Source organism: Schistocerca americana, chromosome 1 (assembly GCF_021461395.2).
Source record: "Schistocerca americana isolate TAMUIC-IGC-003095 chromosome 1, iqSchAmer2.1, whole genome shotgun sequence".
Taxonomy (NCBI): Eukaryota; Metazoa; Arthropoda; class Insecta; order Orthoptera; family Acrididae; genus Schistocerca; species Schistocerca americana.
The window spans coordinates 1,127,219,087-1,128,372,519 of NC_060119.1; the positions used below are offsets into that span (position 1 = coordinate 1,127,219,087).

The 1,153,433-nt window shown below is 42.4% G+C and overlaps 5 protein-coding genes, 1 non-coding gene and 2 pseudogenes across 7 annotated transcripts; 7 read left to right on the forward strand and 1 right to left on the reverse strand.

Moving 5' to 3' along the window:
* The first annotated feature begins 76,107 nt into the window (after positions 1-76,107).
* Positions 76,108-76,581, forward strand: LOC124597054. Its single transcript, XM_047135915.1, has one exon. It carries the CDS (start codon positions 76,108-76,110, stop codon positions 76,579-76,581), a length of 474 nt encoding a protein of 157 aa, XP_046991871.1.
* Positions 76,582-192,228: 115,647 nt separating this feature from the next.
* LOC124619110 (mediator of RNA polymerase II transcription subunit 15-like) lies at positions 192,229-717,463 on the forward strand. Its single transcript, XM_047145402.1, has 3 exons — positions 192,229-195,094; positions 703,003-703,054; positions 714,779-717,463. The coding sequence occupies exons 1-3, from the start codon at positions 192,450-192,452 to the stop codon at positions 715,232-715,234; spliced, it is 3,153 nt and encodes a 1,050-aa protein (XP_047001358.1). The 5' UTR covers positions 192,229-192,449; the 3' UTR covers positions 715,235-717,463.
* Positions 333,955-334,027, forward strand: Trnak-uuu. Its single transcript has one exon. It is a non-coding gene; the product is annotated as a tRNA-Lys (tRNA).
* On the forward strand, positions 435,747-435,864 carry LOC124556831 (annotated as a pseudogene).
* A 46,614-nt stretch (positions 717,464-764,077) lies between the features above and the next one.
* Positions 764,078-765,769, forward strand: LOC124551139 (small RNA 2'-O-methyltransferase). Its single transcript, XM_047126103.1, has one exon. It carries the CDS (start codon positions 764,363-764,365, stop codon positions 765,614-765,616), a length of 1,254 nt encoding a protein of 417 aa, XP_046982059.1. The 5' UTR covers positions 764,078-764,362; the 3' UTR covers positions 765,617-765,769.
* A 122,096-nt stretch (positions 765,770-887,865) lies between these two features.
* Positions 887,866-996,042, reverse strand: LOC124619126 (conserved oligomeric Golgi complex subunit 3). Its single transcript, XM_047145403.1, has 15 exons — positions 995,855-996,042; positions 995,632-995,760; positions 990,877-990,996; positions 971,489-971,596; positions 970,745-970,912; positions 962,343-962,608; positions 945,327-945,545; positions 944,918-945,057; positions 932,784-932,944; positions 910,476-910,629; positions 906,660-906,835; positions 904,509-904,635; positions 903,829-904,040; positions 897,271-897,471; positions 887,866-889,626 (listed from the first exon to the last, which is right to left on the reverse strand). Exons 1-15 carry the CDS (start codon positions 996,011-996,013, stop codon positions 889,447-889,449), a joined length of 2,520 nt encoding a protein of 839 aa, XP_047001359.1. The 5' UTR covers positions 996,014-996,042; the 3' UTR covers positions 887,866-889,446.
* Positions 968,309-968,425, forward strand: LOC124561712 (annotated as a pseudogene).
* Positions 996,043-1,029,513: 33,471 nt separating the features above from the next.
* Positions 1,029,514-1,104,204, forward strand: LOC124619142 (sphingosine-1-phosphate lyase). 2 transcript variants are annotated; one of them, XM_047145404.1, is made up of 10 exons: positions 1,029,514-1,029,963; positions 1,030,043-1,030,258; positions 1,038,165-1,038,373; positions 1,058,836-1,059,072; positions 1,059,247-1,059,456; positions 1,073,816-1,073,951; positions 1,074,221-1,074,323; positions 1,074,396-1,074,542; positions 1,082,286-1,082,406; positions 1,103,476-1,104,204. In XM_047145404.1, exons 1-10 carry the CDS (start codon positions 1,029,807-1,029,809, stop codon positions 1,103,608-1,103,610), a joined length of 1,671 nt encoding a protein of 556 aa, XP_047001360.1. In that variant the 5' UTR covers positions 1,029,514-1,029,806; the 3' UTR covers positions 1,103,611-1,104,204. The 2 variants fall into 2 exon arrangements, with proteins under 2 accessions (XP_047001360.1, XP_047001361.1); XM_047145405.1 differs by having other exon boundaries at positions 1,029,822-1,029,963; positions 1,030,063-1,030,258.
* Positions 1,104,205-1,153,433: the final 49,229 nt, after the last annotated feature.

Genomic DNA, 1,153,433 nt, shown 5'->3' on the forward strand with positions numbered 1-1,153,433 from the left:
GACAGAAAATCCTAGGAAGTTCTGGTCTTACGTTAAATCAGTAAGTGGCTCGAAACAGCATATTCAGACACTCCGGGATGATGATGACATTGAAACAGAGGATGACACGCGTAAAGCTGAAATACTAAACACCTTTTTCCAAAGCTGTTTCACAGAGGAAGACCGCACTGCAGTTCCTTCTCTAAATCCTCGCACAAACGAAAAATTGGCTGACATCGAAATAAGTGTCCAAGGAATAGAAAAGCAACTGGAATCACTCAACAGAGGAAAGTCCACTGGACCTGACGGGATACCAATTCGATTCTACACAGAGTACGCGAAACAACTTGCCCCCCTTCTAACAGCCGTGTACCGCAAGTCTCTAGAGGAATGGAAGGTTCCAAATGATTGGAAAAGAGCACAGGTAGTCCCAGTCTTCAAGAAGGGTCGTCGAGCAGATTCGCAAAACTATAGACCTGTATCTCTGACGTCGATGTGTTGTAGAATTTTAGAACATGTTTTTTGCTCGAGTATCATGTCTTTTTGGAAACCCAGAATCTACTATGTAGGAATCAACATGGATTCCGGAAACAGCGATCGTGTGAGACCCAACTCGCTTTATTTGTTCATGAGACCCAGGTAGATGCTATTTTTCTTGACTTCCGGAAGGCGTTCGATACAGTTCCGCACTGTCGCCTGATAAACAAAGTAAGAGCCTACGGAATATCAGACCAGCTGTGTGGCTGGATTGAAGAGTTTTTAGCAAACAGAACACACCATGTTGTTATCAATGGAGAGACGTCTACAGACGTTAAAGTAACCTCTGGCGTGCCACAGGGGAGTGTTATGGGACCATTGCTTTTCACAATATATATAAATGACCTAGTAGATAGTGTCGGAAGTCCCATGCGGCTTTTCGCGGATGATGCTGTAGTATACAGAGAAGTTGCAGCATTAGAAAATTGCAGCGAAATGCAGGAAGATCTGCAGCGGATAGGCACTTGATGCAGGGAGTGGCAACTGACCCTTAACATAGACAAATGTAATGTATTGCGAATACATAGAAAGAAGGATCCTTTATTGTATGATTATATGATAGTGGAACAAACACTGGTAGCAGTTACTTCTGTAAAATATCTGGGAGCATGCGTGCGGAACGATTTGAAGTGGAATGATCATATAAAATTAATTGTTGGTAAGGCGGGTACCAGGTTGAGATTCATTGGGAGAGTCCTTAGAAAATGTAGTCCATCAACAAAGGAGGTGGCTTACAAAACACTCGTTCGACCTATACTTGAGTATTGCTCATCAGTGTGGGATCAGTACCAGATCGGTTTGACGGAGGAGATAGAGAAGATCCAAAGAAGAGCGGCGCGTTTCGTCACAGGGTTATTTGGTAACCGTGATAGCGTTACGGAGATGTTTAACAAACTCAAGTGGCAGACTCTGCAAGAGAGGTGCTCTGCATTGCGGTGTAGCTTGCTCGCCAGGTTTCGAGAGGGTGCGTTTCTGGATGAGGTATCGAATATATTGCTTCCCCCTACTTATACCTCCCGAGGAGATCACGAATGTAAAATTAGAGAGATTAGAGCGCGCACGGAGGCTTTCAGACAGTCGTTCTTCCCGCGAACCATACGCGACTGGAACAGGAAAGGGAGGTAATAACGGCGGCACGTAAAGTGCCCTCCGCCACTCAACGTTGGGTGGCTTGCGGAGTATAAATGTAGATGTAGATGTAGGAAACAAAACAGCTATCCGCGGACCGACGCCACACCACCTCTCCTCTGAAGAAAAACTTCAAAGCCGCACCGTCAGCCAGTAAAGTCATACTGACGGCCTTCTAAGACTCTGAAGATGTTATTTTGTTTGATATCCTCCCTCACGGTGCAACGATCAACTCTGAAGTTATTATACTACCCTTAGGAAATTGTAGAAACGACTTCATCCTGTTTGGCGCCACAAAAATGCAAACGCGCTCTTCCTTCTCCATGACAGCGCAAGGCCTCACACGAGTCTGCACACTCGAGAGGAGCGCACAGAACTTCATTGGTGTGCTCTTCCTCATCCACCCTACAGCTCGGATCTCGCACCTTTCGACTTCCAGCTGTTTAGCCCACTGTTTACAAGGTGGCGGATGGAAATGCTCACGCTGCCCAGCTGGTCCCGAACCGTCGAGTGCCAGATCCACGCACATTTACTGCCGTCCGAAGGTCTCTACGAGAGACAGGTTCAGTTGACATACGACTTCCACTAGCAAGTTCTCGTAATGGCAGGTTTGCATTTAAGCCCTCCCTACTTCAAACCCGATGTACTCATTCTGTGTTACAGTTGCGAAGCTCTGACAGAGGCTATTGTTAACGCACAGTGCGTACGATTTCAATTCAATTTATTGCCACTAATTTTAGACCTGTTATCTCTAAACTCTAAACAGGTTGTACATATTCGTTGATTATGATTACATACAGTGCTTTATATTATGTACACTACTGGCAATTAAAATTGCTACAACACGAAGATGACGTGCTACAGACGCGAAATTTAACCGACAGGAAGAAGATGATGTGATATGCAAATGAATAGCTTTTCAGAGCATTCACACAAGGTTCGCGCCGGTGGCGACGCCTACAACGTGTTGACATGAGGAACGTTTCCAACCGATTTCCCATACACAAACAGCAGTTCACCAGCGTTGCCTGGTGAAACGTTGTTGTGATGCCTCGTGTAAGGGGGAGAAATGCGTACCATCACGTTTCCGACTTTGATAAAGGTCGGATTGTAGCCTATGGCGATTGCGGATTATCGTTCCATACATTGCTGCTCGCGTTGGTCGAGATCCAATGACTGTTTGTAGAATATGGAATCGGTGGCTTCAGGAGGGTAATATGGAACGCCGTGCTGGATCCCAACGGCCTCGTATCACTAGCAGTTGAGATGACAGGCATCTTATCCGCATGGCTGTAACGGATCATGTAGCCATGTCTCGATCCCCGGGTCAACAGATGGGGACGTTTGCAAGACAACAACCATATGCACGAACAGTTCGACACGTTTGCAGCAGCATGGACTATCAGCTCGGAGACCATGGCTGTGGTTACCCATGACGTTGCATCACAGACAGGAGCGCCTGCGATGGTATACTCAACGATGAACCTGGGTGCACGAATGGCAAAACGTCGTTTTTTCGGATGAGTCTAGGTTTTGTTTACAGCATCATAACGGTCGCATCAGTGTTTGGCGACATCGCGGTGAACGCACATTGGAAGAGTGTATTCGTCATCGCCATACTGGCGTATCACCCGGCATGATGGTATGGGGTGCCATTCGTTACACGTCTCGGTCATCTCTTGTTCGCATTGACGGCACTTTGAACATTGTACGTTACATTTCAGATGTGTTTCGACCCGTGGCTCTACTCTTCATTCGATCCCTGCGAAACCCTGGATTTCAGCAGGATAATGCACGACCGCATGTTGCAGGTCCTGTACGGGCCTTTCTGGATACAGTAATGTTCGACTGCTGCCCTGGCCAGCCAATTCTCCAGATCTCTCACCAACTGAAAACGTCTGGTCAATGATGGCCGAGCAACTGGTTCGTCACAATACGCCAGTCACTACTCTAGATGAATTTGTAACCTCCTCCTCACTTATCGACCTTAATGACAGTGAAAAATTAAACCGCGTGTAACTAATGGAAATTTGGGAAAAGCAATCGTCACCGAAGTTAATGTCGGTAAAGAGGGAGGAAAGGGTTACATCTAAATGAAAGGAAAAATGCAAATGAAACTGGTGGAAATTAATTTTGAAAAGGGGTAAAGTTAATAAAGAAAGTAAATGTGCGGCCGTTACGTTAACAATTAATTGGCGTTAATTAGATATTTGAGATTTGGGGAAAATTACAGTCGCCAGTCCTATGAAAAACTACTACAATAACTGAAAAAGAAAGGTTATTGCACATATAATTAGCACTAGAAGCGTGGCAATTGAAGGTTGACACGTGTAGTGTGAAAACTGAAAGTTTGTCACAAGTAATAAATTTCGCTACACTCTGACTTAATTTAGCAAAAGAATTAATAAAACCGTAAAATTGAAAGTTAATTTAGTGACTGAAATCAATAGTGAGCTTTGTTTCTGAAGCACATCGAAATTCAGTAAAATACGGTTAGTCTTGGGCTATCTCAACAATCATTTCAAAAGCTACTTCAATCTATGCAATTTAGAAATAAGAGATTTAATTTTGAACTTGAATTAAATGCCAGAATGAGATTTCCACTCTGCAGCGGAGTGTGCGCTGATATGAAACTTCCTGGCAGATTAAAACTGTGTGCCCGACCGAGTCTGCCAGGAAGTTTCATATCAGCACACACTCCGCTGCAGAGTGGAAATCTCATTCTGGAAACATCCCCCAGGCTGTGGCTAAGCCATGTCTCCGCAATATCCTTTCTTTCAGGAGTGCTAGTTCTGCAAGGTTCGCAGGAGAGCTTCTGTAAAGTTTGGACGGTAGGAGACGAGGTACTGGCAGAAGTAAAGCTGTGAGTACCGGGCGTGAGTCGTGCTTCGGTAGCTCAGGTGGTAGAGCACTTGCCCGGGAAAGGCAAAGGTCCCGAGTTCGAGTCTCGGTCGGGCACACAGTTTTAATTCTTGAATTAAATGATTCTGAACAATTAACAATAGTAAAATTTAGTACATACCAAGCTGAGCTGCAGTCACAGGTAAGCTAAAATATGGTAACAAAACTCGCACTCTTTAATTTGTGCTTGAGTAATCTAAATATTGTAGCCAGCTATGAATACTTTTAACTGAACTTTGAAATTAAAGCAGTGAAATGGAATGATATTACTTTAATGCTGGCGTTTGAAATTCAACGACACTCGGGATCATTTCGGAAAAGGAAGGGACCCTGCTTGGTAATGCAATTGGGACAATGAGCAACAAAGGTTCATGCTACGTTGCTGTAATTTAGTGAGAAAAATTTAACAGTTTGAAAAGCTGAGGTCTGCCATACAGTTCTAAAACATAACGTGCTACCAGTCTTCCTTGTTGTTTGATTGAAGGTTTGAAGTCGTCAGTCGAGGAGGTGGCGACAGTCACTCATTGTCGGCCGTCGCTGTTGCAGAAGCTGGATGTAGGCGCGCCTTTTTCTCGACACGGTCTCCAGCCGAAACGGGCTCTTGATGTGTGCCAGCTAATGCTTCCCGTCCGCGACACCATGTCAGTGGCTAACATAGCAAGTCGAGCGCAATTACATGCTGCCAAACCCCGAAAGCGCGGCAACTCGCGGAAGCGTCACACAACACACCTGCTCCACTGCACTACTCCAGCCAGACTCCCTCTGCCCGCGCTCCACGCGGCCGAGTTCACACTACCAAAGCCCCTAAACACTTTGGTTCTGCACAAGACCTATCGATGTATTCGTTCGATAGCACAGTTTTCCCTACGCAGGATCCAGCGTAAAAATACAAATAATATTTACAAAACAAACCAGTTATACATCGACATAAATGCATAAATAAATATATATGTATACAAATAGTAAAACAATTACAATATATAAAGACACAGAAATGTCATATCTTCAGATAACAAAATAAGGAAAAAAATTTATAGTACAATAGATGGAAATGGGAGGATATGCATTTCCGGCGTTACACGTGCCCCACATTGTCTGAGGATGTTCGTGTAACCTAAACAGACTCAGAAAATGTCCCCAAAAGAAAAAAAAAACAGCGGAAATGCATATGCTCAAAACATCAAGAAATTTTAGCATTAGGCTGATTAACCATAAACCAATTTTTAGACCATAGTAACTGAGTGGAGACACTCCTAATCGTATTCCACTCTGTCATCTTACACAAAAGAAAACAGGTTAACAACATATTGAAATTCGTAGAAAACATAGAAAATGGTTTAGCTATTCTAAAATCATCAAAATTCCTCACAGTATCAAGAAGTGGAATTCTATTTACAAAATTAACCAGAGTACATGGTCATAAAAAACAGGTATATCAAAATACGCAAATTAATAATTAATTACATAGAATACACATTTTATATAACCTTTTCATAATTAATATTCTCGTCATGAGAGTCCACTTAACGCTAAACAAGAAAATAATTTACAGCAGATCGACAAAAACATAAATATTGACAACAGAATTCTTTCACATAGGCTGTCCGGGAAGAAAAACAAGTCCGCCTTCCGTACCCGCTAGTACAAAGCATGCCGACAGCGGCAAAAGAGCCGACAGCGGCACAAGAGCCGACAGCGGCTCCGCCTCGCCAGTATTGTTGCGCCCGCCTGTGCGGCACGCTTGAGCTCACTCGCCCTTGTAACGGCATTTCCAGAACGTCCGTTTCACTGAATTCTTTCGGAAAAACTCACTCCCGAGTAATCTCAAGGAGTCCATTAACACTATCATAGTGGATAACTCGACACTGTTCATCATCACACGCATGTACTAGCTTGAAACTTAAAACAGCGTCTAAGTACATCGGCAATGACTAGTAAATCACATGTTTATGAAATATTACAGCTAGTTACAAAATCAGAGACTGATGACCATAGATGTTAAGTCCCATAGTGCTCAGAGCCATTTGAACAAAATCATATTTACATTCCTTAATCTACTGTGACCCAGCTGAAAACTTAAACTACCAGCTTGGATTTTGCAATTGGTTATTAATCAGTTACTCTTAAATCATTTAATCAAATTTAATTACTTATTAATGACAACTTCTTTAACGACCTCTATGTCAGGCAAAAGCATCGCAACATGGCACATCCTTAAATCTTACACTCTATATTTACATACTGTACAAATTACCCTTTCTGTGGTATTAATCAATCCTTGGTTGGTACAATTTCAGGTCTACAATGTTCCGTATACCTAATAGTTTTCCAGAGCTTGGATACTCTAAACAATAAGCATTTGTATGAGGTATACAATGACTTAATATGGTCCATTATAAACAAACTTAAATTTAGAGATTTCATTGTCTATCTCACTCGATTTCTCATGAGCTTTTATAAGTACTAAGTCTCCGATTGCAAACTTAGCAAAACGCGCTTTAGCTTCATTACGACGTATACGAGCATCGGCTTTTAGCTTCATTATTTCTCGCAAACGATTCGTTTTCACACCAATACTAATGTCAGTGCTAATATTCCTCACGTTACAGTAGTTCAAATTCATGCCTACGCCAATGGCATACAGCCAGTTAACAATGTGTATAGGCTGGTATTGCCTATGCACACCGTCTTCTGCCTTGTCAAAACTAACTACAATTGTTGTATCTTGTGACGTACATGTCAAAGTTTTGCTTTCGCAATTAATCACTGCATGGTACTTTAATAGCCAATCTAACCCGATAATTACTTCCGTAGTTACGTGTGGCACAACGACAAACTCTTTTTTCAAATCGTGCCCCACATATCTCGAAGTTGACAATAATCTGTTTTGTGACTGGTTTACTGGCCTTCCCAGTAGCACCGATAATTTTCACTCCTGTTACTGGCATAACTACGATACCAGGTCTGTCTTTCAGTAATTGAAATATTTTTCCAGATAAAGCACTCAATTCTGCACCGGTGTCAATCAACACGTTTAGTTGTAGGTCGTGCATATTAACAGACACTACTATCTGTCTACACTTGTCCTCGACTGTTTCTTTATTTTCCCACAGTAAATCCTCGTCTATATCCAGGTCATCCCAGAAAAAACCATCCGGCTTTGATCCTAAATTCGGCTTATCTGGCGGCTTTTTCAGCCTCTGTTCACATACAGTTTTAATTTCAACACGTTTGTCCTGAGGCTTAGTCTGTAGCTTCGCCTCCAATACCGAAACCTTTTCCTGTAACTCGTCAACTAGTGAGTGCTGCTTTGCTATCAATTCACTAATTGTCACCTTCGTTGATTCCTCTTTGGTCAGATTTATCTCATCTGCCAATCTACCTGGAGGAATGTGCCCAGTAGTATCTGCAATTACTTCCTCTGGATCTGCGCAACCCACACTGCTACCGTCTGACCGTATAACGTCAGCTCTAACCTCATACACGCTGTAATCTACGTCTTTTCTACCAATCGTGTCCGGCTATCACTAAAATTCTCGTAATCTTTCTCCTCAATACTTTCGCAATGTTTAAACTGGAGTTTTGCGTCGGATGGGTCGGCCACTTCTAACTCTGTAACTTTCGGTAAAGTCTGCCGGTCAGGGCCAGAACTTTCCGTTACTACTTCAACATCCAACTCTTGCGGTATGAAACAAGACGAATCTTGCTCGTGCTCCCCATTAACTTTCCGTTACTACTTCAACATCCAACTCTTGCGGTATGAAACAAGACGAATCTTGCTCGTGCTCCCCATTAACATCAACTATTTCTGGTAAAGTCTGCCGGTTAGGGCCAGAACTTTCTATCATTTCACAAACACTATCTTCCTGCGGGACGAGACGCGGCAAATCCTGCCCGCGCTCCCCATAAACACTTCTCCCGTACAGGCTCCTATCATCTCTTAGTTCGTCGTATAAGCGACCGAACTGCCTTAACCAGACCTCATCCCTCTCTGCATCCCCTCGCTCGATGACGGACGTTTTATCCGACATCTGATCTTCTCTCAACACTTGCGAATCATTCTTAAACTCAATCTCCAGTTCCGCTGTGGGTGTTACAGCTGCCACTTTATAATCGATTTCCGGAACACTGCTTAAATTGTTCTCACTGACAGTGAATGTATTTTCTGCTGCCGTGTCTACAGCTGATCTACTACTTGTGGGCGCACTCCTTTCTCCTAACACTGGCACACTCTCCCGCCGTTGATTATTCCATACGGAATTTTCATAACGACGACACCTCGTTTTTCTACTGTTGTTGGGCCGCCAAAATTTCTCCACGCCCGGTCGGCCCCTTACCGGCGTGGCTAATGGTTTCCCTGTCTCGTCCCAGCAGATACGCTCCCCGGATGCTGCTGAGGCGGCTGATCACACCCTCTGGCTTTATTACTATTCTGTGAAGCCCGTATCACGTTAGTACGATACTGATTTCCGTAATTCCTGTTATTATTTGCATTGTACCGATTGTTATTACGGTCTGAACCATTATTGTTATTGCTGCCATGCTGGCGGTACCGGTATGCATTATTCCCATGGTTATCGTTGTTGTGGTTGTTTTGGTACTCGTTGTTGTTACCATGGCCTCTACCACTGTCGCGATTATTGCGCCAATTGTCCTCGTCCTCAACTCTTTCTAGGAAATCATTGATTGTCTTGTAATTGCTTCCTACGTATCGTTTTGTATCATCTGGAAGCTTCTTGTAGAGTTCCCAGACTATTTCGGATTCCGTGCGGCGATCACGCAAATATTCCAACTTACGGATCCAGCCCTCTCAAAACTCCTTCATCGAGCCGCGCGAATTCGCATCGAAAGGCGTCGATACGACAAATTCGCGCCATACACTTTTGCTCTGACCAGTATTCAGCCAGAAACAAATTTTTAAACTCGTTAAAAGTCAGGTTCGTAATGTTGAGGTTTAAGCCCGAATGCTTGGCATCACCAGCCAACACATCAATAACCGCATTAATTTTTCTCTCATTAGTCCATTATCTGGGTAAAACTCTTTCACAATTTTTAATGAAATCCGTCGCGTGTATACCGCCTTTTTTCAAGGGGTCGAACCGCTCCTCTTTCGTCAACAATTCCGAACTATGTGCACAGATTGGCACATAGCTCTGTTTTTTGTCAAGTTTCTTTTCTAATTCCGACACTCTCGTAATTACTTGGCAAGTGGTTGTCGCAAGCGTTTCTACTTCCCTTTTTTTTCTCTTCGCAGGCATTAGCCTGCTTCGTCACTTTAGTATCTACTTCGTATACTAAGGCCTTTAAAGTTTCCACCGTCTGTTGATCCTCTTTTTTCACTAATTGAATTTGTTCCGTCACCTTATTCTCGAAGATGGGAGCAACTGCTTCTCCTACGCTTTGCTCGATTGTGCTAATTTCGGAATCAAAACGAGTATTTATGCTCGCAATTTCCGCCTGAACTCCCATCATTTCCTGTTTAAGATTACCGATTTCGGTATTAATCACAACAATATCTTCTTTGATTTTATCAACTTTTGTGTTAACAACTCCAACACTGTTATTAACAACATTAATAGCTTTGTTCTGGTTGTCTAGCTTCCTGTCAATTTTTTCAGACTGAGCTTTAATTTCTGCCGATTGACTCTTGATTTCATTAATCAAAACATTCAACATAAATCAGTTAAATTCCCGGAAACTACCGGTTTTACATCCGTAGCTGGTTCCTCTATATATGTTCCCCCGTATTCGTCATCAAGGGGTACAGATTTGATTTTCGCTTCCGATTCTGAAACATTTTCTGAAGTTTGGAATTCCATTTCTGTTCTTTGTTGCGTTTCGGCGGTCGCGTCTTTCATGCTAGCCGCCTCCCCCTGAACAATGGGTTCCGCGGTGCGCGTTTCCCACTGTTCAACCGATTGTTCCGTGTCCAAGTCTACCAAATTTTAGTAATTGTTGCCTTCACTCATTTTAATAATTTTCAATATAAATGCCAAATCTTCAACCTAATTAGGATTCCCCCCACTACTTATTCTCGCTGACGTAAAGACCTGTTCAAATGGTTCAAATGGCTCTGAGCACTATGGGACTCAACTGCTGAGGTCATTAGTCCCCTAGAACTTAGAACTAGTTAAACCTAACTAACCTAAGGACATCACAAACATCCATGCCCGAGGCAGGATTCGAACCTGCGACCGTAGCGGTCTTGCGGTTCCAGACTGCAGCGCCTTTAACCGCACGGCCACTTCGGCCGGCAAAGACCTGTTCGTAACCAGTAATTTGTTACGAGATTTGCACAATGCAAAATTCGTGCCCAGAACAAGCTCAAATTTGAAGATTGTATTGTCACCAGGTCGCCACGTGTAACCTGATCCTCACTTATCGACCTTAATGACAGTGAAAAATTAAACTGCGTGTACCTAATGGAAATTTGGGAAAAGCAATCGTCACCGAAGTTAATGTCGGTAAAGAGGGAGGAAAGGGTTACACCTAAATGAAAGGAAAAATGCAAATGAAACTGGTGGAAATTAATTTTGAAAAGGGGTAAAGTTAATAAAGAAAGTAACTGCGTCGCCGTTACGTTAACAATTAATTGGCGTTAATTAGATATTTGAGATTTGGGGAAAATTACGGTCGCCAGTCCTATGGACAACTACTACAATAACTGAAAAAGAAAGGTTATTACACATATAATTAGCACTAGAAGCGTGGCAACTGAAGGTTGACACGTGTAGTGTGAAAACTGAAAGTTTGCAAGAAGTAATAAATTTCGCTACACTCTGACTTAATTTAGCAAAAGAATTAATAAAACCGGAAAATTGAAAGTTAATTTAGTGACTGAAATTAATAGTGAGCTTTGTTTCTGAAGCACATCGAAATTCAGTATAATATGGTTAGTCATGGGCTACCTCAACAATCATTTCAAAAGCTACTTGAATCTATGCAATTTAGAAATACGAGATTTAATTTTGAACTTGAATTAAATGATTCTGAACAATTAACAATAGTAAAATTTAGTACGTACCAAGCTGAGCTGCAGTCACAGGTAAGCTAAAATATGGTAACAAAACTCGCACTCTTTAATTTGTGCTTCAGTAATCTAAATATTGTAGCCAGCTATGAATACTTTTAACTGAACTTTGAAATTAAAGCAGTGAAATGGAATGATATTACTTTAATGCTGGCGTTTGAATTTCAACGACACTCGGGATCATTATGGAAAAGGAAGGGACCCTGCTTGGTAATGCAGTTGGGTCAATGAGCAACAAAGGTTCATGCTACGTTGCTGTAATTTAGTGAGAAAAATTTAAGTTTGAAAAGCTGAGGTCTGCCATACAGTTCTAAAACTTTACGTGCTACCAGTCTTCCTTATTGGTTGATTGAAGGTTTGAAGTCGTCGATCGAGGAGGTGGCGACAGTCACTCATTGTCGGCCGTCGCTGTTGCAGAAGCTGGATGTTGGCGCGCCTTCTTCTCGACACGGTCTCCAGTCGAAACGGGCTCTTGATGTGTGCCAGCTAACGCTCCCGTCCGTGACACCATGTCAGAGGCTAACATAGCAAGTCGAGCGCAATTACATGCTGCCAAACCCCGAAAGCGCGGCAACTCGCGGGAGCGTCACACAACACACCTGCTCCACTGCACTACTCCAGCCAGGCTCCCTCTGCCCGCGCTCCACGCGGCCGAGTTCACACTACCAAAGATCCTAAACACTTTGGTTCTCCACACGACCTATCGATGTATTCGTTCGATAGCACAGTTTTCCGTAGGCAGGACCCAGCGTAAAAATACGAATAATATTTACAAAACAAACCAATTATACATCGACATAATTGGATAAATAAACATATATGTATACAAATAGTAAAACAATTACAATATATAAAGACACAGAAATGTCATATCTTCAGGTACCAAAATTAGGAAAAAATTTTATAGTACAATAGATGGAAATAGGATGATATGCATTTCCGGCGTTACAAACTGTAGTATCGTATTGAAGCTGCATGGGCTGCTGTACCTCTAAATGCCATCCAAGCTCTGTTTGACTCAATGCCCAGGCGTATCAAGGCCGTTATTACGGCCAGAGGTGGTTGTTCTGGGTACCGATTTCTCAGGATCTATGCACCCAAGTTGCTTGAAAATGTAATCACATGTCAGTTCTAGTATATTTGTCCAGTGAATACCCGTTTATCATCTGCATTTCTTTTTGGTGTAGCAATTTTAATGGCCAGTAGTGTGTGTAGTAATAAATCACGTTAACAGCAACCAATGGTAATATTAATGCAGAGCCGGCCGAAGTGGCCGTGCGGTTAAAGGCGCTGCAGTCTGGAACCGCAAGAGCGCTACGGTCGCAGGTTCACATCCTGCCTCGGGCATGGATGTTTGTGATGTCCTTAGGTTAGTTAGGTTTAACTAGTTCTAAGTTCTAGGGGACTAATGACCTCAGCAGTTGAGTCCCATAGTGCTCAGAGCCATTTAATAATGCAGATATACAACAGAACATTTGAAAAATAAGAATCAGTTTAAAAAAAATGTAACTTAAAATAAATCGAATTAACTCAAGTCCCAGGTGTATAACTGCCATCTTACATCACGAGATGCAGGGGATAGGCAAACTAATCTGAGCAGCAGTAGTAATGGGATGGTTGTGTTCGACAGTCAACAGCGCCGGTAAGGAACGTGTCGCGCTGGACTGTGCGTGTTCAGTACGGACTAGGCACCAGTGCAGGTTATTTACGAGTAGTGCACACTTCGTATTTGCATTCAGAGGCCGAGGTCGACGTGCAATTAAAGACCTAACAGAGTTCCAAAGAGTGGAGATTGTGGAGGCCCCAGCAGCTGGAGCATCAGTAACCGAGACAGCCAACTTATTGAATGTTTCAAGAGCAGCTGTTTCAACAGTTATGACAGCCTACACAAAACATAGAAATACATCATCGTGTAAACGTAATAGTGCCTGCAAATGAAAACTAAAGCCGGCCGCGGTGGTCTAGTGGTTCTAGGCGCGCAGTCCGGAACCGCGGGACTGCTACGGTCGCAGGTTCGAATCCTGCCTTGGGCATGGATGTGTGTGATGTCCTTAGGTTAGTTAGGTTTAATAGTTCTAAGTTCTAGGGGACTGATGACCACACAGGTTAAATCCCATAGTGCTCAGAGCCATTTGAACCATTTTGAAAACTAAATGACAGGTCATTGTCGTACGCTTGCATGAATTGTGTCAAAACAACACAAAACTACGGCGACTGAAGTCACTGCAAAGCTCAATAGCCACCTTAGAGACCATTTCTGTCGACACTGTCCGCTGAGAACTCCATAAATCGAATATTCACGGATGAGCTGCTATACCGAAACCATTAGTGATGGCACCCAACGCAAAGAAGCGTAAAACATGTTGTCAGCAGCATTAATCGTGGACGGCTGATCAGTGGAAACACGTCACATGGTCCGACGAGTCAACGTTTTCATTATTTCCAACATCGGGCCGGGTTTACGTCTAGAGAACGCCAAAAGAAGCCTACCACCCTGACTGCCTGACTGCAACGGTTGAGCATGGAGGTGGAAGTGTGATGGTGTTGGCAGCCATATCATGGTATTCTGCTAGTCCCATCATTACTCTCAAAGGCTGTGTTAGAGCAACGATTATGTGAACATTTTAGGTGATCAGGTGCACCCCATGATTCAAATGTTGTTCGCCAACAATGATGCCATATTTCAACACGATAATGCATCCATTCACACAGCCAGGACAGTACAATCGTGGTATGAGGAGCATGCAACTGAACTGCAGCGTCTTCCATAGCCAGCACAGTCCCCGGAGTTAAACATTACCGAACCCTTGTGGGTGGTACTGGAGCGCAGACTCCAGAGCAGATTTCCACCTCCCACGTCACTACAGGAGTTAGAAGAGGTTCTGATCGAAGAGTGGTATTACATTTCATTGGAGACTACACAATCATCATATGTCAGTATTCCAAGAAGAATTGCAGCTGTATTACTGGCAAATGGGCGGGGGGGGGGGGGGGGGGGGGGGGGGGGGGGGGGGAAGGGGGGGTGCGGGGGGGGGGGTCTCCAGCCCCTTATTAATAAACCATTCCCAAGTATGTACAGGTGTTCATATTATTTTGCCTATCCCATGTATGTTATTGGTAACCTCGGAGGAACTCGAGGTTTGCCGACTAATTACAGCTACACCTATTTCTAAACTTATTATTGCTAGACTATTCTACATCACCCACACTGGCCTATACATGCCTCGACAATCTTCGACTCTACGGATACCCGTGTGGTTGACCATAGCACTCTTTATTTTCTTTATATATATATAATTAAGAGAAACATATTTTAAGTTTCTCTCAATTGCCACGCGGAGTAGCCGCGCGGTTCGAGGTGCCATGTCACAGATTGCGCGGCCGCTCCCGCCAGAGGTTCGAGTCCTCCTTCAGGCATGGGGGTGTGTTTTGTTCTTAGCATAAGTTAGTTTAAGTTAGTGTAGCTAGTGTGTAAGTCTAGGGACCGATGACTTCAGAAGTTTAGTCCTTTAGGAGTTCACACACATTTGAACATTTTTCTCTTAATTAAATGAATATTGCCGTCATTATCTAAAATTGAAGAAAGGCTTCTTGTGACATAATTTGATACTCAGAGTGCCCCCTTGATCTTACAGATTGAAAATTAAGCAGTTGCCTTTTAAATATCCAATGTGCTGTCATACATAATTTAGTCCACAAGTTTTAGTCGCTTAAAATTGTTTGCAGGTCGCAGTCTAACAGTCTGCAGTCTCTCTCTACCTGAGAAAGGGGGGATCTGAGAACGACATAAACAGCGGAACGTTCCTCTTCACATCCATAGATTGGTGTGTTACTACATCCCACACGATGTAGATGTTTTGGGTATGGACCATGATCTGTTAATAGGTGCACCATACCTCGCAGTTTGAGCCTGTTCCTGCCGCATGGGAATATGTTGTAAACACGCTCTGCGGTGCTCCTGGTGTCCCAGTCAGACTGCCATCCATCTAATGTCCAGGCTCGTATATGTCTTTTATCAGTAATATGAGTTCCTGTGATGCCGTACACACGATCATATTGCTCATGCCCCAACCCATACAGCGCTGCCCTGTAATGTACCACGACATCTCTCGGGCATATTCAGAGAGCCACCAGTAAACGCTCTACAGCGGTAGTGCGAAAGGGGTTGTTGAGCATCAGAGGTACTCTCCACTGAACTGGTCACAGTATCGTCTTGTAGCTGCCTAGTGTAAGGCGATGCACCATAACGCTAGCAGCGAAGTCCACAGTGGCGTTGACCATAGTTTCGTGATATGACCGCACCACATGCGACGGTAATTTATAGTCGACAGTACCAGCAATCTTATGGATAATTTTGGCCGCTTTCTGAGAAAGATTTTATGTGTTCTAGAAAGTTTATTTTCTCGTCTAGAAGAATACCTAAATATCTACTAACAGTGCTGCGTTTCACAGGTATTCTGTCAAGCCTCACGGAAGGATTTCTGGCATGAGAAAGTCTTCCCTTCAGAAGTATGTATGTGGTATTATGAATAGCTATAGTCAGTTTGTTGCTGTTGCACCAATGCTGCTTCTGAGCAAGCATATCGTTCGTCTTTTCCTCAAGTCTCGCCCTGGAGTCGGCAAACACAACAACTAGGATTTCATCTGCGTATGCAACACTACCTTCAATAGCATCTGCACCATTTAAGAGATGTAATAAGGGTTCAGTTCTAAAATACCATAACAGTGGACCACTTATGGAACCTTGAGGGCAGCTGCTGGTAATGTTTTTTTATCACTTTTCTCTGCCCTGCAAGCCACTGGATGCTACGTCCACTACAGTAATCTACAAAGCTCTTATACAGACATTTGGGGACCCTGCGATGTCGAAGGCGTGCGAACATTGCAGGCCAACAAAGACTGTCGAATGCATCTGCGATGTCCTTCATGAATGCGACTCTATACTTCTTTGTCGAATTCCCTACAATCTGAAGAGCTCCAGTAACCCCTATTCTGAATCCATACTGACACTGATTTAAACGTGAGAGCTCCTTGCAACCGATCACAGAGCAGACGCATCTTAGTTGCCCTGGAGCCTAGCAGTTCCCTATGATTGCCCCAAAGCACGTTGAAAGGCCCTTCTTCTTGATTTAGCCCTTTGCCTCAGCGTGCAAAGTTCTTGGTTCAATGGACTGTAGCCTGACTGTTATCCCTTTTCTTAGCAATATAAATGTCCTGTGATCTTTGCAGTGTCTCTGTTAGTAGCTGCGCAGCCAAGTCTACAGGTACCGGCAATGATCCACTGGAAATGCTGCAAGGTAGGCAACTGAGCCATCCCAATTCGTTTTCCCAATGTCTAACCGAATCCTGCTTTGCTCGTCTTGGCTCCCTGTGTTATTGTCCTTCCCCCTTCGATGACAACTGCATTATAATCACCGGATGTTAGGTACTGGAGCACTTGCCAACTGTTAATCTTAGCTGCTGCTATGCGGTTTGCTAAAGTGGCATCTATGTTAGTGGCTACGCCTGCTCTTCACTCGAATGTGCCCTGCTGGCCTTCTAGATTTAAGGGGATTAGGACGTCGATGGGGCTAACTTGGAGCAGGAGAGTCACCACAGAACGTTTTCATTTCCACTGTCTATACTTTTACAAATAAATCTATAAAACTTTGCCAGCATGACCAGGAAGTTTTCAGGATTCACACTCATAGCAGTGGAAGTTCATGAACACAACAAAATAATTTTTTTTAGTTGTGAAATTTCATCATTTTTTCACTTACTATTGACTGAATTTGTTGCTATAGGTACAGTTTTCTTCATAAGTAAGAGATATTCTTAGGTGAATTTTGCACAGCATACAAACCATACTTACAGGTGTATGAAACTCTACAATTTATTTAATTTAGTAAAAAATGAATGAACTGTTACATTTTAAACTTTATATTTAGAAAAAACTCAAATTTTATTGTTAATTATCTCAATTTTTACCACAGTTTTTAATATATTTGGAAAAATCAAGAGTTTTTCATTAAGAAGTTTGTGTTTAATAAGCAAACAAGTTTGAAAGTAATAGGATATTTATTTTGAATGTTACATGTACCTAAGTATAGAAATTTGTGTTTTGCGGAAAATGCCGTTCAAGTTTCTGCTTGTATTTGGCATTTTTTTTGGAACTGTCCTGCGCTATAAGCAGATTGTTTTTCATTTAATAAATTAGTTTTCTTATTTTTCACATTCCTGTGATACAATCTTCTTCATTTTTTCACCTAAAAAAATTATTTATCTGCTTTCACTACACGCTCTCTGTCTATCACATAACAAAGCTTTGATGCAGTTCACTCCAGGCTTAATTCCAATTTTGCCTAAAACATATTTCCTGTTTTGCACACCATCATTAAAACATTAAACTGCATCGTAAACACCAATGGCAAGCGCATTTCTTCCCACAAAAATGGTTTTTGGCGATATTTCCCACACACATTGGTAACACTTTCACTTGGGTTTTGGGTAAAGCCATGAAGACATTTCTTCAGTAAGTTTTAATTTGCAAGGTCCCTGAATATAGGTTTGATGGCTTCGATTACAGCAGTTGGTAGAGAATTCCTGTGACGATATTCTTCACCATCAGCAATTGACCTTTGGTAGCCATATCATGATTCACTTCCTTTTGGGCACAAGTTATTAATTGGGTCATTCTCTGTGGACATTTTGTGGAAGTATGAGGGCCAAACTGCTTGCTTCATATTTTCTAAGTCTCCTGTGTTCCTTCTTATTGCCAGGCCATAATATGTCTGTAGCTTGTCAATATCTGCATCTGTCAGTCGCCCTCTCCCTTTTATTCCCTTCCCATCATATCATTTTTTTTCCTGAAGAATCTTGTCTGACCTTCCTAAATCTAGTGCAAGTCTTTTCTATACATGTCCCACACATTCTGACTTCTGAACAATAGTTTCAGCTCCAAATGGAGCACATTTTTGAACCTCAAGGAAAGCTTTAGTATCACCATCACCAAGGTACTTCACATATCGCAGGCCACGGGAGGCAACAGATCTGGTAAGCAAGCTGTCCAATCCCTGCACTTCCATACCTCCATTTCAGCCTTCGTAGTTCATATTACATTCATGATCCGGAATCCCTTTCACACAACTATGACAAAATTTGCCCGACATTTCAACACCTAGTGCTTTGCCAGTGTCAACAGATGTTGTTGTAATGACATCATTCAATGAAGAGTGCCATCTTTTTTTGCCAGGTACCATCATCCCTGTCACCATCATTTTCGATACAGATTCTTCTGCAGCACTTTTCATTGATGATTCTGCAACTTCCTTTACAGCCCCAAGCAGTAAGCCATAATATCTCTCAAATTTTGCTTGAGGAGGTCGAACATTCATCACTGCACAAAGTGTTCTTGCTGTCTTCTGTTCCCTACCAATACAGTGCATGCCATATGCTAGCCTCAAATTCACATCATAACCTTTGTTTACGACTTTAGATGTCATGCTGGCCTCAAATTCACATCATAACCTTTGTTTGCGATTTTAGATGTCATGCAAGACGCACCAACGTTGTATTTGCTGCATATCGCAGGTAAGTTCGTAGCAAGACCTTTCCTGGCACTCTCGTCTTCCACCACAGAAACACACTGTACGCCAAAGCAATGCTCGCACATAACATTGTCCAATATTGTCTGTGACGGTATTTTAACATCAACAATAATATTACACGAACCTTCGGATTCACAGCCTCCGTTTTCATTAGCACCAGAAACTCCTTCTTGAAGCACTCTGAGGTGGTTTGTTTACCGGCTCTGAGAGGGTGCAGTCTTGAGCCACTGGTGTAACATTTGTTGTAGCCTCCTTTACTGTGTATCTGTTGCCCTGGTGACGTTGTTTACGGTTGAAGCAACGAATTCTAGGCACCTTGTGCGATAATATGCCACAAACGAACACAAAAAAACACAGCCAAATGAAAATATTTTTGAAAACTCGAATTTTTTAAAATATCTAACGTCCTACCCCCTTAAAATCAGGGCTTGAAGAGGAGGCGTTAGCACTGCTGGAAAATATGCCCTCAACAAGCTCGCGGCGTGTTGCACGGGAAATACCACATTTGACGTGTCTGGCATCGAGATGATTTGTACCCCTACCACCTTCAGGAGGTTCACGCCCCTCACCGAGACGATTTTCCACGTCGAACTGAATTCTACCAGTGGTTTTTGCAGAGATGTGCGATTCAACAGAACTTCCCGAACCGCGTACTTTTTGCTTAACTCCTTACACTCCTTTACACGAGATGGTATGTTGAAGTCTTTGGTGAGAGCTGGGTAGGGCGGGGTGGGCAGGTAACATGGCCTGCACGTTCCCCTGACTTGACGCCCAATTATTTTTTCTTCAACAGCCACCTGAAATCTGTTTTCTATGAAACACCTATTAAGACTGATGAAAAGCTGTTAGCGCTCATTATGGCAGCCTCCGACGCAATTTCCAGTTTGCCAGGAGTACAAGCTGTGTTCCATAAGTAATGTGACCAAATTCATAAAAAATCATTTATTGAATATATTCGTACAAATATCAAAAATTTTCAAAACAGCACCTTCTTGCGTCGATACACTTCTGGACGCGGTGTTTCCATGCCTGGAAGGCATCCTGGAATGCCTTTCCGGAATGTCCTTTAGAGCTGATGTAACATGCGCCTGGATGCCTTAAATCGTGTCCCAATGTTTTCCTTTCATAACTCCTTTTAATCGAGGAAACAAAAAAAAGTCAGCGGGAGCCAGGTCAGGACTGTAGTGAGGCTGGGGAACCAATGGGGTCTTGGTCTTGGCCAGGAAGTCGTTAACAATGAAGGCGCTGTGACTCGGTGCGTCGTCATGGTGAACTTTCCACATGTCCCTGATGTCACTTTGGCAGCGCGAGACCCTCCTTTTCAGTCTTTTGAGAACTTCCAAGTAGAAACCTGAGTTCACTGTAGTCCTGATAGGTACGAATTCGTGATGGACAATGCCTCTGACGTCAAAGAAGACAATGAGCATGGTTTTCATCCTGGACTTGCTCATGTGTGCCTTCTTGGGACGGGGCGACGATGGGGTGTGCCACTCTGAACTCTGCCTTTTTGTCTCAGGGTCGTACTCAAAAATCCACGACTCATCCCCGGTGATAACTGATTTTAAAAATGAGGATGTGTTCACACATTTCCATCATTTCTCGGCACCGAAGCACTCGCCTGTGCTTGTGTTCGTCGGTCAACACTTTTGGGACGAGTTTGACACACACCTTTCTCATGTTCAAATCTTCAGTCACAATGCGGAAAACGGTTGTTTTTGACATGTTTAGAGTTTGTGCTATCAATTGAAGGCACAGCCGTCTGTCAGAGTTCAAACAATCGCGCACACGCGTCACATTTTTGTCGACTCGTGCGGTTGATGGCCGTCCACTGCGAGGTTCGTCGGTGACTTCCTCTCGGCCCTCCATGAACGACTTGTGCTATCGGAAAACTTGTGGTTTGGACAAGCAATCAGTCCCAAAGGCATGCTGAAGTAATGGAAAGGTTTCGGTGGCGGACTTCCCAAGTTTAACGCAAAATTTGATAGCGTACCGTTGCTCTACAGAATGGTCCATTGTGCCGTGTTACAAAAACTCAAAACGTGGTTGACGGGGCGGCCGGGGTGGCCGAGCGGTTCTAGGCGCTACAGTCTGGAACCGCGCGACCGCTACGGGCGCAGGTTCGAATCCTGCCTCGGGCATGGATGTGCGTGATGTCCTTAGGTTAGTTAGGTTTAAGTAGTTCTAAGTTCTAGGGGACTGATGACCTCAGAAGTTAAGTCCCATAGTGCTCAGAGCCATTTGAACCATTTGGGGTTGACGGAAACGCACATCCTGACTTTCCGGCAGCTCGCAGCCGAATGAGACAAAGAGCGTTTTGAAGCTAACACCCCCTCCACTTAGCCCAGCCGGTTACAACACGCTGTGGTGTACCTTTGCGTCAGAAAAAAATTGGTCGCATTACTTACGAAACGCACTCTGTATTTGAAAGAGTGCGACAGCCGCTCCAGCGTCGTTGCACGGCGTGCATTCAAGCGGGAGGGCGTAATATCGAGCACCTTATGTAAATGTTTTAAAATAAAGGTTATAAAACTTTAATCCGACGTCTCGTTTGTCCTGGTTACGCGACTACCATACTGGCCATTAAAATTGCTACACCAAGAAGAAATGCAGGTGATAAACAGGTTTTCATTGGACAATTATATTATACTGGAACTGATATGTGATTACATTTTCACGCAATTTGGGAGCATAAATCCTGAGAAATCAGTACCCAGAACAACCACCTCTGGCCGTAATAATGGCCTTGATACGCCTGGGCATTGAGTCAAACAGAGCTCGGATGGCGTGTACAGGTACAGCTGCCCATGCAACTTCAACACGATACCACAGTTCATCAAGAGTACTGACTGGCGTATTGTGACGAGAATGTTGCTCGGCCACCATTGACCAGACGTTTTCAATTGCTGAGAGATCTGGAGAATGCGCTGGCCAGGGCAGCAGTCGAAAATCTTCTGTATCCAGAAAGGCCCGTGCAGGACCTGCAACATGCGGCCGTGCATTATCCTGCTGAAATCCAGGGTTTCGCAGGGATCGAATAAAGGGTAGAGCCACAGGTCGTAACACATCTGAAATGTAACGTCCACTGTTCAAAGTGCCGTCAATGTGAACAAGAGGCGACCGAGACGTGTAACCAATGGCACCCCATACCATCACGCCGGGTGATACGCCAGTATGGCGATGACGAATACACGCTTCCAATGTGCGTTCACCGCGATGTCGCCAAACACGGGTGCGACCATCATGATGCTGTAAATAGCACCTGGATTAATCCTAAAAAATGACGTTTTGCCATTCGTGCACCCAGGTTCGTCGTCGAGTACACCATTGTAGGCGCTCCTGTCTGTGATGCACATCAAGGTGAACTGCAGACACGGTCTCCGAGTTGATAGTCCATGCTGCTGCAAACGTCGTCGAACTGTTCGTGCAGATGGTTGTTGTCTTGCAAACGTCCCCATCTGGTGACTCAGGGATCGAGATGTGGCTGCACGATCCTTTACAGCCATGAGGATAAGATGCCTGTCATCTCGACTGCTTGTGATACGAGGCCGTTGTGATAGAGCACGGCGTTCCGTATTACCCTCCTGAACTCACCGATTCCCTATTCTGCTAACAGTAATTGGATCTCGACCAACGCGAGCACCAATGTCGCGATACGATAAACCGCAATCGCGACAGGCTACAATCCGACCTTTATCAAAATCGGAAACGAGATGGTACGCATTTCTCCTCCTTACACGAGGCATCACAACACCGGTCAACTGCTGTTTGTGTATGAGAAATGGGTTGGAAACTTTCCTCATGTCAGCCCATTGTAGGTGTCGGCACCGGCGCCAACCTTGTGTGAGTGCTCTGAAAAGCTAATCATTTGCATATCACAGCATCTTCTTCCTGTCGGTTAAATTTCGCGTCTGTAGCACGTCATCTTCTTGGTGTAGCAATTTTAATGGCCAGTTATGTACATTGAAAATGTTGCGCTGCAGACCTGCTACCATGACGGCCCGGATGCCATGCTGTATGCCTACCATCCCGGCGGCGCGCGACGCTGCTCGACGACGCCTGGCGTCGTGCGCAGCCCTTTCATTTTCTGCCTTCATTTTACATACACCCTGTATGTAATGTTAACCACTTTATATGTTAATCGTTGCTCCTTCTGAAGCAGACTTTTATAAAGACGTCGAAACTTAGCTCAAGGGGTTTTCAATAAACCTTTTACTACCGCAACTGATTTAGCTGTTTTTTCAACTTCCCCTCACGAACAAAATACATTCTATTGCCAGATTCAGCCAAGGAGAAGCCGTACTTTTGGCATCTGAAACGGCTTAATGCTGCCAAACTTACGAGCAATTTGAGAAAGCGTTCTTGTCGAAGTATTTGTCGAACTGCCTGGTATTAGGATTAACTAGCTTCGCACAAATATGTGTTACGGATACAGAGTGACCATAATTAAAGTTCCAGTTTCAAAACGCTGTAGGAAGAGATCAACGCCTTAATGTAAATGTTTGGAAGACTACGATCCAGTGAAATTTATTTTAAAAATGCTTTTTTATGTGTGAGCGCACGGTGAAACTGTGGGACAATGGCAAACAAGGTATGAAGGTAGCGTGCGTTGAAACGGACAACGGGACTAGTGCACCAGCAAAAACCTTGTAAAGATTTTGTGGTTACCTGTTTCGAGATCCTCTCCGAAGGTGGTGAGAATGTTTTATCTGCATGGGTGCTCACTAAATAACTGCGTTGGGCACTTAACGGCAACCATGTTTAAGCGTGTAGTAGTCGACAATCCCGTCTGCTTCCATCAAAATTTCACGTCGACGTGAAATACTACGCGTGCAGATGTTATTAGTTTAAACTGCACAGTAAATGTAGATGAAAATTTGCCCAACAAAGGCACTCTCTCGGTGCACGTTGTGGGCATTAATTGTACGACACCGCTATTGACCTCATCTGCTGATTCAAAGTGACAAATGGCAGATTACTCGTAGCGTACTGAACCCTGAAGCCGTCCTCTCACGGGGCCTGAACACGGACATTCCACCTTATTTGAGAACTGTAATTTAACTAATCCCAGAGTCTATTTGAATTCAGAATTCTTTCCGTATGACAGTTTACTGCTACAGTGGGATCAGAATGTACACAGTCTAGCATTTAACTTGTATGCAAGGTCCCATGCTTCTTACTATGAAGGTGTTGAAGAAGAAGCATGTCTACTCAGTCCACGCAAATTAAAGGAGCTGCGACCAGTCATCGTAACAGACTGTTCTAAGCAGTATGAGATAATTAAATGAGGACCAATAGATGTACGAATCGAATTTGAATCTTCACCAAATTTCCCAGCACACACTGCAGCTTATGCTCTAGCTGTACATGACCGTGTGATTAATTACTGCCCAGTTACTGGTGGTGTGCAGCATGCTATATAAATGACCAAGTGCTGTGGCATGCCCAGAGCATTTCACAATGACAACTTCCAGTGTGAACGATATTCAAGGTTTCTGTGATGATGAGTGTAGAAAATTCGTATTTAAAGATGCTGCACTCATAGCATACACAGAATATTCTGGTACAATAGAGACATTCTCAGCAAGAATTGCATCACCGATGCCTTTCAAGGAAGTGAACTGTGTAACCTCCCTACAAAAAAATAATAAAATAAATGAATATTATTGTGTTAATGTTTCTAATTTAAGTCTAACGTCCCCACAAAATTCATTCCTTTCACATTTGTAACCTCCGTACAGAAATGCATTCACATTTAATGTACCCACAAAAATTTGTTTCCCATTTAATGAAAGCTCGAAACAGAAAAATTCCTAAACCTCGTAATAAAAAAGAAATTCAGTAACCTGGTAAAATTTGGGCGACAGCAGTGCTGCGTCATGGCCCTGTAAGATCATTCTGAATAAAAAGCAAAAATTCTTACCTCGATAAAGTCGGCAACTATCTGTTCTTACAAAAGCTCTTTTCCCGCACAGCTCTGTGCAATGCTGGCCTATACATTTGTTATTTATGAAAGGAAGCAAACGATTTTTCTTTTGCAACAATCGGAATGATCATGCATTAAAAAAAAATATTAAATTCTTTAAATTGAAATGAATGCTTGTTAGAAATTAGACAAAGATTATTATTAGGACATTTTTAAAAGATTTACATGTGAGTTTACATAATATTACTAGATATGCGCGAGGCTGCTTTTTTTACCTTATACAATAATACTCAGACTCCGGCATCGCTGCACCGCGACCGGCCCAGCCAACATGATACACCAGACACTACTGACAAGCGCAGACAGGCGACTGCTCGCTAGCAACAACTTACTGCTACTGCTACACACTTCATACTGCTGTCAACACTGCTCTTTGGTCTCATATTCTCTTATAGCTTACATATCGCAGGCAGCACATACCTCTTACATAACCCTCCACTGGGGGGGGGGGGGGGCAAAAATTTGGCAGTGATGGCGAGTCAATTGCACTTGCCATGAGCAACAAATTTTTCTAAAATCTACTTAATTAACTAAGTTGACAGTCACAGAGTATATACATATATATATATAAGTGCATAACATGAAATGAAATATAGTGCACATGCACTGAGTACAGAACATATAAAGCAATGACAAAATGTATACGCAATGAGTACAAATCATATTAACAAATGACATAAAGGGCAATCACACTGTAGTACAGAGCATATCAAGCAATGAAAAAATGTATACGCAATGAGTACAAAACATATTAACAAATGACATAAAGTGCATATGCACTGTAGTATGTTTTTGTTACCATTTTACTAGAACTAGGATAGGAAAGGGAAGGATTGCATCATGGTTGTAGCACATTAGGTAGCACGTAGCTGCACTGAAAGTCCATATCTTTCTACAGAAGCACGACACCAAGTGAGACAATCTGAAGTTCTCCTCCCTGAAGTATTAATCAGTACAGCCAAGACACTGAAATGTCGTATTAATATTCCATGTTATCGTTTTGGCAGGACATTAGGTACACCAAACAGTGGAACCATAGTAACATCTCCATTGTTCAAGGTGGTGGACACCATGATGTGTCAACACCACACTCATTCACCAACGTAGAATTAGTGCAGAAACCAAATATAGTGCTCCATGATCATAAGGACAGACAGGACAAACGTATATTGCAGTAATTTCTGGTAATTAGGTCAGAAGGTGAAGGACATTAAGTCTCATGCTAGTCATCATTGAGAATTACACTAGTCTATCAACCGATTTGACTAATTGTTGGCACTCATCGCCTAGTTACTGAACACTTCTGTACTATGTATGAAGTATTACAGAATAATGTTCATAAATCATCTGATTACAGTAAACATTGGCACTCATTGGCCAGTTACAAACCATCAGAAGTCATCATTCAAAACAGGAGCTAATGAATGACATAGTATTAACATAATTCACGTAGTTATAGTAATCATTGGCACTCATTGACCAGTTACAAACCATCAGAAGTCATCATTCAAAACAGGAGCTAATGAATGTAGCATCAAGCTACTGGTATTCATATATAATAGCATGTAGGTGATATAATACAAAATTAAAAGAAGAAACAGGGCATTCATTGGCCAGTTACTAAACATATAGCAAGTACTGAATAGTACAAAACATTTTACATCATTCAAGTGACATACGACATATTTAAAATAATTATTGGCACTCATTGGCCAGTTACAAAGTATTCTTATATTTTTATAAAACCTTATTCAGTATTATTCAGAAGTTATCATTCAAAATGAGAGTTAATTATTGCCATAGCATTTATAGAGTATAACAAAAATATTATTTACAGAAATTATTGGCATAGTATTTATGCATTATTACAAAGCATCATTCAGTATTACTTAGAACTCATCATTCAAGTGACATAGGACATATTGAAAATGTAACACACTGTCTATTACTCAAGGTCTGTGACTAGAAAACATCATTCAGTATTACTCAGAATTCATCATTCAAGTGACATAGGACATATTGAAAATGTAACACACTGTAACTATTACTCAAGGTCTGTGATTAAAAAGCATCATTCAGTATTACTCAGAATTTTCTTAAACTGGTAGCATTATTTGGGACTGGTAATACTTTTTTTTTGTTGCTAGCAATGCATTGCGTTGGGATCGATAATTAATTGCTGGGGCATGAAAATATTTGCTTTTGACTTATTGCTGCAAATGAGGATAGGTAACGTCATTTGTCATGAGTCAGCTGTAGCAAGGTTATGAAACAAGTAGAGTACATGTGATCACATTCATGAATGATACACACAAATGGGTAAAAAAAAATTGCAAGTACTAGAACAAGTTTAACGATTAACTGCTTATAGCATATTAATTTCGTGAATAGCTTCTCCTAGAAAAAATACAAAATGGATTATTAAGCTGAAAGAAGAAATACATATTATGCTGAAAAGTAGTGAACTTCAAATTAACAGGTAATGAAATGTGTACTCAATATATATGTACTCTAGCTGTCCTTTCCAAAACCTTCAGTCATTATACCATGCGACATAAGACATACTATCAAAACGAACTGCAACAAATACTTAAACAACTACATAGCATTTCTTAACTAACAGTAAATATATAAACTTCATCATTATTCTCATCTGCAATGAAAAACTTAAAATTGGTGCGATTAGTGGCCATATAAAATTTATCACTATCATCACCTGTAAACAAAAACTACATTATTCATATCACCATAACTTCATTATTATAATCACCTGCAAAGAAAAACTTCATTATTCATATTACCATATTCTTCATCACTATTCATCATCATTCATAATCATCTGCAAAAAGACACTTCATTATTCATTATTCATATTACCATTTACTTCATACAACTATTCATAGTATAGAGTTCCTTATTTCTAGCATATTTCATCACTAAAACTAAGATGTGTAGTTCTGTCTGACAGCCTGCATCAATCGCCTCGCATTCTGAAAGAAAAAATTAGTTAAGACTGCTATCATACGATGTGTATAGTATATTCATGTTAATGTTTGTTAATTCTGATCCATTTACTCTTCGTGACGAGGTATTGCATCTTCTTTCGTTCATTCCGAAGGTGAAATTCCCATTTCATAGTAATCCACTGTGGTTTGTTTCATTTATTTCTTTTACACGTTATTGCTTTCTGAAAATGATGAGCAATGATTAATGTCTTGGGTTTAAATCATATACCCATTAAATAAAAACTGGTTTCTAGTGATATAATTAAGCATACAGCATAGCATGACGGAAAACATAATGTGTCAAAAACACAGACAGTATGCAGATGCAAAAATGTACACAGTATTATAATGTAGTAGCAAATAAATGTAAAATAGTCACGATGTTGAGATATCATAAGGCAAAAATGTCAAGGTCAACTGGTGTTTGTTATATCTTAAAGGTTTCATAGTGCATACAAAGAAACAGGAAAACAATCATACATACATAAAAAATGGAAAATGTGCACGGTCTGATATATAACGACAAGAAATTACTTTCTTTGTGTTCAGCTTGTATGTTGTGTAGTTGATAGAGGCGAGAGTTGAAGACTTTAATGGAGAGAGAATTTGATAAAATTAATATGTCACTAGATAGAATTGCATAATTGTTCATAAAATATGTAAGTTTATCCGGAAAAATGTGCACGGTCTTATGTGTAACGACAAGAAAAGCGACCTGTTAACCTTACCTTGCCGGGCACTTGCCAAGAAAAAATATAATAATCATCAGTAAGTAATCATATAAATATAATTGTATAAGTGGTCATATAAAAATCATGAAATGGCATTACAGTGTGATAAATCATAAAGTATGTTAATTCAATAAAGGGTTTAATATTGGAGACATGGTGATTGCCTATACTTTTTCTGGTTCTCAAGAGTTTCGACGTGTACTACATTGGGGTGAGGAATGCTGCGAATTCGATACAGACCTGCGTATAGAAGCTCAAATTTACTACATCTACTCTTTCCTCTGTTAGATAAATAGTGTGTACGCCCTAATATCTTCTGTCCAACGTCAAAGTCACGGCTTGTACAAACCTGTTTTTGCTGTCTTCTCCGGCGCTCTGTGGCACGTTTGATGTTGTTCAGCGCAATGTCAATTATTTCATGGTGTCGTAGTCGACGAGATGTAGGAAAGGATACTAATTCTTTAATTTTGTTAGGTGGTTCATCATTTTTCAGTATAACAGTCGGAGATAGCATAGCAGATTCATTTGGTATGGAATTAATTACATCCTGGAATGAGAGTATTTGTGTGTCCCAATCAATATGTCTTTTATGGCAGTATATTCTACACAGTTTACCAATTTCTTTCATTAATCGTTCACAAGGGTTCGAAGAAGCATGATACTTGGATATATAGATCGGAGAAATGTTTCTTGTTCGTAACATACGTGTCCATATAGCAGATCGAAATTGTGGTCCATTGTCGGAAATTACTTTCAATACATGACCTACACGAAATAAAAAATGTTTTACAAATGCTTTCGAAACAGATTTAGCAGTAGCTTTGCGTAACGGAGTGAAGGTGACAAATTTTGAAGTGAGTTCAACAGCGACAAACATGTAGCAAAAACCTCTATTAGTTCTGGGAATCGGACCAAAAATGTCTACAGCGGCCATGTGTCTCAATTTAACAGGTACAATGGGATGTAATGGAGGAATGTGTGAAGTCGTGTCTGACTTAGCTTTCTGGCAGATTTTACATAACGCTAAACCTCGTCGAATACGTTTCTCCATGTTGGTAAAATAACAGTTCTGTCTCAGTATTAGAAAACATTCTCTTGCTCCATAATGTGCGTGACTTAAATGAGTATACCAAATTAATTTGTTAACAAGCTCGTCAGGAATGCATAGTAACCAGTTGTTGCTGTCAGGGTGAGAGCGGCGAAACAGAATATTATTGCGTACAGTGTAATGGTTTCTAATGGTGACATTATTCCTATCTTGCCAAAGGTGTTTAATTTCTTTCTATACATTGTCTTTACTCTGCTCTTGTGCTATGTCTCGTAATGACGACGAAATGAAATTTTCAAATGCAACTTGTTGAATATACATGACGCTGAAATTTGCTTTGCAGAAGTTGGTTGCGATGTCTTGCTGATTGTTGCTGAGAGAACGGGATAGTGCGTCTGCTACAATATTTTGTGTACCGTGAATGTGAACAATTGTAAAATTAAATTCTTGTAAATAAAGTTTCCATCTGCTTAATCTGTCGTGTGTAAATTTAGCGGAAAGTAAAAACTGTATAGCTCTATGATCTGGGTAAACGGTAGTGTGTCTTCCATAAAGAAAATGCCTAAATCTCGTAAATGCCCATACAACACATAATGTTTCAAGTTCTGTAACAGAATAATTGCGTTCAGCAGGTGACAGAATGCGACTCGCAAAGGCGATGTTTTTAATTACTGTAGTACCATCTTCTTCAATTTCCTGAAAAATGTGTACGCCTAAAGCGGTGTTAGAACTGTTGGTAGCAATGGAAAAATTTCTAATAAGATCTGGATGTGATAAAAGTGGTACATTCAACAAAGCTTGTTTCAGATTGACAAATTCAGAATGTGCTTGGCTATCCCAGGACCAAATAGTGTTTTTACCCTCAATTGACATAATCTAGGGGTGTCTAAAGCAGAGTAATGAATAAATTTACGAAAAAAGTTTATTAATCCCAGAAAGCTGCGTAGTTGTTTCTTCATCGTAGGAACAGTAATGTCACGTAAAGCTTGAAGTTTTTCCGGGTCAGGCGCAATGCCTTCTGCTGAAATTACATGTCCAAGAAATTTTATAGAAGTTTTGCCAAAGTGCGATTTGCTAAGATTAACTGTGAGTCCTTGTGCACGTAAAGTTCGTAACAGTTGTTCAAGAATCAGATTGTGTTCAGACCAGTTAGCTTCTGCAATAAGAATGTCGTCTACATACGTTGTGATTCTGTCCTTTAATTCAAAAGTGTGTATCGGATATCGTCAAAACTAATAACATTTTCGTGAACAAGATTCTGTGTGTCAAAAGTATTGCTTGCGTTGCTGGAAGATGCAACATGTACTGTATCTAGTCAAATTCTTTCTGACGTGCTATTATTTGCGGGAGGATGCTGTGGCATTTCGACTATTTGTACTGTTCTGTTATTTCTTCCTGACGTATTACGTTCGGGATGATATCTACTGTCTGATTCATTCATGATAATATGTTGTTGCGGATGATTTTGCTGCTGATAAGACCGACTGTTATTAAACGTACGCTGAAAATTGTGACCATTATTTTTACGTCTGTCATGATAGTCATTGCTATATGGCGCATTGCGATATGAGTTGAAATGATGTGTCTTCTGTATGTAGTGATTTACTTATTGCTGTGCGTTGCTATTTGGTGTGGCCGACGCTGTACGTGTAGGCGGCGAAACATTAAAGCTTGGTTGACCTTGCACATTACATTGTTGGTTAGGTATGCTAACCGGTTGGTTTTGTTGCTGTTGTTGGGAAAAACCTCTATTGTTACCAAAATGTGTTTGCTGTTGCTGATAATTTTACACATACTGATGATTAAATTTTTGTCTGGTATTAAAGTTCTCGTGGTTGTCATTTCTGGAGCGTCTAATGAAAACTGTCACTTTCGGTAAAATCTGTCATATCGGGTTTTCTTTACACGTTTCTAATCCTAGATAGATCGATAGTTGAAGAGCTGTTTTGATAGATATAAAGGATAGTAGGAGAAGGCAGCAGTGCAGAAAACTGAAGATGAAATAGCACTACTACTGCTCGGGGCCCTGTGCACGCTACAGCACATATTCATCGAAGTGTAATGAATCCCCTGAGGTTAATTACGCGCTACAATTAAATTTTAGTTTCTGCGTTACAGGCAATGGCGGTGAAAATTCAAAAGCACATTGTTGTATCGAGTCCAATTCTAGTTTCTGCATTACAGCCCAAGCTGATAAAAATACAAAAGCAAATTGTCGTATCCAGTCCAAAGCGTGAATCTGTGTTCTGTCATTATTAAGTGCCTTAAATTTTTTCACGGATAAAAATTGCTTATAATCAACGTTATCGTCTCTGAATGTGTGAACAGGTTCAGGATTGCATGAGAATCTATTTGTCCGTGTCTGTTCGGATTCTAAGTCACATACTCTCTGTAAATTACCTAAATTATACTGGCTGTGTGAGTCTGACAAATGTTCGCAAAGTGGCGTATGCTGTGATGTGTTAAAGGCTGAAACATTTTTCATTTCTGTCACTTCTTGCTGTAAAGTTGACAATTTTCTACGTAATGTATTATTGGACGAACCTATCTCACTGATCGTCTGCTGTAAATTTTGAAATTCGGGTGTTTGATTAAACGAAACAGGTGACGTATCGTCTGATTTGGTATCATTATTACTTTCGATAACATCAACACGACTGGCCCGTTCATCATATTTTTCAGTCAGTGCTTTTACCTGATCATCGTTTTTATTATCACAAGCATTAATTTGTTTTTGTATTTTACGTGTGATTTCGTTCAATTTTTTAACGTCTACTTTGATGCCATCGGAATCCTGTATTAGTTCTAATTGTTCAAGTCTGTCGGTCATTGTCTGAAAGTCTACTGTGTGTGTGTCTGTTTTTGTTTTAAGATCAGAGATTTCATCATGTAATTCGGTGTTCAACTGTTTGATAGCATTAATCTCGTCTGATACTGTAGCAATATTGTTGTCTACGTATGTTTTTGCTTTCGTAAACAATTTACATTTATCTTCCTGTCTCTGTGCAGTAATTGTTTCCATGACTTGTCGCTTTACTTTATTCTGTTCCTGTATAAATTTACGGTAACGCGTTTCACTGTTTTGTAGGTGGTGATTAAAACGTTCGTCAATTTGGCTGTTCTGTTGGTCAAATTTCGCGTCTACTTTTGCATCCAGTGTGCGTGAAAGTTCTGCTGACATTAATTTAAACTCGTCGCGTAACTGTGTTGCGTTTTCAGAGCATTGTTTAGCGACTGCACTAATTTCATCTTTAAGTAATTTAGTTGTAGCTGCTTGCGTATTCCTTAATTCTTGAGCCACAGATCTAATTTATTCACTACTGTTCCTAGCACAAGCCTTAATCTCCTCATGTAATTGTTCTTTAGTATCATGACATTGCGCGGTAACGGCTGTAATCTGTTCACTAAGTTGTTTGATCTGTTCATTAAGTTGTTTGAAATTGTTGTCTTGTTTATCATTAAGTTGTTTGGAATTGCTGTCTAGTTTTTCATTCAACTGTTTGGAATTGTTGTCAAGTTTCTCATTAAGGTTGTCATGTTTTTCATTAAGTTGTAGCAATACTGCCATAATTTGATCCAAGCCAAAATTAGCTGCTGTATTCTCTGTGCTGTGTGGTGGTGTATCTGAATTTGTCACGTTTTGTGTAACCATTTGGTCATTTTCCGATTCCTGAAAAGGTTCGCCAATTGGATGTGCACTGTTGGTCACTACCTCGGAATCAAATAAATCTGACGTATTTTGACTACATTGTTCATCTTCGTGAGAAACATTTATCTGTTCACAATTCAAATTTTGCAATCCGGGTGAGTCAAACTGAGCAGCGTTCATTGAAACGGAACGTGCCGCGTCACCAATTGTTACATTTACAGTGGACATAGTTGAATTTGTTTGCTCATCATTACCATTAAAATCATTACTAGTGATCGGCGTGTACTGATTACCTGTAATTAGGGGATTATCACTATTACACTGAGTGTCGCAAATATTATCGGTCAAACTATTCGAGTCGGCTATTTCACTCATTGCACATCGGGATTTACTGTTAACAGTTTTTCCCGGCATTTTTCACAAATCAAGATTAAGCACAAAATGAAACAAAGACAAAGCAAAATGGAACAAACAAGTACAACAAAGAGCAATAAATTGCCGATGATCTGTGAAAGAAAAAGTGACAAGTTGGTAAATGCGTTGCGCCAGATGCAAACTACATTTAAGTAGATAAGAGCAGATATATGACTACTTCTCAGAGATTCACAAAGAAATACGATCCTGTCCGGGTGTCGCCAAGTGTAACCTCCCCACAAAAAAATAATAAAATAAATGAATATTATTGTGTTAATGTTTCTGATTTAAGTCTAACGTCCCCACAAAATTCATTCCTTTCACATTTGTAACCTCCGTACAGAAATGCATTCACATTTAATGTACCCACAAAAACTTGTTTCCCATTTAATGAAAGCTCGAAACAGAAAAATTCCTAAACATCGTAATAAAAAAGAATTCAGTAACCTGGTAAAATTTGGACGACAGCAGTGCCGCGTCATGGCCCTGTAAGATCATTCTGAATAAAAAGCAAAAATTCTCACCTCGATAAAGTCGGCAACTATCTGCTCTTACAAAAGCTCTTTTCCGGCACAGCTCTGTGCAATGCTGGCCTATACATTTGTTATTTCTGAAAGGAAGCAAACGATTTTTCTTTTGCAACAATCGGAATGATCATGCATTTAAAAAAAATATTAAATTCTTTAAATTGAAATGAATGCTTGTTAGAAATTAGACAAAGATTATTATTAGGACATTTTTAAAAGATTTACATGTGAGTTTACATAATATTACTAGATATGCGCGAGGCTGCTTTTTTTACCTTATACAATAATACTCAGGCTCCGGCATCGCTGCACCGCGACCGGCCCAGCCAACATGATACACCAGACACGACTGACAAGCGCAGACAGGCGACTGCTCGCTAGCAACAACTTCCTGCTACTGCTACACAGTTCGTACTGCAGTCAACACTGCTCTTTGGTCTCATATTATAGCTTACATATCGCAGGCAGCACATACCTGTTACAACTGTGCTAAAACACGGAAGAGTGTAAAGTGGCTAAAACGTTTCTTTTCTGGAGTCCACCGGAACGATCCCGGTACAACCTATACAGAAATGATGACGTCACTTCCAGTATTCGATCATCCTGAGACCATCATACACGTCAATGACGAGGAGAAGATCACATGGATGCAGCGAATCTTCAAGTTTGCATCTATTCAAGACCTGGAATTATACGAGTCGCCTGCTATCCATAAGCTCAAGAAGAAGATGTGTGAAAATAGTGTTGTATCTGCTTATGAAAATGTGAAATTCCTTTTAGTTGGATTAATGAAAATAAATGAATCTTTTACCTCACACTCTGTTTTTTTCTTTCTTTCTATCTAGCTCCTAATCAGACAGTATGCAGCTTTGCCCATATCCTATGTTTGTGGCTTTGTTCAACCATAAGAAACATAATTCCAGTTGTGTTTTCTGTATGTCTTTGGAAGCGGACACGTACATGCGCCGCCTGTTCTCAAAAACCTATATGTGCACCATGATAGGCGAAATCCCATGGAATCATTGCATGTATTTTGTTTTTCTCCGTCTTAAACATTACCTCCCACATGCTTTAAACTAATATCTTATGCATTTTGCACAGCCTTTATATACATTTGTAAGGGTAGGGACGTTTGGTAACGAACAACAATTTTTTTATTCGGACATAAATACAATAGTAATATAGCTTTACATCCACAAATCTTGTTGTTTTTACAAAACACGAAATAATACTGCTTTTACATTCACAGTTCTTGTTACTGTTCGATATTTCTTTTTATTCACAGTTTTTGGTTTTAGAAATAATAGTACTCATTGAAAAAAATTGCTTTACATTGCAGTACTGTATACAGCTACTGCAGAGATATAGTTTCTCTTTCACTAATACTATTATTAGTGAAATTCCACCCGAATGGAAGACTTAATTTATCCTTCGAACTGGGTGGCTCTGAACCTTTTTTACCTCAAGCAGCTGAAATAATTTAATAATACAGTGGAGCGGATGGCCTTAAAATGTAAATCACAAACAGCTGCACTAAAATGAACTGGCTGGAACTCACACTTTAAACTAATATGACTTGGACAGCTAGGGGTAGGTGAAACGTAAAAACTTATCTATTTATCCATGCACTCACACAATCAAACAAAAACGTGACGTGCAAAAGAGAGAAATAAGGTAAACTATTTTTTCCTTCATTTACAATTTTTGAACTTTTTTGGCGATTGACTCCATTTTTAACAATATATATGGCACATTTTTAACATTTTTATAATTTTTTCCAGCACATGCTACTTATATATTCATGCATAGATATTATGCTACTTATTGAGGTGCCATGTCACGAATTGCGCGGCCCCTCCCGCCGGAGGTTCGATTCCTCCCTCAGTCATGGGTACGTGTGTTGTTCTTACTATCATCATCATCATCTTGGACAGTTTCCAGCCACTGGCTGGGTCTGTCGGGAACACAAGCCTCTCCATCGTGTTCTGTCTTTCCACCATTCCCCCTCTTCCACCTTCACCCAGTTCTCTCCTCTTCTCGTCACACATTCCTTAACTCCCTTCACCCATCTATCTCTTGGTCTTCCCCTGGCCCTCTTCCCCTCCAGTTGCAGATCAAACATCCTCTTTGGAATTCTTCCCTCATCCATTCTCTTCATGTGTCCATACCACTGCAGTCTTGATTTTCCTATCCTGTCCTGTACTGGTTCCTCCTTTAGTCTTTCCCTCACATACACATTTCGCAATCTTGCCTCGTCTTGTTACACTCAACCTGCTCCTCTGGAACTTCATTTCACTAGCTTGTATTCTACTTTTGTCGCTTTTGTGCATTACCCATGTCTCACTTCCGTATGCCAATATGGGGACAAAGTAGGTTCGGTGTATAATTCCCTTGGATTTCTGTGGCAACTCCTTGCTCCAAATAAGCCCCCTAATGCATTTGAAGAACTGCCCTGCTTTTCTTCACCTTTCATTTATTTCCATTGCGTTTCCCCCCTTACTTTCAATCATGCTTCCTAGGTACTTGAAGCTCTCTACCACTTGTAATTTTTCCCCTCCACAAGTTATATCCACATTTGGCCTATTCTTCTTCCTTGTTGTGACAATTATTTCACTTTTCTTTGCAGAGAAATGCATTCCATATTGTGCTGCCGTTGCCTCCCATACATCTAACTGCTCTTGCACCTCCTTCTCGCAATTTCCCCATAACATCAGGTCATCGGCAAAAAGCACTGCTTTCATTTTATGATCTCCAATTGCATCTGATACTTGCTGCAGGATTTCATCCATAACAATAATAAACAATAAAGGCGAAAGCGCACTTCCCTGTCGCAGCCAATTTTCCAGCTTGAACCATGCAGTACGTTCCCTCCCCACTTTCACACAACTCTCACTTCCCTCATCCATTTTGCTGACTTTTCGTGTTATCTCTTCGTCTATCCCTTTTGCGTTCAGCACATCCCAGAGCTTGTCCCTATAGATACTGTCATACGCCTTCTCAATATCTAAAAAGGCCATGATTAAGTCCTTCCCGTTTTCATAGTGCCTTTCCTGCAGTTGCCTTACCGCAAATATGAGGTCCGTTGTTGATCTTCCCGGTCTGAAACCATACTGCTCCTCTTGCAGTCTACTTTCAATACTGCTTCTTATTCTCTTCTCCAGGATCTTTTCATAGATTTTTCCACAGTGGCATAGCAGGGTGATTCCTCTGTAGTTCTCACATCTCCTTTTATCCCCTTTCTTGAAGATCGGGACTATAATTCCTTTCTTCCAATCCTCAGGAATTCTGTTCTCCTTCCACACCACCCTCAGCACTCTGTATAGCCACTGGGTTCCTACTTCTCCTGCTGCTCGTATCATATCCACTGTTACTTCGTCCCAACCTGGTGCCTTGCCCCCTTTCATCCTCTTTATGGCTTCTTCCACTTCATTCCAAGTTAGATCATCAATTTCCCCACTATTATAATCGTCTGCTGCCTTAGGCTCTCCATCGCTGTTAGTTACCCGCTTGACGGCATTCAACAGATCTTCAAAGTACTCCTTCCAAATCTTTTTGAGCTCATGCATTTCCTCCACAACTCTTCCATTATTATCCATGATCCTCAGGCACTCGCTTCTGTCGTTCCTCTTATTTCTTACCATAGTGTAAAGTACTTTTTTGTTCCCTTCACTGTCCTCTTCTAACATTCTTGTCCATTTTTCCATCCACTTCTTCTTCTCTGCCCTTACTATGGTCTGTGCCGCTTTCTTGCTTCCCTTATATTTTACCCTATCTTCCTCTGTTCGGGTCTGGAACCATTCTCTGAAGGCTTTGTTCTTTCGAAGTACTGCCTCTTTACATATGTTGTTCCACCATGGGGTTTCCTTACTTCTCCTCTTTGTGCTAGTTCTTCCGCACACAGTCTCAGCTGCCTCAACTAGAGCCCTCTTAAAATCTCCCCATTCTTCTTCCACTGTTCTCTGATCTTCCTTTGGCAGCTTCTTCCTGATCAGTGTCTGGTACTGGGTCCTCCGTTCATCCTCTTTCAGCATCCATGTCTTCAACCTTTTCTCCTGTATGTCTGTTGCCCTCCTATCTTTTTTCTCTCTCAGGGTGGCTACCAACAGCCGATGGTCACTGTCTAAGGCCTCAGATGGAATGACCTTAACATCTGTGAGGCTGCTCATCATCTGCCTATCCACTAGTACATAGTCTACTACTGAAGTTTGGGACCAGTCTCCACTGTACCAAGTTATTTTGTGGCTACTTCTCTTCTTGTACCAGGAATTTGCGATCGCCAGCCCATTCCTCTTGCAGAATTCCAGCAACAATTTTCCTTCTCTATTTCGGTTCCCCCAGCCCTCTGGTCCCATTATCTCCTCGAATCCTTTCCTGTCTGTGCCAACATGTGCATTGAGGTCCCCTATTATAATCTGATTACCTCCATTTAGCTGCTTTTGCATGTCATCTTCAAATTCCTCCTTCTCCTTTTTTGTACACCCCACCTGCGGGGCATATGCTTGGATGATTTCAATGCTTTTTCCTTTCACTCGTACTCTGGCTTTTGTTATTCGATCATTGATACCTTCCACCTCCTCCTGCAGACCCTCTCTGACCACTATTGCCACTCCATTTCTTCCCCTCTCATTCCCTATCCAGTACAGTTTACACCCTTTACTTAGTGGTTTTTCACCAGCTCCTCTCCACCTAGTCTCAGCAAGTTCCAAGTGTTCTTACTATAAGTTAGCTTAATCAGTATATAAGTCTAGGGGCCGATGACCTCAGCAGTTTGGTACCTTAGGAATTCACACACACATACTTATTCAGAAAAAAATAAACATAATATATTTACACAGGAGCATACATATTTACATAATCATCCATACTCAAACGCAGTCACAAACATGCATATTTACACAATCATCCACACTCAAACGCAGTCACAAGCGTACACACATAAGCATTGACACATGCGGCCACATCATGCATCACACATTCAGTATTTACACTACGATAAAAGAGCCATATTATTAGGCACAAGCTCTTACTCATCCAGTCATTCACACTCACTCTCTGTCATTCACACCGTCACAGTACACCACGCCCTGTTGCGCTTCATATAAGTAGTGTGAGTACGGGACGGTTTGATCCCGTCAGTACAAATGGCTCTTTTATCGCCATGAGGTGACAATCCGACTTTAGACTGCAGTAATGTGTAGACCGCGTGACCACACTGTACAAAATGCGGAGGTTGCGATGGAGCACCACAAACCCTTTCCTTTCAAAACACTGTCCATTCCGTTCAACTGCTCTTCCAAGTCCTTTGCTGTCTCTGACAGAATTACAATGTCATCGGTGAACCTCAAAGTTTTTATTTCTTCTCCATGGATTTTAATACCTACTCCGAACTTTTCTTTTGTTTCCTTCACTGCTTGCTCAATATACAGATTTAATAACATCGGGGAGAGGCTACAACCCTGTCTCACTCCATTCCCAGCCACTGCTTCCCTTTCATGTCCCTCGACTCTTATAACTGCCATTTGGTTTCTGTACAAATTGTAAATAGCCTTTCGCTCCCTGTATTTTACCCCTGCCACCTTCAGAATTTGAAATAGAGTATTCCAGTCAACATTGTCAAAAGCTTTCTCTAAGTCTACAAATGCTAGAAACATAGGTTTGCCTTTCCTTAATCTATTTTCTAAGATAAGTCGTAGGGTCAGTATTGCCTCACGTGTTCCAATATTTCTACGGAATCCAAACTGATCTTCCCCGAGGTCGGCTTCTACTGGTTTTTCCATTTTGTTTGTAAAGAATTTGCGTTAGTATTTTGCAGCTGTTACTTATTAAACTGATAGTTCGCTAATTTTCACATCTGTCAATACCTGCTTTCTTTGAGATTGGAATTATTATATTCTTCTTGAAGTCTGAGGGTATTTCGCCTGTCTCATACATCTTGCTCACCAGATGGTAGAGTTTCGTCAGGATTGGCTCTCCCAAGGCTGTCAGTAGCTCTAATGGAATGTTGTCGACTCCCGGGGCCTTGTTTCGACCGAGCGAGGTGGCGCAGTGGTTAGCACACTGGACTCGCATTCGGGAGGACGACGGTTCAATCCCGTCTCCGGCCATCCTGATTTAGGTTTTCCGTGATTTCCCTAAATCGTTTCAGGCAAATGCCGGGATGGTTCCTTTGAGAGGGCACGGCCGATTTCCTTCCCCATCCTTCCCTCACCCGAGCTTGCGCTCCGTCTCTAATGACCTCGTTGTCTACGGGACGTTAAACACTAATCTCCTCCTCCTCCTTGTTTCGACTCAAGTCTTTCAGTGTTCTGTCAAACTCTTCACGCAGTATCGTATCTCCCATTTCATCTTCATCTACATCCTCTTCTATTTCCATAATATTTTCAAGTACATCGCCCTTGTATAGACCCTCTATATACTCCCTCCACCTTTCTGCTTTCCCTTCTTTGCTTAGAACTGGGTTTCCATCTGAGCTCTTGATATTCATACAAGTGGTTCTCCTTTCTCTGAAGGTCTCTTTAATTTTCCTGTAGGCAGTATCTATCTTACCCCTAGTGAGATAAGCCTCTACATCCTTACATTTGTCCTCTAGCCATCCCTGCTTAGCCATTTTGCACTTCCTGTCGATCTCATTTTTGAGACGTTTGTATTCCTTTTTGCCTGTTTCATTTACTGCATTTTTGTATTTTCTCCTTTCATCAATTAAATTCAATATTCCTTCTGTTACCCAAGGATTTCTACTAGCCCTCGTCTTTTTACCTAATTGATCCTCTGCTGCCTTCACTACTTCATCCCTCAAATGTACCCATTCTTCTTCTACCGTATTTCTTTCCCCCATTCTTAATCGTTCCCTAATGCTCTCCCTGAAACTCTCTACAACCTCTGGTTCTTTCAGTTTATCCAGGTCCCATCTCCTTAAATTCCCACCTTTTTGCAGTTTCTTCAGTTTTAATCTACAGTTCATAACCAACAGGTTGTGGTCAGAGTCCACATCTGCCCCTGGAAATGTTTTACAATTAAAAACCTGGTTCCTCAATCTCTGTCTTACCATTATATAAAACCTGTCAGTATCTCCAGGCTTCTTCCATGTACACTACCTTCTTTTATGATTCTTGAACCAAGTGTTAGCTATGAGTAAGTTGTGCTCTGTGCAAAATTCTACCAGGCAGCTTCCTCTTTCATTTCTTCTCCCCAACCCATATTCACCTACTACGTTTCCTTCTCTACCTTTTCCTACTGACGAATTCCAGTCACCCATGACTGTTAAATTTTCGTCTCCCTTCACTATCTGAATAATTTCTTTTATTTCATCATACATTTCTTCAATTTCTTCATCATCTGCAGAGCTAGTTGGCGTATAAACTTGTACTACTGTCCTAGGCGTGGGCTTCGTGTCTATCTTGGCCACAATAATGCGTTCACTATACTGTTTGTAGTAGCTTACCCACACTCCTATTTTTTATTCATTATTAAACCTACTCCTGCATTACCCCTATTTGATTTTGTATTTATAACCCGGTACTCACCTGACCAAGAGTGTTGTTCCTCCTGCCACCCAACTTCACTAATTCCCACTACATCTAAATTTAACCTATACATTTCCCTTTTTAAATTTTTTAATCTACCTGCTCTATTAAGGGGCTCCAGAAAGGCTGAAAATCATGAAAAGTTCAATTTTTACTTTTTTGCGTTTTCTGAATCTGCAGACTATTACCTTTTAATAGATAGATAATTTATTCAATTCTGAAGACTACAACTATTTTTAAATTTTTTTTGAAATGTGTTCTACATGGGCGTGACCCACTGTGGCGCTGTTAAACTGCTGTCAAATGGTGTTATTATTAACGTCCGTGTTCATCAGGTACATTTTAGTGATGTGAGATAAAGTATGTGTTGTGGCTAACCTGTGATGGTTCAATATATATCGCTGGTGTGATTGTCGATTGTTTCATGTTTATTTACTCTGTCGTTATCTCGAAAATATTCGTAATTAATTCTGTTTCTTGAGTCTCTGTTTTGTTGAAGTATAATAATGAGTAAAAGTAAAGTTATTAGAAATCCTCTGAAGACTTTTAAGAAAAGGAGAAATGTTGGAGAGCCAAAGGTATGTGTTATTACTGTAAACAATAAAGACGATAACCAAGTGAGTGAACCTAACCTCTCAAGTACACCTGCCCATAGCAGTCAAAGTGGGAAAGAAAATACTTCACAGAAGAAGCTTGGTTCAATGAGTGAAAACTATGAATGTTTTATGGGGGAATCGGATGTGAATGAAATATTTGATATGTCGGTTCTCAAAGGAATTTTTTCAAACTGTGTAAGATGTATTCATTGTAGTGAAGTTGGTCTGGAACTCTCCATAATAAAGCACGTAGGACTTGCTAGTGAAATACAACTGAAATGTGATAAGTGTTCATACATGACCACCTTTTGGAACAGTGTTGCAGTAACTGCAACTGAAGAAAATGGTAGCAAAATCTACGAACACAACATTAGATTTGTTTATTCCTTGCGTTCAATTGGTAAGGGTGCTACTGCAGGTGCAATTTTCTGTGGCATCATGAATCTTCCAAATCCCCCAACCAAGTTTACGACCTATAATAAATTAATAGGGTCTATAGTAGAAGATGTCTGTATAGAATCTATGAAGAACGCTGTGGAAGAGGCAGTAATGGAAAATAATGGTAACAGAGATTTGACTGCAGCGTTCGATGGTACCTGGCATAAGCGGGGACACACATCTCTTCATGGTGTAGTATCTGCCACCAGTATGTATACAGGGAAAGTTTTAGATGTAGCGGTAATATCAAAGTATTGTAGATGTCCACAAAAATATAAAGGTACACATGAAAATAATTGCAAAGCTAACTATAGTGGCAGTAGTGGAGGAATGGAAGTGGCTGGTGTTGTCAGTATATTCCAGCGTTCTGAGGTGTGTGATAAAGTGCGATATGTTAATTACCTTGGTGACCGTGATTCTAAAAGTTTCAAACATGTTCAAGGACTGAAGCCCTATGGTGATGATGTTGTAGTGCAGAAATTTGAGTGTATTGGACACATACAGATGCGAATGGGAACAAGACTTCAGCGACTGAAAGCTTCGTACAAAAAACAAAAACTCAGTTATGGTAAAGGGTTGGATGGGAAGGGAAGGTTAACTGACAGTGTAATTGACAAAATACAGAACTATTATGGAATGGCTATTAGGCAAAATACACAAAGTGTCGACGAAATGAAGAAGGCTGTTTGGTCTCTTTCTTTTTCATACTTCTTCAACCGATGAAAATCCCAAACATAGCTTGTGTCCCAAAGAAGAAGACAGTTGGTGTAAATATAACAAAGGATTGCTAACTGGTGAAGTATACACTCATAAGCATAGTCTGCCTCATGCAATAATGGAGGTGATAAAACCTATTTTCAGAGACTTAGCAGCACCTGACCTGTTGAAAAAGTGTATTCACGGAAAAACTCAAAACCCCAATGAAAGAGTAAATAGTGTTATATGGTCGAGAATCCCCAAGACTGTATTTGTTGAAATAGAAACACTTCACTTTGGTGTATATGATGCTGTTGCGACTTTCAATGATGGCAACATTGTAAGGTGTAAGGTATTTAGAAATATGGGAATGAAGATAGGTTCTAACATGGTACGAGTGATGCCTGCTTTAGACAAGGAAGCCTTCAGGCTGCAGACAGGGCTGTAAAGAGTCTAGAAATACAAGCAAGAGTAAACAGGAGGAGGAACAAGAGGAAGCTGGAGGAGGAGTTTGCAGAGGATGAAGATAATCCATCCTATGGACCTGGAATGCACTAAAAAGTTAATCCAATCTTTGTCGCTCGATTCCCAAAACTTTTATTTTCTCATACTAATTACATGTTTTCTAAGGATATTCCAAGCATATTTGTTTCAAACTTTCAGTAAATGTTACACAGTACCTTCTGCATAATTTAACACAGCCTTTTTCCAAAAAACTGTATATTTTTGAATATATAAATAAAAAATTGCAAAAAAATGTTGTGAATTTTCATTACAATTGAAAAAAATCATCTTTAATAACTGAACTAAAATTTTGTAAAATCCCTGTGTTAAGTTGTAGCCCATATTCCAATAAATAATTTGTAAAAAGTTCAACTTCCTACCTCAAATACTTTGTGAGGAAAGATGTAATTTATAAGCGTTATTTTAACATTGCAAGTATAGGGCGTTCCGGAGCCCCTTAAGGGATCTGACATTCCATACTCCGATCCGTAGAACGCCAGTTTTCTTTCTCCTGATAATGACATCCTCTTGAGTAGTCCCCGCCCAGAGATCCGAATGGGGGACTATTTTACCTCCGGAATGTTCTACCCAATAGGACGCCATCATCATTTAATCATACAATAAAGGTGCATGCCCTCGGGAAAATTTACAGCTGTAGTTTTCCCTTGCAATTAGCCATTCGCAGTACCAGCACAGCAAGGCTGTTTTGGTTAGTGTAACAAGGCCAGATCAGTCAATCATCTAGACTGTTGCCCCTGCAACTACTGAAAAAGCTGCTGCCCCTCTTCAGGAACCACACATTTGTCTGGCCTCTGAACAGGTACCCCTCCGTTGTGGTTGCACCTACGGTACGGCTATCTGTATCGCTGACGCACGCAAGCCTCCCCACTAATGGCAAGGTCCATGATTCAGGCTATCTGTATCCATATGAAGTAACTTTGGTTCCATTAAATGAGTTTTAACAAACTTATAGTGGAAGCGGTACATGTGGAGTTTGGAGATGTCCAGTATACACATACATAAATAGATTGGTTTCGTGAACTCTACTGAAACCTTCAACATCTCCACATCAACGAAGTTCTAATTGAAACAATGACCCACTTAAAATTTGGTTTGGTCATGCACTTTCTTGCGCCCCACGGCCCATCCCATTCGGTGCTAATCAAAATATCGCGTTTATTTCTTACATTCCTCATGGTTTTAGCGAAAATGGAATTATTCATCAATTTATAAGAATCTTTTTCGAAATCACTAGTTGCGCCCGGCCTCTTTTCGGTATTTAATTCGATATACTCCTTCAAGCAGGGGGCTAGTTGAAGGAGATAGCCCAGGTGATTCTACTTAGCTCCATCCCTAAGCTGAGGCACTGCTGGAGGTTATGCTAATGAATGATGTAACTCCGCTTGTGTCCAACAGTAGTCATCAATTTAGGGGTAGTGCTTCCTTGTGGAACTTTAAGATCTGGACATGACAGGAAGTCACTTGTCATATCATGCAAACTAACACGGTATATGAGGTCTGCCTCCACCACATACCCTACATCAGAATCAGGTGCGCCGGCCGAAGTGGCCGTGCGGTTAAAGGCGCTGCAGTCTGGAACCGCAAGACCGCTACGGTCGCAGGTTCGAATCCTGCCTCGGGCATGGATGTTTTTGATGTCCTTAGGTTAGTTAGGTTTAACTAGTTCTACGTTCTAGGGGACTAATGACCTCAGCAGTTGAGTCCCATAGTGCTCAGAGCCATTTGAACCATTTTTTAGAATCAGGTGCTATACCGAATCTTTTTCCACCTAATCCCTCCAATTCGTTTTTCGGCACCCACTGAAACCCACTAACTGACAGTTGCTGCGTCATGGCGTGCCCGTAAAAGTTATTCACATCCAATTTGAATCGAGTAATACGTTGAACACCTCACCCATACATGGAATATTTGCCATAGCGTGTCTATGGACACACTGACAAAGTCCTCCACAGATCCTACGCTCAAAGAAAAGAAGCATATCAGCATCAGTCAAAAGCTCGATGCTGCGCTTCGTTTTCTTGAGCGTTGCGTCCCGGACAACCCAGGTGCTGTGTAACAAAAGACAGGGTCCAAAGAGTACATGGCCATGCATACACTCTGGAACTTCTCAAAAACATTTGCAAGTAAGCGCACGTTGGTGTCCACGTATAGTCTCGCATATTCAGCCAAATTGGGAATGTTAAATTCCCGCCGGACATACACGGCATGCTAACAATCTGCACTAGTTAGGGCATCACTTTCTAGAGTACTGGTAAATGCAGGTATGTCGGGTAGCCTGGTTTTGTCGCGTTTCACCTTACTACACAGATACTACACACATACAACGGAAAACCCTTTCCTTAGTCACAAGGTGAAACTTTTCCTCATAGGGGTATGCAGATCGGGTGATATGGATATCCTGCCAAGGTAGAGTTTCAACAAGTTTCTGGAGTGGCGCCTGCATGAAACACAGCAACTCTCGGAAGAGGAGTGTGATTTTTGGTGTCATTCGTTTGGAGAATGGAATGTATTTTTCAACACTCTCAGGCAGAATACTGACCTGATTTTCTTCCATCCAAAATTAACTAATTGCTCAACTAGAAAGTGAGTCTCATACCCACTTAAATTGTGGAAGAAGATGGGTAAGTGTCACGGTAACTGATACTTCAAATTGCATGCATTGTGAGCTGCACTACGGAATTCTCCATAAGATGACAGTGGTCCCTAAGGGGAGTTTCAGCTTTTCTCTCTAATGTTAGCCCACAAATATGACAGTTAACTACATCATTGTATAATTTTTTACTCTCCTACGATCTGGTGATTGGGATGTTGGTGCTGATAGCCTATCAACATCCCATGAGAGTTTTTCAAGCTCAGTGAGCAACCAAACCGCAGGATTATCCCCAACATAAGATTCATAGCGATTAAGACTTGAATCATATGGACCTGCAAGTTGGCACATTGCCACATACAGTACATGTTTTTCCGTGTAGGTGGCATGTGAGGCTAAGGGGTTCCCTTCAGAGTGGATCACAGGGACAGGAGACATTCCAAGTCTGCGTATACAACAAACGGACATCGTTTCTGGTGGTGAGCATTCTTGAATTTAGTGAACTTATTTTCTTCGGTAGGCATAACAACACATAGTGGTTCCTCGGATTCACAGCTCTCCAGATTCCTTTTTAAATACTTTTCTTCTGAAAATGTATCACCTGAAGGAAATGTGTTTTTTTATCTTAATGTTTCGACAACAGCCTGTAAAGGAAGTGAGACACGTCTTTCATCTATACATAATGCTCATTATCACCTTCAGAGAAGAGCAGCATCATTACATGAAGATCACTTTCACATGCATTTTTCGAAAAATGGAGTGGTCCAACTATAGTAAGCTTGTCCTGCTCATCTGGCTTGCTTTTCTGCATCTCCTTCAGGCCATAAAAGTGAACTGATATTCCGGGATTGAGTGTCTCAAATTTTGGTATATCCTGAATCTTTACAGGGAACTCAATACCATCAAATTTATAACATCCACGAAGGTTAAGATCTATTCCATATCGAGAAAGTGCTATGAATGGTGTTTAATTTTTTTTCACAAGCCAGGATCGACAAAGCAAAAAAAAAAAACGTTATCCTGTTCATATTGAACGTTAATATACGCTTTCTTATCAGTTCAGTCCTTAGGGAGTCTTATATAAACCTCCATTTAGGATCATAGACATGAATATACACTACTGGCCATTAAAATTGCTACACCACGAAGATGACCTGCTACAGACGCGAAATTTAACCGACAGGGAGAATATGATGTGATCAGAGCATTCACACAAGGTTGGCGCCGGTGCCGACACATACAACGTGCTGACATGAGGAAAGTTTCCAACCCATTTCTCATACACAAACAGCAGTTGACCGGCGTTGCCTGGTGAAATGTTGTTGTGATGCCTCGTGTAAGGAGGAGAAATGCGTACCATTACGTTTCCGACTTTGATAAAGGTCGGATTGTAGCTTATCGCGATTACGGTTTATCGTATCGCGACATTGCTGCTCGCGTTGGTCGAGATCCAATGACTCTTAGCAGAATATGGAATCGGTGGTTCAGGAGGGTAATACGGAACGCCGTACTGGATCCCAACGGCCTCGTATCACTAGCAGTTGAGATGACAGGCATCTTATCCGCATGGCTGTAACGGATCGCGCAGCCACATCTCGATCCCTGAGTCAACAGATGGGGACGTTTGCAAGACAACAACCATCTGCACGAACAGTTCGACGACGTTTGCAGCAGCATGGACTATCAGCTCGGAGACCATGGCTGCGGTTACCTTTGACGCTGCATCACAGACAGGAGCGTCTGCGATGGTGTACTCAACGTCGAACCTGAGTACACGAATGGCAAAACGTCATTTTTTCGGAAGAATCCAGGTTCTGTTTACAGCATCATGATGGTCGCTCTGTGTTTGGCGACATCGCGGTAAACACACATGGGAAACGTGTATTTGTCAGCGCCATACTGGCGTATCACCCGACGTGATGGTATGGAGTGCCATTGGTTACACGTCTCGGTCACCTCTTTTTCGTATTGATGGCACTTTGAATACTGGACGTTACATTTCAGATGTGCTACGACCCGTGGCTCTACCCTTTACTCGATCCCTGTGAAACCCTACATTTCAGCAGGATAATGCACGACCGCATGTTGCAGGTCCTGTACGGGCCTTTCTGGATACAGAAAATATTCGACTGCTGCCTTGGCCATTACATTCTCCAGATCTCTCACCAATTGAAAACGTGTGGGCAATGGTGGCTCGTCACAATACGCCAGTCACTACTCTTGATGAACTGTGGTATCGTGTTGAAGCTGCATGGGCAGCTGTAACTGTACACGCCATCCAAGCTCTGTTTGACTCAATGCCCAGGCGTATCAATGCCGTTATTACGGCCAGAGGTGGTTGTTCTGGGTACTGATTTCTCAGGATCTATGCACCCAAATTGCGTGAAAATGTAATCACATGTCAGTTCCAGTATAATATATTTGTCCAATGAATACTCGTTTATCATTTGCATTTCTTCTTGGTGTAGCAATTTTAATGTCCAGCAGTGTAGATGTCGAGGTGTGGTATTTGGCTGAGTGCTTTCGCTGACCCTCTTACTTCCGTCTCAGAGAACCAGGCCAGTATAGCACCCAAGGTGGATTCTCTATATCACTCGGCAATTGATGTATCTTGTGATATAATGCCATTATCACCCAGGTATTCTAGAGGGGTCATGACGCCGCTTATCTGATGTCCTTCACTACCGCTGGCCACAGCCATTATCATTAATTCTACAACGAGGAGATGAGTGCATCCACCCATTAGATGAGGGCGCTGGGAAGGAGGCGCATTCCGGGGGGCAGGTGTGTGCGCTGAGGCACACATATCTTTTGTTGCTGGCGAGGACAAACAGACAGAGCCGGAGTAGGAGGAGGCGGCAGTGGTGAGATCCTGTGAGAGCACTCAGGCTGCGACGAGGGCGCACGTTGATGTTCCTGCGTATTGGAGCCTGCACCATCGCCAGCCTGGGGTAAGAGATCGTTGCTCTGACTGAACCACACACAGGCGCCAGAGGCTATGCAGTGGTTCGGGGAGCTCTCACACAGCAACGAGTGGCACTTTGCACATGTTCAGGTACCTGTTTGATACCTGTGCCCGCAACCACTGTTCCACATTGCACAGCAAATTGTTGTCGTGGCAGTATTGATGGCACCTCTGTAACATATGAATAATAGAAAAAAAATTAAGTACTATGCTCAAGATTTTTTAAACATAGGCTGTAAACAAATAACAACAATTAGTACATCAGCATTCCAGAATAACAATTATATACTGTAATGATGATGGTCACATTACCTTTACGTTTTATACTCTGGGCCTCAGGATTGAGCTATTCAGTCAATCTTTCTGCTAGTTCTCCCACTCAGTCAAATATCTCAAGCTACTGTTCCGGAAGGGTAAGCTCGCACTGCCTTTTAACAGCCATTATCTCACTCTCCCACTCCGGTATTTCACCCTTGCCAAAATTGTTGTTGGTGGTGAGCCACCGATCCATCTCACAGAAGTCGTCTACAACAAGATATTGATTTTAAGGAACAACAACAAAGGCAAAAAATATGTATTGAATTTGCCTACAGCGTGATATTGATTATAACTAACTACGAAAAAATAAATAAATAAAAGTTCATACCAGATGGAAATAATGACTCCTGGTCATCATTCTCGATGCATACCCCTACTAGAAAATGGCTCTGAGCACTATGCGACTTAACTTCTGAGGTCATCAGTCGCCTAGAACTTAGAACTACTTAAACCTAACTAACCTAAGGACATCACACACATCCATGCCCGAGGCAGGATTCGAACCTGCGACCGGAGCGGTCGCTTGGCTCCAGACTGTAGCGCCTAGAAACGCACGGCCACTCCGGCCGGCCCCCTACTAGAATCTCACTCGCCTCTTGATCTAAAGCAGCATCTACAACAATGAATACTATATACCTGACACAACTGTATATGATGAAAAAAAAGGTCTAGTGGTATTATATTTATGTTACAAAAGTACTTACGTTCTTGTTGCATTTCAGCCTCCAGCAGCAACTCAATGTCCATCAACTGCTGCTCTAATGTTGCAACAGCGAAATCAAAAGTTTTATAAACACTTGTTACGATCTGATTACATCTGTTACGATCTGAATACAGCAGGAGCTGTTTTGTGACATGTAAACTATCACGCAGAATTTGGAAATAAATGGTAGCACAAGCTCTTCCGCAAGCTGGCGACTTCCAGCTTCAAGCTAACGTTCTAGTTCTGCCAACATTTCGGGAGTGAATGCTGAAATAGCAATAAAAAAGAACTTTTATAACCACTTGCTACACAAATGTATCACAATTTCGAAAAATTTGAATATTTCACTGCGCAATTTGAACTCATAATATTTTACTGCTGGCTGACCTTTTTATATTGCAGAAATCACACTGACACTACTAGGCACTGTCGAAGACTGATGATGATTGTGGTGGGGGTTGGGGTTTGTATACCTTCAGACTCGACCCTTTATTTTGCAGAGAGCCAATAGGAACTCAGAATGCCATACCAGCAAGTTATAACTTGCCTTCTTTTTTCTTCCAGCAGGCTTGGTGCAGGCGTGCAGGCGTTTGAGGAAAATATGTAAGTAGGCTGTCTAGGTTTTTACATTGGTAACGCCACGTAGCGCTCTGTATGAAAATCACTGACTGTGCTGTGTGCAGTCTGTGGCTGGGTGGCATTGTTGTAATATTCGCTATTGTAGTGTTGGGCTGTTGGCTGTTAACAGCGCATAGCGTTGCGCAGTTGGAGGTGAGCCGCCAGCAGTGGTGGATGTGGGGAGAGAGATGGCGGAGTTTTGAAATTTGTAAGACTGGATGTCATGAACTGCTATGTATATTGTGAGTTTTCAACACTATTAAGGTAAATACGTTGTTTGTTCTCTATCAAAATCTTTCATTTGCTAACTATGCCTATCAGTAGTTAGTGCCTTCCGTAGTTTGAATCTTTTATTTAGCTGGCAGTAGTGGCGCTCGCTGTATTGCAGTAGTTCGAGTAATCAAGATTTTTGTGAGGTAAGTGATTTGTGAAACGCATAGGTCAATGTTAGTCAGGGCCATTTTTTTTGTAGGGATTTTTGAAAGTCAGATTGCGTTGCGCTAAAAATATTGTGTGTCAGTTTAAGCACAGTCTTGTAAAATTTTTCAAAGGGGACGTTTCATATGTCGACCCTTAGCCGAGGATACCTCACTGGAATCTTCTGATTTTTTTTTTCTTGTAGTTTGTGTAATTAGTGTAGCTATTGTTTATTGCTAGCGCGTAATTGTAAAGAGAATCTCCTTTGTAGTTGCTTTTTGTTGTGGCATGCATGTAGATTTGCACCAAGTATTTCGCAGCTGCGCTTGCAATTAACTAGATATTATTTTCAGTGCTATGTTAATGTGTTCTCTTATTTTTGCTCTTCAAATTGTGTTTTTCTGTGTTATCGTGTGAAATATTGTGACAATAATGGCGTGTGAAAAACGTAATACTAGGCTCCAAAGTAAACTGAGAAATGACAGTGAAGACAAAAGCAGTGTGTTAGCGCCACCATGTAATGAATTAACTAATATTCAAAGCAGTAATTTGGTAACTGTGCATAGGGAAATGGAGCGGGCGTCAAATAATGGTGTAGACAGTGAAACAGGTAGTGAACAGGGAAGCATTATCGATCGATCGGTCGGCAACAGCTCGCCTCAGGAATCGGGAATGACAGAACACAATATCGCAAATACTGTAGACTTAGGTTTTGGGTTCTCACCGTCTTCTCAAATGAGTGAAGACACATTTTCCGCTTGTCAAAATGTGAATGTTGCCGGTGCAAATTCACTGCCGAAAAGCACTGAGGAACATGTTTCAGACACCAGTGCATTGTTATTACAATTAATGCAACAAATGGGACAAAAGTTTCAAAAGTTAGATACAATGGAACAAAATCAGAGACAAACACAGCAAAAGCTTCAAAAGTTAGACACAATGGAACAAAATCTTCAAAAGTTAGACACAATGGAAAAAAATCTTCAAAAGTTAGACACAATGGAACAACACCAGAGACAAGCACAGCAACAGTTAGACGCAATGGAACAAAATCTTCACACCACGCTTGAATAAACACGTGAAGATTTAACTACTGAGTTACATAAAATCGAATCGAAATGTCAAAAAGTCTGTAACGACGTAGAAACGCAAATTTGTGAGCATTTTCAACCTATTTTTTCGCGGCATGAAAATGCATTTCAGAATCACGAAGCAGCCATAAAAGAAATGCAAATTATTGTTCATGAAAATCATGAGAGCTTGCAAGCTAAAATTGACTCAGTTGCATCTACCGATTCGGTTACGCAACTTGCAAAAACTCAGGAAAACTTAAAGGACACAGTAGAAAGACACATGGAGGAAATTAGTTCATTATCAGAGAAAGTAGTTGAACTTTTGGATCAGCTAAATAATTTATCTACGAAGGTAGATGATAATCTGAATGACATAAAACCGGTAGTCTTTAATGACACAGAAGGGTGCGAACAAATTAGGAAATTCAGACAAAATCAGAATCAAATTAATATGCAACACCAAAGAGAAATCCGGGAAGTACAAGATCAGCTGACACATGTAATACAAAAATTACATATTTCAGAGGACACTCGCGCTCCAACACGGGAAGAGGGACTTAGAAATACGGAACAACCACAAAATAATAACACAGGACACTTCGGAAATTATGAAAGAAATTGGCAAGGCACACCGAATTTTGAGATGGAACCGCCAAAACGACGTAACAATGACCGACATGTGACTCGCCAACATGATGATTTTGACTATAAGCTGTTCATTACTACACGTAAATTCAAAACATTTAAGAATTCTGGCACCGACATTCATCCACAAGCATGGCTCCATAAATTCTCTCGTTGTTTTCCTCCCAACTGGTCATTAGAGCACAGATTAGAATTTATGTGTGGCTACTTAGAGAATGAACCAGCTGTAAGAATGTGATCAGCCATTCACGATTGTCACAGTGAAGGAGAATTTTACCATGCCTTCCTCTCAGCATATTGGTCTCAAGCTACACAAGACCGAGTAAAACATAGCATCATAATGATGAAACATTTCGAACAATCTGAATTTTCCGGTCTTGTGAAATATTTGGAAGACATGTTGCACAAGAATCAGTACCTGTCAAACCCATACAGCCCCTCAGAACTTATCCGCATTTGCTTTATCAAATTACCTGAACATTTACGACATATTATTTTGGCAGGACATTGCAAAGATGACATTGAAGCATTTCAGGGCCTCTTCCAAGAATTAGAAATTGACACTGACAATCGCGGAATGCGAAAACAGGAACACAAGAATTACAGGTCACATCCGTCGCAATTCCGCGATGAAAGAAACAATAACGGGACACGACAAGTCTATTCTTACAACGCAAATCGTGACCAAAACAGACACCACCCACATGACAACCGTTAGCAGAGTAGTAATAATTACAGAGAAAGATCGCATTTTCGTAGTAATGAATGTGACAGAGACAACCATAGAAACAGACAATATGGGAACCAAAATAATTATTATCAAGGGAGACAGAATAACTTTAGACACAATGGACCAGTGCACAGTTACGATTCAAGGAGAAGTTCTCCACCACGTGACCGACAAGAAAGAAACTATGGAATCTACCGACATGACGACAGACAATATGATCGTAACGACAGACCTGAATTGAATCAGAACTGGCGGGATTCAAACAGAGCAGGGCCCTCTCGACAAGGTGAATTTGTAGAAGTTAGGTCTCCAAATCCCAATAACGACGCGCGCCAACAAAGAAACAGACAATGACTCGCACCGCAGGCAGCCACGTGCGCCGGCTGGCTCAGAGAAAAATAACATAGGCGCTAACATTGAGAAAAATTCCAGTATTCTTTACCGACGTGTACCACTTGATAATTGCGTCGAAGTTGAAACACTGCGTACTAGGAAGAGTAAAGGTTTACACCACATTTCACATGTAAAACCGTTTATTGAAAGATAATCTGCTTTTTAACTTTGTCTTTGCCATATAACTTTTCACTTTACATTACCAGTATGCTTTGTCAGACTTAGAATCTGTTAACATGCAACAGTGTTTGAAGTTAAATATCCAGTCAAGAACCAAGAGAACTTATTTAAACATAAATTACGAATGCATTGTTATAGTGAACAGATGACACAGTGTTGTTATTTGTACATTCTTGCTTGTTAGTTGCACGATCATGTAACGACTATAAGGCTCACATACTTAGAACATATACCGGCACTGCTAATGAGATTTTCATGCAACAATTTGGTTTACTTGAAAATAAATTCTGGATTTAAAGTACTTTCAGTGAGATACCAGATGACACAGTGGTTAGTTTATGTGACAGCTACACGATTGTATCACGACGCTACTAATGAGTGACAATTTACAATGTTGCTTTTCAGTGATTCTGTTTTATATCTGCACAGTTTTTCTGTATTATTCTGGATAGTAAAACATGTTTTAGTAGTAACTTTTGTGGTATAGCTACAATGAGACTGGCTTTTCCGTAGCACAACAATATGTTACAGCACAGTACTTTCTTCATCATGGCAATAAGCGTAATAACTAAGATATCTATACACAAAGCATTTCACTTTTGTTTATCATGAGGTAAGTACATTGACTTCTGCAGAACTTAGCTTTCGGAGGACGACAACTACGACACTTCCACAGAGATTATCTTACAACAAGATGCACATTTTAGCGCTACAGTACACGTATTTGAGTGATTAATTTTATACTTAAAACATTTATTTTTAAAGGTTTTTGGATTACAAAGAAAGTTTTATGTGATACATTTTATTCCATTGCAATAATCTGTAACACCTGAGGGTTTAATTACATTAATCCTCAGAGGGGTACACGCTTACTTTGTGTACCATGTGTTTGGCAAGCACAAGGAGCCCTAGCTAATATGGTATTTGCTTATACAACTTTACACATCGGTATCATATTTCTCTAACACACAAATTACACAGCTATCTGATCATGTAACTGAGAGATAAACATTTTTTTTACTACATCAGTGACACATGTTTACACAATTACACAGTTGGATAACTTCACACTTATGAAACTGTATTTTGTCTGTACTTTGTGAACTGTTCATATTTTTTCAGAACCATTGTGATACTATGAGAGCTTTGAATGATGTATTTGGTATGGGATCATGATTTTTAAAGTACGTTTGAGGTAGATGACACTTTTGACATGAGCAGAGAATTTTTTTAGGTTTTGGAATTACTGAAGGAAGCTACGACGATTTTGAGATTTGGCTGAGGTTTTTAAGATGTTATGATGACGATGTGTATTACGCTCTTGCAGTATGTTTATGATCAATAAGCTGATGCTATATGAGTTATCTGTGTATGCTACGTATCTCTTATGATGAAATATTGAAGAAGTGTCGACGAATAAGGTAAGGAATAATGAGTAGTGGTTAGGGACTCTGGTTTGTGAAAAAGGTTGTTGGAAACCAAGAATCGTACTTTAAGAGTTATGAAATGTATGTAAATGCGTGAATGTATTACAATGCCGACGAAAATTTTTTGGACTCTGTTATATCAATAGGATTTTCTTTCTACAGATTTGTAGCGCAAATTCTTGACCTGTGAAATATTTTTATATGAGACTGTCACTGTAGCGGAAACTTCTGTCGTAAATATTTCCGTAAGACAGTTAAGTGACCACTTGCATGTAATGTGTCGTGGGCAGCTGCGCGACAGTCGCCTGGAAAAAAAGCCATTAATGTGTGCCTTTCAGAGGCACAGGTAAAAAAAAAAAAAGAAGCCATTATCCTCGCTATTGACATTCCTTTGTCAAAAGCATCACAAATACGACACACTCAAACTTGAAAACATATGATTAAACTGTGGAGCTCTTAATTTATGATATTTACTAAAATGCCTAATGAAATGATGACCCATTATTACATCTATTGTCTTTCTAGTTGAGAGGTTGCTCAATTTGTTTAATATCTAGTTTCTAGCTGCCCTGCAGCATTGGTTAAAATAAAATTTTATAGATGTACTAATATAAATATTTTGTGCCTACAGACCCAGTAAAGAATAACTTTATGATGTACTTCAAAAAAACGAAGGAGCACAAAAAGATATTTCCCTTCACAGGAACTGCATAAACAATTTTTTTAATGACTTGGTAACTTTCTTGCAGAGTAAGTTTTTGTGATGCATCACACTAGTGTTAAGATGTGACATAGGTATTAAACATGACCATTTTTACTGTGATATTTTTTCTGCTTGAGCTTTGTCATGTTTAGATATAAGTTATTGCATTTGCTGTTGCTGTTTGCCAGGCATAATGTTACTGAATTTGACTTTGTATTACTCTGTTAAGCCAGTTTTACTACGGATTTATTTTTCTTGTTTGCTGCACAGTGCCTGATATTAGTTGTAATATTGCAGTTGCTTTGCCAATTTGAATTTTTTGTCATTGATGTTTGTGTTAATTTGTTATGTGCTGCTGCATTGCCTCGTCCCTTGGTATATATATCTGAGCTCCGTAGATTTAAGTTAGCTTAAGAGGGGGTAGACTATATAAGAGAACTAGTTGTGATGAATTGTAAGAAATGCATTGAGAGGTTATAAGAAAATAGTTTGGCCAAAAAAAGTATTTTGAAAGAGGATATGAACCAAAAAAGTAGGGTTTAGGGACAACAGGTTTAGGTATGATTTTCTTGGAAATAAATGATGAGGTAAGATAATTGAAAATAAATAATGAGGTAAGAAACATGTGAACATATAAATACAGAAAGCATGTTTGGATAGGATTTTTTTGGTGGAAACAAATGTTGAAATAAGACGAAAGATCTATGGAATGAAGTTTTGGGTTGGACTGCAGTACCAAATGTCACACTGAAAAAGAACCCTGTCCTTTCCTTTTGTATTATTCCGCTATGTGTTTATGTACCCTTGTGTATTTATCTTTTTCCTGTCTGTATGTGTTTAGCTAATAAGATTTATGTTGTAGGATTTTTCTGATAATATGTTATTTACTTTGTAAAGATGCTTAGACATTATTTATTCTGTTCTGTTTTAATGCTTATGTGTGAAATTAATGTTTCGAAAACTATTCTCATTATTTTATGTATGTACTTATGTCATAATTCTTGTAACACTGATGTACATGTTTATTTCTATTCTTTTGTAAAGCCTGTATTACTACAAATGTTATCTGTATTGTTATGTTCTTTAATGATGTATTTTGTACCTTTGTAATTGTATTCTTATGTTATAAAATTGTAATTGACACCAGTTCATCATATTATTAACTTGTAAGTTACATTTCACTGCACACGTTTCTGTTGGTCATAGTATATGGACAATATGTGAGAAGTAGGGACTGATAGTGTTTGCACGTGTGTTAATAATTCAGGAAGGGACTGGATAACAGCATTGCTGGTTCTAAGGACAATTCCAAAAACTTTGTGAGTGCACAAGTGGTGGTTATGGACTTGCTATATTATTCACAAGACTCTTCAATGGTGATTGTGCACCTGCACAGTCACAACAGATGGCTGCTGGCCATCTCTACAAGGACTACAATGGGTCTACACCTTTGATGACCCACCAATACCATTATTTCTACAAGGACTACAGTGGGTCTGCACCTTTGATGACCCACCAGTACCATTATTTCTACAAGGACTGCAGTGGGTCTGCACCTTTCATGACCCACCAATACCATTATTTCTACAAGGACTGCAGTGGGTCTGCCCCTCTGGTGGCCCACCAATACCATACTCTCTACCAGGACTACAGTGGGTCTGCTCTGTGATGACCTACCTACCAATACTCTTCAAAATTTCGACTGACTCTGCTGTGGGTTTGCTCTGTTGTGGACCAATACCTGTCTGCATGTCAAGAGTCAGCACTGTCTTTCCGTTGGAAGGACAACACTACTTCTTCAAGATTGCATGGAAATCCACTACTTCCATGTGCATTTTCTTCTACTGCTCAGACTTTGAAAAAAACACTGCAATTTTACTGTGATGAACGATCAGGACTGTCTTTATGGACTGTGAGAAAATTTTAGCTTTTGACCAACATTGTATCGATAAGTGTGTGCATTTGATTTCTTTGTTATTGTAATTATGAAAAAATTTTTCAAATGTGCATTGGCCGCTGCCCAAAACAATTTGTAAAATTTTTTGTGGGGAGCATGGGGGCTATGTAAGTAGGCTGTCTAGGTTTTTATATTGGTAACGCCACGTAGCGCTCTGTATGAAAATCACTGGCTGTGCTGTGTGCAGTCTGTGGCTGGGTGGCATTGTTGTAATATTCGCTATTGTAGTGTTGGGCTGTTAACAGCGCATAGCGTTGTGCAGTTGGAGGTGAGCCACCAGCAGTGGTGGATGTGGGGAGAGAGATGGCGGAGTTTTGAAATTTGTAAGACTGGATGTCATGAACTGCTATGTACACTCCTGGAAATGGAAAAAAGAACACATTGACACCGGTGTGTCAGACCCACCATACTTGCTCCGGACACTGCGAGAGGGCTGTACAAGCAATGATCACACGCACGGCACAGCGGACACACCAGGAACCGCCGTGTTGGCCGTCGAATGGCGCTAGCTGCGCAGCATTTGTGCACCGCCGCCGTCAGTGTCAGCCAGTTTGCCGTGGCATACGGAGCTCCATCGCAGTCTTTAACACTGGTAGCATGCCGCGACAGCGTGGACGTGAACCGTATGTGCAGTTGACGGACTTTGAGCGAGGGCATATAGTGGGCATCCGGGAGGCCGGGTGGACGTACCGCCGAATTGCTCAACACGTGGGGCGTGAGGTCTCCACAGTACATCGATGTTGTCGCCAGTGGTCGGCGGAAGGTGCACGTGCCCGTCGACCTGGGACCGGACCGCAGCGACGCACGGATGCACGCCAAGACCGTAGGATCCTACGCAGTGCCGTAGGGGACCGCACCGCCACTTCCCAGCAAATTAGGGACGCTGTTGCTCCTGGGGTATCGGCGAGGACCATTCGCAACCGTCTCCATGAAGCTGGGCTACGGTCCCGCACACCGTTAAGCCGTCTTCCGCTCACGCCCCAACATCGTGCAGCCCGCCTCCAGTGGTGTCGCGACAGGCGTGAATGGAGAGACGAATGGAGACGTGTCGTCTTCAGCGATGAGAGTCGCTTCTGCCTTGGTGCCAATGATGGTCGTATGCGTGTTTGGCGCCGTGCAGGTGAGCGCCACAATCAGGACTGGATACGACCGAGGCACACAGGGCCAACACCCGGCATCATGGTGTGGGGAGCGATCTCCTACACTGGCCGTACACCACTGGTGATCGTCGAGGGGACACTGAATAGTGCACGGTACATCCAAACCGTCATCGAACCCATCGTTCTACCATTCCTAGACCGGCAAGGGAACTTGCTGTTCCAACAGGACAATGCACGTCCGCATGTATCCCGTGCCACCCAACGTGCTCTAGAAGGTGTAAGTCAACTACCGTGGCCAGCAAGATCTCCGGATCTGTCCCCCATTGAGCATGTTTGGCACTGGATGAAGCGTCGTCTCACGCGGTCTGCACGTCCAGCACGAACGCTGGTCCAACTGAGGCGCTAGGTGGAAATGGCATGGCAAGCCGTTCCACAGGACTACATTCAGCATCTCTACGATCGTCTCCATGGGAGAGTAGCAGCCTGCATTGCTGCGAAAGGTGGATATACACTGTACTAGTGCCGACATTGTGCATGCTCTGTTGCCTGTGTGTATGTGCCTGTGGTTCTGTCAGTGTGATCATGTGATGTATCTGACCCCAGAAATGTGTCAATAAAGTTTCCCCTTCCTGGGACAATGAATTCACGGTGTTCTTATTTCAATTTCCAGGAGTGTATATTGTGAGTTTTCAACACTATCAAGGTATATACGTTGTTTGTTCTCTATCAAAATCTTTCATTTGCTAACTATGCCTATCAGCAGTTAGTGCCTTCCGTAGTTTGAATCTTTTATTTAGCTGGCAGTAGTGGCGCTCGCTGTATTGCAGTAGTTCGAGTAACCAAGATTTTTGTGAGGTAAGTGATTTGTGAAACGCATAGGTTAATGTTAGTCAGGGCCATTTTTTTGTAGGGATTTTTGAAAGTCAGATTGCGTTGCGCTAAAAATATTGTGTGTCAGTTTAAGCACAGTCTTGCAAAATTTTTCAAAGGGGACGTTTCAAATATAGCATCTGTGGAGGAGAAAAAAATCTGAGATAAACATACTTTGTTCGATTATAAGCGAGTGGAAAATTGGATGCAGCTGCTAGCTTCAGAAAAACACTCTTTGTTCATTCTGAGGCAGACATAGAGCTTTATACTTCTGATGTCACCTGCATCCTTCGAAATACATGTTGTTGCTAGTCAGGGTGTAGCTGTGGGGTGAAGACAGTAACCTCGCCTTCTTTTTCTTCTTCAAGCAGGCTTGGTGCTGGTGGGTGCTGTGGGGCATAAAAGATTCTATGTAGCATATAGAGCGCCCTTCTGAAAACATGGTTTGTTTGCATGCAAGTGGATGGAAAATTGGAGACATCTGCTATCTTTAGAAAAACACACTTTGCTCATTCTGATACAGATTGATAGTTTGGCACGCTCAATGCCAGCTGCATCATTCGAAATATATGTTGCCGTTTTCTTTAGGACAGAGCTGTAGGAGAAGACGCTAATTTCGAAAACAGATATATTGTTCTTGGTAGATGCCAAACAAAGCGCGCTTTGAGAATGCCTTTTACATTACAATCATCTGCCGATTTCCAACTACTGGCATTTTTGGTATACACTGTTCTCTCTTCATTCAGTTATTCGGAAAATGAAGATGAACATCCTCCCGAAATTAACAAGGAAACCTTGGAATAAGAGAACACTGTGGAATATTACATCAAACGTGTTCTCAAAGCGAGCAACAACTCTACTTTAGTCCGGTGGCGATAAATTTGAAATAAGAAACAGAGGAAAGAATATTCATCTTCAAGTGATTTTCGTCCGAAACCTTACTATCTGCACCCGTCTGTGCCATATTGTAAAAGAAAGGCAGAAAGCAACATGAACAATCAAATGTGCTGTTAAGAAACAGTTTTGTGAGTCTCAAAGTATTTTCTTAGGTTGTATGCATGTTTTCCAACATTACATGTATTTTATAGTGAAGTAAGGAGAAACCCACTTACGATGGTGTAAAATCAACAAAACATGTACGGGAAACAGTAATCCAGAGGAAACTGAATGTTGCACAAAGCGAAATTCTCAAAAGACATTTAGACGCGAAAGAAACTTTCAAACAAGAACAATCAATGATGTCTTAGCTCTCTTGGATCAGTAGGTACGGTAATGATCAGCTTTCTGTTAACTGAGGACACAAGACAATTTTACCGCGAGGGGAATGCAGCAGCGGGCAGAGGCCGCTCGTAGCGGCGCTGGCACCGCTATCCGAGTTTTGCGCTTTACACGAAGTCGGAGGCGGCACTCTCAGAAATATTACCAACTTAAACGATACTTCCCTCGGATTGGAAATGACATATTCATGCTCGAAGTTTTATCTACAACTTATTTATTATTTATTTAGCGAACGTAATGAAATGTACGACTCAAAAGCACTCCGTCTTCAGGCCACGAGTGGCCCACCGGTACCATCCGACTGCCGTGTCATCCTCAGTAGAGGATGCGGATAGGAGGGGCATGGGGTCAGCACACCGCTCTCCCGGTCGTTATGATGGTATTCTTGACCGGAGCGGCTACTATACTGCCGAGTAGCTCCTCAATCACGAGGCTGAGTGCACCCCGAAAAATGGCAACAGCGCATGGCGACCTTGATGGTCACCCATCCAACTGCCGACCACGCCCGACAGCGCTTAACTTCCGTAATCTCACGGGAACCGGTCTATCCACTGCGACAAGGCCGTTGCCATAAATGTACGACTTATGACACCATGAACCGAAAGTCAAAAACTAATTTTTGGATCTGTTCGCACATTGCACTTATTAAACAAAGCACAGCAGTAATGTTTACAAAGCATACTTAACTATGCCTGAAAGAATTGTGAAAATGATGTTCATTGAAGATCACTTTCGTTTGTGTTTGATTCAAGAACATCATCATCATCGTCATCATCGCTTGCGGGCATGATAATGATGATCCTACATCGACGGCCGGCTTTGTTATTCCATCTCGTGTTCAACACTCCTGCTGCTTCTGCTGCGTTTTTCTGCAGTAACCTTGCCAGGCCTGTGCAGTGACAGAAAGTAATGCAGCATTAGCAAAATTCTGCAATCTTTCTTCGATGTGTCACTAGTGGTGTTGTTCTTATTCAAATTGTGTTTTATTTTGGCCCATGCTAATTCTATCGGATTTAGATCGCTGTTATGGTGCGGTAAACGGACTACTCTGTGGCCTCTGCCCTTAGCGATTTTATCTGCAACGTAGTGTTTCACAGCTAACTTGTTTTCCCTTATTTTATATAATAGTTCAGCCTTTCTCATTGAGTAGTTGCAATTTATTTGCCTTCATCGCAACCACTCTAACATCGTAATTCTGAAATCATATTTATTAGGCATTCTGTCGCACTTCCTGCTATGGTATGGCGCATTATTCAAACAGTCACAGAATTTGGTGGAATATTAGGAACCACCGTATCTGCGTCACCCGTCGACGTCAGGTACTTTCGTACACTTCAAGAAGTTCGCGAGTCTCTAAAAGCAGTTTCTTGCATGAAACTTCCTGTGAAATTAAAACTGAGCCACGTGGGTTTCCAGGTCCGAGTACAGGCCAGGCACACAGTTGTAATTTATCAGAAAGTTTCAAATCAGCGCACACTCCACTGCAGGGAAAAATTCATTCTAATTTCTTGCATCTTCCTGCAAGTACTTGCCGAATTTGCCATTTCGTGGAAGTTTTTCTCTAACTGACGGAAGTTGTGTGTGTTCAGTACTGGTGTGAAAATACCAGTGTCGAAAATCAGAATGACACAAAGACAGATGGGCGAAAAAAAGTACCATTGGAATCCCTAAACAAAAATAATTGGCACCACCAGTTAAGGAAATGCACGACATTGCCAATCAATTTTTTTCACCAGTAGAGAAAGTAGAATGGGAGCACAAACGACTTTAAATTTTAGCTGATTTTTTGATGTTACTGTAACAATAAATGCTTTACATTTTTGATAAAAGTAGTAAACACAGCTTTCAAAAATCGAAGAATAATTAAAACGTAGTCTCTTTGTGACTTACCGTGCCGCATTTTTGTTTCCTGGTATGTAATTTGTTTACATATTAGACAAGAGATGTTCAAAATTTGCATATAAATTCTCAAAGTATTCAATCTAAGTGAAGTACTGTCATTTTAGTTAAATGAATAGTGTTTCTTTGTAACTTCAATATGTACTCTACAAATTTTTCTCTGTTTTTTAATTTTCGGATTTCGTCACGATTTTTATTCATTAATAATAATAAATAATAACCCCGCTTAAGCCGGTCGCAAGCATGGTTGGAATAGGAGGAGGGGGAGGAGTAACACCTCATTAAACAAAAACCATGGTTCATCTGAACCAGGTGAGAGTATCTTGCCATGGTTCCTTGCCAGCATGACAGTGAAGACCTCAACGGCAGTGATAGCGGAGATGCAGAACATCTGAACGGTGGAACTCGTGGAAGGGGCAAGCTTTATAAAGAAGATAAAGCATATTTAAAAGTCCAGATACCCGTGTGTGGTAACCACCGGTATGCTGGCCAGCGTCTGTTCATCATGTGAGGTGCGGCTGAATATTTACCTCCAGGAATTAACAATATCTGGTTCTACCCAACCAGCATTAGCTGGAACCTGATTACAATCAGAATGATTCATACATGTAATATCAACATTACCCCATGTGGCCAATCCACTCGCGCTGGCCGGACGGGGTGGCCGAGCGGTTCTAGGCGCTGCAGTCTGGAATCGCGCGACCGCTACGATCACAGGTTCGAATCCTGCCTCGGGCATGGCTGTGTGTGATGTCCTTAGGTTAGTTAGGTTTAAGTAGTTCTAAGTTCTAGGGGACTGATGGCCTTAGTAGTCCCATAGTGCTCAGAGCCATTTGAACCACCCGCGCTGAGGCGACAACCGAGCTATCGGATTCTGTGGAGCTTGGGCTCGTACGAGAAAGGAAGTCAGAGTTCTCTGGTAAACTTCCACGATAATTTCACACAAATCTTGGTACTTTTAACACACAAATACTTATTCAAACTGTCAAATTACAGAATCTTACTACAAAACTCAACAGACATAAAATTCAAGTCCTTGCACTTCAAGAGACTAGATGCACCGATGCGGAAAGAACACACTCCAACAACTACCGTATCTTTAAAAGCAAAACAGATATGAAATTATGCAAAGCAGCTGCATTATGTGGCACGGTCTTTATTGTGAATAAGGCAATCCTTGACTCTGTTACAGATGTAAATCAAATCAGCAATAGACTAATGACTGTGCAAATTAAGGACAGCAACAAAACATATACAATTATTAATGTTCACGCACCTACTAACAGTGACAACAGAAGAGAATTTTGGACATATCAATTTCAAGTTTTTCCAACATTTTTTCTGTCTTCTCAGAAGGAGGATGTAAAAATTCTTCTCGGTGATTTCAACGCACAAATTGGCAAAAACTAAATCATAGACTGGCTCATCGAGTTGTGCGAACAAAAACAATTTAAAAATCATGTCAACATAACTTTGAAAAAAACCATAAAAACAAAGAACGTGGCGGTCCCCAATCCTTCAGCTAGGTGAATTTCAAATAGACCCAGTTGCGATCCCATATGATTTCCAAAAAGAAATACACGACGTTCAACTCCGCAGAGGGGCAAATATAGATTCTGACCACTTTCCTACCGGAGTCAAAATTAAATTCACACCAAAAAGGAAATACCGAAATAAAATATCATTAATTCCCAAATTTGATTTGAAAACATCCAAGAATCGAAAGTTACTCAAATATGGGAAAAACAATCAACAAACAACTGGAGAGATTTCCAAACGTCAATTATACAGCAAGCAGGAGAACTGATCTCATTAAAGAAAGAAATCCAAATACCAATGGTGGAATTCAGATTCACATAACGCAATAGATCAGAGACAATGAGCATTCTTAAGCTACAACTGTGACATTCAGCAACCACACAACAGAAATTTTTCGAAGTCAAAAAACAAGCAACTAAAATACTTAGACAAACTAAAAGAAAATATCTTAATGAACAGCTAAACTCAATAGAAGAAGACTTTATGAACCTCAAAACACACGACTTTTGCAAAACGTTTGCAAACCAAATTAAAGGATACACTTCATGAAACCTCTGTTTCAGGAAACAAAAAAATGGAAAATGGACACTAACTAACAAAGGAAATCGTAAAGAATTAGCCATATATTTATCACAACTTCTGAATTGCTCACAACCAAGTACGAGATTCCCCAGATTACAACCAGAACACACGGATGAAACTTCACTACCGCCAACGCAAGAAGAAATTTATAGTCACATTGGAAAGTTCAATAATAATAAGTCATTGGGAGAAGATGGAATTGTAGCTGAACTACTGAAGAACCTTGGCCCAAATTCCTTAAAAGCGATCACGCAAATCATTCTAGAAATTTGGCAGACAGAAAATATTCCAGAGGACTGAAAATGTGCACTAATTCATCCATTGCACAAACAGGGAGAGAGATCAGATGTAAACAATTACAGAGATATCTCACTTTTGCCGGTCTCTTACAAAATTATACGGACGTGTCTCCTAAGAAGGGCACAAGAACACCTAGAACATACAATTTCAGGTTACCAGACAGGCTTTCGACATAAGAGATCGTGCCCAGAACAGATCTTTAATCTTAAAACTATTTTAAAAATTAAAGCAACCAGGTAGAAACCAATAGTTCAACACATCCGTTGATTTTAAAAAAGCATACGATTCTATGGATAGACAATCTCTATGCAATAATCTACAAGAATGCGGACTAGACACGAGAACTCGAAAACTTATCGAGGAAACAATGACAGAATCCAAATCAAGAAATTAAATTCATAGATGAAATTTCAGAACTATTCTTAGTTAAAACAGGAGTAAGACAAGGAGATAGGATCTCGCCACTATTATTCAACATAGTGTCGGACAAATTAATTAAAGAATGGGAAATGGAAATAAGAAAACAAAACTTTTGGAAGCCAACCAAGCTAGGACGAGGTCAGAGAAAACTGAACGTTCCATATTTAGCGTTTGCAGATGACTTAGCGATTCTAACCGACAGTGAAGAAACAGCAGTAAAAAAATCGAGACCGTCAAAGCATGTGCAGGGAAGGTTGGCCTGCAAATCTTCTCTGAGAAGACTCAATTCACGTGTTCCAAGTCAGATTCCCAAACTTAAAATAAATTATCGTGATAGCAACAGAGTCAAACACTTCAAGTATCTCAGTGAAATTATTGAACCAACAGAACTTGAAAAATAGCACAAAAAAACAGATTGCAGAAAATCAGAAAAGCGTCCAGATTTGTTTCAAATTTGTATCACAAAAAATGCCTGTCAAAAGGTACTGAAGTCAGACGCTGCAACACAGTAATTAGACCGACAGTCACATATGCAAGGGAAACTCACTCATTGAATCGAAAACTAGGTTTACAAGAAATTGAGCAATTAGAGAAAAGGATTATTAGAAAAATTCTTGGACCACAACACACACATGATGGATACAGACTGCAAACCATCGAGACAACAGATAAAGTACCAAACATCGAAACCGACATCAGAAAGAGACGAATGAAGTTCTGTTGACACCTATGTCTCTTGGACTATGTGACATCACTTTAAGCGTCAGTACCCTGTGTAACTGAAGTTGGTAGGATTTGACAAAAGCCAAAATTGACATAACAAACACATCAGTTCAGAAGCAAAATTGAGAAGTGGAAGTTTACTCCAGAGACAGAACCAAAATCATACCGACCAAAGTGGACTGAAGAAAGAAAGGCCTTTTGTGAGAAAATGAAGATATGTTGGAAAAATAAGAAGAACCCTAAGAAAGACTGAAAACCACCGGCTTATCTTTCTCCAGTGGGGACATTCGCTAATAATAATAATAATAATAATAATAATAATAATAATGCAACAATGCGGCATTAATAATAATGCAACAACAATGACAACTGCTCTGGTATTTAAGAATAACGGCACTTTCGCAACAAGTAGTTGTAGCAAATTCCTGAAGTAAACGTGCCCAGTTACTTTAAGAAGTTTACTTGATTAAGTTTTTGTTCTAATGTAAACTCCTCAGCAAGTGTTTACAGAAGTCACAAACCTTTCTTAATACTTCACGCCTAGGAGCAGCTTGACGTTGCCAGCGCTCGGAGACAAATTAATATCTTTCAAGTAGTGCAGATTTTCTCCGCTACTGGCAGCACTAGAATCGTCAAGTTGTCGTACCAAACAGTATGAAAATGTTGTACGTTGATTTCAGAAAAGCAGTAAGGAACGTAAGAGTCAGAATGTCATTGAGTTTGTTTTCCTAATCCGAGGAGAATCTTCCTACAGCCATCAGTGCTGAGATACACATAATTTACGTGCGACTAGGATGACGGATTTAGTAGAAATTGGTACGATCTTTGTTCATATGCAACACGACCTGCGCGAAATTATGTTTCTGAGTAAGTTCTCAACGAAAAATTCGTGCTAACCACGTCGATATACTTAGGTCAATAAAATATAACTGTGGGCATCGGTGGTTCAGTGGTCAGTTCCGTTTCAGCCGCGCTCGCGAGTGGCCGCTGTTAACTGTTGCGCTGCACTTCAGTGTTTACATCGCCGTACTTACGCTTCGCCGAGTGCCGTCCGTCCGTTAATCTCCGTGTTCGTTCCTGTTCCTTGTGATCTGATCGCTCTTTCTGGTCTTGCTGCTGCTACTTGGAATTTCGGTTGTTTAACTGAAATTGCTTCGCTGGATTAACCATGGCTACAAACCTCAGGAAGAATACTCTGGTATTTGCTTTTGACAAAGAATCCCGTCCTGTTCAGCCGACATCCCTGGAAATAGATGACTGGATTACACAGGTAATTGGTCTAAATTCTGAAACCGTTCATACCTGGCAACTGGATCAGAAAAAATACTGTGTTTTTGTCAAGTTAATCAGTGCTTCGACTGTTGATAAAGTGTTACGAAAGTGGGGCTATGAAGTAGATTTTGTGCATAGAAATGGTTATAAAAGTAAGGTTTCCATCTATAGAGCGGACATTCATTACAAAACCGTTCGTGTCTTGAATCTCCCCATTGAAATTGAAAATGATAAGATTAAGGAAGCTCTTTTAAACTACGGAGACGTTAAATCAATTGCAAATGAAAGATGGTCACCTCGCTTTAAACTGCAGTGTTTTAAGGGGGTCCGCTGTGTAGAGATGGACGTTAAGACGAATATTCCGTCTCACATAACTGTTTGTGGGTATAAGGCACAAATTGTTTATACAGGTCAGGAAGCTACGTGTCATATATGTAACGAAACCGGCCACTTCAGACAGGAATGTCCGCGGCGAACTGTTGTGCTTAAAAGTAATTTGATACAGCGTCAGAAGCTTACCTTAAATGATCTGTTACCAAAGAATAGCCCGGAACAACTGGTTGAGGATGTTAAAACAGCGGGACAAGCTGATGTCTCCCTTCACGATAACAGTCAATTTCCTCCGTTAACAACAAAAGGAAACCCCGTTGCCACTACTCGTGAAACTGAAATGCAACCGAAAAAACGACCTCTGGAGATAACTGATAGTTGTTCAGAGGACGAGCTGTCTTGTCCCACTCCCTCACTTCGCAAGCAAAAACAGTGCGATGAGAAGGCAGAGGAACCTGAAGGCAAAATGCGAATGGAAACTAATGAACAGAAAGATAATACACATACGGTACCAGAAAATGAAGAGGGTGTAAGCAGCATTAATTTGCAAGAAACAACAGGTGCAGTAGCCGATTGCAAAGATAAGAATCTATCTGTTAATAAACAAATTCAGGGAGAGGATGCAAAACTGCAGTCTCCATTTGTTTCCCTCGATCAGAAAGTGAGTGAAATTAATAAAGAACGAGGAAGTGGTGGCCAAACTGAAATCACGGTCAACATCTCAGGGCAGGCGCCGGCAACCGAAATTGCGAAAGCGTCTGCTGCTGCTCCAGATAAGCCGCGGAGTAAAATACCGACGCAACCAAATGAGAATGTAGCTCGTAACCAAGGGAAGGGAAAATCCAGTAGGGGCGACCCAAGCCCAAAGAATGTTCAGTCCGAAACGGTCGTACACGAATCACTGGAGGAAAAATCAGAAAGTTTACCAGGAAATCAGTCTGCTTGCGGTACAAGCGAAAACATCAGAAGTAGAAAAAAACGGGACAGTAACTAATAAACTGATTGAAGTGTTATTCCATGTTCAGCCTTCCGAGAAAACTGTTACAGCTTAACTGAACCCTGAACCACAGTAAACTAAATTAGTTCAACAAAACAACTACATAGTGGCAGCACAATGACGCAATCTTATTCTGTCACCACTATAAACATAAATAAAATCACGACCGGTTTCAAATTATCGGCCCTTAAGGAATTTTTGTACGAATCCGCGACTGATATTGCCCTGTTACAAAAAGTTATAATTTCGGATTTGGTAATTCCCGGTTTTGTCAGTTACATAAATGTGTCTCCCGAAACAAGTGTTGGAACAGCTATTTTGGTAAGGGAAGGGATTACAGTAAGCGAGGTGGAACGACTGGAATCCGGAAGGGGAATAGGACTAAATATCTATGATGTGACTATCATCAACTTGTACGCCCCTTCAGGAAGTTCTCATCGAGCTGACAGGGCACGTTTCTTCAAAGATGACTTGATATACTTGTTAAGGAAATCACCAAGACAGTTATTACTTGTGTTTTAAATCGAAAAGATCAGTTACCTAATTTTAATTTCTCAAGTGAACTAAAACAATTAGTTACTGGTTTAGAATTAAAGGATATATGGGAAATCAAATACCCCTCCACTGTTGAGTTCACTTATGTCACGGCAACATCACGTAGCAGGATTGATAGACTATATATTTCTAAAAATCTTGTAACTTCCGTGACAAAAGTAGAAACCATTCCTACGTACTTTTCAGACCATTCAAGTGTCTTAGCTTGCATAAATCTAACAAGACAGCCGGTTCGCCGATTCAAGAATCAGTGGAATTTGAACACTTCCTTGTTAGTTAATCATGATTTAGAAGATCTGATTAAAGAAACATGGGCAATATGCCTGCGAGCCCGTAGTAGATATGCCACTGCTATTGACTGGTGGGTTAAAATGGCAAAGCCAAAGTTGAGGAAAGTTCTTATTCAATACAGTGCCCAGAGCCCAAGGGAAATGAAATGCACTATAGAGTATTACTATTCCGTTTTGAGAGATCTATATGATCAAGTCTCAGCAGGTTCCTCACTTCGGATAGCAGACATTAAAAAAGTCAAAGCCAAGTTACTTAATATCAAGAGAAGTCAAATGGAAGGGTTGAAAATAAAATCGAAGGCAAATTCGGTGTCAGCAGATGAAACTACTTCCCTATATCATTTAGTGAAGCATACGAAAAACGGGAGAAGGACTTTTATTGAAGAAATTCGAACAAAACGCGGCACGATTCTCAGAACCCAGCAGGATATCATGGACGAGATTTATCGCTATTATTGCGAGCTATATTCTGTACATCAAAGTAGTGATGCTTCCTTGGAAGAATTCCTTGACATCCTAGCCCCACAGCTGACAGAAGACGACAACGAAAATTTTCTCGAGGTTGTCAGTGAAGAAGACGTGTATGAGACCCTGTGCGCCTCGCCACCAAAAAAATCCCCAGGACCGGATGGTCTGTCAGCAGAGTTTTACATCCGTTACCGGCCAATAGTAGGTGCGAAAATCACGGACATTGTAAATGAGGTTATTCAGGGTAAAATGATTCCGGCTGAGTTTAAGGAGAGTAAAATTGTTCTGGTGCCAAAAAATAATGGAAACAAAGATTTAAATAATTTTCGTCCAATTTCACTGCTGAATTCTGATTATAAATTAACAGCTAGAATAATAAACAAGAGAATTTCATGCCTTACAGATAAAATTATTAGTCAACATCAGAACTATGCGCAAGGCAGAACCATTTTTCAAAATCTAGCGGAATTCAGGGATATCATTGCAATAACTTCTGTAACAAACATAAAGTGTGCTTTATTGTTTTTAGATTTTTATAAGGCGTTAGATGTAGTAAACCATGAATATCTTCTACAGACATTGAAGAAAATAGGTTTCAACGATAGGGTTATACAGTTGATTAAGAACATAGCAACTGGAATAAATGCTAAAATAGCGGTGAATTGTCAACAATCCAGGCCGATGCAAATACAACGAGGTGTTCCTCAAGGAAGTCCTCTGTCCATGTCGCTCTTCGCAATTTCGCTGGAACCTTTCCTCCGGCATGTCCATGCTACATTAAAAGGCTTAACATTATCAGGAAACAAAACAGTTATAAGAGCCTATGCTGACGATATAGGGATCATTATAAGGAATAATGACGAGGTAACCACGCTAGCAACAGTGATTGATTCGTACTGTAGAGCATCTGGACCCAATGCAAACGGAAAAAAAAGTAAGATGTTAAATGTCAGAGGTTTTGATAATATCAACGTCGAGTGGGCAAAATTAGTCCGACAACATAAAACACTTGGGATCACCCTGACAGCATTCCCTATGAAAATGACGGCTTTAAATTGGAAAGTTGCAGCAGATAAAGTGCAAGGAGCCATTGTAGAGAATTTAACTCGATATATGAACCAAGTTCAAAGAACACAGTATATCAACTCATGCATCCTTGCTAAGGCTTATTATACTGCCCAGCTGTTTCCAATACCGAGAATGATAGCGAGGAGAATAATGTCCAAAATCACAAAATTTTTGTGGAGAGGTGAAGTGTTCAGAGTACCTGCTAAAGTAGCCACTTTAGATCCTAAAAATGGTGGACTAGGATTAACTGATATAACGGATAAAGCCTCTGCTCTTTTTATCAAAAGGCAAGTTAATTTAATAAGAGACTCGCGAGAAAGCATAACCAGCCAACTTTTCGAGATCATTAAACCTCCAAGCCTGCTTCCCCGATTGACGTGCACAATATCAACAGTCGCTTACAGCACGTGAGGATTTTCTATGTTGAGTTTAGTTATGTCAGTGTCGAACTCAGGCAGTCCCGACACTTAACATCGAGAGCCATAATGCGGGAACGAAAGAAAAGCGAAGGAAGAAACAAAATAGAACGACATTTTCCAAACATTGAGTGGACTGAGATTTGGAAAAACATTAGTTCTAATGTGCTCACGTCTAATATAAAAACGTCATGGTACAAGACAGTTAACAACATAGTTAGCACCAATGAAAGACTGCACGCAATCGGACTCTGTGAAACAAATTTATGTCAACAATGCCATCTAGTTGACACAGTAATTCATCGATATACTTGCATTGGTCACATGAATAGTTGGAAGTGGATCCGGGAGCAAATAGCTCTGATTACAAGAACATCCCCTGAGTATATATCGCTGTCATTGATACACAGGCCTGAAGCACGCTATTTCCCAGAAGCAAAAAATAACGCTGTGTACTGGTTGCTGGGAAATTTTGTTAACTACGTCCTTAACAAATTAGGATCCGATAGCATCATAGAGTTCAAGGTACACATGCTGTGTGAGTTCCACAAAATTAGAAGCTATTCGAATCACAAGAAAAAGTTCGGTAATATGCTAAAAATTGTATTTGAAAGAATGGGCATTGGTTAATATAAAAAAGAAGACTGTGTTGACAGTGATGTATTGTAGTTACCTTAAGGATACTATTTAAGATTTTACAGTATATTTATGATGTGTGCTTTCTCTTCTTCAGAGAGTAGTTTTTTGAAATTTATAAGCTAATGTACAGAACTTATGTGACATTGAGATTGTGTGTCTAATAGTGCCAAACACAAAACATGAAAGGTGCATTATTGGCTTATACTAGAAATTTGGAAATAGACAGTTTTTATAGAAATCTCCTTATCGATTGGTTAAAACCATAAGATTCTATCCGATAAATGTAATATTCAATGGCTGGCACATTGCCCTGTTCATTTTTCCAGTGAAAGACTGATTATATAGATCTGATCACTTCAAATGCTTAGATTCAAATAATGTCCAGAAAGTGTAGTTGGAAGGCTAGTCAACTTTATTATATATCTCCTTTCCATCATTCTCAAGTATTTATGTTTAATTTAATTCTTTCTGGTGATTTAGTCAGTAACACAATCTCCTGTTGTCTTTCCTTAATGTCAGCGCAATTGAAATGATCAAACCGCTTTGTTTAAATAACTTCATGTATGTATAACTTAGTATGTATTTGCAATGTGTAACATTGTTTTTTTTTAATAAAGGTTTTATTAAAAAAAAGTGGTAGAATGCTCGTCTGCCACGCGGGCGGCCCGGGTTCGATTCCCGGCCGATGCAACTTTTTTTTTTCTTTTCATTCTACACTAGAGGGAAGATGAACCTTTACAATAGGAACTTCAAGACATGCTCCCAGTTCTATATCAATGTTCATGTTATGTAGTAGCGGCGATAAACCAACATTTTTTACTGCTTTTTTTCAAATTTTCGTCCTGACCAACAACGATCTCGTAACAAATTCAATTCTTCTTCTGTCCTTGTTCTTTTCTATTTTTACAGTACTTCTTCATCTTCTCCCCATATTGTCTTTTACTTTACTCTGTCCATGATGTTCCCAGTTTCCTATTTCTTCTGCGTTGAAATGCTTCTAAAGTTAGGATTTTACTCTTAAAAAGATTTCTGTTTTTTTCCGATTCTTTGATGTTGTTTCTTTCTAGATCTTTCCTCATTTCTGCAATACACGCTATTGTCGATTTCTTCTTCCGGAAATACAGGAATATTGTATCGAGAGCCTGTTCTCATTCATTCGGTAGATGTATCCAAAAAGGTTAATCTTCTTGTGATAGTTTCTCTATTTCTTTTTTTATCAGATCTCCTCATTACTTCTCATTTACCAGCCACCTGCAGTTTGTATTGCACCCATTATTTTTCTAACTATTCGTCTTTCAACTACTTCTATTTATAGTTCATTGTTAGGCATTCATACCCATAACAATATTCTGGTCATACCACCGTGATGTAGTGTTTCAATTTTGTTTTTCTAGATATGAATTACTTCTTGGAAATATTGTCTGTCAAACCATATGCTGTCTCCATTTCATTAACGCTTACATCGAATGCAAATTTTTCTAATCCATTCTATTGTATAGTTTCTCCAAGATATTTGAATTTACTTACTCATTTTATTTTAACTATTTATATTTCCATGAATTTTGGTGTTTTTTTATGCTTGTGATAATTTTTTTTTTCAGCTGAAATTTTGACAACAGCTCTACTGTATTCCTTACCGAAGATTTGTTTGAATAAATTGCGTCCATCGGTTTTTCTAAAAGGGTTGCAAAATCATTTGCAAAAACCAGGCAGCCTACCTTAATTCCATTTGTTTTCCTTCCTAAACTCCGTCTGGGATCAGTTATCTTGCAACAGCCACTTCCGGTCCCAAGCCCAGATAAAGGAGGAGGGTTTTGTTACGAAATACAAACTTGCCTTGGAAGTGGATGGATACAATGGAATACGAAAACTGCAAAGGACAAACAGCATACGATTTAGAAATTTTAACTTTGGATCTTGGGAATGTTCAGAGCCTGTATAAACCAGGAACCATCCAGACTATGGTCTCAGAAATTAACCGATATAAACTGGACCTGGTGCTGGCACAAGAGACAAGATGGCTAGGAGAAGGAACTCACAAAGAGGATGGATACACACTATTCTAAGCCAGATGTGTAGATAAACACGAATTCGGCACTGGTTTTGTAATACACAACAAAGCAGCAATTTCGGTGAAGGAATTCAAAGCTGTTAACTAGAGAATATACTGAGTACTTTGAAACCGAGTGTCAGACGTCACATTCATCAATGTTCGTGCCCCAACTGAGGATGAAACAGACGAACCTAAGACTAAGTTCGACTTACTTCGTACACAAGAGAATATATAAAGGAACATGGTGTTCACCAGATGGAAGAACCACCAACCACCGCTATAGCCATAGAGTCATGGACGTCAGGTCGTATAGAAGAGCCGACTGTGCGTCAGACCACTTCCTCATCGTGTGCACGGTTAAACTCATGTTCACCTACATGCACAAGAAGAAGAAGACACTAGAACCTGCTTTGAGTGTTGAGAAACTACGAGAAAGTGCCATTAAAGAACAATATGCTACAGAAATCAAAAACCGTTTTAAGGTCCTAGAGACCCTGAAACCAAGAGAGAACGTGGAGGAAAGGTGGAAAGAAATAATGTCCACGGTACTAAGTGCAGCGGAGGATATATTAGGAAGAAAGAAGTTAATGAAGAAGAGGAAAATGGTTCAACGAGACATGCCAGAAGGCTACAGAAAAGAGAAGGAAGATGAGTGGCTAGCTTACAAGGAGAATGAGCAGAAAAGGGAACATTTTTTCAATATCAGAAGGGAGACAAAGCGAATCCTAAGGACAGAGAATAGAATATATCTAACCAGTTTGTGCTAGAACAAGTTGCGGCAGAGAGCCAAAACAAGATCTCAAGGCAATTCTTCCAATACATAAAAAATTGGAAATGCGGATTTCAGAGCCCAACGTTTCTCATTAGAGATAAGAACGGCAATTTGTAAATGATATCTACATCTACATCTACATCCATACTCCGCAAGCCACCTGACGGTGTCTGGCGGAGGGTACCCTGAGTACCTCTATCGGTTCTCCCTTCTATTCCAGTCTCGTATTGTTCGTGGAAAGAAGGATTGTTGGTATGCTTCTGTGTGGGCTCTAATCTCTCTGATTTTATCCTCATGGTCTCTTCGCGAGATATACGTAGGAGGGAGCAATATACTGCTTGACTCTTCGGTGAAGGTATGTTCTCGAAACTTTAACAAAAGCCTTTACCGAGCTACTGAGCGTCTCTCCTGCAGAGTCTTCCACTGGAGTTTGTCTATCATCTCCGTAACGCTTTCGCGATTACTAAATGATCCTGTAACGAAGCGCGCTGCTCTCCGTTGGATCATCTCTATCTCTTCTATCAACCCTATCTGGTACGGATCCCACACTGCTGAGCAGTATTCAAGCAGTGGGCGAACAAGCGTACTGTAACCTACTTCCTTTGTTTTCGGATTGCATTTCCTTAGGATTCTTCCAATGAATCTCAGTCTGGCATCTGCTTTACCGACGATCAACTTAAAATGATCATTCCATTTTAAATCACTCCTAATGCGTACTCCCAGATAATTTATGGAATTAACTGCTTCCAGTTGCTGACCTGCTATTTTGTAGCTAAATGATAAGATATCTATCTTTCTATGTATTCGCAGCACATTACACTTGTCTACATTGAGATTCAATTGCCATTCCCTGCACCATGCGTCAATTCGCTGCAGATCTTCCTACATTTCAGTACAATTTTCCATTGTTACAACCTCTCGATATACCACAGCATCATCTGCAAAAAGCCTCAGTGAACTTCTGATGTCATCCATAAGGTCATTTATGTATATTGTGAATAGCAACGGTCCTATGACATTCCCCTGCGGCACACCTGAAATCACTCCTACTTCGGAAGACTTCTCTCCATTGAGAATAACATGCAGCGTTCTGTTATCTAGGAACTCTTCAATCCAATCACACAATTGGTCTGGTAGTCCATATGCTCTCACTTGTTCATTAAACGACTGTGAGGAACTGTATCGAACGCCTTGCGGAAGTCAAGAAACACGGCATCTACCTGTGAACCCGTGTCTATAGCCCTCTGAGTCTCGTGGACGAATAGCGCGAGCTGGGTTTCACACGATCGTCTTTTTCGAAACCCATGCTGAATCCAACAGAGTAGATTTCTAGTCTCCAGAAAAGTCATTATACTCGAACATAATACGTGTTCCAAAATTCTACAACTGATCGACGTTAGAGATATAGGTCTATAGTTCTGCACATCTGTTCGACGTCCCTTCTTGCAAACGGGGATGACCTGTGCCCTTTTCCAATCATTTGGGACGCTACGCTCCTCTAGAGACCTACGGTACACCGCTACAAGAAGGGGGGCAAGTTCCTTCGCGTACTCTGTGTAAAATCGAACTGGTATCCCATCAGGTCCAGCGGCCTTTCCTCTTTTGAGCGATTTTAATTGTTTCTCTATCCCTCTGTCGTCTATTTCGATATCTACCATTTTGTCATCTGTACGACAATCTACAGAAGGGACTACAGTGCAGTCTTCCTCTGTGAAACAGCTTTGGAAAAAGACATTTAGTATTTCGGCCTTTAGTCTGTTATCCTCTGTTTCAGTACCATTTTGGTCACAGAGTTTCTGGACATTTTGTTTTGATCCACCTACCGCTTTGACATAAGACCAAAATTTCTTAGGATTTTCTGCCAAGTCAGTACACAGAACTTTACCTTCGAATTCATTGAACGCCTCCCGCATAGCCCTCCTCACACTACATTTCGCTTCGCGTAATTTTTGTTTGTCTTCAAGGCTTTGGCTATGTTTATGTGTGCTGTGAAGTTCCCTTTGCTTCCACAGCAGTTTTCTAACTCGGTTGTTGTACCACGGTGGCTCTTTTCCATCTCTTACAATCTTGCTTGGCACATACTCATCTAACGCATATTGTACGATGGTTTTGAACTTTGTCCACTGATCCTCAACACTATCTGTACTTGAGACAAAACTTTTGCGTTGAGCCGTCAGGTACTCTGTAATCTGCTTTTTGTCACTTTTGCTAAACAGAAAAATCTTCCTACCTTTTTTAATATTTCTATTTACGGCTGAAATCATCGATGCCGTAACCGCTTTATGATCGCTGATTCCCTGTTCTGCGTTAACTGTTTCAAATAGTTCGGATCTGTTTGTCACCAGAAGGTCTAATATGTTATCGCCACGAGTCGGTTCTCTGTTTAACTGCTCAAGGTAGTTTTCAGATAAAGCACTTAAAAATTTCACTGGATTCTTTGTCCCTGCCACCCATGATGAACGCTTGAGTCTCCCGGTCTATATCCGGCAAATTAAAATCTCCACCCAGAACTATAACATGGTGGGGAAATCTACTCGAAATATTTTCCAAATTATCCTTCAGGTGCTCAGCCACAACAGCTGCTGAGCCAGGGGGCCTATAGAGACATCCAATTACCATGTCTGAGCCTATTTTAACCGTGATCTTCACCCAAATCATTTCACATTTCGGATCTCCGTCAGTTTCCTTCGATACTATTGCACTTCTTATCGCTATAAACACGCCTCCCCCTTCACCGTCCAGCCTGTCTCTGCGGTATACATTCCAATCTGAGTTTATAATTTCATTACTGTTTACATCTGGTTTCAGCCAACTTTCTGTCCCTAGTACTATATGGGCGTTGTGATCGTTTATTAATGAGAGCAGTTCTGGGATCTTTCTATAGACGCTCCTGCAGTTTACTATTAGCACATTAATATTGTTATTCCCTGTTGCATTTTGCCTACTCGTACCGTGCCGTGTCTCAGGAGGCGTCTTGTCGGGCCTAGGGAGGGATTTCTCTAACCTAAAAAACCCCAATGTGCACTCCACACGTACTCCGCTACCCTTGTAGCCGCTTCCGGCGTGTAGTGCACGCCTGACCTATTCAGGGGGACCCTACATTTCTCCACCCGATAGCGGAAGTCGAGAAATTTGCACCCCAGATCTCCGCAGAATCGTCTGAGCCTCTGATAAGGAAAGAATTGTAGAAAGCTGGAAAGAATACTTCTCAGAACTGTTGAATCGCCCAGACCAAGATGAGATATTACCTGCAAACACTACGGAGGAACGGAAAGATGAAGAAGAATGGGAAGTTAGTGAAGAAGACGTGAAGACTGCAATCAAAGGACTCAGGAACAACAAAGCCCCAGGGAAAGACAGAATAACATCAGAATTAATCAAGGAGGGAAGTGAGAGCTTACAGTTAGAGATATATAAACTGATCCAGTTGACATGGGAGAAGGAGACACTGCCAGAAGAATGGAAATTGGCTATAATATGCCCAATATATAAGAAGGAAAGCAAAATGGAATGCGGTAACTACAGAGGAATCCGCTTGTTGAATGTAACACATAAGGTGCTGTCCATCATTATCTTCAGAAAATTTCAACCATTCACAGAAAACAACATACAGGAGTACCAAGCTGGCTTTCGATCAAACCGATCGTCAATGGATCACATTTTCACACTAAGCCTATTGTTTGAAAAACACTGGAAATATGATAAAGATATCTACAGCCTGCTCATCGATTTTCAACGTGCATATGACAGTATCCACAGGAATAGCCTATACAATGCAATGCGTGACTTCAGAATCCCTGAGAAGCTAGTGAGAATGTTGCAGCTTGTATGGAAGGCTCAAAGGCAGCAGTACGTTTCCGAGGAGCCACATCAGAAACATTCGAGATTGAGGCAAGCCTCAGACACGGGGATGCTCTCTCATGTGTTTTGTTCAATGTCATCTTAGAGAAAGTAATAAAAGAGTGTAGGCAACAGGTGTGGGCTGGAGTAGAGATGGACGGTAACTTTAACTGTCTCGCATATGCAGATTACATGGTATTACTAAGTGAATTAAAAGCACGAGTTGAAAGAATTGTACCAGAAAATGGACAATTATGCACAGAAGATAGGGCTCAAAGTGAATCGAGACAAAACAGAGTTCATGTAATTAGGAAGAAGACAAGGGCAGGAAGAATTTCTTGACATAGATGGCAAGAGGTTCAAGAGAGTACACCAGTTCAAATACTTGGGATCTTGGTTTACCACGGTCAACAACATAAAAATGGACATCGAGGAAAGAATAACAGTGCGAATGAAATGCATGCATTCCCTCAGAGAGACGCTCGGCCCTAAATCGATCTCAGTGAACACTAAGACGAAAATCTACAACCCAGTGACATGCCAGCAGTAATATACGGTTCAGAAAAATGGAGCATGACTAAGCGAGAAAGGGAAAACTGTTAATATTAGAAAGAAGAGTAATGAGGAAGATATGGGGACCAGTTTTAGACAACAGAGAATGGAGGAGGAAAAATGAGGAAATTTACCTTCTGATGCGACAACCAACAATCCGACAGAAGATAAAGAGCAAAAGAATACAATGCGTGGGCCATGTAGCTCATATAACAGACGGAAGACAGGCGAAGATGGCACTAGCGGGGAAACTAAACACCAAACGCTCCATTGGACGACCAAGGCAGCGCTGGATGGACCACCTGGCGAAGGACCTAGCAGCCCTGGGAATTGAAGACACCTTGAGGAACCGGGCACAAAACAGGAAGGAATGGAGGCAGTTTGTGGGAGCAGCGCGTGGTCTGCAGGGCCTGTGATCGCTGAATATCTATCTATTCCTTCCTAGAATTATTGTCTCAGTTTTATGACTCTTTAGCTCCAAATTTCATATCCTTACAATTTTTTAAAGAACATTGTTTAACACTAAAGGTGGTAAACCATTCCGTTGTCTAACACCAGTTTTTATTTCAAATGGCTGAGATAATTCTCCCATAAGTGTAACTTTAGATATCTTCTTTGTTAGAGTTTCATGAATTATGTTTGCTAATTTTGCTTTAACACCAAATTCTCTGATGATTTTATCTATTGTTTCTCTGTCTACTGATTCAAATGTTTTTTTAATCAACAAATGATACTACTATACGTTTGCTGGTTAACATTCTATGGCGAATTATTCATTTTCAGTTAAATGTATATTCTATGCAGGATCTTCCCTTTCGAAAACCTCCCTGATATGCTGACTGTTTGTCTAAAGTTCCTACAGTTCTGTCCAGGAGAACTTATGATAAAAATTTTTATGCCACAGACAAAAGTGACATTCCTCTATATTTGTTGTCATTTTGTGTGTCTCCCTTTTATGTAATGGGTGGATTAACGCTATTTTTCATTCTTCTGAAATCTTTTCAGTTTTCCAAGTATTCTCAAAAAGCAGTTGTAGATCATTTATATTGGTTCTGACCATTTCAGCAATTCCTGCTGTAATGGAGTCTTCACCACTTGCTTTGTTGTTTTTGAGTGATTTGATGGCTTCACGAATTTCGTGCTCTATTGGTAGAAAATATTTCTCTAGATTTTTTTATATTGCTGGAAATTACAATTTAATTGTTGCAACAGGACAGTTTAAGAGCCCGTCAAAAAAATGTTGCTAGTATATCGACATTTTCTTTGTTATTTAATGCTATTCTAAAACTTTCATCTTTGAAACAAATACCTGGTGCTTGTACATGTACAAAAGTTTCTTAAAACTTCATACTGTTATTTTTAGTAAAATTTTCTTATTTTTCCATGGGCTTAGTGTGGGGCGGTGGATTAATAATAAGAAATATTGTTCACGGTCTTCTTATTTTGTTCACTGAAAGATATATTTCTACTCTCTCTTTACTCAGTGGAACCAGAAACTACAATTATAAATAAAAGTTCTGAGTTCTAACTGATTCAATTATATTTATGAAAATTTCACACGCACAGTATAGTAAGATTGCTAATGATAATAAGAGTAATGCTATCTCTATCATAAACAGCTCTATGAGCAGGTCAGTGGCGACCTCTACGGTAAGTTCCCAATAAATGGTCTTTCGCCCTGACTTATAATAATCTAAATTAACTTGTCGCCACAAAAGTGGAAAATAATCGCACTACTTGCCACACGTTTTTGGTATCATTAAAGGCGGCAGTTACTTATGCGAAATCTAAGAGATCCAGGACGGTATACAGTCTTCGCGAGTTCACTTTCTACTCTTACTGAACATGCATTTATTTGCAGTCTGGCTGTGACATCGACCGAGGCAATGGAGGCAATGCGTAAGCCAGCGTTCGACAGACGCGGACAGTGCAAAGTGAAGTCGTTGCCTTTTTTTTTCTTTATTGTTATTTATGGGGCGGGCTGGTAGCGGCACATTTACAGAAACAACATAGTCACATGAGAAAAGAACACGTGACAGAGAATGGTATAAAGTGATGAAAAAAAAAAACAAGAACAGAAAATTAGAAGAGTATAAAGTGTAGATATAAAAACAAAATAGACGAGACCCACATACACATACGAAGAATGAACACTGTGAGTCGACACAAAAAACAAAGAAACGAATTATGCTGGTGACACTGTTGGTGCTGGTGGAACGTAGAACTGCACATGGCACTGGAGCAACGCTAACACCACAACAGAAACGTTAAAAATCACTGCACCGAAGGGGACCTACCATCGGAAAAGGAGCTAGAAGGCCGGGGGGGGGGGGGGGGGGGTGAAAAGGAGAGGAAAAAGAAGGCAGGGGAAAAGGGGGAAGAAAGGAAGGGGGACAGGGAGGGAGAGAAGGAGCCCTGAAGAGGGGGGGGAGGAGGGGTTATATCTGGTAGGAGGAGGAGATGGAAGGCACGAGGACTGACATCATCCAGGAGAGGAAGCTGAAGTCGTATTTATATAGGAACACAGTGGACAGCCGAAGGAACACCTGCAGTCATCCGCTCTATGCCCCGGTAGTAGCCTCTAAATGGCCCCTTTCTCGGACACATAACATTTTATAACACTGTTGAGTCTTAATTTAGATTCTTTGTAATTTTTGTATGAATGGAATTAAGTTGGCTATAATCACAGAAAAGAATTTAGCTCGCCTGCATTTAAATTTTGCCACCTAGAATTTTTGTAATGGAACTGACAGCAGAACAGGACTTCTGAACTACAAGTTCAAGAGATGTTGTAGTGATTGTTATTTACATCAAAGTCTCGAAACTCGTTATAGCTCTATTATGTAATGAGTTTCATCAGCTACTGCAATCGAAAGTCTCTTGTCATTAATGGTACTTAATCTACTACAAATAAGGACGTTTTTGTTCCAAATATAGTTTTCAGTAAATTACTCGAAAACTATTAGAGGTAGCTTAAGGGGGTCACATAGTTACTGTTTTTATATCGAACTTAGGCTTCATACAAATTTTCATATTACTAAGTATAATATTTAGTGTCTTCAATTTTTCTTGCAAAATCCGATTTTGACAAAAATATTGTTCTGATCAAGTTGAAGCTTTCCATAGTTGATTTTGACATACATTTGTATGTTCTGACCAATTTTTGGCTTTCTAGCTTTATTATTTAGTATCACTTGTTTTTCACTTAAAATAATGTATTTAGGGAAACATATTCATCTGATCACTCTGAGGTTTGCCAAATTAAACATTAATATACTAAAGCATATGTTGACGAAGTTTGCAAAAGCTTCTTTAATTTTTAATTTCGTTCATAAATTATGGCGCAATACTTAGTATGCTACGCACAGGCGCGTTATGATGACGTGGCGTTATTCTTAGAGAACTGGCACACTCTCTCGCCTCTGTATCTCTGACAATGATGTAGCGCTTGTTTCGCCACAGCCCGTCAATCAGAAGAGTAAATAAATACAGTATCACCACATTCCGGTCACTGTTTAGCTTCATTATTTGCACGAGGGATGCGATTAATTTTGCTAACTCGCGCACAGAAGTGGCTTCGGAAACTTCACCGATTTATGTGGGAGCGTGGAAGCAAGCCCCAGTTTCGTCATGCGAGTGCAGAAGCAAAGATCCGTAAAATTCGTTTCATCGGTGTAAGACCTTTTGTTCTGTCCGACCGCCGAAGAGAGTCATTCGACAGCCTCGAACGAGTCCAGTTCATATCTAATGCGTTTTACAAATTACATTTTAAGATATTTAGACGGGGCAGTCAAAGTAGTAATGAACGTGCATCTCAAGTGCGTAAGTCGAAATCATTCCGTTCGACGATCGAGCAAGGTGACTGGAAACGGATGCAGTAGGCCTTTGGTTCAAATTGCCCAGCCGTCCACGTTTTGCTTTTCTGTGGTTTCAAATGCTCTAACGGGAGTGCTGCACTCATTTCTTCCACATCGTTTCCATCTGCAGGCTCGTGCACCGTCTCTAAAGACCTAGTGATGGAACGGACATTAAATCCTAATCTCCCTTCTTTCTTACTTTACGGCTTTTCCACATTTCAGGAAGCTTTTTTTTGTTTTTGTTTTTTTTTTTTTATGGTCTCCACACGGCTTCCTTCCAGCCACACTTCAGAACCTGAATTGTGGATCCAGTACACTGTACGGACTCGTCCTGACACGCTGCAGCGACACAAAAACTGAAGCATCCCGAACGGAAAGAGGAAACGAAATCATACTTCACGGGTTTGAGGCGGTCTGAGCCCACTGATTCGATTGGGAAGCTATTCAGAAAGCCATCGCATGCTCTCGTGGAACAGTCTGGCCCACATCTGTCGTAAATGATCCCTTCCCAGGTTTCGTCGGCGACAGACTGGTGGTTCTGCTGCCCACCGCAGTATCTCGACACCAGGCAAACGGTTCATAGAGACGTGTGCCAGCTGTGTACAGCTGAAAAATCGCGCCACGGTACTGTTGCACGAGAGCTAAGGCACGAGGAACACAAGTGGGAAAATTCAAAAGTGCCGTTCAGTGTACCTTAGACAAATATGTTCCGAGCAGGGTCATGAGAGAGGTAACACACGAGGACACAGGACGTACTTGATGTACCATTGTGCCCTCAGTCACTAGGCCTACCAACGGTATCCAGAAGTCATAACCTATTGCTCCCCGCACCGTGATATGATACCAGGGGAGTAACACCGCTGTCCCTCTCCAAAATGTTGAAAGAATGGAACCTCTGCCACACTCCCTGACGATGGTCATCAGGGGTCGTGCAGAACCGCGTTTCACGGCTGAACACAATGTGACGCAGTTCGTCAGCAGTCCGTGCCTCCTAGTAGAGGTAACGCTCCAGACGCGACCGCCTGTGTCGTTGTCTTGACGGCAGCGTGCGCGTGGGACAGTGATTCCCTAGTCTGGCTGCTGGCAACCTCCGACGGATGACGCAGATTGCTGCAGGGCGTGCACTACATGATCTTAGATGCCGGGCATGGATGTGAAGAGGTTACCGTGTGTTCGGTCAACTATACGGTGATCCTCCCTCGTGGTGGCCAGATGTGGTGGACCAGGACCTTGGTGACGAGTATGCCTCCCCTCACATGCCATACAGTCCAACATTGGGTCACTGTCACACCCGAACGCCCCACAAATCTGGATATTGCACGATTCGACGAGCTTTCAAGGAAGCTGCTTTCAAACTTCGCCAGGCGCTGATTAACGTCGTGTTACAGGAGCATGTGGCACCTGTAGAGTTCTTCACTATGACCACCTGACATGTGACGCTATTCACGCCCCTCATACACTACTGGCCATTAAAATTGCTACACCAAGAAGAAATGCAGATGATAAACGGGTATTCATTCCACAAATATATTATACTAGAACTGACATGTGATTACATTGTCACGCAATTTGGGTGCATAGATTCTGATAAATCAGTACCCAAAACAACCACCTCTGCCAGTAATAACGGTCTTGATACGCCTGGGCATTGAGTCAAACAGAGCTTGGATGGCGTGTATAGGTACAGCTGCCCATTCAGCTTCAACACGATACCACAGTTCATCAAGAGTAGTGGCTGGCGTATTGTGACGAGCCAGTTGCTCGGCCATCATTGACCAGACGTTTTCAATTGGTGAAAGATCTGGAGAATGTTCTGACCAGGGCAGCAGTCGAACATTTCCTGTATCCAGAAAGGCCCGTACAGGACCTGCAACATGCGGTCGTGCATTATCCGGCTGAAATGTAGGGTTTCGCAGAGATCGAATGAAGGGTAGAGGCACGGGTCGTAATGTAACGTCCACCGTTCAAAGTGCCGCCAATGGGAACAAGAGGTGACCGAGACGTGTAACCAATGGCACCCCATACCATGACGCCGGATGATACGCCAGTATGGCGATGACGAATACACGCTTCCAATGTGCGTTCACCACGATGTCGCCAAACACGTATGCGACCATCATGATGCTGAAAACAGAACCCCCCAGGTTCGTCGTTGAATACACCAGCACAGGCGCTCCTTTCTGTGATGCAGCGTCAAGGGTAACCGCAACCATGGTCTCCGAGCTGATAGTCCATGCTGCTGCAAACGTCGTCGAACTGTTCGTGCAGATGGTTGTTGTCTTGCAAACGTCCCCATCTGTTGACTCAGGGATCGAGACATGGCTGCACGATCCGTTACATCCATGCGGATAAGATGCCCGTCATTTCGATTGCTAGTGATACGAGGCCGTTGGGATCCAGAACGGCGTTCCGTATTACCCTCCTGAACCCACCGATTCCATATTCTGCTAACAGTCATTGGATCTCGACCAACGCGGGCAGCAATGTCGCGATACGATAAACCGCACTCGCGATAGGCTACAATCCGACCTTTATCAAAGTGGGAAACGTGATGATGCGCATTTTTCCTCCTTACACGAGGCATCACAACAACGTTTCACCAGGCAACGCCGGTCAACTGCTGTTTGTGTATGAGAAATCGGTTGGAAACATTCCTCATGTTAGCACGTTGTAGGTATCGCCACCAGCGCCAACCTTGTGTGAATGCTCTGAAAAGCTAATCATTTGCATATCACAGCATCTTCTTCCTGTCGGTTAAATTTCGCGTCTGTAGCACGTCATCTGCTTGGTGTAGCAATTTTAATGGCCAGTAGTGTATATCGTACCAGATATGGTAAAAACAATACACACAAACACTAATACCTGGTAACCAGTTATCCCAGTCACAGAGAATTCCAGTCCTAACCATTTTACACTTACATCAGTTACATCCGACCTTGTCTTCTGAATGCAGGATGGGAGGATGGACACAGCCACGGCACAGTGGAAACAAACCGTGACCTCTCCTTCAAAAGGCAACGATGCTACAGGTCCTTTGGCTCTTGTGATTTCGTCGTCTCAGAAGGGACATATCTCTGCTCAAACAGGAATTGTATTTTAACATTTGCACACGGTCCCATCTCACACTGCTAACAACACCTGCACCAGCATGTGATTGTGTTGTTCACGGTTTGTTCACAACAGTGCTTGCAGTCTTTGAGGAGGAGAGATTAACATGCTAGTCGATCAGTTAGCATAGCAAAATGTTCAAATGTGTGTGAACTCCTAAGGGACCAAACTGCTGAGGTCATCCGTCCCTAGACTTACACACTACTTAAACTAACTTATGCTAAGAACAACACAAACACCCGTGCCCGAGGGAGGACTCGAACCTCCGGCGGGAGGGGCCGCGCAATCCGTGACACAACACCTCTAACCACACGGCCACTCCGCGCGGCCTCACATAGCAACTACTGTAGTTTACGTGTTTAGTACACGTGTGTCAGCATTCTCATAGACACACAGCAAAAACGAACGAAACCATTAATAATGATGGAAGATTAATAAGTGATTTAAAATTTGTGCAATGGCTGGGACTTGAACCAGCATCTCCTTGCTTTTTTTTCCCTAACAAAAGAAATAAAATTATAGCCTTCCCTACGGGGCACCGCCACTTGTGTCCCTGCCAAACAAAAATGAACTCGTACCTCTTCAAGCGTTGCCTCCCTATTTATATGTACCCACCCACCCACCTCCCTTCGAAAATGTGAAGAAACTATACTATACGGGACTAACGTGTGTACGCCAGTCCACAAAAACACGATGAAAGGAAGGGGGAAGAGTATTTCTAGGAGGGTGCGGAAGGTATATATATATATATATATTTTTTATTTTTTTTATTTATATAGATTGCAATGTGCGAACATAGTTAATCAAGCCTGGAAAACTAGAAGAGAATGAAGACACCATCGAAGATAGTAAACATAAATAACATGATAATAAAGCTTCCACTTCGCAATTAGGCTTTCCAGCGACTGTATGATCGTTTGCACTTCGTTCTGACCTCATCGACCACTGCCTGGAACATTCCAACTACAAGGCGGGTTGTGAAAGGCACTCCATAGGTAGTTTGCGAAGTATTGTAAATATCTGGTATGCCCGGCAATAGCTTGATGTCTTTCTTGCAAATAGAGCCAGAAGTCAAGTAAATTCTTGTGTCCGTCACGATAGAGGTAATGGACTGCATATCCATGTATCCAGGTGACGGAGTAGGTCTGAGTCGTGGGGTAAAATGTCTCATCCGGAAACAATAACGTGCGTGCCGATATATGCTCCGGCGTAACTCGCAAGAGATAAGCTAGCATCTGCCGCACTAGGTGCGAAACCGGTTCCGCCTCTCCACGGCTGAGGCGGTGCTCGTCAGAATCTACTGTATTACAACCCACACAATTGGGATATTCTGCCATGTGGATATTGTAGACACGTTCTTGCGTCACCAGCTTCCCATTAACGACTACGTACCATTGGGAAACAACATCGGAATCAAGCATGGCATCGTGTACAGTCTTCCGCACCACGAGCCACCGTACATAAGGATATTTTAGTTCGACCACATTTAAGGGGGCGGCGTTGCAACATGTCGTGATATAGACGTCGAGTTGTGGCCGTTCGTGATGTCGTGAGCGCTACACTGGAATAACTTTGTTCTAAATAGAAACGTCCTACATAAAAGAGGGGCGCTGGGATGTCCTATAGCGGCACCGGCGCTCTTAATGAAGCAGGTAGTAGCGGCGTCAGAAGTGAACTCATGAGGCTTGTAGGACAACGGCGCAGCAGACATAAATGTGAGGTCAAATGGAGGGCAATGGCCCTGTCATGGACGTTAACTAGGCCGAGACTACGTGTTTCCTTGGGGAGGGTAAGAGATACGTATCTGATCTTCGTAACTTACCACCGCTGACGAAGTACCCCTGCGCTGCCATAATGCTACGCGCCAAGGGTTTCGGAATGCGTAGCGTTTGGGCGACATGTGGTATGCGGAACGCAAGGTACACATTGGCATAATGCGCCCGCTGAACGATGTTGAGGGATCGCAAGAGCTGATTTGCAATTCCGGCCCGAATTTGGTTAAGAAGGCGTCGATAATTGAGCGTCGTCGCGCGTCGCATGTCGTTCATGAAATCTAAGCCCAAGCTGCGGATAGTATCACTGAAGGGTAAAGGGGCAATGTGTTCCTGCGGTAGCCCAATCCCGATTCCCAAGCCGACGGACTTCTCAACGTTGATTTGACTATCAGAAGCAGTACCGTAGGTTGCAATCCAGTCCAAAGCCGCCGCCATAACGTCAGCTCCACGTATGGCGATCATCAAATCATCCGCATATGTGGTGCAGTGATAGATGGAACCGCCAAACTGTATCCCAGTGAGCCTGTCTCGGAGACCACACAACAAAGGTTCTAGAGCCAATGCAAATAACAATGTAGATAATTGACATCCCTTTCGTACTGATCGGCGGGTCGGCATGGGTGGCGTCAGTCTTCCATTAACAAGAACTCGAGAAGTAGCACCGTTCAGAAGGCGTGTCAACACTGTGATAAAGGGGTGGGGTAACCCATGGGCCGTAGAACGGCCGTGAGGAAAATGTGGCACACACGGTCAAAAGCCTGGCTAAAGTCGATAGACGCCAGAGCTGCCGGCAAACGTCTCACCCGTGCAGGGGAGATGAAATCTCTGTAACGACATAACGCAGTTCTGATGTTGTTGGGTCCCCCACAAGGACGTCTGATCGCTGGACAGGACGTACAATAGTGTGCCGCGAATACGTTCTGATAGCAGCCTCGAAAAGATCTTGAAGTCGCAGTTCAATAACGTTAAGAGGCAATAATCGCGGACATGATTCCGTCCCTTCGGCTTATGGATGGGTACAATCAGTCCTTCCAAGAACGGTGCAGGCAACGGTATACCCGGGGACATCAATTCCTGACAAATTGCAACCCAACACGGTACCAACAGTTGTTTAAAGGCTCGATAGAACTCTAATGGTAATCCGTCGATTCCTGGTGATTTATGGTGAGCACCTTCACCAATGGCGTCGAGCACTTCCTCTTCTGTCACTTCTCCTAGTAAAGTAGGTACCATGTCTGGTGGAACTGTACCGTGGACATGTGCTGAAAAGGTGTCTACCGTCGCCATATCAGAGCGCACTGCTGAATAAAGGAGAGCGTAATTCCCACAGAAGGCTGCAGCTAAATCTGCTTGTTCTACCACGTGTCGACCGTCGTCCGTTCTCATGTCGGTTACCAGCGCACTACGGTGCCTACTGCGCTCTAGGAACACGTGCTGCATAGATGTCCTTTCTGATTTTATCATGTCTGGAGCACGCGACCGTATAACAGAGCCCTGTAAATGATGGCACGCTAACGAGACGAGCTGCGCTTTCGCGCGATTGACTATGATCTGCCTGTCAGGTGAGGGCTCCATAGCAAGACATTCCCGTAGGACGGTGTAATAAAAGTTTTCCGTGCTCCTACTCCATGCCGCCGCTTCCCGGCAGTAAGCCACGAAGGTGCGCCAAGAGCAGGCTTCGCACATTCAATCCACCAACTGAAGGTCGATCGGTAACGACCACGACACTGTAAGGACGCGTTCCACGACTCTTCGATAGCACCTTTACATGCCGACTCGTCCAGATGGGCGACGTTCAGTTTCCAGGGGGCCTACTGCGCCACACACGTGCAGGTTGGAGGGAAATGGTGCAAACATAGGCTGTGTGGTCGGTGAATGCAGTGGGCCAGAGCTCTGATCCTCTCGTCGCCGTCGAAAGGGAGCTTGTGACGTAAAACCTGTCAAACCGACTTGACGAATGACTTGTATAATGGGTGTAACCAGGAGCTGGGCCATGGATGTAGCGCCACGTGTCGAGCAGGTGGACGTCACGCACTAGCATTTCCAATTCCGCACACGGGACGTGATGTGGCTGCTGATCAGACGGAGATAAAGTACAGTTAAAATCTCCTCCGATCAACATATCGTCTATGCGGCCCATAATATCTCCCGAAAAAAAGCGAGCCCGATCTCTCCATCTTCCTGATCCTGAAGCGGCACATACATTGATGGGTCGTACACCGTTGACAGTTACGGCTATGGCTCTTGCACTCAGTAGGTACGGTATGTCCGTAGCCGACAAGCTTTCCCGTAGCAGGACAGCCACACCACAATCGATAGAAAAGGCGTGGGAGATGTGGGCGGTATATCCGTAGAAGTCAGGGAAACTAGCGACACACACTTCCTGTAAGAGGGCAACGTCGATGTCCGCCGCATCGAGCATGCGTTCTAGCATTGTCAGTTTGTGTGGTGCCCTTATCGCGTTGATATTGATTGTGGCAAGGCGAAAGTTGTGCTGCCTAGCCTCTTCACCTAGGGCAGACGCAATGACAATCAAAGATAACCGCAAGAGATGCCGGACCCACCGAACCCGTTACAGATTATGAGTCTTTCACGCTAGGAGTGGCATCCCCACGCCTTCCCCTCCTCTGTCACCCGTGCACTCTTCAGGACTCAACATCGTCCGACCACAGTGGGTGCAGCACGATGCTGTGTAGCTGACCAACATCTATATCTCTCTCACCCACGTCGCCTTTGGAAGAGGTGGACGAAGCGCCATCCATCGACGCGACCTGCTGCATCTGTGGTGCAAGAAGTAACTGGGCACTCGTAGTATGGGCAAGCGAAACGTCTACACCACTTAGATCCTCAGCAGACGCAGCATCCATGCCGTCTGACGAGATGTCACCTTTTTGACCGGCCGTGTGTAGAAGGGGTCCGCCGACGACGCTTGCGTCGTCGAGGTTCAAATGGTTCAAATGGCTCTGAGCACTATGGGACTTAACAGCTGTGGTCATCAGTCCCCTAGAACTTAGAACTACTTAAACCTAACTAACCTGAGGACATCACATACATCCATGCCCGAGGCAGGATTCGAACCTGCGACCGTAGCAGTCGCGCGGTTCCGGACTGCGCGCCTAGAACCGCGAGACCACCGCGGCCGGCCGTCGTCGAGGCGAACGTTGCTTTCAACCGTGGACATCCGTGTCCGAACGTGGGAGGCAATCCAGCGTCGTATCGCCTTCCGCTAGGAAAGCCGCAATCGGGACAATGTTCACGTCCACGTCCATCTCGTCCTGAATGTTATGTTACGTCTGGACTCCGTGAGACTGTCGCTGCTGTTGTTGCTGTGGATGGGGCGACATCTGGGTTGGCATCGGGGGTCCTTCCTCTTCCTCCCTTGGTACTTCTGACGTCGATGGATGTACCCGATCGCTCGTTTCGTCCTCATCTATGGTGCGCATCGTCGTTTGAGCGTACGTGAGGGGCAGGATTGTCATCCCCATCGGGGAAACGGAGTCTCCCACTGGTGTCTGCGTAATTCTGCGTTGTAAGCAGCTCGATCGAACATGGCGTTCCTTCCCACATCCGGAACAGGTACGCAGTTGACCGTCGTACATGATTGCACGACAGCCACCGATGTTCAAATAGGACGGCACATGTTTCTTGAGCTCAAGTTTAATTTGGCGCACACCATTGTAGGCCTTATACGTCGAAAAAGTTAGCCACTTTTCTGCAACGTGGATGTTGACATTGCCATATGGTCGGAAGGCGTCCATGATAACCTCCTCTGGGACCTGGAAGGGGAGCTTAAAAACCCTTACAGCCCTCAGGCCCATGATCCACCGTTACTGCACCGATATGCCCGTCACAATGTTTGAATCTGAGTGAGTTAGCGTAGTTAGACACCACTGTCGCGCAGACCCCTGCACTGGTCATTTTAACATAAACCACGATCGCCGTTACAGAAAAATGTATTCCGGCGACAGTCGCGTAGATTGTCGCGTATGAACTGTTCTATTTCATAGGCTCGAGGACGCGCGTGATCTGGTTGAAAGGTAATTTTGATCGTATCGTGGCGTCATGTGTGTGCCATAGTCGCACTGAACTTGGGACAAATACAACTCGCTCCGCGAGAAAGTAAACACAAGCAAGCGCTCACGGTCGCGCACGGCGGGGCGCAGCTGACGTCCTCGCCCCACCGCAGCCGAAAGCAGACTGTTAGTAGGCAGGTATGTTAGCAGTTACCCACCACAGCAGTATAGCTAACACCGTTTCACAGACTACCCTTGTCCAGTCCACACTGAAAGCGGAAAATAAGCTGAAGATGTGAATTTTTAGAGAAGGCATTGCACTAAGGTAGTTCAAATGGTTCAAATGGCTCTGAGCACTATGCGACTTAACTTCTGAGGTCATCAATCGCCTAGAACTTAGAACTAATTAAACCTAACTAGCCTAAGGACATCACACACATCCATGCCCGAGGCAGGATTCGAACCCGCGACCGTAGCGGTCGCTCGGTTCCAGACTGCAGCGCCTAGAACCGCACGGCCACTCGGCCGGCTGCACTAAGGTAGTCTGGGCAGCTATGTTAGCTGTACTGCTGTGGTGGGGTAATGGCTAATATAACTGCCCAAAAAAGACAGCAGATCTGGGTGCAAGTCCTGGACATGGCATAAATTTTAAATTATTTCTTCAGCTTCCATCTTTATGATAGATAAAGATGAGACTCAAATGCCTCGAGGAAAATTTAATTATGCCGGAAACCAAGTTAACAAGGCGTTATCCAACGGTGTAGGACAGGATGATGACACTTCGCAATGGTTTTGGTGAATCTGATTATTCAGAAAGATAATACTCATTTGACTGACCAACTGAATTTATATTGGACAGTGTAGTGGGTAAGAAAACGACTTTATAGGCGATAACGCGATTAATAGTGATTAAGACTGCTGTGCTAGGGGCAGCGGAGGAAACAGTACTGCTCAGAGAGAAGCTAACAGTTCTGGTGACTATCGATCTTCACCAGGAGAGAAATTCAATACCGTTAGTATTTTAATAATATTTTCTGAAGAACGTCTTGAATGTATTTAAGATGATTGTCATACACCTCCAAGTAAAATTGTGACCAACACATCGTAATTGAAGACACAGCCACCTATGGAAAGCACTTCGAATATCAAAGGAATATTTGATTATGCGGAGAGAAAAAGACGTAATGAACACCCATTTCGCGAAAACAAGGCAATCAAAGAAATCAAGATTAAATAACACATTCCATCCCAATTTCACATAGCAAGAAATGAAGAAAAATTTGTCCATTACTGCACCTGAAATTTTTGGCAATTCAGAAAGCGAAAGGAACTGGGCACAGAAAGTTTAAATATTCTGCAGTTTTCATACCACGTCTCAAGAAAGTACACAAAATGTGCTGTAGACACATCACTGCTTCTGTGGCAGTCAGAGATTTGCAGAAAGATCGAGATATTTGCCAGTCTGGAGCTCGTTTAGTTTGTAAGTAGGCTGTTTATGTTTTCTTTATGTAAGTAGGCTGTTTAGGTTCTTATGTAAGTAGGCTGTTTAGGATTTCTTATTGGTAACGCCACCTCTATATGAAAATCACTGGCTGTGCTGTGTGCAGTCTGTGGCTAGTTTGCATTGTTGTCTGCCATTATAGTGTTGGGCAGCGGCAGCTGGATGTGAACAGCGCGTAGCATTGCGCAGTTGGAGGTGAGCCGCCAGCAGTGGTGGATGTGGGGAGAGAGATGGCGGAGATTTGTAATGAACTGATATATATATTATGACTTGTGATGATATTAAGGTAAATACATTGTTTGTTCTCTATTAATATCTTTCATTTGCTAACTATCCCTATCAGTAGTTAGTGCCTTCCATAGTTTGAATCTTTTATTTAGTTGGCAGTAGTGGCGCTCGCTGTATTGCAGTAGCTTGAGCAGCGAAGATTTTTGTGAGGTAAGTGATTTGTGAAAGGTATAGTTAAATGTTAGTCAGGGCCATTGTTTTGTAGGGAATTTTGAAAGTCAGATTGCGTTGCGCTAAAAATATTGTATGTCAGTTTAAGCACAGTCGTGTAAAATTGATCAAAGGGGACGTTTCATATGGCGACCCTGCCAGGATACGAACCTGGAATCTTCTGATTTTTTCTTGTAGTTTGTGTATTTAGTGTAGCTTTTGTTTATTGCTAGCGCGTAATTATAGAGAGAATTTCCTTTGTAGTTGCAGTCTTTCATTGTTGTATAGTAAAACAGTTGTGGCATGCATGTAGATTTGCACCAAGTATTTCGCAGCTGCGCTTGCAATTAACTAGATATTATTTTCAGTGCTATGTTAATGTGTTCTCTTATTTTTGATCTTCAAATTGTGTTTTTCTGTGTTGTCGTGTGAAATACTGTGACAATAATGGCGTGTGAAAAACGTAATACTAGGCTCCAAAGTAAACTGAGAAATGACAGTGAAAATGAAAGCAGTGTGTTAGCGCCACCGAGTAATGAATTAACTGATGTTCAAAGTAGTAATTTGGTAATCGTGCATAGGGAAATGGAGCGGGCGGCAAACAATGGCACGGACAGTGAAACAATTAGTGAAGAGGGAAGCATTATCGACCGATCGGTCGGCAATAGCTCGCCTCAGGAAGCCGAAATGACACGACACGATCTCGCAAATACTGTAGATTCAGGTTTTGGATTCTTACCGTTTTCTCAAATGAGTCAAGACACATTTTCCGCTTGTCAAAATGTGAATGTTGCCGGTGCAACTTCACTCCCGAAAAGCACTGAGGAACATGTTTCAGACACCAGTGCATTGTTATTACAATTAATGCAACAAATGGGACAAAAGCTTGAAAAGTTAGACACAATGGAACAACACCAGAGACAAACACAGCAACAGTTAGACACAGTGGAACAAAATCTCAAAAAGTTAGACACAGTGGAACAAAATCTCAAAAAGTTAGACACAGTGGAACAAAATCTCAAAAAGTTAGACACAGTGGAACAAAATCTTAAAAAGTTAGACTCATTGGAACAAACTCTTGAACAAGCACGTGAAGACTTAACTACTGAGTTACATAACATTGAATCGAAATGTCAAAAAGTCTGTAATGACGTAAAAACACAAATTTGTGAGCATTTTCAACCTATTTTTTCGCGGCATGAAAATGCATTACAGAATCACGAAGCAGCCATAAAAGAACTGCAAACTATTTTTCATGAAAATCACAACACCTTGCAAGCTAAAATTGACTCGGTTGCATCTACCGATTCGGTTACGCAACTTGCAAAAACTCAGGAAAACTTAAAGGTCACAGTAGACACGATTGCAACACAAATGGACACTCTGAAACTTGGTTCAGAAAAACATACAGAGGAAATGATTTCACTATCGGATAAAGTAGCCGAACTTTCAGATCAGTTCACTAACTTATCTACAAAGGTAGATGATGATCTGAATGACACAACACCTGTAGCCTTCACTGACACAGAAGAGTATGAACAAATTAGAAAATTCAAACAAAATCAAAATCAAATCAATACACAGTACAAAAGAGAAATCCGGGAAGTGCAAGATCAGTTGGCACAAGTAGTACAAGAATTACGTATTTCAGAGGACACTCGCGCCCCAATACGGGAAGAGGGACATACAAATACGGAACAGACACAAAATAACAACACAGGGCACTTCGGAAATTGTGAAAGAAGTTGGCAAGGTACGCCGAATTTTGAGATGGAACCGCCGAAACGACGTAACTATGACCGAGATGCTACTCGCCGACACGATGATTTTGACTATAAGCTGTTCATTACTACACGTAAATTCAAAACATTTAAGAATTCTGCCAACGACATTCATCCACAAGCATGGCTCCATCAATTCTCTCATTGTTTTCCTCCCAACTGGTCGTTGGAACACAGATTAGAATTTATGTGTGGCTACTTAGAGAATGAACCAGCTGTAAGAATGCGATCGGTCATTCACGATTGCCACAGTGAAGGAGAATTTTACCATGCCTTCCTCTCAGCATATTGGTCTCAAGCCACACAAGACCGGGTAAAACATGGTATCATAATGATGAAACATTTCGAACAATCTGAATTCTCCAGTCTTGTGAAATATTTTGAAGACATGTTGCACAAGAATCAGTACCTGTCAAACCCATACAGCCCCTCAGAACTCATCCGCATTTGCTTAATCAAATTACCTGAACATTTACGACATATTATTTTGGCAGGACGTTGCAAAGACGACATTGAAGCTTTTCAGGGACTGTTACAAGAATTGGAAATTGACACTGACAATCGCGGAATGCGGAAACAGGAACACAACAATTACAGGTCACATCCGTCGCAATTCCGCGATGAAAGAAGTAATAACTGGACACGACAAGGCTATTCTCACAACACATATCGTGACCAAAACAGACACCACCCGTATGACAAGCGTTGGCAGAGTAATAATAGTTACAGAGAAAGATCGCATTTCCGTAGTAATGAATATGACAGAGATAACCACAGAAACAGACAATATGGGAACCAAAACAATTATTACCAGGGGAGACAGAATAACTTCAGACGCAACAGTTCAGCGCGGAGTTACGATTCAGGGAGAAATTCTCCACCATGTGACCGACAAGAAAGAAACTATGGAATCTACCGACATGACGACAGACGATATGATCGTAACGACAGACCTGAATTGCATCAGAACTGGCGGGATTCAAACAGAGCAGGGCCCTCTCGTCACGGTGAATTTGTAGAAGTTAGGTCTCCAAATCCCAATAACGACGCGCGCCAACAAAGAGACAATAGGCAATGACTCATACCGCAGGCAGCCACAAAACGCACGTATGAAACTAACGACGCAGCTGCCGTAGCTAGTAATTACGTAAAAATGGAAGACATTAGGGACATTTTACTCCAAGAACACGACGTAAAACATAACAACATTGCATATCCTGTGATTCACATTACAGTAAATGACGTAAAATTTACGGCAGTACTTGACTGGCAGTCCCATTTCAGTAATCAGTGAAACAGCCTTTAGCAAATGCAACAAATCGAACGATTGCCCCACACTTCCGTTACGTAAGATTAAATTACAAGGTGCAATCTTTGGAAAAAGTGTAGATGTACGCCAACAAACCAATTTAGAATTCTTTTGTCAAAGCCACAGCTTCTCTATGAACTTTCTCATTGTTCCATTATTGTCGACGGAAATTATATTGGGAGTAGACTTTTTGAATGAATACAAAGCAATCTTAAACTTTCACGATGCTGAAATAAGTTTAGAGAAAGAAGGTAAGTCAATAGCTTTGAAATTTGAAGATTGGCTCTCAAACCATGACGAGGAAATTAATCGGCTTTACCTTCTGTTAGACAACAGTTCGGACTTTTCTACGGAACTAGACACTAACAATCACTCTGCAAGTACTGACAGGGATGATATCGACGGCGCATTTGACACTAATAAGTTAATTCAGAATAAAATTCAAACAATTGAGAATTGTAATGACAATGATAGGCAAGACCTTTTTGAGATTTTACAAGCACATTCCACAGTTTTTACTCACAAAACAGGAACAATCAATGGATTTCAATACCAATTTCGTGTTCGTGAGCATACTAAATTTTGTGTTAGACCATACGTAATTCCGGTGCATTATAGGGACCGTGTTAGAACAGAAATACAATCTATGCTTAATGAGGGCATTATTGAGCCTGCAGTAAGCTCATACAACAATCCGTTACATGTTGTTGAGAAGAAAAATGGATCGATCAGGCTTGTCTTAGATTCGAGACAAATCAATACTATCATTATTCCTGAAACAGACAGGCCGCAGACGATGGAAGAACTTCTTCAAAATTTTAATGGTGTAAAAGTGTTGTCTTCCATTGATCTCAGATCCAGCTTTTATCAGATCGAACTTCATCCAGAATGTAGAAAATACACAGCTTTCCTTTGTTTCGGCGTTTGTTATCAGTTTCGGAAACTTCCCTTTGGTTTGAACATTTCTTCAGCAGCATTCATTCGCGGGCTAAATTCGATATTACCTGAGTTCTTAAAACGTCACATCACCTTATATGTGGACGATATTCTAATAGCAGAAGCTTCATGGGAACTACATAATCGCATCCTCAACAGTTTGTTACGTATTTTTGCAGAATCTGGAATTACAGTTAACTTGGAAAAGTCTGAATTCGGTAGGACAAAGGTGAAGTTTTTGGGACATATTATTTCTTCTGAAGGCATTCAGCCGGATCCTGAAAAGTTAGAAGCAATCAGAGCCATTCCAGTTCCATCCACAAAAAGACAAGTCCGCAGTTTTCTAGGTCTCGTAAATTTTTACCGTCGTTTTCTGAATATGCAAATTCTAGCTACACCAAAACTTTGTTCTCTCACTGGAAAAAATACTATTTGGAACTGGGACGATCAAGCACAGTTGGAATTCAATTCTTTGAAAGAAGCGTTACTTCACGCGCCAATCTTAGCTCATCCAGATCTGTCACAAGATTTCTGCCTTAGCACGGATTCTTCTAAAGTCGGTCTTGGTGCCCATTTATTTCAAGAAGCCATAGAAAATGACACTACCATTCAGAAAACCATTGCTTTTGCTAGCCGAGTGCTAACAAAATCTGAAAAAAATTATTCCGTTACTGAATTAGAAGCTTTAGCTATCGTTTGGGCATTTAACAAATTCCGTTTCTTTCTTTCTGGTAAGCACGTAAAAGTATACAGTGATCATCGTGCATTACAATTTCTTATGTCTTCAAAATTAAATCATGACAGGTTAAAACGTTGGGCATTGTTTCTGCAAGAATTCCGCTTCACAATAGTCTACATTCCCGGCAAGGAGAACATTGTTGCGGACGCACTGTCACGCGCACCGGCTGGGCTTGAGAAAAGTACCACAGAAGGCAACCTCGAGAAAAATTTCAGTATTCTTTACATTCAGAAAGTCGCCTTTGAAAACTTCATCACCACATCTTTAAAGGACATTGCTCATGAACAAGATAAAGATCCGATTTGGAAAGACATCAAGAGCAAATGGCATGAAAAGACACACACACAGATTCGGCATTATTACCTGGTTAGAAACAACATACTCTTCAAACGCTGCACTGTTGATGACAAGCTATGGGTACTTTGCATTCCAGACGATTTTGTTAATAAGCTCATTTGGTACATTCATTTCAGCTACGCACATTTTGGCCCACGAAAATGTTATCATATCAACATCTGGTTCCGCCTCTGGAACAAGTTCTGTAGACGAACATCACGTCGACGAAGAAGTATCACATAGCGAAGAAGACGAAGACGAAGACGAAGAAGGAGCAGAAGAAACACAACAACATTCTGAACCAAAACGATTAGTACCATATTCTGACAGTGACGAAGGTATGAGTTCGCCAATGCAGGTAGATTCAGGTAAACGACAGGCTGCAGCAGGTCAATCTGGTGGATCTAAGAAAAAAAAAAGCGTTACCAGGCACCGCAGCACCATCTGCTAATGTACTGGGTGATTCACCTAATACGCGTGTTGATCCATTACCTGCTCCTTCTATATTAGATACTGGTAACATTACAAGATATCGGAAAGTTCATAGATTTTTCACATACGGTTTGGCATACAAAGTGATTGAACATGAAAAAGCTGTATGTATGATTACTCCATTAGCAGAAATTCCCGTTGATCGGCCATTTTTGTATATGACGCCTTCTGAATTCGATTTATTACCTGATGGTAGTAGAATTGTTCATTGTTCTGTGAAAGTAGTCGCACGTAATCCTAGAATTGCCTTTCCGACTAATTCAAGTGATACAGAACTTGCAACATTAAATCAAAATAAGAATATGATTACAAGTGTAGGTATTAATTTGAAAATACCTGGTATTAATGTAAAGCCTACAGCATTTACTGCAAATGCACCTATGGAAACTACTGCCATAGATCATAAACGACAGTTTGATTCCATTTGGAAGTCATGGTATGGTTATAGAAATGATGAGGCAGACTTTCTTACTAAAGTGCCTGCACATCAATTTGGACAACCAGTTAATTTGAAATATTATTATGCGTGTGTTTCTAGCTCGAAAGATAAGGGTTTACATAATTGGGGTTGGAAATGTGTACAGTCTTGTGTGTCAGAAGTAGATGCAGATGCACGAACAGGAAGTGTTATTGTTGACTATACGTATACACCAACATTGGGTTTTCTCAAAATTCCAAAAGTAGCTAATGTTGATATTTTTCCTATTACAACTACTGCTCAAAATGTAATTCAAAGGTATAATATTAATGCTGATAAGCACTGTAATCCTTTTATGTCATGTGACAGTTTTTCTTTAACTCCCTTTGAGCCAGCAAGAATGGAAGAACAATTAGTGGGAGCTGTTAGTCCCGTCACAAATTCAGAAGTATCAGGATATAATAATTTAATAGAAAAAGCTGATATTGCTTCTGCGGGATATAATATTAGACTTCACGATACAAATGTTCAACCAAGCCTACATGTAGGCATTAATCCTACATATGCTTTAAGCACAAGCAGTTTAAATAGTGATGTTACAAAATATACTGATACTCAAATGTTGTTTGAAGTTATTGCAGAATGTTCAGTTTATGCAGATGGTCTAGAGACACATTACCCTAGAGCAACTGTATCAAATGTTCAAGTATCTGATATGATTTATATGTCTAATGTAAAAAGGAATGAGGAATCATCTGTTTATAAGGGTCAATACGAAATTAAACAAGTGTAATTTGAAATGTAACAATTATACTTTATTTTTATTCGTTGTAATAATTGACAATAAAATATATGTTGTACAGATTCTTGTCTTTCATTTAATAATCAATATTATACATTTGAAGTAACTGAAAGAAAGCCAGAGGATATGGCTTTTTACAAGCATTTTTTAATTCATCAAACTTTCTCCACCTAATTGTACGTACACGAATATCTTTAAAATCTGGATGAGAACATATAACTGGTTGTGAATTTGAAATTAACAATAATGGAGTACGTCTTAATATAGCGTCTCCTTTGTACTTGACTCTAATATTACATGCAATTCCTTCACACACTTTTTTGAAATCCTCAATTGCACCCTCCTCTAAAGAAATTTCATTACCAACAATGACACGTCTATTAACAGCATCTTGCAATGCAAACTGATTTGTTTTATTATTACAACGTCCAATGTGGCCAACATTTAAACCAAGTGAAATTATACAATCAAAAAACCAATTTTTGCCACTATTTGGTGGACCAACAATACATAATGTGTTTAATTTTTTATTTGGTACATATACACTTGTACCTTCAAATTCTTGCCATTGATACAATCCGTTTTTATTGAACCAAGATACAAGATTTGTTAAAAATTTAGTAACCTCGTCAGTATCATCTGCACATTGAAACAATAAAAGTTTATTTAGCCAAGCAAGAGAATCCTGAAGAGTATAATAGTACTCCCAAACATTTGTGGAATGAGAGTAAAAAACATTATCTTCTGAACCAGAACACAATAAATTTTCTATACCATGTAAATCCAATTCATTTATGGTTTTTTTATACAATTCTAAACCCATATCGAAAAATCGTTTGAATTTAGGGTCAATCAAATTAATAAAATATGGATGACCAGATGGTATTACATTCACTAAATTTTCAGGTGGTATGCAATTGTATGACATTAATATGGAAAGTACCTTTTTTGCCGTCATTTCAGGGTTACACCTTTGGTAGTCAGAGATTGGCTTGCGCTTTGTATGAGGCCATTTACGTGAGCCATCTCTTGTGAGTTCTTGTTGCAACTGATCATTAATTCGAGGGTTTTCCCTTTCCAATACTGAGAGGGATCCCTCGATGAAACTGACCCATTGTACAATTTCAAACTCACCAGGCACTCTCTTATGGGTTCCTCTAATCCAAACTTGTCCCCGACTTGGCCTTTTTTGCAAGAAGAAATATATGAGAATATTGAACCAGTCGAGGTCGGACATAGCTGTGATTGCTCTCCTTCGTCGTGGACATTTCTTAATTCTGGTGGCAATAAATGGGTCAACCCTAAATCGGCATCTACATCGTCTAGAGGAGTATGTGCAATCGTGGACGAGGTGGATGTGGTCGTCATCATGTTTCCATATGATAATTTCTCCAGGGTAGACTGATGCGATAGAAGCAATTCGTCTACTAAATTCATCAATGTCGTTCGGTCCTCTGATGACAATGACATCAGTGAAATACCATCGTTCTGAGATTTCAGATATTCGCAAAAGTTCTGGCAACCAAACGATAATTGTGAACAGGAATTTTCGAATTTCGTCAAACAATTCAAAATGGTGAATATGTATGTCCCTAAGGGTCCATCGGTTGCTCCCAACTGGCAGTGTAATCTCGTAGCAATCAAAATGAAGATTTTCAGGGTTGGATTCGTCAGGTGAGCTTGAACCAGCGTGAAGATGGACTGAAAGATCTCCGTCAGCGTCTTCATTAGAGGTCTGCAAGTAATAAACCAGGTAAATCATCATCGTCGTCTTTGGAATCAGATACTTGGCTTAATGAGCCACCACAACGTACACTTCTGAATAAAGGACTATTGGCACAGAACATGCACCAATGGCTGTATTGCTTAATTTGTGGAGGACAAATAACGCCATTTGAAAAATATGGTGGCTTTGTAACCATATTAATTTTCATATCAATTAGAAGTGGTTGTAGCAGCGGATTTTGCCAGGAATCTGATAATTTATATAAGCAATTTTCACAGATGGTAAATACGAATTGCTTATAAGTAATTTCATAAAAAAACATTTTAATTTTAAATCGACTTTGCCAGAATGTAGTAGTTTCAAAGAAAGACATTGTGGTTAAAGCGAGTGTTTCCCATGGAACTGGAATTCCAGCTCTTATTTTGGAAGCTGCTTCTATTGCATCATTGACAATTTCATTAATCATTGGGACATTTTCACTTCTATCAAAAATATAGCATTCTGGCAGTCTATATGAATTTAGCATAAAATTGAATTTTGAATATCTGAATTGCAGTAAAATATCCTTTCGTATGGTTTCTGGTACTTCTAATTGATATACATCTAAAGCATTTGCAAGTCTTCCACAAACAGCAATTCTTGCAAGTTTGTACAAAGAGTCCATTATACAGAAATGTACTTACTGTTTCTGGCAGCTCGTCACGGACAATAGATGTTTTCGACGTGTAGTCAGAAGACATACTGTAAAGGCAACAATTTTCGCCCGCTTATATACTAAATTGGTTGCTAAGCAATTTCAGTTATCAATGCTTACATTTCTATCACTCCAAAAAGAAAACTTTTACACGCGCAACCTTTTGCTGGCGTGGGTGCTTGCTCAGATAATTGTCCTAAAAGGACAAATTATCTCGGCGGTACAGGGACGCCGCCATCGCGCGACCTTCGGACCCGGGGGGCCCCTTTTTTTTTATCAGTTGCTGACCCTCGAATCATATTTTAACAATATGGAAAAGCGAATTCGAAGAGTCTTGTCTATTTGTAAACTTTGTCAAAAGGCGAAACCATCTACTGTCTCACATCGTGCTCCGTTGTTTCCCATCATTCCTTCTAAATTAAAAGAATTTGCTGCTGTTGATCTCTTGGGACCGCTTGTCAGAACATCTAATGGATTTTCGTACGTTCTAGTCGCTGTTGAACTTACTTCAAAATTTGTTTCTTTCACACCGTTACGTAAAGCCACTGGACGGTCTGTATCCAACGCATTTGTTAAAAATTTCTTACGTGAAGTCGGCCACGTTGCTAAAGTCATTTCAGATAACGGACCGCAATTTAGATCTGCTGTTTGGTCACGCATGCTTCGCAACCATAAAATCAAACCTGTTTTTATTTCATTGTACTCACCACATTGTAACCCCTCCGAACGGATTATGAAAGAAATCAATAAGCTCTGCAGGCTTTATTGTCACAGAAAGCATCAGCATTGGGACAGATATTTACACTTATTTCAAAACGTGCTGAATGAAATGCCTCACGACTCCACTGCTTTACCACCTACTCTTGTACTGAAGAATGAAGAACCACCGAACAGAATCAGAGAGCTTGTACCTTTCCCGAATACACGTAAACTTCGACACAAAGACATAATTGATTTGGCTCTTAAAAATATAAAATCTGCAGCAGACAAAAGGAGAAAACTACACAGTAAAGCAAATGCAAAGAAGTTGTATATTGGTCAGAAAGTTCTCATTAAAGCTCATTCATTGTCACATAAGAAGAAACACTTGAGTCACAAATTCTTTCTAGTTTACAATGGACCTTACAGAATCCGACGTATACCACATGATAATTGCGTTGAAGTTGAAACTCTGCGTACTAGGAAGAGTAAAGGTTTACACCACATTTCTCATGTAAAACCATTTATTGACAGATAATCTGCCTTTTAACTTTGTCTTTGCCATAAAACGTTTCACTTCACGTTACTAGTATGCTTTAGAAACTGTTACCATGCAACAATGTTTGAAGTTCAATATCCAGCCAAGAACCAAGAGAAATTATTTAAACAGAAATTACGAATGCATTGTTATTGCGAACAGACGACACAGTGTAATTGTGTGTGTACATTCTTGCTTGTTAGTTGTACGATTAGAACATTTACCAGTACTGCTAATGAGATTTTAATGCAACATTTTGGTTTACTTGAAAATACATTCCGGATTTAAAGTACTTTCTGAGAGATACCAGATGACACAGAGGTTAGTTTATGTGACAGCTACACGATTTTTATCACGACGCTACTAATGAGTGACAATTTACAATGTTGCTTTTGCAGTGTAACTGTTTTATATCTGCACAGTTTTCTGAATTCTTCTAGGAAGAAAAACATGTTTTAGTAGTAACTTTTGTGGTATAGCAACAATGAGACAGCCTTTTTCGTGGCATAACAATACGTTACTGTACAGTACTTTCCTCATCACGGCAATAAGCGTAATAACTAAGATATCTATACGCAAAGCATTTCACTTTTGTGTATCATGAGGTAAGTACATTGACTTTAGCAGAACTTTGCTTACAGAGGACGATAACTACGACAGTTCCACAGAATTATCTTACAGCAAGACGCGCATTTAGCGCTACAGGACAGGCATTTGAGTGATTAATCTTATACTTAAAACACTTATTTTCAAAGATTTTTTAATTACAAAGAAAGTTTTCCGTGATACATTTCATTCCATTGCTGTAATTTGTAACACCTGAGGGTATAATTACATTAATCCTCAGGGGGGTACACGCTTACTTTGTGTACCATGTGTTTGGCAAGCACAAGGAGCCCTAGCTAATATGGTATTTGCTTATACAACTTTACACATCGGTACCATATTTTTCTAACACTCAAATTACACAGCTATCTGATCATTTAACAGAGAAAGAAACTTTTTTTACTACATCTGTGACACATGTTTACGCAATTACACAGTTGGGTAACTTCACACTTATGAAACTGTATTTTGTCTGTACTTTGTAAACTGTTCATATTTTTTTTGGAACCATTGTGATACTATGAGAGCTTTGAATGATATATTTGATAAGGGAGCATGATTTTAAAGTGCGTTTGAGGCAGATGACACGTTTGACATGAGCAGAGAATTTTTTTAATTATTGGAGGAAGCTACGACGATTTTGAGATTTGACTGAGGTGTTATGATGTTATTTTTACGACGACGATGTGTATTATGCTGCTGAGGTATGTTTATGATTAATAGGCTGAGGCTATATGAGTTATTTGATTATGCTTCATATTTATAATGACGAAATATTGACGAGTGTCGATGGATACGTATATGTGTAATAAGGTAAGGAGTAATGAATAGTGGGTAGGGACTCTTGACTTGTGAAAAGGTTGTTGGAAACCAAGAATCGTACTTTAAGAGTTATGAAATGTGTGTGTGTATATGCATGACTGTATCACAATGCCACTGAAAATTTTTTGGACACTGTTATATTTATAGGGTTTTGTTTCTACAGATTTGTAACGCAAATTCTTGACCTGTGAAATATTTTTATATCAGACTGTCACTGCAGCGATAAATATTTCCGTAAGAAAGTTAAGTGACCACCTGCACGTAATGCGTCGCGGGCACCCAGCTGTGTCAGACGCCTGGAGAAAAAGCCATTATTGCGAGCCCTTTTCAGCGGCACAGGTAGAACAAAAAAAAAGGGGAGGCCATTATCCTCGGAAATATTTTTACATCTGCACACCTGATTACGACAAGCGTCTTTCTACGAGAGTTGAGAGAATTTCTACTAACTTATGAAATGTCACATGACTATTGAATGATATTTTTATGCTTTGGTTTGCGTAATTGCTTATTTCACTTGATATCTGGTTTCCAGCTGTGTTGCAGCATTGCTTTTATAAAATGAAATGCATTTGCTAATGTGAACACTTTCTGTCAACAGATCTATTAAATAATTATTTTATGATCCACATTCTTTAAAAAAGGAGCACTTGGAAAGGAAAGAACAATAAGAAGGAACTAGTAACTGCATTCATAATTTTCTTTTCAAGTAATTGGTAACTTTTTGGTAGAATAACTTCTTGTGGTGCACCACTTTAATTACATATACATTAAGATGTGAATATACATTTCCCTTATCTGCATTGTTGTTTTTACTGTAATATTTTTTTTGCTTGAGCTATGTCATGTTTCGATATAAGCTGCTGTTTGCCAGGCATAGTGCTACTGAACTTTAATTTGTGTTATTTTTTTGTTTGCTGCACAGTGCCCTATATTAGTTGTAATATTGCAATTGCTTTGGCATTTGTATTTTTGTCATTGATGTTTGTGTTAATTGTTTTGTGCTGCTGCGTTGCCTCGTCCCTTAGTTTAGCATCTGAGCTCAGTAGATTTAAGTTAGATTAAGAGGGGGTAGACTATAGAAGAGAATGAGTTGCGATGAATTGGAAGAAATGCATTGAGAAAACAGGTTTAGGTAGGATTTTCTTGGAAATAAATGTTGAGGTAAGAAATGTGTGAACATATAAATACAGAAAGCATGCTTGGATAGGATTTTTTTGGTGGAAACAAAGGATGAAATAAGAGGAAAGATATATGAAGTTTTGGGTTGGACTGCAGTACCAAATGTTACACTGAAAACGAACCCTGTCCTTTCCTATTGGTGTTATCCCACTATGTGTTTGTGTACCCTTGAGTATTTGTTTTCTTCCTGTCTCTGTGTAGTTTCATAGAATTTTTTCTTCTTTTAATATTAAGCTACATTCACTATGATGAGGAATACTGTTATCCTCAAATATAATTGGCATTAATAATATGTTATTTACTTTGTAAAGATGTTAGACATTATTCATTCTGTTGAAATGCTCATGTGTGAAGTTGATGTTTCAATAATTATTCTGATCTTCTATGTATGTACTCATGTCATAATTCCTGTAACACTGACGTATATGTCTATTTCTATTCTTTTGTAAAGCCCCTATTACTACAAATGTTATCTATATTGTTATGTTTTTAATGATGTATTGTGTACCTTTGTTATTGTATTCTCATGTTATAAAATTGTAATTGTTACCAGTTCTTCAAATTAAGTAACATTTCACTGCACACGTTTCTGTTGGTCATAGTACATGGACAATATGTGAGAAGTAGGGACTGATAGTGTTTGCACGTGTGTTAATAATTCAGCAAGGGACTGGATAACAGCATTGCTGGTTCTAAGGACAATTGCAAAAACGTTGTGAGTGCACAAGCGGTGGTTTATGGACTTGCTATATTCTCTGCAAGACTCTTCGATGGTGATTGTGCACCTGCACATTTGCAACAGATGGCTGCTGGCCGTCTCTACAAGGACTACAGTGGGTCTACATCTTTGATGGCCCACCAATACTGTAATCTCTACCAGGACTACAGTGGGTCTGCTCTGTGATGACCTACCTACCAATATTCATCAAAACTTTGACTGACTCTGCTGTGGGTTTGCTCTGTTGTGGACCAATACTTGTCTGCATGTCGAGAGTCAGCACTGTCTTTCCGTTGGAAGGACAACACTACTTCTTCAAGACTGCATGGAAATCCACTACTTCTGTGTGCAATTTCTTTTACTAATGAGACTTTGTGAAAAAAAACCTGTGATTACCGTAATGAATGATCAGGACTGTCTTTATAAACTGTGAGAAAATTTTAGCTTTTGACCAACATTGTATCAATAAGTGTGTGCATTTGATTTCTTTGTTATTGTAATTATGAAAAATTTTATCAAATCATTATTGGCCACTGCCCAAAAAATATTTTGTAAAATTTTTTGTGGGGAGCATGGGGGCTATGTAAGTAGGCTGTTTATGTTTTCTTTATGTAAGTAGGCTGTTTAGGTTCTTATGTAAGTAGGCTGTTTAGGATTTCTTATTGGTAACGCCACCTTTATATGAAAATCACTGGCTGTGCTGTGTGCAGTCTGTGGCTAGTTTGCATTGTTGTCTGCCATTGTAGTGTTGGGCAGCGGCAGCTGGATGTGAACAGCGCGTAGCGTTGCGCAGTTGGAGGTGAGCCGCCAGCAGTGGTGGATGTGGGGAGAGAGATGGCGGAGATTTGTAATGAACTGATATATATATTATGACTTGTGATGATATTAAGGTAAATACATTGTTTGTTCTCTATTAATATCTTTCATTTGCTAACTATCCCTATCAGTAGTTAGTGCCTTCCATAGTTTGAATCTTTTATTTAGTTGGCAGTAGTGGCGCTCGCTGTATTGCAGTAGCTTGAGCAGCGAAGATTTTTGTGAGGTAAGTGATTTGTGAAAGGTATAGTTAAATGTTAGTCAGGGCCATTGTTTTGTAGGGAATTTTGAAAGTCAGATTGCGTTGCGCTAAAAATATTGTATGTCAGTTTAAGCACAGTCGTGTAAAATTGATCAAAGGGGACGTTTCATAAGTTGAAGACGTGAAAAACGTTTGTCATTTTAATGATGCGCTTCTATATGTAATGTCCATCGTGAAGATCGACCAAAGCGTTCAGATTTTAGCATTCAGATCTTTGTTACAAAACTTGTTAATTCCACTTTAACAGTAAATCCTAAACTATTATAGATATGATCAATATTCAAGTTTTATTGGGATCACCATGAAAATTTATGAAGGATGGTAGATTCAAATAACTGTGGCTTAATTCCCTGAATTACTAAAGAAGTAAATAGTTTCCATAAATGTTTCCCTTTATGACCGGTCTTACGTCCGCCATATTTAACACTGCTACGTATCCTTGGCCACAAAAGCCTTCTACTGGGTTTCCCTATGACGCAGGTTCTCGTCTGCCTCACTCGTACACTACAGTGCTTAGGCCTCAAAGACAATAGATGCCTGTGCGTTTCCCCATCTCGTCGTGAATCTGCGCCCTTTGGGGCATCCGGTCCTGGACGACAGGGTTAGTTTCACAATTCCTGAATTCTGACTCTCTCGGCCATATACTTAAATGAGAGCGAAATGCTCGATAGCTCCCATACCTGCACTTCATAATACGTTGGCTCGCCATATATGTTATGAAGTAGCACCGAAATTTATAAGACACAAATTCATAACACAGTTACACAAATATCCTAAGTGCCAGATCAATAGTGTAATTATATGTAGTTGTGTTGATGCAGCATGCTCAAAATTTAAAGACATTTATATCTAACATAAATTATGAATTGTGGCGTATTAATTAAATGCCAAGTAAAACTATGCATTTATCAAAATAGACCGTCTATTGAAATGCCGCAGAAATATCAGCGCCACTGCCCTGACTTTCACAGAACGTTTTTGTCATAACGAAGTCTTCAGCGGCACTCCACATATTCGGAGCCGAGTGCCCCGCGGAAATTCTGTATGGCTCTGCATTCAATGGCCAACGTTTTTCGGGAACAAATCTATTGAAATTCGAATCGGGTGTAGATACCAGGAAACAAACACTTTCCGAAACCACCCAGGATCTGCACTGAACGGTGCGGTTCTAGGCGCTACCGTCGCAGGTTCGAATCCTGCCTCGAGCATGGATGTGTGTGATGCCCTTAGGTTAGTTAGGTTTAAGAAGTTCTAAGTTCTAGGGGAATGATGACCTCAGAAGTTAAGAGGGGTAGCTATCGACTGGTTTCGATCATACCTAACAGATAGAATACATAGAGTAGAGATAACACATACTTCAAATAGATCTAAACATTTAGTAAAACACTTATGAGAACCAAAATACATTAATATAGGGGTTCTACAAGGTAGCATATTAGGACCAATACTGTTCCTGATATACATCAATGACGTTCCCAAAAAAGTCCTCTTCGCTGATGACAGCATTATTAAAGTCTCCGAGAAAACAAGAGAACTTCTTGCTGAGAAAGCAAATGAAACTCTCAAGGAAGTTTACGATTGGTCAATAAGTAATAAAGTGACATTGAACATAAAGAAAACGAATGCCATGAATTTCAGTTTGAAGAGGGAAAATGACAGTGTTAAATTAGGCCTAAATGTAGATGGCACTTCTATAGACTGTGTAACAAATGCAAAATTTCTAGGAATGAATACTGATTTTCAGTTGAAGTGGTGTGAACACACAAAGGCACTTGCAAACAGAATGTCATCAGCTTGTTATGCCCTTAGAATCCTATCATCAGTGTGTAACATGAAGTATCTTTTAGTTACATATTATTCATATGTACACTCAATTGTTAGCTATGGCATTCTTTTTTGGGGAACAAATGCCCAAAATATGAACACAATTTTCAAACTCCAGAAAAGAGCCATAAGAATAATAACCAAAAATACTAGTAGAGCTCATTGTAAAGAATTGTTCAGAACACTGGGGATTTTAACTGCTCCATGTGAATACATTTACCAGTAAGTTGTAAAACACATTAAAAATAACATTGGTAATTACTGCACAAACAGCTCTGTCCACGACTATGCAACAACAGATAGACTCAACTTACATTTACCAAGAAAAAATAAAAGTAAAACTCAAAACAGCATTTTCTATCAAGGAATAAAACTGTACAATAAATTACCAAAAGAGATTAAAAAAATTGCAAAAATACGCTTATTTAAAAGGCCAGCTAAAAAGTACCTGTTACGCAATACATTTTATACATTGAAGGATTACTTAGCTAAAGCAGAGTGATAAAAGAATGTTACATAAATAATAGTAATCATTATAAAATATCGAACATTCCACATAACATCCTCACTTTATGTTTTTTTCCTTCTTTTTATCCTTTATAGAAATACTTACCCGCTAGCTAGGCATTCACAACACTAATACCCATTCCTCTTTCTGAGCTCAGCAAATGGGAAGTTGTAGTGCAGAAAATAGCCCAGAGATGACCAGTGTGTGTGTGTGTGTGTGTGTGTGTGTGTGTGTGTGTGTATGTGTGTGTGTGTGAAACAAAGTGTATGAAACAATGTGTGTTTAGTGCGTGCAGTGACTGATAATGAGATATGAATGAACAATGTGGCATTACATTATTTAATAAGTTATTTGTAAAAAAAGTATTGTATGCCGGGAGTTAATCAAATGATTGTCTCTCACTAGACGTCAGTAAAGATATGTATATACGAATTAGCTCATTTCAAATTGATCTAAATTTGTAAATACTTTGACATGTCCTATATCCCTGTAAAAAGAGATCTACCGATGAATAAAGCTAATACTACGTGCGTGTTAGCAATATCTACCTCAGCGTCGTACATTACACCGGAGTCGACAGTCGGAGTAGATGGTACATTAGATGAAATCATATTGTTATTTTGGGAAATGGAACTCACGTTTTCCGTGCTGCTTTGCAACTGTTTCACCGCAGAGTGGTTACTATCATTTTCGACATTGTTGTCAATAATCAGAAATTCATCCGTTTCGGTATCTTTAATCGTAACATTATGCACCGGAACCTTAACACTTTTGCGCGGCATCGTAAATCAAATACAGTGTACAAATCCAAAGACAAAAAGTACTGAACAATCAAATCGATGGAAAACAAGGCGGAACATAAGGATGCCGATGAGCTGTGAAAAAAAAAACTATTATTATTGCTACAGAGTGACTGAGGGAACAGAATGTGTGTATCTATTTTAATATCAAAGATTTACTAAGCGAACGACTGACAGAGCTGTTGCCAACTGTAAAGTTCTTCAAAAATATTTAACATTAGATTATGTTGTATGAATGTCTGAACTGTAGAATGGAAACGTAACTCGAATTATCGTGCTGCATGTTTTCGTGTGCTTATTCTGTGTTACTGTTAGCAAAACTTTACACGAATTGATTGCGCCATGAAACTCCCAATACCAAAAATGAAATACATTCACATTTCAGCCCCTTAGACACTGAATCCCCTGGCCATGTTCAAAACTGTTAACTTTGGTCCCTGTGCACAAACAAATAAATTAAATTGACTTATCTCTAAAGCAGCAACGGTGGAAAGTGATATATTCTGGTCTCTCATGGAAAAAATATGCTAGCTACAGGCAGCGGTGTGCAATGCTGGCTGTAATACTTTGAAATGTACACGAAATGCTTTTGGCTGATAAATGGAAACATTTGAGAAAAATCCAACTTCTTAGAAAAACATATGACCTGGCCAGGGAGGCGGTACTGATCGTGGTGAATTACTAACACTGATGTTTCTTCAGCTAAATTATATTGTAAGTTGTCTTTTCAAAACATTTGACAACTAAATTTGTTCAGAAAAGTACATCTTACTTACTAATTGATGCACGAAGAATGAGGTTTATACAGCAAGTACTATCTGACCTCACTAAACCAGCATAAATAAAAATTATCAAATTACATATAGCTCTTTTAACTCATCTTTGAAACATTACAAAAGTGAAGTATCTAACCAGCCTTTTTATCAAATCAATTTACGTACATTATGGGGTTACTCAACAATTACAGATTATCAGCCAACTCCTCTATACTAACGCGATGGCAAACCGAAAATCGTAATTATTTAACATCTTTACCTTGCTTTTAAGAAGACTTCTGCTTCGATGTTGTCGTAATTCCTACATTAATCTAACACCTGGTGGCTTCACAGAGCAAACCACAAAAACTGCCTACACCATCTTTCGCTCACAGACAGCTACCCACAACTGTGGACCAAGCCGAAACTACAATCTCACACAAGAAGCAATATCTTTGGCTCTGCGGTCGTACACAGTCAGCGATCCGCATTATAAAGCGGAGACACACATCGTTTATGATATACTAATTTCATTTTAATTTACATTAATATTGTTGTCATATTCGGGTGCCACATACAAGTGTGCCCCAGTTGACTCCTTTCAATAGAAGACAATCTGAGTAGCCCTTTTAAATTGTTCGCAGTTGATGATACCATTTACCGTCTTACAAAGTCATCAGATGACCAAAACGACTTGCAAAATGCTTTAGAGAAGATATCTGTATGGAGCGAAAAGTGGAAACTAATCCTGAATAAAGAAAGGTCTGAAGTTATTCGCGTGAATACTAAAAGGAAAGCGTTAAATTTCTGTTAGAATATAAGTCACACAGATCTAAGTACCTAGAGATGAAATGAAATGATCGTATGGCATATATTGGCCGGAATATCCACTTCGCAGTTCTGCCGCCGTACTGCAAGTCTTTTTAGTTGACGCCACTTCGGTGATCTGCGTGTCAATGATGATGAAAGACACACAACACCCAGTCCCCTGCCGGGAATCGATACCGGGCCCCCTTTCGTGGTAGAAATGCTACAAGCCGTCCCAATGTCTAACCCAATCCTGCTTTCCTCTGCTTCGCTCCCTGTGTTATTGTCCTGCCGCCCTTCGATGGCAACTGGATTATGCTACGCAGGCGGAAACCTAGAGATTACAGTTACGAACAACTTAAACTGGAATGATCACATAGATAATGTTTTGGGGAAGACTGCGTTTTATTGGCGGAACACTTACAAGATGCAACGAATCCACTAAAGAGACTGCCTGTACTACGCTTGTCCATTTTCTTCTGGAGTAAAGCTGCGCTGCGTGGGATCCTTACCTGATAGGATGGAAGGAGGATATCGGAAAATTTTAAAGAAGGGCAGTTGCCTTTGCATTATCATGGAATGTAGGGGAATTTTGACAATGTTGACTTGAATACTCTCTTTCAAATTCTAAAGGTGGCAGGGGTAAAATACAGGGAGCGAAAGGCTATTTACAGAAACCAGATGGCAGCTACAAGAGGTCGAGGGGCATGAAAGGGAAGCAGTAGTTGGGAAGGGAGTGAGACAGGGTTGTAGCCTCTCCCCGATGTTATTCAATCTTTATATTGAGCAAGCAGTAAAGGAAACAAAAGAAAAATTCGGAGTAGGTATTGAAATCCATGGAGGAGAAATAAAAACTTTGAGATTCGCCGATGACATTGTAATTCTATCAGAGATAGCAAAGGACTTGGAAGAGCAGTTGAACGGAATGGACAGTGTCTTGAAAGGAGGATATAAGATGAACATCAACAAAAGCAAAACGAGGATAATGGAAATTAGTCAAATTAAATCGGGTGATGCTGAGGGAATTAGATTAGGAAATGAGACACTTAAAGTAGCAAAGGAGTTTTGCTATTTGGGGAACAAAATAACTGATGATGGTCCAAGTAGAGAGGATATAAAATGTAGGCTGGCAATGGCAAGGTAAGTATTTCTGAAGAAGAGAAATTTGTTATCATCGAGTATAGATTTAAGTGACAATAAGTCGTTTCTGAAAGTATTTGTATGGAGTGTAATGTATGGAAGTGAAACATAGACGATAAATATTTTGGACAAGAAGAGAATAGAAGCTTTCGAAATGTGGTGCTACAGAAGAATGCTGAAGATTAGATGGGTAGGTCACATAACTAATGAGGAGGTATTGAACAGAGTTGGGGAGAAGAGGGGTTTGAGGCACAGCTTGACAAGAAAAAGGGACCGGTTGGTATGACATGTTCTGAGGCATCAAGGGATCACCAATTTAGCATTGGAGGGCAGCGTGGAGGGTAAAAATCATAGAGGGAGACCAAGAGATGAATACACTAAACAAATTCAGAAGGATGTTGGTTGCAGTAAGTACTGCGAGATGAAGAAGCTTGCACAGGATAGAGTAGCATGGAGAGCTGCATCAAACCAGTCTCAGGACTGAAGACCACAACAACAACAACTTAGGGGAAAGAGTGTGATGGATTAGATACGCGAGTTGGGATGGCAGTCAATGACACAAAGGCACTTCTCTTTGCGGTGAGATGTTTCCACGAAATTTCAATCACCAAACTTCTCCTCCACAATGAAATATTTTGTTGTTGCCCACCTACATAGGGAGAATTGATCATTGTAGTATTACAACTCGCACGAGAGATTAGTGTCATTTTTGCCGCGTGCTGTTCGAGAGTGGAACGGTAGAGAAATGGCATGGAAGCCCTTCGACGAACGCTCTTGCCAGTACCTTAAACATTAATTTCAGAGTAGATGTAGATGTACACGAATCATCCTCCGCAATACTCGACGGTCCCTGTCAGTGATTTCCCTAAATCGTTCCAGGCAAATGCCGTGATGCTTCCTTTGAAAGGGCATGGCCGATTTCCTCCCCGTGGTCGTCACAATCCGAACTTGAGCTCCGTCTCTAATGATCTCGATGTCGTCGACGGGACTTTAAACCCGCTCTTCCTTCCTTCCTTCCTTCCACGCCACCCGTCAGTACACCACGTCTGGCTGGTCTCGGTTTAGCTGTGGTGTTCCTTGGTGCCTCCACTTCTCAGTCACATGGCCAGCAGATCAGTTGGCCACCTTTAGAGTGGCTGAAGTGTCTCTGATGAGTCTGGTACTCGGGCGACGTCCAGTAGACTGGACTGAGCACTCTTTGGTAGGAAGTAGCAACAAACTATCTTGGGTGGTGATTCACCCACAGATATAGACGTGGCATCGGGTATACAACAGGGATGCATGTTGGGACCCGCTGTTCACGTTGTATATTAATGACCTTGCTGACAGTACTAATAGTAACCTCGGACATGGCGCAGGTGATGCAATTATTTGCAGTGAAGTACAATTCGAAAGAAGCTCCACAAACAGATTAGCTACTTCCTTCAAATGTACAGAAATGTAAAATTGTGTACGTCACGAAACAAAATAACGTAGTATCCTGTCACTATAGTATCAACGAATCACAGCTGGTATCTGCCAGCTTACACTTTCTCGCGGAACATGCTATGATTAGATTAGATTAGATTAATTATTCATTCCATAGACCCATAAAAGAGGGAGTCTAAGCAGTTAGTTGGAAAAAGAGATGTATTATTTACAACAAATTTCATTAAGGAATAAATAGCTGAGAAGCTGCGGTTAATATGCACAATTCTTCAAATAGGTTTCGACATGATGTTCTTGGATTTACACTACTCATTACTCTTATTATACGCTTCTGTAATCTAAAATTTTTTTCTCTGTTTGTGGAGTTACCCCAAAATATGGTACCATATGACATAATGGAGTGAAAATAAGCAAATTGTGCTAGTTTCTTTATATTTTCATCTCCTATGTCTGATATCATTCGCATTGCAAATACAGACTTGTTTAGGCGCCTTAGCAGTTCGTTAGTATGTTGCTTCCAACTGAATTTATTATCTAGTTGTAATCCCAAGAATTTTACACTCTCAACTTCTCCTATTTCCATGTCATCATATTTTATACACACACCAGAAGGAAATCTCTTGGAAGTCTGAACTGCATATAGTGGGTCTTTTCAAAGTTTAATGACAGTGAATTGGCTATGAACCACTTATTAATGCCAGTAAAAATTTGATTTGCTGCCCTTTCTAAATTTATATTTGATTTACTATTTATTGCAATGTTTGTATCATCTGCAAATAAGACAAACTAGGCATCTGGTAATATAACAGATGACAAGTCATTAATATACACAAGAAACAGTAGTGGACCTAGTATGGGACCTTGGGGAACACCACATGTAATTTCTCCCCAGTCAGATGATGTCTGATTGCCAATTGCTCACGTGTTACGTAATGACACCTTTTGTTTTCTATTAGTAAGATATGACTGAAACAACTTTGCAGCACTACCAGCGATGCCATAATATTTTAATTTACTTAAAAGAATGCTGTGATTCACACAGTCAAACCCCTTGGACAGGTCACAAAATATGCCAGTTGCCTCTAATTTGTTGTCCACTGAATTAAGGACATTTTTGCTGTAAGTGTAAATAGCTTTCTCAATATCAGAACCCTTAAGAAACCCATACTGTGACTTTGACTGTATGTTATGGATCTCCACTCTGTTGGTCCACCATGGAAGGCCTAGACTCCACTCGAGACACTTATTCTGAACAGTCTGAAGACTTTTACTGTTAGAATTACAAACTGTCCCCCGCGCCAAGCTGCCGTAGAGCAAGGTGCGTTGATCTGTCGCCCTGTGTAGCCTAAGTGTGGTCGGCAGGTTAAGTGTTTACTAAGGAACAGTGGCATTAGTGCCCCAATTTACTTAAAAGAATGCTGTGATTCACACAGTCAAACGCCTTTGACGGGTCACAGAATATGCCAGTTGCCTTTAATTTGTTGTCCACTGAATTAAGGACATTTTCGCTGTAAGTGTAAATAGCTTTCTCAATATCAGAACCCTTAAGAAACCCATATTGTGACTTTGACAGTATGTTATGGATCTCCCCTCTGTTGGTCCACCATGGAAGGCCTAGACTCCACTCGAGACACTTATTTTGAACAGTCTGAAGACTTTTACTGTTAGAATTACAAACTGTACCCCACGCCAAGCTGAAGTAGATCATGGTGCTTTGATCTGTCGCCCTGTATAGCCTAAGTGTGGTCGGCGGGTTACGATGTTTACTAAGGAACAGTGACATTAGTGCTCCAGTTATTTTTAGTGTTGACTTTTTCTTTTCTCTCACGTATGTCGTCAATAGGAGTCCTTCGCCTAATCACACACCCAAGTATTTCGTATGAGCTTGTAACGGGATCTGTTGGTTGTAGATCGTTAGTTGTGTATCCAAGATCGTCGTCTTTTTAGTCAACAGCGCTGACACTGTTCTTGTAGGATTAATAGTGTTCTTGTTTTGCATCGCCCAAGTTTCCAGTGGGTCAAGTTACGTCAGATCATCTGAGGTATGTTTCGACCTGTAGTTAAAAACTAGGCGAGACGTTGGTGTCTAACAGCAGGTCATTTATCTTTATATTAAAAAGCAGAGGTCGATGTCACAGGGCACTAATGAACCAACTCAGCGACCGAAACACTTAACGTGGTGCTGTTGGAGCAGCTATGTCCTCACCTGGCAGCGATCGAACAGAACAGTTGCGGGGCTCTGAATGGCTTGAATTGCAATTTTAGCTACGGCGACGCTTAGTGTTTGTCACGTATGCGAAAGGGTAAGTCTTGTTAATAACGAGAAAGAAGTTGCACCAACCAGGGTTCAAACGCTAAACCTTCCGATTTTATGTTAACATACTCGCCAACCAACTGCCCGTTAAATCTCAGACGATAAAAAGAAAATGATAGTAGCTCATTGTCCCACAGCTGTTTGGTAAGACTGCTCTTTGCTATTAAACTGCTAGTGGTTTCAACTGTACATACTTTTCTAGACCATTTCTCTGCATTCTGTTTAAGTATAATTTGTGAGTTCCTGAATACCAACTGTCGCCGGCTGCGGTGGCCGAGCGGTTCTAGGCGCTTCAGTCCGGAACCGCGCGACTGCTGCGGTCGCAGGTTCGAATCCTGCTTCGGGCATGGATGTTTCTGATGTCCTTAGGTTAGTTTGGTTTAAGTAGTTCTAAGTTCTAGGGGACTGATGACCTCAGATGTTAAGTCCCATAGTGCTCAGTGCCATTTGAACCATTTGAACCAACTGTGACTTCCACGTCATTGGGATGGTTTTAAAGTGTGATACTCTCTAACCGTCATTTTAATCGGAAATTTGCATCAATTCGGTTTATCGCTTTCATACTTTGCGATTACGGTTTACAACCTAAAGGTAATGATGAGTAAAACATTCGTGTAGCAGCTTTGCTCTTCTGTTGGATGTGTAAGATTTTAGAGTTGTTAGAATGTTGAATTTTTATGGTGACATGTAGTAACTTTCTTTATGGGTTCCAAGGAACAAATAAGGGCTTTTAATATTTGAATACAATAACGAAAACATATTACCCAAGGAAATCACAAAAGACCTGAACCTCACAGGAATTAGAAATTATACAAACGTCTGGTGTCACGGATACTCTTGTGCCAGTTTTGCACTTCTTATGACCACTTTTGAGCTTGCAGGTCCTAGTTTGCAATTGCTTAGTATCCGGAAGTCAGTTTTGTTCTTGGTACAGTTGTAGCATATATATTTGCAATTATAAGTAACTTAACAAAGCGTTGACTCATTACGAAGTGTTTCGGAAGCTTTTCGCCAACATATGGTTTCAATTTAAACTCTTAGGTCAATAGCATTGCTCTCGGAAAGACAAACGTGGAAAATTCTAAAAAAATTTGAAACTGTTGTGAGAAACAGAAACTTTTATTTCACTGACTTTGGATAGGCTTTCAGACTAAAAATAGCGTATTTTAAATTTTCAGTACCATTTCATTCGGGAAAAGCTTGTGGTTATCTGTAATAATGAAGTCTCAATAAAATGTTTGTAAAAATGTATTTACTTGGGACCAGAATCAAAAACTGTCTCTACGCACTTTCAATGGGAAACAATAAAGGAAACCGTAGGCTGCTAAAACGAATAGAAAACAAACTCGCTCTCCGTTTTAAAGAAGTCTTAAACTGGAGGCTTATGGAATTGATATATTTCATAATTCACGCACAGTTTCTTATCAGTTGAATAATGGGAATTGACGATATATTGATTGTAAGTACTCACTCACAAAAACACATTTCCAAACGTGTGAAGTTTATAAAATCTTGTATAAAAAGGGGGGAGGGGGACTGTTCAGTTTCACCAGAGGGAAAGAAAGTCCAAACATCATTAAAACATGATTTAAGACATTGACGTGACGTCCCATTGCAGAGGCTACGACTAGTTCAATGCTGCAATTCCTTCTTAATAACACCGCCGTAGACCTTAAATCTTATTTTGTTTATCGAATAAAGAACAAGTTTTCTGTTAAAAGCCACTATTTATTTGGAAGGAGAGACAGCATTGGTCGTATATTTTTGTTTATTATCGCAAAATCGATTTTCGGTCACTTAGTGACCATCTTCAGTGCTAGAAGTTAAAAAATTTTTTCACATTACGATCAGAGAGTATAAAACTGAAAATCACAATTACATCTGCATATGAACATAACACTTGTTAGGAACATACCTGTAATATATAACTTAAATTAGTAAGCACTGGTGTCAATAAGCTTACGGCGATCACATAGACTGAGGTCGCTGTTTACATGCACTTGTTCAGCAGACCTCGGTGTGACGGGGCTTGACACGCCCTCTATGTGACATGTGTCACGTGAAGACATAGTATTACTGGTTTTGCGAGATATTAACACTAAATAACTCTTGTGCATTTGTGAATCGTGCAGTAATTCAAATTTAAAATGTACGTACAAAACATAGCAGACGAAGGGGGAAGGAAATATCTAAAATACATTGACGTATTGTTTTTTCAAAAAACAAACTTATAAAACATAAAACAGATCGATGATAAGTTGTCAGAGTGCAGGACATATAAAAGAGCAAAAGATAATGAAAAAGAATAATAAATGAATAACATGAAATGAGGTGTAACACAGGTTTTTTAAAAAAACATAATACCCACCATCTGGCGTGGGAAGTTAGAAGTACAACGTTCGTGATTTACGTAAAATGTTACGTTAAGACTAAGGAGTCTAATATATAAAAAATAATAACAGTACGAAACTGCCATTACTTAATAATTAAAATGCCGTGAAACACAATGTTCACTACAAAAATGTTTGTAGGTGTGGATAAACAATTTTGTTATCATATTTAACCGACATGCTGATGTACCTCTCGTTTGTCCCTTTGGGCAAGCCAGCAGTGTTATAACACCGATTAAAGGCTTCCGCATAAGCACTGGGTCAGAACCCATACATACATGACATCAAATATACACAGGAGGGATCATTTGACAGTAAAAAGCTTGAATAATAAATTACAAGAAAGTAATGCAATTGTCACAAAGACAGACAAAGGGAATTCTGTTATTATTGTTACAAAAGAAATGTATGTAGAAAAAACTTTACAATTTTTTCAAGAAAACAGTATTACAATTGCGAGAGACCCAACGAATGAGATTCAAAGAAAGTTAAATGAGAAACTTAAATCACTTTCAAATGTAATAGCCCCTCGTGAGATACAGTATCTCAAGGTAATGAATCCAAAAATTCCTAAGCTACGATCACAATTCAAGGTTCATAAGCAATCTAATCCCATTAGGCCGGTAGGTGATGGGAGAGGGGGCCCGTTGGTGAATATTGCGAAAAAATGCCTAACTATTTTGAATAAGCATTATAAATTTGTGCAACAGTTCTCGATTAAAAATAGTACCCAATTAGTAGAGAAAATAAAAGATATACCTATTACAGACACTATGACGTTTCTTTCGCTGGACATTGTCAATTTATATACGAATATCCCGATTGAGGAAACAATACAGATTATTGACGCTAATCTCAGAAACCACAGTAATATGTCCAGCGTGGAAATCAATGAGTTCATAGAACTATTATCATTCTGCTTAAAATATAACTACTTCACATTTAACGACAAAATTTATGTCCAAAAGGACGGACTCAGCATGGGAAACTCTGTGTCAGGGATTATGGCAGACATCTTTATTAACTATCTTGAACTGAAATTACTAAAAGATTTTCCCACATTAGCTAAAAAGATCGTATACTACTATAGATATGTAGACGACACGCTATTGCTTATTAATGGCAGTCAATCTGATATTGACGAAGTCGTCAGTACATTTAATGGTTTACACAACAAAATTGCTTTCACAGTTGAAAAAGAACAGAATGGAGTCATTAATTTTTTAGACCTAACCATTAGAAGGGAAAATGGAAAACATACATTTGACATTTACAGAAAATCAACATTCACAGATATCATCTTAGATTATGGTTCACAACACCCTGACCAACACAAAAAAGCGTTTTTCCATTTTGCATTTCATCATATGTTCCGATTACCATTATCTAATGAAAACCATGAGAAAGAGTTAAACATAGTTAAACAAATTGCAAGAAATAATAATTACCCGTTGAAATACGTCATGAACATTTATGAGATGGTATCCAAAAAAAATATAGTAAAGATAATTTAAGTCAGAATGAGACAAGCGAAACTAAAAATCAAAAATTTATCACTTTGCCTTTCTATGGTCCCATTAGCAATAAAATTGCCAGAGTATTCAAGAAGAGGAATATTAATGTAGGTTTCTCGACGACGAACAGACTAGGGGTGCTTTTAAGGAATAACATTCATGAACGCAACGTCTTACATGAACCAGGTGTTTACAAACTTATGTATGCCACGTGTAATGCAGGTTACAGAGGGCAAACCGGACGAAAATTGGAAACAAGGTTCCGTGAGCACGTTGCACTTGAGAGGAAAGATATTGGCGAAAAATAGAAATTCGCAGCCCATCTGGTAGCAACTGGTCATACAACTCCAGATTTGACATCGCAATTGAAGTTGTTGCACTAGGGTAAAAAAGGTCGCTTCCTCGACCTTATGGAAGAGATGGAGATCTTTTGTCATAATAAAGCTCCAGATATCGCGCTACTTAACGAGCAAACGATATCGAGAAGCACACAATTTTGGGAATGCTTCTCCGATTTCCTATGAAAAAAGTCAACTTGTGGCCAATTATCACAATTAGCAATTCGTAGTCAGTTGCTTGTTATCCCTTATATACAACGCCTCAATCATAGCTGCTACGAGAACACTTACAATGGCCGCTATTCCAACTATCTCAACACATAGACACACATGTTTCGGTTTGTTTTAATAACATTACTAATTTCGGTTTTTAAAAAAGATGCTCCTTTTTTGTTCCGCAATTTTCAGAACTCATGGACGCCTACTGAACATAATTTTGCTACAGTTGACATCTCGTAGACGTTGAAACAAAGTAATACGAACCGATTATCACTTTACGTAATTATTTTTAATGTATGTTAACAATTCCTTTGCTGTTTGAATAAGTGCTGGATATCGTGCATGTATATTTTTGGTATAAGTGGCACTATTACCTGTCCTTCGTCATGATGGTTTCTCGATGTTTGATGTATAGTACCTGTTCGCACCTTATATTTTCAAATTTATTTCAAATACACAATTAGAATTATAGGTACTTCTTAAGTCTGCTTGTATTTCATATGGGTCCCACTACTACTATAAGTTATGTAAAATCAAATTAGTTTATTAATATTCAAAACCGGTTGCTTGGCAACTTCATTACTGTTTTATCAACCTGTGAATGTACATATGGGTTCTGACCCAGTGCTTATGCGGAAGCGTACAGCCAGTGATGGGACGAATGATATGTACATTATCACGCCATAAAATATGATAACAAAATTGATACTCTACACCCTCAAAACTTTTATTATTTAATGGCATATGAATTGTTACTTAGTGGCTTTTTCGTACTATTACTATTTTATATATTTAACTTCTCAGTTTTAACGTAATATTTACGTAAATCAAGAACAATGTACTTCTAACCTCCCACGCCAAATGATGGGGCTATGTTTTACAGTAAGCAACCGTGTATATTTGATGTTATGTACACTCCTGGAAATTGAAATAAGAACACCGTGAATTCATTGTCCCAGGAAGGGGAAACTGTATTGACACATTCCTGGGGTCAGATACATCACATGATCACACTGACAGAACCACAGGCACATAGACACAGGCAACAGAGCATGCACAATGTCGGCACTAGTACAGTGTATATCCACCTTTCGCAGCAATGCAGGCTGCTATTCTCCCATGGAGACGATCGTAGAGATGCTGGATGTAGTCCTGTGGAACGGCTTGCCATGCCATTTCCACCTGGCGCCTCAGTTGGACCAGCGTTCGTGCTGGACGTGCAGACCGCGTGAGACGACGCTTCATCCAGTCCCAAACATGCTCAATGGGGGACAGATCCGGAGATCTTGCTGGCCAGGGTAGTTGACTTACACCTTCTAGAGCACGTTGGGTGGCACGGGATACATGCGGACCTGCATTGTCCTGTTGAAACAGCAAGTTCCCTTGCCGGTCTAGGAATGGTAGAACGATGGGTTCGATGACGGTTTGGATGTACCGTGCACTATTCAGTGTACCCTCGACGATCACCAGTGGTGTACGGCCAGTGTAGGAGATCGCTCCCCACACCATGATGCCGGGTGTTGGCCCTGTGTGCCTCGGTCGTATGCAGTCCTGACTGTGGCGCTCACCTGCACGGCGCCAAACACGCATACGACCATCATTGGCACCAAGGCAGAAGCGACTCTCATCGCTGAAGACGACACGTCTCCATTCGTCCCTCCATTCACGCCTGTCGCTACACCACTGGAGGCGGGCTGCACGATGTTGGGGCGTGAGCGGAAGACGGCCTAACGGTGTGCGGGACCGTAGCCCAGCTTCATGGAGACGGTTGCGAATGGTCCTCGCCGATACCCCAGGATCAACAGTGTCCCTAATTTGCTGGGAAGTGGCGGTGCGGTCCCCTACGGCACTGCGTAGGATCCTACGGTCTTGGCGTGCATCCGTGGGTCGCTGCGGTCCGGTCCCAGGTCGACGGGCACGTGCACCTTCCGCCGACCACTGGCGACAACATCGATGTACTGTGGAGACCTCACGCCCCACGTGTTGAGCAATTCGGCGGTACGTCCACCCGGCCTCCCGCATGCCCACTATACGCCCTCGCTCAAAGTCCGTCAACTGCACATACGGTTCACGTCCACGCTGTCGCGGCATGCTACCAGTGTTAAAGACTGCGATGGAGCTCCGTATGCCACGGCAAACTGGCTGACACTGACGGCGGCGGTGCACAAATGCTGCGCAGCTAGCGCCATTCGACGGCCAACACCGCGGTTCCTGGTGTGTCCGCTGTGCCGTGCGTGTGATCATTGCTTGCACAGCCCTCTCGTAGTGTCCGGAGCAAGTATGGTGGGTCTGACTCACCGGTGTCAATGTGTTCTTTTTTCCATTTCCAGGCGTGTATGTATGGGTTCTGACCCAGTGTTTTTTTTTTACTTTATTGTTATTTTATCACCTGAACAATCAGGTAGGCTGGCAGCGGCATGCTAAGCCGCTCTTCAGCCATAGTGGTGACAATAACAGTACAAGAACGGAGAATTTAAAATGAATAGAGTGATGGGCAAAAAATAGTGGTCACAGATACACAAAAAACACGGAGCCGTTCACACGCGACGAAAATGACACTGAAAACACGTTGACACGGCGCACATAGCACTGATGAATCCGACGGCACAAGTGAACGTAGAAGCGGGACGGCGGACACTAAAAACACAAAACGACGTCACACACACGAGACACAGATGGCGATGATCTCCGACGCGTAAGTCCACGTAGCGTGTGCAAGTCCGGGGACCTGCCAAGAGGGGAAGAAGGGTGAGGGCGGGTGGAGAGGGTGGAGAGGGTAGAACAGAGATGCAAATGGCTGAGGAGATGGGAGGAGGAGTAGAAGGACAGGGGAGGGGAGGCCCGAGGGAGGAGTGGTGAGAAGGGGAGGAGGGATGGAGGGTGCCCAAAGGAACAGATACAGGAAGAGGGAGGGAGGATCAAAGTTGGTAGGAGGGGTAGATGGAGGGGAGGAGGACATCATCAGGGAGGGGGAGCTGGCGGAAGTCACCTTGGGAGAGGGTAAGGAGGGTGGAGAGGTGGAGACCGGGTGGGACGTGGGAACACAGGCGCGGCAGCGGGCGGGGGTGGGAGAGGATCGGGGAGACGAGTGGGTGAGGAGGATCGAGTTTACGGGAGGTGTACAGGATCCATATCCTTTCAAGGAAAAGGAGGAGGTGGGGGAAGGGGATGAGATCGTACAGGAGCCGCGTAGGGGAGGGGAGACGGATGCGAAAGGCGAGGCGGAGAGCATGGCTTTCAAGGATTTGGAGGGATTTGTAAAATGTAGGGGGGCGGAGATCCAAGCCGGATGGGCATAACAAAGGATAGGGCAGATGAGGGATTTATAGGGGTGGAGAATTGTGGAGGGGTCCAGACCCCACGTACGGCCGGAGAGGAGCTTGAGGAGACTGAGTCGGGAGCGTGCCTTGGCTTGGATTGTCTGGAGGTGGGGAGTCCAGGAGAGGCGACGATCGAGGGTGACGCCAAGGTACTTAAGGGTGGGAGTGAGGGCGATAGGACGGCCATAGATGGTGATACAGAAATCAAGGAGGAGGAAGGAAGGGGTGGTTTTGCCTACAATGATCGCCTGGGTTTTGGAGGGATTGACCTTGAGCAACCACTGGTTGCACCAAGCGGTGAACCGGTCAAGATGGAATTGGAGAAGGTGTTGGGGGCGCTGTAGGGTGGGGGCAAGGGCAAGGAAGGCGGTGTCATCGGCAAACTGGAGAAGGTGGACGGGGGCTGACGGCGGCGGCATGTCCGTCGTGTACAAAAGGTACAGAAGGGGGGAGAGGACGGAGCCTTGGGGCACACCGGTGGAGGGGAAAAAGGTGTAGGAATCTGAGTTATGGATGGTGACATAGGAAGGACGGCGGGAGAGAAAGGAGCCGATCAGACGGACGTAGTTAATGGGAAGGGCGAAGGTTTGGAGCTTGAAGAGGAGACCGGAATGCCATACGTGGTCATGAACACGTTCGAGGTCCAGGGAGAGGAGGATTGCGGAGCGACAGGAATTAAGCTGTTCGGAAAGGAGATGAGTGAGGTGAAGGAGAAGGTCGTCAGAAGAGAAGGACGGTCGAAAGCCACACTGGGTAACGGGAAGGCGGCGGTGCTGGCGGAGATGCTGGTGGATGCGTCGGGTGAGGATAGATTCCAGGACCTTGCTGAAGACCGAGGTAAGGCTGATGGGATGGTAGGAGGAGACAGCGGACGGCGGTTTGCCAGGTTTAAGGAACATGAGGATACGGGAGGTTTTCCACAGGTCGGGGTAGTAACCGGTGGACAGGACTACATTGTAGAGCCTGGCCAGGGTGGAGAGGAAAGAAACAGGAGCTTCACGAAGGTGACGGTAGGAGACACGATCGTGACCAGGAGCGGTGTTGCGTTTTGTGTGGAGTGTATCAATGAGATCCTGTGTAGTGATAGGCGCATTCAGTTCCGTGTGTGCAATGTTGTCCAAGTACTGGAAACCAGGAGCGAGGGGAGGGACAGAGGTGTCAGTTCGATCGCGGATATCTGGGAAGAGGGAGTAATCGAACTGGGGATCATCGGGGATGGAAAATACATCAGAGAGGTAGGAGGCAAAGTGACTGGCCTTACTAAAGGTGTCAGGGAAAGGGTGATCATCATGGAGATGAGGATAATAGGGGGAGGGTTTAGTTCCGGTAAGGCGACGGAAGGCTGACCAGAACTTGGACGAGTTGATTGGGAGGGTAGCATTTAAACGGGTGCATGTCTGTCGCCAGTCCCGGCGTTTCTTAGCCGCGAGCAAATTACGAATGGTCACTGGAGTTGCCGGTGGCGTCGTAGTGCGTCCGGGTCACGCGTGTGGAGGAAGGCACGGTAGAGACGACGGGGTTCACAGAGGAGGAGGACCGGTTGTGGGGGTAAGGTAGGACGGTGGGGGTGGACGGCGACAGTAGGGACGTGGGCCTCCACGGCCTCAGACAAGGTCTGCTGGAGAAAGGAGGCGGCATGGGTGACATCGTCAGGGTGGTAGTAGGTGAAGGGGTGACTATCGACCTGGGTGGAAAGGGTATCCCGGTAGGCAGTCCAGTTGGCACGGGAATAGTCATGGACGTACTTAGGGGGAGGGTCATTAAGGGGGTCGGGGCGGGGGCGACGACCGTCTGAAATGGTGAGGAGGACAGGGAGAAGGTCTCTGACCCAGTGCTTATGCGGAAGCCTATAATCGGTGTTATAACACTGCTAGCTTGCCCAAAGGGACAAACGAGAGGTACATCAGCATGTCGGTTAAATATGATAACAAAATTGTTTATCCACACCTACAAACATTTTTGTAGTGAACATTGTGTTTCACGGCATTTTAATTATTAAGTAATGGCAGTTTCGTACTGTTATTATTTTTTATATATTAGACTCCTTAGTCTTAACGTAACATTTTACGTAAATCACGAACGTTGTACTTCTAACTTCCCACGCCAGATGGTGGGTATTATGTTTTTTTAAAAAACCTGTGTTACACCTCATTTCATGTTATTCATTTATTATTCTTTTTCATTATCTTTTGCTCTTTTATATGTCCTGCACTCTGACAACTTATCATCGATCTGTTTTATGTTTTATAAGTTTGTTTTTTGAAAAAACAATACGTCAATGTATTTTAGATATTTCCTTCCCCCTTCGTCTGCTATGTTTTGTACGTACATTTTAAATTTGAATTACTGCACGATTCACAAATGCACAAGAGTTATTTAGTGTTAATATCTCGCAAAACCAGTAATACTATGTCTTCACGTGACACATGTCACATAGAGGGCGTGTCAAGCCCCGTCACACCGAGGTCTGCTGAACAAGTGCATGTAAACAGCGACCTCAGTCTATGTGATCGCCGTAAGCTTATTGACACCAGTGCTTACTAATTTAAGTTATATATTACAGGTATGTTCCTAACAAGTGTTATGTTCATATGCAGATGTAATTGTGATTTTCAGTTTTATACTCTCTGATCGTAATGTGAAAAAATTTTTTAACTTCTAGCACTGAAGATGGTCACTAAGTGACCGAAAATCGATTTTGCGATAATAAACAAAAATATACGACCAATGCTGTCTCTCCTTCCAAGTATACCCATTATCTGGTCGCAGTGCACAGGACACTATGGAGTCGCCAATCAACACTATTTATTTATTTCCACGAAATGTTTCGGAGTTTTTAACCTCCATCATCAGATAGATTTATGTCGGTTAATATGGCATGTATGTGCTGTGTTGTTTTACGACTTAGACCAGACCTGTGTCACTGTGTACTACAGAAAGCAAGCACTATTTCAGTACGTGGCTTATAGTTTGTAGATGCCTTTAATGGAATGGATGAACGAAAATATAAATGTGAAAAAACAAAGAAAATTAGAACAAAGAAAAAAGAAAGGAAAGAGATAAAAATACCTCCTTTTTCTGTCGTGTTAAATCATCTACAGCACCATATTTTGTAAACACTGACAGTAATGGAGATGTCATTTAGAATCCAGTAAGTATAAAGGAGATATAACAATGCAAAACGTTATTTTGTAGCAACTCGCACAATGTTGTGGACATCTTTGGTTGCACAGATGAACAGAAATGTAAGTATGAATTGTGTTCATTGATCGCAGAGTCTTTTGTGTCAAGTTTACACACGTTAACGCATGCTACAAATGTAAGTAATCAGGGAGCATGGTAGAAACATTAAGTTAGACTCCCAAGCTTTCAGTGATTGCCTCTAAGTCTGACTTAGCCGCTGACGACGACGATGAAGGTAATCAGCGGAAGCTTGGGAGTTTGTATGAATTTGGCGCGGCAGGTAATCCGAGAACCTCCTCTGTTAGAGCATATACACTGAAGAGCAAAAGAAACTGGTGGACCTGCCTAATATCTAGTAGGGCCCTCGCGAGCACGCAGAAGTGCTGCAACACGACATGGCATGGACTCGACTAATGTCTGAAATAGTGCTGGAGGGGACTGACACCATGAATCATGTAGGGACCGGCAGCGGTGGCTGAGCAGTTCTAAGCGCTTCAGTCCGGGACCGCGCGACTGCTACGGTCGCAGGTTCGAATCCTGCCTCGGGCATGGGTGTGTATGATGTCCTTAGGTTAGTTAGGTTTAAGTAGTTCTAAGTTCTAGGGGACTTGTGACCTCAGATGTTATGTCCCATAGTGCTCAGAGCCATTTGAACCATCTGAACCTATCATGCATAGCTGCCCATAAATCCGTAAGAGTTCGACGGGATGGTGATCTCTTCTGAAAAGCACGTTGCAAGGCATCCGTGATATGCTCAATAATGTTCATGTCTGGGGAGTTTGGTGGCTAGTGGAAGTGTTTAAACACAGAAGAGTGTTCCTGGCGCCGCTCTGTAGCAATTCTGGACGTGTGGGGTGTCGCATTGTCCTGCTGGAATTGCCCACGTCCGTCGGAATGCAGAATGGACACGAATGGATGCAGGTGATCAGACAGGATGCTTACATACGTGCCACCTGCCAGAGTCGTATCTAGACGTAACAGGGGACCCATATCACTCCAACTGCTCACGCCCCACACCATTACAGAGCCTCCATCAGCTTCAACAGTCCCCTGCTGATATGCAGGGTCCAAGGATTCATGAGGTTGTCTCCATACCCGCACATGTTCATTCGCTCAATATAATTTGAAACGAGACTCGTTCGACCAGGCAACATATTTCCAGTCATAAACAGTCCAATGTTAGTGTTGACGGGCCCAGGCGAGGCGCAAAGCTTTGTGTCGTGCAGTAATCAAGGGTACACGAGTGGGCCTTCGGGTCCAAATGCTGATGATGATGTTTCGTCGAATGGTTCGCGCGCTGACAGTTGGTGATGGCCCAGCATTAAAATCTGCAGCAATTTGCGGAAGGGTCGCACCTCTGTCACGCTGGACTGTTTTCTTCAGTCGTCGTCGGTCCCGTTCTTGGAGGATCTTTTCCCGGCCGCAGCAGTGTCAGAGATTTGATGTTTCACCAGATTCCTGATATTCACGGTACACTAGTCAAACGATTGTACGGGAAAATCCGCACTTCATCGCTACCTCGGAGATGTTTTGTCCCATCGCTCGTGCGCTGACTAACACCACGTTCAAACTCACTTAAATCTTGATAACCTGCCATTGTAGCAGCAGTAACCAATCTATCAACTGCGCCAGACGCTTGCTGTCTTATATAGGCGTTACCGACCGCAGCGCCAGATTCTGCCTGTTTACAGATCTCTTTATTTGAATACGCATGCCTTGGCGCTTCAGTGTACATACCGGGTGATCAAAAAGTCAGTATAAATTTGAAAACTGAATAAATCACGGAATAATGTAGACAGAGAGGTACAAATTGACACACATGCTTGGAATGACATTGGGTTTTATTAGAACCAAAAAAATACAAAAGTTCAAAAAATGTCCAACAGATGGCGCTTCATCTGATCAGAATAGCAATAATTAGCGTAACAAAGTAAGGCAAAGCAAAGATGATGTTCTTTACAAGAAATGCTCAATATGTCCACCATCATTCCTCAACCATAGCTGTAGTCGAGGAATAATGTTGTGAACAGCACTGTAAAGCATGCCCGGAGTTATGGTGAGGCATTGGCGTCGGATGTTGTCTTTCAGCATCCCTAGAGATGTCGGTCGATCACGATACAATTGCGACTTCAGGTAACCCCAAAGCCAATAATCGCACGGACTGAGGTCTGGGGACCTGGGAGGCCAAGCATGACGAAAGTGGCGGCTGAGCACACGATCATCACCAAACGACGCGCGCAAGAGATCTTTCACGCGTCTGATAATACAGCTTCACTAAAAGCGCCTTTTCAGGTAACGTCAACATGCTGCGACTGCTGGGGCATCTGATTCTCTCTCTCATTGCAGCGCCTTTTATACACGATTGTCATGCGCAGTCACTGACGTTTTGCTGTCCAGCGCCATCTGTCGGACATTTTGTGAACTTTTTTTTTTTTGTTCTAATAAAACCCCATGTCATTCCAAGCATGTGTGTCAATTTGTACCTCTCTATCTACATTATTCTGTGGTTTATTAAGTTTTCAAATTTATACTGACTTTTTGATCACCCGGTATATTCGCATTGTTCTACATAACTAATGTAATTTACGTGTTGTACACTTTATGATATTATTTTGGTGCTGTGCTAAAATTGGTATTACGCTTACAATGAGGAATACGCCTCGTATTAATATCCAGGCGCACGTCGCGTGCTGACGCGACGAGACCAGCCGATCCGCCGGCTGCTTCTCCAGTGCCCGCTTGGCGCTGGATGCACTCTTGCGCAAGGTCTCGCTGCAATTATCTGCAGCGGTGTCCTGCCACGGCGGCTGCGTCATCCAGTCATTACCCCCACTTAGTGCCCAACTAAGTGCAGTTGCAGTTCCTCCTCTGATGCCTATTAGTTAAAGACACTTCACACTTCGCGAAAGTCACATTGGCGGAGAATGTTGTGGAAAGCTTTTGCCTTTTTTTTTTTTTTAAGTCTCGTCTCGTCACTCACAACGCGATTGTTGGTGTAAAAAACCTCGTACGTGGTTCAACAGCTTTGGTCTATCTTGTAGCCATTGCCGCTGTGGTATTTTGCATTTCCCCATTCTCGCTGTGCTAGTTTGCATTTCCTGTCGGTCAAACTATTTATTATTATTATTATTTTACTTGTGTGAATGTGATGATGATGGATGACAGGAGCAACAGCTGTAAGGGTGCAGACAGAGCCAAATGAGAGGAGGCGCGGGTCCAAGAGGTGAGGGTGGGTGCTTCATCAGGGTCAGGACTCCTCACCAGAAACGGACACTTTACTAAATTTATTTACTTTCTGGATACATCGACTTTCAAAATTTTCAGTCACCTCTCGAAGAACCTGCCAACAGACGCAGGTCGGACCTCAGCCAAGCCCCCCGGCGTGTTCTCTTCTGTTTATAACTTTGGGGCGGTAGTGACGTCCACAAACCACTTTACTGATAATTTTCCTATCAAAATTCTACTGTCCTACATCGGCTCCTCCAGTGGAAACTCTACTGGAACACCATCTGAAATAATTCTCCCTCATTTGTTACTCTTATAAAATGTGTTTTTAACACTTCTCTGGCCGACCATTCCTTGGACTATACATCAACATCTACATCTACATAGATACTCCTCAAACCACAGTACAGTGCGTAGCGGAGAGTACCCTGTACCACTACTAGACATTTCCTTCCAGTTTCACTCGTAAACAGAGCGAGGGAAAAAACGACTGATTATAAGCTTCCGTAGGAGTCCTAAATTATCGTATCTCACACGTGAAACATATGACGGCGGCAGTAGTATCGTTCTGCAGTCAGCAGAGGGCATCACCTTCCCTTCATGGATTCCCATTTGGGTTTCTGATGCATCTCCGTAACACTTGCATGTTGTTTGAACCTACCAGTAACAAATTGCGTCTAGCTTTTCGTTCTTACCCTCTGTATTTTTATTTGTAATCCTGATAACTTTCCGGTGCTGCGCTCTAAAACCTGCCGCAATGAATCGGTGTCGGTGGGCGCTCTCTCGTCCCACCTTGCGACAGTAGATGCCACCGGCTTCCGCGCACAAACTCGAATTCCTATTTCACATCTTAATTAAGACTGAAATATTTCGTGATCTATAACTCCGATCACCATGCGGTTTTCACCAAACGCTGTTAAATAAATGACCGTACCCACACATGTTATGCTCTATCGTCTTCGTCTTATTACTCAGCTGTTACGATTACAGAGCCAAGTACAACGACAGTGAGAAGGACAGTGACTGTACCGATCACAGCCACTTCTCTAGTAGAGACCGGCCAGTACAAAAGAATGTGGGGGGAGTCCTGTGTTGCCAGCAGTAAGAGCAGCATGTCGCCGTCAGGTAACCTAACCGGCCTCAGACATGGACTAGTCGCTGAGTCTGCCTCCATAGCCCAGTGGTGAATGTGACAGACAGTCCCCCCACGGGGGTCCTGGGTTCGATTTCACGAGCTGCCAGTGGTTTTTCCTTGGTGGGAGGACTCGACAAGGGAGCAGTCAGCCTCGTGATGCCAGCTGAGGAGGAACCTGACTGAGACGTAAAGGGGCTCCAATGTCTCAAAGTCGACAGTGACTGGGCGTGCAGTGTGGTGACCCGACGTTTCTCCACAGCGCCACCGCCGATGAATGGCTGAGGATGACACGGCAGTCGGTAGACTGTCACGTGGTTTTCAGGAGCTGATGACGAGGTGTCCTTTCGTTTTGCTAGTCATTGGTTGTCACCAGAGTAACAAATCCATCAGGGACACTTCAGACCTTCTAAAGCTGCCCAGACCGACTGTTGATGGCGAGATTGTGAGGTAGAAACGCCACAGCTGAAGGACAGAGACCATCACGATTTGCGGAGGTTGATTGTAAAGAAGCCATATGAAATCAGCGGCAGCAATCACTCGTGAATTCCAAAGTGCTACTAGCAGAAAGACAGGGAAAGAGTGGAAGATAGTGGCCAGGCAGCTCCTCAGAAGGCACACATTTCTGCAGTCAGTGCTAAGTGACACATTAGCTGGTGTAAATGGTGATGCCAGACACAATACACCAACGAAAACGAGTGATTTGGAGCGATGTACTCGTATCATGTTCTACTCTGTTGCAATCTGGTGGGTGTGTTCGGGTTTGGCGAAATCATGGAGAACGTTACCTGCCGAGAATGAAGCAGAGAGGGGGCGGTGTCACGCATGGGCGTATATAAGGGGCGTGCGGAGGGTTCAGGGAGTCCGGACCTCCACCCGCCTTATCTTACGCAGAAAACGCGAATAATTCCCGAATACCCGCTTTGTGGAACTTGGTACCCAAAGTTTAATGATCACGCACCGCAATTGGTTGAGACAGCAACAAAGCGTGGAGTTGTGATGCAACAAACGATAGCTGTGTTCTGAATTGTGTTTTGTCTTGGCTCCACCTCTCCCGCAGCCCCTTCCCGCCCCCACTGCTATGCGCGCCGCGGACTGAAACCAGTCGGATGTGTAGTTTCGCTTTGGCTGGTCAGCGATTAACGGTGAAAGGTTCGGGCGTCGTGAATCAACCGAGATTAAGCTTCGCGTGCGTGTGTTTCATCAATCACGTTTGAAAAACCTATGAAACGGACAAGTCAGAAATCTCACTTGGCGTTCGATCATCACGGAGAATTTTCTTGAATTTATCTACATAGAAGATGTTTCAGCTCAAGCACTGGCAACAACGATAATAACGCATCTCATATCTTGTAACTTGGATATGGATAAATTTATTGGGCAAGGATTTTATGACGTTGCAGGGCTGGTTACGAGGCGTTTGAATAACAATTGCAGAACGATACCCAAGAGCGCAATTCGTACACTGTGTGGTGCGCGTTCTTAACTTAGTTGCAGCGCATTCATGCGAGGTACCTACGATATGGAACTATAATGGAGCTACAAAAAGTGTAGTAAACTTTTTTCGACAATCTCCACCTTGGGACAACCTTTGGAAGAAAACTGCGGAACAAATTAAATCCTCTCATTCGACGCTTGTCTCCCTTTGTGAGACGTGATGGACCGAAAAGCACGTGGCTGTCGAAAGATTTGCAGAAATGCTTCCTGTAAGTACGACCAGCATTTGAGGCATTTCAGGACGCTGATAGTAGGGATGTCGCCACTCAAGATACCAACTGCAGACCACCTTAGAAAACAGTGTCGCTAGTTATACTAAGAACAGTCTTTTCATGTAAAGTGAATGTAAAGAAACCAATGCAGAAGGTCAATGTGGACTTGATCAACACTTGCAGCTATGCGAAAACGATAAAAGCTACTTTGCAAAATATTCGGAATGAAAGTTAGTTCTCAGTCCTTTTCAAGCAGACAAAGCAGATGAGTCCAAATGTATTTAGAATTAGTTTTAATACCTTCAGCTGCCTACGGGCATTGGTTCAAATGGCTCTGAGCACTATGGGACTTAACTACTGTGGTCATCAGTCCCCTAGAACTTAGAACTACTTAAACCTAACTAACCTAAGGGCATCACACACATCCATGCCCGAGGCAGGATTCGAACCTGCGACCGTAGCAGTCGCGCGGTTCCGGACTGCGCGCCTAGAACCGCTAGACCACCGCGGCCGACCCTACGGGTATTGATATATGTTAATGGGGACAGGTGAAAATGTGTGCCCTGACCGGGACTCAAATCCGGGATCTCCTGCTTGCATGGCAGACGCTCTATACATCTTTACTTTTTTGTTTTAATCTCATTTTGTTCGGTTTTGTTCGTTGCGTTTGTTCGGGGCGGACGTCTCATGACACCCATTGAAGTTCAGCGTTGGTCAATGAACTTAGTTTTTTTTTTTAATACAGAGGGCGTCTAACCCTCTGACCGAACACGCTGAGCTACCGTGCCGGCGCCCCATCTGAGCCACCGAGGGCACAGAGGATAGCGCGACTGCAGGGACTATCTCGCGCACGCCTCCCGCGAGACCCACATTCTCACCTTGCATGTCCACACACGACATTCGTAGTATCCCACCCCAACACACTCATTACTCGTGGAAGACATTCTTGCCAAGCCCCGTAAGAATTCGGGGAATATGTGTGCATCCTCACAGATGAAGAAGGTCATGGCCGGTATCGCCAGAACGATATACTTATATGGATATGCTGTCTGTTCTTTCGAACATGTCCGAAAGAACAGACACCATATCTATATAAGTATAGGGTCCAAGTGACGTCGTTGTTCCAAGAACGACTGGAAGGCAAAGCCAACCCAGCAGTGTACCAGGAGAAACTGCCGAAATATATCGCCACCGAAAGGTATTTCACCCTTCTATTGAACACGTGATTACAGTACTCGATACTCGTTTTAAACCACGTGAAAGAACGATCGGAGGGATTCAGAGCTTGTGCCTGGGAAAACCAGTAATGACTCCAGGACAAAAGAAATTCTTAAAAATCATCATCATCAGTTATCTGCTATATTAGCAGGTCCTTTGCCTCTCCATTTTCTGCGATCCATTGCTTCCTTCTTAAGGCTGCTGTATGTTGTACCGTCCATCATGTCATCCAGTATCTGGAATCTCTTCCTTCCTCGCTTCCTTTTCCCTTCTACATAACCTTCTAAAACTGTTTTTATCAGTCCGTCATTCTTTCTTAATATATGCCCAATCCGATTTCTTTTTCTTCTCTTTATTACATCTAGTAACTGCCTTTTCTCTCCCAATCTTCTCAGTACTTCTTCATTTTTTACTCTGTCCATCCAACTTATTCTTTCCATCTTCCGCCATGTCCAGATCTCAAAAGCCTCCAGCCTTTCTCTGTCTTTTTTCCTCATAGTCCATGTTTCAGCGCCATATAGAAGAACACTCCATACAAGACATTTTATGAGTCTCTTTCTGAGTTCTCTGTCCAGACCGCTGCAGAAGATTTTCCTTTTCTTATAAAACGCCTCATTTGCCATTGCTATCCTTGTTGTAATTTCTGTGGTGCACTTCCAGTCGGTGTCTATCCTGCTTCCAAGATACTTAAAATTTTGCACCTGTTCTAGTGTTTCTCCATTCAGCACAATTTTTATTTCCTTATTTCCTCCTATTGCCAATACTTTTGTTTTATTTGTGTTAATTTTCATTACATATTTTTTCCGTTAGTTGCAATGGTGTCCACCAAATCCTGTAATTCTTTTTTCCGTGTGGCTAGAAGGACCATGTCATCAGCAAATCTCAAGCACCCTATTCTTCTTCCTCCAATTTCTACTCCTTTGTCATCTAATGAGCATTGGTCAATCATATTTTCCAAGTACAGGTTGAAAAGAGTAGGTGATAAACAGCATCCTTGTCTTACTCCTTTCCCTGGTCTGATCCAGTTTGTACTTTCTCCTCTCACTTTAACTGAAACTTTTTGATTAAGGTACAATGAGTTTATAAGTCTTCTGGTTTTCCAGTCCACTCTCTTTTCCCTCATAATAGTCGCCAGCTTGTCCCAAACCACATTGTCAAATGCCTTTTCTAAATCGATGAAGCACATATATAGGTCTCTTCCTTTTTCAATAAACCTTTCTCCCAATATTCGTAGCAGCCCTATTGCATCTCTGGTGCCCGTATTCCGTCTAAAGCCAAACTGCTCCTCGCCGAGATTCTCCTCTATTACTTTCTCAAGTCTTTTATTAATTATTCTTAACATCACTTTGGCTGCATGTGAAATGAGGCTGATTGTCCTGTGCTCGCTGCATTTATTGGTTCCTTGTTTTTTCGGTAATCGAATCATTACTGTTGTCAAAAAGTCCTCAGGCCATTCACCACTGTCATATATTTTATTACATAACCTCAATATTTCTCTTATTCCATTGTGGTTCAAGCATTTTAGTATTTCTCCCGGTATTGTATCTGTACCTACTGCTTTGCCATTTTTCATTGCAGCAATGGCAGACTTTACTTCTTCCATTATGATGGTCAGTCCTTTCTCTTCATCACTTACACTGTTGTGTGATTCAAGTTCCAGAGTTTCTGGTTTGCTATTTGTGTCATATAGCTCTTTTATATATTCTTCCCATCTCTGGAGGACATCGTCACGATCTTTGTACACTACCTCTTCGTCTTTACTCAAAATTTCCATAGTAGCACTTCCTTCTCTGTTTTGTTCCCATGTCATAGTCTTTACTCTGTTGTAAAGTAAGTTGTATCTTCCCTTCCTGTCCAGTTCTTCAATTTCATCACATTCTTCTTTTAGCCATTTTTTCCTAGTCTGCTCTGTTTCTCTTCGCAGTTCGTTATTTAATCTTCGGTATATCTTTCTTGCATCTTCAGTGTTCTTGTTTTTCAATTTTCTTCTCTCCTCCATCTTGGAAATCATTTCTTGTGTGACCCATGGTTTTTTTGACCTTTTCCCTTTTACATATCCTATATTTTGCTGTCCTGCTTTAATGATTCCTTCTTTCAGCATATTCCAGTACTCGTTGGCATTATCAGGTGCTTCTTTGTCTCGTAATGTGTTTAGAAAGTCCCGAGACAGCATTTCTGTAATTTGTTCTTTGTTGGACCTTATCTTCTCTAGATCCCACTTCTTCACCATTGTCGCCTTTTTCAGTTTTTTTCATTCTTATTTCTATTTCTGCCATAAGTAAGTTGTGGTCACTATTAATATCTGCACCTGGTAATGTGTTCACCTTCTTGATTCCATTCCTGTATCTTTCTTCTACCAGTATAAAATCGATTTGGTTTCTATATTTATCCCCTGGTGATTTCCAAGTGTAGAGCCTCCTCTTATGGTTCTTGAACCATGTGTTTGCCGCTATCAGCTGCCTTTCCCTGCAGAAGTCTATTAACCATTCACCTCTGTCATTTCTCTTTCCAAGACCATGACTGCCTACTATGTTTCCCTCTTTCCCTTCTCCCACAACGGCGTTCCAGTCTCCCATTACTATTTTGCACCATTTTTTATTTTCGTCCATTATTCTCTCTATTACATTGTACGTTTCCTCTACAATTTGGTCATCATGTTCTGAAGTTGGCATATACACCTGGACAATCTGTAAATCTTTTTGTGCTCTTTTCAGCCTTACACCAATAACCCGGTCATTTGCATAGTCTACATATTCCACACATTTAGCCAATTGCTTTGTCATAATCATTCCTACTCCATTAATTCCTTTTACTTCTCCTCCTGAGTAGTAGAATACATATTCATCTGACTGCAACTCTCCATGTCCATTCCATGTTACCTCAGCAACTCCTACGAGGTCCATATGATTCTTTTCCATCTCTCTTTTAAGGTTTTCTAGTTGTCCTGCTTGTAGCAGAGTTCTGACATTCCAGGTACGAATTCTCGTTTTGATTTTTTGCCTCCTTTCAAGTTGTCCCCCCCGGAGATCCGAATGGGGGACTATTTTACCTCCGGACACTGATTTAAAATGAGAGGAAGCCTTTGTTTTCATAAAGTAGAGACTGCATTATGCAGGGAAGATAGTCTGCGGTGGTATTCCGTTGCCTTCCGCAGTTCTGGAGGCCGCCCCTAACATGGGATACAGACGCCTTTTGCAGCCGCCCGCTCCGGGTCAGACGCTACATGAGAAGTATAGGTTGGAAAATGAAAGACCCCTAGCCCTCGAAACCTAATAGCGTCAGGGTCGGAAAAGAACAAGAGCTGGCCGAGGGTGGCCAGATAGGAAAGATAAAAGTCAGGAGCCTGGCATAAGTAAGTGGAAGCAATGCCAGGACTCAGCTCGGGGCCCCGTGGTCGCCAGCCACGTATCACTAGGTGTGACTCCCTGAACAGCACAAATATTTCGGGGTGAAAATGCAGGCACAATATTTCCGACCGAATATGGGATATGGCACAATCACTGGAAAACTGTAGAGAAAAATCGTGCCACTGCAATAGAAGCTATTGATCAGTGCAATGAGTAGATTTTCCCTTTGATAAAAAAAGCTTCTCACCATTTTAGCCACATTCCAGGTGTCTACTGCGACCCCAAACAGATGTTTCTCCCCTCTAAAGAGGCAAAAAACTTACATTAGAAACAAAATGGGAGGTTACAGACATACTGGTCTTGTTCTAACGAGTGTTCATCGTGATCTGCCAGTGCACTAGATTACGAAGAAATTGTAAATAAGTTGTCAATAAGAAGTAAAAGGTTAAATATAATACTTTAAATTAACTCATTTTTGTTATTTATTAAATTGCAGTAAGTAATGACCAAAACTTACAGCCAAATGCGGAAGTGCCACAAACGTAAACATAGAATCTGTAACAATATTGTGATATTTTATTTTATAGTATAATACAATTAATTATACAATTTAATAATATATAAAAAGCTATAATTTTAGATTTGTTTCTTTTGTCATCCATAAGTACCTTGTTACAAACATTACATAATTTTTTATTTGAAGGTGCCTAGATTAATTAGTGCATACCTGCAGTTTTACTAGCATGTGACGTGGATTCTAATGCGCTTGTGGCATTTTTAATTTCCAAGTGAATGATTTTATTGGGGGTAAACAACAATGTGTTTTTATGGCGTGAACGAAGTTACGGGCAAAATCTTGTATACCTTCGTAAAGTGCAGTGAGGGACACCCCTCTTTTAAAAGCTATAGGTACGTTAGTGGCGTCGTGGCGTAGGGGTGTTTGTCGTGGCTAGAATACGTGTAACGTAACACGTGTGCTTCAGGAGGCCCAGCCAGCTAAGGTAAGATGTTAAAATCTCAGGAGCACGGAAGTATCGTTCAGCTGAGGTGTCGACGGTCCGGTCACCAGTTCGAGTGGCGCCAGGGAAGTCCTGAGCCAGCGGTGGTCGGCCAGCTGGTGCACACGGCTGGTCAGGCGGGCGGGGTGCTGGGCGAGCACGACAACTCACACTCGTGCTACTTTTGAAAGTGAGGGAGTCTCCACGTATTACAGACCCAGTTGTAATTCAGCCACTCATCGTATAACTAATCTGAGAACACAAAAATCACCAAGCACTCATAGCGCTTCTATTGAAACACTGTTACCTGTGATGCCTCTGATAATAAAAAGTTAGTTTTTGAAGCAAGCAGATCAGTCGAGAATTAAATAGAGTTTAATCACGAGTAACTGCAGCATGCGGTCTTGACGGACATTGTGTGATTCTGGCTAGCTATTTTGATCGCTACAAGGGCAGAATCAACAAGTATTAAGTTACAAGATTTAGCTCATACCATGGTCGGGTCATGATGTCCTCCATATCAACACAATCAGTGAATCTAACTCGATATTTTTATCATCAGTCATCCATGCATCCAAGTTGTTAATTATTTCTTTAATACCGTGCTGTGTGCAAGTGTGTTATAGAATAAGATTTTCACTCTGCAGCGGAGTGTGCACTGATATGAAACTTCTTGGCAGATTAAAACTGCGCCGGGCCGAGACTCGAACTCGGGGCCTTTGCCTTTCTCGGGCAAGTGCTCTACCATCTGAGCTACCCAAGCACGACTCACGCCCCGTCCTCACAGCTTTACTTCCGCCAGTACCTCGTCTCCTACTTTCCTCACTTGTCAGAAGTTCTCCTGCGAACCTTCCAGGAGTGCTAGTTCGCAGGAGAGCTTCTGTGAAGTTTGGAAAGTAGGAGACGAGGTACTGGCGGAAGTAAAGCTGTGAGGACGGGGCGTGAGTCGTGCTTGGGTAGCTCAGATGGTAGAACACTTGCCTCCGAAAGGCAAAGGTCCCGAGTTCGAGTCTCGGTCCGGCACACAGTTTTAATCTGCCAGGAAGTTTCAAGTATGTTATAATTATTTATATGAAATTATTGAATGAAATGTACGTTGTCTGGTACTGTTCGAAACAGAAAGAACTGAACTTTTATACGACGTATACACTTTCAGTGTAATAATATAAGGCAAAGCGTGGTGGTCAATTCTATTAGGCATTCCAGTTTGTTAAGCATCAGATGTGAGAGAGACGGAGGAGACAGACCCCGTGCAGCCCACCTTGCGAGCACCTGTGCGCGGTCCCGCGCCTTATCGCCGCTGAGCAGCGCTGGAGGTGTGTCCAGACCCCAGCTGGTGGCCGACGGACCGTGTGAGGTGGGAGGCCACGTCACGCGACTGAAGAGCCAGCTACGTTCGGGGAGTCGGAAGAACAGATTCCAAGTGATGGTTTAACTTGGCCGGTAGGCGGTCGCACTAGGCACTTCAACAATTGTCGGGACTCTGAAAATGTTTGTATGTTGTGGTATGTAGTCAAAATTCAACCGAGCGAGGTGGCGCAATGGTTAGCACACTGGACTCGCATTCGGGAGGACGACGGTTCATTCCCGCGTCCGGCCATCCTGATTTAGGTTTTCCATGATTTCCCTCAATCGCTTCAGGCAAATGCCAGGATGGTTCCTTGACAGGGCTCGGTTGATTTCATCCCCCATCCTTCTCTAATCCGATGAGACCGACGACCTCGCTGTTTGCTCTCTTCCCCCATGTCAACCAAACCCAACTCAAAATTCAGCAGTTGAGTCGAGCTCAATGAACAGCTAGTACTTGGGAATCTGATACAATTCGACATTAGTGCGCTATAGCAGGCTTCACGCATTATTGTGGCCAAGATAGAGACAAAGCCCACGCCCACTACAGTAGTACACGTTTATATGCCAACTAGCTCTGCAGATGACGAAGAAATTGATGAACTGTATGATGAGATAAAAGAAATTATTCAGGTAGTGAAGGGAGACGAAAATTTAATAGTCATGGGTGACTGGAATTCGTCAGTAGGAAAAGGGAGAGAAGGAAACATAGTAGGTGAATATGGATTGGGGCTAAGAAGTGAAAGAGGAAGTCGTCTGGTAGAATTTTATGCAGAGCATAACCTAATCATCGCTAACACTTGGTTCAAGAATCATAAAAGAAGGTTGTATACATGGAAGAAGCCTGGAGATACTACAAGGTATCAGATAGATTATATAATGGTAAGACAGAGATTTAGGAACCAGGTTTTAAATTGTAAGACATTTCCAGGGGAAGATGTAGACTCTGACCACAATCTATTGGTTATGAACTGTAGATTAAAACTGAAGAAACTGCAAAAAGGTGGGAATTTAAGGAGATGGAACCTGGATAAACTGAAAGAACCAGAGGTTGTACAGATTTTCAGGGAGAACATAAGGGAACAATTGACAGGAATGAGGGAAAGAAATACGGTAGAAGAAGAATCGGTAGCGTTGAGGGATGAAATAGCGAAGGCGGCAGAGGATCAAATAGGTAAAAAGACGAGGGCTAGTAGAAACCCTTGGGTAACAGAAGAAATATTGAATTTAATTGATGAAAGGAGAAAATATAAAAATGCAGTAAATGAAGCAGGCAGAAAGGAATACAAACGTCTCAAAAATGAGATCGACAGCAAGTGCAAACTGGCTAAGCAGGGATAGCTAGAGGACAAATGTAAGGATGTAGAGGCTTATCTCACTAGGGGTAAAATAGATACTGCTTACAGAAAAATTAAAGAGACCTTTGGAGAAAAGAGAACCATTTGCATGAATATCAAGAGCTCAGATGAAAACCCGGTTCTAACCAAAGAAGGGAAACCAGAGAGGTGGAAGGAGTATATAGAGGGTCTATACAAGGGCGACGTACTTGAGGACAATATTATGGAAATGGAAGAGGATGTAGATGAAGATGAAATGGGAGATATGATACTGCGTAAAGAGTTTGACACAGCACTGAAAGACCTGAGTCGAAACAAGGCCCCTGGAGTAGACAACATTCCATTAGAACTACTGACAGCCTTGGGAGAGCCAGTCCTGACAAAACTCTACCATCTGGTGAGCAAGATGTATGAGACAGGCGAAATACCCTCAGACTTCAAGAAGAATATAATAATTCCAATCCCAAAGAAAGCAGGTGTTGACAGATGTGAAAATTACCGAACTATCAGTTTAATAAGTCACAGCTGCAAAATACTAACGCGAATTCTTTACAGACGAATGGAAAAACTGTTAGAAGCCGACCTCGGGGAAGATCAGTTTGGATTCCGTAGAAATGTCGGAACACGTAAGGTAATAATGACCTTACAACTTATCTTAGAAGAAAGATTAAGAAAAGGCAAACCTACGTTTCTAGCATTTGTAGACTTAGAGAAAGCTCTTGACAATGTTGATTCGAATACTCTCTTTCAAATTCTGTAGGTGGCAGGGTTAAAATACAGGGAGCGAAAGGCTATTTACAATTTGTACAGAAAGCAGATGCCAGTTATAAGAGTCGAGGGGCATGGAAGGGAAGCAGTGGTTGGGAAAGGAGTGAGACAGGGTTGTAGCCTATCCCCGATGTTATTCAATCTGTATATTGAGCAAGCAGTAAAGGAAACAAAAGAAAAGTTCGGAGTAGGTATTAAAATCCAGGAGAAGAAATAAAAACTTTGAGGTTCGCCGATGACATTGTAATTCTGTCAGAGACAGCAAAGGACTTAGAAGAGCAGTTGAACGAAATGGACAGCGTCTTGAAAGGAGGGTATAAGATGAACATCAACAAAAGCAAAACGAGGATAATGGAATGTAGTCGTATTAAGTCGGGTGATGCTGAGGGAATTAGATTAGGAAATGAGACACTTAAAGTTGTAAAGGAGTTTTGCTATTTGGGGAGCAAAATAACTGATGATAGTCGAAGTAGAGAGGATATAAAATGTAGACTGGCAATGGCAAGGAAAGCGTTCCTGAAGAAGAAAAATTTGTTAACATCGAGTTTAGATTTAAATGTCAGGAAGTCGATTCTGAAAATATTTGTATGGAGCGTAGCCATGTATGGAAGTGAAACGTGGACGATAAATACACTCCTGGAAATGGAAAAAAGAACACATTGACACCGGTGTGTCAGACCCACCATACTTGCTCCGGACACTGCGAGAGGGCTGTACAAGCAATGATCACACGCACGGCACAGCGGACACACCAGGAACCGCGGTGTTGGCCGTCGAATGGCGCTAGCTGCGCAGCATTTGTGCACCGCCGCCGTCAGTGTCAGCCAGTTTGCCGTGGCATACGGAGCTCCATCGCAGTCTTTAACACTGGTAGCATGCCGCGACAGCGTGGACGTGAACCGTATGCGCAGTTGACGGACTTTGAGCGAGGGCGTATAGTGGGCATGCGGGAGGCCGGGTGGACGTACCGCCGAATTGCTCAACACGTGGGGCGTGAGGTCTCCACAGTACATCGATGTTGTCGCCAGTGGTCGGCGGAAGGTGCACGTGCCCGTCGACCTGGGACCGGACCGCAGCGACGCACGGATGCACGCCAAGACCGTAGGATCCTACGCAGTGCCGTAGGGGACCGCACCGCCACTTCCCAGCAAATTAGGGACACTGTTGCTCCTGGGGTATCGGCGAGGACCATTCGCAACTGTCTCCATGAAGCTGGGCTACGGTCCTGCACACCGTTAGGCCGTCTTCCGCTCACGCCCCAACATCGTGCAGCCCGTCTCCAGTGGTGTCGCGACAGGCGTGAATGGAGGGACGAATGGAGACGTGCCGTCTTCAGCGATGAGCGTCGCTTCTGCCTTGGTGCCAATGATGGTCGTATGCGTGTTTGGCGCCGTGCAGGTGAGCGCCACAATCAGGACTGCATACGACCGAGGCACACAGGGCCAACACCCGGCATCATGGTGCGGGGAGCGATCTCCTACACTGGCCGTACACCACTGGTGATCGTCGCGGGGACACTGAATAGTGCACGGTACATCCAAACCGTCATCGAATCCATCGTTCTACCATTCCTAGACCGGCAAGGGAACTTGCTGTTCCAACAGGACAATGCAGGTCCACATGTATCCCGTGCCACCCAACGTGCTCTAGAAGGTGTAAGTCAACTACCCTGGCCAGCAAGATCTCCGGATCTGTCCCCCATTGAGCATGTTTGGGACTGGATGAAGCGTCGTCTCACGCGGTCTGCACGTCCAGCACGAACGCTGGTCCAACTGAGGCGCCAGGTGGAAATGGCATGGCAAGCCGTTCCACAGGACTACATCCAGCATCTCTATGATCGTCTCCATGGGAGAATAGCAGCCTGCATTGCTGCGAAAGGTGGATATACACTGTACTAGTGCCGACATTGTGCATGCTCTGTTGCCTGTGTGTATGTGCCTGTGGTTCTGTCAGTGTGATCATGTGATGTATCTGACCCCAGGAATGTGTCAAAAAAAGTTTCCCCTTCCTGGGACAATGAATTCACGGTGTTCTTATTTCAATTTCCAGGAGTGTAGGTTCAGTACTAGGTAAAGCAGGTGGTAGACTTTGTTTACTGCTAGAATACTGTGGAAAAAATGGTTCAAATGGCTCTGAGCACTATGGCACTTAACATCTGTGGTCATCAGTCCCCTAGAACTTAGAACTACTTAAACCTAACTAACCTAAGGACATCACACACATCCATGCCCGAGGCAGGATTCGAACCTGCGACCGTAGGAGTCGCGTGGCTCCGGACTGAGCGCCTAGAACCGCGAGACCACCGCGGCCGGGGAGAATACTGTGGAAATCCCAACAGTGTAGAAAGGAGACTGCTTACAAATCACTCGTGAGACCCTTTCTGGAATATTGCTCAAGTCTGTGGGACTCGTATCAGACGGGACTAACAGGGGATATTGACGCATACAGAGAAGGGCAGCACGAATGATCACAGGTTTGTTTGATTCATGGGACAGTGGTACGGAGATGCTGGAGAAATTGAACTGGCAGGCTCTTGAAGACAGACGCTAACTATCCCGAGAAAGCCAATTTACCAAGTTTCAAGAACTGGCTTTAACTGATGACTCCAGAATACACTACAACCGCCAACATATTACTCTCACAGAGATCGAGAGGACAAGATCAGATTAATTACTCCACGCTCAGAAACATTCAAACAATCATTCTTCCCACTCTGCCGGCCTGTGTGACCGAGCGGTTCTAGGCGCTTCAGTCTGGAACCACGCTGCTGCTACGGTCGCAGGTTCGAATCCTGCCTCGGGCATGGATGTGTATGATGTCCTTAGGTTAGTTAGGTTTAAGTAGTTCTAAGTTTAAGGGACTTATGAACTCAGATGTTAAGTCCCATAGTGCTTAGAGCCATTTGAATCAATGTTTCTTCCCGCTCTCCGTACGTGAATGGAACGGGAACAGACCCCATCAAATGGCACAGTGACACATACCCTCTGCCATGCTCTTCAAGGTGTAGCTGTAGATGTAGATTTGGCGAGGGTCTGGCGATGCATGAGCCATTTACTGTATGACAGCGTAGTTTCCAGGCAGCGGCTGTCGCAGCAAGAAGAGAGTGAGACGGTAATGCAAGGGTCGTGGGGGACGAATCGCTGTGTCAAAGTTTTTTAGATTTTCAAATTACTTACACTGAAAATAAACCGAACTATGAACGAAGTCATTGATTTATTGAGTTCAGCATGCTATAACCCTTTCTGGAAAATCATTGCCGGCAATCTACGGATGCCTACAAGAGACTGACCGAGGATTCAAAGACGATGGATTAGCAAGCCGCAAAATATAAAAAAGTTGTCGTTACTTCGTCAAAATATGCGAAAGTTACAACAGCCTCATAAAAAAATGTTTTCGTCAAGTGTGATGAAGTTTTACGTGCTGGAGAACAAACTTCATCTGTTAACTGACTCGGGGTAAGACAATCGAATCTACAATCATACGGCGGGGATTTTCAAGTCAAAAAAAGTTTGCTATCTTGCGGTGTTAAAGTGATTAAGCGAGTGCACTCCACTAATTCAACCCTGCGATGTCGTCAGATAAAGAATTTGATCAAAAAGCGCCAGAACTGCTCTTATCTCATCGAGAGAGGAAACGAAACCACAACCGGAGAAGACTGCATCAAAATCCATTTTATTGCATATCAGCAGCAATCCTCGCCGATATTTGGCGACACGGTGCGTGAGGCGCGCTTTGCTGCCAAAATCTGCAATGCGATGAGAGCGAACCTTCAATGAATAAACCAAGTTTTGTTTTCCATAACGACTGTATAACAATCGTGCACTTGAAAAAATGCGGCGTTTATAGTGTTTGCACGACGCCGAGGAAATTACTGCTTGCCCTGTTTTTACGATGAATACCACCCCAGCACGTGGAAATCATCAAATTTGAGGTCACAAAAATATCAAATTTTAGATACGAGCTGTCGTGATCGCCTTATAATCTCTTCCTGAAAATTTAAATGCCAAATTTTCCTTTGCGTTTTCTTTGTATGCCTTTTATGAAAATATTAATAAATATAACGTCCTGAACATTATATCGGTTTATTTGCAGTGTGCGTAACGTAAAAATTGAAAATAACAGTTTCCGCATATGGACTTCCACCCCCGCCCCTCGGATTACCATTCTGTAGCCTGCTCTTTCCGCTGCGCCAACGGCTGCCTAGAAATTACGCTCGCATAAATGGTCGATGCCTCACTTTTCTTTTTTACTTTCTGTGTTAATCAGCGTAAAACCAAGCGCAACCGAATACTGTGCGTATTTGTATACATAGCTTAATAATGTACATTACAGAAAGAGATCTAATAGGGATACTACAAGGCAGCGCACTCATCAGCACTGCCTCTGGCTACACTGGGTCCACAGCGTGGTGGTCTTGTCACACCTGTCTGATGATTAGCATGCAGTGGATCGAAAACGTGTTCATGGTTGAATAAATCGTAAAAAAAAGCGACTGGTTGAATATTTATTACCAGATAAATCGCCAAAGTAATTTCGGTCGTACCACATTGCGGTTTTACGGGGCCTTTCTTTTCGAGAGACAATACTATTATTATTTTCGAATATTCCCTTTCATGACAGCATTAGAACTTGAGCAGTCATGATTTCCCCTTCGTCCTTCGTTCTTTCCAAATTCTCTTTATACCCTCGCTCTTGCGTTTTTCCGACCTCTTATCTCCTGTTCTCTTTTCCATTTGTTTTTGTATATATGAACTGCTCTCGACTGCTCACGTTCTCTCGTGTGATTCACACTTCTGTTGTATCTTCTGCTTGTGATCCACTTTCTCTTGTTTCTGCTACTGTTTGCGATCCTATTGTGTTCTGCCCTGATAGATGTTTCGAGCGCGTAACTTGTGACACTGCCTAATGCCGGGTTACAGTGGGGATATTGTGTGCACCCGTCCGCCCCGCAAGCTGAGTGGTCAGCGCGACAGAATGTCAAACCCTAAGGGCCCGGGTTCGATTCCCGTCTGGGTCAGAGATTTTCTCCGATCAGGGATTGGGTGTTGTGTTGTCCTAATCATCATCATCATCATTTCATCCCCATCGACGCGCAAGTCGCCGAAGTGGCGTCAAATCGAAAGACTAGCATCCGGCGGCCGGTCTACCCGACGGGAGGCCCTAGTCACACGACATTGATTCATTGTGTGCAGCTTTCCTCTCATCTACTGAGTTTTCTAGTAGCGCTTTTTAGGCCTTTTTCTGTGAGGTTTCTTTAAGATTGTCCAGATCAAGTTTAGCTTCTTCTCTGTTGTTTATTAGAATAGCGAGATCGCCTGCGAACACTAGACACTTCGCGTTGATTCTCTGCTCTATTTTAATCCCGAGTTGGATTCCCTTTTTCTGTGTCTTCACAATTTTTTGCAGAACTCTGCTAAGTAGGTGCGAGGAGAATCCATCTCCTTGTCGAACACATGTATGGATTTTAAAAGCTTCTACAGGTTCTTCCACGAATTTAGCTTTGGATGTTCTATCTGTTAATGTCTCTTGGATAACTGCCCTTATTGTCTGACCGATTTTGAATTCCTCTAAAGTTCGGAATAATGTTTGCCTGTCTATCGAATCGTAAGCCTTCTTCAAGTAAACGAAAGTTATCATAGTCTTTCTACACTTTCTTATTTGCAAAATGTTCTTTAGTTCCATAACTACTGTATTCGTGATCGCCCTTAGCGAAATCCTGCCTGATATTGTCTTATTGATGGGTCTACCAGTTCTTCCAGTCTACTGAAAAGGACTTTTGAAAGAATTTTGAGCACAACAGGGAGCGGCGAAATTTCCCGGTAATTATTCGCATCTGTTTTATCTCCTTTCTTGTGACGACAATGACCTAATGCGCATTTGCACTCTGCATATATTTATCCAATTTCCCAAATGTGTTATATAATTCTGTGAACTGCTTGTGTGAGATTACTGTCATGTAATTTCTGCTATGATTCTGTCTTCCCCGGGACACTTGTTATTTTTTAAAGAATTCATTGTTTCCTTTACCTCTTCAAGAGATGGTGGTCACGAAACGAGATTGTACGGGAGTTTTCCAAAATCTACTTTTTCTAACGGGCGCTCGCAGTTGAGCAGTGAGTGAAGGTACTAGCTCTAAATTTGACAGTTATTTTTTATGTTGGTTTCCAGTGATCCGTGGGCCCGACAGAAACATAGGTTAGGTGCCTGATGGCCTATTAAGTTTTCTTTAAAAATTTTATAAAAGTTTCTTGTGAGGTTCTTGATAAGCCTTCCTTAATATTATGAACTGTTTTGTATCAAACATCCCTTTTTCTCTTCACATCGACTTGGACGATCTTTCCGCATCTTTAAAAACTCCTTCCATTTTTCTGAGGTTTTGTTGGCACTGAAAGTTTTCCATATTTGTATTCTCTCTTCTATTTTCTGGTCACAGACAATGTTCCATCACTTTTGTTTTCTTTTCCTTGGCGGTTTTCCAAATGTCATAGTGTTTTCTGTAGGTCTACAAGTTCCTTCCAGTTCTTGGTATTTGATTGCATAATTGCTTGAAGAATGTGTTTCTTGTTGAGTTTCGGGTATTCTGGATAAATTCTTAGCATTTTGTTCATTTGTGTTTTTCTGTTAATTAGAAATCTAAACTTTATTTGCAGGAGATGGAATCTGACTAAAAAAAACCTTTCTTGTTCACATTTTGAGTATTTCTTTGTTATTCTCTTTGGATACAGCAAAGTGGTCTATCTGAAAGTCTCTAAAGTTAAGTTTGGACATTTCCATGTTTTAAGGTTGTCTGAAGTTTAATGAATTGGGTGGACTTGATTTTTAAGCTCAAAAATATCGTACAAGTTTATTAGTATCTCGCCGGTTTTATTTGTTCTCTCTTGAGCCGTGTCAGCTCCTGTCGTTCCCTTATTTTTTCCTCTTTGTCGAGCTATTCACTGAATTCTTCTAACGGATTTTTTACGTGGTGTTTACTGTTTTTTTTTTTAAGTTTCCTCCAATAGCCTGTGGACCCGTTGTATTGTAGTCGTCTGTGGGAGCATGTGCATTTATCGGTGTGTATGTTTTGTTTGTAGATTTTACTGAAATTGTGGAGATTCTCTCGGATGTTGAGCTGAAGTTTACTCCTGAATGTATGATGCATTTGTGCACAGAAAAGCCGTGTTGAGCTGGATTGTAGGTTTTCCTTTATAGATTCTGAAGTTTTCTGCATCAAAATGATTTTCATCGGTAAATCGCGTTTCGTGAATCACAGGGATATTTACGTGAAATTTTTCCATGGTGTCTGCCAGTGGTTTGAATTTACCTGTTTTGGAGGGATTGTTCGTGTTGAGTGTTCCTATTTTGTTTTTCTGTTCCAGTCGTAGAGATTTTGAAAAGGCTCATGTCTTCTGCGCATGATTTTCCTGATCCCTGAGAATCCGATGACCAGGAACAGACTGAGGTGTGGGGCAGTGAATTTATTTCCTGTTGTTCCATGACGCTGATTCAAGTTGAAATCAATTTTTTGGGTGGTCTACCGTGCAACATCATATGTTTAGGACTTGGTTGTTGAGATCAAGAAATGTAACTAGGTGAACAGACGCTGGCCACTAAGTGCTGGATTCCGGAGGAGACGCTAGTAGACTGGACATGCGAAAACTGCGCCCAGTGAAATGCGCGCCCAATCAGGGATCTGTAGAACGTTCCTGGGAACTACCTGCTCACCACGTTACGGCCTGTTCCTGGGAACTACCTGCTCACCACGTCACGGCCTGCCTTAAGACTCCTGTAACCTACGCTGAACTGTCCGCTCTGTTTTCCCCAAAGTGTACGATATTCATACTTGTTTACATATTGTGTGTGTGTGTGTGTGTGTGTGTGTGTGTGTGTGTGATGGGAGCGGGGGAGGGGGGAGGACTAGAAACGACGGAGAGGCTTCGTTCCCGCCGTAGCCCTCAGTGGTTCACAACCCAACAACAGGCTACAGCAGTCCACTCACCCCATCGCCTCCCCACACCGAACCCAGGGTTATTTTGCGGTTCGAACCGCATGCATGAGGCAGGCTTTTATGATACAATTGGTGCGTTCATTTTGGCAACAAGTTTTCCAGAACCGCCTATTACTTGCTTATGTTATATATAGGTAGAAGACAGAGTACAAAACTATTTATTGATACTTCTCTACAACTTCTTCACTGAGCTGTACAAACCTACCATCAAGTACACAAAGTGATTACTGGTTAAATGAAAGATGAAACTATTAATGAAAATTCGTTTCACTGTGAAATGAAACATACTCCCCCGCCCCCCCCCCCCCCCTCTGTACGATGAAAATGACGTATTTGTTAAAGTACCTTCTTCATCATCATCGTCGTCTTGAAGGATTAGGTCTTTTGGCCTGTTACGCCTCAGATTTGTTCACGCCATTTCACTACGCGACGTTCAACGTTCCTTTTCCCGATTTTGTTACACGGCATTGCCGCTTTAGATATTCTATTATTAGACATACGTTGGACATGGTCTTCCCAGTTCAGCCGGTATTTTTCCGTTACATTTCTAACAGGTTCAAAGTTTACTTCCTGTCTAAGAGCGGTATTTTTTCATGGTCCAACAATGAATATCCCGCTACAAAGCGGAGGAACTTCATTTCTGATGATACGATTCGTTGTAATTAATCAGACATAAGGGTCCAACATTCGCTACCATACAGCAGCAGAGGTAAGACAGTTATTTGTAGAGTTTAATTAATGTTACTTTCCTTATGTTTTAATGTACGTTGCATAGTTCCATGGAAATGTCTAAATCGGGCCAATTTCAGCTCAGTCATCTGACATGGGAAATTTAAAATTGCATCCTAAATTTTTATGTTTTCTTACTTGTTCAATTATTTGTCCTTTTATAACAACTTTGGCTCTAATGGGTTCCAATCTTTGAAATGCCATCTGTTGGCATTCTCATTCCGTGTTTTGCGGCAGTTTGACTCAATTTGTGTACTGAAATTTGAATTTTTTTTTTCAGATTCTCCTAATATAATGTGATCATCAACAAACAGCATCGTCATGAAATTAAAATCGTCACTTCTTAAAGTGTCATTTAATAAAATCGACCATTTATGAATGATATCGTCAACGTAAACATTAAAAAGGCAGGGGGAAAGAGGGCAGCCTTGTCTGGATCCTTGTCGCATATCAGCCGATTCTGTCTCATTGCTCACACTACAGATCCTCATTTATCATTCTTATACACTGATTCAGTTGCCGTAATCAGATGTGCTGAAACTCCCAATTCCTTAAGTGACTCCCATAGCATTTTTTGCTTAACTCGTCAAATGCTTTACCTTGTCAAACACCTTCTCATAGTCGCTAAAAAACATAGCAAGTTAGAAATCTAAAGTCCCTTCTTTTTTTCTGTTACTTGTGCCACAATCAGAACACACTCTACTTTTTCTAAAACCATGTTGCACCTTTAACGTATGTGTTTTTGCTACTATTGATACTAATCTCTTCTTTATAATTTTAGCATACCGTTTATAGCAGAAATTTAGTAGACTTATTCCTCGGTAATTTGCGCTGATTTAGCCTTGCTTATAAACAGGACATACAAAAGCTTTATTCCATTCGTCTGGCACTATTTCGCTCAGCCAGTGAACATACTTAAAATTCAAGAGTCTATGCTTCAGTTGATGAGATCCATATATAATCAGCTCCATGTTTATATTATCCGTACCAGCCGACTTTTTGTTTTTTGTGTCGTTGATCACGTTTTTTTCATTGTTGTCAGATCTAGTCATTTCTGGTTCTTTTTCATTGTCAGTTCACAGACATTTGAAGTATTTTAACCATTCTTTTTCAGATATTACATTTAATTGTAAAGTAGCTTGTTCTTAGAATGAGATTTTCACTCTGCAGCGGAGTGTGCGCTGATATGAAACATCCTGGCAGATTAAAACTGTGTGCCGGACCGAGACTCGAATTCAGGACCTTTGCCTTTTACGGGCAAGTGCTCTACCAACTGAGCTACTCAAGCACGACTCACCCGCCGTCCTCACAGCTTTACTTCCGCCAGTACCTTGTCTCCTACCTTCCAAACTTTACAGCAGCTCTCCTGCGAACCTTGTTCTTGTTTATTCAAGTCTTTCATTATCTTGTATGCTTTGTTTTGTCCTCCATAAATATCATGTTCTATTTCACTCAGATATCGCTTCCTACATTCACATTTAATTTTCCATATTTCTTTCTTTATTAAAGCAGGTTTACTTTTATAATTCTCTCTGTAATTCACATTATTAGACGATGACAAAATTTTTAGATACGCTTCCGCTGTGTCTTTTATTAACTTGCTAATATGATCATTCCAAACAGTTAATTTCCTTTTAGGTATTTATTTTTCTTCATTCCTAATGTTTCAACTTCTGTGTGCATTGTAATTTCTTTGAAAGTACTCCACTCTCTATTTATGCTGTTGCTTACTGGTTTCATTTGACGTTTCTCATTTAGTCTCTTTTGGCGTACCGTAGCTACCTACTTATGATTAAAAAACAAGCAGTGCTTTTGCTAGAGCCTATATACGAACAAAAACTAATAAACAGTCAAAGGTTGTTACTGCACCCATATTTGAAGATATTAGTACCGAGTTCTTAACTCATTAATTTTAATATTTACGAACTACTGCACAAGTTCCGAGCCTAGAGGCGCCAAGAGCGCCAGCAACAGCAGTAACGGGTTGCCAGACTGGGTCTGCGCATTGCCAGCTGACAGTGCTGGCACTTGGGCATTTGGGCTTGTCAGTTTTTCTTCAGATCATGGCAAGCAGATTTAATTTCTGTTATTTCTCTGAGACTACAAAGAACAACTTGCTTGCAACTCTATTTCTTTAATTCGGCTTTGACAACCATGGAAAATATCGTTCCATTTACAAATGCAGTATTATCAATTTATGGAACGTCTGAATTACAAACATGATTGGTATTTGTAATGTAGGGCGTGGGAGCGTGATGAACCCATAACCCAGAAGCCCGTGGATCGAAACCACACTCTGCTACCAAAATCGTACACAATTACTGCGTGAGGCTATCTAGGAAGCGAAGTACTAGGTCAAAGTAAGAGCTGAACATCATTCGTGACGTGTGTTAAATTTATTGAACAATGTATGCTTAAAAAATAAGTCAAACCAGTTAAGAAAAATTTACTTGTAAACTTTCAACAATTAATTAAAAACCACGTTATGAACAACAACAACAATTCTCAAAATTTCATAAATGTGCACATCCCCAAACATGTGCAGTGTTAACTTTGCATTCAAGTAACACTTAACTACAGTATAGCACTGACCCACATTGTACATTAAAAACATAGGAAACCCAAAACGGTTATGAAAATATCTATGTTCAGAGACAACGAATGAGCTTTGCACTTAACTATCACAGTTATCGAGGCAAACACTTTCAACACCTCACATCGCAGAGTCAAAGAAATTTGTTGCAGTCCCTTGGAAATTAATGACTAAGTTTCAATTCCTATAATGAGATACCATGTAGTTAGTAGGACCCAGATTTTTTTGGATACAGGCTTATATGACAGAAGAACGATGGAAAAAATTAATACAGTATCTATATTTCAAAACGACAGCTACAACAAGAAGAATTTGTGTCAAACAATTTAGCGATTCACTTATCGTATTTTCTGACAGGCTGTTCACTGATTTACAATTGCTTGATATCACGGAATGTTCCACAATATTACTGACCAAAGGAATGAAAATTTACTAAAGCAGTGACCTTAAAATTTACATTCAGTTCTTCAAAAAGACACTCATCCATATTTGAAAAAATACATAATTTAAAAAAAAAGACAAAGCGTTACAATGTTATGTCAAGCAGTTTTCTCGGCCCACGCAAGTCCTGTTGGTAAAGAGGCAGCGCAACCCGCGACTTCAAAATCCAGCAAGCTGTACCCAGGTAGTTACCAAGCGCAAATCAGGCATAGAAACCTAACAGATAATTTGAGACAACTCTGCGCATGGGGCTAGTAACTGGTTGTACTCGTATTACCTGGAAAGAGAAAAGGATCTTCAAGTTCAACAAATAATCAAATCATAAATGATCTTTAATGTCTCATCTATGGAACCGAGCACATGCTACGAGCATAATTACACACCCACATGGCAATAAGGGAGCACAAACTATGGCCTCCAGTGTTAATAGCAAAAAAAAATAATCAGTTCATTATTACTGAACTCACATCAAAATCTCAACAAGGAGATAACAAGATTATCCCGTCAACCGCAATTCAGTTTCGAAACAACGATAGCAAAGGCCCGCCACGGGGGACGGAAAATCAACAAGATTTGAATGGATGCACACAGTTGGCAAACAAGCTTCGATTACATTAACAGACAGTACCAAAAATATAAAGCAATTGGCACGAATTCTTTTCTATCAGAGTTAACAAGTTAACTGGCAAGCATCAGAGCCACTCACAGCAATAAATGCGGTAACTTAAGTCAAAGTCAAGAAAGCCATCACATAGCAGGTGGTTATAATTAAACGTTCCCTATTTAACACGTTATAACACGGAAACTAATTACCGTACGAGGACCAAACTTGGTAGTATTAATATCAAGGACATGGGGAAGCTAAATAATGCAGAATCAATCCAACTGAAACTCTTTTAATGTTCTGCTACGGTACATCACACCATTACTGCTACAAAAGTGGCTCTATATGGCCCGCATCAGTGCCCAGAAGAGTCTGAAAACGCCGGATTTCATTCTGCACAGCAGAACGAAGTATGTCCGAAGGTGCACTAGCTACCTCTCTTGATATGCTCCGCTTCAGATCAGCTCATGTGTGAATGTTCCCCTGGTAAACCCTGTCCTTCAGGCAACTGCATAACCTGAAATCACAGGGAGTGAGAGCAGGCGATCGTGCCGGCCAAGGATTTGGAAACGCTCGGCTGATAATTCGATCGTTTCCATATGTGTTTCGGAGAAGCAGGTGAATTTCACGAGAGATGTGCGGTGAGGCCCCCTCTTGCATGAACACTGTCGAGTTCAATGCGTCTCTCTCCTGTAGGGCTGGTATGACATGCTGGCGATGCATATCGCAGTAACGCTGGTCAGTCACACTGCACGCCTTTGGTCTTTGAGCGCCAACCTGCTCACGAAAGAATGTGCCAATGATGAAGGTAGCTGTTAAGCCACGCCATACGGTGACGCGTTCACCATACAGAGGTACTTCATGCACACTGACTAGAGGTACAGATCCCCACACTCGGCAGTTCTGTATGTTCACCTCACCTGACAGAGAAAAATGAGCTTCGTCTGTCCATAGGATTGTCCAGGGCCAGCCCTCGTCAATCCTTGTGAGAAGGTGGAGAGCGAAGTCAACACGTCGTTGCGCGTCCTGTGACGCAAGCTGCTGTTAGACAGGGATCTTGTGCGGATACCATTTGAGAATGGTTCGAAGCACCTTCCGCACCGTGGACCAAGAGATTTTCAGTTGTCGTGACACAGCACTTGCATTGCCTGACGATCGGGAATTGTGCGCAGCGTTGTCTGCCATAGTAACAGCGACTTCATCAACCACCTGTGGTGCAACCGGTCGTCGACCTCTTCCCGGAGCGACGCCCTGTTCTCCTGTTGATACCAACTTCTTCGTCATGCTCCGCACAGCAGTTGGAGAAAGAACACCCTTCCATAATCCTTTCAGCCGGCGATATTCTCGAAGTGCAGTTGCAGCATTACTGTTGTTTTGATAATAGAGCTTCACCCTGATGCCCTGCTCCCTTTGTCCAAGCTCATGTTGACACGGCAACAAGTGCACTGCGACTGGTGAGGTGTGTGAGACTACGAATCACGATGGCTGATCACGCCACCTGGTGGCTGTAGTTGGAGCTGGACAGTGGCGCCGCGACGCATTGAAATCGTGCACCCCATACTCTGGAGTTTAATGCTGCCAGGTTTGGTATTCGTACGGTAATTCGTTTCCGTGATATAACGTGTTCAATAGGAAAGTTTAATTATAACCACCCAGTACAAGGAGGTAAAAACACAGCATGCCTTAATTACAAAAAATCGCAAATTTACGCTGCTATAATAAGCAGTTAGTACAAACACGTGCAGGCCTCATGAACTCGCACTCAACGTACCCACGACCAGGCCTTCAAGCAAGCAGGAAGATTGGGGTGGTATTTTTACAGTTCTACACTGAAGACCCAGAGAAACTGGTATGGGGGTGCGTATTCAAATATAGAGATAAGTAAACAGTCAGAATACAGGGCTGCGGACGACAACGTCTATACAAGACAACAAGTGTCTGGCGCTGTTGTTAGATCGGTTACTGCTGCTACAATGGCAGGTTATCAAGATTTAAGTGAGTTTGAACGCGGAGTTATAGTCGGCGCCCGAGCGAAGGGACACAGCATCTCCGACGTAGCGATGGAGTGGGGATTTTCCCGTACGATGATTTCACGTGTGTACCGTGAATATTAAGAATCTCATAAAACATCAAATTTTCGACATCGCTGTCGCCGGAGAAAGATCCTACAAGAACGGGACGAACGACGACTGAAGAGAATCGTTCAACGTGCCAGAAGCTCAACACTTTCGCAAATTGCTGCAGACTTCAGTGCTAGGCCAATAAACAATTGTCAGCGTGCGAACCATTCAACGAAACATCATCAATGTGGGCTTTCTGAGCCCAAGGGCCAGTCGTGTACCGTTGATGAGTGCTCGACACAAAGCTTTACGCCTCGCCTGGGCCCTTCAACACCGACATTGGAATGTTGATGACTGGAAACATGTTGCCCGGTCGGACGAGTCTCGTTTAGAGCCATATCGAGAGCTTATGGACGTGTACGGATATGCATACAACTTCATGCATCTTTTGACACTGCATGTCAGCAGGGGACTGTTCAAGCTGGTTGAGGCTCTGTAATGGTATGGGGCGTTTGCAGTTGGAGTGATATCGGACCCCTGATACGTCCAGAAACAACTCTCCCAGGTGACACTTACATAAGCATCCTGTGCGATAACCTGCATCCATTCATGTCCATTGTGCATTTCAGCAATTCCAGCAGGACAATGCGACACCGCACACGCCCAGAATTGTTACAGATTGACTCCAGGAACACTCTTCTGAGTCTAAACACTTCCGCTGGCCATCAAACTCCTCAGACATGAACGTTGTTGAGCATATCTGGGATGTCTTGCAATGTCCTGTTCAGAAGAGATCTCCACTCCCTCGTACTCCTATGGATTTATGGACAGCCCTGCATGATTCATGGTGTCAGTTCCCTCCAGAACTACTTCAGCCATTAGTCGAGTACATGCCACGTAGTGCTGCGGCACTTCTGCGTGCTCGCGGGGGCCTACACGATATTAGGAAGGTGTACCAGTTTCTTTGGCTCTTCAGTGTAACAGCCGTGAAGCCGGGCAAGGCGCACAAGCAGACGGCGATTCACTGGGGAAGACAATAGAAAGGAACATTTTGCGAACCTCCAAATTCGCTGAACAGAAGTAAGGTACCTCACCATAGCTGTAAGACGAGACGCTTGCCTCTAAACTGAGGCGCCGTAACCACGGACTTCCGCAGTAGGAATAGCTTCGGCTCCCTCGTGTCGCTCGGAGCCACCAGGTTGAAAACATTCTCAGACACGCGGCCCCAAGCGGAATACCGAAGTTCGGTCGTCCGACGAAGAAACGGCAAGGCCCAAACCACAGCACGCCGCGCCCCTACAGCCCTCCCTGCTGCGCCGCCGACTGACTCACTCCTCGCACTGACAGCCTCTTACGTCAAAACGGCTCACCCTCCGCTAGAGGCGAGGATGACACGCTAAGGGCGCACCGCGACCTACCGACTAGATACGGCTCAATTTCTAAAGCCGAGCAATGTCACATTTCAGTTTTCCTGTTATATGAAAAGGGCATTCTAAATATCTCTACACGCATTAATTACTGTTCGGCACCATTCATACAAGCAGTATCAAATGTTTTATAAGAAATGTTATGCGAAGTTGCGTGAATACGTTAACCACCCTCAAGGTAACCTAAACATTGCCGAGTGCTCAAAGTTGGGGAAAACATGACTGACGATTCTGCCCGTTATATAGGAGCTCTAGGCTACCACCAGTCAGAGTCCTCGCTTGCTGCCGGCCGGTGTGCTACAGTCTGGAACCGCGCGACCGCTACGGTCGCAGGTTCGAATCCTGCCTCGGGCATTGATGTGTGTGATGTCCTTAGGTTAGTTAGGTTTCAGTAGTTCTAAGTTCTAGGGGACTAATGACCTAAGATGTTAAGTCCCAGTGCTCAGAGCCATTTGAACCTCGCTTGCTCGACCCTCCCCCCCCCCTTCCACCACCCCCCGCCCACTGTGAGGTGCACCACTGCTCTGTCTGAGGCGCCAGACGCCATGCAGATGACCAGCGACAAAACACGCTGCTGTCTGGAGAAGGGCAAGAGCGCCGCCAGTTCTCGACTTAACATTCTATGGCACGCCCTCTTATGTACGCACAAACCACTGGCTGTAGTTGTTTTGTCGTTCAAATCCTGCTTTTCCTTCTTTTATCATACATATTCTCTGTCCTAAAATGAAAAAGTTGCCACTTTAAAGCTTTTTGTTGAAACGTCCCCTTAGAAAAATCAAGAAAGACTGTGCTGGTAAACTTCTACGTTATTTGATACTCAAACAACTGAGTAAAACTGAACGTACTCAGACTGTTTTCTCTTTACTTATTCTGATCATCACTAAGCTGACAATATTTTTAGCTCAAGGCAATCTGACTTTCAACAATCCCCACAAAAGAATGGCACTGACTAACAATAACCTATACCTTTCATGAATCACTTACCTCACAAAAATCTTCGTTACTCGAACTACTGCAATACAGCGAGCGCCAGTACTGCCAGCTAAATAAAAGATTCTAATTACTGAAGGCACTAACTACTTATAGGGCATAGTTAGCAAATGAAAGATTTTGATAGAGAACAATGTATTTACCTTAATAGTGTTCAAAAGTCATCATATCCAACATGACAAATTTCCTTTTTCTGACTGACACACGCCCAGATCTTCCGCTCATGTCAGCATCTCGGCATCTCTCTCCCCACATCCACCACTGCTGGCGGCTCCCCTCCCCCCCAACTGCCCAACGCTACGCGCTGTTCACATCCAATTGCCCAACACTACACAAGCGAATATTCCAAGAATGAGTCCAACCAGCCACAGACTCCACACAGCGCAGTCAGCAATCTTCATACAGAGAGCTACGTGGCGTCACCAACATGAAAACCTAAACAGCCTACTTACATTTTTTCCTTAATACATAAATCGTTTTTAAAGAATATTTTACTTAATACATAATTTTATAACGCTCTTATATCTTTCATTTCGCAACAACGACAATGGTATGAATAATCATCGGGAAGTATTGCTCCTACTTAATTCTCGCACTACTACGAAGATAAGTGATATACATATTAATGCTGAGAAACAGCTGAAATCACCAAAACTGAACAAAGCTTCACGATCCCATGGAATCGCTATAAGATTCTGTAGAAAATTTGGAGTTGAGCTAGCCACTCTTTTAACCATAATCTACCGTATATGCCTCAATAGAAAAAAAACCTGTGCAATAATAAGAACAACGCACCTGTCACACCCGTCTGCAAGAAGTGTATCAGAAGTGAATCACAAAATTACCGTCCAGTACCCCTGAGATCAGTCATTTGTAGAGTCGTGGAACGTATTCTGAGTTGAAACGTAATGAGGTATATCGAACAGAACCACGTCCTTCGTGGCAAAAAGTATGGGTTCAGACAACATCGACCGTGAGGAACCAAACTCGTGTTTTTTTGACCTGGCGTCCTTTTTAGGTACGGATCGAGTTAGTCGGGTAGGTGTAGTTTTTCTTGATTTGTGGAAAGCATTTGACTCAGTAGCACACCTACCTTATTATCGAAAGTACGACTGGTTTGGGGAATCAAGCGAAATTTGCGACTGGATTGAGGATTTCTTAGTATGGACGACACCATACGTTCTCCTGGAAGGAGAGTCACCGTCTGGTGTAGAAGTAACTTCGGGTATTCCCCAGAAAAGTGTGTTGGAACCCTTGCTGTTCACGATGTATATTACTGACCTTGAGATCAGTATAAATAGTAACCTGAGAATTTTTGCAGATGACGCAGTTACCTATAATGAAATACAGCTTGAACGAAGATGCACAAACATTCAGTAGTCAGACCTTGACAAGGGTTAAAAGTGGGGCAGATATTGGCAACTTGCTTTAAATGTTCAGCACTTCACAAAACGAAAATACGAAGTATGCTGTGGCTGTAATATCAACGAGTCACAATTGCAGTCTGTCAAGTCATACAAATACCTGGACGTAGAGATACGAAATGGAATGGTCACAAGTAGTATAGTTGGGATGGTTCTCGGAAAAGGTGTGTCGTTGACGACGTAATGAGTTTTCCCCAGACCCCTTCCTCACCCCCACAACCACCCCAATCCCCACCCCACAACCAACCCTTCTGACAAAGGCCAATTACCCTATTTATAAAATGGTGGGAAGCTAAAAATTTGGGGGGAAATTCAAAATATTGAGCAGAAATTCAATAAAACAGCCCAATTGAGCTAGTGTGGAAATATAATTGCTGTCCTAAGTATAAATTGGGGGGAAACTCAAAATGGTGCATTGTCATCCTGGCTGACTTGAAATACTGAGACAGGGAATCTGACACTTGGAACACTGCTGACGTCTTACTATGACGTCAGAACACAACATGGCGATGCAAGATGGTTGCCCTGGATAAAATAAGGGCGACCTGGAGTTCTGGTGCAATCTCAGTATGATGTAACAAGCCAAGACTTAGAATATTGGTGCAGTCTTGCTAAGATGTCAGAATACAAAATGGCACCCGGATAAAATATGGCCAATCTGGATACGAAACTGCAATCAAACTTCCGACAAACAGAACACGATCTTATGTCAGGGCTAGTAGTGCATTTTTAGTCCCTCATCAAATACATTATAGATGTTTTGCGCTGTACGTGGAACATCTAACATTTCCAGCAACCAGCACAGAATATTTCGTTAGATGTAGAATGTTCATTGGTGATGAAGTTGTCCTCAAGCAGCCGGTAGCGAATTGGAGGGAGACTTGAACTAAATAAATCCAACTACTACACGTCATTAGGACTAGAAATCGTACATACTATTGCAGGAAACATTAACTATAGTAAAATACATGGCAGGTAGCAGCTGGACCTAACATGGTGTTGTTGCTTATGGGGTGTACGGGCGCTCAAAGGCAAAATTATCAGCGCCCTTACAATTATTAAAAGCAACAAATGTGGGTAAAATCGCTAAAAACGTTGGTGCACTCACTCACTCACCCACTCACTCACTCCTACCTCACTTGCGTTACCCCACACAGTCACCCCTATCACACGCTATAAAACAAAGGAGAAATAGTGAAAACAGAAGTAACGTGACAGAGAAGCTAAAACAATGGCACAGGAACATGTGACTGGCTGATCATTTACAAAAATAAAACAAAAAGTAACATGGATGAGCCAGTCACCATGTGGCATGAGCCCCCTCTCATATTTCTATCTTACTCTGAGTAATTCGATTTTCCTCTCTAATTGCATGTGGTGAAAAGTTGCTATTCCTTCACAAGCGGACTTCCCACGCAGCATCTCTCATCACCCGGGCGGTCCGGTGACAGGCGAGTTCTGCTGAGCTTGAAAGGGTTAAGCTGGCGGGTGTGAGGGAGCTGAGTGGATGCTTTCCAGACGCCGACATTGCCATAAGAGCGGGAGCGACACGCCCAGAGGGGCCAGAAGGGGCGGCTGGGCTAGAGATTCGGTTTCTTCGCAGAAACTTAGTGAAAACACTTTCTGGCGGGCTACCAGCGAGGCGTGGGAATGACTTGTGTTCCCAGGCAGTCTTGGCGGGCAAATTCCGGCGTTTTCTGCAAAATCGTAACTGTGATTGGCTTGCTCAGGGCATAGCTCCGTGACGTAGCAAAATCGGCGCAGAAATTGCGCCAAGAATCTCCATTGGTGGAATGGTAGTGCTTCGGCAATAGAGTGGAATTTTCCGGCGGTTTTCGAGTTGCTGATTGGAACATTTAACCACGGCCACTGTCATGGGGGCAGGAATGTTCTGTGTTCAGTTTGTACGGGTGCTCTTGAGAGAGTCGGCTCTCGCCTTTCGGCCGGAGTAGGTTACAATACTGAGCTCTCGCTGCTCTGGACAGCCTGCCTTCCGTTGGCTGTCTAATATACTTTTAATTAATTGTAACTGTTTGACAAAGTTGCTGAATTTCAACTTCAACGTAACTTTACGAGTACAGTTGGCAATTGACCGTTTTGCATACAAGCGGCCTATGTTGTCTGTCTTGAGCAGTTTTGGCTAAAGTTGACTGTATCGGAGTTACTGTGTGACTTCACTTGTTAAAATCAATCACTGTACTGTCAGTGATTGTGTGGCGGGCCTTCTTCGTCTCCCTCAGAGGCGCATTTGTATTGATAGGAAGTCTTTAGTCTGGAACAACCAGACCAGGATAATTTGTTTCTGGCGATACTCGCGACATTATCATCACCACGGCGGGACGTCAAAGCAACCAGCCATCGCTTCCGGTACACCAGATCGTGTCCTTGCAGTTAAGAAGACAGCTTGGTAATGTATGTCCGCAGCAACAGCAGATTAGGGAATTTTCTCTGTGATAATCAGAGCACAGCAGAGCGCGCCTGGTCCCGTCTTTTCTTACATGGTTCTGTCTTGGATGTTCATTGTCTGAGTTCTCACTACTGTAGCAGCAATTAATGGTGGGTTGACTGGGTGTTTCTCTCAAGATTTGAGTTGCAAGGAATTGACTCCACATACCACTTCGTCATAAATGTCACAATCTAGTTTATGGACAACTTCACCTTCACAGCATTTATTTGAGTATCCAATTTGATGTATTGTAAATGTTTCATGTGTTTTGTTTATGATTTTGAGTTTAATCATAATAAATCAAATTGTTATTTTGGACAGAACTTTCATTCTGTTAATCAGTAGACCAACACTTTCATTTCTCACTACGATAATGAAACTTTCCTTTATTTAATTAATTTCCATCAAATTAAATTATTGCAGGTGCCAAACTCTTTTCTACTCCACTTGCAGGGTCGATTACAGTCAGTTCGCGTTTCTTCTTAATCCATGTGCAACAGCAAAAGTCGGAGTTAGAATAGGGGGGGGGGGGGGGGCTTAGAGCATAATTTACATATGAAGATTCTAGAAGAATTTAGTGTTAAATACACTGCTAACCCTGGCACCTCGCAAACACATTAAGAACATCCCCAACAAATATGTGGAAATAAGTTGTAAATTGACCACAAAACCTTAAAACTCAACAATATCCGTTTCAGTGCCACTTAAAAAGGTGCAACTGCACTGGTAAATCTCACAGAGTGGCAATCAGCCCTCTAAAGTATGGAACGCTCATATGGGGGGAGAGAATGCTGAGAGTAGCGTTAGTAATGATGGAAAATGTAGTTTAAGGTGCATTTTGCCACAACTGGCGTATATTGTGGTGGACAGTTTGGAGACATTTTGACACAATGTTTTTCTTTGCTGAAATGTGTAGGGGAGCTGAAGTGTTGTGTAGCCTCCACTGATCAATTTCCTGCTTTCTCGAACTCCAAACTTCATATGAAGTATTTGAGATTTATCAGAACACTTTAGAAGTATACTCTGCCATGTATTTATCTATGTTACCCACGTATGGCATTCCAACACAGAAAACCCCTCAGCAGGATCCCACCACTCATTTGATGTCATAGGCAGCCTCTCCATAGCGATGCATATTGCAGAATACGAGTCTCACAGGTAGACCACAATCACATGTTTAAAGTTACATGACAGGGGCATTGAGCCGTTCTCCCATTGCTCCACACTCAGGTGGAATAGCAAAAGGGGTCGACTAATAGCGATAGAAAATATTCTCCACAATGTGCTATATGAAGGCTTGCAGAGTATACATAGTCGTCTTTCTAAGGTTTGAGGTTTAGCGTAAGTGGCAGCACAGTCTGTATCACCTGACACAACATATACCTCTCATCATCTATGAATTTTGAGGGTGTTTTTACAGGAAAATGTGCTATAACAGATCATACAGACATGTGGGTCACTTTGGCTTAGTTAGCATAGTACCATACAAGCATTTGTAGTACTGGATTTCAGCTTGCATTAGGTTCCCAACAAACCATAGGATTCTCAGCCAGCTGTACCATAGCGACCCACGCATTCTTTTGAAGGGTGACAGTAAAACTTTTCTAACACCAGTCTTCACTATAGACATGCCTTGATATTGATGTAGACAAAACATTAAACTTCAGCATCCCTCCTATAAACATAACTTGATCCAATGCCAGGGTTCGCACTGCTTTTTTAAGTGATTCCTCACATAAATTGTAAATGTTTTACGTTGCACATAAGTCACCTAAGATTTCCAGCAGATTTTTATCCACTACTCACCGTTAGTGTGCATGCTTACTAGCCATCAGAATGAAGTCTCTGCTATGAATTTCTAACACGTTATTCTCATATGACATTCCAGCACTGTAAACGACTGAGCATGGTAACGATATTTCCATGACGTCACCTTGCAGGTACTAATCTGCATGTTTCTACAATTAGAATCCATGATGACGTCAGTATTCAAGATAGCAGACATGGGAATATGTAGGCAGTCTGAGATAGTTGCTCAAATTCTGGTGGCTCTGCGATCGTCTGCTCCCCACCACTAACCCTCAGCACAGACTTACTAACAATGAAACGGACCCAGCACTTGTGCTCATCATGAAGCCTCATCAAAGATACACGTTTCACTCTGTCTGATAAGAAGAATCAGATGGTGCAGTTTGCAGAAGAAGGAGCATGTGAGACAGTGCACACATTGATTGCTTGGGATTTTGCCTATTGTGCTGCACGTAATGGTCCGTGGGAACAGGCAGCCTGTGATCACAGTCGCTTCCATAGATGTATCGAAGACCTGTCCAAAATTTGGACCTATTTCTCCTTCTTCTGCAAACTGCACCTACTGCTTCTTCTTATCAGACAGAGTGAAACGTGTATCTGCGGTCTCAGGTTCGAATCCTGCCTCTGGCATGGATGTGTGTGATGTCCTTAGGTTAGTCAGGTTTAACTAGTTCTAAGTTCTAGGGGACTGATGACCTCAGACGTTAAGTCCCATAGTGCTCAGAGCCATTTGAACCATTGTTTTTGAAACGTGTATCATTGATGAGGCTTCATGATGAGCACAAGTGCTGGGTCCGTTTCATTGTTAGTAAGTCTGTGCTGAGGGTTAGTGGTGGGGAGCAGACGATCGCAGAGCCACCAGAATTTGAGCAACTATCTCAGACTGCCCTCATATTCTCATGTCTGCCATCTTGAATACTGACGTCATCATGGATTCTAATTGTAGAAACATGCAGGTTAGTACCTGCAAGGTGACGTCATGGAAATACCGTTACCATGCTCAGTCGTTTACAGTGCTGGAATGTCATATGAGAATAACGTGTTAGAAATTCATAGCAGGGACTTCATTCTGATGGCTAGTAAGTGTGCACACTACGGGTGAATAGTGGATAAAAATCTGCTGGAAATCGTAGTTGACTTATCTGCAACGTAAAACATTTACAATTTAAGTGAGAAATCACTTAAAAAAGCAGTGTGAACCCTGACATTAGATCAAGTTATGTTTATAGGAGGGATGCTGAAGTTTAATGTTTTGTCTACATCAATATCAAATTCCCATCATATCAAGGCATGTCTACAGTGAAGGTTGGTGATAGAAAAGTTTTACTGTCACCCTTTAAAAGAGTGTGTGGGTCGCTATGGTACAGTTGGTTGAGAATCATACAGTTTCCAGAATGAAACTTTCACTCTGCAGCGGAGTGTACAGTGCTATGAAACTTCCTGGCAGATTAAAACTGTGTGCCGGACCAGGACTCGAACTCAGGACGTTTCCATTGCGCAGACAAGTGCTCTAGCCAACTGAGCTGCCTAAGCACAGCTCAAGACCCGTCCTCACAGCTTTACCTTCCTCCAGTACCTCGTCTCCAACTCCTGCGAAACTTGAAGAATTAGCACTGCTGGAAGAAAGGATATTGTGGAGACATGGCTTAACAACAGCCTGGGTGATGTTTCCGGGATGAAACTTTCACTCTGCAGCGGAGTGTGAGCTGATATGAAACTTCTTGGCAGATTAAACTGTGTGAAAGGTAAAGGTCCCGAATTCGAGTCTCGGTCTGGCACACTCTTTTAATCTGTCAGGAAGTTTCATCCTGCAGTTTGTTGGGAACCTATTGCAATCTGAATTCTTCATGGAACCTACTTTTTTAATCTATTGAATCTACTCCCACAAATGCTAATATGGTACAATATCAACTGAGCCAAGGGGACACACACATCTGTATGATCTATTATAGCACATTCTCCTCAAAATTCATCGGATGTGAGAGGTATATGTTGGGTCAGGTGTTAGAGACTGTGCTGCCACTCATGCTAAACCTTAAATCTTAGAAAGATGTCTATGTATACTCTGCAAGCCTTCATATAACACACCATCAAGAATATTTTATATCACTGTCAGTTGATCAATTTGCTGTTCCATCTGGGTATGGAGCAACGGGAGAATGACTATATGCGTCTGTCGTGTAACTTTAAGCATTTGAGTGTGGTCTACCTAAGTTACTTGTACTCTGCAATATGGATCACTGTGGAGAAACTACCTATGGGGGACATATCATGACTGCTCTGAGATTATGTTGTCAAATGTGAAGTGGAATTCTGCTGAGGGGTTTGATGTGTTTGAATGTCATATGTGAATAACACATGGGTTGTGGGTGGTTCCAATAAACCTGACTCAGTTCTCTCACTGGGGGTCCACCTTTTAACCCTACCCCAGATGTACCGCTCTGCAAATCATTCTTTAGACACCATTATGGATATACTGGATCCAGCTTCGAACCTTGCCCCGGACGTAACACATTAGGGATCCAAATCTAGGCACTGTTCCAGTTACAACGCGTGGTGAATCCACATTCTAACACTGACTCAGGCCTACCCTGGTTCATTGGATCCACCCTCAACACACGCAAAATGCAATGCATCTGTAGAATATTTTGTTGTGAGTGACTGGGTGCATTCGAGAACAGTGCCATACTTCACTGTCCGACTAATTGACTGTTGTACGTAAGAATAATACTCACGAAGGACTGTCTCCATCCTACCAGCGGACATATAGCACACGAAATGGTGCAACTGGGGTGATCATGTGCCATCATCGTGGGTCTTTAAGAGTATAAAAGGAGGTGTGATAGGTGCAACAGGATGCCTTGGTTTGTTGTTATTACTGCAGAATCTAGAAAATATTGTTACGAAATATCGGCAATATAACTTCCATCGAATATATTATGCTCTTTAGCAGGATGTATTTAAATATGCTTACTTTCCCTACAGACTCGTTTTGCGAAGAGTTTTCGCTATTTGCGGGGCTGTAGCACTGTTGAAAATAACATGGTTGAAATCGAAATTTCACGATTGGTTCAAAATGGTTCAAATGGCTCTGAGCACTATGGGACTTAACTTATGAGGTCATCAGTCTCCTAGAACTTAGAACTACTTAAACCTAACTAACCTAAAGACATCACACACGTCCATGCCCGAGGCAGGATTCGAACCTGCGACCGTAGCGGTCGTGCGGTTCCAGACTGTAGCGCCTAGAACAGCTCGGCCACTCCGACCGGCTCGCGATTGGTAATGTGCGTGCATAGTCTCTATATGTATGTATGTAGAGGTGTCAGTGGCGGACTGTTCACCTATAAAACTTCCTGGCAGATTAAAACTGTGTGCCGGACCGAGACTCTATCTCGGGATCTTTGCCTTTCGCGGGCAAGTTCTCTACCAACTGAGTTACCCAAGCACGACTCAGGCTGTGGCTAAGCCATGTCTCCATATATCCTTTCTTCCAGGCGTGCCAGTTCTGCAAGGTTTGCAGAAGAGCTTCTGTGAAGTTTGGAAAGTAGAAGACGAGATACTGGCAGAACTGAAGTTGTGGGGACGGCTCGTGAGTCGTGCTTGGGTGGCTCAGTTGGTAGAGCACTTGCCCACGAAAGACAAAGTCCTAAGTTCGAGTCTCGGTCCGGCACACGGTTTTAATCTGCCAGGAAGTTTCATATCAGCGCACACTCCGCTGCAAAGTGAAAATCTCATTCTGTTCGCCTATAAATTACGCTGGCGGGGATGCGCACTTTGTAGGTAAGGAGAAGGGAAACTCTCACTTTCTACGATGTTAAGTGCAGTCGACACACTGTCAAGTAACGAATAACGTATTACCACGATAAAAAATACCCAAAATTTACAGGTTGTAGATGTCCTGACAGGGTTGTGGGGACGTATTAGAGCTGTAAGGTATAAACAAAACTAACGAAGCTCATCTGGTAAGCAATAAAGCATATGTGATTCTTCAGTGTCTCCTGGCGTATTTCTTGCTCGAACAGTCCACGGGTGTACTGCTGGTCCATAGTGTCCAAGGGGCACAATATTTCGGCGATCAGACATGTCGCCATCGTTAGGTGCGCTGACGAACTGAGCTCCTGAGGGCAAGCGGCCGTCTTAAATCCCCCCCCCCCCCTTCGAAACTGGCATATACCAGATCCCGTGTCAGTGTGGGAAGACTTATATTGGATAGACATTGCGCACCATCGAAGATCGTTGCCGAGAACATCAGAGGCACACTCGACTTAGGTTCCCAAACAAGTCGGCAGTCGCAGAGCACTGTTTGTCCGAAAATCACGAAATGGACTACCAACATACCAGGGTCGTGGCACAGACATCTAATTACTGGGACAGCGTCGTTACAGAGGCTATCGAAATTCGTACCAGGGACGGACTCATCAACCGAGATTGCGGCTATAACCTCAGCAGGGCATGGGGACCAGCACTGAGTCTAATTAAAAAGGCGCTCAGCAAAGAAAACGAACAGGCGACTAGGGCGGATGAGGCATTTACACCGACGCCACCACAGACGCCGACGCCAGCGTCTCACCGACCACTGACGAGCGGGCGCGGACCGCGGAGAAAACGCCTCGCAGGGGGAGGGGATTTAAGACGGCCGCCCGTCTCCTATTAATGTTTTTTTTTTGTTTTTTTTTTTTGCCAAAAACCTGCAGTAACGAAATTGTCAACCATATATAACACCGCACTTGCAGGAAAAATAAATTGTATCAAATAAAAGTAAATATGTAAAAACCCTACGGCTGAAAAGGGACGCCAGCATGCCCTCAAACAGCCCGCCTTCCGGCTTCAGAGAAGGGAATGAAAAGTGCAAAAAGAAAAAAAAAGAAAGAAAGAAAAACCTCAGGAGCTCAGCGCACCTGACGATGGCGACACGTCTGATCGCCGAAATATTGTGCCCGTTGGACAATGTGGACTGGCAGTGCATCTGTGGACTGTTCGAATAAAGCATATACTTATGGGAGAAAAAAATATCAGAACAGCAGCAGCAATCAACTCTGTACCCATGTCAGCTCCCTGCTACAGATCTCTACACGGTAGAGTGGAATTCAAAAGAACGTGAAGAATTGCACCAGAGTTTGAGTTTCCATCAAGTGCATCGCTACATGAGTCTGCAGACAAGCTCTCTGATGTGCCACAGCAGTACATGGATTTGTTTCCAGACTTCGAGTACCCAATTTGCATCACTCGCAGAGGCTCATCTGGGTACGAGACGAGTGTTACTATACTTTTCATGATCTTCATGTACAAAATGCATGTGTGTAGACTAAAGAGGGGAATTCTTACAATTTTGTAGTAGGCCGGTGTCTGGACACGCAAATATCCTCATATAAAATCAAACAAAGCATGGTAATGCCAGCAATATGAATATATACATATGGAAAACTATCGAAAAAATATGAAAAAATGACATAAAATCGGTAAAAATCGAAGACAACCTTGTACAATTACAACAAATTGACGTGACATACGTAAAATTGATGGAAATACGACGAAATATATAAAATCGCGAAAAACTTGCAAAACTACGTAATTTGACTGAGAATACATAATATTAGAGGAAAGTAGCATGAAATGCGGGGAACTGCGGTGGGTTCCGGGTACCGGGTCACTGAAGACCGAGAAAAGCTTAAAAATTATACTCGTGTGTGCATTCAGTTTTAACCCTCCCCCTCCTTCTATAAACTACCAGGGTTTTCGTTAACACATACTTCAAAAAAGGCCATACAAGTACTACACAGAGGCGCTGTATTAAAGCAGGAGAAGCATATGTATCCCAATCCATAACTGTGTTCTCACACATGAAATCGAATATATATATTACCAAATTACGTGTGGTTCTCACAAGCAATATTATTCGTTAAGTATTAAGGAGAAAAATCTATGCGTTTATCAGACTTAAGCCATTCCCTAGCGTGTTCTGCAGGAGATGCTACATATATCACCCTTAATAGTGTGAGAAGGATGTACTCGAGAGACATAGGGTTAAGACTAAATTGCTGTATTATCCTACACATGAGAAAAAACTACTTAACATCACGCCAGGACTTCTTTGTGCAAGATTAATGCCACCAGAGCTGTGTCGATGCTACTGCAAACAGCAATAAGACTTACATCTCCTTTGGCTACTGATCGTGATGCTCACTCCCTCATAAGAAGTTGGTGCTTCTTCGTGTGCATTGTCGGGCAGCAGGGCGTGGGCAGTGATTCAATGTATCAACTATCGAAATATTCATGTCGTTTTCTCCTCGATTTATTACCTAGTGAACCATCAAAACCGTTACTTCTACTAATAATAAGCACGACTGACACGGTAAGTGTTATTGGGGGTATGCACGTTTCCAACTTAAAGAGATGTATAAAACCCAATAACTTCCTAAGAGACAGAACAGCAGTCGCCTGACTTCATTCTAGTTCGTTAATAAGCAGCTCGAGCGGCGGATATACACCGACGATCCCTTCCTATGACACCAGAACAGTGTAGAAGAAAATATTTTTGTCATTTTAAAGTTTGTCACCGTAGTGATTGAGGTAGAAAACTTGCAGGGTGGTTGTATGTCTGGTGTCCTGCATTAGTAATTACTTACGATTTGCCGATCTGCATTTCCTCACATCTCGTCTGGAAACGTAGATCAGCAAATCGTAAGTAATTACTGTTTTTACAAAAAATCGCGAAGTGAACTGTTTGATAATCTAACAAAACTGTATCGTTATAGATACCACTGATGATGCCTTAGAACAGGAGAAAGCGAAACGCGTGTGGGATAAATGAAGTAACTAGCAGCAGGAAAAGGCAGTTTGATTTGCAAAACAAGTATTTAAATGTTTGCTGTGGAGCTTGGCCACACAAACAAACTTGCTAATATATCGTACTTGCAAAGTAGTGGAGGGGTGACTTAGTGATGATACAGAAAGTGGGAAGCATTCTGCTGTGTCATTGGCTTCATGGAACAATTGGTAAATGGAAATTCCGTGTGGCTAGGGCCTCCCGTCGGGTAGACCGTTCGCCTGGTGCAAGTCTTTCGAGTTGACGCCACTTCGGCGACTTGCGTGTCGATGGGGATGAAATGATGATGATAAGGACAACACAATACCCAGTCTCTAAGCGGAGAAAATCTCCGACCCAGCCGGGAATCGAACCCGGGCCGTTAGGTATAACATTCCGTCGACTGACCACTCCGCTACCAGGGGCGGACGGAACAATTGGTAAAATTGCTAAAATTGATCATGCTATTAATTGCGTTGCTTATTACAGTACATCGTCCCATATTGATGGTGTCTTTTACACCTCGTCCATCCATTGGTACTCTGCTGATTACCACATAATGACTGACTGACGCCACTTGGTTGGGATGGAGAGAGCCTTGGCGGAATACTGGACATCTGCTACTTGTCACTGTGGAGCACAGGATTAAATGTAGAGGTCATCACCTTCAGACAGTTGTTTGGAAGCGTTCCTCAATGCTGCAGACTCATCCTATTTCTGTATGTTATGATGACCTCCACATTTTTTTCACTAATGAGATAACAGTGCTTCTTTTTATTTCTACTACCCACACATGTTGTGAATAGCATCTTCCAGCGATGGTCATCCCTGGAACAGTAATCATGCACATGACTGTAAAATGAGGAAATAATGCTCCTCAAAACAAAACACTGAGACATCTGCTATCCTGTCACTGTGGAAGATTAGATTAACCGTATAGGTTATCACCTTTGGATAGCTGTTTTGAAATGCTCTTCAATGCTGTAAACTCTTCCAGTTTCAATTCATTGCAATGTCTTCCTCATTTTTGTCAATGAGAAACATTGCCTCAGTGTTTTATTTCTACCATTCTGTGTGCTGTGGAGGCAGCATAGTTTACACAAAGACGATATTCAGCGTTCTGTGAGAGCCAATGGATCGAAATGTGTTAATGTCAGATTAGCACCTGACACAGACTCCGAATCATGGTAGAAAAACAAAGTGCATGGTGGTGAACAAAGCTGTAGTCATACACTCCTGGAAATTGAAATAAGAACACCGTGAATTCATTGTCCCAGGAAGGGGAAACTTTATTGACACATTCCTGGGGTCAGATACATCACATGATCACACTGACAGAACAACAGGCACATAGACACAGGCAACAGAGCATGCACAATGTCGGCACTAGTACAGTGTATATCCACCTTTCGCAGCAATGCAGGCTGCTATTCTCCCATGGAGACGATCGTAGAGATGCTGGATGTAGTCCTGTGGAACGGCTTGCCATGCCATTTCCACCTGGCGCCTCAGTTGGACCAGCGTTCGTGCTGGACGTGCAGACCGCGTGAGACGACGCTTCATCCAGTCCCAAACATGCTCAATGGGGGACAGATCCGGAGATCTTGCTGGCCAGGGTAGTTGACTTACGCCTTCTAGAGCACGTTGGGTGGCACGGGATACATGCGGACGTGCATTGTCCTGTTGGAACAGCAAGTTCCCTTGCCGGTCTAGGAATGGTAGAACGATGGGTTCGATGACGGTTTGGATGTACCGTGCGCTATTCAGTGTCCCCTCGACGATCACCAGTGGTGTACGGCCAGTGTAGGAGATCGCTCCCCACACCATGATGCCGGGTGTTGGCCCTGTGTGCCTCGGTCGTATGCAATCCTGATTGTGGCGCTCACCTGCACGGCGCCAAACACGCATACGACCATCATTGGCACCAAGGCAGAAGCGACTCTCATCGCTGAAGACGACACGTCTCCATTCGTCCCTCCATTCACGCCTGTCGCGACACCACTGGAGGCGGGCTGGACGATGTTGGGGCGTGAGCGGAAGACGGCCTAACGGTGTGCGGGACCGTAGCCCAGCTTCATGGAGACGGTTGCGAATGGTCCTCGCCGATACCCCAGGAGCAACAGTGTCCCTAATTTGCTGGGAAGTGGCGGTGCGGTCCCCTGCGGCACTGCGTAGGATCCTACGGTCTTGGCGTGCATCCGTGCGTCGCTGCGGTCCGGTCCCAGGTCGACGGGCACGTGCACCTTCCGCCGACCATTGGCGACAACATCGATGTACTGTGGAGACCTCACGCCCCACATGTTGAGCAATTCGGCGGTACGTCCACCCGGCCTCCCGCATGCCCACTATACTCCCTCGCTCAAAGTCCGTCAACTGCACATACGGTTCACGTCCATGCTGTCGCGGCATGCTACCAGTGTTAAAGACTGCGATGGAGCTCCGTATGCCACGGCAAACTGGCTGACACTGACGGCGGCGGTGCACAAATGCTGCGCAGCTAGCGCCATTCGACGGCCAACACCGCGGTTCCTGGTGTGTCCGCTGTGCCGTGCGTGTGATCATTGCTTGTACAGCCCTCTCGCAGTGTCCGGAGCAAGTATGGTGGGTCTGACACACCGGTGTCAATGTGTTCTTTTTTTCATTTCCAGGAGTGTACATTTCTTGGATGTGTTACAGCTGAAAAAACAATGTATTAAATTGCTTGTGAAAGAACAACAAAGTAACCCACTCTTGAGATTGGTAGTCTGTTGAATATGGTCTTTCTCCAGTACAGGTGACAAAACTTTACACAGGTCTGTGCAAGCGACTTCGACCACTGACCACCTGCTCCAATGGAGTGATACATGCGTGTGTGTAATATGCACGATGTCAACACTCAGACGGTATTTGTTTTTCGATATATCGGAAGTGAGATAGCTATGAGCACTATGGTACTTAACATCTGAGGTCATCAATCCCCTAGAACTTAGCACTACTTAAATCTAACTAATCTAAGGACATCACACACATCCATGCCCGAGACAGGATTCGAACCTGCGACCGTAGCGGTCGAGCGGTTCCAGACTGAAGCGCCTATAACCGCTCGGCCACACTGGCCGGCTAGAAAAGAGAGATGCGGTAAAATCTTATAGGACCTTCTATTACAAGGAGTGGTATAACTGGTTAAAGTCTGATGCAGATAGTTTGCAATTTTTTATCTACTCTAGATGTTACAAAATAACGACGAGGAGTGCTCTCAAATGTACAAAATGGCTGTATAGATGCTGATCTGTATCGGTATTTCATACATCTGACATTAATGTAATGCCCTCATACATGACAATTTGTAATTTGAACACAGAATGCTTTCAAAACTACATCAATTTTGCTCATAAAACTAGTAGAAATCAGTTACGTCTATTCTCGTGGAATCATGCCTGTTTTATTATTATCGTCATGACAGCGCATTAAAAAAAAAGGTATTACTGCAAGTACTTCATAATCTCTAATTATAAAGTAGAGACCACTTGAATTATAGCTCGTTCTGCAACCTAGAAACGACAGTGTTGTTCCCTACATATGTGTAGACTGCGTGTAATAAGCTGTTCTGTGATGATCAAATTGCTTACGAAACTAGAATGCAACAATCTGCTGCTATTGTGAATGACTATCTGCTGGATGACAAAACCTTACACATTGGTCGCTAGAGGCGAGTTATGGAGCAACAAATGTCAGATGTCATCTTGTTTTTGATGTATTGGGGGAATCTTACGGGGTTCTCTAATAGGTGATGTTACAGGGTTATTACAAATGATTGAAGCGATTTCACAGCTCTACAATAACTTTATTATTTGAGATATTTTCACAATGCTTTGCACACACATACAAAAACTCAAAAAGTTTTTTTAGGCATTCACAAATGTTCGATATGTGCCCCTTTAGTGATTCGGCACACATCAAGCCGATAATCAGGTTCCTCCCACACTCGGCGCAGCATGTCCCCATCAATGAGTTCAAAAGCATCGTTGATGCGAGCTCGCAGTTCTGGCACGTTTCGTGGTAGAGGAGGTTTAAACACTGAATCTTTCACATAACCCCACAGAAAGAAATCGCATGGGGTTAAGTCGGGAGAGCGTGGAGGCCATGACATGAATTGCTGACCATGATCTCCAACACGACCGATCCATCGGTTTTCCAATCTCCTGTTTAAGAAATGCCGAACATCATGATGGAAGTGCGGTGGAGCACCATCCTGTTGAAAGATGAGGTCGGCGCTGTCGGTTTCCAGTTGTGGCATGAGCCAATTTTCCAGCATTTCCAGATACACGTGTCCTGTAACGTTTTTTTCGCAGAAGAAAAAGGGGCCGTAATCTTTAAACCATGAGATTGCACAAAACACGTTAACTTTTGGTGAATTGCGAATTTGCTGCACGAATGCGTGAGGATTCTCTACCACCCAGATTCGCACATTGTGTCTGTTCACTTCACCATTAAGAAAAAATGTTGCTTCATCACTGAAAACAAGTTTCGCACTGAACGCATCCTCTTCCATGAGCTGTTGCAACCGCGCCGAAAATTCAAAGCGTTTGACTTTGTCATCGGGTGTCAGGGCTTGTAGCAATTGTAAACGGTAAGGCTTCTGCTTTAGTCTTTTCTGTAAGATTTTCCAAACCGTCGGCTGTGGTACGTTTAGCTCCCTGCTTGCTTTATTCGTCTACTTCCGCGGGCTACGTGTGAAACTTGCCCGCACGCGTTCAACCGTTTCTTCGCTCACTGCAGGCCGACCCGTTGATTTCCCCTTACAGAGGCATCCAGAAGCTTTAAACTGCGCATACCATCACCGAATGGAGTTAGCAGTTGCTGGATCTTTGTTGAACTTCGTCCTGAAGTGTCGTTGCACTGTTATGACTGACTGATGTGAGTGCATTTCAAGCACGACATACGCTTTCTCGGCTCCTGTCGCCATTTTGTCTCACTGCGCTCTCGAGCGCTCTGGCGGCAGAAACCTGAAGTGCGGCTTCAGCCGAACAAAACTTTATGAGTTTTTCTGCGTATCTGTAGTGTGTCGTGACCATATGTCAATGAATGGAGCTACAGTGAATTTATGAAATCGCTTCAATCATTTGTTATAGCCCTGTAGGAAGTTCTATTACAAGACAGGCTCTCGCGATTTTTTTTTTCGTGCATGCCAGCATGATATAGCATTGCACTGGTAAAATGGGACTTGTCGTAGTGTACAAAAAACAACAATGTCCTCTTGAATTATAGCTTGTTGTTGTCAAATGTCAAATGATCGTGTTTTTTCTGACATGTGAGCAAATGGCGTGAAACAGGCTGTTCCGAGATGTTATTTCACATGTCTGAATTGTCTGTAATACACATGTGCATGACAATTTATTTACTGATACTGATTTGAAAGTGAGGGACGCTCTCAAGTCATGTAATTTGTCCATCAAGAAATTGCATAATATAGATGTTTTTTCTTCAGAGTTTAAATTCTAGCTTTTTCTTTACTCCAGTGACAGTTTCGAAATAATAAGGACATTCTGCATGATTGGCAGTTTTTGCAGCAAAATAATGGAAGCTTTTTTTTTTATTTTACATAGATGTATATGAGACGTGCAGTTTCGTCATCTGTAATCGAAGATGGTGCTATATTTTTTTCACTTTGTTGGATATCGCAAAACAACAGAGAGAGAGAGGCGTGAATTGCATCCTGTAGTCAAACGTAAAAACTGAACAGAATTTGCTCATAAAACTAAATGAAAATGGACTGTGTCTATTTTCATGGAAACAGGACATTTATTAACGTCACCAGTGTGTTTTCCTTATAGTACGTGCATTGACGTTAAATAAAAGTGTTCTCCATCACAGAACGGGGAGTGCTTGCAGAGGCGTGTTTAACTAACAAGTGAGTTGTACTTGGGTTTTCCGTCATTTATCCGTCATTTATCTCACTTTTTTCTGTAGGCTGCGCTGTAGCGAAATCTAACACCAAAAGGCGATAGATACAGTCCTCTGTTGTATGCTTGCTGGTAACACACTCATTTAACCGCTCTCTGTCCAAGACCAGCGTCTCATCAGTTGAACACAATTCCCGCCAAAAAAAATAAAGATAGTACCTCCCTTGCAGCCTTTTCCTGTCAGCTTGTATGTGAAGGATAGGGTTTGAGCCGGACGGAGTGGCCGTGCGGTTCTAGGCGCTGCAGTCTGGAACCGAGCGACCGCTACGGTCGCAGGTTCGAATCCTGCCTCGAACATGGATGTGTGTGATGTCCTTAGGTTAGTTAGGTTCAATTAGTTCTAAGTTCTAGGCGACTGATGACCTCAGAAGTTAAGTCGCATAGTGCTCAGGGCCATTTGAACCATTTTTTGATAGAGTTTGAGAACATCTGCCACCAGTTTCAAGTGATATTGAGAAATTTTTTCCAGCGGGATAATACCAGTTCTATGGCAACGTTAATTTTTGAGCTGTATTGTGATTTTAGGAGCTCCTTGTGTAGCGGTACGTATGTACACTGGTGTCCAAAATTAAAGCAACAAACTGTTATTACCACATCCTGTGTTTAATTCATGATATAATCATACAAACTGTCAACAGATATCCGTACGATCGTGGTCTGCATGGAAAATAGCATTCCGGTTAATGGACAACCACGCCAGCAATGTTGTCAGGGCACCTATGAAGCGGGATAGTGTTTGCAGTGTAGTCCCACATCCACAATCGCCGTGTACGCAGTTACAGACAGTGCAAATTCCACAAAGAAGAAGCCTACAGACTCCATAGGAAGAATGGAAGCAGGAGACATGCAAAGTGATGTGGCCCTATGGCTTAATGTGAATCGTTCTGTTGTTTCTTGGATAAGGCGACAGTTTATAGAGATGGAAACTGCATTCCGGAGACTAGGACAGGGCCGACCACGTGTGACATAAGAAAGAGTGGACCGTTATTTGGCTGCAAGGGCACAACGATACTGCCATACTACTGCACTGCAACTGGCACCTGACCTCGCAGCATCCCCTGGACGTGTTGTATCGGGGCAAATGGTGTATAGAAGGCTTCAGCAGAGGGTCCTTAATTGTTGGATACCTGCTGTGTATTTACCTCTGACGTGTCTTCACAGAAGTGAACGTCTAGAGTGGAGCCTTCAACATGCCACCTGGATTGTCGAACGGTGGGCAGATGTCCTTTTCACAGATAAGTCCTGATTTGGTCTGAAGAGTGATTCTCGACGGATTCGCATCTGGAGGGCACATGGAACACGATTTCGGGATCCAAGCATTGTGAAAAGAGACCAATATCAAAGGGGATTCTTAATGGTGCGGGCAGGGATGAATTTGACCACTCGAACGACTCTTCATGAAATTGGATGGATGAATCAGCACGATTTAACTGCTGTCAGGTACCATGAGGAGATCATGGGATCTCACGCGCAGTTGTTGCGACGTGCTGTTGGCCCAGACTTCGTATTGATGGACGATAATGCTTCACCTCATAGAGCACAGATGGTTGGTGTTCTCTTGGAAATGGAAGATATTGCACTCATAGTGTGGCCTGCTTGAGCTCCCGATTTGAATCCCACAGAGCATTTCTGGGATACATTATGGAGATGGATTGCATCACATCAGCATCCACCAAGCACTCTACAAGATTTGTGAGCAACTCTGCACAAAGAATGGGCATTATCGCCTAAACATGAGATTGATGACATCATTCCCAGCACGTCCCGACGTTGTCAGGCCTATATTGGTGCCAGAGGTGGCTACATTAACGAGTTGTCAGAATGTGTGTGCAAATCTATGAAGTTGGAAAAAAACAAAGAGCATTTTTGTTTACCATTATGCATGTTGCAGCTGATTACATTCTGTACTTTTTACAGTGTTTCTGCTTTGCTGTGTGGGTGTTATGATGACGAGTTGCGCAATGGATTGATCTGACAAGTACCCTTTGGCTCCTGCAAGAAACAATTTCCACTTCACGCTACTACAGAAGTCAGACAGGCGCTCCTAACGTACCAAAACGAAATGCCTGAAAAACTTTCAACAATAAATATCTTCTGGAGTCGTCGGCTTTAAGGAGAAGACACAAAAATATTCTATTTTCTTAGATAACTAGTGGGGTACTTGGGTAATGGAGTATTGCTAGTTAGTTTAAGAAAACGAACAGACAATATTATTTATTGCAAAATTTAAGAAAAATCAGATGAAACTTTTATTTATAAACTGATACACAAATTTCCAGTTCTTTTCAGAATAGGAGGTACCCCTTACGGATAGGAATCCTGTTAATGACATTTACATACAAAGTGTGGGAAAGCTGTTTTATCCCTTTTCTTTAAGAATATTATTAACTCGGCAGAATGGCTGAGAGCCACGCCTACTCAAATTGAATAATTATCCGATTGAATTTTTCTAAGTACAGTCGAGGCTGTCGCGTGAGAAATGTAATGGGGTGACGTGAATGAAGTATGTTATTTCTAATGGAGCAAAGATGGGGCTCGCCTACGCTGTAGCGCACAACACTGTGAGCTGCGACGACTGCTGCCTGCTTCGTTTGCCACTAAAAAATAACAAAACTGTCTCTTTCTATCTGGATTGACCTTCGCCAACGCCTTGATGAAGTCAAGGATTTCTGTCTGCCCCTAGTCTAACTATTGGCGTGGTACACCGGTCAGATAACCAGTCCACCGCGATGCCACTCAATGTTTGCTCGCAGGCTCTACCTAGTACTCTCTCTGTGTTCACACGTTAAGTGATGCGGCCAACACAGTGAACAAAAGCTTAATCGTGAGGACTCAATATAGAGTATCACTCCGATTCACTAGTGACAGAGGTGCTCTCTCAGTGCAGTACTGAGTAGAGACTTTGTTCCTCGCTCTCTGCATACACGCACAAGCGCACTCGCTCCCGCTACGTGTTCCCGCTGCAAGGGCGTCACCGGAACTACTCCTCTCCACACAAAAAGCAAAAGGGTATATCACCCGCTGTCTTTCCCTCACTCCTCCAGCGCATTGCATCAGAAACAGTTCGCCAATCAGCGTTATTCTTACAAACGTGAGAATGGCTAAGCTGACCAATCCGGAAATATATAGCATCTGCGTTAGGCATTTACTGTCCACAAGTGGACTAATGGACTGAAATTGTGCACTAGGTCCATCAAAAAATGTGTATACTGCGGCTCTCCCAAACAATACAACGGGTTTTGCTTTTAAGGTGAACACGCCGGCCATTATCCCTTTTCTCTGGCAAAAACTGTTTTGGTCTTTGGGCGGTCGGCCGGACGGCGCACCTGCATTCTAACCCACCCTCCTACAGACTTTCCGGCGGGCTGGTTGCCTCTGCCAAACAAAAACTCCTGTGGCCGTCGTGTCTTGAATGTTTGTGTACGCCAGCCTCGACTTTTTAATCTCAGTGCGCACATGCGATTTATTTATTAGATTTACATATCGATTACATGGAAATACGTAAAATTGACTCTACCCTATCGAGTTTGGGCTCGAATGAAACGTCTTGATACGCAGAATACGATGGTGAGGTCGGAATTTGTAAGAAATGAAGGTCAGGAGACCACGCCACCTTCCAGTATTTATATTGTTTTTCGTCAAAATAAACGCACCTTTGCAAAATTTCAGTTTGTTGCTTTAGTGTTGGACACAAGTGTAGTTGTGTCATTGGAACCAATCTTTATGATTAATTATATAATTTCGACCGATCTTTATTTCAGTTTCCCAACCAAAGTAAAGAAACTACATTAACCTAACCTTCTTCTCCTGCATCTGGACAGTTTCCATATGTTTGGGGAGGAGGGGGGGGGGGGGTTGCACCTGGCTTTCTCTCCAGAAGGACTGGGGTACGAATCCCAGAAAGGGCACCGCAATTTTTAATTTCCCATGTGGAGGGTAGGGGGGAGGGACCTCATCACATCCCTGGGACAAAGAAATTGCCACCAAAATTTGAAATTCCCGCCAAAGTTCGAAATTCCTGCCAGCAGGTTAGTTGGGGAAAGGGGGAGGACGTTGTGACCCACAAGCCGGCTGGGAAAAACACATGACATCATGAGAGATGGAATTGGGGTGGAGGTAATTAATTGATCAATTTAATTAAATTGCATATCAATTTGATATCAAAATTGGGTGGTGCCGCCCTTACCCTACTACTTGTTGCCCCATCATGCTGTCATGTTAGTGGCCGGTAGAAGTCCAGAGACAACCCAATGTGTGCAACACAGTGAAACTGTGCTCCTGTCAAGCTGACTGCAGCTGTCAACACGAATCTGACCCGATCTTAGCCGCAGCCTGTGCGTCTGAACTGCTTATTATCCGTATTTCACTTTCCAGACAAATATCTTCAGAAAAGACCTCATAAGTCTTATATTTATACGAGATGTTAACAAACTGCTACTCGTGACGCAGGTCTTATCAGTAGCTTGGACGACAATGTGGCCACTGTTGCGGACAGTGTGGGCTGAGGTCTGCGAAGCCACCTTTAACAGAATGAGAGGGAGGAAAGCCACCTAGGATGCTTAGCGCAGGTGATTATGGGATCGAGAGGAGAAGCTGCGATTCATGGGAAGTTAACAATAGAGCACACACTTTAGGCTTCAATTGGAGAACAATATATTTTCCCGATGGTTTAGCCTTATGTGGAGAGGTGTCTTCCAGTGGCTGTATATCTTTGCAAATCAATGAGCACACCCTACCACCCTATATGTCAGGCCTTATTAGCAAGTCCCGGTTTCTGAGCTCTAGTCTGCTCTGCTTGCGACTCGTTCTGACAATACACAGTCAAATACCTTAATCACAATTGGAGACAAGTGCGAGAGAGCACTTGTTCTTCTTTATATTATGACAGACAGAAAATGTTAACTGTTACTCACTGTGATTCACGCTGCAGGTGACTTGTTCATACTATGTGACCACCTCACCTCGTATGTAGTTCTGGCCTGGAAACCCGTTTCCTGTTGTCCATCTCGAGACCGCCATTACGTTGTCTTAACATCGCTACTTAATAAGGTTCCTTTTTCGTAGCATCCACGATAGTTCTTCCATTAATAAAACTTGACAGCCTCGACAAATTCCTCTCTTTCAGAACTGCTTTGCGTGCCGTACCCTGCTGCATTTTATATTTTTTTTCTACTTCGCTTATCATTAGTTATTTTCCTACCCAAATAGCAAAACAACGTTTAGTGTGTAATTTCCTAATCCTAATTCCCTCATCATCACCGGGTTTAATTTGACTACATTCCATTACCCTTGTTTTACTTTCTATGTAGTTCATCTGACAACATCTTTTGAATACACTAACCATTCCTTTCGTCAGCGCCTCCAAGTCCGTCGCTGTCTCTGACGTAATTACGTCACCTGCAAACCTTATCTGATTGTTGTTGTTGTGGTCTTCAGTCCTGAGACTGGTCTGATGCAGCTCTCCATGCTACTCTATCCTGTGCAATCTTCTTCATCTCCCACTACCTACTGTAACCTACATCCTTCTGACGATCGCTTCATCTAGTCAAGTTGTGCCACAAACACCTCTTCTCCCCAATTCTATTCAATACCTCCTCATTAGTTATGTAATATACCCATCTATTCGTCAGCATTCTTCTGTAGCACCACATTGAGAAAGCTTCTATTCTCTTCTTGTCCAAACTATTTATCGTCCACGTTTCACTTCCATACATGGCTATATTCCATATAAACACTTTCAGAAACGACTTCCTGACACTTAAATCTATCCTCGATGTTAACAGATTTCTCTTCTTCAGGAACGCTTTCCTTGCCATTGCCAGTCTACATTTTCTGTCTTCTCTACTTCGACCGTCATCAGTTATTTTGCTCAACAAATAGCAAAACTCCTTTACTACTTTAAGTTTCTCATTTCCTAATCTAATTCCCTCAGCATCGCCCGACTTAATTCGACTACATTCCATTATCCTCGTTTTGCTTTTGATGACGGTCATCTTATATCCTCCTTTCAAGACACTGTCCATTCCATTCAACTGTCTTCCAAGTCGTTTGCTGTCTCTGACAGAATTACAATGTCATCGGCGAACCTCAAAGTTTTTATTTCTTCTCCATGGATTTTAATACCTACTCCGAATTTTTCTTTTGTTTCCTTTACTGCTTGCTCAATATACAGATTGAATAACATCGGGGAGAGGCTACAGCCCTGTCTCACCCCCTTCCCAACCACTGCTTCCCTTTCATGTCCCTCGACTATTATAACTGCCATCTGGTTTCTGTACAAATTGTAAATAGCCTTTCGTCCCTGTATTTTACCCCTGCCACCTTCAGAATTTGAAAGAGAGTATTCCAGTCAATATTGTCAAAAGCTTTCTCTAAGTCTACAAATGCTAGAAACGTAGGTTTGCCTTTCCTTAATCTTTCTTCTAAGATAAGTCGCAAGGTCAGTATTGCCTCGCGTGCTCCAATATTTCTACGGAATCGAACTGGTCTTCCCCGAGTTCGGCTTCTACCAGTTTTTCCATTCGTCTGTAAAGAATTCGTGTTAGTATTTTGCAGCTATGACTTATTAAACTGATAGGTCGGTAATTTTCATATCTGACAACACCTGCCTTCTTTGGGATTGGAATTATTATATCCATCTTGAAGTCAGAGGGTATTTCGCCTGTCTCATACATCTTGCTCACTAGATGGTAGAGTTTTGTCAGGACTGGCTCTCCCAAGGCTGTCAGTAGTTCTAATGGAATGTTGTCTACTCCCGGGGCCTTGTTTCGACTCAGGTCTTTCAGTACTCTGTCAAACTCTTCACGCAGTATCATACCTCCCATTTCATCTTCATCTACATCCTCTTCCATTTCCATAATATTTTCCTCGAGTACATGGCCTTGTATAAACCCTCTATATACTCCTTCCACCTTCCTGCTTTCCCTTCTTTGCTTAGAACTGGGTTTCCATCTGAGCTCTTGATATTCATACAGGTGGTTCTCTTTTCTCCAAAGGTCTCTTTTATTTTCCTGTAGGCAGTATCTATCATGGAAACTTTAACAGGTTTAGTGAGTACACGAGCGACTGTTGCGGTCTCTGTTATCTGGTTTGACATTTCTGCGCTGATTGTTTGGGGGGCAGCGGCTCCACTTTGGTTTGTTGGCTGTGTGGCTGACTGTACTGCATACTCTACAGCAAGTGTCTTTGAAAAAAGTGAATCTGGGCAGAGACACAGAGCTATAATGATATTCCTTATAAGTCCAACTACTTTCCTGGATTTCAGTCCCGAATTATCCGAGCTGGTAGATCTGCTTTTCCTTATTCGTCTGAGATAATGCCCAGAAAATATTAGCAGGTTTCTGGGAATCAAATCAGCGAAATTTGAACTAAAATTGTCCCAAAATCACAATCCATTGATATAAATTGACTCTAATTCGTTTTTACAGCAGTATCGCATCTTAAAACAGAATTAGAGACGGAAATTACTTTTTTTCCTGTCGCTAGTCTCTCTCTCTCTGTCTGTCTGTCTCTCTCCCCCCCCCCCCCCCCTCTCTCTCTCTCTTTCTCTCTGGTTCGTGCAGAGCTGTCTCATTAGAACCGGAACAGCAATACCGACCGAAGCTTTTTAAATATTTTCTCTGGTAAACGAAGATTAGCTTTAGCTGAAGCATTTACTTTGTGGTTTGTTTCCGAAAAAGGCAATAGATCTCAGTTTGATGACCTGGAGGCTAACACCCAAACCTCCAGATGTCAGACACTCAGGTCGGCACCAAACGTTGTGTGTCGATAGAGTATCAGCCAAAACACCAATTTGGGTTGTGCTGTGTGCTGTCGTCCGGTAGAACATACGTAAACGGTGAATAAAAGTAACACCAGAACTGCGGATTACAGGGAACATGCATCTGTGAGGTGTAAACGACAAGATACCTGGTAAGTCACTCGTTAGAGTGTCAGATAATCGCAATGAAGTCCCGATTCGAAAACCACTGAAGGCGATTTTTTTAACTGTTTACGCATGAAATTGCTATATGGGAGAACATTTTCTGACTTGTAAAAGGACGTTTCGAAGTTTGTAGAAATGTTCTTTCGGCAGTCTGCTTTCGCTTCGTTAGCTGAAAGTAGTAAACCTATAGAGTACATTTGTATAGATAGGTGTGGTGTTATCTATTCAAATGTACGCTATAGATTTACTACTTTCAACTTATGAAGCGAAAGCAGACTGCCAAAAGAACATTGCTACAAACTCCAAAACATCCTTTTATATGTCGAAATAATGTTCTCCCATATAACAATTTCATGCGTAGGCTGCTCGAAAAGGAAAAGTCGCCTTCACTGGGTTTCGAAAAAAAAATGGAAATTTGTGGTAAGTCCTACGTGACCAAACTGCTGATGTCATCGGTCCCTAAGCTTACACCTACTTAACCTAACTTAAACTAACACAAAAGACAACACACACCCATGTCCGAGGGAGGACTCGAACCTCCGACGGGAGCAGCCGCGCGAACCGTGACAAGGCGCCTAAGACCGCATGGGCTTCGAACTCGCGACCTTCAGTCGTTAATCTGAAGCTCTACCAACTGACCTACCACGTTTCCTACAATCCGTAGTTCTGGTCTTACTTTTAATTACCGTTTACGCATGTTCTACTGGACGACAGCACACAGCACGAACTAAATCGGTGTTTTGGTTGGTACTCTATCGACACACAACGTTTGGTACCGATCTGAGTGTCTGAAATCTGGAGGTTTAGTGATAAGTACCAAACAACAAATTCTGAGTTTTAGGCTTTGATATTACGGCCGACTCTTGGATATTTTTTGAACGTAACATGGTCAACATAAATGGCAGTGATTGGTGTGTATGAATAGTTAGTGCAAATGCCGCAGTGGTTTAGGTTTGATGTCCAACTTGAATACGATGCACGCTACTGTAGCTGTAAGGAGATGAACACGCCTAGAGTGACGAACTGTCAAACTAGGCTACAACAACAACAGGTATACATTTATTCAGTTTAATTCATTCATTTTCTCCGGTTTCGTTTGCGCATCGAGCACTGGAAGAGTGATCGTTTCATTGGCTCTATGAGCTTTGTAATTTTGTCTTCCCAACCACTACGGTGATCACACATAGAAGGCTGTAGAATATTCGTAAATTACTAAGGTAATACTGGATCTTGAAACTTGGTAAGTTTTCGCCGGATAGATGGCGCCCGTCTTCAGGCGTCTGCCAGACGAGGTTTTCATCATTTTGCTCAAAAATTACTTGCCCTTGAGTCAAAATTAGCAAAATGCAAAAAAAGCACAAGTGACCATTGTTACGTGCATTTCGTACATATGTTGTCCACACGTTCTTCGACTGTCTTGTACGAAAGTGACGTTCCAGAATTGCTTCCGGTTCTGTCACCTTCCATAGATGTATCGGTAAGCAAGTAAATTTAAAACTTGTTAGAGGCCGTTACTTAGTTTAGGACGTATGTCAATTGAATACTTTTGCTGATGTCAACCCCTTGAAACGGTAAAAATTAGTTAAAAATGATGTGGAGCAGAAGCGTAAAAAAATGAGTAGATAAAAATAATGTAGGGCTTAAGCGTTAAAGCAATTTAGCAATTAAACACAGTCACCGATAGATCATCGGTCGCTTGTAGTGATGACAACTGCAACTTCCAGGAAGGAAGGAAGAGTGGGTTTAACGTCCCGTCGACGTCGAGGTCTGTAGAGACGGAGCACAAGCTCGGATTGTGTCGAGGATGGGGAGGGAAACGGGTCGTGCTCTTTCAAAGGAACCATCGCGGCATTTGTTTGCAGCTATTTAGGGAAATCACGAAAAACCTAAATCTGGGTGGCTGTACGCGGGTTTGAACCATCGTCCTCCCGAATGCGAGTCCAGAGTTCTAAAAAGACTGCGCCACCTCACTCGGTGCAAGTGCCAGGCCTTAGGAAATTTTGTACAGTAAATTGATTCCCTACCTTGTGAAGAACAGATCATGAGAATATCCACAGAGCAAAACACGCTCATTTGTAAATTATATGCTAATTTGACCAATGAGTAAAACACTGAGCCAGTCCTTCAACATTTGAACAATTTATGAAAGAGTTAAAGCATGAAATCACAGTGTCAGTTCACATGGTTTTTGATATTTTGTTTTATGTAGGAGGCAGGAAACTCGAAAACTGTGTTACAAAAGCAGCATGAACAGTAAACGAAATTTCTGTACTAAACTAAATGTAGCTGAATACAAAATGATTTTGACGTCTCCGTTGCGCCAAAGTCCATTTTCTTGTGCCTTAGCATACGTTTGTGCTCAAAGAAAGGCAGCCTAACGTATAGCGCAATCCTGTTTTCTCCTGTGTTAATAAGGAACACAAAGAACGAACGGGTGAGCATTGTCATAACGTGTAACATATACTGTGAAAAGAATGACACTTTTTTTGCATTCATGTCAAGGAAACAGATTCGCGTATTTCCGCTTTAATCGTAGATATGTACCTGTTCACATTGACTTCGGTTTCCAGTCTCTCTCCTTTTCTATTGCGCACACACACACACACACACACACACACACACACAGTCATACCTCACACAGATAAAGAAAGTTTGTTTACATGGCGTGAAATTTTTTAATATCGCGCAATTGCAATACACGGTGTTTCCAGTCTATCGAAGCTGTTGAGGACAAGTGACGACCGAAAAGCGACTGTCGCAGCTGCAGACACCGGAACGTGGGTATCGATTATCGCTGCCGTTCCTCTCGATAGCGTAGCTATTATCGACGCCTGTTATTTTGTACAACCCTACCCATGGTTCGCTGTGGATAGGGGCCATGTTGAATCGGGTCTGTTGCAGTGTGTTATGAAGTGTGTGACTTGTCGGTATTTTTTGTTCGTATAAACATTGATTTTGGAGCTTATGTTTCCCGTGGCCCGACTTTTAAGTGTCATGGATTATGGTTTTCCTTGTGTTTATTGGTGTAGATGACGGTTTGAGGAGTACAACTCCTCAAATCTCACTGTGTTCGGGAGGTGGCCCGTTTTCGACAGCCTAACATGGCTGATAATTTAAGTCAAAAATCGCCAAAGGCAGGTGAGAAAACAAAAGTTAACAGCGTGTTGACACGTATCAACAGTGACGTCGATAAAAATCTAACCACATCAGCAGCATCCCCTGTCACAACACCGAGTCAGAGAAAGAAAACACCAGCGTTTCAAATAACGAGTGTCACAGTTTTGCCTAGTATAAGTGCAGACGGAGGCGAAGATTCAGCTGACGATTTGGATGAATCTCACACGGATGACACGTCCGACGTCGTAGATAATTCCAGAATCACTGACATAGAAAACGAAACTCCAAGTTTTTCGGAAGACACCTTTTCCAAAGAAGACGTATTTTTCAACGCCACTGCAGCATCTTTGGGATCGGCTCCTGTTATTCCTACAAGTTCACAATACGGACTTGCTATTGTCGCTAACGAAGCCGGCAGTGCAACTTCTAATAACGGTAGTGTACCAGCATCTAACGCCGCTGCTAATACAACAGGTGACGTAAAGGCAGGTGCCACTGATTCCACAATTGCTGTCAGCAATTCCAATAGTGTAAATAAGCAAGAAACAGAAATGAGGGACGTCCACGCTCCAGCTAGTAGGAACGAACGTTTTAAGGTGGTTAAAATTGAAAGCACTGTACCCTTTAAGAGGGGCAGGTGGATGTGTATGGATTATTTGGACCATACGATGTCGCAGAATCAACAAAATTCGCAACAGGCTATCATAAACGTTGTTAAAAATGTGGATGGTGAAACAAATACCAGCTCTGTAAAGTATGGAACTGATAGTGGAGTTGTGATTACAGATGGTCTCATTGTTCGCAGCATAGACAGTCAAGGTATAACAAACCAGGATTCTTCGAAATCTGTATTTGTTAACGAGCAGCAGCAGCAGCCGCCGCCACCAGCTGGTTATATGACACAACAAGGAACTACTGGGAACTTTACACCAGGCCAGAGTGTAAACATCTCTCTTTCTCCTGGACAAACACTGCAACAGCCGTATGTGGCAACAAGTCAGCAAAATAACACACTTATTACACAGGTTCCACAGCAAAATTTGCAGCAACAACAGCCACAGCAACAGCCACCGATGTTGCAGCATCAGATGTCAGTGATAGCTCAACAACAGCTACAACAACAGCATCCAGCACAGGTACCAGCCCAGAATGTTCCCATGCATCACACCCAGAGCATGTCACAGGTCCCTATGCAGCATAATGTAATACCTGGTCAACATCAACAGTCTGCTCAGCACCAGAGTTTACCTCCACAACAGTTTCAACAGGTAATGTCTACTGCCAATTCCCAATATATTCATCAGCAGCAGAACTTGCCAGCAGGACAACAGGTGCACCAGCCTCCAAATATAACTGCAAATCAGCAAATGTACCATCAGTCCCTGCCACCAGCCTCTTCGCAGCAGCAGATTTCACAAGCAGCATACATACCACCACCTACACAACCAGTGCAGCAGCAACAGCAGGTTCCTACTGGCTTGATAACTGTTCAACAAGGTCTTCCACAACAGATAATAGTTCAGCAACAACCACCACAACAACAGCAGCAGCAGCAAATGCAAGCCACTTATTATACCCCACCTCCACAAGGTGTGTCTGCTCAGGCCACTCAGCAAGGAGTAATCACAATGGGCCAAGTTCAGCAAGGAGTTAATGTTGTTTCACAGCCTCCGTCAGTTGTGTCACAGCCAAGTATCATCCAGACTTCAGCTGCCAGTCAGACGAAAGTGCCAGTTCAAGGTCAGCAACAGCCACAAACCATTCCTTTATCTCAGCCGTCTGCTACACAGCAAGTATCAAACAGTGTTCCAATGTCTGCTCCAGTGATTTCACAGAAGGCACATCTTCCACCGATTCAGATAGTGAATTCACAAATCCCACCATCACAGGATCAAGTACAACAGCATATTCCTGTCTCGCCGCAGCCTCAGCTGCAGCCACAACAGCAAATACCATTACAGCCACAAGTACCAGTGCAACAGCAACAGATGCCACCTAATCAGCAACACATTCCTCAGATCCACCAGCAGCAAATTATTAATCAGCAAATAACTCCACAGCAACAGCCACCAGTACACAGCTCAAATTTGCAACCTGTGCAGCAACAAGTGCATAGCATACAGCAGCCGCAACAACAGCAGCCGCCTCAGCAACCAACGTCACAGCAGCAGCAGCCACTGCCTCAGCAACCACCTCCACCACAGCAGCAGCAGGGACAGCAGCCAGCCAGTGTTATGGGGCAGCAGCCTATGATTCCTGTGCAAACATCTGTTCCTATGTCCACTATTACTGGACCAGCACAGCAGATGTATTCAAATAGTGCTACACCAGTGCAATCGTATGCAAATCCACAACCTGTCACTGTCACAACTGCTAGGACTCCAGTTAATCCAGTGCTGCAACATCAAGTCTCTGCAAGTGGTGTTGGTGCAACAAATATAAGTGTGGCTTCAAATTTACCAAATGTGGTGGATCCAAACTCAGGTACAGTGATTGGTATTGTCAGTAATCCTGCTGAAAACCAAATTTCCCAGCCAGAAATGAATGCTGCCAAAACTGAGTCCCATGAGATTGGAAAAAATGCCGAGGAGAAGCAGACTGCCATTGCCCCAGTTGAGGACCAAGAAAGGTAAGCTCCTTTTATTTTTCTATTCTGCTGCATTTTCTTCTGCCGTTGCTTGTTAGTTTGTGCTAAGTTTTGTTTTTTATGAGAATGAAAATAGCATTTGAGATTAGGCATAAGTGCTTAAGACCTGTTTTGTGATCACATCCATATAATTTCTATATTTCTAAAGTTTGTATCTTACATTGAATGTTCTTATTTTCTGGATGAAGATGTTTGTCATGTTGGCCTAAACAGAAACATTTTACTGTGTCAGTCATGGGACTGACCTCATAAATTCCAACACATTCTGGAGAAGATTAATGCAGATGGTTTTTGTTTGTTAGAGATTTAAACAGTGCTGTGACTATTCATGCTACTGTAATATTATTGACTGTGACACAAATAGGGCCTACTGTAACAGATATAAGTTGCTTAGGAATATTGTCATTGTACTGTGAAAATTATCTGCTATGTTGTATGTGTATACAATTTTCTTTGTTACACAGCATCATTGAACCTAAATTTTTACTGTAGTGTAAACACTGATTCTTTTTGAATGAATCAGCATTTATCCCTTCATTTCTCTTCCCTCTTTATGATGTAAGAGGCTACAAATTGCCCAGTAGGCTTTCACATATTAGTGATGTTCGTCTATGTTATGTTTCATGGAATCCTGTGTATTGACAACCATTTTCATTCAAATTTATCTTGTGTGTATGGGATGCTATGCTGTGCACACCTGTGGTTAATGTAACAGTCTAAAATTTTAACTGTTAATTGTACAGTTTATTAGTGGCATCCTGAAGTCATGCAGCAGTTGCAGAAATTTTATATACAGTCTAGTCAGTATTTCTATCGTTGGCTTAAAGTACGCATTGACTCACAGGAGCCTGTCATTAAACCACCCCTGATTGTGGCAAAAGGTTTATAGTTCTGTTACTTTCATATTGGCCTAGGTAGTTTCCATGCTATGAATTTTGTCCACAAAGGCAAAGAGAACACACAGTTCAAATTTTGCATAAAGTAATAAAAACGTACATTGTTATCAAAACAAATTATGTAAGAGTGTGTCAACTGAATTTCTTCATCATTACAAAAATAGAAAAATTCTTCAAGAAAACAAGCTGTTGCTAAAATAATTATCCAGTAAGGAAAAGAAAAAAGTGTTGACAGGCTGTTTTTTTTATGGTGCAATGTCTCATGATCTTTGTCACTCCAATATATGATTGTAAATATTTTTGTCTCAGTAGCTGTAGCAATCATTGAGTGAGAGGGCACAATTTCAAACTCTTTGAAACTTCTGTTGAAGAAGTGTACAGTACTCAGTAGAACAAAAGTGGATGGTAATTTCATTACTATGCTATAAAAGGCTGAGTAGTGTTTAACTCTATAAATTGAGTGTGAATAATAGAACTTTGATTGACAAAATAAGATTCAGAACTGGCAATTGAAAGAAAACAGCCCTCGGTCACTATTTTTAACGAGGGCTGTTTTCTTTGAATTGTAACTATTCACGGTCTCTGAACATGCAGCCATGTAAATAATAATAATTCAAAACTGGGCTGACAGTAAAAAGTGATCACAGGTTGCAACCAATAAAAACTTCTTAACCAGAAGTGTGATAGTCCTATTCAGAAATGAAGTACGCAGGCACAGGAAATCATTTCAGGGTGAAGTATACATGTAGGTTTTGTTCATAATGTAGAAACAGAAATAACACCTCACATATAAGTAACTTACTGTAATTATGAATGATGATAGAAAGTTGTCTAAATACTATGCAGCATAGATTGATAGACTTAAAAGTGCTTACTGGTTACTAGGTTTCAAACCCCGAATTCTTTTTAATACTGGAGTCTTTTTTTCAGTTGCAGCAGTGTTCAAATCCTTGTCCAATCATCCAGAATTAACTTCCCGTAAAGTTTTAAATCTCATATAAATGTGATTGCAGTGGTGGTTTCTTGTAAAACTTATAACTGGTTTCCTTTATCATTATTCTATCTGTGTGTGAACTCTGTTTTTGACTACCTCATCAGTAGTGAGGTGTTAAGCTCCAATGTTACTTTGATCCAAAATTCATTTTGCTAGAAAAAGATATAATGGTTTGGAGGCCCTGGAACTTTAACAAGGTTCAAGGGAGACAGGACAGGGCAAGTGGAAAACCAACCCACCTGGCCAGTATTTCAAAATTCTGAAAGTTAATGATTGTGAACTTTTGTATTAGGTATGTGTATACATATATTTTTGTATCACTTCTGACCTAGTATATAGATAGTAGATATTTACTACCTTTATTCACTTGCATTTTCACTCAACTTACTTTCTTCACATGAATGTTACACATGTGTATTCCATTTGTCATCTACCATATGCACCCAGTGCCTTACCTTTTTCTGTAATTCAGAATATCAAAAATTTTGTTGCTTTTCTTCAGTTTCATTAATTCCTGCAAAACAAGTGATTCTGGATTGTTGTTAATGCTCCATGATCAACATGTTTTGCAAGTCACCATTGATGACAATGTTATCATAATTTTCAGGTTTTAAATCTCTTCAGAAGGGTTTAAATATTCTATTAAAGGCAGTGTTCTAGGACAGAGTTGTACATAAAAGATTTAGGTCCTCAAAGTTTGCTTGCATCAGCTAAGAGAGATCCCTAGATAGCTTTTTCGAAAAGTTTTAAGTGCATTTTCTTCCCTGTCCTTGTCCATTCCAAGCTTGTACTCTGTCATATTTTAAAGCATCTTCAGTGATCACTGTATCAATATGGTTTCTGTTATAAATTTGTTTGCCAAGATTAGTTTGTCATATTTTTTTGTTTCCCCACATCATTTCTAATGTTCTTCTACACAAAGGTGTTTTAGTACCCCATATTTCACTGACATGGAATGTATTTTTGTTTTCTTGACGTATAGATCCACTTAGTCTGTGTCTCGTTATTACTTTACTATGGTACTGTGGTGGCTGATTGTGGGTGGATATGTTGCCTGGTTTATGTGATACTGATTTTATAATAATACCTAGATGAGTTTCTATTTATCTACTATATGTTTTGTTGGTTTAAATAACATTTTAGTGAAGCCAGACCTTGTGATGGAGGATGTAGCACTGTTAATGTAGTTTATTAAATAAATGTTTTTAAATAAAAATTGTTTGCTGCCTTGACTGCAATTTTCCTGTTCTTGTTAAAGTTTGATAACTGGCTCCAGTTGCTACCTGCAACTATCTTCAGACCTGTAAACAAATTGAGGAAAGAAGAAGCCTAAGAAAATTTTGTACAAGTAAGTTGTAAAGGTGAGCAAAGAATGTAATGGGGAAACAATCCTAATACTAAAAGTGATCAATTGGCAGATCCCTTTAACAAAGCAGTACAAAGTATGGTAATGCTAATAAGATAACATACCATTCAAAATGTAAAAAAGAAGCTATGAATATGCATTGGAAAGCATCATTAACTGTAGTCATCCAACGTCTTGCATTCATAAATGCCAAGGTAATGACAGTATGTATTTAAAACAATATAGGTAATAAAGGTATGAAGTTAAAATTACAAGGCAGGGATGCTGTATTAAGATTTCTGTTATAAAATTCTTTCAGCGAGTCTACAACCTGGCTTGATCACGGTGATGTTTTTAAACTACATACTGTCATTGTTTTGGTATTTACAAATGTACGACATCGAGTGGCTACAGCTAATGACACTTTCCAGTGCATATTCACAACCTTTTTTTATGTTGTGAATTGTGTGTTATGTTAAGAGCTTGAACATATTTTCTTTTACACTGTTACATGGATTTGTTAAATGTTCACCCTTCTTATTAGAATTGGCTCCCCATTATAATTTTTGGTCACCTTTTATAAAGTTTTTTTATATCTTACTTGATTGTTCAAAATTTTGTTAGTCTGGTTTTCCTCCATTTGTTTAGAGATCTGAAGATGGTTGTAGATAGTTACCAAAACTAGCTACTATACTGTGTGTCAACGAAAATTGTGATGAAGGCATTAAAAGTTTTTTTTACATTAAAAAAATTTATTTAATAAATAATGTTTGGTCCCTAATATTTGTCTGGTCATTTATTGGTGTACCATCGACTGGGGGGAGGGAGGGGGGTCTAATATTCATTCGTCTTCGAGTCTTGTTTTTGTCTTCTTTTTGTAAAAAAAATTAAGTGTTAGGTGTTATACTGCTTTGTGCTACATTGTTTTATTCCTTTTGCTGCTAGCTATAGAATGCAACTACAGAAGTATCTTTTTATATTTGCTCTAATTGCACCGTTGATAAAAACATTTATGGATATTAACCACAGATGAAAATACTCACTCTTTTCCAAAAGAATTTGTTTTTATATTTTGAAAGGATCATGATGTGTATGTGGAGGGGGAGGGGTTACTGAAAATTCGTGACAGTTGCTATTGGAGCAAATGAAGTGTAGATTCTAAAAAAGAGTCATCTACAGTTATATTCTTTGTTGTGCCACTTTCTTTTCTCATACTCTAGGGTTTTTGCTCTGAGCAAATATCTGAGAAGTCACTGTGATATATAACAAAATGCAAATTTCAGAGCTGCCCACTTACAAAAATGTGTATCATTATTTAAAAACATGTTGACGGTACAGGAGACCCTAATCTCATTAATCTTCCTTTGTGCCTGTCTGCAAGAGAGGAATAATCCTGAATGACAACTTTACAGAGCTAGATGTGATGAATTTAAAAGTTTCATGTAGCTCTACTAAGTCATCCTACAGTTTTTCAACAGGTCTGTAGTTGCTGCACTGTTAGTCATAAAATGTGTACCACTTGAATTCGGATACTTTCATTTCAGTTTTCAAATAATTTATATGTGTCATTTTTTCCATTTTCTGCCATTCCTTGGTTGCTTCAGATGTCTTTGCAACTAAATGAAAGGCAGTTTGTTTTTCACAAAAACATTCATTCAGTTCAAAAATGGAACATACCTCCATAATTTATATCCTTTAGAAAATCTGAAGGTGGCAAGCAGCACTGATATTTGGAATGTTTTGACTTCTTTATGCTGCTGAATGATCATCAGATATGTAGGAACTGCTAGAGAAGTAGCTACCATAGGAGGAAGATCACCATAAGCTATGCCGAGACACTCTGTTACTTACTATTGCCTCATCCGGAACAGATATTTCGTATTAGTAGTGACATTTGCTTTGGCATGGGCACCATTCACAGCTATTTAATTGTGAATAGTAGTATAACATTAAGAGTTTCAGTTTTAATTGGCAGTAAAAAGCAGTGTTCTTGTGAGGCCAAATTAGTAGTTTTATTTCTTAACACCCTCTCTTTACCTACTGGTACATCACATAGGTGTTACATGTCACTCATATATATAGAATAGGTTACACAGATCTCTGAAGCTAGTAGTATCATTTTTTACCAGTTCTAGTACCTTTTACGTATTTCAAGTCTGTACAGCAATAAGTTTTTAATACATTCTTACATTTTAGTGTAGTCCTTGACAATGATTAATTCCACTACATTTCAAAATATATATTGCTATTAATTTGTTTAGAATCTTACATCGCATCCCCATACATCTACCCTTCATGAAATTTTTGACCAGTAATAAAAATTAGTTATTGGTGGAACACGGTTTTTAAAGACACGCTAAAGGCCAAAAATTAATTCCAAGCTGATTTTGCCTGCTTTTTTAGGGCTCAGAGTGCAGTACAACATTCTGTCGCAGGCTTCTGACAGGTGTAAAGTAAGAAACTAAGAATTTCTGCAGTCTAAAGCCAATTAAAACATTGCTACTAACCATACGTACAACTTCTACAAATTGTCTTATTACAATACTGTGAAAAGGATAGTTGCTACTCACCATATAGCGGAGATGCTGAGTCGCAAATGGGTACAACAAGAAGATTGTCGGAAAGTGAGCTTTTGGTCAACAAGTCCTACGTCAAAAATACACACACACACACACACACACACACACACACACACACACACTGGAAAACACAACTCGCACACGCGTGATCACATTGAGTGAGTTGTGTTTACATGAGGAATGTGAGTGGTCTAATGGTCTAATTTCTCAATTTTCAATTAAGCCCTTGTTGGCCAAAATCTCACTTTCTGATAGTTATTTTTTTTGTGCCTATCTGTGACTCAGCACCTTCGCTATATGGTAAGTAGCAACTATCCTTTTCAATATTGTTACAGTCTATCGTGGATTTAAAATTGTCTTATCGTGTAGACTGTGTTTTGGGAACTTCTTGCACATAAGGAGTCAGGTAAGAATGTTCATTTTAAACATGTCTATTCATATGACATGTAGATAGCAGATATTCATCAGTAGCCAATTTATTGATTGAGTCATGTAAATACTAACAAGCAAGTATAAGTACATGAACAGCAACTGTTGTCGTTGTTGTTGTTGTTGTTGTTATGCCTGCACCAAGCCTCTTCATCTCCAAAAAACTATTGCAACTTTCATCCATTTACTGTATTCTTGCCTCGGCTTCCCCTCTACAACCTGAAACCACACACATACACTTCCCTCCATCCCCATATTGCCCTTTCCTTGATGCCTTAATGTGTGTGCTATCAACTGATCGATTCCTTCTTTTGGTCAAGTTGTGCCATGAATTTGTTTTATCCCCTGTTCTATTCTGTACCGCCTCATTAGTTACCCAGTCTACCCATGTAATCTTCAGCTTTCTCCTGAATCACATTTCAGAACTTCTGGTCTCTTCTTGTGTATCGTGTGATGTGGCACAGTGGTAAGCACACCGTCAGGATGATGGTTAAAACCCGTGTTCGGCCATCCTGGTTTAGGTTTTCTGTGACTTCCCTAAATCATTTCAGGCAAATACTGAGATGGTTCCTTTGAAAGGGTAAGGCCAACTTCTTTCCCCATCCTTACCTAAACCGATGGGACCAATGGCCTTGCTGTTTTGTCTCCTCCCCTGAATCAGCTGACCAACCAAGTGATCTTCTTGTCTGCACTGTTTATGGTCCACATTTCACTTGCATACAAGGCTACACTCCAAAAAAATTGCATTTACATTCGATGTTACAAAATGTCTTTCTTTCAGAAAGGCATTTCCTGCTCTTGCCAGTGCTCCCCCCCCCCCCCCCTCCCTCAGTTATTTTGCTGCACAAATTACAAAAATAATCTACCATTTATAGGCTCTCATTTCTTAATCTAATACCCTTAGCATTGCCTGATTTAACTATACTATATTCCATTATCCTTCTTATACTTTTGTTGATATTCATGTTACTACCTCTTTTTCAAGTCGCTATCCATTTTGTTCAACTGATCTTGGAAGCCCTTTGCCATCTCTCACTGAAGTACAGTCTCATTTGCATACCTCAAAGGTTTTATTTCCGTTCCCTGAACTTGAATTTGCTCTCCAAATTTTTCTTTTGTTTCTTTCATAGCTTACTTAATGTGCAAATAGAATAATGTGGGGGACAGGCTATGATGCTCTCTCACTTCCTTTCATGTCCTTTGCTAAGTACAACAGACAAAGCAGCAGCTCTACTACACAATTTTAAAGTTTTCATAATAGCCCATGCAAACACAAGTTACATTTAAAGACAGTTATAATTATTAACACAGCATATTAAATTAGTTTATTACAGCTCATCAGATTTCTTTAAGGTGTCCCTTCACTAGTTCCATATTGTTGATAGTCCTTCATTATGGTTCTCCTTCATTATGGGATCCATAAAGTGGAAGGCTATATGGGTGCTGCTACAGGTGGAAGAAACTCACCTATGTTGTATCTCATTTTGACTAAGCCTGTAAGGCAGTATTGACTTCTGTACGGCTACTCCCCAATTCACATTTCATTGTTTGGCAGACTATTTCTCAGCTCTTCACTCTCGAATAGGATGTAGAAAAAACGAACATCCAAATATTTCAATACGGTCATGTCTGTGTGTGTGGGTGGGAGTCAACAAAACATTTTAGCATTTGGAGGAGAAAGTTGATGACTGCAATTTCATGAAAGAATTTGTTTTAATGGTTCACACTCCAGCTTCCTTATCATATCCTTGACACTCTCTCCTGTTTCACAATAATACAAAATGAATTTCCCTTCTGTGAACTGTTTTGGACTCCTCTGTTATTTCTATCTGGTAAGGATCCTGCAGCAAGTAGCAATACTCCTTAATAGAACGGACAAGTGTTGTGTAGGCAGTCTGTTTAGTAGGTTTGTTGTGTCTTCTGAGCATTCTGCCAATGAAAGATAATCTATATATTTGCTTTGGTTCCTCTTTGAAAAAAACATTTTCAGTGTGATCGTTCCAGTGTAAGTGCTTTGTAATTATAATCTCTAGGAATTTACTTGAAACTACAATCTTTCAACATGGTCTTTAAGTATGTCTGCTAACATTTGTGAGATTCTCATTATGGTATACCATGTTAATCACACACATTCATTGCTGGTAACATTTTTCCACTGCCAAATCACCAGCTGGATTCGTTAATGTTCGTTGGAATACAGAGGATGGGAAAAATAATGGGAATTCTAGAAACACAACTCATTACCATGCCTAATATGGTATAGGAAACCTGTTGGCACTCAAAACATATTCCAATTATCTCAGAATGGATAAATACAGGTCATGTATGGTTTTTAAGGGAGTCGTATACCATTCTTCTTGCAAAATAGTGGCAATTTCAGTTAACAATGATGGAGGTGTATGGTGACCACTTGCCCTTCTCTTCAAAGTAGGCCACAAAGGCTTGATTTGAGATCAGCTAGCTAGTGGAGATGTGAAAATCCAGTCCTGTGCTCACAAAACCAATCCTGGACTAGGAGAGCTGTGTGAACGGCGGCCCTGTCACCATGGAACACAACTTCACTGTTGGGGAACAAACATTTGCACCGTGGAATGGACCTGATCAGAAAAAAGGGTCACATAATCACTGGCAGCAATGCAACCTTACAGGGTAACCATTGAGCCCACAGAATACTACTATATGGCTGCCCAAATCATCACCGAACCCTGGCCACATTTCCGTTGTGGGACATAAACTTAGTCAGAATTTGGAAACAGTGTGAAACAAGATGCATCTGACCAGATGCTTTTCTTCCATTGCTCCATAGTCCAGGTTTTATGGCTTTGGCACTACGTTTTCCTGTTACGGGCTTTTGTGTCGCTGATGAGTAGCATGGGAATTTCACCTCACTCAGCAATTGCCTGCTTATGGAGCTCCTCCCGCATTTCGGTACTGGCCAGGTTCGCGATTGTGACATTCAGTTCGGAGTGGCTTTGGAGCTGTCGTCATGTTATTTTTTGTCACAAGCTTCTTCGATGACCATACGTCACAATCACTCAACACACACTTTCGTCCACGTTGTGATGCAGTGGACGATGTTTCAAAGCTTTTTCCTGTATGTGGTATAAGTCTTTGATATGGCACGTCTTGAGAGCCCAGAACACTTCGGCTCCTTTGGCCTCATGTCGGAATTCCCTTAGTTCCAAAATAATGCTTTCACATCTACACAAAACAATCTTCTGACAATGACTGACACTTACAATGTATTGAGGAAATTTCAGAAGTGCTGTTCGTGGTGAAGTACTGCAATCTGCAGCTTCGGCTAGCATCTGCATTTATGTTCAAACATGCATTTCTTGCAGTGTTTCTATATTTTTGTCAAACCCCTCTAAATGCACTGTATATTTTCAGATATTTTGCATTGGCAGGTTTTCAGCAAGTTGTTAAGGCGTTTCTGAGAATGATGGTTCATCCTACATTTTACATAAGTAACTACTCATGTGTATCTTGTGTTTGTGTTTAATGCATATAGGATTTCCTCTGTTTTACATTTGAAGTATGTCATGAGACAGTTGAGGATATTGTTGGTGTGGCGGAGAAAGACGTTTTAAATTTTGTTAGACTTATACATAAATTTACATTCCATAATATACCTCTTGTTATTTGACAGAGGATACAGTGTGTACCGTAATAGTAGAAAATGACTCACCTTGTATTACATTGATGGATAATTCCTGGGAAAAATGAAAGTGTGTAAGTTTATATTATTGTAATTTTATGTTGTTACCCTCTTCCTATGTGAGAAGTAATAATATTGACATTGATTTGTCTTGCAAAATAGGTCTTCTGTATTTTGCACTCAGTCCTTTTCAGGGTTCTGTACCTCATTTAGTAAAAATGGAACCCTTATAGGATCACCTTGCTGTTCATCTGTCTGTTCATCCTAACTTCAACCCCCATTTTCTTAGTGATGGGTATGGGTATCAAGTTGAAATTTATGCCATGTATTGGCATCTATGGTCCCTTGGTGGAGTAAAAAATTTAAGCTTCTAAGTCACTGCAATTGAAAGATTTTCTCAGGATTGGGTGTTGGTATAAAGTTGAAATTTGTGTCAAATACTAAGGTCTACAGTCCCTTGGAGGTGTAAATAATTTAAGCTTCTAAGTCAATGCAATTGAAAGTTATGGCCATATATGTCACATATTTTGATACTCGCATACTCACTCATCAAAACCTGTAGATGAAACATCTGTATAGGCATCAGGCCCATTGGTGTAGCAGTGAGGTGGGTTCCTGGAAATCAAGAGGTCATGGGATTGAATCTCTGTCATAATGTGGATTCTTTTTTAGTCTTCGTTTTAATCTGGCCTTCATTGCTGAACAGTGTGAGGAGTTGCTGGAAATACCATGTGGTCTAGATTCCACATTAAATTGTAGTCCTCTTTCCCCGGTCGGGTAGCTGGGGTAGGTTTGCCATGTGCAAGTCGCCAAAGTGACGTCCAATAGAAAGACTTACACCATGCCATTGAGCCACACGAAACTATTGTTATTATCTACATACATAATTAAGAATGCTCAGAGTGTGAGTCCAACTTACACTTGTCCAGTTTTTTTTTCCCTCCCTGAAGCATAACACTTAGCATTTTTTAAAAAAAGATTTTATCCAGTCTTTTGGTGCACTGTTCCTCTTTGAACTTTATCTCCCATCTGTTAATCCTCTTTGGTAATGGGGAAAGATAGAGGCACATCCAGGGTATTATTTTCTCTCAGCATATACAAGGTGTCCTAGGAGGAATGGTCAACATTCAGGTATATGACAGGAACAATCATTCATAGCAAAACAATCTAGTAAACATGGGCCTTAAGGTGCATACCTTAACCACTACGAGCACTTCTTCTTTTTCGATACTGTGAAACAAATCTCGACTATAGCAACCTCGTTGCTTTCCATGTTTTGATCGGTGGTAGTGTGTGTCATATCTAGAAAAAATGTCCGGTAAACATGGGCTATAATATGCATACCTTAACAGCTATGAGCAATTGTTCATCCTTCCCACTGTGAAAGACCACTTGTTTACTGGACACTTTACATCCCCTCCCCTCCCCCCCCCCCCACCCCCCCCACCCCCTCCCCACTATCACCTTTCAGAATATGGAACGCAAGGAGCTTGTTTCATGGAATCTAAGATTAAAAATGCTCATAACTCTGAAGTATCCACGGATGTGCCTGTCATGTCACCGAATATTGATCGACCCTCATGAATACCCTGTATATTAATTCGTTGCGTGTAAAAAAAAAACTATGGTATTGCAGCATTTTATAAGAAGTAAACGTTTATTAATAATTGGTATGAAAAGGACATGTACTGAAATTTGAGAGAAAAGGAACACGTACTTGCCAACCATTGGAAGTGGGAACAACTGGCACTCACCCAACAGAAACACAAAGCTAAAAATATAGATCACTGAATTTCTGAAATGAGAAAATAGGACAGGGTAAGTTAGAGAAAAAAAATCCTCTGGAAATTCTGAATTGTAGGTGAAGGATGCAAGGAATTGATTTATCAGGAGACAGACAAATATTGAAATACAAATAACAGTTATCAGTATTTCAGATTAAACACTTGTCTGTAACTTCTTTTCTATTTATTTATTTATTCATTATGAGCCAGGCTTGCATCGACACCTAAAGTTTATTATAAGGGGCATTCTGGGATTTGAACCTGGGCCTTTAGTGAGCGGTTGCTTGCCATCTCCCCCCACACCCCCCCCTACCCCCACCCCACCTGTTTCCCTCTCTCCCTCCCCTCTCGCACCCCATCCCCAATCCCCGCCCACACCCATACCCCACCCCACCCCCACACCTGATGCACTGTTAATCCACAGTTTGGAGTTACTTTTCATCCTATTATATTACTTGTTCTTCATTCCATTGAAGAAATTAAAAAAAAAGAAAAAAGAAAAAGAAAAGAAACTGTGGAAGCTTATCTAATTTGTACATTTAAGTGTGTGTGTTTGTGTCTCAATTTCCTTTTTCTAGTAAGTTAATGCTAGTTGTCTGTCATAGCTATTCATCAATTTTTGTTTCTAGTTTTATTTTGAATAAATGAAAGTGATGTTTCCTGATAAATTTATAGGTTTTTTTCCTTGGACATATACCATGGTTTGCCGAAGGGAATGCCACAGTATTTAAAGTTCTATTCTGGTTTGTGCCTGTATAGTATCCTATATCTGAACTGATGTTCTATACTCGTACCAATCCAGAATAACTGTGCACATCCAGACTATACACCTGTGGAGTTCAGGACAATGTCTTTATTGATGAAAAATTCTAACTTGGCACTGCTGTTTACTTTCTGTCATTAATTCAATTCAGATTGGGGTGGAACATGATAGTTTTTCTTAAGATCTCAGGCTTTACAGGACTGAAAAATGAATTTGCCAGTAGCTGAAATTTGTCTCATGTTAATTAGGATTTCTTGTTGTACTTTATTAGGGAAAAAATCTGCTTTACTGCTTTTATGAGTAGAAAATGTCATGTTGTTTCTAATAATTATTTTTAGTTACCACAGGCCACACCAACTAATTAACAGTAACAGAGATGCATTCCATTGAATAACATGACCTACTGCAAAGTTGGAGGAATCTCAACAGAACACTCTTGGGCACCTGCAAGTAAATGCACGTTTTCATTTATACTGATCCTAACTTTACAGTCGCTACAACAGTGCTGTGGAAAGAGCTTCTGGGTATTTCTGGAATAGTCGAGAAAAAAAGTTTCATCATAAATTGTTAAAAGATTTTGAAAATAACTCCTAGTTTCCTTCAAGTGATAGCGAATCATATTTTTTAAAATTTCTGGAACCCACTTGTCGCAGTGCAAAAGGTCAGTCACAGTTCCTCTGCTTTGAATATTTTCAATATTTGCCATTAATCCAACACTAGATGTGTCATTGTACTTCACCACTGTTACAGGGTAGCATGGATAAGTGTATCAGCTACAATTTTCCTCTGTGCAGGAGAGTTGAGTTATTTTTTATTAAACTGTTTAATTTTGTATCTTAAGTTGTTCACCAGTCTCGCAAACATGACTTGATAGACTGCAGCTGGGACTTACTGATTCCCAGATATAAAATTTGTCATTGTCTTTACGTGGCAGAGTTCTCATCGGTATGGGGATGGACATTTGTATTTTTGCGTTTCAGTTACATGTGATTCTAGAAGACAATTAAGTCAATGACAAATGAAAGTTGTAAGTACTAATCATTTTCAAGGAATTAATATTGAGCCGGGACTTTGTTAGTTCTATCATTCTTTTGTGAGAAACTCAGTCGTCAGCTCTATTGATGTCATGGCTGTTAAACCATAGTAATGTCGTTATTGAGAAATATTGTTTCAAATTAGACCTCTTGTGGGACCAGTTTATGTCATGGTATGCTTTTTAGATCTCGTGGAATGTATAAGCTACCTAGTTACCTTGACTGTCTCACTGTTTCAAAATTTTTTTATCTATTCATTCACACATATCAATTTCTATAAATCTGGTTTCATCTGTACATCCATGTTTTGCGTAATGTTACACAGTGTACTATCAGGTGCCTATATACTGGCAAAGTCAAAACTTATTTAATGCGTACTTTTAGAGGCAACTGAAATTCAAATAAATGAGTCCAAATATTCTGATAAATTGTAGGAGTGGCTAACAAGCTGCTATTTCACATTATTTTTTAAACTGAGCTTGAATGCAGTTTTGTAAAGCCACAAGTGTTGCAAAGTGTGCAGATTATTGGGGAATCAATTTTTGCAAGTTAAAATTCTTTGATCTTAATTTGTTTTTATGCGGGTGGTGTGATAAGTCTGATAAAGAGGTCTCGCTTGATTGACGTGCACTCGGTTCAGCGATCCTCTCGTTGACTACAACTAGCACTTTCTCATTTGATTAAAATTCCTTCCCTGCAAGTCAAAGTTTCCCCCAAGTTAGGAAACAGTAAGAAGTCAATTAGGCCAAAGTCTGGTGAATAGGATGGGTGATGAACCAATTCAGAACCCAATTTATGCACTTTTACCATTGTCACCGTTAATGTGTGGAATGGTTCATTATCCTGGTGAAAGAGCACTTCTTTGCATGCCAACCTTGGTGTTTTTTTTTCACCCAACACGTAATTCAAATGGTCCAGCAATGAAGCATAATAGGACCCGGTTATGGTTCTTCGTTTTTCCAAGCAATATATGGGGATTATTCCTTGGGAATCGGAAGAAAGAGGGAATCACCTTACCAGCTGATAAAAATGGTCTTCACCTTCTTCAGTTTACTTTCACCAGCTTTATCCATTGTTTTGACTCTGGTGAGTAATGATGGCTCCAGGTTTTATCAACCGGAACAAATTGTCCCAAAAAGACTTGCAGATTGTTATTAAAAATCGCCAAGCATTGTGTTGAAATGCTGTGCCAGGAACACATTTGGTTAACTGTGAGCAATTGCTTCACCCACCTCACACATAGATTCCTCATAGTTAATTCTCTGTGCAGGATGTTATGCATTCACTTAGTTGAGACGTCTACAGTGTAAGTAGTATCACGAATTTTTATTCGGCGGTCTTGCATTACCGTATCATGCATTTTGTGAATGGTTCCCTTTGTGTTGATCTCAGCTGGACGGCTGGAGTTCGCTTCATCTTTGGTGCTTGTCTTACCGTGTTGAAATTCATTTAATCCCAAGGTAAATGCTGTTGCAGCCATCCAACCATTCAAATGAAAATGTTTACAGCACAAAACTTAGTTTTCTCCATTTTCAATCGCAGTCAACACACGTCCAATTCAGACGCCTGTCAACAATGAACTGTTCGCTGTATGTGGTTGAAATTCTTTATACGATCATTGGAATAATTGAACTTGCAAACCGTGTAGTGCAACAAAAAATGTTCCATTCTTTCATGGAAATTTACCAAACTTACGAAACAACTGTCGTAAGTTGTTACATAGTGTCAGTCTTCTAATAATACTGGTAATATATTTCTGTTGTTTACAGTCTTTGTGTCAAAATCATTGCTGTCAGTACAAAAAATATTTGACTTTTTAGTGAAATAGTGAACTCTTTGAACAGTTTGAGTGAACATGTTCTGTCATCATCGTAAAAAAAAAAAAAAATTGAAAATCTTTAGTATTTACGGAGGAGAGTTCAGTTAATTTTATTCCAATGTAAATAAGGGTTTTGAAAAGTATTTATAGCAGTTCGAAGCAGCACAAGTCTTTGCAAACTGTTGATGTGGCAACAGTTTCTTTAATACAAAATTAGTATTGTACCTACTAGTGTGTGGATGCTACAAACTGTAACATGTTTAACGCTGCTGCTGCTGTTGTCGTAGTCACCATCTTCAGTCAGAACACTGGTTTGATGCAGCTGTCCACACTATATCATGTGCAAGCTTCTTCACCTCTGAATAACTGCTGCAACCCACGTGAATTTCAACTTCGTCATTGTTTTCATGCCGTGGTCTCTCTTTACAATTTAACTCCCCACTATTAACTACAGTACCAGAGTCACTATTTCTTGATGTCTAAGGATGTGTTCTGTCAACTAGGAGGAGGAGGATATTAGTGTTTAACGTCCCGTCGACAACGAGATCATTAGAGACGGAGCACAAGCTCGGGTGAGGGAAGGATGGGGAAGGAAATCAGCCGTGCCCTTTCAAAGGAACCATCCCGGCATGTGCCTGAAGTGATTTAGGGAAATCACGGAAAACCTAAATCAGGATGGCCGGAGACGGGTTTGAACCGTCGTCCTCCCGAATGCGAGTCCAGTGTGCTAACCACTGCGCCACCTCGCTCAGTTGTCAACTAGGCCTAATACTTTCTTTTAGTCAAGCTGTGCCAAGTTTTCCTGATTCAATCCAGTATTCTTCATTGCTTTTCACTCTATCCTTCTAGGTTCAGCATCTTTTGTAGCATTACATTTAAAAACTTCTGTTCTCCTCTTGTCTGAACTGGTTATCATTCACCTTCAACCTCTGTACATGGCTACCCTCCAGACAAATACCTTCAAAAAAGACTTCCTAAAACTTTGATTTGTATTAGGTGTTAACAAATACCTCCTTTTCAGAAATAACAATGGTGTTATGAAAAATATAGATTGCTGCTCACTATATAGAGGAGACATCGGGTCACAGGCAGGTGCAACAAAAAAATGCTATACATTTAAGACTTTGGCCGAAAGGCCTTCTCCTGACGTAGAAAAAACATACACAATCACAAAAGCACAGTTCACACACAGATGGCCACTCTCTTGGTCCCATTGAAATTAGATAGTAGCTGCAGGCTAATTAGGTTGCTTTGTTTTATAACCAGCTAAGGTGTAGAGGGAGGTGGGACAGACATTGTGGATTTGAAAAATATTTTAGTTACTTCTCTGAGAGTTATTGTCTGATTACTGACGGATAAATAACTACTATTTTGTTTTTCTAGTTACTCTTTCTTACTACTTATCACAGGCCAGATTGTTCCTACGGTGTTCCAACTTCTGTGTGCTCATCATATATTTCTAGATATCCACTTATCATTTGTGTAAAAACTTGTTAGTGACAACTTGGAACAAACGTGATTTATTCCAGTTTCCAGTCACCATACTAAAAATGTTCAAGTTTTCTACATTTGATCCTTAACTCACAAAGAAGTTCACTCCTGTCTCAGTGTTAATCTGTCTCGCTAGCTCTCATAGTTAATTTTTGTCAACAAATGTAACAAACTGTATCCTGTTGGTTTCAGCAGAGCTGCCAGATTTTTAACAGTGGCATACATTCCAAGCTCGTGACACACTGAGGCACCGAGAATTTTATTTGTGCAAATAATATTTATTGCCTATTGCTCACAAGTATTTGCTTCTGATTTCAAACAGTGAGAGTACTGACAATGTACTGAACACCGGACGGAGAGTCGTCAGCAGATGTAGAAGTAACTTCTGGTGTGCCCGAGGGATGTGTATAGAGACCGTCAGTGTTCGTGGTTTGTGTTAGTGACCTGGCAGGCAGTATGAAAAGCAAAATCATATATTTTCTGGATGATGCAGTTTCCTCTGATGAAGTACTTTTAGTAGAAAAGCTGCACAAATATTCAGTAGGATCTTCATAAGAGTTTAAAGTAATGCAAAGAATGGTAATTTGCTTTAAATGTATAAAATGTAAAATTGTGCAAGTCAGTGAACAAACAACAGTTATATCTTACGATTACAACATCAGTGAGTCACAGTGTGCCTCATTGTGACAATTTGTACGGATATGAAATAGAATGTTCACACAGGCTCCGACAAAAGTGTGATGGGTTATGGCTTGTTGGCAGAATACTGGGATGGTGCAGTCATTCCACAAAGGAGACTGCTTGCAAAATACCTGTGAACGCCATATTAGAATATTACTGAAGAATGAAAGACTTGTACCAAATTTAACAGGGGGTGCGGAAAGCATACAAAGAAGGCTGGCACGAATGGTGGAGATGCTCACAAACCTAGGATGGCTGTCACCTGAAGATGGACACGAATTATCTCTACTTGCAATGTTTCGAACACAAGTGTTAAACAAAGATTCTAGAAATATACAGTGTGCGACAAAATTAAAGGATACCGTTTTCGAGATCCTGTAATTGTCTTTTGTTGCGGTGCAGGTGTTTGTAATTTTGTTCGGAGATGCCTACAGCCTTCCTCTATAATGAAGCGAAGACGTGCCGTCCTGTGGCTTTATCCTTGGGCTCGGCGACGCTCCAAACAGCGGGGTCTCGACACGTTCGAAAAGAGGCCACAGCTCAGAAGTTCGTGTGAGGTGTCACATTGATACACAGCTCCGTGAACTTGTCACACGACGCGAAGGTCATCAAACCCCCTCTCTTACATTTCACACCTTGTTTTGACGCTTCTGCGACGGAGGTCAGGACGACGATACCTAGGGTTGATATCACGCGGTTTTCTTTTGTGTGGCCGAGGCAAGAATTACACATATACCGCCGCTCACAATCCTCAGAAAAAGGCCTCAGGGGATGGCATAAAGGGCGCAGTGAAACCGTCCTTCACTTGGCGCGTCGATTCCCACACATTTCGTATTCAGTAGTTGCTTGGAAAAACAACAAACTCTCTTTGACCACCAAAATTCTTGTATATCAAACTTGCGTCCTCAGCATCCTTTTGTATGCATCGGAAACATGGACTACCTATGCCAAACAAGGACGTCGCCTTAATGCTTTCCACATGCGATGCCTGAGATCCATCCTCGGAGCAACGTGGAAGGACCGAGTGACAAACGAAGCAGTGGTATCTAAAACTGCAACAGTATTTCAGCTATCTTGAAGCAGAGACAACTCCGCTGGCTGGGACACGTCCACCGTATGGATCCTGACAGATTACCACGTGAGGTGATGCTTGGAGAGATCTCTATAGCCAAAAGACCTGTAGGACGCCCTGTATCGAGGTTCAAGCACTCCTGTAAACGAGATATGGAGAGCTTTGGAATCGACACAAACAGATGGGAGGCACGGGCTAGCATGAGACCAGAGTGGCGTGATGATATATCATCTGGAATGTCGAAGCACGATGAAGGCTTGTTTGACAGATTAAGGCAAAACAAGCTTCGCAATGCTACCACTGCTCCTGCCTCAGCAGCCAGATACACTTGTGATAATTGCTGCCATTGGCTTGACAAGTCATATGAAAAAATGCATAAACACACAGACACTGCAACAATCATCTACCAAGATGTCGTGGCCAATATATATATATGCTTCTGCCTGTCGACGTATGACCTGACTAATTGCACGTGCGTGATTGGTACCCTTTATGTTTTGTTTTACGAAATATGCTGTGTGAATGATTACAGTGTGCTATCTATACGCTCTTTACAACCATTTGCAAAGGCTTTCTTAACGTCCTCAGAGTACGAACGTTTGTATCACCCCTTTGTGCTACTTGGCCGTTATTTCGTCCGTGCAGCAGAAGTTACCGTTTTAAACATCGGGAAGTGTCGCTCAAGCCTATTCTCCGAAACAGTCATAGACAAATTTCTTCTAATTGACTCGTTCTCTCCTTAGAGAGTGTTTTTTCCCCCAGTTAACGACTGACATACGGTACTTCCGGATTGTGCGTCACTGATATTTGAAAGTACTCAAAGGCCTACCCAGCGTAGCAAAGCAACTCTGACAAAGCAAAGTTAAATAGAGGCATTCGATGGCACTCGACTGCTAGTGGACTGGGACTGCTTCAGCCGTCAGTAAATACCGTATATCATTGGAAGCCTGACAGTGTCGGGTCTCGCTGTGGTTCCACTTCCTCTGCGCAGAGGAGGAAAGTTTCCAGGGCGCATGGAATATCGCCTGTTTCTGATTTCTATCAATGATAGAATCTTGCTTGACGTTGTCATAAACTTGTACCGTATGTCAAGTTCAGAATTCTTGCTTGATTTTGTAGGAGGTGCACACTTTAAATTTCCTAGTTGCTACCATGTAAATATTGACAAAATTCTAAAAATACATCGTTTTCCGAAGCTTAAATATGACAGACGCAAGTTGATACACAACTTTGAAATGATCTGTTACCGACTAGATGTACTTTGGTAGCAAAAGAGAAAAATAGTAGTATTTCAGTAAAGTCCATAGTTTTCGAGATGTGAAGACATCAGAGCTCTTTCCAGGACTGGAAAATTCCACCAGTTTCCAAAAAATTAACGCAGCTGTGGTCCAGACTAAAATTAAGATAAAAGTTTTTATGTTCTTAGAGACTCTGTAGCCTCTATACCGTGCGTAAATTTCGCATTTTCTGTGTGATTTTCGTACGAGGTAGACGCTTTAAAGTGTTACATCTTGTGGGTGTACCCGTACCAACTTTGCACCTTAAACATCAAATGCCACTTAATTTAAATCAAACTGTAGCTATCACGATTCTCCGAAGCATTCTAGACGTGTGGCGGATGTATATTTTTGGACGCATGTGCACCACACAGTATCCGCATTCATCTGCCACCCAGAAGAAACAGCTGAGGATGAAGGGGTCTGTGTGTCGGTGGGGTAACCAGTCAGACGCTCGGCGTGTGTGCGGAGAGTGCTTGCCTGTGACAGCGGCCGAGTCAACCTCGTGGCACGAGCGTTCGCACAGTGACTCACCGCTGCCTGTCTGGAGGCAGATAAACCTGTTTGGAATGGATAGGACCGGTTATTTATAGGTCCAGTCGTTTCAAAGTGCGCTGCTCTTCACATACACTCTGGAACCAAAAATGCAAACATTTAGGCAGAGAAAATAGTCGGTGTTATTCGAGAATGCATCTGTGAAAAATCAGATAGGCGGATCTTCTCGTCATATGCATTTTAGTCTGAGAACTGAAAGATTTTGTGATTGCGTCTCAAGCTTAGCAAAAAGACAGTCTCGTTTTCTCTCATCTAATAATAACGATATCTAACCTTCGGCCGTACTATTTTCACAATACACAACAGAACGATGTTAAACACAGTATTCAGTCACGTCGTATGTGTTGTGAGATGTGTGAGCGCTTACGAAATACAAATTCTGGGAGGCGATTTCGTATACAGCTCATTCAGCTACCTGTAATAATACATTCAGGTAATGTAAGACTGCCTTAGGACCTCTTGCCCGTCTAACTGAACCTCTGTCTATTCAGTGCTCGAATGTTCAGTTGTACTTCAGAGCTTGAGTTCCCTGTGGTAAAGAGCGTTGTGGACGGTTCTATGTTAGACTTAATGTACTGAGGTAGCGGTAAGCTTAAAGTGTCGTTTCGTGGTCAAATGCTTGCGTCAGAATTGATATATTGCCCAGAGATAAGTTATTACTGATGCGAAAAACTAACAAACCAACCACGAGGTGGGTAGAGAGAGCTTTGTTTGAACGGTACGGTCTTTATCATTGGAAGCACCATGCTTCGGAAGTAATGTTAGAATACTATTGGCAAATGGCTGATCGATGGATGGCGGCTAGCAAGTTGCACATACTGTATACTCAGCGGCTGTCTGTTTTCTGCGGCTTACTAGTATTTCTAATTTTGTCGAAAAAGGGGAGTGCAGTTTTCATGTTTAAGGTAACGGCTGTTTCCTCCATAGCCCGAAAACCAAACGTAAGTCGTAAAATATGTGGGGAAGAAGTCATACATAGGTCTGCCACTTTCGCACTACAAACCTGATTGGCGCAAGAAAAGGATATGTACGGTAAAAGCAGAGTACTGTTGTGTTGTCGGACGGGCTCCGCAGCCTTCAGGTAACCTTTGCCTGTCCCAGTAGTTCTATTTCTCTATCTGAAGGGGGGGCGGGGGGAGAGAGAGAGAGAGAGAGAGAGAGAGAGAGAGAGAGAGAGACGCGGACGTGTGTGTATGGACTAGCCCTGGACAAATGAAACTAATGAGAGAGAAAATATTTCTCAACGGCCGTGAAAAGTATGAAATATACCACGGTAGACGTAGTTATGCTGTTAAAAGGAGATGGGGGGGGGGGGCACACGCACAGAGATCCTGATAATGTTGATCTTGTCCAAAGACTACTTTTTACCCCCTACCTCTACACACACACACACACACACACACACACACACACACACACACACACCTCGTGGACAGTCGAACAAAAAAAAAATCGAAAGTAAAAACGTAGTAAGTTGGCAACACTCACGAAAACAAATGACACTCAAGACACAGAAAATGGCTGTTACATGCTTTGTTTCGAAAACAGCGACCACAAGAAAAACTGCAAGCTTTCAACCAGTTTTCCAGGTGAGAGGAAGCTGTTTGGCTGACAAATAATGAATCAGAACCTAATCTGTAAGTACCTTTCCATTTCTGTATAAAAACTTCCATGGACTGTGTTAAATATGTGCAAGCGAAAAAAATAATGTAATATTTCAGAACACCCACTTAATATATGCAAGCGAAAAAAAGTGTTATATTTCAGTACACACCCTGAAGATGCCTTGTAAATAAGGCGAAACGCGTCTAGCTGCGCCGATAAAATAAAAAAAAAAATGAATGTGTAGCGTGCAGGAGTAGTTTTCTTTTAAGCTGCTAGAACGTATATATAGATGCTGCGAAAATGGTCACCAAAAGAAACTTATTAATTGGAGTTATTAAATAGTTCTTGAAATATGAGAGTATTTCACCGTCTCTCATATCCTGCACATAAGGTGGGATACTTTTGTCATGACTGGCCCTTCGAAAGATTTCTGTATTCTGAGGTAATGTGTAGGTGGGTGACTGCACATGACTGTCAGTGCAACTGGTTAGCATTAAGTTAGGAAAGTGACCAGACACCTCAGATGCTTCATTTCTTTTTCTATTTGGAGGTAACCATCACCATCAGCCGCCCGGACAAAAATTATCACCACACAGACGATTTCCCAACATCTGCCTTAGCCACACACATTCCATCGTATAAACTATGATCGTTTGTTAATAAAATGGAGAGTTGGACGTAAAATCTATACTTCTGAAAACAAGACGGTTTAAAGTTACAGGCTACATACTTTTAACATTTGTAATATATAACCATATCATAATATTAATACGTGAACATCGTAAATTGGAATGCTGATTTTTATATATTAATTGTACAAGGACGCCCACTGAAACTTACATAATTCGAGGGTTATGAGTGTCGATAACCGTTAAGAGAGGTAAAGGGAAGTAAACATACACACAGGAGAAACGTTTTCCTGTTTCTCACACAGCTACCAACTTCTACCCCGGTACCAATCACTTGTGGCAGAACTGACTCACGAAAGTAATAGCGTTTCGTATTTAAATCGCGTTGTAGGTATTTTCATGTTTAATTGGTGCCAACGATTAATTTGCTGCAACGCACGCACCGGTAGCTACAGTGGCACAACTGCCGAGTCGTTCATGTCGTCGACAATGAAAAACCAAACATCGTAGTAACGAAGTCTCACACAGACTGTGCGTAATGTTGTTTATTTGCTTCGTTTTTATACTTTCCTTTGCTTAAGAGTAAACCGAACTTTGTGTTCATTTGTCGCCGTTATCACAAAATTTGAGGTAAGTTCCTAATTTTCAATTCCTGCATTTTGAGTAGGTTCGAGTTCGCAAGTTATACGGAAATAATATTTGTTTTAGGCTATGGTTCGAAGAACACAAACGTGCTCGAACGAAAGACAAAGAGCTAGAGGAACACTTTTTGCGTAGAACAAAGTAATAGGAATAATGTGGACGTTTATAATGATAATTCTATTGTTGTTTTGAAAGATACACTTACGTGTGTACTCAACGTAATTCCATATAATTTTGAGAGTTATAATAGCGGTTTGATGAATTTACAGTGCAGTTTTTGTAATGCATAACATTTCGCATCCGATACAATGGCATACGCATTGTGTCATAAGGGTAAATTTAGTTTGCCGCCGTTAACACAAAATTTATTTTTCAACGCACTGTATCAAGGATCCACTCCAAATGATCGAACAACAAAAGAGAAATCGAAAACTTGTTTCAGTAATATTCGTAGCTACAATGCAGGATTTGCAACTGTCAATTCTGAGGGTAAAATTATATACCAAGTTTTACTTAGAGTGCATCACGTTAAGATACACTACATATATATATATATATAAGGCGCACGGTTCCGAAATCCGCCGTATCCACTTTTGCAAATTTTTCAGGAAACGAAAAAAAGTTCCTTGCTTGCCTTCAGTAAAATAATATATTTATTTATGTTTAATTATCGACGTTCTTTTATTGTTTTGTATTTGAAATCACAAAATATTTCAATCATAGTATATAAAAATATGAAATGCCAATAATTAAACTCAATATCAATCATAATGTAACAAAATTTTCCAAAGATGACAAGTAAATGTTGAACGATGCACATTACTTAAAGTGTAATAATGTGTATCCAGAAAATAATCTAAGTGCTGATTTAACAGCAAATCATTCATATTCTGAAGTCAGTGTCTTCTTCATCACCACATTCATTTTCCCCACCGTCTAGCTGTTCAGCGAAATCTTCATTCTCTGCTTGTTCCTTTTTCATCAGGCTGGAATACAAGACGAGGTCCTCATTACTTTGCCACGCTTTGCCAAACCGGTTCGAGAGCAGTTTATCGATATCCTTTAGTTTTTCCGTTTTTGGTGGCACATCTTTCGGTAGAGTACTTAAGGTAATGTTGTCAATTTTCTGATGTTTTTTCAAGAGAGAACAGAAAACATCAATGTCACATATACAGGGTGTTACAAAAAGGTACGGCCAAACTTTCAGGAAACATTCCTCACACACAAATAAAGAAAAGATGTTATGTGGACATGGGTCCGAAAACGCTTAACATCCATGTTAGAGCTCATTTTAGTTTCGTCAGTATGTACTGCACTTCCTCGATTCACTGCCAGTGGGCCCAATTGAAGGAAGGTAATGTTGACTACGGTGCTTGTGTTGACATGCGACTCATTGCTCTACAGTACTAGCATCAAGCACATCAGTACGTAGCATGAACAGGTTAGTGTTCATCACGAACGTGCTTTTGCAGTCAGTGCAGTGTTTACAAATGCGGAGTTGGCAGATGCCCATTTGATGTATGGATTAGCAAGGGGCAATAGCCGTGGCGCGGTACGTTTGTATCGAGACAGATTTCCAGAACGAAGGTGTCCCGACAGGAAGACGTTCGAAGCAATTGATCGGCGTCTTAGGGAGCACGGAACATTCCAGCCTATGACTCGCGACTGGGGAAGACCTAGAACGACGAGGACACCTGCAATGGACGAGGCAATTCTTTGTGCAGTTGACGATAACCCTAATGTCAGCATCAGGGAAGTTGCTGCTGTACAAGGTAACGTTGACCACGTCACTGTATGGAGAGTACTACAGGAGAACCAGTTGTTTCCGTACCATGTACAGCGTGTGCAGGCACTATCAGCAGCTGATTGGCCTCCACGGGTACACTTCTGCGAATGGTTCATCCAACAATGTCAATCCTCATTTCAGTGCAAGTGTTGTCTTTACGGATGAGGCTTCATTCCAACGTGATCAAATTGTAAATTTTCACAATCAACATGTGCCGGCTGACTAGAATCCGCACGCAATTGTGCAATCACGCCATCAACACAGATTTTCTGTGAACGTTTGGGCAGGCATTGTTGGTGATGTCTTGATTGGGCCCCATGTTCTTCCACCTACGCTCAATGGAGCACGTTATCATGATTTCATACGGGATACTCTACCTGTGCTGCTAGAGTACGACACAGCATGTGGTTCATGCACGATGGAGCTCCTGCTCATTTCAGTCGAAGTGTTCGTACTCTTCTCAACAACAGATTCGGTGACCGATGGATTGGTAGAGGCGGACAAATTCCATGGCCTCCACGCTCTCCTGACCTCAACCCTCTTGACTTTCATTTATGGGGCCATTTGAAAGCTCTTGTCTACGCAACCCCGGTACCAAATGTAGAGACTCTTCGTGCTCGTATTGTGGACGGCTGTGATACAATACGCCATTCTCCAGGGCTGCATCAGCGCATCAGGGATTCCATGCGACGGAGGGTGGATGCATGTATCCTCGCTAACGGAAGACATTTTGAACATTTCCTGTAACAAAGTGTTTGAAGTCACGCTGGTACGTTCTGTTGCTGTGTGTTTCCGTTCCATGATTAATGTGATTTGAAGAGAAGTAATAAAATGAGCTCTAACATGGAAAGTAAGCGTTTCCGGACACATGTCCACGTAACACATTTTCTTTCTTTGTGTGTGGGGAATGTTTCCTGAAAGTTTGGCCGTACCTTTTTGTAACACCCTGTATAATTGGGCTCACCTCTAACCAAAACTGAAGACTTGCCTTTCTTGAAGATAATTCAGAAGTGAAGTCGGAAATGCCATCAACTTTGAGTTTTATTTATTTAAGATGGACCATGTTTCCAGTGTTGTACGAGAAGATCACTTCCGAGCCTTACAACAGCACCTTCCTCCTCAGACAGTTCAATATATTCTCGAGGATTCACAATGACATTTCTTCTCCGCACCTTCTTCTCTATTCTTCCAAATACACGGCAATATATTCTGCAGGATCCACAGTGATATTTCTTCTCCGCACCTTCTTCTCTGTTCTTCCAAATACACGGTCTGGAGGTAGGAAAGAACGCCCAACAACAGGAAACGTTAGATATACTTCGTGAATGTTACTGGAGATTCAAGCTGCAACCAATAACACAGCATTCCAGCCATTGCAGGATTCTTATTTTGGCCAGGGCATCCGTCTGCATATATTTCAACAGTTGTAACATGAAGACCATATTCTTCCGACAGTCGAAAGAAAATTTGATCGCCGCTGACTCTTCTTTCTGTAACAAGGCTTTAAAAGCAGCCGCTTTGAGCTTATGGACACGAGATTTTGTCATTGCAGATAACATGTCTTTCGATGATAGGTGGGCTGACGTCATTTGCAGGGCGAGGAACTGACATTCAGACATACATCAGTAGCTGGTGTCTTGAAACTAATATTATAATCAGTAACAAAAATTATTTTGGTATAATCATACTAGAATCTCGTAGATTTGCACCTACATTAGTGAGAATCGACTGGCTGTAATTTTTCAATGAAGATTTTAACCTCTTCTCGTATTTTGAGATACTTGGGAGACCTCGTGTCACCTCCTCTACTCTCCTTTGGTGTCAGACCTGGTTGAATGATTTCGTACACACTCCTTTCTCTCTGTCCTTGACTATGTCCAGTTTTGATAAGGTCTTCTGACAAGTCTGCGCTAATGTGGGTCCACTGCTTGCCTTGACTCTGATGACAGACACGCATTTCCTGGAACTGTTCGGCTTCACAGCTCTCTCTCTTTTAGGCGCTTCTTGAGTTGTGTAGAATAAATTAATCTTGTCTCTCCTTGTCACTAATTTCCTAATACGCTAGGTGAAATCGCCTTACATCTTGCATTTTAAGTTCATTGCACTCGAAGACAGTTTTCGCGTGTTTGCAAGTGGGCATTGTTGACATACGTTTTGAAACATACCTGAAACGGAGGAATAAGAGTAAGGCGGCGCTATGGTTTACGAAATAAGTCTAACCTATTTCTATAGTTTTTATAAGGAGAGACTGAGACATACGAAAGGTTATGTTGAAGCCCGTGCGGCTGGTCCCAGCGGAGGTTCGAGTCCTCCCTTGGGAATGGGTGTCTGTGTTTGTCGTTAGGATAATTTAGGTTAAGTAGTGTGTAAGCTTAGGGACTGATGACCTTAGCAGTTAAGTCCCATAAGATTTCACACACATTTTTTTATGTTGAAGCAAAATGTAGGTAAGCGTGTATTCTTTTTCCATCTTGAAGGATCTCTTGTCTTCTTCCTGCTATGTACATGGCTGATCTCCAATGCACTTCTGTTTTCCATTACTACAGAAAATAAGGTACACTGTTTTACCGAAACTCGTAACACCACTGATACGCCTTACAAACACGTGCGTGTGAGAAGGTGGCGCGAAATGATCGGGAACAGTACTGCCAACTGTTTCAAAGAATACACAGTGTACTCGACACTTCATGAAGATCGTACTAATGTTTATTTCATTCAGTATTATTTGAGATACATTCCAGATGCGGTAACACGTGTTTGGAGGATAAGGCGGGTTTTGGAAACGTCAACTGAATTTGTGCTATATTTACATTGGGAAAAAGCGAGTTTAGGAACAGTTTTCGTTCAAACTGTAACAGAAGCCCGAACGACAGGGGACCGACGTACAAGGACGTGCACTGATACTATGCAATAGTGCATTGATAATGGCTCGGCACTAGCGAAAATCTAAATTTGCCTAATAAAACCTGAAAGAAAAGGACGACTGAGTGTTGTGCCCTATCATTTAAAGTCGTATCACATTTGTTGAGTGCACCCACATTCCTAATGGAAGGTAACTTGATTTCCTTTTTATTTCTTTGTTTATAAATGAGTGGAATTGTAAAACAAGGGATGATGTAAATTACTTGTAAAAGTGGTCGATTTACCAATACGTTTTGGAATGGTCGTAGCATGAAGCGTTACGTTTCGGAACGTGGTTTGCAATTCGAAATATTAGGTGCTCAGCATTGGCGGCCGAAGACCTCCGGCATAAGAAGTCACTCTCATTCTGCCAACGGCATTGTCAAGGAAGAGGAAGGAGCCGACAGAGGTTCAGGGCACTCTCGGTCCTTGGAGTGGGAAACTGCCCCTAAAGGCGGAAGAATCAGCATGATCAACGGCATGAGGATGCAGAAAAGAATGGAAACCACTGCATTAAAGGCACGTAACGTGTATCCACAGGACATGTGGCCTGTAATTGAAAAAAGTGTCATGATGATCTCTCCATTGGTAAAAGATTCCGGAATAGTCCCCTCATTCGGATCTCCGGGAGGGGACTGCCAAGAGGTAGGTGACCACGAGAAAAAGACTGAATAACCAACGAAAGGATAAAATTTTACTGGTCGGGGCGTGGAATGTCAGAAGTTTGAACGTGCTAGGGAAGCTAGAAACTCTGAAAATGGAAATGCGAAGGCTCAGGCTATATACAGTTGGGGTCATTGAAGTGGAATGGAAAGAAGACAAGGATTTCTGGTGAGATGAGTGTAGCATATGCAGAAAATGGTATAGTGGGAGTAGGATTGGTTATGCATAATAAGATAGGGCAGAGAGTATAGTGATAGGGTTGTTCTTATCAGAATCGTCAGCAAACCAACACCGACAACGATAGTACAGGTATACATGCCGTCGTCGCAAGCTGAAGATAAAGTACGAGTGTATGAGGATATTGAAAGGGTAATACAATAAGTAAAGGGAGATGAAAAGCTAATAGTCGTGGGGGACGGGAACGCAGTTGTAGGGGAAGGAGTAGAAGGAAAGGTTACAGGAGAATATGGGCTTGGGACAAGGAACGAGACGGGAGAAATATTGAGTTCGGTAATAAATTTCTGCTAGTAATACCGAATGCTCTGTTCAAGAATCACAAGAGCATGAGATACACTTGGAAAAGGCCGGGTGATACGGTAACATTTGTTATATTGCAACATGATCAGGCTTACCCAGGAGAGATATAGACTCAGATCACAATTCAGTAGTGACGAAGCGTAGTTTGAAGCTTAAGAAGATGATTAGACAGGAAGAATCATTATACAAAGAAGCGGGATACGGTTGAAGTTCTCTAAGGCTATAGATACAGAAATAAGGAATAGCTCATTAGACAGCACAGTTGAAGAGGAATGGACATCTCTAAAAGGAGCAGTCACAGAAGTTGGAAGGAAAAACATAGGTATAGAGACGGAAACTGCGAAGAAACCATGGGTAACAGAAGAATACTTGAGTCGATAGATGAAAGGAGGACGTACAAAAATGTTCAGGGAAATTCAGGAATTCCGAAATACTAGTCGTTGTAGAATGAAATTAATAGGAAGTGTAGGGAAACTAAGACGAAATGGCTGCATGAAAAAGTGAAGAAATCGAAAAAGAAATGTTGTCGGAAGGACTGACTCAGCATATAGGAAAGTCAAAACGACTTGGGAGAGTGGTAATATTTAGAGTGCAACGGGAGTTCCACTATTAAATGCAGAGGAGAGAGCGGAGATGTGGAAAGAGTACATTGAAGGCCTCTATGAGAGGGAAGATTTGCTTGATGGGATAGAAGAGGAAACAGGAGTGGATTTAGAAGAGATAGGGGATCCAGTATTAGATTAAGAATGTAAGAGAGCTTTGGAGGACTCATGATCAAATAAGCAGAAGGGATAGAGAACATTCCATCAGAATTTCTAAAATCATTGGGGGAAGTCGCAACAAAACTACTGTTCACGTTGGTGTGTAGTGTGTATGAGTCTGGCGACGTACCGTCTGACTTTCGGAAAAATATCATCTACACAATTCCGAAGACTGCAAGAGATGATAAGTGCAAGAATTATCGCACAATCAGCTTAACAATTCATGCATCAAAGTTGCTAACAAGAATGATATACAGGAGAATGGAAAAGAAAATTGAGGCTGTGTTAGATGACGATAAGTTTGGATTTAGGAAATTTAAAGGCACCAGAGAGGCAGCTCTGACGTTGCGGTTGATAATGGGAGCAAGACTAAAGAAAAAGTAAGACATGTTCGTAGGATTTGTCGACCCGGAAAAAGCGTTCGAAAATGTAAATTGGTGCAAGATGTTCGAAATTCTGAGTAAAGTAGGGGTAAGCTATAGTGAGAGACGGGTAATATACAATATGTACAAGAGCCAAGAGGTAATAATATGGGTGGACTACCAAAAACGAAGTGGTGGGATTGAAAAGGGTGTAAGACAGGGATGTGGTCTTTCGCCCCTACTGTTCCCCCTACTGTTCAATCTGTGCATCGAAGAAGCAATGACGGAAATAAAGAAAAGGTTCAGGAATGGACTTAACATTCAAGGTGAAAGGAAATCAATGATAAGGTTCGCTGATGACATTGCTATCCTGAGTGAAAGTGAAGAAAAATTACGTGATCTGCCGAATGGAATGAAAAGTATAATGAGTACAGAATATGGACTGAGAGTAAATCGAAGAAAGACGAAAATAGTGAGAAGTAGCAGAAATGAGAAGAGCAAGAAGCTTAACATCAGGATTGATGGTCACGAAGCAGGCGAAGTTAATAAATTCTACTACCTAGACAGTAAAGTAACCAATGACGGACGGAGCAAGGAGGACATCAAAAGCAGACTAGCATTGGCGGAGAGGTCATTCCTGGCCAAGAGAAGTCTACTAGTATCAAAAATAAGGCTTAATTTGAGGAAGAAATTTCTGAGAATGTACATCTGAAGCACAGCATTGTATGCTAGTGAAACATGTACTGTGGGAAAACCGGAACAAAAGAGAATAGAAGCATTTGAGATGTGTTGCTACAGGCGAATGTTGAAAATTAGGTAGCCTGATAAGGTAAGGAATGAGAAGGTTCTGCGCAGAATCTGAGAGGAAAGGAATATGTGGAAAGTATTGACAAGAAGAAGGGACAGGATGATAGGACATGTGTTAAAACATCGGGTACTGACTTCCATGGTACTAGAGGGAACCGTAGAGGGCAAAAACTGTAGAGGAAGACAGAGATTATGATACGTCCAGCAGATAATTGAGGATGTAGGTTGCAAATGCTACTCTGAGATGAAGAGGTTGGCACAGGAGAGAAATTCGTGGCGAGTTGCGTCAAACCAGTCTGAAGACTGATGACTCAGAATAAAAAGTGCTCTGTGCCCCTCTACAAGTCCTAGAAGTTTGTAAGGGGCTTGTTGGAGCAGCCTAAATAAATAGCACATCCTATTGCAGCAGAGAAAAGAACAGAACCAGCGGAAGAAATGCTAATATGTACATCTTTAATAGTGGGGTACTAGCTGCCGCATCAAAAACTTTTACGTGCGATCGTATTCGCGCATTTTTGTGATGAAAGAGAGTAGGAGAGAGACTGTGACGGTGGAAGAGGGGGAGGAGACATTGAAAAGGAAGTGAAAGAGAGATGAAGTGGGAGTCAATGAAACGGGAGATATTGATGGTCAATGAGAAACAGTGACGATAGGAGAGGAAGAGAGTTGGTTAGAAGCAGTGAGAGCAAGAGAGAGAGGTGACAGTGGAAATGAAAAATAGATATGAGTGGAGACCGTACATAAGCTTGGGAGTGTGGACTCTTACAGACCGGCGAACCTTAACACGTATGTATAGGGGAGGGCGCATGTTGAACCGAAATTTTAAACACGTTCGTATCGGAGAAAAAATAAGTTGGACTTCTAAATATTTCTGGGCAGCCCAGGTATGGTGGAGACATTGGCTGACGGATAGAAAGAGAAAAGGAGATAGTTGAAGTGAGAGGGGAGACAGTGCAAGTGGGATATACTGTACTGGAAAAAGGATTTAGAATGGTGTGTTTTAAAAAGAGCGCGAATATGTTCGCATGCTAAAACTCTTGCTGAGAGGGGCGGAATGAGGACTGTGAGAGCTGATGCCCCACTTTTCTGTCAGTCTTTCAAAGAGGGGCGCATACGCTTTTTTCCCACCTCCGAGATGATCAATAGTAATCATGTATTAAATAAGAATTTATTTTCGTCACTGAACTACAATCGAACTCTTTTTTTACCCGGCAGAAAATTGCATTTTACACTCTGGGAACCGTGGGAAGCAGTCGTCAGTGAGTGGCTTCGTCTGGAGAAACTTGTGGAACCTCTTCGTCTGCTGGGGGCGGCCAGTGCCTACTGCCACATACGGATGGTGAAACTACTACTGCCAGTAATTATTCTTTACCGCTGACCTGACCTGACACGACCCCGAACACCTTGCACGACCCGTCTTGGACTTGTCGCTGTCCCACGGAGACTCAAGTGCCTCAATGACCTAACGGGCTCGTCCAATTGCGGCCAATTACCCGTGAGCCTGCAATTTGGCGAAGGTTTGTTCCTGCGCGCCGCGCGCCCCCTGCCCTGGCAGGGAATCCACGCACTCCTTCAAGTCGCTCCTGTACATTTCTGAAACGATGTCCTCCACCTTCGACTGCTCCAGCTGTAATTATTATATGGCCAGGTTTGGTAAGTAAGAGATTTCATGGGTATGACGGCCAAACGCGAGTTTACGTCTGTTGTGCAGTTTTTGTGTCGACACGAACGAGAGTATCGCATCGACGTTTACTTAATTGCCGGGTTAGCTCGTTGGCAACTGCCGTTGCTGTGACGGCTTATTTTATTACAACTGTGCAGCGCCGGGTAGTCTCCTCGCGTCAGCAGCTACTTTTAAAATGTTTTCGCACCAGTCGTGTAGTGACTGCTTGCCGTTAAGTTTTGTGTGCGCCCGCCATATGCTGGTGGCTGATAGCTTGCGACATTCGCGTTATTTAGTCTAACAACTGAAAATGGCCGATGATGAAAATAAATATGTCGCCGTTTCAGGGGCCTTTTTTCTGTGCCCGTAATCCTGTTTTCTGTGTTGTTTCTTATCGAACCTTGACCCAAGTAAACGCAGTCATCGTTCCAGTTGGAAAACTTGTCACTTGCGATCGAAAATCCTTGTGTCGGATTGTTCTGACTGGAACTCGCCAGCCGGCCAGGGTGGCCGAGCGGTTGTACGCGCAGTCTGGATCCGCGCGACCGCTACGGTCGCAGGTTCGAATCCTGCCTCGGGCATGGATGTGTGTGATGTCCTTAGGTTAGTTAGGTTTAATTAGTTCTAAGTTCTAGGGACTGATGACCTTAGAAGTTAAGTCCCATAGTGCTCAGAGCCATTTGAACCATTTGGAACTCGCCAATGACAACGAAAAGGTGGGGGAGAGAGAACACTGTGGCAGTATATCCTGTACGTGTTGCTGAAAAGGAATACGTAAACATCCTGATTTTACTTCAACATTGAATGATGACAAATGTCGATATGTAGAGTATTTTTAAAACTTGTCAAAAGGGCCTGTATAATATCATCTCTCACGCACCAATTTTTGTTTCTGAAGAAAATAAATGGCTGTTGAAGTTTCGCGCGTAACATGCTCCGTTGACCATAAGAGCGATAAACCGAGAGTTCAAATGTGCGAGGAATTGATATTTTGTTTACAGTTTCGTGTTAATGAAGGGATCTAAGACACATAACGGACACAAGTGTTTCTTTGGAATTAGAAAAGCGTGATGATACAGTACTGTCATAACGGAGAAGCTGTAATTGTGAAAATACCATAAAATGTTACGGAATTAGCGCCGCCAGGGCCGCCGGCAGAAACAGTTAAACCGTAGTGAAGTAAAAGATAGCGTAGACCGACTTCGGGAGTAAGTTCCTATAGCTCCACATGGTACACAGGATTCAGAGTTGAACAGTGATTCCACGTAACCATATTTTAGATGTTGACGTGCTTCCTTCGTGGTGTGCTTTCTGAGAAAATTGAAGGGATATTCCTACTTAAATAAGACACCATTTGTTTAGTTTTTCTTTACTAAAACATTTTTCAGCATCTTTGTGCCAATTACAGCGGACTTGTTATCAATTTTTCAGTCTTTACATGACACTAGAAGGTACTTTTGTGGTGGTAGCTTTATTACTACCACACATCTGAATATTTCGTCCATGAGGGCTGCAACTTTCGACAAATACAAATAAAACAGTTTCTGCATCAGTCACTACATGTTTAGATTGTTCACACCATCATCTTCAGGTGGAGAATTTTGTGAAGAGTGCAAACGTCTTTTCACGATGACAGAGGGCGGTGTTGGTTATTTTGCGTCTTTTGCTAATGATAGAAATTGTTTATTTAGAAAAGGCACTTTAGAGGTTAAAAAACGTCAATTTCTGACAGTGTATTATACTTACAGGACGATAGAGTTATAAAAAGTCGGTATACTGGTGCCAGATGTACCTCCTCTCCACTGAACATTACATTTACACTGTCACTTCAAAGATCATTACGTTACATGTATGTTTGTTTATATTGGATACAGAGATAAAAGATTAAATGGTTTCTACACAAATATGATTTATTTGTTTCACACATTTGCATCCTGACATTTTAATTATGTAGCCTTGTTTCCCGTTAATTTCGATGTGTTTAGACACTTGTTTTCTTTTCCAACGGCAGTTTTGATGGTTACACATGTATTTTTACTTATCTTGTCACAAAACACAAGGTTCCAATTGTAATTTCACATTGTCTATTGAAAGTGTCGTTCATTGTGGATCGCCGCTGTGTACCCTGTCAAGTACTCGAATGTAAGAACATAGCATCTCTGTGGCTTTCAGAAAGAATATAGGGGGAAGCAGGTTAAAAGCAGGTACCTTCACTTTTAATTCGCGCAGATTATTTTCAGTGATCGATACGTTGTCAAATCAACGTTATTCAGATCTTTTGTACGAGATGGTCAGAAACACCCTGAAAAGCTGTAAGGGTTTTGCAGGGTAGGTTGTGCTGAGAAATAATCGTTGAGAAAAAAAATCTGTACGTTGTGCCGTTTCCGAGTAAATAACGTTGAAGTTGGCCAATCAGGCAGTCGAGCGCGCAGTATCAAGCGGCTCGTCAGATACAGTGTCAGTTGTTTTGTACCGTACGTGAGTAGCGCACGTGATTGCTCAGCCTTTGGTTCCGCTTCGATCCTTACTGACACCCCATGCCCAGTTCTTGTATCGCTCTTGTGTTCGGTTTTAGGAAACCAAACGAAAGAACACGTTTGACGACACCGTCTATGGCGGGCCGCTTGAATTTACGCGTGCAAGGGCCTGATTGGCCAACTTCGATGTTAATTAACAGGGAAATGGTGCAACGTATAAAATTTTCTTAACAATAATTTCTCAACACAACCTTTTCTGCAACACCTTCACAAGGTTTTTAGTCTGTTTCTGGCCGCCCTGTATAAGAGGCAGTCAAATAAAAACGAGGATGGAAAAAAGTAAATTGTTTATTATGTCAAAAGTAATCGCTGTAACAGCCAAACATTTATCCCACTGTGAGACAAGACGGTCAGTGACTTCATGGAAAAATGTTTGCGATTGTCTACGTAACTATGATAGTATCCAGGCGTGCACCTCTTTGCCCGAAGAAAAAGGACGCCACGAATGTCTTTCTTCAGGGCTCCAAAAGTATGAAAATCGCACGGAAGAGATCGGGACTGCATAGAGGATGAATAACGGCTTCCGTGCGAAACTTTTGCACCGTAGTCCAAACATCCAGGAAAGTTCATGGACGGCGTCACTGTGCTGCAGAAGAATGCCCGCCCACGTGTTTCCAAGCTTGTTTCGACTACTCTGCGGAAGTTTCGCTGTGAAGCCATTATTGGCCCCAACCGCGAGATAAAATGGGTTTACTCATTTAAGTAAAAGGAAGGGAACGTGAAAACAAAAAAAATGTTTATTCTGCTATAAAAAATGTGAAAACGTGTAGGAATCTTTAAATATGCTACCAAACGGTGCGATAAACCTATCTTCAGTACGAAAACTGGTTTTTAACAAAAAAACTTAGAAAACTGAAAATATATCGCTAATATAGGCAATGTTTTCAATAAGTGGTCTTTACGAAAAATTCGAAAACACTTTGTGAGGAACAGAAGTTGCAGACAACGTACATGTCCTCTTCCTCGGGACTGAGCCCAGCCACGACACGAGATGGGCGCTGGATCTGTCCCTGCATTGGTAATGAGCCTGAATATAGCCCTTAACAGAATATGCACGCTACGTCGGGGTGTTCTTCGCCTTCGTTAGTTTGAACTTTTTGTTTCTTTCTCATAAACACTCTTCGTTTTGAGTTTTTCTTTTCCTGGCTTCTTTTTAAACTTCCAAATCATTTTTGTATGGAAAGGAAATCAATATTACTGCTTTGCCCTTTCTCCTATAGGTGATTTTCTTTGCACTTTCTACGAAATCAGCCTTTGGAGGAGGCATTAGAAGGTTTTGTGACAGATCGCGACGATGGCGTACTAACAGTTCCAGCAATCGCATCCCCTTCCGCCAGATGTCACTTCCAAAGTTCCAGAAACAGCGATCAGTTAGTGTTATGGTTCCGGAGATCATACAGTTGTAGAAGACTAAGGAATTTTGTCTCTGAGCAGATTGGTTTTGGGGGACGGCATCTTTAAATGTCAGCTTCTGATAGTTTCACTGTGGTGCTTTGCCTTGTGTTTCTTCATTTCGAGGCACTACGCCAACGGCTGCACCTGTTGCGACTCTTGAAGGCTGAGGAGCTGGCGGTTCGTGGTTTCTGCTGGGGCAAACCAGTGATGTGGGAAATATGCCTGTTTTCTCTTCTCTGAGACTCCAAGTCAGGTGATCGAGGGTCCAGTCAGATCTCTCTTTCATAGTATGCGTTCAGAGACGTCTAACGGTTGCAAATGATGTTTGATGTAGGACGGAAAGGACAAAATAATTACATTTTTTTGTCCTAGGTAATTCAGGAAGAGCAAGGCCCATTGCATGTGTTGAATGACGGTCTAATATTAACACTATGTCGTCCGGCAACACCACAGTGGTGTGCGCGAAATAGCTGTCAACGGCCGGCGACACCACAATGTTTGCCGTCCGCACGTCTAAATTTAGTGCAAATTCATTCACATGGCGGCGGCAGCGCTAATTCGGATTACTTGGCTTGTCGCTGCCGTTCTTGAGATTATCGGAAGATTATAAATTTAAAATTATAAAGAATGTAGCAACCAGTCGGGGAAAGATAATTTATTTATCTTGTTACAAATCGATTTCGACTGATATCAGTCATCATAGGTGCTAAAACAAATACAAGAGACAGGGTATAAGCAACAACTACTTTAAAAAACGAAAAATAACAATAAAACATAGTTACATCAACTGCAACGTATACAGATGTCTGAAACTAAAATTCAAAGTCACAACATACCATTTTTCTAACCGGTACATGCCATAAGTAGAAGTACTATCCTTGGCAGATTTCTATTACGAAGTGGCACATCATAGGTCAAACACTACAACAAGACAACATGAGGTAATGTAAAATACAAGCAACAAGGAATATATCACATTACAAAAAATATATATAGTGATGGTAATTGATAATACCAGTTTAAATAATTACAAGTGAAAATTTCTGAAAATTGTTGTAATCTGTTACAGAGATCGTTCGCGTCGTTTTAATTTTCGAAGTTCTCCATACCTGTGCGAGCAGTTCACTTTTCTATTGATGAAAAGCTTCAAACACAATGACTTCTGCGTGCTTTAATTTTTCTGTAAATCCTCTATTTTGCCGTATCGTTACACAAACTCGAAGTTTCTTTTCAAGTAACTTCTGCAAGTTTTACACTTATAATAATTATCAATGTAGAGGTGATGCCACTTTCCTTAAGTAGATGCCAATAGTTCCATCACTGTTTTTGCTAAAGGCTGTCCAGTACCGGAATATATCTTGAATGAGGAAATGTATCCCGTACTCGAATCATACAGCATCCGAATGAGTATGGCATATTTCGTAATTTTCGACGGATTTGAAACTTTAAATTTGAACCGCCCACGCCACAGTATCATTCCTTCATCAATTGGATGTTTTGACTTAGATTAAAAGTTTCTTTAAACTTTTTCGAACAATAATCACTTACGAATTGCAGTTTGAAAAGCCGGTCGGCATTATCCGGTTTATTGTTATTGTCGGAAAAATATAAAAATGATATTTGTCTGAATCGGTTGCGGGACATCGTTTTGCGAAATATCGGTGTGTGTATCAACGAATTCACTGACCAATAATCGTCGATCCTTTTTTTTTTCAGTTAGCATAAAGATAGCAAGCCAAAACCATTTTCTAAGATCGGGCCCTGTAACGTCGACAAATTTGGCATTTTTAAAATCCAGTTTTCTTCCATTGCAATTTTGACTGTAGTATTGGTTGGTTTCGTTGCTAATATATTCAAATAGATCGGTTCCAATATACACACATCAAAATAAGTTTTGCATCACCGCAGTTCCCAGAACTCCTGAAGATAGACGTTGACTGTGGATATTGTATCACACACACAGTCCCTTTGACTGTTGAGAGATGTCACTAAACTCGCCCAAAGATGTTAACAACCATGCTTGGGCAGCGCCTATTAGACGGAGGAGGTCCGGCAGCCGATCAGTTCGTCACTCCACCAGGAAGGAGGTACACGGATCGTGTTGTCTGTAGTTCAACCATGCCTAGACGGTCAATACCGCGGTTCGATCGCGTCCGCGTTGTTACTTTGTGGCAGGAAAGGCTCTCAACAAGGGAAGTGTCCATGTTGTTCGCACATGGAGGAGATACAGAGAGACAAGAACTGTTGATGGCATGCCTCGCTCAGGCCGCCCGAGGGCTACTCCTGTAGTGGATGACCGCTACCTACGGATTGTGGCTCGGAGGAACCCTGACAGCAACGCCACCATGTTGAATAATGCTTTTTGTGTTGCCACAGAACGTCGTGTTACGACTCAAACTGTGCGCAGTAGGCTGCATGATTCGTTACTTCACTCCCGACATCCATGGCGAGGTCAATCTTTGCAACTACGACACCATGCAGCGCGGTGCGGATGGGCCCAACAACATGCTGAATGGACAACACTGGACTGACATCACGTTCTCTTCACCAATGAGTGTCGCATATACCCTCAACCAGACAGTTGTCGGAGATGTGTTTGGAGGCAATCCGATCAGGCTGAATGCCTTAGACACTGTTCAGAGAGTGCAGCAAGGTCGGGGTTCCTTCTGTTTTGGCGTGGCATTGTGTGGGGGTCTACGTACGCCGCTAGTGGTCATGAAAGGCGCCATAACGGCTGTGCGATACGTGAATGCCATCCTTCGACCGATAGAGCAACCATATGGGCAGCATATTAACGAGGAATTCGTCTTCATAGACGACAATTCGCGCCTCCATCGTGCACATCTTGAGAATTACTTCCTTCAGGATAACGACATCGCTCGACTAGAGTGGCCAGCGTGTTCTCCAGACATGAACCGTATCGAACGTGCCTGGGATAGATTGAAAAGGGCTGTTTATGGACGATGTGATCCACCAACCACTCTGAGGGATATATGTCGGATCTCCGTTGAGGAGCGGGACAGTCTGGACCAACAGTGCCTTGATGAACTTGTGGATAGTATGCCACTACAAATACCGGCATGCGTCAATGCAAGAGGACGTGCTACTGGGTATTAGAGGTACCGGCGTGTACAGCAATCTGGACCACCACCTCTGAAGGTCTTGCTGTTTGTGGTTTCCATGAGGAATAAAAAGGACAGAAATGATGTTTATGTTGATCTCTATTCCAATTTTCTGTACGGGTTCGGGAACTCTCGGAACCGTGGTGATGCAAAACTTTTTTTGGTGTATGTATTGTTCTACGATACCCTCGACTCTCTGTGTACCTTTGGGAAATATGGTTGGACCCGGAGATCCTCCAGATTTATTATTGGGTCTCAGTAAATCAGTGTCTCACCACTGTACACTGTCTTCTTCGTCTGATTCATCCGAATCAGTTGGCAACGGTAGCGTCCCCGAATTCTTGTTGGACGTATATCTCTATCTTCCGACGATTCTGCTTCACTCTCATTTTTTTGATATCCAGTATCTTCTTCCCAATCGGCTAAGTCTCTTCTGTTTCATCTGCCATGATGAAAGGGCACAAGTACTTACAAAAACGAAAAACTTGTTGACGTGTGTAACTTATTGTTACCTAAACAAAACACTAAAAGAATGCAGAAGATACTAAAGTGCTGTCGCCGGCCACTGCGTGACACTATGCTGGCATCACTGGTGTCGCCGGCCACTGCGCGATACTATGCGCACCACACCACTGTGATGTCGCCGGACGGCACAGTGTTAATAAGCCTGGATTGTTCTCTGGTGTATTTGAGAACTCAACAAATATCTCGGACCATAATATGATAGATTATTTTGTTATTCAACCACTTTCACGATAAGCAGCAAACGATCCAGGTAGTGCGTCGTCCATTATTATTTTACTTTCTTTCTTCCGGTAGAAACAAACATTAGGAGGGGGGGGGGGGGGCGGGGGGCATGAAGCTCCCCGAAGCATTCGTGCAAATCTCTACAGTAACTAAAGCTTCACACTCAGCAGAGGATGTGGTTTCTTTTTGAACTGTGCATATTCCCGTTTCATCTACACTGTAAATTTCAGTGGGCTGGTTTGTATGGTTTTATAAATTGACTCCAACAATTCAGTAATTTGCCCGTTGATACTTTATTAAAACCCTAGCTCTTACGAGAAAAGTTTTTTCAGAGTAGGGAAATTTGCGACCGTCTCTTGAGAAATCCATACATCCAGTCTTTACCTGCCATTTGCGTGTGTTTGTTAAAAGAATGTCGGATACCATTCCTGTTGTCAGCAACAGATGTTTAACAAGTTGTAATTCTCGCTCATGTGTAAACATTTCCGCCTGCCCTCGAGCACCTGCGGCCTGCTGTGCCACAGGCTCCCCTTCATAACAGCAGACGTGACCTCTTCTGGCTGTCGGTCTTACCTACGTACTTCGTCGGCGTCGCTTCGTAGACAAAACCAGCCTTTATAATTTACTATCAACGGTTTTGTACCTATAATACGTCTTAGAAGAATAAATGGCAAAATTGTCGACTTTTTTATTTCTTAATTCTTAAAAAATTCCAATTAAAAATTGTTAGCTGACGAATACTCCAGTAGAAAAAGCTTAAAACAACTTTGAGAACAACTGAACACCGATGTATTATTAGTATCCTTTAAAGGACGGGGCGAAATCGGTTTTGCCCCACGCAGTGAATCCGATTTTGCCCCATAGTCCAGTGTTGAATAAAACACAGCATTGGAAAGTTAACATTGACATTATCTGCATCATACAGAAGAGCGGAGAAAGTTTCAGCAAAAATTTTAAAAATGTCTTGAAGAAAAAGCATCAGGTGCCCGCTAAAGACGGTTAGTTCGACTCTCAAAATGGCGGTTACTCGTAATTCCGAGTGTTATCAGACCTATGACAGCACTATTCGCGGAAATCGGAAACCACCCGGTTTGACTCGCTTACTGGATTTTACCTTGCTTTCCCCGAAACAGTCTAATAACAGTGTCGTACCTCGGAATCTGTACACTTTTTCTATAGTAAACCTGAAATTGTCACCACCTCTGCTTATCATCGCGTACTTCACATTTGGGGTGCAGCGTTAGCATGTGCTTTAGGTGTGTTCAATATATTTAGACAATTTCTACGTTGCCTACAAACCCATATTCATTTTTACTGTTCACCCAACTTCGCCCGGTTCCGTTTTCCCCCAGTTTTATATTAGGTAGGAAAAAGGAATAAAATCTCTCTTTAGTTATTTACATGTTTTGTAAGTGTATTCAGGATCTGTTGTCACTGATAATGGGGATTGCAAAGCTGAGATCCAATAGGCGAATTTCTATTACTATAAATTCTACAGAAAAGCTTACTGTCATGTGGAAGGACACCTCCATCGCTGCCAAGACAAACGGTCGCCCTCATCCAAACTGTAGTCGTGAACCAGAAGCAGAAACTTGAATGTTGCGGGCAGCGGATTGTCGCTGGATTGATGCTGTGGAAATGTGGTTCTTAGAGGATCACTTCGAATACCGTAGTCAGCACATCGAACGAAAGAGTCGATCCTGAGCCAACTCTACAACAGAAAAAAACCGTCGACTCTTATCAATCAAAATCGGTTGAAATATCTTGGTTACATTGCCGGAAGCCGAGAGAGAATAGGAAGAACAATGATACAGGGAAAAATCGGCGGCTGAGACCTAGAGGACGTACACTATTGAGGGATGGACTAGCTTAAGACCGTGACACAGATGGGCTTGCGGCAAGCGAGTTACCGTACCAAAGACAGAGGCTTTTGGAGGTAGGTCGCCAGGGGGCTTACCGCGTAATATCACTACACTCTTGTGTAGCGTTAGACCAAAGGTGTAGGAACACGATATACATTTTATAAACATGTTTTTTTTTATTTACTCAGTGGCAGCTCTGCGATTGGCAACATATTGTAACCCTTTCTTATCTTGTAGCTGGAAATAGGTTGATGGCATTGTTATTGTGATGCAGTCGTTGAAGAGGAATAAGCACAGCTTAGTGCAGATATCCAGAGATGAATAATCGTTAGAAGATACATACACAGGAATATTTTTTTGCTTCTCTTGTATCTTTAAGCAGATTCTGTTCTTTTGACTCGACCAAAATTGATAGAACTGGATTTAGAACTGTCACTAATTATATTAGCTACCCATAAAACTATGGTGTCCTCATTATATCGCACGTTTTTTGTTTTTTTTTTTTTGTTTTTTGTTTTTCTGCAAGTCCTCTCCCATCTCACACTCCAGCCCCAGCACATATGGTAGCCGATTTCGATTATTTTTCCAAATCATCTTCCCGCAATAACTCACAGCAGTGCCATAGTGACTTATCCGTACAATATTTTTTCCCCGGAAAGTAAGCCCTAAGTGTAACAGTTTACGTTGGAGTTCCTCGGAGCGTTCCAGTTGTGCTTTACTTCACCACCCCTTTTCATCCACTACTCCCGCCTGCGGGGGCTAAATGCTATTGGGTCTGTCGCAGTTGGCCCATCAACACCGAACATTATGCATATCCTTAATTTTCGCTTACTTTTACATGTCACACCCTCATTTGCTTAAACAAAAAGTCATTAGGTGATAAATCGAGTAAATACGGATGACGAGACATTCATTCAAAGTTTACTCTCGTCAAACAAGTAATATTTGAGGATAGGAGGGCAGGCTTCAGAGAACTTTGACGTTGAGTATCAGGTTACACATCTGGTACCGGCCAGAGTGGCCGAGCGGTTCTAGGCGCTACAGTCTGGAACCGCGCGACCGCAACGGTCGCAGGTTCGAATCCTCCCTCTGGCATGGATGTGTGTGATGTCCTTAGGTTAGTTAGGTTTAAGTAGTTCTAAGTTCCAGGGGACTGATGACCTCAGAAGTTAAGTCCCATAGTGCTCAGAGCCATTTGAACCATACACATCTGGTGTCAGGTTACACACTTGGGATTCTTAATGAAATTGTCCGAGCTGGGCTGGCGACTCTTATCAGAACTATTTTACAAGTCAAAGAGTGCAATGGGTGAGTGATTTGTTACCACTTGTTAAAATTTCCATCGACTGGAGAGCGAGAGCGACAGCAGCAGACCTCGGCTTACAACTTCACGCCGGAAGCGTCGTAACACTGCAAGCTATTCGAAAGCAGTTGCATCTAAACAGGCGCCTGTATCGAGATTTCTATGTGAATGTTCATCAGCTGACAGGTTACCACCCGTCTGATCGTGCTCGAGCCGCTGGCTGCTAGCGCAGAGGTCCCGAGTTCGATTCGCGGTGAACCCGTCAGGATTTGTTGTTGTGAGGACGTCTGGCTGGTGCTGCAGGATGAATACCTGCTTGCTTAAATAAGCAAAGAAATGGAGTCACAAATCTCAAAAGTTGCGCAAAATCGAAAGGACCACGTGCATTTAAATAATTTCGCTTACAACTAATACTACGCCGATGGAAGATGTGCTGGTGAAGTGTTTCCTTATCAGACCGGCAGTACAACTAAACGTGTACTCGTGTCTTAGCAGTCGTCTCACTTTGAAAGGACTTGATTGGCGTGTAATGCGTATTATGCTCTTCGGCATATGGATTGACCAACGGATGACTTTTCAAACTTATTGTTTCAGTTTTTACTGTCATTTCAGTTCATGTAATGGATCAGTCAGGCAGTGATTTAAGCATTCATTTCAGACAGTGAGGCTTACTTAAGTCTGACGGTTATTTGATGGCAGTGTTGCTTAGTGCTAGATGTCGTTATGGCGAGGGAGGTGAACGAAGGGCATGAAAACTTGTGACAGCGGAGAAATTACTGCCGTAATACGTTCAGAAATATTGCATTGGCGCTAAGTGCTGGGTGGTGAGTCGAAGTAGGATGAAGAGAGAATGAGGTTAGAATATAGCTGGTACGATTAATGTATTTCACAACCGTTTCATTGTTGGAAACTAGCTCATAGGGTGTCAGACTACAAACCCAGCTGTTTGGGGGCTCGCTTTTCAGTCGTTATAACACGATTGTCGTCTGTCGCAGTTTTTCGTTTATATAAAAATGCTTAGTGCCAAGTTAAACTGTGATCTTATAATTGGCCGGTTCAGCTATTTCCCACGTCAGAAACAACCCAATAAGGTAGTGTCTAGTAAACCACTGTGGTATATAAAACAATTTTCGAACTGACCACTAGTTAATGATATCTACATAATGGTAGGTGATGACAGTGTCATTTGGATATTATTAGTAGTCGATTAGGATATTTGTGTAAGACATTGAAGAGGTGGTCGTTCCAGATTAGCTTTCTGTGTGTGGACAAACCGACTAGTTAACTGAGTTGCTGGTCGATGGAAAGAGAGAAATCACAACGTCGACATCACTAGTCGTTCGACCGTAAACAGTACGGTAGGTTTTTCCGATTGATGTAGTCTTCTCACTTGTTCGGTCATAACAAAGACACGGAGCACGGTCGGTAGCAACGTAACCTTTGGTGTCATTGAAGTAAGACGAAGGCACGGAATGTAACAGAAACGTGCCTGCCGGGTGGAGAATACATGGGAGAGAAGTGCAAAGTCCCCTGCGGTCCACTATGTAAACTCGGGCGTGGACAGTTCAAAGGTCGCTGTGCCGCATCCACTCCAACGATGACACATTTGTTTAGTCGTGGAAACATCCGTAACCCGCGCGAACTTCTCGTTTGAAATTCCACATTTTCCAGACACTTCAATTTTCACCAACAGCACATACCGAGTTGGCCGCAACAAATAAGATTTATCGATATAAGGCACAAAACCGAAGTATTAAATATGGAATACTCTCTTTCAAATTCTGAAGGTGGCAGGTCTGAAATACAGGGAGCAAAAAGCTATTTAAGTTTGTACAGAAAACGGATGGTAGTTATAAGAGTCGAATGGCATGAAAAGGGAAGCCGTGATTGAGAAGGGAGTGAGACAGGGTTGTAGCCAATCCCCGTTGTTATTCAATATGTATTTTGAGTAAGCAGTAAAGGCAACAAAAATTTGTGGTGAAGAGATAAAAGCTTTGAGGTTTGCCGACGACAGTGTAATTATTTCAGAGGCAGCAAAGGACCTGGAAGAGCAATCGAACGGAATGGACAGTGTCTTGAAAGAGGGATATAAGATGAACATCAACAAAAGCAAAACGAAGAAAATGGAATGTAGTCGAATTAAATCAGGTGATGCTGAGGAAATTAGATTAGAAAATGAGACATTTTAAGTAGTAGATGAGTTTTGCTATATGGGGAGCAAAATATCTGATGATGCTCGAAATTGAGAGGATAGAAAATATAGACTGGCAATTGCAAGGAAAGCGTTTCTGAAGAAGAGAAATTTGTTAACATCGAGTACAGATTTAACTGTCCGGAAGTTTTTTCTAAAAGTATTTGTATGGAGTATAGCCATGTATAGAAGTGAAGCATGGACGATAAATAGTTTAGACAAGAAGAGGATTGAAGCCTTCGAGACGTGGTGTTGCTGAAAGTGCTGAAGATTAGATTGGTAGATCACGTAACTGGTGAGGAGGTACTGAATAGAATTGGGGGAAAAGGAATTTGTGGCACAACTTAACTAGAAGAAGGGATGGGTTGGTAGGACAGGTTTTGAGACATCACGGAATCACCAGTTTAGTATTGGAGGGCAGCGTGAAGGGTAAAAATCGTAGAGGGAGACCAAGAGATGAATACACTAAGCAGATTCAGAAGGATGTAGGTTGCAGTAGTTATTCCGAGATGAAGAGGCTTGCACAGGATAGAGTAGCATGGAGAGCTGCATCAAACCAGTCTCTGAACTGGAGACCACACGCGACAATCTTACCACCGTACTTTCGTTCGATCGCCGCGCAGAGTCGCAAGTTAGTGACACTGAACTGAGAAACACTCCCTTTATTGGAAAACGATTGAAACTTTTCATAACGAGCAAGGTGTCAAGACCTGACGGAATTCTATTGCATTGTTATTGACTGCGCTGAGGAATTAGCCACTTAGTTATCAAGAAACTCTCGCACAATAGAAACTACGAGACCGGAAAAAGGTTGCAGGCACTTTTATCTACAAAAAATGACAAAAGGACAGTATTGCTAGCATCTGTCTTTCGCAGGCTGCTATACGGTATACTAAGATGGAACGTTCTGACGCTTGTAGAGGAAGAGAAGCTCCCATCAGACAACTGAAATCCACTCGTGTGCGGCACAACCTCACATTGCAAGAGCTACATTCCAGACTCCCCGATTTCTGAATGGTGATCAGCACTCTCCCGTATTGTCAACTGATAACCAATGTACGAACACTAGGAGTAACTTTTCGAATTTCTGATAGATTCTAAGAATTTTTGTATAGTACTATAATCCATTTCTTTAAACGACACGGTGAATATTCACCATAAAAGAAAATAACATCTATTGTACCCTAAGAAAACGAACAGAACTGCGTACATCAGCAATATATCTATATAAACGATTTTTCAGACAGGAAGTGTAACCGCAGGAAGATTGCAAGGAAATGTCCATTGACTTGGACAAATTCTCCACTTGGAGTACTAAATTGGCCACTTTCTTTAAATGTGAATAAATACGAGGCCCGTAATCGAGAGAGCTAACCCCAGTAGTATTTATTTACAAGACTAGTCGTCAACTCCTGGAGCCTGTGACATCGTTTAAATGTTGTGAGAAACTGTAAGAAACATCTCTAACTCGCAACATCAGTAATAAAGAAACTGAATCGAAGATTTAGTGCTGTTGGGAGAATTAGAAGCAAGTTCGGTGCATCTCGAAAAGAAACTACTCCGCTGTTTCGAGTCTTATCGAGCAGTCGTGACAGTAGCTAGTAGCTGCTGAACGAATTGAGAGCCGCACACTTTTTATCGTAAGTAGGCGATATAAGAGTCTAACAGAAGTGCTCTGGGAACGTAGATGGTAATGGTAGGGGGGGGGGGGGGGGGGGGAGACGCTTGAAGGATTCGGCTGTGGCCTCTAAAGGTACAACCACCCTTTGCCTGCAGAGATTTAGGGACATTGTGGAAACAGAAAAATCTTTACCGGTTTCTGTAAGGCGGAATGTGGGGGCCAGTCCAGCATTTGCCCAAACGCCCATAGGCCACATTCAGTTTGTACGTGGTCGTTAATCGGTCGGGTGCGGCTCACTGTTCCACTCTGGGAGGCTAGCGCCCTGTACGAGCAGGTCCACAGCCACAAAGACAGAGAAATACCACAATTTAAAGAGTAAATCATCAATATTGTAAACACCATTGAAGCATTGTGTCTGCGCCCAAAATTTCCTTTACCTTCACGTTCTACATGTAGTAATAATTCGATTCGTAACCACGCACTAAGAAAAAACTAATTGAGTTTTTTTTATGATGTTGGGCCGTACTGATGGTTGAAAAATTGTATCAATCTCAGGTCTTTGGCACGTTTACATACTAGACAGTATTGTTGATTACTAAAAGTAGAACAACTTACGATCTGAAAGTAGTGTGGTGAAGAGTTTTGTTACCCTAACTAAAGAAAGAGGTTGTGAAGAATGCGTCCAATAACAATCACACAAGTGTCGCTCCGAATAACAAAAAGTTCAGTTTTCCTTACTACTGCTTTTATCGAATGGCATCCATTGCCCAAGCAGTACATAAATCTAATTTATTCGAGTACCCGTCGAGTTAATCTGGTGTGCTTGTACGTAGAACAGACGTCGCAATGTCTGAATACCACTAAAATTTCCTGTTAACCTACAGTATTTAGTATTTGATGAAGTGGTATGTCTTCTTGGAACACTCTCATGAATTTAGTATTGATATGACAGTCTTAAAAACGCAAAAACAGAGTAGAAAAAATACGTATAGAATGTATAGACATCAGTAAAAATAATTTTATTTGTCCAGAAAGTTCGTTGTAAACATCTGAGAAAAACGTGAGTGCTTTCCGTAACAGTCTATAGCTGGGTTAGGGAAGCATACGTGCTCTTTCCAGAGCCATTGATAAATAAAAATGTGTTATAAAACAAATTTTCGTTCTGATTATGGCACTTGTAGAGGAAGTTTAAAATACCACTTCCGTTCATGTTAAATCATGCTTTTGGCATTAAATCATCTACTATTTAGGCACTGTTACGGTTTTCAATAGTGTAAACGTTATAGACAACCACTTGGGTCATGAACTATTTGTAAGCGTTACGTTCACGCAGAACTTACAACTTTGATTTGTTAAATACCGCGAGGGAAATAACGTTACGTGGAACAGCTTCGCTACCTTCATATCACACTTACAGATGTGCTGCATAGAAAGACACAACTTAATTTAAATTTACAGAAGTTTATTTTAGCTGTCTGTTTATTAAAAGTTTAATTCAAAATATACAAGTGATTCGTCGTGTGACATATTTGTGTTGTACTGCGTTCAGTCTCACTGTCACGGTTTCTCTGTTGATTCTCTCTCTTTTTCTATCAGCTGCTATCACTGTCACTACATATGTGTTAAAAGCGTCTTGGGTAGCGGAATAAGTCTGCTAAGAAAATGAATCGTGCGATCGAGAGCTGCTTTTAAATAATAAAATTGGTATTTTTTTCTAATTTTGTTTTTTCTCTGACCGTGTCCGCGTATCTTTAAATCTTTAATGCTAATATAAAAGACGGCATTCGCACGTATTCTTTCTGTGTCTATATTTATTACGGTCTGTCCATAGGAACGTAATTACGGCTGCTACCGTACTTTGACCACGGAGTATTGACTCTTAATGAGAGTATAGGTTTGAAATTATCGTCATTTTTTTCCCCTTAACGACAGGATTAGCTTGTCGTTCACAAGATTTATATCAGTTTGTCGCGGCACTGTCGCGTATATCTGAGCTTCACTCGTTCATCTCATTAGAATCTTTCTCATTTTGTACATAGGCTAGTTTGAAACGTCGCTTCGTCTGTTTCCAGTATCGTACACCTGGCTTTTTGCGTTTTCCTCATTGCTCTAAGTGCCCCTGCCAAATGTAAAGCGCGATTTAGATGGAAAGCGCCGTCTTTGTGTTTTTATAGCGTACTTGGCTTCCATAGTCGCCCCAACTACAAGGACGAACATTAATACGCTAGACATAAAGTTTTGTAAATGTTCTCTTAAATATTCATTCCTACGAATAATGCTCGTAGTATACAGCAGTCTCCGGTAGTAACGCTGGCACATTCGCCTCCTTCCCGGGGACGGTTAAGAATGCAAAATGTGATTCTTCTTTAATCATTAAGACCGCTTTATTACCCAGACATCCATTCATAATGGTTTCTCGTATTTACGGGCAGCAGTCGTCTGTCGCCTTGGTTTCGTACAGTATTCCATTGGAAACTGATTTTTCCCGCGACCGAAGCACAATTCCTCCCAAGGAAAAATTCGCTGACGGTAGTGAACAAAAAACAAAACGTATAATATTTGCTTTGCCCTGTTCCACTTTCGTACCCTTTCGAGGCAGAGTACCGATCGTACATGATTTACGTTCGTTACAGTGGCGCTTACCAAAGAGTGAAGTAAACGGGGAAGTCTCTTAGCACATGCATATTATGTAGGCTATTACTGGTAACCCCGTACTATATCAGGTAGTAGCTGCTACGTGCCCTCGCCAGTCTGCGAAAAAGTCGATGGCTCATGTCGTACTTGGGGTATTTCTACTGTTTTATCATACCAGTTTTAGAATTTTATAAATGCATTCCAAAGTTTTTATTTTTTATGTTGCTCATTTTAACCACACTAGGTTTGACGGGGAAATATGCTCATAAAGCCCCCACGCTCTTTAAAATTAACTTTCTTCCTAGCTGCTTATAAATGGTGGTGTTGGTATGAACGGAGATAGGAGATTTTGTTCGGAAGGGAGAATGACGCGTATTATTTTAAATGTTACATCTGACAACAATTTGTTAGCTTAAAAGATGGAAGTCATTTATATTTTGTTTAAAATTAATAAAAGCGTTGTCTTTAGCACAGGACACAAAAACACATCTGAAAGTGAGATACTATTTGAAATTTGAAATATTATTTTCTTACAAGCGCACAATAATTACCAGTAGTATTGATTACTGTTGTAAAGGGACAGATGTGAAATAATTGACGGGATGTATAAGAAGTACTTTTACAAATTTTAGATCGTATTCCTCACAACAAGATAAGGAAAAGGTCTCTGTAAACAAATGTCTCAACTACATGTTCTCAAGTCAAGAGAAACTTCTGTCATATATTAAGAATGCCCTCCGCTTGCGTCTAGCACGCAGAAACTTGTTGGATCATAGATTCACAAACTCGTTGGATCATAGATCTCTACCTTTTCAAACACGCCTCTACGTGTGGTTTAGTATCTTTCAGTTTGGAATTTCTCACTATTCTGAAGAATTCTGTTGGAAACAATGGCACTCATCCATACACATACACTATACGTTTTACATACCTGCCAACGCTCCCGATTTAGGCGGAACACCCCCGCCTCCCAATTATTCCTCCCGATTTTTACTAATCAAACCTAAGATATTCGTTACGAAAACCTGTCATTTCAGCCTTTTTTTTCCAAATTGTTGGAATTTGTCTGATCATTAGTCGATTGTAATCGATGTACATATGTGTTTTCGTAGCCATTATATTGGTTTGTAACGTATTAGAGAAAGACTCACATCAGTCGTCTTGGGTTTATACAGAAAGGGGCCGCGCCTTTTTGATCACGCATGTCTCCTGATTTTTAATGATTTTTTTGTTTTGTTTTTGAAGGTTGGCCAGTATGCGTCTAGATACTCCGCACTGCACCTTACGGTGGCTTTTGCAAGCAGTCGCAAATACAGCGAGGGGAAAACGACTGTTCATACGGCTCCGTACGAGCCGTAATTCCTCATATCTTCATGTGTTCTTGGTGTTTATGGGAACTTTACCTCTGCAGCAATGGAATCGTTCTACAATAAGCCGAAAAAGCCGGTTCTCTAAATTTCTAAAATGTGTCTCGCGAAAAGAACTTATTCATCCCTTCATACCACGAATTATCATTTGAATTCACGAAGCGTCTCTGTAATACTGGCTGTATTGGTCGGACCTACCCGTAAGAAATCTAGCAGCACGCCCCTGAGTTGCGTCGATGTTTTCCTTTAACGCTACCTGGTGGAAATCCTGAACACTCGAGCCTTGTTCGAGAATGGGTCGTTCCCGTGGTCTATACGCTGTCTTCTTTGTAAAATAACAAGCCGCGCTTATCTAGAACCCTCCAATGAACCGAAGTCAACCATTCGTCGTCCCAACTATCTTCCTTACACGCTTGTTCCATTTCATATCGCTTTCCTACATTACGACTAGATATTTAATACCCGCGACAGCGTCAAACAGTACACCAATAAACTGTATTCGAGCATTACAATATTGTTTTTCCTACTCAACTGCACGAACTTACATTTTTCTACATTCACAGCAAGCTGCCATTCTTCTTACCAAATAAAAATTCGAAGACATATACGAGATATTTTCAAATAACAACGAGAATTTTTGTTTTTTGGAAAAAAATTCATTTGTTCGTTTACATCAGATCAAAATATTTCCTGTCACTTATATATTTATGCCAGCGCATTTTCCAATCCGCGAAACACTTCTGGAAATTCATCTGCGTCTACGTGACTACTTAGCAATTCACATTTACGTGCCTGGGGAAAGTTCTTTGAACCATTGTCAGAGTATTTCCCTACTACCATTCCAGTCTTCGGAATAGCATTTAGATCCCTCAGCGATGTTTTAAATCTCATCTATGCTTGTAAGACGATTTAGGGTGGTGGTTTTTTCTCCAAAGAAGTATGAGCGGATGCATTATCGCGCTGGAAAAGCCATGAATTGTTTCGCCACAGATCCGAGCGTTATCCTTGCGTACTGCCTCAAGCAAGCAGCGTTGAAATTGTAAGTAGTAGTGCTTATTTATCATTCGACCTTGTAGCACAAACTCTTTGTGCTCTACATATTCAACATCGAGGAACACAGCGAGCATAACCTTCACAGTTTAGCGCACTTCTTTCCGTCTTACGGATCAAGAATGCTTCTGGTGGGACAGTGGAGCTGTAGTTTCAACCCATATCCGTCACATCACCTATTGTGACATGTTCCACCAGTCTGTATAGTCGTTGTCATTTAGCGACTTGTGTCCATGCTGCATTCGGCACTGATTTTGTTCGTAATTCCGTCACGCGTATCATATTATCAGTACACTAACGTAGATTGAATCAGTGTCTTGTTTCTCTCGAGCCGTTAGCACAGATGATGGTGAAACGGAATCAGTAACATTCCCAAAATCTTTTGATCCTAGACAAATTGGCAATTCATACATAGTACATAGTTGTAGAATTTCATTCATAACTTATAAATTGCCCATTGTGATGTATCTGCTCTAAAGCCAGGATATTTCGTTATTTGAATGTGTTGATTATCTGTATGAATTAATTTTAGTTGGTGGTTACAAACCACAGTTAGTGGGTTTTCTCTTTCCAATCGTTTATGTTGTTTCGATTTTAGGAATTCACTTCGCTAATTTAAAAATTGTATACGATGCACCTTCTATTTTAAATACTCGCACTAGCCTTCGTTTTTAGTTGTATGTCGTCGTGTGTTCATGTTTGTGGCTTCCGCAATATTTGGTCGGCTACGTAACGTATCTGTAGAGGAGTAAGATGGGCGTGAGGAGTTTTATCGCTGAGGTGCACTTTTTATTTGTCGCGAGATAAGTTTGTTTGAAAGTTTCAGTCGAGTGCAACTCCTAGATAGTCTTTCTTAAAGCGCTGAGCTGTGTGCTGTAATCACGGCTTTTAACACGTTATCTTAGTAGTGCGTGATAACCGGAACCCGCACCACTAGAGCAGCACGCGTAGGAGTCGATAAGAGAGCCTTATCGTTACTTCAGGAAGAGATTAAGCGGAACGTCGCGTCGGTGAAAATGTTTTCCTCTCCTGCTGTCAAGTTCTCGTTTACGAAAGACCAGAGAAGGTTAAGTCCATGTGCCATTTAGGCATATGGTCTCGAGATTTTAACGCTTTTTAAGTCTGCTGTGGTTGTATATATATACACGTCTGTCTTTCCCCATATCATTCCAAATATTGTAATCTCCAAATCCTCGAAAAATAAGCGAAAAATATACCTATTCAAAAAAGCAGATAACAACTCAGTTGACGCCTTCCTGAGAGACAATCTCCACCCATTCCAAATTAATTATACACTACTGGCCATTAAAATTGCTACACCACGAAGATGACGTGCTACAGACGCGAAATTTAACCGACAGGAAGAAGATGCTGTGATATACAAATGATTAGCTTTTCAGAGCATTCACACACGGTTGGCGCCGGTGGCGACACCTACAACGTGCTGACATGAGGAAAGTTTCCAACCGACTCCTCGTACACAGACAGCAGTTGACCGGCGTTGCCTGGTGAAACGTTGTTGTGATGCCTCGTGTAATGAGTTGAAATGTGTACCATCACGTTTCCGACTTTGACAAAGGTCGGATTGTAGCCTATCGCGGTTGCGGTTAATCGTATCGCGACATTGCTGCTCTCGTTGGTCGAGATCCAATGACCGTTAGCAGAATATGGAATCGGTGGGTTCAGGAGAGTAATACGGAACGCCGTACTGGATCTGAACGGCCTCGTATCACTAGCAGTCGAGATGACAGCATCTTATCCGCATGTCTGTAACGGATCGTGCAGCCACGTCTCGATCCCGGAGTCAACAAATGGGGACGTTTGCAAGACAACAACCATCTGCACGAACAGTTGGACGGCGTTTGCAGCACCGTGGACTATCATCTCGCCTCGAGTCAGGATGCCGCGCCAGCCAGCGTGCAACGCCGCTGCTGCCTCCAGGGGGACGCCCATTAAAGCATTAAATGGTTACAATGGCTACCACGAAGTTTTCCTGAACACCCGCGAAAAAATACCCTGGATCTTGGTTTCTTCCTGCGCAATGCCACGTGTGTAGTGTACTTTACGCCAAGTTGATGATTTTGACATTTTATTTACTTCGAAACATACGTAGGAAATATAATAACCCAAGAAAGAGAGGGTTTACAAAACACTTGTTGGACTGATCCTTGAGTGTTGCCCACCAGGCTGGTACCTGAGCCGATGTGCATCACGAAGAGGTCTGCTGTTCAAGTTCCGATAAAATATGTTCCGGGAAGAGTCGGATAATTTTTTCTTGTTTTTCACATAATTCGTGCGAAGTGACACAGTTAGAAAATCCCAGAAATTAGAGCTAATACGGAGATTTACCCACAGATATTCTCTCCATGCACCGTTCGCGGGTGTAACAGGGAAGGGGGGGGATCAGATAGCGTACCAGAAGTACTCTCTGCTGTGTACACAGTAAGGCGTCTTTGGTATTATAGATTCAGAGTCGCTTAAGAAGGGGGCAGGGGACAAATCATGAGCGTAAGGGAGAAAAGTCCCAGTAGTGTTATGCTCAAGTTTTTGAAGAATTACTAAATTGATTGGCGACTCCATGTTGTCTTGTGCACTACGACCAGATAACAGGTATACTTGAAAAAAGAGACAGCATTGGTCGTATATTTTTTACTATTGCAAAATCGATTTTCTGTCACTGAGTGACCATCTTCAGTGCTATATTGTATAACTTAAATTGGGATGCACTGTTGTCACTAAGCTTACGGCAATCACATAGCCGTAAGCTTAGTGACAACAGTGCATCCCAATTAAAGTTATACAATATAGCACTGAAGATGGTCACTCAGTGATAGAAAATCGATTTTGCAATAGTAAAAAATATACGACCAATGCTGTCTCTTTTTTCAAATTACTGAATTGTTCAAGTTCCGGAAAATGCTTTAGAAACCGAAATCCTAATTCCACAATTCCAGCTTTCAACGGTGGTATTAACGTCCTTGTTGATTGTTGTTACATAGGGACTTGCCTGTGGTGTAGGGCATATTTCTGGGCATAACGGTTCACCTACTAATGCGGGAGACATCGTAAGCTGCAAAGACTCGTAGAGCAATTCCTGAACCAAATAAGGCCAGTGCGGGTTACTGAGTTTACGATGATGTCTCCTGCTAGGACGTGAACAGTTATGCACAGAATCATGCCCTATATCACTGTCTAGTCCCTAGTTAAGAAAAATGAATAACATAGTAAATTTTAATCACCCAAAGTATATATCTGCGAAGCGCATGTAGGAAGAAGGAAAGAAAGAACGTTTTCCTTCTTGTACATTTCATGTAACAGAAAAACATGATTGTTTGTTCTTATGGTGGATGTTTGAAAGTAATTGGTTATTTGTGAATTATACCACATAACGCTAATCGATAAGATTATACACTAAAATGCGAAGAACTTCGGCCTGCTTTTATTCAGCAAGCCTACACGTTGATGTCAAAGCTGTAGATTCTGAACGGCGATCTTATATAGCACTAGGCCTACTAATTTTGGCGTTGGGTCTTCCTTACCTTCATAATGTAACCTCGCGTCGACCTATGCAGGTGGTAGCTTGGTGAGAACGATGAAAAAAAATGAGGCGCACTTTGACAGGTTTTTTAAATGTATTTCGATTACTTAAAAATTCGCATTTGCTTCCCTTTTCGATTGATTGGTAACCACAATGCTTCATTTTCTGGAAACGGCATCACTCTCTGAGGATTAACCAATAAGCTTGAATCCTGTAATGGAAGAACAATTAACAGAAATTTGAAGTAACTGGATGCCGCCATCTTTCAGACTGAACTTTTAGTTAATTTTTCGTCAGTTCTTTGTAATTTGTGTACATATCATAATTTTCATGTAAGACGCACGTTGTAGGACACTCTGAACATCTCTCTTTTAGCCCCACACTCCTTCTTTATTTTGGCTTTGGGTTACGACGACCATGCAGCGAACAACGGTTGTAAAGTGCCAAAGAAACATAATGGCAAAGAAGCAGAATATCACAAAATTACGAAGTTAGCATACAAACACACTCTTAAAGTAAAAGAAAAACGTAACTAGACAAACACCAGACAGCCGACGGCAGTGATGACAATGACATTGAAGCAGAATTACAAAAATCACTATACAGCAACATTATGACAAACATACATACCAGTTCTAAGCAAGGAAGAGAAAGCAGAAAGACGGAAGGAATACATAGAGGTTATATGTCTATATAAGGGTGATGTACTCGAGGGCAATATTATGGAAATGGAAGAGGACGTAGATGAAGATGAAATGGGAGATACGATACTGCGTAAAGAATTTGATAGAGCACTGAAAGACGTTAAGTCGAAACTAGGGCCTGGGAGTAGACAACATTCCATTGGAACTATTGATAGCCTTGGAGAGCCAGCCACGACAAAACTCTACTATCTGGTGAGCAAGATGTATGAGACAGGCGAAATACCCTCCGACTTCAAGAAGAATGTAAAATTCCAATTCCAAAGAAATCCAGTGTTGACAGGTGTGAAAATTACCGAACTGTCAGTTTAAGAAGACACGGCTGCAAAATACTAACACGAATTCGCTGCAAAATACTAACAGGAATTCTTTAGAGACGAATGGAAAAATTGGTAGAAGCCAAACGTGGGGAAGATCAGTTTGGATTTCGTTGAGATGTCGGAACACCCGAGGCAACACAGACCGTACGACTTATCTTAAAAGATAGATTAAGGAAGGGCAAACCTACGTTTCTAACATTTGTAGACTTGGAGAAAGATGTTGACAATGTTGGCTTGAATAATCTCTTTCAAATTCTGAAGGAGGCAGGGATCAAATACAGGGAGCGAAGGGCTATTTACAATTTGTACAGATACCAGACGGCAGTTACAAGAGTCGAGGGGCATAAAAAGGGAAGCAGTGGTTGGGAAGGGAGTGAGACTGGGTTGTAGCCAATCCCCGTTGTTATTCAATATGTATATTGAGCAAGCAGTAAAGGAAACAAAAGAAAAATTAATGGAGTAGGATTTAAAATCCATGGAGAAAAAATAAAAAGTTGTTTGCCGACGAAAGTGTAATTCTGTCAGAGACAGCAAAGGACTTAGAGAACAGTTGAACAGAATGGGCGGGAGAGCAGTTGAACAGAATGGGCGGTGTCTTGAAAGAAGGATATAAGATCGGTAGTCGGCAGCCGGTGTGTGGCAACACTGTAGCAGCAAGTGACACGTCAACTGTCAATGGGACTATAGTAGTTGTCTTGGCTTGTGCTTGCTAAACCTGATCAAGGCGTAGGTTCCGTTTCCAATGCTTTGTGTCGTTGTTTTCTAGTTGCGCGCGTTTGTTTTGTTGCTTACGCAGGGGCGGAAAATATTTAGCATGAGTAATTAAAGCATAATGAGACACTTACTAACAACCAGTTTTTTCATCACTTTCGTATAATGAAAAGAAACAAGCGATCATAGTGGGCTACCATGCCCAGCTCTCAAGATGTCAAAACGTGTGCAAGGTGCGAGAGGAGACTTGGAAAGCCATTTCCGTAGAGCAGTGTATGATTTTGCCGAACGGCTTCAAATTTAACAAATTTATTTCGTCTGCTACTAGAATTGATATTTTATTGGAATGCCGACGAAGATCTGAAATCGAGCTGCACAATAAAAATGTCAGGGAGATATTAAAGATGCTTGTTAATGCCGAATATTGTTCAGGGAGACAGGATTTGCGATTCCGAGGTCACAATGAAAATGAATAGGCCTTTGACAGGGGGAATTACATGGAATTTCGTATTGCCAGTGCTGAGTTTGATTCTACACTGAAAGAGCATTAGCAACTTTCAGAGCCTTCTGCGGAACCCCAGCGAGTATTCAGAATGATTTAATAATTTTTGTGGCTGATGTTTTGAGAGATAAGAATTACAATTAAGTAAAGAAAACGGATTTTGTGGCCACCATGCTTGATGAGACATCAGATGTGAGCACCAAGTCTCAGCTCTCGACAGTGATGCTATATTTTCCTTTTTTAAAAAAAATCCACTTGCAGAAAGACTCGTTGGATTCGTCCAGAGTCCAACAAAGAGGTAAAAGTCTTCCCCAGTGGTCTTAAATCCGTACCATCTTCCTTTTTTCATTCTCCTAAAAGGCTGCACGAACTTTCGGTCTTCATGTCTAGGAAGCTTCGGTCAGTACCTCATACACGATGGAATTTTCCTTCGAGGCTTATCCATACAGCAGGTAACAACAGAGAAACATTGATAATGTTTTTAGAACACCTCTGTGAAAGTGGAGATTTCGACAATTTGACTGAAATGTTAGCTATAAGACTTTATAGCTTTTTGATAGAATTCAAAAATATATTTTTAATAGAAATGTCGTCAATCTTGCTGGCATTTTAAAATGTACTGTTCTGCGTATTCCAAATTAATGTTGACGTTTTGTGTTGTTGTAATGAAATAGTTGAGTTACAGCAACAGTTGCAAAAGGAGAGAGAGAACTTTGAATCGTTGGGGTCATCTGTTTTGGATAAAACTTTGAATGATGAACTTACACCAATGAAAAGAGCAATGCTGAATGATGAATCTTATGGGAACTATTTTCGACGACTGTATTTGGGAATCGTACGTAATATCAGCAATCAGATAGAAATTACATTCCCATCTTTTGAGACGTTGCAGTACTTCAGTTTGATAAATCAATCAGATATGAACTACCTTAAAGACAGAGAAAATTTTTTCCATGTACTGAAAAAGCAAGCTCCAGACCGAACTTTTCGTGTCATATACTTCTGACGAAGGATCGGACAAAACACCAGTTCAGATTGTTAATTATTTGCTGGGAATTAATATGCAGAGTGGCTTTACAAAAATTTACAAACTTTGTTCATTGCAACAATTTTCTCCACGACATCATCTGTGGAGAGGTTGTTTTCGTCCTTAACCGAATTCACACAAACCCAGCATCGCATGGATAATCAAAGCCTCGCCAGTATTGAGAAACAGTTAATTCCTAAGGTACTAGATAACAATTAATCCAAATTCTACAAATGTCAGACACTTAAATGTGATTTGCAGAGTATCCATGTAGGTGTAGAAGATGTGACCAAGAAATTCTTGCAGGAAGATTTGAGTTAAAATTCAAATAACCACGTGCACGATTTGTTGCTGTTAATTTATGTCTTTTTTTAATTTTGATCTTTTTTATATTTTGATCTTTTTTTATATTTTGCTAAACGTTTAACGTCACACTCGCGCAAGAAGGCATTCGGGGACGCAAGGATGGGAAGAAAATAGGACTGGGAAGGTAGCATCCATGGCTTCAGCATTCGCCTGTTGTGGGAACGGCAAACCACGGTAAACTACTTTCAAAGCTGCAGTAACGACAAATCAGAATTTGAACTGATAAACAGTTGCTGCAAGGCAGTGGATGACAGGCGCGGTTGAAGCGTGGTGAAGGTCGTCGCAAAGAAATACAACTGCGCCGCGGCGGCCGGAGGTCGTGTTCGCGTCGCAGCCGGTACAGCTGATAGCTGGGTATGGCGTAGGAGTGTCCGTCCACAGGGGCTGAACTAAGCACGAAGCAGGCTCGTTGTCCAAAACATTGATCCTTAAGCGAGTCAGTTTTTTCCGTTTGTTCCATCGTTGCGGGGGGCGATCGTTGATTCACTTGCGTGTGTCATTTTTTACCGTACCGGTACGTTAGCAACTGCTTTCCCCCCTCCCACGGTAGTCTGTGTGCTTCATCCACTCCGTCCTCGAACCACAGCGATTGGAGCTCAGTGTAACTGTTATTCGTTCACAAGACGCCGCTGGTCTCCAATGAAGTCGTTGTCGACGGATCTTTAAAATCGAGTCTTCTTTTCTTCCTCCAAAGAAATGTCAAGTGTTCACTCTTAGTGAAATAACAAACTGGATATAATAATCATTCAGTCTGTTTTCCTTTTTTTTTGCCACACACACACACAATTCTGTTGACTATAGTTAAGTTGCCCAGACCTGGGCTAACAATAAAGGGAGCTATAATAGGTAAATAAGAGGCGTCTCCACAGTATCACTTGTTGAAAGCAAGAGTGCATTCGTAGGTCAGTATCGAATGCTTGGTTGCTATATAGTTTATCAAACCACATACAGTCGCGTTTAGAGTTTAGGATTCAGTTTGTGATAGGCTGAGTTGCTTATTTATACGGGCTGTTTCACAATTCATGTTACACACTTTGAGGTTGTTGAGGGGACTTGGTAGATCGTGTTTTAAATAGGAACCTATGTCCAGAAACGCCACCGAATGACGCTGCAGAGAATCAAAGCTATAGGCACCGGCACCTGTGAATGTATATATAGAGTGATTCTGTGATGATGATACAAACTTTCAAGGATGATGGAGACGGATAAATGTATTAATTTCAGGTAAGCGGTCCGGGTCCGCAAACGACCGAGTCGAAACTTACAAGCGAAAACTGTTGTGATGCCTCTCGAGAGTCGAATACAAGTACCGATACTGTTGTTGCTAAGATTGTAGCTTAGGCAACTTTCAGAGGTGGTAATATGGACCAAACAGTGAACAAGGCCTCTAAAATGCATATCTTCAGATCTGTAAGAAAGTGCATATACAGGGTTATTACAAATGATTGAAGCGATTTCACAGCTCTACAATAACTTTATTATTTGAGATATTTTCACAATGCTTTGCACACACATACAAACACTCAAAAAGTGTTTTTAGGCATTCACAAATGTTCGATATGTGCCCCTTTAGTGATTCGGCAGACATCAAGCCGATAATCAAGTTCCTCCCACACTCGGCGCAGCATGTCCCCATCAATGAGTTCGAAAGCATCGTTGATGCGAGCTCGCAGTTCTGGCACGTTTCTTGGTAGAGGAGGTTTAAACACTGAATCTTTCACATAACCCCACAGAAAGAAATTGCATGGGGTTAAGTCGGGAGAGCGTGGAGGCCATGACATGAATTGCTGATCATTATTTCCACCACGACCGATCCATCGGTTTTCCAATCTCCTGTTTAAGAAATGCCGAACATCATGATGGAAGTGCGGTGGAGCACCATCCAGTGGTACGTTTAGCTCCCTGCTTGCTTTATTCGTCGACTTCCGCGGGCTACGTGTGAAACTTGCCCGCACGCGTTCAACCGTTTCTTCGCTCACTGCAGGCCGACCCGTTGATTTCCCCTTACAGAGGCATCCAGAAGCTTTAAACTGCGCATACCATCGCCGAATGGAGTTAGCAGTTGGTGGATCTTTGTTGAACTTCGTCCTGAAGTGTCGTTGCACTGTTATGACTGACTGATGTGAGTGCATTTCAAGCACGACATACGCTTTCTCGGCTCCTGTCGCCATTTTGTCTCACTGCGCTCTCGAGCGCTCTGTAATAGCCCTGTACATGGAATATTCACTCAAGCGCCAAATAAACTGATATAGGCATTGAAACACAGAGACATGTAAAAAGGCAGAGTACGGCGCCGCGGTCAGCAATGCCCATATAAGATAGCAAGTGTCTGACGCAGTCGTTTCATTGGTTACTGCTGCTACAATGGCAGGTTACCAAGATTTTATTTGAGTTTGAACGCGGTGTTATAGTCGGCGCAAGAGCGATGGGACACGGCATCTCCGAGGTAGCAGTGAAGTGGAGATTTTCCCGTACAACCATTTCACGAGTGTGCCGTGAATATCAGGAATTCGGTAAAACATCAAATCTCCGTTTTCCCTGCGGCCGAAACAAATCCTGGAACAATAGGACCAAAGACGGCTGAAGAGAATGGTTCAAAGTGATATATGTGCAACCCTTCCACAAATTGCTGCAGATTTCAGTTCTGGGCCATCAAGTGTCAGCGTGCGAACCATTCGACGGAACTTCATCTATATGGGCTTTCGTACCGTTGATGACTGCACGACACAAAGCTTTACGCCTCGCTTGGGCCCGTCAACATCGACATTGGACTGTTGATGACTGCAAACTTGTTGCCTGGTCGGACGAGTGTGGTTTCAAATTGTATCTAGCAGATGGATGTTTTCGGGTATGGAGACAACCTCATGAATCCATGGACCCTGAATGTCAGTAGGGAAATGTTCGTAGGGAAATGTTCAAACTGGTGGAGGCTCTGTAATGGTGTGGGACGTGTACAGTTGGAGTGATACGGGACCCCTGATACGTCTAGATACGACTCTGATAGGTGACACGTACGTAACATCCTGTCTGATCACCTGCGTACATTTATGTCCATTGTGCATTCCGACGGACTTGGGCAAGTCCAGCAGGACAATGTGATACCCCAAATGTCCAGAATTGCAACAGAGTGGCTCCAGGAACACACTTCTGACTTCAAACGCTTACACTGGCCACCAGAATCCCCAGACATGGACATTATTGAGCATATCTGGGATGCCTTGCAACGGGCGATTCAGAAGAGATCTCCGCCCCCCTCGTACTCTTACGGATTTATGGGGAGCCTTGCACGATTCTTGGTGTCAGTTCCCTCCAGCACTACTTCAGACATTAGTCGAGTCCATGCGACACTTCTGCGTGCTCGCGGGGGTCCTACACAATATTAGGCAGGTGTACCAGTTTCTTTTACTCTTCAGTGGATATAAGTTAAGATGTAACATTTGATACAAAAGTTTTAGATATGTACTGTACTACAAAAACCGGAAGTGGACCTGTTCATTTACATATCTTAAAATCTTTTGTTGTGGAACGTGTTCATTTTACGCTGACTTCACGCACAACATGTCCAGTAGATAAAAATCCGCGCACTAAAAAGCTTTGTCATCGCTAAAATATTTAAAAACATAAAGCACCTTGTTGTGCAACAACAGGCTGTGTCCATATACATATTGCTCGCAGTTGCTTGTTGTGTCGTACAAACACGGTACACAATAACAAAACTGCTTACATATGATGGACATAATCTAAATAGTGCAAATCCAGTTTAAATGGTGTATAAGGAACGACTGACAGGTATTATTGTAAACATAACCTTTGTGTAGTGTTTTGTATCACTAGATGGCTCTCACATCGGAACCATGTAACAGATTGTAAATAATTATCTTTTCATATTTAAAATTAACTACTTAGGGTGTAGCCTAATAGAATGGTAAAGACTACAAAACTAAACTTTACTAACAACTGAAACAAACATTTAATTCTCAAACTCACCATTACGCGTTGTTGTTACTGCATGCATAATATGAAAATTAAGGTATTTACTCTGCAGTAGTTAATTGCGTTGTTGCTGTTGCGCTCACCCGCCGCAAACGCGACAGACGGACAAACACACCGCCTCTCGCAGAACACACACCAGCGAACCAAAAAATCCCGTACACACCTCTCCCAAGCAGACCGCAGAACCCTTGAGGTGTTAGGCAGGCAGTAACGTGCCTGCTGCTTTTTCAAGGTTTGAGTATACAAGATCACAAATATTTCTAATAAGGGTCTCAGCACAGTGACAGCTTGCAGTGTATATTATTTCTACACCTGGCGGAGCGCAGCTAAAGGTGTAACCTAGAAGTACCATCATTTTTGTGCAAAATATTACAGAAACTAAAAACAGAAGAGTTTAATATTATAAGGTAATAGTCACAGTAGATTTTTGCTCTGTGGAAAGTGTCGGGTAATGATACCATCATCTTGCTTATAATAATATTAAGGATACAAAGTGGTGTTGCATTTTCTGGCATGCTAATATTTTAGAACCCATGTTTACTTGATATTTTTTTCCCCTCGCCATACTAACACCTCTAAAAGTTGCCGTAGCAACAACACTAACAGTATATGTATTCCACTGTCAGAGGTATCAGAACGGTTTTCGCCCATAATTTTCAAATCGTTCGTTTCCGATACAGGTTTCCCATTTGTCCTTCTCCATCATCCTTGAAAGTTTGTAACATTATCACGGAATCACACTGTATGTATGTTTACAGGCCACAGCGCTTATAACGTTGACGCTGTATAGCATCGTTGGATGACGTTTCCGCAGATGAGTTTCTGTGTGAAACATGATCTACTCAGTCCCCTCTAAAACCCTTAGCAAGTGAGTAACACGAATTTCGGTACCCGATCGTTCGCTGAGAAGTACTCGTAAAAAGAATTGAGCTTCACGGTAGCCATAATGGCTATCCTTGGCCGTACCGAGACCGTAAGGACTTCCATTCCGATGATAACACGCCATAAACGCCTGAGGTGTGCAAAAGAGATCAGTAAATTTCGCGTATTGCACGTTTCTGACTTGGCATAAGAACTCGAGTCCTAATGATGCAGTGACGTACAAATCCACATTAGCATACTTCTTAAGTATTAGTGTAGTGGCGTAGAGATCTACATTAGCATACTTTTTAAGTATTAGCCATTGAAAAGGCGGCAGACGGGTTTTATTAGCGAGTTTTAGACTACGGGAATGAGTTTATTTAGACCCGGACATGCCTTATGTAATTGATAGGGGGATTTTCCTTTGCCTGCAATTCCTCTTTAATTGGTGTCTATGGCGCTGGCGACCTTGCCGCGTTACACGCCAGCTGCGAGTTGCGTGACTGCCGGTTTCCGTGGGAGCGTCCGCGCCGCTGAAGGGAAGCGGGGCCTCTACACCGCACCGGGCGCGGCGAGCAGCGCAGAGCGTTGCACCGCGGCCCGCTTTCTCCGCCACAGCAGCGACGTCCAGCACAAGTAAAAAGGCGAGCAGCGGCGTGTCGTGGGGAGCTAAAAATAGCAGTCGGTGCGCATGCGCGTGGCTGTAGAGCGGCCAGCCTCGGCGTCTGGGTCGCGTTTAACTCAGTCTGCCGCGAGGCAGTCCAGCCGTCGGAGCGCTGCGAAGTCAATTCACCGAGCCATAGATCCTCCAGCAACAGCCCCCATATCCACGGGACGTTAATCTTCCCTTACGTGGTTAATAGTCCTACTCCAAACCTGCACTAACTAAGACGATTAAATTGTTATCGATAGCTACTTCGAATGCTGTTTAGGGAATACACTTTCAGTGACCTGAATGAAGATATTTTAAGGTTTACAGCAGTTGCTCGTCGTATTTTGTGTCCGTACACGGGTTAACATTTCAAAGCTCTCATTTGTCACCATAGAGTCGGGTTGTAATACGTCGGTCGTGTCACAACGAATTCGCCGACGGTGGTTTACTAGCCTAAGAGCAAGATTGATCCTACCCTTACATTTCCGTTATCATACATAACATTAGCTACACAGTGTGGGCTTCACACTGATGACTGGATATATTCGCGTAGGTTGGATCTTAGCAGTCATAAACTGCACCCACCAAAATGTTGACGTGAGAACCTGGTGTACATCGGTACACTTTCCGTACTTGTACTGGACTGATGGGACAATTTCCCTGTTTTTACTTGTCTCCCACAATCTTCAACTATCCCGCATATCGCTTACTTACAATTGTATCAAACAATGAATGCACTGTGTCGCGATGAAATAGAATTGTAGGCAGTAATTCAATTAAAAGACACATTTTTCACATCTCCTCAATCCCACGTCGTATCTTTACAAGAAGTTGATTGTTTATTTTTCGTCTTAATTACGATGTTAAGAGCTTAATGTCTCCATTCACACACAATTTAAGGCTTTTGCATTGTAAAATGTTCCCAACCAACACTTTACATTTAGGTCATACTTTGTCGCCTTCGAAATCTGGCTCAAACTTCAAAACTGTTTTTAAATTTGGAAGCTAAATCGTATCTTCCTTCGACCACGAGTCATTTCGTTTACCAACTTGAATCGCATCCCGAACTCGACAGTTATTGTATGTCTCGTTGAATTTGCTAGACGCGTTTCTCCAGCGTGATTCGTGTATACTTTATCAAGTCGCAAACAGAATTATTTTCATTTTTTAAGAGAAAATTTGTATCGCAATTAATGGCCCATTTATGCAGCAGTAAACATTTTCTTGATTGCTGTGCGAGAGTCTGTCAAGAGATATAACATTAGTCCGCTCAACGAAGGAAAAATCGGAGCGTTTGGGAGGGGGGGGGGGGGCGTTCAAACATCACTCCTATGTTTTTCTCAGATAACTCGAAGATATTCCCCGTACAAAATTACTTTAAATTTCCTACAAAAAGGGTCCTGTTCATTTTTTTCCCCTAGAACTAATAATTTACACGTACAGAGGATGGAAAAATCGGTTTATTAAAAATATTGCTTTAATTGTATAAAATTAATGTTTATCTTCAAATGAAGTGGGTTGAAAACAAATTGTGTACCACATCCAAGTGCAGTAATTCCTTATTAAGGATAAAGCGTTTCCCGGGGATGCGTGTATGTGTGTGTGTGTGTGTGGGGTAGAAAGCAAGTAACCCGTATGAACAGAATCTGCGTTGTTCTACGCTACTAGAGGGGAAACTGACTCTTAGGAGAGGTCCCCAGCAGCGGGCTCTACTTTTTGAAACGGTCTATACTGTGGTGTGGGGTAAGGTCCAAGGAATAGCACTCTGCAACCATTCATCCTGATGGACTCACGGTTAATTTCTTCACTTGCTGCTATTTCTTCTTCCTGTCATTCTTTTCCTCTTGGAGTCCTTGTGGGTGTGAATCTAACTACTTTTATTTATCTAACATAGTGTTTAAACATTTGAAAATGCCGATCTTCGGTTTAAAAGGTTAAATAATCTATTTGTAGTGACTGTGCAATGACATAAACAATCTGTTTTTCGTTACAAGGTGTACATCTTTTTGGGTGGCAGTCGTCATACAAACATTTAAAACATAAATTCTATTTACACTACGGACAAAATAACGAAAGCAGGAATTGTAAGCAAAACTAAATCCAAGGAAAATGAGAAATAGAAACAATGAATGCAATAACATGGACGGAAATGTCAGATGACAAAATGGAAGCAATTAAATCAATTTTAGTACGTAACAGTTATCAAAATCGCACGAACAAGGATTTCAAGTGGAAAACGACTGATTATATATTTCATACGACGACTAACATGACGCGATATATGAATAAAAAAAATTACATTTAATCCAATTAACTAAATAAAAAATATGATCAAAGGCATTTCGATAAAGATTTAAAACTGTAAAAATTTCAATGTAGAACCGACAACCATTGACATGTGAGGTTAGTACCTTAACTACAACTCTATGCAACCCGTCTGTAGATTGTTACCATTTTAAATGCTGTACAGCATCATGCGAAATTCCGAAATTCCTTTTAGTCAATTGTTCGCAAATGAGGGACCGCCTTGGTGAATGGCTGCCTACGTCACCGTATAAATTGTTTCCGAAAATTCGATCCCATTGCCTGAGACCTCTCCTTGTTAGTCAGCCTACGTGGCAGTTTTAGTGTTCTCCATGGAAAGGCAAATTCCCCCGCCACGAGTGGTGCTTCCTTTTCAGTTTGCACGCAGACTATACCTCCCCAGCATTTCCTGTCCAGTTCTCTTACGTGAATAGACAAAGTAACTTCACTGAGCAGAGAAGTGAGCTGTTGTGTAAATTCCAACTAGAAATTTCGTCTAAGTCATCTTGGATCCTCCTGAGGTCACTCAATCTCGACATTTCCCGTAATCACATCATCAGCAGAAAACAGCAGCAGATTGCTGCCCACCCTGACTGCCGTATCATTTGTATCTGCAGAAAGTAATGGCCATCCTATCACACTTGCCTGGGGCACTCCTGGCGATACACTTTTCTCTGATACACACTCGCCGTCGAGAACAACATACTGGATTCTGTAACTTAAGAAGCCTTCGATGATGATGTTAGGTTTGTGCGGCGCTCAACTACGCGGTTATCAGCGCCCGTAAAAATTCCCAACCTTTGCTCGGTCCAGTCTCGCCACTTTCATGAATGATGATGAAATGATGACAACACAAACACGTAGTCATTTCGAGGTGGGTGAAAAACATTGATCCCGCCGGAAATCGAACCCGGGACACCGTACTGGGAAGCGAGACCGCGGCCGCGAGACCACGAGTTGCAGACAGAAGTCTTCGAGCCGTTCACATATCTATGATCATGTTCCATATGCTCGTACCTTCGTTAACAACCTGCAATGGACACAGTGTCAGGCGATTTACGGAAATCTAGAAATATGCAGTCTGCCTGTTGTTCTTCAACCGTACTTCGCAGCCTATCATGTGAGAAGAAGGCAAATTGGGTTTCGCACAAGTGATGCTTTCGAAAACCGCGCTGATTCGTGGACATAAGCTTCTTGCTCTCAACGAAATTTATTATACTCGAATTGAGGTTATGCTCAAAGATTCTGTGGCAAACCGATGTTACGGGTATTGGTCTGTAATTTTGCGGGTCCATTCTTTTGTACTGCGCGTTTTTTCCACTCGCTTGGGACTTTGCGCTGGGCGAGATATTGGCAATAAATGCAAGCAAGTAAAGGGCCAATGCTGTAGAGTACTCTTTCAAATAGCGATTTGGGATTCCATCCGGACCTGGTGCTTTTTCAACTCCATCAGTCGTTTCCCTATGCCAGGGAGGTCACGCATATTGGACTCTGTCCGATTGTTAAATGACGGTGTGTGTACGATTCTCCTGCGTGAACAGTTTCTTGAACGTGGGATTTAAAATTTCGGGTTTCGTTTTGCTGTCTTCGGTTGCCACACCAGACGGGTCACTCAGTGGCTGCATGGAAACCTTAGACTCACTTAGCGATTTTACATAAGACCAGAATTATCTCTGGTTCTCTGTCAGATCTCTTGCTAAGACGCGACGGTGGTGGTAGTTGTATGCTTCACGCATAGCTCTTTTTACAGACACACGAATATCTAACAACCTTTGCTCTTTGTCATTTGTGCGTTCTCTCTTGGACCGAGACTGCAACGTCCTCTGCTTCCTCAGCATTTTCCGAATCTCGTTATTAAACCATGGTGGGTCTTTTTTGGTCCTTAATCCGTTTGCTAGGGGCATAATTCTCCAGACTCGATTTACAATTCAATTCACTGTCTTAAGTGAGAGGCTAAGAAAATGCTTGTATACTTTTTCTAGTAGAAATACTTTCCTAGCCTTCTAGATTGACTTATTTTTTTATCTTTCGTAACCGCAGTTACTATAATGACATCGTGATCGCTAATCCCGATTTGTGGAAGGAAGTTGTCGATGGGGTCCAGCCTGTTTGTAGCTACAGCGTCCAAGATATTTCCATAGCGTGTGGGGTGCCGAACTAGATGCTCAAGATAGTTTTAGAAAAATGTGTTCAAAAGTACTTTGCATGTCTGTTTGGCTGTACCCTCTGCAATGAATCAATTTAAATCCCAGTCTATATTCGGCAGGTTGAAGTTTCCCTAACAAGTAATGTAGATCTGGGTATTTACGAGCTATTAACCATAAACATTCTTTGATTGACTCTAGAAGTGTCACGGCAGAATCTAGTGGGTTTCACCTAGACGTGTTATACGCGACCAGACAACTTCAGTGTCACATTCAACTTCGCCCTCAACAGAGGCAATATTTTTGTCAGCTGCAGTGAACACTCCTCCTCCAATGGCCTCTAATTTCTCTTTCTGATGTACGTTCCGTGGCCCGCTAAATATCCCCGAGCTTTGCAGGCCTCGTGATGACTGGGTGTTGTGTGATGTCCTTAGGTTAGTTAGGTTTAAGTAGTTCTAAGTTCTAGGGGACTGATGACCATAGATGTTAAGTCCCATAGTGCTCAGAGCCGTTTGAGCCATTTTTGAGCTTTGCAGTTCGGGCCCAGCCAGCTCCCGATCCCGAGAATAATTTGAGCACGAGAACTTTTCTGGAGGGCCGTAAATACGGGAACTTTGCTAGGAATATTCCGCCAATTTACTGATAAAATTTTGACAGTGGAAGTGCCTTTACTCGGAACGCTGTCCGACTTCCCCTACTGCGTATCGACTGGCGAGTTTTCATCATAATACCTCAAACTACCGCCAAGCCTAAAAAACCCTCGTGTGCACTCGACAAGTACTCTACTGCGTCAACAGTGAATCGTAAGGCATGCTGTAGAGGGTCCGTATAACTTTTGCTTCTTATGACTTTGCAGGGCAGGTAGAGTGGGGAATCACCTGCTCAGTCTTTGATTTTCAGAAGTGAGTAGGAGGGAATTGCATGAACGCTTCCCTCGCACTTGGACACCGCGTATCTCCCCCCCCCCCCCCCACCCCTCCACCCTGTTACACTCTCGGAAAACAATTCATCCCTTCTTGCAGCTCTGATTGGCTTAGATTGGTACACACATTTAATATTTATTTTTAAAGATAAACATTGAATACCATTAAATGCTCCCACCCCACACCAACGTTCACACCCCACCGGTCACGATTTTTAATATGTTGATCAGGACACTGCCTCCTAACTCTGTTCAAAAATTTGCAAGTACTCGACTTTTTCGTAATCGACCTTTTTTTGGGCTTCGTTGACAGGGCTACGTTCCAGGAAAAATAAACGTGTGTTAACTGGGCAATATATTTCTGAAGATCACTGTTCGCATAAGAAGCCTGTTGGTCTCTCGTGGGACTCGATTTTTTCGCCTTCAGTGCAAACTAGTAGTTTATGGAAAAAATGTCTGTAACAAATATTACTACATATAATTAAAGTACGGTGACACTTGTTAGAAGCATTATGGTACAGTACAATAACATTTTTCAATGCAGCCGGATTCCTAAGACCGTATATTCAGAAAATAAAAGCAACTGAAACGGAAAGAATCCGTGATAAAAAAATGTCTTGTAGGTATTTCAGTTTCCCGTTGATGTGTATCCTTCTGTCATTTTATCCCTTTGCTAATGTGCTTCACGTTAGAATTATAAAGTAAGTTCAGCACTTCCACTCGATACGTTTTAGCCGCAGATGCGAGGCGCACTCGGGGGTAAGAGCTGCAGCCAGCGGTTACGGAGGGAGGAGACGAGCGACTCTACGTCGGCTCGGTAGCAACAGTTGCTCGCATACCTGTCGCGGGTACAAAAAAATATCGCAGAACGAACTGCCACACCGCGATAATTTCTTCCTGTCTTGGCGTTATTTCTATTTTCGTGCTTCGCTCGTGATCGCTCAGTCGTCATGGATTTACCGATTTCCTCCTGCCGGCCGTTGTGGCCGAGCGGTTCTAGGCGCTTCAGCCCGGAACCGCGCTGCTGCTACCGTCGCAGGTTCGAATCCTGCATCGCGCATGGATGTGTGTGATGTCCTTAGGTTAGTTAGGTTTAAGTAGTTCTAAGTTCTAGGGGACTGATGACCACAGATGTTAAGTCCCATAGTGCTCAGACCCATTTGAACCATTTTTTATTTCCTCTTGCAAATGTCACGCTCGTCACCGACCCTTGCGTTGTATTTTACACTCCCCAGATCCCACGTCGTAGGCACAGACCACCTTCATTGGCCACATGGCTTGGAGTACCGTTTCCAACAATTATCGGCCGACTGTGAACGAGACGGGCATAGGTAAACCTAGTTGTTTATGAATAATCGGAAAAAAGGCCATTGTGGGATCAGCGCTGACCCCCACGGTACCTTGTATGGAAGTGCTCTTTCTAGTAGGAACCTGGAGACTGCGTTGGGGAAAAGGGTATTTTCGTAGGCGTTTAACCTGTTACTCAAGTGTACGCACTGCAGCGGCGTTGGGTCTGCGAAGACCCCACGGTACCTTACGTGTCCCGTTTCCCTGCTGTACCGTCGGAGGGTTACGGTACGTCACACGTGCGTAGATGTGCGTCGCCGCTGCAGCCGTGGCACGGTCGCTGAACGACCAGCGTGCTGCACGCGCCACGGGCACCCGCCGTCGATTACACCATCCAGGGGCAACAAAGATTTGAGTTTAAGTATTTCACATACTTATTGGCCCAATTAAAAATTTAAAATGCCCTCATTTTCTTCTCAGAGCTATAATTTTACGATGAGACAGGCACGTGTGATTTGCGGAGTATCAATGTAGATGAAAATATTACAGTTGAAACCTGTGTAAGAGGTGATTCCGTGTTGACGTTACGCAGAAGGGCAAATGTATCGGTTTGGCGTAAGGGACCCTGGTCTGGAAACGACCGGGGCGCTTCTGACAGTAGAATACGTGTACTGGTAGTGTTCTCCGTAAGACTGTAGGGTAGGCAATTTCCAGACGGACCAAAACGAGAAAGAATGTCTACTTTAAGAGTATGGGAACTTGATGCAGGACAGGATGTGTATCAACGATTTTCGCTTGCATCTTTCGACTTTATCGTTTCCGGTCTACGGGCTTTTACCTCAAATGATAGATTTACTCTTTTCCATCGTCCCTGGAAGTTTGTAAGTTCGTAACATCACCACGGAATCACTCCGTGCCGGCCGGTGTGACCCAGCGGTTCTAGGCGCTTCAGTCTAGAACCGCGTGACCGCTCCGGTCGCAGGCTCGAATCCTGCCCGGGCATGGATGTGTGTGATGTCCTTAGGTTAGTTAGGTTTAAGTAGTTCTAAGTTCTAGGGGACTGATGACCTCAGATGTTAAGTCCCATAGTGCTCAGAGCCATTTGCATACTTTCGATGCCATTTTAGCGGATGACCCACGAGCAGCTGCTCGTGTTCTTTGTTTTATCAATTTGACACACCTCGCTAAGGACATTTGATGATGTTTTTTAATCCTCTGCCTGTCAGTCTGTCTTTTATTGTGTTTTCCCTTTTAGTTGTTGTTGTCAACTTGTGCCTCGCGGTGCATTCTTAGAGTAGTCAGGGCGCTAATGACCATTGAAGTTGTGCGCCCGAAAACCACAAAAAAAAAAAAAAAAAAAAAAAAAGAGCCATTTGAACCATTTGAATCACTCCGTATATGTGTTGAGACAGTATAATTCACGCGGACGCGCAAAGACCCATGCTGAATTGACCCAGTATTTGAGAAAGTACAAACTGTACACATAATTTGACAGCCTCGTGAAACTTTTTCTTGCTTGCAGCTTAACGTCAAACATTCAGAACACCCATAAAACTGATTCTGGCAGGGGAAATATGCGCTCTTACATTTTCGAAATTATTTCGTCTTCTGAATTAGAACTGTATTATTCTAAATCAAACAGCGGGGGTAGCTGGGTACACAACAAATCAGCACTGAGTGTTTTACGTTGGAGAACCTGGATGAGTTCTCGACTTGAAAATGGTTCAAAACGTAATCTCGATTGCAGTGTGCGGTTTTATCTGTCAGACTTATCATTGTGATATTCAAATTCGTTTTCAAACTAATCAAATGAAACCGTGGTTGTAGAAACCCTTGCAGTCTCAAACACCTATGATATATACGGACTGAAGTGATGACTGAAAACTTATACCAAGACGTCCCCCCCCCCCCCCCCCACACACACACACACAAACACATACAAAGAGTGAGAGAGGGGCGGGGGAGGGGGGAACTGTGGAGAAGCGGAGGGGGGGGGGGGGGAGAGGGCGGAGTGTTGTTTGATGTACCGAAAACTGCGCCCACAAAGGGGCGAAGAAGGGTCCGCTAATCCCCTTTCCCGGCAGGTAGAAGAGCTGAAGGGCGCTTACTTAAAGGCTTCCGTGCTCACATTTTCAAGTCAAAATATACAGAACGCTGCGTACTGAAAAGGTCAATGTTAAGAGTGCATGGACAGTTTTCTATAACAAATCGATACACATTGCAAAACCACGGAACGAATGCTGTTTCACATACTAGTCACTTGATTAAAACTTCAGAAACGAAAGTCTCACGATTATACGAAAATCTGTTGAGAGTTATCGTGAGTTTCCTGCAGACGGTATCTTGGCATAAATTTCACGACTAAGATATTTTCCCAGACTGTTCCCAACTTTATTTTGGCGCTTAGATTTTTCTAAACTTTGTGTGTTTCGATAACGTTGTGTAAGAGATTTATTTTTTCATCTTGGGTTCAGTATGAGTCAAGCATGACTGACTAGTTTAGTGTTTAAGCAATAAAAAACGAGCTAACTGAAGAAACCGATACTGATTAGGCAATTTCAAAATTTGCAGCCGAAAAAGAAGGAAAAAATTTTGAGCTATGTGCTATTCACCTATCGCTAAGGAGACCTTCGGTTACTTGTTCTGCTTTCTTCATAATCAGTTAAACTCTGTGTTTTTTTATTATTTGTAAGTCGCTATTAACATTTCGTACATTTTTCTATCCATACACATCTTTTCATAAATTTAGTCAAGTTTTTGTAGGTAGGAGTAGCTTTTAAACAAGCCCTTATCTCACCATCCTCTTAGTACTACTTTACTATTTTTTCCAACCTTTCACGCGGATTCATATAGACTGATTTTTTCGTTTACCTTCCGTACTGAGCTCTGACCTCATTAACGCGCACGCTGAATTTTCTGCTTCTCTTTTCATACATCTAATTAACATAATTAATGCATTGGTTTTCAAATTTTATTTAGCAAGAATGTTGTTAATTTTGTGGAGCCAGCCTTCGACAGCGTTGGTCGTTCGATGGCGCAGTCTGTAGCAGCTCCAATGGTTTTTCCAAACCATGCATCTACAAAGTTGTCGAAGAACTCGAATGCCTGGTAATATCCGGTGCCTGTATCTCGAGCCAGCCATTATGTACATCTTCAGGCCGTAGAAACGCTAGTGCAGCACACATGCGAATTTGTTGTCTCACTTCTTCGTATTCATGAGTAAGTTCTAGATCTTGCACTTTTCCTCAGACAGATTTTTTCATTTGGAAATAACATCCATGCACTTCGGCTGTCGGAAGTACAACTTCAGTCGCAGAAATCGCTGCTGATTCGAGGTCTGCGATCACGTTTGCAGGTTTTTCATTCTGGAATATTTTCCACCAACCTTCGGAAAAGACGGATATATGTGGCTTTTCTTTTGTTTGGCAATAATTCAATGGCAGCTGGATAGATGCTTCTCTCATTATGTGTACACTCTAAAGTCTGCGTGAATGGTGTGGATTTGCTAAAACTATTTGCTACAGCACTTGAACGTACCTTCGTTAAAAGTCTTGTTTACTTAGAGCTTCTCTCCCTGCCCTTCCTCTAAAAATTAGTATCTTTTCTGCTAATTTGTCGTCGCTTGACAGGAAACTGCTGGCATCATTCATAGTTAGTCATTCTGCTTTGGGGTCAATTTCTTGTCTTGTTTGCCAATCTTTCTCATTACCTCGCGATTTTCCCGCTTGGAATATAAAGTTCTCTTTGTTGCTTGCTGCTCTGGCCTTTCAGTGAAAAGATCATACCCTCGATTATGGAGGCAACCCAGCTCCTCTGTATATAATTTGGAAACAGAATCTCTTCCTCTCACGTCCTTTTCTTTGGTTGGTTCAGAGTGTTCCTTACTTTCTACGGAGCGTCGCCCGAAGCTCCACGTTGATGCTAAAGTCAAAAAGCACCGTCGAATCCTCGGTTTTAAGCATTCTTCGGCAGTGGTTTGTTTTCTGTCTCGAACAGCGCCACGTCACAGTCCCACCTTATTTTGTTCTCTTCACTATGTAAGAATTGTTGTGCTGGCAGAAGAGCCAACACCGAGTTACTAGAGGAGGCCGAAATGCACGCGTTTTAGATCACGCAGGCTGGCGTGAGGAGGGAAGGACTCTACTGACGTGAGGTCTGGAACGTGACAAGGAATTAGAATTCAGAAAGCGGACGTAATTAGTTTGATACTTAACTTTAATCTATTAATGATGAACGTCACTCTTGAAGGAGCATGATTCACAATATTATCAGTTCAGAATACATTCTTGAAGAATATAGCGCCTTGCCAGGTCGTAGCAAATGACGTAGCTGAAGGCTATGCTAAACAGTCGTCTCTGCAAGTGAGAGCGTATGTAGTCAGTGAACCATCGCTAGCAAAGTCGGCTGTACAACTGGGGCGAGTGCTAGGGAGTCTCTCTAGACTAGACCTGCCGTGTGGCGGCGCTCGGTCTGCAATCACTGATAGTGGCGACACGCGGGTCCGACGTATACTAACGGACCGCGGCCGATTTAAAGGCTACCACCTAGCAAGTGTGGTGTCTGGCGGTGACACCACAAGAATAACCTTCATAGTGGTAGTATGGCTTCCGCGAATGGTCTGTGAAACTTCCGTATGGAACTATTTTGACAGAAGTATACAAGTCACACGATGTCAATACTGCGACACCTACAGTGGTACCTAGACTGTTTGCTCACACAGTCGGTTACTGTGCAGAGGAGGTCTCTTGGGGCGCAGTTGGGCCGTGTCTGGGGAGCAGGTAGTCTAGGGCAGTTCCGACGGTCCGAGCGCAGGTAATCCGTGACACAAAGGGACCAGGTATGGGGAGCAGATTTCACAGATTTCTGGTTGGGCGCAAATTTCACTGGGCAAATTTTTCACGGATTCGCGTTGGTCACCTGAGGAATGAGATGCCTCTCGTAAATTGAGTGACACCTCACGCCAGAGTTTCTCCTGCCGGCCTGGCCTAGGGCTCGCTGCACGGCCGCGTCGGCTCTCCTCTACTCGTCCCTTCCGTTACGTAAATGGCCTTCAGTTTGTACTGCGCAGCTTCTGCGGCACATGACTCACTCTAACGGCCAGCCGACGTATTTATTTGGGCACTAAAATCGCGCCCTGTCGAAAAAAGCGCCAGTCATCCGAATCTGTATAGGCAGGTGCTGAAAGAAGGAATTTTCTTCCGGGAACTGATTTGTCTTCTTTTGAATGGCTGCTATCGTAGTGCCACGGTAAACTCTCGACGTAACGAATGTATCATAAACGAATACATTGGGAATCGTCAATTTTGGGGGCAGTTATAAAGTTGGTTGTGCTTATCACCTCGGAAAAATTAATTTACAGTTGTAATTACTTGTTTATTGGGTGCAGTCCATGTAGACACCGGAATCCCTGCGGCGTAGCACCGCAACACGCCACTGGAGGGGCTCCGAAACAAACTGGCGCAGACCGTTAGTGAAGTGGAGTGGAGTGGAGTGTGTTAATTGGCAGACGTTGCAGTCTCTGCCGTGTTCGTCAGTCACTATGTTCAGACTCCTTTGGTGGCGTGCTGCAAGTTGTGCACACAATAAGCAAACAATTACACGTGCTAATTTACGTTTTGTATGTGGTAAAGTTTTGGCTAGCCCTCGTTTTTGTTTGTTGTAATAGTCATGTCGTCCAGTTAAGTCTTACATACTAGAGTGTAGGTAGCTTAGCAACGTTTCTGTGGAGTTTGTAGTTTTGTACCGTCAGTTGACAAAGAGCTGAATCGCTAATTCATTTAAGCACCACTTTTGGCAGCGCCCTTCGAAATGAAAAATGCAAATTTATAAGTAGTAGCGATCTAGTCATCCACGTCTGTTCTAATAGAACTAGGTGACGACGAGACTTGTGTAAAACTTGGATCAATCTGTGAAAATTCCCATCGGGGCTCTGATCAGAGGGTCAAGAAGTACACACGAAGCAAGCGTGCGAGAATAGTTGACTACCCGGAATTGACAGCAGTGAAGCAGCCGTAGCCACGGCGTCCAGGTAGTGTGTGTGTGTGTGTGTGTGAGAGAGAGAGAGAGAGAGAGAGAGAGAGAGAGAGAGAGCGCACAATTTCCAGACCTATAGTGGCCGACAGTTGTTCTCTCCCCCCTCCGGGTGGACCCAGTACCGCGTCAGGTCATAGGGTAAAAGCAGAGCTGGTTTCGCCTTTTTCTTTTGCATTTATATTTTCCTGTTGATTTTCCTTTTACGAGACTGGTTCTTTACCCACATCCCGTTGTTTGGAAGGAGGTATCTCTCACGCTGCATGCTTGTCCACCTCCTCCCGATGTCATTTTTGGCTACTGAAACAACTTATTATGCTCTTTGCGGAATAAAAATTAGATTAAATATTTTCTGGAAGTTAAAATTGTCTGCCGTACCGGGGTGGCCACTTGTAGCGCACTACCTGGGAAAGGCAGGCGTCCAGGGTTCTGCTCTCGGTGCGGCGTACCATTCAATTTGTCGCGAACTGTTAATTTTCCCCGTGTTCGCTGCGAAATTTCACAAGTTAGGACCCACCATAGAACAGTGCGCGTTAATCTCTCTTCAGAATTGCGTCATCGATATAACAGCCTATTCCGGATTCTCTAGCTGGTAGCAGTTTACCTGTGATTTGTTCAGGAAAATAGGAAACAAACACGCCTAACTGTATTTTCAGTGCGCACAGAGCCGAGACGATAGTTTACCGATACCATTCGTGGGAATTCCATTATGTGCTCCGAAGTTTGTAGCACCTTTCATATAACAAACAAAATGATTTTTCCTGCCAATCTGGAAATTGCACTTTCCTCGTTGGGTTAATGGAGTTAATGTGAACACATTATATAACGTACTACAAAACATTTACTGTTCTCCGTTCTCAAATGAAATGGTGACGACGTGACCGCTTTTACATCCGTACTTCTCCTAGCATGCAGAATATGACCGTCACTTCAGAGATAAGGGATCTACACTGTTATCTTAATAACGAATCCGCATTTTATCAGATATTATGATATCGGTTGCTTAATCACTAATTCCCAATTCGTGGCCCTAATAGATAGTGAAGGCGATCCCTGAAGTGCATCGGACTACAACAGAGCTTCGTGATGTTCATTTGTGGTATTCGCATAGAGTTTTGTACGAGCAAATCGCAAGACGTTGCTACACAACGGTGCCGCCATAGTGTGGCTGCTAGTGTTGCTTGCTTTTGCAGGACGTCCGCATTTGTCGTACCTGAGTCGTTTACTTGTTCGAAATAGAGTATGTAACTCTGTGTATGAAAAAGCGGAAACTGTTAAAAATTAATTTTTCTATTTGTTTACATAGATTTCGGCCACAAACTGTGGACCAGAAGCTAATTCGCGCTGCCTCTAGGCTGACACTTGTGTTTCTGTAAGCTTTTGAGCAGATTTCACATCTGGTGCCTCGGTTACGCCTGTAGATTTCATTGGAATTCGCAGTCATCTTTGTTTAAAGAGATCTGTGTTTGGTTGGGTGACTTAATTTACTTTTCACATTTCTACTTTTGTCGCCTGCACAGGACACACACAATTCATTATGTTACTCTAATCTTTATTCCAAATTTGATGATGGCAATCGTTAAAACGTCGTAATAAATTTGTTTGTTTACAAAATAATGTTACAGCTACCATTTTTTTGTGTTCATCCGGGCCCACTGCGTCGTATATGTTATATAAGGACATTATATATTAAGCCTATGTTGTTATGTTTGCTTATATTGTTTATTACTATAGGTCTATTTCGGCGTGATTCCCATCTTCAGGTTATAAACAGGTGGTCTTGATATCCAATTGACATCGACGTCTCAGTTGCTGTTAAACGTTAATTGTAGCTGTTATTTGTGTTTTTGTCAAATTATGGTATTTTATTTCATAATGACTGCTCCAACAAAAGTTTATCATCTGCTGTAGCTCCATTAACGTCAGAGGAGCAAACTTACACAGTACTATGACAGCAACGGAGACATCAGTGTCATATGGACATCAAGACTCCCTGATATTAACCTGAAGATGGCAGTCGCGAAGAAATAGCCCCATAGTAATAGACAATATAATGAAACGCAGCAGCGTCTTTGGTCTCGTAACATAATATATAACGTCCTTTTCTGCTACCAGTCTTCATTTTTTTTTTTTTTTCACGGCACGTTTCGGAAAAAGTTTCCCATTTTCGAGTATGTTTTTTGGATGCCGTTGTGCTGTTGTAAAATAGTCGTTTCCCGAAACCCACCGTGTAAAGTGTAAGTAAAAAGAAAATCTAGACTGTTAGCAGAAAATTTATGTTATGCGCAAACCTATGTTCTTACAGTAGCGTATTTTCACTAACCTTCTCTAATGGATAAAATCAAAAACGTCGCAAGAAATGAAAATGTATTAATGTATTAATCTGTGTAGGCGCTTTTATTTGTTAAAAATCATCGCAGGAGGATATACTACCGCCTCAGCTCGTAAACCACGCGTCAGATGAGGGACGGACAGTTGTCACATTTGCCGTTCCGAGTGATGTCGGCACTGGTGGAGAGCGATGTTGCTAAATAAATTTGCATGATTTTGTAGGTGGAGGTGTGGAAGTATTTTTAAAGTCTCGGACGGTAGCTCAAAGCCTGGCGGCATTGTAATCGGTTAATCTCACCCAGCTGTCCCTGTGGCATAGTTTGAAGCGTTAAACTAACAGGGACATGAGGCAGCGCAGAGGTGCAGCCGCCTCACGGGGCGAGTGCGTTCCGTGCCATGTCCGCAGTGCCGATTTAGTTTGCCTTGGGTTTCTCCTAATCACTGCCTACAAATAAAGATACGCTGCTCTCGGCAAGACCACAAACCCTCTCTCACCCAGTGCTCTCAAAACTGAGCCAACTCTTGTGGATCAGCCATACTGCCAAAAGAGGCAAAACGAAAACGAAGTGAAAAGGATTAATAACTTTCAGAATTCAGATTGTTTTCATCCGGACCTCACTAGGTCCATTGGATCTGTATACCAAATATTACGCGCATCGGTTTTCTTTGGTTTACTCCAGAGGCCATAGATATCGTCAAAGTAAAGGGAGCGCCAAAACATCGTCCCTAATTTAAAGTTCAAATAAAAAAATAATTGCATCAAAATGAAGAACCAGTATTAACACGAATAATATCTATGGAGTGGGAAATTTCATTGATATGCATTGCCACATGGAAACGTTGACAATGATAGTTTCATGTTCCATGGATCATTGGTGCAGTTAATCGTAATGATATCAAACCAAGAACAAGGATTGAGTAGGATATTGGATACGTGGAACTGAGATTCAGTTACTGCAAACTGTGATCTGTTTGACGAATTCCAACCTTGCCGTGGACCGGTGAAAAGCGTATAGACTGCGGGATCATTTCTGGTATACGGTTATTTCGTTGTCCCTACCCAAGGTGCTTTCCGAAGACGCTTCCTCATTCCCCTGGAGGGGTTGTGCCACATCGGAAAACCACTAGGTTTGTGGATATCAGACTTCGGAGCAAGTGGTGACACGGTTAAAAACACGCCGCGTTCGAACTCTGGGAACATTAGTCCAGTAAGGCGTTCATTACAGCAGTCTCGGCCGGCCAGAGTGGCCGTACGGTTCTAGGCGCTACAGTCTGGAACCGGGCTACGGTCGCATGTTCGAATCCTGCCTTGGGCATGGATGTGTGTGATGTCCTTAGGTTAGTTAGGTTTAATTAGTTCTAAGTTCTAGGCGACTGATGACCTCAGAAGTTAGGTCGCATATTGCTCAGAGCCATTTGAACCATTTTAACAGCATTCTCCAGACAGATATGTAGCTCTTCAGGTGTCCGAGCGGAGTGTGCGTCAGATTTTGCAACAGGGCGTGCGATTTCATTTGTTGTTCAACTATGAACACGATTGTATGTGCCGGCTGGTCCCGGTGGAGGTTAGAGTCCTCCCTCGGGCATGGGTGTTTGTGTTTGTCCTTAGGATAATTTAGGTTAAGTAGTGTGTAAGCTTAGGGACTGACGGCCTTAGCAGTTAAGTCCCATAAGATTTCACACACATTTGATTTGATTGTATGTATCGTGTGAGATCAAATCTAAACATCGTTGAATACGTGCCTGAGGGTGCTGTGATCCTTTGCAGTGATGAATCACATTTTCACTTATCGCGCTGCGTCAATCACAAAAATCTGCTATATTGGAATAGACAGAACACTCGTGTATTTCACGAATAAATCAATAACGACTGTGTTAGAGTTTGGTGCACGATTGGAAGGGTCGATGTAATTGGCCTTTACTTTCTCGAAGAGGACGATGCTACTATCACCCGTCTCAGTGTGCATTCGCATGGGCACCGACACTCGATCCGCTGCAGGCTGACGAGGGTGAGTTTCTGCAAGAGGCAGCCACTGGTGACGGGGTCCAGAGCCGTGTTTCCGGACGCTTAATTTCTTTACGTGGCGACATCCCCGGGCCGCCACGATCACAGGGCCTTTATTACACGCAGTAGGGACATCTTATGGACCAGGTGTTCGAATATCGGTCGAAAACTTCTCCAGGCCCGAGAAAAACGAGACGGGAAGAAGTGAGTGGTGCCAGTGTCCGGCGGTCAGCGTCGCTGCCCCTACGTCCGGCGGTCGCGCGTTCGATTACCGGTCGGCTCCGAGATTTTCTTCGCCCGATGACTGGGCAGATAGTGTCATCCTGTCTTCGCCTTTACCAGAGTCGCGAGTGGCGTCAAGTAGTAGAAAGACCAATCCCAGACGGGGGGGGGGGGGGGGGGGGGGGGGGGACGACACGACGCCGGCCAACAGTACGGTCGTTTCATTTCTCAAGAAGCCATCTTTAGAGTCTTGCAGAATTTCCAGAGTCGAATTCAGTCACCGTGGAGACATCATTTAAGTGACATATTGTTCAAAAAATGAACCATTTAAGTGACACAGTGTTCAAAAAATGAAAAATTTCCACTCTGTAGCTATCATTCGTGTTTACGTAATTTCTTTAATCTGATACACACGTTTTTTGTTTTGACTTTGAAGTGGGAAGATGTTGTGCAGCTCCCTATACAACGAAAGCAGGAAAATGACTTAAAATTTGAGACTATTCTGGAGCTGCTACAAACTCATTGACGCGGGTTGAGAAAATAAACGCTGACAGAGAGCTCTTGGGCCTGTCACCAGTCGGCTTGCTGGCCCTTCTCTAAGGTGAGGCGAGGTGCACGTGAGCGGAAATTGCGACACTGGCTACCTAGTTTCCCCCCTCCCACATTTCCACGTTGTTGTGCAATTTGTTTCTCTACGTTGGGGCACAGCCCTAGTCTTCCAGCTTTACATTTCTTATTTAGTTTCATATTCTGTTTCGTTTTCTATTCACCTCTGTTTCTGGAGAAATTTCAGTCGTTCTATGTGTAGTGTACGTATGGCAGTTTCTTTTTATTTAGCTCCCTTACTTTGAGCGCTCATTCTTCTCACGATGTTCATCTGCATAGTCATGTCTTCACCGGAAACAGTTGTACGTTAAATAAACTTGGCAGCTTTTGAGCCGTGTTCTCTGAATATGTACGTCACTGTGATCTTTATTCTTCGTTGAAAAACCGATTTGTGATTCGACATTTCTGTAGTTTCTTCTCAAACTTCACCCATTACTCTCATGTGTTACTATTCTCGTTTCCATTTGGCTAGTATTACTGATTTACCCTGCTGCAGGGAAGACAAAGACATTGGCACCCCCCCCAGTTCTTTCCTGTGGCAGCAAAGTACGGATCCCGAATGCCGGCAACAGATGCCGAGTTCGACAAGCCACAGCAGCGAAGTCGCTGAAAGCGAACGAAGGCTGCATCAGCGTGCATCGCATACGCAGTGAAAACGCAAGGAGGGAACTGAGGACCTTTTCAGTAGTAGTAAATAACGGAAGAATATATGCCAAAAATTGATCGGCTGTGTCATTCGAATGAGCAATAAGCAAATACCAAAACAAGCTTTGAGTACAAATTAATATACCTTTCGGCGGACCATGGAAGAGGTGAATTGAAGGGCTGCAGCAAGCCTACAGGCCCAGTCTGCTGGCGACAGTTTCACTGAGGTGCCTGAATTCGGAGATGATGACTGACTGATATATTAATTCGTACTCAAAAGCTTGTTTTGGTATTTGCTTATTGCTCATTCGAATGACACGGTCGATCCATTTTTGGCATATATTCTTCCGTTATTTGCTACTACTGAGAAGGTCCTCAGTTCTTCCTTAAGAGCCAAAGACGGAGAAGGTAATGACGTTGCACTCTGGCGTATGGAGGAAGTCCACGTTGTAACTCGTCCCAATGGTGCCCCATTTTTGGTACCCTGTCATGGCCAGCCCGTTTCAGGAATGTTACTGTACACAGACCATTGTCTCACAGCTTGCTTTATGACAGGTTACATTGCTGTGCTGATACAGTCAGTCATCATCTTCGAAATGTTCATCCGCTGCACACAGAACACAACACTTTCGCATTTAGCGTACTCGTAAGTGCAATAGGGGGACCACGCCCTAACGACGAAAAACTCTCCCATACCGTAACACCACTTCCTCCGTACTTCACTGTGGCCGCGACACACGATGGCAGTTAAGACCGTTGCGCCCCTTTCTTCTTAACTCCCTAGACGCAGTCGTTGGGCTAAATGGACTGCAGGTAGGACTGTGGAACCGAAGAGTCATTCCTTCCGCAGATTTCACGTGGCTTCTTAGAACCAGCCTTCGCAGTGCTCGACGGTCCCTCTCCGTCAGTAGACGAGGTCTCCCTGGTCTCTGTTTAGCTGTGGCCAATCCTCCACGACTCTACTTCACAGTAACAACACCAGCAGTTGACGTCGGCAGCTGTAGAAGTGTTGAAACGTCCCTGGTGGGTTTGTTACTCGGGCGACATCCAGTGACCAGTCCACGTTCGAAGGCACTGGGCTATCCTGACCGAACCATTCTGTTGTTCTGCTTCCCTGCTGGGAATACAATACTCCCCGCCCCTTCCCAGGTCGGTGCCAATGACTGCCTTCTAAAAATGGGTGTGGCTCGTAACATTGTTTTACGCCAAGGTTGGAACAGATTATCACCTTAGCTGTTTCTGGCTTCCTTTTTGTCCACCTATCGACGACTTTACCCATTTCTGTCACTTTGGTCTAATTATAATGCTGTGATATTTTGTGTTACTTCTTTCATTTCTGGTTTATGTAATATATTCCATACCGGTGACAGGAACGTTGACTCACATGTTTTACGTCGATTGGAAAACATTTGATTTATAGCTGTGCGGTGAACTGGTTACATTTAAGAACTTGGTTATACGTGTGTTAGTAGGTAACTTAGACTCTCACACTGGTGTCAATTAGCGAAACTTGTCACATGTTCTTGCAAACTGAACTCAAATTTTTTTTTTTTTTTTTTTTTTTTTTTTTTTTTTTTTTTTTTTTTTTTTTGTCGTCTGGGTTCCCACTTCTCAGGGTCTCATGATGTAATCCTATGAGACCATTAGTCAGGCAACGTCAAGTTGCGAATCTTTAAATGACGCAGACTGTGCTTAAGTTCATATTGCATTTCCTTTCTCTTATTTCATGCTGTGAAACAATTATGGGCGGATGACTGTATTCTTACAATTTTTGTCAGCTTTTGGTCTGAATGCTCAGGAAATTTTTTTGTAGTTTTTGCGTGATGCTGGAATACGTAAGTAGTTTGGAATAATTTTTTTCTCTTTGGATTACACTCGTTTGTACGATTAACTACGTAGAGTAACGAAGTAGAGGACGTTGAATATTGTTTTATGTGCAAAGAAGGAAATTCGTTAGTTTTTATTCACATTTGACTTCTTTGCTCGATGACTTCTGCTGTTACGTTCTTGTTTCCATCCTCCTCCTCCTCCTCCCTCCCCCCCCCCTCCCTCCCTCCCTCCCACAACGCGAAAACTAAGGTGTATACACGTAGTTCTGGCAAATTAGATGATCTAAGTAGCCGTTGCTCGGCACCTAACGACGCCAGTGACCGGTGCAGCAGAGTAGAGCAAGTAACAGCCTACAGTCGAACGGTGTTAATTTCAGAAAGTAACCATTAGCACTTTGTAGCTATTCAAAGTGAAGAATTTTTTCAATGCCTCATGCGTCTGTGTGGAACGTCGGAGACCCGAAGCGACTACTTAAAAAGATAGATTGTAGCGTTGTAGTCTGTACCGTTGCCGCTTAATGTTACCGAGACTGCCATGCTTGGGAGATGTTCTCTCTCCCGTAGTTTGTGAATAGTTACAGATATGTTACTCGGACTTTCCAAATTGTGATGTTGTGAATTTTGTATAAATCCTTAGACGGACCACGCAGTTTCCTACGATTACGTCGTACATACAAGTGACATGAGCCTCAGGCAAGCAGCCTCTTCCTGTAATGCCGACGAATTATGGGCGCCCATGTGCTGTACAAGTTGCGTGTGTATTTAAAAGATGAGTGCGTTCCACACGGTGTGCTGACGTTGAAAGCAGTGACCGGGGTGGCCGCGATCGGGTGCTCTGGCAGTCCGAAGAAATGCGCTGCGTGGTGATGGAGGCGGCGCTGCTCGCGAGGTCGCAGGTTCAGCCTTCAGTAAGGATCATTTGGAAGTGTTGTGTTAACAGTTATGACTGGAAAAAATATTAGGCGCCAGTGATCCACCGTGTGCATCAGGAGAGCGACACAAAATGAGTACCCGCGACGTGCGGAGATCAACCTCCTGTGGGACGTATGTGTTACACTCCCCAAAATGGACATGGTCGACATTCAAGAAATGTTCAAAGCAAACCATTAATTTGCACCACGAACACGAAATGAAAAGTGTATGCGCCACAGTGATCACAAACGTTCGCACCACCAAGAACGAAGGCTAACTCCTTAGAAGTTACGAACCGTGCAGGACTTTCAGCTAGGTATCCAGCCTTAAAGAATGCATATAGAATCATATTGGTGTAACGGGGTGATGAGAACTGACCTAATGTGACGGCAGGCAACCGAATGCGAAACAATCTGGCGTGTAACAGGCTGTCCTTCAAGGCGTAGCTCCAGTTAGTGCGATAATATTATAGGCACGGAAAAACAAACGTCCGGGAGCTGAATTTGGCCAGTGGTTCCAAGCGGTATGAAATTCAGTGTTACACACTTTTCAGGGGGGTTAGTTTGCTCTAAAAGAGTGTGATTTTTATACGCAGACCAGGAATCAAACAAAAGCAAGTTATTTTGACCAGTTATTGCCCAAAAGCTGGACTTTTACCCCCATTTTCCCCACACTTGCTTGTTATGACGTAAATATTCCCTGCTACCCTTGCTAGATCGCCCATACGAGAAAGAATCGTAGAGGGCAGAGCACCTCAAACTTCTCGCAGCTCAATAAATAACTTTCCAGCCAATTTACCGTCCAGATTAATAGTCGGAACAGTTGTATACGAATGCGACAGGGCATTGATGTTAGTTTATCTTGATACATCTCTCCTGGTTCGTCTAATTTCCAGGTTTTCTTTCATAAGCATTTCCTCTTCAAATCCCGATTGATCGGAGTTGAAAACAAATTCCTTACTGAACGATGGGGTAAGTTCGTTTATCTCCTCCACAAATTTTCGGGCCGATTTCGCAGTTTGATGTAAATCGTCAAGTTGACGCTTTGTTTGAAATTTCATTCTCTTACATCTCCCAACTCTGCAACCATCCATTACTTCCCTTGAAATTACTGTAATCTATGTTGCCCGCAGTTTGATGCGCATACGTAGTAGGTCACTATCATGCACATTTAACGAGACTTGTCTTCTTGAAGTACATGTACATGATGTTCACGATTAAAGTTCAGCGAAAGACATAACACTGGTATCCTGTCCAAATGTCACGCAGATTTCAGTCCCATATCCTCTTCCTTTGCCTGATGTTCTTGCTCTTTCGTTCCCTTGAGTTTATTTGCCAATTGAAGAATAAACTTCTTCCTTTCCATTTTCTTGTTCGCTACTAAGTTAAAGATGACCCAAGCATATATTGCCGCCATATCCAGTACGTTGTAGAAGACATGCATTGGCCACCTCCTACATGCAACCTTCGTAGTACATTTACGGATCATTTGATCAACCACGTCCACACCATACTTTGTTGAATTGTAGAACGTTATGGTTTTTTCAGGTTTTTTTCTTTCCTTCCTTCCTTCCTTCCTTCCTTCCTTGCTTATTGCCACTTCAGCATGCAGCGTACTCAGAAGAATGGCATTTTTATTCTTCTTTCCTTGGTATACAGTCAAGGTGCAGTCTGTGTTGCCACTATTGCCCAGTATTGTGGTGGAATGTATTTCAGCATTCGGCTACTACACTTCATCGGGGATTTCACGGCGGATTTTGTTGATTTACAAGTGGCTCCATGAGACGCAGAGCGACGTACTCTTCCAAGTGGATTTTTCTTTCTGTGCTTCTCCTCTTTGCCGAGGTATGGGAAAGGATTACATATATACTTCGTCGTTACATCAACAGACAGCCGATCGTAATGTGAGACCATATTTGTCTGGTTTGTGTGCCATGAATTGAGTAAACCAGCATCTTGCGTTGTTTGGTAACAATTGCTCGTCAATGGCTATATTTTCTCCTCGGTGGTAAGCACGAATACTGTTTTCAATGAACTTTCACCAAATTTCAGATACAAGACCGAATTTGTTGGCTGCAGGCGTTCAGCCTGTGTTGACTTTTCATCAAAACTGAGAAATCTGAGAAGCTCCTGAAATCTGTCCCTTGGCATAATCTCCTTGATAAAAGCAGGCCCCCAAGAGTGCGACCAGAGATCATCCACAGACATACCTTTTGTGCACAATACGCCCCGAACACATATGACGGCTATCAGTTTCTCCAGTTCCTCAAGGGACACAGTCTAGTCGTTGTCTTTTAGTGCTTTTCGAGCATTTGATTTTGTGTGTTTCTTCACGAGACACACAGCATTGCTTCATCAAAAATAAGACGGAAGGCACTGATGGCAGAGCTGGTTACTCGTTGGCAAACATAAGCAGTGGGACCTCCTCTCTCGTTCAGAACGTTCACAGCTGACCGCCTTCCAGAAGATGAATAATTTCCAGTCTCCCACATGATTCCATCCCTTGCAATCATGTTTGTAGACGCTTCCAACTGTACCTGCTGTGGTGAAAGAAGTGATGATTGACGTACATCAGCATCTGAATCCTCCTCCACTAATCGCCCCCCGTTCACAATGCCATCTTCAATTCGGCGACGATACATGTTCGAAAACGTGTTTCACGGACGACTGCCTGAGTGACAGAACATAAGCTGTGGCGAACTGGAATGTACACGTGCCAAAAAGTTGCAACTATGAGGAGCAACTGCTCTGCGTCACTGCTCACTGTTGCTACTGTATTGTTGAGTAATTTACTTGTATTCAGAAGAGAAATTACAGTGGGCTCAAATTGACCCCTTCCGCCGTTCTAGGTATACTGAATGAAATGGCGAAGAAAATTAAAATATTTTGTTAATACTAAAACATCTTCAGAAAGAGGAGAAAAAATTATAAAAGTCACATAATTTCGTCGTCGTTGTTGTTGTTGTTATCTTCAGTCCAGACACTGGATTGATGTAGCTCTCCGTACTACCCTATCCTGTGCAAGCTTCATCATCTCGAAGTACCTGTTGCAACTTATATCCTTCTAAATCTGCTTAGTGCTTTATCTCTTGGTCTCTTTCTACGGATTTTACCCTTCACGCTGCCCTCCAATTCTAAATTGGTGATCCCTTGATGCCTCCGAACATGTCCCATCAAAGTGCCAAAAATTCCTCTTCTTCCCAATTCTATTCAGTACTTCCTCATTAGTTATGTGATCTACCCATCTAATCTTCACATTAGTTACGTGATCTATCCACCTACTTTTCAGCATTCTTCTGTAGCACCATATTTCGAAAGCCTCTGTTCTCTTCTTGTCTAAACTATTTATCGTCCATGCTTCACTTCCATACATGGCTACACTCCATACAAATACTTACAGAAAAGACTTCCTGACAGTTAAATCCATACTCGATGTTAACAAATTTCTCTTCTTCAGAAACGGCTTCCCTGCCATTGCCAGTCTACATTTTATATCCTCTCTACTCCGACCATCATCAGTTATTTTGCTCTCCAAATAGCAAAACTAATCTAATTCCCTCAGCATCAGCCGATTTAATTAGACTACATTCCATTATCCTCGTTTTGCTTTTGTTGATGTTCATCTTATAACCTCCTTTCAAGACACTATCTATTCCTTTCAACTGCTCTTCCAGGTCTTTTGCTGTCTCTGACAGAATTACAATGTCGTCGGCAAACCTCAAAGTTTTATCTCTGCTCCATGGATTTTAATTCCTAATCCAAATTTTTCTTTTCTTTCCTTTACCGCATCTTCAATATACAGATTGAATAACATCGGAGATAGGCTACAACCCTGCCTCATTCTCTTCCCAACCACCGCGTCCCTCTCATGCCCCTCTACTCCTATAACTGCCATGCTTTCTGTACAGATTGTACTTGTAAATAGCCTTTCGTTCCCTGTATTTGACCCTTCCCACCGTCAGAATTTGAAAGAGAATATTTCAGTCAACATTGTCAAAAGTTTTCTCTAAGTCTGCAAATGCTAGAAACGGAGGTTTACCTCTCCTTAATCTTTCTTTTAAGATAAGTCGTAGGGTCAGTATTGTCACACGTGTTCCAACATTTCTACGGGATCCAAACTGATTGGCTTCTACCAGTTTTACCATCTTTCTGCTGTACCTTCTTTGCTCAGAACTCGTTTTCCATCTGAGTTCTTGATATTCACACAAGTGGTTCTCTTTTCTCCAAAGGTCTCTCTAATTTTCCTATAGGCAGTATCTGTCTTACCCTAGTGATATATATGCCTCTACATCCTAATATTTGTCCTCTAGCCATCCCTGCTTAGTCATTTTCCACTTCCTGTCGATCTCATTTTTGAGACGTTTGTATTCCTTTTTGCCTGCTTTATTTACTGCATTTTTATATATTCTCCTTTCATCAATTAAATTCAATATATCTTCTGTTACCCGCGGATTTCTACTAGCTCTCGTCTTTTTACCTACTTGATCCTCTGCTGCCTTCAGTATTTCATCTCTTAAAGCTACCTATTCTTCTTCTTCTTCTTCTTCTTCTGTATTTCTTTCCGTCATTCCTGTCAATCGTTCCCTAATGCTCTCAGTGAAACTATCGACAAACTCTGGTTTAGTCAGTTTATCCAGGTCCCATCTCCTTAAATTCCCACCTTTTTGCAGTTTCTTCAGTTTTAGTCTAAAGTTCACAACCAATGAATAGAGGTCAGAGTCCACATCTGCCCCTGGAAATATCTTACAATTTAAAACCAGGTTCCTAAATCTCTGTCTTACTATTACATAATCCATCTGAAACCTTCCACTGTCTCTATGGCTCTTCCACGTATACAACGTTCTTTCGTGATTCTTAAGTCAAGTATCAGCTATGATTAAGTTATGCTCTGTGCAAAACTCCACCAGGCGGCTTCCTCTTTCATTCCTTACCCCCATTCCATATTTACCTACTACGTTTTCTTCTCTTCCTTTTCCTGCTATCGAATTCCAGTCGCCAGTAACTATTAAATTTTCGTCTCCTCTCACTATCTAAATGATTTCTTTTCTCTCATCATACATTTCTTCAATCTCTCCGTCGTCTGCGGTGCTCGTTGGCATGTAAACTTGTACCATTGTGGTAGGCGTGGGCTTCGTGTGTGTATCTTGGCTACAATAATGCATTCACTATGCTGTTCGTTGTAGCTAACTCTCGCTCCTATTTTTTTATTCATTATTAAACCTCACCTGAATTACCCTTATTTGATTTTGTGTTTATAATCCTGTATTCGCCAGACCAAAAGTCTTGTTCCTCCTGCCACCGAACTTTACTAATTCCCACTATATCTAACTTTAACCTATTCATTTCCCTTTTTAAATTTTCGAACCTGCCTGCCCTGCATGACATCCCACGCTCTGATCCGTAGAACGCCAGTTTTGTTTCTCCTGACGACGTCCTCGTGAGAAGTCCCCGCCTGGAGATGCGAATGGGGGATTATTTTACCCAAGAGGACGCCATCATCATTTAACCATAGAGTAAAGCTGCATGCCCTCGGGAAAAATTACGGCTGTAGTTTCCCCTTGCTTTCAGCCGTTCGCTGTACCAGCACAGCAAGGCCCTTTTGGTTAATATTACAAGGTCAGATCAGTCAATCATCCAGATTGTTGCCCCTGCAACTACTGAAAAGGCTGCTGCCCCTCTTCAGGAACCACACGTTTGTCTGGCCTCTCATTAACGAAGTAAATAAATTGTATATGACAATGAACGAAACACGTATGAGAGGAGTCATTTGACCCCTTCCGCCTTTCTAGTTTTATACTAGGATGTCGAGGCGGGCGAAGAGGAAGTGGATGTGGTTGTGGGAGTATGTGGCTTGGGTTTTCAGGTGGAATACTAAGCAGTTAGCTAGGGAGATTTGCTGAGGGATATGGGGCCGTTGGAAGGGGTGGATACTTGGGAGGACGATGGAAAGGAAACGGGCAAGGTCCTCAGTAGTGCCGGCTGGGTGGAGGGAGTTGTTGGGATTGTCAGTAGGGCAGACAGACACGGTTAATACAGGTTTGGCCTTGCACTTGGCGGAGTAAGTAGGGTGAGCATCATTGCAGGTGTTGGGGAGCTAGGTTGGGGCATAGTTTAAATCGCTTTCCTCTGCTCGTCTGTTACATCGACCTCTTGCTGTGGTGGCGCTGCTAGGCGTAGTGACGGTGTGGCTACGTCAGCGCTTTCCATTCTTCATTTCAGTGTGGAGCGAGCCATCGTTATCTTCTGTGGTATCGATGCGAGGTGAACTGCGGTCTTTTGACGATACCACTCCCATAGGACCTCGCTCTTCTTTTCCTAATTTTGGCCTGTAATTTTTCAACGTGCTGTTAGTTCTTGATATAACATCATCTTAATACCTTTGTTTTTCGTGATTTTTCCCTTCTATTCTGCTGATGGTAAAATTAGTTTCTCTGATGCATATCTACATGTTGCCCTAATTAGTGTCTCGTATTTATATATTTATGCATAATGATTTTTATCGTAAACCTCTTTTATTAAAAAATGAGATGCTAAATCCATTTTCCATAATCTTGTTTTGATGGTTTCTTCTTCCTCTGCATTAGGCTCCTCTATACTTAAAATTTGTCTGTTCTTCTAGAATTTCCAAACTTTTTACGTAATTTTGACGGTGCTGTATCCTTTCTCATTACCTCTGTTATGTCGGAAGCGATGTAGCCCTGCTGTTCCTATTGTTTAACTATTTCCGTGCTCTTTTGTCCTACTACTCCACAGTCATCTGAACTCTAAATCATCTGCAGTTACTATTAATTCGGAATTGAAATTGTCACTTTTCCAGTAAATTTTGTATTCCACTTTCTGATTACTGCATTGTTACTAATTATATTTGGTATGGTATAGCGAATGATTGCTTACGGACAAATGGGCTATTGACTTAGGTAGTTGATCTGTGAGTGAGTGAGAGAGAGAGAGAGAGAGAGAGAGAGAGAGAGAGAGAGAGAGATGGTGTAGCACGTCGTCAGATCTTCGTGACGGCCGAGCGCCTGCTTACGACGGTTGTAAGCGCGGTGTTGTCAGCGTGTTCTCGGCTCCCGGCTCGACGACCGCCTGCCGAGGTCGCGCAGGCCTACGACGTGGCGCCGAGTCCCTCCTCCACCGCGGCTTTCCTTGGCCCTCCCTACACCACACGGGAGAAAGGGAGAGCGTCAGCGGCTGAATGAGCGCACCCTGTGTTCGTTAAAGTCGTGTGTCATCCTGCTGACCACGATGCTAACATTTTGGTTACTCCATGCTTCTATCGTAGCAACTGTAGTCGCACGACAATTGGAATATTTTTTGTATACAGGGTGAGTCAGGAGGGAAGGTACATGCTTGAGGGATGATACTGTTGTTGATTCTGACCAAAAAAACTTCATCCGAGGATTTGCTCTTTCCTTAACCGCATTCGACGTACAGCTCTTTCAAAATTGGGGGCGTCAGTCTCGTGTCGTCCTTCACCAGCATCCACACGCGAATGCGACCAAAGCGACATTAGACTACGTTGTGTTGTCTTTATTGACCGAGGGTCATTTCAATGAAACTACATGCGCCCCCCCCCCTCCCCCACACACACACACTGAGATAGTGGGCACGCTGCTTTCAGCGGTAGCGTTCCGATATGTCTTCGTGGCAATTGACTTGATCCTGATTCGACTCCAACTAAGGACATTTCAACGGAAACAATAGCCAAGACATTCCATAGTACATGGAACGTCTCGCTGGTATTTTAAGCGCGTGCGCTCGAATTAAGGACCGCACGAATTACCTCAGATGGGCAACACAGTAGCAGTTTACAAGAGCTGCAAAATGCGTTGCAGTTGCCGGTGAACTTTTCGAATGTTTCTTGCGAGGAAATGCACACAATTAAACAAAACTGTAGTTCACAATGTTTCATTTACTATCACCTGCATTGCCCCCGTTCCCCAGTGTTTTCATTAGTATTCCCTAACTGATAAGAACAGGACATACGTTCATATGACGGTTTTTTGTTCAGAATCAGTAATACAATCACTCCTCAAAGCTTGTACAATTGCTCCTGTCTCACCCGGTGAACGTATAGTAACGGAAAACATTCAAAGTGCCAATTCTGACATTTGTCAGGAGAATGAAAGAGAAATGTGTGTCGGTGCGTAACTGTTTCGTATAAAAAAAAATTGGAAAGGCACTCTGATACCACGGAATTGTGCTGTCCACCGGATGACATTATTACTAAACGACATTTGTGAAATTTTCTGGCCGGCCGGAGTGGCCAAGAGGTTCTAGGCGCTACAGTCTAGAACCGCGCGACCGCTACGGTCGCAGGTTCGAATCCTGCCTCGGGCATGGATGTGTGTGATGTCCTTAGATTAGTTAGGTTTAAGTAGTTCTAAGTTCCAGGGGACTGTGGACCTCAGATATTAAGTCCCATAGTGCTCAGAGCTATTTGAACCATTTTTTTGAAATTTTCTGCGGAATGCTGGGACAGTGAATGTAGTGTGCCACAGTTTGTCGTCACATTACACAGTAGTAAATGTTAGTAATCAATTTCTTTTATCTAATGTACGTTAATTCGCCATAACGTTGGATTGCAACTTGTAGTACTTGTCAAGGTAGCTAGCGTTACACGATTTCTATCGAACGTGATATACAAACAGGAATCAGACCGTGACACGAAAGTTCCAATTGCCGGAGTACCCTAGAACACCTGTCATTCCGCTTTTCACGGGCTGTCGGTAACTGCGTAAGTGACCACTGTTAATGAAAACTGAGCAGGGTGTACTCAACGTGCGTTTTATTTTACGGGAAACTTGGATTGCGTGTTCAGCCCTTCGGTGCGTCAGCAACGTAACTGTACTCTCCATTAAGGCTATTATAGTTAACTCTGTCCCGAAAGTGTGACGACAGTTACTCTGAACGATGACAGCAACTATATTAATAATTGATATCGGCGGCAATTAATGCAGACGGGTGAAAATCGAAATATCGACATCGTTATATAATTTGTAACTGCAGAGTAATTATTATCGCCGATATTGTGGCTATCCGCGTCGACGTAAGGTTTTATACGCAAAGTATTTGCTGTTGCGGACGTTCGCCAGAACCTCTGTGTGACGGGCAGGAGCGAAGGAGAGAGCTCTACACGCACGCTGCCGGCAGGTTTGTTTACGGACCCGCTAGGCGGCGGACCGCTGAATGGGCGGGGGGGACCTTGCAGGCAGGCGCGTTTCAAGAATAGCCGCGTAGCGAAAGTACTCGCGGCGCACGCAGATAACGGGAACGTGGCGGCCACCAGCATCAGGAGGAGGGGGGAGGGGAAGAGGGCGGTAGCGCGGCTGCACCCGAGGGCCGCCGGCGCCGTGCAGGGCTACCAACACAAGGAGGAGGTCGTCTGTGGGAAAGGAAACAGCCCAGTAGAATCCTGCACAGATTACAGTATAGTCGTTGATGATGCACCTGCTTTATGAATCGTGTTATAAGGTTGCCCGTCCAAAACGTTCCGAGACATTTTACTTCTGGCGTACAAGCGACGTCAGGGCAGTAACTAAGGTGGCAGCTTTAACTGACAACTTTAAACAACGCGTGAATTCGACCAGTCAGTATGAGCAGGCGGTGTTCACTAGCGGACGTGCGGCACGGAACACAATGAAGCGACGTATCTAAATCAAGTATTGAAGACGTTTTCCAGAAGGTTTTGAAGAAGAGAAACGTGTGCGCAGTGTTTGTCCCGCGCACCTCGACTCCCGAACAAAAGCGACGAAGCATGAACGTCTGCAGCGACTTGATTGAAACGCAAAACGCGGAAAATTCTTTTCTGGAAATAATCTTCATGGCTGACGAGTCTTAGCAATACGAACCTCTCGCAAAAGACACGTCGCAGCTCTGATGATTCGCCGAGACCGAAGAAGAGCGAAAGTGATGCGCAAGTTGAGCAACATCATCCCCCCCCCCCCCCCCCCCCAAAAAAAAAAAAAACTTTTCTCTCACTTTCACGTGTTTATACCAAACGTCCTGTAGCATTGTACTTACGTGGGAGGGGAGGGGGGGCGGCTACGTAGAACACTTAAAGCGTTAAAACCACCATTTTAACGTCTCTCTACATTTAATTTTTTTTTAGTAATCCAGTCTCAAAACTTTTGGGACGAGTAGGGTAGACGGAAGAGATCACAAGCGTTAAAACCACCATTTTAACGTGTGTCTATATTTAATTTTTTTTAGTAATCCAGTCTCAAAACTTTTGGGGCGAGTAGGGTAGATTGAAAAGATCAGAAGGTATTGGAAGGTTGCGATTGATTATATAATGGGAAGACAGACATTTAGAAACCAGATTTTACAGTGTAAGACATTTGCAGGAGCAGATCTGAACTCAAAGCATATTTTGTTCTTTATGAACTACAGATTAGAAACTGAAGGACATTGCCGAAAGATAGGATACTAAGCAGGTGGGTTCTGGACAAACTGAAAGGCTCAGAGGTGGTTGATAGTTTCCAAGGTAGTATTCTGCAACTATTGACTGAAACAGCAGAAAGGAATATGATACCAGATGAATGGTAACTTGGAGAGACAAAGTTCTGAAGGCAGCAGAGGCTCAAATAGGCAAAAGACCCACTAGAAACTATAAATAAACTGTACATATCAGAGCTGTCAGTTTAACAGGTCACGGTTGTAGAGTACTGGCACGAATTAGTTACAGAAGAATACAAAAACTGTCAGAGGTCGACCATAGGGAAGATCACTTCATATTCCGGAGAAGGGTAGAAACATACGACCCTATGTCGTGCCCTAGAAATTAGATTGACGAAAGGCAAACGTACGTTTATAGAACTTACTAGATTTAGAGAAAGCCTTTCACAGACTACACTACACTCTTCAAAATTCTGAAGGTACCAGCGACAACATACAGGTAGCGAAAGATTATCTACTACTTGTACAGAAACGAGATGGCAGTTATATGAAGAGGATACGGAAGCGAAACAGCGGTTGAGAAGGGAGTGAGACAGGATTGCAGGCTCTCGTCGATATTTATTCAATCTGTACATCTAGCAAACAATAAAGGAAACGAGGGAGAAATTTAGGAAGGGAAATGAAGTACCAGGACAAGAAATGGACACTGAAGTTTGCGAACAGCAACAGAAGTAAAACAAGGGTAATGGTATGTAGTCGAATTAAATCAGGCGATGCTGACTGAAGTAGATTAGGAAATGACACACCAAAAGTATCAGATTAGTTTTGTTATTTGGGCAGCAAAACAACTGATGATGCCGCGGTAGTGAAGTTACAAAATGCAGACTGGCAATTGTAAGAGAACCGTTTCTTAAAGAGGGAATTGTTGACATCTGAGTTAAATTTAACTGTTAGGAGGTCTTTTTCTGAAGGCATCTGTCCAGAGTGTAGCATTTTACTGAAGTGAGAAGTTGACGATAAACGGTGCAGGCAAGAGGAGAATAGAAGCTCCTGAGATGTGGTGCTTTAGAGAGATGCAGAATATTGGACGGCTAGGGTGGATAACTGCGAGAAATGTCAGCGACAGCAAGATAGAAATAAGAGTAGAATGCGACACATGAACTTTGTTTCACGCTTTGCAACGGTTAAAGCTCTTACAGACAATTATGTATGGGAATGATGTGGCATAGAAGCTGGCCAGAGAGGCATGTAGACCACAAGTAAATGTTAGCAGCAGCAGATGTCCATAGTAGTAATTCCGAGTATCTTAAAGTACTAGTGCAATTCTTCCAATTGGACGCCACCTAGGCCAGTTGCGGGTTCCAACCGAGGAAAGGGAACTTAGAGATTAGCTTGAAATCCGGGCCAAGTGTTGTTCCTAGTGATTCTCCCCTTTGTCAAAAGTTGAAGGCTGGATTAAAGTTGTATGATCTGACCGAGATTCGATCCTGTGACCTCCGCCACTGCCAGTTCAGCACTGAGGGACGCTACAGAGAGAGCAGTGTAGATAGCAGTAGTGAGGCAGCGGCAGGCACGGCACAGCCTGCGCTCTACATCATACGTACGTACTCCGCGAGCCACCGTACGGTACGCTGCGGAGGCTACCCTGTACTACTTACAATCAGGTCTTTTCTTGTTCTATTCGCAAATGAGAGCGAGGGAAAAACATCTGCCTAATATGCCTTCACATTTGCCCTAATTTGTCGTATGTCTTCGTGGCCGTAGTACGAAATGTACTTTGCCGGCAGAAGAATCGTTGTAAGTCAACTTCAGATGCCGGTTCTCTAAATTTTTTCAGCCATGCTCTCGAAAAGATGATCTCTTTCCCTCCAAGGATTCCCATTTGAGTTCCCAAAGCATCTCCGTAAAACCTCCGTGTTTTAATAAATCTAGCAGACCGCCTCTGAATTGCTTCCGTGTCTTCCCTTAATCCGACCTGGTACGGATCCCAAACACGTGAGCAGTGCTCAAGAATAGGTCGCACTAGCGTCCTATATACGGGTTGTTTTACCAATGAACCACACTTTCCCCAAATTCACTCAATCAACCTGTCATACCGCAATCCTGACATGCTCGTTGCATTTCATATCGCTTTGCAGTGTTACGCACAGACATTTAAACGACGTTAGTGCGTCAAGCAGGACACTTATAATGTTGTAGGCCAACATTACGGGTTTGTTTTCCTACTCATCCGAATTAATTTACATTTTTCTAAATTTAGAGCTAGCTGCCATTCATCACACCAACTAGAAATTTTGTTTAAGTCGTCTTGTATGCATCTACAGTCACTTAACTTCGACATATTTTCGTACACCACAGCATCAACAACAAACAACAGCAGATTGCACCCACCCTAGCTGCCAGATCATTTATATGTATACAAAATAATAGCAATCCTATTCACATTTCCCTGGTCCACTCCTGACGATACCTCGTCTCTGATGGACGGACATTCGCTGTCGAGGATAATATAGTGGAGTCTATTACGTAAGAAGTCGTTGAGCCACTCACATATTTGGGGACCTATTCGATATGCTCGTACCTTCGTTGAGATTCTGCAGTGGGGCAACGTGTCAGATGATTTCCGGAGATCTAGAAGTATGGAATCTGCCTGTTGCCCTTGATTCACAATTCGCAGTGTATCCTGTTAGAAGAGGGCAAGCTGAGTTTCATAAGAGCGATGCTGTCTAAAAACGCGCTGATTTTTGGACAGAAATTTCTCGGTCTCTAGGACATGTGTTATAACCGAACTGAGAATATGTTCAAAGATTCTACAGCAAACCTATGTTAAGGATATTGATCCGTAATTTTATTGGTCCGTTCTTTTATACTTCTTATATCCAAGTGTCATCTGCGCTTTTTTCCAGTCACTTACGACTTTTCACTCGGCGAGAGTTTTAAGATAAATGAAAGCTAGCTAAGGGGCGAGTGCCACAGAGAACTCTTTGTAAAACCGAATTGGGATTCCATCCGGACCTAGCGACGTATTTACTTTCATATCTTTCAGTTGTTTTTCTGCGCAAGGGATGCTTATTACTGTGTCGTGCATATGGGAATCTGTGCGATGCTCAAATGACGGTATGTTTGTACGATTGTCGTTTGTGAACGATTTCTTGAATATGAAATTTAAAGCTTCGGCTTCTGTTTTGATATCATCAAATGTAACACCAGACGTTTTGGGAAGTGACCATATGGAAGCATATTGAAGTTTGTGCTAGGAAGGACATTGAATTTGTGTATTCTGTGCAGCAATGTTAGCTATAGTGCTGTGGTGGTGTAATGGCTAGCCTTCCTGCCTAGTAAGCGAGGATACTTGGGTTCAAATATGGATTCATTATCGTAGATAAAGATGAGACTCAAATGTCTCGAGGAAAATTTAATTATAAGCTCTTTAAATATTTCAGACAGTTGGTGGCCGGCCGCTGTGGTCGAGCGGTTCTAGGTGCTTCACTCCGGAACCACGCGGCTGCTACGGTCGTAGGTTCGAATCCTGCCTCGGGCATGGATGTGTGTGATGTTCTTAGGTTAGTTAGGTTTCAGTAGCTCTAAGTCTAGGACACTGATGACCTCAGTTGTTAAGTCCCAACGTGCTTAGAGACATTCAGACAGTTGGTCGATTAGAACATGCATTTAAATTTGACCTCATATTGCCACAGGATTTTTACATTTCCTCTAAATAATTTCCAGTGCTTCTTTACCAATTTTTTCCAATATTCCTTTTGCTTCCATATTGTTGTTCTCATATAGGAGACACAGTAGCTTCGCCTTGGCACCATGTTTTGCTAAGATGAACTAGGAGAATTTGTCTTGTAGACGATTTTTAAATGCAGCACAGACTTCGTTCTTTAACATTATAGACCACCCATTACCCAACACATGTACGGCTGTAGAATTATGATCATGAATTGAAAAACATCTTATCTTTGTACCAAAGTCTGCCGGCCGGGGTGGCCGAGCGGTTCTAGGCACTACAGTCTGGAACCGCGCGACCGCTACGGTCGTAGGTTCGACTCCTGCCTCGGGCATGGATGTTTCATGTCCTTAGGTTAGTTAGGTTTAGTTAGTTCTAAGTTCTAGGGGACTGATGACCTCAGAAGTTAAGTCCCATAGTGCTCAGAGCCATTTGAACCAAAGTCTAAGTTGTCTGTATCATTTTGTCAGAAAACTTGTCTTAGTTGTGCGAAAATCTTACGCGACTTAACTGCTAAGGTCATCAGTCCCTAAGCTTACACACTACTTAACCTAATTTATCCTGGGGACAAACACACACACCCATGCCCGAGGGAGGACTCGAACCTCCCCCGGGATCAGCCGCACAGTCCATGACTGCAGCGCCCCAGACCGCTCGGCTAATCCCGCGCGGCGGCATAACATTATGTATTTTACTTAGTTGTTCTGTACAGTTGGTTGGATGGGATGTACTATTTGCATTGGAGTGACATCTGGCATAAGAAAGACACGGAGGATGATGCTTTAATAAACACATTCCACAAAATTTCCTCGATATGTAGATGTTTTGGTGAGTAGATAAACACTGTGCACGTTCATGTTGCTGGTATTAATACGCAAGTATGGTTATAGATCTCTGATTGTAGTGAAAAATGAAAGGTTTGCTTGTATTATTTATCTAAATATGTAGGATTTCGAGTATAAAGCACACGTATAGCGCTAGTGTTGTAACATACTGGTTCTGTAGTTGCACGAAAAAATTAGACATGAATCACATATTAGCTGTACTGGGGTTGTGGGTGACAGTATGCATACATGATCAGCATGATGTATACACTCTCTTGCAAGTGTTCCGGTAATAAAATGTGGTACCACTGTTTACCAATTTCCAACATGCCAGATGTTGAAGGGTCAGCAACTTGTGATAAAATGGTTCAAATGGCTCTGAGCACTATGGGACTTAACTACTGTGGTCATCAGTCCCCTAGAACTTAGAACTACTTAAACCTAACTAACCTAAGGACATCACACACATCCATGCCCGAGGCAGGATTCGAACCTGCGACCGTAGCGTTCACGCGGTTCTAGACTGTAGCGCCTATAACCGCACGGCCACTCCGGACGGCTCAACTTGTGATACTATTTCAGTATGACAAAGATGACTAGTTTCGAGTTTTTATTCATAACCCTTTCTAAAATTACCCATCCAGTCAGAATAAATATTACTCCTCATAGCAAAAAATCTTGGCGATCGCCATCCAGAGGAGAACAATGCAAATGATCATGAAACTGGATACAAACAGGGAACTAGATGCTTTTATAAAGGGGCAGCCATGTCAGCGTCATCATACATGTGGCGTAGCGATCGTAATAATATGATAAAAGAGATGTGTACCTACAGAGGCATATAAGCAATCATTTTTTCCAATGGTCAGTATATGAGAGACATAATAAAGAAAATCGATGATACTGTTACAATTTATATCCTGCACCATCGTTGTACAATGGCTTTTGGAATATGTCTTGGGATGTAGATGTAAGCTGCTTGCAGATGGTGTAGCTTTCTTGGAGCAGGATAACGTGTGTCACACAGCACGTGTATGGGGACTGGCATACGTAGAAAAAACAACTACCACGAAGGAAGAAAAATTGCTTGTGGGAAGAGAGCAGACCCTTGAAGATGTGCAAGCAGTGTTTACAAATTACTTCCAATGTGAATGGAGAGGGGACGGAGGTTGAAGATTGTAGTGCACTGCACCAGATATCGTAAGGTGATCTGAAGGGGTTTCACATCTGATTTTTGGTACAGTATTCGTAAAGACAGTATTAGCGTCTGGGAAACAGTCGTACGTACAATGTCATCTGTTGTAAACAGTATAGGGAGGACAGGTGTCAAACGCTGGGTGTGAAGACGGAACAGCAGTGTGTGCCTCCCAAAGAATCACTGTAGTTTTTAGCGGTATATTCTTCTCGTTGTGATATCAGTCTACATAGCCGCCGACAGGTTGGGAGTCGAGAGATCTTACTGTATAATGTAGTGGTGGTGTTGCACCGAGATAAGGATCACATTCTTAGGCAGCAAGACGAGGAAACTCGTGGAACAAAGTCCTGTCTGATAGGGAATCCGTACAGTACTATAGAGGAGGACTGACAGGTGTTGCGTAGCCCGTCTCTTTTTAGTAGATTTGCCCTATATTCAAAATGTTCTGGCAATAAAACACTGTTCAGTTATGTTCTTTTTTAAAAGGAACCATCAGTCTCATGTGGTATGAATTCTTTACAATATCAGTGACAACGGTCGAGTTGTGAAATGGGGGAGAGCACGGGATCGTGACCCCTTAATGTGCTGTTTTCGGGTATAGTGGAGAAAAAACTAGACCTTCAGTTCAGGGATGGGCGGACCACAGCCCGGACCAGAGACGTCGGATGTCTTCTGGGGCGTTCGGCGCGCACTGCACCCGGCGTGGCCTCGCGCTGCAGGTGTGCGGTGGGGACCGGCAGTGATGGCTGTGGCTGTGCAGCGTCGTCAAGGTGGGCGGCTCGGCACGGAGGTGGCGCTGGCGGAGCGCCTACTAGGCCGAGCCGAGGGGAGCTGACACTAGCTCACTCAGAGCGATTTAACTTGAGAACCGGGTGGATCAGTTATAGTGACACGGTACACTGCCTTTAAATAATAAATTTGTCAAATTACCTTCCCGTGATATACATTTTTGTGCGGGAGGCTGACATTGGGGGGGGGGGGGGGGGGGGGAGCCGCAGATTGATTTTTGTCGCACGGCGGGGGAGTGTGGAAGGGGAGACGGTTGCCGCTGACTGGTTCATTTGCCGCCGGCGTTCGGCAGACGAGGTGAGCACGTGGTGCGGGCGCCTTTTGTTCGTAGGCTGCTGCATGGATCAGACGCTTCTGCATAATAAAGTCTTTTGTAATTGCACCCTTTCATTCCCACAGTGTACTTGCTAAAGTGAAACGCAGTGTAAATGTGCCGCAAGTGTGTATAATGTAATAAAGACACTGCAGTTGTATCCTTCCTTCTCGACCACATTCCCACAGCATAATTGCTAAAGCGAGAGTGTATAAATGTGTATTGTGTAATAAAGACTTTAAAACACTTGTTAAACTGTGAAAATTCCGGTATTGTAATACCACATACAGTCAGTGTAAGTGTTCTTATAAATCATCCGATCCAATAAAATTTGAGCTTGAATTTGGGCACAGTCTAACCATTGTAGGTCAGTTAGACAAGGTTCGGTTGGATCTGGCAACCGTGCAGTCTGTGCCAGCTTTCCTATCCGGTAGGATAAGGTCCGTGTGATTTTCAGGCGCGTAGGAGACGAAAGGTTGAAGTTATACTGATCTTGTCGGAGTTCTGGTAAAACTGCATGCAATGGTAGCTCTGCCATTGCCCCATTTTGAGTTTCGTAGCTCACTTTGCAAATCCAACTGCCATCTTGTGGCACGTTGTGAATTCGACAGGACACGTCGTCCAGTATAACCTGCTCCTTGCGGGGAATGTTGTAACTTCGGGTGTGCGGTACTGGATTTTCCAGATCCTTTATGCACGTGGGTGCTACTGATCAGTGAGCGTATGCCTCAGAGTGTACCATGGAGGCACCATAGTGAACGGAAGTGTGTGTCTGCAGTGGACCACGAGTGTTTATTTGTTAAGTTCTCTGAAGTAGCACTTTGCATGTGATGCAATAAAGCATTTTTGCGTAGCAAGTAGTGTTCCGTCTCATTATGGACCAGAAGTAAGGGGAGGGCAGTAAGTGCTCTCGTACCGTACACACGAAACTTAAATATTCCAGTGCGTGACCGGAGGCGTGCAAGGGAACTGCGCACACTTTATGGTCCACCGGGTCTGATAGTGAACACGTGGAATGGTCGTGTTCGCGCGCTTGTTTGTCTATTTCGGTGTTTATGAAAGTGTAAAAAGCGCGAGAAACTAACCACGTGTGAGTTGCACACATTCTCCGTTTCGTCGGTCAGTGCTACCGAGTGTTCTGAGGCCTTACCACTAGTGTTCGGAGTATTTTTCGCCGATAGTTAATATGTCTCGTCGAATGCAAACTATGGGTAGCTCAGGCACGACCGCAAACTACGGGTAGTTCAGGCACGGGCGGCGCCAACTGTCTTCTGCGACATCACTCGCTTCCGTCAACACCCGCTCCATCGGTCACCGCAGCCGCGACCGCGCCAGCTGCTAGCGTCTGAGGCGCCCTCGCTGTTCCGGTTCGCGCCGACTACAGCCTGGTGAGTGCGACTGCTTGTCCCCGAAATGGAATCCTCTGAGAGAACACAATTAGTCGAACGGGGGTTGCAAAAGCCGCTCTCGCACGATTAGGAAGTTTTTTTTCACACTGGTGACAGTGCTAGCATTGAAATGCTGCAATCAGAAAGTAAATACGGCGCGGGTTCAGATATGTTCAGATGTGTGTGAATTCCTAAGGGACCACTCTGCTGAGGTCATCGGTCCCTAGACCTACACACTACTTAAAGTAACTTTAACGTATGCTAAGAACACACACACACACACACACACACACACACACACACACACACACACACACACACGCGCGCGCGCGCGCGCGCGCCCGAGGGAGGACTCGAACCTCCGGCGGGAGGCGCCGCGCAGTCCGTGACATGATTCGTCTGAGAGTCGGCTGGAAACGGAAGATGAATCCGCGGATCACAGTATGGACAGGGAGGAATTCGAGAATTCCTGGGACTTCATTGAATCTACTATCGAGGGGTTAACGAAGAGGCACGTTAAGCCACTACAGCCTGGAACGGAATCCGAAAGGCAGTTGTCAGTACTTGAAACTACTTGCTGTTAACTTGCCTAATTTCAAAAGGGACTGCCTTGTGTGGTCGTCCTACAGAAATGCCTTTTTGAGCATCATTGTGAATAATAATTCAATGGATGGCGCTAAAAAACTCTTTATCTAAATTCCTCTTTGCGAGATGAAGCAGAGGACCTATTGAAACATATACACTCTGCAGAGCTATGATAATCCAAAAATAATTGCAGTCAGACATGTAGATGCTTTGTAGTCCTTGCCTAGTGTCGACCATGGCACGGAAACCGATTACAGGCAATTAATTTATCACGTGTGTAGCCATTTGACGACCTTACAGGGTCGTAAACTTGACGTCATTCTTTAGGAGACTGTTCTGACTTGTTTGCGACCCGCAGATCGTCGTGAGTTCGAGGGTTCGCTTTCCACTGCACAATACACACAATGAAAAAAAAAAAAGATGGAAGTGTAATGAAATTTGACTCTTAAACGAGTGGGTGTACTCTTGCATAAAGCACTTGTCGGTGAAGAGAAGCGAACATGATTGCTGCAGGGAACATTGCAGCTACTCCCTCACCTGCCTGTAACTGGTGACATAGTGTCATTGCTGCGATGTTTTTTAACACACACACATGCAGCTCACGCTGCCTGCATCGAGTCAGTTTCGGATTATTTTTCACATATCATCCAGTTTCCGCCAGGAAGTCAGTGTGCAGCTGTGTTACATTTTGTTTGGATCCACATTCACCACGTTGAATCACCTAATAGATTTCTTGGAAAAAAAAATGTCAGGCTCTTGAGTTGATCAGTTTAGGGACATCACCTCAGAGGGATCCGCATGGAAATGCCTGTGACGCAAATCGAAGGAGACATGTGAGGAGGCTCATCTGGCTGATGCTGATGCTGAAGGGCCATGTAAATTTTATATTGAATCTCATGCTATCAGCAAATGCAAGGGGTTTCAGGCAATAGGTATCGACGATCGATACCTATTGTCTCGAAAAATAAGCTGTGTTTTTGTGTAACTGCCCAGATCACTTTGCTAGTACGTGCAAGGCTCATATTGTGAGATGTGTAATGGCAGGCACGATACATTGCTCCACAACTCAAGTTGATTCAAGGTGTAGTCAGATTGATGATTGTAGAAGCTGCTCCTTGTGCTATCGGGTTACTAAGGGGACACTCCATGGCAACTGCAATGGATTGCTGGCAACAGATGTTGTCAATATTAAAGACAGCGTGGGCAGACAGCAGTCCTGTAGAGTGCTGTTACACAGTGCAACAAGCCAGCGGTCATTTATTCCCAAGCGCAGAAAAAAAAACTGTCATTCCCCGTGACTAGCTTAAACAGTAGCTTTGCCACGTCTGCTCTTAAACTTGTAATGTCAATGTGTGTTAGGAGCTTAATGATTCTCGCCTTATAACCACTTGTGCTGTCGCAGACAGTGTCAGCAACGAGTTGCCGTCTAGTTGCGTGGACGCAACAGGTTGGAACATTCCGTTTGGTCTGCCTCGAGCTGATTCGGACTTCTACAAGCCTGCCGTCATAAATACGGTTGTGAGGGCAAATGTTTTCCTCGATGTTGTAGGGAAGCCAAAGTACCTGAAACTCATCGAAACAAAATTTGGTTGGATTTCATCAGGTAGATTTTCTCCAACTCGGCGTGCTCTATGCAAGCAAAATATGTTGAGTGAGACATGCAGTCTGCAGCATACAGCTATTGAAGGAATTCGGAGATTTGTAGGCGGGTTTGGTAAATCGCCGAATTCCTCTCGGCGATTGGAAAATCTGATATTTAATGGGGGAACCCCCTTTGTGTGTATTTTCTGTGCCTCAAACCCTCTTTCCTTGAGATTCCCGCCAACATGTTGCACAGATGACAACTAGTACAACGGGGGAATCAGTCTTTGGAAGAGGTGACTTACATCAGTTGCAGCAACACAGTTTTGGACGTGCGAAGGAGCGTGGTAGCGCCAGATCGGCCTCTCGTCCTGGCCAGCAACGAATCAAGTGATTTGTCCCCCTCTTATTTGTGTGGTGATACGCAGTGCAAGCCCATCGCCAAATTGTCGTTGTCAGCAACAAAATCTTTTTTCATAGTACCAGCTTATGAAGCTGTGTGTGTGTGTTTTTTTTATGGACTGACTGTTGTCAGTACTGATTTCATAAGTTTCATATACAGTGTGACAGTAATATTTTAGTTACTTTTATGTGTTAAATGTTAGTACCTTTCATATCTCTTATGGAGTGTGACAGTAATATGTATTGTTTTTTATATCAAACGTGTGGCAGTATTTTGTTCATTTTGTGTATCCTAAATGTTACTTTAATTCATTTTTATTTGCCCGGATATTGTGTCTAGGGGTATTCATTTTCATTGTTTTCCTTGGTTGGAACTGTCATTTTCATTTGTTGCGTGGTAAATTTATGTTTATCTTGTAAAATGAGAAGTCTCATTTTAGAGTGAGTGTATGTTGAGTTTCATAACTCAGTTTGCCACATCCTAGTGGACTGGCCAAGGTGGCCTGGACAAGGTGTCCAGTATAACCTGCTCGCTGTTAGGAATATTTGAGTGTGCGGAAGTGGACTTCCCAGGTACTGGAGAGCGGATGCGTCAGGGCAGTCTTGACACACCGTAGCGGACGAAAGAATGTCTCGACCAGCCGAACACTGCGGCGGGCACATGCGGGTAATTTGTGAAATACCGCGGAGTAGCGCCTCGTGTGCTACGAAAAAAATATTTTTGCGTGGAAAATTGTGTTCCGTTTCATCACTGTGGACTGGAAATACGGGGAGGGCAGTGAGTCCTCTCGTACTGCAACTCAAAACTGAATGTACCAATCCAGGACCAGATGACTGCAAGTGAACTTCGTACGCCCCATTACTCGTAGTTTATATAATGAACTGAATGATCTTCACCTAGAATATTGCAACAGCTCCTGCACCGTCTTCATCATTCATCAGCTCATCATCACTCTATCACTCAGGACAGCATGGACAGGGGCACAGGTGATCCATTTTCTGTTTTCCTCAGTATTCACATTGTGTTCGTCGTTTGAAAGACCACATTTGACAGGGTCGTCCCTGGATTTACAAACACCCGATCTTAGCCGGCTGAGTGCTCTCCAAGTGGACTAAAGTACTTCTAGGCCGTGGACTGAGTTCGTTACATTCAGGTTTGATCACATCTAGCTTCCCACAGTCGTTCTGGCAAAATGCGGAGGTGTAGTTCAAACTTCGCAATTTTTAATCTAGATCTTGGTGGTTGATGACGCCGAAGAGGATATAAATGGTTTAGTTCAATCTTTCTAGTTTCAGTGGCTGGAGCTGCTTTGCGATGTACATAAGGTGGTGCAATACCTGCCAAGCAATAAACGTTGTCAATAGGTGTCAGTTTCAGGCATCCAATTGTCACTCGTCAAGTTTCTTTCATTCTTTTCCTCGCAGTTGTCAGTCGTGAAATTTCATTTATTCTTTTCCTCGCTATGTTGAAACCTCAGTGGCTTTTACAGGTCTCTTCCCGTGACTGCTGACGCAACTCCAGCCTTTACGGCACCCCCCCCCCCCCCCCCCTTGCTTCGTGCCTGAGCATAATATGGTTTTTATTCTTTACAGATCTCTAAGTTGTTTATGCGACAGTTGAGACTATTGTGTTTCAACTTACGACACTAGTAGACTTTTTTTGTTTTCAGTGAGTGTTACAAATTATGCACATTGAATTTATTCACAGTAGGGACCGTAGCTCGTTAGAACGTGTTCATTAACTCATTATCGGTAATCATCGTCATTCCATTTCACATTGAACCCTATCAACACGAGACGCTACAGCAGTCTCTGTCGACTCACACTCCACTCTGAAGACGTGTGGGATACTGAAACTTCACAAACTGCTGCGTTCATCTTGTGTTATTTATGTTTACTGTGTCTTTTGTTATGTATCGTGTTTTCATGCACTTGTTCCTGTGTCCGAATCGAATTTGTCATGCATCAGAATGTATCGTGGTCGTGTTCTTATGCTTTCTTCGAATAACGTATTTCCTTTTTCTACCTCTCTCGATATTGTTGTTCAATGGCGGTGATAAATTCCGAGTTAAATTATACTCAATTCAGTGTTCTGTGTCAGGCGTCTGCAGGTCTGCACTTCCCATTGCCTTGTTACGAGCTCTTTCACTTTTCCGGTATTTGATTTTCTGCTTATATTCCATCTTTTTTTTCAAGTTTTAGATTTTTGTGTGACACAGCTAGTACATTTTAACTGTAATCATACTTCAGGTTTGGCATATTGACCCTTATTTACGGTAGTCATTTTGCATCCGGTACAGCCAAAAGGTAAGTTTCGATGTGAGGTTATTCGTTTTAGATGCTTATTACGTTGTTTGCAAAAGTATCTCCAGTCAATTTGGGACCTACACTAGTAGCTGCTGTGATAATGTCTTGCATAGAAGAGGTAAGTTAAATAAAAAAGCCACCTTTAGAACAGAATGGAATTTGTAGCATTCTCTGTAATCTGCGTGGCGGATTACATGTAGATCAGTCCGGTAGTGCTATAACTACTAGAATGAATGTGCATGAAAGGAGCTGGAGACAGGAAAAGAAAGGTTCCACCTTTGCTGAACATGTTCTGAATGAATGTCATTCATATGATGTCAAATGTGATATTCTCTGTAAAGGAACCAAAGCCAGAAAACTTCTTGTTGTTGTGGTGGTCTTCGGTCCAAAGACTGGTTTGCTGCAGCTCTCCATGCTGCTCTATCCTGTTCAAGCCTCGTGTCTGAGTAACTACTGCAACCTACACCCTACCGAACCTGCTTACTGTTTTCATCTCTTGGTCTCCCTCTCTGATTTTTACCCTTCACGCTTTTCTCCAGTACAAAATTGGTGATCCCTTGAGGCTCAGAACGTGTCCTACCAACCGATCCCTTCTTCCAGTCAAGTTGTGCCACAAATTCCTCTTCTCCCCAGTTCTGTTCAATACCTCCTCATTAGTTACGTGATCTACCCATCTAATCTTCAGCATTCTTCTGTAGCACGACATTTCAAATGCTTCTATTCTCTTCTTAGCTAAACTGTTTATCGTCCCTGTTTCACTTCCATACCTGTCTTCAGTCCATATAAATACTTTCAGAAGAGACAAATTTCTCTTGTTCAGAACCGCTTTTCTTGCCATTGCCAGTCCACATTTTATATTCTTTTATATACCTCGACCATCATCAGTTATTTTGCTCCCCGAATAACAAAACTAATCTAATACTTTTAGTGTCTGATTTCCTAATGTAATTCCCTCAACACCGCCTGATTTAATTCCGTTAAATGAAAACTACATTACCTTAAATTGTACCCATTAACAAACACCAATCGAAGAATCCTGACCTGGTTCTTAATGACCAAACACAGTTCCATTACCTACCCATGTAAAAGTAGCAGCGGCCAGTTATTATTTCCCTCACCATTACATAATAAACTTGTTTTAACTATTCTTCATCCATACTCCATATATTTCTTTCTCCCCCTCCGCATTTTTTGGTCTGTAGAACGTTTTTGGTTTCTACATTCGTAGTTTTAAAGTTCGATTATACTGTAATATAAAATCTATTTGTTCAGAGTCTCTTTAGGTATTGCATCGTGTTCGTGTTTTGTATCAATATACTTGTAGTCATAAAATGTTACATATCTTTGTACAGCTATGAATTCTCGCTGAAGTTGTGTGGACTATCTGTTTGGTATTAAGCAATTGACGGTGGCCTAACACGACGAAAGCTAGGCGCTTTTCCACCTTAATGTTGGGAAAAGCCCATCGTTACGTTCACAAAACTACTACATTTGGAACAAAGTTAGCAGGTTTGAACGACAAATGGTGTACTTGATTTCCCTTCGTGTAACAGACGAACTTATCAAGAGTCAGAATTATCTGTATCGTCTATAGTAATAATTAATCTGTAACACTGTCGTATCTGTGTGTTTAACACGCGTCTCCAAAGCTACCAGACGAATTTTCGTGGCGTTTGCACAGTTAACTTGAGCATATCTTGTGGTAACCGTATAGGCTTTATTTCATCAAAAGCGGATCTCGGAGGGAAAAAAAGGCATATCGTACCTGAAATTTTATCCATACCGATGTTATAAACGCGAAAGGGCCGTCGCATGCCAAGTGGTCTGATTTCGTAAAAAGCCCCTGCATGACCGTCACCGAAATTTGCTGAAGTTTTGCCTTTACATTCGCGTACATGCTCGGAATGCACGTTGGTAAAGTTTCACTTTTGCCAATTCAGTACTTGCAGAGATACAGTCATTTGTTTCACCCCATAGAACAGCTGTCAGCAGTGCACCCGTGGGTTTGCGGCAATTTCAGACGTAATATCTGCAGCAATGTTTTCTTCACAGGAAAATCTTGTACACTTTTTTTCCACTTTATTAAGCGAAATAAAGATTTCCCGAGCGTTTCGCATATTTATAATTTGCAGCAAAACCTGCACAAAAAATAGACGCTTGGAAAAAAAATGCGGAGTTCAGCATTTATATATCCGACAGTAATCTCGGGTAAACCTGAAACTTGGCGCCTATAAACTTACCAATGCGATGTCTCAGAATATAAAATTTCATTCTTCTACTTCCTTCCAGTAGTTTACAAGTTGAGGGCAAAGTTGACAGTGTTTCTAAAAACGCCAGAAAGGCTATTTTTGGTCCACTTTTACAAAGAGTCCTCTGCCAGCTCTTTTAAAAACCTTTTTCATTAGAAATACCATGTTTTAAACCAACCAAAAAACTATATTTGGTTTTGCAAGGCCCTAAAAACGACGACAGGTTGGAGGTGGACTGAAAATGGGCTCATATTCCGGTGGCACTCAAATCTAACATATTTTATTGTGTTGTGCAGATGTTTAGTACTGATAATATAAAAAGTTCTTGTGACTAGTAAGTTACCTTGAGTCAGAAAAACACGAAGTAAGTAGTCTCTTTTGATTTTTTTTAGACATCTCTACAGCATTCAGCTCTAAAAATTTCTTTTTATAAAAATGAAATGGAATGGAATAAGGAATCCAATACAGAACTGTCTATCTTTTGTGGCTCTAATAATTCGAGGTAATCACATATGAAAAAATTAATCTTTTGGGTTCTGTCTTATCAAAATGTCTTCTCAAACAAAGACATCAGTGACATCTATGGCCGGCAGTATAGCTTTCGTCCTGACATTCTGCAACAGATTAATGAAACCTGCAAAAAATTCAAGTAGCTTGAAGCAAACATTGAGAGACCTGTCCTGTCTCTGGTCCTGATATATATGCAGTCCGGTGTCCTGTGTAAAGAAACCCTTTTCAAGCTCAGTAACCAGTGGCGATGCTGGTTTTGTCGCTTTAAAAGGAACCAGCAGTGGTTAAGCCACCGTAAACCATAGCACACTAATGTTCCACATAAACCACAAACTGTGCGAACTGTAAGTACACTGTATCTTAAATGGGAATTAAAGTTGCACATCAGTAGAATTACACAATAAAAAGACGTTGTTGTTGTTGTTGTTGTTGTTGTCTTCAGTCCTGAGACTGGTTTCATGCAGCTTTCCATGCTACTCTATCCTGTGCAAGCTTCTTCATCTCCCAGTACTTGCTGCAACCTACATCCTTCTGACTCTGCTTAGTGTATTCATCTCTTGATCTCTCTCTACGATTTTTACCCTCCACGCTGCCCTCCAATGCTAAATTTGTGATCCCTTGATGCCTCAGAACATGTCCTACCAACCGATCCCTTCTTCTAGTCAAGTTGTGCCACAAGCTCCTCTTCTCCCCAATTCTATTCAGTACCTCCTCATTAGTTATGTGATCTACCCATCTAATCTTCAGCATTCTTCTATAGCACCACATTTCGAAAGCTTGTATTCTCTTCTTGTCCAAACTATTTATCGTCCATGTTTCACTTCCATACATGGCTACACTCCATACAAATACTTCCAAAAACGACTTCCTGACACTTAAATCTATACTCGATGTTAACAAATTTCTCTTCTTCAGAAACGCTTTCCTTGCCATTGCCAGTCTACATTTTATATCGTCTCTACTTCGACCATCATCAGTTATTTTGCTCCCCAAATAGCAAAACTCCTTTACAACTTTAAGTGTCTCATTTCCTAATCTAATTCCCTCAGCATCACCCGACTTAATTCGACTACATTCCATTATCCTCGTTTTGCTTTTGTTGATGTTCATCTTACATCCTCCTTTCAAGGCACTGTCCATTCCGTTCATCTGCTCTTTCAAGTCCTTTGCTGTCTCTGACAGAATTACAATGTCATCGGCGAACCTCAACGTTTTTATTTCTTCACCATGGACTTTAATACCTACTCCGAATTTTTCTTTTGTTTCCTTTACTGCTTGCTCAATATACAGATTGAATAACATCTATGTAAAATGAGTTCATTCCAAAAAATACAAGGAAGACTAATAGAAACGTCTCCAAAATTTACGCAGTGTGGTAATGGTATAAAACCTAGGGTTCCTTCCGTATCGAGCGCGGGAAGAATAATTGATTGAATGCCTTTGAGTCTTAATAGGCTTTCTCGGAATAGTTAATAATAATCTTCAAGAGTTTCCCAGTTCAGTTTATTCAGTATCTCTGTGACACTCTCCCACGGATTAAACAAACCTGTGACCATTTGTGCTGCCCTTCTCTGTATATGTTTGATATATCCTTGTTAGTCCTATGTGGTACTGGCCCCACACACTTGAGCTATGTTCTTGGATGGGTCGCACGAGTGATTTGTAAGCAATCTCGTTTGTAGACTGATTGCACTTTTCCTGTGTTCTACCAGTAAACCCTAGTTTACCAGCTGCTTTACGATTGATTTCCACTCCCAAGGTAATGCACAGTTAAATTGTGAAGTTTATAACCAGTTTGATTCTGTAGTTATGGCAGGAAAAGTGACTGAAATGCGTCATGATGGGTCGTGACAAAAGACACCCCTTTTTATTTAAGTTTTGCGAGTTAGTCTTTATCTCACTTCTTAGTCATCAAGCTTTTTGATATTGCCTTCTCAAGAGAGTATTAATGAACTGTAGAATATAATAAAAGACATCAGCCTTAATTTGATTACCACAGGCATGTGGACCCATTGTCAGTGCACATTCAACTTGTTGTTTTTTAGGACTCGCATTGCAAAACTAAACATAGATTTTTGGGTGGTTTAGAACACGATGTTTCTAATGAAAACGGTTTAAAAGAGTTTGCAGGCGACTATTTTTGTAATAAAAGTGGACCAAAAATAGCCTTTCTGGCATTTTTAGAAAAACAGACAACTTTTCACCAGATTTTTAAACTATTGGAAAGAAGTAGGAGAATGAAATTTTATATTCTAAGACCTTGTATTGGTAAGTTTATACGTGCCAAGTTTCAGGTTTATCCCGCAGTTACTTTCGGAGATATAAAAAGGTAAATTTCATATTTTTTCGAGCGTCTATTTTTTCGCTTGCCTTTGCTTCACATTATCCATATGAAAATTGCTCTGGAAATCTTTTAGATTATTTCGTTTAAGAGAGCGGGAAAAGTTGTACAAGATGGCCTAGCGGAGTGGCCGTGCGGTTCTGGGCGCTACAGTCTGGAACCGAGCGACCGCTACGGTCGCAGGTTCGAATCCTGCTTCGGGCATGGATGTGTGTAATGTCCTTAGGTTAGTTAGGTTTCATTAGTTCTAAGTTCTAGGCGACTGATGACCTCAGAAGTTAAGTCGCATAGTGCTCAGAGCCATTTGAACCAAGATGGCCTAGTTTTGTTCGTTTGAAGAAAATGTTACTACAGATAGTACGTCTGGAAGTTGCCGAAAACTCACGGGTGCACTGTTAACGGCTGCTCTATTGGGTCAAATAAATAATTGTGTCTCTGAAAGTATTGAATTAAATGACGAAACTTTGCCAATGTTCACTGGGAACATGTGCGAATGTACATACAAAATGTCATCAAAATACATTGTGGTCATGCGGGAAGCACTAGACCACTTGGAATGGAATGATCTGAAATTAGTTGTTACGTTTTCATTACAAAACCGCTCAACGTATTTCGATGAAATTTGGTATGGAAATAGCTTGGACTCCGAGGATGAGCAGAGGCTGCTTTAGAAAGTGTGTAATACAAGACACTTACTGAATTGAAACAATGTTACACGAACTGGGGAAAAATATTTACTCTATGAAAAAGCTATTTCCTCTTGGACTTTTGTTCTTTATTAAATTTGTAAAAACGCTTTTATTGGTTGACATGTGCTACGTGATATGACTCAAAGTAATTGTTTAATCTGTACTTCCACACTGTTTGTTGCATAATGTGTGGCTGCTTTTGCTTTAGTAGCACGATGGTCTCATGCCTGAAACCCCCTCTGTATGCTGATATGATGAAACTGTGGCCGTGCGGTTCTAGGCGCTCCAGTCCGGAGCCGCGCTGTTGCTACGGTCGCAGGTTCGAATCCTGCCTTGGGCATGGGTGTATGTGATGTCCTTAGGTTAGTTAGGTTTAAGTAGTTCTAAGTTCTAGGGGACTGATGACAACAGCAGTTGAGTCCCATAGTGCTCAGAGCCTTTTTTTTTATGATGAAACTGTACAACATGAAAGAGACTCTTAAAAGTTTAATGTGTTTTGTGCAATTTCGCGGGAAAAGGTGTATGGTCCATGTCTCTTTGCCGAGAACACTGCTCGGCAGCGACACTGCGCTTGCCAGTCGGGGGGGGGGGTTTGCACATCACGACTGTGCTTACCCGAGCAGAGAGAGACGTGAGAGCAGCTGACGTCCTTTCAGGTACTCTAGTGTTCTTACTCAGCACCACAAAACTGCTGATATGTGAACACAGCCGTCTGCAACAGCAATTAACAGAAATAAATACAGGGTGTATCAAAAACAATCATCCGATCTAAAAAAAAAAAAAAATAATCATAACTATTATGTTACTTGAGATATGTGCGTGAACAATACACTGATGGAAAGAGCAGTCTGGTATTTTACATGGTTTCCACTAGGTGGTAGCAGTGTGCCCTCACTTCAGTTGTAAAATAGTGTCGGGACAACAGAAAGCGTTTTATGTTCTACGGTTTGCGCAGTGCGGGTCACTAATTACTGTTCGGCGCGACTTTCGTACTGGGTATGATATGGGCCCTCTTACAGCACAGAACGTTAAACGATGGAATGAACAATTCCGAGAAACAGGTTGTTTGTGTAAAGACAAATCACCAGGCCGTCCCAGAGTGTCTGACACAGACGTTGAACGCATCCGCCATAGTTTCACAAGAGGTCCGCAGAAATCCGTTCGCCGAGCAGCTCGGGAGCTCAGTATGCCCCCGATGTCCGTCAGGCGTGCGTTGCGTCGATGTTTACACTTGAAACCGTACAAAATTCAGCTCTTCGTGAAGGTGATGAACAACAATGTGTGGGGTTCTGTAATTTTGTTCTTGGCGAAATGGAGGATGACAGTTTTCTTCCACGCTTAGTGTTTAGTGGCGAGGCAACAGTCCATTTAAATGAAAAGGTGAACCGTCATAATGTGAGAGTATGGGGTGCAGAGCAACCACATGAAACTGTACAACATGAAAGAGACTCTCAAAAATTTAATGTTTTTTGTGCAGTTTCGCGGGAAAAGGTGTATGGTCCATGTCTCTTTGCCGAGAACACTGTTGCAGAAAGCACTTATCTGGATATGTTTGAGAGCTTCATTTACCGTCAGGATGGGGCCCCGCGCAATGGCATATGGAAGTGCGGGAATTTTTAAATCAAAGGATTACTGAACTATCGATCGGCCACACTGGACCAAATGATTCAGCCGTACATTACTGGCATCCGAGATACCGGAGCTGTCTGTATGTGATTATTTCTTGTGGGGCTTTTTAAAAGACTGTGTGTCTCTGTTACCAACAACAATGAATGAACTGAGACATCGCATAACAGCAGCTGTCGACAAGACATGCTCGCTGCAGTGTGGGATCAATTTGAATACCGCATTGACATATGCCATGCATCTAAAGGGAGGGGGAGGATGGTCAACCCCTATGAAAATGTATGAAAAAAAATCTTTTTGAGTTTCCCGTTCGTCAAAAGACGAAATTCATTGTATGTGTGTGTTAGTTTCAGAAATATAGATGTGCTAAATCGGATGGCACCCTTTATAAAATCATGGTTGGGTGATTACTGTTTAATAGTGAACCTTGCCACAGCAGGATATTGCTGGGATAGAAATGATGTCCAATCACTTCCGTTGTGCCTGGTGTACTGCATAAGGTTTCTCATTTTTGTTCAGCTATTAATCAAATAATTTTCAATTCTTTTGCAGCATTTTAAGTTTGTTGATCATGCTTAAACATTCTTGTGTTTGTCTTTTATAACAGGTAAGCTGCTCGTCCACTGGCGTCGGTAGCGTCAGAAATTTGCTGGGGTGAGGTCCGAAAACAACTGTGAGCAAGTCAGTCGTAAATTATTTTTAAACAGCTAACCAATGTGCTTTGTTTAGTACTAATGTTGGAACTAATTAACGCCAGCTTTTGTAGATAGGTACAGATATTTTCACTTCGTGCATTTGTTTTACGAGGGTCATTTGAAACAGGGTCAGCTGGGTCTCTCAGGGTGAGACTTTATTCCACATACAATAGTTCTGGTACACGGCTGCCTTAGTGAGTGTTGGAATAAATTGTTTTCGTAACATACTGGTAATGTTGAGAAGTAATTGAGTACTACTGCCGTACTACTAGCTGTGTGAATTGGCCATGAAGGTTCTTATTACAGTGCATTCGAATTATTCTCATAAATATGGCCCGCATTTGACCTTTTTCTATTTGTCGTTCCAATGTTGAGCGTTATGTCCGTAAGTAAACTATCAGATAGCGAAAGTATCCTAATGTCGTTTCGAGCTGTCCACTGTGCGTCATCTGTGCTTATGGATTCTATGATTTTCGCTACGTGATTTATATTTTACTCTGTCCTTAATCATTATACTGCTTTTATACTTCCGTTTCATCACTTATTCTTCTTGAACTATACGTTTGGAAAGTTGCTAATGCCGGCCGCGGTGGTCTAGCGGTTCTAGGCGCGCAGTCCGGAACCGCGCGACTGCTATGGTCGCAGGTTCGAATCCTGCCTCGGGCATGGATGTGTGTGATGTCCTTAGGTTAGTTAGGTTTAAGTAGTTCTAAGTTCTAGGGGACTGATGACCACAGATGTTAAGTCCCGTAGTGCTCAGAGCCATTTTTTGAAAGTTGCTTATGGTCTCAAATGTCGAAAGTGGAACAGGCACTGAGTGTTATGAGCCACGCTGCTGCACGTCTCTCCAAAGTGTGGATTTTAATACGCGACAGACGATAGCTTCTTAAACAGCATGATAGGACCTCGTTTGTAGCAAAATTTAGACAAGATTCGGATACTTTCCCGCAAATCCGCATCATTGATAATGTTATGACGAACTACCTACCCCGTGTGAACAGTGTAAAATAACGTTATGTGAGAGACGTCTGATAGTTAATGGTTTTGTTTTTAACTGTAGAAATTACCCCACGTAATACGGACACTGTAAGATATACATTAGAAGAAGGCGTTTTCAAATATAGCCCACGCTAGTAACTTTATTGTGTAGTGAAAAATTTTTTAGTTGAACGATACTCATTTTTATAATGCAGTTGCATTTGTAAATTTTGTAGGAATAATTTTAAAAATGTGTTAAGAGACAGTTCATCAGCGTACACATTTTAGAGGCCCCTGCAGAGAGAGAAAATTGTTTATCAAACAGTCTGTGTGCTGCTTCGTGGAGTATTAAGTTTTGGAAAGCCTCGCTTCGGTAGTGGCCTTCTTGTCCTCGCTTCCGAGTAGTTGGTACAATTTCCAGGAGATTGTACCTCCGCGGGCCGTAAAAACGGCCAAACGAAACTTGTATTGATTGGTACAAGGCAGGACACACCCAGCTGAACAATTTTTTGCCTTGGAAGGAAAACAGCACTAGACGTAAATCGTATCAGACAAAAGACGCTGGTGCGCAAAACTTAAGAACGAAAGCAACTTCCGCATGACGTGTCACTGCGAGGTAACAAAGTTCTGTGAAACCTGGACCAGACGTAGAAAGTAGTGATACACTATACTACGGGAGGTAACTGTAAGAAGTACGCAACGGGACGAAGAGAAACTACACTGAATTCGCCACTGTATATCACGGTCCCTCGGACATTACAAAAGGCGGCACGTGGCTCGTAATAGTGTGTGCGATCACCACGAACAGCACTGTACACGCTTCAACGACCTCCCACGCTGGCCACAAGGTTCCCCAACGCATCACAGGTGCTCGATGTATTAAGTTGGTGTCCACCTACGTTGTTCGATGTGGTCGCTCATTGCCGTGCATAAAAATGAAATTAGGGCCGAATGCACCTCTGAAAAGACGTACAGGAGGAAGGAGTAAATTGTTTCAGTAACGTTGAGTAGTGAGTGTACTGTGTTGGGAGATTTGGAGGTCAGTAGACCCACGCAATATTGTGCCTCCCTACACCATAACACCGGGACCAGTAAAACAATGGTGTTCGAGAAAGTTCCTAGGTGCATTACGTCATGCCACCTCTCGCCGTGTGAGCATCAGTACTAATACTGAATCTGCTCTCAGCCGAGAAGAGCGCGCGACTCCACTCCTAATTGGTCCAGCCCCTATATTCTTGACACCTTCGCAAACGGTGCCACCGGTGTGGTGGTGGTTGTACGTGGCTGCGCTGCACCCGCTCTTTGACACGGCTCCTCTGTTGCCCAGTTACCTGCTGATGCAGTTGACCGTGGTCGACGACCTCCTCACGTCGCGGCAGCAGTGCCTTCGGTTCGGAACGCGGCACACGCACGTGGAGCGATACTATGACCAATTCCAAACTCGTGGGCTACAATCGTCACACGTCGCCCTCCATCCAGTCTCCCGGTGACTGTTTCCTGTACGAAGTCATCCAGATGCTGTGCCCGGGCAGTGCTGTAATTAACAACATCAGAGTAGTGAGTAGACCTTAACTGCTCGCCGATTGTGTCCCGTTCGTTCAGCTGCCTCGTGTCCTGGGGCCAGCCATAGTCACGCTGACGTCCAACGTTCGTGCACGTCAAATGTTGAGACTGGGCGCCAAAACACGTAGCTTTGTTTTTTTTTATATAAAAAAAGTCGTTAACACATTGCTATCTACAAAAGAAACGGGATGATCTCACGAGATGTCAGTTTTCTGTAGCGAATGCAATGCTACATTTATACGAACGAGCTGGCCGATAATTCACATTTTGCAGCAGTTCGGAGCGACACCTAACGCGACCGTTTCGATTCTGGTTTTATGTTGTTTCCTAAGTGCAATTCGTTAGCGTTGTGGCGTACACCCGCCATCAAGATCATATCGGATTGTTTTCTTGTCCGTAACATTTCCATTGCCAACTAATAATAATAATAATAATAATAATAATAAAAGAGAAAGAAAAGTAATCAGAAAAATTCTAGGTCCAAAATATACTGAAGAAGGAACATACAGGCTAAGAGCAAATAGTGAAATTCAACAATACACCAGCATATATTCGGATATGAAAAAACGCAGATTAAAATTTTATGGGCATATTAAAAGAATGGATGCTACCAGACTAACTAAACAAGTAGTGGAATTCTACGAAAATCGAAGTAAAGCTAAATTTGAGACAATAAAATGGATTGCTGCTATAAAAGAGGACATGAAAGAGGCAGATATAAAACAAGATGAAATTCAAGACAGAAAATTATTTGGGCAAAAAATTCATGACTGGGTAGTTGGTCAAGCTGAAAAACCAAAGAAAACTGGAACCACATGGTCTGATGAAAGGAAAAGAGCTCATTCCGAGAGAATGAAAACAATTTGGGCAGAGAGAAAGTCTAAAAGAAAATAACTGAATGCCCCGTGATTGTACTTCGCGTGGTCCAGTAGGGCCCAAACGTGAATAATAATAATAAGAAGAAGAAGAAGAAAAGAATAGGCCTCCGGTATGTTCTGCCAGTCGTAAAAGGCGACGAAAAGAACAAACCACTAATAGGGCTAACCCCCCTTTTAGTGTGATTAGTTGGTTCAGGACAGAACTAAAGAAGCCTCGGACAAGCGCCGTCATGGTCGGGGACGACGCTTGAACCCTATGCCCACCCACAATGGTAACGACACTGCTAGCCAACTGGAAAATGATTCATATTCAGATAGAGGTGTTTTGCAGGATATGCTTCCTGCAACCACCCTAGAAGGAAAACAAAGACAGAGGATGAGATGGTCAGATGAAGTTAATCGACACCTCATGTTCTGTTATTACCAAGTAACAAACCTAGGAACCAACACAACTGGATACAGATCACAAGTATACACAACATTTATTACCAGATACCCAGAATTAAAATTTTTAACAGAACAACGACTAGCTGATCAGATCCGTGTAATAATCAAAAATAACAGGATACCCCAGTCAGAATTAGAAAACATCAAACAACAAGTACAACAAATACTGGAACAAAATAATGTGCAATCAGAAGAAAGAGAAAATACAGTAATGGACTCAAACATCCCAGAGCAAACAAACAAAGAACAACATGCATCAATTAAACAATCAGAGGAAAACGAAATCTTAAGACAGCCACCAGAACAAGCACAAATAGAACACGAAGTGACACACATGTTAGACATAGAAGAAAAATTTCAGCTGACATATATAGAATACAAAGACACAAATACAGACATTAGACCGTTCTTGCATAGACCGCCAAATAACCCACAAGTCGAAACAACAATAAAAACTATCAACACAATCATACATAACAAAATAAATGAAAACACAACTATGGAAGAGTTACAACTACTGGTTTATATAGGAGCACTCACTACACTAAATATACACACTAGGCAGAGATCAGAACCAACCAATACACAGAAGAAACCCACAAAACCAGCATGGCAACACAGGCTACAGACCAGAATAGAAAAACTGAGAAAAGACATCGGACAGCTAACACAATTTATAAGAAATGAAAAGTCAGAAAAAAAAAACGAAAAAGGTTAGGTAAAATCTCACAACAAGAAGTGATGAGGAAGCATCAACCGTGTCGCGCACTGTTTGTCCGTGAGACAACGCCGAGACAAGCTTGAGATTCGGTCCGAGGCAGTGGTGGGCGGGAATTGCAGTTGACTGCGGGATACTGCACCAGAGCAATTAGATGAAAAGAAGCAGAAATTACAAGCATTGGCCAAACGACTTAGAAGATACAAAAAAAAGTGAAAATAGAAGGAAACAAAACCAAACATTCAACACAAACCAAAAGAAATTTTACCAGACAATAGATAGCATACACATTAAAATAGACAATCCACCAAACATAACAGACATGGAACACTTCTGGAGCAACATACGGTCAAACCCGATACAACATAACGGGCATGCACGGTGGATACAAGCAGAAACAGATACGTACAAGATGATACCACAAATGCCTGAAGTGATAATTTTGCAACATGAAGTCACCCAAGCAATTAATTCTACTCACAATTGGAAAGCCCCTGGAAAAGATAAAATAGCAAATTTCTGGCTAAAGAAATTCACCTCAACACATTCACATCTAACTAAATTATTTAAAGTTACATTGCAAACCCATACACATTCCCTGATACACTTACACTTGGAATAACTTATCTGAAACCTAAAGGTCAAGCAGACACAGCAAACCCAGCTAAATATCGCCCCATAACATGCCTACCAACAATATACAAAATATTAGCTTCAGTCATTACACAGAAATTAATGACACATACAACACAGAACAAAATTATAAATGAAGAACAAAAAGGCTGTTGCAAAGGAGCACGAGGATGTAAAGAGCAAGTGATAATAGATGCAGAGGTGACATATCAAGCTAAAACTAAACAAAGGTCGCGGCACTACGCATACATTGATTACCAAAAAGCTTTTGAGTGTACCCCACTCATGGTTACTACAAATATTGGAAATATACAAAGTAGATCCTAAATTGATACAGTTCCTAAACATAGTAATGAAAAATTGGAAAACCACACTTAATATCCAAACAAATTCAAATAATATCACATCACAGCCAATACAGATTAAGCGTGGAATATATCAAGGAGACTCATTAAGTCCTTTCTGGTTTTGCCTTGCTCTGAACCCACTATCCAACATGCTAAATAATACAAATTATGGATACAATATTACTGGAACAAACCCATACAAAATCACACATCTGCTATACATGGATGATCTAAAACTACTGGCAGCAACGAATCAACAACTCAACCAATTACTAAAGATAACAGAAGTATTCAGCAATGATATAAATATGGCTTTTGGAACAGACAAATGTAAGAAAAATAGCATAGTCAAGGGAAAACGCACTAAACAAAAAGATTACATATTGGATAACCACAGCGACTGCATAGAAGCGATGGAAAAAACAGATGCCTATAAATATCTAGGATACAGACAAAAAATAGGAATAGACAATACAAATATTAAAGAAGAACTAAAAGAAAAATATAGACAAAGACTAACAAAAATACTGAAAACAGAATTGACAGCAAGAAACAAGACAAAAGCTATAAATACTTATGCTATACCAATATTGACCTACTCATTTGGAGTAGTGAAATGGAGTAACACAGACCTAGAAGCACTCAATACACTTACACGATCACAATGCCACAAGTATAGAATACATCACATACATTCAGCAACTGAAAGATTCGCATTAAGCAGAAAGGAAGGAGGAAGGGGATTTATCGACATAAAAAACCTACATTATGGACAGGTAGACAATTTAAGAAAATTCTTTATAGAACGAGCAGAAACTAGCAAAATACACAAAGCAATCACTCATATAAATACATCGGCTACACCACTGCAATTTCATAACCACTTCTACAACCCTTTAGATCACATAACATCAACAGATACGAAGAAAGTAAATTAGAAAAAGAAAACACTACATGGCAAGCACCCGTATCATCTAACACAGCCACACATCGATCAAGACGCATCCAACACATGGCTAAGAAAAGGCAATATATACAGTGAGACGGAAGGATTCATGATTGCAGTACAGGATCAAACAATAAACACCAGATATTACAGCAAGCATATTATTAAAGATCCCAATACCACAACAGATAAATGCAGACTTTGCAAACAACAAATAGAAACAGTAGATCACATCTCAAGTGGATGTACAATAGTAGCAAATACAGAATACCCCAGAAGACATGACAGTGTAGCAAAAATGATACATCAACAGCTTGCCTTACAACATAAACCTATAAAACAAGATGTTCCCACATACAAGTATGCACCACAAAATGTACTGGAGAATGATGAATACAAATTATACTGGAACAGAACCATTATAACAGATAAAACACCACCACATAACAAACCTGACATCATACTCACCAATAAAAAGAAGAAATTAACACAACTAATCGAAATATCCATACCCAATACAACAAATATACAAAAGAAAACAGGAGACAAAATTGAAAAATACATCCAACTGGCTGAGGAAGTCAAGGACATGTGGCATCAGGATAAAGTTGACATTATACCAATTATATTATCAACTACAGGAGTCGTACCACGCAATATCCACCAGTACATCAATGCAATACAGCTACATCCAAACTTATATATACAACTACAGAAATCTGTAATTATTGACACTTCTTCAATTACCCGAAAGTTCCTAAATGCAATGTAACATATACCGTACAGTTAAAAGGAAGTCACGCTTGATGAAGGTCCGCGTCACTTTCCATTTTTAACCAGACTTAACGTCTGAGAAAGTAAAAAAATAATAATAATAATAATGATTCTCGCGTTCGACGAATAGCGCTATATTTTAAAACTTTTGCTATCCCTTCGATATAGAAACGAACTATGGCTTACCTTAACTTCTCAGCTACGTAAACTGCTGCGGAATTTCACACAAATACACTACTGGTCATTAAAATTGCTACACCACGAAGATGACGTGCTACAGGTGCGAAATTTAACCGACGGGAAGAAGATGCTGTGATATGCAAATGATTAGCTTTTCAGAGCATTCACACAAGGTTGGCGCCGGTGGCGACACCTACAACGTGCTGACATGAGGAAAGTTTCCAACCGATTTCTCGTACACAAACAGCAGTTGACCGGCGTTGCCTGGTGAAACGTTGTTGTGATGCGTCGTGTAATGAGTTGAAATGCGTACCGACTTTGATAAAGGTCGGATTGTAGCCTATCGCGATTGCGGTTTATCGTATCGCGACATTGTTGCTCGCGTTGGTCGAGATCCAATGACTGTTAGCAGAATATGGAATCGGTGGGTTCAGGAGGGTAATACGGAACGTCGTGCTGGATCCCAACGGCCTCGTATCACTAGCAGTCGAGATGACAGGCATCTTATCCGCATGGCTGTAACGGATCGTGCAGCCACATCTCGATCTCTGAGTCAACTGATGGGGACGTTTGCAAGACAACAACCATCTGCACGAACAGTTCGACGACGTTTGCAGCAGCATGGACTGTCAGCTCGGAGACCATGGCTGCTGTTACCCTTGACGCTGCATCACAGACAGGAGCGCCTGCGATGGTGTACTCAACGACGAACCTGGGTCCACGAATGGCAAAACGTCATTTTTTCGGATGAATCCAGGTTCTGTTTACAGCATCATGATGGTCGCATCCGTATTTGGCGACATCTCGGTGAACGCACAGTGGAAGTGTGTATTCGTCATCGCCATACTGACGTATCACCCGGCGTGATGGTATGGGGTGCCATTGGTTACACGTCTCGGTCACCTCTTGTTCGCATTGACGGCACTTTGAACTGTGGACGTTACATTTCAGATGTGTTACGACCCGTGGTTCTACCCGTCATTCGATCCCCGCGAAACCCTACATTTCAGCAGGATAATACACGACCGCATGCTGCAGGTCCTGTACAGGCCTTTCTGGGTACAGAAAATGTTCGACTGCTGCCCTGGCCAACACATTCTCCACATCCCTCACCAATTGAAAATGTCTGGTCAATGGTGGCCGAGCAACTGGCTCGTCACAATACGCCAGTCACTACTCTTGATGAACTGTGGTATCGTGTTGAACCTGCATGGGCAGCTGTACCTGTACACGTCATCCAAGCTCTGTTTGACTCAAAGCCCAGGCTTATCAAGGCCGTTATTACGGCCAGAGGTGGTTGTTCTGGGTACTGATTTCTCAGGATCTATGCACCCAAATTGCGTGAAAATGTAATCACATGTCAGTTCCAGTATAATATATTTGTGGAATGAATACCCGTTTATCATCTGTATTTCTTCTTGGTGTAGCAATTTTAATGGCCAGTAGTGTAGATTTCCTTTTAATTTGCCAGACATGTTTGCAATTAGTGTCACTGGAACGTAAAATCCTGAAAGAAGAAACATGGGGGGGGAGGGGGGGGGGGGTACTGAAAACGGACAATGAAGAATAATCACCACACTCTCAGTATTAGAAATGAGAGTTTGGACACGAGGGGCACAAGTCACGCTATTAATTGTGTGCTGATGGGCAGTTGGGGTTTTGCTGCAGGCGACTTCAAATCCACAATCACAGCTACAACTATGGAAACATCCTGGAGCTTTTTAGCAATCCGGAACCGAGGAGAAGGAAACACTCAAAAATAAAAAAATTCTTGGCTCTCCATTCTACTTTGTCTATTTTTGAACCCTAGATGCCACAAGTTACAAAGTGCTTCATCTATTTCGTACTTTTTATTAAGCTTGTAGTTGTTGGGACACTAATGCTATCAATTAACTTTTTTTTATATTTTAATAATTTATTATTGCCGATATCGTGTGTGTTGAACATATCTTCTTCTGATATTCCTCCTTCATCGCTTTATAAATCGCTTCACACGTTTCTTGAATTATTTTGTTTATTGTGCTCTGTGACATTGAAGCGCGCACGGAGGCTTTCAGACAGTCGTTCTTCCCGCGAACCATACGCTAGTGGAACAGAAAAGAGAGGTAATGACAGTGGCACGTAAAGTGCCCTCCGCCACACACCGTTGGGTGGCTTGCGGAGTATAAATGTAGATGTAGATGGTAAGCTAGAATAGCTCTCCCTTGTAGCAAAAAATCGCAATGTTATGGTGATCCTGGCCTGTGCACATATAGCGTTTCTGAATTGGGTACTTTGTTTTTCAATATGAGGAGCCACTTGACTGAGCAAATACTGAAATGCGCTCTCATCCATTCGTAAGTAATTTATATAAAACTGAACATCCTCCACTTGCGACTCTCTTAAAAAAATTTGATCAATGCTTTTATTAACTTGACGTTAAAATCAATTGTGGTACAGGCAACTGCAGCGCATAGTAACAAGTTGTTGTTCGCCAGATTAAAAAAAAATTTGACGAACATTTGATAAAACTTTCTTGGCAGAGAAATACGATTGTGTAATACCGGTAAGAATACCTCAACACACTGACAGGCCTTCTCTCCGTAGCAGCACTTGTGCAGTAGGCACTGTTAAGTCACGTGCACAGCCACTGGCATTGCGTTTGTGCACAGCATGTACCTTAACAGTGCGTTGGTGTACAAATACATCATCAGTTCTATGTGACACACACACAGCTTGTATACGATACCAGAGATGTGTGACTGCGTATGCTCTACGAAATCCACTTCAGTTCCAGTATTTATTTTACCTCATTCTCGTAGAATGTGTTCCAATTACGGCAGATGGCGCTTCCTTCGTGTCAGTTCCAGTATCGTAGCGATCAGACACATGTACACTGTTTCACTCCTAGGAATCGTCAAGCATATTTCATTTTCGGCGTCAGTTAGAATAATTCGTCAATTGCGCACGGAAGGAATGCATGCCAGTCAGAATTTTTGCGCTATAGCGTAATTCCATAATCTTATTAGTTGGATTTTGTCAACGAGTCAACAATGTAAATTTGGTCTGCCTGTATATATTCCATAGCCGAACTGTTGAACGAAGATGCTAAATTACAAGTTAACTGCGTGTTGCCGATGTTTAACATTTTCTTCCAGAAGTCATGGAAAAAATCTTGGAACGTTTGTATACTTAGCTTGATGCTATCTATACACGCTGCTACATGCTATTTGTGCAGCGTCATTTATTAGTTAACAATCTTTTGACGAATACGAAATATAATATAAATACATTGCAACCTGCTTTCGTGGCTGATATATTCATTTGCTCTTTTCTTATTTTTAGGATGGAAAGGAAGTTTGTCTCTATCGATCAAAATTTTTGAACTACAGAGCAATGTTATAGCATTATTCACAGGACTTTATCTACAAGTCAACAATGTGAAGTTAGTCTACTTATTAAAATGTCTATCCATCCATTTATAAGCGCACAAAACTCACGGACGAACGTTGTCCCTCGCTGCATGATTTGCATCTAATTTAAATTTCTTACAGACGTCTTGTTGCGTTTTGCACAGTCAGTACGGTTTTTGGAAACGGAAATGGGAATGGCCCTCTTATCACCATCGGGTTGTCCAAAATTATCCGCACATTTTTCTATAAAATTAAACAGACGTATTAAAAAGCCTATTTTTTATTCGATATCTTTAAAGCCCAGTTTAATAGAAGGTGTGCCAACTTTGATGTCCGAGGGCTGCTCCTTCCTGCATGGCGTGGTTTTTTTCTCCAGTATCTTCGCCTTTGAAAATTCATCTATTAAAACTCCTACTATCGATATATAGATATACCCCATCATAACATATTTATCGAGAAAAGTCGGAAATGCCGCTGCTGCTGAATGTCTCTCGGTAAAAAAAAAAAAAAAATCATCTTATTAGGTCCTAATTTTCTCATTGCAGACACTTAGCGAGATGTGTGTGTGAGGGTGTAATATGTTTGTCCACAACATCAAAAGATTAACTTCTGTGCCTCTAACTTTTATCTGAGTATCGCTTATCCCCCCCCCCCCCTCCCCCACCCCCACTATTATCATAATTAACGAATCTTCCACTCTTCTATATGGTTTTTACGTGTACCTGATTTTGATGTGTAAGGCTGATTCTAATGTCGCCAGCCAAGTCGAGACCTCTGCTCTTTATGTTACGTTGAGGAGAATTCTGCTGATTTTGGCAGATATCGGACTGACATATGGCAAACACGCAAACTTCTTCGTTTCTTCTAGTACCTCTTCAGACACATCTGGTGGGGAAACAGGATGCAGTGCCCTTGAACATCTCCAGATGTGTATCCATTTTTGTAGAACACAGGTTGTACATGTTCTGTCTCCACCGTCAAATTACTAGGATCTGACGGAGTTTGTGCCCAGTGAACCAGAGTTCTGAGTACTCCATTTTTCTTTGCTGGATGGTGGCAACTGCTGGCTTGCTGGATGGTGGCAACTGCTGGCTTGCTGGATGGTGGCAACTGCTGGCTTGCTGGATGGTGGCAACTGCTGGCTTGCTGGATGGTGGCAACTGCTGGCTTGCTGGATGGTGGAAACTGCTGGCTTGAAAGGTACAAGTCAGTATGAGTGGGTCTGCAGTACACACTGTGACTGAAGGTACCATCTGCCTTCCCCTTGACTAGTACATCAAGGAATGGGAGCAGTCAATCCTTCTCCAATTCCATGGTGAACTTAATGTCAGGATGGCTCGAGTTTAGGTGGTCCACGAAAAATCGAGCTTTTGGGGCCGTGTAACAAAGGGTCCCAATACCTATAACAGCTTTCAGTTAATCTGAGTTTGATGTGTCTCCACTTCAAAGGTCTCCATAAAGAGATTGGCCACCACCAGTGAGAGAGGGCTGCCGATGCCGCCCCTTCCGTTTGCTCGTGGAATCGATGCTCCCATATGCTAAGTACGTACGTCCATATGTGGCTGAATAAGTCCAAGAGAGCACTGTCGAACTTTTCTACAGTCAGCTCAAGTGAATCATTCAGTGGTAAGCGGATGAACAGGTAGACCTCGTCGAAACTGACCATAATGTCAAGAGTCCCTGATTTATATCTGCCTGAGGCGTCGTAGGAAATCCTCTGAGTTACAAATGTGATGGTAATACTTCCGCAAATATGGCGAGAGCATCTTGCTAAGGTGTTGAGCAGAAAAATAGGTGGCTGCACCAGTGTTGCTGACTAATGGACGAAGAGGAACCCCTTCCTTGTGTACGTTAGGCAGTGATTATGCCCTTAGCTGGTTAACGATATTTTCTGGAAGGCTAGTTTCCTTTAGAAGAGCCTTGGTTTACATTACATTTATCATTTTCCATGGATCCCTTGTAGAGAATGGCGGTAGCCTTCTCCTTATCTGCTGGTAACACCACAGTGCTGTCGTCTCCCCGTGGTTGGTATTGGTCGGCGCGTACCACGGACAGAGCGCCCGACGTGGCGCGGACAGCAGACGGAGCGCCTAGCATGACTTAGGCATAAATACTGGACTCGTTCCACAAAATAGACCAGGCAAGGCACTACAAGTATCAGAATTACAAAAGAAACGAGATCAAGAGATCTCCAAAAGTCAAGTGAGTGACTGAAATCAGTATCAGCCAGCTACAAGCTTAATAAAAAGTACGAAATACATGAAGCACTTTGTAACTTGTGGAATCTAGGGTTCAAAAATAGACAAAGTAGAATGGAGAGCTAAGAATATTTTTTTATTTTAGAGTGTTTCCTTCTCCTAGGTTCCGGCTTGCTGAAAAGGTGCAGGATATTTTCATGGTTGTAGCTGTGATTGTGAATTTGATTTAAATTCTGAGTTAGTCTTCGTATTTCGCCCGTGCGAGAATTAACTTTTAGCTTCGGCGCCTTTTTTTTTGTTTTACAAAGCCACGTGGACAAAGTTTCTCAGCTGGGATTTAGGGTCGGTACGAGCAAATAATAGTTGGTATGTAATCCAGAAAAAGCATTCACTGACCAGAGGGTAATTCAGACATAAACTTGCGCACCTTGGGTCTACTAAGAGTTTTGTTTTAATACAAACTTAGCAAGAGTATGATACGAATGCAGATTTTTTGCAAGCGTCATACGGTTGCAAAAGTGCTGATACAAGCGTGAGTTAATTACCAGAGTATGATTTCAGCTATAAGTATGAAATTTTTCTACCAAACTGCGACGGAAAAATCCATCGACTGTAACGAACTACGGAATAACACACTGCAGCGGCAAGGCCGCTGGACCGGATGGCGCACCTGTTAGATTCTGTATTGATTACGCAACAGAACTCAAAGCTATTCCGGCAGCTGTTTATCGAATGTTGCTAGAGCAACGGGGACAGCCGAGTGGAGAACTAACGCTGGAGTGACGTGAATTTTCTGCAGATCGAACAGCTCCAAAGCAGGGCCATACCGGTTGAGTAGAGGGGGGGGGGGGGGATGACGAGATAGGCCATCTCTGAAGGCACAGCCACAGACAAAAAGAAACAGTTCCCGTCTTCTGCCTACGAGAAGCTGCCTGTCCCAGGTCCTGTTCACGTAGCTGCCGCCTAAACATCCCGCTCGTATTCAAGAATGGAGGACTTGTTCCTTTTCTGTGGGTCTCTAAGATCAGCGAGCATTGCTCTTACATCTGGCGTTGTTAGGCTGACAGATGCAGGCCTTATGTATGTGGTCTGTATTTTGATGTTACCGTAGCGCAAATGAAACATTAGAACATGCAAAACATCGGAGCAGCGAAGTTTGTATGCTAATTACTGTGCTCAGTGTTTAACCTATGCAGTTCTTGTATCAAATGTGTAAGGGTGATCGATTTTGTAGGGCTTCAATTGTATTTAACATACTTGCAAAATGAAAAAGAATTGGCTAAATCTTTGTAGAAAAAAGTTGCAGGAAAAAGGAGAGGGGTAGCTTCGGCCAGGGGCAGAGGCAACTGATAACACGCATGACCACTGTTTGGCTGCCGAGACCATAGGCAGCGAGAGACAGTAGCTGTGTGTGTGTGTGTGTGTGTGTGTGTGTGTGTGTGTGTGTGTGTGTCCGTCCTTTTGGCCAAAAGCTTACTTGTTTAGCAGTCTTTTTGTTATGCCTGTGTGCGACTCAAACATTTCCACTATATGGTGAGTAGCCATCTGTCCTTTCATAACGCCATCCTAGATTTTCCACTGTAGGACAAGAATGTTACATATTTGTTACAGCACTGCCGGAACTGTAAGGCCGGCCGAATCCTCCACCGAATATGTAGTGTGAAGTGAGGAAACTGAATGTTCCGTACATACGTCCCAACACACAATCCACTACATGAGTCCAACGTTACATAGGCGCTAGTAAAATACGCCCGAAGCTGTACTTACTGCTGTCGGTAGCTCAGCTTCGTCATTCTACATCTACATCTACATCCATACTCCGCAAGCCACCTGACGGTGTGTGGCGGAGGGTGCTTTGAGTACCTCTATCGGTTTTCCCGTCTATTCCAGTCTCGTATTGTTCGTGGGAAGAAAGATTGTCGGTATGCCTCTTTGTGGGCTCTAATCTCTCTGATTTTATCCTGCGGTGATAGACGAATACCGGAAGACACAGACACCGTCAGGTGCCGGAAAAAGGGGGGGGGGGGGGGCTTGACGGACCGGAATAACTGGTCAGCAGTTAACTCAAACCGTACGATCGTTTAAGCTTTGTTGTCTGTTTGTCGCATCTATTAGCTCCGACCTTAAAACACGTGTAAGATCACATGAACATACAGTTAAGACAACACTGTTCCACTGGATTTTCGAAAATTACATTCAGCAACATTTCGTCAGTTGGTGTTAATATATACGACCGAGTGATCGCCGTCTACTTTCAACTCGACGTGCAGTAACAACTCAAACAGGGTAGGTGGCAGCACTAGCAGTGGCGTGGACGGGGGAACGCGGAAAACAGTGCAGTCGTCCTCGTAATGCAGAATCGGGGCGATGTATCTGAGTCCTAAAGAGTATGATCGAGGGTGGAAGCACTTGCGAAACGTCTACATTCGCCACGGTTAACGTATACCGTGCACGGCGAAATGGCGCTAACGAAAAGCGGCGCCGAGGTAACGGTGGTGCACCGTAGGCCATGGATGACAGGGGTGAAAGACGGCTGCGGAGACCTGCACGGGGGAATAGACGTGAAACTGTTGACAAACTGACTGCTACTGACAGTATCTCCGCGACAACTGTTCAGGGAAGGGTTCTGCCTACAGGCCTCCGCAGCAAACACGCTGACAGATGTTCGTCGGCGAGGGCGGCTAGAATTTGCACGCCAGTGGTGCAACTGAACGTCCGCCGAGTGGCGACAGGTCACGTTCTGTACTCCGTCGGACAGGCTGCCATTGGCGTGTACGCCACGAAACATCTGAAAGCAAACAAACTGCGTGCGATATGGTGCGGGGAATCCCTGGGTGATCTCTTCATTCTGGAAGGCGTCAGCAAAAGTATGCATATATCCTTGGGCGCCGTGTTCCCCCCCCCCCCCCCCCCCCCCCCCCCCCCCCCGGGCAAGCAGTTCGTGTTTCCTCGGCACAGTGACTACCAGCACGGCAGTGCAGTGCAGTGCACGTGCGTAGTTCGAAGAGCACCAGGCCGTTTACCGTATTCCTCTCGCCTCGCAATCGAGAATCTGGGCTGTTCGCGACACGGATCCTCAATCGAGAAACCTAGCACGCACTGGCTGGAGTTGTGGCGCCACATCCCTGTCGGTACCTCCCAGAACATCACCGATCGTGTCGCAACGGCATGCGCTGCAAAAGGTCATTACTGAGATTTTTTGACAGTTGGCACATTAATGTGGCTGGACACTGCGTAAGGGCAGTCAAATGAAAACGAGACAGAGAGAAAAGAGTAAATGAACTGTTTATTATTTCAAAAGTTATCGCCATAACTGTTAACGCATTTATTCCTCTGTGAGACAAGACGGTCGGCGCCTTCGTGAAAAAACGTTCGCGGTTGCCTACGGAAAACTGACTGTAGCGAGGTGTGCACCTCTCCGTCCGAAGCAAATCGACGGCCCCAAGTGTCTTTCTTCGGGGTTCCAGAATATGGAAGTCGTGTGAGGAGACCTCGGGACTGTGTGGAGGTATCTAAGAAAACTTGTACAGCGTGGTTCAGACGCCCAGGGATGTTGTACGCATCCTCCTTACACTCCCGATCTCTTCTCGTGCGATTTCCATATTTTTGGAGCCCTGAAGAAAGGCACCTATTTGCACGTACGAACAGGTGCACGTCTGTGTACGTTTTTCCACGAAGACAGTGACCGTCATGTTCATAGTAGGATGAATGCGTTAACAGTTATGGCGAATACGTTTGAAGTAATAAACAGTTTACTAACTTTTTTTCCATCTGTCCCGTTTTCGTTTGACTATTCGTTACACTTTCGCGAAACGAGTAATGCTTGCGACTTATTATTGGTATGACCCCTACTGCCATTATGGCATAGGAAAATTAAAAGGCTGATGATTTGGTTTCGAGACAGTTGACAATTTCGTTCTCGCGCGGGAGTTGGAAGATCTCTGTGCGATTATCAGGAGGAAGGTCTTCGCGGGGCCGTGTCGCAGATTGCTACAAAGCTATGGACGACGCGGCGTGGAGGTTTTTTTGTTTTTAAAAAAAAAATACAGCTCAGAGGTAGCAGTTCCTACACACCCCTTTTTCCACGTTACAGTAAGGCAAATTCTTCGACGAATAGATTGAGTTGTCAAGCAGAAACTTTCTCAATTTATCAGATTTTATCTGTCGGAAATTTTATATCCCAGGGTAACCGATCAAAAAGTTTTTTGGTAGCTTTGCGTGCTCCTATCTGTGCCGAAGTAGTGTGGAGTAATGAATGTCTTTTTCCTTCTGGTATTGTAATTATGCACCTCATTGTTCCTTTTGAACTGCAGCGGATTATTTATAACAAATTTCATGAGGGAATAAATACACTGCAAAGCAGTAGTCAGAATACCAAACTACTTAAACAGAAGTCTACAAGATGATCGTGTGTGAGCCCCACATATTATTCTTACTGCAAGCTTTTTCACAATTTTCTTAAGGACGAGTTACCCCTTTTTAAAATGGGTGGTGAGACCATTCACAAAAAACCAGTCAATGATACTTCTTAGAACATTATTTGCCATTTCTTCTGTTTCTGTACGCATGCTTGGGTCAATTACAGCGCTAGTGTCATCTGCAAAAAGAACTGATTCTGCTTGTTATTTACTAGACTGAAGATTGTTTACATATATGAAGAACTGTTGTGGACCTAAGATATAATCTTGAGAAACCCCATACGTAATTTTTCCCCAGTTAGTATTATGTCCCTGGACTATATTGCTTTAATTGCTAAGTACAGCTTTCTGCATTCTTTTGGTTGGATATGACATATTCATTGGTTGGTTATACCATCAATCCCATAAAACTGCAATATATGTAGAAGAATGCTATGATTCACACTGTCAAATGCCTTAGAGAAGTAGCAGAAAAGTCCTACCGGCGTTATTTTATTATTAAATGTTTGCAAAATTTGGCGAATGAACATGTAAATAGCTTTCTCAGTACAGCAACCCTCTGAAACCCAAACTGTGATTTGCTAACGATGCTGTTGTTGCTAAGATGAGATACTATTCTGAAATACATCCTGTTTTCAAAAATTTTGGAGAATGACGACGGCAGTGAAACAGGTCGGTAGTTATTGACATCTCTCTTATCACTTTTCATAAATAAGGGTTTAACAATGGCATATTTCAGTCTCTCTGGAACAACATATTTCAAATAAGACTGTGCTTATTACATGAAACAATTTTAGTACTCAATTGTAAACACCATCAAAACCAGATGAGCTTCTATTTTTGAGAGAATGTGCAATCTTAATTTCAGAAGGACAAGTTTGCGATACACTCGTATGATTGAATTTTATGAAACTTACATTTTCAACATATTGCTGTGATTTTGTCCTTGAATTGTTTGTCCCTATGCTTTCTACTATACTTACGAAATGATTATTAAATACATTTGCTATCTGTGACCTGTCATTTATAGTCCTTCCATTCATTTCAGTGGTGGTAATGTTCTGTCTCTTGTTTAACAAATTCCATATAGCCTTAAGTCTGTTGTCAGAAATACTGATTTCTGAATTATGTGCTTTTCATTTGATTTTTAGTGATATTTCTTAGTTGTTTTAAGTAGTTTTTGTAGTGTGCAACTGCTGCAGGATCCCTACTTGTCCTTGTCAAAAGATACATTTCCTGTCACAGGATACTGTAATCCCTCTAGTGAACCATGGGTTTTTAAATGACTTTTAGAGTCCTTTTTGTTTAGCTTATGTGGAGACCTATTTTCAACTAATGAAATTAATTTATTATTTAATAGATTAAATTATAATGTTGGCACTTGGTTCATTAGAAATTACATCCCACGTCACCTCACATAAACTATTCTTAAAAACATTTGTCCTGGAGTCTGTAATTATTCTAACTGATTTCCACTGAGGAGTATCTGTACTACAAGGCACTTTGTTATTTATCCTGATGAACTGTGCATCATGATCAGAGAGAGCATTTGTTTCTGGGTAAACAGTTGTTTTTTATTGATGAAGCTCAATTTAAGAAAACATTATCTGTTAAGGTTGTATTTAATTTCAGAATAAAAACATTGTTGGTTGTGAAATTATTTATATTCTGGAGTACATTCAAAACTGGTTACTTATCACACTACTGCAATGGAATGGAATAATTGTTAGTGTCCTATTGTCTTTATCCACCCGTGTTGGACTATCAGAATCCTTTTAGAAGAACTACATTGAAGTCACCACAGACTATTAACTCCTTGTTGCTGTCTGACAGGGAGCAAAGTAACGAATCCAGATTACGCATAAATAGTTCAAAATTTCCCAGTGGCAATCTATATACAGGTACAATTAAAAGTGAACTATTTTTCATCTTTAATTCACACACACACACACACACACACACACACACACACACACACACACTTACTTCTGTGTACAGATCTCTACAAAATCTACTTGTCTCAATGTGTTTGAACTTTTGTTCTGTCGTAATGTATGTAACAACTCCTCCTTTTCCTGTCTTATTTCTGCATTAGTAAGCTGCTAGAGTGTAATCTTCTATATGTAAGATACCTAACCCTGTGGTTATGTGGTGCTCAGACAGGCACAGGATGTCTATGTTTTCAGAGCTCTCTAAATTTTCCGAACAGACAAGCAGCTATTCTTCCTTATTACTCAGTCCTCTCATATTTTGATGAAATAAGCTAACCTTACTTTTCTGTGGAATATTAAGCATTTTGTGGAGAAGTGAAATCTATAATTTGTTATTTTACATCAAAACTGGTGTCACTGTAGGTGTAGGAACCGTAGATAAATTTTGTGTTTGGAAACGGAGATACCAATATGAACGAGAAAATGAGTATTTACTACGGCGCTGTAGACTTTTAACGGGCGACAAAGTATGCGGTAATAATGCTTGCAAGGAAAATAGAATGCACAGCACTGAACACGATGCAAATTTCAAGTGATTTGCGTAGTCAACTTTTTACCATTATTTTGCTTATATTGCTGCTGCTCTGTTTTAAGTGATAAATTCTATACGTTCAGTTTTTTTATTTATTTTTTCCCCCCGCACAGATACAGGCTGGAAACTGTTGTAATAGTACAGGAAGAGGGCAATGGTTTTGGCTCGGGGCCACTTTGTGGAAACAAACGTTGGCGGAGGACCACACCTTTTTAAACAATTGCATGCATTAGATAACTTTGCATTTCAGGATAGGTATAAATTGTTACGTAAAAATTCTGACTATCGCGCTGATCCACACAAAAGCCCGGACCGCCATTTACTCGAACCTGGTATCGTACTAGCTATGAAAATGTGTGACTCCCGCAAAAGAGGGAGAAAAATGTTTTCAGAATCGTTCCAGCTATTCGGCACGGAGAAAAAGTAAAGAAGATAAGTCTATAGGGCAGAATAAATAAGATAGACATGGACTCTACAGTAGTCGAAGTACGTATAAAATTTGATACAAAATATGTGTTGTCCTACAGTCTTTCAGTCGTATTATTGTTTTTTACTTATAGCGAATATCCTCTTGAATGGAACTCCGGGCCAGTGAAGTACAATTTAAAGTATTCATACATCCTTAATACCCTATGAAAATGTGATTTTGGAAGAAAAAGTCGGAAGACGTACCCTGCTATTCTCAAGAAATGGTTCAAAAGGAGTAAATAGTCTCTGGGATGTTATACAATGTTTCGTACAGCCTGCAGCCTCGGAGCCCGGATAGCTCAGTCGGTAGAGCATTAGGCTTTTAACCTAAGGGTCCAGGGTTCGAGTCCCTGTTCGGGCGTTATTTTTTTTCTTCAAATATTTTTCATTCTTCGGTACGAATGAACTATAGAATCATCAGACTTTCGTCTTATTTCTTTTCCTATTTAATTTACGCTCTCTAATTGAAACAAACCATAAAACATTTACTAGTACTAGGTTTGTTAAGTTGAACCTTTATCAATATCAGTCGAGCTGAACTGATTGTTTCGGAACACCCTAAATTTTTATGTAATGTACAATGCAGTATATTTTGTTATTTACGGGTGAGCAGTATTGTTTTATACTTTCAGCTTAACATGCAGCCACAGTTTAAGGGACGTATCTTCCAGTTACTACCGGATTTCATGAATATGGTTAAAATGTTACCATTGTTTAGAGCCCTATAATCATGTGCTTACGCTACGGAAATCAGTGTTTGTGGATACGAGAAACTTGATCATGGCTATCATTGTACTTAACTGCTTGGGCGTAGAGCGCAGCACTTGCTCACTGCAATGCGACTTGGCGCAGGTTAGGTTCGACTGGTGGGAGTTCGCGGTGTCGCCGGCAGATAGCAGCACATGGCAGCGACTAGAGGTGCTTGCAGCAGTCGGGGGTAGAGCGCGCTGACAGTCATCGAAACGCTTTTGTAACTACAGACACACAAGCACTGTACCTTCCCGTAAAGTACATTTATATTCTAGTCAGATTATGTTTTTGCCAGCAAAGCTGGGTGGTTTTGATTCCTTCCGTTTCATTTTACATTTATTTTATATCTTACTTTATTCTTTTCTGGGTAGGTTGGGGCTTGCTTAATCCCAGTGTGAGGGTTTGCGAAAAATTTTAGTGGACCAACATTGAAAAAATGTAAAAAGGGTAAAAATCTCATTTTGGAGGTTTTTTCGCGTGTAACTCAGAAACTACACTCACATCTGCATGACTACTCAGCAACTAACACTTAAGTGCATGACACAGGGTTCTTCGGAGCGCTTTCAGACTACTGTTGAACTGTAAATTTGACAGACGGACCACAACCCGGATGCAGCGCCCAACAGGACGAGTGCAACAGAAAACTTATGCGCTACTGCTCTGGCGGCTCGTGTCCACAATTTTTTAAATTCAGATAAATATGATAGTATAAAATTATTAGCATCTGCTGTATAGCAGTTATATTCGTAAACGTATTTATACAGTTTCAGCCGCAGGCGATAACATCAATAATAATAATAATGTGCAGAACTTGTCTGAAAAAAGGAAGAATTTTTTTTGTGGAATTTTATTGTTTTGTACGTAATTTACTACAGTTTAAGGCAAGAACGAAAAAATGTTTAAGCTTTCGCTACTCTCCGTTTCGCATTATTTTTGTATGTGGGAGTTTTCGCGCTTTGCTGTTTCTTCGGACAAATGTACAACATCCCTAACTCATGTATTAGTCAACGAATTAACTTCTGGGCTGCAAATCAGGAATTCTTACGTTGCACCCACATAACGACTTACGCTTATTATACACTTCATTGTTAAATGTTCGCTTGAAGTCACGCGTATTTGATTTCGTTACTTTCTTAGGCAACGAATCTGGTCTGGAATGCCCTAGTTTCTTTGCGGCTAATTTTTACTAGTAATTCTATTTTATGTTAGCGGTTAATACAGGTTCAACAGAGTTCATGTTGAAACTCCACGTGAAAACCGATTCCCGTACATTAGACAGTCAAAACACAAACTGCCGTTTGCAGCAATGATTAAATTCTAGTAATACTGTCTACCAATAAGGTCAAATTAGGCGCTGAGAGCCATAAGGGCCAAAGCACAACCCCTCCCCCTCTTTCTATTTAAATGAATATCAGAGTAATCAATGAGACAGTTTTTCATTATGTTCAAATAACAGGGTGATTCACGAAGATCTGCAAAGATTTTTATTATGTTATCCTACAAGTAAAATAAAAGAATTAAGTTCATACAAACATGGGTCCGGAAATGTTCAATTACGGAGTCACGGCTAATAAAAGATTTTGCCTGAAATTTAGCAACTTCGCTAATATGAAGCCATCGCGAAACTGTACGAGGTTAAAGTAAAGCACGATTTCCATTTACTTTGTTGTTATTGGTCTCGTGAATCTAATAAAACACGGCCCAGACGTGTGTCTGCAGTAGTTTTCCAGAATATCCAAAGAAGCAAAGATTATTCATCATCATTTAAGACTGATTATGCAAAGATTAGTATACAAGTAATTTTGTTTACTTCCCATTAAGAATGTATTTGTTGGCAACCATTAGTGAGTTGTTTCAGTCGTTTCCTAATCTTAAACGAGTTAGTTTTCTGTATTATTGAGTGAAAGAATATAACAGCAACAGTGTCTTTAAGTGAAACCACATAGTAACTGTCGTAGTTTGTAGATTATTTATGAAATAGGGATGCCTTTCAAATTTACGACATAGGAATACGCCGATATGGTGTTTATTTATGGCAAATGTGATGGTAATGCCCGGCCCGCATCTCGTGGTCGTGCAGTAGCGTTCTCGCTTCCCACGCCCGGGTTCCCGGGTTCGATTCCCGGCGGGGTCAGGGATTTTCTCTGCCTCGTGATGGCTGGGTGTTGTGTGATGTCCTTAGGTTGGTTAGGTTTAAGTAGTTCTAAGTTCTAGGGGACTTATGACCACATCAGTTGAGTCCCATAGTGCTCAGAACCATTTGATGGTAATGCTACGGCTGCAGTTAACAAATATAGCGTACGTTATCCAACTCGGAGGATTCCGAATACACGAACTATCAGTGCAGTATTTCGAATGTTTCGGGATACATGTAACCTACATAGCGTTCATAATCAGTACGATCACTCGACACATGAAAACGATGATGAGGGTATTATGGATGCTGTTCAATGTAGCCCAGGTACCAGTACACGACGTATCTCTCAACGATTACGCATCGCACAATCTAAGCTATTGGGTCACTGAAGTATAATAATCTGTATCCTTATCATAAACAAAAAGCGCATCATTTACATCCGCTAGATCCTGCCCTTTGCTTGGAGTTGTGCAACTGGTTAAATACTAATCGACAGTTACACAAATACATTTTATTTACTGATGAGCCACAGTTTACTCGAGATGGTATAAACAGTTTACTTAACGAGCACGCGTGGTCTGAAGCAGACTCACATGCAGCACTGCAACGCAATTTCCAGCAACAAAATCTGTTCATACACGTGCAGCTAAATGCGTTGAACTCGGTGCAGACATTTTTGAACATTTATTGTCAATATATTGTGAAATTATATGTACACTGTACAACTTCCTTAACACTGAGATTTTTTTCGGTTTGACATGTATTAATAAAAGCAGATTATCTGACACATTCATACAGCTTCAATTAACGAAATTATCATCATTTTTCGAAAATTAAATTCTCCAAAACCTCTGTTGAAAACTTTGTGCAATTGTCTGGAATTTAAAAAACAAATTGGGCCGAGAAGTAATAAAAAATTTTACGAAATTTGTTCTTTGCTTCTCTGGATTTTCTGGAAAAATACTGCAGACACACGTCTGGGACATGTTTCATTAGATTCACCAGATCAATAACAACAAAATAAATGGAAATCGTGCTTTCTTTAACCTCATACAGTTTTGCGATGCCTTCATATTAGCGAAGTAGCTAAATTCCAGGCAAAATCTTTTATTAGCCGTAACCCCGTAACTAAACATTTGCGGACCTATGTTTATGTGAACTTTATTCTTTATCTTAACTTTCAGAATAACATATTAAAATATTTTGCATATATTCGTGAATCACCCTATATGTACACCGTGGGCCTGCAGTACAGATAAACCATAAGATCAACAGATGGATCGGTTATTTATGAAAGGGCTCATGTCACTTTTTTTTTTTCTTTTTTCTTTTTCTTCAAATACGAGTTTGTCATGAAAATATATTGTGCCAACATCCACGCATCGTTTACTTATGAAAGGCCTCTTCTCGAACCAATACTTTTCTAGATACAGCCATTGCAAAAATGTGTCTAGTTATGAAACGGGTCATGTGAATGACAAGAGACCTTTCTTAAATAAAGCATCGTTGGTAGCAGTGTTCTGGTAACCAGCTGTTTCTGTTTACTAGTCTGTGTAGTGTACAGTTCTATTCCTCTCTCTTCATTGTGATTGTTATTGTTGTTGATTAGTTTCACGGGATATCTTTAACCTAAAATAAATTTAAGAGTTGCTAAGAAGATTTCGTGTGCTCCTAAAAAATGTCAGAGTGGTAATGACGACGTGGAAGGTAATAAACGTAAAAGAGGAGTTCGCATGACCGAGGTCTACAAAGTAAATCGTGTAATAAAAGCAAGAATCCGTGGTGAGGAGTATATTAATTAGAAAGGGAATGTTTCTCAGGCACGAAGAACAGGGACACCATGCTCGTAAGTTGATTTATTTAGTTTAAAATACCTTAGATCTAGACAGTTGTGTAGGTTTGTGTTGTAGGTTATGCTTCAGTTTATTGCGTTTTGTTGTTCTACGTGAGCCATAACTTGGCCTATATCGTAAAGTCTTACATTTCTAAACTGATTTTAAAAGAAATGGGACTAAGTTATTCTGCATTTTGTAGGTGCAGAACGAAATGTTTCAACAAGTTTTCTGAGGAGGACCAAATTGACATTCTTAGCAGAGGCAGAAGCTTTGCAAGCAAATATGAACAAGACATATTTTATCAGTCATTAATAGAAGATCATCCAGTGAAAAGTAGAAGGTCTAGGTTGAAACCTAACCCCACAGATGACAAAGAAGAGTTTACTAAGCCTAAGCATTCTGTTGAACATGTGAGCTCATTTACGTTTCACGTTATGGCTAGTGAACAACGAGCTAAGGTGTGCAAAAAAGCGTTTCTGAGTTTGTATGACATAGGGGACTGAAAGAGCTAATTTTAAAAGCTGAGTCGCCTAGAGATTTTAGAGGACAACGGAAGAACCATAAGACTTTTCCACAAGATTATACTGACCAAATCAAAGACCACATTAACACATTCCCCCTAAAAACTAGTCACTACTCGTCGAAAGAAATACAATATTTAGACGCAAAACTTAAAATACGGGAAATGCACAACATGGTTTTAGAAAAAGTTATGGTTGTGATGTAAAATATAGCTTTTATTGTAACGTATTCAACGAACATTTTAACGGCCGGTTTGGAAGGCCCCAAATTGACACTTGCTGTGAGTGTGAGATATTTAATACACGAATCAAAAACCCTCAGCTTAATGATACAGCAAAACGAGTAGCGGTTGCGCAGTTACTCGTGCACAAAAGGCGGGTTAACAACTTTTATAATTCATTACGTGAAACAAAACAATACTGTGCAGGACATGATAATGCTGTACTTTTGTCCTTTGACTACATGGCAAACATTTCTTTGCCCACAATTCCGGTTCAGGATGTCTACTACCTTTGGCAGCTGTCAGTTTATCCATTTTGTATCCACAACAGCAGTACTGACATAGCATCCTTTTACTTGTACCACCAAGGTGTTGCAGGAAAGGGCAACAGGGAAGTTTGCTCTTTTATAATGAAGTATATCAATGATGATATACCAGAAAATGTTGATGAATCGTACCTGTACAGTGATAACTGTACAGGTCAATACAAAAGTCACGCAATGATTAGGTTCCTACTTTCTCTTACAGACAGTGGAAAATGCAAAAAGATTGTGTACAGACTGCCCATAAGGGGCCACTCTTATCTGCTCTGTGACAGAATCTTTGGCCTTGCCAAAAGAAAATTAAGGAAATGTGACCGATATTATACAATAAAAGAAGTATGTGAAATGATATTAATGTGTACAATACAGGGAAAGTTTAGTTTTGATTTGATAAAAACAAAAAATATTTTGGATTTTAAAAAAATGGTGGCCTCAGTTCTATAAGACATGTACTGTTTCAGAGGAAACCAAATCTGAAAAGAAGGGAAAAAGAGAATATTTTGCTATTTCCAACTACTATAAATTCTCGTTCCAGCAGTCAAGTAAAAATAACAGTATCAGCTTTTATTAGTGGAATCCTCTACAACACATTCAAACTAGCTATCCCAAGCTGTTCTGACCGTTTGCTTAGCTTTGATGTGGTATCATACATACATAAATAAATCCTTGTTCCATAGATCATGAATACGACATTTCGTAGTGATGTGGAACGTGTCACCTTAACATAAGTTTTCTTTACAACAAAATAAGTAATTTTTTGTACAGTTACTACCACATATCTAAGAATTAATCTATTGAGTAGAAGGAGTTGTCATTTAGAAATTCTTTTAATTTGCTTTTAAACGTTGGTCGGCTATCTGTCAGACTTTTAATACGATTTGGCAAATGATCAAAGATTTTTGTGGCAGCATAATTCACTCCTTTCTGTGCCAAAGTGAGATTGATTCCAGAATAGTGTATATCATCCTTTCTTTTAGTGTTGTAGCTATAGCTACTTCGCTGTTATTTTTGAATAGGGATGGGTTATTAATGACAAATTTCATAAGCGAATATATGTATTGCGAAGGCACTGTGAATATCCCGAGTTCCTTAAATAAATGTCTGCAGGGTGATCTTGGGTGGGCTAAAACTAATATTCTGATTACACGCTTTTGTGCGATGAATACTTTCTCTCTTAATGACGAATTGCCCCAAAATATGATGCCATATGAAAACAGTGAATGAAAATAGGCATAGTAGGCTAATTTACTGATATGTTTATGCAATAAACCTAATAGCATAAGTAGCTGAACCTAACCGTTTCAGCAGGTCATCGATGTGTTTCTTACAATTCAATTTCTCATCAGTGAACACACCCAGACATTTTGAGTATTCTACTGCAGCAACAGACTTCCGTTCATAGTCTATATTTATCAATGGTATTATGCCATTTACTGTACAGAATTGTATAAACTGTGTTTTCTCAAAATTTAGTAAGAGTCCATTTGCAGAGAACCACTTAATAATTTTCTGAAAGATATTATTTGCAATTTCCTTAGCTGGTTCTTGCTTCTTGGGAGTGATCACTATACTTGTATCACCGGCAAAAAGAACTAACTTTGCATCTTCATGAATATAGAGTGGCAAGTCGTTAATATATATTAAGAGCAATAAGGGACCCAGTACTGAACCCTGTGGGACACCATTCTTGATACCTCCCCAGTTAGAGGACTCTGCTGGTTTTTGTAGACTATCTGTACTGTTAATTTCAACCTTCTGCATTCTTCCAGTTAAGTATGAATTAAACCATTTGTGCACTGTCCCACTCATACCACAATACTTAAGCTTATGTAGAAGAATTTCTTGATTCACACAATCAAAAGCCTTTGATGGACCACAGAATATCCCAATGGGTGATGTTTGGTTATTCATTGGATTTAATATTTGATCAGTGAAAGCATATATAGCATTGTCTGTTGAAAAGCCTTTCTAAAAACCAAATTGACGTTTAGTTGGTACTTGATTTCTACAAACACATTTTTACAGAAGTCCCTGTCGCCGGCAAAATCTTTCACTTTTCTTCCTATGGTGGCATTGTGAGCCGTTTTGCAAAGGCAGGTGACTGGGGACCTAATGTTTCTTCATTTTTCTGTGCGCGGAAAACCAGGTGTTGTATTAAACATAGTAATTCAGAATGTCACTTTTACGGATCGTAAATATTATAGCACCGTGAACCCCCAGTGTTACATTGAAGAAACTAAACTGAGTTTCAGGTTCACTCTTCTTCGTCACTGTATCTGTTACACGTTCTGCTCGTGTTACATTTCCACTACCCAAACAATACTTGAGAACAGTGGAAACTGTAAAATACATTATTAGACCTCATTTTAATGTTTATAGTAGGATATGCGTTTCCAATCATAAATATTTATCTAAGGTTCGTACACTTACACTGATATCGGTTTTGATAGAAAGTATCTGCCCAGCACATCCTGCATTCTCTATGCTGGAGATATTAACCTTCCGTCGGGCGCGGCTGTTCAAATTGATGCACCTCGAAGTTTACTTTAAATCATTTGTCAACGAGTGGCAGCACTGACGCCTACTCGCTAGTAGCTAGCCTTTTCCGAACGCTTGTCATTGTTGTGTGCTTCATTGTCGATACGACTGCTCTTTTGTCGATAAATGTGCTGATTGATCAGTTTGATACACTGCGCCCGTTCGTGTTGCATTTCAACAATTCATTTCTTTGGTTATCAGCATAACTTAGTAAGAAGTACAATGTTAATATACAATGTGTAATGCACTTACTTTCTTTTTGGACCGTTTAATCGTCAGTTAAGAATGTTTGAGTATTAGGTATCAAATTGATACACTGCGCCTGACTGCGTTATTTTATAGGAATTTTATCATTTTAGGTGTGAGACACTTGATCACGGCAGGCTACAGTAAGACGTACAACCTCCTTGGCCCAAATCATGTTGCAGAAATACAAAAAATGTTGTTCGAAGAGGATAATGATGAAGTTCAAGAGGATTTTGAAGATAAAGTAGACACAGATTGTGATGACGCAGTTGAAGTTCGGCAGGAAGATTCAGAAACAGAGGAAAACGACAGTGAAAACGACGAGGAAGTACTTGAAGAAAGCCAGCATTATTATACTGGAAGGGACAAAGAGACAAAATGGAATAAAGCTCCATCATCGCAGAGAGTACGTTTCAGGGCCCACAATATTATTCGAAAGTTACCTGGTCCTATAGGTGCGGCGAAAGCATTGAGAACGCCTTTGGAATGTTGGAATTGCCTCATAGGTGACGACATTTTGCCGATTATAGTTCTGTATACCAATCAGTATATTGAGAGCATCAAAGCTTCTTTTCAGCGAGAGAGCCACGTAAAACCTATAGATATTATTGAATTAAAAGCTTTCATTGGTCTTATGTTTTTGACTGGTGTTAACAAAAGTAACAGACAAAGCTTAGAAGATCTGTGGGGAAGTGATGGGGATGGAATTGAAAAATTTCGTCTCGTTATGAACATAGAACGTTTCAAATCATCATGCGGTGCCGTAGATTTGACAATCGTGTGACTCGCGATGAAAGGAGAATATTAGACAAGATAACAGCGATTCGGGAAATATTTTCTCTGTTTGTACAGAACTGCCAGAAATCCTACACCATCGGAGAAAACGTTGCAGTAGATGAGAAACTTGAAGGATTCCGTGGAAGGTGCAGTTTTCGCCAATACATACCTAGCAAACCAAACAAATATGGAATTAAGATATATGCTCTTGTGGATTCCCAGGTATTTTATCTCTATAATCTGGAAATATACGCTGGGCTGCAGCCAGAAGGATTGTACCACATTAGCAATAAACCTTCAGATGTTGTTCTGCGACAAATATGGAATTAAGATATATGCTCTTGTGGATTCCCAAGTATTTTATCTCTATAATCTGGAAATATACGCTGGGCTGCAGCCAGAAGGATTGAAACACGTTAGCAATAAACCTTCAGATGTTATTTTGCGACTATGTGAACCAATTTATCAGTCAGGTCGAAATGTGACAGCAGACAATTGGTTTACTAGTATTGGTTTGATAGAAGAGCTAAGAAGAAAAAATCTTTCTTTTGTTGGGACGATGAAGAAAAACAAGCGTGAGATTCCTCTGGAGTTTGCTACCAGTAAAGGCAGGGCTGTCCATAGTTCTCTTTTAGGCTTCAAGAAAGGTTGTACTCTAATTTCCTACGTTCCTAAATTGGGGAAGTGTGTTATCTTGGCATCAAGTTTGCATGAAGATAATTCAGTAGGTACTGACACTGGAGATAAACAGAAGCCCTCCATTGTAACATTTTACAATAGCACCAAAGATTGAGTCGACACTACAGATAAGTTGACCGCTTCATACAATGTAGCAAGAAATGTGTGCCGTTGGCCCATGGTCATATTTTTTGCAATGATCAATATGAGTGGAATCAATTCACAAGTAATTTACTATGGCAACAACGAAAATTTTATCTGAAGAAAAGGATTCCTGAAGCAACTCTCACATGTGTTAGTTCTACCTCAATTGGTTCGTAGATGCTTGGACACCTCAGGAATTCACAGAGATCTTCAAGTGCGGCTATGCCAATATAGGCCAACGTGTGAAGAAGAAGCAGAAGACACAAGCAGAAACGAAGAGCAAGGGACTGGGATCAAGAGGAAAAGGTGTAATACCTGCACAGAAAAAAAAGACTGACAAAGTATCGTTGCAAAATGTGTCAGAAGCCTATCTGTTTGATACACATTGAGCCTTTTTGCTCTGAATGCGGAAAAATTCCGCATTTGTTACCACAATGAAAAAGTGTGATTAAACAAATGAATGAGTTGTAATGTCATTGTTGTTCTGCTCCAGTGTCATAATAGCCTTTTTGTAAAGATAATTGTCATTTGTAATGTGTTTTATTAGTGAAATATAATAAAGAAGCAAATGAAAAAGCGACGTTTTTATCATTTGTTACTAAAGCCCAACATTGACGATAAGAAACCTGAATGATGAATATTTCTACTGCAGTTGTGCTCGTATGTCATCTTTGTCTTTCTTTAAATATATTCGGCACTTATAATATGTTTTGTGAACAGAATTTAATAAATGATCACGTGAATAAACGGTGTGATCAATTTGATACACCGCGCCCGATCTCGCTGCGACAAGCACTGCGCCCGACAGAAAGTTAAGCTTGTTTTTCTTCCTGTAAATACTACTATCTTATTGCAAACCACGGACCAAGAAGAAATTAGTCTGAAATGCCACTGTAGTAAGCTCATATATACTACGGAAAATAATACAACCCATTGAGAAAAAGCAGGATAATTCTATTAACTGATGGACACGATACAGTATACGGCCACAGCATTATCAGCGGTTGGAGCCGGATCACAGCCTAAGCCATCAAGAACTGTTTCCGCCATGCGGGGATCACAACTGAAGAAATAAATGTCGCCGAAACAGAAGACAATTTCGATGACACTGATGATCTGCATTGCTGCCAGAAATCAGCTGTGACATTCTCAAACACTGCGGCTATGAAATGTATGCAACGGTAGATGAAGGGTGTGTTACAACCGAAGCGGACCTTGAGTTGAGCGAGGGAGATGAAGAAGAGAGGAAGAAGAAAGAAAGAAATTGCCTATCCCTGCTATGAGTGACGCTTTAGAAGCCATTACAATTGTGAGCATGTTCTATAAAGTTAGGATAGGAAGATGTGAAATTGCAAATGGAGTAATGAACAGAATGTAATGCCAGCTTAAGAGAGAATACCGTGTGTAAAATACAACAAGGCTAAATAAATTTGATCTTCCCCATTTGCCACCACAGTAGACTGAAAATACGAATCTCGGTTACAACGACACTCGTTTATAACAACATAATTTTCAAGATCCTTTGAATGTAGTTATAGCCAGGTACCATTGATTTTCTCTACCTAATCTCTTAACGTGCGTGGGAAAAATGAACACTTAAGTCTTTAAGTACGAGACTTGATTTCTGTATTGCTGACACGTTCCACATCATTACGAAGTGTCGTATTCATGATCTACGGAACAAGTATTAACCTAATCGTATCTTTTATTATGATTATCATTTCTCCCTCTGTAGTTTGGTGACTGAAATTTCGCGAAAAGATCTCACCGCAACGAAAAACGTCTTTGTTTCAATGATTGCCATCTCAACTCTCTTGTCATATCCGTGACATTCTCTCGCCTATTTCGCTACAATGCAAAACGAGCTGCCCTTCTTGGAACTTTTTCGATGTCCTCCGTCAGTCCTATCTGGCAAGGACCCCTTACAACACAGCAATAATCTATCAGTGAACAAACCTGCCAATAAAACGTCGTCTTCGGTTTGCCGTCCGTACAACATTATCTATGTGATCGTTCCATCTTAAGTTGTCGTATTTAGTCGAATTGGGAACCTTTAGATTTGTGTGATGCATCTTGTAATCGAAATTTAGCGGATACCTTTCAGTGCTCATGTTGATGACTTCACACTTTTCCTTATTTAGGGTCAATTGCCAATTTTCGCAACAGATATCGTGTCTTAAGTCATTTTGCAATTGGTTTTGATCTTCTAATGACTTTATTGAACGGTAAATGACAGCGTCATTTGCAAACGATCTAAACTCTAAAGTGTTCAGATATATGTACTAAATCGTTATAAGGAATAGGGACAGCACAGGGCCCATAACATTTCCTTGGGGGACGCCGAATATCACTTGCCTTACTCGATTGCTACGCACTGTGACTTTCTGCGAGTAAATCTCAGATCTAATCGCACAGCGTAAACTCCATAGGTACCCAGTTTGATTAGAAGTCTCTTGTGAGGAACAGTGTCAAAAGCCTTCTGAAATCTAGAAATATGGAATCAATTCGACGTCCTCTGTCGGTAGCACTCGTACTTTGTCGGAGTAAAGAGCTAGTTGAGTTTCAGAAGAACTTTATTTTCTGAATCCGTGTTGGCTGTTTGTCAATAAATCGTTTTCTTCTAGGTAACCCACAATGTTAGAACAATCGACGTTAGTGGTGTTGGTCTGTAATTCCGCAGGTACTCCTGCTTCCTTTCTTGGCTACTGGTGTGACCTGTGAAACGTTTCCGTCTTTAGGTAAGGATCTTACATCGAGCCAGCGGCTGTACATTATTGTTAAGTACGGAGCTATTATATCAACATACTATGAAATGTATCTAATTGGTATACGTTTTGGACCAGAAGACTTAATATAAGCAAGTGATGTGAGTTGTGTCATTACACCGAGGATATCTACTCCTGAGTTAGTCATGTGGGCAGCAGTTCTTGATTCGAATTCTGAAATATATACTTCGCATTCTGATTGCGTCTTGTCACATGTGTACTTTACACTTGACTAGAATCTCTGTGTCAAATTTCGAGACAGAGTTCAACGTCTCCCAATTGGAAATGAAATTACATAAAATTTGCTACACGTTTCACTGTTTAAGCTATTTTCTTCCGCAAACCGTTGGGGCTAAAGCTCTAGATTAAAATTGGCTCCTCAAAAGCCCACTTTTCCCACTCCAAAACTCTAATTTATTATTAAAGGCTGTCAGTGGATTCCTCCCAGTTCTCTGCCTAATTTATAACTAAAGGCTGTCAGTGAATTCCTCCTAGTTCTCTGCGTATATTTTATTTAGGCCTTCTTTGTAGAGATAGACGTCATTTTGTAAGAAATACATAAGCCCCAGTTGTTTGATTAAGTCCGATATTGTACAAATACAGTTACAAAAAAACTTAAATTCCAACGAAAAATCTTGAGAGACGATTACATATTACTATATTACACATGATTATACGTATATTACGTTGTTATGTAAGCAAAGCATCACGGTTCAGGTACTTCGAAGGCGGCAGGTCGCGGTACGGCTTCGGGTTGTTCCGCGCTTGTTCACACAGAAAATGGCAAGAGGTGGCGAGAGAACAGAAACTAGTGATCACATCTCAAGGAGAGAGGAATTCTTACGAAGTAGATTGTGAGGTTAGACATACATTCCGCATCGTGTAAGAGTCTTCAGTAGGCCTACGTTCTCGTCTCTCTCTTCGGTCTCTTCTTCATCTGCAACACTGCTGTCTTTCGGGGACTCGACATTTTCACAGAGCTCTTCTAACGATATCGATATGCAGATCGGGATGCAACATCCACGGTTGTGTTGGCAACCTTTTTCACATTTACACGGAATGTGGCGGAGTGTCGAGTCCGGTGCACGGTTCAAAGTGGTTGATACTGGCGCGAGGTCAGTCCTTTTTGTTTTCCACTTCACTCGTTCGGATCTCTCTGTTGATCATGGAGCGTGCTTTAACCAGAAAACCATTGCTGCACCTGAAAGTAAACTCTCAGTGAATGATGTGCAACAGCTTCAGGGGGCGGGGGGTAACGAGGCAATACTGGTTTTACTTTTGTACAGTAAAGATGTGTATTGCCTGTATCTCAAATCATTCAAGCAAGTCTCTATTTCCCATAAAGGGCCACGAGAAACAAGTTTCCTGCTTCGGGACCATCTCGTCCTGGTGTGCACCGGGTCGTTGAAAGCATCAGTGACTGGTTGCAAGTCATTGTTCTTCTGCAGGAGTTCGAGAGAATTCAGTTCTCTGATTCAACAAATCAGAAGTGGTGTCACAACCACGTATCGCGTGCAGGAACAATATATGGTCTAATAGGGTTTTGTCAACGGCAAAATGAAGATTGTAGAGTCTATTAGACGCCTTTTCCTATTCCTAGCTGAAAAAATATCTTGATGTTAGGACTACACAGGCCAATCAAAATCACCCAAAGGTTATTATCTTCTCCCACCACTGTCACATATCCGTTTGACGGGGCAACATAAAAGCTGTTGAGATAATCAAGTTAACATCGATTTTCGCATTAAATTTTTCCGTTAGCGTAGCTAACTCTTGTTTTTGGAGTTTGCAAGAAAACTCATGTGCAAAACAGTGGACACCGTCGATTCTGTAAATGGTACTGCATTGCGTTCTTTCCAGTCGTTCTGTGCGCTTGGTGCTGTCAAAGTACCCATCAGAAATGACACGGTATTTGTGTTGGAGTCTGACTTGACTTATGACACATGACTACTGCAAAGTTCTGAATATGTCTGGTCTGGTGACATTCGACTCGATGTAACACAAACAATCCGTCGACATATCTTGTATAGTTCAAGTACCGTACGCCTGTTCAATCGCTACAAATGCCCTGCACAAACTTGATTTTGTTCCTTTCCCCATCCCGTGCTCATCAAAAAGGGAGAGAGGGTAGGCGCAACGGAGGTGTGCCCAGCTGTTTGTACATGTCGTAATTGATCAGTGAAACTGCAGCTCCGGTATCGAGCTGGAATGGTATCACGTTGCCATTAATGTCCAAATCTACAAAAAGTTTATTGTCCTGCTGACGACAAGAGCGACTGTCTCGTGCAACGTGAACAGACACTGGTACAGAATCACTTGCGACTTGACGGGATTTCCGGTGACGTCGACGCACACGATTTGTGGGACGAACACAGTCACTGTTAGACTGTTAGAGAGAGTGGCACTGGGCAGAGTGGAATGAACTACATGAATTTCCATGGGCGACGGTTCACGAGCCGGAGTATCCTTGGTTCGATTCCGATTCCGGCGGGAAGCAAAGGGCCTGGAATGGATGTGAGTGTCCAATTGGAGCTTTTTCTGGCAAACACTTTGAACATGTCCTTTTTTATTACAGAAAAAGCAAATAGCTTTGCGTGATGGGCAATTCTCACGCGAATGTCTCAATCCGTCGACATATCTTGTATAGTTCAAGTACCGTACGCCTGTTCAATCGCTACAAATGCCCTGCACAAACTTGATTTTGTTCCTTTCCCCATCCCGTGCTCATCAAAAAGGGAGAGAGGGTAGGGGCGAAGTTCGTTCGCAGTTCCTCATCTGAATATGTCCCGATGGTCATTCATTGGAAAAGTGCGCTTGTTTGACTACATCCCTGTCTTGCACCTGAATAGAGCTGCTTAAGATCGTAGGAGGCTGCTCTCTTTCGCTCGATTTGGATTTTACAGCTTGAAAATCAGCTTCGACAGTGCGTTGTATACCTTTGGTGCCCATCTCCTTGGACAAGTGGCTGTCGATCCTGTGCTTAGTGATACTAGGTCAATGTTCTCTGGCAAATGACGATGCAGCTTAGCGAGGGCGGACGTATAAGGTTTTTGGTATTACCAGCTCTGACGCTCACACGCGCTTTCACTCGCCGATTCGTGCGCGTCTCGTTGGCTCGGCCACAGACTGGGTGGGCATAGACACACTGCTGCGAATGCGATGCGACTCGTTGATACGTTACAGTTTCCGCGACATATCACACCAAACGCCAGTAAATATGGACGCACAACAATATATACGTTACACACTCTTCACTATTGTAAATTATACACGCGAACCCTCGTTGTGAATCAGTCTTACCTATTCGTGAAAAGCGTACCGAAATCTATGCAGTACGTGCTGAAATTAGCATTAACAAGAAGACTAAAAATGCGGCGTGGGACTTTCAATTAGTGATATTTGTTGATACAGGTGTCGTGTAAAGCTTATTACGCAGACGCACGCAGGCACTCGCACCTACCTACCAACCAAACAACCATACGTTTCGTGGAGAAGGCAGTCGAAGCACGCACCATTTTGCCCAGAGTACTGGTGTTCGACTCCTCTACAGCGCAAAGTATGCCCCTTTTTGTATTGATTGATGCGTCAGGTAGTGATTTTGGCCTAAGTTACTTGGAAATATATTTAAAAAGTTGCTTTATTTAAGAACGAAGCCTCTCTGAGTGCCACATCGATGTCTTTTCGAAGTTAACTACCTTCCCCGCATTTAATGTACCGTTTCAATTTTGTGTACATTTAGGGGTGTTATTGAACTATATGAAATAAAACCGCAATAACTCCTGAAGGGTTTGCGTTAGGACGTTCAAACTGCACCGTTGGCCGCGGTGCATGATGGGAATTAATATGGTTTGGTTTATCGAACGAAGCCCACTTTCATTTTTCGTCAATAAGCAAAATTGGCGCATTTGGAGGATTGAGAATTCGCATTTCGCAATCGAGGACTCTTGTGCAATGGTTAGCTGTATGTTGTGCAGTGTCCAGTCACGGAATAATCGGTGCGATGTTCCTCGATGGCACTGTGACTACCGAACGGTACTTGAAGGTTCCGGAAGATGATTCATTTTCAAAATTGATCCGGATTTCGACAAGATGTGGTTCATGCAGGACGGAGCTCGACCCCATCGAAGCAGGAGTGTGTTTGATGTCTTGGAGGAGCACTTTGCGGACAGCTTTCTAGCTCTGGGGTACCCAGAGGCCACTGGCAAGAGCCTCGATTGGCCGCCATATTCTCCGGATCTGAACACACTCGATTCCTGTTCGTGGGGCCGTATTAAAGACAAGGTGCACAGCAATAACCCCAAAACCATTTCTGAGATGAAAACAGCTATTCAAGATGTCATAGCCAGCATCGATGTTCCGACACTTCAGCGGGTCATGCCGACTTTCGCTATTCGTCTGCGCCACATAATCGCCGATGATTGCAGACATATCGAACATGTCTTAACCTAAATACGAATATCTGTGGTGACGTTTACATGGTGAGTGAAGTGTGTGCACCCCATAGTTTGTACCTAATGCACTTTTTTATGTAGTTCAATAATTGTCATCCTGTAGATGTCTTTGTTTATGCACTTTCAGCTAATTTAACCAGTCTTACAATTTATGCCACAGAAGATAAAAATGGTTCTATATTATTCGTTAGTGTGCCTTTTTTTATGTTTGTATCATGATAAGATTAATCCAGTTAGTGGCCAAATGTTTGGTAATGTTGTTTAATCTTCTTACATTTCTTCGTGTGTTGCCACGAAGAGAGACGCCTTCTTAAGACTAAACTCGTTTGCCATTTTTCATTGTTGTTAAGATCTGTTTCTATTGCACGATCATAGTACACTGTGTGTCTGATACAACTAACAGTAACAGCTTGTACTGTGTGTAAAACGAAGACATCGAATGTTTCAAAATGACGACAGGATCTCGTATGGTAAATATAGTCTTTTCTTAGCGTTATTTCCTATTTGTGGCTAGCAAGCTGTTAGCACTACTGTTTTAGAAGTGGATAGGTACTGAAACGACGACCTAATGTGAGTTAGGTAGATAGATGCCTACTTCTAAAGCGCGGAAGCGATTCGGGTGAGCGTCTGGAAAAACAACAGTGCGTGAATGAGTCCGAAGGCGGTCGTTTTTCACGCGGGGGTGCGAAAGGTCAGCGACGTGGAGGTAAGGCGGACGCCAAGAAACACGTCTCCAAGTGTAGGTGGAGTCAGCCCAAACGAGACTGCTGATGGGATGTTCTCAAGGGCCCACATTGTCCAAGTAGATCACGATTATACACAAATGGTTGTGTAATTGGAATTTTATGTTCTAATTGGATAGGATAACACGAAATTAGTGTGACACGGAATTCGGGCCAGAAACTTTTGACGCCCTTAGAAAAGCACATCGGTTGGAGTGTGACGGTGTGTGTGCATTTACGTGATTACTCTGCAATTGACGTGCGTGGCAGTCAGATTACTTGTATTTTTTCGTGACGGTCATTTTCTAGCTGAGTCGGTGACAACTGGTACCGTGCGGTCACGTGACCCACCATCGTGCCAGTCAAGTTAGCTGACAGTGACAGAAAGCAGCTGTCGTGTTAGAAAATGGTGGTGACCACGTTGTCGGTGGATGAAGTTGCACCTGATTTGTCGTCTTGACGCGGGCTGCCCGACGCGTCCTCATTCAGTCGTGTACGAGTCGCTGCCGTGTAACAGCAGAGATGGTAAACGACGGAGAGCGGAGATGTCTCTGCCAGTTTCTTTTCGTCCTGTGGTGGTCCGATGTGACGCCAGTGCTGTATGTACAGTTTGGTCGTCGCGAGGTTGTACTGATGCCGACTTGAAATCGAGTGTTTCAATGTTTCCAGGACTGGCAGCAAACCGTGAAAAATACTAATTCACAGATGTACTAAGTTAGCGCCCAACATAAATTCTAGTAGCACTCTTTTTCCTGATTTGGAAAACTTCAGAGCAGGTAAATACTTTTGTTGTAATACCATTTAGAGGGAATGAAGTAATATTTTCATCTGAACTTCAAACTAGAGCTCAGTTTCTTGAACTCCACGAAGACAACGCACTCAGAGTAAGATGTTAACTAGCAACATTTTGTCGAAAGTTTTAGCATCTCATTCACCTTTCCGGGGCGGGGTTAATTATTTATCTTTTCTCATTAAACAATTTTTTCCAAGCTTAACTTTGTAGCGAGCGTTGGTTGACACACACACACACACACACACACACACACACGGGGTGGGGGTGGGGGATGTTACCTGTCTTAAAACTGTTGGGAGCCATTGGTTTAGCGTAATAAATGGTGTCACACACATGACATTCAACGTTCTGAACGAACGTAGCACGTCACATGTTGTGCACACCACTACACGTATCGTTCAACATTTGGCGTCCGTAATAACCTATCTTTATGCTGAAGGACACTGTTCTGCTTACGCATCTTAAACTTGTAAGAGTGATGGTAGTATTACGAAACGTATGACGGAAGAATGAAGTTCCGCGGACGTGCTACCCAGCGGGAACGCAGTCCAGCCTTCTGCCGCTAGATGTCGCTGGCGTCATCTTGAGGAGGCAAGACTTGCGGCACAGTTCTGCGTCAAGTTGTTAGATGGCGTTGACGGTTCATACGTGGGGACACTCGTTAAGAGTAATGGTTCTCGTGGGCCTCCGAATAATATCAAGCCTTTGTTTTCCACTGGGCGCAACCTGCTGGTGTTTCGCTCGCCTCCCCCCCCCCCCCCCTCCCCCCCACACCAAACACACACACACACACACACACACACACACACACAGAGAGAGAGAGAGTCGTCACTGTACTATTTGTGGATAGTCAGAGATTTAAAAACACTATTCCATTAAAACCGTCTTGCTTTGTTTTCGTATGCCCTGGGATTGAAGTAGTAATTTACCAACTTATGCAAATCGTTTTCAGACGTAGTTATACTGATATCCTGTATGTAATAAATTTTTGTACTGTACAGCACTTAGAAAAATATTATTTATAGAGTTATTGCATTACTACATATGTTGTTTTAGGTTGGCCTTTATCTCAGATATCTTACGTAATGTATTTACAAAAGGAGTGCAAGCAGAAAACATAATTAGCGAAGCCGGCCAGAGTGGCCGAGCGGTTAAAGGCGCTACAGTCTGGAACCGCACGACCGCTACGGTCGCAGGTTCGAATCCTGCCTCGGGCATGGATGTGTGTGATGTCCTTAGGTTAGTTAGGTTTACGTAGTTCTAAGTTCTAGGGGACTTACGACCACAGCAGTTGAGTCCCATAGTGCTCAGAGCCATTTGAACCATTTAATTAGTGAAACATTGTTTATTTCGAATTTCGTATGCACCGCCTCCTGCTGCCGCTGCTGCTGCTGCTGCTAAGTGGCGAATATATCTAACCATCGAACTATGAAGCAACCTCAATCAGTTTGAGATTTTAATGACTGTACAGATTGTACTGTCACCTAGCACTTCAAATCATTTTGCGACGGAAATTGTTATTAAGGAGTTTTTTGACAGTTTTTGCGCAGTAGGAGAATGGAATATTCCACTTAAGTGATATCTTTCAAGCATCACAGTCACATTCGCTAAAGGAGCAGAATGTTCCTGTCAGTGTTATCGTAGCAACCGCCTTATCGCAGTGACTTTCTCATTTGTCAGGCGCGGCAACACATATATTGAGCTTAATCGATAAGTAAGGTTTTAATATCGAAATTACACTGTAAGGTAATTACCACGCATTGGCGTTACAGATTGACTCATTGAAGTTAAATCGTAGCAAAGAGTTTCGCTCTTGGGGTTGTAACAAGGGCGAATCTAAATCCGAATCCAGTTTTCGTGATTTTCCTTTCACGTATTAGCCCTCGTTCTGGACTGGTTTGCTGCGCAAGGCCATACCGGCTTCTCCGTCAGATCCTCGCCGAATTCGCTCGTTAGTGCGCCTCAGTCTGACGTTTGGACGTCATACAGTATGGCTGTATACTGCATACCGACCACATGTGTAGCTGCGTAGTGCAGATTCATTATTTAAGAGCGTCGTGCGCGTCGTATTTGACAGCTGTTCCCGAGTAATATGAACATTATTTTTTAAGCTTAATTAAAGGCTTCATGTGTACTCACCCCCTCAAAGAGAGGGGGGGGGGATGGGAGATGGAGATGCTCGTACGTCGTTAATGGCATACGCATGAATTTTGATTTCTATGTCTGTGTAGATTAACAGCATGTTTCGTGATAACAAACTAAGGATTTCTTGCAACGAATGCATTTCTCTCCCCTTGCGTTTTCCCATATTAAAAAAATAACTTAATCATTACAAAGAGCAAATAAAATCAGTGTCTAATAACAGTTCTAAATTTCGCTCCAGGGACGAAAATAGGAAGTGCACAGGGGAAGAAATTACAAACATCCCCAGGTTCCTTGTGTTGGCCACTACAGCAACACGTGTCAAACCTTGACTATAACTATTACACACCAGGAACTACAACGCGTGACTGAAATATAGCCCAATATTTGAACAAAAATCATTCCTCACACTAGGCGAATTCCAGGCTGTTAATTCGACTGTTACACTGACCGACCACAGCATTAAAAAAAAGAATTTCTTCGTACACGCAGGCTACACGTGCTCCACACAACAAAGTGTCTGAACAATACAGTGGACGGAGGTCACGTATGTTCGCGCAGTTAAACATTTATTACTAATTATGGAAACTGAAAATCCGTAGGAAGATGAAATTAAGACCGAGGATGATATTAAAGCCCCTTACCTTGTAGTGCGGTTCTGTCCGCCAAATGTCAGATGACGAAGAAAAATGTGTATGGTATCAGTAGCCACGTTGTTCTAAAGTGCTACTGAAGTAAGAGACAGAATTATTACAGTGTGTTCGAGTGGAGGAAGTAGTACGTAGTATAATCAATGAGTGAATTAGAAAAGAAAGTTACTGTTAGAAACTTATCGTTTAGAGTTTTGGGGGAGGTGGGGGGGGGGGGATAATATGGACTAAATTTTTGTTTCTTTGCGCTGTTCAGCAAATTGTCCTTCAGCACCAAAGAAAGGAACATTTAAAATGACGACTGTGTTACACAGAAAACTGGGCAACCACAAAGCGCGTCAATCCGAACTGCTCATCCTCATCTCTGTTTTCCACAGTTGGAAGACTGAATGATTTCCCTGGTATAATTGTTATATCTACACCTCCGTAACCCTTTCGTTGACTGTCCATTATGACGTAATGAAAGGAGAAGTTGTCTTGAGGAGCTTTTGTGCTGCTAAGCCAAAGAAACTGTTGCTCTAACACTGTTGTTAGATGACGTACTGAAGCGAAAAATTTGTCAGCATTGTATAGTACCATATGTATTAAATGGGCGAATTGACGATATCTCGTGTACGCAGTCCACTTGCAGTCCTCTGGTCCTGCATTGGTACGTGTAAGTTTTGAGCTTTAGTGCGGTAGGACTGGTCGGCCGCTGTGGCCGAGCAGTTCTAGGCGCTTCAGTCTGGAACCGCGCAACCGCTACGGCCGCAGGTTCTAAGCCGGCCTCGGGTATGGATGTGCGTGATGTCCTTAGGTTAGTTAGGTTTAAGTAGTTCTAAGTTATAGGGGACTGATGACCTCAGAAGTTAAGTCCCATAGTGCTCAGAGCCATTTTGAACGACAGGACTCATTGCTCTCCCCTTATTTCCAGTCTACAGTGATGAGGTGCAACACAACTTGGCACGCAAAAATATTTTATTCCGTAGTACACGAGGCGCTACTCCTCAGTACTCCACAAATTAACACGCGTTTGCCCCCCGCAGTGCTCAGCTGGCCGAGACATTCTTCCGGTGTGTCCAGACTATCTGACGCGTCCGCTCGTCAGTACCTGGGAATTCCAGTTCCGCACACCCAGATATTGGCGACAGGGAGCGGATTATACTGGACAAGGTGACCTGTCCACTAGGGAGTGGCAAACCGAGTTGCGGAATTCATAACACCAATTCTGTACGTCTACAAAAATCTGTTTTGAACGGAAGTCAAACCATTATCTAAGAACGGAGAAACAGCACACACATCGTAAAGGTTACGGCCTTGTTAACATTAGTGGAAAGTTTCGTAGAGTTCTAAAGTATAAGCCAAACCTGTTCTTCCTATCGTTACCCGTACGATCCCTGGACAGAAAAATACCGAACCTCCGTGGCAACGACAACCTTCACCCTAACTGAGACCTTTGTCGTCCATGACCAGAAATGCGCCAGCTCAGCTGTTGTTATACGTCCGAAGGAGAGACGCAGACCTCCTATCGCCAACGTCTATATCTTCTCGCAGACTGGTATTTCGTAATTGGTCGATGCCTACCATCGTGTACGCAGATTTCGCTGAAGAATGCAGTTACCAAATCGCCACGACCTGCACGTAATTTAAGACTGTTGTCATTTAGAAAGTCTGCACCAGCTGTCTGTCGATCAGGCAGTAGACTGAGAGACACGGCTGTGACACTGGCTGGCGGAATGCCCCGCGATGCGGGGATATTTGACTACCTCTGGACGGCCGCCATCGCACTGCCCAGCGTGTTCTGTTTGCCGCACAGTGATTAGCGCGTCGTCCCACTGCCAGCAGATAAGGCGCACCTATCAGCACGTGAGAAAGGTTTTTGTTTTCTGTACTGGCACCTAGCGCATCCGTAAACAGATCCGGCGTCTCGAGAATGACACCACCTCTCGTTTGCGGCTGCGGTCGTGACACACGAGGAAGAAGACCGGCCGCTCCTCTAACTCAATACTACCCTTTAATAACACCCGTTTCGAAATGAGTACTTGGCTGAAGCAATTGCTTGTGGTTACGAGGTAGTACGTAATGACCGTATAATGTAGCCTGCTGTATGAGGAAGAAAAGGACTAGAGAAATAAATCTCCAGTCGTCTTTCTCTGGGAATTTTCGCAGCTAATCGTGAAATACACTCCTTGCAGAAGTACTCTACAAATATTTTTTCTCCCTTCTTATGTCATAATCTCGGGAGAAAACAGCGTAGTAATGTAATGCAATATACTTAACGCGTTAGGCGTGATTGTAGAAAACCGTAAGTACTCGCTTTTTTATTTTTTTTCCTTTTTATGTATTAAAACCGCAATTTATATAATCATCTTCAGATAGCTTTTTGTGGAGCTCACGTTAATTGTCCTCTTTTCTGCGTTTTTGCACTTAAAGAACAGCGTGTTCCCTACGCAGCACTTGCAAATGTACAGAGGGAAACTTCCCTTCTCAGCTTAGTTTCAATGAACTATTGTTTCGAAGAATTTTTACGACTGTGTAAAAGTATATAATGCAACAGGATCTCTGCAAGGGGGAAGGGGAGCTATTAGAATATAGCTATGAGAGACAGCTGTTGTCCAAATGAAACCCTAGAAGGTACAATTTTATCTCTAAAGTATATCATTTTTCTCTCTTCCGAAGAGAGTAAAATTAAAACTTATTGCAAGTATCCAACCTTTTAGCTTACCAGCTACACCACATTGGAAAAAGACGAGTATTTTCGAGCCACATATAGTATACCTAACACTAGGAGAAAAAAGAGCGGTGAACCAGTGAAAGAATAGCATTGTGTGGCCGGAGTTTTCATATGGAAAATATTCAGTTTATCACAACGTGACCAGAATTTTATTGAATACTTTTTTTCCCCCGATTGGGTCCCTTTGTGATTTTCTTGGGCGGGTTGGACTCCCCTACTTCAAGTAATTAACTGATTGGCTCATGAATGTTACCGTATGTGGAAGAAGTACTGGCGCTCTCACTACGGGTTTCTTTCGCAGATTGACCGCTTATTTTGTCCAGAGTCTTTCGCGGCTGCTCGCCTGAATAGTCACTGTATTCAGTTCCCGTCATTTCAGTTTAAAGTTTGGAGCTTACCACTGCTGCGTTCGCAATCTTCAGAAACAAGTAAAGCAGATCGTTACAGCAAGCGATCTATGTTCACTTTGAAGAAGTTAGAAAGGTTTTCATTACCCATGAAACTGTAGTCAACCGAGGGCTTGTTACCGTGTCGTTAAAAAGAGTCGCCTGATTGTTTTTGCTAGTAGCGAACTGCGGGTTCACTAATATTTCTGGTGTTGTATTCAGCTTAGGATCGTCTGTGTGCAAGAGGGCAAAGGCAATACTCGTTTCGCCGAAACAAATATTGCCTTTATGGTGATACATACAGACCATCGTAACCAAAAAAATTATTATATTAACAACAACTGATAATTGCCAGATCTACGTTAAAGAGATATTGCTTGTTGCTGACGAGGGTGTTTTGCTACGGCGAAATAGCGAGCAGTGTGTAGATCAGTTTCAAGGTTCAAGGGAGAAGTGCTATAAGCCCGTAACTGTTTGGCAGGTAACTCTAGAAATTGCCTATAGTATTATAGCTGCAAATTTGTCTCAGTTATTGTGTGATCGAATTAAGAATAAAACATATGCATTACAGGACTTGGCCAATTGTGCGTCTGGACGGGACACTTTTACGCCATATATTCTATATATGAAAGTTGAACATTGTGTGACAGTATTACAGTATGGTGATAATTTTTATTTTGGGATCGTCTGATTCCAACTGAATGGAACACAATTTTTGTGCCATACGGGTTTCGCCTTTATTCTTTGTAAGGCATCTTCAGTGGCAGATTTCGTGGGTGTTGATCTACATGTTCTGTTTTTGTTCCTTTGTTATAGATGTTCGGCTTCTTGTCAATGCCACTTGAAATTTTGTTTTCAGACTTATCAATACTATGAACTGAGCACTCGTCAGTCATATTGTGTGTGTGTGTGTGTGTGTGTGTGTGTGTGTGTGTGTGTGTGTGTGTGTGTGCGCGCGCGCGCGCAGAGATCCTGTTGTGTTGTATACTTTTACACCGTCGTAAAAATTCTTCGAACCAATAGTTCATTGAAAATAAGCTGTGAAGAGAAGTTTCCCTCTGTACATTTGCAAGTGCTGCGTAGGGAACACGCTGTTCATTAAGTGCAAAAACGCAGAAAAGAGGACAATTAACGTGAGCTCCACAAAAAGGAAGAAAAGGACAAGAGAAAGAAATCTCCAGTCGTCTTTCTCTGGGAATTTTCGCAGCTAATCGTGAAATACACTCCTTCCAGAAGTACTGTACAAATATTTTTTCTCCCCTCTTATGTCATAATCTCGGGAGAAAACAGCGTAGTAATGTAATGCAATGCAATATACTTAAGGCGTGTGCGTGCACCGGGGCGCTACACGGCTGACATTTTGCGGACATTGCGTGGCGTCACAAAATGTCGGGCGCTCACTTACTTGTTGCCGTGGGATCTATGGCGCCATTGTAGCCGCATTGATTTGTGGGGCGATCGTGCAAGGTGACCGTGTTGGCGGCGGCCTCGCAGAAGCTGCGAAGCCTTCGAGGCAGTCGCGGCAGTGGAAGGGGGACTCAGCTTCAGACGACTTTTGGCGCCCGACGTGTGAGTGGAAAATAACAGACCCAGCAATAGAGCTGAGGAGGAAGCGAGCGAAGTCTGTGAAGATACCGGCAGGATTTTACGATGCGGATAGACTGTTCAAAAGGAAGCACTCGAACCACAAAAGAAACAGACTCACTGATTACTTCATGGGCGTAAACGGCTGGGGCAACGAAAAGTTCTTTCTGAAGCATTTTATTTGCAATACCCTCAAAAAAGCCTTCACACGTTTTAGATCAGCATCTAGTGGACACGATGGTATCACAGCCCAGATGATGGAGCTTATTATTGGCCCACCATTGCCCACCGAAACAGATTTCTTCAACCACTACTTAAAGACAGTTGTTCTCCCTGAGGCTTGGGAACAGGGACTAATTAATAAGTCACTACCTGAAAAGGACGTTTCCACAGCACCCTCTGACTACCGATATGTCTGCACTCTTGTTGTTCTGTCCGAGGTCTTTGAATGTAAAGTCCACGACCAGGTAACAAGCTACGTAACCGCAAACAACTTACCAGACAAATACCAAACAGGTTGTCGTATACATGACAGCACTACTTCCTCCTTAATAAAGGTAATAGATGAACTGAAGCTTGCCGTGGATGCACAAGGAGCAACTGTCGTGTACTTCTTAGACTTCAGCAAAGCCTTCGACACGGTCTGCTTCGAGATTTCATTTGCCAAACTTAGCAGCCTAAATTTCTCGCCAAGTGGACTGCAGTGGTTTCGCTCATACCTGACATCTGGCCCGGAATGCGTCATGTCCGGCACTAGAAGTCACAGTGGAGACAGGTAGTATCAGGCGTACCCCAGATTTAGTTGTTAGGTCCTGTACTCTTTCCATTATGTGTGACTGATGAGTTATCAGTTTTATCCCACTGCAAATACAACATGTATTCTGTCGATCTCCAGTTGTATCTGTGTGCACATCCAGTAAACATGAAGACAGCTATCGAGAATATCAATACCGACCTGTGAGCACTGTGAAAATGGGCGCAGGATTTAGCGTTAAAGCTCAACTCATTCAAAACCTAAGCGTTACTGTTTGGCCATTCTAGGCTCATTAGCGCGAATCACTACCATATTTAATCATAAATGGAACAAATTACATTTTCCCTCCTTCGGGAAGAGAGTGGGAGTAATAATAGGACGAAAATCTAGGGTGGACTTAGCTCGTAACTGCAGTCTGTAAGAAGGCAACAGCGTCTCTCAATCCCCTACAATAATCTAAATAGTTCTTCCCTCGTCACCTGAAAAATAAACTTGTACAAACGATTGTACTTCTAATTATTGGTTACAACGATGTTATGCTGCTATGTCCTCGTCAGGAAAGCTCGCTGCTCCCGGAACTTGTTACGAATGCCTGTGTTCGTTATATATGTGATGTTCGACTCTTCGATAACTTTTCACCATCATATGCACGGGGATATCCTGGCTGCGTGCAGACAAGCGCAGGGATTTCGATACCCTGTATCTTCTGTACTGCCTTACCAACGTTCACTGTCCCTGACGCGTCTCCTCTACTTTAACGCTCTTGTCCGAACAACGTCGCAGAAACACTTTGCTCCCATAAAAGCAGAATCCTTTCTGCCCTGTCAAAATCCTTACTGTCCTACTCCATCGTTCAGCCACTTTCTGCAAGTCGTCCTCAGCAGCAGTAACCTAACTCCCGCACTGTATTACAGGAACTGAACATTGTCTCCAGCTGCAGTAGACAGTTACCGGCACATCTAGCACAGCAGTAATAGGGATTACCATTATCCCAGTACGCACTCAATACCTTTGTACATCCCTCTTTCCGACCTAATCTTCCTCATTTCTCAGTATTCTTAGCCGATGCTGTCTCCTTAAATTTTCTTTTGGCCAGAACTCACTATATCAGAAAACATCTATTTTGTACGCCTGTAAATTCTTCTACATTTGGCAGTATCATTGTTATTATCGTCATTATTTGTATTATTACTAATATCAGTATTAGTGGCAGCAGTTGTAGTAGTACAAACACGTCCAGTATTAACTTCATTAGTTCATAGTCATCGTAATTGCCTCACACTGCCACTTAAGACACTCAAATCATTATAATACTAGTTGTGATATTAAAATTGTTGTTTCTCAGGTAGCTATGGTGTAAGAAAAGGTAGTGTACGTATGAAACACTGGTCCGATGTAAGAGAGGGCGTGATGGCACTGATCAGATCAGGTTCAACAGATAAACAAACATATGAAAATAAATAGTGCGTGTTGTAGGCGCAGAATGCTGTTTTGCAGCTGGGACTCGCACACGGAAGCCAGTGTGTTGCAGGAGGTACTGCGCCAGTAGGCCGTTATCGCGATGATTTGGTTCGTTCAAGTTGGAATCTGCATAAGATTGTTGCCGCAGTAGGTGGGGCCACCTTTTCCGCGAAGCCCGTGCAGCCTGTGGCGGAGGGCCCGCTTGTTGTAGGAGTCGGCACACTGGTCGTAGAAACGTCTCGCTAACTCACGGTAGCGCTTGGGAGACGATGCAGCAGATGTGTCGGTAAGCGCAGGGTGGACCGCCGGCGGTCGCACGAGACTGCGACGTGGCTGGCTGGGCAGTCCGTGACACTGGGTAGGCGTTGCCGAGCAGCTGCAGGGCGCCTCACTGTGATTCGCCGGAGTGCAGCATTGCTTACGATTTGCTGCATTGAACGTTAAGCTCCACTTCGTGGCCCAGTCGGCCAGGTCGTAACGAGGCCAGTGTAGCGACTCGTGTCGTCGGGGTACGAAGCTGGTTACACTGTCTAGAGTTTTCGAGTCGACGATTACGTCGCTCGTCGATTCCAGAAACTATTTCATTTTATCGATCAACGTTAGTATTACTTGGAATTTTAGATATAATAAAGACGGGGAGTGCGTTTATGAGGCTGAGCAGGAGGAAGAGCGATTACTCAGTTTGTGCCGAGACCGTTACCGACTGAATTTCACTTGCGATTGGCGAAAGGTGGACGAGATAATCGGCTTTACCCTGGCGTCTCGTGTTTGGAATGAAGACGGTAAAACGGGGAGAGGATTCGAAGCTTTGCCTGTCCCGAATGCATAAATGTTTTGAGTAGCTGCACGTGAGACTGTCCAGCAGCGTCGTCTGCTCAGACGGATCTACGAGCCACGAGTGGGATTACAGTGAAAAAAAAAAAAAAAGATGTAACGTGAAAATTCATCGTCACATAACGTCCAAGATAAATTGTAAATAGCTGTAAATATGTGACCCTTGTGTCGTTTCAGATGTGTTGTTTTAGATTAGGTAGCTTTTTATGCTTTTAAAAAGTAGATGATGCAAAAAGTACTCTTCAGAAATGTTCCATAAAATAGACCTGCATAATTGAATTAACAGTGCTGTGTCACGGTTGATTAGGTAGGGAGGCTAACATCGAAATAAGTGTCCAAGGAATAGAAAAGCAACTGAAATCACTCAACAGAGGAAAGTGCACTGGACCTGACGGGATACCAATTCGGTTCTACACAGAGTACGCGAAAGAACTTGCCCCCTTCCAACAGCCGTGTACCGCAAGTATCTAGAGGAATAGAAGGTTCCAAATGATTGGAAAAGAGCTCAGGAAGCTCTAGTTTTCAACCAGGGTCGTCGAACAGATACGCAAAACTATAGGCCTATATCTCTGACATCGATCTGTTGTAGAGTTTTAGAACATGTTTTTTGCTCGCGTATCATGTCATTTCTGGAAACCCAGAATTTACTCTGTAGGAATCACCATAGATTCCGGAAACAGCGATCGTGTGAGACCCAACTCGCTTTATTTCTTCATGAGACCCAGAAAATATTAGATACAGGCTCCCAGGTAGATGCCATTTTCCTTGACTTCCGGAAGGCGTACGATACAATTCCGCACTGTCGCCTGATAAAGTAAGAGTCTACGGAATATCAGACCAGCTGTGTGGCTGGATTAAAGAGTTTTTAGCAAAGAGAACACAGTATGTTGTTCTCAAAGGAGAGACGTCTACAGACGTTAAAGTAACCTCTGGCGTGCCACAGGGATGTGTTATGGGACCACTGCTTTTCACAATATATATAAATGACCTAGTAGATAGTGTCGGAAGTTCCATGCGGCTTTTCGCGGATGATGCTGTAGTATACAGAGAAGTTGCAGCATTAGAAAATTGCAGCGAAATGCAGGAAGATCTGCAGCGGATAGGCACTTGATGCAGGGAGTGACAACTGACCCTTGACATAGACAAATGTAATGTATTGTGAATACATAGAAAGAAGGATCCTTTATTGTATGATTATATCAAAGCGGAACAAACACTGGTAGCATTTACTTGTGTAAAATATCTGGGAATATGAGTGCAGAACGATTTGAAGTGGAATGACCATATAAAATTAATTATTGGTAAAGCGGGTGCCAGGTTGAGATTCATTGGGAGAGTCCTTAGAAAATGTAGTCCATCAACAAAGGAGGTGGCTTACAAAACACTCGTTCGACCTATACTTGAGTATTGCTCATCAGTGTGGGATCCGTACCAGGTCGGGTTGACAGAGGAGATAGAGAAGATCCAAAAATGGTTCAAATGGCTCTGAGCACTATGGGACTTAACATCTGAGGTCATCAGTCCCCTAGAACTTCGAACTACTGAAACCTAACTAACCGAAGGACATCACACACATGCCCGAGGCAGGATTCGAACCTGCGACCTTAGCGGTCGCGCGGTTCCAGACTGTAGCGCCTAAAACCGCTCGGCCACACCGGCTGGCCGAAGATCCAAAGAAGAGCGGCGCGTTTCGTCACAGGGTTATTTGGTAAGCGTGATAGCGTTACGGAGATGTTTAGCAAACTCAAGTGGCAGACTCTGCAAGAGAGGCGCTCTGCATCGCGGTGTAGCTTGCTGCCCAGGTTTCGAGAGGGTGCGTTTCTGGATGAGGTATCGAATATATTGCTTCCCCCTGCTTATACCTCCCGAGGAGATCACGAATGTAAAATTAGAGAGATTCGAGCGCGCACGTAGGCTTTCCGGCAGTCGTTCTTTCCCTAAACCATACGCGACTGGAACAGGAAAGGGAGATAATGACAGTGCCACGTAAAGTGCCCTCCGCCACACACATTGGGTGGCTTGCGGAGAATAAACGTAGATGTAGATTATACCGGTACCGTGTGAAATGCCTCAAGAGCAGAAGCGGAAGCGGGCGGCCACGAGCTCCGCGCCGCCTGGGGGGCCTCTGCTCTGCGCAAACAGGAAGTCCGGCGTGGCCGCGGCGCCAGGCTGGCCGGCGCTTCTCACAGCTGGGAGCGAGCAGTCTAGTGACTCGCCGTAGGCCTTTTTGTGCTACACGCATTTGTCTCACGTTCCCGACATTAGATGCGACGCTTACCTTGTCCTGCTAAAACAGTAACGAACAGTTTCACATTGTATCGACAGCTCTTTCTCTCTATAATCGTCAGAATAACAGTTCTTCGACGAATTCCAGTATTTGTTGCCCTGAGAGACTCAACAAAGTTCACTGCTTGCACAGGAATATTTTAGACAGAGAAGACAAAGATTGAATATTGTAATCCCCAAATCCTCCAAAAATAAACAAAAAATGTACCTACTCAAAAAAGCAGATAAAAATTCACTTGACGCCTTCCTGAGAGACGATCTCCACTCATTCCAAGTTAATAATATAAGTGTAGACCAAATGTGGCTTGAATTCAAAGAAATAGTATCTGCAGCAGTTGATAGATTTATACCAAATAAATTAACAAACGACGGAGCTGATCCTCCTTGGCACACAAAACGGGTCAGAACACTGTTGCAGAAACAACGAAACAAACATGCCAAATTTAAACAGACGCAAAATCCCCAAGATTGGCGGTCTTTTACAGAAGCTCGAAATTTAGCGCGGACTCAATGCGAGATGCCTTTAACAGTTTCCACAACAAAACTTTGTCTCGAAACCTGGCAGAAAATCCAAAGAGATTCTGGTCGTATGTGAAGTATGTTAGTGGCAAGAAATAATCAATGCCTTCTCTGCGCGATAGCGATGTAGATACTATCGAAGACTGTGCTGCCAAAGCACAGTTAATAAACACAGCCTTCCGAAATGCCTTCGCAAAAGAAGACGAAATAAATATTCCAAAATTCGAATCGAGAACAGCTGCCAACATGAGTAACGTAGAAGTAAATAGCCTCGGATTAGTGAAGCAACTTAAATCACTTAATAAAAGCAAATCTTCTGGTCCAAACTGTATACCAATTAGGTTCCTTTCGGAGTATGCTGATGCATTAGCTCCATGCTCAACAATCATATACCTTTCGCTCGACGAAAGATCCGTACCCAAAGAATGCAAAAGTGCACAGGTCACACCAGTATTCAAGAAAGGTGATAGGAGTAATCCACTAAATTATAAGCCCATATCGTTAATGTAGATATGCAGCAGGATTTTGGAACAGATATTGTGTTCAAACATTATGAATTACCTCGAAGAAAACTGTCTATTGACACGCTGTCAACATGGGTTTAGAAAACATCGTTCCTGTGAAACACAACTAGCTCTTTATTCACATGTGACAAGGGATTTCAGATCGATTCCGTATTTCTGGATTTCCAGAAGGCTTTTGACACCGAACCTCAATAGCGGCTTGTAGTGAAATTGCGTGCTTCTGGAATATCGTCTCAGTTATGTGACTGGAATTGTGATTTCCTGACAGAGAGGTCACAGTCCGTAGTAATCGACGAGAAGGCGTCGAGTTAAACAGAAGTGATTTCTGGCGTTCCCCAAGGTAATGTTATAGGCCCTTTGCTGTTCCTTATCTATATAAACGATTTGGGAGACAATCTGAACAGTCGTCTTCGGTTGTTTGCAGATGACGCTGTCATTTATCGGCTAATAAAGTCATAGAAGATCAATATAAATTGCAAAACGATTTAGAAAAGATATTTGAATGGTGCGAGTATTGGCAGTTGACCCTAAATAACGAAAAGTGTGAGGTCACCCAAATGAGTGCTAAAAGGAATTCGTTAAACTTCGGTTACACGATAAATCAGTCTAATCTAAAAGCCGTAAATTCAACTAAATACCTAGTTATTACAATTACGAACATCTTAAATTGGAAGAAACACACAGACAATGTTGTGCGGAAGGCTAACCAAAGACTGCGTTTTATTGGCAGGGCACTTAGGAAACGTAAGAGACCAACTAAGGAGACTGTCTACACTGCGCTTGTCCGCCCTCTTTTAGAATACTGCTGCGCGGTATGGGATCCTTACCAGATAGGACTGACGGAGTACATCGAAAAAGTTCAAGGAAGGGCAGCACGTTTTGTATTATCGCGAAATATGGGAGAGAGTGTCACAGAAATGATACAGGATTTGGGATGGACATCATTAAAAGGAAGGCGTTTATCGTTGCGACGGAATCTTCTCACGAAATTACAATCACTAACTTTCTCCTCCGAATGCGAAAATATTTTGTTGACACCGACCTGCATAGGGAGAAACGATCACCACGATAAAATAAGGGAAATCAGAGCTGGTAAGGAAAGATATATGTGTTCGTTATTTCGCGCGTTATACGAGATTGGAATAATAGAGAATTGTGAAGGTGGTTCGATTAACCCTCTGCCAGGCACTTAAATGTGATTTGCTGAGTATCCATGTGGATGTAGATGTGCCTGCTACATGATCCGGTACAGATGCCGGAACAATGTCGAGATAACAAACGTAATACATTAGAAAACTCTTGTTGTGAGTTACATGTTAACGTTATGTTGTCTCAAAGTCTTAGTCATTCATCGAGTTTTACATTTGAGTACCAACGTACTTGTACTGGATAGACATATAATGACGCTCTTCGTTCCGTTCGTAATATTTAGCTTCAAATAAACATACTCAAATAGAAGACCGTCCGCATCTGCACGGTAAAGTTATCACTCGTTGACTTTCTTTCGGCCTGTAGCTGCATGACTTACTCTCCAAAAGTGATTGCATTCTTTACGTTTTTACAACTTGCAGTAAGCAGGTTCGAACGGATGTATCCTGCAGTAGTTAGGCAGAAGTGAGAGCCTTGCACAGGATAGAGAGCGCGGACTCCGCGAATACCGTATTGAATGAGAATCAACGGAGAAATGTCTTTTTGCAGCTTCCACTCTGTTTGAATCGACGCTAAGATAACACATCTAATTTAAATTTTGCCGCGTAGTTTGAACATTTCGACATTAAGACGACCTGTTACAAACTATGCTAGAAATACGTCTGCAACTTTACTTTTCAAATTTACGGTATGCTGCGACAGTGTAAATATTTTTATGCCAAATACCACTGTGTCCATTGTTGTCTGTTGTCAAGTCATTTGAAGGCCGCCCCAGAAGGAAGGAACCAGGAGAGGGGATTATGCGCGATATTAATATAATGTTTTTAATGATGAAAAATCGTGCGGGAGGAGAATATGCGAGGGAGGAGCTTATGCAATAAAATACGATACCTTAACAGTCTTGGCAACAACACTGTCCAGTCGCTCTATTCGTGAACTGAATAGCCAGAATCGACGCCATGTCTCCGTGGCTTCAAATCATCCCTCACTGATCGTATTGCTCACCTTAGCCCGTGCAAGTACCGCCTCCTGTACTAGGGCGGTGTAAGAAAAGCAACTTCGATCCGCTCTGCTTCTTTGTGCTTAAGAATGTAACCACTATCGTGAAATGTTTCCTCACTTCTGTTCGTTCCCTATCACAATGCAAGTTACACTTGAACGAAAGGAAATAATATCTAGTTTCCAAATAGACTTAACGGACGTTTCGATCAGTTCCTAGATTACAGGGCTCTTTCTGCAGCTTTAGCATACTTTTGGTTCCAGTATGCGGTTTCTATATCGATAAAATGAGAGATACGAGTACTTTTGATGGTTTCATATGCCCACTCGCACATACCTTTGTAGCTTCTGGATAATGCTATTATAACCTTTATTTTCGACGACACAGATTACATTATGTGATTGCAGGCGCTCTCGGCTGTGAAGTCTTGTGGGGTCATCAGCCGAGTGGTGTGGTCGTCGTCTTGTCGCCACGTTTCAGTGCGTTCCATATCCATCATCTTCAGGCGAAGTCGCACTGAATCCGTCGTAACGTTGCGAGAAGACGACGACACCATTCGGCTGATAACCAAACAAGATTTCATAGAGATTACATTGTCGGCTATCACCACCACCATTCTCACATTGTTAGTCTGTTCTGGCGTAGTAGTAACGACTGATGGACGCTGACATGCCGTGTGTCAAACACACTCACTCACACACACACACACACACACACACACACACACACACACACACAGTGTAATTTCCCGTTCTTACATGGGTTGGTTGCTTTTCGTTCTGTACTGCTGCATTTTGTTCGTTGGAGCCTTCCCTTATATTTGTATTTATCTGCCACTAATTAAATCGAAGTTATCACTGCCCTAAGAGAAGAGTAAATTCTTATTTTGTTTTTGGTTTCCTCGTGCAACGCACTAAACTCTATCTTAGGGAGGTATTATGCACGTTTCTGATACAGTGTATTCAGATGACGTTCTCTTTACCAATTATTCCAGTTTCAAGAAATACCAATTTGCCTATATAGTCGGTACTATACACGCCATGTATGGTTTGAAAAAGCGTGTACATGTTGTCGAGGCAGACTCCTTATTTTGTGATTCACTATGACAGATCCACCGAATTATCCTTATTGCTCTGTTTTGAAGTTAAACTAATTATTTTAACGAACGTGTAGTTTCAGAAAACATCACACAATTACTTAGCTGTTTAAGAATATGTGGTCAGTAAGCACGTAATAGTCCTTCGATATTAAGACACACTTGAGAATCTTAAAACACAACACCGCTGTTCAAATTATTCGTCAGTATTTGCAAAAGTGTATTTTTCGATCGTAAATCGTACTCCGAAAACTTTTTTACATTTTTATAGTTTAAAACACATCGTTGCATGTTTTTGCTGGTCGCAGAATAATACGGTGAGAGTGGTTGGCGCTCTGAGAAGAGAGGGGTGGGGATGGGAGAGGGGGGGGGGGGGCTGTACATTCCCGTGAAAACTTGCCCATTATTTTAGTTTAATGCAAGCGTGACTCAATAATGCTACGGTCTATTCTCTTCACGCCTTTGTCAAACTGAACTAGCAGTCTGTAAAGTGACGTCTGCGAGACGTTGAACTGGCAGTTCCTCCTTTTCATATCTCTGCTTGACGTAATCGCCTCCAGCTTTTTCCTGCTAGCATGAAGAGAGTGGATGATGTCTCTTGTTTTCTCACACATCAGAAAACGTACAGAATCGCACAAATTTGAAACTGTGTTGGAGGAAACTGGCCAAACCAGTACACATGAGGGTAGACACGAACGATTTACTTCAGAACATGTGCAACTGCGGAAGATTTGGATTTTCGTAAAATCGCTAGAGGCGAGGCTAGTGTCTGTCCTTAGCTGTTTTAGTGAGAAGCATCAAGTAGTGGTCGCCTTCCGAATCACTACTGCCATCATTGTTAGCAAAAGCTAGTTGGCTTTATCGCTTGTCTAAACTGCTGCAAAGATGTACGAAATTTGGCCTGTTCATTTAATAGTCCTTTACCTTAATGGTGATTCAAATGTTCTATTCACATTAAGTGAAGACAAAAATAAAAAGCATCGGCGATAAGACTTCATTGTCTCAGGATAAGACCTACCTTTTATTTATTTGGGTTAAAGAATCACCTATCATAACCACTTTCGTTATTTGAATATCTTACGAGGAATGCTCAGTGAAAGCGTCAATAGATGCGTAGCACTCCCCCAATGTTGTTATATGGGTCACCAGTTACTTGCGTCTCTGTCGGACGGCAAACGCCGTCTCCTTCCGTTTGGCACTTTTTCTACACACACAGTTTCCTAGCACGTATTCCATCTTTATGAAAACTTACCTATCCAAGCTTGTAAATTTTTGTTCTGTTCCGCAACTCGTTTTAACTCGAACAAATTTAACCCGATTTCCAGTGCTTGCAATGTAAGCACGAGAGTAATGTACCCAAAGCCCTGGCACTAAACTAGATCATTTCCCTTGTCTCCGCGTGATATAAAGCCACATGTTGGCAAGCTAAAACCAGATATTTATGGCCGTGTTTATCGCGTGAATACTGCCTGAATCTGCGCAGAATTTTTAGAACGACCTTGCTGCGTGCTGTGAGAGAAGTTACGGCGTCCTTGGTGTGAGCCTGGGCGCAGCCAGCGCGACCAGCCGGTAGCTTTCCGCCTCCCGTGTGTGTGTGTTTTTGTTTGTTTGGCTGGGGGTAGCCGCCGTCACTGTGAGCGAAAATGCGGCGGCGCTCTCGCTACGCCGCGCGGACGAACCTTCAGGGCAAGGTGGGCAGTGTAGGTGAACCAGTCTTGAGGTTACCGAAACTCAAAAGCAAGTTGACAGTCTTGAAGGAGTGTGACAGAGTTATGCAAACAAAGATGGACAGTGCGGTGATAACAGGGGAACTTGTAGTCCGTGTTCGCGGCGCAAAAAGTGGCAGCTTACTAAGTTACGAACGAGGTGGTGAGCGCATTGGAACGGCATTCCGTAGGACAGCGGTCGATAAAGCTGTCTGGCCGCCCAGTTGTACATATGTAGCTTCCCTCACTCGATTAAGGCAAATGCCGGAATGGTTCTTTCCTACTCTGTCTTTCCCTCAATCCGACTCTGTTCTCTTTCTCTAGTGACGTTAAACCCTAACAACACGGCTCATCTAGGGGTGTAAGTTGTATGAAAGTTATCCGTGCAAAAGCAGGGCAGCCAGCGCTGACTAGGAACAGAAGAACGTAGCTGCGGACCTAGCGCAGTACATACTTCTATTGTTGTTATTGCTGGTGTCTTCAGTCCTGAGACTGGTTTGATACAGCTCTCCATGCTACTCTATCCTGTGCAAGCTTCTTCATCTCCCAGTACCTACTGCAACCTACATCCTTCTGAATCTGCTCAGTGTATTCATCTCTTGGTCTCCCTCTACGATTTTTACCCTCCACGCTGCCCTCCAATTCTAAATTTGTGATACCTTGATGCCTCAGAACATGTCCTACCAACCGGTCCGTTCTTCTTGTCAAGCCGTGCCACAAACCCCTCTTCTCCCCAACTCTATTCGGTACCTCCTCATTAGTTATGTGATCTACCCATCTAATCTTCAGCATTCTTCTGTAGCACCACATTTCGAAAGCTTCTATTCTCTTCTTGTCCAAACTATTTATCGTCCATGTTTCACTTCCATACATGGCTACACTCCATACAAATACTTTCAGAAACGACTTCCTGACGCTTAAATCTATACTCGATGTTAACAAATTTCTCTTCTTCAGAAACGCTTTCCTTGACATTGTCAGTCTGCATTTTAAACCCTTTCTACTTCGACCATCATAAGTTATTTCGCTCCCCAAATAGCAAAACTCCTTTACTACTTTAAGTGTCTCATTTCCTAATCTAATTCCCTCAGCATCACCCGACTTAAATCGACTACACTCCATTATCCTTGTTTTGCTTTTGCTGATGTTCATCTTATATCCTCCTTTCAAGACACTGTCCATTCCGTTCACCTGCTCTTCCAAGTCCTTTGCTGTCTCTGACAGAATTACAGTGTCATCGGCGAACCTCAAAGTTTTTATTTCTTCTCCATGGATTTTAATACCTACTCCAAATTTTTCTTTTGTTTCCTTTACTGGTTGCTCAATATACAGATTGAACAACATCGGGGATAGGCTACAACCCTGTCTCACTCCCTTCCCAACCGCTGCTTCCCTTCTTCTATTAGCTTTCTCAAAATCCGTCAGTGGTATCGGGCGTTGTTTTGCACTCGAATTACGTCAGTGATATTGGCCACAAAACCACAAATACTTTATTTTCTTCTTAAAGTTCGGCGAACGCTACTGTCGTGTCGGCTCGGCTCACTTGTTACCTGTTACCGTTGTCAAAGTGCTTCCATCGCTGCTCCTATGTCGGCAGAAACCGAGCAGCTTGCGTGCTGCAAAAAGATGCACACGGCACTGGCGCGTACCCATACAAAGCGACGTACAAATTGGTGCTTGCGCGTCCGCCACTGCCGAGCAAGGAGGGTGTCAGAGGGTGAATTAAGGAAGTGTTTTCACGCTACATAAAAAAGTTACTTGTAAAATTATCGGTTCGCGGAAACATACATAAAGAATATCACAGTCACGATACTGTGTGCAGTTTAGTACTGGAAACTCATGCAGGCAGCGGCCCAGCGTAATCGTGAATGAAATACAGAACCTGTATTACTTTTTCATACCTTAGCTTTAGCCAAACAGACCGGCGGAATAAATGATAGGTTGTGCTGGTTAATCCTCAATGAAGAAAATGAGAGGACGTATTTTGCTCTCAGCTTAGTCAAATACCGTTTGTTGCGATTCGTGCACTACCTCGTATTTAAGTTTTATGTGCTTCTGTAGTATATGATTTTGTAGTAGGGAGTTCGCCAATCAGTGAGAATCAGGTCACATTGGCGACCGATCCAGATCTTTGTTATTCAGTGTGTGTTGGTATTACAGTGATACACCTGAACAATACAAAAATAAGAAAGATCGAATAAATTTGATTTTCAAATTACTAATATATATTCCCACGAAAATGTTAGGTTCTGTCGATTGCTAGGTAGGAATTCTTGCGTTGCTTTACTTTTATCACTGAAGCAAATTACGCGAGATGATTCGTGAGACCTGCCGCTTCCATACTAACAAGGGGGCAACGACGTTGGGATCACAGATTTACTTCGAACTTTGTGCACTTTTGGCAGGCTGCTAAAACAACATAAGGTGCAAGCAGTAAGGTGCACGACTCTGGGAATTCCGAGAATATCACGAGAGAAGTTTAACGCATCTACTGTGTAACTGATGTATCAGTGCGTAGGTACCGGACGTTAAGAGTTTATGGTGGTCAAGTGGTTAGTCTTCCAGCTTCGTAAGACGAAAGTGTAGGAGGCGACGATTCGACTCTCGCTCAAACTTAATTTTTAATCCATACTATTGGGAGAGAGAGAAATTTTTCAAAATATCAACGAGGTGTGTTTTCTCTTAGAAACGCTGAACATTCCCTGTAAATGCGGGAAAATTGCATTCCTTCGATGTAGTAGATGCCGTTTCAATTTATGCTTACCCTGTCTGTATGATAAATTCCATCCTGCAATGCATGAGCACATCCGACGAGTAATTGTACATTACTCTTGTGGTCTGTCACGTTGTGACGTACTACGTTACTGAATAACGTCGTTCGCATCATTATTTATCAAGGTTTGAGTTGGGCTTTCCAAGCCTGTCCCTCGTCCTGGAAAATTTAGTTAAAAGTAGTAATTACACAAATAACATCTGGAATTCACTACTTCATGAAGATGCACGTGGGTTTTTTTCTCATTATATTACCTGTTCAACGTCATATAGATTAAATAACTTGACCAGTGATGAAAAAAAATAAATGACAGAATTCCTAGCGTCGCCTTATCTACGAGTCTCTTTCTATCTTAATCGATAAACACGTGACGAGAATGGCTTCTTACAGCCCGTACCTTCGCACAGATACATCAGCTACATTATAGAAGCGTAAAACTTCTCTTGCGATTTTCTCGGAATTTCCAGAATAGTGCTCCTTACGACTTGCACATTATGTTGTTTTAATGGTCTACTACAGGTGTACAAAGTTTGAAGTACATCCGTGATTCCAATGTCGTGGCCTCCCCCTGTAAGTTGTCATTCTGTTAAGAGGACTTGGGAGGATAAAAGCCAAAGTTCATTCCATCTTCCCTTTCTCCGTCTCTCCTTTCATTGCTCATTAATGCCTTTAAATGTTTACGCCCAACCATTCGCATGAAAAGCAGCTAATTGTGTGATACAGACTGAGGACTCCACCAATTTAGCCGGACGAAGCGAAGCACGACCCCTGTGACGTCTAGGGCAAGCTGCGTCCTGCATCGTTTGCATCGTTGAAGTTAGGAGGCAAACAGATAGAGCGCTTTCCCTGTTGAAGGTACGTGAAAAATAAAGTGTGAAGCCCAGTATGTTATAATGCGTCTTATTGTGTTTTCGACAACGAAAAGTGTTTTCCGGGCAAAGTTCACATCAAGTAATTAACCAGTGCAGCGCGCTGGTGTGAGTCAAGCTGTAATATAGCTATGTGTCAACCACCTCATTGGGTAGGTTGGAAAGGGCAGCCGTAAATTTGTGGCACTACCGACGTCGCTCTGCGTACAGACAGGGTCCCTTTTAAGGCGCAGGCGGTCATTTGTGCAGTGCTGCATCGTAAGTAGTCGCTGGAAGTGTACAAGATAAAACGTTCCGCTGAAATTGGCTTCGCAAGGCGACCGTTCGTGAGATAATTACGGCCCGCATCTCGTGGTCGTGCGGTAGCGTTCTCGCTTCCCACGCCCGGGTTCCCGGGTTCGATTCCCGGCGGGGTCAGGGATTTTCTCTGCCTCATGATGGCTGGGTGTTGTGTGCTGTCCTTAGGTTAGTTAGGTTTAATTAGTTCTAAGTTCTAGGGGACTGATGACCATAGATGTTAAGTCCCATAGTGCTCAGAGCCATTTGAACCATTTTTGAGATAATTACGAATGAGACGCTACCGACTTATTGTCTTACCACAGACGCGTTTAAAATGTTATCTTTTCTGTCAAGTTCGCACGTAATTAGAGCCAAATTTTACCCAATGTGTGTCGTAACTTGCGCAACGTAGCAATTACGCAGGACTTTACAAATAGAATATTTCTCTTTTTAGTTTAATACAGATATTAGAGGGGTAAACGGTATTTTTTGTGCTTGTTCCTCTTTTACCGACGGAAAGAAAAATAATTTTTAAACTGTAGAATAAAAAGAGTCCATTATCAAACTAAAAGATAACGGGAATATTATATCCGTATTCTTTCTCGTCATTAAAATAGATAGCATATTTTTATTGAAGTTAGAACAGTCCAGTAGGTCTAGCTCTATCTGTTTTCACTAAAAGCTTGTAAATATCTCAGGAATGACGTTAAACGGAATAAGATATTAAAATTCGTTTGTGTTATAGAGAAAAGTCTTTGTAGAGCTTATTATAAAAGGGAAAATCGAGCTGTTTGCACGATCACTAGGCTTAGATTTATTCTAGAAAGAGCCAGCAAGAGTCCGAGACGAGACACTTAATGCCTGAAGCAGGAAGGGGAGCCAAAATGATTTGTCGCTTGTGAGAAAGAATGTTCTCGAACCGGCCGTTGCTACAGAAAGCGTTTCTGTGAACTTAGCGGGAGTTAAAAGCGTGAAGGCCACAAGTGATGAGCGAGGACGAAAATTTTTCTCTTATGCCATTGTAGCGGAAACAAGAACTGCGCTGATGACAACTGCAGCATTACAGATAAGACCTACAAGAGCTGTAATGAACAAAAACCGTATACTACTCGACCGCGATGATACTGCATTCGGCCTCCCGTGCTCGTTATCGGAAACAGGCGGTCACGTTACAGTAAACAACTACAGAATGACGCACCACGCTGCGAATGCTTCCGCGACACCGAGAAATGGTCCAGCGCGTCCTCGCGGAATATCGCGATAAGCCGACCGAAGCGTCCTCATTACCAGGTGCAGGAATACTGTGGTCGACTGATAATCTCGATGGGGTAATACTTGTGGTACGTTTGTAATCTGAGAGCTCGTTCTAACACGTGACGTCGGTCGGCGAAGAATAAACGCTGTCGTTTGTCGTAGAATATATTGGAAATGCAGTAAGCGTGGATATGCAGTTTTTAATGGGTGGCGTGTCGTTTCGCAGCAGGCGGAGACTGAGCCGAGGTGTGGAGCTGGCAACGCCCGCCCCCGCGGCCGCTCCCCTCTCGGTAAACAGCCGGCGGCTCGGTTGCGTGAGGAGCGGCCCAGCTGCTCCAGACTGCAGCTTACCCAGGTGTAGGCGAGGGCACGGCACGGCACCTGCTGTACGCCGCATCTCTGTGTCCAGCTGAAGACAGTGGTTGCATTCCACTGCAATACTGTGCGACGCCTTCTGTCCGTCGAACTTCGTAAATAACTGTGACAGGTTTACTACGCCCATGGAACGGTAAATAACTTACGCCATAGCGAAATGTAAAGTGTTACAGATAAAGCTGCTGTAGACTTCGGATAATCCGTAGGTGAAACTTCTTAAAATTTAATGGAATTAAACAGTCGCTGAATTAGAACCAAAGATCGTTAACAAAGTGGAACTCCCTGAATAATAACAAGAAATTTGATTTTTCCGATTTTACCCACGATTATTTCAGTAAAAGTTACAAAAAAATCCACTTTGGGAGCCGGTTAGGTTTCGTATTACATTGACGGTGTTAAATATTTACCTGCAGCCCTGACAGACGTTTAACTGTTGACCGAGCAGAGCCCCCAGCGGGATGGCGCTCAGTCCCCGATGACCTCGGCCTCGACGGCACTTAATCCCTGACGCGTAGTAGTCTGCGTTGTGTACCGCTGTCACCTTGTAGTGCAGTCTCCCGTGGAAGCTCGTGAGCGATCCTTGCGAAGTAATAGTGCCGACCATTGAGGCTCAACTTTTCTCTGCAGTTTCGACGCTGTAACGACCCGATGTGGACGAGCAGCATGTGGTTATGCACGTGTTTCTTGTTCGCACAGGAGAACTTTTCGCTTTGTCGAATGTGTTATTAGACGGTAAAAAGTACAAGAAACGTCTTTTTGTAGTCGTTTTAAAACTCCTTCCAATTGCGTGCTATAAAGAAATATGGATCATCTCGTCGTTTTACTACTAATTACTCATCAGTACCGTTACCGGATGCGCAGAGCCGCGGATCGAACGCTCGACGGGGTGGTGCAGCGGCTACACACACTAGCTGCGCCCGTCCGGCACAGGAATACTGGGTTCGTTCCTTTGATAAAGAACACTTACCATTTTTTTCCCTATCGCTTCACGAATACGATCTCGCGCTCCGCCACTAATGCCATTCTCGCCGTCACGACGTCAAACCCTATTCTTCTTTTTGTTTTCGCTGACCCCTCAATGACTTACATAATGTGAATGGAGATGCAGCTGCCCGCTTCGCTAGTGAAACTGGTGAGAGTCAGCTTAACGGCCTCGACCGACGCACAGTATCGTTGCGACCCCAATAAAACCGCCAAATGAGGAAGTGCGTGGCGTGTCACAGGTCAGACTGCTCGGTAAAACAGCTCTAAACATTGTCCTCGAACGATATAAAAGAAGCTACTGAAAGTGTGCCTTCTGTTTGTGCCGAACTCAGCCAATAAAAATGTACTTTCGGTTCAGAATAGGAGCGTACATTTCAGAGCGATTATATATTCGTCTACTGAATCTTCATTCAACGGACAAGAATATAATTCCTTCGAAATGTGTACTCCAAGTAAGAGTAACAAGATGTAGCTGCTCGTACTGCGTAACATTCTTCGAGGGGAGCTGGCCAGCCTGACAGTTCACACCCCACGGTGTACGATTCGCAGACAGCTGAAAGTGCGATTACAGGCAGCACAAAGTTTACACGACTGTCTCGCCCACAGGCAACTGGCGACCGGTGGACAGAAGGGGCAGGAAGGTGTCCGGCGAGCTAAGTAACTCGAGAGTACAGCAGTGCCGGCGGCGAAGGTCAGTAGTCTTGTACACGTGGGTCCTCAACCGCTGCGACTTCCCTCGGGAAATCAAATGTGTTTTTGAGCAATTGTCGCACTCGCTGTGAGCATTAAACTCTGTATAAGCGGTCGGAAGCGGAAAGGAAAAGGAAGAATCCGGTTTTACGTGCTCTCGACTTCCAAGTCCAAGTTGTAGGCGGACTGCTAGCTGTTATTGAGGAAGAATAAGGAAGCAGATCGCCAGTGTCCTTTTCAGAGGAACCATCCCGGCATTTGTCTTCAGCTGTAGAGGAAAATTTAAACCTGGATTTTTGCACATGAATTCAAACCGAAGACTCCACGAATGCTGCGCATTTAAGTGCTAGCCATTAGTTTCGTCCTGACAGGTGCGACGAGAGGATTAATAAACAAAAAGTTTCCCTATTTGTCCGCACCAGTGTTCGGCTCACCTCTGCGGCGTGCTTCGGATCATCTTGTCACTAATAACAACATGCTTTACGTTCAAGTTGATCTTTCACGCTCGATTATTCGCCGTTTGGTACAAATGGCTCTGAGCACTATGGGACTTAACATCTGAGGTCATCAGTCCCCTAGAACTTAGAACTACTTAAACCTAACTAACCTAAGGACATCACACACATCCATGCCCGAGGCAGGATTCGAACCTGCGACCGTAGCAGTCGGGCGGTTCCGGACTGAAGTGCCTAGAACCGCTCGGCCACCGCGACGGGGCATTCGCCGTTTGACATTTTCCACATTGCAGGGCTGTGTTGTCCTTACGTTCATTAACAAGCCATATTCAGCCCAAATGAAAACATGTTAGATGGATGTACTGGCACGGCACATACTAAAAATAGTGAAAGCTTGTGGCGCATCCTGTTTCGGATGTCGATATGTATTTTATCCTTGGTAACGGAAAGCTATTGTTTAGTTGTACCCCATTGCATCGAGGCTTGCGACGAACTAACGTAAAATAGGTATCGATAATACTACGTCAGTCACGAACAGCACTTTGTGTGTTTAAAAAACTGAAGTCTGTTCTGTAACATTTGCGGCTCTCGTTTATAGACGTTAATAGCTGACAGCTGAACCAATCTTAGTATGTACAATATTCTGCTTATTACGAAATTAAGTTATTGATAATTTCTATTTCACATCTATACGTAGTCGTGACGAAAATAAGTTCCAGAAACACATTGACCTATTAACTAACTGTCTGTGTACATCAAGTTTGATTTTGTTACGAACATTTCTGAGATAATACGTTTCATTCCTACGCACAAAGAGCTAGTAAGCCTGAAAAATACAACGTGGGACATTATAGTTTTTATGTACCATTATGTTAAAAAACTTTGTAATTGTGCGTCACGCCGATAAAGAAAGACCACTTTTGCTTCCAGTTGATACGCCATGTACGGTTAAGAGAATGCATAACGAATGCACCTCTGCATTTTCTTCGTGAATATCATTCGTTAACGTCCTTTCACATTTTCCACCGTTGGTTATCTTCTCTTCTCTCAAGGTAAAATATCAATTACTGATTTCACAGTTCCATTATCGCGTTATGCGTGATATTGAAACTAGTCCTTATAACTTCTCCTCTTTTTTATAGCGGATGTCGGCTTTGTGAACAACTATAATGTAGACTTAGTTTCAACGACAAAAAATGATTTCATAGCGTCACGCTTATTATTCAGTTTTTTCATTACCATGTTGATCTGGTAAAAATACACTTCCTTGTATGGTCTAGTTGTTCTTTTGCCCATTATTTGCTGTGCTTGCAGCGAGAGGCAAAATTTTGTGAAACAGACGTGTTACGTTGATTTTGAAGCCCCGGAGAAGTCGCTACGGTTGGTGGTGGTGCTATTAGTCAGACAGAGGCAGAAATTGTGTTATTTACAGAGTAACTTAAAACTAGCAGATATTACATATTTCACAGCGACTCCATTACAAATTTGGCTAACTAAACAAACGATAGAAGGGTACCAAGTATTTTTGTGCACTTTGGCTACAGTGCAAAATTCTCGTAATTAAAGGTACGGTTTTCTGATATTGCGTTGGTTTTGTATTTTAAGTAAAAATTAAAGTACACATCACCCGATTAGCAGAAAATGTTCTCTGCAGTGTCTCAGCCAAAATAGTTCAAATGACTCTGAGCACTATGGGACTTAACATCTGAGGTCATCAGTCCCCTAGAACTTAGAACTACGTAAACCTAACTAACCTAAGGACATCACACATATCCATGCCCGAGGCAGGATCCGAACCTGCGACCGTAGCGGTCGCGCGCTTCCAGACTGTAGCGCCTAGAACCGCTCGGCCACTCCGGCCGACATGTCTCAGCCAAGTCCGTCGATTATTCCCTCAGAATTGCTGCCCCTTCGTTCTTGCAAATGCGATTAATACCTAATATGACGATATATCGTTTTTCTAGTTCTTTCTGACAGGATATATAAATGATGAAAATGCTGTAATTTGTAATCGGAACAATTCTGGAGGACTTACATTTAACGCTGGCGAAACTTTAGCTACACTATCCGAGCAAAAGTAGCCGGACACGTGCCCACCCTTCCCCTTGGTGACGGCTCGGACTCTGCTGGCGACAATGTCGAGGACGTGTCTGGGGAGGAGTGGCATCCCGTTCTTACTCAAGAGCCGAAACCAGAGGACGTAGCGATGGTGGGCATTGGGTGTGGAGAAACGTCAAGGTCGTAGATCACCCCAACGTTGTTCCACTGGGTTCAGATTGGGACTGTAGGCGGGCAGTCCACTTCTGGAATGTTGTAGTCCGCGAACCACTGCGTCACAGACGATTCTTTGTGAAAGGGTGCGCTGTCAAGCTGACACCAAGAACCATCGTCTCCGAACTGTTCCTTTACTGTACGCAGTACACACTGCTGTAAAACGTGTTTGTGTCCCTCCGTATTTAGCGTTTTCGTAAGCGTAATAAGATGACCACACACTATCCACAAAAAGCACCCCACCACCACCACCACCACCACCACCGTACTTCACTGTCGGCACTACACGTGGTGGTCACGTGACGTACTCCAGCCATCCCCACAGGGTACAGCGTGATTCGTCCCTCGGCGCCATTCGTTTGCAGTCGTTTACTGTCCAGCGGCTTCGCTCTTTGCACCACATCGAGCGTCGGTCAGCGCTGACAACAGATATTTGTGGCTGCTGGGCCATTGTACCCCATTCTTTTTAACTCCATAATTCCAATCTTTGCGTTAGTTGTACTACTGGTACCACTTTGCCAGCCGCACATGATTTATTCCCCTAATTGGGTAGTTGTCTTATTGGTCTTCGTACATTTTTTATTTTCGTCCTCATTTTTCGTAGCGTTTGTAAACTTCCGAGTTGTTGTTAGTAATTCATCCATTTGCGACACCATTGGGAACTGTGTACATCATATTTCCGTAACTAAAGTTAGTTGTCATAACGGTCTTGTAAAACTATCGACTTCTGGTTCCTCCTTTTTTTTTTTACAGTAGTCTTAGATTTCAACATTTCCTACGCATACCTCTACATTTTGTAGCTTTCTACTTTAATTGCTATCGGAATTTTAAGTAAGCGCGACCTCACCAAATGCTTTTATTTCAAAGTAATCTTGGATTTGTACTGCCCCGCTTTGATTAACAACAGTATGGCATCTCCAGTGAGTTCCCTCGTAAAATAATCGTACACATCCATCATACGTATTTTAGTAATACTTATACCAGTTGTCATGTAAGATACGAGGGTTATTCGAAAAGTAAGATCCGATCGGGTGCGAAATTCAAATCGTAGTGAAAATCCGGTGAAACGTTGCGCAGATGTGTTGGGCAGTGTCTGTAGTATGCCCGTCGATCGCATCACGTCGTTCTTTTGTGTTCTGAACGCAGGGTGAGTACGTAAAAATGCTAGATAAATAGCGTTTCCCGGCAAGCATTAGACCCTGGTGAGAGATTTTACCTGAGTTATGCAGCCCACATAACAAGACTCTCGTGCGTTTCCTTCGTGGAAACTGTCGGCTGCACTCGGGCAGGGTCATTGAAGATGCTCCTACAGCGTTTACGGTGGGAAGTGTTTGATCGCTGAAAATACAGCCGGCAACTAGCCCCCCCCTGAGTGTCATCTCTGCTCACACGAACCGGTGGCTATGTAGCCATTTTGCCACAACAATGATATGCAGAGTGTAGAGAACTGGCGGAAAGCTTAGCCGGCTACGTTCTGTGACGAGGGTACTGGAAAGTTTGTTCAACGCTGCAATAAATGTCGACGTCGGAGCGGTGACGGTGATGAGAAGTGGCTGGAAGTTGTAGCTAACTGTTGCAAATGAAACATTTTTTATTTTCGACGTGGTTTCCATTTCGCTACTGAGCGACCTTACTTTCCGAATAGCCCTCGTACATCTTACAATTGTCTGGAATGCATTGCGATGTGTGTTCAGCTTTGAAACGACTCTTTGGTACAAGGGTCTTTCACTGAAATAGCACGCAGTTCCATATTCTTTTCATTATCAAGCTTCCTTACAGACTGTAGCACGGGATCTCACTCGATGGCGACGAAGAATCCGTTTGTTCGCGCTGAACAAAAGGAGGGACTCACATTGAATCTTTCGAAAATGTGTCTACATTTATACGTGCTTTTAATACCTCACGTGCACTAATTCCGTGAGGTACTTCGAAATTGTTTTGCTCAAATTTTCATAGTTATCGGATGCTCAGCAGAGGTAGGTCGAACTCCACCGTGGCGAATTCCTTACTTGGCGCGGCTGTTACGGTGCTGAAGTCAAAATCTGGAAGAGGGGTCACCGATAACAGTCGTACCATTCGTATTTATGTGACACTGAATTATTTCGTGGATTGTGTGATCGCGCATTCAGATAGGTCGCCGTCAGTTTTCTCCGTCAGATTTCTCCAACTTTTCTACGTACCGTTTCTAATCACCCTGTCTAGTCGACGTAACGTTGAGTTGTAACCTCTTTCGGAAGTTGAATATCCAGAAACTGCATGCACTGGCGCTTATGTTGTCTGCCCGTGTCAACGATCGCCTCATTCTCTGTCTTCCACAATTCTTTCATGCCATCAAGATATTGGTGGTTTTTAAATACTCTTACTTCTAAAATACTCCGGTATTATGACACACACACAGAGACTGGAACAGTTCTCTGCGGCATTTTTGGGTCCTAACACGTGACTACGTACTCCTCTGAACCGAGGTTCCCCTTCCAGCTGTAGGCTAGAGACTTAGGTGTACTGCAGAGCGGTTGGCTCACCCTTCTTATTACGGCGACCAGCCAGCCACAGCTGTGTGCTCTAACATTTTTGTTCTTGCCACAGAACTTCATTTTTACTACAAATTTTAAAACCGACAAAATGCATGATTGTTGCATCTCTCTCTCTCTCTCTCTCTCTCTCTCTCTCTCTCTCTCTGCGTGTGTTTTAGCTTTGTAACGTATCATTTCTTGGCCACGACTGTGTGTTCGTCCTGTTCGCCAGAATGGTTGTCAGGGTCACTTGGCGGTAGCCAGGGAAAGGAGGGTGGTGTGTCGGTCTTCCTCCAGCCCTCTTCACTGGCTGGGGGTTTGTGCGGTCTAGGCTTGTTATTTTCCCGTGACTCCACTGTTTTCCGGAACATGGTGGAGATAAACTTCTGAAGTTCCTCGGCGGGTAACAGCACTGTGTGGAGCAGTTCCGTTAGCGGGACAGGCAGTGGGCCAATGGAAGTACCTACATTCTGCTGCGGTGTCTGTCTGGCTGAAAGGCTGGAATGTTAAGACGCTTTCACGGGCCAGATGGGAGCTCGAGAAGTGAGGATTCGCCCAGCTGTCCGTCGTGTCTCCTCAGCTGGAGGTGGCCGGACTAGCAGTTGGTGACCCTTCGTGATCGTCCGAGTTATTTCTTCGAGTAGGAAAGGGTGAGAGGATCAGAAAGAGCGTTCTCGTCCGCGGCCGTGGTTTTCCAGGCCAGTGTTACCCCATAATGGATTGATAGCTATAGGGCTCTAAGTTGTCGGCTTTGGAGTAATGACAAGTGTAACTCTGTCTCGCGGGTCAAAGCGCGGTCTGAGGCCGTTATTTGGAACGCTTTATTATTGAGGCAATGCTGGTAATTTATCCGCGTCCGCCACACAGTTGTGGCCAGGAAATGTTACGATACAAAATTATCACTCTCTCACAGCCACAGAAACACTCACAAAAGAGAGAGAGAGAGAGAGAGAGAGAGAGAGAGAGAGAGAGAGAGATATGCAACAATCATGCATTTTGTCGGTGTTAAAATTTGTAGTAAAAATGAAGCCGAGTAAACCTACGGTGCAACACATCTCGTGCACACCACACCTTACTAGTAGTGAGCAGACGCCGGCCTCGGTCGCGACTGTGATTTCGCACGACTCCACGGCACGTCCGAGGACGGACGAGGGAAAGTCTCAACGCGCAGATTGGCGGCGTGTCGCAGAAGCCCGTGCAGTACGGGAGCGAAGAGAGCCGCCGTCCGGGGTCGACGGCCGCGGACTTCCCGCCGCCCAGCTGGGTGCCGGCCGCCTCGTCCATCCATCGATCGGCCGCAGCGCGCGGAGGTCACTCACTCACTCTCGCCTGTGTTTCTCGGAACCGGTTGCGTAAGGCCGCCAAATTAGCCGATCAGGTGGGATCGATCTGGCCGAAGTGGTTCTCATCTGTGAGGCGCGAAAGGGCCAGAAACGCTCACGGTATCTGCTGAGCGCATAGCCTTACTACTTCCAGTGTCAGACGGCGCGTGTGTCTCTGAGGTACTAGGCCACCTTATAATCCAGGTGTCACTGTGCGGTGCTGCGGGAGGTCTCTTACTACGGGTGCTGCCTATTCTCTTGCGTTAGCTTATTGAGTGAGGAAAAAATTGCTGTCCTTGTGCCTGCGTACGGCCTCTCCATTCTCACGAAGAACAGAAAGTATAAAATACTCGCCGCGGACATAACTGGGCGACGGCTCTGTGACAGCGCTGAGTAGACGCCATAATTTTTCCAGTCCCGCGAAGTCTGCCAATTTTTGATATTATTAGTGGGAAGGGAGCAGTGCATTCGTCATCCCTCGCGCGACGCTGCTGAGAACGTCAGATTAACCGCCGACCGTATTACTGGCGAAAGTTAAGCCACCGCACTCTAATATTGGCTTACGCTTACTGGTTGAGGGCGACGACTCGGGTGTCTTACCGGCCGACAAAGAAAATGCCACCGTAGTTCTGAAAACTAAAGACTACCCACTGAAGGTGCTACATTTATTAGAAGATGACGTGTACCGGAAGCTTTGCCGCGATCCGACACAGGCCATCATCAGGAAGACAGGGAAGTTATTAAAGGATTCTTGTTTACCAGACGAAGTGCTGGAGAAATTAATGCCTCGCGCCGCCAGACCTCACAGGATTTACGACTGCCGTAGATACAAAAGGAAAATGTCATCCTCAGGTCCATTGTGAGGGCAATCAGCTCGCCAACAGACTGGCAAAACATCTCGCAGGATTGTTGGCACCAAAGCTGGAACATTGTAAACACCGTGTTGTAAACTCACCGACATTTGTTGAAACACTCACGAAAATGGAACTAGGCCGAAACGACGTAGTGGGTAGCCTAGGCGTTTTGTCACTTTTTGCGAGGATGCCAGTACAACATATGCTGGATCTTTTGGCGCAGCCATTTTCACCTGGAATCGTCAAGTTGTTCCGTCATGATCTAACGACAACGTACTTGTTGTACTGCGACGAATATTATGAAATGACGGATGGCGCAACTATGGGATCACCACTGTCATCGGCAGTCGCGAATTTCTTCGTTGAGCACTTTGAGGAGCAGGCTCTGAAGTCGGCGTTGCGTCCGTCTTGCTTCCTAACATACGTCGATGACACCTTCTTTATATGGCCTCACTGTAAAAACAGACAGCAGTAGTTCGTCGATCACATGAACAGTGTCCATCCCAACGCCAAATTTACAATCGATATGGAGAGAAAGATGGCAAGCTACCGTGCTTGGATGTTTTCAGTCGAGCGGAAAGCAGGACACCGGCTTGGTCATTCAGTGTACAGACGCACACCGATCGGTATTTGAACGCCGGCAATTTTCACCACCATGTACACGAGAAAGCGACCCTGAACAAGTTAATGCACAGAGCAACAGTTACTCCTGATGACGACCTCCTACAGTCTCAATTGCAGCACTTGAGACACGTGTTCAGAGGGGATGGTTACATCAAGAGAGACATCGCTGACGATTTCAAGTGCTACAGAAGGGGGACGTCTTGTGAATCGGTTGAAGAGGCCAAGATGGTGGCTTTACTGCCGTACTGGGGGGGGGGGGGGGGGGGGGGGACGAGTAGCAAGTTAGGGCGTGTATTGCAGAGATGTGGACTGACATCAGTGTTCCGGCCCGCCCCTAAGATACGAGAAATGCTGCGCCTTTCTAAAGACGACATAGCCATTCGCGTGTCCGGTATGTACGCTGTCCCTAGAAATGCGGCAACATTTGTATAGGTCGGACAATTCGCGCTGTTGCATAGCGTTGTACCGAGCACAAGCGACATATCAAACAAAGGGAGGTTGACAAGTCGACCATAACTGAGCATTGCCTGGAAAGCGGACACGAAATACCGTTTGAAAAGACGAGAGTCTTGGCTCATGCGTCAACGTACTGGGATTTCGTTACAAAAGACGCGGCTGAGATCATAATGAACAGCAATAATTTCAGCAGAGACCAGGAGCGTGCCCGCGGGCTTTAGACGAATGCGTGACGCCTGTAGGGAGGCGGGAGCGGCAGTTTCAAACGTGGCGCCGGCCCCTCGCGCCACCTGACGTCACTCGGTCCCTCGGCGGGCCGGAGCTGCTGTGAGCTACCCGATCATCTTCCGCGCATGGGTCGTTTCGGCCCTCTGTGATCGGTTCCAGACAACGAATCGTACCGTGCTAGGCAGTCAGTGGTTTTACTCCTGACGACATTACCGATGGAAGCTCGCGCATTTTTTTCGTATTGGCGTGGCTTGAAAACCGAGAAAATCCGAGCACCCTTTTTTTCTCTCCATTTCCTTTCAGTTATCCAACCCTGCAGTTTGTCGGTTTTATTAATTTTCATCCTTCATAATGTGAGTAGTACCCGCCTGCCGTGTGCTTTATAAGGTCTACTGATTCCCACAGTAAGCTCTTCTCGGTACTAATGGATGCTTATAATTAAAATGCAACTACTAATAAAGGTCCATTGTGGTCTGTAGTCACTGTATGGCAGTGAAACTCGTTAGATACGCCATTGCCTTAATACTGGAAAAATTAGTTCTAATTTTGGTCCCCAGGTGTGAAGCTGGCGCTGTACAGCATCTCATCGACGTCGCCAGCCCTCATATTGAACAAATCGTGCAAGCGGCGGTTAATAATAAAATCAAAACTTTTCCTGACTCGTTTGACCTTTTCTGCCCAAGTCCCGTTCCTGATCCATTACACATGCAAACATTTCTATACGACTTTCGTGCATTTATACCGCCAAAACTGCAACCAATTTTTTTTCAGCGGAGATCTGTTCCGCATTAACGCATTGGAATATCTACCAACTTTCGCTGTCATACAATGCTTACAGCTCACAGAGGATCTCAGTGAGTATCTGCACTTTAATTACGCCACCCGGTATTTTGCCTGGAGTTGTCCGGGCAGTTGATAGAAGCCGGGCTTGTTGTGCCTACGTGCCACGGTGATTTCTTCGTCGCCTAGTGGTGTGTGCGCCGCGGTGTACCGCAGGCACCCTCGCCCACGCCTGTCACAAAAGCAGCTGCTCTCGGGGAGCCCACTGCGTATTCAGCGGCCCTAATTACAGTGCTGTCTGTGTAAAAACCAGAAACAGAACCTTATTTGACCGTTGCCGACAAGCAGCTCTTTGTTTCGCTTTCAGTATGTGAACAGCAACATGCTGTTGACAATCCGACTACTGTTAGCGGTGCTAATTCCATTTGTTTCCTTCTTAAGACTGGCGCGTTTGAAGCGTTTGTTGGGTCGAAACCAAATTCAAGTAGCGGGCGGTTGGTCAGGTTTCGCGTGTCCAACACGTAACGTCGTCATCTATTAAATAGAACTTCCCAAACACTGTTGGTGGGGTAACAATCATTGACAATAAATGTCTGTGGAGCTTAACTACATTCCTCACGTCAAACAGTGATCAACTGCACTACGATCCTCGCTGCAGAGAAAACAATTGTTAAAAATATATAGGAATGCAGCTGATAAAGCCACAACTAAGGAGGGGGCTACATAATCTCCTTGTGTCTTGGCATTTGTGGAATACTGCAGACTCCAGTCCTTCTCAGAAGACTCGTACAGGAAGATCCATGAACCCCAAGGAAGATATGTTACATCTGCCCTGAACTGAACAGGAAGGCTAACCAATCGTCCAGTACCCGCAAAAAGTGTCAAATGTGGAATGCGCAATGTTTGTGTTTGTAAAGTGTGTCCCACAAAGTGAATGAGAATCGACACAAGATAACCTTTCCAGTTTGCTTTATTGTATATAGTAATTTTATTTTTCTTCTTCTAACAATTGTACGTCCTATAAACTTTACAGAATCGTCAGCGAGCTCATATACACTTATTCAAAGTTAGTGCAACACAACTTCTGTAATTCTCTTACAACATTATCTCTTACATTGTCTCCTGTCTTTTGTATACTTGCCAAAGGATCACGTAAAATGTTTCTAATGGTAATCTGGAATGTAATACTGTTTCCCCAATTAAAAAAAAAAATTGGTCATTTTGATCGCCACTGTACTATTTATGCAATAACAGTCGTCCATACTATCCAATGTTTAAATTGGAAACAAATGGAATTTTCACTGCTGTTAGGCGTTTTGTTTTCTGCAAGATGCTGCTGTTCACATACTGAAAGCGAAACAAGGCGCTGCTTGTCAGGAACCGTTACGTAATGTTCTGTTTCTGGTGTACCCCAGAAAACAACGCAATTAAGGCCGCTACGTAATTCTGGAGGTATACTTAAAGACGTTTTCAAAATTCTACTGCTGTGTTGCTAATAAGTTTTCTGCTTTTTAAATTATTTGTTATAATTGGCTCGACCGGTTTTTGATAAGACGTACGTGTGTTTCCGCGTACAAGCAGGGACCGTTTTCGATTTTAAATAGTGTTAAAAACACGGTTCTCCTTCATTTTCTTCGCAATAATTTAGGATACGCTTAACAGTAGCTCACCTCGAACTATTTCCACCATAGTGTTGCAGCTGGCATTTGCTTGTGGGCTTCGTGGACTTAAGGCACTATTTTCCTGTGCTTGTAGACAAGGAAAATTTCTATCACCAAGGAGTGTACTCTTGTGTCTTATGCCATCGGTCAATTGTGAAAAAATCTTAAAAGCGCAGTTATTTTTGAAGAAAAGTTTATTAACGTGAGAGTGGTTGCTTTTCAATCAGTAGATAAAGTAACGAGAGATATCTGAGCAAGTCCATTAGCAGACACTGTAAACATCTCGACGAGACCGAGTATGTTTTGGAAGACGTAGTGGCGCATAGGAAAACAGACATTAACACTGGCACTGTAGCTACGGACGCTCTTCCTTAACGCTGCGCCACCTGAAGTGCGCTTGCCGGCGTGCTTTGCTACTCGTGCGACAGGTAGGACCGCAACCTCCCGCACCGTGGTCCCACCTGCAGCGCCGCGGTCGACAGGAATAGCCGCGGCGCAAATAGACGTGAAATAGGCCGGGCTGGGCCGGGACAGGACAGGACAGATACTGCCGAATTCAGTTATCTCGGACCGAACGGTATTTTGAGGGGCATGCGTCGAATGGCGTCGCTAAAATAGAGTAACGTTTCACTGAAGTACCTGTCCATCACCTTGAGACGATGCTCTTGACAGTCGCCGAAGAACCCTAGCGAGATATTAACTGTGCTCGAGTGTTGTACCAGCAGTAAACATCTTCACATGGAGATAAGGAGCAGGGACCTGCGAGAAATATTCCGTGTTTTTGGCGACACCGACTAACGCAACGTGTGAGAATCCCGGTAACTTATATTACGTCGGGAAATCCCTATTACCGCACAGAAATTCTGATATAGCGTCTTCCGCAAGGAAATACGATATACTGAAATACGAGTATATTTCACGTTTTCGGTGATACGGTCAATCAGTGTGTTTGCTATTTGTTATGAAATGTGAGTATAACTAAAAAGAACAACACTGTTTGTTTCTACTCTAGCGCCTCTTTCTAATTGTTATACATTGTTGGCCGGGCGGGGTGGCCTAGCGGCTCTAGGCACTACAGTCTGGAGCCGCGCGCCCGCTACGGTCGCAGGCTCGAATCCTGCCTCGGCCATGGATGTGTGTGAAGTAGTTGTAAGTTCTGGGGGACTGATGACCACAGCAGTTAAGTCCCATAGTGCTCAGAGCCATATACACTCCTGGAAATTGAAATGAGAACACCGTGAATTCATTGTCCCAGGAAGGGGAAACTTTATTGACACATTCCTGGGGTCAGATACATCACATGATCACACTGACAGAACCACAGGCACATAGACACAGGCAACAGAGCATGCACAATTTCGGCACTAGTACAGTGTATATCCACCTTTCGCAGCAATGCAGGCTGCTATTCTCCCATGGAGACGATCGTAGAGATGCTGGATGTAGTCCTGTGGAACGGCTTGCCATGCCATTTCCACCTGGCGCCTCAGTTGGACCAGCGTTCGTGCTGGACGTGCAGACCGCGTGAGACGACGCTTCATCCAGTCCCAAACATGCTCAATGGGGGACAGATCCGGAGATCTTGCTGGCCAGGGTAGTTGACTTACACCTTCTAGAGCACGTTGGGTGGCACGGGATACATGCGGACGTGCATTGTCCTGTTGGAACAGCAAGTTCCCTTGCCGGTCTAGGAATGGTAGAACGATGGGTTCGATGACGGTTTGGATGTACCGTGCACTATTCAGTGTCCCCTCGACGATCACCAGTGGTGTACGGCCAGTGTAGGAGATCGCTCCCCACACCATGATGCCGGGTGTTGGCCCTGTGTGCCTCGGTCGTATGCAGTCCTGATTGTGGCGCTCACCTGCACGGCGCCAAACACGCATACGACCATCATTGGCACCAAGGCAGAAGCGACTCTCATCGCTGAAGACGACACGTCTCCATTCGTCCCTCCATTCACGCCTGTCGCGACACCACTGGAGGTGGGCTGCACGATGTTGGGGCGTGAGCGGAAGATGGCCTAACGGTGTGCGGGACCGTAGCCCAGCTTCATGGAGACGGTTGCGAATGGTCCTCGCCGATACCCCAGGAGCAACAGTGTCCCTAATTTGCTGGGAAGTGGCGGTGCGGTCCCCTACGGCACTGCGTAGGATCCTACGGTCTTGGCGTGCATCCGTGCGTCGCTGCGGTCCGGTCCCAGGTCGACGGGCATGTGCACCTTCCGCCGACCACTGGCGACAACATCGATGTACTGTGGAGACCTCACGCCCCACGTGTTGAGCAATTCGGCGGTACGTCCACCCGGCCTCCCGCATGCCCACTATACGCCCTCGCTCAAAGTCCGTCAACTGCACATACGGTTCACGTCCACGCTGTCGCGGCATGCTACCAGTGTTAAAGACTGCGATGGAGCTCCGTATGCCACGGCAAACTGGCTGACACTGACGGCGGCGGTGCACAAATGCTGCGCAGCTAGCGCCATTCGACGGCCAACACCGCGGTTCCTGGTGTGTCCGCTGTGCCGTGCGTGTGATCATTGCTTGTACAGCCCTCTCGCAGTGTCCGGAGCAAGTATGGTGGGTCTGACACACCGGTGTCAATGTGTTCTTTTTCCATTTCCAGGAGTGTACATTGTTGTGCGTCTTTGGAAGATTAGCGTTTAACGTAGCGCCGACGGCGAGGTCACTCGGTGCAGAGCACGAGCACGTGCTCATGGCGAGGACGTTCGCCCCTGATCCAGCAGCCCACACTGTGCAAGCCTCTTCATCGTTGCATAACCACTGCAGCCTACATCCTTCTGAACCAGCTTATGGTACTCGTCTCGTGGTCTCCGTTTGCGGTTTTTAACCCCACACTTTCGCCCATTACCAGACTGACGGTTCCTCGATGGCTCGAGACGTGTTCTTTCAACGGATCCCTTCTTTTAGCCAATTTGAGCCATAAATTTCTTTTCCCTCCAGTTCGATAGCTTTACAGTCTTCAAATGCAAGAACTCTAGGGTCACGAATATACAGTCGTGTGCAAAACTTAAAAGCAACTTTCGCATAATGTCACTGCCAAGTAACATAGCTGTATGAAATTTGAAACTTGAACCATGCCTGCAAAGAAGTGCTACGGTGCAGTAGAGAAAGAAAGTGAAAGAAATACGCAAGAGACGAACAGAAATGACAATTTTTTTTAAAAGACAATAATTACACGGGAGTCACTGTGATTCACGATGCTCCCCTGGACATTACAAAAACCAGGACGTCGTTCTTAATAGGGTGTGTGATCACTGCGGACGGCAGTGCGTGCTCTGCAACGTGCTCCCATCCTGGTCGGTAAAGAGTTCTGGTTACTGGGCGTTCCATTCCTCCACCAGCGCTGTTCACAACTGCTGGTCGTTGGTGCATGTGGACGAGCTGCAGTGCGTCTCGCCAAAGCTTCCTACTCGTTCTCGATGGGATTTAAGGCGACCACACCGTGGTTCAGGCCTAAAAACTGCTTCGGTCCAGATATTTCTCCAGACAGTTCAAGATTCGACTGTACAAAACCCTGATCCAGCCTTTTGTTCTATATGGCTATGAGACATGGAGTGTCCGGAAACAGGACATGCATAAGCTCTTTGTTTTTGAGATAAAAGTGCTTCGGAAGATCTTCGCTCCAGTTGTGGATGCAGATACATGGGAATGGAGGATCAGGTACAACCAAGAGCTTGAGGAACTATACCAGCAGCCCAACATAACAGGAACTGTCAAAGCCAAACGAATGCAGTGGGCCGGCCATGTGGCCCGGATGAAGGATCACAGATGGCCTCGGAAGATCCTGGATTTCACACCTACAGGAAAGAGACAGCCAGGGAGACCCAAGAAGCGTTGGAGGGATGGACTCCATGAAGATTTAAACCAAGTGTCAATAGATGTGAACGGATGGCGGATAGCAGCAATGGACAGAATACAGTGGAGGAGGAAACTTGTGGATGAGTTCGGTCTATTGGGCATGATCACGTAGTAGTAGTAGTAGTAGTAGTAGTAGTAGTATTTAAAGAGCATTTTCCTACTACGTGTGTTTATGTGACACGCCCACTTGTCTGCCACCCACTTTTCTGCATATATTTTAGATCTTTATATCCCCTACATTGCACGCTAGGGATTTTTTTTATATACTCCCGAGTGTGTAGGCTATCCTTGGTATGCAACGGTCGGTATTCTTTTGTTTCTTCAGTTTGTAAACAACACGCTTTCAAAGACGCGATTAGTTTTGTTCAAGTGTGATTACGAGTAGTTGTTATAGAAAACTTGCAGGTATACTATGGGCAGGCAATTAGAAGAAATAAAGAAAATCTGGAGGCAATGAAGAGAGATGTTTGGGCCATATTCTTCCGTAAGTACTCTACTGATAAGCCATGTCATGGTTTGTGTCCAGCAGGAGAAAATTCGTGGTGCAAATCCAATAGGGCTCAGGCAACTGAAGAACCTTATTCTCACCAGCATTCTCTTCCTGCTGCTGTTATTACAGCAATTAAACCTATTTTCGGAGACTTGGCTCATCCTGACCTCCTAAGGAAATGTCTGTATGGGCAGACAGAGAACCCAGATGAATGTGTCAACAGCATAATTTGGAACCGCCTTCCTAAAACTGTATTTGTAGGCAGGCACACAATGAAACTAGGAGTTCATGATGCTGTTATTACATTCAGTTGTGGTAATATTGGAAAGTGTTGGGTACTGAAAAAGCTGGGAATATATCCTGGTGAAAATATGATCACTGGGCTGCAACTTTGCTATAAAATGAGGATAGCCGATGCAGACAGGTCTGCATCTAATATGGCCTAGAAAGCAATACAAACATCCAGGAAGGTAAAAAAGAAGCTGGAAGACCTGCTAGAGGGCAAAGAAGGGCCATCATATGCAGCAGGACAGTTTTAATTTACTGTAAATAACAAATTTCAGAAGTTTTTTCTTTAAAGTAAATTTCTCGCAAACTAAAATTTTCAGTACATATGCCCCATTATATCAGAAACTATGGTAGATAAATGAATGAAATTTTCAGACACTCTGCATAGCATAAAAAGCCACCTCTGGTCGTACATTCATTAATATTCCTCCATTAGGAAGTTCACAAAAAAATATTTTCTGCAGAAAAAACTTAATATTTTTTGTTAATAAATTTAAAAAAGTATTTCTTAAAAACTATAAAATGAATAAAGTAGATTTTAATACAGTTGACTCTCTTAGCATCATGTAACATACAGTAAGGTCCTGCATCAAATAGTTTTTTTCAGAAATGATTCAAATACTTGCCTAAATTAAAATGGGTTAGATAGGCAAGGTGTGGTCCCCTTAATTGAAGGGAACGGGCAAGCCAGTCCATTCGTCGAATATCTACTCGTTCCAAGAGCTCCTCCACCAGCATTCTTTGAAGCAGCCGCGCATTGCCATCCATAAAAATGAACAGGACCACCAAAACGATCATGTTCGACAATTCTGGACGTACCCTCATGATGTGGAAGGAAAGAGAGAGAGAGAGACACTTGCACGTGAAAGGCAAAGGTACCGGGGTTGAGTCCCAGTCCTGCACGTACCTTTAATCTGCGAGTAAGCTTCAGTTCAGTGCACACTAAGCTGTAGAGTGAAAAATTCTTTCTGAATAAGTAATCATGTTACTTGGTGTCATTAATTCTTTTCCATTTCCTTTGTGGCGTTACCCTTATTTATTGTCGCTTCATACGCGTAGCCCTGGGTATTACTCGGAAATTGTAGATTAAATTGAGAAAACTGGATATTTTGTGTCTGTATGACAGTCTAAGTAGGGGTGTTTTAAGCTGAAGATGCCTCAGTGAGCAGTGGCCAAAAACTACATTACCTGTTTCTAATGGATAAAATGGAAAAGCCAAGGTTATTAATGTAAAAGGCGGGGTACGGTGCCTCAGTGAAATTGTTGGTGTTTTTTTACTACCACCACCACCACCTCTTTTCGCCTTTCGCTGTGCCCCACGTTTCGAGTTACACCTTAATCTATAGCTATTGCTGTACTATTGTGTGGATAAGTTCAGCGATAGGACGCAAGAAGGCTAGGGTATACCATCTACAGTAGGAGCCCTGACTGCCTAATTGAGTCGTACGTCAAAAACGTTTATCAGGGGGCTTTGTGTAAATAGTATGTCGCTTGTAAGTTCTGGCCTCAAACTTATTTCAGTAACCCTTTGGACAGTCTTTACCGTGTGGCCAACTCGTTTATATGAAATATTATGCTTCTTTTCAGAGTCACTATAAACAGAAACTGTATACGCCGCAATCGATGTCAAGCTCAATATCTTTCCAAACATTATCGACTACAAACCTCCTAGTGCCACCGAAAATGGGATGAATTTTCACCGATCTGAATAATACTTTTGCACCCGTCATAATACGGAGTTAGAAACAAACAGCGTAGGTAGAGTAGCAATTAGGAAGATTTTTGACATGGACGGCACAGTAAAGGTTGAGCTTAGAGCTCTACCCGCACAGTTGTATCGTCGTTATTTGTGACCCGCGAACGGGTCGTTGTAGTAAATTACAGACGCAGTGGTTGGAATTCATTATCTGCCGAAATAGGCAAGTCACGAGGGCTTCATGACGCAAACGCGACGCGACGGGATCACTGTGATGATGCCGAATAGTACTTCATGCGCAGAACTGGCTTCCGAGTGGTGTGGTGATTTCTTTCTAGGCGGTGGCGTGTGAGTATCTGTTAATGCTACCGTTTTTCCAGAGTGAGTTCATTGTAATACTTGAGGGCCGTGCTTAATGTTCTACGATGTAGCCAGTAAAGATCGTTCCATTTTTGCCCTGTCAGTCTTCGCAATTAATGGTTTTTAATGGTCTCTGAACAGAAAACGTCATAAACAGTTCGCCTGAAGCGATTCCTAGAAAGCACGAAAAATTTGAGTAGCATTCAGGAGGAAAAGGGAAAAAGTGCAGCCCTATCGTCCAAAATGATTTGCAATTTGTGGGTGTAAATCAGCAGCTACTGCCTGCTGTGCCGGAGGTTTTGAAAGCGTGTATCAGTTCACGGTGTGCGACCCTTGTTGATACACAGGCGGAGTGGAGGAACGCCGGTGGCAAACGTCGTACCGTGTATCGAGAGCTTTTACCTGGTATTGTGTCCCAAACTACTGTATGTTGGAAACACGTGTGTTCGGTAGCCCTTCAAAAATGATTTCGCACATTCTTGGATTGTCCCACTGAACATTCAAAAACAAATGCAGCTTCATCAGTGTCGCATCCCGATAATTGTCATGTGCGGGCACAGATGAGATCGACCGCAAATTGATCGGGAATTTACTGTGCGAGTAATGGCTAGTTTGTATCCGTTGTCGCAGGATTTTTATTTTATTCTTTTTCGTGGTGCTGCATGTACGTTCATGTAACTAACAACACTGAAAAAGTAGGGTTACTTCAGTTCGAAATATACTTGCCGAGCAAAGAGCAATGATCTACCTCTACATTTTTGCCGTACTTCTTAAGCAACGCTCAATATGGCGTCTGTACTTAAAATGGAAGCGGTAGATAGTTAAAAACATGGTGCGACCAATCCACGGTTTATCTTTTTGTTGGGAATGATACAAATGCATGTTGTACGCAGTAAGTTGAAACATTGGTAATGAGATTTTACGAAATGGACGTGTTATGTACGTCTTGAGGCACATCACATATTAAACCTATTATTTGACAACATACCGTGTGCTGTATGAATGCTGCAAATTTCGGTTTGTTAGACAGAAAAAATTAGCAAATGGAGACGTTTTTTAATAGCTATGATAAGACGTCTGTCAGTAATGATGAAATGGAAAAACACTTTAGTTATCAGTCTGTTAGTCAGAGGAGAATTACTCTGATCTGTGTTGTGAAAAATAAAACTTATCTCGTGTACGCGCATTAACACAGCTAATTTATTTATTTACTCGAGGCATGAAATCCTCGTCATAAATAATGTCACGACGATTGCTTTGAGTATTTGTGTGTACAACAGCCGGATTACAAAAACCTGTTACGCAGACAGCTTGCCTTCGGTCAGGTTTCTGTGTGGCGGCCTCTGCTATCGATGTGATAGCTGTTATCGCAATGTTTAGGCTATCTCAGCCTGGCTTTGTACGCATTCGCCTTTCTGTCGGCACAACGGTTTATACTTCGCGTCCAGTAGTCAGCGCAGTCTCAAAAATTAGACCCTTCTTACTGGTTTCTGTGTCAGCGATCGTTTTTCCCGTAACACGAAATAATCGAGCTAAGATACGTTAGGCGCAAATCGTTCGCAACATCGTCCCACCTCCCCAGCCAGAGCGCGCCTCACGTTCACACCACACCACGGACTGCACGCTGCCAGCTCAGTTTTTATATTTTCGTTTCTGTCAACCTAAGTACATTGTAAGTCATTCTTCAATTACATGAGGTTTCCCGTTTTTGCATTCACTGCTAATATTATCGAAATAATGGAAAATTTACTTTAACGTCTGTAAGATGAGGCGACTGAAATATGTGTTCAAAGTTCTTTCGATTACACTGAATGTTAGGTACCATAATTTCGGGAAAATAATGCTAATTCCCTTTTATCCCAGTCTGTTTTAGCGTGTTCACATTGCGGCATCCAAAAAATTGTACTTTGACTGCAATTACACTAGCTCAGTATATTCATTGGCTCACAGAAAATCGTCTTGGAATCTAGACACATAGTTGCCGCTTTCCAAATACGGTCGCTGTTAAAATCTATAACTGGTGAGAATATTGATTAGTATCACTGGGCGAGCAGTGATAGAAGAGCAGTGAAAGAAGAGTGCGGCCGCGGTGGTCTAGCGGTTCTAGGCGCTCAGTCCGGAACCGCGGGACTGCTACGGTCGCAGGTTCGAATCCTGCCTCGGGCATGGATGTGTGTGATGTCCTTAGGTTAGTTAGGTTTAAGTAGTTCTAAGTTCTAGGGGACTGATGACCACAGATGTTAAGTCCCATAGTGCTCAGAGCCAAAGAAGAGTGAAAATGGCATGGAGCGCTATTAGTAAATTAAACAGATGTGCCCTTTAGGGCTTTCCCGTCGCTTTTTCTAGCTATGGAACGTGTAAACTGGCGAACTGGCTGCATACAATCACCCGGAAGAGGCGAGCAGCTGGCAACTGACTCGTTTATATATTGCTCTGCTTCCACACCGCCATCCGACGGAACGCCCCAGAACGTTTCGAGCAAATTAAATGGAGTTTTTAAAAATGGTTCAAATGGCTCTGAGCACTATGCGACTTAACTTATGAGGTCATCAGTCGCCTAGAACTTAGAACTAATTAAACCCAACTAACCTAAGGACACCACACACATCCATGCCCGAGGCAGGATTCGAACCTGCGACCGTAGCCGTCGCTCGGCTCCAGACTGTAGCGCCTAGAACCGCACGGCCACTCCGGCCGGCGGAGTTTTTAAAGCGGAGCTTCCAGTGTGTGTGTGTGTGTGTGTGTGTGTGTGTGTGTGTGTGTACTGCCATTTGTGACTTACTGCGCCGAGACCTGAAACCCACCCATAAGTTGAGGATTCTGAACAGTCTGCGGGCAATTGCATGTTAGATTCTTATTCACCGTTATGCTGTCTTAATGTGAGAACTCAAGCCGCCTGCGTAGTATAGTGATCAGCGTTACTGCCTACAGACTCAGCCGTTTGGGATTCGATTCCCGGTAACTTCTTTAGAGTTTTCTGTTCTTCCCTCGTTAGGCCAAATGAGAACAAACAGCGCAACTGACACGCCCAAGTGGCGTCAAATTGAAAGACTTCGAACCACACGTCATTTAATTAATTAATTAATTAATTTGCTGTAGGAATTCATCTCGTGACTCAGGTCGTTGCTGCGGAGAGTGAACGTCTCAGCCGCTGGCTTGCCGCATTGTGTAACACCGGCACAGAGCGTCTGTAACGATGCCATTATCACGTAATGGCACTGTTGTCGACAACGTTCCCTGCACACACACACACACACACACACACACACACACACACACACACGAGATAGAAATAACAAGCGTTTTCTACTAACATTCTGCTGTCTCGAAAATACAGTACTTTCTCTGAGTTATTAAGTACATAAACTCCAACATCATAACGTCTACAGAAACACAATGGACGACGACGCAATTTCTCTTCTTTTCTCTCATTTTCTTTTTGTTTTGCGAGGGATATTAGATACACCAGTAAACCCGGGGAACACTAACAGATGATCACAGAATCGTCAGACACGTTCTTTGCAGTTTGTCTGTTGAGTAGTGCTTAGCTCCGTGTCGACTTGACTTCCTGGGAATTGAATGTCTTATGTTCAGAGAGTATTGTGTCGTGTTTTAACTGTCGGTTCATTCCACCCACGCGACTCGCTCACCGGTTTGCCGAAGCGTAACTGGGTGGGAGCTGCAAGCGCGGTTACTCAGCCAACACGTAATATGGCAATTAACTTTTACCTTCCGTTTTAATGAAGTAAGACAGGGAAACCTTGACGTTTGTTTTCCCCTTTTCGTTATTGTTGCAGTGAAAGTGGCGGAAACAGTAAATTTAGTTATCGTACAAGTCCATAACGTTAATATCAACGGTAAAAAAAAGAAACTTCTGTTGCATTCGAAAGTTGAACACAACATTGCCACGCGCTAAAGACCCTGCTATTTTGACATAGGCCCACAGGAACATATTTTAATTGATAAAGTGATGACAGTTCGTGGTTTTACCACAGACAGGACAGTCATCATTGGCGATGTTTTTTTATCAGTTGAAGAACGCTGACAACTTTGCGTAGCCACGCCAATTGTCACTCTGCGGCATTCTGTAACAACTCCCTGTACCATATGACGTAGCATTATATAGACCAGAACAGGCAACTTAGAGGTGTGTGTCTCTAGTCGCTACAGCGTACTATTGCACTTTTCATTCAGTTTTAAAACTTGTATGTAAATACCTGTAATACTGTATGAATTGGTCAGCGAATTACATACATTTGTTTGGTACATCAAAAATGCATGGTGCCACTCCCATACAAAGCATGGCACACACATTTTTTTAAGTAACTCAGTGGGAAGTTGTAGCGCACACGGTAAATCTTATACAAGTGATACTTCACGCGCTTCCAAAATTTAAGGAATGTACTTAGTGTATCAGTTAGTAGGGCTTCTGCCCACCCCATTCTCGCAGAGAGCCTGGGACTTCATTAAGTAGTTTAAACATTAACAAAAGGACAGCAAACGGTTGCAAAATCCGTCTTTTGTTGGAGCATATCCAGATTTTGACTATTGATCTGTCATCAAGGGTGCTACAAAATGCAAAGATAGGCCGAATCAACAACAAAATATATAAAATACGACAGGTACAGGAATCCATAAGTACATACACAGCAAAAACATACCAGGTAAGATTGATCGCAATGTGTCACTGTATTAACACTAATAAATGATGTGGGCGTGCATGTGACTGACACAGAACTGAGTGAGGCCTTTGCTTACATCATCCTAAGCGGCGTGAACATACGTACATCGTCGAGGGCCTGCGGTAACCTCTATTGGTATATACATAGAAAAATTATTTTTAAATTAAAAAAAAAGAAATTGTTCAATAAAACCGTAACATATACGTAGAACTAAAGTGTATATCCAGGGTTTACAAATTCATAGAAAATATATGATCCGTGAAAAAAATGTCATTTTACATGTAAGTAAAGGCACAAGGACGTGCAGAGATGGAAATCAGTGTACGACAAGTGCATAATTCATTTAATATTAACACTAATGGATTACAATCCATTCATACAGTAATAGATTTGAAGTTTGTGGAGATGCTTAAAACCATTTAAAACTCCGAAATACATACAGTGAGGTAAAATAACGTACAACTATGCCGTCTGGGACTTCAGGCGCCTCCTCTGGGCTTACAATATAGTGTGGTGCTAATCAAAGAAGCATTGCGTTACGCAACGATAAATTCAGAACCACTGCATGAGAGATATATTTAAATTATTATAAAACAGACTATGTGAACAACTTAGTGAATAAAATATGCTATAAGTAAAATAGTAAGGTACGTAAAGTAAATGCCATGGATGCCTCAAGCCGTCCTATGTTGGCTACCAAGGGAACGTCCAATCCGACATGTCGAAACCTGCCCAGAAACTTTTTATACACGAAAGATTCACCGAAAGAAAAATTTCAAAATTTTAACTAGTGCGACACGCTGCATATATTTAAAAAAGCGTTGAAAATTGCCAAATTCGTAGCCGGCCAGACGGCTGGAGAAGTGGCTCCCCTGCCGCAGCTGTAGCGGACAGCGCGACTGGCTCGGGCTGACGGCGCGTTGGCACTGCGCGATCGCGATTTGTAAACCGAATTTCAGTTTCTGTCGACAGTTTCTGTGACACACTTGTTCACAGTTAGCATTCGTTGGAATTTACAACTCATTTAATATCCACCATAATTTGCGGTTGCTTTTGCGCTATCACTAAGGGTAAACAAGGATGATGAGGAAAAAATACAATCACTTTTTTGTGTGTTTTGTTCGTATGTGCCTGTTAATAGCATCTGCCATTGTGCAGGTACCAAAGTTTCACAGTAATGTGAAATCCAGTTCATGTTTTCAACCTTGCAACTTTTGCACAAATTAAATACCGTTCCTGAAATATGCCACACGTAGCACGTACTTAACAATAGTACATCTTTCGAGGAAATTCACCTCATTCTGATTTAACGCATATACACACGGGCATACAGTAAGCTTGTATTACTACTGCTACTCAATATTTTTCTTTTTCTTGTTACGTGTATGTCGGAATGGCATGTTTCGTCGTAGCTTATCATGTTAACTGAGTCTGGTGTAATTGTGAAAATGGTTCAAATGGCTCTGAACACTATGGGACTTAACTTCTAAGGTCATGAGTCCCCTAGAACTTAGAACTACTTAAACCTAACTAACCTAAGGACATCACACACATCCATACCCGAGGCAGGATTCGAACCTGCGACCGTATCGGTGGCGCTTTTCCAGACTGAAGCGCCTAGAACCGCTCGGCCACACAGGCCAGTTGTAATTGTCATTGCTGTTGGTTTAGCTTAAGGCTCATTTCGTATGAAGTGTCCTGAGTGTCCGTACTCGACCGTCCGCAATTTTGATGAAATTTTTGCAGGTGGTACATACACGTCTTACACGAAGCCATGCCAAATTACAGCTCAGTAGGTAATATGATGCGGCCACTTGTCATGCTTTTCTATAAGACCCGTTTTTTCACATCGTGACACGTGTGAGTGAATCACCTCGTTCGCTGTACTGTTGCTCTGCCGTGCTGATTTTGTTCGACTTTGAGGTACAAAAGCCTAGTTGCTGAACAGATGCACACTGTACAGCAGATTTACCATACTGTGCTTTCAGAGTGGATCATAAATCTTATGAGTGCTTTGGAGCATGTTGTGGCAGCTTGTATCTTGTGATAGAATGACTGTCTGATGCTGATTTTTTCATCATTTGCAAGGAGCCAGCATGTGATACGGCTGTGCAAGTTGCGCTTGTTTACTCAAATGGTTAATTAGTTGAATGTATCTGACATTGTCAAAATAGGAGAAGGTGATCTTAAGCAGGTAATCAGTTGTAAAACTATAAAAAAAATTTCTATATGTTGTCTCGATCGATAACTGAATATTGCTGTTTGAGGGGATTACGTGTCCCCCAGAGTACATATATTTACAAATTACCCGTTTTGATGGGTAGATCACGTAACTAATAAGGAGGTACTGAATAGAATTGGGAAGAAGAGGAATTTGTGGCAGCAACTTGACTGGAAGAAGGGATCGGTTGGTAGGACATGTTCTGAGGCATCAAGGGATTACCAATGTAGTATAGGGGGGAAGTGCGGAGCGTAAAAATCGTAGAGGGAGACCAAGAGATGAATACACTAAGCAGATTGAGGAGGCTTTAGGTTGCAGTAGGTACTGGGAGATGAAGAGCTGCATCAAACCAGTCTCTGGACTGAAGACAACAACAACCACCACCCACTGTGACGATGTACATATATTTTATATATCTTTCCACATCAAACAAAAGAACTCTTTTCAGTTGTTCAAATAAAAATTTAAACCTGAGCGGATGCTTTGTAGATATACCCTTTTGAAAAAGAGACAAAATTGATGAACAAATTTTTGAGTCGACTTTAATCTTGAATATCTCACTAACGATTTCAGTAATTAAGACGCCACTTGCACATCTGTATGAAATGAGGATAAAATCAGCATTAGAAAGTCATCTATACTAACAATAAATGTTTAAAACTGTTATTTGTCAGTTTTCTGTTTAAACACGCTTCACCAAAACTACTAGACGAATGTTGATGGGGTTTTCGCAGGAAACTTGAGAGTAACTTGGGACACCGTATAGGCTTTATTGGTCAGAAATCAGATCGCGGAAAAAGTTATGGTAGTTGAAAGTTTTATCCGTGCTAGTACGAGGGTCGTCCACAAAGTAAGTTCCGTTTCTATTTCTATTCGCGGCTGAGCTACGATCGCATTTCCGAGCATGCGCGGTAGTTAGTCTGACTCAAGGAAAATACATGTACGCCATTTTCAGATCGCTGCTGCCGACGTGTGCTATTTAATGCTTCTTTATAATGTCAGCCGTAATTGAAAATGCCGCCGCGTGTGAAATCAGATCTGTGATTCGTTATTTAAATGCAAAGAAAGTTAAACCAAAGGAAATTCATCGGCAAATCTGCGAGGTTTACGACAGAATGCTATGTGATTCAATGGTTAGAAGATGGGTCGGACTGTTCAATGAAGGAAGTGATCAAGTGCACGAAGGAGAACGAAATGGAAGCCCGTCTGTGTTTACTGATGACCTGGTTCACACAGTTGAACACAACGTTAAGCACAACCGTAAGTTTACACTTAGTGCTCTTGCTGTGGAAGTTCAGCAAATCTCATAGTCACTAATTCATGAAATTCTTACTGAAAAACTTAAACTTCGAATACTTTGCTCACGTTGGTACCGAGAATTCTTACTGAACAGCACAAGAAACAAGGGATGGGCAGCGCACTTCAGTGTTTGACACGGTACAAAGAAGGAGGCTATAGTTTTCTTTCTCCGATAGTCACAGGGGATGAAACTTGGGTACCGTACGACACTCCTGAAACAAAACGGTAATCAGTGGAATGGAGGCTCACTTCATCCCCAACGAAGGTTAAGCCTAAGCAAATCTTGACACCTCGAAAAGTCATGTGCGCCGTTTCTTGGGACAGAAAAGGCATTTTGCTGGTTGATTTATTACCACGAGGCCAAACAATCAATGCAGATGGTTACTGCGAGACCATTAAGAAATTGCGCCGCGCAATACAGAACAAGCACTGAGCATTACTGGTAAAAGGTGGTGTTTTTTTTTTTCAACGATAATGCTCGACCTCACACGTGAATGTGACCAAACAACTCTTACGGAAATTTCACTGGGACGCGTTTGATCATCCTCCGTACAGCCCGGACCTCGCTCCTAGCGACTTACATCTCTTCTTACACCTAAAATCTGTCCTTGATGGTCAACGCTTCAACGATGATGACGAGCTGAAAGACCATGTTACCACATGGTTGAATGCACAGGCGGCAACGTTCTATGAAGAAGGCATACAAAAACTTGTGCCACGCTATGACAAGTGTCTACAAAATTTTGGAAGCTATGTAGAAAAGTAGTTTAACAGTTGTAGATTTTTGTACAATAAATGTTTTTTATGTTTCTGTACACGTTTGTTTTGTATAACCATACGGAATTTACTTACTTCGTCGAGGACCCTCGTATTATAAATGCGAAAGTAACTCTGGTACGTTTTCACCAGTAACCCCGCTCAACCGATTTCGATGAAATCTGATGCGGAGACAGCTTGATCCTTGAGGTAGAACAGAGGCTACTTTAGAAAATGTGTAGTACGAGATACTTGTTGATTTGAAAAATATTACGCCAATTAGGGAAAAATATTAAATCTTTGAAAAAGCCGTTTGCTCTTTGACTTTAGATTTTTATCATAACTGTGAAAATGCTTTTATTGGTTGACATGTGCCGTGTGACACGATTCGAAGCAATGAACACAGTGCTTATAAAATCTTCAGTGTGTGTAATCCATACTTGCACAATACTTATCGCCTAATGTATATGCGTCGTTACACGTACACTAGTATACGTAATCACTAGCACTCAGCACAACAGAGCTACTGATACGTGAGCACAGCCGCCGGTAACCGCAAGTTCTGTTATAGACCGAGGTAACGAAAGTCACGGAGTACCTCCTAATATCGCGTCCGACTTGCATTTGCCCGGCGTACCACAGGAAATCGACGTGGCTTGAAATCGGGACTCATCTGACCAGGCCATGGTTTTCCAGTCGTCTACCCAGGAGAGGCGCTGCAGGCGATATCGTCCTGTCAGCAAAGGCACTGGCGTCAGTCTTCTGCTGCCACAGCTCATTTGCTTCAGATTTCGCCGCACTGTGCCAACAGATACGTTCGTCGTACGGCCGACATTGATTTCTGCGGTTATCTTAAGTAGTGTTGCATCTCCGTTAACACCGACAGCTCTACGCAAAAGCGGCTGTTCTCGGCCATTAAGTGAAGGTCGTCGACCACTGCGTTGACCGTGGTGAGAGGTAATGCCTGAAATCTGGTATTGTCGATACAGTCTTGACACTGTGTATCTCGGAATACTGAATTCGCTAACGATATCCGAAATGGAATGTCCCAAGGGTGTAGCTGCAACTACCACTCTGCGTTCAAAGTCTGTTAATTCCCGTCGTGTGGCCATGATCATGTTGGAAACCATTTCACACGAATCGCCTGAGTAGAAATGACTACTTCGCCTGTGTACTACCCTTTTACACCTTCTGTAGGCGGTACTACCGCCATCTTTATATATGCACATCGCTATTCCGTGGCTTTTGTCACCTCAGTGAAAGTTACAAGCTACCAGAACATACTTCAGATTTGTCGTAACAAGGTTTATGTGAGCCACTTCGACAGCACGTTGTGGTAAATCTTCAGCAACTAAGCTGTTGTACCAAAGCGTTGAGCAGAATGACCAAATTCCAATGTGGCAGTCCCCGTAGAGCTTTGACCGTGAGCAACAGTAAAGCGAACTTTGTAATTTATTCGTGCCAATAACAGCAATGTGGAAAAACTGACCTGTATAAAAGCTTGGCTAGTGACTTCACCATACAAGGGGCGACATTAAGCAGTTCAAGACGTTTTTTTCCTTAGACAGTTTCGGTTGAAAAAAATTCGGAATTATGATGCCTTCAAAGTAGCGTCTGTAAAGGATGTGCACATCAAGCAGAGAGCTGTCACTGAGTTTCTTTTAGCGGAAAACAAGAGCATCGCAGATATTCGCAGGCGCTGGCAGCATGGCTACGCAGACCTGGTCGTGGACGAGCAGACTGTGGGCGATGCGTTTATCAACGCAAGAAGGCCGCGCAAACCTGTTCGATCTCTGGCCGCACACAGCTGTGACTGCTGCAGTGTCGGATCGCGCAGACGCTCTGATTCGAGGTGATGATGTATCACAAACAAACACTTCGGAGAACAACTGCACGTCTCTGTTGGCAGTGCTGACACAGGGGTCTACCGGTTGCGATACCCTGAGGTGTTTGCCCGCTGGGTTTCTTGCCGCCTAACAGAAGACCCATAAAGAGCAACGAACGACCATCTGTGTGGAGTTGCTTGCGTTTACGAGGCTGAGCGTGACAATTTTTTGTGAATATCGTCACATGCGATGAAACGTGGGTTCATCACTTCGAACCGGAAAGAAAGCGGCAATCCGGGGAGTGGCGCCACACTGCCTCTCCTCCGAAGAAAAAGTTCGAAGCCGCATCCTCAGGCGTGAAGTCGTGATGACTGTCTTCTGGGACTCTGAAGTGTTTATTGTGTTTGATTGATGTGCTCCCTAGTGGTGCAACGATGAGCTCTGAAGTGTATTGTGTTACCCTCAGGAAACTGAAGAAACGTCGTCAACGTTCTCGTAGCCACAAGAAAGCAAACTAGCTTCTTCCTCAGGACAATGCAAGGCCTCAAACAAGTCTACGCACCAGAGCAGCCCACAGAACTTCGTTGGACTGTTCTTCCTCATCCACCGTACAGCCCAGATCTCACACCTTCCAACTTCCATCTGTTTGCCGCAATGAATGATGAAATCTATGGAAAGTACCATGCAAGACGTTGGCTCCGACATCGACCAGTAGACTGGTACCCTGCGGGCATACAGGCCCTCCCAGTAATGTGGCGTAAGGCCGTCGCATTGAACGGAGATTATGTTGAACAATGGGAACTTTGTAGCGAAAAGAGTGGGGAATAATGTGGTGTATCGGAATCCTGAATAAAACCAGTCTGCTTTCAGAAAAAAGTGTTGCAGCACCGCTCGTACTTATCGAGCTGTGTTTGGCTTGGCTTCAAGTAATATCCATATGTATAGTCTGCTAAAATTTCATCAAAGTTGGATGTTGTCGAGTGGAAACGTTGACGTAAGGCTAGTAACTGTCGTAATATTTGGATTAATTTGCATTGTAGTTCTTGTGGTTTTCTGACAATAGACTACTCAGCTGAAACCTTTCTTCGGATAGGTAAGGGATGTCAACTCCGTCCGTTACGAATGTCGATCGTAGCTCCATGGCAGCCATATCTTGCTTTGAGAGTGTCTTTGCCAAAACATTATCATAAAGTCTGCAGCCCCAATGTATGCTGGATAGGATTAGAAGATTCGATGACCTTGGTCGCGTATGATTGCATACACTGATTTTTCCTCAATCCATATGCGCATAAGTAAGGTGGACAACGGCGTCTAGCTTGTAGTATCTGCCACTGAATTTGGAAGGGCATCTCCATGACGCTTTAGTCCTTATTTGACTAACGAATCGCGTCGAAAACCGTATACAAGAAAGCAGCAGCCGCTAGTATTTTGAATTCGTGCCCTAAATTATCAAGTATTTTGATCAGATAAGCGACATTGTGTTTGTAGGCAATAAATGGATTTGGAAGCAAGATCAACATACAGTTAGTCTGGACAGGCAGTTGTGTTTTGAGGAGTCCCATCTCAGTGGGAAACTACTCACAGCAGAAGGCAAATTCGAATATTGCCCTGTCGAATTACGAAGAACTGACATGACAGGCCTATTTGTTTACGATGAGTCCATGAGTTTCGGCAACTGTGTACTTGTTATCAGGTGTGTCCGAGCGCGATATTCCCCGGAGTGAGCCAGTGGCTGCTTAGGTCAGGGAGTGCGGGAGCCGCCGCGGTCGCGGCTGCTGGCTCTCCTTGAGCCAGCGCGCCTGCGTGCTGGCCACCTGCCGCGCCGTGACGTCAGAGGCGGGCGCGGCGCCCGGCAGTCTGTGGCGGCGGCGGCCTCGCCCTACTGCGGCCCTCTGCGCGTGCGCACCCGCGTCGGTCGCGCCAGCTGTTATCCTTGCGGCCGTTTGCCGCTCTCTTCCCTCGCCATCGCCGCTTCTCTCGTCTTCCGACGCGCGGAACAATCTTGGCGAGTAATCTAATTGGCCGTAGGATGCTAGGAACTCAGTAGAAGACTTGCGGCCGTGTGCCCTTTAAAAGTGTGACCTCATTTGCTTCCTTTCGTTAGGTTCAACACGAAAGTAACAGAGAAAAGTTAAAAAAAAAAGGTAGCGACTGTACTTCAAGCGAGTAGCTCCTATTAACAGACTAACAGCGGATATTGGTGGCGTGTCGAGAACTTATACTTTTAATTATTTGGCCTTCGACATTTACAGCTTATCGTGGCAAACTGCTGCTGAAAGTTATAATCCTGATTTGCATGTTCTACGAGAGGTAATCAGAAGCGAAACAGATAGGTGCTTCAGGATTTGGCTTGCTTACGGACCTGGAATGATGCAAAGTATACCCAGTGCTGTTTTCTGGGGGATGCGTACCCCTAAACTTTTTCGTCGACAAAGTAATTTTTTTAAGATTTTGAGAACTTGGAAGAGTGCCAAAGATTTATTTCACGGACGTAAATTTCTTATTTCACTTTTTCGTGTTGGTAATTTCAATACGAACGATACCAGTGCAATTTTTGGTGGGAAAACCGATGTCATTGACTGTTTCAAGCATTTCGAAGCTGCGGCAACAGTTTTCGAGAACTGAATCGCTGGCAGCCAGTTTGACAAGCATGTAGTGCCTTCGCCCGCTGATAATGGGCGATGGTAGTACTAAACGGGTATGCGTACGTTCAAATCACATGCTTCATTTGAGGTGATGTAAAGTGTCCCAAGTGTGTCAGTAACATTAAAAAAACTGGAATTCGTTGCTGAAAGTGGAAGTGACGCTATGATGAGTGCTGAATGCTTATTTACACCGTTTATTTTAGAACGCAATTTGCCAGTCAGTTGCGGTGGCCGTCCGAGTCACCTGTCCTCGAAAATGTTCTGGATAGCAATATAGCGAAATAATACAGATGTGCAAGGAAAGAAAACTGTCGCAGTTCCAGCATAAATGGCGAAAAAGGAGAAAGGATAATTTGCAGAATCTTAGAAAAAGTGACCATTTTCTGTTTCAACAGGCACTAGTAACAAAGGCAATTCTAATGCATATCCTGTAGTTATCGTTTATAATAAGACGACCCAAAAAAATTGAAACAGCTTATCATCTTTCCCTAACTTCAACAGGTATTCCTCTGGTGTCAACATAGGAACACTTTTTCATAACATTGTGAAGAAGAGTAAAAGAACAGTTAACACAGATTAAAGAAGTTGAACGTAAGAAGGTTAAAATTTATGGTCGAACCGTTACAACGGGAATTAACTGCCTTCTATCGCGTGCTTCTGTGCACCACGCGCCAGTCCAGCTTTAGGGAAGTGGTTGCCTTTCCCTTATTTTACAAATCAACGTTTTGGTTGATTCTAGCTTTTTCAGTTGCGTTTTTATAGCCGTTGTACAGCTTTGTGACACCGTAAGGATATTTTGCGCTGTTTCTAAGGATAAACAACGATGAAAAAATCAGTTAATTTTGTGGGTGTTTTCTTGGTACATCCTTGTTAACAGCATCTGCCTTTGTGCAGGTTCCAGAGTTTCAGAGTAATGTGGAATCCAATTCATGCTTTCAGTCCTTCAAAGATGAAAGACAAAGGACGTGGTATGCAATCGAAATCACCTACATTTTCTGAAGACGTACGTATATGTTATTTATTAGTTACTTTCTTGGAAATTACTTCGAGTGCTGTCGATCCACAGAGAAGCAATAGTGTGATTCAGCCTTTCCCTCGCTCCTTTTTGGTGGATCAGGAAAGACAGTGCCTGGCAGTGGTGCAAGGTGCCCTCCGCCACGTACCATCTGGTGGCTTGCAGAGTTTGAGTGTAGCTTTAGGTGTAGTAACCACCACACGTTGTGTAGTTATTTCGTATTCTGTACGAAATTGTAGACGTTAGCAGGATCAACAGTTGTGCCAAGGCGATTTTCGTCTTGATGTAGGGGTGCGCGTTTCGCGGAAGCCCCAGTATGTGTTGTTTTGTTGTGTGCGTAGCCACTGGCAACGGCTGTGCCCTCGACCCGGTTTCGGAACACGTCACGTGATGGTCTGACGCTCCCCCCTAACCAGTCCTCCTCCCTCTCCCCCCCCCCCCCCCCATCCCACCTGCTCTACCACGTAACGCCAGCGATCTGCTGATCCCCTCTCCTCTTTCGCCTCCTACTGTGCCAATTGAACGCAGCGTTTCTCAGAAGCCCTATGCACGTAAGGAGCACGTGGGCTCAGTGGACAGAAGCGAAACCCTCAAAAAGGAAAGAAAAAGAACCGGAAGGTGAAATGTGTGTGGACACGAAACAAGTAATGGCCACTGACGGGGCGAGCTTAAAGTCGGCGGCGCCGGGACGGTTTCATTCAAATGTAGAGCGTTGAGCGTGCGGAATTGTTGACGTCATAGGGTGGAAAAAACACGCTGATCACTCGTTATGAACGTGCAGCACGTCAGATATTCGGAACGTGCGTTTGAGCGTAGGCCGAGGAGGTAGAACAATGCCACCGCCATCTTTCATCAGTACAGAGTCGCGAGACGCCTTTTTGGCTTTGAGTCGAAAACCCGTCGTTAATTGCACGATCTGTTGTGATAAAATGGCGGAAAACCTCATATTGGCGGTTAAAGAGCTGTTGTAACTTGCGTATTACAGCAGTCTGCCGTTTCAAAGCTACGGGACATTATTCTTGATACAATTTGTTGTAATTAAATATCGGTTGATAACATATTTGCGATTAAAGCTGTCAGGAGATGTTAAGATGCAAGGTATGGTCGTACGTCATTTATGGTCGGTGTAGTGTAATGACTAGAGATTCAGATTACTAACGTAATACATGAAGTGCTGCTGCTTCACGTCCCACTGGAACCAAATTTATTATTTATTTATTTTCTTATTAGTGTACTAGAAGAATATTCAATGTTATGTAAATGTAAGTGCGCTCTTTCTGAGTAGTGAGTTTGTTCGATTGGCTTTATCTTAAAGACAGCTTGTAGTAAGATATTTTGCACTTTGTAGTATCATGTTTTGTATTTCACATGTAAAAATTGTGCTAGAGGGCAAGAACAGTGATAAAGTAAGAATGAGGTTAGGGTTTTACTAAAAAGGTAGAATGATGAAATACTTTTTATCTTAATGACGAGAAGTATTGTAAAGTTGTATCGCAGTATTTGTAACAGATCTTTTATAAGCCCATGTCCGTATTGGCTGGACATGGAACTTTCCTTTTTGCCTTATACCAAGTTCATGGATATAGGAATTTTTATTTGCGTACACTACAGACAGAACAACATGGCTAGCTTAGATCAAGGGAGGAAATGTGCATTTGAACACCGGTACATTTCGTGAACAGTGTGATTTGCGAGCCAGTTACAGCGCGCTGTGAAAGTGTGTACCACGTTGAAGCAGACGTAACGTATGCACGAGTCGCATCGTTTCTGGCAAGGAAACTCTCCATCACACCCCCCTCAGATTTTGTGATAAAATGGCGCAGTTCTGTAGGCCATGTCCGGTTAAAGCGAGGGAAAGACGGTGGTTGAACGGCAGAAAACGACGCTGGGTCCTTACGGAATGAGTACGAGGAGGATCTTTATACAACACACTTAGTAGGGGGTTCGCATCTTCCCTCTTCGAAAAGACACAGGAACACGAGCAGTCCGTTTAGATATCGAGTTCTATTGCTAGTAATGTTAGAAAGAATTAACCTGCTATCATCTGTAAAACGTGAGGGCAACTGGAGACAGTAATGGAGGTATAGCTTGGGTTCTTATTAGTGTATAGTTTCTTCTGATGTTTGCCTGTCTGTTTTGGCGACGCCATGTAGAGACGGCTTTGTCGCCATTCTTGGCTTGTCGTGGTCTTAAAACAAAGTAGCTGACAACGACCCTGCCTCTCTCTCTCTCTCTCTCTCTCTCTCTCTCTCTCTCTCTCTCTTTGTGTGTGTGTGTGTGTGTGTGTGTGTGTGTGTGAGAGAGAGAGAGAGAGAGAGAGAGAGAGAGAACATTGTTGTATGCATATTTTTTGAAAATAAAATCATTCCTCAGGTACATAGTTGAAATATTTTATTTCACTTATCGGCAACCGACAAAATAGCCTGTGAGCTTCCGAAGTTCAGGAGTAACTTATAGGATGGAAAATCGAACGTCGAATTCAGATCGGACAATTAAGAACTATTTGCTGCAGCTCGTTGTACAAATGCATTTATTTATTTGTTTGTTTTGCCTTTACTAGGTTTAAATGGCCTTGGACACGTTCATTAAATTAGTAAAATGCAGCCATTGGAAGAGTGACGGAGTCGCCGTTAAAGAGTAACGATACAGTAAACGTCGTTAGTAACGTAATTACAGTATGCGGTAATGGCAACCGTGCATGGTGTACAATACAGCCTCGGAGCCGAATGGTTGTCGTCGATGTCTTCAATGCGGCACGACCTGGTTTCGATTTCCGGTACCATGTTGCATTCTCTCTCTCTCTCTCTGGCGGTCTGGAACGTGGGTCGAAATGAGGAGTTGAACGTTTAGAGGAAGAGCGCCTCTGCCGTCGGGATCAGTCTGTTGGCAGCGACGACCCTACGCAGGCCTGCGGTCACATTCCGCCGCTCGTACCGGCGGAACGGGCCCGACGCCTAGACTGTGAGCGGTATTCGGTCACGGTACTTTACTGTGCGTCACAACTAACAAGTTGCAGATGGACAGCTTTGCTGGAATAAGCAGAATAATTATATACGGAAAGGGAGAGACAGTAAACTATTCTGCAAGTTTGTATTCTGATGTAGGAACCACTGTCAAAAGAGTAGAGAAAGGAATTCGGTGATGGCAGATCCCTGGGACACTTTAAAGTTCTACGCTTCGTTCCTTGTTCCACACAGTGTATCAGAATTTGAGGGTTGCTTCAGTAACTCGCATTTTGTTGCGGTAAACGAGGCATCTCACAGTACACTACGTGATACGTTAGCTGCAATAATTGTGCATTTTGAGACGCTTGTGGCCAGACATTTTCTTTGTTGGTGTGCGAGGAATTCATTCAACAATTATCTGCTGTGTATTTTGGTACTGTTTCATTACTGCGATTGCACTTAATGTTAGAGAAAATTTGGAAACGTTGTAAACTGTTTGCGGATAGCGAGACAGGAAAAAGAACTCGGACATGTACTGACGTGTCGCTAGTCTGCGTCGCAGTACGGCAGCTGCACGAACGGCGGTTCTGCGCGGTCGTCTGTGCTCTGCCTCAAGGGCTGCGACCTCAGCGGGGCCGCCGCGGTGACGTCACCGCACTGCGGTTCCTGACGGGGAGTCTGGTGCGGCACAACTTGGGTCAGGTTCTCAGTGACAGGTCTTGCATAAGCCGCTAGCATACGGAAACGTCTTGAAAGAAATAAGATTTGTTGTAATAAAACTTCACGTACTACGCATAAATGATTAGAACGTTTTTCGCATTTGACGCCTTTCGTGTTATAGCTTGTGTTCATTGTACAGTTTGCTATGGTGCAATATCAAATACTGACATTATTAGTTTCAGCCTTCAGACATTGTCAGATTCGCGTGTGGCTACTTCCTTTGGTTTTCTGCACGCTTCTGGAACTTTCTTATTAATGCCATAGAAGTAATATCCGCGATATTCGATGTTAATTTTTAAAACAAATGTGCTCGCTACAATTATTGTTGCCCAGGCCAGTGACTGGAATGTTTCCCTTGCGGCCGGAAATCCTTATAACATTACCTGTCTGTCGTAGTTACACACTACAAGTTTCTTCTCTTATTCGACGACCACTAACGAGAGTTAACGCTCCTATCCTTACGCTCGTCCATTTTGGTGCAGGAAATGTGTTGTTTGCGCGCCAGAGAGCGCTGCGGTCACAGCAGACGGCGTGCGACACGTCCCGTGTGAGGAAGGCCGGGGGCGGGTGACGGCAGCCGCCTGCCTGCCTGCAACTGGGTCGCGACCGCCCGCTCTGCGCCGCGCGCCAGGTGGACGTGTTCCATCGCCGTTTTAAAACTGCTGGCGCTGCAGCCCGCTGGCCAGACTAATGAGCTGCGCACGTCTCGACCACCAGCCTGACACCCTAGCCAAGTTCCAGCGCTCTTCTTGCCGCTGTGTGCCACACGATGTGCCAGAGGCAGTTGTACAGAGATTTTCAGTAAATTTTGGTACAGGTCCTACACTGTAATAAGAAATTACGTCTGAAAAACGTGTGCATCACAGTAAACAAATTATTACGTTTGGCCCTGTTGATGCCCGTGTAACCAGCTCTTGACTTCACATACTGCCAAGAGCTACCACAGACTGACGGTATCCTTACTGTTGTTGTTTTGGTCATCAGTCCAGAGACTGGTTTGATGCAGCTCTCCATGCTACTCAATCCTGTGAAAGCTTTTTCATCTAGCAGTACCTACTGCAACCTAAATCATTCTGAATCTGCTTAGTGTATTCATCTCTTGGTCTCCCTCTACGAATTTTACCCTCCACGCTGCCCTCCGGTACTAAACTGGTGATCCCTTGATGCCTCAGAACATGTCCTACAACCGATCCCTTCTTCTAATCAAGTGCTGCCGCAAATTTCTCTTCTCCCCAATTCTGTCCAATACCTCCTCATTAGTTATGTGATGTACCCATCTAATCTTCAGCATTCTTCTGTAGCACCACATTTCGAAAGCTTTTATTCTCTTCTTGTCTAAACTATTTATCGTCCACGTTTCACTTCCATACATGGCTACACTCCATACAAATACTTTCAGAAACGACTTCCTGATACTTAAATCTGTCCCCTATGTTAACAAATTTCTCTTCTTCAGAAACGCTTTCCTCGCCATCGCCAGTTTACATTTTATATCCTCTCTACTTCGACCATCATCAGTTATTTTGCTCCCCAAATAGCAAATCTCCTTTACTACTTTAAGTGTCTCATTTCGTAATCTAATTCCCTCAGCATCACCCGATTTAATTCGACTACATTCCATTATCCTCGTTTTGCTTTTTTTGACGTTCATCTTATATCCTCCTTTTGAGATACTGTCCATTCCGTTCAACTGCTCTCCCAGGTCCTTTGCTGTCTCTGACAGAATTACAATGTCATCGGCGATCCTCAAAGTTTTTATTTCTGTTCCAGGGATTTTAATTCCGACTCCGAATTTTTCTTTTGTTTCCTTTACTGCTTGCTCAATATACAGATTGAATAACATCGGGGAGAGGCTACAACTCTGTCTCACTCCCTTCCCAACCACTGCTTCCCTTTCATGTCCCTCGACTCTTATAACTGCCATCTGGTTTCTGTACAAATTATAAATAGCATTTCGCTCCCTGTATTTGACCCCTGCCACCTTCAGAATTTGAAAGAGAGTATTCCAGTCAACATTGTCAAAAGCTTTCTCTAAGTCTACAAATGCTACAAACGTAGGTTTGCCTTTCCTAATCTATCTCCTAAGATAAGTCGTAGGGACAATATTGCCTCACGTGTTCCAACATTTATGCGGAATCCAAACTGATCTTCCCCGAAATCGGCTTCTACCAGTTTTTCTTTTCGTCTGTAAAGAATTCGTGTTAGTATTTTGCAGCTGTGACTTATTAAAGTGATAGTTCGGTAATTTTCACATCTGTCAATACCTGCTTGCTTTGGGATTGGAATTATATTCTTCTTGAAGTCTGAGGGTATTTCGCCTGTCTCATACATCTTGCTCACCAGATAGTAGAGTCTTTTTACCTATTTGATCCTCTACTGCCTTCACTATTTCATCTCTCAAAGCTACCCATTCTTCTTCTACTGTATTTCTTTCCCCATATTCTTGTAAATCGTTGCCTAATGCTCTCCCTGAAACTCTCTACAACCTCTGGTTCTGTTAGTTTATCCAGGTCCCATCTCTTTAAATTCCCACCTTTTTGCAGTTTCTCCAGTTTTAATCTACAGTTCATAACCAATAGATTTTGGTTAGACTCCACATCTCCCCTGGAAATGTCTTACAATTTAAAACCTGTTTCCTAAATCTCTGTCTTACCATTATATAATCTATCTGAAACCTTCCAGTATCTCCAGGGCTCTTCCAAGTATACAACTTTCTTTCATGATTCTTGAACCAAGTGTTAACTATGATTAAGTTATGCTTTGTGCAAAATTCTACCAGGCTCTTTCATTCCTTACCCCCATTCACCTACTGCGTTTCCTTCTCTTCCTTTTCCTACCATCGAATTCCAGGCACCCATGACTGTTAAATCTTCGTCTCCCTTCACTACCTGAATAATTTCTTTTATCTCATCATATATTTCATCAATTTCTTCATCATCTGCAGAGCTAGTTGGCATATAAACTTGTACTACTGTAGTAGGCGTGGGATTCATGTCTATCTTGGCCACAATAATGCATTCACTATGCTGTGTTTAGTAGCTTACCCGCATTCCTATTTTTTATTCATTATTAAACCTACTCCTGCATAACCCCTATTTGATTTTGTGTTTATAACCCTGTATTCACCTGACCAGAAGTCTTGTTCCTCCTGCCACCGACCTTCACTAATTCCCACTATATCAAACTTGAACCTATCCACTTTCCTTTTTAAATTTTCCAACCGACCTGCTCGATTAAGGGATCTGACATTCCACGCTCCGATCCGTTGAACGCGTTTTCTTTTCTCCTGATAACGACGTCTTCCTGAGTAGTCCGCGCCCGGAGATCCGATTGGGGGACTATTTTACCTACGGAATATTTTACGCAAGAGGACGCCATCGTTTAATCATACAGTAAAGCTGCATGCCCTCGGGAAGAATTACGGCCGTAGCTTCCCCTTGCTTCCAGCCGTTTGCAGTACCAGCACAGCAAGGCCGTTTTGGTTAGTGTTACAAGGCCAGATCAGTCAATCATCCAGACTGTTGCCCCTGCAACTATTGAAAAGGCTGCTGCCCCTCTTCAGGAACCACACGTTTGTCTTGCCTCTCAACAGATGTGGTTGCACCTGCGGTACGGCTATCTGTATCGCTGAGGCACGCAAGCCTCCCCGCCAACGGCAAGGTCCATGGTTCATGTGGGGAGGGTATCCTTACTGTGACGCTTTATTATTGTTGTGACGCCACAAAAACGACAAACACGAAAGTTCCGAGCGGACGCCGGGACTCAGTTGTATCAATAGTTCAGTGTGAATGGAGTCCAGGCAGCGAGTGTAAGCAACAGGTACTGGCAGTACCTTAAGAAGAAATATTGTGGATAGAGTGGAAACGATGACGCGCATGTTCATTCGGAAGCTCACCATTATTAGTCCTCACAGGTGGCAAGATGTTTTACTTTCTGACATTTCGCCATATCAGCCTTCGTTTCTTAGTTCAAACTTCGTCCTCTCTAAGGAAATTCCTTAGGGTTCTGAAGACGTCCTTTATTCCTGTTGTTGTTTACCTCAGATTTCTAGAGTTGATGTATAGGGTATAGACGGCTGTCCGTTTCATCAAAGTAAACAAAAAAAAAAGTATCTTTGACTGAGTCACACTAATTGAAGCAACGAACGAAGGTGGCGCAATGGTCAAGGTGTTGACTCGCATTCGCCAGGAGCGTGGTTCACAATCCGTCTTGACATCGTGATTTAGCTTTCCGCGGTTTCCCTAAACCGGTTAAAATTATGTGATCGGGGGCTTTGTCAGTATGGCCTCTTTGAGAAATACGGCACATTACCTTCACCAGCCCTCGTGCAGCGCGGGCTTGTACTCCCTACATTCTGACGTCGACATCGATAGGACGCTAAACACTAGTCTCTCTCTTCCTTTCTCACCAACGAGATATTTTGCTGAATCTCACTGGTATAGATAGCAAGTACATATGAAATGTCACATTCGTGCAAATAATGTGTATGACTGATTGTTTGGTGTTACGTAAGAATCTGAGTACAGTATTGGAATACGATCATTATTCTTCTGCACACACCGTAATGACGACGTGCACTTTCTGTGGGTCTTTAGCCGTGATGAACACGTCGGATGGTTAACACCTTTAAATCCTTAAACTGGAGGCAATGGTTGGACGGGTGGTGCAGAGCGCGATGCATTCTTGGGGACGCACCAGCTTAAATGTATTTTAATGATTGCACCCGTAGCAAAACCAAGCGTATTGCTGGCCGTTCTGTACCCACACACATTTAGGTGATATTAGCATCGTATTTTCGTACATCTATCCGTCGCCCTCTAAAATGAATCTGTGTGGAAGGAATTGTCGCTTCTCTACTATAACTCACACTTGTCAAGTCTGGGAAATGTTCTGGATGTCGTCGCATCCTGTACTTAATTGGGTAGTCACTGTCGTGCAGCCGAACCTTACAATTTGGGAACAAAAAGTAATTACGGGAAGGCGATATTTTTTTTGTGCGAAATACCATTTAACAAATACATCAAAAGACAGCCCAATATGCCGGAGTCGTTCAGACCGATTCTTCTCTCTTTTTTTAGTACGTTATTGGGATCCACAATTCAGGATGACCTGTTGGCAAATTAAACTCTGCCAGTAAAGAAAATTCAAGAAGCGTTCTTTTTTCATGTAAATTTTGTAGCTTATTGAAGCGACTTCAAAAAGTAATCAGCTGCAAAACTGAACTCATAGATGGTCACTCATTACAACTTGTACCAAGCTATAACTCCTGAAGCACAGTTTGTTCAGACCAGTTGGCTTGTACATACGTCGCACATTATTAACCCTAGATCACAAAAAATGGCCATTTCGGCGACCCGCAATTTGTAACCTTCTCTTGTGTGTTATGTTTTTCGCCGTACACTGTTAGACGTCATTGTACCTTCCTAGCTTTCGAAGTTGTTGATTTGGTTCACTGTATGTCGGAAATTTTACGAGGATTTGTGAGTACTTATCCCGAATTACATAAGGTAAGTACAACATCAGGAACAGTTTGAAGAAACAATATTGTTTCAAGAGTTTGCGGTAGTATAACGTACATAATATGTCACGCCAGGTATTTGAATTTTTATTTTATGTTGTTTTAGACGAGTCCGAACGACCCAAATTCCGAAGAAGAATTTAATGAAAATGCTTGATCAAGAACTAGATGGAAACGGATTGGACAATGATTCTGGTTCGAACATAGAAATTCATTATGTGGAGATTCTGACTGATTCAAATCGTGAAGACATTCCAGGACCAAATATTGACATTAGTTGAAGCAGTCTTCGAAAATATTTGGGCGTGGACAATGTGGACGAAACGAAAACGGCTTGAATCTGAACATTCCCAAGAATCCAATACTGAAAGTGAAGAAGATGATAGAATTTCCGCACCGTCAAGAAACGGAAATATTGTGTTGCCGCCAAAAAAGATTCTAAAAGGGAAGAACAGTTACCGCTGTTCCGCAATATCTGCTAGTCGTTCGAGTTGTCACATGCCAAGCAAAAACATTATTCAGACCCCCACTGGACAGGCTGAGGCAGCGAAGACACATCAGGAGACATGTCCTTCATTTTTTTATAGGTGATACAATAGACTCTATATAGTGGTATAAAATGGTTCAAATGGCTCTGAGCACTATGGGACTTAACATCTGAGGTCATCAGCCCCTAGATCTTAGAACTACTTAAACTTAACTAACCTCAGGACAGCACACACATCCATGCCCGAGGCAGGATTCGAACCTGCGACCGTAGCGGTCGTTCGGTTCCAGACTGAAGCGCCTAGAACCGCACGGCCACACCGGCCGGCTATAGTGGCATATACCAATGAGGGAATAGATAGAAGCGATTGAGATACAAAACAAGAAGTAGACATACACGAAGCTAAACCTGCGCTTAGCAGAGATAAAAGCCCTTCTTGGAACCGTTGCAACAACAGCAGCTTTGAAAAAAAAAAAAAAAAAAAAAAAAACACTGTCTATAAAAGAAATGTTAAGTGCAGGTTTATGCGGTTCTCTATACAAAGCCACAGTGAGTTCCGAAAGGTTCGAACTCTTAGTAAGGTTTGATAACAAAGAAACTTGTCAAACTAGAAGTGGAAACGATTATTTCGCTTCAGTACATGAAATTTGGGAATAGTTCGTTCAAACTGGAGAACCTGTCATAAATCAGGCCCATTTTTACTGTAGATGAGCAACTGCTGGGTTTTCTTGGACTATGTCCTTTCTGCACGTATATCTCAAATAAATCAAATATATATGGGATCAAAATAGTAATGGCGTGCGACAAAAGGAAAGTACATGGCCGACGCGTCTCCTTACTGAAGAAAAAGCGGAGAGACAGACGGAGTGCCTTTCGGAGAATTTTATGTAAGGGAAATGACCGAGACTCTTCGTGGGTCAACTGGCATACCACTATGAAACTCACAGGTGACCTTTCTAAGGATAAACTCACACTGGTTGGAACTGTTCGCGCCAACAAACCTCAACTACCCCCCTCAGCTACTGTCCACAAAAAGCCATAACGTAGGTACGTTTATGTTTCGCTTTGACGAAGTTAAAAACCGTGGTGTCATATAAAGGCAAACCAAATAAAATGGTGGTTGTGCTGTCAAGTGTTCATGACCAGACCTTTATGAGTGACTTTAGTACGTAATCAGACTTAACAGAGCATTGTGGCGACTGTGTGTGTTTTATGGCCTGGTAAATATTGGGTGTCTGAATGCTTGTGCTACCCAGCCCCACAATAATCAGCAGCAGAGAGCCAACAGATTGCCAAGAAAAGACTTTCGTGTACGCATGGGTTAATAGCTCGCTAAACCCTGGATAGCAAAGAGGCAAACCCACCTTCTAGTAGCCATACAACGTGTCCTAACTAAAGAGTCACCATTACAAACGCAAGAAAACCCTACAACTGACAAGAGAACTCTTTGTCGCGTCTGTCCTCCTAAAAAAGGAAAAACGACAGTTACATGTTGTAGAGAATGTCTTCGCACTTGCTGCAAAGAACGAGAGAAAATCTTGTGCTTAAGCTGCTGTAAATGAAGCAATAAAAACAGCGAAAGTGCAAGAAAATAAGCAGTGTTTCTGTTTTGAGTTATAACTTTTCATTGTATCTTCGGTTTATTCTAGTGTGTTTTTATCAATATAATAAATAGCCAAATTTACGAGAATATGTGTTTATGTACTATATAATTAAGCTTTGTGACCTAGGGTTAAAAAAGTCGTCTTTCAGAACGGTGTCTAAAGATTACATGATAAACGCTGGATCTAAGTAGTAAACTAGTTGTTCCTTTCACGAGAACAATTTTCCCGCGAGACTCTCGTGTGTAGGGGGAGTTGTCGTACTGTCTTCACGAGACGGGGCAACGCTGAGGTACTGGAAGCGCGTACGGATGGCGGTGAGTTTCGAGTGGTTTCCCTAACGCCTTAAGGTAAAGGCCTGGACTCGCCCTTCGAGAAGGACGCTGCCGATTTTCTTCTGCAATTCTGGCTTGGGCGCTAGTCACCTCGGCCTCGATGGGACGTTAAACCTTAGCCTACCGTCGCTTCTTCCTTTTCCCCCCTCTAGAAGGGGCAACGGGGCAAGCAGACAGTCTTTGGTAGCTGCAGCAGAGAGCAGGTCCCAGCTTTACTGCAGTTTGGCGAGCTATTTATTTTGCTTTATAGCAGACTGTAATTATTGTGGTAGTGCAGTATACAGGGAATTCGAAGCAAAGGCTGTAGGTCCCGTGCTGTTGGATAATGGTTCAAATGGCTCTGAGCACTACGGGACTTAACATCTGTGGTCATCAGTCCCCTAGAACTTAGAACTACTTAAACCTAACTAACCTAAGGACATCACACACATCCATGCCCGAGGCAGGATTCGAACCTGCGACCGTAGCGGTCGCGCGGTTCCAGACTGAAGCGCCTAGAATCGCACGGCCACAGCGGCCGGCTGTTGGATAATCACAGACTCCACTGTGATCCAAACGATTTTTATCTCGGTCACGTATATCGAATAGCGAGAGATGTCGACCTACCGTTGCATTTGCCAATCGTTGGGCATATTCTACAAAGAATAAAATTGATTTGGATCGCGATTAACCCGAATGCCTCGTTCGCTCGAACCAGACCTCGGCTTGTCTGACACAGTAGCGGCGGAATGACGTCAGCGGCGAGCGCGATGTTGCGTGCCACCCAATTAGCCGCGTGGTTTCACCGACCGCTGGCGCGCAGTTTCCTCGGCACGCTTCACGCGCCGCCGCTTGTGAAACTGCGTTGTACACTAGCCGGGGTGGGGTTGCGCGTCTCACAGCATCAGGGAGCCCCTCCCATCCGGATCTGCACCTTTCTAGTTTGTCGCTCAGTGCATCGGTTAAGATTTGCATTGTCCGCGTTTGTCTCAGTCTCCGGAAGATTTTAAGGTACGGGGCTTGAGCGGCGACGTTCAACACCTCTCGCAGCGTCATCAGCCTTACGAAACAATTTTGTGTGCGTTAATACCTCCCTTATCATTCCAGTGGTCGCGTCACTAGGAGGAACATTTGTGGTCGCGTTATATCTGTGAGATCATCGTTGCACCACCATTAGCTTCATTTAACCTCAGATGTTGGCTTGAATAAGTAAACAAAACGCGGAACAAACGGTGTATGTATTAAAATAATAGCAATTGAACGTTTGCATTTGTTGTATCAAAATGAGTACTGAAACGTTTATTCATTAACATTTAGAAACTTTACTCAGAATACAGTATTTGTAGCTAGAATCAAGTAATGAAACATGTACGAAATTAGTACAAAATAAGGTCCCTTTCTGAGGAAGTAAAATAAAAGGGAAAGACGTATCACCACCCGTCGTCTTCGATGTCTTCATCGACGTCACAGGTATCGGGACAAAACATTGCGCTGTGTCGTAGACATAAATATTAACCGCATTTATACTGGGCATGATTCACATACTTATTTAAGCTCGCGGACTGCCTCGTCACGACGCAACAGCAACACTCCTAGCGGATAAAGTCAAAACTACAGCGTCCATGACCCTAATGTTTATGCGGCAACGCACCGATACGAATAGCACCCCTTTCGCGACTCGACACGCCAGCAAATTACGCCTCAAAACACGTTTTTGAGATTAGATTTATATCCACCCGGTATTTCTTCCACGGTCCGGATTGAAATCGCTCGCAGGCAGATGATTCCCTGCCGTGGCACACAAGGAAAGGAGTTCATCCCTTCTATTCAGTCCAGCTGTGGGATAATGAGAATCTCGAACTGGTTGGAGGACCCTGCCCATAATATTGCAAAGTTTCTCAGTTAAGGAGAGATCCAGAGACCCTGCTGGCCAAGGTAGGGTTCGCAAGCACGAAGGGAAGCAGTGGAAACTCTCGCCCGTGTGCGGGCAGACGTTATCTTGCTGAAATGTAAGTCCGAGATGGCTTGCTAAGAAGTGCAACAGAAGGGGCGCAGAATATCGTCGACGTAGCGCTGGCCCATAAGAGTGCCCCTGTGACGATCGCTCGGTCCTCACGCTCTGTCGTCTCTCTAGGTCGACCGCCTCCTTCTTAACATTGTGTTCGGCCACTGTTCGTCCATTCCTGCCAGCGTCCTCGAATAGTCCCATCGAAACGTCGAGCGATTCGCCGGGACTCCAGCCTGTTTCTCTGAGGTCAGCTGCGCGTCCTCTTTCAAATGCTGACATCTGCGTATATTATTCACGCGCCTGTCTGCCAGGCATAGATACTGTCCGACAGAGAACATGGAATGAAATTAGAAAAGAATTTATGCCTTGATATCGACATGTCGCCTGTTTGCTGTTTCTACCAGCTGCATGGTGAAATTGCTCTTAATTGTCACACATTCATCTGTCAGCCGCGACGTTTACAATTACCTGTTTACAATTACCTGTACGAATATAAGTTTGTGACCCGTTTGCATAGCTCCTTCGTAGTCCGTCTTCTTAAGAATTTGTTTCAGATTCGCTGCTCAGAAAGATGCAGAAAGCAACTCGTCTCGACACTAAAAGGTAAACAATAAAAGTTGTGTCCGGAAATGTAACTCACAAACTCCTGAACATACATTTTTATCAGTGTGCTCGCGATTCTTGTTTCTGTGTCCTCCCAGCACCTTTAACCCGTTACTCGAGGGTCGTCCTTCCTAATCGTGCGTAGCCAAGAATCTCGCTGGTACACATGCATCATCGTCAGTAAGGCGTGACTCGTTCGTACTGCTTTGGATTAGTGAAAATGTTTGGCTTAAATGTTTCACGGTAAGTTGTCACCTGACACCAAGTTGTATAAGTCTTCCTGGGAGACTCGAGGCCCACGGTTCACCCGTGGGCTGTCCCGCTACCATATCTAAAGATCGTTCCGACCCGAACACTCGTCACAACTGTGCAGCTCTATTGCGGATGTGTCGAACTAGCTTCGTGGTCGGTTCGGTATCGAAGTTAAGCTTTCAGTACGGTGTTTGTGGTCCGCGGGAGGTACTTAGTTTCTTCCCGCCCTCGGACTGCGGTTTGTCGCTGACGACGTTCTCCTATCCGACAACTGGCGTCGCGTCGTCTACCGTTAAGGCTCCTCCCCGCGGACGCCAATTTGCCAGTAACGTGTAAAGAAACTAAAGAGCTCGGCGTTGCAACAAGGAGCACACGCGGACGAGTAGCAGGGGCGGGCTGACGGGCGCGTTTCGCCGCCTCCGGTCCGCCCACGCGGCGCTCGGCGCCGATTTCGCCGCCGCCGCTGCCTGCCGGGCGGACAGTCGTTGAACCCGGCGTGGCGCGACCACCGCGCACCGTTAGCGCCCACACCGCAGCTCTGAGCTCCTGCCGCCGGTCGCTCTGTCTCTCTCTCACAGGCGCACCTCCAAAAATGACGCTAGGAGCGTGCAAGTTAACGCGAAATATTTCCGTACGTTATAAAATGTCAGTACATGTTAGGAAGTTAGTAGCTTGTAGTGTCAGTTTCAGCAAGATTCTTTCGGGTGTTTGGTCACAACTATAGAATCGACGGTTTGTGACCGTCTTTGTGGTGTTCCACGTGAGGACGACCAAACTGCAGTTTGCCGTCCTGCAGTGAACAGGGGCGAAGACGGTCCAAACGTTCGTTTTATAGTCGTTTTAATGTTTCATAATGATACCGTTTTTATTGAAGTAACCATTAGTTGGGTTTGCATCAGACATAGCGTCGCTTTCTGTGCTATTTGCGAATCCACCTAAAAAAAAGCTGTCGTACACCGCAGTACCGTCTTGTTTGCAATCGAGGCCTAGGAATCTGTTTCCGGTACGGTATAGATTAATTTAGCGTCTCTAAACTACCGTCACCACCGTACGAAGTCGGGTGGACTAGCGAGGTGGCATTGTAATCGCGGTGCTCAGTTCCCGTTAGGTTATTCACTTCCAGATTTCCCCGCGGATTACACATATTGATTGACGTGAATGCCGGGATGCTTCCTGTATATACGTCAAGGTCGATTTCCTTCCCCAACGTGAGTGTCAAGATCTGACTTTGATGATCGCCGGAACACAAACCTCCACATCACATTTTGTTCCTTCTCAGAAAAGACCGTTCGTGAAGATTCAGACCCTTCGACCACACGCTCTGTCCATCTTCGTTTCTCTCTTATTGGACTGTGCGGAGTTAATTCTACCCAGTGTTGTTGAAACGAAGTTTGTTACTCAACGCTCTGTCTCGATTATTGAAGCACATTACAGCAATATAAGACGAGTAAATTTGAACACATCAGAATGGCGTATAGCTTTTTCTTTAGTTTTCGGCTTCACAAGATGAGATTTTTGCCCCTAGTTCCTGCGCCACTCATTAGCTATTCACTTCTTGTCATACCGTGTATGAAATCGAAGTTACCCGATTTTTACCGCCATTATCATTTCACTAGGTGAGGTTGGGGGGAAAGGGGGGGGGGGAGATATATTGTGATACTCTCCTTGGAAAATGTGTTCTCCAAATTCTCCGCAACGCGCATTTTATTCTATGTAGCACCTGCCACAGCAGTTCGATGAGTAAATCCGTGAGACGACGGATTCTTATCCTGGCTCTTTCCTAGGAATTCTTCCAATCAACCCGTGTGCCAATTGCCATCCTCTGACTACTGCTATTACGAGTTCGTTTCATTTTAAATTGTTCCTAGAGCACATTTGTATATATTTCAGCGCTTTCATTGTTTCTAGTGACGATAGGAAATAGCGTAATCCAACATGATCCGTCTTTCCGCTCACTTATGCCCAGTGCGTTGCGTGAACTTTGCTGACGGTGATATTTCCAGTTCCGCCACCAAGCGTCCATCCTCTGCACGGCTTTCTTTTTTTCGCTACAGTTTTCTGGCTTTGTGACTTTTTGTACTCACCAGTGTGGCATAGTAAGCATTTCACGAAGCTTCTGACATTCTGCACGGGCTAACTGACACACCGGACTGTAACCCCACCTTGTACTATCCCTAGAGCAGCGTCACGCACTTGTACTGTTGTACTCGTAGTTGTTACATTATTCTTTTAAATGACTTCTACTTCCTTTCTAGTTACAACTGTATCTCTCTTGCTATTGCACTCTTGGCACTTGTATGACTTTCAAGTACAAGATTTGACGTTAAATCTTAGAATAGGTTAAAAATACTGTTCTTGTAGGACTGTTACTCTTGATGATGATATATTCATTGACTGTTTATTAATGACGTGAGTAGCATTGTTATTGACGTGCATGTTGACGGCAGTCAGCGTCGCGCAGATATTATTCTGGTGACGTATTCACTTGTTTGTATTAATCTTGTCTTTCATTTACTTTAAGTTCCAAGAGATACATCCCCATGGACTGTTGTATCTCTCGCAGAGTGGCAAATATTTTAATAAAACATTTAGAGAACCTGTTCATTGAAAACTTTACTAACACGGCTAGCAATGTGATCCTCTCACTCATGTGCTTCTTTTGTCAGAAAAGTTCCAGTACATATTTTTAAAAAAAAACAGAAAAATGCACTCACCAATTAATGAACGCACCTCCTATCGAAAGTAGCCCCCTTCGGTATCTATACATAATTGCCAACATCTTTCGAAGTCTTGGAAGCGACGGGGAAATTTTCAACTGCGATCCTTGAGGTCGTTGGTAACAGCCCGCTGGATGTCTGCGATATCTTGATGAAGCTTCCCTCTCAGTCGCATTTTCACTCGCGAAAACAAGGGATGATATAGCGGATGCTGGACGGCAATAAAAGGACGTCTGGCCAGATAGAGCAGTCTAGCAGCAAGAACCCGTCCTGAGAATGCCACAAATCGGGGTGGCGTCGAATTGCTTGTCGCAAACGTTTCAAGACTTGGACGTAAAGAGTTTGGTTCACTGTTTGACGTGGAGGAACATACTGACGGTGAACTAATCCCTTAGTATCAAAGAATGCGAGCAACGTTGACTTCGTTCTCTAAGGTTGTCACTTGACATTTTTCGAGGCTGGTGATACACGACGCCACCATTCAGCACTTTGATTCTTCGTTTGAGGGTCATACTGGTAGCGCCAACTTTCATTCCCAGCAGTAATCTTGGACAGAAATGTCGGATCACGTCACTCAAGGCAAATAGCTTCAGGTCAGACTTCCTAACACTTAACTTTATATCAGATGTTAACAAATTCCTCTTCTTTGGAAATGTTTTACGTGCTATAATAACTCTGCGTTTTATACCCTCTCGATTTCGACTATAATCTGTTATTTTGCTGCCCAAATAGCAAAACTCATCTACTATTTTTAATTTTGTTAAAGAAAACGTTGTTCGTAGTAGGCTGTACAGTTATATCCTTCCAGCAGTTTAATAGGATTTCTTCGTCTTTCCTCCTTCCGTTCGTCTGTTAGTATGTCAGGGACGAGTTTTGTGTGAAGTTTCCATTTCCATAAATCTTCATCGCTGTATAGCTTGCTGTCCAGGTTTCGAGAGGGTGCGTTTTTGGATGAGGTATCGAATATATTGCTTCCCCCCTACTTATACCTCCCGAGGAGATCACGGATAGAGAGATTCGAGGGCGCACGGAGGCTTTCCGGCAGTCGTTCCTCCCGCGAACCATACGCGACTGGAACAGTAAAGGGAGGTAATGACAGTGGCACGTAAAGTGCTCTCCGCCACCCACCGTTGGGTGGCTTGTGGAGTATAAATGTAGATGTAGATGTAAACTCTCGTGACACACGTCACAATTCAAATTAAGTCTTTCTGATGTCGCACCATAGTTATATGACTTTCTTCTTGCAACAACTGCTTTACAGGTGCCACGTTTGCATCGGTATGCGCTGTAGGCGGGCGACCAGCTCTAGAATCGGCTTGCAGTGAATATCTGCCTTCACGAAACCTTTTGTGCCACTTAATCACTGTCTACGTTTCACTAGGGGTTTTCCCGAGCTTAACGCGTAACTTAATGTTCACTCTTTGCTCACAATCAGCATCCATTGTGTCACCGTAATTAATCAGCCATTGCTGAGCACAGTTCTGCCACTTCGTGAGTTTGCGCGGAAACATGGTCAAAGTCACTTCAAGAACGCACACATACCAGGTAACACAAAAACATAATTTGTTCCTTTTCGAGTATCGCCAGTTCAGAAATAATAATAAAAAAAAAACCGTTCTGGAACTTCTCTGACAAAGGGAGTATGTATGAGGTGTGCTGATGACACTCGATTGCTGAAGTCGAGAGTTTGGTATCACAATTTAACAGTATACAGCTACACATTGCTTCTACTAAGGAACTAGAGAAATAATATCCCATTATTTTTTTTAGAGTTGAAGATAAAGAACGACAATGGCACCCATAAATTCAAAAAATACCGGGAACAGTTCGGCCACCCAGAGATGCATAAGACAAGCTTTTTCATCGTGATCATCTGATGATTAACAACCCTTTCGAGCAAACGAAATTAGTGAAGAGTGCTAAAATATATAGCAACCAATAAGGGCTACAGTGCTGATGTTGTAGTGTTCAGTCCGAAGACTGTTTTGATGCAGTTCTCATGTTACTCTATCCTGCGCAAGCCTCTTGCGCTCCGAATAACGGCAGCAACCTACAGCCTTCGTGGTTATCAACCCCCATACTTCCCTCCAGTACTAAATTGGTGATGGGTTGATGCCTCAGAATGTGTCCTACCAACCGATCCCTTCTTCTTCTTTCTCTTTTTCTTCTTCTCTCCCCAATTTTATTCAGTACCACCTCATTAGTTACTTACTCTACCCATGTAACCTTGAACATTCTTCTGCAGCACAACATTTCAAAAGCTTCCACTCTCTCCAAGATGTGTATTGTCCACGTTTTCCCTTCCGCAAAAGCTTACACTCAAGGCAAATACCTTCAGGTCGGACTTCCTAACACTTAACTTTGTATCAGATGTTAACAAATTCCTCTTCTTTGGAAATGCCGGCCGCGGTGGTCTAGCGGTTCAGGCGCTCAGTCCGGAACCGCGCGACTGCTACGGTCGCAGGTTCGAATCCTGCCTCGGGCATGGATGTGTGTGTGTCCTTAGGTTAGTTAGGTTTAAGTAGTTCTAAGTTCTAGGGGACTGATGACCACAGATGTTAAGTCCCATAGTGCTCAGAGCCCTTTGAACCATTTTTCTTTGGAAATGTTTTACGTGCTATAATAACTCTGCGTTTTATACCCTCTCGATTTCGACCATCATCTGTTATTTTGCTGCCCGAATAGCAAGACTCATCTACAATTTTTAATTCTGTGAAAGAAAACGTTGTTCGTAGTAGGCTGTACAATTATATCCTTTATATGTTGTGCGATTGGGCAGTTTCGACAGTTAAGTATTTTCAAGCACTTACATATAAGCATTGTGCAACATGTCGTTCGTTACGTGGCATAAAGTCGATAAGTCATTCCATATGTGAAGCGCTACGTGAAATAATCGATCTACGTTACAATTTAAGAAAGAAAACATCATCGTAGGACAATCTAACGACGACATACAAAGCTCGAACTACAACAGTTCCACATACAGTATATAGGAGGAGATGGGGAGAGAAGATGGACAAGCAGAGAGGAAGGAGTAGAGCGAGAGATGCGGGACAAAGGTATGGATAGAAAGAGGGGAAGGCGGAATAGATGGACGGGAAGGGAAGAAGATATGAACAGAGGGAGGCTGGAGGGAGAGGGGGAGGAGGAGATGGGCAAGTAGAGGTGGCAGGACGACTTGGACTGAGGGAGACGGCGAGTAGAAAAGGGGAGAGGGAGGGAGAAGACGACGGGTGCAATACTTGGGTCGGACGCAAGCACGATCGAAGCCGCGGGCAAGAGGCTAACAACATTGCACCGTCTGTAGCAGAAGTGTCCATTCCGTGTTTCCGGACGTCGTCCTGAGTCGTGGCTGCGGAAAGAGAGAGATAGCTGACACACGGCACTGTTCGTGGCGGTCACTGTGGTGTTACGTGTTGTGCACAGGACGCAGTCGCTGTCCTCTGTTATGTCACCTCTGCTGCTTACTAGCACGTTTTCAACATTTTTACAAATCGTCGTTAATTGCGTAACTCCAGTCGTCTCCCGAGCTCCAGGGAAAACTTCTTTCCAGTTGTTGGAAAGAAGGCCGCCGCGCGACAGAATAGTCTCCGTTGAAGTGACTAATTCAGAATGGTTTCTTATTTTGTGGGGGCATCTGGCAGCGAGTTCACGCTTTACCACTGAACTGTTACTCGATCAGCGAAGTGTAGAGCATCACATTGACGAACGGCGTTATTTCACCCTCTGCCTAAAGCGGAGCTGGACGTCGGAACTGGAGGGGAATTTGGTCACCACACCACTATCCCGCTCCTCACTGTGATGTTACGAAATCGGAGGCGTGGAAAGAGGAAATTATTCGTGCAGCCAGGGCCCGACTATTCTGTTCTTTATTCTCCATCGCCGGATTTGGTAGTCCTGTTCTAATGTCGTGACTGAAACGTCAGCAAGAGAAAGTAGTAGAGCACGTCGCTGCGCTCTTCAAAACTGCTTCAAGACTCGGCTGACACCTTCCGTCACTTTAATTATTATTCAACGTCCAAGACTGCCAAACAGAGTTCCACTAGGCTGAGCTCTGGGAGAAAGCAGACAGGCCACTGCCGGAGATCCGGGACGTGGCGTTCTGCAATCTGTCGCTACGTCTATCCTTATGCTTGTGGGTCGTGCACGACAGTGAAAATCCGCGAACGTGGAAAAGGAGTGGAAAACGTTAATGGACAGTGAAGCGTATTTGATTAATGGTGTGGTGAAGAACGTAGTGAAAGCGTATTGAGGAAGAGCGAGATTTAAATCCGGTCTACCATTCTGATCACAATTTTCCATTTCTTTATCAAATGACATTACGCGAAAGCTGAACTCAACCACCAGTAATTGCACCCGATGCAGTTGCTAACTTCAGAAGTCTGGCAACATCTGATTAGTGTACAGCTGTTGTTCTCTCTCTCTCTCTCTCTCTCTCTCTCTCTCTCTCTCTCTCTCTCTCTCTCTCTCTTTCAGTCCGAAGACTTGATAGAGCTGTCCACGCTGCTCTATCGTGTGTAGTCTCCTCATCTTTGCACAGCTACGGAAACCTATGTCAATCTGCAAAAACTACTCACCTGTATTCGGAGAGAGAGAGAGAGAGAGAGAGAGAGAGAGAGAGAGAGAGAGAGACAAAATCACACCCATTACAAAACATACGATACCTTTATGGCTCAGGAAGTTTCCTATTTATGGATCCCTTCCTTCAGTCATCTTGTGCCGTAATAGAGCTGTCCACACTACTCTATCCTGTGCGTCTCTTCATCTTTGCCGCTCACCTCGCCTCCCCGAATTCAGTTCGATATCTCGTTAGTTACACAATCTGCCCATTTAATCTTCAGCATTTTCTGAAGCACAACATATCAAAAGTTTGTATTCTCTATTTTGTCGGAAACTCTCATTCTTTCTTCGTGTGAATTGCTTATCGTCCACGTTTCAATTCCGTACAAGGCTACAGTCCAGAGAGATTGCTTCAGAAAAAAACATTCTAACATTCAAATTGATGTTAGAAGTTAACAAAACTTTTTTTTTTCAGAAATGCTTTTCTTGTTATCGGCAGCCCGCATGTTATATCTCCTCTACTTCAGCCATCATCAATTTTTTGCTACCGAATTACCAAAACTCATCAACTACTTTTAGTGTTTTATTTCGTAGTCTAATTCTTTCAGCGTCATCCTCTTTAATTCGACTACACTCCATTACCCTTGTTTAGTTTGTGTTGATACTTGTCTTGTAACCTTTTTCCAATACACTCCCCATTTCCTTAATTGCTCTAGCAAGACTTCTCCTGTGGTTGATAGAATTACAATGTAATCCGTAAACCTCAAGAGTTTTTATTTCTTATTCCCTCTCCAAATTTCTCCTCGTTTTCGGTTACTGGTTCCTCAACGTACAAAACGATAACATCGGGGATTGGCCGCAACGCTTCTCACTCCCTTCCCAACCACTGCTTCCCTGTCATGCCCCTCGACTCTTACGACTTCCATCTGGTTTCTGTAGAGGCTGTAAAACCCCTCTCGCTGACTGTATTTAACCCTGCGTTCTTCAGACTTTCAAATAGTGTGTTCCAGTGACGGTTGTAAAAACCGTCCTCGAAGTTTACAAATGCTGTAAATGTAGATTTGCTTTTCTTTGGCCTATCGTCTAAGTCGTAGCGTCAGTTTTGCCCCGCATATAGGATTAGACTTCGTAATTTGGGGAAGCCACCTGCAGCTGTTCCGAGTCACGGCCGCGACGTCCGTTTCGTCATTTACTGCTGGTTACAGCTTCAGCTCAGTGATCGCTGTGCGCTGACCGCACTTACTGAAGTGGTACCGCCAGAGAGCGGCGCCTGCTTTTCCCGGCCCTTCCCCCGTGTCGGCGCGTGGGCGGCGGCAGCAGCTGATCGCGGATGCAGACGTGGAAAGCGGGCGTGGCGGCCAACTGTCGTGCTATGCGCAATTAGCCCGATGTGTATCTGTAGTCTGTGTCGCCTGTCCTGAAGGCGGGCGTCAGCTCGTTAGCATTCCTGCCATTTAGCGATACATCTAGATTGCAACTTTCTTCTCTTCGAGAGAAAGCACAAAATATTCTCTCAGATACGAATCAGAGCGTCGCAGCTATTTCCCCTCCAAGCCGAAAGTCTGATTTTACTAAAGTCAATCCGAAGCGTACCCTTTCACTTTATGCACAAGATTTAATTTCCATCCTCTGTCATTGTAATAGTTCTTTCTGCTGAAGTCACAGTCTCTCGATATTTGCTACAAATCCTTTTGCCATTTCATCGGTCTCTGAAACACTTAAGCTTAAGGAGAGGTTGGTTACTCGAGTGAAATGAACAGAGCTGTACATTTTTACCTCATAGCACGCAGACATTGCCTCGGTACAATTACGGAGAAACTGATATACGGGAATGTAGACTTTCTCGGCAAATCTCGATGATGAGTTTTTATTGGGTCATAAGCCGAGTCGTGGCGACGTTCTGCAGCAACGCCATCTACCCCTGAAGATGACGAGTAGGAAACTTGCCGAAACGTTGCTCATTTGTCATGATGAAGCACAAACTTTGTATAGGAAGTTGGAAAATCGCGTGCAGACGATGCGTACAAGCTGAAAGGAACCTCGACCGAGAAACATGAGGGTTGTTTAAATTTGACGTTTTGCAACGAAGAAAATGCTTCTCGGATATCTTCTGAGTAATTTCTTGATATTCGGGAGCGTAGGCTTCCTCGGCAAATCTCGATGATGAGTTTTTCTTGGGTTATAAGCCGAGTCGTGGCGACGTTCTGCAGCAACGACGTCTACCCCTGAAGATGACGAGTAGGAAACTTGCCTAAACGTTGCCACAGAACGACACCTTGACTCGGCAGATAACGCGAGAAAACTTCATCATTAATTTGTCGGTAGTTACACATTTGTAGTTTCTCCTCGGCGGCAATATATGGGTTGTCATAAATAATAAAGAACACAAATCTTTCCCCTCCGCTTGCGAGAGAAGTATCACGAACGAGAAAATTATTTGAGACCTGAATTTCTTCCGACGTATGGGTTTGCTATTGAATTACCCAAGCTATTTAGACATGTGTTGACTTCTCATTCTTCACTCAGTAAGCAGACCGATGGAGTTGCGATGGAAAGCTCGTTATCATCAGTTATCGGTAATTTATGAAAGACTTCGAGGACTTTGAGTCGGCGGTTTTGGAATGTGAGAGTCTTTTTTCAGGTATGTAGCCGATACTTTTGTCTTTCGGCCCCGTGGCAGCGCCTGCCGTCCATTCCTTCACGTGTCGATCAGGAGGAAGTTGGATGGTGCATCGGGTCTAACTGTGTGTAGGTAGCCTACTCACAAGACTAGCTGATAGTGATCAACATCCGGCTCAGCGTGAAGCGTTACTTCACACCTTGGTTCGTTGGTCCCACGTCACCTCAGACCCTAGGTCTGAGTTAGCCCATCTCGAGCTCACCTTTCATCAGAACGGTTGTAGTGAAATACAGATCAGACACATGTTGCACTACCGACCAACTGTGCACGGATTGAGTGGTGGTAATACCGAGTGGGGACGAAGGACGACAGCCTTTGCGCCTTATGCAGAGAACATTTCTAACAAGATTGGTCGTACTTTGCGGAAATATGATGTGAAATGTGTTTCCCGACCTAGACTAGGGTCCTTTTAGAGTCCGTTGAGCCAACGGCTTTGCCGCAGTGGTAACACCGGTTCCCGTCAGATAACCGAAGTTAATCGCTGTCGGGCTGGGCTAGCGCTTGGATGGGTGACCATCTGATTTGCCGAGCGCTGTTGGCAAGCGGGGTGCACTCAGCCCTTGTGAAGCAAACTGAGGAGCTACTTGATTGAGAAGTAGCGGCTCCGGCCTCGTAAACTGGCATACCGCCGGGAGAGCGGTGTGCTAACTACATGCCCCTCCATCTCCGCATCCAGTGACGCCTGTGAGCTGTGGATGACACGGCGGCAGCTCGGTACTGTTGGGCCTTCCAAGGCCTGTTCGGCCGGAGTTTAGAGTTAGATTCTGTTAAAGATGATCTTGGTTTGTGTAAGGCTGGTGTCTATCGTATTCCTCGCAGTCGTGATATGTCATACATTGGTCAGTCTATCGGGACTGGGCAGAATTGTGTACTGATTGGTTAACGATTTTCACTATCAATAATTTCCGGAGTCGGTCGCGTAACGCCGCTTGTGTTTACTGTGTGTGTGTGTGTGTGTGTGTGTGTGTGTGTGTGTGTGTGTGTGTGGCGGTACTCAGTTCCTCGGTCTGCGACCGCGTCAATAACCACGTCCTGTCGACTCGAATCTTGGAAACGGAACTTGTCGCACCCATCAGCAGACGAAACATCTGTCGATGTCGTATCTCATGATAAAGCTGGCCATGTAACAACAGGACCATCACGTCCACTCACTGTGCCTGGAAAACTGAACTATCGCCAGCGGTTAGTAGGTAGAGTTTCATTTCTGTTCTTCGTTTTCAGGGACTCATCATCTCTAACTATTATCCACCTTCAGACCAAGTAAGTTGTCGTTCGGAATTCGTATACTGCTAGGAAGGGGCGGACTCTCGGAGTTAAATCGCCGTATATCGGAATGATCGTTGATACTCTTCAGATACTGAGATGGTGACTTCCTGTTCTCAGCTGGGGATCTGGAGAGCAGCATCCCACACTTCAGATGTTGTACATTCAGCCTGGCGAGTAATAGTTAACTTCTGTCGTAACTCGTAAAATATATTTATATTTGCCGTTAGACGTCTAACGAGTACCTTTTTACGAGAGCGAACTGAAACTCTGTTACTCGTACAATTCTACAGACGGTGCAACTGAGTCCATTTACTCCTGTCGCTAAAATTTTGGTTGTCACCTCAGCTGTCAGTGATCGGTTTATGTGCGATGCTATATTTTCATGTTGCATTTGTTTCAAAGACGAGATATTTCAACTTTGTTCACAGTGTTTTATTGCATAGTAAGTGAATAATTCTTGCATCCTCTTCTTCCTGCATTTGATTTTAAGTAATTCAGTATGTAACGTTGGCCGGTGTCGATGACTGTAGTGAAGTTCCTCCTTTTCTTGTTAGGTGAGCCCGGCTGATTCCAAAACATAGGTTTTCTCTTTTTATGACTGAGTTTTCTTCCATTATTAACCTACAGAAAGAAAATTTGCTTGAATCTTGAACACAATTTAATTACATATATCATATCTCTCCCGTACAAAAACGTGAGAACACACATTTGTTGTTACTGCTGTGTGGTACAAATTAATTCTTTAAACAAGTGCAACAATTCTTGCGTTCTAACTCGTCCGTGACTTAGCAAATTCTCTTGCATACTGTGCTTTGTTTGCTGAGCCCCCTACAAAGCTTTCTTGGCATCAGCGATTTATTGTATTCACCGTATCCTTACCATATCCTCACCAAAATTTAAAACATTAAGACTAAACAATAAACTAAAGAAAATATTGACAATAAACCATCAGCTGTTAATTATTAATATCCAGTTAACAATAATTATGGCAGCAATCAATAAGCATATACAGTGAGTGAGTGACAAACTCGTATTCGTATATCAAATGTCATAACTGTGTTTATGTTTGAGAAACTGCACAAAAATAAAATACAGGAACGTTGACCATTGGCATAGATACCACTATAACTTGTACAAAAGACCTATTACCTTAGTGAAGCAAAATACTAATTATGACAAAAGTAATGTTAACTGCTATACAAATTATTGCGTTAACACTACTGCCACTTTTATATCTAAAAAAGGCAGCCTCGCAGTATATAATTACTGTACATGTTTTATCGTAGCTTGTCACAGAATACAAGAATTTAGATAAGCCTATCGGTAAAACAGGAAGGTGCTTAAAAGTAATGAAAAGTACGCACAAAACCTACACCACTAGTGAAGGATTTGTTTTGAACACTAGTAGCAAAAGAGGACAAATAAACTGTATGCTTACATTAGCCAGCCAGAACATTTCGACCACCGACGTACTATGCACATAAACTCATCCAGGCGACAGCAGCATCACATGGCAAGGAATGACTGCTAGTTAGACACAGGCCACGGTGCACGTGGTATGTCAGCGGGCTGTCCGTGAGTAGAATGGGGAGGACGCGCAATCTATCTGAGTGTGCGTTTGACTGAGGGCAGATTGTGATGGCCCGGAGGCTCGGCACGAGCATTTCGGAAGCAGAGTGTCTTCAACACGTGGCGATACCAAGGTGAAACCATATCCAGACGTCGTAGGATTGAACGCCGTCCCTCATTACAGATGTCTTGACGTCGTAAATTGGGCGGAGTGGTAAAACAGGACAGCCGGCGAACTGTGGCGCAACTAACATCAGAATTTAATGTTGGGCAGAGTACAACTGTGTGCGAACACACAGTGCATCCAGCACTCCTAACGACTAGCCTCCGCAGCTGAAGACCCGTGCATGTGCCTGTTTAACATCACGACATCGGCAACTACGACTGAAATGGGCATGTTACCGTCGGAGCTGGACGTTTGCGCAGTGGCAGAGCGTTCCACGGTCTGATGAATTCCGATACCTTCTTCATATGCTGATGGGAGGGCGCGAATCTGTCGTCTTCCAAGGGAACAGCTCTGAGACACTTGTACTGCGAGACTGAGACAAGCTGGCGGCGGCTCCATTATCCTCGGGGAACATTCACGTGGGGTCCGTGGAGCTCGTGCGAGGCACCTTGACTGCCAAGGAGTATCGTATACTGTTGCAGACCACGTACACCCTTTCATGACGATCGTTTCTCCTGACGGCAGTGGCATTTTTCAACAAGATACAGCGCCACGTCACAACGCCAGGAGTTCGGTGGAGTGGTTCACAGTTGGTGATTGAACGTGGCGTCAGAGCTTAAGCCCCCCCTCCCCCCACCCCGCGGTATTTACGGGAATCAGGTGACTTGTGTGTACAGATGTTGACACTCCCCCCATACTCTCACTGCTTCCATGTCACGACTCGTCGCCGCTGTTATCCGTGCCAAAGGTGGACATACCGGCTATTAAGTAGGTGGTCATAATGTTGTGGCTGATCAGTGTATGAATTCTCTGGTGCACTATCTCCTGGACACCGATCACGGCCCTCCAGCTCCTTTCGGCGATCGATTGTGTGCTGTGTCTCGTTCATGAGGCGGTGGCCGATATGTTTGTTTGATCTAGATGGGCTATGTTTTTATTTATTTATTTATTTTTTTCATGACGTCGTATCTCGTCGATTGAATCTACTTGGTCTTTCATAACGGCGAAGTTCCCTTCGCGGTTAACCAGTATTGCGGTTCTGACGATCGTCGTTAGTTCTCTCTCTTTGTTGTCATTCTGCTGAGAATATTTATTTCGATGATCTTTAAGCCATTAAGCACACCTGTCCCGTATTCATATGCGACGTGAGTGCCAACTTTTCACGTACCGCGATTGGTAGCTTTAGTGTTAAAATTAACGTCAATTCTTCCTCGTTAACTGGATCGTCCAGGTAGGCATTGCCACTCCAATATTTTGTGTCTTGCGTCTATTTTGGCGGTGCAGGAATGTTTGATTTTATGTCCCATTGTTTTTATAGTGATCAAAATGTATTTTGTATAGTCTGCAATTGGTCGCAGATGAAGGAATTGGAATACAGAGTAAACCAGAAATGAGCAGAAATCAGTCTTTCTTCATTTAATAATCCATTGTTTACGCGTTTCGGCGTTAAGACATCATCAGAATCCTGGTTCAGATAGAAACCGGAAGATTACAGAGTTACACGGTTGACTTGCAATGATCATGATTCTGCTTATTCATCATGGTCGCCTTCCTCTTGGGTGTCTTTATGGCACACCTTTGGTACAAAAGATGGGCAAGAACGATGTTACAAACTCTTTGTATATGGAATAATTTTCGGAAATCGTGATACCCCGTATGCAAATATGTGCTTCACTTTTCATGTAGCTGATGGACGTACTGTCTATTTGTGCCATTTCTGTATAATGATTCGGAAATGCGTTTTTTAACTGCTTAATAAAAGTTACGGCATGGATACCTTGTTGGGGTTCTTATTCTGGGAAGTTTCCTGCACTCATCCCGTTGTCTGTAGTTACTTGAAGCACGTTAACGATGTTGCAGTCGGTTACACGTAACGCTGCATCAACGTCTTTCTGTACAAGCTTTTCGTTTACTTCGCCCACTCGTGGTCACATAGTAAGACTTTTGTCTACCTCGTCGCCAGCTCATTGCCCTGGATGCACCAGTTAATTTAATAGTCGTCGCAAGCACTCTTTAGGTCCGCAGTTTCACTATCGTGGGCATGAATGATATCGTGAGCCTCGTTAACCACCATTTTCGTTTGCTTATTTTGTTGGGCAGTTCGTTTCTTAACATCTTCAGTTTCGAGGCCATTAGGTTTGAGAGTTCACTTTGGTTTTCATGAAACGTAGGAGCAATCAACGTTCGCCTACTACCAACTGCCTCACATGATTTATTGTAGCCGTCCTGCATTTCCCTTTCAATTTATCGACTATAGTTTTCAATTTCTTGATTCATTTCCTGACGAGACTTTTTAATTTGTGGAAATATCTGAGACATTGAATCATTACTAACATGCTTGTCATGTTTTCTAACTGTCGGTGTCGACTCTGCATTGCCGAATCTACACAGCACTCGTCACTTCTTCTGTTTGACGATATCCGGAAGTAGCAAACTTAAAACATCTGTTCTGTTTTAACGGAAATGTTCAGCTGTCTTTCGTTGAGAATATCGCTGTCGTTTTGCTTTCTGTCGACCATTGCCATAATGTTCACTACTATCAACGTTCGGTACAATTCAGTTGTACACAGATTTAGACATTTCCTTCAGAGACCAAAAATTGTTAAAACAGTTCGCAGTTTCTTTCTTATTCACTCCTAAACAACGTTACCTGTTCTTCTCTAAGTGCCGCTGTTGCAAATAGCTGTTGCAAATAGCTGTTGCACTCATCGTATCGATTTGTCGATTTCTCGGACCCATGCCGCGCGGGAATAGCCGAGCGGTCTTAGGCGCTGCAGTCATGGACTGTGCGGCTGGTCCCGGTGGAGGTTCGAGTCCTCCCTCAGGCATGGGTGTGTGTGTGTTTGTCCTTAGGATAATTTAGGTGAAGTAGTGTGTAAGCTTAGGGACTGATGACCTTAGCAGTTAAGTCCCATAAGAGTTTACATACATTCGAACATTCTCGGACCCATCCGAAAACAGCGTCGAATTGAGCGCCCTGGAGCAGCTGTCGCCGCGTGTAGCGTTCGCTGGCGTCGGTAACCACAGTGATTTTGCCCTGTCCTTGTTTGGTTAGCTGCGTTTATGTAGGCGCGAAGCTTTCTACTGGTAAATTTTAAACATTCGCTTTAGGTGAAAGTGAATACTCTTCCCCATCAGAAATTAGCTCTCCATCGTACAAACACTTCAGCATATGCCTTATGTTAATACTGTGTGCCACAAATTAAGTGTAAACGCGAAACAACGTTTGCATCTTAACTCTTAGGTGACTCAAAAAAGCTTCGCAGACTGTCCGTAGGCCATCCTGCTGCAAAGCGTTGTTGACTTCACTCGTGATGTTGCATTGTTTACATGCCAGAGCCCCGCAGCCGTGCAGCTACCTGTGCGGTGCTGCTACTGATTTACGGACAACGAAGCAAGTCTTCTCTGTCTCGTGGTTTTCATAAGCTGCGGCTGGAGAGGCGAGCGTCGTGCGGTGTTTTCTGGTGCTATTCCGGGATCACATCCGGCCACCCGCCGGCCACTGACGTCATCCGCCTTGTGGCCGCGGTGAAAGCAGCAGTAAGCATTGCAACAACTGCTTCCCCAGGCGAAAGCCGGGCTGCGTAGTGCGGCACTTCCGTGCAAATTAGCGGCGTCACTCTTCCACGCCCACTCCGTCACAAACCACGCGCCGAGCTGAGCTTTCCTACGCGTGTTGCGGGATGCGGAATTCGATTTCATTGCCGCCATCTCGTTGTTGACGAAGACGCTCCTGGGGCCTCACTGTTCACATACGGCTGGTAACCCAGGTTACGTTGCCGATTACGAGAGCCGTCCACAACTCCATTAAGTACGCTGCACTTGAGGCTTAACGGGTAGCAAAGTGTAGTGATATAACACGTAGCGTCAACACTTCGTTACTTCTGGTACTTTATGGACTTTAATTTTTTACCGTGTGCTGCAAAGTGCACACTAACACTTCTTTATGTTTGTTAGTTTGCAGGTTACTCTTTCTTAAGACAGACTAGGGGCGAGTAATAATGGTGTTTTCTTCTTAAAAATTCGGAGTTAAGTCGTTGTAGTACAGCAAGTTGTCGATTGCTGCGTCGCTTGTACCAGTGATTCTCAACCTGTGGATAACACCTCTCCTTCCACGTTTCCAGTGATGTAATATCCTTATAAATAGGACTGTACCAGGACTGCACAACGCATTTAATAATTATGTTTTAGTACTAAATTAAAAACAAGTTTTGTAATTATTTGTGACTTCCTTGTGCCTGGCCAGCGAAGCAAAATTTTTTAAGTAGGGTTTAATACTAGAAATAGAGACCCCGAGTTGTTTTTCTATCTTTATCTGACATTTATATTTTGTCTTTTAAAGCAGCCAACGCAGAAAATCCGGTTTCGCAAAGATAGGATGAAAATAATAATACCATACGAAGTGCTCTTGTTTTCAGTGCAGAGAAATCATCAATTCACACTGTCCAAAATTCAAAGAGCGATTTACTACTAAACTGTCTTTTCATTGCGTCTCTTGCGTGAAGTGGACAAAGACTTCTTCGGCTGTTAATAGAGCTTCGGGAGTAATTTCGCTCGCTATATGTATGACGGAAGGCAGCAGAGGGCCATCGGTTGTGGCTTTGTCAATGTAGCGGATCGGGATTACGAAGTAACGGTAAACTTACTTATTCTTCGTAATTTTCAGACTTTGGAACTTTGTAACAGTAGCGTCAAAGTAATCAAAATACATTATGTATGAATACAGGGTTTAAAGATATAAGTGCAGATGTTTTTATATATGGTACCTAACATGAGTGTGTTGGTTGTCTTTGCTGTGCGTCGAACAGTATTCCTACAATGACGAGTTCACGACCTGACGTTTCTTGCACGGTCGTTACTGCACCACTAAAAGGACTACGCCTGTCAATATAGACCAACCGTTTTGCGTCCACACTTCAACGTCTGACCTGCTGCCCAGCGGAGTGTGTAAGCGATGTAAATATTGATGTTATGTTCAATACGCCACGCCGTCGTCAGTCACCAGTAGAAATATCTGCGCGCGCGCGCGCACACACACACACACACACACACACACACACACACACACACACAATAAAAGGGATGGGGATGGGATGGCGATGCGATGAAAATTATGACCGAAAATTGGATCGCGAATACTTGAAGGTTGAGAAACGCTGGCTTACACAATCAGCTAAATGTTTTCTAATATAGCGCTCAACTAAAGACACTGGTGCCCTGGTTTCTCACTGTCATTCCAGGATAAAGTCTAGCGCTGTACACTTTAATGTATTTCGTAATTATTTTCGGTAAGTGAAATAAATATTTCTATTTACTATCGACTAGTAGATTACTCTGTTCTTTAAAAATACTTATTACGTAGTTGAAACGTATTCCGTGGGTCTTTCTGAAAACCAGGTATATCGTGGTTTAAATCACTTTGCCCAGCGTTTGGTTGTAAAACTTGATTTCGATTCATTACGTATTTGAATCATCATTCATAAAGAGGCAATTTAAAATACCTTCTGAAATATACTTCTAAAATTATTCATGACTGAGAGAATATTTTTTGTCGTCACAAACAGTGCTAGTTGGTTTACCAAAGAGTACAAAATGATGCCACACATATAAAAACTTCCATTAATGTGAAAGCACTTACGTGTACTGTATCTTGGCGAGAACTTAACTGATAACAACATTGACATCGATATTACAATTGTATTTTAAAAATTTATTTTAATTTTCTTATTAGTAATAATAGGCGCAGGAGATTTGGCGCGACTTCTTGCTGCTGTAGACGGCCGTCGACAGTATGAAGATTTTATCGGGTGACTCGCAATCCCGGCAGCGTCAGCTGTCGCCCGATCTGAGCTTCGCTCCTGCTACAAGATGAACACTTTGCAGTTTTATGTTAAATGATTACAATTGTGTAAAAACTGTAAACATTTACGTGTTGTACAGCAAACTGTGGAGGCAGAAAATTCCGCAGTGGTAGCGCTGTCATAGGGGAGGAAGGCGCTATCGAGCATATTCTCTAAACAGCCAGCTGCCCTCACCTGTTTGTGTTATTGTCGACTGGTGAATGATATTTCTGCAGAGTGGGAACTGGTCTTTTTGCAAGTATTTATAGGATCATTAATTTATAGAATGTTCAATTTACCTCTGGTGACTTCGCTTTATACGTTGTCTCTCAGAGTATTACCGAGCCCCTACAGTCGTCTCGGCATACGCGAAATAAAAGAAATTCTGCAGACAGCGTAGGCGTCGTTATTAGTGTCGTTGTCAGGCGTAGAACGGTAACTAAAATATCCGAAGTACCTGGTTTTCGTACCACATTGTGTTTTATAGCGCAGGGTTGTACACAATTACCTCAGGGTTTCAGAAGAAAACTGCACGAAAACTACAAGACATGCAGAGAAATGAGACATACCAGTCGATCGAGCATTGGCACCAGCAGGGGGCAGGCGTGTCAGTGTGTAGAGAATGCTCCGCTTAGTACTGCAGCATCCTGCAGATGGGCGACCCAGTGGACAGATTTCCAAAGTGGACTGCTGTGGCGGTAAGCAGCAGGCAGCGGGGACTCGAGCGAACAGCGCGCGCGCGCGCGCGCACACACACACACACACACACACACACACACACACACACACACACACACTCTCACGTACGCTGTGCCACAAACAGTGCTCCTGTCAAGCACCTGTGAAGCGAGTTGAGGGCGTACACTCGGTCCGCTGTGCGTCTCGAATTTTCTCGCAGTTGCCTTCTGAAACCCTCGACGTACTTGTAAATACGACCCGTGCGGTGAGTCTTGTAGTTAATTAAGCAGAGCTGAGACGGCGGCCGCTGTGGGCGGGGTGAGCGGGACGCGGTGAGCAGAGCTTGTGTTTTGTGTGCAGCGTGAACGCCCTGGCGGTGGCGGTGGCGCTGGCGCCGAAGCGTCCGCGGGAACTGGTGCCCGATGCGGGGGCGGCGGGGGCGGCGCTGGGTGCGCGCGGCCCGCCCCCCAACACGCCCCTCAGCAGGGCCGCCTCCCCGGTGCCGCCGGCGGACGCGCCCGCCGCCGACAAGCAGCAGCAGCACAGGTATACACGACGTCCGTGTCGCATGCCAGCTTCTCCCGCCGTCCTGTACGCAACTCGTCAGACGCGTGAAACGTTGCTCGTCCGATTCGTAGAGACCGGCTGCGCCACTTGTCCAGATATTGTACGTTGCACTGGAATCCTCAGAGCGACTAGACGTCCCAAAACTTCCCATCTAAAAAAATTATGCTAAAATTTCATCAAAATACATTCCTCGATTACTTGTACGGCCAGTAGTAAATGTGTGAATATTTTGTGTTTCACAGAAAATGTCGACCTGATTCATTTAGCTCTCCTTAATACTGGTCGTGCCCGGACTGTTTAAGAGCGAATTGCTGTAAAAAAATTCCTGCGACGTACATTTTTACTGAAAGAGGTTTCACTAAATATTCGTAACTTATCCGTATACGTAGCAGTGGCGCAGAAAAAATTATGCGGTCTCTGAAATCAGATGTGTCGTGAATAGTGTTTTGTTGTGCATCAGTTTTCTCGTTTCAAATTCCTGTATTGTACATATTCTTTTCTTTGTGCCTGTTTGATCGTTACGAAGTGCTGAATGTCGGAAACCCATTATTGACGCTATCAGTGTGTGGCATGCGAATGTGTTTCAGTTTTGAACCTTACATTTTGTTTTTATGTAATGTGTGTACGAGGCGAAGGCATGTAGCCTCTGAATTTTTGTTGGTGTCAGTTAAGTGTTTATGTTATTAATGCACTGTTTTAAAGATAACGTCCGATTATAATTATTATCTTACGATCACTTCAGTGTTGCCAGGAATCTGACGATTGTGATCCGGTGAATGCAGCTGTCTCCCACACATTCTGTACAGGTTTAAGATAAGCCAGACTCGAGTGAAGTATTGTCCACAAACCTAGAGAAAAGGAACCGCAGTTTTTTAATTTTACTACACTACTGGCCATTAAAATTGCTACACCAAGAAGAAATGCAGGTGGTAAACGGGTATTGATTGGACACATCTATTATACTAGAACTGACATGTGATTACATTTTCACGTAATTTGGGTGCATAGATCCTGACAAATCAGTACCCAGAAAAACCACCTCTGGCCGTAATAACGGCCTTGATACGCCTGGGCATTGAGTCAAACAGAGCTTGGATGGCGTGTACAAGTACAGCTGCCCATGCAGCTTCAACACGATACCACAGTTCATCAAGAGTAGTGACAGGCGTATTGTGACAAGCCAGTTGCTCGGCCGCCATTGACCAGACGTTTTCAATTGGTGAGAGATCTGGAGAATGTGCTGACCAGGGCAGCAGTCGAACATTTCTGCATCCAGAAAGGCCCGTACAGGACCTGCAACATGCGGTCCGTGCATTATCCTGCTGAAATATAGGGTTTCGCAGGGATCTAATGAAGGGTAGAGCCACGGGTCGCAACACATTTGCAATGTGACGTCCACTGTTTAAAGTGCCGTCGATGCGAACAAGAGGTGACCGAGACGTGTAACCAATGGCACCCCGTACCATCACGCCGGGTGATACGCCAGTATGGCGATGACGAATACACGCTTCCAATGTGCGTTCACCGCGATGTCGCCAAGCACGGATGCGACCATCGTGATGCTGTAAACAGAATCTGGATTCATCCGAAAAAATGACGTTTTGCCATTCGTGCACCCAGGTTCATCGTTGATTACACCATCACAGGCGCTCCTGTCTGTGATGCATTGTCAAGGGTAACCGCAGCCATGGTCTCGGAGCTGATAGTCCATGCTGCTGCAAAACGTCGTCGAACTGTTCGTACAGATGGTTGTTCTCGTGCAGCCGTCCCCATTTGTTGACAGGGATCGAGACGCGGCTGCACGATCCGTTACAGCCATGCGGATAAGATGCCTGTCATCTCGACTGCTAGTGATACGAGGCCGTTGGGATCCGGCACGGCGTTCCGTATTACCCTCCTGAACCCACCGATTCCACATTCTGCTAACAGTCATTGGATCTCGACCAACGCGAGCAGCAATGTCGCGATACGATAAACCGCAATCGCGATAGGCTACAATCCGACCTTTATCAAAGTCGGAAACGTGATGGTACGCTTTTCTCCTCTTTACACGAGGCGTCACAACAACGTTTCACCAGGCAACGCCGGTCAACTACTGTTTGTTTATGAGAAATCGGTTGAAAACTTTCCTCTTGTAGGTGTCGCCACCGGCTCCAACCTTGTGTGAATGCTCTGAAAAGCTAATCATTTGCATATCACAGCATCTTCTTCCTGTCGGTTAAATTTGGCATCTGTTGCACGTCATCTTCGTGGTGTAGCAATTTTAATGGCCAGTAGTGTAACAGTTTTGGTGTTGCCTCCTTTTTCTCGCGAGCCCGACGTCGATTCGATCCGTATCCGTGCCACGAGCCTGAATCCACTGTTCAGAAGGTCGCAAAAAGACGACGCCGTACGTCTGTTTACGAAAGGAAGTACTGTGAGTGGCCCTACTTGCAGCCCTCAGCTGTAGCCAGCGGTCTCTCTGTGATGAAGTCCTGGCCGCCTCCGAGCTCACATATACTCCTTCGGATGATACGGCCGACGTGTGGCGTCGTGGATCACGCACACTTGAAAGAGAAGCTTTTATTGTCCGTGTACATTGCGCATATTATCCTGTGGCGTGGAATCTATTATTTGCTGATAATTTGGACGAGTTACTGTCGAAAGCGATACAATCAGACCTTAGGACGATCGTTGGTGTGGACCGAAACCGTTCATTTTAGAGATGAAAGCGGACTAGACGGACAATAAAATACGTTGTACATGTGATTGCAGGTTTTCGCGAAGGGCAATATATCAGATTTTAGAGGCTCGGGACAACCATTTGGAATGCTCGATAGACGTTCAGGGACGTACAGACGTTACGGCGGAGGTCGAAGAAAACGGCCCTGTCTCGATGTGCCTGGCGTGTATACTGTAAAGGGAACTGGCGCACACGGGCCCACACCAGCCACCAGCGTCCTTTACGTAGAGACGCGATGTAGCTCTCGATTGGAGGCTGGAGTTGCTGTGGGAGGAATAGGGCTGCCGGTTTAACATCCCTAAATCACTTCTGGTAAGTAACTGCCGCCGAATCTCTTTCTGTCCGGTCGCCCCCCCCCCCTCCCCATCTACCCCTCCCAATTGACTCCCGCCGCAATTACTCGGTCCGAGCGTCTGCTCCGTCTGTAGTCTCCTGGACGTTGACGGGACGCTAAGCTCGAGCCTTGTGTTCTTTCTTATCAGTTTTCGATTGCCTGCTCCGAAACTGAGCCACTTAACGGAAGATTATCAGATTAAACGATCCTATGAACATTTCATTTTATAGCCTAAAATTGCAGTGTCGCGTGTTGTCACACAAAAGGCAGACCGATGCGCGAAGAAGCCTCTCGGAACCACCAGCCAAAAAGTTTTCAGCTCTTGTCACATATGTGACAAACTGACAAACATTATGCACTGTAGAAAAATTTACACTAAGGATATCATCGCCTTCGCTGTGTAGAAAAATCACGCTTCGGGCAACGCATATTGGGAAATGGGCAAATAATTGTTTGACGATACAGCTGGTTGAATTGAATCGAATTTCTTTTTGAATACATTCACAAAGTAGACAACAAAGAAAATATGTCGACTCTGGTTGGTAGTTCTGACAACGTCAAGGGAAGACATTCACGATCTGCCTTGGATGAAACTTAAAAAAACTCCATTATAATCTACAGAACTTTTTAAAGTAATACAACGCACGAAAGACGACTTGTTACTTTATTTAACATTCAAATCTTATTTTTCGAACGTTAGAATGTAGATGAAACACCACACCACCATCAACAACCATTTCACATTTAGTATTGTATTGGATGAAGGCTTTTTCCGAATTACTTCACGGTTTTCAGGTGTGAGCCTTGCGCATTTTGCAACGGTGCGTACTTCTGCGCGCTATCTAATATCATCAACTTGTCTACTATTAGATCGTCGCCTCGGTCTCTTCTTACAACTTTGAATACAGAGAACAACTCGTTCGTTCGATAAACTACTCACTCGCATGGCTAAACACAATCCATTTTATTTTCATCGTTGTCAGAATTTTGTCTTCCTCGTCATTCGGTTCAAGCAGTATCTAGCTCCCTCCCCGACCCCCTTAGTGCCAGCATGCTGCTTTCCATTACTCATCGAGGATCCCAGAGTGTTGGAAAGGCTCTCTGATGCGTCAGTAGATCATCCGTTTGCATTTTTTTGGTGCAGTGGGGTTTATGGTATACCGACTGGTTAAAAGTGACGGGAGGGTGGTCGTATTTGAAGATGTACGCGGTACGGCGCCAGAATTCTGCGCCTTCATGTTGCGAGAGCAAACCCGCTATCCGAGCTGTCTGTCACAGATATGTAGTGAACTCGGCGACACGGAATTTGAACGCGTGACGATAATCGACAGGAGACCGGTAGGCCATAGCGTGTAGGACGGATGCTCGGTACTGCAGAGAGGACGCGTCCAGGCTTTTCCGTTCACTGCGACGCCGTTTCGAGTGTGGAACGTGAGGAAACAGGTGGTACCGGCACTGTACCGCGACAAACGCAGCGACCGGCGCGGGGCCAGTGGAAGCTGTCGAGAAAATGCCACAGCTGAGTTGTATTAGAACGACGTCTCGGACTGTGAACTCGCCGGGCGCGCGGCTCACCACCTGTCGGGGCGGTTCGGCTGCTGGAAAGCGCCGACTCCGCTGCGGTGAAACGAGCCTCTGCGGCCTGGATGCGAGCCGAGCCGGGGTGGGGCGGCAGATGCGACCCCAGATAGCGACCGGCGTGCCTGGGCGATCGCGTCACCGCCGCAGCCGAAAGCCGCCCCGCGGCGACCTGCTGGAGCGCGGCGGGGGCGCCGTTCGCCGGCTGTCGTTAACCTCCAGCCCCGAGTGCGTTTCACGGACCGACGATGACGGAACTTTCGTTGTCACCTCCGAGCGCGAAAAGACCCGCCGGTCCCACGTCAACATTGTTTTCTGCAGCTGTTAATATATCATCACCCGAGGTAAGGAGCATCCCTCGAAATTAGAATACGTGAAATAAAACTTGCATTATGTTGGGAATGCTTACTATTTTGAAGGGATTTCATATACGGGACGAAATGAAAAATAAACAGCGCGAAGTCACAGGGGCACACTGACGGGAGTTACCGATTATCGATAAGTTCAAAATTACACGTTCTCGAGATAAGGAAATTTAAATGATGAGGCGGACACCATAGTAATACCGCCGACTGCAACGAGAGTGAGTTCGCAGAAAAGTTGTTTCGCGCCAATTCCCGCACCTCGCGCGTACCTTCCTAATGGTGTTTCGGGGCAGGTTCGCATTTTTGATCAGCTGGTGACAAACGAAGGCGACGAGGCCTTAAGAAACTGAGTACGAGCTCGGATTGGACAAAATTTGCTAGTCACTAGCCGCTATCCTTCTCAAAGGAAACATCTCGCCATCCGTATTAACCGAGTTGCTAAAATATGATTAATAGGGCCTCTCATTCCGAAAACACATTTTGACACGTCGTAGACATTTTTGGGCCCGAAAATGCGTACCAGGAAAGCACGTTGTATCGTACTACATAATATATGGCGTCCCATTTATCGTGACTATCGCAGATAGCACAAATTAATAAAAATTGACTAACCTCGAATGCTGAACAAGTTACACAGAAATTTTAAAGAGTGGCGATTCAGAACATCTTCAACGAACATTTGTGCTGTCCCCATCGTCGCGAGAAATACGTACGGTAATCTGAAGTCGTACTGACAGCTCCCCCCAAAGCTCAACGTCTTGAATAGGCGCTGAAGTGTCTCTCTTGCATCCTGAGACTGTTTTGCCACCTATCTGCGTCCGCCATTTGCCTCACCAGCCTAGCGTCCAGTTGAGTGCTCAGTGCTGAGTGCAGAGGACAGACGTGGAAGGAAGCAGCTGCGGAAGACCCGCCTCTGGCCCGCCCCACAGCTCCAGCTCCTGACGATGGGCCGGCAGTCAGCTTTCGCTGCTGCTACTTGCTGGCGTAGCCGTCCTCGCCATCCGGCCTAATCACGGCTGCTAACGCCAACTAACAACTGGTGAGGAGGCTAAAGCAGCTCACCTAGCCTCTTTATGTCACAACACTGAAATGAATGCCAGGGTACTATTAAACTGCTCAGCAAATCACAGTCAGTAATAATTGCCATACATGAGAAAATAACAGCTACCCAGAGGCAGAGAGAGAGAGAGAGAGAGAGAGAGAGAGAGAGAGAGAGAGAGAGAGAGATTGTGAGATGGTGCTACTTTTGGCGTTACCCCAGTGAGTGCCAGCGTGAACGACTCGGAGGTTCGATTCCGGTCGCTCACTAATCGAATTGTCCCGTGCAGCGGGCAAGAAGAGCGTACGAGGCTTCAGCACTCGGGAACTCTGCTGCAACGTCGCGCTTAAACCGTTGGCCCATGGAATCTGAAGGCTTATACACACGTCAAAAAAGTTTTGCATCACCTCGGTTCCGAGATTTCCGGAACCTGTATAGAAAATTAGAATAGAAATCAACATAAGCATGATTTCCACCCTTTTTATTGCTCATGAAACCCACACATTGCATGTTGTACCACCATACAGGGAGACCTTCAGAGGTGGTGGTCCAGACTGCTGTATACACCGGTACCTCTAATACCTAGTAGCACGTCCTCTTGCATTGATGCATGACTGTATTCCTTGTGGATTACTATCCACAAGTTCATCAAGGCACTAGTGGTCCAGATCGTCCCACTCCTCAACTGCGATTCCGCGTAGATCCCTAAGAGTGGTTGGTGGGTCACGTCGTCCACAAACAGCCCTTTTCAATCTATACCAGGTATGTTCGATAGGGTTGATGTCTGGAGAACATGCTGGCCACTTTAGTCGAGCGATGACGTTATCCTGAACGAAGTCATTCACAAGAAGTGCACGATGGGGGCGCTAATTGTCGTCCATGAAGACGAGTGCCTCGGCAATCTGCTGCCGATATGGTTGCACTATCGGTCGGAGGATGGAATTCTCGTATCATACGGCCTTTACGGTGCCTCCTTGACCACCAGCGGCGTACGTCGGCCGCACATAATGCCATCCCAAAACAGCAGGGAACCTCCACCTTGCTGCACTCGCTGGACAGTGTGTGTAAGGTGTTCAGCCTGATCGTGTTGCCTCCAAATACATCTCCGACGATTGTCTGGGTAAAGGCATATGCGGCACTCATCGGTGAAGAGAACGTGGTGCCAATCCTGAGCGGTATATTCGCCATGTTGTTGGGCCCATCTGTGCCGCGCTGCATGGTGTCGTGGTTGCATGAGATGGACCTCGCGATGGACGTCGGGAGTGAAGTTGTGCATCATGCAGCCTATTGCGCACAGTTTGAGTCTTAACACGACGTCCTATGGCTGCACGAAAAGCAGTATTCAACATGGTGGCGTTGCTGTCAGTGTTGCTCGAAGCCATAAGCCGTTGATAGCGGCCATACACTGCAGTAGTAGCCCTTGGGCGGTCTCAGCGAGGCATGTCATCTACAGTTCCTGTCTCTCTGTATCTCTTCCATGTCCGAAAAACATCGCTTTGGTTCTCCGGCCGGAGTGGCCGAGCGGTTCTAGGCGCTACAGTCTGGAACCGCGCGACCGCTACGGTCGCAGGTTCGAATCCTGCCTCGGGCATGGATGTGTGTGATGTCCTTAGGTTTGTTAGGGTTAAGTAGTTCTAAGTTCTAGGGGACTGATGACCTCAGAAGTTAAGTCCCATAATGCTCAGAGCCATTTGAACCATCGCTTTGGTTCACTCCGAGACTTCCCTTGTTGACTATCACCTGTCCTTTTGCGAAAGAAAATGTTGCGCTAGCAATCTCTGAGCTGAAAAACAAGAAAGCACCTGGACCAGATGGTATCCACTCGGAAACACTGAAAAAACTAGCACCGCAGATCACCCCGTTCCTAATCTATACCGATGACCAACCAATTGAGCCTGTCACAAGATCTTTCATCTATGCAGATGATATAACAATTGCTGCCCAAGGAAGAACCTATGAGGAGGTGGAAGAAAAACTAACTACAGGTCTTCTAACACTGTCTGCCTATTATGATCACAATTACCTGAAACCATATCCCTCTAAAACTCAAGTGTGTGCTTTCCATTTGCGAAACAGAGAGGCTAGAAGGAACCTAACATAACCTGGAGAGGACAACAGTTGACCAACTGCAATACCCCAAAATACCTGGGAGTAAAACTAGACCGTTCCCTCACTTTCAAAGTCCACTGCAAGGACACAAAAATGAAAGTATCTGCTAGGAGCAGCATCATTCGGAAACTGACAGGTAACAATTAGGGCGCATAACCAAATGTTCTTCGCACATCTGCATTGTCCTTATGCTTCTCCGCTGCTGAATATGCAGCATCCGTGTGGCTGAACTCCAACCATGCCAAACAAGTAGACATTGCCCTTAATGAAACAGGACACATTGTCACTGGCCGCTTGCGGGCAACTTCTATTAATAAAATATATCATCTGATGGGCATAGCACCTCCACATATCAGAAGAAGAACAGCAGCAGAAAGAGAGAAGCGCAAACAGGCGACAGATCCAAGACACCCTTTGTTCGGATGTGAATACCAACATCAAAGACTAAGATCAAGAAAGTGTTTTCTCCGTTCAACAGAATTACTTTTTACGTCACCTGCAAATCGTCGAATACAGCTTTGGCGTAACTCACCATCAGAGAGGTACCGGAACAACCCTAAAGAAGAGCTTGCTAAAGGACGTCACCTCCCATATAAAACATGGAAGGTCCTCATCGGGCTGAGAACTGGTGTATCCCGATGCAAGGTCAATTTGAAGAAATGGGATTTCTCTCCAGGAGATTATCTATGCGAATGTGGCAAACAGCAAGATCAACAACACTGCTCAACTGTAGAAACCCTCCAGCCCTATGCCTGATGGACGATCTGGTTATCGCCAATGATACAGCAGTTCAAACGGCGGAATTTTGGATGTCATATGGAATTTAATCATGTACTTATATTGTTTGTAAATTGCTGTCTATCGGCTATATGTGTATGTTATGTTCTGGACACGAGTAAATAAATAAATAAATGTTACTGAACGATGCCTTATGGCGGAGTAGGGTACCTTCGTTATGGAAAACCTCCAAAGCAGTCATTATTAAAAATCAGCGGACAGGGTAACTTCAGATCCAAAGACTTAAGGCCAAATGCCTAATAAACACCCTAGCAAAGATTCAGGAGAAGCTACTGTGTAAAAGCGCCTGCAAACACACAAAGCTCTCAGGGGTATGAGCCAACACCAATTCGGCTTCAGAACTGGCAGATCAATGGATGATGCCATCAACCAGGCCCTACACATAGTTAATACTACAAAACAGAAATTCGTCATGGCAGTAACGATTGACATTGCCGGAGCATTCGATAATCTCTGTTGGCCCGCACTCTTACAAAGGTTAAAACATCTCGAGGTACCGCAATTACTGTACAACAGTTTCCTAGACTACTGTAAAGACCGAGTAGTCGAATGGCATATGGACAGCCGATAAGTAATTAAAAGAATTACCAAGGGCTGCCCTTAAGGGTCGATTTGCGGCCCCATCTTCTGTGACATAACAATCGAACCTCTCCTACAACTTGTGAATGGGGATGACAGGTCAGACGAATTGTCGCCTACGCAGATGACCTATTAGTTGTAATCATTGCAAACAACAGAGCCCAGTCATAAGAGAAAGTCAGTGGAATACTACAAACAATTACACAATGGTGTCACAGCAATAAACTCAGGATAGCCTAAAACAAAACAACATACACATAACTGAAAGGATCACTCCAAAGGAATCCTTCGGTTAAAATTGGGGACACAAACATCAAACGAGCACACGTTACGCGCTACCTTGCGGTATACATAGATGGAAAAATTGTATTTCCACGAACACATAAGGCTAACAACAGACAAAGTAGAAAAATACTACACAAACTGGTGAGGCTAAATTCAGAACAGTACAGATTACCTCTACCAGTCATACGGACATACCACTGTGTGCTCTTCGAATCAGTACTCAACTTCGCATCTAGCACGTGGGCACATAGACTGAACGTGGTCACCAACAAAGCATCAGTCAGACGAGGGCAGAGAAGTGCCCTACTTAGGCTATCTGGAGCCTTTGGCACCACCTCAGTGGATGCACTATGTGTGGTGCTCGGAATATGCCGCATAGATATCACGATCAAATACGGAGCTGCAAGGTACTGGTTAAAGATGGGAAACTAGATAAGGTACACATAACTGGTGTGCCGATAGAGAAGACACGTCACCTTAAAAGTTGGCGTTTGGATACATGGCAAGGTAAGTGGGATGTAAGTGACAAGGGACGTAGACTGCACGACTTCCTCCCTTACATAAGGGAGCGGTTGAGAATGAAACATATCGATCCCAGCCGTGGTATGGTACATTTCTTAACCGGACACGGACCTTATCCCACGCACTTAAACCGCGTGAATCTGAGGCAGACACCTACATGCCTATACGGGGAAGAAGGTTCCACAGAACACTGTCTTTTTCTGCGGGCAGTACGCGAACGATAGACATACACTATACTTAGACTACATAGAAACAGACATAGATATATACACAACAATAAGAGACGAAGAACAGTGGGCACAATTAAACGTTTTGACAAATAGTATTGCAAAAACAACACATAAAGAGCACATGCGGATACGACATAACAGACATTCCTATGACCAACATGGACAGCGATACTCACAGTGACAGCGAAAACAGAGACAATGAAGAGGAACAGGAGGAGGAAGCCGAGATGTGACAGTAAGCAAGCATAATGTGCTGGCGATGGAGCCAAGAAATCATCAAATGCTGTACACGGATGGGCACCTAAAGTTAATACCGAGGATTAGTAATAAATAGGATCAGCAACACTATTTCTTTACTAATAACCATTTGTGTGTGTGTGTGTGTGTGTGTGTGTGTGTGTGTGTGTGTGTGTGTGTGTGTGCGCGCGTCTGGCAGTCAACGGCTCGAAGAAACCATTCCGTGATCTTCACCGTCATTCGGTGATGGTACTAAGAAATCTCACCTCTAGCCTCTCATTTTTATAATCTTCTTAATAAACAACAAAATTTATTTATACTTCAACCCTTAAATTATTGTTATTTTGAAAACTATCATTCTTTGTAAATGTTTAACACAAAACAAAAGAAAACTCTAAAAAGATGAAAAACGAAAAATTGTAAGATGTACGACCTGTTTTTAAACATCAGGTAACAGGTCTATAATTTGACAATAAATAAATAAATTCCCTTGTTGAGTGCCGTTTCTGGCACAAAGTAACAATGCGGACGCGATCGAACCGCGGTATTGGCCGTCTAGGCATGGTTGAACTACAGACAACACGAGCCGTGTACCTACATCCCTGGTGGAATGACTGGAACTGATTGGCTGTCGGACCCCCTCCGTCTAATAGGCGCGGCTAATGCATGGTTCTTTGTATCTTTGGCCGGGTTTAATGACATCTCTGAACAGTCAGAGGGACTATGTGTATGATACAATATCCACAGTCAACGTCTATCTTCAGAAGTTCTGGGAACCGGGGTGATGCAAAACTTTTTCTGATGTGTGTACTACCTACCGCGTAAACGTGAAAACCACTGCTCGCTTTCGGCTCTACTTAAACCTCGGCTCCCAAAGATAAGTCCTTGGACAGAACGAAGTGTCACTACTTTTTATGGCCAACTAGTCTTTTGGAACACTTCTGGAAGGATCACTCTGGGTCGTTACGTTGCGTGGCGCTAGCGTCTCCTAACGGTCAGCGTCACCTTTCAGGTGTATACCTGCGCTCGAAAGCGTTCCACTATCTACAAGACTCTGTTCTAATAGAAATACCTCTGCACCAATGTATCACCTGTACCTGTTTATCATCTCCCGGCTTCCCTCGTATCAGACAAAACTGGTATGGAAATTTGCGCACTCATTAATTACTTAAGTTTCTCAATTTCTTGGCTCAGTTGCTTGGAATTATTTAATCTGAGCAATGATGAAGTTTTTTGCCATCCCTTGGAGGCGTGGCACGGCATAGGCTTATGGAAATGAATCACCTGTCGTGCGGATATTATAAGCCACAATATTACCGCTGGCGACACAGTTGGGTGCTCACGGTGTAGCCGTCTGGCAAGCCACCGTTGTCTGCAAGACTGCGGCACTCGTCTCCGATAGGAGAGAGGAATGGGCGGCTTCTGGATCGTCGTCAGCTCCCTTGTCTGGCAGCGACTCATACCTTGTACGGGGCGCTTGTAACTATTCTCGATACTTGAGAGTCCCCTGTGAAAAACAGTGATCGTAGGACAGTGAAACTTTGTGGGAACATTTGTTGGGACATGCTGAAGAGAAATAACGAGTAAATTATTAAAAGATACACATCTTCATTTCAACACGAGAGCGTAACATGTTCACGTTCCAGGTTACAAACGTTGCTCAGTGTGGCGACCATCTGCGTCCACGACGGCCAGGAACGGCACTAGAGATACCATTTCACAATTCTTCGCAGCATTTTTCGAAAGGTGGACCAGAGGATGTTCAGCTGTCGTGACATAGCTCGTACCCTGCTCGAAAATCACACACTGCGTCCAGCATTCTCAACGATAGTGTCAGTAGCGTCTTCAACAATTTGTGGAGGAATCGGCCGTCGGCCCCTCCTAGGAGCATTCCCCAAATCGCCAGACACTTCGTACTTCCGAATAGTGTTCTCCAACCCCGGTGCGGAAAGAGGACCTCTCCGTATTCCTCTAATGGGTCGATACTCGCGAAGAATAGTAACACTGTTGCTGTGATTTTGATAAAACAACTTTACGAGTTGCTCGCCTTGACCAGACCCATTTTAACTGTCTGTAAATGTAATGCGCGGTGATGTTTGTGATTCAACGGCCGTACCAATACCGGCGCCTAACGGCAAGTCATGACACTTAACACTAGCTAATGCCAACTGAAGTTCCACAGCGCACCGTTTAAACATTATTCCTATCAAGTTTGGTACCATGCGGTAAGTAGTTTCCCGTCTACATTGGCTGAAGAGGCGACTGTTTAATTGTAAGCACCCGGTGTATAGTTGTTCGGCGGGCATATAGTTGCTCGGCGGCCGATTGAAGAAGGGGCTGCGCGCCGGTGGCGTCGCTTTCCGGTCACGCGCGGGCGGGGCTGCCGCCACGTCACGTGACGTCACAAACGGCAGGCACGCAGCTGTGTTCCGCACGTGCGTGCTGCGGCGCAAACAGAAGCTAGCTAGCCAGCCGCATCTGCGCGCACTCTTGTTCACCACTGGCACTAAAACGGAAGAATTATCGATGATCTAACTTTTTATCATTCTGTTTGCTGACGCTTCTCTTGGGGAAAGACAGGGTCAGCAAGTGCTTGGATCTAAAGCTCTCTTGGCGCAAATGCCGCCACGAAATCTTTAAGCGGTTTAGAGACAAAATGAAAAGTTGTATAGTATCTGATCTGGAGAACACAGCGGTAGAATACCGCAGGGATCGCAAAAAAATATATTTTTGGTAGGATGTGGGGGTGCCTACGGCGGAGGCGCTATTAAGTCACTGGGTAATAAACTTTGTAAACAAGCTCTTGTTTGACTCGCAAACTTAGCACACATATGGTGTCGCTAGGCAAACAACTAGCTAAGAAAGATTGGTGACACACACCTGAAAAATTGGATCACTGTAAATAAAGGCGCCAAGTGCGCAGCAGACTAGGTATTTCGTTTCCTCCGCCCGGAGTTTTTTCTGCAGGCAGGCTGGCCGCTACTACTACTGCGGACGCAAACACTGTACTCCTTTGTCATTTCCTCCCTAGCAACTGGACACGGGGCGCCGCGCGCAGGCAAATGAACTGGCTGTGAAACAATCTCACGCGGCTCAATTTACATTCGAGACAAATAGCCGCGCTTCGGAACTTAGCAAGTGCAGCTGACTTAAGCAGCAGCTTCGGGTGACACAACAACGTCCGTACAAACAGATGAGTCACACTAAATCCATAAAATTAGGTGGCTGAAAAAAGCACGCACTGAACTATTTCGCCAGAGTAAAATTCCTCTTACTGCGGCGTGCTTGAAGACACACGAACTCCGGTAACGTGTTCACCATAAAGTCCGGTTCTAACTTCTGCCCTGCTGTATGACTCGATTTTTTTGCTATTTCCCTAAATCACCCCTGCCGAATGTTGCAATAGTTCCTTTACGAAGGATGCGGTTCAATTCTCTCACTGAGTTAAAGATGACCTCATGGTCAACGAGGTGTTAGCCGTTTGCAAAGAGAAAGCAAAGTGATGCCCAGTGCAGCTTCCCCCTCAGTGAGTTTAATTAAAGAGCTTACGACGAAAAACTATCGATGAAACATATTTGTTGTACTACTCTTCGGACCTTTCAGAAATCTGTAAACTCTGTGTTCGAACACGGGAAATACTCTTCCGTGGTTCCAAGCGAACTAGAAGCACACTAACCCAGGGTTCAAGCAATCTTAGTTTCTTTGTAAATGCAGTCCGCAATTTTTATCAAAGATTAAGAGCAAGGTGAAGAAACCACCACAGATGACAGGTAGACCGCCAGAGAATCAGCTGACGCTACGTCTGCTCGAGTTCTGGTCACTCAGGATCATGACACCCATTTGGCCTTCCTATAAACATCACTAGCAGGTGACAATGAATATTTGCAATGAAAATACGGTCTTCACACGGATATGTCCTTTTAAGTGAAGGAAAAGATACGAAACCAAATTCGCGACAAGAAAAATAAATGGCGTCAGTTTTGTTCTCTTGAAGGAAACGAAATTCATTACTCTCAGTTCAGAGCCGGCCGCGGTGGTCGTGCGGTTCTAGCGCTGCAGTCCGGAACCGCGGGACTGCTACGGTCGCAGGTTCGAATCCTGCCTCGGGCATGGATGTGTGTGATATCCTTCGGTTAGTTAGGTTTAAGTAGTTCTAAGTTCTAGGGGACTGATGACCTAAGATGTTAAATCCCGTAGTGCTCGGAGCCATTTGAACTCTCAGTTCAGTTTGTATCAGTGGCTTCATCACAAGCCGTGTTGGAAGTGAAATTTAAAAATTTGTATCGTATAAGCAGCAATCATTTGCAGATACTGGCTGCTATTTATGACATTAATGTGCAATTGGACGAGATGTAAACGCAAGGCATCCGTGAGAAATTTTGAATCGTGTTACATCTGTACTAGGTGACTTGCTTTCGTCTACTGTTTCGTGGTTTGGCAGAGACTCCAATACATCATAGTACTAAAACTTTCTCCCTCTTATTGCTGACTTGCGGCTAGATGGCAGCTCCATCAAAGCCAACGGGTGTTAAATGGTTTAAATGAACTGGCGCTGAAATTTATTATATTTCTTGTTCTGTGAATCACAATACAAATATATTTATTTAGCATAAAACATAAGCGAAGTTGTGAGAAATGTGTCTGGGAATCACAAAAATTTACGAGTTTACGTTTTGCTTGCCCAACGATGAGTACTTCGTTATGTGCAGAGTGGTTACCCAAGTATTCCACTGCTGTGCGTTGCTTCGAATCACAGTCACTATAATCTAAAAATCACTCTACAGGAAGACATTATTGCGTCAAACGGGCAACAGCAACTACTGGGGTAATAGTCATTATACCGTGACATTTCCTCAGATGTGCACTTTGTCTGGAAAATATGGAATACAACAGCTCAGTGTCCTTAAAGGAAGAGGAAGGAGCGAGTTCCGCTTACCTACACGCGTTAGTAGTGTTGGAGCATTGCGTAGGTATTTTATTTTCCGGAATTCTCGCACGTCTAATCTGACCAGAGTAAAGGTTGTACCAGAACCCGTAACGGGTTTTAGTGGAAACTGTGACGTAGGCACAGTACGTGCGGCAGAAGCGGAAAGTAGAAAATGCGTATGCAGGGATCCGAAAGGTAATTTCACGACGCTACACTCGTTATCAACGAAAAGAAGAGAGACGTGGAAAGGCGACTGGTGCAAGTTCGTTCACGAACAACTACACCCAGAAGCGATCATTATCTGTTGTTCAGGGCAACAGAATACGATGGTGTAGTGTGAGCACTGCAGACGGGAACAGGACATAAAACAGTGTGTGTCTGCGGCACTCTCAGCGAGCGAGGCCTCTACTTAGGTTAGCTTCTGTTATGGACGGGAGCACAGTGAACACGGGCAGAATTTACGAAGACAAAGGGACAAACGGAGTGAGGAACAGAATCGAGTGCACACTTTTGGGAGTTGTGCGAAAATATTACGGTGGCGTAGTGACAGCGAGCGAGGGAAGTAGCCTTAACTAACAGACGATCGCGTCACAAGATATAGTTCTCTGAAGATACGTGTGTGTGCCACCCATCCGCAGTTCTTCCCTTTTTATAGAAGACAACGCGCGTTACAGCTAGTACTGCACAAGTGTGGAAGGAAGACGGAGTTTTACGGCCCCCTGAACGACGGCGTCGCCTGAGAAGCAGCACAAGCATGGAGGGTGGAGAAGGGAATCGACCGCGTTCTTTTCGAAGGATCTATCCCGGCGATCCAGGGAGACCGCTAAAACAGGTAAATGCGGATGCCGGACGTAGATTTGAACCACCATCCGCTTGAAGGCGAGTCCATCGCCCTCGCTCCACAGACCATTCCATCTTCCAGCTATCTCTGGACTGTGTCTATTCCCTTGTGGAGATAATTACACTCGAGTAGCGATAATTTTTTCAGACGATAACTGTACGTCATAGCAATGGCTAAAGGCAAATAACCAAATAGGTATAGCAGAAATGCGACTCGACGCAAAATACACAGGGCGCCAAGTACGAGCCGGGTAGGGGCACGAGGCAGTCTGAACACTTGGCCTAAACACGCAGTCCTGCTCCTTCCAGGTGGTGTCTAGATGCGCGCTGCACCGTTCTTTCTGCAGCCAACGTGCGTCTTGCACAGAGTGTTATAATTAAACTTTGGCCAGTATAGTGGTGTAGTGGAAAAACTGCTTACCCTATAGGCACCCAACTTTATAGGAATGATGTTCAGACTGTGCGCTGCAGGATTCGCGTTATCAGTAATGCCATAAGGTACCAGTAATGCTACGGCGACGTAGAATTGAAACACAACTATTATTGTGCATCATTGCAGACTGTGTGAATAAACGTCTGGACCAGATGAGCAGCTGTTTTATCCAAACAACAACAAGTAATGCCGCTGCTCTTCGCGATTATCGACGCGTTAAAGGAATATGGAGAGGTCCTTTTTCGGCACCTGGGTTGAACACCGTCATTCGGAATTTCTAATTAATTGGCGATTTGGGAAATGCTCCTGGGAATGGCCGACGGCCGATTGCACCACAAATCTTTGTAGAAGTTACTGTTGCCGCGGTTGAAAATGCTGGAAGGAATTCGCGATTTCATTACAGTCACAGTCACTCCTGACGCAGACCGCGTCCCCAGTCAGTGTTAACTTCGGCGGCAGTCAGATTACTGCTCTAACGTCAGGAGAAGCCTCGGCACTTTGAGGATGTGAAAACTGATCCGCTAACAGTTAGACGGCTAATCTCGCCCCCTCCCCCGGGGAGCTGTGGACATCTCGCGCCGTCACCACGTAACACGTTTTCTAGTGTTTCTAGAATTTTCACTGCGACAAGGTCTGCAGCTGTGCTGATTTTTTTGAATGATTTCGTGTGCCTTCAGCTGGCATTCTCTTTATTTGATTACCACCGTACAATTTCGGCCTTAGGCCGTTTTCAAGTATCTAAAATGGAAGCTTTATACTTTGGCTGCATTGGTATTACTTAAGATTTTAACATAGGGACAAGTGATACTGCTTTATAAACGATTTTGTAATGGCATACGAGGATGGTTTGAAAAATTCTCGGAGCGGAATAGGAAAAAGTACTTACATCACTGAAACTTTCTAATTTTTCAGTGTAGTCTCCTTGTAGATTAATGCACTTGGTCCATCGATGTTCCAGTGCCTTGGTCCCATCTCGAAAATGAGTTTACTCCAGGCCTGCAAAATTGGTGCCAACTCCGGCTATCTATTCTTTGTCTGAAGTGAATCTTCGTCCAGCAAGAAAAATTTTCAGTTTTGGGAAGATATGGAAGTCTGACGCAGCCATATCAGGTGAATAAGGCGTTTGTGGCAACAGTTCATACCTTAGTTGGTGTAATTTTGCCGTGGCGATGGCGCATTGTCTTGATGGAAGATGACTTTCTTCTTTGCTAAACCTGGCCTTTTTCCGCGTATCTTTTGTTGCAATTTGTCCAGCATAGTATTCTCCGGTAATTGTTTGCCCAGTGGGGAGATAATCTACAAACAGAATCCCCTTCGCATCCCAGAACACTGATGCCATGACCTTTCCCGCCGAAGGAATTGTCCTTGCTTTCTTTGGTGTCGGGGAATCAGCATGTTTCCACTGCTTTGACTGTTCTTTTGTCTCTGGGATATAGTAGTGCACCCAAGTTTCAAATGTGCTCGCAAAAAATCTTCTTCGGTCCTCCTAAAACGGGCCAAACATTTTTCCGATTATGTCCATGCTCGTGCGTTTTTGGTCCAGCATCAAGAGTCGCGGCACCCATCTTGCAGATAATTTTTTCATTTCTAATTCTTCAGCTAAGATGTGATATTCCCCTTCAGATGACATCTGGCAAGCGTGAGAAATTTCACGCACTTTCAATCGGCGATCCTCCATGACGATTTTGTGCACTTTTGCAATGATTTCTGGAGTAGTGACACATCTTGGCCGACCACTGCGCGGATAATCATCTAAGCTCTCCCGACCAAATTTAAATTGGTTTGTCCACTTGGCAACAGTTGAATATGAAGGACAGAGTCCCCCAGTGTATTCTGGAAATCGGCATGAGTGTCCTTTGCTTTCATACCTTTCTTTACGAAGTACTTAATCACTGCTCGAATCTCGATTTTTTTCCATCTTCGGAAGTCACGACACGGGAACAACAACAAAGCCAGGTTACCGTCGCAGTTCTCTTCCAAGAGCGCTGACGTGGCACGTGTTTACAGGCAACAGTCCAATGAATATCACGTGAACAACACGTTGCGCTGATCTCTCGTGATGATTCCGAGAAATTTCCAAACCACCCTCGTATTATGCCATGTACGTCCTTGCTCCAATTACTGCATGTAATTGTCACAAAGTACATTAGGAATAGTTTTTACTATTTTAGGAGCATGTTATGTTTTCCAAAGATCTTACATATAAGATCGATGTTTTTAACGTACTTAGACTAGCAAGATTATGATTATTTTATAGACATTTTTTCTTGAAGCTATATATGTCTCCCTTCACAGTTATATACACATCAAAAAAAGTTTTGCATCACCCCGGTTCCCAGAACTCTTGAAGACAGATGTTGCCTGTGGATATTATATCGCACACAGAATCCCTTTGACTGTTCAGATATGTCACTAAACCCGCCCAAAGATGTAGACAGCCATACATGAGCAGCGCCTATTAGACGGAGGGGTCCGACAGCCGATCAGTTCCAGTCACTCCACCAGGAAGGAGGTACACAGCTCGTGTTGTTTGTATTTCAACCATGCCTAGACGGTCAGCACCGCGGTTCGATCGCGTCCGCATTGTTACTTTGTGCCAGAAAGGGCTCTCAACTAGGGCTGTGTCCAGGCGCCTCGGAGTGAACCAAAGTGATGTTCGGACATGGAGGAGATGCAGAGACACAGGAACTGTCGATGACATGCCTCGCTCAGGCCGCCAAAGGGCTACTACTGCCGTGGATAACCGCTACCTACGGATTATGGCTCGGAGGAATTCTGACAGCAACACACCATGTTGAGCAATGCTTTTCGTGCAGCCACAGAACATCGTGTTACGAATCAAACTGTGCGCAATAGGACGCATGATGCGCAACTTCACTCCCGACGTCCATGGCGAGGTCCATCTTATGCAACCACGACACCGTGCAGCGCGGCATAGATGGGCCCAACGACATGCCGAATGGACCGCTCAGGATTGGTATCACGTTCTCTTCACCGATGAGTGTCACTTATGTCTTCAACCAGACAATCGTCGGACACGGGTTTGGAGGCAACCCGGAACCCGGTCAGACTAAACGCCTTACACACACTGTCCAGCGATGCAGCAAGGTAGAGGTTCCCTGCTGTTTTGGGGTGGTATTATGTGGGGCCGACGTACGCCGGTGGTGGTTACGGAAGGCGCCGTAACGGCTGTACGATACGTGAATGCCATCCTCCGACCGATAGTGTAACCATATCGGCAGCATATTGGCGAGGCATTCGCCTACATGGACGACGATTCGCGCACCCATCGTGCACATCTTGTGAAGGACTTCCTTCAGGATAACGTCATCGCTCGACTAGAGTGGCCAGCGTGCTCTCCAGACATGAACCGTATCGAACATGTCTGTGATAGATTGAAAAGGGCTGTTTATGGACGACGCGACCCACCAACCACTCTGAGGGATCTACGCCGAATTGCCGTTGAGGAGTGAGACAATCTGGACAAACAGTGCCTTGATGAATTTGTGGATAGTAATCCACGACGAATACAGGCATGCATCAATGCAAGAGGACGTACTCCTGGGTATTAGAGGTACCGGGGTATGCAGCAATCTGGACCACCACTTCCGAAGGTCTCGCTGTATGAAAGTACAACATGCAATGTGTGGTTTTCATGAACAATCAAAAGGTCGGAAATGATGTTTATGTTGATCTCTATTCTAATTTTCTGTACAGGTTTCGGAACTCTCGGAACCGAGGTGATGCAAAACTTTTTTAGATGCGTGTATTTAATTATCGTTCATCATTGGAGTAAATATGACTGTATGCATTTTTCTTTGAAATAAATTGTTAATATTTGTTCTTTTACTGTCGGAACACGTAGTGTGGTGGAGAATAAGTTGGAGGAAAAGGTGAGGAGCAAGAATTGAAATTAAATTGTGGGAGGGATGAAGGATGTGATTTTTTTCAGTTATATTGTGTAGTGTCAGTTTCCAATATTTATTTGGTCATTGAGCAACAGTTAATTTGTGTTAATGTTTTGTGTATGTCGAAAGTTTCTTGAAAAAGGGGTAGGTTTCTGTCTTTATTGATTCGCATGATGTTTGCATCTTTTTTAGTATTCCTTGGTCTGCGGTATTCTTGTTTTAGATTATCTGCCAGTGTTGAATGGTTTGTACCATATTTCACTGCTCTATGTCTACATTATATTATTTGTTTTATAAGCAATGTTTATGCTTTGTTTTTTGAACACCTTAACTACTTTGTGTGAATTTGTTGTGGAAGGCCATTGTATTTCATTTTTTGTAGTAGTGCTGGTTGTATGTTTTGGTTAATTTTTTTTTTCGATATATATGTGCCTTTATTTTTATGTTTAGTTTATCTGCCATTGTTTCTTCGTCTCATGTTCATGAACACACAGATGAAACCATTACATTGTTACAGGTAATAACTCGACAGAGTTATTTTGAATTCAATCAAGGGCACTACATACAAGAAAAAAAGTTTACCCCCAGGTTCGCCTGTATCAGAAACAATAGCCAACATTTTTCATGAATCATATAGAACATTAATATTTGAAGACACAATAACAAAGAAAAGCTATTTTGTCATCTACTAGTTAAGGTACATGGATCACATAACATGCACGGTAGATGAACCTAAAAATAGAATACAGCAGCTACATAGAGACATAAATACTGTACACAAAAAAAACACACATACATTTGACATGTACAGAAAACCCACAAGAACTGCCACTATCTTAAATACAACCTCAAATCACATACAGGGTCAGAAACAGGCTGCAATCGGATACATGTTAAACACGCTGAACAGGATCCCCCTAAACACTTAAGATTTTCTAAAAGACTTGGCCATTATAAAAGAAATAGCATTAAAATATAGACAGAAAGAACAATGGTAGACAAACTAAACAGAAAAATAAAAACACAAATAATGAAAAAAAAACCTGACCAAAGCACACCAACACGCGCAACCTGCACTACCACAAAAAATGGCGTACAGTGACTTTCCATGACAAATTCACACATAAAATAGGTAACATATTCAAAAAGCAAGGCATAAAAATTCCTTAAAAACAAACAACTCAAGACAAAATCACAACCCAAAACTGAAATCAAAACCAGACAGAAACCGACAACCTGGTATCTATCAGCTCGGTTGCAGTGTTTGTGAAAAATTATATATTGGAATGACTGGCACGACATTTGACTCAAGACATAAAGAACAAATCAGAGCATTGAAATACGGTACAAACCATTCAACATTGACGCATCACCTAAAACAAGAATATCACGGACCAAGCAGTACCAAAATAAATGTGCAGTCATAGATTGAAAAAGGTATGAACATCATAAAAATCGGCAAAGACAGGAAATCCTCTCTTTCCAAGAAAATTTCCACATACACAAAGCATTAACACAAAAATACAGTTGCTCAATGACCAAATACATATTGGAATCCAGACACTATATGAAATAACTGAAAAAATCACATATAAGAACCTCTCTCATCCTTCACCCTCTCCTAACCAACCCACGGCCCACTCCTCCCCCTTAATTTCATTTCACTTCTTGCCAGTCACCTTTTCCTAAGACTCATTGTGTGTCACATTGCTATACAGTTTGTCCATTTATCCTTGCCTGTCCCTCCCCCACTTATAAAATAAAGAAAGAAACAAAGGATCCCACTGAATCACTATTCCTTCTGTACTCTTACACAGTATGTAAATACACAGCAACAAAATTAAATAAAATAACATACATACAATTAACTAAAAAAAAGGTATGTCAAAGATAAAGTAGTGAAAAGGTTATGTTGGCAGTAGTACAAAACACAATACACACTTAAAAGTGTACAAATAAACAGTAAATAGTGGTGTGCGATACAAGCATAAGAAATGCATAGTTCTGCAGAGCAACGAAAAATTAGACTACACGCATCAGTGTCTTATAAAGAAAAACACCAAAGACGTGCTAGAAGACACCATTTCGTGATTTAGGCAAGAAACTAAACAGAAATCACCGAAGTAAAAACGAGCAAGTTGTTAACGAACTATTTTTCGATCTTAAAAACAAATTTAATTGTAAATATGTTCAATTACAAACCACGTATGATGCCTTACCGCAATAGAGCGAAACGCGACTGGTGGAAAAGAAAACAAGTGTTTTCTTGTAGTTGTAAAGACGGAACGAAAATACCGTCAGGAATTGTAAAGAAACTACGGACAATATGGCCACACAAGTGAAGAATTTATCTAACACATACCTGGAAATACCTATTAACTTATCATTTCTCGTCCCGGCACGCAGCGTTTCCCACACGCCACTGCCCGTGTGCTCGGCTAAGGTTGGTCCACCGTGGAGAAGGGGAGGGGGGTGGGTGAAATCATGTCTGTCTTCGCGCTTCTGTCATGAAATTGCAACTGTCCGATGTGCACGGTGCGCAGTGAACATGTAACAACATTGCAGAAAAACATAAACGTTTATTCTTCCTCGCAAACAGTGGGTATTGCACAAGTCCATAAATAAACGATACACCTAATGAGTCACAGAACCGTTCCTGACATTGGAACAGTTGCTGAATACGACTGGTCGTTCTTCCTGCCGTGGTTATTGCTTTTGTGCCCCGTTGTTTCCTAGCAAGTGATTGACCTTCATTGTTGCTGCTACTTTACAACTTTTTTGTGATTCATATGTAGAGTATGTCGTCGTTTTCGTAAAAGTACGTTTCTTGTAAAAGCTAGACGCATGGGTTGAAATTTAAGTGAGAATGCATAAGTGCCACTTCGGCTGTTTATTCAGCCACAGTACTAGATTTCAACATGTCTGATTATCTCTCCTGTCTTTTATCTCTATACATTCCTGTCTGGGACACAACATTCTTTTATCTCGTGTAGAGGTCCGCTCTTGTTGAGGGAGTTCCCGAGTACGATTAAGTTCAATTTGACATTTATGTTTCAGTCCCCTTGGTGATATTTTATTTCCTCGGGTGTATTTCAGAAGTTCGGCCACGCTTTAACTCGTTCCATCCTAATGGAGAAAGAGATTGACAGTAACAAATTTCATGAGGCATTGAATGTATCACGCACGAAATTTATATATTATCCATAACTGCTCTTAGATGCGTACAACAGTTCCGTGTAAAGTGCCTCCATATAACTGATCTTATTGCTTGTAGACTCACCGGAAACGTATTTGGCCTGAAGGGAGACCACTGTTAAATATATATGCTCTGCAACATAGCTGAATAGTCCGTAGAAACACGTGAAGAAATAAATGCATGAAAAAACGTTAACTGCACAAATATGTTACTGTTCTATTTGTCCCTGAGGGTGGCAACTAACTTATTTTTCATTTAAACACAACATTTCGTTTTATTTTGCACACCATTATCCGCTACGGTCGCAGGTTCGAATCCTGCCTCGGGCATGGATGTGTGTGATTTCCTTAGGTTAGTTAGGTTTAATTGGTTCTGAGTTCTAGGCGACTGATGACCTCAGAAGTTAAGTCGCATAGTGCTCAGAGCCATTTGAACCATTATCCAACAGCACGGGACCATTTGAACACCATTATCAACGTGCTACATTTACTGATGGCATACTGTTGCAGTACACTTCTGGGTTCTTTGGAATTCCCGACATTGAGTGAAGATGACAGTTAATAAGTATAATCCGAGTTAAATGGAAAAAGTGCTCAAATAAGGAAAAAAGGGACAACTAATAGAACGATTTCTCTTCCCTCTATTCTAGTTTATTGAATTACGAACAAGTACATCAAATTATCACTCATCAAAAGAAGGAAAAACCATAAAGCTGTTTCCCGGCGGGGTCAGGGATTTTCTCTGCCTCGTGATGACTGGGTGTTGTGTGATGTCCTTAGGTTAGTTAGGTTTAAGTAGTTCTAAGTTCTAGGGGACTGATGACCATAGATGTTAAGTCCCATAGTGCTCAGAGACATTTGAACCATAAAGCTGTTGTACTTAAAGACATTAAGCATCTCTACAGTTTTAAAAGTAAGCCTGTTTCTGTTAGGAGATTCTTCTGAAGACTCGACTCTAGTTTGTCTTTAGCAAAGCCACCTAACTGGTCCCTCACGTTGTTTTTCCTTTTTCAGACCTTGTTGTTCTAATCGTTTAATAGGTACAGTCAGTTACTTGTAACTGTGGGCACAATGTAGTTCTCCCTGCAAAGTTTGCATTTTCTGCGGTAACAGAGGTTGATGTGCCTTGGAAATTGCACCTGCGTCGGCTGGATCCGAAGAAAGCGCAAACACTGTAATTTTGTGAAGATTCTTATCAACATAGCAGCACACTCAATCAGTATCCCCAACGAGTAATGACCGGGAAATTGGGAAGGGGCAGACCAGTGGTTTCCCTGTAGGCGGCAACACGACTCGGAGCTTTCAGTAGGATCTCCTTCAGGGCAGAGATGAATTGATTTGCGATGTCGTATTCCTTCCTTATGGGTTCACAAACTCTGTGATGGGCATTAACCAAACATGTCACATGCTTCAACTTGGGAAATAAAGGTTTCAGTTATTTAGCAAGAGCAACCATGTATGGAGTCTCGTCCGTAACCACAAGAAGTAGTTTTTCAAACTCGATACCAGTACGCTACAGTTTTTGGCAGAAGTCCACAATTGATTGCACTACTGTACTGGCATTGGCTTTCTGCGGCTCTTACACATTTAACAACATAGGCTTAATTTTCTCCTCTGCTAAGGGAAAAACTAAAATATTCAAAACATATCGTTCCGTTGAGTCTATGGTTTCATCCACAATGATTCCAACATCGCAGTCGTACGCTTCTCCTTGATCCTTTCTCCGGTTGCTTGGTAAACAGGTTCCTTGTGGTTTTTAAGTACTCTCATTAGGCACTGACATCTCTGCGCATTTTTCAAGAAATCCCTTGAAGGCAGGATGGTTCACCTTAGTGATTAAAATTCGTGCTTCTGTAAAGGGGCTGCACTAAGGCCCATTTTTAATTCCTTCAAATTTTCGCTTTTTGAAGAACTCTGTTGAAACGCGTTTCGTAATAGAGGTTTTCGCAATTTGTTTGCTCGAAGAGTCTTATTCATTTGATGCTTAGAGCTGGAAATGTTTTGTTTGATGCGATGTCACTTGTGCTTTTCATCTCGTAAAATTTCTGACTAGCTAATAGTACCTTGCATAAGCGTTCCATCAGTGTCAGCCACAGATGGACGAAAGAATCAAGAACAAGTCGCTTCTTGGAATCTGTTAAACGTATTTCTCAGAAGCACTGGAACCTCCGCCCCCCTCGGTAGCAACAACGAAATTCCGGAGAACCCTCCAGAATGTTTTTTTCTAAAGTCCAGTGGTTGGGAAACGGGCACCAACCGACGAGCAGGCAGGCGCGGCCGGCCGTAGCCGAAGGCTTGTTCTGCGGCCGAGCTGGCTGTCTGGGCAGTCGGTGCTACAAGCTGTTCACTCACAATAGGCCACGACGCCTGCAGGCCACAGAACAAGCCTGGGTAAATGACAGCTACCCCGACCGCGTGGTCTCTGCCTAAAAGCGCAGCTGCGGCAGCACTCGCCCTGACACGACCAGTTGCTTCTGCTGGCGCCCACCATTCTGCGAGAAACAATTCACTGTAACAGTTGTATTTAACGTTAACGCACCTCTTATAAGCGAGCATCTGTTAAAAAAATGACAATAAAGAACAATCTTGTTTAGACGAAAATAGGCGCAGTCCGTTTTCTTTCAGTTTTATGAGGAAAATCGGTATAATTTTTTACGTTCGATTGCAGGATGCAGTTCACATCTTTCTCCCCGCCTCCCATTACTTTGTGACATCCAACAATGTGGAAAAAAAAACCCAGAGCATTGCCGCCGGTTACAGAGGTCGTAACTATATAGCTAAACATCTGACACATGTATTAACTTATCTCACCTCTCCTACACATGTCCACCCTGCGTAAAATCGAATAAAGTTCCATATTTTGCTGCGAAAACTACCGATCACTGAAGAACGTCCTCGTTTTTTCCAAACTTTCATCGGAGTAAAGTAAGAATTTAAACTCCGAAGAAAAAAAAGTATAAAGTCTAATGAAACATCTGTATTAAGCGATTTCTTTCAGTTTGGTGACAAAATTACACGATTTGAGAGCTTTCCAGGCGTTCTAATCAGTGCCCGTAAATAAAATAATCGTGTACGCGAGTATTAAAAACATTTCAGACACGTGAAATAATATTACAGAATACAGCCCTTCACTCTATTTGCTCACATGTCGTATAAAACACAACCATTTTACATTCGGCAAGGAGCAACCGTAATTCGAGAGGATGTTGTTTTGTACGCCGTAGCAGGTCGTCTTTTACCAGTACAATGGTATACTGTGCTGGCGTTTACGAAATGTGAAAAGCAGATTGTGAGAGCATGCCTTCTAATAAAACCTCTAATGCCACCTAGTAGACAACACACTAAGTCCAGTGATACATCGAAACAAACTCACGTTCACGAACAGCAGGCGACTTATTCTGGTGGAGCAGAATCACTCATTGTCAGTTGCATTATTGCTGGATACTTAGTCGCTGTAAAGCGAGAGAAAGAAGTTTTACTGTACACACAGTTATTTTCCATTGTTGCAGGTATGGTTTTAGCTGTCGTGCGGCGTTTACTGAAAGAGGTAGGCCGCAAGCTAAGGAGGCGTTGATTGAAACGTAAATATTTTATATTAATTAGAAATCTTATAGAATTAATTGGAATGAAAGTCAAGAAAAGAGAGGGAAAAGGGGGATTATGGACGCAGTTGGGGGAAAGGCACAAAGGTCCCAAAAAAGGCGCAAAGGTGCGTGAAAAAATGTCTCTTTTTCGCTACTAGAACCAAAATTTCGCATTGTGATATTTTTCCAACCATTTTAATCTACCCTAAGAAAAAAAGGTGCGCACCTAAAAAATCCTAACCCTGATCGTATTATATGGGTTACATAAACCAAGGAAGAAGAAAAATGGTGAGGGAGCAAGAATAAACTATAACCTAGTTAGCCGGCCGGTGTGGCCGAGCGGTTCTAGGCGCTTCAATCTGGAACCGCGCGACCGCTACGGTCGCAGGTTCGAATCCTGCATCGGGCATGGATGTGTGTGATGATGTCCTTAGGTTAGTTAGGTTTAAGTAGTTCTAAGTCTAGGGGACTGATGACCTCAGATGTTAAGTCCCATAGTGCTCAGAGCCATTTTAACCATAACCTATTTAGAAACGTGCGTAAATTGTGTTGTCTAAGGTCTCTGATTCGCTTATGAAAACTCTGTACGGGACAACAGACTCTCCGAAAGCAACGAATGCATGAAGAGAATTTAAAAATTTAAATAGGCTGTAAAGATCTCCAGCTGTTACGTAAATAATGGGCTTAAGAGCATAGAACTGCAGCCCAAAAATAACTTGCGCATGGATTGTTGCACGATGCTACCAAAATGCTACCAAAGAAACGTACTGTCTAAATGAAACGAATGTAATGTTTTGTGTGCCTTGCAATTTAAAAACAGAATCGCAAATTGCTTGTAAAATACGTTAACCACGAAGAGTATTGCTTTTGTGATTAGTGTTGTGAAACAAAACATCCTATATCTTAACTGTCACACACTAGCTAACCACCCGCTACTTCGCTCGCGTAGACTGTTTGGCCGGGAGAAATTTTTTGTTTTTATTTAATCGAATTTTTGTGTTGTTCGCAAATTGCAACAACATCTAAGCTTTTCACGGTAATTCTGGCAGCTGGAGCCCAGAGTTTTTGTTAATCGTGGCTTTTGCCTACTTGTGGAAATATTTCCATAGCAGTTCTCACCGCCTAACAAATACTTCTTTATATCTGACGTGGAAGTGGAATACCAATTTTCATAAATTTTGCGTTATAATTTTTAAAAAGGTTTTTTAATGTAAACAGGTATTTTGTTATAAATCTTCATCCTTTATTGCATTCACTTAGGGCTTGAATCTACAGAAACACTGAAACATTTATTTTTTTAAATTTATAGCCGTGAAGTTAAATACCAATTATTATAGATGTAGCCTTAAAAATGCTTAATTTATTTTCTAAAATAGCTTTTATCCTTGATTGCTTGAATTTCCGAAACTGTTGAAACATGTATTTTTTTTTTTTTTTTTTATTTTCTGACTGAGTAACCAAATACCAGTTTTTGTAATTCTTGGTTCAAAATTTTCTTAATAGCGACATAATTTCAGAAAGCCTATCATACCCTATTTCACTTCTTTAGGAGTGAAATTTTGGACAATGCCTTCGTAAACGATGTTGTCTACAATACAAGATCCACACCCTCTCCAAACTTCAAGTTTCTGCCCTCACCGGTTTGGGGCTGGGCGATGATGAGTCAGTGACTCAGTCTCACCCTGTTGCACCCCTTAGGGGTTGAATTTCCAAAAACAGTGGAACACGTATCTTTTCATCTCTAACCGAGAATCCAAACAACAATTTCCAAAGATTTAGCTTTAAAAATGCCTTTGCGGTGAAATATTTTCATAAAACGTTTCATCCGCTATTTCACATCTTTGGGGGTTGAATTTCCACAAACAGAGACATGGTTATGTTTTATTTCTAACAGAGAAGCCAAATACAAATTTTCATAGTTTTAGCTTAAAAAATGCTTGGACAATGAAAATTAAATACTTCCATAAAAACTTACATCCCCGTTTCCCCCCCATAGGGGATGAATTTCCAAAAAGCAGTGACCAACGTATTTTTATCATTTTTAACTGAGAAGTCAAATTTAATTTTTCATAGACTTATATTTAAAAATGCTTTCATAATAAAATATTGTCATAACAAATCTCATCCCCTATTTCACCGCCTAGGGGTCCATTTTCAAAAAAACACTGACACAGGGCCGGCCGTTGTGGATGAGCGGTTCTAGGCGCTTCAGTCTGGAACCGCGCTGCTACTATGTTCGCCGGTTCGAATCCTCCCTCGGGCATCTATGTGTGTGATGTCCTTAGGTTAGTTAGGTTCAAGTAGTTGTAAGTGTACAGGACTGATGACCTCAGATGTTAAGTCCCATAGTGCTTAGAGCCATTTGACCCACTGACGCAGGTATTTTTTTGCCTGTAACAGAGAAGTCAAGTATCAGTGTTAAGAGATGTAGCTTGAAAAACACTTTTTCAGTTCCTTAATAATTATATATATATTTTTTTTTTTAAAAAAAAGCTTTCACCCACCATTTCACTCACATAGCGTTAAATTTCCAAAAATGGTCAAACACGTATTTCTTTATTTCTGATTGAGAAACCAAATGTCAATTTTCACAGGCCTAGCTTGCCTTAATAGCTACATTTTTGAAAAAGGCCTTCATCACTTATTTCACCTACTTGGATTTGGAATTTTGAAAAATCCCTTCTTAAAACGACACGTACCCTATAAGACCCACACCTTCTGCAAATTTCAAGTTTCTGTCGTTAACGGTTTGGGCTGGGCGATGATGAGTCAGTCAGTCAGTCAGTCAGTCAGTCAGGACATTAACTTTGTGCTCATCAAGACAACGGGAAGTGCGAATGAGGTGGCTTAACAGGTGGAACTAGTTTCTCAACAAAGAAATAGCTCACTTTTACTACACTGACTAGACTATTTGTTCTGCAGTAACTGACACGCTGTTGCGTCTGAATTTCTTGTATAAAAAAAAGCTAACTGTGCTTGAAATTTGTCGTACGTAACTGTCAGAGACCTTACGCTTTATAGTGGAAGTATACACTATTAGGAGCCTTTTTTATTTTTTATTTTTTTTATTGGGCAGGAGGCATTAATATACTGTAATGACGGTTTTAATTTGTTCAACAAAGTAACTTTGTTATAGTTGTTTGTATAGAACTGTGCCACGCCTCGAACAGAGAAGGTGCCTGCAACAGTGAACTGTCTCGTTTTCCCAACGCGATTTGGTGAAATGATGCAGAAATTACCGAGGCGTACGTCACGGAACGAACCCTGAACTACTGGCTAAGTCACAGGGTTCTAGGTCTGCGTCAGACGGACGTAGAAAGACGACTCAGAACCGTACAATGTTTCGACACAGCCAAAAATTGACCTAAGAGGTCTCGTAAGTATATCTAACGTTGCGCGGTTTAGAATCTACTTGTTTGCCAGTATCTGGGAGTTGACGTGTTGCCCTTGGCGATATTGGGCGGTGTGCGGAAAAGAAAACAGCCCAGACGTCAGCAGCGGTGCCTGGCCAGCTTAGCATCCAGTTGGCCGTGTAAACAGTGATGTCACCCGCACAGCCGGAGCACGCGCCGGCGGCGTGAGACCTGCGCCTGCGCACACAGGCCCCGCCCGACGCCTGCGGCCGTGACCGAGGCGGCTCGAGGTGATGCCAGGACGGTTTTTTAAGGGAGCGGCCGATTCCCTGCCCATCCTTCCCCATTCCGAGTTCGTGCTCCATCTCGGACGATCTAACTCTGTTCTTCCTTCCTTCCTTCCTTTCTTCATTACCTTTCTCTAGGGTTTAAGCTCTCGCCTCCGCTTTTTTGGTGGCTGAATCGCTGTGAAACTGTACCCTCGAAATAGAGGAAGCTGTTGGAATACTGGTACTCGAAAGATAAGTCGCGAACGTAATTTGGCGATCTATATTTCTGATCGTGATTTTGGGTGACAGGAAGTGGTCACGAACGCGGATGTCAAGGCGCCTTACACAGTGCTTTATTATCCGTATGCCTGTGGAATATGTCAGTATCTTATCTTCCTCTAACCTGTAAAACGTCTTACCCAGTCATTTATTGAGGTACACGCAGTGGTATTACTCGCATACATTACACTTTTTCAAATGGGAAAGTTGTTACAGGAAAGATTCTAGGACCGAACAGAATCAAACCCCCGCCCCTTTTTTTTTTTACAAGTTGTTTTTAGTTACCCACTGGGTCAAAGGGGGCACTACGCGACAGTACCCTGGATCAAGTTCCAAGTATCTTGTTGTGTCTGACGTCGGAATATTACAGCTACTGTTATTCAGTTTGATGGAGATGAAAACATCAGCACCTCCACTAAACGTTAATAATAATAATAATAATAATAATAGAAACCACGCGGTGACGCTATGTTTGCTCGGGTGTCAGTGTTTCTCACGTTATCTCCGATGAACTGTGTCTCGCACAATGATATAATTTTTGCAGTTGCATTCAGCGGTATTCTGTGTAAATTAAAACGTCATGTCTGATGCTCAAGTTCCACGGCATAAAAAGCGAAAATTTAGTAAACGACACACTTATTGCCTCATAATTTTATGGTGTGTGTCAGCGAAAAATGTTTAACAAAGGTTTCAAGTTGTGATTAAAGTTTCTTGCAAGCCAGTAAGTGCGATCATTCTCAAATACTGTACGAATGTAGTCTGGGTAACACCGCACCACGAGTTATGCTGTCTCGAGACATGTACTCACTCTGTCTTCAGGCCACGAGTGGCCTACCGGGACCTTCCGACCGCCGTGTCATCCTCAGTGGACAATGCGGATAGGAGGGGCGTGGGGTCAGCACACCGCTCTCCCGATGATGGCATTCTTGACCGAAACCGCTACTATTCGGTCGAGTAGCTCCTCACTTGGCATCACGAGGCTGAGTGCACCCCGAAAAATGTCAACAGCGCATGGTGGCCTGGATGGTCACCCATCCAAGCGCCGACCACGCCCGACAGCGCTTAACTTCGGTGTATCCAATGCGGCAAGGCCGTTGCCCGAGACATGTACACAATTTCTAACTTTAATATTTAGCTTATTGTGTTAAACCTTTTAACATTAGATTATTCCTGTTAATGAATAGATTATGTCAGCATTTTAAATTTTCGAATTCGGTTGATCATAAGAAATACTGAAAAATAATTTTGTTCCTCTTGAAGCCATTAAGTGGGCAAGCTGCAACTAGGCCCACACACCTTGAGCCATGGGCCGGCTCAGCCATTTCGCAGTATTCTGGGTGATTCAGTCGTCCCTACCGGCGGGTTTATACAACTTGCAAAACCTTCAAAAACCGTGTGGGAGACACATATTCTCTGGCTTGCTACACGCAAACTGTTACTTGTAGAGAAAAAATGAATAGGGCCTTTTTTCACGAAACACAATGAAGTTCAATTTTGTACTGGGATGTGATTTCACTGAAGGCCACGGTTTTCTAGTTACTGAAGAAAAGCGTTGGAAGGTGACCTTCAGATGCACCTTCACCCCCACACTCGTCCCTCACCAGTCAGGATTTCTGGATATGCTTTTCGCGGCACTCCCTCCTGCCACTGCACGAATATTTCCATCTACACCATACATTTTCGACATTCGACATTTTTTGGTCTGTGTTTATTGGGCTGTTACACCGCCAGTATAGTCGGTTGTTGAAAAAAACTACTTTTGTAAACGTTACGCTAAAACTAATTCGTTGATAGTTTTGTCCTAAAGTAACCCTTACGAGCACAGTTGTTTCGTGTTGAGAAAGCCTGATGAACGTAATTTATTTTCTGCTGCTAAAATTCACAAAATCACTAGGTAAAATTTGCGCAAATCTCAATATTAAAATTTGTACTTTCCCAACAAAACCAGCTGCGTAGTAAGGCCAGTCAGTAAAAAATAAAAAATACTAAAAAAGGCTCGAGTGAGGGAAATAACTTGTGCAGTGTAGTAGTAGCAGCAGCCTTTTTTGAGTGGTGACAGGGAGTGTCATGAACAACACACTAGAAATCCTGATCGCTGGGGGCTGACTGTGGGGTAGGGGGTGCTTTTTGAAGGTCACTTTTGTACGATTTTCTCGACCAACTACGGTCTCTAGTGAATACTAATTCTGGTAACTTCCTACAAAAAGGTCCTGTTAATTTTTTCCTTAGAACTAACAGTTTGCATGTAGCGAGCGACAAAATGTGAAAATCTCGCTCGTAGTTTCTGAAAGCGTTGCGGGTTGCATAAAACTGAATCACCCCTCTATCCGTCCGTCATCCGCACTGCCCTCCGTCTTTCAGCGACATCGTCGATGGCGAGAACCAGAGACCTAATCTTCCTAATTCCCTTCCAAATCACAAAGTTGGGATCACGCTTAACCGGTGGAAGTATTTGTGACGCGCCTGCAGTGTGTGGACAGCTGGTGTTTGGTACTCTAGGAGAAGTTATTTTTTTTTATATATCCCACGGCGTATGTAGGAGCGACTGAAAAATATATGGTCCTATGTTAATACTACGATACAAATTTGAGTTCCTTACTTTGGTGTTGATTGAACAAGCTTTATTGCGTTGCCGGTAAGGATATTTCTGATTGCAGGAAACTCAAAGTCGGCTAGTATTCTCAGCTGCCCCGACTTCCTTTCCTACTTTTTGGTGGCACCCGAATTGCTATACTTATTATCTGCAGCGTAACACTGTATGTTTTGTAAACCGTTGCTTTGATGATTGAGCGTCATGACAGTCGAACCCGTAATTCGAAACACTGTCGTTGTTCGCTCCGACTTGTGACAAACTATTTGTCCCTTTCATAAATCTTATAGTGCGATATACCAGAAACTTAAATAGATTTCCCTGTATGACTTATTAGTGTTAAAAAAAATTCTTTCGAGGTCCTCGTTAACTCAGTTGTGATACGGCTGCGTGGTGGACTCATCCAATAATGTAACATGTTACGAAATTCTCAGTAGTTCGATTCAAAATCCTTGCCAATAAGTGAATCGTTAGCACTACAATACAGAATGTCACTGCATAGAATGAGTTTTATAGTTATTCCATAACACTAAAAAATTCACTAATATTACTGATCATACGTAAAGAAATCGGAACGCGCATGTTGATAATGCGGAACTAAAAACTTTTTGTTTATATAATTGTTAAACCGACTACTGCTCTCATTGCGTAATTGAATTCATTGTAAATGCGTCCTGAAGTCAGTGACTAACATTGTAAAAAAGCCGTTCATTACCGTATAATACACAGTCGACGAGATTCTGTCCTCCCAGAAACAGTGCACTAACTATTTTGCTTTGCGCTGCGGCGCCTGCTTGGGTCGCGTTAGAATACTAAGCTACACGATAAGCACCAGCCATCGGTCTAAATCTCCAAGGCTGAGCGCACGGACTGTCACTGAGGGTTTCTTTAAGCTGATTTTGTTGACAGTGATGTATATAGAATTTCACATAATAGCAACGGGCCATTACTTTTTGTGAAAAAAGGATGAAAATGTGTCAATATTGAAACTCTCTGGCAGAGAAAAGCGGTGCGCCGTACCGGGCGCCGAACCTGAGACCTTTGCCTTCTGCAGGCAAGTGCTGTCTCGACTGAGCCACGCCAGCACGACTCGAGAGCCGTCCTCACAACTTTATTTCCGCTAATACCTCGACTCCTAACTTCTCAATATCACACGAGTTCTCTTGTATTCCTTACTGGAATAAGCCCCCTACGCTGTGCCTAACCCACGCCTCCGCAACATAATTTCTTCCTGCAAGGTATGCAGCAGAACTTTTGTGGAGTTTGGAAGTTAGAACTGTGAGGGCGGGTCGTGAGTCGTGCTCGGATTGCTCAGGCGCTAGAACAAAGGTCCCAGGCTCGAGTCGTGGACCGGCTCACAGTTTCATATCGGCGCACACTCCGCTGCAGAGTGACAATTCATTCTGTGTGCACATTAATTGCCAATTGAGTAAGTGTGTCGAGGAAAAGCGCAGTGGCTACCGTAACGGTAGTAGGTGAATGTGACGGGTTAAAGAGGAAAGTAAGTAATTACGTCACACCGTCCGCACAGAGCGGCCGTGTGACTTATACAGAACCGTCACCAGGGAAGTGTTCTCGGCGGCAGCGCCTAACCCGTGCTACGGCGATGGCAGATTATAAAACTGAGTGACTCGTTAATGCCGAATATCTTCGACGATGGTAAGAAATTGCTCCATATGGCCACTTCCGCATACAAAAGAGATTGATACATTTTTACAGCACAAGGTAATAAACTTTAATCCCTTCGTTCAGTTCCCCATTACGTGTACTAGTGGGGCACAAACATTACCGAATGAACGGGCGTGAATTGTCATTCTTCTTTAAAGACGACGCTCGATCACATAACGCCTGAATTGTAACCGCACAGGCGAGTGTTGAACCCCTTGTCGTGTTCCGGACCACCGGGATGACGCAGTAGTGAACAGACTGGAAACTTTGTGGGAATATCTGGGTTGAAATCACCGTTTAGACTTTTTAGTTTAGGTTTTTGTCTGGTTTCCGTGCTCTTGTGAGACAAATGCTCTCTCTCGCAATGTGAACAAGTTTGAGGCCGGTTCTCCTCCCAACCCCCTCTTTCCCAGCATCATTGTGAACTCAGCTAGTGCTACGCCGATAATAACGTAGAAATTGACGTAGCTCCAAATTTCTAATTTTTGTTACTATCTAAACTTTGCCACTCTAGCCTCCGGGGATCTCTGGTAGAAAAAATGATACAGCTGCTGCAGTCAGGTTTGTACAAACAATTTCGGGAAAAAGTTGCACCAGTTTGAGACTGCAATGTGAACGTCTCCAATTCAGATACTTAGTATTAATTTTAAATCTTAGCATTAGCGCATGTTAAAATTCAGTGTGTACCGATTGTCCCTCCAAATAGTCGTCAGGCGCATTTTCTCTGTTGTTCCGGCCGATATTAGCAATTAAGTTTTTTCAGAGTGTGGCTGGAGTCAGCCCAAACAAATACCGATCACCACGTCTTTCGCGCGACGCACAGTGTTGACGGAATGCGTCTTGTTTCCTGTTACAAACAAAATTATGACTGCAGAGAAATGTTATGCGCCCATTCGATGGAGCGGTCCCAAATTAGTCTGGTGCGATACTGTTATCATCAATGTGTATAAACAGGGATAGTAAAACATGTAGAATAACCAGTACTCCAGAAGCGACTGAGCAGCATTGCTGCTTGGCAGTAGCAGGCAACGCGGGCCAGGCCAGTGCGGTCGCCTTCCGTCGACACTGTACGTCGCGCGAAAGACGTGGTGATCAGTATTTGTTTCGGCTGACTCCAGCCACGCTCTGAAGAAAGTAAGTGGCAAATAACTGCTGAAACATAAGAGAAAATCCGTCTGACGAGTCTTACGAAGAACACCGTGCATACTACTTACTAATTTGTGTTTTTGTTGCTACACCTTCCTCGTTCAGATACGAAAACGATGTATAGCGTCATTGCTTTGTACAGTAAATTGTTTTACATGCAGTTACCTAAATTATCTGGAACACGCCACTGAATAATACAAATTACGTATTTTAAACAGTTACTTGTTTGTGTTAGGTTTAGCCGGCCTTGGTGGCCGAGCGGTTCTAGGCGCTACAGACTGGAACTGCGCGACTGCTACGGTCGCAGGTTCGAATCCTGCCTCGGGCATGGATGCGCGTGATGTCCTTAGGTTAGTTAGGTTTAAGTAGGGGACTAATGACCTTAGAAGTTAAGTCCCATAGTGCTCAGAGCCATTTGAACCATCTGTGTTAGGTTTAGTCCCAACCGCAGAAACTCTTTGAGATTGGTTAAGACACCTCTACGCCACATTAAGTTTCGTGGCTAGGAGATCTCTTTAGAGACGTGACAGGCTCTGTGACCCGCCGTACTTTCCGTGTTGTTCCTCTGACAGTGGAAGGGCGAGCGAGTATAACACTTCATTGTTGCACCGCGTTCGTGATGCAAAATCGTATTGAATTTGAAAGCTGCTTAGCACTAGTCATCCGACTTGTTTCTAGTACACAGTACAAAATCAGAACAGCAGTGTTGTGTGTCGACACCACGTGCTGTGACCTAGAAATGTGTCACGTTCACACGTTTCACCTGCTGTATTTTGAACTTTTTGTTGCGTCTGCTTTAATTACTTAGGACGACAAGGTAGCATTATTAATTTAGCAATGAATCTGTTAACATCCATCATATCATATGTGCGAAAAAAAAGAAAAAAAGGCTGAAGCGGAGCATATTTAACGGAATTAGAATGCCAGCACCGCCTAGCAACAAGTGTCACATTGGACTGCACAGTGATAAGGTCGTATAACTCGAGCCGTGTGTAAACAGATAAACGGGTGAGCCGTTGCTCTTTGCCCAGAGATTATAGAGCGTAAAAATGAGTGCGATAGCGGCGTAACGAGATGCCGCAGCTGGCAGACGGCTGGGCGCCGGTCGGAAGCTGTTCGTGTCACGTCAGCTTAGGAGTGGACTCACCGCGTGCTCCTTCCGCCGTTCCTGTCCACTACTGCGGAATCGACTGGTAGGGCAGCGGCTTCGGCGGAGCCAGGTGGTGGAGGGCCGCGGCGCAGATGACGAGCCACCGAGCTCAAATGCTAACGCTGGTCAGTCGGAACGCTTCACACTAAGATTACCGGGTGTCGGAGTCCGTATGCTGAGGTCCACGTTTTTCCATTTGATAGCTTGTGAGGCACCGTATACACGTGAAGAGGTTGGTTGTGTATTTCGATTGGAGTCAATAAATAATATACATACAATAAAAGATTCAACACAGAAGTATAAGGAAAAAGATAAGTGTGATAAAGACACACGGGGAAAGATACTCGCGAACGACACTGAAGTAGAAAGGTGATGGGCAGAATTACTAAACTGTGGCGACACCGTTGAGTCTCTTCCATGTGAGATACTAAAGACCGTAAAGAGCGAGCTAGAGATCCCCAATGAAGAGGAAACTCCACAAATAATCAAAAATAAGGAACGGAGGACCGGTACTGTATTTAAAATATTTACAAAGCTGTTAAAGAATGTTTGGGTGTACGAGAGATTGCCTAACGACTGGAAAATGGCCGTAATCAGCCCAACACTAAAAAAAGAACGATTCCTCGGTAAGTGCTAATTACAAAGGAATTCCACTCCTTAATTCCTGTGTCAGGAAGTCGTTTCTGAAAGTATTTGTATGGATTGTAGCCATGTACGGAAGTGAAACGTGGACGATAAATAGACAAGGAGAGAATAGAAGCTTTCGAAATGTGGTGCTACAGAAGAATGCTGGAGATTAGATGAGTAGATCACATAACTAATGAGGAGGTATTGAATAGAATTGGGGAGAAATTTGTGGCACAACTTGACTAGAAGAAGGGATCGGTTGGTAGGACACATTCTGAGGCATCAAGGGATCATCAATTTAGTATTGGAGGGCACCGTGGAGGGTAAAAATCGTAGAGGGAGACGAAGAGATAAATACACTAGATAGATTCAGAAGGATGTACGTTGCAGTAGGTACTGGGAGATGAAGAAGCTTGCACAGGATAGATAGAGTAGCATCGAGAGCTGCATCAAACCAGTCTCTGGACTGAAGACTACAACCACCACAACAACAACAACATCAACAACAACAATTTAAGCTACAAAATTCCGTCTCATTGTCTATTGAAGAGAGTGATCCAAAATTGCAGGAATTATAGGGGACTATCATTGTGGTTTCAGAAGGAACAGATCAACTGTAGACCACTTTTTTACGCTGTGGCATGTAACTGAGAAAGGTTGGGAACATAACGTTGACATTCACATTGTTTCTGTAATTTCAAAAAAGCTGATTACAGATCAGGAGCACAATCGCCAATGTATTGCTAGAGTTTGTTTCCACAAAACTTAAGAAAGGTGGTACAAATGTGTTCAGAGGAAATTAATTGCAGAGTAAAGATCGCTACAGGAATATAAGAGCATTTTGGAGTCAGCAGTGCTCTTAGACAACGAGATGCATTATCTCCAATACCTTTTAATTTAATTTTAGAAAAGATAGGCAAAGAACACTAAATATGAAACCATGCTGGGAGAAAGATGGGTAGTATCACAAATAAACCTGCTTGCATCCGAGGACGATGCTCCAGTAAGTGGATAGCAGAGAGGACTTGTAGCTCATGACGAGTTGCTAAAGAAATGGACCTATTGCAAGAAAAGCAGGGTTACAAATTAGCGAGCAGAAGACTTACTACATGGTCACGAGCAGGGCAGACAATGATCAAACCCCATTGATAGTAGGTTAATTCGCTTTTAAAAGAGTAGACATATTTAAATATTTGGGAAGAATTTTTAGCGAGCAGAATAGAATAGCAGAGCTATACTCACAAGCTGATATTGTCCGAAGCATGGAAGAAAGAAGATCGATATGAGCAGGGCTCGTAGTTAGGTAGGAAGGGGAAAGAGGCCACGGAGAAGATGGAACGACGATATCGACAGGTACACGTAGGGACGGACCTGAGAAAAGGACAATGTCCCACGAAAGCGAGAGGTGGAGTAGTGTAGAGAACGCATGTGGTCTCCCAGGCCAAAGCGACAGTTTAGAGGAACAACAAGAAAAATCTCTTTGAGATGCTGAAACTATCACTCTAACCAGAGGATCAGTGGCCAAGCAGCACAGTAGGTATCGGCATTCATCGGCCAGTTTTAAACAACAAAAGACTAGCACATGGTCGAAATTTCTCCACGTTATGTTCAGAAATTTATCGTGTAACTAGGATCTCCTAAATTTCATAAATCACACAAATCTATATGCTGTAACATCAACTAAATACAATTACGAATAACTTAAATTGGACAGTCACATAGATAATGTTGTGGCGAAAGGAAACCAAGGACTGCAATTACTGGCAGAACACTTAGAAAACACAACAGGTCCGCTAAAGAGACGGCCTACTCTACGCTTTTCTGCCCTCTTCTGGAGTAGTGGTGTGTGATCCGCATCAAATTTGATTGACAGAGGACATCGAAAAAGTTCGAATAAGGGCGAGTGTTATCGCGAAGTACGGGAGAGAGTGGCACGGATATGATGCGCGAATTGGAAATGGGGGAGAGAGTGCCACGGATATGATGTGCGAATTGGAGAGGCAGTTATTAAAAGAACGGCATTTGTGGCCGCGGCATGTTTTTGTCATGAAATTTCAATTACCAACTTTCTCCTCAGAGTGTGAAAATACTTTGTTAGTGATAACCTACGTACGGAGAAATGATTATAATGGTATAGGAAAAGCGTAACTTGCACGGAAAGATTTCAGTATTCGTTTTTCCCGCGCGCTGTTAGAGAGTGGAACAGTAGAGAAGTTCGATGAACCCTGTGCCAGGCACTTAATTGTGAATGGCAGAGTAGATGTAGATATAGAAAGGTCTTGAACTGCTCTTTAGCATACTGAAATAGGCAGATTCCTAAATCGTGTGATTGAAAGTGTTACATCCTGTGCTTCTCATGGCATCCGGAAGAACTCGCTCCACGCCTGGAATGACTCAACCTGGTACACCCATGGAGTGCACATTGGCTGTCTTCCCCTCCTTGGCAACCATGTCCCTAAGGGGCCTCATAACGTGTCTGACATTGGAGCTGCCAACTACCAATAATCCCACCCTCTGTGATTCCCCAGATCTTGCAGGCTGAGAGGTTCCCTGTGAAACGGGACAGGCGGCTGCATGTTGCTGAGCGAGAGTGTCAGCCACACATAGGATCCCCACAGCTGGCTCACAACAGTGGTGCCCATTCACTGCAGCTTCAAGCTGTGTAACCGAAGCCATCACAGCCTGGAGATGAGAGTGAAGTGTCACCAACTCGGCTCGCATTCGCACACAGAAATCACAGACCATATCCTTACTTAAGACCGTGGAAAACTACACTACACAGACAAACAAGGACTATTGACTAAGGAACTCTACTGTAGACACGGAGGAAAACGCAAGAACTGTGTCTAATGAACTAGATTAATACGCAGAAATTGAAAAACCGAACTACTGAAGCACTCAGGTGAGACTAAATAATTCGCCCCATTTAGGAACTTGTATATATCCCAAAATCAGTTTACTAACGAAAACGCGAGAATTGTGTCTATTAAATATTAAATTAACACAAAGAAACTGAAGAAACTAATTACCAGAGTACAGAGATGAAACTATACAGTTCGCTCTTGGTTAACAACTAGCAAAAGTCACAAAATCAGCTGCTGCTAGTATTCTCGGCCGGCTGCTGCTGCCTGACTAGCCGACTAATGCCAAAAACCGGTCACTAGCTTTCAAAGCAAACTCTCTTCCAAGTCCTTTGCTGTCTTTGACAGGACTGCAGACTTTAAAACTTCTTATTTTTTCTCCCAGGACTTCAATTCACACATCAGATTTTTCGTTCTTTTCCTTTACTGCTTGCTCATTGTACAGATTGAATAATATTAGAATAGTCTACAACTCTGTTTCCCTCCCTTTTCAACCACTGCCTCACTTTCATTCCCCTCGAGTCTTTACAATTTACGTCTGGTTTCTGTCCAAGTTGTAAATAGCCTTCCACTAGCTGTATTTTACCCCTTCTACCTTTAGAATTTCAAACGGAGTATTCCAGTCAGCATTGCCAAAAGCTTTCTCTAAGTCAACAATGCTATAAACATAGGTTTGTTTCTCCGTAACGTACGTTCTAAGATAAATCGGAGGGTCAGTATTGCTACACGTGTTCCCACATTTCTCCAGGATCCAAATTGATTGAGGTCGGCCTCTACCAGTTTTTTTCCATTCTTTTGTATGAATTCGTGTTATCATTTTGCAACCAAGACTTATTAAACTGATAGTTAGGTAATGTCCATACCGGTCAGCACCTGCTTTCTTCGGAATTGGGATTGTTATGTTCCTCTTGAAGTCCCGGGGGCTTCGTCTGTCTTATACATCTAGCACACCAAATGGAAGAGTTATGTCATGGCTGGCTCTCCCAAGGCTATCAGTAGTTCCGACGGAATATCGTCTACCCCGGGGCCTTGTTTCGACGTAGATCTTTCAGAGCTCTGTCAAATTCTTCACTCAGTATCATATCTCCCATCTCATCTTCATCTACGTCCATTTCCCTTTCTGTAATATAGCTTCAAGTTCATCTCCCTTGTATGGACCCTTTATATACTCCTTCCACCTTTCAGCTTTCCGTCCTTCGCTGAGGACTGGTTTTCCATCAGACCTCTTGATATTGATGCAGCTGCTTCTCTTTTCTCGAAGGGCATCTTTAATTTTCCTGTAGACGGTGTCTATCTTTCTCCTAGTTGTATGTGCTTCTAAATCCTTACATGTGTACTCTAGCCATTCCTGCTTAGCCATTTTGCACTTCCTGTCAATTTGGTTTTTTAAACGTTTGTATTCCGTTTCGCCTGCTTCACTTGCTGCATTTTTACATTTCCTCCTTTCATCAGTTAACTTCAATATCTCCTATGATATCCAGGGATTTCTAGTAGACTTTGCCTTTTTACCTAAGTAAATGCATATCTACGTTTTCAGATCGCGCCATAAACTCTGACGGGTTTTAATGATGTGCTTTCTTTGCTTTTCTGCGCTAAGAAATAAGGAAAACTGGGTCATATTTCTTGGTAAACAGAAAGTCGCCGTAGAACGTTCTTAGATTCGCCCTTCCCGCATTGTGACATTCATTTGCTGCGCTTCAGGAAAATGATGTCACAAAGGCTGGACGAGGAATGTTTTTTAAACTGCTTCGGAATACGAGTCGAACAAGATTTCTTTTCAGACAGTGTTCGATACACTGAGCCTGGTACTGAATGGAATCTGGTAAAAGAGAAATTTGTGCTATAACTTGAGTGAAAGAAGGGATCAGTTGATAAGAGACTTCCCGAAGCCCGAAGAAATTGTCAGTGAGGCGACGGAAGGAATTGTGGAAATTAGAGATGGTAGAGGGGGACGTAGGCGCGATAAGAGTAAGCAGATTCAAAGTGCAGTAGGCATTCGGAGATGAAGAGGGTTCCGCAGGATAAATTAACTTGAAGAGTTGCATCAAAGCAAAGCAGTCTTCGAACTGACGGCGATGACAGCAACAATTACGTTTATCATAACTTGTAGGCTTTCACGGCCGGCGTCTTCTGTAGTTAAAACCTCCGGACTCAGAGGCCGTGGTCGATCTGGGAAGATGTTGGCAACGAAACGTCAGGAAGAATAAGTTTTAGAGATCGACCACGGCCTCTCAGCCCGAAAGTTTTAACTCATGAATTAGGTTTCACTTTAACCAGAACTGCTGTACAAGATTTCTGCAGTACGATATCTCTGCAAATAGCAGAAACTGTGATGTACATTTCGTTATTGTACGCGGTCCATGTTGCCTGTATTCGGAGATGCACAGAATTCAATATTACGGGTACATCTTTCAGATTCCGTTATTTCTATTTTCCCCGTCGTAAGTTGAAGCTGCCATTGCTACGAATTCTCAGCGACAGCTCAAAATGGTGACGGCGATGCGTGGGGCACCTGCAGCGACTGCCGGTGCGTGACGCTTGCTTTCTCGCCGCTGTATCTCGTGTCCTCCATCTGCAGCTGGCTGCGAGCGGCCAGGCGCGGGGCCGTGTGTGTGACGCAACCGACGCCAGCGCCTGTGTTGTGCCGTGACTGCCTGCAGTCGCTCACAGCTGGCCGTCACTTTTCTGACATTCCACTCGCGCTTTGAGTGGCGATACCGACGCCTTGCGTCGACAAGAAATATTGCCTCGTGCTTAAGATACCTGCAGGTCTCAAAAATGGTATCACCGACTGCACTTCTCGTTCTGTTTCATCTTTTCCCTTGCGGTTTTTCTTCTTCTTTTCCTTCCCATTTTTCTTTTCCTTCCTCTTCTTCTTCCGTGCTTAGGATATCTACAGGTCTTAAATATAATATCGCTGACCAGCTACGATTCATTTCTCGTTTAGTTTCTTATTTTCCTTCCTCTTCTTCGTTTTCTTTTCCTTCCTCTTCTTCGTTTTCTTTTCCTTCCTCTTTTTCTTTTTCTTCCTCTATTTCGTTTTCTTTTCTTTTCTCTTCTTCGTTTTCTTTTCCTTCCTCTTTTTCTTTTTCTTTTCCTTCCTCTATTTCGTTTTCTTTTCTTTCTTTTCTCTTTTTCGTTTTCTTTTCCTTCCTCTTTTTCGTTTTCTTTTCCTTCCTCTTTTTCGTTTTCTTTTCCTTCCTTTTTTTCGCTTTCTTTTCCTTCCTTTTTTTCGCTTTCTTTTCTTTTTCACTTTTGTTTCGTCTTTTTCTCCTTCTCCTCCTCCTCTTAATTCATTGCAATAAGACGGCTGTTGCAAACTGAAATGATAACGCTTGTTAAATAAATATTAAAAATTAATGTTTGGAGAGCGCTGCGTCTTCAAGCTATAAGTTCAGCTTCACCTGGGACACCTATAAGTTCACACGAGAGTAGGGATAAAATTTCTCGTCCTGACGCGACGATATCGATGGAAATTTGTTATTGCAAGAAACACCCAACGTCAACTTCATCTGTTTATAGGAATTTTTGCAGGATCATGCTGTACGTTCTTCATTCAACTGGGTAATTTATAATGCAGACTCACAAAATTGTGTTTTAACTGTATTTTTCAGTGAGAGAAGTTTGTCTGATGTTGGCGGCGGTTTATAAAGTGTGTCTTTCTTCAATTTCAACATTAAAAAAAGGCTATCTGAATGACGTCTGAACACAGGTATTACCCTTGAAAACTTCGAGCGAGAGATTGCATTGTTTGATATTGGTCGATGGTTAGTATGAAATAGCTGAGTATCACAAGAAAGAGTTTAGTGCGACATTTGTTACATGATGTCCATAAACCAGAAACAGTTGCGAAAAATGATTGCTATGCCATGTTTGGACCATTCCAAAAGAATTAGTCTGATTCCGTTCAGTGATCTTCGTTATTGTGCACGTTAAGTTCGCCGATCACCTCACGAAACGAAACAGCAGCCAAAGCAATTTGACTAAGGCTCTACATCGTGTAAACGGCTTCCTAGACACTAGGAATTTCTTCTGGACAAACTGGACAAAAAAATATTGGGGATGTAGTGTGGATTGCTAAAGAAGTCATATTTCGGTAGGTCAGTGCCACAAAGGCAGTGGGAAATCTGAAGAGCTTCAAGTACGTAACATTGGAGTAGCCTCGTTTTCACAAAATTTGGTACACTTTTGCGTCCACCTATTGCCACTGCCATTAGTGCAGAGGTTGTGGGGTTTAGACTCCGATGGCAGCCCTGGACAGGTACCCGCAGTCGTGCCTGAGGGACGGACTCTGCTCCCTGCGAAACGTTGGCCTCTGGGGAGGCTAATAAGTGCATGTTTGACGTAAAGAAAGTTGTCTTTCACTGCCTGGTCGATAAATGTTCGCCTTGCTCTCTGAAGGCGCTTTCTCGTGGTACGGAGTCTGTCATAAGTTAGTGCGAGAACAACATACAGTAGCCAGTGACCGCTACGAATCTAGGAAGAAAACCACACTCACAGTGCTGTCCAACTAAGTGACATGGGAGTGGATCGAAACTAGCTAAATTGAGACAAGTGCAATGCCCGAATCTTCTTCGTTTTTAAGAAACAGTTGTCTTCTCCTTTCTCGCACGGAATTACTATTGAGAGTTAAAGCCATGCCAGAATGCTAGAAATGTTGAAATGAAGCTGAAAAGGTGTACAGATTCTCCTTTTACCTCGTGCTAACAAATGAGGGAGACTTGTGTGCGGTAGGAAAGTAAGACTCACTAGACACTGGTCTGCTGCGGCTAAAAGAACTGACAATCGCCAGAAAGACTGTTGCATGCACTGCTCACGCCGTCTCACCGTCTTGCTGCGATGACACTGTTGCGTCATTCGAAGCCAGCCTCGTCTTCAGACTGGCCACTGCATTTTTACCAAGTCTCAAATAACTGAACATCCGGCGTTTTACCGTACTCGAAGATATGTGGTGGATAACCATCTTGCGCCATTGTGGAAAAACTTCACAGGAAACGTAAGCTGCTGTATTTTGTAGCGCAGAGACGATAGAAAAGAACACTTCTCTTTGTTACACGTAAGTCAATCACTAAATACCTTCGGTGTATCCATAAAATCATTTCGGATGGTGCAGTCGTTTTCGCGTCCTCCGAGGCGAAAAGCTGTATCTAGCAACACAAAGAAGTACACATTCGAAGGGAAAAAGGCGATCATTAGCCTCAAAATCATTGATTAGTACCACATAGGTGCTCGAAACGATAGGAGGCAGTAAGACGAATATTAGAACAGTGTAAAGATGCTCAGTGATGTACAGCCTTAATAGAAGGGTTGGTCTGCACATTCCAGATTTGTGAATGAGAAGTGTGTGTTCCTGTCGACCCGACGATAGGCGGATAAAATTAGGTTCTGCGTGTGACTCAGACGTGTTAATTGTCTCCGCAACTCCTTTGGCCCGCCGACGAAGGCGTAGGCAGCGGGCTCATCAGGCCGAGTTGTGCAAATAGGCTGGCTCGCCCGCCATGTGAATCAGCGCGGAGGAACATTCTCAGCCGCAGGAAGTGGCCGGCAGCTCAGAGGCAGCGCCTGGGCGGCGGATCAGGCGGTGGGCGGCGGGCAGTCCCAGTCCCCTGTGTCTGCGTAAGCGCCCGCTTCCTGTCGGGACGCGCTCTGCCGCCCGGGGCTGACTCACGCCTGGCCCCACAACACGCACAGTAGCTCGTAGTAACTTCTGTCCCATAGGATCTGTCTGTGCTTAGAAGAGAAGCGATCTCCAATCCACAGAAACTTCGGGCAGTAGGAGGCGGGATCGAAAAAGTAATGCCTCCTGCGTCATGAAGTATAATAATGAACATATAACGGGGGAATTAGTGCAGACCGTAGCCTTAACTGTCCATTATCAGCATAGTCACTCTGCACATTTACGTGTTTGCGGCATCGTTGAGCGTAGAGGTCGAAACCACTTTCCAAAAATTCGAGGTTTCGCTTTTTTACGTATCATTTTAAAGTTATTTTAAACTCTTCCGTGAAAAAAGTGTACGGGTACGCTGTAACGGACGTCGACAATGTGCGGCGTTGTGTGAAGTACTCGTAGTTTGGTAATGGAGAAACGGACATAGCAGATAAACTGAGCAACGGTCGGCCGACACCATACGTCACAGAGTCCAGTCGAGGACGTACTGCTGAGGTGATTCGAGGAGAGGAGGCAGACGCGTTTGACTTAACATTCGACAGCTTTAAATTCATTCTGACAAAAACAGGTCGAGAAGCAAAATTTTCCAAACTGCTTTTAGATGCCTGCGCAAGTATGAATAAATGCTTGGTGACTGTGTTGAACGGCCTGTGGACAACAGTTCAGCCTATGATCTGTACTAATTCCACTTTTATATGTCCATTATTAAATTTTGTGTGACACAGGACGCACTACTTTTTGACCTACTCTCGTACATTCAGATTTAGATTTGATTGCATCTCCAGTGTCACACACTAGAGGCATCTGCTTCCACAAATAGTCAGACTATATGAAAGCATGTGGATGTCTAGTTTTAACAGAAAGCACCTAACTAGTTCACTCTCCACCATAACTGCATGAGAATATTGTACTATCACTAACATGACACAGGTTTTAGTCCCAACCGAACCTCGCGTAGTTTGTTTTTTTCTGTACTTACGTGAAAAATGATTGCGAACTGCGCTGGCAACTGCAAAACGAAATCGTAACTGGCCCTCATAAGTGCAGTTCAGTGCAGTGTCGTGTTCAGACTTTAAATTAATTACACCCGCTTTCACACCCACTCAGTAAAATAAACTTCTTTCATTCAACAGCGCTTTCAGAAATGTTCTTACAGGAAACTCCATTCACTTCTCAAGTCTGTCTATTCCACTTAACGCCATACCCGAAATCCTGTATTCATACCTCAATTTCAGAAAACGCTGTCATTAAACAAGACTTAAAATGAAAACGTTCAAAATAACAGGCTCCAATTTTGTGAATCGATGCCCGCATCCCCTATGTACAGCTAATCACGGACCACATTTTCAAGAAGAGACAAAAGATACGTTTTTAAAACGTCACCGATGCCGCGAAATTAAACTGTCCCGTGTCTCACCTCTGTGTCATCGCCCACAGCTGGAAGGTGGCACTCGCACCGATCGGGAGTAGCGTACAGCAGTATTAGCAGCGCAACAAAAAGAAGAAACCTCCACTACGTTAGTTACCATGTAGTAAATAAAGTAAAACAATTAATGTAAAATTATAATTTCTTTCGTATGCTGAGACGATATCTTCACGTCGTACGGAAAAAAATTTAACATACAAATCCTCACCAGAAAAAAGCCCACATCTTACACCATCACAAGTAGCACTTGCACGTCGGTTCGTATCCTCTTTTTCACCTCTTGTCTCCGACTTCACCACGTTTCTGCGAACACAGTGTCGAGCGCACAGTTACCTAATGCCAGACGGTTGAAGAGCATCAGGTTAACGCTATATTGGGGCCAACAGCCGATGAAGGACCGCACTTTGGTGTGCAGGTGCAACTCGTGATGGTACTGGGACAGGCGACGGAAGTGGACGGTTGTAAGGTTAGACAAGAATTTATGCCCAATATACTTTCTGCTGGATTCCACAAGAGAAAAGTAGACAGAGGCGATGAAGTAGTGGCAGGTGGGTCTCAGGCATTAGAAAAGTTGCAGGAGCGACATTGGTGCTCCTAGCTGAAGGCCGTATAGCGCGCATAACACTGGAATAGAGGAAACCATTTACCTACCAATCGATGTTAATGGTGGATGATTGTTTAACTGATAAAAAAAACATCACCCGAAAGTATCACAATGCTAAATATCTTTCGCTGTAGTAGTATCGCCGGCCGCGGTGGCCGTGCGGTTCTAGGCGCTGCAGTCCGAAACCGCGGGACTGCTACGGTCGCAGGTTCGAATCCTGCCTCGGGCATGGATGTGTGTGATGTCCTTAGGTTAGTTAGGTTTAAGTAGTTCTAAGTTCTAGGGGACTGATGACCTAAGATAATAAGTCCCTTAGTGCTCAGAGCCATTTTTTTGGTAGTAGTATCTAAGAATGGTCCAACTGTTATTTTTAACACACTTGGCGTGTAAGGTTTATTTAAAACGTATGTGGTTTATATAGGATTGATCCAAACAACCGTTTGTTTGCTCGTTATGTTTGTTTTGAGGTCTTACATAATCTGGGAAAATCCTCAGACTTCCGCATAGTATCATGGCTTATTGTGTTTTGTAGTTCCACGTAATCTCGCGGAAGTTGTGCATTACGTGTCACTGTTGGTGGTCGTTTAATTTTTTTTTCCCCACTGGAACAATAATGTGGGGAAACTATTTACGCCCTCCAGTGATATGATAGATTTCTCTCGTGTAAACGAAGAAAAGAGATGTGTGTCAGTACATTTGCTGAGCTACTGCTCCGTCCCAAGATGTTGCAGAACAGGTGGGGTAGGTTGGATGTGGTTGGCCTTGCCTGTAGAGATTCTCGGTGCTGATAGCACGCCTCGTGTTACCTCGTTACAAGTTCCCCTGGCGTCGGCAGGAATCGCAAACACACGCAGACTTCCTTTCACCAAACTCGTCAAATGACTTGTTTTCGCCCGTTGGCTGATCCTTACTGATGATTACATTGTGAAACCTGTTGAGGAAGACTGCAGGCATACCAAGAAAAGTTTTTACCAAAATCTTAAAACCACGGGGTTGGCGCTAGGTCTCTGACTTCGAAATTTTTGTGATGAGCCCCTTGTTACGAATTATATTATTGATGAGGGAGAAAAAAACTTACCGGTTGAAACTGCGAACAGAATTTAGTTAATCCCAGCTTTCACCTACATCTACAGCAACGTGACTACTCTGCAGTTCACACTTACGTGCCTGGCAGGGGGTTCTTCAAACTGTTTCTCTACCGATCCGCGCTCTAACAGAGCATGGGAAAAATGAGCACTTAAATCATTCTATACGAGCTCTGATTTCTCTTACACTCAGGTAACAGAAATCATTGGATAGCGATGTGCCCATACACAGATGGCGGTAGTATCGTGTACACAAAGTCTAAAAGGCCGAGCTGTCATTTGTGCTCAGATGATTCATGTGAGGTTTCCGACATGGTTATGGCCGCACGACGGGAATTAACAGACTTCGAACGCAGAATGCTAGTTGGAGCTAGATGCATGCGTCATTCCATTTCGGAAATCGTCAGGGAATTCAATATTCCGAGATCCAAAGAGTCAAGAGTGTGCCGAGAATACCAAATTTAAGGCCTCACCTCTCACCTCGGACAACGCAATCTGACAGACAAGCAATACTGCTTGAAATAACCCCAGAAATCAATGAGGGACGTACGACGAATATCCGTCAGGACAGTGCGGCGACATCTGGTGTTAATGGGCTATGGCAGCAGACGACCGACGCGAGTGCCTTTGCTAACAGCACGACTTCGCCTCCAGGGATCGTGACGGTATCGGTTGGATCCCAAGATGACTGGAAAACCGTGGCCTGGTCAGGTGAGCCCCGATTTCAATGGGTGAGCTCTGATGGTAAGGCTCGAGTGTGGCGCAGACCCCACGAAGCCATGGACCATGTTGTCAACAAAGCGCTGTGCAAGCTGGTGGTGGCTCCACAATGGTGTGGACTGTGCTTGCATGGAATCGGTTGGGTCCTCTGGTCCAACTGAAACGATCACTGACTGGAAATGGTTATGTTCCGCTACTTGGGGACATTAAGTGCAAGAATGGCTGCTAATGGTTTCCAACAACGATGGAGTTTTTACAGATGACAACCCGCCATGCCACCGGGCCTCAATTGTTTGCGTTTGGCTTGAAGAACATTATGGACAATTATAGCGAATGATTTAGACACCCAGATCGCCCGACATGAATCCCACCGAACATTTATGGGACATAATACAAAGGTCAATTTGTGCACAACATCCTGCACCGCCAGCACTTTCGCAATTATGGACGGCTGTAGAGGCAGCATGGTTCAGTATTTCTGCGGGGGACTTCCGAAGCCACGTCGAGTTGCTACACTACGCCGGACAAAAGGAGGTCTGACACGATTTTAGGATGTATTCCATGACTTTTATCACCTCACTGCACTTTATTATGATCATCATTTCATCCTAGGTAGGCAGGCGACAGTAAAAGATCTTCACATACAGAGAAGAAAGTTCGTGAAAAGATCTCGTCGCAACGAAAAACGCCTCTGTTTTCATGATTGCCATCCCAACTTGCTTCTAATATCCGTGACACACACTCTCCTTTTTCGCATTAGCACAAAACGAGCTGCCCTTCTTTGAACTTTATCGACGTCCTCCGTGAGTTCTTTCTGGTACGGATCCCATAGAGCACAGCAATACTGTAGCAGAGGACGAATAAGAGTAATGTAGGCAGTCTCTTCCCATAACATTATCTATGTGGCCCTTCCAACTTAAGTTGTTCGTAAGTGTAGTTCTGTGTATTTAATGGGATTGACAGCTTTTCAATTTGTGTGATTTATCTTGTAATGGAAATTTAACGATTTCTTTTTGTGCCCATGTGGATGACCTCACGCTTTCCCTTATTTGGAGACAGTTGCCACTTTCGGACCATTTAGATATCGTATCTATGTCATTTTGCTGTTGATTTTGATCATCTGATGACTTTACTTGACTGTAAACGACAGCATCATCTCCAAACAATCTAAGAGGGCTGTTCAGTTTGTCTCTTAATTCGTTTATGTAGATCAGGAAAAGCAGAGAGCTAATAACACTTCTTTCGGGAACGCCGGATATAACTTCCATTTTACTCGAGTTTCCGTGGTTATTACGTACTATGACCTTTCTGAGAGGAAATCTCGGATCCAGTCGAACAGCTGAAAAATGTTAGTCCATAGGCACGCAGTTTGATTAGAAGTCTCTTGTTAGGGACAGTGTCAAAAGCCTTCTGCATATCTAGAAATATGGAATCAGTTTTAGACCCCGTGTCGATTCCACTCGTTACTTCGTGCGAATAACTAGCTGGTTGTATTTCACAAGAACGAAATTTTCTGAATTCGTGCTGACTGCGTCAATAGACCATTACCTTCGAGGTAATTCACAATGTTCGAACACAGTATATGTTCCAAAATACTACTGCAAATCGACGTTAGCTATTTGGGTCTGTAATTCAGCGGATTACTCCTGTTTCCTTTCTTGAGTATTGATGTAACCAGTGTGTCCTATTCTTTTGATTCGTCCCTTTCGTCGAGCGAGCAGTAGGATATAATTGCTAAGCATGGGGCTATTGTATCAGTATACTCTGAAAGGAATCTAATTGGTATACAATTTGGACCGTAAGTCTTGCCTACATTATGTGATCAAAAGTATCCAAACACCCGGCTGAGGATGATTTAAAAGTTCGTGGCGCCCTCCATCGGTAATGCTGGAATTCAAAATGGTGTTGGCCCACCCTTAGCCTTGATGACAACTTCCTCTCTCGTAGGCATATGTTCAATCAGGTGCTGGAAGGTTTCTCCGCCACAGGCCGTGCATTATGAACAAGTGGCCGATCGTGTTGAAAGATGCAATCGCCATCCCCGAATTGCTCTTCAACAGTAGGAAGCAAGGAGGTGCTTAAAACATCAATGTAGGCCTATGCTGTGATAGTGCCACGCAAAACAACAAGGGGTGCAAGCCCCTTCCACGAAAAACACGACCACACCATAACACCACCGCCTCCGAATTTTACTGTTGGCACTACACACGCTGGCAGATGACGTTCACCGGGCATTTGCCATATCCACACCCTGCCATTGGATCGCCACATTGTGTACCGTGATTCGTCGCTCCACACAATGTTTTTCCACTGTTCAATCGTCCAGTGTTTACGCTCCTTACACCAAGCGAGGCGGCGTTTGGCATTTACCGGCGTGATGTGTGGCTTATGAGCAGCTGGTCGACCATGAAGTCAAAGTTTTCTCACCGCCCACCGAACTGTCATAGTACTTGCAGTGGATCCTGATGCAGTCTGGAATTCCTGTGTGATGGTCTGGATAGATGTCTGCCTGTTACACATTTACGACCCTCTTCAACTGTCGGTGGCCTCTGTCAGTCAACAGACGAGGTCGGGCTGTGCGTTTTTGTGCTGTTCGTGTCCCTTCACGTTTCCACTTCACTATCATATCGGAAGCAGTGGACCTAGGGATGTTTAGGAGTGTGGAAATCTCGCGTACAGACGTATGACACAAGTGACACCCAATCACCTGACCACGTTCGAAGTCCGTGAGTTCCACGGAGCCCCTCATTCTGCTATCTCAATGATGCTAATGACTACAGGGGTCGCTGATACGGAGTACCTGGCAATAGGCGGCAGCACAATGCACCTAATATGAAAAAAGGTATGTTTTTGGGGGTGTCCGGATACTGTTGATCACATAGTGTATATTAAGTGATATGAATTGCCTCATTACATCATGGATATGTACTTTTAAGTTACTCTTACAGGCAACAATTCTTGATTAGAATTGTGGAATACTTTCTTCGTTTTCATTGGTGAAAGAATTTCGGAGAACTGTGTTTAATAACTCCGCTTTAGCGGCACTGACATCGGTAATATTACCATTGGCATCGCGCAGTGAAGGTATTTATTGCGTCTTGCCGCCGCTGGTCTACTTCACATACGACCAGAATATCTTTTGAATATAAGGCATATAACGTGTAAACTAGTTTTCATATTCAAAGACTTCAAAAGTTTAAATTGGTTATAGCAATTATTTCATTAGCAGGAAGGAAATCAATTGCACTGAAGGAAGTTTATTATAAAGCGAAGAAATGCTCATCATTTCCTTGATAATAGTTGCAGTAGAGAAATATTTAGCACTTAAACGTTCCCAGCAAAATTAGTAACGTGACTGGTGCCTTTTTGGGAATCTGAAAATGGATTTCTTATGTTTTGTTTGTACAAAAATACTTTTTTAAAATACTGTGTATTTCGTGTTTATTTCTATTTTCTCTTTTCGTATAATTTAGGGTTTGCCGATCGTAAGTGAAGTGTAGGCACATTTTCATTCCAGACTTACTGTAGAAAGCATTTGTTCTGTTATTTTATAGCTTGAAGAATTAGGAGAAAATAGATTTTTTTAATTTCTTCAAACCATGTCATTTGTACTGAGCCTGGCCTTTATGACTATACTAATAATACTGTTCTTTTTTTTAGGTACGTTGAGACCGTGTTAGATGACGTCTTTACGGTAAGATTTTGGTACATAATAATTTCCACTGTACCATCTAACCCATATTTTACAGCATTCTGAATGCACAAATAGTAAATTATGTTAAATAACGATTAAGACAGCTACATTTGGGGCAACTTTTACATCATTTATTAGAAATCATCTGTAGAACAGGAGGCTAGAGGATGATGTAGCACCACAGCGGATAGTCGGTGGTTAACAAGGGGACGATTGTAACCTCTAGTGTGTGATGTAACAGTTGTACTGCTTTGAGTTAGAGTAGGATGCAAGTTGCAGGTATATTCATTAGTCAGCCAACAGGGTAGTTTGTTTTTTGTGTTATGTTCAAAACTTTTTGACTCCGTGAAATGGTTGACGTGAACAGTCGTACAAAAAAGGCCATATATCAGTTGTTTTCAAGTATCTCTAGTGTCTGACTGCGTGATAACATCGACGTATCTCTACTAACGCTTCAGTATCCTTTTGCTGAGCAGGTGTTGGAGTTAGTTGTCTCATTCACTATCTGATAGTTTCTACCAAATTTACGGCGAAGGGTTTCGTACACAGTTCATTTCTAATCGATCATTGCGTACTTTAAAACAGTCTTTAATTATGTTACAGTCTTGGCTATGTTGCATTTCACGTTGGTTATATCATAATTAAGTGGGATGACAACCATATTTCCTTAATGACTGCATACTTTTGAATGGATATGTGTTGTAGTTGAGTTACTGTGACGCTGATCGCTCGTGTCTTCTTTACTTACAAGTAACAAAATGTTGCGTACCGCTATTGGGTCAGAAAAATTAATGATTTTAGAGCAATTTATATATATTATTTACGTACATAAGAATAATTCATTTACTAAAAAAGACTTGATTTTGTGATACATCCATAGTAACGTGCTACCTTGCGTGTAACTGAAATGGGTAGTTCATACATACACCGAAAGCTCTGTAAAGTCACGTTGATTGACGATCGATCAACAGAAACTACACACGTGTGGAGATCACAGGAACAGAGTCCAAGGAATGAGGCTAGCTGTGTACTGCACCTCCGTGTATGTCGAACCAAACCCAAGCCTTTCGGAAATTATTGGACTATGCACTACTTTCCTGAATATAGAGGTCTTCTTTTTATGTGATGCTGTAGACGAGCTGAAGGTCTCTCTCTCTCTCTCTCTCTCTCTCTCTCTCTCTCTCTCTCTCTCTATCTCCCCTCCTCCCCCCTCCCCCCTCTCTCTCCCTCCCTCCCTCCCTCCCTCCCTCCCTCCCTCCCTCCCACCCTCCCTCCCCCCCCCTACCCCTCTGTATCGTTCACCTGTGAGGGTGGACAGCAAAATTACAAGGCTACAATTTTTATCCCAGGTCAGAGTTATAATTAGCCTACGAGAACTCTACTATCAGCGAAAAACATGTCCACTAAGCAAGGGATTCATCGCCTTAAGAGCATTTTGACGCGCTCGTGCCTCACCACTGGCAAGCACTAGTATATAATTTCGTAGAGTTCCGCGGCGAGAGTCAGTTAACATGAAAGTTTTGTAACCCAAGAAGAGGTTACAGTAACCGTAGTCGAAACGGTGGTTTCATCAGTGATAGTTGTCTACAGTATGACGCGATACCATACCCAATAAACTTCCACGTCAAGTATCAGTTTCTATGACCTGTCAGTCTAAAAGTGGCCTACTGTAAATTAGGGCTGATAATAAAATATCCATCAATCGATATTTTTCCAAAAAGACTGTATTTACCGCGATTATTTTCCCCGTACATATCGATATCGAAACAACAATATGAAGTGCCGATATTTTTATGTTGTGTTATTTTTTCACAATTTTCGGAAAATTTTTTGAAGTCGTTCTTTTGATACTGTAGTAGGACATAATTTTCATTCCACTGTGTGAAGATGTCTTACTATTTTTTGAGCTTTCATCTCATCCAATCTTTCTCTTTGGCTGTGTAAAACAAGTAAATCTGGCACAAAAGTAGAACACCGATTGCACTGGGGGTGGTGGTGTGAATGGATTATAAAGATTTCCAACGTGAAGAATCCTTACATTGTGTACCACAGCAGTTGACCCTGGTGGTACCTGCTGTTCTGGGTCGTCTTAGTGATCCCCGTAGACCCTTGGAACTGTGGTCCTCGTTATGCTTAACGGGGATGCAGATCTTGCCAGTAATTGTCGACTGATTCCTCATCCGCTGAGCTCGCGATTACGTACTAGTTCTTACATTTCAGAATGGTTTACATACTTAAGTTCGATGTGATATCTCACACAAAGCTTCTAAATTAAGTAAAGTAGTGATTCGCCAGGGATCGGTGTTAATTTTGAGGGACACAGCAAATGTTTTAAAATTCGTACTACTTTTTAGACTTTTTATTTTTAACGATGACTCGTGGTACATCGACGGTTGATGAGGAGCGAACATGTACGGTGATAAAATGTAGATTCTGACTGGTGTTAATTGGTTTGTAATTCAGTAACTCCGTTAAATGGGGAGTATCAATGACAACGACGGATTTTCGTCAGGTTCCTTGGGTCCCACTCTGGAGGACCTGCATTGAAATCAACGTCTCACGTAACTCGTAAATCAGTCTAGGAAAAGAACAAGATGGTTTCTTTTTCATGAATCCCGGTCGATATGTCGGTGGTGTTAAATTCTAATGTGCCTTATCTCTGGCTCTGTCTACCATGAGGTAATCAGCTAGCTAGAAACTAGTGTAGCACATCCGCGAAGTAAATATTTGGACGTCGGCAAACATTTTATACATTTGCTACGTTTTAAGCATTTTTCTGCTCTCATCAGATGATTTCGCTAGTGTCGTCAGCGATGCTGGGAAGATTTCCCCCTACTGGCTGTCTCCTCCGGTCACTAGCTGCTACGGACCTGTCCAGTAATTACGAGTTGAATCAGTGACAGAAGGGGAAAAAAGAGGCTTGTGTGTTTCTGCAGAAGGAGATCGTGATTTTAGCTGTGCTTCCGGCTACTTCGATTGTTTGATTTTTGTAAAAGGTAACCATCGCCGTCTGTTTTAAAACGTAAATAGAAATCGAAATAAATCGAGATTAACAATTTTGGTAAAAATTATACCAAAATTCAGGAAATAAATTTGTTGTTTACTGAACCTATACTAACAAAAGTGGCAAATAAGTATTACAATCCCGGACTGGTCACGACTTCAGAACCTCCAACCACGTCGAATACGACAAAAACCAGATGTTAAAATGAAATTTTATACGGATACAAGCCCGAGCAAGGAAATGAAACTTACTGTTAGATTATAACTCTGTGCCAGACCGAGGCTCGAACTCGGGACCTAGACCTTTCGCGAACAAGTTCTCTACCGACTGAACTACCCAAGCACGAGTCATGACCCCTCCTGACAGCTGTACTTCTGCCAGTACCTCGTGTGTTACCTTCCAAAGTTCTCCTGTGAAACTTGGCGGGACTAGCACTCCTGAGAGAGAGGATGTTGTGGGGACATGGCTAAGCCACAGCCTGGAGGATGTTTCCAGAATGAAATTTTTTCTTAACAGCGGGTTCTACGTTGATATGACAGTTTCCTGGAAGATTAATTCGAGTCCAGGTTCTACACACAGTTATAATCTGTCAGGAAGCTTCAAATCGACGCAGAATCCTCTGCAGAGTGAATAATAATTCTATAAGAAAATCCATTGTGCCATTAATTATAAAGGGACGTTGTCCCCCACTGACATTATTGCGTTTCTCTCTTTGCATGTTAAATGTAAATGCATTTGAACAGGAAAAATTGTGTAATGTTCCTCAGCAGAGGTGTCAGATCGTTTTGTTTCCTTCTTTATCATTTGATCCATTTCATTGCGCTTTTCACTAGCACACCTAAGGTGCAATTTCTGATAACTGCGCCTCCGGGATGAATGGGCAGCGTGTATGCCTGCTCGGATGGTGACTTTCGTACGTCTTTATCTGTTTCCTTTTTTTATCAAGTATTTGACTAGTCATTATACAAGCTTGAAGAATAACTATTGGGTAAGTATTACAATCGAAAATCGTGGAGAGGAATAGACGGTTCGGAGATTATATTAAATTAGAGGTAATGCGAAATTGCTGGATAACTCATACCATTTCTTTACTCGTTCTTATTTACCAAAAATGTGCATAGGAAAACTGTGAATAAAAGGAAATGGATTACAATATAGATCACCAAAGCGTGATGTTGATTGTAGGAGGAAATTTGATGATTTATACGTGAGATGGTACGTATTACCGGCTTTCTCTTCAGTGTCTTGTAAGAGTGAATCTGTAAGCGATGAAAAGCACAACCATTTTGTCGCGTGCCCAACAGCGAGGCTCCTGCGACTAGTGTGCGTTGTTTGGAGTTTTAGGCTAATCACTGGCGCCAGCCAATGCCCGGTGATCGGTACACTTGCTGGAAGTCGACTACGCGGTGTTCAGATAGAGAACTGATCCAAATTCGTGAATGCAACGGTAACGTACTGGAACGCATGTCGCTGAATGAGGTAGTGTGCCCTTGCTGTAGTTGTGTGGACGCGTGCATGAAACAAGGAATTCCTGTTCTAGTAAGTATTCCGTTTCGCTTTTGGGGGGTTCTCTCTGTGGATCCGCACACTCGTGGCAGGCAGCTACTGAGATAGTTCGTCCCAGATGGCTACGACCGGTCCGTCTCCAAACATATGAAGGAGTGGGCTTCTGTGGACACGTGACCGTCCTTCTGGTTTCCGGAAAATCCCTTTCGGCGAATGCTGGAACTGTTGCCTCCAGAAGGCAGCGGCCGACCCGCTTCCCAGTGCCTTTCCGTCTGGGCTGGTGCTGTCTAATTTGTATTGATCTCGATATTTACGAAGTTTTAAACTTCTAACATAGCATGTTTGCTCTATAGAAAAGCAAACGAACGATCTAGGCCCGTATATGATGATTTTGCGGTGCACCGCGTGAGCACTGTGTAACATGTCAGCTGGCTAAATAAATTTAATGCGAAATTACCAAGTGACTAAACGAAAGGCTTGTGCTTTAGGGGTGGTTTTTGACGTTGACGGTCTACCTCTTTTGCTCTCCACTTACTTAATTATACTATTTTTAGGGACAATCGTTCTGATTTAATGTAATTTTGCACTATATCAGTTTCCAGAGATCGATGGGCAAATGTAAATTAGTCACTTCTTCGTGTTAACTGATTTAATTGGATATTTGATATTGAGTGTGATAAAATTGATGGAATATGTTCATATTTATATTCTTACTTTTTCCGTCGCAGTATCGTTCTCTCTTCCAGCTTGTTCTTTGTAGTGGCCAGTAAATAATATTTTCCGTGTAGTCTGCAAATTCGATGGCGCACTTGATTGTACCTTTATGGCGTGCCAGACGTGAGGTTCTATAGTGGAACAGGGAGCACGTTTTCGAAGTTGTAACTGTGCCAGGTCAATCTCGCCGGCTGTCTACCGCCTCTATCCGCAGCGCCCACCAGCCAGGGAGACGACGCCGCCGCTGCCCGCCGTACTTTTCCACGCTGCTGCCGGCAGCCTCAGCCACAGAGGAACCTGTCGCCGCTGCGGGTTGGGTAGCACGTGCAGTATTGGCCTCTGACACTCGGCGTTGCCAGCAACGAATTGATACTTCTTCATGCACCCGGGGGGGTTTACGTCCGATTGAGGCAAAGGCATCGAGCAGATCTGACACGAATTTCAGAAGCCACCAGAGGCACATCAGAACCCAACAAGTAAATTGTCAAAGCTGAATCCGAACCAATTTCCTCTAAACATGACGTTTTTCCGCTGCGTTTGTGCCAGGAGAAGCCAAAGGCATATCGCCTCGATTAAGACTAAGCCTAGGAAGGTAATGAAGTGTCTTAATCAACCTTCGAAATGCGGGTACCGTTACTTTTGGTGTGTGACTAGTAACTCGCTAAAAAAGAGAAACGCATTATTAAGGAACAATGCGTTGTAGCATATTAGTGTGTGACTTTTTAGTGTGACTTAGGCTGTGAGAAGATTGATCTTAGTCCATCAATCCGATGGCAGTGGACGGCTTACTGTAGGCCTAGTCTTGCTCTCCGATAGAAAAGTACAAGATGTGGCACAAAAGAAACAAGACTGTCGCTGCAAATTAATGCATTTACCAAATGTACTGTGTTAGTGGTGGTCGCATTGAAAGTACGACCGTTTGAGATCACGCACGTGCCCATTCGTTCGTACTTATGCTCTGAACAATTCTGCTTGTAATTTCGTGTAGGGTGTGACGGAGTCCACTCATTTTTGCCTGCTGGTGGAACATAAGGACACGTCGGTAGAAAACTCCTCTACACTGCCACAGATTGAACCAATTCCGATAAAACTTGTCTTATAGCAGGGACACAGTTTTCGGTCGTTACGTAGTTGTGCAGTAAACGCCACAACAAACAGTTCTCCAGTACAGAGAGCAATCTTCTTTCGTTTGTGTGAGTGAATTACGTTTGTGTTTTTTTTTTTTCAAAATCTAGAACTTGCACAACTTACGTACAGCTTTCACACCCTTCCTTTTCTCTAGTGAAGTGTCACAATGGCTAAGCCCCCCCCCCCCCCCCCCCCCTCTGCCAGCCAATTTTGCATTCTTATGGTTTTTCTAAATATCTGGACAAATGCCTAGGTCTGTATAAAAAAAGTCGACGTGATATTAATCTGTAACGTAGCGTAGAGTGGAACATTAGTTTTGGCACAGGATTTCTGTTCAGGAATCACCGCTCGACGACCTGAATTTTTTACGTTTTTCGTAATTCCCATAAATAACTGAAGGCAGAAGCCGATGTAGTTCCTTTACAAAAGGCGGCGACTGATTCCTTGACCACCGTTTGTGGAGTTCGCGATTTCCGTTCCTAATGACTTGTCGCGAAGGAGGGGTCGATCCCTAAATGCTATACTTCTGTTCTGACCTCCGTTCCGCGCACGTTGTGGCGCTCCCGAGGAACGACGGTGATGTCCTTCCGCAGTGCGACTGTGACACTACATGTAGCCACTGCAGTAACATGTTCTGTCCCGAGAATCTTCCGCGCACCATGATTTGTTGTGTGTTATTTGACAGGTACGCACTCATTCTGTAGTCAATGTTCCGGTGTGCCAATCTTAACGCCCACAGTAGAAGAATTCCCCCAGACTGACCTGACTGATACGCGTGTCGCGTTTCCGCCAAGTTGACGACTAATACCGTAAATCTGCACTAGTCATGTGCAGCCAATTGTGGTCGCATTTCGTCATGGTCAGCTGCTACGGATGCAGAAATCGGCACCGGAAGAGCGTGTGTCATGTCGTTTGCGTCACGCAGAGACGCTTCTTCCTGAGAGAGCGCTGGCTGTATCCACAGACGTTTGCACTTTGAGAAGGGCTCAGAAAGACGCCGTCATAAGGAACGACCTGCAACGGACCTGCGCCAGCTTGTTGTTAGTTGTGTGGAACTGAGACCGACCTACTCTGGACAAGACGGAACGGAAGGGAAGGAGACGCCAGATCTGTGGAGCGTCGCCGTGTCTGTACGCCGAAATGTGTACAGGCTGTCAGAGATATTCAGTAGTTGCTGAACAGTTCAAAGAAAACCTGGGTCTCGTTTCAAATACGTACCTCACTCATACAATTGTAGACGGTGGTGACTTCAATCTACCCTCGGTATGTTGGAAAAATTATACGTTTACAGCCAGCGTCAGGCATAAAACATCATCTGAAATTGTGCTGAATGGTTTCTCAGAAAATTATTCTGAACAGTTAGTTCATGAGCCCACTCGAAGCGTAAATGGTTGCGAAAGCATACTTGACCTCTTAGCAACCAATAATCCTGGACAAATAGTGAGTATCATGACGAATACAGCGATTAGCGACCACAAGGCAGTTGCTGCTAGGCTGAATACAGTAAGACCTACAACCATCAGAAAGAAACGCAGAGTATATCTATTTAAAAAAAGCTGATAAAAATGCTCTTAACACCTTCTTAAGAGACAGCCTTCACTGCTTCCGATCTGATCATATAAGCGTAGAAAAGATGTGGAATGATTTCAAAAAGATATTATCGACGGCAGTTGATATATGTATATATAATATATATATATAAGTGATTGTACTGATCCCTCATGGTACACAAAGCAGGTCCGATCGCTATTGCAGAAGCAACGAAAAAAGCAAGTCAAATTTAATAGAATGCAAAATCTTCAAGATTGGCAAAGTTTTGCAGAAGTTCAAAATGTAGCGCGTACTTCAATGAGAGATGTTTTTAATAATTTCCACAACGAAACTCTGTCTCGGAATCTGGCAGAAAACCCAAAGAGATTCTGGTCATGAGTAAAGCACACCAGTGGCAAGACGCAGTCAATACCTTCACTTTGCGATAGCAACGGTGAGGTCATTGATGACAGTGCCACTAAAGCAGAGTTATTAAACACGGATTTCCGAAACTCCTTCACCAAAGGACGCGAAGTAAATATTCCTGAATTCCGATCAAGAACAAGCGCCAAGATGAGAAACATAGAAGCAGATACAAAAGAAACCATCAGCCTCGATTGTGGCAAAGAAACCAACCTTTACCTAGGTTTCATTACCGTAATCGAGGCTGATAGTTTCTCATATATTAGATTATCACGATTTCTGACTTTGCTGCAATGTTGAAAGTACAAAAATAGAAGTAGATATCCTCGGTGCAGCAAAGAAGCTTAAATCACTTAATAAAGCTAAGGCCTCCGGTCCAGATTGTATACCAGTCAGGTTCCTTTCACAGTATGCTGATACAACTACTCCATATTTAGCAATTATATACAACCGCTCGCTCACAGAAAGATCCATACCTAAAGACTGGAAATTTGCTCAAGTCACACCAATACCCAAAAGGAAAATCCACTGAATTACAGGTCCATATCACTAACGTCGATTTGCAGTAGGGTTTTGGAACATATACTGTGTTCGAACGATTTATTGACACACAGCACGGATTCAGAAAATATAGTTCTTGTGAAACACAACTAGTTCTTTGTACTCATCAAGTAATAAGTGCTATCGACAGGAGATGTCAAATTGATTCCATATTTTTAGATTTCCAGGAGGCTTTAGACACCGTTCCTCACAAGCGTCTTCTAACCAAACTGCATGCCTATGGAATATCGCCTCAGTTGTGCAACTGGTTTCGTGATTTCCTGTCATAAAGGTTACAGTTCGTAGTAATAGACGGAAAGTCGTCGAGTGAAACAGAAGTAATATTCGGCGTTCCCCAAGGAAGTCTTATATAGGCACTCTGTTGTTCCTGATTTATATTAACGACATAGGAGACATTCTGAGTAGTCCTGTTAGATTGTTTGCAGATGATGCTGTCATTTAACGTCTTGTAAAATCATAAGATGACCAAAACGAATTGCAAAAGACTTAGACAAGATATCTACACTCCTGGAAATTGAAATAAGAACACCGTGAATTCATTGTCCCAGGAAGGGGAAACTTTATTGACACATTCCTGGGGTCAGATACATCATATGATCACACTGACAGAACCACAGGCACATAGACACAGGCAACAGAGCATGCAAAATGTCGGCACTAGTACAGTGTATATCCACCTTTCGCAGCAATGCAGGCTGCTATTCTCCCATGGAGACGATCCTAGAGATGCTGGATGTAGTCCTGTGGAACGGCTTGCCATGCCATTTCCACCTGGCGCCTCAGTTGGACCAGCGTTCGTGCTGGACGTGCAGACCGCGTGAGACGACGCTTCATCCAGTCCCAAACATGCTCAATGGGGGACAGATCCGGAGATCTTGCTGGCCAGGGTAGTTGACTTACACCTTCTAGACCACGTTGGGTGGCACGGGATACATGCGGACGCGCATTGTCCTGTTGGAACAGCAAGTTCCCTTGCCGGTCTAGGAATGGTAGAACGATGGGTTCGATGACGGTTTGGATGTACCGTGCACTATTCAGTGTCCCCTCGACGATCACCAGTGGTGTACGGCCAGTGTAGGAGATCGCTCCCCACACCATGATGCCGGGTGTTGGCCCTGTGTGCCTCGGTCGTATGCAGTCCTGATTGTGGCGCTCACCTGCACGGCGCCAAACACGCATACGACCATCATTGGCACCAAGGCAGAAGCGACTCTCATCGCTGAAGACGACACGTCTCCATTCGTCCCTCCATTCACTCCTGTCGCGACACCACTGGAGGCGGGCTGCGCGATGTTGGGGCGTGAGCGGAAGACGGCCTAACGGTGTGCGGGACCGTAGCCCAGCTTCATGGAGACGGTTGCGAATGGTCCTCGCCGATACCCCAGGAGCAACAGTGTCCCTAATTTGCTGGGAAGTGGCGGAGCGGTCCCCTACGGCACTGCATAGGATCCTACGGTCTTGGCGTACATCTGTGCGTCGCTGCGGTCCGGTCCCAGGTCGACGGGCACGTGCACCTTCCGCCGACCACTGGCGACAACATCGATGTACTGTGGAGACCTCACGCCCCACGTGTTGAGCAATTCGGCGGTAGTTCCACCCGGCCTCCCGCATGCCCACTATACTCCCTCGCTCAAAGTCCGTCAACTGCACATACGGTTCACGTCCATGCTGTCGCGGCATGCTACCAGTGTTAAAGACTGCGATGGAGCTTCGTATGCCACGGCAAACTGGCTGACACTGACGGCGGCGGTGCACAAATGCTGCGCAGCTAGCGCCATCCGACGGCCAACACCGCGGTTCCTGGTGTGTCCGCTGTGCCGTGCGTGTGATCATTGCTTGTACAGCCCTCTCGCAGTGTCCGGAGCAAGTATGGTGGGTCTGACACACCGGTGTCAATGTGTTCTTTTTTCCATTTCCAGGAGTGTAAATGGTGCGAAAAGTGGCAATTGACCCTGAATAAAGAAAAGTGTGAAGGTACTCACATGAGTACTAAAAGAAATCAGCTAAATTTCGATTACGCGATAAGTCACACAAATCTGAAGGCTGTAAATTCGACTAAATACTTAGGAATTACAATTACAAATAACCTAAATTGGAACGATCACATAGATAATGTAGATAATGTTGTGAGCAGTGCAAACCAAAGTCGGCGATTCACTGGCAGAACGCTTAGAAGGTGCAACAGGTGTACTAGAGAGACTGCTTACAAGTTCAAAGAAGGGCAGCTCGTTTGTATTATCGCGAAATAGGGGGGATAGCGCCCCAGACATGATAAGTGAATTGAAGTGGCAATCATTAAAACAAAAACGTTTTTCGTTACGACGGGATCTTCTCATGAAATTTCAATCACCAGTTTTCTCCTCCGATTACGAAAACATTCTGTTGGCACCCACCTACATAGGAAGAAATTATCACGATAAAATAAGGGAAACCAAGGCTCGCACAGAAAAATTTAAGTGCTCGCCGTTCGAGAGTGGAGCGATAGAGAGACGACATCTTGAAGGTGGTTCATTGAACCCTCTGCGAGGCACTGTGTTGTGAATAGGAGAGTAATCACGTAGACGAGTCACAGCGTCGAGGAACTGCCGACGGTGGATGAAGAAGAGAACGACTTGATACTGGATGTGTCCGACAAAGGTTATCTGATGAATTCTCAGCACTGTTAAGAACTGAAATAACGAAAATGTTGTTCTGCCCACATTTCAAAACAAAATTTATTTCGTTGTAAATAGAACATCGCATTTAGAAGACAGTACATGTCGCTTCTTTGCGTTAACCTTGTGATTTCATTACCATTTATGCACGACGTAATGTCAAAAAATGGAGTCGACTGTATCACTGTCGAAACAGCCGTTCAGGAGGCGTGTTTATGTTTTTCTTCATTCACAGCGTAGACTTTTTTTGTCTCCATGTATTGGAGAAGTCATATAAGTTTGCTTTCGTGTTAGAACACCCTGTTCCTCCCGTCTTGAGAGGGTCTGCCGGTTTCCTCCTGCAGTCTGAACTGGTGCTTCATTTCTGATGTCATCACCGACGACGGACTTGACCTTTGTTAACGAATAGCAAAACAGCGCGTCATAGAAAATGCTCGAAACCCGTGGGAAACGCGTCTGCGCGTGCTTATTCCCCGCCTGCTCTTTCTCGTGTTGATTGCCGGGGAGGGAAGGAGAGAGAGAGAGAGAGAGAGAGAGAGAGAGAGAGAGTCGGCTGGGTGTAGCGCGAGTGCGTTCTGCCGGACACCTCGGCCCCCTGTGATTTCTGTCTGTGGGCCAAACCGGAGGGCCAGGCGTACTCGAACCATCGTCACGCACTGGAAGATCTACGGAGGAAGCAACGCCTCAGGTAGAGCGGAACTGTCGCGCGTCCCTTTCAGTTCACAGCGGTGGCCATTGCCAACATCTTCCGTCATGCTCGTAACGAGAGGGTGGCCCGGAAAGTACTTACGATAAGACTGACGCGGTATTCACCGTTGCGGCCAGTAAGGGCATCCGAAATAACTTGCCTAAGCATTTTAAATGAATCACTGAACCTGATATTGACGACTTGGAATTTTCAAACTTTCAGATAAATTTGTATATTTCATTGCGAAAGTTTTCATTTTCTAAGTTGTTCGTCATTCTAAAACGACTTTGTGTGTTGACTAAGGTATTTGTAGGCCTATACATCTCTACATTTCAGTTTCAATTTGAACTTTATTCATGATAAGGGGTTTGTCTACACCTGGAACGATAACTATGAACAAATTTCGCTACTGGTAAGTCCGTTTTATTGAAGTTTTGCATTTTGTTTACTTTTGCGTGTTACTAATTGAATGGTAATTTACCACAGCTCTGCAGACATTGCATACAGTGATTTCTATTTGTTTAGGAATGTCTGATTATTATACGAAACCCTAATACTGCCGGACTTACGGCAGTATTGAATGAAGATGAACTTCAGAGTGTAGACGGCATTGATTTCACGTACATTCCACCAGATGTTGATCGATCACAGATGAAAAGACACCGAAGAGTATGTTCTTTATTGAAGAAGGGGAAGTAACTGATATCGCTGGTACATTTGAAATACATGCACATAGTGAGCGAGACAAAGTGAATTCAGCTGTAGGGTCAGAACCCAGTGCACTTGCTGAGAAACGAAAACGAATTGGTGGTGAAAGTAACGAAAAGAAATGAAAATGTTACAAATTGAAAGACAGTTCAACCAACTTTTTCACTTCTTCACCAATAACAGAGGAGCTAACCTAGACAGAAGACATAAAGAATAGAGTAGAGGGTCTATCACCTTACGAAATGTTTTCACATTACTTTGACTCAGAAGTGTTTTCAAAAATTACTGAATACACAAATAAATGGGCACAAGATGATGATCGCCATTCCTTTCAAATAAATTATGCATAGCTGAAGCATTTTATTTCTACCTACTACGATACTGTACTGATCGGAAGATGACAAAGGATTACTAATTGTAAGAAGTTGCACGAGTCGTAATAAATTCTTGTCATCCAAACAAACATCCATTTGTCTGATTATGACAAACTGGATAAAAATGATAAGTTTTCTAATGTGATACTAATATTTGTTGTAATTAATGAAAAATATCTACAATTTGGAATATTTTCATTAAATTGTGTATTGACGAGGAAATGGTCCCTTATTTTGGGAGACACATATGGAAGATGTACATAAAAGGAAAACCTGTCAGATTTGGCTTCAAATTGTGATGTTTGTGCAGTTAAACCGGTTACTTGTACAAATTCATTGCTTATGGTGGGGAGATGGCAGTTTGTGAAACATCTAAATTTTCTTTGCGTGAGCAAGTAGTTATAAATTTGTTTTCAGTTGTTGAAAACCCGTCTCGTCATTGTATATAATTTGATAATTTCTTTTCTTCTTCTTCATTATTTTGTATTTCAAAACGAAAGGAATGTTATATCACTGGCACTATTCGTTTGAACCACACTGCAAAATGCCGTTTGGAATCCGCCTCAAGCATGAAGAAAAAATTCTTGAGTTTCTCCCGGCGTATTTGATAGTCAAAATATCCACGGGTGTGCTGCCGGTCTATAGTGTCCAACGGGCACAATATTTCGGCGATCATACATGTCGCCATCATCAGGTGAACTGACGGACTGAGCTCCTGTGAACGTGCCGGCACGGAGATCCGTACGCTATGGCTGCTCAGAGGGAACTGGGTTCGGTCGTGGCGGCGGCTGATTTAAATACCCTCCGCCCGCGGCGCGCTCCCTCCGCCGTCCGCGCCCCACGCCACGGTCGCGCGGTGGAACAGATTGCGACGGCGTCTGAGATGACGTCGGAGTGATGGCTCTGTCCGCCGTGGTCGTCACAACTATACGTTTGCTCGATTTACTCTTGATTAACCCGATCGCTGGTTCCCAAGCCTTGCTAAGATTATAGCCACAGTCACGGTTTATGAGGTCGTCATTGGTGCGAATTTCGATGGCCTCTCTAACAACGCTGTCCCAGTATCTCGACGTCTGTACCAGAATCCTCGTGCGGTCATATTCCATGGCGTGATTTTCCCACAAACAATGTTCAGCGACCGCCGACTTGCTCGGATACATCAGGCGAGTGTGCCTCTGGTGTTCACGGCATCGATCCTCGACGGTACGCATCGTCTGACCAATATACGACTTGCCACATTGACACGGAATCTGGTACACGCCGGCCTTCCTCAAACCGAGGTCATCTTTGGCGCTCCCCACCAGTGCACGAGTTTTATTTGGAGGACAAAACACAGTTCCGACCCGGTGTTTCTTCAGAATGCGAGCGATTTTCCCCGAGAGTGCGCCTGTGTATGGAATAAATGCAGTGCCTACCTACTCCGTGGTGACTTCATCCATCTCAAGAGGTTGTGCTGCAGTGGTTGGGCGGAGAGCACGTTGAATCTGCCACTCTAAGTACCCATTTTTTCGAAATACAGTTCTCAGATGTTCCAATTCCTGGGGTAGACTCTCTGCGTCAGAGATAGTGCGCGCCCTATGTACTAGAGTTTTAAGTACCCCATTCCTCTGTGAAGGGTGGTGGCAGCTGTCTGCGTGCAAATACAGATCAGTGTGCGTAGTCTTCCGATACACCCCATGAGCTAGGGTGCCGTCAGCCCTCCTCTTGACCAAGACGTCAAGGAAAGGTAATTTACCCTCCGTTTCAGTCTCCATAGTGAATTTGATGTTGGGGTGTATGGAGTTTAGATGTGTAAGGAAGTCAAGGAGTTTATCCATACCATGTGGCCAGATGATGAACGTGTCGTCCACGTAACGGAAAAAGCAAGTAGGTTTCCATACGGATGACGACAGGGCTTCCTCCTCGAAGTTCTCCATGTACAAATTCGCTACCACCGGTGAGAGTGGGCTACCCATGGCGACTCCCTCCGTTTGTTCGTAGTATTCTCCATTAAAAAGAAAATACGTGGAAGTCAAGACATGCCTAAAAAGTTCAGTGGTCTTCTCGTCAAACTTCTGACTAATCAATTCTAGTGACTCTCGCAGGGGTACCCTCGTAAACAAGGAAACGACGTCAAAACTCACCATGATATCTGACTCATCCAACCTGAAGCTGTCAAGGCGTTTAACAAAATCCACGGAATTACGGATGTGATGAGGGCATTTACCCACATAAGGACTTAATATTCCCGTCAGGCTACGGGACGTCAAACAGCTAAGTTCTCACGTCTCCTTGACAAACCATCCCTGCAGGTTCCGTGCAAGACTGTCATCAATTTGAGTGGCATGGTGTTGAGTGATGATGCAGTCTCGGTTTTGCAGAAAGGTCTCAACTTCGCTCCCACCCCCAAGTTCACTCCAGTCGCAGAAATTCTTAGTGCTGTTGAACAGGTTGCAGCTCGACTTCCCCCAGAATCAGCCGAGGAAATACGTCGTGAAACTTGTCGTGCGTTGACGAAATCCAAGCCGATGAAGTCAAATATCAGCAGTAAAGAGAGGGCGGCCATTTGTGATCTGAGGGAGCGCTCTGAAATTGTTGTCTTACCGGCTGACAAAGGCAATGCTACAGTTGTTGTCTCCCATAAGGACTACACTGATAAGATGCAGAGCCTGCTAAATGACGATTCCTACCGGAAGATCAGCGTTGACCCTACAAAGAAGGTGGAGAACAAGACGAGGGCGCTTCTCAAGGACACAGATTTACCGGAGGGTGACGCTAAGAAATTGTTACCCCAAGGTCCGGTACCGCCTAGACTATATGGACTCCCGAAGGTTCACAAAGAGGGGATAACATTACGCCCCATTGTCAGCAACATCAGGGCACCTACATATTTGTTGGCCAAATACCTGACGGGAATATTAAGTCCTTATGTGGGTAAATGCCCTCATCACATCCGTAATTCCGTGGATTTTGTTAAACGCCTTGACAGCTTCAGGTTGGATGAGTCAGATATCATGGTGAGTTTTGACGTCGTTTCCTTGTTTACGAGGGTACCCCTGCGAGAGTCACTAGAATTGATTAGTCAGAAGTTTGACGAGAAGACCACTGAACTTTTTAGGCATGTCTTGACTTCCACGTATTTTCTTTTAATGGAGAATACTACGAACAAACGGAGGGAGTCGCCATGGGTAGCCCACTCTCACCGGTGGTAGCGAATTTGTACATGGAGAACTTCGAGGAGGAAGCCCTGTCGTCATCCGTATGGAAACCTACTTGCTTTTTCCGTTACGTGGACGACACGTTCATCATCTGGCCACATGGTATGGATAAACTCCTTGACTTCCTTACACATCTAAACTCCATACACCCCAACATCAAATTCACTATGGAGACTGAAACGGAGGGTAAATTACCTTTCCTTGACGTCTTGGTCAAGAGGAGGGCTGACGGCACCCTAGCTCATGGGGTGTATCGGAAGACTACGCACACTGATCTGTATTTGCACGCAGACAGCTGCCACCACCCTTCACAGAGGAATGGGGTACTTAAAACTCTAGTACATAGGGCGCGCACTATCTCTGACGCAGAGAGTCTACCCCAGGAATTGGAACATCTGAGAACTGTATTTCGAAAAAATGGGTACTTAGAGTGGCAGATTCAACGTGCTCTCCGCCCAACCACTGCAGCACAACCTCTTGAGATGGATGAAGTCACCACGGAGTAGGTAGGCACTGCATTTATTCCATACACAGGCGCACTCTCGGGGAAAATCGCTCGCATTCTGAAGAAACACCGGGTCGGAACTGTGTTTTGTCCTCCAAATAAAACTCGTGCACTGGTGGGGAGCGCCAAAGATGACCTCGGTTTGAGGAAGGCCGGCGTGTACCAGATTCCGTGTCAATGTGGCAAGTCGTATATTGGTCAGACGATGCGTACCGTCGAGGATCGATGCCGTGAACACCAGAGGCACACTCGCCTGATGTATCCGAGCAAGTCGGCGGTCGCTGAACATTGTTTGTGGGAAAATCACGCCATGGAATATGACCGCACGAGGATTCTGGTACAGACGTCGAGATACTGGGACAGCGTTGTTAGAGAGGCCATCGAAATTCGCACCAATGACGACCTCATAAACCGTGACTGTGGCTATAATCTTAGCAAGGCTTGGGAACCAGCGATCGGGTTAATCAAGAGTAAATCGAGCAAACGTATAGTTGTGACGACCACGGCGGACAGAGCCATCACTCCGACGTCATCTCAGACGCCGTCGCAATCTGTTCCACCGCGCGACCGTGGCGTGGGGCGCGGACGGCGGAGGGAGCGCGCCGCGGGCGGAGGGTATTTAAATCAGCCGCCGCCACGACCGAACCCAGTTCCCTCTGAGCAGCCATAGCGTACGGATCTCCGTGCCGGCACGTTCACAGGAGCTCAGTCCGTCAGTTCACCTGATGATGGCGACATGTATGATCGCCGAAATATTGTGCCCGTTGGACACTATAGACCGGCAGCACACCCGTGGATATTTTGACTATGAAGAAAAAAGGCAGAGGGGTTTTTGAGCTCCTTTATGACGATAAAATTGAATTCATGATGGTAAAGTAGAATGACAGTTCCACTGTGACATTAGTTACCAGCAACGGTACCATCCAGCCTTTAGCGAATGCAAAAAGTTTAAGTCGGAAAGAGAAGAAAAGTATTTCTGTGTCCCAGTCCAGGTTAATACCTCAGTTGAATCAACGTATGGGTGGTGTTAATTTATACGATAATGCCAGTGCTATTTATTGAATTCGAATTAGAGGCAAGAAATGGTGGTGCCCTCTCTTCACTAACTTGACAGACAGTGTAACTGTCAATTCATGGAAAATATACAATCGTGGGAATGAAGAAAATATCTCAGAACTTTGAATTTCCATCATACTAATGGATGACCCTAATGAAAGCAGAAGATACTGCAGCCGAGAATGAAGGAAATATAGAAACTGCAAGACCTCATGACACAGGGAAATACACTCACGGGCGTCCCTTCAAAAGCTCTCTCGCGAAAGAAATACGCAATGATGATAGCGGCCAAGTAATAATAGAGGAGGAAAACAAAGCAAGATGATGATGTCGATCATGTGAAGTACAACTATTTACGATTGTAGGAAATCTTAATGTACGTCTCCATTCAAACTTTTTTTCAAAAATAATAAATGAAAAGCACCAGTTTGCTTTTGTTCTACAATACTTTTTTCAAAAATTTCGTAAGAGAACGAAAAAGACATCTTATGCGTAAATACAACGTTTTGCTGTACTTTAATTAGGATATGTATATTTCTTTTTGTATATTTATGTCTATATTAGTATACAGTTACATCAAGTAAACATTTTTTAAAAAAATCGGTTAATGAACGTCACGGAACATTCTCGATGTTGAGCAATTAACAAGTTTCCACCACAATGTGGAAGAGGACGATCAGTTTCAGATATTTTTCTTTTCGCACGGAAGAAACGAACAATATCTTCTACTTCGCACCAGGCGGAGTCTATACTCGACGAAATTGCTTTCAACTTTCATTTAGAGAGGACAGCCTGGAGTTTTTTCGAGCTACATCTAGAGAAGAGTCGGTCACAACTCGAACCTATACTGTCTAACGTTGTCCCACGAAGTAACTGGAGTACTTTGCTGAAAACGTGGGCGGTTTTCCGTGACGTAGGTCTAATGTAAGGCAAGAAATTCGTCTTCTGTTACGCTATAATATTGTTCTCAAATTGAGAACGTCTCTTAGATCAGCAGATTTTCCATACCAGAAGTAAGACGTCGACCAGATCAATCTGGAACGTGTGGCTTTGAGTGACGCTTAATCACGTGTTCAGGGTAAACAGCCTATAGAGAACCAGCCGCCCTCTGGTTGTATTGGGATCCCTCATCTCGCGGGACCACAAAGAACTCGGGGTTTGGTCACGTACAATACTGATCAGCTGGAATAAGGCTGATCGGGTAGCTAAACGTCAAGCGCACGCTACTGATAATATTCAAAGCGTGCTTAATGAAGGCTTTGCTTATTTTAAAATGTGTGTTTAATAGTTGCAAGAGGAGGAGTATTTGAGAAAGTATTGTAAATTCATAACGCGTTAGAAGCAATGATCAGAAAATTACGATTTTTGTGAAGGTACCTTTCTGATTGTAAGATCAGTGTGTTAGCAGGGATGAAATATTTTTTAAATACAAAATGCTGGCTGAATAACGTCTAATAGTAGATTGTATAGGGTTAAGTAAAGGCTTTAATCCTCGCATAGAAATGCTTGTAACATAATGAAGGTAAGGTAGTCCATTGGATCGGTTTCAAATTCGGAAAACACGATAAGAGTTGATGGCAATGTGGACAAGACTACAGCGCTTGGACCTTTTAAGTCACCTGTATTGATCGAGTCGATTAGTGCGTATTTCCCCCACCCATCGGTACGACTAAAGAGACGAGGGAAATTTGTGGCTTTGATGTTTAAAGAAAAGTGGAATCCTGAGATGGTGCAATGTTAAGGAAATCTGAGTTGTTATCGCTCGAGTTTGGTGCCGGGAGCTGTGTCTGGCCCTCCGACTAACCCGACCGCACGAGTGGAGCCTCGCGGTGTGGTGCCTTACATCGCCGTGAAATTGCCGGCTGCACTGGAAGACGCCATAGTCGTTTCAGCGGGTGGCGAGACGTGAACGCGGGTGGCGAGCGGCATTCACTCGGTACGTGCAGGGAAGCTGCTGCCCCCGCGGGCCGGAGTTTTGGCGCTGGCCCCGGTCCCGGCACGGCGCACACCACAACACAACACACAAGAGCAGCGCGCGGGTCGCGGCCCCGCCACGCCCCGCCCCGCTTTCCCCCGAGAGAAACTCTCGCCGCTGCTCGGGTGCGCCACACGCACGCAAATCAGGGAGAGTAACAGTGCGTTTCCTTCTGGGTGGGAAAAAAATGCCGTTATTTTGCGGCCTATCGGTCCTTGCAGTCACTGCACTTTGTCAGCAGCTTCTCAGGAGCAGAAGTGTTACTGAGGTGGCTGTACTATGCGCTGACAACGCTTCACTGTTTTTCATACCGAATGAAACATATTTGCAAGCTGGGCAAGAAAACGCTACATAGAAACTGCTTCAAACCCTACGACAGTTTTGGATACCTTCCAGCTTCTGTTTGCACAAATTACGACGGCCCAGAAACGTCTGCTCGTTCGTCTTGTGGAGGTTTTTGCCCACGTGCTCCGAGGCTGTTTTATTATTTTTCTTCCAGGGTTTAAGGTGGTTAAACAAAGGGGAGTGCTGGAATACGTGTACGTTCGTTGCCACTCACGCGAGAAAGCGTCTATCTGCAAACAAGACGTCTTCGTTACTTGCGCAGATTTATTAAGCGAATTATTCCGTAGCACATCACTCGTTGTCAACGTAGAATTAATAGTGAAAGCCATCAGTTCGCACTGACTGAAATTTAAGCGAACTAACGTTACGTTAGTAGTAGGGATATAACTGCAGCGAGTGCTGTACGGATGCGCATAAATAATAGTGCACAGCGCGTGTTGCTCAGGTCCGCCTTTCGAGACACGCCACTGTTGCGTGAACAGCGGGAAATGCGTGTAGAGAATTAACAGTACAGATAAACTCTACAGCATAATCTCAACTGCAAAGGAACGAGTTGGTGGTTGCGAGAACATCACTTCTCAGCTGTAATAGTACAGCGCAGCTGTTAGCGTAATACAAGGGCGCGATAATCCAGTATAGAAACTAATGTTTACCATAACGAAGGTAGAAAGTAGTTGTTGTGGCTAGGTTCCTGCTTGACAGCATGTACAGTTAAGAGCACTACGTCATTGCGCGTCGTTGTGGTTGATTGTTGGATATCGAAGAAGAAAAAAAATTTAGTATCATTTTTAAAAAATATATAAAAATTATGCATACGTGCGCGTTTTCATAATTAGCAGTTTTTCGAAAAAGGTGGTGTATACGGTAGTCTTGTCTTTTCTTCAGTTATCGACCGACAAGTCTCGATTAAAACGTACGTAATTGCTTACAAGTCGATAGCAGTGGGGGAAGTGGACTGGTGCTGGATCGTGTCAGCGCGGCCGTCCAGGGCTCCCAGAGACAGGAGCAACAGTTGCCCGTCACTATGGGGCCTTCACCTGGAAAAGAACTAGAGATAATCCGTGAGATCGTCACAGGCGTGCGTGCTCGACAAACTCCAGTGGCAGACCCTACAAACAGGAACGTTCACAACGGGAAAATTGTTCTACAAACGCGACATTCTCGAATGGGGAGGGGGAGGGGGGGGGGGGAGACGGTGGTAGCAGAAGTAGCCTTCGCCACACACTCTAAACGGCCGCCAACTTTATCACCTTGCGTTCCATCTCCTGCGTCACTTTTTGTCGGCATCGAGGCAGGGAGGTTAGGTTGGGTTAGCTTAGGTTAGAATCTATTCTGTGAAGGAGATTAGAACCTCTTTCCTCGGTAACTATTGTTCCGGTGGCTGGCCTAGATGATGTGTTTGCAGTCCGGAAAACACGAAGTAGAATGTCGCGTTTAACGCGCACAAGCGAATGGCGATGAGCGGGTGTAAAAAAAAAAAAAAAAACTGACGGAATTTCTGTCATGTTTGGGAGTCATTCAAAGTTCAAGTTAGATACTATATCAGACCTCTAGTAGAGCGGCATAAATCTTTTCACATGTTATTTTCGGTACTAATTAATTTCACAGTGCTAGTAAAGCATTTTAAATTACTAGATCTACTTTCATGTTTGGAAAAAGTGTAACACAAAAACCTAGAGACGTGATCACAATGAAATTTATTCTACCGATTTGGAAGATGACACTCTGCATGCAGCGTCATGGTTCGCGCGCCCACTGTAGTCTGAGAGGCATTGGTGGTCAATGGAAGTCGACCCGATGGCAAGCGTGTAACCCGTTCAGTCCGCAGAAGACGGCGTCGAACCACCGACACAGACGTGTCCATATCCGCTGCTGTGCTCCGACGTCGTCCAATAGTGTGGCCGAAGCTGTTCCGTCCGTTACGGCCGAGCAGACAATATGGCGGTCATTCGCGCTGTGGTCGCATTGTGTCGCCCAGTAGCCTGTACGCTCTGTGTGCGGCCTTGTTCTCTCCGCTGCTTCCACGTACTCCGTCAGTGTTGAAGCGGCGCGCCCTGTACCAGCCGCAGTGTCACCGAACGACAGACCCGCCTCATAGCGACCAATCGTCCTGCCCCTCCGAAGGTGCTCACGTGGCGATATTTCAACCTGTGGACTCGCCGCGAGGCATAGTGGCACTCAAGTTACACTTTCCCACTACGTACGACGGCTCCGCAACCGCTGAGCATTGTGTAATACTGACCTGTTTGGTCACACGAAAGAGGGCGCTGTTGGATCTAGGTGCACGCCACTTCTCTACCATTTAAGTCACTAGTTATGGTTCAGCCGTTCTAATTGTCCTCCTATCGTGGCGTGTTCCAGACCATTGCCACTGACAAGTTCTTTATATAAAACTACCTCTGAAGTGTAGGGCTGGTCTACAGATAGTGTATAAACTGACCAGACTGAGTGTATCTTGAGTAAAATGGGTAGTGACCATTTTCAATTAACCACCAAGTCGCGTGGTTCTTGTTTTCTGAGCAAACTCCCAGATTACGTAAAACCAAAGGAAACTTACTACCCTCAAATGGTTCAAGTGGCTCTGAGTACTATGGGACTTAACATCTATGGTCATCAGTCCCCTAGAACTTAGAACTACTTAAACCTAACTAACCTAAGGACAGCACACAACACCCAGTCATCACGAGGCAGAGAAAATCCCTGACCACGCCGGGAATCGAACCCGGGAACCCGGGCGTGGGAAGCGGGAACGCTACCGCACGACCACGGGCTGCGGACCATTACCCTCTTGGACGCCATTCGGCATAACAGCTGTAGCCCCACTATAAATCTTACACGATAATATTTGCATACTCGCTGAGTAATATCTGCTGAATTCATACGGAGTAATTTATTATTTTCTGAATATTTGCCGAAATAAACGCAATTCTGCTTTCTAAGGATTCTCTGGTATTCAGAAGGCTAACTACTTTATAATCATCTGATAATTGTCATTGTGTATTTCTTAAGACAATATATAGCTGTCGACATGACATTAGCGAAAGAGCACATGGCTCCAAAGCAGAAGGTAGCGTCAAGATACACATGGGAGCTCTGAAGTATTCTAATTCGGGAGATGGTCGGCCCCGCCGCAGAGGCGTCGCGCCCCTGCTGTGGACCAATACAGCCAATAATAGCGCATTGACGGCGACGCGTGTGGCGGCTATTCTGGACGGGTCGCTCGACGGACAGTTCAGGGCTGTGTGCGGTGGGTCAACTGGGAGGACCCCCTGAATCGGCATGCGCGCGGGAACGACGCGCTGCAGGCCCGCCCCAGGCTTCTGGGAAGGAAGCCCTGGACTACTCCCGTTCATGAGGAAGCAAACAGAGTGGATGCGCGAAGTTACGGGTCAGTAGTTGCTGCTGCGGGACCCTAGAGCGTATTCGTTGTAAGGTGTAACAAGTTTCCTAATTAGAGGAAAGCTTCTCTCCTTAAACATCCGTGGATTTTAGAAAAGCAACTTTCGAGCGAAACATAATTCGCCATTTTTACAAATGGTATCCTGCGGACCTTGCATACAGGCCGTATGGCAGCTTCTCTGTTCCTATATTTCCGTAGTGTTCAGCAATGTGCCATACTGTGGACGCTTAAGAAAGGTCCGCGCGTGTTGAATGGGACTTTTTCAGTAATAGAACGCAGCACAGTGTCTCGAACATTGCGTATTCTTCAGAGAGGGCCGGCCGAAGTGGCCGTTCGGTTAAAGGCGCTGCAGTCTGGAACCGCAAGACCGCTACGGTCGCAGGTTCGAATCCTGCCTCGGGCATGGATGTTTGTGATGTCCTTAGGTTAGTTAGATTTAACTAGTTCTATGTTCTAGGGGACTAATGACCTCAGCAGTTGAGTCTCATAGTGCTTAGAGCCATTTGAACTATTTTTGAGCCTTCAGAGAGGAAAGTAGCGTCAGGGGTACTCCAGGCAAGTGTGACAGGACCACTCGTTTTGTCCATCTACGTAGGTAGATCTGTACAGGGTGAATCGCCTAAAACTTGCACCGCAAGTATTGCGGAAATAGAAAGTGCTGTTAATCTGCGGTTTTCACAAAATGGGTTGGTAGTCAGGGACTCATATTGTTAGCCAATCAACAGATTGTAATAATACTTAGAAAGTACATGTTATGTGCAAACAAATACTGTTTTTAAATGGAACAGTGTCTATTGACATTAACAGACTAAAAGTAGGGTAAACTAGAATGTCAGTGCTGTTCGTTGCAGGATTGTAGTGTGAGTCGTTTACGAGATGTCGTATTTTGAATAATTTCCACACCGGCACTTGTACAGTACCTGTGGTAGCACGCACTGAAGAACAACCCAAGTCCACACACCAGTTATGTGGTTTCTGACCGGTAACGAGACAAATGACCATCACAGGTTGTTTGTCATCAGTACATGTCTCGGCGATTTACATGGCCATGATTGGTAAATATGACTTCATCACTAAACAAAATACATGGTACATTAGGAGTACTCTTTTTTAATGTCCATGTACAGAATTTAACACGATTTTCATAATCGTTCCCACGCAGCTCTTGATGGAGGGAGATGTGATGGCAGTGGAACCTACGTCGATGAAAAATGCTTAGGACACTTGGCTGACTCATGCTACTTCCTCGTGCGATTGCGCGGGAGCTAACGTGCGGATCAACTGCAAAAGCAGCAAGAACATTAATTTTCCCCTCTTATGTCGTCGCTTGTTTCCTTGTGTTACGTTGTCTACACTACACTACACTTTTACACTACAACTTTCACGTAACTGGCTAAAGAGGCTAATAAGTTATTGAGAAGATGGTTGACTCCTGTTGTGATATCTTGCCTCACAGTGTACAAGAAGAAACAGCGTTCTTGCTACTCTCTCCATACACCACGAGCATGCTGGCTGTTCCTGCATTGGTAAAATCACGACCCTACTGCTTGGTCTGTCACACACTGAGTATCAAGTTACACAAGCACTGTAAGAAAACAAAGCAACATCGTACCTAGCAACTGCGCAGGTTGAATGGCACAAAGAAGAGTCGGTGTGGAAACTTTTCAAAATACGATTCTCGTAAACGACTCGCACTAGAATCCTGAAACAGACACCGTTGACACTCTTAATTTATCCTACTTTTAGTTCGTTAATATCAATTGGCATTGTTCCATTTAAAAAAGTGTATGTTTGTGCAAAAAATACGATTTCTATGTGTTATTACAATCTGTTGATTGACTAACAATACTAGCCCATGACTAGCAATCCGTGACCGCACATCAATAGCACTTTCCATTTCCGCAATATTTGCGGTGTCAATTTTACGTCATTCACCCTGTGTATGGAATGAATTAAATGCCTAAAGCGAAATGAAAGTAGTGATGGGCCTTTCTTCTTAGTGTGGGCAGCAGTCTGAGACATATCGCTTGTGACGCTGTTGTGTGCACATACGTGATGTGTGGTGGAGGGTACTACTGTCACTTCCCGATTCCAGTCGCGTATGGTCCGCGGTAAGAACGATTCCTCGTAAACTTCCGTGTGGGGTCGATGTACATGCAGACATACGTATGTGGAACCAATACATAGGCTGACTCTTCTTGGAACGCACGCTCTCGGAACATCCAACAGTGCAGCATACTGTAGGGAGCGACGTCTCTCTTGTAACGTTTGCCACGGGAGTCGGTAAGTCACCTCCGTGACGCTCTCGCTCCACATAAATGAACCTGGAACGAGACGTGCTGCTCTTCCGTGGTCCTTTTCTACTTTCTATGTCAATACTCACTGGTATGACAAGAATTTGTTGAACGAACGACTGTCTTGTAAGCTACTTCCTTTGTTGATGGACATTTCCTGAGATCTCTCCCAATGAATTTCAGTTTGGCATCTGCCTTACCCACTGTTAATTTTATGCGGTCATTCCACTTCAGATCGCTCCGTATGCATACTCCTAGATACTGTATGTGTGAAACCGTAGTCTAATGTAAGAGAGGGCCTGATAATCCTAGTCAGATCAGGTTAAATAAATAAATAAACAAAATGTTGCAGCGCGTCCATCCAGCAGTTGCCAACCTCGCTGGTGGACAAATTGAATGCCTTACCACAAGAACTGCTTCACAACGTTGTGGCCAGCTTGGGGATCGTTGAAGAGCATGCATTGCTGTCCGTGGGTGTCACACACGCTATTAAGAACCATGTACCGCCTCTTGTAACGCCGTAGGGACCATCATGAACCACGGTGACAGTGTCATTTCTGTTCGTCTCATTGCATACTTCTTTCAGTTACCTTCTGTACTGTACTTTAGTGTTGCTTTTTTCTGTATATGGCCCGAGTTCCATCGAGCTGTGTCACTTGGCAGTGACATGTCTTGCGAAAGTTACTTTCTTCCCGAGACCTTGTACACCTGTGTTCTATTAACGATATGCTATCTGACTGTCACTTTGGTTAAATGTCGAGGTATAATATTGAGAAAGGATATGAAATGGAACAACCAATTGACGTCAGTTGTGGGGATGGCGAATGCCTGACCAGGGTTTGTATCAGATGTATTGTGTGAAAGTGAACGGGCCACGTAAAGTACGGATGCGTAATCTGTTCAGTTCTTCAGTACTGCTCGATTAAAATGTGATGTCGAAGCTATTGGGAAGCGTGGCGCTAGGTTTGTCACAGATTAGCTACATGCTAACGGAAATGAGCGAGAACGTTCCGCCGGCCGCTGTGGCGGAGCGGTTCTAGGCGCTACAGTCTGGAATCGCGTGACCGCTACGGTCGCAGGTTCGAATCCTGCCTCAGGCATGGACGTGTGTGATGTCCTTAGGTTAGTTAGGTTTAAGTAGTTCTAAGTTCTAGGGGACTGATGACCTCAGATGTTAAGACCCATAGTGCTCAGAGCCATTTGAGAACGTTCCAACGACCTGAGCTATGGGAGGGGGAAGGGAAGAGTTATGTACTTCCAAGATGGGGTATTAGTTTGGAGAGGTCACTAATGTAGGTACACCTGCTACTAGTCAGTATCCGTATGCCGCCTTTCTTCAACACTGGTACTGAATGGATACGTCTGTCTGGCAGGGCGAGGTTGCGAGTTAGGTTTGAGAAGAGGTGTTCTTTCTTTCTCTCCCTCTTTTTTTGGAGGGAGGGAGCCACGTGAATGTTGGAGGGGTATTATACTGACACTATATCATGGCAGTTTTAGGTGGGGAGTGATTTGAACTATGGTTGCTAAGATACCGGTAGAGGTCGACCCTGCAAACAATTGTATTGTGGTCACTACCAAATGCTTTTTTACTCCAGTTTGCATTGTGTTGTGGATTACTTGTTTATTATTATTACTACTACTATTATTATTATTATTATTATTATTATTATTGTTGTTATTGTTATTTGAAATGAGTGAAGAGTCTAATCCTGGCGCATAAAAGGATTCGAATCTCACTACATCAAAAGGAATCAGCGATCCCGATACCCGTTATGATGGTTCTGCTTCTTGGAAGCACAGAACGCGGACGTAGGACGGCAGCCCTTCCAGAGGGAAGAGGGCTTATTTCCCCGCAACGCTTCTCTCCCCCCGGGCAGACCAGGTTCTCGTTTGCTTACAGTCGCGGCCGACTGCCACAATGTACTGTCCGCACAATAACTGCCCTTCACTGGCGCCAGCTGGATACGCGCTTGGAACGAAGAGTAGACGGGAATCCTTGGGAGATGATCATCTTCTGGCGAAATGCCCTTGAGAATCAGCAGTGGACAAAATAGGGGAAGGAAAGGCGTACGTGCTGTCGTTTCTCTTTCCTCCATTTGCCCATTGGAGCAGGTTCGAAAATGACTGAAGGTTGTGTATAGCTCCCTCCACTGTGCACTGTATTGTAAATGTAGACCGGCTACAGTTTTTTTTTGTTTCCTGTACACACTTTGTTTCTTTTGGATTGTTTTACGAAATAAAAAGAAAGCGAAGTGCACCTTGCTCAGCGGAACTGGCTACGTATCGGTGAGGAGAATGGCTCTGTTGAAAAGTAACACGTGCGTCGTATAAGTGAGGGTGTTTTTAATAGTATCATACAAGATTTTTTCACACTCTCTAAGTTACTGACAGCACTGGTTGGATGCCGAGATTCAGTCGTACGTCAATCGTTATCGACTACTCCTTGAGATGGGCCGAGGTGGCCGCAGATGGACTTGGACCGAAGAGGACTGATGTTGAGCCCCTGGCTGGACAGCTCGATTCACGCTCCTTCCGGCAACAGTAAACCAGAGTAAATATTAATAGTTCCACGTTATCGCTTGCAGGTAGGGAAAACAGTAGTGTATGCGTGAACATAGAGAATGACAAACTTAGATTCACCGAAATGTAAATACGCTTCACCGCACAATATTTTTGTCTGTGTATTCGATATCTGTTGATGCCATAATGTACTGTGACCGGTATTGTAAATATTTAATAATGATTTGCGACGCTGTATTCATGAAGAACTGAGTGACAAAATGCTTGCTGGTATGCCGGCAAGGCTCCCTAAATGAAGCCGACTCCGCAGTCCGAGCTTGCGTTCAGTGTCCGATGACCGCGATGTCGAAGGGCCATTGTACTGCGTCGCTGCTTTCATTCGCGTGGACGAGTTGAAGCCATCCACAAAATGCTAATAGCGATACATGGAAGACGATCAATAATTTTCTGAAAGCCTCGATCTTCGATGTTCTAGCAAGATAGTCTATTCACACGCATGTAGTTCGATATCAAGCAATAGTTGTTTGAATTAGCAGTTATTGGACGATTGTACGACGGAATTGTATGCACGACGTGTTTTTCTTCATATATCGAACAGCCGACAACGAAAGTCCTTTCACTCGATCGTTAAGAGTAGATGTTACGCAGGTCTCGCTCGAAATCGCGAAAATGACCTACATTCGCACAGCGGTCGCAAGCAGAGATGAGTCACCGGCGTATAGATACGCCGCGAAACAAAGCCACAGTGTGCGAGAATGAAGGCGCCTTTGTCTGACCGTGCAGAGGTGACAGCAACGTGAGCGAGGAAGCAGAACGTGTAGTCTGCACCCTGTCGGTGGTGCAGCTTCACCGCCCAGTGCGGGAGCTAGGCGTGTCACTAGTTTGTTTAAAGACCGAAACAACGAAATAAATGCCGAGAAAAGTGTTGCTATTACTTTAATACTCTGCCAAAAAGAGATCCTCCGAGCGTGTAAACTCTATTGCGAATATAAATGTGATGGATGACACCGAGATTTCCTTAGCTGTGATGAAACCTCAGAATAGTTATCATTAGAGTTCCCAGTAGATTTCGCATGCCATTCAGCAGACGGTGAGTGTGAAGTTATGAGGTGAGGTGATTTGTGCACGGTCAGCGGCGCCAAGGGTCCGCCTCCCGGCGAAACGGGCCACCGAGTAAATAGCCCCAGTAATGACGTTATGGGAGCCATCAGTGTACCAACCGATAAAAGTGGGTGATTTACATGAGAAGACGTAAATTCTCCTCTCAAGCATTGGGATCTGTTGACAACATGCTTTGGATATGGTATCTATTTGCACACTAAGCGCGCTGTTTAGCGGGGAACACTTTTACACGCAAGTTTTATGCAGCGCGTCTATTATCCACTTCTTTAAATTGACAACATTCATCATTGCACGGGCACAGCTTAGTGAAAGAAAACATATCCTTTCGCATAGAAACTTGTCTTTAGTGGACACGGAGTGCGTAGTAGTTATGGAACAGCAGAGTATGTAATATGCTTTCAAAAACACGATCATTCAGAAGTGTCCCGTCCTTGGCTGCTAACATTTCCGACGGCTCGTTTTAGTGTAACGAAAAGCTACACTCGGCTGTTTTACGGAAACGGGACGAGGCCCCAAAGCCAGTCGCGAAACGGGCGGCCAGAAAGTGTTTTAGCTGTTGCGAGAGCTTTGAAACTGAAGCTCGTTCGTCTTAGATAGGTTACTATTATGCCGTTAATGAGCTTCTGAATGCTTTTTGGAAAAGTATGTTTTGTATTCATTTACTTCTATAACTGCGGCTTTACTTCCACAGGCAGTCCGTCGTTATTGCAGAGGTCATTCGAAAATTGCAGTGCCTCTGGGCACTATGGGACTTAACTTCTGAGGTCATCAGTCCCCTAGAACTTAGAACTACTTAAACCTAACTAACCTAAGGACATCACACACATCCATGCCCGAGGCAGGATTCGAACCTGCGACCGTAGCAGTCTCGCGGTTCCAGACTGTAGCGCCTAGAAAATTGGAGTCTCTGTGTTTATTGGTACGAGAGGTTAAATTGGCCACGACCTTATGAGAATGATGTCACGACGTCATTTGCAAACGTTAGCTAATCGAAACCATGATGCCGTGGTCAGGATTCGAAAGGGGGCTTTAGCCGACTCGACTGGCACATCTCACTGCTCGGCTCCTGATAAAAGTTATCATTTTAGAACACAATGTGCGAGCAGGAGCGACGTCCGCCGCCTGGTGTACATCAGATATTTGATAGCTTCTGCAGGAAGAGTGCGTGGCGATAATTCGTATGGTGGATTCCCGATGCCGACCAAATTATACGCTGTAAACTAGTCGTATACGTGAATGCAGAACCACCATAATATTACAGAACGTGTGCTTGAGAAATTATCTGCACAGAAGTGTCCAGGGATGCGTTGGTTTATCTTTGCCTACGAACTGACGTAATGAGAGAATGCGTTACACTGGTATCAACCTCGTGGTGTTCGGAATGCCGTATAAAATACATTGTCACTTCTGCTACAAGTGGAATGCGACAGAGGGTTAGTCCGCATCTATTCGTGATTTAAATAGTAAAACACTACACCAATTACGTATTTTTTCGTACTTACAATTACGCGTTTCGAAAATTTATTGTTGTCGTCAGCTGCAATTATCTCTTTGAGTATTTCGCGTGATTTCTGCTTGTATGTTTCCCGCTCTCATGTGGCACTGCAGTTGTGTTTTTGTGGTTATAAGGCAGTTCGTAGAGCACGGGACACACGCAAGCTGGCGCTCACACTGTATGTTTTTTAAATTAAAATCTCTCTCTCTTTCCTATAGCAGAAAACGAAGAAACAACAATCCTTCCATCCGTTCTGCGTACGTGCGAGAAGTGCAGTGAGAATTATGTAGGTGTCAGCCCCACCCACCTCGCCCTCCTCTCCCTGACACGTACACAGAGCACGATGCTGGTACACCGACGAACACGGAGGGTTTTGCTGTCTGTACTCAAAGCAGTGGCGCGGAGTTGTGCACTTAAGGACGCCGTGTATTAGCGAGATGGACAGACCTTAATTTGAACATGTTATGGAATGTTAAAAATCTGTAATCGTAATAATTGGAGCCCAGTATAGAATTCTCAGAACATTTTACGAGGTAGTGTGTCCACAGGTACCATCAGATGAGTTTTTGAAACAGCGAGCTAAAATAATTGTTAAGCCAGAAATATTCCAGTAATAAAATATACGAAACCTTTGATAAATGCAAAAGTGCACTATTTTGCAAAGAGCAATGTTCCCCAGTATTGCCAGTGAAAGGACTACACTTGAGGGCAAAATGCCATCACTAACTTGGGAGGGAGTGTGGAGCATGTCAGTGATGTAGGTAACGGCGAGCGTAAACATATACCAGCGAATAACGCCCGCCACCGTCGTAAGTATTAACGCCAAACTAAACTTATAATAAAAAGGAATTTTTTAAAATGACGAAACATGAATGATATTCAGTTCTTGTAACTAATGAGTCAATGAGACAATTGGTTCTGCTTTATCATTGACTTTAAAATGTATACACTATACTGGCTTTTTGTAAATGACACGATTGCTGTATTCCTTAGTTATGAACTGACAGAAACTGGAAGACGTGAAGCTGCCAGCGCTTTTTGTCTGACCACTGCCACGAATAGGAATAATACTAGGTAGTCCCTACAGTTACTGCTATGTTGTGCTTTCAGTTAGTTTATTATTGTGAAGTAAATAATGAAGCAGTTTCTGATCGATTGCAGCAAGTACGTAAAATTCCAAGAAGGCAATTTCACCAGATATTTAAGCATAAGTGACGTGTACGTCTCAGTTTTAATGCTATAGATGCATGGTACAAAGTATATGTGTAGTGGTTGGTCTGTTGTCAGGAAGATGTTGATCATACTATCGTTTGACAAGCTGTAACTTCCACACGCGTAAATGCTAGTATTTGACAAAAATGTGTTAGGAAACAGTGACAATGGTCCATTCCACCACCTGCTGCATGTTCGTTCGTGCACGAGGACGTGCTACAGTATGTATCCCCGCCGTATCCTACATGTGCGCGATGGATTTTTAGTCGGGGCGGGGGGGGGGGGAAGACGGTCAGGCCAGTCCATTCGCCGAATATTCTTCCGTTCCAAGAGCTGATCCACGTGCGCTGTTTGATGCGGTCGCGCATTGTCACCCTTGAAAATGAAGCCCCGCCTCCTCCCCCTGAAAAGACGCACACAGGGCGGGAGTACATTGTCAGAGTAATGTTGACTGTCGAGTGTACCGCATTCAAAGATTTGGAAGGCAGTAGGCCAATGCAACGTTACGCCTCCTCACAAGATGACACGCAGTCACCAAAAGGATGATGTTGGGCTGTGCTGGACGTACCCTCTTACGACGAGAGGTGGGAACACGTCACACGCCCAGGAACGTTTATCACACACCCCATTAAGAAACCAAGTCCTGCCTTTTGCAGTATCCAGGGACCATCTCGTTTCGCAGTGGCTTCAGTGTAATTATTGTCTTTGAAGAAAACTGCTATTTCTTCTCGTCTCTTTGTTTATTTCTTTGTTACCTTCTCTACTATACTGTAGCAGTTCTCTCTGTGTATGCTCCAAGTACCTTCGTCCTTAAGTTTTCCACAGCAGTCGGTTACAGTACCAAGCCCGTAAGAAATAAGAAGGTTTTGCTATCTACTTACGTCAGAGAACTAACTATTGTAAGTAACTGTACTGCTATTTTAAGGATCGTGCGTCATCGTGTTGCACAGATGTTATTCCGCCAGAAGGATGTCCTATTTAAAGATAACATTTGGCTTGTGCTCTGCGAAACACAGCTGCCCTATCTTCAAATTGAGCAACAGGAATTGCAGCGCCTTCCATTGTTACCTTAGTCACGCGACCTAGACGTTATAACAATTGTCCCCAGAAATTAGAATATGGAGCACAGCGGAGTTACCATGGAATAACGTTAGTGCCGCACTTCGCGAAAAGAAAAAAAAAATCAAATGTTTCTTGAAGTTTCCCCGGCGAATAGGATATTCCCTCATCTTTTCGAAGAAGTAGTGATACTGTCCCAGATACACGCCCGAATAAAGAAAACATAATCTTATTTGATAAAAATGAGAATGCGTCATTCAACATGTCTGTAAAAGGACGAGAAGGTTTAACGTAAACGTAGGCTTCCGCGGCCGTTGTCTCAGTCAATAAAAATTTTCTGGGTTTGTGACCGCATTGTCAACTACAAAATTCCGACGTTTCGGCGACTATTGCAAGACGTCTTCCTCAGCAATACAACCTGAAGAAGGCATCTTGCAGTAGTCGTCGAAACGTCGGAATTTTATAGTTGACAATGCGGTCACAAACCCAGAAGAATTTTCTTGACTACGACGGGAAGGTTTATTTGCATGGCATAGTGTGTGAGGTTCCATGGCAGTTAGGTTAGTGGTGACAGCACTTGTTTTATTCAGAACGCCCCTCAGGTGGCCTCACTAGGCTGTTGGAAACTTTCCTGTTAGAAAGTGCAGCCTACAGCAGTGGCTGAAATCTCTGTACCACTGACATCAAACAGGCTTTAAGGCCTAGAGAAACCGTAGTTTTAGTATGAATTAGTACTGGAAGTGAAAGAGTTACCCCTTATCTCTTATCTCGTAATAATTAAATTTATACATTTAATCCTGATTTTACATTGAATGCTGATTTAGGAAGGTACTAGGGACAGTGAAGTGATTCTCATTTACAGGCTTTTCATAGTTGAAAAATGAAAAAAAGTACCCTCTTTGTTTGCCGGTTTCGTACGAGAACAGGACTTAGTATGTTTGTATATGCTAGGAAATATTTAATCAGCTAAAAAGGTGTTAGGGTGAGTTTTTTTTGTCTCGAGTCAACAAAATATCTCAAACTACGCATCAGATTAAAAAACAGACAGACATGTTTAGTATAAGTATTTTTAAATATGCCATCCGGCGATACCAATTTTGACTTCCCCTGTCTCACGCGAGAGAGTGGGTCGAGGTGGTCAACTTCGAACTCTTAGACACGAACATCCCATGTTTATTGTGGAATCGGATTCTTCGGGAAAATATTCGTAACTTTTGTGTGTAACACGTTCGTCGTTGCGCAATAGATGGCAATGTAATGGACTAATAACAAAGTGAGTTCAGAAACGGCATTATCTCAAGAAAAATGCATCGAGTAAAAAAAAAAAGGAAACTAAATGTATTCAGTAATTGTGAAAAAATCATGTTTGGGTGGTGTCCTCTGATCCGTCATCAATGGGATGCATGTTTGCAAGAAATGTTTCACATCAAGTACTCAAAGATGTCGCTGCCGTCTTTGGTGCACTTAGTTATCCGCGCATGGAATGAATCGACACAACTGAGAAGTGTTCCCGATATAATCTAGTAACGTGCATTGGTGATACGCTGAATCATGTTGTCGCGCGTTGTTTGCACTTCATTACGAACTTCACTCTACAAGTAACCCCAAAAGCAAAAGCCAGGCGAAGTAAGATCCGGCTATCTTACAAGCGAAGACACTGGATCGCCTCTTCCGATCACCGAGGCTGTACACGTGATCTAATACTTGCCGTCCTACTACAGAATAATGTGATGTGGACAACCATCGTGTTAAAACCACATTTTCTGCCGCAAATCCACGGGAAGGTCTGCAAGAAATACTGGAAGATCGTTCTCCAAGAATGTTCGATATCTATCACGGTTTAAGGCGCAATAGATAAAGAGCGGACCAATGAGTCTATCACCTTATTCAACGCCAAACACTTACTACATTCCACGGACGCTGATGTTCGGCGTGGCTTAACCACTCTGGGTTTTGCACATTCCAGTAATGCATATTGTGTTCTTAATTGTAGCATGCTTCGTAGAGAACTACTCTTCAGAGAAGAATACCCGTGCAAAGAAATTGGGGTTTTTCTGTATCTGCTGAAGCGACCAGTGGCAAAATGTTACTCGGTTATGGAAATAATCGCCATGAAGTTTCTGATGTGGGGAAATGTGGAACAGATGAGGTTTTTTACGTTTCAAAGTTCAGCAAATAGTAATGACTTATTTGCGATTCACGACTTAATTGACGAATACTAATTGTGGGTTATGATTTAATGCGGCAGTTTCATTATTCTCTCCAGCATCTGTTCTTCGACGTTTCTTTCTCGTTGTTGTGCTGTTCCCTCTGTGAAGAACCCGACAAGAAGAAGGGCGTGATCGTATGCTGCATGGAAAACGTTGAGCATAATAAAGGGTTACAGCATTATCAACATTCCTGATACCATCTCCACAAACGTAAACCATTTCAATTTCTCTGCTGTCGTAATAGCCTGCATTCTAACTAATAACGTACTTGGGTTTTGAAGGAACGTGTTTAAGAAATGAGGGACGACGGGCACGCAATGATATAAAATAGAAATAACGATTGGATGAAACTTTCAAAACAGCTACGCGGAGAAAACTACAGAACACCCATAAGTTGTGTTTTTGATCGAATACATTTTTGTCAACATAATACCGTTTTAGAACTCAGCTGTGTTATTTGTTGATTAAAGCACCATTTATCGCACAACGACAAAAGAGTTGCGTACAGAAGTTACGTGTTTTTCCCGTAGAATCCGAGTCGACAGTAAAAATCGGATGCCCTCCGCCGGGGCGGGGCAGGGGGATAAACCTTCATACCGCCGGATAACATTTTTAAAAATATTGAACCGGTATTTCATCGTTTCTGAATTCTATGCACAGTTTTTGAGGTATATCATTGTCTCAAGTTAAAAAAGGCGCCCCCGTAAAAGATGCTTCCAAAAGGAGAAGAGTATTATATTTCCCCGGATGGAGTTTCTATCTTTCTAATTCGGCCTCGTGAAATGATTCCGAGAGTGATAAAAGCCAAAACACGTGTCACGATTAGACAGTATCAGATGCTATACCAGTGAAGCTTTCGGCTAAACATTTGTAGTTGTTAGCAGCTACCAATTAATTCGTCTGCACGATGTCACGAGGTTACTCGCCAGTTTCTTCTGTACCTTGTTGTGAGGCTTGAGATGCTACAACAACGTAGAACATTTTTTTCTGTATGTTGCTTTGAACATCTATGACAAATTTCTACGCTCATTGGGAATGCACCCGGCAGACATATACCGTGTGTGCGAAACGTTCCGAGACTGACTTTGTTTCTGGCGTGCGAGCGACATCAACGCACAACTGCGGTGGCAGGTTGAATTGACAACTGTAAACGGCAGAGTGCTTTCGACCAGTCAGTTGCCAGCAGGCAGTGTTAAGTAGTGGGCGTGCGGCCGTAGTATGTCACAGAAGACATTCTCCGAAGTGTTCGGAAGAAGAGCGTTTGCCCTGCACTCTTTGACTCCCGAACAGAAACGACGACGCTTTACGCCTGCCGCGCTTCGACTGAAATGCAAAAAAAAGGAAAAATGTTTTCTGGAATATAGTATCAGGGTGACGAACAAGGTGTTACGAAACACAGGGGAGACAACAACAGACCTGTAACAGACAGATAGCTAAAAGATATGCCCATATATTCTCTTAACACATTGAAATGAGAGGCAGTCTCGATACAAACAGATGGTTACTAGCCAGTCCATAATTTCTGACTACGTGGGCAACCCACAATCTTGCTGCGGGCCAGGTACATGGAAAGACATAAAATACGAACAAAGGTAAGGATTTACCATTCCAGTCCCTAGAGAGAGTCTTGATGCAGCTTAATATAATCGATCTCCAAGATTCGAATCACAAATTACGTTCAAGTGCCATGAATAGCAAGACGTTGAAAGCACAAGCAAAAAAATGGTTCAAATGGCTCTAAGCACTATGGGACTTAATATCTGAGGTCACCAGTCCCCTAGAACTTAGAACTACTTAAACCTAACTAACCAAAGCACACCACACACATCCATGCCCGAGGCAGGATTCGAACCTGCGACCGTAACAGCAGCGCGGTTCCGGACTGAAAGCACAAGCAAAAGGACACGGAAAGCACTACAAAGACTGCCGGATTAACGTTAGTAAAACCGTGAGGCTGATCTGTCGCGGTGTAAACAGAATATCCGCGTCCTAGAAACGGTCGGGTTTACATTGAGCGAGCGTTCTACTGCCAATGACTGGATGGAAAATGAGCGTAACTATGCACGGTTGAGTCCAAGGCGGTGAAAATCTACACATCAGTCGCAAAATGGCGGATATTGCTGCGCGACGCTGGTCACGATGTAAAACCTATCAAGTACTGCCACGAATTGGGGGGGGGGGGGGGGTTCCTGGTGGCTCACATCTCTCTTGTTAGTACGTGGCTGGCCACGACGGGGCCCCAGCCCTTACAGCGCTACATCCCTTCCGTGCTGCAAGTATAGCTTTCTACTATTCTTTTCTCTCTCTCTCTCTTTCTCTTTCTATTGGACGGTGGTCTTGGTGCCAATTCTGCATGGATCTGGTTAGTGTTTAGGACACCATCTTCTTACCCTCAGACGTTTTACACCTTTTCATTATAATTTATATGATCCCCTTGTTGGGATTGTCTTGATAATTATTTCCTAAATTTTACAGACGGTCGACCAGGGACATATTCCACCTTCATGTCTCTCTCTCTCTCTCTCTCTCTCTCTCTCTCTCTCTCTCTCTCTCTCTCTGGACCCTTCTTTCTTGTAATGGTACTATCCACAAAACCCAGCACGGTAATAATTTCGTTGTGGCGGAGGTGGGGAGTGGAGAATCTTCAAGTACATGCATGATGGCAGTCCCCTGACTTCACAGGGATCACACTGTCTGTGCTGAGCTGGAAACTCCCCAAGCAAGCTAAGGAGCATGTGACAGTCATGGCTGTGGCGGCACGGTGACTCCAGGCAACAGTTTACTGGCTAGGTAACTGTGACTGGGTGGTGCGTATGGGGAGAGCTCGTGTTTAGAATGGATGGTACCTTGGCAGAAGATTCACACGAAGCAAATTAAACTTTCTTCTGCTGGTGGCAGCACGGCCTCAGCAGACATTATAATGTAGAGAAGTAGGACCCCAAAATGCTCCCTTCCCTGTCTACACCCTGGGAGGAGCATAGGGCTCAGAGACAAGAAGGGGAATACTCCCCCGATACTTTGTTCTAGGACGGACAGGGATTCGTTTTTGGCTCCTAAGCCTTTGTTCTTTGTTCAACACCTCTAGGACAACTTTGAGGAAGCGGCAGCGACTTCAAAAATGAAAATTGGCTCCCTTCTGCTTTAAATGGACTCCGCCGATCATTCACGAGCGCTGCTAGTCTTCGATAAGCTGGATAATATTCCTATATCTATAACCCCCCATAAAAGTCTGAATTTAATACAGGGTATCATTTTCCATCGAGATCTCTTTTTACGGACTGGTGACGAGTTGCATGCTACTTTGGAGTGAGAGGATGTGCATTTTGTCCATTGTATCCATTCGGGACAGAAAGACAACCCAGTGGATACCAGAGCCTTCATCTTGGCCTTTGAAGGTGACTTAGTGCACGATAAGGTGAAGGTGATGCCATATCACTGTGGTGCCATCCGTAGATTCCTCCTCCCGTGAGGTGCTACAAATGGCAGCCCAGTCTTTATGGATTGTGAGTGCCAATTGTATATGAGTGCTCCTTGTGCCCCTCCTGCCATCTGTGTAAAGTGTGGGGAGCATCACCCTCCCTGTTCTTCGAGCCACTCACACATCTGTGAACTTACTCCATACGCTCGTACCTTCGTTAACAGTCTGCAGTGGGGCACCTTGTCAAATGCTTTTCGGAAATGTAGAAATATGGAATCTGCCTGTTGCCTTTATCTGTAGTTCACAGTATATCAAGCGAGAGAAGGGCAAGCTGAGTTTCGCACGAGCGATGCTTTCTAAAACTGTGCAGACTCTTGGGTATAAGCTTCTCGATCTTACGGAGAACTCAGAATATGTTGAACAATGTTTGTGGGTCATTATCTTCGCCCATCTTATGTACAGGAGTCACTTGAGATTTTTCTAGTCACTTTGGACCGTTCGCTGGGCGTGAGAATCGTGATAAATGGAAGCTAGTTAAGGGGCCAGTGCGGAATTGGGATAGGTTACGAATTCTTGGATGTCGATATGAGGTCACCCTTTGCGAGTACTTTACAGTAAGTGTAGGACAGTCAGGTCAGCGTAGCGTCGCGTCGTACACGTACACACTATTCCCATGTTTGTATGCAGTTCTCTGTGACAGAATGACCGCCAGAGTGCAGTAATGTTGCTTGTGTTACGTGTTGTACGAGGTATCGTACGGTATAAAACGGGGAGGGGTGACGAACAGCGCCAGATGTTAGTGAACAGTGTGGAGGACACGGAAGTCGTTAAAAGCATGTGAGAGAATTTGAAAGGGCCCTCATTGTGGATTTTCATTTGGCTGGCCGGTCTATTCGTGCAATACCCAGATATGTGGTGCATACGGATGTGACTGTGGCCCGATGTAGTGCTTGAGAAAACGAGGCCAGGCACAGTCGTCGTCAAGTTTCCAGACGACCGTGTCTGTCACGACGTAGAATCGCCGTATCGTGCACCGAGCACATCGGTTCCTCTTCACGTATGTGCCTCGTATCCGAGGACAAGGTACGAGCTCCACGCAACGTCCTGTGTCATCCCGCACACCTGGCCGGAGGCGAGCAGCAGTCGGACTGGGCAATAGGCTGCAAGCGACACCGCGACGCGCGGTGCCGTGACCGGGAAGCGAGGGTTGCTCACGGACGGCGTCGCACTGTGTTCAGCAGTGTGTCGCGGTTCTGCACTACCCGGGATGACCATTGTCGGCGAGTGTGGTGGCGACGTGGAGGGAGGTCGGGAGAGGCACGGCAGAGTTACTGCTGGCGTCACGGTGTCAGGTCACGGCCGGCAGTGCCTGGGGAACGTCACACCGGTACGTCCTGTGTCATCTTTTATCAGTGTCGTGGTGCCTTGTTTCAATACGACAATACTCGTCTGCATACGGCACGCGTCTCTGTGAAGCGTCTGTTCGATGTTGAGGTTCCCGTCGCCAGCAAGATCTCGGACATCTGGCATGTCGAGGACCAGCTTGCCTCAGGAGAGGCTGCAACAGCTTTCTGACACCCTTCCGGATCGAAACAGCGCGCGCATTCGGGCCAGAAGGGGTGCAACGTCGTACTGATAAGTCAGCTCGTACTATAGAGTTCTTTGTAAATTTGACTCGATTTTGCAGTCACTTAACACCACGTGCTCTTTCAGCACGCGAATTTCAATTAGTTTGCTTTTCCCGTTGTGGGTGCTTAATTTTTTGTCAGGTAGTGTATGTTCCATAACTGCCATGCCACGACGCGGCGGCGTGTATTCTGCTCCTTACAGGAGAAGGGCGAGAGCGTGTGAACGTCCGCTCGAGCAGGCGCACACACGTAACACCCTTTCACGTCAAAAGAACCGTCTAGCCTCCAGGTTGCCTCGTCACTTGTACCACTGCGCCGTTGCATGCACGCGACGTGTACTTACAGAGCACGGCGCCTCAAGCAAGAGACAGAAAGTCCATTTCAGCTCTGCGTTTTCGTGCTGGGTCCTGTTCCACCACAGAATCTCGCTTTGAATCGTTGTCTCTACCTTCCTCTGCCAGTATCCTCAGCAGATGTGTTTACAGGTTGCTTCGAAGGAGATGTTTTGATGTGGGTTTTCCTCTTGTCTGTGTACTAACAGGTGCAGAGATCTCCGTGCCAGCGGCGGAACTGTTAAATCGGCTTTACATCCAAGAAATAAACCACGTTACAATTACTCTTTTCTGTTACAGCGTGAATTTGATATAGCTCGATCTTTGGGCATCACAAGATAAGTCATCGTTGTGCGAAATGAGCCATTAAAATTCGGGATGTTTTCACATCAGCAGTAGAACATACCGAAGTTGTCACCTGTTTTTTGAAGATAAAATGAAATCTCTGTTATTACTGTGACGGGTATAAGCCTTGTCACCGTTTCAAGAGCAACGCCCTCTTCATTTGTCTGAGAAAGGCAAATACTATAGATCACACTAGAATACGTGTTATTCGGACTGACCGTCGGTTGTTATCGTTCTCTAGTTCCTCAGAGACAGGTGTACAGTTTATTAGGTTCCTTGGAACATTCGTGAGAATATGGGAAGCTAACTTCTCACGGTGAACATCGTCTGCTCTTCTATAAGTAAAACTTACTGTTTCAGATGAGCAGCACTCTACGGCGTGTCTTTTCACGGCCAAAGTGCGCTATTCTTCCGCCACTATCTTGGGCTCGCAGTGAGCGTTTCGTCACTCTTCCCGTTGCGAACGTCCGCGCTGTGGCGGCTATCAGCTGGCTGGCACAGGATGTGGCCGCGTCCACTCCCTGTACTGCAGCGTAGAAAGCCGCCTGTGCACGGGAGGAACGCAGCTTTCAGCTTTAGTCAGATCATATTAAGTGTGAAGGAAATTCAGAAAATAACCAGTTGGGCAAGAGTCTGCCGTTCACCAAAATTGTTCTTACTTCAGATGAGATAAAATGGAGTGGTTATCAATGGGTACCTACATGTTTGATCTGTGTTGGGCTAGAAATTGAACACGGTAAGACAAGTGTGATGTATTGTCTGTAAAATGAAAGGAATGCCGTGAATAGAGACTACGACGACGTTTTGGAAGAGTCGAGAATGTCGCATGGTTAGTGCTAATGGATACGACGATTCGGGGGAAAAAAAGAAAAAAAAAGAAACAAACATTGACACGGTCTTGTGTTACCACTTTTCCGCTCTCCGACGACGACTTCTGGGTTTGATGAGACAATTACATCACGGTAACACGAATTTAATCAGTTGAAGGGATTAGACGGGGCAGGAGAACTCGATTCTAGTTCATTAATTCTATGAATTCTAAAACTTGACTTTTCACGTCTTAAGTGTTCTCTTGTCAGTGTGACGCTATCTTATTTCGCCAACATTTTATTTCTAGTTTCAAAAGCGTTAAAAACAACCCACACTGGACAAAACAAAGCCAGCATTACAATGGCAAACGACTTGTGGGGTTCCGCTCAAAACACGCACACCAAATTTGAAAAGCGCATAAGCTGCCATATCTCCTTCGAAGTGTATTACTTAAATGGCAGTAGGATTGTCATCACAGTACAAATTCACAGAGAAAAATTAATGACAGGGTTGGAATCAATTTCTGTACCAAGATTAATTACATAGATGTATTAGCTTTAGAGAAATTGTACCTAAAGCTAACGGTTTAATACTGGCAGGAAAATATATTTAAAGTTTTTGATAGGATCTGTTCACTCTTCGTTCAAAGTTATGTCTTACCAGGTTCATAGCTGTCATCATCGTTGTTGGTTTCTACGTCCTCCAGCCTACGTTAGGGGGCCCTTTTTTCTTTTTTTTTAAATTCCGGTCTCTTTTTCTGGTTTATGGGACGCTATCCTCTGCTACCCATACAGTTAGCTCGTCAACTGACAGAAGCGCATTCTTCATGTGCACCCCAGCTCCTGTGTCTGTATCCTCGAGAACTTTCAGCGTGCTGACTGAACCATCATTGAAACATAACATTGCGTTCATGACACCAGTTGTTAGGGGTTTGAGGCCCACAAATACTGTTTCAGGCAAGCGTTCCCACACACAGTTACTGTAACTTTCATTTGGATTTTGAGTCCTCCCAAGGATGCATTTAGCAAGAGAGTCTTTGATAGCTAAGTGTCTGTATATAGGATTTACGCCATGACTCGGGGCCCTTTGGATAGAGAGAGTGACAGGGCTCGTCTGTAGCAAATCTGTGGATTAAGGTACCCAGCATGGCTTCTCGGATTTTTTTCTTAGTTCTTAGCTTTTCTCAGTATTATTCTGCCCATACTTGATTTTTATACGGATAAAATATAACTATAAACACAATAAGATTACTTCTTGAAATGAAGCGTCTCCTTCAAATCACGACAACGTGTAAAACATAAATCTAACGCTGAGTTGAGTTCAGCTGTTAACCTACACTGGCTTAGCAGCGGACTGACAAACTTTAATAGCAGTGGTCCAAGAGTAAACAGACGTAGAAACTGCGCTGCAGCCGAGCTGGATAAACGCAGCTGAACTGACAACAGGTAAAAGGAGGCAGGGCAAAAACCATTCACATTCTTGATCAGAAAGGACCAGAATTAACTTAACACAGTAAAAAGAAAAATCATTATTTCGACGGATTTTCACTTCCTGGTTCCCTGGTTGAAGACTGCAGGAAGCATGCAGGGTCGTCTTCCATGCATTAAGTTGAATATCATGATATTTAGAACAGCTTTGGAAAGCTCGTGAACTAACAATTGATGAAAAATGTAATTATTAGTATGGTGGTGGTAAAGACGATCGTGAAGGTGTCTTCAAACCCACCTTAAGTAGTAGGGCAGAGACAGCATCACCCCACTGTGCACTGTTGCCAAATTTATTCAAGATGGAGTATCGAAGATGGCGGCCATAGATGCGATATCGTCACCCTTATGTCATGGCGGGAATTTCAAATTTTGGCTGCAAAATAGGTCAATCGGGCTACCTACGCTAACCTAACTCCACCCTCCCTCCCCTCGTCCACCTGCAAATTGGCGGGAAAATTTGAGTTGCCATGAACAGTAGCTCCATCCAGTGTGTTCATCTTGAGGTTTGCAGTCCAACTGACCTAGTTCACAACACCACCATCAGAGGGCGCTGTTGACCCTCCCCGTTCCCCACCCATGATGTAATCCAAGGTGGCAGTCCAGGGAGAAAAGGGTGGGAACCAGTAGGAATGCTCAATCCAGTCACACAATAGGGTTTGGCCAATAGGATGGCAGTATCTGGTGATGTTATTGGAGGAGATACAGGGTGGGCTCAGTAGCTTTGTGGCCTCAGTCTCATTCGATCAGCCACTAGCAGCAGCAGCAGAAGAAGAACCATGAAGCGTTAGCACCAGCTGCAGTCGAGATCCAGCACATCCCTAAAGTACAGGAAGAAATGGAAAGGTAAGTATCCCATATCACATCTTTGCGTGTCTTGCTCCATATGTAATGCTTCCTCTCCTGGTTCAGCAGTAGTCTTCAACACGTCGAGGCTTGCAGAGACGAGCAGCATCATGTCAACCTTCGCCACATCCGGACCCGCAGCAACCTCAGCTGCCATCTTCTCGAGACCTGCACTGACCTATGGACCTGCAGCAGCAACAACCTCCAGCATGTGTAAACCTTTAGCGACCACATGGGATCCTATAGCACAGGTTGTCCACCTGTTGGAGCAGGACAAGAAACTGTTATTGTCTGTCGCACTTATCGATTTGGGTCATAAGGACGCCCTGCCTGTTCCCGATGTCTCGAATGTTTCTGGTGGTCTTACACAACAACAAGATAGAGGTCAGTATTGGTCACCAACATACCGACCCATCCCAGCTGAACATCCCTGTGCAAGCACAGGGACAGAGTGCAGATGCTGTAAATAAGAAGATATCACGTGTGCCCATGCTTTTCAGCTCTACATACAGTTTAACTCCTAGAGGAACATAACGTGCAAATGTGGGTATAGAAGTACATAATGACTGGAGCTTGCAACTGAGGATAGAACCTGAAAATGCATCGAAGGGTGTTAAAGTGCCTATTTCGCAGTTGGACAGCGATAAAATATATTGTGCAGAATGCTACATCAATCAGTAGATGACCACAGAATGTTATCCAACTCGTATCTCACCCATCCTCGCCGCAGACATTCGCCTTACTGGTGTGACACACAACAGTGTATGATGACTCTGAACTATGTATGAAATCGCTTGACAAACGTGTTTTATATATGGCACGCCGCTCTTATGAACTTACACGATGTAGATACTGTGCTATACCTTGCTTTCGAGGGACTGAGTCATTGGTTACCAAGCATAGAATCCACATAAATTGATATTGTAAACTTTCTACATGTGCGTAATGTACATAATGATGATTTGGAGCAGTACCTTTGTTTCTGCGTGAACGCAGAGCCAAAAGAGAAACAGGTTACATGTGTGTGTGAATACTGTGAGTTACCCATCGGTTTGAAGGTGATAAAAACGGAATTTATTGCACATCAAAAAGCTTTATTTGGGCGATATTGTACAGGTGCAAAGAAGATATGGAAAGAGTCTGAGCCGGCCGAAGTGGCCGTGCGGTTAAAGGCGATACAGTCTGGAACCGCAAGACCGCTATGGTCGCAGGTTCGAATCCTGCCTCGGGCATGGATGTTTGTGATGTCCTTAGGTTAGTTAGGTTTAACTAGTTCTAAGTTCTAGGGGACTAATGACCTCAGCAGTTGAGTCCCATAGTGCTCAGAGCCATTTTGAAAGAGTCTGATGATTTTAAAAAAATACTACATCTGATGTACGATATTTAAATAAGTTATATATATAATTTCAAATTGTGTTTGTGTTTTATTTCCTACCTCTCTCATTATAGTTAAAGTATTACATTTATTAACATCATTATTTTAAATGCTGTACCTATAATCATGCAGCAGCAATTGCCTCATACACCTCCTCACTTTGTGTGTATGTGTGTGTGTGTGTGTGTGTGTGTGTGTGTGTGTGTGTGTGTGTGTAAAAAGTAAAGCCAAGCAGTGTGTTCATATTTGATGATGTTATATTTGATGATGTTACTGTGAAAATCAAGATCAAATTAAAAAATATTTCTGTTTCGGTTGTCATATGGGTGCTCAAGTATTTTATCTAATCCACATATATTCCAGAATCCCAAAACAGTTGCTCGGGATAATGCATACCTCATCATAGCCTTCAAACAGGACAATCTGAATTAAAAACACATTTACAAAGCACATCTAGGAACTGACATGTCGTTCTATGATTTTGCACAGATATGCGGCAATTGCTGGAATCATTCCCAGTATGGGTGCCACGTTATTGATAAAACAAGAAAACTGAATGATGGGAGGCATAGACGAAACTTTCAAGCGTTTCTGTATGTATAGCCCAGTAAGAAAGGTGAGTGCATCGGTATACATTGCACCTCTGAACAAATTTGGGTGCATGTCTGGCGTACATAGACAAAACATTCACTTGTACATGAATACAAAAATTCAGACTATCATGCATAAAGTTGGAGGTATGCGCAGGGAGCTAAGACACACATTATTGGACTCTTCTGAGAATGATCAATGTGTTAAATGAGTTAGGTAATGAAATCTGCAAGAAAGTAACCGACTTAGCTGAAAAGGTTGAGGCTATTGAGGGGAAAATAGATGTACAGTCCTTTGTTATTGAGAAGGGGAACAGGCACATAGTAATAGGAAGAAGAGTGGATATATAAAGCCTTGCGCTGCAGAGAAGTCTGATCAGTATACGTCGAGATGTCAGTGAAGCAGAAAGTCTTTCAGGCGTGGAAAGTCGTTCGAGAGAAATTACAATTGATACAGTTAGGGCACATGGATGGGCAGCGAGCATTAAGAGAAACATTTAAGCCAGTTACTGAAACTCTCAGGCAGCTCTCAGCAAAAACTAAACCACATGATAATGATGGTATTGCCATTGACAAATTCATTATCTGTCACGCCCCTCCAGATAGAACATCCGGCGTTAGCGGGGGAAGATCGTACATGCTGGGTACGTAACCTATAAATGTAACTGATGACGCAATACAGATTGGTGATAGGCAGTTTGAGAGATCACCTGGCTTAATGAATCTTATTTTCCTAAGACCCACGAAAAAACCCATAAATTATTCAGTTATAATAGGGATATGTACCGTCAAATACTGCGCTTGGCTTATGCACATAATATCACAAAAAGCAATAAGAAATATAAAACCAATACTTGAGGGTGTGAACAACAACAACAACAACAACAACAACAACAACAGCAGTGATGGTACTTAACATTGAGAATAAGAAGTGAACAATCGAATCCCTCAGTATATATGTTATGACGACCACAATGAGCTAACGTATCGACTATATCTGCTTATGGAATCAGCTGCTGCAGGTAATACAGCTCATTTGAATGAGGTTGTTTCAGTAATCTACAAGTTCAGAGAGAGAGACAGAGAGAGGTGTCATCGAATAAGTATGGAGACGGTAGTTTGAGAACTGCACAAACCAACATACAAAACATACCCTTTTAGGCATGCTGTGATCAAGGGTTTGGATGACTTGTGGCAGGCTGATCTTGTAGATATGAGGGATATCAATGGAGAGTTTTTCAATAGGTATATAAAGACCGCGATGTAGCGATATGGAATACATCACTACTTAACATTCACCCACCAGTATGGTATAAAACCAGTGGACGCAATCCACAGCACGTTACTTCACTGCCGAGCCGCAAAGAGATAAGACGTGCAAACAAACAGTTTCACACATCAGTTTGCTTGAAACCTGGCAATTAAATCCTCACTCAATATAACCAGTCCAGTAAAGTATGATCAGTAAATTACACATCAGCAATACTTCTCGCATAAACCTTATGCTTCAACCACATTTAACGGGAATGATGAAATTAGGGTTGTCATCCAGCACAAATACGCGCTGATGCTTCCATGCAACAGTTTCATATATTTGGATGGATCATTCAAGAAAACCGACAGCTTCAATGGGATCCAAGCTTACACGTAACGCTTTAGCACTCCTGTTTGAAGAGAGATCTGCTATGAACTCTATGGATCTGAGATCGACCATACATGCAGTGTTGGCAGAACATCAACCCTAGAAAAATGTCTCTGCATCACCCACGGATTTGAATTGCTTAGAAAGTGTGTTCATAGACGGTCCAGTCGATAGATCATTTGCAGAATACAAACGATTTACTGCATGCGTACCTCTAAAAATACTTATGGGCTACTCTGAGGACATGAGGCAGATTATTATGAATGCTAAACAGGAACTCATTCTGGCACGGAGTGTGATGGATAATAAATATATTCAAGGGCGCTCAGAAGGAAAATATGATCACAATCAGTAAGATAATATGGCAAATGCATCACATCAGCATATCAGACAAGGAGCGTTTGAAGCTTTTAAAAGTTCTGAATTCCAGTCCGTCTCTATCACAAACATCCTGCTCTTGGGAGGTTTTCGAGTACGTAGTGCTACCGACTGCAAGCAGACAGACATGGTCTATTAAAACCTCTTCGCAGCTGGAGATGCCTAGATTCATCATACTTGCGTTTCTGACTCGTAGAAGAAGGAATGTAGCACGTGATTCCGGTGTATGCGATAGCTGAAAGTTAACTATTGCCAGAGTCTACTTGAATTCCGAATTCTACCCATATAACAGTGGACACCTGCAATGTGATGGAAATGTATACAGTCTAGCATATGACTTGTATGCAAGATTTTGCGCTTCTTGCTATGAAAGTACTGAAAAAGGAGGAGGAGGGTGTCCACTCAATCTATGGAAATTCAAGAAACTGTCACCAATCATTGTAATAGATTGTTCAAAACCGAATGAGATAGTTAAGTCTGGGCCTGTAGACGTATGAATTGAATTTGAATCTTAAGCAAATTTCTCGGTGCCCATTGTAATGTTTGCTCTAGTTCTACGTGACCGTGCGATTGTTTACTGGCCACTCACTGGTGTTGTGTAATGAGCTGTATAAATGAACAAGTGCTGCGCCCTACCCAAAGCATTCCACAATGGTATCTGAAAGTGGATCATCATTGCAGATACTCAGAGTTTCTATGATGATGAGCATAAACAGTTCATATTTAAAGCTGCCTCTTGATTATGGGGTCCCAGGTTCGATTCCAGGCCGGGTTGGGGATTTTCTCTGCCTGGGGACTGGATGTTTGTATCGTCATCATCATCATCATCATCATCATTTGTGACAGGGCTAGATTGGACTGAGTAAAACTTGGACTGTGGAAAAATTGGGACTTTGTACGGGCACTGATGACCACACAGTTGAGCGCGCCCACCAACCAAACTTCATTATCATCATAGTGTGCATAGAAGATGCAGGAATAATAGAGACATTCTCAGCAAACATTGCATCACCGAGGTCTTTGAAGGACGTGAAGTGCACTAAAACTGTAAAGAGTGCAAAGTGGTTAACGCATTTCTCCCTGGAATTCGCTGGGATGGTTGTGGTGTACTGTATAAAGATACGATGTCAATTCGATTATTCGACCACACGGATAACATCAACTACGTGAAAGGGAAGGAGAAGACCTCATGGATGTGTCGAATCTTTTCAAGTGTACTGCTATTCAAGACCTGGAATTCTGTGGGTCTCCTGCTCTCCATGGACTCAAGAAGGAGATACATGACAATAGTGTTGCTGTGTCTGCTTATGAAAATGTAAAATTACTTTTAAGTTGGATGAGAAATAAATGAATTTTTACTTCGTAATATGTGTATGATTTCTCTTCAACCTGTTTCGGCTTTGATACTATGTCTGTGGTTTTCTTCAAGCACAGGAGATATGATTTTAGACATGTCTGCTATTTGTCGGCGTAATTCCATGGAAGCATTCTATATATTTTATCTGTCCTCTTAAACCTCACCTCCTTAATTGGAATCATTTTCAGAAAAACTAATGTCACACACACACACACACACACACACAAACACACACAATCACACACAAACACACACAATTTTTTTTTGTAAATAATAACAACAAAGCCGTATGGTAACGAATTTTTTCGTGTATTCAGTTTTGAGGTACAATATAGTTCTTGAGGTGCAATTTGACTCTAATAATTATTCCAATGCAGAGATACTTTTAACTGGCATGCTACAACAGTAACACTGGTTCAGAATATTTTGTACAATTTCTTTTCCAGTAGCACTGGATGAGAATGTTTACAATTTTTCCAGATAAGTAAATCTACACTAAAAGCAAATGTGGGGATAGTTTGTTTTTTACTGCTGCAACTAAATTCCACAGCTCCAGTTGCATAGCTTCTACAATAATTCTGATGGACTATGTACACTTAGAAACCACACTGAAGAGCCGAAGAAACTGGTTCACCCGCTTAATATCGTGTAAGGCCCCCGCGAGCACGCAGAAGTGCTGCAACACAACGTGGCATTGGCTTGACTAATGTCTGAAGTTGTGCTGGAGGGAACTGATACCATGAATCCTGCAGGGCTGTCCATAAATGCGTAAGAGTATGAAGGGGCGGAGATTTCTTCTGAACAGCATGTTGCAAGGAATCCCAGATATGCTCAGTAATGTTTGTCTGGGACGTTTGGTGGCCAGTGAAATTGTTTAAACTCAGAAGAGTGTTCCTGGAACCACTCTGTAGCAATTCTGGACATGGGGGGTTTCGCATTGTCCTGCTGGTATTGCCCAAGTCTTTCTGAATGCACAATGGACATGAGTGAATACAAGTGATCAGACAGGATGCTTATCCACGTGTCACATGTCAGAGTCGTATCTAGACTATAAGGCACCCCATATCACTGCAACTGCACACGCCCCACACCATTATAGAGCCTCCACCATCTTGAACAGTCCCCTGCTGACATGGATTCATGAGGTCGTCACCATATCCATACACATCCATCCACTTGATACAATATGAGACAAAACTCGTCCAACCAGGCAACATGTTTTCAATCATCAACAGTCCAGTGTCGGTGTTGACGGTCCCAGGCGAGACGTAAAGCTTTGTGTCATATAGTCATCAAGGATATATGAATAAGCCTTCGGCTCCGGAAGTCCATATCAATGATGTTTCGTTGAATGGTTCGCATGCTGACACTTGTTGATGGCCCAGCATTGAAATCTACAGCAATTTGCGGAACGGTTGCACTTCTGTCGAGTTGAACAATTCTCTTCAGTCTTCATTGTTCCCATTCTTGCAGGATCTTTTTCCAGCTGCAGCGATGTTGGAGATTTGGTGTTCTACCGTATTCCTGATATTCATGATACTCTCAGGAAATGGTCGTACGGGAAAAACCCCACTTCATCGCTGCCTCGGAGTGGCTGTGTCCCATTGCTTGTGCGCTGACTACAACACTGCATTAAAAACTCACTTAAATCTTGAGAACCTGTCATTGTAGCAGCAGTAACCAATCTAACTGCGGCAGTCACTTTTCGTATATAGGCAGGCGGTGCCAACTGCAGCGCCTAATTCTGCCTCATTTCGTATCTCTGTATTTCAATACACACGCCTATACCAGTTTCTTTGGCGCTTCAGTGTAATTTCCACAGCCCCAATAGGAAAAAGGTTCAGATGGACTGTGAGCTATGTAGATATATACACTTAAAAACTAATCTAACTTAAAAGGTTAGCAGCAGGTGAAAAACTTGACACATATGGTGGGTCGAGATGTCTGTGTTTACAGGGTACACATAAATTGCGTATGAATAAATAAATATACAAATATTTTTTTCTGTTTATGCTCTTTAAGAAATGTAAATTTTATTTTTTGCGATACTTTTTTAATTTTTTTTATTTTTTTTTTGCGCGCGCGCGCACACACACACACACACACACACACACACACACACACACACACACACACACAATTACTTTCGCTACGATGAAAGGGTCATACCACTACTCTGCAGACTCTCTCTCTCTCTCTCTCTCTCTCTCTCTCTCTCTCTACATCTACATGCATACTCCGCAAGCCACCTGACGGTGTGTGGCGGAGGGCACTTTGAGTACCTCTATCGGTTCTCCCTTCTATTCGAGTCTCCTATTGTTCGTGGAAAGAAAAATTGTCGGTATGCCTCTGTGTGGGCTCTAATCTCTCTGATTTTATCCTCATGGTCTCTTCGCGAGATAAACGTAGGAGGGAGCAATATACTGCTTGACTCCTTGGTGAATGTATGTTCTCGAAACTTCAACAAAAGCCCGTAGTGAGCTACTGAGCGTCTCTCCTGCAAAGTCTTCCACTGAAGTTTATCTATTATCTGCGTAACGCTTTCGCGATTACTAAATGATCCTGTAACGAAGCGCGCTGCTTTCCGTTGGATCTTCTCTCTCTCTTCTATCAACCCTATCTGGTACGGATCCCACACTGCTGAGCAATATTCAAGCAGTGGACGAACAAGTGTACTGTAGCCTACTTCCTTTGTTTTTAGGGTTGCATTTCCTTAGGATTCTTCCAATATATCTCAGTCTGGCAGCTGCTTTACCGACGATCAACTTTATATGATCATTCCCCATTTTAAATCACTCCTAATGCCTACTCCCAGATAATTTGTGGAATTAACTGCTTCCAGTTGCTGACCTACTATATTGTAGCTAAATCATAAAGGATCTTTCTTTCTATGTATTCGCAGCACATTACAGTTGTCTACTTTGAGATTCAATTGCCATTCCCTGCACCATGCGTCAATTCGTTGCAGATCCTCCTGCATTTCAGTACAATTTTCCATTGTTACAACCTCTCGATGTACTACAGCATCATCCGCAAAAAGCCTCAGTGAACTTCCGATGTTATCGACAAGGTCATTTATATATATTGTGAACAGCAACGGTCCTACGTCTCTCTCTCTCTCTCTCTCTCTCTCTCTCTCTCTCTCTCTCTCTCTCTCTCATTTTCTCATTCTCTCTTCACCATACCTCCTCTTGCTACAAGTGAGTAGTGTGAGTACGAGAGAGTTTGTCCTATCGTCACAAATGACCCTTTTGTTGTCGTGAGTTGACAGACCAATTTTAGACTGCAGCACAGTGTACATCTCATGATCGAATACTAGTTTGCCATGCAATATACGGTGGCCGCGGTAGAGCACTGTGAACACGACTGTACGGGCAATGCAAATAATCTTCAATAGGGAGGGCTCTTGATGCCATAAGACACACATCTTTAGCCCCCCTCTGGGTGGCATCTTCCGGTGTGCGATACGCATACATTTTTTATTGCAGACATACAAACTCTACGATCGGCAGTCCATTCGCCTTGTCTTTCATAAGGCCGATAAGCTTCTTGTTCTGTGGAACAATATCGTAAGGATTATCGGCCGTGTGTGAGGGCATGTCGAATTCACTATTGTGGTACCTCATTACTTCATATGGATTACAGTTCTTCAACCAATAGATGAAACCGTCTGTATCCACATAAAGTAATTTAGGATCTGAAAAATGAGTTTTCGGAAACTCGTAATGAAAGCGGTACACGTGTAGTTTGGATAGGTCCAGTATGCACATCTGCCAATAAGTAGGTTTTGTAAACCCTGCTTCAGTCTTCGCCATCTCCACAGCAACAAAGTTCTTATTGAATAGCCGTGCGGTCTGATGGCACCTTGTCACGGTTTGCGCGGCTACCCCCGTCGGAGGTTCGAGCCTTCCCTCGGGCATGGGTATGTATGTTGTCCTTAGCGTAAGTCAGTTTAAGTTAGATTGAGTAGTGTATAAGCTTAGGGACCGATGGCCTCAGCAGTTTGGTCCCATAGGATCTTACCACAAATTTCCAAAATTTTAAAAAAATTCTTACTGAATATGGTGACCCGCTTAAAATTTGGTCTTGCAATGGATTTTCTTACGCCATAACGCCCATCTGATTTGGTTCTAATCAAAATTTCACGTCGTTCCATCAAATTTTCTATTGTTTTGCCGAAAATATAATTATTCTTTAATTTATAAAAATCTTTCTCGGAGTCACTGCGGAAGCTTTCTGTCTCGTGTTCAAATCAGTATTCTCCTTCGACCATGGGGACTGCTTGAAGGAGAGGGACCAGGTGACTCTAACCAGTTCCATGCCCAAGCTGAGACACTGCTTGACAATACGATAATAAATAGTGTATTCACCAGTGTTGTCACCAGTTTTGGGGTGGAGGCTCCTCGTGGAACTACACTGACGTCTCGAATGAAAGTGTTATATCCGTTCATGTCACTGCGTATTTCTAAGTATGGTACAAGTTTCATCGAGCTACGGCGGCAGCGACACCTAACGCGGAAGTTGCTTTCGTTCTTAAGTTTTACACACCAGTGTGTATTCATGTTATTGACAGAAGAAAGGAAAAACTGGTAGAAGCCGATATCAGGGAAGATCAGTTTGGGTTCTAAAGAAATGTAGGTACACTTGAGGCAATACTTGACCCTAATCCTTGCGCGAGAATAAAGAGTGAGGAAAGGCAAGCCACATTTGTAGCAATTATAAATTTGGAGAAAGCTTTTAACAGTGGTGACGGGAATACATTTTTTTTAAAATTCTGCACGTGTCAAGGATAAAGAGCGATGCACAACCTATACAGAAACCAGAGCCGACGGGCATGGAAACGGAGCCGTAGCAGAGAAGGGAGCGAGACGGGGTGTAGCCCATCCCAGTGCTGTTCAAACAAACAGTAAAGGAAACCAAAGAACAATTTTAGCGAAGGAATTGGAGCTGACCCAAAAGAATTAAATACACTGTGGTTTTCCGATACTGATAGGAACAGCAAAAGGACATGGAAGAGCACTTCAACGGATTGGGCAGTGTCTTGAAAATAGGATGCGAGGTGGACATCAACAACAGTAAAACAAGGGTGACGGAATGTGGTCGAATTAAATTACGCGATGCTGAGGGCATTAGCTGAAGAAAGGAGATAATGAGTAACAAAATTTAGGAGAAGAGAAACGTGTGTCACAACTCGACTAAAGGAAGGGGTAACGTTGATAGTGTACATCTTGAGGGGGATCGAGAACTCCTCAGTTAGGTAACGAAGGTAAGGGGCATTGTAGAGGAAAAGCGAGGTTTTATGACCACGGTACGCGGGGTCAGACGGATGAAAGTTGCATAAGTTGTGCAGACGAGAAGCGGCTTGCACGGGACGGGCTAGCGTGGAGAGCTGCATCAGACGAGTCGTCGGACTGAACAACGTTAACAAAACGTGGATTTATGCGTCGACAGACGTGGCAATTGAAATGTAAACAGTGTGATTTCAGACGAAGCTTTCAGTCACCCAATAACTATCACCAAAACTGGTCGAAAGTCTTCGGAGCGTATAATGAGGGCCTGCACGCTACTAACCTGTCCCATTAACTGTTACGTCGGACAGTGTTAGTTGCTTTGAACGCCCACGGTGAATCTGCACTCAGCAGCGGAATGTGCTCTGTTACGGAACGTCGTGTGGCGAACCCAGGACGGGAAAAGAGACTGTGGCCCTTCACGGGAAACGGAATGCGGAGTAAGTGTTGTAACGCGCCGGGGTTACAAATGGGTGGGGTACCTTAAACTGTTTTCTCACTTCGGACCGTGCGCCCTGTCCCACACCACGTACCTGATAATCCCGCGGCGGTCGTAGTGTTCTGCTCCACACTGCTGCTGGCTTGCCTGAAATTATCTATCGAATTGTGCTAGCGGGTTTAGGGGAGCCACTCAACGTTAAAACACAACACTGTTCTACGTCTGGTATGAACAACTATATTCTGAGACGATAAAAGAAAATTGCAGGTTGCACTGTTTACATTCTAATTCGTAAGTGTTTATCCCAATTAATGGATGAGTATCTGTCCACAAAAATCACTAGGACGAGCGTATGCGTAACCAAACACGGCGCGGATGATTGTTGCTGTGCTACACGCAACCAGAGGATGCACAAATACGTTATCGGCGGCGCTGCTCATTTTTAATTACATCTTGACGCACTTTCCTCTGAATCACTTCCATATTTCATCATTTTACTGTAATAGCACTTGTAGCAACACTTCAACTTCCGTACTAACAATGTTTATCACATGCAGAGCTACCCACAACACAACATAACAGTTTCGTGTCCCGTGCTCGACTCTGAAGACGCGGCTGCCCGCGAAGATATTCCACAACTAAGCCAGCGATATGACCATACCATTACAGTGTGACGAGGAACACAAGTCTGCGTATTCTGAAATTTTCTATGAAAGAATCTCCCGTCATACTTCAAACACCAGCGGAGGTCTGCCCCGATATATGACAACATCTGTTCGGTACAGAGATGTGTAGAATGGTTTATCCGTTATCGCGTGTTCTGATCTCATAGCATCGTCGAACAGAGAATGACAGGATTTTTCTTTGCGCACTGCACTGTGTGCGATTTTACCGACTGTTTCATTTGTCCAGGTTGCAGAAGACGTTACTCGAGTTGTGGAAGCTCCCGAAATTCGAAATGATTGCGAGGAAGCAGCCTCGGCTAACGAGGAGCAGCAATCTCGGGTCGCAGATCTCCTGTAGATTTCCGGTAACGCGTGGAAGTAAGTCGTGTCTCTTTTACCGGGCGAGACCGGCGGTCGGAAAGTGGCGATGTGCGCGCATGTGTTTACCACGGTTCCTCGCAGTCTGCGCCGGACCAGGTTCTGAGTGTAGTGCGGCGCATGCTGCCCCGGTTTCTCGCGTGCGCCGCGTTGCGCCGGCAACTTTCGATACCACGTTGCGCCCACAGTTGTGCTTCTCGTGGAACTGGCCACCGGTGATTCTGCTTCCGGGGTCTGCTTCCGTTGCGCTCAGGTCTTCAGTGGACGTTAGCAGCGTACGAAAAAGTTTTTTGAGGCGCCGTGTTTCGTTGGCGATCGGAAAGTGCCGGCCACTGTGGCCGAGCGGTTCTAGGCACTTCAGTCTGGAACCGCGCGACCACTACGGTCGCAGGTTCGAATACTGCATCGGGCATGGATGTCCTTAGGTTAGTTAGGCTTAAGTAGTTCTAAGTTCTAGGGGCCTGATGACCTCAGATGTTAAGTCCCATAGTGCTCAGAGCCATTTGAACCATTTTTTGATCGGAAAATATAGAAAATTGACCATAAGTATCAGCGTATGTAATAACAGGAGTATATTGTCAAAAAATATGCTGCTGATCTGTTACAGGAGCACGTTGTAACTGTACGTGCCAAGATAAAAAAACAGTGTGCCTGTGGAGACTGGAACCTGTAGACGCGGCTTTTGCTCTACCAATCGCACTGCGAAGTCCTAAGGAAGCCACTCAAAAGTTGTCATTGTTCGTCGCGTTTCTGTCGTCTTTTTGTGCAGTGAAATTGTCAGTTAGGATCTTCGAAGTTTTGAGTAATTTAATTTAATGCGTCGTCACTATTGCTATCGTGACTGTATTGCTTTCGTAAGATAGAAAACAATCCGCCTAAATCAATAATCGCGATTTTTATTGCACTACTGATCCATTTAGAGCCCTTCTAATTATAGCTAATATTTTATTTCGCCACATTGGTATTTTGTCGATGAAAATATCTTAGTTTCTAAAATTAGTACCGTTTGAAGGAAAAATAACTTTGTTCCGACGTTCTTCGGAAACAGCAATTGTAAAAGTAACAATATACTGTTCGCTTAACCAAATCTGCAAACTTAAGGCCACGAAACTAAATATCTTGTTATTCGTGAAATTTACTATTTTCTGGAGGACGCAAGTGAATAGCATGTTCCAAACTTACTGTCCTTCATTAATTTCGCTCTTTATTGAAGTCCAGCTGCAGGGGCTGAGCCGGTGTGTCCCAATTTTTGGTTTTAACAAAGATTAGTTACGGATTTAACGTAGTTTTAGTATAAATTGAGCACGCATTTCCAGATGAGTTTCTCATGTTGCTGTTATCACAGGTTGAAAATCGCACTTTGATAGTCGCGGCATCGGTTTTTCTCAAAATCACGCATCGTATTTTATTGCCCAAGTAGCCGTGATGTTCCTGTCGAAAACTGATAATAGTTTCACCAAGAAAAGAGTAGTCCAGTTGCCAAGTCGCCAGTAAAATGGTTCAAATGGCTCTGAGCACTATGGGACTTAACAACTGAAGTCATCAGTCCCCTAGAACTTAGAACTACTTAAACCTACCTAACCTAAGGACATCACACACATCCTTGCCCGAGGCAGGATTCGAACCTGCGACCGTAGCGGTCGCGCGGTTCCAGACTGAAGTGCCCAGAACCGCTCGGCCACCCCGAGTCGCCAGTACATGTGTTTGATTTACCGACTTTCTTTGACGACTAGGTGAGAGTTACGCTTTCTTACTTTTTGTACTGTACCGTAGCTAATTCATTTTGGTCGCTGCAAATACTTGGGGCTGCTACTCCTGCGCTATATACAGGTAGAAATTTGTTTGTATTTTAGTACTTGTTCGTATATTACTTTTTATGTTGGGACGGTTTCCCGGAGGTAAACGAGAGAAGCTGGCCGTTGTGGCCGAGCGGTTCTAAGCGCTTCAGTCGGGAAAGGCGCTGCTGCTACGGTCGCAGGTTCGAATCCTGCCTCGGGCATGGATGTGTGTTATGTCCTTAGGTTAGTTAGATTTAAGTAGTTCTAAGTTCTAGGGGACTGATGACCTCAGACGTTAAGTCCCATAGTGCTCAGAGCCATTTGAACGATTTTCAAATGAGAGAAGTACCCACGGCAATTTAAGGATTTGACTCATCTGTAAGGAACGGAGCTCGGTATGCTGCAGGCGGCGGGTAGCGTACCGTATCGTGTTGTGACGTGCCGTGCCGTGCTCGGAAAGCTTTCTCGCCCTTCTGACGGCGGCGTGGGCGGAATGCGATGGGACGGGGCGGGACGAGACGGCAAGCTGGCGTGCGGTCGTTGGGTGGGTCTGCTGGCCAGCGGCCGTCGTGTTGCGCAGGAGACCGGTGTATCAAATCGAAGTGCTTGTGGAAAAAATGAAAATCAGTTAACGGGTGAGTTCTCAGTATCTGCAACGACATTTTAAAGGTGAAAAATTTCGCCGCCCGTTGGACTGCAGCACTACTGACACAAATTCAAAGAAGCCCGCCTAACCGAGTCAGCGACAGAATTGTAGTTGTTCAAAAATGGTTAAAATGGCTCTGAGCACGATGGGACTTAACATCTGAGGTCATCAGTCCCCTAGAAATTAGAACTATTTAAACCTACCTAACCTAAGGACATCACACACATCCATGAGGCAGGATTCGAACCTGCGACCGTAGCGGTCGCTCGGTTCCAGACTGAAGCGCCTAGAACCGCTCGGCCACATCGTCCAGCAAGATAACAAGTGTCTGGCGCAGTTGTTAGATCGGTTACCGTTGCTACAATGGCAGGTTATCAAGATGTAAATGAGTTTCAACGTGGTGTCATAGTCAGCACACGGGGGATGGGACACAGCATCTCCGAGGTAATGATGAAGTGGGGATTTTCTCGTACGACCATTTCACAAGTTTACCGTGAATATCAGGAATCCGTTAACACATCCAATCTCCGACATCGCTGCGGCCGGGAAAAGATCCTGCAACAACGGATCCAACGACGACTGCAGAGAATCATTCAGCGTGACAGAAGTGCAACCATTCCGCAAATTGCTGCAAGTTTCAATGCAGGACCATCAACCAGTGTCAGCGTGTGAACCATTCCACAAAACCTCATCGATTTGGGCTTTCGGAGCCGAAGGCCCACTCCTGTACGCTTGATGACTGCACTACACAAAGCTTTACACCTCGCCTGAGACCGTCGACACCGACATTGGACCGTTGATAACTGGAAACATGTTGCCTGGTCGGACGAATCTCGTTTCAAATTGTGTCGAGTGAGTATGGAGACAATCTCATGAACCGGTGGACCGTGCAAGTCTGCAGGAGACTGTTCAAGCTGGTGGAGACTCTGTAATAGTGTGGAGCGTGTGTAGTTGGAGTGATATGGGACCCCTAATACGTCTAGATACGACTGACTGATAATACGTACATTCATGTCCATTGTGTAATCCGACGGACTTGCGCAATTCCAGCAGGGCAATGCTACACCTCACACGTCCAGAATAGCTTCAGAGTGGCCCCAGGAACACACTTGTGAGTTTAAACATATGTGGGATACCTTCCAAAGTGCTGTTCAGAAGAGATCTTCACCGCCTGGTACTCGTATTTTCATGGTATTAAAATTTTCTTACATATTTTACGCATTTTCATTACGTAAGTATGGGCGCATTTTGTGCGTTGATATTACATTAGTATCCAGCCTCTGCCTATCGACGTAAGACATATTTTCGAGAAAATACGAAGTAAGTGACCGGTTACAGTCAGACTTGTAGGCATTATAAGAGACGAATTCTCCTAGAACCAATTACAGGAGAGGAAAAAAGACCTGCAAGGCGCTTCTTAATCTAGGACAGAAAGAGATGAGGTGTATCAATTAACACTTGCGTATTAGAGATGCGTATTTGAGATCTTCATAGGCCCTTCAGATCGCAAGAACGTGCATTGTCAGTGTTAGTCTTTCGTGTGGGGTTTTAGCTTAGCCAATGATGATATCGTGTGTTTTTGAATTTTGTTAATGGTGATCGGAGTTTCAGATATCTGTCTCCGTTGATACTAAAGTCATGCGTATGTACCGTCCACTCACAGAATAACTTTAAGTGAGAATACTTTAACCAGTCTTTACACCACACACACCACGTCTCTTTCATCCCATCACATCGGTGAAGGCGCTGTAAATGATTAAATCGTCGTTGTCGTCCGATCTGCACATATTCGAAGCATAAACTGATAGTTGTATAACCATGCTTTGACCCTGGATTTGTGCATGCTTGCACAAAATGCTTCATCATGCATGCTCGTCAAGCTTAGCGTTAAGCTAAGGCCGCCGTATCTGGCTGGAACCACGTCGGACATTCTAAGATGGGATGTATAAAGGAAGTTACAAATTTATGTAATATGATTTCTTTGTATTTATATAGAATGACATGGAACTTGTTGCGGCAGAAGTAGTTGGTAAACCATATTTTTCGGAAGATTTCACCTTTTTCAGCAAGTCGTTTTTTAACTTTTACGTATTCATGAAACTCCATGCCAGTCAGCTTGCGGTTAAACTGGCACTGTGAGATTGATTCCACAGCCCTGGCAGCAGTCATTCATGAGTCCATTGGGCGGACATCACTCTTTCCACAATGGCGTTGTGTGTGGGAACAGAAAACAAATACTACATTTGCGTTCAGGATTTTTGACTTCTTTGAGAAAGTAAATCCACCATCTATGGGACGACTTTGTCAACTGAGGCTGTATTTACATGTTGTACAAACAGATGGCTTTACGTAAGTATTTCAAAAAATCGGGACAAAATTTACTCTTTTTATTGGGGGAGGGGGGGGGGGGGGGGGAAGCTGGGACAAGAAGCTTCGTAACGGTGACGGTCCCGATATATCGGGACGGATGGCAACCGTATGTTAAGCGTGTGTCCAAATTCAAGGAAGTCTCAAGCACGGGTTGATAGGCCTTTGTATTGACCTGACAGAATTGAAAGCGTCAAAAATAGATTTATAGTGGACACGTGTAGTAAACTGTGCTCTACGGATATATTTCCGCAACACACAAAGTTGCAAAATTTTCTTAGATGAACTAATATTTATATTTGTGAGGAAGAGACAGAATGTCACTTCTGATAAATTTGTGGAAATATTAAGTACCTGAAACTGCGTCTACGTCGGCAAGGGGTGAACGGAAATATTGAAACAACAGAAAGACACGCCTAATGCTGTGTAGAAAATCCGACCCGTTGGCATTCCGAAGACCTTCGTCTCGGAAGGGGTAAATACGGGTCCTGTACGGGTTTCGATGAAATCTCAAACCATTATTCCTGCAAATAATGGTAGTTTCAGCTAACGGTGATGCAGGTGGACAGCGATCACGCATCCTACAACTCCTGAGTAGACTACAAAGGCCCAATATTAATGCGACCTGTTGACTGCAGGGGGCAGGGGAGGTGTCACAGTTTGATCTTGTGTGAACAGGCCCACTGTCGTCAAAAAAAAAAAAGGTATGTAGGTGCAAGACGGTGTTCGTAATAGATGTGCAGCGAGTTAACAGGGCGACTATGCAGCGGGCGAGCAGCGATGATGAGCGCAGCTTATCTCCCCCTCCCCCTCCCCTTCCCCGTCTCCCGGCGGCCGCTTGGCAGTCGTTCAGCATCGCTGCTGGCGCACAGCGGTCTCGCCAAGGTTGTCCGCTACCTGCTGCCCGCTGCCTGCTTGCCCCCACCCGCCGCTAGGCGCAGTCTCCTCCGCGATCCGACGCCGAGAGCAGCGCGCACGTGGAGTGCGACACGACACGCTTGTTTGTTGTGGCGTCTGGAGTGGAGCGGCGAACAGGTTGGCAGCATTGCGTGACGTCATCAGAGGGCGTCGTGCTCTCACCACGACTCACCTCACTGCTGAAGGCTCGCGACCCACTGCTGGCTGCAGCTGTCGGTAGCGAACGGGTTCTGCTTCTCGCTGCTCCGGGACGCAGGCTTCGCACCACCTTCATTCCGCCAGTCTCACTCGAACGGCCGTTTGCGGTACGTGCTTCGGTTGGTAACACTGTTGACCTTGGCGTCTCGTAAAAGAAGCGCCAAGTTCAAGTGGGTGCAACTGTAGGAGTTCTGTTTGCACCGTAGAATTGGGAAGGAATAGTCGGGTGTCGGTTTTATCGGAAAGATACTGAGTTAGTATCGTCGTGGAAGTTTGGAAGACTTTTTAAGCTAACAGTGTTGTTTAAGGTGTTCGTAGGGATTACTTTAAAAGTCACCTTGACCAGCTACGTGTTTTTGGTACATCTAATTTTTGAGTGCTCTTCGGTACCGCGACACATCTGCGATGTAATATTTCGATGAGCACGGTTAAACGTGTGGCGGTAACATTTCAGTTTTGTGGACGCGGGAAATTGTTCCCACCGGTCTTAGTGGTGAAAAGCTCTTCCAGCGGGTTGTGCTTATATAATAATAATATATATACGTCAATGCTCACAAACACGAGGGCGAATGTGATTGCAGGATTCCATTAGGTAATTCTTTTTCTAAAAGCGGACATCACGAAGTATCTACAGAAGAAGGAAGTGTGTCGGCAGTACCTCTTTACGTACTGCCTGACTTCGACAATTAGCGTCTACCATTCCACTTGCCTGCATATAATCAACCTCGTTCATTTTGTTTCCCTGTCTTTCTTAAATCGGGGCGCCGCAGTTAACAATTGACGAGTGGTTTGCTTTATTGAATACCGCCAAGCTGGATCTGTTTGCCGAAGTTTCAGACGGTTCACTTTGGCAAACTTTGGATGGTCAGGTGACAGTGGTTATGTATATTCTGTTTCCCTGGCTGGTTCTCGTTGCATATCTCATCTTCGTTGTGTTAGATGTTTAACGAGGATCCCTGACTGGTGTAGTGCCAACTGAACAGACATGATAGCATGCTTGTATGTTCTACTGCCATGGCTATTTCTAGTTCTTTATCTAATGTTCGTTCTGCTGGGTATATGAAAAAGTAACTCATTGAGAAGCCGTCATTCTAAAGTTCTCTGTCATCGGACTGCTAACCGGAAACCGTTGTTCGAATGGACTTACCAAATCTATCTCGTGACGGAGTGTTTTCCCTTAACCTTGCTCCGAAGGGAAATTCTCGAGTACCGACGATAGAAGATTCGTTGCTATTCATCACGAAACACGTCATCTGGTGAGGAAGCTTGCATTTGGTTTGTGTGGAGATGGTCGTGTAATGTGTAAGCACAGTGGGAAGAGAGAGCTGCAGGAACTGTTAGGTAATTGTCGTATATGGAAGTTCCCGAGGGGTGCCTGTATTTTGCAACGTGGCAGCAGATTGCAATGATCTCCCTTCTACTATAAACAGAACTACTGCTTTTTGTGGTGAATTGTGAATTGTTACCAGTTGTCTATTAACTCGCAAGACTGTCTCGACAGGAACACCGTGGCGAGTTGGCATTACGATATCGAATGCCAGGTTTTGAAAATCGATACTCGCCAAAATATGGCGTTGATCTCATTCAGACTGGAAGTCTGTGTGAAGCTGGCAACTACACCTGGTATACTTGCTTGGTAACGTGACGAGACTGATGCACGAGCCCGGCGGAAAAGAAATTGGGCAGAGTTGCAAGTTTCACTGGAAATGTTGGCACAGTTTTCGTGGGATCGAGACAGGATTGTAGTTGCGTGTCGCAGTAGGAAACGACGCATTTTGAAGTGTACAGAAGGGATCTGTCGCGGTTTCTGAGTCGCAACCATTTAAAGGCCCACGCAGCGACAGTGTGGAGAGGGTGCGAGGTGGAGAGAAACAGGCAGGGCGCTGCAGAGTACGCCGCGACCTGGGAGCGTCCCCGGACACGTGCGAGGAGAGTATAGTACGAGGGGCGGTCGGCGTCAGCTGGGTGGCCGCCGCTGCTCGTGCGCCGTGCGGCCGATCAATAGCGCCGGCTGGGGGCTGGCTACTAGCTGGCTGCACAGTGTGGAGGCAGAGCGGGCCCCGCCATGACGGCCGCTGCGGGGGCGGCCGACGCGCGCTCGCTGTCCACGCTGCTGCGGCCCGACAGCCTAGACCTGGTCGCCGTCTGCTGCTTCGTCAAGGACTTCATCGGGTGAGTGAGCTGCCGGCTCTGGGTCTGGGTCTGGGTCCGCCCGGCTGGCCGCCCGGCGTGCACACTGGGTCTCGCCGTTCACATTCACCCTCCGCATTTACTACGTGGTTCCCAATGCAGATACGTCTTGCTGTGGTCTTCAGTCCCAACACTGGCCTGGTGCAGCCCTCCACGCTACTCTGTCCTTTGCGACCCTCATCTTCTCCGAATAACTACTGCAACCCACATCCACTTACAAAGCCACTTGAACTTTTCATGCTAGTACCGTGCTTTTGCATAGTGCAGTGATTGTCAAGAGAAACTGTCGTAAGGAAACACCGTCTCACCTCGGGAAACCAAAGGTTTTCAATGTGAGGCTACATTGGGCCGCTGATCGATAATGCGTCTCTGAATTTCAGAACAAAACTGACTTTTCACGCATTTCATTTTCGTCTGCAGCAGTTTAATATATTCCCATATTACGTACCTCCGTCGCGCCGGCCGGAGTGGCCGAGCGGTTCCAGGCGCTACAGTCTGGAACAGCGCGACCGCTACGGTCGCAGGTTCGAATCCTGCCTCGGGCATGGATGTGTGTGATGTCCTTAGGTTAGTTAGGTTTAAGTAGTTCTAAATCCTAGGGGACTGATGACCTCAGAAGTTAAGTCCCATAGTGCTCAGAGCCATTTGTACCTCCGTCGTCTTATCGATATTCGTTGCATGTGGGAGTTTCTGCCGCACCGATCCTACAGAGGTGCGCGGGGTATAGTGTGTGGTCCAACCTTTTCGAATAATTGATGTAACATCCCTTCTCGAAAGATTCTTGTGCCTGTACCATTACGAATACAACAATAACATGTCGAAGTCTAGATACATAGATTCTCTGTATCTATCGATATTTTCCTCTACTGTACGAGTGAATAGGATTTCACGGGAAAGAACATTGCTGCCACACATTACCATTTGGACATGGGGCGTAATACTACTGACGAGGAACATCTATTCAGAATACTGGTTTCGACAAAACTGTGTTGCCATCTTCAGATATTATGCACTGCACTTCAGAGCGACTCGTCCATGTGTGCAGTAATTAGTCACATAGAACATGCATTTCACAGCATACTGGCGTGTCAAAGGTAAATATCATTACATAAAATACACTGAACAGCCAGAGAAACTGGTACACCTGCCTAATATCGTGTAGGGCCCCCTCGAGCGCACAGAAGTAGTGCCACAACACAACATGGCATGGACTCGACTAACGTATGAAGTGGTGCTCTAGCCAACTGACACCATGAATCCTGCAGGGCTGTCCATAAATTCGCAAGAGTACGAGGGGGTGGAAACCTCTTCTGAACAGCTCGTTGCAACGAATCCCAGATATGCTCAATATTGTTCATGTCTGTGCTGTTGGGTGGCCAGAGGAAGTGTTTAAACACAGAAGAGAGCTCCTGGGGCCACTCTGAAATAATTTTGGACGTGTAGGTTGTCGCATTGTCCTTGCTGGAACTGTCGAAGTCCGTCAGAATGCACAGTGGACATGAATGGATGCAGGTGAACAGACAGGATGCTTACGTAGGTGTCACCTGTCAGAGTCGTATCAAGACGGGGTCCCATATCACTCCAACTGCACACGCTCCACTTTATTACAGAGCCTCCAACCAGCTTGAACAGTCCACTCCTGACAAGCAGGGTCCATGGATTCTTGAGGTGGTCTCCATACCCGTACACGTCCGTCCGTTCGATACAATCTGAAACGAGACTCGTCCGACCAGGCAACATGTTTCCACGCATCAAGTGTCCAGTGTCAGTGTTGACGTTCCCAGACCAGACGTAAAGCTTTGAGTTGTGCAGTCATCAAAGGTACACGAGTCGGCCTTCGGTTCCGAAAGCCCACATCGATGATGTTTCGTTGAATGGTTCGAACGTTGACGCTTGGTGGTCCAAAATTTAAATCTGCAACAATATGCCGAATGGTTGCACTCCTGTCACGCTGAACGATTCTTTTCAGTCGTCGTTGGTCCCGTTCTTGCAGGATCTTTTACCGGCCGCAGCGATGTCGGAGATTTGATTTTTTGCCGGATTCCTGATATTCACGGTACACTCGTGAAATGGTCGTATGGGAAACTCGACACTTCATCGCTACTTCAGACTCTGTGCCCCATCGCTCGTGTGCCGACTGTAACACCACGTTCAAACTCACTTAAATCTTGATAACCTGCCATTGTAGTAGCAGTAACCGATCAAACAACTGCGCCAGACACTTTTTGTCTTACATAGACGTAACCGACGGCAGCGGAGTATTCTGCTTCAAATGGCTCTGAGCACTATGGGACTTCACATCTGAGGCCATCAGTCCTCTAGAACTTAGAACTACTTAAACCTAACTAACCGATGGACATCACACACATCCATGCCCGAGGCAGAATTCGAACCTGTGGCCGTAGCGGTCGTGCGGTTCCAGGCTGAAGCGCCTAGAACGGCTCGGCCACATCGGCCGGCCAATATTCTGCCTGTTTACATATCTCTGCATTTGAATACGCATGCCTGTACCAGTTTCTTTGGCGCTGGTGGACACAGTGCACCGAACATACAAACTCATGCTACGTTAAAAGCCGCGTACCACTGGTTTTATGTGAGACTGAGTATGTATATTTGGTGCCCTGTGCAGTGGTATGCGGCTTTTGAGTGAGCATGACCATCTGTAATCGGTGCACTGTGTATGACATTTTATACAATGATAGTTTTACCTCTGACATGCGGATATACGAAGCCGTTCATATTCTGTGAGACAAGTTGTTATACATTTGCACGAGTCGCTTTGAAGTGCAGTACATGAGAACAGAAGATGGGAGCATAGTTTTGCCGAAACCCATATTCGTAAAAGAAAAGAAAAAGAAGGATGCTTAGTTACACGTGCGCCGACAGACCGCCACCGCACCGCCGCTAATAACGCCAGTTGCGTCACGGATCAGGCGGTGGCCAGAACTGCGGCGCGGCGACAGGTACGATGCTGTACAGTGGAGTAGAGTAGCTGCTAACCAACCGGGCTGCGTGACGCCATGCGGCGGGCCACTAATGGCTGCCACTTGGCAGGTCCTTCCCCACACTGGCCCGAGGAGCGCATCCTCCGTAGTCTTAGGCTCTCTGGATGTGCTCGGCGTTCCAGCTTTTATTCGCTATTTGACTGAGTACACGGCGGGTGCTCGTATCTCTGTACAGAAAAGGCAACGTTCTGACTGACTGGCTCGTCGTCGCCCAGCCCAAAACCGCTAAGGATAGAGAGTTGGAATTTGGGGAGGGTGTGGGTCTTATACTGCAGGCATCGTTTAAGAATGCGTAGTCCGAAATTCCGCTCCTGAGGAGGAGAAACAGGGGATTAAACGCTTTTTGAAATTATTATTAAGGAATTTTGAATATTGAGGGAATTTTGAAGCAGGAACTAAGAAAACTGGTAATAATTTCTCTGTCAGAAAATAAAAAATACAAATTTCACCATTTATGAAAATTCAACCATTAAGGGGTAAAATAGCGGATGTAAGTATTTTTTTAAATAAATATAGAATTTTAAGGCTACATCTGTGACAATTGATAATTGACTACTCGGTTGGAAATTAAAAAAAAAAAAAAAGTATTTCAATGTTTCTGAAAATTCAAGCCCTAAGGAAGTGCAACAGGGAATGAAAATTTTTAAGACAGTTTTTCGTTACATTAAAAAAATTTAAAGCTAAATTTATGAAAATTGGTATGCCACTTGTTTGTTAGGTATAAAGAAATATTTGGCAGGAGATGAAAGTTGCTATGGAAGTATCTCAACAAGAACCCAAAAGGCATGATTAGTAAAAACTTCAAGACTCCAGCTACCAGAAACGCGTTTTGGTTAGAAATACACTACTGGTCATTAAAATTGCTACACCAAGAAGAAATGCAGATGATAAACGGGTATTCATTCCACAAATATATTATACTAGAACTGACATGTGATTACATTTTCACGCAATTTTAGTGCATAGATGCTGAGAAATCAGTACCAAGAACAACCACCTCTGGTCGTAATAACGGCCTTAATACGCCTGGGCATTTAGTCAAACAGAGCTTGGATGGCGTGTACAGGTACAGCTGCCCATGCAGCTTCAACACGATACTACAGTTCATCAAGCGTAGTGACTGGCGTATTGTGACGAGCCGCCATTGACCAGACGTTTTCAGTTGGTGAGAGATCTGGAGAATGTGCTGTCCAGGGCAGCAGTCGAACATTTTCTGTATCCAGAAAGGCCCGTACAGGACCTGCAACATGCGGTCGTGCATTATTCTGCTGAAATGTAGGGTTTCGTAGGGATCGAATGAAGGGTAGAGCCACGGGTCGTAACACATCTGAAATGGAACGTCCACTTTTCAAAGAGCCGTCAATGCGAACAAGAGGTGACCGAGACGTGTAACCAATGGTACCCCATACCATCACGCCGGGTGATACGCCAGTATGGCGATGACGAATACAGGCTTCCAATATGCGTTCACCGCGATGTCGCCATACACGGATGCGACTATCATGATGCTGAAACAGAACGTGGATTCATCCGAAAAACGACTTTTTGCCATTCGTGCACCCAGGTTCGTCGTTGAGTACACCATCGCAGGCGTTCCTGTCTGTGATGCAGCGTCAAGGGTAACCGCAGCCAGGGTCCCCGAGCTGATAGTCGATGCTGCTGCAAACGTCGTCGAACTGTTCGTGCAGATGGTTGTTGTCTTGCAAACGTCCTCATCTGTTGAGTCAGGGATCGAGACGCGGCTGCACGATCCGTTACAGCCATGCGGATAAGATGCCTGTCATCTCGACTGCTAGTGATAAGCGGCCGTTGGAATCCAGCACGGCGTTCCGTATTTCCCTCCTGAACCCACCGATTCCATATTCTGCTAACAGTCATTGAACCTCGACCAACGCGAGCAGCAATGTCGCGATACGATAAACCGCAATCGCGTTAGGCTACAATCCGACCTTTGTCAAAGTCGGAAACGTGATGGTACGCATTTCTCCTCCTTACACGAGGCATCACAACAACGTTTCACCAGGCAACGCCGGTCAACTGCTGTTTGTGTATGAGTAATCGGTTGGAAACTCTCCTCATGTCAGCACGTTGTAGGTGTCACCACCGGCGCCAACCTTGTGTGAATGCTCTGAATAGCTAATCATTTGCATATCACAGCATCTTCTTCCTGTCTGTTTAATATCGCGTCTGTAGCACGTCATCTTTGTGGTGTAGCAATTTTAATGACCAGTAGTGTACATTCGGTAAAGACTATGCATAAATGGCCTGAGTTACCGTGAAAAGCTTAGAAAGTGTTGCAATTTCTTAACAATGTAAAAATTCAATGAAAAAAAAACTGTGCAGGGCATGCAGTGTACACTAGCGAAGCAGCGTGTGCTTAGCTAGAAGATGTGTAAAAGAACGATTCTCGTGCTCTTGTAATTACTGGAGTACTTGTTAAGCTAGTTCAGCGACATCACAGCATCCTGCACGTGTCCCCACTACTCCACACATTGAAATGAAGCTGTTCTTTATCCTTACTGCTTTACCTTTACTTCGTACAATCAAGGTTGAAAGGTTCACATGAGCTACTTTTACAGTGAACCATTTATTCGACATGGACGACGCCAAATGGGCTTCTCGATAAAACCACAAACTGCCTTGGGCTGTAGCAAGAGATCAGGGTACGCTGGAGGCAACTGGGCGAATTTACTGAATATAAGGTCCGTCTGTCTTCCTACGAACTTCATAAGGTATCTTTCGGAGGGACTTGACAACATCCTTACATATTTTCTGTCTCTTATAGACTCTTCCACTTTCCCTAAGTGTCGCGAAGATTACAAACTGGAAATGCTTTAATCTCTCTCTCTCTCTCACCTCAAAAATAATTTGTCTGTGTGCTACTACATAATCTGCCTTTTGTTTGACATCTGGACGTATGCCGTAGATTGCAAAAATACATAAATTGTCCAGTTATTTATGCCCTTCCATGTCTGTATTGGCACATATTGACGTTATTAGATTGTTAGACAATAATGTGCATCCACTTTCACTACTGGCGCGCGTGTGTGTGTGTGTGTGTGTGTGTGTGTGAGAGAGAGAGAGAGAGAGAGAGAGAGAGAGAGAGTGGGGGTAAATAAATTTGTGTATAAAAATAACGGTCGCCCATGACGAGTGTTGAAATATGTCACACAAGAACAAAGTATGCATTCCGGAACGAACAGTTCCATTGAACCGACTGATACGCACCCTCGTCCTCCACCAATAGTTAAACTTTACACAACAACAGTGAATAATAGTTGGTACACGCTGTAGACAATTCCAAGTAAATGGCCTCTTCTTCTCAAAGTTTAACCGTGACAACGGCAATGTACTATTACCATCACAGCCGGCCGGTGTGGCCAAGCGGTTAAAGGCGCTACAGTCTGGAACCGCGTGACCGCTACGGTCGCAGGTTCGAATCCTGCCTCGGGCATGGATGTGTGTGATGTCCTTAGGTTAGTTAGGTTTAAGTAGTTCTAAGTTCTAGGGGACTGATGACCTTAGAAGTTTAGTCCCATAGTGCTCAGAGCCATTTGAACCATTTTTATTACCATCACAGGAACAGGTAACACAAGCTTACCAAAGGAACAGTAATATAACAACACTGTATCCGTGCAGTATATTACACAACAGTACGCAAATAATTCGTGACAGAAGCTTTTCATCGTGTCAAGCAACATTATCATATACATGCATATATTATCAAGAGAAGGTTGTAGAAGTGTCGACAGTGGGCTGTGTAACACGCTCAATAATCCCAGGGGGTGTCCTAAAATATAGAAGGTCGTGAAAGTCTTAAGAACCAGCTCTCTACGAATATGAACTGGAATTTCATAAAGGAAACTGTTCTCATAACCACAAAGGTAGTACTCTGTCGGTGTCACGTCTGGTGACTGAGTTAGCTGTCGGACAGGAAAACCACGACCAGTTCGTTGCTGCTCAGATGTAGTTCCTGACACCGACTGCCCAGAGTGCCTCCTCTTCGTCATTATGAGTACTAGTGCACGAGACACTTTGTACACTTACGCCCACAGCAGGTAAACCTCACCACAAAATTGATGACAGTACTGAAATACACAGGAACTGGACAAAAATATGGACACACCGCAGGAAATGCATGCTTGAACGTAAATGCAGGTGGTAGCCACGCCTGAAGGTGGCGCTGTTGTGTTTGACCACGAACGGCACCTGTGCAGTGTCCTCAATACGTTGCAAGCGTCGGTCATGGTGAGAACATTGTTCTATGTACTTGTCACTGCATTATGTCGATGCGAAGTGAATTCGAACTTGGACAACTTGGTGCCGCTATGCTGAGCGCTTTCCATATCCAAGATAGCCAAAGTGTTTGCTGTTTCAAGACGCACCATGTCGAAGATTCTTATCGCATGCAGGGTAAGCGGAAAAACGGCATTCGCGGAAGAAAGAATGTGTTGAGTGACAGCGACAGATGGTCATTGACACTCGCGAACCCTATCAGCGCCAAAACAATACGAAAGGAGCTGAAAAAGCAGGGACTCGCAGGGCGAGCTGGAATTCCAAAACCGCTCATCAGTGATGCAAATGCCTGTAACGGGAAAACGTGGTTCCGAAGCCATAAAGCCTGGACTTTGGTGCAGATGCGAGATGCGAGAAAGTCATTTGGACAGGTGAGTCTTGTTGCACACCGTGTCCAACTTCTGACCGAGTTTATGTCCCAAGAGTGAATCAGGCGAGTGTTTCACGGGCCCTGTACTTACTCCGCAAGGTCGCATTACTGCCAAGAATTATGTTATTTCGGCTGCTGAGGTCCATTCCATGGTTTAGTGTTTGTTCTCCAGCGGTGAAGCTGCGTTATGAGATGACAAAGCACCTGTTCACACACGTGGCACCTTTCCTGGCTACTACTGTCACAAGATCACTATGTTATTCAGCACTTTTAGTCTACTTTGGAGAGAAGGATGCGTGATTGCTCTGCACCTGCATCATAGTTACCTGAAAATGACATTGTTTTGCAGGAGTAATGGTATAAGATTCCCTCGAAAGCCATACAGGACCTGTAAGAACGCAGAGTCTCGTGGCAGTGGCGTAGAATAAAAAATTCTCGGGCGTCCAGCCGCTTCAAGTGATTAAAAATTACACGAGCTTTCGTCCGAGCACTCGTTGGCCTTTGTCAAGCGGTACGACTGCTATGGGCTGCTGGTACGCTCCCGTAAGCGCTAGCTGCCGGCTGTGCCGTCACAGGTGCTCGCTACGTCGCAGTATACGGGCACACTTGACCCGACATTGGATTCGCCCGCTTCGACCGCGCGGTCGCTGGATCTCCACGCCGCGCTGAACTGCAGGCAGCAGTCTCAGTTAAGGTTTTTATCGTACTTAATTATTTCTGTGGCTCCTTTAACCACGGAGTCCCAGAAGCAGCGACAGAAGTTCCGTCAAATTTGATCTGGTGATTGTTTTCTAAAGCATACTCAATTAAAGCGGATTTCTTTGGGTAGCGAAGGCAGTAAAACCTCTCACGCTCCTCCCTGCGTTGTTCTGGAATGCGTATTGTTTGTCCGACGTAAGACTGGCCGCATTTGCAAAGTATCAGTGTGTGGATCCTTTATTGTATGATTATATGATAGCGGGTCAAACACTGGTAGCAGTTACTTCTGTAAAATATCTGGGAGTATGCGTGCGGAACGATTTGAAGTGGAATGATCATATAAAATTAATTGTTGGTAAGACGTGTACCAGGTTGAGATTCATTGGGAGAGTCCTTAGAAAATGTGGTCCATCAACAAAGGAGGTGGCTTACAAAATACTCGTTCGACCTATACTTGCTCATCAGTGTGGGATCCGTACCAGGCCGGGTTGACGGAGTAGGTAGAGAAGATCCAAAGAAGAGCGACGCGTTTCGGCACAGGGGTTATTTGGTAAGCGTGATAGCGTTACGGAGATGTTTAGCAAACTCAAGTGGCAGACTCTGCAAGAGAGGCGCTCTGCATCGCTGTCCAGGTTTCGAGAGGGTGTTTTTCTGGATGAGGTATCGAATATATTGCTTCCCCCTACTTATACCTCCTGAGGAGATCACGAATGTAAAATTAGAGAGATTCGAGCGCGCACGGAGGCTTTCCTGCAGTCGTTCGTTCTTCCCGCGGACCATACGCGACTGGAACAGAAAAGGGAGGTAATGACAGTGCCACGTAAAGTGTCCTTCGCCACACACCGTTGGGTGGCTTGCGGAGTATAAATGTAGATGTAGATGTATCACGTACATCCCTAGTGTTCAGAGACCTGCTGAATCTTTGAGTGGTCTCGGTAATTGCCGGATTTTTGTCGAAGGCCAGAAGATCGATTTGCTCTGGCTTCTTCTCAGCAGGCAGCTTATCTTGCCCGGCACGGAGCCACAGAACGGCAGGAAAGCAAGTTTCTTTTGAAATGGCTTCCTTTAATTGGTGAGAACGTTGTACCCGTCGTTCCTGAAGACCTCGCGTCGGTGGTTCAGATGGGGAAGGCTATCGGCGTCTGATACCATTCTTGCACGACGCGCCAATGTTTGAAAGAAAGTTGTGCTTCTGATGAGGCTGATGGCGTGCAAGTACAGTTCGGTGTGGGTGGGTTTTCTGTAGATGCTGTGGCCAAGGCACCCATTTCGTTGCGGCGGACGAGGACGTCGGGAAGGGCAATGCATTGTCTTTTTCCACTTGCATGGTGAGCTGGATGTTTTCTTAATGCTGTTGAAGTGTTTCAGCAAGTCGTTACTGTGTTATGCATACCGCGTGATGAATTAATCAGACCTCGGCTGCATACAAGAGGCTCTGACCAGCAGTGCGACTTTGGAATAAACTCTAGCACGTCCCTGTTAAACATATTACTTCTATGTTCATGGAGGGTGCTTGGAAAAGGCTGGAACCGTTTCTTTGCGCTGTATGCATATTGAGCAACGGTAGAGTGATTGTAAGCACTCACTCTAATTTCTTTGACTGTATTCCTGTGACCTGTTTGAGAGATCTACGATGGTGGCGATAGAAGAATTATCGCAAAGTCTACCTCGAATGCCCATTTCCTAGCGGTCCTATGCCCTCATTGCTATCCAGAAGTCATAGGAATCCACCCATTCCGTAGTTGTGGAAGACGTTTAACGCTACAGAAACGACGAATGGTGGGTGCATTGTTGGAGGATTGTCAAATTGAGATGTGGCCGTTACAGAAAGAAGAGTTAAAAAAAAGTGCTGATGTCAATAAGCAAACTTCATTTCAAAATCAGAAGGATGAAGTGGGAGGTGCATAAGCTGTCTATCTCTAAGGGGTAGTTTTACTGAAGCATTTGACAATCGTAAAAATGCAAGGAAGGGTAGTGCCACGTCGAAATATTCTAAAACTGGACTGAAAGGCACTGTGCAGGCCATCTCTTTTAGTACAGCTTTGCTGCATCTACTATATGTTTGGGCAGTAAAACGTATTCTTTGACTTGTAATTCGACATGACCTTAGCACTGTTGCACGGGGTAATCACATTATTTCGTCTCGTTTTTCTACCTGTGTAAAATGTTTTTTTAGAAATAAGATTTTAACTTAACACAAGGAATATTGCACACTAGGTGTGTTGAGAAAAGAGGAATTAGGTGTGACAGTGGTCGAAGCCAGAACATGCCTGGCTGCGTGCAGTGCACTACTACAAACACGATGTGATTGTTACTCGTTTAATCTAGTTTAGATGAACGAAAGCATCTCGGAAGTGTTGTCTGTACGAAAGGACGGTGTTGTGGACCAGAACAAGGGGCTGAGTGTTCCCTGCTGCTGCTACTGCTGGACTCGGTGGGGCGAGATATTTGTTTATGTGACGTGTGTGCGCGCCCCAGCAGTGGCCTTTCCACGTGCACGCACTTCCGCCGGCAGTCGTAGAGGGCTGGCGGTCAGGGCGGCGGCGGAGAGCCCTTCTGCAGGGCTGTTTGTTTGTAACAAGGACGTTTGTCCTCTCGTGGTGGTGGGAGCACAATTTAGCTATGTCTTGTGTGCTTTTTATGATTTCCTGCCATTATTTACAAGTCTACTATCATCTTATTGTCTCAGTCATAGAGTGTAGGCCATTGCTTTGTAACAGACTAATAATGCAGTGAAATGTAGACTTGGTATGCAGTAAGAGTGTATTTCTGTATTTATGCGAGTCTGTGGACGAGCATCTCGAAAACGGGATAGTTGGAATACTGGGAGAAAGTCGTCAAAATTGCAAGAAATTGCCGTCAAACTGAAAATAGCACCATGCTAGATCACACATCCACTGTAGTGTCAAAGTGCCTGACACCATTTTAGGTCATAAATTACGCATATTAAGGTAAGGGTGACCTAAATATATAGTCAGCCAATTGGACAACATCACTTCAAAATACACTACAATAGCGAAGTCTCGGGACTCATTTTTAGTGATAAATCGAAGTAACTCAGTCCACACAGTTGCTGCAGAGGAGGGGGAAAGAGAGGGGGAGGTGGGGTCTTGAAAGGGGTCAAACAGATAAACATCTTGGAGATAAGTAAGTAACCGTTAAGAGCGTTAACGCACGGTTTGTTTACATTAGGGGCACAGTGAAACGACCAGTTTGCTTATGTGAGGATCAAATGATCTGATGGCCATGTAGTTTACATAAGGGCACCGACCAAGTTAGTGGTTTTTTTACATTCAGATCATAAGTAATAGTGTGCAAATGTAGTTTAAGAGCACATGGGTATCGTTTGTTTACATAAGGAGAACAATGGAATACCCACTTTGATCCACTACCAGTTTGAATTTCTCGCCATTCTATACTGAGTGATTGCCCGTTAGCTTATATTGCGACTTCTCGTCTACATAATCCCTGTGGCCATGCCCTCGGAGCTACACTACTCATATTCACGTTTTTGTGAGAATTTTAATACTCCGATGTGTTTCACATCTCACAAAATGATTGCTTTTTGACCTTCCTACCAGATGCATTTTTGGAAGTAGGAGAGGAAGTAAGTTCCTGAGGCATATAACATTGTTCGTAAACGTGTTAGTAATGACGACCTCGAGTTTAGTCCGTATTGGGCAGTATCTTACAGAAATAAACATATCTTGTTCAATCAGTATCATGTTTTTTGGGAGAGTTGCTGTTATAACCGGTCAGGTGAGACAGTATGGACACCTGCAATGATCATATATTGTTACACGCACAGAAACTCATGTGTTGAACTTCCATATCAGGACATGTACTGTAGTTCTTATCGACAATATCTTAAGATTATTCAACCTTTCTCTAATGTGGGCGTGCTCGGTGAGGTCATTTTAAGCTTCTTGTGACCACTTTTACGATGCAGTATATCTTGGAACAAACATCCCCGACATGGTGACTATGTATTTGTTGCTTTCTTCTTAGACAGTTTTTGTGAGTTCGTTTAATTGTGCCGGTTACACCGGTAGGTAGCGGAAAAATCCTCGTTTCATTCTCCTACGTAGTAGATACTATGGATAAAATGTTTCGCCTCATATGGAAGCGCATCATGCAAAATACCTCCAATTTGTTGCAGATTTAATTCAGCGTGGATGTAGTTTACTATTACCTGATTTTGTTCATTGACTGCTTTAGACGCTCTCCATCCCGAAAACAACTATTCGGCATACACAGCGAAACGCTTGCATGGTCACTTCACACTATTAAATACTTCTTCAGCCTCTCATCAACCCACTTTCGGAGAATATGCAACAACATTGTTCCTGTATAATTTTTTAGACTTTCCCGGCGACTCGTTGTCGTCTGGTACAGTCGGGTGTACCGCCGGCGGTCCTCGTCTTCCCAACACGGTATTTCGACGTCGTAACTCTGCGTCTTCATCAGGCTGGCAGTACACTCGATTTTGCGAGATGACAACACTGTTCCTGTTTAAAATATTACAAGTTACGCAGGTGAAGTGTCACGTCGGTCACATACACCGGCGCGTCTTAATTTCACTAGATCTGAGTGACGAGTAAATCCTTTACAACCACTCAGAGAAAGGCAGTGAGTTTTTCAATTCCACCCCGTCGAATTATTTGTCCCTTGTATAAATTTTGCTAAAGACCGTTTACAGTAAGTACGATATATTTTGGTTAACTATACGAGCAGGGAAGAGAGAGAAGAAACTTTAAAACTGATTCCTACTGCTTGCATATCAGGACAACTCTCAAATAACGACGCAGGTGTGCTGCACTTGTTGTTTTGGTCAGCAGCGCGAAGGCGATTTGGTGCAGTTCCTCGTTGCTGACGCTTGCTCGCTGGCACATCTATTTCAGAAAAACTGTTGCCTCCTGCGTCGTTGATGATCTGCCACACACACTCGTACCTGGTCCTTCCCTTGCGACTGGCCTTCCACGAACCCTTCGACACCAGTTTTCAGCAACATCTCACAGCGTAATACGCCCCAACGATTCTGCCTTTTGTCATCCAGAATGTTCTTTATCAGGTATTTTTTCTTGTCTATTTGTCGCAGGACGCTTTCATTCCTTCGTCTGATGTAACACCGTGTTTCAAAAGCTTCTGGTTGTTTAATTTCTGTCTTGCGCATTGTGCACGTTTCGCATCCATATAGAGTTAAGCTACAAACCTATCTTTTCGTGCATCAACAGCAGCTTCTTTTCTTGAGAAACCTTGCTGGCGTGTCTTTCTTGCATCTTTCTTCTTTGTCCTGTCTTTTGTGAGGTGCTGGATTTCATTCGCCTCTTGAAGAGTCTCTTGTCCGTGTTTAACTTTTAGCCACTCAGCACGTCTACTTCATGCACTTGCCACTGCCGCACTTTTCCCTTTGTTCACGTTCTGATTGTGACATCCACCTAGTTCACGTTCCAGTTCATGAAGCACCAGACGCAGTCAGTCATTGGTCACTTTTGGCATGGGATGTCATCGTCGAACCGTACCACGTTGATTTTTCTGTTATTGTGAAACCGTTGTCATGTCAATACATATTCCTTTGTTTACCATACTCTCTCTTCAACACAAAAATCAAATATTATCAATGCTTTAGTGCTAATAGAAGCTACAACAAAACGCAAGACATGTTTTCAATGAACGGCCACAAGAACGAACGGCAAAAGCGAAGTTTTAAGGCACTCTGTGGGACTTTTAATCGTAAAAATGAGCGATGTGCATTTATGCGTCAGGAAGTGATACTCGATAATGTGGTTTTTTTTTTTTTTTTTTTTTTACTAAAAACTCTCCGTCTTCCCCAGCATTTTCACAATTGATGTTGTCGCTTTCATCCACGTGTTAGTTTCGCGAATACTTTTTCAGTAAGTATTGATGATGATATAAAGTACCTACACGCATATGTTTATCCAGTGCTGTTAGTGAGGGGAAAAAGCATTACCCTAAAGACACGTCGTGTTAAGTAATAGTTGTCCCACGACGGGACGTAGAATTGTTTCGCGTATGAATTTCCTGGTACACGAATACCTGAGATCAGTCAAACTAGGTAAATTTGCTTCTGACTGACTGACTGACTGTCCTACTGAGAGAACTGACATGTCTTTACAAAGTGTCCCGTCTTCAATATGAGTTTCTTTAGTGTTTTGCGCGATCATCATCGCCCGAAGCGAAGCTGAACCGGTTTGAGAATCCTGCCTTGTCAGACCGTTTCATTAATAATTGGTTTCGCGTGTGCGCTGTTTCGACTCGACACGAGGAGAAAGTGGGCTAAGGCAGCCGAGGTCACAGACCCTGGCGCAAAAAGCTGCCCCCACCCGTACACACACGCGCGCGCGCGCGCACACACACACACACACACACACACACACACACACCAGCGGTGCGCTCGGCCGCCACCGTTACATCACTGAATTCCGTAGAAAACAACGATCTGTTCTTTGCAAGAAACTTAACCAAGTAGTTGTTGTGACTGCAAGGCAGTTGTGGTTTTTAAAATGAATTTAATGTATTGATTGCAAGGATTAGTAACTAAGGACGTTCTTTGTGTGTGCTCCAAGTCACGAGCATGTGCATTGCCTTCTACAAAGTTCACAAAACGAATTTACAGACGCTCTACAAGGTTCGGACAGGCTAAATGATGTAAACAAGCTATGGCTCACAATGAGCCACCCGCGACAATACATTTTCTGAATTAGATTTCCTTACCGAACAAAATCGCCTGTTGAGCTTCCCTGTTATAAGAGTCACACTACGTATGCAACTATTTCGCAGTAGTAACTGCATCTGAACAATAAACTTCATGCATCGACTCTGATACGAACTGGTATTCGTTTTAGTGTGAATTCTGCACGGTCTGTGTGCGAAGAAGAGGACTGAGTTTGACGGTTGGCAGCTTATATGAGCAGCGACACGTGCCTGGAGAGTCACTCATAGGAAGACCTGAAGAGGTCAGGATGCTGCACGCCGCACTGCATGTTTGTATTGTGTTTGTGGTGGAACTGTGTCGCCAGAGGCCAGCAGGCATATTGTAAAGTTTCGTTGATACGTAGGTGACGCACACCCGGAGCGAATTAACTTGTCGGGTTAATGGGCGCGGTTGCTGCGGGGCAGTTCAGGGAAATGCTGGTCGCGGCATCTATTTAAATACAGAAACATATACGGGCAGGTACTGGCAGTGAGATGGCGACGCGGTCCCTTTTCCTGTCCCAGCCGAGACCAAGTTGCGTACTCTCGTGCGAATGATAGCCGACAGTGCAGCAACCAGGATGAAAATGGGAACTCAGAAGCGGCTGGAACAGCGCCGAGAAAAGAAGTGCTGCTCTGACTCAAGGGCAGCTGTAACACTGATCGAAAATTTTCGTGCCTTCCAGATATTAGTTTAGGCGAATACTAGGATAGTTTCTTGAAAACAATCGATTCGATTTCGCTGTTTGCCCTTGCCCAGCTGAGGAATGCTTCCTCAAGTACCGTCTCTACATTCAGGTGGTGTTCCATCTTTTGGATGAAGTTTTTGTAGTTTCACGAAATGGAACGACGGCCGCCAGCTTCTTTTTTATCCGCTTAAATGTGGCAGTGTGTGGCCCAGGTTTGGTCGCCATATCGATCACGGGCAGCTCGGCAAAGCAGGCGGCGGCCTGTGGCTGCTGACGCATTGCGTAACGCAGCTGCGCGGCGACTCGCCGCCGTCTCGCCAGCTGGCCACGGTTGCCTGCAAACATGCGCTTCAGTTAGTCACGCCAGTGTCGTTCCTTTTGTATCGCGTGTCATCGGCAAGTACTAGCTGGCAGTTCTTTGGAAATGTAAACATGGTGGATGCTCCGAGTTCACGTCTCCTCTACAGTTAGTAACAGTTCAGATGGCATTAATGTGTGAAAATCTGAATATGAAGGTCCAGATGATTACCTTCGAATCAAATGTGCATTTACAATTTGGGTACTGTATTCTATTCTGCTCCGTCATGAAACTGAAGACGGGTACAAGTCCGAAACCGATCGTGCAGTATGTAGAGAGACTGCCTTCAGTTGCGGCAGCGGCTTGTATTCTGTACCAGCCTTTAAACGAACAGTCACGGAGCTAAGCAGCATCCGTCAGGGGTGAAATAGGCGCTGCTTCAAAGTGAGTATCAGAGTTTTAAGGCTTTGTAGCATTTAGCACATTCAGCTTACCGTTGTAAATAATACATCAAATGAAAGAGCAACTCAAAGAGCTTTTCCTACAATTGTTCAGTGTGAGCACCATTTGCCACACGGCACACTTCTAATCGATATATGCCAAATTTGCAAACGAAATGTTGCTGCACGACGATGAAGATTTTCTGTAACGTGTCGTCTACGGTGATGAATCGACGCTTCAGTGAAGTGGAAATCTGAGCACACGTGTGTACTTCTGGGAGTCGGCAAATGCCCACGATATGGTACAGTTTGCATCGAGACTCTCCCAGATCGGACGTAAAGTTTATGGGCCTTCCTTTTTCAGTGGAGCAAGTGTAACTGTTATTTGTCGTCTCCATGTGTTAGAACTATGACTCTTTAGTCTACTGAGAGAAGCTGATACACAGACCTTTATATGGCCACAAGCAGTCGCACGGTCTCCACGTTCACCCGATGTGACGTCGCGGTCGTCATGCAGTTTGAGGGTTCGTAAAGGATCATCTGTATGTGGCTCCGCTGCCAGCTGATCTACCTGACGTAAGAAACAGGACTGAAGCAGTTGTTGCAACGAGTAGTCCAGACACAGTGGTCGAGGTTTGGGAAGAACTTGCCTATCGACCCGATGTGTGCTGCGTGACGAACAGTGTTCACACTGAACATTTGTAAGGACGAGGTTTTGAGTTACTTTTTCATTTGATGTGTTATTTACAATTACTGGCTGTAATGAATGCTACAGTGCCTTAAAACCTGGATATTCATTTTGGAACAACCTGTACACTTAAAATACCAATTATTGAGAGAGAGTGAGCGTAAAACTACTGTCTGAAACGGAAGCGGTCGACGCGTCAGTCATCCATGTCATGCTAACTACAGGGATCAGGTACTTCACTGAGACTTCGTATAGCTACACAGCATCTGCGGGAAAGAACGAACTATCGAATAATGTATTTCATTGACAGCTAACTAAGCGATAGTTTCTTAAATGACAGCAACAGCTTTGCCCTTTTTACTGGCCCCACGGTGGCAATAATTCTGAGAAATTTTCTACTTACACATACAAAGACCGCCTCTGCAGAGAGCAGCACGTCAAGGGGAACACATTTGGTCGTCTCTAGCGATGGAGGCTCAACACCAACAAAAAGTTTGTCGGAATGAAAGAATGACGACCAGTCGACGGCCAGGTCATTAGACAGGAAATGGACAAAGACGGCACCGAGAGGCGGCAAAAGAGCCGTAACTGATTTGGTGGAACAGTGGACGTTTGAACTTAATTTTATCCGTCTTATATAGATGTAAATCGCCGAAGTATTCGTAGCATAATTCCCGAATTTACCACCTTCCACAAAAGTTCTCGCCCTCAAATTATTCTCGGGACCGAGAGCTGGCTGAAACCTGAAGTGGAAAGCTCTGAAATATTTAGCGAGCCATGGAACATATATCGGAAAGACAGATTACAGGCCATAGGAGGGGGGACTGTTAATTGAAGTCACGAAAATACTGTCTCTATTGAGGTGTGACATTGAAGCCACCTGGTCACATACAGCAGGTGTAGGTGAAACCCAAGTTAATTGTTGGATGTTTTTACCGGCCACCCGATTGTGCTATGTCAGTTCTACAGTCATTCAAAGAAAGTCTTAGGTCAGTTGCGCGTAAATACTCAGATCATGCAAGACTGGTCGGAGGCGATTTTAACCTGCCGAGTATAGACTGGGATGTGTATGAATTCATTGCGGGGGATACAGACATGCGAAATGCTTTTGAACACTTTTCTAAAAACTATCTTGAGCAACTAATCCGGCAGTCCATACGCAGTGAAAATTACGTAGACCTTGCAGCTACAAATAGGCGGGACCTTATCGACAGAGTCAGCATAGAAACGGGGATTTTAGATCATGATGTTATTTTAGCAGCTATGGTTACGAAAGAAAATAAATCAGTCAACACAATCAACAAGGCTCGGAGAGTGTTTCTGCTATAAAGAGTAGATAAGCAGTGGTTAACACCTTACTTAGACAGTGACATCACTTAGTTCCAGTAACGTGTATGTAGAGAGGAATTATGGGCGAAGTTAAAGCAGATTGTGAATCATGGTCTAGAGTGTTGTGTGCCTGTTAAGATATTGAGGATAGCAAAGACTCACCATTGTGTAATGATGAAATTTGGAAAATGCTAAGAAAGCAGAGGCCGTTGCACACTGTTCAAAAGAGAACGCGTAAATGACGAGAAGCTGGCGTTGGTACAAATTCGTGCGTCTGTGAAAAGATCTGTGCGCGAAACATACAACTACTATTACCCTCATACCTTAGCAAAAGATCTGGCAGAGAACTCGAGAAAATTATGGCACTGTGTGTTATCGCTAAGCGGGTCGAAGGCGTCCACACAAGTCACTTGTTAACCAGTCACGTGTAGCAGCTGAAGATAACAAAACGAAAGCCAAAGTTATAAATTTCGCGTTCAAGTAATCGTTTACGCAGGAGAATCATAGAAACATACTGTCGTTTCACCATCGATTACTAACACGTATCACTGGCATAGAGAAACCACTGAAAGATTTGAAAGCAAATAAATCACCAGCTCCGGATGGAATCCCAGTTCGATTTTATGAAGAGTACTCTACGGCATTGGTCCCTTTCCTAACTTGTATTTATCTTGAATGTCGCAAGGTCAAAGTCCAAAAAGACTGGAAAAAGCACAGGTGACTGCAAAGTATAAGAAGGGTAAAATAAAGGACCCGCAAAATTACAGACCAATATCGCTAGCATCAGTTTGCTGCAGAATCCTTGAACATATTTACTCTCATTTCGAATACAGTACATTTCCTTGAGACCGAGAAACTTATGTCCGCGAATCAGAATGGTTTTAGAAAGCATCGCTCATGCAAGGCCCAGCTTGCCTTCTTTTCACATGATATACTGCAAATTACGGATGAAGGACAACAGGCAGATTCCATGTTTCTAGATTTCCGGAAAGCATTTGACGTTGTGCTCCATTGCAGGCAGCTAAAGAAGGTACGAGCATATAGAACAGGTTCACAGATACGTGAGTGGCTCGAAGGCGCGTGTTCATCAGAGACAAGGGTATCGTCAGGAGTGCCCCAAGGAAGAGTGATAGGACCACTGTTATTCTCTATATACATAAATGATTTGGCGGACAGGGCGGGTAGCAATGTGCGGTATTTTGCTACTGATGCGTAGGTGTACAGTAAGGTGTCGAAGTTGAGTGTCTGTAGGAGGATACAAGATGACTTGGACAAAATTTATAGGTGGCGTGATGAATGGCAGCTAGTTGTAAATGTAGAAAACTGTAAGTTACTTCGGATGAATGGGAAAAAGAAACCCGTAATGTTCGGATGCAGTATTACTAGTATCCTGGTTGACAGTCACGTCGTTTAAATATCTGGGCGTAATGTGGAAAAGCGATTTAAAATGGAACGAGCATGTGAGGACCGTGGTAGGGAAGGCGAATGGTAGTCTCCGGTTTATTGGGAGAATTTTAGGAAAATGTGGTTCACGTGTAAAGGAAACCGCACATAGAACGCTGCTGCAACCTATTCTTGAGTACTAATCCAATGTTTGGGATCCGCACCCGGTCGGATTAAAGGAAGACAGCTAAGCAATTCAGAGGCGGGATGCTTGATTTGTTTTCGGCAGGTTCGAACAACACGCATTATTACAGAGATGCTTCGGAAACTCAAATGAGAATGCCTAAAGGAAAGGCGAACTTCTTTGCGAGGAACAGTATTGGGAAACTTTAGAGAACCGGCATTTGGAGCTGGTTGAAGAACGATTCTACTGCCGCCAACATACATTGCGCGTAAGGACCACGAAGACAAGATACGAGAAGATACAACTCATACGGTGGCATATAGACAGTCACTTTTTGCCTCGCTCTATTTGCGAGTGGAAGAGGAAAGGAAGTAAGTAGTAGCGGTATGGTGTACCCTCCGTCACGCGCCATACCGTGGCTTGCAGAGTATTTTTCATCTGAGGGCAGCGACTGTATTTTAGAATTTTTATGAAATAATAGGTAGTGCAGCAGTCACTAGTTGCTAATATTTTATCAGCAGGACGCTTTTCGTCAACAGGCTGCCTTTATCAGGGGCGCTTGCTGTTAGTTTTACGTTGTAATTAATATGAAGTAAGGTTAATTTCCGTCGCTGTTGTGCCAGCAAGGTTATGTGTTGAAAAAGACGTCTGTTTATGAAGATAAATACGTTACCGTGTCTACATTATGTGATAAATATGATTTGTCATTTTGTTAGCGCATTTAATCATGCTTATCACATAAAGTACACACTACAACGTACTTATCTTCCAGAACAAGCGTCTTTTTCGACACTCAACCTCACTGGGAGACACAGCAAAGGAAGCTGACGTAAGTTCATGTTAATTACAATGGAAAACTAAGTGTGAATGCACCTGATGATGGCAGCATACTGCCGAAAAGCTTCTTGGTAATAAAATATTAGAAAAATGTGACAGCTGCAGTATATGTTATTTCAAAAACAATGGACAATTTGCATCTGACAGACCTGACGATAATTTGAACACCGATCCTGCCCGTTTCCACATCATCACTGCACCACTGCGCTCAGTGAGAGTCAGTAGGTGTAAGAGGAAAGCGAATAACCGAGAACCGTTAACGGAAAAATTCAGCCTCCCGATACAACCCGTCTGCTGCGAGCCGCGATATCATCGAAATGGAGATACGCACCGTAACAAGAATTATAATCGTGACATCGTATTGTTGATTTGACCAACTCGGAAGTAAACTATCAGTTTTGAACGTAATCCACTAGACCTCAGGCTTCATTTCAGATGAGTATTTTCTCAACTGAAATTTCGCTACGCCAAGTCAGAACCAAACTGTCGTCTTCCAACGTAATCTATACCTCATGCTTCAAATCGGTCCAACGCCAGAATTTGTGTGAAAAAAGAAAAAAGTAAAATAGTGTAAGTATTATTTTGTCTCTGCTGCCGTAAACTGCCCAAAAATAGTTTACTGAATACATACTTTAATTGACATAAGTCCAGCTGACGATGGAGGCATAATCCTCCGAAACGTGGAATGTAAATTTACTACAATAAATGTGACTGGTTACAGCAGTTCGTATTTTCAGTCGATATACATGAGGGTGACGATCGAGCGTAACCTTAGGTATTCGCATTTAATGCTTTCTGCGTGCTGCTGTTGTATGTATATTTGCGGACGTATGGCACCGCGCGCCACGTCGTCATTGCATCGCGATAGAAATCGTTCGTCCGTTGTCGGTAGATGGAACCCTTGCCCAATGAGAACTGAGATAGATAACTTGTGCGTCTTCCCTGGGGAAAACAGCGAACAATTTTACGAGTCGGGGAAGTTTGCTGGATGAGGTTCCAAGCAGTATAGGACTTAGTTCGCATTTCGGAAATGTCGTGAAATGAAGGGCGAACAAGACGACAAACTGTAAATTAGTGTCCGGGTGAGAGAAGTGAGGAATGCCGCCATTGCCTAGGAGAAGCCGCGGATGACTGTTTGGCTATAGAACGCGGAGCGATTTGGACGGTGCTCAGCAGCAGCAGCAGCAGAAGCAGCAGGCGGGCCAGGGCCGCAGGGCGCGCGCGCAGCCGTCCAAGTGAGGCGCTGTTGTGGTAGGCGAGAACATCGACCCGTCCCAACCCGCCGCGCGCAGCCGCTCCCGGCCTTGGCCGAAGCCACGCCCTACAGTCTACACCCTGCCCTACCGGAACACGCGGTGCGTCGCGTTGCTGCTGCCTGCGTCCCTGTCAATGCCGATGCGTGTGCGAAACTGCCACGCGGATTTCACGCGCCGCACAGACTGCAGATTTGCAGTAATGCATGCGCGATGCACTTTGCTTACTACCAGACTTCGGTGAAATTTTTGCGAATGACGAATAACGAACACAGATATGAATTATTATTCGTTATTTCTGAGTAACAAATATTATTCGAAACATTATTCGCTTACACAAATAGAAAACACGTATTCGTCATCTGTGAATAAAAAATGTCAAGAATAATAGATAAATTCTAAATCAAATTCCATTTATAGCTCCAGTTCTTTTTTATTTCATGTACGAATGTACTTTTCGTTACTTTTGAATCGGTTTTCAGAACAACTTTCTCTTTTTTTCCATGAACGACTTTCAGCTTATAATCCTCTTCAGCAAAAATTGAGAAATCATCAATTGTGATGTAGTTTTTGGCAAATAATTCGCTGCATTTCGACTTCAACTTATCTTCCAAAATCACATTGATGATAAAATCTTCTTTTTACGTCGTAATGTCATTCGAAACTCGTAACCCGATTTCTTGGACACCTCTGGCTGTTACATGTCTGAAGTTTGCTGCAAGTCTCCCTTGGTGAGGGACAGCAGTAAAGGTGAACTACATGTCTTTAAAGCGTGGGTAAGATGTTACTGCAATGAATGCATTTGATGCAGAAAGGAGACAATCGTCTCTTGACACTTGCACAATACACAAATTGCAAGTATGCTGCGATGTTATATACGGGAACCCAATGTCTCTACCGAAGCTTTCGAAAGCCAAAGTTCTACGCAACTGCACAGACGGATGTCGGAGCGAAAAACCGTTTCAGATTCTAACGGCAAGCTTACTCAAAGTTAATCGTAGAAGATTTTCGAAGGCTCTGGCCGTCCAGCAGCATCCCGTACACGTTTTAGGAGGCTTTGGATTAAAAGTCTGGTAATGCTAATCGTTAGGAATCACTGAGTTCTTACTTGATTCACTTATTTTATAACACTACGACACAAGTTGCGTAATTACAGGAAGGAGACACGCATATCCGATATTGTTGGCAATCTAAGAAAGGTTTCGATAATTAAGAGTTTTTGTCGGCTGGATTGCAATAGTTGGCTACTTACGTAGAGTTCTTGCGCTGCGTTAGCAATAGGAGGGGGAGACGTATTGCTAGATGCAGAACCAGATGCAGAGGGTCGAATCGGTAGTGTAGTAGTGCTGTAACGCACTAGGCAGGCAGTCTGCGGAAACTAATAAAAAAAAGTTACGCCGTATAACCCGCGTGTTGGGTCGCTCCAAAAGGTAGATGACTCCTCGCTTGCAGTTGTGAGCAGGTTGTCTCGTGAAGAACTTATGTGGGTGCCTTCAGTGTTCAGTTTTGAACGGCGCCGTAAAGCCGTTGTATCCTCTCCAGTCAAGACGGCCGACAACTGTTGTGTGACTGGTACTCAATATCCTGGATACTAGCACTGGCACAGAGTTGACACCGAAGCACTGTGTATGGTGGACAGGTGTGGGTATCTCGCCACTCTCGGGAGCACCCGACCGTCACGCAGACACATCACAGAGACACGTGCAGTATGTGGGTTGGCATTGTCTCGTTGGAAAAGGGCACCGCGATACTGCCGCACGAGGACGCGGGGTGTCGGCGGCGTCAGCGTGGGCTCGGTCGCCGCCAGCCCCGACGTGAAGTCACTCCCTGTGGCTGTCCGCGTCGTGGCGCCGGCAATGGCGACCGCCGTGCCTCTGGCAGAGTGGGAGGACGCCTTCCCCGGTCGCCAGCAGTGCGTGCCTCCCCGTCCCGGAACCATCTGTGTCGTGGTGTTTGCGACGGGGCAGCTCACGCGTGTGGCGGTGGTTCACTTGCCCGGCTGGTGCTGGTCTCGAGCCAGTGGTGCGGGGCGACGCGGAATGATGTTGCAGGCGCAGGTGGGAAGAAGGGTCACGGTGTGCGGTGCGGCAGCCCCCGCTGTGTGGCCAGCCGTGGTCGACCAAGACGTTGGCGAAGGCCCGACCTGTACGTCGCCGTGACGTCCGGTATCCGGCCTGCGTGATATTCGAATGCCGCGCAAATCTGGATATTGCGCGATTCCGCCAGCAGACCAAATGATCCCTACTATGAGGCCCGCTTGAGTATCCGTCGCGTTCTCGCGTCGGGCGACGTTACCTGAGTGTCCTTGCGATCGTCCCTCCACGTCTGACGTCGTTCACGCCCCTCACGTACGCTACCGGGCCCGCTAACAACACTAAACAGGAACAACTCTAATGCACTGTAGTGGCCGCTCAAGGGGTCTGTGAGACTTGCAACTCTAATCATTTGCGTACCCGTCGGTGGCGTGCAGACGTACGCAGTTACACTAGTATTCGATCTTATCTTCGGTTTGCTTCACTTTTCGTGGCAAGTAGCGTACGTTACAGGCGAGGAGTGATTCAGTTGCCTTTGATGTGCAGCTGCCTTCCTGGTACCATTGCGAGCAGCTCTAATTGACAAATAGTTTGCGTTGACGGGAGCAAATAAAAGCACACTGCAGTGGTGCACATAGGTGAAATAGTTTGTACGGGGTAGTGCAGAACCGAATGTTTGCCGTCCAAAGCTCCCGAAATGAGCGGTCCACTTCACTTCAAGATCTCATGCGATGTCGAACCACTGCTCAGTAGAGTTTAGACTTTAGAGGGTCAAGGTAAACGGAAAAGACTAAAAAAAAACAAACGCTTTTGACGGTGTAAGAACCTTCCCCAGACCCAGCAAAACGCACACACAACTGCGTATTCAAAAATGAACACAGATTCGCATATTCTGTGACTACTGACTGTAAACGTTAAGTAGAAATAGTGTTTCGTTTTCGAGAGATAGAAACGTTATTATCTGCCTAGGTTAATGTAGTTTTCTAGGAATTTCAGGAGAACTTCGAAGGCTATGATGATATATTTCGACGCAGTAGATACCTTGGACAGGAACTACAAACTGGGGCAACTGTCCATGGTAACAAGAATTCTAAGTCTCCGAGCCAACCTTGTCGCCTCTGGTAAAGCGTCTCTGTACCTCGTATTTATCTTCGCTGTTAGCGACCGAACAGGGCGTAGTATTACTCCGAAATCGCGAGTACAATCATTGAACAGAATACTACTTGCCATCTTTACCTCTTCCACCACGCTCACACACGCATTAAGCAAAATGCAAAATCGCTTGCCTCTACGATTTCGTCTTAGTCCCAAAAGTTACAGTAGCTGTTACCAAAGGGGACATCTCGACCACTGGGAGAGTGTCCACTGCTCTATCTAAGCACGAATGGAGGTACACAAGTGCACATGTTGGGCAGGAGGGGTGCACCTGCACACTTGCCTATGCTCACAGGCGTAAGAGTAACTCGCCGTAGTCGACCGGCGCAACAGTACGCATAACTCGATGTTAGCGAGAGTTCGGTTGTCGTGCATCTGCGTGCTTACTCGACTAGCCACCTGACTGTGTATGGTGGAAGGTACTTCTAGTACCACTTTCGTGTACCCTTCCCTGTCCCATTCGAGAATGGCGCGTGGGCAGAACGAGCGTCGGTAAAATACTGTATTATCTCTGATATCTCGTTTCATTTTGTCGTCATGTTTCATTTCCTCGTGGACATTTCACGAGATGTACGCATGAGGAAGTAATGGGTTGCACGACTCCCGTTGGACTGCGCCGGAATGCCAGCAGTAAACCTGTGTGTGACGCACGCCGCTTCTTGTAGCGCCTGCTGCACGAAACTGATGGGCCGCTACGTCGCGCTGCCACGCTCGATGGGCGGCCGTCTGTCCCTTGGTCGCTGTACTGTACTGTCGAGGTCGAACGAGCGGCCCGTAAGCCACTTCTTTCATGTGTGAATTACATTTCCTTAGGTTTGTCGAGTGAATCTGAGTCTTAGACCTGTTTCTCTTACTATTTGTTTTGCGTGGTCATTCCACTCCAGATAGCCGCGGACGGCTACTCCCAGATTATTTCCACTGATTTATCACCAATAAGCTACGCCTGATTTGGAATAATGAAGTTTCAGAAAGAGCAAAATTCCTTATGTACAAGAATTATTACATCCCTATTGCCACCTATGGTGGAGAAACATGGACAATGACAGACAGGGACTGGAGCAGACTGCAAGCAGGGGAAATGAAATTTCTCAGAGCAGTTAAGGGAAAAACAAGAATGGACAGAGTAAGGAATGTAGAGATTAGAAAGGACCTTAAACAAGAAAGTATGAGAGAAGAAATTGAAAGAAGATTAAGATTGAAAGAAGATTAAGATTGAAGAAGATTAAGATGGTATGGGCATGTTAAGAGGATGCATGGGCAGAGACTCCCCAAAATTATGGAAGAACTAAAGATGGATGGGAAAAGACCTAGAGGGCGCCCAAGAATACGGTGGAAAATGGGAGTGAGAATATCTGTAGAAAGGAGAGGTGTGACCTGGCAGCAAGTGGAGGAAGAAAATTGGTGGGAGGACCGAGCCAAATGGAGAGGACTCATCAGCACCCAGACCCGGCAGTAGCTGGAGCGGGATTCGGATATAGATAGACAGATAGATAGATGTTACGCGAACGGTAATGGACCCTTCTACATAATTCCGCTCAATCTCTTCCATTTGAGAGTCGGCAGTTAAGGTTACCTACCGGCCCGTGCGCCAGCATTGGAGCCTGTGCAGTTTGACTACAGTCTTCTAGTGTTGCAACATTACTACAGACAGCCGCATCGTCTGCAGAAATCTTCGTAGAGCTTCCGGCGTTACCCACTAGATCATTTGCATCGGTTGTAAGCAGTAATTGCTCTATAAAACTTCGTTGTGGTAGTCCACAGCTTACCTTTAGATCTCTCTCTTACATAGTCTCGAATGAAATCACAAATGTGATCAGATTATCGGCAGTCTCATATTTTGTTCAGTAAATGAAGAAGTGACGTGGCACCGACCTGGGGCCCTATTCTGTATCGTTCGTACCGATCGGCGCTGTAGGTTGCCTCGGTAGTCACGCTATTTTCGGTTCTTTATCCGAAGTTACTATTCTGTAAGCCTCTGAGAACTGTTACCGATCGGTCCTGCCGACGATCTTCTGACAACTGTACAGATGGGTCGATAGGTTTCGGTATGGCTACTCGTTCGATTTGGTGATTTCTTTACAGCTAGAATGTGTTATTTTAGAATTATTGAGTGGTTTTAGTTTTGGATTTAGTCATAATGTTTTACTGAAGAATCACGAGGATGCATCCGAGTGGGCAGTGAGTTCATAATAGACTGTTTTCCTTTGTTAGAAATATGGTTTATATTGTTGTTACTGTGAATGATTATAACATGAGAAAAAAATTTCTGTCTGTATTCTCACAAAATACCTGTTATTTTTATGTAATTGAGAGTTTAAAAAACACCAAATTTCAAAAGATAGCTCTGTTTACGTATTTCACATGAGTGTAGGTTGAAATTACTAGTGACTTCGCGTACTTTTTTCTGCGAGTGGATTTCTTATTAATTATCAAAACACGTTCAAAACTTTAAAGTAACAATAGAATGAAATTTTGTGACGTCTGAGAGAGGAAACCTAAAATTTCATGCATTTACAGCTTACACCCCAATCATTCGGCAACGAAGTCAGCCTGCGTCTCTCTCTCGATCAGAATTAGAAGACACAAAGCGTAGAGCATCTTCACAAATAAAAGAAGCGAAACGCATATGGCAATCAACAAACTGCCTTCAATTAGTTGGACAGACGGAACATACCTCTATGAATTTTGAAGCAACTAAGGTACTACGGAAAACAGAAAAAATGACGAATTTTTCGGGTGTTTTTATAGATGTATTTGTGCAGTGTGGTGCTCGTGTTTGGAAACGTAAAAACCAAAGCAAGACGTCGATGTGAATGAGAATAAAATGACATAATATGACAGTTATGAGAGCTTCCAGAACACAGTTATTATGCATGCATGGAAACACGTTGTCAGTTAAATTTGAACAGTATTCTAAACACACTTTTCGGTACTGCGAAGAATAGCGTGCCTGTGTCGTCTGCTAGCCACTTCCGGTCCCTGCCGCTGTTGTGCGCATGCGCGGATCCACGGCAGATTGCTTTTGATTAGTTGGCGCGAGGAAACTGACAGCAGCTTCTCAGTTCGCTAGAACCGTACGGCATCGCTTCCGAAATGCACACAGAATTAACGTGGCGCCTCTCCTTCGGTAACAGCGCCGCTCGGTGCACTCGCCTATCCATCCTATCGGCAGAGCGGCCGAAAGGTATGGATAGGGGCCCTGGACGCCGACGGCTGTGGCGCTCTCGGTATCGTGCACCAGCAGAGCGAGCGCAGCTGTTTATTCCTCTACCTCGTCTGCCCCGTAGTTAAGTGATCTAAGTGTCCGGTTGCTGATCAAGAGGTCCGGAGATCAATGTACGTTCGATTCTGTGATTCTGTGTCTAACTGTAACCCTGCTTTCACATATAGCGGTAACGCCTTGCGCATGAAAATGGCAAGTTGAGCCGTGATACGAAGTCTACGTCAAACTTTCTATTCCTCATGTAAACGGTTGGCTAAATCAGTTCAACGGTAGGAGGTAGACAAGGACATACCAGCTCAAAGACGGCCGTAAAATGTTGAAGGCTTCTGTACCCAACAGACTTCCTTACGCTTTATAGCTGCGCCATGTTATAAAGGACTGAAGGAAGTAAACACGGGTCACTTGTACTCGGCCTGCGTGACACACGATGTTAGTGTGATTAAATTCCTCGCACAATGCATAGCGACTCTCACGACATGGACTAGTCGCTATTTAAAGAGCACGTGCTGCGCGCGCATACACTGACGCCTGGAGAGTGTGTCACGTCCCTGTTGTGGGAATAAGAGACACAGTGTTACTTCGGTGCTGTCAGCCAGTATCACGACGTGTCAGGAAGCTTACATGCAACCGTGGAGCACACAGTATTTTAGAAGTAGTGCATAGGAAGAACAGACCGTTGTACGTTGCAATGCATTCCAGCAGAACTAATCTGGAATTTTTCAGCCGTTGAAAAATTGTGTTTGTGTCAAGCAGTGGACTGTGCTTTTTTCGAGGAACGTCTTAAGGTATTCGCGTGCGGTACAGGCCGCGGGCTCGAATCACGATTGACGCACTACGACGATCGTGACATTAAGGCTCTTCTTCTCGGACGTCTTCGAGGAATAAGTGGGCTTTGGGAACCGGCAGTTTCGTAATTAAAGGTACGTCCATCCTGATTTCCACGATTGTTGTGACCTGCTACTGACTCGGAGACCACACTTGACTGTTGAGCTCGTAACAACTGAGGGCATTTCGATGGAAAGTAGGGAGCACGCCTGCTGTGCTGCAGTGAGCTATCCTGGAGACGAGCGACGGTGTCTTGGCGCGTGAGCGTTTGTTGCGGGCCGCAGGCGCTGCGCGAGAAGCGCCGCAGGGTGGTGGGCGCCGCCGGTCCCGTTACCTACCTGTACAGTACTGCCGGCCTGCGGAGAACCGTGTCGGCTTCTCGTCCGCCACAGCGATGTTATGTTTCCAGTCTGTTTCAGTACCGTGACGTCGCCCTCACGTAACGCAGTGACTGACAGTTACTTGTTTACAAAAGATCTACAGCCGACCGGAGAGAACGAGTTCGGTCGCTACTCCTGCTTTGTCCGCCGTTGTCACATCGCTCTGCAGACGACAGTGAAGCGATAGGGCTGCTAACGTAACTGTTGTGATTCGTTTTCGTCATATGCTTTTGTTTCTTTCTGCTCATTTTTTTTCTGTAATACGCAAAAGAAGTCCTCGCGCTACCAGCGAAATTTAGCAGCAGAGTGACGGATCTGATCCTACAAGACAAACTGTTGATTCCATTTTAACGGGAAATAAACAAAGGAAATCAGTATCGCATTGCACAGCTATTGATGCCGCTGCCGTATTGGTGTGCGGGGCAACGGTGAAACCTCCAACGTTGTTATTCTGATCCAGGTATAGGTGTTTTAATTTCATTTCTCGCCATCATAGACCAACAAAATATCGTATTTAGCCAGACGATGTGCAGGAATTTGGGGCGGCCAAGACGGAGCAAACGAACGCAAAAACACTGCGTATCTGACTCGCACCGCACGGGAGAGCCGTGCGGTCTCAGCCCTAGGGGAGCCTTGCCACGGTTCGCGCGGCTCCCCCCTCCCCCCCCCCTCCCCCCCGTCGGGTGTTCGAGTCATCCCTCGGGCATGGGTGTAAGCCTAGGGACCGATGCCATCAGCAGTTTCGTGGTCCCATAAGAACTTACAGCAGATTTCGTATTTGATTCGCCTACCGTACATTCGTCGTATTCGTAGTTGGAGCATTGTGGGAGTCGAGGATCATTAGTGTTGAAATGTTCACAGTTGGAGAACGTAGTGTCCAAGTCATTTTCCAAAATTTCTACAAGTACATAATCCCCCTTTCTCCCACCCCCCACCCCCACCCCCCGCTCTCTCTCCTCTCCCCCTCCCCCCTCCCTCTCCCCCTCCCCCTCCCCTCCCCATCCCCCTCCCCTGTGTGTGTGTGTGTGTGTGTGTGTTTGTGTAAGCGGTGGTACAGTGATTAAGACTCTAGATTCATATTCGGTACGAGCAGGTTCAAATTCACATGAAGCCAACTTGGTTTAGACTCTCCGAGATGGTTATAGTGGGAAAGAGAGGCTATGACGTGTTTTTTTCTGGCATTTGCCATGAGGTTGTTAGTGCATGAAAGGTTGCGTATTCGAGCAAACTTCCACACTGATCGTCAAGTGACCTGCATACGTATGACTCTGGAACCTACCACGAAAAGACAAAGCACGCTTGTACGGATCAGCTGCAGCCAGTTTAGTGGCTTGTTGACACGCAAGGTCGATGCTCATTGTGCGATTCCCGTTTCCGATCCTGAGCTTGGAAAAAAATAAAAATTTCTTCTGCGTCTTCGAGGGGGCCACATTCTTGCAGAATTCCTAGCGTGTCAGTCCCTTTACTGCGTGCTAGGTGGCGCAGTGGTGAAACACTTATCGACCGCTTAAGAGAAATGGTCTTCACATCCCTGTTCGTGATAAAGATCTAGGTTTTTTTGTGGTTCTCCAAATTATCGCAGGAGAATACTTGGATGATTCCTTCGAAAAATCAGCTGTCAGTGTAGTGTACAGTCCGACCGTATCCGGCGTCTCTGACACGTCGTCCTCTGATGGAAGTTTTTTTTTTCTTTCATTTTTTTAAAAGACATTTATTGACGGTGAATGTATGTAGAACAGCCCTTACTACTGTACACACCTTAAGCGTCAGATGTGTTTTAAAGTGCGCAAGTAATTCTACTGTTTTTACATTGTCGATCAAAAGTGCATGAAAAGAGAGATTTACTTTTAAAAAATTACGACAGGAAGGAAGTGTGAAATGCACACACTTCTACCAGTAGCTATGTTATCTGTGAGTTTATCCACTTGTTATCGATGCAGTACTCAGTGCCTTGTGATGGCTTGCCGAGACCTGGAGAATGGTCATTCTCTGGAGTACCTTCAGCAAAAGTTGGAACCATGTTTCATGTTTGCAAGGCAACATGGCAGACATGTCATGCGAGGACAACACCAGGGACAAGGACGCCAATACAAAACTCTTTTTCGGTAGGGCAGGACACGAAACTGTTCTGCTGTTGGTGGAGCAGGTGTCGGGAAAATAGATGCCATGTCAGTAGTCTAGAGCAAAGTAAACGATACAGCTTTGACCTTTTCCGTGGTGAAATGGTTTGCTGCAGTGTCACTAATGCATTTGCTTCCAGTTGTGTCGATAATTGATTATATCTTTCCTTCATCGAATGCCAAACGTTTATCGATTATGAAGGTTCCTTCTCACTGTGCAGGGCGTTAGATTGGTGGTTTCCGTTTTCAAGCGAATACGTAGGTAGCTGCTGGTTTATTTTTCCAATTAAATTTCCGTTTTACGCAGTCATCTTAAGAAACGTAGAAATCACTTTGTAGTCAACTGTAGTGAAAGAACTTGGCAGTTAGAACGGTTCAGTTACGTAGTTAATTAATTTTTGTTTTCGTGTTGACCAAATAGCGTAACGTAACAACTACAAGTCCACCACTTTCTGCGTCGTTCCCTTCTGTATACCTGAGTCTTTAATGCTCTTTGTTTCTGGTTCTTTTCTTATTTCTGCAGTGTGTGCTATTGTCGTTTTCTTTTTCAAAGATGAAGGAATATTTCTTTCGTTTTTCTGTTCTGATTCACGTGGTAGAGATATTCGAAGAATATGAACCTTCGCTTTGTCATTGCTTCCGATATCCTCTGTACATGTTCGTAGATGTCCTCGTTACTTCTAATTTTCCAACACTTTGGATTTCAGCCATTATTTTTCTAACAATCTGTCAACTAGTATCTCAGTTCTGTCCAGTTTATAGTACACCAGCTAATTTTGACATTGGTTCATATGAGTGATTTTTAGCTCCACATTCCAGACCGTTACACTTTTTTTCCCCCTAAAACATAGTCAAACAGTAAAGGTGACCAACTGCCCCCTAGTCTAACATTAGTTTTTATTTCAGATACTGCTCTCATAAGTTTTATAGTAGATATCGTATTTACAGAGTTCTGCAAATTAAGTTTTATAATTTTGCCGTAACACCAAATTCCCTAATGATTTTAACTATTATTTCACCGTCTACAGACCAAATGCTTTCGTGCAGTCTAAAAATGATGCTATTACAGATTTGCTGGCTAACTTTCTGTGGCGAATTATTATTTCTAAGCTAAAAACCTGTCACCTGTAAGCTGCTCCTTTTCGAAAACTATCCTGATATACTCCCGGTTACTTGTCTAAAGTTTCTACAGCGCTGGCAGAAGTGACACTCCTCTGTAATTGTTGACATTTTATTTATCTCCCTTTTTATGTAGCGTTTAGAGTAATGCTTTTTGCACTCTTCTGGATCGTTTTCTGTTTTCCAAGTGTTCTCGGAAAGTAAGTGAAGATCTCTTACAGTCTTTGGTTCTGACCACTCTTAATTTTGCTCTAATGGAGTCTTCACACCACTTCATTTTTTTATGGCTAAATGAATTCTGCACTCTGTTGGTGGGTAATCTTCAAGATTTGGTGATATTGCTCAAAATTAATAATAATAACAGTAATAATAATCGTCTCTTCGAAAAAGAGAAAGAGGAAAATGCAGTGTGTGTTCTTGATTTTTCAGGTCTTAACTGCTACCCAATTCATGAGTTTGTTATAGATGCAGGCGTCGTCTGTTTCTGTAGAAATCATGAAATATTTAACATCTGTCGAGAAGAGCTATCAGCGCCCTTTGTAATGAATAGTACAGACACGTGACGTTTACCTTTTCCCTCCCAAAGATTTTAGAATTTTTGTTTGTGTCCAAACGTACTGCTTAAGTATATGGAGTCGGGTGGAGCTTGCGCATTAGTCACCAAGCTTACACGCGCAAGTGTTTGCGTTGTGACTGCGGGTGGCAGGGCACCTGCTGTCCAAACATACACCGCGCGCTGTGGATGAGTCACCCAGCAAGTGCTCCGCCCCTGTGTTAACCCTTCCCTTGCGTCAGCTTGTGCGCGTTCTTGATACAGCTCCAACTCCTCCTATGGTGCTATACTGTGGTGTTTACTCCTTAATTCTGACTTCGATAGAACCTACAGTTCGCTATTAAATACAATTATCTAAGTCCGCTGCTCACCACAGATGTTAAGCTTTGCGATAATAGTCCACTATTGCCTGCAAGGAAGAGAGTTGAGAAACAGCAGTAGACCGAGGGAACAAGTAGAACTCAAGTCGGTTGGTAGTAATGTTATTTGTTAAAACCTTACAATTGACACTGCCATCCACATTACCATTAAGTGGCACTCGCAGTAACTAGCAACAGTGCGGTCATCTTCCTCCAACCGTGACGCTGCTCAGCTGAAGGTTAAGGGGAGATGTAACGGAAAATGTAAACATTTATTTAATAAGTCATTCCAACCATATTTACTAATGGAAAAATCTAAAATTTCGCTTGAGTAAAGCAAAAGGGCTGTGCTTTAACGGAAAAATATAATAAAATATGCAGGATTAATATTTTGCCAGAAATTTTATTTTTGATTTTTTATTGTCTTTTTTTATAAAAAGCCATAACTTAATTCTAACCACGCAATTAATCTGAAAATTTTATTGTATTCGGAGAAGGTTAGAAGACCACTGAACTGCAGTTATTAATCTATGGTACAAACTGTATCATTAACAGTTTCTAATTTTGCACATCCAAAATTAACTTTTTTTCTCTGTACAACCATCTAAAAGTCAATGTAATTGCAGGATCTTATATTTTTTTAGTTCCAGGGAGACAGCAACACATTGCGAACAGTTTCAGAAAATTTCAAAGCATTAGCGCATATACTTTTTGAGAAAAGGCTTAATACCGTAAAAAATGGAAAATAGAGATAATCCTCATATTCCAGGTTTCTCTTCAAATCTGCCTGGCCCGTATTTGCGGGTAAGACACTGATCTGTCAGCTGTCTTGGCCCTGCTCTTGTTGATGGTGTAAAATACTTTTGTTGCCAACACACCAGGATCTATAGCAGCTATCTTCAGCATTTCAATTCTGCCATTATTTCCGTTATTGTAACATAAAACTGCATTATAGACACTTATTTTGAGTGCTTCAAGTCCACAGAATGTGCTTTGTGAGCATCTAATCCAAATTAAATTATTGAGGTTTTCATTTGCATCTTGTGTCTTTCCGTGAAGACACTTCCTCAATAAATCAGGGTTTGCAAGAAACCTGAATGTGGGCTCAATTGCATTCATAACAGGTTCTGGTAATGAGTGTTTATGTGAATACGTCTCATTTCTGTTGTTGAACTTACACCAGTCGTCTTTCGGACACAGACTGTGCATTGGTTTTTCGTCAGTGGATAGCTTGTGGAAAGAACTGCCCACACAGCACGCCTCATTGCCTCGAAATTATGTGGGTTTTTCCTGAAGTGAATGAATTTCACCTTTCTTCCCTTCCAGCTAGCGACGAAGCCTACCAACAAGCCTCTTTTGGATCTGGAGGACAGCCTCACAACTGCAGCAGCCTCCATGCCCCCATTTGAGCCACTAGAGCATGCCACAATTTCTCACTGTCTTCATTGCTGGACATTTTCCTTGTTACACGCTGGTGGCAGTATTTAGACATAATTTCTATATCCAGAACTGTACGTGAGTCAATACCAACAACAGATGCAACTCAATACATAGATGTGACCCCTTTTCATCCAGGTCCCATCTTCAGACCCAAATGGTTCAAATGGCTCTGAGCACTATGGGACTTGCGGAAGTGTGCGAAACTTAAAAAATTGCAGTTGTCGCAGGTGGAAGAGCTCGCCTAATAGGTATTGCACTTGTGGAGCAAAGCGGTTGTCAACGTAGACGTCGGTTTCAGCAGCAGAACGTTTTATCGAGCACAGCGGTATTGGTGGTACGGTAGGGAGAATAAACTACGTAGTTACCAATATCTTGCGAGGCAGAGCAGTATTGCCGGCCGTTGTGGCGGAGTAGTTGGAGACGCTTCAGTCGAACCGCACGACCGCTACGGTCGCAGGTTCGAATTCTGCCTCGGGCGTGGATGTGTGTTATGTACTTAGGTTAGTTAGGTTTAAGTAGTTCTAGAGGACTGATGACCTCAGATGTTGAGTCCCATAGTGCTCAGAGCCATTTGAACCATCAGAACAGTATTCCGTCAGTGGAATAATGTAAGGTAATTCTTAGTGCTGTTTGAGGAACGCGAGATGTCGTTTATTCTTCGTCTAAAGTATTACGGCTCCGTTCCACAATAGGAGGGAGTAATTACTGTATTAGAAACTGTAGCGTCACTTAACATGCGATCGCATACTTCATAGTGTCTGCGGGTCGACTAACGACTTTTAGTAGAATAATGGAGATGAAAGTAATGTAGTTTGTTGCAACGAGCTTCGGATTGTGTGTTTAGCTACGATTACGTTACGTGATTCTACTGTGGTACAGCCGTTCCAGTTTACTTAAATGGCGTATAAGAGACAGCGACGGAAGGAAATTTAGATGCAAATTGTGCTCTCCGCCCGTTCCTATTACCGACTTCGTATCAAACTCTTTAGCTTTAGAGGCACAACTTATCCGGTATTTAATTTTGTTGCCGCTTCCACCCAGCCTGGTGAAGGCCGGTGATGAACTGCGGCGTCGTGAGGATCGTCCACCTGCTGGCCGGACGGGAGGCGGCAGTCATTTCTTTTCGTTATTGTCGCGCTTTTCGAGTGGCGAACCTTATCAGGTGTTCACGAGTATACGAATTTGTTGGGGAAAGGCGGGAACACCTGTGTCGAGATCATTTCGTCGTGGAAGTATCTCCTATAGACGAAGTGCGTTACTGCCCCGCTCAGATTTTGCTCTGGGGCTATCCCTTTTGTCTCATTCTACACCTCCCCGTACTTGTCGCGCTCCTATGTCCTCTCTCCTCCTCAATCATTGTTGCATTAGTGGTCCAGTGATGCAGCAGGAAATTCCCTCTTCACCCAAAGCAAAGTGTTAGACTTCATACGTAAATTGAGAAAAAGCAGTAGGTTTCCATTTCGCCATATCGTGGCCGACGACTCTGAGACCCGGGCTATCACGTCAAATACACTCATCTCGTGTCAGTTGCAGTAACGTCTGTTGTTCGCTATTGTAGCTTTCGTAGGCTGAAAAGCGAACATATGAAATGACACGGTAAACTTTGCCAGTAAAGTTTACCTGTGGGTGCCACGTTTATGAGAATACATAGTTGCGGAAACTGTGACACCCGCGCGGGGTGGCCGCGCGGTTTGAGGCGTTATGTCAACGAGTCCTCCCTCGGGCATGGGTGTGTATGTTGTTCTTAGCATAAGTTAGTTAAGTAGTGTGTAAGTCTAGGGACCGATGAACTCAGCAGTTTGGTCCCTTAGAAATTCACGCATTTGAAACTGCGCAAATTTTAGTGCGCTTGCTGGTATGACGCTTTAGTGTTGGTGTTGCCTGAAATAGCGGCAGTATGTCGGCGACCCTAGCGTGACGTTCGCGAGAGAAACCGCGACGTACGCAGACTTGACCTCCGTGTTGTGTTGGGGCCGCCGAGCTCACGTGCGAACGAGGCTAGCCGAAGTGTCAGGATATGACAAACCCGTCTCCCGGAAATAGTATGTTATACTTCCTGTAAATTCGCCTGCCGATACTGCTCCTTTTGATGCGGACTACACATACTCGCCGCTTCTTCTTCGGACACTTCCGTTTTGTGCAATTGCCCGTCATTGCACAACCTTAGCGTGACACGAATGTTATCCGCCACACGGGAGACCACTCCTGGAATACGTATTTGCAGTTAGGATCACTTATTGCACCATCAGCCGTGTATCCACCCTACGAGTTTGGATTTGCTCTCCCCGTCCCATCTGTGTGCTGTATTTTCACGTGTCTGGGTTATCGTAAGGGTTTATAACCACTGAATGTAGGCTTTTCATATTTGAACCCGGTTACTAGCCGCTTTCGACAGTTCTGTTTCGACAACTAGCCCTAAAGCTCGTACAATTCACGCCGATGAGTTACTAATATAGTTCAGCCAGAATTCATTCCGTAGCCCGAGCTTTTGATTGTCGTCTGTCGTCACCGTGTACCTGGTGTTACGAGACCGTGCAGATAGCTTCCCACCTCCCTACCATTTTTACTTTTACTTAAATTTCCTCTGTAACGGAGTGCCGTATACGGAGGAAGAAACACACCATCAGATAATCGGTTGTCGTAGACTTCCTCAACCTCGTCGAGTGAGGAGCCCCACGTTAGGTGGTCGTGACGTGCGACGCAGGGGACGCGTAACGGCCAGACGGCCTCAGGTGGAGGTGGAGCTGGAGCTGGCAGTATGTTAATAAACTCCCCCCCCCCTCCCAAACGTTCACCAGTATTCAGTAGGATGAAATGCAGAGTAATGGAATGCGTTCACTCTTCACAATGTTGCAAATTGTTGACGGAACTTTAGTGTTTTATATATGACCGCTACAGTGATGGAAAAAAAGAGAACCGAGGATGAGACAGTGCGGTTTGAGGCCGGGCGGCAGAGAAAAGCGCAGCGAATGGCACCGATAAGTGGGGGGGGGGGGGGGGGAGGGGTTAAAAATTACGCAGCGACTCCCAGGGTGGACTACGGTAAGCATAGTCGGTTCACTTCTCTAGTACGTCATGTGAGTATTACATGTTACACGCGTGTCTACTTGTACAGTTAAAAACTGACGCGTCCCAAATCCCGACTCTACGTAGTGGTTGGAATTAGCCATTTTAAGTTGTTCTGTTCTGTACCACTATACTATACAGAGAACTTGGCGGCGGAACAGAACCATGCGGCGCAGACACTCGATCCCATTGTCTGTAACAGACGCAGCTGTCGGTAGGCCGGGACAGGACGTTACAGGACCCTTTCTGTGGACTCGCATTCACGTCGCGACCTGTCAATGCCAGGACGACGGAACTTACTGAAAGCTGCGGTTCACAAGAGACGTTGCCTTAGAGGGTTTACACAAACGGTCAACTCCGAGGACAAGTTTCTGCCCACCAGTTACCGGACACTTTCCGTGGGCGCCGTGCGCGTATAGTGAGCTCAGCTTCCCACCAGTATCTCGAGATGTTCGCAGGGACGCGTGGCGAAGGCCTGATTTAAATCTAGACTTTTTTGGCTTGAACTTAAGGTGGAGCCGTGCAGTTGACGTTCTTTGTGAAATCTGACATTTCGAGTACGCTGGTTTTCACTCACTCCTATCTCGTAACAGCCAGTGCAGTACTCATTTTTTCTTACTTTTAGCTGGACAGTAATGCCTACAGATCCACTGCTTTACTTTGAAGAATTTTTTCACTGCCAGCTTTTCATACTGTCCTCGTGGTTTCAGAGGACTGCACCTCAAATTCTCTCTTAGCTTCCACTGGTAGACTTCTGTTTTCGCTTGTAGAATAATCACAAGTTATTCGTAGGGGTTGCTTTCTGCTCTTGAAAATATTAAAAAAACTGATTCCTCAATTATTCCTTATCTTCTCGTAGTTGTTTTGATATGATCGTTCTGATATATGTGATATTCCTTGCCCTTTACAAAAGCTGAGTCGCAGAAACAGCAGTGTGAAGTATGAAGCAACATTTAAACAGTGATAGATACGAAGGATTTCGTCTCACTGCCGTATACTAAGTTATTCGTTTCCTTTAAAAATTATTCAGCTACATTTTAGTAACTGGCATCTTGCGTGTACCAAATTTGACGATAGTTTTCCTTGTTGTCATGACGCATTTGCGTGGTATCCTTCGATTTCAACACGGGAACTAAATCAGTACGTCCTCAGCTTAAGAGGGCAGAATTACTAAGCACGGTTTTCCGAAATTCCTTCACTAAATAACACGAAGTCAGTATTCCAAAATTTGCATCAAGAATAATTGCAAACATGAGTAACGTATAAGTAGTTGTCCTCCATATAGTACACGTCAGATTCCTTTAACAGTATGCTGAAACAATACCTCCATATTTACCAGTCATATACAACTCCTCGCTCTTAGAAAAATCCGTACCTAAACACTGGGAAGTTGCACAGTTCACACCAACACTCAATAAAGGACGTAGGAGTTTTTTCGCCGAATTACTGACACATATAGCTAATCTCCATTTGCAGTAAATTTTGGAACGCAAACTGTGCTTTAAAGTTATGAATCACCTCGAAGAAACCGATTTATTGACAAATAGCCAACAAGCATTTAGAAAGTATCGTTTTTCTCAAACATGGCTACCGACAGTTGATGTTAAATTGATTCCATATTTTTGATTTCCAGAAGGCTTTTGACACCGTTCCTAACAAACTATTTCAAATAACAAAGCTTGCCTATGGAGTATCGCCTCAGTTTTGCGGCTGGATTCATGATTTCCCGCCCGAAAGGTCACAGTTCATAACAGATGACGGAAATTCATTGAGTAAAGCAGAGGTAACATGTGGTGTTCCTCAAGCAAGTGTTACCCTGTGTTGTTCCTGATGTACATAATCGACTGAGGAGACAATCTGAGAAGCCCTCTTAGATTGTTTGCAGATGATGATGATGTCATTTACCGTCACGTAAAGTCATCAGATCATCAAAACGAATACCAAAATGATTTAGGCAAGATATCTGTAAGGTGCAAAAAGTGGCAACTGACTCTAAATAATGAAAAGTGTGAAGTCATCTACATGAGTAGTAAAAGGAATCTGCTAAATTTCAGTTACACGATTAATCAACCAAATCTGAAGCCTTTAATCTCAACTAAATACTTAGGTATTACAATTATAAAGAACTTAAATTGCAATGATAACATAGGTAAAGTTGCGGGGAAGCTTAGAAAATGAAACAGGCCTACTACAGAGACTGCTTACAGTACGCTTGCCCGCTGGCGCCCACCTACATGGGCAGAAAAAAAGTCAAATGTGTGTGAATTCCTAAGGGACCAAACCGCTGTGGTCATCGGTCCCTGGACTTACACACTACTTACACTAACTTAAACTACCTTAGGCTAAGAACATCACACACACCCATCCCCTAGGGAGGACTCGAACCTTCGGCGGGAGGGGCCATGCAATCCGTGACATGGCGCCTCAAACCACGCGGGACATGGGGAGAAATGATCATCGTAATAAAATAAGAGAAGTCACAGCATGCGCAGAAAGATTTAAGTATTCGTTTTTTCCATGTGCTGTTCGAGAGTGGGAAGGTAGAGAAATACCTTAACGGTGGTTGGAAGAACCACCTGCCAGGCACTTAATGTGAATTGCAGTGTAATCGTGTGGATGTTGACAAAGTGAACGGAAGGTTCTGCCACATATACAACGTCATCCCAGCCAGACGGTTTTGTTCTTAGATAACGTGAGGTGTGAGGACTTGACAGTATCGCAAGTTACTGTTTCCACTGCGTATTATCATGTTGACTTACGAATCATAGTTCTTCCATCTGGAGCGGGACATGTCATACTGTAGCAAAAGAATTCGTATTTGATTCCATTTTCAGATGTTTTATTAAAATATTCTTATTTTTTCTAAAATAATCTTTAAACTAATGTTCTTTTTTCTCTTTTTGTTTCAGGTGAGTTTCCCTACGTTAGACCAGAATGTTTGCGGTGCAACATGGTTAACCTAGAGGACATTCGTTGAAATGGTAACAGTATTTATATGTAGCTACGTTTAAAAATATCATGAAACCTATCGTTTTTACACAATTTCCGGTATTCACACTATCCGCATAACAGCATCAGAACCTTACCCTTCTCTTCTAACTATGTGGTTAAAACGGAGCTGTATTCATTTACTATTGGAATGAATAAGTTATATTTATTCTTAAGAGTAGGTAAGAAGTATTTGGCGTGTTAGAATGCCGTTTGCGATCGTCTCCAGTAACTTGTCCAACGATATGAGGTATTATTATATTTCGTATGCATTTCGTCCCGGGAAGTAACCGAAAAATCTGAAACATGAGATCCCTGTTTCCCATTAGCACACAGGATAGAAGCAGGCGGTTAGAATTCCGCCGCGTTAACACCAGTCGCCATCACCTCCAGATGTTGAATATTCACGCGCAGCAATCGGTCGCTGCCTATCACTTATGCTCCGTCATTTCAGAATATATTTTTCCGAGTGATTTGCCTTTAAAAGCAAGCCAATTTATTCTCTTCGAAGTACTTTTCCACTGACTTACTCTCCAAAATTTATGTTTCGTTATTTGGAGACAGTATTATTGTATTGTATGTTAACCGGGGACCTAGAAACGACGGAGAGGCTCCATCCCCGCCGCAGCCGCAGTGGTCCACAATCCGACGATGACTACCGCACTCAACTTCACCCCTCCGCCGCCCCACACCGAACCACTCTTTCAGGGTTACCGGGCGGGCTGACAATAGTATAGTGAAACTGTTCTTGAGCGTCATAATTAAAAAAAAAAAAATTTATCCCAAGAGAAGTACGAAGTGCATAATAGCAATACCAGTTGCTTCCAAACCGTTACTACTGAGTACAGAACAGTAGTTTCAGTGTGTTTAACGTAGCACGGCATTGAATTACCATATAAAAACAGTTTTGGTCGCAGTTATTGTTAACTATTCTGCTGGTCAAGCGATAAATGTGGAAGTCGCGTTCATTTACGTAGTGCCACGTGCTAATGGCAATGCAGACGATGCTGGAGTAAAGGCTTTTTGAACAGACCACCACAACAAAAGAAGGATCCTTTATTATTGTATGATTATATGATAGCGGAACAAACACTGGTAGCAGTTACTTCTGTAAAATATCTGGGAGTATGCGTGCGGAACGATTTGAAGTGGAATGATCATATAAAATTAATTGTTGGTAAGGCGGGTACCAGGTTGAGATTCATTGGGAGAGTGCTTAGAAAATGTAGTCCATCAACAAAGGAGGTGGCTTACAAAACACTCGTTCGACCTATACTTGAGTATTGCTCATCAGTGTGGGATCCGTACCAGATCGGTTTGACGGAGGAGATAGAGAAGATCCAAAGAAGAGCGGCGCGTTTCGTCACAGGGTTATTTGGTAACCGTGATAGCGTTACGGAGATGTTTAATAAACTCAAGTGGCAGACTCTGCAAGAGAGGCGCTCTGCATCGCGGTGTAGCTTGCTCGCCAGGATTCGAGAGGGTGCGTTTCTGGATGAGGTATCGAATATATTGCTTCCCCCTACTTATACCTCCCGAGGAGATCACGAATGTAAAATTAGAGAGATTAGAGCGCGCACGGAGGCTTTCAGACAGTCGTTCTTCCCGCGAACCATACGCGACTGGAACAGGAAAGGGAGGTAATGACAGTGGCACGTAAAGTGCCCTCCGCCACACACCGTTGGGTGGCTTGCGGAGTATCAATGTAGATGTAGATGTAGAACTCTTCCTCTGTTGTCCCTAACGTCTCGTTAACATCGTCCGTGTAAGTACAAGGTTCGTCTGAGAAGTTCGGTGAAGGGTGTCGGAAAATAAAGACAGCAAAATACATTTACTCAGTTTCAAAGTAGTTTTTTCCGCAGCAGTAGAGGAGATGAGACCCGTTGCTACCACAGTCAGTTGCATACTGTTAGTTGTCTTCCCCCGGGTAAAAGTCATGATCGATGAAGCCCTTGCCGTTGAAAACGGGCGATCACATCATCTAAATCTTTGCTTTTGTCAGCTGATATTCTTGGGGAGGCGGGGAAGAGTACGAAGAGTCTGCCACCGACCGTGGCTTCGCCTCCGGGTCGCACTGGTAGCAATAGGTCTCACCTCTTCTAAAGATGCGAACACGTGACCACGGTGCGTCGAGCGGTTCCACCAGAAGCATTTGCTGACTGTTCCCAACAGCTTTACAACTGGTAAAGGCGACCACTTTGAAGGCCAGCAAATGTATTTTGCTGTCTTTAATTTCTGACACCATTCACCGAATTTCTGAGATAAACCTTGTACGTACACAGACGGTGTTGGGGGGAGGGGGGGGGGGGGGGGGGGTAGGACGTCAAACGGGACGACTTGGAGCAGGAGAGGCACCACAGGACATTTTAATTTCTACTGTCTATACTTTTACAAATAAATTCATAAAACTTCGTCAGCATGACGAGGAAGGATTGAGGACTCACACTCATAGCAGTGGAAGTTCAAAAACGTAGCAAAATACCTTTTTTTTACATGTGAAATTTCATCATTTTTTTCACTTACTACTGGCTGCATTTGTTTCTGTACGTACACTTTTCTTCCTAAGTAAGAGAGATTCTTCGATGAATTTTGCACAGCATACAAGCAGTACTTACAGGTGTATGAAACTCTAGAATTTTCCGAGTCTATTAAAAGTTGTGGTAAAAATTGAGATAATTAACTATAAAATTTGAGTTTTTTCGAAACATGAAGTTTAAAATGTAACAATTCATTAATTTTTTCACAAATTAAATAAACTCTATAGTTTCATACACATGTAACTATAGTTTGTATGCTGTGCAAAATTCATCAAAGAATCTCTCTTACTTAAGAAAAAAAGTGTACCTATAGCAACAAATGCAGCCAGTAGTAAGTGAAAAAATGATGAAATTTCACATGTAAAAAAATGAATTTTGTTACGTTTTTGAGCTTCCACTGCTATGAGTGTGAATCCTGAATCCTTCCTGATCATGCTTTCAAAGTTTTATGAATTTATTTGTAAAAGCATAGATAGTGAAAATTAAAATGTCCTGTGGTGCCTCTCCTGCTCCAAGTCGGCCCGTTTGACGTCCTACCCCCCCCCCCCCCCCCCCCCCCCCCCCCCCTTAGCGAAACTTCACGAACAACAAAGGAGAAGGAAAAGTTGTGGTATTCTGTTCAATAATCGTTTACTCGAGTATCGTCTGATGTAGCGACAGGGAACAGTTCGCAACCCCCCCCCCCCTCTCTCTCTCTCTCTCTCTCTCTCTCTCTCTCTCTCTCTCTCTCACACACACACACACACACACACACACACACACACACACACACACACACTCCCCCGATGTAGCTGCTGCCGTTCTCGCTGGACCCACAGTTGGTTTTCAGACAATACTAAGCTTTTTTTCTCGCAAGACCGTGCTGCCTTTTGTTAGAGGCATGTGAAATTTCTATATTTGTTGACTGGTGTGGAATTGTTTCCTTACTCTCGATGCCTATTTTTATTCGAGTCAGAAACAAATACAACACATCGTAATCGTACCATTAAAAACAAGTTACAATACTGATGAACGAAATCTTGCAACTTCAATTGCGCCGTGCATAGCAAGCAGAAGCTCTCCTTCCGTGCAAGATGCAGGACATAATTGAGAATCCAGTCGGTGTTTCACGGCCTGTGGTTCTCCTCAGTCACAGTTAGTGGTATCCACAGGAAAGTGCCATTTCTGGATGTTGCTGCCGGATTTTACAACTCCAGAACGAAGTAGTCGAATGACCTCCGCTTGATCCAATCCCGTTCGTGCCCAGGTGTGACGGTTTCCGAAGGGAGACGTTAGTCTCGAGTGGAGAAATACACAGTTGTTCAGTCACTATAACTGCTGCTGTTTGCAAGGCTGAAGTCGTCTCGAGGAAACTTTCTCCTGTAGACTTCAGCGTCGTTCCTGTTGAAACACGCCCACTTTTCACGACGAGTATCCGGTGGTGCTACGCCTGCGAATTGGTAAAGTTTTAGGAGTGCCTTAGGTTTCAGACAACCTCTAGTAATCGTACACATTTCCAACTTTTTTAGTCCTGTCTTCTTCGGTTGCTTGTAATATTACGGTATATTGATAATTTTTACTTGTGGACCGCTTGACAGCAACCGAATTAAACACAATTTTATTGTCATACGCGTTTCGCCTTTTTTTCTGCAAGGCATCATCAGTGGCAGGTTGCGCGGACAATTTCTTACATATTACGCTCCTGTTGCATTTTTGGTGTTGTTCTTCTTCTTATGAATGCCAATTTGCGTTTTTTTCCCCACGTTCCACAGCACTACGAACTGAACACTTGTTTCAATGCAGTGTTTTGGTTTGAAACAAGTGCTGTGGAATGTGGGGAAAGAACCGCAAATTGGCATTCATAAGAAGAAGAACAACACCAAAAATGCAACAGGAGCGTAATATGTAAGAAATTGTCCGCGCAACCTGCCACTGATGATGCCCTGCAGAAAATAAAGGCGAAACGCGTATGACACTAAAATAGTGTTTTATTCGGTTGCTGTCAGACGGTCCGTAAGTAAAAATTATCAATATACCGTAACGTACACATTTCGTTTATCACCTCGTCGACGACGTTTGCGTGCGTGGAAGCAGCTCACCGCCCCCGCCCATCTCCCTCCACGGCTCCATTTTCCTTTGATCAGTTAGATACAGCGGGCGGCGCGCCCCGGCCCCGAGCATTGTCGGTGTGTTGTTGTAGAGCGGCTGGGCGCGGACGGCGGGCGCGCCGGAGGCGGGCCACGGTGGAGGCGGCGGCGCCCGTGTCGGCGCTGATGGCGGTGGCGGCGAAGGCGGCGTGGCGCGCGCACGCGCGCAGGAGTAGCGACCACAGGTTGTGCGTGCGCGCCCTCCCCTCCCCAGCTAGAGAGCCCGGAAAGTACTCTGTTGTGCTAGAATTGGCTTGGCTCTAGATCTTAAAATTAGCTATAGTCGTGGAATGCAGGTTTTCACGGCCGGTGTTTGCGGTAATGCTGATGTTTGATATTCTTAAAAGTAGGTAAGAAGTATTTGGTGTGCTAGAATGACGTTTGCGATCGTCTCCAGTACCTTGTCTAACCTGACTTGAGGTATTATTACAGGGTGAAAAGTATTTAAACTGACAAACTCTGGGAGGTTGTAGGGGACAACAAATATTTTCCCCTAATTTCATTTTTTCCTATGAGGAATATTGAAACCGGTAGAGGAAGATTTATCTGACGGCAAATTAATTAAACCAACAAATATTTTTCCATTTTTTATGACCAAGAGACAACACATCAACACAACCCAATTTCAATTACAGTACATTTTCAAAAATGCCTCCATTGACACGTAAACAAAGGTTACACCGTCGGATCATGTTCTGTCTGACACGGGCAAAATCCAGGAGTATCCTGAATTGTTCCTGCTGCTGCTACTATCCGGGCAACCAGATCCTCTTCTGATGCAACAGGAGTTGCGTAAACAAGGTTGCGCATCTCTCCCCACACAAAAAAGTCCAGAGGGGACATATCTGGGGATCGAGCAGGCCATGGTACAGGACCACCTGTGCCAATCCACGTTTCTGGGAACCGTCGGTCAAGGAATCGACGCACATGACGACTGAAATGTGCCGGCGTTCCGTCATGTTGGAACCACATGTGTTGTCTTGTAGGGAGCGGGACGTCTTCCTGAAGTTCTGGCAATGCTCTGGCGAGAAAATTGTAATAGTGCCTGCCATTTAATGGCCTAGGTAGCAGATACGGCCCAATTAAACAGTCCCCAACAGCACCGACCCACACATTAACGAAGAACCGCACTTGATGAGCGCTAGTAACTGTGGCATGTTGGTTATCCTCACTTCAAACATGCGAATTGTGCATGTTGTAGACTCCATCGTGCCCGAACGTTGCTTCGTCGGTAAACAACACAGAGGATGGAAATGTAGGATGCATTTCACAGTGTCCCAGGTACCACTGCGAAAAATGTGCTCTGGGTGGATAATCAACTGGTTCCAGATTGTGGACACGCTGTAAGTGAAATGGACGTAACACTTGCTCTCGAAGGACTGTTCTTTGCACGAGTGCTGATTGAAGGATTTCGCTCCACATGCTGCAAGGCAGCTTGCTCAAATTGCAGCGTTCTTACCGTGCGACTGCGTCCCTGTCCAGGTAATCTGCTAAGTGACCCGGTCTCACGCAGACGTTGGTACACAGCAGCAAAGGTCGCATGGTGCGGGATACGGCGATTAGGATATTGTTGTTGACAAACCCGCTGTGCAGCTCGTTCGTTGTGGTGCGCTACGTAGTACGCACCAAGCATGTCGGTGCACTCACTCGAGGTGTATCGATCCATTAATAAACAGAGACAATGAACTACTACACTGGTGGACAGCAGTTGCCTACAACTGAAGAGCGTAATATCGCCTCCACTGGTTTAAATAATCCTCATTGGGAAAAATGACATTAGGGAAAAATATTTGTTTTGATGTCCCCTACAACCTCCCAGAGTTTGTCGGTTTAAATACTTTTCGCCCTGTATATTTTTCGTATGGATTCCGTCTCGGGAAATAATCGAAAAGCCTGAAACATAAGAAGCCTCTTTCCCATTAGCACACGGGATAGAAGCAGGCGGTCGTGGTCTGAGGCATAATTCTCTGCCTGAAGTTTGGGCTTCTACTGATGCAGACTTCATCAAGTGCTTTAACGACTCAGAACTCTGTTACAGAGTCAAAACGAGCTTAGCGAGCCGAACTGTCTACACGTATCCACGCAATGGTCAGTTCGTGAAGTCATCAGACGACTGTCGTAAGATCGTGAATTTGCGCCGACGCGAGCGGATACGTGTAAACAGTTCGGCTCGCTAATGTCGTTTTGACACTATAACAGCGTTTTGAGTCGTTAAAGCCACTGATGAAGTCTCCAGCAGTGGAAGCCGAACTTTAGGCAAAGAATCATGCTTCGCCCCACGGCCATGAATCTAATGTAACCAGTATACATTAGATAACTATTCCTTGTGGGCGGAGGGCGGGTCATTCTATCAATGGAGAAACTGACTGACAAAATTGTACAGTTATTTAACAAAATGCGCTCTCAGTGCTGATTGGTTTCGGACATTCATTGGTCATCTGGGTTTATGAAGATGATCAATGTGTGGCCGAAACCGGCTATGGTTAAAAGCGTGTTCTGTTATTGTTCCCATCCGAAATAAAAAGAATCGTGTGATTTGGTCAACTGTATCGCAAACTGCATAAAACTAAAGTGTGCTGCAGCTTTCACAGTTGGATTCTAGATGTTCCGCCTTTCAAGAAGACTCTAAGCTGGGCTTAGCAACCGATGTCGCTTGAGGCTAGCGAGTTATTTTTTGTTGTTTATTGAATGAAAAAGCTGAACTCAGCGATTCCATTGGTTCTCTCCGGCACTGTGTAATTTTCGTGCTTATTAGTCGCTAGCCCTATTTCTGACTTGAATAATTCTTCTTATCGAACGCGACTCGGAGGCTCATTTCCGTGCTGAATGGTGAGTTAAGTCTGGGTGTATCGTAACGAGCCCTGCAGTACGTGCAGATGACCGCAGCTCTCCGTACGTAGTCTCTCTCTCTCTCTCTCTCTCTCTCTCTCTCTCTCTCTCTCTGTCTGTCTGTCTGAGCGTTCTACTGATTAACATTGTAGGCGACCTCCCTTGTACTGTTTTGACGTGCAGCTTCGTTTGCACTTTAGAAGAACTATCTTCCCTCAGTTGCTTCCCCGTGCAATGCTTGTTAAACGATGGGTGATGCAGAATACGCTATGTGATGACTAAACAAACTAAAGTAAGAGCTCGAATACAAGTTCTTATCAAAGAAGCATTCATGAAACTTTTCATACAAGTAAGCATTGTGTTATCGATACTTTGCCCGTTGTATTTTACCATTTTTGCTCTGAATCTTGTACGGCTGCATGTGGCACGTACCATACTAATTGTTTCATACAGACATGTATACGTTTATTCCTTTGTAAACGCATGACTTAACTTTCTGCAGTTGACTATTTGCAGACGTACTGTTATCAACAGTTGAACTGCATGGTGACGGTTTCTCTAACATTCCAAACTGGGAGCGCCAACCAAAGGAATTGCTATGTGTTGGTGCACAGGCATCTAATTTAGAGGCCCACCGCCGTCTGGATTCGGCAGTGGACTCTGTGGCAAACAGAAGCATCCTTCCGTGAGCTGCTAGACTAGTCGTATTTCTCTTTACGGATTAATCACTTTGCATGATCCTTCTTTCCATATCTTTGTCTTCCAATTCTTGTAATTGTCAGTCTCCGTAATGTTTATCCAATTTCGTGGAGACAGTATTCTTGTCGTACAACAATAAGGCCATTCACCACGCATATGTCAGGGGCGATATGTGTGGGTGACCTATCTGAAAATTTTCACTTTTTCCGGAGCCTGACAGACCTTTATTATTTCGATGCTTAACAACTGTCCACTAGATACACTCAGTTTTGTAAGAAACGAACCATTTCCGCGACACATAGTAACCGCAGGAATTAAAATATACGGCTGTTTTATAGCGCCCGGACAGGGGAAGGGTAGTCCCGTCATTCCACGTTGGTATTCAGATGGGAGCGGAAAAATTCGTTAGTTGTCCTAGTATGATTAAATTGGAACAATTTCTCTTGGTGGTAGTTTCTTCGAAAATTTCCAATTGTCATAAACCGCATGACGTAGCCCATGCCTCGATGACAATACCTTCACAGAACCACTCGTATACCCTCAGATACACTGACCGGCACGAAAAACGCAACACTGCAATTTCTTACAAAAAGTGAAATTTGTTTTAAATCTGAAAAAAAAACAGTTATAAACAAATTAAGCCAAAGGTAAAGACTTCAAGGAAATTTTGAGTAAGCTCATAAAGGCAATGCATATCTGTTTTGATGATGTACATTTCACACTTCAAAAGCGTGTATTGCCACTTCTTGCACCAATGACGGCATTCAACCTTTTAGGCATAGACGGTATTCAATATTTCAGGCATATTTCCCATTCTTCCAGGAGGGCATTCCGTAGATTCTGTAGAGTATCTGGATACTACGGACAGGTTCTTCTCCCCGCCCGGTCCCAAAAGTGTTCAATAGTATTCAAATCTGGGCTTCGAGCAGGCCAGCCCACAGCATGAATCCCTGCTCATCCAAGAACTCTTGCACAATTCTCGCAACATGTGGGCGTGCATTGTCGTACATTAGTGTAAAATGGAGCGAAAGGAACAACCTGCTCCAGAAAGATTTCTTCCACATACTGATTTGCTGTAAGGCTCCACTACTCCACCAAGACCAAATCCGTCCTTGCAGCTGTGTTGATTCCTCTGCAAACCATCACAGAATCACTCTGAAAAGGCGACCTGGATGAGAATGTCCAAGGGGAATTTGTGTCCCCTGGCCTTCTCCAGACCCTCTCTCTTCTGTCAGGTTATCGGAGGCCAAATCGCGACTCATCGGTGAATAACACTTGATCCCGTTGTTGTATTGTCCGGCCAAGATGTTCCCTTGCGAAACGTGCAGTGCTCTCTCGTGAGTTCAGGACCTGTGGCAGGCCTTCTCGACTAAAGATCGGCTTCTTCCAGTATTCTTCAAACGGTTCTCACTAACGTTTACCCCTCGAACCTGGTGGAGTCGATTTTGTGCTTCAGGAGGGCTGGTGTGATGGTTGCGGAGAACTTGAAGTTGTAAGGAGCGGTCCTCTCTCTCTGACGTAGCTCTTCTCGGGCCTGTACCTCGTCTCCTTGCAAAGCTTCCAGGTTCTCTGTGTCTTCGTAGAGTCCCAGAAATCGTGGTAAGTGTAGTCCTCAACACCTCTGCAGGGTAATGCATGCTGCAGCCATCTTCCACCAAAGCAACAGATGGCTCTGAGCACTATGGTACTGAACATCTGAGGTCATCAGTCCCCCAGAACTTAGAACTACTTAAATCTAACTAACATAAGGACATCACCCACATCCGTGCCCGAGGCAGGAGTCGAATCTGCGACCGTAGCAGTCGCGCGGTTCCAAACTGAAGCGCCTAGAACCACTCGGCCACCGCGGCCGGCACCAAAGCAAAAGCTTTTGCAGATTGTCCAAGGCTTAACGGAATCTTTACTCCTGAAAGCCGATTACGACAGTGACAGAAAGATCCTACAAACGCGTATATTGAAAGGAAAACAATTCAGGGCGCAAGGATAAGCGCTACAAGAGCGGGAAAACATTATTCGCTCAGATTCAGTGATGTATTTTCCAGGTTGCGCGGGAAATAACAATTGAGGCTAATGCAATAAACAATTAACACTTCATTGTTTGTTGGCAAAGCAGCGCCAATAACGTACTCTGTCTAAAAAAAATGGGTGAAGTGCTTCACTTTGATTAAATAGATATAATTACATAATAATTGCACATCATTTATTGTTTCGTCTTCCTTTTTAGGTAATGCTACTGACTTCCATTTTTAACTTTTTTCCGATATTGATGTAAGAGTATGCCATCGTTTTCTATAGTAGTAGTGTCCCGGGAAATTCCATTCACAGATTCTTCTGGGGAATAGAGACTGCTTACGCTCTTCCGTGATTATGGAGTTATGGTCCATGAACGATACCATGAGAATACTTACGGGATAAACGTCAGTATATGCTCTTGCTAGAGATTATTCTTGATATAGATATTCGTATTGTTATTTGTAAGAATTTCCTCTTACTGACACGACTGAAAGGTTTATCCTAGCATTCTGTCGAAGCGATCGAGATAAATTATCGCTACGTACTTCTTAGCTACCGGGTCGAAATCTGAAACATATGCCTTCCAAATGCATGTGTATTGCTTCAGCTTCGATAATACCACGTTTAGCAGAGCTTAGAATTTTTCAATTAAAATTGTTGAGGGTTGACACACTGATAAACAGTGTTTTGCGGTGCGGGACCTTTTTTCACGTTTCTCACCCACGACATCTACACTGTACCTACCTGTATCAACTTCTCTCTCTGTAACTACCTAAACAAGCTTGCTAAAAGTGAATCGTGTGCGGATGGCTCGTTTAATGTTTTGCCGGCAAACAAAAAGAAGACTGCCTCGCTAGGAGCAGTACTACTACCTCGTCTCGGTGACACTGCTGCGTGCGTCAGGTCGCGCGTTCGCAGTGTACTTAAATGCTACTGACTGAATGCCGGCTGTTACTCAGCGTATACTCCCTACTTGTCGGTCGGCTTACGGCTGGTATGGATAAGCTGTTAATTGAATTACTCGCACCCCCTCTCCCTATGTGTCATGGCACTCTTTTTGCTCATCACTTGAGATCTGTTAAGAGTAGGCACGTTATCGTTTGCAGGCTTATGAATTAACTGCGGCGGTTTGTGAGTCGTTGCCGAAATGTAGCGGCCGAGACCGCGGGTGTAATAGACGTTTACGCCTCCGGGTCGCCGAACTGAATTTGCTTAAAGCCGTATAAACTCAGTCCAAAAAGTGTCCAGTTTATAAATTAGGTACACTATCTTAAGAATTTTGATCCTGCCACAGTTCGTAGTGCATTGGTGGCATTTTTCGTTGTAACCAGTGTTGGAAATGTATACACGTTCACTAACGACAGTTTTTAAGATAAGCTACGGTTCGCGCACGAAGGTTTTCTGGGTGTTTTCCGTACTAGGACAGATATTATGCTTTCCGCCTGGTAATAAAGTCGGGTACCATTGTACAGCTTAGCAGCACTCCGTTTTACAATAATCAGTTTCCATTAGGTCCATCATAGTTTCTCTGTTACTCCCAACGTCATCTTGTTAGTTAGTGAATCCTAACTTGGAAGAAATTGTTTATGAGAATTGTCGTTTGTTGTATGCAAACAGGGAGTTGCCGTGTAGGTAATTAATAGGAAGGAAGAATAATTAGGGTTTAAAGTCAGCGACGATGTCAGGAGAGGCGGAGTACGTGATAGAGTCGGGAAAGGGTATGCAGTGAAGGAACTGCTCACATCGAGCGACGCAGGGAAACAACGGTTGGATTGGCAATTATCCCATCCACCGCACCCCCAAGTGAGTCTATTGTGTAATTAAAAAGGAAAATGGCGTCAGTGGCTGTGTTGTGGTTTCACGCGGCTATCCGTAAGGAGCAAACTGATGTCGTGGTATTTCCGGAGCTTATTGCAACTGTCCCCTAAGCTCTGAGTAAAAGAAAACGACACACGGATTGTCAGCCTCGTTGATTACAGGACGTGCAGTATGAGTGCTGATGGTCGATCGATGTTTTTTCGGTGACGGCTGACGACCGATGGGACCGACTGAAGCCAGCTGGTGAGGTGTGGGCGTAGAGGGCGGCCGGCAACTGCCCGCTGTGCAGTTTTAAAATAGCGGAGCGCGCGGCAGCGGCTGCCGCCGGCAGAAATAGGGGGGCCTTGGCTCCCGCCCACGCCCTGCGGGAATCTGCACAGCTCCCTCCGTCTGCGCAGCTTTCCCACAGAGATCCTCCGCATGGAGCATCGACCGATAAGAGAGATGTGCAAAAAAAAAGCCCTCTCGATTTCGACCTAGTCCAAAGCTGTTAGGTCAGGTGCCGAAATAAGAATATATTTTCTGACTTTTCTCACGCGATTACTTAATGTTTCGTTATCATTTTCGGCCGATTTAACGTGTTTTCCATTTTTGGCGCACGAATGATCCGCTCATCATCATCACGTGCTGCGAGTGGTAGGATAACGTTTGGTCGCTGTGTACAGACTTACTGCACGAGCCAGTGTACAGTGTCGTACCGACATGAGGAACGTTGTGGTCCCCTCCACTCGCGTATGGAAACAACGAATGGGGAGCTGTTGCCATATTATCGTGGTCCCTTTGCGACGTACCTGATACAGACTGTAGAGTAGTTGCACTACCTCCATCGAATACCGAGACTTTAAAACATACGCGACAGTGTTTCGCTAGAACGGTATCCCGTTTCTTCCTCACATCGCCGTTGACATATGCTGAGCCCCTCCGTTGCACTCTGGCGTGGGCTCTGCCAATCTGCCACTGTCTTTAATAGCACGTGTCGTCCTTCGTTTGATTTTTAGTGTCACACCTGCTCGATAAGAACTTCAAACGCTACAGCAGTATCGTCGTACTTAAGTGCGTCATACTAGCGTCTTGTTTGTCGTTTCCTTTTCAGATAAATCGCTCTGTTCCAGAACTCTACCAACAACCCTTATCAACAGCGAGAGAAAATGGTATAACGGGAGTAGGATATGGCAGAGAGCGAACCGCCGCGAACATCCTTGCTCACTTACGCTGTGAGGGCATTAGACTGCAGCTTGAAAAATGTTTTAATGTCTGGCGTTTCCTCTTGTGACGGCGGAGACATTCACACAGACTACAAAACTTCCTTAGTTGATTTTCGAACGGAAACAAGTTCGAGAAGCCCAACTGTCTATACGTAGCCGCACAGTCATCGACGTCGTTAATAACGGGCCGCATTACTGTGAACAGTCGATTGACACAATCACAGTTGTCAGAATCGACATCGAATCGACGCCGACGCCAACAAAAATAGTTCAGATATACAAGTCGACGTCACAAGCAGAAGATAAAGGTGAAAAGGTAGAGAATTGAGAGCACTGAACGGGTAACTCAGAAAGTAAATGCCCCGACAGAATATTTAAAATCACGAGGGATTTGAACGCTATAGCAGTGGCAGGGGAAGCAAGCAAGTTTACAGAAGACAGAAGAATACCAGCTCAGTAGCAGTAATGACGAGTGTGTGTGTGTGTGTGTGTGTGTGTGTGTGTGTGTGTGTGTGAGGGGGGGACTGTAGACGCAGAGGACAGAGCGGGGAGCTGGAAAAAAGAGTAGGTGGGATGGAGTGGGAAACTGCCAACCGGCGAAGAAAAAAAAGAAGCGGCTGTTGATTTGCGAGAAATACGGGATCCAGAATGAGAGTTGCAGTTCTAAAGAGCTGTAAAAGACGTGTCGTCAAACAAGAGGGAAGGCATACATAACACGCCTACAGAATCTGTAAAAGTATTGAGATAAGTGACAGGCAAACAAATGTTGACGTTTGTGTGCAGGATTTGTGAGACTGGAGATACATCACTGGACAGTCTGAAGAATATCAACCGCAGAATCCCAAAGATATCGAAAGGCAGATAGTAAATACGAGATCCATCCCACAATCAACCTATCAACTCGTGCACACAAGCTCCCGACATGAAATAATATACACAAGAATGGAAAACAAAGTTGTGGATCGATTAGATCGTCCTCAGACAAGAATTTGACAGCATAAAATGGTGGAAAATGTCTGTCACTCTCCCAAAATTAAGTTGTAAACTGTAGAGGAAGACAGGTAATATAAAATACGTTTAAAAACTAAGAGGGATAAATAAGAACGAAAGACAAACAACGGGTTACTCGGATTAAAAGGGGTGTAAGATAGCTATGTAGTCTTTCACCCCTTCTGTTCAATCTGTATATCGGACGAGCAGTGACGGAAACAAAAGAAAGGTTCAGGAGCGGCGTGAAAATCGAGTGAGGAAGGATATCAATGATACGATTCGCTGGTGGCAGTGCTATCCCTACTCCAATTGAAGAAGTATTAAAGGATCTGCTGAATGGAGTGAACAGTCTAATGTGTACAGAATATGTATTGAGAGTAAATCGAAGAAACACGAAAGTGAGGAGGAGGAGAAGTAGTCGAAAGCACAATCGCTTCCAACTTAACATCAGAATGTGCGACCACAAAGTAGACGAGCTTAAGGAATTCTGCTACAATGGAAGCATAACAACGCAGGACGGACGAAGCAACGGAGAGAAAAGGAGATTAGCCCAGGCAGAGAGGATATCGATTGTAATCCGAGGAATGAGTTTTTTAGAGTGTACATTTGCAGCACAGCAAGGAATGGTACTGAATCGTGGACGGTGGGGTAAGATAAGGAACAAGGAGGTTCTCCGCAGAATCGTCGAAGAAAGGAACACGTGGAAAATACTGACAAGAAAGGACAAAACGATAGGACATGTAATAAGCATCAAGGAGTTATTTCCATGATACTCTAGGGAACTGCAGAAGACAATAGTTGTAGCACAAGACATAGATTCGAATGTATCCGTCAAATAATTGAAAAAGTAGCATGTTAATGTTACTCTGAGATGAAGAGGTTAGCAATGTAGAAAAATTCGTGGCGGACCGCTTCAAACCAGTCAGAAGACTTCGGACGCACAAATGAAGTGTTATTACCTCCCTAAATAAACTATGTTACAACTTAGCACTAATGTTGTGATGTTGATAAAGTCTTCGTAATATTATGCGCAGAAATGAAGCCGTCAGCTCGGCTGGAGAACTGTAAACCTGCATCAGCTTAGAGTCTGTTTTTCACAGTGAAATCGTCGAACCGGTCTGTACGCTGCAGGGCACGGTAGGGTAAAGGTTCCCCTGTCGCACCACTGTCTTATCATGCTCATTTGACGTTGCCTTGTGGCAGCTTAATTATCGATCTTCAACTTTTGCACGGATCATGTACTTTTGAATTGCGAGATTTCGTTCTTCGAAAGATATTATCTGCGATGCTAAGTCCGGTATCTCCATACGGTAGGCCCGCTGTGTTGTTCTCGGTTGGTTGTTTTACGACATATCAACGGCTATGATGTAAATGTAGATGCTACGTTCAAAATTAGGCTGCATTTGTGTACATGAGCCATGGAATAATTTTCCATGTACAAAATGTCTTACGAAGACGGTTTGTGATGAAGACTGCCGTGATCAGCACGTTCCGTAGCCTGGTTTCAGCTCAGAATCTTTCCAACCTCCCTCACACTCTCTGTCGGTCGTCACTCCGGAGGTGTAAGTGCTGTATCCGATACAGCATTGAAGGATATTCCAATGTGTTTCCCCTGACCTTCTGTCTGCTAAGATTTCAGCATATTTCAGTCATTAAAGCTGAAAATATTGCGAATTCGTAATGAGAGCTCAAAGTTCGCGTCAGACCGGGACTCAGTCGTGGATTTATTGTTTATGGCCAGCAGCCCCGTTAACCGTGAGGCTGTCTGGTTGCGGCTGCCTTTCGCGATAAGTGGGTAATCTGGGTTCGAATATGTCTGGCACGAATTTGCTCTCGTCTCGATATATTTTGTACAGTAGAGGGCGAGTACGTCCGAATAATTCTCACTGATATCACGTCACTGCATCTCCATTGATTTTGTTCCAATAAATCCATTCGTTTAATTTAAGTGCGCTTTATTCATTTCGTTAATTGGTGGCCGCCGAGATTTACGAACAAAATACAAGGAAAAAGCTGTCAACGGGTGCTACGGCAGTTTCTGATCAGCCGAGACAGAGGAACAAGTTTACGTAAGTAAGCAACCCATTGAGTCAACTGGTGGACAATGTCCTCAGTGAAGAGAGAAAAAGCGTAGTGGGAACAGGTACCCAGAGAGAAGGAAATGAAAATAATGGTGAAACAAAATTGAGATCCTAACAAAATATTCCAGGAATTTGTATGCCGATGTGAAAAAATACTACAGTGTCGGCACTTTAATTGGGTAGTGATAATTATGATGTATCCTAATATTAATCCCAAAATAGTGATGTTAGAAGTTGGTAATACTTTGGTATTAGAGCTTTCTTTAAGTAAGCTAGTTTCATTTACCGCGCCGATAGCAAGTCTGTAGGTGTCGTAGCATGATAGTCGCTGTGATGAGTAATTCAGTAGAGCTTCGCCGTTTTAATTTTCCAGTCTTTATCTCTCATCTGATCGATAGTTGTTCTCTCGCCTATATCCGTCTTAACTCTGCGTGCAATTCTCATGTGTGTTACGTTAACTCTAGGTTGATACGTTTCGAAATATTACGTTGCTTCAGATCTCCAACTTGATACATCGTCATTTTCTGATCTTTCGTTTGAAGTTACTGGTAACTGTTCTACAAATGAATTGTAAATTTGTTGTACAACTGAATTTTAAATGTGTAAATTTGGACGATCAGCTTCTATAGTATATTGGCGTTCTATGATTAATAGTATTATGGTAGCCAAAATATTAAAATAATAATAACAACTATAATAATGAATCTAAATAATAAATTAATCTCAAATATTAGACGACGAACAATCTTAGCAATATGCAGTAGTCGTGTCATGTCTCAGAGCTTCTGTTTCTGGCATCATAGTGTGACGGTGTATTGCACTAGTACGAGCTACAGTAGCTGAACACACATTATCGCCGAGTCTGAGAACGCACCGTACCCGCTAACCTAAACTTCAGTTCGCCCCGTTGTTTGTCCCAAACAACGAAAATGCGGCACGCCACGGCGTCGCTGCGCAGCAACGTGAGTGTTGCTCCCGACCTAGCGAGCTACCCGGGCCGGTGTGCCGACTGCTGCAAAGTGTGTTGGCCATTGAATGACGAGGTTTGTCTTCGGGTTGACATTTCAGGTTTCGTGTTAGTCTTAGTGGCTGGTCGCTGACGGTGAAACGAATGATAAACTTTATCCGTCCAATGTCTTTTCAGTAGCGTACTTCTTCGCCTGCATATATTTCGAAGACACCATCGTCGTGCCTTTAGCTTGCTATCGAAGGAACTCGAATGCTGTGTCAGCGCACCAGAACAGCGTTTCTGTGAAGTTTGCTGATTTCTGCTGTGTGCGATATCGCGATGAGGTAACTTCCACATATTGTTTATACAAGTATACGAAGATGTCTACTTTTCGCAGACGACGCTGTGTACGTTCGTATACTTACTACTGTAGAGATATGGAAATTACCTCCTTGCGCTGTTGTGTACAACAGAAATATGCAGAACAGGCATATGCATGTTTCTGATGTGATGACATTACAACGAAGATAACCATTGAAGTGGTGACGGTTGCTGTTTTTCGGATTCTGTATTAGCGAAGTAAATACGCCGCTGAAGAGAAAGTGGAGTGACGAGAGGCTCGGAAGATTCGCGTTCAGAAGTGCCATCCAGAACCGTTAATCGCCATTGGCTAGTGCCTCGTGACTGTTGGAAAGAGCTCACCGTCGAAGCTAGTTCTATTTACTTTTCTTTCTCGAAAGTACTTCGCAGGCTTTGAAGTTTCTACCACGAAAAGCAATTTCTTCTTTTTCTTTTTTTAAATTAATTCTCGTTTCGGTGTTTTAGCGTGGCGGAACGTGCGTCGTGTGAAGAGTAGTTGGACAGGTGGGGAATGTTCTGCAAGCAGTGAATTGAAATAGCGGAGGCGGCGTGGCGGCGTTGCGCCACGGCCGCTGCACCCCGCCGCCCCCCCCCCCCCCCCTCTCTCCCCATGACGCCTCAGGATTAGCCCGAGGTGGCCGGCGGTCGCGTCCGGCCGCCAGTTCGACCGACGCCGAGCGTCGCGTCCCTCCGCCGTGGTCGCGGCGCGCCGCTGCCCAGCCTATAAATAAGGTCAGTCGGTGTGCGAGTCTCTCTAACACCCCACTACATCTCAAACGACGCGCGGGCTCCCCCGGCGTGACGCGAGGGCGCCGTGTGCCTCGCCACATCGGCAGTTCGTCCCTCGATGAGCCTCACTCCAAACATGCAGACCTGGCTTACGGGTCTCGGCTTGACACTTTGTGTCGATTAACTTTCCTTCTCGAATTTTAACGTCTCTTAAGCGCACATCCATACGCCCCCCCAAGTCTCTCTCTATCTCTAACCAACTTTGCTGTTTCCACGTAACTATTCTGTTTTCCGCAAATGTATAGAATGCCAGTGTAGATTACGCATTGGTGTGTGTGTGACTTAGTGTTGGAGCTAAAAGCTGGTATTGTTGTAACCCGTAGATTGCGAGCAGCTGCATCGGAAGGAAGGCTGGGTTGTCGGTAGCGAGCAGCGGGTAGCGGTTTGAGTGTCGCGTAGCGTAGTGAGAGCCCGTTGACGGCACCGTGGCTGTGTTGCGAAGGTTGCAGCAGCAGCAGCAGCAGCAGACGTCGCCGCCGCTGGAGCTGGAGCAGTCGGCATCGGCGTCGTCGCCGGCGGGGCAGCCTCCTCCAGCTGGCGCCGCCCACGGCCGCCGCCCCCTCAAGGCGGGGGCGGCTCTGCACTCGACGGTGGCGCACGTGCTGCGCAGGTACCGTCACAGCACCGGGAGCACCTGTGTCACCTGACTCCCGTTCCTCCCTGTTTTACACCTAACGCCACTCGGTCGCTTGTATGTCTGATGTTTCGAATACAACAGCCTCGTGTACCGGACAGTTTGTAGTGTAATACCGGGTTTCTTCTTGTAGTTTTCTTTTGTTGTTGTTTTTGTTGATTAAGATGATGACAGGAGAAGGACGGCGAAACATTAGACTCTGCTCTGCAGTAATACCGAGGGGGCTTCCACAGTTTAACACTCCCATCCCACTCACAGATCACAATCGAGTCGACTCGAGCGCCGCCACCAAAGCGTGCCTGAAACCCGTGTCACACGGAGTAACTTTCGCCACACGTTTGCCTCGGTGCACTGTACACGGTGTTGAGGTATGCAGCGAGACTGATGTCTGGAGTACATACGCATGTTGTAATAAATGACAGTTTTCTCAGAATGTAGACAGAACTCAGCCCCGTAGGCGTCAATTAAAGCGATAATAACTTTTTCTCTGCAATGTGGAGTATTTCGCGCCAATTAAAGGGCGCTGTGAACGTAAGTTCAACCCTGATTGACCAGCGCTGCTAGCTAGCATTCAGGGAACCGTCCGAAAAACATAGTTGTAAGAGCAAGCAGCCCAGCAGTGAACAGCGTGTGCTCAGGATTCGCTGCGTGAAGCAGCAAATGCGTACGTAGTACAGCAAATGTGACAACAGCCTTTAGCTGTCCCTTGTTACGGAGACTGGTGCGTCTGAAAGACCCGAATCGGACCGTGGGTCTGACACCTACTGAAAGGCGTGGCGAGTGGAGCAGCGATTTACCGAACGAGAGTCACACTCGTTCAGGCAACGGACTTCTTTTCCCGAGGGTCGTCGCCTTCTGGTTGTTTACGGTGTTGGACCGCCATGAATACTCGTGTTATATGAGTTAGTGCTCCTTCAGTTTTCTGCTGGCGTCTTCGGAAATGTGGCCGCGTCAGGTTGTCACGGAGGTCTGATGTTCGTTCTCTTAGTACGGTTTGACAGCCGCCGCCTCCGTCACGTCGGCGCTCCAAGAGCTCACGTTTCGCCTAAGCTACTGCTTTCCTACTCACTCGCACGATCCACGTTACCACCTGCAGTGAATGCGACAGCAGGAGTGAATTTCGATCTGCCTCTGCCTTCAAACATTAGAGCCAATTCCTCAGCTTTCTTAATGTGTCAGTTTTTTGGGTGATGCTGTTTTTCCCGGTGTTTCCACCACCATCCGAAACGTAGACCACGAATTCGAAAAGCTAAGTCCTGTTCGCTGATATTCAAGTGTTGCCAGTTCTGAATAAAGATGTACGAATGCAGCGCCATCTGTCGCTCGTTGACAGACACACAGAAGTCGTTGCTTCGTTTCAGTAGCCATTTGTGTCTGGATGAAGGCACACAACAGAGATTGCGGAAATTGTTGCTCCCGCCAGCATCTAACTGCTGCTTTCGCACCAAACATCGCAGTCTGCTCTGACCGACGGACTTGCTCGTCTCGGACTCACCACTGTTTACGCGACTGTTTCGGAAAATCTGGGATATCATAAATTGTGTGCGCCGTAGTTTCATTCACCGACCGACATGAAGAGCAACGAATGTCGAGCGCAGAAACGCTTTTGCACCGCCGTTTGTTACCTCAGTTTACACTGTTACGGGCAATAAGCCTCTGATATCTCAGACTAACACAGGACCAAAAGAATTGTCCGTGCAGTGCCTCCGTTCAATTCCACCAACACAGAAAAAATTCGAGCAGTCTCCTCGTTCTACTGGAAAAATTATAGCTACTGTTTTGCTACATTTCGACGGCGCAGGAAAATCAGTCGTGCGGGACAGTATTCCGCACTCCCATCCTCTGCTGCAGACAGTGGCTCTTCCTTGACCGCGGTTTGACGACCAGTAGCTCAACTTCGCCGACGCGGGCAGAGGCAGACGGGTTGCAGGAGCTCGCGCCCTGTCAGGAGCGACAGCTAAGTTGTTGGAGGGCGGTGCTGGCCGCTACAGAGAGACAAAAATATTATCGGTCAAGTAAAAGCTAGTGACAATGTTCGCAACACCACAAAATACGATACACACTTCGAAATATATAAATAAACAGTGAACAGTAGTTGACGAAATTTTGCTGTGTTAAACGTTAAAAATGCGTTGGTCTTCAAAGGAACTTAAAATTAGATGACAGTTAACACTGCCTAACGAAGAAAGGAACCAAAAACGTGCTAGCAGACGGCATTTCTTGTTGTAGGCGAAATACCGACCAGAAATGAAGACTCAAAGTAATTAGAGACATTGGCTCCGAGTGGGCATTGATTTAAATCAATGGGGAAGGTTGAAATTTTGTGCAGGGCCGTGTTTCGAACCGGGGTCTCCTGCTTACTAGGGAGATGGGATGGCTACTAGGCCATTCGGACACCGTGCTCAATGCAACCGCACGGACGTCCCTAACACGCCTGTCGCCAGACCCAAATTGTCAACCTGTCCACACACTACTAATGTTGTTGTTGTTTTTGTTGTTGTTTTTGTTGTTGTCTTCAGTTCTGAGACTGGTTTGATGGAGCTCTCCATGCTACTCTATCCTGTGCAAGCTTCTTCATCTCCCAGTACCTACTGCAACCTACATCCTTCTGAATCTGCTTAGTGTATTCATCTCTTGGTCTACCTACGATTTTTACCCTCCACGCTGCCCTCCAATACTAAATTGGTGATCTCTTGATGCCTCAGAACATGCCCTACCAACTGATCCCTTCTTCTGGTCAAGTTGTGCCACAAACTCCTTTTCTCCCCAAATCTATTCAATACCTCCTCATTAGTTATGTGATCTACCCATCTAACCTTCAGCATTCTTCTGTAGCACTACTACTAATGTAGTATCCTCATTACTGCGGCAATTCGCCGGTTACACTAAGAGTTCGAGCTTGGTGTATCAGACGCCACTTATATGCAAGCATAAATTACCGTACGTACGGACCAACAGTTTGTCAACGAGCTGTTTTTCGATGTAGAAAAATAATCGTATTGCAAATATCTTTAATTAGAGAGCCGGCCGGAGTGTCCGAGAGGTTCTAGGCGCTACAGTCCGGAACCGCGCGACCGCTAAGGCCGCAGGTTCGAACCCTGCCTCGGGCATGGATGTGTGTGATATCCTTAGGTTAGTTCTAAGTTCTAGGGAACTGATGACCTCAGAAGTTAAGTCCCATGGTGCTCAGAGCCATTTTTTTAATTAGAGAGCACTGATTTTGCTTGTTGTAACGACGGAACGAAAATACCCTCAGAAATTATAAAGCAACTACGGACAATAGGGCCACACAAATGAAGTTAATAATTGATTAAATAGGCCAGAAGTTAAGGTCCAAATGATTAGAATCGCAGCCAGCTCTTACTGTTCCTTAGTCAGAGTTTGAGTTTCGCGTCTTTCTTCAGCAAGCTGAACGTCCTATAATTACGATGCTAGAAATTTTGGCGAGTCTTGGAACAAACATTGCAGACTGTTAGTCAACGTTTAACGTTCGCTTTAAGTATATACACCTTTGTTAGTCCACCTCTAGACATGGTGTGCAACGTGTGGTAAAAGGAAATTTCTGTTTCTGTGAGGAATTTTATTGATTCGTCACCATCAATGTTACCTCCTTCAAAGCAGTACCCATTATACATTATACACTTACGCCAACTTTTTTGCAATCCCAGAAATATTCCTGGATCTCTCTTCGGAGTAGTTTCCAGCTCCCTCAGCGATGCTTTTTTTTTTTTTAATTTCTTGAACGAGTGTAAGAAGACGGCTCTTTAATGCGCTCTTTTCTTTGGGAACAAGTCACACGGGGCCATGTGAAATGACTGTGGAGGCTGGGACATCGTTACCGTGTCGTTTTTGGCCAACCATTCAGGAACGAGCAACCAAGCGTAAAGAGCTACATTGTTGTGGTGCGAAGCGCACAAAATGTGTTGCCACAAATCCTGTCGCTCTTTTCGTACTGCTTACGCAAACGACGTCGAACTGTACAGATCGTTGTATCTTGTGGCAAGAACCCGTGGTGCGCGATGCCGTCAGAATCTGAGAACACACTGAACGTGATCTTCACATCTGAACGTCCTTGTTGAGCTCTTTTTCACTCTTGGCACCCAAAAATCCCAGAAATTTCGTGACATGATCCAATAGACTCGCCACCATCGTCATCAGCGCTTCCCCTGCGTGTGATTCGGAATTTCTTTCGTCTTTTCCACTATTTTGTCGTTTGGCAACGTGTTGCGGTACTCACTGCCCCCGTACTCTTCACCGTATTCACGGCAGTTTTCCTCATAGCAGACTCGCCGAGAGCAGTACTCAACATTTGTAAACCTTTGTTTCACTTTACGGCGATCTTGTAGCAAAATTTAATACGAATTATCTTATTCGTCTGTATGCAAAATGAGTAATCACGGGTACTAATAAAACTCAAGTGTCTTATGAAATGTAACAGTGCACAAGTACTGAGACCGCTACAGACGTACAAAAGACTGAACACGGAAGAGGGTGAGGCCTTCAAAACTCTGCCATTTCTTCGAAATAAGGAGACACATAGTAATCTTTCGACCTCATTCCAGAATATCAGCGCTTTTGGAACCCTTCAAGAACAGCTTAAAGTTGCGCAAAGTAGGTGTTTTGTAGAATTCCTTGGGAATGGGGCACAGAGTCGCGGGCGGTCTCAGTGAGGCTGACACACGGGCAGAAACACCGGAGCTGTTTACGTAAGTCGCCGTTGATTTGGTTGAGTACTCCTGTTACGGTGCTACTTTGACTTTCACAGAAACGATTTATCTTCAACATTATCACAACTTAGACACTGTGCAATTTTTTACCGCTTCTGGCAATTTGCAAACGTTGTCGCAAGGAGATCGTATGTTTCTAAATTTAAAACATACTGTCTTATTTTTCTGCTTCTTCTTCTTCCTCTTTGGCGTGAAGTTTCACTCCGAAGCATGCGTGCCCGAATAGTATCTGTTAGAGTCTGTTGCCTGTGTGTGTGTGTGTGTGTGTGTGTGTGTGTGTGTGTGTGTGTGTGTGAGAGAGAGTGAGAGTGAGAGTGAGAGTTTTCACATGGTCTTAGTATGATCTAACGTCACTTCTAGTAATTGCTCGAGAGATAACTACTAATAGTGTAGTGTTATCTTGACTAAAACAGCTACATAGCAGACCAATAATCATTTTATCTCCATACAACATATTTGTTCCATTGCTAGCTGACAAGAAGAAAAAGCTTCTATATCGGCTTATTACCGTCCCCAAAGACATTGGTCCTTCGATAAACTGCGTGTAAGGTTAATTCATACGCTACAAATGTTCAACAGAAATATTGCGTCACTCTAGTTTGAACAGAGGGGATTTTCCAAAGTGGCGTTATTCGGAACCGATTCTCCTATACTTTCTTTGCTTAATTCAGCACTTTATTTTTTACAGTACAGAATGCTACGTGACGAAAACTATCGAACTGTTACCGTCATCTGGCGTACGTGACCTGTTATCTGCTGTTTTGGCGTAGCGAGGCGTTATCTTTGAGCGCTTAAGTGTGAACCTCATTATATTGTCTCTTATCAGATGTCAGTTTGATTTGCTAATCGGCAATGTTTCTGAAGCACTAAAAGGATTTCGTTCTGGAATTACCGAACTTCGGTCATTGGACGGAAGACTACGTGGAAAATTTCCAACTGATGTATTATGATGAGAGTGTGACTTGGATTTTCTTTAAATAGCTCTCCACGTTATATTCGTGTAGTTGATAATCGTCTGCCGTCACTTGCACCCTTGCGGTCAATGTGTGTGTGTGTGTGTGTGTGTGTGTGTATTGTGAGGAGTGGTCACGAGATATTTTCAACATATATTTATTTAGTTCCGTGTTGTGCCATTCGTGTTGTATAAAACACACTCGGATTTTTTTACCATTTTCCAGCTTTGGGCGATTACCTACATCGACTTCGTAAGGAGCGACTGACTGTCGAAACTGCTGCTGTGGTGGCCTTATATAGCCCATAGAAGGCATCTGATTGGTCGGTAGTTACGTAATGCTGTCGCAGATGGTGTGAACATCTGAGCTGGTGGCGCTACCTCTCAAGCCGTAGCGTAAACGGTGCGACGAATACCTATGCCCCCCTCCGTGCATCGAGAGCTCGCTTCCGTGCACAGCTAAGACAGTATCCGCTGTCACGATTGAAGTTCCTGTCCCACATTCATATCTCTACAGCCCCTTTAAATTACAGAATCCCATTATGTGGGTGTCTGGGAGAAAACTTTTCTTTCGTCAAACAGTGTTCTGTGTTTGAGAGTCTATGCTCAGCAACTGAAGAATTCTCCATTTCTCGACTTTTATTATGCCGTTGATGTTCTGCACAGTGGTCGGAAACGGTGCGGATGGACTCACCGACGCATTGCTTCCGCACAAGGTCTGTTAAAAACCCCAACGATCCTGAGGCCGGCGCTGTCCTTAACAGGACGTAACATCTCCCTTATTTCATTAGGAGGCCGGAAAGTAGATTTAACCTCGTCTTCCCGTGATTCTGTCTATTTTGCTGGATGTAGCGCCACAGAAAGGAAGAAATACAGTCGGTAGCTTATCACGTGATTGTTGTTTTTTTTTTCACTGGAGTATCACGTGAACCGTAGCCGGGGCCGTTCTTTCGAAACACGTACTTCAGGTAATCAATTTCGGAATCCGAGCGGCTCTCGTCACAAACAGTTTTTGCTGTGTGTACGAATGTATTTAAAACTGCTCTCTCCTGGACTGGATGATGCAAACTGGGCGCTAACACACAAATCAGTGTGCGTCTAGGTTTTCGGTACACTGAGTGGCCGAGACGTCTGTCCGCCTTTCGTTTTACCAACACATTTAAAAATGGCAGCCTTCCTTCCTTCTCATAACGTTCTATAAAAACGTGGCCACTGATAGGGACTACGAAGAATTCATAGCCATTCCGTCCGTCATTTCGTAAGATTTACCGCCATATAAGAGTGCTAACATGTCCCAACAACTTTATCGTTTCTGAAGGAAAATGCTCTGTCAGCAGTTTCAATGTGTCCTCCACAGGAACTTTTGTAAATACTGATATCACATTCAGGCCGACTAAAATATTGTTTGGGCCAAATGTAATCCGTCTAATTTTCGCAATGAACGTCTGAGAGTTAACGTCGTGAGTTTTTGATGTGATGTTCGCAGCGGCCAACTTTCGGAGCCATCAGCTCGGTTAGATATTAGCGATAACAGTGGGCCTCAGTAGAATACCTTCCTTGTTGGGTCCCATTTTAGGCATATGTATGTACTGTCTTCCAACAACAATGCCACTTTGCTGTGATATTGGGCGTCATCTTGTGACAAGGACGCCGCACCGCCTGTTCAACAGTGCGCATTGCAGCAGCGACATTCAGTCCTGTACTGAGGGCCGAGATGGCAGGCATTTGACAATAGCCTAGGCGTGCATTGACGTGCATGCTGCATCAAAGAAAAAAACCGACAGAGTACAGTGGTTACAATGGTTCCATCAGTATGACTTGATGTCCCACGAAGTGCTGGCAGAGTTTGTCACAGTCTTTTTTAAACGAATCATCTGAAGTGGTTATTGGAATAACCAGCCGTACTCCTGAAACGTTCGATGTTAGGTAAATGTGCAGACTGCGAAGAATCGTCGATGTTATCGTTGTGCTCTTTAGTCTAAAGACTGGTTTGATGCAGCTCTCCACGCCACTCTATCCTGTGCAAGCCTCTTCATCTCCGAGCAACTAATGCAACATACAACCTTCTGAATCTGCTTAGTGTATTCATCTCTTGGTCTCCCTCTACGATTTTTAACCCACATGCTTCCCTCCAGTACTAAATTTGTGATCCCTTGATGCCTCAGAATGTGTCCTACCAACCAATCCCTTCTTCTAGTCAAGTTGTGCCACAATTTCCTCTTCTCCCCAATTCTATTCAGTACCCCCTCATTAGTTACGTGTCTACCCATATAATCTTCAGCATTCTTCTGTAACACTACATTTCGAAAGCTTCTGTTCCTAGAAGTGCTTTCAGAAAGGACTTCCTGACACTTAAACGTACATTCGATGCCAACAGGTTTCTCTTCTTCAGAAACGCTTCTGTTGCCGTTCGCAGTGTGCATTTTATATTCTCTCTGCTTAGGCCTTCATGTGTCATTTTAGTGGCCAATTAGCAAAACTAATCTGTTACTTGTACTGTCTCTTTTCCTAATATAATTCCGTCAGCATATCCTGATTTAATTCCGTTACATTCCGTTAAGTTTCTTTTGTTTTTCTTCATGTTCGTCTTCTTTCAAATCTTAAAAGTTTTTTATTTCTTCCTCCTGAACTTTAATTCCATCCCCAATTTTTTTTTATTTATTTTTTTTTTTGTTTCCTTCACTGCTTGCTTAATTTACAGACTGATCAACATTGTGGATGGGCTCAACTCTCGTTTCACTCACTTCTCAGTTACTGCTCACTCATACCCTTCGACTCATATAACTTACAACTTCTGGTTTGGATACAAGTCGCACATGACGTTTCGTTCCCTGTATTTTTATCCCTGGTATGTGTGTCCCACACAAGGTTCTCGAAATCTTTCTGTAAATTTACGAATGTTACAAACAAAGTTGCCTCTCTTTAACCTGTCTTTTTCTGTTTCAGTTACATGATAAACCGCACAGATCTAAAGGTTGTCAGTTCAGCTAAATGCGTATGGATTACAGTTATTACGAACAACTTCAGTTGGAACTATGACATAGATAATGTTGTGGGTAAAGCGAACCAAAGACTGCGTTTTATTGGCAGAACACTTAGAAGATGCAACAGGTCCACTAAAGAGACTGTCTACACTACGCTTGTCCCTCCTCTGCTAGAGTATTGCTGTGGGACTTGGGATTCTTACCAGATTGGATTGACGGGGGTAAAACATTCCGGAGGTAAAATAGTCCCCCATTCGGGTCTCCGGTCGGGGACTACTCAGGAGGACGTCGAGAAACAAACCTGGCGTTCTACTGATCGGAGCGTGGAATGTCAGATCCCTTACTCGGGCAGGTAGGTTATAAAATTTAAAATGAGAATGGATAGTTTAAAGTTAGATATCGTCGGAGTTAGTGAAGTTCGGTAGCAGGAGGAATAGGACTTCTGGTCAGCTGATTACGGGGCTATAAATACAAATTCAAGTAGGGGTAATGCAGGAGTAGGTTCAATAATGAATAAAAAATAGGAACGCGGATAAGATACTATGAATAGCGTAGTAACCGCATTATTGTAGGCAAGATAGACACGAAGCCCACACCCACCACATTAGTAAATGTTCAAATGGTTCAAATGGCTCTGAGCACTATGGGACCTAACATCTGTGGTCATCAGTCCCCTAGAACTTAGAACTACTTAAACCTAACTAACCTAAGGACATCACACATATCCATGCCCGAGGCAGGATTCGAACCTGCGACCGTAGCAGTCCCGCGGTTCCGGACTGAGCGCCTAGAACCGCTAGACCACCGCGGCCGGCAGTAAATGTTTATATGACAACTAGCTCTGCAGATGAGAAGGAGATAGAGCAAATGTATGATGAAACAAAAAAAAAAATTATTCATATAGTTAAGGGAGACGAAAGCTCTAAAATTCTATAGTCATGGGGGACGGGAATTCGATAGTAGAAAAAGGAAGAGAAGGAAAAGTAATACGTGAATACGGACTGGGAGAAACGAATGAAAGAGGAAGCCGACTGGTAGAATTTTGCACAGAGCGTTATTCAATCATAGCTAACTCTTGGTTTAAGACTCATGAAAAAAGGCTGTTTTCGTGGCACAGACCTGGAGACACCAGAAGGTTTCAGATTGATTATATAATGGTAAGACAGAGATTTCGGTACCAGGTTTTAAGTTGTAAGACATTAACAGGGGCAGATGTCGACTCTGACCATACTTTATTGGGTATGAACTGCAGATTAAAAATGAAGAAACTGCTAAAAGGCAGGCAGCATTGGGGGACGATTGACAAGAACAGGAGAAAGGAATAAAGCAGAAGAAGAATGGGTAGCTTTGTGAGATGACATAGTGAAGGCAGCGGAGGATCAAGTAGGTAAAAAGACGAGGGCTAGTAGAAATTATTGGGTAACACAAGAGATATTAAATGTAATCGATGAAAGGAGAAAATATAAAAACGCTATAAATGAAGCAGGCGAAAGGGAATACAAACGTCTAAAAAATGAGATCGACAGGAAATGGAAAATGGCTCAGCAGGAATGGCTAGAGGACAAATGTAAGGATGTTGAAGCATCTATCACTAGGGGTAAGATAGATGCCGCCTACAGGAACATTAGAGAGGCCTTGGGAGAAAAGAGAACCATCTGTGTGAATATCAAGAGCTCAAATAGAAAACTGGCCCTAAGGAAATAAGGGAAAGAAGAAAGGTGGAAGGAGTACGTATACAGTGTGTCTGTACTTAAAGCGATGTACTTGAGGGCAATATTATGGAAGTCGAAGAGGACGTAGATGAAGGTGAGGTGGGAGATACGATACTACGTGAAGAACTTGACAGACCACTGAAAGACCGAAGTCTCAACAAGGCCCCAGGAGTAGAAAACATTCCGTTAGTGCTACTGATAGCCTTGCGAGAGCCAGCCACGACAAAACTCTTTCATGTGGCGAGTAAGGTGTACGAGACAGGTGAAATACCCTTAGATGTCAAGAAGACTATAATGATTCCAATCCCAAAGAAAGTAGGTGTCGACAGGTGTAAGAATTACCGAACTATCAGTTTAATAAGTCGTGATTGCAAAATACTAACACGAACTAGTAGTAAGTGGGCAGGATCAGCGCACTAGGAGATAATTTTAACGATCAAACCCACTCAGCCACAAAAATAAGATATAAAAAATTAAATCAATAATTTGAGCACCCTAGAATAAGAAACACAAAAAATTGACTGCAAAAAATGGAGAACCGATTTGAGTGCACCAGAATTTGGGACATAAAATTGGAAAACAGAAGTAGATAGCAAAAAGGAGTGCACTTGATTTCGGAATACAAAAAATGGACAGCCAAAAGTGAATAACAGATTTAAGGGCACTAGAAATTGGGGAAGCAAAAATGCATAGCAAAAATTGATTATGCATTTGAGTGTTCTAGATGAATTGGGGCACAAAAATTGACACAAGTAATGGACAGGGACAGCAAAAATAGGCAGAGAACAATCGATAGCAAATTTGAGTGCACTTGAATTTAGGACACAAGGTACGAACAGCAAAAACAAACACAAAAAAATTGACAGTAAAAACTGCCAGCAAATTTGGATGCACTACAGTTTGGAACACACAAATGAACATCAAAAATAGACGCAAAAAATGGACACAAAATATGATGCACACAAAAAAGACAGAAAAAATTAACAACAATACTGGACACACAATATGAACAGCAGATATGGGGGTAAAAAATGGACAGCAAAACTGATTGAAAACTTGAGCACACTAGAATTTGGGACACAAGAAAGAACAGCAAAAATTAACAGAATAGATGGACACAAAATAATGAATAGCAAAAATTGACAGAAGAAACGAACAGGAAAAATGGACACAAAAAAGGTACAGCAAAAGTGGATAGAAAATTTGACCGGACTAGCATTTGCTACACAAAAAGTGGACCGCAAAAAATGAATACAAAAAATGGACAGCAAAAGAGGCAATGAAACTGCACATCTCGAAGACAAATGATGGTTAACGAAGCTCAACAAAGATCAAACGCAAGTCAAACCAAAGGTAAACGTCTCTAAGTACTAACAACGTGTAACATCAACGTTTTTTACCGTTTACCCTTGGTCAAACCATTCAAATCATTTAATTGTCCTGTCGGTGGTATATTTTTTTCCCTCTTTACACTACTTGTGTGCCTTGCATTTGTCCTATTGAAATTCCTGAACTTTCTGGTGATTTCATTTTTTGCGCCAACTTCCGCCTGCTTCATTTGCTGCATTTTTATATTTTTTTCTTTCATAATTTAAATTCAGTATCTCGTGAGATATCCAAGTTTTTCTGCTAGGCTTTGTCTTTTTACTTGTGTGATCCTTTGGTGCCTTCACTATTTCGTCTGTCAAAGCTTCCTACACACCAACCTGTTGTATTCCTTTCTCCTATTTCAGCTGATCGTTTCCTAATTCTCCCTTTCAATGTCTCAACAATCTCTGGTTATTGCAACCTTTATTAATCCCATTTCATTAATTTCTTATCTTGATACTATTTATTCAGTTTTAATGTACAGTTCATAGTCAGTCATGGTCAGGGTCCACATCTGCCTCTGGAAGTGTTTTGCAGGTTAAAATGTGGTTTGCAAATGTATGTCTTACTGTTACGAAGTGTTTTGCAGGTTAAAATGTGGTTTGCAAATGTATGTCTTACTGTTACTAAATCTGTTCAAAAGTTTACGGTGTCTCCGCGTCTTTTCCACTTATACAACCTTCTTTCATAAATTTTAAACCACTGATGATTAAATTATGGTGTGTGAAGAATTCCAGCAGGCGGCTTACTCTTTCATTCCTGTCCCGCACCCCATATTCTGTTGTTTTGCCCTTTCTCCATTTTGCTGCTGTCTAATTGCAGTCCCCCATCGCAATTAAACTTTCCTGTGTCTTAAACTGAGTAATTCCTTTTAACTCATCATACGTTCTTTGAAAATCTTCATCATTTGCGGTGCTACTTGACATATAAACGTGCACCACTGTAGTGCATGTTGGTTCTTACGTCTGTCTTTGCTACGATAATGCAGTCACGCTACTGTTCATTCTAGGTTACACCATTCCTATTTTGTTATTTTTATTAGACCTACTTCTGCGTTACTTGTATTTGACTTTGTATTTGTAATCCTGTACTCACCTGATCGGGAGCCTTGTTTCCCCTGCCGACGACGTTCGACTAATGCCCAGTATATCTAACTTCAACTTAAGCATTTTCCTTTTTAAAGTTTCTTACTCAAGACCCGTTTGAGGGCTCTAACATTCTGTGCCCCGACAATTAGAATGCCAGTTTTGTTTTTCCTTATGTAAACATTCTTCTGAGTAGTCCCCACCAGATATCCGAACGGGGGACTATTTCACCTCCGGAATATTTTGCTCAAGAGGATGCCGTCACATTTAACCGTGGAGTCGATCAGCATGCCCTCCGGAAAAGTAAAGGCTGTACTTTCCCCTCGCTTTCGGACGTTCGCAGTACCAGCACAGCAGGGCGATGTTGGCCGATGTTACAAGGCCAGATCAGTCAGTTATCCAGACCGTTGCTCCTGCAATTACTGAGAAGACTGCTGCCCCTCTTAAGGAACCACATGTTTGTCTGGCCTCTCAACAGATAGACCTCCGTTGTAATTGCACCTACGGTAGGGCTGTCTGTATCGTTTGAGACAAGCAAGCCACCCCTCATTGATACGCTTCACTAATTTTCCCCACTTGGTACCATCGTTGGCCTGTTGGTATCTGTCAGATGAAGATGTAGCGCTTCCAGTACAGACCTACCACAATTCATAGCAGTCGAGATCCTAACTTGTATTCATTGGCGCTCCAAATTGTGGCAATATGTTGGGGTTTGCTTTGATGTTTAAACTTACTTTGGTGGCTTTTTCTGGTTCAGCGTGGCGTAACGACGCGGGCATTGGCGTAAGTCTTGTGTTTCAGGTCCCAAAACAAATGCATTTAGATTCTGCTCATTGGCAGAGTTTGAACTTGCTCGGACCATACTTTCTAGATGCCGCAATTTTCACACACGCTCGACAGTCACAGTATAATGCGATAACCAGAAGCACTTTCTTCTGGTTTTTACTGGCCCTCATCCCGTACCTATGCAAGGTGTCAGTATTTCCAGTGCATCGAGTCGCCAGCCGCCAAAAGCGTGCGATCTCGGTGTACGACTCTTAACCACTTCGGCCTAGATGTCAGAGAAGGCAATATAAAATAGGCATGGCGGTTATCCGATCGCTTTTTTAACGCCACTTTAACCTGAGTGTTAAAACCGCTCAGAAATCCGGTTTTTGAAATAACCGAATTTCAGTTTTTTATTCTTGTTATTTCGTAATAAACACAGAAATTCAAGAAAGATTGAAGAATTTTGACTCGCCTAGTATCAAGATGCATAGTCAAAATACTAAATTAAATAGGCAAATAAAAGAAAATTTAGTCAGTCGATCGTTTGCTGCTTTTTACGAAAAATGATATGCAGTTGACTGCTATAAAAATATCTCCAGTGTTCTTGTGTTGATTATAATTTTTTGAAACTCTGCTCAAAAATCATGTTGTAATCGGGGATTAGCCACTATTTGGCCATTCGAATAGTCATTGATAGACGCTGAAAACTGAGGTGGAAGAACTCTTTTATTTTTCGTGTTCATTTGTCCTTTCCAGGGGCTACAAGCAGACAAACACCTATTACGTAGGCACAGGCAACAGATCAGGTACTCATAATTTTTATTGTAAACTGTGGATGAATTGTTTGGTTTTTAGATGTCGCAAGTTTGGTGTGGCTTCTCCCGTTCTCAATCTGTTAAAGGAAATCCACGTATACCATCTAGTAGACCTCGCCACATGGTAACAGGTCCGTTATTATACCTCGTGCCACTTGTCTGTTGCTCGTTTCTGTCGTCATCTTAAAATAGCACGAGGCGTTTCCAATTTTCTATAATAACGCAATATTTCAAAGCAGTGGAAATATACCAATAAAAATTGCTCGTTTTTTTTAAAGGTTTATTTAAAGATCAAAATTTTTAGCATTGCCGGCCAGTGTGGCCGAGCGGTTCTAGTCGCTTCAGTCTGGAACCGTGCGACCGCTACGCTCACAGGTTCGAATCCTGCCTTAGGCATGGATGTGTGTGATGTCCTTAGGTTAGTTAGGTTTAAGTATTTCTAAGTTCTAGGCGACTGATGACCTCAGATGTTAAGTCCCATAATGGTCAGAGCCATCTTTTAGCATTGCTGCCTCGGGTAATTGATATTTCGTTTTTTTACCCAGTCATTTGTTAAAAAAACGCCTGGTTTAACGAGACGAAACAAATACCGAAAAGTACTGGTTACTCAGAAGTAAAGTACCAATATCGGGTTTAACCATTCGGTTTTTTCGGCTCTCTGATGTAAAACAGATTTATTCTTGTTTGTAGAATATCTAGCGAACACACTAACCTGAATGCCAAAGACGTCGAAGGCTTTGAGTGACATTGGAATAATAACAGCAGACGAGGAGAATTTAGCACTGAAGTTAATTTTCCGTTTCTCCTTTCTCTAGATATATGAGGTACATCCTAGCACAAGGATGTACGAAACCTACTTTTCATTATGTTCCGGTATCGTTACACAGAGAATTGACGGCTTATGTCTCATAGGCCGATTCGTTAAACGTCCGAATGGTTACCGGAAGGTGACTTTCCACATCCGTTATTATCTGCGACTTCCACGTTATGACGATGCTGTAAATAACGTGAATAACGCATCGTGTCACGTGTTTTCGCTTCGACCTGTAGTCAGCCTCTCCCCGACCGCAGGGGGCTACTTCACTGGTGGCCGATCGAGGTGCCCACCGGATCCGACGAATGTTTGGGCGGGCCATTTGCCATAGTAGGAAAATGTCCAGCAAAGCGCTCTGATGTGGAACTCGAACAAGGGACGCCTCGTCGGTGATCGGTGATCATTTCTGTTCCCACAGAGGTGTAACCGGTTGCATCTAGCTAATCAAGTGGAAGAGATACGACGTACGTGACTTGTCTTGACACCAGAAAACATCATCAGAGGTAATTTATCTTTATTTTACGTGTCAGATAAATGGATTCCTTAATTTATCATTGTCTCGTTATCTAGGGCGAGACGGCAGAAGGCATGCTGGCTGGCCCCGTGTTTCCACGGTTGTACAGGGTGTCGCGAAGCTCGGCGATAGTTACGTAAAGTTAAAGAGGGTGATTAATCAACTTGTGTCAGGTATTCTGTAAAACTCCAGCGCGTAAGCGACATGAGATAAAGTAGAGACACGTCCAGATTCCCACCTCTGCTGAAGAGATGGCTGCGCGTCACATTTTATTGTTTAAACCTCGTATCGTGGCTACTTGGGCACTAGCCATACGATTACTTTTAATTCGAGAACTCTCGTTTTGCTCCATGTTTGTGATTTAATGAATCTGGTTAATGGTTTCTTTGTATCTGGTCGATTTTTTTAAAATTTCTGTAACTGTATACTTTATTTTAGAACTCGCGCTAAATTTCAAGTGTATAAAATGAGTTTGTCAGTTCTATACAGCACAAGTAACGTGAGAATCACTCCAAGTAGTGCTACGGCGCGCTCTTCGGCTGGTGGTGCGGCAGTGGCCGGCGTTGCGATCTAGGGCCGTCCACTGCGACAGATACTGTCTGCCGTTGAATGCGCGCGGGCACAGCGCGAGGCCGGGAAAAAGTAGCAACACCAAAAAATAGTTAATGTAGAGTTATCAAATTTCGGAAATACATTGTCTAGGTAACAAAAATTGGTTCAAATGGCTCTGGGCACTATGAGACTTACCATCTGAGGTCATCAGTCCCCTAGAACTTAGAACTACTTAAACCTAGCTAACCTAATGACATCACACACATACAAGCCCGAGGCAGCATTCGAACCTGCGACCGCAGCGGTCGCGCGGTTCCAGACTGTAGCGCCTAGAACCGCTCGGCCACTCCGGCCGGCTGTCTAGGCAACATTTCTAACTGATAAACATTGCAATATCACAGGTACAAATGTGAATTGCTCTTACAGTAACAACAGGTGTAATCGCCAGAATTTTAATGCAACCATGCACGCATTGTGTCATACAGGTGCCGGTTGCCAGTTTGTGGGACGGAGTTCCGTGCATGTTGCACTTAGTTGGTCAATACAAGCACAGTTCATACTGTTCGTGGATGACGCTGGTGTTGTCGTCCCATGATGTCCCACATGTGCTGAACTGGAGACAAATTTGGTAATGGAGCAGGTCAAGGCAACATGTCGACACACTGTAGAGCATTTTGAGTTAAACAGAGGTATGTGGGCGAGCGCTATCCTGTTGGAAAACACTCCTGGAATGCTGTTCACAAATGGCAGCACAAAAGGTCGAATCACTAGACTGACGAACATAATTGCAATTGGCGTGCGTGGGCCAACCGCAACAGCGCTGCTGTTGTCTTATGAAATCACACACATACCATAACTCCAGTGTGTGTAGCACGCAGGCACGTTGGCTGCAGGGCCCCAGCTGGCCTCCTCCCAGACAAGACATGGCCATCACTGCCACTGAGGGAGAACCAGCTTTCATCAGAAAATAGAACAGACTTCCACCATGCACTCCAATGACCGCGCTACAGGGCGTCAGGCTCGGAGCCACCCTTGAAGTAACCGATTTGTAACAGTTGGTTGTGTCACTCTGGTGCTAACTGCTGCTCAAATTGCTGCAGCTGGTGCAGTATGATACGCCAGAGCCATATGCCGAACTCGATGATCTTCCCTCCCGGTAGTGTCAAGTGACCGTACGTAACCCGATATTCTTGCGGACGTACATTCCCGTGACCACCGCTGCCAGTAATCGTGTACAGTGGCTACATTCCTGCCAAGTCTTTCTGCAATATCGCAGAAACTACACCCAACGTCTCGTAGCCCTGTTACATGCCCCTATTCAAACTCAGTAAGGTGTCTATAACGGCGTCTTTCACGACTTAGAGGCACTCTTCACCATCATCAACTCACCACGGCCAATCTCAAAGTTAAATAATGTTCACGATCGTTACAGCTTGGATTTAAAGCAAACCCGATTTCCATTCTCATAGTGGCGCTACTAGTGCAACTGCTTAGCGACTGACGCAAATCTGAATAGACATCACCTTTCGGGTGTAGAAACACGCCTGCTGACTTTCGTTAATGTCGCACAACTCCTCCTTGGTGGTACGATTTTCCGTCAGTGTACTATGAAGTCGTTAACTGTGGGAACAGAAAGGAAGCCAGTACTGCGCTGTCCAGCGCAGCTCCACGCGGCTACGGGTGCGGCCAGAGGACGCTGGTCGAGTTGCGGCGGTGCCAGCCAGTACGGCTGAGAACGTTTCGCGCTCGTCTGTTAGCACTCCGACTTTCACCACACGATATTACCGAAAATTGGTTTTGACGTTTAATTTTATATGTCGGCTTCATCGTGAGTTCGCATCGTCTCGCCAATTGTTTTAGTTATTGTGGTATCCACATTTAAGGGATACAATGCGCGAAATTCGAAAAATAAGGTTCGCTATTTTTTTTAAGTTTGTTGCACATTAAACCGTGTGTTGATGTGTATGTAAATTAACTAACATACCGAATTTTTCTTTATTCTTGAGAGGTGGTCCCTATCTGTCTCCAGTCTCGAGAAAATTGATTTTACGTAGCAGATTCACTTCCGATTGCGCACACACAAGAATGAAGTATTCATAACATGCCTCATAGCTTCTGAACCATTGGAAATACTGGAACGAGCTTGCGGCTGATGTTAGCACACAAAGAGGAGAGTATTTTTCCATATGGTCAACTTCTTTATCTTCGTCGATGTACCCGAGTCTATAGCTTTTACTTTTTTTTTCATTACTGTACTCTAATTACTTAAAAAAGTCGTCGGTAGCTGGTGAAAAGTGAACTTTCTAGTATGAAAATAAACATGAAAGTCCTTACGTTACCGCAAACCGACACAATGAGGTTTTCTGTAGGGTATTGACCTCTGTGATCGTTTATTGGTTGTTTAACAGCATTCAGGAGGAGGACGGTTCAAACCCATCTCCGGCCATCCTAGTTTAGGTTTTCCGTGATTTCCCTAAATCGTTTTAGGCAAATGCCGGGATGGTTCCTTTCAAAGGGCACGGCCGATTTCCTTCCCAATCTTTCCTTTAATTCGAGCTTATGCTCCGTCTCTAATGACCTCGTTGTCGACGGGACGTTAAATACTAATCTCCTCCTCCTTGTTTAACAAGACACGCTGTTTCAAGATTCTGTCGTAATATTTACTGCAACTTGGGTTTGTGCAAATTATACTGCGGTTTTGGAAAATAACCCGTCGTACTTTTAATAGAGGACATCTGGAATGGAACATTATCAAAGAATTTTCACCCTGTTCTTAATCTGCAAAATACGAAAATTACTCTCAGCAGGCAGTGTAGCATATTTCTGTTTCCATCCGCATTCAGAGTGAAGTGGTGAATTTCTTCCATCATAAGAAATTATCTTTTCATGTATTAAAGATAGATTGCATACAGTATATTCAATGAGTAGCCTAAGCGGTTTGTAAAGTAATGATTTTCATGTTTTCGTAACCTTATTATCCACAAATAAAGAGGCATAAAATTTGCTTTTTCAAACAGAACAATGCTGCATTTCTGCTGCAGAGTAGAACTGACCCAATAAAACTTTTATGACTCTGAAGCTGTGAACACAGCCAGTTTTAGACCAGCACTACGAACTGAACACGTGTTTTGATGCAATGTTTTGGTTTGTGTGTGCTGTGAAATGTGGGAAAAACCCTCAAATTGGCATTTATAAGAAGAGGGACAAAACCAAAAATGGAACAAGATCGTAATATGTAGAAAATGGTCCATGCAACCTGCCTTGAAGATGCCTTGCAAAAAATAAAGGCGAAACGCGTATGGCACGAAAATTGTGTTTCGTTCAGTTGTAGTCAGACGGCCCATAAAGTAAAAATTATCAATATACCGTGAAGAAATATTGTCTACAGCAAAGGATTGAAACTAATATATATTTGGAATGGCATATTCATGGAGAATTTCACCATTTGTATGAAGCATTGAAATGTCAACCTTTGCTATTCAAGGAGTATGCTCGAATGTTACCTTCAACGTTCGATTATATCGTGGACGCTATAAAACCTGTTCCGCCATTAAATTCAACTAATTTCCAGCAACCTATTTCAATTGAAGAACGGTTGATGGTGACTTTAAAGGTAAGAACACAAACAAATAATAAATCAGTCCTTTTACTTCTTTATTCACATAACTGTCTGTACATAATATTTTACATTTCTCAAACATTAGTAAGATCTGAATGATCAGCTTGTGGCACCTGTGGCGTATTTAGCTTCGACAACTCCTTTAATAACAACTCCTGCATTTGTGTTCTAAAATGTAATTTATTTAATGATGGCAACTGTTTCATAAATGGCAATATTGTCTTGAACCACAGGTCTTCATCATTGTTATCTTCTTGGTCCTGACGCATTATTTTAATTTTCTCTCTCTCTAATTGGAGAAATGCATATAGCCCATCTTCTTTTTTGCTTACGTTTATTTCTCGTTTCAACCGATGGATTTATCGAGCCTGAAAGGATGCTATCATTGCGAGTAGTTTCTGTTGCTTGGGAAATCAGCAGCATGGCCTGCTCAACTACAGGAACCGGAAGTTCAAGCTCATCGTTGTCATCAACAATACTATCACTGAGAGTCTCATAACTGATACTGACCATAGCACTTTCAAAGGCATTTTCTGTGTCCCTCACACCCATTTCGTCTTCCATAGTAGTAGCATATGTGAAGTCCAAAAAATCCGAAGACGTGCTCGCGGCTGAGTGTTGTGGCTGAATGTTCCCTTCTGTTTTTCGTTGTCAAAATATGTTTTAAAAATAGCTTGGAATCAAAAGTGCCTCTATATACCGGTTCACTGTCGGCGTCAGCTCCAGAACGATGCTTAGGTATTTTTTTCAGTTCTTTTGCAAACGTGTCCTTTACTTTAATTTTTCCATTTTTTCTTTGCCGCATCACCTGAAGTAAAAATTTAAAAAGAAAAAGGCTTCATAGCGCAAAGGTACTAAAAGGTTGTTACCCTGTCTTTTTAACAATTGCCGTTTCAGTGGGGAAAGCTACGAATTGACTTTGTAAAGCTATCTGGATAACACTCTTAATGAAGCACATGCCTGACCCAACAGAAGATGACTTCAAAAAAATAGCACAATGTTTTTGGGACGGACGGGTATTCCCTAACTGTCTTGGAAGTATAGATGCGAAACACATTCGTATTTAAAAAAAAAGTGAAGCTGGTTCCATGTATTACTACTACAAATCCTTCTTTTCCATTGGATTACTAGCCGTCACCGACGCAAATTATAGGTTTGTCATGGTGAATGTAGGCTCCTTCGGCAAAGACAATGACTTAGGTGTGTTTGATGAATGCCCCTTCCGACATGCAATAGAAAAGAGAAGACTGAAACTACCTGAAGAACAATTTTTGCCGGGATCTAGTATCAAGTGTCCGTATGTTTTTCTAGGTGATGCAGCATTTCCACTAAAGGAATGTTTAATGAGGTCTTTTCCAGAAAGAACGACGACTGCAGGTGACGATAAAGAAATATACAACTATCGGTTATCTCCGGCAAAAATGGCGGTAGAATGTTCATTTGATTCTATAACATCTAAATTTAGAATTTTGCATAAACTTATCGAAACTAGTGTGGAAAAGGCAGTACATGTTGTTAAAGCTATAACTTGATTACACATCATCCGTGATCTTGAAGCAATAAATGAGCCAGAGGTGGCATTTTTCCAAGATGTATACCGAAATATACCAAATATGCGCAAGACAATTTACAAAAGAGATACAATGCATCATCACTAGCAGCTGTGCAAGTGAGGGATAATTTTAAGCCGGCCGTTGTGGCCGAGTGGTTCTAGGCGCTTCATCTGGAACCGCGCGACCGCTATGGTCGCAGGTTCGAATCCTGCCTCGGGCATGGATGTGTGTGATGTCCTTAGGTTAGTTAGGTTTAAGTAGTTCTAAGTTCTAGGGGACTGATGACGTCAGATATAAGTTCCATAGTGCTCAGAGCCATTTGAACCATTTGATAATTTTAAATTGTATTTTGAACAAAATCCTGTATAAAGAATGTAGAGTACACAGATTAAAAATTTGTTATGTGCACTTACTTGTAGCATCATTTATATTGGCAATGAAGAAAAAATTTAATTTGTTTGTTGAACAACATATTGCTCACAGAAAGTAAACAACACTGCTTAATAAATGTATGTTACATATGTACTTACTTCTAGTGCCGATTATTTTGGCAACTTCCTCCGATTCGCGGTATGATATTAAACGTTTAAGATAATTTTTATTTCTCTTATCCCACAATACACGCGGTTCTTGAACACCACTGATCAAAATTTGAGCCATTTTAAGTTGGAAAAACACACTGCAAATCGCGTCCGCTTCCCCACAATTCGCGTCGCACGCTGCCCCGCACGTGCGTGCACACGTAGGACAATTTGACCGTTGGCCATTGTTTGATATCTCCGCGCGGTCGCCGCACCGCAGAGCGTTCGCAACAGTTCGCTCACGTAGGCACCGCGGTGGCAACGAGCGAGATGCGAGGGCACAGCGTGGGAGGGCAGGGGAGCAGACTGGTGTTTACCGGGACGAAGCTGGGAGCGCCGGAGGTCGCGGCCAGTGTCAATGCGTGGGAGTGGGGGAGGGGGCGAGGACGCGGCCGGCGAGCGGCCTAGGCCCCTGCCGGTGCGCGAATGACGCGTCGCCAGTGCCTCCTGCTCTCTTGGCAGCACTAGCCTCGAAACAGGAGAAGGAAGTTACAAGCAACACACAAGGCCAAGCACGGCATTTGGTGACAACGGCTGCCGCAGAGGTCGACGGTGTCGTAAACGAGGTACCTGTGGCCCAACCTATACCCGCACCTTAGTCGACCGTAGTTTAAACACCAGTCCGCACGGTATCAGCGCACGTCTGCCGCGTCCGAGCCCCGTAGCTGTTGCGACGTGCAGCCATTTCAAGCTGTTGCGACGTGCAGCCATTTCAAGCTGGTGCTCTGCTTCTACAGTTTTCACGCTCCAATCTTCCGTCCGTTGCCAAATAGACTGCTGCTTGACGTCTCAACTTGCTGTCTCCATTCTCGATCCGCTGTCCTGTCAAGTTGTGCCACAAACTTCTTTTTCATTATCTCATGACTTGCTCGACTTACCCATCTAATCTTCAGAGTTCTTCTGTAGCTTCACAATTCGAAGCCTTCTGTCCTCATCTCCTCCGAACTCCTTATCATTCACGTTCCACTTCCCGTGCAACGTCTAAACTCCAAGCAAATACGCCGAGAAAAGACTTCGGCGGTAATAAATGACATTAACTATAGGGTGACAATTATCGAACTATATGAAATAAAATCGTCATAACTTCTGAACGATTTGCGTTAGGACGTTCAAATTGCAGGTTGGCCGCGGGGCATAGTGGGAATCAGTATGCGCATTGTCATTTAGCGACGAAGAATACTTTCATTGGGATGGGTTCCTCAATAAGTAAAATTGGCGCATTTGGGGGACTGAGAATCAGCATTTGGCGATCGAGAAGTCTCTTCGCCCTCACTGGGTGACTGCGTGATGTGCAATGTCCATTCACGGAGTAATTGGTGCAATATTTCTTGATGGCACAGTGACTTCCGAACGGTACGTGAAGGTTTTGGAAGATGATTCCATCGCCATTATCCATGGTGAGCCTGATTTCGGCAAGATGTGGTTCATGCAAGACAGAGCTCGACCCCATCGAAGCAGGAGAGTGTTTGATGTCCTGAAGGATCACTTTGGGGACCACATTCTTACTCTGCGGTACCCAGAGGTCACTGGTATGTGCCTCGATTGGCCGGCGTATTATCCGGATCTGAACAGATGCGACTCCTTTTTGTGGGGCCATATTAACGACAAAGTGTCCAGCAGTAACCTCAAAACCATTGCTGACCTGAAAACAGCCCTTCAGGAGGTCATCGACACCACCGATGTTCCGACACTTCAGCGGGTCATGCAGAATACCTTTATTCGTCTGCGCCATATTATCGGCAATGACGGCAGCTTATCGAACATGTCATAACCTAAATCCGAATACCTGTATTGGCATTTACATGTTGGATAAAGTGTGTGCACGCCGTAGTTTGTAACTGATTTAAGTTTTTTTCGTATAGTTCAATAATTCTCACCATGTGTGCACAGAAATATTCCTCGCGAATCAGTGTCTACTAGTGGAAATCGTAATTCCCACAGTAGCGTCTGAGGTTAGACTTCACATACACACATTCAAAAGCGCCGCCGCGGACTTCAAATTCGTTATATGCGCGTAGATATTAGTGAATTATTTTTTGCCGGCCGCTGTGGCCGAGCTTAGGCTTTTCAGTCCGGAACCGCGCGACTGCTACGGTCGCAGGTTCGAATCCTGCCTCGGGCATGGATGTGTGTGATGTCCTTAGTTTAGTTAGGTTTAAGTAGTTCTAAGTTCTAGGGGACTGATGATCTCAGATGTTAAGTCCCATAGTGCTCAGAGCCATTTTTTTTAATTATTTTTTTCTCAGAAACACTTTTCTCTCTCTTGGCAGTCTGCGTTTTATATCCTCGGGCATCATCAGTTATTTTGCTGTCCAAATAGCAAAACTCGCTTACTGCTTTTAGTGCCTAATTCCTTCTCCATCGCCCGATTCAATTCGACTGCGTTGCTGCGCGTCTGGACAAGTGACGTAAAGAGCTCAAGCTGCCCACTGTCGGTGGGACGGCGGACCCTCGGACGCGGAGCCCGTCCTCTGGCCAGTGGGCCCACTTTGGCAGAGGCAGCGAAACTCAACACTAGGACGCAGGCTTGTGGCCTCTCGCGGCGTATGTGTCGCGTACTGAGGTATCACACATTTCTCCACTTATAGTCCCTGCCACCGTCTCCGGCATTCCACCCTGTCGCCGAGTTTCTCTCGGCTCCTTTCCGTATCGTGAGAACACTGTCCTTCTTCGCCGACGTAGAGAATATCCGCAGCAGAACAACGTACATACCGTAGAAAATACGCCAGGAGGTTCTTCTTTCTCTAGTAAATTTCACGCACAGTCCAGTTTACATCAGCTTCCAGAATTTTGTCGTTTCTACTGTAACTCGAGAATTCTTTACAAGCCAGGCCGTAACTCCGATGCTACAGACGACGGAACTCGGTAAATAACTAAAGAACGTTTCACTCCTTAGCTTGGGCGTTACAGTCGAGTGCGTACAAATCCAGATATGCAATAAAAATATCTCGTCCAACTTGACAGTCATTAATTGCAAGTGGGTGCACAGTGTCTGATTTTAAATTCCTCCCTTCGTTTGCTGTTTTCAGGTGAAAAGATTCGAGGTAGCAGTATTACAGTAGAACGACAGACATTTTAATTTAGATGCTCAGTATTATATTTTAACAGTGCCGGTTAGATGCGCTTACCGTCAAGAGCTATTTTTTTTTTTTTCGAAATTTGAGTAAGTAGCAACATGGTAACATGTTGTTAACTGCTCCCGGTCTTTGAGAGTAATCAGTGTATTCTTATATGCAAGAAGTCTTCTGCTTGAAACTTCCTGGCAGATTAAAACCGTGTGCCGGACCGAGACTCGAACTCGGGACCTTTGCCTTTCGCGGGCAAGTGCTCTACCATCTGAGCTATCCAAGCACGACTCACGCCCCGTCCTCACAGCTTTACTTCCGCCAATACCTCGTCTCCTACTTTCCAAACTTCACAGAAGCTCTCCTGCGAACCTTGCAGAACTAGCACCTGGAAGAAAGGATATTGCGGAGACATGGCTTAGCCACAGCCTGGGGGATGTTTCCAGAATGAGATTTTCACTCTGCAGCGGAGTGTGCTCAGATATGAAACTTACTGGCAGATTAAAACTGTGTGCCGGACCGAGACTCGAACTCGAGACCTTTGCCTTTCGCGGGCAAGTGCTCTACCATCTTGAACGCTGTATTGATCTTGATTTACAGAGCTGCAGGTATTCTTTGGTCTACTAATAATACACTATGTGATCAAAAGTATCCAGACATCCCCAAAAAACATAAGTTTTTCATATTACATGGATTCTGCTGCCACCTACTGCGTGGTACCCAATATCAGCGACCTCAGGAGTCATTTGTTAGAGAGAAGAGGGGGGCGCTCTGCGGAACTCACGGACTTCGAACGTGGTCAGGTGATTGGGTGTCACTTCCGTCATACGTCTATACGCGAGATTTCCACACCGCTAAACATCCCTAGGTCCACTGTTTCCGATGTGGTAGTGAGTGGAAACGTGAAAGGACACGTACAGCGCAATAAGTGTACAGGACGACCTCGTCTGTTGACTGACAGAGACCGCCGACAGTTGAAGAGAGTCATAATGTGTACCCCAGTTGAAGAGAGTCATAATGTGTAATAGGCAGACATCTATCCAGACCATCACACAGGAAGTCCAAACTGCATCAGGATCCACTGCAAGTACTATGACAGTTAGGTGTGAGGTGAGCAAACTTTGATTTCATGGTCGAGCGGTTACTCATAAGCCACACATCACGCCGGTAAATGCCAAACGATGTCTAGCTTGATGTAAGGAGCGTAAACATTGGACGATTGAACAGTGGAAAAACGTTGTGTGGAGTGAGAATCACGGTACACAATGTGACGATGCGATGGCAGTGTGTGAGTATGGAGAATGCCCGGTGAACGTAATTTGCCAGCGTGTGTAGTGCCAGCAGTTAAATTCGGAGGCGTTGGTGTTATGGCGTGGTCGTGTTTTTCATGGAGGGGACTTGCACCCCGTGTTGTTTTGCTTGGCACTATCACAGCATACGTCTACATTGATGTCACTGTTCATAATGCACGACCTGTCGCGGAGTGGTTACATGACAATAACATACCTGTAATGGACTGGCCTGCACAGGGTCCTGGCCTGAATCCTATAGAACACCTTGTTGCTCGAATCACTTTGGGGTCAAAAAAGACCCCAGGCATACAATGTTTTTATATGTTATTCCAGAGCTGCCTTCAAAACATTGCTCGCCGAATTCCCGTCGTCATGCGTATTTTTAAGAACATTTAATGACTGCTCGATGCGGTTTTTTTTCAGTTTCCCGTTTTGGCGAAGGTACTGAAGCTGTATGTTGATCTCAGCACGGTGCTAGCGCCTCCTCTGTTCTTCTCTCAGTTCAGTAAAACACACGAAATTGCAGTGTAACTCACCAGTATTTGTCAACCGCTGGAAAGCAACGGAGAAGCGCAGTCGGGCTTCCGAACTAAGCCTTCGTAGCGGGGCGTGGAATCTTCCACCGGAGCGGACTTTCGCCGGTGCACTTGAGTAATCGTAGGGCCGGGCAGGTAGCCAGCCAGCGCTCCGCTTTGTCCTCGCCGTACCAGCGCGACCAGTGGGAAATGGTGGATCGGCATTCGCAGCGCTTTACGTGACAGTTCGAGCAGTGATGGAGGGATTTTAAGGAACACTGCGTCCTGCTCGTGCACGCGCTACACACTTTGTCACAGTACTGCAGTAACGTCGCAGCTCAGCGTCCTCACCAAGGAAATTAATACGGGCCTAAAGCGGAGTGAAAAGGAGACAGCCATTGTTTGTATTGAAACGAAGATGTTGCCAACAAAAGAATTCGGTCGTTGTCATCTTTATAAAGCTTTCGAGCTGTTTCTTTTAAGTGGTCATTACACGTGAATACAAAGAAAGAAATGTTTGCGGAAAGTTCGCGGTGCTTGTCGAAATAACAGCAACTGAGAAGCCAAATAGCTGCAGTAGGTTTCGTGTGACAAATTGTACAACCTGCCTGCCGCATCCCGACAGTCGCACCGCTTTCCAAGTCCGTCAGCCGTTTGCAGTGCTCCTGCCTTTTGTAGAGTCCACCTTCCGCTGCGTACCCGCTCCGGCGCTTCCCAGAGGTTCGAGCAGTAGCTGCCGCACGCGTGTGGTTAGGTCAGATGTATTCGCAGTGATCACCTGGCCATTCCGTTGTTACGTGGCAGCCCTTAAATTGTCAATGTGAGTAGGTTCTACAGTTTTCCTGAACAGCAATGCTCGTTGCACAAGGTAAAAGGTGCAGCGTCATTTCGTTGCTGCCAGTGATGCCAGGCGCGCGTTGCGGGATGACTCTGGCGCCCTTCTGAGTTCCGTCTCTGACCATTTATTTCGGAACACGGCTGAACTACAATATCTCATTCGTAAACGAAGTACAAACAAAATTCTGTTGACGCATACGCACTACAAGGATGAATGAGAAGTCACTGAAGATGATCGCTGATGTCAGTGTTATTTGTAATAACCGCACTCTTTTAGTGTGACGTACTTTCGTACCATTTCCAGTACAGGACGTCCACCGGCTCAACGAAGATTGTCTCACGAGTAGAGGCAGCACCTCGTCGTTGGTACGACGTTGACGTCGTTTACTCGATGAGTTAGGCTGAAAAGTCTGACTGTAGTCCTTCGTCCCATCTCGTCGCTGGTCTTCGCAAATACTTTATGCCCCACGACCCCCTTTAAACAGCTACGTGGACATGCCCCACTGTGGCTCTTTGTTATATTTGTGCGTAATCTGGCGACGTTACGGATCGTCTACTCGAGGTGGTGTTCTGCGCCGGTACTTGGCGGCTGATCAGTTCTGTCACGTGGCTACGTGCCAAACTTGCTCCGCGTAACACAGGCAGAACAAAATATAATGTTATTTTGATACAAATTCTCTCACACATAGGTGATTTGTTGACAACGCTATGTAAACCGCCTTTAGTCCGGAGACGAGCAGTGACTTGTCTAAACCTGTCACGGCAGTGTGAAATGCTTACGTGGTTCTGTCGTAAAAAGTACGAAGAAAGGGCTAACCCTGGTCTGAGTAAGGATTAGTCTGATCGAGTGACCTCTTGTGTTTTCGAATGCATCACGTGCTGGTAGTAAGTAGTTCCACATGTAATAGTACATGGTGTTATTGCATTTTTGTTCTAGCATTTGAATTTAGCCAAACATGTAAGACGCAGTAACGCACAGTATGTATGCTCTTCTGGGTCAGCACTTTCTTCCACCGACCCCTTCGTATATAACGTAAAAGAACGTATTCATTTTAGCTACCATTAAGACCCACTGCCGGCCGCGGTTGTCTACCGGTTCTAGGCGCTCAGTCCGGAACCGCGCGATTTCAACGGTCGCAGGTTCGAATCCTGCCTCGGGCATGGATGTGTGTGATGTCCTTAGGTTAGTTAGGTTTAAGTAGTTCTAAGTTCTAGGGGACTGATGACCTCAGGTGTTAAGTCCTATAGTGCTCAGAGCCATTTGAAGACCCACTGCTCCTCTTCGTGGTCTCACTTTCGATGCCTGTGGTCACGAAAGAAGAGATAGTAATGTCGGGATGCAGTGAACTCGACGACGTATCGAATTTGTCGTATACAAAATGTTCCGCTTCAGTTCAGTTTTGTCGTGTCTCGTGCAGCAGACCCTAGAGGAAAAAATCGTCGTGTTTCGCAGCACTAGGCCAGGCTGCTACGATTAGTTTAGTTGTAGTCCTCTCGGCAGCCCTGTGGCCGTTTGCGAGCCGTCAACTGCTGCCACTGGCTAAGTTCCGCTGCAGGGCTGGCGTGTCTTGCAGGTGTTCCACAAATACGGAGTGACGTCACGGCTGTGCACTCGCCGTGACTCTGCAGCGGCCCACGGCCCGCAGCCGCTGCAGGCGCGACAACTGAGTTCCTGCAATGGCTGCAGACGCTCTGCGTGCTGGTGTACCGGGATGCAGTAATAACTTCTTCGACTCTGCCCCGAGATGTAGGTCGTGTACATCAAAGTTACTTCTCAACGCGTTTATCGCAACGTATTTTCTATGACAAACTAGCGGTACTTTGATCTATTAGCAAGTTAGATCTTCGTCAGCGTATTGACAGAAATGTAGAATAAAGACGTTGCCCACTTCTGTTATTATTCCTCCCCGCTCCGTTCGTGGTCGCGTGAATTGTTTCTGATTTCTGCGTTCTGACGAGCCGCTTTCGGATCGAGCGACATCCTGTCACTGACACGGTATGAAGTGAAGTGACCCAGGCAGGTAAGCACGCAGTTACCTGAGTGGGCTGACGTCATTCGGCGGGCCTGCACGCCAGACTCAGATGACGGACATGGCGACACGGCTTTCTTCGCGTTGTCGTGGCGCGAGTTAAAGGTCTCGTGCGCTGTGATGCCACACTCGTGATGTAAGACCGTTTGAATTATTGCCAGAACTTTTAAGGCAGCAGATTGCGACCTTCACCTCCGATATAAGCATATTTGTTTTCGAGAAATAGAGCGGAGTTTTGCCAGCGAAGAAGGCTCCGCTGTTTTCTCGAGTGAATTTCAAGGACAGCTAACGAAAAAATCTGCGACGCCGACAAAACGTGTTGGTGCGTAGCGTTGTCTTTGGTGGATCATTATCCTTGTAACCGAAATGTTTGAGTAAAGAATGTGGTACTGTGTTGCACTGAGAGTTACATCCGTACAGATACTTTAGCCTGCTGTGGAAGCTTTCTTTTCCATTCGAGAGTCTACAAACACCATTATGCCACCGTTTGAGGTATTTTTTTAAAATGACCTCTTCTGCCGGTTCTCCGTCTAGTACTGTTCATGCTTGTAATATCATTTTCTTTTTCTTGAAATTAAATCCAAAAACTTTTCATGACTTCTATGTTCAGCCTAAGCAGTTAAATTATTTTTGCGTACGGACGTAGCTTATGTAGATTATCAAATGTCGAAAAGTTATCTTTGTCACAGATATTATATTTAAGTGGATGACCCGCCAGGTTAGCTGAGAGCGCTAACGCGCTGCTTCCTGGACTCGGATCGAATCCGCCCGGCGGATTGACGACGACGGCCGGTGTTCCGGCCAGTCTGGATGTGGTTTTTAGGCGGTTTTCCACATCCCGCCAGGGAAATACCGGTCTCGTCCCCACGTTCCACCTCAGTTACACGTCTCGCCGACATTTTAAACACGTTCGCACTATTTCACAATTTACACTCGCTCAGTCGACAGAGCACTTGCCCCTGAAAGGTAACGGTGCCGAGTTCGAGTGTCGATCTGGCACACAGTATTAATCAGACTTTAGACGCTGAAATATCATTTATTCTAAGATTCTTGTTGTCTTTGGCTACTTTGTTTTTGACAAAGGCCCAAATAAGTTCAATGGCGTTGAAGTAGCAGTGCGCCACAGGCAACCACACAAGTTTAATTTCCGTGTACATGAGCGCAAAGGGTGATCAAAAGTTTCCGTTTGGTGGCGGTGCTGCAGCGCATATGCAACGCAGCGGGCCTCCGATGCGGGGCGTGTAGGCAGGCAAGCGATTTGTGTGGCGTTCGTGCCTTTCCGATGTGCGTGTGATATATGAGGAAACGTGAACTACGGCGACGCCATTAGCAAGTGCGTCCAAAAGGGACCAACGTGCTGTTATTCTTTGTTGGCTGCCGGCGGTCAAACACCGGTAGACATTCATCGGATAGTGGAGAATGTGTGTGGGATAGCACGTTTGTCGAGAACGAGCGCTGTGGAATGGTGCACGTCTACGGGTGCCGCTGCTTCATGACAACGCCCGTCCCCGACCGTAAATGTCGTAAATCGCAAGTCACGACGAGTCGTGTGGGAGACACTACAGAGCGCCCGCCCTTTAGTCCTGATCTCTCCCCACGCGATTTTCACACATTCGGTCCCTTAAAAAAGGTCTTTGACGCTAGGATGTGCAACAACCAGTTACGCTCCAAGTTACTGCTTTCCATCCATTCGTGTTAGAACCGTTTGTCCATTGCACAGATGATTTTTGTGACATCGTATTTACCATCGCGAGCTACGGAGCCTGATCTATAACAATCGCAGATCTGTTTGCTAATTTTTCGAGAACGCTTATTAACCATTCTTCTTAGTGTCTGGCGTTCATCTCAGAATGGTAATCTGCACTTACTGTCTTCGCAAGAGAACATAAGCAAGCATTTTTCGCGAACCCATCTCCGTTCCCAGTGTAGCACTTATAATTCTTTTTCCAGACTCGGACGATGTAGGAATTAATTCTTTGACACCATTCCACTCTGGAACACTTCCTCTGTGATAATTGTATACGTTTTCTGGTACATAGGCATCTTTGTGTCTGCCAGCCACACCTGGGGCTATTTATACCACACCAGCCCTCATCACCGTAATAAATAGTCCGTATGGTGTTTCGCAGGTGACATATTTCTCGCAAGAACTCGCTTGTTTTTCTGCTCCTCGGTAATTTTCCATCGGCACAGGTTTTGTGTGGAACTTTTTTTGTCTCTGAAATCTAATTTCCTAATAGTACGCTAAAGGGTTGTTTCATCCGTGTCGCAGAAGACTCCATCTTTTCCAGTACAAAGGGTTCAAATGGCTCTGAGCACTATGGGACTTCACAGCGGAGGTCACCAGTCCCCTAGAATTTAGAATTACTTAAACCTAACCAACCTAAGGCCATCACACACATCTATGCCCGAGGCAGGACTCGAACCCGCGACCGCAGCGGTCGCGCGACTCCAGGCTGAAGCGCCTAGAACCACTCGGCCACTCCGGTCGGCTTTTTCCAGTACATATGCTTTTCGGTATTGAAGTCGTGGATTCCCCTCGCGCGGCTGCGTGTGCAATCCCGTCCAGTGCAAATTTGTCGCCTGCCAGTACTCTTTTTGTAGTGAAACAGGACATGAAGTTTCTGTATACTATCTCGAAATTCGCTCCGCCGTGCTTTTACTAATAACGAGACATTCGGCAGTTCTCTCTACCGGCTATGGGCTGTGATACGGAACTAATCGCGACGCTTTCTCAGGCGCACCGATCACAACTGCTTCGTAAACGGTGCACGGTTAAGTACAGGCAACTACTTCCGTCACTAAGGGACGAGTACACAACAACGAATGGCAGCACGGTTGTTTCCTGTGTGACGGAAAGCCTCGATGGAAGCACCGCGACGATGAGCAGTGAAATGGGAATATTTCCCAGAGGCGCATGACGACACGAAAGCAAATAAATTTGACATGTGATATTAGCGCTTTGTGTAGAGTTAAGCGCATAAAAACGTAACAGCTGTGAAAGGTAACAGCACGTACACTTTTCGCGTTTTCATACGTATCGTTATCAGGCGAAATGCGGCCATTATTACGAGAAAACGACTAATCAGAAAGGAAGAAAAATCCGGCTGTAAGTAGGTAATAGTTATATCTTTAAACTGTGCGAGGGAAATTGTTAACGTAATTACGGTCTTGTTTTTGCCACTCTTCAAAGCTGACACTCTTCAAAAAATGCTGAAAGAAGCACGTTTTGTCTTAAATCACACCGTTTATGTTGCCCGCCTTTCAAGTAAAATATAATATTCGTATACCAAATACAAGTAGACATTTGCACTTTCCGGCAAGTTACAAGATATTGATGTTTTTGATGAGTATGAGGTCAAAGTCGTGGGTGAATCATTGTGAAATGGTGAGTAGTCGGGAGATTTCAGTGACAAAACTGTGACCAAAGAAACGTAGTTTTGCAGAGGTTTCGGAAAGCGTGGGATTGTGACCAAACTTATTGGCGATTGTATGAAAAACCTATCAAGGAGGTCTTCCGCGTCGCGTCTTCCGTGTTCGTAGCGTTATTATTAATATCCCACGGATATGAGAGTGATAACTGAACAGCGGATTGTCTGGAGTTGGTTGAAGAACTCTTTGTATGTTCCACCCTGACAATAACAGTGACATAACTGAAAAATGCAGTACTTCAGAAAACTCGGAGGTAGAGAATTAATTATATACAACTTTATTGAAACCCTATAAGCGTCGTATAAATTTCAAGTAGTATTGGTGATAGTAAATTCTGTTACATTTTTTGTGAACGTTGGAACACTTGACACGTATTTTTCCGAAACATAAAACTATAGGTGCCGGTTTTTTTTTCTTGTTGAGGTGCGATGTAGGTAAACAGGCGGTAGCAGAACATGCACCATTTGCGAATTGGGGATCACAGAAAAGTTTAGTTTTACCAGGACGATGGCGTGCTTATGTATATTCATATACGTGTAAAAGAGCGAATAGTTCTTTAGCTTTAAAAAAAAGACAACATTTGTCGGGTAAAATGTTGAAACTGTTTTTGAAGAAAACCAGTTATACTGGCTCAAGAACCCACAGCGGGGCATTCATCTGACTCGTGTCGTCGGCGTAACGGACGGGGCTTAGAATAGCAGACAAATTCAACATCAAAATTTTACGTTTTAAGATCGCGATCAGACGGCATCTCTTTGATTCATTTACTAGTGTTGAGTTTCCGACGCCGTAACATGTTGTGGCATTAGATATTGCTCAGAGGCTATTCTTGCGCAGTTACCGTATGATAGCCTGTGTGAACGTAGTCTGGCTTCGCTTGTGCTCTTTGGTGGTCGACAACGTCGTTGTTACGTCATTCTCCGCTTTGTGCAGATGACGTTCCGTCGGGGGCAGCGAGCTCAGTGTGTGGCGTGTTGGGGGGGGGGGGGGGGGGGGGGGGGGGTAGCGGCCTGGCCCGGTCGCTGGCGTCACCGCCTAGAAAGTTCTACCGTCTTCCGTTGGGAGCGTTTTGCAGCGACGGATCAGCACATAGTGTCAATTTCGCGACGAATCCTGTGCATGAAGTCGTTGGAAGATATCACAAATTTTCCTGATCTATTCCCCACCCAGAAAGGCATTTTCTTGCCAGCAGTAATTGGCAGAACTCGATGTCATTTCGTTGAGAGATACGTTACGTTGTCGATTGCGGTAGTGGATATTTCAGCAAGGGATTCCACACAACGGTAAATGTGTTTATTATTTATTTGGCGATGGCCAAACCGCAGAAAAATATGACATAAAACTAATGTGCGGAGGTATTACCAAACAGGTACAACAAGTGGTGGTGGTGTTGTTGTGGTCTTCAGTCCTGAGACTGATTTGATGCAGCTCTCCATGCAACTCCATCCTGCACAAGCTTCTTCATCTCCCAGTACCTACTGCAGCCTACGTCCTTCTGAATCTGCTTAGTGTATTCATCTCTTGGTCTCCCTCTACGATTTTTACCCTACACCCTGCCCTCCAGTACTAAATTTGTGATCCCTTGATGCCGCAGAATATGTCCTACCGACCGGTCCCTTCTGCTAGTCAAGTTGTGCCACAAATTTCTCTTCTCCCCAGTTATATTCAATACCTCCTCATTAGTTACGTGATCTATCCATCTAATCTTCAGTATTCTTCTGTAGCACCACATTTCGAAAGCTTCTATTCTCTTCTTGTCTAAACTATTAATCGTCCACGTCTCACTTCCATACATGTCTACACTCCATACAAATACTTTAAGAAACGACCTCCTGACACTTAAATCAACACTCGATGTTAACAAATTTCTCTTCTTCGGAAACGCTTTCTTTGCCATTGCCATTCTACATTTTATATCCTCTGTACTTCGACCATCATCAGTTATTTTGCTCCCCAAATAGCTAAACTCCTTTACTACTTTAAGTGTCTCATTTCCTAATCTAATTCCCTCACCATCACCCGACTTAATTCGGCTACATTCCATTATCATTGTTTTGCTTTTGTTGATGTTCATCTTATACCCTCCTTTCAAGACACTGTCCATTCCGTTCAACTGCTCTTCCAAGTCCTTTGCTGTCTCTGACAGAATTACAATGTCATCGGCGAACCTCAAAGTTTTTATTTATTCTCCATGAATTTTAATACCTACTCCGAATTTTTCTTTTGTTTCCTTTGCTGCTTGCTCAATATACAAATTGAATAACATGGGGGAGAGGCCACAACACTGTCTCACTCCCTTCCCAACCACTGCTTCCCTTTCATACCCCTTCACTCTTATAACTGCCACCTGGTTTCTGTACAAATTGTAAATAGCCTTTCGCTCCCTCTATTTTACCCCTGCCACCTCCATAATTTGAAAGAGAGTATTCCAGTCAACATTGTCAAAAGCTTTCTCTAAGTCTACAAATGATAGAAACGTAGGTTTGCCTTTCCTTAATCTATTTCCTGAGATAAGTCGTAGGGTCAGTATTGTCTCATGTGTTCTACAGAATCCAAACTGATCTTCCCAGTTTTTCCATTCGTCTGTAAAGAATTTGTGTTAGTATTTTGCAGCTGTGACTTATTAAGCTGAGAGTTCGGTAATTTTCACATCTGTCAACCACTGCTTTCTTTGGGATTGGAATTATTATATTCTTCTTGAAGTAGCAGGTGAAGATTTGGAACCTTTATTAATTCCACAGTTCCATGGTAGCTGTGTGTTCAGGAAGCTTGTCCACGCAGTAGTGTTGCAGAGTCCTGTATGAAGTCGCTGCAGACCTCTTACCGGGCACTGACGAGTAACGTTGTGCGCTATTTTAGCAGTTGCACCACAGTCACTTTCAAGGGTGTGTGCGAGCCACCCGCGCCCTCCCCTCTCCCTCCCCCTTTATGATGAAGGGGTGGTGTCCGTCCTGGATGGCTGGTTGCGATGCCGTTGAGGCCCCTGCAGGCTTTGTCGGTAGCTGCCGGCTTGCAGCGAGTACTGGTGGGTCAGTGTGGATCGGCAGTCTGCAGCTCTCTTCCAAGTCGCGAGAAATTTGTTGCTGGAGGATTCTGACATCCGACACAATTCTGCATGTAACAGGAGTCCTACCGACGTGTTGACGTCTCGTTTCAAATGATTCAAATGGCTCTGAGCACTATAGGACTTAACATCTGAGGTCATCAATCCCCTAGAACTTAGAACTACTTAAACCTAACCAACCTAAGGATATCACACACATCCATGCCCGAGGCAGGATTCGAACCTGTGACCGTAGCGGTCGCGCGGTTCCAGACTGAAGCGCCTAGAACCACTTGGCCACAACGGCCGCGTCTCGTTTCCTCGGGAATCATAAATCGTCGACTGTGGTCTAGAGCGATAAAATAAGGGAAATCAGAGCTCGTACGGAAAGATATAGTGTTCATTCTTTCCGCGCGCTATACGAGATTGGAATAATAGAGAATTGTGAAGGTGGTTCGATGAACCCTCTGCCAGGCACTTAAATGTGATTTGCAGAGTATCCATGTAGATCCTCAGGCGACGGAGCAAGGTTTCGCACTTTTCAAAATGTAAGCTTTATTAAATTATGTAGGAACCCGTGCGGAGTAGCGCTAGGACAAAGACTCTGGTGAACAGACGGTGAGGAGAAGTTACGTGGAAGAACAAATGAAGACGCGCACACACAGACACGCCAGAGTGATTACTTAGTGAACGCATACTACTGGTACAGCGGTGTCAGCTTTGGACGCTGGAGCAGCTGTTGGCGTTTCCAGCCGGCGGCCGTGGCGCGACTCCCCCACTTGACCCTAATAATCGCGGGCAGCGGACAGCGGGCATCACTGACCACCGCCGGGCTGCCCGTAGGGCGTCTCTCACTGTACCGCGGCGCTCTCTCTGATTACTGTGACGCTTCGGAGCTCTACTCGTTTTTGTACGTCATCCTAGTGCTATCTCAGAAGCGATACCTGAGTGGCCAGTACGCAGTCGTTACAGTCGCATTGCCTAGAACTATTCGCGTGTTCCGTGCCTCGCAGCTACCGTGACGTCACGCGAAGAGGCAGTCGCGGCCGCGGCCAGAGTGTGTGACAAACTGAGCGGCGTGCTGCTCCGCGAGCGACCGCCGGCAGCCTCGAGACGCGGCCGGTGAGAGCTGAATACACGGCCTCTGAGGTAATCACCGTAGTTAACACACCAGGAGAGTCAGCGCCCTAGCCGAGTCCGCCGCCCCTGTACGACTCCACCCGCGGTCAGCTCTCTGCTCTGAGGACTGTCCCTTTACCTAGACAGTCGGCGCTCGCTACTTCGCGACGCTCGCCGAGAACAGCAAACTTCTGATGGCGGTGGGGTTCCCCGTGTCTTACCGCCTGCTGGCGGCTCGTGAGGACGCCGCCCCCTCCGCAAACAGACCACGGTTCGAACTGCTGCAGTGTTTACATTATCCCGAGGTGATATGATTGTGCCGTGTGAATGACGTACAAAGAGTCCTTAGACATCACATCCAAATTAAACCACCATCCTGTTACTACCGGCACTGTGGCCCATCGAGCCCCACTTTTCGGGTCCTATCGGATCCACTCAAGTGGAGACGAAGTACAAAATTCACACGCTTGAATTCCACAGAGCAAAATGCATGACTCTGTGCTATGTAGGCTTAACAGCGACAGCGCTCGTGATATACCGCAGTCACGTAGCCAATTACGGTGGCAGTGGCACGATTTCTTACTGGATAACAGCTCGTCCAATTGCCCTCGGCCTACCTTTGTGGAGTTGAGCCTTCACTTATCCAGAGAGAGAAAAAGAGAGGAAAAAAAAAGTTGCGAGGTCGAGAGAACGTACTGGCCGAGGAATGTCGTGCCGTTGAGGGACCAGACGCCCTAGAAACACTCCCTGTATCAAGTTCATCGATTCTCTCGCGTTATGTACTGCGGCACAGTCTTACGCAGATGACTCCATTTCTTGATGGGCTTCAGAAAGTTGTACAAGATACGAAATGGAAGTTACTACAACTACTTAACTTCACCTTTATTATACAGTAATAAAAAAATTTCCACTAAACAGATTGAGGCCTGTTCGTCCTGCGTATCTGCACAGTCGGACAACTGAAAGTGAGCATCGATCCAGAGGAGAACAGCGGTGTACTGTCCACGTTTGCGTCAGGTGCTGCCCAGCCGTTTGATGACAAAGGTGCACGAGCATCACATTCTGTAAAGTGAACTGCTGAATGCGAAGTAGTCGCTGTATTATGTTTAGAAGTACCCACAGTAGCATCCCGCCTGTATGCTAAAAGTGTGTTACGGATCTACTGCAACATTTGGTTGCCAGTACTTAAAGTGATGTATGCCAGGAGATTTAACACCTTTGAACTTCAGCATCGTGCTTAAACCAAGAGTGAGAGCAACAGTGTGATAATACAATTTCCGTCGGGAGATACGTCACTTCGGTAAATCGACAACACTTTCCTAGAATAATGTGGCGATTTAAGTAGACGGGCAAATTCTACTCAAAGCAGCAACATGGACTAAGATCGTACTGTTACTTCCGACAGTAATTATATTTTGTAGACACGTTTTCCTCTGAGTAAGTCGTAATTGCGGTCTGGTTGTCACAGGTGTGTCAGTGCAGTCAGTAAACGAAAGCTGTGGCCACCAGAAGCTCTACATCTCGATAAAAGAAATAAAGTGTCCTGTTGGATTGTAGCCACACCTGAGTACCAACTTGTGTTACAGTAGAGGATCTCGTGCTTTTGTGTCGTCTTACGCTTCATTTTATTTCACTTAGTTCTCATAACACATTGCTAATATTCGATGACGGCTTGGATTTTTTTTTTAAATTGACTGCTCTTCCACTGGAGAGCCCAGGTACCTGAAAGCCAAAAAATAACGGAGCAAAGGTGATGTGTACATTGCGTACGTATTAGAGATGGGTCGTTCGCGAACTAACGGGTCCAACAGAACGGTTCACCAAGATGAACGGAACGAGCGAGGAACGAATTCTACGGAACGGTCTTTCATAGTTCACTTCGGTCGTGGCTTTCTGCTTATAGTTCCCGCGAACGGGAAACGGTCGGTCTCGTTCCAGCCTCGGTCCCGTTCCCGTCTGTCTCGGTCTCGCTCGTCCGGACTCGTCCTTCGCTTGGCCACTCGTCGCAGTTCCACTGCCGACTGCTCCTAGTTAGTTCAGTATCGAGTTGTTATTCCTTTCGTTCGCTTCGCACGCCCAGCCTAGATCTTTTTCAAACCTTTTTTTGAACGTCTGGTTCTTTTCGTATTTATTCAGCGTCCACGACCGGTAATTAAAATGTATTTTATAATTACATAAACTATATAAAAATTACGTGGTATGCTGTACATACAGTGGTGGAAATATTTGTTGCATCACCTCCTACAATTAAAAACTTCTGTTACAATCATTGAATAACTGAACTAAATTTGCCTGATTTCTATCAGAAATGAATACACACAATGATTTTTGTCAATTTGTTTTTATTCTTAATTTTTGTTTCTATAAAAATGTTTGTTTTTTGTAATTTAACACTTTCTTGAAAAATGAGTGTAAGTGGATATGTCAGCTATTCTGAAATGTGAATACTAATGTAGAAAGAAACACTGGGTATTAATGTTGTAACATAACACTGATGGATTTTAGTGTTTGTATTGCCTCATATGAACACGCCGTGCATTTAATACTTTGTTGCTCCACCACGCGCCTTAATCACCGCTTGTCATCGTTAAGGCATTGAAAGAATTAACTTTGTAATGTACTCCTCACTCTGTTCGTGAAACCACACATGCAGAAGGGTCTCCAACAGCTCCCGTTTATTCCGTGCCTTCGTTTTGGTGATAGCATTTCCCATAACCTTCCAACAGTTCTCAATAGGATTGAGATCAGGACTGTTTCCAGGCCACTCCAATACTCGAACCCCATTTTGTCGAAGGAAAGATTTTACCTGAAATGTAGAAGTACGAGATAATTAACCAAGAAAGTAATCTGCTTCGTGTTTGGTACAAATATTGGTCATATGATTCACGTTCAAAGCTCTATGGCAAGGAGCGGAGTCATCCTGAAAAATGCAATTGGAAACATCTCCAAACTTATCTCTAATGGTTGGCATAAGCTTCCTTTAAAGGATGCTTATGTAGGCATCTGCGTTGACAGTGCCATTGATGAAGTCCAGACGACCTACTCCGTGACTGGAAGTGCACCCGTAGATCATCTGTCCTTGTGCGTGTTTGTATATGTTATGCATGATAGCAAAAATTCTTTACCTTTTCTTCGATGCACGAACACTTTTACACCTGAACCATGCAGATTAAATTTGGGCTCGTCTGAAAAGATAACTTTGTTCCAAATTTCTGGTGTCCATGTCGTATGTGCCTTTGCCCATTGTAGTCGCTGTTGTCGCATTATCTTGGTCAATAAAGGCTTCCTTGTACGACGACGGGCTAAGAGTCCAGCCTCCAGTAGTCTATTTCTTACAGTTACTGAGATGTCGCACATTTCTTCCCAGTCTCGCTTTAGTTCAGTTGATGACAGGCGACGATCGTTGAGCGAAAGCCTTTTCGATACCCTGTCCTGTTTGGCAGTAGACGCCCTTTTCCGAATTCTTCCGTTTTCGCGATCAACATTTCCTGTTTCCCTGTAGTTTTTCAGTAACCTCGAAATCGTACACCGATTAAATCCTGTCTTAGAGGCTATCTCTCTGGTGCTGAGACCAACAGACGAATAAGCAAGTATAGCTGCTTTCTTTTCTGGCGTTAATTCAACTGACCTGCCAATCTCCTCACTGCAAGGTCTCAACTCAAAATGGGAATAGAAACTAGAGTTGTGGCGATTCGTGAATGAGTCGTTCATTTGAACGACTCTAAATAAAGAATTGTAAGAATCGAATCGTGATACGGACGAATCGTCGTTCAAAAGAATCGTAAGAACGATTGCGTGTTTCCGAGTCGTGACGATTCCAAGTTCCAACGATTCATCGATTCTTAGTACGCTATGCTTCGAAGGCAACTTCCGAATCATGCCGAGTCGTGCCGAATGATTACGACCGCCAGATGGCAGTCAGATGGAGGATGCGTGTGAACAAAGGAAGCTCGGAACGAACAAACTAAGTAATACCGTCTTTAAACAAAAGCTTTTTAATTAATAATTTCAAGTTCGAGTTTTCGAATGTTATCGTGTTCAGATTCACATTAAATTTTACTGAAGTAATGTCGCTGTATACGATTGAATCCTACTGTTTAGAAGTACATCTTCTCACGCAAATTATAGTGACAGCGGCAAGTTCTCAGACAAATTAAAAGCAAAATACCTGTGCTTTGTATTTAGAAGAAATGAAAGTTAAGCTAAATTTGCTGTGTAGGAGGGCTGTCAGCTGCGTTATGAATTACAAGGGTGATGTGGACTTGGAAAGACATCTTAGCACAGAAAAACATAGGATGATATGAGTCAAACCACGTCTGCCTCACTGCTAGATTTTGTTACTATAAAACAGACGTCTGTAGTTAAATACGTTCAAGCCACACAACGAAACTGGCATACCACGTAATTTTGCACCACCTTTCGCACAAATCGACTCCTCTGTCCTGGCATACTGAAATAAAACAATTGATGCAATCAAATCAAACGTGACCTTTCATCAATTAAGGCATTACACGTATAAATCGAGAATCACACTTGTAACGTCATATGCATGTTTACTCATAAATAAACTATTTCTGGCATATCATGACAGTTCGATTCTAACCCCATTGACAATTTCAGACATGTCCTGCCATCTGTGAGTAAGATGTAGAACTTTTTGCATTCCGTAAGAATCGTGACATCGCAGACTAGAATGAATCGTGAACGAATCGTAGGAATCGATTCGCAATGTGAGATTGAATCGTAGGAATCGAATCGGGAAAACGAATCGTGTTGCCCAACTCTAATAGAAACACTGGTTTCATTTGTAAAACCAAACGACAACAATAAAGAGTTGTGTATTGTTGGAAAACATGCGTGAAGAAGTCAGATTATTAAGGCAAGAATATGTCAACAAAGTTTAGCAACAATGGGACTGGTATAACCTGAAGCAAACTGCTGCAAAAGACAAAAAGACGAAGTAATCCATGATGATGCAATAAATATTTCCACCACTGTACAGCTTTTCAGGTAACAAAACGGCGTATCAGCTTACTTCACTATTTCGATAAACAGCAGAAGAAATACTTGTAAAAAAGCAAATTTTTTTGATATTACACATGCAAAGGACGTCTGCACAACACACACGAGTGGCCATTTTCCGTCTGTTTTTGATCCAAGCTAAAAGAGCATGTTCATTGTTATGAAAGGCAGTCGAATGAAGCGCGCGCTTCGTAATCGAGTTTACGGTGCCACATTTTGTAAAGAGAATATGATAACTCACAATATTGGTTCAGTGGTACAAGGTGGCGCACGAAAAATCGGCCCCGAGTACTAGACTGCTGATTGTCGCTTACCAATCGTCATCTCTTGTTTCGAAGTTGTTTGGATTAGCTTTTTATTTCTTCACTGCCTAATTATTACATGTTTATCTATTCTGCTCGTAGCGGTCAACAAATCGTGCGTAATTGGCGAGCAGTCTGTACTCGGGGCTGTTTTTCCGTGACCCACCTTATTTCACTGCGATCAGCTACATAACGCTACACTTGGTTAAACGAGATGTTTTGCAGAATCACGAAAATTACAAATGTGTGAGAATTCTGTTATGAATAAATACTCTGTACTCCAGGGGGGGGGGGGGGGGGGGCAAGTGCCCCTTCTCGGCGCCTTCCGTTCTACAGTCACCTATGCTACTAATTTTCAGTTTTTCATAAGAACCATATTCCAAGCACAGTGAGCGGTGAACGAGTAAAAATGAACGGTTCCTAAAAAAGAGCGATCACCAGTGAACTAGTTCCCAAGGATGAACGACTTTGCCCATCTCTAGTACGTATATACAAAGAACATAAATTGAAGAAGGAATTTCCGTATAATAATCTTTTATTAAGTGAAAGAAACTGTGTTGAATTTCCTCCGAAGGAAAAGAAGGATAAACTAAACGAGCCCCACATATTCCATAATGCTATTCGACGTGTCTTTTATTTATCGTTTCTCCTTGTGAGATAGATGTCGATGTTTTGAAATTTCGTTTCGCCTGTCAAGAGCTTAGTGTTCAAAACTGATCGAGAACACCCGTTGTGAAATCAGCTTTGGCCCTTAGCAGACATAATAATGCCTAATTCCTAAGCGAATTGACACCGTGTTAAAGAAGCTACTGGTAAGCTACTGGTGTGAACACTCCACCTTTTCCTGTGGCGCCCAGTGTAAATCGGCGTTACTCCGCCAGACTTCGATTACGGCAGTGCAGTTTCGAGTAGGTAGACCGCAAAGTTGCGAGTCCTGCCCTCCCGGCGGCTCGTCGACGCCTCCGGCGTGACGTCAGCGTTATTCGCGGGTCGCTTCCTACCTGAGCCCCGGCGCCCTATATCGCGCGACTACTTCCCCACCTCGCGGCGTACTGTTGCCCAAGCTGCACAAGGGTGTAATTCCTGTTGCCAGCGTTGTTGCGCTGTTATACCTCCGGTCACCTGCATTTGATTTTCACCCGTTTTGATTCGTGATTAACGAGATGGTGTGTGTACGTCCAGACACTGGAGTTAAGTTCCGTTATAAATGATACATTTACATCTACGTGATAACTCTGCTATTCACAATAAAGTACCTGACCGAGGGTTCAGTGAACCACCTTCAAGCTGTCTCGCTACCGTTCCACTCTCGAACGGCGCGCGGGAAGAACGAGCACTTAAATTTTTCTGTGCGAGCCCTTATTTCTCTTATTTTATCGTGATGTTCATTTCTCCCTATGTAGGTAGGTGCCAACAGAATGTTTTCGCAACCGGAGGAGAAAACTGGTAATTGATATTTCATGAGAAGTTCATGTCGCAACGAAAAACGCCTTTGTTTTAATGATTGCCACTCCAATTCACATATCATGTCTGTGGCACTATCTCCCCTATCTCGCGATAATACAAAAGGAGCTGCTTTTCTTTGTACTTTTTCGGTGTCATCCGTCAGTCCCACCTGATGCGGATCCCACACCGCACAGCAATACTCCAGAATAGGGCGGACAAGTGTGGTGTAAGCAGTGTCTTCAGCAGATCTGTTGCACCTTCTAAGTGTTCTGCCAATGAATCGCAGTCTTTGGTTGGCTCTATAGACTTACCTGGATGTGTCAGCAACTAAAGTAACGGAGTAGGTACAAATGGCGAGCGTATTTATCTCGTTGTTCAACGAGGGAGAGCACTGTAGGGTTATGATATGGAAACGTCCTGCCACGCAGAATGCCGAAATGTTATTTCGATGAGATTATCGTACAAGTTCATAATGTACATGTAACAGTGAACGTTATTCCATAAATTACATTAGGCCTATTAGAATACTGCCTGCGAGCTGACGTACATTTCCGATTTGATATTTTACGAGAGTGGTTAGAAATGTTAACTTCTTCCGGATGTATCGTCTAATTTCATCCGTACAGGCTTACCAGATATCCATGTATCTTAAACGGGAGAGTTGTAAGAGATTTTTGTCTTCTCATGCAAAGCGCAGAAAAAAAAGTGGAGGGTGATGAGCTGCAATGCCTGGAACGTTGAGTAGCTGTGCACTTGCTAGATGTGTACCGCAGGTGTCTGTTTGAAGAAAGCACACCAAAGGAGAAAAGCGTACGTGATGCAGGGCGAAGAAATAGTGCTTGTTAACCCGTAAATCTGGTGGTCCTCTGCGAGATCCGTATTGTTAGATGGTAGCAGCGGTCGGTTAACTATGTGGTGTGTGATCATATAGGCAGGAATTTACTCTAGAACCTTAGCAGAGCTAGCAAGTACGCAATGGTCTCTACATCTGTCCTCCGGGTGCCACCTTACGGTGTGTGGCGGAGGGTACTTGCGGTACCACAATGTTTCCTCCTCATCCTAGATTTGCATTTGGAACGAGAAGGCCTCCGATCCCTGTCCTTGTATACGTGTTTATTTCCCGTCGTATTCGTCGATCGCCTCAGGCAGGTTTCGTGGCCCCATTTCGAATAATTCCACTTTACCAACCGTATCTATTGAACTCTTCGTCGTCGCGATGTTAAAATCTTCATCAGAAAAGAGCTGGTGCACATATGTAATCATTACACTGTGAGGAATTTCTGCGTGTAAAAGATTTATCATCGACCAGCCACAGTTTCTTTTAAAGCAATGGGGTCATTTTACAACGTGTATAAAATTCACTCGTATATCAGCCTTCAGAATGTTGTAGATGTGATTCTTCATTACTAACGCCCGCTATTCAAGCAAATTGAAGTAATACCCCAAAACTTGGTTGAACTGCGGAGTTGAACGTACTTACACTGTGGAACGGATGCCCGGCATGTCGAAATAGTCCACGGCGTGGGCGTCTGATGGAATTACCGTCGTTGCGTTAAACAGCGCGAGAAGCGCCGGAATATCTGTTGTTTATCTGCAAAGCGAGCTCGTAAAGCCAGCAGAGTGACGTACGGGCGGCTGGCGAATTTGTCTTGGCACGTGCGGTCGCCTCTCGCACCCTGCTCTCTTGTTCCTCGCTTTTTTTATGACGGCTGTCGAGCGCGACGAACGGCGCGAAACGCTAGACTGCCGAGAGTCGCACGCAGTCAGCCAGGCCGCGCGCGCTCCTCTTCCTCGTTTATTCTCGGCGTCTGAAGTAACGCCACCGCTCTCTCCGGTGATGTCGGACGAGGCAAAGAACCTTTAGTTTCGTCTGCCCCCGGCCAAATCTGTTTCGAGCTATGCCGTTTGTCATTGGGATACTGACCCGCAAGTGTTTCTCTGTCTGAACTCGGTCGGATACGAATATATTTTTTGTTTCGCGTGGTTGCCGGCTCTCTACGGTATGCTCATTAGCGTGGATGCGTCGAGTGAATGATTTTCAAGTTTTCGTTGTTTTCAGGATATTGTATTTAGTTGACGTGTCACGACTAAATTATGCATCTTCCAACCATTTTCACACTTTTCTAGCTACAGTTGAACCACGTTCAGCAGGCAAGTCTGCGCACAGAATTGTTGTAATAGGAGATGGTACGACAGTGGGCCGAGTCACCCGGTCCGCAGCTCGTGGTCGTGAGGTAGCGTTCTCGCTTCCCGCGCCTAGGTTCCCGGGTTCGATTCCCGGCGGGGTCAGGGATTTTCTCTGCCTCGTGATGGCTGGGTGTTATGTGATGTCCTTAGGTTAGTTAGGTTTAAGTAGTTCCAAGTTCTAGGGGACTGATGACCACAGCTGTTAAGTCCCATAGTGCTCAGAGCCATTTGAACAATTTCGAGTCACCCGCGTGAAGCTCGCGTCGCAGCATGGATTCACGGAACCCGTACTACTTTGGAAAACGTGTGTCGGCAGTGGCTGCTAGACGTCGATCGAAGCCACCCAGTCACGTGTCGCGTTGGTGGGAGCGCCCACGTCGACTCAGGGCAGTCGAGCGACGACTGGCACTTGTCTGTCTCCTGCAGGTGCTGCCCGTGTCTCCCTCGCCAAGATATTGCCCTCCCTGTGCACGGAAAAGCGAGATACACCAACTTGACACAGTGCCAGTACCTAAGGAACACACTCCAAGACAAAGAAAAGGTGCACCCAAGACGGAATTACCTTGCGGGGGGGGGGGGGGGGGGGGGTGACATAACGTTTGCGGAGACACTTATTGACGTACTGTAAGGTGGTATTTGTTTAGATTCTGACACTATGTACCAATCATAGCCGGTTTCGACCTTATAAGGCCATCTTCAGATGTTACGTTAGGGAACAGAAAAGCTTAAATTATGACGTGAAACTAGTGCAGTTATTTTCACTATGTCTGCTTGTAAGCTTACTGAACTGCTATTACCATGCATATAGTCATAGAAAAAGTATTAATACATTTTCGTTCGTGTAGAATAACGTCATTTATTAAATAATGGTTCAAATGGCTCTGAGCACTATGGGACTTAACATCGGAGGTCATCAGTCCCCTAGACTTAGAACTACCTAAACGTAACTAACCGAAGGACATCACACACATCCATGCCCGAGGCAGGATTCGAACCTGCGACCGTAGCGGTCGCGCGGTTCCAGACTGTAGCACCTAGAACCGCTCGGTCACCCTGGCCGGCTTTCGTTATGAATTTTTCATTTCAAAGGCCTATAAATCAAAGTTAACCTCTCAATATCGGCGTACCATTTTCATTAGTTTCACTTGCTGTTTCATCATCATTTCCGAGAACAAAATTGGGATCTGCATCACTATAATGTCGTCTGCAAATGAAGCAGCATATAAGAAATTCAAACTAGATTAGCCGAATAGTTTTTAAAATATTTTTAGTCAATAAATAAACAAATATCTAGAAAGGTTACTAACCTGTACTAACCTGACTCAAATAATCTTCACATTGATGAATATTTTGCAATGAACTTTTAACGTTCGATGTTTTAAACAATTCTCTTTCAGTTTAAAAAACAATGAACTGGTTCAAAACAATGAGAAATCATAGTTTTAATGTAAACACCAAAATGCACTTTAAAATGAACTGTTAAGTTTCAATAACACACATCAGTTTGATAAAAACGTGTGACACTAATGCTCGTTACCTAACAACAACAAAACAATTTGCTCCTTTATTTTGGTGGCGCAGGGATCCAAGTGACAACTTGGACCACTTGCGCTCCAAACGACTAACTACTATCCCGAGTTGGTTTAGGTAGCAGCACCTGTCAAGATATGAACTTGGATCTCTTTTTCCAGTCAACAGATATGATTTTTTACTATCCATTTCTGCACTTCATTCTGACAAAAATGTCATTTGGACCCCTTGGCTTCTAGGCGCCACACATACATTCTGTGCCAGATGGCTTCATATATTGGGGAAAAAGTATTCATACACACACATAAAATTACAATATACATAAATATAACGACAATTTCGGGTGATGCTGCGGGAATTAGATTAGGAAATGTGACAAAGTAGTAAAGGAGTTTTGATATTTGGGGAGCAAAATAACTGATGATGGTCGAAGTAGAGAGGATATAAAATGTAGACTGTCAATGGCAAGGAAAGCGTTTCTGAAGAAGAGAAATTTGTTAACATCGAGTATTGATTTAAGTGTCAGGAAGTCGTTTCTGAAAGTATTTGTTTGGAGTGTAGCCATGTATGGATGTGAAACATGGACGATAAATAGTTTGGACAAGAAGAGAATAGAAGCTTTCGAAATGTGATGCTACAGAAGAATGCTGAAGATTAGATGGGGGTCGTGCGGTAGCGTTCTCGCTTCCCACGCCCGGGTTCCCGGGTTCGATTCCCGGCGGGGTCAGGGATTTTCTCTGCCTCGTGATGGCTGGGTGTTGTGTGATGTCCTTAGGTTAGTTAGGTTTAAGTAGTTCTAAGTTCTAGGGCACTGATGACCATAGATGTTAAGTCCCATAGTGCTCAGAGCCATTTCAACCATTTGATTAGATGGGTAGATCACATAACTAATGAGGAAGTACTGAATAGGATTGGGGAGAAGTTTGTGGCACAACTTGACTAGAAGAAGGGATCGGTTGGTAGGACATGTTCTGAGGCATCAAGGGATCACCAATTTAGTACTGGAGGGCAGCGTGGAGGGTAAAAATTGTAGAGGGTGACCAAGAGATGAATACACTAAGCAGATTCAGAAGGATGTAGGCTGCAGTGGGTACTGGGAGATGAAGAAGCTTGCACAGGATAGAGTAGCATGGAGAGCTGCATCAAACCAGTCTCAGGACTGAAGACCACAACAACAACAACAACAACAACAACAACGACGACGACAATGTTAATAACTTGTAGGCAGTTGTTTTATAAGTATTAACCTGTGTGGCATGGATTGAACCAGTTTTTTGGCAGTCAGTGGGATAAAATTTTGCCATTCTTCTGTAGACACTGTTCTGAAACAGCCTTATTTCGTATTTTCTGACCATTTTTCGATCGTACTTCAGAGATTATCAATTGCATTAAGATCTGCACTCTGTGCTGGAAACTTGAGGACGTGGAGGGAGGGGGGGGGGGGGGGGAGGGGATGTCAGGTACAGCCTCCATTGACGAATAAATTAGCGTCATTGTCTTGTTGAAAGGAGTAACCTATGCTTAAAGCCAAGCTGTCAACACTTTTAAGCCGATTTTTCGTTGGCTTATTTAAATACTGATGTCTGTTTATGTTACCTACAACAAAAACAAGTATTCCACCACCAGATGTAGTCATACATCCCCCATACATGAATCCTTCAACACCGTGCTATACTGTGTGTCGAATGTTCTCGAGATCCAGCTCAGTATTTTGTCATCTCCTCATCAAATTTCTGCCATTATTTATCTGGAGCCTTCAGCAGGAAAATGTGGAAGGAAAAAAGTGTGATCATCTCGAACGTGTAACACTACATCGGAAACTGTATGGAGTAGCAATTCTTGGAAAAGACGTACATTTTTGTGACCAGCTTCTCGTTTATTGTGAACTTACTGTGTGTTTTAGAGGTTTAGTCTTACTCGTATTCAGAAAATTTGTTAAATCCTTCTTGGGACTGGTGGATCTTTTTAAAGATTCGTCTTTTTAAGGACTGGTGTGAATAATGTTCTTTGAGGGAGCAGAATGATTATTGTGTGTATGGATGTCTGGGTGCTTGTGCGTGGTTTTTTTTTTTTTCTCTGCAGTCGTTAGGTTCTGTGCCTTTTGTGTTTTCATGTGTCGGAAGTTTATTATTTCTCCGTTGTTTGCCGATGTGTCGCGTGACTCGGAAAAGTGCTCGAAGAGAGTTCTGTAAGTACAGTATTGTGAATGGAAAGAGAGGTAGGTGATTGCTGTAAAAGGTCAGTCTACGGACATTTTTTGTGTCTTGTCTACGTGCTGTCTCGGTTCATCGCTGCTGTATGTAGAGACAGAATCATCTTGTAAAGATTGGTAACGAAATAGTCATGGGGAATTCACGACGTAATTGAAAATGAAAGCGAAATGGTCGCTATGGAAAATCCGTTTACGAACTGTGACTCGTTTGCTGAGGTTCGATACGTCACACTTAAAGGAGTACGAGAAATGTGGCAAATTATGGGGGAACGCACGAGTTGTTTTTGGGGACGGCAGCACATGGGCTGGCCGGCCAGCTGGCTGGCTGTGGAGTCGGCGCGCCGTGCCCGGGAATAGCCTGCCGGAGGCGCGCACAGCACCTGCACACTTGCCGCGCGCCCCACTGCTGCTTGGGGGAGGGGGGGATTCGATGCCTGAGTGAGTACAAAAGATTAAAGCTTACTGTGGGCCCACTTCTCTGTATGACGTTACGTTCCTCCTGACCTGCCTGCATATTCGGTTGGGAATGGTGTCTCAAAGCAGTTGTATACTCTCCTTAGATCCTGAATACTGCCACTGGGACGCAGTTGACACCGAAGCTCGTTGCATACACTGTCTATGGCGGACGGGTGTGGGTTTATGGGTTTATCGCCACTCTCGGGAGCACCCGACCGTCACGCAGACACATCACAGAGACACGTGCAGTATGTGGGTTGGCATTGTCTCGTTGGAAAAGGGCACCGCGATACTGCCGCACGAGGACGCGGGGTGTCGGCGGCGTCAGCGTGGGCTCGGCCGCCGCCAGCCCCGACGTGAAGTCAGTCCCTGTGGCTGTCCGCGTCGTGGCGCCGGCAATGGCGACCGCCGTGCCTCTGGCAGAGTGGGAGGACGCCTTCCCCGGTCGCCAGCAGTGCGTGCCTCCCCGTCCCGGAACCATCTATGTCGTGGTGTTTGCGACGGGGCAGCTCACGCGTGTGGCGGTGGTTCACTTGCCCGGCTGGTGCTGGTCTCGAGCCAGTGGTGCGGGGCGACGCGGAATGTTGCTGCAGACGCAGGTGGGAAGAAGGGTCACGGTGTGCGGTGCGGCGGCCCCGCTGTGTGGCCAGCCGTGGTCGACCAAGACGTTGGCGACGGGCGTGCCAGCCCTGTACGTCGCCGTGACGTCCAGTACCGGGCATGCGTAACGTCCCAATGCCGCGCAAATCTGGATATTGCGCGATTCCGCCAGCAGACCGAATGGCGCCCCACGATGAGGCCCGTTTGAGTATCCGTCGCGTGCTCGTGTCGGGCGACGTTACCTGAGTGTCCTTCGCGATCGTCCCTCCACGTCTGACGTCGTTCACGCCCCGCACGTACGCTACCGGGCCCGCTAACAACACTAAACAGGAACAACTCTAATGCACTGTCGTGGCCGCTCTACGGGTCTGTGAGAGTTGCAACTCAACCCTGCGATGGTGTGTAGACGCACGCAGTTATACTGACATCCGACCGTTTTATCTGGGTACTTCACTCAGTGTATCTATCAGAGCAAATCTTGACGCTCAAATATGTGTCCGGCCACCATTCCTTTTTTGGCAATTACGTTAATCTGTGAACACTAGAGTATTAATCCTGAGACTAGATGCTGCTTTCATACTGCATACTTGTGATATCACGATTTAAGTAATAGACAGAACAACGCCCCTAAAATGGTGGAGAGACACTACGAGAAGTGTAAAGTAACAGTCTTTGGGCACGTACTTAGGAGGGCGACGGTTCGAATGCGTGTCCAACCATCCAGATTACAGTGTTCCTCGATTTTCTTAAAGCGGGACGGTCGCTTTGAAAAAGGACACGGGCTATTGTCGTTGCCACCTTCACTAATGCCAGTTGTGTCCTTTTTCGTCGACGCAACCTTTAACTGTAATCCTCCTCCCTCGTGAAACTGACAGTGCCCGCACGGCGCTGTGATGAACTGACACAGCCCTCTTACAGATGGCGCAGATTATTGTGCTGTATCCGCTTTTACTGTGCACAAGAAGTTATACCGTATAATGTCTGGCTCAGAGGTTCATTGGAAGCGTGTTAAGAAAATGTAATGCACACGAGAGAGAAGTGCATTACAGAACAGTTTGAGACAGATATTCGAGTTTTCGTCATCAATCTGGGGCCGTTAGCGGCTAGGATTAACGTAAGGGTGGTGCGTCACGGAAGTACACCGCAGACTGCAGGGCAGCCGCTACCAGAGAGTAGTCGTCTGTCACGGAGACACTTACTGTCTGAACTGCGGCGAATCTACGCTCTTAGAAGAATCGGGCAGCATTTTACTTCCCCCGGCGTAGATCTAGTAAGAAAAATAGCAGCTCGTCACACGTTGTTCCCGGGCGACCAGGGAAGGGGACAAACGGCAGCCGTACCAGAAGTGCTCTCCGCGGAATACGGATGCGGTTGAGGCACGTACATTAACTAAAATGTAGTGCAGTGCATGGTGTACGAATGTCGTTTGCTCAGCTGCCAGCGCTGTTTGGCACGAGTTAAAAGAGAAGTCAGTGCTGGAGTTGTGTCACAGCATCCAGGGAGGAACTGACAGTTTCTATTCGTGGTAAGTGTATAAGACTGAAGTATTTTTTATTACAATATATTGCGCAGATGTGTGCGAAATCTCTCAACGTGTAGGGTTTTGTGTTTGGTTGTGCGCCACTGTGTGGCGTTGGCAGGCGTAGTGCAGTTGTTAAGCTAATAAATAGTGTCCGTACAGCGCCGAGTCTATTTTGGGAATTGCTGCAATCAAACGTCAGCCAGTTTTTGCGAGGTTATATTCAGCGCTTCAGCCATTTCCAGTGCCTGTCCTTCATCGAATAACGGCCTCAAGGTTCAGTAAGACCCGAAGTGTACAAGATAATACTGACATTCATTTAAGCGAATTTTGCAGTGAACACATGGTGTGTCCAGAATGAGATTTTCACTCTGGAGCGGAGTGTGCGCTGATATGGAACTTCCTGGCAGATTAAAACTGTGTGCCCGACCGAGACTCGAACTCGGGACCTTTGCCTTTCGCGGGCAAGTGCTCTACCATCTGAGCTACCGAAGCACGACTCACGCCCGGTTCTCACAGCTTTACTTCTGCCAGTATCTCGTCTCCTACCGTCCAAACTTTACAGAAGCTCTCCTGCGAGCTTTTATATTTTATGGAAAGAACGACCATGAGAGCAGATTTTTATTATTTTTTATTGGTTGTGACAATGATTTTTATCAGATGGTGTGCCTCATGTGCCATGATGTCCATACGGTTTTATAAATATTAATCCACGTTTCAGGTATGTGGTTTTGTAATAGTTGTAATGTATATAGTTAACTCATGTAAGCCCTCCCTCAGACCTGTTATGTTACACCTTCACAGATCCAATGATGGCACCTTCAGAGTGCTGAAACCGATCATGTAGTAAACGATATTAAAGCGATCGTGGCTTTCCAATTATTTAAAAAAAATATAAGCGAATGTTATGTGTGGAATGAAAACGTTATTTCACGATTAGGCCAAGTCCGTATACTCGGAAACAGCGCATTTTTGTTGGAGCAGTGATACCCGTGAATTCGTCGTAATCGTATTACAGGCCGGTTAGAGGTGGTGTCGTCCGTTTTCCTTGTGAAGTAGCTCTGCGGAGAGTACGAGTAGCGTGTAACTGGTCGGACGCTGTGTGTCTTTCCGGCTTACCACTTTTGGCACGTACTGCAGTCAGTCCGTCGCCCCGTTACCACCGTTTCCGTGGAGACTGCTGCTGTGCGTCTAGTGAGGGCAGATTGGCTCGGCTGTCGGATGGAGAGGAGCGCCCGTGTCGCGGCGGCGGGGCCGGCTGACGGCTGCTGGCGCGAGCGCCGCCAATTAGCGCGCCATTTGCGTCGCGTGTCCGCTCTCGCCGTGGGGTCGCTCTCTCGCCCGCCGGCAGTCTGCGAGTGGGCGGCCGACACTGGACAGGCGGGCGCCGCGATGCAGCAGCAGGGCGGCGGCGGCGGGCAGCGAGCTCGCGCCCTCAGCCAGGGCGACGGCCTGCTGGCCGGAGCAGGGGGCCGGCAGCGGCAGCGCGAGGGGGCGGCGGAGCGCAGGCGCACCGTGCGCAGGGCCAACACGTGGGCGTGAGTACACGGCAGGGGCAGACACTAGTCTACAGCCTGGAAACTGCCTCGCGGATCCCACACAACTCGTCTTACAGTCCAAAACACACCTCTTAACGAGTCGTGTCCGTAAACCGATGAACTCCCGAATGTGTTTGCTTCGCTGTTAGGCAATTCTGCGGTCCACTACCGAAGTTTATCCTTGACGAGTGGTAACCCGTCCATTCATCTTGTAAGACGAACTCAGCTTTTCGGATTTTTTTAAATTCTATTTGATTCTACTGGAACACAGTTTATGAACTTAAAGTGCACGGTCACATCTTCAAAGGACTCGCTTCTCGATCCAGATCACAATAGGTTAAAGTTTGCGAAAAAGTCGCTTTGGTTTCGAATTAGCTAGGAGAAAGGTATTTAGTGGTGACACGAAGTGCGCTAGTGCGCCCAGTACATGTGCAAAGTGTGTATATACACTGACGTGACAAAAGTCACGGGATACCTCCTAATACCGTGTCGGACCTCCTTTTGCCCGGTTGGTTCAAATGGTTCTTAGCACTGTGGGACTTAACTTCTGAGCTCATCAGTTCCCTAGAACTTAGAACTACTTAAACTTAACCAACGTAAGGACATCACACATATCCATGCCCGAGGCAGGATTCGAACCTGCGACCGTAGCAGTCGCGCGATTCCAGACTGTAGCGCCTAGAACCGCTCGGCCACTCGACGTGGCATAAACTCAAAATGTCGTCGGAAGTCCTCTGCAGAAGTATTGAGCCGTGTTGCCTCTATAGCCGAAAATATTGCGAAAGTGTTTCCAGTGCAGGATTTTGTGCACGAACTGACCGCTCGATTATGTCCGATTCGAAGGGATTCGTATCGGGCTATGTGAGCGGACAAATCATTCACTCGAATTGTCCAGAATGTCCTTCAGACCAGTCACGAACAATTGTGACCCACTGACATCCACAAACAGTCCATCGTTGCTTCGGAACATGAAGTCCATGAATGGTTGAAAATGGTGTCCACGTAGCCGAACACAGCCATTTACAGTCAGTGATCGGCTCAGCTGGACCGAGGGATCCAGTATGGTTCATGCGAACAGATCCTCACCATTATGGAGCCACCAAAACAGTTTCGGCAGTGCCTTGTTGAGAACCTCTGCCCGTGGCTTCGTGGGGTCTGCGCCATACTCGAGCCCTACCATCAGCTCTTAACAACTGAAATCGAGACTCATCTGGACCAGGCCACGGTTTTCCACCTGTCTACGAACCAGTCGATAACTTCACGAGCACCCGCATCGCTCCTCTGCTGCCACAGCTATCAACATCAAATTTCGCTGCACCTCTCTAACGGATACGTTAGGCGTTCGTCCCACGCTGATTTGATGCGGGTATTTCGAGCAGTGTTCCTTGCCTGTTAAGACTGACAACTCTACGCAAACCCCGCTGCTGTTGGCCGTTAAGTGAAGGCCGTCGGCCACTGCGTTGTCCGTGGTGAGCGGTAATGCCTGAAATTTGGTATTCTCAGAGGACTGTTGATGTTGGGGATCCCGGAATACTGAATTCCCTAACGATTCGCAAAATAGAATGTTTCATGCATCTAGTTCGAACTAGCACTCCGAGTTAAAAGGTCTGTTAATTCCCGTCATGCGTTCATAAGGACGTCGGAAACCTTCTCACATGAATGACCTGAGTACAAATGACAGCTCCTCCAATTCACTTCCCCTTTGGACCATACGTATGCGATACTACAGCCATTTATACATGTGCATATCGCTATCCCAGGACTTCTATCGTCTGACTATGTATGTTCCATCTATAGTTAAGTATCTGACAATGGGACCTTCCCCTACTAAACTTACACAAGGTTAAATCACCTCCCGCTGTGCAAATATTGGGTATGTTTGATCAACGATTAATAAATGTGGTAATCAGATCCCAGACTTTTTATTTTGCCCAGTGGACCACACAATTTGCCGCTGTTAAGTGTTTGTTTTAAATGCTTCTTTGAATTGCAACAAATATCTACATCCACATCCATACTCCGCAAGCCACCTGACGGTGTGTGGCGGAGGGTACTTTGAGTACCTTTTATCGGTTCTTCCTTCTATTCCAGTCTCGTATTGTTCGTGGAAAGAAAGATTGTCGGTATGCCTCTTTGTGGGCTCTAATCTCTCTGATTTTTTATCCTCATGGTCTCTTCGCGAGATATACGTAGGAGGTAATAATATACTGCTTGACTTCCTCGGTGAAGGTATGTTTCGAAACTTCAACAAAAGCCCATGCCGAGCTTCTGAGCGTCTCTCCTGCAGTCTTCCACTGTAGTTTATCTATCATCTCCGTAACGCTTTCGCGATTACTAAATGATCCTGTAAAAAAGCGCGCTGGATCTTCTCTATCTCTTCTATCAACCCTATCTGGTACGGATCCCACACCGGTGAGCAGTATTCCAGCAGTGGGCGAACAAGTGTAATGTAACCTACTTCCTTTGTTTTCGGATTGCATTTCCTTAGGATTTTTCCAGTGAATCTCAGTCTGGCATCTGCTTTACCGACGATTAATTTTATATGGTCATTCCATTTTAAATCACTCCTAATGCCTACTCCCAGATAATTTATGGAATTAACTGCTTCCAGTTGATGACCTGCTATATTGTAGCTAAATGATGTGTGATCTTTCTTTCCGTGTATTCGCAGCACATTACACTTGTCTACATTGAGATTCAATTGCCGTTCCCTGCACCATGCATCAATTCGCTGCAGATCCTCCTGCATTTGAGTACAATTTTCCATTGTTACAACCTCTCGATATACCACAGCATCATCCGCAAAAAGCCTCAGTGAACTTCCTATGTTATCCACAAGGTCATTTATGTATACTGTGAATAGCAACGGTCCTACGACACTCCCCTGCGGCACGCCTGAAATACCTCTTACTTCGGAAGACTTTTCTCCATTGAGAACTACATGTTGCGTTCTGTTATCTAGGAACTCTTCAATCCAATCACACAATCAGTCTGATAGTAGATATGCTCTTACTTTGTTCATTAAACGACTGTGGGGAACTGTACCGAACGCCTTGCGGACGTCAAGAAACACGGCATCTACTTGGGAACGCGTGTCTATGGCCCTCTGAGTGTCGTGGGCGAATGTACTGCTGTCATTTAATGTTTGGTCATTATTACCGGAAATTCGTTTCGAGTTTGCGCGTATGCAGTACAAATCTCGTAAATCAGCTTTTTTTTTGTTTAGTGTTCTGCACAATTCACTTAGTTCGGTGTGCTCTCAGGCCTAGAGGTCGCGTCCAACAAGCTACGTTGTCGATCGCGGAAAAGGCTGCAAATCGCCGCTGGCCGCACATTAACGCAGAACCGCACTGATTGAAGGATCCCGCTCCACATGTTGCAAGGCAGCTTCTTCAAATTGCAGCATTCTTACCGTGCGACGGCGTCTCTGTCCAGGTAATCTGCTAAATGACCCGGTCTCACGCAGACGTTGGTACACAGCTGCAAAGGTCGTATGATGCGGGATACGGCGATTAGGATATTGTTGTTGCTAAATCCGCTGTGCAGCTCGTCCGTTGTGGTGCGCTACGTAGTACGCACCAACCATATCAGTGTACTCACTCCAGGTGTATCGCTCCATTAGTAAACAGAGACAATGCACTACTACACTGGTGGACAGGAGTTGCCTACAACTGAAGATCGTAATACGACCTCTAACAACTGAAGAGCGTAATACGGCCTCGACCGGTTTAAATAACCCTCATAGGAAAAAATGACATTAGGGAAAAATATTTGTTTTGATGTCCCCTACAACCTCCCATAGTTTGTCGGTTTAAATACTTTTCACCCTGTATACGTCTACGAATTAAAAAAAAAGGCGGTATATCAATATGACACGCACATCGGAAGGACTCGTTTGGGATTTCAGTGGCGCGCACGCGTCGGTGTAGGCAGCAGTGGCGGGTGCCGGCGGCGGGAGCGGAGAGCGAGGGGGCGGCGTGCGACCCGCAGCCTCAGCTGCCGGCTTCCTGGAACTGAGGCCGGCAGCGCTTCCCAGGGCAGGCAGCAGGTTGACGGCTGCCTATGTTCACTGGAGCCGTCACATTCTGCCCGGAGTAGGCCGCCGCAGACGTTCAGTGGCAGTTAGTTTACGCGGCTCTGCACCCACAAAACTCCCTGTTAACATCTCACCGGCCTTAAACTTTTCATCTTCGTATATCCGTAATTGAAATGGACGACTTAGGACGTCAGCTAGTATAATACTTGTTAAAAAATGACCATATTCCTCCAGCTGTATTAAGGTGTTGGTTTTATTGGCAACTACACTCCTGGAAATTGAAATAAGAACACCGTGAATTCATTGTCCCAGGAAGGGGAAACTTTATTGACATATTCCTGGGGTCAGATACATCACATGATCACACTGACAGAACCACAGGCACACAGACACAGGCAACAGAGCATGCACAATGTCGGCACTAGTACAGTGTATATCCACCTTTCGCAGCAATGCAGCCTGCTATTCTCCCATGGAGACGATCGTAGAGATGCTGGATGTAGTCCTGTGGAACGGCTTGCCATGCCATTTCCACCTGGCGCCTCAGTTGGACCAGCGTTCGTGCTGGACGTGCAGACCGCGTGAGACGACGCTTCATCCAGTCCCAAACATGCTCAATGGGGGACAGATCCGGAGATCTTGCTGGCCAGGGTAGTTGACTTACACCTTCTAGAGCACGTTGGGTGGCACGGGATACATGCGGACGTGCATTGTCCTGTTGGAACAGCAAGTTCCCTTGCCGGTCTAGGAATGGTAGAACGATGGGTTCGATGACGGTTTGGATGTACCGTGCACTATTCAGTGTCCCCTCGACGATCACCAGTGGTGTACGGCCAGTGTAGGAGATCGCTCCCCACACCATGATGCCGGGTGTTGGCCCTGTGTGCCTCGGTCGTATGCAGTCCTGATTGTGGCGCTCACCTGCACGGCGCCAAACACGCATACGACCATCATTGGCACCAAGGCAGAAGCGACTCTCATCGCTGAAGACGACACGTCTCCATTCGTCCCTCCATTCACGCCTGTCGCGACACCACTGGAGGCGGGCTGCACGATGTTGGGGGGTGAGCGGAAGACGGCCTAACGGTGTGCGGGACCGTAGCCCAGCTTCATGGAGACGGTTGCGAATGGTCCTCGCCGATACCCCAGGAGCAACAGTGTCCCTAATTTGCTGGGAAGTGGCGGTGCGGTCCCCTACGGCACTGCGTAGGATCCTACGGTCTTGGCGTGCATCCGTGCGTCGCTGCGGTCCGGTCCCAGGTCGACGGGCACGTGCACCTTCCGCCGACCACTGGCGACAACATCGATGTACTGTGGAGACCTCACGCCCCACGTGTTGAGCAATTCGGCGGTACGTCCACCCGGCCTCCCGCATGCCCACTATACGCCCTCGCTCAAAGTCCGTCAACTGCACATACGGTTCACGTCCACGCTGTCGCGGCATGCTACCAGTGTTAAAGACTGCGATGGAGCTCCGTATGCCACGGCAAACTGGCTGACACTGACGGCGGCGGTGCACAAATGCTGCGCAGCTAGCGCCATTCGACGGCCAACACCGCGGTTCCTGGTGTGTCCGCTGTGCCGTGCGTGTGATCATTGCTTGTACAGCCCTCTCGCAGTGTCCGGAGCAGGTATGGTGAGTCTGACACACCGGTGTCAATGTGTTCTTTTTTCCATTTCCAGGAGTGTAGTTTCGACGTTGTTACATCATGATCTTCAGGCCCATACTTGTTGACAGCAACGGAAGGCATGGAACACGCCTATCTCACCACTGACTACTAGTGTTAGACACGTACAGTTGCTGTCAACGAGTATGGGCCTGAAGATGATGATGTAACAACATCGAAACTAGTTGCCAATAAAACCAACACCTTAGTACAGCTGGAGGAATTTCTTCATTTTTTAACATATATTAAACTTTTCTGTTGCGTCATTTTATTTTATTTTATTGCGGGGCAGGCGGTGGTTAGAAGGTTAATGCGAAAACCAGCCTCGTAGGCCGATACCGAGATAAGTAGGTGCAACTCGAGACCACTGACACAAGGAATTTATCTTAAACGGAACTTTTTGATTTGGTGATAAACACAGTTGCCACAGTAGAACAGTTTTGAAAAATTAAACTTTTTTATTTTTACTTAATTGTTCTCAGACAAAGGCAGTTAAAGCGAATATTGTGTCAGGTTACGTGGTGAGAACGATTGGATTCCTACACCGATATGTGTACGTCGAATATAACTTACAATTTGTAACATAAAACTCAGTTATATAAATCTCAGGTGTCTGACGTAAAGAGGCAAAGAATTACATTTGACTGACTGGACCATCAGAATGTAAGACTCAATTCGTAACATAAATCCTAAACATACAGTGCCTGACGACGACAAAAAAAAAAAGGAAACAGCCAGGAGAGAAGCAGGAGATGGTAAACTGAGTCAACAAAGAAGCTGCGCGGTAGGAGGATACTGAGAGCAGAGTGCCCTCCTCTGGCGTGGGTGCGCGCTCTGACTGACTGCTGGGAAGGCCCTCGCACCCTGGCCCTCGACTGTTGTAACTGGTCCTCGGTACGTTGGGGGACCTCGCTGGCCGCCGGAACACCGCAGCAGCGTCCAGCCAGTTCATAGAGACACGTGGACCTTGGACGGCAAGTGTTCTGCTGAAAAACGCCACCGCCATACGTCCGTATGTCCTATGGACCTGACGAATACAGGTCACAGCTATGTATTGGCTGTCGAATACGCCATACAGTTTATTGATCTTTGTTTACCGTGCATAGTGGCAGCCGTATCATGTATGTGTGGTTCAAATGGCTCTGAGCACTATGAGACTTAACATCTAAGGTCATCAGTCTCCTAAAACTTAGAACTACTTAAACCTAACTAACCGAAGGACATCACACACATCCATACCCGAGGCAGGATTCGAACCTGCGACCGTAGCGGTCGCGCGGTTCCAGACTGAAGTGCGTAGAACCGCTCGGTCACACCGGCCGGCCCATGTATGTGTGATACGTCTTCATATCTTGTTTATAAGAGTGGATACGTCATTTCAATGACGACGTGTCATTTAGGCGGTTCGGTCATTTCGTGCCGTTTCAAACTGCGCTCGATGGTGGATGTGAAGTAAATAAACAATAGTTTACAGTCAGGTGGCGGAAATCTCCGTAAACGTTCTTGACTGTGTTTCCCCAAGCGGGAAGAATTATAATTTAAAAGTCATTTTTACTGGGACGATTGAACTGGCAAGTGCATATAGCATGTGCTCTATTGGACTAATAAAGAACCCGTCCGAGATAAAAGTAAGCAGTTATTGGAACACGTACCGCTCAGCTGGTCTTGCGGACGTAGCTGGTGACGGTATGTTACTACGTCGGCGCGTTGCTCGGACTGTGCCGGTCGGCGAATGCAAGTGAGTCGTAGGAAACCTCTGTCCGGTTGACTCCCAGTACTTGTGTTACGTCATCAGCACCTGCTCCTAGACCTGTGCAGAAACTCGAGCTGAAACCTTAACAAGTGACGACAGTCCAGCGACTCGCCAAATCTCACACAGTTCGTTGTTGCTCGGCGCCAGTACTGCAGTCGGTTAGAGGCGATCCTCAAGTGTTCTTCTGTTCCGAAGGAGGATTTCTGCATTTATCATCGTACGTGGACTCGTAGAACAAAAGACGTAGCAGTTTTGTAAGTGTTTTCGCTTGTTCTCATATTTTTCTGATTATTATTCTTTAACATCGATTACCTACCAAGATGCCAGCTGATTGTCTGATAATTCTCGTAATTTTTGCAGTTTTCCGCTCGTGCGTTCTTATTTCTCAAAACTTTACTGAGAATGTAATATACTACTCTTTCACTCACTTTTGATACGAAGTTAAGTGACTAATTTACGTAAATCGCTTCGAATTTAGCAGTTCGGACTGTACGTTAGAGACACGTGCTGATTTGCTAGAGCAGGAGTTATTTAGCGTGCACGGACAACTTGTGCGCCCGACTATCACTCGCAAGCCTTCCGGACCGAACTTGCTCCAGTGTCCTACGAACCGCCTCGGTGCTGTACGTTTCTGAAGTGCTTCTTCCACGGGCGTAAGAGAGGCCTCTCATTTCAGTGATTCAGATTAACATTTGCGTACAGTCTGCCAGTAGGCAAAGTAGATTTGGCGTTGTTTTAATCTATCTACCGGACCCGTACTGCCAGCGTCTCGGCACAATCTTTGCCATGGTGCATTTAACGTGGTGTATGAATAAGGCGAGTTTTTCCAGAGCTATCCGTGCCGTTTTCCCCTGCCTGTCTTCTGTACTTACAGCGTACTCGTCGGTGTCATTGTTGCCCTTTTTTGTCGTATTCCAGCGATCTCTACCGAACTACCCGTATTGCTCGGACTTGTGTGGCCTACTCTTCTCTTTCTGAATGTGTTAGTATCTGAACTTCTCACAAGGCCCCTTAACTTTGCCGTTGTCTCGAATTTCGTCACAAATAGGTTATTTCACGTAACCTTGTCTTTGCCTGAGAATACTTTGTTTTACTGTGTTTGATTATTAAATTTTTGTGTGAAGTTACAATAGGTAATCCGCGTACACACTTGGGGACGCATTTATCGGATCATCCTTTGTCTTCCCGCGTATATCACTTCGCACACGGTGAAGACAAACTATTTCGTCGACGTAACCAACCTATCCAAATCGAATTTTTGTCTCCAAATGTCACAGTGTAGTATGTTTAAGGGACCCAGAGAAATATGTAGTTGAGCTTTACGAATCGCTTTCCTTGTATAGTTGGAGACCATGACTTGTGTCCCCGTTCGCTTCGTTAAGGGAGCACGGCATGGAGCCGGCCTCTCTCTGGCCCAGCATGTAAGCCAGCGACAGAGCCGAAAAGTAGTGCCGTGGCTTCCGGTAGCGCGCAGAGGGGTCGAGCTAGGGGACCGCGGATGCAGTTGATACATGTCGGGGCAAAGTATGACCCGACAGCTCTCTCTCTCTCTCTCTCTCTCTCTCTCTCTCTCTCTCTCTCGTGCGCGCGCGCATACTCCAGCAATCGGAGCCCACGAACGCCATTCGGAGAGCGTCGCGTCATGAGAGACAAATTGTTATGGGACATAGGTGCACCACTGGTTAAACGCTAATCGGCGGACCCAGCGCTGCTACACCTGAGGAACCAGTGTGCACCAGTGTGGCTCGCCGAGTGTAGCCTGCATGTACGTGTGGATGCAGTAGCAAGAAATTCTGCAACATATCACCTTCGTAAAAGAAGACTGACTACTTATTTTCCGGACAGACCTACTATACAGTTGCCTCAAGTGTTGAAACTGGAGGAGCAAATCGTAGTGCTGTGTAGACAGCCGTTCAATGTAGACATCTTCTTTCTATCCTAATTTTCGTAAATGCGACCAACATGTGTTGTACACCGAAGATTCCTAAGATTTCGTACTCATTCCGCTGTTGCAAAAAGCTCAGCAAGCAGTCGAATCGCCTGTGAACTGTATCGAGATGTCGCATAAAGTAGAATGCTGTTTAAACAACGCAAACTTGCTGAGTTGGACAACTAAAAAAATAGAGTGGAAAGAGATGCAGTTTCTGAGCGGTTGGAAGCGACACACCTCACCCCACCCCCCTCGACACGCAGTTGACGAACCCCGCCCCGCTGCTCACCCGGCGTCGTTGTGCGTGCGCCGCGTCGCGAGGCAGATGGCCGGCCATAACAAGACAGCCGCCCCCGCAGCTTGGCGCTGCTTCTCGTCTGGCAGTCAGGGGCCGACCGACCGACCGCCAGGCCCTCCTTCTCCACCAACTCGCCGGCCTTGTTCCCGTCTCTTCGCTGTACTGCTGTTACTTTAAACTGAGAGACCGACAGACTTCGCGTTACGTCTCCCAAACATTACCCACATGCGCTGTCGTTTTGATTCCCGTTGTCACTGCCGAGGCCTTCATAATTCTGTACTGTCTGTGTTATGTGATTTGAGAGAGAAATATGATGCCCCTCTTTGTATCAACTGTAGCTGCTGTTGGTCTTCAGACTTATTAACCTCAGAAAAAGAAGACAAAGCCATTCAGAGAGGGAGGGAGGGGGGGGGGGGGGGGGAGAGTTAAAATCGATACCCGTATTTTAGTTCTGAATAACCGGTATTTTTCGGTACTTGTTTCGTCTCCTTTGTAACAGGTGTTTGTTTATTTTTTACTAATAACAGAGTAAAAACACCGAACAATCAATCAGCCATAGCAGTAGTGCTAAAAATTTTCGTTTTTAAATAAGCCTTTTCAAAAAACTGAGTAGTTTTTAGTCATAAAATGTGCATTGGTTTGACATATTGCGTTATTATGCAAAATGGGAAAATCGACCAGTACTATTTTAATAACAAAACCGACAGAAACTAGCAACAAACATACGGCGTAAAAAATGGTACGGCATTGCTGAGGCAATAGCGTCCCTCTCGCCGTGTGTCGTGGCTTAAGGTACGCGTTGTACGTGCTCTGTGCGGGACTCGCCCCCACCTCGTCTGTACGGTAGTTTCTCGCTGTCGTCGGTGAACGTCCCCTGTATTGCAGAATGGTATCAACCCTAAACTGGAAATATTTTTACAGAGTGACATAGCAGTGAAATACAGTGCTTCATATGGTTTAAAAGATTAGAGATCTGTCTACTAGATGAAGCAAATTACAGTAACAGAAGTAAATTAAAGACTTGACAACAGTTCTTTCATAAACAAAACAATAAAAATACAAAGTAGATGATCTGCTGCCTCTGTCCACGTAATATGTCTTTTATCTGCTTCTTGCCCTCGGAAACGGACAAATTAACAAGAAAACAGAGTTCTTCAATGTCAGTTTTCACCCTAGAGCACTGACTATTCGTAATGCTCAAACAGATTACAACATGGTTTTTGAGCAGATTTTCAAAAAATTAGTATCAGTAGGAGAATACTGGTGATTCGAGAAAAGCAACAGACGGTGGACGGACTAACTTTCCTTTTCTTTGCCTGTTTAATTTAATATTTTTGCTCTGGGTATCTTGAAACTGAGAGACTCAACATTTTTCAACCTTTTTCAATTTCTATGTTTATTACAGGAAATAATGGGAGCAAAAAACCGAAAATTGGTTATTTTGGAAACAGTTGTTTTGAGCGGTTTTAACAATCAGGTTAATCTGGCGTGGAGAAAAACTGATATAACCGCAAACCAGTTGTTTCAGCGATAACCTCCATCCCTGATAAGCAGTGCTCGCCTCGATTACTGGGCATACCATTTCAATTTGGGGCACTACTTTTGAATAATCATCGGTGCCTGCACGGTGACGGTGAGGTGCCGACGCATTCTCTTATGCTGCAGCACGATATTTGCGAGGCTTTTAACGCCGTAGACTTAACCGCTTTGCGTCTCTGTCCTCGGTCTCTTGCGGAACTCTGCATTCCCGCTCTTTAATTGACATCCACTGAGCCCGTATTGGCGTATTGCTCGCAGTTTCGCAGTTGGGATGAACTGCCTAGGTTCGGAGGGGGGGGGGGGGGGGGGCAGGTGATGGGTCTTCTGCTGTACTGTCCGTGGTCGGCGTTGATTTCCCTTCATAATCTCAACACAGTTTTCATTGCCTGTCTAGAAACAAAGAGGGACCTCTGCCACCCAAATGAAGTGCAGTTCATTCTCAGGAGAAAGATGCAAATGCAGTTAGAGTTTGTAAGAACCTGAATTTCGTACTCATGTCGGGGTGTTCACACAACGAGTTGTCTCTCTTCAAGTCTGGCAACCTTCTATATTCTGAAAATATTATCCCTGAAAGTTGAGTTTTCTAAAGAATAATCATTCCTTACTTCATTAGCGAATTAAAAACGTTCTGATGATTATCATTAACAAGAAAGAAATAATTCAGTCTCAGTACATTACGCTATTTTTTTTATTTTTGCCGTTCGTAAGTTCTTACGCGAGTTTTGCAACGTACGTTGCTTAAAACCGGAATCTGTTCCCTTGTGTAGCTAACTGTGGGAATTGCCCAGTAGAACGCGCCCTCAGCTGTTGTTTCTACAGAACGAGTTGTTTGTTTCGCGAGTTAGACCATCGATTATTATAATTATCTGTGTGTGCTAGCGGTCGGTTTGTGGCGATGACGTAGTCGTTAACCCGACTCCTTATAAGTGAACCCGCCACTGCAGCTGGTTTTATCTTCTTTCCCTTTTCTCCTCTCGAGGCCTATGTTTTCCTGAAAGGAGGGTTAGGGAAGCGACTACTTCTTCTGGACAAATTCTGGCGCACGATTCTACTCGTGACGTTGTACCAGACACAAAGATGTACCACACACAAAATTTCAAGATGGCGCCGGTGGCTTGCAAACAATTTCGTGGCGCCGAAATGTAATCACCAGTTATAGAATCGCAGAAATTGTTAATAATAAGTATGTAAACTAACGGAGCAACCGCGGGAAAAATGGAGTTTTGGATGGAAAGAAATTAAGATGTACGGTATGAGGATGGGGAGAAACTAAGATGTACCGTATGAGCCTGAGGACCACAGTAATACTGAAATATGGGGAACTCAAGAGACAGGAACTATATATAGCTAAAAATGACGAAAAATAACGAAACTTTGAATCGACACGTAAGTAAATCCTGACGTAAGATTCAACTCATCTGCTTTGGCCAGTTCATCAACACACAACAAAAGAAAGGATACATTTTTTCGGTTCTATGTTGTATGCATTTTCTCCTTTTCGCGCGAATGTTAATAATTGCAAGCCCGTTCCATTATTTAAACAGTACACTCGATTGACGGATTTATTGACTTATTTTTTATTTTAGCGTATCGTTCGAGGGAAGAAAGCAGGATTCCAGACACTGCCTTTGTGAAGTGAAATTCCAGTAGGAATACGCGCGCCATCATCGGGTAGAATTTGTGAGGCACGGTGTAGTGGAAGCCGTGGATCGAAGCGTTCGCAGTGGCAGATGCTAGCTAGTGTTTGCGACGGCAGCAACCGGTTCTTCGGCGGCATTTTGCCCAAGTGGCCAGACGTGACGTGGGACAGGAAGATGTCAGTCGCTGATTCTTGTCACGCATTCACTGTGTTCAACTGTTACTGCAAAAGGACAGTGAAGCAGGAAGGGGGGGGGGGGATACGTTGCAGTGAAACGCCTTGAGGTTACACTGCTCATAACTGCAAATGTAACTGCGAAATAATCGCGTATGTAACGCTTATGCAAATTTTGACAGTTTTTCGGTATTTTTAAAGTATTTGGTTGTTGAATCTGAAACTACGTAAACTCTTTGTATTGTATTTGGTTGTTGAATCTGAAACTACGTAAACTCTTTGTACGACCAATGTATCATGAGTGAGTGGTGAGTTAGCGCGTACTTACATCACTCAAGTGTGTTGTCCGAGACACTGGTGTCAGTTTTTCTTCCCAATCAGTACTTCGCACTACATAGCGCTGACGTGCGTGGTTGCGTTGTTTCGCTCTGTAAATAACGAGGATGCGTACAGCCACAATGGCCAACTCGCACGAGCGTGAATTTGGCGTTGCTGTACTCAACTTCGAACTTTCACACTTAAATAACGCAACATCGTTAGTTGCGAAAGAAGTCCGACGCAAGATATTATTCGTGCTGTAATAAAGTTCCAATTTGACGGAAAAAGCGTAAATACTGAAACTAAATAGATTATTATAGCTTCGACTCCATATCAGTGTCTTTCTACTGCACTGCTAAATACTGATGAGATGAGGTCTGTCACAGAGTATTATCTAGCAGCGAGTCTTCTTTTTAAGTGATGATGTTATCTGATACGTGACATCCGTATACTTAATATAACCTGTGTGTAATTTATTAGTGGAAATTAAATTGAAAATACTGCTGTGTTGTGGTAAACAAAATATAAAAGAAGAATAAAAACCGAAATCGTTAGACTTACGACTCTCCATTCTTTCCAGTATAATCAAGAACAGCGACAGGAACTGCTCGAAATTTACATTGATACCTTACGTGACAGTTGTACTTAAATGTATTGCGTAAAAGCTAGAAATGACAATTGCCTTCTTAGAACTCAGTTAGCAGCTTTTTTGATTATATACCAAGTTTGTACTTACGAAAATAGTTGTCACTTAGAATGCGTATGAATTTAATTTGCTTATGACGACTGGCATGCTGTAAGACATGCAGAACGTAGAGGACAGTCATTTCAAAGAACGATGTCACATTGAAGCACATTTCGATTTTTGTAGAGATGACACGAGAATTACGTACTCTGTAGTGAAAAGTGGGAAAAAATACTAACGCTGAGATTTGACGCTTCAATCGTTGAAGTTTTATGACTTTTCTCGGCGTCTCTACGTTAGAAATTAAGGCGGGTTGTTAATGGCGAGCCGGCCGGTGTGGCCGTGCGGTTAAAGGCGCTTCAGTCTGGAACCGCGTGACCGCTACGGTCGCAGGTTCGAATCCTGCCTCGGGCATGGATGTGTGTGTTGTCCTTAGGTTAGTTAGGTTTAATTAGTTCTAAGTTCTAGGCGACTGATGACCTCAGAAGTTAAGTCGCATAGTGCTCAGAGCCATTTGAACCATTTGCTAATGGCGAGCCTGCCAGGTTCACTTAACAGTTTATGAAAATAAGTGATGAACATCATATGGGATACATCGAATGGTGTTAGGCTGGCCGGTGACGAGCGTTAATCAAATTGTCTTCAGTTTCGAGCTGGAGTCTACAGAAACCTGATGTTGCGTCACCGTTCTCCGTACTAATTATAGGCAACGCAGGCACTGATAAGTTCGTGCTGCAGCAGTTGTTGTATCAGGAGCTGCACGGCACGTGCAAGATGTTTTCTCTGGCGTGGACAGGGGCGAGTTATTTACCCGGTGAGAAGAGAAGGCGATAATGAAGAGAATAACACAGCGGGCGCCTCGCTCGTTCTCGTTCTGGTCGCGTCCCGAGCAGCGCGCGCCTCCAAGGACAACTAAGGTCCGGGAGTAGTGGGCGGGCAGAGATCACACCACTGCGCAATTTTAACTTAAATAAGAATTCACTCCCTGACACACACATCACAGTGGGCTGCTTAAAAATTGTTACTTGTGAGGCAAAATATAACGCAGTTCAATCTGCAGCTCTTTCACGCAACGCGTTCACAGAGCCCCTATTGTGTGCCACTGGAAATACTTACGTTATAATGCCGGTCGTATGTTTTGACGTTCCCCGCCACTTTTGGAAGAGTGGTCGTATCCAGCTGTATACGTACTTGTTTGTCCCAGTTATAGATTCTCGACTCGCAAGCTAGAGTAGCTCTACATGTTCATCCACTAGAATCGGCTCTTACGGTCTAATTACTGAACGTTTGAATTTTGTGATGAAAGTGGCACGATGTAACTGAATAAAACAGAACTGCTATCCGGCGTTCCCCAAGGAAGTGTTACAGTACCTTTCCTGTTAATAATCTCTTTAAACGGTCTGTAATGCACTGTGAAGAGACGATGTACGTATACTGTCCTTTACCGTCTAGTAAAGCCATCAGATGATCAATACGTATTATAAAATTATATAGTCAGGAAGTGTGTCTGGTGCGAAAAGTGGCAATTGGCCCTGAACATTAAAGAGTGTGAGGTGCTCCACGCGAGTGCTAAAAGGAATCCGGTAAATTTCGGTTACACGGTGGTAATACTCGTTTAAAGGTCTTCGGTTAAACCAATTACCTATTACAGTTACGAACAACTTAAATTGGAAGCATTACATAGAAAACTTTGTGGGTAAGGCGAAGTATAGAATGCGTTTCACTGACGGAACACTTACAAGATGCAACAAATCTACTAGAGAGACTGGCTACACTATGCTTGTCTGCCCTGTTCTGGAGTGTAACTGCGCGGTGCAGAATTCCTACCTGATAGGATTGACGGAGGACATGGAGAAGGTTCAAAGAAGGCCGGCTCGTTCTGTATTACCGCGAAATATGGAATAGTGTGTCGCGAATACGATACACGAGACGAGGTTGGCAGTCATGAAAACAAAGATATTTTTCTTTGCGGGGAAATCTTTTAATAGAATTTCAATCACGAACTAATTTTCTACTCCGAATGCGAAAATATTTTGTTTACACGGACTACATAGGGAGAAACGACCATCGTAATAAAACAACAGAAATCAGAAAATATTTTGGTTCAAATGGCTCTGAGCACTATGGGACTCAACTGCTGAGGTCATTAGTCCCCTAGAACTTAGAACTAGTTAAACCTAACTAACCTAAGGACATCATACACATCCATGCCCGGGGCAGGATTCGAACCTGCGACCGTAGCGGTCTCGCGGCTCCAGACTGCAGCACCAGAACCGCGCGGCCACTTCGGCCGGCGGAAATATTTTGGTGTTGATTTGTCGTACTTGCTGGCGGAGAGCGGATCGGTCGAGAAATATTCTGAAACTGGTTCTGTGAATCCTGTGCCAAGCAGTTGGATGAGGTGTAGTGTTAATGACTGTGTGCAATGGTGTGACACCACGGCGGCATGAGCGAAAAACTACGTTACTGGTGGCTCATCGTAGAATGTGTGTGTGTGTGTGTGTGTGTGTGTGTGTGTGTGTGTGTGTGTGTGTGTGCGCGCGCGCGCGCGCGCGCGCGCGCGCGCGCGTGCGGGGCGGCGGAAATAAAGATGTTGAAAGCTGTAAACAGCTATCTCACTAGAGCAGGAATAATTGAGGGTTATTGCCGAGAAGGCAGTTGCGAATCGTCTGCAGCCGTAAGCTCGCGCTCGCTCAAGCTGTGCGTTTTGCGGAAGCCGAGAGGCGGGTTGTCGAAGTGAAGAACTTTCCGAGCTGTCTGCTGCGCGGCCGGGCTGCGCTGGTCGGTGACGACTCGCGGGGCGCGGTGACGTCACGGCAGTGACGTAGCGCTCTCGTGGCGCCGCCGCGGCCGCCTGCTCAACTAGCAGTCGCAGCTAGAGCGTCAGTCGCTTGCCCGCCGTCGTAGCTGCGGTGTTTAGCGCGCGTGCGTCCCTTGACAGTTAACGCCTCTGCGTTCGCCATTGACGGCGTTGCTTCGTCTTATCGGTAACATTGCTTTCCAACAATGAAGGCCAAGGTTATTAACAACGTCGACTACCCTTCCGTCGTCATGAAGCAGGACCTGCTGCGGGAAGTCGTCATGAAGTACATTGACCACTTTTTTCCTAAGTAAGTACAAAAGGCAATAGCCGTGTGGCTAGACACACGCTTTCCGTCGCCGCTAAGGCGCCAGCGCACACCGTGTTCTTTGTGTCGGCCGTGGCGCCCGCCATGGCTGCCCGCAGCGCTGTCCCGCGGACTTTTCCAGAGCTGCGCCACTCGCGGAGAAAGCGGAGGTCGCTTCCTCCTGTGTTCAGCCTCCCGTCTCTTCAGTATCTGCATTGTTTGTGCCAACAACAACAACACACAAATTCCCGGAGTCGCTCTCGAAATGAGCGCTGCGTTTTGCACATACGTAGCACTCGCTGGCAGGCAGCTGGAACAACATGGTGGCGGGCGGACGCCAGTTACATCATATGTACAGTTAAAGCTTCACCTCTGTTTTTTATTTGACCCTTTTTCGAATTGTCATGTAGCAGTATTCTACTTGCATAGCAGAGTCAATTGCAGCAGTCAAATTCTCGAATATATATAAACAGTAAATTCTCGAATATATATAAATAGTTTCAATAATTAACTTCCGTAGATGACAGCTACTTGCTATTAGGGTACTTGTACACTTATAATTTGGTCCTTGGTTTTTTATCGGTATCGACATGGAGGGGAAGCACGTATATTGGAATAAGGCAACGAGAACTCTGATGCAGCACACGTTTTATGAAATTTTAGAGGAGCACGAATCGCAGCTGTAAGCGGAGGTTTCCAGGTTTTTCAACGGAGAGACACTCGTGTCTCACACACAGTTGCATTGAGGATTCCGAAAACAATTTCTGTGGCATCTTAATTTCTTCCGAAAATTTTAGGTGCCCTACAGCTATGTGCGTTAGGCGCGTACTGTCGCCGGAAGGAAGAAGTGGCTTTTCGAGCCGCACGCAGTCACGTACTGTGTGTGTGTGTGTGTGTGTGTTGGGCGCAGCCCTGCCGGGGCGCTTTGGCAGCAGCAGCAAGAGAAGACAGGTGCCGGCGGGGCGGTCGATATTGTGCATCGCAGTGCGCCGTTGCGACACACCCGCCTGCGTTTTCGCGCCCTCTAGCTTGGCATTTGCTCTCCCGCAGTGTTGTGATAATACTGACTGTCAGCACCCTGGCAATCTGCCCACTGCTCGTCAGTTATCCTTGAGATACTTACCGACTGCAGTTCGACAGAAATCAGTGCCCACCGATATTCACTTCTCTTTTTGTGTTTCCTGTAACGTGTGTTCCATTAAGAAATCGTCGATGTTTTAGGTTAAACAAAATTTCATTTTGGACCTTTAAGAAGCATTGTTATGTGATCTTGTTGAGTGGCTGAACGGTCCTGTGTATGATAAAAAAAGAAAAAAAATCCGGAAAAGTACTGAAAGTTATTGATAAGCATGACCACAAAGTCTTCAAGAAAAGAATTCTTAGATTCGCCACCGCCTGAGATTCGCTGACTGCCCAACTGAGTTTGGATTGTGCCATTCATAATTACCTTATTTCGGGATTGTTGTTTTGTGGCCATACAACTTCGTAATTTTCTCGACAAGGATTGCATACTGAAACAATTTCAAAATAGTTTCGTAGAAACCAAAGCTATTGGCGAAATTTGAAGTGCTAATTTCTCTCCGTAATATGGCACAGTCCTTGGTACTTGTATCATTACCGTGTCTCCTTAACTGTCGTGACTTCCCAAGAAGAAATAGCCTCCTAAGTGAAATGTCGTGAGAATTAAGCCTAGCATTGAACCTAATGTCAACGTGATTTAATCGCTGGATTGTATTCTGAAGCGGCAGCGTCGGCCACGGCTTGACGCTCGCGAAAACTGGCCGCTCCATATTTGGCGAGAGACTCCCACCGCGCCCGCCATTTCGCTCCCCTCCGCCGAGTTCTGCGCGTTTTGCCACGTCGCGCTCGCGGCCTGCTCGTAGTATTCTCTTGTGTTGTAGAGAATTAGCATTTCCAAACATCCGTTACAGCTAGCCAAGGCGGCAAAGAGCAATTTTCTTACAGTTCTGCCGTGAGGCAGTTCTAAAGGCAATCTTTACGCCGTGTCTGGCTTTCAAGGACACTACTGCCTGAAAACGTCTTACAGGTACCACAAGTCTACCTATTACCCATGGAGTAAAATTTTCCCCAGTGTTTTATTCTACTTCACAGTAGCTGAGTGATTTTTCGCGTAGTGTATGGCATCAGATGTTGATGTTTTTAGTGAATTACGTACACTTCTTAAGCAGTCGCAACTTTGGAACACTTTCAGCTAACTGAATATTATTTATACAAAGTTGTAACTGTTAATTGGAGGTTCGGAGGGAGGGGGGTGGGAAATCCGAAACAGATTACAAGTCCTGAGTTCGATTCGAGGTCGGTTGAGTGATTTTCTGCTCCTGGCACTTGGCCATACTTTTACCTCGACGAACAACTTGGACGGGTGAAAGGTTCCACGTTTCGTCGTGTCTCTGTTACACATTAAACCTCATCCTCCGTTCCCTTTCTATTAGTAGTCGAGGCAGTTGTCTATTTCACAAAAGGCGTCTTGCGATTAGACCTGGTTGTACCTAGTGAGGCTCGAGTGTCGAGAGCAAAATTTAGGTTGATAACTGAGTGAGGTGAAAAAGTATGTAACCCGTTACATGACTTTGTATGTTCACTCATGGTCCTGTAGGTCCCGGGAACGTTTAGTATTCCTACCAGTGTAGTCAGACTGGGATTGAATTCCTTAGCCATCAAACTGACTTCCTGGATTTTCCTTTAGTATCGTACTGTGAATTTCAAATAGCACACGATAACAAGTTTCGTTGTTTGTTACGCACCTGTTCATTAAAAATCTCGAAGTAATTAAGCACACCGCATGTACTTACTTCAGTTTTAAACAACTCTTGAAAGTATTAATATTACTACCATTAATCTGTGAGTTTTCTTGTTCCAATAGGGCTTTTTGTAGGTACTTTATACGTCCCTATTCTTTAAGTCAGTGTTAGTAGAGCAGCTGGTCGAGCATCAGGGAAAGTATTTCAAGTTCCTGCCCTAGCTAGATTAATATGTACAGTAGCTATCATACCTTTCACATAGGAAAAAAGTAGCACCCATGTTGCACCATTTCATAAAATGCGTGGGCCAGTTAGTTAATATGTCGAAGGAGGAAGTCGCCGTTGCTGTATCCTGTAGGATCAAATCTAACCGCGAAGTCTGGTATTCCGGCACAGTAACTACGTGTATTTAAAGGAGAAGCTCTCATAGTGAACGCGCCTGTCATGTCGGAGGCGGCGTACCCTGTCCTTGGTGCGACCTCTGAACCGACTGAGCCACCTGGTTACAGGGGGGCCGTGCCGTTGTCGAACTCCGGACCGCGGTGCAGCTCGGCGTTTACCCTGCCGTAATTCCCCGCGGTAGAGTCGGCGTAAGACGCAGCCACAGACTGACCAGGCTGGCTCCCTGCAGCAGACAGTTCCGAGTTTGTGCGGAGCCGGTGGTCGGCCGCCCCGTTGTGTCAGCCACGCCACGCGACCCAGAAACGCCGATCCGACCGCCCTTGGGCCTGGCAGGGCCGCTTGGCCTCGCCCTGAGGGCAGCCAGCCCTCCAGAGTAGGCCCGCGCCGCGTAACGTAGCGAATGCGCGCCAACCCTGTGCTTCACGTGCGTCGGTCTGCGAGCAGTCTCTCGCTCGTCCTGACAAGATTTATCTGCACGAGGTGAAACTGTCACGAAGTATTGTGAATGGCGGTTGAAGCAGCTGTAGAAATTTTCTCCGAAACTGGACATGTAGGAGCTGCGGGCTTCAAGCCACGTCCGAGTGTTACACCTTATTTTTTCCAGATCATCAAACAGCGACGTCGTTCATATGCCTTTATCGAGCAGACTAGTACTCGTTCTCGGATGCTGGACGGCGAGCAAGTGTTTAACGTAAAACTTGCTGTATTTCAGGGGTCGCGAGCTGCTCCCTCACGTCCCAGAAATGGGTCAAATGGCTCTGAGCACTATGGGACTTAACATCTGAGGTCATCAGTCCCCTAGACATAGAACTACTTGAACCTAACGAACCTAAGGACATCACACACATACATGCCCGAGGCAGGATTCGAACCTGCGACCGTAGCGGTCGCGCGGTTCCAGACTGAAGCGCCTAGAACCGCTCGGCCACACCGGCCGGCTCCCAGAAATGGTTTGGCCTGAGGTTATAGGAATCGCTCTACGGGAAACGACATCCCTACCAAAGTGGGGTCATTGCGCTGCCCGTATTCTTACTTTCTACGTAATATTATGAAGTTTCGCGAAAAATAAAACGAAAAAAAAGTGAAATGTATGTGCAGCCACTCGAAAGGACCACTCGTTTCTTTTGAAGAAGTTTTCTGTTTTTGGCCCGCCAATCGCTGAAATTTGGGAGCTGAGGCAGCGGCTCGGTGCTTGCCGTGGTGTGCGGTGCCGAGCCGCGTGTTGCGATCTGAGAGAGCGCCGTCCGCATGTGGGTCATTGGGGCGGCCGTTACGACGCGCAGCCCGCGGCTCCGCCCGATCACCTCAGCTCGAGTCTCTGCAGTCGCCGTGAGCCGTGGCGCGGCCTCCCGTCCAGGCCCTGGGAGGACACAGGTTCAAATCCCCGCCCCGCCATCCTCATTTCGACATTCTGTGACTGTCGTAAACTGTCACAGGCAACTGTAGAGCCCCGACCGATTACTCCTTCCATTCGTCAAATCAGCCACAGTGCTCCGTTGCTACGAGACTTCCAACTCTGACCTATCTTCCACCGTGCCAAGCTGTTTACTATTATCGCCTGTTTTTCCGTGTTTTCAGGGGCTTTAAATATATCCATTACGTAATGAGGTGGGAATACGTCAACACTGTAAAGTCGTATCCCGAAAGTCCTCCATCCGTACATGGAAGACTCTGTGAAGTTGCGCAACTATTCCTGCGTTTACTCTCTTACACCAGTATATGTATATAATGTATCTATCGTCTCAGCAAAGAGTTAACGACACACTTCTCCTTGAAGAGAGAGTAACGAAAAAATGAATAGGAGGAGGGAGGATATTTTAGTGCAGACCTTGGCTGCCACAGAGGGCCGTATCGATCAGTTGCCACTGCCGCAGCCGGTTGCAGGAGAAAACCGCCCTTCTACGGATAAACCGCCCGCTCGTGTTTTCTTTGGCGATGCGATTTTCGGTGGAGGTGTACACATTAGTGCAAAAGTATGTGTGTATGTAGAGCGGAAAAAATTACAGTAAACGGACGGAGGTGCTTTGTAAATTTCGCTTTCTTGCATTATCAGAGACACCGTCTTTCTGTTTTGCTCGGTACTACTATCACTAAGCTACCGGGGGGGGGGGGGGGGGGGGGGTCCTTTGTGAATTTCGGCTTCTTGCGTTGTCAGGAACACGTCTTTCTCTTTTGCGCAGTGCTACTTTCATTAAGCTACTTTGTACGACAGTAAAGTCTCAATAGAATTTTGACTTGGGCTTGTTGTGATTTTCCGGAGATGATAATGCCAATTTTTAGCTCTTTATGACTAGTTTTTGTGTTCATTCGATTGAAAGACTAGGATGTACAGTATTGTCACAAGAAATACTTACATCAACGCCGCAGTTCCATTTATGTGCGCACGAATAAATGTTTTACTGACTTGTTACTTAAGTAATTGGAAACGTTCGTAAGTAAAGAGAGATTTTTGTTTTGAATCTGTCGCACAGTGGTGGAGGTTTGTCTGTACTTGTGTTGTGGACCGTTTAGTCCGATGACAATATAAGGCGCAGACTGGTTGGTGTTGTAACATGTCTTTCGCAGTTTCCGGTGTCTACTCTGCTGTTTCTGTTATGAAACGTTCGAGTAATCTTCAGGCGGAATGCAGTTCTTCTCGCACTTAGCGACAGTGTTGAAGGTTAAAAGGTGCTGGCGCCACAAATTAATGCTCTGAAATGGACAAAGGACTCGTGATTATAGATATTATATCCGAGCACATAGTATCGCAGCATAGGAATTTTCTCCTCGGATATGCAGTCAAGACGCTCCTTTCGTGATGATTAATGCATCCTACAGAACTGGCTAATTAAGACCTTTACTCTGATATCAGCCACTTTTCCAACGTACCAGAGCTTCTGATCAGTAGGGTTGCCAACTTTTCCGCGCAGCATTTTTGTCATTGCTTTATAACGAATTAAATTATCAAGTAATCACAGTTATATTTTTTAAAAAGTATTGATGTTTGCAGTTTTGTCAGATGTATGTATACCTAACATAATTTTTCTTCTTTATGTTCACAGTGCCTCCGGTACCAGCGCAGTTGCCATCGATAACAAGATTGAACAAGCAATGGTAAGTTGTCATCATTGCACCCGCCCTATGAGAATAACGTGTTTGCTGCTGTGGCCGGGCCGAGTGCAGTGCGTGCCTGCGGGTTAGGGCAGAGAAGGAGCCGGACGCCGCTTACTGGCTAGCGATGGGGAAGGAAAGCAGTTTTCTCAAAATGTAATGTCAGCTGCAGGCACACACTCTGCTTGGTACTGCCGTGCCTTGGAATTTAGCAGTAGGGTTGTCAGCTTCGTGTAATATAAAACCTTGTTGTGGCTCCTCACACGCCGTGATCAGCCGTCGGACTGTATACAACTGAGCCGATCGTATCTTGTGATAGGGACCGGTGACTACATGCGCGTTACAGAACCAGCGAAGCCGACCGAGTCTGCAGAGTGGGGGAGACGGGTCACTCACTAAGGTACAGTTGGCGTGTATTTCTGGGGAAAGCTCCCTGTTCGTCGTCTGATTGATATCATTTGATGGCAGGAAGCGGCTGCGCCGGATCACACTACTTCCAGAGTATCGTTGTGTAACGACTCGATTAATATTTTCAGCCTTGGCAGCGGCGGGATGTTGTAGCAACGTTCGTACAACGTACGTGAATGGATATAACGAGGAAAAGGGACATCTGCATTTGCATGTTTTGAGATGTACTGTACCTGCCGGGAAACGAATGAATGCGAAAACGGGGGAAAACGGCTTCGCTGCTTTAAGGAACTCGCTGAGCATCTACTTCAGGTTTGAATTCATTTCGGCGATTTGCATCCTCGACGACGCTTCGCGCAAGACATCGTTCTGCGAAAGCCAGAGAATTTTTCGTTAACATGTAAAAAGCCTCTTTCTTTTCCTTTACGAAATGCAGACTTTGAGTCCTAATACAGTCAGTTTTTCTGGCTAGTGACTTACAGTTAAGTCAGCAGATGTACAGCAGAGAATGAGTGGCAACGCAAAGCGGAAATTATTTATGTTTTTTTCATTTATTTCTTTATACCAGAGGCTGCACTGCGAACTATTAAATTAACTGGAGTCTGTAAAGCAAACATTAGAACGGACTGTTGTTAAAGATCAGTTTTTTCATCGCCGAAACTTGTTGTAAATGAAAAGCACAATCTTTTTGTGTTCTATGGGATTAATTTATTTTGTTTACAGGTTTTCAGCCTACAAGGCTACATTATGTTGATGGTCTTGTGAATCGAAAACTGGCTAAAGAAATAAATTAATCTCCTAGAAAATACACAGTATTGTGCTCTTCATTCATAATTATGGTGTTGTGCGAAGAAGCGACAGAAGAATGAGCTACCATTGCATCTTCTGACGCATGGTCATTGTAAGGATGATCGAATGTTTTATTTTTTAGTTTCAATTCAAACTCTACCTAGTTAAAATATTTTGTGTCTCCGTTAGATAGTGGGCCACAGAATTAGTTCTCTCCGCGGTATCCTGGTACTCTGAGGCGTGCACGGTTGGCTTACACCTTTCACTGGTTTGTCATGTGCTTCAGTCTTGTGGCTCAGTGTCAGAGTGACTGTGTGTCAGACCACAAACCCAGAGGGCTGTAGTTCGATCTTCAAATTATTTCTCCTACTTTTCTTAAAATCTGGTCGTTTTACCTAAGGCAATGGTTTATTAATGTGAAAAATGCTGAGTTTCACCGTGGTTTGGCGTCCACATTTAACTTCAGCCCTGAGCCCCCACCACCCACCCCACCCAACACCGTAACTGGCTGTGTGAACCAAGTCGAAAGAAGGTAAGAGCAGGGCGTGCCAACTGCTTTGTTCAAACGGACCTTCGCGTCGAGGGTTGCTTTAATGTAAAGTCGTTCAGTTTAATGGCCACGGGCTGCGCTTAATTTTTCTCGATATACAGGGTGTTACAAAAAGGTACGGCCAAACTTTCGGGAAACATTCCTCACACACAAATAAAGAAAAGATGTTATGTGGACATGTGTCCGGAAACGCTTAACATCCATGTTAGAGCTCATTTTAGTTTCGTCAGTATGTTCTTCCACCTACGCTCAATGGAGCACGTTATCATGATTTCATACGGGATACTGTACCTGTGCTGCTAGAACATGTGCCTTTACAAGTACGACACAACATGTGGTTCATGCACGATGGCGCTCCTGCACATTTCAGTCGAAGTGTTCGTACGCTTTTCAACAACAGATTCGGTGACCGATGGATTGGTAGCTGCGGACCAATTCCGTGGCCTCCACGCTCTCCTGACCTCAACCCTCTTGACTTTCATTTATGGGGGCATTTGAAAGCTCTTTGTCTACGCAACCCCGGTACCAAATGTAGAGACTCTTCGTGCTCGTATTGTCGACGGCTGTGATACAATACGCCATTCTCCAGGGCTGCATCAGCGCATCAGGGATTCCGTGCGACGGAGGGTGGATGCATGTATCCTCGCTAACGGAGGACATTTTGAACATTTCCTGTAACAAAGTGTTTGAAGTCACGCGGGTACGTTCTGTTGCTGTGTGTTTCCATTCCATGATTAATGTGATTTGAAGAGAAGTAATAAAATGAGCTCTAACATGGAAAGTAAGCGTTTCCGGACACATGTCCACATAACATATTTTCTTTCTTTGTGTGTGAGGAATGTTTCCTGAAAGTTTGGCCGTACCTTTTTGTAACACCCTGTATAGTAACGCAACGTGCGTATTGAAAATAACAAAACCAAATAATGTACCTCTTGCTTTAGTAATTGGTGTAAAATTTGTACCCTTTTTGCTTTATTGTTCCGGAAGTGGGTGTGGACAGCGAGTTATAACACGATAACCCGACACAAGTTGTTCTGCCCGTCGCTGCTAACCGTACGTGAACACGAAGCACGCCACGACTGATACGGTGGGGGTGAGCTATGTCCTCGTGCGCGCCGGTGGAGAAGTGCGGAGAAGCAAAAGTGAATCCACTGCGGGACGACAGAAGTCTGGCAGACGGCGTGGCCTTGCCGTGGTGGAAGGGCCGCGGGCCGACCGCCTTGCCGCAGCGCGATCGATGTTGCAGGCGGCGGACCGGACGAGGGGGGTGGGGTGGCGGGGGCTGTCTGGCAGTGAGTGGGGTGGAGTGGAGCGTACACCAGCCCAGGCCGGCTCGGTTCACCTGCGGGCAGACGGCGCCGGCGAGAAAAAAAACACGGCCTCACAATAACTGTCTAGATCTCCCAGTCACAACTATCGTCGTGCGATACGCTGTATTGAAAACTCCAGCCGTTTTGAGTCGACAGTAAATGCTTGACGTACACTTCTCTTTAATATTTCTTCTCATCGTAGTCTAGTACTGTCAAGGTTCAAAGTTACCACTCCGAAGTTACTTACCGCTCCTGCACTCTAGGAGTGTTCAGATTCTGACATTTAATGTAAACACTGCGGTCATTACTGTCGCCTAGTAACGATCTCAAGATTCGTTGGCAGTAGCACACCTCCACTCCTCTTTGCCCTCTGTTAGTCTACTCATTTCGCCTGCACCGTACCCGATCTGCCCGGAGTGTTGCAGTCTAGGTCTTCAAAGGTTCATATGGCTCTGAGCACTATGGGACTGAACGTCTGAGGTCATCAGTCCCCTAGAACTTTTTTAAAAAATTTCTTTATTAACCATCAATAATGATTATACAACATAACCCACTTCCTTATATGATTAATGGGTCTTACTTTCTAAGTATGTTAGATACAATTTGCAGCTAATTACAATGCAGTGGCTTGTGAGCTACAGCTATACTCTAATTACAATGGGCAGCTATTCTTACACATATTAGTATTTAACTCCTATGATCTTAACTAACTCTACTACCTGCAGCGTCACAAATGTGTCAAATATATGTTGTTGTTGTTGTGGTCTTCAGTCCTGAGACTGGTTTGATGCAGCTCTCCATGCTACTCTATCCTGTGCAAGTTTCTTCATCTCCCAGTACCTACTGCAACCTACATCCTTCTGAATCTGCTTAGTGTATTCATCTCTTGGTCTCCCTCTACGATTTTTACCCTCCACGCTGCCCTACAATGCTAAATTTGTGATCCCTTGATGCCTCAAAACATGTCCTACCAACCGATCCCTTCTTCTAGTCAAGTTGTGCCACAAACTTCTCTTCTCCCCAATCCTATTCAATACCTCCTCATTAGTTACGTGATCTACCCACCTTATCTTCAGCATTCTTCTGTAGCACCACATTTCAAAAGCTTCTATTCTCTTCTTGCCCAAACTATTTATCGTCCATGTTTCACTTCCATACATGGCTACACTCCATACAAATACTTTCAGAAACGACTTCCTGACGCTTAAATCTATACTCGATGTTGACAAATTTCTCTTTTTCAGAAACGATTTCCTTGCCATTTCCAGTCTACATTTTATATCCTCTATACTTCGACCATCATCAGTTATTTTACTCCCTAAATAGCAAAACTCCTTTACTACTTTAAGTGTCTCATTTCCTAATCTAATCCCCTCAGCATCACCCGATTTAATTTGACTACATTCCATTATCCTCGTTTTGCTTTTGTTGATGTTCATCTTATATCCTCCTTTCAAGACACTGTCCATTCCGTTCAACTGCTCTTCCAAGTCCTTTGCTGTCTCTGACAGAATTACAATGTCATCGGCGAACCTCAAAGTTTTTACTTCTTCTCCATGAATTTTAATACCTACTCCGAATTTTTCTTTTGTTTCCTTTGCTGCTTGCTCAATATACAGATTGAATAACATCGGGGAGAGGCTACAAACCTGTCTCCCTCCTTTCCCAACCACTGCTTCCCTTTCATGCCCCTCGACTCTTATAACTGCCATCTGGTTTCTGTACAAATTGTAAATAGCCTTTCGCTTCCGGTATTTTACCCCTGCCACCTTCAGAATTTGAAAGAGAGTATTCCAGTTAACGTTGTCAAAAGCTTTCTCTAAGTCTACAAATGCTAGAAACGTAGGTTTGGCTTTTCTTATTGCCTTGCCCATCCCCTAGAACTTAGATCCACTTAAACCTAACCAACCTAAGGACATCACACATATCCATTCCCGAGGCAGGATTCGAACCTGCGACCGTAGCGGTCTCGCGGTTCCAGACTGAATCACCTAGAAACGCTCGGCCACTGCGGCCGGCAGTCTAGGTCTTCCTCTCCGTCTATTGCCGAGAATCGTTCTTTCCATTCGATTAACCAGAAAAATACTGTGTTGGCAGAGGAGGCGAATTAATTGACCCCTTCTCGGTAGCACCGATCCATTTTTGCCTCCTCTTCTAAGAATTTCTCGTTACAGTTACTGCTGTGACTTTCTCGTGTCTTGTTCCTTGATATTACACTAACATTTGCAGACATCGAAAAAAGGTTTTCAACAGGTGACGGTAGGGATAGGGGCAACCAGTTTTTTCTCTGTGCTCGCGAATTTGTCAGCAGAAACATTGGAACTGATACTGTTTCTCAATCGAATTATGCGTTTCTGTACACTACTACAGCTGTCTCAGGTGTTTGGGGAAGGGGAGGGGGAGATTGGCCAAATGCGAGAAGCAAGATTTCCCACACCGTGCTTTTCCAGACGCTCTGGAAAATAAAAGAAGCGCGCGAGAACAGAACGTGTCCTCTTTCGGCAGTGTTTCGTTCACACTGAGCACATTTTCGGCCAATTTCGCGAATTTTCCGAGTAGATATTAACAAATACTGAGATACAATATCTTCCTTTCCGAAGAATCTCAAAAGCCCTTAACATTGGTAAATTCTTTCCTCGAAATACGTTTGCATGACTGTCACGGTAGATGAATAAAATTAAAGCATTGACCGTGTCGGAAATATTGTTTAAGTGTATTTAATTTTTCATGATATGTCAGGAGCGTTCACTTGTTCTTGTGATGCCTGCATGCTTAGCGAGAAGTCGACCTATGAAAAATTTCACTTCTTAGAAAAGAAAATGAAACATTGCAGGTAAAAAATTGTTCTAATTGAGTGTATCACTGATTTCAGTGAAACGTTCTCACCTCGCAGCTTTGGGCTAAAGCTCCCGTAAATCACAAGGCTGCGTCACGTTTTCAAGTCTTAAAGAAGGGGTTTGCTCTTAGTTATTGATGGGGTTTACACTGTCAAGAGATTATGTAGCGTGTGTGTGTGTGTGTGTGTGTGTGTGTGTGTGTGTGTGTGTGTGTGTGTGTGTGTGTGTGTGTGTGTGTGTGAGATGACATGACAAATGAGTGTTTGAGAAACAATTGCGCAAACTGATATTCGTGATTGCGCTCGTTGACATCCTTATTTTTTCTGTCGATGCCCCTGAAGCAATGATGGATTACCTGCATGCACCTATGATGATACGTGAGCCATAGAGTGACGTGGCAACTACACATTTGGAATCGGGGGGGAAGCTGACTGTATTACACAAACTAAAAGGCAGAGGCGCCCAGATTTTTTTCTTGTGTGTGTTACTGGTCATATTCCTGTTTTCGCTAGTTTGGTTCATGCCGCACCGTTAACAGCCCACGTCCGTGGCAGATCTGACAACTCTCAGTTCGCTTCCAGACGCTTTACAGTACAGGGCTGACCGCTGACAGTGCCGTCAGGTGAAACAGAAGGGAGGGGAAAAGGGTCTGCTTCGTTCCATTTCAGTCCAGAAGTATGTACTTGCACATATTCAGTTGTTCAAATGATTGATGTACACCGATGAGGACCTTGAGGAATGAGTATAAAGCTGGTATAGTATGTTCAAAATCTTTGAAAATGGCGATTTTTTCGGGTAAAATCGAATTTTCGTGCTGAAACAAGAAAAGAAAAAATAAATAAACAGCGTTGTATTTAAAAAAGGGACTCGTGACGTATCAGGCTTTCTCCGCGTTGTTAATAGTGTGGTTCGAGGTGTTTTACCGAGTTGTTGCCATTTTGCGCTGTACGTAAATATCCGATCCGTTCAGCGGGATACAGTGGCCTCTGGGCAGCATATCGCATTTCCCCCGTCTTTGCGTTCTCGGAAGGTTTCTTCTCGCGGAGAAGTTGAGCCTCGAGTGCAGGGACAATAAGCTCCGGTGGTAAACATATTTACTGTCTCTGCACAATGAGAGCCGTAATACCTTTGCCGGGGTGTCGGGTACAAAACACGCCGCTCCATTCGTGCTTGCACAATAAAGTGGCGCGCTGGTGTGCGCCTCTGGAAGCTGGGAATTGTGCGTGTGGTGTCGATGTTGCCCTCCGTTACGATTTCCGCCTTCCAGTCGCTGTAGGTGAGAGCGCACAAACTCTTTTCGGTGAGAGGGGCCTCGAAATCCAGAATAGCGACGGCCCTGCCGAGATCCCCTAGAGGGCGAGGCAGAACGTCGACGAAGTGTCCAGCCGTGTGAAATTAAGTTAAACGCTGCGCAATGGTAAACGGTTGACACAGACTTGTTTTCACGATGACAGTCTCCGAGAAGAGATCAGTGACTGTTTAAATGACGTGCGATCCGAGAGGGCAGCCGCCGCCGCCGCCGCCGCCGCCGCCACGGGCTGCAGCTTGTAGAGTCAGTGTCTGATTCTCTGTTAAGTCGACAGCCGCGGCGGTTGAAGGCACTAGACTGGCATTTGCGTGTAGCTGATTTAAAATCCCTGTCCAGCCGTTCAGACTCAGCTTTTCCGTAGTTAACGCGAATGCTGGGATGACTGCTTTGAAAAGGCTACGGGACATATCATTCCACGCCCTTACCCAATCCGATATGGCGCTCCTCTCACTGTAATGATTTCTGTGGCGAAGGGGCGTTAAACCCTGATCTTATTTTGTTCCGTCACGGAAATTCTCGTTAGTTAAATGATTTTGGGGACGGAATTGAAGCAGACCCCGTGCACGCGCTGGTGTCATTTAACAGCTGCTACGTTTGCTCGGGGCAAGTCCGCATGCAGAGCGAAGCTGAGAAATAACGAGGAAACATGTTCCGTTCCAATGAAATTGCGAGAGCACTTTTCACTTCGCTACAGGAAGGCGTGAAAAATGTGGAAACTACAGTAGAAACGTGACCCCCGTGTCCGTGCTCGCTGTCAGTCGTCTGCAGAAAGTTACGGTAATATTTGTTGCACTTAGTAAATACTACGCTTGACGATTTATTCAAAATTAATCGTAAAATTTATTAAGATTACTTAAAATGCAGTGCGCTTACAAGATTAGTGCCGCAGCTCGACAGGGTAAAACGGAATAAAAATTTTGTAAAACAAAACAGAGATGTCTGTTCTGCCACCCATCGATGTTATTTATTTGTGAAACGCAGCATTTGTGCACAGACCGCACAAAGCTGTTGCCAGAGGGGTCACAAGAGTCTTACATTAGCACAAGCAGTACTTACCCTGCCGTCTTCCCCAAGATACAAGATGCTGCGTTGTCGTACGGTCTTTCCTTATTCGTCAGTAAAGTGCGAATGCACACAAAGTGTCTGTTGGCTTCTGTCTCGGGTTCTTCGGCCGGCGTCTCTTGGATGACTTTTTGACTTTTCTCGATCACGAATGGTTGGCATTGTCAAAGCTTCAATCTCCATTACACTACTTCAGATTTACACTGAAAAATATGCTGTAGCGTGTCCACGTGTTGCATTCTGCTGTGCCGAAATCACTTAACTGACACTACACATTTCCACATCCACATCGAGAAAGGGAATTTCTATTTTTGGAATATTACCATGTAAGTACTGTGCATATTAACGTATATTACTTCAAATAGGTATTTGGCTTTTGGTCAAACGATAGCAAGCAAGGACTTAGGTAATTGCATTAATCTCTATTTTAGAGTACGTGTGTACAAAACTTAACCACATGATGCCTTTCCAAAACTGCTGCCATTTACCTGCGGAGAGTTAGAAAGGAGCTGTTGGTGGTTACTCGAGCTGCGTCGATCTCTTTCAGGTTCGTTGTTTGTTCGCTGGTTTTATATCCTGTGGGATTACCCGTCAAGACAATACATTTCGGATGCAAGATTAGCATTCTGCACTGTACGAGCCACCTTCAAGTGAGTGCTGACAGCGGACGGCCACCGCTCCGCAGAAAGGTTTTCCTTTCCCCAAACATGCCCTCATTTACATACTTGGGTACAAACGGTGCCACACTGGACTGTTAGGCTCGTGGTATAGCCCACTGTCACTCGCTTTTGGTTTCCCGAAACCACTAGATTTGCGTCTGTCTTTCAGTCTTTCACGTTTGTGACCAGAGTGACAGTTCCCGCCTGCAGTCTTAAAAGTTCAGTAAGTTCAGTGCAGTTGTAGACGGGAAGTTTTACTACTGCAGATAAATCACTAGTGATCGTGGTAGATGGAGACCCGACGGAAGGGCACCTCCTGTCGCGTTGCTCGTAGTGACAGAACGTAATTGTTTGTAGCAGAAGCGTCGGGCGATCGCATTGTTTGATTCTCTTGACGTGTCTTTATTGATGCTAGGGCGGCAGTGTGTGGCGATGACTGGCAGCGGTTGAATATGTCCACGCACCGTAAGACAGTCTGTATTTTGTGCCTGTGCCGGTATTTATTTACCCGCTGGCTGTCAGCGGTGTGCACGCGGCTTGCGGACGGAAGCGTGGCAACAGCGGAGCGCTTGCGCTTTTTCTGTATTTGTTTGGCTCTGAAGGTCAGCGAGTTGCCCAGCTGATAGCAAGGCGAGCTTCACGCTGACCGTCGTAAGTGTTGGCACCTCATTCCGTCCCCTGTCCTATCGTCTGTTGCAAGGTGTGCTCGTGTCAGCTATGACCGGTTCTCGCGTTTTTCCTCTTAGAGCGCGCGCGCTCGTGTGTGTGTGTGTGTGTGGGGGGGGGGGGGGGGGAGATATTGCTAAAGAAACGAATACCTTTTTCTATAAAAAGATGTGGCGCGATGTGACTGTTTTCACTGTGTTTATGAGCTGTACGTCGGTCATTTTTACAATTGTTTTGTCAGCAGGTGATTCAGTGGGAATGATTGTACAATTTAACTTTTTCGTGTTCAGGCGAATCTATAAGTAAAAATTGAAGTAATTTCAGCATACGTGAGATGGCAATAAGGAAGTAGCTGAGAACACATTCCGTAACTCTCCTAATTTGTTGTTAATCTGGCTTGTATAATCAAGAACTTTGTCACATGGTTATTACTGCAAATGGCTCTGAGCACTATGGGACTTAACGTCTGAGGTCATCAGTCCCCTTGAACTTAGAACTACTTAAACCCAACTAACCTAAGGACATTACACACATCCTTGGCCGAGGGCAGGATTCGAACCTGCGACCGTAGCGGTCGCTCGGTTCCAGACTGAAGAGCCTAGAACCGCTCGGCCTCTGCGTCCGGCTGGTTATTACTGCCGCTGGGTTTTGAAGACACTCGTTGTAAGGCATCGATTTGTCCGACACTTTTTTCACGAGTATATCAGTTCGCGTCATTTATGTTCGTGCACAGTTTCTAAGATGCTGCGTTCTCTTATGAAATTACGTCCTTTGAGTGACGCCTGTCACACTGATTGATGCTTCGGTAGTTAGGTTTATCGACACAAGTGTTAAGGCGGGAATTGACCAAGCGATACAGTCGCGAGTAAAATCCAAGAACCGAACCAAATAATTGGCAGGTGGGTAGCATCCAACTGAGTTTAGGACGGTAATGAAGCATCTTTGAGGTACACTTTTCCTTCCTCCGCTTACTGCGTACCCGTGACATACACACGTTTTATCTGTTTGGTTACAGATTCTTTTCCGAAGCCGTATCCGTCGGACGTTCGTAATAGATGTGTTACGAACTCGCTGACGATGACAAAAGTAGTCCGAACATGGCCGAAACTTGTTACGAATATACCTCCTGTGAAACTTTGCAACTTGTCCTAGGTACGACGAATAAACGAAGGAACGTATGGGAAGCGCTGAGGCGAGGCGCCAGCGGCGTGAGTGTAATATATGGTGGCGGGTGGAGTGGAATGGAGTGCGAGTGTCGCCTTATCAGCAGCACCATCCGGCCGCCTTCTCCGCCAGCTGCGAGCGTATTGTTTGTCGCCGCTCGAGGGTGGGGGGGGGGGGGGGGGAGGGGGATACGGCTGCGCATATATGTGCGAGCGGCGGACGCGGCCCGCAGTTAGTTAGCCAGTCAGTCAGTCAGTCAGCCGGCCGAGATGCTTCAGCGCGACGCGCCTTCCGCCTCCAGCAGGACGCTGGCTCGCCGGTCTTCCGAGTCACTACTGTACGAGGTGCACCAGCGCGGTCAGCCCAGGCCCTGCTACGTCATCGTCCCAGACACAGAGGTGCGCTCTCCTCCTCGCCCCTTGACTCTGTCTGTGGCGCTGGCCGCTTCTCTCTCTCTCTCTCTCTCTCTCTCTCTCTCTCTCTCTCTCTCTCTCACACACACACACACACTCACTGTTCATTCCGCCTAGGGAGACGAGCCATTCGTCGAACCGAAGCTGCTCCCGTCTCTATCTCATCAAAATGGAGACTTATTGGTATTTAACATTCGCTACATTCGATCGTGCAGGTTGTTGCTGCTGTCATTGTGAATGCTTATCTGGCAAACTGGTAAAACATTTCTCTCTTGGGAGAAAATGAGTGACCACATTTGTAGCTCAATATTTACCGCCAAATATGATTTTTTCTATTCTTACTTTGACATTTACCTGTGTACCTAATATTTGTCACACGTGCCTTCAAAATCGAGTGTTGAGTGTTTCGCTGATGACTAATTTGTTCGGTGCCTCTCGTGTTATTAAAGATTTTACTATTTTTTTAACGTTTCATTAATTGTAGGGTCAAATGTAGTGTTTGTCACACGCAGTGGTGAGCTGTGACTCTTTTTGTAACACTGCCTTTTTTTACTTTACAGGATCTCGTGAAAAGCCACCTCATGTTCGCAGTGAGGGAGGAAGTCGAAGTACTGAAGGAACGTATCGCAGAGCTCATGGACCGAATCTGTCAGCTCGAGACGGAAAACACGATCCTGAAAGCGCACGCCTCTCAGGAAGCCCTGGCGCAGTTGGGCCTAAATAATCAGGGCCAGCAACAGCAACAACCTCCGTCTCAGCAGCAGCAGCAGCTACAACAGCAGCAGCAGCTACACCAGCAGCAGCAACAGCAGCAGCAGCAGCAACAGCAACAGCAGCAGCAGCAGCAACAACAGCAACAGCAGCAGCAGCAATTGCAACAGCAACAACTCCAACAGCAGCAGCAGCAGCAGCAGCTGCAGCAACATCAGCAGTTGCAACAACAGTCGTCAGTGCAGCCACAGCAGCAACCTCAGCAACAGCTGCAGGGAAAGGCACTGAATGGCACTCTCCCGTAATTGTATCCTAAATCCCACTGTGGTATTCTTGTTCCCACACACTAGTCAGCTGGGAGCTGGCAAAAAGGGCAAAGACTTTATGCTTATTGCAGTTCTCCTCAGCCTGTCAGCTTGCAGTGATACTGCTCCACTGTTTGTGTAAATCTGAAGATGCTCGTTACTTTGATTGTTTTAGTTAATATATGTAATGTCAAGTTTTCCAAGTATTACTGTACTGTTGAAACGACAGGGAACCTGGTTGCTAAGAAATGGAGCACTCACACTAGTAGATATCCCATACCATACGTACTGCAAAACTTGTGGGTATCTTCTGTCTGCCTTTCTTTGCTCTGAAAGAGAGAGAGAGAGAGAGAGTGAGTGAGTGAGTGTGTGTGTGTGTGTGTGTGTGTGTGTGTGTGTGTGTGTGTGGACACGCAGGTGTGTGCACATAATAGAATCTCAGTTTCTGTTTAAACAGTTATTTAAGGAAGGACTGTGGTGCTGCCATTATGTATGAAGTGATTGGTTTGGAGACAGGAAAGAAGACTGTTTTATACTAGTTATTTTATGTAAATTAGTGAGATGCAGAAATTAATGTCTCGGAAAGGTACACGAAAGGAGTGTATTACGTGTTTGAAAGAGTATTGCTGCGTTCACTTCGAGAAACTGGCTGTTAGTAGATGTGTAATAGTCTCTCTGTTGAATCTATCAACTGCTAAAAATGTCCACTGTTTTATGGGTTGAGTAAGTGTTGTGTATTTTGGATATTAAGTTTTCATGTTTATGGATTTTTGCTGAAGAAAATAACATAGCTTTGGTGGTGTTGAATGAATTTTACTGAAATGTGGTCTGAATGTAGAAACCACATGACTTCAAAGATGATATTCTGTCAGCTCAGATTTCATTTCAGAACAACAGTAGTTGCAATGTAACTGGAATGGAGTGAGATTTGCATTGAACCCTCATACAGAGTTTAAAAAATTAGTACATGCTTTTGCCCCACAATTATGCTAACTTGAAACACTATTGTATATTTATGGAGGGCATGTCACTATGGCTGTGCTAATAAGATAATTAATTTTTTAATGGTTCTCGTGTAAATATTGTAGTGTCGAACAGTGTAAATCCCGCCCTCCATATAGTATATTGTTAGTGGTACATTTTGTATAATTGAGTTAGGATAATTCGTTTTCTTCAAGCGTGTAAGCACTAACTGCTCAAGAAATGTTAAACTTTAATTCACCAAAATGTTGTTGAAGCAAGAAGTTACAGAAGCAGAATTGATTACTTACTGCAGTTAATGCAACTAACGACACCTAATACAATATAAATCTTAAATTTTCTACTGTTTATAGGACACAAAAGTTTTGCGGCATATCACATTGTAATTCTAATGCGTACTTTTAGAAGTAAAATTAAAAAAATAAAAAAAAAATATAATTTCTATCTGCCACATACTACTCTGTCTGGTGGAGCACATAGAAGAGGTTTCTTATAATTAATTATGATTGTTTGACACATTCTAACCATAGTTTTTCCAAGTGAGATTTGCCTTATACAGTGCTGCTTATGGTTGCTTTATTGAGCTCCACAAAATGTGATTTAATGACTTTAATGCGAAATACTTGCTTTCAAAAGAGTAGAAATTTGTAATTTTTGATTGAGCAAACACTGTAAGTTACAGTAACTGAAAACTGACTTCTCATTATGCCTCTGAAAACTCCTAAGAACCATTCTCCGAAGCAGTGCAGTACTTATTCACGATTATTAAGAAATGTGTGACATTATTTACCATGTACACAGTTTTATTTGACAATGAAAATTCAACAGTAACAATAACGAAAATCACTAACAGTCTTAATCAATGTAAAAATATGCTAGTGTCTTATAGAGTGAGACGTATATTTTAAAAAAAAGTGATTTTTAATTGTACAGTGTGACTGTGTACAGATGACTGTTCGAGGCCAGCTGTGGACTGTTGCTGGGCCTTAGTGTGTTTTGTAATTAGTGTCAGTTGTTACATGTTAAGTTATCATGCATTGGAAGTATTGGAAGACAGATGCTTTATCTTCTTTGTGGCAACATATACAAATGTATTTCTGTATATATACTTTTATTCAGCTACTTTTGTCAACTGGCGATAAAACTGATTTGAGCAAAACAATGCTTGAGACATGGTTCCTTATTATTATTGTCAGCTTGATTATTAATAAAAAATCTTTAAATAAGTTTTATTTGATTGTTTTTCAATTTTTGTTTTCATATACCTTTTGTTGTCATCACTGCCCCAAGTTGCAGTAGTTTATTGTTACCTGATCAACACCCAAGCTTTATGAGGGGCACACTGCAACAAACCTCTCCTCTCTCCTTCAAAAGTAAGTTAAAATTGTTTGACTAATGTGTTGTTTGCTTTCAAGGTTGATCTCAGGAAGAGTGTGGCTCCGAAACACGAGAAAGAATAAAAAAGAAGACACTATTTTGTGTTAAGTACTTATAATTCAGGCTGGCACAGTATATGGCAAAGCAGTTGCAGCAATAATAGCTTCAGGTGATACTTTTATTGAGAGCATTTGTGCAAAAAACTGTCAGTGGTACTCTCACTCAGATTTCTTAAGCTGAATGTCCAGTTGATGCTGCAAATACTCACCTACACTGAGAGCTGGAGAATACCTAGCAGCAGTGAAATAATGATTATGGTAACAGTAATATGTATTCTATATAAAGAGACAAGTGTACAGCTGTTTAAAGGCACAATGTTGGTGATGCTAATTGCCATTGTAGATTTGTTGAATATGCAACAGATTATGTACACAACAGTTCATAATGATGAAGAAAGTGAAGATGAATAATGTATTTTGGCATTGAAAATGTGCGGACTTTAAAGAGGAAAATACATGAAAAAACTTAGTAACTGGATGTATTGATCATCAACAATATAAGAAAAAGATAGATTGCTACTCACCGGGAAGGTGACAAGCTGAGTCGCAGACAGGCAGAATGAAAACACTCTTGCACATCAGCTCTTGGCCAAAGCTTTAATCAGAAAAGAAAGCTCACACATTCATTCACACAAGCAAGCACACCTTATGCACACATGACTGCCATCTCCCACAAGTCAGGCTTGAATGCAGTTGAGTTGCATTCCTCCGAGCTGTCAGAGATGGTGGTCGTGTGTGTGTGAGGTGTGCTGCTTGTGTGAATCAATTTGTGTGTACGTGCTTCCTTTTCTGATGAAGACTTCGGCCAAAACTGACGTGCAAGTGTCTTTCCATTGAGCTGGCTGCAACTCACCGTATTGATCTTTACACTGAGAAGCAATCTATTGTTTCCCTATATTTTTGATATTACAATCTGGAGTTTCCATTGTTTGTATGGAACATTAGATGATGAATGTGTTACAATGAAGTGTAAGCTCCAAAGTAATGAATTTAAAGATATGTACATAAACTGTGAACAAATTCTGAGTACTGTAAATATTCCAGTAGTCATTCTGGAAATGAGTTACTGAATTCAATTTGTCCACATACTGCCTTTAATTTACTTGCTAAAGTTCTTTGATTACTTTTTTAGTTAATGAGAATACACTTAGTCATATTTATGGTCTTGTTTCATATTCAACCTGGAAGACACTGCAAAACCAACTAAGTGTATATCTAAGACACACTGAATACATGTTATGACAGGTGGCACGAATTTGTCCAAAACAGGCTCTGTTGTAAAGTAAATACCTCCTTAAATATCATGAACTGGTTGTAGTACTTTCACTGATGGTGTGGGTAGTGTAGCATTCACAAAGACAGTATTCAGTGAAGCACAATATTCAGGGTAATGGAATGTTGTATAAAAATTACAACTTTGCAGGTATTTTGAGGATCGCAATCTCATTTACTCTTTACTCTTTAGTTTTAGGAAAGGTTTATCTACAGTAAATGCAGTAGAAATTCTTGTTACAGATAATCTTCATTTTGAAAACAATTCGTTCACTTGTGCTTTACTACGGGATCTGAACAAAGCATTTGACACTGTGTCACATGATTTCCTCATTTATGAGAGTGAGTGAGAGAGAGAGAGAGAGAGAGAGAGAGAGAGAGAGAGAGAGAGAGAGTCTCAGCACTGTGGTGTCATCAGTAATGAACTAGCAGTAATTAGATCATACTCGACTACCAGAATTCAGGTGGTTATGGTAAATAACCATCAAACAAATTACGTATCAGTTGTTAGTGGTGTGCCAGGAGGCTCAGTGCTTGGACAAAAAAATAAAAAACAATGCTTGAAAAGTGAGATTGTATCTGTCAATCAGAAACAGCTGTGAAGTTGATGCTGTAGCAAATTACAAGAAGTACTGCGTAATATTAAATATAGTAATATGGACATCAGAGCAAATACATGTGAGACAAAGATAATCACATCAGATAAGAAAATAAAGAGTGTATGGGTTATAGTGGAGGAGTAGTCTGATAGAACTAGGCATGAAGGGGACAGATGGAATAAATGATACATTGGTAACAGATGTGTGCAGTGTTGCAAAAATTTTTAACAACAATATTAGGAAAAGAATAGATTGCTACTCACCATGAAGATGACTGGTGAGTTGCAGACAAGCACAACAGAAAGATGGTTACACATTATAGCTTTTGAACAAAGCCTTCTTCAGCAAAGCGCGCGCCCACACACACACACACACACACACACACACACACACACACATACATATTCATTCATTCACTCAAGCAAGCTACTCAGTGTAAAGATCAAGCAAGCACACACAATTGCTACCATCAGCAGCTCCGACCGGAATGAGACTGTCACTTGAATCGCAATCTTGAGTTGTGGAGGGAAGGGGGAGGAATAGCAGGATACAGGTGGGCAGAGAGAAGAGTGCTGTCAGAGGGGGTAAAAGGTGAGGGGTAGGGAAGGGGAAAGGCAGGTGGCTACATTGGCACAGGGTGCACACACAAAGAGGGTGGAAGATGAGAATATGGAGATGGGGATGGGGGGAGGGGGTTGGTGGAAACGGTTGGGTGGAAGGTGTAGGGACAATATCTTTCTGTTAGTTGAGGGCAGGATAATTTAAGGAGCAAAGAATATGCTGTAAGGGCAACTCTGTGCAGTTCAGAAAATCTGATGATGGAGGGGAGGATCCGGATGGCCTGTGCTGCGAAGCAACCATTGAAATCGAGCGTGTTATTTTCAGCTGCGTGTTGTGCCACAGGTTGGTCTACTTTGCTCTTGGCCACAGTTTGGTGGTGACCGTTGCACCTGGTGGGTAGGTAGTTGGTAGTCATACCTATACAAAATGCTGTACAATGATTGCAGCAGAATGGGTATACAACACAGCTGCTTTCACTGGTGGCTCAGCCTTTGATAGGGTAAAATGAGCCTGTGACAGGACTGGAGTAGGAAGTGCTGGCTGGGGGGATTGGAGAGGTCTTGCACTTAGGTTTCCCATCGGGATATGATCCTGGAGGCAAGGGAATGGGACTGGGAGTGGCATAGGGTTGAACTAGGATGTTGTGGAGGTTGGGCAGGCGACGGAACACCGCTTTAGGAGGTGTTGAAAGGACTTGGGTAGGATGTCCCTCATTTCAGTGCATCGTGATAGATAATCAAAGTCCTGACGAAGTGATTCAGCTGTTTCAGCCTACTAGGTACTGGTACTACGTAACAAAGAGGCCACTCTTTTGTGGCTGGGTCTTATGGGTCGTGGAAGGATTTAACAAACAGAGAACTGTTACTGGAAAGATGGGGTGTCAGATTCAGTAGATGCTGCCACAAAATGCTGCAGACAGGACAGTCCACATAACTCCCCTAGTACAAATATGACTATTACTGCCCCAGTAAAAGAAATGCCCACCATAAAATCTTTAAAAGCAAAATATTCTAGTGGTTATGATAAAATGTCAAAAAAGTTAATTAAAGAGTATGCTTCTGAATTTAATAACACATTAAGCAATTTCTGTAACCATTTATTGCTCAGTGGAACATTTCCTGAGTAGCTGCAATATGCTGAAGTTAGGTCTTTGTTTAAGAAAGAAGATAAAGAAACACCATCAAATTTCTACCCGTTTCACTTTCGCCCGGATCCTCAGAAGTTTAGAAAATGATATAAACAATTGGCCACCTAACCATCTGACAACAAATAGTAAACCAATATCAAGTATAGATTGAAATACTGACAATTATGAAAACTACAGAGTAATACTCTCTGTAAAGATCTTACAGTGGATAGCAAGCTATTCTTTTCATAATTCTTGGCAACAAGTAATATGTTTCCAGAGCCACAGTTCCGATTTCTAAAGAGTTCTGATATTGAGAATGCTATCTACAGATACACGATATAGACGATAAATTACGGGCTACTTGCATATTTTGTGATCTGTCAAAGGCATTTGACTGTGTAAATTACAATATCATTTTAAGTTATTTAGAATGTTATGGTGTAACAGGAAATGCTGCAAAATGGTTTACAGCCTATATCTCTGACAGGAAACAAAGGGCTTCATTAGGGAAGAGACATGTCTTAAGTCATTGGGCATCATTCAACTGGGAACTAATTCCACGTGTTGTCCCACATAGTTCCATCTTAGCACCCATACTTTTCTTGTGTATATCAATTATCTTTTATCAGTAACAGTACCAGATGCCAGGTTTGTTTTATTTGCAGGTGATACAAACATTGCAATAAATAGCAAATCAAGTGTAGTCTTAGATCAGTTAATGAAATTTTCATGGACATTAAATGGTCCCTAGCCAATTCTTTGTCACTAAACATTGAAGAAACTCACTGTACACAGATTAGAACTTATAAGAGGTTTCCCATGAATATGGCTAAAATGTGATGACAATCAGACAGAAATGGACAAAGTGTAATTCTTGCAATTACAGCTGGATAATAAATTCAGCTGGGAGGAGCAAACATCAAGACTGGTGAAGTGCTTCTTTGCAATGCGAAAGATGTCAGGCGTAGGGGATATAAAAATGAAAAAGCTGGGATACTATGTGCACTTGAGTCCATAACGTCATATTGGATTACTTTTTGGTGTAATTCATCAAATCAAACTCAAGTTTTCTGGGTACACAAAAGTGTAATAAGAATTATTTGCAGTGTAAGCTTGAAAACATCCTGCAGAGGCCTTTTTAGGTAACTAGGGATATTAACCACTGCTTCTCAATATATTTATTACTTAATGAAATTTGTCATTTAAAATATATCTCTTTTTCAGACCAACAGCTCAGTTCATGGAATCAATACCAGAAATAAGAATGATCTTCACGAAGATTTAAAGTCACATACTTTGGTCCAAAAAGGTGTTCATTATTCAGGAATACACATTTTCAAAAACTTGCCAGTAGCCATAAAAAGTTTAACTACCAGTAAAGTTCAGTGTAAGAGCAGCCTAAAGGATTTATTGGCTGCCAGCTCCTACTTCACTGATGAATTTCTTGGTAGAACCAATTGATGTATGTATGTGTGACACTAATATAGCAAATAAGGTATTAGTACAATCTGACTTCTGAACAGATTTGGTTCAGTAATGCAACTATTGTAAATAAGAGTTGTAAAATGATTTTTCTATTTAGTGTTTATTACCTCATAATTGAAAATATGGTTAAAATTATTTTGACTCATTCCACATCCATGGCTATCACTGCTTTTGGGATCTGTGGAAGGTATATTAGCATATTTGTTTTTATTTGTAAATATTAATTCTTGTTTTTCTGACATATTCTACATCTAGGAGTATCTACTCACTGTGGATCAGATGGACTGAAAAGTTCATGTAATTTAAACTGAAGCTATGGATTTCTTTGTGCACAAGTCAAGTGTGATTCTGTCAGACTTCTTGGAATCCATCCGTATCCCAAACTGGCTTGATACAACCACACCAAACAGTTGTTTACGGAACTATCTACATTAGTCTTTCTTTTAGGCAAATTAAAAACATTAGTTAGCAAACAGTAACTACTGTCTTTTTACTATGCCTTCTTTCAATCTGATTTGCAATATGTAATAAAACTATGGGGCAAGTGTGCTGCTTCTCATACAGTGTTCATGTTGCAGAACAAAGCTACTGGAGCATATACAGGAATTACAAACCAAGAATCATGTTGAATGTACTTTAAAGATACAAACAATTTGACTGTACTTTCCCTTTATATCTAAACATGTCCCCCTCCCCCCCCCCCCCCCCCCCCACACACACACACAGAGAGAGAAATTGCCTTACGGAAACTAGAAATAGAAATAACCTAGAGATGGAATTTACAAGACTGTGAGAGATCCAAAGTAGTTTTAAACACAGAGGAATGGAACTATATAACAAGCTGCAATCATCAGTGAGAGATTTACATAGTGATATTTCTGTGGAGCACCTTCATAAGTCGTTATTTGTGGAGTGAGTTTATGGTGGTAAGAAATTATTTAGATCCCGAGTTGGTGACATGCTGTCAGATCATTCTGAGCAGGAGGGTGGTGTCCCCAAGGCAGTATTTCAAGTGTTACCCTCTTTGCCATAGCTATAAACAGTATAATGTCAATGTTAAGGAGTCATGTACAGTGCCCCTTATTTATGGTAGATTTTGCAGTTTTCTGTTTTTCCTCCACTGTTGGAACAGTGACTCATCAATAGCAGCTTACAGTGCAGAGGCTAGGGGAGGAGCTGCAAAGACAGATTTTTCAGAGAGAGAGAGAGAGAGAGAGAGAGAGAGAGAGAAAGTGTGTGTGTGTGTGTGTGGTTGTTTTTATGTTTTAATCATTCTTGTCGTATTTTTAATTTACCTGGCTTGCTTATGATACATTTCTACATTTTAAAGACTCATTGAGGTTTCTAGGCTTCATTTTTAACTCCAAATCGTCATGTTTGCCACATATGAGAGACCTGAAAGCCAGAACACAGAGTGTACTGAATGTCATGAAGTGAAGTGCCTTGGCCACAAGTCTTGGGAAGAGGACAGGATGCATGTGCTCCAGTTTTACAGGGCTTTTATGCATTTGCAGCTAGACTGTAGGTGCAGAATACGTGGATCAGCGTGGCCCTCTTGTCTGAAGATCACTGTCACTACCCACCGTGAGCTGACAGTCGGTGCCTGCAGGACCAATCCCATACCCAGTTTCTGTGCAGTGGCAACTCCTCATGGTGCATCAGGCATGTAAGTTCCTTGCAGCTCCGAATTCACATGCACACTGCCTCTGGAATGCCTTTTCTCCAATCGCCCATGAGAAGCAAGGCTGTTAGGGATATGTGTGTGGTGTGTGCAGGAATCACTCGGTGTGGACAAGTGCAACCCAGTTCCGAGGTTTTAACCAACTGCCACTCTCGTTATTGCAGAGGGCCAGAGTAATTTTAGATTTAATGCAGTACAGGAGAGGTTGCACTCCTGCATATGTTTTTAATACATTACTTAATGACGTTTTAACTGAATACCACAAATGAGGACTCCATTGATTGCTGTTTTTTCCACGATCGTGTGCTTGAGGTCCGACTGCCTCGAGACTTTACTGCCTTCGATGTGGAATTATATGTGATCTTGCGGTCACTGGAGCAGAAGTTCTAAATTACTTGTCTCTTCTGATTCTCTGAGTGTCCTTCACTCTCTACACTGCTGATACCCAGCAGATAAAGTTGTCCAAAATATCCGAGATGCCCTCCTCCAAATGCAACAACTGGGAAGAGGTGTCTTTCTGCTGGGTGTCATGGCACACGGATATTGTGGGGAACAAAAGGGTGGATGTAGCAGCAAACGAGGCACGTCATGATACTCAGTTTGGTGTGCCATCCCCCTACATGCTACCACCTTGCTGTTGAGTTACAGAGTCATGTGTCCGTTGGAGAATGAGTGGCTGGAGGTGACAGACAATAGGCTCCATCTATTAAAGCCCACGGTTTGGCTGTTGCGTACATTCTTCCAGCCTCGTAGACGGGACGAGGTCCTCCATAGTCATCTTCATGTAGGCCACAGCCCTACGATGCGTGGCTGCTTCCTCTGGCGAGAGGGCCATCCAGTGTGTGGTGCTTGTTACAGATCACTGTGCACCACTTTTTATCAGACAGTATTTTATTTTCAGACCAGAGGGTGGCGACAGATTTTCTGATAGACTTGCCCTCTATTTTAAGTAACTTTCAAACAAATGTGCTTAGAGTCTTATTAAAGTTTTGTGAATTGCCCAACATCTTAAGATTTTTGACTACATGGTCTTACTGTGTCAACAGGGTGACTGGCTTACCTGTGGTTTTGTAACTAGTCAGCCGGTCGCACTTCCGCGTGCTGTTGTTTTAGTTCCTCTGTCATTTTACTTGTGTTTAATCCCTGGTATAGCACCTTTCACCCATTCTCCATTGGCTCAATGTGTATGGGATTGAGTGATTGTGTGAGTCAATGTGAGTGAGATGGGAGCGAGTGCATGAGTGTCATTTAGTAGATTTCATCCTCACTGTGTGCAACGATTTTAGGACATTCATCCAGATTTGTTTCTTTTAATATTTTGTCAGGGCGCTGATAAACTTGCCATTGAGCACCTGTTACTCATAGGGAGGGGGGGGCGGGGGACACTTTTAAGGAATTTAAATGTGCACTCATTCCCAGGAATAATTACTGTAAAAATTAAGCCAAGAAAGAAATAAAAATTCATTATTGTGTATTCGTCAAACTGTTAAAGTGTATGCAAAAACTTCAGATTTGTATAACAAAGGGCATATATAGTCTTTCTTACCAGTTAGAAGTGCACCTCATCAATTTGATAGCTATAAAGCAAATTTCTAGCAATAATATGGTAAACTATTAAGTGTGATGTAGAACTTGAATTGTTGCAGTGATGATTTAAAGCTGATCTAGAAAGGCACACTAATCTACAATACTGAAAACTTGAATGAAACAGTGGAAACTCCAGGGAGGAGTATCAGCAATGTAGGAAAAGACAGACTGCTACTTACTGTAAAGGAGACACGTCAAATTATGGATAGTAACAATTAAAAGATACTTACATATAGTTTTTGGCCACAGCCTTCATCAATAAAAGACACACACACACACACACACACACACACACACACACACACACACACACACACACACACACCATTCACATACACAAGTGAGCACACCTCATGCATACACGACCAACAACTCCAGCATCTCGGACCAGAATGCAACATCACGTGGGATGCAAGCAGCCATCTGGAGGGGGTTGGGAAGGGGATGGGGAAGGGATAGTAGTGTACTGGTCGGGAGAGAGACAAACAGTGTCTGGCGGAGTGTGCAGGGTTGATGGTCAGGGAGTGGGGAAAAAAGGCCCAAAAAGGAGAGGGGCAGGGAAAGACAGGTAGATGCATTTGCAGAGGGCTATAAACAGTGTGGGAGATGAGAATGGGGAAGATATGATAGGACAAAGGTGGTGGAAACTGTTGGGTTGAGGCCGGGTTAATTACGGAAGCGGAGAACATATTGTAAGGATAACTCGCATTTGCGCAGTTCAGAAAATCTGGTGATGGAGGGGAGGATCCAGATGGCCCTTGTTGTGAAGCATCTATTCAAATCGAGCTTGTTATTTTCAGCTGTTGTTGCGCCACAGGGTGGTCTACTTTGCTCTTGACCACAGTTTCCGGTAGCCGTTCATCCTGGTGGACAGCTGATTGGTAGTGATACCAATATAAAAAGCTGTGCAATGATTGCAGCAGGGCTGGTAAATGACATGGCTGCTTTCACAGGTGGCCTAGCCCCTGATGGGGTAGGATAAACCTGTGACAGGGTTGGAATAGGAAGTGCTGGGTGTGTGGATTGGGCAGGTTTTACACCCGGGTCTTCCACAAGGATATGATGGTTGTGGCAAGAGGGTGGGATTGGGAGTGGCATAGGGATGGACTAGGATGTGGAAGTTGAGCGGGTGACAGAAGGCCACTTTAGGAGGGGTGGGAAGTGTCTCGGGTAGGATACTGCCACAGTCAAAACTTTTTATTTGTAATGAACTAAATGTGCTCGCTATTGACAGGAAGTCGGGATTCGAGTTCCAGTGAGGCACAAATTTTCAGTAGGTAGTACATGTACACCTAACAAACCAACACCAAGTTCCTCGCATTCAACGAATTTATTTTTAATTAAATTTAGATGCCTATCTTTTGTTAACAATGACTGTTAATCCAGACGTGCAAATTACAACATAAACACTTGCACTGTTGTGCAGATAAGTTTATAGCCATACAGATGCAAGGGTAAATGTGGGCAAAAAATCTCTCTCTCTCTCTCTCTCTCTCTCTCTCTCTCTCTCTCTCTCTCTCTCTCACACACACACACACACACACACACACACACACACACACACAAAGCACATCTTCCAATTCCTGTATCAGCTCTTGTGAACAGATGATCCAGGAATGCAGAGATAATCAGCTATGGCCTAATCAAAGGAACCACTCAGGCAGATCAAATTCCTAGATAGAATAATATATAAAATAAAAGAAAGGCAACCGTCGCCCATAGCTGACTGATGTGTGGTGCATAGAAACATGTAAAAGAAAACAGTCCTTACATTGGCTTTTGAGTTATTGTTCTATCTCTAGAATAAGTACACACATTCCTGCACATATCCACAGTCCAAAACAAATTGTGTAACTGCTGAAACACACATCTGGCAAAAGAATGGCTGGATATTAACAAAAATGCTATGCTGAAATGATATTCTACAAATATGGGAAATGAAATCAAGCAATGGAAACTCCAGATCAGAATAACAACAATATAAGGAGTAGAACAGATTGCTACTCACCATAAAGATGACCTGCTGTGTTGCAGACAGGCACAACGAAAAGACTATTACACATGCACCTATCGGTCAGAGCCTTCTTCAGCAAAGAAACACAAACAAGCACACCTCACACACGTTCGGCCACCACCACTGGCAGCTATGACCGGAGTGCTCTTTGCTGAGGAAGGTTTCAGCTGAAAGCTCAGTGTGTAGCTGTCTTTTCATTGTGCATGTCTGCAACTCACTGAGTCTTCTTTATGGTGACTAGCAAACTGTCTTATTCCTAATATTGTAAGTGACTAAGTTTTGTAATGTACAGTACCTGTAATTATAATCAATAGTACTCGGAAGAGACAAGAGCTGTGAATTAGTTTTGAACTGCTTCATTGTCTTCTGTGAAGATTGTAAGACATCTGACTATGACTTAACTGTCTATTATTTTTATTCTGTTCCACAGGTATTACTGCTTACTGAGTAAGACTATCAACAAGGATTCACTCACTCATATACCACGTGTTCCATGGATCTCTTACAACATCAAGGACATGGATGTAGTCACAATATAAATTTCCATAGAGGCTTGCCATAAGCTCATGCCATGCTCTATTATAACATAATAAGGGCTAAAAAATTAATTTTTTTACATAACTAAAAGAAAACTGAATACTTTGAACTGATAATTTTCCATATTCTGCTGCTATTTGTCTGCTCTTGATGTTTAAGCTGTGTGAGTATATTGATGGCCATGTTCAGTCATTGTTCATGCACTCATATTTGGCAACAAACTTTGCTAAAATTTTTATATGGTATAACTGATCAGCCAAAGAATGAAGCAAATTTCACTGCCAAAAATTCATACAGAACCAGTAATTCTCCTAGCACAACATCTGAGAAGAAATTACACTACTGGCCATTCAAATTGCTACACCGAGAAGAAATGCAGATGATAAACAAGTATTCATTGGAGAAATATATTATACTAGAACTGACATGTGATTACATTTTCACGCAATTTGGCTGCATAGATCCTGAGAAATCTGTACCCAGAACAACCACCTCTGGCCGTAATAACGGCCTTGATACACCTGGGCATTGAGTCAAACAGAGCTTGGATGGTGTGTACAGGTACAGCTGCCCATGCAGCTTCAACATGATACCACAGTTCATCAAGAGTAGTGACTGGCGTATTGTGACGAGCCAGTTGCTTGGCCACCATTGACCAGACATCTTCAATTGGTGAGAGACCTGGAGAATGCCCTGGCCAGGGCAGCAGTCGATCATTTTCTGTATCCAGAAAGGCCCGTACAGGACCTGCAACATGCGGTCGTGCATTATCCTGCTGAAATGTAGGGTTTAGAAGGGATCGAATGAAGGGTAGAGCCACGGATCGTAACACATCTGAAATGTAATGTCCACTGTTCAAAGTGCCGTCAATGCGAACAGAGGTGACCGAGATGTGTAACCAATGGTACCCTATACCATCATGCCGGGTGATGCCAGTATGGCGATGGCAAATACACGCTTCTAATGTGCATTCACTGCAATGTTGCCAAACACAGATGCAACCATCGTGATGCTGTAAACAGAACCTGGATTAATCTGAAATAATGACATTTTGCCATTCGTGCACCCAGGTTTGTCATTGAGTACACCATTGCAGGCGCTCCTGTCTGTGATGCAGCGTCAAGGGTAACCGCAGCCATGGTCTCTGAGCTTATAGTTGATGCTGCTGCAAACGTCGTTGAACTGTTCGTGCAAATGGTTGTTGTCTAGCAAACGTCCCCATCTGTTGACTCGGGGATCGAGACGTGGCTGCACGATCTATTGCAGCCATGTGGATAAGATGCCTGTCATCTCAACTGCTAGTGATATGAGGCCATTGGGATCCAGCATGGCGTTCCGTATTAGCCTCCTGAACCCACCGATTCCATAGTCTGCTAACAGTCATTGGATCTCGACCAACGCGAGCAGCAATGTCGCGATACGATAAACCGCAATTGTGATAGGCTACAATCCGACCTTTATCAAAATCGGAAACTTGAAGGTACGCATTTCTCCTCCTTACATGAGGCATCACGACGACGTTTCACCAGGCACCACCGGTCAACTGCTGTTTGTGTATGAGAAATCGGTTGGAAATTTTCCTCATGTCAGCACGTTGTAGCTGTCACCCCTGGTGCCAACCTCGTGTGAATGCTCTGAAAAGCTAATCATTTGCATATCACAGCATCTTCTTCTTGTCGGTCAAATTTCGGACCTGTAGCACGTCATCTTTGTGGTGTAGCAATTTTAATGGCCAGTAGTGTAAATTCCAGAATCAACCTAGGAAAATCTCTGATCGTACTGATTACTATTGAAAGACAACAATTATTGTGTACTACATGAATGGAGGTCTGTACACAGTTAACATTGTTTCTTACATATTTAACAGAGACTTGACCACTTAGAATACAAATATTCAGATTATTTATGGAAGGATTTGCAACATAGGAAAACTGAAGGAATTGAAAGAAGATCAAAGTGCTGTTATTTTTCCCTCTTCCATCAGCAATAGACAAATAGTTCTGAAAGTGGCAGACTATCACAGCATCAAACTATGGTACCCACAGATTTATGTTGAGTTGGGTAAGGGCTTTGCCAATAATATCTGAACTGTTACCCAGATAACAAAAGACTGCTCAGGTGAACTTCGGTTGCACTATCACTGAAGTTATATGGGTTGCCTTGTATCTTATGTTATAAAATTACCCATTTAATGTAAAAACTGTCAGATGAGAGAACTACATACAGTACCCTAAACTGGGAGTTCATATTATTTTAAATAGTGTGTCAATGTTTATAACAGTGTTCTGGTTTCATATAGAGGGTACTGTGACTAGAATCTGACAAAGATCGGCAACAATCCCAAGAATGCACAGAGACCAGATGCCAGAGTTGCCACCGGCGGCTCACTGAAGACGACGACAAAGAATGGACAAGTGGGGGTTGAATGAGAAACAAACAAGTCCAGCAGGTAACTAAGGCTTAGCAAAGTGGAAAATGAGAACGACAGCGCATTACAGTTAGCAGAACAAGCGTGAGTCGAATACACCGTCGAAGGTGGAGCTGCAACATGGGGAGCGTAATACTACTGCTGTGAGCATTAACTGGCTGGTGAGATGGGAGTGGCCTTATGACACATTAAGGACAGAGCTGTGAATGGCAAGGCTAACACTCGTAGTTTTAACAGTGCTGCCTATTGGCCGACACCGAATTCCACGCCTTCCAACAGGCCTTCAAAGTCGCCAGACTGGGATATCAGATGGGACGTCTCTAAATAATGTCTCTGTGAAACTAAATCTCTCCTTAATTAAAACTGATAGAAATAAATTTTGTGGGTAATGTGTCAGAAGGTAGTGAATAACCATTTTTTTTCAGAATGTAAACAGACATGGCAGTACCGTTTGAAGAAAGGAGGTGGGTGTTGGGACACCACCACATTCACAGTTACCAGTTATAAGAATACAAGACAAGTCTGAAGTCAGTGGAAAGGTGCACATTTGTGAGAAAGGGATGCTGAGCAGATGACAAAATTGTTGATGCAGTGATTGAGATGGACTTAGTGATGGAAGCCTTACATTCTGAAACTTCTGCGTACTCTGAACGAGGATGATCCCCACAGATAAAATTAATTTTGTGAGTGTTTCATTAACATGGGTGAATAAGATGGACATTTCCAAGATCTAATTCTTTGGTCACATGAAGTCACCTTTAAACATATTGGAACAATTAACTGCCATAATTGCCTGTACTGGTCTAATGAAAATCCTTATGTAACTGAAGCAAGGCACTTTACTCTACCAGAAATATCAGCGTGGTGTGGTCTGTCGTCTGGAGGATCAATCGGGCCAAATTTTCTTAAAGAGATTGTCATGGGTAACAATATGTTTGTAAATGGGAGGAAACTAATGCAGATGAAGGTGTATCCCAGTATGACAGGCTATACGAGAATTATCAGAAAGTACAGGAACTAAGTCCAACTAGGAGACACGTTTTCAACATGGGGAATCCACACTGAAAATATTTGTTGAAGAATAATTTTTGACATAATCTTAGAGAGGAAAATGTTAATACAGTAAATGAAAATCTATTATTAAGAAATCGTGTGGGCTCATCTATCCACTGTGTACTAACCTGGGGTAGTGCTTCCTGTGGCCCTATACAAAGCCTGGTTGTTAATGTTTCAGAAGAAGCCGTTAGATGTATTGTGAAAACTATCATCAAGACAGTTAAGTAAAGATGAATTCAAATCCCTCAGTGTATTACCTGCCCCATGATTGCATATACGTGAAATAATTGTAACCCCAAAGATACGTAGCATGGCTTTTTCGAAAGAGAAACACCAGACTGTAAAACTACAATGATCTTCCCTTGGTGGGAGGATCACAGTCATATACAATGTTTTGAAAGATATTTCTGCCATTTGACTATTAATTGTTCATTTATTTTACACAGTCATGATTTTTGATTTGTAGCCATTGTCAAGTGCATACCAATATATTAAAATAAGTCTGACTTTTGGTGTTAAATATGCCATACTAAATGTCCGATGAAGACATGTTGGAGGCAGGGCAGACTTAGTTTAACATTACAACCTGAGTATGGCTACAAAGATGAAATCATGATTGTATAATATAAATGAACAATGATCAGTTCAGCTGACAGAAAAGGCTTTAAAAAATAATACTATAAGTGCAGGTTAACACTACATAGAAAGCAAATACCTGAAAGAATGGAAGAGCTATTAGATGCAGACAGCATTTCCTACAACATGTTCTAGATAACAAAACTGTATTAAAGCCATATAAAATCTTTCAGGACCTGCCAGATTCCTGGGAAAACAACGCCAGACTAACCAGATGCTCCTGCAGAGGGAAACAGAGGGAATTGGTTATGACTAGTAAGGAAGTGATGCAGACTAAAAAGAGAAAATAATACACTATGTGATTAAAAGTATCTGGACACCACCAAAAATAAATGTTTTTCATATTAGGTGCATTGTGCTACTACCTACTGCCAGGTACTCCATATCAGTGACCTCAGTAGTCATTAGACATCATGAGAGAGCAGAACGGGGCACTCCACAGAATTCGTGGACTTCGAATGTGGTCAGGTGATTGGGTGTCACTTGTGTCATACATCTGTATGCTAGATTTCCACACTCCTAAACATCCCTAGGTCCACTGTTTCCAATGTGATAGAGAAGTGGCAACATGAAGGGACAAGTACAATACAAAAGCGTACAGGCCGATCTCATCTGTTGACTTACAGATACCGCCGACAGTTGAAGAGGGTCATAATATGTAATAGGCAGACACCTATCCAGACCATCACACAGGAATTCCAAACTGCATCAGGATCCACTGCAAGTACTATGACAATTAGGCGGGAGGTGAGAAAACTTGGATTTCATGGTCGAGCAGCTGCTCATAAGCCACACATCACACCGGTAAATGCCAAATGATGCCTCACTTGGTGTAAGGAGTGTAAACATTGGATGATTGATCAGTGGAAAAATGTTGTGTGGAGTGACGAATCATGGTACACAATGTGGTGATCCGATGGCAGGGTGTGGGTATGGCGAATGCCTGGTGAACGTCATCTGCCAGTGTGTGTAGTGCCAACAGTAAAATTTGGTGACGGTGGTGTTATGGTGTGGTCATGTTTTTCATGGAGGGGGCTTGCATCCCTTGTTGTTTTGCATGGCACTATCACAGCACAGGTCTACAGTGATGTTTTTAGCATGTTCTTGCTTTCCACTGCGGGAAGAGCAATTTGAGGATGGTGATAGCATCTTTCAACACGATTGAGCACCTCTTCGTAATGCGCAGCCTGTGGCAACATCCCTGTAATGGACAGGTGTGCACAGAGTCCTGAGTTAGGAATGGGATTATTTGACATCAAAGAAGATTAAACAAGGACACAGGGATCCTTGATTAGTAATCCACTGTGCCTTTCTATGCAACATTGATTTAACAAACAACCAAGTCAGTTTGCGTACATTGATAGTTGACAAACAGCTGCATCAAATCGTTAGCATTAGTCATTAGTCATTTGTGCAGGTAATAAGTTCCAAAATTTTAAGAAATTAGAATGGACCTTGATTCTTGAAACAGAAAATGTAAACAGTCACTAAAATTTGGTTTATAAAAGAACTGTGAAATCCAAAACTCTTTAAATCTCACGACTCTGGAAGAAAATCAGTATTATTAGTAAAAAGAATAGATACGCTTCAAGAGCTCAAAGAAACAGCAGTGACAATAAACACAATAGTTTGCTGAAATTACAATTGATGCTGCCTTTACCCATTCGTACAGATAATGTTTCAGTGGCACACATTCAGAAAAGTGATGCGGGCTCTGTCACACCAGGCTGAGGTAAAACATCTCAGACAGCTACTAGCATAGTCCACCAGTGTGCCAAGTTACTTTGACACATGCAATTACAACAGACTTCTACAACAAATCTCCCAAGATGTGCGCAAAAGGCCAAAACAGTCATTGCGAAAATTTGGCATGTAAGTAAATCACCACTGCATTAGTTAACACCTTAGTGGTAATACCATGAGTGGGCAAATATTCATAGTTCAATGCTCAGATAGTGCATGCTGTCAGCCACACACTTGGTAAACACAATGTGCAATGCCACGCTGTAGTAATAAGTCCTCACAGCTTTAATTCCGCCAATACCTCGTCTCCTACCTTCCAAACTTCACAGAGCACACTCTGCTGTTTCATTCTAGAAACATCCCCCAGGCTGTGGCTAAGCCATGTCTCCGCAATATCCTTTCTTCCAGGAGTTCGCATTCGGGAGGATGATGGTTCAATCCTGTCTCCGGCCATCCTGATTTAGGTTTTCCGTGATTTCCCTAAACCACTTCAGGCAAATGCCGGGATGGTTCCTTTGAAAGGGCACGGACGATTTCCTTCCCCATCCTTCCCTTACCCGAGCTTGCGCTCCGTCTCTAATGACCTCGTTGTCGACGGGACGTTAAACACTAATCTCCTCCTCCTCCTCCTTCCAGGAGTGCTAGTTCTGCAAGGTTCACAGGAGATCTTCTGTGAAGTTTGGAAGGTAAGAGACGAGGTACTGACGGAATTAAAGCTGTGAGGACAGGGCGTGAGTTGTGCTTGGGTAGCTCAGTCGATAGTGCACTTGCCCACGAAAGGCAAAGATCCCGAGTTTGAGTCTCGGTCTGGCACACAGTTTTAATCTGCCAGGAAGTTTCATATCTGCGCACACTCTGCTGTAGGGTGAAAATTTCATTCCACACACAAATCTTGTAAAAGCATCCACTCTATGAACACAAACCTATTTTTGCCTTTTGTGTGAAAGGGGACCCAGATAATCAATAAATAATTTATTGACTAAACTCTCTGGTGGAATGCAGGAAACTCTGGTCAGAATTAACATCGGGTTTCTCCTACCTGCACTCCTGCAATTTATCTACCAATTCCTGTATCTCGTTTCCCATCCCCTTCCAGTTTGGATGCCCCTCAATTTTTATTTTTGGTTTTTAAGTGCCCAGATTCCCACTGCATGACAATTGGTGGAATAAGGTCAAGACAGCCAGGACCAGGCTTCTGGGGAGGCATACCTTTGATCTACTGTCACATCTCGCATGGTAGCACATCAGCCCCTTCTGTAAAGAATACCCATCAACAGAACGTCCTCCCTCTACCTCCTTCCTGATACTGCCAAACTCATTGTGCTTTCTCTGCTCTTCCTCTAGGTCACAAAATAGGAAAGGGATCTCGGTTAGGATGGCAAGGGTCACTTGGGTTTCCGATACCGCAGCCCTGATGGCAGCTAACAGTATCCCTGTTCACCTTTCAGCGCCTCCACCTCTTCCTCTTTCTCTCTGAACATTGGACTAAGGGTGTCAGCGACCTGATTCTGTGATCGCTTAACGTGAACAACAACAAACTGAACCGATGATATGCACACGGCCCACTGTGCCGCCCTTCCCATCTGGCATGACTGGGCCAGAACCCAACTTGAGACTTCCTTGTCAATTTCCAACTTAAACCTCCTATGTTCCAAATTGGAACTAATTATCTCCAAGATGAATAACACTGCCAGGGCCTCAGTTTTACACTCAGAGTAGTGACTTTTTGGTCTCGACAACACTCTTGTTGTGTATGCTAATTGCCAGCACTTACCTTCTTGCTCTTGCACACAGGTGTTGCTGACGGTGTGTTTTGGGGAATTCTTGGAATCACACCACCAAAACTTTTCCCCTTCCCTTCGGAGTTGATTCAGAGTTACTTGAAGTGCAGAATATGACCTCTCAACTGAACTGCTGTGCAGTGTCCCCCGCCCTTCCCCACCCGCCCCCTCCCTCAGTGTAGCAGAACGCAGGCAGGCATTATCGAGGAGTAGCATCACTTCACACAGTCTTTCTCGCCATTGCTCTTGGGTTGCATCTGCAATACATTTCAGTTGTTGACAGTAAATGTCAGCAGTAATGGTTACACCTTGGGGAGACAACTCGTAGTACGCCACACCGCCGCTGTTCCACCAGATGTGTAACGTTATCTTTTGTGAGTATGTGCATGTCTTTGTGCAGGGAGCTGTTGCTCTGTTTGGGCTCAACCATTCCTTTCCTTTCCTTTTGTTAGCATAAAGACACCATTTCTCATTGTCGGTAATGATACAGGATACTAATGGTGAGTGTTGTTCACAAGCAACTTGATGACGAGCAAGCAGAGATGCTCATATGGCCATCTGCTCACTTTTGTGACTTTGGCTTAGAGCATGCAGTACCCAAACATCAAAATTTTGGAACCTTCCTTATTGCATGAATGTGTCACAAAAATGTTGGATGATCACATTTCATCACATTTGCCAGTTCTTGAGTGCACTGGCGTGGATCATTGTGGATAAATGCATTTAAATGATCTTCATGAACTCTGAGGGTCTTTGTAAATATCAAAACAATCTTTGTTAAAATGAGGAAGCCATTTTCTTGCCACAGTCTGTCCAGTGGTGTTATCCTCATACCCAGCACAAATGTTTATGGCTGACTCTGTTGCTGTCACCCCTGTACTGAACTCGAGCAGAAGAGTGTGTTGGAAATGTTCTGATTTTTCCACTAGGCACAGCATTTTCTAGTGTCCACAGCTCCACTCACTATCTCCAAATAACAAAAGACAATTTGTAAACTCAAATAGCATTGGTGAACTACAAATAAAAATGACAATAGATAAATAAACCCATAGCAACTGGAAAATCAACATGCTAAACAAAAAGGTAACAAACTCACGCACCTACCTAATGTGTGCCCCAAGGATGAGATTTCTCTCTGGACCACTGTTACCTTTGGTTGGCTTGACCATCAGGCCTCCCTCCCTGAGCTGCTCTAAGATTGCCTTCAGATGCCTTAGACGTTCTTTGGAGTTAGCACAATGACTGAGTATTCAACTTTGAACTTTAAGTCTCCCAGCACTGAGTCCACTAGGTGGGACAGGACCGCTGCTCCTGTGCATAACCCAAAAGGCAACCTGCTGAATTTGAATAAGTTATAGTCTGTAGAGAGGATGGCCAGTGGTTTGGGTAGTATGCTTGGTTTAAATCTAGCACACGAAAACCCGTGCCCATGCGAACCAAGTGAAAGAGCTCTGCAAGTCTGGGAGAGCAACCAATTCTAGCAGATTCTGGTTCAGATTATGACAGTCTATGACATATCTGTAGCCAGAATTGTTTGGTTTGTGCACCAACAAGATAGGTGTCATACATGGAGAAATAGATGGCCTAACAACTTCATCCCTCAGAAACCGGTAAACGATCTCGTGCGGCTTATGCATTTTGGCTGTGATAACCAGTAAGGAGCTTACTACACTGGAACTTGGCCAGTCAGCTTGATCTAATATTGAATTTTGTGCATGACTCCCAATTTATCCATCAAAATGTAAATTGTTTCAATAAGTGCACCAACTGCTTGGCCTCAGGTTCATGAAAATACCCCACATCAAACCCCCAGCTTGAACGTGGTCCAATCTAGGTGAGACCTGGTGTCTGCACAGTGGGTATCTCTTCTCAGTACAAAACTTAAAATACAGCTCTTTCTGTGAATAATCTAACATACACTGAATCCCCATTAAAACATCACTCTCAATGCCACATCAATACAAAGACCGTCATTTACTAAAAACTTCAGAGGCCAGGTAAAACTGCCAATCCTCAGCTTGCAACTAACTGCCAACAACCTTTTACTGGTCTTCAGGCACTAACTGGCAGTTTTGTCCAGCTTTCCGCAGCTGCAGCAACACGGCGACCTGTTTCTTTTCACTGAACCACTGGAACCAGTCAAAATTGAGCAAGGAAGCACTACTGTCAGAATCGATCAATGCACACACCAGTTCTGAAGGTGCAAACAGCAAATGCTTGGAGTTAACAGCACATATCTTACGGCAGCTGGTACAGGTGTCTACAGGAATGCTGCCCCATGCCGACCTCCAGCGTCAACAGTTCGGACACCACCTCCGCAGTTCTTTGTACTCTGACCAAATGCTGCCCACTCCTCCACCAAAAATACCCATGTCGCATGTGCCCTTTTACACTCAACTCAGCAGGTTCCTGTTTACAATGCAAATCAAGTCTTCTTGGATGGTGTACCACCATTCCATTTCTCAACTCCGTGTCTGACACTCTCAACACTGGTTACCATTTTGTCTACATCGGAGAATGAGCTCGGCTTATCCGTGAACATCACACGCTAACTGTCTTGTGGTTACACCTCCTCAAAAACGTTCACAACCATCTCACTTCCTGTATAATGTACACACAATGCCACTTTGGCCATCCGCACATGTTCATTGTAATCAGCTAGTGTTTAATCAGATGCTTGCATCCTATAAAGGTATTGATTAATTAGGTTCTTATTTATACTCACTCCCAAGCATTCAAACAGAATCCCCTCGTGGAACATGATAAGGGGACCACCACTTTGCCAAACTTCAGCTATTAACCTACTTAAACGCCCTTTAGCAAGAAGGTAAATAGCTTGACACACCACTTCATGTAGAATCTGCAATGCCTGGGTGTGGTTTTTTAGCCTTACAGTTAACCAAAACAATTTTTTTATGTTTTTTATGTGGTCGATATCACTAATTGACACACAGTTTAATCTGCCAGGAAGTTTCATATCAGTGCACACTCCGCTGCAGAGTGTAAATCTCATTCTGTAAAGCTTGGACACTTTGGGTGACAGGAGGAAGGGGGTTTGGAAGATTACCAGACTTGTTCCACATGTCTGTTCCCTTCCTAGAAACCCCTGTACCACTTAGTTCTTGATTTGTCCCCCCTTCTTCACTTCCTTCCTGCAATTTAAGAAGGGACACTCCTTATTGCACTGAAAGAATTTCGTCTTGTAATTCTGGTATGTCAGGTACAAACTTATGCTCATTGTTAATTCACAGATGTACAGATATCCTTAACCCTGTTGGCAGTATGGTCTACCAGTGTGTGCAACCTCATCAGCTGAGTGTGTGTGTGTGTGTGTGTGTGTGGGGGGGGGGGGGGGAGCATCTCCTAACAAAGCAACTCGTTCCTGAGTGACACCTAGTGAGGAATGACATGCAACGCATGTCGTGCTCACCTCCCCGACCTCCTGTGGTGTGATGTTTACTGGTCTGTACAATGGGGCCTGCAGCTGCTGGCACAAATGAGCCAAGTGGGCCTCCTCAAATTCACCTTGAATCCTTAATTCGTACTGTGAGCAGTCTTTCTGCAAGTACTTCAGCCTCAGGACAGGTCTCATTTCCATAGCCAGAGGATTCTGCAAACTCACAGAAAGCTATAAATGATAATTATAAAGAACTATAACACAGCGTGCAAGATTACTACTACTTATCCCATAAACAATAACTTTTCAGTACCACTGTAGGCTTTTGCCCAGTAATAACCACATTTTCTGCTACCATTTGGTACATTAGGTGTTTGGAACAGGATTATTTGACCTTGGAGCAGGTTAAACCTGGATGCAAGGATCCTTGATTGGTAAGCCACTGAGCCCTTCTACATAACATTTATTTAACAAAGACTCAAGTCAGTTTGCGGTAAGCATGATCAGAAAGTCACAAAATGTAGTAATTGACATGTCAAAACTAACATTTACAACAAAAAGCAATAAGCATTAGTGCATATAGACAATGCATTCAATATCTGAAACCTGTCAGTATCTCCAGGCTTCTTCCATGTATACAACCTTCTTTTGTGATTCTTGAACCAAGTGTTAGCTATGATTGAGTTGTGCTCTGTGCAAAATTCCACCAGGCATCTTCCCCTTTCATTTCATAGCCCCAATCCATATTCACCTACTACATTTCCTTCTCTCCCTTATCCTACTGCCGAATTTCAGTCACCCATGACTATTAAATTTTCGTCTCCCTTCACTATCTGAATAATTTCTTTTATCTCATCATACATTTCTTCAATTTCTTTGTCATCTGCAGAGCTAGTTGGCATATAAACTTGTACTACTGTAGTAGGCGTGGGCTTCGTGTTTATCTTGGCCACAATAATGCGTTCACTATGCTATTTGTAGTAGCTTACCCACACTCCTATTTTTTTATTCATTATTAAACCTACTCCTGCATTACCCCTATTTGATTTTGTATTTATAACCCTGTATTCGCCTGACCAAAAGTCTTGTTCCTCCTGCCAGCGAACTTCACTAATTCCTACTATATCTAACTTTAATCTATCCATTTCCCTTTTTAAATTTTCTAACCTACCTGCTCGATTAAGGGATCTGACATTCCACGCTCCGATCCGTAGAACGCCAGTTTTCTTTCTCCTGATAACGATGTCCTCCTGAGTAGTCCCCGCCCAGAGATCCGAATGGGGGACTATTTTACCTCCGGAATATTTTACCCAAGAGGACGCCATCATCATTAAACCATACAGTAAAGCTGCATGCCATCGGGAAAAATTACGGCTGTATTTTCCCCTTGCTTTCAACCGTTCGCAGAACCAGCACAGCAAGGCCGTTTTGGCTAGTGTTACAAGGTCAGATCAGTCAATCATCCAGACTGTTGCCCCTGCAACTACTGAAAAGGCTGCTGCCCCTCTTCAGGAACCACACGTGTGTCTGGCCTCTCAACAGATACCCCTCCGTTGTGGTTGCACCTACGGTATGGCTATCTGTATCAATGAGGCATGCAAGCCTCCTCACCAATGGCAAGGTCCATGGGTCTTGGGGGGGGGGGGGGGCAGATTCAGAAGGATGTAGGTTGCAGTAGGTACTGAGAGATGAAGAAGCTTGCACAGGATAGAGTAGCACGGAGAGCTGCATCAAAAATCCAGTCTCAGGACTGAAGACCACAACAACAACAACATAAATTCTCTCTTTCATATGAACAGAAAAGAGCACATCAGTGCAGAGGTTGATAGTATGACATCACAAACATATTGCAACAGCCAGTGATTGCATTCTGTCAGATGTAAAGAAGCCTAGTGACTGAAAAAGTTTCTGCAGATATATACAGGGAGTTCAATGTTAACACCAGGTTACGAAAACTCTAAGAAATTAACTATTTGTTTATTGCCTTGAGAAGTGTTGTCAGCTGATGCATCCCAAGGCAAAGAAAGTAATATTTTTAGTACCAGAGGCAGTAAACCATTTACAGCTTTGTTTAAGTAACTTGCCAGACTTTCTCATATTTTGTTAGGAATTTCTGAACTTGGAGTGAATCTTTTAAGATTTAGTGAAATGTTATTTTAGAGTGCTTTTTGACTTGACTCAACCATTTTCTAAATGCCACTACACCTAAGTCAGTAAGTCAGCCATGATGGAGGCCAAGTTAGCAATGGTGATACAAATGAAAGCTATGTGAAACCCATTTCCCACTACACAAGTACAGAAAGTGGCAAAAGAACTGGATTTGGAAGTAGTATGCAATTAAAGGATGTTGTTGTTGTTGTTGTTGTTGTGGTCTTCAGTCCTGAGACTGGTTTGATGCATTTCTAATATACCAAAAATGGGCTCTTCAAAATTTGTATAGTGATTCAACATCAAGAGTAAAACTTTGTAATAGACTATCTCAAAGGTTTCCAGTCAACAAGGGTTTGTATCATGGCTGGTCTGTTGTGTGATATCTATCCTATTTAAAGTATATGCCTCAAAAGTTCATATCAATTGAAAAGGAAATGCAGAGGAATAGGTATAGATATGGATCCAACCTCTTTCAGGACTTTGCAGTTTATGGGTGATCAAGTTGTAATTGCCAACAAAAAAGGTGTTCTAGAATATATGGCATGAAAACTACAGGAAGATTTGAAAGACGGAAGTTCTAAAAAGTTTCGGTCTTGTGTTAAACTCGTAAATGGATCAAAGCCACCTGTCCAGACACTCTAGGTCCATAATGACACTTGGTGCAGCAACGTCCAAAATACTAAGCATCTTTTTGCAAAACTGCTTCACAGAGGAAGATCGCATTGTAGTTCCTTGTTTGAATTGTCAAATGAATGATAAAATTACTAATACTGAAACAAGAGACTGTGGGATAAAAAAGCAACTGAAATTGCTCAACTGCGGAAAGGCCATTGGTGCCAATGGTGTACCAGTTAGATTTTACACAGAGTGTGCAAAAGCAGCTGCCCCTCTTCTCACAACAGTCTACCGTAGGTAGCTGAAGGAGCAACGTGTTCCTAATGATTATAGGGGGGGGGGGGGGGGGGGGGGAAAGCACAGTTGACTTCTGTTTTCGAGAAGGGTCATCCAACAGATGCACAGAACTGTAGGCAATATCTCTGATGTTGGTTAGTTGTAGAATTTTGGAACAATGTTTTATGCTCGCATGTGACATTTCTCGAGACTGAAAATCTCCTCTGTAGGAATGATCATAGGTTCCAAAAAAAGGATCATTTCAAACCCAGCTTGCTCTGTTCGTGAAGCTCAGAAAGTAGTAGATACAGGTGGGCAGGTAGATGCCATGTTCCTTGACTTTTGGAAGGCAGTCAATACAGTTCCACACTGGTGCCTAATGAACCAAATATGAGCAAACAGCATGTCAGACCAACTGTGTGATTGGATTGAAGAGTTTCTAGCCAACAGAATGCAGCGTGTCATTCTCAATGGAGAGAAGTCTTCAGACGTAACGGTAAAAGTAACAAGGGAGTGTTACAGGACCATTAGTTTTCACAGTTTATACAAATGACCTAGCAGACAATGTCAGAAGTTCCACGGGGCATTTCATGAGCAATGCTCTCGTATATATAGAAGTCGCAGTTCTATAGAATTGTAGTGAAACATAGGAAGATGTGCAGAGGATCAACACTTGATGCAAGAAGTTCCAACTGAACATCAACATAAACAAATGAAATGTATTGTTTATTTTCTTGATTGCAGATCAATCACTGAAAACAGTTACTGCCATAAAATATCTAGAAGTATGCACACATAGGCTTACCAGGAATCATTCTTCCCATGAAGCATTTGTGACTGGAACAGAAAAAGGTCTCAATTTGAATTGACACGAGTTGCAAGTAAATAAGGGTTCTATTTTGTAAATCAGTGATTTATTTATGTAACATGTACTGGATTTAGTTCCTGCCTGTATTTTGTAATTTCTGTTTGAGACATTCATTGGGCTTCACACTTTGTTGTGGCTGCAGCGGCAGATGCTCTGACATGAGGACAGGTGTAGCAGCGAGACCTCAGTGCCGTACATCCTCCTGAGTAGTAATTATTATTATACAAATAGTTAACATATATAAATATTATTGCACAGGCATTGCTCAAATTGTACTCATTACACAATCAGTTTTGTGATACAGATTACATTCATCACAAATTACATTGTAGCCATAAGTTACAATTTTATTTCTGCACAATGACATTTTAGTAATATATCATCATTTTTCATTACATATAAATTTGTTTGTATTACAGAATGCTTTTCCTTTAAGCCATGTTGCTACCATAATTTTAAATTTATTTTCATGCACTTCCTGGTACCATATGGTATATTGTTGAAAAATATTTTGCTGTCACGTAAAAAATTATTTTGGATTTTACTTAAATGAGTCCAAGGAATGTCCAGCAAGTCACTCTTTCTGGTTGTGTATGAGTGCACATCTGATCTCCTTTTGTATGTGTGGACATTCTGGTTGGTATGCTAATGTACTTTGAACATGTAGTGGCTAGAGACTGTAACTATTTTGTGCTCGATAACTACAAGAAGTTAAGTTGCTCAAACCAAAACACATCTAATGGCTTTCTTCTGCCAGAGGAAAACCTCTTTTGTAACAGCAGAGTTTCCACAAAGAAGTATGCCACAATGCTGCAATGTGTGTGAAAAAAGGCACAGTACGCCACGAGTATGATCTCTTTACTTACACAATCCATCACTTTTCTAAGTTTTCTTGCCAACTTATTGCAGAGCTTTTCTGTGTCAGTATTCCTACATATTTAACAGAGAAGTATATGACTAACAATTTTACAGAATGGACGAGTCCATTTTGTCCATTAATGTATTTTTAAAGGAAAACAGGACATTTTCAGATTTGTTGTTGTTGTAGCCTTCAGTCCTGAGACTGGTTTGATGCAGCTCTCCACGCTACTCTATCCTGTGCAAGCTTCTTCATCTCCCAGTACCTACTGAAACCTACATCCCTCTGAATCTGCTTAGTGTATTCATCTCTTGGTCACCCTCTACGATTTTTACCCTCCCCGCTGCCCTCCAATACTAAATTGGTGATCCCTTGATGCCTCAGAACATGTCCTACCAACCGATCCCTTCTTCTAGTCAAGTTGTGCCACAAACTCCTCCTCTCCCCACTTCTGTTCAATGCCTCCTCATTAGTTATGTGATCTACCCATCTAATCTTCAGCATTCTTCTGTAGCATTACATTTCGAAAGCTTCTATTCTCTTCTTGTCTAAACTATTTATTGTCCGTGTTCACTTCCATACATGTCTACACTCCATACAAATACTTTTAGAAATGACTTCCTCACACTTAAATCTATATTCTAAGTTAACAAATTTCTCTTCAGAAACGCTTTCCTTGCCATTGCCACTCTACATTTTATATCCTCTCTACTTCGACCATCATCAGTTATTTTGCTCCCCAAATAGCAAAACTCCTTTACAACTTTAAGTGTCTCATTTCCTAATCTAATTCCCTCAGCGTCACCTGACTTAATTTGACTACATTCCATTATCCTCGTTTTGTTTTTGTTGATGTTCATCTTATATCCTCCTTTCAAGACACTATCCATTTCATTCAGCTGCTCCTCCACGTCCTTTGCTGGCTTTGACAGAATTACAATCTCATCGGCGAACCTCAAAGTTTTTATTTCTTCTCCATGGATTTTAAAACCTACTCCGAATTTTCTTTTCTTTCCTTCACTGCTTGCTCAATATACAGATTGAATAACATCGGGGACAGGCTACAACCCTGTCTCACTCCCTTCCCAACCACTGCTTCCCTTTCATGTCCCTCGACTCTTATAACTGCCATCTGGTTTCTGTACAAATTGTAAATAGCCTTTTGCTCCCTGTATTTTACTCCTGCCACCTTCAGAATTTGAAAGAGAGTATTCCAGTCAACATTGTCAAAAGCTTTCTCTAAGTCTACAAATGCTAGAAACATAGGTTTGCCTTTCCTTAATCTAGCTTCTAAGATAAGTCGTAGGGTCAGTATTGCCTCACGTGTTCCAACCTTTCTACGGAATCCAAACTGATCTTCCCCGAGGTCGGCTTCTACTAGTGTTTCCACTCGTATGTAAAGAATTCGCGTTAGTATTTTGCAGCCGTGACTTATTAAACTGATAGTTCGGCAATTTTCACATCTGTCAACACCTGCTTTCTTTGGGACCGGAATTATTATATTCTTCTTGAAGTCTCAGGGTATTTCGCCTGTCTCATACATCTTACTCATCAGATGGTAGAGTTTTGTCAGGACTGGCTCTCCCAAGGCTGTCAGTAGTTCTAATCGAATGTTGTCTACTCCTGGGGCCTTGTTTCGACTTAGATCTTTCAGTGCTCTGTCAAACTCTTCACGCAGTATCGTATCTCCCATTTCATCTTCATCTACATCCTCTTCCATTTCCATAATATTGTCCTCAAGTACATCGCCCTTGTATAGATCCTCTATATACTCCTTCCACCTTTCTGCTTTCCCTTCTTTGCTCAGAACTGAGTTTCCATCTGAGCTCTTGATATTCATACAAGTGGCTCTCTTTTCTCCAAAGGTCTCTTTAATTTTCCTGTAGGCAGTATCTATCTTACCCCTAGTGAGATAAGCCTCTACATCCTTACATTTGTCCTCTAGCCATCCCTGCTTAGCCATTTTGCACTTCCTGTCAATCTCATTTTTGAGATGTTTGTATTCCTTTTTGCCTGCTTCATTTACTGCATTTTTATGTTTCCTCCTTTCATCAATTAAATTCAATATTTCTTCTGTTACCCAAGGAGTACAGAGTTTCTCCCTGAAACTCTGTAGAACCTCTGGTTTAGTCAGTTTATCCAGGTCCCATCTCCTTAAATTCCCACCTTTTTGGAGTTTCTTCATTTTAATTTACAGTTCATAACCAATAGATTGTGGTCAGAGTCCACATCTGCCCCTGGAAATGTCTTACAATTTAAAACCTGGTTCCTAAATCTCTGTCTTACCATTATATAATCTATCTGAAACCTGTCAGTATCTCCAGGCTTCTTCCATGTATACAACCTTCTTTTATGATTCTTGAACCAAGTGTTAGCTATGATTAAGTTGTGCTCTGTGCGAAATTCTACCAGGTGGCTTCCTCTTTCATTTCTTAGCCCCCAATCCATATTCACGTACTACGTTTCCTTCTCTCCCTTATCCTACTGCCGAATTCCAGTCACCCATGACTGTTAAATTTTCGTCTCTCTTCAATATCTGAATAATTTCTTTTATTTCATCATACATTTCTTCGTCATCCGCAGAACTAGTTGGCATATAAACTTGTACTACTGTAGTAGGCATGGGCTTCGTGTCTATCTTGGCCACAATAATGCATTCACTATGCTGTTTGTAGTAGCTTACCCACACTCCTATTTTTTTATTCATTATTAAACCTACTCCTGCATTACCCCTATTTGATTTTGTATTTACAACCCTGTATTCGCCTGACCAAAAGTCTTGTTCCTCCCGCCACCGAACTTCACTAATTTCCACTATATCTAACTTTAACCTATCCATTTCCCTTTTTAAATTTTCTAACCTACCTGCTCGATTAAGGGATCTGACATTCCACACTCCGATCCATAGAACGCCCATTTTATTTCTCCTGATAACATCATCCTCTTGAGTAGTCCTCGCCCGGAGATCCGAATGGGGGACTATTCTACCTCCGGAATATTTTACTCAAGAGGACGCCATCATCATTTAACCATACAGTAAAGCTGCATGCTCTCGGGAAAAATTACGGCTGTAGTTTCCTCTTGCTTTCAGCCGTTCGCAGAACCAGCACAGCAAGGCCGTTTTGGTTAGTGTTGCAAGGCCAGATCAGTCAATCATCCAGACTGTTGCCCCTGCAACTACTGAAAAGGCTGCTGCCCCTCTTCAGGAACCACACATTTGTCTGGCCTCTCAACAGATACCCCTCCGTTGTAGTTGCACCTACAGTACGGCTATCTGTATCACTGAGGCACGCAAGCCTCCCCACCAACGGCAAGATCCATGGTTCATGGGGGTTTTTCAGATTTATTTTTATTTAATGTCAACCTATTTTTATGGAGCCAATGAACGACTTTGCCACAGTGGAAACACCTGTTCCCATCAGATCACCCGAGTTAAGTGCTGTCGGACTCGGCTAACACTCGGACGAGTGACATCCGAGTCTGCCAAACACTGTCAGCAAGCGTGGTGCACTCGGTGCTTGGGAGGCCAGCTGAGGAGCCACCTGACTGACAACATCTGGGAGAGCAGTATGCTGACCGTGTGTCCCTCTGTAGCCACATCCAGTAATTCCTGTTAGCTGAGGACGACACGGTGGTCAGTAGGTATTGTTGAGCTCTCTGATGCCTTTCAAACAGTGTTTAGTTTGGTTCTAGTATTTTCGTAGAATCACTGAGCTTTCTTTTCTATCACAGAGTTTTTACTTTTGTCAGCAATATTCACATTGTTATGTGATATGTTACACCATGGAATTATAATGCAATAAGTTGGGCAGGTCACTCACATAGACAATAAATAAGAAGGGTCCGAACGCAGATCCTTGCATGACTCAGTATTTTACTTTTAGAAGGTTGATTTTTTTTATTTGAATTTACAACAACCATTTGGTTTCTGTCTGTCAAGTATAATTTGAGTAGTGTTAGTTACATTTCAGTTGTTCCATATCTTTCAAGCGCGTTAATTAAAATGCCATGTGAGACAGTCAGATGCCTTGGTTAGATGTACTAGAGTGGCATAGGTGTCCTCCCTATCTTCAAAACTATGTACTACTGATAATACAATTTCTTGAACTGTCTTAATTGTTGATAGTCCACTTTGTAATCCACACTGGACCTTGTTAAGTAGATTGTTACACTCAAAAAATCTTTTGATTGCTCTTTCGTCAAACTTTCAGTAATTTTTGATATCGTCGATACTACTGCTATAGGTCTGTAACTTTGGGGTGAATTTCTGTCTTCTTTTTCTATATGGGCAAGACAGTTATCAGCTTCAGGCAGTTTGGAAATGTTTCTTCTGTAAACATCCTGTTAATAAAGTGAGACAGTGGAATGCATATAGTACTATTATCTTCTGTAGGATAAAATTAGAGAAAGCACATGTCTTCAGTTCCAGAGTTGCTCAGTGATCTGACTACATTCAGTATATCCTTAGGATAAATGTTGTAGGAAATTTCTGGTAGAAAGTAAATACTTCAGGATTAAAAGGTGCCACTCAAAAAAAAGTCAAGAAAAACCTTCATGTTTCTGGTGCTATGTATACAATAAATTTATGGTATGGCCTGCTGGAATAGAGATATTACCTATGTTTCTTCAGCATCTGAACACACTCCATCTGAATATACAGTTCACAGTGGAAGTGGAGAAAGATGGGATCGAAACATTACTGGATAATTACAATTAGAAGAAAAGCTGATGGTACACTGGGAAATAGTATCTACCTCAAACCTGCTCACTCAAAGCTATACGTGCAGTTAGGGTCACCAGACGTCCAGATAAATCTGAACCTGTCCCCCTTTTTATCTCTTTGTCCAGGGTCTGCACGGATTTTTATGTTGTCCTTTTTTGCAGAGTTGATGGTAATAAAATTATATTTTCTATTATTCCCATTCTTCCATTCTTTTCTTAAATATCTTATCTACAGCTGGCGGCAGGATTCTTGATTTTATCTATAACATTTTACATAATGCAGTTCAGTATGGAGCCAATAGTCTTTCTGTTGATTAGGAGCATGTCATCATGAAAATTCATAATTATTTTTTTCTATTTACTCCGTTAGAACAGAACAGTTACAATCTTTCTGTGAATCTGTTGAGATAAATTATAAAAAACAAGTCCTGTCTCGTGTGAAAACTAGGTGGTTGTCTCTTTTCTCAGCCACCGAAAGGGTACTGGAAACACATGCTGCCCTGAGATCTTACTTTCTGTCTGAAAGCAAACCACCAAACGTTTTATTTCAGTTGTTTGAGAATAGATTAAGTGAAGAATACTTATGACATTTGCATTCATTGTTGTCTGTTTTCAATTCAAATATTCTACAACTAGAAAAGGAGGACAATTCTGCGCTTGAAGTGTTTGAAATTTTAGATTCTGTATGTAAGATGCTGGAGGAGTGCTTAAATGAACAATTTATTTGCCTAAAGGTAAAACAGAAGCTGGACATTGCAGCAGAGGAAGGATTTGATAAAGAAGTTAAACTTTTTATGGAGGAATCAATGTTGCTGTATCAGTTGTGGTATGAATATTTAAAATGATGGTTCTGTATGTTTGACAACTTTTACTGTTTCAAATGGATGTCTCTTGAAAAAGATGTTAACTGCAGTGATGTAGAAAAAAACATTTTGCATTTACAAGATAAATGTAAAGTTTTTCAAACTGAAGATGTAAAATGTTTTGACAAATTCTTGAATTTTAGACAGTTTCTGAAACAGAATAGTAATGATCCTGAATTTAGTGATTTACCTTGTATTAACGATTGGAACAAGTATTTTGATGAAAGTGTCTGTTGATTGTCATTCAGAATGGTTAAAACTCTCCAAATATGTTTGCACTATACCAGTGCACAATGCAAATACAGAAACAGTATTTTCACTCATTACAATACAGTGAGCTGATGTGACACGGATAGGTTGAATCTTGAATCTGTTAAAGATATTTGGGTGGTCCAATGTAATTTAAAAGAATTTTCCTGTGTATCTTTTTGCAACTATCTTCTAAGCAAGCCTACGTTTCTACAGAAAATTGGGCCTTCAGAGACATACCAATAAAAGTTCAGTAATATATGTTATGTCTGTTAATTAATTCATTTATTAAATTTGAATGTATGTTTCTGCATGTCCTCTTTTTTCTAACTTTTTCCTCCTTTTTGAAGCCGTTTTCCCCCTTTTTTATATGTGTGCATTTGGTCACCATATTAGCAGGCCACAAGCTGTCATCATCCTGGACAATGGAGCAGTATTGTACGTTCTTTGGTACGTAGAGCACTTGAGGTTTCAGATACAGACAGTCTGCCTGGCGAGCTACAACACCTAAGAATGGTGTTCCAACAGAAAAGCTGTTCTGATAGACAGATACACCACATATTGCGTTTTACGAAAGTTCAGAGCAGGGGTGTAAATGAAGATACGGAGGCACCTACTCCAGCGGCATTCTTGCCATATTTTGGCACGTCTTCAAGAATAAGAAGAATCCTGGAGAGACATGACATCAAGGGTGTTTTTCCACCACCAGCAATATTGAGGAATTTGTTGTATTTGGCCAATGATTATTTTGGCATTATGAAACATGGTGTATATCAGATCCCATTCCAATGTGAGAAATCTTATTTTGGGCAGACATGTTGAACTGTGCAAGAATATTGTGTTGAACACCACTGTCATACTTGCTTGTGCTGATCTGACAAACCAGTGGCAGCGGAGCATTGCCCATAAGCAGGGCATCACAGTTTTTTTACAAGAAGACTGGAGTTTTGTCCTCAGCATAATCTTTCTGGGACTGTGTTCATAAAGAGACCATACATACCCATGCAGTGGATAATTCTGTCAACGGGTATGCAGGTTTTCAGTTAAGTGGCATCTGAAATCCAGCACTGGCTGTCATTAAATTAAAACAGAAGAAACAAAAAGTTCTTATTCATTACCTGACACAGCTCACTGCTGAGATTTAATTCAGCTTTTAACTGCGGGAGCATCCAGCAGCTCGGTTACTGCCCACCACGCACACACGGGAGGCCTTCCTGCAGCTCCCAGCAGGGGGGCACTGTGAGCACCACTTCCCACGCACACCTATTGCCTTCTCCTGGCCTCATAAATTTTGATGCCCCCTCTCCAACAATGAACAGATAAGCTGCACTGCTATGTACTCTCCCCAATTAAGGACTGAGAGAATTTCAGCAGGCTGTAAATTGTTTGTTTTGTTATAAAAACATGTCTCTCCTTTTCTTAATTTTTTCTATGTAAATAAAATTACTGGAAGGGAATTATTAACTTTAAATGTAGTATTATTGATCCAACATTAGGTACAGGCATTTTTGTTTCACTTAAACTACTCTTTCTTTTAAATTAATGCTGCTGCAGCTGCATGTTTTTTGTGTAACTTTTCAGAGAAGGCGTTACAAATACATGGGCAGTATTCATTTCTGAATGAATTTGCATACCTTAATGTTTGATATGGTCACAGGTGTAAATCATGATGTCTGCCATTAGTTTCTGGGCATTGACCACTTGTTTCCTACTGGTCTAAATTTCCAGTGGAGGCAAGCTGAATGTGACAGCTGTCGAAACATGCAGATATGGTACTTGGAGTTGTGTTACCACTCTTTCTCAAGTAATTACTCAGTTGCTGATGATTATAGGGATAAGTGAACAGATTAGTGCTCTAATCTTAAAGTATTGATGAGACCAGCAACAGAATTGTGTGTGATATACATATTTTAGTGACTAGGTTGAAACACATTCCCCACATCAACACAGTTCAGAAGTAAAAGGTGTTCTTCTGGGGCAGAATAATCAGACATCAACTCAGTTAATTATTTCTAATGAAACCTCATATAAATACACAGTCTATAATCTCACAAAGTACCATTTTCTCCACAACCCACATGCCACTCCTGTATACCAATATGTTTATTCCTCCCAAAATTCACACACCCCAACTCCAGTTTGGGTTTATTGATGTTATCTTCATGATCTGCACTCAAGGCCAAATAACCCTATCTTCATTCCTTTATGGCTTCAGCACCTTCTTCCGCACCCACTTCCTCGGTCCTCCTCTACTGACAAGGGAACCTCCTCATTGCACCCCCTCAGATTTAGCTATAAGTTGGCACAGTGGATAGGCCTTGAAAAACTGAACACAGGTCAATCGAGAAAACAAGAAGAAGTTGTATGGAACTATGGAAAAAATAAGCAAAATATACAAACTAAGTAGTCCATGCGCAAGGTAGGCAACATCAAGGATAGTGTGAGCTCAGGAGTGCCGTGATCAAAAGTATCTGGCTGAAAATGACTTACAAGTTTGTGGCGCCCTACATTGGTAATGCTGAAATTCAGTATGGTGTCACCCCACCCTTAACCTTGATGACAGCTTCCACTCTCGCACGCATATGTTCAATTAGGTGCTAGAAGGTTTCTTGGGGAATGGCAGACCATTCTTTACAGAGTGCTCCACTGAGGAGAGGTATCAATGTCGGTCGGTGAGGCCTGACATGAAGTCGGCATTCCAAAACATTTCTATAGGATTCAAGCCAGGACTCTGTGCAGGCCAGTCCATTACAGGGATGTTATTGTCATGTAACCAGTCCTCCACAGGCCATGCACTATGAACAAGTCCTCAATCGTGTTGAAAGATGCAATCACTATCCCCCGAATTGCTCTTTGACAGTGGGAAGCAAGAATGTGCTTAAAACATTAATGTAGGCCTGTGCTGTGCTGTGATAGTGCCACGCAAAACAACAAGGGGTGCAAGCCCCCTCCATGAAAAACACGACCACACCATAACACCACCGCCTCTGAATTTTACTGTTGGCACTATAAATGCTGGCCAATGACGTTCACAGGGCACTCACTACACCAAGACCCTACCATCGGATCACCACATGGTGTACTGTGATTCATCGCTCCACACAATGTTTTTCTACTGTTCAATCATCCAATGTTTACGCTCCTTACACCAAACGTGAGGCGTCATTTGGCATTTACTGGTGTCATGTGTGGCTGATGAGCAGCCACACAACCATGAAATCCAAGTTCTCTCACTTTTGTATGTCCATCCTTTTAGCAGGAGGTCTCTGGGATGACAGCCATTTACTATAGTGAGAAAATAAAAACACCTACAGCCGTCCTTATGATTTTGAAGTATTGAAACTGGTAGCAGCAAAATAAATTGAAATCATAAGGACGGCTGTGGGTGTTTTTATTTTGTCATGAAAGTTCACTCACCTCCCGCCTAACTGTCATAGTACTTGCAGTGGATCCTGATACAGTTTGGAATTCCTGTGTGACGGTCTGGATAGATGTCAGCCTATTACACATTACGACCCTCTTCAACTGTCTGTGATCTCTGTCAGTCAACAACAAGGTCAGCCTGTACACTTTTGTGCTGTATGTGTCCCTTCACGTTTCCACTTCACTATCACATCAGGTACAGTGGATCTAGTGATGTTTAGGAGTGTGGAAATCTCATGTACAGATACATGACACAAGTGACACCCAATCACCTGACCACGTTCGAAGTCTGTGAGTTCCGTGGAATGCCCCTTTCTGCTCTCTCGTGATGTCTAATGACTGCTAAGGTCACCGATATGGAGTACCTGGCAGCAGGTGGCAGCACAATGCACAGCTTTTTATGTTGGTATGAAGATCAGTCAGCTGTCCACCAGGATGAATGGCCACCATCAATCTGTTGCCCAGAATAAAGTCAGACACCTACTGGCAAAACATACAGCCGAGCACAACATGCTCAATTTCACTGGCTTCTTCACTATCCGGGCCCTCGGTATCCCTCCCTCCACCACCAGCTTCTCTGAACTAAGCAGATGGCAGTTATCCTCACAACACATCCTTCAGTCCTGTAATCGTCCAGGTCTCAATCTCCGGTAAGCCATTGTCTCCACAGCCTCTACCCAATAGTTTCCATTTCCTCCATCCTGTCATCCCCTCCAAGCTTGTGTCCCCACATCATCTCCAGCATACGTCATCCTCACCAGTTGTGAGAATCGTGGATCACACACCTATGCAGTGTACCCGTCACACCTCCCTCCCCACATTCGTATCTATCCTCCATCGAGCTACTAGTCATCCACCCTCAACCCCTCTCCCTGCTGCCCACCCCTCTCCCCCCTCCCCCACCCAACAAATTCGACACAACCCCTGCCATGACATAGTCCATAGTCTAACTGCTGAAATGCAGTGCTGGCACTGTTTGTCCAGCTGGTACCAGTGAGTGTACATGTGTGTGCTTTACTCTAGTTTGAAAAAAATATTACCCCTAAAATCGACGACTCAGATTCTGTTTTTTGTGAGCGATTTCCTTTATCCAGAAGTATTTATATCCTTAGGATATAAGTTTTGCAAGCCTGCTGTTAGCTCTGTTTCTTGCGAATTGGGATAGCTCTCCTCATTGTCATCTAAATTACTTCCAACAGTCATGGCTAATTTTCCAGAATTTATGAAACTATTCTGTAGCTGATCTGCACTCTAAGGGACAGGTAAATTTTCTGCAATTAACACTGTTTCTGCATTAACTATTTTCCAAATTGTTTTGCATTTGTTACTGGACTCAGAAGTATAGTTTCTTTGGCCTTTTTCTGTGCAGAAATGGCATCTTTTCTGTAAAAACTTTTTAACTTGGCATTTGAATGTCTATGTCATAGTGGAAGAGAAAGATTAGGGAAGGTAAACCTTCCCTAGTGGACGTACACCATCACTAAAATGATCAGTGAGAGCTTACCATAAACTGAAAAAAACACATCCACTAGTGAAGGTGAACCATCATAGTACTCAACTAGGGAAAGTGTACAATAGCATATTATCCACCAGTGGAGGTGTACCATCACTGCTCCCAGGTTCTTAATGTTGACTCCAACGGTGCTACCACACATCAGCATGATTGTAATTGTCGTCAGTCCATTATTGTTACATTATACAGCAGTGCAGTTATGGTTGTCGGTAGTGCAGTTAAGGTTTACATTAGTGGAGCTATGGTTGACAGTAGTGCAGTTACGGTTGAGTCAGTCAACTTCTACGAACATATTAGAGTGGAATAGGAAATATCAATTATAATTCTGTCTTCATGGACCAAGGAAAGTAAGAATCACTTATCAGCAAGGCTAAATCACTAAAATCTGGATGAAAGAGGGACAGCAATGGCTACAAGTTTTTGAAGAGATATGAAGTGCTGGAAGTGAGTGGAGTAACCAAATGAATACAACCTGTAACTGAAGAAGGTAAAATGAAATACTATGTTTATGATGAAGAACTGTATGATATTCTGTGTGATTTTCTTGCAATGACTGATTACGGTGGGTGCAACCGAGTGCTGAAACGCTTGAAGTCAAAGTTCTATAATATAAAATACAGAGACGTCCAAATTTATCTTAGTTTGTGTGAGCCTTTTTTACAAAAGCAAAAATATCAGAAAAAAGGTATAGTAGTGAATCCAGTGCTATTCAAGGATCTAAATTTCAGATCTCAAGTTGATCTCATCGACTTCCAATTGCAACCAGGTGAAGATTACAAATTTGTAATGGTTTATCAGGACCACCTCACTAAATTTGTTGTTCTCAAGCCACTGAAGTCCAAAACAGCTGAAGAGGAATGCGATAACATTATTGACATTTTTACGTTGTTAGGTGCTCCCTCAGTATTGCAGTCTGACAATGGTAGAGAGTTCTTAAACAAATAATGAGCAGCTTAATTGAACTATGGCCCAATTTTAAGTTTCTCCATGGCAGACCTAGACAGTCAGAGCCAAGGCAGCATAGAACAAGCAAATCAAGACATAGAAAATATGCTAGTGATGTGGATGAAGGAACACAACACTGTGGAGTGGAGACGTTCTGCAATAAATGAATTTTACATAATATGACTATGTTTTCAAACTACAGGTGATAAATGCAACTTTTGAAGTAAGACTGTTTTATTATTACAGCCATGGTTCACATTCCATACATCTTGACAGTGAAGGTATACATTCACTAGTAATAGTGCACTATCCCTAGACAATGTGTATTGTTTGACAAAACTGGAATTGGTAATCCACTTTCACTAAATGATTTCACGCCCGGGTTCCCGGGTTCGATTCCCGGCGGGGTCAGGGATTTTCTCTGCCTCGTGATGGCTGGGTGTTGTGTGATGTCCTTAGGTTAGTTAGGTTTAAGTAGTTCTAGGTTCTAGGGGACTGATGACCATAGATGTTAAGTCCCATAGTGCTCAGAGCCATTTGAACCATCACTAAATGATCAAGTGAAGGTCACTATCACCAGTGATGATATAGTTTCCCTGAAATTTCCATTTCCACTATAACATCTTCACCTACCAGTGCTGCACTTACTACATTGGTGATGTCACCTACTGCACCACATCAAGATTTTGTACAAATCTGCCATGCCCATTGGATACATGGGAATGCTGCCATTGTCCATTGTTTCACCTCATTGCCTCCGCAGCGGCATTGAGGATACTTTGCGAACAGTACCACAATGTGATAGGAACATTCTGTGTAACATTTTATAAAACAGTCTCTGACCTGGACCAAGTGGAATCCACAGCAGCAATTTGGACAGGAACAATGCCAAGTGGAATTACAAACAATGGCATCTTGTTTGTCCTGCAACTGCTACCTCGTTTGTTCCGAGGTTTTTCACTCAACCTACTCCCGTGTCTATTTGCTGACTTCTGAACCATTCCAGTGACTTTTTGAGTGAAAATCTCCAATCACAGTGTTATAGAGACACCCCTAACAGTGCCTTTATCACACGTCAACAATGGACTGTCAAACAATCCTGCCATTACGTTGTCTACCCCTTCAGTTCACAGACAGAAAATTCTGGTGGTTCATCCCTCCATGGTGTCTGGGTCTCATGTTGCACTTTTTTCTACATCACCCCATACCAGCCATGAGCTGGGGAGCCAAACTTTAGGCGAGGCTGTGCCACCCGCACCCTGCCATTCAGACCGCAGGGAGAGAGGAAATGCCTGTATACCTCCTCCAGGGTGCACACCAACATGAGGTGTTAGTGCCCTTAAAGCTATGGGAGGGGCCAAAGGGTCGACCTCCATCGGGTTGGGGCACCCGACAGGCGAAGACAACACCATTTCTGGAGTGTGCAAAAGTTCCACTCCGAAGGACAAGTGTTCACATGGACCGATCTTCTTCTCTTGACCCAGAGGGGCACCAGGAGCAAAAGTAGGAGTCCGCCGTGGCAAAGTAACACGATGCGGTGGATGTAACAACGTCATCAAAGTCCAATGGGGCAGCCATGGAGCAATTCAGCCGGCAAGCGGCCATCTCGGTGCTGAGAGCGATATGAGGATAAGAAGAGCAACAATGCATCCTCCCGAGAATGGGAGTCTCGCAACTTTAACATCTATGATTTGAAAGTCCTGACCAACCTTTCAGCTGCACCGTTGGACTGTGGCGAAAACGGCGCTGACGTCAGATGTTGAATACCATTGGTTTTCCAAATGATTGAAACTCTACGGACATGAATTGCAGCCCATTGTTGGAGACAATTGTCTGTGGAAGACCTTCAATACAAAAAATAGGAGATAATGTGTGGATGGTGGCCAATGATGTCGTGGAAGACAACCGGACATCAAAAGGAATATTACTGTAAGAATCAATCAGCTGTTCTTCTGTCATTATAGCCAGGCGTGTAGAGCAGCTAGACACATGATACCTGTTACTAGTCCGAAACATCAACGTTTGGTGAGTGTAGGCACAATAAATAAAACCTGTGACTTTCAAGAAGCCGCCGTCAAGAAGTTTTCTCTCGGAGTAGAAGAAAGTACTGCTGATGTGATTCAGGAGGAACTTACGGCAGCAAAAAGGTTTCTTCGTAACTGGGAGACAGTCGTAAAATCGCTCACAATGAAAATGGCCGGCCGAAGTGGCCGTGCGGTTAAAGGCGCTGCAGTCTGGAACCGCAAGACCGCTATGGTCGCAGGTTCGAATCCTGCCTCGGGCATGGATGTTTGTGAAGTCCTTAGGTTAGTTAGGTTTACCTAATTCTAAGTTCTAGGGGACTAATGACCTCAGAAGTTGAGTCCCATAGTGCTCAGAGCCATTTTTTTGAAAATGTCTAGTGACGGTACTGGTAGTGAATATAAGAACTGCTGCATTGTGCTGAAAGTGCCTTCGCGCGTGAAACAACACCAGCAAATGTTTACAATGGCTAAGATATTTAATAAGCACTTCCTATCAGTAACTTAACAGATTGATTGTAAGCCCGATGTTGATGAGCCATAACTCTTTGTCAAGCAGTATATCCAAACACAATTCCAGAAATGCACCTTAATCCTATCACTGTAGATGAAATTTAAAAAATCATCAAGTCTATAAAAAGTAAGAACTTTGCAGGGGCTGATAATAGTTCTAATAATTTATTGAAATATTCTTGTATGTGGATAATGGACAGTCTCTGTCATATTTCCAATGCTTCCCTTCAAAAAGGTGTTCTTCCCGGTAGACTTAAATATGCCATTACGAAGCCCCTATACAAAAGGGGTGATAAAATTGAATTAACTAACTATTGACCTATCTCTTTACTGACGGCTTTCTATAAACTCCTAGAAAAGCTAATACATGCAAGAAATACTGATCCTCTCATGAAGAAAGAGTTCTCACCAAGAGCCAATTTTGCTTTCAAAAGGGACGTTCAACAGAAGATGCAATATATGCACTTGCAAATGAAGTCCTGGAAACCCTTAATGAGAAAATGCTAGCAATTGGTGTCTTTTGTGTTGATCACCAGATTCTTTTGCAAAAAGCAAAATTGGTAGGAATAAGGTTAGGTTAGATTAGATTAGATTTACTTTCATTCCAACTGATCCATAGTGAGGAGGTCCACCAGGATGTAGAACATGTCAGAAAAACAATAATACATGAAAAATATTTACGACTAAAAGAAATAAGCTAATGTACCTTCCACAGGTCCAAGTGGAAAGATTGCCTTTTTTTTAATGAATACTATATGAGAGGACCATTTTACAACACTGATTTACTAAGTCACATTAATGCACTGGATTTAAAATTAAAAAAGTTTTTTCTTATTTATAAGGTGGTTGTTGTTGTTATTGTCTTCAGCCCTGAGACTGGTTTGATGCAGCTCTCCATGCTACTCTATCCTGTGCAAGCTTCTTCATCTCTCAGTACTTACTGCAACCTACATCCTTCTGAATCTGCTTAGTGTATTCATCTCTTGGTCTCCCTCTACGATTTTTACCATCCACACTGCCATCCAATGCTAAATTTGTGATCCCTTGATGCCTCAGAACATGTCCTACCAACCGGTCCCTTCTCTTTGTCAAGTTGTGCCACAAACTCTTCTCCCCAATTCTATTCAATACTTCCTCATTAGTTATGTTATCTACCCATCTAATCTTCAGCATTCTTCTGTAGCACCACATTTCGAAAGCTTCTATTTTCTTCTTGTCCAAACTATTTATCATCCATGTTTCACTTCCATACATGGCTACACTCCATACAAATACTTTCAGAAACGACTTCCTGACACTTAAATCTGTATGCGATGTTAACAAATTTCTCTTCTTCGGAAACGCTTTCCTTGCCATTGCCACTCTACATTTTATATCCTCTCTACTTCGACCATCATCAGTTATTTCGCTCCCCAATCTAATTCCCTCAGCATCGCCCGACTAAATTAGACTACATTCCATTATCCTCGTTTTGCTTTTGTTGATGTTCATCTTATATCCTCCTTTCAAGACACTGTCCATTCCGTTCAATTGCTCTTCCAAGTCCTTTGCTGTCTCTGACAGAATTACAATGTCATCGGCGAACCTCAAAGTTTTTATTTCTTCTCCATGGACTTTAATACCTACTCCAAATTTTTCTTTTGTTACCTTCACTGCTTGCTCAATATACAGATTGAATAACATCGGGGACAGGCTACAACCCTGTCTCACTCCCTTCCCAACCGCTGCTTCCCTTTCATGTCCCTCGACTCTTATAACTGCCATCTGGTTTCTGTACAAATTGTAAATAGCCTTTCGCGCCATGTATTTTACCCCTGCCACCTTTAGAATTTGAAAGAGAGTATTCCAGTCAACATTGTCAAAAGCTTTCTGTAAGTCTACAAATGCTAGAAACGTAGGTTTGCCTTTCCTTAATCTTTCTTCTAAGATAAGTCGTAAGGTCAATATTGCCTCACGTGTTCCAACATTTCTACGGAATCCAAACTGATCTTTCCCGAGGTCGGCTTCTACCAGTTTCTCCATTCGTCTGTAAAGAATTCGTCTAAGTATTTTGCAGCCATGGCTTATTAAACTTATAGTTCGGTAATTTTCGCATCTGTCAACACCTGCTTTCTTTGGGATTGGAATTATTATATTCTTCTTGAAGTCTGAGGGTATTTAGCCTGCCTCATACATTTTGCTCACCAAATGGTAGAGTTTTGTCAGGACTGGCTCTCCCAAGGCTGTCAGTAGTTCTAATGGAATGTTGTCTACTCCTAGGGTCTTGTTTCGACTCAGGTCTTTCAGTGCTCTGTCAAACTCTTCACACAGTATTGTATCTCCCATTTCATCTTCATCTACATCCTCTTCCACTTCCATAATATTGTCCTCAAGTACATCGCCCTTGTATAGACTCTCTGTATACTCCTTCCACCTTTCTGCTTTCCCTTCTTAGCTTAGAACTGTGTTTATAAGGTAATAAACATGTAATAGAACTACAATGATACTTATTTACGATGAACACATTACTGCACTGAAATGGTGCAGAAGTTAGATTGTACTTTACACACACACACACACACACACACACACACACACACACACACACACACACACACACAAATCAGTTGGTTCTACTGAGAAATTCATCAACGGCAAGGAGGAGTGGGCCACCAATAAATCCTTTAGCCTTCTCTTAAACTGAATTTCATTGGTTGTTAAGCTTTTTAGGGCTGCTGGCAAGTTATTGAGAATGTGTGTTCCTGAATAATGCACACCTTTTTCTACAAGTGTAAGTGACTTTAAATCCTTGTTAAGATTATTCTTATTTCTAGTACTGATTCTATGAACTGAGCTGTTGGTTTGAAAAAGTGATATTTTTAATGACAAATTTCATTAAGGAATAAATATATTGGGAAGCAGTAGTTAGTATCCCTAGTTCCATAAACAGGCCTCTGCAGGATGTTATTGATTTCACACCACATTTAACTCTTATTGCACGTTTTTGTGCCCAGAAAACTTTGGCTTGGCTTGATGAATTATCCCAAAAGTAATCCCATATGACATTGTGGAGTGAGAGTAAGCGTAATGTGCTAGCTTTTTAATTTTTAAAACCCCTGTGTCTGACAGAATTTGCATTGCAAATAGAGATTTGTTTGGACATCACAGTAGTTCCATGGTGTGCTCCTCCCAGTTGAATTTGTTATCAAGCTGTAGTCCAAAGAATTTAACACTGTTCACTTCTATCAGCTTATCATCATGTTTTCGGCATATACTCGTGGGACACCCCTTACAAATTCTAAACTGCATGTAGTGTGTTTTTATAAAGTTTAGTGACAAAGAATTGGCTAGGAACCAGTTAATTTATGTCCACAAATATTTTATGAGCTGATCTTTCTAAGACTACACTTGATTTGCTACTTATTGTAATGCTTGTATCATGACGATACGAAACAATCTTGGAATCTGGTAATGTTATTGATGAATGGTCATTGATATATACAAGAAAGACCAAGGGCCCTAAGATGGAACCTTGTGGGACCCCACATGTAATTAGTTCCAGCTGGATGATGCCTGATAGCTTAATACATGTCTCTTTCCTAATAACACCATTTGTTTCCTGTCAGAGATATAAGATTTGAACCATTTTGCAGCATTTCCTGTTACACTGTAATATTCTGATTTACTTAAAAGGATATTATGATTTACACAGTCAAGTGCCTTCGACAGATCACAAAATATACCAGTTGCCTGCAATTTTTTGTCTAATGCATTAAGTACATTTCCACTGTAAGTGTAGATAGCCTTCTCAGTATCAGAACCCTTTAGAAATCCGAACTGCGACTTTGACAGTATGTTATCTGTGATAAGATGGTTATGAAGCCAATTGTACAGTTTTTGAGAATGCTGGGAAAAGTGAAATTGGACAGAAATTTGATGCTACTTCTTTACATCGCTTCTTAAACAGTCGCTAACTTCAGGGTATTTGAACCATTCGGGAAGTATTCCACTGATAAATGACTGGTTACGCAGATAGCTTAAAGTGTTACTTAACTCAGAATCACATTCTTTAATTAACTTTGCTGATATTTGATCATATCCACTAGATGTTTTTGATTTTAGAGATTTTATAATGGACATTACTTTTGCTGAGGTAGTGAGGGTTAACTTCATATTATGGATGTTACTCGAAATGTCTGGTCTGAGGTATCCCATGGCAGCATCTACTGAACCAGACAACCTCATCTTTTCAGTAACAGTTATAAAATGTTTGTTAAAAAGCTCTACAACATTATACACATCTGTCACCAATGTGTCATTTACTCTTAATGCTATTTGCCTCTCTTCAGGTCTGGTTCTACAGGTCTCCTCCTTCACTATATCCCATATTGTCTTTATTTTGTTGTGTGAAATGAATATCTTTTCCTTGTAATTTATTTGCTTTGATGTCCGTATTACAGTCTTTAATATTAAGTGGTCTTGCAGGTAATTCGCTACAGTCGTATAACCAAGACGGAAAACAGAAAGTTATCTTGAATAGCTCAAGTGGAGTATATGATTTTTCTGCACATTTTCAATGGAGTTCCAGTACATATAAAGTGCCTCAGGGCTCAGTTCTTTGACCGCTGTGAGTCTTGATTTTTAAAAATGATCTATCATCTTGTATAAGCCTGCGATATAAATTTACTTTATTGGCTGATGACACGAAATTTTTATGAGCAGTGGAACAAACAGATAATAATCTCGAGGAAACCATTAATCACATACTTTCAGATGCGGTTAATTGGTTCAAGGTGAACGGTCCCTCATTAAATTGCAGTAAGACCAGTTTTATTCAGTTCTGTATGAAAACAGAAAAGAGACAGAATTGTGACATGTGGTAATAATTGTGACATGTGGTAATCAGCCAATAGAAAGAACAGAAACAACAGAATTTCTTGGAGTTCACATTGACAAGAAAATGAACTGGTCTTCGCATACAATAGATCTCTCTAAGAGGCTTAGGTGTGCCACATATGCTTTGCGGGTTGTCACTACAGGTGTTGAACCTATATATAAATATAATACAAGATGACATAATGCCACTAATGAAATTATTTAAATTGAGTTCTGTATCCATTTTTGCTCTGTATCTGTTTTTCTGTAGTGCTTTGATGATTCTAAGAAAATCTGTATTTTCTTTTTCTCTTTATTACTACTCAAAGAAATTACTGTGTAAATTTTTATACAGACATCATGTCTGTGTATATATATTATGTCTGTATATGCTATAAGAGTATCATATTTTATACGTAAAAAAACTGACTCGTTCCACGACCTTGTGAGCGCAAAACTGTTGGACATATGGACCACGAAATAAAATGAAATCAATCAAATCAGATGCCGGGCATTTTATTGGCGGAAATAAAACGCCAAAAATTTGTGACGTCCCTCTCGTCCAAAGTAGTTGGTTGGTACGAGATAATGCACGGCCGCCTGTATTAGGCCGTGGATAATCCATAGTCTTCGAACTAAACACTTTGTCGTAGGTGGTAGTGTATGTACGAATACCGGGTGGTGTTGTGACACCTGAGGAGTGTTGTTTTTAAATAAGAGTATTGTTGATGTAGGGAGATGCTCGTTAAAGTGGTTCATTTTATTGAACAGAGGAATCAGAGTTTTTGGCGCCACATAACGCTCGTTAAAGTGGTTCATTTGATTGAACAGAGGAATCAGAGTTTTTGGCGCCACATAACAATGATAAGACGAAGTTTAATTGCTATTTGTAGCGTGTAGAGTTGATGGAAGTACGTGTTACTTGTTAGTAGAATGATTATTACATTTCATGTAGCTCTGCTTGAACTGTGGAATGTTGTAAAAAACTGTCTGGATATAGGTAAGCACGAAGTTGCGGACACTGTGATTTATCCCGGTGTATCGAGATATAGTGTACATGGTGTTGAATTCTATCCACCTGTGAATGTTCAGAGACAGGAAGCTGTGTATCAAATTATCAGTGACTTCAGTTCGCGTGCAAGTGTTAAAAAAATTGTTGATTTTGGCTGTGGTCGCTTTCAGTACTTCAAATTGTTTAAGAACATAATTGGTGTAGAGGAAATTTTGGAAATCGATGTGAATGAAGAAATGTTGTACCATGAGCACTCTCGTATTGCTCCTACTGCAAGTGACTTTCTGACACGGCGCAAAGTGGACTGTAAAGTGCAAGTTCTGCAAGGAAGTATTTCAGACTTGGATTGTCGGTTGTTGGGAACAGATATCTTCGTTTGTATTGAAGTTATTGAGCATTTGTTTCCTGAAACTCTTGAAAGTGTGCCATATACAGTATTTGGTTTTATGAAGCCTCAAATCGCCATCTTCAGTACACCTAATAGGGATATCAATATTCTGTTCGATATGCGGACACCTTTTAGAGATGAAGATCACAAGTTTGAATGGAGTCGAATGCAGTTTAAGTGCTGGGGGAATAACATTGTTCAAAGGTATCCAGAATATGAAGTAAGTTATTACGGTATTGGCAAAGGCCCAGAAGGAGCAGAATCGCTGGGATGTTGTTCCCAACTGGCATTATTTAGCAAGAAACTTGAAACAACGTATCCTGGTTTTGAAAGACCTGAGGGGCAGCTTATATACAAATTAATTGCCGAGTATAACTACCTTGCTAATAGTCACGATGAGGAAGGCAAAAGTGTTTTAGATGAAGTTTGGGAAATAATACAACATATGAATTTGTCCAATGACTATTATGATGCTGACCTGTGTGTGCCACTGTCGCTTCTGCATTCCAAACTTAAATCAAACACTCTCACCATTTCGGAGTTGAGAGAGGTCTTAGAAAATGGAATGTGGAAAGTGAGGGATTGCTCAGGAGAGACATACGTTTTTCCATATGCTGAAAATAATAATGACTCTGATGACTTTGAAGATGACCAATATGCAGATGAAAGTGGTCTTTCAGTCGTTATAGAACAGACTGAAGGCTATGAGAGTAGTTGGGAGCAATGTGTTCCAGAAGAAGAACAATGGTCCGTAGAGGATGAGGCAAGTGTGAATGAAATATCTTAGTGGCAGGTGTTGGTAATGGAGCACTGTATAAAAACTTAAGCCCCACATCACTAACTTCTGAAGAATTACAGTTATTTTTCACTTAGTTGTGTATCATCGTCGTCATTTGTAAATAATGCTTTTTTGTTATATTAAATATTGTGTGTTAATTTATTTCCTCTTTTGTACCCCATAGTGCAGAGGATTGTTGCTCTATATTTATTTTAGAGTGTCTTGGTTGTAGTGGAAAACTATTTATTTCGAACTCTCTGATTATACGCCATACTTGCATTTTGTAGTTTTCCACTATAATCTTCACGAATTTCCACTATAACCTCTTTACTCCAGTAATCCTTACAGTACATAGCAGTAATTATGTTTTCTTTCTTCCCATTTCTTTGTAGCTTAAATGATCTTTTACTGGTCCTTTCACCAGGATTACACATGCACAAATTTTGATCTCTTTCATATTAGACATACAAGTAGTGAAATCCGTTCATAAATGTGGTATGTATACAACAGTGGTTCAATGAAATAGAGCTGATGTTTGTTTAGTAGTATTTGTAACCGATTGCTCAGTTAATCTTTAGTGTTTGTTGCCTCGGGAAATTTTGTATTGTGGATAGTTCAAGGAACATAGTCTTGTACTGTGTGTGAAACATAGATTACTATATAGACAGTTCTTTGATTAGAAGGCACAAAGGACCTACTTGATAAGATAGTTTAACTTTATTCATTATCATCATCATCATCAGTCTTCTTCCATTGTCTTCAGGTCTACATACTTTCCCTTTATGTTGTCATATCATCTTGATGTATCTTAATGCTGGAAAGAAACCCATACTTGTTCTACATGAGTACATGTAGGTGCCTAGTTATTTTGGTGCTTCTTGGTAGAATTCTCTGTGTGAATCCTGTCATTTGTGGATTTTTGATACTTTTCTAGGCTGAGGAGAATTACCTGCATTAAAATTAAGTGACTGTATGACCCAGTATATTCTGTAATGTATATTTCCCTTTTTTCCCTCCAAGCAGAGATTATATTGAGGTCTGGATTACCCATTTCTGTTGTAGTATGAAATTGATGCTTAAGTTTTATATGAATTTGTTGTTAGATTTTCTGTTGTGTTCGAAGATAGCATCAACAGTTTGATACCAGTGTGACAGCCATTTTCATACTATTAAGTGCTGTTACATAATAGTCATGCTTTGGACTTGTGTGGTATATTTCTTATGATAAATTATGGCTTCGGTAGTAAGTGACAGCTCAGGGAGTCCTTTCCCATTAGGGCAGTTCATATCTGTTATAACTGTGTTAATACTGTGCATTTATTGTTGTATGTCATGGTCAGCACTTTCTATTTATCACTGTTCTGTTGTGTGCATGTATTTTTTGTAAAACGTTGACAACAGTATTGTAGGACTTAAAAATTGCACCTCACATACAGTAGTTGCATATTTCAATTCCAGTTTATTTTGTTTGGTTTTCCACAACTAAAATGACTGGTCTGTATTTATTTAACTAGCTTTTTATCCATGGCTTTGCCCACATACATGCATATAACATATATTGCACATATTTCCCCCTCCCCTTCTCTCAATGTCCAACACTCCCCCCCCCCCTTCCCTTTACTCTTTCCTCCTCCTCCTTTCTGTGTCTGCCCTGTCTCTCTGCCTCTCCCTCAATGACAGGTGGTTCTTACCCCGCACTGTACTTCTTTCCAGAAAGTAGTTGATTTGTGTGCCAACTCTGGTTGAAATCAATCCACTGTTTTACAAGGAGATGTGGAACATAGACAAATACAAGCATTTTTGTGATACACAATGTAAAAAAATGTCAACGATGCAATTTAAAAGAAATGTGTAGCAAGAGGTGATGGAGAAGTGAAAGGAACATGTTGGCATTAGAATTAATTCAAAGATTTGAGAAGGGATGAACTGCTGCAAAACTAAGTGCTAATTATGGTATTGGGTTGCAGATTGCCTTGTTTGGATGGATAACCAGTTTGTCATCATCACGAGATTCGTGAACTTACTGTCGAAGAGAGCAGCTTAGTTCAAATGTTGCACCTGCTGATTCCTTCTGGGAAGTTTTCCAGAAATTTGTGGAAGAAGAGAATTTCACAGCAGACCAAATTTATAACACGTATGAAAGTGGTCTTTATTGGAAACGTCTGCCAACCAGAGCCCTTGCATTTAAGAGTGAAGTTTATGCTGCTCCTTGTAAGTCATGTCTGCCAACTAGAACTCTTGCTTCTAAGAGCGATGTTTGTGCTCCTGGATATAACTTGCCTAAAGAACACAATACTAGTGATTTGGGGGGGGGGGGGGGGGGAATCAAACATTTCAAGCTATCACTGCTATCATCGATCTCCCTGTGCATTATTGCAAACAAAAAGGGGCATGACTAAATAGCGACATTTTCAAAAACTGATTCCACACACATCTTGTACTGCAAGTTTAGCAGTTTCTAGAATAGAAAGGATTACGAAAGAAGGCTGTTCTATTACTTGATAATGCCATCAGCTCCTGATCTGAGGACTCTCATATCTGATGATGGTCTCACTGTAATTATATTTTTACCTCCTAATATGACTGCTATTACACAGCCAGTGGAGCAAGGTGTAATTGCATTGGTAAAATTGCAGTACTGGGCTGTTCTACTCAGAATGTCCTAATTAATGACGATTTGGGTTGATGATGATTTTTGGTGTTCTGGAAGAAGTTGACAATTCTAGATGCCATGCTCGGGATTTCTGATGCCTGGCAGAAGTCGAGCCACATACACTAGTTCGGTCATGGCGGAAAAGTCTTCCAGATCTGGAAGAAAGTGATTTTCAAGGTTTTCATGGTGAAGGAATAACTACATTAATAATTAATCTGGAAATGGGTGTAAATGGTTTTGAAGATGTCAAAAAAGAAAACTTGAATCGGTGGCTGAATATCAGTGCATATGAACCCAGCTTCAGGTACATTAGTGATGCTGAAATTGTGACTGCTGCTTCACAACCAAATGAAGAGAACAGTGAATGTGAAAGTAGAGGAAGACAGTGACCTTTTCAGTCATTGACCACATTGTAGCATGTTGATACTCTTCTAGATTATATGGGACAGAGGCACTTTCAGTGCAATGACATTATTGCTGCAAGATAAATTCGAAATGGTTTGTGAAAAAAATCAACTCCTCTCAGAAGCAAACCAACATCACAGGCTATTTAAGAAGTAAATAGGTCTACAGAACTTAGATAAACTTTCGAACAAAGAGTATCAATATATAAGAAACTTATCGGCCTCGATTGCGGTATTGAAACCAACCTTTACGTAGGTTTCAGCCCAAATAATTGAGCCTTCTTCATAAGATATACCTGAATCTATAATTTGTCTAAGAGGGCATGGTCTAGAATTAAAACTAAACCAGCCTGAATAGGCGTAGTCACATTTTACTAATGCGGTACATAAGACTTAACTTAAGCTCTGGCGTGCGCCTCGTCTCCATGGACGCCAACCTAGGTAAAGGTTGGTTTCATTACTGCAATCAAGGCTGATAATTCCTTATACACTAGATTATCACGATTGCTTGTGCTGCAATGTTGAAAGTACAAAAGAGTATCAAGTTTGAAAGTATATCGATTATTTGTGTTTTTCAATTATTCCTGCATATTCTCCCCAACATTACCCTGAATATTTGGAGTATATGGATGATTTATTTATTGTTCTCTGATTGCAAAGTGTACAAAATATATTGGACCATTTCTTAATTATCATAAACATTTCTTGAAATTTTTACACACATTATTTTTATCAGAAAGTAATATTGCACAATACTTTAATATTCTGCACAGTTTACAAAGAAATTCTAAATTGTTGAATTGGCGTTACAGTTTGGTGTTTGTAGATACTCCCTTACAGTGTAGAAGCAATGCGGAAACATTCCACGTGGGAAAAATATATCTAAAAATAAAGATGATGTGACTTACCAAACGAAAGCGCTGGCAGGTTGATAGACACACAGACAAACACAAACATACACACAAAATTCAAGCTTTCGCAACCAACGAACGGTTGCTTCATCAGGAAAGAGGGAAGGAGAGGGAAAGACGAAAGGATGTGGGTTTTAAGGGAGAGGGTAAGGAGTCATTCCAATCCCGGGAGCAGAAAGACTTACCTTAGGGGGAAAAAAGGACAGGTATACACACGCGCGCATGCGTGCACACACACACACACACACACACACACACACACACACACACACACACACACACACACACACACACACATCCATCCGCACATACACAGACAAAGCAGACATTTGTAAAGGCCAAGTCTTGTAAGTCTTTATGCTCCCGGGATTGGAATGACTCCTTACCCTCTCCCTTAAAACCCACATCCTTTCGTCTTTCCCTCTCCTTCCCTTTCCTGATGAAGCAACTGTTGGTTGCGAAAGCTTGAATTTTGTTTTTATATTTGTGTTTGTTTGTGTGTGTATCAACATGCCAGCGCTTTCGTTTGGTAAGTTACATCATCTTTGTATAAATTTGTCTTGGTTGGTGGCTAAGTACAGATTCGTTATGGTAGATGCAGGGTCTGTTACTGTTAATTTTTTTCTTTTATAATTACTGTATTTTCTAGTATGAAAATATGTGAAAGTGGCTTTTTTTCCTAAATATTTCTGTGCATGATGATCTTTGGTTCAGTACTGAGGGAGCATAAACAAAATATATGGTGATCTACATCTATACTCTGCAAACCACCGTGAGGTGCAGGCCAGAGGGTACATCCCATTGCACCAGTTATCAGGGTTTCTTTCTGTTCCATTCAAGTATGGAATGTGGGAAGAATGATTGAATGCCTCTGGTACTTCTAATTCTATCATCTGTGCTTCTAATCTTATCATCACGATCGCTAGGTGGGTTGTAGTATATCCCTAGAGTAATCATTTAAAGCCGGTTCTTGGAAATTTATTAATAGACTTTTTCGGGATAGTTTATGTCTGTCTTCAAGAGTCTGCCATTTAAGTTCTTTCAGCATCTCTGTGACATTATCCCACACATTAAACAAACCTGTGACCATTTTTGCTGCCCTTCTCTGTATACGTTCAATATCCCCTGTCAGTCGTATCTTGTACAGGTCCCACACACTTGAACAATATTCTAGAAATGGTCACACGAGTGATTTGTAACTAATCTCTTGTGTAGACTGATTGCACGTCCCCAGTATTCAACCAATAAACCAAAGTCTACCACCTGCTTTATCTACTTTATTATGCAGTTTCTTGATACTCATATTACAATACATGTTGTACTCATTTTTCTGTTTGTATAGTCTACATGTGAATTGCATTTCACGTTCCGTTGTATTCACATAGTGAAAAATTTTGTTCTGTCTGTTTGTTTATTCTAATGAGGATTGGCTAGTATCACATTCTGGATGGTTAATATGTCCATATCAGTAGCTTTTTCCTGGTTTAGAATGAAACTTCGTGTGTCAAAGTACTTTAGTGTGTTATTTGTGACAGCATTGATCTTATTTTCAGCGGTTTCTTATAGTTAAGATGCTAGTGCCATCTGCAAATTATATTAAAAATGTTACAGCAAGTTGAGTGGTAGCTCCCAGCTGTAGATGTATCCTGAGTGCCATTTCCTCACTGTGTTATTTGTTTCGTAGGTGCATGCAGAGACTCATCATATGTGGCTTGCCGTATGCTGGCAGCACTGAAAACTATCAGTCAAATCACAAATATTCTATTCGAGTTTTAATTCATTGAGTTTGCCCATCTTACTCAGCCTTTTCTGTGCTCAAGTACCCTGGCCATATAACAAGTAAATCTACAAATGGTCTTTTCATGGGAATGTAAGACCTTCAAGTAAACAAAGCTGTCCACTAGAAATATATCTCAGATTTATTACTGAAATGTGGATATAACACCAATTTCTGTAAAATATGTGACACACAAAATGTTAATGTATAGTTTGTTGTTGTTATGTGGTGTGTGCCTTCTATGAGTCATAAAGTGCATTATACCTAATGTTTTAGCAGACAATTTAAGTTTAGTTTCTGCAGTGTATAGTGCTGTCAGCCCAAACAAATACTGCTTTCATATTCCACTCAGTGTTGACAGAATGCGATGGTTTGTTTCCTATTACAAACAAGATAATTTTTAAAGTGGAGTGTTATGTGCCTGTTTGATATGGGTGGTGGCAAATTGGTGTAGTGTGATATTTGTTTTATTAATATGAGGTGCTGAGAACCATAAGGGCCTAAAGCACACTATCATTGCTTTGAGATTTTAGCATGTGTGCATGTTACTGATATCTGTTGATCTTATGGGGAACTACTTTTATCTGTATCTGTAGGCCCACACTGTATGAATATTTATGAGAAGCTGTAGCACTGATTTCTCAGATAATAGTATGAGAAGGAAAGTTGCTACTCACCACATAGCAGAGATGCTGAGTTGCAGATAGGTGCAACAAAAAGACTCTCACAATTAAAGTTTTCGGCCATTGGCCTTCGTTAACACTAGACACAGACTCGAGTCGTGTATGTGAGCTGCGTTTCCGTGTGTGTGTGTATGTGTATGTGTGTGTGTGTGTGTGTGTGTGTGTGTGTGTGTGTGTGTTGTTGATGAAGGCCAATGGCCGAAAGTTTTAATGTGAGATTCTTTTTGTTGTGCCTATCTGTGACTCAGCATCTCCACTATATGGTGAGTAGCAATTTTCCTACTCATAATTTTGTTACATTCCAACCCAGATTTTCCATTGTTTGATTTCTCAGATATTAATTTCCATATGTGCACGAAGCTACAAACCATAATTATCACGTAAGTAGCAGCAGTACTTCGTAACTGGAGGTATATCGGCTGTTTTATCTGAACCTCAAGCCATAGAATGTGCTTAATGAAAATGATAGTAATGAGGACCATGAAGTTATCATTGTGTGTGTGGTGCATTTAGTATATGTTCTTTATAATCTGATTCTAGTTTCACATTGATCACAAACTTTATAACTGTCAAAAGGTGCTATCTCATTAGTCTGATCATGGAAATTTTGTAAATTAACATTAATAATAAATATAATTGTAAAATATTAATTATGTGGCAGCAGAACACACACATAAGAGGGTTGTAATTAGGCAAGCTTTCGGAGCAAGTGGCTCCTTCTTCAGGCAGAAAGGTTGATGGGGAAGGAAGAGGGGTGAAAGAAAAGGACTGGAGAAGTCTAGGAAAAGGGGTAGATTTTGGGAAAGTCACTCAGAACAGTGGGTCAGGGGAGACTTACCACACGGGACGAGAGGTAAAGACTGATTGTTGGGGACTGCATAGAACGAGATTTGAAAACCTGAGAGCTTAACTCACGCATGACGTTTAAGCAATAATTTCCGTCTTGCGTATTACCATGTTTTCCATCTTTAAGCTCTCAGGTTTTCAAGTCTCATCTTATGCGGTCCCCAACAGTCTGTCTTTCCTTCTCATCCCACACGGAAAGTCTTCCCTGTCCCATGGTTCTATGCGACTTTCCCGAAATTTACTCCTTTTCCTTCATCCCTTTTCCTTCCACCCTCTTTTATGTGTTTGTTCTGTCACCACTTGGTGGGTAGTTTTTTATCTATCCAATTAATATCTCATAACATGAAAGTGGGTACATATTTTTTTCATAGGAAGTGTAGGAAGTCGAGGGTTGGTTAAAAAACAAGTCAGGGATATAAGACTGGTGGTTTGTTTACAAATTTGATTTTTACAAACATCTATTTCTTTTGAAACTTGTGTCTGTGCTTTCGGCCCTTAGAGTTCTCAGTGCCTCTTAATTATTAACAAGAAAATTAAAACACAATGAAGTAACCAGGAGCTGAGCAGTGCTGCTGCACGGTGATAGCAGTCGGCACAGGCCGGGGTGGGGCGTGCGTTGCTGCTGTGGCACTGGTTATTCTGTCAATAAGACCTGGATAAAATGAAAATTGCACTGGTCTAATTTGGTGCTGCATTAATGAATGGACGCGTAAATTTCCATCTTGAAAACAATTTTGTTTCTAATGTGAAACAAACTGATGCTTTAATTCGATGCTGGGTGTCATAAAATAAAACTTAATCTGTTTACATTTTGCTGATTTTTCTTGAAAAGTTCGATTTGAGTACTACAAAAAAATTCAGCACTGTACTCCTAATGATCTTAATTTTTTTTAATCTCTTTTAAAAAATCACATTGCAATCGAGGATCATACCACTATTTGGTTATTAAATAATAAGCTTTTGTGTAAAATTTATATTTCTTTTTTTTAATACTTTGAATGAAAAAGTCTTTTTTTAGTCAAATATGTATACCTTTACTTTCTAATGGGAATTGGAATCCAACTGATTTTTTGCTGTCAAAACCAAAAATGCTCTTTCAGAAAATTCCAATGAACACTTGACAGTGTGCAAAATATAACATTTATTGGGAATAATTACGTGGCAATAGTTAAAATTTCTGATGACATTGTAATTCTGTCAGAGACAGCAAAGGACTTGGAAGAGCAGTTGAATGGAATGGACAGTGTCTTGAAAGGAGGATATAAGATGAACATCAACAAAAGCAAAACGAGGATAATGGAATGTAGTCGAATTAAGTCGGGTGATGTTGAGGGAATTAGATTAGGAAATGAGACACTTAAAGTAGTAAAGGAGTTTTGCTATTTGGGGAGCAAAATAACTGATGATGGTCGAAGTAGAGAGGATATAAAATGTAGACTGGCAATGGCAAGGAAAGCGTTTCTGAAGAAGAGAAATTTGTTAACATCGAGTATAGATTTAAGTGTCAGGAAGTCATTTCTGAAAGTATTTGTATGGAGTGTAGCCATGTATGGAAGTGAAACATGGACGATAAATAGTTTGGACAAGAAGAGAATAGAAGCTTTCGAAATGTGGTGCTACAGAAGAATGCTAAAGATTAGATGGGTAGATCACATAACTAATGAGGAAGTATTGAATAGGATTGGGGAGAAGAGAAGTTTGTGGCACAACTTGACCAGAAGAAGGGATCGGTTGGTAGGACATGTTCTGAGGCATCAAGGGATCACCAATTTAGTATTGGAGGGCAGCGTGGAGGGTAAAAATCATAGAGGGAGACCAAGAGATGAATACACTAAGCAGATTCAGAAGGATGTAGGTTGCAGTAGGTACTGGGAGATGAAGAAGCTTGCACAGGATAGAGTAGCATGGAGAGCTGCATCAAACCAGTCTCAGGACTGAAGACCACAACAACAACAGTTAAAATTTCAATAAAGAATTAATCCAGTAGTGAATATTTGTTGTCCAATCTGTTCATAAATACTCGATCTATAATGTGTTGAGCTGCAAGGTGACTACTTTCATCACAACAGTATCATTCAAAGATGACATAAATGTTTAAGAACTGACAAAATGTACTCCAAACTCGCATTTTTTTTTTTAATCTAAAACTAAAAATTTTAGCATGACTGCTCTGGTGAATTGATACATCAGTTATGTACCTCGTCATTGCTCAAAAAAAGAAAAATACTGGTTTTGTAGAACTAAAATACTGGTATTGGTTTTTCCCATCCCTAGGGGATTATTCAACAGGAACCAAAGAAGTTCTGAAATCTCTTTCCTTCTCACTTTTCATATCAATGAGAATCAGATGATTGCATTCAGTTGAAGCATAAACAAGAATTAGTCTCTTTCTATGCTTGTTTCTCCAGTGTTCAGAAGCACCGCACAAGCAAATCCAGTTGTTTTAGGGATGAGAATTGACAGTGTGTCTTGGGACCCTTGAGAGTTTCACTATTTGTGTCTTGTAAAGCATGACTCTGACACTGTGGACATCTACATCCATACTCCGCAAGCCACCTGACGGTGTGTGGCGGAGGGTACCTTGAGTACCTCTACCGGTTCTCCCTTCTATTCCAGTCTCCTATTGTTTGTGGAAAGAAGGATTGTCGGTATGCTTCTGTGTGGGCTCTAATATCTCTGATTTTATCCTCATGGTCTCTTCGTGAGATACATGTAGGAGGGAGCAATATACTGCTTGACTCTTCAGTGAAGGTATGTTCTTGAAACTTTAACAAAAGCCCGTACCGACCTACTGGCGTCTCTCCTGCAGAGTCTTCCAGTGGAGTTTATCTATCATCTCCTTAACGCTTTCGCGATTACTAAATGATCCTGTAACGAAGCGCGCTGCTCTCCGTTGGATCTTCTCTATCTCTTCTATCAACCCTATCTGGTACGGATCCCACACTGCTGAGCAGTATTCAAGCAGTGGGTGAACAAGTGTACTGTAACCTACTTCCTTTGTTATCGGATTGCATTTCCTTAGGATTCTTCCAATGAATCTCAATCTGGCATCTGCTTTACCGACGATCAACTTCATATGATCATTCCATTTTAAATCACTCTTAATGCGTACTCCCAGATAATTTATGGAATTAACTGCTTCCAGTTGCTGACCTGCTATTTTGTAGCTAAATGATAAGGGATCTATCTTTCTATGAATTCGCAGCACATTACAGTTGTCTACTTTGAGATTCAATTGCCATTCCCTGCACCATGCGTCGATTCGCTGCAGATCCTCCTGCATTTCAGTACAATTTTCATTGTTACAACCTCTCGATACACCACAGCATCATCTGCAAAAAGCCTCAGTGAACTTCTCATGTCATCCACAAGGTCATTTATGTATATTGTGAATAGCAATGGTCCTATGACACTCCCCTGCGGCACACCTGAAATCATTCTTACTTCGGAAGACTTCTTTCCATTGAGAATGACATGTTGCGTTCTGTTATCTAGGAACTCTTCCATCCAATCACACAATTGGTCTGATAGTCCATATGCTCTTACTTTGTTCATTAAACGACTGTGGGGAACTGTATCGAACACCTCTGACACTGTGATTCCCCAGACCTCAGAGAGTTTGAGGGCAGCAGCAGACTTGGAGAGCTTGGAAAACAGGCTCACAGCCTGAGCCATAAACTGTCATAGAAAGTAGCATGCTTGGATCCTGGTTGGCCTGCAACTCCATAACTCACCTGAGGAAAATCCTATCACTTCATTTGAGGTCACCAAGAAAGTGCTGTACTAGAGGCAATACATGACATGGAAAACCTTGTGATATTTTATAGATTTCCTATAATATAAAGCGCAACATCTAATTTGTTGTGGATATAATAGAGGGAAACATTCCACGTGGGAAAAATATATCTAAAAACAAAGATGATGTGACTTACCAAACGAAAGCGCTGGCAGGTCGATAGACACACAAACAAACACAAACATACACACAAAATTCAAGCTTTCGCAACCAACGGTTGCTTCATCAGGAAAGAGGGAAGTAGAGGGAAAGATGAAAGGATGTGGGTTTTAAGGGAGAGGGTAAGGAGTCATTCCAATCCCGGGAGTGGAAAGACTTACCTTAAGGGGAAAAAAGGACAGGTATACACTCGCACACACACCCATATCCAACCGCACATACACAGACTGTATACCTGTCCTTTTTTCCCCTTAAGGTAAGTCTTTCCGCTCCCGGGATTGGAATGACTCCTTACCCTCTCCCTTAAAACCCACATCCTTTCGTCTTTCCCTCTACTTCCCTCTTTCCTGATGAAGCAACCGTTGGTTGCGAAAGCTTGAATTTTGTGTGTATGTTTGTGATTGTTTGTGTGTCTATCGACCTGCCAGCACTTTCGTTTGATAAGTCACATCATCTTTGTTTTTAGATACATCTAATTTGTTCCTATTTAATGTTTCCAAAGCAGAAATAAAGGGAACATGGTATGCCACTTGAACTATGAAATATTTCAGGGCACTCACAACTAGTAGCTCCTCCTCATGGGTTAATAGGCAGGTAGTAGTAATAATAATAATAATCCTAATCATTTTTTGGGGTTGAAACTTCTTTTTGTATTTTCATTAGGGATAAGACCTTTTAATTATGTTCACATATACATTAGTACTATTTAGCTGCTTTTCTTACTCGCCTGCCTATAGTCTGTTTATCTTGTAAATTAAGTCTAGAATTATTTTGAAACCTAGATTTTTTTTGCTTTGGATCTTATTCAGGAAACTAATCACGGTATTAAGAAGAATGTGCACTGCATATAGTTGTTCCTGTATTATGTATTTTACAAATAATAGTAATTTTGTGTTGCTCAGTGGCTGAATCCAGCTCTTTCTATTGGGTGTCGCTTTGGTGATTTCCGTGTCCCTAGCCCACCCCAGTTATCCAACCGGGGAAAGTTTAGTGTGCATTTCAAACCTCATGTCATTCCTGATGACACCTCATATCATTGAGAGGTGAGTGCTAGATTAAAGACAGATTGAAAATTTCCACCTTCCAACTTGGATAGGACCTGTCAGTTCCCAGGCATGCGCTTAGCTCCCAGGCCACAAGGCCCGACAGTTTTTACAGCTAAACTCTGCAAAACATTAAAAATGAAACATCACATCAAACAAAGTGAAGTGTCCACAAAGTTCGCAGATACTTAGTTGTCTTCTTTGTCGTGAAATTCTTGTGCTAATGTTGATTGAACATATCTGAAAATACAGAGTAGGTGAATATTTTGACTTGTTCACACACACACACACACACACACACACACACACACACACACACACACACACAAGGGAAACTCCACATCACAATATCCCTCAGATTTAGTGGTAAGATGGTCCAGACGATAGCTTGTCAAAAACTGAACACAGATCAAGCATGAAAACTGGAAGGTTTATTCAACTGTGGGGGGGGGGGGGGGGGAGGGGGGGGGGGAGGCAAAATAGAAACAGTGAATGGTCCAAGGACAGGAAGTGCAATATAGAGCAGTCTATATGGGCAAGGGCATCGTGGTAAAGATGTTGGACTGTTATGCTGGTGAGCCATGTTCAAAACTGCCTCACGGTATTTATTTATTTTCTCAACTTTGTGAACTCTCCGTCCAGTCATTGAAAGCTACGCGGTCTGAGGCACCTTGTCATGGTCCGCTCGGTTCCCTCTGTCGGAGGTTCGAGTTCTCCTTTGGGCATGGGTGTGTGTGTTGTTCTTAGTGTGAGTTAGTTTAAGTTAGACTAAGTAGTGTGTAAGCTTAGGAACATGACCCCAGCAGTTTGGTCCCATAGGATCTTACCACAAATTTCCAAATTCCAGTCATTGAAATGTCTGTTTTCTTTCTGTAGTCTTGGCAGTTGTCGTGATATAGATTGGTTATACAATACGAGTCATGTTGTAAGAGTATGTTACCTTTGCAAGTAAACATGATGAATAGTGAAAGCAGTCAAGATACCACATAAACGTCTCACAGAAATGAAAACAACAAGTAAATGGGTGTGAACTATGTTACAATGAAGGAATTCTAGAATCAAAACATTAAAACCATATATTTTGTCAGAGTACAGAGAAACTGTGTGATTGTGAAACTGCTGCATTCATTTGTTGCAACTTATGTTCTTATGTGACAGACTATTATGTTTCTTTCGCTTCCTTGGGAATGATTGCATTCACATTCATACGAAAACCTAAACCGAGCAAGGAGGCATATCTCACAGTTCACTTACCAAGCACACAAATTAGGTGCATTGGTAAGAGATTTCTATCATATGACACACGTACTGTCACTAATGCCGTGTATGACACACCTGACGTGTTTTCCTGTGGAGGATTTGTTGGACTTGCCGCCTTGTCCTCAAACATTTGTGGCTTCCATTGAAAAGTCACGTAATTTCAGCTGCTAATAGAGTAGTTGTGCAGAATCAACTGTCATTACAGGTTCCTTCCTTACACCACAATGTAGACACAAATATAAATACAATGAACAGGGGGGGGGGGGGGGGGAAATAAAGGCACGAGGGAGATTTGAACACTGCTCGCCCGCTTGGCAGCCCAACACCGTGACCACTGAGTCAGACACCGTTGCTTATAGAGGCTGCTCTATATTGCAGTTCTTGTCCTTGAACCGTTCAGTTTCTTTCTTTTTTTTTTTTTGAAGTTCAGTACACTTTCTTCCTGTTTTCATGCTTGATTTGTGTTCAGGTTTGGACGGGCTGTTCACTGGGCCCTCTTACCACTAAATCTGAGGCACGTGCAACTGGGAGTTTCCCTTGTAGGTGACAGCATAAACGTGTCTTGTTTCTTCTATGTAAGTAGTATTTGGAATCATTTATTAATTGACCCTATCAGTTTTGATGATGCTACTGTCAATGTTTCGCCCACAGTTTTCTGGAAATGGCTTCATAATTGCTTTTATTTGGAAACTGATTGCTGTTAGTGCACAATCGTGTGATGTCTCAAGAGTTTTCAACATATATAAATTAGGAGACTAGAACGTCCTCATATTCATCTGTTCCATAGTGTTGTACAGCAACCACACCTTAGTATTTGTCACAGAATGCTTAGTCCCACTGTCTGATATTAGAAATTAAATTGGTGTCACCTATGTCTGTATAGTGGAAACCACCCTACGGTGCAAGGTGAAGGGTACATCATGTACAATGTTTCAACCCAAGCGTAAGGTGCAGTGCACGATTGTTAATTTTCCGTGCATAACAACCACGCTTGAGACCGAGATATGTCTGCAGTATGAGGCATGCCTAAACCTCAGAGCTACATTTCCTGGCAGTAGTACTTACTGGAGCAGTACTTTGATTTGTATACCCTTGGAATAGAGGGCAGAACAGTTAAGCATTTCTTGAGACTTCAGGAAACAGGTCCAGTTCCCGTCCTTACCGCCTCCTCCTACTGACTAACAAATGTCACTGCTAATAGCACATCACATAGCTCTTTGTTTACCACAGACATACAAAGTGATTTGTTTGTAAGACCCCGCTCAAGTGTATTAATAACAATTTCCATTCCCAGTATATAGATTCACTATCATGTGGAGAAATTTAGAGACGGCGGAGTTGGGTTGGGTTATATTTGGGGGAGGAGACCAGACAGCGAGGTCATCGGTCTCGTCGGATTAGGGAACGACGGGGAAGGAAGTCGGGTGTGCCCTTTGAAGGGAACCATCCCGGCATTTGCCTGGAGCAATTTGGGGAAATCACGGAAAACCTAAATCAGGATGGCCGGACGCAGGATTGAACCGTCGTCCTCCCAAATGCGAGTCCAGTGTGCTAGCCACTGCGACACCTTGCTCAGAAGAGACAGCAGACCTCCCCTCTTATGCAGTCTGTGCCATATGTCATTTGCCTTTCAAATGGTTGGCTGTTCCAGAGTTACTAGTGGGTTAAATGAATTGTTGAATTATAGTAACATTCAAAACGGTATTTTAAAAAGATGTTAAATCCAGAATGAGATTTTCACTCTGCAGCGGAGTGTGCTGATATGAAACTTCCTGGCAGATTAAAACTGTGTGCCCGACAGAGACTCGAACTCGGGACCTTTGCCTTTCGCGGGCAAGTGCTCTACCATCTGAGCTACCGAAGCACGACTCACGCCTGGTACTCACAGCTTTACTTTTGCCAGTACCTCGTCTCCTACCTTCCAAACTTTACAGAAGCTCTCCTGCGAACCTTGCAGAACGAGCACTCCTGAAAGAAAGGATATTGCGGAGACATTGCTTAGCCACAGCCTGGGGGATGTTTCCAGAATGAGATTTTCACTTTGCACTTGCCCGCGAAAGGCAAAGGTCCCGAGTTCGAGTCTCGGTCGGGCACACAGTTTTAATCTGCCAGGAAGTTTCAAGATGTTAAATGTTCATAGGAGTAACTTATGCTAATCAACATGCGCTAACATTTTTTAGAAGTTTTTATTAAAAAGCCTAGTGGTTGATGTGGTTATGATAATCCAGTCCATTTAACATTTATTATTCGTTTAAAGACTTGATAGATACACTTATGTTTATAATTATATCAACTAATGAGTGAACTTTACTAATTATATTGTAGATTGTGGTTTGTTACTGATGAGAGAAATCTGTCCTCTCATTATTCTGTTAATTCTTCTGCTATAGGCTTCACTGCCTCAATTCTTGTGCTCTATCTTGTTTCAGAGAGTACATGAAGAGATCAACCGCCAATGTATTTTAATAACTCTTCCCATCTCTGTGGGCTTGGACTGAAAAAATTATACAGCTGGTTTAGCCAGTCGAAGAATCTACCTACTACTTCGTTACTTCTTGTACCATGTAGTCCTACTAAGGTCATATGAGCTGCAAAAGGAGAAAATGTTGCTAGCAGATAAATGTGTGTAGTTTTCTCTTACACACCTTTTATTTGCCCAGCCATATTTGAAAGCTCGTTCTGCATTCTCCAAGATAAATAGTGTGTTATGTTTTCAACTTTCTCTTGTCAGCTGCAAAACATATTTTGTATTTGCTTAAAATGGGTCATATTTAATCAGTAACTCAATTAACACCAAGAAGTCATCATTATCTGTTTCACTTAAGTGGTGGCTACAAGGCAAATTTCGCAAGTCTAAAAAGATAGTAACATCCAAAATTCTTTTCAATAACTCATGTAAAAAACCTTTCTTTTTGGAATGTGGGATGCACACTACTACCTACTAGGCTTTGCTCATAACATCTCACAGCTAAATGATTATTTTAATACAACAAATTACTCTCATGATCAGGAATTCACTTTGCAAGTTGTTTTGTGCAATCAAAGCCTTCATGTAGTTTAGCTAACCTAGATGTAACAGGCTTCTTGAGATCATTCTGAAATGATAAGCATTACCAATAGAAGAGTTTTTTCTCTGGCTGTCTGTAAATGCTAACCAATCTCAAATTTGGTAAATTTTCTTCAAACAATGGAGACTCCAAGTTGGAATTTCAGAAATGTATGTAAAAGATGACACGTCACATTACAAATTGGCACACCTAAAAGACACCTAAAAGACACTTGCACATTAGCTTCCAGTCATAGCCTTCATCAGAAAAGGAAACACACACAAACACACACACACACACACACACACACACACACACACACACACACACACATTCATTCACACTAGCAACTACATTTCACGCACACGACTGCTGTATTCGGTAGCTTGGACTGGAATGCAGCTGTCACATAGTGTGGAAGCAGCAATCTGAAGGGGATGGGAAGGGGAAGGGATAGCAGGATATGAGTGGTGGCAGACAAGAGTACTAGACTGCCAACAGGCCCAGTGTCGTAAGGCTGTGGGCCAGGCAGGTGGGGGCGAAGGGAGGAAACGGAGGAAAAAAGGAGAGGAGCGGGGAAAGATGGGCAGGTGCATTGCCAACAGGGTGACACATGAAGAGAGTGGGAAACAAGAATAGGGAGGAGGTGGTAGGACAGAGGGGGTGAAAACTTGGGCAGACAGTTTGAGGACATTATGTTACCATAGGTTGAGGATGGGATAATACAGGATTGGAGAATGTGCTGTAAGGATGAGTCCCATCTGCACATTTCTAAAAAGATGGTTGGGGAAGGGAGGATCCAGATAGCCCGGGTTGTAAAGCAGCTATTGAAATCAAGCATGTTTATTTAGCAGCATGTTGTGCAACAGGGTTGTCTATTGTGCTCTTGGCCATAGTTTGGTGGTGGCTGTACAGCCTGATGGACAGCAGATTGCTAGTCATACCAGTATAAAAAGCTGTGTAGTGGTTGCAGCAGAGCTGGTATGCAACATGGGAGCTTTCACAGGTGGCTCAGCCTCTGATGGGATAAGATAAGCCTGTAGCAAAACTAGAATAGGAAGTGCTGGATGGGTTTATTGGCCATGTTTTCCACCTGGTTCTTCCACAGGGGTATGATCCTTATGTCAAGGAGTTGGGATTGGGAGTGGCATAGGGATAGACTAGGATGTTGTGGAGCTTGTGTGTGCGATGTGACAACACCTAAGGAAAGGTGGGAAGGATCTTGCATAGGATGTCCCTCATTTCAGAGCCTGGTGATAGGTAATCAAAGCCCTGGTGAAGGATGTGGTTCAGTTGGTCCAGTCTGGGTTGGTATTGGGAGACTCCTATTTGGCTGGCTCTTGGAGGAGATGGTAGGATCGGGGATGTGAGGGGGAATGACACAGGAGATCTGTTTACAGACTGGGTCTGGGTTAGTGCTTGTCTGTGCGGGCATCAATGAGACTTTCAGCATGCTGGGAAAGGGAGTTCTGGTCACTGCAGATACGCTATACTCAGGTTGCCAGGCTGATAGCAGGGATTTTTTTTTTGTGTGGAAGGGATGGCAGCTATCACAGGTACTGTTGGTGGTTGATGAGATTTTTATGTATTTGTGTGTGTTTTTGTGTATTTGTGCATGTTTTTGCTTGCTTGTACGTATTTTTAGGCAGTTTTTTCTGTTACCCAGCCCCCCTCATAACCACTCAATGTCTTCATTTGCCTAGTTCCTACATCATTTTCCGTTTCCCCAACAACAACCCTGGCACAGTGGACCCCTGCTCAATCTTTCTGCACCAGTTCAGAAATATATTCCTTTCCCTGGCTAAATCACAGTCCCAAAAATCCAGTTCCTTAAATGCTGTCTAAACAATGAAATACCCTGCCTCCTCCCCCCTCTCCATGGCCTAAACATAAAAATCTCTTTGTATGGATCCCTCCCCTCCTTTAACAATGAAATTCACCTTTTAATATTCCCCAGTCCCTGTCCCTCACGAACCTGGTACTGCAAAAACAAACATACATTTATGTGGCACAGGCATCCCAGAACCATCTCTGCTCTTTCTGCATATTGCTATGTGCAATCCTTACTATGTGCATCACATTTTAGAAATTGATTCCCTTGCTCTTCTGGACCTGGATGAGCATTCTAGACACCACCTTTGTAAGGTATCCAATCTGCTGACATCCTGTTGCTGCCTTAGGATACCAGTATTCAACCCCCTTCTACTTACAGTGTTCCTCCTCATCAACCTCTCAAAGCATCCAGATCTTGCCTTGCAGACCTTTACAACTTGCCACATCACCAAAACTCCCTACCATCACTCCAAATCCCGAGCTGAAACAATCCCGGAACACTATTGTTAATGTTTCCATCTAAACCCTGAGCCCCACAGAAATTTCAATCCTATTCAAAGGCCTCAACTTTAGCCCTACACACAAATTTAACCACATTGGTCTTGTCGAAGACCTACTCTCCTTCTCCCGATCTCTGCCGTGGAAACACTTCTTCACCGCCAACCCATCTAACCAAAGCCAACCCAATTCAAACATCCAATCCTGCTTCTCCCTGTCCACACCACCATCCAACTGTCATCCTCCCTCCCTCCCTCCCTCCCTCACCCCACAACCTTCTCCTGGTCACCTTTCAAGAATTCCTTACTCTCAACTTTGGCCTCACCATCCTTTCTCGTGTGTGTTCCTAAGAACACCAACCTTTCAACAGGGGAAAGGACAACCATACAGTCTTGAAAGAGGTAATGAAGTGATCATCCTCCCTGCAGTTCAATACCTAAAGCCTGGAAAATTGCTCAAGTCACACCAATACGCAAAAAGGGAAATATGAGTAAGCCGCTGAATTAAGGCCGATGTCACTAATATTGATTTACAGTAGGGTTTTGGAAAATATACTGTGTTCGGACATTATGAAGTACCTTGAAGAAAACGATTTATTGAAACAAGTCAGCACAGATTCAGGAAACATTGTTCTTGTGAAACACAACTAGCTCTCTCTACTCATGAAGTAATGAGTGCTATCGATAGGGAATGTAAAATTGATTCCATATTTTTAGATTACCAGAAGGCTTTCGACACTGTTCCTCACAAGCATCTTCTAACCAAACTGTGTGCCTATGGAATAGTGCCTCAGTTGTGCAACTGGATTCATGATTTCCTGTCAGAAAGGTTACAGTTCGTAGTAATAGACAGAAAGTCATTGACTAAAACAGGAGTAAGATCCGGCGTTCCCCAAGGAAGTGTTAGAAGGCCCTCCATTGTGCCTGATCTATATTAATGACATAGGAGACAATCTGAGTAGCTCTGTTAGAGTATTTACAGATGCTGCTGTCATTTACCGTCCTGTAAAGTCATCAGATGACAAATGATTTAGATATGATATCTAAATGGTGCGAAAAGTGTCAATTGACCCTGAATAAAGAAAAATGTGAAGTTATTCACATGAGTACTAAAAGAAATCTGCTAAATTTCGATCACGCGATAAGTCACACAAATCTGAAGACTGTTAATTCAACTAAATACTTAGGGATTACAATTACAAATAACCTTAATAGGAAGGATCACATAGATAATGTGGGTAGAGCAAATCAAAGACTGTGATTCATTGACAGAACACTTAGAAGTTGCAACAAATCTGCTGAAGAGACTGTTTACACTACACTTGTCCACCCTATTCTGGAGTATTGCTGTGCGGTGTGGGATCTGCATCAGACAGGACCGACGGATGACACCGAAAAGTTAGAAAAAGAACAGCTCATTTTGTTTTATTGCCAAATAGGGGAGATAGTGCCACAGACATGATAGGTGAATTGGAGTGGCAATAATTAAAACAAAGGTGCTTTTCATCCTGACGGGATCTTCTCATGGAATTTCAATCACCAGTTCTCTCCTCCAATTGCGAAAACATTCTGTTGGCACCCACCTACATATGGAGAAATGATCATCACGATAAAATAAGAGAAATCAGGGCTCACACAGAAAAAATTAAGTGCTCATTTCTCCTGTGCACCATTTGAGAGTAGAACGGTAGAGAGATTGCTTGAAGGTGATTCAATGAACCCTCTGCCAGGCATTTAATTGTGAATAGCAGAGTAATCACTTGGATGTAGATGCAGATGTAGACAAATGCTCTGCCAGTGTTGTCATGAGTCGCAGCGACTACCTGGAGGAAGACGTCTGCCAAATGTCAGACTCCTCCACATGTCAACTCCGCCAGAGTGATCCCATCCTAAATGCCCAACATAACCTCCAGTCCCTGATTAAAACTTAAAGCCTTTCCCAGAACCTCTTGCGTGAATCCATTTTCCTCCTCGCCCCTATGTCATCTGCACATCCACCATCTTCATGCTCCCCAAAATCCACAAACCCAACAAGCCTCGACGTCAGATTGTGGCTTGTTATTGTGCCCCTACTGAAGGATTTAAGTCCTCATTGACCAACACCTTCAACAAATTGCTGGTAATCTAGCTTCTCACTTCAAAGACACCAACCATTTTCTTCACTGACTCTCCGACATCCCCACCCATTTACCTCCTGAATCCGTACTCGTCGCTATTAACACTCTCTCCCTACACACTAACATTTTATTGAACGCTACCTTTCCGAACATCTTTCAGATTCCAGACCCACTACCTCATTCCTGATACACCTTACTAACCTCATACACCTTATGCTAACTCAAAACTACTATTCCTTTGAAGGGTAGTATACAAACAAATCCATGGCACTGCCATGGGTACCTGCATGGCACCTTCCTATACCGACCTGTTTGTGGGCTGTCTAGAGGAGACCTTTGTAGCCTCTCAGAAAGCCAAACCCCTGCTCTGGTTCAGATTCCTTGATAATATCTTCACGGACTCAGGGCCATGACACCCTATCTTCATTCTTTCAGAACTTCAACACTTTTGCTCCCATTCACTGCAACTGATCTTTCTCAGCTTTGTGTGCTGCCTTCCTGGATGTTGATTCCTCTCTTATGGCTCCAAGCAAACCTCTGTACACATTAAACCCACCAACAGTACCTGCATTTTGACAACTGTGATCTGTCCCCCACTAAAAACATTCAGGTACAATGTATCTGCAGTGACAGAACACCCTTGCTCTGTATGCTTAGTCTCACCAAGGCCTTCACAGACAGGCTCTGTCCCCAAGACCTAGTCTGCTAGAAAATAAATCACTCATGGAAGTGACAAGGTTTCTTAAAACTGCATTAAAGCGGCATTCATTTCACAAGTGGTACTTATTTGGAACAGTGAAAGTGATATGAAATTAAATTAAGGCCCACAACTCAAGGTCAGATAATAAGCAGAGTATTGCGTTAATGGCTACTGCAGTGCCACTCAGAGTCAACTGGTATAATCTGATAGCTGTGACAACTGTAATGGAAACTAAGGAATTCTGTCAGTGAGTGCAAGCAATACTAGGAACATTGCCCCAAGAAATGTTGAGCAAGCTATAAGATCTTTTCGTCGCATTTATTTATTTTTTCTTATTTGAAATTTATAAAGTAACAAAAGCATCACTGGCTACGTTGAACATATGTGCTTGAATGATCACCCATCTAAGACAGTTGAAAAAAATCATAATTGAATAAAGAACAAAAAACATGTAGAGATGTAATTTTTTTTCCATGACCACATCCCCCAGTGTTTGTCCCCACTGGCAGAGGATTCATCAAACCACCTTCACACTATTTCTCTACCGCTTCACTCCCTAACTTAGTGCAGGAAAAAGAACACTTATATCTTATGACCTATTATTTTGATAGTCTACTGTGATAATCATTTCCCTCTATTCAAGTGTGTGTCAGGAAATATTTTTGCATTCGAAGGAGAAAGTTAGTGATTGAAATTTTGTGAAAAGATCTCATCACAATGAAAAAGTCTTTGTTTTAATGACTGCATATCGTACCTGTGATGATCTGCCCTCATTTTATGATAATACAAAATGAGTTGTCCTTCTTTGAACTTTTTCAGTCTTCTCCATCAATCCTATGTGGTAAGGATCCAAACAGCACAGCAGTATTCTGAGGATGAACAGTGTACTGTAGGCAGTCTCTTTAGTACATCTGTTACATCTTCTAAGTGTTCTGCCAATAAAATTCAGTTGTCGGTTTGCCTTCCCAACGACATTTTCTTTGTGATCGTTCCAATTTAAGTTGTTCATAATTGTTATTCCTGGGTACTTAGATGAACCAACAACCTTTAAATTTATATATTTATCACATAATCGAAGTTTAACAACTTCTTTGGTGTACTCTATGTGGAGGGTGTCATGCTTTTTATTGTTTAAGGTCAATTGTCACTTTTGACACCATACAAATATTTTGCCTAAATCATTTTTTAATTCATACTGATCTTCTGGTGACTTTATTAGGTGGAAAATGACAGCATCATCTCTGAAATTATTTACATAGACTAGACGGCCTTTAACACTTCCTTGAGAAACACCAGATATCACTTGTGTTTTACAGGATGACTTTCTGTCTATTACTACAAACTATCCAGGACTGAAAAGGAGTCCAATGTGCACACACTATGTCTGCCAGGCAGGCCTCATCTGAGATGTGATGCAAGCAGAGCTCACAGTTTGCAGCATCATACCCGTAGTTGATTGGAGTGCTTTGTTTGGAGCTGAATGGGGGGTCTCAACCAAAGGCTCCATAGGTTTTGTGATAGTGTTGGCTGCAGATTTTTGGACCTGCATCATGGGATGGAGAATTGTAGGACTCCCATGGGTTGGTCAGGTGTGCACTACACAAATGAAGCAGGTATTCAGGCAGCAGAGTACTTGTGGAGTACGCATTGGGATTTTAAGCTAGGCAGTAGTTTGGGGTCCTGTGATCAATGCTTACTAATTGATACACACAGCAAAATCAGAGCTGTTCAAAGTAAAGATACTGACTGTCAGAATTTTAACAGTAAATTCTCGAAGTATAACAAAGTTCCTGAATTTACTGTCCTCCAGGAAAGTTGCCACTCTCAAATTATTTTGAGAACCAGGAGATGGCTGAAACCGAAAGTAGAAGCTCCGAAATATTCAGCGAGGACTTGTAGGTACAAACACACACAACCTTGTCGAAAGCATCAGCATAGAGACGAGGATTAGTGATCAAGATATTATGATGATGGTTACTACTAAAGATAATAAATCCATGAGAAGACTAGGAGACGATTTTTGCTTGAAAGAGCATGTAAGCATTTGTTAGCATCACAATGAACGGATATATTTTAGTTTCAGTATGATGGCTATAGAGCAATTTTGGGCAAAGTTTCAACTGATTGTAAATTGGGCCCTGGATAAGTATGTGCTGAGTAAGTGGATTAGGGATGGGAAGCACCCACTGTGGTTCAGTAACAAAATTCAGAAAATGCTGATAAAGCAGAGACTGTTGCACTTACAGTTTAAAAAGCAACCTGCAAATGTTGACAGGCAAAAGTTATTAGAAATTTTTGTGTCTGTAAGAAGATTGACGTGAAGTGTAAAATTCCCATTGCCATACCTTTGCAATAGATCTGGCTAAGAACTTGACAGAATGAAAGCTAAAATTTTAAATGTCGCATTTAAGAAATCCCTCACACAGGAGGATCACACAAACATAGTGTTGTTTGATATTTACACAGACTCCCGTAGGGAAGACACCAGTAAGAGGCATCTCTGGTGTGGAGAAACATCTGAAAGTGTTGAAAACAAGTAAGTTGCCAGGTCTAGATGGAATTCCAGTTCGATTTTCCAGAGAGTACTCTATAGCATTACTTAGCTTGCATTTATCACAAATATGTCACCAAGTGCAAAGTATGAAGTGACTGGAAGAAGTCACAGATGACTCCTGTGTATAAAAAGGGTAAAAGAATGGAACTGTAAAATTACAGACCATGTCCTTAACATGGGTTTGCTGCAGAATACTTGAACATATTCCAAGTTTGAATGTAACAGAAAGTATTTCTCCTGCGAAACTCGGCGTACCTTTTTCTCATATGGTACCCCGTGGATTCTTGATGAAGGCCAACAGACAGATTCCGTACTCCTAGATTTCTGAAATCATAGGACTTGGTGCCTGCTGCAAACTTAATGATGTCTGAGCATAAGGATTTGGTTCCCCAATAAGTGAATGGCTCAAAGACTTCTTAAGTAATGGAACCCGGTAGGTTGTCCTTGATGGTGACTGTTCGTCAGAGACAAAGGTATCATTAGGAGTGCCCCAGGGCAGTGTGATAGGACTTCTATTATTCTCTTTATACACAAATGACCTGACGGACAGGATGAGCAGCAGTCTGTGGTTGTTTGCTGATGATGTTGTGGTGTATGGGAACGTGAGATCATTGAGTCACTGTAGAAGGATACAGAATGACTTTGACAAAATTTCTAGGTGCTTTGATGAATGGCAGCTTGCTCTGAATGTAGGAGAACATAATTTAATGCAGATGAGTTGGAAAATCAATCCCATAATGTTCAAATATAGCATTAGTTGTTTGCTTCTTAGCACAGTCAGTTTGATCAAGTATACAGACGAAATGGTCTGATGCGATATGAAAAGGAATGAGCATGTAAGGATGGCAGTAGGGAAGGCAAATGGTCGAGTTTGGGTAATTGGGAGAATTTTGGGAAAGTATAGCTCATCTACTAAGGAGACCATGGATAGAAAACTAGTGCGACCCATTCTTGGGTACTACTCAAGTGTTTGGGCTCACCACCAGCTTGGATTAGACTAAGACGTGGAAACAATTCAGAGATGTCCTAGTACATTTGTTACCAGTAGGTTAGATCAGCACATGAGTATTACTGAGGCACTTTGTGAACTCAAATCGGAATCCCTGGAGGGAAGACCAACACACTATTGGGAAAATTAGAGAACTTGTATTGATAACTGACTGCAGAATGATTCTGCTGTCACCAATGTACGGTCTTAGACTTAAAACCTGGCCACTGCAGATACTGAGTCAGTCATTCACTTAATATAACTGACCATCCCTCAGAATTCCAAGTCTGGCCATATGCACAATCTGGTGACATGGTAGGACGTGGAAGTGTATGGAAGAAGTGCTGTCATTCTTTAGCGAGCCATTACAGAATTGTGTATGCTCGTGGTCTAGCGGTAAATGTCACACAATGTAAATATATTTTTAAGTTGTGAGTTTCAGACTCCTTGATGTCTTATTTTTTAAAATTTTATTTCTGCTGTCTGCCAAAGTCATGTCTCATGGAACCTCAAAGTTAATTCGCTTCACTGTCTAATCCACCAGTAATAGCAAAGCCTTCCCCAAACAGTTCTAACAAAGAGCTTGTGGCTGCGTCAAGATCAGAACAGATCTTGTTCAAGAGTCTCCTCGACCTACACTGGCCTCCAGCTACCGGCCAGATGCCATGTGCCGTCCAAGCAAGCGAATGTGGTGCTGCAGTGCGGGTGTATTATCAACTGTCATTTTCTTATTTTCAATTCTAGTATTTATCTTGCAGTTACACTTACGTTTGAAAGCTATGAAAGAATGTTGTTCAAGAGCTGTGAAATAGTCACATGTGTAAAAAGGTCCAACTTTTGAGACATATTATTCGCTATGGCTTTAATAGAGGGGTGAAGGCAACAGAGCTAGCTCGAAACCTATGTAATGTGTGTGGGGTTAGTGCTTTTGAGGAAGCACGTCAGAAAAGGATTTTCTTTTTTCAAGAGAGATTGTTGCGACATGAATGATTATCCACCTTCAGGAGGTGTGAATAACAGACATAAGTGATGAACTGTGACCATTTAAACATTGTGCAGCATTTGCTTTTAATTGGCATGGTTCAGAAGTCGGAAGTAGGAGTACTGCATGCTCTAATTCATAGAAACAACGCCAAAGGGATGACTGTTGCTGCATTTCTGCTTGAACATCATCAGTCCGTTCATTCAGAACTGCTAAGCAATATTGTTAGTAGTGATGAGTTATGATGCCTGTATGTTAACTTCTTAAGAGGGAATTAATGGCTGGGTCCTAACTAAAGATATAATCGAGGAAAGTGCAGTCTGTATTGGTGGCTCAAAAACAATGTGGTGCAATACAAACTCGTATCCAAGCGCATCTAGTATTTGTTGCCAACAACTAAGATATCTTTCTGTAGCAGTGTAACGGAAACAGCTGACAAAACTGCATCACATGTTGCTTTTATGAGATAATGCTCTCTGATGTTTCACAAAAAAAGCTGTACAGGAGTTTGTTTTGAAAATCGTCCCTCACACGTTTATTCTTGTGATCTTATACCCTCAAATGTTTACTTTTCTTGCCCTTTACCGAAAACCCAACAAGAAAATACCTTCCTGGATGAAAGTGCACTTCAAACATGGTTTGACAATATCTTTAACTGAAATTGAGTACAGTTCTACAGGTGTGGAATTGGTAAACTACATGAGCATTGAAAGTACACCGCCCGCATCTCGTGGTCGTGTGGTAGCGTTCTCGCTTCCCACGCCCGGGTTCCCGGGTTCGATTCCCGGCGGGGTCAGGGATTTTCTCTGCCTCGTGATGGCTGGGTGTTGTGTGCTGTCATTAGGTTCGTTAGGTTTAAGTAGTTCTAGGTTCTAGGGGACTGATGACCATAGATGTTAAGTCCCATAGTGCTCAGAGCCATTTTTTGAAAGTACACCCTCCACTGCAGAGTGAAAATTTCATTCTGGACAACTGACCGTTGTCAGACTGTTTTAGATAACGTGAGAGAATCGTCTGTTGATAATTAATGGAAAATGCTATTACGTTGTGCACTGTAATAATACAAATGAAATACTGCTTACCACAACAACCACACACCGTAAGTCTGTTGTAATAAAACATAAGGTATCTGTAATGAGCATGATCCTATATCAGCCCAATTAGCAAGATATTATTTACAATGGACTTCAAAATGGTTTATGTTTACTTGCTGTCTTGTGTCATTCTCAAAGTAGTACTGAAATGTGGAAGTTCATAAGTAAAATAAGTAAGATTTCATCATTGATTTTCAATCTGGCTGCCTGAAGGTCACAAAACTAATAAAAATCTGGCTTTCACAGAGACTGGAAATGCGAGCCGAAGCAGCCTTCATTTCCCAGGTGACGACATTACCTCTGAGGTATGGCACTCGGCTCTCCCTTGTTGACCCAGCGTCGGTTGCTGTGACAGCTAAATTGCAATGTAAAAGATGAGACAAGTTGTAATTCCCATGGGGAACGACTTTCCTAGTCTCAAAACCATAAATTGATGAACTTATCTCACATCTTATGTACCAATAACTCAGGTTATTCAGCCATCCAGGAAGTAACTCATCATTCACAGAGTTGGAAAGTGTTTCCTGTGTTCTATATTCAGTTATATTACCAGCAGTAAGAATACCAGCTGATGTGTTCCTAGAGTCGGTTGCGAAGTGACTAGAGATTCTTTCTCAATGATGCAGCTGCTGAGTGTCAGAATACCAGAAGTATATGTCAGTGAGTCTTATTCACATTGTTGCAACGAGTTTGTGGACTAGAGTGTTGTTACTTATAATATTGAGATGCACCAACTGCAAACTAACCATCATACATCAATGATTATTAGAGATATTTGTGTTTTTCTTGTTAAGTATAATGAAAACTAAATTACTATCAACATTTTGAGGAAGACAACACATCTGAATTAACACAGTTACCAGGCTCTGTGCCTGCTTGGCGTTAATGAGACACGTGCTTCCTATATTATATTGTACAGACAGACAGACAGGTGTTTACCTACAAATGTTAGGAGTTTTTGGTTCCATTTCCTGCCTGTTCTTGAGAGAAAGGTGAGGCAACGTAGAAGGTCAAGTGTTCCTAGTTGCACATAAGTGTTTAATTTATGCTTGCTTACATAGTGGGATGAAGTAAGTAGATCTTAATTAGAATTGTAGCCCATAAGAAACGCCGTCAGCCCCTCACTGTCTTTATTTAGGTAGTCAGTGCTTGAGTAAATGTGGTACCAGTAACATCATTTAAACCATGTGGGCAGCGCAACACCACCACCATCACTGGACACATGTAACACTCAGATCATACAGTTGTTACTACCATTCACACACAATGGTTTCAATATAATTGCTACTGATGCTTTGCCAGGAAAAGTGAAAGTAGCCCTATGAATGAGAATTTCTATTTGCAATATACCTAAGACAGATCCCAAATGATAGGAAGAGGTTAACAAAATGGAGCAAGGTGCACAGCCTTTTATGTATTTTATCAAGTTCTAGCAGTTTGATCTTAATTCCTGATTGTTACACTCTAACAGGCCCATTAGCTATGAGAATATTCGTATGCCTATTATTGAAGTTCAATTGCTTCAACACTCAACTGTTGTAAGTAATACACCGTTTTTGGTTTAATGTAATTCTGTATACGAAGTTAATTTTACTTTCACTCCATCTTCTGTCGACTTACAGTATGATGTCTGAACTATTAGAATAGTTTTGTTCCCTGTTGCTTGAATTCCTTTTCTGCATGATCACCATACCAATAACAGAAGGTTTGTTCTGCTAAAAAACTCAGTGATTGCAAGAACTTAAATAAGAATCTGCTAGTGGTAGTAATGCATGAAAGGAAACAGTGTGGAACTTGGCAGTGTACTGTCATAACACGGTGCACTCTTAAGCTGATTACTGCCCATCTGGAGATGGTGTGTGGTGCAGCATACCTGAAAAGAATGACTAGGCATTGATGGAGTGCCTACACAGGCCTTATCAAGTGGAGAAGTGGCAGTGGAGGACCCCACGTCTCAAGTGAGAGAGACAAATGATGTCTGTCTGACTGCATAGTGCCATTGTATTTCTCAGTTGCCGTCAAATGAGATAGATTCCTCATTTTCCTGGAAGTGCATGAACTGCAAGAAGGAGACTCTATGATAATTGTCTTTTATGCCAAAGAACTGCTACACAGCAGTGCTTGGCCGTTTGTATGAAGATCAACCACATGGCTTTTGTGGAAGGGCATATTTACTTTGTCTGGATCAGAGTCATATTTTCTGACTACAAATTTCTGCAGTTACCAATGGCCCAGTTCTGGTGAGATATCAATAAATTGATTGTGTATAGTGTCGTAAAGGCACATGTTTTAGATAAAACTGGCTTTATATTATCGTAGTGCAGAAAACTTACTATAAAATCTGTTTCCTCATTTTATAGTTACTGATGTTGCATCTTGCATTTGTCACAAATGATTTCTTGAGCACATACAGTTTTGTTATTACCAGCTTTAATCCAAAGTATCTTGTGGAAAGGAAGGGAAGTGGACGCTTTCCTGTTCGTGTGTGGGGTTACATCGTGGCTCAGTGAGCAGGGTGCCTGTGGAGATCTGAGGCATCCTGAATGGTGAAGTCTATGTTAATATTCTAGAACACATAATGAAGCCAAGTATGGAGCTGTTGTATCTTCAAGCAGACATCTGTTTCCTGCAGATAAGATCAGAAAATAGATTAAAAGTTTTTTATAGTTTTCAAATATTCAACCATTCATTTCCAAAGGCAACAACTGGTTGAAGCAGCCATCCCACTCTGTCATGTGGTGTGCTCCTGATGTCCTCAATGTTGTTGCTGCATGTTGTTCTGGTCATCTTGTCCTGAAAGTAATTTCCTGTTTTGCCTTCATAGGTTCTAGCCACATGATGATGTCCCGAAATACATTGATGAGGAGGGTGATACGTCAAAAGGTGCATTGAATGAATTGCTTCTTCCTTTTTTATTTTTGTCCATTTCCTTTCTTTGTTCCTTCTAGTGCTTTCAGCTTTTTTATTGTTTTCATCTAGATTGTTCTGTTCTTTGTGTTGTCCTTTGCACATAAGTTACTGTTGCGTCCTACTAGTTCTCTGCGTATTCGTCAGGCTTCATAGAGATGTAAATTGCATACTGTTGATTTTGCATTGGAGCTATGTATTTTCTCTGGTATGCTAAATTGTGGGAGTATCTAAACATAAATGTTTGTTTTGTTATTACTGTTCTTCTATTCACATGCATTAAGCATTTGTTATAACTATAGGACTACTTCTGAGATAGTTAAACAGTTCGACTTGATTAACTTCAGTATGCAGTGTTTCTACGTCTATGTTGATCTCTCTGCCTTTTTCCTCACAAATGTGAATTCCATGTTCAGATTTTTTAGAAGGTACTTCAAATTCCCTCTTTCGTGTTGGATGGATAGCACCTATGTAATCATGTTTCTTTTTTGAATTCACAACTACTACTATGTTATATTCCTCAAATTTTGCAATTTAGAAGTTAAAATTATCTAATGTTTTATATTTCTCAGTTTGATATGACATCATTTGTATCTGATTCTGCCGATTGGCCTTCATGTGGCTCTCAGTAGGCTACGACTCTCTCATTGGACTGTTTAAGCTACATTGAGGTGACAAAAATCATGGGATATCTTTTAATATCTTGTCGGAACTCCTTTGGTCTGGTGTAGTTCAGCAGCTTGACGTGACATGAACTCAACAAGCCGTTGGAAGTCTCCTGCAATAATATTGAGCCACACTGCATGTACAGCTGTCATTAATTGTGAAAGTGTTGCTGGTGCAGGATTTTGTACATGAACAGACCTCTCAATTATGTCCTGTAAATGTTCGATATGTGGCCAAATGAGTCACTCAAACTGTCCAGAATGTTCTTCAAACCAATTGTGAAGAATTGTGGCCTAATGACATGGTGCATTATCATCCAAAAAAATTCCATCACCATTTGGGAATATGGAATCCGTGAATGACTGCAAATACTCTCCAAGTAGGCGACTGTAACAATTTCCAGTCAGTGATCGATTCATTTGGACCCAAGGACCCATTCTATTGCATGTAAGAACAGCCCACACCATTATACAGCCACACTAGCTTGCACTGTGCTTTGTTGACAACTTGGGCCCATGGCTTCATGGGGATTCAAACCCTACCATCAACTCTTACCAACTGAAAACAGGACTCATCTGACCAGGCATCAGTTTCCACTCGTGTAGGGTCCAACTGATAGGGTCACGAGCCCAGGTGAGTCATTGCAGGCGATGTCATGCTGTTAGCAAACGCAGTCACTTCAGTTGTGTCCTGCCACACCCCATTAATGCCAAATTTCACCGCATTGTTCTAATGGATACATTTCTTGTACATCCCACATTGATTTCCATGGTGATTTCATGCAGTGTTGCTTGACTGTTAAGCACTAACAACTATGTGAACCTGCTGCTCTCAGTCGTTAAGTGAAGGCCGTCGCCACTGCGTTGCTGTGGTGAGAGGCAATGCCTGAAATTTTGTATTCTTGGCGCACACTTGATGCTGTGGATCTCGCAATATTGAATTTCCTAATGATTTCGGAAATGGAGTCTTCCGCGTGTCTAGCCCCAACTACAATTGGAAGTCTTCAAGGTCTGTTAAATCACGCCAGAAACCTTTTCACAAGAGCCACCTGACTACAAATGACATCTCCACAGACGCATTGCCCTTTTATACCTTGCATAAACCATACTATCTCCATCCACACGTGTGCGTATTGCTGTCCCATGACTTTTTTGTCACCTCTCAATTAGCATAGGACATGAATTCTTAAATGCTATAGAAAATACTAAGACAGTGTGCCAGTTACAAACACATTTTTTAAATACAAATAGACGTAATATATAGACAACAATTTATTTACAGCTCCATCCATCAAAGCAAAGCTTTCCCAGATTGGTTTCAGGACCATGACAGCATAAAGCTAATGACATTCATTCCATGATTTCCGGATCTCAACCTGATAGAGAATATGTGGGCAGAGGTGAACTAGCCAGAGACCTAAATGCCCAGGTGGGAAAACAGATCTGTAGACCAACAATCAGTATCTATAGCAAACATGCCGTAAGTAATGACAACAGGACAAGGTTTATACTATTTTCAACATCTAGAAATATGGTGGTGGGCTCCAAGTTGTCCCCACACAAGAAAATACATAGGGGAACATGGACAGCACCAGGTGGAAATATAGTAAATCAGATTTACCATGTGCTAATTGATGCAAGGCCCAAGTCAGACCTACCGGATATAGGGAGTTTAAGAGGTCCAAGTATAGACACAGATTACTTCCTAGTCTGGGTGTAGGTGAGGGCAAGAATATGTAACACAGTGAAAGGAACCTGGCTGAAGACACAGAAATACATCACAGCATTAGAATCAGAGAAATCAAGGGAATAATTCAGGCCCTTGAAAACACTGGAAAATGTGACAACATTGAAGATCAATGGGAAAAGATGAAGACAGTGCAGATAGCAACAGGTGAGATACTTGAAAACAGTTTGAGGCAAACAAGAACCTTGTGATTCGATATCAAGTATGAGAGAGTAACAAATGAAAAGAAAAGAAGCATACAGAAGGACATTAGAACCACATTGTACCAGGAGGATAATGGAAGAATATAAAGAAAAACGGAGAACTAAACAAAGGCCCCATCAAATTAAAGAAAAAACTGAGTGGATGAAGAGAAATATTGAAGAAATGGAGCTTTGAGAAGTGCAAATAAGGGTAGGCGATCTTACAGAGGTGAATAAGGGGCAGGACAAGTTCAATAAAAGACGAGAGGGGTGAAATTATCAGTGAAGGAAAGGAGACATGAGAGAGGTGGCATTGCCGCTTTGATAAACTTCTTTATCCAAGAACAGTTGTACTAAGGAAGGAGAAAGAGGGGCTCAGGTAACAGTGTGGACTCACCTAACTTAGAAGAGGTTCTTGAAGTCTGAGGGTATTTCGTCTGTTTCATACATCTTGCTCACCAGATGGTAGAGTTTTGTCAGGACTGGCTCTCCCAGGGCCGTCAGTAGTTCCAGTGGAATGTTGTCTACTCCGGGGGCCTTGTTTCGACTCAGGTCTTTCAGTGCTCTGTCAAACTCTTCACGCAGTATCGTATCTCCCATTTCATCTTCATCTACATCCTCTTCCATTTCCATAATATTGTCCTCAAGTACATCGCCCTTGTATAGACCCTCTATATACTCCTTCCACCTTTCTGCTTTCCCTTCTTTGCTTAGAACTGGATTTCCATCTGAGCTCTTGATATTCATAAAAGTCGTTCTCTTATCTCCAAAGGTCTCTTTAAATTTTCCTGTAGGCAGTATCTATCTTACCCCTAGTGAGATAAGCCTCTACATCCTTACTACTGACGGCCTTGGGAGAGCCAGTCATGACAAAACTCTACCATCTGGTGAGCAAGATGTATGAAACAGGCGAAATACCCTCAGACTTCAAGAAGAATATAATAATTCCAATCCCAAAGAAAGCAGGTGTTGACAGATGTGAAAATTACCGAACAATCATTTTAATAAGCCACAGCTGCAAAATACTAACACGAATTCTTTACAGACGAATGGAAAAACTAGTAGAAGCCGACCTCGGGGAAGATCAGTTAGGATTCCATAGAAACACTGGAACACGTGAGGCAATACTGACCTTACGACTTATCTTAGAAGAAAGATTAAGGAAAGGCAAACCTACGTTTCTAGCATTTGTAGACTTAGAGAAAGCTTTTGACAATGTTGACTGGAATACTCTCTTTCAAACTCTAAAGGTGGCAGGGGTAAAATACAGGGAGCGGCAGGCTATTTACAATTTGTACAGAAACCAGATGGCAGTTGTAAGAGTCGAGGGACATGAAAGGGAAGCTGTGGTTGGGAAGGGAGTAAGACAGGGTTGTAACCTCTCCCCGATGTTATTCAATCTGTGTATTGAGCAAGCAGTAAAGGAAACAAAAGAAAAATTCGGAGTAGGTATTGAAATCCATGGAGAAGAAATAAAAACTTTGAGGTTCGCCGATGACATTGTGATTCTGTCAGAGACAGCAAAGGACTTAGAAGAGCAGTTGAATGGAATGGACAGTGTCTTGAAAGGAGGATATGAGATGAACATCAACAAAAGCAAAACGAGGATAATGGAATGTAGTCGAATTAAGTCGGGTGATGCTGAGGGAGTTACATTAGGAAATGAGACACTTAAAGAAGTAAAGGAGTTTTGCTATTTGAGGAGCAAAATAACTGATGATGGTCGAAATAGAGAGGATATAAAATGTAGACTGGCAATGGCAAGGAAAGCGTTTCTGAAGAAGAGAAATTTGTTAACATCGGGTATAGATTTAAGTGTCAGGAAGTCATTTCTGAAAGTATTTCTATGGAGTGTAGCCATGTATGGAAGTGAAACATGGACGATAAATAGTTTGGACAAGAAGAGAATAGAAGCTTTCGAAATGTGGTGCTACAGAAGAATGCTGAAGATTAGATGGGTAGACCACATAAATAATGAGGAAGTACTGAATAGGATTGGGGAGAAGAGAAGTTTGTGGCACAACTTGCCCAGAAGAAGGGATCGGTTGGTAGGACATGTTCTGAGGCATCAAGGGATCACCAATTTAGTATTGGAGGGCAGCGTGGAGGGTAAAAATCGTAGAGGGAGGCCAAGAGATGAATACACTAAGCAGATTCAGAAGGATGTAGGTTGCAGTATGTACTGGGAGATGAAGAGGCTTGCACAGGATAGAGTAGCATGGAGAGCTCCATCAAACCAGTCTCAGGACTGAAGACCTCAACAACAACAACATCCTTACATTTGTCGTCTTGCCATCCCTGCTTATCCATTTTGCACTTCCTGTCGATCTCATTTTTGAGACGTTTGTATTCCTTTTTGCCTGCTTCATTTACTGCATTTTTATATTTTCTCCTTTCATCAATTAAATTCAATATTTCTTCTGTTACCCAAGGATTTCTACTAGTCCTCGTCTTTTTACCTACTTGATCCTCTGCTGCCTTCACTACTTCATCCCTCAAAGCTACCCATTCTTCTTCTACTGTATTTCTTTCCCCCATTCCTGTCAATTGTTCCCTTATGCTCTCCCTGAAACTCTGTACAACCTCTGGTTCTTTCAGTTTATCCAGGTCGCATCTCCTTAAATTCCCACCTTTTTGCAGTTTCTTCAGTTTTAATCTACAGGTCATAACCAATAGATTGTGGTCAGAGTCCACATCTGCCCCTGGAAATGTCTTACAATTTAAAACCTGGTTCCTAAATCTCTGTCTTACCATTATATAATCTATCTGATACCTTTTAGTATCTCCAGGGTTCTTCCATGTATACAACCTTCTTTCATGATTCTTAAACCAAGTGTTAGCTATGATTATGTTGTGCTCTGTGCAAAATTCTACCAGGCGGCTTCCTCTTTCATTTCTTAGCCCCCAATCCATATTAATCTACTACGTTTCCTTCCCTCCATTTTCCTACACTCGAATTCCAGTCACCCATGACTATTAAATTTTCGTCTCCCTTCACTATCTGAATAATTTCTTTTATTTCATCATACATTTCTTCAATTTCTTCGTCATCTGCAGAGCTAGTTGGCATATAAACTTGTACTACTGTAGTAGGTGTGGGCTTCGTATCTGTGTTGGCCACAATAATGCGTTCACTATGCTGTTTGTAGTAGCTTACCTGCATTCCTATTTTCCTATTCATTATTAAACCTATTCCTGCGTTACCCCTATTTGATTTTGTGTTTATAACCCTGTAGTCACCTGACCAGAAGTCTTGTTCCTCCTGCCACCGAACTTCACTAATTCCCACTATATCTAACTTTAACCTATCCATTTCCCTTTTTAAATTTTCTAACCTACGGGGCCGATTAAGGGATTTGACATTCCACGCTCCGATCCGTAGAACGCCAGTTTTCTTTCTCCTGATAACGACATCCTCCTGAGTAGTCCCCGCCCGGAGATCCGAATGGGGGACTATTTTACCTCCGGAATATTTTATCCAAGAGGACGCCATCATCACTTAATCATACAGTAAAGCTGCATGCCCTCGGGAAAAATTACGGCTGTAGTTTCCCCTTGCTTTCAGCCGTTCGCAGTACCAGCACAGCAAGGCCGTTTTTGGTAGCTATAGCTTTGAAAGAGCTGATCATTTCAGTTACCTGGGTTCAATTGTAAAGAGCGTAAATAATAGCTCCTATTAAATAAAGCAGAGACTAATTGCAGCGAACACTGCTTATTTCGCCTTAATAAAACTTCTATCTTCAAGGTTCCTGACTAGGACCATAAAACTAATGACTTACAAAACGCTGATCAGACTAGTGCTTACATATGCCTCTGAAACTTGGGCTCTGATAGGAAAGGATGATGAATCACTGGATGCATTCAAGTGAAGGGCACTAGGAGAATCATCGGCACAACTTACGAAAGAGGAAGATGGAGGAGGAGATATAACAGTGAGTCGTATGCTATTACAAAGATCAGTCTGTTAGGAGAATTGTGAAGTCATCTAGGCTGAGGTGGGCTGGACATGTGGCACAGCTGAATGATACATAAACACCAAAAATGGTTTTCAAGGAAAGCCAGGTGGACAAAGAAGAATTAAACCACTCCAAGGAGCTTGGCTGACCACCTCTTGGCCTCCTGCTGTGAGGAGATCATTTTAATTAGCTTGCATATTGGGCACTTGTTTTAGCCATCACAATTTGTTAGGTTGTGAACCCACACCACTTTATGCTCATTGTTGTCAGCTGTTGATAGTTCGCCATTTCCTGACCAAATGCCTTTTTTCTAACCACTTACATTCTAGTGTATGTTTGCCATCAGAGTTACTGGCCATTTTAGCGAATTGTGTGCAGGCTGTTGACCTTGTTAGACTTTTTATCTGGTATAGCAATGTGGCAAAGGACATTTCGTGTTTAGTTATGGACCTCTGTTGTCTCTACAGTATATTCTGTGGAACCTTCTTCAAGAGTATGTCCTTGTTCTTAGCTCTGTTCCCTTCCATCTATTTGGCTTAATGTGTAGTTGCTTTTAACTTCTTTTTCATTTTAGCGTTCAAAGATTATGACATGGGTGCATATGATGTCAGTTGTTTTTGCATCCTAAAACTAAAATTAAAAAAAAGAGAGGACATGGTAGACCAAAAACTAGATGGGAGGACAGAGTCGTAGAACACCTTCGGAAGATGGGCTACACGTATTAAAAAATGCTAGCAAGGAACTCGGATAAATGGAAGGAGATAGTTGAAGAGACTGAGATTAATTGTGATTTGTAGATACTCGGAAGAAGATGAAAGGAAAAAAGGCATCATGTTCATTGCCATGTGGACCTACAAAAACAAGTGGTATTCAGACGAATATAGAAAACTTGTGCCAGATGCAATAAAAATTTCGTTAAATATCACTGAAATATTTTAATGCAATGGGAAGTTACAAAATAAATTTTTACTCAAAATGTGTCCCACTTGTTATGTTGACTAAATACTAGGAGTGTGTATTATCCAAAATATACCATGGTGTCCAAAATTAAAGCAAGAAACATAAATTTTCCAAGGTTGTGTTTATCTTGCCATAAAACAGTATGAACAGGTGATAGTAAAGTAATAAACAATGTAAAGAGTGCGGAACATAAACAACTGCAACGTGCATAACAGTAGACAGGAATGTTCTTCATTTTTTCCAACTTAACGGATTTGCTTACACATACCTCCAAGTGCTTAATGTGCTCAGTTTAGGGTGTGACCACCTCTGGCAGCAATCCAGATGTGACAATAATGTCACATGCTGTGAATGATATCAGTCTCATGTTGAGGCAATAACGCCCATTCTTCCTGCAGAGCTGTTCGCAGTCTTGGAAAGTGGTTGTTGAATGCTGATGTGGTGCAAGCAATCTGCCTAGAGCTCGCCAGACACACTGTATGGGATTCAAATGGCAAGAGCAACAGGCCACGCCATACATGCAGTAGTTTCTATTTCCAAGAAAACATCAATCGCCTGTGGTCTATGAGGTCGAGGATTATAGTCCATCAATACAAAGTCTGGGCCCCAGCACATTGCAATAACCGCAAATGAGGATCCTTTCACGATAACTGCCACCTGGTACACCTTGGCAATTCACCCATACAATTTCATGAAGAGGTGTTCAAGTGGCCAACGTAATCCCTGCCCACACCATTAGGGATCCTTCTCGATATCGGTCTCTTTCCACAATGTTTAGGTCCCAAAATTGTGTTCCATATTCCCTCCAGATGCAAATCCATCGAGTGATCTCTCCAGACTAAATTGGCCCACTGTTTGACCAACCAGATGGCAAGATGATGACTCTGTATGTTCCCTTCTGTAAACATGCATCAGAGGTAGACATACAGCAGGTCTCCGACAACAAAGGCCACTCTGCTGAAGCCTTCTGCAGACAGTTTGCATTGATACAATGTGTCCAGTGGATGCTGCAATCTCACATGCCAGTTGCTGTGCAGTACTAAGGCGGTACTGTCATGCCCTTACAGCCAAGTAGCGGTCCGCTCTTCTGAAGTCAAATGTGGTTGGACCTGCCCTGGTCTTTGGGGTACGGTTTCGGTGCCTGTACACTGTCGCCACATCCAAGAAACAACAATGATTCACACTAAGCCATCAGACCACATCAGTTAGCAGCTGTCCTGGTCTCTTCCTTTCTCTGGCCGTCCACCGCAGAGTGTGTGGTAAGCATCTTCTGTGTGCCATATTACACCATCTGTGACTGTGTACACAGCGATTGCGGATGTGGGGCTACGCGGCAAACACTACCTCGTTTCATATGTGCCCTGACGTCATCGTTGGCGTGGTTGTCCGTTGACTGAAATGTCATCTTTTGTTTGACTATACCATGAATTAGGCACAGGACAGGTAAATACAGTTTGTTGCTTTAATTTTGGATACCAGTGCATTTAGCCTTCATGTCCTGTTTGGGCGGAGTTTAGTTTTAGTATTTAGCATAGACAAGTACATTCTGGAGGCCGTGATTTATGGCAGGTGTAGCAATAAGCGCTGCCCAATTTCTTTATATTGCCTGGCCGACTAACACTGCAGCATAAGCTATGATATAAACAAAAACGCATCACCTTGCCTCCGAATGCAGTCTGCAGGAAACACAATCTGCATGTTAGTCGAGTAGATACCATGAAACACTATTGACAGATTCGATGGAGGAAGTAGAACCCGCATTGTGACATTAGTCATCAGAATACTAAACAGTGACAGACTGTCCACTCACTTTTGATTGCAAACAAAACTATAGTTGCGTGTACCAAAATTTACACATCACACAAAAAAGAATAGAGGGGCTTCTTTGCAAATGGTTTTACTACACCAGTAAATAATTTTTTCTCAGAGGTATATAATTCATTACCTCCTCTTACCTCATAGCACTTGTTTTAGTATTAATGTTTTAGTATCAACTGAGAAAATACATATTTCTCGGTTCTGGCTCATAATATTACATGAGATTCTTACTGTAACCCCAATCAGAAACATTGCAAAAGCCAGGGAGTTCTCCATTCTTTCATCCAACAGGCAGTCTCTTTCATGCATTACTAGTGCTTGCTGATTCTTATATAAGGACCTGTGGACATCTGGTCTTTCAGCAGAAAGAGTCTTATGTTAGTTTACCCATTATTGTATAGGCAGTGGCGATCTTCGTGCACATCTGCATTCAGCACTGACGCCAGATGCCCCAGCTCTTTCCAGAATCCAGATGACAGGCAACACAACTGTCAGAACAGTTCAGACATCATTCTGTAAGTCGTCAGGTGGTAAACTGAGAGTCAAATTAACTTCGCATTCAGAATCGAATTAAATCAAAAGTGTTGTATTACTTACGATATTTGATTGTTAAACCAATTAAACTTTGATAATAGCCACATGAATATTCCAATAGCTAAAAGGACTGGTTAGAGTGCAACAATCAGAAATTAATTAATATCAAATTACAAGAACTCGGAAAAATACATACAGGCTCTGCTCTTCGCTCCATTTTGGTAACCTCTTATTGTTATCTGGGATCTCAGACTTAGGCATATTGCAAATAGAAATTCTCACTCGTAGAGCACTTTTCGCTTTTTGCAGAAAAGCATCAGTGGCAATTATTTTGTAACCATTGTGTGTAGATGGAAGTAACACCTGTATGATCAGAGTGTTACATGTGTCCAGTGACTGTGGGTGTGTTACGCTGCCGACCTGGTTTCAATTATGTTAATGGTGCTGCACTTACACTAGCACAGAACGATTCACGTCTTGTCTCATTACCACCAAGCAGGCACAGAGCCTGGTAACTGCGTTAATTCTGAAGTGTTGTCTCCTAATAATGTTGATAGTAGTTTAGTTTTCAGTATGCTTAACACAGAAAACGACAAATATTTGCAATAATTATTGATGTATGACTGTTAGTTTGCAGTTAGTGCTTCTCACTATTATCAGTATTTATGCTCTAGTCCCTAAACTAGTTACAGAAATGTGAATAAGACACCCTGACATATTACTTCTGGTATTCCGACCCTCAGCAGCTGCGTCTATGAGAGAGAATATCTAGTCACTTAGCAACTGACTCTAGGAACACATCAGCAGTTATTCCTCCTGCTGGTAATATAACTGAATATAGGAAACAACACAGGATATGTTTTCTAACTCTATGAATGTCGTCTTACTTCCTGGATGGCATGGAATCATCATGCTAAATTCATTAGATATATTCATATCATTTTCATTGAATAACCTGAGTTGTTTGCACATAAGAAGTAAGATAAATTCATCAATTTATGGTTTGGAGACTAGGAAAGTCGTTCCCTATGGGAATTGCAACTTGTCTTGTCATTTACATTGCAATTTAGCTGTCATAGCCACCAATACTGGGTCAACAAGGGAGAGCCGAGTGCCGTACCTCTGAGATAATGTCGTCGCTCAGGAAATGAAAGCTGCTTTGGCTTGTATTTCCAGTCTTGGTGGAAGCCGGGATTTTTATTAGTTTTGTGATCTTCAGGCTGCCAGATTGAGAATCAATGATGAAATTTTACTTATGAACTGCCACATTTTCATACTACTTCAGAGTGGCACAGGATAGAAAGTAAACATAACCCATGTCGAAGTCCATTGTGAATTATATAATGGTAATTCATGCCAATATAGGCTCTTTCATGTTACAGATAACTTTTTTTTCATTACAATAGACTTAAAGTGCCCGGTTTTTGTGGTAAGCAGTATTTCATTTGTATTATTACAGTGCATAATCAAATAGACTCTTCCTTTATTTTACATTAGAGAAAAATCAACCATCAACAGACTATTCTCTCACATTACCTAAAACAGTGTGACAATGCTGAGGTATCCAGAATGAAATTTTCATTCTGCAGCAGTCTGTGCACTTTCGCCCAGGTAGTTTTCTGATTCCACACCTGCAGAATTGTACTCAATTTCAGTTAAAGATTTTGTCAAACCATGTTTGAAGTGCACTTGCGTCTAGGAAGGTATTTTCTTGTTGGGATTTCGGTAAAGGGCAAGAAAAGTAAACATTTGAGGGTATAAGATCACAAGGATAAGCGTGTGAGGGATGATTTTCAAAACAAACTCCTGTATAGTTTTTTTGAGAAACATCAGAGAGCATTATCTCATAAAAGCAACACGTGGTGCAGTTTTGTCAGCTGTTTCCATTACACTGCTACAGAAAGATATCTTAGTTGTTGGCAACAAATACTAGATGCACTTGGATACGAGTTTGTATTGCACCACATTGTTTTTGAGCCACCAATACAGACTGCACTTTCCTCAATTATATCTGTAGTTAGGACCCAGCCATTAATTTCTTCTTAAGAAGTCAACATACAGTCATCGTAACTCATCACTAGTAACAATATTGCTTAGCTATTCTGAATGAGTGGACTGATGATGTTCAAGCACAAATGCAGCAACAGTCATCCCTTTGGCATTGTTTCTATGCATTAGAGCATGCAGTACTCCTACTTCCAACTTCTGAACCATGCCAATTAAAAGCAAATGCCACACAATGTTTAAATGGCCGTAGTTCATCACTTATGTCTGTTATCCACACCTCCTGAAGGTGGATAATCATTGATATCGCAACGATCTCTCATGAAAAAAGAAAATCCTTTTCTGACGTGCTTCATCAAAAGCACTAACCCCACACACATTACATAGGTTTCGAGCTGGCGCTATTGCCTTCACCTCTCTATTAAGCCATAGTGAATAATATGTCTCAGAAGTTGGACCTTTTTCCAAATGTGACTATTTCACAGCTCTAGAACAACATTCATAACTTTCAAACATGCAAAAGACCTAAGTGTAACTGCAAGATAAATACTAGAACTGCAAATAAGAAAATGACAGTTGATAATACACCCACACTGCAGCACCACATTCGCTTGCTTGGATGGCGCATGGCATCTGGCCGGTAGCTGGAGGCCAGTGTAGGTAGAGCAGAGTCTAGAACAAGATCTGTCCTCATCTTGACGCAGCCATGAGCTGTTTGGTAGAATTGTGGTGTGGCAAGTTTTTTCTATTGCTTGTGTATTAGACAGTGAAGCGAATTAACTCTGGTATTCAATGAGACATGATTTTGGCAGAAAGCAGAAATACAGTTTAAAAGAATAAGACATCGAGGAGTCTCAAAAGCAGAACACTATATCTACATTGTGCGACATTTACCACTAGACCACTAGCACTTACTTCTCTGTAATCTCTTTCGAAGAATGATGGCAGTTCCTCCATACACTTCCACATCCTACCGTCTTGCCAGACCGTGCATATGGCCAGACTTCGATTTCAGAGGGAGTTACAGTGGCCGCCTTAAGTGAACAACACGAATTTGTGGTGGCCGAATTTTATGTCTTTGATTGTACATTTCCCATGAGGATTAGGATCACAACATAAGAGGAATCAGGGCTCATATTTATGATAGTTCTGGCGCAAAGAGCATATTGGATTAAAAAATTCCAGGATGCTAACCAAGAGTTTAATTTCACAGTATTCCCCAATCACATCTTGTTTGCCTGTACTGATAAAACAAAATTCTCATTTTCTCATTTAAAATTTACAAATTTAATAAATGTCATTCTTTATAAATAAGAGCCACTAAACTTCATTTGTCTGTACAAAAAGCCAAATTCTCATTTTCTCATTTAAATTATACAAATTTAATGAATTTTATTCTTTATAAACAATAGCCATCAAATCTCAGCTTTGTATACCATTGATTGAAATTTAAATTAGAAAATCTCAAAGGTTCATTTTAACTGTAAAAGTGTTAATATCAAAAACTCCAATTTCATTGTATACAAATACAACCAAAACAAAACGTACAACAAAGCTGAGCTATTTAAAAAGTTAGAATATTCTTGTGAAGGAAAGTATGGATTAAATTATAGAGATAAAGAAAATTATTGTACACAAAATGTAGCTAGACAAGACCTGATAGAATTTATTGATTACTTCTATAAGAGAGAAATGAAGAAGAGAGAACTACAACATGAAAATATAAAAGAACTTCAGAAATAGACAATGAGAAAAATTATTCCAAACTTAATGAATAAAAATTGATATTATTTTAAATCTGTTGACAGTATTAATAACAATGATAACGATAATGAATTGAATAAAAAATCTTTAAAAGAACCTCACCAAATCTTTAAAACAAACGAATAAAAAATATTCTAACCTTACTGAAAAACAATCGATATTACGAAAAAATCTGAAGGTAAAACAATAACAATAACGATAACTATTTGAGTAAAAAATTATTAAGTGATCTTTGCGAAATCTCTAAAACGAAAAATTTAAAAAAATTATTCTGATCTTAATAAACAACAATTAATCGATCTTGTCAACAGATATGAGGCTAAAAGTAATAATCACGATAATGAGACATGTTTTCAAGAAATTGTAGTGGATAAATATGTTTAAATTAAACAAAAGAATTGTCAGAAACATTTACAAGGCTTAAATTTTCTAGATGAAGATTTTTTCAAATAACCTAAAGGAATTTATAGAAAACCTGCTGCTTTTAAATCAAAAATAACAACTTATTGAATTAACAATAATGATATTGTTGAAACATAGGAATTTTTAATCAAATTAAAGAAGAAATAATTACTACATAAAAGAACACTTCTATACGAAGAAGAGTGCTTAAAGGAAACATGAAATTTGACTGTAATTTTAAAAGACAAGATGAAATAGAAGAAATTAATTTGAAAGCAACTAATGGTTCAAATGGCTCTGAGCACTATGGGACTTAACTTCTGAGGTCATCAGTCCCCTAGAACTTAGAACTACTTAAACTTCACTAACCTAAGGACATCACACACATCCATGCCCGAGGCAGGATTCGAACCTACGACCGTAGCAGTCGCGCAGTTCCAGACTAGCGCCTAGAACCGCTCTGCCACTCTGGCCGGCGAAAACAACTAAGCAAATGTTATTAAGAATAACTTATTTTGAAGGTTATTCCCAAAAATTAACAAATAAACTATTAACTGAAATGGAAGAGATGCAAAGGAAAAAATCTGATTGGCTTTGTTTTATGTAGATTGTTTAATATTATGTGTTAATAAACACAATCAAATTTTTTGTTTTTCTTATTGGACATACAAAAAATAATTAAAGATAAAAAACTGCAGTTAACATAAAACACAGACTAGAAATGTTTTCTGTGGGCTATAAATTCTGCATTATATCCCATAGATATGCAGAAAGAGATAGTGAAAATAAAAATATTGGATTAGAATAAGAGTATTTAATTTTCATATTCAGTTCACAGATGTTCCAAAATTTCAAAAAAAAAAAAAAAAAAAAAACTATTTCAATTCATGTTTATGTATATGATAACAATGAAGAAGAAGAAGGAAAAAAGAAACAATTATTCTATATCATCTTTACCATAAACAAACTAAACATTAAAAACATGTTAATCTTCTTTTAATAAAAGATGATGATAATTGACATTATTGTTGGAAAGAATCTATTTATAGTAATTAGTTCACAATCATGCAAACACAATGGAAAAAGTTATCTTTGTGATAGATGTTTACAATATTTTGTTTGATTCACAAGAAATGTTCAATAATCTGTAAATATGATTGTAAAGAACATAAGTAAAAATAGATATGCCTTTTGAAGTTAAAAAAATTAAGATTCAAAATTAAAATCATTCAGTAATGGTACCTTTTGTAATTTAATGCAAATTTCGAATGTCTATTAAAATGCGTTAGCACCTGTCACCAAATCAAGTTTCATTCAGTTATTATGTTAAATATTCTAATAGAGATTATAAAAATCATGTTATGTATTCTGGTAAAGATGCAGCAAAACAATTGTTGAAATGTTAAAAGAAGAATCTAGAGAAATTACTGAAATATATGGCCGAAGTATTTCATAGATAATGTCAAATGAAGATAAAATAAATATTATAAATTCAGAATCTTGTTTTATTTATAAACATGAATTTAGATTTGAGAAAAGACAGTAAGAGATCTTTGTCAGTTAACAGGAAAATGCAGAGGCCCTGCACATGAAGACTGCACTCTTAATTACCAAAATTCTAAATTAGTTCAGTCTATATCGATACTGTAACAAATTATGATGTTCATCTGTTTATCAAAGAATTAGCAATAGATGTTAACGATATTGATGCTATACCAAATAATGAACCAAATTATATTTCTTTCAGTAAATATGCTGAAGATGGATTAACATTAAAATTATTATATACATTTAAATGTATGGCCTCAAGTATTGATAAATTATCTTCTAATCTTACAAGAATTTAGAGAAAGAGCAAAATATTTTGAGGGATTTAATAATTAAATCGGAATTTATCATTATAAATACACGGATTCTGAAGAAAAATTACAGGAAACTAAATTACCTGAAAAACATATTGTGGCGTAGAGCGCCATAAAAATCGATATTTGTTCTGTGCGTAAGTGTGCTATCTTTGAGGAGAGAGCTTTGGAGAGCATGTTGGACGCTAACGGCAGTTAGCCTCCGGACTTGTATCGGTGTAGACGCTAAGTGTGAATAAATCTGTATATGAGAGAATTCTAGTTGTTTACCTACAACTATACCTTCTCCCTCACTGGTGACCCCATTTTTGTGTAATACGCGTCCGAGTTACCGCCTGAAGGCTATTTACGCGCCTACCGCGTCGGGTTTCTCCGCGATCGCAAGGGCCTTTGTTCAGCTCCAGACAATGGCCTTTCAGCATTCACCGCCGCCCGGATTCCAGCAACATCTCTCCACCACTCCTGCCATCGTAGTGGACACGCCGCAAGAATCTTCGAAATCCTTCAGCCAAAACATGCAGTGGAATTCATCGAGTGCCGCCAGTTTCTTCCAACCGCCAACGGTCGTGGACTCTGGCTTTGTTAGCCTGGACCGTCCCACATGTTCTCCACAGAGTGTTGGTCGGAACATTTCTACTCCTGTGTCGAACACACAATTCAATACAGTTCGTGGCGTCGAGCGAGGTTTTGCTGCTTTGTAAAATCCAGTAGTAAATTCAAACTCGAATCAGTTCCCGCCACGTGTGTATCCTTCCGCGCCGGCTAGTCAACAGGTGTTCAATGCTCGCCAAACAGCAAATATCACACCGAGTGTGCATCCTAGTGGACGTGTGTGGAATCCTTGTGTTGCTTCTAATCAGGTCAACAATTCTGTGCTGGATAGTAATTACTCCGACATCTACAACCAGCCCCACCACTCACGGTCGAGTGAATACTGTGTGCATAACGGCCACTCACTGGCGTACTTAAGCACTTGTGTCTTCTCTCCGAGCTACCACGTCAATGAGAATGCACATTTTGACTACGATCCTCACACCGTTCGAGCGTCTGTCGCTTCTCAGCCGCCCCACCGGCGTCAAGTGAATTTCGCGATTCCCGCATTACGGGACGCCAACAATCCGGACTCGCAATCGTCTGCATGCTCTACTTCCGTCCGAAGTAATAGGCGCACCTCCGCAGTGACTGCGGTGCCGAATCTGCCGAAATTACCAGACTTCAAACCCGCTCACCCGGAGTTCTGGTTTAACCTGGTTGAGCAAACATTCAATGTCTGTGCTTTGGACGACGACGCAAGCTTCGCCTGCCTCATGAACCATCTTCACGACCGCGTCGATTTAATTTATGATCTGGTCAAAGCACCCCCCCTAGCAGGGAAGTATGCTGTGGCGAAACAAACGATACTGGAGTGCGTCTCTAAAACCAGGAGAGAAAATGTGGGGCAGCCCATCTACGAAGAGCGTCTCGGCGACAGGTCTCCGTCCCAGCTGTGGCGGTGAATCCGTCTTCTCGTCGATGAGCAAGTTATGCCTGATGACACGCTCGCAGAAATCTGGACTGAAAAGCTGCCTTTGCCTGTCCAGACTGCAATCTCTGCGTATGAAGATAGGCCAGTAAATGAACGTTTACGCGCCGCCGACAGAGCATACTCTGCCAGGCAACGTGAGCTCCGTGCACTGCATTCTGGACGTGACCACACTAAGACGCTTTCTGACGCCACGCTCTTGTATGGTGCTGCTGATAAGTTTTTTAAACTAGCCGCCCTGCCTGCACCTTCAACTCCTCGCGACGACAGTGCATCGGCCTCTGTGGAAGACTCTGGGGCACATACTCTGTCACCTAGCAACTACCCACAAGGGCACAGGCCCGCCCAACCTTACTGTTTCTTCCACGCGAGATTCGGGGAGCAAGCTCGCAAATGCCAGTCACCGTGTTCTTACCCAAACTCCAACTGCAGGTAGGCTACGGTGCCACCTCCTGCGATGTAAACAACGGGCACCATCCTACGTTGCACTCCGTTTCGGACAATAACAGTAAGTGTGGTCGAGTCTATGTTCGCGATTTATGATCAGGCGCAGACGTCTCTTCGCTGCCGGTTCGCCTAGCAACCAATAAAGTGCAACCACACAAAACAGTACTTCGTGCAGTAAACTTGTCTACCCTACAGTGTTCGGGTTCCACTTTGTATACAGTGAAACTTTCGCCCGAGTGCAAGCTGGAGTGGACGTTTCTAGTGTCAACAATTGAAGAACCTATTCTCGGAATTGATTTCCTCAAGCACTATCAGTTGTCACTAGATTTTGTGCAAAATACTGTGTTTTACCCCTCCCTTAACAAACATATTCCTTTCGCTTCGCCGAGTGATAGTTCGGCTAACACCAAATGTGTGCTGTGCTAAGAAGTGTGTAAACCTATCCTCGGAGCTGCAATCTTGGACAAACAAGTGGCTAGTGGAGTGCGCCAAGTCTTCTAAGTTGCGGATGGAACGTATGGAAATGCTGCTGCATCTCCGCGACATACACCACGAGTTGGCCTCCACACAACAACGCCTCGTGGCACTACAAGCAGACTCGTTAGCTACAGACAAGGTCAGTCCGTGCCAATCTGGTGTTCCTGTGCCCGCGCACGTTAACGACAATGTTGTGAACTCTGTAAACTGTGTCAGCACCCCCTTTTGTAATGATAGGGTATGCCCGAGTGCTCATGCTCCTTGCGTTCCGAATGGAAAATTAACTTGCCAAGCTTGTGGCAATGAGCTACGGCCATCTGCTGTCCGGCCACGCCCACTCGTGCCTACAGCGCTCGTAGCGGCATGGCCCGCTACCAAGAACAAGTGTACCAACCTCGCCCATGTTAACACGTGTGCGGCCTTTACGCAGCCTACGAGTGGGTGCCACACCTGTACTTCCGTGCCCTCAGCGCCACAGCTTGGCCCGTCCGCCACTGCCTGCTCCGCTTCACGGAGATCTGACTATCATGCCGCGCCACGTATTGCTGTAGTCACTAACGGCACAGTTCATCGGTTACGTCTAACCGATGGGCCGCCCATATCACAACGTCCATGCCGCCTCAAGCCGGAATTTATGAAAATTGCCAAAGAACAATTGGACGATCTGTTACAAAAGGGAATAGTTGAACCTTCTTCCGGTTGCTTGGCTAGTCCTATCCTGTTTGACCAAAAGAAAGACGGTACTTGGCGTATGGTTGGAGACTATAGGCGTTTAAATGCCCGCACCATCATTGATAAATATCTGGCCCCACACATCGCAGACTTCAATCATGCGCTCGCAGGTGCAAAGTACTTCTGTGTTTTGGACTGTAAGCACGCATTTCATCAGATTCTTATGGCTCCAAAGGACATCGAAAAGACTGCCATAACCACTCCCTTCGGGCTGTTCCAATACAAATTTATGCCGTTCGGGTTGAAAAATGCACCCCAAATGTGGCAGCGTTTCATCAATCAAACTTTATCCCATCTAGACTATTGTTTCGTATATATGGACGACATATTGGGTTTTGCTTCTACTTTAGAACAGAGTGAGGAGCGTGTTCAAGTCGTGACAGATATTTTAGCAGCCGCTGGTATTGAACTGAACAATAAAAAGACTCATTTGCACCAGTCATCCGTCAGATTCCTAAGTTATGTTGTGTCATCGGATGGTCTGACACCACCACAGGACAAGATCAAGCCTGTTCTCGAGATGCTACGCCCTCAGACCTACAGGGAATTACGCAGGTTCATCGGAACAGTTAATTATTACCGGAAACATTTGTCAGCCGCTTCTGCGGTGCAGGCTCCTCTCACAGATGCTCTCGCTGGCCCACAAACTTCTGGCACCTGCCAGGTACCATGGACACCAGACATGGACAAGGCATTTAATGAACTCAAACAGCTGTTGGCCTCCGCTGTCACTATTGCTCACCCACGGGCGGGCGCCACAATGTTTATCACTACTGACGCTAGTGACAATGCTATCGGCGCAGTACTGAGTCAGACATACAACGATGTTACGCCCCCCTGCAGTTTTTCTCAAAAAAGCTAAACAATGCGCAGAAGAAATACTCAGCATTCGACAGAGAACTACTTGCAGTTTACGAGGCCATAAGACACTTCAGAACTGAAGTTGAGGGACGAGATTTCTATGTGCTCACTGATCACAAGCCGTTGGTTCCTGCCATAAAAAACCTGCGGCTGATCCGCCCCCACGACGCTTTCGTCACATCGATTACACCTTGCAATTTACAAATGACATTCGCTACATCTGAGGAGCGGACAATGTGGTCGCTGATTTTCTCTCGCGAGTTGGTGCTGTCACAACCTTAATTGACTTAACGGACCTACCTCGGTTGCAATCGGCAGACCCCGATACCATGCAGTTAATTTCAGACCACAGCTCCTCTCACCAACCGGTACGCTCTACTTTCCCTGGCATATCTGACTCAGTGTGGTGTGATGAATCGACTGGTACGTTGCGGCCATTTATTCCTAAGCCCCTTCAACGCCAGGTCTTTGACAAACTACACACATTAGCACACCCCGGTGTCAAAGCCTCCACCCGTCTGGTAGCTGAATGGTTTGTCTGGAGAAACATGTGCCGTGACTGTGTCTTGGGCAAGGGCATGCATGGTGTGTCAACAGAACAAAGTTTCCAGGCACACTTCTCCACCCTTTGGCTGTTTTGCCCAACCTCCAGGCTGGTTTCACGATGTTCATGTCGACCTCGTAGGCCCTTTGCCCCCCTCGGAGGGTTTCCGTTACTTGTTTACAGCTATTGACAGGATGACTCGGTGGGCTGAGGCTGTACCTATTCCGAACATTACCTCTGAGACAGTGAGTCGAGCATTCTTAGATTCGTGGATCTCTAGATTTGGCTCACCTGTTTACCTCACCACTGACCAGGGGCGACAATTCGAGTCTTCAGTTTTCTCTGACTTATGTAAAATGTGTAGTATTGTCAAAATTCATACTTCTGCATACCACCCCCAAAGCAATGGGCTTGTCGAGCGATGGCATCACACCCTGAAGTCTGCCCTGCGTTGCCATGGCTCACTATGGACAGAGGCACTGACCTTCGTGCTTCTTGGCCTTCGTGCGACTTTCAAGGAAGACCTCAAGGGGTCCGTAGCCGAGTTTGTTTATGGCCAACCTCTGGTTCTGCCTGGAGAATTAGTCACTCCGACCCCACTTCCACGGCCCTCTGAACTCCCTTCACTTCTCGAGTGGGTGCGCTTGCACTGCAGCAAAATTCAGCCGCCACCTCCGGCTGCTCATACACCTCCGCGCATGTACGTACCGCGCACGCTAGACTCATGTGAGTACGTGTTTCTCAGAGACGACTCAGTCAAAGCCCCGCTTCAGTCGCCCTACACAGGTCCTTACAAGGTCGTCAAACGCTTTGAGAATAACATGGATCTCCTGATAAAAGACTGTAACCACGGTCTCACTCAACCGAGTGAAACCAGCTTTCATTGAGCCTCAGGTGAACCTCCCTGATTCTGCCCCTATTTCTCCCACTCCTGCTTCAAGCAGCCATCCATCTTCCCACACCATGCATTTGGGTATTGATTTTCCACAGCGTGTTTCTCTGCCGAGCACTGTTCCTTCTCCGCGTTCATCTAATTCGAGTGGCCAATCTTTTCGGGGCTTCACTCCTCACAGCCCTGGCAGTCGAACTGCCAACCACTCGGATTCTACCATTGTGTTACCATCTTCGTGTGACAGCTTTTTGTCACGCCGTTCAACCCACGCTGGCTCCTCGTTGCCTTTGGTCACGCTCCCTCGTCTGTCAGCTGAACACCTGAGGTTGTCTCCTGCACAGTCTAGCGCACCTGCCACCCCCCTCTTAGCAGATGCTTCCCCCTGCCATGGCTTTCCCACACCTCCCTGCCTCCCTACCATTGCTCGTACAGGTGCCATCCAAGAATTCACAACACATGTGCACCATGATGACATACATAAATTATCTGTGGTCGTAGATGGTGATACAGTGTGTGTGGTACTCGCGTGTGGCAATATTGAGGGAAGAAGTGCAGAATCTCGTGTGGTGCGCCGCTTTAAACTGAGCAGAAGTGCTGCGTGTGGCAATTTGCGTGCCTTTGTTAGGCCTTCTGGCAAGGTGATTCTCCGCCTGCCACCTGACAAAGTGCTACACCTTCACTCGAGGACGGGACGTCGTCTTCAGCCACCGGCGTCGCTTGCTGACTTCACCATCGACGTACCGGGCTTCACCCCCCGGTCTCCTGCCAGTCGACCGTTTCTGCCTGACGCAGAAGAACTGTGCGTTACCTTCCCAACTTCTCACCCCCCCCCCCATTCACAGGGACGTACTCCATACTGTGCGGGGGGGGGGGCTATGTGGCATAGAGCGCCATAAAAATCGATATTTGTTCTGTGCGTAAGTGTGCTATCTTTGAGGAGAGGGCTTTGGAGAGCATGTTGGACGCTAACGGCAGTTAGCCTCCGGACTTGTATCGGTGTAGACGCTAAGTGTGAATAAATCTGTATTTGAGAGGATTCTAGTTGTTTACCTACAACTATACCATATTCCCTCAATGTCTTTACTCGAGACTTAATAAAAGTAATATTTGTGATGAAGATTATAATCGAGTAAAAACAGTTTGGAAAATATTCGATATTAAAAAGTTATATGAATATACAAAGCTATATAAGAAATTTGATGTTTTAATTTGAGCAGACATTTTTGAAAATTTTAGAGATACATGTATTAAATCTTGTAAACTCGTTCCATCTCGGTATTTTATGCACCATGATAATCTTGCAATTCTATAATAAAAATGACAAAAGTTGCATTAGATTATTACATGATTGTGATAAAGTTTTATTTCTTAAGAAAGGAATTCGAGTTGGAATTTCTAAATGCATTAAAAGATATCCTAAATCAAGTAACAAGTATATGAACAATTTTAAGTCAACAAAACAATCAGAGTATATTGTATATTTAGATGCAAATAATTTATGTAGTTAAGCAATGCTTCGGTTTTAACCATTTAAAAATTTCATTTGGTTAGAACCAAAATATTTTAATTCTGAAAAAATACTTGAAATATCAGATGACAATAAATATGCTTATATTTTAGAAGTAGATTTAGACTAACCAAGAAAATTATATGACTTACATAATCGTTTACTGTTTGCACCAGGAGGAGGAAATAAATGATTAAAAACTTGAAATAATAAAGTAAAATATGTTTTACATTATAGAAATCTTAAACAATGTTTAAATCTTGGATTTGAATTAAAGAAAATTCATAGAATCTTCTTATTTGAACAATCAGACTGGTTGAAGAAATTCATTGATTTTAATAAAGAAACGAGAAAAGAGGCAGCTAGCTATTTTGAAAAGAGATCTCTACATTTCTATGAATACTTCTTTATTTGGAAAAAGAATGTAAAACATTGGAAATAGACAAAATACTAAAATAACACATCCAAGAAAATTTACAAGTTATATTTCAAAACCAAATTACACACTACTACTGTGTTTTCAGAGAATCTAGTAGCAGCTCATATGGCAAAATTAAATTTATCTTCAATAAACCAATTTAGATTGAAATGAGTATTCCAGATATTTCGAAAATAAAAATGTACGATTTTCATTATAATGTTATGAAACCAAAATACAGTGAAAATAATGATTTTGTTTGTATGGAAGATTCTCTCATTTATGGTTTCTAAACAAAAGGCTTCTATAAAGAGAAGAAATCGTTGATTGATTACTTTGACACAAGTGATTATCCAAGGGATAATATTTAGATACTTCAAGTCAATAACAAAGTTTTAGGAGAAAGTATGTAGGAGCATGTTAGTTTAAGACCGAAAATGTATATTTATGAAGTTGGCGATAAAGAAGAAAAAACTTTCAAAGAGTTAAGAAATCTGTTTGAAAAGTATTCTTTCCATCTTTCTACAATTCTTTCCTTGTGATTTATCAGGCTGCCCTACTTATGTCCAATTAAAAAAATTGGGCTCTGAAATTCTTGTTTCTGTTTTTTTATATATTGGAAGAATTGCCCTGAATCTTGTACTGGCTCTCTGCCTCAACTTGTTTAGATATATTCTCTGTTCTGCTATTAGGATTAACTTTATCTCCCTTCTAACATTGGTAAAATGTTCTATTTTCTGCTCATTCTCCCCGTCTGCTAGCCACTTCTCCCTCATCTTCCTTCTCTTTTCTGTAGCCTCGTGACATGTCTCATTGATCTATTTCCTCTTCTTTATTATCTTCTTTCTTCCCAATATATCCCTGGTACAGTTAGTACCATGGACTTTATTTCCTTCAGTTTTCCTCCATGTTCTCTCTTACTTTCAGGGTCTCCAGGAGCTAAAACGATTTTTGATTTCTATAGCATATTCTTATTTAGTGGCAATTTCTCGTAGTTTCTCAACATTCAAAGCAAGTTCTAGTGTCCCCTTAATCTTATGCATGTAGGTGAACATGTGTTTAAGCCTGCACACAATGAAGAAGTGATCTGACGGGCATCCAGCTCCTCCATACTACCTGACGTCCATGACTCTATGGCTATAGCACTGGTCGACCAAGTTGTGGTCTATCTGGTTGGTGGTTCTTTTATACGGTGAGCACCATATTCCCTTATGTATTCTCTTGTGTTCGAAGTAAGTCGAACTTACTCTTAGTTTCTTGCAGATATCTGTGTTTATCATCCTTGTTTCCAGTAGTTCCTGCTCATTTTCCTATTATCTGTTCATTGTGTAAATGTTTCAATTTGTATGTGATTGGATTAGAATGAATAATATCTTCAATTTCAGAAATTTCTGTCAACCAGTTGGCAGTATGTCTATTTTCAAAAATTCTTTATTTACTATTACTTTATCACCAATTGTTTATTTATGTTCAGTTTCTAACGAATTTGTTACATAACAATTTTCAATAAGATTTTTTCAAATTTCTTTATTTACATCTTTTATCGTTAAATGTTTTGTGTTATTATATTTGCCTGCTACTTTTGAAACTAAGTCGACCTATTTATAGTTTCCTTGAAGAACAATTTTCTTCCACATCTCTTCTTGCGATGTTCTATTAAATCGTTCAACAACAGGTGCTTTTAATTCACTAAAAGTTAAGTAATGATTGTGTTAAATTTTTTCATTAATTCTTGAAATTCTTTATTATAAAATTCTTTTCTATTATGTGTTTGTAAATTTTTTGGCGATCTAGTGATGAATATTTTTTCGAAGGATCAAAATTATTTTTACCAGTTTTATTTTTACCTGGAATAGATTAAGCAACTTTTGAAAAAACATATATGTGTTAATAAATATTTATATCCCTTATTTATTTTTGAATTTCCATTTAATTATCCAGAATCTATTTCGCCTAAATCAGCTTGCCATAAATCATCCATTCCAAAAGGAATTACATTTTTCCTTTAAACTTTTTTGATATTGGTTTATGTAGTTCATTAATAATTTGTTCAGGAATATTTAGACCATCACCTACAAAATATTTGTAACGAATTTTCTCTTTTTACTTTTACATACTTTACAAAGACCTTCAATTACTTTGTCTTTCATTACATTTTGCACTTCAAACTGTAGATGAGATTATCATTCTTCATTTATATATAATAAAAAACAATTTAATTATTTCACCAAATGCAATTACCTTTACAGCAACTGGAACAGTTTTGGAGCGGATTAACAGAATATTTTAATGATACAGTTAGAAAATTTGATTTGCACAGTATTTCTATTGCTTGAACTGCAGGATTTATTTTGTAAAGTTTATCGAGAACACTCATCCAAATAATCGTTAAATTTTAAATCTCTGTTTATGTTTTCACCAACAACAACTACTTTTTTAGGAATAGAATTATATTCTTTGAAATTGTGCGTTTTTTCCACACTTCTAGTCACAAAAGTAATAATTTGTTTATCATAAACTATATAATGAAGATTTCTTAACTTTGTTGGACTTAAGTCTATTATTGAAATAACTTCTTCAATTTTCTTTTTTTGTAAAGTATTTACTTAGTTCTTGTTTAGTAATATAATTATTAAGTTGTGTTAGAATACTTATATATTCAGATTTTGCAACAAGATCGATAACTCATTCTGTAAGTAATGTTTGTTCAGTACATCGTTTGCATCTGTTGAATCAATTACATTCGCAATTCTTTCATCTTTGAAACCAAGGTATCCTATAGCTACTATAGAAATGACATGTAATTCTTTTTGAAATTGTTTCATTACATTAATTAATTTTTATTTTAAGTCTACTGATGATTGCCGCATGGAGTGGCCACGAAGTTAAAGGAGTCATGTCACGGATTGCGCGGCCCTTTCCGCCGGAAATTCGATTCCTCCCTAGGGCATGGGTGTGCGTGTTGTTCTTAGTATAAGTTAGTTTAACCAGTGTGTAACTTGAGGGATCAATGACGCCAACAGTTTGGTACCTTACGTATTTGCACACATTTTTTCTACTGATGATTGAACATTTTTTATTTTTGGAGTAAATTCATTATTAATTTTTCGTTCTAATGATTGAAAATCCTTTATTTTTCTAAATTGTCATTAAGCTTATCTCCAAAAATGTCAACTTAATTTTGAAAGACACAGATTACTTTATTAAAGTTTTGTATTCTGTCGATATTGTACAATAGATCAATTTTTCCCAAATAGTTAACTAGTTGTTTAGGTATATTTCCTCCATATGAATTAAAAATAAATTTTATATCTTTATTTTTATAGTAAGGAGTCCAGTGATTACCAACATGATCAGATTTACCTAAATTTACTATTCCACATTCTAAATTTTTTGGCTGATTAGGTAATTTATCAATCATAGAAACCCTACAAAAATATTTAATTTTTAATTGTTTTAACTAATTCTTCTATGGCACAATTAGATAAAGGATTACTAAATTCTGTGATTACTAAATTTTGTTATTGATTTTAAAACGTTTTCTCCCGATACTTCAATTCCTTGATTAACTTTTTCAACTGTATCGTTAACTAATTGGTCTTCTTAAAAATTTTTGTATTTGTTCTTGGTTGTTTTTTCCATTTCTTAAACTGTTCTCTTAATTGTTCCTTTTCTTTTTCATTTCGTCTGCCTTTTTTAACAACTTCTGGATCATATTTTGCAAATATTTATTAAGGATATAAATATGATAATCATCATTATTCTCCGTTTATCATTTGTGTGCAAGATGTTTATGTTCTACGTTTACATTCAACGTTTTTATGTTTAAGGCTTTATGTTTGAAGTTGAAAAAATTCATAATCTTTTCTCCTAATTTACCTCCATTATTATTTCTTGTCATATCATTGTTACATAATCAAATTTATCTTTATTCCAACATTTACTACATATTTCTTTAAACTCATCAAATCTTAAATCTGCACTAACAAATTCATGATTAATATAATTTAAATTTGCATCATCTTCTCTAAAAATATTTAAAAATTAAAATGATCTCTAATTGTTTTGGTAGTTTTGAAAATGTTTGACTTAAATAAAAGCAATCTATTCCTTTGTCTCCTCTAATAAAACAGTGTCTAATTATATCTTGATTTTCAAGAATGAAGTCATCAGAAACTACGACTATATTACCATCTCATTCATCTAATGGAACAATTTCATCACTATTTCCAATAAAACTAGCAGTTTTTTCACATATTCTTACAAATTCTTTATATTCTGTTTGATCTAAACTTTTACAGTAAATGTACAAATGACTATTTTTTTCAGTTTAACCTTGCTGGTACTGGAATATAGTTTTCAATTATTAATGTTGTTTTTCCACAACCATTTCGTTATAGAATTGCACATCGAATAGAATTTGGTAAAAGTTTGCAATGTTTATTTTTTGATTTCTTTTATGGAAGTCTTATTTTCGGTTCCCAATTTGTCACATATTTACATAATTTTTTCTAATATAAATCACTAGATTATTTAAATTGAGTGGTAATTCGTCTGTTCTGAAAAAGTTTAACTGTTCAAATAAGAGAAAGTTATAAAAGTGTTTCACTAGTTGGTTTTCATTCAACTTTTTTTACCTCTGAATATTACATCGAATAATAATAAACTATACAGGTGTTCAATACAGTTCAAAAAAATTATAAAAATTTCTTCATTCCAAAAATCCGAATATTCATTTTAAAGCAAATGACATTTTAAATAGCATTGTTATCAGAAGTGATAAAAATTATACATAGATATAAACAAATATAATAATGCAAATGTGCTAAGAGTTAACTATCAGATTATTGAAGCTAATTAAAAAACAGTTTAAAGATGTTCCTTAAATGATTCTACTTGAATAAATAAATATGAATTTTAATTTGGCTGATGGAAAGTTTGTTAAAGATAGTGGTCGCTTTCATTGAGAAACTAATATTATTGCTTCATTTAAACCTAATGCAGTATTTGGTGGTCCAATAATTTATGAACTAAACCATCTTATAAAAATTCCAATTTTCGATACTATTCAGAATTTAGAAATGACTACAACTGATGAAAATGATAATTTGATTGACTTTAATGCTGTGTATGTAACAGATGTTTTAGAAATGGATTAATAAATTGTTTCCTTTATAAATTATGAACCAAATCATGAGTTATCAATTTTACTCATTTCCTGTTAATGAGAAAACTAAAAATAATTTTAATCTTCCTAACAAGGAGACAGAAATTAAAATTAATATTGGTGATGGATGGATTCATCCTAATAGTTTAAAACTTTTATATAACTTCCGATTATTCACACAGATGGAACACGTTTTTCACCTTATGATGGTAAATCTAATAATAAACTAATTGATAATTATGTTTTCAAATTGTCTGATGTTATTATAGTTAAAATAGAAAAAATATTTTATCAAGAACTGAACATGAATTTATTTCTTCCTGAGTTCTTATTCGATTAAATTCAACCCTATCAAATGAATTAAATATGGAAGGACATACTCTTAACAATGGTAAAATTAAAACCAAACAAAATGAAGTACTTTATCCATTAGAATTATTTGGTGGATTTTTAAACATTATAAATAAATTATGTGGGAAGGTGATTTTACTGTAATTTTACTTGTAGTTCAAGAAAAGATCAAGACGAATCTGTTGTCCATTGAACTACTCATAATGATAATAGTACTCTTCTAAAAGAAGATAAATTTTTTGTTAAAAGTATGGAAATTCGTGTTCCTGTTGTTAAAAAAGAAGACTAAAATATCCAAAAATTCAAATTTCTTTCTTTGAACTGCAAACAACTGTATTTGCTGGATTACATGGAAAAGGAAATTTTGAACAATGTATTACTAATTCTTATAATTCTACCGAATTTGATATGCCTTACTTTATTTTCGCTATTTTCCAAACTAATCGAAAAAATTATCTCTGGAATTGTTGTTCGTTATTCGATCATGTTAAATTACGAAATTTCTATGTTAGAAATGGAAGAAATTAAATTTTACCTTAAGAATTATGTAATCTTGATTCACAAATTACTTCTTAAAAGCTTATAATGCTTTTACACACTTTAAAAGAATAATCCAATTAATTAACAATGTAAATGAATTCTAATCTGTTTTATTCAGAATTATCATATAAAATGTAAACAATATGTCTAGATGAATGACTGTTGTAACTACTCAAAATAAAACTATGAAATATTGTGCATTCTTTAATGAAGATGTACCTAATGATACAATTTCATAAGTTGTTATATATGGTAAAAAGAATTTGACTCATGATTCACAATATAGAATGCTCACTGAAAATTTCTAATTACATAAATAACTTAAAAATTAGAAATATTTAAAGAAATTTTAACTTCCTATTTTCATTTCATGTTAAATTTTGAAATGTCTATGTTAAAAATGGAATAAATTAAGTTTTTCCTTAAGAATTATGTAATCTTGATCCACAAATTACTTCTTAAAAGCTTACAACGCTTTTACACACTTTAAAAGTATAATCCACTTAATTAACAATGTAAATCAATTATTCAGTCTTATTCAGTTATCATATTAAATGTAAACAATATGTCTAGATGAATGAATGTTGTAACTACTCAAAATAAAACTATGAAATATTGTGAATTCTTTAATGAAGATGTACCTAATAATGCAATTGCATATTTTGTTATGTATGCTAAAAAGAATTTGACTCATGATTGACAACATAGAATGCTCACTGAAAATTTCGTATTACATAAATGAGTTAAAAATTAGAACTGTTTAAAGAAATTTTAGCTTCCTGTTTTCATTTCTTTTGAAATGTTTTCACAAAAATAGAGAAGATGCAAACTGAAAACTCTAGACTTTCAAAAATTTAAACGTTCTCCTTAAACTTCTTAACATTTGTTTCCTTAATTTTCTTCTATATAAATAAAACCACAACAAAAGGAAGACAAAAGGTATCATTGAAAATCTGTGAACCGAACTTAACAATTATAGTAATGGTTGTGCGGAAGTGTTCTCTGAATTATCAGAAGTGAAATAAACATAAACCTTATGTCATTTCAAAAACTGAAATTTTATCTACTAAAATTTGTGATAAAGTCTTATTACTTTTATATGACAAATTTAAAATTACTCTTCGAGAATGTTATACTAAAATCTTTAGTAATGGTGGTAAATTAGAATAAAATATAATCCTAAAATTTTATCTATCAAGGTATGAGGCAAACAAAGAACGTCCAATTAATGTTACTGAATTTAAATAAATTTTAAAAATTGTTTTTTTATTTTTTAATTATATGAAAATTTCGTTTTGTGGGTGTAGATAGATTTTGGTTGGGGGATCCTGTGAAAATAGAATTTTTTTTCTATCCAGGAATTTTAAATCCAATATGCTATTTTGCGCCAGAACTCTCAAATATACTACTGGAAGCATATAAACAGTCATTTTCACCCTCGCCCTTTTTGCGAGTGGAGTCAGATACCTAATTACTAGTAGTGGCGACTCGTGGACTAAGTGTGTAAGTGGTCCATGAGCACATGGTTTGTTTTATTGCAATTATTATTAATGTAAGACTTTTTGCAGTTGATGCATTTATTTTTAATTGGCAAACTCAGAAACTGATAAATGTGTATGGAAATTGGATATGCATACTAAATTCCCTCTCTCTTTCCATTTCCTAACCCCCCCCCCCCCCTTCCCGTTTGTTGGCCCATTTTCTCGACCTTGAGCCTTGTTTCTTGTTGTCAGAAATGGAAGGGGTATGAGGGGGACCTCGCCTGGTGTTGGTTCTGTGTGGATAGCAGCGTCAGCGACAGTATTTAACATAGTTGTAATCCACATATGGGTAGGGTTCCAGCGTTTTGGATGCTTTAAATTATGTAGTAGTATTCCAGTCACAAGCTGATAAGCCATACATGCATATTTCTGTTTTGTGTGAAACTGACACCAAGGAATACATTGTTGTGTATACACTGTTTTGTTTGAAATTATGTAGAAGGAGAAACAATATGCATGCAAAATGCAATTGGTATAATGGTTTACACACCTTCCTGTAGTACGTGAGAAAGAAAATGAAACCACACACTTTCACAGCACAGCATTTTCTTTTCCACAAAACCTTGAAATTACTGTGTTAAAAAAATATGTAGTCTATGCCAGTTTTAATGTTTACTACTGTATCATGTAAAATTTTGAAGTAAATCAGGATATATATTGCAGGATGTAATGGGTGTAAGAGCTGATATTTCTTCTGGTAACTGAAGATAGTGTAGTGAACATTACATCAGTATTTATGTCTTTTTGAGACTAATAATTTGTAGTTATTACAAGTCTTATGTTCTTAGGTTGGGTAATACTGCACATACCCATGGTGCAAGCGGTCCATTAATGTCTGTTTCCCATTTATCAGGTTATGGGCTGTTAAGGGGGGTAAAATAGTGTGGATGCCACAGACTAATGACTGTGTGGGTCACTCTCTCACAAGTAACAATAAATGGAGGAATCTGTCAGGGCTTGTACATACCCCGATAAACATTATTTGTCATACACACATGCTTTGTGTGAAATAACCATCATTTGTCAATAGTTTTTATGCTGTCTATAACGCACATTACCACAAACAAGGGCAAAACCGAGTCCAAACATATGAAAATGTTTAACTGAGGATTTAAAGCTTACCCTGGCATTGCCAATGCTTATCCTTGCATTGTTTTGTTTAATGTGTGTAACTGATGTGTTATGCAGAACAACAGAACCAATGGAAAATGGGAAGACAAGGTACATAATACAGATGTTTCTCTATAATCCCAAACAAAAGAATATTCCTAATTGTGTGGTTCGTAAAATAATCAGAAGATACAAAAGTAAGGCTCTTGTGAGCTTCCATATAAAAACAACTTCATGATTTCCACCACATCATTGAAGGCAAATGTTGGAAAAGGCCTCCCTCAGCTGCATGGTAAGCCTGTAAGCTAGGATACCGCAATGCTCTAACCAGTCTGCATACTTCAGCTTCAGCACTGATGATTGTGACAACTACTTGGATTCCTTATCTTAGAGTGGCTTCATCGTCGAGACGTCTCTGTAGATAGTTCATTGACGTGCTCACACAAATAAAAATCCTGTGAATTTAAATGGGGGCAAGGGGGTGTATCTGGGCAGCCAACACACAGGGCTCCCCCAGCCACGTACTTCTTTTTCCCGTGTTCAGTTGCAGGCAATAGTGCCATGAAACACTCACGGGTTTGTTTCGGTAATCCTCTTCTCTCTAAACTTGTGTTCATTTCCACACATGCGCATTGGTTTTTCCAGACACATGACTAAAGCGATGCATGGAACATTGCCATGACGTTCGCTCACTTATTTCACGCCACTCACCTTTTGTGCGTCAATCATGTTTGTTTTTGATTGTGTGACATTTTATAACTTTTTTAGCATGTGCTGTCGCTTAATATGGAACTTTTGAAGGGCATACATGGTGATATTGTGGAAAGTTGTAAAATATGATGGAGACAATGATAATTATTAATGTAAAATTCGATGGTCTTTATCTTGTAAGTGTGATTACTTCTTTGAAAAATTTTCTTACTAACTCAAATTAAATGAATTTTGATGAGAAGTTATTCACTGCAGGTATGATATGATTTTAGAAAACTATACGATTGACATCTTCTGGAATGAAAATAGAATGAAGACATAAAGAAAAGCGCAGCTAGAAACTGTACATGTAAAGCAAATATAGGAATCAAATTTTTAAAAGTGACGAAGGTATCGTAAAAAATTCACCATTAATGAATCGGGGATTGAATATCCTAATATGGAGGTAAACTATAATCATCCAGATCGAGTCAATGTAGCCCAACCACTGAGCCTACTGCGTTGTTCTAAAGACGTCATAAAGTAATTGGAATCGTATTTTGAGGGTGACAACACGTCTGTAGCAGCCAGATCATGATAATGAAATGGTTATCATTGAGGAATGTGAAAAAACGCTTAGATTATGTTGTGTAATGCACAAAAAAATCCACTTGATCATCGAGATACGTATCTATATGAGCAGAGGCGTCATCAAACCTATGGGACACGAGACATCAGTGACGATTTAAGCCAAAAAAAAAATGCGTTATCTGACATAAATGTATATATTTTCGCCAAAGAAGAACCAGCTATATGCGTTATAGTAACACCTACTATGTACAGAGTTTTTCTTGATACAAGTGTGTCCTGTGATCAAACAAATGCCCGTGTTACATTTATACTTGCTGCAGCGAAAACTGACGCTTTGTCTGTTCTTGTGATTTTGCGCACAAAACAGTACCTAGAAAATTAGATACATGCCTTTCAGTTTGCAAAAGATAATTTGGAGGAGACTTGTCAGCTGTTTTTTCGCCCAAAAATAGTTATGTCACATGACTGTCATGTAGAAAGAAATGCATTAAGGGGCCTGCACTCGTTCAATATTTATTGACAATACAAGTTTGTCAGACCTTTAATGTATTGAAGCTACCTTACACTATCAATAACACTGACGAAAACTGTCAGTTGACAGTGCGATTTTAAAAGGTGAAGATGTCGAAGAGCCAAAAGAAAGCGTGAGCTCCACTTATGTTAGCTATAGTTTGCAAGCATCAGAAAACAACGAAAACCAGGAAATTGTTCCGAGGCTCGTTCAAAAAAGGAGCAAATGGTATCATGTTAATTTACCGACAGAAATCAGAATCGGACCCAAAAGATTTCATAAATTATTGTCGATGAATTCTGCATCGTACTACAAGTTATTAGTGTAGATACGAGATAAAAGAGAGAAGCAAAATATAGGCCAGTGTTACACTATCATATTTCTGTGTCAAAGAAAAATTTATGGTTATTAGGGAACTTTGTCAAATCTCGTTTGACGTCAAACAAACATGGTCAAGTCGCTTGTCTTCTGTTCACTACATCAGCGACAGCTTCGTACATGGTTCCTATGAGCAGTTGACAGTGCGCTTGCACGCATGCGCAGAGCTGAATTCGCGTATGAGCAGTGCCTTCCTCCCGCTTCTGGCTACTTGAAGCGTGGCTGTTTGACGTATGAGCAGTAGCAGCAAGTAGCCAGATGCTACCGGGAACAATTTTTCTAGGTTCGTTTGAGCAGTTACCAACAACATGTGGACGAACAAAAACACGTGGACTACAAAAAAGCGGGGAACAAGCAAAATCTCACTCTACAAAAAGCGACGAACAAACGCTCATTCTGCAAATCACTACAAAGTAGTAAGTACAAACGCTGTGAAACTCGGAAAACGCAAACGTTGAGAAACACTGCAAACGCACGCGACCAAAGATCATGTCGATGCGCTCTTGGGAGATGTGGGGGGGGGGGGGGGGGGTAAATGGCCGGAGCTTGTGAAGGTTCGTTTGAGCAATTACCAGATAGCGCCAGGTAACAGGCTGTACTACGCATGCGCAGCTACTATAACGTAGGCAGCCCGTGCTTGGTGCTTGCTCTGCTCATACGCTTTTCGTCGAATTTCTGGTGGAATTTCGTGGTGGGGCATCACGTGACAATGTGCAGCCCTGCGGCATGTTGTTGAGAGGACATACAGAGTTGTACTGAGAGCAATTGTTTTATCATATCCTAACCAAACAAAGGATGCAAATAAGGAGGCATTTCTTGGCAAAATATCATTTCAAAATTAGACTCCACAGGTCGAAGTACCAAAACATTTTGCTATGGGGTGAATTTGACAGATTGTTTTTTAAATTTGTGCTCTGCAATGTTGTTATGTAGCATTTGCAACAGGTTTACATCTACGGAGCACTGCAAAAAGCTAGTAGGATGGAATACAAATTTCTTGGGGAAAAAAAACAGTTTCTTGTATAGCTTACACCGGAATAAAGGACAATAAATTTCACGACTATTTCAAAATGTGCAAAAAATTAACAAGGTTGTGTCTGTGAGGCAAAGAAACTGTAAAACTGACAGTTTATATTCTACTCTAGGATTAAATATGAAGCCATGTGCGGAGTTAAAACGATAAAACACGGTATGCTGCCAGTCTACAATTTACCATAAAATGTCATTCTATAAATTTAAGACGTAAACACAAATTTAAGAAATAACTTCTGGCCTGGAGGATGTACTAGACAAGTGCCTTGTGATCGAAAAACACTTTCACAGAAGCCAGATTTGTAAAATTCTGCTACAGCTGTCATTATATTCGAAACAAAATATTCAGTTCAAAATTACTGACCAAATTTTCCTACTTAGTGAGCTTCAAGTAAATGCCTACGTATGTTCGTACGTATATAGCATTAAGAGATCTTACAGTGCCATAAAAGGAACAGGACATCGGAGACTACTCCAGCCAGCATGGGAATTTCATAAACCACAGTAAAATGCTTCATTCCGCTCTAATTGCACATTTCTATGTCCAGATGCATTCTGAAGTACCTGATATTCAGATTTTCATGTGGTTTTCGTGCTACCAATTTTCTCGGAGGTCCAGTACTGTGTTCTCATGTTTGGTTCTTTATTATGGTATAATGTCATTCGCCCCAACAACATGCCGCAGGGCTGCACATTGTCACGTGATGCCCCACCACGAAATTCCACCAGAAATTCGACGAAAAGCGTATGAGCAGAGCAAGCACCAAGCACGGGCTGCCTACGTTATAGTAGCTGCGCATGCGTAGTACAGCCTGTTGCCTGGCGCTATCTGGTAATTGCTCAAACGAACCTTCACAAGCTCCGGCCATTTACCCCCTCCACATCTCCCAAGAGCGCATCGACATGATCTTTGGTCGCGTGCGTTTGCAGTGTTTCTCAACGTTTGCGTTTTCCGAGTTTCACAGCGTTTGTACTTACTATTTTGTAGTGATTTGCAGAATGAGCGTTTGTTCGTCGCTTTTTGTAGAGTGAGATTTTGCTTGTTCCCCGCTTTTTTGTAGTCCACGTGTTTTTGTTCGTCGTTCTTTGTGTTTTACCGCGATTGTTCATACTCGCAACGTTGTGCTCTTAATACTTCTTAGCAGTTTGTGTAATTAAAACATTTAAAATGAGTATTTTTAAGTGTGAAATTTGTGGAAACGAATACAATGATCGGAGGAGTCTGAGGCGGCCTGTTTCCACCGCGCACACACAGCAGCTGTACGAAATCGTATCTCATGTTGCAAATAATGAACCTTCATGTTCCTGTCAGTGCTACATATGCGACAAGAGTCTTACTTACAAAAGAAGTTTGAATCGCCACCAACAAGACGTTCATGGCGTAATGAAACAGCACAAGAGGTTGAAGTGTATGATGTGCACATTCGAAGCTGAGTCAAAAAAGTGTTGGATTGAACATTTCCAACCCGCACATCAAATACATGTGAAATCTAAAGATCTGGAGTTCTCTAGTGAAAGTGAATTTTTGAAGTGGAAAGAATAAATGAACCCACTACACAATCCAGATTCGTGAAACACCGTGGCATTAAGTTTGGTGATGATTACTCAACCTGTAAGTATGTTTGCCATCATTCAGGTCAGTTTGTTTCCGAAGGTGAAGGTATGAGACACTTATAAATGGTAGGTAGTAACAAAATTGATGCCAAGTGCCCTGCAGAGATGAAAGTCCTCTATAAGGAAGGAAAGCGCCTTGTTAATTTTGGGTCAACTCGTGTCGGACACGATCTTGACTTAAGTCATTTGAATCTGACAGCACAAGAGCGCAAGAGCATAGCTGCAGACATTGCTGTAGGATTTCTCTTTCTGGTTGTTCTTGACAAAATTAGAGCAACTGTGCAGGATTAAAATTTGGAGAGAGTAGATCTCACAACGATGCAGGTCTTGCACAACAATGCAGCTTCTTATAATTTGGCCACATCAAAATGATGCCATCAGTGTCGAAGTTTGGGCACAAGAAGTGAAGGAAAGGGATAATCCGTGTGTGTTATTTTGTAAGCGACAAGAAGTTATTGCTGACCAGCACCCGGAATTGAGAAGAGAGGATTTCATGTTAATGATAATGAACAATGCACAAGGTGAATTATTGTCAGAATATGGAAATGATTAGATTTGTGTTGATGGGACTCGTGGCGTAAGTGGCTATGATTTTGAACTTGTCACGATATAGTACTGGATAATATGAGGCAAGGTTTTCCATGCGACTTCCTCATTTCTAACAGGAATGACAGTCATGTGTTAAATATATTTTTCAACTATATAAAGGCTCAGGTTGGACAGATCTGCCCCAAGGTATTCATGTCAGATCTGGCAGAACCCTACAGTTTCGCTTGGAACAGAGCAATGGGGCCTCCTAAAACGAGACTTTAATGCACCTGGCATGTGTTAAAGCATGGAGGAACAACATTAACAGTAAAGTTCTCGATAAGGACAAGAAAACGGACGTGTACAAGCTTGTGAAGACATTAATGCTGGTGAGAGATGTTGCTGTGTTTGAAGAATCACTGCAAAAAGCACTCCAGAAGCTCTATAGTGATCCAGGTACATCCGAATTTTGTCATTATTTCAAAACCTACTATGAAAAAAAATGCAAAGTGTTGGGCATATTGTCACAGGATGCAAGCTGGGCTCACTACAAACATGCACTTTGACAGTATGCACAAGGCTTTGAAATATGTACACTCTTTGACAAAAAACTCGACTGGCGGCCGGCCGCTTCAAAGGCTAAGTCCGCGCCGATCGCGACATGGGACAAAAAAACTGGCCAACTCGCTAATTTTCTAAGTCCGGTTATCTGCACAATCTGGCAACACTGTAGACTGCGGCACTTCCTGGAGGAAAACTTGTCCCATGATAGAGAAACCCTAGGCTGATTACGCCTGTGGTCTAGCGGTAGCGTGCGTTGTTTCTGTTCATAATGTCAGTGGATCGAGAGCAGCTGGCATAAAAATTTTTTATAGCCTCTTCTGTCTGAATGCTGGAGACGTGAATGTAATGGTAGCGCAGATTCAATCTATTTCGCTTTGTGACGCACCGATATTAAAATTTTATCCAGTAACGATTTTACGGCAGATTTCCTGCAGACTGTCCTCCTCTGGACGCCGTATGCGGCAAAGCTCCGGGATCCACTGGCTGGCTACCGGCAGCGGCCGTGGCGACAGCAGCGGCGCTGCACTCCCCCGTTCTTTATGGAAAACGCCTGCTACCGCTCATCACTTTTAAAACGCTTTATTATTAAATGTTGCTCCACAGAAAATTTCTACAATTTCCATTCACGCTCAAAAGCAATGGAGACAGATGCCCTGATTAGTAGGCGGGTATTATATTACATTAAGCGGCAAGAGCTGAGTATGGCCCGAAATTAATTTTATAGCCTGGGACGAAATTAAACCACCTCGCTACATTTGATGAATTTATAAATGCTTCATACCTCGTTTCTTTTCCTTTCAAACTCAATTATTTGTGCAACTTTTGGTCAATGTTCGGATGTTTTCGTCAAGCCAGAGTGAGCGTCTGTGGTGTAAAGTGTATTACAGTTCTTGTTTCATTCCTTGTGGTAAGTCTATGCGATAAACTGTGTGAATTTGCAAAGCAGACACCCATGACATTAACTTAATTTACTAAGTCGAAATCGGACGAAGATTGATGTTTAAAGGCATTCTTCAGATTTCATATAAGGAATTTTTACTAGCAGTTTGCAACTCCATTAATTAAAATGGAAAATAAAAGGTTGTAGTCAGCGGCTTCCACCGAGATTGGAACTGCTATGTCTTATAGTCCGAGCACCGCAACGCACAAGGGAACCTCTTTTTTTTCAATTTTGCTTTTTTTCTTTTACTTTTTTTTGACGATTACCCCTTTTTTCTCTCTTATTTTAAAGCCCCTTAGGAAAATGGCACTAAAAAAAGAAACTAAGTGCCACCGCCACTTTTCATCCTATAACAAAAAAAAGTCTGGTCCACTTAAGGCGTTGGCTCCCGACTAAACCTACCCCAGAGAGCTGCCTATATACCAGGGGAAATATAGGAATTCAAGGTTAGGGCTATCCTTACAAACAAAGAAAAATTTCCTTTTTCTGAATTTTATTTTATTTTTAATTTATTTTTATTTTTTTTATTTTTGTTGTGTAATTGATCAGACGCCTTATGCACCCCGCTGGTAATATGTTGAGTCACGTCTTCTCGAAATTGATGTGTTCCGTTCAATAGTTCAGAAATGTTCATTGGTTCAAACAGGAAACCTTCTTCACTCTTGGCTTAACACATTCCAGCTGCGAGGCGGGTCGTGGAAAGCACTCCCAAGGAAGTTCTAGAAAAATTGTCTGTATTTTGGGTGACAGACAACGACATAATGACGGTCGTTGAGGTATGTCCAAAAATCGAGTGCAGAATCTACAGTTTGTCCAAATAGGTAGTGAATGGCATGTCTGCGAATCCAATTCACAGCATTGGTCTTTGTCCGAGGAAAATAGTCACATCCTGGAACTAATAATGAAAGGGGAGTATTCCGATTCAAAATGTCCCACATTAGAAAAGCCACAATACGACGAATAACCTCTGAGCTAACGACACACTGGCGACAACAGACGGACTATAGTCACTGCGATTTTGCCTGAGCCTCAAAACGCAACCTTAAAACACACAAACAGGTGTTACTTATGTGAAGAACGCCGTTCTTGGCGTCCATAAATTAAATATACTTTCCAAGTGTCTCATCTTACAGTGGATTATACCGTACGAGTCTTCGATGTGAAAAACTAATGTCAATTGAATTTAGCGAGGTAATGCCGGTCTACACCGGGAAGTAAATGCACTATCAGAGTATTGACAAATACTTGCTACGACGCTGCCATTTCTCGGCTCTCTTACGAGGCAGCTCTTCAGCGAAATGCTTGCCGTGATTCTCCGATACGGTTCTTCAGAGTGGACGTTTGGTTTTTATGCGGCGTTCTCCCCTGATGGTTTCTGACGTCGCCTTGTGGGCTATGTATACATTTGAGACATTCAATTATCATTAATCCAGAATGGTACAAGTTTCCGCTGCCGTCGTGGAAGAAGGCTGTTGATTCCGACATTATACCATTTCAACGTAAAGAAAGCAAAACGGGTCATTCAATGTTTCTCATTCAACATAAAGCGTGTGAGATAATTTTCCGTAACGTTCATAATCATCTAAAAATACAAACGACGTAAAAATACATCGGAAGCTTATTCGAATTGAATATAATGTAAGATACCAAACGCTTTGCACCTCGATGTCGAATTTGTCCACGTGCAATCTTTTGCAGCATACACATAGAATGTCATGATTACCACGAGAATGAAGAAATATGTTGGTAAGGATGGAAGCAAGAAGAGACGCAGTCAACAAATATTCGACTCCTCATGGCATTCATTTCATTTGAGACGTAAGAAGAGGTAAAGTGGGATATTACTTTCGTTAACACGAAAGATATGCCGCACATATTGATAACGAGGAAGTCTGCGTCTTCATACGTTTCCTCCTTGAAATATGTATGCTCTATTATATACTAAGTAGCCCGATCATTGTTTCAGTGATGTTACCCTCTTGTTTGACCCTGTAACGATGAACAGATTCCAAATGCATGTCTATGCATGAAAGTAGCTGTTTGAACCCTTCCTGGGTTGTTTTTTGTGTTTTATTGCTTGGAATTCCTGAAGCAGACCACTGTGCCTTTCCCCCTCGTGCGTTAGGTCTCAAAACTAGACAGCATTTTATCCAATGGCATAATTTATTCAGACAGCTTCAGCACAAGACTATCAAACAAAGCCTTCCATTTACAGTTGCAACACTCTAACCAGCACTGACCGAAGTGTAATCCACGGTCTTGGTCCGAAATTAGCAGCTGTCTGCTACTGTGGCAAAATCCGTACTACACTTTCGATTCCGCAGCACCATTTTATCTGGTAACACTGTGTAGTTGCAGAGTTGTGCCAGCATGTCTGTCCTCACACTGTCAACTTTATGTATCTCACTTCTCCTGTAGCGTTGATCACGAGGAGCCGAAGTAAATGAGTGTATTCTGCATGACGTAACATTCAGTATTCCCTTCTTTCATAGCCACTCTTCATGTGGACCGATACTAAATAATAATCGTAGCAAGAACAAGCAAATAATGAATGCTGTTTATTCCAACGCAGAACGAGAATGGCTTTAAATACAAAAATCTATATCTATATCTATATCCATATCTATTGATCTTTGGGTTGGCACAATGCAAATATATTCTTAGCATTTAGTTACTGAATTTAGTTCTGGATGTTTGCAGAGAAAAGGAAAAGTCGGTACTCCTCGCTGGTGTAATATAATGTGAACCAGCAACTACCCTTTCCTTAGAACACGACTCAAGCAGGTCCCCAAGTAGGTACCAAGGCACTGCTGCATTCTGTTCCCTGACATTGCTCTGATGACGGTTAATGCAGGTAGTTCCGATTATGAAATACAAAACGTATTGCAGGTTAGTTCCTAGGATAGTAACATTAAATTTGCTTTTAGACGGCACATGAACGTGACGACTATCCACATTACTCATCAATACAAAAAGACAATATTATGGGAATTTAGCAGGATTACTCAACATGAATTCTGAAATTGGGTGACTGACCGCACAGGTGCTAAACGTCGTCAAGAGTATACGATGTCCTAATCGCATTAGGAATATGAAGATCGTCTTCGACAGCTCACAACTTTCACATTGCTATCTCCACCCTACTTCAGACAGCCCTCGGTGGAGTTGCACTACGCTGCTGATGTAATGGAAGGCCTTCAAACCGACAACAGACCACATATTGAAAAATACAAGCGAATTCTCTTGCAGCGTAAGCTTATTGTAACTAATCTAAAAATTATTGTAGAGGAACATTGTCCCATTCAAAAAAAGTAAACTTTTACGCACTGTTGACGTCAAACGTTCATTATCTATGTCCTGTCTTGTGTCCTACTCATCTATAATATCAAGTGTACTGTCAAAATGATTATATATAATGGATGATAATGTAATGCATTGATACCAGATGGTGGGTTCACAACAGTATTGATGCGAAAATAAAACAGAAGTTCGCAAAAGTGCAGTTGTGCATTTTCGTACGTTTTCACCTCGACATGAACAGTCGTGCTCAAAAGTATCCGAACGACCTGAATTGCATTTCGCCTGATTCGCATGCAAACGGCATAACGCAGTTGTCTAGCAGGTCCTCTAATCGCTCCTTGGCCGGCTGGAGTGGCCGTGCGGTTCTAGGCACCACAGTCTGGAGCCGAGCGACCGCTACGGTCGCAAGTTCGAATCCTGCCTCGGGCATGGATGTGTGTGATGTCCTTAGGTTAGTTAGGTTTAATTAGTTCTAAGTTCTAGGCGACTGATGACCTCAGAAGTTAAGTCGCATAGTGCTCAGAGCCATTCTAATCGCTCCTTGGTACAGTCGTTTGACTATTGAAAATGGTTCCAACAAGTCACCACTAGAAAACACTGCTCTGTATCGCAATAACTCAAGATGTAAAGTAATACCACGATACTACAAATATCAGGGAAAACCTTATCACAGATAAGACTGTCCTTAAGGCTTGTGGGCTCACATTTATTACAATAAATGACATACCTGAAATGTTACCACTCTTATCATTACGTCAGATTGGTAATGCACGTAGTAAGTTCGTCGTATTCATGATTTCCTCTTCAAAGTAACATACCGTACTTATTATTTAACGCAAAATGACATTAAAAATTTAAGTTATTCACGAGCAGCTAGTTGAGAATATGTATGAACTTCAAATGACACGACGAACCGGCTTGTTCCGTATATTTATTCAAACCCAGCTCATGCAGAGTAAGCAAAGATTTCGTGACTGACGGAAACTAACAGTTATTCCTGATAAGGCATACAGAGAGTGATATACCTCGATTTTAGACAGTATCAGTTAGCAAATATCAACTTTAAATTGCATAACGCAAACATTTTTAATGTTCCTACCCAGCATCTATTGTCCCTGTTAACGAACTACGAGAGATGTTAAATATTGCTTCTTCACAAGTAACTTACTTGAAATGCCGTGAGGTAAAGCTTTGTGTTGGACACGGATTCGAACCCAGAACCTAATCGGACTGCTATCGAAGGACAGTCAAATGTGACATATCGGATTTTCGCGGCAGTAGCTAGATGTTTTAACTGAAATGACGAGACGAAACATTAATTTTTTTCTTCCCAGGCACCAACCCGGCCCCTATCGTCGTTATATTCTAGAGAAAACGAACGTTAAATATGTGTTTGTTGCACCAGCAGTGACATGTGAGCATGTTTGAACTAGAAATAATATGACGAAGAGTTCAGTGCTGACTGGGAATAGAGCCCCACACATATCGTTGTTGACTACACACGAAGAGACGTCAGCTACCGAATTTTTCTCCACCAGCTGCTCAGAATAACATCTTGAACTTACAGTCATCTCGCAAATAGTTCTGTGTCTCACTGGGAGCTAAAAACGTCAGATATCGTTAGTGTTGACAACGAATGAAAATACATGAAAAATCAAAATAATTATCCACCAGCAAATAGGTGTTCTCATGCTAGAGCTTCATAATACATAATTAAATCTTTAGTGCCGGGCCAGGATTCGATCCCATTGTGGAGATGTTGAGGAATCTGCAGTTTTGAACAAACAACAAATTGTAGCCGAGCTGTATTGTCACGAAGGGATCAAATTCCGCGTTAAGGGCGGTGGGAGTTGCATTCCCAGTTCAGAACCAATTTTATCGACATACAGAATCTCAGATAAAAGATGGAATAAGTGTCCTGTGACCATACATAGCGTTTGTTTCGTCACTTGAAATAAATAACTAGTATAAGAAAGGTTACTGGTGATAGAGTTTCTACATGTCGCCACTCCAGACTTTATTGTGGTTCAACCTACCGTCTACTTGGTAGAGAAGGAATATCATCTTTAATGTGAATTTTCAGACCACACCGCCATTATATCTTCTTCACTTGGTGTAGCCAGGAGAGAATGGAATCTGTCTCTCTCTATCTAAGATCATTGACAGAAGTGGGAATCGAACCCAGACCATAGGTATAACAATCTACCATCCGCCCAACAGACCACGAAATCCTCTTCTGCGGCTCATTTTTCTATCGTAACGCCGTTGCGCCACACTGGATGAGAATTCTGACACACAGGCTCCCTGTAGTAATTTGCAGCATGTTCAGAAAATTCATTTACTTGGTTGACCGAATCGCCATGAACTAGCTGCCTCGGCTACCCAGTGCATACATTCGACTCTATTTTGTAATCACCGAAATAAAATCACGTAACTGCCACCTACACAGAACTGCCAACAGTGTAGGATGCAGAAGTTTAAATAGGAAGTGTTCCTTTCCACTTGAGCTATTCTATTGCGCTATCTGTTTGTAGAAAACGTCGTTCAGTCCAAAAGAAAAGCTGTAACTGTTTGTCTCTCAGAAGTCAAGACCTGGCCATATGCATAATCTCACAGTGCTGTGGAATCCAAAAGTTCTGGAGGAATAGTTGTCGAGCTCTGGAGCTGTTGTAGCTACGTGTCAGCTAGTAGCGTAGATAAGATGTCGCGAGTTCGAATACATTCAGTGCTACATTTTTTAAAACGCAATTCTGCTGTCTGCTGAAGTTATCAATCTAATGGAACTTTGAACATAATTCCCTTCACTTCTCAACCCAAAGTAGTCGCATGTGGAAAAAGGGCTAACTACTGTGACATTTTGTTCTATTCAGGTTTAATAGACACCAGGCAGCAGATGCATCTCGAAGATATGTAGGGTGAGCGCATCATGCCATAATATGTCAGAAAAGTATTTTCTACATTAGCTGTCGTGTGGTAGTGAGATTTTATTCTACTTCAAACTTTGTTTGACAGCTTTAACTGTATTATAAGAAATCAAATAAAACTAACCACGATAACCTTACGACGAAAGTCTGTTTTAATAAAACCGAGTATCTGTACACAAGCATGCCTCTATGGAGACGAATTAGTAAAATACTACTCACTTAGATTTTGATTGGGTCAGTGTTTAATTGGTATGCTGTGTCATACTCAAGAGGTATGCAAATGTGGCATTTCATAAATATAGCTACGTATTCCTACAAGCCCAAAATTCGCTTGTCAGCAGCAGAAAGAGGCGTTACCTGTTGTGTAGCATTGTAAGTTTTTCAACATTGCACTATGAGCCGAAAGTATTTTCTTGTGATTTGCTTATCAATGTTTGATCCGACTGCTTGTAGCTCTATCACAGAAGGGATAGAAACGTTGCAATCAGTGAGACTGGAACTGCGAACCATAATAGACGCGTTTTCACAGATCAGCACGTTACCACAGAGCTGGCGAAGAGGTATGGGTCTGAGCTTCCTCTTACAAGGGCAATAGTGCCTAGAACTCGTAAACCGCTATTTAAAGGTCGAGATTAGTTGCGATTTCCACCTGCAACGACTTTCCTGGGCTGAAAACCGTAAATTTACAATCTTTTGTTACACTTAAAGCGATAACAACTCAGATTATTGAATGGAAATGACAGGTAAAATCAAGTGAACTTTGAGGCTTAATTCCATGCACACCAGGAAGTAACTCGTCGATCACAGAGTTGCCAAACATACATTGCCTTGTTGCCAAATCTCAGTTACAGTACCAGCAGGAAGAAGACGAACCGATGTGATCCTACAGCGGGCTGGGAAGTGACCATAGCTGGTGTCTCCAAGTCGCGGGTGCTACGGTCTGGAATACGTAATGCGTCTGATACGCATTTCTGTAACTAGGTTTAGGGACTGGAGCGTAGTTACTAATAAACTCTCCCGAGGAGATCACGAATGTAAAATTAGAGAGATTAGAGCGCGCACGGAGGCTTTCAGACAGTCGTTCTTCCCGCGAACCATACGCGACTGGAACAGGAAAGGGAGGTAATGACAGTGGCACGTAAAGTGCCCTCCGCCACACACCGTTGGGTGGCTTGCGGAGTATCAATGTAGATGTAGATGTAGAACTGACTGGAAACCAAGCATCATAAATCAATAACTCTCATTGTTGTTTTTATATTTCTTTCGTAAGTGTACTCAAAACTAAGAAACTCATTCACAGTCGTTTTCGTGCCTCGCCGATAGTCGAGCACAACAAACAAATAAAAAGAAAAAGAATGTGTGTGTGTGTGTGTGTGTGTGTGTGTGTGTGTGTGTGTGTGTGTGAGAGAGAGAGAGAGAGAGAGAAATAAAAAAGAATGAGAGTGTAAAAAATTGTTGTAAAGAAATTGAATCGTGGTATTTAAGGAAATCTTTCATTAAAATGACACATTACACATCATTACGAAATGTGGTATTCATGATGTATGGAACAAGAATTAATCTAATCTAATCTAATCACATCATATTGATGACTAGCCATGAAGCGTCATGAATTACCGAAATTTTTACGAATACCAGTAACCAAATATAAGCTTGAAAATAAAAAACGACAATTTTTGTAATAAACCGTGACTCCTATCAAGACCCTTTCGTCCCTGTTATCTAACTACGAAAGATGTCTGATATACCTCCATTCTGAAGTAACAAAGTGTGCATGCATTTAAAGATGAAGTGCATGATGTGAATTTCTGTGACGGAGATACGAACCCAACACGTAATTGGATTGTTAACTAAGAAAAATCAAATGTTACGTATCGGTTTTTCTTACGAGCCGCTAGGTGTCTGAATCTAAAATAAGGATACAAACTTTTGTGCCTAAGCGACAATCGAACTGCACACCTACCGTGCATCCACGAACATAGCTTAAGTATCAGTTGCTTACTCACGAACAGTAAGATGTGTGCGTGTTTGACCAGAAATAACGACACCTGTTGCGATTGTTGGCAACACATGACCAGACGTTAAAAATGCGCGTTAATTTTCACTAGCAGGTGGGTGTGCACTTGATAGAGCTTGAAATGAAATTATGAATATTTTTGTACTGGATCAGGGTTCAGACCCACATACTTACCTTCGGAGGAGACCTAGAGAAGATTGCAGTCTTGGGAAAAGGAACGAAATGTTTGCACTATACTGTTCCAAGAAATTCAGATCCTCGAAAGAGGAGATACGGATTCGAATCACTGTCCAGCACCAAATTTTTCAACGTCTCTAGTTCAATCAAGTACAAGTAAAATAAGAGCCCTGTCCCTCTAAATGGCTATCGGTTCATCAAATAAAATAAAATTTTCTAATGTAAGTAAGCTTACTGGCGACTGTATTTCTGTTTACCATGACTTCCGCTATGTCATTTCCCAACGTAAACCGACTCTGCCCAGTTGGTAATGAATGAACGTTATGTTTAATGCGGATTCTGGATTATAACGTCTTTCTCTTGAGGTTACCAGAGGTAAAATAAATCTGTTTGTGCCTCTTAAAAGTAAATGCCTGAACCCACGCATTGCACCTGTGATAGTTCGTTCCACTAGACCATTGTGTCCACATTTCCCAGCCCCAGGAGTGTGCTGTAACTGATGATGTGCTTAGCTTACAAAATTAGTTACAGTGGAAAAAATGCCAGTCTATTAAATGGTCAAGTAGAAGCAAGCTTCTGACGCAGAGATTATGCTATTCTCATGTCAGCAGGATGTAAAGACTCTTCTAAGCATCATAGGCTGGATGTGAAGCCATTTTGAATTTTCAAAAATTCAGCAATTTTCTTAGATCGAGAAAATCCACTGTGAAGTATGAAGTTGCCGGATAATTCGATTATTACTGTTATTATTACTATCATTTTATTCATACCGCTGCTGGAACACAAGTGCTTGAAGATCATTTAATGCCTTTTGGTCACTATAGAAGTAGTTTCCCAAGAACAGGTTCTTTCCCTGTCTATGGAATCCTTTTCATGTTAATATCAAACATCAGCAATTACTCGTAGATTACATTAAAACTAAAGTAATTGACGAAGACGTTACTTGATAACAAAAACGCGCTGCCTTTCTTCATTTACTTGCGCCTAGAAATGGCTATCGAGTACTGACAAACCAAAAGGCAAGAGATCTTACTGCCTTCCGATATACATCGCTGTTAGTTCTTCCACATGATTTGGTCGACGTGACCTGTTTCAAGTTGTGTATGAAATACAATGTTTTAGAAAATCTATTGTTTCCCTTTGAAATAAACAGAAGTATTTTCATTCTAACCTGTTCAAGTACAAAATTTTCGCAATATAAGTTCAAATTTAATATTCGCTTCTGTAATGTAGGAAAGTATTTCACAGTTACAAAACTCGCATCCGAAACATTGACCTTACACTTAGTCGCTGACCATAAATTCTAGCTCAGAGTGACACCAGTTTAAATAACCTAATGTAGCGAAGACTGTTTGCCAGTACTCTTTCTCACCGGAAAATACGCAATTCACTCATTTGGCTCCATAAGTACACTGTAACAGTAATTTCTGTGTGAAATTTGTCAGTAAGCTTTTGGCTTCCAACCGGCGAAATACGGCAGAGTACGGCCGGTAAACAATTCAGAAACCACGATTTAGTGCCGATAAGACGATTTCTTTAAACATTGTCGAAGCTGAGGGAATTTAGTTTCTGCTTAAATCGTCTTAAGCAGCAACGTTCACAGATATCTCAAATAGGAAGAAGCTCATTATCCAGGTACAAAGGTTGTAAAACAAACATCCCACAGTTTGTGTCTGGTTGATCTTTTCGTCTGATAACACTGCTTAAGTATTTTGTCTAGGAGGTATCACACGTAGTGTTCCTGTAGCTGTGGGAATCATTGGTTGAAAACGAGTTTAACACCAATGGGTACAGTGCTGCTAAATATTCAAAATTATTATCAACCTAAGTCTGAGTTCATCCACAAACTGAGGCGTATTTATAATATTGAAGCTAGACTGTGTATCCTTGTCTTCCTTGAGGGTCATTGGAAGGCGTTTACACACACGTATACAATACTATGAATACTTCGAACGCTATGGTTAACGTTGCTCTCATAAACTACTTTTGTTTTTTTAATTCTTCTGGGTCTTCAGCGTACAATATGTGTTGTAGATACAGTCTTAGACCAAAAAATTGACCTCCGAGTCGTTCACGTAAGGTGGACAATACAGTCGTGCTCCTCTCAGAATTCTATGTCTGGCAATATGCTCGATCTGGCAACATGTAGACTGCAGCACTTCCCAGAGGAAGACTTGACTCCAGTCTTAGTACATTACTCTAGACTACGACCGTAGGCACTACAGTCTGGAGCCGAGCGACCGCCACGGTCGCAGGTTCGAATCCTGCCTCGGGCATGGATGTGTGTGATGTCCTTAGGTTATTTAGGTTTAATTAGTTCTAAGTTCTAGGCGACTGATGACCTCAGAAGGCAACGTATGTTTGACAACTCTGTGATCGACGAGTTACTTCCTGGTGTGCACGGAATTAAGCTTCAAAGTTCACTTGATTTTGTTGATCTGTGCTTTCGGTCGCCAGACGTCATATTAGCTGGTCTCGCGTTTTACCTCAAGACTACGGTCGCGTTCCATCAGCGGTATGAATAAAATGATAGTAATAATAACAGTAATAATCGAATTATCCGGCAACTTCACACTTCACAGTCGATTTTCTTGAACTAAGAAATTTGCTGAATTTGTGAAAATTCAAAATGGCTTCACATTCAGCCTATGATGCATAGAAGATTCTTTACACCCTGCTGACATGAGAATAGCATAATCTCTGCGTCAGAAGCTTGCTTCTACTTAACCATTTAGTAGACTCGCATTTTTTCCACCGTGACCAATTTTGTATGGTCACTTCCCAGCCCGCTGTAGGATCACATCGGTTTGTCTTCTTCCTGCTGGTACTGTAACTGAGATTTGGCAACAAGGCAATGTATGTTTGGCAACTCTGTGATCGACGAGTTACTTCCTGGTGTGCATGGAATTAAGCCTCAAAGTTCACTTGATTTTACTTGTCATTTCCATTCAATAATCTGAGTTGTTATCACTTTAAGTGTAACAAAAGATTGTAAATTTAGGGTTTTCAGCCCAGGAAAGTCGTTGCAGGTGGAAATCGCAACTAATCTCGACCTTTAAATAGCGGTTTACGAGTTCTAGGCACTATTGCCCTTGTAAGAGGAAGCTCAGACCCATACCTCTTCGCCAGCTCTGTGGTAACGTGCTAATCTGTGAAAACGCGTCTATTATGGTTCGCAGTTCCAGTCTCACTGATTGCAACGTTTCTATCCCTTCTGTGATAGAGCTACAAGCAGTCGGTTCAAACATTGATAAGCAAATCGCAAGAAAATACTTTCGGCTCATAGTGCAATGTTGAAAAACTTACAATGCTACACAACAGGTAACGCCTCTTTCCGCTGCTGACAAGCAAATTTTGGGTTTGTAGGAATACGTAGCTATATTTATGAAATGCCACATTTGCATACCTCTTGAGTATGACACAGCATACCAATTAAACACTGACCCAATCAAAATCTAAGTGAGTAGTATTTTACTAATTCGTCTCCATAGAGGCACGCTTGTGTACAGATACTCGGTTTTATTAAAACAGACTTTCGTCGTAAGGTTATCGTGGTTAGTTTTATTTGATTTCTTATAATACAGTTAAAGCTGTCAAACAAAGTTTGAAGTAGAATAAAATCTCACTACCACACGACATCTAATGTAGAAAATACTTTTCTGACATATTATGGCATGATGCGCTCTCCCTACATATCTTCGAGATGCATCTGCTGCCTGGTGTCTATTAAACCTGAATAGAACAAAATGTCACAGTAGTTAGCCCTTTTTCCACATGCGACTACTTTGGGCTGAGAAGTGAAGGGAATTATGTTCAAAGTTCCATTAGATTGATAACTTCAGCAGACAGCAGAAGTGCGTTTTAAAAAATGAAGCACTGAATGTATTCGAACTCGTGACATCTTATCTACGCTACTAGCTGACACGTAGCTACAACAGCTCCAGAGCTCGACAACTATTCCTCCAGAACTTTTGGATTCCACAGCACTGTGACATTATGCATATGGCCAGGTCTTGACTTCTGAGAGACAAACAGTTACAGCTTTTCTTTTGGACTGAACGACGTTTTCTACAAACAGTTAGCGCAATAGAATAGCTCAAGTGGAAAGGAACACTTCCTATTTAAACTTCTGCATCCTACACTGTTGGCAGTTCTGTGTAGGTGGCAGTTACGTGATTTTATTTCGGTGATTACAAAATAGAGTCGAATGTATGCACTGGGTAGCCGAGGCAGCTAGTTCATGGCGATTCGGTCAACCAAGTAAATGAATTTTCTGAACATGCTGCAAATTACTACAGGGAGCCTGTGTGTCAGAATTCTCATCCAGTGTGGCGCAACGGCGTTACGATAGAAAAATGAGCCGCAGAAGAGGATTTCGTGGTCTGTTGGGCGGATGGTAGATTGTTATACCTATGGTCTGGGTTCGATTCCCACTTCTGTCAATGATCTTAGATAGAGAGAGACAGATTCCATTCTCTCCTGGCTACACCAAGTGAAGAAGATATAATGGCGGTGTGGTCTGAAAATTCACATTAAAGATGATATTCCTTCTCTATCAAGTAGACGGTAGGTTGAACCACAATAAAGTCTGGAGTGGCGACATGTAGAAACTCTATCACCAGTAACCTTTCTTATACTAGTTATTTATTTCAAGTGACGAAACAAACGCTATGTATGGTCACAGGACACTTATTCCATCTTTTATCTGAGATTCTGTATGTCGATAAAATTGGTTCTGAACTGGGAATGCAACTCACACCGCCCTTAACGCGGAATTTGATCCCTTCGTGACAATACAGCTCGGCTACAATTTGTTGTTTGTTCAAAACTGCAGATTCCTCAACATCTCCACAATGGGATCGAATCCTGGCCCGGCACTAAAGATTTAATTATGTATTATGAAGCTCTAGCATGAGAACACCTATTTGCTGGTGGATAATTATTTTGATTTTTCATGTATTTTCATTCGTTGTCAACACTAACGATATCTGACGTTTTTAGCTCCCAGTGAGACACAGAACTATTTGCGAGATGACTGTAAGTTCAAGATGTTATTCTGAGCAGCTGGTGGAGAAAAATTCGGTAGCTGACGTCTCTTCGTGTGTAGTCAACAACGATATGTGTGGGGCTCTATTCCCAGTCAGCACTGAACTCTTCGTCATATTATTTCTAGTTCAAACATGCTCACATGTCACTGCTGGTGCAACAAACACATATTTAACGTTCGTTTTCTCTAGAATATAACGACGATAGGGGCCGGGTTGGTGCCTGGGAAGAAAAAAATTAATGTTTCGTCTCGTCATTTCAGTTAAAACATCTAGCTACTGCCGCGAAAATCCGATATGTCACATTTGACTGTCCTTCGATAGCAGTCCGATTAGGTTCTGGGTTCGAATCCGTGTCCAACACAAAGCTTTACCTCACGGCATTTCAAGTAAGTTACTTGTGAAGAAGCAATATTTAACATCTCTCGTAGTTCGTTAACAGGGACAATAGATGCTGGGTAGGAACATTAAAAATGTTTGCGTTATGCAATTTAAAGTTGATATTTGCTAACTGATACTGTCTAAAATCGAGGTATATCACTCTCTGTATGCCTTATCAGGAATAACTGTTAGTTTCCGTCAGTCACGAAATCTTTGCTTACTCTGCATGAGCTGGGTTTGAATAAATATACGGAACAAGCCGGTTCGTCGTGTCATTTGAAGTTCATACATATTCTCAACTAGCTGCTCGTGAATAACTTAAATTTTTAATGTCATTTTGCGTTAAATAATAAGTACGGTATGTTACTTTGAAGAGGAAATCATGAATACGACGAACTTACTACGTGCATTACCAATCTGACGTAATGATAAGAGTGGTAACATTTCAGGTATGTCATTTATTGTAATAAATGTGAGCCCACAAGCCTTAAGGACAGTCTTATCTGTGATAAGGTTTTCCCTGATATTTGTAGTATCGTGGTATTACTTTACATCTTGAGTTATTGCGATACAGAGCAGTGTTTTCTAGTGGTGACTTGTTGGAACCATTTTCAATAGTCAAACGACTGTACCAAGGAGTGATTAGAATGGCTCTGAGCACTATGCGACTTAACTTCTGAGGTCATCAGTCGCCTAGAACTTAGAACTAATTAAACCTAACTAACCTAAGGACATCACACACATCCATGCCCGAGGCAGGATTCGAACCTGCGACCGTAGCGGTCGCTCGGCTCCAGACTGTGGTGCCTAGAACCGCACGGCCACTCCAGCCGGCCAAGGAGCGATTAGAGGACCTGCTAGACAGCTGCGTTATGCCGTTTGCATGCGAATCAGGCGAAATGCAATTCAGGTCGTTCGGATACTTTTGAGCACGACTGTTCATGTCGAGGTGAAAACGTACGAAAATGCACAACTGCACTTTTGCGAACTTCTGTTTTATTTTCGCATCAATACTGTTGTGAACCCACCATCTGGTATCAATGCATTACATTATCATCCATTATATATAATCATTATGACAGTACACTTGATATTGTAGATGAGTAGGACACAAGACAGGACATAGATAATGAACGTTTGACGTCAACAGTGCGTAAAAGTTTACTTTTTTTTGAATAGGACAATGTTCCTCTACAATAATTTTTAGATTAGTTACAATAAGCTTACGCTGCAAGAGAATTCGCTTGTATTTTTCAATATGTGGTCTGTTGTCGGTTTGAAGGCCTTCCATTACATCGGCAGCGTAGTGCAACTCCACCGAGGGCTGTCTGAAGTAGGGTGGAGATAGCAATGTGAAAGTTGTGAGCTGTCGAAGACGATCTTCATATTCCTAATGCGATTAGGACACCGTATACTCTTGACGACGTTTAGCACCTGTGCGGTCAGTCACCCAATTTCTGAATTCATGTTGAGTAATCCTGCTAAATTCCCATAATATTGTCTTTTTGTATTGATGAGTAATGTGGATAGTCGTCACGTTCATGTGCCGTCTAAAAGCAAATTTAATGTTACTATCCTAGGAACTAACCTGCAATACGTTTTGTATTTCATAATCGGAACTACCTGCATTAACCGTCATCAGAGCAATGTCAGGGAACAGAATGCAGCAGTGCCTTGGTACCTACTTGGGGACCTGCTTGAGTCGTGTTCTAAGGAAAGGGTAGTTGCTGGTTCACATTATATTACACCAGCGAGGAGTACCGACTTTTCCTTTTCTCTGCAAACATCCAGAACTAAATTCAGTAACTAAATGCTAAGAATATATTTGCATTGTGCCAACCCAAAGATCAATAGATATGGATATAGATATAGATATAGATTTTTGTATTTAAAGCCATTCTCGTTCTGCGTTGGAATAAACAGCATTCATTATTTGCTTGTTCTTGCTACGATTATTATTTAGTATCGGTCCACATGAAGAGTGGCTATGAAAGAAGGGAATACTGAATGTTACGTCATGCAGAATACACTCATTTACTTCGGCTCCTCGTGATCAACGCTACAGGAGAAGTGAGATACATAAAGTTGACAGTGTGAGGACAGACATGCTGGCACAACTCTGCAACTACACAGTGTTACCAGATAAAATGGTGCTGCGGAATCGAAAGTGCAGTACGGATTTTGCCACAGTAGCAGACAGCTGCTAATTTCGGACCATGACCGTGGATTACACTTCGGTCAGTGCTGGTTAGTGTGTTGCAACTGTAAATGGAAGGCTTTGTTTGATAGTCTAGTGCTGATGCTGTCTGAATAAATTATGCCATTGGATAAAAAGCGGTTTAGTTTTGAGACCTGACCTAACCCACGAGGGGGGAAGGCATAGCGGTCTGCTTCAGGAATTCCAAGCAATAAAACACAAAAAACAACCCAGGAAGGGTTCAAACAGCTACTTTCATGCAGACATGCGTTTGGAATCTGTTCATCGCTACGGGGTCAAACAAGAGGGTAACATCACTGAAACAATGATCGGGCTACTTAGTATATAATAGAGCATACATATTTCAAGGAGGAAACGTATGAAGACGCAGACTTCCTCGTTATCAATATGTGCGGCATATCTTTCGTGTTAACGAAAGTAATATCCCGCTTTACCTCTTTTACGTCTCAAATGAAATGAATGCCATGTGGAATCGAATATTTGTTGACTGCGTCTCTTCTTGCTTCCATCCTTATCAACATATTTCTTCATTCTCGTGGTAATCATGACATTCTATGTGTATGCTGCAAAAGATTGCACGTGGACAAATTCGACACCGAGATGGAAAGCGGATGGTATCTTACATTATATTCAATTCGAATAAGCTTCCAATGTATTTTTACTTAGTTTGTATTTTTAGATGATTATGAACGTTACGGAAAATTATCTCACACGCTTTATGTTGAATGAGAAACATTGAATGACACGTTTTGCTTTCCCTACGTTGAAATGATACAATGTCGGCATCAACAGCCTTCTTCCACGCCGGAAGCTGAAACTTGTACCAATCTGGATTAATGATAATTGAATGTCTCAAATGTATACATAGCCCACAAGGCGACGTCAGAAACCATCAGGGAAGGACGCCGCATAAAAACCAAACGTCCACTCTGAAGAACCGTATCGGAGAATCACGGCAAGCATTTCGCTGAAGAGCTGCCTCGTAAGAGAGCCGAGAAATGGCAGCGTCGTAGCAAGTATTTGTCAACACTCTGATAGTGCATTTACTTCCGGGTGTAGTCCGGCATTACCTCGCTAAATTCACTTGACAATTGTTTTCCACATCGAAGACTCGTACGATGTAATCCACTGTAAGATGAGACACTTGGAAAGTATATTTAATTTATGGACTCCAAGAACGGCGTTCTTCACATAAGTAACACCTGTTTGTGTGTTTTAAGGTTGCGTTTTGAGGCTCAGGCAAAATCGTAGTGACTATAGTCCATCTGTTGTCGCCAGTGTGTCGTTAGCTCAGAGGTTATTCGTCGTATTGTGGCTTTTCTAACGCGGGACATTCTGAATCGGAATACTCCCCTTTCATTATTAGTTCAGGGACGTGACTATTTTCCTCGGATAAAGACCAATGCTGTGAATTGGATTCGTGGACATGCCATTCATTACGTATTTGGACAAACTGTAGACTCTGTACTCGATTTTTGGACATACCTCAACGATCGTCATTATGTCGTCGTCCGTCACCCAAAATACGCACAATTTTTCTCAAACTTCCTTGGGAGTACTTTCCACGACCCGCCTCACAGCTGGAATGTGTTAAGCCAAGAGTGAAGAAGGTTTCCTGTTTGAACCAATGAACATTTCTGAACTATTGAACGGGACACATCAATTTCGAGAAGACGTGACTCAACATATTACCAGCGGGGCGCAGAAGGCGTCTGATCTATTACACAACAAAAATAAAAAAAAATAAAAGAAAATTAAAAATAAAATTCAGAAAAAGGAAGATTTTGTTTTGTTTGTAAGGATAGCCCTAACCTTGAATTCCTATATTTCCTCTGGTATATAGGCAGCTCTCTGGGGTAGGTTTAGTCGGGAGCCAACGCCTTAAGTGGACCAGATTTTTTTTTTGTTATAGGATGAAAAGTGGCGGTGGCACTTAGTTTCTTTTTTTAGTGCCATTTTCCTAAGCGGCTTTAAAATAAGAGAGAAAAAAGGGGTAATCGTCAAAAAAAAGTAAAAGAAAAAAAGCAAAATTGAAAAAAAAAAAGAGGTTCCCTTGTGCGTTGCGGTGCTCAGACTATAAGACATGGCAGTTCCAATCTCGGTGGAAGCCGCTGATTACAACCTTTTATTTTCCATTTTAATTAATGGATCATTCCATGTAGGCTTTCACGGCCGGCGTCTTTATCAGTAAACTCTTCCGGGCTAAGTTGCCGTGGTCGATCTGTAGAACTTCTTCTCCCTGACGTTTCGTTCTCAACTACGGAGAACATCTTCCGAGGTGAGTCGACGACTGGAGTTGCAAACTGCTAGTAAAAATTCCTTATATGAAATCTGAAGAATACCTTTAAACATCAATCTTCGTCCGATTTCGACTTAGTAAATTAAGTTAATGTCATGGGGTGTCTGCTTTGCAAATGCCAAGGTGCTTCACTGTAAAATAGATCCTGAAAAGATTCAAACCGACTGTCAACGATATAAATTTGAGCTTTGTTCGTCATATAGGTCTAACATGTCAGGAGGTTGTTTATGAAGTGCACATGTTGATTAATATAGTTCCCTTCTTCTAAATTTTTGCAATAGCATTTAACTGTAGACGTTTTCTAACACTGGCGTTAGCAATTCCTTTCCGTTCTCTGAAACCTCCAAAACGACAATTTTTTCTGGTTTAAATCTGATGACCTTAACTATCACTTCCGATCAACATTAAATACTTCATGAACCCATACATGGAACTCCAAATGTGCAGTGTTCCTGCACTGCTACAGAGCATGCATTGCAAAGTATTCACACAGTTTATCGCATAGACTTACCATAAGGAATGAAACAAGAACTGTAATACACTTTACACCACAGACGCTCTCACTCTGGCTTGACGAAAACATCCGAACATTGACCAAAAGTTGCACAAATAATTGAGTTTGAAAGGAAAAGAAACGAGGTATGAAGCATTTATAAATTCATCGAATGTAGCGAGGTGGTTTAATTTCGTCCCAGTCTATAAAATTAATTTCGGGCCATACTCAGCTCCTGCCGCTTAATGTAATATAATACCCGCCTACTAATCAGGGCGTCTGTCTCCGTTGCTTTTGAGCGTGAATGGAAATTGTAGAAATTTTCTGTGGAGCAACATTTAATAATAAAGCGTTTTAAATCATCAAAAGCGATGAGCGGTAGCAGGCGTTTTCCATAAAGAACGGGGGAGTGCAGCGCCGCTGCTGTCGCCACGGCCGCTGCCGGTAGCCAGCCAGTGGATCCCGGAGCTTTGCCGCATACGGCGTCCAGAGGAGGACAGTCTGCAGGAAATCTGCCGTAAAATCGTTACTGGATAAAATTTTAATATCGGTGCGTCACAAAGCGAAATAGATTGAATCTGCGCTACCATTACATTCACGTCTCCAGCATTCAGACAGAAGAGGCTATAAAAAATTTTTATGCCAGCTGCTCTCGATCCACTGACATTATGAACAGAAACAACGCACGCTACCGCTAGACCACAGGCGTAATCAGCCTAGGGTTTCTCTATCATGGGACAAGTTTTCCTCCAGGAAGTGCCGCAGTCTACAGTGTTGCCAGATTGTGCAGATAACCGGACTTAGAGAATTAGCGAGTTGGCCAGTTTTTTTGTCCCATGTAGAGAATTAGCGAGTTGGCCAGTTTTTTTGTCCCATGTCGCGATCGGCGCGGACTTAGCCTCTGAAGTGGCCGGCCGCCGGTCTAATTTTATTTCAAAGAGTGTACATGCTAATGCGAAGCAAGTGGAAAGACTGGACAAAGTTATATCTGCACTGATGTTATTTGTAACTGTAAAGCTGTTTGATAGCCTTACTGTGATCGTTACAGGAAAAGTAACCGGTTAAATAAAAGACATTCGTGCTAGGCACCAGTCTATTTTAACGGATAACCTAGTCTATTTTAATGTATGAGTTCATTATTAATGTAGACAGTGGTTGGGAGGTACCTTCTTCAAAATCAAACAATGTCTACCTTGTGAAGGACGATGATGTTCACTGCAAGTGTAAATTAGTGTGCAGTAAATGTGAAGTGTGCATTCATCGGTATAAAATTAAATATGTGTAATCACATTCATATTGTTTGCCAAACAGAAAAGAAGAGCAGAGGTGAGGTTCCCTTGGAAAATTGTGTATTGCCAGATGCTCTTGTTATTGATGTTGAAGATGTGTCTGTGACTGATGAGAGGGAAGCAATTTTAGACCAAGTAAGCACAAATGCTGTCTGCAACACCCAAGAAGCATTGTCAGATGAAAAGAAAAAGATTGTCTCAGTGTTTTCGGAAGTCATTGCTGGCATGTCAACTGCTGAACTTAAGCTAGCCAAAAAAATTGTGACAATACTGAAGGCGAATGTAGGTGCGTTAGAACCCATAGTGGCACCTCTTTCATCAGCCCAGAAAGGAGTTGCAAAAGGAAACTCATGCCACAGAGGCGGCTCTTTTCGACCAAGAAAAGGAAATCTTTACACCACATGTCTATGGCTGTTCCTGATGTAGAAGAAACCCATGGGATATTGAGAATACTTCTTGGTGAAGGTTTGTATTAGCAACCATTTCATCACAATATTTTAATATCTGAAATGCTCACGTGCTCAATTCTGGTGCATTAAGATCTACACAAGGATGTATGTACATTATCAGCCATTTACCCATTAACACTCTCTTAAGTTTGATTTTAAATTTATTTGTAGTGCCCAACAATGGTGGTGGAGTTACTGTGGAGAGGGACCATTCCACAATTGTCTCCACAAGACACTGGAAACAAACCAGTTGGTATGTGACTGAAAATTGTATGTAGTTTGTAACATTGATGTGATTTATCTTTTATTTAATACGTGTACAATGTTGCTTTCCTGTTCTAATGTACTCTATCTGGAACCTGAACTAAAATTTAGGTAAATGACCTGTCAGTGCGCGTGTGGAAGAAAAGTATTTAGTAGCATGGCAGTAAGATCTGGAACGCAGGACACCAAGTATGAGCTGAATTCTGTGGTGTACTACACTGAAATGCAGAGAGATTTGTCTGTGAATTCATACATGCACAATGTTACTTTTCTACTCCAATTTACTATATCTAGATCCTCACCTTAAATTTATTTACATGGCCTGTCAGCTAAGGTCGATGCTGTTGGATGGTGGGGAATCTTAAACAGGCCTGTCGGGTTCCCTTCCCCAGGTGCGCAGCGTCACTGATCGGGAAACACGATCAAAATTAGCCATGCTCAGGTTGGAACTAGTTGATTTATTTCTATCAAATATCATAAAACTTTTTCAAATGCGTACATCCATCAGACAGATGGTGGGCGTCTAACCCGTGGTCCTTGGTATATGCATTCTAGGCCTGTGGCCCAAGTTGTGTAAGTCACTGGCTATGCTGCAGTGGCTGTGCCATCAACCTGCCCCAGCAGAAGCTGGTGATGGAGCTGTGGCATTGGCATCTGGAGAGCAAACCTCAGCCTCGGACTTCTGGCTTTTAGTCTCTGGCAATGGGACTTGGTAAGTGCATTGGTGTCTGTGAGGATCCTAGTTTGTCACCCCTCCCATAGGAGCCAATGCTAGACTTTTTTGGTGGCACCACAGATTGCTGACTGTGTAGTCATACCGGTGTACTGAGGCTGGCTGTGATGGTGAAATCCTGCAACAGCTGCTTGCTGCAATCAGTGCAGTGACACAGTGGTGGCCTGCACAAACCTGCATCATTACACCAGGTATGTAAGAGTGAATCTCATGGTAGTGCACTACATTACAGCTAATGATGATTTTTTCGAACATCACACTAATTCACTATTCTGCATTGCATTGCGTACCATATTTATTTTCCATATCAAATAATGTGTATGTATTATAAATTAAAACTTATTTGCCGAGTTTGGTATTAATTAGAGTAGCCCAGTGGAGCAGTGTCATCCCATGCTGTTTTACCCACAGCTGCATCACAGTACGCTGGGTATATAACGGAAAATTACTTGGTAGTATATGAAATTACAATGCTTATGATGTTACTATAAAACCTTCACTATTGATTCAAGAAGTTCTAGTTCACTCTTGGGTCCATGTGGTGCATGTTTGCTTACAAATAAATTTGTTTTTGGACAGGTTCTGCCTCGGGCAAACACAGTTTCTTCTGTAGAGGACAAGGAGTTATTGTTAGGAAATATGGTGCAAAATTGTGATTTAGTGTGTTTCAGTGCGCGATGCGCCAGCCTCACGGCGGACGAAGGCTGGCCAGCATGTTATGCAGGTGACACAGTTTTGCAATGATTGTCGGTATGTGTGTACGTGCACGGCAGCCATCAACAGGCAGAACGCAGCATTAGCAGAATTACGCAGGCGCGGTGCATCAGCCAACTCATCGAGAACCTTCTAATAAACACGGCGCCACGTAACCGGCGGATTCAGCAGTGGTCTGCACTATTTAAGGGCATCAGAGGTGGGTGTTGGCATTTGATCACGTCGTCGTCATCAGTGAAGCTGTCCCCGAGGACCAGCCAGCGGAGGGCGTTGCCCGCTGCTGCACCGGCGACTCTCAGCATCGTCACGAGCCGCCGCGTCTGCAGGAGGTAGGCTGGGCCGGGCCTCGTGCCACTGACCTCCTACCGCCTGTGCAGCCACTGACTGAGCACGGTGTAGTGTTCCCCGGGCTGCGTGCATCAGCACGTCTCCACCACGACACGAGCAGTGGGGCTGAGCTACAGGAAAATATATTGGAAGAACCAACAATAAAGAGGAAGACTGCTAAAAAACAACCACCTTCTTCTACCCAGCCATGCCCTACAACCCCAACCATGCCACTCGCTCTGGTCATCCTATTACAAGTGATGTCAGTCAGGAAACCTGCGCATCACACACTCCTGTTACTATTGGTGACAGTAGTGGTCTTCTCCCTGGATTTGGAGGAATTGTGGCTGGTAATTGGCACCTGAGAAGGGCAACAATGGATCAGCAACTCCTGCAACATGACAAGTGCCAATTTTTCGTTTGGTGGTTTGTCTGAACCTGTAGCATAGTCCGTCTTCCCTTCCTGTTCTTCTTTCTGGGCTTACTGTAGTCTTGATTCGATAGCTGGTAGTGATCGAGCAGTCAGTGTCAGCCGAGGTGGCTATTCAGTAGCTACTTGAGCGAGTGTCGGAATTAGAGATAGAGCTTGCTCGGTCTGAAGAAGTGAGCAAGTAACAGTTTACTGTTAATGCAGTAATTCTTGACACTAACGCTGCGTCTTCGGTCACCCCTTTCTCGGGAAAAGCTGGGGAGGATGTTATGATTTTGTTTGAGAACCTTAGCACGGCTGCTGAATTGGGGTGCAGAAACACTTTTGCATGTGGCTAAGTTGAAAGTAACTGGGGATGCCAGAGCGGACGTTACATGCCGTGAAGAATTAAGGGATGCTCGGACATTTGAAGTATCCATAAAGGGGTTGCTGGAAAGGTATCGGAGGAAAAATATGTCTAGATATTATCGGGAACAATTGAATAGAATGTATCAAAGGAATGGGGAATCAATAGAAGCTTTTGTAGATCGAATTCGAAAAATTAATGTTAATACCTATGAGCTAACGGATTCCGATTGGGTTAATGAAGCCATTCTGCAGGAAGCTGAGCAAAGGGCACTAGATGCATTTTTGTGGGGAATACAACCTGAAACCTCCCGCAAGATTAGGATGGAATTCCCTAAGACTCTCAATGAGGCAGTCGGAATCGCTGTGGTGTTTGAGGAAGTTGAAGCAGTAACAAAGACACGGGACACGAACGCAGTATTTAATGCAGAAATAAAATGTTTCAGATGTGGTCGGATGGGACACATTAGAAGCGATTGCAAGGAAGTGTAGTGCAGGAAATACAGACGTTGGGGTCATCGGGAGTGTAATTGCAATGGCTCCTGGCAGAAACATGGTAGGAAACCGCAAGGTGGGCCTCACCCCCCTCAGTTAAATGGGGCTGGGGGTGGTGTGTCCACTGTGCAACACCCCCGGTAAGGATTAATGCTAGTACAGAATCAGTGGCAGACTGTTTTCTGACCGGCTTGGTGAGGGGCAGACCGTGCAAATTTTTATTGGATATCGGGTCTCAGATATCCGTGGCGAGTAGAAATGTACTCCGTAAAGTAGAATTAAAACCACCATGCTGAGCGTCAAGTGGCGTGGGTGGGGGACAGGTGAAGTCACTCAGATCAGCGGTGTTAAACTTCAGAGTGGAAATGAGGAACTTCCAGGTGAAGGTAGAAGTTCTCCCAGTTGTTGGCAGTAGCTATGATGTCATTCTCGAATTGGATTTCCTGGTTGCGCATCACGCAAATGTTAACCTGGAACGGCGTACAGTAGAACTGGATGGAATACAATTTCGCCTAGGTTCTGCGGGCGAAAAACCATTACTGTCACAAGGAACTGACCAGACGTCGGGTGGGCCGCCTAAACTGCGTACAAGGTCCCTTAGGGTTAACACGCGGGATACTACACCAAAGGGTACAGGGAAAATAATCTGGGCAGTTGTTGGAGCTAGCGAGCCGGTAAATTCGTTGTGTGTCGTTGAACCTTTGAGAATGAGCCACTGGAAAAAATGAAGTGTTTTACGTGCCATAGCATGTCCTACGTGTGGGAGATAGAAGGGAAAAAAGGTTGTGCCTTTCAGTATTGATAATTTTGGTCTTGAAGAGGTGCAGTTAGTACGGGGTACCGTAATAGCGAATCTGGAGATAAAAGGGTAAGATAAACTGGATAAGGATTTCGCAGCAGATTACACAATACCGGAAGAGTCTGTCAGCTGGTCCACACTAAGGGGTAAAGTAGCACATTTAGAAGGGCAAGACAGAGAAGTCATGGAGAACCTTTTGACAGAATATAAAGAGTTATTTAATTCTCATGGTCTACTGCCTGCCACACCATTAGTTCAGCATTACATCCCCACTGGGAATGAAGCACCGGTGTATAAACGTCTGTATCATGTTCCAAAAAGTTTACAGTCTGTCATGGAAGAATTTATTAATCAACAGTTAGGAATGGGATAATAGAAACCAGTAGTAGTCCCTAGTCCACTCCTGTCATAGTAGTGGATAAAAAATCACCTGATGGGCACAAGGCATATCATATTTGTTGTGATTATCGTTTCCTAAATCAAAAAACTGTATCGGATTCATACACAATGCCTAATATCACTGAAACTCTGGATAATTTGAGTCAGTGTCGGTATTTCACAACCTTGGATCTTGGAAGTGGGTACCACCAGTTGGAGGTCGCCCCGGAAGACTGACCGAAGACAACTTTGTCTACACCTACAGGTCATTTTCAGTATCGGCGAATGACTTTCGGACTCAAAAATGCTCAGGCAACCTTCCAACAGTTACTAGATAGTGTGTTAGAGGGCTGAAACCTAATCAGTGTATGGTATATCTGGACGACATAATTGTTTTCTCAAAGGGCGTGCAAGAACGTGTGCCTTTTGCGTGAAGTTTTCGATCGTCTGAAAGCAGCGCAGTTAACTCTTCATATGGAAAAATGTCATTTTTTGTTGCAAGAAGTCTGTTATTTAGGTCATATTATAGGACAGGAGGGTGTCAGCAATGAATCCAAAACTTGTAGAGAGGGTAGTGAATACAAAAGTAACAGAATTGCAGTCTTATTTAGGTCTCGCCAATTTTTACAGGAGGTATATTCCAAAATTTGCGAATATTGCAAGGCCCCTCACGCAGTTGTTGAAGGAGGGGGCAAAATTTCACGGGTCAGCATGTAACAACAACGACCCTATACTATTGTACATATCGATAAACTTGTGTAATTGATGTTCTGATTTCATTTCTTTTTGTTTCATGCCATTATGTTAAGAAACCTGTAAACAAGTTTCAACGTGAATATTAATGTTTACGTCAAATGTCAAGTAATATTGTAATAGAATTGAAATGTAACAAATGTTCAAACTGTTGTAAGATGTTTAAAATTGTAACTGTGCATCTGGTCCATACGTAGGCAATGTGTTAGGATATGTAGAATGCAAAACCTCGGGTGAATACCGGGTCTGTCAGGGAGCGGTAGAAGGTGGATGGCAGGTGAGCACGGAAAAATATGCGCAGGCACTGCACGGCACAATGGGCTCAGTAGTAGTTGGAGTTTGGCACTGGTTTGAGCAACACCTTCTGGAGTGAGGAGGCTTTCCTGGAAGACATAGCTTCACTGAGCCTCGGGTATGCCGTTCCAACGCCCACACAGCATGGCAAAATTCCATAGGCACTAAATGGATAAGTATTGCTACGCTAAGAAGAATTAAAGTGCCGATACGTCAAGAGCCATAGCTGTGGTTGTATGTATGCTCTGTGCCTCGCCATCGCGCCGCCCGCCAACCGCCGCATCGATACTAGCATGTTGAAACTTTTAGTACTGTTTCCGTATGGATCAGAGAGTGAACTCTGTTTGTTTGGTGCAATAACAACTTAAATTTTACCAGAACTTTTCCATCATTTAATTATCCTCACAACTAACCTAGACAGGGTCCTTTCCAAACATTGTGCAATCTGAGTGTCCCAAAATGAAAATTGAAAATTTTGTTAATAATAATTATTTGCAGAACTAGCTATCTTAGAATGGTGTTTAAAGAAATGTTTTGTTAATGAACTTGTGAATGAATAGCGAAGGTCTAACGAAGTCGAAAGATAACTTTAGTATTGATATAGTAATGAAGTTTATTATTTCGAGACAGATTTAAAGGCATTTAAATGAGCAGTAAACAGGATGAAAAGAGTAGTAACTTATATACTGGAAATCTTGAATGAATAAGAAATTCAGTAATCAATTTTTTTTAATACAGTGATCATAACAGTTTCAGGGTCCCCCCCCCCCCCCCCCCCCCCTCATTCATTTGAATTCTAAAGTGTTCTAAATTGGTTTGACCAGCAAAAGTTAAAGTCAATATAAAAGTCAAAATTTATCAGTGTTTTATCTTTGTCAAAATTGACATTTTGTGTGTGTGACATGAAAGTACAATTTATAGGCTAACCTATGCCCAATTTTAATCAGATTAACAGACAGTATAAAGTGTTGTAGTATACAATATAGTGTAGTGTTATGTATTCATGGCTTTCCATATCAGTACAGAACGTGAAACTATCAGTTCAATAGATTTTCTGGTTCTAAAATTCTACTATATTATGCAGTGTTACAACTTCTTGTTTTGCATGAATATATACCAACTTGTACAGGGAAGAAACTCAGTTAATGCCTAATTAGGCTGACGACCGTATTATTATCAAATTGGTAGCATCTTCTGGGTTGCTCTTGCTCCATCCTGACGTGTAATTGCATTTCGGACTTACTTGACGGATCATTGTTATTACAGAGTGGATGTAAGTCTGATTTGCCACCATTCAGGTACACGCGGTCAATAACTATACGAAAATCCTTTCTCATAAGGTGAATCCCACTCACTCACCATAGCACAGGCTTTAACGAGTACTGTGTCACAGGGATTACAAGCAGAATGTGAAGAGGCTTCTCAAAAGTTAAAAAATTTGTTAACATATAGTCCGGTTTTGGCTTTTCCAGATTGTAGTAAACAGTTTATATTATCTTGTGACTCTAGCAATTTTGCTTTGGGTATTGTATTATCTCAGGAAATAGATGGGCAGGAACACCCGATAGCATATGCTTCCAGACAGCTAAACAATACAGAAAAAAATTACTCAACAACCGAGGAGGAGTTATTGGCATTAATTTTCGGAATTACCTATTTCCGGTGTTATTTGTATGGACGATGTTTCAAGGTGATTACTGACCATGCAGCACTTAAGTGGTTGTTAGGGCTTAAAGACCCAACGAGTAGATTAACTAAATGGGCTTTGCGTCTTAGTGAGTACGATTTTGAAGTGATTCATCGACCGGGTAAATCGCACGGAAACGCGGATGGTCTGAGTCGTAAAGTATGTGCCATTGAATGCACAGGAATAAATGAGAACGAATGGGTGGAGGCACAAACCGCCGACGCAGATTGTCAACGATTTACCTCACAGTGACAGTTCGTTGTGGAAGACGGGATATTGTACCGTAAAACTAGGAACGGTCCATGCATAGTCGTACCAGAAATATTGCGAAGCGAAATTTTAAGGCAAGCACATGATTCAATGTTTTCTGGTCATTTGGGTCGAAGAGCAACGGAAAGGAGGGTAGCACAGAGTTGTTGGTGGTCAATACATAGGCAAGGTGTCGATCAGTGTGTAAAAAATTGCATTCTGTGTGCTCAACGGGCGGAATTGAGTCATCAGAAAATTGTGTTGCAATGACTACTGGAAGCGGATAGACCTCTCCAATTACTTGGCGTAGACGTCTTGGGACCGTTTGTGCAAACACCAGCGGGTAATTGCTATGTTTTAACAATAATAGATCATTTTTCGTGCTGTGTGTCTATGACTGCTGTTCCGGTCCAGCAAGCCGAAACAGTGGCTCATGCCATGGTACATCAATGGATATTGAAATTCGGAACACCTGAAACTATAATTACAGATCAAGGGACAAACTTTATGTTCAATTTGATGAAACAGGTATGCAAGTTGTTGCATGTGAAGAAATTGAGAACGAGCGCGTTACACCCGCCTGCTAATGGCCGGACCGAGAGAGTTCATCGTACAGTACCTAAGATGTTAAGTTATTATGTAAATTCGCAACACAACAATTGAGATACCCTATTGGCATTTGTACCCGCAACGTATACCTCAAAAGTGCATGAAAGTACAGGATTGTCTCCGTATGCAGTACTGTTTGGTCAGAATATGCCATCTCCGTTTGAATTGCTCTAGACCCCACCAGGAACCAATATTTCAGCTATTAAGGATTTATGCACAAAGCTGAAAACAATCTGGCGGTGCCGAAATATCACGTAGGACAATGGGTGATGATGACTAATCCGTATGTGCCAAAAGGCAAAACGAAAAAATTTGTATGCCTTATCAAGGTCCTTTCCAGGTGATCGAGATGACATCGCCGGTGAATGTAAAATTACAGCTTCCAACTCGCCCTACTATTGTGCATGTGTGCCGAATTACGCGTTTCAAGGGGAATTTTGAGGAACTTCCTTCGTTGTCTGCAGTAACTTCTAGTGGAGAGAAAGATGAATCTAAGAAAAAGAATAAGAAAGGAGTAGATAAACAAGAGAACCAGGGTAATTGTGGAAGCGATCACATATCCTATTATGCTCTTAGGCCATGCGTAAAAGGGAAGAGCTAATGTGAGTTGTTTTTCTTTGGTTTCTCAGAAGGCGTGACGTTCTGATAAGACCACCAGTTCCAGCGTCATGGGTTGCGCTGAAGAGGGAAGAGGAAGGGTGTGCATTACCTCTCGGTATAGTTATTCTGTTTTGCTGTTGCAACTTAGATGAAGCCTTGAAGGTACCTCCTATATCAAGTGGTGTTTCATTCTCATGACAAGCGGACGTAATTATGTCCGGACATCAATGGACCTTAGAGTGGACTGTAATATTTGGGTGGTTGAAGACAAAATCTGTAAATTAGAGGATACATTTAATGAACTTCATTCCATGATGGCTAATCAGTCAAGGTTTAATGACACACAGGGCGAATATCACCTACTACGATCAGCTTTTGCGCGCTTCCAAGCTCAGTTGTGGCAAATTGCTGGGTTAATCCCGCACGTCCGTACGAAAAGAGGATGGTTAGACACAGGTGGCCGTACCCTAAAATCTGTTTTTGGGACTGCTGAAACGCAGAAGATATTAAAAGTATTAATGAAACGCTACAGCAGGTGCAGGATAATGTGAATAGCAACCAGGGAATGCTAGATCTTCACACAACCCAATTAGAAAGTTTGGAGAAAGATGTAGTTAATAATATGCGCCAATTGCGAGCTTTGGCCGCGACCTTGATGTCCCACATTAAGGTCACAGCCGACACAACCAATCACGACTTGGGTATAATCAAGTACCGGTTGGATAACATCTATTTGCAGCTGATAATCGCTAAGCTACTCAGTTTTCTTGCTGATGGTATTACGGTAGCACGCATAGAAGCCACGGAACTACAGGAGGCTTTGTTGCACGCAATGCACAGGCACCTAACCCCAGTACTGTTATCTTTGGAACAACTTTGGGAAGAATTACGGAAAGTTCAATCGGAATTGCCTGCATCCCTGGAGCTACTGACGACATTAACAGACGAACACTTATCTCTGTACTACAAAATGGCCACTGTTACCAGTATGCGGACGGGTACCCTGCTGAGAATTCCTCTCATAACACCATTAACATGTAAGGATTGTAAATTTGAATGTTACGCCTTGCATACGTATCCAGTGAAGTGGGAAATTTTGCAGAAATTCGTACAATTAACCGTACGGGAAATACTGTCAGTGGCACGTAACAGACAAGCTCATGCGTTCCTCACTGCACAAGACTTGCTGCATTGTCGAATAGGTCCAGTTACCATCTGCTCCGCGAAATTGTTACACACTGTTCCCAAATCTTGTGAGTGTTCTCTATCCCGCTCTCAAGAACCAGTTGCAGAGTGCCCTAAGGAAATTATAGCAGGCACGGTGCAGTTTTTTCAGCAAGTGGGTGCATATTGGGTATTTTCAGTAATGGAAAACACAGTCGTTATTTGCGTTTGTTACGAGCAGGGTAAGCAAGGGAGTACGCAAAGAATAGAATTTCAGGGGCGGGGACTGTTAATTAACGGCACACAGTGCGACATTTCAGGGCCAACTTTCCGTTTACCAGCCATGATTACTGGAGCTACAATTATGAACATAGCACGCACATTGATCTATGTACCCGAACAACTGGTGCAATTCGCCACAAAAGAATATCTCAATCTTCTGAATAGCACATTAGACCCGACTTTGCTCGCCTCTTTAGACTGGATGCTAGCAGCTCAGGATGGACGTATAACTGTGGAACATCTTTTTCAATGAGTGCATGAGTACTGTAATGAGCATAAGCAATGCTTACTAGTTATTGGATCAACCACCACCACCACCACCTGTATTTTTATCTTTGTCGTAGGATTAGTGTACTATCGGCTCAAGAGGAAGGTAGCCCAAATCCCGCCCCTTCCAACCTTTAACCTAAGGGTCCAGACAAAATCACTGAACAGTTGTGAGGCACGGCAGCAGAACACTGAGTAATGTTTATGAACAACGATTAGACTGAGGATAGAAGTGAATGAACACATTGTAAATAGTGAATCAATCGCATTTTGTGGTGTTTGTTAAGTGAAATGTAGTCATTTTGACTTTTTGGTTGAATCGGGGACAAATTCTTTTCGTACGAGAGAGGAATTGTAGAGGACAAGGAGTTATTGTTAGGAAATATGGTGCAAAATTGTGATTTAGTGTGTTTCAGTGCGCGATGCGCCAGTCTCACAGCAGACGGCGGATGAAGGCTGGCCGGTGCGTCATGCAGATGACACAGTTTTGCAACAATCGTCGGTATGTGTGTATGTGCGCGGCAGCCATCAACAGCCAGAACGCAGCATTAGCAGAATTACACAGCCACCGGCCGCGTGTGGCGTGGTTGCGTTAGCCGACTCATCGAGAACCTTCTAATAAACACGGCGGCGGCGCGTAACCAGCAGATTCAGCAGCGGTCTGCACTATTTAAGGGCATCAGAGGTGGGCGACAGCATTCGGTTCGACCGATAGGGCGTTCGGTCGCTGTTACATCATTGTCATCAGTGACATTGTTCCCGAGAACCGGCCAGTGGAGGGCGTTGCCCGCTGCTGCACCGGCGACTCCCGGCGTCATCACGAGCTGCCGCGTCTGCAGGAGGTAGGCTGGGCCGGGCCTCGTGCCGTTAACCTCCTACCGCCTGCGCAACTGCTGACCGAGCACAGCGTCGCGTTCCCCGGGCTGCGTGCATCAGCATGTCTCCACCACGATGCGAGCGGTGGGGCTGAGCTACCGGAAAATGTATTGGAAGAACCAACACTAAAGAGGAAGATTGCTAAAATACAGCCACCTTCTTCTACCCAGCCACGGCCTACAACCCCGACCACGTCACCTGCTCCAGTCCTCCTATTACACTTCTTTTCTTTATGCAGACATTTCATTGAAGTTACAGCTTCATCAGTGGTTTTTTATTTTCTCTCTATTAAATAACAAGTAATTGCTCTTTTAAAATAGAAATTTCAATTTTTAAGGAAAGTAGTCACAAACTTGATACCAGACAAAAAAATTATGTATATCTTCTTAACCATGTTTTTTTGTGATTTTCTGTTTTTCTTTCACAGTTTGTCTTATTAATTTTCAAGAAGATCTAAATGATTAATGGAAAATCTCATATAAAGATGTGAAACAAATACTAACAAAGAGATAGAGGGGCTGGCCAGTACTTACCTCAGCTCAGTACAGCCGATAGGTACACAAAACAGAACAGAAAATTTGTCATAGCTTTCGGAACTTTGTTCCTTCGTCAGGGATGAGAGAGGGGAAAAAAAGGGAAGAAGGGAAAGTGGATTCAGTTACTCACAACCCAGATTATGAAGCAACAGGGAAAGGTAAACAGGGAGGGTATCAAGGATGGAGGCATGGTTGTCAGAAGGAAGCCAAAGATGTTCAACTGTAAGTACTGTGCCAGTTTCAAACCAAAGAGGGTGCATACAGAAGTAAAGAGGTATATAGTATAAAGATAAACACAACTACATAGGATGAAAAGATGCGTGAATGGCTAAAGAGGAAAGGGAAAAAGGAGAAGACTGAAGAGTAAATAGGAGTGAGGTTGGTTAATGTAGGTTCAGTCCAGGTGGATGGCGGGATGAAAGTATGTGTTGGAGTGCAAGTTCCTATCTCCGCAGTTCCGAGGGACTGGTGTTGGGTGGGAGAAGCCAAATAGCACGTATGGTGTAGCAGGTTCCTAGGTCCCTAGAATTATGCTGGAGGGCATGCTCTGCTACTGGGAATTGGACATCTCCTAGGTGGACAGTTCGTCTGTGCCCGTTCATGCGCTCAGCCAGTTTAGTTGTCGTCATACCGATGTAAAAGGCTGTGCAGTGCAGGCATGTCAGCTGATAAATGACGTGTGTTTTTTCACATGTGGCCCTGCCTCGAATTATGTATGTTTTACCAGTAGCAGGGCTGGAGTAGGTGGTTGTGGGCAGATGCATGGGGCAGGTTTTGTAGCGGGGTTCTGTTACAAGGGTAGGAACTGCTGGGTAGAGAAGGTCGTCTAGGAATATTGTAGGGTTTGACAAGGATGTTTTGGAGGTTAGGGGGGTGACGAAAGGCAACTCTGGGTGGTGTGGGGAGAATATTGTCAAGGGATGATCTCATTTCAGGGCTTGACTTGAGAAAGTCATATCCCTGCTGGAGTAATTTGTTGATGTATTCGAGGCCAGGATAATATTGGGTGACAAGGGGGATGCTTCTGTGTGGTCTGGGGGTAGGAGCATTGTTGTTGGACGGGGAGGAATGTATTGCTTGGGAGATCTGTTTGTGGACAAGGTCTGCAGGATAGTTGCGGGAGAGAAAAGCACTGGTCAGGTTATTGGTGTAATTGTTGAGGAATTCGTCACTGGAGCAGATAAGTTTGCCACAAATACCTAGGCTGTAGGGAAGGTTGCATTTGATGTGGAATGGATGGCAGTTATCGAAGTGAAGGTACTGTTGTTTGTTTGTGGGTTTGATGTGGACAGAGGTGTGGATGTGAGCTTCGACAATTTGAAGGTCAACATCCAGGAAAGTGACTTGGGTTTTGGAGAACTACCAAGTGAAATTCAGATTCGAAACGGAGTTGAGGTTATGGAGGAAATTAAGAAGTGTTTCTTCACCATGAGTCCAGACCACAAAGATGTCATCTATAAACCTATACTAGGCCAGGGGAAGCAGCTGTTGGGTCTTCAGGAAAGCCACCTCCATGCAGCCGATCAAGAGGTTGGCATAGGACGGAGCCATCTTGGTTCCCATGGCCGTTCCCCTGATTTGTTTGTAGGTCTGGCCTTCAAAAGTGAAGTAATTATGGGTGAGGATGAAGTTGGTAAATGTGATAAGGGACGAGGTTTTTGGAAGATCTTCGTGTGGGCGTTGGGAGAGGTAGTGTTCAAGGGCTGAGAAATGGAAATGCCGTGTGGCTAGGGCCTCCCATTGGGTAGACCGTTCGCCTGGTGAGGGACCATGGGTATGTGGGATGTTTGTGTAAAGGGATGTAGCATCTATGGTGACAAGAAAGGTTTCAGGTGGGAGGGGAGTGGGAATGGATTTGAGGCATTCTAGGAAGTGGTTTGTGTCTTTGATGTAGGATGGGAGTCTGCGGGTGATAGGTTGGAGTGTTGGTCTACCAGAGCTGAGATACGTTCTGTTGGGGCTTTGAAGCCTGCCACAATAGGACGGCCAGGATGGTTCTCTTTGTGGATTTTGGGTAATAGGTAGAAGGTAGGGGCACGTGGCCCAGGTGGAGTGAATAGGTCTATGGAAGCCGTTGTGAGGTCTTGTGAGGGACCTTGGATTTTTAGGATTTTCTGCAGCTCAGTCTGGATGGAGAGAATGGGATCCTGGGTAACAGCTTTGTAGGTTGAGGTGTCGGAGAGTTGACGCTGTCCTTCTGCCACATACTCCACACAGTCATGTACCACAGTTGTGGAGCCTTTATCCGCCGGGAGGATGACAATAGAGCAGTCTGTTTTCAGCTCCTTAATGGCATGGGGTTCAGCTGGGGTGATGTTGGGGGTTGTTGGGATGTTCTTCAAGAAGGACTGGGAGGCAACACTAGACGTGGGGAATTCCTGAAATGTCTGCAAGGGATGGTTTTGGGGGAGGGGAGGAGGACCCCTTGGAGAATGTGGTCGGAACTGACATCTTTGTGGTCTGGACTCATGGTGAAGAAACACTGCTTAACGTAAACCGGCATAATATGCACTATTGGGCAACGGAAAATCCACAATGGCTGCGACAATTGGAACATCAGCGACCTTGGCGGGTTAATATGTGGTGCGGCATTATGGCAGGAAGGAAATTGGCCCCCATTTTATCAGTGGCAATCTAAATGGTGCAATGTATGCTGATTTCCTACATCATGTTCTACTGATGTTACTACAAGATGTTTCATTGCATGACAGAATGGCGATGTACTTCCAACATGATGGATGTCCGGCACATAGCTCGCGTGCGGTTGAAGCGGTATTGAATACATATTTCATGACAGGTGGATTAGTCGTGGAAACAGCATACCATGGCCCCCATGTTCACCGGATCTGACGTCCCCGGATTTCTTTCTGTGGGGAAAGTTGAAGGATATTTGCTATCGTGATCCACTGACAACATGCGTCAGCGCATTGTCAATGCATGTGTGAACATTACCGAAGGCAAACTACTCGCTGTTGAGAGGAACATCGTTACACGTATTGCCAAATGCATTGAGGTTGACGGACATCATTTTGAGCATTTATTGCATTAATGTGGTATTTACAGGTAATCACACTGTAACAGCATGCATTCTCAGAAATTATAAGTTCACAAACGTACATGTATCACATTGGAACAACCAAAATAAAATGTTCAAACGTACCTACGTTTTGTGTTTTAATTTAAAATACCTACCTGTTACCAACTGTTCGTCTAAAATTGTGAGCCATATGTTTGTGACTATTACAGTGCCATCTATCACAAAGCGAAAAAAATGGTTCAACTAAAACATTCATATTTCTTTACGTACTGCACAAATATGTAATAAATAATGGGGGTTCCTATTTTTAAAAAATGCAGTTGATATCCGTTTGACCTTGGCAGCGCCATCTAGTGGGCCAACCATAGCGCCACCTGGCTTCCCCCTTCAAGATAGACAAGTTTCATTCTTTGTAGTTTTTTTGTGAGATATTTGGCCCGGTCACAATCAATGGACCACACTGTATATCTCACACACATGTATTATTAAGCATCGTGCCACCTAATATGCCCTCACATTGTATCGTCAGCACTTTTTTCAGTGAAGTTAATGTCACATTTATACTATGGAATGTACAGTGGTACGAAGCACAGTGGGATTGACTGACATCATATTATAGCAAACAATAAAGAAAGAAGTGCTTGTTACAAAAAGATGGATTTCAAGTCAAAGTCATGCAACTGCAATACATATAAAGTTCATGCAAGAGTACAGAAGAATTTAAATATTTTCAGGTGTGAGCACTAAGTAAGTATCCTTGCTTTTCCACCAAGTTGGAAGACATATTACAAAACGGAAAACTTTCTGATTTGGTTTCACCTGTGACAGCAACTTCTACAGAAAATGTAGGTGAAGATGACAGCACCTGAACTTACACCAGATTCTTTAAACACAAGTACTCGATATTTAGGTGAATAGCTTAGGAAGAAGTAGATCTCAGTGTGATGAAAAGCAAAAACTGAAAACTGTAACCTCAATGCTTGGGGCAAATTTGTGTAGCACAATCGAAACAAGAATGAGAAGAACATGGAGAATGTAAATCAACGTACTAGCTGAGAGGCAACTGTCACAATTAAGACAGTATGTGTGACAAATTACAAATTCTGGCTGAAGTCTGCAGGGGATCCAAATCACTGTATTGCTGCCAGTGAAACCCAAACTTTCTGTGTATGTGATTCACACAGTTTTAAGTTATGCTGCAAAGTTTTAAGGGTGGAAAAAGAATTTAACAATGCAATCAAGAACATTGGTTTTGGCCATAAAAAAGCTATGTAGTACTTCTTTCATGCTGTTCCAATCTGCTAATGTGTTTCTTACATCCTTGTTCCAATTATTAAATTGAGATTGGATTCAGTTCATAGACCCAAAAATGAGATGATTCTCATGGGTGTAGAACAACTCAGAAAGTGTCAAATAAAAGCCCAAACATTTCAATACTCACTACCCTGATCATTTATCAGGGGGTTGTCAAACTGCGTGAATACATTACAGTAAAGTGGAAATGCCAATATTTACAGAATCAATACACTATCAGAATGAAACATAGATATGCACTCGCAATAAAATTATCATACACAAGATACCTAATCTTGACTGTTGTGACCAACTGCTGTCAAAACTGATATCTAACAGACATTAAAGTACGATAAGATGGGTTGGAATGACACTGACAAAATTATGTACAAATGTTTAACAATATGCAGCTCTAAAGATCTCAAACACTGAAGGAGTAATCTCGTGTCTGCTATAAGCAAGCAGTCATAAGAGTCCACAAGTAAAAATTCACCCAGTACACATGCAAATACTAATGAAGAATGTCATGGGTATAAATATCCGACTGCTTGCATTACATATTTCTAAATTATCTCACTCTTATATTCTGTAATCAGAAACAAACCAAGACATTGACTTTGCCTTGTTTATGCACAACATCGACTTCAGACAATTGAGATAATGGACAGCATCCTTGGCGATATTACCACTTAATATTTCCCAACAGAATTTCTACAGTAAGCGAGTTGACTGAAATTGGTGCTCACTGCAGTTAACAAATACCACATTTTTTTGATATACTGCAGATGAAAGCTTAGGAAATAAAGAACAGTGTGGATACCATTTTTATTTCTTATTGATGATTTTTCAACTCGCATATTGAATGTAAATATTCCTATTTCTTTTCACAATGGTATCGGAAAAAATGATTTTCGCACTTACTACTGAGTTTCTCCCTTGTTGTTATGACTGGCATATCTGTGATACGAACAACTTTGATGTTGGAACATGCGGCAGTCCATGGGCGGGGCTTAGGATCTGCATTGGTGTGGAGGGGGGGTGAATGGGCAGCGATCTGTTACCACTTTCCAGTAGTGTGTTTTTAAACTTGGCTGTGAAGTTTAACTGGTTTGTGCCGTCAACTACAAAATTAATAGAAGTGCTAATGGGGCATTTTACAATGTGAGGCACTCTGAGTACAAAAATAATTAAAAACACTGGGGAGCTACAAAAAAAAAGATTGGTGAGATCATTCGCCGGGTGCATGGATGACGCTATAAAAAAAGGAAATTAATGGTCTCCGCTCAAGCTACTCTCACGAGAAAGCAAAAGTACTTATCGACGTGCTTATTTCATTTCATTTATGCAAGTAATGTTTAAATGACATACAAATAATTTACATAATTTTGTTAACTGCAGATACTTGAAGCACACAATAATGTTTATGTAACATACGAGTAATTTACATTTTTATTAATATTATTGCAGATGCTTAAAAGCAAAAGTGGAGCCAGTGCACAGGCCGTTTATAGTCCACGAGTGTAGTGGTTCCCATTGCTGAAGTAACTGGACTAGGCCACAGAAATTGGTAGTAAACGAGGAACTCCCACGTTCGAAGAAATGCTTGAGGTGGGTATACCTGTTTACTTTTTACATTATGAAATGTGATTGTCTTGCCAGGGCACTTTCCTGCTCCATTGTAAAATGTTTTAAATCATTCTGTAACTGCTGTCCTATATACTGGATGCCCAGATGCAGCTTGGCAAACTATTGGTTCCATTCGCTGTAGGTCCTCAGTGCTTTGAGACTGAAGATAAGTGCAGTTTACTACTACTGCAGACACTGTTTCCTGATTGTACATGTGTTTTCTTCTCTCTCTTAACAATTTATGCAGTTTGCAGGCAGCCAGTGTAATTGTAGTAACTGTTTCTTGAGGCAGATTAATGGGAGTAAGAAAAATCCTGAAGCTACTTTCCACTAATCCTCTTCCTCATGACATTCTGTAATTGAAAACTTTTCTTCCTTCCTGTTTCCCTTTAAGGGGTATAGCTTCATATTGTAACTCAGAGGAAAAGCATCATCTGTCAATACAACTATTGCAGTTGTAATATTTGTATTCCCAAGCTTTCTGCCTTCTGGAATGTTCAGAATAGATCGGTCAATGAGACACTCGCGTAGTTTGTTTTTTAAAACCACTCTAGCATCTCCAAAATGCCCATTAGTTCCTAAATCAACATACAAGAATTTTTATGTAGCATCTAGAATGGCAAATTAAATTATACTGTTAAAGGATTTAGAATTGAAAAAGTGAGATCCACTAGCTTGTGGGCATTTAATGTGAATATGCTTTCCGTCCATTGCTCCTAGTGTTATAACAGTTCCACTTCTCCTCGACATCATTTGCAATTTGCTCCCACTCTTCTCTGCTTGTGGGTACCTGTAAATTAGATTTATGTATGTGTAAAATAGTTTTTAACTAATGGTTTTCATTTCTATATTTTATAGCATGAAGTACAAGCTCAGTACTTATCTCAAGAAGAGACTGATGTCATCTGCAGTGAGCCACAGCTACAGCCCCAGCATCATGAGCGGCCTCCCACAAGGAGAACAAAACTGACTACAAATATTCTTGTGGAGGCCACCAAAACGTGAAACGCTTTGGCTGATATGAGCAAAAATCAGCCCTAGCCTTGTATAGAGCCCTTGCCACCCACATCACAGCTGAACTGGCGGGAGATGGAAAATGTGGGTGGTAAAGCATTTGCAACGGGCACTATGCAGGGTTTAAATTACTTTTTGATGGACAGGTGGGATTTGTTGTAGGCAACAGTTCCACAGCCACAACCATCCACCTCTGGATATATCCAGGCAGCCCTCCAGCAAGCTGGTATACGGGACGACGAGACACTATTATACAGGGTGTTACAAAAAGGTATGGCCAAACTTTCAGGAAACATTCCTCACACACAAATAAAGAAAAGATGTTATGTGGACATGTGTCCGGAAACGCTTAATTTCCATGTTAGAGCTCATTTTAGTTTCATCAGAATGTACTGTACTTCCTCGATTCACCGCCAGTTGGCCCAATTGAAGGAAGGTAATGTTGACTTCGGTGCTTGTGTTGACATGTGACTCATTGCTCTACAGTACTAGCATCAAGCACATCAGTACGTAGCATCAGCAGGTTAGTGTTCATCACGAACGTGGTTTTGCAGTCAGTGCAATGTTTCCAAATGCAGAGTTGGCAGATGCCCATTTGATGTATGGATTAGCACGGGGCAATAGCCGTGGCGCGGTACGTTTGTATCGAGACAGATTTCCAGAACGAAGGTGTCCCGACAGGAAGACGTTCGAAGCAATTGATCGGCGTCTTAAGGAGCACAGAACATTCCAGCCTATGACTCGCCATTGAGGAAGACCTAGAACAGCGAGGACACCTGCAATGGATGAGGCAGTTCTTCGTGCAGTTGCTGCTGTACAAGGTAACACTGACCACGTCACTGTATGAGAGTGCTACGGGAGAACCAGTTGTTTCCATACCATGTACAGCGTGTGCAGGCACTATCAGTAGCTGATTGGCCTCCACGGGTACACTTCTGCGAATGGTTCATCCAACAATGTGTCAATCCTCATTGCAGTGCAAATGTTCTCTTTACGGATGAGGCTTCATTCCAACGTGATCAAATTGTAAATTTTCACAATCAACATGTGTGGGCTGACGAGAATCCGCACGCAATTGTGCAATCACGTCACGTCATTAACACAGATTTTCTGTGAATGTTTGAGCAGGCATTGTCGGTGATGTCTTGATTGGGCCCCATGTTCTTCCACCTACACTCAATGGAGCACGTTATCATTATTTCATACGGGATACTCTACCTGTGCAGCTAGAACGTGTGCCTTTACAAGTACGACACAACATGTGGTTCATGCACGATGGAGCTCCTGCACATTTCAGTCGAAGTGTTCGTACGCTTCTCAACAACAGATTCGGTGACCGATAAAATGGTAGAGGCGGACCAATTCCATGGCCTCCATGCTCTCCTGACCTCAACCCTCTTGACTTTCATTTATGGGCGCATTTGAAAGCTCTTGTCTACGCAACCCCGCAACCAAATGTAGAGACTCTTCGTGCTCGTATTGTGGACGGATGTGATACAATACGCCATTCTCCAGGGCTGCATCAGCGCATCAGGGATTCCATGCGATGGAGGGTGGATGCATGTATCCTCGCTAATGGAGGACATTTTGAACATTTCCTGTAACAAAGTGTTTGAAGTCACGCTGGTACGTTCTGTTGCTGAGTGTTTCCATTCCGTGATTAATGTGATTTGAAGAGAAGTAATAAAATGAACTCTAACATGGAAAGTAAGCGTTTCCGGACACATGTCCACATAACATATTTTCTTTCTTTGTGTGTGAGGAATGTTTCCTGAAAGTTTGGCCGTACCTTTTTGTAACACCTTGTATATAAAATTTTCTGAGCTCTCCAGTCGTCAATCTATTTTTGCACTCAGGATGCCTCACATTGTAAAGCACCTCATCAGCTTCATGCATTTCTATTAATTTTGTAGTTGGGGGAGATACAATGTAACTATTACGTGGAGCTATAATAAAAAGAGTTCTTAAAGTACATAATGTGCATTGAACATTTATTTACCTTCAGATATTGGTCCTTTAGTGCTTTATAAATTACTTCACACATTTCAGGTATTATTTTCGTTATGTGCACTGTGGTATTCAAGTGCTGTGCTGTAAGCTAGAGTAACTGCCTGCTACAGGAGAGAATCAGAATGTTATTTTGAGACTGTCTTCTGCAGATATAGCAGTTCTTAAGTGAGTATTGTGCTTTGTGATATGCGGAGACACTTCACTGAGCAAATACTGAAATGTACGCTCATCCATTCTTAAGCAATTTATGTATGACTTGATGTCCTCCACTACAGGCTCGGTTTGTCAAGAGGTTAGGAGTAACTTTGAAATGTTTGGTGACAGACAGATCATTGTAATGCTCAAAATTTAGCTCTGTAATATCAATAAACACAAACAGTAAAATTCAATGAAAACCCGTGAAGAATTTGGTGAAATTGACATGCATTTCGCAGAGCTCTTAGTAATAGTTGTAGATATACATAACATTTTTCAAATTGGGAGTGTTTTTCAAAACTGCTCTGTAACAACAATCTGCACAGCATTTTCAAATTAATAAAGTAAACATTGTCATAGAGAATCTCCTGTTAACCATCCTAAAGTGGCATATACAATGATTACCCTTGAATAGGCAAATTATAATTCCTTCATGTTGAAAGCCTCCTTAAAAATTGAATATGCGGTATGATATACACAATGGCAAATTGTAAAAATAAACACTGCACACTAATGCTGCGTGGCTGGTTCCTGAAGCCCTATCAACATCTGAATGGAGAATATTATCAAACTGTCAATATTTGACCTCACACGTTCAGTATGTATTGACAATACCGAGAATATTTTGAGGTCCATCAATACCGCTCATCAATACTTCTAGTATTGACAATGTGTCAGTATGCAACCTCAGGCGGTAAATATATTGACAGTTTGATATTATTATTATTGAACGTGTGAGCTTTATGAGCTGTACTTCCAAACAGTAGATAGCTTCTCTGTGTATTACATGTTCATCGAGCTCTTAGTCATTGGTTGTGGGAAAGTCACCATGACGTCATTAAAGACTATTGACAAATAGTTAGGAGGAAATTCCAAACTGTAAGTATGCTAATACAATGCAAGAGGCCAAAGTCCGTATGTCTGATTTATTAAATGAGCTGCCCCATCATACAGAGACCCTGGCAATGAAGATAACAAGCACCTGTCAGCCTCGCAGGTAGCTTTAATGGACTAAGCAGAATATCTCCGAAGATCCCAATCCACATGTTTCGAGCAAATCTGCCCAGTTGAGTGGTGTGATGGTTTTCATCTGCCCAGGTGTGCAAATTATGAATATTCATATGACCTTTGTGAGAGAAAGTGGATTTATCTCTCACCAGTACTTCCCGAAAAAACTTTGTATTGTTTCTACACTGTTCCAAGAGCCAGGTGCAGAATGTACTCTTTGTGGGTCATCCACTTCATGAAGATGGCTAACACTCTGGTGGTGATAAAGATGCAGTACGGTAACTCTTCATGAAATGTGCAATGAACAACCATATGAGATTTTCTCACCTGCTTTGCAACACACAATGAACAGTCATGCGAGATGTTCTCATGCCAAGCTTCTTGTACTTACCGTGGGTTGTTGTTCAAGTAAACGTAGAATGTCCTCGTCATGTCTTCATGCTGTACAACTTCACATTGTGGTCCATGACCCTCGCATTGAGGGCGAAGAAATCCCATCTTTGCATCCATATCTATACTCTGCAAACCATCGTGAGGAGCATGGCAGAGGGTACGTCCCATTGTACCAGTTATAAGGGTTTCTCCCCATTCCATTCACATATGGATTACGGAAAGAGCTTATTCTCATGATCCTTATGTGAGTGATACATTGGGGGTAGTTGTTATATCCTTAAGACTCATCATTAAAGCCAGTTCTTGAAACTTTATTAATAGTTTCTCGGGATAGTTTATGTCTGTCTTCCAGAGTTTTCCAGTTAAATTCTTTCAGTATCTCTGTGATACTGTCCCATGGATCAGACAAACCTGTGCCCATTTGTGCTGCCCTTCTCTGTATACATTGAATACCCATGTTAGTCCTATTTGGTATGTCCCCCACACACTTGAGCAGTATTCTAGAACCAGTCACATGAGTGATTTGTAAGCAATCTCCTTTGTAGACTGATTGAACTGCCCCAGTATTCTACCAATAAACCAAAGTCACAACTGAACTGATGTAATCATTCTATTTCATATCCCCACAGTGTTACACCCAGGTCTTTGTATGAACTGGCTGATTTCAACCGAAACTCATTGACAGTGCACAGTTTTACTTTTCTGAACATTTAAAGCAAGTTGCCAATCTCTGCATCATGTTGAAATCTTATCAAGATCTGACTGAATATTTATGCAGCTTCTTTCAGACAGTACTTCATCATAGATAACTGTATCATCTGCAAAAAGTCTGAAGTTATTATTAATATGGTCTGCAAGATCATTAATACAACATGAACTGCAAGGGTCTCAACACACTTTCCTGAGGCACACCTGAAGTTACTATTACATCTACGATGACTCTCCTTCCAAAATAACATGTTGCATTCTCCCTACCACAATCCAATCACAGATTTCACTGGATACCCCATTTGATCGTACTTTTGACAAGATGCATAGGTGTGGTACTGAATCAAATGCTTTTTGGAAATCAAGAAATAAACACTGCTTTGATCCAAAGTTTTCAGTATGTCATGTGAGAAAAGTGCCACTTCGGTTTCACGATTGATATTTTCAGAATCCATGGTCACTGGCAAAAAAAATTCCACAACAAATCGATAACAAGGATATTGGACTATTGTTTTGTGGTTCTCTTCTACTACCTTTCTTGTAGATGGGTGTGGCCTGTGCTTTATTCCAAGAACTGGGCACAGTCTTATGTTCGAAGGATCTACAATAAATTATAGTTAAGAAGTGGAGCTAATTCGACTGCAAATGCAATACAGAATCTTATATGGATTCGATTGGGTCCTTGTGCTTTGTTCAGTTTCAATGATTTCAGCTGTTTCTCAACACCACTAACACTCAATTCATTCACATTTCAGTAGTACTCAGATTAAATTCGGGCAATTCTGGGTTTTCCTTTGTAAAGGAACATTTGAAAATGGAGTTGAGGATTTCAAATTTTGTTTCACTACACTTAATTTCACTTCCTGCCTCATTCGACAGGGCTGGACACTAATTTTGGTGACAGTAACAGTCTTTACATTTGACCAGAATTTCTTTGGGTTTTGTGAAATATCACTTGACAATACTCTGCTATAGTAATCATTGAGGTATCACACATTACTCTCGACAGCCAAACGCGTTTCATTCAACATCTCTCTATCTACAGCCCTATGCCATGTTTATGCCTGTTACACAGTAATCTCCATTTCTTTACAAGTTTCTTTACAGTGCATACCATGGAAGCTCCCTCCCATTATGAACTGTTCTACTGGGTACATATCTATCCAGTGCATGGTCAAATATTCTTTTAAACTTGAGGCATAGTTCCTCTACATGCCCCTGAGCTGTGCTGGAAGTTTCAAGTTCCTGTCTTACATATAAGACTATTGACTTTTTATCTAGTTTACTGAACACATATATGTCTTTCTGCAAGTTTTAGTTGTCCTTTGTACTTTGGTAATCACTGTTGCCACAACCGCATCATGATCACCGGTACCAGTTTCGATGTGGACATCCTCAAAGAGCTCATGTCTATTTGTTGCCATTAGTTCCAATACATTGGGGTTCCGAATTACCTGTTCCGGGTAGTTTTCAGATAAAGTATGTAGTAATGTTCCACAGGATGTCTTACACCCACCACTAACAACACTGTAATTTTCCCAATTAATTGTTGGATGATTAAAGTTTCCACCAATGATTACAGTATGTACTTTGGTAATCACTGTTGCCACAACCGCATCATGATCACCGGTACCAGTTTCGATGTGGACATCCTCAAAGAGCTCATGTCTATTTGTTGCCATTAGTTCCAATACATTGGGGTTCCGAATTACCTGTTCCGGGTAGTTTTCAGATAAAGTATGTAGTAATGTTCCACAGGATGTCTTACACCCACCACTAACAACACTGTAATTTTCCCAATTAATTGTTGGATGATTAAAGTTTCCACCAATGATTACAGTATGATGGGGGAACTAATGTACAAACAAACTGAGGTTTTCCCTAATCTTTTCGGTTACATCAGGAGAAAGATCTGGTGGGCGATAGAAGGATCCAATTATCATTTTATGCCCACCCCTGATGCTGAGTCTTGCCCAAATAATCCCACATACAACTTCAGTTTCTATCTCGGAGGATTCGAGTTTCTTGTCTACTGCGACAAATACACCACCTCCATTTCTCATTTCCCTATCCTTTTGATACACACTTAAATTTTCCCCAAAAACAACTACTAACAGTTTCAGGTTTCAACCAAGTCTCTGTACCAAATATTATGTGAGCTTTAATGCTTTTCTAAAAGTGATTTAACCTCTGTTGTTTGTTGTGGATGCTTAGGCAGTCACTAGCATTTTAATACACTGAGCTGTGAGAGGGATTTCTTTCAATCTTGTACTGATCCTTCTGGGTTTACTTCAGCTGTTATTATCTGGTTGGATGGAGGGTCAACTTATCTAAAATAAAAATATCTTGTGTGCACCCTGCACACAGTTAGCTACCCGAGTACAAGCCTCTGACATGTAGTGCACACCTGACCCTACAGTTCTCAACCCAACAGCACAAGTCCAGGAAGTCGCAACCTTCCTTGTCACAGAACCTTCAAAGTCTCTGGTTCAACTCTTCCATTCGATTCCAGACCAATACTGCAAATTGTAAGCTTTGCTGAACCTCCTTGCTCAAGACTGGTCTTCTCAACCTTCCCTGCCAGACACTAGAATGACCCAAGTACGACGTTTGAGCCCAGATGACAGGCATCATTTGTTCTTAGCCCACTGATGATATGTTAATTTGTTGCACTAAAACTTTGTAATTCCCTAAAAGAATTGAAGCAAATACACAAAATGATAATGCAACATGAAACACTGTGACAAAAATTACTAGTTTCCTAAAATGGCTTTTCCAGGTTAATTATATTTGTTGGCAAACTCAAAAACAGGGTTAATTTATGATAAATGCAGGTAATGTATAGGGCCACTCCTCTTTAAGAGGAAACTAGATGTAACATAATATGTTAGATAGAATATCTGCTACAGTAACTAAATAACAAACTCCGATTTACTACAGATCACTTGTAGATTATGTAAAGGACAGTGGTAACTTCCAAAAATTCTATATGCATCGATATACAATGAAATTCAGGAAGGGTATATATTTTGGCAGTAACTGTGAACCACAAATGGTGATTTAGATTTGTAAGCGTTAGAAAATTCTCAAAAATAACCTATTTCTCACATAGGTATATAATGAAGTTAGATAATGACTGTTTTGAATGAGGACAGGCTTACTGAAACTTCCTGGCAGATTAAAACTGTGCGCCCGACCGAGACTCGAACTCAGGACCTTTGCCTTTCGCGGGCAAGTGCTCTACCATCTGAGCTACCAAAGCACGACTCACGCCCGGTCCTCACAGCTTTACTTCTGCCAGTATCTCGTCTCCTACCTTCCAAACTTTACAGAAGCTCTCCTGCGAACCTTGCAGAACTAGCACTCCTGAAAGAAAGGATACTGCGGAGACATGGCTTAGCCACAGCCTGGGGGATGTTTCCAGAATGAGATTTTTCACTCTGCAGCGGATTGTGCACTGATATGAAACTTCCTGGCAGATTAAAACTGTGTGCCCGACCGAGACTCGAACTCTGGACCTTTGCCTTTTGCGGGCAAGTGCTCTACCATCTGAGCTACCGAAGTACGACTCCCGCCCGGTCCTCACAGCTTTACTTCTGCCAGTATCTCGTCTCCTACCTTCCAAGGCAAAGGTCCCGAGTTCGAGTCTCGGTCGGGCACACAGTTTTAATCTGCCAGGAAGTTTCATATCAGCGCACACTCCGCTGCAGAGTGAAAAATCTCATTCTGGACAGGCTTACTGTTCACAAAAATTTTAAAAGAGCACAGTTAAGTTTACTACGATCAATGATAACAGTACAAGTTTACCGCATCACTTGCAAATGTTTGAAATTTCAAAATATATCACTCTACAAATGAATACTGACACAATATTAAGGTATCGCATATAGAAATATCAGGACTGCCCTATTCATGTAAAAAATATATAACCTATGTCTGTCCAAATGTTCATTAGGGTATCGTCTAGAAATTTGAAGTAAAGCAATCGAGAACAATGAGATTTTTGATAAAAAATTTGCCCGTTATATTTAACATACATATCTATAAATAATATCTATTTTAAAAAAATTTGTAGAGCATTTGAAGTAAACTGATCAAGAACTTTGAGATTTTTGGTAACAACCTTTCCACGTTATATATCATGTGTCAACACCACAGCCAAACTATGTTTTACAAGATTTAATCCAAATCTGGGGGGGGGGGGGGGGGGGCAAAAAGAAAAAAAAAAGAAAAAAATAATAATAATAATCCAGATTTCCTGGTTAGAAACACTGTTTTGTCGGGTGATAATACACTTTTTCCATGTTAAGTGACAATATATTTTTCCCTCAGAGCTCTAAAACTTATTGATCCTACGAATAGTAAAGGTTATATGCACTGGCATAGAACTTCCCGACACTTTACGACATTAAACCCACCAGAAAACAATGTATTTTGGAAAAATCTTCGACGTGCTGCAACTTGTACACTGAATATTTTCATGTTACGAAAGTATAAATATGAATTCCACCAAACACAGCATGGCAGCTTCCGCAGTACTGAAACTCAGATAGTGATGCACTTTTATCATCCAACCATAGCTCACATCACCTGATCTCGCCAGCCGACAGCAACATCACTATTCAGTGATGCGAACACATGAATGGGAATGTTCATGGTTTAAATCAATATACATACAGCATAGCTTTCACATATAATACCGGTCATTTTAGCATGTGTTACACTTTAGGACGCATCAAAAACAAATGTATCAGTAAAATTTTAAATAATAGTATAAATGGCTGGTCTCGTGGGCCTGAAATTTTCCTACATGGCTGGTCCTCAAAGTGTTAAGTTTTGTGTGCGGGTCAATTGCCCTGTGATTTAAGAAAACCATCACACATTCTGTACTGCCTAAAAGGAAATTTACTTTAAAAGTTATGCTTCTCCAACCACTGTTTGCAATATTTTCCCACAACCTGATACGGGCCCCACACACGAGTGATGGATCACCGCAATCCATTGAGTGCGATATTTCTTCTCATTGGTTGCTCACCTTGACACCCCACGCACACAAGCGATTTGCCAAGCAATTTCAATCAGTATTATGAACGTCACCGAGTCAAAACTTGATCTGACCATAAATTCTACTTCTGTAGCACAAGCTTCAAAATGCTAATCACTGCCAATTTGCAGGGTGTATTTTGTATTACTTTTTTATATTAATGACATCTCCAGCTTCTACTTCACTTTTAAGAGTAGTTTGCAGTCCCTGGATAGGTATAAATTCAAACATAGATTTCTTACTCAACGTAGGCAAAATGAAACGAAACAAAACTGCACAACCAAGATTAATAAATAGAGAAAGGAATAGCTGTCATATTGTGTTCTTGAATTCTACATCTACATCGATACTTCGCAAGTGGATGGTAACACCACTAGTCATTTCCTTTCCTGCTCTACTTGCAAATAGAATGAGGGGAAACATGACAGTGTCACTATGCCTCCACATGAGCCCTAATTTCTTGTATCTTATCTTCATAGTCCTTACACACACACACACACACACACACACACACACACACACACACACACACACACTACATTCGCAGCAGTAGAATCATGCAGCAGTAGAATCATTCAGCAGTAGAATCATTCAGCAGTTGGCTTCAAATACCGGTTCTCTAAATTTTTTCAACAGTGTTCCTTGAAAAGAATTTTGCTTTTCCTCCAGGGATTCCTATTCGACTTCCCGAAGCATCTTCGTGAAACATATATTTAGTTTGAACCTACATCTATGTGAATTACTCTGCTATTCACAATAAACTGCCTAGCAGAGGGTTCAATGAAATACCTTCAAGCTGTGTCTCCACTATTCCACTCTCGAACTGAACGCAGGAAAAATGAGCACTTAAATTTTTCTGTGCGAGCCCTGATTTCTCTTATTTTATCGCGATGATCATTTCTCCATATGTAGGTAGGTGCCAGCAGAATGTTTTCGCAATCTGAGGAGAGAACTGGTGATTGAAATTCCATGAGAAGAATCTGTCACAATGATCATGTCTGTGGCACTATCTCCCCTATTTTGTGATAATACAAAACGAGCTACCCTTCTTTGAACTTCTTCAATGTCTTCAATCGGTCCCATCTGATGTGGACTCCACACCGTACAACAGTATTCCAGAATAGGATGAACAAGTGTGGTGTAAGCAGTCTCTTTAGTGGACCTGTTGCATCTTCTAAGTGTTTTGCCAGTGAATCGCGGTCTTTGGTTTGCTCTACCCACAACATTATCTATGTGATCATTCCAATTTAGGTTATTTGTAATTGTAATCCCAAGTATTTAGCTGAATTTACAGCATTCAGATTTGTGTGACTCGTTGCATTATCAAAATTTAGTGGATTTCTTTTAGTTCTCGTGTGAATAGCTTCACACTTTTCTTTATTCAGGGCCAATTGCCACTTTTCGCACCATACAGATATTGTATCTAAATCATTTTGCAATTTGTTTTGGTCATCTGATCACTTTACAAAATGGTAAATGATAGCATCATCTGCATAAGTCTAAGATGACTACTTAGATTGTCTCCCAAGTCATTAATATAGATCAGGAACAATAGAGAACCTATAACACTTCCTTGGGGAACAACGGATATTACTTCTGTTTTATTCGATAACTTTCCACCTATAACTACAAAATGTGACCTTTCTGACAGGAAATCAGTCATATTTGTAGCTACAAGAACTAAGGTATGTCTATTGCGGGTGGGCTCCAAACTAGATGCTCAAGACAGTTTTCAGAAAGTTAGACAAGTATTTCACATGACTGTCTGTATCCCCTGCAAAGAATCCATAGACATCCCAGTCTATACTTGATAGGTTAAAGTCACCTTGAACTATACTGCATGACCTGGGTATTTCTGCGCTACTGACTGTAGATTTTCTTTCAACAACTCAAACTGTCACCATGGAGTCGGTTGGCCAGCAAAAACATCAGCAATTATTTGACAATGAAAACAATCAATTATTGATCAAACTATTTAATTGGATAAATGAAAAATTACCTACCAAGTGGCAGCACAGCACACACATAAATGACTGTTGTGTTTGGCAAGCTTTCAGAGCCAGTGGCTCCTCCTTCAGGCAGAAGGGTTGAAGGGGAAGGAAGGAAGGTGAAGGAAAAGGATTGGAGAGGTCTACGAAAAGGGGTAAATTTTGGGAAAGTCACCCAGAACTGGGGGTCAGGGGAGACTTACCATATGGGATGAGAAGGAAAGTCTCCTTCTGCGCCCATGACCGTTAACAGAGTCAACGAAGCCTTCGGTTGGATTGCATTGAATCCATCAGATTAACTGCGAACTACAAAGCGATCGGCTACCCATGTGACGGATCACTACGATTTGTCACTCGTGTGTGGGGCCCTTTAGAAAAGTAAACAGTTGTGACATCATGCTCATCTAACGCAGTTTATTGTTACACAGTACTACACAGTCTTCATCCTAAAGCTTTTGACACATTTTGCTGTCGGCAGACGCTTGTGTGTGCGCATTGTGTTTTATTGATATAAATGGTGCTTTTTTTGCAACTGAAGTTTTATTTTGGTGTTATTTTCTAGTTTGTCTTCCTGCTGCAGTAGTGGGCTGAAGTAAAATTCTTTGTTAATAGGTTCTTAGTAGCCAAAATTACAAAAATTTAACCTGAAAATTAAACAAGGAAAAATGTCTGGAAGTCTAAAAAGTTCCTGAGTTTTTTTGAGAATGAAAAAATTCCCAGTTGTCCTGGCGCATATACACACCAATAATATGTGAGGAGGGGATTTTATAGGGGCTACAGTATTTATGGACTTTCACATCAGTGAATGGGCCCACATGATATGCCTATGGCAGAAGTGTTGCCATCAACAGGAGTAAGTTGCGGCCATGGTACAAAGCTTGAGTATCTCTGACCTTTCCTCCAAATCGACAAGAAGGGTGAGTGGGGAATCTGAATCACTGTTGGATACTAAAAACTACCTGCACAAACAAAATCTTTGAAGTAGCCACTGGAAACTAACAATGGAAGGCCACACATCAAACACTTGAAACCAAATGTATGGAGAGGTGTCTGCTCTGCACACTATCAATGTCACTTACCTGTAAATCTCTGCCTTTGTGCACAACAACTGTTCAAATACCTATCCAACACACACACACACACACACACACACACACACACACACACACACACACTCGCAAATGGAACTCGCACACAAATTACTGCAAGTCTAAGGCAACTGTAGCCACACTGCGAGCAGCAGCACCAATGCATGATGGGAGTGGCGACTGGGTGGGTTTTTGGAGGAGGCTGGGGCAGGGAGGGAGAGAGATAGTAGGGCAGGTGTGGTGGATAGTTCAGTGCTGCTAGGGAGCACACGGGGACAAGGTGGAGAGGGTAGAGCAGCTATGCGCAGTCGGGAGGTTAGACGGACAGCAAGGGAGAGTTGGGGAGAGGGGGTAGTGGAAAACAAGAGAAGTAAAAGGATTGGGTGCGATGATGGAATGAGGGCTGTGTAGCGCTGGAATGGGAACTTGCCGTCCACCTAACCTCCCGACTGCACATAGGCCCTACCCTCTCCACGTTGTCCCCGTGCACTCCCTAGCAGCACTGCTCTGGCTGCTACCCCTACCCTACTATCCCTCCCCCTCCTCGCCCCAGCCTCCTCTTCACCCCCACCCAGTCGCAACTCTCATCATGCACTGGCGCCGCTGCTTGCAGTATGGCTACAGTTGCCTTAGACTGCAGTCGTGTGTGAGAGTTGCGTTTGCATAAAAGTGTGTGTTTGTTGTCTATTTTTGACGAAGGCCTTATGAGCTGAAAGCTTTATGTGGAACAGTCTTTTTGTTGTGCCTATCTGTGACTCAGCATTTCTTGTACTGCCAAATTTGATGTATAACTTTTCTTTTTTTTACACAGCTCAAATGTCTTTGATTTTTCACACTTACTGATAAACAGCAGGAATGATCAGTATTTCGTAATCTGCCTTTGCTCTTACATGCAACCCACTTTCAGCACTGTAGTGCATCATTTGATCACTGTGGAGTTCTAGCACTGGACTACTGCAACACAGGCACACCAAAAATAAATTAGCGTGTCTACGGGTTGGCCCCCTTCTATCTGCTGGTTTTAACGGCTTTGTCAAAATTTCATTTTTACACTTTGACGATGATTAAGGGAAGAATGAATGTTGACATAGCATTGTCAATCTTGGGAAATAGAACTAAGTACTGCACACTAACTAACTGACTATTGTTTCAAGCAAATGATTTTGCTTATTTTGCAAAATAATATCTTGTTTATGAGTCTGAGGTAGTGTTTTACACAATGACCTTGATGGGTGATGGAACAAAGAGCATTTCATGTAATGCAATGTAACACAATATTTTAAAATAATGTTTATTCAGTTTTAGCTTTTTGTGCTGGGATATTTACCTTTTAAGTTATGCGAGTTAGGAAAGTTACCTTCTTAACCAAACAAATTTTATTCAGATCACACAATATACTCAATACAAAGTAAAAGTAATGGCCTTAATCCTGTGGAAAAGCCAAACTCTTCACAACATCCATTCTCTGTGATTTGGAAAAGCCAGTGGCGAGTTTCAGTGCAATGGAAAGATGCAGTTACAAGTTGGAGCTTTCACTCATTGCTGAGATGAACTCAGAACTCTCCCCAATAGGCAGGTATCTGCATTTTAAGTCTTAGTCTGGCACACAGTATCAGCCCACGTGAAATGCTCTACAAAGACAGTAACTTTATTTCTGAAAATCATTTCTTTTTTATCATCACTGTACAAATTAACTATTTTTTCCATTCACACAGCACCACAGTATTTAAAGTACAATAACTTACATATAAGGCAACTTTACACACAGCATTCCTGGTCATAAAATTTTAAGGCAAACATACAAACATATTCTTGCTAAGATACTGAAGAGCAGCTGGCAGTGACATAGCAGCAAAAACTTGTGTATTGCAAGTGCCAACTTTTCATAAAAGTCTACACGATTTGTAAGTTTGCAAGAGCTACATTAACCATCAGGGACAAAATATATTTTTGTAAACCTAATACAGACAACTCTGTGGTTTTACATAATTGAGAGATTACAGACATCCCCGTGTCACAAATCTCAATATGTTTATTGATTTTAAATTGAACATATGACTGTTGTATGATTCCTTCAGTTTGAAGGATTTCAGTCAAATGTTGTTCTCATGTGCGAATGTGTACATTCATCCCTCTCCCTTAAACATCCTGAAATTTCAATTTCTTGTTACACCTTGAAACAGTTGCTTTTATTATGTTAATGCTCTCACAATATGTATTGACTAGTTATTATTTCCATTTGTGTTGACACTTGTTTTACACAGTGGAAAACCAAATCTATGAGTAAAGACATAATATAAACTGCCTCTTATGTTGTTTACAAGCACGGAATCAGTACTGTCTTGTACAAGTAGCAATTTTTGCCTCGAGTAAATCCATTTTTATTGTGCTGTGAGATAAGTAAATGAAAGTAGCCATATCACATTTCTGATCTTCTGACATGGAATTGTAGAATTCTACATGGCATTTGTTCTATCCAGCATATTCTATTGATGGTGATGGATTCTATTCATGTTTTGTTTATGTGATACAAAAGCTGCCAAGTGTTATATAATTCCTTTTACATCACCTTTTCTTGTACTTGACACAACAGTCCAGACTAAACTGCTGTTTTCAGAACTGGCAAGACTGCATGCATAAGAATTTATCAACTGGTAAGAAATAATTATAATTTAATTTACTTTCAAAATTCTTATGCCATTTACTTTTAGTCAATACTGATAATATGCTCAGAATACTAATTACATGTCAACTTAAATTTTAAATACAAACAGGTGATATTATATCTTAGGTAATAAAAGCACAGCCAGGAAGAATGTTGGTTCTTTAGTTTCATGTGTATTAATTCTCATCAGATATAACTTTTGAGATCACCAACATTCACTAGCAAAAAAGATAAATTTGGCTTATATAAGAGTACATGAAAGCAGTTATCACCACTACGTTGTTGCGTCAAGCTGCTCCTCACGAACTGAATCTCCAGGCATCAATGATGCTGATGAAAGGAGGACAGCTGCCTGTTCTGGTGTAGGACAAGCAATTACTAAGAGGTCTTCAGCTGAGTATCCGCCATTTGCAAGAATCTGCTCCAAGCGTGCCAGTAATGCTAACACATTGTTCTGAAATAATAAAAAAGTGCATATTATTACACCATTAGTGTGAAAGGTACCTTGTACAGAAATTCTAGTGGTTTTACCCAGTTAGGGAGTAACACAAAAAATCTCAGGACAGCAATGTGAGACATCTGTCTGCTTCATCTTTGGGGTCCAGTCCTACAGACAAATCAGGGAAACAGCTATGGGAACAAGAAGTACATCCCCAACCTCTGCCTATCTTTTCACAAGCTCCTAAAAGCCCCTCACTCAATTGTACAGGATGGGCCTATGGGCAGGCAGTGGGCGTTATGGAATGAATAGGATAATATTTAGACAAAGGTCATTTATTGGCGAAAGCTTGTTAAAAATGGGTCACATAACCAGGCCTAGGGAGGCGACGGTGAGCCAGAGCATAGAGTTTGACGAAACACAGTTTGCGAAGCTAACGAAAGTTGGCGTCTGCCAATCGGACCAGTCCGAGCGGCAGGCATGCTGGCTGCGAAAACTAAGTCCCCAGCACCGCAGCACCGGTAGAAGCGGGGGATGTTCACTGCTACAGGGCACACGTCCAAGATAGTGAGAAGACAAGAGTACAAGAGAGTGGGCCCAGTGACGGGCGGCCGCGTATATTCGACGGATCACGCGGCTTCCTCCGCCCTGATTGGTCAGAACCAAGAAACCCGTGGGGGTGGCAATGGAACTTTCCAGAGCATTGCCCGCTAAGCGACGCTTGGGGCGGCGTTACCTCGTCAGCACGCGAGGGAGGCGCGTGGCCAAGGTGCCCTTCCATGGTGCTGACTTCCTGTTGCTGGACTGTGGGATGAAAGAATTTACAGGCAGCTAACACTGTCAGCTGTGGCTTGGCCGTAATGAAAAAATGAATTTACCGTTTGAAAGCTCATATAATAAAGTAAACTCCCCTACTGTCTGGCTCATCCTTTACACAATACAGATTAGTGGAAATTTTTGTGGTCTGGACGTGTGGTGAAGAACTAATCCACTTCCTGCAACAGCTTAACTTCTCTTCCCAACCAAAACACATACTGTTTCTTTTTTGGTGTCGTGCTACTTTTGATCTCATGAGCACCTGGCTGCTTGTGTATGAGCCAGCAACTCTGCTCCCTACCACCGCCATCTGTCAGCCACACAGCAATTTTAATTGCAGCTTCATCGACGCATGAACTGAGATCATCTCATCCTAATATCCACCAGTCACAATTCACTGCTCTCTTACCTTTTTTGTCAAATTTTATGGCATTCCCATACCAATATCCTCTATATAACAAATTTGCTAATCCTGCAACCCTTTCCACAATAAAAGCTGCCCCGTGCATCCCTTTGTTATGACTTACTTCAGCCCACAGTGGGTGGAATGCTCGAAAATGTGGCAAAAATCTGAAGATAAGATTTTGTTGCAGGTGGATTGAAGGAATACAAATTTTTGTATTAAAGGGTACTTGACCAATGAACACGCTTTTCAGAGCCGTGTAGTAAAGTGTTCAACTAATGTGTCTCAGAAGATATCAGTACGAGGCAAAATGGGCAGTATTTTTCGATGTATTATGATGATTACTGCTTGTGGAAGTAAGTAACATGCATGTGCACCATCCGGCCATTTTTGAACTATGTGAACCATTCATAGCACTGAGTATGGCTTAAGCACTCACCATTGTGGGCTTCCTGCATCATTTGGTGGGTCTCTGCAAAAGTTTTGCTCAAGTTTCATGGAAAATGAAATGCACATATGCTGCTCCTCTAGCTCTGCCATCTCAAACTTTACAAACCATGCAACACAACCTTCTACTCAATACAGCACTGAACAATAACTAGCACAGACAGAACGATGAAATATCCTGCAGTTACACATTAAACACAGGCATGTGAAGGGACGACAACTGCATTTCACTCCAATACACCATATTTTGTAGTCTAAACAGATTGTTTACAGGCAGGTGATCAATGAAAAATTCATGACTTTCTCTGAAGTGTTATATACTCTGAAACAATATACTTATGATGATTATTTTATGGACGATACATAGGCAAATTACTGATTTAGCTAAAGGTTAGGTTACTAATTTTTTTCAACAAAACATGTACTCGTACATCTCTGAACTACAGCAGACATCGTGTTCACTACACAGGTATCAAGTGAAGTAACTTCGAAGTAAAATACAGTAATGCAATGAGATATTCTTTTTTCATCTGAACTGAATAAACACTTTGTAACTGTTCTTTATAAAATACTGATTATTGCTGATCGTCTTTATTTGAGAATACTGCAAATGCAAATATGGCAACACTTCTACAGCAATTTTTATGATTAAGACAATCGAACTGAGTGGCACTTGCGAATCTCCATTTTCAATGTTGGCGTTGCCAAATCTACTTACATTGTGTTCACAAGGAATTTATGTTTTTTTATTACTTTATCACTATGATTTTTCTGATCCCCCCCTTTTTCTCTCTTTAATTTTTGAATTTTTCATCCTACCTTGTATCTTTCTTCCCCTTTTAATTAATTTTTATATTTATCTCATCTTCTCAATGGCCCTTCTACCATCTTCAAGTGCAGAAATCACAGTGCTTGCTACTGCAGTACCTTTAAATCTCATCCTCTCTAAGGGCCTCTTTCAAACTTAGGGCGAGAGAAGAAAGTCAAGAGGCATATAAACACAAAATACCCTCACAACGTACGAGATACATTCATGGGTCAGACAGAAGGTGCCTTTACTTAGTGGAGAGTAACTGCCACAAAATTCAACCTTTGATGATCACTGGTGCATGCCACATTGGACTAAAAACCGAACTGCTGCATTGTAATCTGTACTGGATCAATGCATTCAAAACAGCCTATGGTCTACTCTTGGAAGCAGTGGAGATGCCTCTTGATATTTGCTACATGTTGCTGGTGGACTGAAAGTTGCAGAGAATGCAAACATTGCCTGCTGCCCCCTCCTCCCCCAATTTCTCAGAAATTAACTGAGCTATGTGAGCTCCACTGGACTCATTATTTGCCTCTTCAAACTAAAAATACTAAAAGTGTACTAAAAGTACACTGCTCAATAGTAACTGCTTCCTTACTGTCAAGTTCACTGGACAAATCTGCACTTACTTTCAGCTACTCAATTCATTCAATACCCATCTACTTCTTTTGTTCTGATTTCAAAGTGGAACAGTCAGACTACTCCTCTTCCTCTCATAATATATCAGTGTTGACGACAGACACAGGCAGAGACAATTGTGCAAACTCTCCAGTTTGTAAAGCTACTTTGGACTGAACTAGATCGGTATCATAAATGGCTCATCAATTCTAACAGCCCAGCAATACAGAGGAACACAGCGATCATCTTATGAACATAATGCAAACAGTTGTTGACCTGCAGCATTATGGAACTTCAGCACACTTTCTCTGTTTCAGTCACACCCTGAAAGCCTCCAACAAAGTGAATATGTGGACATCTTCACAAAGGTCATTGTGCATACAATGAGCACTTACTTATCCCTGATTTCAGCACATTCAACTACATCCCCGGACATGACGTGAGGATATATGATGCACAAAAAGAATACCGGGAAAGTACATGGAGGTGGAGGGTGTCAGTACCTTAATGTGATACCCCAGAAGATCATGTTTTATGAACTGAACATGCAGCAGGCGATACCTTTAGCACATGATAAAGGTGCCTTTCTGTCACACAAGCTTTGCCAATCACCTATAGGACTGGTGTTGGCCACTCGCCAACATGTTTGTGTGACTCAGCATCAAAATGAATGTATTCTTTGTGTGTGTGGTACGGCATTTGGTTACTGCCTTCGTGCAAGATACTACAAACAAACAAACTAACTTCCTATTAATGTCTTCATGTCATAAGATGCAGAAACTTACAAATTAATCTTTCTCTTTTGGAAAGATGTAATTACCAGCTACTATGTACTCTGTATGTACTAAAATTAAGTGGTTGTAATTATAAGTTTTACTAGAAAGGTACTATAAGACGGACTTGTATGTAGACCCGATCCTAATAAAAGTAAACAAACAAACACAATTAGGTTCAGAGAGACCTGTCAGTCCCCCTTTCCAATCCACCCCAACAAATTTCTCTTTCTTTCCTGAAGAAGGAACTTACTGTTTCAAAAGCTAAGTATAATGTTTTTATTTCAAGCGTTCCTGTCAGCAGTACTGCAAGTTGTGGCTCCTGAAGGTAAGTAGATGTTAGCCTTTTCTGTCTTATGATTTTTACAAACATCTAAATACTATTGATTAAATAATCTCAGGATATCAGCCGAATGGCAGTATCTTCTTATCAAAATCCTTTAACCAGTTTCCTACTTGCAAATTTCAGGGTCCTGTGGCATCTGATCTTTTATAGCCGCTCAACTCCAGACTCTCCTGCCAAGTGCATAACAGCCAAGTCAATTGTGTGCCTGCGGAGGAGTGTGTGTGGTGGAGACCACCTGACTGGATGAGGGGGGGGGGGGGGGGGGGGGCAGCAGGGGTATGAGCATCAAGTCGTGGTGTCGCTTGCTAATTCTGTTCCCTTCCACCACTGCTTTAGGACTGGAGCTTCTTGGTGGATTTTCACTCTCGCCTGATCCCACTCAGAGCTTACTTGAAACCTGTTGTCCAGGTTGACGAAAGTGTTTTGTACTCTTATTTCCACGGTCTCTTTGAAGACAGATGGACAGGCAACGAGACTGAGACACTCCCTTCAGGAGTCACAACTAACTTGCCTGGTCTGCAGTCCAGTGGCTACACAAGACAGTTCAGCCTCAAGAATCAAACATTTTGCCTGAAGACTTGAATAGGCAACTTTCTGAAATGATGGTATGAGATGATGCCCCAATTCAACTGATGCCCTGAAAAGATTTCAAGAACAAAATTTGCTGAGAAAGCCTGCAGTTCCATATAAAACACTAATTTTACGATAAGATCACACTAATCACAAAAATACAGAACATAGAGCTAACAGTGCACTTAGTGTGATATGCAGTAGACTTGGATACAATTGGCCTCGGAAAACTGACAGAGACCCAAAAATGTAGCACCTATTTCTGGCAGAATTCACAAATAGAATTTTTTCTTATTAGATGTACAAATTTAAAAGGTTGCCACACCATGTAACTGAAGATGAGGCCTTAGTGCTTTGAAACTGACTGTTAAAACAATAAAAGACGAGATTGATTAGCTTTTTGACTGGAATGTTCCATTTTGCAATTAAGCACTTTTTTCCCAAACATTCTCTGCTTGTCTTTTTCTTTTGGCTCTATTTAAGCTTTCAATAAATGTCTGTTTCTGCTGAGAAGCAGCAGCATTTTCTCACCAGTGAACTGATTGCTCCTTTTATTTCAGGTTTAACTTGCCTTTTTTCTTTTCTCACCCAATTCATTAATTACAAAATCTGCAGCATATTAATTTTAACCTTTTGTGGGCTCTTGTATCCGAACTGTACTTGACAATGCTAGAGATAGAACCGACAAGAAACTCTGCACAGAAGTAGAACAGACAATAATTTCAACAATGGAAATTCTGGTAGGAATATCAACAATATAGGAAAAGACAGATTGCTACTTACTGTAAAGGAGACAAGTAAGTTGCAGACAGGCACAATTAAAGACATTTACATAAAGCTTTCGGCTGCAGCCTTCATCAGCAGAAGAGAAACACACACCATTCATACACACAAGAAAGCACATCTCATGCACACAAGACTGCCAACTCCAGCATATCTGGCCAGAATGCAACTATTATGTGGGGTGCAAGCAGCAATCTGGATGGGATGGAGAAGGGGAAGGGATAGTAGTGTACAGGTGGGAGGAGAGACGAACGCTGTCTGGTGGAATGTGCAGGGACTAGAATGGCAACAGGCACAGCGTTGGGACTTGTGGGGCAGGGAGGAGGGGAAAAAAAAGGAGCACAAAAGGAGAGGAGAGGGGAAAGACTGGTGGATGGGTTGGCAGCGGTGGCAACGCAATGTAAGTGTCTTAATTGTCTGCATTTTAACTTGTCTTCTTCATGGTAAGTAGCAATCTGTCTTTTCCTACATTGTCGAAATTAATTCTACTCGCACTTTAGTGGCAGAATTTCGGTGCTGTCAAAATATGTTGACAGGTTTTGCTTTCTGGTCGCTATAGTGCAGACTGCAGACATCATAAACTGTTGGTCATCTGAAAGCATAAATGAATGAATGAACACACACACACACACACACACACACACACACACACACACACACAAAAAACAACAACAACAACACGAAGCGTTCAGCAACAACTACCACACAATTGCTTGCTGAGGTTGGCAATGTCGTAAGTGTGATAGTTCAGGTTTGACCTCTACTGCTATTTCGTGCAACCACAGTTCTAAACACCTGTCACCCAAAAATTGCTGTGTTAAAGTGTCTGTGTTTACCAACTTTTGAACTATATCTAGCAGACAAATGTATGGGTATATTTGGTCTAAGGTGCTATGTTGCATTACATAGCACGTACCTTATACAGACCAGACCATTCAACCATCCACAATTATGTGCCTCTCAATCATTGAGCACTATCTTTCCAAACTGGACTTCATTAGATGATGTGCAATACCAGTAACTAAAAACTGAATACATTTTTGACATTAAGATGCAGAAAATAAAACTATTTCTAACTAAGCCTGATAAAATAGTTAATCTGGATACAATTCACTATGAAATAGCATTTATTACGTAATTTCCTATTTTCACATTTTGAGACAGAATTCACATTTATCATAAAATCTGAATTTTTCAGGTCCCTACTGAATGAGGGAAATGTTAAACATCAAAAGAGCAAGATCCTGTTATTAATGCTGCAAATTCTTTAGTTAACAAGGATGAAGAGATTCAAGTTTAAAGATTAGAATGACAGCACCAAAAGCACATTTATACAATACATTCACCCATATTGCACCAGCGACTTGAAAATTTTACTTTACCTGGAACTGAAACATCAAAAGTTCAAAGTAAGTGTATAACATTTTCTTTCTTTGACTCAACCATATGACCTTTTTTACACTATATCAACAGGAAAATTTTCCTGTGACCTATTAAGGCAAGGACATATTTATTTATGTACTACGTTTATCAATAGATAATTCATTTATTCACCACATTCATTTCTCTCAATTTGTTTGTTGTGATCTAGAGAAACAATGGAAAACTAAAATTTGAATGGCTAGATAGAGGTATGAATCCCTCTTCTCAAATAAGAGTCCTGGACCACAACACCACTTCATTTGGTCCCTGTTTGCTGACAGAAACCATGTTCATACAATGACATTATTTATGACCAAACTGTAATAAAGTGAAAGAAATAAGTTATAAATACGCTAGATCAAAAACTGTCATTGTGAGTGGAATGATACTTATGTGCAAGCAACATCAGACACATTTATACTTTGAAACCAAATGTTTTTCCTTGGCCACGCACAAACAACAAATGGTTGGGGGAGATAATACACAATGTAGATGCTACAAAAATACGGAAAAAGTAAATAGCAAGTACTTCAACTTCTCTATTAGTTACCTAAATAATTTTGGAACACGTTTCTCTCTGGAAACAGAAATACAACCACATTATTGTGTCCAGTGTTGTTCACTTATATGTTCTTAAGTCATTTCAATAGTTAGTTATGTGACAGCATACCTTTATTGGCCTGAAAAGTATGAACTCAGTCTCCCGGTTTGCCAAGTAGAGCTGCATGCTGCGCTGGACATTTGGCAGTTTTGCTTTTATAAGTCGTTTTGTCTCAGCAACAATTTCACTAACTGCTGCTGGATGTGCAAATGGTTGTTGTGAGAGTTTTACATTCTGTACTTCTGCACTCATGCTGGAGAATACTTGTGCCTGTAACAGAATGGTAAAATACACCACCAGCGTACGCTTAGAAAAATGCGTACAAAACACATTTTATATAAAGTTGTATTGCACATTCACAATGTGTGTCAGGACTGGCAACAGCTGACATCATACTGTCGTAGTAACACAATGTGGCACCTGGCTACTGTGTGCAAGACACTTTGTTCAGAAACTCTGCGACTGATCTGTAAAGACACACAAGTCCAATTTCTGCAGTTCTGATGTAATACCCACACTGCTTCATGTGGAGAAGAAGGGCAGTAGTCCAGTTCCACCCCATGGCCAATTCAGAAAGTGTTAAATGGACATGCACCCTTTTAACATGTCCTAAACTGGATACTGTGTGCATATTACAAGTATGGTAACAAGTCCAAACTGCAAAAATTGGACTTCTGACCCATTTCCTCTCAGATATGGAACTGTTTATCTTGCAGGGTTATGTAGTAGCAATTCTAAAATATGCAATGAGCATTATAAGATTATCTGATGACAGTCATGCAGTGGGGATATTTTACATATGCACTACAAAAATTAAAAGAATGCATGTACATTATGTGATCCAAAGTATCCGGACACCTGACTGAAAATGACATACAAGTTAGTGGCACCTTGCATCGGTAATACTGGAATTCAATATGGTATTGGCCCACCCTGAGCCTTGATGACAGCTTCCAACCTTGCAGGCATACATCCAATCAGGTGCTGAAAGGTTTCTAGGGGTATGGCAGCCCATTCTTCACAGAGTGCTGCACTGAGGAGAGGTATCTATGTCTGTCGGTGAGGCCTGGCCCGAAGTCTGCGTTCCAAAACATCTCAAAGGTGTTTCTCTAGGATTCAGGTGGGGACTCTGTGCAGCCTAGTCCATTACAGGGTGGTGGTGGTGGTTGTGCAACCACTCCGCCACAGGCCATGCATTATGAACAGGTGCTCAATTGTGTTGAAAGATGCAATCGCCATCCCTGACTTGCTCTTCAACAGTAGGAAGCAAGAAGGTGCTTAAAACATCAATGTAGGACTGTGCTGTGATAGTGCCAAGCAAAACAACAGTGGGTGCAAGCCCCCTCCATGAAAGACATGACAACACCATAACACCACCACCTCTGAATTTTGCTGTTGGAACTACACACACTGGCAGATGATGTTCACCGGACATGCATCATACCCACACCCTGCCATCGGATTGCCACATTGTGTACCGGGACTTGTCACTCCACACAACGTTTTTCCACTTTTCAATCGTCCAACTCTTACGATCCTTACACCAAGCAAGGCATTGTTTGGCAATTACCAGTGTGATCTATGTCTTATGAGCAGCCGCTCGAACATGAAATCCAAGTTTTCTCCCCTCCCTCTGAATTGTCATAGTACTTGCAGTGGATCTTGATGCAGTTCGGAATTTCTGTGTGATGGTCTGGATAGATGTCTGCTCATTACACATTATGAGCCTCTTCAACTGTTGGCGGTCTGTCAGTCAACAGACAAGGTCGGCCTGTACGCTTTTGTATTGTAAATGTCCCTTCACGTCTCCACTTCTCTATCACGCTGGAAACATTGGACCTACGGATGTTTAAGAGCATGGAAGTCTCGCATACATATGTATGGCACAAGTGACACCCAATCACCTGACCATGTACGAAGTCACGAGTTCTGTGGAACCACCCATTCTGCTCTTTCACAATGTCTAATAACTACTGAGGTAGCCGATATGGAGTACCTAACAGTATGTGGCAGCACAGTGCACCTAATATGAAAAATTTATGTTTTTGGGGGTGTCCGGATACTTTTGATCACATGGTGTATTTTTACATCCAAAACAATCTACTAAATGTTCCACTCACTGTTAACAGATTTGGGTGGTGGTGAACTGGTATGGTACTTTTTTGTTCCAGCTGAATACACTGCCACAGAAAAATGCAGCTACTTATTTGAAGAAGCTGACACGTTATACAGCATAATCAATACTCTGTAGGAGCTCAGTGAAATACCAGGGATAAATTTTAAGCAGGTCCCAGATAAAATTTCTTAACTCTGTAGCATAATGCTAAAAATACTCCCTCTGCGAGATTTATGTTGCCACATGTCCAATGGAAGACAAGTTATTCCTCACTTAAGTGTGATCATCTGCTTTTAATTTTTCCAAAGAAGAAATTTCTGAAAATAGTTATCTGATCAAATTACACACCATATTCAAGTGATGGTAAATCTGAACAGCAATGAGAATGGGTTTGAAGTCCCAACATTTATGCACATTTCATAGATACATGAGGACCTACTACTGCACTCTCCCACCAAACCAAACAGCAACTTGCTTGTGACCACATGGGATCAAAGACAGTAACTATTTAAAAATTCAATAAAATAATTTTGTTCATGCATACACAGTTGAATCAAATTATGGTTTTAATCATTAAAATTACAATCACAATCTTGCTTCTCATGAACTGTGAATATTAAACGATGGGATCTCCAGGTTGGAACATTGACAATATTTGGCAAATGACAGATTGCTACTCACCATAAAGATGGCCTATTGAGTTGCAGACAGGCTCAACGAAAAGATTGTTACACAATATAGCTTTCGGCCAAAGCTTTCTTCAACAAATGAAACATTTACAAAAGCGACCTCATGCACACAAGACCACTACCACCGGCACCTCTGGTCAGAGAGCAACCGTCACATGAACACCACTCTGGAGTGGGGCAGGGCAGCAGCAGGATAGCAGGGTACGGGTGGGGGGAGAGAAGAGCACTGTTTGGCAGGGGGTGCAGGGACTAGTTGGCGGCCTGACCAGATTGCCAGTGACACTGTGTTGGGATGTAGGGGGCAGGGTGAGAAGGGAGCACCCCCAAAGGCCAGCTACAAGAGTGCCCCGTTCGTCACCTGATACCAACCTGGACTGGAAAAACTGAACCACATTGTTCATCACAGCTTTGACTATCTATCATCATGCAGTGAAAGGAAGGACTCCTACCCAAGATCCTTCCCACCCATGTTAAAGTGATGTTTTATTGCTGACCCAACCTTCACAACATCATAGTCCATCCGTACACCATTCACAACCCCATCCCCTTGCCGCAATGATCATATCCCTGTGGAAGGCCCATGTGCAAAACCTGAACAAACCACTCACCCCGCCTATTCCAGTCCTGTCACAGCATCAAAGGTCAGGCAACCTGTGAAAGCAGGAACGTCGTATACCAGCTCTGCTGCAGCCATTATGCAGCTTCTTTACATTGCTATGACTAACAACCAGCTGTGCATCAGGATGAACTGTCACTGGCAAACTGTGACCAAGAGCAGACCAGACCACACTGGCACAACACGCTGCTGAACATAACATGCTTGATTTCAATCACTGCTTCACTACCCGAGCCATCTGATTCCTCCCCTCCACCACCAACTTTTCTGAATTGTGCAGATGGGCGTTATCCTTGTAACACACCCACTGCTCCCAAAATTACCCCGACCTCAACCTACGGCAACCTACTGCCCCCAGACCCACCACACAAAATATCCAGCCCCTCTGCCCTATCTTCTCCCCCCTAGTCTTATCTCTCACCCTCTGCCAATTCACCCTCCAGTCATTTCCCCTTTCCTGATCCTCTCCGTTTCTACTCCCACACTTTTTCCTCTCCCTGCACCACCTCCTGACACTGCACATGATAGTCTCATCGGGCCGCCATCGAGTCCCTGCACACCTAATGCAGACAGCGCTCTTCTTTCCCCCCACCCACACCCTGCCACCTCGACCCCTTTCCCCATTCCATTCCATATTGCTATTCACATGACAGACACATTCTGGTAGGAGCTGCCAATGGTAGCAGTTGTGTGCATGAGGTGTGTTTGCTTGTGTGACTCATGTGTGTTTCCTTTGCCACAGAAGCCTTTGGCCAAAAGCTCTCACGTGTAACAGTCTTGTTGTGACTGTCAGCAACTCAACAGGTCATTTCTATGATGAGTAATGTATTTTTTTCAAATTGTGAATATTTTTATTTCTTTGCCTTAGGAAACAACTAGTGACCCATAAAGGTAGCACTAATTATCTACGCCAGATGACTTGTCTGGTGTAGTGGTAATAAATTATCTTAATCAGTCCGTCTGTTAGTAAAAACTGAATCAAAATTCCGACAATAGTACCCGAGGTCTTCACATAGACACACAAAAACATGGTGGAGACAATTTACTAATACGTATAGGTGCAAATGCTTTGAGCCAGATAGGAACAATGTGTTGATTGACCATATTAACAATAGTCAGATTCTGGCTCTCTGATATTAATTCTATGGTGGTTAGGCAGAACTGTGGGCATGGTGCTTAATGTTGCTGCATTGTCACACTGCTCATTGTGCTTATATATGTGCATTCTCATAGCAGGTGTCTGAACAGATTAGTTATTGCTGATTCAGTCTGAAGTACATTTTATTGCACAGAAAAAGTGTAAACACTTCGTTTTACTCTTTACAATACAACTTCGTTTGATATGCCGTCTGCTGAGTTTATAGGAAACAATAAAATGTGGTGAAAGTCCACCAATCTGGCTGACAACAAATTTAGGCAAAGTCATGTACTGTACATTAAACGGTAAATAACAGTCATGGTGTGTGACTGCTATTGACATAACTGCAGTTGCACTTTGTTATGATGATGTGTGTGTGTGTGATGAAGATAAAGTATATGAAATACACCACACACACAGTGACATAGAGTCTTGCCAAATTGAAGTACAATTGCATCACCAAGCCACAACAAGAAGCCTCAAATTTGTGTACCCTAACAATGGAGCTCATGCTATCAAATATGTATTAGTCAATAAAAATATAAATATACATGTGACTAACTTATTCATAAACATATGTACTGCTCAACAAAAGATCAAATATCACCTGACATTATTACAGGCATATGACACAGTACGGAAAGTATGTAAGTGGAACAGAGATGAGTAGGGAATCATTCTATTGAATATAAGGGCGGGCAAATGTGGAAATCCACTGACATTAGCGACACTGACAAAGGGGAGGTTGTTACGGCTCAGCATCTGGAAACAAGCGTCTTGAAAATGCTGAACTGAATGAGTATTTGCGTGCTACTGTTGTATGCATCTATGGAAAGGGGTTGAAGGGTGGTGAAACAATGAGTAGGTGATAATGTATTGATTGTCCGTGCCTCATCACACAACACAGTCAGAGGCTTACCCACTCTGTGTGAAGCACGGTAGCTGGCAATATACAGAAGATTTAATGACTGAGTACTATGTTGGTGGAGGCACAAATGTTTTGGAACACTGTCCCATGCATATTGTCAAACACGAGGTTCTGCAGCAGATGACCTCTAAATGTTCTGAATTTGACCCAACCACATCAAGAACGGACTGTGGATCAACAGAAAATTGTTGCCAGTTTGGATGAATCATGTTCCTTGTTACAATGGGTCAATGGCCGAATCCAAACACTATATCATCCAGACAAACCGTTGCTCGAAACATGCACCTTGCCCAAATGCAGGCTGGTGGGGACAGTATTATACTCTGGGGACATTTACCTGGGATTCCACAGGACCTGCATCGATAACTGAAGGCACCACGCCAACTGTCAACTATGCCAACATCATTGGAGGCCACTTGCATACCTCCAAGGTTGATGTCTTCACCGACAGTGATGGTATCTTCCAGCAGATATCTGTTCGAGTCATGAGGCCAGAATTGTGCTACAGAGGTTTCAGAAGCATGCTACTGAGCTCACGTTGATATTTTTGCTACAAAATTCACCTGGTCTGAATGTGTTGAAACATATATAGAAAGCTATCAGGTGCCAGCTCGCACCCACAAACCAAAGGCTCATAATTTACAGGTACTGTGTGACCTGTTTGTAGGCATTTGGTGCTCTATACATCCAGGAAAACACCAAGGACTTGTCAAATTTGTGCTGTGCTCATCACTGCAATAATGTGTCTGGTAGATGGACCAACATGCCATTAAGTAAATGGCCCTCATGTTTTGACTCATAATAAAGCATCATCAGCTCATTGCAAAAAAGTTAACGAATCACTAATTACCAAATGAATAACAATTAGAATGACAGAGCCATGTTTGAAAACTATGAAAGATAATGAACACTTAGCAGTTCACAGAAGAAATCAAAGATATAAAATTATGTAGAAATGGGGTAGGGGTGGATAATTCTATCCGAACCTTCGGGGCGGGGGAGGAGGAGGAGGATGTGGTGAGGAAGCTGAAAAGAAAGACTTCTCGTAACTTACTTTTGGTTCATTGCCCAGACTTTTCTACTATCACTGTCCAGGGAGAATAACAAATAGAATTACTTGTCAAAATTTGCTTTGTATACCTTCTGCAGAAATGCAAGAACTGGATCCGCCAACTGTGATGTGGCGTGATTTATAAAAGCCTCACAGGATGCTTTAAGCTGACGGTCTACTTCCTTTCGAGAATCTAGCAGCTGTTCCTTCACTTGGGGTGTGCCTTCCAACAAGAACTCAAGCAGTGCATTATTTGTCCCCAGGGAAAACAGGCGGCGCTTCTTTTGGAGAAGGCTGAAAGCTGAACAGAGAAATACAGAAACAAGTTATTCACATAGTTATCTGATTGTACTTCAACATAGTTCAACTAAATAATTTTTTTTCCTTCTGTTTCCAATAATGATCATAGAAAGATTATCATCAGAGTCAATAAAAACTTTTTGAACAAGATTAAGTGATAAAGTGAGAAATTGTTGAAATATATCACTGTCAGAACAGTGAATACAAATGTCTTAAAAATGAGAAAACAACAAAATGTGCCATTTATATCAATGTAATTACTTGAGGAAGATTACTGTGGAAAGCATATTATTCCTTGAATTTGGGAAGGGGTCTAAGGTTAGGGGAGTGGAGGGGAGGGTCATGTGAGAAATGGCAAAAACTGGAAGTAACGAAATGAGGGAGCGCGTTGACTGAAAATGGAAGTGCATGGGACCAATAATTGCAACCACATCACTTTACAAAGTCAGACGCAAAAATTCACACTGACCTGCAGTTTTCATTTTGCTAAAATCCAAACTCATTTCCTTGATGGTAAAATCAACTTGAAATGGAGCTATCTGCTCTCTTAAGATGAGTAAATGCTTTATTTGGAAAAGTTCACCATCAATAGGACTCTGAAACAGATAACACAGTACATATATATCTCTACTCCCTTTGACACACACACACACACACACACACACACACACACACACACACACACACACACACAGAGAGAGAGAGAGAGAGAGAGAGAGAGAGAGAGACAGTCATCATCACAATTCAATGTTCACTCTTTCTGAAATGTTTATATGTTTATGCAGTCTTAAATCTGATTCTGACGTAAAGTATTGTCTCCAGAACCTTTCCTAAGTTTAAAACAAAACTTGCTTCTCTTTCAGATCAGGTAACTAAAAACTCAAGCAAACATCAAATATCACACATGGAAATACAATCACCAACAACTAACCAAACCACTAGTCCTGCAGCTACTCGCAACACTGATTCTAGAAGGATGTATGTACACTATGTGATCGAAAGTATCCGGACACCCCCAAAAACATTTATTTTTCATATTAGGCGCATTGTGCTGCCACCTACTGCCAGGTACTCCTTATCAGCAACCTCAGTAGTCATTAGACATCGTGGAAGAGCAGAATGGGTCGCTCCTCGGAACTCACGTGATCAGGCGACTGGGTGTCACTTACTCCTAAACATCCCTAGGTCCACTGTTTCCAATGGGATAGTGAAGTGGAAACATGGAGGGACACGTACAGCACAAAAGCGTACAGGTTGACTATGTCTGTTGACTGACGACTGACAGACACCCGACAGTTGAAGAAGCTCGTAACTTGTAATAGGCAGACATCTATACACACCATCACACAGGAATTCCAAATTGCATCAAGATCCACTGCAAGTACTATGAGAGCTAGGCGGGAGGTGAGAAAACTTGGATTTCATGGTCGAGCAGCTGCTCATAAGCCACACATCACACCGGTAAATGCCAAATGACGTCTCGCATGGTGTAAAGAGCATAAACTTTGGATGACTGAATAGTGGAAAAATGTGAAGAGTGACGAACGAATCACTGCACACAATGTGGCGATCCAATGGCAGGATGTGGGTATGGCGAATGCCCGGTGGACATCATCTGCCAGCATGTGTAGTGACAACAGTAAAATTCGGAGCTGGTGGTGTTACGGTGTGGTATCACAGCACAGGCCTAAATAGATGTTTTAAGCACCTTCTTGCTTCCCACCATTGAAGAGCAATTCAGGGATGGCAATTGCATCTTTCAACACGTTGGAGCACCTGTTCATAATGCACAGCTTGTGGCGGAGTGGTTAGATGACAATAACATCCCTATAATCGACTGGATTGCACAGAGTCCTCACCTGAAACTATAGAAACACCTTTGGGATGTTTTGGAACGCTGACTTCATGCAAGACCTCACTGACTGATGTCGATACCTCTCCTCAGTGCAGCACTCCGTGAAGAATAGGCTGCCATTGGCAAAGAAACCTTTCAGCACCTGACTGGATGTATGCTGAGAGAGTGGAATATTGAATTCCAGCTTATCGATGGAGGGCGCCATGAACTTTTATGTCATTTTCAGCCAGGTGTCTGGATACCTTTGATCACATAATGTATAAGGAGACACCTTGTGGCATTTCAGACTACACTTACCCACCTGAATACAAAATTCAAATTTTAGAAACTTTTGGATACCTCATGAGAGGCAAAATGAGGTGAAACTCAATCAGTTTTCCATCAACACTATTTATGAAACTATAAAATGTGGGAGAGAAAAGTGCCCTACAAAGACAGAAAGAACTTGCTAACAAGTGGCAGCAGAAACTGGCGCAGGGAAAATATGAAACAAATGCTATCTTTCAGAAGCATTTTCTCCTGCATTTGGCAACAGATAATGGAACAAACTTGAAATGTGATTTCTCTTTCTTACATTAATCTTTATTCCTGATTTTCTATAAGAAGGCTTAGAAGTAAAATTAGCACATGACTGGTAGAATGTGACAGAAAGCAATGGTATTCATTGCCGTGAACTATTTTAAGAAATGTTTATAATAGTTGACACTAACACAGTAAAATCCCTAAAAAACTATAAACATTTATATTTATATTTTGTAATAATACCTTTCTTGCAGTAATTGCTTGTGATGCTGATGCCACACTTTGGATGCACACAGACAATGCCTCCTGCGAAAGACCCTGGAAAATGGTTCTGTCAACACAGCGGTAGAGACGAGACAGACAAACTAGTGTTCTTCGAACAGTTGGGTACCACATTCCATGCAGATCTGCTGGCGAATCTGTAAACAAGACATTTCTACATCAACATTGGTTGGAGCACTGTGTGTGGCCAAAAATACAAGTTTATTTCAATAAGAACTCTTTATGTAAGTTAACTCTGGTAACCCACAATGCTGGATCTGCTATAATTCTTTTGCAAAACTGTTTCATTGAATGGACGTTTTGACAACCATATAATAGAATTTTTGTGCACTAGATTGCAAAAGCGTAGTAATTAAGAATGACAAGTGATCTTAAAACAGTTTGTTTGTATTTAATAACAATTTCTCCATGTGTCTGATGATGTGAGAATGCAGGAAAGGGAACTGGCCTTCATCATTATCTTCAGATGACGGACAGAATTATTCCTGGCAACGTTTGGTTGTATATGACATCCAAGGTGCAAAATAGTACTTTTATGTGATGTGCAACATAAAGAGACAGGAACTTATGGATAAACCTAAATGTAGGGCTTGTACACACCTAGATTTCCTCCACAGTATGGCCTTGGAGTGAATGTTCACAAGTTTATTCAGATTAAGTTACCTGACTGAAGGCCATTTTTTTCTGTATGGCAAGGCAAGGCGTCATGGCAGTTGAAAAATGAGCAGGCTTTTTAGACCAGACATGTGTGCTCATTGAACAGGAGACAAAGCACTTGTGAGGAGGAGAAGAGAAAACAATTACAATTCTGATACCTATGATATCAGACAACTACTTCAAATTCTACTTTTAAATGTTTAATTTTAAAAATAAATTAATCCTCACTTATCCAATGATACATGCAAAAACTCATTCCATAACTAAAAAGCTTCTGGTCAGACGGTCAAACTAAACCAAAGAAATTAAATTTAAAAATATGTACAGTTTGCAAATGTGTTGTTTCATGAAGTGAATCATGATTTGTTACACTTTTAACATATATCTGATTCATATTCATACATTCATAATAAAATTTCATCACAAACTGAAGTGATGCTAATAACAATATCCTAATAATAATAACAATATAAAGAAAAGACAGATTGCTACTTTTCGTAAAGATGACAAGTTACAGACAGACAACTAAAAAAAAAAAAAAAAAAAAACTTACACGTTAGCTTTTGATTACAGCCATCATCGGAAAAGGAAACACACACACACATGACTACCATCTCTGGCAGCACTGACCGGTCTGAGCTGCCGGAGATGGCAGTTTGTGTGTGTGTGTGTGTGTGTGTGTGTGTGTGTGTGTGTGTGTGTGTGTGTGTGGTGTGATTGCTTGTGTGTATGTGTTTCCTTTTCTTTTGGCAGCCGTAACCAAAAGGTAATGTGCAAGTGTTTTTCAGTTATGCCTATCTGTAACTTAACATGTCATCTTTACGGTAAGTAGCAGTCTATCTTTCCCTTATATTGTTGATATTCCAACCTGGAGTTTCCATTGCCTAATTAAAACAAAATTTTCAGTTTATATTACAGGAATTTTGCTACTGAATAGTAACATTTCTCCCACAAAACATCTGTAAACTTACTTTTAGGTGATCTAGCTTCTTGTTGAGTGTATTTTTGTCTATGAATTTATTATATATTTCCATCCTCATATAAAGTGGAGACTGTACATATAATATCAATTGTAAATTCTCATTGTTTCTCATGTTGTAAGTGTGGCCAAAATTATTCTCCTCAAATAATTTTTGTCTACTGTGTAAGATTAGAATTTCATAAATTATAGGAAGGGAACAGTTTAAGATTCACAGTCTCTGAAATAATGATTATGAGATTCTTTTAGCTTTGCAACATACAAGTAATGACAGTTGTCTTTTGCAGTTCCAGTATCTGAGATATGTCACATGAACTTCCCCAGAAAATCAGACGGTATCAACGTCTTCCACAAGTAGATTGTTATGCTATATTTTAAACTCTACCATTTGGAATGTTTAATTTTGAAATGTACCATATGGGTTTATGAAATGTTCAGTTTCAACCATTTAACTGGATCCATTTTTCTAAGGTTTCAAGTGTCTGTATAATAGAGCTCCGAATATTTTCCGCATTATAAGCCTCTATTAAAACAGAAATAGCATCTGCAAACAATACTGATGGGGAAGTTACACTTGTCAGCACATCATTCACATGGAACAGAAGAAGCATCTGCTCGAGAATGCTGGCATATCTTGTGATACTACACTGTGTTTGAAGTGACAGTTACCCTTCTCTTTGTTTCCTGTTCTGCAGGAACGATATAATCCAATACAGAGCACTATCTGTTCTGCAGGAATGATATACCGAATATAAGAGCACTAACTAATTTGTAGATAAGCAAGGACTAGTTTACTGAAAGGCTTTTGTAAGATCGAAAAGATACCGGCAGCTTTACTGCTCTGATCTAATACTTTGCTTATATTTTCAATATAGTTACTTGTCATATCCAGGTTTTTTCCTTACTTGAATCCAAACTGGTTGCTTAGAATAATGTTTGTTTTTTTACAATAAAATTTTGTAATTTGGACTGTAGATGCTTTCTCCAGCAACTTTAAGACAATTGAAATAATAGAAGAAATAAGATAATAGTTGCCCCTGTCTTTCCTCAATCCTTTCTTGAAATTCAACACACCAGGATAGCGCCTCTGTTCAAAAGAGAAACAGATTATTTGATTTCATGGAGGTGCTACTACGTGGTACAGTCCTTTAATCACTTTAGTGGGTATCACACTCCATGCAACAGATTTATTGTTTTTTAATGATAGTATTTCATTTTCCAAATTCTTTATCAAAATGTTCTCTTTAAATCTCCATGTACTCAGCTTCTTGATAAAGTTCAGAGGGATTTATTTTACTCTGATAATCTGCTACACCACCACCTGCCTTCAATATGTTCATGAAGAATTCATTTACGTTAACTGGCAAACACAATGCTAAAGAGTTGTGAAATATTGAGAGAATATGAATGACAGAGTGATTGAGTGGAAGAAAACATTTACATGAACACAGATTGCAGAAGAGACCGTAGTATGAGACTGTTGCAACTAAAGAAACAAAACATAGCACAAAGAAATAAAATGTGAGGGTGCAGTCTGACAGAAATCAAAACACACTTATGCCTGGTGTAAATTTTTTGGATTATGTAATGTGTAACTACAGTGTTAAGAAGTGGGTTGGAGACAAAATACGTACTGAAAGTAGTGAAAAAAACTGAACAGGAAAATATTTGAAAAGAAAACAAAAGGAAGATTAGAGTTACATGTTCTGTCAACAATGAGGTCACCAGATACTAATCACAAGCTTTGACGAGGGATGGATGGGGAAGGAACTCAGCCATGTCTTTTCAAAAAACCACGTAGGTGGGGTTTGAACAATCATCCTCACAAATGCGAGTCCACTGTGCTAACCATTGCACCACCTTGTTAAGTGGAAAGAAAACTGCAACAAAAATTCCAAAATGGGGCTCTGTTACAATGGGTACAAGAAAAATGTTTAATTTAGCTTGAACAACTGTATGTCAGAAAACAGACCAAAGCAAAAACCAAACACAAACAGATTAATGCTTCTAAAAAAAAAAACAAAAAAAAAAAAGAGGAAGAAGAAGAAGAAGAACATTAGAGCAAGAACAGTATGTTTTTGTGAAACAAAAAACAGTTCTGCAAGAAGAGAAATACATTATGATGTTTGGACTATACTTACTACCCGTTCTCGAGCGAGGTTGTTCTACTGTATTGTCACTGTTGATGCGTGCAACTTCTTGAGATGTTGCAGAACCTACAGAGACGATGGATGACCTCGAGTCTGAACGCCTCAATGACTGTGGAGTCTGATCTTGCAGTGACTGGGCTATACTCTGTAAATAATAAATTGAAATATTCTCACATTAGTATATGAATGAGACGGTAATGCAAGCTGCATGCAAGTTATAATACCTACAACTTTTTTCCTCACAAACTAAAAAGACAAAAATTGTGAAACTTTTATCACTTATTCACATAAGCTCATTCCAGTTGTACACATTTTTCACAAAGCTGACAGCACAATTCCAGGTCTGCTGCAGATACTTCTTTAGGAGTCCGGTCAGACTGCTGGAAAATCATTAATGCAACAGGGGCACAGCTAGTGAATGTGTAATCGCAGACTGTCTTTCATCGTCTGAAATGGCCAAAAGTTAATACGAGCCAAATCAGGTGAGCAGGTGAGTAGGAGCACAAGAAATCGCTTCAAAGTACTTGCCACGAAGACACTGGGGCGTCGCGTTCGTCCGATGCGCCGGTGAACTGTTCTGGTGAGAGGGCACATGTGAGCCTTTACCAACCATTTTTCGGACAATGCTGAAAGGAGTCCATTCTTCAAAACATTTCGATATGTTGCACCTATATCACAGTAGTGCCCTTTGGAATGAAACAAGTAAGGATTACCCCATCACTGTGCCACATTGAGATCATCTTTGTTTATTGTCACACAACTTTCCACCTCCTTTGAACTGTCACCCCCCCCCCCCCCCCCCCCCCCACTAGACACATCTGTGACACCATCATGTCTCACTCAAGTGGCAATGGGTTTCAATCAGCGTCACACCACACAAATGGACAAAACAAATGATCACACACTGTTCTCTTAATGAAAATGTTGCCATTTAAGTTATCTAAAACAGTTCTCACTCCTGCTGTTACCACTAGAGTTCTGTGTGCTGTACAATGCTGCCATCTCCATCACGCGTTCACAAGGGGGCATGCGAATTTTAAAACATACTGCATGTTTCTATTTGTTTCCAGTCCTGCAGATAAAGATTGGAGGTGTTATAACTTGAATGCACCTAATATAAAAAAATGTAAGTTTTTCAGTTGTAAATGCTTGATGATACTTTTGTTCCCTGACGACAGACGTAACTGTGCAGTGGATCAGTAACTACTGGAAAAATAAAAATGCTTCGTAATAAATACATATTTCTAAAAACAAAGATGATGTAACTTACCAAACGAAAGCGCTGGCATGTTGATAAGACACACAAACAAACACAAACATACACACAAAATTCAAGCTTTCGCAACCAATGGTTGCTTCATCAGGAAAGAGGGAAGGAGAGGGAAAGGCGAAAGGATGTGGATTTTAAGGGAGAGGGTAAGGAGTCATTCCAATCCCGGGAGCGGAAAGACTTACCTTCGGGGGAAAAAAGGACAGGTATACTATCGCGCTCGCGCGCGCGCCCACACACACACACACACACACACACACACACACACACACACACACACACACACACACACACATCCACACACATCCAACCGCACATACACAGACTGTATACCTGTCCTTTTTTCCCCCTAAGGTAAGTCTTTCCGCTCCCGAGATTGGAATGGCTCCTTACCCTCTCCCTTAAAATCCACATCCTTTCGTCTTTCCCTCTCCGTCCCTCTTTCCTGATGAAGCAACCGTTGGTTGCAAAAGCTTGAAGTGTGTGTGTTTGTCTGTGTGTCTATCAACATGCCAGTGGTTTCGTTTGGTAAGTTACATCATCTTTGTTCTTAGATATATTTTTCCCACGTGGAATGTTTCCCTCTATTATATAAATATATATTTCTTAAGAAGTAATGTTTACTGTACAGGGTGTCCACAAAAGAATGTTCCAGTTACACTGGTTTGTTGCAGCAGTTTAATTTACAATATTTACAACAAATCACATATCAAACTGAAGGTAAAGTAACCCATTTTTCCTTAAAAATGTTCAGTACATGGACCTGTAGTTACATGGCACACATGCAACCTTTAATTCAATTCTTCCCACCAAATGGTTAACAACTTTGAAGTAATGAAAGTAATAGCCTCTCCAATTCAATGACTCAACTCTAGAAATCATTAGGTAGTGGCAGAACTTAGACACAATCTTTTATAAAGGCCCAAAGGAAAAAAACGCATGGCACAAGGTCACGTGAATGTGGAGGCCAACCAATCAACACTCAGAGTCTTCAACATTCAGCTACTCTTGAACTGAGAGATGTTAATAGGGAGTGGGGAGATGCAAAATCCTGTTGCCAAATATGGTTTTCAGGTTCACTTTCTATCTGGGAAAAGAACCATTCTTGCAACATTCCACATAGGCTCCATATAACAGAGAGAGAAAAATCCTACAACAAGAATGGGGATTGAGCCTCACAACACTGGATCTGTAATCTGGCACTTACCAACAGAGCCGTATCTTTTACATGTAAATATCACTAATTATCCTGAGAATGCTTTTATTATGGTACTTATTAAGGTTGTTCTTGTGCTAGTCACGAATGTAGCACGAGAAAGACAACAGCTGATATGCCTCTATACAAGCTGTTCTTTGCCTGCTTTCAGTTTTACTGTCTTTACAACACAGAGAATTTCATCGACTCTACAAATGGTTTGACACAATCCCTGCTCCTGTTACTTGCTAGCTATCATCTTCATTTCAGAAAACTACTGTCCCCCATGTCATCAATGACCTGCTTTATATGCTCATACCTACACCAAGACCCCTCGGTTCTTTCCTACCATTAGCCCCTTAACTACAGTTTTAATATTTGTCAAAGCATTCTGTATCATTAATCAATTAAGTTTAGTGACATTTTACTCACTGACTCTTGGCAGGTAAGTCTACATTACTCGATCAATCCATTCAATTCAACACCACATTTTAACAGCTTCTAAGTGTTTCGTTTCTGTTCTTGCCATTGTCCATGTTTCACATCCATATACAGCAGAACCTTGCACACGGCTTTCCACAAATCTTTTGCTGGTCTCGAGGTTTATGTTTTTAGATGTCAGCTCTTGCTTCTTTTTATAGAAAGCCCTTTCAGCTTGTACAATCCTTGCTGCTACATCTTTCTTCCATTTTCTTTCTTTATCTATTCTATGAGGGTGTGCTGAAAAGTAAAGCCTTTAAATTTTTAATGTGGAACATTACTTAATTATTGTACAACTTTATTCTTCAAATCAACATATTTGCAGCAATCTGCCGCTAGAGGGCTCCGAACTGTAGCACGTAACATGGCGGTGTGCAACGTAACTATGTCGGTGTGTGAGAAGCAGTGTGGTGCATTTGAGTTTCAAATTTGTGGAGTTTGTCCATACACAGAACACCTTCTCCTCCAGCACAACTATGCGAGACCACGCACGAGCCCTGTGACATCTGCAACAATCTAACACCTAGAGTTGAGTGTCATCGGCCATCCTCTGTACAGTCCAGACTTCGTCCCATCCGATCATCTGTTTCCAAAACTTAAGTACATCTACGAAGACTTCACTTTGATAGAGATGAAGTGATGCAAGCTGAAGTCAGACATTCTACAGCGACAGTATCAACAAACTGGTCTCTCATTGGCAGAAATGTGTTCATCGCTAGGGTGACAAAGTTAAGAAATAAATGTGTAGACATGAAGAATAAAGATTTAAAATGTTAAAAACATTCATCTTATTTAAAAATCTTAAGAGTTTTCACATAAAAAATTTGGAGGAATTACTTTTCAGCATGCCCTCATACTTCTCAGATACTAAAATTAATCCACCTATTTAAGAGTTTCTTGTCCAGTGTTAATGTTTAACCACCCTGCATTTTTATGTGTTGTGTGCAACATAACCTTAGTTTTGTCCTAAATACTGAATTAAATTTTTCTCTGATAGCTCCTCCTGAGCAGTATCCACCTGGAGAACTATTTGACCCAGGAGGAAGCTATCAAAACTTTAGTGAAGAACTGCAAGTACTTGGAGAAGTAATGTGTTTCCTATCTCCTTCCACTTTGCAGTACTGCATTCATTAAAGCTGTCTCTACCATGCCTGCAAGTGATTTCATAATTTGAAAACAAATCTTCACAATTCCAGTCACCTTTGACAAATGGAGGAACTGCTGCCTTGATCCAGGATAAAGGAAGCTTCTCTGTGTACCTACCCCAGCAGAGAGGGCTGCTGCTGCTACCACCACTCTGTGAATATTACTGGCAATCTGGTCCCATTCATCTCTTACACCACTGCTGTCCTCAGTTAAGCCGGAAAGAGGCTCTTACCAGGAACCACCGCCACCGGCTCTAATTATACAAAGATTTTTTAAAATGTGTGATTCTTCTCCGTAACTCTCCCTCTATTCTGGTTTATGATAGGTAGAGCCTGGACTCTCCAGAAAGATGACATGTTGATGCTTTCTTCAATCTGGATGGACAGTGAAGAGAAGATCGTTTAGTAGCAGATGAAGATCTGAATATCTAAAAGAAATCACTGACAATGTTGGGTAAAAAGCCTAGCAGCAGATAGGAAGATGTGGAGTATGACAGAAAAACTGTAATAAGAAACAGTGATACCATTGGAATTTGGTAAGAAGATTACCACTGTGAACTCTGCTGCTATAATAGTGATATGTATATATTTTAGTATTTTATCCACGATCAGCAACTGTATTTCTATTTGTTGAAATAATGGGCAACCAGCTGCACAAAAGAAATTTTATTCCTTTACCAGTCTGAGGCACCTAGTGCCCTTCCTCCAAAGGCTTATTGGCAGTACATTCCTTACTAAAATTAATGTGCTTGGAGATTTTGAGAGTCTTCAGTTTGTTTTTCCTGTACAAGTAGACAGTTCTGTGTGTCTTGCTTGATGTTAAATTTAGTATTTCATCCATTATCAGTAACTGTATTCCTATTTGTTGAAATAATCCACAACTTGGTCCACAAAAGAAATTTTATTCCTTTCAGGCACTTAGTGCCCTTCTTCAAAGGCTAAATGGTGATACAGATGCTGATGACAGATAAAATACTAAACTTAATGTGAAGCAAAAAGCACAGAACCACTTACTTGTACATGAAAAACAAACTCAAAACTCTTAAGATCTCCAACCACATTAATTTTATTATGGAATGTGTCTGTTATACTGCATAAGGCATTTAGATCTCTCATCACTCTTCAGCAGCAGCAGCAGCAGCAGGAGTAGTAGTAGTAGTAGTTTCCTTGAAATCTATAGATGAGAAGTCATTCTGCAACATTTCCTCTCATCCTGCCACTATCCTAGACATAACGTAGCTTGAAAATCACCAAGTTGTACTGTTGTTTGGATACTGTGTTAAATTGTATGTCTCCATATAACTGACTGGGAAACTTAGTTCAAAGATCGGAGAAAGGCAAAGCCGTACCACACCTAGGGCCACCTAGTAAAGCACTATGGGATTCAAACTTATCTTTGGGTTGGTGGCAGCTTTACTATCTTGCATGCTTGTTTACTAGTATTCTGTGCCCCCTCCCTCATTCTCATATATGATAGAATTTAATTATTTATTTGTGTTTATTTTTATTTCTCCACCTTTTTTTAAATTTAAAACCTTTCCTCATTCCTTTAAAATTTTCCTTTTTCTTAGTTAAATTATTCTTTTCATTTCTCTCTCTTTCTCCTTTAATTCATATTTAATTCTCCCCCTGGTCCTATCACCTCTGAACTGAAGCTGGCCTTATGCGCAGCCACCTATATTAGAGGCTGGAGGACTGAACTGTGGCGACATTGTATTAAGGTCTGCCACATAGTAGAGTAGTAGAATAAAAGGGTTTGCTGCTGTACTGTTGTACCTTTTGAGTAACCCAAATTTATGGTGAACTGTGACATACTGGACTACTGTATGTGGAAATATACTACTAAGTAGTGTCTACAGTTGAAGTTGAAATACAAATTAAGTATAGAATTCTGTAAATCTCTTAAATTTTTACATGGACATACATAGTGGTGCTATTTTAAAGATATTTTAAAGACTTTCCAACAGAATTGGAACGAAACTTATAGACAGAACTTTATAATAGCGTTTTGGATTCATAAATTTAGTATCCGAATCTTCTCTCAAGTGGTTATAAGTATATATTTAAAATATATTCTTGGATCTTAGTTTCATGAACAACCAAGTTTGATGAGTAAGTGGTACAACAACGCTACCTATCAAAATTATTAGCTGATATTTACATGTAATAGCTGTCTGACTCAGGATGTTAACAGATAATAAATTATTCTATTTTCAGATGCTGGAAAATGTTGTATTCCTGGTTACAAGAGCACTTACAAATCCAGCATAGAACAGGGTTCTGTATCAGTGTTTGGATTCTCTACTGAAGAGGAAAACAGGAAACACTGGAAAACAACCCCTACAGAAGGGACTGGTATCCATCCAATGGACATGTTGTTTCTATTAAACAAACTGAAAAAAGTGATGTGTCAAAGATAGAAATTATCAGAAGTTCCCTTGTCAGATGCCACAACTTTTACTAGTATCCATGCCAAAATTATTTCCTGGGTAACCATCATACTTAAGTAAAGGAGACACTTCAACTAGGCTTGATCCAGAAACAAGAAGAGAATGTGCATGTAAAGAAGAGGAGGAGGACGAGTTGGTTAAAGGAGAACATTATACCAAATTTTCAAAGTTTGTATGCTGAGTACCAGGAAGGAATAAACACTAGGAAAGTAGAGTAATAGCTAAGACAGTAAAATATTCCTTTATACTACAGATTTTTGGGGACATACTTCAGGTCAGAGTGAGTATGTATGTGTGAATGGTTTCATTCTATGATATGGTGTGGTTAGCTGGCTTTCACTTTCCTCACTTAAAATTAACCCGATGGTCACAATATAAAATATTTTAATTAGATTTGTTAACTGTGACAAATCTACACCTTTTGGTCCTGTTGTAAATGAACTGAAGAACATTGAAAGGAAACTTACTCAGTATTCAAATTGCTGTACCACCCTAGTTTTTGATGGAGCAGGTAGATTTGTTGAGAATGTGTAAGTGGACATATTCAGCACTTTGCTCAACCAGGTAACTAATGTGAAACATATCAGCAAATTTAGTCTTCACTGAACATAAGCCCCACCTACAAAAAACAAAATGCTCCTATTCTTAAAATTGTTGAGGATAAATTAGACAAGACAGAAAGATTTGTAATTCTACAAGTGGATGAAATTTATATTAAGCCTTATATTCTGTTAAAGGGGGTGGACACACTCAACAGATATGCAGAAACAAATGCCTCATCAAATGCAACAACAGTGCTTGCCTTTCTCACATTTTCTTAGTACAGCAGTTTCAGAGAAGTTGTTCACTTGGTTCCAGTAAAACATTCGTCAAGCTTAGACCTCTACCAATTAACACTTAATGCGTTGCAATTTCTTTCTTCTTGTGGTCTGACAGCAAAGCTGTTATATATAACAACAACAATAAAATCACCAGAATAATGTTTTCACTCTTAACAAAAAAATTCTAGCAGTACAAATTCTTTGTCATGTGGTTCACCTGGAGTGGGGGGTGGGGGGGTTTCCTGCCCATTCTCATATCCCACCCTGTTTATTTGCCACTCCCTGTTAATGCTTCTGCCCATATTTCCCCACTCCTTTCTTTTTTCACTTCTTTCTTCTCCACCTCCCTGCCCCAAAACCTCCTGATGCTGCACTTGTTGTCAGTCTAGTCCCTGCACACTCCACCAATGTTCATCTCTCCCCCTACCCAAACATTACTATCCCTCCCCCTTTCCCACCCCCTCCAGATTCCTGCTTGCGTCCCACGTGATAGTGGTATTCTGGCCTCATGTGTGCATGAGTTGTGCTTGCTTGGGTGTATGAATGGTGTGTATTTCTCTTTTGCTGATGAAGGCTGTGGCCGAAAGATTTATTTAAGTGTCCTAATTGTGCCTGTCTGCAACTTAACGTATCTTCTTTACAGGAAGTAGCAATCTGTCTTTTCCTACATTGTTGAAAAAGACTGGTTTAGCAATGGAATACGAAGTCAGATTGGTTGCATATGCTGCAGGAAACTGCTTGTGATTTTTTCAAAATAACCTGAAGTCATAAAGTGAACCACAGAAAATGTAAACATGGATGACTGGAACTTGATTTGGGCTCCATTTCTCCTGAATATGAGTCCACTGTTTTAACAAAGGCTGTGGGAAAGTTCTGGTGTAATGTAAATACTTTGCTTAGCTTTTGTCGTGAACACACACACACACACACACACACACACACACACACACACACACACACACACTCTACATGGTGCCGGCTGTCAGTGCTGCATTGTGGCAGGTGGACTAGGTTGTGGTGGGATTATGTTGGGTGGGGTGGGGTGGGGTGGGGTGGAGATAGAGATAGATAGATAGATAGAGAGAGAGAGAGGAATTTAGGGTGGATGGCTAGTGGCTTGGCGGGAGACAGCTGGTTTGCCAGCTAGAAATGTGGGGAGGTAGGGCTGGAAGGTACATAGGCTAGGCATGTGATGATGCACAGTTATTAGAGCTGCATGGGAACCTTCTATACCAGGCTGCTAATGAGCCATCTAGAGGAAACCTTCCTAACCTCTCAAAACTCCCAAGCCCTAATCTGCTTCACTTTGATTGGTGATATCTTCATGATCTGGACTCGGGCCATCCTCATTCCTTCACAAGCTCAACACCTTCTTTCCCATCCACTTTACTTGTTCCTTTTCAATCCAATGCACCACCTTCCTGGGCACTGATGACCCACTCTGATGGCTCCACACACATTGAACACACCAACGGTACCTGCATTTTGACAGCGTCATCCCTTCCACACCAAAGCATCCCTCCCATACTGCATGGTCATGAGAGGAGGACCTATCTGCAAAGGCTAGAACTCGGTTGCCCAGGATGCTGAAGGTCTCACGAAGGCTTTCACAGGGACGCATTAACTTCCAAACCTAGTTTGCAAAAAGATTTTCTGTGCCATACCCTCATACACCCTCAATCCTCCCAGTACTTCCAAGAATCTGCTGCAAGGGAGTGTCGTCCTTGTCACCCAGTATCACTTTCAACTGGAAGTAGTAAGCCACATCCTTCGTCAGGCCTTTGATTCTCTCTCATTATGCCCTGAAATGAATGACATTTTACTCAAAATCCTTCCCACCTCTCCTAAAGGGATATTCTGTCATCCACCCGACCTACACAACATCCTAGTCCATCCCTGCACCACTCCCACTCTCCCAACCCCTTCCCACAGCGGTCATAGTCCTGTAGTAGACCATGGTGCAAGATCTGCCCAATCCACTCACCCAACACTTCTTACTCTAGTCCTGTCACAGGCTTATCCTACCCTATCAGAGGCTGTGCCACCTGTGGAAGCAGCCATGTCATACTATCAACTCTGCTGCGAACACTGCACAGCTTTTTATGTCAGTAGGCTTACCAAGTGGCTGTCCACCAGGATGAATGGCCACCACCTAACTTTTGCCAAGAACCAAGTTGGTCACCCAGTGACAACATGTGCTGAGCATAAAATGCTCAATTTCAATTGCTGCTTCAAAAACCCAGGCATATGTATCCTCCTCTCTACTACCAGCTTCTCTGGGCTACACAGATGCGAATTATCCCTGCAACACATCCTTCATTCCTGTAATCGTCCGGCTTCAATCATCAGTAACCCAGTGTCCCCACAACCTCAACTCAATAGCTTCCCCTTCCTTCATCTTGTCACTCTGACAACTGGGCACCACGCTCCTAGCCTGTACACCTGCCAGCCCTCCTTCCCACGTTCCTTGCCGGCAGACCAGCTGCCTGCCTCTGAGCCGCTAGCCATCCACCCCAGTGAGCCACTAGCCATAGATATATTTTTCCCATGTGGAATGTTTCCCTCCCTCCCTCCCTATATATTTATATATAAAAAGATGATGAGACTTACCACACAAAAGCGCCGACAGGTCGATACACACACAAACAAACACAAACATACACACAGAATTCAAGCTTTCGCAACAAACGGTTGCTTCATCAGGAAAGAGGGAAGGAGAGGGAAAGACGAAAGGATGTGGGTTTTAAGGGAAAGGGTAAGGAGTCATTCCAATCCCGGGAGCGGAAAGACTTACCTTAGGGGGAAAAAAGGATGGGTATACACACACACACACACACACACACACACACACACACACACACACACACACACACACACATATCCATCCACACATATACAGACACAAGCAGACATATACAGAGGCAAAGAGTTTGGGCAGAGATGTCAGTCGAGGCGAAAGTGCAGAGGCAAAGATGTTGTTGAATGACAGGTGAGGTATGAGTGGCGGCAACTTGAAATTAGCGGAGATTGAGGCCTGGTGGATAACGGGAAGAGAGGATATATTGAAGAGCAAGTTCCCATCTCCGGAGTTCGGATAGGTTGGTGTTAGTGGGAAGTATCCAGATAACCCGGACGGTGTAACACTGTGCCAAGATGTGCTGGGCGTGCACCAAGGCATGTTTAGCCACAGGGTGATCCTCATTACCAACAAACACTGTCTGCCTGTGTCCATTCATGTGAGTGGACAGTTTGTTGCTGGTCATTCCCACATAGAATGCGTCACAGTGTAGGCAGGTCAGTTGGTAGATCACGTGGGTGCTTTCACACGTGGCTCTGCCTTTGATCGTGTACACCTTCCGGGTTACAGGGCTGGAGTAGGTGGTTGTGGGAGGGTGCATGGGACAGGTTTTACACCAGGGGCGGTTACAAGGGTAGGAGCCAGAGGGTAGGGAAGGTGGTTTGGGGATTTCATAGGGATGAACTAACAGGTTATGAAGGTTAGGTGGACGGCGGAAAGACACTCTTGGTGGAGTGGGGAGGATTTCATGAAGGATGGATCTCATTTCAGGGCAGGATTTGAGGAAGTCGTATCCCTGCTGGAGAGGGAAACATTCCACGTGGGAAAAATATATCTAAGAACAAAGATGATGTGACTTACCAAACGAAAGCATTGGTATGTTGATAGACACACATACAAACACAAACACACACACAAAATTCAAGCTTTCGCAATCAACGGTTGCTTCGTCAGGAAAGAGGGAGGGAGAGGGAAAGACGAAAGGATGTGAGTTTTAAGGGAGAAGGTAAGGAGTCATTCCAATCTCAGGAGCAGAAAGACTTACCCATAAGGTAAGTCTTTCCGCTCCTGGGATTGGAATGACTCCTTACCCTCTCCCTTTTGTCATCACATCCTTTCATATATATATATATATATATATATATATATATAAAAAGAAAGATGATGAAACTTACCAAACAAAAGCGCTGGCAGGTCGATAGACACACATACAAACACAAACATACACACAAAATTCTAGCTTTCGCAACCAATGGTTGCCTCGTCAGGAAAGAGGGAAGGAGAAGGAAAGACAAAAGGATATGGGTTTTAAGGGAGAGGGTAAGGAGTCATTCCAATCCCGGGAGCGGAAAGACTTACCTTAGGGGGAAAAAAGGACAGGTATACACTCGCACACACACACATATCCTTCCACACATACCGTGTGCGAGTGTATACCTGTCCTTTTTTCCCCCTAAGGTAAGTCTTTCCGCTCCCGGGATTGGAATGACTCCTTACCCTCTCCCTTAAAACCCATATCCTTTTGTCTTTCCTTCTCCTTCCCTCTTTCCTGACGAGGCAACCATTGGTTGCGAAAGCTAGAATTTTGTGTGTATGTTTGTGTTTGTTTGTGTGTCTATCGACCTGCCAGCGCTTTTGTTTGGTAAGTTTCATCATCTTTCTTTTTAGATATATTTTTCCCATGTGGAATGTTTCCCTCTATTATATATATATATATATATATATATATATATATATAATGGAAGGAAACATTCCACGTAGGAAAAATTATATATAAAAACAAAGATGAGGTGACTTACCGAACAAAAGTGCTGGCAGGTCGATAGATACACAAACAAACACAAACATACACACACACACACACACACACATATATGTTTGTGTTTGTTTGTGTATCTATCGACCTGCCAGCGCTTTTGTTCGGTAAGCCACCTCATCTTTGTTTTTTTTATATATATATATATATATATATATATATATATATATATATATATATATATATATATATATATATATCCCCTCTGTCCACCCCACCTGACAATGGCCACTACAATCTAGTCTACCTGCCGAAGGCCAGCACTGGCACTGTGCTTCCACCTGGCGCTATATAGGGGCAAGGTTGAAGGTTTTTTGTGTGTGTGTGTGTGTGTGCGTGTGTGTGTGTGTGTGTGTGTTTTTCTTCTTCCTGTGTATGTCTAATGAAGACTCATAGTTTTAATATTATTTAATTGGATAGGTAAAAAATCTACTTACCAAGCGGCGGCAGAACACACTCATAAAAGACTGTTGTGACAGCAAGCTTTCTGAGCCAGTGGTTCCTTCTTTAGGCAGACAGGAATAAGGGTAAGGCACAAGGGTGAAGGAAATGAATTCGAGAGGTCTAGGAAAAGACTTTCTTCTCGTCCCGTACAGTAAGTCTGCCCTGACTTGTGGTTCAGGGTGTCTTTCCCAAAATCTACACCTTTTCCCAGACCGCTCCAGTTTGTAACATCTCCATGTAATGATCAGCATTGACAGTTATTATACTTCCCTTTTCATTTTTGAAACAATACAGACCGATAATCCCACATGACGAAACACCACACCATACTGTCACTTGGTGTAAAGGGCACGCATGAACATCATTAGGATTTGTGTTTGCCCATTAACAGTAGTTCTGTTTGTTCACATAACCTGTGAGATGAAAATGTGCCTCATCTGACATCCACAACTTGTTTAGAAATTCATCGCCATTGTTTATTTTTGTTATCATTTGTTGAAAGAATCCTAATCGTAGCCCGTAACCGTTGGCCTTCAATTGTTGCACCATCTGTAGTTTCCATGGATGCAATTTTTAATCAAGATGATGAATTCTGCGAACACTTTCCCGGGATATTCCAACCACTGCTGCTTGCTTACAAACTGAACACCGTGGGCTCAGTATGACAGACTTCCGTACAGTAATGTTTGCTGGAGAACGCACACTTATTTGTCATATTGTTGGTTTCTTGTTGAGGGCAGATCCAGTCTCTTCAAAGTTATTAATCCAACATTTCATCGTCTGTTCAACGAAATGGCATCATGACATCCTAAACTATAAAAACATTGAAACTCCCTGTGTGCTGCTACCAAACTATCATTGTTTTTATAAAATTAATTACTGAAATGGCGGACCGTGTACTCACCATCATGAACCCGCAGTAGTGCCACATGCCCATGGCTGTCACTACTCATTTCAAACATTCACGTTATTCTGTGTCACTCTGTACCTTTCTGTTCTGGACTACATCATGGTCATGGGGTACAAACATTCTCATGGAATCAAACGTTCTAAAAGAAATATGCTATCTGAAGAAAGGTTAAATATGCTATCTGAAGAAAGGTAAGACAAGTAAAATTAAAAAGAAATGACAAATGTTAAACAAATATAGCTGGGACATTCTGCTAGAATGTAAATAATTTAGGATTACGGGAGACCACCCATCAAACATTAGCACACATGAAAGAGAAGGAAAATTGATGGCTCCTTTCTCTTTACTGTGTGTGCCAATATTCAGTCAGTGGTCTCCTTTACTCCCAAAATTGTTTAGATGTTACACAAATTCGCGCTGGTAGAAAAAAAGCAGGACACTCGCAATATCCAATAAAAGAGGATTGCTCACAAAGTCCAATAAATGTGGAAAGAAAGTTATTTTTTAACAGAGGCAGCACTCTGCGTTTGAAATGATGCAATTCACAAAGCCTCAACAGAAGTATTAACTGTGTTATAAAGTGAGTTAAAAGTTACTATTTTGATGCCATAGCCTACCGAGTATAACAGATATGCTGTAGTCCAATAAGAACACAATTTTTTTGGACTAAATTTTGTGAACGATGAAATTTATTAAACACTGATGTAGTAGATATAAGTAATGAAGTTTCGATATCATATTTGTTTTTTCCACCTCTTTGCTTATCAATCTGTCCTCTTGTCATTTCTGGCACAGTGATGACACGCTCTGTGCGATTCCGCTCCTTTCATTCCTGTCTTTGCCTCGTCCTCACAACAGGTAGCCCCCCCCCCCCAATGTGAGTGACCTGCCACTCCTTACCAATACTCCCCGACCTGTTTCAACATGATTAGTCACAAGACATTTTCTATAAATGGAAGTGACTACACACAATCTACACTAAAACAAAAATTTAATTTTAATTTACATTAAAGGAACAGTTATTTGTTGTGACCTTTGTATTAAATTATAAATTATTTAGGAATAAAGGAGATGACTCACCTAAAGGCAGAAGCACTATGTCATCAACATGCACACAAACAAAAGGTATGGTGCTTGGCTAGCTTTCAGAATGCACTTCCTTTTTCTACAGGGTGTATACGCGGACAAGGAAAAAAAATCCCCAGATCTCCCAGTTAAAAATACAGTTTCTCTCGGGTGAAAATACACTTTTTCCTTGTTAAGCAACAGTATACTTTCCGTCGGAACTGTAAAACTTATCAATCCTTTGAATGGATATGGTTTTATACAGCACCATAGAATTTCTCAGAACTTTAGAAAACGAAACTCGGAGAAAAAACACGTTTTGGAAATATCTTTGATGTGCAGCAACATGTACACTGCAGATTTTCGTATTACGTAAGTATAAATTCAAATTACACAAACAGAAAAAGTTAATGGTTTAAGTTACTGTACAAAGTGTTGCTACAAGAAAAGCAAAGCTTTCGCATATAATATTTGTCTCTAAGATTAATAAGCTACAAGAGAAGCTAACCTTCCACATATAATGTTGATCTGTTTAGGGCATGTTACACTTTTAAGATACATCGCACAAATACACCAGTAAAATTTTTAATACCAATATAAATCTCTGATCTTCTGGGCTCGAAATTCTTCTAAATGGCTCATCATCAAAGAGTTGACTTTTAAATGAGAACAAATGCTCTGTGATTTAAGAAATTCATCGTACATTCTCACACATAGTTCATTTGCATAAAAAGTAATTTACTTTGAAAATAACAGTTTTCAAACCACAATTCAGAATATTTTCCCGCGACCTGTTAGAAATAGATTCATTTTAGCAGTTGCCAGAGTGCACCAGATAACAGGTGGCACCGCGCTTGCACACCTACAGTGACATAGGAAGCCCGTATGTTCGTACATGCAAAACATTAAAAGATCTTTCTTCCATTGTCATAAAAGAAACAAGATATCAGAGGATACTCCAAGAGTGTCAGAATTTCGTGAACCATACTAAAATGCATAGTTTGCCTTAAAGCGCACATTCGTATGTTCAGATTCCCAATGATGTAGGCCTCAACCTGATATTAAGCTTTTTGGTGTGGTTTTCAGGACGTAAATTTTCTTGGAGTACCAGTACTGTATTATCTCATGTTTGGTTCTTTATTATGGCATAATGCCACATGTGCTACAAGACAAAAACGTGCACTTGAAATGCAGCGAACAGTTGAAACTAGTCAATAGTGTGGAATTAAACATTTCGTTTCAAATAAATTTACTGCCTCAGCAGGAAAGCTTAATAAAAGCCAAATTTCTTTAGCAAACTGACAAAAATAACTTTACTGTTCGGCAAGGCGATTAATACTTGACTGTCAGAAAGGTGCAAATAAAATAAAATCTGAAACTAGTAACATATTTTAGCCTTCTGTAATTATGTGAATGTATTTTAATTCACTTGATAGCTCCCAGCCACAGAAATTCATCTTGTTTTCATTTGACATGAGAGCAGTAAACGAAGAGGCAACAGAAAAATCACTTAATGTAAACACGGGTCACATGGAGACTCTCCCTCCCTCCTCCCCCCCCCCCCCCCCCCCACCACCACCACCACCACCACCACCACCACCACCACAACTCAGACTGCTCTCGCATCAGAATGTCAAAAATTTAAAAAAAAAAAAATGACTTTTCAAAAATAAGCTCATTTTGTAGCGCACATCTTTCTGAAGAGTCTGATAAATTAAACATATATTATCGAGGAAATGTAAGACATGTTATTTGGTCTTAACTGTGCCGAAGTGAAGTAGGTTCAGATACCCCAATTTGCCGCCCCACCCATGATGTTACATTTGGAATGGTGATACACACTCATTCCATAGCTAGAGAATGTTGGGCCTTGTAGTCAAGTAGTAAAGTGTGTGCCTGGAAACCAAGAGGTCGCAGATTTGAATCCCAATCAGAACATTATGAATTACGTCAAAGAAAATGGTCTATTGACAAATTGTCAACACGGATTTAAAAACAGCATTCTTATGAAACACAATTAGCTCTTCACTCCCATGAAGTGTTGCGTGCTACTGACAAAGGTTTTCAAAATTATTCTGTATTTCTGGATTTTCGGAAGGCTTTTGACACTGTACTACACAAGCGCGCGTAGTGAAATTGCATGCTTATGGAATATCGTCTCAGTTATGTGATTGGATTCATGATTTCATGTCAGAGGGGTCACAGTTTGTAGTAATTGATGGAAAGTCATCGAGTAAAACAGAAGTGATTTCTGCTGTTACCCAAGGTAGAGGTACAGGCCCTTTGTTGTTCCTTATCTATATCAATGATTTGGGAGACAATCTGAGCAGCCATCTTAGGTTGTTTGCAGATGATGCTGTCGTTTATCGACTAGTAAAGTCATCAGAACATCAAAATAAATTGCAAAACAATGTAGAAAAAATATCTGTATGGTGCAAAAATTGGCAATTGACCCTAAATAACGGAAAGTGTGAGGTCATCCACATGGGTGCTAAAAGGAAATCGTTAAAATTCGGTTACACAATAAATCAGTCTAATCTAAAAGCCGTAAATTCACCTAAGTACCTAGGTATTACAATTACGAACAACTTAAATTGGAAGGAACACACAGAAAATGTTGTGGGGAAGGCTAACCAAAGACTGCGTTTTATTGGCAGGACACTTAGAAAATGTAACAGCTCTACTAAATAGAGTGCCTACACTACACTTGCCTTCCTCTTCTGGAATACTGCTGCGAGGTCTGGGTCTACCAAATAGTATTAACAGAATACTTCGAGAAAGTTCAATGAAGAGCAGTATGTTTAGTATTATTGCGAAATAGGGGAGAGTGTGTCGCAGACATGATTTGGGATGGATGCCATTAAAACAAGGGCATTTTTCATTGCGGTGGAACCTTCTTACAAAATTTCAATCCCCGACTTTCTCTTCTGAATGTGAAAATATTTTGTCGATGCCGACCTATATAGGGAGAAATGATGACCATAATAAAATAAGGGAAATCAAGAGCTCGCACAGAAAGGTGTGTGTTCATTTTAAAACATGCTATACAAGACTGGAATAATAGAGAATTGTGAAGGTAGTTCGATGAACCCTCTGCCAGGCACTTAAATGTGATTTGCAGAGTATCCATGTAGATGTCGATGTAGACCACAGAAATTTTCAGTCCGCGTTTAATCTACGCTCCATCTCTCAATGATCTGGGGAATTACTAGGAACAACACTGGTTCGGATTCTATGTCAAAGTGTACACCCTCTTTCCCTGGTTGGATAACTGCTATAAGGTATACGGTCATGCAAGTCACTGAAGTGGCATCCAATTACGCCAACTGAAATAATTGCACCAAGCCAGTGAGTTACACTAAGTTGTTATTACCAAAGAATAGCAGCACATGGTACTGACTTTAAAAACAAACACCAAGTAAGACAAACTGGAACAAGGAGAATCCAGCTATACTGATTAATGCTTGTCATGAATTGGTATACAACAAAAGAGAAGTGTGGGTGTTGACCATTTCTGATACCACAGATATGTTCAAAACAGTTCGTTTTTTACTAGCTGAATCTGTGCACTTTAAATGCCCATACTGTCCGCAGATAAGAAGGCATCTCAAAATGTCAACAGAACAGTTTCTGTCTGTGGCAAGAGAACTTGTTCAAGCTTATGTCACAGAACAGAGAAAAGCTGGCAGAAGAATCTTTTATTGTTTAGCATTTTCCAAATTTTCCAATTTATTGAGAGAAAAAACTAAAACGATGCCACCACATTGTTTTGCAGTTTGCTCAAAACAAAAAGTTTGCACAGAAATCAGTTAAGACAGCACAATGTGTGATATATCACGGTGTTCTGCGACGTTTAGAGCTTATATATATAATCTTGACTGTCGCCAACTGAATAGGAAATATGAAATTATGTTGATACTGCTCTAAAAGCAAATAAAACAATTAAAAAATATAAATATTTTTAACTTTGTCAGTGCCAATCTAAAGTGTGGATCAGATATAAGGACGGAAATGATATACAGATGGTGTAAATAATATCTGTAAACTTAGAGTTCTTGACTTTGAAACTTCTGCCCAAATGAATTAACGTACTGAAAAAATACAAATTTCACAGTTTTCAGATGCTGTAATATTTATTTAGTACATGAAGTAAAAAAATTAAAAACACATGAGACATTTACATGAATAGTATTCACAATCTTTATTTTGTTTTGGAGGTTGCGGAAGTAAATTTTATTGGATTTATGTGCTTGAAATATATTGATAAATGTCTACAGAATTTTCCAGCACCCATCCCTCTTGAAATTTGTTTATAGAAGAGTTATTGTGCTAGTGCAGATGACACAAGCAGTTTCACTCTCCCGATTCTACAGCATTTATTTCATAACCTAGTTACAGGAAATGAAAAAGTATTGCTGCACCAAATAAAGCTCCCTTTTAGACAGTCAACCATTTCTGGTTATCAAGAAGTGATTCAAAATTAAACCAGCCCTTTGGTTGGCTACTGTGCAGGATGTTGCCACATGTGCCTTACTAACATTGCTTATACAATGTACTTATTGCACTACATTGCACAAACACCATCTGGCCACCTGTAACTGAACGTGCAGTTTGTTGTACCTTGAGGAGCAAATCTTTCATAATGGCTACCCTGGAGCATGTCCAATTTGAAGGTACCTACCTCAAGGCTACTGGGCAGGGGGATCAGTACTTCACACTGTTAATGGTTGAATTTAAAATACTTTCATACTCAACTCATTAAGAGCTATAATACTACGTTAAAGGTTAACACGATAAGTCAAGTATTAGAGTTAGAAACTTGAGGTAGCAAAACACACTGCACACAAATTACACAATATTCATCCAGTGTTGTGGGGGAATGAGAGACAGTATACACATATGCCACTAAATGTCCTGCAAAATTATATACAACATACAGATCAGGAGACCTTCATACACGGAAGTTCAATTCTCTAAAGAATCGGATGAAGGTTTACTGGTTAAACAGAGTTATCAAAGTGGAGAAAAAAGTTTTCGCTGTGACTCACAGCACATGCCTAAGATTTACAGCAATATGACAATTGGTCACCATATCCCTTTCACTTATAGTCTATGTAATAAGACGTTCTGAACTACAAAATCACCCTACGGTAAGCTATGGGTTGTTTTATTCTTTCCTGAGTTAGTACAGTGAGGCATACATGGAAAAGAACAGGAATTATACGTGGGCAGCTAATACAGAAAACTGAACTACTTAGCTGAATGTAAAGTTGCATGTCACTTTCACCATATGCTACCAAAACTGTGTCACTACTAGAAAGATGTAACTCTTAATGGGTAAAACATCTTTAATGGCATTACTAGCAAGTGAATTAATTCATCTGCAAAGAAGGTTCAAAGTCAGAAACTTTGCATGTCCAAATAACTTGCACACACAGTGTGATATTGTATTAGCAATGACAAAACTAAGAGCAAGAGACAAAACTAAGAGCAAGAGACAAAACTAAGAGCAAGAGACAAAACTAAGAGCAAGAGACAAAACTAAGAGCAAGAGACAAAACTAAGAGCAAGAGACAAAACTAAGAGCAAGAGACAAAACTAAGAGCAAGAGACAAAACTAAGAGCAAGAGACAAAACTAAGAGCAAGAGACAAAACTAAGAGCAAGAGACAAAACTAAGAGCAAGAGACAAAACTAAGAGCAAGAGACAAAACTAAGAGCAAGAGACAAAACTAAGAGCAAGAGACAGAATTGCAACAGAGCATTTGAAATAACATTTTGTAAATGGTAAGGCAGATCACTTGGGTAACGTGGCACTACATACCAATCGGAGCAGGAGGCAGTTAGTGAGCAGGTAATAGTGCCATGGTTGACATGGCAAGCAGCAAGCATGATCTGCAGCTGCTCCCTTACTTCTTCTTCATTTTGCAAACTAAATTTTATAAAAGGCTACAATGAATGAATTTGTGAACAATTTCATTAATTAGTACCTCACAAGGTGAACTTCTGACCTGGTCAGTGTTGCAACACTACATTCTTACGAGCAGACCGCCACCACAAGATACACAACTGGCAAACTTTATGTCTCCCTGCACACGTCCATGTAACTTTTTTTCATTTTTGACGTCAAATATTTTGGAACCTGCCTTGCACACACTTTCTTGAACATCAGTACGCCACGGACAATATGGTGGTCTGATCAGACACTAACGTTTATCATTGCTGCAGTATCAAGAACAGTAATACGCTTGTTTTCCTGTCAACTCCCACAATGTTGTTCTCCATGACTGCACAGACAGAGCGTCCTGGGAGCATCAAATCATCGACGCTTGCTACACCTCATTTGGATCTGTGTGTCCTCTCGTACCCTCGTGTTAGGCTCAAACAACTTTCACCATCTTGTACTGTCATCTGGCAGAAATTTCAGTTGGTTTCAACCCTTCACCTAACTGAAATCTTTGGAGATTCTACTGCTCCACAACGAGGAAAATCTGCAGTAGCGTTCACGGGGCTGGCGTGTCGGTCCTGTCTGATAATAGTTTTAAGACACCACCAAAAAATAACAAAGAAGCACAAACTCTGTCAAAGTTTTGTATTTTTTACACAATTTTTCCGGTTATTTATTGAATGGATCTTGTAAGTTCTTATTCCTCTTAAACAGCATGATGGGATCATAATACATCTTCAGTAATAATTTGACTGGCAATAATGAGTTCACTTTTTTAAATCTTCTAAATTATTATTGAAATTCCCACCAATTACTGTAGTGTACAAATTTCTGATAGCCAATTTGTCAGTCTGGCAATGTCTCTTTCTTTTGGTAAAGTGGTACTGGAACAATGATCTTGAGCAGTTGTGTAGATTCAATAACTTAACCGGTGCTCAGTTTTTTTATTAGCATATAAATTATTTTTAATAAGTTATTGTGCCTCTTCTTAGAGAGCTGTTAAACTAAAGAATCAGTATCTGGAGAAGCAAGGGCTGCTCACTGACTGACTGTTTTTGATCCTGTAATTAAATTAATAGCTACTTTTAATACTATTGTAATTAAGATATGTGTAGATTTTAATTTCAAATAGAGAGTCTTGTTAATTATACTGTTTGGACTTACTTTAATATTATACATGAAATGGATAGCTCCATCTTATCTGTGGGGTTGATTTGAACAGGCACTTCTAATATTTATGGTTTCATCACAGTGTATTCATCCTTGTCCCATTTGATAAATAACAAGTTGTCACTTGAACAAGAAAATGAAATTGACTTAGCAATAATTGTGTACCTACATGTATTTGTGAGAGGTATCTCTTAAATAACTATTTCATTAGCTGTAGAAATGCCTCAATAACAACTTCAAATTGTTTGCATCCAATATTATTTGGAATATAGGTTTTTAAGTTGAATAGTCATTCTTGATATGAGAATGTTCCTTAAGTGCCAATCATAAAATTAAGTATCTACTTTTCCTGTCCTTCCCCTTGACATCTATTTAGGTACCACACCAACCATTTCCTGTTTGGTACACCAATGTTGAGGCATCCGTTTAGTGGCTTATCACACTGTAATCAACCAGTCAGGTACAACTTCGTATTTTATTAATCTCAGAAGTACTTGTATTTATTTATTAGACAGTAGGTTACTTTGACTCCTTTCCATAATATTTATTTTTATAGCACTGAAGATGACTCATACTACCCAAAACTGGTGATGTTCACATGAATCAATAGACAAGTATAAGTGTCAAAGAACAGTTTTAACTCAAATAGATTCTGAGAGCATCTATGACAATAAGTCTGCCAAATAAGTAGATACTTAAGTACTCTTAAGTAGCTCTTAATTTCCTTAACAAACAGATAATGTGGTTATTAATTTAGACATCTTTTGTAATTTCTCAAAAAAATTCTGACCTCCATCATCTCGAGCTTCTCAGGGTAGGCGAGATCTCCAGGTGCAGGACGATACTGTAAGATATCAGACTGCAGGTAACAATGGGCACGAAACACAAGACGCTCCTGCACATCCTGCAGCAGCTGCCATGCAATTTTTGAAAATGCTTCCAGAGGACCAGCTGGAACAAATATCTATTTTCAGTTGACACATTGGTAAATCATGGTGAACATATGGAAAATGATATACGACAGGGTACAGCACAAAGTAACTTTTACATTGGATCAGTGTCATGTTTAAAGAGAAACAAAAATCATAACTACAATTCAATACTGGAAATTACTGGTTGGAACAAAATGTGAAATAAGGGAAAGGCAACGACTCGCCTATAGCAAACCTATGTGTAGAATGCAAAACCCCGTAACAGAAAACAGCATTCACACTAGCTTCTGAGCACTAGCTCTTTTTGTAACAAAAATACATTCATTCATATACACAACCACACAGACACCCACACAAATGCTCCCGTGGCCACAGAAAGCCTTGCTACGAAATGAGCTATTGCTTGAAAGCCAGTGTGAATTCTGTTTTCTGTTATGGGTTGCTGAGCTCCACGCATTGATCTGCTGTAGTTTCCATTCTCTTATTTTACTTACACCTGAAGGTCATTTTTTCACAGAAGAAAAAAAAAATTACTATCACTTTAAAGCATAACAATGCACAAGCAGTGGACACTACTGCAGCTGTTCATGAAAGTTGTCCGCCCCCTGGAGTCGCTGACGGAGAGGAAAAGCGGCAACTCATAGCAGTAAGCTCACGAGACAAATTACCAGTCACATGTGTCATTTCAGAGTGCCAACTGGACTGACTTAAGTTGTAACAGTGAAGATATGTGTACATGCCAGTCAGTAGCATGGCATCAGCACCATAAGATGAGTTGACATGGAGAATGAACAGAGTGGCAGAAACGAGCTGTCGCATTTGAACGCATCCGTGGCCACTCTGCAAATGTACTCCGTCAGTCCTATCTGGTAAGGATCCCACACCGCACAGCAGTATTCTAAAAGTGGATGGACAAGCATAGTGTAGGAAGTCTCCTTAGTAGGTCTGTTACATTTTCTAAGTGTTCTGCCAATAAAACGCAGTCTTTGGTTAGCCTTCCCCACAACATTTTCTGCTTGTTCCTTCCAATTTAAGCTGTTCTTAATTGTAATACCTAGGTATTCAGCTGAATTTACGGCTTTTAGATTAGGCTGATGTATCGTGTAACCGAAGTTTAAAGAGTTCCTTTTAGCACTCATGTGGATGACCTCACACTTCTCGTTATTTAGAGTCAACTGTGACTTTTCGCACCATTCAGATATATTTTCTAAATCGTTTTGCAGTTTGTTTTGATCTTCTGATGACTTTATTAGTCGATAAACGACAGAGTCATTTGCAAACAACCGAAGACGGCTGCTCAGATTGTCCCCCAAATTGTTTATATAGATAAGGAACAGCAAAGGGCTTATAACACTACCCTGGGGAATGCCAGTAATCACTTCTGTTCTACTCGATGACTTTCCATCAATTACTATGAACTGTGACCTCTCTGACAGGAAATCACACATCCAGTCACATAACAGACGATATTCCATAAGCACGCAATTTCACCACAAGCTGCTATTGTGGTACAGTGTCCAAAGCCTTCCGGAAATCCAGAATCGATTTGAAATCTCTTGTCAATAGCACTCAACACTTCATGTGGATCAAGAGCTAGTTGTGTTTACAGGAGCGATGTTTTTAAACTCATGTTGACTGTTTGTCAATAGACCGTTTTCTTCGAGGTAATTCATAATGTTTGAACACAATATATGTTCCAAAATCCTGCTGCATATCAACGTTAATGATATGGACCTGTAATTTAATGGATTACTTCTACCACCTTTCTTGAATATTGGTGTGACCTGTGTAACTTTCCAGTCTTTGGGTACAGATCTTTCGTCGAACGAACGGTTGTATATGATTGTTAAGTATGGAGCTAATGCATCAGCATACTCTGAAAGGAACCTAACTGGTATACAGTCTGGACCAGAAGACTTGCTTTTATTAAGTGATTTAAGTTGCTTCACTACTCCGAGGATATTTACTTCTACGTTACTCATGTTGGCAGCTGTTCTCAATTCGAATTCTGGAATATTTATCTTGTCTTCATTTGTGAAGGCATTTTGGAAGGCTGTGTTTAGTAACTCTGCTTTGGCAGCACTGTCTTCGATAGTATCTCCACTGCTACCACGCAGAGAAGGCATTGATTGTTTCTTGCCGCTAACATCCTTCACACACGACCAGAATCTCTTTGGATTTTCAGCGAGGTTTCAAGACAAAGTTTTGTTGTGGAAACTGTTATAAGCATCTCGTATTGAAGTCCGCGCTAAATTTCGAGCTTCTGTAAAAGATCGCCAATCTTGGGGATTTTGCGTCTGTTTAAATTTGGCATGTTTGTTTCGTTGTTTCTGTAGCAGTGTTCTAATCTGTTTTGTGTACCAAGGAGGATCAGCTCTGTCTTTGTTAATTTATTTGGTATAAATCTCTCAATTGCTGCCGATACTATTTCTCTGAATTTTTAGCCACATCTGGTCTACATTTATATTATTAATTTGGAATGAGTGGATATTTTCTCTCAGGAAGGCGTCAAGTGAATTTGTATCTGCTTTTTGGAATAGGTATTATTTTACTCATTTTTCGAGGATTTGTGAATTTAATCCCTGAATTGGTTTTGATGCTCGTTATTAACTCACGATTATTTTTTGGTAAGATGTGAAGTGTGTTTTCACAACCTTTTACTATTCGCATGGGCTCATGAACTAACTGCTCGAAATAATTTTCAGAGAATGCATTTAGCACAATTTCGGATGATATTTTACGTATACCTCCTGAATTAAACATGTATTTTCGCCAACATATTGAGGGTAAATTAACGTCACCATCAACTATTATCATAGGAGTTGGGTACGTGTTTGAAATCAAACTCAAGTTTTCTTTGAACCTTTCAGCAACTGTATCATCTGAATTGGGAGGTTGGTAAAAGGAGCCAATTATTATTTTATTCTGGTAGCCAACAATGACCTCTACCCATTCTAACTCACAGGGAGTACCTACTTCAATTTCGCGACAAGTTTAACTACTTCTAACAGCAACAAACGCCACTGCCAACCGTGTTTTGCCTATCCTTTCGGAACAGGGTTAGGTTCCTCACAAAAATTTCGGCTGAGCTTTAGCCAGCTTTCAGTGCCAGTAAGTATTTGAGCGTCAGTGCTTTCCCAACAAGGCTATGACAATTTACAATTTTATACCAATGGTTCCTGTATCTACGTTCGTCCTGTGTTCAGCCTGCACCATTTGTGCCTGAAGCTCTTCTTGTGTTTTCCCGAGACCCTCTAACCTAAAAAACCAACCAGTCCACACCACACAGCTCCTGCTACCCATGTAGCTGCCTCCTGCGTATAGTGGACACCAGACCTATTCAGTGGAACCCGAAACCCAATCACCCTTTGGCGCCAAGTCAAGTAATCTGCAGCCTACACGATCTTAGGACCATCTGAGCCTCTGATTCAGACCCTTCACTCGGCTCGGTACCAGAGGTCCGCAGTTGGTCCTGCCAACTATGCTGCAAATGGTCAGCTCTGCTTTCATCTCGCAAGCAAGACTGGCAGCCGTTACCACTACTGTAAGCCACTCGAAACCAGAGAGAATCTCTTCTGATCCAAAGTGACACACATCATTGGTACCAATGTGAGCAACCACCTGCAGTTGGTTGCACCCTGTGCTGTTCATGGCATCCGGGAGGACCCTTTCCACATCTGGAATGACTCCATCCGGTATGTACACGGAGTGCACATTGATTTTTCTTACCCTTCTTGTCAGCTAAGTCCCTAAGGGGTCCCATAACGTGCCTAACATTGGAGCTCCCAACTACCAATAATCCCACCATCTGTGATTGCCCTGATCCTGCAGGCTGAGTAGTTTCCTCTGAAACAGGACAGGCGACAGCATCTGGCTCAGCGACAGTGTCAGCCACAGACAGCACCTGGAACCTGTTTGTCAGACAAACCAGGGAGGCCTTACGTGTGGCCACCTGGGAAGTCTTTCGCCGCCTGCTTCGCCCTGGGGCGACCTCCCACTCGACCACAGGTGAGGGGTCAGCCTCAGTGCGAGCAGTAACTGGGTTGGCCACCGGTGAGGACCGATCAGAGGACTCTGACGCACAGGACGTCCGTTGGATCCCCACAGCTGGCCCACGACAGTTGTTCCCATCCACTGCAGCCCCAATCTGTGTAACCGAAGCCATCATAGCCTGAAGCTGAGAGCGAAGCATCACCAACTCGGCTCGCATCCGCAAAAACAACTATCGCAGTACCTGTCCATACTAAAGACCATGGAAAACTAAACTATGCAGATAAACGGACTATCAACACATGCTGCGCAACTCTACTGTAGACCCTGACAAAAATGCACGAACTGTGTCTAGTAATATGCAGATATTCAAAAACCTAACTACCGAACCACTCAGGTGAAACTAAATAATTTGCCCCTGATTAGGAACTTGTAATGTCACAAAATCGATTAATTTCCTATGCAAATGAAAATGCGAGAACAGAGGGTATTAGATATTAAATTTACATGCAGAAACTAATAATATTAGACAAAGTGCAGGACCACTAAGTGCCATACAATGTTGTACGTATGTTTGTTAGTGACAGGTCTCCATACGCTACTCTGTTAGGAAACTCTTGGCCATCACCTGATCTGTGTGCAGTGTCAGGCACATAAGCTAAGTATGGTTGACAAATATGGGACGGCAGTTATGTCTGATTTAAATGAAGTTGTGACAATGCTGAAGTCAGCATTCCTAAACACTTGGAAGTGTAAACACAAGGAGATTCAATTTTTCAAGTTGAAAAATAGAAATTCAAAGGAAGCAAAACATCGTCCTTTACCTGCAGTCAGTGTTCTATTGGCAAAGCTGCTACTTAGATATTGTTGGTTTCTTTTAAGTCATCAGAAATGAGACACACAAGCAACAGTGGTGTAAATTTTATACAGAATGTTAGAGACAGAGTCGTGAATAGCATTTACACCCATACGGTATTTGGGAGAGATCATGCCAGGCACCTTGTAGAAATTCTAACTTTACTTCAGGGCTCAAAGTATCCAAAGTCACATGTACATTATCCTAAAGTTGATCATCTAGGTTCAATCTGAGAATTATATGTGAAGGACAGTTTTCAGAAGCTATACAAGCACTGCCATGCTCTAACTACTTTAGAAGAAGATGAATGCAAAAATGTGTTTGGGAGGGCATCAAATTCTGCAAAAAGGAAACTTGCTACACTGGGAAGCAAAGATCCAAATCATTAAGAGTTTGAGGCAATATCTCAGACATTTTATAAGAGGAATGTGATTTTAAACAATACTGAAAAAGCAGCTCAAACTGCCACATTTGCGTTTTTCAATTTTTCCGTGATATGTAGTGGCTAGTAGCTATGATTTTCTTTTGAGGGGCTGTAGAAAAGCAGCTACAATAAAATGAAAAGCTGACATAATAAATGTTTTGAACGCCATTTGGAGTGATTAGAAGTATGAAATCTTTTTTTAAACGTGGTTTAGATCTGTTGTGGACTGCAAACAAACAATGTTGGCAATGAGCTGATGTTATCTCACTACAACATTGTTGTCAAACAATGAAAACTTCAGGCTGGAATATCAACAGTTCTAGGAAAAGGACAGATTGCTACTGACTGTAAAGATGACCTGCTGGGTTGCACACAGGCACAACAAAAATACTTTTACACATTGAAGCTTTCGGCCAAAGTCTTCTTCAACAAAGAAAACGCACACAAGTTCACAAAAGCAAGCACACTTCACTTACGCACAACCGCTACCACTGGCAGCTCTGGTCGGAGTTGTACAGCACACAACCGGACAGCGGGTGACTGGAGGAGAGTACTGTAGTCTGACATGCCACAATTTTGTTTTTGTTTTCTAAATTGTGTGAGGCAATTTGTGCACCGATGGCACAACAAGGGACATGGAGCACACAGCTCTGGCCGGCAGAGGTTCTGATTTTTTCTCTCCTTTGGAGGACTTGAGCCCATTTATTCGGGCTTTCGTAAGTGTAAACCGGAACTTTTTTTCAGCAGTCTCAGTAACCAAGTTTTGCTCTTTTCCCTATATGTTCATGAGGATTATGTTCTGGACACAACCATTTTCTAGCTCGCCAGGTCCACAGGGCCGCATGCACATATTCCCGGTTAGACAGACACTTGGGCACAATCATACCTACAGTCACCAGCCTACTAAATTGCACAATCTCATTCCCACAGAGAATGCCCAGGAGCAAATGGTGAAATGTAGCAATCGGCATCCCTGCAATTTTGTGGCTCACAGGGATTTGATCACCAATGAGTGGTGTCTCGGCTGGACATGCTGAACTATAAGAAACCTGTGGACAACTACTCTGAGGCCGATCAAGATGTTTTTGAAGCTAGAGGTGGTGTTGCTGGTATTTATGTGGAGGACACGTGGGGAGGGGAGAGAGGGCAATAATTTTTGCCTGGTGTGTTTAACACTTCCCTCACTACTTCAATACTTGCAAGGTATTGTGTGGATAGATGCTTTTAGATATCATGAGAGGAAATATGCCATATGGACTCAAACAGATTTAAGTCTGGTGAAAGGTTGTGACAAATCACAGCACCAAAGACGTAAATACACAACTACAAAATATCAACCAAGTGAAAAATGTTTTTAAAAGTGACTTGGAAATGCATTATCCTCGTCTATTCATTTCATTTTATTTTTCCTGACTGACAAAATGTATTATGTTATCCCTTCAAATGAGACAATTGTTTCTTCCACATCTTATTGTACAAAACTATTGTATTTAAATGGGCAGGCTGCAGGCAGCAGGGGCAGGGGGAAAAGACCATCTGGGAACTAATTTTTGACAGGAGCAGTAGGGTAGTCATTTGTGTAGGTCCTAGAGCACTGCATCTGCACAGCCGAACCACGTGCGCAGAGTTCGCTGCCCGTCACTTGCTTTGTACACGTGGAAGCAAGCAGGTGACGGTTTCTGCACTCAGTATCACGTGGCGTGCACTCACTGAGTGCCCCTGCCACATGACTAAGAAAAGATTACACAACTTCATCACAATGCAGTGGCACTAAAGGGCCTGGCAAGTGTTGAAATGCATTTAAAATTAGAATTTCTTTCACTTGTCAGTTTTACATGTTTTCTACAGAAAAAGTTTATGCTGTTTACCGGAGACTTGTCAAGTATTACCACAGTGATTGAGTATGATAATGTACAACAAAAATTAAAGTGATATAACGAAAATATCAAATACTGAATGTTACTGAAGGTCATTGCTTTAGCTGTGGAGCTAAATCTGTGTGAAAGAATAACTTATGAAATAATGCTCACATTTACTCTGCTGCTAAAATCATGCTGTCATTGAGACATACTTTGGACAGAACAAATGAAAAACATTTATGCTGAGTAGCACAACTGTTCACTTTGTTTCTAATTATATATATATTAAAAAAAAAAAAACTTCACTCCAGCTACATTGTATTTAATTACTCTACAAAGCATATGATTCAAACTAATTTATTTGTGAATACATTATTTGTAACTTAAATAATTAGTGGTTGTTACCTTGGCTCAGTGCAAATTCTATTCAGTAAATAACTTATAAATGGACTGGACGTAAATGTGTCTGAATGGTTCACTCATTCAAAAAAAAAAAAAAAAAAAAAAAAAAAAAAAAAAAAAAAAAAAAAAAAAAAAAAAAAAAAACCCCGAGGTGATCTATCCCAAAACAACCAGAAAAATAATGGGAACAATGTTTTCAATAACATCCTACCTCTGCAGTAAGCACTGCTTTCTACAGTGTTGTCAATGGGACTATGCCTACTGTAGAAAAAATTCCATAAAATTAAGCTGCAAGTGACTCCTCACTGTCGTTATTGCGTTTATTGAATCTGTGGAACATTTACTTCTTTTTGGAGATAAAATACAAATTGGGAAATGGACGAGGAAAAAAGTAGCATTCATGAACTAAACCACTGCAAATACTCTAATAGTGAATGATGCCACTACCACGCCTACAACCTTTACCAGGGTGTAAAACACATTAATCTTTTAGCTGACGTCTGATGAACAGTAATTCTCCTAAAGGCATGTGTTGAAAATAGTATTTGAATTTATATGAAAACAAAAGTTTAAAGCTATTATCCTACATTTTTTTAGGGTGGAAAAACTAAATATGGGAAAGCAGTCATGAAGAGAATAATAATAATATGACGATAGGTTCACTCTGCCTGCAAGTGGATTTCCATTCTTTCTTCCCTTTTACATAAATATTATGCCCACAATTCAGGGATACAAGAAGTGCTTTACATATGCAAAACAGACAATATTATGCTGTTCATGAATTTAACTTTATTTCATCTTTCATTATTTCAGCACCTACCGCCTTTTCTGGGCACTAATATTAACTATTTCAAGGAAGTTTTCTTGCAACTCGGTCTCTCAGTTTTGTCCCTAAAGTCAAATTTTTACTTTCAAGTAAAACTTTCCATCCTTTGTTAAGAAAAGTAAGCATTTATTTTTATTTACATTTCAAGAGCTCCAAAATAATACTATGAAACAGATAGAGTGCTAGGCACCACATAAATGACACGTCGAACTGCGGACAGGCACAATAGAAAGAATGATATACTTTTTGGCTTGCATAGTATGTATGTAGGATAAAAAAAGTGATTCAAGTTCCAGACTACAAAGCTTAAGATTGCGTGTTTTATCACCATTTCTACAATTTTTTTCTGTTAGTTATCACTTCTATCATCTCCAACAACGAGAAAAATGTCACGTCAAGTAGGCATAATCTATATGTGCATGCTGACCTGTAGGTTCTCTTCTAACTGGCTGTGTGAGTCAGTTTGCAGATGGAAGGAAGTCAAGGACACACCGCCATAACTAGTAAAGCAACACACTACTCAAACCAAACTGGGGGTTGAGCACAGCTTTACTTGTTTTAGAGCACAACAAATGCAACACAAAAATACATCACAGGCAGACAGACTCAGCAGATACACTACCAACGCGGCCCAATTAAACTGACTCTACAGTTGCCAATACTACTTGCCGACCCCCCCCCCCCCCTCCCCTCCTCCCACTAACTTGTGGAAGTGCTCAACATAAGTAGCGAAAGGTGAGACTGCATCCAACAGAAACACTTAATTTGCAGCATCTTCCTCCATTGTACTAAGATTATTAACACTATTAGATGTATATGTCTTTATTACACAATTCACTCATGTTGGAAATGCTACAAAATGATTGCGAAAAGTAAAAACTCAGTTGCAAACAATTATCATCATCAGACTAAATCTAAAGAACTCCTCAAACATTTATGGAATGCTGTTGGTTGGATGCCCAAAGTTATCCAAATGTATTTTACGATAAACTCTTGAGTAAATTTTACATTAGAATTGAAGTAGTTTCACAGCTACATAGAGCTTTGACATTCTAAAATTTCAAAAGAAACATTAGTCTTGAGTACATACTGTGAGTTCATAACACTGCAGTACAATAGCAACTTTTTGTATTGAGAAAGCATGAACAGACGATTAGAAGACATATTTTGACTTTCTACACCAATCGCAATTATTGCAGCAATGTCTTGCACACAATTTAAAAACAAATAGTTCACTTATATTGCTCTCTATGACCAAGGGATGCTTACAACAAACTACAGACATACAAGAGTCAAAGAAAGTTGTTGAAATTAGGATACGAGCTCCGAATGATATTACAATGCAAAAGAAAATTTTATTATGAACATAATTTGAGAATTGAAGGTAATGTGGAATCACAAATTCAAGAGATATAACCCACTGATATCCCCTTTGCATTTGTGGGACATTTTCTTTAGTGTCTCAGTGGCAAATCTTTGAAAATCAAATAAAGTTTCTGCTGAGATGTCTGACATAACAGCTGTTCTGAAAAGCTAATTTAAAAGCAACAAAAAGTACATATGTTAATAAAATAAAAATAATTGGAGCAATAAGTATCACTGGGTTTCAGATGTATCCATTATGTGTAACACTTTGTTCACAGATGAGGAATACATGTCTTTATCATTGTGAGTGAAAAAATTATTTGAATAGTATTTGTTGTTTATGAACTATGAATACTGATTTTTAACAACAATGGAAATTCCTGGATAGAATAATATGTGAAATAAAGGAAAGGGAGCCACTCATTCACAGCTGGATAATGTGTGGCACAAAGAAACACATAACAGAGGGCCATTTGTATTAGCTTTCGAGCTGAGCTTTTGCTCTTTCTCTAGTGGAAAAACACACATCTGTAGCCACAGCGAGAGTGACAGTCAGTGCGTCAAAGGGAATGTGGTTTCGGTGTCTGTGTGATGTGTTTATTTTCACAAGAGAAAGAGCAAAAGCTTGAAAGCTGGTATAAATGGCTTTCTGTTGGGAGTTTCTATGCACTACCAATCATTCAGCTATAGGTGACTAGTTGCCTCTCCTTTATTTTACGAATAATAATTTCTCTCTGCATTTGTTACTCAACATTTGAATAAATTTCACCCAACTCTGGGTAGTAGGCGAATAACATGCCACATGGGCACAATGCAAATTTGCAGGCTACATGCAATTTAGAATGTAGGCATGCAACATCTGTATGGCCATGGACATGTGCAAATTTGTCTGTGTCATTCATGTCGCCATGTACAAGTGCTCACTCGACTGGCATTAAGTGATCTTAGGCAACTTCCACCAAAGTATGCAAAGTGTATTCTCTCTCTCTCTCTCTCTCTCTCTCTCTCGCACTATAGCTGTGTGCCCTAACAGGTACTAAGGGATGCCATTTTGTAATGGACTATTTTATCATGCATACTTAGGCTGTAGAGATGAGAACTGTTGAAGTGGACTAGATGGCAGTTGTCAAACTAGATATATTGCTGCTTGTTGGTTGGTTTGATGTGGACCAAATTGTAGAGCCTCAACGAGAATGGACGTCAAATCCAGGAAAGTGCCACGGAATTTGGACGAGCAGCAGATAAACTTCAGTTGGAAAAAAGGAAATCAGTTACTGAAGGCAGAGGAGGAGTTGTTCAGCATGATTTCAGGCCACAAAGATGTTACTGATGAAGCTCAGGAGGAGGATATTGTCCGAAAATTCAGCAACATTTTCAATCTTGGTTATGTGCCTATCTGATTGTTCAGCATCTCAACCATATGGTGTTATTAATTTTACTCCTTCCATTATTTCAATAATAGTTTTTGATTTCCTCTAATAACCAGTTGAACACATGGGAAACCAGCAGTTCAAGAAAATGGCTATCAGTTACTTGTTTACTCATTAATCACATCAGACATTTCATAGCCAAAATGGAAATGATCGTATGGCATTGTTGGCCGGGAGGCCCCATTCTGGGGAGTTCGCCCGCCGTATTGCAAGTCCTTTTCAGTTGACGCCACTTCGGCGACTTGCAAGTCAATGATGATGAAATGCTAAAGGACACAAAACACCCAGTCCCCTGCCAGAAATCAAACCCGGCCCCCTCTGTGGTAGGCGGTAACGCTACGGAGGCGGACCTAGTCAATAAGACACCTTAATACAGGTAATACACACATTAATTTACAAGTTTCAATTTACATCGTGTTAAGTATGTGCTGCGTTGAAACTCCCTGACAGATTAAAACTGTGTGCCGAACCGAGACTCGAACTCACAGCTTCAATTCTGCCAGTACCTGGTCTCCTACCTTCCGAACTTCACAGAAGCTCTTCTGTGAATATCCTTTCTTTAAAGAGTGCTAGTTCTGCAAGGTTCGCAGCAGAGCTCCTGTGAAGTTTGAAAAGTAGGAAACGGGGTACTGGCAGAATTGAAGCTGTGAGGATGGGTCGTGAGACATGCTTGGGTAGCTCAGTTGGTTGAGCACTTGCCCGCGAAAGGCAAATGTCCCGAGTTCGAGTCTCGGTCCAGCACACAGTTTTAATCTGTCAGAAAGTTTCATATCAGCACACACTCCGTTACAGAGTGAAAATCTCATTTTGGGCTGTATTGTATGAACAATAAACACTTACGGTTATTTTGAACATGTTCCTCCAACATTTCCAGTCTCAATATGCTACAAACTTCTGCTAATGTTTCCAGATGATTTATGTGGATAATAAATGGCCGGAGTACATCATACAATGATGTACAGAGACCCTCAAGGTACGTTCTGAAAGAAAGAATTATAATTTCTTGTGTGATCGTGAAAAATTACATGTGCAGTTAAAAACAAAATAGTATAAAAATGTGAAACATTTCTACAATGAAATTTAATTCTTACTAATTTCAAGCCGATTCCCTGCAATATCAACAACTATTGTATCTTTCCACATAACATACTTCAACAGCAAAAAGAAGGAATAATGGTTTCCAACATTATTTGCATTCTGCAAGAACTTTTCACCATATTTACATAGCACAGTACTGATTACAACTCACGTGAGCTGTGGGGTATGGAGAGTGAAGAACTGATAGAACAGCTGGTACTCGTCGTGACACACATGTACGAGGAAAGCACACCCACTGCGTACGAGGGAGCAGTGGTCACCACGATGCTGTCCTGCCAGCTCACTAACTGCGGTGGCGACTCCAGTTCCCAGCAACTGTTCTCGTTGTGAAAAGTAGCTATGGTGGCATTCTGCGAGTAAACTTTCGTATCTGCAACAGATCGTAGTAAAGATAAGAAACTGCAAGTGTGTCAAAGGGAATGCTAAGGGACAAGTGGCTGATAGACGTGGAGGAAAGCATTCAGGAGAGAGGAGAAGAGATGATGACAACGACGACGATGCCAACTGGCACAATATGAACATAAAAATTTTTTTTTTCACATGCCTGAACAATTTTTGAATGAACAATTTCATTCTTATTTATGAAATGAGGCGATTTACGGCACATCCCATTTTCCTACGGACATTTTGCATAATTCATCCCCCCACATCTCAGGGGCTTCCTTTCATGTTCTCCTCATGTTATTTTTCTGACAACTTCCTGAATGTCAGCCTTCCATTTCCTAAGGTGATGATTATTGTAATTACTTTTCTTTGGGCAAGTACTATAGTGTTATAAAATTTCTGAAATGACAACATTTATCTCCTTCAACAGCTGTATTATTTATTTTCCACTACTGACCCATTTCAGCTATTATGCCATTTTTAAGCATTAGTCGGCACGTGTGAGTGCGAGTCACAAAGCTGTCCATCCACCAGCATATAATAGGTGAACATTAAACTTACAACTGTAGTCATGCATACTACTGGTAGAAAGGATTATGCAAGTAGTAACTGATGTCAGAACATTGATCAGTGTGAGTAAACTTTTAACACCATCAGCATCAGAGTGCATGTTGAGTCACTACTGTCACTTACGTTAACACAAAGACTGAAGATCTACGTCACCATGTCACCTTAATCACTCTACCTCTAGATACTTTGATAGTTACACATACACTACTATCATGTGTAAGGAAAGTAATTTGTCCAAATTACAAAACACGATGTATCCTTGGACGTGCAGTATACAAAAAGAAGACCCTCCAGTGCAGCATTACACAGTTCAAATGACCCACTACACAGGGCATATGCCATTTGGGATGGAGACAGTCTCCCAGCTCCGCTGCAACACCCGAGAGATGTGTTTTGCCAGAATGGGTACAGTGAAGCACAGTTTGGGCATGCACTCCAGAAAATTTATCTCCTATATTGGGCCTCCCTCACCCAAAACGGCGAGAAGCCTCGGAAACAACGTCAATGTCTTCTTTTGATCACCACACAAAATGAAAGATGTGCTAGGCTCAGAAAAGATCAAACTACAACTGCAATTACCTGATATACACAGCATCTCTTGTCACTGTGCCCACCATCTCATCACGCACACACAACTCTGCATCTCACAATGTTGCATGCAACGCATTACATGGTTACGAAGATACACCAGCAGTGACAGAACCCTGGCTCAACAACCAACATATATTCTAATTTGAAAAAAAAAAAAAAAAAAAAAATGTTGTGCCGAGCATGTGGCTTTTGGGAAAGAATCACCAAATGATATACTGAGATAAGGTTCCATAAACTCTCATGAACAGGAACAAGAGCTACCAGCTAAATTCGGCACTGAACCCTGCACTAGCAGCTTTGCAGCAAGAACCCACCCAGTAGTTGACATTTTAAGTCTCACCGAGACGAAATGCACTGAGAGTTGAACAGCAGTCCCCCCTACTCCCGCCAAAGTTCGCCAGACTCTGGGCTGTCAGAAGATGTCTGGCACTAAAGTATACATATGGGTAGATGATGAGCGTGACACCATTAGAAAAATCATGGAAGTTTGGTGCTGTCACCCAGATGGAAGCCCAAGAAGGTTTCATCAGAGTAATAATGACTGAGGCTTTCTGTCATCTTCTTCATTTCTCTTTTAATCAGCAAAAAGGGCAGGTTGGGACATTTGTGGCACCTCTCCACTTTCCCTCACATTTCCACCATTCTTCTTCTTCTATAACTGTTTCATTCCACTCCGGATGCTTTTTTCAACTGGTCTTGATGAAGTCAATCCATCTCACTCTGCGTCTCCTCTTGCCCCATCTTGTTCTGCATCTCCTCTTGCCCTCAGGCTTGGCTTCCATCATTTGTTTGTTTTAGTATGCTTCCATCTTCCCTCTGTGTGTCCAAACCATTTTACTATCGGTTTGTTTTAGTATGCTTCCATCTTCCCTCCTCTTTGTGTGTCCAAACTATTTTACTATCCGTCCCCCCACACTTCTCAGTCCTATCAATCACCTTTTCTACCACCATTTCCTTCCCAGAATCTCCATTTATCACAAACACTCTCCTCATTTGCCCTAGCATGTTTCTCAGTAATTTCATTTCACTGACTGGGCATCTACTCTCCTCTCTTCTTGTCATTGTCCAGATGTCTGATGCACTTCCTTACACTTCATTGGCATCTCCCTTCTCCTGACTAAGCCCCTCAAACACGGCATCATTCTGTTGCACTTTTATGATAATTTCTGCCTCCATCCTTGCATTCTGCACTATCACACTATCTAAATATTTAAGTTGTTCACAACTTCAATAACCTGTCCTTTACTATTAATTTGTCACAACTTCACTTTCTACTTTGGTTACTAACACAATCTTGTTTCCCTATACACTGCATTTCATGCCACACATATTGATTTCTTCATTCAAGATTTCTAGTTCTGCTTGTACATCCATACTGTTGGTTCCCCACAACCCAAGTGCACCGCAAATAACAATACCCTTTCCTCTATGAGTCAATGCCTTCATGATTTAATACATTATAAATGATGATAATGACACTACACTTTCTTGCCTCAATCCCTTAACAACTTAAATCAGCCAGTCCTTCCTACCTGGATCTGGACACAGCTGAAACTTTTGTCAACACTGCTTGAAGAATTTCAATTGCTTGTTTTAACTCACTTTTTCCCTAAGTTTTCCCTAAGTTTTCCCATACCTCTTCACTAGGAATACAACTGCAAGTGTTCACCAAGTCAAGAAATATCACCACCAGATCCTTCCTATACTCCCAATGCCTTTCCATCAACTATCTCATACTAAAAATTGGGTCCACTGTTGATGTACCATTTCGAAAGCCATGCTGCTCCTCTTCTAAATGACCTTCCACTTTTTCCCCCCTCAGTCTTCTTTCCATTATCATCTCCAGCATTTTTGCTACTTGTGATACGAGTATATCTCGATAGTTATCACACACCTTTCTATCTCCCCTCTTGAAAACTTGCATTATTATTCCCTTTCAACATTCTTAAAGCACACATTTCTGAGTCCATATGAATCTTAGCAATCTATTTCAGGTCACCATAGACAAGATTTGTGAAATGGTGTAGTGTGTTAACTGTTTGTTTGCCTCTGTGATAAAAACATGTAGCAACTGAGGTGATAGCACTATTTTAAAGGACCAACCTAGAAATTATGGATCTGCACGTCACTGATGTCTGATTTGAGATCTACTTTTGAGGATCTGTGAAAACCGACTGACATGCCATAGTAGAACAGTTTGGCAGTTTATGTGGCTACTAGTCAACTAGACTCATTTCTACCTCCCAATTACTGTGAATCCACATTCTTATGAGGCCATAGGGCAGATAAATGGTTTATATACACCCCTGCTGAAGGGGTGACAAAAGAGAAAAAGAGTAATTTTATTGACTATCAATTGTTTGCATCATCATCGTTGCCGTTATCGTCATAACTGTAACCACCACCGCCACCACCACCACCACCACCACCACCACCACCTGCGTTCTTCCATTTGCAGTTATATTATGGATTTCAGGTTTCTTTGATTACCTCCTTTTTCAATGTGAAAATTTAAGTCTTGACACAAACTTCTCTTTACCAACTGATCAGATGTATGCTACCCATATGTACTAGTTTCGGATTCTGAATTTTGAGTAGCAGTCTGCAATCTGCATAATCTGCCTCAGTGCTCTGTGGTGTATATGTGGTCTGTTAATTTGCAGAGACAAGTGCATATGATCCACTGCTTCAAAGGCTCCTCTTACAAGTCTATACCACAAAAATACATTTAACCCACATCCTCAAAGTTAGAGTGCCCAGATCACAACATTGTTATATAAAGAAAGCAATGCTACAAAAGTGTAACTTCTCTGGCCATTATCACAGTCAATAAAATTCTTCTGGGTCTGTGACCATATTATCAACATGTTGGTTGGTTTAAAGGTGGGAGAAGGGACCAGACTACGAGGTCATCGGTCCCTTGTTCCTAATAAAACAATGCCACAAGTGTGAGAATATAACGGACGAAACATATAACACAAAACAGAAAGAAAGGAAAAGCCACAAGGACGAAGGGAAGGCTATGAACAATAAATGGAACTAAAGAGGGCAAGAAAACAACAGAGAGATGCTAGAAACAGAAGAGAGTAAAACATGAAAGCAGAGTACAGTGGCTGGCCAAACACGAGAGTAAAAAGGGAAAGCCAGCCACTCTGCAACACATTAAAACCTCCACCCTAAAAGCACTAGGGTGGAGGGGACAGAGGGACAAAGGACATGCACTAAAACCTACATAGAAGTATAAAACCCACTCTCACAGATAAAACATAAAACTAAAGCTGCTGTAAAGGCATTGTCACCCAACACCAAAGACAGGGTGCTGGGAAAGTTAAAAGTCTGCCGCATAGTGGCTACAAGTGGGCAGTCCAGCAAGACGTGGACGACTGTTATTTGGGAGACACAGCGACACTTAGGTGGATCCTCACGACGGGGTAGGTAACACTGCATTATCCACGTATGGCCAATGCGGAGCCGGCAGAGGACAACTGATTCCCTGCGAGAGGCCTGCATGGAAGACTTCCACATTCATAGCTTCCTTAATGACACGCAGTTTGTTGTGTGTGCTGTTATGCCATTCCATCTCCCAAAGCTGGAAAACCCTGTGGTGTAAGACAGAATGCAGGTCAGCTTCAGAGATGCCTATCTCCAGAAGTGGTTTCCACGTCACTTATTTGGCCAGCCTGTCAGCAAGTTCGTTGCCGGAGATTCCGACGTGTCCTGGGGTCCACACAAACACCATAGAACGAGAGGACTGTTCCAGGGCATAGATGGACTCATGAATGGACACTACCAGAGGGTGGCGAGGGTAGAACTGGTCGATAGCTTGTAGGCTGCTCAATGAGTCAGTACACAGGAGAAACGACTCACCAGGGCATGAGAGGATGTACTCAAGAGCACGAGATATGGCCACCAGCTCTGCAGTGAAAACACTGCAGCCAACTGGCAAGGAGTGCTGCTCAATACATCCTCCATGAACATATGCGAAGCCTCGTGATCATCAGCCATTGAGCCGCCGGTGTAAACCACTTCAGAGATCCAGAACACGTCAAGAATCAAGAGGAAGTGACAGCGGAGAGTGGCAGGGTTAACGGAGTTGTTAGGGCCATGCAAAAGGTCCAGATGAAGCTGCAGCCGAGGCATACAACAGGGAGGCGTACATGAACGAACCGCAAGTGGAGGTGGTAAAGGGAAGGACTTCAGTTCGGAGAGAAGAGACTGCTTGCGAACTGCAATCATTAGCCCTGACCTGGGCCGCTGATGCGGGAGATGGACTGCCGCGAGCGGGAAAAGGAGACAGTAATTCAGATGCTCAGGGGAACTGTGAATGTGTGCTGCGTAACTGGCGAGCACTTGCGCACATCTGATCTGCAGTGGAGGGACACCAGCCTCCACCAGTACGCTGGTCACCGGACTCATTCTAAAAGCTCCTGTCACTAATCGAACCCCACAGTGGTGCACAGGGTCAAGTAAATGCAATGCTGAAGGCACTGCCGAACCATAAGCCACACTCCCATAGCCAATTCAGGATTGGACAAGGGCTCTGCAGAACTGCAGCAGCGTACAGCAATCTGCATCCCAATTGGTGTTGCTCAGGCAACGGAGGGCATTAAGGTGCTGCCAGCACTTCTGCTTAAGCTGACAAAGATGAGGCAGCCAAGTCAATTGTGCATCGAAAACCAGTCCTAGGAATTGATATGTCTCCACTGCAGTGAGTGGATCATCATTAAGGTACAGTGCGGTTTCTGGATGAACGGTACGACGCCAACAGAAGTGCACGACACATGACTTTGCGGCTGAAAACTGGAAGCCGTGGGCTAGAGCCCATGACTGCGCCTTGTGTATAGCTCCCTGGAGGCGCCACTCAGCAACAACAGTACTGGAGCAGCAGTACGAAATGCAGAAGTCGCCTGCATACAGAGAAGGTGAGACGGAGGGTCCGACAGCTACTGCTTGACCGTTAATGGCCACTAAAAATCGAGAGATACTCAATACAGAGCCCTCATTCTCCTGGACATCAATGGAACTATGGGAGTCAGCAACTTGGACATGGATAGTATGGAGCAACAGGAAGTTTTGGATAAAAATCGGAAGTGTTCCCCGGAGACCCCAGTCGTACAATGTGGAAAGGATATAATGTCGCAAAGTTGTGTCGTATGCTTTATGTAAGTCAAAAAAGATGGCAATCAGGTGTTGCCGTCTGGAAAAGGCTCTTCGGATGGCAGACTCGATGTGCACAAGATTATCAGTGGTAGAGCGACCCTGGAGGAAGCTGCCCTGACATGGAGCCAGTAAGCCACAAGACTCCAGGACTCAACCCAACCGCCGACATACCATATGTTCCAGCAGCTTACGCAGAAAGTTGGTGAGGCTGATGGGCCGATAGCTATCCACATCAAGTGGGTTTTTACAGGGTTTGAGCACTGGAATGATGGTGCCCTCCCACCATTGCGATGGAAAGACACCATTGCACCAGATCTGGTTGAAGATGATAAGATGTCGCTTGTAGTCAGATGAGAGATGTTTAATCATCAGGCTGTGGATGTGATCAGGCCCAGGAGTTGTGTCGGGGCAATGTGCAAGGGCACTGAGGAGCTCCCACTCTGTAAATGGGGCATTATAGGATTCACTGCAGCATGTAGTGAATGAGAGGACGTTCCCATCCAGCCGCCGTTTGAGTGTGCGAAAGGCTGGGGGTTAATTCACCGACACAAAGGCTCGAACAAAGTGCTCAGCAATTGCATTTGCATCAGTACATAACTTGCCATTTATGGTAACACTGGGGACAGCTGTTGGTGCCTGGTACCTGAAAAGACATTTGATCTTTCCCCAGACTTGGGAAGGTGAGATGTGGCACTCAATGGTGGAGACGTATCTCTCCCAACACTCCTCCTTCCGTTGTTTGATAAGGTAGCGAACACGGGCACGGAGCCGTTTAAAGGCTATGAGGTGCTCCAGGGAAGAGTGCCACTTATGCCGCTGTAGAGCTCGCTGACGCTCCTCAATTGCTTCAACTACTTCCGGTGAGGACCAAGGGACTGCCTTACACCTCAGGCCCCCTAAAGAGTGAGGGATCGTGTTTTCTGCCATGAAAACAATTGTGCTAGTCACCTGCACAACCATCACATAGATGTTACCGTGTGGGGGAGATTCAGCGGTGACAGCGGAGGTGAAAGTTCCCCAGTTCACCTTGTTCAAAGCCAATCTGGGCAGGCGTCCATGTGCCTGACGCTGGGGCAGAGACAGGAAGATGGGGAAGTGGTCACTACCACACAGGTTGTCACGTGCTCTCCCGTGGATAGATGGGAGAAGTCCTGGGCTGCAAATTGATAAATCAATGGCCGAGTAACTACCATGAGCCACACTGAAATGTATGGCAGCCCCAGTATTTAAAAGGCAGAGGTTGAATTGCGACAGTAAAGTTTCGACATCTCTGCCTTGGTCAGTAAGCATGGTACCACACCACAAGGGGTTATGGGCATTAAAATCCCCCAGAAGTAGGAAAGGTTCGGGAGTTGATCAATCAGTGCAGCTAATACATTCAGGGGTACGGCACCATCTGGAGGAAGATATACATTCAGGGGTACTGCACCATCTGGAGGAAGATATACATTGCAGACAGTTATTTCCTGCGCCATCCTTATTCTGACAGCCACAGCTTCAAGAGGGTTTGAAGGCACACATGTTCACTACAGACCGAGTTTAGGACATAAACACAGCTACACCTGACATTCGATTATAGTCACTACGGTTCCTGTAATATCCTTTATAGCTGCGGAGGGCAGGGTTCCGCATTGCCCAGGTTTCCTGGGGGGCAATGCAGATAGCAGGTGTAAAGCTTAACGGTTGTCGAAGCTCAGCCAGGCGGTGGAAAAAAACACCGCAATTCCACTAGAGGATGACATCGTGAGACTGGAAAGGCATAGAACATTCAATGAGGCAGTTTACGCCTCAGGTTCACCTGCTACCACCGACTTATTCCCTGAGCAGCTGAGCAGTCTATATCCATTGTGTCTGAGGGTCTGGCGAGATCTAGGTCCACAGCGGATGCCAAAATCTCCACCCCATCCTCAGCCGCAGAGCTTGTAGGTAACGGTGGTGGGGGTGCCACCGCAATTTCCTTGGTCTTAGGGGTTTTCTTTCTGGATTTCTCTCGCTGCTCCTTGGGTTTCCCTGGTTGTGAGGACTTCACTGGCTGAGTCGCCGGGATTGAGGATGACCATGAAGCCCTACGACCAGCTGCTTTTGAGCTCTTCAGCCACTGGTGGGTGACCTCTTTCGCACTAGCAGAAACCTGGGAAGGGAGCGACCCAAGGGACCCTTTCCTAGCAAGAGAAGCCAAAGAAGACTTATGACTCTCTGGCTTAGAAGTGAGGAAGGATGTCAAAGATGGTTGGGGGGGGGGGGGGGGGAGGGAGAGGGGGTGTTGCTCCCAAAGTAGGTGGTGCAGGAGCAACAGGGAGGAAAATGCCCCCCACCATCAAGGGGGCAGGTGTAGTCTTAGTCTTCCGGCTCTGAGAGGTGACCTGGGTTGGTGGAGCTGATGGTGCCAGAACTGTTGTAGCAGCGGCGTAAGATGTCATACGCACAGGATGCAGGCTTTCAAATTTTCTCTTAGACTCAGTGTAGGTCAGTCTGTCCAGGGTCTTCTACTCCATGATTTTCCTTTCTTTCCGGAGAATCCTGCAGTCAGGCGAGCAAGGCGAATGGTGGTCTCCATAGTTGACACAGATGGGAGGTGGGGCACATGGAGTATTGGGATGTGATGGGCTTCTGCAATCTCGGCATGTGATGCTGGAAGTAGAGCGGGAAGACATACGGCTGAACTTCCAGCACTTAAAGCACCGCATCAGGGGAGGGATAGAGGGCTTTACATCACACCGGTAGAGCATCACCTTGACCTTCTCGGGCAATCTACCACCCTCAAAGACCAAGATGAAGGCACTGGTGGCAACCAGATTATCATTCGGACCGGACATGCCAGATGAAATGTCCACCTCACCGCTCTAAATTGGTTTGTAGCTCATCGTTGGACTGCAAAAGAAGGTCTCTGTGAAATATGATACCCTGCCCCATAATTAAGCTCTTGTGGGGCGTGATGGTTACAGAAACATCCCCCAGCTTCTCACAAGTGAGTAACTCCCGTGACTGGGCAGAGGATGCTGTTTTGATCAAGACTGACCCAGCTCTCATTTTGGACAAGCCCTCCACCTCCCCGAACTTGTCCTCTAAATGGTCAACAAAAAAACTGAGGCTTCATCGTCATGGAAGCTTTCCCATCAGCTCTCAAACATACAAGGTACCAGGGCGAGTAAGATCCGCTGCCATCCTTAGCCTGACATTCCTCCCATGGCGTGGCCAGGGAAGGGATGGCAGGATGGCCATTGCCGGGAGTCCCAATGCCCCAGGGGGGATGGGCATCTACCCCTTGGCATACGGGGGAGTTACGGCGCAGGCATCAGCAGAGCGATCCCTGTGTGATCAGGGGGCTACAACCAATAGGTACACGGTGGCCCCACCAAAACAGACTGGCTACCGTGCTGGATATCAGGTGCAAAGAAGTCCATGGTCATCGTCGACGCAGAGATCGACACTGCATAGTGCATGGTGGAAAACGCACCCAGGAAGGTGGGTGTCCTCGCCGAAGAGATGGAGAACGGGTAGAACTGCAATGCGATGATGAGAAAGTGGGCTAAAGATCAATGCATGATGGACACAATGCGCCTTGTAAGGCGTCCTTCACCAATTGGCTCGCTCTTCGGGAAAATTTTGAAGAATGGAGGTCAACCCCTGCAGGGGACAATCATATAAAGGTTGAACATATGAAACTCCTTTTAGCCGCCTCATACGACAGGCAGGAATACCTCGGGCATATTCTAACCCCGGGACCCACAGGGGGGTAACAACGTGTGGAACTTCCGACAATGACAATGCGGTCACAGAGAAAAAAGAATTTTACTCCATGCTACAAGATTTAGGAATATTATGCAAACAAATTCTGTCATAATGTGTACAAAATGGTCATCAATATTAATAGGGCAAGGGGTTGAACAATAATAACACTGCAACCTGGATGGAACACTAGAGGTTTGGGTAGCATATGCTGGGAAAGCCTACATTCAGCCAATACAAGAGAAGTCTGAGGATTGTTTTGTTTTACCTTTTGATGATGCAAATACTGAGGCACTGGGTGCTAGTTATGAGTCTATGGGAACTTGCACAACAAGTAAAGCAAAGTAAATGAGCTCTTAGCTGAATTTTTGTATCTGTAATTTTATCAATGGAAACATTTGCTTGAGAAAACAAAACTTACATGGAGAATAGCTGGCCAGTAATTGCCTCAGGAGGCAAATTTCTATGAATGTTTAGCATATTGCAGCCCCGTAAGCAACTGTGATGGACTAATATTTTGAGGTCTCAGCGTCAGTTGCACAAGACCAGAAAATTTGTGCAACTGAGGCTGATTCCTCAAAATATTAGCAAATTTCTATGTCCATAAATTTAGACAACAGTCTATGGAGTGCGGCAATCTGGTGCTAACTTTGATAAAACAGTCACGATCACAATAACATCCGTTTATTATTAATGGTTTTGGCTTATGTTAAAACCATCCTAAGAGTTTTTAAGCCCTGCAAATGTAGGAACAGCAGAATTGCAAACAGTCCTACTTCATTTGGAGTTAAAAGAAATCAGAGAAATACTGTAGCGTTTACCACTATGGCTGGTGCTGGCGGCTCCTCGGTTCTTCACGAGATACCACGATCGTACACGGTGACTAACAGCTGTGGAGACACAGATTAAATACTGTGCAATTCCTGCGCCAACTAAGAATTCTGTCAGCAACAACCAATGGCAAACACTTCACAAGAATTGAAATGTTGCTGCTGCACAAATTTGCAAAGTAAGTTCTCATAAACCAAGTACGAGTACATAAGAAGTTAAAATATTATAAACCACCACACAAGCAATCATTTATGTTAACATAAAATACACAAACTTACAGGACGAGAGATGAAAAAGGGTCATGTTGTGACAAACACATTGTTCTTAATATTTCGTTGAAAAGTGAATAAACTAGAGAGCAGTTATTATAAGCACATACAGATATTACATACAGACATAACAGCAGATAAAATTACATTAAAAAGCATAACCATTAAAAGATATACATGTCGTCGTATATTTACTAGGCAGTGCCATCTGCTAGGAATTCAAAATTACGCTGTTGTCTACGCAATGTAAAGCTCAAGATGGCCGCCACGAAATCATGGAAGTGTGTACTGAAAGGGGTGCTGTTGTCATGGCAATGTAATGGCCAAAGTTGGAACTGAGAAACCAAAGATATACACATGAGGATGCAGACTGCAATCACGGTATCGATCCAGGACGATATCGTTTAAGGTTGTGCAGACGACTCATAAATTGCTGGAAAAACTGGAAAACATCGCTGTCTTATGACGACGTGTGTCACATATTTGGCGCAATATGACAGGAATTTTTTATTTTTTATTTTAATGACAAACTAGGCACTGAAATGGAAGTTATCATATTACATCTACATCGATACTCCTCAAGCCACCATACAATGTGTGGGAGGGTACCCTGTACCACAACTAGTCATTTCCTCTCCTGTTTCATTTGCAAATAGAGTGAGGGAAAAATAACAGTCTATATGGCTCCATATGAGCCCTAATTTCTCGTATCTTATCTTCATGGTCCTTATGCGCAATGTATGTAGGCAGCAGTAGAATCATTTGGCAGTCAGCTTCAAATGCTGGTTCTCTAAATTTCCTCAATCGTGTTTCTCGAAATGAACATAGCCTTCCCTTCCCACAGATGGCTGCCCACCCTGTCTGTTAAATCATTTATGTATATACTATACAGAGAACAACTGTGGTCCTATCACACTTCCCTGGGGGCACTTTTGACGATACCCTTGTCTCCGATGAACACTCGCCATCGATGGCAGCCTACTGGGTTCTACTACGTAAAAAGTCTTCGAGCCACTCACATATCTGTGAACATATTCCATGCGCTCGTACCTTCGTTAACAGCCTGCAATGGGCACTATGTCAAATGCTTTCTGGAAATCTAGAAATATGTAATCTGTCTGTTGTCCTCATCTGTAGTTCACAGTATATCACGTGTGAAAAGGGCAAGCTGAGTTTCGCACGAATGTTTCTTTCTAAAACCATGCTGATTTGTGGACACAGGACTCTCAGTCCCAAGAAAGTTCATTATTATCGAACTGAGAATATGTTCAAGGATTCTACGGCAAACCTAAGAATATTGGTCTGTAATTACAAATGTTATATAAATGTTACTTAGTATCCTCCAGCACCAAATACAGTGACACATTAACCACTAGAGCATCTGCTGTTGTCAAAGCGTCATGGTGACAAAATGGCACCTGTGTGTGGATGCTTCCATGGTATGGGCTTCTAGAAACTTCAATACATATACAACATCGTATCGTTAGTAATCTGATGGTAAAAGGCTATACAGGTCTTAAAACTATATGGATACATTAATGTTATCCAATTAATTTACAGAAATGGAAAGATAACATGTTAAAACATAGATGAGCATCAGTACTTATTAACCTAGCAGGTCCCAAAGTACACCATAAAATGAAAACTATGTGAGATAAAAAGCTAGTTCGTAACAAAGTAGTGCTAATATACACGTGAGAGAAAATAAATAGTGGTAATGTAATTCATTTTCATAAAACAAAGATAAGACAGGATACAAGGCAAAAATCGCAAATTAAAAGAGGAAATGCAGCATCCTTGTGTTCAAATGATATTCTGGAAAAGATCAAAACGTGCTTTATCTCATAATTCTGTGTGTTCATTAAGAAGGGATGGGCCCCTTTCTTTTTGTGAATGAAAATCTCATCAAGTTCTGCCAAGGTATCGAACAAGATGCGTTTTTGGACAGTATGTAGGATTTGCATATCATGTTCTATATCACATTCTGAATGGTTATTACTCGTTAGGTGTCGTCCAAATGCAGATTTACTGCAGGCTGTACCCTCCATATGCTCTTTGAATCTTGTCTGGAAACTCCTACCAGTCTGTCCAATACATACCTTGTGGCAATTCTTATATGTTAATTTATACATCCCAAATCATGAGAATCAATATTTTGAATTTCCAATAGTATGTTTCAGCTTTTTGCAAGTATGTTTGTGGTAGAGAAAGCTAATGTTAGGTCAGTATTTTTTAACAACCTTTTTATCCTATCTGATGCAGTTCCCATGTAGACAATGTAATCTACTCCTCCCTCACATCACTTGCTGATTGTCACTGACTTCAAGCAAAACTTTTAATAAGCTTCAAGAGGAGTAAGATATACAATAAACTTTTATACTTATCTTCTTTTCTCATAGGTGGCTCCAGTTCTTCATGTCTAGGGGCTGATTCTTGAAGCTGAAATTTTTTGATATCCTATGTTCTCATGGTTCCAATTGATGAGATAAGTACTGAAGAATTGCTTGTTTTTATAATGATTTTTATTCTTTCATATTTTTCTATATCACACTGTCTTTACAAATTCCATTCAAAACTGAAAATTACGTTGTTATTGCCGAACACAAAAACACATCCGAAAACATCTGATGCATACCCACTAACAACTCATTCTGTTGTACTAACAATATTCCAAAGAGTTTACAACTTTTCTGATGAATGACTTCCTATTAATTTATACCATTATTTCATAAATGAATCCAGAAGTAAACATAATAAATATTGTCTGATTGCACAATTAGTAACAGGAATTTTAAGTGTGCCAGATATTTCATAATTTCAAATGTTTCTAAATGAAAAGTAATCTTAACTGTACATACAGAGTTAGTACATATCGATTGTAACAACAGAAATAAAGTAATTTCTTTTTGAATATTTTAGCCTGAAATGTAATACACTGTGTACAAAATCATATACAATTCTCTCAGTTAAACAGCTGAGACAATTTTAGTACCTTAACCATCAGCTGTAGCAATTTATTTGAGAATAGAAATTTTTTCTCTTTGTTTTTGATCTGCTGAGTGTGGTAGCTTATTCATTCTATTCAACATCTGAACAGAAGAAAGCTCTTATATTTGTTTGGATGACATGACTTAGCACATATTATTGCATCAGGCATTGTACACTTTCTATACATGGTTCGTATAGAGAAGTCTCATGGTTTATAATATTTTAACTTCTTATGTACCGTACTCGTACTTGGCTTACGAGAACTTACTTTACAAATTTCATCCAGCAGTGACATTTCAGTTCTTGTGAAGCGTATGCCATTGATTGTTCACAGTCAGCGTGAAAATTTGCCCACTATGGCTCCACAGCTTGGCCCCAGTGTATGATTCTGGTATCATGTGACGAACCAAGTAGTCGCCAGCTCCAGCCATATAGGTAAACGCTACAGCATTTCTCTGATTTCTTTTAACGCCACATGTAGTAGTACTGTTTGTAACTCTGCTGTTCCTATCTTGCAGGTTCTAAAAAATCTGAGGATGGCTTTAATCTCGACTGTTGTTTTAATCAAATTTCTAAGTACTGTTGATAGGCATACATGGAAGTAAAAAAACTGTCCTATTTCTTGGAACTACTAGTTCCTTCCTCGGGGGGGGGATATGGCTAGGAAGGAGCAACAGGTCACTCAGACCCCAGATTTGGTGAGGGCCGCTCCTGTCATAGGGATGAGGAGAGAAAAGTGGAAGTAGATAACTCCTACACACTGAATACTCAGACAGGTTGTCCCTTTCAAGTATTCCTTCATTTTATGATCAATAATGCTTACTGAGGACCAACTTTATCATTTTTACTAATGGACAGGTAACTAAGATACTGTTAGATGTATTAGATATAATGCCCTATGGGGAAACTTTTTTTTAGTTGAAATAATTTTCTTGATCTCTGCAAGGAAAAACCTCAAAGTATCAATAGTCTGTAAAGCCAGAAAAAAAAAATTTACAGTGTGTCCCACTCAAACTTCCCTGATTTCAAAGACACAGGAGGAGGAGGAGGAGGAGGAGGGGGGGGGGGGGGGGTCCCAGTGTATACGACAATGAAAAATGCACCACATTGTAGAGCATCTAAAGAAATTATTTATTTATCATCAATACACCCCTACATGTAAACCATCTGTAGCACGAAGAATACTATTTTCCATTTCTTGCCAAGTTCTTTGTAACATTTCCTCTGTTGTTGTTGGAATCTCATTAGTGATACAATATGGCAATGTAGGCATATCGTCCACTTTGGTCTCATACAAGCGGTCCTTCACGAATCCCCAAATGAACAAATCAAGTGGTATATGTTGGGTGAACGTGGTGGCCAGGCAACGGGTCCTCCACGTCCGATCCAATGATTGGGAAATTTCCTATCCAGGAACTTGCAAACAGCCGTTGACCAATGCGTCGGAGTTAAAAAACAATGTTGGGTTGCAAGTCTTGTACCTGAGGATACACAAACTGCTCCAATATGTCCAGGTACACTGACCCATTCACTGTTTGTTCCGCAAAGAAGAAGGGTTCAACAATCCTGTCATGCATTAGCCCGCACCAGACGTTTAGTTTAGGGCTATCACGAACATGTTCAATGACAACATGCGGATTTTGCGAACCACAAATCCAAGCATTATGCCTACTATCCCTTCCTGATAGATGAAAGGCTGCCTTATCTGAGAATAAACATCTATCCAGGAAGCTGGAATCCATATCAACATGCTGCAGCATATCCGCAGCAAATTGTTGTTGGTGTATCTTGTTGTTTGATGTAAGTTGCTGCAGAATTTGCACTTTGTAAGCACACATATGAAGACACTGGTGAACTACATGATGCAAAGTTGATCAAGGTACATCAAGTTCCCTAGATGCTTGATGAACTGATTTACGTGGGCTCCTAAGAAACGTTTGTCTGATGCCCTCCACTGCCTCTTCTGAAACTCCATAACATGCACTGCCTGGATGTTTCAGAACACTTCCTGTTGCCAGAAACTTCCTATACCATTGCTTAATTGTTTTAACATCAGGTGGATGAGATTCATACACACAACGATAATTTCTTTGCACAGTAATCGCTGATTTTGTTTCTGCAAACCACACTACTGCTTGTGTGCGCTGCTGTGTAGTCGTCATTCACACTTCATGTGACCATGCTGCGCTCTGGCGATGATACTTGGCACTTCTGGCGTGGGAATATAAATTCTTTGATATGCTCTGCAATGTGGTGCATTTTTCATTTTTGTAACTACTGTGGTTTTTCTCTCCTGGGTCCTTAAAATCAACGAGGTTTGAGTGGGACACCCTTTATTCATAAAACACATGTATCATCAAAATGAACATGAAATGACTCCTTTTTCCTTGACTTGTGAACTGCACAGGACAAATACATAATCAGTGGTATCCTCTTATCAACAACGAATAAAAAGAGAGAGCAGAAATAAAACAGCTAACTGAGATCTGTAGTTAGCAATATACAGCTTGTCTACAGAAAATCAATGACCTGCAATCCAAAGAGATTTTTAAAAATCAAAATATTTAATCAGACTGTTTAAAAAAAAAAAAAAAGAGGGGGGGGGGCAGTATTTCAAGGTTAATACATACAACAAAATAACTTACTCTTGATTTCTTGCAACTCTTTCCTCAATTTGGATTATCACTTGCTTGACTTTAGGCGCTGATGCTTGAAATTTACCATAACACAAAGCAAATGAAGTATCTCTCTCTAGCTGTTCTGTCTGATTACCACCAACAGCTCTTGGAGCCAGAACTTGCTGAGTGGCATGTTGGAATGCATCAATCACATATGAACGCATCAGCGCAATTGCTCTGGATAAACAGTGCTTATATTTAACAAGATATGTGTTAGATTCCTTCCATTTAATCTGAAACAAAGAAATTTACAGAGCTTTAGCCATGTGTCAAGGTTGTTTGAATCTGGAACATACCTCTTTCTCACATCAATTAAATTCTACTTTTGAATTAGAGATTAAAATTTTGGTTTATCGAACCAGTAAATTTTTTAACCATATTTATGAAGAGAGCAAATATTTGGATGAACTCATTTCAGGAATAATTTATTAAAATGAAATCAGAGTACAATAATGCAATAAAAATGGGCAGGTTTTCAATAAACCAATCATCTGTCAAAGTTTCAAAACATATCAACACATTGTTAACAAATATTAATCATTCATTGTTTTATTTGATGACATGAAAGGTGACCACCTTGCATTACACCTCCTTCACATGATCATATGTAGATTTTTCACATTATACAAGATTATACTTGACTGCAAATATCTGTACTATCAGTATACCGGTACATAATGTCAAATTATCAATTTTATCCTAATCAAAATTACTCGCTCCCCCTACTTCCCCAATAATACCATGCTCCTGTACAACATTGCTATTTCTTTATGTGAAAATTAGGGCAGAACACCATCTTCAGAGGTCATTAGAGCTAGTGTGTGACAGTTAAGAACAGTCATTTGTTTCCTCTCAGCTGCACTGACAGCCAATCAATCAATACCTTCACAGTGTGACAGCAACGGGAATGTTACTGATCACAGTGCCACTACAACAGGATTACAAAACACAGTTTTCCAAAATTCATTTACCAAAGATGGTGAAGTAAATATTCCAGAATTAAAATTAAGAACTGCTGCCCACATGAGTAACTTAGAAGTATATATCGTGGGTGTAATGACGCAACTCAGATCACTTAATAGAGACAAGTCTTCTGGTCCAGACTGTAGGCCAATTAGATTCCTTTCAGAGCGTGCCAATACAATAATCCCATATTAGCAATCATATACAACCATTTGCTCGATGAAAGATCTGTACCTAAGGACTGCAAAGTTCCATAGGTCACACCAATACTGAAGGAAGGAAATACATCGATGAAAATAATCAATTTGTGAAAACATAATTGGAGAGAGAAAAACCATCTCCTCACCATGCAGCGGCAGGAGAATACACTTATAAAAAAAGGTATTATGTATGCAAGCTTTCGGAGCCAATGGCACCTTCTGGCAGAAGGGTTGAAGTGGAAGGAAGAAGGGTGAAACAAAAGGACTGGAGAGGTTTAAGAAAAGGGGTAGAGTTCGGAAAAGTCACCCAGAACCCGAGATCAAGGGAGACTAACTGGATGACATGAGAAGGAAAGACTAATCTCGGGGACTGCACTGGACAAGATTTGAAACCCTAAGAGCTTAAGATGCAAGATAGGGTAATACACAAGGCAGAGATTACTTCTAAAACACCATTTATGAATTAGTAAGAACAAAATGCTAAGTGCATTACATGTGATAGAGGTGGCAGAGGGACGATGAAAAACAGACAGGTCAAGAAATGAAATATGTATAAAACTAAAGGAATAGTTACTGTGAAGAAATGTTAAGACCGAAGAAATTAACGTAAATACAGGCCAGGTGGGTGGTGAGAACCAAGGACATGTAGTGCCAGTTCGCACCTGCTGAGTTGTGATAAACTTGTCTGGGGGAAGAATCCAAATGGCAAGTGTGGTGAAACAGGTGCCAAGGTCACGATTATCATGTTGCAGTGAACATTCACAGCCACAGGATATTGTATGTTGCCAGAATATACCTTCTGCCTACTAAAGTGTAACAGCTGATTTCAACTATATCTGAAGTCACAAATACAAAACTGTAAAACATGAGTAAAAATCACCTTAGGAAATACTGTGGAAATAATAACCATGTAATACTGTCCTTTGTACTGAAATCTAGTGCTGACATTGGTAGGAATGAATAAGATTATCTGGCTCTTTTGTAATTTGCAAAAACATTCACGAACAATGAGTGATGCAATGTAATTTATCAAACATTACTGCATTCCTATTTCAATGTAATACTAGTCCAAATGTATTTCTATTAAATGTTCTTGAACCTTTTCATATGCTGAAAGCTGCAGAAACATGTTAATACAGTAGAGCGTCGATTATCCGAACGACCGCTTAACCGAACTGTGTACTCGCTCGCACCTGTTAGTCTCCCACCCTACCGTCCATCATCCCCCTCACTCCCAAACCAAGTTTCCCCACAGTAGTCGCCGCACTGGGCCACCGCTGGCGGGACATTGCTTCTAATGGGGCCTTTACAAGGCGCTGCTGACCGGCCAAGCCGCCAGTCGCTGTGTTTCAACAATCAGCACACTTCTGTCGGCTTGGCACGGGCAGTAGAAGTAGCGGCAGTATCAAAGCTGTTCACAGCAACAGCTGCGCCAACTTAGAGTTGAGGCGTGTTGCTCCGCGCAGTTTGAAGGATTGCGCGCCCCCAAGAAGAGCTTCTCACGGTGCAAACAGTCACCTTCTGTTCTCTGTAACGACCACTTGTGTGCTGCTGAGTGAAGAAGTGAACTTGACGATACAAAATGCTTAGACGTAAACGTATTGTCCTTTCTATGAGGGACAAGTACGAGATTATGAAAAGATTAGAAGAAGGTGAATCTGCAACCACTTTATCCAATGAGTACAAGGTGGGGAAGTCAACAATTACGGATATAAAAAAACAAAAGACGAGCATAGCAAATTTTATAGCTATGCTTAATTCTACTGATGGATCAACAAGCCATAAAACTATGAAACTCGCCACTAATACAGATCTAGACGATGCTGTTTACAAGTGGTTTACACAAGAGAGATTGGAAGGAGAACCTATCTCAGGTCCCATTCTGTGTGAGAAGGCAATGCAGTTCAACAAAAAACTTGGAGGGCCTTCGAACTTTAAAGTGAGCACGGGCTGGTTAAAACACTTGAAGTCAAGACGTGGCATTTGTGATCTTCCAATACAGCGAGAAAAACTGTCGGCTAATTCTTTCAAAGTCAAACTAAGGGACGTATTAAGGGAAGAAGATTATGTACTCGAAAACGTTTACAATACTGACGAAACTTATTTTTGGCAAATAAACATGTACAGTTCGATTATCCGAACAAACCAGTTTTCCGAACACCCATGTCCCCCAATTACTTCAGATAATCGACGCTCTACTGTATGTTAAAACTGTACAATTCGTGGTCAGACTATTATTAGGCAATGTAAACAAATCTAACTTTCTGATAACCATGCCAGAGGCATAAGTTCTGCCTATAATACAAAATTCTGTATCTAATTTGATCCCTCAGTATATGCTGGGAACTCTTTTTATTCACTAGTTTGGCTGTGAGCAAAGAAATATGTGAATTATTGTTTAATTGAACATCTTTTATTTCACTACGAAAACAAAAATTACTGTGACCTTTGTATTTAAAAACATGTAACTGTAAATTAGAAGCATTTTACCGTCCAAATTGTCAACTCAATGTAAAATATTTGATTGTAACTCACTTAAAAGCTTGTTTATAACAATTAACCCATTATACTGTTTACTATAAATACTGGCAGAATACTGTAGCCAGCAGGTCAGTCTTACGAAAGATTTTGAGGGGAATCTATGTTTGTCATCTGCCCAAATAATGTGATAATAAACAGTATTATTTAAAACAGTGCAACTGTAAACTTGATTATTATACATTTCACATGTAAAGTCTATATTGGAAGAATTCCAGATTATCTACGAGGATCAGCTGTTGCAGCAAAAAAGAAAAAGAAGAAGATAAATAGTTGTACTTTGTTGAATTTTCACCCCCATCTGACTAACTGTTCACAATATTGGGTGTTGTCACAAACAGTGACAAATTCTTTCACATTTCAGCAGATTTTGAAATGGTGTAACATTACAAACTGGTAGAGGAGCTGAGATTCGAAATAAGTCAGGCTACATTGCTGATACTAATTTCAAGTTTCAGGTGCACCAAGGATGCTCACAGAAAGACAAGGAATGAGAAACTGGGGACAACGTGTGTGGAAGCCACCAACAGCTGACTATGCACAACCTTGTTGCCACAGTTGACCCATAACCTGATCTGCATGCCATGGTTTCCACACATTGTAAAACAAAGTATTTGGAAACATTTTTTGAATGGCAGCAATAGTGCTAACATAATAAAGTAAGTCGAGTGGAAAAAAAATGTGAATAGGAAATCTATTTTATTTATCTATTTTTAGTGACACAAAACTATCACATGTGACAAAGCAAATAGTGAAAACCGAAACTGGGAGGGAGGAGAAGATAACCCAGAAGATGTAGTTAATTTAACTTTTAATCAGTTAGAAAGCAGGGATACAAGGGGTGATGCAAGTAATGTTTTCTCTCTTTTCCATGCATTCATCACTAACGGGGAAGGACTCAAGACACCTGAAGTAGTAGATGAAGACGTTTGCCTGCTTTATTTCTTCGTTTGCTGTCCTCTGTGTCAACGTATTGCGTTGCTATACTGACTGAAAAATGGGGGGTGGAAGTCAAACACGGACTACTTTAAATGATGTAGCCGACAGGTGCACATTTGCATTTCACAGTTGTTTACTTTCACTGTTCACAATCCTCCATATACACATTTAATATGGCCAGTGCACTATTGTTTAATTTTTGGTAAGTCTCACTAATAGTTCGCAGGTGAACATCCACATACTACTATAGTTTACTACTGAACATCTACGGGCAGTAAAAACCTAACCACACAGTTCTTGGAGAATAAGAAGGTATGTAAGGATCAGACACTGTCATTGTTTTAACACACGGCCTAATTGTGTTACATTTATTTCACAGGAGCAATGTTGTTGATCTAACCAATACAGGTTCCTCATCTGAAACTCAGCCGTGGATTGACTGTCTCGTGACCAAAAACCGGGCCTTTATATATCCTCACAATAGTAGATACTGAAACTATACATTGTTTGAAGTTAAATTTACAGAAATTACAACTGAAACTTAACTCATTAAATTAACTGAATACATCGAAAACTTGGTTCTTTAACAGTTTCTTCTACTACAAGACTTAGGCCGAATCATTTGTTTAAATCATGAAATTAACAAATCTTGTTATGCAAACAACACTTTTGACAAAACTATTAATTACTTTGGAATTAATTAAGGGCTGGCTTTGCTAACATGTTTTCAAATAGATCCTTTAAGAATACTATTAGTTGAACCTCCAAATGTTTAAATTTAGTACTGAATTTATATTTGTTTATAAATCAACAACAGAATTTAAGTTACAAAACGATTACTGATTTCACCTATAACAAAAGATACTAACTAGGAATAGTCAAAATAAATTAGAAAATCAATTACATGCATAAAACTAAGCACAAAATTAGATCTGGTGTTATATTCTTTAAAACTGAGGGCCAACCTTTCTCTTTTATGGAAATGCAGATTACACTCATATGTTAATGGTAGTTAGCCAGATACTAAAAAATGAATTTTAAGGAGGCAGATGGCAAAACAAGAGAGGAAGTAAAAAATCCCAGCTTGTTTCATCATAAGATGAATTTTGTTATTTGGGCAGAAAATAACTGACAATGGCCAAAGTACAGAGGATATAAAATGTAGACTGGCAATGACCAGAAAAGTGTTTTTTCTGAAGAGGAAAAGTTTGTTAACATCGAATATTGATTTAAGTGTTAGAAGGTCCTTTCTGAAAGTATCTGTATGAATTTTAACACTGTATGGAAACTCAAGGCAACGGCCTTGCCGCAGTGGATACACCGGTTCCCGTGAGATCACCGAAGTTAAGCACTGTTGGGCGTGGCAGGCACTTGGATGGGTGACCATCCCACCGCCATGCGCTGTTGCCATTTTTCGGGGTGCACTCAGTCTTGTGATATCAATTGAGGAGCTACTTGACCGAATAGTAGCGGCTTCGGTCAAGAATACCATCATAACGGCTGGGAGAGCGGTGTACTGACCCCACGCCCCTCCTATCCGCATCCTCCTCTGAGGAGGACACGGCGGTCGGATGGTCCCGGTAGGCCACTCGTGGCCTGAAAACGGAGTGCATGGAAACTAAACATGGACTGCTAATAGTGTAGACAAGAAAAGAATAGAAGCTTTTGAAATGTGGTGCTACAGAAGAACTCTGAAGATTAGGTGGGTGGATCATCTAACTAATGAGGAGGTACTGAATATAATTGGGGAGAGAAGAAATTTGTGGCACAACCTGACTAGAAGAATGGGCTGATTGAGGGAACACATTTTGGGACATCAAGGGATCACCAGTTCAGTATTGGAGGGAAGTGTGGGAGGTAAAAATCATAGAGACCAAGAGATGAAAACCGTAAGCAGATTCAGAAGAATGTGAGCTGCAGTAGTTATTAGGAGATAATGAAACTTGCACAGGACAGTTGCGTGGAGAGCTGCATCAAAACATTCTTCGGACCAAAGACCACAATAACATTATTCAGAAATTGGTTCTCCATTGTATACTTTACTTGTAGTTGAAAATGAAATACCATTTTTATAAATAACAGAAGTAATTTAACTGGTCACTTTCAGTAATACTATGTAATTTACATTCCAGTATTTTCATAAGCTACATGGAAGATAGATGGCATAAGCACCACCCACTTCAAAATCATGGCTTGGACATTTAATTTTATTTATATCAAAACAATATGACTGTAAGAAGAAAAATAATAACTTATAGGGACCATATTAATGTAATATTTTTGAATGAAAGTAAATTCAGTAAAAATTGAAATGTTGAAATACTAAAGAGCACTTATTGTATGCTCTTTGCTATATGTAATTTTTTCACAGCAGTTCCATTCTGCACTCCAGGCAGACAAGATGCTTAGGTCATGATCATATGTTACGAAAAAGATGAAATTTTTGGAAGTAGAAAATGTTAGCAATATTTGAATGTTGTGAAAAAAAAACTGAAGGTAATTGAAAGAGAACACCTGAATAATTTAATTTATGACAGCTCATTATCAAGTCAAATTTCAATTTATTTATTTATCAACATATACTAAATAATGAACTTATCTCTTGCTGCAATGAATCCTTCCCTAAACAAATGATGTATAAAGAAATGCTACTGGAAAAAAAAACCAACAACAACAACAACAACCACCTGAGATAAGGAGAAAGCTTTTTCACCACCTTGATACAAAGATCTGTCAATTTTTTCCAAGTGCTTCCCACATTCACGGTATCTTTCATCTGCAAACATTCACAATATTATTATCTGACAATGTAGATTGGTTTACCAATCAGCATCAAATAACTGAAGGTGGCCAGGTTAGAAGTCATGAAATTATCTATTGGTGCTTTTAACTCTTCACATAATAGCAAAATACTTGTAGTAGGAAAGTAATTTCATCACATGAGTGTCAGATAACAATATTACAATTTGTTGCAATAGGAAGAAGTTAGGCAAGTGTAGAATTTACAATAGCAATATCCAACCAAGCACTGAGTGAAATAATAGCTAAAAAATTAAAATATACTGCTCTGAATATGTACTTCACGAAGTAAACTACATCATCAATTGTGTAATACGTACACTGTGACAGGTTACAAGTAATTGTTTTACATTTTTACACATGTTTAGAACTCCTTATATTTTGATAATTTCTAGGGCTGGTCTATGAGGGGTCTTTGACTGAAATCTACCAACAACCCATTACAGACCTTTAAAATTATAAGTAGCTGCATTCGTAACCCGATCACTGTATTTACTGCTCTTAAGTTTCCACAAATGTGTATTTCAAGAAATGTAAGCAATGAACTCACTCTTACAAGCCACTTTAGAAGAGAAAGACTAGACAAAACAAAAGGCAGACTCAAAGTCATTATGCATGCCAGATTTGCAATGATCTCTGCCAACACACTACAATTTGTCTGTGCAGATGTGATTTATGCTCACAGAGTCGAGCAAATTTGCTAACATCTCCAATTCTAACTCAGATGTTTGGTTCACATATAATGGATGCGTCTCCATGATGCGCACAGAGTTTTGACCAATCAAATTGTTACATTTGGACTAGTCTTACACACATTCCAAAACTGTCTTCTTCACTCAGCAGTCAAAACAAATGCATGGGAAGGAATACATATAATATTTATAATGCTAACTGAAAGCTTGAACTGTCTTACAGGAAGAGTATACTTACATGAACAGTCATGTACTCTATGCACTCATCCAGACGATTTAAAATATCTACAAAAGCGTCACTCGCTACTGACAATGTCGGTGATGCCAGTCGGCTGGAAAGGCTGTCAACAGATGTGAAATACTGCAACCTCTTGTTCACTTCTTCATAAAGTCCATTCAATTTCACCTAAATGGAGAACAAAAAGCCATTAAACACACATTCTAGAAACACTGTCAGAAAAAAATGAAATGAAAATAATGAAGTAGTTCTCTCAAATTCACAGGACTTCATAGCTTCTAAAAGATCTAACACAGTACACCACAGATAAAGTAAAAGGAAGTGATCTGAAACCTTTGGCCCTGTTCAAAAATGGTTCAAATGGCTCTGAGCACTATGGGACTTAACATCTATGGTCATCAGTCCCCTAGAACTTAGAACTACTTAAACCTAACTAACCTAAGGACAGCACACAACACCCAGCCATCACGAGGCAGAGAAAATCCCTGACCCCGCCGGGAATCGAACCCGGGCGTGGGAAGCGAGAACGCTACCGCACGACCACGAGATGCGGGCTTTGGCCCTGTTACTGGCAACATTTGTAACATTGGGTACACCCTGTTCTGTAATTTTACACCAATTAAGATTTTTTAATGAACTTAAATGCCATACTTAATGTCAATATATAAGAGAATTAACAAATGAAAGTACTATTTAATGACATTATTGACTTGAAAGCCAGTTCTCTTGAAGATGATAACGCACCTGGTCAGCCAAAAGTTGCTCACTCACTTGATGAAGTGAATTTGTTCTCGATGAAACAGACTGGTATTGGCCAGTAAGACGAGTTAGGTCTCCAAGTGCAGCTTCTATCTGGAATGAAATTTAAGCACCGATAAGGCTTCAGCTCACACTTAAACGATCTTGAGCAAATGTTTGTAACCACTGCTTCTTGTTCAATGTTAAATGAGCATTCTGTGTATAAACATCTACATTTCCACCAGCTGCAACAATTAATGTATAGGGATAATTTATTATTACTGCCCTGCAATGTAAGCAGAAAGTAAATACACTGGCTTTCATACAGTAAGTCACTGCCTTGCATTACATACACTGATTTTGGAAACTCATTATATGTAAAAATCAAGGCCTCTCAGAACATGATAGCTGTCTCTAAAGTCAGTTTCATGAAACACATCAAGCTTCTCTTAGTCAGTATCATTAAAGGTAGTGAGCATTAGTTTTAAAATGACACTCCAAGAAAGAATCTCCTGGGTGGAGAACAGTTTATATATTGCTACTGTAGCTGTTGCTATCATTAATTGAAGAAAAAAAAAGAGTGAATTACTGGACCAATGTGTACTCCCTGCTGCCTCTTCCAGCTAGCCATCAGCCACCCTCCCCCAGCCCTCTCCACTGCTCCCTGCCACCTTTCTCCCCTCACCCATACAACCTGGCTGACACTCCGCCACAATGTAGTAAGTCAACATGATGCAGCCGTGCGTGTACTTTACAGCTCGGAAAAGCATATGGTCCGAGAGCTAGAGAAGTTCTCTGTCTCGCTTACGTGGCTTTTGATAACTGAACATCTCTACTACTCAGTTACTCCTAAAATTATTGTGTTGGTGCAGAAGTTCTCAGCGTTTTTCCATAAGGTTAACAAACACAACAGATAAGCAAAACAAAAGTCTCTGTCATCAATAATGTATTCTCCTTCATTATTCGCATCAGTCTACCAACGCTGGGCTAACTTTTTGATTCTACGACTGTAGAAATTGTGTGATTTTGGGGTGAAAAACTAGTTGAGTCATCTTTGGAGCACATTTTCATCTGTAAAGGATGTTCCTTTAAGGTTGTTCGTTAGAGGAAAAAGTGAAAATCTGAGGGCACGAGATCAGGTGAATAAGGCGGGTGCAGAATGACTTCCCAACTCAACTGCTGTATAGCGTTTTTTGTCAATCTAGCAGAATGCAGACAGGCATTATCGTGGACTAGCATCACCTCATGCAGTCCTCCCGGTTGTTTTTCTCAGACTGCATTTGCAAGACATCTTAGTTGTCGACAATTGATAATGAGGCAAGCAGAGATGCACATATGGGCACCTGCAGATTTTTGCAATTTTGACTTGGAGCAAGTGGTAGCCACACACCTGATTTTTTAACCTTTCCCACTGCATGCAACTATCACATGATGGTGGAATGTTCCTAGTTCATCACATTTGCCAGTTACTGAGTACACTGACGTGGATCATTATGATCAATGCATTGAAATGATCTTCTCCAAACCCCAAATATCTTCCTAAATGTAGAGTGTCACTGATGTCAAAACACTCCTCCTTAAAACAATTTTCTTGACATACTCTGTCCATGGCATTATCCTCATATAAGGTGCAAATGTTTCTTGCTGTCTCTGCTGCTGTCATCCCTCTAATGAATTCTAACAAAATAATATGTTGAAAATGTTCCAATTTCTCCACTTGGCACTCCATTCCTAGTGTCCATAGCTCTACTCACTATCTCCAAAAGAAAAAATGACAATATGTAAACTCAAATACTAAACATGAATTACAAATAAAAAATGACAATCGAAAAGTAACCTGTAGCAACATGCAAAACAAAATCGCTACAAACTTATACGCCAATTTAATACTTACATTCCACCAGTAGTTTCCATACCATGTTTAATCTAGAAGCAATTCACAATTTAATAATGTACGTGGATTAGAAGAAACTCTTTTGGTTGTTCGTGTATGTTACAGAAGTTTCCTGCAGTAACAGTTTCTGACGATGTATAGTTTAACTTGCTGCACATTCCTCAATGCTCTTCACAATGAAAGATGATGTGTGAATGAATGAACATGTATTTTTCTTACTTGCAACATACTTTCAAGTATGCCAGGAGGAAATGCAGAATAACAACAGATGACCATCAAATGAAAGTGTTAACAGTTCTCATGACTGTAAGCCCCTCTGCCCAACAACTGCAGGATATCCTGTCGGAAGCCATTTCAATGGAAAAATTAAAAAGTATAATGGCTACCATAATTATAAATGTCAATTAAAATTAAATGTGAAAAACAATTCTACTTAGATTTTGGCAGTATTACTACGGGAATTTTGTACAACTGAAATGAATTTTTAGGGTCTGGCGGAGAAACTGATGTGTGTCAGTATCAGCCACATAACTTTCAATACAAATGCAAACTATGCTGAGAGAGAATCAAATGTTCCAACAAAAACAGTTTATTCAGACTTATTTTTGAATCATGCTTTACAAATTACATCAAACTCTAATAATGTATCACTTTATATTCAACAATCTAAGGAGAAGTATAGGTTGCTACTCACACACACAAATGCAAGTGCATAACCCCCCCCCCCCCCACACACACACACACACACACACACACACACACACACACACACACACACACACACACACACACACACACACACACATATATATTCATCTACATCTACATTAATACTCCGCAAGCCACCCAACGGTGTGTGGTGGAGGGCACTTTACGTGCCACTGCCATTACCTCCCTTTTCTGTTCCAGTCGCGTATGGTTCGCAGGAAGAACAACTGTCTGAAAGCCTCCGTGCGCGCTCGAATCTCTCTGATTTTACATTCATGATCTCCTCGGGAGGTATAAGTAGGGGGAAGCAATATATTTGATACGTCATCCAGAAACGCACCCTCTCGAAACCTGGCGAGCAAGCTACACCACGATGCAGAGCGCCTCTCTTGCAGAGTCGAGTTTGCTAAACATCTCCGTAACGCTATCACGGTTACCAAATAACCCTGTGACGAAACGCACCGCTCTACTTTGGATCTTCTCTATCTCCTCCGTCAACCCGATCTGGTACGGATCCCACACTGATGAGCAATACTCAAGTATAGGTCGAACGAGTGTTTTGTAAGCCACCTCCTTTGTTGATGGACTACATTTTCTAAGGACTCTCCCAATGAATCTCAACCTGGCACCCGCCTTACCAACAATTAATTTTATATGATCATTCCACTTCAAATCGTTCCACATGCATACTCCCAGATATTTTACAGAAGTAACTGCTACCAGTGTTTGTTCCGCTATCCTGTAATCATACAATAAAGGCTCCTTCTTTCTATGTATTCGCAATACATTACATTTGTCTATGTTAAGGGTCAGTTGCCACTCCCTGCACCAAGTGCCTATCCGCTGCAGATCTTCCTGCATTTCGCTACAATTTTCTAATGCTGCAACTTCTCTGTATGCTACAGCATCATCCGCGAAAAGCCGCATGGGACTTCCGACACTATCTACTAGGTCATTTATATATATTGTGAAAACCAATGGTCCCATAAAACTCCCCTGTGACACGCCAGAGGTTACTTTAACGTCTGTAGACGTCTCTCCATTGATAACAACATGCTGTGTTCTGTTTGCTAAAAACTCTTCAATCCAGCCACACAGCTGGTCTGATATTCCGTAGGCTCTTACTTTGTTTATCAGGCGACAGTGCGGAACTGTATCGAACGCCTTCCGGAAGTCAAGGAAAATAGCATCTACCTGGGAGCCTGTATCTAATATTTTCTGGGTCGCATGAACAAATAAAGCGAGTTGGGTCTCACACGATCGCTGTTTCCGGAATCCATGTTGATTCTTACAGAGTAGATTCTGGGTTTCCAAAAACGACATGATACGCGAGCAAAAAACATGTTCTCAAATTCTACAACAGATCGATGTCAGAGATATAGGTCTATAGTTCTGCGCATCTGCTCGACGACCCTTCTTGAAGACTGGGACTACCTGTGCTCTTTTCCAATCATTTGGAACCTTCCATTCCTCTAGAGACTTGCGGTACATGGCTGTTAGAAGGGGGGCAAGTTCTTTCGCGTACTCTGTGTAGAATCGAATTGGTATCCTGTCAGGTCCAGCACGATCACCATCTCTGGCAGGTCAGAAAAGTGGCTTGAATAAATGCAAACTCTGAAGAGAAGTATGACAATATAAAAGCAATAAATGATTAAAGTTGCAGAGAAATGAACAGAAGTAGGCTTATAAGCACCTGCTACTTTACGATCAGAAATGTCAGTGGTGTGCCTTACCTCAGTATATTATGAACTATCAAGTGAAATGCAAATTGGATACAACTGCTAATATGCCCTGTTTCTGCAAAGAGACCAACATCATCAGTATGTGAGCTAGTCTGAGCAAGACAAAATGATTGGTCTCCAAGAAACCTGTTTGTCATACCAAGACATGGCAGCTCATACAGGGTGTAGTGCAACAACAGAGATGTACATAAGGAACCAATGGATAGAAGAGGGTAATACAAAGCAACGAGGACCAAGCAACGTGGCTATTACACTAGACATGGTTGTAATTAACCATTCAGGTTCATCATCAGTCTGTGCTTGTCAATGAGGCACAACAGGTGTGTATCTGCTGCCATGTCAAAGGTTCAGCGCTATCTGCTCCATGTTGGACTGGTAGCATTCATATCACTGAGTCTTCAATGGGTGTACGATCTCTGAAACTTGCATGCTGAATGGCAAGATGGGTTATATTTAAATCTGTACTATAATGTTGGTTAAACGCAATTTCAATGCCAACATCTTCAGAACAATTCGAAACATGGCTATGACATCAAGGAAGTTTCGATGAAAGTATTCCTTCTCCTTTATCCAACTCTACACAATTCTGTTTCAGCAGGAAAAGGAAGGAAGGTTAGGTCTCAATGTCTAATCAACAATGAGATTATAGGAGATCAGGCTAAGCTCGGATCGGAACACACGCATGCACAAGCGCGCACACACATGCATGCACGCTCAAAGTCTCTGGGTGCCAAGGCCAGACAGCGAGGAGGCTGGAGCAGGAGCCGGGAATTGGTAGGGGTGGGGGACGGTAAAAATGCTGCTTGTAGGAGCAAGCAGGAATGAGGTGGGGAGACAGTAGGGCAGCTAGGAGCAGTCGGGAGGTTAGATGGAGAGCAGGTGGAGGACACTGAGGGGAGGGTGGGGGCAACTGCAGCAGAAAAGGAGAGAAGTAAAAAAGGCTGTGGGTGTGTTGGTGGAATAGGGGGCTGTGTGGAGGTGGAATGGAAAATGGGAAGGCATGGATGGGTAAAGGACGACTAGCAAAAGTTGAGGTCAGGAGAACTACGGGAACATAGGATATATCATAAGGAGGGTTACCACCTAGGCTGTTCAGAAAAGCTGGTGTTGGTGGGAAGTATCCAGATGGCACAGGCTGTGAAACAGCCACTGAAATAAAGAATGTTATATTCAGCAGCGCGCTCAGCAACTGGGTGGTCTGGTTGTTTTTTGACCACAGTTTGTAGGTGGCCATTCATGCAGACAAATAGCTTGTTGGTTGTCATGCTCACATAGAATGCAGCTTAGTTTGTAGATCACATGGCTGGTTTTACAAGTAGGCCTGCCTTTGATGGGACAGGTGGTGCTTGTGACCAGACTGGAGTAGGCAGTGGTAGGAGGATATATGGGACAGGTCTTGCATCTAGGTCTATTGCAGCGATATGAGCCATGAGGCAAGGGGTTGGGGGGCAGGGTTGTGTAGGGATGGACTAAGATATTACGTAGGTTCGGTAGGCATTGGAATACCACTGTAGGAGGAGTGGGAAGGATAGTGGGTAGAGCATTCCTCATTTCGTTCATGGCACAACGAGAGGTAGTTGAAACCATGGCAGAGAATGTGATTAAGTTGCTCTAGTCCTGGGTGGTGCTGAGTCACAATGGGAATGCTCCTCTGTGGTCAGACTGTGGGAGGTACTGGGTGACTGGAGACATGGGAGATCTGCCTTTGAACAAGGTGGGGAGGGTAATTACAGTCTGTGAAGGTCTCAGTGAGACTCTTGGTGTATTTTGAGAGGGACTGCCCATCACTACAGATGTGACTGCTGCGGATGGCTAGGCTGTAAGGAAGGCTCTTCTTGGTACGGAATGGGTGGCAGTTGTCAAAGTGGAGGTATTGCTGGTGGTTGGTAGGTTTGATATGGACGGAGGTACTAATTTAGGCATCTTTGAGGTGGAGGTCAACATTGAGGAAAGTAGCTTGTTGGGTTAAGGAAGGTGAAGTGAATGGGAAAGAAGACATTGAGATTCTGGAGGAATGTGGATAAGGGGTCCCTCTCCCTCGATCCAGATCATGAAGATGTCATCAATGAATCTTAACCACATGAGGGGTTTGGGGTTCTGGGTGATCAGAAAGGATTCCTCTGGACAGGCTGCACATGCCATAACCTTAACCTGGGTTTATTTTGTAAGTGATGCCTTCAAAGGAAAAGTGATTGTGGGTGAGAATATAGTAGTAGTAGTAGTAGTAGTAGTAGTAGTAGTAGTTGTTATTGATGATGATGATGATGATGATGATGATGACATGACGACGATGATGATTGATGCGTGGGGCATTCAACTGTGTGGTCATCAGCACCCGTACAAAGGCCCAATTTTAACACAGTCCAATTTCTTTTGCACAGTCCAGTCCAGCCACGGTCATGAATGATGATGATGACAACACAAACACCCAGTCTCCAGGCAAAATCCCTAACCCAGCCAGGAATTGAGCGCGGGACCCTGTGATCCAGAGGCAGCAATGCTAGCCACTAGACCATGAGCTGCGGACATAGTTGCTCATGGTGACTAGGAAGGAGGTTGTACGTTTGGAGTCCATCAGGCGTTGGGAAAGATAGTGATCAACAGCGACAAGGCCATGGGCATTAGGGAGGTGGCATCAGTAATGACGAACAGGGCACCACGTGGAAAAGGAACACACATGCGCGTGTGTGTGTGTGTGTGTGTGTGTGTGTGTGTGTGTGTGTGTGTGTGTGTGTGTACTGCTGACAAAGGCCTTAACGGCCGAAAGCTATAATTGTGTGAATCTTTTTGCTGTGCCTATCGCGACTCAGGATGTCCGCTATATGGTGAGTAGCAACTTTCCTTCTCTGGTATTGTTAAAATCCATGAAAGAGATTGCTTTGAATGATACTGTTTGCACCCATCAGTTTTTAAAACGAATAAGAACAAAGTTCAAACAGAAGAATGCAAGTACAACACCAAATACATGCAGTTGACTTATCACCAAATAACAGATGATCATGTCACTCTACTGCCTACTAAAATCTCCAACATAAAAGCTAGAATGCAAAGAATGCATAATGTTTTAACAGTTTTAATCACATTCTTCTCCTTATCAACTAAAATAGAGTGCAGGTTACCACATCACTTTGTCTCTTCTCTTGTCAGAATACAGAACACACTCCATTAAAACTGCCAGCAACACAACAAATGGAGTCTTTCCTCTGGAGTACGTCATCACACACAACAGGACTGTCCCCCATACAGAGACGAGAGAGTGCAACCTCATTCCAGTTCTGTGACCAAGAGCAATCCCACAGCTGGATCACTGCTTTCACTATCTGCAGCTTATTGCCCTTCTCTAGCAACTCTTCCACATTTTTGCTTGATCCTCATGCTCAACAGTAAGACAAAAGCTCACAAGGGAATAGACTATCTCCGATTCTCTGAATCAGGCAGGCCTCCTCAGATACAACTTCAGCTAGCTCATTTTCTCTTTATGTGCCCTGGTAGCAGAAAAAAGTGGCCCAAACCTTATCCCAAAGCTGTTGAAACACAATGAGGTACTCCTGTATTTTCTGGACAATTTTCTCTGCTGGACACATTTGCTAGAGGGTCTGAAGAATGTAAAAAGAATTGGTGTGGATGAGAAACTTCATCCCTCTGTTACACTTTGGCTGCTCCAGTATTGCAAACACACATGAACTGTACACGATGTGCAGATCCTCAAGATATAAGCAGGAAAACCACTGATCTAAATTAGCTTCCCTGTTCAGTACAAATGATAACAGCACAGTGCTTTTTAACGTAAGTAACTCAACAGACTCCCTTAAAAATTAAGTACTGCTTGTGACTGTTAAGGTCACATTATCTCCTGCATCCACACTGAAAGTGACTAAGGAGCTATCTGTTTTCTAAGATTCAGGCAAAGCAGTTGACTATCCAATCCACCATCTTTTCCATACAGTTAGTTTTACTACGCACCAGGAAAATATACTAACTTAAAATATTAAATTAAGTCAAAAATATATTAAATTAAAACATTCAAAGATGAATCCCTAGGCATTTTCACAGAGATACGATAACATACTGTTGAGACCACATGTTGTTGTTGTTGTTGCTGCTGAATCACGCTCCCACATGAAGAAGGGATTGTTGCAAACTTTTCTGTTAGCAGAAGTTAAGCCTGGAGCCCTCCTTGCAGCAATCTCTCAGTAGCAAAGGAAAGCTGGATAATGACTGGCTGCGATTAAGGGCAGAATGCCACCTTGTAACACAAGCAAAAGAAAAGCTCCATGGAGCCCCAGTTTATAGAATAGGTAGATACTTGTAGGAAAATATATCAACAGGTAATTCCAAATGATAACATAATGAGAATGATGGGCAATAACTCGAAACCTCTGTGTAATTTTGTAAAAATGTTGATATCAATATTGGTAACAAATATCTGCCAAATTACATATATGATTACTTTATAAAAGCATTCAAAACACTTAGCTTGAATTGCACTAATCAGGATAAACTCAGGTTTTCCACACCAGCATACAGCATGAGGTTAGTTCCAACTAACGAGCTTGAAGTAGTAATGGTGATTAAAAGTCTCAAATGCAAAATGTTAGCTGATGTTCGTGAAGTACCATTGTCACTTACAACCCATGGTGCTTTGCAAATTGCAGAGCCTTTAGCCTACATTGTTAATTTATCATTCATTGAGGGTATGTTCAGTGAAAGATTAAAAATATTGAAAGTGATACCTTTATTCAAGTGTGGAAATAGGCAAAGTTGAAAATCACCGACACATTTCGCTCTTCTTGGCATTCTCTCAAGTAATTGAAAGATTAATGAAACAACGAACCACGAAGTACTTAATACGATCACAGACTACTCCACAATAATCACAATTACTTTCAACCAGGTAGAATTACAGAAACAATGATAAATGAATACACCGACAAAATGGTTAGTAATTTGGATAATGACAATTATCTTGCAAACTCTGTACAAGATCTTCAGTGTAGTTTGGAAGGTAGGAGACGAGGTACTGGCAGAAGAAAAGCTGTGAGGGCGGGTTGTGAGGCATGCTTTGGTAGCTCAATTGCTAGACCACTTGCCCTTGAAGGCAAAGGCCCAGAGCTTGAGTCGCGGTCCAGCACACAGTTTTGCTCTGGCAGGAAGTTTCAACAACAACAGTGTTGTTAAAGTTACTTTTAGAGCTTTGTAAGGCTTTCAATACAGATAGTCATGAAATCCTTCCAGGTAAGTAGAATGCAAAGGAGATAAAAGAAAAAACAAATGGGATCAACCATATATGCAACGAAGATTACAGGTTGTGGAACTCACATCATCTCGTACAAATCACAAAATCAGATAAGTACCTGACACTAGGAAATTTGAAACAGATGTAGCCCACAGTAGTGTATTAGGCCCACTTCTGTTCCTTATTATAAGTAAGTGAAATACACACCACAGAAATGCTGCCAAGATCATGTGTGCACACAACACTAGCGTAGTAGTGAGTGATGTTACAGAACCTCTGTCCACTACAACTGATACAGTCCTTAAGGCCTTGCACAGTTCAATCCCAACAGGCTAACCCTAAATGTGAAGAAAACCGATTATTTGCAAAGACGGGTCAAAATCAAAATCTCTATCTAGTACTGGACAGAAATGAGTCAGAAAAGGAACAATGTATAAAACTTTTAGGAATGTATGTCTGCACCTGTTTCCTTGTAGTTACTTTCGTTGCTTGTTTCTGCACTGTCGTGACAAATGGCATAGCAGACGGAAGCTGCTGTGCTCTGTATAAATGTCTGGTTTTGAATGAAGCATATTTTGTGAGACGTTTCTCTTTAATTTTTAATTCTTTCAAGTACACAGGACAATCTTAACACCAGACAGGGTGACTTTGGCAACAATTAACATAACATGGAGGAGAAAACACTTTTATGTTGTTCGTTTGTTGTGTTGTTGTTGATAATGATCCTCATCCATGGGATGCTTTCTCTCAACATCAACATGATCCCTGGCCCTTACACAACAGTGTGGTGTGTCCAATTTTGGCACTTTAATCACACTAAACGAATGGGTAAGTCAATTCATTCCTCACAGATAACCATGCTTTAACAAATTCCAGATGATAGAGTGAGCTAAAGTCATTATATATGCATACTAGGTGATGACTCACCATGGAGTGGTAGCATGAAGGTGGTTGTTGTTGTGGTCTTCAGTCCTGAGACTGGTTTGATGCAGCTCTCCATGCTACTCTATCCCGCGCAAGTCTCTTCATCTCCCAGTACCTACAGCAACCTACATCCTTCTGAATCTGGTTAGTGTATTCATCTCTTGGTCTCCCTCTACGATTTTTACCCTCCACACTGCCCTCCAATACTAACTTGGTGATCCCTTGATGCCTCAGAACAGGTCCTACCAACCGATCCCTTCTTCTAGTCAAGTTGTGCCACAAACTTCTCTTCTCCCCAATCCTATTCAATACTTCCTCTTTAGTTATGTGATCTGCCCATCTAATCTTCAGCATTCTTCTGTAGCACCACATATCAAAAGCTTCTATTCTCTTCTTGTCCAAACTATTTATCGTCCATGTTTCACTTCCATACATGGCTACACTCCATACAAATACTTTCAAAAAGGATTTCCTGACACTTAAATCTATACTCAATGTTAACAAATTTCTCTTCTTCAGAAACGCCTTCCTTGCCATTGCCAGTCTACATTTTATATCCTCCCTACTTTGACCATCATCAGTTATTTTGCTCCCCAAATAGCAAAACTCCTTTACTACTTTAAGTGTCATTTCCTAATCTAATTCCCTCAGCATCACCCTATTTAATTATCCTCGTTTTGCTTTTGTTGATGTTCATCTTATATCCTCCTTTCAAGACACTATCCATTCTGTTCAACTGCTCTTCCAAGTCCTTTGCTGTCTGACAGAATTACAATGTCATCGGCGAACCTCAAAGTTTTTATTTCTTCTCCATGGATTCTAATACCTACTCCGAATTTTTCATTTGTTACCTTCACTGCTTGCTCAATATACAGATTGAATAACATCGGGGAGAGACTACAACCCTGTCTCACTCCCTTCCCAACCACTGCTTCCCTTTCATGTCCCTCGACTCTTCTAACTGCCATCTGGTTTCTGTACAAATTGTAAATAGCCTTTCGCTCCCTGTATTTTACCCCTGCCACCTTCAGAATTTGAAAGGGAGTATTTCAGTCAACATTGTCAAAAGCTTTCTCTAAGTCTACAAATGCCAGAAACGTAGGTTTGCCTTTCCTTAATCTTTCTTCTAAGATAAGTCGTAGGGTCAGTATTGCCTCACGTGTTCGAACATTTCTACGGAATCCAAACTGATCTTCCCCAAGGTTGGCTTCTACTAGTTTTTCCATTCGTCTGTAAAGAATTAGCGTTAGTATTTTGCAGCTATGGCTTATTAAACTGATAGTTCGGTAATTTTGACATCTGTCAACACCTGCTTTCTTTGGGATTGGAATTATTATATTCTTCTTGAAGTCTGAGGGTATTTCGCCTGTTTCATACATCTTGCTCACCAGATGGTAGAGTTTTGTCAGGACTGGCTGTCCCAAGGCCGTCAGTAGTTCTAATGGAATGTTGTCTACTCCGGGGGCCTTGTTTCGACTCGGGTCTTTCAGTGCTCTGTCAAACTCTTCACGCAGTATCGTATCTCCCATTTCATCTTCATCTACATCCCCTTCCATTTTCATAATATTGTCCTCAAGTACATCGCCCTTGAATAGACTCTCTATACACTCCTTCCACCTTTCTGCTTTCCCTTCTTTGCTTAGAACTGGGTTTCCATCTGAGCTCTTGATGTTCATGCAAGTGGTTCTCTTTTCTCCAACGGTCTCTCTAATTTTCCTGTAGGCAGTATCTATCTTACCCCTAGTGATACTCGCTTCTACATCCTTACATTTGTCCTCTAGCCATCCCTGCTTAGCCATTTTGCACTTCCTGTCGATCTCATTTTTGAGACGTTTGTATTCCTTTTTGCCTGCTTCATTTACTGCATTTTTATATTTTCTCCTTTCATCAATTAAATTCAAAATTTATTCTGTTACCCAAGGATTTCTACTAGCCCTCGTCTTTTTACCTATTTGATCCTCTGCTGCCTTCACTACTTCATCTCTCAGAGCTACCCATTCTTCTTCTACTGTATTTCTTTCCCCCATTCCTGTCAACTGTTCCCTTATGCTCTCCCTGAATCTCTGTACAACCTCTGGTTTAGTCAGTTTATCGAGGTCCCATCTCCTTAAATTCCCACCTTTTTGCAGTTTCTTCAGTTTTAATCTACAGATCATAGCCAATAGATTGTGGTCAGAGTCCACATCTGCCGCTGGAAATGTCTTACAGTTTAAAACCTGGTTTCTAAATTTCTGTCTTACCATTATATAATCTATCTGATACCTTTTAGTATCTCCAGGATTCTTCCATGTATACAACATTCTTTGATTCTTGAACCAAGTGTTAGCTATGATTAACTTATGCTCTGGGCAAAATTCTACAAGGCGGCTTCCTCTTTCATTTCTTAGCCCCAATCCATATTCACCTACTACATTTCCTTCTCTCCCTTTTCCTACTACCGAATTCCAGTCACCTATGACTATTAAATTTTCGTCGCCCTTCACTATCTGAATAATTTCTTTTATTTCATCATACATTTCTTCAATTTCTTCGGCATCTGCAGAGCTAGTTGGCATAAAAACTTGTACTACTGTAGTAGGCGTGGGCTTTGTATTTATCTTTGCCACAACAATGCATTCACTATGGTGTTTGTAGTAGCTTACCTGCATTCCTATTTTCCTATTCATTATTAAACTTACTCCTGCATTACCCCTATTTGATTTTGTATTTATAACCCTGTATTCGCCTGACCAATAGTCTTGTTCCTCCCGCCACCGAACTTCACTAATTCCCACTATATCTAACTTTAACCTATCCATTTCCCTTTTTAAAGTTTCTAACCTACCTGCCCGATTAAGGGATCTGACATTCCACGCTCCAATCCATAGAACGCCAGTTTTCTTTCTCCTGATAACGACATCCTCTTGAGAAGTCCCCGGCCGGAGATCCGAATGGGGGACTATTTTACCTCCGGAATATTTTACCCAAGAGGACGCCATCATCATTTAACCATACAGTAAAGCTGCATGCCCTCAGGAAAAATTACGGCCGTAGTTTCCCCTTGCTTTCAGCCGTTTGCAGTACCAGCACAGCAAGGCCGTTTTGGTTAGTGTTAGAAGGCCAGATCAGTCAATCATCCAGACTGTTGCCCTTGCAACTACTGAAAAGGCTGCTGCCCCTCTTCAGGAACCACGTGTTTGTCTGGCCTCTCAACAGATACCCCTTCGTTGTGGTTGCACCTACGGTACAGCTATCTGTATCGCTGAGGCACGCAAGCCTCCCCACCAATGGCAAGGTCCATGGTTCATGGGGGGAGAGCATGAGGATAGAGGGACGAAATAGCATGAGGGACGAAATATTAGTTTCTGGTAAAGTAACTTCCCAATAAATATAGATAATAAATCTATACTCCTAAATTATGTACATTTATTGGGAAGTTACTTTACCAGAAATTAATAGATTTATTATCTATACTTCTAAATTATGTACATTTATTGGGAATTTACTTTACCAGAAATTAATATTTCGTCCCTCTCTGTCATCCTGCATTAGGTTGCCAGTAACCCCTCTGTGTATAGAGAATCGGATTCATCAGTGTATGCATAACTGGAGCCATCAGTACCTGGATTCTGTGAATTTTTTGTGGAATGTGTACTCTGAAGACTTAATGACTTCAGTTGTTGCGTGAGGGATGAGGGATAGAGTAGCATGGAGAGCTGCATCAAACCAGTCTCAGGACTGAAGACAACAACAACAACAACAACAACAACAACAGATAATAAATCATCAAACAGTAGACATCTGTTGATCTTTCGTGGATACGGAAACGGGCCAGTCAGATGCTTACCAAAGGAAGTCCCCAAACAGCCATGTGTTTTCAGAAATTACTTTACTTACACAACCAGTTTTGGCATCTCATTAATGTCATCATCACGCAACAACTGAAGCCATTAAGTCTTTAGAGTACACATTCCACAAAAAATTCACAGAATCTAGGTACTGATGGCTCCAGTTATGCATACACTGATGAATCCGATTCTCTATACACTGAGGGGTTACTGGTAACCTAATGTAGGATGACAGAGAGGGACGAAATATTAATTTCTGGTAGATTTATTATATATACTCCTAAATTATGTACATATATTGGGAATTTACTTTACCAGAAATTATTATTTCGTCCCCCCCTCCCCCATGAACCTTGTGTTGGTAGGGAGGCTTGCGTGCCTCAACGTAACAGATAGCCATACCGTAGGTGCAACCACAACGGAGGGGTATCTGTTGAGAGGACAGACAAATGTGTGGTTCCTGAAGAGGGGCAGCAGCCTTTTCAGTAGTTGGAGGGGCAACAGTCTGGATGATTGACTGATCTGGCCTTGTAGCACTAATCAAAACGGCCTTGCTGTGCTCGTACTACGAACGGCTGAAAGCAAGGGGAAACTTTAAAAAGGGAAATGGATAGGTTAAAGTCAGATATAGTAGGAATTAGTGAAGTTCGGTGGCGGGAGGAACAAGACTTTTGGTCAGGTGAATACAGGGTTATAAATACAAAATCAAATAGGGGTAATGCAAGAGTCGGTTTAATAATGAATAAAAAAATAGGAGTGCGGGTAAGCTACTACAAACAGCATAGTGAACGCATTATTGTGGCCAAGATAGACACGAAGCCCACACCTACTACAGTAGTACAAGTTTATATGCCAACTAGCTCTTCAGATGATGATGAAATGTATGATGAGATAAAAGAAATTATTCAGGTAGTGAAGGGAGACAAAAATTTAATAGTCATGGGTGACTGGAATTCAACAGTAGGGAAAGGAAGAGAAGGAAACGTAGTAGGTGAATAGGAATTGGAGGTAAGAAATGAAAGAGGAAGCCGCCTGGTAGAATTTTGCACAGAGCATAACTTAGTCATAGCTAACACTTGGTTCAAGAATCATGAAAGAAGGTTGTACATATGGAAGAACCCTGGAGATACTAAAAGGTTTCAGATAGATTATATAATGGTAAGACAGAAATTTAGGAACCAGATTTTAAATTGTAAGACATTTCCAGGGGCAGATGTGGACTCTGACCACAATCTATTGGTTATGAACTGTAGATTAAAACTGAAGAAACTGCAAAACGATGGGAATTTAAGGAGATGGGACCTGGACAAACTGACTAAACCAGAGGTTGTACAGAGTTTCAGGAGAGCATAAGGGAACAATTGACAGGAATGGGGGAAAGAAATACAGAAGAAGAAGAATGGGTAGATTTGAGGAATGAAATAAGAAGGCAGCAGAGGATCAAGTAGGTAAAAAGACGAGGGCTAGTAGAAATCCTTCGGTAACAGAAGAGATACTGAATTTAATTGATGAAAGGAGAAAATACAAAAATGCAGTAAATGAAGGATGCAAAAAGGAATACAAACGTCTCAAAAATGAGATCGACAGGAAGTGCAAAATGGCTAAGCAGGGATGGCTAGAGGGCAAATGTAAGGATGTAGAGGCTTATCTCACGAGGGGTAAGATAGATACTGCCAACAGGAAAATTAAAGACCTTTGGAGAAAAGAGAACCACTTGCATGGATATCAAGAGCTCAGATGGAAACCCAGTTCTAAGCAAAGAAGGGAAAGCAGAAAGGTGGAAGGAGTATATAGAGGGTCTATACGTGGGCGATGTTCTTGAGGACAATATCATGGAAATGGAAGAGGATGTAGAAGAAGATGAAATGGGAGATACGATACTGCGTGAAGAGTTTGACAGAACACTGAATGACCTGAGTCGAAACAAGGCCTCGGGAGTAGACAACATTCCATTAGAACTACTGACAGCCCTGGGAGAACCAGTCCTGACAAAACTCTACCATCTGGTGAGCAAGATGTATGAGACAGGCGAAATACCCTCAGACTTCAAGAAGAATATAATAACACCAATCCCAAAGAAAGCAGGTGTTGACAGATGTCAAAATTATCGAACTATCAGTTTAATAAGTCACAGCTGCAAAATACTAACGCGAATTCTTTACAGATGAACGGAAAAACTGGTAGAAGCCGACCTCGGGGAAGATCAGTTTGGATTCCGTAGAAATGTTCGAACACGTGAGGCAATACTGACCCTACGACGTATCTTAGAAGAAAGATTAAGGAAAGGCAAACCTACGTTTCTAGCATTTGTAGACTTAGAGAAAGCTTTTGACAATGTTGACTGGAATACTCTCTTTCAAATTCTGAAGGTGGCAGGGGTAAAATACAGGGAGCGAAAGGCTATTTACAATTTGTACAGAAACCAGATGGCAGTTAGAAGTGTCGAGGGACATGAAAGGGAAGCAGTGGTTGGGAAGAGAGTGAGACAGGGTTGTAGCCTATCCCCGATGTTATTCAATCTGTATATTGAGCAAGCAGTAAAGGAAACAAAAGAGAAGTTCGGAGTAGGTATTAAAATCCATGGAGAAGAAACTTTGAGGTTCACCGATGACATTGTAATTCTGTCAGAAACAGCAAAGGACTTGGAAGAGCAGTTGAACGGAATGGGCAGTGTCTTGAAAGGAGGGTATAAGATGAACATCAACAAAAGCAAAACAAGGATAATGGCATGTAGTCGAATTAAGTTGGGTGATGCTGACGGAATTAGATTAGGAAATGAGACACTTAAAGTAGTAAAGGAGTTTTGCTATTTGGGGAGCAAAATAACTGATGATGGTTAAAGTAGAGAGGATATAAAATGTAGACTGGCAATGGCAAGGAAAGCATTTCTGAAGAAGAGAAATTTGTTAACATTGAGTATTGATTTAAGTGTTAGGAAGTCGTTTCTGAAAGTATTTGTATGGAGTGTAGCCATGTATGGAAGTGAAACGTGGACGATAAATAGTTTGGATAAGGAGAGAATAGAAGCTTTCGAAATGTGGTGCTACAGAAGAATGCTGAAGATTAGATGGGTAGATCACATAACTAATGAGGAGGTATTGAATAGAATTGGGGAGAAGAGGAGTTTGTGGCACAACTTGACTAGAAGAAGGGATCGGTTGGTAGGACATGTTCTGAAGCATCAAGGGATCACCAATTTAGTATTGGAGGGCAGAGTGGAGGGTAAAAATCGTAGAGGGAGACCAAGAGATGAGTACACTAAGCAGATTCAGAAGGATGTAGGCTGCAGTAGGTACTGGGAGATGAAGAGACTTGCACAGGATAGAGTAGCATGGAGAGCTGCATCAAACCAGTCTCCGGACTGAAGACCACAACAACAACAACAACAACAAGAGATAATAAATCATCAAATAGTAGACATCTGTTGATCTTTTGTGGATAAGGAAACGGGCCAGTCAGATACTTACCAAAGGAAGTCCCCAAACAGCCATGTGTTTTCAGAAATTAAATATGTCTGCTTGTGTCTGTATGTGTGGATGGATATGTGCGTGTGTGCTAGTGTATACCTGTCCTTTTTTCCCCCTAAGGTAAGTCTTTCCGCTCCTGGGATTGGAATGACTCCTTACCCTCTCCCTTAAAACCCACTTCCTTTCGTCTTCCCCTCTCCTTCCCTCTTTCCTGATGAGGCAACAGTTTGTTGCGAAAGCTTGAATTTTGTGTGTATGTTTGTGTTTGTTTGTGTATCTATCGACCTGCCAGCGCTTTTGTTCGGTAAGTCACCTCATCTTTGTTTTTATATCTAATTTTTCCCACGTGGAATGTTTCCTTCCATTATACAGAAATTACTTTACTTATACAACCAGTTTTGGCATCTCATTAATGTCATCCTCACGCAACAACTGAAGTCATTAAGTCTTCAGAGTACACATTCCACAAAAAAATTCACAGAATCCAGGTACTGATGGCTCCAGTTATGCATACACTGATGAATCCAATTCTCTATAGACTGAGTGCATAGGGGTCTGAAAATGGCATTAATCAAATGCTGAAACTGGTTGTGTAAATAAAATAAATCCTGAAAACATATGGCCTTCTGCTGATTTTCTTTGGTAAATAAAAACAGTAAATGTGTAGAGTCACTGACAGACACAGAAACAAGACTGAAAAATGTTGCGAACTTCTGAACAAATCCTATTACCCCATTCTTGGTTACTGCTACACCTTCTAGTTTAAGTTTGAAATAATGGACTAGTTTCCAGTTCGCTATGCAGAAAAGAGAAAACAGGGCATAAAATATGACAGAATAAAATGTGTGTGTTATGTATCAGGATTGCTTCTACATCTAACAGCCAAGACCCATGAACATGAACATTACGAAAATGTAATGAAGCACATCAGAATGTTGTAAATATAAACAAAAAAAAAAAGGAAAAAGGCATTGCGTGTAACAGTGATAGGTAGAGGAGCACAAGCTGAAACGAACAAGGATGGGAGAAGAAACTAGCCTTGAATGAATCACAACAGTATTTGCCCATAACAAATTTAGAAAAGCTACGGAAAATCTGAATTCTGATGGCCAAACGGAAATCTGAACCACACCATTCCTAACTGTGAGACCAATGCCGTAATAGTTCCACTATCTTTCTTTGTAATCAGTATTGATATCAATCCAAGTAAGTATTTTTCTCAAGAGGATAGATGATTCAAGGGGACACCACCAATGCAGGAACAAATAAACATTTTTCTACTGCAGTATGCCACATGAAATCATTATTAACTTCTCTGACAATGTACGTAAATAACATTTACTTTAAACAAAGAAACTCCCCCTTTTCATATGGATTTATATAAAATATCTAAAGATGATAAAATTTTGAATGAGTGCAATTAAGAAATACAAGTCCATACTGTATCAACCATACAAGTATCAACTTGTCTTACTTCAACCAAATCTGTGTAAATTTTGTACACTTAAAGACTAGCTAACCTGCAGGCAAGGAATTGCGTATTCAGTTAAAAACTAAGTAATTGTCTATTTCACAGATGTAGACTGCATTAATTACCTGCGTCAAGAGTACAGTGCACTCATCTTTTCGCTCAGTTAGCTGTTTCATGAACTGTGTGTACTGGACATCCTCCTCGTGTAGAAGTTCCTCCTCTACATCAGAATACCAAGACAGAAACTGGAAATAAAACAGAATATTTACAAACAAAGTTTATGAAAATGAAACCAGTCTAATCAACTCTCAAATTATGAATGACACACTCATTAAAAAGCAAGCCATTATTTTTTGCCCTTCTTCGTTAAAATTTCCCTTAATGTATATTGTTACAAGTACCTAATCTCACTATTTCCTTACTTTAAAGATTCTGAGTATTTCAGGTGTTAGCTCATCCTCTCCATTTGCTTTCCCACCTTTCAGAATATGGTAGTCTCTCTCGTATTCAACTACTGTTTGTTGTTCAATAACTATGCACCTTACTCCGCAAGGAAAAAGAATCCAAGAGAGAAGAGCAACACAAGGGTCTCAGCCTAATGCTGTATGTACCAAATGTTGAAGAGAATATATCAAAAATTAGCCAGCTTTATTGATGGACAACATTACTTTTGGGAAATAGTAATCTTGTGAAACTCTGCTCGATCAGTTCACCCACAAGGTCCAGATAGAAGTGCAGACCAATATCAAGGTTGATGCAGCGCTCCGGGGTTTCCAGAAAATGTATAACGCAGTTTTATGCAGCTGTCTAGTGAACCAAATACAAAATTAAATAATGGAATGTAACAATATTTCGGAAAGGAAAGTTGCTACTCACCATATAGCTGAGATGCTATCACAGCTGAAACCACAGTGCAGCTTATATTGTAACAGTCTCTATATGATGAGTAGCAACTTTCTTTTTCATAAATACAAAATCAAAGAATATTGGAGCATCTTTGTGATTGGATTTCAGACTTCCTAGCAGACAGAACTCAACACCAACAGGTCTGAACCATCAGAAGTAAAGTAGCTTTGTTTCAATCCCAAGGGAGGGATCTAGGCACATTACTGTATATAACATATAAATAATCTGCTGCATAACATCAGAAACTCTGTGAAATTGTTCATGTATGATGTATAAGCATTAGTCACAAAGCTACAACTTGCACTGAAATCAGGAAGACCAAAGGAAAATTGATGCTTGGGGCACAAACTGAGAGTTGATATTCAACATAAATGAATGCAACACATTGCTTATAAATAGAGGGATGGACCCATTATTGTCTGATTACGTGTTTGTAAATAATCATTTTTACTGGAAACAGGACTACCTAGGGGTGTGAGGGAAGAAGCATGAAAGAAATTCTGGCCTTGTATACCTACCGTCCTCCCCCCTTATGAGGACAGTGCTGCTCCTTCCCAGGAAGTGAGGAGACTGATAGACAGCTGTTTGCACCTGAATGAACAACTGTTGGTTGATTGTGATGCAAATGCCCACAAACTGGTGTGCAGAAACAGTCACACTGACAGCAGAGATGAGTATCTACTCAAGAGTAACAACAAGCTGGGATTACAAAGGAAACAGGAATGAAGACCGTCCAACTATGAAAGAAATAAAAGACAATGGGAAAATATCAGAAGGCCCCTGTCAAATACAACCTTGCAATTATGCAAGTTGAAGTATCATCCTGGAAGGTATTCTGTGAGGATGTGATAGGTGCTAATTGCACTATACTTTATAAAATCCTCACTAGAATTAGCTAATCCACGAGGTACCGTAAGGGAGGAGGATGGTGGGTATACAAGGCCAGCAATTGAGAGGCTACATGTGCTCCTCGATACTCACTCCCTTCAGGTCACTCTAGCAGACAACACAGACCAAGAGTCGATTCCTGAGAGGCACTGGTTGACAGGTAATCAAAGGGAGAACTGGGGTCAACCAGAAAATGGGCTAACTTCAAAAACATCCAGTGGGTGGTGGGAAAATTTCAATTGTTCAACTCACCAGGCCCACATGGAATCTTTCCAGCTCTACTGCAACAAGCAGGAGAGGGATCAAGTGGAGTCCTATATAGACTGTTTATGGTCATCTTAGCAGCAGGAATCATTTCTAATGCTTGGAGGGCAGAGAGGGTTGTTTTCATTTCGAAGCTAGGGAGGATTGATCTTACCAAGGCTAAGAAAATGAGACTAATCAGTCATCATCCTTTCTTCAAAAGACACTAGAAAAAACTGGCTATGTACACATTATGGAAAACTGATTAAACTGACAAATATGAAGCAGGCAAATCACATGAAATAGCACTTCACCAACTTGTTGGAAAGGTGGAAAAAAAACTTAAGAAATTTCTCCCTGCATCTCCCTGGATCTTCAAATCCACAGAGTGGCAGAAGAGCATACTGCTGAAAGCATCATATGCTGGTGGAGTAAGGCCATTCAGTGTAGACGAAATGTCAAAGCCACTGCAACAAATGAGAAAATAGTGATCAGTGCCGGGGGGTGTAGGGATTTTTGTCCCCATTACTGTGGAACCTAATAGTGAATGAGCTCATGGAAGAGTTAAATACTAGAGGCTACTTTTGCCAAAAATATGCAGATGATTTGGTCACAGTAATATTTTGGAAATTTGTGAGTACTGTTAGAATAATAGCACAATGGCCCTCAACATTGTGAAAACCTGCTTCAGAAAACAAGATCTAAGGGTCAGTTCCAAGAATACTATTCTTGAGAAGGAGAATATCGAGAACACATACTGGACTATCTAGCTTCTTAACAAAACTCTACCAGCAGAGGGTGTAGTAAAGTATTCAGTAGTACTCTGGAGGCAAAACTATCATGAACCCCTCACATAGAGAATATATGGCCCATGGCATAATGTACTCTTATGAGTATTAGAAAGGCCTGTGGTAAAAACTGGGGTCTAAACACCATAAGTATGTACTGAATATATGCCATTGTAATAAAACCTATGATACTTTATGGGGCTGCAGTATGGTGGAATAAAGTAGAACAGAAGGTCCCTGCTAGGAAGGCTGGCAAGCTGCAAAGATTGGCCTGCTTAGCCATCAAAGGTGGAATCAGCAATACACACACTGCAGGAAGAGAGACCATGCTGGACATGCCCCCATTGCACCTCTGGGTTACAATGGAGGCACAGCACAAGCATAAAGTTTAAAAGCTGGAAATAATTGGAGATTTTTAGGATATACAGAATCCTACACCAATATAGTGAGCATGGTATATATAGGAATAATCATGGTAACACCAGCTGACCATACAATAACTTCCAGTTGCTTCACTAAACCTTTCAAGGTAACAACTGAAAGTTGCAGTGGAAGAATAAACTATGATACCATTTACAAGAGTCTGGTTTACTGATGGGTCAAAAATGTTAAAAGGCACTGGGGACATGTTATACGGAGTACAGACTAGACTAGAGTGTGCAACCTCTCTACAGAAGGTGGCCACAATATTCCTGGCAGAAATATCCCTACCAGCTCCTGTAACAAAATCAATCATCATAGCAGAACACAATGTTGCCTTTGTGAGACTAGGGAAAAGCAACAGGATAAAGCTGCTGTGGGTCCCTGGTCACTCAGGAATTAATGGCAATGGATAAGCTGAGCTACATCTACCTCAATATCCACAATCCACCTCATGGTGCACAGTAGAAGGTACCCCGTACCACCACTAGTAATTTCTTTTCCTGTTCCACTTGCAAAAAGAATGAGGGGAAAAATGGCTGTCTGTATGCCTCCGTACGAGCCTTAATTTCTTGTATCTTATTTTCGTGGTGCTTACACACACTGTATGTTGGAGGCAGCCTGCTACAAATGCTGGTTCTCTAAATTTTCTCAATAGCATTCTTCAAAACGAAAGTTGTGTTCCCTCTAGGGATTCCTATTTGAGTTCCTGAGGCACCTCCATGACAGCAGCATGAATGATCACTGGTTTGCTTGACCCATGGGAGAGTGTCACCACGATGTTCAAAGAACTGAATCAATGAACTCTTTAAGATAGATGTAAACTTTCCCAAGAAAGTCTAATAAAGTTTAAGAACCAGTTTTAAATGATGACTTTAGTAATATATTACAAACTTCTACATATCGCTCACATTGGAATCATAAGAATAAGATTAGAATAATTACAGCAAGCATTCAAACAATCATTCTTCCCACACTCCATATGTGAATGGAACGGGAAAAAATCCTAATAGGTAGTACAATGCGATGTACAGTCTGCCGTGCACTTCACAGTGGTTTATAGAGTATAGATGTAGATGCAGACAAGTATGCACAACAGGAATTAACTACAAAGCCTCTCACACACTTGAGGAAAAGTCAGGACAGAATGTGTTACATTCTGACTCTTCACTCAGTTTCTCTGCTGCACCCTTAATTAACCAATTTGTGCTGTAGGCTATACTTGAGGGCAGAAATAAGTAAGTTCTGAATCGACTAGCACATTCCCTACCATGCCCTCTATTAATGAGATAGTGCATTGCCTTCATATTGTCCTAATTGCAATATCTGTCTCTCTTGACAAAAGAAAAACAATATTAATATCTCTACTTTAGCGGAAAACAGATCTTTGTTTCGCTCTGTATGCACAAGTGACTGCAACTGCACATTAATGATAAAGGAATCTGACAACAGAGAATTTCTCTGAAGTGACTGGGCACTTAACTCTGTGACACTCAGTTCCCCGAAATGGGCCAGTGGAACACTACTGCTACACGGTGAAGTAATGTGTAGGCTGTCGAGTAACGTAACCATGCTGAACCTCCTGTTGATCTAGAATTATTCTCTGATCACATGAGAATGTGGGGCGGATATTACCTGTCGTGTAGTTTCTATCCTGGACTTGCTCTGTAGTAGATTAACAAAACACTTTCCCACGTCGCCATCGGACTGACATACAACATTTAACGCCGACTGGTGTAAGTCATCTTCTTGAGATATAGACAACTGAAAAAAACACGAATCCTCGTGAGAAGAAACGTCTAACAACGAAAAACAATATCATTACACTAGTCATCTTATTCAAAACACTTTGTCTTACATCACCAAAAAATTCAAATTTACTGAATTCTTCTTCTAAATCTTGGAGGGCATCTATCTGGTCACTTGTCAAGGGGGCTACAGGATTTTCAGAACGTTCCCAGTCAAATAACTTGTCTTGAACATTGCGTATATCCTCATCCGTCACTGTTACTGCCATTGTCAAAGATACAAATGCAAATAAACACGCAAGCAAGATACACTGCGCTGCGTGGCGGCAGATGCCACGTAAACGGTTTGCAGACGACAGTGGTTCCCTAGTGTGTTATGTCGGCGCACAATTTTTCGTTGTCAACGGTGAAACAGATGCGTCGATCTATTATATAATTTTCATCGTTATGCACGGCTCATTCCCAGAGTTCAAGTACTGAAATAAGGAAAGACATTTTATAAGTAGGCCTATACCGCTCACCCATAGCCGACATAAAATCGGTTGTTGATTACCTTCTCTACTATACTGCACCTCTGCAAACCACTATAAAGTGTATAGCAGAAGTAACTTCCACTGTACCAGATATTAAGCCTTCTTCTCGTTCCATCAACGTACGGTATAGAGCGCAGGACGAATACTTATTTAAACGCCTCTGTGCATTCTGTAGTTAATTTAGTCATGTCTTCGCGATCCCTGAGGGAGCCATACGTAGGGGACTGTAGTATATTCCCAGATTCCCTATTTAAAGCTGCCTCTTAAATTTTGGAAGTATGCTCTATCAGGATAGTTTGCCATAATCTTCAAGCGTCTGCCAGTTCAGTTTCCTCAGATCTCCTTGACACACTTCCATGAATCAACAGATGTGTGACCATTCGTGCTGCCCTTTCTTGTATACGTTCAATATTCCCATTAACCCTATTTGGTATGGGTCCCACACCACTTGAGTAGTATTCTAGGATGGGTCGCACAAGTGTTTAGTACTATAAACGATCTCCTTTGTAGACTGATTCCATTTCCCTAATATTCTATCAAAGAACATAAGTTTATTTACGTCTACTCTCTTACTATACAATCACTGTGAAGTGTGGGGCACTGGTAATTTTTTATTGTACCGTATATTAGGGTTTTATTCCTTTCTATTCGCAGATTGAATATAGAAAGAATCACAGCGTGTATGCCTCTTTGCAGGCCGTTATTTCCCTCTACACAGCCTCTATGAGATAGATATGCAGGGGACTGAAGAATATTCTGATCTGAAGGAAAGTTATTGAAGTTTTTAAAACAAGTCCCCGCAAACTGTAGCCTCATTCTTGGAGTGTCTGCTTCTGTTACACTCTTTCGCCCATCAGACATCCTCAGATCTTTTGCAAGATATTTCTTGTATATACACCTTAGGCCCGTATTACACGATGTGCCTAAACCGTACACCTATGTACCAACGCCCCTAACGTGCATACCTGTAACGTGCAGACCTGTTCGCTTCCGACCTATTACACCATCCACGCGGGATATACCTAGCGCGCATGCGCAGCAGTAGACTGTACGCGCGAAAAGAAAATAGATGCTTTATGTCCTGATGTCTTGTAAAGTCGTTCCTTCTACCGCGCGCAACTCAAGGGCGACTGTATGATATATTGAAGCGTCATACGTTCAACGGATTAGGGCAGAACGGTGACGAAAACTAAAAGTCAAACGTTGTTGGGTTCGACCCTGGCTGGCAAGAAGGGTGGAAGGCAGGGAAATATATTCACTGTTAATGAAAGAACTGAGGCCCGAAGATACGTAAGAATTTCGGAACTTCATTAGGATGGACATGGCCTGTTTCGAGAAGCTGCTGTCTATGATAGAAGATGGACACAGAAAGTGTGACACAGTCATGAGGGAGGCTATCTCACCTTCTAGAGAGTATGAATTATATGGTTATGTTTTGTGATCGTACCAGCCTAGATTACTAATAAAATACCGGTGTCGCCCTGTTTTGTTGCTGGCTGGTTGTAACATCACGTTTCCTGGCGAATGGGGAATCTTTTAAGAGTCTGGCTTTTAGCCACAGAATAGCACAGCCCACCATTTCAAAAGTTGTTGTGGATGTATGCACTGCAATTTGCAACACGTTAAACATCCAATACTTAGGTGACCTTGTGTTATTTTTCCAAGTTTGGACTATACTCATAATTTTGCAGTCCTCGTCTGTCGTACTGGGGCAAACTGCAATGACTTTCTCCCTTTCACCGCCAGTTTCTCTTTTCTGGCATGTTGAAATCAAGCAAGAGGTGCAATTAAATCAAAACTGAATTTTCGTAAACTAAGGCATTCGATACAAATCGAAAATCACCGTATAACGTTATATGCATATTCCTCAGAAAGAATCGATTTCCGACTACCTTATTATGATATAGTGGGCCATACATACACCTTTCCTCGCTGTATGCCTGATTTCAGACGCTTAATTCCTCTCTGCTCCATTTCATTTCTAGAATACGACCTTTCTTTTCTGCATTTGTGAAACCTGTTTACTGAAAAAAATGCAGAAGATTCCCAACGCGAAAAATCCTCAACACGAACGTCTGTAATTAGCCACTAGACGCCTAACAATAACCAAACAACAAGCAGAAAGCACCATGGTACACCCTTCTGCGCATGCGCGAATTGTCGCTGCCTACTACATATGCACGGATTGAGGCAGTTTACAACTGCTCTCTATTCCTGCGTGCAGATAATGTGTCTGCTAATTTTCGTAGTTTCACCCGTTCTACCGCTAGATGGCTGTCGCGTTAGACCAGGACCGTTCGCGGGGGGTCGTCGTGCAATACCGGCTTTAGTCCGATCTAATTGGATGCCATACACTCGAGCAGTATTCAGATATGGGCTGTATAAGTATTCTGTATGCAATTTCTTTGTATATGAAGTTGGGGTGCTGTGGTGTATAAGTGATAACGACGAATAATTACAAAACTCAGATACAGTAGAGCACACTTTTATTTACCATAGGAGCGTACACTTCAGAAGCATAGAAACCATGGAGGTAAGAGTAGATAGAAACTCAACAAAGGCGGAATCACAGCCAGAGAGTTTCATGCGAGATGCTGGTAGATCGCTATCGATGATATTTGTCGATACAGTGTTCACACAAATCGGACCCTCCGCCCTCGTCCAAATCTCCATAGTTTGAAGCACTGAGGGGGTGAGGCATGTGAAGTGGGAGGTGAGACTCATGGTATAGATCTCATGTGGTAATTTGACTGTCTTGTGGAAGTTCCATGCGACGGAGCCATCTGAAGTCTAGTGGTCTTTGTTCTGACCTTTGATGTGGAAGCTGTTGCCTTTGAGCTTGATGTTGAGTTCTTCAGGGAGGAAATCGTGGGTGTGTAGTCGCTAGTCGAAGGATGATGGTATGGCGGAGGTAGTGGAAGGATCGACAGATGTAGCAGAGGGGAGAGTTTGGCAAGTTTTGTTGTTCAGTGAAGTACTGTGTCTACGTAGGTTTGAGTCAGTGTAACAGTTTCCTGTTTAATAATGTGTGGAAGGTACGATTGTCTCTTCAAAGCACGATGTGGGGGCCTCACTGTGGGGTTGTAGGGCAGGTTGTACCATGTCATCTTGTTATATTACAAAATCACAATGTTTATGTACTTGACGCAGAAAAACTTCAGGCACTTAGTGTGAAAGTAGTAAAGGTATTTGGAGGTGAGTAATGTGTCTCCTGACAGAGAGACCAGGTTGGGTCGGTTTGGAGACATAATTGATGGTTTGTTTCGTGTTGCTTTGTTTTAGGGTGCAATAACTATTAGGGTCATATGCGTCCATGTCAGAACTATACAACATGAAGACAAAGAGAGGAGTTAAAAACGACTACACGTTTCCCAAACGACTCAAGAGAAGATAGCTGAAAACAGGGACGTGGAGAAACGTCTACGCCATAGAGAAACGGAGGTCCTGAACTAAAAATTAAATGGCCTTCGCCATACTGCTACAAAAGATAAAAAGTAAAACGTGTTCGACAGTCCGCGGGTCGTTCGCTAAAAACAGCCGATAACTGAGATGGCAAACTCAAACGTGAATGTAAGATGTTAAAAAAAGGGCATCCTGTCAGTAAATGGCGGACCATCAAAGGTTGAGCGCAATGAGTACAAAGTAGTGGCGGAGCACCATTTAATAAATGGCGATAGCTAAAAAGACGGTGTTCAATGCGCAACCTACCTTAAATGATCTCACTGTGAGAGGGACGAGACAAGGTAATCCAAGATCCTGGGAGAGGCTTAATAACCCAGAGTTTGTTCCTGTGAAGGGAGGATCAATGGTGATGCCAAAGGGATAACACCTGCTGCCAGATGGCAACACAGAGATCATTGAAGGGAATATAAGAACTAGTGGGCTTAGGTACACTTGGCAGCAGCGTTAGTAGCCTCGTTTCCTGTCAGACTGACATGAGCAGGAACCCACGTAAACATCGCAATGGGTCCATCAAGAGTGAGCAAGTGACAGCTTTCCTGGATCCGCTGCAATAAGGGATGGATGATGTACAGCACACAGAGGCTTTGAAGGGCACTGAGAGAGCCGAAGCAGATGAAGCAATTGAAAAGCCTGTACTGTGAGGCCTGATACAGGGCGAAGAGCTCTGCAGTAAATACTCAGCAGTGTTCCAGAAGCCAATAACAAAAATCGTCGGTGGCAATGACGAAGGCACACTCGATACCACGGTCAGTCCGAGGGCCAGCAGTGTACACAACAGTACAATTGTGAAGTTCAATGCGAAGGTTGAGAAGCTTACAGCGATAGAGTGAGGCTGGAGTAGTGTCTTCAGGAAGCGAGTGAAGGCCAAGGTGAACACAGGCCACTGCACTAAGCCAAGGTGGTGAAGGATTCACCCCCATTGGGAAAGTAGCAGGTAGCATGAAGTTAAGCTGCCAGAGCAAGAACAGAAAATGAACTCCAGGAGGTAACAGAGAAGAGGGACGCTCCCCATACTGGCGATCAAAGGAGTCATCGAAGAAGGAGGCGCAGTGTGGGTGACCAGGCATGGAAGACAAACGGCATGTGTATCTGCTGAGGAGAAAGTCACAGCCGTATGATGGCGGTAGTTCGGTAGCTTCTGCGTACAGGCTGCCAACCGGGCAAGTATAAATGGCGCCACTGGCCAAATGGATGCCACGATGGTGGATAGTATTAAGATGGCGAAAGAGGGATGGACGTGTAGAAGCGTAAATGAAACACACATAGTCTAGTTTCGAATGGACAAGGGACTGGTACAAATGGAGGAGGTTGGTACGATCTGTTACCATGGAAGTATCACTGAGGGATGGCATACAGTGGGCTGCCAGGTAAGACATGTGGGAAGACCAAGAAAGTTTCCTATCAAGCATGAGCCCCAGGAATTTCGTAGTTTCAATGAATGGAAGAGCAATAGGCCCAAATGTAAAGAAGGCGGAAGAAGCCTACTGCGCCGCCAGAAATTCATACAAATTGTTTTTTCAGTGGAAAAACGAAATCCATTGTCGATGCTCCATGAGTGAAGACGATCGAGACATAGCTGAAGACGGTTCTCAATAATACAGTCCGTGGAGAACTGCTATAGATGGCAAAATCGTCAACGAAAAGGGAGCTGGAGATGTCCGGCAGGAGACAGGCCATGGCAAGGTTAATGGCGGTAGCAAAGAGGACACAATCAAGATGGAACCCTGGACACATCATTTTCCTGGATAAAGGTGTCCGACAAGGCAGAACCCACACTTACCTTGAAAACTAGGTCTTTTAAAAATACCTGAAGGAAACTGAGCAGGTGACCACAGAAGCCCCACGTATAGAGAGTATGAATGATACCAGTCATCCAGCAGGTGTCGTAGGCTTTCTCCAAATCTAAAAACAGAAAACCATTCATGACATGAGTGGAGGATAAGTGACAAAATGGTCAACTGCAGAACGGCGATCTCGAAATCCACACTGTGAACTGATTCTTGGAGCACAAATTCCACTGGGAGGGATGGCATATCACCACAGAAGATTTGAGCCATTGCAACTCTGAGGTCAAATCTTTGTGCTGTGCAGGCTCCTAGAAGTATCCACAATAGTGCCTCAGACCACAGTTGGCTGTGGCTCGTAAGCGCCACCTTTAACTTACGGTACCACAGCTCGACAAGACCATTGCTTTGCAGATTGTGTCCTATGGTTCAGATTTGCCTAGTGCCTGTCATATTGCACAGTTCTAGGAAGAGAGCCTGGTTGGTTGTGATGAGGCAGCCAAAACATGAGATCCCCATATTCAATAAATGCTTTGGCAGTTGATTAAGGTGTTATTGCTTCAACCCATCAAGTGACATGATCAATCGCAAAGAGACTCTAGCGGTAGCCATTGGGGCATGGTAGCCAGACAACAGCACACACCTTACAATAAAAATTAGCTCTTACCAGGGAGGTACACAACAAATGGTCGTCTGGTGCTGGTATGCTGCAGACTGATGATATCATTATCCACCTTACCAACACTCACACTGAGGAATGCTCTGTTTTGATGTACGAAAGCTAGTGAGCTGATGGTGTTCCATAACCGCCACTGAGCGGGGTGCCTGTCATGAATGTTGGTGGGCATGCTCAGTGTGCCCCATTGATCAGTTAAAATATATGTTTCAAAAACAATAAAACTTACCCAACAAAGGCACTAAAATATTTACATGTTGTGGACGTTAGTTGAAGGGGCGAATTTAACTACAGCAACCCGTTCTTCACGAATCTGAATAGTTTTGACACTGCATAAAGCAAAGAATAACGCTTTATAAATGAAAAATAAAAGAGATCTCCCCCTCTCCGCCAGTGAAACGTGGATCCATTGAATATGTTGAGAAGTTATGTTGATTTGTATCGCTCTAAAGCAAATTTTAATTTGCACCCTAATGAAAACTTCTTTCACTATAAACTGAATAGGTCACTCTCTGTGTAGTAGTAAATCATTATACAATTGTTTTTTGTGATCTGACAATGCCATGCTGTATGAGGGAACTTTGAGAAACAAAGAAGTCTGGGTAGTTACCCCACCTACCATTTCGATGAAGACTTTTCTGTCGAGAACCTAATCATTCACACAGTCCTACTTCAGCTGGCGACACTGCCTGAACCAAATCCATCGGTCCACTCTACCTGGACATCATCTGTTGTAACCTTCAAACAGTGTTTGCAGTGCCAACATTATGGTACATTATTTATGATAACAGTTAAAATGATAAACCTTGCAAGAATCACAAATTCTTTCAAAGCTATAGTTCTTTAATAACTAATATGAAAATATATTATGTTGATTCAATCTCTCATGGTAAAAGAACTCTTATATATCTGTAATGTGAACAACTGAAGCCCCCAGTTTTCTGTGGGCTTTGCCCAGATTGGGGGGGGGGGGGGGGGGCAATTGTTTATTTAAATTGTTCAGAGCATAATTGAATTTCCAGTCGTTCAAACTAATACATGACACATGCCATGTTACTAACAAAATACTAAACTGTATACTATAACTGTCTTATAAAGCAAGTGTCATAGGAAGAACATTGTATTATGTGTGTCAATTATTCTGGACTAATCACAACAACTTAACAAATGTAGGAGATAATATAACGTCACACATAGTGTAATGTAACAGTGTAACAACATCCATGTACCATGTCACGTAGCTGAATGGCTCTGATACGGATAACAACAGTGTCGCTGCCATTCAAGGAGGTGCTGTAATAAATTAATTTATTGTCTTTAAAAACAGAAAAATTCGATGTCCAGTGTAATACTGTTGTTACCTAAGATCTCTGCTGAATATCGACGTTCATTTCAAAAATATCTGAACCCTGATTCACCTCCTGCCTCTTGTCACTCTTCTTCCTTGTTCATCTAGCATACTGTGAGCACTTCATATCTTAGCATATCTGAAATAATAACCATAAAACATAATTTATTTTATGTTTTATCTATAAAAAAAATATTACCACCTTTTACGAACGCAGCATAAAATGTTTTGTTAGGTTTCAGTGCTAATTACGTTAGAAAGCATTGGTGATGTGTCGATTTGCGCTCTATCCATGCACCATTATGTGCAGATTTGCACGATATAAAAAAGACAAACCTTGCAGTCTAAATTTCTTGAATGAAGTCTGCTTCATGTTTTTTAGAGTGATGCAAATAATTTTGCTGCATTTCACTTCATGCAACCATAGTCTGCCATCACCAAACTGCAATAAGTGCATTTACTTCAATAAATATAACACATCAAAAGAAGTCAGTAGCCAGGGTAGAGCGTACTACATTTTTGGGTGTACATATAGATGAGAATCTCAATTGAAAAATTCATATTTTGGATCTCCTAAAACGACTAGGTTCAGCAACTTTTACCATCAAAATTACTACAAATTTTGAGGATATAGAAATTAGTAGGCTAACACACTTTACATACTTTCGCTCTCTGATGTCACATGGAATAATATTTGGGATAACTCAACAATTAGGCAAAAAGTATTCACATTTCAAAAGAAAGTGGTTAGAATAATGTGTAGGGCTCATAGTCACACATCTTGTGGGCCTCTGTTTAAAAGGTTAGGAATTCTTACAACAGCCTCACAATATATCTACTCAGTAATGGACTTTGTCCTCAGCAACATGGAGCAGTTTAAAAACGACAGGGACATTCATGATCATAATACCAGAAGAAAGAAACGCTTACTCTATCCTCTACTTAACCTACCTTTGGCACTGAAAGGTGTAAAATATGCTGTTGTAAAACTTTCGATAAATTGTCAGATTAAATAAAATGTCTGACAGACAGCAGTAATAGTTTTAAAAATAAACAGAAATCATAGCTCCTTGACAACTCCTTCCATACCATAGATGTATTCTTGAATAGGAATAAATAAATCTGTAGGAATAAAATATGCATTTTGCAGAATTTAAGGGAATGGGCTAGGTAAAAAAAATTAAGCTTAAAAAATCCTTGATTCATGTGTACATTTTTATGCACTTGACACATTCCACATCATAGCGGTTATCTTGAGAGTGATCAGTGTAACAAGTAACTAATTAACTAACTTATCTGTTTGCCAACACAGATACTGGACATGATGACTGTTGAAGCAGGTAACAAAATCAATTTAAATAGACCATCTGTGGAATAAGGGACGTCAAATCAAACACCTTCCAGCCATCTAGTTTCCACACTTATTTTATTTGGCTACCAGTTTCGGCAATTTACTACATCACCTTTAGGCCCAGTGTACAGACAACAATGGTACTGGTATGAAATAGATAACCAAAAAAGGAGGTGTGGTGGATGCCTTCAATAGAGTGGTAATATGTAATATCATAATAATACCAATCAGTACAGGAAGTTACACAAAGCTACAGATAAATTAAGGAATAATATAAGAGAACAGTTTCACACAGTATTAACTTAAACTAATGAGCAAAGTATATATGTCATATATCCATAAAAAATAAACCTACTAAATGGAGATCAATATTTCATATTATGCATAGATAATCACAGTATAATGCTAATGCAGTGCCTATGAAACAGTTGGAGTCAAACAATGTAGTCATATACCAATGAGTGCAGACTGAACATAAAACATTTGATTACACGCTGTCATATACTAGTGAAACATATCCCACTTACTGGAGGTCAACCCCATCATGTTCCATATACTACTAACAACTAATAAAAGGAGAATATAAAATACATCAGTGCAATTTATCACTCACAAACTCATAAGACACAACTTATTTAACAAAACATTTCTAGTGAACCAGCACATGTTTGTAAATAAAGATGCTTCGATGTTGTGTCTTTGTTTACAAAGGTGCCCTTGCAGGACTCTTTAGAGCTCACTAGTTACAAGTTTGAGGAGGATATAGTGGCAGTACTCAAACATGTGCTTACTTCAACCGACTTCTTATTTCAAGACCAATATTTTGAACTAGTGGATGGTGTCGCCATGGGGAGCCCTCTTTCTTCTGTGGGGGCCAATTATTTTATGGAGGACTTTGAAGATAAAGCACTACAGTCAGCCACTCTCAAACCCTCTTGTTTTCTGTGGTATGTTGACGACACGTTTGTGGTGTGGCCACACGGACTGGATACTCTACCGACGTTTCTTCAACATTTAAATTCGCTCCATCCGAATATTAACTTCACTATGGAAGTGGAAAAAGATGGCACTTTACCTTTTCTTGATGTTTTGGTACGAAGGAAAGCAGATGGAACCTTGGGACACAGCGTATACCGCAAGCCAACGCATACAGATCTAAATTTTCAGGCTAAAAGCTGCCATCATCCTGTTAAATCACGACGAGAAAGCAAAGAGCTTTCGATAATAGACCCGTCATAACTTTGGCAGCATGTTAGTAAACACAGCGTCAGCGCACGCGCAGAACGGCCGCTCTGCGTTTCCCGGCGGAGGGCGTTTGAGTCTGGCGCCATCTATCTGCAAAGTTTTGCGCATGCGTGGTTCCCGCGCCTGTGCAGTCTTGACGCGCGTGCTCTATATACAGCGGCGTCGACATGCGGATCTTGTCAGTCGTACCTAGCTACCAGTGAGGTTCAACCACCTGATGATGTCGGACAGTTGCTCATAACAAATATTGTGGGATTTGCTCAACGTCATCCGGCGGCACACCCATGAAGACTATTTATATATGTATCTGGTATACCACACAATGTGTAATATGTCAGTTAGTAGCTTTGTGATTAGATGGTTAGTTGAGAATGTGGATATCACAGAATACACCAGCATACTGTGTTGGGTATTACTGAGGCATTAGAGATTCAGGTGTATAATCTGAATAAACGTCCATGCCAACTAATAAAACTATTAATAGTGTGGAAACGAACACTCATCATGGAATATGAAAACAGTGTAAAGAGGGAAAGAACTCACAACATACCAATCAATATAGTGTAGGAACTGTCCTGGTTACTTGTCGAAGAATGAAGGTAAGCAATTAAGTAGGTTGAGGCAACGGTAACCTAGGTCACCCAGGGCTTGTCAAAAATCCAAGAAGCTACAAAAAACTAACGACATCTGTATTGTTCGAAGAGCAGTAAGTGCACAGTTGTAGTGTAGCTTAGAAAAGTGACGTTTCAAACGAAAAAATGAATATGTGTAAATAAAAATTGTGAGCAGTAGAAACAATCTCGTATGTCGTTACATGTTTATTGTACGAAATTGTTAGCAAGAAATACGAAGATCACAAATTACAATTACATGTTCCTCATAGAGAGGTGTCTCATGTGTACAGTACACATGAAAGCGTTGCACTCAGTACTCAGTCATAACAAGGAATCTAGGCTGATGTGTTTTAATATACTGGTAAACTCAAAAGTAATGTAGAACCCCATTTTAATTGATAATGACCAAAATTATCAGAAATTTAAAACTTCCACTCTGTCATACATTAGTCTACAACCATACATGGGAAACCAAGTCCAGTATTTCAAGTACATCAATCCTAAAAGAGAAAAGAAAGAACGTTTTGCACAAGCCATCGACCATGATTATGGTATAAAAGCACCTTTACATGATTAGTGTAAGTTTTCATGTGATTAGTAATTTTATTAGTTGACATGGGTGTTTATTCAGATTGCACACCTGAACCTCTGATGCCTTGATAATACCCGACACAGTGTTCTGGTGTATTGCTTGATATCTACATTCTCAATTAACCATCTAATGACAAAGCTACTAACATTCTGCAGTACACCCCAACACATGTGTTCTGATGGTTTTTCTGTTGTAGTTCATACTATCATTCTCCTCCCTTGCTTAAAGGCTACATGACATAGAGAGGTATATGCCTTTGATTGTTCCAATTGTAATGAGTGTCTTTCTAATATACTGCATATGCCTCACAGCACTTTTCTTTTAGGCTGATTTTATAGCTTGTGATTTGGTATATCACTAGCCACATGCCTGCTCACCTGCAGACTTATCACTTTCGTGATAATGTTGGTTTTGCCTTTTCCATATATTTCAAAACTTACTGCTTAGTGGGAATTCGTTACGGTATATTACATTAGATTCATTGTTTGGTTCACTAGAAATGGTTTGTTAAATAAGTTGCATCTTATTACTTTGTGATCGATAAATTGCATTGATGTATTTTTATAGTCTCCTTTTATTAGTTGTTAGTAGTATACGGAACATGATACAGATAGTTATGGGATTGGCCTTCAGCAAGTGGGATATATTTTACTACTATATGAAAGCATGTAATCATATGTCTTATGTTCATTCTGTACTCATCAGTAAATGACTATATTGTTTTAGTCCAATGGTTTCACAGGCATTGCATTAGCATTATACCATAATTATCTACGCATAACATGAAATATTGACCTCCATTTAGTAGGTTTCTTTTTTGACCATTGTAAGACATATATATATATATTTTGCTCATTAGTTTCATTTCATATGGTGTGCAACTGTTCTCTTATTGTATTCCTTAATTTGTCTGTAACTTTGTGTAACTTCCAATGCTGATTGGTATTGTTATGTTATTACATATTACCACTGTAAATAAAACATGGACCATGCCTCATTTTTTGGTTATCTATTTCATACTGGCGCCATTGTTGTCTGTACACAGGGCCTGAAGATTGTGTAGTAAGTCGCCGAATCTGGTAGCCAAATAAAATAATTTCGGAAACTACACCCAAGCTCATAAATTAAGGATAATTGCAGAATTTGGTGGCACTACACAGAACTGGCACTAATAGCATAGGCACATACAGAACACACATGACGCAGATCTGTAAGTACACGGTATTGGTGATAAGTTGAGAAAACTGTCCCAGATCACATGGGCTACAAAACGCCACTGTTTCCTGCCCATGTATTCTGACATCAATATGGGAGATGATCACCATGCCCATGTACACAGGCCGCACAACAGGTTGACATACTCTGGATAAGGTGGTCGAGCAGCTGCTGGGCTATAGCCTCCCATTGTTGCACCAGTACCTGTCGGAGCTCCTGAAGTGTTCTAGGGGTTTGAAGTCGTGCAACAATACGACAACTGAGAGCATCCCAGATGTGCTCAATGGGGTTTAGGTCTGGAGAACAGGCAGGGCACTCCATTCATCTGATATCTTCTGTTTCAAGGTACTCCTCCACGATGGCAGCTTGGTGGGACCGTGTGTTATCATGCATCAGGAGGAAGGTGGGACCCACTACACCCCTGAAAAGACGGACACGCTGGTGCAAAATGATGTCCCGATACACCTGACCTGTTACAGTTCCTGTGTCAAAGACATGCAGGGGTGTAGTGCACCAATCATAATCCCACCCCAAACCACGACCTCCATACAGGTCCCTTTCAAGGACATAAAGAGGCTGGTATCTGGTTTCTGGTTCACGCCAGATAAAAACCCAGCGAGAATCACTGTTCTGTCTATACCTGGACTCGTCTGTGACCACAACCTGGACCACTGTTCCAATGACCATGTACTGTGTTCTTGACACCAGGTATTGCGGGCTCTCCTGTGACCAGGGGTCAGTAGAATGCACCTTGCAGGTCTCTGGCCGAATAAACCATGTCTGTTCAGTCGTCTGTAGACTGTGTGTCTGGAGACAACTGTTCCAGTGGCTGTGGTAAGGTCCTGAGCAAGGCTACCTGCAATACTCCGTGGCCGTCTGCGGGCACTTATGGTGAGATATCGGTCTCCTTGTGGTGTTGTACACTATGGACCTCCTGTACTGTAGCGCCTGGACACTTTTCCTGTCTTCTGGAATCGTTGCCATAAACTTGAGATGACAATTTGTGGCACACAGAGGGCCCATGCAACAACCTGATGTGTTTGACCAGCCTCCAGTCGCCCTGGTATTCTACCCGTCATAACGTCATCAATATGTGTTCTTTGAGCCATTTGCAACACACAGTCACCATTAGCACGTCTGAAAACATCTGCACACTTACTCGCTGCATCATACTCTAACATGCAGCAACCTCTTCGTACATGGACTGCTGCCAGCGCCACCATGCGACGACCGCAGCTCAAATGCACCGCATGGTCATACCCTGAGGTGATTTGAACCTGCAAACCGCCCACCAGAGCGTTGTTTCACCATGTATCAGCATTATCTTTAATTTATGAGCAAGAGTGTAGATTGCTGAGAGGTGTTAGATTTGACATCCTGTATCGAATAGCCGAGTCCTGCAACCATCTCTGAAAAGATGGACAAACAGAGATCTCCAGGACAGGCTATTAAGAATTGAGATTACGTTACTATGCTTACCACATTCTGTTCCTGCAGTAGTCACTGTTATGTATCCTAACTCCTGAACAATTGTTCTTTCAAAGAGTACAATATTAGCATTTCAATTTAAATTCCAAAATCAGTTTTTCACATTTCTTATAGGCATATGTTACACCACACAAGTATACTGTGAACTGTGTGACATGTTGTATTGTCCTACTGGTAGACGCCATCATGCGAAGCAAATATAACTACATTCATGGATGAACATGGCCCCCAAGGATAGATGCATACTTCTTTTAATCCATTGTGCCTTCCATAATGACGAGATCGTCCAGGGAATGCCACGAAAAAATTCCCCAAATCATAAAGCTCTCTCAGTTGGCCTGGATCCTTCTAACCACCGTTGGAGGATGTTTCACGCCGCGCACGCCATCTGTCCCATTGAGCGAAAAACTTGATTCATCTGGAAAGAATACCTGGCACTACTCAGTGGTTACTTGGTTGTGGTACTGGCATACAAATTCCAGCTTTTGTCGCCAATGAGCAGCAGTCAGTGGGGGTGCATGAACCAGGCACCTACTGTGGAGGTCCATATGCAGCAACAGTCTCTGAATGTTCATTGTGGAGACAGAGTTGGTAGCCCCTTGGTTCACCTGGATGGTCAGATGCCCGACAGTTGCACATCTATCCCCCATACACATCTCTGCAGCTGTCCTTCAACCCTCTCATCTATGGCCTCTGGTGCACCACATTACCTTGTAACCAGTTTTGGATAACTCCATTTTGCCATGCACAGGATACTTTAACCACAGCAACAAGCAAACTATTTACAAACTTAGTTGTTTCGGAAATGCCTCCTCCCCTGAACTGAAAGCCAATAATCATGCCCTTTTGGGCGTCAGATACGTCGCTCCATTTCTGCATTGCGACAATGACTGTACTTTTACCCACATTCTCCCAACATGCTTTATATAGTATTCACCGTTAGAGCTGCCCCCTGCCGTCTTTGATTGGTTATTGCACATTGATGTCGAACATAGATGGTGGTCACATTAGTGAAACTGGACCATGTAGTTTGTTCCATTTGCTTGGTATTCTGTTCTATTTTCTCAGCGCTGTTCAAATGCCTTCTTCTGCATTTCGATTAATGTTGTGAATATGTCAGACTTGCACCTAATTTCTTCTCATCTGGGTGATCCAGGGTACCTGACGATCCAGCACCTGGACGTCCAATGTCTACTGAAAAACTACAGTCCCCTATTTTGGGGTCTTTTGACATCTTACTACTGCCTACTTCGCCTTTCCTCTGTAACGAATCTTCCCAAATGTGTCATTCATGGTCACAGTGGACGCAAGCAATACAGCTACCGTTGCAGCCCTTCAGCAAGCAATAGATGGCGATATGCAAGAACTTCCTTTTATCTAGGAAAAACTTACAGTCTCACTGTCAAAGTGGTCTGCATCTGACTGTGAACTCACTGCTGTGCATGAAGCAGTATGATACTACCGGCAGGACATTGAAGGCAGACAGGTAGTGATATACACAATCAATAAACCACTGGCAGATGCGATACACAACTTGTCCAAGAACATCAATCCCTGCACTTAATCTCTTAATATACAACCAATGGTCGACATTTGCATGGAGCTGATAATATTGGTGTGGATTACCTCTTATGCACTAACACCATATCCTTCCACATAGAATATACCATCCTCAATTATGGCTAAGCGCTCGTACCATCAGTCCCAGATTGTTGGACAGTACATCAAACTTACACATTGAGCAGTGTACTGTGCCAGGCACTGATGTCCACTTAGTGTGAGACGTCTCACAGAATTGGGTTAGACCCCTCATACCAGTGTCCATGCACTGCACTCTATTCAGGCAAACTCACTAACTGACCCATCCCGGTGTCTGATTAATGGTATTTTGATTACTGACGATTTGTGATGCCTAATTTCAAATGGGACTGTCATACCTGGACGCAGATTGACCTATCTTGCCAACACATCAAGGCTCGCATCACGCACAACCCGTCCTTGATCACTTCGAGATATCATGCACATGATTACTTCAAATATATTTTGTTAATGATTGATGGAGTCTCTTCCTGGGTTGAAGCCCTACCCATCAAATTTATCATAGCAGACTGTACTGCTCAGGCCTTAATCGATGCGTGAGTGTCACATTTCGACTGCCCTGAGACAATTACCACTGACTAACAAAACCAATTTGAGTCAGCCCTCTTTGATTACCTCTATCACCTATGTGGAAGCAAACGAAATAGGCTTACCACTCATGAAGTAACGGTCTGGTGGAATGCTGGCACTGAGCTCTTAAGACTGCACTCATGTGCCACACAGACATCTGAATGGAGGCATTATCCTGGGTCATGATCAACACTTGCACGGCTTTTAAGGAAGACTACAAGCCTCTTTGGCAGAAGTACTCTGCAATGAAACCATCACCATTGTGGCAGACTTTGTCCCACCGCCAACTACATCTGTTCAAATCGAACTCCCTACTCTAGTACAGCGAGTGAAACAACACATTCACAGTTCACAGCTTCCACTCCTAATGGCATACAATACGTCAAAAACATTTGTTCACAAATCACTGTTGGAACGTGAATATGTGATGCTTCATGATGACACCATTCACCCATCATTGCAGCCTCTGTATATGGGACCAATCCAGGACATCAGACGAGGACTGAAGATCTTTCATATTGTCCTTGAAGACAAAGTGACTGTGATATGTCTTCACAGACTTAAGCCAGCATGGATACTCTGGAGTTTCACTGATACAGACGAGGAGAATGCAGACACACCTTCACTTGATAATGACGACCAACTTCACTGTGACACAAACACAACCTCTACACCATTTCACACATCAGCAGTTATCACTACTGACTTTCACAATTTCCAGCCTGAGGTCCTCAGCATTAAAATTATCGTTGATGATCTCATTATCAATGCAAGGAATGACCTTCTGGATGTCTCCACCAGTCCATCCAGCCACCTACTCACACATGCCTACTGCTTACACTTTCATGTTGATTGTGCCACCTATCATCGTACCTGCCTTCTGACGGGATCCTTTCCAACACCACACCGACTCAGGCCCCTGCCAGCTGTCAACCACTGTGATGTCATCAACTTAACTCTCTTCATCTGCAGCAACATCAACACCACAGAAACTCCAATCAGCACTACCTGATCCACCTGAGTTGCAGTTCTGCTGCCCACCATGAACATAAACTCACCTGTCTCCATATCAAGTATACACCATCTCCACCACATCACAGACACTAAGAAAAGGTGCAGTCGCATCCTGCACAACAGCTACCCTCAACACAGCTGGTCACCCACACCTGTGCCTGCACCAAAATAGAGCTGCCAAGTATCAGTAACCTCTTCCCGTAGTGTACCAAATCGATATCACAGACCAAAGAGTCACAGCCCCAGCGTGCGGTACCTGTGAGACAGAGGGCTAAATACAGATCAGTTTAGAGCCTTGTATTGAGTAGGTATGCTGTAAGTTTCTCTCTCACAGTAACATATTGTTAACTTACAACCATGTCGCCAAGTTATTAGTACATCTCACCACAGCACTAGTAGAGATCTACCACAGGGGTAGTGATACAGCTGGCAGATCTACTTGTGCACCTAAAGTCAGCAACCCCCAAACCTCGCCCCACTCATAATATAGGTCCCCTTGCGTTATTGATGCTACTACTATCCCTAAGCAAAGATGAATGAGGTCAGATTCATTTGGTGTTGATATCTATATTCTTACAAAGTAAACAAACTGGTGCACGTGACAACAGTGAGATTAGGTGTAAATCGCTACGAAGACTGGTTGCCAGGTGGGCACATGCCCCAGCTCATTCCTTGAGGATACTTTCATCATCATTGGGAATCATGCCATGTTGGTAAGTGTATGTACGACCTCTGGCGGTTTACCGTGTTCACATGATCTGTAACATGCCTCAGTTAATTCAAGAGACCATTTTCCGTGCCTTGGGAAGCAGTGGCGATACTTCTGAGCTCATAGTTGCTAAGCCCTGTGACAGTGATTAGAGGTACATGAGTGGTATGTTGGCATCTGTAGCTGAAAGCGAAGAAGCATTTCTGGATTCTACAACTGCTCAGCAACTGTTGTTGTCTCACATTGAATCAGCGAGTGATTTGACACACTGTGACCCATCTATATGTTGTTATGGTCTGTGACAGTCAATAGCATGTTATTGATCAAAGCTGTTGTTCTGGTACCTGTGGTTTTCCCAATGTTGGGAAACTCATGGTACATCTGTGGAAGATGAAAAGCCCTGTACCTGCACAATGTCCAAGATATGATGTGTCCCATGTGTCAGGTACTCATGTACTCCCCCATGACAAAATACATTGATATTGCATTTCTTGGCTATCCTACTCATGTCTGCCATTCTGAAAACTGGTATTAGGTCTGAGAAAATTCCATTCAAAAGAGACACTTGACTATTCAGTTTACTGTATGTGCTTCACCTTCAACTCAGTAGCTGTCTCTAATTTAATTGTGTGTATGTGTGTTTTTTCTGCATATTATTAGTCTGTCAATATGTATTAAACGTTTCAACTCGTTCCATGTCCATAATCACCATTTTAGTAACAATTTTTTAATTAACACAAAAAGTACATTAATTCCTATGTGGAAACAGATTTTTATGTTACGTTTAGTTTCGTTTTCCTCATCCATAGGTACTTCTTCGTTATTTGTTGATAGCAAAGAACATATCTCATCTCATCTTATCTTTTGTGACTCTGACAAAGCGATGAAAACACTGAAATTAAAAATGAGCTTCTCAGTATCACATTAGAGAATAATCGTTGTTGAAAATGAAGTACATATTAAGTTGCAATGTAGACATCAGAAACATGACACTAAGAAACTAAACGTAGGCCTGTGTTAGAATTAGTGTGACTCTGTTGGAAATTGTAAAACGATCTGCAAGGAAGTGGTTTGATTTTACTATTGCATTTTATATGTTAAAGCACATTGAAGATGCACAGGAAAGCAAATATAATTCATATGGCAACTCTGATATCAAAATCAGTTTAAGAATAATGATGAAGTATATTACGTGCGTTGAAACTGCTGAAATATCATAGACATTTTACACTGACACTACAGTTCATGGTAGTATCAAGTATTAGTGCACACAAATGGCTGATATTATCACTGCACCACAATATAGTCTGAAATATCAGTGTATTATTATTAAATAAAGGAGACAAAATGGATAATATTAAACAGAGTTGTGAAGAAGAATGAAACTGTAAATGTAATAAGGTAATGCTCTGCATTTTGACCCTAGATGGGCTGGTCAGGACTGACTAACTGCCATGTCATCCCCTGCCAGTGGATGCATCGTGTACAGTATAGCTGGGCATGTTATCAGCACACTGCTCTCCTGTTTGTCGTAGAATTCCAATAATCGGTCATGTAGCTCCTCAATTGAACTCTCAAGGATGAGCGCACCCCACACCAATCCTTCCACTGAGGAAAAGTTCCTAGTGATACCAGGAGTCGAACCTGCTTGCTCCAGATTGTAGTCAGGTGACGATTCACACATGGAAGCGGACATGAATATGATATATTACATTAATTTAGATGAAATAAAGAAATTTAATGAATGTAATGCTAATCAAAACACTGGCCATGGTCACATTAAGACACTGTTTTATGTGGCGAATGAAGCTGAGCTATCTGATACCAATATTTGTACTAACCTGTCGGTTTACATTTATTAGCTATTATCAGAACCCTGTGGTAATTTTATTTAAATAACATAATCAATCTACAATGAAATCTCGAAATTGAAGTGAATAGTCTTTATTCATTAATTTATTTTATTGAATAGCGTCAAGAACAATGATGACTTCTCAGTGTTGTTTTACATCACTTTGAGACTTTATTGTAAAATACAAACAAGATATATAATTGATATAAATTAACAAACCTGCAATACAACATACAAACGAGAATGTAAAGCCACAAAATTAAGTATACAATTAAAATATTTCTAATTTTTAATAAAAACTGTGAGATCTCATGTTTTCAAACTGAAAATTCGGAAAGAGACAATAAAGATTTCTTTTTCAGGAATAATTTAAGATTCCTTTTGAAGATATCAGCATCACGTGAACATAAGTCTTTTGGCAGTTTGTTAAGCCAGATTTTATTACTGAAGTATGAGCTGTTGTCTGTTTTTATAGATTAGTTATTTGCCTGAAGTAGTCATTTTCAGTTCTAGTATTGTGGACATGTATGTCAACACATTTCTAGAATCTTTTTGATGATGTACAAAAAATAAAATTGCCTTATACAAATGCAAGGGATATACTGCAAGGTACTTATGTTGCGCAAATACCTCTCTACAAGAATCGTTATGACCTAATCCATGCATTATTCTAATAGCCTTCTTCTGCAGCAACATTAATCTATTGAGGTTTGTATCTGCAGCACAGCCCCATAATTCAATACCTAATTAAGTAAAAGATATATTGTTTGATAGTAAATAGTTTTGATAGTAGGGTTTGTAACTATTTTGCTGGGCATCTGAGTACACTATTAATCTTCCAACATGCAAAGTTAATATGATTTTATCATCTCAAGTTTTCATGTAAGTGTAGGCCTAAAATTTTGCAGGTGTTAGTCTCCATTGCTTTAATTCGACATATATTGTTTATAGAGTCATGGTTCATATTAATCATCTTAAATGATAATAACTGTGATTTGTTAATATTTACTTGTAGATGTTACTCATGAAAATGTTTGCTTATATTTATTATGCCCTCTGTTGCAGGACATGTAAGTTCTCAGATATTTTTACCAAAAAAAACAGACATATGTCATCTGTGTTACAAACTATTTTGAAGTTTTGTGGTTAGGTGACATTATTCACATAGACTAAGAAGAGAAAGATGCCTTGAATTGGACCCTGGGGGACTCATTGTTTCAGTATAAGACAGCGGTACTACAACTTTGTCAGTAATTTGATATGTCATCTGAATAATTTGATAGATCAGCTTCTTGCACTGTTTCTGGTTTGACAGATAGTCGGTTAGCAGCAGCATTGCTGATTCTTTTAAGGTATATTCCTGAAGTTTATTAGCAGATCAGTGCTTTAGTAAAATCAAGGAATATGTGATTGCAAATTTCCTTCATCCAGTGCACTAAACGCGCTATGTAAAAATTCAGAGAGTGCTGTGATGGTGCTGTGGTTTTACGTGAAACTATGTTGCATTTCAGTGAGTAAATTATTTTTTGTCAAATAGTCACTGAGTTGTGAAAGCAACATATTCAGAGATTTTGCTAAACATGGATATTAATGAAATTGGCCTGAATTTTCACCCAGTTTTCTGGATGCTTTCTTATATACTAGTTTAACTAAGCACATTGTTAATGAGTCTAGGAGACATGTAATAGGTTCATCTAATTATTTGTGACATTTATTTGCTAGGGTACTGGATATCTCATTGTAGCTAGCTGAGTGCTTGGTCTTTAATGTGTTGATTATTCGACTTCATTCATGTTCACTTACAGTTCTGAATTCAAAGTAAATACTTTGGGTTAAGCAAATGTTTATCAGACTGTTTTGGTCAACAGGTTGAGCTGGCATACTACATGGAGTGATGAAATATTTATTGGAAATATTACAGACTGTTCTTGGATCTTCTATTAATTTTCCCTCATTCAGAGTGCTTATTCCTTCCATGCTCATTTTTGATAATGCATACATACATACATACATGCTTTCCGATATTGATTAATGAGCTTCCAACATGTTTTACTCACAGTGTCAGATATAATGACTGAATCGCTGTGAACCTTTTTCCTGAAATTCGAGAGCTCTGCTTTAAATATTTTTCGTGTCGTTGAAATACTTTTGCTTGAGAATGGCATCCTTTTTAGATTTCTAAAGTAAGAACATATCATGAATATTCTGCTTACGTTTAACCAGACTACTGGGTAGTTTCAGGTTTGGATTCTTTATCAGTATTAGAGTTCTTTTAATATCTTTAACTGGGCAATAATCATTATAATGTCTCAAAACTGTTTCATAGGATTCATTCAATTTATTGTTTGATCCTTTTATCTTACAAACTCTGTTCCATTCCTTATGTTTGAGGCAGTTTGTATTTTGATAATTCAGAATTCGTTTCAGTTCAATAATGTTGTTGCTTCTGCTGTGTTTATACCCATGTAGACAAAAGACTGACAATAGCTGTCAGACAAGCGAAATTCTATATTACTGTCCTTAACACCGTTTGTAGCATGTTTACTGATTATGGCATAATCTATTTTGCAGGAGGTGTGGTTCGTCATTCTTGTATCAGTGATTACTATGTTTACACAGTTGTATGAATTTAATATACATCTGTCAGTCTCATGTTAGTCATGTTGATGCTGTTCACATTAATATTCTGACCCCCAAGTATAGTAAGGTTACTCATCTACATCTACATCTACATGGATACTCTGCAAATCACATTTAAGTGCCTGGCAGAGGGTTCATCGAACCACCATCACAATTCTCTATTATTCCAATCTCATACAGCATGCAGAAAAAACCAACACCTATATCTTTCTGTTCGGTCTTTGATTTCTCTTATGTTATGGTAATGATCATTTTTCCCTATGTAGCTCGGCGTCAATAAAATATTTTCACATTTGGAGGAGAAAGTAGGTGATTGGAATTTCATTAGAACATTCCTCTGGAACGAAAAACAGCTTTGTTTTAATGTCCATCCCAAATATTGTATCATTTAAATGACACTCTCTCCCCTCTTTCGCGATAATACAAAACATGCTGCCCTTCTTTCAACTTTTTCGATGTACTCCATCAATCCTGTCTGGTAATGATCCCCCACTGCTCAGTGTTATTACAAAAGAGGACGGACAAGTATAGTGTAGGCAGTCTCCTTAGTAGACCTGTTATATTTTCTAAGCGTCCTGCCAATAAGATGCAGTCTTTGGTTAGACTTCCCCACAACATTTTCTATGTTTTCCTTCCCATTTAAGTTGTTCGTAATTGTAATTGTATTTAGTTGAATGTATGGCCTTTGGATTTGACTGATTTATAGTGTAACCGAAGTTTAACGAATTCCTTTTAGCACTCATGTTGATGACCTCACACTTTTCGTTATTTAGGGTCAGCTGCCAATTTTCGCACTATTCAGATATCTTTTCTGAAACGTTTTGCAATTTGTTTTGGTCTTCTGATGACTCTATTAGTCGATAAACGACAGTGTCATCTGCAAACAACCTAAGACGGCTGTTCAGATTGTCTCCCAAATTGTTTATATAGATAAGGAACAGCAAACGGCCTGTAACACTACCTTGGGGAACGCCAGAAATCACTTCTGTTTTACTCGATGACTTTCTGTCAATTACTTCGAACTGTGACCTCTCTGACAGGAAGTCACAAATCTAGTCACATAACTGAGACGATATTCCACAAGCACGCAATTTCACTAGGAGCCATTTGTGTGGTACCATGTTAAAAGTCTTCTGGAAATCCAGAAATATGGAATCGATCAGAAATCCCTTGTCAATAGCACTCAACAGTTCATACGAATATAGAGCTAGTTGTGTTTCACAATTACGATGTTTTCTAAACACATCTTGACTATGTGCCAATAGACCGTTTCCTTCGAGGTAATTCATAATGTTCAAACACAATATATGTTCTAGAATCCTGCTGCATATCGACGTTAATGATATGGGCCTGTAATTAAGAGGAATACATCTCATACCTTTCTTGAATATTGGTGTGACCTGTGCAACTTTCAAGTCTTTGAGTACGGATCTTTCGTCGAGCGAATAGTTGTATATGATTGATAAACATGGAGCTAATGCATCAGTATACTCCGAAAGGAACCTAATTGGTTTTACAGTCTGGACCAGAAAACTTGCTTTTATTAAATGATTTAAGTTGCTTCACTACTCTGAGGATATTTACTTCTACGTTACTCCTGTTGTCAGTTGTTCTTGATTCTGGAATATTTACTTCATCTTCTTTTGTGGAGGCATTTCGGAAGGCTGTGTTTAGTAACCCTGCTTTGGCAGCGCTGTCTTCGATAGTACCTCCATTGCTATCACGAAGAGAAGGAATGATTGTGTCTTGCAGCTAGCATGCTTCACATATGACCAGAATCCCTTTGGATTTTCAGGCGGGTTTCGAGACAAAGTTTCATTGTGGAAGCTGTTATAAACATTTCGCATTGAAGTTTGCACTAAATTTCTAGCTTTTGTAAAAGTTCGCCAATGTTGGGGATTTTGCGTCTGTTTGAATTTGGCATGTTTGTTTCGTTCTGTACAGTGTTCTGACCTGTTTATTGTACCAAGTAGGATCAGCTCTGTCGTTTGTTAAATTATTTGGTGTAAAGGTCTTAATTGCTGCTGATAACATTTCTTTGAATTCAAAGCACATCTGGTCTACTCTTATGTTGTTGATTTGGAAGAGTGGAGATTGTCTCTCAGGAAAGTGTCAAGTGAAATTTTATTTGCTTTTTTGACTACATATATTTTTCGTATATTTTTTTGGAGGTTTTGGGGACTACAATATTCAGTCTCACTACGACAACCTGCGTTCACTAATCCCTGTATCTGTTTTGATGCTCGTTATCAACTCAGGATTATTTATTGCTAAGAGGTCAAATGTGTTTTCACAACCATTTACTATTCATGTGCGTTCATGAACTAACTGCTCGAAATAATTTTCAGAGAATGTGTTTAGTATAATTTCAGATTATGTTTCATACGTACATCCAGAATTACACATGTATTTTAGCCAACATATCGAAGCTATTTAATCTAACTACTGAGCTGAGACTATCAAAATCTGTGATAATCTATATTTGCTGAGTGATGAATTCCTATTACTTTGTACTTCGTGTAATTACTACCCTCTCCCTTCATTTCAACAGTAATTTCTAGATTTATTCCACTGATGTTTTTATCCAAGAATGACATTTTCGTAGTAATTAGTCCCTCTTGAACAAACATGGGCACCCCACCGCCTTAATGTTGCTGCCTACAGTAGCTTGTAGCTAGGCTATAACCCTCTAATTTACAAAATTTTAGTTCTTGACGTTTAAGACCATGTTCAGCAATCACAATGACGTGGGAGGCGTGTTGAGTCACAAAAAAATGAGAGGGTCTATTTTATTCCTGAGTAACTGAATATTTAAGTGGACCAGTTTAAGAACTTGTTTCCTATCTCCTACATTACTGACTTGTTCAGACCAACGTGGCTCTCGCAACAAACCTTGTCTGCAGTAATAGGCAGATAAACTTAGTCTTAACATAGATGCAAGACTTGTAAAAAATAGATTTCAGCTATCAGTCGTCTTTTTTAAATTTTATTGGCAGATCTAGATTTCAGCTAGAAACTAGCCATACTCAATACACTATCATTTTTGATCGATGCATGTAATGATTGTTGGTCGGACTTCATCCAAAGTTCATTTTTGATCAATGCATGTAATGCCTGCTGGTCGGGCTTCATCCACAGTTCATTGATCAAAAATGATAGTGGATTTAGAATGCCTAGTATCTAGCTGAAATCTAGATCTGGCAATAAAATTTAAAAAGGGCGACTTATAGCTGAAATCTATTATTTACAAGTCAATATAACAGTCGCTGCGTGCAACAGCCTTCTGAGTGGAATGTACCTAACCTGACAGATGCAAGATACTGAGACAAAAAGAAGTTTTATTTTTTTATTTTATTTGGATTCAGGCATTACATTACATTATTACGTGGTCCATAGATCATGAATACGACATTTCGTAACGATTTGGAATGTGTCAATTTAACAGAAGTTTACATTACTAACAAAATGGCTCAAATGGCTCTGAGCACTATGGGACTTAACATCTATGGTCATCAGTCCCCTAGAACTTAGAACTACTTAAACCTAACTAACCTAAGGACATCACACAACACCCACATTACTAACACTTGTATATTTTTGACAGTTACTACTTCATACCTGAAAATTCGTTTATTGAGTAGAAGCGGTCGTTAATCAATAATTCTTTTAATATGTTTTTAGATGTTGGTTGGCAGTCTGTCAGACTTTTAATGCTAATTGGGAAATGACCAAAGATTTTTGTGGCAGCGTAATTCACCCTTTTTTGTGCTAAAGTCAGATTTAACTCAGAATAGTGTAGATCATCGTTTCTTCTATTGTTATAGCTATCCACTTCACTAATATTTTTGAACCCATTTCACCAGATACAAAAAAAGTATCTCTCCTCTATGTGCACCAGATGTTATGTTTGTATTTCGTGGAACTCCTTTCACTGACTGTAAAATAAAATATTTCAATCTGCTTATCGTTTTCCATTGTTTTTTACTTACAAAACATTCAATTGTATGTACCTTACACAAGAACGGTTTTTGAACTTCTCCTGAAGGGTTACCATTTTTTTCACTTTGCATTGTATCAACTGCAACTTTTTTGTCGATATGTTTACTCGATACTGTTGCGTAATACAATCTTTGGCTGCGCTTACTACAGGCGTCTAAAGCTAGCGAAATGAGGGATGCTCAACTACCGGACCTACCGATAGATGGCTCTACCAGCTGATCACTATCGTCTGTATTGCCCGCCATATTTGAATTTGCCAAGAAGTTTCTCTCGGTCTGTACGGTGTATAAGGAATTACGGATTATCGAAATGGTGATTTCTTGTTCTGCTTTCAATTGTACCAAGCGATGGAGTAAGGAAAGTGACTTACCATTTCACAGCTAATAGGACTACCGATACAGTACGACAACAATACAGACTTAGTGCGTTTGCTAATTCGATGTTTTTGAACAGGTTTCCTCTAAAGCACCCAGAGCTGCTGAAGAAGTGGATTACTTCCGTGACGCGGAAAGATTTTAAACCTACGTCTTGAAGTTTTCTTTGCGGAAACCTTTTCCGACAAGATGATTACGTAGTGAGCCCTGGAACGTGGAAGAAACGTCTCGGACGTCAGTTTTTGGCTTTCCGACACATTTGATGCCGCCAAATAAACAGCCACGACGACATGTTAGGATTTTGAGTGACAACGATGCTTCTCCATTTGAGGTAGCTTATTAATTTCCTTGCTATGTGTGTGCTTTTGACTTTTGTGAATTTATTTCGTACGGACACAAATGGGCTACATAGGTCTAAGCAATGTTGTAATACAGTTCCATATTTTTGTTTTTAGCGTTCTGTCCTGGAATCCGTGCTTGATTTGCCCTCTGCAGAAGCTAGTGATTGCGTGGAGAATGTTGTCAATGAGAATTCTTCCGTGGAAAGCATGTCTCATTTATCCAATGCAGAAGCTGCGAATTGTGTCGAAAACGTTAGTATAAGGATGTTTTCACACCCCCAAAGTTTTCTTATAATATTTTTTCATCAAGCCTTGAGTTATTTCAATCATATATAACGAAATTATTTCTTTATTTCAGAGTGCAGTTGGTTCTCAAGTAATTGATTGTGGTATACAGTAGAAATGGAAGACATGGCGACCGAAACTTGCAATTTTTTCTCAGACATTGTTCACGAATTAAAACGTAAACTGAAGTGTGTCGGAGAAAAACTTCGAAGAAGAGAGAAGAAAGTGTTTTCCATGGATAACATCATAAGTTCATTGAAGGAGAAGGGGCATCTTCCTGAGAAGTTACATAACTTCCTCAATCATCAGAAAGGAACACAAGTGGAATTAGTGTGCAATTTAGTGGACAACTCTCTCTCGTCAAAGGGTAATAGATACACAACAAATGTGAAAATGTTTGTGATGACTGTGTACTTTTATTCACCAGCAGCATATGAATATCTGCAAAAATTAATGCCTCTGACCCGTAAATCATTGATTTCCAAATGGGTGGCAAGTGTCGACTGTGAAACTGGCTTCTTAAAAGATGTTTTTAAGTACGTTGATTCGAACCCAATTGTAAGGGACCAGTTCAGCGATTCATGTCTAATTGTAGACAGTGTGGCAATTAGGAAGCAAGTAGTTTGGGACCAAGGAACTAAGCAATACACAGGTTTTTCAGAGTTTGGTGGGGAAGTGCCTCAGTCAAAAGAAGTAATAGAGGCATATGAGGCTCTGGTTTTCATGCTTGTCTCTATTAAAGGCAAATTTATATACCCGATTGCATATTTCTTTATCAACGATGTACAGGCAAATAATCAGGCCACACTGATAAAATCCGCTTTAGAGAGGCTGCATAGTTCTGGCATTAGGGTTTGGTGTGTTACATGTGATGGCTGCAAGGTAAATATAAGCACTTTACGTACACTTGGCTGTACTTTAAATTTTTCCAAGGGTGATTTTAAAAGCTACAATGTTTATTGTATCTTGGACATGTCATGTGATTAAGTTTGCCAGAAATGCTCTAGCAGAAGTATCTGCTATTGAGTCTCCAACTGGCATTATTAGATGGCATTTCATTGAGCAATTGAACAAGGTACAACAAGAAGAAGGTATGACATTTGCCAACAAACTATCAGGACAACATATAAGTTATGTAAATAGAAAAATGAATGTTTCATTAGCTCCACAGACTTTGAGTTCTAGTGTGGCAGATAGTATAGTGTTTTTGAGGAGGGCTGGTGATCCAAATATTAAAGGAAGTGAAGCAACAGTAGAATTTTTGTATAATATTGATAGGATTTTTGATATTCTGAACTCCAGAAATCCATTAGGTAAAGGGTATAAGAGCCCCCTGAGACTTGACAACAAATCTTATTGGCTTGGTATTTAAAATAAAATAAAAAAATGGTTCAAATGGCTCTGAGCACTATGGGACTTAACATCTATGGTCATCAGTCCCCTAGAACTACTTAAACCTAACTAACCTAAGGACATCACACAACACCCAGTCAACACGTTGGCATTTTCAGACACACTGAAAATTATATCAAAAGCTTAAAAATCATTGGTGTTCCATTGCTGCTCCATGCAAGAAATACTTTTGCTTTTGGGATAATTTTCAATATGCAATCAGTAAGGCACATAGCTCTGACAAGTATGCTTCGTGTTGAATCTCCTTTGAAGTATTTGCTAACATATAAACTGTCACAAGACCACATAGAGCTTTTTTTCCCCTGCATTCGGTCCAGATGTGGTTGGAACAACAATCCAAATGCATACCAGTTCAAATGTGCCATGAGAAAGTTGCTCTTGGGTAACAATATCACTGCAATGAATGGGAATTGCTCAAATTTTAATGTGTGTTGTTTGCCACCTGTTTATGATTTTCATGCAAGAAAGCATGTAGTAGAAAGTGATGAAAGTGCTGCAGAAAATGAAGTAGAGGAGTGGTGTGCACTTCTTGATAAGATTAAGTTCTCATTTCACAAGTAAAACATACTCTATTATATTGCAGGGTATGTGTCATTGCGCCTTTCAAGGCAGATCACATGCAAAGACTGTCTTCACATACTGAAGCCACCAGTAGTTAAATCTGCATTAGAATGTGATTCTCTCTATGCTTTTCCCAATATGGCCAATAAAAATGCATTTGTAAATTTTGTTAACCAGGGAAAACTGGTTAAAACAAGTGACTGCGTGTACTCTGTTGTAGAATACTCAGAAACTGTTTCAGATGTTTGTGATTGCTGGGGATATGCGACAGAAATATATACAGGCCAAGATTTTGCATTGTGTTTGCATTTTTAGATTACCCATTTCCTGCTCTTGGTCATGATTACCATTATGAAATTAGGATTGAGGACTTACATCAGACTCAACTTGTTTGTAAGATTGCATCCCTATACTCCTGAATACGCTTAAAAACATGTGGAAAAAAAGCCTGCTGAGAAAATTTTAAACAACAAATCAAGTATAAGGCAGAAGTTAAATAAACTCTTATTGTTTAATCATGTATAGTGCTCAAATTGGAAAAATTATGTAACGGGACATTCTATGCAGATGGGTGTGACATTTTGACAGATTTGTTAAAACTATTTTGTCCATAGAGTTGTTGTTGTGTAATGATGAACTTCAAAATATGAATCACATTGAAGTAAAATTAAGTCTTTACATCCTGTGTAGATATTGTAAAAAAATTGTAATTGTTTATTATATAAGCTTATTTTAAGATGTTTGGTGTTACAAGATATGCACTTGCATTAAAAACGGGTGATTTGTGTGAAATTAATGGAAAAAAAATGTTCTGAGACTTATTTGACAGATGGCTTTCAGCGTGAGAAAATATTTCCCTCAATAATTACGTTAACTTGAATTTTTCACTTAAAGAAAACAGTTTAATCACAGGATGGGTGTGATCTAATGGAGTATGCTGTGGCCCTTTGTTTCAAACAGTAATGTTTGTGGATACTCTGCAACATAAGAGCAATAAAATTGTTACTCTGTTAATTCTTGTTTTAATACTTCCTATAATCAACACAATGTTCCAGTTGGTCATAAGCATTCTTATTACTTTATAACCATTCTAGAATAAGGGGGCCTGAGTCAGGCAAAACCTGTCTTTATTTTGCTAGGATGTCTTTCTATTATATTTTCCTGTGTCGAGGGGGGGGGGGGGGAATGCAAATAATCATACAGAATTATCTTTCTAGCACTACAAAGTACGTAATACAGTGATTACAGGTACACCTGGAAATCTAGGAAATTTCAGTATTCATGTTACATGCCTAATTTTCATCAACATTTACCTTAATTATACGGTTACACTTTTTGCTGATTTGAACTGTGTACTACATGTTAAAAAGATTTTGTTTGGTCATAGTAATAAAAGCATTTCATTTTGTTAGTTCATATGTCCCATACGGAACTGAAATTATTAAGTTATGATGACAAAGGAAGGAAATAACATTAAGGAATCTTACTTCACAGAAATTATGTAACAATGGTTACACTTTTTGCTAGTTAACTTTAACATAAGCCATTTGGTTTCCATTAAGAGTGATAGCAGTTGCATGAGTCACGTAAAGAACAAAGTTTCCCGTAGGGAACTAAAGTATTTTACGTTTGAGTTATTGCAGACGCAAAGTATTGTGATCTTCATATTTCTATTTAAAAAAGTTTGTAACTCAATTTCACAGACATTTTGGAATCTGTACATACATGTGTGTAGCAAGGTACTTTTCATGTGCCATGTGGAACCTTTAATTTTCTGGTTTAAATATAGTTTATTTCATGAATTACCTTTAATACCAGCACTGTCTGAATGCATTATTTACCATTTAGAAGAAGAAATACTAGTGTACAGAATAACAAACCTCATGAAAAATGAGAGAGATTGTTCTGTACAGAACTTGGAATGGTTCTTTATCAATAGCAGGTAAAAAAGAAGCCTTCTATTAAAAAGAAACCAGTCAGTACCTCTTAATTCACCATAGAGGTGATACAGTAATAAAACAATTTACTTTTTTCAGAATTTCTGCTAAGTATTAAAAGAGTGAAGACCTATTCCATTAGTATTTGCTTTACCAATAACCTGTAGTACAAGCACACGTATAAGCAGATAATTATGGGAGTCAAGAGTTATGTTAAAATTAAAGATACTGACTGTTATTACTTGCTCACAAAGCATTGTAGTTGCTGTACAGTTTATACTGTATGTGGTGTACCCAATGTGATTCCTGGAGGACATACTGTTATCCTATGGGAGTGCACTGGTACCACACCTATTGAAAGTACGTTTTGCTGTGGAATTGTATCAGATGTCTGTACCAGAAAACAAATCTCCACTGTGACACCCTCATGGTCTTGGTATGATATTAGCTATTATTACAGGAATACTCTTCACAGGGAGGAGGAAGCATAGTGAGATTTTCTTTTTCATCATTTCCAACATTGTACACAACTTTCTTGCACTTTTATGTTATCACATTTTTCCCTTGATAATCGAAAAGGGAGAGAGGGGGGAGGGGAAAAAAAATGTAAGCGAGCTTCATAAAAACTGAAAACTCTACTTGCATCATTTGTTATTTTCAAAATGTTACTCTCTATCCAAATACTGTTCTATTTCTTCAAACCAATTTTGAATTTCTCAGGTTATTACATATTATTTACTGTACATTGTCCACCAATACTTCTGTTGTTTGTAATGTGGCACTACCTTTGTGCCACTGGTAGTGGCTAGTGTACTTTTGCAGGTACGAAAATCGACTGGACTAGAATGTCCTGTCAGTATAGAACAAATTCAGACAATATGGAACTTTTTACACTAAATTTGCAATATAATGTCACCCTTGTCTCACACAGATTGTAGCAGCCATTGGGGTGCCTGTCTGGCCAGCTTCTGTAGCTTTCACTTTCAGGTTTGTTTTTGGCTTGGGCCGTATACTGACAACTAGTCATTCCAGTGATTGACACCATGTCAAAGACTGGAACCAAGATTCACAGAAATAGAATTCTATGGTTGTAATTCAAAGTGTAATTAATTTTGCTCACTGACATGTATTTAATTCAGTTTTAAAATTGTTTGGGTGTCAGACTGGAAAATTACAGTTTTAAGACACCCCAACCTTAAAATTAACAGCTGTGATCGAGGTTATTTTCAACAAGTTCCTTCACTTCCTAGATCATCATGGATCAGTCCAATATAATATTATTACTAGACTTAACTTCCAAATGATACAAGTCATGCATTTACGAGGAGCCTTAACATTGGGCTTTGTGTTTGTCTCATTTAAATGTATTTCTTGTCTCGTATCAAAGACTGAAGCACTGTTAAAAATTGGTGCTTCTACCATATCACTCAGTTTAAATACACCGTGTCATGTACAGGCGTTAATAAAATCATGGCATTTAAATTACTGATCAAACAGAGAGCCAAATTCGTAAGTGCATGTTGCAATTACAGTGTCAGCATATATGCAGATCGGTAATGCATCACTTCAGATAAAGAAAAAAATAACGATTTTTTCCGTTTATACGTAAGTAATACTTTAATAGTTCAGTTGTAATTTCTGTTGTCAGTAAAGATACCCCTAAGCAAACGATGTCAACTTTTTTTCAAGAGACGTCTTCACTGTTGTCCACACTTGATTTTCCGAATTATACCAGCTTCGGCAAGTAAGGTAATTTGTTGACCTCCATTGAATCTTAAATAGTGTTTTAAAACGGGCAAATAAGTAAAGCACTCATAAAATAGTAAACAATTTATAGATCAGCTTGTCAAACTTTCAAAACACACTCGAATTTAGGAATTTCATAGCAGAACTGTCACCGTTTTTTCTCGCTAGGTTAGAAACACTTCATTATGTTGATGTGTAGATATCTAGAACATCCAATATAAAATACTTATGAGGGCGCATAACGAAAAACATTTTCATCCGTGTTTTGATACTTTGTTTTTTGCCAAATTCAGATATGGCGGACAGTCTGACACTCAACGTTCTCTTGCCGGCACGCGCTACAGCCATCTATCGGTAGGTCCGGTAGTTGAGCATCCCTCATTTCGCTAGCTTTAGACGCCTGTGCGCTTACTTCTATGCGATGTACTTGTACATTATTGCAGAAGCGCAAATCAGAGACAGGGGTGGAACCTGTCTAAAATTAATGAAAGTTCTATCAAATATACTGACTACTCTTTCTGAAATGGTTCACATTTTTATATTTTATCTTTGGTTTTCAGTTGGGTAATACAGGAAAATGCAGTGTCACCGTGCCATTAAAGTCGTTAAGTTTCGTAGATCACCAGGGATGTTTAACGTTTCAATGCGTTATCTTCCGTGACACCAGTCTTGCGGGCAGAACAGCTGACACGGGAGCTTTTACTTTGTGTCAGGATGGATCCGATTGCTAAAGGAAAATTAGCCGTCGAGTCACTGAAAAGTTTTGTAAACAATAGTTTGTCCAATAAAGAACCCTGGCAGATAGTGACAATGACCACTGGAGCGGTATTGGCAAGCGTCTGGTTTTTCGATTTCATCAACCAAGATGAAAGTAATTTGAATGAGATTTTCTTTCATATAAGCAACAATGCTGCGTAACTTGGAGTGGTACAATCTTTTGACATTTGCAGGCGTTCCATCCCGTTTAAAGAAGACCGTGTTTCGATTAGCAAGGAAAATACCAGCAGTTGCCAGGAGAATTGACAGTGAGATGAGTAATATGAGAAAGACATTCGAAGATGAGGTCAGACATCGCAATGAGAAAATTGACTACATCACAAATTTGCCAGAGAGTGGAAAAAACCGCGAGGAAATACTCAAGCAAGTCAATGCCTATTTGGAACTAGGTAAGGTGGCAATCTCCAGCCTTAATTTTTGCAATCAGTTTACCTGTAATGTTGTAAACAGTCCCAAGAATTAAATTCAAAACGAGAGTTGAATTATTCATTTGTCTCAGCTTGTTAAAAATGCATTAGCTTTATTAACTATTTGTGCTTTCATCACTATCAGAATGACATAACTGCACTAATGTGTGTAAGAGAACATTCAAACTGTGCGTGTAAAGATGTGCACTAGGCCTGTGCTGGTCGACTGGGGGGAGTAAACGAAGAAAATATAATTTTCTATTTACTGCTATAGTAATGTGCGTGTAAAGAACTTGAAGAATCTCTTTTTGGGAGCTGCTAGTGCTTCACCCAGGAGCAGCTTAAACTTATATGGTTTGTCTTAGTTCATAACATAGGCCTATATAAAAAAAAATGTAATCAGGAGGAGCTGACAGCTACTTCAGGGATTTAAAACATGTGCCAGCTGTATATTCTCTGAAGTGTGGTGTCACAGGTGATGTAGATGGCGCCTGGGATGGCTTTTTGTTTGTATGTTTCAGTTGTAGATGTCATTCATATGTTTTACTTATACGAAGTCGTTTATTTCTTAAATTGGTGGTGGGATGGATCATGTTGTTTACCATATTGATATAAAACTAGTGGAAATGGCAGTGTATTGAGGGGAATGAAAGCTATTTTTTGAGACCAAGGTTAGATTGGAAGGTGACGGATTGATTGTGAATTAGTTAAGCCAACCAAAATTCTTCTATCGCAACACATTTCAAAAGCTTCTGTTCTCCCCTTGTCTAAGCGGTTTATCATCCATGTTTAGTTTCCATTCAAGACACACTCCAGACTATCTTCAGGATAAAAAACTTTGTAACAAACAAACTTATATTAGAAAGTGGAGAAAGGCTAACCAGGAATGGCTAGAGGACAAATGCAAAGCTCTATAAGGATGCATAACTATGGGAAAGATAGATAGGAAAATTAGATACTCCTTTGGGGAAAGCAATGAATATATTTTGTATATGAATGTCAAGATCTCAGATGGCTAGCCAGTACTAAGCAGAGAAGGAAAAGCTGAAAGGAGTATACAGAAATTCTATATATTGGGGAAGCAAACTTGAAGACAATACTCTAGAAGAGAAGGGGAAGAAGATGAAGATGAAATGGGAGATATGATACTGTGAGAAGAATATGACAGAGCACTGGAAGAACTAAGCTGGAACAAGGTCCCTGGAGTAGACAACATTCCTTCGGAACTGTTGACGTCCTTGGGAGACCAAGCCATGACAAAACTCTTCCATCTGGTATGTTTGGGAGACCCAGCCATAACAAAAGTCTTCCATCTGGTGTGAAATATGTATGAGAGAGGTGAAATACCCTCAGACATCAGGAAGAATGTACTAATTCAATTATAAAGAAAGCAGGTGCTGACAGGTGTCAGTACTACCAAGCTATTAGTTTAGTAAGTTATGGCTGCAAAATATTGACATAAATTAGGTGGAGAAACTGGTGGAGGCAGACCTTGGGGAAGAATTGTAGGAACATATGAAGCAGTACTGATCCTATGACTTATCTAAGAAGTTAGGTTGAGGAAAGGGAATCATGTAGGTTAGGGAGAGCTTTTGACAAAGTAGACTGGACTAAGCTCTTTGAACTTTTTGAAAATACCGGGGATAAAATGCAGGTACAGAAATTTTAGGCCCTATTTGCAACTTGTATAGAAAACATATAGCAGTTATAAGAGTTGATGGACATTAAAGGGAAGCAGTAAGTGAGAGACTAGACTAGATTAACGTTGTTTTGTAGATTATAAATATGAAACTTTGTGATGATGTGGAATGTGTTACTTTAACAAAAGGTTTCTTTACATGCCATAATTCAAGTGTGTGTGTGTGTGTGTGTGTGTGTGTGTGTGTTTGTGTGTGTGTGTTTAGTTGTAAAATACTAATTTATATCTAAAAATTCTCTATTGAGTAGAAGGAGCTGACATTCAGAAATTCTTTTAATTTGTTTTCACCCCTTTCTGTGCCAAAGTTAGATTTAACTCATAGTAGTGAGAATTAGCCTTTCTCCTAGTGTTGTACATATGCACATTGCTATTGCTTTTGAATTAGGATGGATTATTAGTAACAAATTTCATATTTTGCAAAGTTACTGTGAATGTCTATAGCTCCTTAAATAAATGTCTGCAAGATGATTTTGACCAGGCTCCAGCACTAACTCTGGTTATACACTTATGTTCAATGAATACTTTTCTTCTTCATCATGAATGTATGATGCCATACATAAGCAGTGAATGAAAATAGTCATAATAAGCTAATTTACTGATATGTTTACTATCAAAATTTGCAATAACCCTAATAGCTGAAGTAGCCGAACTCAAACGTTTCAGCAGATCATCAGTGTGTGTCTTTCAATTCAATATCGCATCAATGCACACACACCAAAATTTGGAATATTCTGCCTTAGTTACAGAGTTCTGCGCAACCTGTACGTGATTAGATTAGATTCAGTTTTCATTCCATAGACCCAAAAATGAGATGATTCTCTTGGTTGTGGAATATGTCAGAAAGAATGACATAAAAAACAGAAAACATTTGAATGCAATACCTACTAACCTGATCATTTGTCTAAGAGATTGTCAAATTAGGTGAATACATTACAGTAAACTGAAACTTCTAATATTTACAGAATTAAGACATTGTCAGAATGAAACATTGTTATGCACTTTTTATAAATTTATCATACACAAAATATCTAATCTTGACTGTTGTGACCTGGTGCTGTCAAAACTGAAATCTAACAGACATTTTTACTTAAACTGGTCTAACAGTCCCTGTTAAGATATTCATCTGTAGGTTAGAAGGAGTTGCCTGTAAAAAAGTCTTTCAGACTGTGTTTAAACTGTGCTTTGTCTGAATCCAAATTTTTAATGGCTGCTGGCAAAGACATTATGTATTCATGGTGCTGTGCCATTTACAGTATAGAATTGTAGAACTTTATTAGCCTACTGAGTTTTATCAAAATTTAATGAGAGTCCATTTGCAGAACCAGTTAATAATTTTCTGATAGACATTATCTACAATTTCCTCAGCTAATTGTTATTTGTCAGATGTGATTTCTATACTTGTATCATTAGCGAAAAGTTCTTGGACTAAGTATTGCACGGCACTCTTTGCTGGCACTTTGACACCATTAAACTTCACAGCAAACTAGTGACCACACCATTCCCACAACTTCGTCATCGCGTAACTTTCCACAAAAAACACCCACTGCTCCACCGTGAATATCATTGTCACCTTTGCACTGCTTCACTCACACTGACACAGCCTACACTACACTCTGGACTGGTGTGGATCATATGGTGGGCATACACGTGGTTTGCACGTTACGGGATGTGGTTATATGCATACATTCATTTATGTTGTATTCACTTGTCTGAGCCACTTTATTTATTTGTCCCACCTTGTACATATTAAGAACAATAAGGGACCTGAGACTGAATCTTGTGGGACTCCTTTCTTGATACCTCCCAGTTTGAGGAATCTGCTGATTTGCACATTATCTAGGAAAATTCCATGACTTATACAATCAAAAGCCTTTGTGAAATCATAGAAAATCCCAACTGGTGATGTTTGGTTATTCAGAGCATTTAGTTTGTGATCAGTGAAAGCATATGTGGCATTATCTATTGAAAAGCTTTCCTGAAAACTTGATTGCCATTTTGTTAGTACTTTATTTTTACAAATATGTGAAGCTACTCCTGAACAAATTACATTTTCAAGAATTTTGGACCAAGCTGTCAGAAGTGAGATTGGGTGCTAGTTGTTGGCATCAGACCTATCCTTCTTTTTATACTACAGTTTAATGTAGCATATTTCAGTGTATCAGGAAGAATGCTCTGTTTCAGTGAGATACTACATATGTGGCTGAGAATCTTACTTCTCTGTTGGGAACAAGCTTACAGTACTCTGTTGGAAATTCCGTAATTCATGCAAGCTTTTACTTTTGAGTGAGTTTATTATTTTCCTAACGTCAGAAGGAGACACGGGTAGAATTTCAGTTTTATCAAGTTGCATAGGTATTGCCTCTTCCATACATAGCTTTCCCTATTCTAATGAATAACTTGGTCTTATTTTCTCCACAACATTTAAAAAATGATTATTAAAATATTTTCAGTCCCTGAATTTTTGTAAATAAACTTTTAATTTGGTGCACTTAGTTTCCCTATTGCCTTTTCAACAATATTCCAAATTGTTTTCATTTTATTATCAGCGTTGCTGATCTCAGACATAAGGCATATACTTTGGACCTTGTAATAGCTTTCCTTACTACAGCATAGCAGTTTTTATAATATTTGACTGTTTCTGGGCCTTCACTCATTCTTGCTATTAGATACATTTCCCTTTTCCAGTTAAAAGGTATTTTTATTCCTTTAGTAAGCCATGGTTTTTATATGGTAAAGTGCTTATTGTGGGAGCATACAGGACTGAGGTGGGGAGAGGGTAAGGCAGCTAGGTGCAGTCAGCATGTTAGCTGGTGGACAGGAGGGAGGGGGCAGCAGAAAGTGAGAGAAGTAAAAAGTCTGTTGGTGGAATAGAGGGTTGTGTAGCACATGAATGGGAAGGGATAGGTAAGGAAAGGATAATTACTAATGAAGGTAGAGGCCAGGAGGGTTACAGGAACATAGGATACACTGTAGGGATAGTTCCTGCCTGTGCAGTTCAGAAAAGTTGGTGTTGGAGGGAAGGATCCAGATGGCAGAGGCTGTGAAAGCGGTCATTGAAATGAAAAACATTGTGTTCGGCAGCGTGCTCTGCAATAGGATGGTCCCACTGTTTCTTGGCCACAGTTTGATGGTGGACATTCATGCGGATGGACAGCTTGTTGGCTTTCATGCCCATGTAGAATGCAGCACAGTGGTTGCAGCTAAGCTTGTGGATCACATGTACAGTTTCACATGTAGCCCTCCCTTTGATGGGATGTGTGATGCTTTTGACATGACTGGAGTAGGTGGTGGGAGGATGTATGGTACAGGTCTTGCATCTAGGTCTGTTATAGGGATATGAGCCACGAAGCAAGGGGTTGGGAGCAGGGGTTGTGTAGGGGTGGACAAATATATTGTGTAAGTTCAGTGGGCGGAGGAATATCACTGTGGGAGGGGTGGGAGAAATTAGGTTATTAGGATATTAGAGAAATTTAGATTATTACCACTTACTAAAAGTGAAAATTTAGTTTTCTATGAATGCAATGTTAAAGACCTGTTGACAGACTTGTCCACATAGTGCACATGTGCACGGTGACCTATCTGAAAGGGAATGCCCACGTTATATTTAACAAAAAATAATGAAACGTGAGATGTTTCAATACCGCAATGTTCAAAATTGTAGTTGATTTAGAAAAGAATGCCTGTTATGGGACGTATTGTTTAATATATTCTTGATTATAGTTAATACATGTGGCAAAGACCCACATTTTCCAGTTCCTCCATGTATCATCCAGAGTTTATTAATAGTAGAGGAACTAAAGAAATGCAGAATATTGTACATAATACTCTTACCCTTTGACAGAAAGTTGCTTAATCTGAAAGTGCAAGGTTACATCTACTTAGTTCAAGTTAGATCCTTCATTACATATATTTTCATTTCTCATCATCAGCATTACTGTGCTGTCAATTAGTATTCACTTCAATCATTAGAAACTGAATTCACTTTTCTATTCTGACACAAGCAGACTTTGGCTACATATATTTACTCTGAATACTTTATCATCTCTAGTTTTAACAGTCAAGACTTTGAAATATAATCTGTTTGTTTTGTCAAGATAAGCATGTGTATGTATGTAGAGGATGCGTCTGACTGCAACATTTTCTTACTGTGATAAAATTTTACTGTAATTATAATAACCAAGTGAAGTGACACAATAGTTAAGAGATTGGGTTCACGTTCTGAAAGCCCTATCCCCGTGCCTGTAGTTATCTACCTCTGAATTTGTAATGGCATATCGCTTTATTTGTTTGTGATAGTAAATGCCTAATGCAACATGTGGTGTGCATTACTTGAGTTACCAGGTAGGTTCCAGGCAGATAGTTCGGCTTATACATCTTGTTCGCTGCATGCAGTTTATGCCCTAATGCGTTGGAAGCTACGGCCATGTAAATGCTATCATAATGTGGATTACTGGTGGGAAATGACTTTTAGAAAGCAGATCTCACAGAGGAGCATTTACTGTTTGTGAGTCTATCAAAGGTTCCTGTATTTCTCAACTTCGCTTGTGCTTCACTGAGTGACTGGTTATAATTTTCTTGTGAAACCCATAAAATTGCAAGGAGACATAATGTCTCGCCAGTTCTTGCCTCCAGAGGGTGAAACTGTAAGTATACTGTCGATAGACACCCACACAGAAATAGAAAACAACTCTCCTAGCTTTCAGAACTGTTAGTTCCTTCTCAGGTTAGAAAAGGGGAACAGGTCACTCAGACTGCAGGTTGAGGGAGATCCAGTTAATCTAAGGGTGAGGTGAGGCAAGGGTCAGTTTTCACTGTTGTCCTCATACCAGGTGGTTCCATATCAACATGGGGTCTGAGTGATTTGTTCCTCCCTTTCTAACCTCACTCAACCTATGCCTCTTTGCCTTCCTGAGAAGGAACTAGTTATTCTGAAAGAGTTCTGAAAGCCGAGATAATTTTCCTACTATTGTTTTTAAGTGCATGCAGGGTGTGTGTGTGTGTGTGTGTCTGTCTGTATGTGCATGTGGTGGGGATTTTTAGAATATGTACTGTGTTCAAACATTATGAAATACCTGGAAGAAAATGACCTGTCAACAATCGGCCAACATAGAAACAGAAACACATCTGGCTCTGTATTCATACGAAGTAATGAGTGATATTGACAGGATTTGAAGTCAGTTCCATATTTCTAGATTTCCAGAAGACTTGTAACACTTCTTCAAAAATGACTTCTCTTAGATTGTTTGCTGATGATACTGTTGTCCATCATTTAGTAAAGTCATAAAAAGATCAAAACAAATTGCAAAAGACTAAGACGTGATATCTGCAAGTGACATCCCCCACAAGAGTACTAAAAATAACGTGTTAAATTTCGGTTACAGGTTAAAGGCCACAAATTTAAAGGTTGTCAGTTCAACTAAATACCTAAGTGTCACAGTTATAAACAACTTAAAGTGGAACTATCGCATAGTAAATGTAGTGGGAGGGGAAAACCAAAGACTGCTTTATGTTGGCAGAACATTTAGAAGACGCAACAGATCTACTAAAGAGACTGCTTATACTACACTTTTTCATCCTCTACTAGAGCAGTGCCGTGGAGTATGGGATCCTTACCATATAGGACTGATGGAGGACATAAAAAAAGTAGAAGGAAGGGCAGCTTGTTTTGTATTATTGCAGGGTAGAGGAGAGTGTCATGCCTATGATACGTGAGTTGAGGTGGCAATTATTAAAACATAGATGTTTTTCATTGTACTGAGATTTTTTCACTAAATTAACAACTGCCAACTTCCTCCTCAGAATGCTAAAATATTTCGTTGACTACCAACTACATGGGAAGAATGACCACCATAATAAAACAAGAGAAATTGTAGCTCAAATGGAAACATTTAGGAGTTCATTTCTACCATGTGATATTCAGGAATGAAACGGCCAAGGAATAGTCTGAATGAAATGGCCAAGGAATAGTCTGAAAGTGGTTGTACGAAACTTGTGCCAAGCAGTGAAGTGTGAACTGTGGAGTACTTATGTAGTTGTATCAACAGTGCTCAGAATTTCACCTCTCGAAAGTAACTATTGGCCAGCTATTCTGATTCGTTCTAATTTTGTGTTTATAATTTTTCACAAACATCAGTTGTGTAACAGCTTTACCTGGTTTTAACTTTAAATATTTTATTTTTTGTTTTGTAGGAGACTACGATTGGAAAAAAGGATATGTTTCAGGAACAGTGTACTTTCATAATCCTGAACTTATTGAATTACTTACTGAAGTTTATGGTCTTGCATCCTATACAAATCCACTTCACCCTGATGTTTTCCCCGGTGTCTGCAAAATGGAAGCAGAGGTGGTTAGAATAGCTGCAAATCTCTTCCATGGCTCCCCCTCTGCATGTGGAACTGTAAGTATATGTAATCCTTTTGTGTTGCACACAGTCTTGATGGGACCTTAAACCTTAATCTTCCTTCCTTTTTTCGAATGAAACTATATGGTTAAAGAGATGTTTTTAAGTCTCAAACATCTGTGATCTGTATAAATGCAGACTGAAGTAACAAATGAAAATTTGTACCAAGGCCGGGATTCAAACCCAAGCCCCATGCTTGCTAGGTACAAGTGTCAATTCATTACCACAGTCTCCATGTGGACATAATTGATGTTTGAGACTTGAAAAGGTCTCTGGAAACACACAGTTTCAAGAACGTATTCCTCCCGAGGAGATCATGAATGTAAAATTACAGAGATTCAAGTGCGCATGGAGGCTTTCCGGCAGTTGTTCTTCCCCGCGAACCATACGCGACTGGAACAGGAAAGGGAGGTAATGACAGTGGCACGTAAAGTGCCCTCCGCCACACACCATTGGGTGGCTTGCGGAGTATAAATGTAGATAGGTAGATAGATGTATGCCTGGGTTTGAGGCATTGTTGCCAATTTCGTTTGATGCTGAGTTTCCTATACAGTTGGAGAACTTTTGCAATGCTGTTTGAGTTTGCGGGGAATGCCAAGTGGGCTGAGGCTTGAATGGGAGGTTGGACTGAGGAGGGAAGCATGCTATGGTAGTCCGTGCAGTTGTGCAGAGCCACTTTGCCAGGGTGGCGTAGGGTTAGCACACCTCCCTAGTTAGCAGGAGACCAGCATTGGTACAAATTCTTGTTTGTTGCTACAGCCTACAATATACATCTGTCCTTTTGGTTGTACTTGGCATGCAAATATTTATCACTGATTCCATGTAGTTTTTATTGGAATCTAAGTGGCTGTTAAGATTGCACATAATAATTGCTGCAATATGCTGTATTGTGGTTTACAAGTGGACAATAGTGCATTACTGGGAAGATAAAACAAAGTAAATCATACTATGCTGTTGAAGCGAAGAATTCTGTTGTTATGAATGCCGAATCTAACATTTATATGGAGATTATGTTTCTGTCCCTGACCTACATGAAAAATATATTTTGTCAGTACCTTGATGATACTGGTATATCATTCATTTAAGGTATAGATGCCCAAACACAAATAAAGACAGAAGATAAGGAGAGTTAAGCTGCCTCTGCAATTTACAATAAATGTGTTCAGCACTTTACTAGTAGGCTGTGCCGATGCCACTGTAGACTGACTGTGGAGAATGTGTCACACAGGGAACTACTATGTGGATAAAGCACCTACTTTTAGTGCATCGTGAGCTAATATTGCCTGGAGATTGTGGCATACATACTACTCTGTTTACTTCTCATTGCTCCTCACAGATGTAGTGTTCGTATTGCGATGAAACAAGCTGGGATATTTTTAGTTCCCCGCTGGTTTTGCCATCTGCCTCCTTAAAATTATTTTTTTTTTTCAGTTTTGACTAATTACTATTAACATACGTGAGTATAATCTGCATTTCCTTAAAAGAGAAAGGTTGGCCCTCAGTTTTAAAGAATATAACACCAGATCTAAATTTTGAGCTTAGTTATGTGTATGTAATTGATTTTCTAATTTATTGTGACTATTACTAGTTAGTATCTTTTGTTATAGGGTGAAAGCAGTAATTGTTTCATAACTTCAGTTCTATTGTTGACTTATAAACAAACATAAATTCTGCACTAATTATAAACATTTGGAAGAACAACTGATAGTATTCTTAAAGGACCTATTTGGCTCTATTTGAAAACATGTTAGCAAAGCCAGCCCTTAATTAATTCCAAAGTAATTAATAGCCATGTTGGGGAAGTATTGTTTGCATAATGATATCTGTTATTTCATCACTTAAACAAATAATTCAGCCTAACCCTTTTAGTAGAAGAAACTGTTAAAAAGAACCAATTTTTCAATGTATTCATTTAATTTTATGACTGCCGGCCGAAGTGGCCGTGCGGTTAAAGGCGCTGCAGCCTGGAACCGCAAGACCGCTACGGTCGCAGGTTCGAATCCTGCCTCGGGCGTGGATGTTTGTGATGTCCTTAGGTTAGCTAGGTTTAACTAGTTCTGAGTTCTAGGGGACTAATGACCTCAGCAGTTGAGTCCCATAGTGCTCAGAGCCATTTGAACCATTTGAACCATAATTTTATGACTGATGTTTTAATTGTAATTTCTATAAATTAAACATTGAACAATGTGTAGTCTCAGCACCTATTATTGTGAGGACGTATAAGGGCCTGATTTTTGGTCCCGAGACAGTCAGTCCACTGCCGAGTTTCAGACGAGGAACCTGTATTGTGAGATCAACAACAATGCATGTTACATAAGTGTAACACAGTTAGGCCATGTGCTAAAACAATGACAGTGTCTGTTCCATACAGGTTTTTACTGCTCGTAGATGTTCAATGGTAAACTGTTGTAGCAGTATGTGGATGTTCGCTTGCAAACTATCAATGGTCCGCCCCTGGTAGCTGAGTGGTCAGCGCGATAGAATGTCTTGCCTAACAGCCCGGATTCGATTCCCGGCTGGGTCGGAGATTTTCTCCACTCAGGGATTGGATGTTGTGTTGTCCTTATCATCATAATTTCATCCCCATCGACACATAAGTCGCCGAAGTGGCGTCAACTCGAAAGACTTGCACCAGGTGAACGGTCCAACCGATGGGAGGCCCTAACCACACGGCATTTCCAACTATTAATGAGGCTTGTTGAAAGTTAAACAATAGTGCACTGGCCATATTAAATGTGTATGTGGGGGGGTTGTGAACAGTGAAAGTAAACAACTGTGAAACGCAAATGTGCATCTGTCGGCTACATCATCTGTGTTTAACTTCCACCCCCCATTTTCAGCCAGTATAGCAGTGCAGTACGTTGATACCGAGGACAGCAAATGAAGGGAAAAAAAGCGGGCAAACCGTCACAGTATGCTGTAATTAAAGGTCTTTACATAGGTGGGTAACTACCTGGTGTGTAAATTCTGGTGCTATCATCTCAAAATAAGTAAGGAATACCATTTGATATTATTTAATGGAGGCTGCTAATTGTACTGTCCTCTGAACATGTGCACTGTATAGATATTTCCTTATCATATCCAAACTGTACATAATACTGACCTTCTAAACATACCAAATAATATGATGTATGGTCCCAATCAGAGTTGAGCACCTGCTAACTTTGCGGATGTTCAAAATTAGAATACTCTGTACAGTGTAATATTAGGCAATAATTGACTGATGAGCAAGAAAGGAATACAGTACAGTCAGGTTACCTTCCATTCGGAAAGTGGATGCACTCAGCGACTTTGTGTGACTTATAAATTATAGAGTGCAGCGATCAGTCGTCCCTTGTAGATTTTATTATGCAAATCCAGATTTCGGCTAGTAGCTAACCATTCTCATTGCGCTATTTTTTATTCTCAATGCAAGTAGCACAATGAAAATGGCTAGCTACTAGCCGAAATCTGGATTTGCATAATAAAATCTAAAAAGGACGACTGATCGCTGCACTCTATAATTTATATATATAAAAAAAATTACAGTGCAATGCTAATCAGTAGATTGTAAGGATGATATGGTGGCAGCAGAGAATCAAACCGGTACGGCTTTCTGGAAATCCTTAGGTAACACAGGAGACACTAAATTTAAAAGGAGAGTATATAAAAACGCAGTAAATGAAGCAGATGAAAGACAATAAAGATGCCTAAGAAATGAGGTTGGCCGAAAAGGCAAAATAACTAAACAGGTTTGGTAGAGGATGAATGCAAGGCCATAGAAGCATGTATAACTAGAGGAAAGACAGATACTGCCTACAGGAAAATCGGACACTTCTTTGAATGAAAGAGAAGCATCTGTCTGAATATCAAGAGCTCAGATGGCAAACCAGTGCTAAGCAAAGAATAGAAAGGTAGAAGGAATGTATGGAGGGGCTCTACAAGGGAAGTGAACTTGAAGACAATATTGTAGAAAGGGAAGAAGAAGTAGATGAAGATTTGCTGGGAGATATGCTTCCAAGAGAAGAATTTGACAGAGCACTGAAAGACCTAAGCTGAGACAAGGCCCCTGGAGTAGGTGACATTCCCTCAGAATTATTGAGATTCTTAGGTGAGTCAGCTATGATAACACCATTTCACCTGGTGTGTAAGGTACATGAGTCAGCTGAAATTCCCTGAGACTTCAAGAAGAATGTAACAATTTCAGTTCCATAGGAAGCCTACACTGACAGGTGTGAATATTACAGAACTATCATTTTAGTAAATCATGGTTGCAAAATGCTGACACAAGTTATTTACATAAGAATGAAAAAAACTGTAGAAGCTCACTGCTCGGAAGATCAGTTTGGCCTCGAGAGAAATTTAGGAACACGCAAGCCCATTCTGACTCTACGGCTTATTTTAGAAGATAGACTGAAGAAAGGGAGAACCTATGTTTATAGCATTAGTGGATTTAGAGAAAACTTTTGTAACAGAGATAAGATACTTAGGGAACAAAAGATTATTTGTACAGAAAGATTGTTGTACAGAAATCAGACTGCAGTTATAAAAGTCAGAGGGTATAAAAGGGAAGGAGCGGTTGAGAAGGGAGTGAGGAAGGGTTTTAGTATATCCCTGATGTTATTCAATCCTTACATTGAGTAACCAGTAAAGGATACCAATGAGAAATCTGGGAAGTGGATTAAAGTTCAGGGAGAAGAAATAAAAACTGAGACGTTTGCTGATGAAATTGCAGTTCCATCAGAAATAGCATATGACTTGAAAGAGCAATTGAAGGGAATAGGTAGTGTTTTGAAAAGTGGTTATAAGATGAACATCAACAAAAGTAGAATAAGAGTAATGGAAATTAACCAAATTACATCAGGCAATGCTGAGGGAATTACACTAGAAAATGAGACACTAATAGTAGTAGATGTATTTTGCTATTTGTGCAGCAAAATAACTGATGGCTGAAGTAGAGAAGATACAAAATGCAGACTTGCTAGAAGAGGAATTTGTTAACATTTCAGTGTTGGCAAATCTTTTGTGAAGGTATTTGCATGGAATGCGGTCTTGCACAGAAATGAAACAGATGGTAAGTGGTTCAGACAAGAAGAGAATAGAAGCTATTGAAATGTATTGCTGTAGAAGGATGCTGAAGATTAGATGGGTAGGTCAAGAAACTAATGAAAAGGTACTGAATAAAATTTTGGAAAAAATAAATTATGAGATAACTCAACTAAAAGAATGGATTAGATGGTAGGACACATCTTAAGGTATTGAGGAATTGTCAGTTTGGTGTTGTAGGGAGGTCTTGTGGGGGTGAGGGGCTCAAAAACTGTAGAGGGAGACGAAGGCATAAATATACAGTAAGCAGGTTCATAGGTTCAGATGGATGTAGGCTGCAGTAGTTATTTGGTGGCAAAGAGGCTTGCACAGGGTAGAGTAGCATGGAGAGCTTCATCAGACCACTCTTCAGACTGAAGAACACAACAAAACAACAACAAAAATTTTCAGTGAGCAGTTCCTATCATACAGTAAGTTGTGGCAGCAGTTTACCACACCAACTCAGCCTGTGCTCATCACACCGTATCTGTTACAGCATCTAGCACTTGTACCCTTACCAGTGACCTGCTCTGGCTTTGTGCACAGGCAGCATTAAGTTACTACAGCTGGACGATTTGTCTGGTGTAGCAGTATGGTAATGTTATTTGCAAGTCACTGTGTAGAGTTGTGCTTAAAATTCAGGGAACAGCTTTGGGTAACTGAATATTATCACTTTCGCATAACTGAAATGATTTAAGCAGTGGATGCCAGGAAAGTTCTCAAAAAACATGAACGTTATCTATTCCCTATGTAAGTGGCCTTTGCAGTGATGTCTCATGGCAGTAATGGAAGCACATTATGATGTGACCATTCAATTTACAACCGACATAAATATTCTATGTGATATGTTGGTGTAAGTGTGTGCGTGATATTTTAACTCATAGCATATTGTGTATCAGATGATGTCTGAGTGAATCAAGTCAGGCTTAGTAAGCACTGATACATTGTTGAGACCCACTGCTGCAGTTCCGTGTCGCAGACCTTTTGCGGCAGTCTTTTTCGCCATACCACGCAAAGAATCATGTTCACATCAGTGTTTGATTCAAGGAAAGCAGGAAGTTGTGTCATCTCCTGTGCCTCTGAAAGACTTTGTGTAAACGAAGCAAAGATGCATCCTATGCTGTATTATTAGATTTGTGCATAAGTGCATAGTGTTTTTCTGTAAGGTTAATAAACACAACAGGTACACATAAAATAGACTTTAGTCATCATTAATATATTCCCCTTCACTGTTTACAACGGTCCGCCAACATGGGGGAACTTTTCAATTCCATGACTGTAAAAATCATGTGGTTTTGGGGCAAAGAACTTGTCAAGCGAAGTTCGGAACACTTTCCCATCCGGGAAGGAAATTCCTTGAAGAATGTTCGATACAGAGTGGAGAAGGTGAAAATCTGAGAGTACACAGTCAGGTGAGTAAGGTGGGTGCTGAATGATTTTCTATCCAAAGTCCTGTATAGAGCTTCTTGTCAGTTTAGCAGAATGCATGCGAGTGTTATCATGGAGTAGTGTCGCTTCTCACAGTCTTCCTGGTCGTTGTTCTTGGACTGTATCTGCAGGATGTCTCATTTGTTGACAATAAATGTCAGCAGTGATGGTTACACACCAATGGAGCAATTCATAGTACATTGCTGTTCCACCAGATGCATAACAATATCTTTTGTGGATGGGAACAGGTCTCTGTACGGGGAGTTGCTGCTTTGTTTGGACTCACCCATGACTTTCTTTTCCTTATGTTAGCATAAACACATCATTTCTCATCACCAGTGACAATATAGAATAGGAAAGGTCAGTTTTGTTCATGAAACAATTGTTAATGAGCAAGCAGAGATGCATGTATGGCCACCCACCGATTTTTGTGATTTTGGCCTAGAGCATGCAGTACCTGTACACCCGATTTTTAGACCTGCTCCATTGGATGGAAATGTTGCAAAATGATGGAATGACCACAGTTCATCACATTTGTGAGTTTTCAAGTACACAGGCGTGGATCATTGTAGATTAATATGTTTGAACAATCTTCATCAAATCTGAATCGTCTTCCTGAATGTGGAGAGTCACAAATGTCAAAATGATCCTCCCTTAAAACAGAAAATCATTTCCTCGCCATGGTCTGTCCAGTGGCATTAGCCGCATACACGTTGCAAAGGTTTCTTGCTGCTTCCTCCACTGTCACCCCTCTATTGAACTAAAACAGAAAAATATGTCATAAATATCCTGATTTCTCAGCTTGACACTCCATTTTCTAGTGTCCACCACTCCACTCAGTATCTCCAAATGACAAAATGACAACTCAAATAGCAACATTTAACTGCAAATTAAAAAAATGACAGTCGATAAATACACACATAGTAACTGGAATACCAACATGCAAAACAAAACCGCTATGAATGTATGGGCCGAGCTAGTAGTTTTTCCGAAAGTACTTTCCTTTTTGGGAAAAAAAAACTGCACACCACAGATTTTGGATTCACATGTGTTCTCACTACACAATTGTTGTGAAATGATTGCAGTCAGTTAGCCATCACTTTGGGTCTTTGGTGACGTGCATATGTGTGTGTGTCAGTTTCACAGTGGTCAGAGACTTTAATTGATCATAATTCAGACAGTTTCCAAGAAAAATTTATATGTCATGTACATAAACCTTCTGCATGAGCCATTCTAACATTAGTCAAAACAGGTTCAAAATCCCTACAGTAGTTCTTGTAAGTAGCCTGAATATCAATGCTCATACAACCTTCAGTGGGTTTAATTCATTCTTCCACACTAATATTATTAAATGCCAAAGAAACACAGTGTGTTTAGTTTTCACGACAAACCACTGATCCATGAAATTTGGTATATTGTTAGCTTGAACCCTGAAGAAGAACATAGACTACTTCAGAAAGTAAAAAAGAAAGAAAATGACCCCTAAAGCCATTGGCACACGGACCGTGCTGTTGAACGTCAACGTTGAGCGTGCTGAGTTCAACGTGCTGCTGAACGCTCAGAAATGATGCGACTTGTGCACATGCTACATGGGCCTCAACATGGTATACGAGATCGCAATGCACTCCAGCGGCAGTTGCAGGATGTTTCTAATTCGTAAATCACACTGTTTGCTAAACGGGCGTGCATAAAATTCCCACGTTATCTCCAGTGAAATGCACATTTCCCCCATTTTCCATATGATAGTGACGTTGTATGTAATACACACAAATAAAAACTTCAATATCCATGTTTTAAGATGAAAAGGAAAGTACCATGTAGTGTGAACACAGGTTTATAAAAGTTCCATTACAAACAGTGCGATACAAATTTGCAATAGTTCTCCACATAAGATAAACATTATTTCATCATTCTCACATTTTAGTAAAACCCCAAGGCCATTCTTACTTGATTACTGTACGTACCCAGTAACAGAATCTTTGCAACACATGAATTACAAACATATAAAGATATTTTGCTCTTTTTTTCTTTTACAAATAGCGCAAGCTGTCCTGTAGATTAAGCCATATATACATATATTAAACTAATAATAAAGCGTCAGAACCTATTAAAACGTGAAAGTTAGGAAAAAAATTTAGATGTGGCGAGATGCGAACCACCGTTGAATATGCATAAGTTCATCATCAGTAACGCTACTCACTACGCTAAAACGACATAATTGTCTGGCAGCCAATTCTACTATGTTACCACTTGCTAAAAGCTTTAATTGCAGTTATGTTACTAATTGAAATTTAATTATAATAAATTGTAGCAGGAACAATGTGTTTTTAGCGGATCCTCAGCGTGTTGTTGCCTTCAAATACCACACTCCTATAATACGAAAGTTAGAATAATTCTTTTGCCATGAATATGATGTTTCTGATTATTTTATTGCAATGAATCACACAGTTAACAACGAGTTTCTGAGTAATTCTCAATTTACCTGCACTCAGAAACTGCATATATACATATAGGCTTGAAATGAATGCCAATATGACTCCTCACATCTCCGTGCTGAAGGGAGATGGCATGCAAATGATGTAGGTGGCGTTGTGCCATCTCATTGGTCAACACTCAGACGTACACTCAGAATATCTGACATGCTAGATATTGCTCTGCACATTCGGAAAGACTCCTGAACTTGCTATTCCACATTTTGACATCAGAAACTCGGCACGCTTGATGTTCAGGTGCATGGTCTGTGTGCCGACGGCTTAAGAGTGTAAGTAGGGAATGGCTCATCTTTTTTTTTATATCAATGAAAAATATGACGTTCAAGTGTTATTAAATTTGTTGCATAATGTTCATGTTGTGTAATTTGTAGCTACTTAAGTAGCACAATGCATAGATTCGCACGCCTGTCCACATGGACAACCACTTGACAGTGTTGCTCTACGTACTGCCTCGTCATATGTTTGGAAGGTGGGGGGGAGGAGGGGGAGAGGCACATCATGAACTATGATTACCCGTGGACATGTAGAAAAGTGAGGGGAGCTGACACTATTGCACATACAGTAGCTTATTTACTCAACATTGCTCATTGTAACAAAACTACAGCTATGTGAGTGCAGCAGTGGGTAAGTTATCTCTTATACAGAGAGAAAAGACACAGAAGAAGATGGATAGATAGATAAATGTATATATATGTGGGAACAGCAACTAGCTACCTCCCAGCTGCAGTGCTGATTGCTATACTAATGTGATGTCTTAAGGGTATACATCATAAACTAACTTTACTTGACTTAAAATGATCACAATAAATAAAATATCAGTTGTGTTGTGACAGAAACCATCACAAGATGTATGAAAGATAATGCAAATATTTGAGTTCTCAACACTACTCGTTTATTGTTGATGGTATAGCAAAGGGGACAGAGTTTTGGACATATGCTTGACTGGACCTTTAATTGAAAGGTTATCCTTTTTGTATTTAGAGAATAGTAGAGCAACATAATTGAAAAGTTATCCTTTTTGTATTTAGAGAATAGTAAAGCAATAAATATTGCTTCCGACCCATAGTAACAAATAAAGTTGTTCAGTGGCTGGTTCGTATGTGCACTTTATTATTGGTTACATGTATAATTCCTTAGGGTATTTGTCCCTATGTATGCAAGAATCACTTGGGCTAGGCATTTGAAGGCAGCAGGGTTATTATCTATCTCCATGCTATTAATGTTATTAAAATGGTTTTTACTCTTTAAAAGTCAGCCGGTGTTGGTGGGATGGTGATGTCACTGTCTTTAGTCATAATATTATGAAAAGCATAGGTTGCTATATTCACCAAATAGCTGAGATGCTGAGTTGCAAATAGGCACAACAAAAAGACTGCCAAACAATTCAGCTTTTGGCCAAAAAGTCCTTCATCAGAATTAGTCAACACACACACACACACACACACACACACATACACACACACACACACACACACACAAAAGCAACTAACACACACATGAGTGAGTTTTGTGTGTGTGTGTGTGTGTGTGTGTGTGTTTGTTTGACAAAGGCCTTGTTGGCCAAAAGCTTATTGCATGACAGTCTTTTTGTTGTGCCTATCTGCCTCTCAGCATCTCCATCTCCACTATATGATGAGTAGCATCTATCCTTCTCATAATATTGTCACTTTTCAGAATATTGTCATTATTCCATCTTGGATTTCCCTTTGTATTTAGCTACGCAAAGATAATATGGAAGAGGCTTGTTAACAAAAAACTGAACAATTCTAAAACTTAGAAACTGTCTCTCAAAAATTTCTGATCAAAAAATAAGTGAATTAGCTCGGAGTCCCCAGCACTACTGTACAGTTTATCAGTGAATTAATGCTCCAGCTAGTAGCTCTCTACCAAGGGCCACAGTGAATGGTTGGATATCACATTTAAGTTTAGTGGCCAACCAATCATTTGTAGCATTTGCCCCCAAAATCATCAGCTGAGAAAAAGGAACTTCCCATAAAATGCAGGCGGTAATTTGTGTAATGTGAGTTCACTACACTCATGGATTAAAGTATATAAAAAACTGGATTTTATTTCCTGCTCTTCTCACAGTAACAAGTTTATGAATTGCCAGTATTAAATGTTATCACGCCAGTGTGAGATCTTAAATAAACGCAGGCACTACCTCGCGCACTCCAAAATCTCTCAAAAATTCTGAGGCTCACTCGCTTAAAATTCAAGTTAAAGTTCCTCATTTGCAAAATGGCAAAAATTACAAGACCCAAAGAAAAATCCACTTGCTAAGATTGGCAGTGAAATTTCAAAGTTCTGAATCATTCCCTGACAAAAAGACTTGCATTTTCTAGCGATAAACACTCAGTCAGCCACTTAAGAAAATTTTAACTCTTTCACAAAGCCACGCATACAAAATTCACCACAATAACTGCCTCACGACTGCCAGAATCAGACTGTTCACCTCCTGGCACCACCAAAATCAGCCTGTCTGCACCAAGATGACTGCTGGGTATTTGTATTCTCGCATTGTAACATGAGTCAAAACACTTACTTTCTTTCTTCTGGAATATGGCAAAACTATAAACATATAGATATACATACACTGATCACCCAGAACATTATGATCAGCAACCTACTATAGATATAAACCTGTCCAGGTGATAGCATTGTCACCTGGCGAGGAATGACTGCTAGTCAGACACATGCACGGTCCCGGTAGTATCAGTATCAGTGAGCAAGCTGTCTGTGTGGAATGGGGAAGGCGTGTGGGCTATCTGAGTTTGATCGAGGGCAGATTGTGATGACCCAGCATGAGCATTTCAGAAACTGCAGTACTTTTTTGGTGTTTGAGGAGTGCTGTGGTGAGTGTCTTCAACATGTGGTGAAACCGAGGTGAAATCGTGTCCAGGCATTTTGGGTTCAGGTGGCCACCACTCATCACAGATGCCAGACGTTGCAGGCTGGGCAGACTGGTAAAACAGGACAGGCGGTGAACGGTGGTGGAACTATCCAGTCTTTAATCCTGGGCAGAGTACAAGGTGTCTGAACAGACAGAACACTTCTAACAATGGGCCTCTGCACCTGACTGCCTGTGCATTTGCCAATGTTAACACCATGACATCGGCAACTGTGATTGAAATAGGCATGTAACATGGGCACTGGACACTGGCGTAGCAGCATGGCATTGCAAGGTATGATGAGTCCCCATACCTTCTTCAACATGCCGATGGGAGGGAACAAATCTGTTATCTTCCATGGGAACAGCCCCTTGACACCTGTACTGTGGGTTGTAGACAAGCTGGCAGTGGCTCCATTATGCTATGGGGAACATTCATGTGGGCATCCGTGGGTCCAGTGGCGTTCATGCAAGGCGTCATGATGGCCAAGGATTGTCATAGACTGGTTTCAGACCATGTACACTGCTTCATGATGGTCATGTTACCCCAGCAGTGGCATTTTTCAACGATGTGGTGCATCATGTCACAAGGCCAGAAGTGTGATGGAGGGGCTCAAGGAACACAGTGGCGAGTTCCATTTGATGTGCTGGCACAACTCGCCAGATCTGAACCTGGTCAAATATGTCCAGGATGTGACTGTACATGACGTCAGAGCTCATCAGCCTCTCCCGCGAATTTACAGAATTAAGTGACTTGTATGTGCACATGTGATGTCAACTCCCTCCAATGACTAACCGAGGCCTCATTGTTTTTCGTGACATGACGCATTGCCACTGTAACGCATGCCGTAGATGGACATACCAGCTATTAGGTAGGTGGTCATAATGTTCTGGCTGATCATTGTATGTATAGTACATGAATTTGCATGCAAATTGTCTCACCTTTTCATTGCTGCCTTCAGTTTTTCTTTGCATCACTAGTTTTATCATAAAGTCTAATTCTGTCATGGAAAATGTTGTTTGTTGTTTGAGATATAAACAATTAACAGTAAGCATACTTCTACTTCCCTAACTATGTTTGCTTTAGAGTAATGCAGCTACTTTCAACTTGTTAATTAATTTTATGGCTAAAATTCCGTATTTTCCTGTGTGGAATACACACTCCAGCCTTTATTTCAAAACTGGTAATGTTTACAAAAATTATGTTTTGATTGTTGTCTATGAGACTTATTCGTAGACACTTCATTCATAAAAATCAGTAAAGGTGTCACCAAGTTATTAATTTTCAAATTTTATAATGTTTGCAAAATATGTAACATAAAATAACTTAGAAGCTCTACATTGTACCGAGGGCATGCCTAAGCCCTCTCACTCATTGTAATTTTCCCCTGTTATTTGTGGTACTGGCTTTCCAATATCTTAATGGGTTCACTTTTTATTGAGATATTTTATGTTCAGCATTTTAGCTGGTGCCCCTGGCCAGTCATGGTGGCCTATTCTTCCATTCTTTGTCCCCAATGACCAGCAAGTGTGGGAAATGTCTGCCAGTCTCCAGGATTTTTCATATTTCCAGAACGACCCAATAGCACAAGCTTAAAGAACATTGATATCTAGCAGTGAAACTTGAATAAAGCTGGTGCCACTGTGGGCAGCTCGATGTGGTCTCCCATGTGTCGCATTTCCATGCCTCTTTTACAGTCAAACTCGTGCTTGCGCACCTACAACTGTTATTCAATCCACAACGAACTGTGTGGGCACAGGCATGTCCACTCTCAAAGTATATGGACACCTTTTTTGGGGTCTGTACTGTCACAGGCTCATGTTGAGAAAACAGTATTTTTCTCTCAGTTGGTGTGGATGGTGCTGTGCGTATTCAGAGGAGATAAATTGTTTGCCCAACCAATTTTCCACTAGAAAAGGACAATTATATGACTAATCTGGATGATGTAATTGATTGTCACCTAGAAGTATTTTTCTTCATGAAAATCTCCAGGTTTTTGTTCCAGGAGCAGGTATCAACTGATACTTTTTCTCTATTTGGGAAAAAATAGGTGCAGTAGAAGGACTGAACAAGTACCAATTAACAGTTGACAAGTTTCATAATTTAACTGTTGATTTTGAACAATCATTCAAGATGAATGAAAGTGAATGGGGTAAAAAGAAAGTATTCGTGTACCTACAGTAATGACTTGATTTCAGAAATACACCTGTAGAATGAAAGACTGTCTCTCTCAGATTATGTATGCCACAGTGAAACAATGGAAAATGTTGTTTTCATTCATTGCTGGTGTTAATATCCAAAATGACGGCATCCGCAATAGAAAAGGCATACTGTGTCATACGATACGCAAAAATGTCATCTGTAATCATTGTTCATTGCTAAATGGGCAATGCAATTTGAGGAGACAGGATCCATATGCAAGAAGAAAACCACAGGATGATCATCCATCGAGAATGAAGTGGTGGAAAACATTTGTACGATCTACGAAAGAAGCTTCATAAAATCCATGTGTTATGCCAGCAAGAAAGTGAATATGTAGCAATCAAGAGTGTGGCATGTGCTATACTAGCATCTGCAGTTCAAAGTTTACAGAATTCAAAAGCTGCAAGCATTAAAACCAGCTGATAAACCAAAATGGAGACAGTTATGCATTGATTTTCAAGCACATATGGAGATGGATGATTTCACAGACAGACCTGTGTTCCATAACAAAGCAGTATTTCACTTAAGTGGCAAGGTGAACAAGCTTAATTTGAGAATATTGGGTACACTAAACCTACATGCCTCTCTAGAACATATTTACAATTCCCCGAAACTTAATGTTTTCTGTGTCATAATCTGTCACAGAGACTTTGGTCCTTTCTTCTTTGAAGAATTTGCCATTACAGGCATAACCTACCCTCATATGCTTTCTCTTTGGTTGTTACCTCAGTTGACAGAAGAGGTACTCAACTATATTTTGCAACAGGACGGAATCTCACCACACTGACATAGCCTTGTATGTAGTCACCTCAATGAACATCTTCCACAGCACTGGATTGGACAGATAGTGTTCATTAGATGGGCCCATGACTGTTTTGGTCTTATTACTGACACTTTGGTTGAGTCCCTCTTGTTGAGGAGTGCTCGTGGTTCTACTTTAGAAAGTACTTTCTGGTTTACAAAGTGTCATAGTGCATAATATTCAGTCATCATGTTGTTTGGATCCCATCATGAGGGAGAATATCCAGGCATGTGGAACAGATCATGTGGACAACAAAGTTCTGGTGTTATGTGAGTCCATGAAGATGGAGGCAAAAACTTTCAAGTTCACAAAACCTTCAATTATTGTTAGAACTACGTCAGAGGGATAACCATCACTGTGACATTTGGAAGTCATTAAAATCTCAGGTTACTAAATATCATCTCATTCCCTTGTCATCGTTAAAGAAATTATATGGTGGTGTAACCTGCTTCAGATGAAGCATTCACTACTTAGTATCAAGCCGTACTCTTAGGATTGCCAGCTAAATGTGGCGTCCACAGCAGGTGATGTGCATTGGTAAAGTTAGGTGTATAAGGAATCAGATATTCAATGTTTATGCACACCAGTCACTGTTCACATGAGTAAATAAGTAATTTATCTGTTTCCCCACAAAAAATTCAGTCATTGTCTGCAACATGGTGGCCAGCTTGAAAGTTCGAGATGTTTCTCTGTGGAAAAGAGTTAATTTTGCCATTAAAAAGAAGGCGTGTGCAAATTGTAAAGGCAAAATCACGATGTTAAATGAACGTGTGTCCATTCTACAATTTATAATCAGTGCTCTGAAAGTGAATATCTCGAATTTTCAGCTTGGAAAAAGTGAGCTGAATACTCGACAAGTTCCACAAAGCATTGCACCTGCTAGTGAAAAGTGGATAAAAGTCACTTACAAAAATAGCATGCAAGAACTGCAAAATCATGTAAACAGTAAAAGTACCAGCGACACAATCTTTGTGCATGAGAATCCTTTTGAAGTGCTTTCAGGTGTGGACTGTGATATCTCAACAAGCTGTGTCGAACCACATAGAATAAAAAAGGACATCAGAAACAAAGAACAACAGAGTCGCTTTCAACCACAGGAAAAAAACAATTCAACCATGAGTGTAGTCGCCGACAGTGAATCAAAATCAAGTGTTCCTCAAGCTGGATTATGACTAATATGGACAAAAAAGGCAGAACAAACAGTGCCACCATGCAACAATCAAGTACCGACAGGCCTAAAAACAGTTATCATCAACCAGCAAAAAAGTGTAAAGTAAACCTATTTGCAGATAGGGTCGGGACATAGCAGCCGAATTTCAGTCTAGAAGCAGCCACAAAATAACTAGCATAGTGAAACCAGGCACAAAATTTCAGGCAGTAACTTTTTCATGTTCGTAGCGGGAACAAATGACATAGCTAAAAACGAAACGAAAGACCTAGTGATCTCACTTAAAAGAAAGCTACATGGCCTGCGAAATTCAAACGTGATCATCTTCTCTGTTCCACATTGACATGACTTGCCGATCTGATGGTGTGTTAATAAAGAAGCGCAAACAAACAGATCCTAAATATATGCATGAGATTCAAAACTGTTACATTTGTGGACGTAAGCTGTGTAGGAAGAAGATTCTACACATCCCATGGCCTACATCTCAACAGACTAAGGAAGGACTCAGTTATAAAACGAATCCAAGAAATAGTGACCAGCAAATTGAATGTGCAGTATTGTGCTACAGAGGCCATCCCTTTCAAGGACAAAAATAATGAACACTTGTGAAACAATATATCGGCAGGACAAGAGCGATGTTTTTTTAAGACAGTAAAACCTGCCAACAGCGCAACACCAGATGCAAGAGTATGTGTTTCATATGTGCCTCAAGCAGACATCTGTGCACACGAGAATAATTTATGACTTTTGCATTATAATGTACAGGGTTTAGGAAACAAAATAGATGCTTTTGAATCATATATCACAGGACTATCTCCACATGTAGTAATAGTTACAGGATACCAGAAAACAGTGAACAACATTCAATATTGAAAAGAAACTTGGATACCCACAACTGTGAAACAAGGCATATGTCAAAGGAGTTGCTTTTAATAACTTGTTACCAAATGAAGTTAAGATATTGACAGTGGATATTTTTAAAAAGCGAGTCAAGCAGTGGCTTATCCAAAAATGCCGTTACAACTTGAATTTATCATGAATTAAAATGTGATAAGAAATAATGTAAACTAAAAAATTGTAATTGCAAAAACTATATACTTAGTTGAAAATGCACATGCATGTAAAATTACATGTTACGAGCAATAAATTGAATTGAATTGAATTGAAATGAATTGAGCCAAAGTAGCAGTATTTTTAAAAAAACAGCAAAAATCTGTAGAATGCCTCGGATGTCCAAGGTGAATGTCGTCAATAATGATTCAGTGGAACAGCTCACTGTATGGGTAAATTATGAAGCAGTCAAAGCTGTCTACCACTTTACAGCAGGGAATTTTGTTGGGTATTGAATTCCAGGCATTTTACATTCAAACCACAAATTAATTTGTACATATTCCATTGTACATTCTGAGCATTTCTTAGTTGGACATTTTATATCACTGGATGAGTGATCAAATTGTGCACTCCTTTTGTACTAAAGAGAAGTTTGATGTGGAGTAATGAATGTCATTTTTCCTTCTGTAGTGGATTATTTATAACAAACATCATGACAGAATAAATATATTGTGAAACTGTAGTGAGAATGCCCAACTCCTTCAACAGATGTTTACAAGATGATTGTGGATGAGCACCACATATTATCCATATGGGACATTTTTGAGCAACGAAGACTTTCTTTCTTAAAGATGAGTTACCCATGAACATTATTCCATACAACATTATTGAATGGAAATATGCAAAATATGTCATCATATTGATTTGCCTTCCCCAAGATTTGCAATGATTCTAACTGCAAAAATGACTGAACTATGTTTTTTGGGAGTTCCAAAATGTGTTTCTTTCAGTTTAAATTCTCATTGATATGGGCAACTAAAAATTTTGAACTTTCCACCCTATTTATTATTTCCTCACTATGTATTACATTTACCACTGGTGTAGCACACCAAGATGTGCAGAACTGACTATGTTGTGTGTTGTGTCTTTTTAAAATTGACGGAGAGACCATTCACAGAAAACCAGTCAGTAATAATTTTAAGAACTTCGTTTGCCATTTATTCTGTTTCTGTATGTATGTTAGGATGTTTACAATACTAGTGCCATCTGCAAAAAGATCAATTCTGCTTCTTGTATGTTAGACAGAGATTGTTTACATATCTACATCTACATCTACATTTATACTCCGCAAGCCACCCAACAGTGTGTGGCGGAGGGCACTTTACGTGCCACTGTCATTACCTCTCTTCCCTGTTCCAGTCGCGTATGGTTCGCGGGAAGAACGACTGTTTGAAAGCCTCCGTGCGTGCTCTAATCTCTCTAATTTTACATTCGTGATCTCCTCGGGAGGTATAAGTAGGGGGAAGCAATATATTCGATACCTCATCCAGAAACGCACCCTCTCGAAACCTGGCGAGCAAGCTACACCGCGATGCAGAGCGCCTCTCTTGCAGAGTCTGCCACTTGAGTTTATTAAACATCTCCGTAATGCTATCACGGTTACCAAATAACCCTGTGACGAAACGCGCCGCTCTTCTTTGGATCTTCTCTATCTCCTCCGTCAAACCGATCTATGAGGAATAATACTGGACCTAAGATTGAGCCTTGGAGAACCTCATGCATGATTTCTCCACAGTGAGAATTGTGTCCCCAGATTATATTGGTTGAATTACTAAGTACAACATTTTGCATTCTTTTGGTTAGATATGACATTATCCATTGGTTGGCTATAGCATTAGTACCATAAAACTTTAATTAGGAGAATAAATATTGGTGCATTGTTGAAAAAATCTTGAATTTGCTGGACAGTATTAAAACTGCAGGCTGCTGATTAACAATACCTAGTCTTGTGGTGCAACACATCACTTTGGTGAAATGATGTGTTGAACAAGCACTTTTCGAACCGATGAATGTATGTTTTGCCTATGCACATGTATTGTGAAGTGGATGGACACATTGTACCTGCAAGCCAGAATGACAATAAACATTGTACCAGTTTGTTCTGTGTGAATTCAACCATTGATAATAGCATTTCAGTGTCAGTACCTGGCATAAGTATTTTCGCATGCATTAACTTATTTGCTTTTAATTCATTATAAATTTTCATTCCTATACAATTTCTTGTCATGTGTGAACAAAATACTTTTGTGGATCTTGAACCGTGGTGTGACTCAGTGTTTTTCACATTAACAAACACTGCTGAGGTGGTAGACGTAGTAAGTGACAGATAATAATCCTCGCACTGACCAGGAATATGACCCCAGACCTTCAGACATCTAGTGTGGCACTTTTACCACTGGGCCACTTTCCTGGGATGTCACATTCATCCATACATGATGCACATCTGCTTCTGGAAGAATAGGATGTATTGAGATAATCTGCTTTGCTGTGGAGCTTGAAAAGCTTGCAAATGGCTGGAAAAGCACAGTCAGTACTCAGAGCACTATCTTTGCCTCCAAACTTTCCATGTCTTAACCCATCTATTGGGCCATATCAGTTTCTGTGTTCATTGTGTGAATATTGTGTCTTGCACTCTTTAATAGATACTGAAACCATGCAAACAGAATGTCTCTGGATATTGTTAGAGACCCTTTCAGCAACCGAGTCAATTCCAGCTCCTTTAACCACTGCTGTCCTGTGGATGTTAGTTACTCTTAATATCTATCCAAAATTGCACTTGAAACTGAAAACAAAAAACTTTGGAAGAAAGATGGCATTCCGGTGAAACCCTGTTGAGTAAATAGAAAAAATGTTATTTGAGGAAGACTGTAGAATGTTTCTGTTGTTCATAATAATATCTCATGCAGGGACCAGGAGACAGTTAAGTGAGACTACAGCATGAACATATGTATATAGTCAACATTTTTTCCGTTTGATTGATATGCAAATGGAATAGAGTAGAAAGTCACGAATAATAGTATGAAGTACCCACAGCTGTGCACTGTCAGTGCCTTGAGGAGTATGTATGTAGATGCTAAACGGAAATGTTGGCCAGAATGCTTTTCATCTGCAACTGCGTGTAGATTGAAAATTCACCCTTTGCGCTTAACCAATGAAGGACAGTGTAACAAATTGATGAGATATGAAAAAACAGTTAACAGTCAAATTGACAGCTTTTAGTATTGTTCAGAGTTTGTTCTTTGCTGTCCACCATTTCTGGGACTATATAGTGCAGAGCAAACGTCTGATAGGTAGATCTATTGCTTGATGTCGGGAAACCAGAAATTTATTCAAGAGTTTCTCATTACTTCTTCAGTGTTCTTGTGCCAAATAAGTCAGAACGTATAATGATGAGATATTGTCGGAATAGGGGAAAATTTCTTCAGCACTAAGATGTAGCTCGTAAAAATGTTTTCACTAAGTATTGTATTTTATGTTCTTAGAAACTTTTCTTAAAATGTACTGAAACTGTCTTATTGCTGCAGATGACTACAGGTGGAACTGAATCTATATTGATGGCATGCAAAGCATATCGCGACTACGCAAAATTTGAGAGGGGTATCAAACATCCAGAGATTGTTTTGCCAAAAACAGCCCATCCAGCATTTGACAAGGCTGCATTGTATTTCGGCATGAGAATCAAACATGTTCCTGTTGATCCTGCCACCACCAAAGTCAATATAAGGGCAATGAAGAATTCTATCAGTAAAAATACATGCATGGTATGTTACCCTGTGTAATTGCTCATTTCTGTTTCACTACATTCACTTTTTATTTTTTGTTGTAGCTAATGGGAACAGTACAATATGTGAGCATTTTCCAAATAAAGTTTTATTACTCATTGTTAAGGTTATGCTACCTGAAAGTGAAATGTTGAAAGTGATTTGTGTTTACAGCTAGTTGGATCAGTGCCAAACTTCCCCTATGGAACTATGGATGACATTGAGGCTATAGCAGAATTAGGAAGGAGATACAACATACCTGTACATGTAGATGCCTGCTTAGGAGGTTTTGTCATTGTCTTCATGCAAAAAGCAGGCTACAAATTACCACCATTTGATTTTTCTGTTCCTGGAGTTACGAGTATATCAGCAGATACACACAAGGTGAGTATAATCAGTAAGTTGCTACCTTATATCCTCTTGAAGACAGACAAACCAGTGTTTGAACTGGGAAACGGAAGTACTACAGTTTAGTGTGGGATTCATTTAGGATAATATTTATGGGCACAAATGGCACCATACAAAAGATCCAAAACTGATGTGCAGTATGTTATTGAGGATGCCATTTATTTAACCCCTTAAACAGTGGGCAATACTCGCAATGTATTCTTACATTTGGTAAGATCCATATGCCCTCCTGGTTGTGCCAAACAGTGAGCCACTGTGGGAACTCTGCCTGTTTAGGCGAGGTGTGGGCTTGGCAAATGTGAATACATGGAAGAAGCCTGGAGATACTGGAAGGTGTCAGATAGATTATATAATGGTAAGACAGAGATTTAGGAACCAGGTTTTAAATTGTAAGACATTTCCAGGGGGAGATGCGGACTTGGTTATTAACTGTAGATTAAAACTGAAGAAACTGCAAAAGGGTGGGAATTTAATGGAATGGGACCTGGATAAACAGACAGAACCAGAAGTTGTAGAGAGTTTCAGGGACAGCATTAGGGAACGATTGACAAGAATGGGGGAAAGAAATACAGTAGAAGAAGAATGGGTAGCTTTGAGAAATGAAATAGTGAAGGCAGCAGAGGATCAAGTAGATAAAAAGACGAGGACTAATAGAATAGATAAAAAGACGAGGACTAATAGAAATCCTTGGGTAACAGATGAGGTATTGAATTTAATTGATGAAAGAAGAGAATACAAAAATGCAGTAAATAAAGCAGGCAAAAAGGAATACAAACATCTCAAAAACGAGATAGACAGGAAGTGCAAAATGGCAAAGCAGGGATGGCTAGAGGACAAATGTAAGGATGTAGAGGCTTATCTCACTAGGGGTAAGATAGATACTACCTACAGGAAACTTGAAGAGACCTCCGGAGAAAAGAGAACCACTTGCATGAATATCAAGAGTTCAGATGGAAACCCAATTCTAAGCAAAGAAGGGAAAACAGAAAGGTGGGAGTTTATAGAGGGTCTATACCTACGTTGAAACAAGGTTCCGGGAGTAGACATCATTCCGTTAGAACCACTGACAGCCTTGGGAGAGCCAGCCCTGACAACACTCTACCATCTGGTGAGCAAGATGTATGAGACAGGCAAAATACCCTGAGACTTCCAGAAGAATATAATAATTCCAATCCCAAAGAAAGCAGGTGTTGACTGATGTGAAAATTACCGAACTATCAGTTTAATAAGCCACGACTGCAAGATACTAACACGAATTCTTTACAGACGAATGGAAAAACTGGTAGAAGCTGACCTCGGGGAAGATCAGTTTGGATTCCGTAGAAATGTTGGAACACGTGAGGCAATACTGCCCCTACGATTTCTCTTAGAAAATAGATTAAGGAAAGGCAAACCTACATTTCTAGCATTTGTAGACTTAGAGAAAGCTTTTGACAATGTTGACTGCAATACTCTCTTTCAAATTCTGAAGGTGGCAGGGGTACAATACTGGGAGCAAAAGGCTTTTACAATTTGTACAGAAAGCAAATGGCAGGTATAAGAGTCAAGGGACATGAAAGGGAAGCAGTGGTTGGGAAGGGAGTGAGACAGGGTTGTAGCCTCTCCCCAATGCTATTCAATCTGTATATTGAGCAAGCAGTAAAGGAAATGAAAGAAAAGTTCGGAGTAGGTATTAAAATCCATGGAGAAGAAATAAAAACTTTGAGGTTTGCCGATAACATTGTAATTCTGTCAGAGACAGCAGAGGACCTAGAAGAGCAGCTGAACAGAATGGACAGTATCTTGAAAGGAGGATATAAGATGAACATCAACAAAAGCAAAACAAGGATAATGGAATGTAGTCGAATTAAGTCTGGAGATGCTGAGGGAATTAGATTAGGAAATGAGATGCTTAAAGTAGTAAATGAGTTTTGCTATTTGGGGAGCAAAATAACTGATGATGGTTGAAGTAGAGGGGATATAAAATGTAGACTGGTAATGGCAAGGAAAGCGTTTCTGAAGAAGAGAAATTTGTTAACATCGAGTATAGATTTAAGTGTCAGGAAGTCGTTTCTGAAAGTATTTGTATGGAGTGTAGCCATGTATGGAAGTGAAGCATGGACGATAAATAGTTTAGACAAGAAGAGAATAGAAGCTTTTGAAATGTGGTGGTACAGAAGAGTGCTGAATATTAGGTGGGTAGATCACATATCTAATGAGGTGTTGAATAGAATTGGGGAGAAAAGAAATTTGTGGCACAACTTGACTGGAGACATCAAGGGATCACCAATTTAGTATCAGAGGGCAGCGTGGAGGTTAAAACTCATAGAGGGAGACCACGAGACGACTACACTAGACAGATTCAGAAGGATGTAGGTTGCAGTAGGTACTGGGAGATGAAGAAGCTTGCACAGGATAGAGTAGCATGGAGAGCTGCATCAAACCAGTCTCTGGACTGAAGACAACAACAACAACACAAGGCCAGCTGGGTGGTGAGAACTAAGGACATGTTGCACTAGTTCACAACTGTGGAATTCTGAGAAACTGGGGAAGAATGCAGATGATGCATGCAGTGAAATAGGCACTGAGGTCGCGACTGTCATGTTGTAGAGTATGCGCTGTAACAGAATATGGTCTGTTGCCGGTATACACCCTCTGCCTATGCTCATTCATATTGACTGATAACTTGGTGGTAGTCATGCCGTTGTGAAAGACCTAACATTGTTTACGTAACAGCTGGTATATGGTGTGATGTTTCACAGGTGGCTCTGCCTTTGATAGTATATGTTTCACAGGGCGGGTATAGGTGGCGGTAGAGGGCTGCATAGGGCAAGTCTTGCAGCAGAAACAGTCACAGGGGGAGGGGCCATAGTGTAAGGAGATGGGTGCAGAAGGAAAACAGGGTCTGACAAGGATATTGCGGCGGTTGGGAGGGCAATGTAAAGCAATTCTAGGTGTGTTGAGCAAAATCTCAGACAGAATGGACCTCATTTCAGGTCATGTTTTTAGGAAGTCATGGCCTTGTCGAAGTAACTGATTAATACATTCAAGACCCGGATAATATTGAGTGACAAGTGATGTGCTCCTTAGTTGTTGTTTTGGAGGGTTATCTGTACGAGGACTGGATGTGATGGCCCGGGAAATCTACTTTTGAACTAGGCTCAAGGGGTAATTATGTCCAGTGAAGGTGGAGGTGAGAATGGTGATATATTGCTGTAAAGAGTTTGCGTCCGAACAAGTATGTTTGCCTCGAATACCAAGGCTGTACAGGAGAGAACGTTTGACATGGAAAGGAACGTAACTGTGAAAATCTAAGTACTGTTGTTTTTTAGTAGGTTTAATGTGGACAGAAGTGCGTAATTGGCTGGATGTGATGGCCCGGGAAATCTACTTTTGAACTAGGCTCAAGGAGTAATTATGTCCAGTGAAGGTGGAGGTGAGAATGGTGATATATTGCTGTAAAGAGTTTGCGTCCGAACAAGTATGTTTGCCTCGAATACCAAGGCTGTACAGGAGAGAACGTTTGACATGGAAAGGAACGTAACTGTGAAAATCTAAGTACTGTTGTTTTTTAGTAGGTTTAATGTGGACAGAAGTGCGTAATTGGCCTTCAGTGAGGTTGAGATCAACATCAAGGAGTGTGGCATGGGATTCAGAACAGGACCATATGAAATTTAATTGGGAGAAAGTATTTAGAGATTCCAGGAATTTTATCGGGTCAGCCTCACTATGAGTCCATATGGCAATGATGTCATAGTGTATCTAAACTAAACCAGAGACTGAAGGCCTATGGATCCCAAGGAAGTCCCTTCCAAGCAGTCCATGAAAAAGATGGCATAGGAAGGAGCCATCCTGGTTCCCATGGCCATACCCTGATCTGTCAGTGTGTCTGCCTCTCAAAGGTGGAGTGGTTGTTGGTGAGTATAAAGCTGATTAAGGTGAGCAGGAAGGATGTCATAGGTTTGGAATCAGGTGGGTGCCCACTGAGGTAATGTTCAGCAGGAGACAGACCATGTATGTGGGGGATGTTGGTATAGAGTGTAGTGGCATCAATGTGACAAGCAGGGTGTTTGGTGGGTGTGAGATGGGCATGAATTTCAATCTAGGAAATAGTTGGTGTCTTTAATATAGGAGGGAAGTCTTTGCACTATGGGTTGCAGATGTTGATCAACTAAGGCAGATATATGTTCAGTGGGAGCTTTGAAGCCAGCAACATTGTGACGCCCAGGATGATTGAGTTTGTGGAACTTAGGAAGAAGGTAAAAGCTAGGGTTGCATGGTTTGGATGGGGTGAGAAGTTCTATGGATTGAGATGTTAGTCCTTGTGAGGGGATTGAGGTTATAAGAGGGGACTGCAGGTAATTTTTAATTATGGAGCTGGGATCTTGATGGCAGATGTTGTATGTAGGGGAGTCCGACAGCTGGCATAGACCATAACTAACATACTCCTGCCAGTCAAGTACCACAGTGGTAGATCCTTTGTCTGCTGGGAGGATAATGATAGAATAATCAGCTGTGAGGAAACACAGAGCCTGGAATTCTGCAGAGGACAGGTGAGAGTCACGTTATAGGAATCTGAGGTAGGGTTGTGAAGCAATGCTAGATGTGAGGAATTCTTGGAAGGCTTGTAAAGGATGATTGTGACGTAGTGGTGATGGCTGAAGTTGGGATTGTGGTCTGAACTGTTCAAGGCAGGTTTCAATGACAGATTTGCTGTTCGAAAGGTTTTGTGATTTGGTTGCATAGTGTTATTTCCAGTTGACATTACATCTGAAAGAAAGTAGGCCCTTCACCAAAGCAGCCTGATTAAATACAGGTTTAGAGCTGAGAATGAGACCCTTGGATAATACAGATAATTCTTTCTATATTATATTTATGGATGTGACAAGTTTTCTAACTAACGCACACTAAGACTCTAAATGCTCCGAGTTTATCACAGTCAAGAAAGGCCGAAGGGTGGACTCAGTTTATATTGACTCCTTGCTGAATGAATGCTATATTTATTATAAAATGGGTGCTTTATGCAAGAAAACTAACTAAATTAGGATGTGTACTGAAAGCCACTCTTCCTGGTAGAGAGTAGAGAGACCAGTTGAATGATTTTTATTTATTGATGATTTCCCAGTTATTCTGTTCTATTTCCATCCTCAGCAAAAAAAGTGTATTGACTTCAACTGAAAATTAAGAAATTGGAACAGTGTTTGAATGGACAGGTGTTAAATTTTCATCAGATAAAACCTTTTATGTCAATCATTCATATTGTTTTCTGAAATTATCTGATGCAAAATTCAATGGTAGAATTTAAAATTTTAATGACTATGTTACACCTTACACTGTCTGGCCATCCAGATTTAGGTTTTCTGTCATTTTCATAAATTGCTTAAGGTAAATGTTGGAGTGGATTCTTTAAAAAGAAAATGGCTGAATTCTTACCCCACTTCAAACTTGTGTTGTCTTTAGTGACCTAACTGTTGGTGAGACATTAACAACTTTTGACATCCTGAAATGCTTTAGCAGCAAATGAGCTTAGGGGTCTGAAGGGTTTTAATAACTTGTCAGCAACCATAGAAAGGCTGACCGTTAATAAAGTTCTGCTGAAGAGCCTGCAAGGTCTTATTGGTGGCCGACTCCTCGTACTCCATTGAGAAACTTCTTAGTAGAACTGATTTGTGAGTATGTCATTAGTAATATCAAATAATGTGATTGTTTCACACATCTTCAGTGCACTAATATGAACAAGAGAAATAACGTGTTGTAAATTCCTCTTCTTCTCCTTTTTAGGTTTATTATAAATGTATTATGTTTTCTTGTATTATCACATGTCTTACATGCATGAGAGTCACCTCACTATGGAACAAAAAGCATATCTAATCTAATCATGTCCTCATCTTTATTGATGGGAAGGAAAATAGTGTATTAGTGAGAAGATGAATCATAGTCACTTCATTAATCTTCTCCACAATTATGTTCAGTAAATCAGTAAAAACTAAGGATTACATAAGTCAGGAATTGAGTGCAGTGTTCTCGGCACTGTCATGGATGGCAAACTATTTATTCAAATGTTCAGGGTCAGTTTGTGGTTCATCTGAGCATTTTATTCTGTGATCTCTTATTTATTTGTCCAAGTGCTTTGTATATGTGAAAAATGCCAAGTTTTCCCATGGGTGCAGGATATAGGGTTAAGACTAACCCTATACAAAACTCAAGCGGTACTGGTTGGTGATTCTAGGCTCATTACTCAAAATATTTGGAATCCCTACATCTTTAACCCTAAATGGGACAAATATCAGCTTGTCTCCTTCATTAAAGAGTCTTGGAGTAATAATACAAGATGTACAATTTTTCTTCCGCTGTTTGCTGATAGGTGGCGACAGTGGTAAGTAGCGGTTGAAAGAAACAGATCGCAGATGTCAACATGACCTCATTCAAACATTAGTCGATTTGTATCTGCATCATAAAGTTGTTCTTGATTTAAATAGTTTACGAGCCTAATTCTCGTAATTTGCAGGATGTGTTACTGTTTTGTTTCAATATGAAGAAAACATCAACTGAGTGTCATCGAATGCTCTCAAGTACGTATGGTAAGGACACTATATTAAAACAATGTGGAGCAGTTACAGTCAGCGTTCAGAGTCACATATGTAATGCATCACTAACTCAAGATATTTTCCCAGACAGGTTAAAATATGCCATTGTCAAGCCTCTCTACAATATAGGGGACACCATAGATGTCAATAATTACCGGCCGGTATCCATGCTTTCAGCATTTTCAAAAATCATCGAGAAAGTAACGTACTCAAGAGTGGTCAGTGACCTCAACAGTAATGGGATACTTAGTAAACCACAGTTTGGTTTCCAAAAATGCTGTTCCACAGAGACAGCAATATACAATTTCACTGCCCACATATAGAGTCTTTAAATAGTAAGATGTCACCAATAGGAATTTTCTCAGACTTTTTCAAAGCATTTGATTGTGTGAACCATGACATTATGCTCCAGAAATTACAGTTCTATGGTATAAATGGAACAGCACATGAATGGTTTAAGTCACATCTACAGAACAGGATTCAGAAAGTTTCTGTATATGGTTTAATGATTGAAGGAAGTTTGCCACTTCACCCAACTGGGGTGTTCCACAAGGTTCGACAATGGGTCACCTTCTGTTCTTGATATATGTGAATGACCTCCCTTCTTATCTGAAACAAGAAGCTAAACTGACACTGTTCGCTGATCATAGAAGCATAATTATTAATCCAGTAAAAGAAACTCCAACAGAAAATGACACAAATACTATAGCAATATTATGAAAAGGAAAGTTGCTACTCACCATATAGCAAAGATGGCTGACAGTGAACAAGTAAAAATAATACTGGCAATACTCGCACTACTGCTGCTGTTGCCACTAATAGTGGTAATAGTAATAGCAATAAAAGTGACGATAATCATAGTGCCAGGTATAAGAAGGATGTATACAAAATAGATGTTTACCATACAGTGAGTTCTGGGGAAAGGAAATTTAAGGAGACTGCATCAGCTAAGAAAATTGGAAAATGAGAAAGATTAGGTCAGACATGGGGATGTACAAGGATAACGAGCGCATACGGGGACGATGGTAATCTTATTGTTGCTTTAGGAGATATGTCATTAACTGTCTTTTGAAGCTGGGAATGTCATTTTGTTCTCTAACATAATGCATGAGGTTGTTCCATAGTCAGGTTCCTGCTACTGAGAAGGGCTCGGAGAAAGTCCTTGAATGATGGTATGGGACAGTGGGACAGAAAGGGAGGGGGGGGGGGGGTAGGAGCAGATGTTTCTTCCATGTTGTTGAGACAACAGGAGTAAGGTCGAGATGAGATATGAAGCAGTGTTCATTTATAAGACAATAGAGATGACAGAGCATATTGAAATCTCCTCACTTGTCTGTGTGCAGACTGGGTAGCTGTGAATATGATGGTGAAACGTGATCAAAGAGAATTGAACAGCACAGATATAAGAAACACAAGTATTCATACCCAGCTCCAAGTACCACGAACTTTCCTGAGAAGGAAAAAATCATTGCCGTCAATAATGACAGGAAGTATAAGTGTTTGTATAAGTTTCTTTTTCATGTCAACAGAGAAGAGTGAGGGCATGGAGAGAGGCTGATGCCTTCTTGCGCGCTGCAGTTATCTGCTCAGTCCAATTTAGATCTTCATTTACAAGGTGTACAACTTTGCTTCAGCAGTTTTTTCCCCAACATTTGAGGCTTTAATGAAACAAATTGGTTACACATGTATCATTCAAAGTATTTTCCATCGCTGGCCACTACTTCCTCCCATCTTTTGGGCAGTGTACGAATCCCGCGTCAAAAAACATGTTCATCTTTTGAAGCGATCCACAAATCGATCCAATTTGTGACATCATCATGAGATCAGAAGTGTTGGTCAGCCAGGCCATGCACCATTGATTTAAACAGGTGATAGTCAGAGGGGACAATGCTGGAGAATATGGTGGGTGGGGTAGGATTTCCAATTTTAACATTTCCAAGTATGTTTTGACCTCTTTTGCAAAGTGGGGTTGAATGTTGTCATGCTGCAAAATCACTTTAGCGTGCCTCTCACTGTATTGTGGCCGTTTGTCTTTCAATGCTCTGCTCATACGCATTAATTGTGTTCGATAACGAGCACCTGTGATTGTTTCACTTGGTTTTAACACCTCATAGTACATGACGCTGAGCTGGTCCCACCAAATGCACAGCATGATCTTGGAGACGTGAATATTCGGTTTGGCTGTTGATGTGGAAGCATGGCCAGGATATCCCCATGATTTTTTGTGTCTAGGGTAATCGTAATGAACCCATTTTTCATCCCCGGTCACAATGTGATGCAGAAGTCCCTTCCGTTTTTGCCTCTGAAGCAACTGTTCACAAACACCGTTCAACGTCTCTTGGTTTCAGCTCACACAGGACCCAAGTTCCTTCTTTCTGTATCATGCCCATAGCCTTCAGACATTTTAAAATGGCTTGCTGTGTCACTCCCACTAATCATGCCCATTCTTCTTGAGTTTGACGTTAGTCTTCACTCAGCAATGTCTCCAATTCTGCATCTTCGAAAACATTCTCTCTTCCAATATTATGCTGGTCTATGACGTTAAAATCACCATTCTTGAAGTATTGAAACAACTCATGACAAGTTCTTTCACTTACAAGGTGAGGAGTTTTCAATACGCTCTGTTGTCTTATAAATGAACACTGTGCTTCATATCTCCTCTCGACCTTACTCCTGTTGTCTCAACAACATGGAAGAAACACCTGCTCCTACCCCCCATTCTGTCCCATTCCATCATTCAAGGACTTTCTCCGAGCCTTTCTCAGTAGCAGGAACCTGACTATGGAACAACCTCACGCATTATGTTAGAGAACAAAATGACATCCCCAGCTTCAAAAGACAGTTAATGACATCTCCTAAAGCAACAATAAGATTACCATTGTCCTTGCATGTGCTCGTTGTCTGTGTACATCCCCCTGTCTGACCTAATCTTCCTCATTTTCAATTTTCTTAGCTGATGCAGTCTCCTTAAATTTCCTTTCCCCAGAACTCACTGTATGGTAAACGTCTATTTTGTATACATCCTATGATTATCGTCACTTTTATTGCTATTACTATTAATATTACTATTACCACTATTATTGGCAACAGCAGCAGTAGTGCGAGTATTTCCAGTATTATTTTTACTTGTTCACTGTCAGCCATCTCTGCTATATGGTGAGTAGCAACTTTCCTTTCCATAATATTGCTATAGTATTTGTGTCATTTTCTGTTGGAGTTTCTTTTACTGGATTAATAATTATGCTTCTATGATCAGCGAACAGTGTCAGTTTAGCTTCTTGTTTCAGATAAGAAGGGAGGTCATTCACATATATCAAGAACAGAAGGTGACACATTGTCGAACCTTGTGGAACATCCCAGTTGGGTGAAGTGGCAAACTTCCTTCAATCATTAAACCATATAAAGAAACTTTCTGAATCCTGCTCTGTAGATGTGACTTAAACCATTCATGTGCTGTTCCATTTATACCATAGAATTGTAATTTCTGGAGCATAATGTCATGGTTCACACAATCAAATGCTTTGGAAAAGTCAGAGAAAATTCCTATTGGTGACATCTTACTATTTAAAGACTCTATATGTGGGCAGTGAAATTATATATTGCTGTCTCTGTGGAACAGCATTTTTGGAATCCAAACTGTGGTTTACTAAGTATCCCGTTACTGTTGAGGTGGCTGACCACTCTTGAGTATGTAACTTTCTCGATGATTTTTGAAAATGCTGAAAGCATGGATACTGGCCGGTAATTATTGACATCTATGGTGTCCCCTATTTTGTAGAGAGGCTTGACAATGGCATATTTTAACCTGTCTGGGAAAATATCTTGAGTTAGTGATGCATTACATATGTGACTCAGAACATTGGCTGTAACTGCTCAACATTGTTTTAATATCTTGTTAGAGATATCATCTACTCCGACAGAACGCTCTCCCCCCCCCCCCCCCCCCCCCCCCCCCCCACAGAGGTGTAATGATTTTTCTTATTTCGCAAGAGGTTGTCAGGTGAAAATTAATCTGACTAAGGTTTCTCAAAACTGACTCTTCCATGTACTGCTTGGCTTTTTATTTTGGACTATGGTCACCAATTTTTTCACCTCCACTTAAGAAATTGCCGTTAAGTATATTAGCCACTTGTGTACTGTTGGTTAAGATTGTCTCATCCTCTTTAATAAATAATACTGCCTACTGCAGTGGTTACTTCTCCTGTCTACCTTCTAACAGCATTCCATGTTGATTTGATTTTGTTGCCCAAGTTGTTAGTTTCATCTCTAATATACATATTTCTTGATTTTCTGACAACTTTTCTCAGTAAGTTACAATAATTTTATAGTGTAAAATTACATTTGTTCTTTACTAATTACTATTGTCTCATACAGATTTCTTTTCCTTTCTAAAGACACTTTGTATCTGTAGTAGTATAACATTTCTTTGAAAACTGGTGTGACATATAGTAGTTTTTTTGTGCAAAAATGTTCAAAAAGGGATATAAATTTATCAAGAAATGTGTTGCATTTATCATTAGCATTTGGTTCATTATATGCATCTCCTCAATTAATATTTCTTAAACTTTCTCTGATGTGCTCTATAGATACCAGGTTGAGCAACCTTAACACTTTTACTTAATGGTTTCTGAACTGTGTGCCCTGATTGGTTTTGTAAGTTAATCAATTGTGCATCATGGTCTGATAATCCATTTCTCACAAGGAAACCATGTGTTAGTTTTACGTCCCCTTGCCATACAAATGCATTATCTATTAGATTACTATTGTCTTGAGCTATATGTGTAGGTAAATTGATCACTGATTCTAAGTTGTATGTCATTAATAACACTTCTAGTTCACTTTTCCTATCAGAATTGCTTAGAAAGTTTACATTGAAATCACCACAGATTAATAACTGCTTCTTTTTGTCTGACAAATAGGGAGTCAAACTTTTTTTGAATAGCTCCCAATCTAATAATGGGGACTTGTACACTTTATCAACACTGCATTATCTAGCTGTAGTTCACTTGAACAAACTTCGAAGTGTTGATTGACACAAAATTTGCTTACTTCTTCAGTTTTGTATGTATGTCCTTGTTTTGTGTAAATCGCAACTACTGCTTTATCCATGCCAGATCTGCAAGTGTAAGAATCTAAATTATAATCATTTATACTGACACCTTCCATTCCCACAGTTACATGGTATTCAGACAGACAAAGTATATCAACCTCATTTTTATTTTTGACATCATCTAAACACACTAGTAACTCATCTACTTTATATTTTATTCTCCTGATATTTTGATGAAGTAAGTTGATACTAGCCTTAGCTTTATCCCTATTTACTGTACATGAAGCTTCTTCTTCCCCCTTCCTATTGAGGTGCAGGCCATGTGTTGTCTATCCCCACCTACCAATAGCATCAACTGGAACAATACTCCTGTGGGATTTTGTCGGTGTCTGGAGCATCATGTTCAGCTCAGTGTTAACATGCCTTACAACAGTGTTTACCCAGTGCTGATCATGGCACTGAAAGACCTCCACAAACTCCACATTTGTGTGCCCAGTTTCTGCTCCTATTTTGTCCATGTCACTCCTAATACTATATCTTGGATTCACAGCCAGGCTGTTTCCTGTTGGACTTGAATTCGGGAGAACGATGGTTCAAACCCATGTCCGGCCACCCTGATTTAGGTTTTCCGTGATTTCCCTAAATCAGTTCAGGCAATTGCCAGGCTGGTTCTTTTGAAGGAGCATGGTCAACTTCCTTCCCCATCCTTCCCTAATCTGATGGGACCGATGACCTCACTGTGTGGTCCTCTCCCCCAAATTCAACCAACCTGATCTTCCTTCTCGAAGGCCCTGTGTAGCTGATCTAAGTTTTCTGTTGCTCACTCTTGATGGAGCCACTGTGTTGTTTATGTGGGTTCCTGGTCACATTGGTCTGATGGGAAATCAGGCTGCTGATGCTGCTGCCAAGGCTGCAGCCCTGGAACCTTGGCCCACTAGTTCTTCCATTCCATCTGATGACATCTGTGTTGCTGTGTGTCAGCAGGTGATATCACTTTGGCATCACCACTGGTCCTCCCTTTATGGGAACAAGCTCTGGGAAATTAAATCTTTTCCAGCAGCTCGGATGACCTCCTCTGGGCCCTCTCGCCGTGAGGTGATCATTTTAGCAAGATTGTGTATTTGGCACTGTCTTTTAGCCGGCACCATTTGTTAAGTGCTGCTCCCCCACCGCTTTGTGCTCATTGCCCTCAACCTTTGATGTTTCGGTGTTTCCTGACAGAATGCCCTTTCTTTAATCACTTAAGCTCCAATTTATGTTTGCCGTCTGAGTTGTTGGCCGTTTTAGTGAGCGACGTGAGGGCTGTCGACAGCATTTTATGTTTTATCCATCGTAGCAATATGGTGAACGACATTTAATCTTTGGTTCAGGGCCTCTGTTTCTCTATGGCATATTTTATGGATATTCCTCCAGGTACCTGTTTTTAGATGTATTTCCTTCCGTCGATTGGGCTAGATATGTAGTCACTTTTAACTCCTTTTTTTGTCTTCATGTTTTACAGTTCTGACATGGGTGCGTATGGCCTTCATTTTTGCATCCTAAAACAAAACAAATGAACATGACATTACTATGTGAGTGTTCCTTCCGCTACCACCACCTATGATTTATCATTACGTGCTTTTATTCCTTCAAGTTTTTTCCATCTTTGGTACTATTCTTGAACCTGTGAAAATATTTTCACTTTCTGACATTGTCGATTCTTGTGTGTTTGTGTGCTATCAAATCCAGTCGCTACCCAGAAGGATCCGGTGTTGTCTACTGGATCTGAAGATGGCTGTTTGAGAGGATCGAAACTGTTCATCTGTATACATAATTGTGATGTGTTGGAAAATCAATAAAAGAAGTTGGCCACTGTTAGCAGTTTGTGATATGTTATCATTTTTCTTTTCTTTGGTCCTCTCCAGAAGAATATCATTTGTCCCAAAGGGTTTTTAATGTTGCTGCCTGCTAAATTTGTTTGATTCTTAATCTATCTGTGAAAATTCACAACTTTATTTTAGTGGCTGTAATTTTACTTTTCTGTTTTGAGAACTTCAGAAAATAACAACACATTGCATCTAAGTAATAGCTGTGATACTGAGGCCAAGTCAGTCTGTTGCAACTTTTGTTGTTGTTGTTGTTGTTGTTGTTGGTGGTGGTGGTGGTGGGGTTTGCAAGTCCCAAAATGTGGTGGCAAAGTGAGTAAAACTATGTGGGGTTAGGTGGAAGTAGAGACAAGCCAGTGGTGTGCTGAAGTTTGAAGTTAGTTCATTGAAGTATGTACAGATCAGTCAGTTGAGGGAGCGCCACCTATAAAATACATTTGAATTTGCTTCTGCCACAAGTACAGTGCATAGACTACTGATTGTCTTCATCACGCTATTTGCTTCATTTGCTTATTACTCTCAATGGTGTAATGGGTAGAAAGAAAAAGACTTTATTTATCATACTATTGTTCCATAATTTATTAGATTTTTTCCAGTTGATTAATTGTGTTAGAGTCTCTTCTTCAAAGAAAGCAATTCTAGCATTAACTTTTCCCTACATAATTTAATAATTGAATGTTGATTAACTTTAAGTTCAGTAAAATCCTCTGGAGTGTGTGTGACTGTCAAGCTGTATTAGAACCATCATTTCACATGGAGCCTTATTCAGAAGTATATAATTTGTGGTAACTTTTGATCATAGAAACCAGAGGCTTAAATAAATTTGTGAGTAATATATTTACTTTTATTTTTAGTATGGATTTGCACCAAAGGGATCATCAGTTGTTTTATATTCTGAACCAAAGTACCGCCACCATCAGTTCACTGTTACCACTGATTGGCCAGGTGGTGTATACGGGTCTCCATGTGTAAGTGGCTCCAGGGCAGGAGGTGTGTACACTACATCTATGATAAAAGCATGTGTCTAATAAGGAGTTCATGGTATTTGTGAACGTACTGCAGCACCTCTGCAAGTCCTATGCAGGCACATGTTACCAACATGCATGCATATCTTACTACCTAGAGTTGTCAGAAAATATTTATATCCTAGGTTTTACTTATTTTAATATGCATAATATTTTAGGTTGTCTTGACATGTTTCCTATGAAAAGATGATGTATAAATTTAACATAACTGACTTTCTTATTTTGCTTTTGTAGGTATTATAGCAGCTTGCTGGGCTACAATGATGTACTTTGGCTTAGATGGTTATGTTGAGGCAACAAAAAAAATTGTATCCACAACAAAGAAGATTGAGGAAGGGTAAGTGGAAACAGTTGATTTCTGCCATGTTTATTGTGGGCTGGAACCTGAAACAATAATTTTGTGTTACAGATTGCGTAAAATGAAAGGGATATTTGTTTTTGGAACTGCTGACACATCAGTGGTAGCAATTGGCTCCAATGATTTTCATATTTATAGACTGTCAGATGCAATTACTAAACGTGGTTGGAATATTAATGCACTCCAGTTTCCGCCTGGGTAAGTTCCTGGCAATTTCAGTTGCTATTCATGTGATTAGTCCATTTCTCTTATTGAAAAGTTGCTTATGCATGCTGGAAGATTATTTTTCTTGATGATGAGATGTTACTATTTTTTAGCAGCTTCTTGTTGTTTACTTGCAGCCAGTAGTTCCGGAAAAGGGATGGCATGTGACAGCTGCTGACACAAAGACTGCCCGAATATAGTACTTGTTGCACTTCTCCTTCTTAAACCATCAGAAGAGAATTTGATTCCCCTAAATGTCACAATACTAACTGTGAGATAGGGATAACACAATGTTGGCACAATTTTCATTCTGTCACATGCTTCCAGGATAATTTTCGTTCTGTCAGATGTTTCCACTTGAATTTTTCTATCACTTGAGTATGTGCTTCAAATTGTCTGTCAGTGTATAATTTGCAGCAGTTGTTGGAAGCTAAAGAAACAATATTTTGCTTTGTTTCGTAGTGAAATTTATACACAAATTGTATTCCACATGTTTTGTTCCGTAAATATGTTTTTTCTTTCTTTCTTTCTTCCTTTTTTTTTTTTTTTTTTTTTTTTTTTTTTTTTTTTTTTTTTTTTTTTCGTTCTGCACACAGGCAACTAGTGCTCATATTTGAAAGTCTCTTGTAAATTTCACCATCTGAAACAAGGCACTTTGATAGTGGTAGTGGCAGAAGGTCTCCCTTAGTAGCTGAGGTTACTAACTCAATCTTGTGACAGCTGGTTCAAATATTGCTGCTCGAATGTGTGTTCATCACTAGTATGTAGCTGATAAGAGGACAAAAGATGTGGCAAGTTTCTGGACAACAGACTGTGTTCCAGTGCCAAAGGTTAAAATCAAAACCTTTCTGCAGTGTTTTCATGTGACAGTTATCAGTCCTCCTTATAGAGTATTCTTCAAAAGGGATGGACCACATGCAACCACTAGGGTTCACCTTCATTCCATTATTTTATTCTGCACTAAAATAAACATGTGTTCACAGTCGAATACTGCGCAAGGCTCACCACACCACCCATGTGACACAGATATATTCTTGAAAAATCCAGGATGAAATAATGACAGTATTATGAAAATGATAGATTACAACTCACCTGTAGGTTCTGGTGGACATTCACTGTGATACATATTACCAATGTATGATAATTGGAATATCTGTGTCTTGACCGCTACTGACTTTAGTCCAGTCTTAGCTTCCAAGAATAACAGAGATGTCCCTTTTACTGTGTAAATATTCCTGTAATAAAGCATTATTATCATTCTGTACCGTGTCGTACCTCTATTATATTGTACCTTCACCATAGTCACACTACATGGTTATCACTGATAGTGTGTTTTTTAATACAATATTTATTTTTACATTGAGTTGCAAACTTTCATAGGTATATAAAACATACAAAATACAGCTTGTGCAATTAATGTAACAGTGTTTGGAATTTTGACTTTAATTTAACTGATGCATGTGCCGAGTACACAGGCACGCATACGTCTTACCATTGCAAAAGCAACCTCACGAAGCCTTGCTGTACGAGTCTTAAACAATTCTGTTCCCAGCTGCTATTGCACTGCATATTGTTAAGTCACACTATAACAAACTTTACATGGTCTCCCTTTTAAATAATGGGGAATTATGATAGAAGACAATGTCATGATGTCAAACAACTTCCATCAGAAAGAGTTTTACCTTTTCTCATTTTGAATGGTCACTAGAAAGCAACTTTGCTGTAGTAGGCCTTGCAGGCAGTGTCTCGATGCAAAGCATTAATCCAACCTGTCCTCAGTTGCCTTCATGGTGATGACGTACTTGGAGATTGACCCATATTGTGTACTGTGGATATAATATTACTTTCAAGGGATGGTAGGAGGGGGAGGGGAAGGGAAAAGATCTATAAGAAATCATTAATAACAATAATAATAATAATAATAATAATAACTGTATTATTATTAATATAATAGAGGGAAACATTCCACGTGGGAAAAATTATATATAAAAACAGAGATGAGGTGACTTACCGAACGAAAGCGCTGGCAGGTCGATAGACACACAAACAAACACAAACATACACACAAAATTCAAGGTTTCGCAACAAACTGTTGCCTCATCAGGAAAGAGGGAAGGAGAGGGGAAGACGAAAGGAAGTGGGTTTTAAGGGAGAGGGTAAGGAGTCATTCCAATCCCGGGAGCGGAAAGACTTACCTTAGGGGGAAAAAAGGACAGGTATACACTCGCACTCACGCACATATCCATCCACACATACATTATTATTATTTTCGATTATTCCCTTTTGAGAGAGCGATTGAACTTGAGTAGTCATGGTTTCTTCTTCTTTCTTCGATGTCCCCAAATTCTCTTCATACGTTTACTGTTTTCTCTCTTGCGTTCTTCCGAGCATCTTTTTCCCGTTCTGTTCTCTGTATGTTCTTGTTTAATTGTGTGTGTCTGTATGATGTTTCTAAACTTTCCTCTATTGTTTATGTTGTCTTGTGTGATCCCCAGTTCTTTAATGTCTTCTTCTGCTTCAGTGATCCACTTTGTCTTGTTTTTGCTCTTGTTTACCATCTGAAAGATTTGTCTTGTGAGCCTGCTTTTATTCACCCTGCTGAGATGTCCATAAAATTTCATCCTTCTCTTTCTAATAGTGTCTGTTATTGTTTGTATGTCTTTGTAAATCTCATTAGTTGACCTCTTCATCCAAATTCCTTCCCAAAACACTGGTCCACATATTTTCCTCAGAATTTTCTTTCCTGCTTTCCAATCTCTCTGATCTTAGTATGACCATGAATGACTGTAGTTTCTGCAGCATAAAGTGCTTCTGGTAGGACTACTGTGTTGTAATGCCTTAGTTCCGCATTGACAGAAATAGTTTTCTTATTATAGTGATTCCAAGTGAGTTTATATGCTTTTTGTAATCTGGAGATTGTATCTTTATTGGCTATTGAGCTCAATCCTGATGGTTGGATTATCTCTCCCAGATATCTGAAGTGGGCAACTTTTGCCACTAATTGTATTATTATTATTATCAAACAATGGAAAATCCCGGCTGGAATGTGACGGTATGACGACAACAGTAGCTGCTACTCACCATATAGCAGAGATGCTGAGTCGCAGAAAGGTACAACAAAAAGACTGTCGGAAAGTTAGCTTCCAGCCAACAAGGCCTTTGTCAAAAATAGAAACATACACACACATTCAGTGTGCCCATGTGTTTCTGTTTTTGACAAAGGCCTTGTTGGCCAGGAGATTACTTTCCAACAGTCTTTTTGTTGTGCCTTTCTGTGACTCAGCATCTCCACTATATGGTAAGTAGCAACTATCCTTTCCATTGCTGTATTATTATTATTATTATTATTATTATTATTGTGTGTGACTCAGTGGCCTGGTGCAAGTCTTTCTATGGCAACTCACATGTCCTTAACCTACCCCAGTTATTGAACTGGGGAAAGAGGACCTACAGTTTAATGTGTAATCTGAACCATGTGTTTTTTCTGATGACTCCTCACATTTTTGAGAGGTGAAGGCTAGGTTAAAATGAAGACTGGAAAATCTGTAGTCTGACTAAGACTAGATCCTGCGACCTCTCGGTTTCTGGACTGTACTTTCCATTCAGCCACCAGGCTCGACATGTGTGTGGGTAGTTCATGTACATGTTTTGATGAGAGTTTGTGAGGTATCAAATTACCAACATCTACATTTACTTGATTATTGTGCAATTCACAATTAAGTGCCTAGCAACAGGTTCAGTGGACCACCTTCAAGCTGTTTTGCTACCATTCCCCCTTGAACAGTGTGGGGGGAAAAAGAAACACTTTAGTCTTTTTGTGCAAGCTCTGATTTCTCTTCACTTTGAAGAGAAAGTTGGGAATTGAAAGTTCATGAGAAGATCCTGCCGCAACAAAAAACGCTTTTGTTTTAATGATTGCTACCCCCAATTCCATATCTGTGGCACTCTCTCCCTTATTTTGCAACAGTGCAAAAGGAGCTGCCCTTCTTTGAACATTTTCAATGTCCTCCGTTGGTTGTTTCTGACACGGATCCCACACTGCACAGCAGAAGAGAACGTGCAAGTGTAGTGTAAGAGCCTCTTTAGTAGCCCTGTTGCATTTTGTCAGGTGTCTGGGTTCCGCCAACAGATCACAGTCTTTGGTTTGCTTTCTTGACAACATTATTTATGTGATCGCTCCAACTTAAATTATTCATAATTGTAATTTCTAAGTATTTAGTTGAAAATAAAATTTCTTAGTTGAATTTACAGACTTTGTATTTGTGAGATATATTGTCTAACTGAAATTTAGTGTATTTCTTTTGGTACTCATGTGGATGACTTCACAGTTTTCATTATGTAGAGTCAGTTGCTACTTTTTGGAGCATACATGTATCTTGTCTAAATCATTTGACAATTTGTTTTGATCATGTGATGACTTTATAAGACAGTAAATGACAGCATCATGTGCAAACAGTGTAAGACTGCTATGTGGATTGTGGCACATTAATTGACTCATCTTTATGTACTTCATCGTGCTGCATTGGTTTTGTTACTTCTAATAACCTTAACAATAATTTTTACTGTTGTTACTGGCATAATATGGAAAAGCTCTAATAACACAAAAATAAATATTAAGTCCCTACTCTTGGTTCTAAGTCATTATTCTACAGTGTATTATCCTTCTTTGGAGTCTTTATTAAGCTCTGCACAGTTAATACAGTAGTTATTGACTGTCGTAATTTATGATAGTAATGCCTAAGCTAATTGTGGTATGAGATGCCGCTTAGGATCATCTGTTTCATCACAGTAAAACTTTTAATCCAGTATGCGTAATGCTTACATAACTATGATGCATCATGCACTTGATATTGTGAGTATGGTATTAAATTGTCCTTTAGGCAACAGCATGCTTTCACAGCAAGCACAAAGAACGACACACCATGTGTTTCCAGTGAAACTCTGCTACTTACTGTCCTGTTGTCTTGACAGACAGGTGACGAATACTGTTGTCTGCAGGCCGAGTGGAAAGCTAGCTACCTTCCTGCTTTTGATATCTGGGCCCTGCCAAGCTTGTGTTGAATGACCATGCCCCTTCTCTCTCAGTCCCAAATCCGCAAGTGTGCTTGCATCTGTATATTGCTCAGTTCTCTATGCGGCAAATCATCACATATGCAATGAAATACAATCCTTTGCAAAACAGAATTGAGTTTATATGAAGTTTATCTCAATTAGTTCTGCCATGATTGAGTTCAGCTTTTTGACAACATTTATTTTCTCCAACCCCATAGAATCACAAAGCATTTTGGCATCCTTTTCTGCTTCTTAATAGTAACCTGATTTTCCAATTTGACCTTGCTTCTTTGTGGAAATGTTTTACGTCCTTTTTAACCACAAATCAGTGCCTCATTTGTTCATATACACTAAACAGTGGCCAGTAAAATGAATTTGATGAACATCATTTCCATGAATAATGAATTCACAAATATCAAGGAAGACATGTGGTTTTTGATAGTACACATGGTGCAACAACTATTCATAAATATGATAACAAATTACAGAGTATAAATGCATTCGAAATTTAGGTTTTCTGTTTTGGTTGGCAGAAAGTTTATGTCTCTTTCAGTCGTGAAATTTTTTTCCAAGGTAGCAATCTCGTCAGTTGTGAATTTGTCCTTCAGTGAATTTGGACAAGGTACAGTGGTATCAACATCTACAGGTATCCAGTCTAGTGTACTTTTATAGCTTTGCTAAAAGCTTGACTATGGCATCCTCTTATCAGTGTTGCTGAGGTGTGCCCATTAACAACACAGCAGCATTGTATGTGAAGATATTGGGTTGAATTGCATACAATTGTTTTTTTCTGAGATTATTGAAAATTTAATGTCAAATGTAACAACCAGCACACATGGGATGTTTATCACATTGTGCCAATTGACCAATAATGACCCTAGGAAACCATTTTGATAGCTTGAAGATATAGGTGTAGAACACCAATAATGACCCTAGGAAACCATTTCGGCAGCTTGAAGATATAGGTGTAGAACACATTGTTCAACTCATTTTGCAATGTTATGTGACAGTGAATTGGGAACAGTTTTATGAAAACTGAAAATTGAACTCAGTAGAAGAAAGAGCTGAAAGCGTTAGGGAACACACAAAATTACAAACAGATTATCTATCATTAAACAATGGAAAGTAGGGGTGGAATACTGACCATCTCTGCAGTCATCCACCATCTCCCAAAGTCCCACGTTCAGTCACAGAGGAGCATTTCCCTCATGACTCAGTACCATACAGGCCAGGAGCAACAGAATCACATTTTCACCAACAACAGCAACAGCAACAGCAACAGAATCACATTCTTTGCCAATGTTTTGATTACCTCTCGTTGTACCCTAAAATGAGGAATGTCATACCCACTATCCTTCCCACCCCCTCCTACAGTGGTATTCGGCCGCTCACCAAACCTACACAGTATCCTTGTCTATCCCTACACAACCCTGCTCCCAACCCCTTGCCTCATGGCTCATATCCCTGTAATAGATCTTGATGCAAGACCTGTCCTATATACACCCTCCCACCACCTATCGACTCCACTCACAAACATCACTCATCCCATCAAAGGCAGGGCTACCTGTGAAAACAGTCACGTGATCTGCAAGCTTAGCTGCAACCACTGTGCTGCGTTCTACGTGGGCATGACAACCAACAAGCTGTCTGTCCGCATGAATGACCACTGACAAACTGTCACCAAGAAACAACTTGACCACCTAGTAGTTGAGCGTGCTGCTGAACACGACATTCTTCATTTCAGTGACTGCTTCACAGCCTATGCCATCTGGGTCCTTCCCACCAACACCAGTTTTCTGAACTGCACCTGTGGGAAATCTCCCTACGATATGTCCTATCTTCCTGTAACCCTCCAGGCCTCAAGTTTCATTAGTCATTGTCCTTTACCCACCTATTCCCTTCCTTGTTTGCATTCAAGCACTACACAGACCTCTACTCCACCAACACATCCACAGTCTTTTTACTCCCCCCCCCCCCCCCCCCCCCCCTCCATCCTGCCACCTGTCTAACCTCCCGACTGTACCTAGCTGCTGTACCCTCTCCCCACCTCGTCCCTGTATGCTCCCACAAACAACACTTTACAACTGCCCACCTCTACCCTGCTGTCCCTCCCCCTCTCCATTCCAGCCTCCTCCTTCCCCCCACCATCCAGTTTGCTTCTCCTATCATGTGCTGCTGCTCGCTGTCTCGCCTTGGCAGCCAGAGACTGTGGTCATGTGCATGTGAGTTGCATTTGTGTGTGTGCGTGTGTTGTCTAACAAAGGCCGTTTGGCTGAAAGCTTACTTGTTAAGCATTCTTCTTGTTGTGCCTGTCTGCAACTCAACAGCCCCTCTATATTGTGAATATTATCTATCATTTACTGAGAAAGTATTAGTACTTACCAATAAATGTCACTAAAACAGTATGTTCTTAACAAATATGCACATATGTGTCGCAAATATTAGTACTAAAGAAGAAAGTAGTTTTCAGGGTGGGAAAAAATAGGAATAGAAGTTTATAAAAACCCGAGCTCAGGAGAGATTTTTTAAGGTTTTCGTATCTGCTCCATTTACAAAAACAAGATGGAAATTCTGAAAATGCAATGAAAAATACACTAACATTGACTGTTCTTTTTCATAATTTTAAGCTGCATTCTTTAAATTGCTCAAAATAGTTCATTAACTCGTGTTTTCCAATTTTTCCAGAATGCATCTCTGTGTAACGTACATGCATACTGCCGAGGGAGTTGCTGAGCGATTCTTGTCAGACATTCAGGAAGAACTAGAAAAAATCCTGAAAGAACCTGTTAAAGAAGTTGGGGGAAAGGTAAGTTCTTACTGATAAATGAAAATTTTTGTCATGAGGTGTGTGTATTTTAGAGGACTTAAAATACGAGAAACAGTTATTTATCAGTGTCTATAGTAAAAGTCTTGAGTTTTTGTACGAGTCTGCTTTTGAAGGAGATGTTCAAAATCACACAACATGTGACTTCAGATTGCTGGTTACTTCCATTCCACTTAAGAGTATGCCACTAAATAAAATTCTTGTGTTGAGGTATATGAGGTGTGTGAGAAAAGTAATGAACTGATTTGTTGTTGCGAAACTCCCTGCCCCTCCAAAGATTCCATCTGGTCCACAGTCCAGCACTGCCACTGCTGTATCAGCAGTTATAGCATCAAAACCTACTCAGACAAGAAAATCAAGGTCAAAGGTGAAGAATTGGCCATGACAAGAGACAGGAAGTACACGGTATGACAGTATCAACGTCATCCTCTCAGACATGTCTTTCAACTTTCTTCAGAGGTGGTGGACCTTGATGTCAGATGGGCGTTTATGTCACCCGCAGACTGAGTCTCCACCCATTGCAGGCTCCCCTCCCTTGTGGAAAGTTAGGATGAAAGTGGTACCAATGTGATAGATGGCTCCCATCCTACAGTGGAACATTAATGGGTTCAGGACACATGTGGAGGAACTGAAACTGCTTGCACAGGTACGTCCCTTGGTTGTGCTTACAAGAAACACATTTTAAAGCCACTGATGTCCCTGTGCTATGGGGCTATACCATTCACCGTAAGGATGACCTGAGTGGGGATAGAGCCAAGGGAGGGGTCACTGTATTTGTCAGTAACACACACCACTTCTCTGCTTTCTCCTTGGTTACTGACTTACAAGCAATAACTGTTACTGTTTGTGTGGGGCAGAATCTGCTCCCCCCCTGCGGGTTCGAGGATAAGAATAGGCCCGCGGTATTCCTGCCTGTCGTACGAGGCGACTAAAAGGAGTCTCAAATGTTTTGGCCTTATGTGATGGTCCCCTCTCGGGTTTGACCTCCATCTTTCTAAATTATTCCGAAGAGCGAGCCAATTGGGGAAGGGTGCCTTACATGGTGCACTGTATCCGTCGTGCGTTGAGACCTTTAGGCGGCTTTTTCGTCGTTGCACTGGGGTCCCGCTCGTTTTCCATCTCTTGGGCGAGGATCCGTCCCTGGGTGCGATTCCCACGCTGCAATCTGCAGTGTTTCTTTTAACTGCGACGACGACCTTGGACAGTTTTGCACCTAAGATCCAGCACGGTAGCCAGCCCGTTGTGGTGGGGCCGCCATGTACCCTCTTGGTTGTAGCCCCCTGACAACACAGGGATCGCTCTACTGATGCCTGCGCCGTTAACTCCCCACGTATGCCAAGGAGTAGATGCCCATCTCCTTGGGGCATCAGGACTCCCGGCAATGGCTGTCCTGCCAGGTGGCTATTGCTGCGGCTGGGTGGCGCCCGTGGGGAGGGCCCTTGGTCGGAGTAGGTGGCATCAGGACGGATGACCCGCAATGAAGCGTGGTACATCATCTCTCACTGGTGGCCAGCCGCCAGCAGTCTCTAAGCGTTCTCGGGCTCAATTTAATGCTGAAAAGTACAATCCGAAAACATTCCCCTCTCTGGCCACGCCGTGGGAGGAACGTAAATCTCAGGATGGCAGTAGCAATTATTCACCCCGATTCTTAGTTTGTACGAGAGCTGATGGGGAGTCTTTTCTCTCCACAAAGCCTCAGTTCTTCGTCGAGCACTTAGAGGACAAGTTTGGGGAGGTGGAGGGCTTGTCAAAAATGCGCTCTGGATCGGTCCTGATCCAAATGGCATCCTCGGCCCAGTCACGACGGTTACTTGCTTGTGACAAGTTGGGGGATGTTGCTGTTACGATCACACCGCATAAGAGTTTAAATATGGTCCAGGGAGTTATTTACCATAAGGACCTTCTTTTGCAGTCTGATGACGAGCTGCGCGCCAACTTAGAGCGCAGAGGTGTACATTTTGTCCGGCGCGTTCATCGGGGTCCGAAGGAAAATCAGATAGCTACCGGTGCCTTCATCTTGGCCTTCGAGGGTGATACGTTACCGGAAAAGGTCAAGGTGATGGTCTACCAATGTGACGTCAGGCCCTATATTCCTCCCCCGATGCGGTGCTTCAAGTGCTGGAAGTTCGGCCATATGTCTTCCCGCTGCACTTCCAGCCTCACATGTCGAGATTGCGGACGCCCGTCTCATCCCGATACTCCATGTGCCCCGCCTCCCATCTGTGTCAACTGCGGGGAGCACCATTCACCTTGCTCGCCAGACTGCAGAATCTTCCAGAAAGAACGCAAAATCATGGAATATAAGACCCTGGACCGACTGACTTATACTGAGGCCAAAAGGAAATACGACCGATTACATCCCGTGAGAATGACATCATCCTACGCCGCTGCTACAACACCTGTGCTCGCCCCATCAGTTTCGCGACTTCCGGCCGGATCGCTGAGTGGTACAACTCCTCCTGCCCCCTTGCCAGTGGGGGGCTCTACCCACCGGGTTGCTCCTGCGCCACCTACCTCAGGGGCAACACCATCCCCCCCATCAGGGACATCCGTCCCTGCTTCTAAGCCGGAGAAGTGTCCAACTTCTTCGGCTTCTCACGCTCGCAAGGGGTCCCTCGGGTCCCTCCCTTCCCAGGTTTCCACCAGTGGGAAGGCTGACAACCGACAGTGGCATAAGTGCCCGCAATCAGCTGGTCAACGGGCTTCACGATCCTCCTCAGTCCCGGAGACTGAATCGGTGAAGCCCTCCCAGCCAGTTAAACCCAAGGAGCAGCGTGAGAAATCAAAGAAGAAGAGCTCTAAGCCCAAGGAACTTGCGGTGGCAGCCACCCCACCGCCACCTTCCAGCTCTGCGTCTGAGGACGAGGTGGAGATCCTGGCGTCCGCTGAGGACCTCGATCTCGCCGGTCCCTCAGACGCCATGGATAGCACTAGCACGGGTGCTCAATCGGAGGCAGCAGGTGGCCCAGCGGCGTAATCTGCCTTCTCAGTCCCGTCACGCCTTTCTCCGCCGTGGACAATACCATCCACCAGTGGAACTGCAGCGGTTTCTTCCACCATCTAGCTGAGCTCCACCAGCTTATAAGCCTTCATCCTTTCCTTTGCATTGCTCTGCAGGAAACTTGGTTTCCGCAATGCGAACCCCCGCCCTCCGTGGCTATCGGGGTTATTATAAGAACCGAGCAGCTTATGAAAGGGTGTCTGGTGGCGTCTGCATATATGTCCTTCACACTCTGCACAGCGAGTCTGTCCCTCTCCAGACGCCTTTAGAGGCTGTCGCTGTACGCGTGTGGACGCCACAGGCTGTTACCGTCTGCAGTCTTTACATTCCACTGGATGGTGATGTCTCGCAGCATGTCCTGGCTGCACTGGTCGCCCAATTGCCGCCACCTTTCTTGCTATTGGGCGACTTCAACGCCCATAACCCTCTGTGGGGTGGGTCAGTGGCCACAGGTTGAGGCGCCATCGTTGAGCATTTATTGTCGCAGCTCGATCTCTCGCTGTTAAATGATGGTGCCTTCACACACTTCAGTGTGGCGCATGGCACCTACTCCGCCATTGACCTTTCCATCTGTAGCCATAGCCTCTTACCGTCTGTCCAATGGAGTGTGCATGACGACTTGTGTGGTAGTGACCACTTTCCGCTCTTTTTGTAACTACCACAGCGTCACTCTTCTGGGCGCCCTAGCAGATGGGCTATGAATAAGGCTGACTGGGATTTGTTCTCCTCCACTGCCGCTTTTGAGCCTCTCTCTACTGATGACATTGATGCGGTGGTTCAATCGGTCACCACCAGCATCGTTACTGCTGCTGCATCTGCCATTCCCTGTTCTTCTGGGTCCCCTCGGCGGAAGGCTGTGCCTTGGTGGTCCCCTGAGATCGCTGAAGCGATTAAAGATCGCCGGCGGGCGCTCCAGCGTCACAAGCGACATCCCTCCTCAGCCCACCTTATCGCCTTCAAACGGCTGCGTGCGCGGGCCCGCCTCCTCATCCGCCAAGGCAAGAAGGAGTGCTGGGAGTGGTATGTGTCCACCATTGGCCTCCATGTCACTCCCTCGCAGGTCTGGGCCAAGATTCGACGCGTCTACGGCTATCGGACCCCTGCCAGCGTCCCTGCGCTCTCACTGAATGGAGCCGTTTGTACTGACTCCGACGTCATTGCAAATCACTTAGCAGAGCATTTTGCTATGAGTTCCACTTCTGCGAATTACCCCCAGGCCTTCCGCTCCATTAAAGAGCGGATGGAACGTCGGAGCCTTTCGTTTCGCACCAACCACCCGGAATCTTACAATGCTCCATTCAGTGAGTGGGAATTTCGCAGTGCCCTAGCTGCTTGCCCTGATACCGCTCCTGGGCCAGATGGCATCCACTGTCAGATGCTGAAACACCTTTCAGTGGACTGCCAGCAGCGGCTTCTCGATCTTTACAACCGTCTTTGGGTCGAGGGGGAGTTTCCGTCGCAATGGCGGGGCGGCATTGTCATCCCCGTTTTTAAACCTGGAAAGACCCCTCTGGAGGTGGACAGCTACCGTCCCATTAGCCTCACCAACGTTTTATGCAAGTTGCTTGAACGGATGGTGAGCTGGGGCTTGCATTGGGTACTGGAGTCTCGGGGCCTTCTGGCTCCGTCTCAGGGTGGGTTCCGTAAAGGCCGCTCCGCCACCGACAATCTGGTGAGCCTGGAGTCGGCCATCCGTACTGCCTTTGCCCGCCGTCAGCACCTGGTTGCTGTCTTTTTCGACATGCGGAAGGCGTACGATACGACATGGCGTCATCACATCCTTTCTACGCTTCATGGATGGGGCCTTTGGGGTCCTCTGCCGATTTTTATCCGCAATTTTCTGTTGTGTCGTACCTTCCGCGTGCAAGTCGCGGCCTCGTATAGTTCCTCCCACGTCCAGGAGAACGGTGTGCCGCAGGGCTCTGTTTTAAGTATCTGTCTGTTTTTAATAGCCATTAACGGGCTTGCTGCGGCCGTGGGAAATTCTGTCTCCGCTTCCCTGTATGCTGACGACTTCTGCCTTTACTACAGCTCTACCGGCATTGCAGCTGTTGAAAGTCAGCTACAGGGCGCTATCCGTAAGGCGCAGTCTTGGGCTGTAGCGCATGGGTTTCAGTTTTCGGCAGCCAAGACCCGCGTTATGCATTTCTGCCGGCGCCGAACAGTCCATCCTGAGCCGTGGCTTTATCTTGCCGACGAACTCCTTGCTGTGGTGGAGACCCACAGGTTTTTGGGGGTGGTCTTTGATGCCCGGTTGACTTGGCTGCCTCATATCCGGCAGCTTAAACAGACGTGTTGGCGGCATCTAAACGCTCTGAGATGTTTGAGCCACACCCGCTGGGGCGCCGACCGCTCTACCCTGTTGCGGCTCTACCAGGCGTTAATCCAGTCCCGTCTGGATTATGGGAGCCTGGCTTATGGCTCAGCATCCCCATCTGCGTTACGGGTGCTGCACCCAATTCACCACAGCGGTATACGCCTTGCCACTGGTGCTTTCCGCACCAGCCCTGTGGACAGCGTACTAGTGGAGGCAGGTGTACCTCCCCTGCGGTTCCGACGCCAACGTTTGCTGGCCGCTTATGCTGCCCATGTTCTAAGCTCGCCCGGGCATCCCAACTATCGTCTCCTGTTCCCGCGATCGGTCGTCCGTCTGCCTGAACGTCGGCCCCGGTCTTGTTGTACAATAGCAGTCCGCGTCAAAGAGCTTCTCTCTGGGCTTCAGGTTTTCACTGTTCCATCTCCTTTCCGGGCTACTTTGCATACACCCCCATGGTGTGTTCGTCGCCCTTGCCTTCGGCTCGACTTGGCTAGGGCCCGAAGGACTCAGTCCCTCCAGAGGCCTTCCACCGCCGCTTTTATTCCATCCTGGCCATGTATCAGGGCTCTGGTATTGTTTACACTGACGGTTCGATGGTTGCTGGTCGTGTCGGCTATGCGCTCACTCTAGGGGACCGTTCCGAACAACGTTCCTTGCAGGATGGCTGCAGCGTTTACACTGCTGAACTGGTCGCCACCTTTCGTGCCCTAGAGTATATCCGCTCCTGCTCAGGTGAGTCCTTCGTTATCTGTAGCGATTCCCTGAGCGGTTTACGAGCTCTCGACCAGTGTTTCCCTCGTTCTCGTCTGGTGATGGCTATCCAAGAGTCTCTGCATACTCTTGCCCGTTGCGGCCGCTCTGTGGTCTTTGTGTGGACCCCCGGTCATGTCGGTATCCCGGGTAACGAACATGTTGACCGCCTGGCGAAAGAGGCCACCAGTAAGCCATCTCTGGACGTTGACCTCCCAGAGACTGATTTGCGGGCAGTCTTCCGCCGCAAAATCTTGGCGCTATGGGACGATGAATGGCGCGAACTGACAATGCGCAATAAACTCTGTGCTGTCAAGGAGACGACGGCTGTGTGGCGGTCATCCCTGCGAGCCACTCGCAGGGACTCAGTAGTTCTTTGCCGGCTCCGCATTGGCCACTCCCGGCTGACACACAGTTATTTACTGCGCCGGGAGAACCCTCCTCTATGTCGCTGTGGGGCGGCTTTGACAGTGGCCCACATTTTGATGGCCTGCCCCCTTTTAGCTGTGGTCAGGCAGACATTTGCGCTGCCTGCTACGCTCCCTGCCCTTTTAACAGACGACTCCACTATGGCTGACTTAGTTTTACGTTTTATTTGGGCAGGGGGATTTTATCATTTACTCTGAGTGTTTCTGTTTTATCTTATTGCTTTGTGTTGATTCTGGCCTTTGGCCTATGATTTTAAACTGATTTTTTAATGTGTTTCTAAGTGGTTGGCTTTTCCTTTTTTATTTCTATGGTCGGCCAACCACCGTCACACTCTGTGTGGTTTTAGTTCGTTTTGTCTTTTCTTTGTCTCAGTTTTTCTTGTTCTGTATCGTCTGTGATCTCTTCTGTTCCTCGTTTTTATTCGCTGTGGGTGTTCTTTGTATTTGGAAAAAGGGACCGATGACCGTAGCAGTCTGGTCCCTTTAATCCCCCAAACCAACCAACCAACCAGAATCTGCTCACTGCAATTGCCTCCACAGGAAGCAGTAGACTCTGTGGCTCTCACAGGGCTTATTGAACAACTTCCCCACCCATTTCTTCTACTGGGTGATTTCAGTGCTCATAATGTGTTATGGGACTTGAGCTATACTTGCCTCAGGGGGACAGGGGGATGAGTCTTGGAACCTAATGTCTCAGGAGTTGTGCATCCTCATTTCTTAGCTGCTACTGGGTCATCCTCAGCCACAAACCTCTCATTCTGCTCTCCCATCCTTGCAGACTCAGCTCAGTGGGAAGCAACTAATGACCTTCATTCCAGTGACCTTTTTCCACTGTGGATCTACCTTCTGGATGGAGGTTGACTTCAAGAGAAGCCACAGAAATGGATGGTCAGCAGAGCTATCTTAGTGGACATTGTCACACGAGTGATCTATCATGCCGCTGACTTATCGATCCCCAAAGTGCTCTGGTCATCTTTGGAAGTAACCTGTTCTTTGGTGGACTGGTGATTGCCGCTCAGTGGTTTGGGACAAGCCTGTGGCTCTTCAAAGGTTTAAATATTGCCCAACAGCAGACAACCTCACAGCATTTCAGGCCATGAGGGCCAACACTCCGCGCGTTATTAAGGAGAGCAAGATACAGTCATAGCAAGCATTCGTGGACTCCGTGAACCATTCCTTTTGTTCTAAAAAAAGTATGGGAAGCCATCCAGGATTTCTGGTAAACATAGTGATTTACTCATAGCTGCAGTGCTGAAACAAATTTGTCTCCAAACAACGCCCAGTGACATCGCTCAGACAATGACAGAGCATTTTGCAGTGACTACTGCAGATGCCACCCAGGAACCGGTGTTTCGCGACTGCGGAGAGGGGCAAGTTGGACTTCAGATGCCACCTATGCCTTACAACTGCCCTTTTTCCATGTGGTAGGTGGAATCGGTACTGTCTGAGAATCGTGATACTGAAACCAGACACAATCAAATCCGGTACTGCATGCTTTGATGTTTGCAAGCAGTGTCAAAGGAAATCCTCCTTGAATGTTTCAATTTGATATGTCAGGCAGACCAGTCCCCCTGCGGGTCCGGGGATTAGAATAGGCCCGCGGTATTCCTGCCTGTCGTACGAGGCGACTAAAAGGAGTTTCAACCATTTCGGCCTTCCATGTGATGGTCCCCCTTGGGGTTTGACCTCCATTTTTCAAAATTCTACAGAAGTACGAGCCTTTTGGGGAAGGACACCTTACATGGTGTACCACTGGTCCTAAGTGCACTAAGACCTTGGCACTCAGCATTGCACTGGCGTTGTAACCATACCCACTATTCCTCAAATTGGGCCTCAACGCGTGATGGGTTGTCCAAGTTACGCCCATAGTGCATCTCCATCTGCACCAGCGATCATGATGGCCTTTCCATGGCACCAGAAATCCAGCACGGTAGCCAGCCCGTTGTGGTGGGGTCGTCATGTACCCTCTAGGTTGTAGCTCCCTGACAACACAGGGATCATACTGCCGATACCTGAGCTGCACCCTCCCCACGTCGGCCAAGGAGTAGATGCCCGTCTCCTTGGGGCATCAGGACTCCCGGCAATGGTCATCCTGCCAGGTGGCCCTTGCTGCGGCTGGGTGGCGCCCGTGGGGAGAGCCCCTGGTCAGAGTGGGTGGTATCGGGGCGGACGTTTCGCAGATGAAACGTCAACATGTATCAGGTCGCTCTGCGGCCGAGTCTTTCAAAAGAAAAGGTATCGTTTCTAGTTCTGGTTCTCCTGCCCTTTCCCCCTTGGCCACTCCATGGGAGGAGGGACAGGCCCGCCGGCTTGGGGCGAAGTACTTCCCCCGCTATTTCGTCTGTTCTCGAACCGATGGGGGGACGTTCGCCACCTCCAAGCCCATGTTCTTTGTTCAGCACATTGAGGACGTCTTCGGGGAAATCGAGGCTCTCAGCAAGATGCGTTCAGGGTCCGTTCTTCTCAAGACCACCTCCACCACACAGTCGGCGGCGCTCCAGGCGTGCGACCGCCTAGGGGACATCCCAGTATCCATTGTCCCACATCTGGCACTAAATAGGACGCAGGGGGTTATATTTCATCGTGACCTCCTGCTACAATCTGATGAGGAGCTCAGGGCCAACCTGGAGCGCCGAGGCGTGCATTTCGTCCGGCGAGTCCAGCGCGGCCCCAAAGACCGTCGCATCGACACCGGGGCCTTTATCCTCGCCTTCGAGGGGGACGTTCTCCCGGAGAAGGTAAAGGTGATGTGCTACCGGTGTGACGTGCAACCTTACATCCCGCCTCCTATGCGCTGTTTTAGGTGTTTGCGCTTTGGGCACATGTCATCACGGTGTGAGGCTGAGCCCCTTTGTGGCGATTGTGGACGTCCTCTTCGTGAGGAACATACATGCACCCCACCACCTCGGTGCGTTAATTGTCCTGGCGTCCACTCGCCTAGATCCTCAGACTGCCCCGCATATCAGAAGGAGAAGAAGATACAAGAAATCAAAACTTTGGATCGCCTCTCTTATTCTGAGGCCCGGAAGAAGTACGACCGCCTCCATCCCGTGTCATTGACCACTTCGTTCGCCTCAGCTGTGTCCACTCCTTCCGCGGTATCCTCACCCCTATCCTGTCCCCCCTCCGCCTCCTCCGCCCATCAGGGGGCTCTGCCTCCGCCTCCCAAATCCTCCTCCCCCGTGGCCCCCACCCCCTCTTCCCCAGGGGCCACCCTTCCTCCTCCTCCTCCACCTCCCCCCACGCCACCTGAGAAGCGATCCCCTTCTCAGGCGTCCATCGGGGAAACGTTCTGGACCCCAGCTTCCGAGGTCCAGCGTTCCAAAACGAACCCCGCGCGTGAGGACCTTCGTCAGGTCCAGCCCACCATCCCTGTGCCTCCTCGGCCTTCCAAGAAGGCCTCCAAGAAGAAGTCTCTATCCCCCTCTCCACCCCGGCGCGTTTCGTCTGACGCTCCATCCGTGAGTCGCTGCTCCCGGCCGTCCTCAGTTTCGCCGGGACGCTCTGCTGCCAGGCGCTCCGCCGGCCTTTCGTCGGCAAATGATGCGGCCCTTCCTACACAACCAGGGACAGCGGCCGCGGCTGGCGACGAGTCGATGGAACCGGATCCGCCTCCCGTCGGTTGTAGCGTTGTTCCCTCGCAACTTGGCCCTCCGCGGCCGTCGAGGTGACCAGCTCTTCCCCCGTCTCGTTCCCCCAACCTTTTGACTAGCGATGGCGTTGTTTCATTGGAACATAAGAGGTATTCGATCTAATCGGGAGGAATTACAACTGCTCCTCCGCCTGCACTGTCCGCTCGTCCTTGGTCTCCAGGAAACCAAGTTGCGCCCGACTGACCGTATTGCCTTTACCCACTATACCTCGGAGCGGTATGACCTCACCCCTGTGGACGGTATCCCAGCTCATGGTGGGGTCAAGTTGCTCATTCGGGATGATGTTTATTACCATCCCATCCCATTGACCACCCCACTCCAAGCAATAGCTGTCCGCATTACTCTTTCTGCTTTTACTTTTTCAGTTTGTACAATCTACACTCTACCGTCATCTGCTGTTAGTCGGGCTGACATGATGCACCTGATCGTTCAGCTTCCCCCGCCGTTCTTATTGTTTGGCGACTTCAATGCCCATCATCCCCTTTGGGGCTCTCCTGCATCCTGTCCAAGAGGCTCACTCTTGGCGGATGTCTTCAACCATCTCAATCTTGTCTGCCTCAATACCGGCGCCCCGACTTTCCTCTCGGACTCTACTCATACCTACTCCCACTTGGACCTCTCGATCTGTTCTACCACTCTTGCCCATCGGTTCGAGTGGTATGTCCTTTCGGACACCTATTCGAGCGACCACTTCCCCTGTGTCGTTCGTCTCCTGCACCACACCCCATCCCCACGTCCTTCGAGCTGGAACATACTGAAAGCTGACTGGGGACTTTACTCCTCCCTGCCGACCTTTCCGGACCACGATTTTCCCAGCTGTGACAGTCAGGTCGAATACCTCACGGCTGTTATAATCAATGCTGCCGAACGTTCCATTCCTCGTACTACTTCTTCTTCACGTCGTGTTTCCGTCCCCTGGTGGAACGAGGCTTGTAGGGACGCTATCCGTGCTCGACGACGTGCTTTACGCACCTTTCGCCGCCATCCTACGTTGGCGAATTGTATTGAATACAAACGACTCCGAGCGCAATGCCGTAGAGTCATCAAAGACAGCAAAAAAGCTTGTTGGGCCTCTTTCACCAGCTCCTTTAACAGTTTTACTCCCTCTTCCGTCATTTGGGGTAGCCTGCGCCGGCTGTCGGGCATTAAGGCCCACTCCTCAGTACCTGGCCTGACCTCAGGTAATGAGGTCCTTGTTGATCCTGTGGCTGTCTCCAATGCCTTTGGCCGCTTTTTCGCGGAGGTTTCAAGCTCCGCCTATTACCATCCTGCCTTCCTTCCCAGGAAAGAGGCAGAAGAGGCTCGGCGACCTTCCTTCCACTCGCTGAATCTGGAAACTTATAATGCCCCCTTTACTATGCGGGAACTCGAACGTGCGCTTGCACTGTCCCGGTCCTCTGCTCCGGGGCCAGATGCCATTCACGTTCAGATACTGGCACACCTTTCTCCGGCGGGCAAAAGCTTCCTTCTTCGTACCTACAACCGCGTCTGGACCGAAGGTCAAGTCCCCCTGCGTTGGCGTGACGCCGTTGTTGTTCCTATACCCAAACCCGGGAAGGATAGACACCTTCCTTCTAGTTACCGCCCCATTTCTCTTACAAGCTGTGTCTGTAAGGTGATGGAGCGCATGGTTAATGCTCGGTTAGTCTGGATTCTTGAATCTCGACGACTACTTACTAATGTCCAATGCGGCTTTCGTCGCCGCCGCTCCGCTGTTGACCACCTTGTGACCTTGTCGACATTCATCATGAACAACTTTTTGCGAAGGCGCCAAACGGTAGCCGTGTTCTTCGACTTGGAGAAGGCTTATGATACCTGTTGGAGAGGAGGTATCCTCCGCACTATGCACAGGTGGGGCCTACGCGGTCGCCTGCCCCTTTTTATTGATTCCTTTTTAATGGATCGAAAGTTTAGGGTACGTGTGGGTTCCGTATTGTCCGACGTCTTCCTCCAGGAGAACGGAGTGCCTCAGGGCTCCATCTTGAGTGTAGCCCTTTTTGCCATCGCGATCAATCCAATTATGGATTGCATTCCACCTAATGTCTCGGGCTCTCTCTTCGTCGATGACTTCGCGATCTACTGCAGTGCCCAGAGAACATGCCTCCTGGAGCGCTGCCTTCAGCGTTGTCTAGACAGCCTCTACTCATGGAGCGTGGCAAATGGCTTCCGGTTCTCTGAAGAGAAGACGGTTTGTATCAACTTTTGGTGATATAAAGCGTTCCTTCCGCCATCCTTACATCTCGGTCCCGTTGTTCTCCCATTCGTGGACACAACTAAGTTTCTAGGGCTCACGTTGGACAGGAAACTGTGTTGGTCTCCACATGTCTCTTATTTGGCGGCCCGTTGTACACGTTCCCTTAATGTCCTCAGAGTTCTTAGCGGTTCATCTTGGGGAGCGGATCGCACTGTCCTGCTTCGCTTGTATCGGTCCATAGTCCGATCGAAGCTGGATTATGGGAGCTTCGTCTACTCGTCCGCTCGGCCATCCCTCTTACGCCAGCTCAACTCCATCCACCATCGGGGGATACGTCTTGCGACCGGAGCCTTCTACACTAGTCCTGTCGAGAGTCTTTATGCTGAAGCTGCCGAGTTACCATTGACCTACTGGCGCGACGTACTGCTGTGTCGGTATGCCTGCCGGCTGTTGTCTATGCCCGACCACCCCTCTTACGAGTCCTTCTTCGCCGATTCTCTCGACCGTCAGTACGGGTTGTATGTGTCTGCCCTGCTGCCCCCCGGAGTCCGCTTCCGTCGCCTGCTTCGACAATTGGATTTTGCCCTCCCTACCACCTTCAGAGAGGGTGAGAGCCCGACACCACCTTGGCTCCAGGCTCCGGTCCCTATTTATCTCGACCTCAGCTCACTCCTGGAGGAGGGTACTCCGGCTGCAGTGTATTGCTCACGGTTTGTCGAACTTCGTGCTCGACTTGCCGGTCACACCTTTATTTACACCGATGGCTCCAAAACTGACGACGGTGTCGGCTGTGCCTTTGTCGTCGGGGCCGCCACCTTTAAATACCGGCTCCTTGACCAATGTTCCAGCTTTACGGCCGAGCTTTTTGCTCTCCATCAGGCCGTTCAGTATGCCCGCCACCACCGCCATTCATCGTATGTACTCTGCTCTGACTCACTCAGTGCTCTTCAGAGCCTTGTAGCTCCCTATCCGGTCCATCCCTTGATTCAACGGATACAGCAGTCCCTCCATTCTTTCGCTGATAATGGTGGTTCTGTCAGCTTTCTGTGGGTTCCTGGACATGTAGGAGTGCCTGGGAATGAGGCCGCGGATGCTGCAGCCAAGGCTGCAGTCCTCCTGCCTCGGCCAGCCTCCCATTGTGTCCCGTCATCTGACGTTCGTGGGGATGTATGTAAGAGGCTTGTGTCGTTGTGGTGGGATGCTTGGTCATCCCTCCAAGGAAACAAGCTCCGGGCAGTAAAACCGCTCCCAACTGCTTGGACAACATCCTCCCGATCATCTCAGCGCGAGGAGGTCCTTCTGACCAGGTTGCGGATTGGGCATTGCCGGTTTAGCCACCGCTACCTGCTCTCCGGTGACCCAGCCCCGCAGTGCCCTTGTGGTCAGGCATTAACAGTGCGCCATGTTTTATTGTCGTGTCCCCGATTTAGTCAATTTCGTGTTATCCTGTCCCTGCCGTCTACTTTACCGGATGTTTTAGCTGATGACGCTCGAGCAGCTGCTCGTATCCTGCGTTTTATAACTTTAACTGGCTTGTCCAAAGACATTTAACCTTTTTACTTATTTTATCCACATCTTTGTCAGGTCCTTCTGATGTCCCCCCATCCCCTTGAGTTTTAGCAAATTCCATGTGCTCTAACACCAGTGACTGGGCGCTAATGACCTCAGCAGTTGAGCGCCCTTAAACCCTACCAACAAAAGACAGACCAGTTTCCCAACTTATGGAGAGAGGCTATTCTGATACCTCTCCTCAAATGAGGAAAGGACTGCACCTGTCCCAGCAGATACCAGAGCATCGCCTTTACGAGTTGTGTATGAAAGACCCTGGAATGAATAGTTAACCATCATCTGGTCTGGTTGTTAGAAACCAGGCTGCTGTTTAGTCACACTCTGTGTGGATTCCCGAGATTTCGGTCCACTGTCAACAACCTAACCCTACTAGAGGCAGCTATTCAGCAGACTTTCCTACATAAACATCACTGTCTCGCTATATTCCTCGACATCAGCAAGGCGTACCACACTACTTGGAGCTACAGTATTTGTGAACAGCTCCATCAGTGGGGCTTTTGTGGCCTCCTCCCCATCTTCATACGGTCCGCCTTGTCGAAGCACGTTTTTAGGCTCGAGTTGCTGACATGCTGTCAGATTATTTTGAGCAGAAGAATGGTGTTTCTTAGGGCAGTGTTTTAAACGTTGCCATCTTTGCCAAAGCCATAAACAGTATCACGTCTATGGTACAGAGTTTTGTAAAATTCTACTTATTCGTGGACAGTTTTGCTGTTTTCTGTTCCGCCACCAGAGTTGCAACAGCAACCCATCAGTTGCAAGTTACAGTGCGCATGTTAGAGGAGTGGGTTGCAAAGATGTGTGTTCAGTTTTCTGTGTGTGTGTGTGTGTGTGTGTGTGTGTGTGTGTGTGTGTGTGTGTATTCATTTTAATCATTCTCATCTTATTTTTAATTTACCTGGCAAATGAGGGACACCATTCTACATTTTGGAGACTCAGTGAGGTTTCTGGGCCTCATTTTTGACTTAAAATTGTTGTGGTTGCCACACCTGTCAGACCTGAAAGCCAGAACCTTGAAGGTATGGAACATCATAAAGTGCCTTAACCACAGCTCTTGGGCAGTGGACAGGATGCATCCGCTCCAGTTTTACAGAGCTTTTGTGCGTTTGTGGGTAGACTGTGAATGCTCAGTTTATGGATTGGCGAGGCCTTCTTGTGTGAAGATCACTGACGCTGTCCACCAAGAGGGGATTAGGCTCACCACGAGTGCTTCTAGGACCAGTCGCTTACTGAGTTTCTGTGCCAAGGCTGGTGAACCGCCACTTACAATCTGACAGCAACTCCTCATGGTGCACCAGGCACGTAAGTTCCTTGCAGCTCCAAATTCACCTGCATATCATACTGTTTCTCATCCACATCTGGAATGCCTTTTCTTCAATCATCCAAGAATAATAAGGCCATGTGGGATCTGTGTGCAGCAGTACAACCCCAAATAACCATGTGATGCTCTGATTATGGAAGAGGCCAAGGGTAGTTTTAGATTTGGTGCATTACACGAGAGACTGATTCCTGCATATGTTTTTAATGTGTTATTTTATGAAATTTTAATTGAGCACCACAACTCACAGCTGTCGTTATGGATGGGTGGAAACGGGGGGACTCTGTTGGATGCTTTGTTCTTTTCCCAGATTCCTTCCTCAAGATTCGGTTGCCTCCCTAGTTCACTGTATTTGATGCCGAGCTGTCCGCAATCCTTAGGAAGCCAGCGCAGATGAGATGTGCTGTGCCTGCTAAATTCCTCGTCTGTTCCATCTCTCTGAATGCCCTTCAGTGTGTGCAGTGGTTGTACCCAGCTGATAAGGTAATTCGAGATATCCAGGATGTCTTCCTCTGGCTACGGTGGCTGGGAAGGAGGTTTTCTTCTACTGGGTGCCAGAGCACGTGGGTATTGTTGGGAATGAAAGAGCAAAGGTAGCAGCCAAGGAGGCATGTCTTGATCCTCAGTTATTTCAGTGTGCCAGCGTTGCCTATGCTCATCTTACTGTTGAGGTACAGAGTCATGTGTCGGTGAGAAGACGAGTGGCTGATGATAAGCTGCATCTAGTAAAGCCCACTATGCAGCTGTGGTGTACCTCCTTTCAGCAACAAAAATGGAATGAGGTCCTCCTTACTCATCTTTGCATGGGCCAAAATCCTATGATGCATGGCTCCTTGCTCTGGCAACAGGGTCCTCCAGTGTGTGGTGCTTGTGGTGTACCGATAACTCTGTGCCACATAGGAGACTGTGTTTTATTTTCAGACCAGAGGGCAGTGGCAAATTTGCCCTCTGTTTTAAGTGACAATGAAACTAATGTGATTAGAGTTGCAAGATTTTTGTGATGTGTCCAACTTTTATCCAGAAATTGTAGGGAGATGCTTTTAAGGTGTTAACAGGATGACTGGCTCACCCATGTTTATTGTATATGGCCAGCCAGTCGTATTTCGCTATGCCTTCATTTTAGCTCTTCTGTAGTTTGATTTCTGTTTTAATCCCAGGTGTAGAACCTTTCACCCTTTTCTATTGTATTAAGGCCTGTGAGGTAGAGTGATTGTGTGGATCAAAGTGAGTGAGGTGGGAGTGAGTGAATGACTGCGATTTTATAGGTTTCCTTCTCACTGTGTGACAGAAATTTTAGACATTTGATACACATTCATTTCTTATAAAATATATGTATATAAGGGCGCTGATATCCTTGGCACTGAGCAGTGACCGTAAGTTACGCACACACACAGACACACAGACACAGACACACACACACACACACACACATACACATACACACACACACACACACACACACACACACACACACACACACAGACTTTTTGCATGATACCCCTACTGTCAGAAAATCAGATCAGCATTGTTTTGATCTTTAATGTGCTCATTCGAGCTTCTTCCAGTCAAGGAGATGTCTCATTGTGCCACTCATCACTCTAACGTTTTGTCTCAGGGTCATACTCAAAAATCCAAGGTTCATCACCTGTCCCTACTGAACTATTTGTGGTCATTGGCAGTCATCTGATGAAGATCAACGCACATATTTCTTTGATTGTCCTTCTGCTCAATTGTGAAGCTTTTCGACATCATTTTGGCACAGACCTTTTGCACTTGCAATTCTTGGGTAAAAATTTGATGTATGATGAAAGCATTTAAGTTTAACAGGCCACCCATCATCCTTATTGTTAAACATCAGTCTGATCTCGCAAAAGCATGCATACATTTTACGTTTTCATCGTTTTTGAAGTTGGTCTCACTGAGCGAGGTTCATCTTCATCGTGTTCTCAAGACTTTCAGAAATGATTTGTGCCAGTGAAAAACTTGTGCTGTTGATAAGGAATGTTGCCCATAGATCTGTTACAACCTTCCAAAGGTCACACTTGCATATTCCCCAAGTTTAACACAAAACGTGATGGAGTAACATTGCTCTAAATTCTGCTGCTCCATTTTCGTGACACACAACAAAAACACAGCTTCTTGATGGTGCTCTCAAAAATCATGTGATGGCTGTACAGAGCTGAAACTCGGATTGAGCATCTGGAAGGGATGAACACACCAGTCTACATAACTAGATCTCTGGCAGTGCTGCCAGTCTCATTACGTTTCTCACTCACTTCATATGCTGTCCCTACCAGCACTTGTATATTCTCAAAAATTAAAAAGAACATGTTTATGATTCTGTTTTCCCAATAAATGTTATTATATGTTATTCTGTAGTGTAGACGTTTAATTTGAAGTGAGTCTATCATTATGATAAAGATCAGCATTTACTTTAGGTAAATAGAAAAAATTGCTTTATTTTACTAAAGAACATTCTTGGTTGTGTTTTATGGCAGCCAGGACAAAATGAAAAATAAAAAATATAGTTTTTTAAGTAATGCAAGCAAGTATTGACAGTTCTTTGATCCTCTGTACATATAAACTGTATGTACAAATATTACTTCATAACTTCATTTTTAGAGTACGCCATATTAATTTGAGCACATTAATAGGATTGTGTAACAATTGAAATTGGCCATATTATTAATTTAATGTACATCTGGAGCTGTTACTTCATTCTGCTAGGCTTCTACCATTGCATTGTGTTCTAAATTTGACATTGAAATCAGAGACAAAACAATGATTGGAACTGGTATGAAATGACAAATTTCATTATATAGACTGTTTCCATCGTAAAATGTGATGTTTGAAGGAAGTTATTTGCATATTTCACAGATTATAACTGCAACTGCTCACTGTGATGTGGAACAAGTCAGTTTTACACCTACTGTATGCTTCTCAGCAAAAAACCTGGCAACATGCTGTTCATTTACATGATTTCTTAAGTTTCTTTTCCCCCCCAATTCAAGCATCCAGTGATGGACAAAAATATGGAAACACCAAAAATGCAACACATTATGGTGCCTAATATGGTGTAGGAAAACTGTTGGCACTCAAACTGTCTTGAAATGGATAGATAGAGGTCCTGTATGGTATTCAAGGTAACCTTATACCATTCTTCCTGATGGAAGTGGATGGCTGCTACTCACCCTTCTCTCCAAATAAGACCAAAAAAGCTCAGTAATAATGAGAGCTGGTGACGGGTGGCTGGGGAGCTGCGCCAGTTCATCCTCGTGTTCACAGAAGTGTTCGGATGGACCTGATCAGTCAAAATGGTCACATAATCCTTGGCAGTTATGCGACCTTGCAGAGTAACGGTGTGGTTCATGGGATAGTACAATATGGCTGCCCAAATCATCACTGAATACCTGCCATGTTTCACTTATGGGACACGCCCAGAAAATGGAAGCAGTGTGAAACAAGACTCATCAGACCAAATGACATTCTTCCATTGCTCCATAGTTAAGGTTTTATGGGTTTGGCACCTTTTTTCCCTGTTACAGGCATTAGAATGACTGCTCAATGGTTTTGGAATTCCAGCTGGCACTGCAACTTCGTGCTTATGGAGCTCCCTTCATATTTTTGGTGCTGACAGGGTTCATACGTGCGACGTGTTCTGCAGTGACTTTTGCAGCTATCATCCGCTTATTTTTCATCACAATCCTCTTCTTGTGTGTTCTTCATGATCTCTCAACACCTACTTTCGGATGCGTTGTTGCTTAGAGGATGACGATTTTCCACTTTCCCTGTATGTGGTTTAAATCTTAGATACAGTGTCCTTTGAAATACCAAACACTTCAGCTACCGTGTTTATGGAAGCACCTACCATAAGAGCACCAACAATTTGCCCATGTTCATGCATTATGCACTTGCGGTTACACAGAACACTGTTCTGATCACAACTGACATTTACAATGTGTTGAGGACATTGCAGACATCATTTGTGATTGAATACCACATTGCAACCTACAGATTTGTCTAGCATGTGCATTCATGCAGTGTTTCCATATTTTTGTCCACCCTCTGTAGTTTACTGTATTCAATCTCTCTCTCTCTCTCTCTCTCTCTCTCTCTCTTTTCTCTTACTCTCTTACTCCCCCCCCCCCCTCCTCTCTCCCTCCCACCTACCTACCCTCTCTATGGGTTTGGAGCTAATTGTCTTACTTATTAAATTCTTATATTACTCGGTATGTGTTTTATGGGTGGGCTGTGCACCACACTCCTTTCTATGGCCCACTTAAGGCTGAGCGATGGATAGCATGACTCGTTTCTCCATCTGGTATTATACTTGTGAATGTTGTTGTTGTTGTTTCCAACCTGTGACTGATTGTTGACAAAAAAACTTCTTAAAGGAATAAATGTACTGGGTGGGTATTGTCAGTGTGGTCAACTGAGGACTGTGTGCAAGAGGTTCTAGAGCAAACGCAACATATTATCCCTATTACACTCTACTGTGTAACAAACATTTTTTCCTCAACAAAAAGTGCTCCAAAATATAATGCCATAAGATGTTAATAAATGAACATAGAAAAAAAGTCGACTTTTTGACAGTTTCATCTAAAAAATCTGATATTATTCATGATGCAAAAGTTGCAGGCCTTAGAAATGATGATGTATGACATATGACTTCAAAGATCCAACCAATGTAACCACCTAAGTGTTTTGAACATTCTGTATCATTTTGGAATGTGGTCAGGCCTTGCACAATACTATCCACATATTGTGTTTTATTTAAATTCAGTGACAGTCGATTTGCATTTTGGAGTCATTGAGAAATCTTACATGGATAGAATGTATCTCCCTAATAATACATATACTGATGTAGTAATTCAAATTTGGGCATTTGATGAACTCTGTGTTGCGTTACTTTGAGAAGCAAATTTGGATACTGTAGGCAATAAATAATTTTTTTAATCTGTGGCAGTTACTGTGTCATATAGCTTGCATACTGCCATATAATTTTTAGAGAGTTTGCAATCAGCATCAATGTGATATCCACATATTCATTAAAAAAAATCCTAGTTAGAAGTTCAAACATTTTATGTGATAAAATCCACTTCTGATTTCCCCTGGATTGTTAGTTCCTTATCTTCATACAGTTTTTATGCAATTAGCTTAGAGAAAAAAGTGTGAGAAATGTAATTGAATACTAAGGAATTTATTTTACCATCAGGATGGGAAAATCTAAAGAATCCTGTGTCATATTACTAGATTTGTATTTTTGATGTGGGTATGCTTATTTTTAATCAGACTCTGCCTCTTTGTAATATAAATGATAAAATAGTGTTTTGTGAGGCAGGATATGTTTGCCAGTACAAGATGCCTGCTGTAACTTGACACCTTCAGTGAGGGATGCTGGGTGCAGAAGGTCATGAACTTCGCCTTCTCACAGACTCAGTTTATTCTTATGTTCTGTGCAGGATTGACATGTGCAACTAACAAATGCTTGAATGTTTTGTTTAATTACAATTGAAACTGAAATCACCATATATAGTTCAGTAAAGACACTTACCAGTAACAATTATAGCTCAGCAAAATTAAAAACAGGGTAGCAGTACTTCCACTCACAGTATCAATTGCTAACTAAGGTTGGCAATGACTGGAATTGAGACAAAAACTTGGTCAGAGGTCATTGGATTTCTACTGAAAGTGCCAAGTTGACCTTACTTTGTTAGCTTTTCTGTGTAATTATATTCAGCTTCTACATTGATGGTCCTCATAATGGATTATTATTATTATTATTATTGTTGTTGTTGTATTGAAACAAACTTTTTTTTTATAGTTTGCAGTTTATGGAATGTCACAAAGTGTTCCTGATCGTTCCATTGTGGGAGATTTCACACGATGTTTCCTGGACTCTATGTACTACACACCTAGTCAACCTAATGGTACAGCAAATTCAAAGAGTGTTGTATAGGTTTGTGTCTTACTTTCCACAAGAGACGAGATTCTAACAGAAAAGAAAGAACAGAAAACTCAGTGACCTGAGGATTTTAATTTCGTGTTGTCTTCATATCTAGTGCTTGTTCAGTATATATTAGCACCAAAGAAGTATTAGTGTACCTACTAAAATATTGGAAAACAGTATTCTAGGTGAGAAGCAATTTTGTAATTGTGATTCTTGAATAATTTCAAAGTAAAATAACATGCTAAGGCTACAGATAGATGAAAATTTTGAGTGCCTTTTGACAGAAATAAAGCCACAGCTGAACTATATTTTAAGAATGTTATGTTGGTCTATATCTATATTTGTAACCAGTGTTATTGTACAATGGCTGTTTCTATTCTCCTTCAAGTATCTATCCTTAATAACAGAGATAAGTGTGTGCCATACAATCTAATATTCACAATATGTACCACATTTATTATATTTTATTATTCCTGTATTATATATTTTATATACTATATGAATATATGTAAGTTTTTCTATTTTACATAAGTGTTTCCATTCTGTGGTTGCCAATTGTGTACAGCAGAATTATACTGTTATAAAAAAAAAATTGTTAAAATTTCAGGTTGTTAACTTACTTTTTTGAGAGTTTGCATATAGGGGTATGTAATGTTTTGGGAATTGTCTGATTTTGCATGACTGATAATGTCTGAGGTAGACCTGCCTGAAATTTTAGTTATCAGGAAGAACTATTATCACAAATACAGTGATGTTTTTACTCTGGTTTGTAGTGTCTAGTAACAAGTTATCTGCCATTTATTTCTTGGGCAGTACCAATACAAACTTAACAAACCCATTGAAAACCTTGTAGAGCCGGTCAAGGTTGTAGTACCTCAGTGTGATAAGTAAACAGTTAAGTACAGAAACTGAGTCATTTGGTGAACATGGGAGGTTAATAGAGCAATGAATCAATGTAATTTCCTGGCTTTCATTGTGTTAAATATTTGACTGATGAAATTTATGGAAATGTGTAATACTCATGCCAGAGTTGTGAAATTTACTGTATGAATATGTCTTTGATTTCGTGAATTTCTATTTTCCAAACTATGGCATTTACTAATAGAAAAGTGATGCATTTTAACGCAAGTTCTGTTCTCATAATTGATGCTCATGTCATTGCTTCTTACTGTGTTTTTAACCTTGCTACTCGATAAAGTAGCTAATGGTACATTTGCAATATTCTAAAAAAAATTAGCCTTTTACTGTTTACTTTACATCATGTGCTAATATATCTTTTTTTCTTCCAAAGTACTCACAATAAACAGTTAACATATATTTGCATTTTAAAGAATACTAGGTTTGGTAACTGGTCCATTTTGCACACTTTCTTCTATGGAATTCATGCCCATGAGATAAGAAAAATAAGATATACATTGGAGTTATGGCTGTCCCCACAGAAAAGCACCTTCATATTTGGGAATGAAAGAAGGCGCCAAAGGGACTAAGTTATGTTTTATTTTACTCAAATTCCTTCACACTAAAGAAGTGACAGTTCTTGTAATACTGTGATGGTATGTGTAGCAGCAGAAAGGCAAGTTTTGATTTTGGACATTATTTGAACACTTTTTCTCTACATGAATACTTCTTGTGGAAATGTGTCATCTGTTAACATTGAACTGTTGGAGGACAAAAAGGAGGGGGGGGGGGGGGGGGGGGGGAGCACAGCAGTGCCTCTCCTGGTTGTTCCAATGCGTTATACGTTAATGCAAAATTGTTTGTAATGTTGTGAAAAACCTGATTCTAGGTAAGTATTTCTGTCCTTAAAAAGGAGGTTTTGAGATTTTTCTTTTATCACTTACCTAGCTGCCTCAATGTTCTGTTGTGTCCAAGAATGAAGTTTCTCTCTGATTACTGAACAAATCATTTTGCATTCATCACAGCTATTCTTGCTTGCTTGCTTGCTTGATTGTGGATTATGATTGAACGGATCCCAGGATGTATTTATTGCTATCTTTGTATGTAGTGTTCCACACTTAAACTTTCTTTGAACTGATGAGATATCATTACATGTAAATTATGTCTTGATGGCTGCATGAGGTGTAGCAGACACGATAGCAGACACAGTTGTCTCGTTCTTCATGAGAAAGCTGAGCTTCTTTCATTGTAGAGTGAATATGAATTAACCATGAGTACGTAGAATAATTTTGAGAGAGCAGCAAATATTTTTGGTGTTTGTTGTGCAGTGATTTTGAATGTTTCTCAGAGATCTCAACTTCAACTGAGAAGTGTGTAACCGAACAGCAATAGGTTGCTCCTGACATGTATGGGTAACAGGTCACTGCAGAAAGTTATGCAAGTTGTGGAAAGGTTCACTAAACTCACAACTACTTCTTATGTAACATTATGATTGGCTCAAAACAGAAATTAATAAAGAAGGAGGCAGAGAGATCTCTTAGGCAAAATACTCACTGAAGTAAAGGCAAAATACTCTGTATTTCCAAAATAAATCTGTAAAAAAAAACAGTAAAATAATTACGTCGTACATCTATTGAACCCTGCAATTTGTAAAGCAATAAATTTGCAGAATTGAAAGTTTACTCATTTTTCAGTTAAGCATTTCTTTTATTATTAATAACTTTATAAATTCTATTAATTTCTGTATAATAATGTTAACAGGGTTTGCATGTGATTTTTAAACCAGATACATTTCAAAAAACAAGTAAATTACTTAAAACTGACAGCTTTGTGGAGAGAAATATCACACCCAATGTATTGTGTTTTTTGATGTTGTATCCATTGTACCTAAAACGAGGACACTGTAGGGTAGCACTGACCACCGAGTATCAGTTTCGCAATACTTTTGAAAGACTGTGAATGTTTTTTAGTTGTAGTACTAATATGCTCACCAGATGCAGTTAACTGAGATTCCAGATTTTAATTAATTCGGTATTTTAGTGTTGCATGTTATGTCTGATAGGAATGCTGTTTATCTAGTTATTTTCTGTTACATGGGTTTTCCCAACCATTATGATGAGTGAGTGTTTGGATACATGAAAAAGTTGTAACATTGCTGAAGTGCTTGATTTATTATTGCCACTGATCTATTGCCAATGGGTAGAAAAGGCATTGTTATTTGGATATCTGTGATGCACTGGTAAGAATGTAAAATGATACAGTGTGCTAAATAAAAACAAGATTGCTATTTTTGTAAGCTTGTCAGATTCTCATTACTGTAACTTTTGTTGGCCCTCGTCTATGATGAGATCTGTAGTACACTTCGAGAAAAATGATGAATGCCAAGTTCAGACTCTCTTCATCACTGAAAAATTAGTGTCTCTTGAAGACGGAAACTGCATGGTAATATAGCTTAGAACACAAGCTCTTTTTTATCTTAATAAGACTTTACTGGATCCCATATAACTTAATACTATAAATTATAAGATCAGGCATTGAAACGTAGAACAGTAAATGTTGATGCAGAATTAGCCATTTGTTCCTTTCAGAGCCTTAATCATTGTGATTTAGGGATTGGATAGTTTTGTTAAATCATGTTAGATTTTCTCTTTTTTGATCCAGCTCCAAACTAATCTGATAATACCAGTATATTAACATTGTGGATACTATGTTAAAACTACAATTTTAAAAAGTTATTTTTCCATAATTACTTACATTCTTCATAATGGCGGTAAACTTTAAAATGAAATTAAAAGCATCCTATGACACAGTTTCAGTAACAGGAATGTTAAGCATAATTCCTTTCTTGAAGTGCAAGTTCTTTTTGACCAATGGAAGTTTGAATTTGTTATTTTTTGTTGCAATGCAAGAGAAAAATAAAAAAAATCTATAGACAACCTAAAATTACATGACAATTTAAACTGCAGTGTTGTACAGAGTATAGCGCATTATCTTTAGATTGCTGTATCTCAGTAAATAGTATAAAACTTCGACAATGAAGTGGTAGACAAGGAAATGGACATGGTATAACAAACTTATGTCCAGTGGATTCTTCAGTAAGAAAGAAGGAATATATCCTTAAATAATTCACATAAAGTATTCACATACAGGGGTTGAACAAAAATATAGAAACACTGAAAAAAGGGCACGCTTGAACATAAACGCAGATGCTAGCCAAGCCTGCAGGTGGTGCTGTTGTGTTTGACCATGAGCGGCAGTGTCCTCAGTATGTTGTGAGTATCAGTTGTGGTCAGGAGTATTCTGTGTAATTGTGCATGCATCATGCCAGATCTAAGTGGATTGAAATGTAGGTGGTCATATGGTGGGTGCTCCTGTAACTGAGGTAGCCAAAGTGTGTGGTGTTTCAAGAGGCACCATATCGTAGATTTACACCTCGTACAGGGAAAGTGGAAAACATCATCTGCTAAGTCGCTAGTTGGACGACAGTATGTGATGAGTGTTCATAATGGACGGTCATTGAAGAGGATTCTGATGAAAAATGAGAGAACTGAATGATGCATTCACAAACTCTGTCAGCACAATAATAACATGAAGGGAGATCCAGAAGCAGGGATTCGCAGGGTGAGGTGGAATTCCAACACCACTTCTCGGTGATGCAAATGCCTGTAAGAGAAAGAAGTAGTATCGAAGCCATAAAAGCTGGGCTTTGAAGCACTGGAAGAATGTCATTTGATTGGATGAATCATATTTCACACTGTTTCTCCTGGCTGAGTTTACATCCCATATTGCATTACTGCTAAGGAGGACGTGACCATTTTGGCTGATTAGCTGTTCCCCAGTGGTGATGCTGTGTTCCAAGATGAAAGGGCCCCTGTTCAACAGCTGAGGATGTCTGTGGCTGGTTTTGTGAGCACGAGAATGAACTGTCGCATATACTGTGGTCTCCAATTGCCACATCTCAATATTATTGAGCCTTTATGATCTTTCTTTTTGATAGAAGGGAGAGTGGTCGCTGCCCACCCCCGTTGTCACTACCTAAGCTTGCCACTGTTTGGCAGGAGGAATGGTATAAGATTCCCTTGAAAATCATAAGAGACCTGTATTTATCCATTCCGAGATGGCTTGAAGCTGTTTTGAATGCCAGCAGTTTTCATAGACCATAATAGGTGTGGTAATGTGTTATGTTTTTTTAAGTTTCCACATTTTTGTCCACCCCTTGTATGTGCAACCTGCTTCTGAAAATATAACTTGATAGATAACAAAATCTGCTCACCGAGCACCAGAAGGAGAAAACACACACACACACACACACAAAATAGTGAAGGAAATGTGCAAGCTTTTGGAGTTAGGGGCTGCTCCTTCTGGTAGAAGTGTTGAAAGGGGCGGAAGAGGGATGAAGGAAAAAGCAAAGTTTTCAAAATGAGTAGAGCTGTGGAAGAGTCGCCCAGAACCCCGGGTCTGGGAGACTTAACAGTAAAACCCAAAGGAGTACTGTTGTATGTAAAGGCCGTTAGTGAGACTGAAGTTAGTGTCCTGATACTCATGGACGATGCAGGAAATGAAACTGAGGTTAGCAAAAAAAGCTGAAATGTTTAACTCATTTTTAAATGTTCCATTACAAATGAAAACTCGGGAGTGTGGCCCCAATTTAATTCTTGTACCACTGCAAAGTTAAGTGGAATAGATATTAGTATCCATGGCATGGAGAAAAACCTGAAACTGTTAAAATTCAATAAACTCCAGAGGCTGATGGAACCCCTATCAGATTCAGTACTGAATTTGAGGGTAAGGTAGCCCCTCTTTTAACAAAAAGTGTGCCAAGCAACATGTATGTAGAGGTAGTAGGAAGAAAGCACAGGTGACACCAGTCTACAAGAAAGGTAGCAGAAGGGATCTACAAAATTATCATCTTTATCATCCATTTGTTGCAGAATCTTAAAACATATTCTGACATCAAATGTAATGAGGGATATCATCATTGTGAAAGCCATGGATCAAGGCAGTCAGGAAGACAAAGTGTTTCTTGACTTCAGAAAGGCATTTTACTCCTTCACACATATCCTTATTATTGAAAGTACAATCATATTGGGTATCAAGCAAGATTTGTGACAGGCTTGAATATTTCTTGATGGGGAGGATGCAGCATGTTATCTTGGATGGGAAGTCATCTTCAGATGTGCACCGGGGAATTGTTTTGGAAGCATCACTGTCACATTTTACAAGTCTCCACTAAATAGTGAAGATTGTCTTCATCCTCTAAACAGTGGAGAACTGTTATCTCCATTTCCTGGATGTACTAATAAGGAAGTAGTCAGATGGTACGCTAGCCGTGAAGTATATGGAAGGAAGACACACACAGACCTGAACCTGCATGCAATGAGCTGCCACCACCCAGTGCAATGGCAGGCAGTGTTGAGCACCCTGGAACATAGGATGCACGTCATCTGCTGTAAAGAAAGTGTCCCAGACAAACTACAACACCTGAAGGATGTACTCCACAAAAATGAAAAACGAAGTGCAGAGACGAGATACTGGGAAGAGGAAGAAGAAGATAAGGGACTCACTTTCCTTCTGTACATGGGACTGCTCTCAGCCAAAATTGTGAGGCTACTTGAAAAATACAACATTAAAACCATCTTCCAATCACTGCTGAAGATGGAAGAGTGGTTTGGATCCCACTAAAAATGAACATACAGCAAAGCCTGCAAATGTGACCAACAGTAAATTGGGCAAACAGAGTGCTGTAATTCGAAATGCTGCTGGAAGCACATCAGGCATATGTGACTAGGACAGACAGCAAAATCAACGATAGCAGAGTGTAGCATCAAGGAAGACCGTACCTTTGTCTTTCAGAACACAGAGGTGCTTTTCCGAGCATCTGGCAATTGCTGCAACATTATAAAGGAATCCATTGAAATGAGGGTTCGCGGCTCACTTGTCAACAGAGACAGAGGATACCAACTAAGTACAGTACGAAATCTTGAGTTAGTGGCAATACGACGAGAGCGTGACCAGTACTGTCCAACCTGAACGATGTGGCCAGAATGCCAGAACAGAGATATGAACAGAGCACTGGCTACACAAACCACTGCAGCCTCACTCCCCTTTCTGTCCTCCTTTTGGACAATACACAGCCACCGTAGTCAGGTGGATGTGGGCACTCCATCACAGCATCTGCATATCTCGACACTTCACTGGAAGCAGATGAGTATGACACACATCAAAACATTGCGGTGTTTTAACACTGTCACCCGGCTGGAAACCTGAGAGCTTTTCGCCAGTTTAGCAGTGGAAAATGGAAATGATTTTATGGCGTTGTTGGTTGGGAGGCCCCATTTGGGAAGTTCGGCCGCCGTATTGCAAGTCCTTTTTAGCTGACGCCACTTCGGCGACTTGGGAGTCAATGATGATGAAAATGATGATGGACACACAACACCCAGTCCCCTGCCGGGAATTGAACCTGGGCCCCTTGCGTGGTAGGCGGTAACGCTACCGATGCGCTATGGAGGCGGACAGTATTAACAGTAATCTCAGACTTTCACAATATTCAACCAGAGTGGTGCAAAAGCCATTTTAAAAGTCCAGAAATGTAAAATTTTGCACTCCACAAAATGACAAAACACAGTATCTTATGATTGCAATATCAATGTCTGAGTCACAGTTGGCATTCCGACTCGTACAAATACCTGGAAATAACAATTTATGGGTATATGAAATGGAACAAACACTGAGGATTGGTTGTAGATAAAGCAGGTGACAGATGGTGGTATATCGGTATACTACTAGAGAATTCCAATCAGTCTACAAAGGTGATAGCATAGAAAACACTTGTGCAGCCTGTCCTAGAATATTTTCAAGTGTGTGAGACTTGTACCAAATGTGACTGACGGGGGATATACAGAAATGGGCAGACAGGTTTGTATAACACATGGGAGAACATCACACAGATGCTGGAAGAAATCAACTGGCAGATTGTTGATTATACATGCAAACTATCCTATGAAATCCTACTTTGAAGTTCCAGTTTCAAGTGATGAATCTAGGAATATATTACAACCCGCTACGTATCGCTTCGAGAGGGACTGTGAAGACAAGATTACACTAATTACAGTGCACAGAGAGGCATTCAAACAGTTATTCTTCCCACACTCTATACGTGAACAGAACAGAGAAAAAAACTGTAATAACTGGCACAGTGAGATGTACCCCCTGTCGTGCACTGCACAATGGTTTGCAGATTATAGATGTACATGTAGGAATAGCAGTAATCCGCACATGTTGATATTCTACGCAGAGGTAATGTGTTCTATTTCTGTTTGCGAAAGAAACGTGGGAAGACAGGTGTTGGCACTCTGTTCTCCAAGGCCGTATTGTGGATAGGTTTGTTTAAATTCCAAATGTTTCCTCAATGTGAAAGGAGCAAAGCAAAAGAAGAGATCGATGGCAATGCTATGTGTGACAGCCCTCTCAAGCTATTCAAGTGGAATATGCTGTGTATCAGCACCAGTTTTATATTCTTCCATTATTTGATTCCAAATTGAGTCATTTAAACACAAACAAAACACCACACTGTACAGTCATACTCTACGTGTTTGATGATCTTTTAGAGCTTGGGAAAAGTCATCGCAAAACCACTCTCATGTATAAAACGACAAAAACTTTTTTCCTCTCATTATACTGAGGGCAGGTGGGGAGGAATCAGCAAGAAAAAGTACTGAAAAGGTTTGAAATTATGTGTGAAGTTTGTTGGATGTCTCTAAGTTCTCTCGTTCTCAAATACAGAATGAATACGATTGGAGTAATTTGTGCACATTGACTTATGCTGCCTCTAAACATACACAGTTTCTAGTACTTGGCTTATTGTGTTAAAGCTTTAATGTAAGATTTTATCTGTTAATGAGAGATTATGGAAGCTTTTTAAGTTGTGTCAGTAACTATATGAAATACTGAAAATCAAATTTTTCTTGCCCCTGGAAGCTGTTAGGTTGGCAACTGGTGACTTAAGTCTTGCGGCTGTTTTAGTCATTTAGTAATATAGATTAGAATAAATATTATCATTCAGAATACACTATTGTGAATATTACTCACTTTTTACTGCCAGAAGATGATGTTGCCCCTCAGTTCTGTCGTAGGACATCCCCAAAATATTTTTCTGTATTTCCCATATTTTACGATTTTGGTAATTTCCAACCCACTGTTCCAGGCTTTTAACCCATAAGTAATGCAGTGGGCTTCCAAATATGACATGTAACATGTTTTTTAAACATAGTGAAGAGCAGCGTCTGGTAAAAAGTGCACTTTTAGGTTATTCATGTTTTCCGTTAAGCTTTGCAATTTCGTGCCACATTTGCTCAGGTAGTTGGTAATTTGCTGAATAATTGTAATTTGTTTAGTTAGAAAAGACATACAAAATGTTTTAATAATAATAATGATATTGAACTGCAATTTCTTGGAAGTTGTGCGAAAGTGTGTTCTAAGCACTGATATAATAATAATAAAAAAAAACTTTGAGAACATCATAGTGTGTATACTACTCTGATTCTAGTGACCCACCCTGGATTTTCAAGGGTCACCCTAAATATCTGTGGCTGGATGACTTGTCTTGTGTAATGGTGTTAAAACATACATACAATTCTTTCTCATGAATCTGTGTATCTGTTGGAGAAAACTGTATCGAAGTCCCTGCAGAATTTCCTGAGATAGGATTTTACCGTCAGATAGGAAAATCCCACAGGCAACTTCAATCTGTAGTAGGTGTAGATACACGTAAAACCATGAGTCTTCACACAGAACTACGATTGTGAACACGGGTCTCCAGACTACAACTATGTGTGTGTATAAAAGGGTGGAATGCACTTTCCTTCAGCTTGTAATGACCAAATCATAAGGGGATTGCCAACAAATAATAATAATAATAATAATAATAGTAAGTCATCTTCATAAGAATTTTAACAAGTAGAGGCTAGGAACCTAGATGGAGACATGCAGTGCTTCACATTTTCTCCAGACCAATATGAGGTCACGAACATTAAGAAACCACTGATTTCTAGCTGGCTGATTGCAGGTAATAATGCAACATGGTCATATACTGTCTATAAGCAAACAGCCCCAACACAATATAAAGATGCCACCAATTGGTGAGCAGGGTACAGTTCAAGAGTTCCTGCCAGCAGATGAGCCTCGGGTGTCCGTCAGCCGACAGCAGAAAATTATGTGGGTAAAAGAATCTACACAATTAAGCTTGTACAATGAGGAGGACTTGCATTTTCGCCTGTACTTACCTCTGGACTGTGGGTGGGTAGTCTATCGTGGCTTATTTGTACCTATAACTGATTGTCATTTACAGTGTGACACATGATGCAACCTGAGGGTTTGATTTGAGCAATAAGAATCTGGCCCCTTTTCAAGGTTTGAATCAAAGTGATAGGCCAGGCAGGTTATTTGTTCTAGTAATCTGAGTATCTTGTAAGCCTCATCTGTGTTATACGCTTGTTGAAATTGCGATCCGGTGTTTGTGCTCGTGGACTTGTTCGTGTAAACTCGGGAAGAATCAATAGAATCAGCCCAAGGTACCAACCCAGAAGCTTGGTTCCTCATTTCTACTTCCCTAGTCTGATACCCAAGTCTTTCTGCACTGTGTCCAACCATAGAGACCCAATAAATCTTAGACTCTGTTGCCGATTTATTCCCTTTCATAAAGCTGCTCACAAGCCAAAGAGTTGGCAGACCTGAAAAATTGCACATCGCTTCCTATTTGAGTGATTGGGTTACAATAAGCTGTTCCTGTCTATTTTCCAGAAGTCAATCTTTCTGTTATTGTTTCATTAGTGATATGTCTTTCGCGTTTTGCCTTGAACTACCCAATTCCCTGTGGTTTTCTGTTTTACTTGTGGACTCACAAACTGCAGTGGATTTGTTGTTGATGGCAGGTACTGTCAGCCCGCAGGATGGGGGCCTTTACCTGGCTGCATGTTTTCTGCAGCTGGTCAGCACTCGGACTTGTCCATGTAGACAGGCCTTCATGGAAGTGAATGGATAGTATCCTGCGTTAAACATAGCTTGTCACATGGGCATATGGCTGGAAATGTGTTCCAAGGAAGTTAAACCCTCTGTAAGGGTTAAAAGGCATTTGCCAATGATCCTGGTACCAGCATCATGGAAGGGGCCTCCCAGTATGGGGTAAGCCAAACGACCCTGTGGAACAGTCTCCATGACAACTGCCACTCCCACATTCCTTTCAACATATGGAGGCATTGTTACCAATAGACTTGCCACTGTGGAGTCGGGTTTGCCTCCAGTTTTTTGCACAGGCCACCACAATACTGCAATTTCTGTCAGCCGCCCTGTTCACTGACAAAGCAGTCTTAACAAGGACTGGCATCGTCAACTTTCACATGTACTTGTGGGCTATGAAGATGTGACATGATATGGTGACATTGACTTGTCAGTACTGGTTGAGCCCCAGAATGTGGGCAGAGATTATTGGTGACTGTCTCGTGGGACTAGTCATCCTTCTACATAGCCTCACAGGCTATGGATATCTGAGTCTGCCTCAATAGCTGAGTGGTCAGTGCAACGGACTTGTCATGCCAAGGGGGCCCGGCTTTGATTCCCGGATGGGTCGGAGATTTTCTCTGCTCAGGGACCGGGTGTTGTGTTTTCTGCACCATCATCTCATCCCCATTGACGTGCAAGTCGCCGAAGTGGCGTCAACTCAAAAGACTTGCACCAGGCTACCAGTCTACCCAACGGGAGGCCCTAGCTGCATGACATTTCAATTTCCGTGGATATCTGAACTTCTGCTAGCGAGCAGCCTTGTACCTTTTCATACATGGGCTTCTGGCATCACGTGGTGGCATGATGTGCTGCTACGTCGACAGGATGTTTCACATTCATGTGGGCAGTGTGATGTCTACGGTGCAGCAGACACATACTGGGTTGCTGCAGGGGTCAGCGTTCAGCCCCCTGCTGTACTCCATCTGATGACTCCAGATAGTGCAGAGTTGAGCCCTTGAGTCTTGCCTTGTGCCTTCTGTGCAGTTATTCCATACACTAACTCCACAAAGACTCCAGCATCCATCCCCTGAAGGACCACTTCTGTGAGGATGTGCGAATTTTCTACGAAAGTGTTCAACATTCTGACAATGTCCCCATCCAGCATCTGGGTCTGCAGGTACATCTCCTGGAGATTTCAGTATGGCCAGATCTGCTGCATGTATGAGCCATACCTGCAGCATCAGAAGATGCCTGTCATGAAATGCACTCAATCCAGCTGGCAATCCATGAAGGCAGATCAAAATAGTCATTGTAAGACATCAGGTGTGCAGGAATAATACTGGATTGCTCAGCCTGTACTATGTGAAGTCCATTGGGGCTTGCCTTTCCTGAATGTGAATGTGAGTGTGGGTGATGGCAGCAGAGGGACGCAGACAATCATCTGGAGTTCAACCACAGCATCAGCAGGTCTGCTGCCAGAGTTGAAGCCCTACCATCTAGTACAATGAGTGCCAGCCCTCACCTTCTGTGGTTGCCACCAAATTCATTACTCATGGATGTAGAACTTTTTGGAAGTATAGCTTACCAGTATTATGATTTTGATACGAAGTGATTATAGTTAAACATTGTGTCTAACGTTGGTGCTCATCAGAAGAGTTAAGTATGGTACTCAAAACTGATACACACATTTACTTCACCTGGCATGCCCTCACTTCTAGCCAGATATCCTTAGTGAGTCAACATTACAATTTGTATAGTGCATCCCATTTATCTTAACTACACCAATTAATTTTCACCAGAGGCAAAATAAAAAAAAATGTGTAAATGTCCTGCCTGAACGACATTAACCAGCACAATTACCACTCTAGTAACTTTGTTCATTACAAAGATATGAACAAATGTACATATTTTTTTTTTAAATGGCAGTCTGCATTTTTTATTCAGTAATCCCCTTTCTCTCTTTAAAAAGTATCACAGTGTACGATTTATGTAAACCTGACGTTATTAAAAACATGACAAGAGGTGGAATTTGACTCTCCTCTAGTAGCACACATGCAGGTAGCCACGGTGATGTAACTTGTCCACTTGTGGAGTTGACTGTGAACAAATGGAAACACAAGGAAAATACACACCGGCCATTGTCATCTGTCTTCAGTTGAAGGGTGGTGTGAGTACAGGGGGTACAACAATGGAAAGGCAGCAGATATGTTATTCATCTACGGAGAATGTAGGTTAGCAGAACAGTAATTGCAATAATATTTTCTTATTTACAATACTGGTACAATTAATCCAGTATTGTAGTAATTTGAAACCATATGTTGTGCAGTCTTATTAACATTAAGCAGTTTGGTCATTGTATTCTTGTCAGTTGTGAGTAGAGACATAACAGAAACTTGTAACAACAGCACAGAAGGAATTGATGGGGAGAAGAAGTTGCCTGGTTAGAGGTAGAGACAGAAGTAATAGAGTAAGATTAGCTTATTGGGCTGTAAATTACACAAAGAGATTGTCATGAAATTCTATACAGTAACGGCAGTTCCTGTGTTACCCTGTGGAAATGAAAGCTGGGCTGAAAAGAAGAAGAGATAGAGATAATTCAAACAGCAGAGATGAGGTTCCTAAGAAAGGCAAAGGGCTGCAAAAGAAGACATAAGATTAGAGATGAAGTTATTAGAACAGAATTAAATATATTCAACATGAATGCAAAAATTCAAAAATATTGGGAGATTGGAGACAACACCTCATGAGAATGGCAAGTTCCAGGATTCCCCAGAAGATCCTGAACTACATATTGGAAGACCTTGAAAAAGATGGGAATGATTTTGTTCGTGAGTTCAGAACTGGCAAAATCCTAATCCTTGAAAATAAGAAGATGATGATGATAAGCAGGTGATCTGGAAGGAAGAAAACAGAAATGGATGAGAAATGCACAGACAGTTTACATTCTGACAGAAATACTGGTTCAATCACTGTTTGGCAGACAGAAAACAATAATAACAAATGCCATGGATCTCTGATTAATATACAAACTTAATTTAAGTGGTACTTGTTTTTGTTTGTGTTAGTTTACTAGAAGTTTTTTTATTTGTAAAAATACAATTTTACTTAAACCAGTATTTATTATTAATGGCAGAAATAAGATTGTCAGCTAATTTGAACTACCAGAACATTTGAGACCTAGAACCGCTCGGCCACACCGGCCGGCTCCTGCGTTTTCGTCAGGGTCTGCAGTAGAGTTGCGCAGCACGTGCCGATAGTACGTTTATGTGCACAGGTTAGTTTTCCACTGTCTTTAGTACAGACATGGACTGTGATTGTTGTGTGTGGATGCGAGCCGAGTTGGTGACACTTCGCTCTCAGATTCAGGCTGTGATGGCTTCGGTTACACAGCTTGAGGCTGCAGTGGATGGGCACCACTGTTGCGGGCTGGCCGTGGGGATCCAACGGACGTCCAGCACGTCCGAGTCCTCTGATCATTCCTCATCGGTGGCCAACCCAGTTACTGCTCGCACTGAGGCTGACCCCTCACCTGTGGTCGAGTGGGAGGTCGCCCCAGGGCGAAGCAGGCGGCGGAAGACTTCCAGGCGGCCGCACGTAAGGCCTACCCGGTTTGTCTGGCTAACAGGTTCCAGGTGCTGTCTGTGGCTGACACTGTCACTAAACCAGATGCTTTCGCCTGTCCCGTTTCAGAGGAAACCACTCAGCCTGCAAGATCCGAGCAATCACAGATGGTGGGATTATTGGTTGTTGAGAGCTCCAACATTAGGTGTGTTATGGTGTCCAATATGGACTTGGCTGACAAGAAGGGTAAGAAAACCAATGTGCACTCAGTGTACATACCGGGTGGAGTCATTCCAGATGTGGAAAGGGCCCTCCCGGGTGCCATGAAGAGCACAGCATGCAGTGGATGCTCACGTTGGTACCAATGATGTGTGTCACGTTGGATCAGGAGAGATTCTCTCTGGTTTCGAGCGGCTAACAGAATTGGTAAAGGCTGCCAGTCTTGCTTGCAAGATGAAAGCAGAGCTGACCATTTGCAGCATAGTCGACAGGACTATTTGCTGACCTCTGGTACAGAGCCGAGTGGAGGGTCTGAATCAGAGGCTCAGACGGTTCTACGACCGTGTAGGCTGCAGATTCCTCGACTTGCGCCAAATTGTGGTTGGCTTTATGGTTCCGCTGAATAGGTCACGTGACCACTATACGCAGGAAGCGGCTACACGGGTAGCAGGGGCTGTGTGGCGTGGACTAGGCGGTTTTTTAGGTTAGAGGATCTCAGGAAAACACAAGAAGGCTTCAGTCACAAAGGGTGCAGGCCGAACACAGGAAGAACGTAGATACAGGAATCATTGGTATAACAGTTGTAAATTGTCGTAGCTGTGTTGGGAAAGTACCAGACCTACAAGCCTAATAGAAAGCAATGATGCTCAAATCGTTATAGGCACTGAAAGCTGGCTAAAGCCGGAAATAAGCTCAGCCGAAATTTTTGCGAAGAACCTAACGATGTTCCGAAAGGATAGGCTAAACACGGTTGGCAGTGGCATGTTAGTTGCTGTTAGAAGCGAAATTGAAGTAGATACTTCCTGTGAGTTAGTATGAACAAAGGTCATTGTTGGCAACCGGAATAAAATAATAATTGGATCCTTTTACCAACCTCCCAATTCAGATGATACAGTTGCTGAAAGGTTCAAAGAAAACTTGAGTTTGATTTCAAATACGTACCCGACTCATACGATAATAGTTGGTGGTGCCTTTAATTTACCCTTGATATGTTGACGAAAAGACATGTTTAATTCCAGAGCCCACACGAACGGTTGTGAAAACACACTTGACCTCTTAGCAACAAATAATCCTGAGTTAATAATGAGCATCAACACCGATTCAAGGCTTTATGAACATAGGGTTGTCGAAGCGAGATTGAATACTGTAATCCCCAAATCCTCGAAAAATAAGAGAAAAATATACCTATTCAAAAAAGCCGATAAAAACTCGCTTGACGCATCCCTGAGAGACAATCCCCACACATTCCAAATTAGACCGGATGTGGCTTAAATTCAAATAAATAGTATCGGCAGAAATTGAGAGATTTATACCAAATAAATTAACAAACGACGGAGCTAATCCTACTTGGTACACAAAACGGGTTAGAACATTGTTGCAGAAACAACGAAACAAACATGCCAAATTTAAACAGAGGCAAAATCCCCAAGATTGGCGATCTTTTACAGAAGCTCGAAATTTAGCGCGGACTTCAATGTGAGATGCCTATAACAGATTCCACAACGAAACTTTGTCTCGAAACCTGGCAGAAAATCCAAAGAGATTGTGGTCGTATGTGAAGTACGTTAGCGGCAAGAAACAATCAATGCCTTTTCTGCGCGATAGCAATGGAGATACTATCGAAGACAGCGCTGCCAAAGCAGAGTTACGAAACACAGCCTTCCGAAGTGCCTTCACAAAAGACGAAGTAAATATTCCAGAATTCGAATCGAGAACAGCTGCCAGCATGAATAACGTAGAAGTAAATATCCTCGGAGTAGTGAAGCAACTTAAACCACTTAATAAAAGCAAGTCTTCTGGAGCAGACTGTATACCAATTAGGTTCCTTTCGGAGTATGCTGTTGCATGAGCTCCATACTTCAAACTCATATACAACCGTTCGCTCGACGAAAGATCCGTACCCAAAGACTGGCAAGTTGCACAGGTCACACCAACATTCAAGAAAGGTAGTAGGAGTAATCCACTAAATTACAGGCCCATATCGTTAACGTCGATATGCAGTAGGATTTTGGAACATATATTGTGTTTGAACATTATGAATTACCTCGAAGAAAACGGTCTATTGCCGGCCGCTTGTAATATGTCAGCAAATTGGTTTACTTTCAGACGCAAATTTATTTTCAGACGCAAACGAAAACGCGAGAACAGTGGCTATTAGATATTAAATTTACAGGCAGAAACTCAAGAAACTAAACTGTTAAGGCACACAGATGATATAATAAAATTCGCTCCTAGTTAGGAACTCTTAAATGTCACGAAAGCGGTTACTTCCCTCATCCCGTAATTGTAAAATTCATCATCATTTTTTATGAATAATGCACGTCGTCTTGTTTCTAATAACTCATTGAACACGGAATTCCAGTTTCCATTTCAAATACAAATTCTTAATTGTCAATGTTTTATGAAAGACTGTTCATAAAAGTTGTTTAAATTAAGAAAACATAACAATTAAATTTTTTAAGGGAAAAATGAAAACCAGATCCTCTTTATTTGGACTATGTCCATAGTTTCATACCACAGGTATAGATAAGTATCGTAGAAACATGAAAAACCATCATTTTCACAGCATCGAGCACATCATACATATGCTGCATTTTTACATTTGCTACAGTACAATTACAATATGGACCCAACAGAACTGATCTGGAGCCAAGCTGCGGGATTTGGGCCGGCCGGAGTGGCCGTGCGGTTCTAGGCACTGCAGTCCGGAACCGAGCGACCACTACGGTCGCAGGTTCGAATCCTGTCTCGGCCATGGATGTGTGTGATGTCCTTAGGTTAGTTAGGTTTAAGTAGCTCTAAGTTCTAGGGGACAGATGACCTCAGGTGTTAAGTCCCATAGTGCTCAGAGCCATTTGAGTCATTTTCGGGATTTGGCCCGAGAAGTAACTAGACCGTTAAGCTGCCAGACGTACTGGAACTAACGCACCCAGGTTTTTCACACGTCGCTGTTGGCGGGATATAGAACGGCTCGTCGTAAAAGAAGAGAAAATGCTGCGCCTGGTTGGCTTCGTGGATTCTGTTGTTGATAGGCCCCTTATCAACGTAGCAAATGACACTTCCAGAAGTGAAATGTATTTCTCGGTTTCGGATAGGGAAGGAGCTAAGAGATTACCAGACGACTGACTGTAAGTAATACGTTCAGTGGCTTCAATATTTAACTATACCGTGAAATCCTTCAACGCTCTCTTACGTTACACACAGCTTACGCAGAAAAATTACGCTTTGGTTAAGAAAGGAATTTTCATCATTCTTGTTTTTAATAACAAATTATGTTAGCTAAAAACGATAACGTGTTGCAGTTTTCGTCTCGTCGTCTAAGGAGCGTCTTGTGGGAGATTTGCAGTGTATTATTTCATTCTGCCAAAAAATTAAATGACATTCGAAGCTGTATTGCTCCTCTGCTCGTCTCATTTTACGTGTGAACTGCAGCTGGTCACGTCACTGCAGTCAAGCTGTACCAGCTGACCGGCCAGTGCTGTCCAAGTTAAACGCGCCGGTAAAGCTGTTGTCCCGTATTATCGCAAAGTCGATGTGTGCGCAAAGCGCAGCACAAAAGTACCCTTATTATCGCACTTGACAGTACTCGAGACAGCTTGGCTGCAGTCCCACGTGAAACGGAAATCCAGTGACGTCCCAGAAAACGCGGAAGAATACATAGTGCAATGTTTACAGCAGGTTTATTGTTGTGATGAACGGGTTGTAGTGAGAAATGGCAGTGGTACACGGAGAACTCCCCGCCACACACTGTGGTGGAGTATAGATGTGCAGGGGTTGGACACAAATGGGGAATCAGCGCGAAAAATGAATGCTTTAACATTAACGCTGATGCTGGCCAAGCCTGCAGGTTGCGCTGTTGTATCTGACCACGAGCGACGCTCGTGCAGTGTCCTCAGTATGTTGTCGGTGTCAGTGGTGGTCAGAACAGCGCCCCGTATGGTTGTAAGTGCACTGTGTCGCAGCTAAGTGAATTAAAACGTGGAAGGAAGGCTTTGAGCACTATGGGACTTAACATCTGAGGTCATCCCCTAGAACTTCAAAACTACTTAAACCTAACTAACCTAAGGACATCACACACATCCATGTCCGAAGCAGGATGCGACCGTAGCGGTCGCGCGGTTCCAGACTGAAGCGCCTAGAACCGCTCGGCCACATCGGCAAGTAAAACGTCGACAGATTGTTGGTGGTGGTTGTATGGTGAGTGCTTCCGTAACCACGGTAGACGAAGCGTTTCGTTTTTCGAGAGACACTGTATCGAATATTTGTACTGCATACAGGGAAAGCGGAAAACATCATTCACTAAGTCACAACGTGGGCGAAAGTGTGTGGCGAGTGATCGTGAAAGATGTGACGGAAAATAAGACGACAGCTGCGGAATTGAATCTCACACACTTCTGAAGCCGGTGAGCACAAAAAACAACGCGAAGGAGCCTCCGTAAGCAGGGGAGTGCAGTGCAAGGCGGAATTCCAAAATTAGTCGCCAGTGATGCAAATGCCCGTAACAGGAAAACGTGGTGCAGAAGTCATAAAACCTGGCTGCAATGGAGCAATGGAAGAAAGCCATTTGGTTGGACGCCTCTTGTTGCACACATTTCCAACTTCTGGCTGAGTTTATGTGCCACGGCGGACGTTCGGTGATAGTTGGGGCAGCCATTGGTCGCATTACTGCCAAGGATGATATGACCATTTTGGTGACCTGATCCATCGCGTGGTACAATGTTTGTTCCCCAGTGGTGATGCTGTGTTCCCTGTCCACGCAGCTCGCATCTTCCAGGACTGGCTGTGTGAGCACCACGGTGAATTTTTGAATCTCACCTGGCCACCACTGTCAACAGAACTCAATATCCTTGACCCCTTGCGGTCTACGTTATAGAGAAGGATGCATCATTGCTGTCCATCTCTGTCATCGTCACCTGAACTTGCCACTATTTTGCAGTAAATGTGGTATAACATTCTCTTGAAAACCATACGGGACATTTACATTACTGGCCATTAAAATTGCTACACCACGAAGATGACGCACTAGAGACGCGAAATCTAACCGACAGGAAGAAGATGCTGTGATATGCAAATGATTAGCTTTTCGGAGCATTCACACAAGGTTGGCGCCGGTGGCGACACCTACAACGTGCTGACATGAGGATGGTTTCCTACCGATTTCTTATACACAAACAGCAGTTGACCGGCGTTGCCTGGTGAAATGTTGTGATGCCTCCTGTAAGGAGGAGATTGCTTATCGCGATTGCGGTTTATCGTATCGCGACTTTGCTGCTCGCGTTGGTCGAAATCCAATGACTGTTAGCAGAATATGGAATCGGTGGGTTCAGGAGGGTAATACGGAACGCCGTGCTGGATCCCAACGGCCTCGTATCACTAGCAGTCCAGATGACAGGCATCTTATGCGCACGGCTGTCACGGATCGTGCAGCCACGTCTCGATCCCTGAGTCAACAGATGGGGACGTTTGCAAGACAACAACCATCTGCACGGACAGTTCGACGACGTTTGCAGCAGCATGGACTATCAGCTCGGAGAGCACGGCTGCGGTTACAAAAATGGCTCTGAGCACTATGGGACTCAACATCTTAGGTCATAAGTCCCCTAGAACTTAGAACTACTTAAACCTAACTAACCTAAGGACATCACACACACCAATGCCCGAGGCAGGATTCGAACCTGCGACCGTAGCAGTCCCGCGGTTCCGGACTGCAGCGCCAGAACCGCTAGACCACCGCGGCCGGCTACTGCAGTTACCCTTGACGTTGCATCACAGACAGGAGCGCCTCCGATGGTGTACTCAACGACGAACCTGGGTGCACGAATGGTAAAACGTCATTTTTTCGTATGAATCCAGGTTCTGTTTACAGAATCATGATGGTCGCATCCGTGCTTGGCGACATCGCGGTGAACGCACATTGGAAGCGTGTATTCGTCATCGCAACACTGGCGTAGCACCCGGCATGAAGCCATTGGTTACACGTCTCAGTCACCTCTCGTTCGCACTGACGGCACTTTGTACAGTGAACGTTACATTCCAGATGTGTTACGATCCGTGGCTCTACCCTTCATTCGGTCCCAGCGAAACCCTATATTTCAGCAGAATAATGCACGACCGCATGTTGCAGGTCGTGTACGGGCCTTTCTGGATACAGAAAATGTTCGACTGCTGCCCTGGCCAGTACATTCTCCAGATCTCTCACCAATTGAAAATGTCTGTTCAATGGTGGCCGAGCAACTGGCTCGTCACAATACGCCAGTCACTAGTGAACTGTGGTATCGTGTTGAAGCTGCATGGGCAGCTGTACCTGTACACGCCATCCAAGCTCTGTTTTACTCAATGCCCAGGCGTATCAAGGCCGTTATTACGGCCAGATGTGGTTGTTCTGGGTACTGATTTCTCAGGAGGTATGCATCCAAATTGCGTGAAAATGTAATCACATGTCAGTTCTAGTATAATATATTTGTGCAATGAATACCCGTTTATCATCTGCATTTCTTCTTGGTGTAGCAATTTTAATGGCCAGTAGTGTATTTACCCTATCCGAGACGACTGAAGCTGTTTTGAATTCCAGCGGTTTTGATACACCGTATTAGGCGTGGTAATGTGTTGTGTTTCCTTGTTTTTACCCGTCGCCTGTTGATAGGTGTGTGATTTCGCTCCTAAAAGTTTGAGATATCATGTTTACGTGTGTGTTGGTGGGTGAACAGTCTTGAATTACTGGGATGTTGTGGTTTCGTAGCAACAGAGCTTCTATGCGACGGCGGCAGTCAAAATGCGAGAGGCTAAAAAAGAAATCGGAAATGAAAACACAAGGTGGCGGTGGGAATGTACGGAGGGCGTACAGCGGCTGCTCAGGTCGGCCTGTTTTATTTTCGGCGGTACTTAGGCCCTTATTATTTCAAGAAACGAGCTGCTTCAGAAGGCGCTCCTTTTTAAACAAACACGGTGCGCGCTCGCCGCTGGTATTTGCTTTACATTAACCGGCGCACCTGCGAGCCTAATTGGAAAAGTGCGCGGCGCTGTTTTCATTCTGCGGCAGCGACTCCTTTCCCGTCCAGGGTGTTGGCGGCTCGCGGAAGAACGACACAGACTGGGGTGGGGGAAGCCCGGCCACGGCCACCCAGCTACGAGTCTGCTTACGAGTGCGATTTTCGTGTGTATGTGAAGTGGAAGATTCACACTCTTTGCTGATGATACTACCATTACCCGTATTTAGCAGACGTGGTCACTCTGTCCCACTAGCAGGTTGCCTAGCTAACGTCTTGCAGGGGCAACAAAAATTTCTGTTTCAGTATTTCACATAATTATTGTCCGAATTTAAAAATTTAAAATGCTCTCATAATCTAATCATCAAGGGGTATAATCTTACCTTATAGGCTTGACACAGTAAATCAAGTACTTAAATTAGTAACTGTGTATATGTCTGTAGATAGAGTACAAGGGTTGCCCAGAAAGTAATGAACCGTATATTTTTTGTTCAACAATTCCTTTTTGAACATAATGAGAATTACACACACGAAGGAATGGTGTTTTATCTACACACCCTATTTTTCCACGTAATCTCCATCCCGTTCTATGGCCTTCCGCCAGCGCGAAACAAGGGCGTGTATGCCCTGTCAGTACGAATCCTTGTCCTGCTAGCGGAGCCAGTGCTTCACTGCGGAATCACGTCCTTGTCGTCCTCAAAATGTCTTCCACGAATGGCGACTGTCTTCCGGAATGACAACATGAGCTCGCTGCAACATGTCAGATGTGACAGCCGTGGGTGGTCTACCCGACCGCTGCAAATCGTGGAACTCCGCCGAACCGCCTTCTGATGACCTCGCCCCCGTGGCCAGCGACTAATTCTACTTCTGTCGAGAGCAGATGTTCCATAGATTTTGCACAAGCATTTGTCAATATTCCCCACAGCTTCTTTCTCTGTAGTGAGTAATTCAATGACGGTAGTGGTACGTTGCTTGTAACGTACAACACCTACAGACGCTCTTTTGAAACCGTCCTGCAGCTACGCTATCTGTCGGAAGAGACGGAAACTTGGCGCGCTCACTCAGGAGACTTCAAATAATACATACGTAACGTTTCGCATTCGTTGCGTTGTTTTCGGCTGAGAAAAAAAATGCAGTGCATTACTTTCTGAGCAACTCTCGCAAGTCACGTCGCGCTAATTATCCAGACTATCGCGTGTTGTTACTTTCTCCTTCTTAAGCTTACTGCAGTCCATTAAAGAGAATTTTACGCCACACGCATCTCGCTTTGATTTACAAAGCGTCTTCTGTGGTCATTGGTGTTACTGTCTGGTCTTCACATATTCTGCAAACCACTGCTTTTTCCTTATTTGTTGGCGGACGTTGAAGTCGAAAGAAACTTGGTTGTACATAAAAACTTTGCAGTTTTTTTACCTTCTTGCCGTTCTCTTATGCTGCATTGGTGTTTTTTGTTTTTGTTTTTTGCATTTCAGCTCACTTTTGGAAATAGGACTGCAGTAACGTGTTAGCATTCAGCATAACGGACTGGCCGTGCAAACAAACAATTATCCACACTGTATTCATGTAATATTTGGGAATGAGAGGAAATAGCGGCTTTCAGCAAATTTTACCTAAAATTTCAAACCTTTCCGGAACTTTTTCTCCCTGAAACACTCCACAAAACAATGAAAGGGAAATAGTTTATCGAATACTGCGTTTTCGCTGTTCATGCAGTAAATATGAGCTTCATTCGTGACGTTTTAATTTATTATTTCCCTACCACTGGCTCTTTTCGCAGTACATCTTCCACACAGCATACACATATACCATCGAATGTACCTGAAGAATTATGTCATTGTACGGCGTGTGTCCCTTAACGAGGCCGACGAGAAAGTTTGATGAATAAATATATATATATATATATATATATATATATATATATATATATATATATATATATATGTGTGTGTGTGTGTGTGTGTGTGTGTGTGTGTGCGTGCACTGCAAGAAACACGATTCACAGACGAAGACCATTTCAACACGGAGAATTTCAGAATATACAAAGGAAAACCATCGAGACAACTGAAAAACCTAAGGCTTTTTGGCACAGGATTTGCAGTACACAGGTCCATCACGGACAGCATAATCGACTTTTCGTCACCAAACGAAAGAATCAGCACCATCACAGTGAAATCAGCCAATAAATTCTACACAATAATCAACGCACATGCACCGACCAATGACTACAACAGGAAAAACCCGGACGAAATTGATGACTTCTGGACGACAATGGAAGAAACTATCAGAAAAATTCCTGCACATAGAGTCAAAATAATACTGGGAGACTTCAACGCTAAACTCGGAAAAGAAAAGATATACAGACATATCACAGGAAATCATACTCCACACAAGGACACCAACAAAAACGGAAAACATCTGATAGACTTTTGCAAAAGCCACGACCTCGCCATTATGTCAACAAAATTCAAGAAACCAACACGAAAACTTACCACATGGAAATTCCCCAGCGGAAAGCAAGAACTACAAATCGACCACGTAATAGTCCAGAAAGACTCACAACAAGAAATTTTGATCATAGACACCCGTAAAGGCTACTTCGACTCAGACCACCACCTACTACAGATCAGGATTCGTCTTTTGCCCAAGAAAAAGCTCCATAAGAACAAAATTGTTAGACCAGATCCAGAATACGTTACTTTAAACCAGACACAAATATTACACAAAATTAAAATGGAGAGAACGACAGACTGGACACAACTTTCACGAAGAATCCGAGAGGCCATGAAACTAGCACAAGCACCACGCACACGGAAACACCGTTGGTGGAACCACACATGTGACCAAGCTATTGACCAACGAATCAGTGCATGGAAAAAATTAAGTAGCCATAAATCCCAAGAGCATTGGATGAACTTCTTGAAAACACAGAAGCAATCAAGCAAAATCATTCGCAGTGAAAAACGACAGTATGACAAACGGCGACTGACAGAGATCGAATCGGACTTCATGAAGAACAATACAAGAAACTTCTACAGAACGTTCAGAGAAAATATGACTGGATATCAACCACCCAACTTGTGCTTCAGAAGACCGGATGGAACCCTAGAAACCAATGCCAAAACAATTGTGACATTCTGGCAAAGTACTTTGAAAAACTGCTCAACATGGACCCCCCTATGGAAGAAATGATGACAGAAACGAGCACATACAATCCAGATAGTGAACCTCCAACTCTAGAAGAAGTTAAAGAAATAATCAAGTCACTCAAGAATCGTAGAGCACCAGGAGAAGACGGCATCATCGCGGAAATCTGGAAGTTACAAGACCCAGAACTCACCAAAGACATCCACAGGATCTGGGAAGACATCTGGAAGACCTTGAAAATTCCTGACGACTGGAAAACTGCCCTGATACACCCACTACACAAAAAAGGTGACAAGACTGACCCGAACAACTACAGAGGAATATCCCTACTACCGGTCACATACAAGATCCTCTCTAAAGCTTTACTGAACAGACTAGAATGCCAGACCGACCACTTGATTGGGGAATACCAAGCAGGCTTCCGTAAAGGGCGGTCTTGTTTGGTACAAATTTGGAACCTGAAAATGATTTTACAACACAAACAGAACCTGATCATTACCTTTGTTGACTTCAAAAAGGCGTACGACTCTATCGACCGGAAAACTCTCTTCAAAATTCTAGCAGAATACAAAGTAGACAACAGAACACGGGCTATCATAGAGCAAACTTTAACCAACACAACCTCCAAAGTAAAGTTCTTTGGGGAACTATGAGAGCCCTTTGAAATTCGCACAGGTGTCCGACAAGGCGATGGCCTCTCACCTCTCCTTTTTAATCTGGTGTTAGATAAGGTCATAAAAGAATGGGAAACATCACAACAGGGGATATCCTTAGGAAACCTACAGATTAAATGCTTGGCTTTTGCAGACGATTTGGCGATTGTCACGAAAGGTATAAAGGAAACAAAAGACGCTATTGAAAAACTGCACGAAATCGCTTCCAAAACTGGACTACAGATCTCTTACGAAAAGACACAGTTTATGAGCACAAAGAAACTCTCATCCCTGAACACAAAGTATGGCACGATTTACAAAACGGCAAACTTCAAATACCTCGGTGAAACACTACAAATGAGTGGACATAACAGAGACTCAAACGAAGAAAGAAAGACTAAACTGGACAAGGCATACAAAGTAGTGTGGAATCATTACAACAAGAAGTCTATCTCACAAAAAGCCAAATTACGCCATTACGACACGGTGGTGCTCCCAGAGGCACTATATGCAGCAGAGACCACACTAATCCTAGGGCATACACGTATCAGACAATTAGAAAAAGTAGAACGGAAAATACTTAGGAAAATATTTGGCGCAACTAACAACAATGGAATATGGATCAAGAAACCTACAGAGGAACTGTACAAACATACGGAGACAATCACAGAAAAGATTAGAAAACGCAGACTACAATTCTATGGACACCTGTACAGAATGCCATCACACAGGCTGACCAAACAGATCTTCGACTGGGTAACCACTAGAAACAACAAATGGGTGGCAGAGGTAGAAAACGACCTGAACCAACTCAACATAACAGCAGACACAATAAACGACAGAATAAAATTCAGAAACATCATTAAGAAAAGTAAACTATATGAGATACAATGTGACAAACGAACAGGCATAAAATGGACCGAAGAACGCAAGCAAGATCACAGCCAGAAGATGAAAGAAATATGGGCAACCAAAAAGGCAATCAAGATGAAGCCGAAGACACAAAGCCGACAAAAAGCATGGACAGAGGACCGGAAACAGAAACACTGCGAGCGAATGAGGGAAGTTTGGGCAGCAAGGAAGGCAGCAAAAGGAACTGGCCATGTAGTTTAGTCCAAATGCGCTCTTTAAGGGCATAACACCAATAATTAATATATATATATATATATATATATATATATATATATATATATATATATATATATATAATGTAAAATGAATGGATGAAAATGGGGAAGAAATGGCTTTAAATATTTTTGTTATTTACTCTTTCAGTACGAACTTTGTTGTAGAACCCCTTTTTTACGTGTGGTAATAAAAATTCATTTAGACAGAATTAAGCACATTTAAAATTACGTGAACTTTAGCAACCCTCTCATGCTGATAAATTCAAACTAACTGATTAATAACATTTATGACTTTGAAAATTATTTAAATTAAATTTTTTACGTATTTCGGCCTTGGCGCATATTTTCTAGATGCAGTGGGTTTTTCTTCCCCGGCGTCAGGTATGGAACACAAGACTGTCTCTGTTAGCATAAAATGGTTAAATATTGCCAAGCCGACCTGAACGTTTAATTATCATTGACAAAACACACTTCACTATACGTTTAAGTTATTTGCTTTAGAAATTGAAAGAACCAACAGATTAACAACTTCAACGTTAATTATCCGCCTATGAATGCACAAATGTAAAACCAGTAATAAATTCAGTCAGCCTCAGGATCGCTGTAAAAGAAAAATATTTCGTAATTCACTGCTAATTTTACCTGCTCCCGATTTACGGGTTTGGTTAATTTTATAGCGGAACAATTTTTTAAATGTGCCGCCGCTGCAAATCGTTCGGTCGCGGCACAGCCCAGCAACACCAACGATAATCGCTAAAAGTGCTGAAAATTCTTTAAAGAAATATTATAGATGACATGGGCAAACTAATTTACATTAGCAATACACAATTTTGGTAAATTATAATGTATTTAGACCATAACAATAATTAAAATTACACACCTTTATAATTTCTCCTCTAATGGCGGCTAAAGATAGATACAGACAAAAGAAGTCTACTCATTCATATAATGCTACGTCACAGGTTCCTCTCTCTCTCAGCTCTCGAGGGAGACGACCAAGAATGCACATTATGTAGCGCTATTTATACTATTGCTGATTATGAATATCTCTCTGTAATCTTACAACATTATTTTCCTCTGTGGCTATATTTTACATTTTTTCATCGCAGATATTGACATATTTCGTAATTACATTATGAGTATAGAAATATTACAATCATAAATACATCGAGAATATTATTACAGAAAATATTACAATAATAACCAACGCCCTTTATACAAAATTAAATAATATTTTTTGTTAAACAATTACAGTACATACGAATTGCTTCATAGCGGCGTACATAGTACAATTAAACGTCATTTCAGTTCATTAACAGTGTGTGTGCTGCCAGGGAACGTTACAAAAGACAGGCAACGGCGCACTCCAGCGGGGAGTGAGTGACTATTTCAGACGATAACTACCGGTAAAGCTTTCGGGTTATATGGTTGTGCTCCACGAAACTCTTTTGTTCCTAACGTTTCGCCCAGAACTCCACTGGACATCTTCAGAGGCGTTGCTCTTACCCTGAGCCGGCAAAAGCCGACGGAGGAGTAGCGCCACTGAAGATGTCCAGCTCAGATCTGGACGAAACGTTAGGAACATAAGAGTTTTGTGGCCCACGACCTTATGTACCAAAAAGTTTGCCAGCAGCAATGTCATCTGGTCGTGAAAGTCTTAATATTTTAACCTAGTTTGATAATTCTTCATTGCTTGTTTAAATGCATGCAAGCTCTTGAAAGCACACAACAAAGTTAAGACTTTTAGTGGGTACCTCTCCACTGACGTATCGATTTCCCGTGGGCCCTGCACGGAGCCGAGCGTTCACGGAGTGTGGCAGACAAGTCGACTAGTGTGACGTCACAAGTTCGCTCAGATATGACGTCATAAACACTGAGATGCATGAAAAACTAACTTTTCTTAAAACGGATAGCAAATTACCCGCTTCATGTTCATCCAGTGTTTGATAATGAGAGCTTAGTGAGAACCAAAAAACTCAGCATAATTAGGGTTTTGCGTCTTCAACCATAAAATTTAACAAATTTATTCATCATTAAAGGGAAGCAAACGTTTGAAGCTGTTTTATGCACGGGAGTTGAATTCTTGAAAGAACTGAGTTCGGGGTTTACTGATGGCTAACTAACTAGGCAACAATAATCTTAGGCAACTGCAATGGCTTGATTCAAATGGGCTTTCTCTAAACGCAGACAAAACACACACATCATTCATTTCAACGAGAGTAAGAAATTGCAGGGACAGGTTGACATTAAATGTAATGGTCAGGACCTAATGAGTGTGGAGTATTCTAAATTCCTGAGTGTGAGTACTGACATAACCTTAAGTGAACTAATCATCTTCTTCACCTTCCAAAAAAACTTAGTTCAGCCCCGTATGTCGCCCGTATTGTTACTTCTATTTGTGCTATTGATACTGTCCAAACTGCACGCTTCAGCTACTTCCACTCAGTGCTGTCTTAAGGCATTATGTTCTAGGGGAACTAGCGACAGGCAACAGAAATTTACATCACTCAAATGAGAGTAATTAAGAGTCATGCACATTCGCGCCGAAACCTGTCTAGAAAATTAGGAATTCTGACTGCAATATCCTAATATATAGGGTGATTAAAAAGTAGATGTACACGCTTCGTGAGTGTAATGTATGCGCCAAAATGACACTAAAATGTTAAATAAAATTTTGTCTGAACAGTAAATACCCGCCGTATAAGTGCCGCTGTAGTGGTTCCTCAATCAACTGTATGGTGCATGCTCCAGAGACAGCAGTTCCTCCCATTTCACGTACAGAAGATGCAGGAACTGACACCTGTAGTCTATCCTAGACGTCATCAACTGTCGGTGGTTCCTCGAACACCACGCTGTCGATCCACTCTTCGATCTTCAGGTACTGTTTATAGATGAGAACCTCTTTACCTGTGCGGGTATCGTGAATGCTCATTACATGCACGAGCGTATGTGTATGAGAATATTCGCGTAACCACAGTGAGAGGATAGCAACATCGTTCTGTAGTGAACATTTTGTGTCGTATAGTGGACGATCAGTTACACATGTTATTCCACAGCTTCTGATAAGCCGAGTGTATCGGCAGTTTTTGGAACATGGATTGAGCCATCTGCTTCATGATGTCCCACTCGCTACACGGACCAACTTGTGTTTTACGCACGACGGTGGCCCTGAAATGTTTAGATCTCTTTGAAGTATATGTTATCTCTACTCTTTGTACCCTATTTGTTAGGTATGATCGAAACCAGTCATTAGCTACCCCTCTTATTCTTAATGCTTCTAATTTATTTAATAGAATCTTGTGGTCGACTGTATCAAACGTCTTATAAAGATCCAAAAATATGCCTGTGACACACTCATCTTTATCAAGAGCATCAAGTACAACTTTTGTGAATTCTACTATGGCTGACTCCATACTTTTGCCACTTCAGAAACCAAACTGTGATTCGCTTAAAAGATGTATTTATCCAGGTAATTCATTAATCTGTCTTTCATAATTGCTTCTACTATTTTTGAGAATGCTGACAGCAGGGAAATGGGCCGGTAACTTTCTGTCTTCTGCATTATCTTTCTTAAGCAAAGGTACAACTCTTACCTGTTTTAACTGTTCTGGAAATGTCCCTGGTGTGAATGATTCATTTATTATATTTGTTAAGGGGGCTTGTATAATCCCTATGTACTGTTTTAGTACACACATTGGTACTTCATCTAAGCCTACTGACGTTTGATTTTTTAGTTTTTGAATTGTTTTACTGACTTCGTTCTCAGTGGTTGGAAGTAACATCATTGTATTTAGTGCAACATCATTTACAGGTGTTATATTTCTTTGGGGGAATTTTTCTGTAACTTCTCTGCAATACTTGAAAAATGCTCGTTTACATAGTTTGCTAAGTGCTGTGGATCATTTATTACTTTATCCCCCTCTTGTTTGTTATTCTGTGTTTGTTTGCCTCTCCCCGTTTCCTTTATTACAATATCCCAGACTGCTTTGCTTTTATTCTCTGCATTATATATTATTTTCATTAAAAGACTTTTTTGCAGCAATCAGCACGTCCCTATAGATCTTTTTGTATCTATGATAGAAATTTAAGAATTCTGGATCGTCATGAATCTTTTCCATGGAACTGAGGTGTTTAAGTGTTTGGGGGGACTTCTTAATACGTGCTGTTATCCATCTGTTTTTGTGAGATATTGATACAGACATGCATACCTTTGGAAATGCCTTTTCAAAGTTCAATTTAAACAATGTGGAGAATTTAGAGAATTTCGTATTCTCGTTGGTTTCCTTATACACTTCATCCCAAGTTTGTTTTACATGTTCTTTTGAAAAATCTTTTATTTTGATTTCTGATAGATGTTGTTTGTAAGCTTTTGGTTTAGGGAATGATTTGATGCCTGACTTTACTGCTGTTATTTGACAGAGATGGTCTGATAGTTCGAGATCTTTTACAGCTAGATCACATTTTTCCCTGTCTATATTTGTGGCCACATGGTCAGTTACTGATGAAGTCGTTGTGGTAACCCTTGTGGCACTGCTGCTCAACAGGGGCATGCCAAAACTTTGAAGGATGTTTATGAAGGTTCTGCTGGATTCATTTATGATGTTAGTGTTGATGTTAAAGTCCCCACACAGAATTATGTTGACGTTTGTACTTGAGACTTTATCTAGAACATCTGTTACCTTATTGAAAAAAAGTGTCCACACTACCACTGGGAGATCTATACACACACAATATGATTAACTTCCTGGTGATATCAAGCACTGTTAATTCAATAGCTATATTTCAAAGCGTTTCTCTTCACTTACAGTACTGAGGTAATGTCTTGATTTAAACTGTGTTCCTTTTCTGATATAAATGCATATTCCTCCACCCCTTGAAGTAGTTCTGCTGTTCCTGATCTATATAAATGACCTGGGTGACAATCTGAGCAGTTCTCTTAGGTCGTTCGCAGATGATGCTGTAATTTACCGTCTAGTACGGTCATCCGAAGACCAGTATCAGTTGCAAAGCGATTTAAAAAAGATTGCTGTATGGTGTGGCAGGTGACAGTTGACGCTAAATAACGAAAAGTGTGAGGTGATCCACATGAGTTCCAAAAGAAATCCGTTGGAATTCGATTACTCGATAAATAGTACAATTCTCAAGGCTGTCAATTCAACTAAGTACCTGGGTGTTAAAATCACGAACAACTTCAGTTGGAAAGACCACATAGATAATATTGTGGGGAAGGCGAGCCAAAGGTTGCGTTTCATTGGCAGGACACTTAGAAGATGCAACAAGTCCACTAAAGAGACAGCTTACACTACACTCGTTCGTCCTCTGTTAGAATACTGCTGCGCGGTGTGGGATCCTTACCAGGTGGGATTGACGGAGGACGTCGAAAGGGTGCAAAAGAGGGCAGCTCGTTTTGTATTATCACGTAATAGGGGAGAGAGTGTGGCAGATATGATACGCGAGTTGGGATGGAAGTCATTAAAGCAAAGACGTTTTTCGTCGCGGCGAGATCTATTTACGAAATTTCAGTCACCGACTTTCTCTTCCGAATGCGAAAATATTTTGTTGAGCCCAACCTACATAGGTAGGAATGATCATAAAAATAAAATTAGAGAAATCAGAGCTCGCACAGAAAGGTTTAGGTGTTCGTTTTTCCCGCGCGCTGTTCGGGAGTGGAATGGTAGAGAGATAGTATGATTGTGGTTCGATGAACAAGCACTTAAATGTGAATTGCAGAGTAATCATGTAGATGCAGATGCAGATGTAAGAGTTTGCCTTTTCATACAATGATAATACTACATGTTGGATTTCTGCGTCTCTACACCAGTGCTCAGTAATACAAACTACTGCGAAGTTCAAATATTGGAGCTCAACTTCTAATAGTTGTATTTTATTTTTTATTGATTGCATGTTTTGATGGAGGATTCTTAAGTCTGTGAAATGCCCCATGCTTCTCTTTCCAATGGTTTGTTTTTCTCAAAAAAATGGTTCAAATGGCTCTGAGCACTATGGGACTTAACATCTATGGTCATCAGTCCCCTAGAACTTAGAACTACTTAAACCTGACTAACCTAAGGACATCACACAACACCCATTCATCACGAGGCAGAGAAAATCCCTGACCCCGGCGGGAATCGAACCCAGGAACCCGGACGCGGAAAGCAAGAACGCTACCACACTACCACGAGCTGCGGACTGTTTTTCATAGTGACATCTGGTATATGTGATATTTGAGGTGTTCAAATCTGTATTGTGAGTAATTGTTTCAGTATTTTTTGAAGAGCTGGAGATACTCTTTAGGCAGGGGAACCTGATGTCTGGATTTATCCTAAAAAAGACCTACTTTTCCTACCTATGACAACAGGTATTTGACCATGTATAGTGGAACCATTTGGAAGCAATAACACTCCCTACGTCACAAGCAGAAATCTTGAGGCCTCAGAAAAAAATGGTTCAAATGCCTCGGAGCACTATGGGACTTAGCTGCTGCGGTCATCAGTCCCCTAGATCTTTGAACTACTTAAACCTAACTAAACTAAGGACATCACACACTGTAAGAGGGCAAGAACTATGCCCATTACATGAAGTCATTAGGTCACCTAACTCACGTTGAGCGAGCAGTAGGGCTGACCAAAATGACTGACAAGGCACAATGCATCTTGTAGAGGGTATAGTTTGGACGTAGTGGAATAATTAACGTCGGGTGATGGTTTTAAAGTAAGTCACACGACATGAAAACTTTGTGGAAACGAGTCGATTTACTGGACGCTAGTTTACCCCAGGGAAGCATTTAGAGTTAAGCGTGGCCGTCCGGGGGAGCGGCTAACGGAAGCGATAATAGGCAGCTTAGGGTGGCTCAAGCTCTGAGAAAGCGGTAACGGTGCGCGGCCTCCAGCCGCCTTAAGATGAGTGACAGTGAGTGGGTTGTTGACCCTGACTCCATGCTGGTGTACCGGGAAACAGACGGAGAACTTGTACGCCTGTTGATAAATGTCCGTCGTCCCGTTTTCTGTGAAACATGCGAGAAAGCCGCGCAAAGCTACGGTGGTGCGGTCAACAGAGGTGAACATGTGTGTGTTCGTGACTATAGCAACTTCACGGTGAATTCACGGTCCGCAGAGCCTGAAGTAAATCAGGTGAAGAGCGACAGCATGAAATACGCCGGCCTCCGATGGGAACGTAGGACCAAGGAATTTGAAGTTCTCTCCTGGGAGTCAGAATTCCGGAAAACTTGGTATTTGTGCAGATGCTAACCTTGATGGGTGGCCTGGGGGGAGCTAAATAGAAGAAGTTGAGAGGAAGGGAGGGAAATTTTGTGGGAATTTGTTCACTTCCCAGAGCAGGCATTGGTCGGCGCTGGGAAGCGACGCATAATTAACGCGACTTGCGCTGCAATTGGCGTAAGTGATTTGCTGGAGGGGAAACCGAAGCGAGGAGCGGACTGGCAGAAGTCTCAGTAGAAGTCTTCCGTTCCCAGCTTGCCTAGGGTGCGGACGTGGCGTTCTTTGCTCAGCTTGCCTGAGAAAGACTGAGCATCTCTGCAGTTTAGGACTTGGCAAATGGAACGATTGAGCTTGGAGATAGAAAGTTTTGGTTCTGCTATGTACTGAGCAAGATAGCTAGGAGTGAATAGACGAGCGCAGCCTTGCAGCACCACGAGGTCGGCCGACGTCCACACAACGACGCCGCTCCGCCACGCTTTATTCGGTGATATGGCGCCCGCTCCGGCCACTGATTAATTTGTTGGATCACGTCGGCAAAGTTTCCACGAGGGTTTCATGGGCCGTGTATTGTAGAATTGTTCTCGCACTTCGCATTATGCCTGGGTCAGTCGATAGGAATTACTTTTGAGTTATCGCGCTTTACTCCACACAAACGCAATTTATTACCACTGCCTGATAGGAAAGTCATGTAATGTGATGATTGAAGGTCGTGAGTTAAAATAAATCTGTGCTAATCGACTGCATCTGTTTTCAATCAAGTAGTTGAAATCCCAAGTCACTTTCATAATTAATTTTATGTTCAACATTTGCATCTGTGTTCAATAGCTGAATATAACATCAATGTGCGCCCCTTTTTAATTAAAAGTGATCAATTCTGAATAAATTAATGCCAACACTGCCACCGCAGTTCAATCAGGAGTCACAGGGCCATATTACTTTTTTGCGTTATCCGATATTGCGGCAGTTTTGCACTCTCTGTTGATCTGTTAGTCAATTAGTTGGGGTGAACACACGCCAAAACCAGCTAAGTGACAGTTGGGGTGTTACAACACATCCATGCCCGAGGCAGGATTCGAACCTGCGACCGTAGCAGTCGCGCGGTTCCAGACTGTAGAGCCTAGAACCGCTCGGCCGCTCCGGCCGGCGCCTGCAGAAAGCAAAACGCCATATTGCCTTTGTCATAGGTTTTATATTATAGCTTACACGCCATCACTCTGTTTCTAAGCGCCAGCGAACTGAATCTGTCGGGTATGAATCGTTATTGGTACGATATGTTGTAATAAAACGACGAGAAACGTCATATTAGTGGTTAATGAATTTTCGTATTTACGAATATTATCCCGTTATAACTCGTGTGTTATGAGATTAGGCAGTTTTAAGGCGACATCGACATTAAAGATTCGTGAAAATCGTGTCGGTCTTGTCAGGATTTGTTGCGATTAAATGTAAATTAATAACATTTCGGCTATTAAGTCCCAAAGAAGACTGGAAAACAAATTACGAAATCATTCATGCTGAAGCTACAGGCTCACGTAGTGAGCAGAGGAACCATGTGGTGAAACAGCCACAAGGTCGGTAGAGGCTTCGAGTCTTCCTGCATCTAACTTTTCTGTCCACCTTCGCGTTTTCTGAAACTAATTTCTGTAATACTTCATGTTATGTAAGTATGATTGTGTTCTCTGTCAGGATTAAATTTGTCCAATTCGGTGAACTTTTATGAACTGTTGTCCTTACTGACTGGATATGTAGTTTCCCTTTTGTCTTGTTACATGTTCATGCGTATTGAAGATTTTATTTATGTATACCACAGGCAGAGTATGAACAACGGGGAAAATGTTCCTTTTAATACTGCTAACGTAGGGATTTTCTGCGCATTCATTTTAGTGAACAAACTGTAATGTTTGTGAGCATGGGGGAAGAGCATCCATTGTCTTGGAATGCAATATGAATATAGCTCGACTATCAACTGTCCGTCAGTCAGATACGTAAGTAGGACTTTGTAGAAGAACAATTATGGAGAATTACGAGGAAAGCTATTTGTATGGTGTACTAACATTTCACTAGACTTGGCAATTTATTAATCTACTGCCTATCAAGTTTGCCTTCCGAGTAAGCCGAAGACTTCCGGAAGTTTACAAACGTGCAATTTCTGCCCGCAGCACGCCAAACTGTCGCTTTCCAGTCGAGTCACCATTTAGACCAGGTTACGGTTGTATCTCCATGCAACGAGACATAAGAATTTTAGGAAACTGATTCTACTGATAATAGGTATGTCGCAACAGCTGAGGACAACGTTTTTTATTTTCAGACTGTTTATATTCGTGCCGTGTAGCAAGATCCCTCCTCTGAAAAGTTTTCCTCATAACGTCGCAGACCTGAAAATTCTTTAGGCAATGAGACCTGTTGCGTAACGTCAAGCCACGTGGATATACACTGCCAATCATTAAAACTGCAGTACCATGAAGAGGGAACGCAACACACATCAAACTGACCTGTTGTCCACTATGTACGAGGATATGCAAATGATTGGCATGTCAGCAGAATCCCACAAAGTAGGTAGTATAACACATAATTATAATATAATTTAAAGTCAAAGCTATAATTATCTTACAGGGAGTACATAACTAGCATACGTAATAAAATGTCTCTAAAATTCGCAAGTCATTTGTTTCAAAAAATTGTTGTACGACTTACTCTTGTTTTAACAGTTGCCTTTCGCCGCTTATTGTCTCTTTCTACTGGGAGTGTAGAGGAGAAGGTCCTGTATTTATATTTGATATTTAGAAAAACTACTCTGTTTCATTCATTACCGCAATCATTATGATACTGCTGTACTAATTGTAAAAGCACTCCGTCTTCAGGCCACAAGTGGCCCATCGGGACCATCCGACTGCCGTGTCATCCTCAGTTGAGGATGCGGATAGGAGGAGCGTGTGGTTAGCACACCGCTCTCCCGATCGTTATGATGGTTTTCTGTGACCGGAGCCGCTACTATTCGGTCGAGTAGCTCCTCAGTTGGCATCATCGTTGGCCGTGCGGTTCTAGGCGCTCCAGTCCGGAGCCGCGCTGCTGCTACGGTCGCAGGTTCGAATCCTGCCTCGGGCATGGGTGTGTGTGATGTCCTTAGGTTAGTTAGGTTTAAGTAGTTCTAAGTTCTAGGGGACTGATGACCACAGCAGTTGAATCCCATAGTGCTCAGAGCCATTTGAACCATTTAGTTGGCATCACGAGGCTGAGTGCACCCCGAAAAATGGCAACAGCACATTGCGGCCTGGATGGTCGTCCATCCAAATGCCGGCCACGGCCGACAGCGCTTAACTTCGGTGATCTCACGGGAACCGATGTAGCCACTGCGGCAAGGCCGTTGCCTGTACTTACTGTAAACCGTTATATTATTTCAGTCAGATGAACCTGTTGATGCGATGACCTCACGCCATCATCGCACTGTCGACTGTGTGCTTACATTTTCGCAAGTAGAGCCTGCAGCCTTTAGGAAGTCCTATTATAATGGGTACTATAGTCCAAATTATTTGTTACATTGCAGCTTAATATTCTCACGGTTTTGCATCACCAACCTTTACTGCTCTCTGGCAATGACTTCTGCGCCTGCCTGTTTCAAGATTTTGAGCTGTCAGATATATGAATATTAAACGATACAGAAGAAATTTCAATTTTACCATTGATACAAAAATCTACAGCTCCATGTCATTATTGTACTCCAGCTGTTTTCAGTGTAGAACAATTAACATTAAGTGATCACATTATAAATCATAGTTACGGTAGTTATTCATGTTTGAGAGACGCTGTGAAAGGACTTACTTAATTTTTATCTACATTATGTGTAAACTATATTGTCATCATATTGTTGCAACTTTCCTTTTATTTCCAGAATAAAATTTTCACTCTGCGATGCAGTGTGCGGTGATATGAAACTTCCTAGCAAATTAGGACTGTGTCCCAGACCGAGACTCGAAATGAGGACTCTTGCCTTTTGCGGGCAAGTGCTCTACCAACTGAGCTACCTAAGCACGATTCGCGACCCGTCCTCACAGCTTTACTTCGCCAGTACCTCATCTCCTACCTTCAAAACTTTGGAGACATCCCCCACTCTGTGGCTAAGTATCCTTTCTTCCAGGAGTGCTAGTTGTGCAAGGTTCACAGGAGAGATTCTGTGAAGTTTGGAAGGTAGGAGACGAGGTACTGGCGGAGTTAAGCTGTGAGGACGGGTCGTGAGTCATGCGCGGGTAGCTCAGTTGGGAGACCACTTCCCCAAAAAAGGCAAAGGTCGCGTGTGTGTGTCTCCATCCGGCACACGGTTTTAATCTGCCGGGAAGTTTCTTCTGTATTTGTTTCATATACCAAAAAATTTAAAAGTAAAGGAGAACCAGAATATGTGACGGAAGTTACAAAACAATTGCAATTGAAGAACTATTTAACAGAAAAGAACAGTTTTTTAAAAAATAAACTGGATGCTATCTGCGTTGTGACGTAGGACAAAAGGTAGGGGTAACATCGTTAATTCTCCTTTGCCTGCATGTAAAGTAGGTTTGCTGCACGCCTGTAGGCATTCAGTGCCAAATTTTGCTCGGTATTTGAGTATTTCAAAATTTCTATAGTAATTAACATTAACAACAATAAAACTCTGACTTATACAAGTTGGCTGTCTTTGTGTTGTGAGCTCGTGTAATGGTGCAGTGGTTCTTTATTGTTTCATACCAGTAATGTTGCCTTTGCAGAACGTTCTTATTCTGCAGTGTTGCTGTTTGCAGGCTGATATTAAATTGAAATACGTCATGATTTCCGTAACCTTTTTGTTATAATAAAAATATGGAAATCCACTAAAATGGAAACTGAAACAACATGTGAGATAGAATCCACTGCCAATGATAGCTTGGTGACATTGTTATTGACGGTGCAGACTCTTCAGCTTACTGTGGTATCACATAACGATACCACCTCACCGACATTCCACAGTTGGCAACGGAACAGCGAGTTCCCGTTAGGTGCTGATAACAGTTGTGCAGGATCCTGTGGACCCAATGGAGCACACCTGCAGGGCCATGCCTCCGCCGATTCTGGACTAGGGGCACTCTCTGCTGCCACAGTACAGGTCGGCTGACGGTTGCCTCTCAACCCGTTTACACTTGGAGCCTCGTCATTACAAGACAGTCATTCGTGCCTACTACGGTGAGACTATTCCTTTCGGACGCTCTGGTAGCTGAATTCTGTTTCTTGCTGTTTGTTTGTAATGAGTCTTTGTATTCTTGGAGAAATGCAAATTAACTAAATCTTCTGTTTATTACGTTAACTTGCTTGTTAATCGTTTCTGCTGTATACCAAACAGTAGTCCACTTCTCCTTATCATTGTGTATGAGGTCGTACAAAACACTTGCGAAACTGAATCGTGTGCTGAAAGCAATGTAGTTAGTCCTATGGTTAGTGCAATGGAAGATTCAAATGACTTAATGAATTGTAGTTTACAAGAAATGCTAGGGATAGGTTTTGAACATACGTCAAATGAACTGGCAAATGGATTGTCACCTGAAATGTCATCCAATTATGATGAAATGCGCGATGAAATGTCACCTCAGTTTAATGAAATGGTCACTAAATATAGTGAAATATCCACTAAATATAGTGAAATGTCTTCTACCACAGAAAATGTCAACTCGGTACAATGAAATGTTCTCAACATGTTAAAAAATGTCATCTAATATAAATCAATTGTTAACTAAGCCAGATGATAGAGAGTTTTTTAAATTTCATCAAGGAACAAGAGTGGCAGAATGTTTATGGTGCTGATAACATAGATGACAAATATAATATTTTCCTTAACACATTTCACATGCTCTTTGAGAGTTGCTTTCCATTAGAACGTTCTAAATGGGGTACTAGCAGTAAAAGGCAGCCTGGGTGGCTGGCTAGCGGGATAAGGATATCATGTAGAAAAAAGAGGTGATTATATCAAAATGTGAGAAGTAGTCACAATAAATCTACAGTAGCCCATTACAAACAGTACTGTAAGGTGCTTAAAAATGTTACTAGGAAGGCAATGCGTATGTGGTATGCAAATAGAATTAGATAATTCACAGGATAAAATTAAAACCTTATGGTCAGTTGTGAAGGAAGTGTTTGGTAAGCAGCACAGGGTCGACGATATAAGTCAACTAATAGTGAAAATTTTCAAATAACTTCCGGAAATTCAGCCAGGTAACACTTTCAGCGACCGCCGATATTTCGGCGGGAGAACACCCCGCCATTTTCAAGGCAAACTGCAACGGACAGGCGGCGTACATGCAAATTTAATACCTCGGTTCTCGGACCCAAGCAGGAAAGATAACACACACACACTGAACACTAGTGCCACCAAAGATGGCCAAAGTCAGAGCTATCGATAGTGAGACTATGAATTCGCAGGTGAGGTAGCATTGAGTCTGTCCCTCTGTTTCTTGACAAGGGAGAGAGCCGGATTCCAAACAGAGTTTAAACAGAAACCTCCATCCCTGTTAACAAGGTTGCTCGCTAATTTAATCTCAACTGCCTCCCGAATCACACTGTCCCAATAGCTGGACGTGCATGCCAATATCTCGGTGTTATTATATAACATGGAGTGACCAGTATCCAAGCAATGTTCGGTAATAGCAGATCTATTTGGCTGCTGTAATCGTGTGTGCCGTTTATGCTCAGTACATCTGTCCTCCACGGTCCTGATAGTTTGACCAATATATGCCATGCCGCAGCTACAAGGGACACGATATACACCCGCCTTACGCAGTCCAAGAACATCCTTAACGGAACTCAAAAGTGCTCTAATTTTAGATGGAGGTCGGAAAACACATTTCACATCGTATTTCCGTAAAATACGACCGATCTTATTGGACGTGTTTCCTACGTAAGGCAAGAAGGCAGTAGACTTAGGTGTTGACTCAGAATTATCATCAATCACCTGATGTACAGTTGGTCGATAGCGCAACGCACGTTCAATCTGTCTATCACTGTAACCATTTTGACGAAATGTAACTTCAAGATGGGACAGCTCAGCTGGCAAAGTCTCAGCGTCAGAAACGATATGTGCCCTGTGTACCAAGGTACGAAGTACCCCTTCACGCTGAGCCGAATGGTGACAACTATTAGCTTGTAAGTACAAGTCAGTGTGAGTACGTTTACTGTAGACTGGATGTCCCAATGATCCATCATCCTTCCTCCTAACCAACACGTCGAGAAAGGGAAGGCAACCATCCTTTTCCACCTCCATCGTAAAACGAATGTTCGGGTGGATCGAGTTCAGATGTTCTAGAAAGACATTCAAATTCTCCCTACCGTGAGGCCAAACAACGAAGGTATCGTCAACGTATCTATAGAAACAGGCGGGTTTTAAAGGCGCCGACTCCAATGCACGTTCCTCGAAGTCTTCCATAAACAAATTTGCGATCACAGGAGACAACGGACTACCCATCGCAACTCCATCTGTCTGCTCGTAATACTGGTCATTAAATAAAAAGTAAGTGGATGTCAACACATGCCTAAAGAGATTAGTTAAATCAGCACCAAACCTGGCTTCAATTAACCGCAACGAATCAGACAGAGGAACACGAGTGAAGAGAGAGACCACATCGAAACTCACTAAAATATCAGAGTCATTCAGCCTCAGTCCCTCCAAACGACGTAAAATATCAGCTGAGTTCCTGATATGATGTTCACACCGTCCTACTTGTGGACTCAACAGAGAAGCAAGATGCTTGGATACACAATATGTCGGGGCGCCGATGTTACTCACTATAGGACGGAAAGGAACCCCTTCCTTATGAACCTTTGGAAGGCCATATAACCTAGGGGGAACCGCACTATAGGTGTTAAGCCTCTTGATTGTGTCCTGCGACAAACCACTTTTCTTCAGGAGGCTGTTGGTCTTTCTCTCAACACTTTTCGTGGGGTCAGCATCGATTCTGCGATACGTTGAATCGGTGGTCGCTGAAAGTGTTACCTGGCTGAATTCCCGGAAGTTATTTGAAAGCTGTATACGCCAGGAGAAACTCAGGTCTCACATTGTTTACCTCTACGGGGAGGAAATGTATCGGTGTTTACGTAAGTTGGATAAACTTCGTAGCTGTCGAGTTAGACTGCAATGTGCTTTGTCGTTTTTATTGAGGTGTCGTGATGAAAATCATGTCCCAACATTTGCTAAGGTTGTGCACCATATTAATTCTCCAGCCGCCAATCGAATTAAGCAACGTGCTGGCTTGGCTCTTGTTCGCGAAAGGATTCGTTTTACTCGTCGACGTTTGGATTCTGTTTCCAAAGAATTGTATCGTTTTCATTTAATGGTTGCATCTGAAGTGTCTAATTTCACTTGGGATTGGTTGGACGGTGCCTCATGGACCCAAGCTGACTGGGAGTATAACTCCGTTACTGCCCGGCATTTGACAAAGTTTGAACGTTTTCATCGCGCGGAGTCGATGTTATATCTCGACGTTCTGTGATAAATCTCACAGAGAAATCTTTTGACGACGCAACCTTATCCGTGCTAGGGAAAGGACTAAATTTTGCACTCACTCCGAAGAATTTGCCGGTAGTTGATTTTATTAGTTCAATTGAACAGGCAGTTTGCAAACTACCTCCTGACGCTGCAGAGGAAGTTAGGAGGGAGGCATGCCGTGTTTTGACTAGGGCTCGTCCACCCAAGAGTAATGTAACAGCAGCAGAGAGGGCTGCTTTACGCTCTCTCAAAGTTGATCCCAGTATTGTTATTTTACCTGCTGACAAGGGCAATGCCACCGTTGTTTTAAATAAACATGATTATGTACAAAAGATGGAACGTTTACTATCTGATTCAACGTATCGCAGAATCGATGCTGACCCCACGAAAAGTGTTGAGAGAAAGACCAACAGCCTCCTGAAGAAACGTGGTTTGTCGCAGGACACAATCAAGAGGCTTAACACCTATAGTGCGGTTCCCCCTAGGTTATATGGCCTTCCAAAGGTTCATAAGGAAGGGGTTCCTTTCCGTCCTATAGTGAGTAACATCGGCGCCCCGACATATTGTGTATCCAAGCATCTTGCTTCTCTGTTGAGTCCACAAGTAGGACGGTGTGAACATCATATCAGGAACTCAGCTGATATTTTACGTCGTTTGGAGGGACTGAGGCTGAATGACTCTGATATTTTAGTGAGTTTCGATGTGGTCTCTCTCTTCACTCGTGTTCCTCTGTCTGATTCGTTGCGGTTAATTGAAGCCAGGTTTGGTGCTGATTTAACTAATCTCTTTAGGCATGTGTTGACATCCACTTACTTTTTATTTAATGACCAGTATTACGAGCAGACAGATGGAGTTGCCGTGGGTAGTCCGTTGTCTCCTGTGATCGCAAATTTGTTTATGGAAGACTTCGAGGAACGTGCATTGGAGTCGGCGCCTTTAAAACCCGCCTGTTTCTATAGATACGTTGACGATACCTTCGTTGTTTGGCCTCACGGTAGGGAGAATTTGAATGTCTTTCTAGAACATCTGAACTCGATCCACCCGAACATTCGTTTTACGATGGAGGTGGAAAAGGATGGTTACCTTCCCTTTCTCGACGTGTTGGTTAGGAGGAAGGATGATGGATCATTGGGACATCCAGTCTACAGTAAACGTACTCACACCGACTTGTACTTACAAGCTAATAGTTGTCACCATTCGGCTCAGCGTGAAGGGGTACTTCGTACCTTGGTACACAGGGCACATATCGTTTCTGACGCTGAGACTTTGCCAGCTGAGCTGTCCCATCTTGAAGTTACATTTCGTCAAAATGGTTACAGTGATAGACAGATTGAACGTGCGTTGCGCTATCGACCAACTGTACATCAGGTGATTGATGATAATTCTGAGTCAACACCTAAGTCTACTGCCTTCTTGCCTTACGTAGGAAACACGTCCAATAAGATCGGTCGTATTTTACGGAAATACGATGTGAAATGTGTTTTCCGACCTCCATCTAAAATTAGAGCACTTTTGAGTTCCGTTAAGGATGTTCTTGGACTGCGTAAGGCGGGTGTATATCGTGTCCCTTGTAGCTGCGGCATGGCATATATTGGTCAAACTATCAGGACCGTGGAGGACAGATGTACTGAGCATAAACGGCACACACGATTACAGCAGCCAAATAGATCTGCTATTGCCGAACATTGCTTGGATACTGGTCACCTGGTCACCCTATGTTATATAATAACACCGAGATATTGGCATGCACGTCCAGCTATTGGGACAGTGTGATTCGGGAGGCAGTTGAGATTAAATTAGCGAGCAACCTTGTTAACAGGGATGGAGGTTTCTGTTTAAACTCTGTTTGGAATCCGGCTCTCTCCCTTGTCAAGAAACAGAGGGACAGACTCAATGCTACCTCACCTGCGAATTCATAGTCTCACTATCGATAGCTCTGACTTTGGCCATCTTTGGTGGCACTAGTGTTCAGTGTGTGTGTGTTATCTTTCCTGCTTGGGTCCGAGAACCGAGGTATTAAATTTGCATGTACGCCGCCTGTCCGTTGCAGTTTGCCTTGAAAATGGCGGGGTGTTCTCCCGCCGAAATATCGGCGGTCGCTGAAAGTGTTACCTAGCTGAATTCCCGGAAGTTATTTGAAAGTTGTATACGCCAGGAGAAACTCAGGTCTCAATAGTGAAAATATTTCTGTTACTGATAAATCAGATATATGTACAGTATTTAAGAAAATATTTCTGTTACTGATAAATCAGATATATGTACAGTATTTAACAATCATTTTCTGAACGTTGCTGGTGTATTAAATAAAAAATTTAGTTTCTACAGGGTATCATATAACTTTCTTGGCAAATGCCTTCCCAAGACTGATGTCAGAAATACTCCTCTGTCTTGCAGACAAGGGGGAGATTGAGACAATAATTAAATCACTGAAGACTGAAGACTCTCATGGATTTGAAGGAGTGCCTAGCATAATATTTAAGTACAGTGTTGCACATATTAGCCCTGTATTTAGGCATGTTTGTATTTTTTTCTTTAGGGATGGTCAGTTTCCTGAACGATTAAAATACTCAGAAGTAAATGGCTTTGTAAAAAGGAAGAAAGGGATAATGTAAACAATTTTAGGCCTATTTCTACTCCATCGCTGTTTGCTGAAATTATTGAAAAGGCTGTGTGTGTAAGGATAATTGATCATTTTATATCACAAGATTTGCTATCAGATGTACAGTTCGGCTTTGGAAGTCGTTTAACAACTGAAAATAATCTATTCTCTTTTGTCTGTGAGGTACTGGATCGGTTAAACAAAAGGTTTTGAACGCTAGGCATATTTTTTAATTGTGTTGATTACAAAATATTGCTACAGAGTTGGACCATTACAAAATACGTGGAGTAGCTCCTAATTGGTTCATCTCTTATGTTAGCAACAGGCAGCAAAAGGTCATTATTCACAGTGTTGAGAGTGGCTGTGATGTGGGGTCTGAGTGTGGTACAGTCAAGTGGGGGGGGGGGGTGCCCCAGGGATTAGTGTTGGGGCCATTTCTGTTCCTTATTTATCGAAATGCTATGCTCTCTAATATTATGGGGAACCCTAAAATATTTCTGTTCGCTGATGACACTAGCTTGGTAGTAAAGGATGTTGTGTACAGCACTGACTCGGTTTAAAATAGTGCAGTTCATGACAAGAGTTCATGCCTTGTGGAAAATAAACTAACATTAAATCTCACCAAGACTCAGTTTTTACAGTTTCTAACACACAGTTCAACAAAACCTGACGTTTTAATTTGACAGAATGGGTATATAATTAGTGGAACTGAGCAGTTCAAATTTCTAGGTGTTGAGACAGATAGTAAACTGTTGTGGAAAGCCCACATTCAAGATCTTGTTCAAAGACTTAATGATGCCATTTTTACTGTTCGAACGGTATCTGAAGTAAGTGATCGTTCAGCACGAAAATTAGTCTACTTTGCTTATTTTCATTCGCTTATGTCGTGTAGTATTATATTTTGGGGTAACGCTTCCCATTCTAAAAGGATATTTTTGGCTGAGAAACAGGCAGTTCAGACAATAAGTGGTGTAAGTTCGCGAACCTCTTGTCGATCACCGTTCAGTAGTCTGGGTATTCTGACATTGGCCTCTCAATAAATATATATTCTTTACTGTCATTTCTTGTTACAGTATCAGCTTATTTCCAAGAATAAGCAACTTTCACTCAGTTAATACTCGCGCAGAAATCAAACCTGCATTTGGATCGAACTTTCTTAACTCTTGTGCAGAAAGGTGTGCGGTATACCGCTGCATCCATTTTCAATAAGCTACCACTAGAATTCAAAAATCTTAGCAGTAATCCACGCGCTTTAAAATCAAAATCGAAGAGTTTCCTCACGGATTACTTCTTCTATTCTGTCGAGGTGTTCCTTGAAAAATTAAGCTGATTCTTGTTGTATTGTTGATTGCGTTTACTTAAACTTATGGCTTGACTTTTTTCGGGTTCATAAACATTTTATCCTTACCTGTTATTACTTTTATGTTGTAATTCATGTACTGACACGTTCCATGACCTTGGCGATTTACTTCTCAATTTCGTCCTACGAAACTTCACGTATAGAGAAAAATAAAAATGATATGTCATCTAAACCAGATACAGTGTCCAATGAAATGTCAGTTAACCATAATGAAAGGTTATATTCAGAACTGACACATGTAATTAATTTATATGAAGCCGTTATCTCAAAAAAAAAAAAAAAGAACGCTTCAGAAAAAGTAAGTTAGGCTGACGTGAACCCAGGGTCATGATTCATTAGTGTACAACAGCAGCCGTCTGTTGTCAGAAAACAGTACGTGACGCACCACACCTTGTTACAGTCAGTAGTGAAAGTATGTATCCCACACTATGTTGCAAAATGTTTGATACGAGGGTTCCCCAGAAAGTAATGTACTGCATTTTTTTCTTCAACAATTCTTTATTGAACATAATGAGAGCTACACACATGAAAGAATGATGTTTTATTTATACACCCTATTTTTTCACGTAATCTCCGTCCCGTTCTACGGCCTTCCTCAAGCGCGAAACAAGGGCGTGTATGCCCTGTCGGTACCAATCCTTGTCCTGGTGGCGGAGCCAGTGCTTCATTCCTCGTCGTCCTCAAAATGTCTTCCACCAATGGCATCCTTTAGTGGCCCAAACAAGTGGAGCTAGGTCAGGGCTATAGGGTGGATGCGGTAACATTGTCCAACTCTGTTTTGCGATTCGTTCAGCAGACCTCAGACTTATGTGGGGCAGTGCGGTGTCATGTTGCATCAAAACATCTCCTCGGTTGCTGTGACGCCGAAGTCGCAAGTCTTGAGTTGTGTTAATGTGTTGGCATATGCTTCTGAATTAATGGTACGGCCTCTTGGCATCACATCAACGAGAATCACACCTTCACTGTCCCAGAACACGGTGATCATGGCCTTACCGGCGGAGTGGGAATAGTGGCATTCCATTGACTGTCGTTTTGTCTTGGGCTCAAAATGGTGAACCCAGGTTTCATCAGCTGTCACAATCCGGGACAAGAAGGTCTCCCCCTCAGCTTCAAAACGTTGCAACAAATCAAGACAAATGTTTTTTTTCTGTGCGATTTGTGATCTACCGTTAGACAATGCGAGACCCATCTTGCACACACTTTTGAATATCCAATAGTGCGGATAACTGCATCCACACTTCCTTTGATGATTGACAGATGCAGCGCCAACTGCTGAGTCGTAATCGTCTGCCCTCGCGAATGACACCAGTTTGCTGCAACATGTCAGGCGTGACAGCCATGGATGGTCTCCTCGACCGCTGCAGATCGTGGAGCTCCGCAGAACTGTCTTCTGACATTAACAAATGGTTTAAAGCTAATTCACTGTCATTACACTTTGAAAGACCCACTATATGCAGTTCAGAACCTATAAGAGGCTTCCTTCCAGCATGTGTATAATATATAAAGACATACAGATTGAAAAGGTTGAAAGTATTAAATATCTGGGATAACAAATCGATAATAAATTCAACTGGGAAGGGCGTATGACAGAATTGCTTAAGCGCCTAAGCAAGTCTGTATTTGCAGTGAGAATGATGTCAGATGTAGGAGATATAAATATATAAAAAAGCTTCCATACTTTGCTTACTTTTGTTCTATTATGTCATATGGAATCACACTCTGGGGTAACTCAACAAACCGAGTAAAGGCTTTTAGCGTGCAAATGCGTGTAAAAGGAATCATTTGTGATGTAAATTCAAGAACATCATGTAGAGACCTGTTCAAGGAACTTTGTATTCTAACCGCTGCTTCTCAGTATATTTATTCCTTAATGAAATTTGTTGCAAGTAATGTATCTCTATTTCCAACCAATAGCTCAATACGTAGTATCAATACTAGGAATAAGAACAACCTACATAAAGACCTAAAATCACTTACCTTGGTACAAAAAGGGGTCCAACATTCAGGGATACACATTTTCAATAAATTGGCTGCAACTATTTAAAACTTGGTTTCAGATAAAGCACGGTTTAAACAGAGTTTGAAAGACTTTGATAGGAAACTCCTTCTACTCTATAGATCAACGGTCTCATAGGCGGATGAGGAATTTTTAACTCCCAACGGCTGAGAGAGCGGAGGAACCAAAAATCTAGAACTGCAAGCGTCTGTACCCAGATTGGGCGGCTTGTGGGCAGCGTCTGTTCCTCATGTTAGAGGCGGCTGTTTCAAGAAAACCTTCTAACGCTAACAACGTTAGTCGTATTCCTGGTAGGTTACGCAAGTAATCTCCCCAACTTTGAAGAATTTCAACAGTTACAATCTTAACGCATGATGGAAATGTCTTTCAATAACGAAACTACCCCAGGTGGCCAATCCACCGTCGGCAACGACGCAAGCAGACCCATGGATTCTGGGGAGTCTGCAACACCATGCAAATCCAACAAGATTAAACCCAGAAAAATCTTCAACATAGCAACTCTCAACATAAACTCCCTTCTCAAAGTGGGAAAACTTAAGCACCTTACAGACCAGTTACACACGGAAGACATACAAATTGTGGCGCTACAAGAAACTCGCTTCACTGATGAAAACACATTTGAATCAAACAAATTCAGAATATTTAAAGGAAAACCTGGAAAAATTGTAATGAAGAAATGCCCTCAGCTTGGCACAGCTTTTGCTGTAAACACAAAAATTCTGAACTCTGTCGAACATTTTTGGTCAACATCATCGAGAACATCTTTCCTCACTTTTCGATGTGCAAATAAAAAATACACATTAATCAATGTTCACGCTTCCACAAATGACAAAAATAATGCTAAAAATAGGGAAGAAACAGATGAATTCTGGGAAAACCTTAAGGATCATATATCAGAAATCCCAGAAAACAATGCAAAAATACTTCTAGGAGATTTTAACGCTCAGATTGGAAAAGAAATTCCGCGATATTGTCGGCAACTTTCCCGCACGCAAACGAGCCAACAAAAATGGAGAAAGGTTAATTATGCTCTGTAAGCAGTTTAAACTCAAGCTAATGTCAACACGTTTTAAACATCTTCCCAGAAAACAAAAAACCTGGGTATCTCCGATAAAGAGTATCGGAGAATTTCAAATAGATCACGTTGCCATCTCCTCCAAATGTGAAAAAGAAATATTGAACACATGTGTCCGAAAATCTCTAAACCTCGACTCCGATCACTATCTCACGAAAATAAAAACTAAACTGATCCCACAAAACAAACAGAAAAGCAGAAACGGTGAATTTAAAAATAGAAATAAATTAAATTTTGATCTTACAACCCTGAGAAATTACAACCTTAAGTCCAACTCTAACCTCAAGGATTTTCAGAAAAAACTAAAGACATTCTCCCCTTCACAAAACCTCCAAGAATTTCAGAACAACTTGATTGAGGCAACAGAAACAACCTTTCCAAAAAAGAGCAAACCGAGACACCCGTGGTGGGACAGCAACTGTAATGAAGTTCTACATGAAAGACTTAAAGCCTGGAAAAAGTGGAACTCACATAAAACTGAAAACAACTTTGATGAATTTAAGCA

Bases quoted from the DNA above. Each gene is read 5' to 3' on its own strand.
- LOC124619110 (XM_047145402.1), top strand. From the start codon at position 192,450: ATGGCTGATAATTTAAGTCAAAAATCGCCAAAGGCAGGTGAGAAAACA. The intron at 195,095-703,002 runs GTAAGCTCCTTT...TTATGTTCACAG, and splicing joins CCAGTTGAGGACCAAGAAAG to TGCCTCCGGTACCAGCGCAG. The intron at 703,055-714,778 runs GTAAGTTGTCAT...TTTACTTTACAG, and splicing joins ACAAGATTGAACAAGCAATG to GATCTCGTGAAAAGCCACCT.
- LOC124619126 (XM_047145403.1), bottom strand. From the start codon at position 996,013: ATGGCAGTAACAGTGACGGATGAGGATATACGCAATGTTCAAGACAAG. The intron at 990,997-995,631 runs GTAATATCCGCC...TTTTATTTCCAG, and splicing joins GGATAGAAACTACACGACAG to TTTCTGTCTTGGTATTCTGA. The intron at 945,546-962,342 runs GTAAGTTATTTT...GATCTGTTGCAG, and splicing joins AGAGTTGCAAGAAATCAAGA to ATACGAAAGTTTACTCGCAG.
- LOC124597054 (XM_047135915.1), top strand. From the start codon at position 76,108: ATGGACGTCAGGTCGTATAGAAGAGCCGACTGTGCGTCAGACCACTTC.
- LOC124619142 (XM_047145404.1), top strand. From the start codon at position 1,029,807: ATGGATCCGATTGCTAAAGGAAAATTAGCCGTCGAGTCACTGAAAAGT. The intron at 1,038,374-1,058,835 runs GTAAGTATATGT...TTATTGCTGCAG, and splicing joins CCCCCTCTGCATGTGGAACT to ATGACTACAGGTGGAACTGA. The intron at 1,074,324-1,074,395 runs GTAAGTGGAAAC...TTTGTGTTACAG, and splicing joins ACAAAGAAGATTGAGGAAGG to ATTGCGTAAAATGAAAGGGA.
- LOC124551139 (XM_047126103.1), top strand. From the start codon at position 764,363: ATGATTATTACATTTCATGTAGCTCTGCTTGAACTGTGGAATGTTGTA.